This window comes from Hemiscyllium ocellatum, chromosome 14 (genome assembly GCF_020745735.1).
Source record: "Hemiscyllium ocellatum isolate sHemOce1 chromosome 14, sHemOce1.pat.X.cur, whole genome shotgun sequence".
NCBI classification, from domain to species: Eukaryota; Metazoa; Chordata; class Chondrichthyes; order Orectolobiformes; family Hemiscylliidae; genus Hemiscyllium; species Hemiscyllium ocellatum.
The window spans coordinates 54,022,349-55,137,978 of record NC_083414.1 but is presented as its reverse complement, the minus strand read 5'-3'; the positions used below and the strand labels follow the sequence as shown (position 1 = coordinate 55,137,978).

The following is a 1,115,630-nucleotide window of genomic DNA, read 5'->3' as shown; positions in this document are numbered from 1 at the left end:
ATTCTTCCTCGCACAACATGAGAGAATATTAAACAATTTTTTTTCCTGTGCATGTCCAAAAAGGGGAGATTCGGCAAACCCAAGAGGAGGGAGACCAGATTTAACTTGACCTCTGTTCCCAAGACCCCTTCCAAAACTTTGGCTATAGCTCCCTAATACCTACGATGCTTGTGGCATGACCACAGGCAGTGAGTAAGATTACCACCATCTATTTTACATTTAGGGCACACTGGGGACGCTCCTGTCTTAAATTTCACAAGTCGCTCCAGTGCCAAATTAACACGTGGAGTTCCTTCAACTACATAGCCTGCATCCTATTGCAAATCAAAGTCTTCCTTACATTCTCCCAAATATTCTCCCACGTCTCTGGTGAGATCTCCATCCCAATTTCTGAGCCCAGATTCCACACAACCATTCGGTGTCCCATGAGACACTATCTCCTAATATATGATAGCAGGTGCTGACCAAGAGAGTGCCCATAGACCGATGCACTCTCCTCTCCATATCTGACTTCTAGGGACTAACCATTAATGTAGTTTGTTTTTTCTGGATTAGCTGCTCAAAAGACATCATGATCTTGCCATCAAATATGTCTCCCAAACAGGGAACCCCTTGGACTCCCAGACCCTGAAGCCAGAATCCATCAATCCCAGCTGGAATCTTACCAATCCTCTGTGGGAGTAAAAGGAGAAGTTTTTTGTGAACTGCCCTCACTTTGTCACGTTGTTCTTTATTAGATGGGAAGTTAGCTCTCCGGCTCTCCAGCAGTTGCTCTCCCTCTAATTTTCAAAATAGTGATTTATATATCACCCCATGACACATTAAATTCATATAATTTGATGGTTTCCAGGTGTCAAAACAATGAAATGCAAATTCCATTGGCTTCTGGTATCCTGGGCATAATTGGTTAAATTTGAATTGTTGTTAAAGCAGCAACCAAAACTCAGGTATCCATTTAAGTCAATTGTTACATTTGGAACAGCCTGACCTTTAGCTGGCATCTGTGGCTATACTTTAAATTCAGAAAAGCACTTTCTATCTTAAAGTGACCCTATGTGCTTTTGACTTCGTAACATCTCAGAATCGTCGTGATCTAGATTAGTACTCATGAATGTGAATCAATGCTGTCATTGGGTATAGAAAGTCACTAAGAGAAAGTGAGGACTGCAGATGCTGGAGATCAGAGCTTAAAAATCTGTTGCTGGAAAAGCGCAGCAGGTCAGGCAGCATCCAAGGAGCAGGAGAATCGACATTTCGGGCATAAGCCCTTCTTCAGGAATGAGGAGGGTTTGCCAAGCAGGCTAAGATAAAAGGTAGGGAGGAGGGACTGGGGGAGAGGCGTTGGGAATATGATAAGTGGAAGGAGGTTAAGGTGAGGGTGATAGGCCGGGGTGGGGGTGGAGAGGTCGGGAAGAAGATTGCAGGTCAAGAAGAGTGGTACTGAATCTGAGGGTTGGGACTGAGAAAAGGTGGGGGGAGGGGAAATGAGAAAGCTGGAGAAATCTGCATTCATCCCTTGTGGTTGGAGGGTTCCACTAGATGGTCCTGCACCACCAACACTTACGGAGTGTGTTGAGGGGTGTGCTCCCTCATCCTCAAAGTTGTGTGGTTGGACCTTGGATTCTTCATTCTACCCGACCCAAACCTGAATAAGAGGTCATAGATGGAGTAGTTAAACAGTTATCCGAACTGTGGAGTTGTGTCTGTCTCTTGTATTCATTTACTTTCTCTTGTGTTAATACTCATGCAGTGATAGTGCATACCCAATTTGTCAGAGTTTTACAGCACAGAAGAGGCCCTTCTCACTATTGAGTCTGTGTTGATGTAGCTACACTATTTCTACTTTGCCGGCAGTGGTCTATCGCCTTGAATGTTATGACATTTCAAGTGCTTATTCACATACCTTTGTGAAGGCTGCGGTTTCTTGCCTGTGCTACCTTCCCACACAGGGCATTCTAGAGTCCACCACCTCTAAACCTCCTGCCTTTCATCTTACAATCATGGTCACTTGTTATTGTCCATTCAACTAAGTGGAACAACTGCTTCTTACCTATCCACCCCCATTATCTTAAACGTAGTGCTCAGCCTTCTCTGCTCCGAATAAGACAACCTAAGCCCCTCCAACCTCCCCTTCACAGCTAAAATGCTCCAACACGAACAACGTCCTTGATAATCTGCACTCCCTGCAGTGTGATCGCATCTTTTCTATAGGGTGTTGACCAGAACTGTGCACACTACTGTGTGGCCTAATCAAAATCCTGTTCAGCTCCTACATAACCTTCCTGCTCTAATAATCTATGCCTCAACTGTTAATGGCAAGTTTTGCCTTAACCATCCTACTGGCTAGCCCTGCCACTTGCTGTGGATAAGAACCTCACATTCTCTCTCTATCCCATTAAGCTTTCTAGTGTCCTGCGACTCATGGAGCAGTCTTATCCTTTTACTTTTTCCAAAGTGAATCACCTCGCACTTTTTCAGAGTTAAGCTCCCTTCTGCAAATGACCTGTCCTGCCACTGTCTTGGAGGGTCAGGACAGTCTGATCAAGCCTAACCATTCTATGTCTTAGCCTTTTCCATTTTCTGTGCTGATTCAGTTTTTCCCACAGTGCAACATCTACGTGGTTGGCAGCGCAGTTTGTGATGGTGTCCTGTGTATTGCTGCTATCGTAGGACCTTGTGGAAATTCAGGAATGGTAGTCACATGCCTACATGATATGCTACTGTCCCATATCCTGTTTTGAAAGTTGCAACTCCCTCTGTATCAAACCATAGCCTAGTCCCAAAGTGAAAAACCGTACAACGTGCTCGCATTCTCAGTTTGCAGCACTAAATCCAAGTTCATTGGAGTAACTTCAGGGCTGCTGACAGCCTTCAAACATGGCATCAGTACCTGCTGATTGCCTCCCTTCGCACCTCTGTGCTGAGTGGATAGGCTCAGAACCTCAGTAAGAGAGTGTGCAGCGGGCTGCTTTCTTCCCAGTGGAATTGCCACCCAGTTCTGGTCATGACTGCTTTGTAAAATTCAACCCAATGATCTCCAGTAGTGCCCACAAATTAATGCAATTATCATATTTTTGTCAACCTCTATCATTAGATGGTTAATTATTATCTTTGCTATATGCCCAATTTCTCTCAATTGTTGTGAATGTATCTCTCAGAAAGCTGCTCTGTCGTCAACTGACATCAGCACGTGTGCAGAATGCCATGAAGACTGATACGGACATTGGTGCATGAGCAGGATAAGGTGCACAAAAGTATCACTGCTGGAATCGTGCTAATGTGAACAAAAGTAAGTGCGCTCAAATACCATTCCTTAATTCCTCAGCGACATTATAAGCAAATCGCACTGCCTGAATGCACGTTATCAGAGTGTATTGGAAGAACATTTGCTTGGTAATACAAAACTTGATTATTGCTAAAAATGTGACATGCTGTTTGAAGCTTTCCCTCTTGCATTCAGCAGAACAGATTGAAGGATGCCAGAGTTTGAAGAGCCATAAATTCTACCATCCACTTTAAATCTTTCAGATAATTCTCGTGTTCCTTATGTAAATCATCCTTTAATGAGTTTATTGATTCTACTTTAAATAGTCAGTGGATTGTCAACAGATAGCAATAGCAATTTTAATTATTTTATTATTTAAGCAATGTACAAATTCACAAAACCTTAGACTTGAATCATATAGGATCCTACTACTTGTGTGTACACACAAAACCAATACCTGGCAGATGTCAATTTTAAAGTTTCAAGTATTATCTTGAATGTGATGATTACATTTATAGGGAAAATATTTTGGAGTGTTAGGACTATCTTCCTGTCATTAATCACATTACCTAGGAGTAGAAAATTCCTCTGAAGTAGGGACACCAGTTTGGACCTTGAAGACTTGGCTGACACCTCACTTCTATCTTTTCAGACATTACATAGTTTTGTAGTAATGAAGCCCATCATCACGTTCAGGCAATAAAGCTTTTGGCCTCTTGAGGATGTGTTTCAGATCCTTGCCTTCAATCATCTGTCACAATTTCTACTTTTACTAACATTGTTGGAAGGTGCAGTATTGAAATAGACATTAATTTGTCAGATGGGGGGAAAAAAAGGAAAAATTTAAAGCAGTTTAGGCTCCATACAGCTAATTCCTATTCAAGCCAAAAAAAAAGTTGACTTCAATAATTGCAATTGTGATCATGAATTAAAAGGGGGTCCAGTTATTTAAAAAAAGAATTGAAATGGATTAAATGAATTTTAACTGGTTAAGGGAGTGACAAATGTTTCTCATCTAAAAAAATGTTCAAATAAAAATAAATCCATTGAAATATTTCATTAATCCCACTGATGTACTACATGAATGACTCATAATTGGAGAATGTAGAGTCTATCAAATAACTTGGCTTTATCAGTTGTGGCATCAATTAAAAGATTATAACTATGCTGCAACTGAGCAGAACTTTGGTTAGGGCACAGCTGGAGTAGTGTGTGCAGTTCCGGTCACCGCATTGTGATTGTACTGGAGGGGTACAGAGGTGATATACCTGCATGTTGCCTGCACATTTTTAGCTATGAAGAAAGGCTGGATAAGCTCAGGTTGTTTTCCTTGAAGCAGGGAAGGTTGTGTGGGACCTAGTAGAAGTGTTTAAGATTATGAGGGGCAGTGATAAAAAGCAGTGGTTCTCCTTAGTTGAAAGATCAAGTACAAGCAGACGCACTTTCAAAATGAAAGGCAGATTTTTAAAGGATGCTTAAGGAAAACTCTTTTCACCCAGAGGGTGAGTGGGGGTTCTGAAAGCACTGCGTGGGTAGTTAAGGTGGGTTATTGAGGGTGGCACGGTGGCTCAGTGGTTAGCACTGCTGCCTCACAGTGGCAGGGACCCAGGTTCGATTCCCATCTTGGGCAACTGTCTGTGTGGAGTTTGCACATTTCTCCTTGTGTTTGCGTGAGTTTCCTCTGGGTGCTTCTGTTTCCTCCCACAATCCAAAGATGTGCAGGTCAGGTGAATTGTCCATAGTGTTAGGTGCATTAGTCACGGGTAAATATAAGGTAGGGGAATAGGTCTGGGTCGGTTACTCTTTGGAGGGTCGGTGTGGACTTGTTGGGCTGAAGGGCCTGTTTCCATACAGTAGGGAATCTAATCTAATCCCATAATAAATACTCAGATGAATGTTTAAAGTATCATAATAATCAAGACTATGGGTCTAGTGCAGCACATGGGACTAGTGTAGAAAGTAGCCTGTTTGGCAGCACAGCCTTGAAAGGCCAGAGTATTTTTGTATGATTCGAACATAATTTTTAAAAATCAATCAACAAAAAGTTAGTTAAGATAGCACTTTCATTTTATTTTTAAGAAAAGAATCACACACAGCCTTTCACAGAAATATGTACAGTATATTTTCTTATATATATTTACAATACCATGAAATGCTTCCTTACACAGACAAAATGGAGGGGCTGTCTTTGCTTCATGGTAAAATTAAATAGGCTTGTCTCAAATTGCAGCAGAACAAATTCACTTGATTGTTCCACTGCCCATGAGAAAATCTTTACAGCTGGATTTTAGAGTAACTGAGGTGAACAATTTTCACTGTTATTTATGTGGAAATCAAGCAGAGATTTACAGCATTTAAACATTAAAAATCTAAAAAGTGCTCTTTGACACATGGTCCTTCACTGAAAGCTTCCCAAATACAGCAAATTTCACTCACCATTCATGTGTTTTGAACACCATAAAGAATAAATATGAAATAATCAACATTGTCTTTATGTAAAACAATGAAGATTTTTATCTTGTTTTGGGATTGGTAAGTATTTGCTGCTTTTCATTATTAAAAAAAATGACATCCCTGAGGGCTTTAGGTCTCAGTATAAAATTTAAAATATCTTGAAATTTGGAACTTCAATATAAAGAACAACATTTTTAAAATAATTGCTCCCTGAAATGACATGGAAGAAAACCATATAGTTTTGTTACAGGAGACGTATGTTGAATTCAGGAGGTGCTTCAGAAAGGGAAGGACGAACAAGTATAGGGACATCTCATGTGGTTGGGGTTGGTGACTTAATAGTTAATGTGCTTTTAGTTGGATCTTAAACAACCTGATGGACTTCCATGGATGGTGGAAGTTGAACTTCTTGGCCAAGAGTTTGGGATGCTGCCACTGTGCTACAAAAGGCTCCTAATCTACTTTAAAGCTAAACACTGTGATATAAATGAGAGTAGAAATTAAATGGTTCCTGGCTACAAGCACAGCACTCAGCAGAGGTATTTGATAGTGCATGCGGATTCAGGCATCCATCTAAAGTTAATCAAAATGGAGCTGTGTGACAAGAATCACAGGTGATAATGAATTTGTACAGTACACCCACAGTTAAGACATATCCGGAGCATTATTTGGACCCAGAGTTTGAGAAAAAGAGCACACCATTTTCTACCGAATTTAAACAATCTGATGAATGGTAGGATGGATAAGGGTTTGTATTTTTCTTGAAAAGTGTGATGCTGGAAAGGCGCAGCAGGCCAGGTAACATCCGAGGAGCAGGAGAATCGACGTATCGAGTATAAGTCCTTCTTCAGGAATGAGGCTGGTGTGCCAAGCGGGCTGAGATAAAGGGTAGGGGGAGGGGAGGAATTTGGGGGAGGGGTGCTGGGAATATGACAGGTGGAAAGGGGTGAGGGTGATAGGCTGGAGAGGGGGTAGGAAGAAGATTGCAGGTCAAGAGGGCGGTGTTGAATCTGGGGATTGGGACTGAGATAAAGTGGGAGGAGGGTAAATGAGGAAGCTGGAGAAATCTACATTCATCCCGTGTGCTTGGAGGGTTCCTGGGCGGAAGATGAGACGCTCTTCCTCCAGGCATCGTGTGGCCAGGGTCTGGCGATGGAGGTGGCCAAGGACCTTCATGTCCTTGGTGGGGTGGGAGGGGGAGTTAAAGTGTTCAGCCACGGGGCGGTTGGGTTGGTTGGTGCGGGTATCCCAGAGGTTTTCCCTGAAATGTTCTGCAAGTAGACAGCCTCTCTCCCCAATGTAGAGGAGATCACATCAGGTGCAGCAGATACAGTAAATGATGTGTGTGGAGGTGCAGGTGAATTTGCGATGAATATGGAAGGATCCATTGGGGCCTTGGAGGGAGGGGAGGGGGCAAGTGTGGGCTCAAGTTTTGCACTTCTTGCGGTTGCAGGGGAAAGTGCCGGGAGTGGAGGTTGGGTTGGTGGGGGGTGTGGACCTGACGAGGGAGTCGCGGAGGGAGTGGTCTCTCCAGAACGCTGAGAGGGGTTGGGGAGGGAAATATTTTCCTAGTGGTGGGGTCTGTTTGGAGGTGGCGGAAATGATGGAGGATGATACGATGTATCCGGAGGCTGGTGGGGTGGAAGGTGTGGACCAGTGGGGTTCAGTGCTGGTGGTGATTGGAGGGGCAGGGTTCAAGGGCCGAGGTGCGGGAAGTGGAGGAGTTGCGGTGGATAGCATCGTCAACCATGTCGGAGGGGAAATTGCAGTCTTTGAAGAAAGAGGCCATTTGGGCTGTTCGATAGTGGAATTGGTCCGCCTGGGAGCAGATGCAGCAGAGATGAAGGAATTGGAAATATGGGATGGCGTTTTTACAGGGGGCAGGGTGGGAAGAGGTGTAATCTAGGTAGATGTGGGAGTCGGTCGGTTTGTAGTAAATGTCTGTGTTGAGTCAGTCGCCCAAGATAGAAATGGAGAGGTCTAGGAAGGGGAGGGAGGAGTCTGAGACGGTCCAGGTAAATTTGAGGTCGGGATGGAAGGTGTTAGTAAAGTGGATGAACTGTTCAACCTCCTCATGGGAGCACAAGGTAGCGCCAATACAATCATCAATGTAGCGGAGGAAAAGGTGGGGGGTGGTGCCAGTGTTGCTGCGGAAGATGGACTGTTCCACATATCCGACGAAGAGGCAGGCATAGCTGGGGCCCATGCGGGTGCCCATGGCTACTCCTTTGGTTTGGAGGAAGTGGGAGGATTGGAAGGAGTTGTTAAGAATGAGGACCAGTTCAGTCAGTCGAAGCAGGGTGTCAGTGGAAGGGTACTAGTTGGGTCGGCGGGGGAGGAAGAAGTGGAGGGCTTGGAGGCCTTCGTGATGGGGGATGGAAGTGTATAGGGACTGGATGTCCATCATGAAGATAAGGCGTTGGGGGCCGGGGAAGTGAAAATCATGGAGGAGGTGGAGGGCGTGGGTGGTGTGCCGAACGTAGGTGGGGAGTTCTTGGACTAAGGGAGACAGGTCAGTGTCGAGGTATGCAGTGATGAGTCCGGTGGGGCAGGAGCAGGCTGAGACAATGGGTTGGCTGGGGCAGTTGGGTTTGTGGATTTTGGGTATTTTTCTTATTCTGGATAATGTTCAAAATAATGCTCAAGATTCTTAAGCATCTTAAACACCAATAATCAGTTCTTTTTGCTTGAGAAAGACTAGATAGACTAATCTTTTTCAGTATCCCAGATGATTTTCTCTGTACTGTAATAAACTGTCTTCTCTATTTGCAAGGTTTGTAGCTCAGGTTGAGGTTTAGGGTGTAGGTTTGCTCGCTGAGCTGTCGGTTTGATATCCAGACGTTTCATTACCTGGCTAGGTAACATCACCAGTGACGACCTCCAAGTGAAGCGAAGCTGTTGTCTCCTGCTTTCTATTTATATCTTTCTCCTGGATGGGGTTTCTGAGGTTTGTGGTGATGTCACTTCCTGTTCATTTTCTGAGGGGTTGATAGGTGGCATCTAGATCTATGTGCTTGTTTATGGCGTTGTGGTTGGAGTGCCAGGCCTCTAGGAATTCTCTGGCATGTCTTTGCTTAGCCTGTCCCAGGATAGATGTGTTGTCCCAGTCGAAATGACATCAGCACAAACCCCAGGAACCCCACCCAGGAGAAAGATATAAATAGAAAGCAGGAGACAACAGCTTCGCTTCACTTCGAGGTCACCACTGATGATGTTACCGAGCTAGGTAATGAAACATCTGGATATCAAACCTACAGCTCAATGAGCAAACCTACACCCCTGTCTTCTCTATTCTTTGCACCAATACTTATGAAACATATTTTAGGCTGTTTTATTTTGCTGTGTTTTCAAATGCAAGAGACCATGATGGATAAGAAAAAAAAGATAGATGAAAATAAAGAAACCAAGGACAAAATTGAAGAAGTAAAAAGAGAAGGAAGAATGTCAAATACTGCCCATTTGTGTAAGAATTGTATTAGAATTAGAATTACATTTGTCACATATGCTCCAGCACAAAGTACAGGAGTATAGTGAAATGTGTATAATGTCACCACACATGGCGCAATCTTAGATACAAAGTACCTGGATACAAATCTTGGATACTAAAATGGAATAGGTATAAAAATAGAGAAATAAAGAGAAAAGGGAAAAGTTCGACATTACAGTTCTTCATAGTAGAAATTAGGAAGATAAAGAAATAAAGTTAAAAGGCAAATTTACAGTTCGCCTATAGCCTTTAGTCTCTCCACCCTGTGGTCTTGCTCTCCCTCATTGCTGGGCTCAAAATCTATGACAGGCTGACCGCACTAGGCCCCAGTTCGCCGGTTAATCCCTCCTGCTTCCCAGCCTGCTGGCTGTTCCGCTCCGGCCCTGTAAATGTTGGCCACCAGGCTTGGCTCATCCCATTCTGCCTGTGGTACTGCAGAACCGCATCAAAGTGTTCTGACGCATGGTGGGATTAAAACAGTAGAGTGGATGGTCAGTCACTATGCAAATGCAGATGAGAGTTGCACGTGGGGACTTCACAGTGCACTCCAATTTAATTTCTGTTGGCCAGTTTCTCTACACTAGGATTCACCAGAAGTCTTTATTAAAATTATATTAAGTAAAGTTTTTCTCATTGGAGTGGAGAAGGAAGACAGGTGACTTGATCAGGGTGAAGAGATAATGAGAGGCACAGATAGAATGAATAGTTAGAGACTTTTTCCCAGGGCAGAAATGGCTATCACAAGGTGGGCATAATTTTAAGGTGATTAGAGGAAGGTTTAGGGAAGGTGTCAGAGGTAGGTTCTTTACACAGAGAGGGGTGTCTGGAATGCACTGCCAGTGGTGGTAGTAGAATCAGGTATATTAAGGACATTTAAGCAGTTCTTGGACAGGCAACATGGATGATAATAAATTGATTGATATGTAGGTTAGTTTGACCTTAGAATAGGATAAAAGGTCAACACAACATCAAGGACTGAAAGACCTGTACTGTGCGGTACCGTTCTGTGTTCTACGTTCTAAGTTGTATAGCAGTGGAGCAGCTTCAAAGTAGCTTTGCAGGCTATGCAAAATTCTGCAAGCATTTGAATTAGGAACAGGAGTAGATCTGATCATTCGGCCTAGTCCTTTGAGTCTACTCTGCCATTCAATATGATCATGTTTGATTTGATTGTGACCTTGACTCATTTTCGTGCCTATCTTCAATGCCTGTTGTTAGTCTCTTGTTAGTCAAGGATAAACCACAGAGGGTAAAAAAGGGCTCACACACTTAAACAAATTGCCCAAGTTCCACAAAGAAAAATCAAAGGGTAAGCTGGCTTTGTATTGAGTCTCTATTACAGCGCTTGCATAAATTTCAATGAGTCACCTCAGTTGCCATTATGCACATGCCTTGTTTTGAATGGCAAGGTCTAGGAAATGTATGGATGCAATAATAAATTGAAAAGTTTGTTGCACTATCACTCAATTGAGTAATTAGCATTTATTAATATGCAACTGGGAATCACCTTAGTTTGTTGCAGAACTCAATAAGTTGAAGCTGAACTCCCAATGTATTTTGTTGAATTTAGTTCCGCTAAGTTCGGCGTGGTGGCTCACTGTCTCACAGTGCTAAGAACCTGGGTTCAATTCCAGACTTGGGTGACTGTGTTGAGTTTGCACCTTCTCCCTGTGTCTGCGATGATTTCCTCCAGGTGCTCCGGTTTCCTCCCACAGACCAAAGATGTGCAGGTTAGATGAATTCACCATGCTCAATTAACTATAGTGTTCAGGTCATGTGAGTTGAGGTTACAATCAGGTCAGACGTGGTCTTGTTGAATGGCAGAGTGGATTTGAATGACCAGGCTGATGGATGTGTAGGTGCATTAGTCAGGGGAAATGTCAAGTAATAGGTTAGGGGAGTGGATCTCAGTGGGATACTCTTCGGAGGGTCAGTGTGGACTTGTTGGGCCACATGGCCTGTTTCCACATTGTAGGGATTCTGTGATGATTCTTTGATGATTGTATGATGATAATAATTACTCAGGATAAGTTAAGACAAGTAAATATAGAGTTTAACTCCTGAGGAGCTATTAAATTGTACCCATACCTCATACACTGAAAATGTGTTGCTGGAAAAGCGAAGCAGGTCAGGCAGCATCCAAAGAGCAGGAGAATCGACGTTTCGGGCATAAGCCCTTCATCAGGAATGAAGGGCTTATGCCCAAAACGTCAATTCTCCTGCCCTTTGGATGCTGCCTGACCTGCTGCGCTTTTCCAGCAACACATTTTCAGCTCTGATCTCCAGCATCTGCAGTCCTCACTTTCTCCTCATACCTCATACACTGCCAACTACACCTCCTTCAGACCTTCAGACCACTTATACCACGTCTAGGACCTGACACCACCCTCCTCCCCCCACCGACCCCTCCGGTTCATATTCCCCAACCCCCTTACCTCATGTAAAACCCTGACCTGACTGTCATACCCCGAGACCTGATCTCTTTCCCACACTGCAGGACCACCTCTCCCATTTTTCTCCTGCCCACCCTAAAGAAAGAAAGCATCATTTAACCACCCATCATCACCCAGTCCATTTCGAACCCTATGTCCTTCCCACTGCATCTTACTGACCTAGCACCCTAACATCAGATATTTTCAAATCAAACTATTCAGATTTGTTCTTCTACACCTCTGGAGCAGGTGGAACTTGAATCCAGGTCTCCTGGCCTCATTATTATGGCTCCACAAGAGTCTAACACCATCCTTTCCTATGTACTTCCCTTCTGACAGCAGCTGTCAAAGTTGAAACAAGAAAACGTGAGCTGACTGCTGTGAAAAGGGGAATGTTGTTTACCTTCCACGTTCTACGCTATGAAAGTATAGCTCCATGTTTGTGAGGGAGAGCTGAGTGAAATCGCATCTCAGAAATATGGATCTACCTCCTTTCATTACATGAGAAGAGCCAAATTGACAATCTGCATCAGATTTTCACTTGGAAAATCTCCCCAAATATAATTCAACTGTCCCTCTTACATTCACAAAACGTTAGTGACAGTTTATTATTGGACAAAAGCAAAGTAAATTCAGGAATATAAAACATTGTCAAATAAAAGTAAACAGAAACTGTTATCAATTTTTACCGGCAAGCCATTTATGTAAAGCTCAGGAGAAAAGAAATGCAGTAATACACAGACGTATCTCCAACATGTCAATGACCCATTCACCTTTATTGTCAGAACTAGACATTATTTTGGTATCCTTCTATGCCCTGCCAAGATAGGAATCATTATGCTTCCAGGTCCTATCACTCAAACTCAAGTCTGCTACAAAGAATGTGACTGTATGGAAGATAGTGAAGGATGTAATTAGAAACCGAACATATCGAAAAATATGAAAGTATTCAAAATTTAACATCCTATTCAAAATGTTCTTTTTTTTAGCTGAAGATGATACTGTATGCCACAAAAATCATATGAAGTCCTATTCTAAATTCAATTGTGAAATTAAAATACAGGAAAAGCACAAACCCATTGTACAATTCATCTAACCCCAACACAAGTCATAAACTACAGCAAGAATATCATGTTCTCCTTTTAAACAAATAATCAGCTGCCTGTTTGAGCTAGGATTTGGGAACTGCTCCTCTAGATATGGTGGTTATCCAATTTCCTTTTGACATTTTGATATTGGATCAATATCCTTTTCGCTGTTATTTCACAACTTTAGCAGAAGTGCTAATGGCTTCTGAGAGCATCTGCTCAGTTGCATCATTCTTTCATTCCAATTCAGTTTTATGCCTACAACAACAATTAGAATTTTATAGGCAAATAACATTCAGCAAAAATCAAGTTTCTGCAAATTTCTGTATTATTTTTAAACAATCAGACCCAAATCCATCCCTGCCTGTGAAACTAACAGTGCTCCAAATTGGTTTAATTACCCAAACACATTTCCACTAATTTTGTTAGGCATAAGGAGCCCTTAAAATTAAACTGGTAGGACCATGTGGTGCAGCAGTAATAGCCCTAGTACTGAGCCAGAAGGGCTGGATTTAAGTCCCAGCATGTATCACAACATGACTGACATATTGATTAAAATAAGTAAAATTAAGCTGGTTCCTTTGGGTGCAAATAGTAACGTTCAAAGTTTTTGAACATCATTTGCCTAATTTCCTATCAAACTGACTATTGCACTGCTATTTAGATAGAAAATGCTTCTGTCTTGCTTAAAGATTCATTTTCATTGATGTAAAATTGGGTTACCTTGAGATGGTGGACTAGGCATCCTGGTTAAAATGTTTAGCTTTTGTAATAAAGGTATATCACTTCCAGTTGTATTAATCAAACTGCATCAACTAATCACATTTAACTGTATCAATTAACTTTTGGAATTTTTAGAGTAGTATATTTCAATATGCTTCCAAATTATGTTGACTCATGGCATTCTATGCATTTGATGATGTATAAATGAGTGTAAACAATAACTTTGGAAGAAACAAAACTTCTCAAAACTCGTGCAATGTTTGCCCAGGTCTTCTATTGTGCCCATGTGGAACCCCCATACCTGTTTATTTTAAATAAATTAACATTCCTCAGTTAGAACTGATCTGTATTTTAGATTAGATTATTTACAGTGTGGAAACAGGTCCTTCGGCCCAACAAGTCCACACTGACCCTCCGAAGAGTAACCCACCCAGACCCATTCCCCCTGAGTAATGCATCTAACACCTTGGGCAATTTAGCATGGCCAATTCACCTGACCCACGCAGACAAAGGGAGAATGTGCAAACTCCACACAGACAGTCATCCGAGGTGGGAATTGAACCTGGGTCCCTGGCACTGTGAGGCAGTAGTGCTAACCATTGAGTCACTGTTTATACAACCAGGTTAAATAGAATAGATAACATGCATGAAAACAAGATGCTGTGTTTCTATTACAGCATTTATAACCATTCAAACCATTATCAAATTGGATTTAGTATCAGAGTCAGGATACCTGAGGAAGTGTTGGTGGAAGAGAAAGTTAGTCAGCATTGCTGGAAACTGTACTTTCAGTTTCAAAACTCGACAAGGAAACAAATCAATCGCTGAAAATCCTACCAGTGGGTGGAGCTCACTGAAAACATTTCATGATGCAGGTGAATATTGTTATGTAATTTTTTTCGTCTTTCACAATTTTTACATTAAGAAAATTTGGAGCAAATCTTCCATACATGACTTTGGAAAATAGCAATAAATTTTGCCACATAGTGCCGGTTTCAATTCACAGAGACCAAAGCTTTATTGTTCATTGTCTGGAAGGGGATAGTGTGACTATCTCTGATTTGCAGCATCTCTTTGCCTCAATAATTTTGGCCAGATCTGCCAGAGCTAATCTCACTTTTGAGGAAGAAGAATTTACATTTGCCGGTCATGTTATTTTTCATTCTCACACTCAAAAGAAAACTAGGTATCAGCAAGATATCATTATCTGCCCAATGCCCGGTAGAAACTGCCATACATCACATTGCTGTGAAATGAGATTGTCTTTGCTTCTATCAGGCCTGCAAAAGCAGTGATAAGAGTGCTTCAAAAAGACCCATAAGTAAAGTGAGATAACACAAAATTATGATCCATAGTGCTTTCACTGAATAAAAGTGTATTTTTTAATTTCTTTTTACCCAATCTACTAATAGAATTTGGTTAACACAGGACAGGTATTGGATAAATCAAACAAACAAAATTATAGCACCAAGGAATAAAAGTTTCTAAACCTGTGAAACACTAAATATAATGTTGGATAACTTAAATCCAGCCTGTGGTAGAACTGTCAGCAATGATCTTGGAAGCTAATGTTTACTGACAGTGTTTTGAAATGATAATTCAGCTTCCTCCACTGCCACACTCTTAAGATATGAAGATATGTGTTGTATCTCTGATATTTAACTCATTTTGAAAATGGTTTTGCCTTTCATTTGTCACAAATATTAAAGCATAAATGCAAGTAACGTTAAGAGTATGGTCTGTTCTCGTAGATTATTCTCTTTGATCATGTGGCAAGAAGAATACACGTAACAACTGTCCATGAATGTAAAAATAGCCAATAAAATGGCCACCAGCTCCCTTATATGTGCAGATGGCCATAAGATGTTTCAGGCTGTTTCTGTGCATGTCTTGCTTAAGTCAACATGCAGGATTCATTTGCACATGCACTGTTAATATCATCACTTCCACTGCACACAGAAGTGGTGATATTAACAGCACAAGTGCTGGCACATCCTGAAGCCTGTCACAGACAGCTGACATCATCAGGCCCATCAGTACATGAGTGGGAACCAGCAGTCTTGTTTTAGACAATTCGTTACTTCAAACAAATGAGATGGAGCTTTCACTCTGGAGAGAGCACAATCAGAGGTATAATCAAAACTTGCACAAGTGTTTTACAGTTTTTTCTTTCCCTCATGATTCTATTGAAACTTATTGTGCATTATCAAATATTATGAAAAATGGCAGACCATGCATTTGACAATACATAAATGATTATGAACAACAACTTTGGAGGAAATAAAACTTTTCAAAACTAACACAGTGTTTGCCCAGATATTCTATTGTGCCCAGCATGGAACCCCCATACCTATCAAATATCAAATACAGAATCCGCAAAGAAACAGTATGACAATATTATGTAACTGTTTCAAGGGGGTGAATTCTGAATGTGAACTCAATGCAGCGACTTTGGGTGAACTTGTGAATTTGATAAAATTCAACACATACATGTTACATCAACTTGTTTAAAAACTCTTGCATTTTTCTATTATTTTGATAGATGGCAGAGTAAGACAATGCAGCTGTAATAACCAAGCATTGTTCCTTTTGAACTCTTGGTCCTCACCTCAAAAATTTGATGCTCTACCAATTAAGCTACTCAGGCTCCTTTCAATTCTGAATAAATCATTTTGGACTCAAAGGATTAGTTCTGTTGGTCTTTCCGTAGGTACTGCCAGACTTGCTGAGTTTCTTCTGTGTTTGTTTCAGACTCCTAATTACTCTTTAAATTTGCCAGAAAAAGTTATATCTGGTAATAAACAATTAAACTCTTAACAATGCCAAACAATGTTTAGAGACCAGCAACTATGTATCATCCTGAATTGGAACTGTATCACTATCCCTTCACTGTCACATGTATAAAAACCCTGGAACTATCTTTCAACAGCACTGTGTATCAGCATTGCACAGACTGCAGAGTCCAAGAAGGCAACTCATCACCACTTTCTGCAGGGCAGTTAGGGATGGGCAATGAATGTTGATTTTGGGAGATATCAGGTGAACTGGTCAGTGTAAAATTCCTAGCACCTGACCTATTCTTGTAGCCATAATAATTATATAGCTGGTCCAGTTCAGTTTGTAGTCAATTGTCACCCCAGGGTGTTGATTAAGCAGTTGTAAAAGGACCAAGGCAAGTGAAACAGCAGTTGTGATTTACACACAGTTTAAGGTCATCAAGTGCAACTTTTGTTGAAGACAGAATCATGGATTACAGAATTAATTATAATTATTCAGACATAGAATTATATACAATTTTACAGATCAGGTCATCCTGAGAAAAGAGCTCTGAAAATCATGTCTGTTATTACTAAGTAGGGACAGACCCAGAGAAGATCTGAAAAGTTCTGGTAAACCAGCTCACGATAAGAATTAACTTTAGGATTAACAGATTCCTACTCATATGACACAGACAGCAATCTGAAGAGTCTATTGACTTCTTTGTCAAAAATTGCCAACGTAAAAAAACTTTTCTGAACAGCCACCTTTGAAATTAATAGACAAGTGCAGGAGTTTTTAAGGGTCGGTGTGGACTTGTTGGGCCGAAGGGCCTGTTTCCACACTGTAAGTAATCTAATCTAATCTAATCATATGTGCTTTGAATTTTATCAAATTCACAAGTTCACATGCAGAATTCATCCCCTTGAAACTGTTACTTAAATATATGAATTAGTTATTTGTAAATTTATTTTGATTACATTATAAATTCTTTAGATAACTTCATAAAATTAGCCCAACAATAATAGAGATCTGTGGACATGGTGGAAGGAATCCTTGGAAGCATGTATCTAAAGTAGATAGCTCATGTAGATTTGAGGGTGTTTGCTTAGAGATTTAAGACTGTTTACTAGAGTCCTGTGAAGAGATTTACAGAGTTCGATAGAGTTTAATTAATGTACAATACTAGAGTCTGATAAATATTATTTATCCTTGACGAAGTGTTCAAGAAAATTGTGTTGGACCTTCCCTGACTACCGTTCCTTTTCTCGATCTCACCATGTATCATGCCTGAGTTAAAAAGCAGTTACTGGAAACTGTCAAGTTTATTCAGTGTACATTTACCCACCCTTTCATTTTCCAAGACCAATGATTGCCAACCCCTCTATGCTGCAGTTTTCTGCAGTGTCTACCCATTGAAGTAATATTCAGCACTTTACTATTCCTGCCAAAGTGCAGAACCTCACTTTTCACATAATATCCCATCTGCTAATATTTCACCCACTCACTTAACGGTCTGTATTCCTCTGTAGACTCTTGACATCATCTTCGCTGCATCCAACTTATTTTTGTGCAATCTGCAAGCTTGGCGATAATCCCTCATCCAAGTCATTAAGATACATTGTAAATAGTTGTAGTCTCAGTACAAACATCTGTGACATTTCACTAGCTACAGGCTGCCAAGCTGAAAGTGCCCCCTCATTCAAACTGTCATAGATGTATGACTTATCTAATCCTCTATCCATGCTAAATTATCACCCACACCACCAGGGCTCCTGTCTATTAAGTAGCCTTTGTCTGTACCTTATCAAACTCCTTTAGGAAACCTTCTTCTCTCTATCGAAAACAGCCTCGTCAGCTTTTCCTCATAAGACCTTCCCTCAATACCAGGCAACATCCTAGTAAATTGCCTTTGAACCCTTTCCAAATCTTCCACATCCTTCCTATAAAGCGGTGACCAGAACTACTCCAAGTGCAGCTGCACCAGAGTTTTGTACAGCTGCAACATTACCTCATGGCTCCAAAGCTCAATCTCTCTCTTAATAAAAGCTAACACACTGTACATCTCTTAACAAGGAGAAAGTGAGGACTGCAGATGCTGGAGATCAGAGCTGAAAAATGTGCTGCTGTGCTTTTCCAGCAACACATGTCTCTTAACCCTATCAATCTGGTGGCACCTTTCAGGGATCTACGTACATGGACACCAAGATCTCTCTGCTCATCTATACTGCCAAGAATCTTAGCGTTAGTCCAGTACTCTTTATTCCTGTTGCTCATTCCAAAATGAATGATCTCACACCTTTCCACATTAAACTCCATTTGCCATCTCTCAGCCTAGCTCTACAGCTTTGCTATGTCCCTCTGTAATCTGGGACATCCTTCAGCACTATCCACATCTCCACCAACCTTAGTATCATCCTCAAATTTACTGACCCGTCCTCCTATGCCCTCAGGTCATTTATAAAAATAACAATCAGCTGTGGACCCAAAACAGATCCTTGTGGTACACTACTAGTAACTGAACTCCAGGACGAATATTTCCCATCAGCCACCACCCTCTGTCTTCTTTCAGCTTGCCAATTTCTGATCCAAACCACTAAATCACCCTCAATCCCATGCCTCTGTATTTTGTGCAATTTTATAATAATATTCTAATATTTTTCCAATGTCAGAGGTTAAACTACCTGGCCTGTTACTTACCTGTTTTCTGTCTTCCCTCATCTTTGAACAAGGGTGTTACATAGGCCATTTTCCAATTCTCTTGGATTTTTTTCAGAATTAAAGGACTCTTGGAAGACTAGTGCATCCATTAACTTTGTACCTACTTGTTTAAAATCTTTGGATTCTTCCATCAGATTTAGCCTCTTTATTAGTTTGCATTTTTGAAATGCTATCACTGTCACCTCCCATGAAGACTGATGCAAAGTATTAAGTCAACTCCTCGGACATTTCCAAACCGTCCATTATTGTCTCAGCCTCATTCTCGTTTAGAGGGGGTGGGATTAGTTCATGTTTCACACGGTCTTCCTTTTGACTTTTTTAAAGAAGCTCTTGCTGTCTGTTTTAGATGACATGCTAGTTTATTCTCAAAGTTCATTTCATCTTTCTATTTTAATTTGGCCATCTTCTGGGCTTTTAAGACTTTCCCAAATCTCCAGTTTGGTACTAATCTTGGCCACATTGTATGTGTTTTTCTGTTATTTTGGTTAACTTCCTTATTTAACCATGTTTGGTTTATCCCCTTCCTAAAATCCTTTTTTTACCTCACAGGTATATACCTTTGCTGAGATGGATGAACTGTTTTCTTAAACCTGTGCCATTGTTCCTCAATTGTGATTTTTTTCTGTTAAGCTCCTTTCCTAATCCAATCTACCCAACTCTGCTTTCATTCCTATATAATTATATGTATTTAAATTTAGAACAGCTGCTTCTAATTGAAGTTTCACACATTCAAACCTAATGCTTTCTGAAAAAGTCTTGTACTATGATGAAGATAAGCTTTATTGTCAGGTTTGGTTCAGGACCGTTAAGTTATCCTGTACCTGATCAAAATAGAAAAGAAAAACTTGCTCTCAAGCAATGCTGCCACTAATGGTATTGTTATTCATAGTTTTGCTGACAATAATGAATCGTGAGATAATTACGACTCATTGAGAACATGCCAACTTGATACAGTTTGCGATCATATTATTCCTCAGTTAGAAAGGTGAATAGTGGTAAGGTTCAATGTGAAATGTGTGTTTTAAGTCAGTAGGGGAGAATAGATCAGGTGTTTGCAGCCCTGCTGCAAGAATACAGCCAGTTGAACATTATGTGTGTTTTGAATTTTTTATACATTTATAACAGATTAATTTAAGATTTAAGAGGTAGCACAGAATCTAATACTTTTTTTCTCTGTGTATATCATTGCTCAGGCACCGACTCTATTCTGGTGTGCAATTCCATAAACAGAGTTCATTAGTTACTGCACAAGGAACCTGTAAAAGGTATCATAGCCAAGCTACAGTAGTCCTCCCACATGATTCCTATGTGCACTTTGCAGCAGAGATTTTCTCATCCCTCAGCTAATCCCAAAGCCATTGAGAAGAGTAGCAGTACACTCCCCCCCCCCAGGTAAAATCAATCAAATGCAGCACAGACTGGCATAAAATTTAAGACTTTTGTGGCATATACATTAGCCAATTTGACAGTTAACCTTTTTCATACAATTTCTATTTACTATTTTGAAAAAAAAATTTAAAAATCAATTAGTAGTAATTTTCTTCACTGCACCTGATTCGCTTTTTGGGGAGAGCTCAAGTAAATTATTTTTAAAAAAAGTATCTTGGAAGCATTTCCAAGTATCATACAATTCATATTTATACAACAGCTTTAATGTATTTAAACATCCAAAGGCACTTCCAGAAGCATTCTAAAACAATGTGACACTGGGACACACATGGAGATAGATAATCACAAGTTTGGTCAAAGAATCAGATTGTAAACAGCATTTTAAAGGATGAAAGTGATACAATGAGATACACAGAGATTATTCCAGAGCTTTGGTGCTTACACATTTAGTTGTATAGAATCAATGGTCAAATGATTAAAAACAAAGATGTTCAAGAAAGCAGAGCTACAGGAACATAAATAGGAAGATTAAGGAGATATAGAGTAGACAAGGCTACAAAGAGATTTCAAAACAAAGATGAAAATTGTAAAATCAAGATTTTGCTCAACTGGTGTCAGTCAATAAGAACAGTGGCATTGAAGAACAGGTCACACTGTGAGTTAAAACAGACATAGTAGATTTTTTGTCTGAAGTTAGCAGAGAGGTGAATGTCACAGACCAGTCAGGAATGCATCAAGAATAGTCAAATCTAAAGGTAGCAGAGGCATGAATGAGCACTTCAAAAGCATATGAGCAAAGACACAGCCAAAATTGGGTGATGTTATAGAAATGATGTGCTCCTAGTGACGATATGAATGTGAGATCCAAAGCTCATCTCAGAATTGTGTGGCACCGAGATTGAGAGATGACTGGCTTAACCAGTCTATTGCTAGGAACAGAGATGAAGTTGGGAGCTAAAGGATGGAATCGGGAATGGGGACTGAAAACAGCGGCCCAGCGTTTTATTCCTGGGTCAGATGTGGAGAGATGGGAGAACTCCTAGAATTTCCCCAACATTCTTTGCCTCTCCATCTCCATGTCAGATAGAGGTAAAGTTACCATTGTCCCAAAAGATTGGACTAACGAGAGGAACACCACAGCTCAAGAAGGGGTGAGGTTGAGAAGCTAGTTGAGTCATGGTCATAATATATTCTCACAATTAGGAAGATAGGATAATTAAAGCTAGAATTTCCTGGATGCTGAAAAAGACAAGAGAATAAGATGCAGCAGTTAAAGAATGCATGCGTCCGATTGAGAAGTGAGTACCAGTTTAAATAAAGAAAGCTCAGTGGAAGTAAAAAAAACCAAAATATAAGGGGCAATGGATAATGAAAAAAAAAATTAACCTACCATTCCAATCAACTTATACATCGATGTTATTATATGACTCTGGAGCAGGTCAGACTTGAACTGGTGCCTCTCAGTCCATGGGTAGGGACAATACCACTGCCCCACAAAAGGGCCAAAATGGGTGATGAGCATAGCTGCTAACAAAACTGGGAACGCATACGAGCATATAATTAGTAACAACAGTCAGTGAAAGGTGTGTTGATCCTGATTAGAGAACAAAAGGGGATCTTAGTGTGAAAGCAGAGACCAAGAAGAATGCTGCCAATGTCATTATAAAAGAGTAGATAGTTGCCAAAAATTGACAATTACTGAAAAAGATGCCATGCTTGGAATCAGAGAAATGGAGGACAGAGTTTCAAATTAATCAGGAAAGAAACATGATTTTGCAGAAAGTCTTTCAGGAAGTGAGTGATTAGGATCCAGAAAACATTGCTAGAGTATGGTACAAGCTGGGCCAATTCAGTCTTTCAAAAGGAAATTGGGCCAGTATGTGGAAAGCAAAATTTTGCACAGCTATGAGAAAAGGCAGGCAGGTGACAAGAGTTGAATTGCTTCTTTAGAGGCAAGAACAGACAGGTGAACTGAACAACCTGTTTTATAACATTTCTGATTCAATAAAATTGACAATCACCAAAGACAAAAAGGACGCTTCTGACAGTGGTGAATAAAGTAAGGATAGAAATTATAGGGGTGTGGGCCACAGCCTCCAAATCTCTCTAGGTACAATGGTGACACAAGAAAATTAAAGGATTACAAATGTTACATCCTACTCAAACACGACTGTAAAGATACACCCAGCACTACAGCCAAGTAAATTTAATTTCAGTGGTGGGAAATATTTTAGAAAAGATAACCTGTGACAAAATTAATAGCTAAATTAATGAGCATGGATATATTGGGTAAAGCCAGAATGAAATTGGGAAAGACGATGTGCATTTAACTAAATTGATTACAGTGTCTTTTTGCTAAGCTCACAGAGAACGCTGATAAAGGTCTTACAGTTGATATGTCGGCCATTGACATTTAAAAGACCTTTGATTATGTACCAGCAAAGGTGAAGCTCATGGAATAAAAGCACAGTGGCAACTTGAATACGAAGTTGTCAAGTGATTGAAAACTAAAATTGTGGTGCAGTTATGTTTTCGATGGGAAGCAGGTGTATGATGGGTTACTCGGGATCGGTCCCAGAACCTTTGCTGTTCCTGATTATGTTCAAAAATCTAGGCATGGGTGTAGAAGGTAAGTTTTGAAGCATTGGAGAGCATAAAGCTTGGCAGTATTGTGAACCATGAGGTTAGTGATAGACTTCAAGAGGATACAAACACGTGGCAAGAGAAATTGAATGAAGAAATACATTTCATAAGAATAAAATGAAGAGAGTGTAGGAATAAAGTGACCTTGAGGCATACAAGTAAAAATCATTGCGAGTAGCAGGGCAGATTGAGAAAGTGCATATTAACTGTTATGGTTTGAATAGAAACCATTAACTTTTAGATTTAAAGTAGAAACACAAACACCCAGCAATTATGACTGTTAAAGGGCTAAATATTCTTGACAGAAGAATTAAACAGAAGTGTGCACTGTCAACTTAACACCACATTATGAACTCAGTTTGCTGCACCAACCGAACCAAAAAGGTAAGCCACAGCTTTCTGGAACTCACTTTAATCCTCAAAATTCCAGCTATCCCCATGTTAAGATTTTTGGGGGATTTTCTACAGCTTTTTGTCTACAAGATCCTCCCACTGTTTTTTGTATTTTGACAGACCTCACAATGGTGTGTTGGGTTGATGGAAGATACTCAGATGCTTCTCTCATTTTCCAAACCGATGGCTTTCTGGCACAACTTTCAACAATGACCATTGTTATAAGCTACAGCAAATTATGCAGCTGCTTTTTGCTCACAAAATCCAAATTGAGAAAGTACTCTATCTGCATGACCAATCAAATTTATACTGTTTCTACTCAAATTGCAGTTCTAACTGATTATTACTTTTTCTTAACACTCTCAATCCATTGAAATGTAGTTGACACCGAAGCAAAGCTACACCTCCCCTGTTTGCAAGATGAGTTAGGACAGATCTCTGGCACTCTTGAATTACCAGAGAAAACTCCCTGGTTTTCTTCACCCATGAACTTAAATGATAGCCTATGCTTACCTTGTAAGTGCAATGAAGAGGAGTTAAATTGCAGTTACATCAGAATTATTACTAGTTAATCAGAAATACACATCTTGCAATTAATACGTTATCATCCAACTTAAATGTTATATTCTGAAATATCTGAACGACAAACCATGCAAACCATTTGTAACATAAGGCATATGGCAGCTTAATGTTCCAGGATACAAATGCTACAGGAAGGATAGAAAGGGAGATAAGAGACGAGGAGGAGTGGCATTTTTGATAAGAGATAGCATTACAGCTGTGCTGAGGAAGGATATTCCCGGAAATACATCCAGTGAAATTATTTGGGTGGAACTGAGAAATAAGAAACGGATGATAACCTTATTGGGACTGTATTATAGATGCCCTAATAGTCAGAGGGAAATTGAGAAACAAATTTGTAAGGAGATCTCAGCTATCTGTAAGAATAACAGGGTGGTTAGGGTAGGGGATTTTAACTTTCCAAACATAGACTGGCACTGCCATAGTGTTACGGGTTTGACATTAGATGGAGAAGAATTTCGAAAGTGTGAACAAGACAATTTTCTGATTCAGCATGTGGATGTACCTACTAGAGAAGGTGCAAAACTTGACCTACTCTTGGGAAATAAGGCAGGGCAGGTGACTGAGGTGTCAGTGAGGGGGCACTTTGAGGTCAATAATTCTATCAGATTTAAAATAATGATGGGAAACGATAGACCAGATCTAAAAGTTGAAGTCCTAAATTGGAGATCGGCCAATTTTGACGGTATTAGGCAACAACTTTTGAAAACTGACTGGGAGCAGATGTTCACAGGTAAAGGGATGGCTGAAAATGGGAAGCCTTCAGAAATGAGATAACGAGAATCCAGAGGAAGTATGTTCCTGTTAGGGTTAAAGGAAAGGCTGGTAGGTATATAGAATGCTGGATGACTAAAGAAATTGAGGGTTTGGTTAAGAAAAAGGAGGCATATGTAAGGTATAGACAGGATAGATTGAGTGAATCTTTAGAAGATTATAAAGGAAGTAGGAGTATTCTTAAGAGGGAAATCAGGAGGGCAAAAAGGGAACATGAGATAGCTTTGGCAAATAGAATTAAGGAGAATCTAAAGACATTTTACAAATACATTAAGCACAAAAGGGTTACTAGGGAGAGAATAGGGCCCCTCAAATATCAGCAAGGCGGCCTTTGTGTGGAGCAGCAGAAAATGGGGGAGATACTAAATGAGTATTTTGCATCAGTATTTATTGTGGAAAAGGATATGGAAGATATAGACTGTAGGGAAATAGATGGTGACATCTTGCAAAATGTCCAGATTACAGAGGGGGATGTCTTGAAATGGTAAAGGTGGATAAATCCCCAGAACCTGATCAGGTGTACCCTTGAACTACGTGGGAAGCTAGATATGTGATTGCTGGGCCTCTTGCTGAGATATTTGTATCATCGATAGTCACAGGTGAGGTGCCGGAAGACTGGAGGTTGGCTAAAGTGGTGCCACTGTTTATGAAGGGTGGTAAGGACTAGCCAGGGAACTGTAGACCAGTGAGCCTGACGTCAGTGGTGGGCAAGTTGTTGGAGGGAATCTTGAGGGACAAGGATGTACATGTATTTGGAAAGGCAAGGACTATTAGGGAGAGTCAACTTGGCTTTGTGCATGGGAAATCATGTCTCACAAATTTGATTGAGGTTTTTCAGGAAGTAACAAAGAGGATTGATGAGGGCAGAGTGGTAGATGTAATCTATATGGACTTCAGTAAGGCATTCGACAAGGTTCCCCATGGGAGACCCATTGGCAAGTCAAGATCTCACGCAGTACAGGGATAACTAGCCACTTGGATACAGAACTGGCTCAAAGGTAGAAGACAGAGGGTGGTGTTGGAGGGTTGTTTTTCAGACTGGAGGCCTGTGACCAGTGGTGTGCCAGAAGGATCGGTGCTGGGTCCTCTACTTTTTGTCATTTATATAAATGATTTGGATGCGAGCATAAGAGGTACAATTAGTAAGTTTGCGGATGACACCAAAATTGGTGGTGTAGTGGACAGTGAAGATGGTTACCTCAGATTACAACAGGATCTTGACCAGATGGGCCTGTGGGCTGAGAAGTGGCAGCTGGAGTTTAATTCAGATAAATGTGAGATGCTGCATTTTGGGAAAACAAATCTTAGCTGGAATTATACACTTAATGGGAAGGTCCTAGGGAATGTTGCTGAACAAAGAGACCTTGGAGTGCAGGTTCATAGCTCCTTGAGTCGCAGGTAGATAGGATAGTGAAGAAGGTGTTTGGTATGCTTTCCTTTATTGGTCAGAGTATTGAGTACAGGAGTTGGGAGATCATGCTGCAGCTGTACAGGACATTGGTTAGGCCACTGTTGGAATATTGCATGCAATTCTGGTCTCCTTCTTATCGGAAAAATATTGTGAAATTTGAAAGGGTTCAGAAAAGATTTACAAGGATGTTGCCAGGATTGATGGATTTGAGCTATAGGGAGAAGCTGAACAGGCTGGGTTTTTTTCCCCTGGAGTGTCAGAGGCTGAGGGGTGACCTTATAGAGGTTTACGAAATTTTGAGGGACATTGATAAATAGACAAAGTCTTTTCCTTGGGGCGGGGAGTTCAGAACTAGAGGGCATAGGTTTTGGATGAGAGGGGAAAGATATAAAAGAGACCTACGGGGCAACCTTTTCACACACAGGGTGGTACGTGATGGAATGAGCTGCCAGAGAAGTGGTGGAGGCTGGTACAATTGCAACATTTAAGAGGCATTTGGATGGGTATATGAATAGGAAGGGTTTGGAGGGATATGGGCCGGGTGCTGGCAGGTGGGACTAGATTGGGTTGGGATATCTGGTCGGCATGGACGGGTTGGACTGAACGGTCTATTTCCATGCTGTACATTTCTATGACTCTATTGAACCTGAGGCTTTGTAAGTCGTGTCAGAGAATTAAAGGAAGGAAGGTCTGATTATCCCTTAAAGGATACTGTTTTGGCCTGAATTAGAGTACTATGTTCAATCATAGACACAAGACTTGAGAAAGTCTGAGAAAGCTTTAGAAAATACAGAAATATTTCTGGGAATGGTTCAGAGATTAGGGACTTCAGCTACATGCATTAGTTTCGCAAATCTGGGGCTGTTCTGAGAAGATTAATCAGATTTGATAGTTTGAAATCATGTGGGGTCTGGACAGAGTACCTAATGAGAAACTGTTCCCGTTGTCACAAGAAAGGATTGTGAATGAAAAAATGTTCAAGATGGCACCTTGAATATTGCAGAAGAGCACTACAATTGAGACTATGTTGATAGGTGAAGTACTTCACATCATATCACACATCGATGATTATACAAACTCATGAAACAATTGTTGGCAAATTGTTGTTAAATGAACATATCTATTTCTTTTCCATTAATCCAAACAAGTTTTGACTTGTTCACACCATCAATACCTTGACTATTGGTAAAAAAATCACATCCTAAATATGACAAGTCATTGTTTGCTTATACACTGATTCCACATGCCTATTACAGCAACGCTTCAATGTATACCTTAATCTACAACTGATCTGCACACCTTGCAGTAAAAAATGAGGTCTGCAGATGCTGGAGATCACAGCTGCAAATGTGTTGCTGGTCAAAGCACAGCAGGCTAGGCAGCATCTATTCCTGAGATGCTGCCTGGCCTGCTGTGCTTTGACCAGCAACACATTTGCAGCTGCACACCTTGCAACCCATCATTCATTAAGATTGTATTTTTCTACCACCAAAGTATGTCCTCCTGCTGCCATGGCCCTGTTTCAAATGAGAATGTTCATTACATTTCTAAAATACAGCCTTGATACAATACAACTTTTTAGTTCATGCCATCTTGCTTACACACACCATTTTTCATATATGGTTTCACTGGTTAGTCATACCTGAACAGATCAACTCCAAGATCCTGATGTTTGTGTTTTAACTTCTTAACTTGATCCTACTAAACCTTTGTGATCTCTTAAAGCCTCATGTCCTACCCTCCAGGAAACTTTAATTCTTTGCTCAATGCCAGTTCTTGAAAGGTTATCAACAGGAAAAGTAAACTGTTTTTTGATTCATAGATGATGCCAGATCTGCTGATTACATGAGGCATTTTGTTTTTCAGTCTCAGTCGTGCTCCCTTCTAAACCAGTGCATAACCATGAAGTTGAAAAAAATATCAGAACTGCCCTGAACAGTTTCCTGCTGACAAAACAGGTACTCATTTAAGGTAAACCCTGCTCCCTCAACATTTCATAAAACCAGCTTGCAACATTTATTTTTCACTTCTTTTTCAAATCTTTTGGTTAATATATTATGGATATTTCTTTTATTCTTAATCTTGAACAGGAGCTTTTATCTTTCATTGATATTAAAACTTAGCTATGTGGAAATAGCTATCCTGAAGGGTGACACCCAAAACGTTGACTTCTCCACCTCCGGGTGCTGTCTGGCTTGTGTTCTTCCAGCCTCCTGCTGTCTACCTAATGTAGAAATAAGATAGTGCTTTGTATTACAGAAGCACGCTCGAAAACAATTAGATCCGTCATCAGCGCCATTCTCTATTTCCAAGTGGATCAAATTACTATTTCTTTCACTGTTGTTATGTTCAAAACATATTAATGTTAAGATTAAAGATTGCCTTGGATACAAAAGTCATGTGGTCTATGAAAATGACAATTGAGAGGAAATCAAAATCATCAGCACATAGTTGAAAGCTGTTCATATTCGTGCTTAATAAAAGAACTCTGCACACCTATATAAATTAGCCACCTTCAAATTCACCCTGGAATCTTCTAATTACAGCTTTGACTTGCATCTTGAATCAACTCAATGCCCTGACCTTAAACGATTGCAGCGAAAGAATGTTGAGGTAATAGTTGCAACAGCTATCTTAAAACATAAACGTATGGATATCTGCTTTGGGCAGTTTCATTTCTAACTCATCTTCCTGGAAACTCAGTCACAGGAAACATCCAGAAACCATTTCAATATGGAGTGGAAAACAACATATGACATCACATTAGCATTTCAACCAAATTGGTCTAGACATGATATCAGTGTAAGATTATCAGCAAAGGGCACAAACATGTGGTACTAATACAATCCAATCTGTCAAGGTATCCTGATCTTAATTTTGACCTTCTAAGAAGTCCTTGCTTCTGAAAATTTATAAAAAAGAGTAGCAAAAGTAAACGTAGGCCCCATAGAGAATTAGTCTGGGGAAATAATTAAGGGTATCCAGGTAATGAATAAATACTTTTCAGAATAGAAAGCACTGAATATTTTACCATTTTGGAATGCTATTAAAGGGCAAAAGTAGAGGAAAAAGAAGTAATTTGAGAAAAAGTGCTAGGAAAATGAAGGGGATCAAACATTGATTTGTCCCCTGGACCTGACGTGATACATCCTATGATACTGTAACAGAGGCAGCAGATGCAATAATCTTCCTGGAATCCTTAGATTCTGGAAAAAAGGTTTGAAAATCTACCAACATAACATCTTTATTTGAAAGGAGACCAAAAACAGGTAACTATAATACAGGTAACGTGTTAATTGGAAAATGTTAGATCTACTATAAAGGGTGCAATAACATTTTAATAATAAGTCAACAATGCTTGTGAAGAAAATCATGCCCGACAGATTTAATAGAATTTTGAGGCTAGCATATTTGATTTTCAGGTATGTAAGATACCACATATTCAGCATTTTAATAAGAACTCATGGTGTTGGAAGTGAATTTGCACAGAGAGGAATGGCTAACTAGCAGGAGGGGGGACTGGAAATAAAAGGAGCATTTTCAGGATGGCAAAGTGCAACAAGTGGCATGGCAGTGGTAGACCACTACTGGGGCCACCATATATATTAACAACTTGAATAAGGAAAGTGAATTTACTATAACAAAGTGTGCAGGTGATAAAGATAGATGGCAAGGTAAGTGGTGACAATGACAAAATCTACAAAGGGAGTAGACAGGTTAAGTAAATGGACAAATTTATCAAAATGGAACATAAATATGGAGAAATGAGATGTTTGCAGGAATAGAGGAGAAAGACTGCAGGAAGCTACAGAGCAATGATATTTAGGAGCCCACGTCCATGCATCACAAAAGGCTTGTGTCCAAGGTCAGCGGGTAACATGGAAGGTAAATGGAAGGTTGGAAAGAGTAAAAACAGGAAGGTTTTGCTAAAACTATACCAGGCACAAATCAGACAGTTGGAATATTGAAAGAGTTTTGGGCTCTTTACCTAAAGGTGGACATACTGAGATTTGAGACAGTCCAGACAGATGTGTTTATGGACTTTTTCAACCACATTAGCAGTTTTTCTTATTCATGAGGCTAATACAAGGTATGAAGGAATGTCTTAAGAGAAGATATTGAGTAGGTTGGGTCTATAATCATTGGAATTTTGAAAAATGAGAAGCAACCTTTTTGCATCATACAAAGATTCTAGAGAGAAATTAAATGGAGTAGATGCAGCAAGTTTATTTCCCCATGTGAAATTCTAGGGCCAGAGGGTATAATCTCAGGTCAAAAGGGGTTTCACATTTAAGAAATGAGGAAAGATTTATTTCTTAAGGGTAGTGAAACACTGGAATTCTTGACTGCAGATGGCTGACGAGGCTGGGTCATTCAGTATCTATAATGCTGAAATAGATGGATTTTTAACCAGTAAAGAAATCAAGGGTTGTTGGCAAAAGGCAGAAGTGGAACGGAGGATGATCAGATTAGCCATGATCTCAGTGAACAGCAGAGCAGACATGATAGCAGAAGTAGGTCATTCAGCCTCCCAACTTCTTCTAGTCATAATTTGTTGCATATCAGGAATAATTACTGTTTAGTGAAATAGCTTATTACAGTTGTTAAAGTAACACTAATTCATTGCAATTACAATGGAAAAATCATATCTTAAAAACTGAAAACATAGATATGAAAACTTTAGTCCAAAATCTGAAGACAAATAGAACAATAACATCTGATAATGAGCTCAGATTTTTAATTTTCTTTAAATGTCCTTCATTACAAAATAAACTACACAATAGGTGACAGGATAACAGGCAAATCAGAATGCAAATTTAACATAGAAAAAATATTTTAGACCTTGTCCTTCAGGTTTCTTTAAAGCCTGTTGTTATTTATCTAGTACAGTGAACTAATCTTTAGCTATACAAGCTGTTGGAACCTTGAAGGCACGATTAGATGAAAGAATCACCAAATCTAAACTGACTCCTAGTCATCCACATGTATCCAAATCTATCAGATTGATTTTAAGTCTGATTCTTATTCTTAATAAAACAAGCAATCATGTAAGTAAACTACAAGGATCTTGGTGACAGAAAAGTCAATGAATTTAAAGATGCCATACAACAAACATATACATAAACAAAATCCAAGGTTGATAAAGGGTTGCAACAAAAATATTTAGGAGAATAAAAATAGTTTTCAATGTAACAGTCTTTTTTTCTTCATTCCACAATGAGAGATGTGTTTATGGACTTTTTACCATACTTAGCAGTTCTTCCTTATCCATCAAGTAACCACTCTTTTTCCACGTATTCCGAAGTTCCTGCAACATTGTCCCAATTTCCTTTCCAGAAACAATTCCTATTCTCCTTAAATCATGGCCACTAACAGGGAAGCGTGGAATGGACCACTGTTCCATAGCTTTTAGTAACTTCTCCTCTCCTTGGTACTTTAACAATTCGCATACTCTGCTTTGCACATCTGGTTCCCTGGACTGAAATGTGAACAGAAAACAATTATACCAATGCAGCATCACCACAAATCATTCAGCAACCAACTTAACCATACAATTATAACAAGTCAACTAATGAAGGGATTGCTTGAAAATTAATGGTTAGGAACTTTCAAGAGAAGTGCAATTTTGAGATGTTAATCTGTGATCTGTCTGCTTTTAACATCCCAAATGTAACACTGATTTCAAATGAAACTTTCGTAATACAAGTAGTGGTAACTCCTGGATGTTAAAACACCACACTGGCATCTTAAAATGGTTGATAGTTTCAGAGCAATGCATAATAAATTCTGATTTTACATATTGCTTATTAAGGCAGCAACAATTTTGAATCTAAACTATCTACCTTTGTTGAAACAAAAAGGCTAAGTGTTAGTAGAGACAGTTAAATTTGTGATTCTGTGGTCCTGCCTGATCAGGGAAAATGGTTCCATGCTTATTAAGTACTTCTATCTATTGTCAAAATTGGTGTTGAAAGTAGTCTTTGAATACTCAAGCCCCCAGCAATCTTATGTTTTCTAAAACAATTCTGAATTTGATTCAGTGGGTTTTCCACTTTTGTTATTGAAACTACTCAAGAATGCTATAGAATCAAACATAAAAAGCCTCAGCATGGATTCAGTATGTCTCATCTAATTTGCCATAAATGTTCAGGTGAAATCAGTCACAATGTTTTTTAATTACCCGATTTATGATGAGAGATTCCCAATTCATAGAAATTAACAAATGCTTTGACTTATGGTCAGAACGTTCTCCCTCAGCTCTGCACATGGAGGCAGCACTCTGGATATTTAATATATGATGATGCAACATAAACTTCAATGTCCAGAACAGAAACAGAGAAAACACTGGGCAGTGCACAAAGCCCATTTTAGCATTTTACCCCATTTTAAAAACACTTCAAGAACCATGTGTTGGAGGTTCTTTTCCCCAGAAATTTTCAAATATTTTGAGTCAATGGAATGCTTTACTTTCAGAAGATTCAGTAAATAAACTGATTTTTACTTGCGTTGCCATCTTTTCACTTTGAAAATTATAAATATTTTTACTTACATCTATAATGAAATCTCTGTAGGGTTTTAATGGATCAGCCCCATCAGCCTTGATCAAATCTCTTCTGTACTTAACAATGAATAAACCAAGTTGTTTCTCCTCTTTCGAAATTTTGAGTCTCAAATCAAGCCTCAGAACATCATCCTGTGTTCGAAACAGTGCTGAAAGTACAGTCATAGGCTTTGGAGAATGATGGTGTGCATTTTTGCACACTTTGTTCAATTCTTCCAGGTTGCCTTCAATTACTGGTAATCCTACAGAAATGGATAAAGAAAATTAAAAGCTGAAATACAAAGTTATATAAAGATGGCGCATAACTATCTACCAAGTTATAGAGCTATAAAGGGAATGTACATTACTAAACAAGATACATCAAGAATGATATATGCCTACCAATATACTGGGCTACATCCAGGTCATACATGAGGTTGACAAGATGAGCAGCGTGATTTCCCACTAAAGTTTTTTTCAGCTCTAGCCAGATTCTCTCTCCGGAAATCCCTGCAAGACCCTTTGCATACTGTTTTATTGACTTGAGTGCCTTCGGGTCATGGTCCCCTGCCTCTTTGGCAACCTTGCCATAAAACCTAGAAGATATAAAGTTACCAGTATAATGAACCAGATATTTTTCTGTGGTTTCAAGGCTTATCTGCTTCCTACAACAGTTATTGTACCAGTCCAGCCACTCTTCCAGAGAAAGAGTCCATAGACCCAAATGTGTTGAGTTTTATAATTTGCCTACAGAGAGAAGGATAAGCTTGAGTGGAGGGGTAGGGCTCTAAATGACAGGGGTCCCTCATTTGCCATAACTTGCTTGTCTTCGACAGAATCTACACATTTTATCCATAGTGCTCAAAGCATGGGGTTGCTGCATATCATGATCCAAAATTCCCATCTGCCACATGAGCACAAAGTTAGTTTGTGAACATGGTGCTTTTCACAAGTTGTCAACAAAACTGAATTTTATACCATTCTATCCATCTGAGAATCATACCTGTGTAACTTGATTGATTTATCACATATCTGTTACAAATACAGGTGAAAACTGTTGTACTATTCCTAAAGATGCTACTGTCGCATTGAGCATGCATAAGGTTTTCTTCAAATAATTACTGAACAATTAATTACTTTGTAAAATATATCCTGGCAAAAGCAAAGTGTGCCAGTCACGTGCTGGTACCACTGGTGAACAAGAACCAATAGTTAAGATACCTTGATCAAATAAATTTTGAGAGTTGAGGATACAGAGAATAAAGCAAAGTATAGGAGTAGCACAGTTGCCTGTACTAAGAGGAAACCCACACGATGCTTTCTCACCATCAAATGCCATGCAATACTCCTCAATCATTAACTCTATAGTCCTCTTTCTTTAAAGAAATGAAAGGCCAGTTTGAATTAAAATTGATATAATACATAGTCTCATCTATTGGTTATAGTCTCACTTACAATTGGGGAGGAAAACAGCACAAGGTCAGCATGGGAGGATCAGATCTCCTGTACCGATGGATGTGGATCTGGGTGAAAGCACATGTACACAAATTTAATTCAATGTATGGGTCGAAACAACCAGGCTCAAAACAGCACACCCGGCAACTTGCAAGTTCTAATACATGAAGCTACAGGTTAAAAAGGTTACGATCTCAAAAGATCCTTTATTAAACTACACTAAGTGAGAGTTGCACCTTGATGGCATGGAGGGATCCCACAAATAGAGTTCTGCTCCAATGAAGATCATGTACATAGGCCCTTCTCTCTGTAATTGCATTTGAAAATCAGATTCTGGAGGAGTGACTGAATTTAGTATCACATCATCGGTACATAAAATCTCTATTGTACTGCAGCATTCTATTACCTCAATGCATCATTGACAGCAAGAGGGTTCAAGAAAGGAGGGTATGGAGGATGTTTTATAAAATATAATGGTCTCTGCCATCAAATCTGAAGCAAATACACAAAAAAACCTGAAATAACAGTCCAGTGTTTCAAGCAGATCATAGTGTATGGGATATATCAGATCTGGTGGGAAGTGGAGGTAGATATGGTATGGCGTTCGGTCATTTGGAGAGGTGTGTTGCAGTTGAGTTAAATTGAACAGTTAATCAGTAGGAACTCTTGATATTTAATCATCTACACTTCCTCAGTAACTATCCACTTAAATGCAGAGGAATCTTCAAATTCTCCAATTTAAATGGATACTTTACAGGGTTCTTGGTGCTGGGCAAATATTTCACAGTCTGCTACAATGGAGATTTGTGAGTAACTCCCATATGTGCATTAGAAATTATGTGAATACTGGAAAATCTGGGCCATTACTTCTAGAAAAGTTACAATATAGCAAACATGAGAATCCAAAGAATGAGTGATCTACTTAGTCATACAGAAATCATTTTTAAAATGGGAAGTGGTTCATGGTATAGCAAATTTCAGATTCTGTGAAGATCCATGTGAGAGTTTAATTTTAATGAAACAAAAATGCAAGGATTTAATGTTCCTTGAGTAAATTACACTTGCTTCTGTGTCATCTAGTCATTGTTGAAAATTTGTAGTGAGAATACAATTCCTTCCAATTATCTGGGAATAAAAAAAACTTTTCATAAACTAAAGCTATACGTTAAAATCACCCCATACAATACTGTTTAAATCATATTTTTAATCAGATATAACAGTAAAGCAGAAATAAACCAACCTGAAATACCGCATTATTCTCAAATAATCTTCTTGTATCCTTTGTGACGGATCACCTACAAATCGAACTTTATGGTTTTTCAGATCTTCATAACCATCAAAATAATCATACAGTGTCCCGTTCAAATCTAAGAAGTAATAGAAACATCAAATGAGCTTCCATACAAGATTACAGTTCAAGAAAAGTTTTAATATTTAACAAGAACAAAAATTAAGAAGTGCAGCATGAAGTACTGCCCATTTGAAACTAAAATAGAAGATTACCTAAAAACATGGCGTTAATCGTCAGGTCTCTTCGTTGAGCATCTGCCTGCCAGTCTGTTGTGAACTGTACATCAGCATGCCTCCCATCTGTTACAACATCAACTCGCAACGTAGTAATCTCAAAGTTCTGATTATTCACCTATACGATATATTTAAAGTTGGTAAATTACAACTCTTTGTTATGAACCCAAAACATATCAATATTCACTCAGTTCATTTAAACTGACTCACGGAATTTAGTGACTAAAAATGGTTAAGACTTCGCACTCCAAAATAAGTGAACTACAATGATCTCAAGTTCCCAGCCCACCGACCCTAATACAGATGAGTATCTTAATTATTTTTAGAAATACTGTATTTAGAATTGTAGATTGCAAATTATATAATAGAAATAACTCAGTACCTGAAGCGAGAAATGCTGAAATAATCTAAATTACCAACTAATTCAAATAAAGAAATGAGTTAATTAGGAGCAAACTTAAATAATTTCACAAAATAGCTTAAACCATATCAACCTTGTTCCATTATTTGTAAAAGCTAAATAATTAACATTTATTTAAAGGTTAAACAATAACAAACATTTTAACAATTGGGTTTTTTAAGCCTCCTGTTCAAAAGTCTTCCAAATTCTTTATTCATACAAATTTGAATAACTTAAGTCAGCCAATCAAACTCAGGAGGCTTCAAAGACATTTGTACTTTTGGCAGTATTAACCACAGCACCATTTTAATAGAAGCCAACTCAATATTTCACTTCGACATTGCTGTATACTGCTGAATTAGTCTTTCATTTTGTCATAACCTTATCTTACAGTAATCGACTCAATATTTGTCTTAAGTTCCTGTTACAGTAAAAGTTGATTTTAAGATTAAGCCTGTGTAGGATTTAATGTTTCTAGACAATAAATGCAAATGTTGGGATGGAATGAGATCTTAAAACAGAATTAAATGGTTTATTTAAGCTGCAGAGAAAGACTGGCCTTTGTTCACATCATAGACCTACTCTTGCAGTGATGGTGCCATGCTTCTCCCCTTTATTGTTGATCAACCGGATGCCAGCGGCCTGGAACAATTCTTTCATACGGTCGGGGGTAGCCGTGGTGGCAAAGTCCACATCTTCTGGCTGCTTGCCACTTAATAAATCCCTCACGGCGCCGCCTGCGATCCTCAACTCGTACTTGTTTTTAGTGAACAGCTCTGCAAGGGGGTGGGGAGGGGGGAGAGAGAGAGAGAAAGAAAATGCGTAGTTTTTTAAATTATATTTTGCAATCCCTCCAGAACACATTCACCCATCAAAAGTAAAGATCGAATGAGTTAAGAGCAGGGAAAGACAAAAGTAACCAAAAAAAAGGGGAAACAAAAAGGAGCTGCATAAAGACCATAACCACTGACAGGGAGAGGGGGAGAAGGAGAGGGGGGAGAGGGGGAGAGGGGGGAGGAGAGGGGGAGGGGAGGGGGAGGAGAGGGGGAGGGGGGGAGGGGGGGAGGAGAGGGGGAGGGGGGGGGAGAGGGGGAGGAGAGGGGGAGGGGGGGGGAGGGGGGGGGGGGAGAGGGGGGGAGAGGGGGGGAGGAGGGGGGGAGAGGGGGGGGAGAGGGGGGGAAGAGGGGGGGAGAGGGGGGGGGGAGAGGGGGGGAGAGGGGGGGGGGAGGGAGAGAGAGAGAGGGGGGAGGGAGAGAGGAGAGAGGGGGAGGGAGAGAGGAGAGAGGGGGAGGGAGGGGGAGAGGGGAGAGGGGGAGGGAGGGGGAGAGGGGAGAGGGGGAGGGAGGGGGAGAGGGGAGAGGGGGAGAGAGGGGAGAGGGGGAGGGAGGGGGAGAGGGGAGAGGGGGAGGGGAGGAGGAGAGGGGAGAGGGGGAGGGGAGGAGGAGGGGGGAGGAGGGAGGAGGAGGGGGGAGGAGGGAGGAGGAGGGGGGAGGAGGGGGGAGGAGGGGGGAGGAGGGGGGAGGGGAGGAGGAGGGGGGAGGAGGGGGGAGGAGGGAGGAGGGGAGAGAGGGGGGGAAGAGAGGGGGGGGGAGAGGGGGGGGGAAGAGGGGGGGAGAAGGGGAGAGAATAGATGAACTGCGGGCCTTCAGATAAGGACATAGACTTGGGAATCAAACAAAGACAAATCGTGATTGACTTGGGTCAGACAAGGAACTGAGAAGGAGGGCACCATCAGGTCATAGGGACAGATGAGACAGAGAGAGAGAGAATGTCAAACAGAAATCGGGAGAGAGGATGAGAGCGCAAGGGAGAACGTAAGAGACCGAAGGAGAATGAAAAAAGCGAGAGAGAGAGAGAACGGTGGAGACACAGACACAGACAGAGAGAGGGAGCAGGCCGCAGGCTCTCGACACAGAGCGCTGTTAAGATGGCGGCCAGCCCATCTCCAGCGCCATCACTCCCCGGCCACCGGGGCCGCCTCACCTGCGACAGTCTTCAAGCCATCCGTGAACAGCGACTCAAACTCCACCGTCTTCAGCTGCATGGTGAACAGGCCCCGCGCCAAGCCGCCACTCACACAGACTGCACGCAACACACGGCTCCACATTCAGTCGGACAGCCACCTGCGGAGAGGGGGGGGTGGGGCCACTGGTGGGGCGGGCCGTCAGGGCGCGGCTGGGGCCAGGGGGGCGGGGCTGATGGGGAAAGGGGGCGGGGCTCCGGGTGACGACTTGGACTTGTTGGGGGAGGAGCGGGGGATGGGGATAAAGAAAAGGGGCGGGGACTCCGGGTGACGACTTGGACTTGTTGGGGGAGGAGCGGGGGATGGGGATAAAGAAAAGGGGCGGGGACTCCGGGTGACGACTTGGACTTGTTGGGGGAGGAGCGGGGGATGGGGATAAAGAAAAGGGGCGGGGACTCCGGGTGACGACTTGGACTTGTTGGGGGAGGAGCGGGGGACGGGGATGAAGAAAAGGGGCGGGGACTCCGGGTGACGACTTGGACTTGTTGGGGGAGGAGCGGGGGACGGGGATGAAGAAAAGGGGCGGGACCTCAGGCTGACGAGGTGGGGGTTTATTGGGAGAGCGGCGGAGGATGGGATCAGGGGATGGGGCCTCTGGAAAAGGGGCGGGGCCTCTGGACGGAATGGTTTCGCCAGTGTAGGGGCGGGACCGCTGATGGGTGGGACGGGTCCCGGAAGGGGGCAGGGCCTCCGGGCCTCCTGACTCGCCTGCGTGGGGTGGAGGATGTCGGAGGCCCTCGGAAAGAGGTGGGGCCTCCACGGGCCGGTTTCCGGTGGCAGGCGAGGCCTCTGCGAATGGGCGGGGTCTAATGGAGAGGCCGGGCCTTGGGTGGTGGGGGCGGGGGAATTCACGCCTGCGCACTGTCTGTGGAATCAGTGCAGCTGGCGCAGGTCAGCAGGTGAATGCAGACTTGTCCATCACTGTGTGCAGGACCCAGTGGGACATGGTGATAAATAATGGGTGTGATTGAGAGAGGAAATGTATGGGAAATGACAGAAAGAGACTGCAAAGGAGATGATAATGAAAATGGATAGGAAGAAATGCGATGGGAATGATAACTGTTAGTCACAGAATCCTGCTCCTCAAATGCTGCCTGACCTGCTGTGCTTTTCCAGTGCCGCCCTTCTCAACTATAGACTCCTACAGCAAAGAGGCAGGCCCTTTGTCTCAAACTGGTTCACGTCAACCAAAATGTCCATCAAAGCTCACACCATTTCCCTGCACTTGGCCCATATCCTTCTAAACCTTCTAGGCAAAAGTGAGGACTGCAGATGCTGGAAATCAGAATCATTCCTGATGAAGGGCTTTTGCCCGAAACGTTGATTTTCCTGCTCCTTGGATGCTGACTGACCTGCTGTCCTTTTCCAGCACCACTCTAATCTAGAATCCTACTAAACCTTTCCTACCCATGCATTTGTCCAAATCCCTTTTAAGTGTTGTTACTGTACCTGCCTCAACCACTTTAACTGGCAGCTCATTCCATATGTGTACTACCCTCTGTGTAAAAAGGTTGCCCCTCAGGTTCCCTTTTATTCTTTTCATCCTAACCTTAAATTGATGCCCTCTAGTCCTTGATTTCCCCAACCCTGGGAAAAAGCCTGAGTGCATGCACCCTATTCATGCCTCTCATGATCTTATGTACTTCTCCAGGATCCAGCCCTCCCAGTCTGCTATGCTTGAGATAAAAAGAGCTTGACCAACCTCTTTATAGATCAGCTCATTGAGTCCTGACAACATCCTTGTAAATTTCTTCTGCACTCTTAACAGTTTAATAACATCCTATAGCAAAGTGACCAAAACTGAAGAGAATTCTCCAAGTACAATCACACCAACATGCTGTACAACTGCAACATAACTTCCCAATTTCTATACTCTGTCTTGACTGATGAAGGCCAGTGTGCCAAAAGCCTTCTCCACTGACCTGTCTACCTGTAGCTCCACTTTTAGAGCACTGTTCACCTTGATAAAGAAAAGTCGGAGGAAACTTCTGTTAATGGTGAACACCAACGGAGAGCAATTAGTCCAATTAACCTGTTGTGTGCTCTAATTCTGTGAATTCCTTGTCATGGAGGAATCACAGTTCCATAAACAGGGATGAATGGCCCATTAGTTTGTTGACATTGTTGGGGGAACAATGTTGCCCCAGACTTTGAGAGGACTCAATGTTTCCATACGATCAATCAGAACACAGATGAGACCTCACCACTTTGATTATAAATCTGACCATGTAACTGAGTATTATGTTAAACCTCAATATCCAATCAAAGTTTGAATCCATGACATTTTGAGTCAGTGTTCAAACAAATTTGTGCTAAGCTTGCAATGAATATTTACGGGACATTGAATTTGTCCAAAATCCATATCACAGCTCCACTCTGAAACATCTGTGTGTGTGCAAAAAAGATATTTTTCACAATCTGCCTTCTCTTTACGAATGCTTGCTGTTTTCACTGAAATATTGAATTTTCTGTAATTATTTATCAATTTGATAAGTTTCTTTGCAAGTTCTTTAACTAAGTGTTTATATACTTGCGGTTTATATTGTGGTTGTCTCACTCTGTAAATTTGATTACAGAGACTTTCAACTTGTTTCAGTCCTCGTTCCCATGGAATTCCTGCTGTGATATCCTGGGACTGAGACGATGTGGCTTCCTACAACCACACCCATCTTCATTTGTGCTATGTATGACTCCAACCTATGGAGTTTTCCTTGATTCTCATTGATTTTGTTTTACTGGGGCTGCTCGACGTCTCTGTTGGTGACAACATGTCCGTGGTGTCATGGGCAGTCAACTTCTATCACCTTTGGAGTTCAGCTCTTTTATCCATGTTTGGACAAAGACTAAAATGAGGTGAGGTGCCATGTGACCTGATGGAACCCAAAATTATAACAGTATCCAGACTGTTGCTGAGTAAGTGCTACCTGATAGCACCATCAGTGACTACTTCCATCATATTGTTGGTGGCAGAGTAAACGTATGGGGCTTGGTTGGATTTGGTCTGTTTTCTTTGTCCACATGACATTCCTTGGTAGCTTTCTACATTGTCAGGTAGATGCCAGTATCAAACCACAGTAGAAGAGTATAATAAGGATAGAACCGTGCGCCTGACATAGGCATCAAATCAATGGCACTCCCAGCCCAGTCAATTCTACAAAGTCCTCACCAACACCTGTGAGATTTACCAAGACTGGAAGAGATGTTGCAGACTAGTTAAGCAAAGAGTGACTGACTGTTAAACTTAAATAATCATCTTTATTTGTCAAAATCACAGATGTCTCAGTCACTATCTTGAGCCTGTCTTTATCTGCTAGTTCGTGACTCTCTTGCAATGACAGAGTGGTAGCAGGAAGGCAATTATACTCCAAGTCTTGAATGTTTACTCCAGATTACAAAAAGCCTCAGGTCAAATGTAGAGAGGAATGAGCCTCCTTTCAATTACCTCCCCTAGCTTGGAGGCTTCTTGGACAAAGAGGACCATAATCTGCAAACAATACTGAGGAGCAATTGCCATTAGCAAAAATGGCTTAGTAACAGCACTTCCAACTGAGCTGGCTGAGACCTGAAGGATATATCTGGCAGACTGGGCTTGTGGCAAGTGGTGAGAGAATGCAAAAGGGAAAATTTACTTGTGTTAAAACTGGGAGTACCCAATTTCATTCGTTCCATACCTCTTGCGTGATTGTAACAGATTTTGAATTTTGAAATAGGATGCTTTAATCCCTTTCACTTTACTGTGAAGGATTTGCAAGATTTAAAACATACAGGTATTCCAAAATTAAACATTATAAGAACTAAAACCCACTCACAAAACAGAATCACAAACTACTAAAATGTTCAAATGTATCCTACTTCCTTCTAAGAGGTACAAACACACACATTGAAACTCCAAGCATGCAGAGAAATAGAAATTCACAGAGGACCAGAGACCGCATGGCTAAGCAAAATAAAACAGATTAAGAAAATATGTCAATAAAATTCCACAGGTTCTGTATCTTAAAATGAAACAGTTGATGTCAAGTTGTTTTTAGCTTGCTTCTTTTGTCATGAAATCAGTATTGCAGAAATCCAATGGCTTGAACTAAGTAGTTTGCTAGTCCATTTCTAAGAGTCAACTGCATCATGGTATATCTGGAGTCACATGCACTCTAGACAAGGACAGGATGACAGATTTCCACTACACACTGCAGCACACCTGAACTACAAAAAGAGGAAGAAGAACACCTATACAAGGTATTCAACAAAAACGGATACCCGCGCAATTTCATCAACAGATGCCTCAGGGAATGACAACGAAATGAGGACATGCCACAACCCAAAGGACTGGCCACACTCCCATACATCAGGAGCATTTCTGAACTGACAGCCAGACTGCTGCGACCACTAGGACTCATAACAGCACACAAACCAACAGCCTCTCTCAGACAACAACTCACCAGGACAAAGGACCCGATACCCAGCAGCAGCAAAACCAATGTAGTTTACAAAATCCCATGCAAGGACTGCACAAAACACTACATAGGACAAACAGGAAGACAGCTAACAACCCGCATCCATGAACACCAACTAGCCACGAAACGACACGACCAGCTATCCCTAGTAGCCGTACACTCAGATGACAAACAACATGAATTCGATTGGTACAACACCACTATTATAGGACAGGCCAAACAGAGAACAGCCAGGGAATTCCTAGAAGCATGGCACTCATCCACGAATTCGATCAACAGACACATCGACCTAGACCCTATATACCGGCCACTGCAGCGAACAGCTACTGACAACCGGAAGCGGCAGATTCAAACCAGTATAAATGCCAGAGGAATCAGCACAGAAGCGCTTCACAGGAGGCTCCCAAGCACTGAAGATGTCACCTAGAAAGGGGACGAAACGTTTGCAAGAAAAATTCCCAGCTCGGCAAACAGAATCACAACAACGAGCACCCGAGCTACAAATCTTCTCACAAACTTTGAACAGATTTCCTTTCCTAAGGGCAATCAATGATGTTGCTGAGGTAAAAGGGTTTTAGCAAAAGAGTGAATCTGAATAGCCTGGGGCTATTTTCCCTGTAGGGTGAGAGGCTGAAGGGTCATCTTGTAGAGATTTATAAATTCATGGGTGAGCTGGATAGCCAAGATCTTTTTCCCAGTGTACAAAAGTTCAAAGCTAAATGGGATAGGTTTAAGTGAGAGGGGTAAGATATAAAAGGAACCCGAGAGGCAACTTTTTCACACAGTGGGTGGTATGTGAAGGGAATGAGATGCACGAGGAAGCAGTAGAGGCTGGTACAATTATGATATTTAAAAGGCATCTGGATGGGTATATGAATAAGAATGGTTTAGAGGGATTTGGGTCAAATTCTGGAAAACAGGACTGGATTAGGATATCTGGTCATCTTGGGCAAGGTGGGCAGAAGAGTTTGTTTCCTTCCTGTACAACCCTGTGAATATTACTGGATCGGTTAGGGTTTGACAACAATCAGTGCAAGTTTCATGGTACTATTATTGAAATGAGCTTTATATTCTAGATTTACTTGTTACATTTAAATGCCATCAGCTATTATGGCGGGAATTAAACCTGTATTTCCACATCCCAGGTCTCTGTACAGTGACGTTACATTCATGTGGGGGAGGAAATAGGAACATAGTAGTGATAGGGCCAACTGTAATTGTGCTGTGCTGGACAGGTGTCCTGGTAGGGTGAGAGGCTGAGGGGTCAGTGTCCTGGTGAAACAAATAACTAGGGCTGAAGAGAGAACTTCAAATTAAATATGGGTAGGGGCGAGATGAAAAGTAGGCTGACAAAATAAAAGATATCATGGCATGGCAGGGCAGGTATTTAGATAACAATACCCAAAGTGGGACAGGGAAAGGACAGAATGTACAAGGATAAAAATTAACTGAGATCAAAGTGAGATAAAATGGCAAAATTAGGGGTGGTAGGCAGGCTCAGTGGTTAGCACGGCTGCCTCACAGCACCAGGGATCTGTGTTTGATACCAGCCTTGGGTGACTGTCTGTGTGGAGTTTGCTCATTCTCCCTATATCTGCATAGGTTTCCTCTGGGTGCTCCACTTATCTCTCACAGTCCAACGATGTGTATGTCAGGTGGATAGGCCATACTAAATTGCCCATTGTATCCTGGGATTGCAGGTTAGGTGGATTAGTCATGGGAAGTAAAGGGTTACAGGAACAGGCTCTTCAGTGGGTCAGTATGGATTCGAGGCCGACTGGCCTGCTTTCACACTGTAGGGATTCTATGATGCGATAAATGCTTCCTTGCTTAGATGCCGGTAATTTTTGAAATAAAATAATCAAATTAACAGCATAAATAAAGGAAATAGAGTCATAGAGATCTACAGCAGTAAAACAGACCCTTCGGTCCAACTCGTCCATGCCGACCAGATATCCCAACCGAATCTAGTCACACTTGCCAGTGCCCTGCCCATATCTAGATAAACCCTTCCTATTCATATACCCATCCAGATGCTTTTCAAGTATCGCAATTGTACTAGCCTCCATTACTTCCTCTGGCAGCTCATTCCATACACGTAGATTCCACTGCATGAACTTGCCCCTTAGGTCCCTTTTATGTCATTCCCCTCTCACCCTAAACCTATGCCCGCTAGTTCTGAACTCCCCACTCCAGGTAAAAGATCTTGTCTATTTATCCTATCCATGCCCCTCATGATTTTATAAACCTCACCCTCCAAAGCACCAGGGAAAACAGCCTTAGCCTATTCAATTTCTCCCTCTAGCTCAAATCCTCCAATGTTGGCAACATTCTTGTAAATCTTTTCTGAACTCTTTCAAGTTTCACAATATCCTTCTGATAGCAAGGAGAACAGAATTGCATGCAATATAACTCATCACGTGGATTATCAAATTTTTCCTAACGGGGATGAAAGACCCGATTTATCAAGTGCCTGCCCTGTTTTTCTAAAGGTACTTTAACCGTTTTAGATTTAACAATGATACCAGCAAACCAATTCCCACTTAAATGCAGAAAACTCAAATCCCAATTCAACACAGAAAACTCAAATCCCAATTCAACACAGCAAACTCAATCCCCAATTAAACACAGAAAACTCAATCCCCAATTAAACCGGAAAACTCGAACCCCAATTAAACACAGAGGGCTTGAAACTCAAACACAGAGAGTTCGAAGATCACCTAAACACAAAAAGCTTGAACCTCAGTACAGTGTGGAGGCCTTGAACCTCAAATCAACCCACCAAGTAGACTCGAATGCCAGTACCACACAGAGGACTCGAACCTCAATCACACCCACTCCAGGTGACTCGAATCACACTCCTGCACAAAGGACTCGAACCTCAATCACACCCACTCCGGGGAATCAAACCCCAATACCGCACAGAGGACTTGAAACTCAATCAAACGCACCTCCCAATGCAGCACAGGGGGCTGGAACCTCTGTTCGTCAGCATGCTTGCAAAACTGTGTCTCTTGACTGAACTAATTACCATTCCAGGAATCCAAAGAATAGAGAACAATTGAGTGAGGGGACCACCTCTGGTACACAGGAATATCAAGAGGGACCAAGGTTTAAAATCTTACCTTGAGGGTCATCTGTCTCAAGACACTGATGTTCCAGGCAGCCACTGACACCATCTGATCGTAACTATATGTTTGGATCCTGCTGACTACACCAATATTGTCATCTCGTTTCCTCCTTCTATTGAAGCAAAACCCTCAGACACACAGTACCTTCCTTTATTCCAGGCCCGGGAGAGGGAAAGAGATAGAATGATAGCCCATTTGCACAAGGACATGGTTTCCCACTCTTCTCTTAAACAACAGTTTCTCAATGATCTATATAATCATTTTACAGGGAGGAGCATCCAGATAAGGCAACATACATATTAATTAGGTGACCATTACAGTCAACGAGTATCAATAGCAGAGACCAAGCCCTTCACTGTTATACATTGAATGTTCTGAACCCTGTCAACTGGATTCATATAATGGATACTTTTCCCTTTATTAACTGACCTTTCATACTGAATGCTTCCAATATTGTTAAATGACTTTACAGAATGACTGTTTTTCCACCTTGTTAACCCTTTACCCTTGCCTCCAGCACCCCATTGTTAAATGTAAGGTCATATCTGATCTGAGACATGCTCAGCTGAACCTCTTGTTTCACAAAACTCAGAACTTAACACTTTCCCTGCCTGCTTATACCTGGTGCACATTCTCACTTCCACAGTAATGGTTAAAATTTGAATTCAATTGATCAATAAAATGTTTTGAATTGAAAACTTTGCTCAGTAATGATTGTGAAACTATCATTGACCATTAGAAAAACACATCTGATTCACGAACGTCTTTTAGAAATGATATCTAATGAAGACTGTTTCTCGGATTGGAGGCCTGTGATGAGTCGTGTGTCACAGTTTGGTGCGAGGATCTATATTTGTTATTTACATAAATGATCTGGATGTGAATGCACAAGGCATGATTAAGTTTGTGAATGATATCAAATTAGGAGGTATAGTTGATAGCGCGGAAGGTTATCAAAAATTACAGAGGGATCTTGATCAGATGGGAAAGTGGGCTAAGAATTGGTGAAGGCAATTCAGTACAGATAAGTGTGAGGTGTTGCTCTTTGGCAAGTCAAACCAAGGTAGGACTAATACAGTAAATGGTAAGGTCCTGAGAAGTGTTGTGGAACAGAGGGACCTAGGAGTACAAGTACATAGTTCTTTGAAAGTGAAATCACAGGTGAAGATGGCATTGAACCTACTGGCCTTCATTAGCCGAGACATTTAGTATAGGAGTTAAGGTGTTATGTTACAGTTGTGTAAGTCATTGGTGAAGCTGCATTTGGTGAATTTGTGCAGTCTTTGTCACCCTTTTATAAGAAAGACAGTTAAACTGGAAAGAGCATAAAGAAGATTTATGAGGTTGGTAGCGGGAGAGGTTGGCCAGGATAGGACTTTATTCCTTGGAACATAGAAAAATGAGGGTTGAGCTTATTGAGGTGTAAAAGCTCATGAGGGGTACAGATAGAATGAATGCATATAGTCTTTTTCTCAGGGATAGTGATTTGACAACTAGAGGGCATAGGTGAAAGGTGAGAGGGGAAAGATTTAAGAAAGACCTGAGGAGCAATTTCTTCATGAAGAGAGTGATGCATATATGGAATGGGCTGCCGGGGAGGCAGGGTTGAGACAGGTACAATAGCAACATTTCAAAAATATTTGGATAGGTACCTGGATGGCAAGTTTAGAGAGATATGAATGGGTGGGCAGTATGGCTGGCATGGACCAGTTTAGGCCAAAGGGCCTTTTTCATGCTGTATTACTCTTATGATTCTATGACTCAAATGTCCTGTAAAGCCGCAACATGACCTCCTAACTCCTGTACTCAGTACTCTGACCAATAAAGGAAAGCATACCAAATGCCTTCTCCACTATCCTATCTTCCTGCGACTCCACTTTCAAGGAGCTATGAACCTGCACTCCAAAGTCTCTTTGTTCAGCAACACTCCCTAGGACCTTACCATTAAGTGTATAAGTCCTGCTAAGATTTGTTTTCCCAAAATGCAGCACCTCGCATTTATCTAAATTAAATTCCATCTGCCACTCCTCAGTCCATTGGCCCATCTGGTCAAGATCCTGTTGTAATCTGAGGTAACCTTCTTCGTTGTCTTCTACACCTCCAATTTTGGTGTCATCTGCAAACTTACTAACTATACTTCTTATGCTTGCATCCAAATCATTTAAAGGAGTGGACCCAGCACTGATCCTTGTGACACTCCACTGGTCTGAAAAACAACCCTCCACCACCACTCTCTGTCTTCTACCTTGAAGCCAGTTCTGTTTCCAAATGGCTAATTCTCCCTGTATTCCATGAGACCCAACCTTGCTAACCAATCTCCCATGGGGAACCTTGTCGAAAGCCTTACTGAAGTCCATATAGATTATGTCTACTGCTCTGCACTCATCAATCCTCTTGTTACTTCTTCAAAAAACTCAGTCAGGTTCGCGATACATGATTCCCCACACACAAAGCCATGTCAACTATACCTAATCAAATACATGTACATCCTATCCCTCAGGATTCCCTCCAACAACTTGCCCACCACTGACATCAGGCTCACTGGTCTACAGATCCCTGGCTTGTCCTTACCACCTTTCTTAAACAGTGGTACCACATTAGTGAACCTCAAGTCTTCCAGCACCTCACCTGTGACTATTGATGATACAAATATCTCAGCAAGAGGCCCAGCAATCACTTCCCGAGCTTCCCACAGAGGTTGAGGGTACACCTGATCAGGTCCTGGGGAATTATCCATTTTTATGTGTTTCAAGACATCCAGCACTTCCTTCTCTGTAATATGGACATTTTTCAAGATGTCACCATCTATTTCCCTACATTCTGTATCTTCCATTTCCTTCTCCACAGTAAATACTGATGCAAAATACTCCTTTAGTATCTCCCTCATCACCTGTGTTTCGACACATAGGCTGCCTTGTTGATCTTTGAGGAGCTCTATTCTCGTCCTTTTGTCCTTATTAAATTTATAAAATCCCTTTGGATTCTCCTTAACTCTATTTGCCAAAACTCTCATATCCCCCTTTTTCCATCCTGATTTCCCTGGAGTTATACTCCTACTACCTTTAGTATACTCTGACTGCATTTATACTCTTCTAAGGATTCACACAATCTTTACTTTTTATACCTGACATATGCTTCATTCTTTTTCTTTACCAAACCCTCAATTTCTTTAATTATCCAGCATTCCCTACATCTACCAGCCTTTCCTTTCACCCTAACAGGAATATACTGTCTCTGGACTCTCATTATCTCATTTCTGAAGACTTCCCATTTTCCAGCTGTCCCTTTACCTGCGAATATCTGCCCCCAATCAGCTTTTGAAAGTTCTTGCCTAATACCATCAAATTTAGAACTTCAACTTTTAGATCTGGTCTACCCTTTTCCATCACTATTTTAAAACTAATAGAATTATGGTTGCTGTTCCCAAAGTGCTCCCCCACAGATACTTCAGTCACCTGCCTTGCCTTTTTTCCCAAGAGTAGGTCAACTTTTGCACCTTCTCTAGTAGGCACATCCACATACTGAATCAGAAAATTTTCTTGTACACTCAGAACAAATTCCTCTCCATCTAAACCCTTAACATTATGCCAGTCCCAGTTGATGTTTGGAAAGTTAAACTCTTTTACCATAACGACCCTATTATTCATACAGATAACTGAGATCTCCTTACAAATTTGTTATGGTGGAACGATTGGCCAGAGGTTGTAGTGGATATAGGAACAATTACAATGTTTAAAAGATATTCGGACAGGCACATGAATCAAAAAAGTTTAGAAGGGTAAGGAAAAAATGCAGTGAAATAAGACCAATTTGGGAAACTTGTAGTTACGGATGAGTTGGACTGAAGGGTCTGTTTTCATGCTGCATGACTCCAAGACTCTATAAAAAGGAAAGGAGAGGCCAAAGTGAACATAGGCCCCCTAGAAAATGAGGCCGGGGGAATCATAATGTGGAATTAAGGAATGTCAGGGGGCTTGACCAAATACTTTGCATTAATCCTCACAGTAGAGGGCAATAGTAGCATTCCAAAAATAATAACTAATTAACGGGCAAAATGGTGTTGGGTGTGTGGAACTAATTACAATAACCATCACTGGAGCAAAAGTATCAGGAAAACTAATGGCGCAAAATGCTGATGAGACTCCTGAATCTGATGGTTTCTTCTTAGGATATGAAAGGAAGCTGCTACTCACTTAGTTGATCCAGTGGTAAAGGTCTACCAGGAATCCTTAGATATAAGAATTCCCAATGAGAGAGGAACTGCTCATGGAGCAAATAAGGAGGGTGAAAAATATGTAACTATAGGTCAGTTAGATTATTATTATGTCATTGGGAAAATATAGATTCTATTGTCAAGGATGTAATAACAGAGCATTTAGAAAGACACATAACTGTTGGGCAGAGTCGACATGACTTCGTGAAGGTTAGATTAGATTCCTTACAGTGCGGAAACAGGCCCTTAGGCCCAAAAACTCCACACTGACCATCCCAAGAGTTACCTACCCAGACCCGTTTCCCTCTGACTAATGCTCCTAGCACTATTGACAATTTAGCATGGTCAATTCACCTGACTCCAAATTGACTCCAAAGACCCCCCAGAGTACCCATGGCTGTGACCAGTGCTCAGGAATGCAGGCACTTACTTTCTGAAGCAGCAGACTTCCATCACCGAGCTCGGGATTGACAAGAAGCAGACATCTTACCAGGAAATGTGGGAGATGTGCCGGACTGCAGGTGAGACTGAAGCAACGTGGTTTCAAATCCCCCCCTTTCCAGCAAACTCCTCGCACTTCAACAAACCACTATGTTCCCTGGCCAACATTTCGAAATCAGGTTGCTGTAGTAATTCAGTGAACCTCAGCACAAGTGTGAACAGCATCTCATGTTCTGTCCTTGGGACACTACAGCTTTCAGGATTTGAAATCAAGTTCACTAACTTTACAACCTGAATGCTAGGTGTTCCCACAACCATAGAATTAAATTGTTACAGCATAGAGGAAGATCACTTGGTCCAGTGTGTCCATATTTTAGCTGTCTGGAAGAACTCAGCTAGACTCAGTCTTTGATCCTAACTCTGTAAATGTTTTTCCTATTTGAGGTATTAACAGTCGATTATGATATAATATGGTAGTTCCATTCTTGTGCGATCTCATGTTATGAGAAAATCGCACAAGAGACATGCCATTTAAACAAATGGAGCCAGAATTGCCTTATAGCCAACACAGATAAGGAGAGTTCACATTCTACAAATAATGGTCGAAATTCTTCAATTGTGTTCGTGCTGATTAACGTTAAAGAAACATATGTCATAGCAGAACCAACTGTATCCAGTTTCTGTTTTGAAATCCTTGACTGAGTCTGTTTCACCACGTTTTCTTTAATTTCAAAAATATATCTTGTTCATAAAATTGTTTTGATATCTATACAATTGGTCATGCCATTCTTATGTACGCATTGCATTTCTTTACATACAGAGATCAGAATTAATCATTCGTATATACAGGTCTGTACATTGACTGTGCTGATATTTAGCTGGGGCGTCAGCCGGGCCCGATTACTGAGTGGGCATCCTGTTCTTCTTCAGCAGGCAGACATTACACAGTGGTCTTTCCCCACCGCGCCTTGGCGGCAGCTGCCCCAAGCTTCAGCGTGTCCCTCAGCACGTAGTCCTGGACCTTGGAATGTGCCAGTCTGCAACACTCAGTTGGGGTCAGCTCCTTCAGCTGGAAGATCAACAGGTTTCGGACCGCCCAGAGAGCGTCTTTCACCGAGTTGATGATCCTCCAGGCACAGTTGATGTTCGTCTCGGTGTGCGCCCTGGGGAACAGACCGTAGAGCATGGAGTCCCGCGTCATTGCGCTGCTTGGGACGAACCTCGACAAACATCACTGCATTCTTCTCCAGACTTCCTTTGCGTAGACACATTCCAGAAGGAGGTGTGTGACAGTCGCGTCCCCTACACAGCCACTTCGAGGGCAGCGTGCGGTGCGGCTGAGAATCCAGGCGTGCATAAAGGATCTCACAGGCAGAGCCCTTCTTACCACCAGCCAAGCCATGTCTTGGTGATTGTTGGAAAGTTCTGGCGATGAGGTATTCTGCCAAATGGCTTTGACAGTCTGCTTAGGGAACCGCTCGATAGGATCCGTCCTCTCCTTTTCCCGAAGGGTCTCAAGGACACTACGTGCTGACCACTTCCTGATGGATTTGTGGTCAAAGGTGTTTTTCTTCATAAATTTCTCCATGAAGGACAGGTGATACAGAACGGTCCAACTACTCGGAGCATTCCGCGGCAGCGAGGCCAGGCCCATCCTTTGCAACACTGGGGACAGGTAGAACCTCAGTACATAGTGACACTTGGTGTTTGCGTACCGGGGATCCACGCACAACCAAATGCAGCAACACACAAAGGTGGCCATCAGGGTGAGGGTGGCATTAGGTGTGTTTTCTCCCCCGTTGCCTAGATCTTTGTATGTCAAGTCCCTTTGGACCCTGGCCATCTTTGATCTCCATACAAAATGGAAAATGGCTCAGGTGACTGCGACGGCACACGTTCTGGGAATAGGCCAGACCTGTGCCACATATAACAACACTGAAAATGCCTTACACCTGATGATCAGGTTTTTCCCTGTGATAGAGAGCGACCGTTGCTTCCATCTGCCCAGTTTCTGCCTCACTTTCCTGATACGCTCCTCCCAAGACTTTGCACACGCCCCAGCCCCACCGAGCCAAATACCCAGGACCTTCAGGTGGTCAGTTCTGACAGTGAAAGGGATGGAGGATTGGTCGGCCCAGTTCCCAAAGAGCATGGCCTTGCTCTTGCCTCGGTTCACCTTGGCCCCCGGTGCCCATTCAAACTGGTCACATATGCACATGAGCATATGCATGGACAGTGGATCCAAGCAGAAAACGGCAACATCATCCATGTACAAGGAGGCCTTAACCTGTAGGCCCCCGTTGCCAGGAATAGTCACCCCTCTCAGGCTCGCATCCTTCCTGATGGACTTGGCAAATAGCTCTATGCAGCACACAAACAAGGCAGGAGAGAGAGGGCAGCTCTGCCTGATTCCAGATCTGACTGGGAAGCTATCTGATTCCCACCCATTGATTGAGACTGCACTGACAATGTTGGTGTAGAGTAGTCTGATCCAATTGCAGATTCCCTCCCCAAGCCCACTTTGGAGAGAACATCTCTCGTATACGTGTGTGATATTCTGTTAAAGGCTTTCTCCTGGTCCAGGCTGATGAGGCAGGTGTCCAACCCCCTGTCCTGCACGTAGGCGATCATATCCCTGAGGAGTATGAGACTCTCAGCGATCTTCCTGCCCTGTACAGCACAGGTTTGGTCAGGGTGAATCACTGACCCCAGAGCAGACCTGACCTGGTTGGCGACGACCTTTGACAAGATTTTGTAATCCGCATTCAACAGTGAGATTGGTCTCCAATTTCTGATTTCTTCCCTCTCCCCCTTCCGCTTGTAGATGAGGGTGATGATGCCTTTCCTCATGGATTCACTCATGGTACCTGCCAGAAGCATACTGACATACACCTCCAGCAGGTCCTGGCCAATCAAGTCCCACAGAGCAGAATAGAGCTCGACCGGTAAGTTGTCGCTTCCGGGAGTTTTATACTTTTGGAAGGACTCAAGGGCCTTGGTCAGCTCATCCAGAAGTAGCGGCTAGTCCAGCCTCTCCTGTGTTCTGTCATCTAAGACCTCCGTGATAGAAGACAGGAACGACTAGGAGGCCGCGCTGTTGATTGGCTTCGAGTCTTACAGACTGGCATAGAAGGATTTGCTGATCCTCATGATGTCAGTCTGAGATTATGTTGTCGAGCCATCTACTTCCTTCTGGCTGCTGAGTGCGAAGCTCTCTTTGTGCACCTTCTGGAAGAAGAAACATGAGCACATCTCGTCCTGCTCCACCGAGCGGACCCTGGACTGGAAGATTATCTTGGAGGCCTCCGAGGCAAAGAGCGAGGCTTGCTGGCCCTTCACCTCCTGGAGGTCCTCTGTGACATCGACCCCCATTGTTTGCAGCAGGAGCAGGTTCTGCATACCTTCCTGGAGTTGGGACAGTTTTACCCATCTCTCTCTTGCTTCCTGAACACCTTTGAGGATGAAGAACCTCTTGATGTTCCCTTTTACTGTTTCCCACTAGTCTGTTGGAGACTCAAAGAGGGGCTTCATGGTTCTCCAACCTGTGTGGTCCCTCTTGAGCTCTTCAATGTTTCCTGGGGTGAACAGCTTTGTGTTCAGCTTCCATGTTCCCTTACCAGCCCGCTGCTCATCCTGTAGGTTACAGTCGGCCAGCAGGAGGCAGTGGTCAGAGAAGAACAGCAGCTTGACGTCGGTGGATCTGGCCTTGAACGTCTGAGTCTGCCCCACCACACTCTCAGATAACACATTCTAAATCCTATCCATTAGAAGTGAAATATTTTGCTCATGTCACAAATGGCACTTTTCCCAGTCACCTTAGATTTGTGTTGACCCTTCTGTTGATTGGAATGGTTTCTCTATGTACTTCGACCAGACTCCTCTTTTGAATAATTTTTTAATAATAACCTGAATTTTTTAAAAAGCCAATTAGTACTTACCTGGTTATATTATGGATTCATTGGCTAAATTATTAATATAACAAGCAATGGTAACAACCTTTGGATCAGATCAAATTTTACATTCCGGCTACATCCACTCATGAATGGTAGTGGCCAATTAAACAGCTAATGGGAGGAAGTGGTTCCATGAACTTTTCCATCCTTACTGTTGCCAGAGTTCAGCAACTGAGTGCAAATGACAAGGTTTAGACTTTATAACCATTTTCAGTTGGAAGTGCTGAATGGATGATTGATCTCTGCTCTCTGTAGGTTCTCATATCAGTTGTTAGCCACCTCAATTCACTTCATGTACATTAACAAATGGCTTTGTGTACTTTACACAAATTGTAGTACTGGAGACTTGTACTCCATTGCCACATGCACACGTGGGTAAGCTGTTTCAGTGGAACTATAAGACTAACATCTACCTGACAGTGTGAAATGTTGTGCAGTGTACTGTTCATGAAAAGCAGGGCAAATCCTATCTTGTAAACTGCCTTCCCCTCAGCCCACACTCAGTCATTGGCAAAACATTTGAAGAGGTCATATATACTTACTTGCTTACTCAGCAAAATGTTACTCAACAACACTTCATTTGGGTTTATCAGGATCATTCACTCCTGACCATGTTGCAGCCATTGTCCAAACATAAAATCCAGTGTCGTTGATATCTAGGCATTGTTTAACTGAGTGTGACATCACGGAGCTCCAGAAAATTTGGAAATTGAGTTTTGGGGGTTTGGGAGGAAGGGTGGTTTAGAGAAACATCCAACTGGCTGGAGTCAGACTGAGCACAAGGAAATGGAGATAGTTGTTGAAAGCTAATCATCTTATCCTCAGAACATTATGACAGGAATTCCTCAAGGAAGTGTCCTGAACCTAACTATCTTCAGCTACTTTTCTCAATGTCCTACCCTCTGCAATAAGGTCAGAAATGAAGGCGTGCACTGGTAATTACACTATTTAGTTCCATTTGCAGTTCCTCAAAGAATGATATACTTAGTACTCACAGCAAAATGTGAAGAACATTCAAGTGTGGGGTAAATAACAGACATGACACAGAAGTGCTGGACAGTGACTATCTCAGTTAAAAGAGTGTAATCACTGCAATATTAAGTCATACGCCACCCATCTTGGAAACATATCACTGTTCCTTCATCATTCCTAGTTCAAGATCCAAAAGCTCTCCATCGAAGTATCTTCATCACATGGACTGTGCACATTTGTGTAGGCCATCAAAATACTCAAAGACAATTGGGAAGAGGCATTAACTGCTGGCCTCGCTGGCGATGTATGTATCCTGTACCTGAATTTTAAAAAGAGTAGTTATCTGGTTATATTGTGGGTTCATTGGCTAAATTATTAATGTAACAAGCAGGTTCATATTCATGAATCCTTTCTAGATTAATTTCTTCCATTACTGTAACTGAAATAAAATCTAAAGTTAAAAAAACACATTTACTTCTCCACAGCAGACATAAAATACAAGAACATTTGCTAACGAGTAGATTCCTTCATATAGGAGAAAGTGAGGACTGCAGATGCTGGAGATCAGAGCTGAAAATGTGTTGCTGGAAAAGCGCAGCAGGTCAGGCAGCATCCAAGGAACAGGAGAATGCCCGAAATGTCGATTCTCCTGCTCTTTGGATGCGGCCTGACCTGCTGCGCGATTCCTCCATATAGTTGATTTCAGGGCAAAGACAAAGAAAGCCTTGGTAGTGAAACATGACACAATGTGTGAAAGTAAAAGAAGAAGAAAAAATCCATTAAATATATTACAACGATATGTACCATTTTTTAATCATCAATATCCAATCACCTGAAAAGTCAAATAGCCAACTAAATTAAAAGATCCAAGCAGTCTTTTATTATTTATTAACGTTTCTGGAGAAGAATCACTGGACCTGAAACATTAACTCTGATTTCTCTCTACAGATGCTGCCAGACTTGCTGAGATTTTCAAGCAATTTCTGTTTTTGTTTCAGATTTCCAGCCCCTCCGCAGTTCTTTCGTTCTTTTCTTCGATCAGTTGTGTTTTGGGATCTGTCACTGCAATTCATTTAACAGCCATTGGAGGGCAATAAAGGTAGGAAAACAAAAGCTGCACTTGATTGGAGTTCATAACCAAAGGTTTTGCTGGGAACAATGACGTAATTCAACAGAAATCACTCTCGGTGCAGAATTAGCCAACTTGTCAATCAAAAAATAAATAAATAGAAACTGAGTATTCCTAAAAGAACGCTATTTGGCACAAGGCTTTTAGGTATTTTTGTTGCAGCTGGTTCATTTGTCTTTGTGTTACATTTTCTCCCAAAACTGCTTCCCAAATGTTTTTCCACAGTGACCTCATTTTGAGGCTTTAAAATTGTCATGACCTCACAGAAAGGAACGTGTGGGAAGGCCCAGGGAGAGAGAAACTGATAAGAGCTGATGGGGGCTTTTAGAACTGGGTCAGAACTCTATTGTTGGTAAGACTGATACGTCAGAGCTCACAGACTCAAAATATTGGCTTGTGATCCCATTTTCAGTCCCAACCCTCACATTGGGAAGCCTTTGCTCCAAAGCGTCTGAACATCAGACAAAAACAACATGTACTCAGATCAGTTGTATTTCTGATGCTGTTAAGTAGTGTATACAGGCTTAATACTCAGTCGAACGTGTGGTGCTGGAAAAGCACAGCAGGTCAGGCAGCATCCAAGGAGCAGGAGAATTGACATTTCAGGCATCAGCCATTCATCAGGAATGAGGCTTATGAGTCAGGGCTGAGAGATAAATGGGAGGGGAGTGGGGTTGGGGGGAAGTAGCTGGGAGAGAGATATGTGGATGAAGGTGAGGGAGAAGGTGATAAGTCAGAGGGGGGAGTGATGGACAGATCCAGAAGGTGGTGCCAAGTTGGAGGCTTTGGATTGGGATGATGTTGGGGGAGCAGAAATGAAGATGCTGTTGAAATCCACGTTTATTCCGTGTGGTTGCAGGGTCCCAAGGCGGAGTATGAGGTGTTCCTCCTCCAGATGTTGGTTGATAACAGTTTGGAGGTGGAGGAGGTCCTGGACCTGCATGTGGGAGGGGGAATTGAAGTGTACAGCCATTTGGTGGGGTTGGTGGGTGCGGGTGTCCCAGAAATGTTCTCCGAAATGATCCGCAAGAAGGCGTCCTGTCTCCTCGATGTGGAGGAGACCACACCGTGTGCAACGGATGCAGTAGATGACATTGGTAAAGGTACAGTTAAATTTCTGACGGATGTGGAAAGATCCCTTGGAGCCTTGGATGAATGTGAGGGGAGTGGCATGGGTGCAGGTTTTGCACTTCCTGCGGTGGCAGGGGAAGGTGCCAGGAGTGGGGTGTGGGCTGGTGGGGGGGCGTGACCCGATGAGGGAGTCATGGAAGGAATGGTCTTTTTAGAACGCTGATAAGGGTGGGGAGGGAAATATATCTTTGGTAGTGGTGACCATGTGAAGGTAGTGGAAGTGGCATAGGATGACACATTGTATGTAAAGGTTGGTGGGGTGGAAGGTGAGGACCTGGGGGTTTCTGTCTTTGTTGTATTGGGAAGAATGGGGTTCAAGGGCGGTGGTGCATGAAATGGAGGAGATGTACTGGAGGGCATCATCGACCACGTGGAAGGGAAGTTGTGATTGTGGAAGAAGGAGGCCTTCTGGGACTTTCTGAGATGGAATTGGTCACCTTGGGAACACATGCGGCAGAGGCGGAGGAATTGGGAATAAGGGATGGTGTTTTTTCCAGGACGTAGAGTGGGAGTCAGTGTAGTCTAGGTAGCTGTGAGAGTCGGTGGGCTTGTAGTATATGTCTGTGGTTCATTGGTTACCAGAGACAGTGATGGAGAGGTCCAGGAAGGGGAGGAAGGTTGCCGAGATGGTCCGAGTGAAGTTGAGGTGTTGATAAAATTGATGAACTGATCAACCTCCTCGTTGGAGCAAGAGGCAGCACCAATACAGTCATCGACGTAGCGGAGGGACAGATGAGGTGTGGTGCCATTGTAACTGTGGAAGATGGACTGTTCCACGTACCCGACAAACAGGCAGGCAGAGCTGGGTCCCATGTAGGTCCCCAAGGCTACCTCTTTGGTTTGGAGGAAGTGGGAGTATTGGAAGGAGAAGTTGTTGAGAGTGAGGACCAGTTCAGCCAGGATGAGGCTGTCTGTGATAGGGTACTAGTTGGGACAGCGTGAGAGGGAGAAACGGAGGACTTGGAGGCCTTTGTCGTGGCAGATGGATGTATACAGGGACTGGATGTCCATGGTGAAAGTGAGGTGTTGTGTGCTGGGTAAACGAAAATCTTGGAGGAGGTGAAGAGCGTGGGTGGTGTCACAAACATAGGTAGGGAGTTCATGGATTAAGGGGGACAGGAAGGTGTCGAGGTATGCAGAGATGAGTTGAGTGAGACAGGCGCAGGCTGAGATAATGGATCGAATGGGGCAGTCAGACTTGTGAATCTTCACTGGGAGGTAGAATCGGGCTGTGTGGGGTTCACAGACAATGAGATCCCCAAATGTGATAAGGTTGTGGATAGTCTGGGAGGTGATGTCATGATCAAGGGGGCAGTAGGAGGAGGTGTCTGTGAGTTGGCACTTGGCTTCAGCAGTGTAGAGGTCAGTGCGCCACACTACATTTGCGCCCCCCCTTGTCTGCAGGTTTGATGGTGAGGTTGGGGTTGGAGCGGAGGGAGTGGGGGGCTGCGTATTGTGAGGGTGGGAGGTTGGAGTGGGTAAGGGGGTGGACAGGTTGAGGCAGTTGATGCCATGGCGGCAATTTGAAATAACGAAGTCAAGGGCAGGTAGCAGGTCGGCACAGGGTGTCCAGGTGGATGGGATGTGTTGGAGGCAGGAGAAGAGGTACTCGGTGGGTGGGAGGGTGTCTTGGTTAAAAAAGTGGGCCCGGAGGCAGAGGCAGAAGAAGAAGCATTCAAGGTCGCAGTATGTGGTGAACTCAATAATCTGGAGCGTAGAGGAATAATATCTAATCTCATGGATGGTGAACGGTCAGTCAGATGAAAATCCAGAAAGCAGTCTCTGCCTATGGCACCATTGCCCGGTGGAAGGTAAGGTATATCTAAAACTCGTACATTTCCCTCCTCCCATTATCAAGACTTCCTGCATGACATGCTTGTATTTAAATTTGGAGCTTCAGAACATAAAAATTAACATGGTAACACACCAAAAAAAGTTTGAAGTTTCGACTTTATGGTAATTGTCTTTTCTCGAAGATGGGGAATTTCACCACTAGGGGGCACGTTTTTAAGGCGTGAGGAGAAGGTTTTAAGAAAGACATAAGAGGCAATTTTTTTTTGTGCAGAAGATGGTTCGAGTGTGGAATAAACTTCCTGAGGAACTGGTGGTTGCAGGTTTAGTTACAATATTTAAAAGACATTTGGATGGATACATGAGTAGGAAAGGTTTGGAGAGATATGGGCCAGGAGCAGGCAGGTGGGACTGTTTAGTTTGGGATGATGTTCAGCATGGACTGGTTGGAGCGAAGGACAATATTGAGTACAGGGGTTAGGAGGTCATGATGCACCTGTACAGGACATTGGTTAGGCCACTGGTGGAATGTTGCAATTCTGGTCTCCTTCTTATCGGAAAGATGTTGTGAAACTTGAAAGGGTTCAGAAAAGATTTACAAGGATGTTGCCAGGGTTGGAGGATCTGAGCCGTAGGGAGAGGCTGAACAGGCTGGGGCTGTTTTCCCTGGAGCGTCGGAGGCTGAGGGGTGACCTTAGAGAGGTTTACAAAATTATGAGGGGCATGGATAGGATAAATAGACAAAGTCTTTTCTCTGGGGTGGGAGAATCCAGAACTAGATGGCATAGGTTTAAGGTGAGAGGGGAAAGATATAAAAGAGACCTGAGGGGCAACATTTTCACGCCGAGAGTGTATGGAATGAGCTGCCAAAGGAAGTGGTGGAGGCTGGTACAATTGCAACATTTGGATGGGTATATTAATAGGAAGGGTTTGGAGTGATATGGGCCGGGTGCTAGCACGTGGGACTAGATTGGGTTGGGATATCTGGTTGTCATGGATGGGTTGGAATGAAGGGTCTGTTTCCATGCTGTACATCTCTATGACTCTATGACTCTATATGGTCAGATTAAAATTGATAACATGCATCCTAAATTATTTGTTTATTTAAAAGAAATATTAGATCATCTGTACTTTGCTGATTCTGGCCAACAGAAATATACTTATTAATAATGCAATGGTGATTGCAAATAAAAATAATATTTCACTTTACAAAATGTGCATATTTAGGAACAATTATTTGCACTTATATTTGGGAATTTACAATTGTGGAACTGGAGGTGATTACAAGGATAGAGAGGAGTATAGCCATGGAGGACTTTGACAATAAAGATATATTTTAAATTCAAGAAGTTGCATGATAAGCAGGCATTGTAATTCAGTGAACATGGACATGATAGGGGAATGGAGCTAGGAGCGAGTTAGAACATGGGCCTTAGAGTTTTGCATGACCTCAACATTGGGTAAAAACACATTACCAATGATAGCATCAAAAGTGAAAAAGACATGGAGTATGCTGGACAAACTTAATGAAAGGTCATACTGGACTTGAAATGTTAACGCTGGGTCTCTATCCACAGTTGCTGCCAGATCTGTCCAGTTTCTGAAGCATTCTCTGCCCTTGTTTCAGATTCCAGCATTTCCTGTATTTTGCTTTTACCTGAGAGTCAAAGATAATCCAGATTCAGGTAAAAAGCTGTCAATGGACATTGCAGCTGTTTTGTCACTTCTGTGGCCTGTGAGATTTTTAAAATATGGTTTAATATTGGTAGCAGAAATGTCATTTGAATGTTGTTGTGCTTTCAAAATATTTTGACACAATGTGCACATATCTACTTATTCATGCAGAAGTGAAAGAATTCAACTTACCTCATTTTAAATAGTGCTATGACCCTTTTGCATTAAAATTTTTTTTTGAATTCTTGCCCAGTGTGAACGTCACTGAGTACATGCTATGTAAGCATACTAAATAGTGATCTTTCTTCATTAAATAGACAATACGTGTTGAAAGATAACAAGAACAGTAGAAATTTCATAACTTTGGATTGCTGTTGATTTCTTTATTTCTTCCTTTTTATTTTTATTTCTTTTCTTGCTGCCAAAGCCTTGATTTATATTTTGAGGGAGAAACTGAACACGTAAATTATACTTTTTTGCCATAGACAGGCGAGGGTTCTATCTATCTCACAAATAAGTGATTAAACTTTTTTAAAAAAGGTTGTTACATTCATTTCCAGTTTGTATATCAGAAATCAGAAACCAAAATCTACAATAAAAGAAGAGGAAACTACTCGTTCTCAACTTCCCAAGGAGAGTAAACTTGCTGCTTTGACCTGTAAGTAGCCATTCCTGTTGGAGAATTAGATGAAGCTGTTATCACAATATCTCAGAGGTAGCATCTTCATCAATCAGCTGCACTAATAGCAAATAGTTCAGGAAACCTACAGTTGAGAAATCTGGTGATTGTCAGTCTGTGTTTGCATGCAGCCTGAAGCAATGCCAATTCTTCCTCAATGTGAAGTATAATATTATTGGCTCATTAATATATTCAATGACTCATTGAAACAAAATAACAAGGTTTGCCCTGAACTCGTTCCTTATTTCCATACTCAAAGTATTTTTGTTTTTTTGCTCAGCACTGAAATGGAAGATGAAAAGAGGGACGGTAATGGCCTGTAACAATGCAAATGTTTTAAAGATTAAATAGAAGGCATATTGATTAGATTTAAGATGACAATAGATACATATGTGATCAAATAATATTTTTAACATTCAGTTTATAAATGATCTGTATTTTGGAATTAGAATTTATCAATATAACATCCAATTAAGTAATTTATTTAGACAAGCTATACTTTTAAGCATTGTTAAAACATGCAGGGTAACATTGTTTTTAAAACAGAAAATAAAATGTTTACAGGAAGTACAATTATGTCTTTACAAGAGATTTGGGAGTATCAAATGTCACAAAAGTAGAGAGAAATCACATCTAATTTCATTTTTCTTAGAAGTAAAATATCAAGTTTGTTTCTCTTGCCTTCCTCCAGGTTTTTGCATGATGGGGACTCTGGTGGTGTGGGCCCTTTTATTCTAGGATATACAATAGGGCTGCACCATGATCTTGAGGGAAGTCAAGACCTTATAATATCTTTTTCTTGTATCTTTATGACATGACAATTATTGGGTAGCAGGTACAAAATCTCAGAATGTTATGTCATTGAAGGAGGTCATTTGGCACATCATGACTCTACTAGCTCTTCAAGCTAAAATCATAGAATCTGTGCAGCGTGGAAGCAGGTTATTCAGCCTGTCGAGTTCACAGGTACCCTCCTAAGAATATCCTGCCTATATCCATTCCCCACCCTCACCCTGCATTTATCGTGGCTAATCCATCTAGCCTGCACATCCCTGCACACAATGGGGCAATATTACAAGGCCAATCCACATAACCTGCACAACTTTAGACTGTTCTGCACATGCATTGCTATTTAGGCCCACTTCTCCCAATATTCTATTAAATGATTTTCTAGTTAGCGAGGTTTTGTTGGAACACATTACGGCATTATAGGTGAACTACTTGTATCTTCCACTGTGTAGACTGATGCAAAGTACCTAATTAGTTTCTCGGCTGTTTCTTTGATCCCCATTACTACTTCTCTGATCTCATTATCCAAAGATCAATATCCACTCTTCCTCTCTCTCTTACCCTAACATCTTTAAAAAAACACATTTGCAATTTTTAAAAATATTATTAACTCACCTAGCCCTCAGTTCATCTTCTCTCCCATTATGTCTTTTTTAGTTGCACTAGGCTGGATTATAAAGGCTTCCCATTAATCTTCATCACACTGTCTTCTTTTTCTTTTGTTTTTGTGCTGACCCTGGCTTCCCTTAACAGCAATGTTTGCCTGGTCATTCCTTTAGGATATTTCTTCTCCCTTAGGATGAATTTCTGCTTTGCCTCCCAAATTGCCCCAGAAACTTCTGCCATTCCTACTCCACATTCTCCCTGCTAGGTTCCTCTCCTAATCAATTCTGACCAGTTTCTCTCTCGTGTCTTTGTAGTCACCTGGAGGAAACTCCCACATAAACAGTGAGAATGTGCAAACTCCATACAGAAATTAACCTGAGGCTGGAATTGAACCCAGGTTCCTAGTGCTGTGAGGCAGCAGTACTAACCACTGAACCACCATGCCACCCCATGATGTAGTGCCATTTTCCAACACCTCATTTCTACGATCTTCAAAGTCCCCCTAACCCTGTTGAAATAATCATCTCATGCCCTGAATATACTCTGAGTCTGCTCGGCACTGACATAAAACTATATTGTTCAAAGAATTACTAAGACCTGTGAGACAAACAGGCTATGTTATAGACAATAAAGAAATTTAGTGTAAATTGTTTCTAAGATTAGGCATTTTTGTACCATCTTAACAAAGTAGCTGTTATTTTTTTGTTTATGGTACAGTATCCACAATGCTAAATAGCTGTCACAGCCATTTGGACAGAGTTTTTGTTAGAACTCTGAATATGTTTGAAATCAAAATGGTTCTGGCATCATCCTTGGGATGAACTTTGACACTTCACATTAAAAATTCTGATCCACCAGCTGATGCAAGAAAAATCAGCATTATTTTATTTTATCTAATCCAATTTGTTTTAGATTAAAGTGAATGCTAATTTCTTAACATGATTTGTTCTACAATTCTATTGTAATGTAATTTCCTTGTCTGGTCTTTAATATTCCTACATACTTTGTCACATTTTAAAGCCGAATTATGTTTGATTTCAGCCATGGTTTCTGGCTGAAGCAGACTTTGGCAGTCTGGTTTGTTTATGTTCTCATCTGCTTAGCTCTAGCTTATTTTGCATTCTTCAATTTCTGGAGACTAAATTTTGGTGCACCAGTTAAACCCCTAAAACACACCTGCTTTTCCATCATACACTGTGCTCTAATTTAATGTTTGACGTTTTTCACAATATCTTCCTGATAAATGGTAGGATTGAGTTCTACTGCTGCGGACGACAGATGAAATTTTATTAATTTGGCATCAGAAGTGCTTTCAACAAATTTGTGACTTTTCAATAACACTAATCACATGTGAGCAATTTATTTTACAAATGTAATACATTCTACATTAACTCGTTATTTTATCTTGCTTCATTTATTAAATGATGTACTGATTTCTAAAGAGACAGAGGTTCCGGTTATGTGACAATATTTTATGTTTTTGAACAGCTTCCTAATCTGAGATTTTTCCAGCTGTGTAGAGGCATTTCTTGGCTGATAGGTACAACTATGTGCATTTTGTATTACTTTACAATTACACAATCTTAATGTATGATTTTGTTACTTCAATAGAAATCAGTTCAACAAAACCACCAGTTCCTCAAATATTGGCTTTTCCCAATTTGACAATTAGTGACAGTCTCCAAAATGATATCTCTTCATTGTGCACATAGACATGCAGTATCTGTTCCAATATACATTTCATTACATTTATCTAGATTAAAATCCATCTGCCAGTCCATCTGTTTAATTGGCTCAGATCCATTTGAATGCTGTTCATCTCCCTTGCCTTTGTCACTTGACCATATAGTGCATCCAATTTTATAAATAACATTAGTTGTTTATGGATGGTGTACTGGAAACAGTCTTGAGTTTGTCTTTGTTATACCTGCCATTGTGTAAAACAACCTATTATTTGAGCTGTTTTAAGGTACAAAAGGAAGTAAAATTTGGTATAAATTCATCGATTGCTGAATGATCTCAGCAGGCCTGGCAGTAGGAAGTGAAATAGAGTTAACATGGCATGTCTAAAATGACTTCTTCAGAACTGAAGCAGGTTAGAAGTGTAATAGATTACAGATGTAATCAACCTGCCCAGAGATGTCAGCATCCACCTCTGGGACAGGTGGGATTTGAACCCAGCTCTCCTGGCTCCGAGGTAGAAAGATCCCAGCAGGACTCAAGTCTGCAATCTCCTGATAGCTGAAAATGTGTTGCTGGAAAAACGCAACAGGTCAGGCAGCATCCAAAGAGCAGGAGAATCGATGTTTCGGGCATGAGCCCTTCCTGAAGAAGGGCTTATGCCCGAAATGTCGATTCTCCTGCTCTTTGGATGCTGTCTGACCTGCTGCGTTTTTCCAGCAACACATTTTCAGCTCTGATCTCCAGCATCTGCAGTGCTCACTTTCTCCTTGAAGATTTTAATCTCCTGATAGCATCTGGATAATATTGAAGTCAGGTCCCTTATCCATTTTGGGGGTGGGGAAGGATAAATAAAAGGGAAAATCTGGGATAGGGTGAGGATATTTGATCCAAGATCTTCCCTCCTTCCATCCCCTCACACACCATCACTCACCACATTTCTCCCCTCCAGTTCTGAAGAGATATATTCCATGTGAACTATTAATTACTTTCTCTCTCCATTGATGTTGCCAGAACTGCTCAGTATTGTCGTATGATGGGATGATACATACTTTTGTAATGAGTGGATTATGTCATCAGTAATGTCATGATGATGTGAGATTAGATGGAACTGGGATCCAAAGTGTGCAGGATGTCAAACATACCCTCATTTTTTTTCTTTGCTAATTTGTTTGTTTTTCTCACATTCCTCTCTGACTTTGCTTTCAGGCACCAGATATCCAGAGAGAAGCCATTTGGACAGAAGGCCTTATGCCCCAGTGATGGGATTGTTAGGATGAAAGATTGCAGCTCAGTCTGAGAATCAATACATGAGGAGTTACCCTTGCTGATTTGGGATCACTTTATCAATTCTATTTTATGTGGGCAGTCGAGGGAGCTTCCATGTTAACATGCCTTAACATTTTCCTAACTGGAATCCTAGAATAGAACCCTATGCTGATGACACCACAGAAGAAAGGTATTCAGCACATTATGTCCTTGCCACCACTTAGTAATAACACATCAGCAACAGTTTTCTTTCTTCAGCTGTGTATCTAATTCCCTTTCTAAAACTATGAATAAATCTGCCTCCACCACACTCTCAGGTAGAGTATCCTCAATCTTCACCACTCTTGCTAAAATGGCTTTTCCTCATTGAAATTTATCTTCTGCAGTCACCTTAAATTGGTGTCCTCTGATTCTTGACCCTTTTGCCAATGGAAGTAGTTTCTCCATCTGGATTCCTAACAATCTTGAATACTCCTATAAAACTCTTTCCAAGCTTCCTCCTGTTCTCTAAGGGGAAGAATTGCAGTCTTCTAAAACCTTCACAGAATCACAAATGTGTGACAGTGCAAAAGGAGTCCATTCAGCCCAACACATCTGCCCTTGCTCTTAAAACAAGCATCATTACCTAGTGCCAAACTCCTGCTATTTCCTCATAACCTTGCACATTATTTCTGAATAAATAATTATCAAATGTCCTCTTGAATGTCTCAATTGAACATGCATCTGCCACATTTTCAGACTGTGCATTCCATACTCAAACTATTCATGATGGAAGAAAGTATTTTCTCATCACATTTTCTGCTTTTGCAAATCACTTTAAATTTGGGTCCTTTCGATCTTGTTCCTTTTATGAGTGGAAACAGTTTCCTTATCCATCTATCCAACCTGCACATAATGTTGAAAACCTTTACCACAGAAGTATTGCATTTTGGTAAGACAAGCAAGGATAATACTTATACAATTAACGATAAGACCCTAGGTAGTGTTGTAGAACAGAGAGACCTAGGGGTTCAGGTACATAATTCTTTGAAATTTATGTGACCGTCAGAAAAAGTGGTTAAGAAAGTGTTTAGCATACTCATCTTCATTGCTCAGACCTTTGCGTGTAGAAGCTGGATGTCATGTTGACGTTGGTGAGGCCCCTTCTGGAATACTGATTCTGGTTGTCCAGTTAAATTGGAAAGGGTTCAAAAAAGATTTACCAGAATCTTGTCAGGAATGGACGGTTTGAGATGTAAAACCAAACTGGAAAGACTGGGACTTTTTCACTGAATAGCAAGAGGCTGAAGGGTGACCTTATTGAGGTTTATAAAATCATGAGAGGCATAGATGAGGTGAATAGCCAAGGGCCTTTTCCCTAAGGTGGGGCTGTTCAGAACCAGGGGGCCTATTTTTTAGGTGAGAAGAGAAAGATTTAAAAAGGACATGAGCGGTAACTTTTTATTACACAGAGTGGTTCATGTGTGAAATAAACTGCCGAAGAAAGTGGTGGATGCATGTACAGTTACAACATTTAAAAGACATTTGGATAAATTCATGAATAGGAAAGGTTTGGAGGGATACGGACCAAGTTCAAGCAGCTGGGACTAATTTTAGTTTGGGAGCATGGCTGCATGGACTGGTTGCATCAAAGGGTCTGTTCTGTGCTTTATGACTCTCTCTCTCTAATTGTTGTGGCACAGAAGGAGGTCAGTTGGCCCGATATGCCTGCACTGCCTCTATTTCCCATTGCCAATCTCTTGCCTTTTCCCCTCATCCCTGTATTTCAGGCATTAAGAAGGATGGAGCTGATTTAAATCTGTTATTTTTGGAAGAAGGTGGTGCCTGTTAAACTGGAGGTTTGTTTCTTTGCAGATAACTTTATTCATTGCAATAGGACCGCGGCAGATGCCATTTCCCTGGCCAGACACTCTTCCATCTGGGTAACAAGGATATCTATGTCAAACTTGCACTTACTGAGTACAGCTCCACCTTCAACACTATAATTCCAACAAAATTAATCTCCTAACTCTGAGACCTATCTCGATGTTCTGATTCTCTACTTTCTGAACCACAGACAGTTATCAGTGAGGACAGGTAACAGCACCTCCTCCACTACTATCCTCAACACTGGTGCCCCACAAGGCTGTGCACTCAGGTCCTAATGGTACTCCCTGTGAACTCATGACTTTGTAGCCAAATTTCATCCTAACTCTACCTACACATTCACTGCTGACACCACTGTTGTAGGCCAGATCTCAAACAATGACAAGATAGAATACAGGAAAGCGATAGATTGCTTGGTGGTGTGGTGTAAGGATAACAATCTCTTCTTCAAAGTCAGCAAAACTAAATAGCTGATCATTGACTTCAGGAAGCAAGGTGGATGACACGCTCCTGACTACATCATTGGAGCTGAGGTGGTGATGGTCAAGAGCGTCAAGTTTTTCGGAATGATGATCACCAACAGTCCGTCCTGGACCACCCACGTTGATGTGACGGTTAAGAAGGCTCAACAACGCCTCTACTTCCTCAGGAAGTTAAGAAAATTGGGCATGTCCAAAAGGACTCTTCCCAACTTTTGTGGATGCACCACAGAAAGAATTCTATCTAGATGCATTTTGGCTTCTTATGGCAACTACTCTGCCCAATACTGTGAGAAACTACAATAACAACAGCCCAGTTCATCATGCTAGTCAACATCCATTCATTGACTCCATCTACATTTCCTGTTGGCTTGGAAAGGCAGCCAACATTATCAAAGACCGCCTCCTACCCCGGTTATATTCTCTTCCAGCCTCTTCTGTCAGGCAGAACATACAAAAGCTTAAACCCATACACCAAAATGTTCAAGAACAGTTTCTTCTCTGCAGCTATTAGATTTTTGAAAGGGCCTCTCAAATTTCAAATTGAATGTTCATCTTGCTTTTTGTGCACCTTCTCTGCAGTCATAACATTGCCTTGCTTGCTCTGTTCTATCGCCTATATGCACTTTGCATGGTGTGATCTGTCTGTACTACATGCAAAACAAAACGTTTCACTATACCTAGGCACATGTGACAATAATAAGTAAATCAAATCAAATAAAGTGCTTACCAAGTTTAGAGTGAAGACATTGGGGTTAGCAATCAGTCTTCTAAAAGAGGGTTGATGGAAAAATGTCAGTGGTGTTACTTTGGAACAGTGATCCAGTAAGAAATAGAGAGAAAAATCTAGAAGTGTCTCAGTCAATGTGTGCCAGTGTGCTGGAATCGGATTTTTGGGAACTTGTGTTAGTTTGGAAGTTGATGTAATAGTGAATTTAGTTACAACTAAAGTAAAGCAAAGAACTGTTGAACAGAACTAAAGATGGGCTATTGGACTTAAAATATGAACTCTGTTTTCTCTCCACAGATGCTGCCAGACATGTTCCGTTTCTCCGGCAATGTCTGTTTTTCTTTCAGTGAATTTAATTAGCTGTCTAAGTGTCACAAGGAGAGATACCAGATGAAGGAGAATATATTTGGTGAATATGTAGAAGCTCACTGAAAAAAAAACTGCATGCTTGTACATGAAACCTTAGGGCAGGGCTGGTGTTAAAACTTGACTTGAATTTTTTTGTGTTTTTAGCTGGGATAAATGGAAAAGTTTGAATTTGATCTTTCTTTTTCTGGTTTCTCGATAACATCTTCCCAAACTTTATATCTAATTTTATTATTTTTTGTGCAATTTTTTTTCGGTATTTATGTTAAAGGTACCCTGAGAGCTGCTAATGAATTTGTTCTGTAACTGGTCTCATGTTCAGAAAAAAAACATAATTTACCATCTACCAGGCAGATTTCACTCTGAGGTATGACTTGTTCCACATTACATCAGCTGGGATCCTATCAAAATTGACAGTAACCAAAACCCTCATAGGGCATGGTATCTGAAGGAAAAAGAATGAAATAACTGTGTTAAATTGATTCACCAGATTATTTCTGCCAACGTTTTCATCTTTTTTTTTGCAGACATAGTTGAACTTTAATCAAAACCTGGTCAATTTTCCCTCCCTAATCCAAAGCCACTCGGGTAAATCATAAATGTCCTGTTATTTTCACTGCTGGGATTAGCTAACTCAACACAAACCAGGGCATAAAACTACTTCAGTTATATGGGGTCTTAAGTGGCCTTCGAGCCATGTGTGAATATCTCCATTGCATACTAAGAGCAGGGAAACAAGGGCATTTCCCAGTTCTTTATTGATCCAAAATACGTCTTGCAGAACACAAATTGTATCATTTAGATCCATGTTCCTCCTACCTTTCATACTTTCCTAAAAAAGAAGGCTTTATTCATTATAATGCTGTTCTTTGTGTACAGCAGTTCAATTTGGTTGACCATTACTCATTGACTCAGACATGAAAAGCCATAAGTAGCAGTGGAAATTCTGTACACTCAACACTCAACTTACACACTTTCTCCAGATGTTTCTGTGCTTAGTGTCTTATCTTATGCATAAAACCAATACTACTACAGTTGGTTCTGAAATAATGCGATAATTCCATTCCTGCACAATCCTCTTTATAAGAAAATCGCATAATAGCAGCATTATTTAAACCAATGGGACTGGAATTGTGTTGGAACCAATATAGGTAAGGAAAGTTCACGTTCTATTAAAAAATGGTTTCCATTTCTTCAATCGGGTTATGGCCAATTAGAACTGATTTTACTTATATATTTGGATGGCACACTCGAGTGTTTCTGGTCTGTTGGTGCCTGCACATCTATGATCTTGAAGCTGTTTGCTCCCTATCTCTAAAAAAGGCTCTTCAACTCCCTATATTTAGATTAGATTAGGTTCCCGACAGTGTGAAAACTGGCCTTGCAGCCCAACAAGTCCACACCGACCCTCTGAAGAGTAACCCATTCAGATGCTTTCTCCTACCCTATATTTACCCCTGGCTAATGCACCTAACTCTATGGACAATTGAGTATGGTCAATTCACCTGACCTTTTTGGACTGTGGGAGGAAACTGGATCACCCAGAGGAAACCCACTCGGACACAAGGAGAACGTGCAAACTCCATACAGACAGTCGCCTGAGGCGAGAATCAAACCCAGGTCCCTTGTGCTGTGAGGCTGCAGTGCTAATCACTGAGCCACCATGCTGCCCTTATTGCAGCACTCCTTTATTTGCATCTCTGCATAGGAGATCCTCAATCCAATACAGCTCTCTGGGCTAGTGTCTAAGCTCTCTCTCTTCACATGCTCATTTTTGACTGGTACTTTTTATTAATGCCAGAGCAAGAGATCAGTTACATCATTATTTACACAAATCAAATTACGCCATAATTAGTAAAAAAAAACATAGATTAGTATAAAATAAAATTCTTGTTATAAATGCTGCAGGTTGCACTATATAATTCATTTTTAAAAATCCAAGTAATGTCATGATGTCACACATTATTATCTATATGTTTGATCTGTAATGCTGTAATACTCTTACTGTCCTGAGCAGTGGAAACTATCTGTAAATAGCATGATTCCTTCAACTTTCCTTAGTCTGCACTTTCAGACAGCATGGGCTCATACTTTTTCTGTTGTATTCCTCCGTTAATAAAATTTCACTCCAGTTTCTTGAATTGGGAATATTACCCATTGGTAAATGATATTGGTGGACAGAGGATTTTATATAAAAGTTTGCATTTGTAGTTCTTCAGGTAAATTTGAAATTGGAATACACAGGAATAGAACATAGAACATAGAAGGATACAGCGCAGTACAGGCCCTTCGGCCCTCGATGTTGCGCCGACCGAATCCTACCTAACCTATACTAGCCCAATAACTTCCAAATGCCTATCCAATGCCCGCTTAAATGACCATAAAGAAGGAGAGTTCACCACTGATACGGGCAGGGCATTCCATGAACTCACAACCCGCTGTGTGAAGAATCTACCCCTAACATCTGTCCTATACCTACCACCCCTTAATTTAAAGCTATGTCCCCTAGTAACACCTGACTCCATTAGCGGTAAAAGGTTCTTAGTATCTACCCTATCTAAACCCCTAATCATCTTATACACTTCTATCAGATCTCCCCTAAACCTTCTCTTCTCCAATGAGAACAGCCCCAAGTGCCTCAGCCTTTCCTCATAAGATTTTCCTACCATTCCAGGCAACATCCTGGTAAACCTCCTCTGCACTCGTTCTAAAGCTTCCACATCCTTCCTATAGTATGGCGACCAAAACTGCACACAATACTCCAGATGAGGCCGCACCAGAGTCTTATACAACTGCAACATGACCTCAGGACTCCGGAACTCAATTCCTCTGCCAATAAAGCCCAGTACACCATATGCCTTCCTCACAGCACTATTTACCTGGGTGGCAACTTTCAGAGATCTGTGTACATGGACACCAAGATCCCTCTGCTCATCCACACTACCAAGTAGCCTACCATTAGCCCAGTAATCCATCATCTTGTTATTCCTACCAAAGTGAACGACTTCGCACTTAGCTACATTGAATTCCATTTGCCACATTTCCGCCCAGCTCTGCAACTTATCTATATCCCGCTGTAACCTACCACTTCCTTCCTCACTATCCACAACTCCACCGACTTTTGTGTCATCCGCAAACTTGCTTACCCAGCTTTCAAGTCCTTCCTCTAGATCATTTATAAAGATAACAAAAAGCAATGGTCCCAAAACAGATCCTTGTGGTACACCGCTAGTAACTGCGCTCCAAGATGAACATAATCCATCAACTACTACCCTCTGTCTCCTTCCAGCCAGCCAATTCCTAATCCAAACCTCTAATGTATCCTCAATGCCATACCTCCGAAGTTTTAGCATTAGCCTACCATGGGGAACCTTATCGAACGCCTTACTAAAATCCATATACACAACATCTACTGCTTTACCCTCATCCACTTCCTTGGTCACCTTCTCAAAGAACTCAATAAGGTTTGTGAGGCACGACCTGCCCTTCACAAAACCATGCTGGCTATCCCTGATCACGTTATTCCTACCCAGATGTTCATAAATCTTATCCCTTACCATTCTCTCTAAGACTTTGCCCACCACTGAAGTCAGACTCACTGGCCTATAGTTGCTCGGGCTATCCCTACTCCCTTTCTTGAACAATGGGACCACATTCGCTATCCTCCAGTCCTCTGGTACTATTCCTGTTGACAACGACGACATAAAAATCCAGGCCAATGGCTCTGCTATCTCCTCCCTAGCTTCCCATAGGATCCTGGGGTAAATGCCATCAGGCCCAGGAGACTTATCTATATTCATCCTTTCCAATATTCCCAAAACCTCTTCCCTGCATATTTCCAGGGCATCCATTCTAATTATTTGTGATTCCATATTCACATCAGCAACAGTGTCCTGTTCCTGAGTGAATACTGAGGAAAAGTACTGATTTAATGTCTCTCCAATCTCCTCCGCCTCCACACACAACTTCCCACTACTATCCTTGACTGGACCGATACCTACCCTAGTCATCCTTTTATTCTTGACATATCTATAGAAAGCCTTTGGGTTTTCCCTAATCCTACCAGCTAAAGACTTTTCATGTCCCCTTCTCGCTTCTCTTAGCTCCCTCTTTAGCTCCTTCCTGGCTACCTTATAACACTCAATCGCCCCTACTGAACCTTCACGCCTCATCTTTACATATGCCGCCTTCTTCCCTTTCACAAGGGACTCCAATTCCTTACTAAACCACGGCTGCCTCACAAGGCCCTTTACACCATGCCTGACTGGTACATACCTATCGAGGACACGCAGTAGCTGCTCCTTGAACACTCCCCACATCTCATTAGTGTTCTTCCCTTGAAGCCTGTTTTTCCAATCCACACATCTTAAGTCATGCCTCACTGCATCATAATTTCCCTGCCCCCAGCTATAGCTCTTGCCCTGCGGCACACGATTATCCCTCTCCATCACTAAAGTAAAAGTCACCGAGTTGTGGTCACTGTCCCCGAAGTGCTCACCTACCTCCAAGTCTAACACCTGGCCTGGTTCATTACCTAGAACCAAATCCAATATAGCCTCCCCTCTTGTTGGCCTGTCGACATATTGTGTCAGGAAACCCTCCTGCACACATTGTACAAACACCGACCCATCTAATGAACTCGAGCTATAGCTCTCCCAGTCAATATCTGGGAAGTTAAAGTCCCCCATAACAACCACCCTGCTACCTTCACTCTTTTCCTGAATCATCCTCGCAATATTATCCTCTACTTCTCTAGGACTATTAGGAGGCCTGTAGAAAACACCTAACAGGGTGACCTCACCTTTCCTATTTCTAACCTCAGCCCAAACTACCTCAGATGGCAAGTCCTCTTCCATCGTCCATTCCACTGCTGTGATACTGTCTTTGACAAGTAATGCCACACCTCCCCCTTTTTTACCCCCATGTCTGATCCTACTAAAACATTTGAACCCTGGAACGTGCAACAGCCATTCTTGTCCCTGTTCTACCCACGTCTCTGTAATGGCCACAACATCGAAGTCCCAGGTACCAACCCACGCTGCAAGTTCACCTACCTTATTCCTTATACTTCTGGCATTGAAGTATACACACTTCAATCCACCTTTCTGGTTACAGGCACCCTCCTTAGAGATCGCTGCATTATTCCTAACCTCCCTACACTCAAGGTCCTGTACCCTAAAGCTACAGTCCTGGTTCCCATGCCCCCGCGGAGTTAGTTTAAACCCTCCCAAAGAGCACTAGCAAACCTCCCCCCAAGGATACTGGTGCCCCTCAGGTTCAAGTGTAGACCATCCTTTTTATAGAGGTCCCACCTTCCCCAGAAAGGACCCCAGTTATCCAGAAACCGGAATCCCTCCCTCCTGCACCATCCCTGTAGCCACGCATTTAACTGCTCTCTCTCCCTATTCCTCGACTCTCTATCACGTGGCACGGGTAACAAACCAGAGACTACAACTCTGTTTGTTCTAACTCTGAGCTTCCAACCTAGCTCCCTGAAAGCCTGCCTTACATCCTCACCCTTCTTCCTACCTATATCGTTGGTGCCAACGTGGACCACGATCTGGGGCTGCTCCCCCTCCCCCTTAAGGACCCGGAAAACACGATCAGCGACATCACGTACCCTTGCACCTGGGAGGCAACATACCAAACGTGAGTCCCTGTCGCCCCCACAAAACCGTCTGTCTGTACCCCTCACTATCGAGTCGCCAAGAACAATTGCTCTACCTTTCTCCACCCTACCCTTCTGAGCAACGGGGCCAGGCTCCGTGCCAGAGGCCTGAACCTCGTTGCTTACCCCTGGTAAGTCATCCCCCCCACAAGTATCCAAAACGGTATACTTGTTCTTGAGGGGAATGACCGCAGGGGGTCCCTGCACTGTCTTCCTCCTCCCACTCCCCCTCACTGTCACCCATCTATCTTGAACTTTCGGAGTAACTACTTGCCTATAGCTCCGATCTATGACCTCCTCTGCCTCCCGAATGATCCGCAGTTCATCCAACTCCAGCTCCAGTTCCCTAACACGGGTTTGGAGGAGCTGGAGATGGGTGCACTTCTTGCAAGTGTACTCAGCAGGGACGCTAATGGCTTCCCTCACCTCATACATGTTGCAAGAGGAACATTGCCCTCTCTGCACTGCCATCCCTCTAAAAGTAAGCTTTCCTTAAAAAAAAACAAAAACCAACTAAATCTAAAGAAACAAACAAGGAAAATGCAGCACTTACCCGCTAGTCACAATTGGTCTTATTATTAGGTTAGAGGAGGTGGAAGGGTGGGAGGCACTACTCGTGTAGTGCCTCGGGTGACTCGCCTACGCCTTTAAATAAGGGGAGAGAAAAAAAACCTTACCCAAGTAACCTAGCGTGCCTTCCGGGTCTGCTACCGCTTTTTTAAAGGAAAACTTTAAATTTTTGTAGAATGATTGAGAAATAAGCAAAATTTCTACTCTTTTGCTTAGGTGTTTTTCCATTTCAGTTGACCACAATGTATTTTTACATCAAATGAAATAGCTGTATTTTATTTGATGTGAGACTCTGCATGCTTTTAGCGAGATTGAACTTAAATCATCCACTTTAACTTTAAAAGCATTGGTTTTTACATGCTCATATTCACGGTTTGCACTCATGGGTGAGAGTATCAGTCCAGTGAGATCTAGGGGTGTTGATCTTGAAATTTTGTTATGTGGCTGACTTCAAGTTCAACTTGATGGTTGAGCTACTTTCAAAAAGGCATGTTAATTTGTTCTGCAGAATGCAGCTGGCAGGCTGAGACATATTGAAAATCTCTATCTACAGCATCTGAATAGTCGAAGTCCGCAGATAGAATTTGAAAGTTGGACAGACAGCTCGCCTATCATGCCGTAGTTGTGTTCCAGTGAAACTGCGCTTAATAGAAAATCGCTTAATAGAAATAATGGGGCCAATGGGAAAAGTGGGGTGAGGGACAGACCAGCAAAAAATATCATTCACGATCACTCAAAATCACTCAAAAGTCTAACATGATGTATAGCACAGCCTAAATGAAGATTTAAATCATATTTAGTAATGAAACAAAAGTAAATTTAACATTACTTAAAAAAATATTATTAATGAAGGAACAGAGGGTCATCATCATCACCACCTTCAGGTGCAGTTGTGGTTGCAGAAGTGGATGGCTGTGTTTGATTGTCTTCTGACTGTTTCTTGAGGGTTGGTTTAGATTGTGTGATATGCAGGTACAAGAACTGATTAGTGAGACAAATGGTCTGTAAAAGAGTAATGGAGTTCTGCAGGGATTATACAGGGCTTATACAACAATATTCTTGTCTCATTAGTTTAATTTTTGAGCGGAAGCTGCTCAATGTATTGTACTGCACCTCTCACATGCTCTGACGGCTGCTGACACCAGCACTTGTGCAGAACGAAGCTGCTGGAATCGTGCAATTGCGAACAGAGGTAAGCATTCTCGAAAATACTGTTCCCTAATTCTTCAGCAACGTTATATAGCCAAATCGTGCTGCCGAAACATGCTTTCCAGTAAGTGTTTTTTTCATGATTCATTCGGGGATCTGGGTTTTGCTGGCTACCTGGAATTTGTAGCCTATCCCTAACCGCCGGAGAAAAATATCATGGTGAGCTGCCTTCTTGAACTTGTTTTTGTAAGTGTACCAACAATACAATTAGGGAAGGAATTCCTGAAGTTTGACCCAGGAATGGTGGTATACTTCTAAGTCAGGATAATAAATTTGGCTTTAATCATCTTAAGAAATTCAATTGGATGTTTCCAGTCAGCATGTTCAAAAAATACTTTCACAACAATTTGCTTTTTCAAATGATCAAGAGCAGAGATTGCTCAGCCTATTCTCAGTTTATTTTTGATAGTTTTAGTGTCAGTAAATAAATATTTAAACCTTATTTTCGTTGTTTAACCAAGTGTTTTCTGGCTGTTAAACATTCAGTCTTCTTTTTGCATAGCTGATCAATCACATAAATACTGGTGAAACACAAAGTAATGCAAAACGAGCTTACTGGTCTTCAATATGAATTAATTCAGTTCGGGTGGCTTTCTAAGTTATGTACTTTGAGATATTAATATTCTGTGCATCATGCCTGCAATTTAAGCAGAATTCGCTACTGTTAGAAAGTTTCAAATTTGACATTAAATCTACAAAAATCAGACTTGAACTGTCATGAATCAAAAGATACATGAAATCAGCTTGAGGTAATCTGACAGTACTAAACAAGTTCAACATCAGAACATAATTAATCATCGCAAAAACCTTCTTTAGTACTGTGCTGTGGGATAAATTGAGGCTGAAATGTGAACATTTGTTGCAATCATGGAAGAATCACAGGACAAATTTGACAATCACCATTAGCATTTTATTAATGATTTTCTGCATTACAACATGAAAAGGGCACCTTATTCAGAAGCATCTTAATATTTTCATAGGTTCTGTTTGTGAATGCTAGTGGATTTGCAAAAGTCATGTGTAACATGGAGAGCAGAGGAGGCAAAATCAAATGAAGATCTTGACTGAGAATTTCAGTCACATTGTCTGGCTGTTTGATGGGCATAAAGCTGCTGCCTAAGAGTCCAGTATGGGCAACTTGCCATACCTCAGACTGTGGCTCGGTACATCAGTCATTGGATCGGATTAGGTTCCTCCAGTGTTATTATCATGAATGCTGAACTTCACGATGTTTTCAAATATCCTTTTACCTCAAAGTAAACAGATTGTTCGGAAAGGGAAATAGTGAACTTATGGTAAACACCTCCATTTGGAGAAGTGCCCATGTAACTTGTGGTTGCCATGGACATGAGAGTTGAGAAGGGATAGAAAGATAAATAGAAACCATTGAGGTGTCGAGTGGCACCTCTCAGAATTTCACAACAGCGGGGTGTTCTGGGGGGAGGGGAAGAAAGCTGCTGCTTTGTGGCAGACAGAAGGGAATTGCTTCAAGGTCTCATCACCTCCACAGAATTTAAACATTGTTAAAATAAGACACTAAGTGTTCATCTTGTATGCATCAAAACTGGAACATAAGAAACCAAACTTAGGAGGAAAGAAGATGTATACAGCACAAGAAAAGGGTGCTGATTAGTTGTTGCTTACTAAAGAAATGCAGCAGGAGCTGTTATGTGTCAATCTTAGTAAACTAATTAAACTCAGACCAGGCAAATAAATTGCAATTAGTCAGGGCTTTGCCACGGGGAATGCAGCAGGAGTTGGCAGTCTCCATATCCTTTTTCATAGAAAACAATGCCATGTATGGATAAATTACTTTTGATCACAAAGAATGGCTTCTGTATGTGAATATATGTTGCTTTTAGCACCTATTAAAAAGTACACATTGCAATCCTGATAATCTTAAATTGGTTTCCAGTGTGATTTAATAAGTGTTGTCCAATAACAGAGTCATATTTAATGTTGGACACAATGTTCTGAGGTGTCTAAGCACATGGTGTCGAGCATAGTTGGCAAGCTGCCCACTGCAGAAGTTCAGATATATTGGTGCATATAGTCCACCAGTTGTTGAGGTATTTGGCCTATGTCCTGGTATCACAGTGACACTGAAATTCATATACCACATGACTCATCTATGTGGCAGGCAAATGTTTGGTATGGTAGCATCTTGAGTGTTTACTGCAAAGTAGCAATATCAGACAGCTAGCTTTACCCATTGTTCAAATGTTTGAGACACCTCCTAACTTTCAGAGCCAAAAGATATTGCCATATGCCATTTTCAAGAGTTTGAGCAATGATTTGATTACTGTCTTCATTATCAACAGCATTATTTTGCTTTGCCCATTCTCAGCATAAACCTTACATGCTGAGCAGATGGCTAAGACCCCATTCATAACATTTTCAACAAAGTACATTTTGCAGTGCCTCGAATTGTAGGAGTCCCAACACCTAAATGAACCAGGGCATACAGACTTGCAGTCAATATTAGAGAATGCATTGGCAAATTTCTCAATGGATTGATGAAGGGGAGCTCATTCGCTCTTTATCAACAGTGACTTTGAGTGCAGCATGGTGCTGATAAAGTACTGCAAAGAAATTATTTGCAGCTATAAAATAAAACATCTACAAATTAGGGGCATATAAGAGGTAGTGGTTGGTGGTCTTTGCATCTAAGATCAGCTTTTCGCTGTAACAGATGAAGATACTAGCAAGAACTTTGTCAGTCTTTGAAACAGATTTATTGAATTCATAGATAGCATGGTAAGGTTCCCTTTGTGGCTGCAGAATGATGAGCCTAAGACAGAGGAGAGGAAGTAGGCCATTCAGCCCACAGTGTCAGTTCCATAGTTCAATGAGGTCACAGCTGATTTGACAACCCTTAAATTCACTTGCCTGCCTTTGTAGATTGGTTAAGTTAATTACCTGCTCCTCTGTGGTAAAAAGTGTTATGGATTCACTACTCTCTGAGGAGATTTGCTCTGAATTATTGTCTTAAATGGAAATGCCTTACTCAGATTATGCCCTGTAGTCCAAGACAATCTCTCAAGAGGAGAATATCTTTCTATATCTTCCATCAAGTCCCTTAAGAATCTTGTATGTTTCAATATAGTCACCTTCCATTCTTCTAAATATCAACGAGTACACGCTCAAGATACTCAATGTCTCTTTGTAAGGTAATCTCTCCATACCAAGGATCAACCTAGTAAGATGAAAGAAGTGATCCAGACTAACTGAAAGAAATTGGCAAAAGCATCAGAACTACAAAGGAGACCAATCGCACAGCAGGTATCTGCGGAACATTTCTGCTCCCTCAAATACATTGAAGAGAATATTTTTCAGGCGTTCAGCAAGAAAAGGTATCATCAATCTCTGTCACCCATTTCAGGTATAACTCAAGTTTCAAACCAAAAATCGACCATTCCTGCCTTTGGCTGTCAAGGTCACCATGGCCCATAATGTTTACGAAAATGTTTTCTATTAGATTGCAACAAATCTCACCAATGTAACCTAGTTCTCTGTGAGGTACTATATCCACAGCATCAGAACTTCACTACACAGAAAGAATACATTCACCTCCTTCCCAATGGAGAGAATAAAGCACTGCATTTATCTGCTTTTTGATTGATTTGTGCAATGAGATGAATTGATTTAAGACTATTTATTTATTTTCTGCTGTCAAAGGTGTGATATGCTTCATTCATCTGTCTAATTCTATTATTTATCAAGATAAAAAACTGAACTGAATTTTGTAATTGTTTCAAAAGAAGGTAGTGCCAAAGGTAATGAATGTTGCAATGTGGTTTTCTAAATGTTGGTCCACAAAATGTATATAACAGATGTGGATTCTTAAGTCAGATTTCTTGACATATAAGAGCAACCAATTATATATGCCAAGTGACACCTCCAGACTTTGATATACAGTCTGGATTATATGATTGCTTATTTATTTATGTATATACATAATTGACAAGCTGACTATGTGTCCATCTGACTGGCTGCCTCTTTAACTGTACAAGGAATAAGATGGAGACCATTTTATCCTAGACCCTTACATGTTTTGACATTATCTAGCTGATTTAAAGCCTTTCTGAGATCTGGGCTATAATCCAATGTATATAATTTGAAGCACCATAGAGATCCATGCGATGGCTAAAACCTTACTCATCTGTAACTTTGCACAAAGACTTTCAAGAGCAGATATGAATAATTTGCATGTAAATATTATGCCGGTAAGAGTAAATTATATTTTTATGTTTTAAAACAAAAAGGCAGTCACTCCATCAGCCTAATACATATCACAGAAGTGTACTTGAAAGCATGAAGCCAATCAGAAGCGATAGAATAATGGAATTTGCAAATTAAAATAAAATAAAGGCACATCCTGTATCATGGAGAATAATACCTCACATTACAGGTAGAATACAAATTTTTTTACACTTTTTTTTACACAATACACAATTTGTAATGTTTTGCTTTACAAGAATAGCAATATTGAGTGAGAATGTTTTTGGCAATGTTAGCTGTGCACTGTCTATTAGCATGGCAGAGATGGAGGTGTGCATTCCATCGAGTTCATGTCAGCTCTCTGTGAAACAACACAATTGGTCCCATTTCACCTCCTCTCTTCCAGAACCCTAAAAGTATTTTTCTGTTTCATTCTTAATCTGTTTCATGGCAGAAAATTTGATCATTTCTGTTAGACCTTCCTCCTCCGACCCTCACCTGTATCATTTGTTCTCAAATTCTTACAGTCCTCATGACATTGTACTACTAGGTAGTGAGACAGCCTTTCTTTGTCTATATTACATAAACCTGTTATTATCTCATTAATCTCTCCTAAATCATCCCTTAACTTCCTTTGCTCCAATGTGAACTTTCATAGCTTCGCTGGTCTCTTTGCTATAGGTTCACATCCATGGTCTATTTTAGTAAAGCTTGCCTGAACTTTCTCAAAGACCTTACCATCCGTTGTAAAGTGAAAGGGTACAATACTCTTGTTGTGGTCTAACCAGAGTTTCGGAAAAGTGCTGCCGGACAAGTAGCTTAATATCTTCACACATTTTCCTGTTTTCTCACTGACAGGTTGAGAGTGCTGGCAGTCACCTGGCTGGCGGCTGTGGGAAGGCAATTAAACCTGTTGAGAGGTTAACCAAAAAAGACTTGTGAAATCTCTTTTTCCTTGCAATAGAGCAATCTAATGCTGTGTTCCCACTTGGCAGGGAGAAGGAGAAGGAGAAGGAGAAAAGTGGGCTGTACTGCTCCATGAAATTGTGAAGACTTTGTTGTAGTTCTGTTCACTGAGCTGGGAATTTGTGTTGCATCCTCAGTGCTTGGGAGCCTCCTGTGAAGTGCTTCTGTGATGTTTCCTCCGGCATTTATGTGGTTTGTCTCTGCTGCTTCCAGTTGTCAGTTCCAGCTGTCCGGTGCAGTGGGCGGTATATTGGGTCCAGGTCGATGTGCTTATTGATTGAATCTGTGGATGAGTGCCATGCCTCTAGGAATTCCCTGGCTGTTCTCTGTTTGGCTTGTCCTATAATAGTAGTGTTGTCCCAGTCGAATTCATGTTGCTTGTCATCTATGTGTGTGGTTACATAAGGATAGCTGGCCATGAAATGACACGACCCGCTATCCTTAGTAGCCACACACGCAGTTGACAAACAACATGAGTTCGACTGGAACAACACTACTATTATAGGACAAGCCAAACAGGGAACAGCCAGGGAATTCCTAGAGGCATGGCATCATCCACAGATTCAATCAATAAGCACATCGACCTGGACCCAATATACTGCCCATTGCAACGGACAGCTGCAATATCCCTACAGATAATATCATAGACACCATTATCACCATCCCTGGATATGACCTGTCACACGAGCAGGACAGACTCAGCAGAGGTGGTGACACAGTGGTATACAGTTGGGAGGGAGTTGTTCTGGAAGACTCCAGACCCCATGAAGTCTCATGGCTTTGGGTTATAAGTAGACAAGGAATCCTCCTGCTAATTACTGTCCTTTCTCGGCTGGTGAATCAATACTCCTCCATGTTGAACAACACTTGGAGGAAGCACTGAGGGTGGCAAGGACACAGAATGTACTCTGGGTGGGGGATTTCAATGTCCACCATCAAGAGTGGGTCAGCAGCAGTACTATTGATCGGGTTGGTCGGGTCCTTCAGGACATAGTTGCCAGACAGGGTCTGCGGAAGGTGGTGAGGGAACTAATAAGAGGGAAAACATGCTTACCAATCTGCCAGCTGCAGATGTATCTGTCCATGACAGTATCGGTAAGAGCAACCATCGCACAGTCTTTGTGGGGAAGAAGTCCTGACTTCACATTGAGAATAACCTCAAGCGTGTTGTGTGGCACTTTCACCACAGCTAAATGGGATAGACTTTGAACAGATCTAGCAACTCAAGACTGGGCATCCATGAGGTACTATGGGCCATCAACTGCAGCACAATCTGTAAACTCATGGCCTGGCAGATCCCCCACTCGACCATTATCATCAAGCCAGAGGATCAACCCACGTTCAATGGAAAGTGCAGGAGGGAATTCCAGGAGCAGCACTAGGCATATCTGAAGATGAAGTTCCAACCTGGTGATACCACCAAAGGACCAACCGATTAGATTGAAGCTCTGCAGTCCTACCACAGCCAGTTGTCAATGGTAGTGGACGATTAAACAAGTCACTGGGAGAGGAGGCTCCACAAATATCCCCTTCCTGAGGATGGAAGTATCAGGCACATTAGTGCAAAAGGTAAGGCTGAAGCTTTCACAGCAATCTTCAGCCAGAAATGCTGAGTGGATGATCAACCTCAGCCTCCTCCCTTGGTCCCCAGTATTACAGAGACCAGTCTCTAACAAATTCAATGCACTCCATGTGATATCAAGAAACCGTTGGAGGCACTGGATACTGCAAAGCTACAGGCTCTGACAATATTCTGGCAGTAGGACTGAAGACTTGTGCTCCAGAACTTGCCACTCCCCTAGCCAAGCTGTTCCAGTACAGTTACAACACTGGAATCCAACCGACAATGTGGAAAATTGATCAAGTATGTCCGGAACATAAAAAGCAGGGTAAATCCAACTGGCAAGTTACTGCCCATCAGTCTACTCTCGATCATCAATAAAGTAATGGAAGGTGTCATCAACAGTGCAATCAAGCAGCACCTGCTCAGCAATAACCTGCTCAGACTGGGTTCTGCAAGGGCCACTCAGCTCCTGATATCATTAAAGCCTAAATTCAAACATGGACAAAAGAGCTGAATTCCAGAGTTGAGGTGAGAATGACAGACATTGACATAAAGGCTGCATTCAACTGAATGTGACATCAAGGAGCCCTCGCAAAACTGGAATCAATTGGGTATCAGGGGAAAACTCTTCAGTGGTTAGATACATACCTGACACATAGGAAGATGGTTGTGGTTGTTGGAAGTCAGTCATCTCAGCTCTAGGGCATCTCTGTAGGAGTTCTGCAGGATGCTGTCTTTGGCCCAACCATCTTCAGCTGCTTCATCAATGACCTTCCCTCCATCATAAGGTCAGAAGTGGGAACATTTACCAATGATTGCACAATGTTCAGCACCATTTGCGACTCCTCAGATACTGACACAGTTGTGTCCAAATGCAACAAGATTGAGATAATATTCAGGCTTGGGCTGACAAGTGGCAAGTAACAATTGTGCCACATAAATGCCAGGCTATGACTATCACCAACATGAGACAATCTAACCACTGTCCCTTGACATTCAGTGCTGTCACTATCATTGAATTCCCCACTATCAGCATCCTGAGTGTTATCATTGATCAGAAACTCAACAGGACTCACTACATAAATGCAGTGGCTAAAGGAACAGGTCAGAGGCTAGGAATACTGCAGTGAGTAACTCATCTCCTCACTCTTGAAAGTCTGACCACTATATACAAGACACAAGTCAGGAGTGTGATGGAATACTCCCCAATTGCCTGGATGGGTGCAGCTCCAACAACATTCAAGAAGCTTGACAGTCCAGGACAAAGCAGCCTGCTTGATTGGCACTGCACCCACAAGCATCCACTCCCTTCACCACCGACACTCGGCAGCAGCAGTGTGTACCATTTACAAGATGCGCTGCAGAAATTCACCAAAGATCTTCAGATAGTACTTTCCAAACCCATGACCACTTCCATCTAGATGAACAAAGGCAACAGATACATGGGAACACCAACACTTTCAAGTTCCCCTCCAAGCCACTCAACATCCTGACTTGGAAATATATCATCATTCCTTCACTGTTGCTGGGTCAAACTCCTGGAATTCCCTTCCCAAGGGCATTGTGGGTCGACTGCAGCGGTTCTAGGAGGCAGCTCACGACCACCAAAGGCAAGGGCAACTAGGGACGGGCAATAAATATTGGCACACAGTGACGTCTGCATCCCACAAAATGAATTAATTTTTTTTTAAAAAGTACTCTGTACACTTCCATAAATGTTCAGGCTGAGAAGCTATCTTGCATGGCACTGAATTTAGTCTCAAGTGATGTTGCAGTTGAGTGCCTGCTGCCTTGAGCTCGTTTCACTAAACCTGCCCTTCAACCACCCCTTAATGCACTTGCCTGTTACCAGCCTTTGGGGTGGCATGAGAGCAGCATATGTAGCTACAATATCCCCCTCTGTGTCAAATGTGGAGCTTTCCACTGCAAGCTGCTGCAGCTGAGACAACAGTACCAGCTGCCTTCTACCATAGTCACATTCCCATCTGTAGGGCAGAGTGAATGGGCACAGAGTTTATCTGGAAGGAGGCCAAATCTCTAACAGAGAGTGTAAAGGTAATAGACGAACTGTCCTAACATGTAAATCCACTTGATCATCAGATAATTAAGACTGGTTTGAGGCCAATATCTGCATTCACATGGTGCCAGACTGGCTTCACAAAGGAGCAGGCGGTCACGCAGTGCCTGACAAAATAATATGCAAGGATAGGAATGACCTTTCTTCAGGTGGGAAAAGGCCAACCTTTTGCATATGCTGTCTGTCTGATATAGATGTGAGAGGAGCTGAAAATGTGTTGCTGGAAAAGTGCAGCAGGTCAGGCAGCATCCAAGGAGCAGGAGAATCGACATTTCGGGCATGAGCCCTTCTTCAGGAATGAGGAGAGTGTGCCAAGCAGGCTACGATAAAAGGTAGGGAGGAGGGACTTGGGGGAGGGGTGTTGGAAATGCGATTGGTGGAAGGTTAAGATGAAGGTGATAGGCCGGAGTGGGGGTGGGGGGAAGAGGTCAGGAAGAAGATTGCAGGTTCAGAAGGTGGTGCTGAGTTCGAGGGTTGGGACTGAGACAAGGTGGGGGGAGGGGAAATGTTAGGAAGGTGGTGCTGAGTTCGAGGATTGGGACTGAGACAAGGTGGAGGTGCGGAAATGTTAGGAAGGTGGTGCTGAGTTCGAGGGTTGGGACTGAGACAAGGTGGGGGTGGGGGAATGTTAGGAAGGTGGTGTTGAGTTCGAATGTTGGGACTGAGACAAGGTGGGGGAGGGGAAATGTTAGGAAGGTGGTGTTGAGTTCGAGGGTTGGGACTGAGACAAGGTGGGGGTGGGGGAATGTTAGGAAGGTGGTGTTGAGTTCAAGAGTTGGGACTGAGACAAGGTGGGGGGAGGGGAAATGTTAGGAAGGTGGTGCTGAGTTTGAGGGTTGGGACTGAGACAAGGTGGGGGGGAGGGGAAATGTTAGGAAGGTGGTGCTGAGTTCGAGGGTTGGGACTGGGACAAGGTGGGGGGAGGGGAAATGTTAGGAAGGTGGTGCTGAGTTCGAGGATTGGAACTGAGGGTTGGCACCACCTTCCTAACCTGCAATCTTCTTCCTGACCTCTCCGCCCCCACCCCCACTCCGGCCTATCACCCTCACCTTAACCTCCTTCCACTTATCGCATTTCCAACGCCCCTCCCCCAAGTCCCTCCTCCCTCCCCACACTCTACTCATTCCTGAAGAAGGGCTCATGCCCGAAACGTTGATTCTCCTCCTCCTTGGATGTTGCCTGACCTGCTGCGCTTTTCCAGCAACACATTTTCAGCTCTGATCTCTAGCATCTGCAGACCTCACTTTCTCATAGATGTGAGAGGACACTAGGTTTAAGGTGACTGAGTGTCGGCAGCTCAGATGGAAGGTGTACTGCGCCGAAAGAGTTGGCAATGAGTGAAGCTATGAGGTGTACTGTGTAGGAGAATGTTGTGCTGAATAATGCTATGTAAATCCACGCTTGGGGGCTTGACTCCTGACACTATTCAACTGTTGTCATACCCTCCTGCGATCCTAAATCCCCAAGTCTCCAGGCTTGTGGGGCAGAAATGTTGCTTTATCATCTGCTCAGACACTCCACAACTACATGCTTAGTTGAAGAAACTGTCCTGAGCTCAGTCCTAAGACTGAATAATGGGAAATAATAGTTCCATATGACGTTGTGATTCTTGAAGCCACACAAACTGGAAGAAAGTAACACATGAAAGCCGTGAAGCAAACATACAAAGCTGAGCTGAATGAAGAAAAGTGATCAGCACACAAATCTAGCAGCTCTTAGCACTGTGTAAGTGGACTACTCTGGAATGCTATGTGAATAGCTCAGAGAATCTCGAGCACTTGATGGGTTTACTAGAAATGGCCAAACTCTGAACTGGAATTGTTTGTTGGTCAGTGTGACCTGAGCAAGAGCGCATTCATGAATGTGTACCGCGCTGATGATAGTCATACCCATGAAACTTGGGAGTGAAAGCTGTTATCATTCTGGATTCCAGCCTGCATGAAGAATATACAGTTTTTGTGGAGCTGTGTAGCTAAGTTGTATTGAAAGTGCCATGATGATTGTGGTTGCTAAAGATACGTCTTTTTGAATTGACTATTTCAAATCAAATTGTTTTTTTATGATGCCATTTGTCCATTAATTAATGTTTAATTACTTTGGTTCTGATTTATGTTAAAGTAAAAGTTGCGAAAATGGGCCAATTTTGTTGGTAATTTCTTCAACTGGGGTTCATTCTGTTAATATTATTCTTTCAGTTTATAGTTCCTCATAGGGTTTGTTATACAAACATTTGTGACATCATTATTTAAACTAGCAAATGAAAATCGAGGCGAGTCTTTTATTCCAGTTCTAATTTCACTATAGGAATTACATTGGACAAGTTTATTAATTATCAGTAATGCAACCAATGCCCTCTTCCGATTGTTAGTTTGATGCCTGTATCTATAAATAGAGCGAAGATTCAGTTTACTAAGTAATGGTGATCCTGTTGTGCAAAGTTTCATTTTGTATTTTAAACCACGACTTTTCCTGACTCCCAGTTGTGGATATACATTGCAATGCATTCATGTTTTGTGTTGATCATGTTCTCTTTGAAGAACTGATTGAAGGGTTTGTCGTTCATCAGCTGCAAAATGGAAAGATCTAGTTTGTACAGAGTTCGGATGTCTGCCCTTTTCCATCACTCCTCCGGCCAGACATGAAATTAAATTCAAATAAGATTTGAGTTCTGACACAGTATATCTGCACCACTTGTCCCCTTTTCCTCAACACATGAACTTGCTCCTCTTCAGGAAAACTAACAGGTAACTGAGGGCTCATTTGCTTCTCAATAATATTCTTGTGTTTGTAAACCTGCAAGCAATGTTCCAAACACCCCATATTTATTACTTTTGAGGTTTCTTTAACTGTGAAGCTGATTGGAAACCCGTGTTTCTACATCTTCTGTAATATTAGTGTTCGACGAACAGATGATCAGATTAAGAAAAGCCAAATCATTTTATTTTGACTATTTATGTTCATTCCAATGGAGTAATTCTTTGATCAATCAATGCCTTGTTTGGAAACCTTAGAGGATGATTCTTAAAAGCCTTGTGAAAATATACCTTTGAAGGGACATTTCACCACATACACACAAACTTGATGTTTTTAAAATAGGAGCTATGAGTTACCTTGATTGTATTATCACTGAAATAAGGCTATTCATTTTCATGATACAAATGTGTATATATTAATGTAGTTAACAGATAAAACTCTTTGAAAATAAAATAGAAATGGAACTTCTAAACATGGATGACTTGAATTTTTGAGAGAGAAGCAAAAGGACAAATAGATCAGAGCATTATTAAGAAATGTATTATCTACAAAATAGATCAAGGAGGACTTGTCTGAACGATGAATCAAAGAAACAGCTATAATTAATGGTGCACATTGGTACTGCAAACTAATTCCAGGAAGCTAGCAACAGCACTCTAAATATGAAAGCTGAGTGAACGAAAACATAGCTCATGTTTTAAATTTATATCTTTAAAAGCGCATTTAATACCTATGAGCATTCAGCACTTCCCTGTCAAATTTGAAAATAAAATTTCCTTCCCTGCCCTTGGGTTGTCTGATATTGCAATTGACGGTTGACGTGTTCCAAGTCGCGACTAGTGTTGTTTTTAAGTTAGAAAACACAGCATTTTCTGAACCTTGTTTCAAATTAGAATCATGGTCTATATCCTTGTGGAAAAGTATTGAGTAAATTGTATAAATTATGCTGTAAGATTGCTCTGTACCCATGAAACCTAAGCAACAATTTAGCTTGTAGCTTTGGTTCTATTAAACAGACAACAGAATCAATGCTGTCTAAATGAGCTTTGGACTTTTAGCTTGAAGATATATATTAGCAGTTTAAATTAATAATCTGAAACTCCCCGTGTTTTGACCAGTATAGGAAAGTGACACTAAGTGTTTAGTTGTCTCCTGCTAAATTCTTTGGTTTTGTTCAGTAAAATGCCCATTCCAGCCCATTCCATAGATTTCAAGTGAGCAACATCCAAAGTAGCTAATATGAAGCTAATTTAGTTGAAGCTATTTCCTTGAAGTGACCTCATATCATTGATGTTAATGAGTGTAACTAGCTTTTATGTTAAAGGTTCTTGTGGTGCAGCAATAGTGTCCTCACTCTGAGTCTTGAGATCTGGGTTCAAGTCTGTTTGTTTTGTCTTGGATAGATGTGTTGTCCCAGTCGAAGTGGTGTCCTTCCTCATCTATATGTAAGGATATTAGTGAGAGAGGGTCATGTTGTTTTGTGGCTAGTTGATGTTCATGTATCCTGGTGGCTTGTCTTCTGCCAAACAGAAACACGCATGAGAATTCTGAGAAGCATGGCATTCCAACCAAAACTCTATCAACAAACACATTGACTTGGACCCAATGTACCACCCCCCACCCTGAGAAAAAGGACAGGAAATGACATCACCATTGGAAATGAGATCACCAACCCAAAGAAACCCAAACATATAAATAGAAAGCAGGAATCATCAGCAATGCTTTGTCCAGAGGATCACTGAAGATGTTACCTAGTATGGTGACGAAACGTCCGAACATGAACCTTCCAGCTCAGCGAGCAAACCTACATCTAGAACCTCAACCTGAGCTACAAATCTTCTCAAAATTCACCAGTATTGACTGTGTTGTAGCTATTCTGGAAGAGTTTAGTTACACAGTTTGGGTTTGGTTAGTTCTGTTTAGTGGATGGTTGGTTTACAGTGACACCAAGCACAGGGGTTCAAGTCCTGCATCAGCTCAGATTACCATGAAGGACTCTCCTTCTAAACTACCTCCCTTGCTTGAAGTGTGGTGACGTTTTGATTAAATCATCACTGGTCATCTCTTCCTGACAAGAGAACACTCCTATGGTCTGATAAGATTATAGTGACTTTGCACTTGGACTCTGTAACTAAGTGTAATGTCCTGCTAACAAATACCTCTGCCATCCATTTGAGAAATTTAAGGGAAAAATATGTTTTATGTGTATATAGCCTTTGAGAGAAGCCACTTCTTAAAGGATACCTTGCTATTTCTGAACAATATTGTGACTCTGCCTGACAGTTTGTCTGCTGTGTGTTTGCAAGCTGCATGCTCAGAAATTAGCTCGTTTGCTCAAATTCTGCTTCAAAACGTGTTGTATGTTTTATTGGTTAAATAAGCTAACCCACAGAGTGCATCAATCCCTGACAAGTGAATGATTATTAGACTATTATTAGTGAATAATAACATTAGGTGATAGCAGTTTCCTGTTCTGACAAACTGAGGATGCTGGGACGCTGGCTGTCAACTACAGTAGCATCTTTAGTCAGAGTCTGCAAATATGTTCAGATATACCAGGATCTATTGGTTTTTGAGTGAAAATTAGCAATTCAGCTCTGATGCCAGCTGATCTCTTACATTTTTTTCAATAATTGCTGCAATTTTGACAATTCCCATTGTTAATTTCCTGTCCTATTCATCTCTTGTAAACAGTTCATTTGTAGTTGATTCTGCAGAACATAGTTTGTATGCTTTTCCATTAACATGGACATTTCCTATATGTATTATGATACCAATACTGTTTTTTCCCCTTCTGGAAATAAAGCAATAGTTGCATAATTTTGTGTTGATTCGAATACAGAAGTTGGAGGTATGAAGTACAGTCAACATGAGTAACAGTCTGAATCCTGCATCAAACCTTGATGCCCAAGTGATCTGTACTGGTAATGGTGATAAGGTATTGTCTCTTTGATTGTATGTCCGTGTTTGTGACTGTTATCTGAGTAAAATTAACTATGCACAATGAAAGCTAATTACAACATGTTGGCTGTCTCCCTTCATTTGCTTGAAGTTGACATCGTACTGCATGAAGAAGTAGGACTGGTATTAAATTGTAATTGTGGATATGTCAGTGTTAATGAAACTAATTCTGTTGGACACGTGCAATGCAGCTCTAGATATATAGCTATTTACATCTGTGGACTTGACAGCTGTAGACATGATTGCAATGCTGCTTTAAATTAACATTTGAAAGAAGGCTAATTTAGCAAATTGAGAATGTAACGAGAGTCTTAAATATTTTTAGTTCCAAACATTGGACCATATAATTAAAAGCACATTTATGATTTTCATTGATATTTTATTTGTGCATAACTTTTATATACTGATGACCATCAGCTCAAAGACAAGTATTTCTGGGATGACAAGCTTCTGTTTTATTTAGAAGTGAATCAAATTGAGAAAATTCTTTGGTTTGAACTACTTGCTGTAAACGTTCACATACGCAGAGTGATTATCTCTCTACCTGAATGCAGAGAGTTTGGAAATGCCTTGGTGAATATCAAACTTCATTTCAGGGAACTGTGAAATTTTCTGGCTTAGAAAGTTCGAGATATGTTAAAGTTCAAGATTGTTTATTTCGAAAAAGGGGCTGTGACATCAGGGACATTTCATGATTGGAAAAGCAATCCCGACTGGCTGTCTCTAGCTGGTGTTCCAGACTGTAATCAAGGAGTGATTTGTGGCTTCCACATACAATATTATATTGTCTGAAAATCCCCCAAAAATTTTAATCAGAAAATTTCCTATTTTTTATCAATTAGTGAGAAATACAGGATATTTGAACCCATTGTGTACTGATCTAATTTGAAATATTCCTATTTCTTAATCCTTTTTTTCTACGATGTAATCTGAAAATATATCTGACTAAGTAGCTTTTGGTATATAATGTTTTCCATCTTTCAAAAGAATAGATTCCTATGAATTACTGCAACTGGGAATAGCTGCTAATTGAGTGTATGCAGCTAATATGTGGTTTGCTAATATGGGTTTTGGATCATTTTTCCGCAGTGGGAAATGTGTGAGAATATCTGAGCTCAAGCTTATTATACATTATATAAAGATGACTGTGACTAAACATCATAAGATCAGCCAGTCATCAAGGGTGATATAATGTGGGCAGAGGAAGGAAAACATGAATGTGATTAAAAGTGTAATTCAGTGTTTAAGGTCTTGGATGGTGATCACAGAACCAATTGCTTACTTAAACAATTTGAAAAAAGCACCTTGAAGGTGAGGGTAAGTTTTCTTCACTGTAGCTGAATAATCATTCTATTGTGCACTCTCTGTTGCCAAAGCCATTGTTGTAAAAGAAGAAATTTATAGGTAAAAAGGATTGTAATCACCTTAATTGCTCCACTGACAGACCCATTGGAGTTCCCTACAGGGCTCTGAATCCACTTAAAGAAGATTGGAAAATGGCAGGACGACGGCAGGTTGATGCCTGGCCCTAAATCTTTCTTCTTTTCTCATGTGAAATCACCAGAACCTTCTTTAACCTTGCTGGGAAAACTGTCAGGAGCTAATCCCACAGTGATTTTTTTTTAAATTCAATTTTGTTTTGTAGTGCTAAATGGGTTAGGGGAGTCCAGAACTAGAGGGCATAGCTTTAGGATGAGAGGAAAAATATAAAAGGGACCTAAGGAGCAACTTTTTCACACAGAGGCTGGTGCATGTATAGAATGAGCTGCCAGAGGAAGTGGTGTACAATGACATCATTTAAAAGGCATCTGGATGGGTACATGAATAGGAAGGGTTTAGAAGGATATGAGCCAAGTGCTGGCAAGTGAGACTAGATTAGGTTGGGATACTGGTCGGCATGGACGTGTTGGACCGAAGGGTCTGTTTCCATGCTGAACATCTCTGTGACTCAATGTAATATTCAACATGCTTGCTTAAAGTAATCATCAAAGGTTTTTCACCTCAGAACGTGAACTCTTTTGAACTATAAAATGAACTGCATTGGATACTGATGTATGCTGTGTTGTCAAAGTCAGAAAGAAACCATTTATTTCACAGTATGCACAGTTTATTCACTGGCGGGGACATTAGATTTAAAACATCTAATAAAATCAATTCCTTTCTTTTCAGTCTACAAATAGAAAGAAAAATATATTTAAATCAGTGATTCTTTAAAATAATGTTTGAGCACATCATTTCTAGAAGTATCGCTTTTAAATTTCCAGCTGTCTTCTTTTTATCTGGTGTAAGAATCTAGACTCAGTGTGATCTTGATTATAACACTGCTATCATTTCCCACAGGATTTTTTTCAAAAGAAAAACTGAAATGAAAATCAGAGCCTGCTACTTCATTTCTTCAAGGTATTCTGAAATGGAATATTGAGCTGAGGTGATGGTCTGGTCTGGCTGTCTCAATATTAGCAGAGCTCCGTTGGTACTATGCTTGAGGGAATTTGATAAAGGCAGTTCATTGAAAAGTTAAATTGGAAGATGGATACCACTGTTCTGGCAAGAATTATATGTTTTATATAATAGGGCAGATGGCCTATCATTGGGAACCTTTCTTCCACTATGCCATTATTTAAGGATGTGAGGAAATTGACTGACATCCCAAGCCTCATTAAATTTCTAATACGACCAGATGTGGAGCTGAGCTTTTCGCGCAATCCAAAATGAAGTGAATTAATACACCCCATTTTTAAAAAGGGCTGAGTACTGCTGCCTCTTCCATTGATCTACATAACAAATGTTCCAATGTTTTCTCTAACTTGTTTATGTTTGACTGTCAGATGTTGAAACAATTTAACTCTTGCAATCTGACTTTTTCACCTATAATGCAGTAAATTTTGCGTTATCTCTCAGAACCCTGACAGGAGAGCCAATGTACCCTTTTAAGACCATTACATAATATCACACTGTTGTAGTATGATGTGACTCTCTAATGTGAAAGTACTCAGTGTAATGATTCAGTGTGTTCAGTCAGTCAGTTATGTGATATATAATGCAGAGAAATATTAGGAAATACAAACTTAGACAATTGACTGTTGTTATGGACCAGATCAGACATTTTAAGAAGGTAGCCTAGACCCAAACTTTATCTTATTTTAAAAGTAAATGTAAAGTGTCTCCAATGCAATGCAACTGGTCAAACTATTGAATGTTAAGCAAAACACAATTTATTTAAATGCTGTAGTTAAAAATACAACTGAAGAAAGAGCATTTTGGATAACAACAGATTGAAAACTTATCAGAATAATAGGTACAGTAACTATTATGAATTAACCATTCCAATATCATAGCATTCCACAAACACAGCTCTTGGCAAAAAGGAAAATTCAGACACTGATTCTGACATGCAGTTTTCCAATCCAACAGGAAAAAAAACATCAAGCGAAAATTCACAGAGTGTCACAGCCAGGAAACATTCTCTGAAGCTTCTAATTCTGTTGAGACCCCAATAGCTTCTGCTTTTACTGAAAAAGCTAAAACCCAGAAATCGGGATCTGTGAGAGCTGGCCGCGCCCTTTCAGACAGTTAAAAAACCAAAGCTGTTTACTCAATTGGTCTTTAGTAGCCAGTTCTATACCTTTGCTTTCCAACTTCTCTTCAAAAATAACAGGAGAAAAGCATCTTTTTAAAATGACAGCATCATCGTAATGCAAAGATAATGGCAACATGTTACAGATTTTCGAAGACTGACCTCAACATACGTAAGCTTGAGTTGATGTCAGACTAACAACAGCCAGGAATAACAATATACAGTACCAATTTGTTGGCAAGCATCAATATAAAATATGGTAATTTCACTGAAGCTAACTTAGTTAAAAGGCTTAAGGCGATTCCATCCAATATATCCTTCTGAAACCCACTCTTAGAAAAGCCCTAAGACGAAAGCAATGCTGCACTGCTAGAAGACAATCATGTTGAAAGCAATTATAGCTGGTGCACATTGCAAAGTAATCCCCTCATTATACCTGACCCGACACATTATCTTTGTCATCCCAACAGCTCTCCCCACAGCTGAAATGGATATACCTTGAAGGTGGTACCTCCTCAACTCAATCTAACGAACCACTGCTGACTCCCACTCTCATTTTACCTTATTACAATGTTACATCTGTCTTACTGATTCTACACCAATGGTGTCAGTTTTATTTCTTTAAAGCATTACTTTTCTCACTCATCCATAGCTGATTCCAAGCTGAAAGCTGATTGCTGTAAGAGAAGCAGCCAAAAATGAAAAATTTATAGGAAGTATCTCAATTTTTATCAAAATCTCCTCCAAAGAAAGGAAAGCACAATATCAGAACAATATCTTGAAGCAAAACAAAATGTCTTTGGCTCTTTGATGAATTCAGTTCCACAGCCACTGATAGATCCCTCTGTTGCCTAAGTCTGAACCAGACTGTTCCTGACCCTAGCTTTCTGATTGGCTAGTTAAGTTTGGAACCACACATTTACTCCATCATCCAAGTTCTATCCGATTGAGTACTGTAATATCATTTGACTTACCTCTGCCTCTGTTCATCTGCTTTGGAACCCATGCATTTTATAACCTCTAGACTACTTATTCCAATGCTCTCCTGGTCCTTCATGCATCCTCCACACTCTGCATACCTCCTAAATCCTATTCACACACCAATTCTGTGCTGGCTGCTCACTTTACAATTTCTCATTCATGTTCACAAATGCCTCAATCCTCTCATCTCTCTGTAATTATTTTGAATTCTACAAGCCATCGGGATCTCTGGACTTCTCTAATTCTTGCCTATTGAGCCTCCCTGCAATAAAGCCACCCTTGGTAATCACACCTTCACCTGCCTTAGTCCTGGATTTCCTTCTAACAAAAACTTCTTGTCATGATGCTTTTGAACAACCTCGTCAGGAAAATGATCCTAATAGCTCCTATTGGACTTTGTGTCAGATTCTGTTTGATAAAAATCTGTAATATGCTTTGGGATTTTTTTGCTCCCTGAAAGGTGCTATATGAAATCAAATTTTTGTCTCTGATTGCACAAGAATTGGCTTACTAGAACTGAACTCAGTTGCGAGAATCTGGAGGGGAACGGTGATTACTATGGCCTTGTTATTATTGAGTTCTGTCAGACTTGCTTTTTATACCATTACAAATTTGAGTTCTCATCTGAAAGCAACTTTTCCTGTGCAAACTTATCACACTGAACGCGATCTCATTGACCCAAGGAATTAAGAGATACGGGGAGAGTGTGGGTAAGTGGCATTGAAATACCCATCAGCCATGATTGAATGGCGGAGTGGACTCGCTGGAATAGCCTTGCTTCCACTCTATTTCTTATGGTCTTATGGTCTTTTAGACCCACCAGTTTAAAATTAGCTCACTTTCTTCAAGTGAGGGGTTGTGAAAAAGAGTAAAGAGTGAGGGGTCAGTGCGATTCCCAAGTGTTGGAGAGATGAGCTAGGTGATGCTGACAATTACGTTTTCCTCACCACTCCCCATATTCCTATGATCCAAAGGGTACCTTCTCTCAGCCTCAACACCATGTCATGTCACGCATCATTTTCCATTTGGAGTGAAAGAGGATGAAAACACCATAAAGCGCAAGAGGCCCGAAATTAAATTTACAGCATGTGGAGAGAAAGGAAGCAGAGAGAGTGAGGAAGTGAGAGTGAACAGGAGAACAAAGACAGCAGAAAAATGTTTCTGCATCCATAATGGAAGATTGACCAGTGTGTGTCTACATGAATGCATGTCTAACTCCAAAATGTTTGACTCTCTACACGACAGATTATTGCATTCTATTTTATGGTAAATAAAGTGCTCATTATAGCAAAGATGGCAAAAACTATTTTTTCACATCAAACCCGACATCAACAAAACTGTAACTGGCATTTCCCACACAATGCGTTTTTATGACCGACTGGCAATTTAGCACGAATTAGTTCCAAATAATTGATTGTTTTGTTTTACAGATGAATGCCTATTAAGAACTGTCTTGAGACTGTGCAAAATTAATTACATTTGAGATGCTTTCAGTCAGGGGGTAGAAGGTTTTTGTCACATTACTCTAGGTTGGATTCAAGCCAAGCACAGGAATCTAAAGATAAAACTTTGACCTGGCTTGCTAATCTGACCACCATTAAAATTGGTCAGAGTTATTTTTGCTCCTGGAAATCATGGGGTAAAAAATGAGGTCTGCAGATGCTGGAGATCACAGCTGCAAATGTGTTGCTGGTCAAAGCACAGCAGGCCAGGCAGCATCTCAGGAATAGAGAATTCGACGTTTCGAGCATAAGCCCTTCATCAGGAATAGATGGAGGAAGAGAGCTTCTTCAAGGAAGGCATCCTTGTAAGAGGATTCGCAGTAGGTTAAAATCTTCGAGTAAAAAATGAGGTCTGCAGATGCTGGAGATCACAGCTGCAAATGTGTTGCTGGTCAAAGCACAGCAGGCCAGGCAGCATCTCAGGAATAGAGAATTCGACGTTTCGAGCATAAGCCCTTCATCAGGAATAGATGGAGGAAGAGAGCTTCTTCAAGGAAGGCATCCTTGTAAGAGGATTCGCAGTAGGTTAAAATCTTCGAGTAAAAAATGAGGTCTGCAGATGCTGGAGATCACAGCTGCAAATGTGTTGCTGGTCAAAGCACAGCAGGCCAGGCAGCATCTCAGGAATAGAGAATTCGACGTTTCGAGCATAAGCCCTTCATCAGGAATAGATGGAGGAAGAGAGCTTCTTCAAGGAAGGCATCCTTGTAAGAGGATTCGCAGTAGGTTAGGCCCTATTTCCTTTGGTACTGGTGCTTTTCATGCTTCATGCTCATGGGCATTTTTCTGCATAAGGTGAAACAGCAAATGTAGGCAAGTTGTTGGGCCATAGGAGTTATCGCAGTCAACACTTAACTTCCCTTCATCCTTTAGCCATATATGCATAGGATGCCTGTCCAATGGTCAGTTAAAGGTATTTGTAGTTGGCCTAGTACACAATAGATTTATTGTTTGGCTACATGCTGCACCACACAGTGCAATGGCACCAGTTAGGAGAGGTCCAGTTGCTCTAAATTTAACAATTTTTACATTACAGGAAAATGTGTTCGTTTGAAAATGGCCAAAGCCATGCTACTTTGTATATTGTACTTCAATGTACAGATATCCCCTGTATAAAGTGCATTTCAATAGAACATTTTCAATTGAATATAATACAAATTAGGGAATGCACCCATTCATGCTACCAATCTTAGACCTCCGTTTTCATTTTAGCCTGATTTACTGCATGTATCAAGAACTGTTGTAATGCACATGCTTAGACTGTCTTTAAGTACTTTTGCTGCTTTGCTCGCTGTCTCCCTGACCCCCCTCATTTCCTTCTACTCACAGCTTCCTTCTCCTGACCCCTGCTCTCCCTCTTTGCAGCTTCTCTTTCCAGAGTTCCTTGCTCTGTCCTGCTCACCTTAGTCAGTGTTCCTCTCTCTCAAGGGACGTGGAGACAATAACAAGAATGGAGTAAAACTTTTTCAGCAAATGCAAAGTGAATGTTCAGGACCAACGAGTAGCTTTAACACAAAAGCTGCAGGTGAAGAATGAAATGCATCTTTGTTCTATGCTTTCTTGTGGACAGTGAATTTTGCTTAAACACAATTTGTTTAAAATGCTGCTTTTCTTTTTGTTCAGGAATATGTTAGAATTGCTAAAGAACTTGCAGCTAATTTGCAGAAATCCTATGTCTGCTCTGGAGCTTGACGATATAGGTCTTTAGTCTAGATTGAAGTGGTGCTGGAAAAGCACAGCAGGTCAGGCAGCATCCAAGGAGCAGGAAAATAGACGTTTCGGGCAAAAGCCCTTCATCAGTAATCCAAGATGGAGGCTGGGAAAAATTCTGGCTGTAGGAGCTGCTCCTTTTTTTTGAAGTATTTGAGGTGTTGGAGGTGATTTCCTCGAATTCCAGGAGCAGCAATTACTGTTTTATATGCTGTTGCATTGTTTTGGAACTTTGGCAAAAAAAAGGTCAAAACAATAGCAGTTTTAAAAGGGAGAAGAGCAGACAAAGGAAGCTCATGGTGAGGACAGTGCAGGAGAGAGAGAGAGAGAGAGAGAACCTGCACAGTTACCGCCTTTACTGTTTGAATTCGTGTATCGCTGGACATCGGAGTGCATCTGGGAAAATTAACAAACAGTGAAATTCACAACTAATCTTGGAGGAACTGTTGGGCGAAGTTCACAGCAGAGAATCAGGTAAGTTAATTGTTGTTTTAAGTCTGTCCAGGAGAAAGGCTGTATTAGTGAGTACAGTGGGTTCTTTCTTGATTATATGTTTTTGGCGATAAGTCTTTTGATTAAACTTAAAATATAAGCCATAGCTCTTAATTTAACCTGGGGCAGTGTTTGTAGAGGAATAAGACAGTATTACTTTCTGGGTCTGTAGATTGTGAAGGAGCAAAAATGGCCTTTGCCAGTGATATGTACTTCTTGTCAGATTAGGGAGTTTAAAGAGAGTTTAAGGGTTACTGCGGATTATATCTGCCATAAATGCTGTTGGATGCGAATCTTATCAGATCGAGTGGATCGGTTGGAGAGAAAGATAGAAATGATGAGGAATTTGCAACAGCAACAGTATGTGATGGATGGCAGTTATAGGAAGGGGGAAAAGTCTCAGATACAGTCATATAGATGGGTTAACTCCAGGAAGGGTGAGAGAAGTCGGCACCTAGGGCAGGAGTCTTTTGTGGATATACCCATTTCAAACAGGTTTGCTGTTTTGGAAAATGTAGGGAGTGATGGATTCTCAGGGGAACGTAGCACGAACAGTCAAGTTTCAGGTATTGAGACTGGCTGTAATGCAATGAGGGGTACATCGGCTTCTTAGAGATCAACTGTGTTAGGGGATTCTGTAGTCCGAGGTACAGACAGATGTTTCTGTGGCCAGCAGAGAAAAAGCAGAATGGTGTGTTGTTTTCCTGGTGCCAGGATCAAGGGTGTCTTAGAGAGGGTGCAGAATGTTCTCACGGGGGAGAGGGGCCAGCAGGAGGTCATTGTCCACATTGGAACCAATGACATTGGAAGGAAAAAGGTTGAGACTCTGAAGGGAAATTACAGAGAGTTTAGCAGAAATTTAATAAGGAGGTCCTCAAGGGTAGTAAAATCTGGATTACTCCCAGTGCTACGATAAAGTGAGGGCAGGAACAGGAGGATTGAGCAGATGAATGCATGGCTGAGGAGCTGGTGTATGGAAGAAGGATTCACATTTTTGGATCATTGGAATCTCTTTTGGGATAGAAGTGACCTGTACAAGATGGACGGATTGCATCTGAATTGGAAGGGGACTAATATACTAGCAGGGAAATTTGCTAGACCTGCTTGGGAGGATTTAAACTAGTAAGGTTGGGGAGTGGGTGTGTCCCATGGAGATAGTGAGGAAAGAGATCGATCTGAGACGGGTACAGCTGAGAACAGAAGTGAGTCAAATAGTCAGGGCAGGCAAGGACAAGGTAGGACTAATAAATTAAACTGCATTTATTTCAATGCAAGGGGCCCAACAGGGAAATCAGATGAACTCAGGGCATGGTTAGGAACATGGGACTGGGATATCATAGCAATTATGGAAACATGGCTCAGAAATGGGCAGGACTGGAGCTTAATGTTCCAGGATACAAATGCTACAGGAAGGATAGAAAGGGAGGCAAGGGAGGAGGGGGAGTGGCATTTTTGATAAGGGACAGTATTAGCTGTGCTGAGGGAGGATATTCCTGGAAATACGTCCAGGGAAGTATTTGGGTGGAACTGAGGAATAAGAAAGGGATGATCACCTTACTGGGATTGTATTAATAACCACCCCCCCCCCCAAATATTCAGAGGAAAATTGAGAAACAAACTTGTAAGGAGATTTCAGCTATCTGTAAGAATTATAGGGTAGTATGGTAGTGGATTTTAACATTCCAAACATCGACTGGGACTGTCATAATGTTAAAGATTTAGATGGACAGGAATTTGTTAAGTGTGTACAAGACAATTTTCTGATTCCGTATGTGGATGTACCTACTAGGGAAGGTGCAAAACTTGACCTGCTCTTGGGAAATAAGGCAGGGCAGGTGACTGAGGTGTCAGTGGGCGAGCACTTTGGGGCCAGTGACCATAATTCTATTCGTTTTAAAATCGTGATGGAAAAGGATAGACCAGGTCTAAAAGTTGAAGTTCTAAATTGGAGAAAGGCTAATTTTGACGGTATTGGGCAAGAACTTTCGAAAGCTGATTGGAGGCAGATGTTCACAGGTAAAGGGACGGCTGGAAAATGGGAAGCCTTCAGAAATGAGATAACAAGAATCCAGTTAAAGTCAGGGTGAAAGGGAAGGCTGGTTGGTATAGGGAATGCTGGATGACTAAAGAAATTGAGAGTTTGGTTAAGAAAAAGAAGGAAGCATATGTCAAGTATAGACAGGATAAATTGAGTGAATCTTTAGAAGTGTATAAAGAAATTGGAGTATACTTAAGAGGGAAATCAGGAGGGCAAAACGGAGACATGAGATAGCTTTGACAAATAGAATTAAGGAGAATCCAAAGGCTTTTTACAAATATATTAAGAACAAAAGAGTAGCTAGGGAGAGAATAGGGCCCCTCAAAGATCAGCAAGGCGGCCTTTGTGTGGAGCCACAGAAAATGGGGGAGATACTAAATGAATATTTTGCATCAGTATTTACTGTGGAAAAGGATATGGAAGATATAGACTGTAGGGAAATAGATGATGACATCTTGCAAAATGTCCAGACCACAGAGGAGGAAATGCTGGATGTCTTTAAATGGTTAAAAGTGGATAAATCCCTAGGACCTGATCAGGTGTACCCGAGAACTCTTGGGAAGCTAGAGAAGTGATTGCTGGGCCTCTGGCTGAGCTATTTGTATCATCAATAGTCACAGGTAAGGTGAGGTTGGCAAACATGGTGCCACTGTTTAAGAAGGGCGGTAAAGACAAGCCAGGGAACAATAGGCTGGTGAGCCTGATCTTGGTGGTGGGCAAGTTGTTGGAGGGAATCCTGAGGGACAGGATGAACATGTATTTGGAAAGGCAAGGACTGATTCAGGATAGTCAACATGGCTTTGTGCGTGGGAAATCATGTCTCACAAACTTGATTGAGTTTTTTGAAGAAGTAACAAAGAAGATTGATGAGGGCAGAACAGTAAATGTGATCTATATGGACTTCAGTAAGACGTTCGACAAGGTTCCCCATGGGAGACTGATTAACAAGGTTGAATCACATGGAATACAGGGACAACTAACCATTTGGATACAGAACTGGCTCAAAGAGGATGGTGGTAGAGCGTTGTTTTTCAGATGGAGGCCTGTGACCAGTGGAGTGCCACAAGGATTGGTGCTGGGCCCTCTACTTTTTGTCATTTAAATAAATGATTTGGATGCGAGCATAAGAGATACAATTAGTAAGTTTGCAGATGACACCAAAATTGGAGGTGTAGTGGACAGTGAAGAGGGTTACCTCAGATTACAACAGGATCTGGACCAGATGAGCCAATGGGCTGAGAAGTGGCAGATGGGGTTTAATTTAGATAAATGCGAGGTGATGCATTTTGGGAAAGCAAATCTCAGCAGGACTTATACACTTAATGGTACGGTCCTAGGGAGTGTTGCTGAACAAAGAGATCTTGCAGTGCAGGTTCATAGCTCCTTGAAAGTGGAGTCACAGGTAGATAGAATAGTGAAGAAGGTGTTTGGTATGCTTTCCTTTATTGGTCAGAGTATTGAGTACAGGAGTTGGGAGGTCATGTTGCGGCTGTCCAGGACATTGGTTAGGCCACTGTTGGAATATTGCATGCAATTCTGGTCTCCTTCCTATCGGAAAGATGTTGCGAAACTTGAAAGCGTTCAGATAAGATTTACAAGGATGTTGCCAGGGTTGGAGGATCTGAGCTACAGGGAGAGGCTGAACAGGCTGGGGCTATTTTCCCTGGAGTGTCAGAGGCTGAGGGCTGACCTTATAGGTGTTTACAAAATTATGAGGGGCATGGATAGGATAAATAGACAAAGTCTTTTCTCTGGGGTCGGGGAGTCCAGAACTAGAGGGCATAGGTTTAGGGTGAGAGGGAAAAGATATAAAAGAGACCTAAGTGGCAAATTTTTCATGTAGAGAGTAGTACGTGCATGGAATGAACTGCCAGAGGATGTGGTGGAGGCTGGTACAATTGCAACATTTAAGAGGCATTTGGATGGGTATATGAATCGGAAGGGTTTCGAAGGATATGGGCCGGGTGCTGGCAGGTGGGACTGGATTGGGTTGGGATATCTGGTTAGCATGGACAGGTTGGACCGAAGGGTCTGTTTCCATGCTGTATATCTCTCTGACTCTATGACTCTATCAGGAATAGAGGCACGGTGCCTGCAGAGTGGAGAGGTATAGATCATTAGTTTATTGTCAGAATTGCATGCTGATAAGCTGACATTTTGAATTTTGGAAGCTTTGAATTAAATTTCAAATTTCTGTTGTTTTGATCGAAGTATAAAAAAAATCCAGTTGGAGCTGTGATCCTTTATAAAATGTTGAGGTATCGACACTTGAAAGACATTCATACTGTACCTTTTCAAAAAAAAATTTAAGATTTTCAGCATGCCTTACCAAAAGGAGTACTGGGGCATTGCCATAGTATTCCCATGCAAGTGAGAAATATTCAACAAATGATTTTGATAACGCTTTTTTGCTTTGTGTCGGTACCAAATGTATGAACCTCTTTTGGTGGAAAATTAAAAGGCCAGTAAACAGCAATTCACAGAGCACTGCAAATCCTTGTTTCCAGCATTCAAATGCAATTGGAGCTAAACTGAGATGTTCAGTGCATGGACATCATTATATTCCCAGTTTATAGAGAAGATTCTGATGACACAATTACTTGATTTACTCTCGAGAATATTACACTGTGGTAAATGGATTTGATTATTTTCTTTAACAAAATCAATTGTTTAATATGATGTGTCATAATTGACCCAATGTCAAGTTTTGCATTTTAAATGCTTAATACTTTCGTTCATTAGATGAGGGCACCACTGGCTAGGTCAGTATTTATTACCCATTCTTTGCCCATTCTAAGCCAGTATTTATTGCCCTCTGGGCAATTAAGTGTCAACCACATGCTTGGGTCTGAAGTCACACGTAGACCAGACCAGGTAAGGATGGCATCTTCCTTCCCTAACATGAGTGAACCAGATGGATGTTTATGAAAATCAACAATGGTTTCACGGCTGAGCTAGAAACACGTGAGTGAATAAAAAAATACCTGAATATCTTGGCATGCTGCAACAGATTTTCTAAAAAAAACCCAGCTATTTCATAAGATTTTTCAATAGTGTGAACTTAAAATTGATAAACAAGGTAAATAGGATAGCAGAAACAGAAATTTAGAGAGATGCACAGCTGCTTTATCACATCTGGAAACAGAAAACCTAGGTTAATGTTTCAACTAAGAAAAAAACCTTAATTGAACTCAAATTTTGCATTACACTGTTGTGAATTGTTACATGTTCACTGAAGTCCTTTTAAGAAAATAAATTGCCATCTTTAACTACTCTATGTCACAGCAACGGCCTGACAGCAATGACCTTGTCTCTTTTTTTAAAAAAACCCTGAAATGACTTAACAAGCCATTCAGTTTTTTGAAGTCATAACAAAGTCTAAAAGGAGTGGAGCTAGCTAAACGACTCAGAATTGACAAACGTAAACCCAGTCTGCCAATCCTGCAAGGTTCTGTTCACTAACATCTGGGGCAATATGTCAGATTTGAGAGGTTGTCCCACAGGCTAGCAAAGAAACAGCCTGACATTGTCTTTCAAAGGTATGATTCTGTGGGTATGACTATGTTCCTGACACTAATGCTGTGTATGTTTGACCCACTGGCAATGAATTAGAGTTAGGAGGTAAGTGCCCTAAATGTCCTTCCTATTGGACCAAGTCAAAAATGGCCAAGGAAAACTGCTGAACCTCTGCACCAAATGCCCCAGTTTCCACTTAGTTCATAAATCAATATTCCTTAATGTTGGAGATCAATTCACAAAGTATGGAGGAATGGCAAGGGCATGGAATGTCCTTGAGATGCGGAGTACTTTCAACATTGAACATAGAGCATAGAACAATACAGCACAGAACAGGCCCTTTGATGTTGTGCCGAACATGTATCCTAGCTTAAGCACCTATCCATGTACCTATCTAACTGCCGCTTAAAGGTCACCAATGATTCTGATTTTGCCACTCCCACAGGCAGCGCATTCTATGCCCCAACATCTATCACCCCAACAGTAGCATGGCAACACCATTACTCACCAGGCTAGCAGATATCCTGCTTCTGCAGTTGTTAGAAGAGAACCAACAAAATGGACAAACCTATTTGAACTTGTCCTCAGTGATCTACCCCATGCAGATGCATCTGTCAATGACAATATTGGTAGGAGCGACCACCACACTTTTCTCATAGAGATTAAATCTCATCTTCAGAGAAAGCAAAATATTGTGGATGTTAGAAATGTGAAATAAAAGGCAAAATGCTGGGAAAACTCATCAGGTCTGGTAGCATCTGTAGAGAGGAATACAGAGTTAGCATTTAAAATCTAGTTTGACTTTCCTTCAGAACTGAAAGGAGCTGGAAAATTATAGGTTTATGCTCATGACAGAGGAAGAGTAGTAGCAAGTGGACTAGATGAGATGTTGGTTTTTTAGTTGGAGGGATGGTGAAAGGGGGAGTTGTCATGTCTCAGGGTTGTACAGTTGGGTTGTCTGGAGCAAGTATGGGGTTCTTGGTTATCTGAAAGCAAAAATTGATGTTTTGGGGACTAAGGGCAAGGTTTGGAATGCACAATGTCAAGCAATCATCAGTTGCTTCCACCTCACGATAGACTATAGGCTGATTGTTGATTGGAAATTTGATAATTGCCTAAACAAGAGCTTACCATCATTCTGAATTTTCGCAGCAGGGCTGTATGCTGAATTCTGACCCAAAACTCTGAGGAAATGTAGGTGTGGTAATTCCTCATCACTCTTTGCTGTTTCCTTTGATTGTTTATGCAAACATTTCTGAGAGAGAGAGTGAGAAGCAAAGTCATTGCATCTGCACTGTGTTGAGGGGCTTGTTATAAAAACATTTGAAGGAAGGGGTAAGCTCCCACAGGTGGGTGTATGGCTGACAGCATTTACAAGTTTGCGGGAGTGAAGTGGAGAAACTGAAAGTTAAGCATGAATCTTTCTTGTTTATCAGTGAGTGATGGACTGTGGTACAGTGAACAGTAAGAAAGAGATTAATAGTGCATTGGATTGGAGATATCACTTGAAAAATGCATTCATTGGCCTTGATCAGATGTGTAAGTACACTAAAGTTTTTTGGGCACTGCAACCAGGTTGTCACACTTATATCCCAGGAGGTGATGTTCAGCTACTTCTAGTGTGTTTGGCTAGTTTGTCTTCCAGGGATTTGGTCACTGTGAAAACATTGCCTCTTTTTCATTTCCTTTACAGCAGATGCATGTAAACACCATCAGCTGCATGTTCCCCTTCAAATAATATCCTCAGTTGGAATAACGTCAGCATTCCTTCACTGTCAAAAGTCAAAACTCTGGAATTCCTTCTCCAAAGGCACTGTGGATGTACTTGCATGACTCATTCAACTGAGGTTCAAAACATCATTCCAGCATCAACTGCTGAATGCCAATTATGGATGGGTAATAAATACTGGCATTGCCAGCAATGCTTTCACTCCACAAATGAACTGAGGACTCTAGTGCCACATCAGAGAGCCCTCTCTCTGTCTTGTCTGCTGCTCATTTGCTTCCATCAAAGACTTTATGAAACTCCCAACAGCTGCTGTAGAGTAAGTGCATTTCTTTCTTTCTTTGAGAGGCATTGCTGTCTTTATCAAGAGCAAATTAGCTATGTCATGCTCCTGTATCTCCTGCTGTGTGCTGCAGCCAGTCAGCAGCATGCTCTACACTGTACACTGCTGTCATGTTGATGAGCAGGCAGCATAAAACTTGCCCACTGTTTGCCTCAACGAGGATAAGCCTGCATCACAACCCTTTCACTTGAGGAAACTTTCCTCTCTTCAAAAAAACAAATTTTCACAAATGGAAACTCCCTTAACCAGTTTTATTTTGTTTTGACTTTTCTTGGACATTATTTATGAAGTGGCCTCAATTCCAGAGGGGCATTTTGTACAAATATTGTAGCATTTGTCTGTCCTGCAGAGCCTCATGGGCTCTCTGAGGAGGATTGCCTAATTAATGCCAAACTGTCAGAGATTTTGGATTTTTATCGATTTGCAATCTAGCTCAACTGCCCAATCATCTCTAACTAAGGAACTTAGACATTGATAATAGCAAGAAAGCATCTATTCCATATCTTTGTAACAAAATAAAATCTATGCTGAAGGTAGAAAAGGAACCCATTATGTACTCTGTCTCCCATTTGTACATTGGTTTTAATTTTGTCAGGATAATGAGTTCACTGTCTCAGTCACATTGAAATGAAAGGTGACTCACGTAAGTCCCTTCTGGATTTGATCTATAGAACTTTACTTTTTTTTTACTGAAGGTAAATAATGAAATGACAAAATAATTTCAAGGTGCAAGTTGATTCGGTTAACCTTTTTCATAAACAGTGCATTAGTAACAACAACCAAGATGCCTCAAGAGCCATGAGTTGACATATGTTTTTATCAAATTTCATTTCTTCCCTGTTAAGGTTTCTAGCTGGGGAATAGAAAACATCAATTGTCAATTTTCTGGAAGCGCACCCACAAAGTTGAAATTGCCGACACATACTTACAATCTTAATCAATCACTTTCCGCCAGGTCTGCACAGCAGGAATCTCAGTTGCGTACCCTTCTGGACAGCAATGCAATCTGCCAGCTCAGGAATAGCCAGCATTTTAGCTTTAGAAAGTTATGAGATTTTAAGGATTTTTTTAAAAATGGAGGAAGTGGTTGCCTCAAATTGCCATTTGTATACACATGTTGGGTATGAAATAGAAAGATAAATGTTGATACTTCGGAATAAAATTACACTGTAATAAGAATCAGCAAGAATATAGATTGAATATTCCATGTTCTAATCAATTACAGTCAAAGCACAATTATAATGGGCTATTTCAATTTTCTGGGAGTTAATTGAGTTAACAGTGGAATGAAAGCTTGTGAAACATTATTTCTGACATATCTATGAGTGTTCAGTTAACTCAAATTGCCACTGAAGCTGATGAGAGAAAGAACTATTGAATGTAATTTTTAAAAAATACGTCTGAAATGTTAGTTTGGAAAAGAGCAGCAAAAGTAAATTTTAAATGGTGGTATTTAAAATAAAACCATTAATATAAAAGACATGCAGTTTTAACTTTAAATTCAAAAAATAAAATTTTGAGGAAAGAGTGAAGAATGATGCACTATGAAACAAATGGTCCCAAAAACAAGAGGAAGGACTCAGATGCACATCATATAGAATTATAGGCTATTGCACAGAAGAAGAGCATGTCCTTGTCACCTCTCTCTGCAAGAGCAACTTAATCAGTCCTAGATTTTTAGATTACTTACAGTGTGGAAACAGGCCCTTCGGCCCAACAAGTCCACACCGACCTGCCGAAGCGCAACCCACCCATACCCCTACATTTACCCCTTACCTAACACTACAGGCAATTTAGCATGGCCAATTCACCTGAATTGCACATCTTTGGACTGTGGGAGGAAACCGGAGCACCCGGAGGAAACCCACGCAGACACGAGGAGAACGTGCAAACTCCACACAGTCAGTCGCCTGAGGCGGGAACTGAACCCGGGTCTCTGGCACTGTGAGGCAGCAGTGCTAACCACTGTGCCACCGTGCCGCCCTCTATTTTATCTCTTCAGATAATTAATTATTCAAGCTCCTTTTGAATGCCTCGAGTGCATTTGCCTCCACCACATTCACAGTGCACTCCAGATCTCAACCATTTACTCTCTCTTTTATATTTGGAGATTTGGAGGGGAATTTTAAAGTGGTGGTGCCCCCTTGCACCTATGACTCTTCTAGATCACAGTGGATGTGCATGTTTGGAAGGTGGTATCTAAGAACTTTGGTGATTTTTCAGTTGTGTACCTTGCACATGAAAGCCACTGTTATAACTATGTATTAGTGGAGAGGAATTGAATGAACATAGTGAAGTCAAGGGAATGTGGCTGCTCCTGGATGGTGCCAAGTTTCTTGAGTGTTGTTGGAGCTACACTCAAGTGGGGAGTATTCTTTCATGCTTCTGGCATGCGCATTGTAGATGGTGGACATTAGGAGGCGAGTTAATTGATGTAGGATTATCATGCAATAATTTAATTGCCATTTAGTATCAAAGGAGGCCATTTGGCCCATCATGTCCATACCAGTCAACAAAGATCTAACCACACTCATCCCATTTTCTAACATTTGGCCCATAGACTAAGAGGTAAGAAATCACCTAAATACTACTTAAATATTACAAGAGTTTCAGACTTCAAGCAACTTGTCAAGCTTTGAGTTCCAGGCTCCCAACATCCTCTGAGTAATACATTTTCTGCTCTTATCTTCTTTTAACCAATTACGACTTCTCTGAAATCAATGTTCCCTGGTTATTGACCTCTCTTCTAATGGAAGCAGTGCCTTCCTATTTAGCTGTACCTATGCTGTTCACAATAATAAGCATCACCATCCCAACTTCAACTGCTCCAAGGAAAACCAACCCCAGCCTATCAAATGTTTCTTCATATCTCATAGCCTCCACTCTTGGTAGCTTTGTAGTGAATCTCCTTTGCCTTCTCTCTGGAGCAATCACATCCTTCCCATTTTGTGCTGATCACTCCATTTATGGCCTAGCTAGTGTTTCCAAGGCTCTGACCTGCTCACGTAGCCATTGTATTTATATGATCATCCAATTCCATTTCTGATAAAGGTCAACCTCCCACCTCCTAACTATTGACACTGGGGGATTCAGTAATGCCACTGAAATCAAAGGGTGAAGGTTATATTCCTGCTTGTTGGAAATGGTCACTCATGTAGTGTGAATATTTCTTGCCATTTGTCAAACCAAACCTGGTTATTGTCCAGGTTGCTGCATTCCATTGACTCCCATTGATTCCAAGTTTTCTCTGGCTCTATGATGTAGCGTTCTGCGAAATATTGCCGGGTTGTAAAGGACAATCACTTTCACCTCCCGTCTGGAATTTGGCTCGCTCTTTTCTCCATGTTTGAATCAAAGCTGTAATGGGGTCAGGAGCTGAGTAAAACAAAGGACGGTCAGTGAGCAGATTATTGCTTAGCTAGTTTTGTTTGATGGCACTGTTGATCACGTCTTGCTGATGATCAAGAGTAGACATGACAGGATGGTAATGGGTTGAGTTGGTTTTGTTCTTTTTTTAAAACAGCTCTGCTCCTTGCAACAATCCGAAGTCTTTTGCCAATATCATTCATACCGACAAATATTTTAGCTTCCTGGGAGCCAAGCCTTTGTTATTGTCAGGCTGGTCCTAACTCTACAAATGAATTAATTATTTGTTGGTGAATGTCACTTTGCTCAAGGCCCTGGGTGCCATCTTTCAGTGACCAGCCTCCCCCCATTGTTTGAACAAACCAGTTACATAAACATGACTTGCAGTGAGGTCAGTGACAAGTTTTTCAAATGCGCAGCAATATCTTCTACAATCCTTGGTTTAAAAGTTATTTTTCCTCATTTCAATTCACAGTCAATAAAAAAAATAAATTAAAAAGGATATGGTCTTTACACAAGCATTATAAATACTGACAGCCTTCAACCTTTCTGTCCTTCCCAATCTTGCCTGTGCATTTTGTATTCAGGAATATTCTCACTTTGGTCCTGCTTTTGTTATGGCTGCTTTACATGATTCTCACAGCATCATATCACTAAATTGCCTCAATGCCTGCAATTAATGAGCCTTATTTCCCACACACTGTGAATTCACATACGTGCACAGTGAACCTAATTCACCGACATAATTAGATTCTCTCTCACTTTGACCACATAAAACATATTTCTGTTTCCTATTCTAGTCCTTTCTCGTGCCTTTCATTTCTTTGTGCACCTTGCTTTTCCTCTCTTCTATGAACCACTGGGTTGCAAGCATTTGCCGTTAGTTTAAACCGTCTGACGTAATACCAGTATATTGTCCTGCAAAAGTGCTTATGGCTTTGTTCCATTGTGGCATGCCTGGTCTGTACAGGTCAATTGGTCCCATAATGAGTCTTTGCAGTCTAAAGTACTACCCCATCCATTTTTTCTCTGACTATAGATTAATTTGCTCAATCCACTGTGATGATGCTGCTCCTTTGACAAGGTTCTGTTGTCCTTGTTTTTTTTTCAGGAGGTCATAAAGACACAGGTTGCGAAATGTCTGGGGTTGATCTATTTCAAGGAGCTTTCAAGTCAAAGAAAAATGCTTGAACAATGAAAGGGGAGTGGCCAGTTCTCCAAGCTCAGCTTTACTCTGGTTTGGTTTGTTTATAATAAGCAGTCGGTTGTGAAGCTGCTGGACACAATGAAGCAGGTCCAGGTTGGTCCTCTCTCTCTGATTTCTCTCCTGTAAGACCCTGTGTTTGATTTTAGCTTTTTTGCCAAGGTGCGTTTATGGGGATTGTTACAGGAATTTGGAACAGCATCAATAAGTTGGCATAATCTGTTTGGTTTTCTGTTAAATTATTCTGTATTCTTTTCTCTTTTGTATGTCTTTCATTCGGTAATCCTGCAAATAAATTTTGTTTTGTTTAGAACTAAGTGGTTGAGCCAACTGTATCCCTCCTGGAATATCTGTGCTAAAACAGCTAGCAGAATTAGAGTCTGGGCTACTTTCTTGAAATGTTTGAGGGCATCTGGCCTGGTCCATAACACTAGCTATTGCATGTGGAACTGGTTGTAATCAGAGATCACTACCTTTTGGTGTCTTGCTTATTGTTTTGCCCCTTAGCTTTCTAAAATACTTCCTGCAAGACCTCCTCCCTTTTTCTACCATCAATGCCAATATGAACCTCAATCTTAAAATCACACAACACGAGGTTATAGTCCAACAGGTTTATTTCGAAACTCTCGCTTTTGGAGTGATGCTTTTTCTTCAGTTGTCTGTGGAGTTGGACAATAAGAGGCAGAATTTATAGCAAAAGATTACAGTGTCATGCAAGTGAAATGATATATTTAACAAACCTCAATTGTTGTTAAGTCTTTCATCTTTTAGAATGGGTTACAGGTTTCGGTTCATTAATATATAATTCCCAGAACTTCTTTTAAGTCACATTCTCAAGATACGTTAAGGTTTTATTAAAAAATAGGTGAGAGCTCAGCTCAGACCATGCATTAAAGGTATGAGTCTGTCTGTATTCCAATCTTGACTCAGACTGGTTCTATTTCCAAAGTGGAATTTACAAAATATTATTTGGATTGACTCAAAGTGGAGAGGATCTCCAAGAAGATCATGCATATCGACACAGACATCAGGTTTCTGCAGAAATGCAAGAAAGCAGAAGGATTATGGATCATGAAACCGCTCAAGTCGACCTACAACACAGACTACGCGGACAGACGTTGCCACCACATCTCTTGCAAACTCCTCGATCATCTTGTGCACCAACTCTACTGCAGGTGCAATGACTTGGAAACCAAGATAGAGTCCACATTCTCAGCTTGCGCTCAGGATACAGCAGTACCGTTATATGACAGTGCCAAGCAGACAAGGTGACAGAACTATACCAATGCTTACCAGGAACAAGAAATTGGAGAAACATGGTATCACCACCAGCAGAAGCCAGGCCTTCACTCGCACCACATTTGAAAACGTTATCAGCACCTGGAAATCGATCATCAACTTATTGGACCATACCCTTCACCCAGAAGAGATTGAAATTCTCAGCCAAGGGCTCAATTTCTGCCCCACCCCCAAAATGGACCCCATGGGTATTGTAGCAGGTTTGGAGGAATTCATCAGATGAAGTGACTCTCCAGGAATTCTTTCAAGATGTCAGCAGTGATCCCAAAGAGCCAACCAACAAATCAGAACAGTCATCACAGGGATTTGTAGAGGAGTAACCAAAGAAGGAGTCAATGTGGACCCCTCTGGAGGGCCACAACCATGGGCTTGACATGACTGCTCAAACCGTCAGGAAATGTGTAAATGCCAGATACATCAGCCGCACCCACAAGGCAGAGAAAAACATCACCCAATCACAACGTAATGCCATCCATGCCCACAAAATCAATCACAACATTGTCATCAAACAAGCAGATAAAGGAGGAGCCATCGCCCTTCAGAATAGAACGGATTACTGCGAGGAAGTGTACCGATAACTGAACAGCCAGGAATATTACAGGCAAGGTACCGGCCGATGCGACCAAAGAACACACCCATGAACTAAACATGTTGATAAGAACTTTGGATTCAGTCCTTCAGAGTTTCCTATGCGCTCCCATCCCAGGAACCTCTCACACAGGGGACCTCTACTGCTTTCCGAAGATAGAGAAAGCCAACACACCAGGACGTCCCATAGTATCAGGCAATGGGACCCTGTGTGAGAACCTCTCTGGCTATGTCGAAGGCTTCTTGAAACCCATTGTACAGGGCACCCCAGCTTCTATCACGGCACTACAGATTTCATACAGAAACTCAGCAGCCATGGACCAGTTGATCCGGGAACATTCCTCATCGCAATGGATGTTTCCGCTCTCTACACCAGCATCCCCCACAATGACGGCATCACGGCAACAGCCTCAGTACTCAATACCAATCTCTGCATCCTGTCCTACAACTCATCCACTTTATCCTTGACAACAACGTCTTCACCTTTGACAATTAGTTCTTCATCCAGACACACAGAATAGCCATGGGGCCCAAATTTGCACCTCAATACGCCAACATTTTCGTGCACAGGTTCGAACAATGCTTCCTTATTGCATAGGACCTCCAACCAACACTATATACCAAATACATTGACGACATTTTCTTCCTCAGGACCCATGGTGAGGAGTCACTGAAACAACTACACAGTGATATCAATGAGTTTCATCCCACCATCAGACTTCCCATGGACTATTCTTTAATATCTGTCTCATTCTTGGACACGCATATCTCCATCAAGGATGGGCACCTCAGCACCTCACTCAACCAAAAATCCACGGATAACCCTCATGATTCTACACTTCTCTAACTTCCACCAGAAACATATTAAATCAACCACCCTCTACGGACAAGCCCTAAGTATATGCAGGATCTTTTCAAATGAGGATAAACATGACGGACACCTGAAGATGCTCAAGGATGCCCTCAGTCGAACAGGGTACAATGCTCAACTCATCGATCAAGAGTTCTGACATGTCGCAGTGAAAAACTGTAATGACCTCTTCAGAAGACATATATGAGTTGCAACTGATAGGGTATCTTTTGCTCTCCAGTACTTCCCGGGAACTGATAAACTATGTCATGGTCTTTGCAGCCTGCATCACATTATCGATGAGGATGAGTACCTTGCCAAGAACTTCCCTATGCCCCAATTTTTCGCATTTAAAAAACAACTGCCAAACTTTTAAAAATTTCATTGTTCACAGCAAACTGTCCAGCCTTCAGGACAACATTGACCACAACCCTGTCATGGCAACCACTGCAAGATGTGTCAGAGTGCCGACATGGATATCACCATTACACGTGGGGACACCACTCGCCATGTATGCGGCAGGTACTCGTAAGACTTGGCCTACATTGTCCATCTCATACGCTGCAGGCAAGGTTGCCCCGGATCATGGTACATTGGCGAGACCAAGCAGATGCTACCTCAATGGATAATTGGACACCACACAACAATCACCAGAAAGGGATGTTCCCTCCCAGTCAGGGAACACTTCAGCAGTCTGGGACATTCAGCCACGAATCTTTGGGTAACCATCCTCCAAAGTGGACTTCAGGACAGGCAACAACGCAGAGTGGCCAAGCAGAGGCCAATAGCCAAGTTCCGTACCCATGGGTATGGCCTCAACCAGGACCTTGGGTTCATGTCATACTACAGGTGACCCGACTATACTACATAGTCTATCACACACACATACACATACACACACTCACACACACACATAGACCTTTACATACTCACACACTCATGCAGACCATCTCTTATATACACGGTCTCTCTCATACTTGCACACATTCACACCCCCACACACACACCCACACACGTACCTCTCACAGGCTTATACCCCTTCATACTCACACACATTTTACCAAGCTTGCACACACACAAACTCTCTCACATGGACTCACACTCACATGTACACACTCACATGTACGCACACTCTCTCTCTCTCCCTCTCTCCTGCACGTGCACGTGCATTTGTGGTGAATTAGTTTTTGCAGAATTATATTTCCAGATGCATTCTATTTTGCTCAAAAAATACACAACCAGTAAGCAGTGAATGCAAACAGTCAATCCATATAATATTTTGTAAATTCCACTTTGGAAATAAAACCTGTCTGAGTCAAGATTGGGATACAGACAGACTCTAATTTCACACCTTTAATGCATTGTCTGAGCTGAGATGTCACCTTTTTTTAATATAAAACTTTAACTTATCTTGAGAATGTGACTTGAAAGAAGTTCTGGGATTTACATATTCATGAACCGAAACCTGTAACCCATTCTAAAAGATTAAAGACTTAACAACAATTGAGGTTTGTTAAATATATCATTTCACTTTCATGACACTGTAACCTTTTGTGATAAATTTTGTGCCTTATAGTTCGATTCCACAATCATCTCATGAAGGAGCAGTGCTCTGAAAGCTAGTGCTTCCAAATAAACCTGTGGGATTTTAACCTGGAGTTGTGTGATTTTAAACCAGTCCAGCACCAGCTCCTCCACTCCCTAACCTTTTTCTTGTTTGGTTAATTACAACTCTGATTGCACTGCAGTTGCTCAATGTCCAGAATACCAGGGAAGCAAGATAGCTCTCATATAAAAATAACAAGTGACTGCTGAGATACTTGAAACATTGGTTTGAATTTTCCAAAATTTCCGGATTCTGGAAAGATCCTATGATATTTGAAAATAGCAAATGTAACTCACCTACTCAAGAAAAGAGGGACACAGAAAACAATAAAATACTGGCCCTGTTGTAGGGAAAATGCTGGAATCTATTATTCACAAGTTGTGCAGGGCTGAACCATCATGGTTTGGTGAAAGCAAAATGATGTTTCACGAGTTTATTAGAACTCATTGAGAAAATAAATAAAGGAAAATCTGTTGATATGACATGTTGAGGTTTCCAGAAAACACTTGACAAGGTATCAGATCAAACATTTTGACACAAGATAAGAGCACACAGTGTAGGGATAACATATTAGCATAGATGGAGGATTACGTAGCTAACAGTGAACAGGGAGTGGGTATAACCTGGTCAGTTTTCAGTCAGCAAATGAAACAAGTAAAATGCCACAAGGATCATTGCTGAAGCCTCAACTATTTACAAACTTCATTAGAAAACAGACCAAGCATGTAGATGCTAAATTTGCTGATAGCACAAAAATAAGAAATGTGAAGTGGACACATGAAGCCTTTGAAGAAACAGCAAAAATAAATGGGCCAAAATTTGGCTGATGGAATATATTGCTGGGAAACATGAACTTGTCCAATTTGGTGGGGAAAAAAACTAAAAAGTGACATACTATTAAAATGAGGAGACATTGCAGAACTTTGAAATACAGAGGGCTCTCAGTGTTCTGGTCCATGATTCACAGAAGGTTAATGTGGTCCAACAAGTAATTAGAAAAGCAAAATGAATGTTCTTGCTTATTTCCACCCCATATCTTTGCAATTCCTCCAAATTAACAATCTTCACTCCTCCATTCTGGTCCTTGAGTATTCTCCATTTTCCTTGCTTCACATTAGTCGTCTTGCCTTGAGGTCATATCTTTTTGCAGCAGGTGTTAAATTTTGTTTGCTGCTGCTGTGTAGCACCAAGGAACATTTTACTATGTAAAGGTGCTACATAAATCCAAGTTGTTGTCCTCAACTGTTTCTTTCACTTCAAATAAGATAGGTCAAATGATTGCAAAATGAAATTCCCTGCACAGTTCCCTGAAAGCATGTTCCATGGTCCCGAGTGAAAGGATTTATATCCATGAGAAAGCAAGGCATTACATTCTTTATCTAAAACATCTTGCCAGTGCTGTCCTCAATTCTGCAGCCTTTCCACTGGTGCTGTTGTCATCGCTATGGTTCTATGACACAGATTTGGCCTTCGTTATAATTTTCATCGTGACATTTGATCAGAGGAAATGCTTTCAGGCTGCTTCCTATCAGTTCAACAAAGAGCTTTTTGTGAAGGAGGTGCCAGTACTGTTTCACCAAAGAACTTGTTTGTGACAGTCAACAAAGGTCGCTAAGGGCAAAAAGATGGCTGCTGCTCTGTTGGAAAGAATTTGGAACTTTTATGGCATAGAACAAAGACTCAGATTTGATGCACTTAATCTTTATGTTTTGTTCAGGCAAGGCAATTCTAGTAAATGTGCATCTCTCTATTACATGTAACTCCACAGGATCCTAGACAAGGCAAATACATTAATTTTAGGTATCAATGTAAAATCAAAGCAGAATATTCTCCCGTTCTTTTCCAAAATAGATGAAAGTGTTCGATGTTTTAAAATTATTTTGGATAGCACTTCTTGACGAAGGCAAATGTTTATTTATCTTTTCTTGGAATCATTAATCAAGCAATAATATGTATAGTAGTAGTATTTAATTTAACAGATTTTTTCTAATGTAGTTTATGCTTTTAATTCAAAATGAATTTTAAACTGAAGATATTCAGATGTATTTTCTGACAAACATTACTGTTTATCTAATGTAAGAATTGCAGTGCAGACTCATGCATAACCATTCAATCCAGTCTTATGAATTTTTTTACCTTGTTTTATTTTTGTTTGAAAGCCATGAGGTAATCATCACATGAAAGTGATTGCTTATTCATACCTGCTGGAAATGAGACATGTGACTTTTTTCAAGCCAGTTATAAGCAGTGACTGTACATCAATGCAGTCTGAATGGTGAGTAAGGATGTGTGGTTTAGATTCCACAAAGATATTCGATGCAAAGACCGTACAGATGGGGACTTCATATATGTTCTTTGGTTGAGCCTTTGAAAGAAGATATAAGTGAACTCATGTTTTGAATACTGTCCCTTTTGTCAGCGTATGTGAGACTAGATAGCCTCTCTGAAGAAAAAGATCTCGGATGATGTGGAGGATGTGTTCTAAAAGCTTACAGAGTTTGCAGAACTAGTACATAAGAATGACTCAACATGAACTGTGTTTTGATTCATGTCCTGCAGAAGAATCCAAGGTTGAATCATGAAGAAAGGCAAATGTTTGCACTTAATATTAAAACCATTATACTTACAAAATCTTCGATACTGCCAATACTGTATCAAATGATTTACTTGACAATTCTTGAGGCCACAGCATTAGTTTAATTCATTTCTTACAGGAGAGCTTTTTATATCCAGGTATGTCGAGTTTCTTAATGTAGGGTTATGCTGGTCAAATGGAGCTAAGAGTTGATATGGGCAGTTGTATAATTTTCTGATGATTGCAGTCATACCAGTTCTTCAATGTTGTTTCAATAATCAGTGATTTTGTTGTTTTGAGCGAGGTGTAAGGTATGACTGGGAGTGCAGGTTCTAGTGTCAGAGGTCTACAGTGCAGAATAAGACATCTGATCAAGTCTGCAGCAGTTGAAATCAGCCACCTAACTGTTCTAGACCAATTTCCAGCACTTGACCATAGCAAGGCACTACTGACATCCATCCCTTGCATTTCAATGTCGTCAGCATCACTGACTGGTCAATGTCAGAAGATGGTTGTATGCTTTCACAATGTTGGAGAAAATTTATGCAATTCTTCAAGAAATCCAATGCAATGTTTCATGCAATAGCTCAAGTCTTCTTTACTTTTCATTATTTTCATGGGATTTGGGGATTTCTGACAGGACTTGCATTTGTTGCCCAGTCCAAATTGCCCTTGGTATAAATAGTTTGTGAAGCATGGAAAGTTAAGAGCCAATCACATTGCTGTGGCTCTGAAGTCACCTGTAGAAAAGTGAAGTGAAGTTGGCAGATTTTCTTCTCTGGAGGACATTCACGATTTTAAGTCTTTTTTTGACAATTGTTGATTGAGTACAGGAGTTGGGAGGTCATGTTGCAGCTGTACAGGACATTGGTTAGGCCACTGTTGGAATATTTTGGTCCCCTTCCTGTTGGAAAGATGTTGTAAAACTTGAAAGGGTTCAGAAAAGATTTACAAGGATGTTGTCAGGGTTGGAGGATTTGAGCTATAGGGAGCAGCTGAACAGGCTGGGACTGTTTTCTCTGGAGTGTCCGAGACTGAGGGGTGACCTTATAGAGGTTTATAAAATCATGAGGGCCATGGATAGGATAAATAGACAAATTCTTTTCCCTGGGGTGGGGGAGACCAGAACTAGAGGGCATAGGTTTAGGGTGAAAGGGGAAAGATATAAAATAGACCTAAGGCATATCTTTTTCACATTGAGGGTGGTATGTGTATGGAACGAACTGTCAGAGGAAGTGGTGGAGGCTAGAACAATTGCAACATTTAAAAAACATCTGGATGGGTATAAGAATAGGAAGGGTTTGGAGGGATGTGGGCCTGGTGCTGGCAGATGGGATGAGATTGGGTTGGGATATCTGGTCGACAACAACAAGTTGGAACAAAGGCTCTGTTTCTGTGTTGTACATCTCTTTGAGTCTATGACTCTATAATTGATGATTGCTTCATTATCCCCATAACTAAGGATAGCTTTCAGTTCCACGTTTAGTAATTGAATTTAAATGCCATGGTGGGATTGAGTCCATGCCCCCACAGGATTAATATGGACCGCTGGATTGCTAGTCCAGAGAACCATTTCTGAGGAAGGGTCACTGGACCCAGAGGGTTAACTTTGATTTCTCTTCACAGATGCTGCCTGGCCTGTTGAGATTTTTCAGCAACTTCAGTTTTTGTTTCTGATTTTCAACATCCACAGTTCTTTCAGTTTTTATGAAATATGGCAGTGTTCTTGAATATCTCCTACCATTGTCCTTTAAGGTGGCAGTGATCATGGGTTTAGAAGGCATTGTCTCAAGGAGTTTTGGTGAATGTCTGCAATGCATGTTGTGTGGTGGGTTTGCTGGAGATTTATAATGACAGACAATTGGAAGATCAGAATCATACTTACGCACTGAATGGAGAGCATTATGAAACGTGATTATCCTTTTTGTGTAACCATATCATACTTACTCAGTGGTTGTGTTGCAGAAGTAAAGATGATGAGATCATATTCGAACATTATGTTAAAAGAGACTTGCTCTTAAACTCAGAAAATAATCTCTAAGCACATCATCAATAATGGTTTGAGATTTCTTAATCAGTACAAATTTTCTGACATTTATTTGGACCCAAGGGTCTGTCTCCATGCTGTGCTTCTCTGACTCTATGACTCTAAATTGAAAAACAAAATTAAAAATCAGGAACCAAAAAATCTACTGCTTGTGTTGTTGAGTCATCAATTTAGAGGAATCCAATCGAAGGAAATAGAAATTTTCAGCTTGGACTGAATGGATCCTTTCAAGGTATTACAAGTTGGAGACATTAAGGCTGCTTTCCTTGTAGAAAACAAGACTGAGAGGCGACTTGATAAAGGTATTTAAAATCATGAGGGGCTGGACAGAGTACATAGGGAGAAACTGTTCCCACTCAGTAAAAGATTTGAGAATGAGAAAGCTGGGATTTAGAGAAATTGGCCAAAGAAGCAAATGCAAGATGAGAAAAAGCTTTTTCACACAGCAAGTCATTAAGCTCTAGTTATGTTCTGCCTGACAGTGTAGTGTAAGCAGGTTCAATTGAAGCATTCAAAAAGGAATTAGATTTTAATCAGAAAAGGAAGTGATCCAAGGAGAAGGCAGAACAATGACATAATCTGAATAGACATTTGCAGAGCTGGTGTTGTCATGATCGGCTGAAAGGCCTCTTTCTGTGCTGTCATAATTCTATGATTTTAATGTATGCAGTAAGAATATTAGTTAAGAATACTCACTGACATGTGGCTAGTGTGATTGACCTAACAAATGAGGCAGCAAATGTGGAAGAGAACACTAATGAACCAGATGAGGGAGTTGAAAAGAGGATATTGAGCTTAGTATATTAAAGTGATGGGCGATGTGGCAAGTACATTATTGCTATCACAAAAGTCAGACCTCAAACCAAAACTGCATTTAAAAAACAAAATAACACTGATATTTGTAGCTGCAAGAACTTGCAGAGAACAAATTTTGCAGAAATGCAGTAGAAAGAACTGTATGACATTCTGCCTGGACAACAAATTTAGCAAAGGATAATTATTCGCAAAATATGACAATAGGTTGTCGGAATAGATGAAACTGGATGCTCAGTCTGTGAAGTAAATGTAGAAAATGTTAGTAGTACAAGCAGATCGATCTGAATCTGAACAAATATTGATCTTTCATGAGGAAACAGAAATGTTTGAAAAACACAATTGAAAGTGAAAACCAGTATCAAAGAATTTTTAGGTCAGTTACTGATGACCTTTCTTTGACTGTTATTCCAGTCAATGTTCATGTTTTAATGAGAGTATGCAATTATATTTTGATATTGTACATAGATCGGTTTGAGGAAATAATTCCAAAATTCATTATTTTCAAAAAGTGGTTGTTGTATTTTCAAAATTTCTCTTAGTTTTAGATTATCTTGTTATTTTGCACATTGTTTTTAGGTTGAATAATATCCATAACCTGTTTATTGTTTTTTAGGATGTCGACATTTTGTTTTGTCTCAGACATTTTGAGGCTGCACTCACTGAATCTGTCAAAACACAGCATCACTCATAATGCAACATTATTCACAAGTAACCTAGCATCAAAATGACACAATTCAATCGATGTTACACTTCAGGGGAATAACCCTGAATTTAATTATTTTGGTTTAAAAGGAAGCTCTTTAAACACAAGCCACAGAGAGGTGTTTTGCAAGTTTGCACCCATGGGGTTTATTCCTGATCATGTCTGAGTCGCCATGGGAAGATACTGGTTAGAGCTTGCCTTTTCCCCAGAGAGTGAGAGCAAAGATGGATGGTTGAGTTGACCTGCATTGGTCTTGCACCATTTACTGAGTGACGCTGGTAGAAGTGAGAGAGTAGGTTGCCTGCCTCCTGATTTTGCACTGCGATGGAAACCACAAAAAAAAACACACAACGATGGAACTGGACATAAATTACCAGTTAATTACAGAATCTGCATTGCTGGTCATGCCTGAAATTAACCAATTTCACAGACTGTAATTGCCCAAATTAGTCACTTGGCATTCCAGTATGGTATTAAATTATGAGGGAAGAGATGGGGGGAAGCAAGTTGAGACTGGATTTTCATTTTGGGATCAGGGCCCCCACATTAGCATTACTGTAGCAGGCATGGGATGGAGCTTTCTTGGAGATTTTTGATTCTCAATGTTAATTGTTCCTTTCTCCAAGAATCTAAATCATATGCCTGACTGTTGCCTTGCGCATGGTCAGCTCTACTTATAATGCTTACTCCATTCTTACAGTTCCATGATAAAGGGGAGCAGAGGGTTCACAACCCCCTCAACTGACTGAGCATGCTCAGATCTCTTGCTCCTGAATCTGCTTACTTGATGGAAAATGTATGTCAACAGATGAGTCTCCTTCTTAGCTGCACACCTTTTCCATGAGCCCATCTCATTGGTTTTCTGATGCATCGTAACTCATGATGATTCATTGCATTGTTGCCTCCTTCAAGTGTGATGGTTGAAATCCAAGATAAATGTTTCACTTAACTTCTCATTAATGCAAATTTGAACTCACTGTTAATGTGTTAACATGACAGTATGCAAAACTGATTAGGTGCTGTGATGTTTCAAGAGTTGTGCCGACAAAATATTTCATCAAAGAGCATTAACAAACATCTGATGATAAGTATCAATTAATTGTTATTTGGGGGTTTAAAATTATTAAAATATAAATACCAATCAAGACCCCATCCATCTTCAATTAAGTGTTCAACGTACCTTTGTTGACTGAAATCCTTTGCTAATTGCAGATGTGTTTTACAATGCAGGTTCTGGTATTACTGGTTTATTCTGTTTGATTATTGGACTGAAGTCATGTCTGGCAAAAAAAAATCAAATGCATCATTCCCTAAGTGTGGAAATCCCTTTTGAGTGGCCTGTAAAATTCCACTCCACCTACCAATGTTTTCCAGATTTCTGGCAAAAAATAATGAGCTGAGAAAGGTCAGGTGTGAGGAATTACTAATATTTTTCTTCAATTTTCTCTTTCACCCTGGAGGCAACAACTCATGCTGCAATATGGTTTTATAAGCTGAGCCTTCTCATTATCAAGGGCCTTCTATAAATATGAAAGTTGTGTCTAAATATACATGTAGAGATGGTATGTGAAATTCCTTTGTCTATTCAATAGTTGACATCTCTGTTATGAAGCAAATTAATTTCACCTTGATATGTCAAGCAATTGATTCCTAATGTTAGATTTCTAAAACTTGCATTGAGTGCTTTCATTTATGATGGAACAGCAAAGTATATGTATACTACATTTCTTAACTGTGGAAGTTAAAAAGAACAATGTCACTCTAAAATGACATTTGGCAGAATATGCTTTGTGGTTGTATCATTATATTTCATTATGAAAAAAGAATGAGATGTTCTCTGTGATAAATCTATTACAAAAGTTCAAAGGAAATTGAAACCAGTTTCCAGACATGCAGGTTTTTGAGTACTTGATATGAATATAGGTATGTACAGATCACTTGGCATGGACTCTGGTCTCTCTCTGCTGTCATGAATCATGTAAATAAACTATAAGTAATTTATAAACATTATCTAAACCCCAGGTAGAAACAAATTACTGCAGATGTTTGAAGAGTATTCTAGATTCAAAATGCTAGCTTGCTGTGTCTCAATGAATGCTGTCTGACCTGCTGTGATCTCCAGCAATGATAATTTTCAACCTAAACCCCAGGATTTGGTGACAGTATTTACTCCCTGGTATTCTTTCTTGCATGTAAAATGTTGGACAAATGGAATTTTTGTCATCGTTCACACAATTAGCTTCAGATTTGTACATTTATGGGCACATTTTTGAGAAGCAGAATCCGAGAAGAGAATTCTGCTGCAATAACTTCAGATTCAGAAGAATTCATTAATGTTTTTTCCTCTGTTCAATAAATGCTGCGTTTGTCATGGTCATGTTGGTAAAGTGTATGACATCCAATAAGACGGAATTTCTTCCAAACAAGTATCAAAGTTATGGTTTAAGTTGGCATGCTTAAAGTAGGATGAAATAATATTTTAAGTGATTCAGTTAGATCTGCAGTTGATACCTAATCTAATTATCCATCCTATTATTTCAAGTTATTCACAAAAAAATTGATGCTGGAATCCAAAGTAGATAAGTAGGAAGCTGGAAGAACACAGCAAGCCAGGCAACATCAGGAGGTAGAGAAATCCAAGGTTTTGGGTATAACCCTCAAAACATTGGACTTCTCCACCTCCTGATGCTGCCTGGTTTGCTGTGTTCTTCTAGCTTCCTACTTATCTACCATCATTTCAAGTTATGGACATTTGGAAGTCAAGCTGAAGGCTGTACCAGGGGACTGGCTGGGTTAACTGAGTGATGGCTTTATCAGGAGCTGAGATATCAAAGAAGAAAATGAGAGTAAAGTTGACAAAATCAACAGCTGCATAAATGTTGTAAATTTCCAGAGACTGGATAGTTGAGGATTTTAAAACTGTGTTAAATGGAATTGAAAGCTCGAAATTCTCCTGGGACAACAACAAAAGGAAGTGGGGTTGGGACATTCTTAGACAGCGCCTTGCAAACCTATGACCATTTCCATCTAGAAGGAGACATGCAGCAGATACATGGGAACAAGGCCACCTGAAAGTTATTCTCCACCCTGACTGGAAATATATTGCTGTTCTTTCATTGTCACTAGGTCAAAATCCTGGAATTTCCTCTTTACTGGGACTGTGTGTCAACACAAACACATAGTCAGCAGCATTTCAAGAAGGCAGCTCACCACCACCTTCTCAAGAGTAACTACAGATGGACAATAAATATAGGCATCAGCCAATGATGCCTATGTCCCATGAATGAATAATAAAAATTCGAGGTGAATGTGAGTAGAGTGATTCAAGGAAGTGCTCAAGATGATCTTATCAGTAATTGATCTAGGGATGAGGAAGATCACCTGGGACTGCAGTATCAATGGGTGGTTGAGAGTATGAGTTGATGTTTCCATAAAAGGAGAGTTTCAGGGAGGTGAACAGGGCTGCAAACTTAAATGAGAGAAAAGATAGAGACTGAAACCACAGATGAGGAGAAGTTGCTTGTTGTAGAAGCTGAGAAAGGAAAGCAGTGAAAACATTTTGGAGAGAAGGCATGACTGCATGTGTGTGGTAGAGGAGATAGCACCATCATCACCTCATAACCCAACTTGGTGGCATTAACCAGTGGTGGCCTGAAAGTGACGAAAATGATGATATGCTCTTACCTAATCCACCTTCTAAAATCCCACTTCTTTGACTCCATACCCTGTTCATCACAAAGAGCACCTACCTCTACACTGGTAGTATCACCCACCTCCACTGTATATCAGTCTATCAACTACTCAGTAGTAGCTGTGGTTCAGGAGTGGAGAAGGTGTAATGGGAAAATCAGCAACAAGAAAGGAACTGACCACTACCTTCTCAAAAGAAATTATGGATGGCCATTGCTGCTCGAAACCATCCTGCTCAGCCTCTGGTAGTTTCGCACTCTGACAGTCAGCAACCTTCTCCCAGCAATGCTGTAGTCACTGGAGTAACACCATACAGGGGCACTCAGCCAAGCTGAGGCACTCACCAGGCTAACTGTTTGGCTCTTGTATTGAGGACAAGATACCATGCTGGATAGAGATGATTTGGAATGGTTATCTTGCAGTATCTATTACTTCAGTATTTGGGGCAAGGCGAAGCTGTGATGGTTCCCAATACACAGATAGTTAGATATCTGACTCTTGAGTGAATTTCATGAGAATCAGAGTTAAATGATGCACTTATAGTCAACCCTCCAGAATGTAGATGTGGTGGCTGCCTCCTCCTCCTCAAGTCGGAGAAAGCAAAGTCTGCAGATGCTGGAGGTCAGAGTCAAAAAGGTGTGGTACTGGAAAAGCACAGCAGGTCAGGCAGTATCTGAGGAGCAGGAGAATCAATGTTTCGAGTATAAGCATTCCTGATGAAGAGCTTATGTTCAAAACATCAACTCTCCTGCTCCTTGGATGCAGCCTGACCGGCCGTACTTTTCAGTCCCAAACTCCTCCTCCTGAAGTGCTTACTAATTCCATGGTGGCAAGGGCTGTGCCCTTATGACCAAAGTGTGGTCCAGCATTCCACAGACCAACACAAATCAGACCATGCATTTCCTCAGTTCCTGGACAGCTCCTCCAAAATGGTTGATGCTACAAAACCATTGCTTCAGCACACCAATTGACTGCTCAATGATGTCCCCCATGCAACCCATGTGTATTTAGCTGCCAAGAGAAGTCACGAGCTAACAGCTAACCCCTGGTTTGATGTGTTGGCTGAAGGAATGGCGCAATAGTGGCCTGATACGGAATGACATGACTGCTGCCAGGATAGCTGATATTCATCAGTATGATAAAATATGTGTGGTTGAACACTTGATATGCAATCAACAAGTAATATTTTCTATGGTCTTTGTATAGATCAATATGTGTAGTCAATAACATTCTTATCATGGGGAGCCTGCTATCCTTATAAAGACTGATGTGTGCATTTCCTTTTCTTTATGCCAGGAAGGAGGACATTATCCTCTGCTCTCTGAACAAAGAACACCCACTACTTCCCTGATTTACTAATACAAGTTCTTAGCTAAGTCACTTCTCCAGATTGGAAGAATCCAGTCACAATGAAATGGAGGGCCATGATCACCTTCCACTGGGAGGATCATCTTCCTCCTCCTCAGAGACTGCAAGCATGTTCCCAAAGGATGACTGAGTTTGTAAGTATCTCTTTGGTGAATTGCCATTGCTGAATACACTGCTTCTGGCTTAAACAAAGGTGGGAGATATCCCCCCCCCCCCCAAAAGGCATGAGGTGAATATACATTTCGTCTTCTTCTTATTTTCTCACTCTGCATCATCTCCCTTTCAAACTAAAGTCCAAGGGAGACCAAAACAATACACCCTCACTTCATCCCCACCATGTCTTGGAATAAGTGGTGGTTCAAAACTCTTGTAATCATAAGCAAACCTTCTCTCTTTGCAGCACCTTTCCTTGCAGACTTCACCAGCTGTAAGTAACTCCTGTAAATACTGAGGCTTTCCACAAACATTTTAATCAGAGCCTTACAATGTACTTGGAGACTAATCACCAAGTTGTTGGAAAGTGTGTTCGGGAGTGATCCAGTGAAATGCATGTTCAGTTCTGCACATTCAAGAAAGGATGTTGACCGGAGTGAGGTGCAAGGTGGCAAGTATGCTTCAAACCAGCATGAGGTACTGACTAATATTATAAGCAGGCTATTTAGTAGAATTCTAGCACAAGCATATGATATCAGTGGGCGGCACGGAGGCACAGTGGTTAGCACTGCTGCCTCACAGCGCCTGTAGACCCGGGTTCAATTCCCGACTCAGGCGACTGACTGTGTGGAGTTTGCACGTTCTCCCTGTGTCTGCGTGGGTTTCCTCCGGGTGCTCCAGTTTCCTCCCACAGTCCAAAGATGTGCGGGTCAGGTGAATTGGCCAAGCTAAATTGCCCGTAGTGTTAGGTAAGGGGTAAATGTAGGGGTATGGGTGGGTTGCGCTTCGGCGGGTCGGTGTGGACTTGTTGGGCCGAAGGGCCTGTTTCCACACTGTAAGTCTAATCTAATCTAAAACAACATTAACACCCTAAATAAGTTTTGATATAGGGAAAGAAATGGAGGCCACAGAACTCAAGGAAATAACTATTTGAAAACAGTTAGTATTACAGAAAAGGAAGTGCTGGAGGTCTTAGAAAATGTAAAGGTGGATAAATCTCCAGGACCTCATCTAGTGTATCACAGGATATTGCAGGAAGTGAGGAGGAAATTGTGGGGCCCTTGGTAACATCTATAACTATAGGTGAGGTGCTGAATGACTAGAGAGTGACTAAAGTTGTGTGTCTGTTTAAGAGGGGCTGGAAGGAGAAACCTGGCAACTATAGACATATTAGTCTGACTTCGGTGGTGGGTACATTTTTGGAAGTGGTTCTGAAAGATAGGACTTGGATGCATTTAGAGCAGTATGGAATGAATAGGGATAGCTAGATGGTTTGATGCGAGGGCAATTGTGTCTGCCAAATTTGCTTGCACCTTTTTGAGGAAGTAACCAAGAAGATTGAAGGCAGAACAGTAGACATTGTTTACTTGGAATTTAGTAATGCCTTTGACAGGGTTCTACATTGCAGACTAATTAGTAAAGTTGGATCACATGGCATTAAGGATGAGTTTGCTAATTGGATACAAGATTGGCTTAATAGCAGGAGACAGAAAGTAACAATGGAGGATTGTTTTACGGACTGGAGGCCTGTGACCAGTAATGTTCCACAGGGATTGGTGCTGGGTCCACTGTTATTTGTTATTCATATAAATGATTGAGATGAGAATATAGAAGACATGATTAACAAATTTGCAGATGACACCAAGATTGGGTGGTGCAGTGGTCAGTGAAGAGGGTTATTTAAGATTACAAAGAAATCTTCATCAATTGGGTCAATGGGCTCAAATGGCTGATTGAGTTTAATTTGGATAAATGTAAAATATTGCATTTTGTTAAAACAAACAAGGGCAGGACTTATCCAATTAAAAACAGGGCATTGGGCAGTGTCGTAGAATAGAGAGATCTAAGGATTCAGGTACATAATTTTTCAAAATTTAAAACACAGGTAGACAGTATGGTTAAGAAGGCATTTAGCACACTTGCCTTCATTACTCAGTCCTTTTGAGTGTAGGAGTTGGGACATCACGTTGAAATTGTACAAGATGTTGGTGAGGCCTCTTTTGGAATACAATGTACAGTTCTGGTCACCCTGTTGGAGGAAGGATACTATTAAGCTGTAGAGAATTCAAAGGAGATTTACCAGAATTTCGTTGGGAGTGGAGGATTTGAACTATGGGGAGAGGGTGATTCGGCTGGGATTTGTTTTCACTGGAGCTCAGCACGTTGACGGGTGACCTTTATAGAAGTTGAAAAAATCATGAGGGGTACAGGTAAGGTGAATGACAGGTGTCTTTTCCTGAGGGCAGGGGATTTCAAGACATGGGACATATTTTTAAGGTGAGAAAATAAAGACCTAAAAAAGATATGAGGAGCATTTTTTTTAATATACAGACAATGGTTTGTTTATGGAATGAACTTCTAGAGGAAGTGATGAATGTGGCTACTTTTAATTGGAGAATTCCTGTCCTTGTTTATTTTAACAAAATGCAATACTTCACATTTATCCAAATTAAACTCCATTAGCCATTTAAGTCCATTGTCCCAATTGATCGAGATTTCTTTGTAATCTTAGATAACCTTCTTCACTGATGACTACACCATCCAATCTTGGTGTCATCTGCAAATTTGCTAACCATGCCTTCTATACAATAGTAAAACGACATTTGCATTAGTACATAAATAAGAAATGTTTGGAGGGATATGGGCCAAGTGCAGGCAGGTAGAGGTAGTTTACTTTGGGGTTATGGTTGGCATTGACTAGTTGGACTGAAGAGGCTGTTTCCAAGCTGTATGACTCTATGATTGTGACTCTAAGGTGGAATACAACTTAAGCCATGACAGGTGTACAAAAGCATTGAAGATAAAGTTGCAGCAACATGTTAGCACAAAAACTGAATCCTGCACAGTTGAATTATGTGATCAAAATTTAGAATGCCATACATTCAATTGAATTCTGCTTATTAGAAATACAAAAAAAGTAATTAAGGTATCAGATTGGATTGGCGTACCTTATTAACCATGATTTCAAATAGTTCTATCAGCTACCATAACTGCAATATAATTTTTCATTGTTTCACTGTATTAAGTTCATATACACTGTGGAAGGCAATTTAACCCTATTCCAACTAACGTTCCAAATACATACCTCTTCAACAGCACAAAAATAGCACCACCACTTGTAAAATGTAATTCATTTCAATCTACAAAGTGTCTATATTGTTGCTGATAGATTTCCAAGAATATTAGAACGCAATAAATGGGACATGATGCAGGCAAGATAATAATGACATGTACACTATTAAAGCTGTGGTGGAATTGAAATAAAAGGAAAAAAAAAATCCTATTGTGTCTTTCTTATAATATTGCTATTTACTGCAAGTTGCATGAGATGGCATCCATTGAATTAAATGATTTGGTTTTGCTTCACTGAAATATTATTTTCACAATTGGACTTGCTTTTTGCAGACATGAAAAGCATCTGGAATAAAAAAAATCCTGTTGAATGATTCCAATTACAAGAAAATATAAATTGCAAATAAAAACTTTTAAAGGCATCATTAATTTTAACCAAATCAACCTGTTCAGAGATGTTATTACACACCACTGGTGGGACTTGAACCCAGGCCTGGGTTAGGGACACTACCACTGTGTCACTAGAGCTCTCTTAGGTGAAAGTGAGGACTGCAGATGCTAGAGATTAGAGTCGAGAGTGTAGTGCTGGAAAAGCACAACAGTCAGGCAGCATCCAAGGAGCAGGAAAATTGACGTTTCAGGCCAAAGTCCTTCATCAGGAATGAGGCTGTGAGCCGAGGGGATGGTGAGATAAATGGGAGGGGGTGGGGCTGGAAGGCATCATCAACCAGATGGGAGGAGAAATTGTGGTCTTTGAACCTGCTCCCACACCTCCCCCTCATGTCTGTCCAAAGGAGCCTCCACATCCATCAAAGTTTTATCTGCACATCCACACATGTCACTTATTGTATCCGTCGCTCCCAATGCGGTCTCCTCTATGCTAGGGATACAAGACACCCATTTGCAGAAGGCTTCAGAGTACATCTTCAGGACATCCGCACCAACCAACCCCACCGCCCCATGGCCGAACACTTCAATTCCGCCTCCCACTCCACCAAGGACATGCAGGCCCTGGATCGCCTCCATCGCCACTCCCTAACTACCCAACACCTGGAGGAAGAATGCCTCATCCTCCGCCTCGGTACCCTCCAACCCAAAGGCATCAATGTGGATTTCACCAGTTTTCTCATTTCCCCTTCTACCCATCTTATTCCAGATCCACCCTTCCAACTCGGCACTGCCCTCATGACCTGCCCAACCTGTCCATCTTCCTTCCCACCTATCTGCTCGACCCTCCTCTCTGACCTATCAATCCCTCCATCTTCCTATTGCACCCTCAGCTACCTTCCCCCCAGCCCCACCCCACCTCCCATTTATCTCACCATTCCCCCTCGGCTCACAGTCTTATTCTTGATGAAGCGTTTTTGCCCGAAACATCGATTCTCCTGCTCCTTGGGTACTGCCTGACCTACTGTGCTTTTCCAACACCACACTCTTGACTGCCCTGAAGAGTATCATTAGCAAGGTGTTGGGCATTGGAATCACCTGCTGTTCACCTTTTTAAAGTAATTTGGATTTGTGGTTACAAATGTAAGCTGGGATGTTCCACTTTAGAGTTAAAGTACGGTGGGAAGGATGGGTCTCAGGCCATGTCACATCTTCCATAACCTGGGGAAAATTTTCTCTCAATGATTTATTTTTTTGCTCATTACCAATGTATGCGGGTTCTATAGCGATTTTAACAGTAAATCCCGTGCAGGTCGTGGGTGGAAGTCATTACCCTTGCCACCATCTTTGGGCGGCACGGTGGCACAGTGGTTAGCACTGCTGCCTCACAGCGCCAGGGACCTGGGTTCAATTCCCACCTCAGGCGACTGACTGTGTGGAGTTTGCACGTTCTCCCCGTGTCTGCGTGGGTTTCCTCCGGGTGCTCCGGTTTCCTCCCACAGTCCAATGATGTGCGGGTCAGGTAAATTGGCCATGCTAAATTGCCCGTAGTGTTAGGTAAGGGGTATATGTAGGGGTATGGGTGGGTTGCGCGTCGGTGTGGACGTGTTGGGCCGAAGGGCCTGTTTCCACACTGTAAGTAATCTAATCTAATCTTCTAGGGTCAAAGGTTTTGGCATTGCATTAACCAGGTACTTCATCACTCACACTCAAGGCCCAGAACTCCACAGCTACTACTCCAGGCCGGAGAGATATTCCTAGCATTTAAAGGTGATCTCCTGTTTTAATTATGCCTCTTTGGACCGTCTGAGTTAAAAAGGAGGTCCTGTTCCCCTCTGAAGGGAGTCAAGCCCAAGTTTCAGAGTCATCATTCATTATAAAATCATGAATGATAAGAATCTTGTTTATTAATAAATAATATTCTCAAGCAAAATGCAGAGAGGTGTGCTGATTGTATGCCCATTTGAGGAATCCAAGACAATAGTGATGTGTGGAAGGAGCAGCTTGAGAGGAGGTTGACTAAGTTATCTCACAGTAAGTGTTTTGGACTAAAAGGTCAGCAAAAGAGAAGGATGGGGCATTAGTTTTCTGACCACAGGGAGGCAGGGGCTGCCGCCTTGATGAGCTATTTGGAAAATGCAATTAGGCATATGTGATAGATACTGTTTATTGAATGTGGATTCAAGTTTAACAAGTAACAGGAAAGTAGAAAACTAGGGATAGTGACAGATAAAAATTGGGAGGCAAAGTATCCACCAAGAAAAATGGAAGAAGCCATGGTAAGAATGGAAAGAGACAAGACAGCAGTGACCAAGAGAGGAAATATAGGAGATACATATAGTGTCTGAGGAGCAGTAGTGGAATTAAGGATCAAAATAGAGAGCTAATGTAACCATGGGAGAGATGGCAGAGTTAAGTCCCAAAGTAAAAGTTTTATAGCCTTCTTCTTTGCTCCAAGGGTGTAATTAGATGAATTAAATTATTGATATTCTTGAAACTTAAATATTATGAGATCTAGTTGTATGGACCAGACCAGACCCCCTCAAAATATTTGCTGAAGGTAGCCTAGACCCTAACTTTTCTTTTTTTTAAATGTAGATGTGAAGTGGGTGTTCCAGATGTAATGCAACTGGTCAACCACTTGACGTTAAGCAAAACACAATTCATTCAAACACTATAGTTAAAATACAAACAAAAAGAAAACAAATTTGGAATAATTTAACTATTGGAAAATTTACACCCAATAATAGATACAGCACCCATTACTAATTAACTGTTCCCATACAGTAACATCCCATAAACACACCCCTTGGCAAAAAGGTAAATTCAGACACAGATTCTTGCAGGCAATTCTGCAATCCAGGAGGAAACAACGTCAAGAGAGATTTAAGAGAATGTAATAGCTGGGAATTATTTTACTGAAGCTCCAAGTCTTCTAAGAACCAAATTGCTCCTGACTGCTGCAGCTAAAAAAAGGAAGCTTAATCTGTGAATACTGCGCATTTGCCTTCCATTGTTTCAACTGTTTTAAACAAACCTAAAGGCCTCCTCTGATTGTTGAATTAGGGGGGTCTCTTGTAGCTATTTCAGCACCTTTGCCTTTATAACCCCTCTTCAACAAACAATCTAGGACAAAATAACCATTCTAAAGTGACAGCGTTGTCCAATAGTTGATTAAATGTTAGTCCATCCATGTAAAATTTCAGTGATCAGCAATGTCAAAAACCACAAAACTACCAGAGAGTAAGATTCATAAGCAACAGAAGTTTTACTTTGCTGCATATGGTTACCGTAGCAAAGTAGTCCTGCACTACAAATTCAGCATTGAGTTCAAACTCACCACAACCTTTGAGAAATGTTAATGTCCATTTAAGTACAAAATGTGGAACAAAAAAACAGCCTCAGCTGCAATGACAACAAAATTATTGGATTATCATGAACCGTGCTTGGTTCATTAATCCATTTTAAAGAAAACTTACTATCCTTTCCTGATCTGATCTAAATGTGATTTTGGGCTGACAGAAAGTGGTGGACACTCAATTACCTTCTGCATTGTATCTAAAATCCATAAGAAGTGTAGCAGTTCAGGAAGATGTCCCACCACTATATTTTCAAGGGCAATGAGAGGTAGGCATTGTTGGCAATATTCCCATCATGTGACTTTCTAAAATAAAATAAGAAAATATGTTGAGAATGTGTTGATTGTACTGATAGTACTTAACTAGATTCTCAAACCAGGTGATTTCATTTCTCACATACGTAAAAATTTGAATCCATAAACTAAAGTTTACATCCCAAGTCATTGAAATTACATATTCATTAAATAGTGCATCTTCTGGGGCAATCTGGTTTACAAACAGAGAAAGAGGAATGATGGAAAAGGCTGATTTTGTGTCAATTTACTTGGGAAGGGGTCTGGGAGTGGGAATAAAATGCTCCATCTTTGGTTCAGCAGGTGAAAACACCTATATTTTGAAATTGTCTTAGTGTATTTTTATTTATTTCTAATAGTTTCTCAGTCACTTTCCCAATCTCTGTTAGTTGTTGCGAATTTCTAACTTAGCTGTTGAGCTTGCTGACACACAGCTTTCAATTCTAAATGTCATAATTGTGGTTTGAAGACTGTGGATAAGCTATCCTTACAAATTATGAAGATGTTGGAGTTTTCACTATTAGTTAAATCTTATGGGACAAAATAACAATGTGTTAATGATTCACACTCTCATTGAGGCAACGATCAGATGGCAAGTTCAAAGAATAAAAACTTAAACAGATATGCATGCCTCAAGAATCTTCTGGTTGATTTAATCTCCTTTTTTTTTGCTTCACAACAGCAGCAGTATGCCTTCAGCTTCCTCATTACTTTTAATAACTTGGACATTAATTGCCTATTAAACTCACCCCAGTAAGTTTGGGCAGATGATTAAGAGCATAAAATATAGTCTTATAACGATGGGATCATTGGATTAACAATGACAACCAAACTGTATTGCTGAAAGATGATTAAAACTGTTCAGACCTATTTCACAATGTTGTTCATTGAATTTTAAAGTTTCATGTTCATTTTTTCTTCCCTTTTCTGACTTTTCCTACTACTTATTTCTATTTTTTGTAATTAAATTGACACAACATCAACCTTTTCCATCATTCCTCTTTCTCTGTTTGTAAATCAGATTAATTCAGAAGATACACTATTTAATGAATACATAATTTCAATGACTTGGTAGTATAAACTTTAGTTTATGGATTCAAATTTTTATGTATGTAAGAAATGAAATCACCTGGTTTGAGAATCTAGTTAAGTATTATCAGCACAATCAATGTCTTCTCAACCTATTTTATTTTTCAATGCCTATTTTAGTTTGGAAGGTCACAGTAGAAAGTGTTGTAAACTAAACAGTAGGCTACATCCCTCAGCTCTATAGTCGTACCAGAATAGTTTAAATTATTGATGATCTCCTAGGGCAAAGCATGGAGATGGGGATATTTTGTTTAACTCTCTGGCAGGAACCTCATAGAAATGTCATGGGAATCGATCTACAGTGAGTTTATTTTTCATTTTGAGTTTTACCTGAATCACTTTTCACAAAAAAAAGGCAGTTGATGTCAGGGTCATGAGGTTTGGATTAGGAGCCGTTAAGCAGATGGAACCAGGAGCAGAAAGTTATCCAGAACCAGGGGTGTTTCTGATCTGGAGTCGGAAATGAGTTTTGACGGGAGAGTCCAGAGCTGTGAGGTGTTGAAGGAGATTTGTGAGGTCATCTGGACAGCTGCAAGTGGAAGGATCCCAAAAAAATCTCCTTACTAAGTGAATAAGGAAAACAGTAATAAACAGTGCGGCCTCTGGAAAATTAAAGGACTTCTCAAAGTACTAAAGATATCAGAGAATTAGAGTCATAGATTCATAGCGATGTACAGCACTGAAACAGAACCTTCAGTCCAACTAGTCCTGGCCGATCAGAGATCCTAACATAATCTGATCTCATTTGCCAGCACTTGGCCCAAGTGCCTTGAAATCCATCCTACTCATATACCCACCCAGATGCCTTTTAATTATTGTAATTGTACCAACCTCCACTACTTCGTTCCTTACATGCAGCTCATTCCATACACGCACAATGCACTGTGTGAAAAAAAAAGATCCCTTAGATCTCTTTTAAATCTTTCCCCTCTCACACTAAACTTATGCCCTCTAGTTCTGGACCCAGGGAAAATACCTAGTCTATTTATCCTATCCATGCCCCTCATAAACCTCTATAAGGTCATCCCTCAGTCTCTGACACTTCAGGAAAAACAGCCCCAGTCTATTCAACCTCTCCCTTTGGCTCAAATCCTCCAACCCTGCCAACATCCTTGTAACTCTTTTCTGAACCCTTTCAAGCTTCGCAATATCCTTCCAATAGGAAGGAGACCAGAATTGCATGCAATATTCCAAAAGTGACCGAACCAATGTCCTGTACAGCCTCAACATGACCTTGCGACACCTGTACTCAGTGCTCTGACCAAAAAAGGAAAGCATACCAAATGCCTTCTTCACTATCCTATCTACCTGCGACTCTTCTTTCAAGGAACTATGGACTTGCACTTCAAGGTCTTTTTGTTCAGCAACACTCTCCAGGACCTTATCATTAAGTGTCTAAATCCTGCTCTGATTTGCTTTTCCAAAATGCAGCACCTCACATTTATCTAAATTAAACATTTAATGCCACTCCTCAGCCCATTGGCCCATCTGAAAGAGATTCCATTGTACTCTGAGGTAGTCTTCTTTGCTGTCCACTACATCTCCAATTCTGGTGCAGAATTTACTAACTATATCTTCTATGTTCACATCCAAATCATTTATATAAATGATGAAAAGAAGTGGCACACACTAGTTACAGGTCTCCAGTCTGAAAACCAATCCTGCACCACCATCATTTGTCTTCTATCTTCAAGCCAGTTCCAAATGTCTAGTTCTCCCTGAATTCCATGTGATCTAGCCTTGCTAACAGTCTCCCATGAGAAACCTCGTCAAATATCTTACTGAAGTCTGTATAGATCATGTCTACCGCTCTGTCCTCATCAATCCTCTCTTACTTCAGCAAAAAATTCTATCAAGTTTGTGAGACATGATTTCCCATGCACAAAGCCATACTGACTATCCCTAATCAGTCCTTGTCTTTTCAAATGCATATAAATCTTGTCCCTCAGGATTCCCTTCAACAATTTGCCCACCACCGATGTCAGGCTCACTGGTCTATAGTTCCCTGGCTTTTCCTTACTACCTTTTTCAAATAGTGGCACCACATTAGCCAACCTCCAGTCTTCCGGCACCTCACCTGTGACAATCACTGATACAAATATCTTAGCATGGGGCAGAGCAATCACTTCCATAGCTTTCCACAGAGTTCTAGGGATTTATCCACTTATATGCATTTCAAGATATCCAATACGTCCTCCTCTGTAATTTTTGGTTGGGGAAAGAAAGGTAGAACAATGAAAATCTTCTGGGACTTTTGCATTCAATGTATAAATGTTTACAAAATATAGTTTCAAGTTATTAGTATTTGATTCATTTATCTTCAGTGCAGTGGAAGTATTTGCTTCAAATGTGAAATCGTGTGGCTCAGTTAATAGTTGGGAATATTAAACCTAACTGTCTCTAATTAAATTGCATCAACTTTTAGTCCAGCTATTGATTGGAGTGCAGACGTCCCTTTATCTTTGACAAGAAATTAGAAGGTAATTTAGAAAAAAAAAGACTTAAAAGTATGAATAAAATGTCTCATGATGTCATGGGCCACATGATGCCCTCCCTTTGCAAGATGGTATAAATATTTCATGAATCTTCCACGCAAGGCTCTTTCATGAGATATGGACATTATTGTCAAGGCCAACATTGACTTCCTGCCTCTAATTACCCTTAAAAAAAGACCATCAGAAGACATTTAAGACTCAGTCACATTGCTGTACATCTGGCATCAGGAACCCCATCCAGGAGAAAGATATAAATAGAAAGCAGGAGACAACAGCTTTGCTTCACGTGGAGGTCGCCACTGATGATGTTACCTAGCCAGACAATGAAATGTCTGGATATCAAACCTACAGCTCATTGAGCAAAGCTACACCCTAAACCTCAACCTGAGCTATAGACCTTCACAAACCTTGCATCTGGCATCATGTTGTAGGCCAGACTAGGTAAGGATGGCATATTTGTGAATCAGCTTGCCTTTCGCAACAATTCAGTTTCAAAAACCATTAATGAGAATCTCATTTAAATTAATACTTGAATTTATATTTCATGACCAGTCACAGAGGGTTCCGGCCCATGTTGTTGGGCTTTAACCCACAGTTCTGCAGTGACATTACTCTTACCTCACCCTCTTTGCCTCCAGAATTTATGCATTTCTGACAAATCTAGCTTAATTGAGTGCAGATATATTTATGTAGAACAGAATGATCTTATGTTTTATACCAAAAGATATCCATCAAAAGTGCTGTAGACAGAAAAACACCAGCTAAGTCTATACTGCATATACTGGTTTGACATGAACATGTGCAAACATGTTGATTTGTTCTACAGGTCTCAGATGTATCAATAATTCAATTCCATAGTTCAGTCTACTAAACTGATATGCCATTTGTGGAAATACCATTAATTTTGCAATATATAAGTCCTGCAGTGAATTGACTTGAAAGTTGGAGAAGTGATTGAGATGAGGTAATAATGTTTAAAGCTCAGGACATTATTGCATGCTTGAGGACATTTTTATAACCCGAGGGGCAATAGTTTACCAACATTAGCTGAAAATTGTCATTGCTCTGCATGCGTAAATATTTATGTCCTGCTTTCCAGAGAGCTTTAACTTCAAAATTAGAAATATTTTTCCTCATTGGGGAAGGTTGGACTCTTTGTTTCATTCTGAGCAAATCTTATTTTCTAATCATAATGATCATTTCAATTACAATATTTTGACATTTCAAAGAGATGAAATCCACATCCTCTCTCTACTGAGCATGAATATTTAACTGGGTGTCATATTAATTCCTGCATTCATTATTGCCAGGTATGCAGAAAGACAGGTAGAGTAATAGTGTGGAAGTTTTGCTTTTAGAAAATATCCAATGAGTATTATCCATTTCAGAATGGTAAGACTGCTAAAATGTTATCTTGAGTAATATTCATCCATGTATTTTGAAGGTCAGCTGACTGAGTTGTCAGACTCGAATAACTCTGAAAAGGTCACTAATAAACATTGGTGTGAATCAAAAAATTATGCTATTACTTCCATCGATTCATCACCAAAATATTAGTATTTGCAATTAACAAATTACCGAACTGTCAAATAGTGAATAATTTGGAAACAAAATTAACAAAATAAGGCAAATCCATACATAAATTGAGATGCGATATGCACACAATAGTAGGTGTCATAACAACATGAACATACAAACCAGATGTAGGCCATGTGGTTCCTCTGTCATCTTCTGCCATATAATAAGATCATGGCTGATCTGATTGTGGTCTCAGTCCACATTCCTGCCTACATTTGATAACCCTGAACTTCCTTGTTAATCAAGAATCTATCAATCTCTACCCTTAAAAGACCCCCCAACTTGTGACAATGGTCTGGCTTTGAGGTTATTTTGTCATGGTTTTGATTTAAAGAGGTTTTAAGGCACAAGTGAAAAGCCAGTAAAACGAATGACTTGTGAGGCCTTGGGTTTTTTTTAGAAAGTTGGAACAATAGAAGTAGCCTAGTTGGGTGTGGCCAGTTCTTACAGCAAGGATTTCTATTTTTTTTTAGTTTTTGTTTTAACTTTAAGCAGTTGCTTTTGGAGTGTAAATAGGGCAGAAGTTGCTGGAGTTTTGAAGAAATACGAAGTTATATTGTCCATTTCTGGGTTATAGCTAAAATCTTGCTTTTCTTTTTGCTGCTAGGTTACCTGTGAGACAAATCTATTTTTCTGAATTTTCCTTTTTACCAAGGGGTGTATTTATGGGATATTACTACATTGGAACATTTCATTTGTAATAGTTACTGTATCTTTTATTCTGTTAAGTCTGTGATGATGCTGCTCCTTTAACAATATGTTGTCCTTTTTTTCAGAAGATTGTAAAAGCAGCACTTCTGAAAAGTCTAGGTTTGAAGGGTTTTAGGGCCAGTTTGATTATAGCTAACAGATTTTGCCTCAGGAAAAAGGCTTTCGAGTTTTACAAAAAAGCCCTTGTACAATGAAAGGGAAGTGGCCAGTTCTCCCAGCTCAGCTTTACTCTGGTTTGGTATGGTTTTAGCAGTCTGGCTGTTCACGGAAAGCAAGCAGTCAGTTTGAGGCTGCTGGTCCAAGACATAGCTACATGGAAGAAGATGTTCCATGTTGAATCTCTCTGCCATCTTTCTCCCTCCTGTGAGACTCTGTGTTTGACTTTATCTTTTTTGCCAAGGGGTGTCTCTGGGGATTGTTACAGGAATTTGGAACAGCATCATCAAGTTAAGATAATATGTTGAATTTTCAGATAGATTGAGTTATTCGATATTCTGTTCTCTTTTGTTTGTGTTTCATTCAATAATGTTGCAAATAAATTCTGTTTTGTTTAAAACTAAGTGGCCACATCACTCCTGGAATATCCATTGTACACCTTCTTAAAACAACTGGCAAAGTTAGCGTTCAGGCTGCTTTCTTGAAATGTTTTGGGGGTGTCTGGTCTGGTCCATAACAGGTTTAATAGAGTTATTATTCTAACTTTGTCTTCATTTGTTGGGTTTTAACTATAGCATTTAAATAAATTGTGTTTTGCTTAACGTTGTGTAGTTTGACCAATTGAATTGCATCTGGAACACAATGCATTGTATTTGTCTTTAAGGTAAGATAAAGTTAGGGTGTAGACGACCTTCTTGAAATATTTTGAGGGGGTCTGGTCTGGTCCATAACAACCTGCATTGCTTTCTGGGGAATCAAGTTTCAAAGACTCGAGATTCCTCAGAGAAAATTATCCTCCCCTTCCCTGACTCAAATGGAGCACTTATTTTTATGCTGTGACCCATAGTCCTAGTCTCTCCCACAAAGAGGAAACTCCTTCTCAACATCTATTCTGTAAATCTTCTCAGGATCTTATACATTTCAGTAAAATCAGCTCATATTCTTGACCACTCCGATGAATACAGACTTAAGCTGTCCAATATTTCCTCATGAGCTTAAACCTTTCCTGCCTACCTCCAACCCCTGAGCTCAACCCATCCCACATATCATTGAGTGAACCTTCTCTGAACTGCTTCTAAAGCAGCTACATCTTTCCTTAAATGAGGAGACCAAAACTGTACTGAGTATTCCAACTATGGTCTCATGAGTGTCCTATGCAACAATGCCAAGATATCAATTCACTTGCTAAAAGACAACATTTCATTTACATTCCAGTACCTGAGAAACTAACCTTTTCAGGATTTATGTGCCAGAACACGTGATCCCTTTGTACCTGTTATCTCAGATACCTGCAATCACTGGATATAAGAAAATAGCATAGGAAATAGGAATGTGATTAAGCAATCTGGCCTTCAAACAGACCATGGTTGATCTACTACCTCACACCATTTTCCAACATTATTGTATATCCCTTGATATTTTTAATATCTAGAAATCGATAAATTTCTGTCCTGACCACATTCAGTGACTGAACATCCACAGCCCTCTATGCAGACAGTTTCATAGATTTGCCATCCTCTAAGTTATGAAATATCTTCTCACCTCGATCTGAAATGTTTACCCCTTATTCTGATGATGCACCCTTTGGTTCTAAATACCTGCACCAAATCTGGCCAGGACAAGCATGCTTTCTGCACTTACCCTCTTTTATTTCTGTAAGAACTTTATATATTTCAATGAGACACCTCTCATTCATTTAATCTTTAGACAATGCAGACACAGTCTCTTCAATCTCTCTTCATGGGACCATCTCACTATCCCAGGGTCAGATCGGTGAGCCTTAGTTGCATTACCTTAGGTTAGGAAACCAAACTATAAACAATATTCCAGGCAAGGTCTCTCCAAAGATCTCTTCATTTGCAGTAAGATCTCTTTATCCTTTATGCAATAAAGGCTAAAGCATATTTCCACATTCTATCAGCATAATATGTTGAAAATTATGTAATATTTATGTAGAAAACCTTTTGCACGTCTATTTTAAATAATCTTTCACCAGTGAAGATAATAGCAATGTACACCATTAACAAAGTCAATCCAAGTGATTCTAAGTGAACTTGGACATGAATGAGATGGAGATACAGGATAAACTTGCGGACTGTAAAACAAATACTTGTGAAAGAGTGGAATCTACCTCCAAGTGTGAGGGTAAGCTCAGAATTTGAATTGTTGACAATTACGTTGACGTGTACTGAATGTTATAGAGGTCCAGCTATTTTGGAAACAAATTATGCATTCACATTTCTTTTTTCAAGAATTGCATCTTAATATAATCTTCAAAATAACAAACCTTTGTTTTGTCTTACTTACAAAAGGAAGAGAGAGAGAGAGTTTTTCGTGATCTCAGGACATCTCAAAGCATTTTAAATTTCCTTTAATATCTGTAATATGTTTAGGAAATGCAGCAGCCGCATTGTGCACAGCATGGTCACACAAACATATGATTATGATAAGAATTTACTTTTCTCGGAGTCTCTCCAGTGTGGAAACAAACCCTTTGGCCCAACAAGTCCAACAAGAGTATCCCACCCAAATCCAATACTCTACACTTACCCCTGATTAATGCACCTAATCTACACACCCCTGAACACAATGGGCAATTTATCACCGCTGATTCAACTAACCTGCACATCTTTGGATTGTGGAAGGAAACCAGCGGACCCGGCGGAAACCCACACAGACACGATAAGAACGTACAAACTCCACACAGATGGTTGCACAAATCTAGAATCAAACCCAGGTCCCTAGCGCTGTGAGGTAGCAGTGCTAACCACTGAGCCACTGTGCCACCCCAAGACATAAGTAATGTTGACTGAGGGATGAGTATTGTTCAGAAATACAAGAAAAATGCCTTTGCTTTTCTTAGCAGTAGTTTCTTGGGATCTTCTTTTCCACCTGAGAAGTCAGGGTCACATATTAAATGAGTTGGACAGTTCAATCGGTGTGGACTTGTTGGGCTGAAGGGTCTGTTTCCACACTGTAAGTATTCTAATCTAATCCAATACTCAGTAAGCACTGGACAGTTGATCTAATTTAGTTTTGGGCTCAAGTCCTTGTGGTATCTAAGCCAAAACAGTAAAAAAAAAACATATTTTGTGATTTAAAGGTTAGCTGAATGAAATAAAGCTCCGAGAATAGTTGTGACAATGAGAAAATACTGAATACAGCACCTTAAGGATTGATGTGAGAACTTCCGTCATGCTTAATAAATTCATTTAAATTCAACAAACTAAAGCGTATTAGCTTCATTTGCAAGTACTAAATTTAATACTTTGACCGTCATCCCATACAAGTAACTAGGGTACTATAAAGTTAAATAAAATGCATAAAGAGCAGAGTAATGGCAGATCAAACTTAGGGTAGGCAAATGTAAGGCATTCTAGTTCAATAGTAAAATCGGTTTGGTGACATTTATAGAGTTTTTTTCATTTTCGAGATGGATGATCTAAGTAAGGCTTCCTCATCCATATTTATAATGTGATATGTGAGTAAACAGTCGCAAGAAAAGCTACTGAAACCCATGCGAGTACCTCCATTTATACCGTCTTGTGATGGATAACAGAACAAGTACATCTCTGAAATGAAGAATCACGTATGTATCCCGATATACCGCTTAACAAGCAATAATTCATTCAGAATGGCACACATTAAAGGAAAACACTGAATTTTGCCTAATTATAAAATAATTCTGCACATGTACACTTGCTGTAGTCAGGATTTTGACACAGTTTTATACCAATATTCAATTTTGAAACTACTGGTGCAAATATTGAGAATGAAACTGTTAAAATATTATTCTCAAGATGTGAATATTGCTGACAGTTATTGACCATTTCAATTTGTCCTGAGGAAGTGTTGGGCCGTTCTTTTTGAATCTATGTAGTGAAGGTGCTTCCATAATGATAATCATCCTTTGGCATTGCTATTTGATTCAAAACAGGCTAATCTGTTTCAGGGAACAGTTAAAAGTGGGTCAAATTGTAGGGAGGAGCCAAGCACATCAAACAGGATAAGGATAGTAGACTGCCTTTCGTAAAAGGGCATTAACGAACCAGCTGGATTTTCATCGCAATCTGACATCAATCTTTTATTTCTGGATTTGTTTTTAAACTAAATGCAAGCTTTCAAATTGCTGTGCTAACATTTAAATTTGCACTCTCTAAATGCGTGAAATATTAGACCAACTGCATGTACCTATATTTTTTATGGGTAGGTACTTCTAACAAAGCAGTTGCAGTTTTATCCCAGTAGGTGGCATTTAAGAAGGTCAAATTTTCAAAAAAAACTAGCATTTTTTGCCTATTATTTCAAATGAATATTGACAACTGATCTTTCAAATTTAATATAAAATTCATTTTCTGCTTACTTTTAGCCTTTTTTTTTACGCTACCTGCTATGCTCTGAGCACTATACATAGATCCCCCTCTTATTCTGGTCAACCCTCTTTTCTCCCAGTTTGTTTCTTGCCCAAAGATTGTGCTGTCATTTTGTCTCTAATGTTTTGTAATGTTGGGTCTAACTTGACACTCCAACTCTTCTTCATGCGTTGCCCCACTCTGTCCTGCTTTGCCCAGTCCTCAGTTTAATCCAACTCACGCTGTGCTTCCTACAGCCCTGACTATGTGATTCATTTTTTGAATCCAAAATGTTCTGTAGCCCAATTTACCTCACCGTCATGGATTGTGTACCTCTCAGATGATTGCTCCTATCACCATACCCTGGATTCATTCTATTGCTGTCACTTTCTGCCCTGATGGTGTTTTCTTGCTTGTGATCTCAATTTTAGATATTTTATAATGTTCACTGATATCTTAAACCTAAGTCTCCTGTACAGAGATAGGAACATTACCACTGTATCATGTGTTTTCTTCTGGCCTTACTATTGATCATTGTATTTTTGTAAGACACGAGAGAATGCTGAGAACTATCGTGTCAGAGCCTGAGAAATCATCAGAAAGAAGGAAAAGAGAATCGATTTGTTTATACTGGGGAATGGACTGACAATGGTCAGAATGGAGTAATGTCTTGGAAGGAAGATAAGGGCTAACATAAAAAAAATGTGGGTGGCTGATGGGGAGAAAGAAAGGTGTTTGGAAAGAGATGGCACCAACCAAGCACCACAAATTTCTAGTTTCAGCAGCTGCAAAAAAGCTCAGCACATAGCCCTTTACCACTCTGCCTCCTGCCACACTATGATGCCCATGAAACCCCAGTACTCAGCAACATAAACATAAAAGCTATAAGATATCAAGAGTACAGGGAGAGGAAAATAACATGCAAGTATACAATCTCTACAATTCAGCCCAATAAATCCACAGTGGCTTTCTGAAGAATCACTCATCCAGACCCTATTATTCTTCATTTACTTCATGCACATAACCTACACATCCCTGAACACTATGGGCAACTTAGCATGGCCAATTCCCTTACCTGCACATCTCCAGCCAGTGGGCAGAAACCCACACACACAAGGGCACAGTGTACAAACTCCACACAGGCAGTTGCCCAAGGCTGGAATTGAATCCCAAGATCTGTGGACCTCTGAGGCAGCAGTGCTAACCACTGAGCCACCGTATCACCCAAAGTGGATGAAACGACACAATGTAGAGAGAGATAATGACTGCAAGTAAATTGCAAACAAATACCGGGCTTACTATATGAACCAAATGTCTTCAGCAACACCATAAGAGACCCACCAATGTACAAATCAACCAAACTGAAATTTGATGTTATAATCCAATGTCAGATCAAGAAACTGCTTTTGCTGTCATAGATTATGTTCAACCAAATGGCAAAGATGTTATTGAGGACACAAATTAGTTGAGTCATATCTTGAGTAAGGAGAGGGCTCAGCAGACCATTGGTTAAGGGCTGGAGTTGACATGAAACTACATGGAGAGGAATGGAGTGACAGCGAGCGTCAGTCCAAACACGAATACAGACGGTGGGACATTGAACAGAGGAAGAAAGGTGTAACAGCTGTGGTATAAGGTGGTGAATTCTGCCCACAACCTGTCCTTGGACAGAAAGTTAAGAGCACTGCAAGGTTAATGAACATGAAGGCACCATATGGTGAGACCGTGTCAGAATAAATTAGATCAGTGACCGGTTGTACAGTTTGGACCAGCGGCAGTAACTGGCAGCAGTAATGCTCGTCGTGGGATTTATTAATTTGCAAAAGCTTGTGCATGACTGGGGATGTGAATTTCTTGGGAATAGCTTTATCATTGGTGACAAGGGGAATTTCATTAGAAATTGGAAGTGGAGGATAAACCAGCAAGAGTGGGACCAGTAAAAGTGAGATAATTAAACTTGAAGGGGGGCTAAAGTGTGGAAGTTGAAGGGAAGAAATGATGGCTGTTGAATTCCCATGGTAGATGCGGGAACCGTTCACGAGGAAAGAACGAAATGTTTGTTTTTGCCCCATGAAATAGGTGTGAATGGTGATGGGGTAATGGTTGAGTCACTGACGGAGAGAGATGCTTGTATGTGGAAGGGGTACACTCGGAAGGGGCTGTGTGTGGTACAGAAAGTGGATTGGGTTCACTGGAATAGAACAAGCTGGGCTCTTGGAAGGACAGTCCTGGTGACTGGTGGCTGGGAAGCTAAAAATCATGGCACGCAGTTGCAGAGGCCAGACCGCGTTTAAAAAAAAACGAGAAATCTCATCAAAGAGGGTTATAAATCTCGACAAAATGGGATTATAATAGTTTTCTTTTAGTGTAGGGGAATTGGAGAGGACAGCTGCCAGCGGGACGAGTATGAGTTGTGGTTTCCCGCTGGTAATAGACCGAGTGGGGAGTTAACAAGCTGACTGTGTGTGTGTGTGTGTGTGCCAGGGCTCGGACAGGACTCGAGGTTAAATGACCGAAGATCAAGTCCCCTTCAGGACACGCCCAGCCTTGCCTGACACCTCCCTGACGTGCAAGCCTGTATGCCTTGGCAGAGCGGAATTTGACAGCGTGAGGATGGGTTGCTGCTGAACTGTCTCACAGGTTGGTGCAAACAACAAAAAAAACCCCGTTAGAATATACTTAAAATTACACACCGCCCATTATTAGCTGCTTGTGTAGACTTGGGGATAGAGTGAGAGCAGATAAAGCGACACTTGTTTTCTTTACCTGATGAATGCAGGAACCTTGATTTCCCGCCCCCCCCCCCTCCTCCTAATCTCTCCTTAAAACCTAAAACGCGGCTATTATACTTACGCTTGGGTGTGAAATGCATCCTCGGAAGATTTGTTTTTTTATTGAAGAAAAGCCGTCGCCGCGTGTTTTGCGAATATTGTTTAGAAACTGTGATATTTGCTGGAGTGCCTGTGTATAGCGCAGCAAGGAAAGCCGGGGTCGGAAGAGGAATAGGTGTGATTGCAAGGGCCGAAAGGTCTGCGGGTTTGCTTGTGTTACACGGGGTTAAAAATTACAGTTGACCGTGCCAGATTTATCTCAAAAGAAAGACGTGATACCAGTACTGGGTATTTGGCATGGGCTTTAACTAACATTTAATGCTGCCACTCCAACTGCATTTCTCTTGCTTGCTTTCATTGCTTTTGGCTGCGTCAAATATAAACCCCACATTTATCGAGATACTCCTGAAGGTTTTTCGCTTTTTTTTTGGCATGTTGTCATGGATTCCTGCAAATCGCTGGCAGTGTCCAACGATTCGAGTCACGGCGAGGTCGCCCCTCTCTTTGTCCAGCCCCGGAGAGAACAGATGAGTCTTTCGCTGGTTGGCAGCAGTGTGAAGCTATTTAGATCATTTTCTTCCTGGCTCTCCCTATTTTTTTCTTTCTCTCTCTCTGTGTGGGCACCCCTCTCAAGCCACTGATTGATTTGTTTTCTTCGCAAACTGTCGGACAGAGCCCACACCACCCACGTTCCGGGCAGTGTGTCTGTGTGCAGACAGTGGTACAAGGTAAGGCTTATTATCTGAAAGGGGCGTCTACCCATCTCTTTTGCCCCCACCTCGCTCTGCAATGTCTACACAGCATTGTGAGCTTTGGATTGATATGTACAGCAGGCGGTTGCTGCTGGTCTGTCAGCAAACTGGGGGCGAAGGTTCTTTTTTTTTTCAGTTGAAATCTTCGTTTAAACGCAACGCTGTGCGTTGACGGTGAAATGGAGCTGGAAAACTTTCTGACCTGCTGTCCCTCAGGCTGGAGTCGGCTCATACCTACCCACCTGCTGCTGAGAGCTGGACTGGTCGCTAACAGTCAACAGCTGACCAGACCGGATCACCCTCTCGCTCTTTTTTTTTATTATTTACTATTATTGTGCTCAGACGGATCGTTAAGGTTTGAGATGGGAGCAATTCTGCTGCACCCCACCCCTCCAACATGGATTCAGACACACATGATTGAAAATGATGTTTGTTTTTGATATAAAAGAGGCTCTCGGTGTTTTATTGCACGGAGAGCAGTTGTTTTGTGCACTGTTGAATTTCAGAGAGCCATGCTGACCCTCCCTTGTTGTGATGTTTAGTGTCACCCAGGCTCATATCAGTCCACTCTCTCGGCTTGGATATTGCCTGTCCAGGCCACACAGTTGTGTCGCAGAAACACCAGAACAGCAGGAGAATCAAAAGTGCACCAAAGCTTATTGAAGCGCCCCATCTGATCACTGCACGAATGCAAGTGAGCAGTTTGTTGCATAGCAACCTAGCATTCAACACTCGCCTCCCTTTACATCTTTCTTTCTCCCCCTGCAAATCACTGCTAAATTTACAATTCAGTTTTGGACAAGGTGAGATTATTTAAAGTTAATTGCTTAAAGTAATTAAGACCAGGTTGAAGGGTTCATTCCCTTTTAAATCCCTCGGTTGGTTACAACAATTTCTCCGTTTAGTTTAGTAGGCAGCTGTACCGCACCACAATGGAAGATGCTATTAACTTAATGAAAATGGAGAAGCCAATTAAAAGGTTTCTTGAGTGAAAGAACGAATAATAGTACCTATTAAGCTCCTCCCCAAACGTCACAAAAACACACACTGATTCAGTTAATACGGACAGTATTACAGAATTGTAATGGCGCAGAAAGGCCATTTGGCCCATCATACCTGTACCAGTCCTATTTTGTACTGCCAATCTCCTACCTTTCCCCCCATATCCCTGCACACCATTCCAATTCAAATGATCATCCAATGTCCTCTGGAATGCCTCAATTGAGCTTGCTTCAGTTCATTGCTAGGGAATGCATTCTATACTCTAACCATTCACTGTGTGAACACATTTTTTCTCTCGCATATCATGTTTGCATCCTTTAAAAGGGAAATAGTCTGTCACAGACAGGAAGAATAAAAGCTACATAATGTAAAAATCCTTACAGTACTGAAGTGCTTGAGGTTTGAACCTGTGGGTAACTGATATTCTTAGCAGCCACAGAATGTGTTGATAGCTTTCTGAATTCTTAGTGAATGGTTATTTTCCTCATATGTTTTTTTCATTGAGTGCTATTTTTGAGATGCAGAGAGGCACAGAGGGAGGCAACAAGAGTCCTTCAATTTTGGCTGTTACCAGTCAATTCTCTTTCTCTCTTATCTGTTGCTCAAAAACAACTTTTGAAATCTTGTTCAGTATGCATTCATGAGTCTAGCTTCACTGTTCCAAGCCCACTAAGTGTTAAGTGAGCTTTTCAGTTCCTCATGTGTGAAATTCTCAAGGTATTAACAGAATAGGTGATGCAAATTTCATACATCAGTTGCCTGGTTTCAACATGCTTTGATTGAAAGTGGTAGTTTCAGTGCAGATAGTTTGTTTACTCTATGTAGGTCTCACACGGTTTGCCTCAGTCTGTGGTCAGGTAATCATTGCGATTATTTCAGGTCCATGTTTCTTTATAAAAGCCAATTTTGTTCACGAACAATCTGACGGAAGTTAACATTCAAAAGTCCACAGTTATCATTATTGGAACAAGTTTTTAAAAGTCTCGAAACAGTATGAGCTCAAAAATGATTGGTTATTAAGCCACAATATCTGTTTAATATGGCTAATGGGGCAAATGCTATGAAGACACAAATGACCTAGATGCAGCATTCGGCTCCTCCACCATTTAGGAAGATTTTGCTGATCTGATTGTGGTATCAATTTTACTTTTCCTGCTTTCCCCCCGGAGCACTTGACTTCAACAAAATAGTTGATTCTTCATACTTCTTGAAGTAAGCATTGCAAATCCTATCCAACCTAACTGCTTTTGAGATGCATCTTAATACTTTTGTAATATATATGCAAATTTAAACATCAAATGTGTTCAGTTGAAATATTTGTCAAAACCTGAAGCAATTTAGATTCTTAACAAAAAGAAATAAAATTACAAAGGCTTGTTAATGATTTTTCTAGTCTTTTGACCTATCACAATTTCTATTGAAGGTTGTATGTCAGTAATGTTAAATTTTGTCACTTTTCTTATAATGTGTTCTGAAGTTGATTTCAAGCTTTTCAAAAATTGTTATGTTTCTATTATCCATAGTGTGATATTTAAATTAAGGATTTTTAGCCAGTTAGATTGTTAGTTGCAGGAAAAAGTCTACCTTCCTAGGCTAAATACGTTCTTCAAAACAATCATTCAAATCTTGTGCTAACTTAAAAAATAGCATTGAATATGCTCACTGTGTGTGTCAGGACAAACATGTTTTCATGGCAAAGAATTTAATGGTGAGAATTATCTACAAGTATATTTGTACTTTTTCCATTATTTCTCCATACTTCACCCGAACTGGTTGAAATTTAATCTCTTTTTCTCCCTATTCTCCTTGACTCCTTGTCATTTATTTCTGCTCATTATCCTTTATCTAGCAGGTTTTGTGATTCTGCTTCACTGGCCCTGCTACTTGAATGCATTTAAATTGAGAAATAAAATTGCCCTCCTGCTTCCTCCACCTTCATCAGACGTCTCCATTCTGAGACAATGCCCTTATCTACTCTTAAAACCTCTGAGCTGACATTGAATATTAGACGGTTTCTTGCACATATGTACACCGGAAGGTAGGTTATAAACTGAGACATATTCTTGCGCATGCATTAGTACCTAACATATGCAGTGGGCAATGAAAATTATCATCCTTTAGATAGGAAATAGATTTCTGCACATGTACTGTTTGTTTGCTTACATAGTTAATGTTTCTTTTGAATCTTTGATGGTGAGAATAATGAAGTATGGTTAAAGAAGGTCTGCAGTACCCAAATTCCCAGTGGATATATCACTTAGTTTGTAGTGATAGTGGGCAGTTTGTGGAGTCATGCTCCTGGATAATGTTGTTGGTTTTTTCCCACATAATTCTGTGTTGAGGAATTATCACCAGGTTGTGTTCCTGGTTCTGTGCATTGATTAAATCCATTCAAATTAGATGTCTTGTTCATGAAAATAAAACTTCTAATAATTGAGCCAGCTACTGCAAATGAAGTTTCCTGGCCCTTAACTTCAGAACTATGAAAAGCAAAGTTTGGATTTCCACTAACAAGCAAATTCTAACTTGTTTTTGTTTAATGTTTTGTTTTCCTTTCCTGCTACCCAGCCAGCAAGTTGTCTTTGCTAAATTAGGCTTTTAGTTTAAAACTCAGTGAGGTGCATGTGCCATCTTTCAGCCAGCTCTCAAACTTCTGTTATGCAAAAAGAAAATGCCAATGCCTGAAAATTACTTTTCACATTCACATATATAAGAATACAAAGATCTCTTTGAAATAAGTTTTAAAATGTAGGCCTTTGTCAGACATTTAGTGTAGTTTGAACTCTCTAAGTTTGCTAGTGGCAATGACTCCAGCTTTATTCCATGATTTTTGGCTGTCTTACTGGCAGAAATACCGAGTTGGAGTTGCCCAGTGGAACAGCGGAAACTGGAAAGTTCTGCTATTCAAGTTGTATTTAAGAAAAGTTAGTAGAGTTTTGAAATTTCAGAAGTGAGCTCTTTAATTGTAAAATATTGGAAATACTATGTCTTTCTGTGGATGTTTGCGATAATTGGCCAAATGTTAAACTTATGATTAGTGACAATTTAACACTTTTCATTGGTTAAACCTTTTCAGTAGAATTTTTATTGTTGGTTTATTTTGCAGGAGCATTAAGTTAGAACATAGAACAGTACAGCACAGAACAGGCCCTTCAGCCCACGATGTTGTGCCGACCATTCATCCTCATGCATGCACCCTCAAATTTCTGTGATCATATGCATGTCCAGCAGTCCCTTAAATGTCCCCAATGACCTTGCTTCCACAACTGCTGCTGGCAACGCATTCCATGCTCTCACAACTCTCTGTGTAAAGAACCTGCCTCTGACATCCCCTCTATACTTTCCTCCAACCAACTTAAAACTATGACCCCTCATGTTAGCCATTTCTGCCCTGGGAAATAGTGTCTGCTATTGACTCTATCTATGCCTCTCATTATCTTGTATACCTCAATTAGGTCCCCTCTCCTCCTCCTTCTCTCCAATGAAAAAAGTCCGAGCTCAGTCAACCTCCCTTCATAAGATAAGCCCTCCAGTCCAGGCAGCATCCTGGTAAACCTCCTCTGAACCCTCTCCAAAGCTTCCACAACTTTCCTATAATAGGGCGACCAGAACTGGACACAGTATTCCAAATGCGGTCTAACCAAAGTTTTATAGAGCTGCAACAAGATCTCACGATTCTTAAACTCAATCCCCCTGTTAATGAAAGCCAAAACACCATATGCTTTCTTCACAACCCTATCCACTTGGGTGGCCATTTTAAGGGATCTATGTACCTGCACACCAAGATCCCTCTGTTCCTCCACACTGCCAAGAATCCTATCCTTAATCCCATACTCAGCTTTCAAATTCGACCTTCCAAAATGCATCACTTCGCATTTACCCAGGTTGAACTCCATCTACCACCTCTCAGCCCATCACTGCATCCTGTCAATGTCCTGCTGCAGCCTACAACAGCCCTCTATACTGTCAACGACACCTCGAACCTTTGTGTCGTCTGCAAACTTGCTGAGCCATGCTTCAATCCCCTCATCCAAGTCATTAATAAAAATTACAAACAGTAGAGGCCCAAGGACAGAGCCCTGTGGAACACCACTCACCACTGACTTCCAGGCAGAATATTTTCCTTCTACTACCACTCATTGTCCTCTGTTGGCCAGCCAATTCTGTATCCAGACAGCTAAGTTCCCCTGTATCCCATTCCTCCTGACCTTCTGAATGAACCTACCATGGGAAACCTTATCAAATGTCTTGCTGAAGTCCATATACACCACATCCACAGCTCAACCCTCATTAACCTTTCTAGTCACATCCTCAAAGAACTCAATAAGGTTTGTGAGGCATTAAGTTGAAGGGTGAAAATGCCTTGGCCCTTTTTTTTCATCGTGCCAGTTTTGGATGCTTGGCGTATAAGAGCAAATAAATCAAAATACATTTCATGATTAATTCTATTATTCAGTGTCAAAATGTGCTAACACACCAGACAGCATGTTTCCTCTTTACTGCTCACTGTCATAGCTACTATTTATTGACATAAGCTGGGGTGGGCAGGGGAAGAGGGGGGGAGATTGTTGGGTGGGGTGGGGAGGGAAAGAACAATTGAATAAGAGTGACGGATGTATATTTAATCTGCATTAGATTTCCTGTAGACATCAGGGCATCTAGTTCTTCATTGTTGTGGTTCTGTTCGCCGAGCTGGGAATTTGTGTTGCAGACATTTCGTCCCCTGTCTAGGTGACATCCTCAGTGCTTGGGAGCCTCCTGTGAAGTGCTTCTGTGATGTTTCCTCTGGCATTTATAGTTCTTCAGTTTAATCATGCATTGGAAATACCTGTCCAATAACGACACATCCTTGTATCATCTTTGACAGGCAGAGCAATTTTCACATTCCTTCTTGAAAATCGTTTCTTGCGTGAAATAGACATCAACATGTTATCTCTGAAATTGAATCTTCAACAATATTATCTTCAGAATATTCAACCCTGGGCAGGAAATTTCAGTTGAAAGCTGCATAAGATTGACAGTGTTTTGATAGTATACAAGTTTGCGGAAACAGTTGTTCATGTCATGCATATATGTTCAATCATGCGACAGTCTATGTATTTTTGTGCAAAGATTTCAGTCATTCACTGAGTTTTCGTTCTACACTTAAAGGAGGTGGACACACCTGAGCAAGTTGTACATATTCACAGATTTCCACAAAGGCTTCACTTTAAATTTATTAAAGGGAGGATGAGAAGGCAACTTAGTTTTAATGATTTAATATAAGAAGTGGCAACTATATAGTAAAATGCCAAAAAAAAGATTATTGGTTTTAAGAGTTAGTTAGGTAGCTGAAGAGAAACAATTTGGAGGAGTGTGACTGGTGGTGTGGGATAGGAAACTTCTGAGATTCTGAAATGTTAAAAATAGCCAGTTGAACTGTAAGTATAGAGGACTGGAGGGGAGCTAATGTGGGACTTTAGTTCAAGCAGGGCAGCAGGAATAGGCCAAGTAATTACAGTACAGATAGTTGTTGAAAATTGTTGAAAGAACTTTTGAAGGATCAATCAATATTTGGAAAGGCACTGATTGATCAGGGCTAGTCAGCGCAGATTTGTTAGAGGGAGATCCTGTCTGAATCATTCAATTAAGATTTTTGAAAAGGTGACTAAATATGTTAATGAGGGTAGTACAGTTGTTGTGGTTTACATAGACTTCATTAAGGCTTTTGACAAAGTTCCACATGGAACACGAGTTCAAAAGGTAAGAGCCCATGGGATCAAAGGCAATTTGGCAAACTTCATACAAAATTTGCTTGCATATAGGAGGCAAAGTATGATGGTTGAGGGTTGTTTTTGTGACTTGAAGTCTGTGACCAGTGTTGTACCACAGGATTGGCGGTGGGACCCTTACTGTTTATTAATGATTTCGATGTGAATAAAGAAGGTACAATTAGTAAATTTGCAGATTACACAAAAACTGGTGATATTGTTGATAGTGATGAGGATGGTCTAAGGCTATAGTCTAATATTAATCAGTTGGTAAATTGTGCAGAGCAATGGCAGATGGAATTTAATCGTGCTAAGTGTGAGATGATGCATTTTGCGAGATCTATGAAGGGAAGGATATGCACAATGAATGATAGATCTCTGAGTTCTGAATACTGAGGAATAAAGGAACATTGATATACAAGTTATTAGATCCCTGAGGTGTCTGTACAGATAGATAGGATGGTGAAGAAGACATCAAGGATGTTTGTCTTCATTAGTTGGTACACGGTCTCTATATGAGCTAAGTATTCTTGTTACAACTTTGATAAAACCTTGGTTAGGCTACAGCTGGAATACTATATACAGTTCAGGTTGTCACACTACCAGAAAGGTGTGATTTCAGTGGAGAGGTTGCAAAGGAGACTCACCAAGATGTTGACTGGGATGGTCTCTGTTATGAGGAGGGGCTGGAAAGGGTGGGTTTGTATTCCTTGGAGCAAGGAGGCCAAGATTTGAGGTGTACAAAATTATGAGATGAATAAACAGAGTAGATAATGCAAATCTCTTCCCAATGGCAGACATGTTCAAGACCAGAGGGCATAATTTTAAGGCAAGGAGCAAGTGGTTTAATGGAGATCTGGGAATTATTTTTTTCAACCATGGTAGGGTGGGTATGTGGAATCTGCTTCTTCAGAGCATGATTAGGTAGCTACTTTCAACATTAAAGCAACATCTGGATGAATACTTAAAACGCCAGGGCGGGGTACTGTGAACCCAGTATAGGTTGACGGGATCTGTGTGGTTTGATGGATAGAAATGGTGGGTTGAAAGGCATGGTTCTCTGCTGTTTGAAGGTAATGTTTGGTAATTGGTGAACATATTAAATATTTACCATGACTGAATGTTGGTAAGTAACCTGGTTGTATGGAATGTATCGAGGTTGCTGAAAAGAAGTAATGGTTGAAACAAAGGAAGTATTGGAGACATTTGTTATTGAATGCAGCAGTAGTGTTGGAAAACTAGAATTGACAATTGTTATGCCACTATTCATGAAAGGGAAGAGGGATAAAATGGAAAAGCACAGGCCAGTTAGTCCAACATAGCCATGAAGATCTATTGGAAATGTTAGCAAGGAGAAAGTAAACTTTTGTTTTGAAAGGCATGGTGTGACAACATACATTTTTAGATTAGATTACTTACAGTGTGGAAACAGGCCCTTCGGCCCAACAAGTCCACACCGACCCGCCGAAGCGCAACCCACCCATACCCCTACATATACCCCTTACCTAACACTAGGAGCAATTTAGCATGGCCCATTGACCTGACCCGCACATCTTTGGACTGTGGGAGGAAACCGGAGCACCCGGAGGAAACCCACGCAGACACGGGGAGAACGTGCAAACTCCACACAGTCAGTCGCCTGAGGCGGGAATTGAACCCAGGTCCCTGGCGCTGTGAGGCAGCAGTGCTAACCACTGTGCCACCGTGCCGCCCTACAGGCAAGTCCTACCTGATTAACTTGTTTTAATGCTTTGAGGTTATGAAGAAGGTTGTTCAAGTAATTCTACAATCATAGGATCAAATCTAAGCTCTGCAGTCCCAACACAACCGGTTGTAAATGGTAGTGGACAATTAAACAACTCACTGGAATAAGCGGCTCTCCAAATATCCTTATCCTCAATGATGGGGGATCCCAGAGCGTTAGTGCAAAAAATAATACTAAAACATTCGTAACAATCTTCATTGACAGGTTTGGAGCAGATGATTCATTTTGGCCTCTTCTGGAGGTTACCAGCATCACAGGTGCCAATCTTCAGACAATTCAATTCACTCCATGTGAAATTGAAGAGCTGGAAGCTGCTAAGGTTATAACCTCTGACAACATTGGGGCAATAATACAAAGACTTGTGTTCCAGAAGTTGCTGCATCCCTAGCTGGTACAGCTGTAACGCTGACATCTACCAGAAAATGTTGAAAATTGCTCAGGTGTGTCTTGTACATACAAAAAAAACAAATTCATCCAAGCCAATTATTGCTTCATCAGTCTACTCTTGATCATTGGTAAAGTGATACATGGGGTCATTCGTGTCAAGCAACCCTTAGTTAGCAACAACCTGCTCACCAACTTCAGCTTGGGTTCTACCAGAATCACTTGGCTTCTGACCTTATTACAACCTTGGTTCAAACATGGACAAAATACCTGAACTCAACTGGGAAAGTGAGAGTAACTGCCCGTTGAGACAGAATTTGACCCTATGTTACATCCAGGGTCTTTTGCAAATTTAGAGTCAGTAGAAATCAGAGATTGGGGGAGCTTTCCACTGGTTGGAGTCATACCTAACACAGGAGGAATATCGTTGTGCTTGTTGGAGATCAGTCATTGCACCTGTAGGACATCAGAGTTACTCAGGGTAGTGTCTATGATCAGATAAATTCCCACTACTACTTCAATGACCTTCCTGATATCAGTTATTAATTTTAAATCAAATAAATTATTGTTTTGGCAGGTATATGGAGTTAGGGCATAAATCAGTCATGATGGTGGAGCAAGCTCAAGTGGCTGAATGACCTTCTCCCATTTCTGTGTTCATATAGTGTGCTGAAGAGATTCCTTAAGTACTTAACTGAGAGCTTTTAGCTCAGTTGTATGAGTAACTCCAAGAAGAAGCTGTCTGGAGTTGTAGTCTATAACTTAAAGCCTCAAACAATGTAAACCTATTGAGATGTTAGAGACAGGAACTCGGGTGCGAGTATTGTGCGTTGTTGGGTACTGTAACAGGGATGTTGTTAAAATACTGTAAAACAGTTATTTCTTTTTTCAAATTTTAAAGGAAGGTTTTCAGGTTAATGAGATTATTTTTTGGCATGTGAGTAATGTCTTTGAATTTTTGCGATAAATAGATTTTTAAAATTGTATTTTACCTTAATTTATTTTGTTAAGAAATTTGTTTTATTATTAAAGTGAAAAATCATAAAATAAAACCCCGACAGTATGGAAACAGGCCATTCAGCCTAATAAGTCCACACTGACCCTTAGAAGAGTATCCCACCCAGACCCATTCCCCTACCCTATTACATTTCCCCTGACTAATGCACTTCACTGAACACTATGGGCAACTTAGCATGGCCAATATTACCCAACATGCACATCTTGGACTGTGGGAGGAAACTGGAACACCCACAGGAAATCCATGCAGACACAGGGAGAATGTACAAATTCCACACAGATAGTCACCTGAGCAGGAATTGAACCCAGGTCCCTGACACTGTGAGGTAGTGCCATGCTGCCCAAATATGCAATGCTACTGAATGTGTTTCAACATGCTAATCCTTTGTTAAAACCAAAACAAAGGGATATGATTTATTAAACTAGATTTCAGTCTGCTATTTGACCTTCTAGTGATAACATCAGCTGCGATCAAAACATTAAAAATATTGCTGCTACATGAGCAGATCAGAGACTAGGAATCTTACAATGAGTAACCTGCCTCCTGATTGCCAATGCCTGTCCATCAACTAGAAGATATAGGTCAAGAGCATGATGGAATGCTCCCCATTTTTCTGGATGAGTGTAGTTCCAACAACAGTCGAAGATTCATACCATGCAGGACAAAGCAGCCCATTTGTTTGGCACCAAATCTTCAAACGTTGATTCCCTTCACAAACAACACAATAACAGCAGTGTGTGCAGAAATTCACCAACGATCCTTAGACAATACCTTCCAAACCCATAACGACTGCCATCTATAAGAAAAAGGCAACAGACAAATGGGGAACAACCGCCTCCAAATTCTCCCAACCAAGCCATTCACCTTCCTGGCTTGGAAAAATATAGCCGCCTCTGTAGAATTACGAGGTCAAAATTCTTGAGCTCTCCCCTGAAGCATCATGGATCTACCTCAACCAAATGGACTCCAACACTTCGTGAAGGCAACTCACCCCTACCTTCCTCTGAATGATTTATTTAAAGTGGTGCAGTAGCTTTTCATGCATGAATTTTGAGGTGACATTGACAAAATGTCATTTGGAGGCACATTTAAAAAAGAAGCTCATTGAATTAAAGTGAAAGTGGCATTATACCTATGGAATTGATTCAGTCCCAGAAACCCAAGGATGGTGGATAAACATTTTCATGTGGAAGTTGGCTTATGTGGTATTCCTCAAGACACAGTCTTAGGTCCATTACTTTTTTTCGCCAAACAGTCCCAGACTCTAGAGTAGGGATCTGCATTTTGAAGTTTCCAGTTGATATAAAACTTGAAACATAATGGATTGTGATGAAGATAGTTGTGGTCTTCAGGGCAGCTAAATCATCAGAAACTTGGAAGATAAAGCTGAATGTGAAAAAGTGTAAAGTGATGCATTTTGATTGAGCTAATATAGAAACATAGCTGACTATCAATGGCATGATGTTGAAAACCACAAATACCTTGGATTTCAGGCAGACATATCCTTAAAGGTAAGAGGGCAAGTTATTTCAGTGGTTTAGAAGAAGTTACTTGGTCTTATAAATGTAAAATGTAATATCTTTATAAATCAAAGGTTCCATAGCTGAAATATTGTGGATAATTATGGCACCAGATCTCAAAAGAACGTAATGTGCTCAAACAGGTACACTACCTCCATTTCAGCACACATGGGACTGAGGTTGTGCCAGATTTCAAATATTGCTGGATTTTAAGGGGGTTACACATGGAAAGTAGTTTACACAGATGGTAGAGGCAGGCACAGCAGATTCAGTTAAGGTGCGTTTGGACAGATGCATGTGTAGGTAGGGAGCAGAGGGATACAGATCCTTGGGAATTGGGCAAGAGGTTTAGATAGTGAATTTAGATTGGCTCAGGTTTGGAGGGCTAAAGGGCCTGTTCCTGGGCTGTAAATTTTCTTTATTCACTTTGTTCTTAGGATTGAGCTATGGGTGGTTCCGGTCAGACAGGGCTAGGTGGAGTTGTGTGGAGTATGGTAAAGAGTGGAATTCCAAGTGGCAAACCAATAATCAGCCTAGACCCATACAGCATCAATTCAACACCCGATTAGTTGTCCAAACAAAGGAAGATGATGAAAATGTTTTCTTTCTGAGTGCTGATTGTTCTTGGGTAGTCATATTTGGATATTGCTCTATGTGCAAGTTAGGAAGTTGGAAAAACATTGAAATCTAATGGGCTGCAACTTGTTGACATTGAGGATATTTTATGATCCTCTGTAAATAGTCCAGCATTCAAGAACCCCAGACTAAAAATTGGGGGAATAAAAAATAATGCAAAACAAACTCAGCAGAACAGAGATATCTCTGTAGGAAAGTTATTACTTAAGGTTTTGCTTGTTTCACTCTTAAGTCTTATCAAAATTGATGGTCATTCCCAGTCATCCAGTCCTGGCTGGCTGACCTGTAGTTCACAATCTTAAATTAGTTATTAAATATTTAGAGTAAATGAGGCCAATTTCATGTGAGACAAATCTGTTTTCCAAATTTGCCTTTTGTCAAACATGTACTTATGGGATGTCACTATACTGGAACAACTGATTAATAGTAGTTATTGTATCTATTAGTCTGTTAAGTTTTCCAATAGAGTTAAGTTATTCCAATTCCTTTTTTCTTTTTATTGCAGTTTAAAGTATCGTATTTAACTAAATTGTGTTTTGCTTAACATCAAATAGTTTGACCAATCGAATTGCATCTGGAACACTGCACCTCATATTTTTCTTTAAAATAGGAAAGGTTGGGATCTAGGCTACCTTCTTAATACCTTTTGGTTTGGCCTGTAACAATATATCAAAACACAAAGACCTTTTTCAAAGCTTAATATTTTCAGTATGATTATTTAAGTTATGGTTGGTTATGAAACAGCATAAATGACCTTGCACCATCTCTGTTAAGATATATGTACATTGTCCTAGTTTTTTTGCTTATTAGCAGCACCATTTACCCAAACGTAACTTGGAAAGATTGGGAAATTTCAAGCAAAAGCATTATCAATGCAAACAGTTTCTGACTTTTTGAACCAGGAAACCAACCTATAAAACTAGGCTGTGCTCCAGGGTGAATTAATCACCCTGGCGAGTTTCCGACAAAGTGTCTTTTCTCTGAGACAATCTTAAAATGAGGCACATTTTTGATGTAAAGAGCCTAAAATGTATGTTTTAAAGGTAATTCATGACAATGATATTTTAATTATATAAAACAAGATTGCTCATTGGTGAACTAAAAGCTGATTTAATTTTAGCAACAATCCATTTTCAGCTGTACTATAACAGCCATGTTTGGCACCTGAACTCCAATACGTCAAGAAGAAAAAAAATAATTTAGACATCTTTTGTTTTAGAAAGGAATAGAAGATATTAAGACTGTCAGTTGCTCTGCTTCATGACATTTTCCATTTGGCAATTTGAAAGTAGGAACTTGGATAAAAATGCAAGTTCTCAAAGTTAGCAGACTTGATGTTTGGGTTGCCAATTACATCCAAAATGGAAAGATTTGTTATACTAGGGCTTGTATTTGTATTCAAAATGTGTAAAACATAGGAATGATTAGAATAAGAAACCAAGGAACTGTGGGTACTGGAAATCAAAAACAAAAACATTTTGCTGCAAGAACTCAGCAGGATCTATGGAAGGAAAACAGAATTAACATTTCGGGTCCAGCGACCTTTCTTCAGAATTGATTTGTAGCGAGGAAAGGTTTGGTATACTGCTGAAGATGGGATGGGGAGCAGGAGTAAATAATAGGTGGATTTGGAGCGCAGAGGGAGAGAGACAGACAGACAGACAGTGAGCAGCCATTTCAAAAGGTATATTTATGGCTCAGAACAAGCATTACTACCAGAGCAAGTGGACACTGAGGTGCAGATACTGAGGAGAAATCAGGAGCCATGGAAGCAATTTAAACTGTAGTTGCAGCACCAGTAACATCACAAAGACAGGATTAAGACAACAAAGGAGCAATTTAAAAGCCAAGAGTCAAAGTCTAACAGAAGAAGAAAGCAAAAAGATTATTGAAGCTAGGATAAAAGCAGGAGATCCATCATTTAAGCTACAGTTTAGACAGGGAAAATTTCAGGCCAAAGGCACCAGACTTGATTTTGGAATGTACTGGTAAAGGACAGACATTTTTCATTAGATTATGAAAGGTAGGACATCATGCATTTGAATGCAGTTAAGCAAAAAACTTCTCTTTGACTACTGAACATGGGAAATCCTCAATCAGTAACACCAAGTTAAAACATTAATTTTAAAGATTATAGCATCACATTTAAGGCAGGTAAACAAAACCACATTGCAATTTGGAAGGAGTAAGAATCTATCGGGAAAGAGATTATAGCAGCATCAATATACTGCAAGATTAAAAATCTTTAAAGCCAGGCTTAAAGCAGCAATGAGGTACAGCAGATTTTTTATTTAGAAACTGCTTTAAGAAGAACGAATTGATCTTATTAGTTAGAAATAGAGGAGACCTTTTTTAATTCATTTAGGTTGGTAGCATTTCATTTTAGAGGTGGGCCAAATAGAAGACAGAGTTGGACGTTTTAGGGAAAACAGTGCTTGAGATATCGAATTGTTTCCAAATTCGACACTAAACCACAAATTAATAAATAGGTAACAAGACTAATTTATTCAAAAAAATCAAGACATGAAAAAGCACAGATATTTGTGATTTAAGTTCTTTGAGCTATTGACAGTTATTTTGTTTCTTATTTGCGAACAAACAAAATGCTTGCAAGGGCAAGATTGAACCAAAGATATGTGTCCAGGCAGTCATAGTGGTCTGTTTATTAATGATCATGGTAGATGCATGGAAAATGGAAAATATGTGTGAGACATTGTTGGAATTATAGTTGCACCTTGGTCAGATTTATTACAGTTCAAAGAAGATTTGACTTGGGATACGCTATTCAAAGTGTGCTGGAAAAGCAGGTAAATTCAGGCAAGAATCCTGAGAAGAGAAGATAACTTGATACAGGAGAGTAAAAGAATGAGTAGTACAACTCACTTTAACCTATAATCTTTAACTGCAATTGTTCAAGCATTGATGCAACCTGGTGAACAATTTTTTTGGGAGATTCAAATTTGATATCAGTTGATGAAACAAGACAAATTCAACAGGAGTGTTTCAATCCTTTTGTCTTTCAAGAAAGAATTATCAGGAGCAGCAACAGAGCTGAATCAGCAGCAATCTCAAAGAGTGTGATTGAAAATATGGAAATGTTGGATTAACCTGTACCATAAGTACAGAATGAATGAAGGTGTGCAGCTTCATATACAAGTTGATGTAAAGAGCTTACCTGCAGATGTAAGTTAGACTGCACATAATTCCATGGGGGTGGGGGGGGGGGGGCAAGATTCAAGGTGGAACAGTCAATATTCTCAGATTCAGGACACAGTCAAGAAAAAATGACCTGTCCAGAAACCCAGGATGTGCAAAAAATATTTGTTTCAACAAAGCAGCTTTCTTCTAATAAAAAAATTCATGTGCTTCAAATTCTCCTAGATAATATTATGTGGCAACTGTCTGATTTAGCTGGGAAGTGTTCCTCCATGAATGAAATTCAGGAGAGACAGGGTTTACCAGATAGAGAACCAAGTGCACGGTTTCTGACATCTGCAGTAAAGGACAAGCAAGAGATTAAAGGTCTTCCAATATTAGAGAGACTTCTATGGACTATGTTGGGTTCAGGGTTAACATTCCTTAAGCCAAAGACCTACCAATCTTCCGAGTCAAAAATGAAGGCATTCTGGAAGGATTGTGAAACCTTTGACCATGTATATGCACAAAGTTAGAGACTTGGGGGAAGTCGGGTAATGATAAATGCATTAATATATATGAATGTATATATGCTGATGGTTGGAGGAAGAAAAGCTTGGAGTGAGATGAGGTATGAGGCAATCGTTCTGACAGTATGAGGGTTGACAACTGCATTAAACTCCACGCAATCTAATGATGTCAAAAGATATTTTTTGGGGAAAGACAGACATTTTAGAATATCACTGTCTGAAGATCTTGATACACACATCTCCTAATTGACTACTAATGCTTGACCTACTGAAGTAATTTGAAACTGAGTAATATCATGCAAAAAAACCCTGCTCTTTAAGAGCAGAGGCTCTTTTTCAGTAAGACTCATTAGTTGCTTAATTCTTCTTAGTACACCAACTGCACTGTTAGAAACAACCAAGGAAGGAGGTCAGTGCCAACAATCCAACCCAAACACAAGGTGATGTTGGTTGGCATTGCAGCACATACAGTTGGTGCTGATCTATTTTTCTCAGAATCACAAATCTTAAATAAAAAGAAGACAGCTGAAAAATTCCATTTTCTTGGGAGAAACATCAATAATAGCTTTACATGGATTTGTTGTAATCACATTTCTGTTTCGTTTTGGTACGGTGCACAAAATAAATTACAAGTCTGATAGTTACACAGTTTAAGCAGTAAAGTTTAAAAGCTGGCTGTTGCTATATTCAAACGTTTCACAGCCATCATTCAGGATATATGCATCGTAGAGTCATAGAGTCAGACAGCATGGAGACAGACCCTTTGGTCCAACCAGTTCATGCTGAACATAATCCCAAACTAAACTAGTCCAATCTGCCTGCTCCTGACCCATATCCCTCCAAACCTTTTCCATTCATGTATCCATCCAAATGCCCTTTTAAATGTTGTAATTGTATCCATTTCCACCACTTCCTCAGGAAGTTCAGCCTACAAGCGAGCTGCCCTCTGTGTAAAAAAAAATTGTCCCTTATGTCTTATTTAAATTGCTCTCCTCTCACCTTAAGAATGTGCCCTCGAGTCTTGAAATTCACTATCCTTGGGGAAAAAGACAAGTACCATAAATTCTTTATTTTATTATTTTATAAACTTCTGTGAGGTCACCTCACAACTCCCTATGCTTCAATGATAAAAGTCCCAACCTATCCAGCCTTTCTTTACAACTCAAGTCTTCCATACCTGGCAACATCCTGGTAAATCTCTTTTGAAACCCCTCCAGCTTAATAATATCCTTCTTAAAACTGGGTGACCAGAACTGGACACCAATGTCCTGTACAAACCCAACATGACTTCCCAACTCTATACTCAATGGACTGAGCAACGAAGGCAAGTGTGCCAAACCCTTTTTTAATCATCCAGTCTACAGGTGACGCAAGCTTGAAAAAAATCATATACCTACACCCCTAGGTTCCTTTGTTCTACAACACTACCTAAGGCCCTCCCACTAATTGTATAAGCTGCACCCTTGTTGAAGGTTTCCAAGATTTCTTTTCCCAAAGTATGGAAGATATTACTTTGTCTTCATTTGCCTATTTGTTCCCACTGACTATTAAATGGTTTCTTGTGGATAAAATCTCAGAGGCAAAGAAAATCTGATTCCTATTAATAGGGTTCAATGAATTTACTTCAAGGCAATGCGTCTAAAATGGGATTGACTAAGTTGCATTTGTTCATGCTGAACACCATAGTCATTCAGTGACTAGTTGAACTACATGACCAGACAAAAACACAGCTTTGCATTTGTACAACATTTTTCAGAATGTCCAAAGCACCTTTAACCGGTAGGAAGTGAGGACTGCAGATATTAGAGATCGGAGTTGAAAAGTGTGTTGCTGAAAAAGCACAGCCGGTGAGGCAGCATCCAAGGAGCAAAAGAGTCAATGTTTTGGCAGAAGCTCGTCATCAGGAATGAAGGCGTGGCCAAAGGGGCTGAGAAATAAATAAGAGGGGGGTGGGTCTGGGGTAAGATAGCTGGGAATGCAATACGTAGGTGAAGGTGGAGGTGAAAGTGATAGGTCTGAGAGGAGAGTAGAACAGATAGATGGGAAGGAAGATGGACAGGTAGGGCCTTTTAAGTGGGCAGTGCCAAGGTGGAAGGTTGGGACTGGGATAAGGAGAGGAAATAGAGAAACTGGTGAAATCATTGGAGTTTAGAAGATTAAGGGGAGATCTAATAGAAACTTACAAGATAATACATGGTTTAGAAAGAGTGGACGCTAAGAAACTGTTTCCGTTACGCGAGTAGACTAGGACCCATGGACACAGCCTGAGAATTAGAGGGGGTAAATTCAGAACAGAAATGCGGAGACATTTCTTCAGCCAGAAAGTGGTAGGCCTGTGCAATTCATTGCCTCAGAGTTCAGAGGAGGCTGGGACACTAAATGTCTTCAAGGCAGAGATTGATAAATTCTTGATGTCACAAGGAATTAAGGGCTACGGGGAGAATGCGGGTAAGTGGAGTTGAAATGCCCATCAGCCATGATTCAATGGCGGAGTGGACCTGATGGGCCGAATGGCCTTACTTCCACTCCTATGTCTTATGGTCAAATCCACATCGATCCCGTGTGGTTGGATCCAACTTGGCATTGCCCTCTTGAACAGTCCTACCTGTCCATCATCCCTTTCACCCTCACCTTCATTTACCTATTGCATTTCCAGCTACCTTCCCCAAGCCCTACACTCCTCCCATTTATCTCTCAGCCCCTTTGGCCCACAAGCCTCATTCCTGATGAAGGGCTTATGCCCGAAACATCGATTCTCCTGCTCCTCGGATGCTGTCTGACCTGCTGTGCTTTTCCAGCACCACACTCTTCGATCTTTAAACCAACGAAGTGTTTTCCTGAAGTGCAGTCACTGCTGTGATGTAGGAAATACAACAACCACAACGTAGAGCGCAGTTTGAATGATGAATAGTTGTCATTTGTACTCAATAATGAACAACACAGTAAAACACAGTGAGAAGCTTCAACTATGGCCACAATCCAATGCAGTTTGAATATTTTAAGAATGAAACAATGAAGCTGAAAGAGTCCATCTTTGTCCTGCCACCTTCACCATGTGCGCTGGGTCAGCTGACCACTGACATCTGTGACGCCACCCCTCTGCCGTCTCCACCAGGTCCACCGACATCGGCTTTGTCAGCTTTCAGGTGCCAACTCTTCGTTGTGGGCAGACCTTGCTGATGTGCTGCTGTGAGCATGGAAATATCAATTTGATAATAGCTCGATGTTTTATTTTGGTGACGTTGACTGAAGGATAACTACGCATGAGGACACTAGAGTTAATTTGACCTGGTCTTTGACATAGTGGTATGATACCTTTTAGATCGACCTGAGAGAACGGATGAGGCTTCAGTTTAATATTTCATCCAAAAGATGGCAGCACTGAGAGGAGGGCACTTCTTTGTTTTGTCATGTGAAGAGGAGTCCATTTACACCCCCTCCCCTTCCAAAAGGTCCAGCTTTTGGTCACAATCTTCTAAGATGTTTCCAAGGCCAAGCACAAGAGGCTTCTATCCTCACACTAACAGAAAAAAGAATTAATCCTACTATCTTAAAATACACAAATCATTTCCTGGTTTTTAAAAAAAATTCTAAGGTGAGAAGGCAAGTGAGTTATGGCTGTTAATTCATTAATTGATGTTGAGTTGCACAATGAGGAAGGGCAGGTATGTACAATGAACTCTCTGCACAAAGTCTTTGATTCAGTGCTCTCGATGCCTTTAGGGAGAGAGATGGGCACTATAGGGGATTCAGTGCTTTATTTCCCCATCCAAATCCATATTGATTTAGTCTCCACCCACCCTTCACTTTTGATGCTTCACATTGCCCATAATGGGCTTTGCTCAGAAACTTCTGATTGGCTGCACAGGTGATTAACTGATGATGGTTAATATTTTTTAAAAAAGAACAAAGTCTTGGTGTTTTGTTGTGGGAAAAACATTCAGTTGTGTTTGGTAACACTACAGGATATGAAAGAAAGAAGGGGAGCTTTTGTCATCCAGTGTGGAGAGGTGTGGGCGGATTGGAGGACCTGCTAATGGGTCTGCTCCTGGGTCTGGCCAGTCTTGCTTTAAACAGATTCAGCCACAGAACTGTGGAGGAGATCACATCTGCTGACTGTCTTGCCCCCCTTCTGTGTCAGGGCATCCTTGAAGAGGGACAATGCGGTGTCCACCAATGCTCTCAATGCCTTTAAAAAGAGGCCAGCACTGTGGTCGATGAAGTACTGAATTTTCCATCCAACTGCATTTCGACTTAGCCACTTCCCCCTCTTCCTACTTCTATATCTCCTTCTGATGGTTTGCATTGCCGTCCATGGGTTTTGATGTAAATATCTAGTTGGCTACATTGGTGATTTACCAATGGGGGTTTGTAGTTTTTGTGTAAAAAAAAAGTCACCATTTGGCGGTGATGTTTGAAACAATTTAGTAGTGTGTCTTCACACTTTGAGATACAAGAAAGCAAAAAAAATAGTCTTTGTCTTTTTTTTGTCAGAACCTATAAACAGTTGTAGCCGTGGATGGCTGATTAAAGCTCAAGATTATAATTGGAGATGATTATAACTGGAGCTACACCTGGGTTCCGCTATTCTTCTTCTCCAAAGTCAAGTGTTGGGTTGGCGTTCCACTAATGCTCTGTGAAGTGGAACCTTGAGGTCAATGGTAAAATGTAATGAAAATGTGGATGCGGGTTACATCTTCATCAAGAAAAACAACGCATTGTCTTGATACTGTTACTTCCTAGTAAAAGCAGAGCGAGAGAGTTATACAGCATGGAGACAAACCCTTCGGTCCAACTAGTCCATGCTGATCATGTTCCCAAACTATACTAGTCCCCCCCGCCTGCATTTGGTCCACATCCAGCTAAACCCTTCCTATTCATGAACTTATCCAAATGTCTTTTAACTGTTGTAACTGTCACCCCTCAACTTCTTTTGCTTCAGTGAAAATACTTCCACCCTATCCAACCTCTCCTTATAACTCCAACCTTCCATTCCCGGCAACTTCCTGGTAAATCTTTTTTGAACCCTCTCCAATTTAATCATATCCTTCCTATAGCTGGGGGTGATCAGAACTGCACACACAATACTGCAGAAGTGGCCTCACCAACCTGTGCAACTTCAACATGATGTTCCAACTCCAACACTCAAGGTCTGAGCAATGAAAGTAAGTGCGCTAAACACCTCCTAACCACCTTGTCCACTTGTGATACAAATTTTAAACAATTGTATACCAGAATCCCTAGGTCTGTCTGTTCTATAACTTTACCCAGGGCCCTATTATTCATTGTACAAGTCCTGCCCTTGTATGTTTTACTTAAATGCAATCCCTCACCTGGATACTGTGAAAGGTTTATTAAGATTTATGAGTAAAATCTTCCAGAAAGCTAATCTATTAAAAAGATGTTTGGCATGATCAGACTGATCACTTTGAAGATGATGGATATTCTACAGATGTATACATACTGGAACTTCACAGTGACATTCAAGATGTCCAAAGTTCTGTTTGAAGGTCCCTAACTCTATAATTGTCTTCAAATTGTTGGACTGTGCGAAGGTGTTGAACTTGGATGCACTCCTTGCAATAATTGGGATTAGGGTTTTGGAAAAGAATGTACATTTGGAACAAGTACCAGAAGTTTTTTTTCAGCAGTTACTGGATGTACAGTTGTTCCCAGCACCTTTCATGTCTGAAGTAAGACATTTGAGTAGTTGCACAGTAAGTGGATGATTCAGTATTTACAATGTTATGGGATTGTCCAAATATTGTGCACAAGTGTCAGCATGAAAGAAAATTATAGCGAGAAAAAGCTGAGAATAGAAATATTGTTGTCACCTCTGACAAACAACAGGAATTGAGGAACTGTGACAAATTAACCCTGGAATTGCTGGGGTATGTGGTCAGACATGATTCTAAATGTCATTTTATAATGCATTGTCCTAAAGGTTTGCAAACTGACACACAACATGGAAGGTGCAGAAAAAGAGTTTGGAGGGACAGATCAAGCAGGAGGAAGTGTACTGGTTGTAAGAAGCTTCAGACCAGTAATGACCAACCTAGTTAAAGTGTAACTCAATTGTGCTGTGTTGGACAGTAAATGTACAGGAGCAGACAGACGGGACTAGTTTGGTTTGGGATTATGGTCAGCATGTACGAGTTGGACGGAAGGGTCTATGACTCTATGACTCTAAGACCATATACATTAGAGTGGGTAGATTGGATTTGTCAAACTATTACCTAGATTCTCTAAATAATAAGGATTGAAGTAAAGTGGAGGAATTTAGAATCCCATATGCTTCAGGTTTGGGGATTTGGTCCCGTGTATATCAAGTGAAATACCCTTACTGTTGAGAAGCCACCTATAGAATAAGCTCAAAAGAAACTGGATATGGAACCAACCACAAGTTTTTAACCATGAGTTGATTTACAGTTTTCACAATCTGGATTTATTGTATCCCTCGATTGAGATTTATTTTCCTAAATCAAAAGATGGAAGAAGTGTTCAAAGTTTGTGCGAAGATTTGTAGCTCGGGTGCTCGTTGTTGTGGTTCTGTTCGCCGAGCTGGAAGTTTTTGTTGCAAACGTTTCATCCCCTGGCTAGATGACATCATCAGTGCTTTGGAGCCTCCTGCGAAGCGCTTCTTTGATGTTTCTTCCGGTATTGATAGTGGTCTGTCCTTGCCGCTTCCGGTTGTCAGTTTCAGCTGTCCGCTGCAGTGGTTGGTATATTGGGTCCAGGTCAATGTTTGTTGATGGAGTTTGTGGATGAATGCCATGCCTCTAGGAATTCCCTGGCTGTTTTCTGTCTGGCTTGCCCTATGATAGTAGTGTTGTCCCAGTCGAATTCATGTTGCTTGTTGTCTGCGTGTGTGGCTACTAGGGATAGCTGGTTGTGTTGTCTCATGGCTAGTTGATGTTCATGTAAGCGGATTGTTAGCTGTCTTCCTGTTTGTCCTATATAGTGTTTTTTGCAGTCCTTGCATGATATTTTGTACACTACATTAGTTTTGCTCATGTTGGGTATCGGGTCCTTCGTTCTAGTAAGTTGTTGTCTGAGTGTGGCTGTTGGTTTGTGTGCCGTTATGAGTCCTAAAGGTCGCAGTAGTCTGGCTGTCAGTTCTGAAACGCTCCTGATGTATGGTAGTGTGGCTACTCCTTTTGGTTGTGGCATGTCCTCGTTCCGCGGTCTTTCTCTTAGGCATCTGTTGATGAAGTTGCGCAGGTATACGTTTTTGGCGAATACCTTGTACGGGTGTTCCTCTTCTTTTTGCAGTTCTGGTGTACTGCAATGTGTTGTGGCCCTTTTGAATAGTGTCCTGATGCAACTTCGTTTGTGTGTGTTGGGGTGGTTACTTTCATAGTTTAGGACTTGGTCTGTGTGTGTTGCTTTCCTGTATACCCTTGTGGTGAATTCTCCGTTCGGTGTTCTCTGTACTATCACGTCTCGGAATGGGAGTTGGCTGTCCTTTTCTTCTTCTCTCGTGAATCGGATTCCTGTGAGTGTGGCGTTGATGATCCGGTGTGTTTTTTCTATTTCCGTGTTTTTGATGATTACAAACGTGTCATCGACATATCTGACCCAGAGTTTGGGTTGAATTTGTGGTAGGACTGTTTGTTCTAACCTTTGCATAACTGCCTCTGCTATGAGTCCCGAGATTGGTGATCCCATGGGTGTTCCGTTGATTTGTTCGTATATCTGGTTGTTGAATGTAAAGTGTGTAGTGAGCCACAAGTCCAGTAGGTTAAGTATGCATACTTAACCTACTGGACTTGTGGCTCACTACACACTTTACATTCAACAACCAGATATACGAACAAATCAACGGAACACCCATGGGATCACCAATCTGGGGACTCATAGCAGAGGCAGTTATGCAAAGGTTAGAACAAACAGTCCTACCACAAATTCAACCCAAACTCTGGGTCAGATATGTCGATGACACGTTTGTAATCATCAAAAACACGGAAATAGAAAAAACACACCGGATCATCAACGCCACACTCACAGGAATCCGATTCACGAGAGAAGAAGAAAAGGACAGCCAACTCCCATTCCGAGACGTGATAGTACAGAGAACACCGAACGGAGAATTCACCACAAGGGTATACAGGAAAGCAACACACACAGACCAAGTCCTAAACTATGAAAGTAACCACCCCAACACACACAAACGAAGTTGCATCAGGACACTATTCAAAAGGGCCACATCACACTGCAGCACACCAGAACTGCAAAAAGAAGAAGAGGAACACCCGTACAAGGTATTCGCCAAAAACGTATACCTGCGCAACTTCATCAACAGATGCCTAAGAGAAAGACCGCGGAACGAGGACATGCCACAACCAAAAGGAGTAGCCACACTACCATACATCAGGAGTGTTTCAGAACTGACAGCCAGACTACTGCGACCCTTAGGACTCATAACGGCACACAAACCAACAGCTACGCTCAGACAACAACTTACTAGAACGAAGGACCCGATACCCAACATGAGCAAAACTAATGTAATGTACAAAATACCATGCAAGAACTGCACAAAACACGATATAGGACAAACAGGAAGACCGCTAACAATCCGCATACATGAACATCAACTAGCCATGAAATGACACGACCAGCTATCCCTAGTAGCCACACACGCAGACAACAAGCAACATGAATTCGACTGGGACAACACCACTACTATCATAGGGCAAGCCAGACAGAAAAGAGCCAGGGAATTCATAGAGGCATGGCATTCATCCACAAACTCCATCAACAAACACATTGACCTGGACCCAATATACCAACCACTACAGCGGACAGCTGAAACTGACAACCGGAAGCGGCAAGGACAGACCACTATCAATACCGGAAGAAACATCAAAGAAGCGCTTCGCAGGAGGCTCCAAAGCACTGATGATGTCACCTAGCCAGGGGACGAAATATTTGTAACAAAAACTTCCAGCTCGGCAAACAGAACCACAACATGGAAGAAGTGTAGCGGTAATAGGGGCATTGCAGTTTAAAGGGGGACAAAAAGCTGATTGCCTTGAAAGTACATCAACAATTTGCACATTCATCTACATGCAAGTTAAAAACCCAACTAAAGGGTGTGGGGGAATGAGATAATAAGTACAGAAAACTTGCAGATGGGTCATTGATTTATATATATGTATAATGTAACTGTGAAACATACATACTCTTTTTTTTGTAAGTTTGAGTTTCTGATTCTTAAGATTAGATTAGATACTCCACAGTATAGGAATAGACCCTTCGGCCCAACAAGTCCACATCGACCCTCTGAAGAAAAACCCAGCCAGACCTATTCCTCGACCCTTTTTAACCCCTAACGAATACAGTTAACACAATGGGCAATTTACCATGACCAATTCACCTAACCTGCACATCTTTGGATTGTGGGAGGAAATCGGAGCACTTGGAGGAAACCACTCAGACATGGGGAGAATGTGCAAACTCTACACAGGCGGCTGTCTGAGACTGGAATTGAACATGGGTCCTGGCGCTGTGCGGCAGTAGTGCTCACCACTGAGCCACCGTGCTGCCACAGTGCCTATAAGTGCCACCTATAAGTTGGTAAATTATAGGTTTTTTGTGTGTCTGAAGTTAACAATGCATTTGTAAGTATTTCTGTAGCCATGGTGATTTCTTTTAAAACAGATTTGAGATTTGCTTTAGAGCAAATAAATTTTTGTGCACCAATAACAGCTATTTTAGTTGATCTTAAATTGCTTTGTGACCCAGTGAGGGGGCATTTTAAGATTTGTCAGAGACTCCTGGAGCTTTGTTTTACTTTAAGCTTAAGAAGATTGGTGTTGATGTGAAATCTTAATTTTCAGGTGATAATAAGCAAGAACGAATAGTGAATTATGAGGAGAACATGGAGTGACTTCAGAGGGTCAATGACAAGTTGGCCAAATGGGCATATACCTGGCAATTAATTTCAATGTGGAAGAATGTGAGGTAATGCTTTTTGGTAGCAAAAACACAAAGAAACAATACAGACTCATTGGTACAGCTTTAAGCCGAGTATAGGAGCAGAGTAACCTCAAGTTCCAATGCATAATTCACTGAAAGTGGCCAGACAAGTTGAAACTGTTATTAAGAAAGCGTATAAGATCCTTGGCTTTATAAATAGAGGTAGAGAGTATAAAAGCAAAGAATTGATGCTGAACCTCTCCAAATCATTGGTGAGACCACATTTGGAACATTGTGTTTAGTTCTGGGCACCTTTTATTTGAGAATGCATTGTAAAGCCTTGGAGAGAGTGCAGAGGAGATTTAAGGAATGATCCCAGGAGTGAGGGGTTTTAAATATGAGGAAAGATTAAAGAAATCAGATTTATTCACTTTGGAGCAGAGAAGATTAAGAGGTGACCTTATTGAGGTGCTCAAAATTATGAACAATTTTGACAGGGTAAAGAAGGATATTCAGTTTCCACTAGTTATTCTGTCAGTGACTAGGGGTTAAAGTTTCAAGATTGTCAGCAAGAGAGCGAGGAGTGAGATGAGGAGAAACCTCTTTATTTAGAGAGTTGTTGGGATTTGGAATGCAGTGTCCGAGAGAGCTGGGTATATATTTGAAAGTGACGAACTTAATGGGTTATGTAGGTATAGACTGGAGAATAGAACTAGCTGATGGCTCTTTCAGGAGCTGGTACACACTTAATAGGTCAAATTGCTTCCTTCTGTCCTGTAAAATTCGATGATTCAAAGGGAATGTCCATTCCTCAGTGAAGGGGACTTTTGGCTTCTGCTTTACTTTGTGTTTTGAGCAGTGCTGTGACGTCCTTTGACCAGGATGGCTGTAATGACTTCTGCTCCTGAGAAGGGAAGGATATAATGAACTGGAGTGAGGAGTTGGTGTAAGGCCTAGACCAGAAGTATTGAGATAGAACTATGAAGAGGTTAGAGAAAGCTGAATTAATTTCACCTCAGGTGTCTGATAGCACAGTGAAGAAACTGTCAGCAATTTCAGTCTAAAATCTGAAGTCACAAGTAACTTGAACCCACCTGGTGTTTCAAATAGGGACGTTGATGCGAGCATTATGCCATTGTTTTGCACATTTGTACCCAAGTGGGTGTTTTGGATACGACAAAGACTTTTTATTTTCAATTTATGAATGAGTGTTTTGAGATGAATGGAATTAAACATTTATATGTGAGTTTAAAAATCTTTGAATTTCTATTATAAATAGATGGTTTGATTTATTCTATTTTCTCCTCATTTATTAATAAACTTCTGTTTTATTGTGAAAGCAAAATCTGCAGCATTGCACACTTCATAGAAACCAAAGCAAATCAAAGTAAGATAAATCAAACTCAATTCCTTTCTGAGAATAGAAACACTTTTGTTCTTGCACTTATTAAATCATGTTGCTAGGTTCATATGGTTCATTATAATATGCAATAAAGACATGAAGTGATTGTAGGCAAACTAATGGAGAAAGGAATAACACTAAGAGCTTTTGCAAGATTTCTTACCTCATTGGTGATGGGGGTTGAGGTGGCTATGGTTTGGAATTTGCCAGTTATGAACTTAAGAGAAAGTATGAACACTGTTGTCATAAATGCAGCAGTGAAAAGTCTATTTGGCAATGGACATTGATTGAAAATGACTGAGAGCTGCAGTCTGCATTCATTATTTTTTAGTAGATACCCAAAAAGATTTCTATGGTAAGGAGTGATCATCCCATAGCTTGGGAAAGGACTATAATTGACTCCACTTTTCTCTTGAATGCTTGAATCCCTGGAAATAGAAAGAAGGGCACATATTAATGCTGAGGTTTTTGAAATCAAATGTGTAGGGTTGTGCCTTTTGGCATCATATAAAGTTGGTGCTATGGGCCAATTGGTATCTAAATGGAGAAAAACTTAAGAGTGCTTCAGTCAGAGGGATCTGAGTGTCCTTATGTATGGTATGCTGATATAGCAGATATTACGGAAAGCAAATGGAATTTTGGCAAAAGAATAGAGAGTACAAGTTGGGAAATGTTGGCACAACTTTGCAAGACATTAAAGAGACTAGGCCTGGAGTATTGCACGCAATTTTGGTCTCCTTACTTGAGGGATGAGGTTGTATTGGACAGAGTTCAGAGGAGATTGATTCCAGAGATAAGGGGTTTGTTTTCTGAAGAAAAGTAGAGTAGTTGCGGTTTATATGATCGAGAATTTAGTAGAAGGAGAAGAGATCTAATTGAGGTATATAGATGTTAAAGGGGATAGAGAGAATGCTTCCTCATGTGAGGCAATCTAGAACAAGAGATCATCGTTGTAGAATAAGAGGTAGCAATTCAAAATAGATGAAGAGAAATATGTTGTCAGGTTTGGAGGATTTGAGCTATAGGGAGAGGTTGAATTGGCTAGGGCTATTTTCCTTGGCTGAGGGGTGACCTTATAGAAGCTTATAAAATCATGAAGGGAATGGATAGGATAAATAGACAAAGTATTTTTTTCTGTGGTGGGAGAGTCCCGAACTAGAGGGCATAGGTTGAGGGTGAGAGGAGAAAGATATAAAAGAGACCTGAGGGGCAACGTTTTTACACAGAGGGTGGTACATGTATGGAATGACCTGCCAGAGGAAGTGGTGGAGGCTAGTACAATTGCAACACTTTAAAGGCATCTGGACGGGCATATGAATAGTAAGGGTTTGGAGAGATATGGGCCAGGTGCTGGCAGATGGGACTAGTTTGGGTTGGGATAACTGGTCAGCATGGACGAATTGGACCAAAGGGTCTGTTTCTTTGCTGTACATCCCTCTGACTATATGACTCTAAATGACTTCTCTTAAAAGCTTAAAGGGTAACAGAGAATGAATAGGAAATTGGAGTTGAGACAGGGATGAGAGCAGCCATGATTGTAAAGGTGCCTACCCTTGTTCCTCGCTCTTACCTTCTTCTGAGGCCTTAAGAAATACAATTTCAATCTCGGTGGCATGTGACATCACAAAAGAGAAGAGCAGAATTAGTAGGAAGCCTTGGTAAAGTTATACCTAGTGGTGGAAAAAGAGTAACAGAAATTACTGGAGCAGATGCATTTGGAAAGGCAAGGACTGATTAGGGATAGTCAACATGGCTTTGTGCGTGGGAAATCATGTCTCACAAACTTGATTGAGTTTTTTGAAGAAGTAACAAAGAGGATTGATGAGGGCAGAATGGCAGATGTGATCTATATGGACTTCAGTAAGGCGTCCGACAAGGTTCCCCATGGGAGATCGGTGAGCAAAGTTAGATCTCCTGGGATACAGGGAGAACTAGCCATTTGAATACAGAACTGGCTCAAAGGTAGAAGACAGAGGGTGGTGTTGGAGGGTTGTTTTTCAGACTGGAGGCTTGTGACCAGTGGAGTGCCACAAGGATTGGTGCTGTGTTCACTACTTTTTGTCATTTATATGAATGATTTGGATGCGAGCATAAGAGGTATAGTTAGTAAGTTTGCAGATGACACCAAAATTGGAGGTGTAGTAGACGGCTAAGAAGGTTACCTCAGATTACAACAGGATCTTGACCAGATGGGCTAATGGGCTGAGAAGTGGCAGATGGAGTTTAATTCAGACAAATGCGAGGTGCTGCATTTTGCGAAAGCAAATCTTAGCAGGACTTATACACTTAATGGGGAGTGTTGCTGAACAAAGAGTTCTTGGAGTGCAGGCTCTTGGCTCGTTGAAAGTGGAGTCGCAGATAGATAGGATAGTGAAGAAGGCATTTGGTATGCTTTTCTTTATCAGTTAGAGTACTGAGTACAGGAGTTGTGAGGTCATGTTGTACATGTACAGGACATTGGTTAGACCACTATTGGAATATTGCATGCAATTCTAGTCTCCTTCCTATTGGAAAGATGTTGTGAAACTTGAAAAGGTTCAGAAAAAAATTATAAGGATGTTGCCAGAGTTTGAGGATTTGAGATTTAGGGAGAGGCTGAACCGGCTGGGGCTGTTTTCCCTGGAACGTTGGAGGTTGAGGGGTGACGTTATAGAGGCTTGCAAAATTATGAGGGGCATGGATAGGATAAATAAGCAAAGTCTTTTCCCTGGGGTTTGGGAGTCCAGAACTTGAGGGCATAGGTTTAGATGAGAAGGGAAAGATACAAAAAAGACCTAAGGGGCAAATTTTTCATGCAGAGGGCGGTACGTGTATAAAATGAGCTGCCAGAGGAAGTGGTGGAGGCAGGTACAATTGCAACATTCAAGAAGCATTTGGATGGGTATATGAATAGGAAGGGTTTGGAGGGATATTGGCAGGGTGCTGGCAGGTGGGACTAGATTGGGTTGGGATATCTATTCGGCATGGACGGGTTGGACTGAACGGTCTGTTTCCATGCTGTCCATCTCTGTGACTCTAACTCAGCAGGTCTGGCAGCATCTGTGGAGAGAAAACAGTTCATGTTTTGAGTGACCCTTCTTCAGAAGACCGTAGACACAGTCATATAAGTAGTTTTTCAACATAGCAAGCAAATTGTCAGGGTGCATTCTTCTCAGTTAATTGCAGCTGGTGATACACTTACAGAATGTAAAATGTTGTGGTAAGTGATGAGACATTCACATATGTGTGCAATCACAAGGAATGGATTATGGCAGAAAGAAAAGCAGAAAGTGCTGAAGAAACTCTGCAGGACTGATAGCCTTTTTGGAGAGAGGTTGAGCTTTAATTTTTTTTTTGAGTCCACAATGGCTTCTTCACATGAAGGGCAGAGTGAACATGGTCAAAATGGTGGATAGGGCTGTTTATCCTCCTGGACAACTGCCAAAATCAACACTGAAATCGCACATATACCAGTGACAGTGAATAGAAGGATGTCACCTTTATCAGGAGAGTAGACATTAGCTAATACAAATGTTGACTAGATGTGCAAGCTGTGGGCCCATATGTGAGATCCATCGATTTATAAAAGGAGACAATAATGTTGATGGCCAGAAGATGTAGTACAAGATTAGAAAGTGTACCTGAAAGTGCCTTGAGGAAAAGATCAGGGATTTATGATAGGAATTCAGGTCATCAGAAGGGGAGGCCTGTGTTGGCATAATCCAAAATGAGATAAGAGGCTGAGAAGAAGTCATAGCTTGACAAGAACAAGGAGCATGCCACGAGATGCAGAAGACCTTTCTGTTCAAGAAAATTTTGTAGATGCTGATAATAAATTGATAAAGGAAGCCAGGAAAAGGGTTGGAAAGTTAGAAAGAATTTAATGCATACACTGAGGTGTTAGATAGGAGACTGCCGACCTCATCACTGTGATGGTTCTGCACAAAAGAAATATTTCCTGACCGTATGTACAAGGCTAAAGCCAGATTAATGACTGCATTTGAAATGTAGATTTGGTGATCAAAAGCAAATTCAGAAAATTTTAGAGATTCTTGGCAGGTCTGTCAGCTTCTGGGGGGAAAATGATGTGCAATGTGACTCTTCTTCAGAAGTCATGGTCAAAAAATTCAAGTCAGTTCTAAAGTAGGAAAAATAAGCTTGAAGGTTTTTTGGGGTCTTTTCAACAACACACTCATACAAGAGTAAACTGATTCATGCAAAAACTACAAAGGCAAAAATGTCAAAAGATGGCCTTTTTGAAGCCACGAAAGGAATATGCAACATGAAAGGAAAACTGAAAATCAAGCAAGCTTGCTCATTGGTTTAAATAATGCATTGCAGAGTGTGATACTTCTCAGATTCATCCTATTGACAGTGGATTGGATTCACTTAAAAAGTCAACACCGTAATATTTTTGTGATATCATTGGGGAAACTAATGGGTACGATACTGAGTTCTAGTAACTGGAACTGTGTATGGTCTGTGTGTGCAACCAATTCAACTGAACAATCAAACATTTTAACTGGCTTATTTCTACCTTGGATGCTGGATCGTCTTCCTGTAAGGATTCATGATCTATGTGAAATTTTAAATGCAAGATCATGCTGATTCCAAGCTGATTACCCTGCTTGATGACCAGTCCTCTCAATGTTAAGGTCCCTGGAGCTTGACTGCCAATTTTAAAACTCCCTTTGCACTTTATCACACACCATTCAATTTCTGCAGAACCCACAGAAAATCATTAACATGTGCCATAAAGTTGCTGTGATGGGCAAGTTAGGGAAGTCATCTGAGGATAGGAGGGAGCATGTTGGAATGCAGAGGAGACAATAATTTAAAGCAACATGTGAGTGACAATAGTGCATTGGAGGGCATGAGATACTGTGTACCTGAAAATCAGAGTTAATGTTTCGAGAACCTGATTACTTGATTAGATTTCAATGACGTCCAGAACTATTCTAGATTCTAGACTGATTTCTAGACATCCATGTCACACTATATCAAGGACGGAGCTGTGATTTGTGTGCAATATGTATACTGATGAGAAAAATCCTGAGTGTTCTGACATTGGTTCATAGGAACTGTGACAAATGGATCTCGTCACACCAGATTCCCAATGATGTTTTCTCCAGATGGGGGAGCCACATTGCAGACACAGACTGAAGATACCTCTGGGGCACCATCACAGAAATATGTCATCCACTAGAGTGAGTGACTTTCCTAACCCGGTGACCATCAGGACGACAACTGCACTTACGTTTTATGCAATGGGTTGCTTCCAAACATCTGCCAGGCACCTTCATGGTATCCCATAATCCTCAGCACAGAAACCTGGTACCTTTTGCAGCTTCTGTCAGATCAAACAATTTTTTTTCCCCATGACTAGGTCAGTGTTGTAGCCTGGGCTGCAGTCTTTGCTAACATAGCTTACTCTCCTTTGGCACAGGGAGTGACAGACCATTGTATTGCAAGCACCATATCATGAAGCATTAAAAGGAAAGGGTTTAATTCAGTCGCTATACAGGTCAGCTGTAATCATAGTATCACATTGGGGAAGTCTGTGCTAAGTATCATAGATGTTGCCATGATGCCTACATCCTTGAGAACTTGTGGTTTGGCTTCGATGCCTTAGAAGGACAGCTGCATGGAGAGCAAGGCTACAGCTCCCCTCTTCCATTCATGATTGATGACTTAACTATGCAACCCTGTGAGGCTGAGTATAAACATAATGCTGACCATGGGCCATCATGAAGCAGGCCACAGACTCCTGAAAAGAAGGAGGATCAGTCTGTGTTAAACAGTACAGTGTGTACTGAATATTCCTAGCCTATAGTGTTCTGCAAAGCTTAAGACAAATAGGAGGTATGATGAATGCTGAAGAGCTGCAAAAGCAACCACAGCCTTCTGCGAAGTAAGATTAAATCAGTGAGCATGAAGAGCATTAGACTAGACTGGATTCCATACAGTATGGAAACAGGTCCTTCTGCCCAACAAGTCTCCGAAGCGCAACCCACCCACACCCATTCCCTGCCCTAACTGATGCACCTAATACAATTTAGCATGGCCAGTTCACCTAATCTACACACTTTTGGGTTATAGGAGGAAACCCATGCAGACACATGCAGAACATGCAAACTCCACACAGACAGACACCCAAGGTGGGAATCAAACCCAGGTCCCTGGTACTGTGAGGCAATCTAGACCACTGCTGCATCAGGAACAGCAAGCAAGGCAGGATATAGCTATCATAGGCTTCTAATTAATGTGAGTTGGGAAAAGTTATCATTTATTGATTGTAACTTTGTTCTTGTTTGAAAGACAAGCAGCCCTTACTTATATCTAGAAGCAATTTCAGTGATTTTGTTTGTTGTTTCTTCACTTTCCCTGTTGTTCAATAATAATTGATATTACCAGCTATTGGAAAACTTCACATCATGTCATGCTCCCACATTGAGCAATGGGAAAATGTTATCCTACTCTAGGTCTTGGGAAAACACTGGCACTTCCTCTGACAGGGTTTTACATGGTGTGCTGCTTCGGGTGGGTAGCCTCTGTAGCTTCATTCTTGTGGTTGCAGTTACTATGATAGTTGATCAGGAAACTGATGTGAAGCAACAACACAGGACCAGGCCCTTTGACCCCATCAAGCTTCTGTCAATTCCTAATCCTTGTTTAGACTTATTGTCCATGCATGGTTTCTAACCCTCTTTGCCTCCTGTTCATGTTTATTGAGATACACCTTAAACATTGCTAATATGCCTGTTTCCACCCATTCCACTCATTGTGCGTTCCAGGCACCCACCACTCTTTGTGATACAATTTTTCTACGTACCTCTTTCCGAAACTTTCCCCCTCTCACTTGAAGCTGTGCCCTCTTGTGGTTGACTTTTCAACCCTGGGGAAAAAAAACTCTTACTCCATCCTATCTAGGCCTCTCATAGTTTTGTAGACCTCTATCAGGTCACCCCTCAAACTCTGTCTTTCCAGTGAAAACAATCCAAGCTTATCCAACCTCTCCTCATATCTAAAACCCTCCAGACCAGAAAACATCTTGGTAAACCTTCTCTGCACCCTCTCTAAAGAATGCAGATTCTCCTGGTACTGTGGTGATCAGAACTGCACGCAATATGATAAAGTGGCATCACTAAAGCTTCCTATAGCCATAGCATCACTTGTCAACCTTTATATTTGATACTCTGGCCATTGAAGATAAACATGCTGTTGACCTTCTTGACCACCATATCTACCTGTGTTTCCACGTTTGTGTTGTGGAATATAATATTAAAGAAATTTAGCTTAAGTCTTTCATCTTTTAGAATGATCGTGCTAGTTTTGGTTTCTTCATATGAAATCCCAGAACCTTTTTAAAGCTACAATATCAAGGTAACTTTAACGCTACGTGCCATCTCAGTTCAGATAATACATTGAAAGTGCGAGGTTAAAGTCTGTCTGTATTCCACTGTTAGACTGGTTCTATTTCTAAAGTGGGAGTGAAAGAATCTTACATGGATTTATATAATCAAAAGTTAGTGCTTCAAAATAAACCTGTTAAACTATAACCTGATGTTGTGTAATTTTTAACTTTGTCCACCTCGGTCTAATACCGGCACCTCCAAATCATTAATAATAATTTTCTAATTTAAGATTCTATTTTCAATCCTTCACATTACCAATGTGCCATCAGAAGCTTTTTTTGATTTTCTTCACACGTATGGTGAAGGATTATTCGTGGCTGACAGCATTTGATCTGGTACACAGCATACACTGACTATGGTGTTGGTGGCAGATGTTCAAACAGTCTGCTGTTTATCAGTGCACAGTAGCATCAGTGCATTGACGTAAAGGTGTAATGTTTGCATAATGAGGGGAACAGCTGAGAATTGTGTGAGGTAACTCACTAGAGCTCACAGAGAGACACTGTCAATGAAACTTCCTGTGGTTGACAAGAGGCTGATTTTCTAGTAAAACTGAATTTCAGGTGTCACTTTTATTATCAGCAGTGATTACTTCTGCTTTACAGAGATGACTATGATCAATCTGTAATCACCAATAACATGGTCAAGATTGCTTGTGACAATGGTTTGTCAGGAATGTCATGGTAGTCATTTATTTTATCACTAATTCTGCTGTGCTCCTTTGCAAATATTGAATAACATATTTGCCCATATAACTATGATGGTGACAGAACGCAAGTAATTAATTGGCTGAGAAACCTCAATTTCTTTATATTTGTAAATGTACGTGTTTGCACATTTATTTATACACACAAACAGGTTATTTTATTTTTTACGTAAGTAAATGAGGTAATTAGTTATGATCTGAAACTTTGAGTACAATGCATTTGACTGCATATCTTCTTGAAAGAGATATTAAAGCATGGCAAGCAGCCAATGAAGTACTGGGGCACAATCCTGTGGTGAGGGTCTGATTGTTAGTCTTGTAGGATGGTATTTCATTTAAGCCAGAGATGTGTAAGCTTCAATTCCTAGGAGGTGTGGATTTACAGATGATGAACTGTATTTTTGTTGCGTTAAAATTGTTGGGAGGGAACCAGAATTTTAATTAGCTCCATTACTTTTAGATGTTCATATTAGAAGAGCAATTAGCCTCACGGTTAGATTCTACAGCTGCACATAACAGAAACATAAAGTCTTATACTGGCATTTTTCCTCTTCCATAACCATTAGACTGGCACTTGCTTTATGTTCCTTTTAATGGATGGAAAATTACAAACTGATATGTAGATGCAAAAACTCCTGATTACATCTCATGGTTAGACAGTCTTTAAAAACAATAGCTCTTAAGTTCATGAATTCTTAATGGCAGAATTTGGAGATGCTGGTGTTGGACTGGGGCGTACAAAATTAAAAATCACACAACACCAGGTTATAGTCCAACAGGTTTAATTGGACGCACTAGCTTTCAGAGCGACGCTCCTTCATCAGGCAACCACCTGAAGAAGAAACGGCACTCTGAAAGCTCGTGCTTCCAATTAAACCTGTTGGACTATAACCTGGTGTTGTGTGATTTTTAACTTAATAACAGAAGATATTGTTCAGAGATTTCAAGAAAATGAGCATTCTATTGCAGTATTTCAAACTGAACACGACATTGTGATCTCTGGTCTCAACTAATGTGGTAAATGCAGTTTTCGTAATTACAATCCTGCCTTTTGTGGGAGAAAACCAAGTACCTAGAAAGATATTCCTTAAATCAGTAATTTATAGAATAATGCAACATCCATTTGCACTTTATTGCCACCATTTATTTGTGACGGTTAATTTAAATGAAATAAAACATTGACATTTAGATAGTGTTGTTCATAACCACGGGGCATCATAAAGTGCTGCAAAGGAATAAAGTACTTTTATTCCTGAAACACAATAGAAACACAGAAGCCAAATTGTTCATGGCAAGAGTCAGCAAGCAATTGAGAAATACAGTAACTGGATAATTTTTGTCACTAATTATGAATAGCTGGATGACAAACTTTGGCCAGGAAAGCTCCCCCCACTCTGTTTTATGACCTTGTATCCATTATGTCCACCTGAAAGATGGGGATTTGGATTTCTATCTGAGCTCAACAGGGCATAAAAACAATGCAGTATTCCCTCAGTATTTCACTGAAGTTTTAATGGACAGAAACCTTGCATGGATCTTGAATCTGTAGACCTCTGATTCAGTTACAAATGCTACCACTGAGCCCAGATTACCACCGTATAATTCAATGTCCTTTGTGCAGAAAAAGTGATTTTGAATCTATTGGTAGTGCAATGTATGAAGCTTTATGATGGAATGTTGCTATGAAGACAGCAAATCACACAAATTATCTGGAAAATACAATGGCTATCTTAACTTGCACTAATTCATGTTTCCATATCACCTTCTGACCCCTTTATTCACTGACCTACATTGGCTAACTGTGTGATGTTGCTGTGGCTTTATGAAATATCTTGGTTTCAATTCTCTTTCCCCTCGATTTCTCTGTAATCTTCTCCAGCCTTTTGATTTTGTCCTCCCATTACAATTGTTTCATGAACTGTAACCTTCCTGCCATTGCCTTAACCTCAAACTCTGGAGTACTCACCAAACAACTCCGTGCAACTCTGCCTGACATTTGTCCTTTAAGACACTTCTTAAAACCTACTACTTAGACCAAATGTTTGGTGATCTGCCCTGATGTCTCCTCAGGTGGCTCTGTGCTATTCAAAATTTACATTGTGAAAGTGACTGTCAAGTAACTTGTGCTTTAATGTAATGAAAAACCTTTACGTAAATAGAAGTTCTTGATGTAGTGTTTTTAATTTAGTGTCTTTGCAAGGCATTACTGCATTTTGTGTTGTTTCCTAAATGTAGTCTATCTTTATGCATTTAGATATGGAAGATGTTTCCAGCGTCTATTGGAAGGAACTCCATGAAACTATTTTTGAAAAAAGATATTTTTATTGTAAAATACATTTTTAAATATGACAACAAATACAAAACAATAAAATTCAAAACAATACAAAGAAAAGAATACTAAAAAATGTAAAAAAAAACCCAAACTGCCCTCATTACAAATGTTTAAATATATATAGAAAATTATATATATAAAAAAAATCCAATGAACTACTGAAATAAGTAAATAATAACCAACAACAAGCTAATAAATAATAACTCTGCTCAGCCAAACAAAACACTCCCTCTCAAATATCGAGAGCATTAGTCTTCACATATTCATTCGTTCACAGTTTCCCTTCTCTGGATATTGGACTCGTAAAGCACAATTGTTACAGCTATATAAAAGCCCTTATTAGTGTGGCAGATAAATCTGTGTCCAGGTATTTCAAAAAGGGCTGCCATGTCTTATATAAATTCTTAGTCTTGTAGTGTACCATACTTGTGAGAAAATCCAAGGGGATATGCTCAGAACAATCTTTCACCAACCTGACAGGCCCAGGAGATTTTTGAATACTCAACCTAACAAGATATTCTTTCTTGCACAGAAAGTAAGGACGTTGAAAAGTTTTTTTTCCTTATGCGCATCTACAGGGAACACACTGGGCAGGCCAAGAAAAAGAGAGATCGGGTTTTTCTCCACCCTTACACCCAAAATCCCCTCCATTGCACCCGCCACAGCCCGCCAGTATGTCTGAAGCCTACCACAAAACCAGAGACAACGGATAAGAGTGCCCTTACCAACCTTGCACTTGGGAGATGTTGAAAATACCCCTGATTTAAATTTTGACAAGCGATTCAGAGCTAAGTGGACCCTGTGGAGAATCTTCAACTATAAAGCATGGGTCCTATTGCAAATTGATATCTTTCTTGCATTTTCCCAAATATCTTCCCATGACTTAGTGATTTTATTCTCAACAATGTAGTAGAAGATATTCTAGTAATATTCTGCAATTCAAACATTTTTCTACTCCATCAATATTAGGTGGTGTTCAAATGAATTGCAGCAAATATCAATCACTGATACTTTAAAAATGTTTTTGTTGTACACTAATCGTCAGAACCAAGTCAGGATCGATAAAATAAATGCTTTGTTATCTTAAGCCTCTGGATGAATTTGTAATGATTTTAATAGCATTTTGTTCGGAGGGAATAAAAGCCTATAAAGATGTTGTATTGAGTAAATATTCACTTGGTATATTGAACAGTTAATGGTCTCAGATAATACCTTTATTAAACAAAAAATGGTAAGAAAGATATTTGTTTTCTTTGTTCACTACTTTCTGAAGGGACAACTCTTGTACACATCAAGTTAAATTCACAAAAGAAGTATTCATGTTTTGATTAATTGGATTTATTTATTGCCATGTGTATCTAGTTACAAAATACAGTGAAAAGTGTGTAAAATGTTGCCAGCACCACCTGAAAACACAGAGAAATAAACCAAAACCTAGACTATAAAGGCAGAGAACAAATAAATAAAGTGTCCAGCTTTACAGTCCTTCTTGTTAATGGCTCTGTCACGGGCCTGGTGACCAGGCACGAGCCCCCTTTGCAGTGCTGTTGCCACTGGAAGGAAGGGTGCCACTCTTTGGCACCATCTTGCCTCCACAGGTACCCCTTACCACTGAGTCCTCGCTAGACCTCACCAATGCAGATGCCAGGTACCAAACTGGCCCAAACTCGACTCCCCAGCTGCTACCATGAGTCCACTTGGCTTCGTTAAGAACCTTAGTTGTTATAATGCATGCAGCAGGGGTAAGCAAAAACAGCTCTCATTGTGCATTTTGGTGTCAGCTTGATATTTCCTGTTTAGTAAAGGGCCGCATGCTCATTGAAACTCAGCACAAGGTCGTACCTCTAAACACAGCCTTCCAACTCCCTTCTCCCATCACAGGGGTCTGCCTGTCCAAAGTTTCTGGCATCTCTGAAGTCCAGGATCCGATGACATGCTTCTTCAGTTACTGTTTGTAATCTCAGCAGTCGTCATTCGTCTATCCGAGCGCTGCGAGAATTAGAAGGATGCTGTCCAAACAGATTGGATAGCAGCTCTCGGCAAAGCAGATGGGGCAAGTGTTACTGTGTCTCAATTAAAGTTACCATCAGAATAATGTCACTGCAGGGCAACTTGGTTTTGGGTGCTCAGCGGCACAGCAGTTACGGAGTTGGGAGGCAGGGTTTAATACCTATCTATTGGGAATCAACCCTTTGTACTTTACACTATTGTTTCCAAACTCCTAGCTGCAATACATGCCGACAAATTAATTCAAACTGCTGAATCTGTGCACACTTTCGAGAAAGGAATGGTAGTAGTCATGGGCAACAGAAATTATAACTCCAGAGGAAGCCAGCTCGGAATGGAAGAATGAATAGTAAGTATTTCTGCAGGAATGTCAGGCAAAAAGGTGAGTCAACTGAATGCTTGTTCTCCAGAAAGTGAGAATGGGGAACTCGTGACAGATAATAAAGAAATAGCAGATGAAATGGGCAAATTTTCTGTTTGTCTTCATGGTAGAAGGTACACAATTACTCCAATAATCACTGTAAATCAGGAAATTGGATTGGGATGTCTGGTCAGCATGGGCAGGTTACACCGAAGGGTCTGTTTCCATGCCCTCTATAACTCTGACTCTATGTGGAAGGGAGAGAGGAACTTAATGAATTGCAATTGAGAGGGAAGTGGTGCTGAAACAAATTTGTAGAGCTGTGGGCTGACACATCTTTGACTTCAGATGAATTTCATCCTAGAGTCTTAAAAGCAGTTGGTCATGAGGTTGTAGATGCGTTAGTGTTAATTTTTCCAAAGCTCCCTATATTCAGGAAAGAGTCATTGGATTGGAAGGTTCAAATATAACTAGCCCATTCAGAAGGTGAGGAAATTTAAAAAAGTATAGAAAACTGCAGGCTAGTTATTTTAACCTCTATTTAAAGAGATTTTAGCTGTGCACGTGGAATCAAAGTAGTCAGGAAGAGTCAGCATCATTTGGTCAAAGAAACATTAAGTTTAACCAACTTATTGGAGTTCTTTGAAGGAACAACATGCGATGAAAAGTTCCGACCTGAAACATTGACTCCCCTGCTGCTCTGATGCCACTTGACCTGCTGTGATTTTTCCATCTCCATGCTTTATCGACCCTGTAGAGGTGCTAAAACTGATATCCAGAGGCATTTGACAAAGTGTCACATCAAATTTTATTGTGGAAAATAAAAGCTCAGGGTGTAGGGCTAATATGTTAGCATAGATAGAAGATTGCCTACCTGGCTTACATCAGTGTGATGCACAAATGGCTCTTGTCTGACTGGCAGGATATCACACGTGGAGTCTCTCATGGATCTGTGCTGGACCTCAACTTTTTAACAATTTACAGCAATGACTTGGATAAAGGAACTTAAGGTTCTAAATTCCCAAGTTAGACAGAGATAGATAGGAAGGTATGTTGCAAAGAAGACGTAAGAAAATTGTAGACTGATAAACATAGGTTGATGAAGCGGGTAAAATTCTGGCAGATGGAGTATAATGTGGAAAACTGTGAAGTTGTTCACTTTGGCAGGAACAATAGAACAGCAGGATATTACTTAAAACAGACAATGGCTTCTGAAGACAAGGTGCAGAAGGATTTATATATTCTGGTGCATGAATCACAAAAAGCAGTATGTGATTAAAAATGCTAATCACATGCCATCCTTTAATACACAGTGAATTGGACATTAAAATATAATGTTATGCTTCAATTATGAAGGGTATCGGTGAAATAAATAGTCAAGTACTATGTTCAGCTTTGGTCTCCTTATTTAAGGAGAGATGTACATGCATTGGAGAAGGGTCAGAAGAAGTTTACCAGGTTGATACCTGGATTAAGTAGCTTTTCTTTACAGGGCAGAGTGAACAGGCTAGTTGTGTTTTCACTACGGTTTCGAAGAGTAAGGGATGAATTGACTGAAGTGTACAAGGTCCTGAATTGTGTTAACATGGAGGACACCGTTAGCATAGATAGAAGATTCATGCATCATTCTAAAATATGATCTCTTTTAAAATTAAACCTCACACTTTCAGAACAGGGATGTGGATTTTTTTTTCCAAGTGTTGTTTAACTTTTAGCTTTCTGCCTCAGTGAAGCTGGGTCATTGAATATGTTTGAGACAGAGGTGGATAGATTCTTGTTAATTCGGTTATCATGGGCTATTGAGAGGAGATGTTAATGGGGAATTTAAACAATCATCGTGATCTTAATCAATAATGGAATAAGCTCAAGAGCTGCATGGGAGCTCCTGATGAAGGACTTTTGCCTGAAACATTGATTTTCCTGCTACTTGGATGCTGCCTGGCCTGCTGTGCTTTTCAAGCCTCACACTCTTGACTCTTATCCCCAACATTTGCAGTACTCACTTTTGTCAAGGAGCTGCATTGTCTATTTTTGCTCCTGCTTTGTATGTTTGTAGAACATAGTTTCACCAAGGAAATGTGCCACATGTAATGCTTCAACTATGATCTCTAACATGAGGAATATATTGTTTTTAAAAACAGATACATTTCAGGCTTTCTGCTCACGATAATCTGAATTTTCTTCAATGTTATGAACCATGTTCTAGCCATTTTTTAACTGATGTGGCTATTCTAGTTGTAAGTCTTCATGGTAGCAAAAGTAACAACATCATTTTGCCCTTCCATTCATGTAACATAAATGCAAAAATTCATTTGACATTTTTCTTAAGCACAATTTGAAGTTAAAAGATCTTCTGCTAGGAATATAAGAACAAAGGAACAGAAGTAGGCCATTCGTTCCCTCAAGCCTGTTCCACCATTTGAGATTATGACTGATCTATTAGTTAACAAAGAATTGTCGGGAAAAAAATACCTTTTCCAAGAATATGGATCAATTTCTTTGCTGGATAAATTATATTTGAAAATTTCAGCTCTGTGTGTTCTACATTATTGCTCCATTGGCAAGATGTTGGAGATAAAATTTCCTTTAGGAATTACCTGGAGGCTAAAGCATGGAAATTAGAATCACAGTTAAAAATAGGAATGCTAGAATTACCAATATCCCATAATCTTAATAATCATAGTTGCAGTTTAATTTGTTTGGTGCTTTTTTTTCCAAATGAATTCCTGCCTATGTGGAATTGTGTGCAAGCAGCTCATTATCCATAGAATTCTGTAAGGTTATTTGACATGCTGCTATGGATTGTCCTGTGGGTGGAAGTGCCAGATGCAAACGGGAGCTGTGCCACTGGGAGATGGCAGGATCCGAGGCTGAACGCTGCATTTCGTGCTGTGCTCAGGATTCTGACATAAGCGTAAGCAGCAGCGGAGGAATCAGGCTACCCATTGGTGCAAGATGTTGTGAAGTGTTTGTTGTGCTGAAACCTGACTACAGTACAGGGACTTTGGCATGGATCATTGTCCAATTGTCTGGATGTGCTGTGTGAAAAATGACTGCGGGACCCAGGGGCTGGGGCACAAAACAGGACTGACATGTCATTGAGCCAGGAACAAATGAAGCAGAAGGTCATTAGTTCCGTGGAGTTGAGTGCTGTTGTCAGCTCTTTGTAATCGAGGTTCTGACAAGTTCAGAAATGGTTGATTGCCAGTGCAACTGGGAGCTGAGTCTCAACAAAGCTCAGGAGCTGTCGTCAGTTCTGGTGCAAAGACCGACCAGTGAGCAATGGTTTTCCTCCACAGAGAACTGGGATTATGGCAGAGATCATTTGCAAAAATTCAAATTTACTTCATTGCTTCATGAGCAGTTGTTGGAGCAGTTTAAGTTGGAAGAGCTGTTGAAGGGAAATCAAATGTAACAGTTACTAAGAACAAAGAACAAAGAAAATTTACAGCCCAGGAACAGTCCCTTCGGCCCTTCAAGCCTGAACTGATCCAAATGTACTGTCTAAACCTGTCAGTCAATTCCTAACCATCTGTATCCCTCTGCTCCCCACCTACTCATGCATCTGTCCAGACGCATCTTAAATGAATCTACCGTGCCTGCCTCTACCACCTCTGCTGGCAACGCGTTCCAAATGCCCACCACCCTCTGTGCGAAGTACTTGCCATGTGTATCCCCCTTAAACTTTCCACCACACCTTGAAAGCATGACCTCTCGTTAATAAATCCTTCACCCTGGGAAAAAGCTTGTCTCTATCCACACTATCTATACCCTTCATGATTTTATAACTCTCAATCCCCCTCAATCTCCTTTTTTCTAGTCAAAATGAACCTAACCTACTCAACCTCTCTTCATAGCTAGCACCTTCCATACCAGGCAACATCCTCGTAAACCTTCTCTGCACCCTCTCCAAAGTGTCCACATCCTTTTGGTAATGTGGCAACCAGAACTGTACACAGTATTCTAAATGCGGCCGAACCAATGTCTTATACAATTTTAACATGACTTGCCAGCTCTTATACTCAATACCCCATCCAATTAGATTACTTAGTGTGGAAACAGGCCCTTCGGCCCAACAAGACCACACCGACCTGCCGAAGCGCAACCCACCTTTACCCCTTTAAACCTACCTTTACCCCTTCACCTAACACTACAGGCAATTTAGTATGGCCAATTCACCTAACCTGCACATTTTTGGATTGTGGGAGGAAACCAGAGCACCCAGAGAAAACCAACGCAGACACGGGGGAGAATGTGCAAACTCCACACAGTCAGTTGCCTGAGTTGGGAATTGAACCCGGGTCTCTGGCGCTGTGAGGCAGCAGTGCAAACCACTGTGCCACTGTGCCGCCCACAATGAAGGCAAGCATATAATATGCCTTCTTTGACCACTGCATTGCCAGCAGAGGTGGTAGAGGCAGGCACAGTAGATTCATTTAAGATGCGTCTGGACAGATGCATGAGTAGGTGGGGAGCAGAGGGATACAGATGGTTAGGAATTGACTGACAGGTTTAAACAGTACATTTGGATCAGTTCAGGCTTGAAGGGCTGAAGGGACTGTTCCTGGGCTGTAAATTTTCTTTGTAAATTTCCACCTGTGTAGCAACCTCAAGGGTACAATGGACCTGCACTCCTAGATCTCTCTGCCCATCAACTTTTCCCAAGGCTCTTCCATTCATTGTATAATTTGCTCTCGAATTAGACTTGCCTAAATGCATCACCTCATTTGTCTGAATTGAAAGCCGTCTGCCACTTTTCCGCCCAACTCTCCAGTCTATCCATATCCTCCTGTATTCTCTGACAGTCCCTTATGCTTTCTGCTACTCCACCAATCTTTGTGTCACCTGCAAACTTGCTGATCATACCAACAGTGCCCTCTTCCAGATCATTTATGTATATTACAAACAACAGTGGCCCCAGCACTGACCCCTGTGGAACACCACTGGTCACCTTTCTCCATTTCAAGAAACTCCCTTCAACTACTACTCTCTGTCTCCTGATGCTCAACCAGTTTTTTAATCCACCAAGCTAGAACACCCATGTGACTTCCTTTTCTCCATTAGTCTTCAGTGGGGAATCTTATTAAAAGCCTTACTCAAGTCCATGTATATGACATCAACAGCCCTTCTTTCATCTATCAACTTGGTCACTTCCTCAAAGAACTCTATCAAGTTGGTAAGGCATGATCTCCCCCACACAAAACCATGTTTCCTGTCACTGATAAGCTCATTCTTTTCTCAATATAAATAGATCCTATCTCCCAGTACCCTCTCCAGCAACTTCCTCACCACCGATGTCTGGCTCATTGGTCTGTAGTTACCCGGAATGTCCCTACTACCCTTCTTGTACAGGGGGACAACATGAGCAACCCCCCAGTCCTCCGGCACCTCACCTGTATTTAAGGATGCTACAAAGATATCTGTCAGGGCCTCAGCTATTTCCTGTCTTGCCTCCCTCAGCAACCTGGGATAGTTCCCATCTGGTCCTGGGGTTTTGTCCATCTTAATAACCTCTAGCATGCCCAACACATCTTCCCTACTGATGCCAATATGATCCAGACTAATCAAACTTCAATCTCTAGTCTCAAGATTCATCATGTTCCTCTCCTCAGTGAACACTGATGCAAAGTAATCATTCAGAATCTCACCCATTCTCTCAGGTTCGGCGCACAGCCATCCTTCATTATCTTTTAGTAGAGCAATCTTTTCTCTAGTTGCCTGCTTGCTTCTTATATAAGAATGAAATGCTTTGGGATTCTTCTTAATTCTGCTTGCTAAAGCTATTTCATGACCCCTTTTAGCCCGCTTGATTCCTTGTTTAAGATTTGTCCTACTCTTCCGATATTCCTCCAGGGCCCGTTCTGTTCTTAGCTGCCGAGACCTTATGTACGCTTCCCTTTTCCTCTTGGCTAGTCGTACAATTTCTCATATCATCCACGGTTCACGAATCTTGCCCTTCATATCCCTTGCCTTCAATGGGACATGGCTATCCTGCACTATCTTTAACCTATCTTTGAGAGCCTCCCACATCTCAAATGTCCAATCCACATTTCCCAGCTCCTGCCTAATTTTGATATAATTGGCCTTGGCCCAGTTTAGTACTCTTCCCTTAGGACTACTCTCTTCTTTATGTCCGAGTACTCTAAAACTTACAGAATTGTGGTCACTGTTCCCAAAGAAATCCCCCACCGCAACTTCTACCAATTGTCCTGGCTCGTTCCCCAGTACCAGGACCAATATGGCCCTTTCCCTCATTTTACTATTGACATATTGCTCTAGAAAACTCTCCTGGACACTTCATACAAATTCTATTCCATCCAGACCTCTGACGTTAAGTATATTCCAGCCAATGTTGGGAAAATTAAAATCTCCCATCATCACTACCTTATTGCTTCTATATCTATTCATAATCTGTTTACCTATTTGTTCTTCTACCTCACGCTCACTGTTGGGAGGTCTGTAATACAGCCCCAACAATGTAAGTGCACCCTTCTTATTTCTCGGCTCCACCCATAATGCTTCACTGCCCAAGGCTGCCATAGTGTCCACCTTTAGCATAGCCGTGATATCATCCCTGACCAGCAATGCAACTCCACCCCCTCTTTTACTTCCCTCCCTGCCCTGTCTATATCCTGGAACATTTAGTTAGCTTTATGATTAAAGGATAAAATAAGTCTTGGCATTCAATTTTCTCAAACATTTATACTAGAAATGGATCTTTACTATAATTGGAAACTAAGAGGAGGAGTTATGACATAATGTTTTGGAGCTTTGGTTTGACTGCATGAAGTGCTGTGTCAAACCTGATTTTAAGAAGTATTCAAAGTGTCTCATTTTAAACGTTTAGAGAATAAATTCTTTCAGCCATGCAGCATAACTCTGAAGAATCCTGGAACTAGCATGCACAGAGTTCATTTGTAGAATGACCATTGATGTTCCAGCCAGATAGAAGCAAAGCAGTGGTCCAACCTGACTGGAACCTAAACTGTAGCTATTAATTTTTGATGAGTGGTAACTGTGTCAAAGCAATGGAAAACATGATGAACTGCTCTAAGATCCTCAATGCTTTAATGAAAAGTCCAATTTTTCTGTTCTGTTGACAGAAAGCTATTTTGACAGTGCACATGGTGAGTTGCATTGAAAGCTATGAAAATGATTCATGAAACCACATAACCTGAATACTGTGTATTCAACAGACAGTGATTTCCTTTTAACATTTTAAGATGCCAATACAATTGGTTTAAAAGGACTTAAAAACAGCAAGGACTGCAGATGCTGGAAGCCAGAGTCAATAAATGTGAAGCTGGAAAAGCACAGCAGGTCAGAGAGCATCCAAGGAGCAGGAAAGTTCATCTTTCGGGCTGAAACCTTTCGTCAGGACTGGGGAGGAGGAGCAGAGGCCAGAAGTAAATGGAGGGAGGGGATGGGGCTGGGGGGACGAGTTGGTTGGATGAAGGTAGAGGGTTATTTTGATAGGTCAGAAGGAAGAGTGGAGCAGATGGGTGAGCATGAAGATGAACAGGCTCGGTCAAGTTAGGGAGAAGAGGAAAAGGAATTCAGGGATACTGTCTCTTCATATTACAGTGGATTTTGTCAGGATGCTAAAATGATGCACAAGGTAATTACATCATAAACTGAATTTTACCTTGGATAAATTGGACAGTAACTTTTGGTGTTTGCATGGGTGCAGTTAATCGTGGACATAAAGACACCACTGTCTGAGTTGTCTTCCTTCAGTAAGCTTCACTTACTGAGTTATCACTAAAAGACTTATGATTTGAATACATGAAGGTTGAACAGTAACTTAATCACTGGGTATCCATTATTATGTCAGAAAAGGCTGGGGCTTGTTTGTTCAAAGGCATGAAGGCTTTTTAAAAATGATGTTTCTTCGTGTTATTGCCAAGTAATCTCTCAGCTGATGATGTACAGTCATTAGTGTGAAGTCTCATTCCATTCAATTTCCATTAGTTGAGACTAAACTAAAAAAAGGACTATTTTTAAAGCTATCTCTCATCACCATGCGATGAAGATTTATTATTTGTAATAATAATTTACAATTTCAACAGCTGATAGATGCATAGTGGATTTTCTTTTATGCAAAGGATGCTTTCCAAAGCAAGGGACATTGACTAGGAATTGCTGAATATTGCATTTGTGAAGAACATCTTTTTGGGAGGCTGTAAAGGTCTGAGAGGTCATGTGGCCTAATTCTTGGTGACAATGAAGTGACTGGATTTTGTTCAAACAGGCTAAGAGGGAGACTCCAACAGGGCCGAAGGGAAACAGCCTTAACTGCACCCTGTTTCTTTCTTTCAAGCATTTCTCACTGAATCTGAGCTGATAAGTTGCAGACCCATTTCAAATCTTCATTGCGACAAGCTGAGGGAGCATACAGAATTGTATCTACTGTCTTGAAGAGAACAAATGCCACCCAAAACTGCAGAGTGACTGCTCCAGTAAGAAATTCTAATACCAACAGCTAGTATGGAAAGTGGCATTTGGAAACACACATTACGACAGACAATTATCTTTAAATAATTTACTTTCCTGTCCTTACTTCCTATTTGGCCAAATTTTGAGATATGATACTCTGCAGAGTTACTTCATTAGTTTTTGTTTCCTGCTGTTTTTTGTTAATTCCTGTGTCTTTACCTAACTTTTGTTAACTTACAAAAGCTGCTGATTGATTTCTTATACCAAGTTATACACTGGGAACTATTTATTCATTAAGTTGGTGATGGTGCTCCTCTTTTAAACTCAGATTCTATGATGACCTTATCAGAAGCGGTGTGAAGAGAGGAATCAGTTCCCACTCCTTACTTGGTTCGAACTGTTCGTCTTAATCCCATTCTTTAACCTGCCTCTTGATTTAATTTTCTGCATATAATTTGTAATTGACTCCATGACTTCAACTTCAGAGAAAGTCTCTTATTCGAGTGGAAAACTTGACTGTTTCTCCTGCTGCAGATTCTACTCATCTTAGAGTCATACACCACAGATCCAAATCATCAAAGTCAACCAGATTTCAGAAACAGAAAGAGTCCCACTTACCTACATTTACCCCATATCTCTCTAACCTTTCCTAGCAATGCACCTGTCCAGCTGAATATTTTCACACCTTTCTATTTTGTTTGATTCAGCCTCTGCCTTGCTTCCCCGATGTTTCAGTCTGATAGGGGAGTTAAGTTGTTGCTTGTCTCGTTCACCCTGTTCCATGATTTCTTGTTGAGGATGGCATGCTGCTTGATGTGATTAATCTCTATTGCTGTGAAATAAATAAACTGACAAAGATGTTCAAAGATCTTTGTATAGTTTAATGAGAATGTAACTTGAAGTTCCATACTTTCACTTGCAATTACTTCACTTGTTTAAGTAAAGAAAGGAGATTTGCTAAAGTATTTTCTGACACTTGGGTGTTGGGGAAGAAGATGAGAGAAATGTCAATATTATTGGTAGTGTTCAGCTGATTTTCTCTACCTACATAAGGTACGGCGGGTGCTAGAGATCTGAAATAAAATCTTCAAATGATGGAGAAGCTTGTGGGACTGGCGACATTCCTTGAGTTAGAAATAAAGTTAACTTTTTAGTCTTGTGAACCAGAGGGATCTGGAAAATGATTTATTTTAATGTTACTGACAAAGAGGGAAGAGAAGGAGCAGATGGTAAAGACATCCAGAGCAAAAGACAAAGTGAGTGTTAGTGGCAGTAGGTGCAGTTATCTAGATTCAGAAAATAAGTGTGAACAGAAGGTCTGAAAATGGGTCAGCATTACTTAGAGCAAAGCCATGCAAACAAGTCATAGAGTGATGGGGGAAGGTGCTGGAAGGAAGTACAATCAAAATCGTGGACAGTGTTCATGACCAAGATGGTGCATTGAAATGGAAAGTAACCCAGAATACCTCCATCCTTCCCATTGAGGTATTCCACAATGTGGTCACCAGCTTTTGTGTGGTCTCACGCATGTAGAGGAGACTGCATTGAGACCAGTAAATACAACAGACTAGTTTGAAAGAAATATTGGTACACAATTGCTTCAACTGAAAAGTATGTTTGAGACCTTGGACAATGATGAAGGAAAAAGGGGTAAATGTTACACCTTCTGTGTTGACATGGGAAGTTGTCATTAGGAGGTAAGGTGTGATGGAGGAATGAACCAGGATGAGACAAAGCTGGAGTGCTGACCAGGGAAGGCAAAGGAAGGTATGTTTGATGAGGGCATCCTGAAGGAGGTGGCCAAACTGGCAGATGATCTGTTGATTTTGGAGGCTGATGGGATGGAAAGTGAGAGCAAGGGAATGCTTATCATTGGCCTTGTTGGGGGGGTTGTGTGTTGGGAGGTGAGGGTAGGGGAGGGGCAGCAGAAGGGTCGAAAGGAGCACACGTTTTGAACTGACTGCCTGAATGAGAATTCAAAGTAGGGCATCTGTGAATTCTCCCTGGTTTGTCAGTTGCTCTGAAGCATTCAAGTTTGGAAAACCTCCAAGGAGGTGAGAAAATATCTGTTCACAACTTGTATTTTGCCTGCACTTGGCAGCTGAAACCCTGGCTGCTTAGACCATAAGAGCAGAAATTGGCCATTCAGCCATCACCTCTACTCCGTTCGACTAATCTGATAATCCTTAACTCCACTTTCCTGCCAAAACTCTTGATTCCCTTACGAATAAAAATCTACCTATGTTAGTCTTAATATGGACCAGGCCAAACACCACAAAACACATTAAGATAGCCTCAACTCCAACCTTTTCTTATTTTAAAAGGCAAGTATAGTGCATTGTATTCTGGATGCAGTTTGATTGGTTAAACTACCAGGCTTGAAGCAAAACATAATTCTTGTATTCCAGTTAAAATACATACAAAATGTGAGTGAAAAATAAAGCTTAACTGTAACTATTGAAGTACTTAACAAGGTAATATATATGCTAACTACCATGGATTAGCTGTTCCAAGATCCTGATATCCTATAAACACACCCTTGGCAAAGGTAAAGTCAGTCAAGTAGATCATCTCACACACACTGTTTCGCTAGTCCAGGAGGAAAGGACATCAAGAGAAAACCCTGGCAGAAAGAAAGAGAGAAAACCCCTGAGTTTTTGTTGTGGCAGGGAAAGATGCATAGCAGCTTCCAAACCCCACCAGCTACTAGAAGTTAAATTAAAATCCTGGTTCTATGGGAGCTTGACTCCACCCCTTCATAAGCTTCTATTGTTCCAACTTTTTAAAACAAAAGTTCCGCAAGGCCTCACATGCTGTCTATTTCCTTGACTTGGGACAGGCACTTGGCACCTCTGCCTCAACACCTCTTCAGAAAATAAAAAGGACAAATCACACGCCTTCAAGCCATAATATCGTCACAGCCTCAAACATACTTTATGATCCAGTCGTGACAGCTCTCTGTGATAAAAGAATCCAGTGACTCACTCCCCTCTGAGAGAAGAAATTCATCTTCATCTCTGTCTTCAAATTTCAATCCATTATTTCTGAGATTGCATTCTCTGGGCTCGATTTTTCCACAGGGGAGTCTCTGACCCCCTTTCTACATCTAGTTACTGTGCAGTAAAGATGTGATACCCTATTAGTCATGTGCTAAAGGCCCTTTGAGGGTTTTATGCCAACAGTAAAATTTGTGCTTGCACTAAAATGTCAAATAAAGTTATCTTCAAATGATCATCTTTTTAGCTCATTGTAAACCTATTTATAAAAGCTGAAATTAAAAGCCTAAAGCTACTATGCAGTAAAGGTGGGATGCTCTATTAGTCACTAAAGAGCCTTTGAGGTTTTTATGCCAACAGTAAAATTTGTGCTTGTACTAAAATGTCAAATAAATTCAAGGTGTACCTATTTGTTTTAACAGAACCATATATCCTTTTCAATTCTCACATAGGAGCATGTCTGTGTAGGATATTTTAACATTTTAACATTTATTGCACTTGTCTGTTTTTTTTTCTAAAATGGATTTAGGCATTTATTTTATTCCACTGGCAACAATGTATTTAAATACAACTGGAAACAACACCTCTCCTCCTCAGCGGTCCCCAAATCGTCAAAGAGCTTGTGTTTTGGCTTTTCTGTGTTTGATTCATTATTAATATAAGGCTTGTGCCAGTTTCAAGAAGACAAGTCAGCACAGTAAGAATTGAAATGACAGAGTTCAAAGCTGTTAGGCCAACATAAACCTAATTTGATTCTTTTTCAACCTTTATAAATCATGAAGTTCAATCACAAAATCAGTTTTTAATGTGCATGTCAGGCACTTCTCAATTTGCATCTGGCAAGGTTTGTCAGTTGTAAAGTTGTGTTTTAATGTTTGAACTGATTTAAATTAAAATTTATGAGTAATATTTTCTTTTAGCTTCTGGGTGGCTTCCCAGTCAACAGGGCCTTTAGATCTGCTTGGCCTATTCTCCGTAAATTGCTGCATTAGCAACTTCATTTTAAATTTTTCACAAACTTCCTAAATTAAGCCCTGAGTTGCTTCAGCAGTTTGAATGCCAGAAGTTGAAAATGCTAACTTAAGTTTGCTTTGAAAACATGTGGCAGATGGAGTTTAATTCAGATAAATGTGAGGTGCTGCATTTTGGGAAAGCAAATCTTAGCAGGACTTATACACTCAATGGTAAGGTCCTAGGGAGTGTTGCTGAACAAAGAGACCTTGGAGTGCAGGTTCATAACTCCTTGAACGTGGAGTCACAGATAGATAAGATAGTGAAGAAGGCATTTGGTATGCTTTCCTTTATTGGTCAGAGTATTGAGTATAGGAGTTGGAAGGTCATGTTGCGGCTGTACAGGACATTGGTCAGGCCACTGTTGGAATATTGCGTGCAATTCTGGTCTCCTTCCTATCAGAAAGATGTTGTGCAACTTGAAAGGGTTCAGAAAAGATTTACAAGGATATTGCCAGGCTTGGAGGATCTGAGCTGCAGGGAGAGGCTGAACAGGCTGGGACTGTTGTCCCTGGAGTGTTGGAGGCTGAGGGGTGACCTGATAGAGGTTTACAAAATTATGAGGGGCATGGATAGGATAAATAGACAAAGTCTTTTCCCTGGGATTGGGGAGTCCAGAACTAGAGGGCATTGGTTTAGGGTGAGAGGGGAAAAATATAGAAGAGACCTAAGGGGCAACTTTTTCACACAGAGGGTGGTACATTTATGGAATGAGCTGCCAGAGGATGTGGTGGAGGCTGGTACAATTGCAACATTTAAGAGGCATTTGGATGGGTATATGAATCGGAAGGGTTTGGAGGGATATGGGCTGGGTGCTGGCAGGTGGGACTAGATTGGGTTGGGATATCTGGTCGGTTTGGACGGGTTGGACCAAAGGGTCTGTTTCCATGCTGTACATCTCTATGACTCTATGACTTTATGCAGTGCTCTGAAAGCGTAATTTGCAATTGGTTCAAATGAACCAAAGAAATATTTGAATGGATTTTATAAAATGAGGTATTTCATAAAAAGCAGACAAGTGCTATAAATGTAAAAATGTATTCTTCTCCTACACAGACATGCTCCTACTTGAGAATTGAAAGGGATGTATGGTTCTCTTAAAACAGCATAGGTACATCTTGAATTTATTTGACATTTTAGTACAAGCACAAATTTTACTGTTGGCATGAAAACCTCAAAGTCTCTTTAGTAAATGATTAACAGAGCATCCCACCTTTACTGCATAGTAGCTTTAGGCTTTCAACTTAGACTTTTATAAATAGGTTTACAATGAGCTAAAAAGATGATCATTTGAAGATAACTGAGTAAATCAGAAAAAAAAACAAACTCCTGATTGCAGACTGGAGAATCCTGGGAGTCCCTCCCTCACCAAACTGTGTATACTTGCATGAGATGGACTGGACCATCAGGGTGGCTCACCACCACCTTCACAATGGCAGTTGGGGATGGGCACTAAATGTTGGCCTTGGCATTGATTCTCACACCTGTGAACAAATTTAGAAAATAATTACAGGTGCATTGCATTTTCTATTTTGAGCTCATTATGACTTCATAGCATTTGCCGAGAGGGGCGAGGGAAGACCGAAAGATTTCTGGGAAGTTTTTAAGTGGGTGAGATCTGTGCGGGTGATCAGAGTAACATGGGACATGGATGTTAGGACAGTTGCATGTTCCTCCTGCAGAATGTGGCAGGTGAGAGACACTTCACATGTCCCTGCTGACTACATCTGCGGGAAGTGCACCCAACTCCAGCTCCTCAAAAACCAAATTAGGGAACAGGAGCTGGAGCTGGATGAACTACAGATCATTCAGGAGGCTGAGGGGGAAATTGAGAGGATGTACAGGGAGATGGTCACTCCTCAGACACGGGATAAGGACAGCTGGGTTACTGTCAGCAGGAGGAAAGGAAACTGACAGTCAGAGCAGGGATCCCCTGTGGCCGTTCCCCTCAGCTATAAGTATACCATTTTGGATATTGCTGATGGGGACACCCTACCAAGGGGAAGCCACAGTTGTCAGGTCTCTGGCACTGTGGCTTAGAAGGGAAGGAGGAAAATTTGAAAAGCGCGAGTGGTGGGGGACGCAATAGTTAGACGGATTGACAGGAGGTTTTGTGGTCAGGAATGGGACTCCCGGAAAGTATGTTGCCTCCCTGGTGGCAGGGTCTAGGTTTACAAGATTTTGAAAGGTGAGGGTGAGCAGCCCGAAATCATGGTACATATTGGCACCAGTGATATAGCCAGGAAAGGAATTGAGGATCCGAAAAGTGACTACAGAGAGTTAAAAATCACACAACAACAGGTTATAGTCCAACAGGTTTAATTGGAAGCACACTAGCTTTCGGAGTGACTCTCCTTCATCAGGTGATAGTGGAGAGCTCGATCGTAACACAGAGTGGGGTTGGGAGCTGAAGAGCAGGATGAGTAGAATAGTGATCTGAGGTTTGCTACTGGTGCCACGAGATGGTGAGATGAGGAACAGTCAGCGAATTCAGCTTAACACGTGGCTGAGAGGCTGGTGCAGGAGGGAGGGTTTCAGATACCTACACCATTAGGATATCTTCTGGGGAAGGTCGGACCTGTATATGAAGGATGGGTTGCACCTGAACTGGAGGGGTACAATGTCCTGTGTGGGAGATTTGCTCGTGTGATTCAGGAGGGTTTAAACTAGTTTGGCAGGAGGATGGGAATCAGAGCCACATGTCTGAGGGGGAGTCAGTTGCAGACAGAACAGTGACAGGGTATATTGAATCTATCAGGAAGGTTTCTCAAGCAATGAAACATAGGGATTGGTTAAAATGTGTCCGCTTTAATGCAAGGAGTGTCCGGAATAAGAGTGACAAACTTAGAGCATGGATCAGTACTTGGGGCTATGATGTTGTGGCCATAACAGAGACGTAGGTTTCACAGGAGCAGGAATGGTTGCTTGATGTTCCAGGGTTTAGAACGTTTAAAACAGGAAGGGTGGAAAAAGAGGAGGGGGTGTAGAATTGCTAATCAGAGAGTTCATCACAGCTACCGAAACAAAGGTTGTTGAGGAAGGTTTGTCTACTGAGTCAGTATGGGTGGAAGTTAGGAACAGCAAGGGAACAGCCACCGTATTGGGGGTTTTCTATAGACCACCTAATAGCGGTAAAGAGATTGAAGATCTTATAGGCAGGGAGATTCTGGAAAAATGCAAAAGTAGCAGGTCTGTTGTGATGGGTGATTTCAACTTTCCCAATATCGACTGGAAGTGCAGATGGTTTGGATGGAGCTGTTTTATGTCAGGTCTGTTCAGGAGGGTTTCCTTACTCAGTATGTAGACAGACCGACGAGGGGAGAGGCCATTTTGGATTTGGTGCTTGGCAACGAGCCAGGACAGGTATCAGATCTCGCGGTGGGAGAGCACTTTGGTGAAAGTGATCACAATTGCCTCACATTTAGCATAGCCTTGGAGAGTGAAAGGAGCAGTTATCGAGGGAAGATATTTAATTGGGGAAAAGGAAGTTATGACGCTGTCAGACAGAAGTTGGGAAGTACAGACTGGGAGCAATTGTTCCACATAAAGGGCACAGCAGACATGTGGAAACTATTCAAGGAGCAGTTGTTGCGAGTGATGCACAAATTTGTTCCTCTGAGACAGGTAAGAAGGGGTAAGATTAAGGAACCTTGGATGATGAGAACAGAGGAACTTCTTGTCAAAAGGAAGAAGGCAGCTTATGTAAGGTGGAAGAAGCAAGGATCTAGCACAGCTTTAGAGGATTACAGGCTTTCTAGAAAGCAGCTCAGAAATGTACTGAGGAGAGCCAGGAGGGGGCATGAAAAAGCATTGGCAAGATGGATTAGGGAGAACCCAAAGGCATTTTACTTACACGTGAGGAATAAGAGAATGCTCAGGGAGAAAGTAGGGCCGATCAGGGAGAGCATAGGGAACTTGTGCGTAGAGTCTGAGCAGATAGGGGAAGCCCTAAATGAGTTTTTTGCTTTGGTTTTTACCAAAGAGAGGTTACTTGTTGTAAATGAAAACTTAGAGGATCTGGGATACAGTCTTGACCAGATCAAGATTGATGAAGTTGATGTGTTTGAAATTTTGGAAAACATTAAGATTGATCAGTCTCCAGGGCCAGACCAGATTTATCCTAGGCTACTCCAGGAAACAAGAAAGGAGATTGCTAAGCATCTGGCGAGGATACTTGCCTCCTAACTCTCCACAGGCATCATACCAGAGGATTGGAAGGAGGCGAATGTTGTTCCACTTTTCAAGAAGGGTAATAGGGAAATCCCTGGCAATTACAGACCAGCCAGTCTTACGTCTGTGGTCAGCAAAGTTGTGGAAAGAATTCTGAGGGTTAGGATTTATGACCATTTGGCAAAGCATTGTGTGATTAAAGGCAGTCAGCATGGCTTTGTGAGGGGCAGGTCATGCCTCACAAATTTTATTGAGTTCTTTGAGGAGGTGTCAAGACAGGTCAACAACGGTAGAGCAGTGGATGTGGTGTATATGGATTTCAACAAGGCATTTGATAGGGCTCCCCATGGTAGGCTCATTCATAAAGTCAGGAAGTATAGATACAGGGAGATATGGCTATCTGGATTCAGAATTGGTTGGCTGACAGAAGGCAGAGAATGGTTGTAGATGGAAAGTATTCTGCCTGGAAGACAGTGTTGAGTGGGGTTCCGCAGGGCTCTGTTCTTGGGCCTCTGCTGTTTGTAGTTTTCATAAATCGCTTGGATGAGGAAGTTGAGGGCTAGGTTAGTAAATTTGCAGATGACATAAAGGTTGCAGGTGTTGTAGATAGTGCTGCAGTGCGACATAGACAGGTTGCAGAGCTGGGCTGAGAAATGGCAGATGGAGTTCAACCTGGAGAAATGACAAGTGATGCATTTTGGAAGGTCGAACTCGAATGCTGAATATAGGATTAAAGACAGGATTCTTGGCAGAGCGGAGGAACAGAGGGATCTGGGTATGCAAGTACATAGATCCCTCAAAGTTGCCACCCAAATAGATAGAGTTGTTAAGAAAGCATATGGTGTTTTGGCTTTCATTAACAGGGGGATCGAGTTTAAGAGTCGCGAGGTTTTGCTGCAGCTCTACAAATCCCTGGTGAGATCACACTTGGAAAGATACAGAGGCTTTGGAGATGGTGCAAAGAAGATTTACCAGGATGCTGCTTGGACTGGAGGGCTTGCCATATGATGAAAGGTTGAATAAGCTCGAACTTTTCTCTCTGGAGAGAAGGAGGAAGAGAGGAGACCTGCTCGAGGTGTACAAAATAATGAGTGGAATAGATAGAGTCAATAGCCAGAGACTTTTCCCCAGGGCAGGATTGATTGGTACGAGAAGTCATAGTTTGAAAATATTTGGAGGAATGTATAAAGGAAACATCAGAGATAGGTTCTTTACGTAGAGAATTGTGAATGCATGGAATGCGTTGCCAGTTGAGGTGGTGGAAGCGAAGTCATTGGGGACATTTAAGCGACTGCTGGACATGCACGTGGATACCAGTGAGTTGAGGGGTGCATAGGTTGTTATTATATTTTACATTAGGATTAGGCACAACATCGTGAACCTAAGAGCCTGTTCTGTGCTGTACTTTTCTGTGTTCTATGTTAGTCATTAGGAAAAGCTTTATTTCTCTGGAAGTCTGTTATTATCCCAATGTTTACGAATGGGCTACCAATAGAGTTTTTAATGTTTTCTTAAGGCAGTGATTTTCAAACTGCAGCTTGTAGGCCAAAAGCAGCTCCGAAGGTTCATTGAGACCTGGTAGGAGGACAGGAAACAAAGAGTAGGAACAAACAGTCATTTTGCTGGGTGGCTCCCAGTGACCAGCGCGGTACTTTTCATTTATTCATTTGTGAAGCATGGACATCTCTGACTGGCCAGCATTTGTTGCCTCTCCCAAATCACTTTTGAGGGATGGCGGTGAGATGCTTTCTTGAAATACTGCAATTCCTGTTCTGTAAGTGGAAATCGTAGTTAGATGTACCATAAATGTTCATAACATGTGGTAATGATTTAAATGAGGGAAATAAATGTAATATATCCAGATTTTCAAATGATACAAGACTGTATGGGAGGGTGAACAGTGAGGAGAATGCATATGATTCGACCAAGTTGCGTGGGTGGGTGAATGAATGGTGAATTAAGTATAGTGCAGATTATTGTGAGATTATCCACTTTGGTAGCAAAAGTAGGAAGGTAGATTGTTATCAGAATTGTGACAAATTGGGAAAAGAGGAGGTGAAATGAGATCTGGGTGTGATTATTCACTAGTTGCTGAAAGTGAGCATGCAAATTGTGTAGCTGGTGAAGTCAGATGATAAATATAGGCCCACATAGCAAGCACATTCATGTACAGGAGCAAGGCTAAAGTTAAAAATCACACAACACCAGGTTATTGTCCAACAGGTTTAATTGGAAGCACACTAGCTTTCGGAGCACCGCTCCTTCATCAGGTGGTTGTGGAGGACACAATTGTAAGGCACAGATTTTATAGCAAAAGTTTACAGTGTGATGTAACTGAAATTATACATTGAAAAATACCTTGATTGTCTGTTGAGTCTTTCATCTGTTCATCAGAGGAATAAAGCTTTGAATATTTTCAAGAAGCAGTTAGATACAGTTCTTCAGCAGAAATGATCAAAGTGCATGGGAAAAGAGCAAGAACAGGATACTCAGTTTGAGGGTCAGCCATGATCTGATTGAATGATGAATGGCCGAGTGCTGTGCCTATATTCTATGTTTCTGCTCAAAGCCAATTTAGTCATCTTCAATCTATTTAACATTCTTGTACTTGAAAAATTGGACGTAGCTGCTGTCTAATTAGAGTTTATTTTAACCAAACAGGAAGTAATCTGCCTTAATTCTTCTGATCCTGATCAATTTCAAGTTAGAGGGTTTGAGACTCTCCCTAATTTTGATACCTCAGTTTTACTGGCCATGTTATGGTGGCATTTTTTTTAAAGCAAGCATTATATTTGTGGCAACAAAGGCGTCTTGCTGAACACTTCCTCTTGATTAGAAAATGGGAGAGATACCACCAAAATGGAGGGGAGGAATGACTGGGAAAGGATGAATATAAGGATGGGATGAGGGATAGAAAAATGGGAGGCTGGGGTGAGGGGAAATAAAAGGATAAAGGGAGGCGAACCAACCATGCTGTATGTTACTTGAATGGGAGGAAAGAATGGTTTGGGAAGTGGTAATATTGTGCAATTGTTGACTGATGGATGTGTTTTCCTCCTTGTCTTGAATTCTCCATTACATGCAAGACATGATGCTTTGAAGATGTTTCTCAAGGAGACTATTGTGCATTTTCAAAAGAAAACTTCTACATCTTCTTTCAGTCACATCTCCCCAACAGCAAATAAACTGAATGCCATCTCTGAATTCTTCAGCATGTTTAGACAACAAAATATGCAAAGCCATTTTTAGCTGTGATGTGAAAATGTAGATTAAATCATTAATTTATTTCTTCCAATAGTTTTACGTCGAGCATGGAACAAACAAAAATACCTCACTTAGGTGAATCAAGCACGATTCATTTTGCTCATAACATTCTCACTTCCTCCAGACCAAAGGGGTAGCCGTGGGCACACATATGGGCCCCAGCTATGCCTGTCTCTTTGTTGGCTATGTAGAACAGTTGATCTTCCGTAATTACACCGGCACCACTCCCCACCTCTTCTTCCACTACATTGATGACTGCATTGGCACCACCTCTTGCTCCCGCGAGGAGGTTGAGCAATTCATCAACTTCACCAACACATTCCACCCTGACCTTAAATTTACCTGGACCATCTCTGATACCTCCCTCCCCTTCCTAGACCTCTCCATCTCCATTAATGACGACCGATTTGACACTGGCATTTTTTACAAACCCACCGACTCCCACAGCTACCTGGATTACACCTCTTCCCACCCTACCTCTTGCAAAACTTCCACCCCGTATTCCCAATTCCTCTGCCTCCGCCGTGTCTGCTCCCAGGAGGACCAGTTCCACCACAGAACACACCAGATGGCCTCCTTCTTTAGAGACCGCAATTTTCCTTCATGTGTGGTTAAAGATGCTCTCCAACGCATCTCGTCCACATCCCACACCTCAGCCCTCAGACCCCACCCCTCCAACCGTAACAAGGACAGAACGCCCCCGGTGCTCACCTTCCACCCTACCAACCTTCGCATAAACCAAATCATCCGCCGACATTTCCACCACCTCCAAAAAGACCCCACCACCAGGGATATATTTCCCTCCCTTTCAGCCTTCCGCAAAGACCGTTTCTTCCATGACCACCTGGTCAGATCCACGTCCCACCTACAATCCACCCTTCCATCCTGGCACCTTCCCCTGCCACCGCAGGAACTGCAAAACCTGTGCCCACACCTCCTCCCTCACCTCCATCCAAGGCCCTAAAGGAGCCTTCCACATCCATCAAAGTTTTACCTGCACATCCAATAATATCATTTATTGTATCTGTTGCTCCCGATGCGGTCTCCTCTACATTGGGGAGATTGGACGCTTCCTAGCAGAGCGCTTTAGGGAACATCTCTGGGACACCCACACCAATCAACCACACCGCCCTGTGGCCCAACATTTCAACTGCCCCTCCAACTCTGCGGAGGACATGGAGGTCCTGGGCCTCCTTCACCGCCGCTCCCTCACCACCAGACGCCTGGAGGAAGAACACTTCATCTTCCGCCTCGGAACACTTCAACCCAAGGGCATCAATGTGGACTTCAACGGTTTACTCATTTCCCCTTCCCCCACCTCACCCCAGTTCCAAACTTCCAGCTCAACACTGTCCCCATGACTTGTCCTACCTGCCTATCTTCTTTTCCACCTGTCCATTCCACCCTCCTCCCTGACCTATCACCTTCATCCCCTCCCCCACTCACCTATTGTACTCTATGCTACTTTCTCCCCACCCCCACCCTCCTCTAGCTTATCTCTCCACGCTTCAGGCTCTCTGCCTTTATTCCTGATGAAGGGCTTTTGCCCAAAACGTTGATTTTACTGCTCCTCGGATGCTGCCTGAACTGCTGTGCTCTTCCAGCACCACTAATCCAGAATCTGGTTTCCAGCATCTGCAGTCATTGTTTTTACCCAAAAGTGAATATGATGCAAATGCTAAAGAAAGAGAGAGATGGCACAGTGGTAATGTGTCTAGATTACTCATTCAAACGTCCAACCTAATGTTCCCAGGTTCTGAGTGCAAATCCTATTGGTGGAACTTAAATTCAATTAATAAACACGTGACAATAAATCAATTAATAAATGTGAAATTAGGCCCTAATCTAAGGTAAGCTCAAAACCATTGTTACAAACAAGTGAAAGAGCTAGCGACTACAGGCAGTTCTGCTGTTATGGAATAGTTGTGTTCTTGTATGACCCCGTGTTATATGAACATAGCGCAATAAAAGTAACACTTAAAGTGTTGGTGATGCAATCATGTAATAGCTAATACATGTTTTAGAAGTTTGCGCTTTAGAATCAGTGTCCCCTATTCGTCCATCGCGTTACAGCCAATTCGCGTTGACGAAACGCACATCATTGCAGAACTACCAACATCCTTTTTTTTAAGGAATTAAATCTTCCATCCTTACATGGTGCAAGCTACATGCCACTTCATATGTACAGCAATGTGGCTGATTCTTGGTGATCCACAGTTCTACCGAACCAGAATGAAATCTGAAAAAAGGATGAAACTTGGCAGGTCACATAGCCCGAAGCATTGGAAACAGCAATGGCATGCACAGCCAAGTTGACCATGCAACATCCGGGGAATTGTACCAAAATTGGGAGAGCTGTCCCATGGAAGAGGCATGCAACATCCTGATATAGCCATGCTCACAAAAACATTTCTTGCAGACTTTGACCCAGGCATGGCTATCACTATTCTTGGGCATGCCCTGCCTAATCTAAAAATGATTGTCAGCCAGTTCAACCTACAACACAGAACAATCTGCATACCAAACAGCAGAATCAGCATATAATAGACAGAGCTAACAGACCCCATGATTAGTGGATGACATTTAAGCATTGTCACCTTGCCACATCTAGTTGTGAGTGGTGGTGGACAATTTAATAACTCACTGAAGAAGGAGATTTCGCAAGTATCCCAATCAGTAAAGATGAAGGAGCCGAGCATATCAATGTAAAAGTTAAGACTGACATAATTTCAGCCCCATCCATCTCATCCTCCTCCAGTGTCCTCAGTATCATAGAGGCAGTCCTAGCCATTGCAGTAGGCTATGAGCCTCTATGGTTTTCCAGCAATGGCACCAACGACTTACACTCCAGAAATGGCTGCACCCCTGGCTAAGTTGTGCAAATGTAAGAACGACCCCAGCTTCTACTTGACAATGGAAAAAAATCATCCAACTATGTGCTGTCCACAAAAAACAGAACAAGTCCAACCCAGCCAAATATTAAGTAAAAACAATGACTGCAGATGCTGGAAACCAGAGTCTAGATTAGAGAGATGCTGGAAAAGCACAGCAGTTCAGGCAACAATCAAGGAGCAGTAAAATTGACGTTTCGGGCAAAAGCCCTTCATCAGGAATACAGGTAGAGTGCCTGAAGGGTGGAGAGATAAGTGAGAGGAGGGTGGGGGTGGGGAGAAAGTAGCATAGAGTACAAAGGTGGGTGGGGGCCAAATATTGCCCCATCACTATCGTCTGGAATATCAGGAAAGCAATGGAATGGAGTCATCGACAGTGTGACCAGGCAGCACTTGATCAACAACAGTCTGCTCACTAATTCTCCATGTTGAATAAGGGTCGACGATGATGGTAGAATGAGGAATATACTGAACCATGAGGTTGCAGACTGGAATAAAACTTGGCATTTGCTGATGGCCCACTGTCCCTCATGGATCCCTGGTCTTGAATTGCTATATCTGTTCAAAGGCCATCTCTTAGTACAGTGGTAGCACCAGACAACATTGAGAATAAGTATGAAGATGCGGCATCATGTCCACATGGACTGTGTAGTGCTTACTGTTAGCAACACTGCCATTGATGCATTTCCAGCAGGCAGATTGGTGAGGGTGAGGTCAAGATTTTTTTCCCCTTTGGTTCCCTCACCACGTGCTAGATCTAGTCTAGCAAGAGTACCCTTTTGGACTCAAATATCTTGGTTCAGTGTCCTGCTGAGCCTGCTTGGTGGGGAACAATTATTTTGCTGTTCCTTTGTTCTCACTGGATCAGAATTCTGAAATTCACTTCCGAACCCCACAGTGTGCACCCTTACCCTGTGCACTGTTGCTGTTTGAAAAGGCAGCTTACCATCACTTCCTGCAGTTTAATTAGAGTCGGGAATAAATGCTGGGTGAGCCAGCAATGCCCTGTAGAGAGAGCGGGATAGAGAGAGAGAGAGAGAGAGTGTTACGAGATCCAGTAAGCAATATCCTGCATTTTATGATGACAGCAGCATAAAACTATCTCAAGAGTTGGTTAAAAAGAAATCTAAGCGCTGCAAAAAATATTTTTTGTTTTTTTTTGACCCTACTAAACTAAACCCAGTGAAATGCCAATATTGCACTATGCAAACAATGTTATAGAGTTTAATCTTTATGCTTTTGTATCCCAAAACTGTGATGGAATCTTTGCATGTATACAGTATAAGTGTTGGCCATTGTTTGTTAGCTATTATGTCTTGTAGAAGGAAAGTCTTTTATTGTAATGAGGTGAATGATTCTGTGTTGGGGAAAACACATTTGAGATGATCTAAGAGACATTCTAAAATAAATTCAGTGAAATTATTCCCCTACCTGAGCAGTTTTATCCAAGCAGTCATAAATAAACCTTGCTGTTAAAAACATGCATGTTATCAACTATCAATAAACAATGTTTGGACACACCCAATTTTATAATGGGTGCTGTATTGATGGTCTGCTTCCCTCTGGACCAGGAGACCTGGGTTCCAGTCCCACCTACTCCAGAGATGTGCAATTGATTAGAAAACATAGAATCCAAAATGCAAATTTGACTTGATATATTACACTTCAATTTTTAAAATTAAAGATTTACAAGTCTCCATAATTTGCCTGTAAAGTGCATGATAAATAATTATGGAATATATTATATCAAAAAATATTTCTATGCATTACCATTTTTTGTAGGTAAATAATAAATATTTATTTGATATATAAAGAATCAACAATAACATTAACACTTACATAACCTTTAATAGAGAAAAAATTCCCAAGGGACTGGACAGGTTGGACCGAAGGGTCTGTTTCCATGCTGTACACCTCTGTGACTCTATGACTTCAGAAATGTATATATTTCATTCGAAAGCAAGCCATGGTATTACATGGGTTGATTGAGAACCTGTTTAAAATTTGCTTATTATTTAAGGAGATTTCCGAGGGAGCAGAGGGGGAAGGTTAGGAGATGTGAATGAATCGTGAATATCGGATTCCTGATTGTTGGTAGTCAGCAGTAAAGGCATTTCAATTGCTCTAAAGCCTGCAGAATAAGTAGGATAAATGGCTATTTTGTATTACTTATTGCTCTAATAAGTAATAAGGTACCATTTAATGTGCACAAGAATGGGATGAAACTCCTGATTATCCACAGTTGAATAAGCTGCTCATAAGCTCGAAACCTGCACATAAGGATTTATTACTTTGATCTCAGTATGATGAAATGCCCACTCAGGCTCAAGACTCAGGAGGGAGATATAAAAATGACAAAAAAAAAGTTTTGTGATTGAATGAATTAGTGTGCTTCCTCTGATGTACCTGTTCCATAACGATCCGTTTATTTCAAAAAATGGGAGAAGCTTTTGATGTCGCAGCTATGCTCTTTCTTTTAGTTTTTTAAAGAAAACTAGCTTATTTTCACCTGGAAAAGTCCAGGTGAGTGTAAAGCACAGGCATATTAGTATGCTTCTTATACAATATGTTCTGAAATTTACTGAAGAGCTGGTTAATTCTTGCAGTGTCTTGGGTACAGAAGGATGTCTAATGGAAATGCTGCAGGTGTTTAAACAGTGTAGGAACTTTCTGGAGGAACACTTGTGCAAAACTGTGCTGCATCCATGGCTTTTACATTGCTTTCTATGAGAATTGCAAAACACAGTCAGTGATTGAAGAATGTTGTCCTTCGGATCTCATTGTAAAATTGTCAGCCTCTATCATTCTTTTTATAAGAGTGTTTAAGCAACCGAAGTGAAATTCAATTTCAATGACCGGTAACTTCAACCTTGATTTATCCTTTCTCCTTTCATGCCTACATTTTCTACCACAGGTTGCAAATAGGTGGAGTTTTATCCCACTGTGTTATTGATCCATATTTAATTTAAACAATCTTTAAACAAATAGATCATTCAAGTCTTTGTTGGAAAAGAGCGCAAACATAACAGCTTCTGGAACAGCAAGTTGCATTTACTCCAAAGCACTTCACATGAGCATCATCAAACACAACTGACACCAGCCCACACAAGGAAATATTACGAAGGCTTGGTGAAAGTTAGCTTTTCAGTAATGTCTTAAAGAACGCAATGGGTATTGAGATAAAGAAGCTTAGGAATGGAATTGCAGAGCTGAGCAGTAGATTCAGCTACCTATTTGGCAGAATATTGAAAATTTGAGCTGTACAAGAAACTGGAATTTGATGAACACAGGGTTCTTTTGAAGGTTGGATAATGCCAAAGATACGGAGGGTTGAGCTTGTGGAAGGATTTTAACAGACAGATGTGAATTTTAAGTGTCAGCGTTGAACATGGCGTTTCGTGCCTGAATGGATTTACTGACATACCAAGATAAATACCGTCCATCAGGATATAAAAGACTGTTTCTGCTGTGAGCTAACCATTGTGAATCTAACTCATAATTGAAGTCTTACCATGCAGTCTCACAAAACTCAGATGTTAATGCAACTAGAAAGTAATCACTGTGTAATAAACCTATTCTGTTTAACAAGTCTGAGTGTCTCCTGTATTTAAGACTTTGTGCAGAAATCCTTCCACAGCGTGTTAGAAAATTTGAGGATGACACTAAATTCAGTAGAGTTGTGGATAGTGAGAAGGTTGTTGTACATTACAGAGAGACATAGATAAGCTGCAGAACTGGGCTGAGAGGTGGTAAATAGAGTTTAATTCAGAAAAGTGTGAGATGATTCACTTTGAAAGGAGTAACAGGAATGCAGACTACTGGGCTAATAGTAAGATCTCGGTGTCTAGGTACATCGATCCTTGAAAGTTGCTACCCAGATTGATAGGGTTGTTAAAAAGGCATACAATATGTTAGCTTTTATTGGTAGAGGAATTGAGTTTCGAAACCATGAAATCATCATACTGCAGCTGGACAAAACTCTGCTGCAACCACATTTAGAGTATTGCGTACAGTTCCGGTCACCGCATTACAGGAAGGATGTGGGAGCTTTGGAAAGGGTTCAAAGGAGATTTACCAGGATGTTGCCTGGTATGGAGGGAAGGTCTTATGAGAAAAGGCTGAGGGACTTGGGGCTGTTTTCATTAGAGAGAAGAAGGTTGAGAGGTGAATTAATAGAGACATACAAGATAATCAGAGGGTTAGATAGGTTGGATGTTGAGAGCCTTTTTCCTCAGATGGCAATGGCTAGCACAAGAGGACATAGCTTTAAATCGAGGGGTGGTAGATATAGGACAGATGTCAGAGGCAGTTTCTTTTCTCAGACAGTAGTAGGGGCGTGGAACGCACTGCCTGCAACAGTAGTAGACTTGCCAGCTTTAAGGACATTTAAATGGTCATTGGATAGACATGTGAATGATAATAGAATATGTAGGTTAGATGGGCTTCAGATTGGTTCCACAGGTTGGCGCTACATCGAGGGTCAAAGGGACTATACTGCCCTGGTGTGTTCTATGTTCTATGTTCTAGTGTCAGTAACTAAAAGGAATGCCAATGAAAAGGTTTGGTGACAGAGAATGTATCCAAGGAATCCCAACTAAATTGCATGGACCTGACCACAATATGCACCGTGCATACAATGCTATACATAGACCATGATAGTAGCAGATAGGAACGACTCTCTCATATTATGCTGGCAGTGTTGATCTTCTGAATAAATCATCAGTTCTACAAAAACCACAGCCATCCAAAATGAATTTTAAACATGCCCGTCAGAAACCAAAGCATATCTTTGAATGTTCAACCCCTTTAAAGCATACTAAGATACCAACTTCACTGGATGCAGCGGTCAGCTGTTAAAAAGATTGCAGAGCTGATTCCAGCATTAGACATACTTGCATGAGTTCAAAATGGCTAGAAATCGTGGAAAATACTGAAAGAACTTATGTCGAACACAGGAATCATGACAAAGCCAAAAGGGAAGAATATTCAGTAGCCAAAGACAAAAAATAAACCTGTGATAATGCAATTCGTATTGAATTCATGGAATAAGTTACATCTTTTTATAGTTAAGCAAAATTTCTAGGTTGTAGATATAAAAGAATATTTAAATCACTATATTTAAGTAAATGAGCATCATTAAAATCATGAATTGTCAAAAAAGCTACAAGAAGCACTTTTGGAGAAAAGCTCACTCAATGAGGAAGCTGTTAAAATGGTAATAACATTTGACTAATTTAGAATGAAAAGGAAAAGGCAGAAGAAATCTTGTAAATCAACATTTCAAAGTGTATATGAATTTTTGATGTACAATAAGGTGTATCTTAAAGATGCAGAACAACACTGCCATTGTTCCATTTAAGATAACACAAATATCACTGAGAAGAAACAGAATTGTGACAATCATCTATATTCTTAAAAGTGCATGAAATCCACAATGAAGAAGAGAAAAAAAATGCAAATTTGTCATTTCCATCTCTTTGAAAACAATAAAAATACATTATGTCTTTATGTTCAAGCACAGAAACCATCTTCACGCACTTGAATTTTTTATGATAACCCTGAAACATTTAAAATGCTTTCAACTTTCTTTTAATTTTTTTAAAAGGCTTTGAAGGGAAAAGAAAAAAGACATCAAAAAAAGAAACTTCATCAGAACAACAAAGTTTTTTTAAGTGGTGAAGCTTAATGAGCAATTCACCTTCGTTATCTTGCATTTAAAAAGAAAACATAATATTCAAAAAAGAAAATTAATACCTTAAAAGCAAGCTGAAAAGAAACCATTTGATTCAATTGAAGTGTTGTACAATTTAACACATTGAACAGCAAAACCTGTGGCATCTACAAAATAAAAATTAAATCTTCAACAGCTTTCAAGTAAATCATTTAAATAAGGAAAGTGACTGCAGTTAAATTTAGTCACAATGGTGAAAAATGTGCGTCTAAACAGACTGAAGATCACAAATACTTCAGGGAATTAAGCAGGGCTAACTAGAAGATATAATTCATGAGATAGAATTGCTTCCCAGGCAGGAATACAAAAAGAAAATCTCACAGATGAATAATTGGACACGTTTCTGTATTCTATAAGTCCAATAGCATATAGGCTTTGAAAAGAACAGCGTGTGGGAGATGACTTAGATATCCTTTGACATATTATGAGAGCATTTGATGAGTACTTCACTTTAAGTATCAATCATATAATGGAGAGGGCAAGATTTAATAGAAGTGCTCCCAGGAGAATCCATTCACAACTTCATTAGTGATTTTTACACATTGTCAGAATAGTGTGATTATGGTGATTTACAGTGAGAACTAATTTGGGATGAAAGTGTCATTTAAAACCAAGAAGAGAATCCTGCCTTAGAAAGAGCTGTACAGATGGTGAGAGAACGTGAAATCTGAGAACAGTCTTAGAGAATAATGGAAACAAAAAAAAGTGAGTTCCTTGAAAGGGGGACCTAGCAGGGAAGACTGTGGAGCAGTAATGGAAGGAGTTTTGGGGAGTAATTCAGTAGGCAAAGTAGAATTTTTTTTCTAAGGAAGAAGAAATAAATTAAGGAGAGGATGCAAAGCAGCCATACCTCATTAGGGAAGTCAGGAACAGCATAAAAGCAAGAGAAAACACATATAATGTGGTGAAGAATAGTGGGAAGTCTTTAAAAGCTAACTGAAGACAACATTTTTAAAAAATCAGTAAAGGGGAGGCCATGAAATATGAGAGAAAGCTGAGTAGTAACACAGAAAATTGCAAGAGGTTTTTTCAGATGTATAAAAGAGAAGTGATAAGCAAGAGTGAACATTGGATTGCTGAACAATGATGCTGGCAGGAATGACTGGAGTCAGGAAGGGTCCCAGAGGGCTGGAACATGTCGACTACAATGCCCCTTTTTAAGAAGGCAGGAAGACAAAGGCAGGGAATTATAGGCCAGTTAGCCTGACCTTAGTTTTTGGTAATACTTTAGAATCCATTATTAAGGACAAGATTGTGAGTACTCAGAAGTGCTTGGTAAAATAGGGCTGAGTCAATTTGGCTTTGTCAAGGAAGGTCATGCCTGACAAGTCCTTTATAATCCTTTCATGAGGTAACAAATAAGTTAGACAAAGGAGAGCCAGTGGATGTGATCTATTTGGATTTCCAAAAGGCCTTTGACAAGGGGCCGCCCAGGAGGCTGCTAAATAAAATAAGAGCTGGTGATCCTGGAGAGGTTGGAACTTTTTTCACTGGTGCGTAGGAGGTTCAGGAGTCACCTTATTGAGGTTTATAAAACTATGAGGTACATAGATAAGGTGAATAGCAAGGGCCTTTTCCCTAAGGTGGAGAGTTCAAGACGAGGGAATGTATTTTTAAAGTGAGGGGAAAAAAATTTATAAAGGACATGAGGGACAACATTTTTATACAGAGTAGTTCGTGTGTGAAATGAATTGTTGGAGGAAATGGAGGATGCGGGTACAGTTTCAGCGTTTACAAGACATTTGGATAAGTACATGAATAGGAAACGTTTGGAGGGATAAGAGCCAAATGCAGGCAAGTAGGACTGGTTTGGTTTGGGAACATGGTCAGCATGGACTGGTTGGATCTGTCTCTATGGCTCTGTGACTCTGTGATGGTAGGGGCAAGGTACTGGCATAGATAGAGGATTGGCTGACTGGCAGAAGGCCAAGAGTGGGCATAAAGGGCTCTTTTTCAACTGTTTAGAAGTAGAAAAGCATTACAGACAGCTTTATTGTCGATGATTGACCTGATAAAATGGTGACATTATCCAGAAGAATTTGTGAGTGCGTGGAAGGATCATATCCTGGTCTCCCAACTATAGGAAGGATGCTGTAAAACATGAAAAGGTTCAGAAATGATTTACAAAGATGTTGCCAGCATTGGAGAGTTTGAGCTATGGAGAGAAGCTGAATAGGCTGGGGCTGTTTTCCCTGGAGTATCGGAGGGGTGACCTCATAGAGGGGCATAAATTGACAAGGCATTTTCGCTGGAGTGGGGAGTCTAGAACTAGAAGGCATAGGTTTAAGGTGAGAGGGGAAAGATTTAGAAGGAACCTTTAGGGCAACGTTTTCATGCAGTGGGTGGTGTGTGCATATGGAATGAGCTGCCAAGGCATCTAGATGGATATATGAATAAGAAGGGTTTTGAGGGATATGGACCAAATGCTGGCAAATGGGACAAGGTGAATTTAGGATATTTGGTTGGCATGGATGAGTTGAACTGAAGGGTCTGTTTCCATGCTGTACATTTCTCTGACTCTATGCTAGTCAACTTCATTACAACACCAGAAGTCATATTTCTTTCAAAGCTGACATATATTGTCTGACATGCTTTGTGGAAATTAAATATAGTGAAGGCAAACATTCAACAGCAATATCATTGCACAAGAGCAAATGTTCTCTGGAAAGGACAGTTGGGAATTTTGGGAGCAGAGAGAATGTTCCTTAATCTTCGTTTGATCTGTGGTTGCTGCACTTGCTGCCTGTCCTTCCTGGAGCAGGAAAGTGTTTAGGTTTCTGTATACCTTTTCCCATGGTCTTTCTCTTGACTAGTACCCTGCTTTGAGGCATTCTTCTTCAGCCTCTGTGCCTTGGATTGCTGTCCCTCAGATGATGGTTTTGTACCATCAGGTTTGTACCATTTCAACTTGCAAAAGTATCTGTTTGAGATTGTTGAGTAATTAGCAGCAAGGTTGATTGGACTACAGCTTGGGGCTTATCTCCTGTATTATCAACTCTGTAAATGCTGCAGTTATTGATTTGAATGGCTCCTAATTTGTGTATTTGAGGGAGGAAGTACAGATTTGCACCTTAGAAGGACCTTACTGTGATTTCCAGTGCTGGGTACATTTTAAAAGTCTCTCTTTTATGATTTGAGACAGCGTTAGCACAGTTTAGTAATGTTTGAAACAATAGATTGCAATAGACATAGTATTCTGCAGCCCTTACCTTGAAGAGATGTTTTAATATGACAGACCTACTGTATGGAAGGACATGACTATGTCTGAAATAATCTGGGATATTGGGTGGTTAGAGAAGTTACAAATGAAAGGAGCTAGGATGGCAATATTGGTGAAGGAGGCATTGCAGAACTGGAGAAACACTTGTTTGAATTCCCACAGAATCAATTGGACTAGAACTAAGGAACAGAAAAGGTTGCAATTACATTGTTCCATATAGTAATGAGACCAGCAGCTCGTGGAAAGGATGTTGTACAACATCAAAAATCAGTTGGTGAAGAATGAACTTCAATGGGGCAAGATCGGGGCTATTCCAGATAGACTCAGTCAAAGTCTGGGGAATAAACAGTAACTGAACAATGGACTATCTTGTAAAAGAAGAATTGTTTCTGGCAAAGTCAAGATATACTCCCTTCAAAAGTGCAAGTTAGGACAAACAAATCCAAAATTTCTTGGATGACAAGGAAATAGAAATTAACCTCAAGAAGTAGAAAATGCAATTCAGAACGAAGAAGATTAGGAGGTTCAGAGTTGTAAGGTCATACAGCATGAAACCGAGCTTTCAGCCCAACTCACATGGAGACCAGATCTTTTAAAATGAACGAGTCCCATTTGCCTGCATTTGGCCCATATCCTTTTAAACCCTTCCTATTCGTGAACCTGCCCATGTGTCTTTTAAATCATGATTGTACTTTGCTCTGCCATTTCCACTGGCAGCTCCTTTCATACTTGCACCACCCTCTGGATGAAACAGTTGCCCAACAGGTCCCTTTCAAATCTTTCCCCTTTTACCTTAAACCCTATGCCCTCTAGTTTTGGATTCCCCAACCCAATGGAAAAGACCTTGGCTATTCACCTTATTTATGCCCCTCATGATTTTATAAAGCTCTGTAAGGTCACCCCTCAGCCTCTGTTGCTGTATGGGTAAAAAAGGCGCAGCCTATCCAGCCTCTCTTTATTACTCAAACCCTACATTCTCAGCAACATTATTGTCAATCTTTTTTTGCACCCTTTCCACTTTAATAACATCTTTCTATGGTTCTATGATTAGGGGCATAGAGTAGAACATACAGAGGTGATGCTGATTGTCGAAGATACAGTTCGACCTTAACTCGAGTATCGTGCACAATTCTAAGTACCACGCTATTGGATGAATACACTTTGCAGAGAGTCCAGAGAGAGTTACAAGAATGTTTCCATGGATGAGAAATTTCAGTTCTGAGGATAGATCAGTGAAGTCAGAACTGTCCTCCTTGGAGAGAAGACGTCTAAGAGAAGATGTGAGAGAAATTTTCAAACCCTTGAGGAGACTGGATACAATTGATAGAGGAACCACTGAAACAAGTATGATGTGAAAAAAGAAAATCTCTATCCTACAATGATTCAGGTACGGATTGAACTGCCTGGAAGTATGATGATGGCAGATTCAATTGAGGCATTTAAGAGGACATTGGAAAACTATTTAAATAGATTGTTGCAATGAAAATCATTTTTATGCAGTAAATGGTAATGATTTCTAACATGCTGCCAAAAAGGGGAATGAAAACAGAGATGGTCAATGGTTTTAAAAAGGAAATTGAATGGGCACTTACAGGGCATTGGTGAGTGAGGGTCAGAGCTGGGAGTGGGGTTACTTAATTGCTTTACAGAGAACTGATATGCACTCAAATGAGTGAATTGCTGTGTCGTAATGATCTGTGCTTCCTTCTCTATGTTGTTATCAGATTGTACCTTCAGCAATTTAGCAAGCAAAAATCATTAGTCTGAAAGGTACAGGGACAAAGCTAACTAACGGCAGATGTGATTTGATGCCCTGCATTAACAGAATCTGTCCCAATGGTTTCAAGCCTTTGAGACTTTATTCAGGTTAATAATAGAAATTTGGTGGAGGTGATCTTTTTACCCTCTAAAAGTTACCTTCCAATGAAAGGATTGGTTTGGTCATATCCAAGTTGGGATATTAAATTGTTTCCTGTATGACTGCCCCAGAATAAAAGAGCTACCTGCAATGTCCTAACAACAGTTGAATCTCAAATTCCTGTTTCATTATGTACTTCTTTCTTAGTGCCTTTGTGACTATATTCAATGCTGTAAATGACTATCACAATAGCACTTAAAATGTGGCACCAGACAAAATTTACTTGACTAAATCCCACGCTAATAAGCACTAATATCTGCATATCTTGTGTTAATAAGCTGCAGTAGGTCTATTGGTGTTATTTGTCCTTTCGTTCAGTAAGTCCCTCCTCCCTACTTTTTATCTTAGCCTGCTGGACACACTTCCCTCATTCCTGAAGAAGGGCTCATGTCCAAAACATCGATTCTCCTGCACCTTGGATGCTGCCTGACCTGCTGCGCTTTCCCAGCAAAATATTTTCAGCTCTGATCTCCAGCATCTGCAGTCTTCATTTTTTCCTTTCGTTCAGTAAGACAAGGTTATCATAAATTCATGCCACTGTTTGATTCATTGAAGAAAATATACAATTTGTTTCTTCATCTTTCTGCCGAGTTATTGCTATATATAAACTGACAAACTGTTAAAGAATATGACACATTTTTGGTCAACATATTCACATGTTACTTTTCTTATTTCTACATACTTGTCATGATATTACTCCAGCAGAGTATTTTTGCTGTCTGTGTATATAATTATTCCAAAATGCATTAAATAGATTCAGAAGTGACAATGTAACAGTTGAGCTGTAAGACATATATATTGCAATGCAGAACCCTTGCCAGGTTCATTATGTGAACCATTATCCCTTGATTTTACATTTCATTCTGTTATAAATTACATTCTTGATGGCAAAAAAAACCAAAAAATATACTGACTTTAAAATGCATCCGGTGTCTATATAATAAAGAAAAAGACAAGCTTAATAAATTTTAAACCTGTTATTCTATTGTTAACCCCAGGCACTACATTAACTTGCTACCTCCCACATTTGACGTGCATTCTAATCATCATTTGTTTGCTCAGTATATTGTTGTGGTTCCAGTAGTTTACCTAAATCAAAGTCATCAAATCAATTTACTTGAATAAGTGTCAGCTTTCTGTCATTACATTCACTGCAGTGCTCACTACATTATTCTTTTTGTGCTTTGTTAAGGTTACAAAAAGGAGAGAGAGAAATAGAATTATTTCCTTCTTTTTGCAAGCAGACATGATTTCTTTTTGTGTTTTTTTTCCCTTTTTGAAATAGGCTGTGATATGATTCCTTTAAAACCTTGTATGTGTGAAGTCCAAATTTAAAGTGACCTGGAGCAAGCTCCTTTTAAGGGTGAGCTCAACAGAATGATTTATTCATCCATTCAAACCCAGGGAATGATTGTCCCAACACACACACACAGACACAGACACACACAGAGACACATACATACGAGCATAAAGAAGGGAAGGGAAGAAATTACAATTATGAATAACTTAATAACCTGCAAACATCTGTCCCCAATCAGCTGTTGAACGTTCTTGCCTAATACTGTCAAAATTAGCCTTCCTCCAATTTAGAACTTCAACTTTTAGATCTGGTCTATCCTTTTCCATCACTATTTTAAAACTAGTAGAGTTATGGTCGCTGGCCCCAAAGTGCTTCCCCACTGACACCTCAGTCACCTGCCCTGCCTTATTTCCCAAAAGTAGGTCAAGTTTTGCATCTTCTCTAGTAGGTACATCCATGTACTGAATTATAAAATCTTTTTGTGCACACTTAATAAATTCCTCTCTGTCCAAGCTCTTAACACTTTGGCAGTCCCAGTCTGTGCTGGAAAGTTAGAATCCTCCATCATAACCACTCTGTTATTCTTAGAGATAACTGAGATCTCCTTAAAAATTCATTTCTCAGTTTCCCCCTGACTGTTGGAGGTCTACAGTACAATCCCAATAAGGTGATTATTCCTTTCTTATTTCTCAGCCAAATAACTTCCCTGGAAGTATTCCCAGGAATATCCTCCCTAATTACAGCTGTCATGTTATCCCTAAACGCAAATGCGACTTCTGATCCTCTCTTGCCCCTTTTTCTATCCTTCCTATAGCATCTATACTCTGAAACATTAAGCTGCCAGTCCTGTCCATCCCTGAACCACATCTCTGTAATTCTATGATATCCTAGTCCCATGTTCCCAACCATGTCCGGAGTTCATCGGCCTTACCTGTCAAGCCTCTTGCATTGAAATAAATGCAGTTTAATTTATCAGTCATACTTTATCCACTGCTTTGTTCCTGCCTGCCCTGACTGTTTGAGTTGCTCATTTTTCCAACTCTACCAGTTTCAAACTGATCACTTCCCTCACTGTCTCCCTGGGTACCACCCCCACATGACCCCCCTTGCCTCCCCCCACCCCCAATCCTCCCTTACTAATTTAAATCCTCCCTAACAGCTCTAACAAATTTCCTCACAAGTAAATTAATCCACTTCCAGTTCATTATCATGACCATACCACCTCCCCTTGTATCTTTTGTCCTTGTACCCATCTTCCCAATCCAAATGACTAAGCAATTTTTGTTTATGTGAAGTCTTTCTAATACTTTAATGAATTTTTAGTCCACCTAGTGACTTCATGTTGATCATGAAAAACAGGACAGTTACAATTTGGCTGATTGGAGCTCAGTTATCCTTCTCCCAATCACCAACCAATGAGGTGGTAGTACCACTAGTGCCATTGTATTCATAATTCAGAGACTGTCATAATACCTTGCGAACATAGGTTCAAATCTAACTGCCACTGTGCTGCCTTCTCATTCAATAAAAACATTTGGCATATAAAGCTAATTTAAAAAGCTAATATAAAGCAAAAATCTTAATATAACCTTGGTGCGCATGGACAGAATTCTAGATGTGAAGTGCGAGTGACTGCCTTAGCATAATATATGACATAGTATGAATCCAAGGATCTTGGGACTTCAGAAAATGCTCCTCCACTGGTTGGAATCACATTTAACACAAAGAAAATTATGGTGACCGCTGCAGTTTGCATTATCCTCAACTCCATCAGCCTCAGCAAGTTTATGAAAAGCCTTTCTTTCCATCAGAAAGACAGAAACACAGATATTCGTTGATAATTGCATGATGTTCGGTTGCATTCACAATTCTGCATGCACCAAGAGAGTATTTAGCTTTGTGTTGACAGGTCACAAGTAACATTCATCAGACAATCTCCGACAAAAGCAAATCTAACAATCACAATTAGGAAGGGCGAGTAAATAATGGCCTCGCCAGTTCTACCCCAATCCTTTGAACGAATGCGTATTATAAAACAAATCTCCCTCCATTCATTACTTGGTGTTCATTTGATATTTGATACAGCCAATTGCTCAAAGTTTCTTTCAGTATATTCAGCAGTTGATTTTGTCGCCGTGAGACTGTTCTCTTTAGATGGTAACTGGTACTTCAGTATAGAGGAGCCACGTGTTTATGATTAGTGTCAGTAATAGACACATTTAGCCAGCTAGTTTCCCTTGCAACTAAATACCAAATTTCTTGAAGACCTGTCAGTAACTTTGTTGATATTTCTGCAGTTTATACTCTGAGGAATATCAATCAGTACAATTTTAAATAAGTCCCTTGTGAAACTGGTTAGCATTTGAGAAAAAAAAACAGTGCATTAATGCTTGGGAAAAGTGCATGAAGTTACTGGGCTGCCAATGAATGTGGCCACAGTAGGATGGTTTAGATGTGAATAACTAAGAATATTGCCCAAGAAGCTTGCTGGTACTATCATTTTAATTTGTAGTTTTATTCTTAAGTTTGCTGATCACCCGGTAACTTGCCTATCCTCAAGGTTAATTATAATCAGTGTTAGTGCTGATAGGAAGTGATGACATATATCCAGTATAGTTGCACCTCCTATTTACATTGTCTATGATAGATGCTGTTATCTCTGTTTGACCGACAATTAATTCTTGAATTATAAGCCATTGCTTGAGGCTGTATTGTATAAACACAGAACTTTAATTAGAGTTGTCTGTCAAAAGATTGATATAATAAACTGAAAGATAATTGTAGTCATGCCCTTGGGAATGTGTTGGAAGAAAAACCTACATAATAATTGGCTGATATTTGTTCCACATGCTTGTCTGTTGAATTCTTAAATAGGAGTATTTAGGCCTCAAGTGGTTGCTGGGTACAACAATGTTTGTCTATTGATCAACATTCTGCAGTACCTGAAATCCAAGTTATTCAAAGCATAGCACTATTACTTGAATTGACATTTGATCACACTTAACTTTGAAAAGCCACTTCAATTATGTTCATCAGTTAAATATCATAGAATCAAAAGAAAAAATAATACAGCATTCACCAGTGTCGTTCAGCCTGAGTTTCTCCTTGGAAACACAATCCAATTTTTTCTCTGTTGTTTTTCCATACTGTTACTTTTTTTCCCTTTGAAAGACCTCATTGAATCTTCTTCGCAACATATTTGAAATAGTGTATTCCAGATGATCATCACTTGCTGTCTTGAAAGCCATTTACAGCTAACCTCTTGTTCCACTATCAATTATCTCACATTAACATCCTTTCTTAGTGACCTCCTACCATCTTGATTACTCCATTAAATCCCTTCATTGTTTTGAATGTCTGTATTAAATCTCATTGAAGCAGACCATTCAATCCAATGAGTCCACATGGACCCTCCAAAGAGCATTCATCACCCCTCCTTATCCCTGTAATAATGCATTTCCCATGGCTAACGCATCTAGCCTACACATCCCTGGACACTGTAGGCAATTTAGCATAGCCAATTTACCTAACCTGTGTACGTCTTTAGACAGTGGGAATAAACTGAAGCACTCAGAGGAAACCCAAGCAGACAAGGGGAAAATGATCAAACCCCATGCAGACAGTCGCCCAAGGGTGGAATTGAATCCACATCCCTAGTGTTGTGAGGCAGTAGCAATAGTCACTGAATCACCATGCTGCCCCAAAATCTCCATTTAATCTCCTTTTGAACTTCTCTGCTCTGAGGAAAACATACACAGTTTCTCCAGACTATCCACATAAATAAGGTTCCTCATCATTAGTACTATTCTGGTAAATATCTTCTGTAAAGTTGGGAAAAAATGCCCTCATATTCCTACCTCTAAAACCTGAGGCCACTGAGTGACACCCCTTTCCTCTCCTCCAGTTATTTTTAGACATTGCTCAACACCATGCTGGTGAAAAATTTACATGATGCCAATCTTCTGAGGCTCTTCTGCACTGAATCCTTTAGTGTAGTAAAAGTACTTCAACCTTGCCCTCAGCAACCCTGGAGTTTAGTCTTTAACAACCCTGCAAGTTGGTCATCTCAAGCAAATAGTTTTTGCAATTCTTGGTAGAAGTTTGTTTTTAATGCATATTACTTCAATTAAGTTTTACTTTAATGTCAGGTCAGCTGGTTTGGAGAGTTATTTTGGTTGGACCGAAAGGTCTGTTTCCATGCTGTACATTTCTATGACTCTAATTAAAAGTAGGCCCTTGGGTAGTGTCGTAGAACAGAGACCGAGGGGTTCAGGTACATCATTCTTTGAAATTTGCATCACCTGTAGAGATGGTGATTAAGAAGGTGTTTTGTACCCTTGCCTTCGTTACTCAGACCTTTGAGAACAGGAGTTGGGACGTTATGTTGAGATTGTGAAGGATGTTAGTGAGACCTCTTCTGGAGTGATGTGTACAGTTCTGGTTGCCCTGTTAGAGGAAGGATATTGTTAAGATGGAGAGGGTTCAGAAGAGATTTATCAGGATGTTGCCAAGAATGGACAATTTGAGTTATAATCCTGCAAAGGCTGGGACTTTGTTCACTGGAGGGTAGGAGGTTGATGGCTAACCAGAAAGAGGTTTATAAGATCATGAGGGACACAGATAAGGTGAATGGCAAGCGCCTTTTCCCTCGGGTGGGGGATTTCAAGACTAATGGTCATATTTTTAAAGTGAGAGGAAAAAGATTTAAAAAAAAGACAAGAGGACCAACTTTTCAGAGAGTGGTTCGTGTGTTGAATGAACTTCCAGAGGAAATGACGGATGCAGATAGTCACAACATTTAAAAGGCATTTGCCTAAGTGCATGAATAAGAAATGTTTGGAGGGAAACACACGTGGATGGGGCTAGTTTAGTTTGGGATTATGGTCGGCATGGACATACGAATACAAAGAATGTAGGAATATATGATGAGAAACCTCAAGGCCTCACAGTGAAAAAAGCATCCAAGAAAACTTAAAATAACTTGGGTTTTGCAAAAAATGTGAGATTCAGCCTTTTGTCCACGCCTAGTATCACCCTACACCCATGATAGATTCCTCAATACATATTTATTCTGTGAAACTTGTCTTTCCTTGTCTTTGTTCACAAGATTGGCTACAGCATCTGGAATAGGACACCCTGCAGTAATATTTAAACAGAGACAGATCTTCTCTTGAAAGAGAAAAACTTCAAAGCATAAACCTTCAATGTCACTGTTTTCATCCCGTTTACTACTGGAACATTTTCCTTATCGATCATCTGTACTGTACACATCTATCAAGTGAACAATTGTGTGTGAAAGGAACAAAACCTTCACTTTTTTTTAAAAACATGTATGAGCTGGTTTGTCCAGCTTTTATGAAGCAAAGGATTCTTTCATGTACAGGTAGGTAATGGCTAGTTTTATTGATTCCTGGGCTGTGGCAGTCACTGGGAAAGCCGCCACTTATTCTCTATCCTTGAGAAAGTAATGATGACCCGGTGCATTCAATATGGTATGGGTTCATCCACAGTATTTCAGGGCAGGACTGTCTGGATTACAGGTGATAAAAGAGTGGAAGTATATCTCCAAGACAGGCTCGAATGTGACTGGAGAGGAACTTGAGTGCTGGTGTTCCCATGTGCCTGCTGCTATTTCTCTTTGTGGTGATAGAAATAATGGATTTGGACATTAGTGTTGAACATTTGATGAGATGTTGCAGTGCAACTTGTTAATACTGCTATTGTGCACTGATGGTGGAGAAAGAGTGTGTTTAAGTGGTGATTGGGATCCCAATCAAGTGGATAATGTTAAGCTTCTTGAATGTCATTGGAGTTGCATTTATCCAGGCAAGTGTGGGCTCTACAATCTGGCTTTTAGCTTTTACCTTTAGGATGATGGACTGGATCTGGGTTCGGAGGTGAGTTACTTGTTGCAAAATTACCAGCCATATTCTTGCTCATTTAGCCATTATATTCGTGATATATTTTCAAATTAATGGGAACTTTTTGGAAGTTGATACCAAAGGATTCACCGATGGCAGACCAATTGAATGTCAAGGGGAGGTGATTCGAATTGCTTGTTTGAACAAGTCCTTGCTGAGCATTTATGGGTGTGAATGTCAGCTGCCATCCATCAGCTCATGTCTGAATTTTGACAAAATCATGTTGCACTGCCTCATAATCTGAGAGGATGTGAATGGAGTTGAACCTGATACAGTGATCAGCAGACAGTAATAGCAGGAGATCATTGAAGCAATCAAAGTAACTTATGCAGCATCTTTTAACCAAATAAAATGTCACTTAAGGTGCTTCATAGGTGTATTATAACAAAAATAATACCCAAAAATCATGATCAAGAAGGTAGATTTTAATGAAGCAGGAAAAGGAGATTATTACTTTTTCCACGGGCTGTGAGTGTCATTGTCAAGCTTTTGTTGTTGATAGTCCTTGAAAAGATGGTCATTCGGCCATCTTGAAGCACTGCAGTGTCAAATGGACCTTTGACCCCCTGATGATTTCTTCTCCTGGTCATGCCAGGACTATCTCTTGGAAGTCTATGAAGTATCACAACTTTCACCTTTTTGACCAGCTGGCATCTTCGTTCGGCCACCCCGTTTTAACTGCAGCTCCCCCCATACTCACCACCTGTCCTGAAGAACAGTTACACCCGAAATGTCAACTTCTCCATCTCCAGGTGTGTTCTTCCAGCCTCCTACTTGTCTATTTTGGATTCCAGTTTTTTCTTGTCTCCAGCATCTTCTCACTGACATTCTGTCTGCATGTCAAACAAACAATAAAGCTTCTGGTGTCCACAGCAGCTGTTCCCTGTCCCTGTCGCTCACTCCAACCCGCAATCTCTCTCACTGCTCCAAATCACTGAGATAGTGGACTTTATTTAATGGATATAACAGAGGCCTTGCTTGCCACTAGAGAGTCAGAGAGGCCTGAGATTCCCTGTTTTGAAGAAGAACCATTGTATTAGGCAACACTCAGATGCTTAATTGGTAACTGCAGGAACTTGTGTACAGCTTTGGTCTCATTTCAAAAACGATACAATTGAATGAGAAAATTGGTTAGATGAGGTTGAATTGATTGGTTCCTGGAATGGGGATGTTATTTTATGAGGAAAGGTTGGACAGGTTAGGCCGAAACTCATTGGAATTTAGAAGATTAAGAGGTAAACTGACTGAACCATAGTAGTTTCTGAGGGAGCTTGACAAGGTGGTTGCTAGGGAGATACTTCTCCTTGCAGGGAGTCAAAAACTGTGGGATCCTTTTAAAATATTAATGGGTCTCCCATTTAAGATTGAAGTGAGAATCACTTGCCATTGTGGGTTGTTAGTGAAATTTTCTTGCCCAGAAAGCAGTCTAGGTTGGATAATTGAATATATTCAGAGCTGAGTTAGACAGATTTGTAATTATTGAGGGAGCCGAGGATTATTGGTGGGATCTCGGGTGAGGAGAAGCTTACAGGAAGGTAGAGTTGAGTTCAGAATTAGCTCTGCCATGATCTTAATTGAATGGTGGGCCAATTGCAAAGAACAGTTGTAGTGGATTCAAAGACTTAACTCTTTTCCTGTCTTTGCCAGAACTGCTGTGTTTTTATAGTGCCCACAATATTTGGCTTTTATGGAATAGATGAGCAGGTTCAAGAGGCCATTTGGTTTATTGCTAATTCCTAGACTATTGTGGACCCTATCCTGAGATCAAGGACCCTGGATGCAGATGCCCTGCCCCATTGAAAGCTGGTGGCAGCTGTATTGAATGTCAGTGCCGCGATGGGGAGTGTGTCAGTGCCGCGATGGGGAGTGATGGTGATTGTTGCTGGAATATCATGTACACATACCCTGGTGTTATCCTTGGATCCTAGACCACAGGTCAGTGAGGATGACAGGGAGCTGGGTGATCAACAAGGACAAAGGATTGATTCTCAGCAGGACACCCCTCTTGCCCCCTCTTTCCCAATGCTGTGTCCTCAAAGATGACATTGGATGCCTCTAATGGGGTGGAGGGGGGAAGGGGGGCACATCCCACAAGCCCACATGTGTCTGTATGTACTTTCAGCATGGCAAGTTCTCCTGCAACCGCTGGTGTCAACTCCTCCCCAATGGCGTGAGAGTAAAAGGAGAGGAGCTTGCAAGTCCAAAGCTACTGTGGGGATGGGGAGGGGGAAAACAACTGCAAATGGTTGGTCCCAGGACACTTATTGTCTCTGAGGTTCCTGCACATTCTAGCAGTTCTGTCAACATCTGAATTGACCCCAGATTTTTAAAAAGGGTGTGATTACATTAGGTCTTTTGATACAATTAAATCGATGGGGGGTGAAATGCAAACCTTGTTGATGTGAGCGAAGTAGATGTATTTTGATGAGTTCTGACGTACTTTTGGCTCATTGTCCCTTTAGCAAATATAGACGAAAAATATTCACTCTTGAATCAGGAAGGCGGAGTCAGTAAAATCCCAGTCAGAAGAAAAAGTCCCAAAATTTGAATTTTTGAGATGAGCATGGGCAATGGTGATGTGGATTGGATACTCGCGACAATTTCACCCTGACCCGTAGAAAGAGTTCAGAAGCAGACCTGGGCAGTTAAATCTCGAACTAAGCTCTTTTAATGACCAGCCTCAGTGCATTTTGCCCTAATTGTGAAAACAAACAGGAAAATGCAAACCAGTCCTTACCCCCTGAACCTCCATCATCCTATGCAAGGTCTCGATAGCTTATCTAGATTCTAGATTAGAGTGGTGCTGGAAAAGCACAGCAGTTCAGGCAGCATCCGAGGACCACAAAAATCGACGTTTTGGGCAAAAGCCCTTCATCAGGAATACAGGCAGAGTGCCTGCAGGGTGGAGAGATAAATGAGAGGAGGGTGGGAGTGGGGAGAAAGTAGCATAGAGTACAATAGGTGAATGGGGTTGGGGATGGAGGTGATAGATCAGGGAGGAGGGTGGGAGAAGGACATCCACACCAATCAATCACACCACCTTGTGGCCCAATATTTCAACTCCCCCTCCCATTCAGCCAAGGACATGCAGGTCCTGGGCCTCCTTCACCGCCACTCCCTCACCACCCAATGCCTGGAGGAAGAACACCTCATCTTCCCCTCGGAACACTTCAACCCCAGGGCATTAATGTGGACTTCACCAGTTTCCTCATTTCCCCTTCCCCCACCTCACCCCAGCTCCAAACTTCCAGCTCAGCACCATCCCCATGACCTGTCCTACCTGGCTATCTTCCTTTCCACCTATCCACTCCACCCTCCTCTCTGACCTATCACCTTCATCCCCACCCCCATTCACTCAATGTACTCTTTGCTACCTTCTCCCACCCTCCTCCCTGACCTATCACCTCCATCCCCAACCCCATTACCAATTGTATTCTATGCTACTTTCTCCCCACCCTCCTCTCATTTGTTTCTCCACCCTGCAGGCACTCTGCCTCTATTCCTGATTAAGGGCTTTTGCCTGAAAAGTTGATTTTCCTGCTCCTTGGATGCTGCCTGAACTTCTGTGCTTTTCCAGCACCATTCTAATTTAGAATCTGGTTTCCAGCATCTGCAGCCCTTCTTTTTACCTATGTCTTATCTACGCTAACACATGCCACCTCATGCTTCCTTTCCAACCCCTGTCTGTTCAAAGCTTTCATGCCAACCTATGTCACTGTACTCATGTACATGTCCCCTTACCTTCCCATCTATCCTTGTGCCAATTCATGCCAACATTTCACCCCTTGTCCTCTTGACCTTTTTATAGCTCCTGTGCCATTTTTCACTGATCCACATTCCCCACTCACTGACCTATGATACTGCACCCTCCATGCCATCTCACCCAATGTCTACAATGGGTACTCAGGAGTCATGTTGAGATCTAAGTATCTATTATAAACTCCACTATATTCAAAATGTCATTGATAAAAGCCCATTCAACACATTTAATATGTTTAAGTTCTTAGTTCCTTACATGAGCAAATATTTTTGGTATCATTAGCTCCATACCAAAGACAGGTAATCCCTTCATAACTTCTGTTAGGTATTAATCAAACTGTGAACTTATATGCAGCCAATGTGGTAATATGCGGTGTATAAATAGTTAAGCAACACGAATATTGCTTTGATAGTCCTCAGGTTTATATCAAAGAAAATCTTTTGAAGATGAAAGCAATATTTTTGAAACACCAGACAGAGATTCCTTTTTCAAAATTTAAAAGGCAGGGGATTTAATTGACTTGACAGATTGACCGGAGATGTCACCTGGTTTTAATGCATTTGTTTTTCATGTCTACTGCTAATAATTCCACAGGGGGAGTCCTGGTTTGTCCAAATACCTCCAGCACGTTTAGAATGCTCCCTTAAATGCCTAAGCCCATGAATCATATGTCAGACACCTGGGTGACCGAGATTGCTTCTGTTTGAAAGCAGCTGAACCTTTCAACGTGCTGCTGCCTTTATAAACTGTGGAGGGGTGAAGATAAAACTCCTGCAATTGTTCCCCTCCTCATAAACCCCTGCTGAGTTCAGAGGTAGGATATCTGGATTCCTGATTCTGACACTCTTTGATTAAAGTGTGAAACCTTCTGCCTTTATGAAAATTTGGGTTGAAGTCGTAATAAGGAAAAGAGTAATGTTGAGTAAATGTAATAATTGTAATACAATATTACCTTAAGAGAACAAAGTCATTGAATGGGGAAGAAGATTAAGGTTAGAAAATTGACAGATATTGAAAATTTAAAATATAATCTGGAAAGCAGTGCAATTAAAGCTTGAAAGAGAAAGAAACACTGTTTCAACAAAGAATCATATCTAAAAGGTTAACCTTCCTTTCCCTATTAAATGCTGAATGACCTGCTGTATGTTTCTAGCATTTTCAGCTGCAGATGGTTTAATATATGTGCAAATTTTTTGCTTCAAATGTGATTATAATTTTCTCTTTGGGGAACTGAGGTAAAGAAGTTACTGAGTTCAACATGTGACCGATCTAAATTAACATCAGTGCGAATGCAGTTAGTATTCTTCAGTGCATGCTTCATTGATCATATCTCTGCAAATCTGAGAGTTAATTCAACACTCTAACACCATCGTGCAGCAGTTCCTCCAAGCTAGTTTTTCCGATGAGGTAATTGGAATTGACTGCCTAGACAAGAGAGAAACCTTAACTTCCTAACAAAATTCACAAGGTTGGGTGTAGTGGGTAGTGGGATTGCCAAAATGTCTTTAAAATCTTTAGATTTTCTTTTGCCCTGATAGTAAAATGCTACCTTGGAGGTCAGTAATTACTTGAGATGATATTTTGCATTCTGTTCAAACAGAGAATCTTGATTTTTACTAGGAAAAAAATGGCTGTATGTCTCAAATTCCAACATTGTTATCTTATCCAATGCAATCTTTATTTTCTAGGTTACACAGATCTACATCAGAAATATGTACTAGAAAATATTTGGAAATCAGTGCGGTTCTAGTTCACGTTCCCTCGTTGCTACATCAACCACAAGTCCCAGGGGTACTCATTAAGGAGTACAGCATTCAATCAGCTGCCATTTCATGGGCTGCACTGTAGTCTTGCGGCTATAGTTTGCTGACAGGTCATATTGCCCACGATTAATTACGTGCATTTGGATCAGTCCCTTCACTATCATCATTAAATACCTTTTTGCTTACTTCACTTCCACAAATCAAGTCTTGCTAATCAGTATTTTAGCAGTTTGAAACGCTTTGTTTCTGAAATGTAAAAATAATCATAGAATCCCTATGTTATGAGAATAGGCTGTTTGGTCCATTGAGTCCAGACTAATCCTCCAAAGAGCATCCTGTCCCGACCCATTCCCCTATGAATGTATCACTGTAAGCACACATTTACCATGGCTAATCTACCCAGTCCACCTCACCTGCACATCTTTGGATTGTGGGAGGAAACTGGAGCACCTGGGGGAGACTCATGTGGACATGCAAGCACCACACAGATAACCACCCAAGGCTGGAATTTAACCCAGGTACCTGGCGCTGTGAGGCAGCAGTGCCAACTGCTGAGCCACTGTGCCATTCAAAAAACAATAATAACATGCTGTAAGAATATGCTGTTAATAATATGCGGTAAAAATGAGAGCGAGGCAAATGTTGCTTCTTCGATTTTGATGCAAATATTGTAGCAGCTTCAGGTGAGGTCAGGTGCTCAGGTGAATATGTAAGTCCATACACTCCTACCTGGAATGTGCTGCTTTGTGAAAAAAAAGGCATCTCCACGTCTGGCTCACCACTGAAGTACATTGAATGCTGTAAGGAAACTACTTTTGGAGTAGATACAAACTCAACCTGCAGCAGGAAATTGTCTTGCCCATTACAATCTATATACCTTTTAACCCCATATTAAGTATTATTCCTTGATAAACAGCCTCTCTGGAGTTGAAAAGTAACTATTGGAGATTCATTGCTTCTCATTTTAATTGTTGTTGAAAATTTTTGAATTAAGTTTCAATTTTATCTTTGCAGTTTCTCTGTCTCTCTTAATGTGTCAGTTTGTTTTTGTATATTTTCTTTCTGTACCTAATTTGATATTGAATTCATCCATTTGACTTCCATGTGAGATGAAAGCAACAGCTCTTGACATCAAGGCCGCATTTGACCAAGAGTGGCATCAAGGAGTCAGAGCAAAACTGGAATCAGTGGGTATCAAGGGGAAAACTTTCTGCGGGTTGGACTACCCAGCACATAGGAAGATGGCTGTGGTTGTTGGAGGTCAGTCATCTCAGCTCAAAGACATCTCTGCAGGAGGTCATCAGGATAGTGTCTTTGGCCCAACCATCTCCATCTGCTTCATCAATGACCTTCCTTCAGTTATAAAATTAGAGATGTTCATTGATAAGTGCACAGTATTCAGCATCATTCATGACTCCTCAGATATGAAAGTAATCCATGTTTAAATGCAACAAGATCCGGACAATATCCAGGCTTGGGCTTACAAATGGCAAGTAATACTCACTACACAAATGCCAGGTTGTGACCATCTCCAATCAGAGGCAATCTAACCACTGCCCCTAGACAGTCAGTGATGCTACCATCAATGAATCCCCCAATATCAGCATCCTGTGGGTTACTGTTGACCAGAAACTCAACTGGACTTATCATAACAATACAGTGGCTACAAAAACAGGTATACTACAGTGAGTAACTCACCTCCTGACTCACAAAAGCCTGTTCACCATTTACAAAACACAAGCTAGGAGTGTGATGGAATATTCCCCATTTGCCTAGATTAAATACAGGTCCAACAACACTCAAGAAGTTTGACAGAATCCAGAACAAAGCAGTTCGCTTGATTGGCACCACAATTCCAAGCATCAACTCAGTTCACCACTGATGCGTAATAGCAGCAGTGTGTCCTATCTACAAGATGAAGTGCAGAAATTCACTAAAGGTCCTTAGTGCCTTCTAAAGCTGTGGCCACTTCCATCTGGAAGGTCAAGTGCATACCCTGGCAAGTCTAGCAACAGCTGATTTGGAATAGCTTAGCAATATCCAAATCAGAATTAATCAAAATAAACTTCAGGTTAAATGGTCACCTAGTTCTAATGGAGGTTGACACTGGTGTGGCTGTTTTAGTGATTGCAGAACCAGTCTTTAACAAAGTTCACTTTAACAAAAACAAGTGTGTGCAATGCCTCAGCTCGACTGAGAATCTAAACTGGGGATCATCTGTGGATTAAGGATATGACTTTTGTGCTGGTCTCTTATGAGAAGCAGCTGCTGGTGCATTGGTTGTAGTGTTCAGCTTGAGCCCAAGCCTGATGGAGAAAAATTGCTTGAGAAAGATTCAACTTGATTGGCTGACAACTGAAAATGGTTGCCTGAATGAAGCCCTAATTAAGTACCCAAAGGTTTATCAGGAAGGTTTAGGCACTATCAAAGCAGCCAAGACCACCTTGCATGTTGACCAAGAAGCAATTCCATAAATGTGTAAGACCCACCCAGTGTCATTTACCTTACGGGCAAAAGTAGAGGCAGAAATCAGAAAGGCTAGAAAATGAAGGAATCGTCAAACCAGTCCAGTTTGCAGAACGGGCAGCACCTGTCATACTGATTTGTCACACCAAGTGGATCGGTTTGTCTTTGCGGGAATTAAAAAAAATGCTTTTGGCAGGTGGACAAATACTCAATCCCTCGCCTAGACAATTCATACACAAAGCAGGCAAGGTGGATGTCTTCACAAAGCTGAGCATGAACCATATGTACTTGCAATTGCGATTAGATGGTTGGGAATCCCAGAAGTATACTACAATTAATACCCATAAGGAGTTGTACCAATATACAAGGTTTTCAGCCCATATGGCATCAGGGTAGTATTAGCTCATAGGTAGCCCAATGGAAAGGAACCCTCAATAGTACATGCATCCAGGACTTTGGTGTTAGAGGAGCTAACAGATAAAAACAGGAGTGTCAGAGGTTCTGTTCACTCTGACAGCTGGTTCAAGTAAGCAGGATCAGTAACAAGGACTCACACGTGTAAATAAAAGATTGATTTGGTGATGGGATACTGGCCTCTGTGGAGTTACTTCAACTGCACTACCCACCTGCATCTCCTATAATCTGCTGCTGCTCCCATTTCATATGGACAGCAGCCATGACAGAAAGAATCAAGATGGGCGATGTGCAGCTTATCCTTTGGCTGCTCATCCCCTATTAGGGGACAATTTGCTTGTGGTGTTCTCCTCCGGACAGAAAAGGCTGAGGCATGACATAATTGAGGCGTTTAAAAGCAGAGGGGCTCGGACAGCATGAACGGAGTTCCTTTGGCAGCGAGGTCAGTTACTAAGGGGCATAGATTTAAGGTGAGCATTCAAGATCAAAGGATTATAGGGAACAATCGAAAAACCTTTTCACCCAGATAGTGGTGGGTGTCTGGGATTTGGTTGTTTAAGCAGAAACCCTCAATTCATTTCAAAAGAATCTGATTTGCATGTGCAATGCTGTGACCCACAGGATGCTGACCAAGTGCTAGTAAGTGAGATTGGAATGGTCGACTAGTATATTCAGAAAGCAGAAGGATAACAAGCTGAATGGCCTCTTTCTGAGATGTAAACTTTATGTGATTCTACAATTCTAAATCTCTGCAGTTGCAGATAATGGCCCTTTAAATTTTAATCACGCATTTTTTTCACGGTTTTGAAATCCATATTAAACATAATGAAAAAACATTATGTACTATAATTATCAATTTGATCAGTTGGAAGGACTTGCCTGGGAGATGAAATCTTATTATCCACACCAGAGATTTTGAAGTTATACTCTGGGCCATAAGTTCCTCTTGAAAGGCCACTTCAATCTGAAGTGACAATGAGCTACAGGTAATGTGCCATCTGTATTTCTTGTCCTTGTACTGTTCTTTGATCAGCTGTTCTCCTGAAAAACCCAAGCTGTTAAACATGTAAGTTCCTGATCTAGATTTAGTCAGATGTTTTTCTTTTACCTCCCTGTTAGCATGATCTTTAGATTCAAAAGTTCCCCAAACCTTGTGCTGGGACTTGCCTTCTATCTTCCTAATGGGATGAATGAACCAAAATCCATGTTCACTATGTTTTTAGTAAAATATAAGTATTTAAAATTTAACCAAAAATAGGGAACTTTGGAAACACTTGAGCAGTATCTTCGTGGAAGTGTTAAAGTTTTTACATAGACTTACAATAACACTATGGGACAATATAGATTGTATATGCATGGTAATATAGGAAGAATGATTTAAAAACTGCTAAAGTGAAAACACAAAGGCCTAGGCATTGGGTCACCATCAAAAGCTTAACAAAATAACTGCATCACTTCTTTGAATGTTCATTTTGTGAAGCCATTTATAATTGCTTATATTTAGCTTGATGGTGTCTTTAACCCTATCTGTGGTGGTAGATTTAATGTTCAGTTAACTGTTAAGTCTTTTGCAAACTCACCTATTTAAATACATTTTAGTATTTTATTTAGTACCGATTCGTATTATTTTTCGTTTTTAGTTAAATTCTAAACTTGGTGCACCAGTTTAATGGTACCTCATTGAATTTGACCTATTCTGTGCAGATCACGTTTGTGTTCTCAAAATTTAGATTAGCTCCCCTATTCTATGGAAATATGCCCTTTGGCCCAACAAGCCCACACTGACCCTCCGAAGAGTAACCCACCCAGACCAGTTCACCAACCCTGTATTTACCCCTGACTAATGCACCTAACACCATCGGCAATTAAGCCTGGCCAATTCACCTAACCTGCACATCTTTGGACTGTGGGATGAAACCAGAGCACCAAGAGGAAACCCACACAGACACGGGGAGAATGTGCAAACTATACACAGGCAGTCACCCAAGGCTGGAATTGAACCCAAGTTCCTGGTGCTGTGAGGCAGCAGTGCTGGCCACTGAGCCACCATGCCACCCCACTTGATGATCACTTGAGAATTTTATTTCAAGTCATTATAATTCAATTTACAGAAGTATTATTTCTAACAGTAATAAATGATCAATTTCTAATAGTTTAACAAGAGACCTCAGAGTGCAGGTTCATGGTTCTTTGAAAGTAGATTTGCAGGTAGATAGGATAGTAAAGAAGGAATTTGGTATACTGATCTTTATTGGTCAATGCATTTAGTACAGGACTTGGGAGATCACGTTGCAGCTGTACAGGATATTGGTGAGGCTACTTTTGGAATACTGTGTTCAGTTCTGGTCTCCCTGCTATAGGAAGGATGTTGTGAAACTTGAAAGGGTTCAAAAAAAAGATTTACAAGGATGTTGCCAGGATTGGAGGGTTTGAGTTATAGGGAAAGGCTGAACAGGCTGGGGCTGTTTTCCCTAAAGTGTCGGAGGCTGAGGGGTGACCTTACAAAAGTTTATAAAATCATGAGGGGCACGATTGGGTGGATACCAAGGTCATTTCCCCAAGGTGCCGAAGTTCAAAACTAGAGGACATAGGTTTAAAGTGAGAAGGGAAAGATTTACAACAGAGTTAAGGGGCAACTTTTTGTTGCAGAGGGTGGTATGTGTTTTGAATAAGGAAGTGGTGGAGGCTGGTACAATTACAGCATTTAAAAGCATTTGGATGGGTAAATGAATAGGAAGGGTTTAGAGGGATATGGGCGAAATGCTGGACCAAATTAATTTAGGATATCTGATCGGCATGGACAAGTTGGACCGATGGGTCTGTTTTCACGCTGTACTGTTATATGACTCTGTGACTCTTATGACTTTAAATGCTGACAAATGGGACTCGATCATTTAGGATCCGTGCTGTATAACTCTACATTGTGCTCTGAACAAGAGAGTGAACAATTTATCTCCAGTTTTCACTATTGATGATTTGTTACAATGAATTATGATCGTTATCCCCAATAATTTAACTAATTCATACCCAAGGTGCAAAATCTGTGTTTTGTTTCCCTAAAATAATTTCATATTAGTAAGCATCTTCGCCAGACATCATAAAAACAAATGCTTCTTGAAGCATTCCTGACTAAATATGTAGATGGGCCAACTAGACGGGCGCCAAGATTAGAGTGATGCTGGAAAAGCACAGCAGGTCAGGCAGCATCCGAGGAGCAGGAAAATCGATGTTTCGGACAAAAGCCTTGGTTAGTCTGATATTCCCAATATTATGCATGCAAGGATTGTTGAAATCTGATCTGCTAATGTGACATTTTGGCATTTCTTTATTAATTAAGCTCTAGATAGTGATCTCATTTCCTCTGTCTCCTGTTAATGATGTATGTCTCCAAAAAAAACAAAACACTTATTTACATAGTGTCCTTCATGAATACAGGACATGCCATAGCACTTGAAAGCCAATGAAATACTTTCTGAAGGGTCATCACGATTGCAAGGTTTATCTGCTTGTGCAGTACCCTTTTCTGCAATCTCATTTTTATCTTCTCTCATTTCACCCTCACAATCCATTCCTGCTTACCTGCATTAGTTGCATTTCTGACCGTAGGTATTTAATTCACAGTCAGCATTAAACACTGCAGTAGAAATGAGGGATGGGAGTGAGTTAGACATCTGACTGGCATTGTTGGCACCAGACTAGTATGTTCCTTCTTTGATTTATGAGGTATGAGTGCCTCTGGCTCTCGCTAATACAGTTGGCTTTTACAGCAAGTTATTGAAGTAAAATACACGACAAAGGCTGACTACATCACATAGCCTACCTTGATTGAGAAAGTCATCAAAGAAAAATAATTGGATCGCCAAAGGGAACAAAAAACGTAAACTTATATTCATCTCCATATACGTACCCTAAATTACATCCTTGATATCTGTCTTACTTATCGAGTACATCCTCTATCTCTAGATCTTCTTTACATTCTTCCATACCACTTCTTTAGATTTGCCAACACAGAGTGAAGCTATCCCAGGAAATTGCTTATCTCAAAACATAGTTGGCAATGCTGATTAACCTTTGACCAAACCTATGCACAACAAAATCAATGCTTTATATTTTAGTACATTTTTTAAGATGCATTAATAGCTAACTCTATTCTAGGCCAGCTTTATGTCAGTAGCTGAGTTCCTTCTTACATTGTCCCAGCTCAATTCTCCACAACTCGGAGTCAAGTTTCAAATAGAAGACTTCCTAAATTTGGCTATTAGGTTGTGTTGACATATTCGTTCCAGCATATCACCAAAAATCAGGAATTTTTGAACGCTTGACTATCAAGGTACCTTATTTTTCCAGCTTTGTTCCGGTCCACAGAGCTTATAAAGCTTTCTCGACTGTTTGAATTTTTCAGACACGCAGGTGCAAGTTCAGACAGTTGCTTTTGTCATAATCGCTCATTCCTTAAGTGAATTTATCTTCTGGCTAGATGGGCATAGGCTGGCCTGTTGTTCTCCTACATCTCTCTGTCTCTGTCTCTTTCTCTCTCTGTCTTTCTCGAGGTTTGACTTGAGTTTGGTTCAATATGCATTCTTAGGTTCAGTGCTGGCTGCTGGTGGGGAGGACAAAGAGGCAGAGCAGAAAGCAAGATATTCATGAGCATTGGAAGTGCAGCACACTCAGGTACCTGCAACACAAACCTTCAATGACATCATGGAACTGTACAGAGTGCTGCCTGAAATTGCAAATCATCCATTCCATTCAAGTAAATGCACGACTGGAGTCGATCAATGGAATTCTATATGGTTAAGAGGTTGTTTGGACTGTTTATAATAGTTTCTGGAACATTGAGGGGTGAATTTGTTGTCTTCTGATGATTCTGGGTGCATTGGCAACCTTGTCTCATTTCCATTCTTTCATTTCTGATTTTTCTGTCTCTCATTACAGCTTTGTTTTCTGTTTTTGTTTTCTCCTATTCTATATTTGGCTTTGTCTTTTACTCTTTTTAAACTGCTTTATTACTCTTCTGTCCTTTTGTTCTGCCCCTCTCTTGAACACTTGCTCTTTTGCACCTTATTTCATTTTCCCTTTCCTGCTCCCTTGTCTCCCTTCTTGTCTCATTTGCTGTACCTCACATTTAGAATCTTGGAATCAGAGAATCCCCACAGTGCAAGTGGAGGCCATTTGACCCATTGCATCTGCACCAAGCTTCCAAAGAGCATATCATCCAAACCCACCATATCTCTATAACCCCACATTTACCAGCAGTGTGCCTTTTGACTTGTGAACATAAGTGGTATCCCTCTCAAGGAGAGATCAATGAATCTCATTCCTATTGAGAGACCACAAACGCTGGTGGTTTGTGCTTGTGGCAGCAGCATCAGTGTTGCTTCTCATTTCTCAAGTCAAGTACCAAACCACATTAGAGAGTTGCTTGTGTACAGCTTCCCTTCTCTTCTATGGCATCTGGACACTCCCTCACTGATAATTTCAGAACTGCAGACAAATATTGACTTAGTGAACTTTGTTCCAACTTATTTACCTTGCAGAACAAGTTATACATCACACCGTAATTAGGAAGGTATATTTCAGATTTTGAAATCGTGCTAAGCTCTTAATTGAGAATAAATAAAATCCAACATTAATGTTTAGTGATCGAAAAGCATTTACTTTGTACAAATAGAGGTTAAAATAATGATTAACTTTATTTGTCACAACAGTGCTATCTCATTTTGGCCTCCTCACTTACATGAAATTTTGTTAGTTATCTGATGTAACTTAGTTAGATCTGCACGTTCAACTGTGAGTATCTATACAGGTATTATGACGTGACAAAATCATACTTCCTATAGTGTTGGGCTGGGCAGTTTGCTACTTAGATTCTCTGAGTGTTTGAACATGCAGAGCTATTTTCCCATTGGCAAATTTTCATAGCAATACTATGGACACTGACGTGAATGTTTTCCACACAGAATTTGACCTTTTCCGAAAGAGACTGGGGGCCTTCAGATAAACTGGTCACTGTGATGACAGATATCAGATATTGTTGTGATAGCATACTGCACAAACTTGTTTTTTTCCCCCCAAATAAATAACTTTTACTCAGTCATACTGTTCCAGGATTTAGGAATATACATTGCAGTGATTTACTTTCAAGTTTGTGTCATTAAATTACTTTCTACTGGGTTTTCTGCTCATCTAATGTTTATCTGGTTTTCTTTATGAACAGACCAAGCCAGGCACTGACATTTTTAAATTGGGTAGCCATGGTAACGAAGTCTCTCACTGTCGATAATGGTGACTTTTTTTATTTTGTGTGGCTCATTTTTAATAAATTTGAAGTGTGTGATATATAGGTTTTACTGGACTTACTGAAATTAAAAGACAATTTAAACATAATTAACATAATGATGCATCTGTCAGCGTGTACTCTGGAATCTTCAACTTTGTATCTGTAATCTTTAATTTACATTGTGTACTGTACAGACCTATTGCATCTTGGAATGGCGTAAATGTGGTTCTTTGTGTTCCTCTTCCTTACTAAAATTATTTCTCAATTGCTTGTTTTATGGAAGTGTGCTCTGGGTTTGCAAGCTGAATCTGCAAATTAGTTGATCTCCTGTTGTGCAATATTGCAGACAGTGAATAATTTTGTAGGTTTGTGCAGTAATTAACTGCTTTGTAATTACAAAACATTCTGCTGAATCTTTGAAGCAAACCTTCAGAACACTGAGTCATCAGCTACTGGCAGTGTGCGCTCACTTCAGTGTGTGGAGGGGGTAGGATGGTACAAACACATCAATAAACTGCTTTCCTTATTTAGAGAAATATCCTTTCTAGGACCATGTTATTTGCTTTCAGATAATAATATTTAACCCCAACAGATCAAAATTAAAGTCAATTGGAATAAGAATAAATTGCCTAAATTGAAGCATATGCTCAAATAATTGTAAAATGAACAGTAACATTTGTGCAGGTATTTTCCATCAACCAATTCAGACACACATCTGAAGTAGGTAGAAATTGAACCTTGGTTTTCCAACTCAGAGGCAAGGACATTACCACTGTGCCACAAGGGTCCTAACAGAATTTGTATGTTTGACTGAAATTAAGATTAAGTAACCAAGAGATAATATTTTATGGACTAAATTTGGGGCAGGTGACTTCATGGGCAATAAACTCCACCATTTTTCACCAGCAGGAAAACTCACCAAACCAAATACCAATGAGGTAATGAAACAAAATCAGAAACTTGTAAAAACTCAGCAGGTCTGACAGCATCTGTGCAGAGAGAGCAGAGTTAACGTTTCAGGGTCCAGTGACCCTTCTTCAGCAACAATTAGTTACTAGTGGGATATCACATGAGCTTCTCAGCCAATCAGGGTCCTCGTCACTGAAGACCCATCCTACACAAAACTGCCATCCAATCAAAGGCCAACAGTGTGTGAAGGTGGGAGTGTAGGTCAGAGAATATCCTTTTGGGTCTGCTCCTGGGCCTGACCAAACTGCCTATAAACAGGTCCAGGCAGTGGGCTGGAGAGGGGGTTGCTATGGCTGATTGCTTGCACCTCTTCCATGGTTACATTTGAGCCTGGGTGTACCTGGAGAAGGAGCATTTGGTGTCTACCAGCGCCCTCGAGGTTTTCAGGGAGAGGTGGGCACTGCAGAGAATGGAGTGTTTTATTCCCCCCTCCAACTCTATTTTGATTTAATCCCTGCCCTCCCTTCACTTTTTTGATCACGCAGCTTTGCCCTTTGATGAGAAGGGCCCTGCTTGTCACTGGCTTTTCTGGTGTTTCTTTACTTCCTGCTGGTGGAAACTGAGTAAAGATTTATTTATACACCTGTTGCCTTTCACTGTTTGTCACACCTGCAAAAAAAATCAAAGACCAACGGCCTTAGGAGAGCTAAGAAGAATTGTTGGAGCTGCACTGGTGCACAGGAAGGAGGTTTCTTGGAGATAGCTGGGGGAAGGGAGAGTTTAATCACAGCAAGGGAATCATTGGTGCCGACACGTATCTGATGGGAGGTTCCACACATGTCTATTTGTCTTTCAACACATTAGCTTCCACTTCTAGGAGCCACAGCCATAGCTGGACTTGGGAATATCAAAACAGGGGCAGGATAATAGCTATCACTCGCCATTCATCTACCCCATCTCTGCTCCTGATTGTGCCCAAACTGTGACAAATGAAGGCTCCTTTTCCCCCTACAATCTAGTCAACAGAATAACCCCAACCTCCAAATTTCCCTGTCAGGAAAGTTGCCATGGTTCTCACCAGCGGGAGAGCATATTATTATTCTTATGGTGTGTTGAGGCTCTTAAGTGGCCATGAATTGATCATTGAAGGATTTTAATAGATGACAGATCAAGAAGGTCACCCATGGACTTTCTCACCCAGAATTTACCTGCTGAGCATCTCTTCGGGCCCAACCCATCCAATTATTTGCCTTTGCTGTCACTTTGGTTTCCACCTCCAGTGAGGGGAAAATCGCTTGTGTGCATAAATGAAATAGTTTGATCATAGTTAGACAGTGGAGAAAAGTGAATAAATAACCAATCTGTTTGATATGAATTTAGTTCTTTTTCACTTAATCATGAGGTATAGTCTTATTGTATTGTGTGACAAGAACTGGCAAGAAATATCCAATTCAAAGGATTCTGTCTTTCAATTAAACTGCTGAAAAGAATGCTTAATCTTTCACAGATTATTTGTCTTTCCTTTGGCTAGCAAACTGAAATTGACTATGCCAGGAATTTCTTTCAGTGTAGTGCTGTTTCTTTCAAAGAAACTTTCAAAATGAGTATTTAGCATAAAATAATAAGCCGAGCATGAATAATTTAACCCATAAAGTAGGTTCTTTTCTCAGCCAGACCTATTGCGTCTCTTCAGTGATTTCTGTTTCTATGTACAATGGGTGAGTTTTCAGGCCTGTGCAATCTTATGAACGTGTAAATGACAACAATTCTCCCAGCATTCCCCAAAGAGTCAATTCATTGGAGTTTCAGAAGAGATGGAGAGAATTTAATGTTGGCCATGGACAGCCCACACACTTGGCTGGAAAACTGGAACACATGCAGTGTCACGGTTCTGAGGGAGGCCCGGTGATGTTCCAAGGCATCAGGCCCTCTTTTGAATCGAACCTTGAATTGTCTGGAAATCCCACTCCCCAAGAGCTGTTGATCAAACAGAGGCCACAGCACCCCAGTAGTAGCAGTGCCACGAGGGTGTGGTGGCCACTGTTGGTGATGCATGAGGTCTCTCACCAGGGATCACTGATGAGAGGCAAATCTAGCAACATATGGAGGTTGTGGCACCAGTGGTTGACATGGGCTGGTGCGTGGGGGGAGGGGGTTTCAAAAAGCAAGGGCAGCCCCTCCTGACACATGGTCCCCTGATCAGGCATAGAGTCTGCAAGATTGAGACAATCCATGGCAGGATCGTTGGGTGACCTGGACCTTCATCAATGTCAGTTTGGATGGCAGGGTGTTCTCCATGCTACATTCTTGTATCAAATCAGACAAGCCCCCACAAACATACCTATGGAATGATGGAAGGGGAACTTACATTCCCTTTAACAGCATGTGTTGGAAGCAATTTCTTCTTGTTTCTGTCCCCATGTAAAATAGCAGGACTATGGCAACAGAGTAAGGTTATGTGATTCATATTCTATCACTTGGCAATTTAAGGTTGGAATCTCTGCTTTTGTCTCAATGTTTGTTGGTGTGCTACAGATTGATCTGGGAGTCGACACTGTTGAGGCATCGTGCACTTGTAGCTACACCTGGTTGACTGAAGCTGTGGACAGTAATGGTAGTGGCATTCCATCACATGGCTGACCAGGTATCTCTATCATTGTCACTGCCTGCCATTGGTGTATGTTGGAAGGACTTTTAGATGGATTATCAATCTGATTGGCCCTGTCCTGATTGCACCTTCCTTGACCATCATGTCCTGGGGTAGCACCTGAACCCAACGCTTTCAGCACATTGTAGCAGCATAGTAAGTGACTGCGTGCCTCAGACTGTGCAGCCAGTAATTGAAAACTCTCTACCCAGCAGCCTGCAGGCCAGGAAAGACTGAAACATTGCACATTCCTTTTCTGAGTTCATACCTTAAATAGAGAACAATTTCCAAGTGACAGAAAATCTACAGTAGTACCAAATGTTTGCACTCTGAACATCTTATTGGTACAGGGCTCATTTTGCATCAGCATGAAACTTTCCATTTATTAGTCAGTGCATTGAGTATAGGAGTCGGATGTCATTGTTGTGGCTGTATAGGAAATTGGTTAGACCTCTTTTGGAATACTGCATTCAATTCTGGTCTTCTTCCTATCGGAAAGATGTTGTAAAACTTGAAAGCGTTCAGAAAAAATTTACAAGGATGTTGCCAGGATTGGAGGGTTTGAACTATAAGGAGAGGCTGGATAGGCTGGGGCTATTTTCCCTGGAACATTGGAGGCTGAGGGGTGACTTTATAGAGGTTTAAAAAATCATGAGGGGCATGATTGAATACCAAAGGTCTTTTTCCTGGGAGAAGGGACTCCAAAATTAGAACACAAATCTATAAGGTGGGAGGGGAAATACTTAAAAGGGATTGAATGGGAAACATTTTAATGCAGAAGGTGGTATGTGATGAAATAAGCTACCAGAGCAAGTGGTGGAGGCTAGTACAATTACAACATTCAAAAGGCGTCTGGATGGGTTCATGTGTAGGAAGGGTTCAGAGGAAATGGGCCAAATCCTCGCAAATGGGATGAGGTAAATTTTAGATATCTGGTCAGCGTGGATGAGTTGGACTGAACTGTGTGTGTTTCTGTGACTGCATTTATTTCCCTAATTGAATCTGAGATGGCCCATTTGGGTCCCTTGAATCAGTTTGTTTGCCATCCACAGGTAGAAACGTTTTGGCTGATAACTATCAATGAACTTATTATGCTAATTTTTTTGTTTACTTTGTCATAACCTTGTTTTAATCAGTAGCTTTAGTAACAATGTTTAATATAATTAAAACAGGATTAATGAGAGAAACTCACACAACATGTGTGCAGAGAAAAAGTTGATATTTCAAGCTGATAACCTTTCTTCAGCATTTCCGGTGAGAGGTCATTAAATGTTAGCTGTGTGTCTCCACACCTGATGTGTCGAGTTTTCAGCATTTCTGCTCTAAATTCAGCTTTTCAGGATCCGCAGCATTTTGAAAAGAAACCCTACAGTATGGAGACGGGCCATTCAGCCCAACAAGTCCACAACAAACTCTCCAAAGAGCATCCAGACTCACCCCATCCTGATAGCTCTACATTTCCCATGGCTAATCCACCTACACATCCCTGCACAATTTAGCATAGCTAATCCACTTAACCGTACATCTTTGGACTGTGGGAAGAAACCAGAGCACAGACACGGGGAAAATGTGCAAGCTCCACACAGTTGGTCACCCAATGTTAGAATTGAACCCAGCTTCCCTGGTGGTACAAGCCAGCAGCACTGACCAGTGAGCCACTATGGCACTAATATCACTGCTATCAAAAGAAAAACAGAAAAAGAAGAAACTTGCATTAATATAGCACTGTGTGTGACCATTGACCATTGGATTTCCAGAATTCCTTGCAGCCAAAGAAGACATTTTTGAAGTGTGGTTACTGTTTGTTTTGTGTGGGGAGAGGTGGTTTACTCAGTCCAGGCGTTCTGAGATTATAATTATTTGGTTCTGTTATTTCATCCAATATTAAATCTTGCTATCTGGAGTCATTGTGTCTTTTGAGTTATCCTATAAAACACCTTTGCACAGATAAGACGAATGATTAAGCATAAATCCAGAAGTAATTTCCTAAGTTTTGTTAACTTACATTTTTGCTCTTTTTGTAAACTTGATACAAAAAATGAGGATGAAACAGTTGCTTCACTCCCATTATTGAAGATGTTAATTCAGTTTAGAAAGAAAGGAGGAGGGTATAAATTTGCTGAAACTTGATGATGGGCAAGTGATTTCTGAAACAGTTTAGGACTATAATTGTATTTTAGAGCCAGGATTGTTGGATATCATATTGAAATTATGTCACTTCAAACAAGAGTAGGAACGTGTTATAACTAATGGGTATGATAATATGGAAACCTCATTCAGAACATATTGTGCTGAAGGCTGAATCAAATGCAGTACTTCATAGTGGCCTAGATTAAAGGCTTTGAGGCCTCTGGTGCTATGTCATATTAAATCAATCACACTTCAAGTGTAGTGCTATCACCTTCAGGGAAACAAAGATGGATGTCTGACCCTTCATGCAATAATCTCATTTCAAATCATTTCAATGTTTCTCCTGATATTGAAGCAGAAAGGGGTGGGAATTTCATGCTTCCTGTCTAGCATCATTATGTTGCCTGAGCCACTTCCAAAAGGTTGAGATGGAAACAGTGGATAGATAACTTTTGCTGATTGGCCTCTTAATCAGCGGAGGAATTTTTCAATTGTTGCTCAAGTTCCCTGCAGTATCTCTGGAAAGGTCCTCCTGCTAACAGACCAGGAAGTTGGGTGGTGAGCCAGTACTCTCGAAAAAAGCAATTCTTCTTCCAAATTGTGGTCTGAAAGTGCAGTGATGTTTTATTTCCAATCTTCTAAAGTTACAAGGAGGCATCCGGCTTCCTTATCTCTATTGGCAGACTGCAGCTCCTTCTATCCTAGAGGGCCTCCTATTGGTTCTTCTGTCTGTCAAGGCCTGGCCACTCCCACTGGATGGCAAGCACTACCTCTGGCCACTTGCTAAGACAGTCCAAGAACAATCCATGTTATCTGATAGCTATAGCTTCATACATATGTGATATTTATCATTTGTCAGTGCAAACGTGATGGAGATTGTCATTTGTCACTGCCTTATTGGAGGAATTGTGAATGGAACTGAAGACTCAAAATCATGAGCAACCAGCCCTTTTCCTGACTTTATGAAGGAGAAAGGGTGTCCATGATGCTGCTGAAGAAGGTTTGGCTGAGGTCACTTCCTGGAGTCTCTGCAGTTTTCTCCTGGGATAGGATGATTAGCCATGGATAACCACAACATATTAAACCAGAAAGGGTATGGAAAAACTTTATAAGAATGTTGCCGGAACTGGAAGATTTGGGTTATAAGAAGAGGGTGGATAGGCTGGGGGTGTTTTACCTGGAGCGTCGGATGCTGAGGAGTTTTATAAAAACATGAAATGCATCGACAAGGTGGCTAGCAAAGGTCTTTTTCGAAGGGTAGGGGTGTCCAAGACTAGAGGGCATAGTTGTGGTGTAAGAGGGGAAAGATTTAAAAGGGGCCTGAGGATCAACGTTTTCACACAAAGGGTGGTGTGTGTATGAAATGAGCTACAGATGAAGTGGTGGAGGCTGGTACAAATACAACTTTTAAAAGGCATCTGGATGTGTACATGAATAGTAAGAGTTTAGAGGCATATGGACCAAACACAGACAAGTGAGACTAGTTCAGTTTCGGAAGCCAGGCTGGCATGGACAACTTGGAATGAAGGGTCTGTTTCCGAGCTGTATGACTTTCTGACTCTCACAAAGTGTCCTTTTGCTGTGTGTTGGGAGTAAAACTAGTGAAGGTCTTTCCATTTCACCTCTATTGATTTCAGACTTGCTTGGGGCTTCTTAGCAGCCAAATCAATCAAAATCCACCTTGAGGTTGGGAACAAATGCTTTCATGTCTTTTCTTCACTCAACTCTTCCATGGTTGGGTTAGGCTGTGATGGAATCTGGAATTGTCATTCTGGCAGGTACAAAAATTTAGGGCTCACTGCCTGTGCAGTGTTGTTGGTGAATCAGGATACACATGATGGTGTGTTATTTTCTTCTTCACCTGCATTTCATCACCATCTGATATACCATCTGATAGAATGGTGGCTCTGTTTTCGAGGACTTGTTCCTCTTGGTCTGTGGTGTTTCCACCACAAAGTCACTCTCGATGATTACTCAGAGTTCCTCACACACGGCATATTCTATGTCCAGTCATTCCTCAGATATTCCTCCAAATGATCAATATTTGGAGAATGAATGTCAAGATGGTTTTGGAATCAATGCTGAAGAATCCTGTTTGCTCCCACCTGACTGTACAACATTGTGCTGTCTAACTAATGGAATTGGATATACCCTGTTAGGATGGTTGTCATGAGTTACATAATGATTCTTCCAACTGAGACTGACCATCTTAAAACCTCTCCTTATCCACAAACCCGAGGAGTATGATTAGATTACTTAGTGTGGAAACAGGCCCAACAAGTCCACACCGACCCGCAACCCACCCATACCCCTACACCTAACATGAAGGGCAATTTACCTCACCTGCACATCTTTGGACTGTGGGAGGAAACTAGAGCAAACTCCACACAGTCAGTTGCCTGAGGCAGGAATTGAACCCAGGTCTCTGGCGCTGTGTGGCAGCAGTGCTAACCATTGTGCCACTGTGCCACAAGTATTTTTGGCTAAAATAGTTGATTAAGTATACCTTGAAGGTTTGGATATCCTGAGTAAACTAGCTGCATGAGAAAGGTTCTAGCGTAATACTATATATTTGAATAATGGTATTTTCACATTCTGTATTAAACGTAGTTTTTTTTAGTTTTTTTTCTGAGGAAACGTTAATGTAACAATTTATTTCGGAGGAAGGACTCAATGTTGATGCAATTCCCCTTTAGAAAATAAATGTTTGTCCGCATTTGTACTTTGTGTAGAAGATGTTTTGTGATTAAAATGTAAGAACATCGCTGCAACCAGTCAATAAGTCCCTCAAAGTTAAATGTTCCAGTATAGGAATAATGGGGTCAAACTCAATCAGTCTTCAACTAGATTGGGTTATCAGGTTGTGAAATTCAAATGGATATAATTTTTTGTATTTTTCAAACTATTCAGCTCCAAAGAGAAGTGCTGACCGCATCCTTTTCATATGTATTATGAACTAGATGAAATGATTGTGTGCTTGTCTCTACAGAATAGAGCCATTTTAAGAGATTTTTCTTTGAAGTCTCAAAGCTTGAAAATAGGAAAGTACCTCTATGCAATTTTCTGAGAACATATTATCAAATAATAAGACCATTGTAACATTCTGAAACACTGACTTACAAGTTTGTTATGGCTATAATACAGGCCCATAGCATGCAATGCTGTGATGTTGCTTAATGCTCTTTATTTCAGTTGTGAAGACTCATGCAAGTACAATATGAATGCATTTTCAACTTCGGGATTTGATTTGGTATATTTATTGGCACACGTACCGAAGTACAGTGAAAAGCTTTGTTTATGAGCATTATAGGCAGATCACAGTGAGCAAGGATGGACAGATCAGAAAGGCTGAGACAGAGGCATACAAGGTTGCAGGGCGTGCACTAGGTGAAAGTGCGTTAGCAAGATCGGCATTATTTTAGGCTAGAGAGTTCATTCATCAGTTTAATAACTGCTGGGAAAAAGCTGTTCCTGAACCTGCTGGCATGTGTGTTCAAGCTTCTGTATCTTCTGCCTGACAGAAGAGATTGTAGAAGATCATTACTGGGGTGCAATGGATCCTTGATAATGTTCACAGTCTTTCCACAGCAGTGAGCAGTGTAAATGGAGTCCATGGATAGAAGGTTGGCTTCTGTGATGGTCTGGGCTGTGCACATAACCTTCTATAGTTTCTTATGGTCCTGGGCAGAACAGTTTCCGTACCAGGCTGTTATGCATCCGGACAGTATGCTTTCAATGGTGCATCTGTAGAAGTTGGTGAGTGTCCTTATGGACATGCCAAATTTCCTGAGCTGCCTGAGGAAAAAGAGGCACTGTTGGCTTTCACATGAAGCACTCAGGACAGTTACATATTACTGGAAAAAGACACTTTGATGATCCTTTCCATCCTGCATTCATCAGCACAAATTGCAAAAATGCCAGTTTAAAGGGAAAACAGCATTCATCGTGTATGCCAAGAGTGTGCTGATTGGTTGGTACATGTTTGCAAGGAGACTGCGATGGTGCATTCAACAAAATTTGTCTTTTTGCAACAAAATCCAACTTCTATACTTGCACTTGACTAACAGTGTACCCTTGTGTAATTATTGATAAGTCATCAACTGCAGTTACACTTTGAATTTTCATGTGAATATTCTCATGTTTACTCTGTCTATATAAATGAGAGGTATAAAGCTTAGCAACAACAACATATTCTGTCAGCAAGCAATTTATGCGTTTTAAAATTTAGCTGCCATCTTTAGAACATTACAATAATATTAAGCTCAAATTTCTGTGAATCTAGCTATTTTCTTCTCTCTCCATATTAATATACATTTTTAAGTGTGCAGAGCACAAAAAGCTACATAAGCTGTTAGCTTTCTCTATACTCCTCCCTCCCCTTCCTAGACCTTTCCATCTCTATCTCGGGCGACCGACTCGACACAGACATCTATTATAAACCGACTGACTCCCACAGCTACCTGGACCACACCTCCTCCCACCCAGTCCCCTGTAAAAACGCCATCCCATATTCCCAATTCCTTCGTCTCCGCCGCATCTGCTCCCAGGAGGACCAGTTCCAACACCGCACAGCCCAGATGGCCTCCTTCTTCAAGGACCGCAGATTCCCCCCAGACGTGATCGACGATGCCCTCCACCGCATCTCCTCCACTTCCCGCTCCTCCGCCCTTGAGCCCCGCTCCTCCAACCGCCACCGAGACAGAACCCCACTGGTTCTCAACTACCACCCCACCAACCTCCGCATACAACGTATCATCCGCCGCCATTTCCGCCACCTCCAAACGGACCCCACCACCAAGGATATATTTCCCTCCCCTCCCCTATCAGCGTTCCGCAAGGACCACTCCCTTCGTGACTCCCTCGTCAGATCCACACCCCCCACCAACCCAACCTCCACCCCCGGCACCTTCCCCTGCAACCGCAGGAAATGTAAAACTTGCGCCCACACCTCCACACTCACTTCCCTCCAAGGCCCCAAGGGATCCTTCCATATCCACCACAAATTCAACTGTACCTCCACACACATCATCTATTGCATCGGCTGCACCCGATGTGGCCTCCTCTATATTGGGGAGACAGGCCGCTTACTTGCGGAACGCTTCAGAGAACACCTCCGGGCCGCCCGGACCAACCAACCCAATCACCCCGTGGCTCAACACTTTAACTCTCCCTCCCACTCCACCGAGGACACGCAGGTCCTTGGAGTCCTCCACCGGCAGAACATAACAACACGACGGCTGGAGGAGGAGCGCCTCATCTTCCGCCTGGGAACCCTCCAACCACAAGGTATGAATTCCGATTTCTCCAGTTTCCTCATTTCCTCTCCCCCCACCTTGTCTCAGTCGGTTCCCTCAACTCAGCACCGCCCTCCTAACCTGCAATCCTCTTCCTGACCTCTCCGCCCCCACCCCACTCCGGCCTATCACCCTCACCTTGACCTCCTTCCACCTATCCCACCTCCATCGCCCCTCCCCCAAGTCCCTCCTCCCTACCTTTTATCTTAGCCTGCTTGGCTACTCTCTCTTATTCCTGATGAAGGGCTTATGCTCGAAACGTCGAATTCTCTATTCCTGAGATGCTGCCTGGCCTGCTGTGCTTTGACCAGCAACACATTTGCAGCTGTGATCTCCAGCATCTGCAGACCTCATTTTTTACTCCTAGCTTTCTCTATAGTAGATGGTTCTGCTATTTTTCAAATAAAAAGACTCAACTCGAAAAAAACTCAATGCCATTTCCTCAGGCTTATTTGAAGAAAAGGTCAAAGAACCACCTTATTTGGTAAAATTAATAAACTTAGTGTTCCATGGTCCTCCACAGTTACAACCTGATACCAAGCATTTCAAGTATTTTTAGTTTTGATTTCCATTTTTTTCAAAATTCTACAGTATTTCACTTTCCCTTCAATAGCACAGACTGTACTGATAATACTGGGAAATTAAATATACTGCATATGTACAGACTGCAAAATCAAAATTCAGCAAACCGTGTTAGAGCTATGGACAAACATGTTGAGTTCTGGATCAGGTCATTAAACTTTAGTTTCAAATCAATCATAAAATAATCAATGAAAATAATTGTGAAAATGATAGCATTTTTATGTTGGTGAAATAATTTTGATGTTAAAAAATTCAGTTATCCTGGACTAAAACAGCAAATTAAAAACATTCTGAAACAATTGTGGGAAATTCAGTGGCTAGCCAGCTCATTACAAAATGACATAGCCTTCTTAAAAAAAAATCTGTTGCGTGCCACAGAACACAATACATCAAACAATAAATATGTAGACATAAGTATACCTATAAAAATAATATCAGTAACAGGTACAACAGGTATTGAGAATGTATTTAAAAAACATTTAATCCACATGCTCTATTAAATCTATAAATAAATTCTGAAATATGCATAGTATGTTCATGGATTTGCCTTGAATTTGCAACTTCCTGCTCCTTTTACTTTGGGGATTGAGAAACCAATAGTCCACTGACCCATGCCTCAGAACCACATAATCATTATGCTAATCTAATTTCATTTTCTTTCTTTTGCCCTTCGATGAACAGACCTAACTGACAGAAGTAATGTTTTAAGTAGAGGACATTAGTATCTAGTTGCATGAATAGATGCTCATAATTTACTTATGTTGAAACTGAAGTAGAAGTCAGTGCAGCAGAAGACACTCTTTAATGGAAGATGTTTGTGAAAAGAGTGTCTTGTCAGAAGAGGTTGCTTGAAGTGCTGGGAAAATTGCAAGAAAATGTAACATTAATTAGCCTAGGAATCCTGTTGGATAGCTTGACCTTACAGTTTATTGTTTGGCTCTTCTTATGAATAAAGGTCCACATCAAAGTGTGAATTAATAAAATGTACACAGTAGTTTGTTGAGCTTCTATTTGAGAAGTCTTACTTATCATAATTAGTGAAGAAGAAATTGAGTAATGAAGCAAATTCATCCAAAATTTATCCTTTATTTTCTTTTGTTTTTTGTTAATGATCACAGACTGAAATAGGAAAAGGGCTGTTATCGAAACCAAGGAGTGTTGAGGTTTTTAAAAGGAAGTTACCTGACACTCAATGGAAGTGCTGTTTAGTTGATGCTTGCTCAAGTGGTGAGGGAAGGACTGCAGATTGGCTGGAACTAATGGGTGTGTATAAAGGGAGATTCAGCCCCAAACATGTAGCCATTTGATCTGTGGAATAGCGACCAGTTTTAATGGCAAATACCTTCTGTTTGCCCATAATGATGTAATTGGCTCCTAGATAACAGAACAGTTTATGGGATTGAATATTTGGGCAGAAGCCATTGGACCTCAGAAAAGGAAGGCACTGTCCTTCTCTCTGTAGTAAAAAATAAGCTAAAATATGAAGAAAGCCAGTATATTTCCCCTCACTAGTTAAGTTTAATGTCATTTTTAACCAAAAAGTTAGAGACTTTATAAACGTGAGCCAGTTGCCCTGTGCCTCATGCAAGCAAGTCAAGTGGCAGCAAACACTGCTGAGCCAAAAGGATTGTCACAGTGAGCTCTATGGACAGGGACAATTGGACTGGATTCCTAGTAATGCCCCATAATGTCCTTTTTTTGTATACACATTTTTGCCCATATATTTTTGTGGATGAATTTTATAAGAGTGCGTTTAGCCAGTAGAGTTGTATGTTAACAGTTCATAATCATTTACCCATAGCTAAAATTTATTTATTTGTGAAAAGAATTAATTCTGTTTACTGAAATCTGGTTCAAGCAGTCTGTCTAAAAGACAGGTGAGTTGGGTTATTCTAGCTCTATTATCCCGGCTGTAGAATTGATTTCCACTGCACTACCCCAATGAGGAATGGCAGGTTTTGGGTGCTGATCCAGGATTTTGAAACAAAGGCAATGAGGATTTGGGCAATAACTCAGTGCAGGAAAACGCAATGTTCTGGTTGTGCAATTATGACATGGCACTGAAAATGGCGAAACATTTCCTGCAGGTGGTAGATTGTCCCATACCATCTTAAGGGAACTTCCAACAACTTGGTCGATAAACTGGAGTAGCATTTCTTGTTACAGTGACAAAGGCAGTTCTAATGAAGGTACATATACTACACTTGGGATTAAGAATCATCAAAGATGGCGCTGGGAGGTCTCAGCAGTGGCCAGCACTGTGGTACGTGGTGAGTGGCAGTAAATAAGAACATAAGAAAAAAAGAGCATCACTAGGCTATCTGGCCTATTGAGTCTGCTGCTCCTTTCAATAAGGTCATAGCTGATCTTTTTGCAGACTCAGCTCCAATTACCTGCCTGCTCCTCATAACCCTTAATTCCTTTATTGTTCAAAGATCTATCTGTCATTTCCTTACAAACATTCAACGAGACGGCCTGAAATACTTCATTGGGCAGGGAGTTCCATAGGCTCTCAACTCATTGAGTGAAGACATTCCTACTCAACTCAGTCCTAAATCTGCTCCTCCTTATTTTGAGGCCATGCTCCCTAGTTCTAGTTTCTAGGGGGTATGGTGCATAAGTAACGAGGTAGGTTTGAGAAGATAGTGTGAGAAAATATCCTCCATGAAACTCATCAAAATTGACACTTAAGTCTGTTTTTGCTAAAATTCAACCTAGTGTTGTTTTCTTTTGGCTGCTAATGGTCCATTTCATGTGTTTTTGTCAACATGTAATTGTGCCAGAATTATCTTCGGTCTTTGGGCCGAGGCATTTTGGACATAATCCACAGGAGTCTGAAGGATGTGTTTTTTAAAAATTCATTCACAGAATGTGGGCATTGCGAGATAGATCAGCATTTATTGAACATCCTAATTGCGGAGATGACAGTTAAGAGTCAGTCACATTGAGGGAATCACATGCAGACAAGAACTATTTAAGGACAGCAGATTTCTTTTCCTAAAGAGCATTAATAAAACAGATGTGTTTTTACTGTATTCAACAGTGGTTGCCATTTGTCGAGCATTTTAAAAAAATAATTATGAGTTTTAGTAAATTCAACTTTCACCAACCTCCCTAGTAAGATTTGAACCCACATCCCAAACACATTAAACTAGAGGCTGAGGATTATTAGGCCAGTGATATTGCTATTACACAATTGCATCCTCTGTAACCTAGCCTTTGATTTATCTAATTTCTAAAAGTAAAATATTGAAGCAAATGAAATTCTTCTTAATGGATCTCACTACAAATGGATAAAATTCAATTTATATTGCAATTTTGCCACATCTCTCAAACAATTCAAACACTTCCATTGATAAGGACTTCAAACAGTATGTTCTCAAGCTAGCAAAATCCAGAAAGAGTGGAAACATTTTGGAAGAAGTAACAAGAGGCTGTTCAATGAATGACAGGACATTAGGATACTCAGAGTAACAGAAAATCTTAGGGTGCTTGTCCACAAATCCCTGAAAGTGGTAAGGAAGGGTTAAAGGATAGTTAAGGCATTCTGTGCACTTGCCTTATCAGTTGAGATATAGATTAAAAGAACAGGGAAGTTATGTTGGAATTGTGCAGGCCTTTGGTTAGGCCAGAGCTGAGTACTATGTGCAGTTCTGGTCTCAGCGCTGTCAGAATGATGTGATTGTACTGGATGGGGTGCAGAGAAGATTCATCAGGATTCTGCCTGGGATGGAGCAGTTCAGCTATGAAGAGAGGCCGGATAAACTCAAGTTGTTTTCTTTGGAGCAGAGAAGTTTGAAAAGGGACCTGATGGAGGTGTTCAAGATCATGAGGGGCGTGGAGAGTGTGAAGAGAAAACAGCTGAATTTAAATTGAAGTGCAGGAAATTTATAAGTTATTTGACGAACTTAAGAGGCAATATTTTCACGCAGAGGGTGGTACGTGTATGGAATGAGCTGCCAGAAGAAGTGGTGGAGGCTAGTACAATTGCAACATTTAAAAGGCATCAGGATGGGTATATGAATAGGAGGGGTTTGGAGGGATATGGGCCAGGTGCTGGCAGGTGGGACCAGATTGGGTTGGAATATCTGGTCGGCATGGACGAGTTGGACGGAAGAGTCTGTTTCCTTGCTGTACATCTCTCTGACTGTATGACTCTATGGAGGTCTGGCATGTACTCCCTGGGAGGGTAGTTGAGGCAGGTAACCTCGCAACCTTTGAAAAGAATGTGGATAAGCACTTGAAATGCCATATATTCAAGGCAATGGGACTGGACTAGTCTAGATTTAGTGTAGTTTTGACAGTGCCGACTCATTGGGCTGAAAGGTTTGTTCTGTATTGTATGATTCTGTGATACAGTGAGTTTAGCAAGAACTGAAGTAACCTCAAATGTAACTTGTAACTAGTGGATCTCTGTAGCAATGTAATGAGAAACATTTTATAATAATGCAGAAAAATGGAGCAAATTCTCAATATGTGCTAAACCTGCTTATTATTTCCATAGAAATATTAAGAATAGTTTTAGAATCAGATTAAAACATACAGCTGTTTTCTGAATCACTTTTGAAGCAAGATTTTATCTTGATACCCTGGTTTAACAAAGTCCCAATGGCCTGAAATGTTCAATTTTTACTACAACCATTGTCTTCCTATGTGCATCGACTTAGACTTGCTTTTCAATGTGCAATTTTTAAAAAGGTGCACTATGAAATTTTAGTTCAAGGTTTCCAAAGAATAATAATTAAAATATCTGACTCAATGTAGACAGAATAATTTAATTATTGTAGCTGGGATAATATCTCTCTGTTGAGCCAGAGTCAATTATTTTTTGGCCATTTTCTAAAGATGTAATTGGTCAATGATCTTACCTGTCATTCACAAGCTAGATAAGGAATAATGGATTTTCTTTGAATGAGTTTGTACAAGCCTGGAACACAGTTGAACAGTTCTGACAATACAGATAAGCCATAAGTGTGAAACTTAGAGTGTTTTATAAATCATTCTTCAATAACGGTGCACAGTCATTCTGACAATGCATTTGCAGAACAATCTCTATGGAACTGGAGCTTGAAGAGCCACAGTAGTCCACTGTAGTCAGCAGAACATGTAGACATTGCCAAAAAAATCAAGAATTTGTAATTTGTAATAAAGTTCAAATTAAGAAAACTAATATTGCTGCAGTTAGCGAGGCTTATCACTCTTTTTTTTAATTACAAGAATACATCAAAATATATAATTTGAAAATGCTTCAGAAATCTAACATCTGGAAGGTCTATGCTTGTGTGGTCTCATTTGCACGTAGAATCAACTTCCAGCGGAAGTGGTGGATGTGGATACAGTTACAACATTTAAAAGATATTTAAATAAGTACACGAATAAGAAATGTTTGGAGGGATATGAGCCAAGTGCAGGCAGGTGGGATTGATTTAGTTTGGGATTATGGGACTGGGTTGGACCAAAGGGTCTGTTTCCACGCTGTATGACTGTACCATGTAATATTGCTGAGAGTGCCAAATTGCAAATTTAAAAATACGTGTGCATGAAACCACCATCAACCAATAACATCCAAAATCATTCATTTGAATGATCAGTAATGAAATCAAACCAGGCAGCTCCATTAGTTTTAATGAAGACCATTATGCATTGTGATCATTTTATGGAGCACTTTTAGATTTTCAATTGTCCTCTTTTTACAGATAGTGTTTAGATTCACTGTGCATCATCAGAATTACAGGCATGTGAACAAATGTATGCAATGCATTTCAGAAATGATAAAAATTGAGCATAATTTGTGATTCTGATTTTTTTTCTTAAATTCAAAACTCCATGGCGTCCCTAATTTGATGTCATTTTTCTCAGGATTTATTGGGTGCCAGACGCCTTTCAAAGCTTGCTCTTTGTTCCTCAGTGTGTGCTGGCCAAGATATACTCACTATAAAGTTTTAAATATATAATTTGGATGCCGTCTTCCAAGAAAATTGTACTTAGTGGATTTTTCTGTAGGTTTAGGACAAAACATTTTGCCTTTATCCCCATCTGAGAAGAAGTAAGGTCAAAAAACACCTGTTTTATTTAAAATTGGGATTGAGGAGAAGCTCTTAAGAATCCATTGTAAATTTGAGAAATCAGTAAAACTGTGATTTAAGAGTTTTCATGTGACCAGGGTTAATATCCTGTTACATATTGTAAGCATGCTTGACTCTGGACTATAAAGAGCTGAAAGAGTGGTGCACTCCTAAGTAGGTAATCTAAATTCAAGTCCCAAAGTGCTGATTAACATTCTCACCCAGTCCTTTCATACAGAATGAATTCCATTAATCTGAAGTTGCTTGTATATTGTCAGGTTGTCTTGTTCCTTTCTGGGGGCAAGAAAATGTTCAGTTGCAGATGTGTTGTTTTCTTTGAGCTCCATTGCTAAATAGAGAGATTAAAATGCAAAGCGAGGTTCTCTTGCAGTCCAGGTGTCAGCATTGTGGGAAACTAGAACCAAAAAAAAATGCAGGGCTGACTTCACTAATCATCATGCTAGTAAGGACACAAATGGTCATCCTGTGCATGCAGTAGAAGCATATGGAGATGACAGATCATGATATCAGTCAGCATCTGAAATTATTTTGCAAATAGCCCACTATTTTGGATCTCCGTACTATTAATGTTCTTTTTTAAACAGGCACTATGGAACACACAATCATGGGAATGAAACAGGTAGCAAATGGGAGAAAAAAAATTATTATAGATAGGAAACAGAGAGAATTTTGCCCGTTTCTACCTTGGCCAGAGGAGGTTTATGAGATGGTTATATTTCACCAATTAATTGTTTTTTGAAATAAACCAGCAACCACAGATCAGATAAAGGATGAATTGGCCAAAAACTCATAAAGTTCTCCATGGTTCTCAATTTCACTAGTAGATCCTTCTAGGCTGGAGCTGATAACATTAGCAACTTCTTTGAATTTGTATCCCAAAGTATGCAGCAGGTGACTGAGGTCCTCTGTGCAAGGAGGGGCAACTTGATTGTCTTGTTGGCCCTTAATTTCAGTTCTGCCAGTACCACTCAGCACCTGACCTTAATTGGGAGGAAAGCTGTCCACTGGTTGGAGTTATACCTGGCACATAAGGTGTGGGCCAGTCATCTCAGCTCCAGGACATCTCTGCAGGATTTCCTCAGGATCCTCATCATCAATGTTCAGCACCATTTACAACTCTTTTTTCTAGTTTATAATTGTTCAGCTGCAGATATAGTGTATTTACTAATAATACATTGTAATTTGTGTTAACTACTGTGTCTTCTGCCAACTGGAGTCTAAAAATTAAGTAAATTGGAGAATCTTGTGTACTTTTAAAAGTCTTTAACTTCTGTGGCAACTGTAGGAATAGCTGGATTTCCAAGCTTGCTATCCTAAAGAAGTGTGACTCTTGTCAACAACCTTGTTAACTGCAGAGCTCATCATATTAATAGGCAGCTCTCTAACAGTATTGACTTTTGCAAGCAAATCAGATGCTGAGAACTCTGGACATGGAAGTCAGAGCAGATACCTGTAGACTACAGTTCACTGTTTGCCCCAAAGGGCCTTCGTATATTCCTGATGAAAGGCTTTTGCCCGAAACATCGATTTCGCTGCTCCTTGGATGCTGCCTGAACTGCTGTGCTCTTCCAGCACCACTAATCCAGAATCTGGTTTCCAGCATCTGCAGTCATTGTTTTTAACTTTTTATCTCATGTCATGTGCCTGGGTATTAGCCACATACATCTGACATGTGCTAGCCTCTCAGAACCACCATGGTACATCTCTGAACCACTTAGTATGTTTTAGCAATTTACTGCTGCATCTCTGCATTGAACAGCTGCTGTCAATGTAATGCTGAAGTATGGACGCTTCGTACGACTGCTCTTGGACTGGAAGAGGTTGGTTCTGCAGTCCGTTCACTTGCTCACTCAGCTCTCACTCACTTCCCACTTACCCAGATGGTCACAGCATCCCTACCTTGGCATTGCCCACTACTTGCCACTTTGCACCTTGCCCCTCAGCCAGAGATACAACACTGATACTACTGCTATATGGTAATGCCCTTTAGTGCAGAAACCAGAAATCTTGTCACAGTTGTCTCAGTCAAAGATGTGCAGGTTAGGTGAATTGGCCATGCTAAATTGCCCATTGTGTTCAGGGATGTGAAGGTCATGTGCATTAGTCAGAAGTAAAAAGAATGGGTACGGAAGTAGGTCTGAATAGGTTACTCTTTGGAGAGTAGGTGTGGACTTGTTGGGCTGAAGGGCCTGTTTCCACACTGTAGAGATTCTAATTCTAAAAGGCAAGGGAGGTAGCCTTCAGTAACAGGTGTCCTAGCATAGTCAGTGAAGGGCAGTCTCCAAACCAATCCAGAGGTTTGGAAATGGCCAGTTAGTTGCTTAGGGTAATCAGAATCAGGATCTTCTCCTAACTGAGTATTGGGCAGCCCTTTTTCCTGTCTGATTCTGGGCTGTTGTTTTCCTGGAAGAAGATAGGGGCAGGTATGAAGGGAGATTTACAGTGAGTGACACAGCCTTTATTTTTGGTGCAGGCGACGAAGTGTCCTGAGCAAGTGAGGAGGTAGCCGTGAGAGCGTGCTGCATTAGTGATGTCAGGGTTTGGGTGTGTGGCAGCAGGCGATGAAAAATGTTAAAGGCGGCAGTTAGAGTAGTAGGACATGGATCTTGGTGGGAGGTGAGTGCCATCACAGAGACAGAGAGAGTAAGAGTGGAAAGACAATGGTGATACTTATGCTAGTAGAGTGGAGAAGGTCATTGACCATCGATCCACATTTCTGTTTCCCTTGTCTACCATGTCCAGGGCAAATGATGGAAACTGCACAGGATAGTTGCAATCTTATATTCTTTGACCAGGTCCACAATGGTCTTTTAAAGATGGCACGAGCAACAGGGAGGTTGGTTCATTCTGGGAAATCCTGGCCAATACAAGTTGTTCTGGGTATGGTGAGGGTAGAATGGGGCTAGAATCAGACAACAGGAGGTGGGTACATTGATAAGAAAGTAGGTTTTGGCAAGATATGTTGAGAAGACTCACTCGGTCTCATGGAGAATAAACCTTTGTGAAATTCAGTGCAACCAGCACTTAGCCAAAATATGTAAGATTCAGACCCTATTGATTGTTATTCTGTATAAAATGATCAGGCTTAAACTACAGATTTTTAAACTTTGCAAGATTGCATCACTAATATTGAAATTTATCCTCTGTTTAATACCTATATTCAGACTGTCTGCTAAGTTCTGCCTCATTGCGAAATAAATCAGCAATATGAATTCACATTAACTTTTTTTAATTCTGACATAATTTTAATGAATCCTTTACTGAAACTGTTTTGAAATACCCTCGTGGTTAGAAACTGGTAAATAAATGAACATCTTTGTTCCAAACAATGAACAGAAGCACTTCTGAATCTGATCACTTTGGTTTTCTCATTTCTGAGACAGCTGTCATTCTCTTCTAACCATACTCTTTATTCCAACATCATAAAATTAAATTTATATTTAAATAACCTCCTGCCCCTGAGGATACTTCTATATGATGAGGCACAGGAAGAATGATGTTTCCTTCCCTTACTCTCATGTTCTTCCCTCTTATGATAACTTTCTTTCAGTCAGCTTTCCAAGACCACAAAAGAGAACACCAAGTGCACAATGATGTAGAGATGCTGGCAATCAGAAATAAAAACAGAGAATGCTGGAAGTACTCAGTCAGAATGGAAGTAACTCTGCAGAGAGGACACGATTAATGTTTTAATTTGATAATCCTTCGCCCCTCACCCTTCCTCTCTCCATGGCTGTTGCCTGACCTGCTGAGTATTTTCCAGTACTTTTGATTGCTATTATCACCCTAATGTTAAGTTCAGTATCATTCATCTAGAATTTTTTTTACTTTTGTCCGCAATTCATCCAAGATTGTCAGGCAGGTCCTGTACCAAGTGACTCTTGTCAAGCTAGAAATTACCATTTTTTAAAAACAGGTCATCGCCCTCTGTCCAGTCTAGCTAAATCTCTGTGGTGGCAGGCATTATTCCTCACAGCTGGATGAGTTTCAAATAAGTATGTTATGTGTTATGAGATTGTCAACCTGTCAAAAACACTAATCTTTCATCTTAGTCATTGTTCTTGTTTTCTCCTTGATCCTTTCATGTTGTTTATTTTTCTCAATAATTCTATTGTCATGTTTCTTGCAACTGTGAAAACGCTAAGAGTTTCTCTTCTGCACCTTCCAACTCCTCCTGTACTCGTGAATTATTTGGAAGAATGAAAAACTCCTCTTGGTATGGCAACAATGTTCCTCTGTAAACTGAAAAAATTGTTTCTGCAAATTACAAGCTTCAAATGGCTGAAGCTTTCAAACTGTCCTTGATTCTCTGCCTGTCAACCCATTTCACCATTTCAAACTTCCTGCATTTTCTTTTTGCGACCAAACTTTGTCAAGGCCAATTGCAGGTTATTTCAGGATCTTTACTGTTATTTTTAACCTGTGTCCCACTCAACTTGCTCACTTTGAATTGGCGATCTCGCTATCCAACTATATTAACAAAAAAACCTAAACAAACCAATTTTTACAGAGTTAGTACTCCAGAAGTGGCCAAGGTATCACTTGTGACTCCATGTTTCTTGCTGATTTTTATCTTCTCCTTTGGTCATTTCCCCAGATTGAAAATCATTTCTCAGGAGCTTTTATTGATTTTCACTGGAAAATTGTCGGATTTGCCTGCTTCCTTTCATTTTTTTGCGAGTCTCTTAACTCTGTGTTATCTGTTGTGTCTCTCATTTCACTTTGCTGCATCATGAAAGATAAGAAAAGCAATTTATTTAATAGTTATGCTTTTGTTCGTTGATTTCCTGTGACAATGCTAATGGATGAACTACAAAGCATCACGTGGCAGTGTTGATCTCCCTCTGTTTACATCTCTCTACTCTTTTGCTTGTTCCCCTCCCTATAATTTGATTTGTGTACAGTATTTTTTGTACCTACATTTTGCTTCATTTTTGGTCTTGCTTTAAAATACACTTTTTGTCCCATCATGATTTTATTTTACTTAGTTATTTCCTTTTACTTTATTCTTCTCTCTCTTTCATTTATTTCTTTCTGAATCAAATTCACTTTTTGTCCCATCATAATATTATTTTATTTTGTGTCTCTTTATTTCTTTCTGATTCATATTCTATTGGTTCTATATGAAAAATCCAGCTTGAGACATTTCATATGTGCATTTCTCTAGTCTTTATTTAACCCTTCCCTAATTTCTGTGTGTCTGCCATTCACTCTGTATGCATCTCTGTTGATTTGCTCAAATTGTATCTTGGAAGACTCACAACACTTGGCCTAGAAACGTCTAGTCTTGTGTTGGTTGGGAAATTAAGTCATGTGAGGAGAAACGATGGAAGAGCTCTGCAACATTTAGATGTGAAATAAATTGGAGGATATTGGTGAAGAGAGAGTTGGAAGCTTGAGTTTGTGTTGATTGTGCTTGTCAGATACAGACTTACAACCTGACCTACTCATTCAGGACTAGCATGAAAACATGTGGATTTGAGAAACATGAAATTCCAGAGCCTGAGAGTGGGCAAAGGACTGATATGAAAAAACTTGATCTGCCTATCCACTATTTGGAAGCTCAGGGTTACAGGGAGAGGACAGGACAATATTGGAACAAGCTTAAGAAAGATGGTGCTCTTCTGGGATCACACAAATGCTAGTAATGATAAAGTAGGAACTCTGGCAACTAGACATTGTGTGGAACAGGTTTCAAAAGAATGAAACACCAATATATTTGATATATTGCCATGCTGATTGAATCTCTGTAATTTTTTAGACTTAAGTCATTGCCCATTCACATTGCACTTGAAGAATATTTGAGTGGTGGATATCAAAGATTTGGATTTATTTGCAATTTTTGAGTGTCCTATATTTCTTCATCTCCTTTCTGGTGTTAGATATTCATCACTAAGCAGCAGATAACCTTTCTTCAGTTTCTGATTAAAAAAATGTCTAAAACAAGATAAAATATAAGAGATCAGAAAGGGAGTTCAGCTTAAAGGATTGCAATATTCAAGCTCAAAAATGGGGATGTTCACTGATGATTGCAGAATGTTCAGAACTATTCACAATTCCTGAGATACTGAAGCATTCTATGTTCAAATGTAAGAAGATGTGGGCATTATCCAGGCTTGGGCTTACAACTGGCAAGTAACATTCACATGACACAAATGCCAGGCTATAACCATCAGTAATAAGAGACAACTTAAATACCACCCCTTGACATTCAATGGTGTTGTCATCACTAAATCCTCCACTATCAACATCCTGGGGTTACCATTGACCAGAAACTTAACTGGACACATCACATAAATACATTATCTACAAGAGCAAGCCAGAGGCTAGAATCAAAATAACATGGAAGCCCTACAGTGCAGAAAGAGGCTATTGGGCCCATCGAGCCTCCAAAGAGTATCCTATCCAGACCTTCACCTTAACCCTGCAACCCTGCATTTCACATAGCTAATCCATCTAACCTGCACAACCCTGGACAGTGCAGGGCAATTTGCCATGGCCAGTCCACCTGACCTGCACATCTTTAGACTGTGGGAGGAAACCAGAGCATCTGATCGAAATCCGCCCAGACACAGAACAAAAATGCAAACTCCACACAGACAGTCACCTGAGGATAGAATTGAACCTAGGTCCCTGGATCTGTGAGGCAGCAGTGCCAACCACTTTGCCGCCCATGCCATTAGGAATACTCTGGCGAGTAAATCATCTCCCGACTCTCTAAAGCCTGTCAATCATCTACAGGCACAAGTCAGGAGTGAGATAGATAGAATACTCCCAACTTATCTGGATGGGTGCAGCTCCAACAATGATCAAAGCCTAACACCAATTAGGACAAGGCAGTCCACATGATTTGCATCACATCCACTGGCTCTACTGCTGACACTCAGTAACAGCTGTGTGTACTATCTATAAGAAGCATTTCAGAAATTCACCAAAGATCCTTAGACAGCGCTTTCCAAACCCATGACCACCTCCATTTGGAAGGACAAGGGCAGTAAATACAGGGGAACATCACCACCTGCAAGTTCCCCTCCAAAACACTCATGATCCTGACTTGAAACCATATTGCCATTCTTCCGAAGTTCCTGGGTCACAATCCTGAAATTCCTCTCCTAGTGGCATTGTAGATCTATCGACAGCATATGGACTGCAGCAGTTCAAGAAGGCAGCTCACCACCACCTTCTCAAGGGCAACTAAGGATAGGCAATACATGCTGGACAGACAGCAATGTCCACATCCCAAAAGTGAATAATAAAAATGGAATGCTAAATTACCTTCTTCCTTTAGGCTTGACTTGTGAACATTTGAATAAAACCAAAACAATTTCAAACGTTTTGGTCATTTGGCATATTGTGATTTTTGTTGTTTTTAAAAGAAGAGGTAGTAACATAGTGACAATTCCACTGTGATGGTTAATCTTCAGTTAATGGTTTGGAGACATCTGTTCGACCTTATTAATGTTTGAATTCACTAAAATCGGGAATCAAAAGTTAGTTTAATTGCAAACATATAACTATTGTTATAAAAACCATCCTAAAGTGCCCATTAGGAAATTCACTCTGCCAAATGTATCTGGTCTGACAGCTATGTCACTCCAGATGCATAACAATGTGGTGAATGGTAACTATCCTGTGAAATAGCCCAGCCAGCCACTCAGTTATATTAAACCAGAAAAAAACCTAAATAAAGGAATGAGCTGTACACCCCAAGGACTGCAGAGGTTCAAGAAAGCAACTCAACCTTCACCCCTCAAGGGAAATTAAGGACAGGCAATAAATGCTGGCCCAGTCAGCAACACCCACATCTCATGCACAAATAACATAAAAGATATCTAATTAATTCCACTCTTCTTTCTTTACCCAGTGCTATGTATGAATTTTTTTTCTCCATTCTGTGTGGTGTTGGCTTTTTCCCATTTTCTTTTATTCCTTCACTGAAAGGATTTGATTTTCAATTATACTTGTGCTAACTGAAATAATAAATAAATGATTTTCCACATATTGGAAAAAAGTCATAGCCTGCAACTATGTATCCACTGGAACAAAAGGATATTGGTCAGGCCAGGCAGTGAATATGCAGTAAAACTAAGCAAGCAGGTTTATGGAATCCTGTGGTGTTATTAAATCTCAAAGTGAGATAAGAAGAAAATTGACTTATCCCAGGGTCATTTAGCCAAGAAGGCCTTGATTAATTTTGGCAGTAGTCTGAGATGGTTTCCTTTGACCCTCAGCCTTAGCAGCAGACAGTAAAGATCACTGTTTTATTGACAGGCATATTGACAGCCTCAGAGGGCTCTATCTTTCCACTTGCTGTCAATTCATGAAACAAAAAAACAAAAGCTTAAGCAAAAGAGCAGTCAGTCTGATTTTAAACAAAAGATCAGGCGGTGTAGGTTTTGGTCTGTGCTCATAGCAAAGATGCAAGACATCAGTTTTTTTCAAGTAGAAGTTGCCTCAAAACAAAGTTTATTTGAAAAACATTGTGCCAGCCAGTTAAAGCAACAAAGCAATTTGATATTTTGAGGAGAAAAAAAAATAAAATGTAATGAAGTCAGGAGGTTCATTTACAGCTACCATTTTAATATCCACTTGCTGTCAAAAAAAATGATAAGCCAGCTGGATCATTTATATTTGACTTTTTTCACAGAAAATGCTGGAAATGCTTAGCAGGTCTTGCAACATCTGTGGGCAGAGCGAAACATTTTTTAAGATCTCAGATTAATGGCCTTACGTCAAAAGTTTATTGATTTTTATTCTTCTGTCTCCTTCAGCATGCACTCTCATTATAGCTATTCCTGGTTAAAGGTTCATGTGGGAATTACTGAATTATCTGCAGCTGTTGTATGATTAAAAATGGGGGCAGAGGTTATTCTTTGAAATTGTTGGATTCACTATTGTCTCCAGATCTATGTTTTCTTTGCCAAATTGTTCTCTCAGATCCAACCTTAACATTGCTACTAAACCCACTGACAGCAGTGTTGGTTGGTGATGTTTGGTGAACAAACCTGCCTTCTCTTCAACCTCTCATGTTGTGTGTGGCCTGTTCATTTTAATGTATGGCATCTTAAAGTAAGTACCCCGCAGTTGGACATAGATTTTAAAATCCTAATGGGTCAACTAGGGTGGCTTTGTGGTACTACATCTGTGCCCATGCATAATTTCAAAGGAAACAGTTCAACTGATTATACGGAGTGGGAGATAAATACCACATCTCTGATAACAACTGCTGCTTCCCCTTAACATTGACCCAATCACCAATGTCTGAGAAGGTCACTGACCTTAATTACTCTGGAGCTCTTTTCTTCCAGACCTCCTATTGTTCCTCGGCTTCCCATAGACCACTTGTGCTTTATTCTCAAGATCCCCAAATAGAACTCCAGATGAATCATTTCAGCCTATCCTTGTCCCACACAACTTAGCTCCTTCTATCTCAATGGTTTTGTTTTCTAGTCCTTGCACATTTACATCTGTGCCCGACTTGAATAATATTCTGGCCCTAGCCTTCTCCTTTCAATCATGCTACTCCATCTCCACGACCCCCTCCCCACCAGGATGACCAGAATATTATTTGCTTCATTCCTGAATGGATGTTCAACCAAAATTTATCCATTCATGTCTCTTCCACCTGGCTGAATGTGTTCTCACAGAGTCCTTTGATTTCACTCACCTCTTCCAATGGAATGCTGTTACGAAGCAAACTCTAGAGAGGTGCCACTTTGTTCTGACTTTATTCCCCCTTGGTCTTTTTTTGCTTTGCTTTTCTCTTCCATGGAATTGTCGGATTTCTCCCCCTCTTGCTGGTTCCACATTGAAAGTATTCCGTTATCCTCTTGGGGACTTTGGCTCACCATTGATGGGTACATTACATACAAATACAATGGATTTTGTCCAAAATTTTGTTACAGCCCAAAGACAGCCGTACCGAGTCAGCATTTTTATCTTTGTATTCACAACACAGTAAATCTAAGCTGTCTGAGATCCTCAATAATTACTCCAATGGTTCCTAAACAAACTCTTGAACAATTAATACCACATGCTTGTTTTGTGTCTTGAACAAAAGACTTAGATTAGATTAGATTAGATTACTTACAGTGTGGAAACAGGCCCTTCGGCCCAACAAGTCCACACCGACCCGCCGAAGTGCAACCCACCCATACCCCTACATTAACCCCTTACCTAACACTACGGGCAATTTAGCATGGCCAATTCACCTGGCCCGCACATCTTTGGACTGTGGGAGGAAACCAGAGCACCCGGAGGAAACCCACGCAGACACGGGGAGAACGTGCAAACTCCACACAGTCAGTCGCCTGAGTCGGGAATTGAACCCGGGTCTCAGGCGCTGTGAGGCAGCAGTGCTAACCACTGTGCCACCGTGCCGCCCACAATTTATGAAATATATAAAAAAAAACTTGAGCGGAGAAAATGTTAAACAGCAAGGTAATCTAATTAATGTCAGTGTTTTCCACCCAAATATTTGTTTTCAGTCCCCATTCAAACAAAAGACAGCAAAGGGATAACTAAAATAAGGTGAAAAAACCTGTCAGATTACTTAAGTGGCTTTCTCAATGCATTGTTTCACAGACATAGATGTGGATCCCTAAGTTGATTTTCCTGAAATGTTGATTTACTTTACCTTTTCAGTTCACTCAAATAGAGTAGTAAAACTCAAACTCAACTTTCTGCTCTTTGGGCTTTTGAAAGCTGGTGAATTAGTTCAGGCAGGGAGCTTTCAAATCATCACGCTGTGTTGCCAGCAGCCAAATCCTTCTCCCGAAAGATAATAGTTCCAAAAAATAACAATACCAACTCCAACTTTGGTCCTGCCCTGAGAGGCTGATTGACTGTCCTTTCCTGAAGCCTCAATCACCATTCAACAGTTGCTCGAATAGTGGATCTCTTTCAGACACTTGGTGGCTCAGTGGTTCGCACTGCTGCCTCACGCATCAGGGTCCCAGGTTCGATTCCAGCCTCAGGTGACTGTCTGTGTGGAGCTTTCATATTCTTCCTGTGTCTGCGTGGGTTTCTTCCAGGTGCTCCGGTTTCCTCTCACAGTCCAAAGATATAAAGGCCAGGTGAACTGGCCATGCTAAATTGCCCATAGTGTTAGGTACATTAGTCAGAGGGAAATGTGTCTGGCTGGGTTACTCTTCGGAGGGTCGTTGTGGACTTGTTGACCTGGAGGGCCTGTTTCCACACTGTAGAGAATCTAATCTACTTCCCAGGTATTAACCTTGTTAATAGCTGAAAATGTGTTGCTGGTTAAAGCGCAGCAGGTCAGGCAGCATCCAAGGAACAGGAAATTTGACGTTTCAGGCATAAGCCCTAGATCACGATGAAGGGCTTATGCCCGAAACGTCGAATTTCCTGTTCCTTGGATGCTGCCTGACCTGCTGCGCTTTAACCAGCAACACATTTTCATCTCTGATCTCCAGCATCTGCAGACCTCACTTTTTACTCAAAGTCCTTAACCTTGTTAATAGCCAACTTCTGCTATCTGTTGAACCACGAATGCCCCTCTTGTGGTTAATGTACCTGTAGGAACCTTTCTAATTATGAATCAGCCTGCAATTAAACTCAGGCAAGCCTGGCCTCACAAACAATCATGAACTTGTTTGGTCTGTTCCTTTCTTTTTACCACAAACTATTTCCCAAAGTCATTTTCAGTTCACAGCTCCAAAATGGATAACAGAATAAAACTAAAATTAATGAAAAGCCAGAGAGGGTTCTTCTGCTCTCTCATCACCTTTACTGATCTTGAGTGTATTTCTTACAAAGAATTTTCCTACTCTTAACCTTCAATTGTCCCAATTGAAAATGCTCTTCACTTTATTTCTTATCCTCTTTCAACAGTACCGTTTGATTGTTTTAAATTCAGCTTCTCTATGAGTTATGTCAGTACCATGATCATTGAAAATCTATTTTCTTGCTCTTCAAGGAACAAGAACTATTTTGTAAAGTAGGTGTATATGTGCTTCAGTGTACATTCACCATAAATCTCCTCATGTTGATTGCTTAAGAAGTAGTAAGTCAGTTCTGCATGCTTGTACTATTCTCCTAGAATCATGCTATGCACTCTTGACTTTCAGGTGATTTTATCAAAAGCTGGGGACAGAGGCTGTGCAGGTTCCAGGTGGAAGCCAAGTAATTTTATTCAGTCCACGTTTTCTTTTTAAAAAAGCTTAATTGGCAATGGGAAATGGATCTCCAACAGAAAGCTCTCAATGAATTAATTTCAACTGCACATTTTTTTTTCACAATATATTCTGTTTAACTAACCTAAAGTGAGTTACAGGGACACAATCCTTTATCTGAAACCCTTGGGACCAAATGGTTTTCAGAATTCAGAATTCTACGGATTTCGGAATCGGTGACAGTTTAATGGTAACGTTTTTAAAAAGTCTTACCGAACAGCAGATGTACCTGTGAGTACTATGAGCCCTGAGACACAATTGATGCCTGTCAGTGATGGATCATGCCCCCAATCACATCTGAGTGACGTGGGTCATGGGTGTGGACTTGGGTTAACTGTTTGCAGGCTAAACAACCTTGTTATGGAGAAAAAGTCTTCCCAAACAAACTTTGGATTCCGGAGCTTTTCGGATTTCAGGATATTGGATAAAGGATTGTGTACCTGTATTTCCATTTTATGTTGTTAGCTTCCTGTCATTACCTCTTATTTTAGGTGAGACATCACATTAATTATTCTCCAGAGCTCCGGAAAAACCTTTGCATCCAGTTTTTTTCAGAATAATTTTGCCATACTATCTTAAAAGCAGAAGTCAAACGTTATAGTGTGGTTCCAAACATGAGCAAGTTCTATTCTGAGGAAGGATCACTGGACCAGAAACGTTAACTCTGATTTCACTTCACAGATGCTACCAGACCTGCTGTACTTTCCCAACAATTTCTATTTTTGTATCAAATTCTCCTGGTTTCTGATATTTAAAAAAAATCTTAAAAGTAGCCTTGTAGATTATCTTCACTTTTTTATTTTAAACTCATCCAAAACTCATATTTAGTCATCATACTCTTGAGGGTAATATTGCATGAATAGTCTTGTACTGTTGGACTGACAGGTTTTTTTTATTGGCCATTTACCGTATATACTCAAGTAACAGTCGATCTCATGTCAAAGTTGACCCCCTATTTTTGGTCAACTAACCCGGAATTTTCCACATATCTTGTGTAAAAGTCGACCCTAGTTCTTCACAGATAACAGATCAATGTTTCTGAGTCAGTATACCGGCCGTCATGTCCCGCTCCAGCTTTCCAGTCTGTCGGTTGTTCCACTCCGCTTCCGGTATTCCAGTCCACTGGCTGTTTCATTCCGCTCTGGGTTTTCAGAATTACCATAATTCATTTCTGTTTCTTTATTTGTTTAGCGATCATTTGGGCTTCTGTTAATGATACAGTGTGAATTTTGATGGGCATGAATTTCAGCCCCTCAAAGTAGTATGCATATTATAGCTGACCCCTTAAATTTAACCTTAAAAATTAGTCAAAAAATTCAACTATTACTAGAGTATAAACAATAATTTCTTCCCAAAAAAGTCTTTCCCTTTTTTTTGAAAGAAATTAAAACCATTTAAGTTGTTTCCATTGACTGCTGTGTTAAATTTGGAATTAATAGGCAAAACTTATTTTAAATAGTAGTAAATTGAACCAGGATTTCATGAATGAGTGAGTGAGTGCATTAATTACTAAGTATGAGAATAAATAGTAATACTATATCCAGATGCATAAAAAAGAAATGAGATTCATCCACAAAGATAAAAGTAAGATGAAACAAAGATTCGGATCAGTATTTTAAATTGTTGGAACATTGTTGAATATTGCAACCACTGCAGTAGAAGTTTCCTGCAGTATTTTCATTGACCATTGAAGAATCATTTTCATAATTCTTGGTTTTTCAGATTGGTTTAGAATCTATTGTTTTGATTCCTTTTAACCATGATCTAATTCGAGGATTCAGGCTGTTCGACAGTCATTTTCTCATCTTATTTCCTGGATGCACTAGAGTGAAACACAGATTTTACCTACAATGTAGGGATGTTGAGGGAATCATTCTTCAACTGTGACCTTCAGACTTGACTCAAGCCCAGGCTGGAACATATCAAAATATTGAGTCCTATCAGCACACTCATGTTGATTTGAAACTTGTTTAGTAACTCCACAGCTTTTGTATCCTTCAAAGAAAATCACACAAAGATCTGTCTGCAGTTCCGATATATTCTGTAGGGGGTAGTTGGCTGTTGAGTAGAGGGTTATCAGCCCCTCATTACCTTTGTACTCTTGAAACTACAATCCAGTGCATTTAGATGTGTATCTTCCTCACTTTGAAGGGCTGTTGTTTGAACTTCCTTTTGGATCTATAGGTGTAACGTTTCATGGATGTCTTTCTCCACACAGCTGTCTATTTTACATCTTCCGTCATGTTGCTTTATCAGCCCTCTTTTTTTGAAATAAAAACATGTTTTGGAATTACAAGGTAAACATATCCACTGTACTTCTGGGTTCTGGCCTATGGTCTGACGATAATAACAAAAATTACAACATCACACTATATAATCACTAATTATAGTAATTACAGCAAACAATGTACATAATAAACGGAAGTTGCAATATTAAACAATTGCACTTGCAACTGGGAGTTTGAAAAAGTTGAGATTTGTTTTACTTCTTTTTCTTGTTAAACATTCAAAGAGTGCAGCTGAAATTGAGGAATTTCTCTGGGTTTCCTTGTCTCCATCGTTTCTGAGCTGTTATTACAGCTTAATTTTTTTTTTTAGTTGATTGTTAATTATTTTTAACATTGCTAAGCGCGAAAAGGAAAATAAATGTTTAAGTTTTACACACTTGGATTGCTGAGTCATTTTATTTGATGGACATGAATTTCATTCAATCACTACAAGATGTTGAATGATGATGGAATGACTGCTTTGGAAGAGATTGAACACTTTAGAAATGCATCATCTCAAATGAGTGTAATCAAGTCTTAAGGGTGGAATGATGTCACTTTTTTTTCTGGTTGGGAAGACTCTTGAATCTGAGATGAAGAAAATGCCTCAGCTGTTTTTTTAAATGACCAAGGTCTTATTTTTATTTCTGACTTTTAATGTGCAGCATCTTTGGAGAAGTGACACTCAAGTTTATTCTGTGAAAGATTGAAGAAATAGATGCAAAGTACATTGAAAATAAGATCTATTGAGGCATAAGAGTTTCACATTGCCAAATACCAGGGTTACCCTATATTTGCAGCACTAGGCAGGATAGATATACCAGCGAGCATAAAATGCTCTGACCTCAGTGGAGCTGACCAACATCGCTATTGCTGAGACAATATTTGACACTGAGTAACACTTGTACCAGTTTCTTAAATGGAGGGTATTGTTCCCTTTTAAACAGTCATTGTGCTTGCATGTAGATTTTCCTTGCTAAAGACATAGTTTTGTTGGTTACTCTATATTTTTCCTTTTGCTTATTGTTTGTTGTCAACATTTAAATAGCCACAGTCATTTGTGAAAGATTAGAATTACATTTGCTGGTTCCACTATTACTGCAGATCAATCATCAGGAAGGCAGCTTCATGTGAATGGTTTGTAAATGCTAAGCTAAAATTTATATCCATCATTATGGCACCCACCAATGTTTCCAAACATAACTTATACTTAACAATTCCATTTCATGAGAATGATTTGGAGATGCTGGTGTTGGACTGGGGTGTACAAAGTTAAAAATCACACAACATCAGGTTATAGTCCAACAGGTTTAATTGGAAACACACTAACTTTTGGAGCGACGCTCCTTCATCAGGTGATAGTCACCTGATGAAGGAGCGTCGCTCCGAAAGCTAGTGTTTCCAATTAAACCTGTTGGACTATAACCTGGTGTTGTGTGATTTTTAATTTCATGAGTATATCTTCTTCCATCTGACTGCAAATTCCTTCTGAGTCATAAAGGTTTTAGAGCATGGAAAGACGCCTTCCAGCCCATCATGTGCATCTATTCTAATCCATTTTCCAACACTTGGCATGTATTCCTGCAACAGGAATCTGTAGCAGCAATAGTTTATCTTGCAGAATTTTAAATGACTTTTTTCTTTCTCTTCCACAGTTGTGAATGTTCTTGCCCATTTTGTGTGCCTTCAATTGAATGGCTTGCTCAGTCATTTCAGAGGGCAGTTGAGAATCAACCACATGACCACATCTGCCATCATATGTAGGCCAGACCAAGTAAGGACAACAGATTTTCTTCCTAAAGCTCAAAGTGAATTAGATGTATTCTTTAAAAAAAAGAAGAGTTTTCTGATTACTGAGGTTACTTTTATTAAGTTCCAAATTAATTAACAAAATCTAAATTTCACTAACTGCTGTGGTGACAATTGAACATACCTTGTGAGCACATTTTAGGACTCTGAATTACTAGTCCAGCGACATTAACCATGGTGTCTCCATCTTTCTCTGAATAAAATTTGAAACTTTACTGGTTTTGATCATTGGGAAACATTTGATTGAAGAATTCAGTTAAAATTATAGCATCCAAACAGTGTGGAAACAGACCCTATGGCCCAGCAAGTCCACACCAACCATCCTTAGAATAGCCCACCCAGACCCATTCCCCGAAATAACAAACCTAACCAACACATCCGTGAACACCATGGGCAATTTTGGATGAGCCGAATCACCTGAACATCTTTGGATTGTGGGAGGAAACTGGAACAAACCCAAACAGACACAGGGAGAACATGCACACTCCACATAGACAGTTACCTAAGGCTGGAATTGAACCTGGGTCCCTGGCTCTGTGAGACAGCAGTGCTAACCACTGAGCCACCATGGCATCCCAGGGTTGTTGAAGCAAGCAATATTTGTGTCATGACACCAAATGGAATTCTGACTGTAGCCGTCCTGGCTTTGAATGATAGTATTTACATTTCTTTTGAATGACGCTATCTGGACATTTCATTGTAAATAGCAGCTTTTGTTTTGAAAATCAGTTTCTGCATTGCTGAGCTTATATTTAAGTGACCATAGTCCCAAAGGCATGTAGGCTACTGTCTCATTAGAGAGGGATAACTGGTGATGAGTTAAACCAGGGCCATTCAAGGGGCAAGCTGGAATGGTGGGGCCTTCATGATGACTTCAACCAGGAAAGGAATTAAACCCGTGGTGTTGTTGTCACTCTGTACTGCTACCTAGTTGTCCAGCCAACTGAGATAAGTACTAATACTGCTACTTTGAGATTTTTAGCTTGTGTTTCTTTCAGGTTGGTCTCACTCTGAATTGTGAAGGCACACAAAATCTTTCTTGGATTCAAGTCACTCTCACTCCTACAGGCCCTTGGGAAGCTGGGTCTAGTTGTGGTCTGAAAATGCTCTTCACTTTGTCTGTCTGGTGGGCCTCCTTTTCGGTAAAGGAAGTGATTTCTCTTGTCTATACTTGTATCAAGGCCTCTAGTGTTCTCCCTTAGAACATTGAAACATGTTTTCTGATCTGTCACTCCATTATTCAGTATTGTTCTGCTCCATTATCTTTTCCAACCACTTTGAACATTTTCTGCAGCCAGAATGCACCTCCCTTTTAAGTGGTACTACCTGCTTTCGGTAATACAGCTGATTTTATATGATATTTTTCACATACAAATCTGAGTCTTCTGCCAAGGAGTGCAATCAGTCTACTATCATATAAATTAGCAGGCAGTATATCATTTACACATTGCCTACAGTGATAGAGGAGGCTATTCAGGAACAAGGTTAATTGCACTACTGCACCCCATTGTTTTTCGTCCTTTTCTCCCTCTTTGATCTTCCTCATTGCTGACATTAATGCAAATTTCTGCATTGATTAGGAAATATTACAGCTGTTGTTTCCTTATGTGCATCTAGGTCTCCAAAACATTATCTTTTCTTTCCAAAAGCATTTCTCTTGGAATTATTTTACAAACTTGCTTTTGTAAGTTTACTAATTTAGCTGAAGTGGAGGTTTCACTATTCTCCCTGTTGCTTTGGGCTTGGAAGACGAGTTTGTTGGTTGGAAGGTAGTTGGACTGTCTTCATTAAAGTCTGAGGTTGTAGGTTTCTGTTGAACTAGAAGCTATTCAACCTCTTGCATTATTTTTGAGAGGACTGTTTTATTAAATCTTTTTTACAGATGTCGGTGTGATATCTGCTTTGGTAGATAATTTGTTTTATTTGAACTATTTTTGATCTGTACTTGTTGTCTGTCTGTTCTTAATTGTGTCTTCTATGGAGTTGTATGTAGTACAGCTTCAAATTGTGCGAGTTGAGTTTGCTCTCAATCCTTTGCATAGCTGAAGTAGATAAACATCTGAACTAAGCATCTTGAATATTTTGGATGTTCTCCTTCTCTCTCAGTAATTGAATAATTGGTGAAAGAAACTTGTTCACTTTTTCTATGTTGCTAATTGTAGAGTTATTTGTGCTTCATGTAAAACACTTTTATTGTTAGGGATGTTGCAGATTCTTCTTTGTAAGTTGGGGAGGGGAGATATTTTAGGAGAAAGTGAGGACTGCAGATGCTGGAGACCAGAGTTGCAAAGTGTGGTGCTGGAAAAGCGCAGCAGGTCAGGCAGAATCCGAGGAGCAGGAGAATCGATGTTTCGGGCATAAACCCTTCTTCAGGAATGAGGCTGGTGTGCCAAGCGGGCTGAGATAAAAGGTGGGGTGGGGGGGGGGGAAATTTGGGGGAGGGGTGCTGGAAATATGATAGGTGGAAAGAGGTGAGGGTGATAGGCAGGAGAAGAGGTGGGGGGCGGAGAGGTCGGGAAGAAGATTGCAGGTCAAGAAGGCGGGGCTGAATCTGGGGGTTGGTACTGAGATAAGGTTGGGGGAGGGGAAATGAGGAAGCTGGAGAAATCTACATTCATCCCGTGTGGTTGGAGGGTTCCTAGGCGGAAGGTGAGGTGCTCTTCCTCCAGGCGTCGTGTGGCCAGGGTCTGGCGATGCCAATTCCACTACTGAACAGCCCAAATGGCCTCCTTCTTCAAAGACCGCAATTTCCCCTCCGACGTGGTCGATGATGCTCTCCACATCTCCTCCACTTCTGACACCTCTGCCCTTGAACCCCACCCCTCCAATCGCCACCAGGACTGAACCCCACTGGTCCTCACCTTCCACCCCACCAACCTCCGGATGCATCGCATCATCCTCCGTCATTTCTGCCACCTCCAAACAGACCTCACCACCAGGGATATATTTCCCTCCCCACCCCTATCAGTGTTCAGGAGAGACCACTCCCTCCATGACTCCCTCATCAGGTCCACACCCCCCACCAACCCAACCTCCACTCCCAGCACCTTCCCCTGCAACCGCAAGAAGAGCACAACTTGCGCCCTCACCTCCCTCCAAGGCCCCAAGGGATCCTTCCATATCCATTGCAAATTCACCTGCACCTCCACACACATCGTTTACTGTATCCGCTGCACCCGATGTGATCTCCTCTACATTGGGGAGACAGGCCGCCTACTTCTGGAATGTTTCATGGAACACCTCTGGGACACCCGCACCAACCAATCCAACAGCCCCGTTTTTGTTATGAACATGCAAAGTCAAGCAAAATTGTCGCATTTTTCTTTGTCGAACATTTGTTGTTTAACCACTTTCACCTTATGAATTGATGTGAAGTGAAATGGATAATCTCTGTTATTCAGAAGTAAAATTGTATTTTGTGACAAACGTTAGCATGTTCTAGTATTTGATGACCCGGCATTGGAGCATATCTGCAACATTATGTACAGCGTTCCCTGAACCATACAGCTGAATCCTTGTCAGTTGTAAGCAGTGTTTCAACAGTCGAGACTCTCTATCTGACAATACTATGTTAGTTGCTCAAGCGTCTAACTTGAAATTCATGAGATGCCCATTGATGTAAATATCTGACTGGAAAATGTCTGGTTTGGGTCACTGATTTTTCCGATAAAGCTTCAGTTTTACCTTCTATGTGAGACTATCTAATTTATCTCTTTGCATGGATAGTTCTTGGATCTTCGGCTTTTCTGTGGCAGTATCTTGATTTGGCACATTTTCTGAAAGTGACAAACTTTCTTACAAATAAAACATCTTGGTTTTAAAATCCGGGCACTGTTTGAAACTGTGAGGTTTCTTTGCTGCACTGTACTAGGAAAGGCTTTTGGAGCCTGGTGTCTGTTATACTGTGTTGGCTTATCTGGTATGGCTTTGTGGTTTTGTGCCTTAAGAAATAACTTAATTCTGCATATATCCTGTGAAAATTTTTCTCTTTTCTAAGGATTAATCTGTTTTGCTTCCAGACCCTTGGTTTGCTCACCAAATGGCATTCTCCTGACAAAGATTCATAAGTAACAGCTCCTGAATTCGGTCTCTTATTAGTTTTGACATTGCTAAGATATTCACATTTCTCAATTAGCCTGTGGAGATAATTATTGAAATCATCTAGGAGTTCAGTGGATGTTGCCTTCTTTTGTTGGATCTTGTGTTTCCAGGAATTTTAGTAGATCTGTGATTGAAATAAAATGAAAGGCTTTCAATAACTTGTTGCGTTACTCTGATATTTCCGTTCTCCCTTGATGAGCAAAAACATTATCTGCTGTGTGCTCACTTGTGTACGGAAGTACATTGACTTCTGTAAGTTTTATACAATTATCCAGTTCAGTAGGTATTCTATACCTCAAGAATTGCCTTCTCAGAGATATTGAATTTTCTGTTTGGTGCTTCTCTAAAGTTAAATCGTCCTGACAATACTGTTTCTGATACCATAGCTTCCTAATGTGATGACATACTTTACCTTGCATTTATTCTACAGTAATGGTGATTCTCCTGTGTTTTGTAATGGAGGGCTCCCCTCTGCTATCTTGCAATATGGTAGGCTTTATTCTCCTATACTCTTGAGCTGTAATGGGGGTTTTACCACCTTTTATGGCTGAAGTAAATGTTTTCTCATGTTTTGGACCTTGCTAAGACTCCTAGATGTTCACCTTGTCTCTCAAACAAATTTCTGTGTCTGACCAGAATCACCTAGCTCTGTAAATTGCCCAAAGCTTATTGTCTTTTCGTTGTTTAGTGAGCAATTGTCCAGCTCTGTGCTCCTGGAAATTGAGCTTTCTCTCATGGCTCTTTAGTTGCATTTTCCTTCTAGCCCTGTTTTATATTACCTGTGAGGTTTGTGACAGTCCTGAATCAAATCTGTAACTTTTGCTTAGATTATTCACCTTTTCACCTGAATTACTATTCCCTGTTTTGTCCAAGGCATGTTTGGTTTTAACTTGAGCAATCCTCGATGTCTGGTCTGCTCAGTGGCTCAACTCCGACTCGGGTCCATTTCCACAGACTTGCATTCGACTTAACTGCCTTGAGATTCAGCCTGTACTTTTGCCCTGGAGCTGCAGATTTCTTCTGTTTCTGTACATGTTCTGTCAGCTCTGAGGAATTTCCCAATCATTCTCTGATGTATTGTCATGAGGTTTGTGGGGCTTGCTTCCACCTTTCTTTTGAAGTCTTGCTGATCACCAATATCCTTTCCCCTTGCTTTTCTCAAACGTCTAAATTCTTTTTTTTTTCTCGGTTGCCCCCAATTGCAAATAGTGCTGGTGACCAATTCCAACCTGTGGATTCCTTCAATACTGAAATGATCTAGTGCAGATTAAGAATTCTGCTTTTCTGGTCTGACTAGGAGAGTCTTTAACTTAGAACCCCTACAATGTAAAAACAGGCCTTTCGGCTCAACAAGTCCTCACTGACCCTCCAAAGAGTGATCCAATTACTCACACCTCTATATTTCCACTGTCAAATGCATTTAACACTATGGGCAATTCAGAATGGCCAATCCACCTAACCTGGACATTCTTGGATTGTGGGAGGAAATTAGAGCAACTGGAGGAAACCCATACAGCCAGTTGCCCTTGGCTGGAATTGAACCCGGGTCCCGTGAGGCAGCAGTGCTAACCATTGTGCGACTGTGCCACCCCATGTTGAGTTTAAAAAAAAGGATTTCTGTAACCATGTACAGATTACATAGCTATGACTTACATTGCTACAAAGACTATTAGCACTAGCCCCAGATGTCTCCTATAGCATCTTCTTTACTTAGACCAAGTCCTCATGACATCATTGCAGTGGCTGGTGCATACTGCAATCAATTAAGTATTAATCCTTTCGGGCCCATACACAATAATAAATGAACTTGTACCTCTAAGCACCTTGAAATTTTACTTTCAAAACAAAAGTCGGAAGATATCAACAACATTAAAAAAAAATGCAGCCAGTAGGCATGGCATGCATCATTTCTAGATTTGAAACATTCACTCTTTTATCTCTCTTTCTCTCTCTTTCGATGCTGGCAGACCTGCTGCATTTCTCCAGCAGAATCTGTTTTTATTTCAGATTCACATCATCCACAGTTTTTTGCTTTTATTCCAAGTCACGTATCATATTCATTGGGCATAGATATCATTGCTGTTTATACCATGCAAATGTGCTTTGATGCACATGTTGCTTCATAACCATTGTGATTTCCGTTAAATATGACAGAAGTTTGATTTGCCTCACAGTTTTTCACAATGTGCTTAAATTTTAACCTAATGCTACTCTCTGATGTTATTTAGGGCAGGCTGACATTTTCTTTTGGTGCTGGTTTGTTTTCCTGTTGCTGCAGGCAACATCATAAGTTCTTCTCAGAATGCTTTCTGACCTCTGGCTGTCCCTGGTTGGTTAGCTATTCTTTGAACCCCTGGAAGTGTCCTGTTGCTAGGCGTGCTGCTTCATCTGTTTTCTTAATGATTGCAGTGATCTTCCTGTGCAGTTTTCTCTGCAGCATGAAAATGTGCCTGGTGTGTCTTCGACTGAATTTTTAGCATACCGTTTAATTTGCCAGTTTGCATCATATTAAATAGAAAAAAACTGAGCAGCTACTGTATCTGAATCAAATTCAGCCACACAGTTTTCAAAATGACTATTTCTTGTCCCCATTTTTATCTTGCGTATATAAATTATGTAAATCACTAATACCCTGTTGTGCTTAACTACTGGTCGGTTTAATTATTTGTAGGCTATTGTGTTTATACTGCTGCAATGCCACTTATTTTTGTCTGCTAAAGTGTAAAGACTTTGTAATTTAATACATTTTTCATTTCTATGGTGTCTTTTTTTTAATCTCTGAGAAACATCTCAAAGCATTTTAGATCGAATTAAGCTACAGCAAAGCCCAATGGCATCTTACACAACAGGCCAACTTCTTACTTTTGTTAAATTGAGCTGTATTTTTTAAGTACATCTGAACAATTGAATAAAGCAAATGTGGTCGAGGTTTGTACAATCTCAAATTATATGGTACAGAGATAAGTCCATTTGGTCGATTGTGCCTGGACCAGTTCTTTGATGAAGCTAATGAACCAAGACCAAATCCCCTGCCTTTTCCTTGTCGCCATGGAAATTTTTCCCTTGAAATTATTTTTCCAGTTCCCTTTTACAAGTTAATATTGAAATTCCTTCCACTATCCTTTCAGACAACGGCTCATTGAATAAAAAAGCAATTCCCCACATTTCATGTCTGGTTATTCTGTCTTATCTCTGACACTGCAAGCATTTCCTCAATACTGTTAGCCCTTTGAATTTAACTTTGTAGATCAGGTCTCCCTTAGCTACTAATCAGGCCAATGTAAAATTGTCACATTTTGTACCAGAGGCAAGGGATAGTGATCATTTAGTTATTTATTATGCCACTTGCATGATCTGCAAAGGTTTTTATAAGTTACACCGTGATCTAAGGTGCTGAAGAATGCTTGGGACATTTAATTTGCTTGGACAGGACTGATTCATGTCACCGTGAAGCAGTTACAGTGTAGGTGTGTTGAGTTATAGCAAATCTACATCCACACATCCTGGACAGCACACTGCAACCAGCTGAAAGTCTGACTGGCAATGTGATTCAGCCTAAATTAAGGAGAGTGTTGCTGCTGCAGGTGAATGTTTGGAAAGTGATTGATGCCTATAATCTCCTACTTCAGAGGTGAGGATGCTGTCCACTGAGCCAGCTGCTTTCTCGGTCTTAAACAATAAAGCATGTCATTATACCATCATAATGTTTTTAAAGAATCAGAGACCAATTACAGCACAGAAGGAGGCTAATTGTCCCCTTGTACTCATGCCTGCTTTCTACAAGAGCAACTCGGTGAGTCAATCCACACCTTTTCCCAGTGCCCTGGTAAATTTCTGTTTGTACCCAATGGCCTTTGGAAGCTGTGATTTAATCTGGTTCCATCAATTTTTTCTGTGAGCAGTGTATTCCAGGTCCTAACTATTCAGTGTGTTCAAAGGCTTTTACTCATGTTGTCTTTTTGCCTTTGGTTATTTAATTTAATCAGCGCCCTCTACCTATTGATTCTCTGCCAATCTGAAGAGATAGTCCCTGACTACTTCATCCTGACCCACATGATTTTGAACATCTCTATCAAATCTCTTAACCATGTTTGGTCTCAGTAGAACAGCTCCAGCTTCTCCACTCTATTCTTGATAGAATGCTTCACTCCAGTGTTTCATTCTTGGAATCAACCTCTGTCTCTTTATCAAATGCCTTCAGACCCTTATTGAGGTATGGCACCTAAAACTTAGGGATAGTACTCCTGCTGAGCCAGACCTGTTTTTAGAAATGCCCATTGGTAGCTTTCTTGTTGTAGCTTGTGCCTCTAGCCATAAAACCAAGGATCCCTGTTTAGCTACCTCCAATGATTTGTGCACATCAACCCACAAGCATGTCTGCCCCTGCACCATTTTTGAATTGTGTTATTTATTTTATAATTCCTCTCCAAATTCTACCCCAAATATATCCTTTCACATCCATCCACATTAACTTCCCTGTGCCACTTGTCTGCCCATTGCACCAGCCAAGTGTCCTCTTGAAATCCAGTTTTATATTTTTCATATTTCAGAACACTTCCGAGTTTTGCATCATTTGAAATTGTGCCCTGCACACCCAAATCTTGGTCATGAATGTAGTTCAAGAAAAGTAGTGGTTGGAATACTGATTGCTGGGGATCTGCACTATATTACCTTCATCCACTCCAATAAACAACCAATCCACACTACTTCCTCGTTCCTGCGACACAACAAACTTCCCATGGCTGCTCCTATGTCTTTTTTATTCCATGGATGTTAACTTTGATGTCAAACCTGCTATTTTAAATTTCCCAAATCTGCTAAAGTTTCAAAAAGTCTTCACTCAGGTTGTCATTTACTTTCAGATTGTCAACAGTTTTTTATACCAAGGGTGTCTCCTATCTGGGAACAGAGTTGAAACTGACAGAAGTAATTTCACAGGAGACTTTTGGAACTGGCAAAGAAATAAACAGATTACAAAAGTGTAATCACATAACAGAGGTAGAACACTGCAGTTGCTCGAAATCTGAAACAATAAAAGCTTAAAATACTCTTCACGTCAAGGAGCATCTATGGAGAGAAACAGAATTAGCATTTCAGGTCAATAACCTTTAATTCAGAAAATCCATTCATTTTGGGCTGTATTCAAACCCGCATCCTGATGGTCAAAATGTGCCATTCCACTGGAATTTTGGTGCAGAATCTGCCAGTTTATACTGTTTGAATTGATGTGGTCACATCATTAGCTTTTCCCTGCACTTCGTCAATTATTAGTGCAAATGGAGCTCTGGGTTAGCTTCAGAGAGAGTGAAGCTAACTTTATCAGTGCGTGCATAGTAAACGTTCAGTCTCCTGACAATTTACAAATCGTAATGAGGAACTCCAGGCAATGATGGCTGAACAATTTGAAAAGGCATTCAGTTTGAACACTAATGGTATATTACATGATAAAATGAATGAGAATGAACAGCCCATTCCCAGTCCACTGAGGAGGGGGAGAAAAAGACATCAGAACAGTGCAAGGGACGTACTTTCCCATTTGATCTATAGCAAAGATTCGAAACCAGGAGTAAAGTGTTGCTTGCTTTAAACAAATGTATGAAGAAATTAAAGCACTGTAAGGTGGGTTTGCACATTCTGCCTTCTGGACTGTCAATCTTAAATTGCTGAAGTGATTTTGTGTTGATGATTTATCATTCATCTGCCCAGTTTAATTTTGCACAGTGGTCAGTTCCTAAAGCAAGGTATCCTAGAGTGAGGAGGGTGGGGATGGGGCCAGGGTGTGTGTGTGTGTGTGTGTGTGTGTGTGTGTGTGTGTGGGGGGGGGGGGGGGGGGGGTTTGGAGGGGGGCATTGGGGAGGTGGGGGGGGGGGGGTGGCCGTGGGCGTACAGAAACTGTAACATTGTCAACACCTATCACCCATCACTTGCCCTTCCCTCTCCCCTTATTTCCATTCCTGATGTCTCATTTCTTCACTTCCCACCCACACTCATCCAAACCTGTTGGGTTTGGGACAGTTTTCAGGTCTTGAAGTGGAGGTGCACTGGGAAGGAAATTGGGAAGCATCACTCTATGACCTTTGAACATGTATAAATTTAACATTTGAGATGTGTGACAAAGGGAAAAAAAAACAAAGATTATTGAACAGGAAAGGAATCTAAATTTAATTTATTACTCATGGCTTCGTTTTTGCTAGACTATAGAATTTTTGAAAAATCTATGAGATGGATTCTAGCTATGTTATTGTATTTATTATTTAATTCTCTGCTTACTTTCCGAATTAGAAATCAGAACAAAAGATTCATTTAACAAACTTTTACCATTAAATATTTAATACTTTATTATCATTGTAGTGATTGTAACGAGGTCTGGTTGTATCTTATTGACTATGAGATTCTTAATTGGGGTTGTTAACTTGGGTCAATCAGGGAGCCCTGGCTGACATATAAACAGGAGAGTCAGAGAGTCTCAGCTGACTGGTCAGAGCCCATGTACTGTGCACGTGTAAATAAAAGGCGACTTGGTGACAGGATACTGACCTCTGTGCACTTATTTCAATCCTGAATAAGGGTATAACAATACAGAGACAATAAAATATTCAAAAAGTTGAGTTGAATATGGAAGTCATAACACATTTACAGTGCAGAAAGTATTTGATTTATTTATTGTATGTAATGTTGGTAAGAATATGGAGGCTTGGGTCTTCTCTGAGCCAAAAGATAATTTAGCTTTCGGTAGTACAGAAAAATGAGAAGCAAGATAAATGACGTGGAGAGTCAGACTGCTAACTCTTGATTTGCCTTTGGGAAATCAAACTTATGTTGACTAAATTTCAGAGAAACTATGATTTCTAAAAGTGTAAATAACAAAGGACACCAGGAGAGAGACTGTAACCAGCATTGCATGCATTGTATGCATGACAAAATTCAAAAAAGTCTTTCATTTGGAATTTTAGAAGCTCTATGAAGCCCTCAATACATTATCTCATTCATTTTCTAATGATGCGTTAAGTATTCATTAAGAATAAATAGAATCAGACTTAGTCTGTTTGTATAATCCACATGGAGATTTTGGCAGACAAGCCAATGGAGATGGTGATAATAGATAGAACTGATCGTGTCTCACCAATATTGTAATTTGCCCAATTAGTTGCATAAATTGCAATCTAATTCCTTTGGCTGAGTTACTTTTCATCATTGTTTTGTTAAAAAAAAACCAAGATTACTCAACTGCCAACTCAACTGAGATTTGTACCAAACTGAGAACTTGATTGCATCTAGGATGTTGAAGTTCGGAAAGCTTCACAGGTATTGTCTTCACCAACAGCTATTGCTGTATTGTAGTATTATTGTGATAACTGGTGGCAGTTCTGACCTAGACATTAAAACCAGTGGCTGGGTTGTACTTTCACTGGCTCTGAGTCAAGAAAAACAGACTGCAGTGAATTACATTAACCCATTGAACTTTGCTAATGTATTTTAATTACTATAATCTTTCAAAAAAAAGCATGCATGATCAAAACACAATTTTAAACATTATATTTTTTAAAAAAACTTTCCTCGAATTTGCAATTTTTAGCTCAGAAATTCCATAAAGCTGTTGCATATTTTCAGATGGTACAGTGCCATTTTCAGACACAAGTGATGAAGAGAGCAGATTTTGTTTTTCTTCACTGTCAACACTAGACAAATCCAGTTAGATTTACTGCAGTCAACTGTATTTTGCTTTCATATGTTGTGCATGCTTGCTATATGTACCAATGGAATTGAATATAAACAACAGTAAAATTTTGACTTCATACAAATTGGATGTTGTAGATTGTGATTTATTCGTTGATGGGAAGTGATGGCTTTGGAAAACCTAATATTTATTATATGGAGATGCTGGTGTTAGACTGGGGTGTACAAAGTTAAAAACCATACAACACCAGGTTATATTACAACAGGTTTATTTGGAAGCACTAGTTTTCAGACCGCTGCTCCTACAACCACCTGATGAAGGAGCAGCGCTCCAAAAGCTAGCGCTTCCAAATAAACCTGTTGGACTATAACCTGGTGTTGTGTGATTTTTTAAGCTAATATTTATTGTCCATTGATAATTGACCTTGAGAACTTAATGACTGCAGCCTGGATTCTTCTTGACATGCGTTTATAGGAACCATCTACAAGCCAATTCACGCGAATCAGGGCTATTGTAGAACCCAGCATTTACCTCTTGAAAATGAGTTTCTGAACCAGTCAGTTGTATTCATGCAGTACACTCCAGATAAGATGTCCCATAATCTCCGTCACCAAAGTAGGAATGTTGGATGAGGAGCAAATCTTGGAGTGAAAGCAAACATCTGATGAGGAAGATGAGGGCATGGATTCCTGAAGTGGACCAGGAGGACTTCCAAAGAGAGGAAGACAAGACAATGGCCCACTCAAGAGACCAGAGAGAAACTTGTAGCAGCCCACTTCCAAGAAGGCTGAGCTCAACTGAGACTTTGCAAATGCAAGATAGTTTTTAATTTGAGTTCTTAACTGTCAGCCCTTTGCTCAATGTATTCCACACTCCTCAAGGTGTTTTCCCTCCTGATTGATCTGCCCAATAAAGTTTAAACTTTTACTTTCAAATGTGGTCATACACCTTACCATTGATATCATTGCCTCTGCAGTTTTTATTTCCCCCCCCCCCCACCCAACTCTGTTTATGTGAAGGACTGATATCTGCACCAGGGTTGGAGGGAACTTGCTGAATGTTATGCATTAATGGTTTTGAAGACTTGGGCAAGCATTCTCTGAGGACTTGGGCTTCCAGTACACACGTGTGCCATGCTGTGAGCCTGACAATCATAAGTAAGCTATCAATATAACGGTTCACTCACAGGGCACTGCTCTTGGCAGTCAGAAAGGAGATCGACATGCACTGTACCTCAACAAAATAGGTGACGGCCATTTGCTGCTTAATTTCTTCGTGCAATTAGAGTCAAAACGCCTGGTTTAGAAATTAACCAAACTGTGGACATTAATTAGCAATCAGCATAATGGGTGTATTCTCTATCTCAATGTCTCCACCAGTCGGTTTTCACTTTCACCATTAGCACACTCTTCTCCATCAGTATAAGTGTTAGCTTTCCCTTGAATCAGTATCCTTGAGAAAAGTAGACCGTAGACCGTAGAACAATACAGCACAGAACAGGCCCTTCAGCCCACGATGTTGTGCCGACCATTGATCCTCATGTAAGGTAAACCTAATGTACGAACCCTCAAATTTCTGTGGCCATATGCATGTCCAGTAGTCTCTTAAATATCCCCAATGACCTCGCTTCCACAACTGCTGCTGGCAACACATTTCATGTTCTCACAACTCTCTGTGTAAAGAACCAGCCTCTGACATCCCCTCTATACTTCTTGATGAGTGCAAAATAAAAGACGTTGACAACATGTCTTTTTTTTAACAAAGCTCAATTCCTGAACTACCAAATGGCTACTTATGTGGTCACCTACAAATTACCAGTCAAGTATAGAAAATAATGATGTCCATTTACTTAAATATATGCAGTGGCATCAGTACTTAAGATGATTGGCAGTATCCAGGATAAAGCAGTTCAATACAGCAACGCCTCATCCAATAGACAAACGTTTAATTCCCTCCTCTACTTCTTGTCCATGGTTGTACATTATTAAAACTACAGGATGCAATGCAACAAATTACCAAGTTACCTCCCAAAAATGTAACATCCACTCCCTAGAAAGACAGTGAGTGATGAAGATGGTGAAGAATCAGTTATAATATTGCCATTTAAATAGTGCCATAAAGTCATACAGCATGGAAACATTCGATCCCACTGGTCCATGCTGACTAGGTTTTCCAGACAAAGCTAGTCCCACTTGCCTGCATTTGGCCCACATCCCTCCAAACCTTTCCTATTCATGTACCTGTCCAAATGTCTTTAAAATGTTGTAACTGTACCCACACCATTTCCTTTGTTGCTCCTCAGATCCCTTTTAAATCTTTTCTCTCATCTTAAAATTATGCTGTCTAGTTTTGAACTCCCCTACCCTAAGGAAGAGTTTTGCTGTTTGCCTTATCTATGCCCCTCATGATGTTGTAAATTTCTGAAAGATCACCCTCCACTTCCTCCACTCCAGGGAAAAAGTCCCAGCCTGCCCAGCCTCTGCTTATAACTCAAACCCTAAAATCCCAGTAACATCCTTGTCAATCATTTCTGCACCCTTTCCAATTAATAATATCCTTCCATAGCATAGTGAACAGAATTATACACAGTACTCCAAACGTGGTCTCACCAATGGGGTGTTTAGGTGCAATATGATTTCCCAACTCCTATACTCAGTGCTCTGACAAATGAAGACATGCATACCAAATGTTGTCCTCATCACCCTGTCTACCTGCAACTCCATTTTCAAGGAACCGTGTACCTGAACCCCAAGATCTCTTTGTTCAACAACACTCCCTAGGGCCTGAATGCTAACTGTATAGGTCAGACCTTTGTTTCGCTCACCAAAATGCAACACCTCACATTTATTTACATTAAACTCCATCTGCTATTCCTCAGTGCAATTTCCATTGCATTACCCATCAAGATCCCACTGTACTCTTAGAAAACCTTCTTCACTGTTCATTATACCACTAATTTGTCGAAGGGAGGTGGTTAGACTCTCTAGAGTTGGCTATTGCCTGGTACTTGTGTGACACAATCACTTGCTGCTTACCAGATCAAGTTTTGTTCCTTGAGTGCATAAAATACTTTATTATCTGAGGAACTTCTCTACATTTTCCTCATGTCTCTGCAACTTTGACATCTTTTGGAGTAAAGGTTATTGATGAACTGAATATTGCTAACAGCAAAGATGAAGAGGTCACACTTTTTTTCCCCTTGATATCTAATGTCTAATATTGAGAAATAATTAAGGAAGTATGCTTTCATACAAGTACATTGAATGTTTGGTTTCAAAATTGTGTATTTCTGTTTGCTATCATTTTAATGACAATTTACATCCCATCAAAATCCAAATAGTGGAATCCAAATTCTATGCTAAATATTAGGCTCAGTTTCTATCAGCAAATCATTTTTAATTGCCCTTCTATCTTTTGTATTGGGGAAGATTTGTTCCCATGATACTTGGTCCTTCACTTTGCCTTTCAGATATGAGATATAATGATGGTTTCAAACAGCTCGTGGCACAAATGTGAGTTTTGAAACTGGAGGATTTTTTGTTGTTTTATGATCTAATTTGAATAAGTTATTCATCTCTGGGGATCAAGATTAGTTTGCTAATGCTATTTTTACTGCTATATAATGACCTTATTCTTCGTTGTGAGAAATAGAAAATGCGACAATAGGTTTTGCTGATTTCCAGGAAGTTCACCTTTGTATATTTGCAAGTAACTTTGTTTAACTAATAACCACTTTGGAATAAATGTTTAATTTAAATTGCTGCAAGCATGGAAACGGAGTCAAGTTGCAAATTTCAAGAACAAAGGCCTTTCCGCAGTTGCTTCTGCGTGTTGATCAAGTAATTTTGTGTTGATCAACACTTGATCAAGTATTGTTTGGGGATCTTGTCAAAGATGAAAGGGAAGAGAAATAGTTTCTGAAGTAGAACAATGTAAGCCACCGTCATAATCAATTTAAAAAAAACACATTTGAAATTAATTTGTTGCCCTCTTGAAGGTGTTTACACAAGAGAATGACAGAAAAATATTGAAGGGTAAGAGAAGTGTGTCAACGTCAACTGGACGAGAATGAATTCTTTGCATAAAGGTTACATGCTGATTGGACAAAATTTAGAGGAGTATAGCTCAGAAAGAGACCATTTTCGGTACAGTGTCTATTTTGGCTCTTCTGAGGAAAAAAAACAAATGAGTTCTACTTCTGTACATTTTCCACATATCTCTGCAACTTTGGCATCAAATATTTTCTGATTCGCTTTTTAAAGCTGCAATTATATTTGTCTTAACCATCTCCTTCCAGTTTCTTCGAATTTTTATGTTGTAGAATAGTTTTGCTGATAACCTCATTCAGGGAATCATTACTCCTGCGCAAGCCTTGACAATGGCCACCACAATTTACAACAGCAGATGGAAAGCATAGTCCTGCCCTTACACACACATCTGTCAGATACTTTCACAAGTAATGGGGAATGAGAATCCTGTCAGTTTATCTCTCCCTTACCTATGAGTGGTATTCTCTTTGTGACTGGCTAACTCTGATTCTGAAGCAATGCACCTTCAATGAGGATTTCTGTTTGCAATGTTGAGCAAAGACCTGGAATTTGCTTTATCCATGACGCCATTTTCCAACATTATACTGTTGAGAGGTCAAGCATCGTAGCATGTAAATCCAGAAGTTGTGTTCAGTCTTTTTGTGTTACCCTGGAGACTTGATAATTGCATTTGCCTACTTTGAAAGTCATGATGAAGAAATGGCATTGATGATATTTAGGCTGACTATACCTCATGACTGTGTATTTTTGCTACAATGTTGAGCTGGTATTTCCAGTTGGAAAGGGTCTCAGGAGGTACTGAATCAAACAGCACACCAATGCTAGATGCTTTCTCAACTTTCAAAACAACTGTGGAAGGAGCTGACTATTTAAATACTTATAAATTTAAATTTGTTGGCATCATTCTGATAACATTTATTTGACATTTTAAAAAGTACGATTTTTTAAAAATACTGACATTTACTTGACTTAAGGTTTCACGATGCTTTTGAAATTAGTCGTTTTCATTTTCATTGATTTTTTTTAATGGCAGATACTGCACTGGCTTGGATTTGACCTTTCCTGGGTGCAGTTTCTATGCCCTGGATAGAACGCAGTAGTACAGCACAGGAATAGGCCCTGCCGCCCACAGTGAAGTATCAAACATGACACCAAATTAAACTAATCTCTTCTGCCTAACCTGGTCCATATCCCTCCATTCTTCGCTTGTTCATGAGCTTATCTAAAAGTCTCTTAAATGCCACAACATATCTGCTTTCACCACTACCCCTGGCAGTGCATTCCAAACTCCTAAAACCCTCTGTGTAAACAAACATACCCCTGCATCATTTGATTTATCCTTTTTCCTCCATGTGAAAGAGTGTAGCAGTTAGGCCAATGGACAGAAGTAACCCTCAAACAATAAATTAGATTACCTACAGAGTAGAAACAGGCCTACGGCCCAACGAATCCACACCAATCTTCCAAAGAGTAACCCGCCCAGACCCATTTCCCTCTGACTAATGCACCTAACACCACGGGCAATTTAGCATGACCAATTCACCTGACCTGCACATCTTTGGATTGTGGGAGGAAACCAGAGTCCCCGGAAGAAACCCACGCAGACACAGGGAGAATATGCAAACTCCAGACTGACAGTCACCCAAAGATGGAATCAAACCCAGGTCTCTGGCACTGTGAGGCTGCAGTGCTAACCACTGAGCCACCGTGCCACCCTATACAACTGAAATTTTCACCACCTTTGTGTTAACACTTCTGTTTGAGACCAATGACCAGCACTGTTGAATTTTACTGACTGTGGTATTTGTGATCTGCTCAAGGATCTGCTCGAAACGTCGAATTCTCTATTCCTGAGATGCTGCCTGACCTGCTGTGCTTTGACCAGCAACACATTTGCAGCAAGGATTATACAAACCATTTACCAAGAATCCCCCTCGAAATAGAAGCTCCTATCAAATCTGAAAAAGAAAAACCATAACTTGCGCCCAGAAGTTATAAGGAGAGGCTGTATAGGAATTCCTGATGAAGGACCTTGGCCTGAAAAGTCGATTCTCCTGCTCCTCGGATGCTGCCTGACCTGCTGTGCTTTCCCAGCAACACACTGTCGACTTTGATCTCCAGCATCGGCAGGCCTCACTTTCTCCTGGAACCTTTTTCACTGGAACATAGGAGGTTGAGAGGTGACCTTCTAGAGGTTTAAAAAATCATGAGTGGTATAGATAAGGTGAATGGCAAGTGTCTTTTCCCTAGGGTGAAGGATTTCAAAACAAGGGGACGTATTCTTAAGATGAAAGGAGAAAGATTTTAAAAAGATGAGGGCAAGGGAGAGTGGCTCATGCGTGGAATGAACTTCCAGAGGAAATGGTGGATATGAGAACAGTTGCAACCTTTAAAAGACATTTGGGTAAGTACATGATTAAGGAATTTTTGAAGGGAATGGGCCAAGCACAGGCATGTAGGACGAGTTTAATTTTGGGTTATGGTCAGCATGGACTAGTTGGACCAAAGGGTCTGTTTCCATGTTGTATGACTATATGGCTCTATAAACAGGAGGAGGGTCATGTAGGAGTTCAAGAGATTTAAAGTGGAGAAGAAGTGTGAGGAGATCTCTTGTGGTACAATGTCCTTGCCTCTGGAGCAGGAGGCTCAAGTTCAAATCTCGCCTGTTTCAGAGCTCTGAACATGTTGGTTGGAAAATGTTGAGGTCAGAGGGCAGTTGTGGTGCAATGGTAGTCTCTCAACCTCTGAAGCAGACAACCCCAGTGGATGTAAGTCCTCCTGGCCCAGAAGTGGATAATAGCTTTTTTGAATAGGTTGTTGGATAATATCTACTCCATATGTATTTTAACCAGAAAAAAAAACTGTTGGTCAACTACAATGAACAGGATTTATGCCTGCAAAACTCAACAGTTTTGTAAATCAACATGTTTGCCTCCAAGCACTGATGTAAGACTTTTTTCCCTCAATTTTCTGGAGTGTGTATGTTTAAAGATTTAGTAAGTAGGTATTATTAATTGTGAGTTGTCTTGTGCAATCAAAGCTGGTCCTCCAAGTCAGTGCCTGATCCAATAAAGCTAGTATCTATAGCTGTAAAACTTGAACACCTGTATTCAATGTCAGCTTTGCTGTAATGGTTCAAATCCTGCCTCAGTAGTTGTGTGTTTGAGCCGCATTCCAGGGATAGCAGCATGTAATCTGGGCTGACAGTTCAGTGTACACTCCTATCGTTTTGGAGAAATTAGGTGTTGTGCAAACATAAAAGTTGCCATGGTAATATTGGAAGAGCAGAGTCCCTGACATTTATTCCAAAACCAACACTACTTGTAGCAGTTGGTAAACCAAATATGTCATTGCAGTTTTCAGGTTCTTTCAATGTAGAAATAAGTATTTCCTTTCCTAACATTGCAACAGTTGAGTTGCCAGACAATAGCCTTGAAATCTTTCGCTTCTTTGGCTATGAAGTGCTTAAACATCCCAGTCAAGAGTGGTGCTATATAAATGCAATTTCTCTTCTTCTGCCTGCAACATCTCTTGTTTCACATTGCCAAAACTAAAAAAAGTCTAGCAGTTCCATGAACTCTTAAAGTCTGTGACCTATTCAAACCATTTCCTGACAACAAACTTGGTTGTTTAATACCACAAGCTGCAAATATCAGTAGACCCCCACAGCAGAGAAATCCAGTGGACTGTGGAGCATTCATAGACATTTGTAGCTTTAAAGATTTAAAAATTACTCCTGCGGATAGCCAGCAACTGCAAGCTGACCAGTCTGCAGTCTTCAGAACAAGCAACATATTTGAAAGAGCAAGATGTAACCAAATAGGTCAGTCTCCCAGATAAATAAGTTCATCTCTGTAGATCAGTGGAAAATGTGTGACTATGAAATTTAAGATCTGAATTTGTAAGAATAGAAATTTTGTTGGAATTATTGATGAACCTTTGTCAAACTTCTTAATGCTTCAAAGAAGATTTGATTTTGGAGAACGCCTGCTAGAAGCAGGAAGAATCACAAGCTGGGAATGGAAAAGGACACTTGGTCAAAAACCAGCAACAGAATCCATTCAGTTTTGAAGCTCAAAAACCATGAAGATGCACATGACCAGAAAACACAGTGGACTAGACAGCAGACAGTCAGACTCGGTATCGGTGATGTGGGAGGGGACAGCCATACAGTCACAAGTAGTGATTCCTGATGAAGGGCTTTTGCCTGAAATGTCGATTCTCATGCTCCTCAGATGCTTCGTGACCTACTGTGCCTTTCCAGCACCCGACTCTCAACTCTGATCTCCAGCATCTGCAGTCCTCACTTTCTCCTAGTCACAAGCAGTGGCCAGTTAATTTTAAAAACAGCTAGATTTATCAAACTAACAGTCACTTCTAGAAGGTCTTTATGTGTGGAGCACAATTACAAAGCAACAAAATGACAAATGGCTACTCATACAAAGATACTATTGTCAGTCAACATCTCGTTAATTTTCAGCTGGTATAGTGGTAAGTGCCATAGGTTTATCAAATAATGTAAAGAAATACAAGGAACTGCCTACAGAAATGGAACCACATGGCCCAGGTGAAACAGCTCACAATATCAAAGATAAACTGCAGTATCAAAGATAAGCTTTGAGAAGATTTGTAACTCAGGTTTAGGTTCTGGATGGAGGTTTGTTCGCTGAACTGGAGGTTCATTTTCAGATGTTTCATCACCATACTAGGTAACATTATCAGTGAGCCTCCAGATGAAGCACTGGTGGTATAGCTCACTTTCTGTTTGTGTGTGGGTTTTCTTGGGTTGGTGATGCCATTTCCCGCGGTAGTGTCATTTCCTTTGGTGATGTCACTTACTGTTCTTTTTTTCAGGGGAGTGTTAAATGGGATCCAAGTCAATGTGTTCGTTGATATAGTTCCTGTTGGAATACATGCTTCGAGGAATTCTCATGTGTGTCTCTGCTTGGCTTGTCCTAGGATGGATGTGTTGTCCCAGTTGAAGTGATGCCCTTCTTCATCCACATGCAAGGATAATAGTGAGAGAGGGTCATGTCTTTCTGTGGCTAGTTGATGTTCATGTATCCTAGTGGCTAGTTTTCTGCTTGTTTGTCCAATGTAGTGTTTGTTATAGTTCTTGCAAGGTATATTGTAAATAACTTTGGTGTTGTTTACTAATTACTACCTAATGTCATTTACAAAATGCCTTGCAAGAACTGTAACAAATACTACATTGGACAAACAGGCAGAAATCTAGCCACCAGGACATATGAACATCAAATAGCCACAAAAAGACATAATACACTCTCACTAGTATCCTTACATGCAGATGAGGAAGGATACCACATCGACTGGGACAACACATCCATCAGAGGACAAGCCAAACAGAGACATGCACGAGAATTCCTAGAAACATGGCATTCCAAGTGGAACTCTATCAATAAACATATCAAGTTAGACCCCATCTACCACCCTCTGAGAAAAAGAACAAGAAATGACATCACCGGCAGAAATAATGTCACTTCAGGAAATGGCATCACCAACCCATAGAAACCCAAACACGAATAAAAAGTGGGCTATACAACCAGTGCTTCATTCAGAGGCTTACTGAAGATGTTACCCAGTATAGTGATGAAACGTCTGAAAATGAACCTTCCAGCTCAGTGAGCAAACTTACATCCAGATCAAAGATAAACAACACTGCAATACAAATGGTGAAAGAAAGTGGAGAAAGTATAGATAAATCATAAGTCACCAATCTACACTAATCCCATTTATCTGCACTTGGTCCATAGTCTAATATGCCCTGGCATTTTAAGCCATCTTCCAGATGCTGCTTCAATGTTGTGAGAGTACCTGCCTCCACCACCATCTCAGGCAGCATGCTGTTGGTTTCTACAACCTTCTGGGTGGGGGAGAAAAGTTTCTGATCCTCTGTAAACTGCTTGCTCCTCACCTTAAACCTATCCTTGTCTGATCTTAGACATGCCTGCCATTTGGAAGAGCTTCTCATGATTTACCATCTCTCCCTCTCACAATTTTGATGAGTTCAATCAGATCCCCCCTCAGCCTCCTCTCCACCGAGGAAAACTAATGCAGCCTGTCCGGTCCCTCCTCATAACTGAGGCTGTTCATCCAAGGCAACATCCTGGTGAATCTCCTTTGCATCGTCTTCAGTGCAATCATGTGGTGACCAGAACTGCACACAGTATTCCTTGTTGTGGTTGTTATTATGGACAGACTGGAGGCATTCTGCAAAGTGATCATCCCATCTACCTTTGAACTCACCAATGTGCAGGCAGCTGCACCCTGTAACTTATTGCATCACTGGTTTATTTAGTGCCTGTACAGTGAGGATAGATGACATAAAATGACATAAAATAAATTGGAAATACTTTCCTGGGGGTGGCTGAAATAATGGAGGATGTTCATTTGAACTCAGATACTAATGGGGTGGAAAGTGAGGACAAGATGAACCCTGTTGTTCTCGTGAGATGGAAAGAAAAGGGATGAGGGTGGAAGTTCAGGAAATGGGTTGGACAGAGATGAGGGCCCTGTCATTTACAGCATGGAAGATGATTAAGTAGAATTTTAGTGTTGAATGGAAAAGATATCCCAGGTGGGTCAAGAAGAGAATTTGTTTCAGCTAAGGCTGCCTTGCTGATCTTTGAGGGCCCTATTCTCTCCTTAGTTACTCCTTTGTCCTTAATGTATTTGTAAAAACCCTTTGGATTCTTCTTAACTCTGTTTGCCATCAAGGCAAAAGTAAAGCAGGTCAATGGCACCTTGGTGGAAGTTGGTAATCATTGGCCTGGATACAACAGAGACAGCAAAACTATGAGAGTGGAATGAAGTCCTTACAGGAAACAAGAGTCTGAAGAAGTTCATTTGATGCAACTATTTACTTTTGCTACCATTGCATAAGAAATATGTTTCATATGGCTTGAAAGAATCAGAAGCCAACAAGTCAAAATAATAAATTCTACAAGAACAAAGGTCTGTCACAGATTTTGTCCCTATCTGCTAGGATTGTGACGAAAGATGGCCAGACCAAAATTCCAGTGAGTTGGCCGAGTACACAAACTTTGAGCACTGACAGGATTTGACATTCATTGATGAGTTAATTATATATGACAGAAGGCTAGTTATTCCAATTTCTGAAGGAAGATGTTCAGGGAAGGATATGCTGAATTCACTTGGCACCCTATTCCCTACCAATTGGCATTGTACTCCTGGCACCTTTGCACACCCAACTAGCACCCGACGTATCTAGCACCCTATTTCCTACACTGTACCTTTTTCCCCATGGAATTAGGTTGGGATCATGATGAAGCCGAACATGCTTTCAATTCCAAAATAAACATAAAGAAGGCTGTGACTAAATTGGCTGCAACTGAATTCCAGCTTGCAGACTTCTCATTTTTGAAAACAAAGTTTGAAACAGTTTGTTGGTATTGTCATGTCAGCTAACTCCATTTATGGAGAAATGTTACTCCTAATGCGATTTCATAGTGACAAGGTAAATTAAATTGTAGGACCAGATGGAGAAGGTATGAGGTTTTTATAGCAAATTCTTCCAGACTGATCTCATTTTTGATACCACAATATTGCATAAGTTGGAATTCTAGCTGAATATAATACAAGAAGATAGCCATAGAATTCACTTAACATTGTACTGTAACCAAATCTGTACTTTGTTATCTTTGCTAACTTAATAATAAATTATTTTGTCTGTTTGGTGTTTGAACACTGAGAGAATATATTTTGGAATTGTATCGAGACATACACTGAAAATCTAATTTGTTCATTTTTATGCTCAGATTATTTGAGCTGATGTCCTGTTGTCAAAATTCATCATCTGGTTCAGATGTGGGACGTGGATGTCATTGGCTAGGCATTTATTGCTCATCTCTAGTTGCCCTTGAGAAGGTGGTGATGAGCTGCCTTCTTGAACCGTTGCACTCCATTGAGCGCATGGACATCCACAATGTCCGAGTGGAAGTACTGAGGGAGAAAATCCTTGTTTTATTCAATAGATGTGATTGTACCGTCTTACCCCATCTTTTTTGACAATATAATATCCAACCAAGAATGGTATTTTGAAATTGCTGCAAATGTAAGTGCTGTGCATTGTTTATTTCAATGTCTTCTGCTTGAGTTATTTAAATGATTGTCATCATGGAGTAATGGGGATAAAAATAGATGCCTGCAACCACACTTTGTTTTTACTGTTGTTATGGACCAAATCAAACCTCTCAAAATATGTGAAGATAGTCTAGACCCTAACCTTTTCTTATTTTGAAGGCAAGTGCCAGGCATTGTGATTCAGGTGTAAATTGATTGGTCAAATTATCAGATTTGAAGCAAAACATTTCATTCATATACTGTAGTTAAAATACAACAAAAGGAAGAAGAAATTGGAATAATTTAGCTCTACTGAAAAACTTAACAGAACAACAGACTATTTTACTGTTAAACTGTAGCTAGTCTTGGTAAAAGGCAAATTCAGGAACATAGATTGTCTCACAGGCAATTCTCCAATCTAGGAGGGAAAAAAAATCAAGCAAAAAGTCTGTGTGTGAGAAAGCGATAGGGAGAGTAGCAGGGAGAGATATACTGTAACTTCCAAAACCAGCTTCAACTCTCAGCAATTGCTAAAAACTAAAGCTAAAAGTCCTGGTTCTGTGTGGGCTTTCCCCTCCTGTCTGGCTGTTGATATTCTTTCTACTTCAAAATAAAATCCAAGGGCTCACAAGTTGTTTATGAGCCTTCAACAGACAGCTTGGCGCTTCTGTCTTAAAACCCCTCCTCAAAAGATCCCAGATAAAACACACCTGTCAAAGCCATAGCATCATAACGCTATAGCTTTGCCTGTCTCCAGTGTTAAGTTTTGATATATTTCAATTAATACAATCTGTCTGATGTCTTTTGCGAGCTTCTGCATGAAGAATTACAAACTTCCATCTGGCCAGAACATCATAAAAAGTGTGGAGATGCCAATTAAAAATTGGCTTCTTCCAATATGCCTTTGGAAATGATTTACCAGAGCATAACTAACTGTGAGTGCTACTGAAGAGGGAAAACAAGCATATTTTTCCTGCTTTGTGCAGTGTATTGTTTGTTGTATGGTTGATTACCGTTCAGCTGTATTGCCTTTAAGATTTTGAAACCCGCTACACTGCCTTAACAAAGTCTGATGCCAAGAATGCACTCATGATCCACTAATGGTTGTGTAGGAACTCACCGTGGAAATTTGTGACAATCATTTCAATTGAATATGTTCACCACAATCTGCTATCACTTGTGGAAACGTTTAACAGAGGCTGGGGAAGCAGTGGAGTGACTTAGTGTTGTGTTTCATGCACTCCCCAGTCCCGAAAAGGGATGGTAAATACTTGTCATTCCTAAGTCCCACTCTGGCCACTGGATGAGGCAGGCCAATGCAACCAAAGGAACATTTAGAAGCATTTTTCATTTGCTTCATTGTCCATGATTGAGGGAACAATGTAAATCACGATTGTTAAAATTTTACTCAGTCTCTCTTAAAATGTTGGGGCTAGATTCTGAGAGATTGGTATGCACTCAACTATCCAGTTGGAAGAATTCCTGACCCAACACAAATTTCATGCTCACAGCATGCTACTGTTCCATTATGTAGTGCTGCATTGAAATGCAGTGAGAATTAAAGGCTTTAGATTTGACATTTCCAGATTCCAATAAACATTTATTATTGTGACTTTGTGAAATTGCCATCTGACTTACTGTGAATACATGGAGGCAGCCAAGCTGTTTCCTTCCATCAAGTCACAATGGAATTTACACTGAGATTCTCCTCTATCTTTGGTCTTTGTCCCCATGCCCTAGGAAGGTTGCTAGGCTGGTGAGGGACTGCTTCAGAGACTCAAGTCACCAAAGTGTCACGCTTTCCAAAGGCAGCTGTACTTTGCCACTTTCCCACTGGACAGTGTGATGATCTTATCAGTGCAGATATTTCCCTATGCAGACACTATTCATCCAAATAGAGAGATAAACAAGTTAACCATTTCACAACGTTCACAAACAATAAATCTCATCAACAAAACATTAAAAGGCACTTGTTTTCCCTCTGTTCTCCCGTTCCTCACTTGTGTAAACGTGCAGATACATCGGTCCTGAGTTATGCCTTGTCTTTGATAACTTAGGTAACTTGGATGACCCTTTAAGAAGTTATGTTGATAAATTGAATCTCATGATGGCCTTGATTTTCAGAATAGCTGTGCTTAATTTGCAAAGATAGATTTGATGCAACAGCTCAGAGAAAAGTGCCATAATGTGTAATCTGCAGTCATTTGGTACATCATTTAGATTGTAATGTGGGATGTCATAGATGCAGGAATATCATTTCTATATGTTAATTACATCATTTAGATACCAGTGACATTTTCTAATATTGTTCTGTGCCTGATGCTGATTCATCTGCCTCCATGTAAAAAAAAATGAACATGCAAAATTATTTTAAAAGCCCTGTAAAAATAATCTTTGCTAAACTTTCAGATTGATCCTCAAATATTTTTCTTCCTTTTTTTTGTGTTACAATGCAGTGTTCACCTGCTTTTGTAACACCAATTATGCCTTAGTGATCTTTTTCTCTCACAAAAGCTGTGATAATGCCAGATGATATCATGCCATAAAGAATTGCTCATCAATTTGGGCTTTTCAGAGAGAGAGAGACAATGAAGTCTAAAAGAGGGACACTAAACCAATCAAACTGCCCAAGTAATGTTCTGTGACCAGCTGAAAATATCCTGAATTCCAAACTTATCATGAAAATGTTACCAGCACTTGCTTTCCCACACTGCAATGGGAAAGTTGTCAATGATTGGCATTTTTCAGAAGAGTAGCTACCTCAGTGATACGATGAGTTTGAGCTTTTCAGTACACATTGAGTCAGTCATAGAGTCATAGAGATGTGCAACATGGAAACAGGCTCTTCGGTCCAACTCCTCCATTTATATCCCAGTCCAATCTAGTCCCATTTGTCAGCACTTGGCCCATATCCCTCTAAACCCTTCCTATTTATTTATCCATCCAGATATCTTTTAAATCTGTATGTGCAAAGGTATGTTTTAGAAGGGAGTGAGAGCTACATGTTGACAGTTCAGCGTTGTTTCATGTGGTTAAATCTATTGATTTATAATAAGTAGTAATTGTTATTAATCAACAGAAAAGACAGACCAGGTTTCAGCAATCTGAGGCTATCTGACTGGAACATTTGAAACATTGTGTATTTTGTTAAAATGTTTAATTTTTGTGATGATTCCAGGAAAAGCAGGGCCTGATTTCCAGCTCATCTTCAGTTAGATGGAATAATATGTGGTTGTAAAATTCCAATGAATTTTATTGAATCCAAAAGAATACCTCAGGCCATTCACATGGGTAATAAATAGTACTTAATATCAAGAAGACAGTCATGCCAATTAATCAATAAATATGACTTTCCCTTTCCATGTGATATATCACGGGTACATTTAATATAATTCATCAGAACTGTGTCATGACATTGTAACTGCTTTGCATGAATGTCACATGTAAATCAATATATTGAGGGAACTACATAAAGTAACATCGTACAACATTTCGTTTGTACTCATTGTTATTTGTGATATGTAATTTGCAAGATACTTTTTGAATTTTCATGAACTGAAATTTGAAGATTTAGGAAAAAAAAATGGGTAAACCTGTGCTGAACCCTTAAATTAGGAGCAAGAGCATTTGATGCAGTTAAATGTACCTCTTCAGGAGAGTGATTTCTGTTTTCTTTTCAGTAATTAATCTTGAAAATGCATGGCACAAGTTAAACCTTAATATATAAAACAGAAAATTATTTGGTATGCATTACTGTAAGTTAAAATCTATAAATGAAAGAATGATTATCTTTTGGGATGGGAAGAACCTGCTGATTTACCTAAATTTAGTGTGTGGACATTATTATAAAAACACGTTTCAAAAAACAAAATACAAATATTTAATTTCTTTTTCATGTTTCCTATTTATAGATAAATGTAATTATGACATATTGAGATGGATGTATTAACAAAATAAGCTGATGATTTCTGTATATATCTCAGCGGCTTTGATTCTTTATTCCAGAGGAGAAATTACCATTGGCTTGAACTCACTTAAGTTCTCATTTAAAAATAATGCAACAAATGGTTGCCAGGGTGATGGTCAGTGATTGCCAAACATGGGGATTTCTTATTTGACTTCTTGATAATGCACAAGTCGCTACACCTCGGAGTGGTTTTGACCACAGACTCACCATATTTTAAAATATTTATAAATAATCAGGCCACATACTTAGTTTAGTTATTCCAAAGATACAAATGTACCTAAGAGGTTTTCAGTGGCATTGCTACTTGCACTAAAGTGCAAAAGAATCAGAGGAAGGATGTATTCTTTGGCTGCTGTCCAATACACCCTGATACTAAAATATTGTGAGATGCAAAAAGTGTTGTAACCAGTCCATTTCAAAAGCAGGTGGCATGTGAACTAAGTGAGTGTAAGATAGAGGCACCGAAAAATGAAAGACTAATAATTGCAAAAATAATTTTAAAAAAAACACATCAAGAACAGGTTTGTACACTCTGATGGATATAAGTAGCCATGCTGATTTTCAGAGCTCAGTTGAAGTCACAAAATTCCTGCTTCTCATTCTGTTCCAGGACTTGGGCTCTAGGATCTGTCCTGACATTGTAGTGTTGGATGAGGAAAGGGGGTGCACAATGAGATGTGAATTTTAGATGTGAAGTTAACCCAAGGCTCGTTTGTCTGCTTGGATGAGTGTGGGAGACCCCATAACTAGGGTATCAAACACAGTGTCTTGGCCCACATTTATCTCTCTACCAGCTTCACAAAAAGAAATGGCTTATTTGATCATTCTCATACGACTGTTTGTTGAAGTTGGCTGTGCACAAATTGGTTGCTGCAATTTTGACTTTACAATAGTGACCACATTTCAAAAAAGCATAAAACTTGCCCTTAAAACACATTTTGATTTCCGATTGTCATGATATGTATTATCTGAATGCATGTGCTTATTTTCTCTTGATTTATTTGAATTTGGATAGAAAGAGAATGTGCATTTCAAATCATAAATGCTTATTTCAGAACTACTAGATAGAAATGGACAGAAGTTCCAAGTGAAGGAGGGAGGAAGTGTTGGGGATTCTAAAAGGCATTAAGTCCCCAGGTCAGAATGGGATTTATCTGAAGGAAGTGAGAGGGTAATAGCTGTGGCCTTAACAGATATCTTTGCAGCAACCTTAAACATGGATGAGGTACCGGCGGACTGGAGAATTGCTAACATTGTCCCCTTATTTAAGAGGGATAGCAGGGATAATCTAGGTAATTATAGACCAGTGAGTCTGACGTCAGTGGTAGAGAATCTGCTGGAGAAGATAGGATCTATTTACATTTGGAAGAAAATGGGCTTATTGAAAATAGGCAGCATGGTTTTGTGCAGGGAAGATCGTATCTTACCAAATTAATAGAATTCTTTGAGAAAGTGACAAAGTCAATTGATGAAGGAAGGGCTGTAGATGTCATATACACAGACTTCAGTGAGACATTTGAAAAGGTTCCCCATGGTAGGTTGATGGAGAATGTGAAGTAGCATGGGGTCCAGGGTGTACTAGCTAGATGGAGAGAGGACTGGCTGGGTTGCAGAAGACAGAGTAATAGTGGAAGGGAGCTTCTCAAAATGGAGACCTGTGACCAGTGGTGTTCCACAGAAATCTGTGCTGGGATCACTGTTGCTTGTGATATACATAAATGATCTGGAGGAGGTATAGTTGATCTGATTAGCAAGATTGCAGATGATGCTAAGATTGGTAGAGTAGCTGATAGTGAAGGGGACTAACAGAGAATTCAGCAGAAGATAGATAGATTGGAGAGTTGGGCAGAAAAAATGGTGGATAGAGTTCAGTCCAGGCAAATGTGAGGTGATGCATCTTGGAAGATTCAATTCATGAGTGAACTATGCAGTAAATGGAAAATCTCTGGGGAAAATTGATGCACAGAGAGATCTGGCTGTTCGGGTCCATTGTACCCTGAAGGTGGCAACAGAGTTCGATGGAGTGGTCAAGAAGGCATATGGCATGCTTTCCTTCATCAGACATTGGGTATTGAGTACAAGAGTTGGCAGGTCATGTCACAGTTGTATCAGACTTTGGTTCAGCTACATTTGGAATGCTGCATACAGTTCTGGTCGCCACATTACCAAAAAGATTTAGATGCTTAGGAGATGGTGCAGAGGAGATTCACCAGGATATTGCCTGGAAGGAGGGCTCTGGCTATGAAGAGACATTCAGTAGATTAGAGTTATTTTCATTAGAAAGACGGAGGTTGAGGGGGACCTGATTGAGGTCTACAAAATCATGAGAGATATAGATAGGATGGATAGCAAGAAGCTTTTTCCCAGAGTGGAGGATTCAATAACTAGGGGTCATGAATTCAAGGTGAGAGGAGAAAAGTTTAAGGGAGTTATGCTTGGAAAGTTCTTTATCCAGAGGGTAATGGGTGTCTAGAATGCCTTGCCAGCAGAGGTGGTAGAGGCAGGCACGATAGCATCACTTAAGATGTATCGAGACAGATACATGAATAGGCAGGGAGCAGAGGGAAACAGATCCTTAGAAAATAGGTGACAGGTTTCGATAGAGGATCTGCATCAGCACAGGCTTGGAGGACCGAACTGCCTGTGCTGTAATTTTCTTTGTTCTTTGTTCTTTGAATCAGTGAAATTGATCAGGTCATTATGTTCTCATTTCATTTATTGCTGGATTCCTCCCTTTCTTACCTTCCCAGTCACCAGGAGTGGCATTGTCAGAGATCAGATTAGGGGGGCTGGGCCACTTGCCTATTGAGCAAAACTACTTGTAATTTATAAATGGCAAAGCTTCCTTCATTTATAGATAGAGAGAAATACAGTTCCATCATAAATTAAATATTGCGGTGTATTCATATAAATGAATGATTTGCATAATTATTATATGTTATTCTTGAATTATTGCTCCCATTCAAATTGTGGTTACTTAATTTATTATCAAAATGTTGGAAACAACCTGGATTTCCCACAATTCAAATTATATAGTGAGAGCTTTATGGAGATGTTTAGAAGTCTTCCTAATGACTGTGTATAAACTCTATTCAAATTTACCATGTTAAACTAAAGCCAGATTCACAGACACAGAGGTTCTTTGCAGATTTGTCAGTTCCACTGCTTGTATTTCTACAGCTGACAATAAAATGAACTCTACATATACGGTGCTGCAAAATTTAAGCACATTTAATGTGCCCAGTTGATTTGTCCTGGCAGATTCTCATTTCAGATTTTTCTCTTCATCCTATTATTCTGAGTAAATCTGTTTTGCAACCACGTCTGCTAGCTGGGAGAATTTTAATCTCTCCTCAGGCAGTAAGACACAAAAGCAAAGGAGGAAGACAGGGAGAGCCAGGATGATTAAATACTCCAAACCATCAACCAGTTTACTCACGTGTTGCTTTGTTAATCAGACCTCAGTGCACCCTTACCACTTGAAGAACATCAATAAAACACAATTCAACTCCCACACACCCTTGTTCTGCTGGCTAGCATTTACACCTCCACAGTATTTTACTCGTCGGTAGCTTTGGGGGAGGGTTTCTGAGTGTAAATCTGAGAAAATCTCTGCAATAAAACATAGAAAAATACATTTGCCAGTGGAACAAAGGAAATTCAGTTTGAACCAATGTTTGGATGTTTTCTGCAAGTTTTAAAATCATATTCAGTGCTGTTAATTATCAGGATGGGATGACATAAATTTAAAAATATGAAGCCTTTTTTGGAAAGGAACTGTGAAGTTCAGACATCTGACTGGTGCACTGGTACTAGAAAAAACTTCATCCAATCTTGTTCAGAGTAATGAATCTCAAAACTCCATATTGACAATTGTGGTGGATGTTGAATGACATTGGTGTTTTAAGACATAACAATTTCATGGTTGTTAACCAAGAAAGGCAGAAGAAGGTGTTCGTTCTCAAGATGGGAGTGTAGAATACTTGTCTGGGAACTCTATCGAATTGTACTCCAGGTTTAAACATAAAAACCCAAAGATTGCCTTTGCTCACAGCCCTCACTCTCCATGCCAAATCCATGCTTATCCCAGCCAACCTAGGCACTTGTACCAACCCCTTGGTCCATTATAACCCCTGTGCCAACCTATACCCGTATCCCATGGCTTCATATCCCAAATGTCCCCATTTACTCCCATAGCCTTTTCGAGGCTAATGCTACCCTGCCCATCTAAGATCTCCCAATTACCACCCTTTGCCCATCCCTCTGCTTACCATTTACATGGATGGCACAGTGGTTAGCACTGCTGCCTCACAGCATCAGGGACCCAGGTTCAATTCCACTCTTGGGCAACTATCTATCTGGAGTTTGACACATTGTCCATATATCTGGGTTGGTTTCCTCTGGTTGCTCTAGAGGCAATTTAGTGTGGCCAGTCCATCTAATCTTCACATCTTTGGACTGTGGGAGGAAACCAGAGTCCAGGGATATACAGGCTTTGTTGATTAGTCATGGCAAGTGCAGTGTTATGGGATGGAGTTGGACATAGATGGGGATGCTCTTCAGATGGGCTGAATGGCCTGCTTCTACACTGTAGGCATTCTATGATTTAATCTCCAATATTGGCACAAGTTTATTGTAAGTCAGAATGGTTCCTAGGTTATCAATTTATGAATGATCAAAATTCCTAGCACTTTCTTCTAAACTCACGATTTTTAGAGATCTGTTCCTTGGTAATTTGTCTGAACCAATGAGTTTATCCACTTTTTTTGTGCACCAAACATGCCTTTTCACAATCCCAAAGGTTTTTTGACTTCCACCAAAGATGTCCCTGGACCAGATCCAAAGAGGTACCTAACCTCTACAAATGGAGAGGGATATAGAACATGCCACCAGATCTCATATCCCCTCAAAACCTCAGACTTGCTCGTGTCAACCCATGAAACCTAATATCCTCTCTGTGTTTACATTATTGCTCGTACCCTCCAAGTCCTTCTACTCCCTGCTACTCATCTCCCAAGGCCTCTCATATCCCTGGTCAACGTAGTGCCTACTTCTACCCACCACCCTTTCCCCTCCACGCACCATGCCAATTCATTGAAAATCCACATCATATCAATTTACCCACAAAGGAGAAAAGAAATATTGTGTTATTATTTAATGTTCTCGATTAAGACCACAACTTGTGAGAAGAACATTCTAGTTAAAAAAAAAACCCCATATTTTCTCACTTCTTGATATTCTTGACAAGTTGATATTTAACATTTCATAGAACCTCCACAGGGAGGAAAGAGGCCATTTGGCCCCTTGAGTCTGCACTAACCCTCCAAAGAGCATCCACCCAGACGTATCCCTGTGACCCTGCATTTCCCATGGCTAATCCAGCTAGCCTGCACAACCCCAGACACTATGGATAATTTAGCATGGCCAGTCCATCTAATCTTCACATCTTTGCACTTTTGGAGGAAAACCACTCAGACACAGGTAGAATGTGCAGACTCCATATAGACAGTCTCCTGAGGCTGGAATTGAACCTGGGACCCGATCGCTGTGAGACAATAGTGCTGACCACTGTCTTTTTGACACTTGTTGACAGATATTGACAGGGTGGATAGTTGTAAGGGATTTCAACACCTTATATGCGCAATCTTGTCCACAGTTATCAGTTCTAAAGGATTCCTGTCCCTGTCCCCATCCTGGGACCATAACCAAAGGAGTACCTCAACTCGACAGAAGGGTGGCCTGGCTATCCAAAAGAAGCTCCGATGAGAACAGCTCTTAGCTGGTCTAAATTTCCCACCCTGAATTCCAGACACTAGAATCTCAGATTTCAGAGGAATCAGCTGGTTATTTCAGCAGTAGATTCTTTCAGGGACCATATATGTTGAAGAGACAACCTGCCTCAGACCCATGATAATGGGAGATGCTGAACTCGGGTGTGCAACGTGAGATTTCTAACTTCTTTCAGTAATTTTGCTGTGAACGAGGTGCTTTCTGTCATGACAAAGATCAGGACTAAGTTGTCTATCATCGTGTATTTGACTTTGACTTCGTGCTTTGTGAACCCAGGAGTAAAAGATATGAATATATAGGATGATGTAAATACATTCTAAAAGCTGATGAAGCACTTTCTGACTCCAGTACACACGGCTTAAACCAATCGCTCAAAAAATGTGTAAATCAAAAAAAAGCCTTTGTGTTCTTGATGATATTGATATATTTATGGCTATATTTCCACGAACACCTTTTAAATAATCCTTTTCTTAGGTGTGTGGGCAGCTAATAAGTGCCCATAGCCTTGGAGTACTATCATCTTTGAGAGACTGGAAAGTGACATGCTGGGATATTATGCTAAGCTATAGTGCCACTGATCACAAAGTAGGTCAGCAAGAGAGATTCTCTGTGGGAGGAAAATGTCAAATATGGCAGCAATTGTAATTTACCTTCTGCATCAGAAAGCTAGTGGAACCTGCAATTGGGAAATAAGTTTGAGTACGATTTTATTTGTCTTCATTATACTGCTTTTGATGCATAATAAATCTACATTTGAAATGAAAAGTTATTTGAGATTTGGAACTGACTTTATAAGTGAGCAGCAGTTAGCTGGAAACATAAGAGGATCTGCTGGACTATTAGAGCAATTATTCTGCTAATGATTTTATAAAATTTAAATAGACTGAAACAAAAATGAAGTGCGGGAATTACTCATGGGGTTTTGTGACAATACTAGGCTTTACGGGCGGCACGGTGGCACAGCAGTTAGCACTGCTACCTCACAGTGCCAGAGACCCGGGTTCAATTCCCAACTCAGGTGACTGACTGTGTGGAGTTTGCACATTGTCTGCGTGGGTTTCCTCTGGGTGCTCTGGTTTCCTCCCACAGTCCAAAGATGTGCAGGTCAGGCGAATTGGCCAGGCTAAATTGCTGGTAGTGTTAGGGGTATGGGTGGGTTGTGTCGGTGTGGACTTGTTTCCACACTGTAAGTAATCTAATGTATTTTGTCCTGTGTTTTTTTTAAGAGAGGATTTAAGACAGAGATGATGAGTTGTCTATTTAAATCTTTCTCTGTTACAGCTAAAAGCTGTGGTTCTCATCCGACTCCTTGTAAGACTGAATTTTTAATTTTACTGAATTTGCCTTTGCTAAGGGTGTGTTTACGGCATGTTCCTATTTTGGAACAGTTACTGTTTAGTAGGGAAATAATCTGTTACTCTCTTAAGTTTTCCATTGGAGTCGTTATTCCAATTTCTTCTTTCTTTTGTTGTATTTTAATTATATTGTAAGAATAAAGTGTGTTTTGCATCAAGGCTGGTAGTTTGACCAACCAAATTGCATTTGGAGTGCAATGCCTGGCACTTGCCTTTAAAATAAGAAAAAGTTAGTGTCTCGGCTATTTTAAAATATATCTTGAGGGGGTTTGATCTGTTCCATTAAAAATCTGCGACCGACCAGGAGAGAGAGAAAAGCAGTTCATGTTTTGAGTCAAATTTGACCCATCTTCAGAACTTTAGTCCTGAAGAAATATTTGACTTGATACATGAATTCTTTCTTTCTCCATGGATGCTGGCTGACCTGCTGAGTATTGTTCACAATTCTATTGACATTACCCCCTGTCCAAAGCACCTGAGTGCTGTTGCCACTGGTTTTCTTTCTGCAATCAGTATGTGCCATTTTAAATTGCCTTATCAACATTACCATTGATTTTTCTGATATATTAATTTCCGGAATGTGGCTGCATAGCCTCCATGTTAGGCGAACGTGAGCAACAATTACAAGCACCCCTCAACCCCATTCTTGACACCCTAACACTTCTCGCTCTAGTGTTGTCATTTTGTGTCTTTGTCTCTTTTTTTAAAAAAAACTTGTACTACTTAATGAATGGTGGATGGTTTCATAGACAGTAGACAAAGAAAGGATTATGACATCTAGAGATACTTGGGCACTACACAATAGAATACAAAAAAATATAATGGTGGAATCTTACAGGATTCTCAGAAAACTTGTGCTATGATGAATTTGTATCAAAACCACACAGGAAGTCTGGTGAGGTCTATCTTGATGTCAGGAGCGTCTGTAATGCTTTTGATAGGTGGCAAGAAAAGTGCCAATCTGGGACACTATAACTTGTTGAATGCCTTATATAAAGGTAAAAAATGAGGTCTGCAGATGCTGGAGATCACAGTTGAAAATGTGTTGCTGGTTAAAGCACAGCAGGTTAGGCAGCATCCAAGGAACAGGAAATTCGACGTTTCGGGCGTAAGCCCTTCCTGATGAAGGGCTTATGCCCGAAACGTTGAATTTCCTATTCCTTGGATGCTGCCTAACCTGCTGTGCTTTAACCAGCAACACATTTTCAGAATGCCTTATATATTCATTTAATTCATATTCAGCTTTCTATGTTACAAAATATACAAACATACAGCCTTTCAGTGCTTGTTGCCAGTGTGCCCTGCAATGCAACTTGTGCTTCCTCAGTATCTGGCCAGTCCCTCAGAGGGATGTCATGAGAGGTTGACAAGATCCAGCTATCAATGTCCATGGATGAGCAGTGCATGCTGCTGGTGCTCATTGGATTAAGTGCTGAGGTGCTGTTTGGTGATGAACAACATGGAGGCTGGTTGTAGCTAGTGACGACCCTAATTACCAGGTACCCACTCGGACTTCCAGGTTGAGAATTTTCAAAATCTACGAGTAAAAAATGAGGTCTGCAGATGCTGGAGATCACAGCTGAAAATGTGTTGCTGGTCAAAGCACAGCAGGCCAGGCAGCATCTCAGGAATAGAGAATTCGACGTTTCGAGCATAAGCCCTTCATCAGGAATGAGAGAGAGTAGCCAAGCAGGCTAAGATAAAAGGTAGGGAGGAGGGACTTGGGGGAGGGGCGATGGAGGTGGGATAGGTGGAAGGAGGTCAAGGTGAGGGTGATAGGCCGGAGTGGGGTGGGGACGGAGAGGTCAGGAAGAAGATTGCAGGTTAGGAGGGCGGTGCTGAGTTGAGGGAACCAACTGAGACAAGGTGGGGGGAGAGGGAATGAGGAAACTGGAGAAATCTGAATTCATACCTTGTGGTTGGAGGGTTCCCAGGCGGAAGATGAGGCGCTCCTCCTCCAGCCGTCGTGTTGTTATGTTCTGCCGGTGGAGGACTCCAAGGACCTGCATGTCCTTGGTGGAGTGGGAGGGAGAGTTAAAGTGTTGAGCCACGGGGTGGTTGGGTTGGTTGGTCCGGGCTTCCCTAATTTTCAAAATCTAGCCTGTTCGACAGGACGTGGATGTGTTTGGCTTGCCCCTCAGAGTGGTCCCAGTCTTCTCTTGTGAGGCCCAGGATTCTCCTTATTGGAGATGAAGAGTCAAATGCTGTGCATCCCTCCACCTTATGGCTCTTTAATTCCTGTTGTGGGCCATCCTCTCCCTGAATGAGAGATGAGGAGAGAGTGAGTGAGGTGAGAATGGATGGCTTGGCTGTTAACACTGTGTAGGCGGGGCACAGGTGGAAAGGTATCCTGGGCAAGTGAGAGGCATTGTAGAAGCTAGGCAGGGTTTGTAGTGCAAGAGATTGGGAGGCAACAAGAGCCAGTGAGGGAACATGCTACTCGTAATAGTGGTAGAACATGAGTCTTGTTGGGAGGTATGTGCTGGAGCAACAACAGAGCAAGTGTGAGACAGCAAAGAGAAGAGTGTGGCTTGTATCCTGGCAGACCAGAGAAGGTCTTTGACCTTGTGGCACTGTTCCTGTGCAGTGTTGAGATGGCATTGGCTCTTGTTATGATCCACTCTGGCTGGGCCTGGTGGCATAGTCGCCTCTGTTTGCCTTCTGTGAAGACCACACCCTGCCTTTGCACTCCCCCCTCAACAAAGATTCCAGGTTCCTGTTGGAGGACATTGAAGCCATCTTCCCTTTCTAAGATTTGATCCTTATCCGAGTAGGGAGGCTCCAGAATGCTGATCCTTGCTTTGGCACATGGCAGCATTTCAAAGGTGGCTCAGATACAAGCGACACTGGTCTTTTAGCAGATATACAGGTGAGTGAGCATTCCTGGGAACAATGCAGATTGAACCAGACGTGAGAGACACTAGTGTCAGGAAGACATGTTAAGAAACTTTGCATGGCCTCATGATGTAATGTGCACTTGGCAAAAATAAGGAAGACTCAGCCCCATACTTTTAAGGCTGATGTAATTCAGGTGAATCATGCTCATGGGTTGCATGTGCTTCATATTTGAATACAACAAATCAATGGTGTGATGTTGGTACATTCTATCAACCAAAATTATAACATGTTTGTACTTGAAGGAAAGATGTTGTGAACAGTTCTGGACAGTATTCTGGTTATCAGGCCACAGAGGGAAGGTCACCACTGTGTGTTTGTGTCCAAATGAGCAATATGTTCATACTCTAAAAAAACAAATCAGAGAGGGGCTTGTGCTTCCCGCTTTTCACTTGTGTATGTAACATGATCATGCAAAGAGTCATTTTCTTGCGGAAAAGTGTATTGTTGAGCACAGATCAACTAGGCTTCTGGATGACTACATACAAACCTATGTCTTGGTGTATGAGAGACTATAGTACTTTGACTGCATACATATAAGGTAACTTGATTTATCAAAGAGTAGATCTGAAAACAAGTTGATAAATTTGATTCTTTTCAAACAATTGCACAGTCCTATATCATAAGTGCAGGCTATTTGTTAAAGTTGCAAAATGTAAGGAGTGCTTAGATACAGTTTACATCCTGATAATGTAATGCTCGGATGTCTAAATGGTATAACTGGAAGAACTTCCTTCCTTCGAAATTTTTCAATTGTATTGCAACTTTCTGTTCACTAATGTGTGCTGTCAACTTCAGCACCATTGACCTTGCTGAAATGGTTTTGAAACTGGTTGTATACCTGCATGGATATGGCCTCATGCAAACACCATCCCCCCTTCCCCCATATCCACTGCCTGCTCCTGCTTTGTGTAGTCTCTACTCATTCTCCAAGGGTCTATTCCAAGGGGGATGATGCCTCATGCACCCAGATCTGGGGACAACCATTCCGTGCAGATCCTTCTTGTCAGCAAAGGCTCCTTGAGTCTCTGCTACATCACTCCTTATAAAAAAAGAAAACTGGTAATTTTGAGTAAGTCTAAAGCACATCAAAGAATGGTAGGATCAAAGAAAATATAATCAAATATAATCAAAAGGAATCAACCAGTAAAAGAGGACATATGCAGTCTACGATCCCTTGAAATAGCACTGAGGTTCCTTGCTACTGTGTTTAACTGTACAGGATTAAGAGAAAATATTCGCTTGAGCTTTGAACTCTAACATGTCACCACTGGCATCCTGTCAGCATTGATTCACCGAAATGGTGCCCAGTCAAACCTGTCCCCAAATTATGTAAATACACCACAGACACCATTTTGGATGCCAAATGGCACCTGTGGTGTCCAAATAAGAGGCACTACCACTTTGGCTTGTGCATTGTCACAACCATGTCTGCAGCATGGTATAGCTTGTTTAGCCTGTTTTTACTTCTTGACTGGTTTCATTATTACAAATGTGCCATTGTGATACTATAGAATTTTCACAAAAAGAGGTGAAAAGGATGTTTTCTGCTTTAGTAAAATCTGTTCATGAGAAATTCAGTTTTAAACGAGAGATTCAAAGTTGCACTTCAGCCTCAAATCAATACAGTGATTTTTTTTATATAATGCACCTTACTATGTACAGCACCATGAGTCCTTCGAAGGTGCCAGGCTATGCACCTTGGCTTATCTGATATCAAAGTGGAAGCCATTTGAATCAATAATAGGGCATTAGAAAAACTGATTGCCTCAGCTAAAAGACAAACACATGAGTCTCGACCTAAGCTGAAGATAATCAAACAGCCATCTTGGGAAAGATTACTCAATAGGCAGGAACGTAGACTTTTACAATTTGTAGCTGTATAAATGTTTATGTACAGCCATTATAATGTGTGGAATCCCAAGAAGCAGGCTCTGAGGAGACCAGCCTTAGAGGAGAGATTTGACTCCGAGAAGGACAGAGGGAAAATGTGATGCACAAAATTCAATACTTTTCTGTTGAAGGAAAATTAGGCCCACCATGCCAGAACCATAGAATTATTGAAGAACAAGGAACTTTCTCTCCCTCCCAAAATCTCCTCTTCTGAGGAGCTTATCGTTACACACAAATCCCAACAATCCAAGTACAGATGCCATTGGATCTAACATCAAGCATTTGTTTCAGCAAAAGGGAACTACAACAAGCTCCAGTGATATACCACAAAGAGTTATTGAGACTTGCTTCTTATAATACGCTTCTAAGTCTTGTTGTCATCTTATTGTCATCTTAATATCTGTAATTGATGACAAACTCTTTATCCCTAAGGAGCTTTCAATAATTGTTTGTAATGAAGTAATCTTTAACCTATTCAAATGAAAGCTTAACTGCTGGATGATTTTAACATGGAATCAGTTTGAATTAAAAGTGAGACACACGAATTTTCTTAATCTGCAGTTCACTGACAATGTAGTAGTCACGCATGGTGGTAGTGACACAATCTGAAAATAACCAGCACCGAAGCTTTAGTTTTAAACAAGAGCAGACAAGTGAACTACACAACCATTGTTGAACGTTCCGTAGTTTTAAATAAAGTGGTTTTGGGATTAGTTGAAATATATTTCAAAAGTAAAATATGAATAAATGATATTTTGCTGAGAACACGGATCAGTCTATTATCATTGCAGGCCCGTTAGTTGCATGAAGATTTCTTTTACCCAAGTAAAGGGTTTGGAATATGAAGCCAGAATTCAGTAGCTGTGATTACTTCTGCAGTTGAATAGTTCGTGTTCCAAGCTGGGAAGTGCAGAGCAGGTTTAGTGAGGGAGTGCTGGGTCATTTATTTCTCTCTTGTGGCACTGCCGGCTCTGGCCCTTGGATGTTTGTTTCAATACAGTGATGCTTTGCTAGTTTAAAGTTGCCATAGTCTGAGAGGAGCAGAGGCCTAGTCTTCTATCAGAGACTGAGGGCCACTGTACTTCAGGGGATGGGAAGGGTTGAGGAGGCTTGCCTTAATGATAACCTCAGTCAGTTACCAGGTCAGCATAATCTGTTCAGCCAACCAAGTAAATCAACCTCCAGAGGAGAGTTGATGGCCTAGTATCACTGGACTGTTAATCAAGAGACCCAGGTAATGCTCTGGGGACCAAGGTCTGAATATTGCCGTGGCAGGTGGTGGAATTTGAATTCAATAAAACCCTGGAACTCAGAGTCTAACGATGACCATTAATCCATTCTCAATTGTTAGAAAAAAAATCCCATCTGGTTCATAATTGTCCATTAGGGAATGAAACTGCTGTTGTTACCTTGTCTGGATTGCATGTGACTCCTGAACCATATGGTTGACTTTTAATTGCCCTCTAGGCAATTCGGGATGAGTGATAAGTGCTGACTTAACAAAAATGTCCTCGTCCCGTGAATGAATAAAAACGTTTTCTTTCAACTCCCTCTTGAGACCACCCTCTCTGATGTTGTCTCATCAATGTTTGTCTTAGTGTTCTGTTAAAATGCTGTTCTCACAGCCTGTCTTATACAAGTCAAAACTTAAGATGGATGCTGTATAAACTATGACAAATTCTATTTCCCCAGGGAAAGTCATTGTCAATGAATTTCCATTTCCTTCTTGTGGAAATGCACGTCAAGTTTCAGAGGTCTTCACGTGTCTGGGTCTATCCATTTCTAATCCACATGGGAGCATGGCAGCTCTGTAGTTGAAAAGGACAGGTGACTTTTTGCAACCATTTTTCAGTGCTTCTTGTGCAATTAAAGAAAATGAGGTCTTCACACAATCTAATATCAAATCTATTCCCTTCATGACAGCACTGACATAAAGACTTCTGAAAATGAACTTGGTTTAAAGCAGATGAAATTACATTACAGGTGGAGACTAGAAATCACAAATCTCACACAAGGTGCAAAGTTCTTTAGAACAGAATGATATTAGTTATTCAATAAGCAAAACTGTTGACGTCGTGGAAGTAGTTCAGTTGTCCATATTGTTTCCACAGGTAGTTGATTGAGAATATACTTTCAGGAGGCTCCCTTTTTGTTTATTATGCATTCTTCTGAGAATTTAGATTAGCTTACCCAGTTCAACCTTTCTAGCATTTGGTTTTCAGGTTATATTCCCTGGTGCTGACTGGGAAAAATGGGGCATCAAGGTAGTTCTCAATGATAATGCTTAGTTTCAGAATGACCCTTCCACCAACATCAGCTTCATCATGCCCATCACATTGTGGCAACTGCATATTGCATTCTTGCATCAGTTTTCAAGTATATGGGATAAATTGTCAAATGGCGGTGCTCTATCTGTGCAACTCTCCCACAGGCGATTTGCATGCTTAGTATGAGTCCATTCACTGAGAGTCACAGAATCATAAAGCCATACAGCATGGAAACAGATCTTGAGGTTCAACCAGTCCATGCCAAACATAATCCCAAACTAAAGTAGTCTCACCTGCCTGCTCCTGGCCCATATCCCTCCAAGCCTTTCCTCTTCATGTACTTTTCCAAAATGTCTTTTAAAGGTTGTAATTGTTCCCACATTCACCATTTCCTCAGCAAGTTGATTTCACATGAAATCAATTATCTGTGTTAAAAATATGCCCCTCATGTCTTTTTAAAATCTTTTTCCTTTCACCTTAAAAATGTGTCCCCTCATGTTGAAACCTCCCATCCTTGGGGTGGGTGGGGGGAACTACCATTTAGTAAAAAGTGAGGTCTGCAGATGCTGGAGATCAGAGCTGAAAAATGTGTTGCTGGTTAAAGCAGGTCAGGCAGCATCCAAGGAACAGGAAATTCGACGTTTTGGGCCAGAGCCCTTCATCAGGAATGAGGAGAGGGTGCCAGGCAGGCTAAGATAAAAGGTAGGGAGGAGGGACTTAGGGGAGGGGTGATGGAGATGTGATAGGTGGAAGGAGGTCAAGGTGAGGGTGATAGGCCGGAGTGGGGTGGGGGCGGAGAGGTCAGGAAGAAGATTGCAGGTTAGGAGGGCGGTGCTGAGTTCAAGGGAATCGACTGAGACAAGGTGGGGGGAGGGGAAATAAGGAAACTGGAGAAATCCGAGTTCATCCCTTGTGGTTGGAGGGTTCCCAGGCGGAAGATGAGGCGCTCTTCCTCCAACCGTCGTGTTGTTATATTCTGGCGATGGAGGAGTCCAAGGACCTGCATGTCCTCGGTGGAGTGGGAGGGAGAGTTAAAGTGTTGAGCCACGGGGTGGTTGGGTTGGTTGGTCCGGGCGTCCCAGAGGTGTTCCCTGAAGCGTTCCGCAAGTAGACGGCCCGTCTCTCCAATATAGAGGAGGCCACATCGGGTGCAGCGGATGCAATAGATGATGTGTGTGAAGGTGCAGGTGAATTTGTGGCAGATATGGAAGGATCCCTTGGGGCCTTGGAGAGAAGTAAGGGAGGAGGTGTGGGCACAAGTTTTGCATTTCCTGCGGTTGCAGGGGAAGGTGCCAGGAGTGGAGGTTGGGTTGGTGGGGGGGTGTGGACCTGACGAGGGAGTCACGAAGGGAGTGGTCTTTGCGGAATGATGATAGGGGAGGGGAGGGAAATATATCCCTGGTGGTGGGGTCCATTTGGAGTTGGCGGAAATGACGGCGGATGATACGCTGTATACGGAGGTTGGTGGGGTGGTAGGTGAGAACCAGTGGGGTTCTGTCTTGGTGGCGGTTGGAGGGGCGGGGCTCAAGGGCGGAGGAACGGGAAGTGGAGGAGATGCGGTGGAGGGCATCGTCGATCACGTCTGGGGGGAGTCTGCGGTCCTTGAAGAAGGAGGCCATCTGGGCTGTACGGTATTGGAACTGGTCCTCCTGGGAGCAGATGCGGCGGAGACGAAGGAATTGGGAATATGGGATGGAGTTTTTACAGGGGGCAGGGTGGGAGGAGGTGTGGTCCAGGTAGCTGTGGGAGTCAGTCGGTTTATAGTAGATGTCTATGTTGAGTCGGTTGCCCGAGATAGAAATGGAATGGTCTAGGAAGGGGAGGGAGGAGTCTGAGACAGTCCAGGTGAATTTGAGGTTGGGATGGACGGTGTTGGTAAAGTTGATGAACTGTTCAACCTCCTCGTGGGAGCACGAGGCAGCGCCGATACAGTCATTGATGTAGCAGAGGAAAAGGTGGGGGGTGGTGTCAGTGTAGTTGCGGAAGATGGACTGTTCCACATATCCTACAAAGAGACAGGCAAAGCTGGGGCCCATGCGGGTGCCCATGGCAACTCCTTTAGTTTGGAGGAAGTGGGAGGATTGAAAAGAGAAGTTATTCAGGGTGAGGACCAGTTCAGTCAGTCGAAGGAGGGTGTCAGTGGAAGGGTACTGGTTGGTGCGGCGGGAAAGGAAGAAGCGGAGGGCTTTGAGTCCTTCGTGATGGGGGATGGAGGTGTACAAGGACTGGATGTCCATTGTGAAGATAAGGCGTTGGGGACTGGGGAAGCGAAAATCATGGAGGAGGTGGAGGGCGTGGGTGGTGTCCCGAATGTAGCTGGGGAGTTCTTGGACCGTGTCGAGGTATTGGGAGATGAGTTCGGTGGGGCAGGAGCAGGCTGAGACAATGGGTCGGCCGGGGCAGTTGGGTTTGTGGATTTTGGGCAGGAGGTAGAAACGGGCGGTGCGGGGTTGTGGGACTATGAGGTTGGAGGCGGTGGATGGGAGATCCCCTGAGGTGATGAGGTTATGGATGGTCTGGGAGATGATGGTTTGGTGGTGGGGTCATGGTCAAGGGGGCAGTAGGAGGAGGCGTCCGCGAGCTGGCGTTTGGCCTCAGCGGTATAAAGGTCGGTGCGCCAAACTACTACCGCGCCTCCCATGTCTGCTGGTTTGATTATGAGGTTGGAGCGGAGGGAGTGGAGGGCTGCATGTTCTGAGGGTGAGAGGTTGGAGTGGGTGAGCGGGGTGGACAGGTCGAGTCGGTTAATGTCGCGGTGGCAGTTGGCTATAAATAGATCGAGGGCGGGTAAGAGGCCAGCACCGGGTGTCCAGGTGGATGGGGTGTGTTGGAGGCGGGAGAAGGGGTTGTCAGAGGGTGGGCGGGAGTCTTGGTTGTAAAAGTAGGCACGGAGGCGAAGGCGGCGGAAGAATTGTTCAACATCTCGCCGCGTGTTGAACTCATTAATCCGAGGGCGTAGGGGAATGAAGGTGAGGCCTCTGCTGATAGAGGCCTACCATTTACTCTATCCATATTCCTCATTATTTTCTAAACTTCTATAAGATCGCCTCTCGACCTCCAATGCTGTCATGAAAATTTGTCCAGCCTATTCAACCTCCAAAGAACTTGGCATAAACCATCAGTTGAGAATGGACTTTGTTTTGTTACTTCAAACAATAGGTTTTAATATGACTCTCATGCAATATATTTCGTTCTTAAGCTCTTGTAGCAATTTAAATGGGAAAATGGTTTCACCATTGGCCTTCTAATTACCTGAACAAGTGATAAGGTTTTGGACAGGTAGCCATTGTTTGCAGATCTACCCATAATGAAAATGAACTGGGAAGGGATCCTGCTGTCAAGTTGAATATTATCAGCAGCAAAACAATATCCAGCAATTTCCTTCAGTTCCCATCCCATACCCTCCAAGCAATCATGCTTAGAGTTTTCCATGCACTGTAATCTAAGTACTTGTAAATATATGTGCATGTTGTTTCAGGCAGTTTTGAGTCAAGTTGCAAACAATTTTAATGAGCAGTTATGATTTCAGTAAAATGTAAGACTAAGTGCAAATAGATAAGGACAAAAAGTACATTTTTACCAGGTATAACATTATAATTTGTGCATGAGGACTAGCCAAATTTAATTATTCAGTTTCTTTTTCCTGTGAGATTGGAAAGCAAGGTAGGTTGGTGTGCCTGTGTATATACTTATAGAGCACTTTGGGAGCTAACTGACTTAATCTAGTATGGGGGTTGTACATAGTTTTCTGCAGTAACTGTAGGTCAAATTGGAATGCCTAAGCTTGTAGAAATCTAAAATAGCCTGACATATTTTTATTCATACAGTGCTTAATGTTTCATGAGGGGATTGATGAGAATCCAGCTACAGTTACACAATTAATGGATTAGTTAGCAGATAATAAATTAACTGTTTTTACAAGATTACATTAATTTCCTTTAACATACTACAAATCTGCTCCAAGTAAAGCAAGCCTGGAAATTTGTAAATTTTTATTGCATTGAATGTTTGAGTACAAAGGACGTAATAATGAAGCATCCGTATTTTCTCTCAAATAATGTCAACCCTCTAGTATTCTTTGTTCTTCACAGTTCCAGCTATATAAACATTGCAGAAACTCTTGCTCAATCAATTATGAATTTTATTTTTTGAAACAACCTGTTCAGAGAGGTTATGACACACTTTTGAAGCAGGTGGGACTTGACCCCAGGCCTTCTGACTCAGGTAGGAGCACTACCATTGTGCCACAAGAACCTGATGAATTTTATTTGTGTTCTGTTTTTTGATTACGTACATTTGACCAGAGGTCAGGCTGTTTGGCTGAGAATTCGAATATTGCATCGGAGGTGTGGGGGCTGGCATTCTCATTGGTGATGGATTCACTGCTGCCACCAGCGCGAAAGCTTGCCCAGTTAAACTGCAATCAGTTTGACGACACTTGATCAATTAAGCTCTGTGCAAATCACAGGCCTCCACGTCGAAGCCCCATCTTGCCAGTAGCTGCCAGCCAAGTACCCTCCTCCAATCCTGTCCGTAAGTGACGATACATTAGGACTAATGGAGCCACTCCCTCCCTAACTACAAGCTGGCAGGTTGTCCCTGGTTTCCCAACTGGGGAAGTAACCATTTTTATTGCTTGAGGTGAAGGCAGGTAGTGATTTAGTTGCTAGCAAGTGCAGACATCCAGTCACCCAAAAGACCCTCTTACCCAGTATTCAGCTGTTGAGATGGCAAGAAAGAACAAATTGCCTCCCCAAGATCACCTTGTCCACCTATTTGCCCCACTGCTTCCTGCAAGGAGGAAAATGCTGCCCCTTTTGTGTTCACAATCGGGTGCAATAGTAGGTAGAGAGTTTAAAAGATTGCTGTTAATCTTTAGAGGAGGTGAGTAATTTACCACCTTGAATGCCTGTTGTGCGCTTCAGGTCAAATACATCAAATTTATGTTGTTTTCCAATGAATGGGATTGCTCTCTGTCATTATTATCTGCGGGCTCTCAAGCTATTGGTCCATTCCTTTATTGTTTAGTTTTCCCCACAATCATAAATCCCACAGTTTAACCAGTATCAAGCCAGATTTTCATTTTTATTGACACTTTTGGTAGGCATGGTTGTTACCTAGTTTCTGCCTATGGTCACTAAACAGTGCTGTCACTTGCAACACATATTTGCCAGTCCATTACCCCACTCTGTTTTATTTCCCTCTCACCTCAGAGAGTGCTTTTTTTTCTCAATCAGGTATTTATTCAATTTCCTTTTTAAAATCATCCTTTTAGACAGGGTGTTTTAGATCTTAACAACTCGATGAATAGAAGAGGTTTTATTTCAACATGCGAACTTTGATCCTTGTCCCAGTCGGTTTAAATCTGCGTATTCTGATTGTCGACCTTTCCACCAAAGAGAAACAATTTTATTTTGTCTGAATCCAGGTTGCCTCAAGTATTTTGGAGGGATTTTCACCACAAGTTCTCTCACCACATCTCAGCAAACATGCTGCATTCGTTATGTATCCTGCCCCAATGGGATCTCTGAAATCCAATTCTGGCCCCGTATTAACATACTCCATTCCTGGACCAACTCATCACTCTAAGGATATCCCAGAATTCACCATCATCCTTCACACTGTGCCATATTGTGCATTCAGACGAGCCCTGTCAGATCAAAGCTACCCTGCACAGTTGATGATATTTACCACTGACATGGCAAAATTAACATCCAGCTGTGCGGGCAGTGACCTGGAGACCCTGCTGGATGAGGTGGTACATCCTCTTCACCCAAGACCAGGAGTGGAGTCTTCTGAAGAAGGGTGTTCTGAAGTAGGATCACTGGACCTGAAATGTTAACTCTGATTTCTCTCCACAGATGCTGCCGGACCTGCTCAGTTTTACCACCAGACCGTATTAGCCTGGTTTAAGATTGCCACCTTGAGTCAGTGAATTCTAAGCTGTCTGGAAGAATTCTAGCAGTGTAGGAAGAGGGTCAATGACCTTCACCACTCTGCCAATGTAAATACCATTATTTTTTTTCAGCTGAAACCACCTCCCACCAAGGCTAATGCTCTGCCAATCTCAATGTTGCCTGCAACATTTTCCCTCACCCACCACCACATATAACTGAATTCCTTCATCCCTGAAACCATTCTTGTCAATATTTTCTGTACCTTTTGCAAGGCTTTCACTTCCTTACTAAAGTATAGCATTTGGAATTGAGTTTGGTCTTTCATTTGAGGCATGGAAAGAAATGTATAAAAGCCCTTTATAAATTTCTTGCTTTTGTCATCTGTATCTTGATTTGGATTACATATGCCCTTGTAAGCTCTTTTTTTCAACTTGCTGTACCACGTTTGAAGATTTGTGCACTCATACCCAGTTCTACTTAAGAGCTTTCTCGGCCCTTGTCCAATCCCTTCCCACTTAAATCCACGATGCTTTATGTCAGTTTCAGAATTTCCAGTTCACAGTCTCCAGCCACCTCCTCTTCACCATGGATGTGCAACCCCTTTACGTGTCCATTCCCCATCAGAATGGTCTTGGGACTGTGCACGGAAACCAGGCCTCAATTGTCCCCTTCCACCATCACCCTCCTCTGCCCGGCTGAGCTCAGCCTCCATTTGAACAACTTCTCCTTTGACTCTCTTCTGAAAGAAAATGAGTTCTGAAGAAGGGTCACTGACCCCCGAAACACTAATTCTGCTTTCTCTGCATAGAAGCAGCCAGACCTGTTGAGTTTCTCCAGCAAATACTGCCTTAAAATTGGACCCCTTCAGTTAACATTATCACAAAGCCTTGCAGTGAATAATTCTTCAAGTTTGGACCTCACGTTATTGTAACGTCATTGGATCTTGTGTCAGGAAAATTCTGTTAAACCTCACTTTGGACCAGTCTTGCATTTTTGAGCATTTTTCATGGGAAGTTACTGAGTCAGTGGCGAACAGCTGTTGAACTATGAACTATTTTCCAAACCCCACCCTATTTCTTTGTCAGAGAGTTGCTTGTTATGACTTGACTGCTGCTCATACAAAAGAAAATCCATTCAGCTCACAACTGAATTAAACTCAGTTAGATTGTAGCCTGGATGGTTCAGCCATATTTTCACTTATCAAAGTTAAGACTTCTTAATGCAGATAAAAATCAAGTTATAAGTGGGAAAACCTAAATATCTGGGAATTTTTTTAAACTGCTGCTTCGTTAGAAGGATATCTGGAATTTGGTCTAAACTCCTGTTCTGTAACTTCTTGTGTGAGCTGATATCATTTTAAGACCAGCTTGCGAAATACTGGCTAATACACCATTTATTTTAAGCAAAATAGCTTTTGGGAATGCAATACAATTTCTTAATTTTTGAACATGATATTCCACAAAATATCAATGGCGCTGATAGGTGCTTTTGTGGGCATGAGAGAGACTTCAGGATGGTATGTTGCCTCTCAGGTGCCGGGGTCGTGTATGCCTCTGAGCAGGTACAGAGCATCCTGAAGTGGGAAGGTAAACAGACAGAAGTCATGATCTATATTGACATAAATGTCATAGGTAGGAAAAGTGACAAGATCCTGCAATGACAATTCAGGAAGTTAGGGAGCAAAACTAAAAAGCAGGACTTTTAGTAATCTCAGGATTACTCCGCCTGCCACATGCTATTGAGGCTAAGAACAGAGACTGAACACATCACAAAAGAGTTGGAGCAGAAGGGGAGAGCTTCAGATATGTGGATCATTGGGATGTCATCCGGGTAAGATGAGGCCTGTACAAGAATGATGGGTTGCACCTAAGCTGAAGGGGCACCAATCTCCTGGCAGGGAGATTTGATAGTGCCACTCAGGAGGGTTTAAATTAGTGTAGCAGGAGGGTGGGATCCAGAGTAGCAGATCAGTAAGTATAGAGACTGGGGAAGAGCTTGAGTCTACAGCAAATATAACTAAGACAAAGGACAGTCAGGGAGAGGTTGCTGATCACATCAGAACTGGAGGCTTCGACTGTATTTGCTATAATGCAAAAAGTATAAGAAGTAAGAGGGATGAATGTAGAGCCTGGACTAACGCATGTAATTATGATGTTCTGGTTTTAACAGATACATGGTTGAAAGAGGGACATGATTGGTAGTTTAATGTCCAAGAAATCAATGTTTTAGACGAGACAGTGGAGGGAGCAAAAGAGGTAGGGAATTGCATTACTGGTTAGGGAGTAATATCACAGCTGTGTTGGGAAAGGGCATCTTGGATGGATCTTGCAGCAAGGAATTATGTTTAGAGCTCAGGAATGTGAAGGGTGCCATCACAATGCTGGGATTGTACTGCAGACTTTCCAGCTGCCAGTGAGAGAAAGAGGAAGAGATACATCGTCAGATTCTGGAAAGATGTGAAAATAACAAGGACGTTGTGTTGGGTGATTTTACCTTCACCCATATTGACTGGGACACTTTAGTGGGAAGCAATGGGAAGCAATTTGCTAGATTGTCGAAGAGAATTATTATTTGAAACAAGTATAGTCTGACGAGGGACTGGGCTATAGTGGACCTGGTATTGGGAAAAGAGGTCAACCAAGTGATCAAAGTTTCAGTGGGGGAGCATTTTGGGATAAGTGACCATAATTCTATATGTTTTCAGATGCTATGGATGAGGACAAGAATGGACCTGGGATGAAGGTATTAAAGTGGAAGAAGTCCAACTATAACTGAATTAGGCAAGAATAGAAGAAGGTGGTCTGGAAGTAACTGTTTGAGGGTAAATTCACATCTGCTATGGGAGTATGTTAAAGACCAGCTGATCAGTGTGCAGGACAGGCATGTTCCTGTGAAAATTAAGGTCAGGAATGGCAGGATTCGGGAACCTTGGATGATAGGGGAATTTATCAGCTTAGTCAAGAAAAGGAAGCATACCTAAGGTTTAGGCAACCAAAACAGACAAAGTCTTTGAAGAATATAGAGAAAGTAGGAAGGATCTCAAACTGGGGAGTGAGGAGGGAATGGAGATTAATAACTAGTGGTGTTCTGGGGGATCAGTGTTGGGACATTTGTTGTTTGTAATATATATAAATGATCTGGAGGAAAATGTGGGTGGCCTGATTAGTACATTTGGCAGAGTTGCAGATGGTGAGGAGGATTGTCAAAGGTTACAATGGGATGTAGACAGATTGAAGATTTGGGTGGAGAAATGGCAGATTGAATTGATGAATTTTGGAAGATTAAATTCAGGTGCCAGAACAAATGGCAGAATCCTTAGGAACACTGACATACAAAGGAATCTGGGCGTATGGGTCCACAGATTACTGAACCTGGCAACACAGATAGATAAGGTGGTAAAGAAAGCAGACAGCACACTTGCTTTCATTGGCCAGGGCACTGAATATGAAATTTGGCAAGTCACGGTACAACTCAATCTGCCATTTCTCTGCCAAATCCGCAATCTCTCTGTATCTCACTATAAACTTTGACAATCCTCCTCACTGTCTACAACTCTGCCAATTTTGGTGTAATTTTCATACAGCCTAATCAGGCCACCTATGTGTTCCCCCAGCACTGATTTAGCTAGGCCACATTTGGAATATTGTGTGTAGTTCTGGTCACCACATTACCAGAAGGACGTGGATGCTTTGGGGAGAGGGTACAGAGAGGATGCTGCCTGGTCCGGAGGATTTTTGTTACGTGGAGAGGGTGGATAAACTCAGATTGTTTTCACTGGAAAGACAGAGGCTGATGGGTGACTTGATAGAGGTCTATAAAATTATGAAGGGCTTGGTTAGTGTGGATAGTCAGAGGCTTTTTCCCAAGATGGAAAGGCCAACTACAAGAGGGCACAGGTTGAACATGAGAGGGATAGTGGTTAGGGGAGAAGTGTAGGGAAAATATTTTACATGGAAGGTGCTGGGTGCCTGGAACGCACTGCAGGTGGAGATGGTGGAAGCAGGCACATTAGCAAGGTTTTAGGTGTATCTTGATGGACACATGAATGGAATGTGAACAGAATGATAGGAACCATATGTGGGCAATCAGGGTCTAAATAAATATTAGGAGTCGGTGCAGGTTTGGTTAGCTAAAGAACCTATCCCTGTGTTGTATTATGTTATACAAAATGCATTAACTTTATACACAATTGCAAACAAACCCATCTGAATTTTTGCAAGATTGAAAACGACGTTTGCATTTAAACCCATTTTTATGAACTACAACAGAACACCAAATTTTAAACAATGGCATGCTTTTGATCAGCTTCTGTTCATTTGTGAGCATTCAAGTTTAATCTAAAATCCTGCTTTAGACATCTTCTCAAAGAGAATTGCCACCAGCTTGTGATAGACTTGCAGTTAAAGATATAACATTATTTGTGTTTTACCACACATACAGCACTGCAATTAAATCCCACTTAGTGTGAAATAAATGTCATGCTCAGAGAAATAAAACTTACCTGACACCTGAAAGTCAATCTGTACCCTTTAATAATCAATGTGATTATTTCAAAACATTTCAAACTTTGTGTGGTCTGGAATGCATCCATGTGAATTTCCCTCAACAAAAGCTCTGTAATCCTCCATCCACAGCAGATTAAGTGAAAATCTTGGAAATAGTAATAGAATAATAAATAATAAAAAAAGACTGCATCCTTCTTTCTAGCAAAATATTCTCTGTGCATGATTCGAATCAATTTTACAGACAGATCTAGGAAAATCTCTAGGGTAGATAGTTCTGTGACAAGCTACTGCAGCACCTTCTGTGAATGGATTAACCTTCTGCTAAAATTCTTTCCTTACATGTTGAAACTGTAAACTCTTTCAAATACTTAAAGACATTTATATTCACACAAGCACACTTGAAAAGCACGGACTAACTGTTGACCCATATCCTACGGAATACAGTCACAGAGTCATAGAGTCACACAGCACAGAAACACAACACTTCAGTCCAACCAGTCCATACTGACCATAATCCCAAAGTAAACTAGTCCCACCTGCCTGTGCTTGATCCATATCCCTCCAAACATTTCTTGTTCAGCTTCTTATCTCAATGTCTTTTGAACATTGTGACTGTACCTTCATCCACCATTTCTTCTAGAAGTTCATTCCACACACGAATCACTCTCTGTGTAAATTACTCCTCATGTCTTTTTAAATCTTTCTCCTCTCACCTTAAAATATACCTCCTAGACTTGAAATTGTTATACCCTTCATGATTTTATGAGCTTCTATAAGGTCACACCTCAACATCCTTCACTCCAGTGTCTCCTTTTATAACTCAAATTCTCCATTCCTGGCAACACGGTAGGCATGGGTTGTGGGCGGCACGGTGCCACAGTGATTAGCACTGCTGCCTCACAGCGCCTGAGACCTGGGTTCAATTCCCGACTCAGGTGACTGTGTGGAGTTTGCACATTCTCCCTGTGTCTGCGTGGGTTTCCTCCGGGTGCTCCGGTTTCCTCCCACAGTCCAAAGATGTGCGGGTCAGGTGAATTGACCATGCTAAATTGCCCGTAGTGTTAGGTAAATGTAGGGGTATGGCTGGGCTGCGCTTCGGCAGGTCGGTGTGGACTTGTTGGGCCGAAGGGCCTGTTTCCACACTGTAAGTAATCTAATCTAAACACAATGATACAAAATAATTGTCAGTATTCTTCAATCCAACGACACAAAACTATGATGAGGCCACTCCTTTAACAAGATTAAGTTGCCCTTGGTATTTTTTTCAGGAGGTCGTAAAAACACAGGTTCCTAGAAGTCTGGGCTTGGATGGGTCAATTTAATTATAGCTAACAGATGCTGTCTCAGGAAAAAGGCTTTCAAATTTGAAAAAAAAATGTTCAATGAACAGCAAGTGACTAGTTTTCCCAGTTCAGCTTTTCTCGGTTTGGTTTAGTCTAGCTATTCGATGAATGCAGTCAGACAGTTGTAAAAATTACTGGACCCAAAGAAACAGACCCATGCTGATCTTCCTCTCTCTCTGACATCTCTCTTGTAAGACCCTGTGTTTGATTTTACCTTTGTTGCCTAGGAGTGTTTATGGGGATTGTTGCAAGTATTTGGAACAGCATCATTAAGTTGGAATGATCTGTTGGGTTTTCAGATCGGTCAAGTTATTCTGGATTCTGTTCTCTTTTGTTTGTGTTTCATGCCATAACCTTGTAAATAAATTCTGTTTTGTTTAAGACTAAGTGGTTTGATCAACAGCATCCCTCCTGAAATATTTGTGTTACATCTGCTTAAAACAACGAGCAAAGTTAAGGTCTTGGCTACTTTCTTGAGGGGGTCTGGCCTGGTCCATAACACAACACAAACCCAGGCAAAGTTCACGTGGGCTGAATGGACTTTGTATTAAATCTTGATTTATAGATATATTTTCAACAAGGGGCACCATTTCAACAGCAACAATAATCCTAATCCCAGTGCAATTCCTGAAATCAGTGAAGACACTTGATTGAGTAAAATGGGCATTCCTCCTAGCTACACTCAAGTAAACATAATTTAACTGAATACCTGAACAAGCAATACTTCACATTTTGAAGCTTTTAAACTGAAATTTGTTGCACTACTGAAGATTTTGACAGAAGAGCAACTCCCAATTGTGGGACCCAAATTCCAGGTCAACAACTGGCTGTGACATGATCCTGTCTCTGAGACTTCATTGGGTTTCATGAAGTCTAGTGTTTGCAATGATGCAACAAAATGTCAGACTTAAGATGTTCGCCTACTGTAAACCAATGTTAAATAATTCACTGAATCTTTTAAGTGGTGCATTACTTCAAATGCTTGAATAATGCATGAACAAAAAAAACTGTGCATTGTAATTCACTTTTGATTAAGTATTATTACACTTTAATAATCAATTGTTTGGTGTTTTGCGCCAGTTGGTGGATATAGTATAAAGACCTTTTATATATGCCACATATCATACGAAAGTGAAAGTTGTACTTGATTCGTTTGAAACTGTTTTAAAATTATGCATGTCTTTATTAAACATGCCACTTCAATTTTTCTATTTTTGTCTTACAGTGAAATAATTGAAACTTAGTCAGTTTTCCCAGAAGCTCCATTAGGGTAAGTTACTTAATATTCATTCTTAGTAGTCAAAAGTTCTTAGTAGACTAAATTTACACAGAGCTGTTTTGTTTTGAAATATGGTGTAGATTAGTTCTTATACTTACTGTTAAAAGTAAAGTTGCCAATACTTGACAAAATTTGTATTAGTATTGCTTTTAGAAAATAACTATTTTTTCTGTCGAGTAAATCTATACCAATTCCAGTTTCTTTTCAAGAATTATTTGAACCAGCTGTTCCCAATATTACTCTTCTGGTTTTCATGTTTAAGAATTTAAAATGTCATATATTTCATATTTCATAGCATGTTTCATACTTTGCTTCAGAAGTAATTCTGATTTCCTCTTCTCAGTAAGAGCAGTTGCAATGGAAAAAGGAAGCTTTTGATGTAGACACAAATGTTAGATACAACTGTGTTTAAAAAGTTTGCTAACACTTTTTCTATCCATACTACAGTGCACAGGAACAGAAAAACATTGACAATGATAATATGGCAGAAGTAATAGATTTAAATCCTCAAGTGACCTTCAGTGAGCTCCTGTGTCATGTGCTGACCAATACCAAAACAATGGGAGGCCAGGGCCAAATAACAGAACTTGGCGGAAATTGGGTACAAGACAGCAAATGGATTGGAGGTTAAGGGTAACAATTCAGATTTGGGGGGAATTTGTGTTGACAATAATCAATGCTTGAACTGCAGTGCACAATTTTCATTGACAATTTATAGTTGAGGATCAGAAGTACAATATCAAACTTTGTGGTATAATCAAATTGGGAAAGTTTATTGGACACAAATAGGAGAACTAACATCATAGTTGTGAGCAGTTACTGTTTAATGAAATGATATCCAGAAAAAAACTTTGTACCTGTCATACGAAATCCTCAAATATGCTGCTAATATAGCATAACAGGATCCTTTATGTTCTCACAAAGAGCATAAGTTCTTCCTCCTCATGTCAGAGAATTTGCAAAATAATGTAAAATGTTGCTCAGATTGGTTTTGAGTACTTAAATTTGTGAGTGTAACTAGCTTCAACAAAGATTGATGATTCATAGCATCTGTTGTTGTAGTTTTTACATTGCCCATGACTCTCACTCATATCATGGTGCCCACGGTGACTGCAATCAATCTGTAAATCTGATGCAACCCATTGAATGGCAGCTGTACACACCTGCCACTCTCGTGAATCTTGCCAGTTTTGCATTCAGTTTGCAGCTGTTTGAACAAGGATCACACTTAGGAATTGGCAGTCAATTGTGGATCTTTTTGCAATACAAAATCAGCTGGGAACCGTTAACTAAAGGCTTTATATCCTTTATTGGCTGGATGTACTTATGGTTTACTTCAGGGAAGGAAGTTAGCTTAGTACTTGGGACAGAAATGAATTTAAGGGCATGTTGATTGTGTGCGATGAAGTAAATAGAGTGGTAGGGGGCTTAGGTGTAACATAAACACTGGCATAGATTTTGGCTGAATGACAGGTTTCAGGGCTCCATATTCTATGTAATACCCACTGTTTGAGATATGTGATAATCTTACAATCTCATAATTAATTGACTTAATCCCTGTAAAAGGCTGCCGGGCTGGAGATAATAGTCATCAGAGGTTAGAAGCAAGCACAGTGAGTGATATTTCAGATGTGAAACTCAGTGGGGGTTTTCAGTAATTATACTTGCTGCTGCCACATTGGAAAACAACAAACGTTTGGAAGGTTTACTTTTATGCCGCTGCAAATGAATGCAGATAGCACCAGAAACATTATGTAAAGCATTTATAACTGGTATAAGACTGATTATTACATGACAGTTCTCTTAAAAGTCAAATATAATAGGAGTATTAATGATGGCTGAATTGCTGCTCCCATAATCATTCCAGTGGTTTCAGCAAATGAATAATTAGGCAGTGAACCTGCATCATACAGAACTGCTATTCAATAAATTTTGGTTGTTTGCTCGGGACAAAAGTTCATTTTCTGGAACTTGGATAATAAATGCTTTTATGTCAAAATTTCCATTTGGGTAAAATGATCTCTGATTTAATTTGAATATTATCTTTACAAAATGGGACTGCAACCATTGATATATTTTTTTTTAACCTTCCTGGTTTGGCTAAATGGTTCCAGTGTGTTCATTGACAAAATTGCTTTTATTGCAGAAATAGTGGTATATTGTTTATGTTAAATAAACATGCATGGTATACAAAAATGACTTCAATTTTACATTACCAGATTTTGATTTACAGTAGCACATTAATCTATGAGTAACTGAGAAACTGGGACATATGACAGAGGTGCTCCTAATAGGTTTATTAACTGAGTAGCACAATAAAATTGTTAATAACCAGGGGAATGTTGCTATCCATCACACTTCTGTTAGTAGATAATTGTACATCCATTATTCAGGTTTATTTTCTTGCAACTTTCAAAACCACTCAATATTGCTTCTTCAGGCTTTCTAACTTAACTTTGAAGTTGATAGTTTCTATGACTTTTTAAAAAATGAATGTATTTAACCACAAACATGTGGCCATTGTAACTCATGTTAACCAGTGCCTTTGGCCATGTTCATGTGATTTAAGTAGCCATGACCGGTGTACTAAGCAACCATGAGCTGGATTTACCCTCTCCTTGATCATGTTGGCAATGGCAAGTCAGTTGGGAAAATATGCAAGATTGCAAAAATGAGAAAAAAAAGGCCCAATTTTCCACCCAAGGTTTGACTGACGCAATGAGAATCTCACTCGTGAGCAGGGAATGGCCTTTGTACGTACACTCAAAGTGATTAGTACCTAATCTTACCACATTTGTCTCCAGAGAGTGGAGAGAAACTAGATGGTGACACTTGCTGACATGAAGTCAGAGCAGGTGCCTGGCAGTTCCAGCTCACTATTTGTTCCTCTAGGCTTCCATCTTGGGCAGCATTCCCCAAAATTTCAGAGTACGTTCCATGGGCAGTCTCCACCTGCATCCTCCAACCATGGAGGTTGGCACTAGGCATACGTCAGCTTCACCATATCATGGCACATTCAGGATTAGTTTTTATGCTCCACTGCTGTGCTTCAGAGGGCACCTGCACTGTACATTGCAATGTTGCTGCCATGTCACCTTATCTGCGGTTCAGGTGCCTATCTCATGGATTGGAACATACACTTTGCTTGTTGTATTAGCACTCACTGACTAGGGTGGCCATGACATTCTTGGCGTGCCTTTTTGTACTGTTGCTGCTTCATCAGAAATGTAAAGGCTCACATTACTTCTGCCTTTCCATTTGGCACAGACACACAGCCAGGCAGCAGGTTGCCATTGGTGATCAGTCAAGGGTGTGGACATGTTATTGTATGGCACTGTGTTACATGAATGCCACAGTTACACATATGCCAGTAGCTTATGCAACAAACACATTACATGTGTTTCAGCCAAGTGGCCTTGTCTCCAAATCTATGGGGAGTGGGCCTCAGCCAAGGGTAGGAGGAATGTCATCAGTCAGGACTGCCAGTACAGTCAATGATAGCATCCAACTTCAGTCCAGGGGCTTGGACACTGTCAGCCACAGCACAGTCAGGGTCAGGGGGCTCTGAATCAACACGGAAGCAGGTTATGGTCTGTTCACTGAAAGTCAAAGGGTGTTAACAGGAACCTCTGCAGTGTTAAAGCAGCTGGTAGTTGATGGGTTTGGAGGCAGAATGCTAGGATGCTGAGGGGATAATTGTGAAGGGAGGCAGCTCCACATATATGATTTGGAGTAATGTGGGAGAGAGAGTCATTGATGAAGAGGCTTAAATACCACAGTGGTAGGGATTGCTCCTCGCTGAAAGAGCAGAAAATTGTGTAAGAAAGTTGTTCTATGCTATGATGGACTGAACGCCATAAATCTCAGTAGACAAAGCTCTTTAATTGAAATTGAAAAAGGTCTGCCCTCCAAGTTGTAAATTTATATGTGTGCAGTAGTGCATGAGGTTAGTTGCAATATGTTATATTGTATCAAATTTCTCTTGTACACTACTTAATCTCATTGATGTGTATAAGATTAGTGCCTCAGTGATGGACTTTAGGACTGGTGATAGGTTTTTATGGGATATTACACAGTATATTCCTTTGGGCTAACGATAAATCTAAACTCCTGAATAAAAATACAATCCTATGCCGTCAGTCAACCTGAAGTAATTTACTGTTGTTTTTGATGAAAGATATTGAGAGACAAAGTGACTGTACAAAGTTGCAGTTATACATTTTGTGAGTACTGGTAAACCTGGGGAAATGCTTTTGGTGTGTCAAGCCAACCAGAATGGATGTGATCAATGCTCTGTTCCTCCTGCACTGCTCAGCTGTCACCATATACTGTAACCATATGATGACAAGGCTTTGCAGTGGACCACTACAGATCTTCTCAAGTGTGTTATTGCAGGGTATCTCCAGACCAACCCAACAGCAGAACTCAGACCTGCTGAATTTCACCAATAATTTCCATTTTTATGTCAGAAGTTTTGTTTAAGTATCCTACTTGAGCACTATCTGCAAGGCAGCATGGTTCTCAAACATGTTGTGTATTAATTTTAAAACTATGTCATCAAAGCATAGACATTATCACCTAGTAACAGGTGATTATGTGCTTGAAATACTTTTAGTTACAGCACACCTTGTATGAAGAGGACTACTTCCATGCTAAACAGCATAAGCAGCATGTGATAGACAAAACTCAGTGATCCCACAATCAATGGCTCTGCAGTTCTGCCACATCCAGTCATTTAGCAACTCACTAGAGGAAGAGGCTCCACAAATATCCCCATCTTCAATGATAGGAGAGCCCAGCACGAGTAAAAAAGGCTGAATCATTCACAACAGTCTTCGGGCAGAACTGCCAAGTGGATGATCCATCTTTGCCTCGCACAGAGGACCCCAGCATCACGATGCCAGTCTTTGGCCAATTAAATTGACTTCACAGGATATGAAGACACTGGATTCTGAGAAGGCTATGGGTTCTGACAACATACTGGCAATTGTACCAAAGACTTGTGCTCCAGACAATCCTAGCTAAGCTGTTCCAGTGTGGCTACAATACTGGTATCTCTCCTAGAATCCCTACAGTGTGGAAACAGGCCATTTGGCCCAATAAGTTCACACCAACCCTCAGAACAGTAACCCACCCCGACCCATTCCCCTACCCTATTTATTCTACATTTCCCTGACTAATGCACCTAACCTATACATCCCTGAACACGATGGGCAATTTAGCATGGCCTGTTCACCTAACCTATGCATCTTTCAACTGTGGGAGGAAACCGGAGCAGCTGGAGGAAACCCACGCAGACAAGGGGAAAACATGCAAACCGCACATAAACAGTCACCTGAGGCTGGAATCAAACCCAGGTCCCTGGTGCTGTGACGCCCTCTGGCTCAATGTATCTACTTGAGAATGTGGAAAATTACCCAGGAATGTCCAATATACAAAAAAGTAGGACAAACAACTCTGTAGACTAGCAAACACTTCTGCAGTTTCAGCAAGAAAGAGCTTGCAAATCAATCAACAACAGATTTGAAAGTAGTTGATGATCTCTTTAGATAGTGCTGAAAGGGAGTTTTCTTCTTGTTGCTGAATGAATGCTCAGTTGTATTCAGTTAAGAGCATGCATTAGCTGATGTGTTGAGCTCCAAGTACATGGCATTAAATCAGTATGACAGGTTGGACATCACTCTCTGCCAGCTCTGCATACATTGAATGAATGTTGGCTAGGACCACTCTTATGTCCTCACCAAAATAGCTACTGTTGGGATAGCGGTATAAATTTATGTGCATGTTAATATCATCCTGAAGCTAAAATGGGACAGGTATTTCCAAAAATTAAGTGTTGAAAAGCCAACTTTCAGATCAATAGTTTGTGGTACAAAAAAACAGTTAAGTAATTTACTTTTTCCTGATTTCAAGTTAATTTTCAGCATAAATATGATGCTGAAGAGTTAGAGTAGTTGTAAAAGTTACAGTTCTGCATAAAGCTTAAAACCTGTTGCAAATATGTGATTGTCAAACCTTTCAGTCTGAATGTTATAGATCTGTTGCACACTTAGACTGACACTGAGAGCTGTAATTGAACTGTTTGCCATCAACATTGCTTCCTTTATATTCTGTGCTGAGATTAAGAGTACATTAGATGGTAACTTGTTTATTCAGCAGTAATGTTTATTATCCTATAATTTTTAAGAAATTGTCTTTGATTTTTTGATCTGCAGTGGAAGGCCATTGAGGTCCTTGGGCACTTTAAGCCTAACTTTCCATTAAAGAGCGATTTTATTCCATGTTGTTGATGTTGAGGTATTTGAAAGAGCTTCATTGTACTCTGGAGTCCAATTTGGATCAGTGACAGGGTCACATTTGCATTATTGCAGAGTTAAAGCTGTTCTGCAGCAATGTGATTGTCATTGTACCATCATGTTCCCCGATAGTTAACAGGTTTAGGGAACTCCAGTTTTGTTTCCAGTTGACATATTGTAATGATTAAAAAGTTTTCAATTGTTGAAAAGATTACAGTTATACTGGAACAATTGATCCAGGAGTTTATTGTCTTTCTGCAGTACTTTCAATGACTTGAAAACATCAAAAATGATTTAAGGATCAATGGACTTCTTTTGAAGTGCAGTCATTGTTGTAATGTAAAAGACATAGAAGCTGTTTTGGATATGGCAAACATTGGCTGAGGTTACCATGAAGGACCCTCATCCTCAACCTCTCCCCTTGCCTGAGGCATAGTGACCCTCAGGTTAACCCACCACCAGAAGTCTCTCACTAATGAGTCTATGATGTGGTAAAGCTGTAGTCGTTTTCCTTTTTTTTACTGACAAACTCCCACAAAAATCAATGTGATAATGACCAGATAATATTTTACAATCATTTACTTCAGTTAATTTTCGCTGAGGGATACAAAATGGCCCAATTATTGGGAAGAACTATTCTTCTCTTCTTCAAAATAGTGCTTGGGATTTTTACACCCGTCTGAGTTTAACATGTTGTTAGTAAAATGTTGTTTCCAACAGCATCTCATATCCTGAGTGCAACACTGGTATGTCAGCCTGGATTACATGCTATAGTAGCTGAAGTTTAAACATAAATGCAGAATGGAGATCATTCCTATTGAGGCACAGGCGAATCATAGACTTTGGCTTCTTCTCAATAGGGGAAATGAGTCACAAAATTTGTTTTGAATTTGAAATGAAACGCTTCTTTAGAATTCTGGTTAATTTTAATGCTCCTAATTTCCTCTCTCTTTCCATGTTTTGCAGAAGAATGTTTTTCCTTTTGTATAGTCAATGATGAAATATGCAAAATGATTCTTGTAGATTTTCTCAGCCCATTGATTATCGGAGGAAGCTGAATCTTCAATAGATATGGGGATGGAATTGCTGTTTTGAGCTTAATTGGCAATTTGAACACAAATTGCTCTGTTTTTCTTAAGTGCTGCAATGATTCATGTTTCTCTCAAGCTGATTTGCATAATCACAAATAAAACCTTCTGTGGACCAATGCAGCAATAAAAAGAATGTAATGGAACATAACAAGTGTGTTTCTTTTTGTGTTGATTGATGCATTTAGGAATGGTAATGCGATGTGGTTCTGTTAAAAGTTTGGAAATGGCTTAGCAATGAAATGAACATTATAATTGGAATGTCTCATTTTGCCGTGTGAATAGCTTGATTTTAAATCACTGAAAATAACTTAAAGAAAATACTTCTACCTATTTGGCTGGTGCAGTTTCTCAGTATCTTACACATTTTACCTACTGGTGCTTGTGTGCTCATTTTGAAGGGCATTCTTGACTGTTTGCAGGCAAGTGAAATCAAGAGAAACATGCAATGCTCATGGTTTCAGTCTGGGGCGTGACTAGTTTTGCCACCGGTGCTGCCTTCTGGCATGATGTTTTAAACCAGTTTTGAAGATCATAGAAACTCAATATTCAGTGTATCAAATTTAGACTGGAAATTCCTTGGTGTTTTATGTTGCCTTGGCCAATTTCAGATGAACAACCAACAGAAATTCTAGGCCGCGGTCAATAATTCAGCATGCCCTTGCAACCTTATGACTAAACTCTGTTCCCTCCTTGTCCTTGTGCCATGACACGCAACCCGGAATTTGTGGTCAACAGCAAAGCAATTTGCACATCACTGACATGGGAGACATTTCCCACAAAATTCTGGCAAATTGCCGGAACAGGAATTGCTCATTTTCCCACGACACTGTAAGTCTGGCATTAGTTCAAAGGGATGTTTTGATGTGAGGCATCAGGAATGTCAGCCATCACCTACTGAAATTGGTGCTGCACATTCAGCAAACCAGGAAGGTCAAACATGAAAGATCCTTCGTGTTTAGTTTTCCTTTTCAGATTGAGGATTAGGTGTGTGGCTATTAAAGCAGGTGCTAAAACAAAGGTCGAGAAAGTGTTTGAAAAAAAAATACATTGTTTCTCAAAAAAGAGGAAGTGTTAATAATTGTGAAGAAATATGATATTCCACAAAACTAAAATTAGTTTTTCAGAACCAGTAACAGAGTTCAGCAATAATTGACTTGTCCACGATGAAAAACTCAGCCTCTTTTTTTTCAGTGGAACTAACTGCATTATATGAAAGATCTGGACTGTTCATGACTACAATGCATATAGCAGTCTATGAGAACATCTTAAACACACTGTGGAGTAGCATAGTCTCACTGACAACTACTTCTGGATTTTCATGTTATTCCGTGTTTATCCAAACTCCCAAAGATGCTGCCAGTTACGTTATTATAATGAAGACTAAAGCTGACAGTTTCACAGTCATTACAATAAAATCCACGTCATTGTACTGGAAGGAACATTGAAAAATGACTTTTAATTTGAACTAATCACAGAATTTGGCCCAGCTTATTCTGAAACACCATTGTGTATGGGTAATGATGCAAATTGTGATTTGCATACATTCCTGAACAATGATACTTATCGTCTGTGGAGTGATATGAAACTAGGCCGTAACATGACCAATATAATCCAACTTGTTCTGCAGTTCTCTACCTCGAGGCGTGTCCTTGATAATTATTTGCTGAACTATGGGTAATTGCCTAGTTTTTTAAAACTATCACAAGTATAATAAGGCAGGCCCTCTGTTATCTATATTAGAACTAGGGGGCATAGCCTCAAAATAAGGGGAAGCAGATTTGGAACCGAGTTGAGGGGGGTACTTCCTCACTCAAAAGGTTACAATTCTTTAGAGTTGTGAAGCAGCTGAGGCTACCTCATTGAATGATTTTTAAGGTAAATTGTTCAACAGTAAAGGAATTAAGGATTATGGTGAGTGGGTAAGTGGAGTTGAGTCCATGAAAAGATCAGCCACGATGTTATTGAGTGGCAGAGCAGGTTCAGTGGGCCAAATGGCCTACTCCTGCTCCTATTTCTTATGTTCTTCAGCCTGAAAAGGGATTGAACCCTATGGTTTTAGTATTAGTTTGATTGACACAGTAGTCTGCGAAACAAGTGAGCTGAGTGGCTTTACATCATTAAGGAGGGGGCCAGGGATGGATCATTGGGGGGACACCATGGGTAATGGTGCCAGAGCAGGAAGAGATGGGCATTGCAAGTGGCTCTCTGGCTATGATTGAACTAGGCGAGAGCAGTCCCACCTGAGAGATGATAATAAGGAAGGATGGGGTGGTCAGCTGTGTCACAGTGACTCAGGCAAGTTGCAAAGTGAACTTCTCTGCTATTCATTTCATTAATGTATTCACAGCAAAGAGAAAACTTTGCAGATTCTTTTTTTTGTATGTGAGACTGTTCAAAAGCGCCATGGTGTAGATTTCAAGTAGTGTGAGGAACAATAGGCTTATTGTTTTGGGTAACCATTTGTTGTATTCAACTTTCTTCTTAGTTGCTCTTGGCTCTCTTGAAATCATTAGTTCAAAGTGAGTAGTCAGGGGACATTGATAAACACCTCAGTTCAAACCTGTGGATATTTTTAAGAAAGAAAATATAGATCACCCATTCTGTAAAACTTCGACTTAATCCAAATCAGTTTGAAAACATGATCTGAAATTCAGAATTTGATAGGAAAACCATTCTGCAGTTTTGCTTTTCTTTAAAATAAAGAGAAGCACCTTTCAGTTTTGATATTTTTTGTTCAAAATATGGTTTCAATTTGATTCACATTTTGACAAAATAAAGAGTGGTTTGAAAGTGGAATACCAGAGAAAGTAGCAGATGCATGTACAGTTACAACATTGAAAAGACATTTGGACAGATAGTTGAATAGGAAAGGTTTAGAGGGATATGAGGCAAAAACAGATAAATGAGACTAGTTTAGTTTTGGAAGCTTGGTTGCCATGGACAAGTTGGACAGAAGAGTCTGTTTCTGTGCTGCATGGCTATGAATCAATGAGGAACTTACAAGGGATGAAAAAAAATGAAACTCTGTTCTAATATTCTTGGAGAACACCAGAGATTAATTAACATCAGAAAAAAAGTCTTAGAAAACAATGACGTTCCATGAAAAATACCAGTAATTCAGCCAGTTTTATAGGAACTAAAGAAATAAGAACAGTTTTAGGCCATTCAGCCCTGTCTTGTCCTTACTCATTAATTGGTGCCTCTGGGGTCATGAATACCAAAGATTCATTATCCTCTGAGTGAAAAACAAATTCCTCGTCATCTCAATACCAAATGGCTTACCTGTTATGGTGGGAGTTTGTATACTAGTTGTACACATCCCTATCCAACCCTGACACTCCAAAAGCACATAAAGCCATCTTCCTTCCATCTACCCTATTGAACTTCACAAGAATCTCCCCCCATCCGACTATCCTACCTTCCCAGGGATCTGTCTGGTGAACCTTTTGTTGCACTTTGTTGATGGCTCATCTATCCTTGCCTAGGTAAGTAGGCTGCACACACTTTTAGAAGCAGTCTCACCTACAGTTGAAACAAGAGTTTTATTTTATTACATAGGTTTGGGAGGTTATCTGTCATGTTTTTATTTCCTTTACACCAGAGAGCTCTGGAATGGCACAGTGGCTTAGTAGTTAGTACAGCTGCCTCACAGCACCAGGGACCACGGTTCCATTCCATCCTCAGGTGACTGTCTGTATGGAGTTTGCACATTCTCCCTGTGTCTGTGTGGGCTTCCTCTAGGTGCTCAGGCTTCCTCCCACAGTCCAAAAATGTGCAGGTTAGAGGGATTGACCGTGCTAAATTCCTCATATTGTCCAGGGATGTGAAGGCTTGGTGGATTAGCCATGGAAATGCAGTGTTGTAGTGGGGTGGGATGCTCTTCAGAGAGTTGGTGTGAACTTGATGGGCTGAATAGTCTGCTTCCATATTGTAGGGATTCTGCCCTTTACATTTTAGCCATTAATGATTCTCACCTTGTAAATTTCTGAAATTTATACTGGAATGAAACATTAAGCATGTTCAATGTGAAAAATAATTTAAGGATATTGAAAGCATCTCACTTGTAACTTTACTGTAACAGTGAGCAATAGAAGCTTGACAGCAGCTTTACACTTGGAAGCACAGAAGGAGGCCATTTGGCCCATCAGCTCTGCACCAGCTTTCTAAATGAGCATCAAGATTTCGTGCCAATCTCTCACTATTCTTCATTACCCTTGTATATTGTTATGTATAAATAATCATCCAAAGCTCTCTTGAATGCCTCAGTTGAACATGCCTCCACCATATTTCCAGGCATGCAGTCCAGATCTGAAAATGTTTTTATTCACATCACATTTTCTTTTTTTGGCAATCACTTTAAATCTGTGTCCCTCATTCTTGATCATTTTACAGGTTTCTTTCTATGAATTCTAACCAGACCCTTCATGATTTTGAAATCTTTCATCAGATCTACTGTTAGCCTCCTTCTCTCCAAGGAGAATGGCTCCAACCTTTCCAATCTATCCTTGCAGCTAAAGTTTCTCATCCCTGGAATCATTCTGCAATCTCTCACATGCATTGACACCTTACCCACAGTGTGACATCCAGAACTATGCACAATGCGCCAGATAAAGTCTAACAATTGTCTTAACAAGTTTAACATAACCTCTCTACTCTTGTGCTCTATGTACCTTTCAGTAAAGTTTACTGATACTGTGTGCTTTATTAATTGCTCTCTTCATCTGTCCTGCTGTATAAATGCACCCAGACATCTCTGCTCCTGCAGTCCCTTTTGACTTGCATATGTTATTTCATATTGTCTATCCATGTTCATCCTACTAAACAACATCACCTCATACTTGGCATTGAACTACCTGTCTGCCTACTTTTGGTGTTCTGCAGTGACCTCCTCATAGTTTACAATGTTTCAAAATTTTGTTTCATCTGCAAATATTGAATTTTTCCTCTGCACACTAAGATCTAGCTCATTAATGTATAAGGAAAATACATTCGGATTCTAATACCAACATCTGAGAAATCTCACGACAAGTCTTCCTCCAGCCTAAAAGATATTTACCATTACTCTCATTTCCGATCACTCAATCAATTTTGTATTTTTACATCGACTAACATTAGTGTGTACTTTCTTTCCCCATGATCTATAATTTGCCTCATAAGTTTGTTGTGTGGCGCTCTATCAAACACCATCTGCAAACCATACACACAACATCAACAGCATTGCCCTCGTTGAGCTTTTCCATTACTTTTTCAAAATCTTCCAGCAATTCAATAATTCAATATTTCCTTTTCAGAAGTCTAAGCTGACACTTCTGAATCAATCCTCTTTTTTTTCTCTCTCAATATGACTACTAATTCTATCCCAAATAATTGTTTCCAATTGCTTCCCCACCATGGAGGCTAAATTGATCAGTTTGTAATTGCTGGGCTTTGAACAAGGGTATGCTCTTTGCAATTTTTCAGTCCTCTAGCATGTTCCAAGAGTGTAAGCAAGCCTCTGCAATTTCCACTTTCACTTCTTTCTATATCCTTAGGTGCATTTCATCCAAAAAAAAAGTCTTGTTGTGAAAGACAAAAGATCCATCCAACACTTCTTTCTTATCAGTTTGAACCCTTCAAGTGACAAGGTTCCCCCTTTGTAGCATGGCCAGGGTAGAATCCATGTTCTGGTAAAGACAAATGGAAATAATTGATTTAATACCACAGCTATGCCTCCTGCCTCCACATGTGAATCGCCTAATTGGTTCCCAATTCCCTTTCCACTCTTTTACTTTTTATTTGTGTTTAACCTTGGGATTTTCCTTGATATTGGATGTCAGTCTTTTCTCATAATGGCTCTTTGTTTCTGAATATGCTTTTTCACTTCCCTCTGAACCTTGTGTATTCCTTTGGGCTCTCGATCATACTATCTGTCTGACATCTATCATAAGCACACTTTTTCTTCTTCTTAACTTCTATCAAATTTGAAATCCAGCGAGGTCTGGAGGGAGGCTTGTGTTACCTTTCCCTTTTGGGAAAATGTATTTTGACTGTGTCACAAATATCTCTTTGCAAGCAACTCATTGCTCAGTTACAGTTTCCTCCCACTGTTCTTTGGTTCCAGTCTATCTGGCCCAACTCTGTTCTTGTCCCATCCTGCCAATTCATCTTTCTTACTCTGCTTTATCCTTGTCATTCTCCACTGTCATCCTCAGCCTTAAAACCAATGGTCACAGTCTCCTCAATGATCCCTGCTGATTGCTGATCTACTGGGTCCACGTCATTTTCAAGAACCATGTCCAACAGTGCAACCTTTCTTATTGGACCGAACACATACTGTTGTAGGAAATTCTCCTACAGGTTAGTGAAGAAGGTGTTTGGTATGCTTTCCTTTATTGGTCAGAGCAAAGAGTACAGGATTTGGGAAGTCACGTTTTGGCTGTACAGGATATCGGTTAGGTCACTTTTGGAATATTGCATGCAATTCTGGTCTTCCTATCAGAAGGATGTTGTGAAACTTGAAAGAGTTCAGAAAAGATTTACAAGAATGTTGCCAGGGTTGGAGGATTTGAGCTCTAGGGAGAGGTTGAATAGGCGAGGGTTGTTTTCCCTGGAGCTTCAAAGGCTGAGGGGTGTCCTTATAGAGATTTATAAAATAATGAGGGGTATGGATAGCATAAATAGACAAAGTTGTTTCCCTGCGGTGTGTGGGTCCAGAACTAGAGGGCATTGGTTTAAGATGAGAGGGGAAACTTTTTCATGCAGAGGGTGGTACGTGTATAGAATGAGGAAGTGGTGGAGGCTGGTACAATTACAACATTAAAAGGCATTTGGATGGGTATATGAATAAGAAGGGTTTGGAGGGTTATGGGCCAGGTGGTGGCAGGGGGGACTAGATTGGGTTGGGATATCTGGTCGGCATGGACGAGTTGGACCAAAGGGTCTGTTTCCATGCTGTACAACTCTATGACTCTATGACTCGATGGGGTTACACATTCGGCTCAACTGGCCTGTACTGCTTTACTTCCTTTATGTTACTTATAGAGTCACAGCCATTGAGTCATAGAGCATGGAAACAGACTTTTCGGTCCAACTGATCCATGCCAAATATCCCAAACTAAACTCGTCCCAGCCGCCTGCTCCTGACTCATATCCATCCAAACCTTTCTGATTTGTTTATCTATCCCAATGCCTTTTAAACATTGTAATTGTATCTGTAGCCACCACTTCCTCAGAAAGTTCATTCCACACACGAACTACCCTCTGTGTAAAAAGATTTGCCTCCTATGTCTTTTTAAAATCTCTCTCCTCTCACTTTAAAAATGTGTCCCCTTATCTTGAAATTCCCCACCTTGTGGAAAACTACAACTCGATCTATACCTCTTATTATTTTATGAACTTCTATCAGGTCACCTCTCAACCTTCTACGCTCCAGTGAAAAATATCCAAGCCTAGCCAGCCTTTCTTTATGACACAAACCTTCCACCCACGGCAACATTCTGATAGATCTCTTCTAAACCCTTTCCAGCTTGATAACATCCTTCCTCTAAATTCTATTTTGTTTTGGATTATCTGCATTACTTTATTATGTTGGCTCTGAATTTTTCTTGTTCCCCTGTTTCTCAGTTGAATCCAAGGATATTTAAAATAAAATAAAATTTATAGCAATATGAAGATTGCTTCGAATATCAGTTACGTACAAATCATGGATGGGTATATGAATAGGAAGAATTTAGAGGGATATAGGCAAAATGCTGGCAAGTGAGATTCAATTGTTGGTAAAATTCTAGAATCCATCATTAAGGATGAGGTTTCTAAATTCTTAGAAGAGCAGAGTCTGATTAGAACAAGTCAACATGGATTTAGTAAGGGGAGGTCATGCCTGACAAACCTGTTGGAATTCTTTGAAGAGGTGACAAGTAGGTTAGACCAGGGAAACCCAGTGGATGTGGTCTATCTAGACTTTCAAAAGGCCTTTGATAAGGTGCCACATGGGAGGCTGCTGAGCAAGGTGAGGGCCCATGGTGTTCAAGGTGAGCTACTGGGATGGATTGAGGATTGGCTGTCTGACAGAAGGCAGAGAGTTGGGATAAAAGGTTCTTTTTCGGAATGGCAGCCGGTGACGAGCGGTGTCCCGCAGGATTCAGTGTTGGGCCCACAGCTGTTCGCATTATATATTAATGATTTGGATGAAGGGACTGGGGGCATTCTAGCAAAGTTTGCAGATGATAAAAAGTTAGGTGGACAGGCAGGTAGTACTGAGGAAGTGGGGAGGCTGCAGAAGGATCTAGACAGTTTGGGAGAGTGGTCCAGGAAATGGCTGATGGAATTCAACGTGAGCAAATGCGAGGTCTTGCACTTTGGCAAAAAGAATAAAACCATAGACTACTTTCTAAATGGTGAGAAAATTAGTAAAGCCAAAGTACAAAGGGATCTGGGAGTGCTAGTCGAGGATTCTCTAAAGGTAAACATGCAGGTTGAGTCCGTGATTAAGAAAGTGAATGCAATGTTGTCACTTATCTCAAGAGGGTTGGAATATAAAAGCAGCGATGTGCTACTGAGACTTTATAAAGCTCTGGTTAGGCCCCATTTGGAGTACTGTGTCCAGTTTTGGTCCCCACACCTCAGGAAGGACATACTGGCACTGGAACGTGTCCAGCAGAGATTCACACGGATGGGATTGTATTCATTGGAGTTTAGAAGATTAAGGGGAGACTTAATAGAGATGTACAAGATAATATATGGCTTGGAAAGGGTGGACGCTAGGAAATTGTTTCCATTAGGCAAGGAGTCTAGGACCCGTGGACACAGCCTTAGAATTAGAGGGGGTCAATTCAGAACAGGAATGTGGAGACATTTCTTCAACCAGAGGGTGGTGGGCCTGTGGAATTCATTGCCATGGAGTGCAGTGGAGGCTAAAATGTCTTCAAGACAGAGATTGATAGATTCTTGTTGTCTCGAGGAATTAAGGGTTACGAGGAGAACGCTGGTAAGTGAAGCTGAAATGCCCATCAGCCATGATTGAATGGCGGAGTGGACTCGGTGGGCCAAATGGCCTTACTTCCACTCCTATGTCTTATGGTCTTATGATCTTACGGTCTTAATTAGGTTAGGATATCTGGTAGGCCTAGATGAGTTGGACTGAAGGGTCTATATACCTCTATGACTATAAATTAACTTAGTGAATGGGAACAGGAAGAAAACACCTCCTCCCTATCCTTCTTCAAACTTCTCAATCAGCACACTTTACCTCATGCCGTATACCTTCCTAAGAGTAGCCCTTTCCCTTTCTGCACCAAATCTCACTTTAAACCAAATTCCCAGATATTCACATTTTGCTGAAATCTCTGTTGCACTCAGTCAAACTTTCCCTCACTTTGACCATGTGCTTTTCGTTGCAATTCAAAATTCTTAACAATCTAATGAGTTATTCTTTTCAGTTCAATCCATTTATTGTTTTTCCGTAAGCATTTGCACTGGGACTGATGTACTTTAACTAAAATTGAATTAAGTTTTCATTTGGGAAAGTTAATATGAAATCAAGATAAGTAAATCAAGTTATGGCAAAATTGAAGGCTTATTTTCAGCAGTGTGGGTTTATAATTGATGAAAACATGTTGTGTAATGTATATGTATGTCAGAAGAATTTACCCCCAATAACAGATGGATTTTTAAAATGGTTTTTGGGTAGTTGCTCCATGCACTGGAAATGGCTGCAGTACCTTCACACATCAATCTGATTTTTCACCACGAAGCAATAATTCGCTTTCTGATTTTGGGAAGTTCAACTATACGAATATCAAATCAGGTCTGGGAATGAAGCCTAGACAGTTCTCCCTCTTCACAGAATAAAACTGGACTCCATTTGTGTGTTTGCAGTGCTGCTCTCACACATTCACAGAAAATCAATGTTTCTCTATTCCTGGGAGGCCTAACTTCTTGGACAGGAATCAAATGCTGATTGCAAATTGTGGATTGAACAGCAGAAATTAAGTCCGATGGGCTTTCTGTGTTGGCAACTTCTTGCCAATTAACATTTTATGGTAGTGAAATCCATTTTTAAATTAAGAATGATGGTTGAAAGTGTATTAAACAAGTGTCTTAAGGATCAGCTAGATCATTGAGAGTTAGTGGTTAGTTGAGCTCTCGTGTGTTATAAATGTTACTTGCCACTTTGCAGCGGATGGCCAGGTCTTGGTGCTTGTGAGCACAGACTTCTTCATCACCTGGGGATTTGTGAATAGAGCCAACAATTGAGCAGTCATCAGCTAAAAGCAGCACTTCTGATAAAATAGAGAGAGAAAGTTTTTTGATGAAGCATTTGAGGATACTTGGCTTTTGGAGACCATCATGAATAACTCCTACATTGATAACCCTGGTCTGAACTAATTTGTTTTCAACAACTATAGCAACCTTCATTTTGGCTAGGTAAGATATCAACTGCAGATTATCGTTCAATCCCCTTTTGATTTTTCAGATTCATTGTGCCCCTTTGTTGCCATATTAGGTTGAATGCTGCTTTGATGCTGCTAATAATCAGACTCATTTAATCTCGCATGTGGTTTGTAACACTTGCACTGCACAAGTACCAAGTTACTACTATTCACAATATAGCTTTCCACCTACCCTTGAGGTTTAACCTTAAAACCATTGTTGAATGCTCCACTATCAACAATCATTGACAGATAATTAACAAGACAAGCCAGGTGCTGTAGTCTGGATGTTGGCACTTGCAACATTTGCTGAGCTCAGCATACTCAGTTGTTTTGTTGGTATTCTGTAGAGTGTGGCTGAAAACTGGCATCCATGATTTACTGAGCAGACCTCCAGCAAATGATAGTGGTAAACACTTCCACCTTATGGATCAAACTAAACACCCTCAAAAATATATTAAGATGATAGCCCGCACACCAAATTTTTCTTATTTTTAAAGACAAATATAAGGCATATGCTGGATGCAACTCAATTGGTCAAACTAGCAGGCTTAAGGGAAAACACACTTTATTCTTATACCATACTTAAAATACAAACAAAAGAAAGAAGAACTAGAATATCTTAACTCGATTGGGAATCATAATAAAATAATAAATTACTGAACTACTAAACAGTAGCTATACCAGTATAGTCACATCTCATAAACACATCCTTGGCAAAGGCAAATTCAGTAAAATAGATTGTCTCACATGCATTTCTCCAGTTCAGGAGGAAAGAACATCAAGAGAAAACTCAGGGAGGGAGAAAGAGAGAGAGAGAAAACTCAAGCATTTTGCTGTAGCAGAGGGCGATGTAAAGCAGCTTTTAAAGCCAAACAGCTACTGAAAGTTAACCTAACATCTTGGTTTTGTGGGAGCTTACCCTCACCCCTTCATGCTCCTTCTATTGTTCCAACTTAAAATAAAACCAAGGCCCCACAGGCTGTTTGCTTTATTGGCCAGGAACAGACTGCTTGGAATCTCTGTCTCAACTTATCTTCATAAAAAAAGGACAAAATACATCCCTTAAATCTATAGTATTATCACATTGGGTTTTGCATTCTACCATTACTGAGAATGAAAATGTTTGAGTCATGTCTTGTTAAGTGTTCAATTGTCCAGTATCATTTGTGATTAAGTTTCTGGAGTTGTAAATTTTATCTGTTAACTGTAAAGTCATTTAGCTCTGTCCATAGTCACTTGCAGTGTTCAGCACTGCTCATTATAACCTGGTGAGGTTGGCACCCTAGTTTTAAATATGATGGAGTGAGAGGAATGCTGGGCTATATGGCTACAGAGTGTGGTGAAATGCAATCCTTTTGTTACTCATGATCAAACCTCATTAGTACCAGCTTTTGAACTGTGAAATTCCTTCTTGACATAATAGGAATACCACATTTTGCTCAGTTTGAAAATGGGATTCGCATTCCTAACAACATCAATATAAAATGAAAGGCAACAACAGAATATTTTTTTCTTTGCTAGATCAATGTGGCTTGTGATAATCTTCGCCTAGTCTGAACCCAAATAAACTTTCTCCACTTTCAGTACTTAACACCACAGGATTCTCAGTGACAGGGAAAGGATAATTCTATTACATCTTACATCACCTGCCACATACAGAATCTGGCAGCCATGTCTTTCTGAAATCGGTATTTCAGTCAGTGATTGTACTGCTGGCCAATACTTTGATGATGGATACTTAAGTTCCCCACCCAGGGTATATTAAAGTTTCCCAGTGGTTGCTGAACACAGAAGTATCAATTCACCACTGAAGGGGCAAGCAAGATATTGCACCTGAAATATAGCAGTTGTTAGCACCACTGCCTCACAGTTCCAGGCACCCGGGTTCGATTCCAGACTCGGGCATCTATCTGTGTGGAGTTAGCACATTCTCCCCATGTCTGCGTGGGTTTCCTTCGGGTGTTCTGGTTTCCTCCCACAATCCAAAGCTGTGTAGGTTAGGTGAATTGGCCATGCTAATTGCCCATATTGTTCATGGATGTGTAGGCAATGTGCATTAGTTAGAGGAAATGTAGAATAATAGGGTAAGGAAATAGATCTAGGTGGGATATTCTTTGGAGGGTCGGTGTGGATTTGTTGTCAAATGGCCTGTTTCCACACTGTAGGAATTCTCTATCTATGAAAGCGTGAGACTTTATAGGATTCAAAGCCAATTTCAGAAGAAAACTACGGCTATTAACATCTGTATCCTAACCCACCCACTGCTTGATTCACCAGAGTTTCCCCCCACCCCTCATATCCCCATCTCTGCATCCTGCCTGATGCATTAAAACTAACCAGTTTGCTTTTGTGCTGCCTATGTAAAAGATAAAATACTTCCAATTTTTCACATAACTTCATTAGACCAGAGGCCACACTTTGGAAATTTTCATACTAATGTTTAACACTTGTATAGGTAATTTATTGAGTAATGCAGACAGCATGGTTTCAATTCCTGCACTGGCTGAGGCTACCATGAAGGACTCTCCTTCTCAACCTGTCCTCTTACCAGAGGCATGGTGATCCTCATGTTAAACATCCACTGAGAGAGCAGCCTGATGGTCCCCTGGGACTATGGTGACATTGACTTTGCGTAATATGTTCACTTCTTATTGGAACAGACGTATAAATCTGTTTAAAATAAATAGGCTGATGTTTCCTTTGAAAAACAGCCAGAAGTATTTTATACAAATGCACGAAGCATTTGCACACCAATGTATCATGTAATTTCCGTTAATTGGTGACATAAAATGTGATCTCTGGCTATTTCATCATTGTATGGCTAATGGAATGTTGATGTGAAAACTTTAAATGACTATGTGATTATAGAAATAAAGACAATAAAAACATGAATTTCTAGAGTTTAATGATTTAAAATTAAAAATACAACAGCAAATCATTACATTGCTTTAGACTGTTTGCATGCGCTTAAACTGAACATCTGTAATGTTGTTTTTGACCCCCAAATAATATTCATTTTAATTATATATTTAGATCCTCATGCAATGCAAACAGATGTAAAATTTGCTTCATTAGCATGTCATTAGCAACACTTCATTTTAAAAAATAAATGGGCAAAGTACAATCAATGTCAAAATTTACTTGAAATTTTTTCTGTTAAAAGTCAAGTGGTAGGCAACTACTTAGACTTGTGCTTGCTACTTTTGAACACTATTTGGAATAAACACTTTAATAAACTGTAGAATCTTTCAGATAACCTCTGCACATTGTTTTCTTTTCTTAGCTGTGCTAATATTTCTGCTCAGTTTAGATCCCAAGCAATTCCTCACAATTCCGTTATTCATTTTCGGCTGATTACTAATGACTGGCTGGCACATTAGCAAAACCCCAAGTGTAGCTGGAATGCCATGTGAGAGGAACTGAAGCCAACTACCTTGTTCAGAGATGCCTGTACAGCTCTTGTAGAGCCACTCAGCATCACCACCATTATAACTGAATTGTTAAACAATACAAAACACTCTCTCTCATTGCTGTTTAATTATTCTGTCTCTAATGAACTACATAAGCTGTACCATATATGGAGAGTGAAAATGTCTGCTTTGATGCTTTCCTTTGCGTGCAGCTAATTAATGTTACTTTGCTGAACTACAGTTGCGTCAGAATGACAATTCAATAAAATAACTTTTGTTTAACTTTAGACAGAAAGGAAAAGACATCCCCTTTCAAGTTGAACTTGAAAACACTTATACAGTGATTAAAATATATTAAAATTGAGAGATTTATTCAGTATAATTGTGCAAAACTGTGATAGATCTAATATGAGCTTTGTTTTTATTGATGGGAGTGGCTGCCACTGGCTTTGCCCATCCCTAATTGCCCTTGAGAAGGTGGTGGTGAGCTGCCTTCTTGAACCACTCCAATTCATTTTGTGTAGCTACACATACACAGTGGTAAGGGAGGGAATAACAGGACTTTGACCCAGCAATTCTGAAGGAATGGCGACATACTTCTACATCAGGATTTGAGTTACTTGGAGGGGAACTTGGTGGTGGTGGTGTTCCTACATCTGTGCTGCCATTGTCCTTCTAGGTGGAACTGGTTGTGTGTTTGGGAACTGTTGGCTAAGGAACCTTGGTGAATTTCTGCAGTGCATCTTGTCGATGGTATGCACTGTTGCTCCAGATTATCTATCTTGGAGGGAATGAATGTTGGTAGGTGTGCCAGTCAATATGACTGCTTTGACCTGAATGGCATCTGTAATGATTGTAATGAGGTCAGCCAGCTGGGTCTCATAGAATGTGAGTTCCCTGATTGGGGCTATCATTCTGGTCCAATCAGGGAGCCCTGGCTGACATATAAAAAGCGTGAGTGTCATAGATACTGATTCGCTGATGCCTGATTCTGTATGAGGCAGTACTGTAGTCAAGGACTGTTCATGTGTATATAAAGGTTGACTTGGTGTTGGGATACTGGCTTTTTTTTTGAGTTATTAAGCTTCTTGAATGTTGGAAGAATTCCACTCATTCAAGCAAGTGGGGAGTATTCCATCACGCTCCTGACGTGTGGATAGGCTTTGGGGAGTCAGGAGGTGAGTTATTTGCTATTGAATTCTTAATCTCTGACCTGTTCTTGTAAACACTGCGTTCATATAGGTAATCCAGTTCAGTTTCTGACCAATAGTAACCTCCAGGATATTGATAGTGGGGCATTCAGTAAAGGTAACGCCATTGAATGTCAAAGGATGATGGTTAGATTATAATAGATTAGATTAGATTCCCTACAGTGTGGAAACTGGCCTTTCGGCCCACCAAGTCCACACTGACCCTCGGAAGAGCAATCCACCCAGACCCAATCCCCTACATTTACCCCTTCACCTAACACTACGGGACAATTTAGTATGGCCAATTCACCTGACCTGCACATCTTTGGACTGTGGGAGGAAAACGGAGCACCTGGAGAAAACCCACGCAGACATGGGGAGAATGTGCAAATTGTCCATTATTGGAGTGTGAATGTTACTTACCACTTGTTAGTGGTGAACTTAGATATTGTCCAGGCTTTGCTGCATTTGGACATGGACTGCTGTCTAAAGTATTATGAATGATGGTGAATATTATGCAATCATCACTGAGCATCACCACTTCTGACCTTATGATGAAGGGAAGGACATTGATGAAGTAGCTGAAGATGGTTGGTCCCAAGACACTACCCTGAAGTACTCCTGGAATTGAATTAACTGACCTCCAGCAACCACATCCTTCTTCCCTTGTGCATGTGAATCCAACCGGTGAAGAGTAAATAGAAAGCAAAAGGGAAAATGTCTTGAAGTTGCTGACTCAGTACAAACACAATACATTGCATTTCACAATTTACTGAGCTTCAGTATTGTATATTAAAATAATGTAAGATTTTTTTCTGGATTCAGAACATGCACCACAAATGAAGCGAAATTCACATTTATGTTTAATACGTTACTTTTGTGAACGATGCATATTCATAAATTTGAATCTGTAATAATTAGCCACTTGAATTTATAGACATTTCCTTTGTGTTTGTAATATATTTTATGCTTATCCAGCCTACTTCAAACTGTCATCAATACAACAATAAAATATGCTGAATGCTGGAGATCAGAAGTGCAGAAATGCTGGAAATACTCACCAGGTTAAACAGTGTATAAAGAGAGGCGTCAGCTCAATGAAATGTTGTCCTTTTTTCTCTCACTCTTAATTCTCACTACTCCCCATCTTTTAGCTTACTGTTGGGCAGGCTGACTTGTCCTGTGAGCTGGAGTTTTGTCATGAGACTTTTGAAGAAATTGTGGATAAATTATAGTGAAATGTCAGACACATTATGTCAGTAAAATGATGAGAAGCACCAAGCATGTTTTGTTGTAATCCTTTATTTCAGTCCCCTGATTTCCGATTTCACTCTTCCTCTTTTTTTTTTGTTTTTCTCTGCTCATTTACTTCTCTTTCAATCTTCTACCATGCTCTTTTTTTTTGCATTTTCTGCTTTTAATTTTGGTTTTCCCTCTTCATTTCTTAAAGGGTTTCTTTATTTATTTTCAGTTTCTTATTTCTCACTTTCCTTTTCTATTCCCTTTCTGACCCCTCTGCTTTCCCTCATTCTGCTTTCTCACTGTCTGTAGATTAGCATGCTTAGACAACCATTTTTCACAGTGCAAATAACCTCTTCAAAAATGCTAATAATTAGACATAACCTGTCCTTCATAAATCCTTGTAGAATTTCTTTGATATGCTCATACTTGTCCAAGTGCTCAGTCACTCTGACCTAGCTGATAGGCTATTGTTAGAATCTATCAAATGTCCAATTGATGATAAACTAATGGACACATACTTTTACCAAATTGCCTTTTTGTTCATTCTTAACTAACAGAATGACATTTGGAATTCTGCAATCCAAAGGCACAATTTCTCTGGAGCTCCAGAAAACTATGCTGCATGCTCTTAAAAAGTTATTATGGTTTCAGCCCAAGATGTCAAATAAATGAGTTCCTACAGATCCTAACCAACCATTATATTCAACATGACAATTTTATTTAATCATAGAGATGTACAGCACGGAACAGACCCTTTGGTTCAACATGTCCATGCCAACAAGACATCCAATATTAATTTGGTCCCATTTGTCAGCATTTGAACCATACCTCTAACCCTTCCTATCTAGATGCCTTTTAAATATGGTAATTGTACCAACCTCCACCACTTCCTCTGGCAGCTTATTCCATACATGCACCACCCTCTGCATGAAGATGTTTCCCCTTAGGTGTCTTTTAAATCTTATCCCTCTCACCCTAAAGACAATGTCCTCTAGTTCTATACTCCCCCAACCCACAGAAAAGGCCTTGTCTATTTACCCTCTCCATTCCTCTCATGGTGTTATAAACCACTATCAGGTCACACCCTCAGCCTTCAATGCTCCAGGAAAAATAGTCCGAGTTTATTCAACCTCTCCCTATAGCTCAAACCCTCCAATCCTGGCAACATCCTTGTAAATCTTTTCTGCACACTTTCAAGTTTCACAACATCCTTCCTATAAGAGGGAGACCGGAATTGCACACAATATTCCAAAAGTGGCCTAACCAATATCCTGTACAGATGCAATGTGAACTCCCAACTACTATACTCAACTTACTGACCAATAATGGAAAGCATACTAAGTGCCTTCTTCACTATCCTATGTACCTGAGACTGTACTTTCAAGGAACTATGAACCTTCACTCCAAAATCTCTTTGTTCAGCAATACACCTGAGGACCTTGCCATGAAGTATATAAGTTCTGTTCTGATTTAACTTTCCAAAATGCAGCATCTCACATTTATCTAAATTAAACTCCATCTGCTACTCCTCAGCCCACTGGCCCATCTGATCAAGATCCTGTTGTACTCTGAGGTAACTTTCATCACTACCCACAACACCTTCAATTTTGCTGTCACCTGCAAAAGTAATAACTATATACCCAATATTCACATCCAAATCATTTATATTAATGACAAAAAGTAGTGGACCCAGCACCTCTCCTTGTGGCACACCACTGGTCACAGGCCTCCAGGCTGAAAAGCAACCCTCCACCACCATCCTCTGTCTTCTACCTTTGAGCCAGTTCTATATCCAAATGGCTAGTTCTCCCTGTATTCCATATGATCTGACATGCTTATCAGTCTACTGTGAGGAACCTTGTTGAGTGCCTTACTGAAGTCCATGCTGATCATGTCCATCACTCTGCCCTCATCAATCCTCTTTGCTACTTTTTCAAAAAACTCAATCAAGTTAGCGAGATACGATTTCCCACACACAAAACCATGTTGAGTATCTCTAATCAGTCCTGTTCTTTCCAAATACATTTACATACTGTCCTTCAGGATTCCCTTCAACAACTTGCCCACTACCAATATCAGGCTCACCAGTCTATAGTTCCTTGGCATTTCCTTACCACCTTTCTTAAATATTGGCGCCATGTTAGCCAACCTCCAGTCTTCTGGCACCTCACCTGTGCCTACCAATGACCAAATATCTCAGGAAGGGGCCCAGCAATCACTTATCTAACTTCCCATACAGTTGTAGGGTACACCTGATCAGGTCCTGGTGATTATCCACCTTTATCTGTTTTAAGACATCCAACACCACCTCCTCAAATGGACATTTTTCAAGATGTCACAATCTATTTCCCCACATTCTGTATCTTCCATGTTCTTCTCCACAGTAAAAATTGATGCAAAATACTCATTTATTATCTCTCCCATCTCCTGTGGTTCCACACAAAGGCTGTCTTGCTGATCTTTGAAGGGCCTATTCACTTTCTCGTTACCCTTTTGTCCTTAATGTATTTGTAAAACCCCTTTGGATTCTCCTTAACCCCATTTGCTAAAGCTATCTTGTGCCCCTTTTTGCCCTCCTGATTTCCCTCTTAAGTATACTCCTATGGCCTTTTTACTCTTCCAAGGATTCACTCGGTCTCTGCTGTCTATACGTGACATGTGCTTCCTCCTTTTGCTTGACCAGAACCTCAATTTCTGTGGTTATCCAGAATTCCTTACATCTACCAGCATTGCCTTTCACCCTAATAGGAACATAATGTCTCTAGACTCTCGTTATCTCATTTTTAAAGGCTTCCCATTTTCCAGCTGTCCCTTTACCTGCGAACATCCGCACCCCATCAACCATTGAAAGTTCTTGCCTAATACCATCAAAATGAGCCTTTCTCCAATTTAAAACATTAACTTTTAGATCCGGTTTATCCTTTTTCATCACTATTCTGAAACTAATAGAATTATGGTTGCAGGCCCCAAAGTGCGCCCCCACTGACACCTCAGTCACCTGCCCTGCCTTATTTCTCAAGAAAAGTTCAAGTTTTGCACATTCTCTAGTAGGTACATCTACATACTGAACCAGAAATATTTCTTGTGCACAGTTAACAAATTCCTCTCCATTTAAACCCTTAGCACTGTGGCAGTCCCAGTCTATATTTGGAAAGTTAAAATCCACTACCATAACCATGCTATTATTCTTATACATAACAGCGATCTCCTTACACATTGTTTCTGAATTTCCCACTGACTACTGGGTGTCTAGAGTACAGTCCCAACAAAGTAATCATCCCTTTCTTATTTCTCAGTTCCACTAAATAACTTGCTTGAAATTATTCCCAGGAATATCCTCCCTGAGTACAGCCTTAATTTTATCCCTTATCAAAAATACCGTTCCCCCTCAATCTCTTTCCCCCCATTCTATCCTTTCCATTTGTATCCTGGAACATTAAGCTGCCAATTCTGTCCATCCCTGAGCCACATCTCTGTAGCTGCTATGACATCACAGCCGCTTGTTCCTAACCATGTCCTGAGTTCATCTGCCTTCCCTGTTAGCCCTCTTGCATTGAAATAAATGAAGTTTAATTTACCTTGTTCTCTGCTTTTTCGTGCCTGCCCTGACTGTTTTATCTTGAAGTAAATCCACTTACTTCCTTCTGTTGATTAACTTTTGGGTTCCATTGCCTTGCTGGTATTTATTCTCTGTGCATCACTGTGGAAACATTGATAGGTGTTAAATTAATACTTTCTTTTACTTGTATCCATTCTAGCTTCAACTCCTTTGCCAGGATCTTGCTCAGTGTGCTGTTGTCATTGCTGTTCCCGTTCGTGCATCAGTCAGATGCTTATTGGCTACCTCTAGGTGTGGGAGAGTTTTGTGGGCCACATGTTGGAGATACCCAGTTTGCAATGAAGTGTTTAGCTGTTTTCAAATTGACCTCTTCAGAGATTTTATGATTCATCTCTTGAGCAGGTGGGACATGAAACTGGACCTTCTCATTCAGAGGTAGGAACATTACCACAAGAGGCCTCAATGACATCTTAGAATATCCATAAGTTTCAACATATACAGTGAACTAAATCATGCATATACTTTTCATCTATGATCCACCACCACTTCCAATTAATCAAATTACATGTGATGCAGACCGCCAAAGGTGAGGGAAAGATAGAGAGCAATGAAATGTTCATATTACTGTTTGTGGAAGCTTGCTGTTTGCAAGCTGCCATCTTTCCTTCACCACAACAGTGGCTCTAGATATTTTTAATCAACTTGTTCACACACGTTACAACACATGTCTGGAGCAGGTGAAACTTGAACCTGGACTTTCTGGCCCAGAGGAAAGAAGAGTGTGACAGAGTCATATGAGGCCCCTACAATGAAGTGTTCATAATTTTATGTTTGATTGTGAGAGTCTCTTTACCATTGACGCTCATTATGCTTGATTTCTTTTCCGTGAGGCCCACCCAGATTTAACCAATCAAAATGACAGAATGAGCTAAAATATGGAATAGTTACTTTATTGCATTGTAATTAAAACCTGCAATGCAAAAAGAAACTAGTGTCATCTCTGCATAGATTAGGTTTAAGAAAAACACAACATTCAATGCAGTAGATAAATCTAACTTCATTCTTTTATTTCTTCTGTGGTATTTTGAGTGGTTGGAGTCAGGCAAAATTAATAATCACTGGACTTGTAGAAGAGGGGGCAGAACCTCAGAATAAGGGGGTCACAGATTTAAGAGAGTGACGAAGAGGAATTTAATTTCCCAGAGAGTAGTGCATCTGGAATTCTTTACTACAGAGAGTTATCGAGTCTGGGGATTAAGTATAGTCAAGGCTGAGAAAGACATTTTCAATCAGTAAAGGAATCAAGGGTTATGGGAGAAAAGGCAGGAATGTGAAGTTGAGGATAATTGGATCTGCCATGATCTCATTGAATGTGGTGCAGTCTCAGAGACATAAGGCACAGAAACTAACCCTTCAGTCCACCCAGCCCATGCTGAACATAATCCCAAATAACTAGACCCATCTGCCTGCTCCTGGCCCATATCTAAGCGACTTTTAAGTGTTGTAACTGAGCTCTCATCCACCACTTCCTAAGGAAGTTCATTCTGTACGTGAACCACCCTCTGTGTAAATGATCTGCCCCTCATGCCTTTTTAAAATCTCTCTCTACTCTCACCTGAAAAATATGCCCAATAATCTTGAAATCCCCCACCAACCATTAACCTTATTCGCACATGATTTTATAAACCTCTATAAGACCACCTCTCAACCTCCTGTGTTCCAGTGAAAAAAAGTCCCAGCCTTGTAAAACAAAAGGATTCTGGGTATTCCAAGATGGAGGACTGGAAAAACATTGTGATTTGAAAACCTGTTCCTTTTTTGATGTAGTTTGAGTGTTGGAGCTGATTTCCTCAAATTATAGGAGTGGTAATTACTGTTTTATATACTGTTGTATTGTTTTCAAACTTTGGGGGAAAAAAAGATTAAAACAACAGCACTTTAAAAAAAAGGGCATGCAAAATCAGTGACTATATGGGCAGTGATTCATATGGAGAAAGAAACCTACACTGTTAACTGGCCCAGCAGTAACCTGCACAGCTGCTACCTTTGCTGTCTGGTTTCAAGTATCTCTGAACATTTGAGTTTGTTCTAAGAAAAATTAACAAACAGCAAAATTCACAGATAACCTCAGAGAAGCCTATGTGTGGGAGTTCACAGCAGGGGGACAGCTAAGTGGCTTAAGTGCAAACTTACTGGTTTTCTTTTGTAAATCTACAAAACTGAGTAGAGTGTGTTTTTTATGTTGTTATTGAGATCTGTCTTTTGATTAAACTTTAAAAATAGAAAAACAGAGGTGCTAAGCTAGTCTAGAACAATGTTTTTAAAGCAGTAAGACTGTGCTATTTTCTGGGTCTGTAGATTGTTCAGGTGCAAAAACTGCCTTCAGTAGAATGATGTGCTCTTCCTGTTGGATGTGGGAGTTTATGGATAGTTTCCATGTTACTGATGATTATGTCTGCTGGAAGTGTGTTTGTTTAGGAATCCTATCAGATTACATGGACCAGTTGGAGTGGCAATTAGAGGCACTAAGGACTTTTCAGGAGCGAGGGAGTGTGATGAATGGCAGTTGTGGGGAAAGAGATAAACTGGAGATACAGTCAGGTAGATGGGTTACTTCCAGGAAAGGTAGGAGAGGGAGGCAGGTAGTGCAGGAGGCTCCTGTGGTAATCCTCATCTCAAATGAGTATGCTGTTTTGGGAAACGTAGGAGGTGATGGACTCTCCAGTGAGTGGAGCACTGACAGCCTGGCTTCTGGGACTGAGAATGGCTGTAGTGTGACTAGGAATACATCAGGTTCCAAGTGACCAATTGTGATAGGGGGCTCTCTAGTCAGTTGCACAGACAGACAATTCTGTGGCTGACAATAAGACGTCAGAACTGTGTGCTGTGTCCCTGGAGCCAAGATCATGGATATCTTAGAGAGGGCTGCAGAATATTCTCAAAGGGGAGAGGGACCAGCAGGAAGTCACTGTACACATTGGAACTAATGACATAGGAAGTGAAAGGGATGAGATTCTGAGGAAGGAATATAGGAAGTTAGGCAGGAATTTAAAAAAGGAGTCCTCAAGAGTAGTAATATCTGGATTACTCCTGGTGCTACAAGTTAGTGAGGGTAGGCATGGAAGGACAAAGCAGATGGATGCGTGGCTGAGGAGCTGGTGCAGGGGAAAAGGGTTCTCGTTTATGGGTCATTTGAATAACTTCTCGGATAGAAAAAACCTGGATGAGAAGGCTGAATTGGCAGGAGACGAATGTGCAGGCGGGGAGATTTGCAAGAGTTGCTCGGGAAGATTTAAACTAGTAATGTGGGGATGATGGGACCCAGGGAGATAGTGAGGAAAGTGATCAATCTGAGATTGGTACAGTTGGGGGAAAAGAGTAAATGAAACAGACAGGGCAGGCAGAAACAAAGCAGAGAATGAGGTAGGTAGGACTGATAAATTAAACTGCCTTTATTTCAATGCAAGGCAGATGAACTCAGGGCATGGTTAGGATGTAGGGAGTGAGACATCACTGCAATTACAGAGATGTGGCTCAGGGGTGGACAGAACTGGCAGCTTAATGCTTCAGGGTATCGAAGCCATAGGATGGATCAAAAGGGAGGCAAGACAGGAGGGGGAAGGGTATTTTTGATAAGGGATAACATTATGGCTGTACTTAGGATGATCCTGGGAATACGTCCAGGGAAGTTATTTCGGCGGAACTGAGAAATAAGAAAGGGGTGATTACCTTATTAGGATTGTACTCCAGACACAGCTCCACCGCATCCCCCCCCCCCCCCACCCCACCCCCGCCGCCTGCACCCAGTAGTCAGTGGGGAAATGGAGAAACAAATTGAAACAAATTTGTAAGGAGATCACAGTTATCAGTAGGAATAATACAGTGGTTATGGCAGGGAATTTTAACTTTCCAAACAGATTGGGACTGCCATAGTGTTAAGGGTTTAGATGGAGAGGAATTTAAGTGTGCACAAGAACACTTTCTGATTCAGTATGTGGATGTACCTGCTAGAGAAGGTGCAAAACTTGACGTACTCTTGGGGAATTAAGGCAGGGCAGGTGACTGAGGTGTCAGTGGGGAAGCATTTTAGGGCCAGTGACCATAATTCTACTAGTTTTAAAATAGCGATGGAAAAGGATTGACTGGTACAGTTACGACATTTAAAAGACATCAAGGTAGGTATATGAATAGGAAAGGTTTAGAGGGATATGGGCCAAATATTAGCAAATGGGACTAGATTTATTTTGGATATCTGTTTAGCATGGGCAAGTTTGATTGAGGTGTCTGTTTCTGTGCTGTATGTCTCTATGACTCTATCTAGCCATTATGTATCACTGAAACCTTCCGAAGTGGCAATGTCCTGGTAAATCTCTTCTCAGTCCTCTCTAGCTTAATAATATCCTTCCTCTAACAGGGTGACCTGAACCGGACAAAGTAGCCTCACCAATGTCCTGTATAACCTCAACATGACTTTCCAACTCTTTCATCTTTTATATATTTCATCTTTTACATAGAACAGTACAGCACAGGAACAGGCTCTTCGGCCCACCACGTCTGTGCTAGCCATGATGCCATTTTAAACTAAATCCCATTTGCCTGCACATGGTCAATATCCCTTTATTCCCTGCCTGTTCATGTGTCTGTCTAAACACCTCTTAAATGTTTCTAATGTGTCTGCTTCTACTACCTCCCCTGCAGCTTATTCCAGGTACCTACCACCCTCTACGAAAAAAAAATTCCTCACACATCTCCTTTAAATATTTCCCCCCTCACTTTAAACCTAAGCCCCCTACTATTTGTTATTTCTATCCTGGGAAAACTACTTTGATTATCCACCCTATGCATGCCTCTCCAAGTTTTATATACTTGTATCAGATTGCCCCATAACCTCCAATACTCTGGTGAAAATGATTCAGGTTTGTCTAACCTCTCCTTGTAGCTAATACACTCCAAACCTGATGTGGCCTCCTCTATATTGGGGAGACAGGCCGCCTACTTGTGGAATGTTTCAGAGAACACCTTTTGGACATTCGGACCAACCAACCCAACCAACCCAACCACCCCGTTGTTCAACACTTCAACTCCCCCTCCCACTCCACCAAGGACATGCAGGTCTTTGGATTCCTCCATCGCTAGACCATAGCAAAATGACGGCTGGAGGAAGTGTGCCTCATCTTCCGCCTAAGAACCCTCCAATCACAAGGGATGAACTCAGATTTCTCCAGTTTCCTCATTTCCCCTCCCCCCACCTTGTCTCAGTCCCAAGCCTTGATTCAGCACCACCTTCCTAACCTGCAATCTTCTTCCTGACCTCTCCAGCCTATCACCCTCACCTTAACTTCCTTCCACCTATCACATTTCCAACGCCCCTCCCCCAAGTCCCTTCTCCCCACCTTTTATCTTAGTCTGCTTGGCACACACTCTCCTCATTCCTGAAGAAGGGTTCATGCCCGAAACATCGATTCTCCTGCTCATTGGATGCTGCGCCTTTCCAGCAACACATTTTCAGCACACTCCAATCCAGGCATCATTGTGGTAGACTGTTCTGCACCATCTCTAAAGCACCCACATTCTTCCTGTAATATGGGGATCAGAAGTACTTAGCTCCCAAGATGTTTTCTTTTTGCTTTTCTTTCATTTCTTCAGCCTTCAAACTTCTAATCTCCAAGGTGTCCCCTATCACCAGCTCAGAGATTCTTCCTCGAGCTCAAGTTAGGCAAATCTTCCAGCCTTATTTGAACTCCTTTCATAAATTTGTCCTTTTACATCTGCGTATAACCCCACTCGCCTTCCTCTGTGGTAATCTACAGCATCTTGTTGTTTATGACTTTTCGCCCTTTCGAGGATCTTGGCAAACCGACTTTATCTGGATTTGGTGATTTTTTTTTAAAAAAGAACTTGGTATCTCAAAATCTATTTCCGAGGCACTTTAGATCATATACACCTTGTATTCAGGTAGCAATGTTGCTCTATTACCCTTGAGAATTTAACTTTCTTTTGTCTTGAAAGAAAATGATGGTTTTCTGCTCAGCTGTTGACAAGCTAACATTCTCAACACTTGAGTAAAACAGAGTAGTGCGAATGCTGGAGATCTGAAAGAAAAAGTTCCTTTGCTGGAGTAATTGGACAGGTCTGGCAGCATCTGTGGGAAGCAAAGAGAGTTAATGTTTGAGTCTGGTGAACTGTTAGTGGCTAGGGAAACAGAGGCATTTATGATGAAGCTGAAGTTGAGGCAAAGTGAGGCAGAAGGAGAGAGGTGAGCAAATAGGTGGCGATGGAGCTCAGAGAGAGAGAGAGAGACATATGGAATGAGTGGTAAACAAGGAGATAATGGAGGAGCTGTGCTGAATGCAACTCATGGAATGTGATTAATAGGCGCAGGGGTGCATGAGAATGGGTGACGGTGTTAAAAGCAACTTGTTATAACAGGACGGTGGGGAGAGGTTCAAAATGTGGTAGGACAAATTCAGGCTCTAAAGTTAGTGGACTCGATATGAAATCCAAGAGGCTGTAAGTCCCCAATGGAAAATGAGATGTTGTTCTGCCACCTTGCACTGAGGTTTGCTCGAACACTGCAGCAGGCCTGCAACAGAAATTTCAACACAGTGGTGTGTTGAAATTGCAGGCAATTGGATACTCAACATTTTCCTAGGACTTTGGTGACTCCGGTCTACTTTAGAATACTGTCTGCTGGATTGCGAACCTCTGGCACCTTACGTACAAGGAAACAATCGATGTCCCACTTAACCTCGAAGGAACAAACCCACCCGGGCTTGCTGTCAGATGGACTTCTAGAAGGTTGAGATCACCCAACATGCTTCAGTTTTCTTCAAAGATAATTTGAGCTATTGGGCGAGGCTGAATAGGCTGGGGCTAATGTCCCTGGAGTTTCAGAAGCTGATGGTGACCATATTGAGGTTTATAAAATCATGAGGGGCATGGTTAGGAGAGTAAATAGATAACCTTTTTTTTCTGGGGTGGGGGAGTCCAAAACTAAAACTTAACTTAAATTGAGAAGGGAAAGATTTATAAGGGATACGAAGGGCAACTTTTTCATGCAGAGGGTGTTGCGTGTATGGAATGAGCTGTTAGAGGGGGTAGTGGAGGCTGTTACAATTGCAAAGTTTAAAAGATATCTGGATGGTATATACATAGGAAGGGTTTAGGGAGATATGGGCCAAATGCTGTCAAATGGGACTAGCTTAATTTAGGATATCTGGTCATCATGGACAAGTTGGATTGAAGGGTCTGTTACTATGCTGTACAAGGCCAAGACTCTAGAACATAGTCCAAAAACAAAACAACCTTCTAAAAGTATAATTGTAACTACTCTTATTTGCATTACCATTGAATGGTGGAGCAGAAACAAATTAGTGCAGATGCTGGCATCTACTGAAAACAACAAATGGCGGAGATCAGTGTATCAGACAGCAATCGTGGAGAGAGAGTAAGCTAATGGTTCAAGTCAAGATGACATTTCATCTCATCTAGACTTGAACCATTAACTTGCCCTCTTTCTCTCCCTCTTTCTCTCCCTCTTTCTCTCCCTCTTTTGCCGCTATCTGACCCGCTGTGATCTCCACTATTTGTTATCACCATTTAATGTCATTCTTGCTCAGTGGGGTTATTTCAATTTTTTTTTCCCTCAACAGTGAAATGTGGAAAATCAAGTCGAAAAGACAAAACAAAAATTTGCACTTGGTGAGCACTTTTCGTGACCATGGGATGTCTCCAAGTGCTCTCTGTCTAATGAATATTGATCAGGACGCTAGATACCTTTCCTACAGTTCTTTTGAGACCGTGTTCTGGGATTTTTTACTCTGGGAGCTGGCAAATGATGGCACTTCTCAGCGCCCCCTTAATACTAGACAGGAAGTTCAAAGTAACTATTGTTCTCAAACCGTGGAAAGGGACAGATAGTTTTGATGCAAGGTCATTGACAAGACCCACTTTCTCTGGTTTTCTTAAATGTTGCCTGACCTGCTGAGTTTTTCTAACATTTTATGTTCCTTGTTTTCAAATTTCCAGCACGCTTCCAACCAAAATCAAACTGATTTTCTAATTACTGTCACAACCAGTAATTTATCAAAGTTTGAGAACTGTGAAGTTTTTTTTTATTGTGTCTGCATCTGGATGTTTGACCCTTGTGACAACATTGAATCAGTGTGATTTTCACCTTCTGTGAGCAATTCATTCAATATTTGACTGAAGTTGGTCAACTCTGTTATTCCTTGATGCCAATTTTACTTTTGATGGTGAGAATATTGTTTACAGAGGAAAAGGACGACAGCACCAGTTATGAGCAGAATATTAATTGAACAGATCTGAAGCCATGTGTTATCCATGCCTCTGCCTGTTTGAAGGGATACTTGGATAATGCAATTTATTAAAATGTTTATCGGTTATAGATTTTACTGTCTCCAGGATGTTGCCATATAATAATGGGAAACTGTGTTGCAATTTCTGAATAACTTTATCCGTGCTGCATTTTCATTAGACATTTTGTCTATAATTGTTGAGAAGTATAGTTAACAGGCGTGTCTGTGTAATTTAAAATGCAATCAGTTATGACAAGGTGTGAGTGGTAAATTGGTGTATTGTTTTCAAACCTTGCTGGTTCATTGCAACAAAGATTTGTTGGGATATTTTCTAGTCAGCCAGTTCAGAGAAGCTATGATACCCTGAAGGAGAATGTGAGACTTGAACCCAGACTTCCCAACCCAGAGGCAGGGACCCTACCACCATAAGAGGCTCAATTTATGAATTGAATGTGAGGCCATATCTTTCTTGAATTCAAACATAGTTAACTGATTTACATCATAGCAGTAACAAGCCAATTACAAGGTTTATTTGAGTGAAGAAAAGCTGAATTTAGTTATCTGTTAATGCTGAGAAAAAATAATAGACATCAAGTATACATACAAACAGGTATAACATCAAAAATGGGTAGTATTCAGAATAGAAAATAGAAGGAATCAGCAGTTTCAAGTCCTCAGGATGCTCTTGACGTAGGAAAAAATGAGGACTGCAGATGTTGGAGATCAGAGCTGAAAAATGTGTTGCTGGAAAAGCGCAGCATGTCAGGTGCATCCAAGCAGCAGGAGAATCGACATTTCGGGCATAAACCCTTCTTCAGGAATGAGGAAGGTGTGCCAAGCAGGCTAAGATAAAAGGTAGGGAGGAGGAACTTGGGGGAGGGGTGTTGGGAATGCGATAGGTGGAAAGAGGTTAAGGTGAGGGTGATAGGCCAGAGAGGGGGTGGGCGGAGAGGTCGGGAAGAAGACTGCAGGTCAAGAAGGTGGTGCTGAGTCCGAAGGTTGGGACTGAGATAAGGTAGAGAGAGATTTATCCAGCTTCCTTATTTCCCCTCCCCCCACCTTATCTTAGTCCCAACCCTTGGACTCCGCACTGCCTTCTTGACCCGCAATCTTCTTCCCGATCTCTCTGCCCCCACCCCACTCCGGCCTATCACCCTCACCTTAACCTCCTTCCACCTATTGCATTCCCAATGCCCCTCCCCCAAGTCCCTCCTCCCTACCTTTTATCTTAGCCTGCTTGGCACACCTTCCTCATTCCTGAAGAAGGGCTTATGCCCAAAATGTCGATTCTCCTGCTCCTTGGATGCTGCCTGACTTGCTGCACTTTTCCAGCAACACATTTTTCAGCTATGCTCTTGAGGTATCACATTTCAATCTAAGAACATGAGTTAGTGTTTTGATTTATCAGTAATAATGATAATTGTACGTCTTTCTTTTTTCGATGTCATCAGTATTTTCATCAGGTATTTTATCCTCCCGAGAGGTTGAGAGAGTACTTTCTCCACCTGGTTTCCATTCTGCAGTCAAAACTCCATTTCCCTGCTTGGTCAAAGGCAGTCCTTGGAATTATAACACAGGTAGATATAACTGCATGAGCATTTCCATTGTTTCTAAGCATGATAATCTTCGATGAAGGTTTTCAACTCCAATGTGTAAAACTTATCATACAAGTGTGAATGAAAAAAGAGAGAAAAATCTTTTCATGCTGGAATTGGTAAACATGTTTTAGCTTCTTCTGATAGCATTCAGATGGAATACAGATAATGATTCCATGAAGCTTTGCAAACTTGTCGTTCGGATGATTGCTGTGGCTATTTTACATCAGTTATTCCCCCTTTTGCAAAATGATTTCATTCTATGGAAGTCTTGTTATTAAAATCAGACACTGACATTGAAAAATGAGAAGTCCATTTTTTATCAGTTTCATGACAACACAGATTTGAGGTATACAAGAGTGTAAGAGCTTCTTCAGTTAAATCATGTTTATGGGATTTGAAATGGTTTTTATTTATTTGAATGGAACCAAAATATTTAACGATGGAAGACTGAAAGCTTTTATTTCAAAATGGTAAGCTTCTTAAATTGATAAATCAGATTGCTTTTCCAACTTGGAACGTGAGCAAAATCATATTATCACCAGTTATAGTAGTTAATTGCATTTTAAGATATGACCATAAGCTTGGATATGACATGTGTAAAGTAAATTTTCTGTGTTGTGCATCGAGCTGTTCAAAGTGGATGAATCATGACTGAGGTGGCTATAAACTACATATTCAGTGTTTTATCTAGTAATAAAATGATCTTAAATAGTTCTACCTTTTATCAATTGCACAATAAAGAGGATATGATCACCTTTGGTCCTCCATGATAATATTGCATAATTCTGAAATTGATTTATTACACTTTAGGTTTTATATATGTATTTGATTTGTTTGCATTCTTCATTCATGGGATATGGGCATGCTGGGCAGGCCACCATTTATTGCCTATCCCTAATTGCCCTGTGAACTGTCAAGCAAATGTTACTTGTTTATTATCATCAACCTGGATATTAGACAGATTTTGTTACATTTGGACATAGGTTGCTTTAGTATTTGAGGTAATATCGAAACATCAAAAATAGAAGCAGGAGTAGGCCTGGCCACTCGGCCCTTTGAACCTGCTCTATTGTTCAACATGTTCATGGCTGATCATCCCACTCAGTACCCTGTTTCTGCTTTTCCCCTATAACCTTTGATCCCTTCAGCCAAAGAACTATAACTGTATTTAACTACTTCTTAAAAATATTTAATATTTTGGCCTTAACCGCTTACTATAGCAGAACATTCCACAGGCTCACCATTCTCTGGATGCAGAAATGGTTCAAAATGGCTTATCCAAATATCCTGAGATTGTGACACCTGGTTGTCAACTCCCTGGTCATTAGAACTTCCTTCCTGAATTATCCCTGTGCAGTCTGGTTTGAATTTCATAGATTTCTGTTGTGAACAGCTTCAATAGTTTCTATGATGCCCTCACTCATTTTTCCACACTCCAGTGAACGTTGTCCTAACATTGCAGTCTTTCTCCATATGTTAGTCTGCCATCCCAGGCATCAGACTGGTACATTCTAGCCAGAACAGTCATCTTGAGATAAAGAGACTGGAGATGCATACAATACTCTAGGTGTGGTCTCACCAGGACTCTGTACAAATGCAACAAAATATTCCTGTTTCTGCACCGGAATCCCCTCACTATGAAAAGCATCTTACCATTTGCTTTCTTAACCATCTGTTGCACCTGCATGTCATGAATGATACTGAACATTATGATCATCAGCAAACATCCCACTTCTGACCTTATCATGGAGGGAAGATCCTTGATGAAGCAGCTGAAGATGGTTGAGCCCAGGACACTACCCTGAGGTACTCCTGCAGAGATATCCTGGAGCTGAGATGACCACAATGGTCTTCATTTATGGCATTTATAACTTCAACCTGCAGAGTGTTTTCACCATGATTCCCGTTGACTCCAGTTTTGCTAGGGTGTCTTGATGCCATATTCATTTGAATGTTGGATTTATCTCTTCAGCCCATGTTTGGACCAATGCTGTAATGAGCTGAAGAACTAATTGGCCCTGGCAGAATCAAACTGAGCGGATGTAAGCAATTTATTCTCTTGTCAGTGCAGCTTGAAAGCACCACTCCTACCATTACTTTGCAATTTTTCAAGTGGAGGCAGATATTTGGCTGAGTGGGCCTTGTCCTGTTTTCTTTTTGCATTCAGGAGATATGGCAAGCAATGAGACTACTGCTTGTGATTTAATACAATTCTGCTGCTGTTGATGGTCCACAACACCTCATGGATGCCCAGTCTTGTGCTGCTAGACCTGTTGGAAGTCTGTCCCATTTTGGCACATTAAAACCCCACACCACATAATGAAACATATTCTCATTGTGAAAATGGCACTTAGTCTCCACAAGGAATGCATGGTATTCACTCCTACAGATACTGTTGTGGATGGATGCATCTGTGACAGATTTGGTGAGGACAAGGGCATGTAGATTTTTTTCCTCGTGTTTGCATCCTAATGGCAGAATCAGTCTAGCAGGTATGTCCTTTCGGACTTGGCCAGCTTGGTGCTACCAAGCCAGTCTTGGTAATAGGCATTGAAGTCCCTCATCCAGGGTACAATATGTGCCCTTGCCATCATCAAAGCTTCCTCAGTGTGCAGTATGGAGTGCTGATTCATCAGCCGGAATTGGGAGAGAGGGGATCTATGGTAGTCAGCAGGAGGTGTCCTTGTGTCTGTTTGACTTGATAGCATGAGACATCATGGGGTCAGAAGTTGATGCTGAGGACCCCCCCGAACAGTTGTGTCCTGGAACTGTCCTGTCATTTGAATAGAACATATCCAGAGATGGTCATGGAGGTGTCTGAGAAGTTGTGTGTTGGATATGAATCTGTGACTATATCAGGCTGTACTAGCTGACAACTCCCCCAGTTTTGACACATAACACATGAGAGTTTTCCTTCATTGTTTTCATTGCATAGGTTGATGCTGGTGTCTGGTTTTATTTCTTTCTTTAGACTTTGTAATGGTGTGATTAAAACTGAGTGGCTTGTTAGACCATTTAACAGTGCACTAAAGAATAGTTCAGATCAAGTAAGGATGGCAGATTTTTTTCCAAAGGACATTGTTTTTTATGATAATCAGCAGTGGTTACATGGCCACTATTAGGATAGCTTTTTGATATTTTTTATGGAAATACAATTTTATCCTCTGCCGAGGTGAAATTTGAACCGATCTCCCTGAACTTTAGATTGGAGAACCTGGATTATTAGCCCAGTGACATTACTACTGCACTGTGTCCCCTGAAAAATAAAAAAAGTAAATCATTGTGAAGATTTGAACAAACTGTCCTCCCAATATTTTTAAAAAAATTGGAGCGACTTTAAGAGTAGCTTTCAGAAGAAAGTTTATACGAAGAAGTCAGTCTGTTGTTCTGCCTAATTTTCTTCCACCAGATTAAAGGCAAGTTCAAAGTTATTACTTGTAGCTTGAAAGCTGTTGATTTACACATCTGATATTTTGTACTTCTGGCAATAGATTTTAATGGAAACTGTTAGCTCACAATTCGATAGTGAAGCAAGTCAACTAATGATATAACACTGTCAGAGCCCTTTCAAGTCTCAAAGATTACCATAATACATATTGTCTTAAAAATTGATTTGTAAAAATTGATTATAATTCATGTTGTTCTTAACAGTTCATTTATGACTTTGAGAAAGTAAAACCTTCTACAGAAAGCAGTTATTTGGGAGGAGATGACTAGTTTGCAGTAGGACTATACATTACCTGCATTTAATTAGAATTTCTATAATAGTTACCACTCTTGCAGATAAAAAAGACAAAAGGCTACAGACAATGGTAACTCTTTTGAATGTAGTTCTCAAAACCACTTTGATATGCAATTCAAGTCTCAAATGGATATGAACCAACAATTAACCAAGTGATGTTGTTTCAGATTATTCAAACTCAGCAGTAAAAATGATGAATAACCAGGTTTTCCGAGTGAGAAATAACATTTTTGACACGGTGTTACATTCTGTTGTAATGACGCATGAAAGGTGGATTTTCCATTTTTTGTTGACTTAGCCAAAAGCCAGTTTAAATACTATGTTTATAATTTTTATAGTTGATACTTTGATCTGTGGCAGGCTGAATGTCATTTCAGCAACTATTTGCTGAACATTACACTATTACATTTATTGGGGAATATTTGTGTCCTCCTAAATACTGTAAAGTATTGGACTGTTTAAAATGCACACATGGAGAAGATGTTTAAGTGTTTTTCTTTCACTCAATCCTTTTTGTCTCATAATTACTAATTGGATGAGTATCTTGTAGAATCTTTTAAGAGTGGGCAGGAGTGAATGATGAACAGCCCATGAAATTTCCAGTGCACAGTATTGCACTTTCTGAAACAGTAGGTAACATTGTGGTGTGATATTCATCCCACACATGCACAAAAGATAGGAAACAGATAGAGAATATTATCTGCAAATAGACACTATGTAGTCCAAAGGCAAATGTTGTTCTTTAGATGGATTCTTGGATTAATTACAAGTCACTGCAAAAGAGAATAGACTCCAGGAAATGAGAAAGAAAATATCTATGGCTGCAATCAATACTGCACAAGAACTCACAAAATACATTATAATGCATGAGACTGTGTGATCCAATGAACCAAACAAATTATAGCATTTCTGCCTTTACATGTATGGCTGTTTTTATGGCTTCCATAAAATCATAGAATTTTATAGCATAGAAAGATTGACTCATCATGTCTGTACAGGTACCTGTAAGAGCTACCCATGTACTCCCTGCCTCCACAGCTCGCTAAATTCATCCATTTCAAAGAAATATCCCACTTTCCTTTTGAAGCCTCCTCTTGAATCCACCTCCTCCACTCTCCAAGACAACACATTCCAAATCCTAAAATCTGAGTAAAGAAGTTTCTCTTCATCTCACTCTACGTTCTCTTGCTGACAAACGTGAAATTGTGATCTCTTAGTTCCTGACAAAGCAGCTGGTAGAAACTAAATATCCTCATTATTCTATCAACAATTTTGAACACTTCAATAAGGCGACCTCTTAATCTTCTCTATTCCCAAAGATGAATTCCTCTGATCTTTCCTTGTGGATAAACTCCCTCATTCCTCATTCACTCTCTTAAATCTTCATTGCACTCTCACAAAGGCCTTAAATTCTTTCCCTAAATAAAGTGCTTAGGATTGAACACAATATTCTATATGATCTGACCAATGATTTATAGAGGTTTTGCATCATTTCCTTGTTTTTATATTCCTTGTCTCTATTCAGAAATCCAAGGATCCTGGAAGCTTTCTTGCCAACTGTTGCAGCCTATCTGGCCACCTTCAGGGAATTATGTACTTGAACTCCGAGGTCTCTGCACTCGTGTACTCTTCTCAAAGTTGTACCATTGAACTTACACATCTCTAAATTATTTGCCCATCTGACCAAATTGTCAATGTCTTCTGTGGTCGCAGCTGTTTTCCTTTGCAATTTTGTTCATGATGGACAGTGATAGAGAATGGCCCAATTAAGTGCAGTGTACCGAAGTAACAAGGTGAGACCCATCCTTCATGACACCACGGACACGTTGAACCTCAGTTCATAGCAAAACTTGGTGTTTGTGTACCGAGGATCGATGCAAAGCTTGATGCAGCCACACTCAAAGGTAGTCATCAGGCTGAGGGCAATATTTGATACGTTTTTCCTCCCCTTATCTAAAGCTTTTGTAAATGGTGTCCTTATAGACATGGTCCATCTTTGATCTCCAGCTGAAGTGGAAAATGGCTCAGGTGATCGCTGTGGCGAAGGCTCAGGGAACTGGCCAGATTTATGCCACATACACAGCAATGCTGAGGGTACCTCACTTCTGATGATCAGATTTTTACCCACAATGGAGAGGGAGTGGTGTTCTCACCTGCATAATGTTTACCTTGCTTTGGCAATATGCTCCTCTCAAGTTTTGGCATACACCCCAGCCCCTGTGCCCTCAACCATATCCCCAACTTTGGGTAATCTGACCTGACGGCGAAGGCGGTAAGGGATTAATTGGCCCAGTTACCTCTGAACAGGGCTTTGCTCTTGCTTCAATTTAACTTGGTTCCTGGGGCCAGTTAGCACTGGTTACAGATGCTCTGGGCACTGGCAGTGGATCTGAGCAGAAAACAGTGATATTAATCATATATTGGAGTGCCTTGACCTGCAGGAGAGAGGGCGCAGCTCTGCCTGACTTTGGATTTGATTGGGAAGCTTTCTGTTTCCCACCTGTTGACAGAGACAGCACTAACAATGTTGGTGTTGGGCAGTCGGATTAAATTGCGGGTTTCCTCCCCAGAGTTTACTTTGGAGAGTGCATCACTTTCCTGAAAAAGACTGGAGACCTCTGTTCCAGGTGGCAGTAGTCATGGGTATTGAAAGTGCTGTCCATGGAGCCTTGGTAAGTTGCTGCACCGCATCTCATTGATTGTACACACTGCTGCTACTGAGTGTCGGTGGTGGAGGGAGTGAACCTTTGCGGATGTGGTGCCAATCAAGTGGGCTGCTCTGTCCTGGATGGTGTCAAGCTTCCTGCAGGCTAGTGGAGTTGCACCCATCTACTTAATAGAAAGATTACCCAGTGACCAACATGCTTCGAAACCTTGTGGAGGATAAATCAAAGTTACATGAAACTTTGTTTAGAAATGTTTGTGAGGTGTCCTTTGTTTTTCCTCAAGCTTAACAAATAGATGATTTACGTGGCTGACTACAAGCAGAAAGTCCTGGGCATGTTTTGCAACGTGACTGGGCAGAATACACATTAATTGTTTCAATTTGGGTCAAACAGGCTTCATCACTACTCACTGCCTGTTTATATTGGCTCATTTTTGTTGCTAGGACCATCACGTTATGTTTGTGCAAACAATCTGGCGATGTAATTTCCCTGCTGTTGGGTGTACCAATTTATTGAGCTTGATATGTGTGTGTTCACACTGAGAAAAGATAAGCATTGCTTGGCCTTGACTTAACAGCAATTTGTGTCCATTTGGATATTGTTTGTTAAAGATGTCCCAGCCATAAAGTGACTGCACTAATAGAATAAAGCATATTATTGACTTTTTAAATTTTGTATATTGTAGAAGCATCAAGGCCTTCAAAATAAATAATGTGTTTTAGGATGAGAGATAGTCATCTGGATTTTGTTCAAGCAAAACTGCCTGTGTATGTGGTCCAGTATTGTCGCAGCATGATAAATGGGACAGGAAGACAGGAATGTGGTAGTCATGGCTTCCCACCTCCCCACATTGCTTCCCACCTCCCACATTCTTCCGACCTAAAATCAACAAAATCTGCATTGGCAATGAATCATGCTGCGAACTTTCTAAATTGTCTTAAATTGTTCGGTGGTAGCACATCTGTTTGACGTTTTCACTTCAGGAGAAGGATTTTTTGTGGCTAATGCCAGTGTATTTTAACAATAGAAAGCTCAGCATTTGCTGGGAGAGGAAGGTGACTTATAGGATTCTGTGAAGGCAAATCCGGCACCTGTACTCATAAAATGTGTAAATGTTGAACTTACTGTTATGTAATAGAATACAGGGTAGGAACACACCCTTCACCTATCAAGCCTGTGTTGATTCCTATTCCTTATTTAGATCTGCTACTTTTTGCCCATATGTGGTTAATATCTCTCCGTTCACCTCATGTTCATGTGTCTATCAAGATAAACTTTAAATGTTGCTGATGTTCCTGCTTTCACCACTTCCACAGGCTGCGCTTTTCGGGCACCCAACACTCTTTGTGAAAAAGTTTCCCCACACTTATCCTCTAAACTTTCCCCCTCTCACCTTGAACTTGTGTCCTCTCGTAGTTGACCTTTCCACCCTGAGAAAAAGCCCCTGATTATCCAGTCTGTCTATCCCTATTATAATTTTGTAGACCTCTGTCAGGTTGCCCCTCAGGCTCTGTCTTTCCAGTGCAAACAATTGGAGTTTATAATTGTTAAGAAATAATGTGAAGTATAATGTAGAGAGAAACATATTTCTACTTGTACAATTATGGAAATATGCTCAATACCAATACTATGTTGAGGCTTGTGGCTGGGGGACAGAAAATGAACCATTTGATCAGTTGTGTTTAATAGTGAGGATAGTACTGAAATGATTTAATTCCTTCACTGTAAAGCATCCATATGTTGACTTTCAGCAATCTCCATTAAACTATGAAGAAATGGATATAACATGCAAAGGGACCATTTGAGCCTGTCCACATTTACCTTCCACCAAAGTACATATTTCTAATTACATTTTCTCCTTTATTCCCAGATCACTTCAAATCACATTTGCTTCATTCACCCTATCAATTTATTCCAACATACTGGAGTGTGTCTGCCTGAACTGTTATGATATGGAGGTACTGGGTAGACAAAGTCAGAAGTCACCTGACGGAGGAGCAGAGCTCCAAGAGCTTGTGATTTCAGATAAATCTGTTTGACTGTAACATGGTGACATTTGACTTCTGTCTCTGAAAGTGAATTCACAGCATTACAACACTCTGTACAAGAAAGGAAACAGTTTCCTCAATGCAGCTGGTATATCTTATATTTCAATTGGCTCCTGGAATCAAATTCCCCACCTCTATACATTTTTCTGATCTTAGTTTAATCTTGTGTGCCAAATTGCCCTTTTATTCCTTTTCAGTAAAAATAAATGATCTTTACAAGTCTTCCTTCCTGCTCATGGCCAACACTGCACCTCCACATCATGGTTCCCATCGTTCACTTCCAGAAGCAGCAGTTCAGGCAGATATATTTCAACATACAGGAGTAAATCGGTAAATGAAGCAAGTGATTTGAAGCAATCTGGGATTAAAGTGGAAAATCTGACGAGAATATGTAGTTTGGTGGAAGACAAATGTGGACAGGAGCTAGCTGGCTCAAATGGTCTCTTTGCATGTTGTAACTTGTGTTCATTTCTTCGTATTCGAATGGAGATTGTTGAAACTCAACATACAGATGCTTCACAATAAATCATGATCAGAACAAAACATAAAACTAAGCAGCAGGAGAAAATCATTCAGTAATACAAGAATTCAGATTGTTTTATAGCATGATACTCAGGCAATGAAAAATGACATTTCACATTTTGGCAATCACTGACTGTTACTTGAAAGGAAGTTAATCTTAGATTCTTGTGAGATATGGGTGAGTGAGTGTGTTGGTAACAATATGAAAAGTTGAACGGATGGTTTGTGAATTGTTCACAGGGCATCAATAATTCTTTTCTGGAGTAGGACAAGGGAGCTGCCTAATGGCCATTGTTTTCATTTTAACCAACAGCAGTGTAGCTGAGATCAGTACCAAAACTAAATCCAAGAATCCCTACAGTGCCAAAACAGGCTATTCAGCCCATCAAGTATACACTGACCTTCCAAAGACTATCCTGCCTCCTCCTCACTCTGTCTCTGCATTTCTCATGACTAATTCATGTAACCGACATATCCCAAGACACTACAGGTAATTTACCAAGGCCAATCTACTTAACCTGCGCAGCTTTGTGGGAGGAAACCAGGGCATCTGGACGAAAGTCATGCAGCCAAAGGGAGAATGTGCAAACTGCACACAGTCAACCAAAGGTGGAGTCAAACCCAGATTCCCAGCAGCACTGCTAACCATGAGCCACCATGCCTTCATCGTTCTGAAATGGACGAGGCCCATTGACAACTATGTGAGAAGCAGTGGTCTGTACTATCCTTACCTTCAGCTTTAGTTGATCTCAGTGGTTTTCTTGAGAAATAACTTGAACAATGTTTTATTTGCCAAGAATAAAATTAAATACTTTCCACACAAACATAATAAAGTCTTTTTAAGAAGGGGAATGGCAATTTGATAAGCAGCATTATTTGTTTCAAAAACCAAAGTAGCCTAATTTCAGTCAACTTTTGACATCTGCAATAGTAGGTGAATTAATCAACAGTAATATTATAGTCATACTTTTCCATTTGAAACTGTATTTTTCAGATAATTTAAGAGAATCAAGAGCATAAAAAGCACAACAGAATCATTGTAGATAGGACAGAATTTGGCATAGATTTTAAGCTAACTGAAATTATACTGTTTAAAGGCTAATTAGCAGAGAAAGGTTTGAAGAGGGAAGACTGAGCTTTAGGGAATTGTAAGGTGATGGTTACATTGTGGTTTGCTCATCAGCATTCCTCTTTGATTCATTGTTTAGAAATTTCGATAAACCGGATAATGTGAATTATGGAGTCATAGTAATAAATATGAAATGTAAAAATGCTCAGCATTGCAAAGAATGTTAAAGTCATTAGCCTGAATGATTTTCAGCTAGAAATAACACTAGTCAATAAGCGAGTACTGGCTGGCTTAGCAGTTGGGACTGTTAACTTTCTGTCGTTAGAGGTTTCATGCAAAAAAATGTTTTATTTATTAACTGTGTAATCTCATGCTGATTGCTATTTTCATATGAATACTCAAACATCCTGTTACAGCAGAGACTTAACTGTAAAACATCTAAATATTTTAAAGACTTCTGCAGCTGTCATGTTTACCATTTTATGGATTGATTGGGCCTATAGTTAATAATGTGATAATTTTAACTGGTGGAAAATAATTGTAGCCAAGTCTAAATTATCTTAACCATGATAATTATTATCTGGAATTTTCCTGTTTTTTTTCAGAGTCTGTTCATTATCAGAATAAGAGTAAATGAAGTTAATTATTATGTTTTTAAGAATTTCAGTTACTTTAATATGAATGTATCACCAAAACCGATCACTTTGAAATGCATTTGGGGAATGCAGGAATAAATTTATTACTTTTTTTAGCCTCATTGAGACTATATGATATGCACACGGAACATATACATCAGTATGCATATTGAATGCTATGCATAAATGTCGAAAGACAAAACCATGCTCTAGACACATTTTCAGTCTGGATATACTGGAGGTTGGCTATCTATGACGTTTTATTGGTGTATCTGGGAAAGACAACAATGAGTGTACAGTGATCCCACACTTATTTCATTTGTAGTACTTTAGAATTAGCTGTGAGCTGAGTAAAAATGCACCAGAATTCCTCTGCCTAGTACACGTTTTATTCACTGGAGGTTTTTGTATCAAAGTTTAAAAATTAGGGTAATGACATTTAAATAGTTGACTTTATTTTTCTCTGTTTCTTTGTAGGTCCTATTTTCACATTTTGAGCAATTTTTAACTTAAATTCCCAATTTTTACATATTTCCTCTGAACTTCATCAGCTATGGCAGGGTTAAGCTTTTTCCTGATTTTTGTTCACATAAATGTAAAATTCAAAACCTACAACAATTTAGTCATCCATATTTGTATTTTAGCACAAGTAAATTTTGATAGTTCATAATGGGTTTTTTTACAGTCACAATACAGATACTTTTTATGAAGTGAGTATTGACTATCAGATTGTCTTTCACACAGCTTAGGATGCAGGAATAATCCTATGCATCAGATAGGTTTAAGTAGAAGATTGGAGTCCCAAATTCCTAATCAGCCCCCCGTGTGTACTGCAAGAGTCAACTTGCTGGCATTTATTCTAAACAAGAGGCATGTGGCCAAATGTAATCTTGGCACTGCAACAGAAATTGTAAAATGCCAGTTTAGTGTAACATTCGGAGACTGCTGTATCACTTGAGCTGTTGGTCCTATTCATGAGGATGAACTCTGCTTTGCTTGTTCTAATGCTACACATAAATGTTGCATTGTGGGTAGAATTATCCCTTCCTTGGTGTAGCATGGGCAACAGCAAGAATTTTGGAAAAATCTTGTGGGAATGAAAAAAATCAGTAACTCAACATCAAGAAAACGTTTTCCACATTTTCCCGTGAAGCACTGAATCGTGACTTCAATCCAGCCGCCACTGATGCTGCGGGTTCTGCACCAGCCCCGACTTGACTGATGCCACCATGAGTCCACTTTTGGCCTACCTCACAAATACAGCCACTGCCTGGTGTCATACTGGGCCCAATCTCACCTTTGCCACTGTCTTCATGAATCTGCATTGGATGCAGATGCTTCCAGGAACCCAAACTTTGCCACTGCCGCAGTAGCTATGAGTCGAAGCTGGAACTGCCTCAACCATGCAGAAACCTCTGGGAACCCAAACTCAGCTCCACTGCCACAAGTCCCCGGTTCCAGGCCCACTCTGGTCTGCACTCCTGGGCCCGCTCCAGTCTGCACTTCAGCGCCCGCTCTGGTGTCTGCTTTTGGGCCCGCTCCGGTCTCCCCTTCTGAGCCCACTCTAGTCCATGCTTCTAGGCCTGCTCTGGTCTGTGCTTCCAGGGCCATTCACCACCACCGATGCTGTCACTGCGACTGAGCTCTGCACAAAGAGGTATGTAGAATAAGAGTAAAAACGAGAGAAGAGGGAGAAAAATAGAAAAGAAATGAAAAGAAAAGTGGACGGTGCCGATGAGCCCCAGGCTCAGAAGCCCGACTCCACCGCTATCTGCACATGTTTGTGGCCGCCTTGTTTTGTGGATGCAGTGAAAGTTGCTGAAATATCTGGCTCTTGTGGTGGAGATTGCAATAATTCTGCCAGCAGTGATTTGACAATGCCACCCATCTGGCTTCAAATTGCACTCATTAGTAGATAATTTCTATGGCCTCAAGCAATAAGGATTATTACATTATGCTCACTAATTATCTCTTTGTCATGACACATAAATGTAATTGAGATAAATATAATTATTTTCATAGAAAAAGCACATTCCATAGCGAGCCTAGAAGACTGAACATTGGAACTGCCATATTCACACATTGAACTGTAGATATGAAAGTTTGTGATGTGCGTAGCTACCTTTTTTCTGGTATTCCGGGTCTGAGAGAACTGTCAGGAGGGTTTAAAGGCTGAATTCTAAGCCCATGAATTAGCATGATGGATTTGGTTGTGTAACATATGTTTGAATCGGGTGATGTACCTCCAAGGTCACCATGGAGAAATCTCAATGACTTTCTTGAGAGGCTCCTAGACAACACTATGTGAGGGACTGATGCCACGTGAGAGCTCAGGACTTCGTCCAATAGAATTGTTAGCTTTCTGACCTTCCTTAGTTTATGTGGGCATTGCGTGTCTAGTGCTCTCATGGTTTTGCTTCAGTGTGGATGATAGAGTTGAAGGAGAAGCAATTCCAATGTCATCAGCAAGAATCACAATCTCCGATACCTCTCAGTCTTGAGAGGGAGAAGCAACAGGTGAGAGTCCACCAGTGGGGCAGAGAAGAAAGAAGAGACCCAGGATCGAAAGACCAAACTGTCATTGTCCTGAATTCTCAAAGAGAATGCAGACACCAATTAAAGAAGCAGTAGGCCATCATCATCACTAAAATGTGTCATCTGCTGGGCCATGCCAGCTAAGCTTTAAAGGGAGCACCAGCAGCCCATGAGAGTGGATGGTCCTGGCAGTGGTGAGCAATTCTACCTCTTTTGCTGGGTGATTTCATGAGACTGGCATTGAAGAGTTGTCAAACTTTGACTAGAGTTAGAATCCCTACTGTGTGGAAACAGGTCCTTTCACCCAACAATGACCCTCCGAACAGTATCCCATCCAAACCCATACCCCTGACTCATGCATCTAACCTATACATCCCTGAGTACTATGGGCAATTTCGATTGGCCAATTCACCTAACCTGCACATGTATGGATTGTGGGAGGAAACCGGAGCACCCAAAGGAAACCCACGTAGTCACGAGGAGAATGTGCAAACTCCACAAAGCCCGAGGTTGGAATCGATCCTGGGTCACTGATGCTGTGTGGTGGCAGTGCTAACCACTGAGCCACCATGTTGCCTTTTAAGTTGTATTATGAATGGGTTGTGTTATTAATGAGTTGAAGAGTGCAAGATTATATGAGCAAAGTCAGTGTCAGCCATGGTAGACCAGGTGCCATGACTCTTACTCAAAGAATGCATTTAACTGCAAATGGAAAAGTTATGCTTATTTATTCCTTGACAGTGAATATTTTGTGGTCATTCATTTTGAGGCATCTTTGAATTTGCACATTGTGATTCACCCATTGTAGTTCTAGTAATTAAGTTGAAATGGTTTATTCAATTTCAATTTCATTTATGCCTCAAATCTTTTAATCCACTTTTTTTCCAAATGATTATCCAGTTCCCTTCTTAATGACATCATTGCCTGTATGTTCAACTAAATCTAATGTGACATATATTGTGTTCTGCAAACTCTACATGAAAAGGAAGGTTGTATATTTTCCATGTTTTATTGTGATAATCCCAACTCCCTTTATTACTGATTCACTCATGAGTAGAACTGGGTTTTTACTTAAGTAACCTTCTTAACATTTCCTCACCTTGAAACCATCTATCAGGTTTTCCATTAACCTTTTCTGTATTGAGCATTTTTTACATATCAATGTTTAATTTTGAAGGAATAAAGGACTTGTAACTATCAAGCACTTGCTGTTGTCTCAGGATGTTCAAATGGACTCTCAGTCAATAAAGTACTTTTGAAATCAGTATTCGGCAGGACCTAGGAAGTGTTAATTGGGAGGAGTTATTGGGCAAATCCAGATTTGACATGTGAGAGTTGTTTGAAGACTTGTTGGTCAGAGTTCAGGTCTGTAATGTTCAAGTTTAGGACAAGAATGGCAAAGTAAGAGCCCTCTGGATAAAAAGGGGGGTTGTGAATTTAATCAAAAGGAGAAAAGAAGCATATTTAAGGTTGAGGAAGCTAATATTGGATATGGCCTGTGAGGTATATAAAGAAAGCATTGAAGAACTTAAGCAAGGAATTAGGAGAGCAAGAGAGCATGAAATGACTATGACAAGTAGGGTTAAAGAGAATCTATATTCTACACATAAAAAAAAGTATAACAAGACAGAAGATAGGATCACTCAAGGATAAAAGAGGGAACTTGTGCTTGGAGGCAGAGGATGTGAGCAAGATCCTAAATGAGTATTTCACATTGGTATTCATTCAAGAGAAAGATATGAAGGATAGTGAGATTCGTGTGGAGCATGCTAACATGCTAAGGCATTGTGAACTCAAGAAAGAAGTTGTGTCAAGCCTCTTGAAGAACATTTAAGGTGCATGAGTCCCCAGTGCCCCATAGTATTTACCTAAGGTTATTGAGAGAGGCAAAAGAGGAGATGCTGAGGCCTTGACCAATATCTTTGTATTCTCACTAGCCACTGGAGAGATCCTGGAGGACTGATGAATAGCTAACGTTGTTCCTCTATTCAAAAAAGAAAATAGGGATAATCCCCATGAGTCTCTCAATGGTGGTTGGGAAACTATCGGGAGAACTTTTAGGGATAGGATTTAGGGGAATTTGGGAAAGTATGGCTTTGTTAGGCACAATTAGCATGGCTTTGTGCGGGAGTAGGTCTTATCTTACTAAATTGATTGATCACCTTTGTCACATCTCCAAAAGATTCAATGAGGGTAGAGCAGTGGATGTTGCCTGCATGGATTTTAGGAGGGTTTTGACAGGGTCTTTCATGGTGGGCTCATCCAGAAGATCACAATGCATGGGATCAATAGCGACTTGGTGGCTTAGATTCAGAATTAGCTTGCCCTTAGAAAGCAGAGAATAGTGGTGGAAGGGTGTTTTTCAGGCAGTCCATGCCTAGAGGTTCTGTCGGGATCCATACTTGGAAATCTGCTTTTTTTTATATATATTATACAGTTGGATGAAAATGTAGATGATTGGGTTAGTAAGTTTGCAGAAGACATAAAGGTTGTGGATAGTGTAGACGATTATCAAAGGATAGACTCGAATATAGATCAATTGCAGATGTGGGTGGAGAAATCGCAGATGGAATTTAATCAGGATAGTGTGTGGCACTATACTTTGGGAGACCAAATGTTAAAGAAACTTATACAGTTAATGGCAGGATGTTGAATAGCATTGATGCTGAAAGTGGTCACAGAAGTAGATAGGGTGGTAAAGAAAGCACGTGGAATGCTTCCCTTTGTTAATTGGGGAATTGAGTACAAGGCCTTTTACCCACCCTCAATCTCTTCATATCCAACTGCCGCCAAGACATTGACCACCTCAACCTGTCTCCCCCTCTCACCCACTCCAACCTCTCACCCACGCAACACGCAGCCCTCCACTCCCTCCGCTCCAACCCCAACCTCACCATCAAACTGGCAGACAAGGGATGCACAGTGGTAGTTTGGTGCATTGATCTTTACACTGCTGAAGCTAGATGCCAACTCGCGGACACCTCCTCCTACTGCCTCCTTGACCTTGACCCCACCTCACACCACCAAACTATCATCTCCCAGACCATCTATCAACTCATCACCTCAGGGGATCTCCCATCCATTGCCTCCAACCTCATAGTCCCACAACCCCGCACTACCCGATTCTACCTCCTACCCAAAATCCACAAACCCGACTGCCCCGGCCGACCCATTGTCTCAGCCTGCTCCTGCCCCACCAAACTCATCTCTGCATACCTCGACACTATCCTGTCCCCCTTAGTCCAAGAACTCCCCACCTACATTCAGGACACCACCCATGCCCTCCACCTCCTCCATGATATTCGCTTCCCTGGCCCCCAACGCCTTATCTTCACAATGGACATCCAGTCCCTATACACTTCCATCCCCCATCACAAAGACCTCCAAGCCTTCCACTTCTTCTCCCGCTGACCCAACCAGTACCCTTCCACTGACACCCTCCTTCGACTGACTGAACTGGTCCTCACTCTTAACAACTTCTCCTGCCAAACCTCCCACTTCCTCCAAACCAAAGGAGTAGCCATGGGCACCCGCATGGGCCCCAGCTATGCCTGCCTCTTCGTCGGATATGTGGAACAGTCCATCTTCCACAGCTACACTGGCACCACCCCCCACATTTTTCTCTGCTACATCGATGATTGTATTGGCACTACCTCGTGCTCCCATGAGGAGGTTGAACAGTTCATCCACTTTACTAACACCTTCCACTCTGACCTCAAATTTACCTGGACCATCTCAGACTCCTCCCTCCCCTTCCCAGAACTCTCCATTTCTATCCCGGGTGACCGACTCAACGCAGACATTTTCTACAAACCGACCAACTCCCGCAGCTACCTAGATTACACCTCCTCCCATCCTACCCCCTGTAAAAATGCCATCCCATATTCCCAATTCCTCCATCTCCGCCGCATCTGCTCCCAGGAGGACCAATTCCATGACCGAACAACTCAAATGGCCTCCTTCTTCAAAGACCGCTATTTCCCCTCCGACATGGTCGACAATGCTGTCCACTTCATCTCCTCCACTTACCGCACCTCTGCCCTTGAACCCCGCCCCCTCCAATCACCACCAGGACAGAGCCCCACTGGTCCTCACCTTTCACCCCACCAAGCTCCTGATATATCGTATCATCCTCCGTCATTTCTGCCACCTCCAGACAGACCCGACCATCAGGGATATATTTCCCTCTTCACCCCTATCAGCACTCCGGAGAGACCACTGCCTTCGTGACTCCCTCGTCAGGTCCACACCCCCCCACCAATCCCAGCCTCCACTCCCGGCACTTTCCCCTGCAACCGCAAGAAGTGCAAAACTTGCGCCCACACCTGCCCCCTCATCTCCCTCCAAGGCCCAATGGACCCTTCCATATCCGGCACAAACTCACCTGCACTTCCACACACATCATTTACTGTATCCGCTACACCCAATGTATTCTCCTTTTCATTGGGGAGACAGGCCGCATACTTGCGGAACACCTCTGGGACATCCGCACCAACCAACCCAACCGGCCCGTGGCTGAACACTTTATCTCCCCCTCCCACTCCGCCAAAGACATGCCGGTCCTTGGCCTCCTCCAACGCCAGACCTTGGCCACACGACGCCTGGAGAAAGAGTGCCTCATCTAGGTACCCTCCAACCTCACGGGATGAATGTAGATTTCTCCAGCTTCCTCATTTTCCCCTCCCCCCACTTATCTCAGTCCCAACCCTTGGATTTAGCATGACCCTCTTGACCTGCAATCTTCCCGACCTCTCCGCCCCCACCCCCTCTCCGGCCTGTCACCCTCACCCTCACCCTCACCCTCACCCTTACTCTTACTTCCTTCCACCTATTGTATTCCCAGTGCCCCTCCCCCAAATTCCCTACCCCCTACCTTCTATCTCAGCCCACTTGGCACACCAGCCTCATTCCTGAAGAAGGGCTTATGCCCGAAACTTCGATTCTCCTGCTCCTCGGATGCTGCCTGGCCTGCTGTGTTTTTCCAGCACCACATTTTTCAACTCTGGTACTCCAGCATCTGCAGTCCTCACTTTCTCCGAATTGAGTGCATGGGTCAGGATATCCTGTTGTAACTTTATAAGATATGCCACGTTTGCATTTAATTCTGTTTGCTACATTATGGGAAGAATGCAGAGTTTTTGGAGAAGGTGTAGAAGGGGTTACCAGGATGCTGCCTGGATTAGAGGGTATGAGCAAACATGAGACTGGAACAACTGTGTTTTCTGTAGAACAGTAGCTGACAGGAGACTTGATAGGATGCCTGTTTAATGGAAAAAGGCCACTCCAACAATGCTGCATTCATCCACTGCACTGAAATAGGTACAAATGTTAGAATGTGGCTTTAACTCACCACCTCCCAACCAAATATTGGAGTCCCAACACTGAACTAATTAGTAAATTCTGTTCTGTATCTATCTCTAATGTGATTCTAATGGAGCGCAGTACGATCAAGAATCTCACTAAGTTCTCTTCTTTCAATCACCATTTTACTACTTATTTAAGATAGCAACAGCTTTGATCCAAGATCTCTGTTCATCCAACTTTTTGAAATTCTGACAACTGGACTTTCCCCAGTGGACTATCCAGAATCTCAGTTGCTACAGAAAAGAGCAAGTGTCATGGAAGGACCCAATACTGCGTTCCCTAACCCCAGAAATAGAAATTTTCCAACTGGCTTGTCATCTGCATATAACTGACCATGAGGAAAGGCCTCAGCACTCACTCAGTTTCCATGTCTTCCCAACATAATCCTGTCAACCCTAGGTGGGTCAGTTTTGGTGGAAATAACTCCCAAAATGACTAAAGGAGGAGAATGCTTGTTTGTGTTTGTGATCCATTATCTCCAACTTACCTGCCTTCTACATTGCCTGGACCTATAATTTGGAATCTTTGTGAATCACTTTCAGCAAATTTGTTTGGAATAGTTCAGGAGACTTCTGCCAAGTTTATCTGTACTTGGGTGATGCAGTGAATGCCTGCTGTAACCTGGCAGAGTTTTGCATATTGGCAATGGTGGGCTCCTTCTCTTGAGCGGAGATATCAGCAAGAGAAAAGATTATGTTACAAGTTCTAGCAGGGCAATATTGCTTGGACTATATCTTTATTCCAACTGGTTTTAAGATGTCTGCCTTCATGAGTGTGCTTCATAGCAGAGGTTACATGACTACAGCAAGTCAGAAAGGATATTTGTACATGATTGCATTTCAATCTAAGCTTTCGTATTTAATAATCGCAACCTAAAAAAGGGGAAGGCAGTTTTGGTTTGAAGTGCTTCTTTTGTGAACAAGTATGCATAGCTTGTTGTACTTTACTTCTTTTGGACAATCCATCTTTCCAGAATATTCAAAAAGTATGGATTGTGTCTCTGTTAACTCATAGTGTTTGGGACATGTGCTATTTTACCCTGTTGACTTGTTTTTGGAATGGTTTTCTTTTGCAAACTCATCACTTTCCTCACCTTTCCAATTGCCCCTGTTTCATATTGTTCACTTTGTCTTGTAAAGACAGAGTAAATACTTCCACAATTCAAGTACAAGATGACTCCTTCATCTGTAAATGGCTCTGTATTTCTTCAACTAATTACTTAATTCTTTGTGCTTAGAAAAAGACATGCTATTCCTATTTTTATGAACCTATTTATGTTTGTGTAACAAAATGTTTTTTTAATCTGCCATTTTTATATTCATCTTTTATGATCATATTTTTATCCTATGCTATACCTCATTAATCTCAGGCTTGAGTATACCTCACCAGTGATCTACCGTTGAGTGTGTCACTCCTTCAATAATTAATCTGCATCAACCCCACTTTTATGCCATTTAATTAGGCTAATTGGTAGTCCAAAGGTTGTTGGGTTCATTTATTTTCAATGCAAACCTAATTAGGTTGTGGTCATTATTTCTGAAATGTTCTTGCTTCAAGTAATTTGCATGTCCTGCTTAATTATGCAGACCAAGATGAGGCAGAGCAGCCTTTCTTGTTGTACATAAAACATAATGATTAAGGAAGGTAGGATAATCAAATTGCCCAATGATTACAACTTCATCAGTAACCTTTCCTCCATCTAACATGGCATGTATTCTGATCCATATGTTCACAGACCTTGGTGTTCTCAATATTCTTCCTTCCTTTTCGACATATTTCTCGTGTTAAAATATTTAAAACTGCTAAAGCAATAACTTTAAAAAAACACTTCCACGTTGTTCATTACCTCAAGGTGCTTCATGGAAATATTATACAAAATTTGACACCAGTCTTCATAAGGGAGATCAGGAAGTGGAAGAGGTTGGTTGAAAGGAATGTTCTGAATAAGAGCGTGCAAAATGGTTTGAGGAAGGATTTCTGACCTGAGGTTGCAACTATCTGAATATCTGGTCACCAGTAGTGGAGCAATAAAGATTGGAAATGCACAAGAGCCCAGAATCAGAGAGCTGAAGACCTCAGAAGTGGAGACGCAAGGCCCTCAGCAGATTTTAAAACATAGTTGAGAATTTTAAAATCAAAGTGTTGCCAGAGTGGAAGCAAGCACAGAGGAGGTGTATGGACAGCACTTTGTGCAAACTGAGATATGAATATCAGAGTTATCAGGGAGGTCATCTAGACAGATTGAGAAATGGAAGATCAACCGTGAACTTTAGAGGAGACTAGTTTAACGGTAATGCAGATGTGGATAAGGGAACCAGCAGCAAACAAGTTGGAGTAGAGGCAATGACAGAGAGATGTACTGTTAATGAAATGAAAGGTAAATTTGGTGATATAATGTTGAATTTGCAATGGTCTGATGCAGTTTTGATTAAGGTTGAAGAAGTTCTGTTATTCTCATTAGTTGTTTCTAGCTTCCTCACTATATGTGCAAATGTGGAAAGCTCCTAAATAAACAGTGAACTCCAGACTAAATCATATTCCTCAGTTTTCTATTGCAAAGAACATATCTTAAGAAATAAGAGCAGGAATAGCTGATATAGGTTTCTTGCTTGCTCTGTCATGCAGTATGTCTAGGACTGATTTGAACCTATCCCGACTGATGATCCTTAATCAAAGGAATTCATTTGTGAATCTTTTCTAAAGTGTAATCAGATCCACTTATGAGTAAGGAGGCCAAAATTAACTTCTGTATTCCAGTTGTGATCTCACAAATGCCAGACACAGTTGTAGTAAGACTGTGCTTTCCTGTTGCACTTAGCTTACAATAAAGGCTACTTTTCCATCTGGCTTTCTAATAATTTGCTGCACCTGAATGCTAACCTTTTATGTTGCCTGCACAAAGACATCCAGATCCTTTGACACTGCTGCATTTCACAGTCCCTCTCCATGCAATAATAATTTCCTTTTCAATTTTTCCTGTGGAATACAGTTTCCAACATTACACCCCAGCCAGCAAATGTTTGCCCATGGACTTATCCTATCTGTATCCTTTTACAGTCTTTTTGGGTGCAACTTTGTGTGTGTATACAGATAGATCATCCTAGTTTCCCACTCCTCTCCAATTGAGAGGTGATGGGAATATCTTGCCAGGTCCAACTCCCCCTAATTTTTTCCCATCTCAGCATCTCTCTTGTCACCTTCACCTTCCCTCCCCCCCCCCCAATCGCCCACCTATTGTCCTCCTGATTACTTGTCTTCTGACCCATCTTCATATCCTCAAATAATTATTTAAATGAAGAGACCACAAAATGCTGTGGTACAAAAGGAATTTTGTTCAGGTAAAAGTTCATACACCAAAGTTAATAAGACAGTTGCAGCAAATGATTTAGAAGGATGCTCGTCTTTATTGCGAAGGGTGTGGGGGCACAAAAGCATACAAGTCTCACTATAGCTGTAAAAAGGCTACACCTACAGTGTTCATAAGACCACACCTACAGTGCTTTGTATCAATACCAGCTTTTGGCTAGAGATCACACTGTCTTTTTCAATGAAGTCATTAAAAGAGATTACACAATTGAATTCCCAGTACAGATCACTGCAGCACTCAACTAGTTACAGCCTGACATCCTGAAAATGACTTGTTTATCCAGACTCAAATTTCTATTAGTTAGTTAGGCCTCTACTCACGCAAATATATTAACCCCAGCAACATGGGTTCTATATGTTAAAAGCCAAATACAGTGGTTTCCAGAAATCTGAAGGAAAACCAGAATGGACAGGAAAATGTTTTAGCAGTCCTCGTGACATCTGTAGGGCGAGAAGAGTTGATGTTTCATTTTGGATTCAATGCTTCTAAATTGGGGTTGAGTTTTGGGTTTAAATTGGGTTTAAGCTGTTGAAAGGATGTAGATGATTTTAAAAAGGGATGATTTGGATGGAGTAGAGGACAGGACAAGATAAATCTCATGAGATGTCATGGATTAATCACAAGGGGAATATGGAAAATGGGTAGCAGTAAAAGGCAATCATTTTTCCAGAGTTAATGTTAATACAAAAATATTACCCAGCACTGTCTGAAGCAGGAAAACCCTCCACAAAAAGCAAGATTTAAATAGGCACAAGGCAGTAAAAAAAACCAATGGGGGCATAGTTTGCAGTGCAAAGTTGGTAAACTCAATCTTATGTTGAAGATTGTAAAATATCATTCAGAAAACGATGTGCATCCGAATGCTCTCCAATTGAATTTAACACCTTGCTCTCACTCATATTTCTGTTCTCAACCTCTTGGTGTGTTCCAGTGTAGCTGCTGGATTTTCTTTTGGGGCGCAGGGGAAGGGGCAGTGTATACTGCTTTCACCAGTGACTTATTTCCCTTGCAATTTCTTATTTCCAGCCTATACTTGAACCGGATTGATTTCAATATTTGATTTTCTGAACCAAGACCATGTTTCACTTTGTGTGATTTCATCCTTTCTCTGCAAATATGTCCCACCTCCTTTTAATTTCTGTCTGTCTTCAAAAATGCTGCAGAATCTTTCAGTCATATTCTGATGAAGTGCTTATGCCCGAACACCAACTCTCCTGCTTCTCGGATGCTGCCTGACCTGCTGTACTTTTCCAGTGCCACACTTTTCAACTCTGATCTCCAGCATCTGCAGTCCTCACTTTCTACTCATACTTTATCCAGGGTCAACAAAGTTAAATATTTGTGTCATTTTCTTTTGTTCTGTTTCTTTTCTCCCTGATAGCAAAATGAATGAGAATTAGGAAATAGCATACAATGGGGTTTCCCATACCACTCGAATATTTCAGAGTATAGTCTGGAAATCAAATCAATCCAGTCAATCACAGGTTAGTGGAAAAATGTCAGGATTTTTCCCCTTTATCCCAATGTTGTGTTCATAGGTTTTCTTCTTGAGTTTTATTTTGTTTTCCCTATTATTTTATGTTCTACATAGGTTGAATTTACATTTCGGAGTGTTTACAATTCGATTTACTTGAAGCTCTCGTTTGACTTTGTTTTATGTCATGGCTTCTTCTCTTTGGGTGGCTTATTCTATGAACAAGTTGTAAAAGATTGTCCACACCCATAAGCTACTGAAAAAAGGAGATTTGTATTATGATGTTGAAGAGATGGCAAAGGGTGATTGAAGATGCCTGGCTATTCATGTGTGTTGCCAGGAAACCACAAAGGCTGACAAATAGACAGAAGGACTGCCTTCAGATTTCAGTTTGTACTGTTTAATCACTTCAAGGTGGTAAATAGAAATAAATGCAAGAGGATCTAAAGTTTAAAGCTAAAGCAGTAATGTGTGAGGGCAATCTTGACTTCAGTTAAGCTGCTTATTGTAGAATATCTTTTACTTTGCCAAAATTACGTTTGTAAATTGCAGTATAAATGTTCAGTCTTAAAGTGCTACCAGGGCACGGTGTGAAGTTTACTGCTGACAAGTTGGTTTAGCTTCTCAAACATTCTCTTTCCCTCCAAAATGATATAGAGAATTTCACAATGAGTTAGAGCTTTTATATTAAGGCTTCTACATTTGTGAGTTTTAAATTCCAGGCCATGAATTTAATGTTCAGGTAGTTCTTGGTGGGTAGCCTTTTCCGAATGTGGTATGTGGTCTCAGCAATGTTACTGAGACTTAGCTGTATATTCCTGTTGAGTTTGACAATTTTCAGTTCAGGTGAGGTTGGCAATTCAACTGTCTGAGTTCATTTTAACTGTTCCATCTTATTCCAAAATTTAAGTTTGTGAATAAGATAAGATTTTAAAATTAAAGTCCATATTTTATATCAACATGGCAGCACAATTAGATGTTAAACCCTTAATTTCTTTTTAGTATATTGCAGCAGTTAATGGTGATTGGGGGATAATAGTGAAAAATAGATAATTACATGAGGCTCTTGTGGTTAGGAAGAGAGAAATTAACATAACGAAAGATCTAGACAATTTGCCAATGCAGAGCTGACCATTTAACAACCAGAATGCTTGCATATAAACTTACCAATTAGTACAAATGTTTATCCATGTTTCATGCAACAATTAGTCTTTGTTTTGCTGTGGAGTACTGCCTTTTTTTAATTCTTGGTTTGTTTCTTTGATATCAGTTTTTTGCTAGGGGGTCTCTGACCATTTTAGTTTTCTGTGGTACTCTCTCCATTGTGTTTTCTCTCTCCTGTTATTTTTGATTTTGCATTTACTCTTTGACTTCTGATGGATGTCAGTGGCTGGAGGTTAGGGAAGCAATCCAGACAAAACTGCAGAGGATTCTGGTCATGGTTAGATGGGATTCTAGTGAAGGTGCAGTGGAGCAATGGAAAACAATGTGAAGAGGATGGCTTCATGTATTTTTGCTATATGTCTGATCTTCCAGTCTGTACTTATACTCTTCATCTTCATTCTGCAATCCACCTTCCCAGAGTGGACAAATAGTGGTCTTCTCCTTTTGTTCTTTGTTTTGAGGCAAATTCCATGCTACAGTCCCACTTTTTCTGATCACCTGTTCTACTTCCTGTTCCTTTTGTCCCTCAAAATTTGAAGAATATTACAAGTTCTCTGGGAATGCAGCAACGATTTCTAGCTCTGAGGCCAGTTCTGACTATCCCCAATACTTAAACCTTCTTCTGTATTTGGAAGTATTTTGTTACATTTTCCTAAAATAATGCCTTGGCGTGGTCAAAATTCAGTCATATATGAGTCTCTAAACATAATGCAAGGGAATGAAAGAACATTTTTGAATGACTTTGTGCTGTAGAATGCCAATGCATGTGGTTGACTATTGTCCAATGTATGTAACTTCTAATGCTATTGATTTTAGATTCATTCTCCATTTTCAAAAGAATTTCCATAGACGTCATTGGTTAATTAAACTTCCCTTTGTATATTTTTCCCAGGGCTGATAGACACAAAAGGTTTCTTTGAAGAGTATTTGGCAATTATATTCAGCATATCCATGAAGTCACCTCCTAACTTCCCTTTTTATGAATCTTGTGGTAGGCTGCACAATTGAGAAAATTCTTGACTGATGCTGTGACTTCTATCTTTCTGGTCAATGTTGGTTAAGACCTACAGATACATTATTGGATTACTGACACAGCAAATGAATAAGGGAAGCAGCCCTTTTTACCTATTGATGGAAACTATATATTTGATGGGATTCTGTGCATGATACATATGGATATACCCTCTGTCCTTTTACACAAAGTCATGAATGTGATCCTTCTACTACCTTGTATTGTGTTTGTTTTTAAATTAGGATTTTTGTGATTAAAAGCAGAATTATCAATAGTTATATGAAAATGGCAGAAATTTCTTCGGTGCGGTGGTTCAGTGGTTCACACTGCTACTTCACAGAGCCAGGAACCCGCATTCGATTCCGTGTGTGTGTGTGTGTGTGTGTGTGTGTGTGTGTGTGTGTGTGTGTGTGTGTGTGTGTGTGTGTGTGTGTGCGCACATCCACATTCTAATTGTCTCTGTGCAGGTCTCCAATGGTGTTCCGGTATCCTCCCAGAGTCTGAAGATGTGCAGATTAAGTGGATTGGCCATGCTAAATTGCTCCATTGTGTCCAGGGATATGCAGGCTACGTGGGTTGGCCATAGGAAATGCAGGGTTACAGGGATAAGAGTTGGTGTGCATTCGATGGGCCAAATAGCCTGCTTCCACACTGTAGGGATTCCATAATAGGCAATGGCAAGTAGGTTGGTTTCATGTTAGTTTGGGTGCAATGGCAGGAGTAACGTTGCACCCAGTGTGGTCGTCTCTACATCGGGGAGACAGGATGCCTTTTTGTGGAACATTTCAGAGAATATCTCTGCAACACCCACACTCACCAACCCCACTGCCTCATGGGCTGAACACATCAACTCCCTCACCCACTCCATTAAGGACATGCAGGTCCTAGGCCTCCTCCACTGCTAAACAGTTACCACACAACACCTGAAGGAGGAACGTCTCATATTCCGCCTTGGGACCCTGCAACCACACAGGGTAAATGTGGATTTCAATCACTTCCTCATTTCCCCTCCCCCCACATTATCCCAGTCCTAAGCCTCCAACTCGGCACTGCCTTCCTAACCTGTCCATCATTCCCTCCTCTGACCTATCACCTTCTCCCTCACCTTCATCCACCTATCGCTTTCCCAGCCACCACCCCTCTCTCATTTATCTCTCAGTCCCGACCCACAAGCCTCATTCCTGATGAAGACCTTATGCCCAAAATGTCGATTCTCCTGCTCCTCGGATGCTGCCTGACCAGCTGTGCCTTTCCAGCACTACAGTCTCATCTCTGATGTCCAGCATCTACAGTCCTCACTTTCTCCTAGGAGTAACTTTCCTTCAGACACAAATAGAACAGCTGAGTGTGATGTTAAGGATGACTAGCCTCTCTAGCCTAATGCTGTAGCTGCAGCTGTAACAACAATTCATCACACCGTGAAGAGAAGTAAACATATATTGGTAAATCTGATCATTCATTTGAGGATTCACCCCTGTGCCCTCAAGTCTTCCTTTTCCTTTTTCTTCCACACAATCTGTCTGCTGATCTGAGTTCCACTGTTAGGAGCCTCCCCAGTTAGAGCATGTTGGCCTTGGAAGTTGGAAAGGGTGACCTGGGGGCATTTGAGACCAGGGGTCCAGCCGTACTGTGAGTGGAAATGCAGGTTCATCCTCTTTGACTTGAACTTTCACTGGGTTGAGGGTTGCGGGAAGAGTGGAGGTAGAAGGGCCAGGCACGCCAGCAATTTTCTGAGAGGAGACATCCTAGGCCTATATCTGATTCCTCCCTCCATTTGAATGCTGTCTGGCACATTCCAATGAAGATGGGTCACCTGAAATCAGGCCAAAGTCCCTTGCTCCCCCTGCTATCTTGCCATTAATACTGAGCACGAATAGCTACAGGGCTGGCATTTTGATCTGTGCATATATCTGGTAGATGCTGAGTGTGCTGGGTCTACCCATGGAAGCAGACTGATGCACACATGCCAGTGTCAACATGGTATCAATGGCATTGGTACACTCCTTCATTCTTTTGGTGCAGTTTCCTGAGTGTCTCCAACAAATCTGCCCCTGTGTCAGCTTGTGTACTTTGACTCTTTGAAATGACCCACACAAAAGGGTCCTCTCCTTCCTGGTGTAAAGCAGGTGTCGCATCTCTGGCAATCTTCTGGGGTGGTGGTGTCCTGGGCACTTCTTCCTCAGCCAGCTGCAGATACATGGCAATGATGTGCTCACCAGACTGTGCTGTTGAACCTACTGTGGCTACTGCAGCCACCATCTGTGATGGTGGAGGGTGCAGGAGAAAGCTTTGCCAGTACTTCCTCTGAGAGATCTGTGATTTCCTCATCAGAAATGGAAGAGATGGTGTTGGCTGAAGTGGAATTTCTCTTTGGGGCAGAGACTGTGTGGATGCCACTGGTCACTGAGCAAGATAAGAGAAGTAATGAGTTGTGAAATAGTGGTAGACGTTTATTGAGAATACATTCACAATAGTGACAGTGGAAGAGTAGTGCAGCAGTTGGCAAGGAATCCTGAGATTGTGGAGACATAGAGGTCTTGATAGCCCCACATGATCAGTCTCTATCCACTCCCATGAACTCAAGATTCTCTCAAGTAGGGAATAAGAAGGCCATTAATGGACAACCCTCCTTATCTTATTCCTCTCTGCCCTATTTATGGGTTGGTTCTTCCTCCATTGAGCTAAAGGGAGTGATTGAGTGAGATGAAAGCAGCTGGCACAGTTTTTAGTGTGGTGCAAGTGAGGGAAAGGTGCTGAGGTGTCCCAAATGAGTGAGTAAAGAATGCAAAGGGCAGGAAGACTGAGATGTTCAGGGGGAGTGGGAGGGTGAGAGGTATTCAATGAAAATGATGCATGAAACAGTAAGATGGGTCGCGTATTCACCTCGGTGGGATGTGGGTGAAGCTGCAGAGTTAGAATGAGTGTGAGGTAGCAGTGAGAATGGGACTTAAGTTTGTGGACCACAGATGAACTTTAAACCTTATCGCAGCATTGCTGGGTGTTCTTCCAGTCAGTGGCACTGACCCAGATGGCAACTTCAGTCCAGGCTTCAGAGTCTGGTGGCATGGGCTCCTCGCGAGATTCTGCGCAAGGACAATGGCCCTCCTCTGCACCACCCCATCTAACAAATGCTCCAGATCCCTGTCAGCCAATCGGGTGCCAACCTGTCTCTGTTGGCCACCTTGAGGACAATTCTTTCCACACTGGGGCTATGATAGGCGTTTTCTCACTTTCAGCATTCTATATGGTGGATGGGACAACATTACAACTGTCAGTGATCCAGCAGATCCTAGTAGTGGAAAGCACTCCCACTGTTTTTGAGAGCGGTGGACTGGAGGTGGAGTGCATTGGTAATGAGGTGAGCAGCATAAATCTTCTTGAGAAAACTCAATTACTGCTCACAGAAAGAAGCCCTCCATGAATCTCCCTAGAATTGACACTTCGCTGATTTTGGGGAAAGTGCAGTCCATACTGTTAATTTCAATTTCATATCTATCTTGTCATTGTTTGAAAATGGTCAATTTGCATTCATACAGTGTCCAAGGAGCAGGAGAATCGACGTTTCGGGCATGAGCCCTTCTTCAGGAATGAGGAAAGTGTGCCCAGTAGGCTAAGATAAAAGGTAGGGCGGAGGGACTTGGGGGGGTGGGGGAGGGGCGTTGGAAGGAGGTTAAGGTGAGGGTGATAGGCCAGAGTGTGGGTGGGGGTGGAGAGGTCAGGAAGAAGGTTGCAGCTTAGGAAGGTGGTGCTGAGTTTGAGGGTTGGGACTGAGACAAGGTGGGGGGAGGGGAAATGAGGAAACTGGAGAAATCTGAGTTCATCCCTTGTGGTTGGAGGGTTCCTAGGCAGAAGATGAGGCGCTCCTCCTCCAGCCATCATGTTGCTATGGTCTGGTGTGGAGGAGTCCAAGGACCTGCATGTCCCAACCCTGGAACTCAGCACCACCTTCCTAACATTTCCCCTACCCCGACCTTGTCTCAGTCCCAACTCTCGAACTCAGCACTACCTTCCTAACGTGCAATCTTCTTCCTGACCTCTCCGCCCCCACCCCCACTCTGGCCTATCACCCTCACCTTGACCTCCTTCCACCTATTGCATTTCCAACGTTCCTCCTCCCTACCTTTTATCTTAGCCTGCTGGGCACACTTTCCTTATTCCTGAAGAAGGGCTCATGCCTGAAATATCGATTCACCTGCTCCTTGGATGCTGCCTGACCTGCTGTGCTTTTCCAGCAATATATTTTCAGCTCTGATCTCCAGCATCTGCAGTCCTCACTTTCTCCGAGAAGCGTCGCCAATCTCTCATCAAGAGTGAAATGGTTTCACGTCCTCTTTTGTGTTCTGGTTCATCATCCTGGATTTTTTTAAAGGTAAAAACCACAGAATAATTTCAAGTCTAGCTCTTTGTCAAAACTACCATCATGAGTAAAAATGTTTTGATAAACGGGTAAAAAATAATTTCAAGGATTAAAAAGAAACAAATATGTAACATGCAGCCAATCCAAAACTCAATATTTTCAGAGCATCAGATACACCGTGAGTACAATATTAAGTCATAAGGCAAAACATTTCCTACCATGTAATTTCTGTTGAATTTTCTTATAGACATAGAATAAAGTGGGTGCTTCTTATCCTTTGAAGCATAGTGTGTATACTTCAAAGCAAATGTTTACAAGGAAGGGTTTAAATGCATTAAATGGGTTGCATTGTTGGACAAATCTTTGTACTGTTTAACAAATAGTATTCATGAAAAAATTGTATTACCACCACTAAATATAGCACGGCAATTTTCTCGATAAGAAAGATATGCCATATTCCCTACCAGCCAATAAGTTTTGTTATGCACTAGGCCAAACCACTCAACACATTAAGCAGGTAGCAGGCGACCTGACTTTCCAGTTTGTTTCGGTAAGCGTACAGTGAAAATTACCCATAGTAGATAGCTAGGTTGACTACGAGATTTTAAAACAAATGAAAAAATGTATTCACAAAATTACACAACGAAACACAAAGAACAGAATAAAGAACCCCTACTGAACTCAGCCTTTCCAGCTAGACTTAATTATGCTGTTCCGAATACATACAACAGTCCCTATAAGCAAACTTTCTTTAAAAATCAGTATAAATGCAGCAAATGCTTATAGGTTGAAGTTGAAGGGCAGAAAAGAGAGAGAGTTTTCACACAGCTCCATGTTGAACTTCCCAGTTTAAGGATGAACTAAAACTGCTCAACCCAGCTCAGCTAAAGGACTGACCACTCCTTTCTCTTTATACAGGCTACTCCTAGAGCATGACCACTTTGGCCTGAAGTCTCATCTGTTTACAGAAAACAAAAGGCCTCTCAAAATCCTTTTCATCTTGTACCAAGCCAGATTGATCAGAGCCCAGCCTGGTTTATTGCCCCTCTTAAAAAAAAAAAATCAAGGACAGAGTCTCCTTAAGCCAAGGAACAGCTTTTAGAAAAACAGAAGGGACTAATTTGTGACAGCTTTGATAGTGACCATGTCACCATGTCCAAGAACTGTCTGGCATCATGCTTTCCCCAGAACATGACTTCTGTCTCTCAATAACTCTGCATACCAACTCTTGAAAGTTTGTGTGTATGTGTCCTCTCCATAAAAATGTTGAAGACTTCTTCAAATTTTCCCTCCCTGCTATGCCAGTCTGATTTTAAAAAAAATTGTCTTCCATAAAGTTCGGTCATCTGAAATTAAATGTCGATTTTCACATTCATGAAAATGGAGAGGTGGCAGTGGAGAGCATGGTTGGATTGATCGTATTATATACTGCGAAGAGGTCAAAAACGGTCAGTAGAGATGGAGCACGATGTTCATGAACACGTGAGATGTTTTTTCATCAGGGTTGTTTTCGAATCATGACAGGGGCTAGTCAGAAATACTTTTAATTCCCACAAATACAGCTCAACATCCGACAAATAAATTAAGAATTCCATTTAGTTAACACAAAATAGGCTTTGACTGGTAACTCAGGCGTTAATCCTGCATGCTACACCCATCTGAAACATCTGCCCAATTGCAGATTGTTAGATCGAGTTGCCAACACCCATTTCCCAACATATAATGAATTCATTCATGTGGAAATGTTTGTTACTGTGAAGCATGAACCACAATTGCAGAGCTGAAAGTTCAGACAGATGTTACATTTGTGGAACTATTAATTGCTAGAAGAATTGAACAGCGGGATGAAGGAAAGAATTATAGTCAATGAAACCTTAGTCTTTTTACCTGCTTACACGAGAGGAGAAAATTGATTGGACGATAGTTTTAAGGTAAATGTTTGTTAAGTATACCTTCTTTTTCTTAGATGACAGCCTGGTCTAGTTTAAAGCCACACACACGCAAAGACTCCAGTATAACGCTCAACTTCATTACAGATAGCTTTTACTGTTTGGAGGTATGTGGTATTGACCAAGCATTCCTTAGGTGCCTGCACAGATTCCCAATCACCGCTTTGATATGCACGCAACTGTTTTCCTTTAGCTTTTCCCCAGATTTCATCAATCCCTGATTGGTCCACCTTATGTCAAAATCTCTGGCTTCAAAGAGCAGATATATGCCCACCAGTGCCCCTCTCGCAAGTTGCCAAGGAGAGAAAAAGCCCACTCAGCCTGTTTTCCAAGTTGAAAATGATCTCATGCCTCACTAAAAGTGAGATGAGAATCTTGGGGAAATGGGGTAATCAAGCGTGCATCCCATCACATTAGCATTGCTAATCTACTACTTGGAACAGGAAGAACTTTATATTCATACTGGGATATCTGAACAACGTCATGTATCTAGATACAAATCAGTTTTTCAAAGTATGTTAGCTGTGTGTATGATTTGGACCATAACAGATTTGATTTGTTTAACATTTTGACACACTGCATGGGGAAATCTGATAACTTTCTTAATAACTAGTCATTTGATTGCTCAGAACTTGAGTACTGTTGAAAAAGGACACATTTTACCAAAGCTTTTCATCTTTCATTGTTCAAGACAATTCACAATAATTACAAAAGTAAAGGAAAAACATGTATGTTGTTGAGCAGCAAGTACTGAAATGATTGGGGAATGGACTCAGATTGGCAGAGGCATTGCCATGTTAAAAAAGCATCAGTTAACGATGACTGACATTGAACTAAGTTTTGTTTGAAGTTTGATCAGTGCAGGCTGACTGTAGTTGGTCAAGAAATGAGAGAGGCTGTCACCTATTTTCTTGAGTAGAAACAACTGTAGTATCTGAAAATGATTAACTCCAATATATTAGTACTTTTAATTTTGAAGCCGTCCTGCTGGATAATTGCTAGCATGATCAGCTTGTTTCTTGATTTATATCAAACAAAATCATGAATGGACATAAGGCTGTTACCTTTTCTTTCAAAGTGACCATCTTAGATTACTCTGAAGTGTAAAGTGCCTCAAAACATTGATCAACATGTAAAGCTAGCTGATTCATGCTCCTACTGTGCAGTCGCAATGCTCCTGAGAGGATTCCTCCATCAAGTCAAGACATTGCTCTACCTATTAAACAAATGAGTAATATGCTTTATGAATTTCAGTGCTGGTAGGTTCTTACTACATAGGTTTATGTCCCCAAGTCTTGCGGAATGTTCTGAACACCATATTCCTTTGGCGGTTCACAATAAGCAAACATACCGCTTTGGAAAACTCACAACACAGCGCCCAACATTAGATATCATTTCACAATTCAACAATATTTAATTAATAATCCTGAGCGTGCAACAAATTACATTAACGGCCAATTTAGGGATGTCAGTCAGATTCGCAGTATGGCATATTTGTTTACTAGAAGCTACACGTCTGAACACACAGAAGTGTTCTTTACAGGCAGAAATAACACATACACACACTGCCCCTGTTTCAGTGCAATAAAGTAAGTGATTAGAATTCTAAAATTCATTTCCCAGGGTGCCTTGTTGAATCTATTGTTGGTTACAATTTGACAAACCTGGCAGTTAACTGACAGTCATTATTAACTGCCTTCTCCATGACACTGCCCTTACAATTCAGAATCTGTTCAGCAAACAACCAGTAATTTCCTCTCATAGTGTACAAACATTGTTTTCTTTTTCATTGATACTTCTTGCAAATTATCCTGATGAGTGCAAGACATAAAGCTTTGACAAAATGTGATTTTTTTTCTTTTTCAACTTTTGCTTTAAAAATAAGTTTGTAGATTAGATTTAATATCCTATCTGTTCAATACTGAGAAAGCGAAATGAAATTCTAATATAAAATACTGAGAGAGCTGTGAAATGAAACCTACGATTAGTGAAGTCTTAGACGAGTGAAAATCTTTAGGTTTAAAATTACCTTTCAGAAACGGCATCAAGCAGTAGGATGAACATCTATTTTTGCTATTCCAAGATTTTCAAATTGATTCTGCATGCTTTGTGCACTGCAGAATGTTGGGTTGGCTATATCTTTGCCAAAATCAAAAAGTGTGGTGATGGAAAAGCACAACTGGTCTGGCAACATCCAAGAAGCGGGACAGTCAAAGTTTTGATCATAAGCTCTTCATCAGGAATATGGGATGGGACTATTGGGGGGCTAAAGGGGGCTCAATGGGGCTGAGGGATAAATGGAAGGGGGATAGGGATGGGGGGAAAGTATCTGGAAATGTGATAGGTAGATGAAAATGGGGGGTGATGGTGATACGTCAGAGCAGAGTATGGAGCTGATCGTCGGGAAGGAAGATGTACAGGTAGGACAGTTCAGGAGGGCAGTGCTGAGTTAGTGGGTTGTATCTGGGAAAACGTAGGGGGAGAGGAATTGAGGAAACTGGTGAAACCAACACTGATTCTCTGTGGTTGGAGAGTCAAAGGCAGAAAATAAGGTGTTCTTCTCCAGTCGTCAGGTGGCTAGGATTTGGAGGTGGAGGAGGCCCAGGACTTGCATGTCCTTGGCAGAGTGGGAGGACGAGTTGAAGTGGTTGGGACAGTGGGGTTGTTCAGTACGTGTGTCCCAGAAATGTTCTCTGAAACGTTCTGTCTACCTCAATATAGAGAAGACAACATCATGAGCAAAGTCGATGAGGTGTTTGGATGTGTAGGAAAATCTCTGCTGGATGTAGAAAGATCTTTTGAGGTCTTTAATAGAGGTGAGGGGGGAACTGTGAGTGCAGGTTTTACACCCCTTGCTGTAGCAAGGGAAGGTGTCGGGAGTGGAGGGTGTTTTGATGGAGGACATGGACCTAACGAGGGAGTCACAGAGGGAATGCTCTCTGTGGAATATTGAAAGGGAAATATATCTCTGATGGTGGGGTCTGACTGTAGGTAGCAGAAATAGTGGATGATGATGTGTTGTGTCTGGAGATTGGTGAAGTGGAAGGTTAGGACCAATGGGGTTCTATCCTTGTTGTGGTTGGAGAGATGGGGTTCAAGGGTTGAGGTGTGGAAAGTGGAGGAGATGTGCTGGAGGGCATTGTTAATCACAGAGGAGGGGAAATTACAGTCCTTGAAGGAGGAGGCCATCTAGGATGTTCTAGAGTTGAATTGATCTTCCTGGGAGCAGGTGCGGCAGAGGCAGAGGAATTGGGAGTAAGGGATAGTGTTTTTATGGGGGTGTGGATGGGAGGTGGTGTAGTTCAGGTCGCTGTGGGAGTCGGTGGGTTTGAAGTGGATATCCATGTTGAGTTGATCGCTGGAAATGGAGATGGAGAGGTCCTGGAAGTAGAGGGAGCTGTCCGAAATGATCCAGGTGAACTTGAGGTCAGGGTGAAAGGTGTTTGTGAAGTTGATGAACTTTTCAACCTCCTCATGGGAGCAGGAGATGGCAACGATGCAGTTACCGATTGTATTGGAGGAATGGTGGAGAATGGTGTCAGTCTAACTGCGGAAGATGGACTGTACCATGTGCCCAATGAAGAGGCAGTCATAGCTGGGGAAGAGGTAGGTATAGCTGTGGCCAATGTGAGTGCCTATGGCTACCCGTTTGGTCTGAAGGAAGTTGGAGGATTTGAAGGAGAAATTGTTGAGGGTGGGGAATGAGTGTGTCGGTGGAAGGGTACTGGTTGGGTCGGCGGGAGAGGAAGAAACGAAGGGCTTGGAGGCCTTCGTCATGGCGGATGGACGTGTACAGGAACATGTCCATGGTGAAGTTGAGACATTGGGGCCTGGGGAAACAAAAATCATGGAGTTGGTGGAGGACGTGGGTGGTGTGCCGAATGTATATTAGAGGGTCCTAGACCAAGGGGAACAGGACGATGTCAAGATATGAGGAGATAAGTTTGGTGTGGCAGGAGCAGATGGAGACGATGGGTCGACAAGGGCAGTCAGGTTTCTGGATTTTGGGTAAGTCAAAGTTGAGCTCTGAATTACTGTATTAATAATAGTAGCTGATGCATAAAATATTCAAAACTGTGTTCATTAAGATTTGCTTAAATCATGTTAAGTTGCTGTCGTTACAGGTATGTCATCTGAAATATCTGTTGCTTGTGGCTAATTCTTAAAATGATGAAGTTCTGCTGTGCAGTGTCAAAAATATATATGTAGTTGCTTAGGATTTGTTGGGGAATGATTTAATAAGAGCTGTCAGTGGTTTTATCACTTTTAATGAAAGAAGAACAGCACAGAATACATTTTGAACAGAGGACCAAAGCTCTTGGTATTAGGTCAGTTGCTACAAAAGCCTATAATCAGTTAAATACCATACAAAATGGGAAAGAGAAAATTAATAGTTGGGTTGCTTCATTTGCATTAGGATGTTCCACAGCTTGAGGCATTTCAAGCTGTAACAGCAGTACATTTGGCATCATAAACAAGTGCAGACTGTGCCTTCCACTTGTGATTTGCTTCTCTTTATGTGTTAGCCTGCATTCCCACGAATGCATTTCTATTACAGGAGTCAACTGTTTAATCTTGTCCATAACAGCTTGCTTTGAATAAGGTTAAATTCAAGCATTTATTTTTCAGCTGACATGGTGCCTGCTGTTTTGACCAAAGGTTACCTACATAAGGAACCTCTGTGACAAGCCCATTTTTAAAAAGTGAAACTTCTTCCTTTAGAGCTGTTTGTAAAGTTTAAAATTTTAAAATAGTATTCCTGCAAAACATTATTTAGTTTTTATAAAACTATAACTAATGTCGATCTGAGGTTAAAATTTTGATGCATGTCTTTGCAAGAAAACAAGAGACAACCGTTCGGTTGTAAAGGATCTGTATTTATCCCCTTCTATTAACACTTCAAGTTGCTGGGTGACAAATGCTGTGGAGCTGGTATAACAAGTTCAATATATTTTTCCAAAGAACTTTCAGAGTGATCTCACAAATTCCTATGTTGTACACTTTGCAACAAACAAAAACACAGGAGATTCAATTCACAGTAACTGTAGAGTGGATGTCGTGCTGAAACTGAGGCAGTTTTAATTTGGGCAATCTGTATTAACTAATCACTGTGCACCACTCACTTCTGACCTCTGCTGATCAGATTGCACAAGTGTTGGATACGAAACATGGAACAGATGGATCAACCGTATCAAATATACGATGTAAAACTAGAAAGTGTATTAGTAAACATTGCTAAAGTTACTGAGTCATTTGCTCAGCACTTGCTGTAATCTTGTGCAGAGTGCTGTCAAGTCAAAAAAAAAATCATGCTTCATCTTCTGCAAATGATTTCCTGGACATCCAATTTTACCAACACACAATTTGGCTGTGAATAACAAAGCTGCACTATTAAGCATATGAAACTGGGTGTAAAATGTCCTGTTTAAGTTGGGCTTGTCACAATTGAATCCAAGTGGTTTCAGGCATACACAAGCTGGTGGCACAATTAGAGAAGTAATTACTTTCCTTTTTGCTTTACTGTTCATTAAATTCCATTTTACTTCATTTTTGCACTTGTACTTTTTCTGTTAAACATTTGCTTCACGATAGTTAATTGTTGGTGACATTGGTGTTGGGCTTCGCATTTTGCTGGTGTCCATTCCTTTGAGCCCACAGCTAGGTTGACACAAGGAGGATGATTTATGAAAATTTGGCAAATGTGAGATGCAACATACTTTTGAATGCATTAACCATACCTGGAGAATTGCACTGGACTGAAAAGGTTAAGTGTTTCTCTCTCCACAGTTGCTGTGAGACCCTGATGGGTTTCTGCAGCAATTTTCTGTTTTCATTTACTTGCAGGGGCTGTACTTGTGTATATGTGAAAACAAATCTGTATTTGCCACTGCTGAGATGGGTTGTCATTAAAATGTGCATTCTGCTGTAGGATTACCTAATGTAGTGTCTTGATTTAAGATATCCCATAGAATCTTACCTCACAGAAGATGTCATTCACTCCCTTGTGGTGTGCTAGCTCTTTGAATGGAATTGAAGGTTACAACAACACAAAGATTGCATCCTACTGAATTCTTCAAAGCCATCCCGGAAGCGACTAGATTGCCAGGCAGTATGTGAATCAGGGAAGCATTGGTTGAAATGTTTGCAAGAGATGGCACGTTCCATTGTGACTGTGGATATGAGCGGCAGAAATGCTAGGGTGTGCATGAGGACAGATATCAGTGATAATCATGTCATTATTCAAGGGCTTTTTATTAACCATTTCTGAGCCTTCATTGCATTCAGTTGATAAATTTTAGCTGGTCTCTGCAAGATAAGCATTATTGGGCATGCCAGTGCCTGTTATTTCATGAGTAATTATGGTGACATCATTGTGTGCAAGTGACTGGTGCACGAGGGCACTTTGTAAAGTAAGTAGAAAGAATAAAGAAATATGACAGGAAAGAAATTAAGAAATTTGGAAAGAGATCCTAATGTTTTGATTCTAATAACCTGGGTAGTGTTGTTACAGCAATTATTTGATGAAACTTAGAAAGTTTGAATGCATTCTTCAAGTGTAATCAACTGAAACACAAGAAATGGGGAAGGTAAGTATTTTAACCTCACATATTATGTCAGATCAGAAGTTGAAATGAAATCTCCTGAATCCTGGCCACTTCAGATTTGGTTGAAGTTAAATATTGTTATTGTTGTTTCAGCTTGAATTGAATGCCCACACTCCACTTGTTTCACCACCTCCTCACCCAGCCTTTATGATCTTGTCCGACTGTAGTCATTTCAAGCTCTTTCCCTCACTCCCTCCCCATATCCTTTCTGCTGTCCCTCCTCTGCCACCCTTTCTCCTTATTTGTCTCACTCCATACCCCCATCTCGGTTAATCTGTCTTACTTTGACTCCTTTGCTCTGGTAACTTCTCCTCATTCGTGCCTCTTCTCCACACACCCAGGTAACACATCAGATTTCCCACTGAGCTCTCTGTACCTCTGCTCCCACAGCCTCTGCACTGAATGACTTTAGACCCTTTCTGATCTCAAACTCCGATCTCAACCCTTGTTATCCATCCTGCGTTCAGTGCCCTCCTGCCCATGTGAAATTTCTCTCTCCTGCTGACATGCACAACTACCGTCTCAGTCTTTCAACACTCAAAGTCGCACTACCCATCGTATTAATACCACAATAAGATAAGCTCCAATCTAATCCTTAGATCAAATTGTACCCTTATTATTGTCCCCACCTCCGAAACACACTTCTGTTTTTGTGTCTGATCTTGGAAAGATTTTCTTCTGAGTCACTTAGCAAATGTTTCCTTTTATAGCTTGATGTCAAATTTTGCTCCATAAGCCTCTTGTTAAATGCCTTTGGAAATTTTATTTTTATATTAGCATTATATAAACACTGGTTCAAATGGAAAATGCAATGGATACTGTTAATCTAATTAAGAACAAAACTGTTACAAAAGTTGAGCAAAGCCATCAGAATTTGAGAGAAACTGAGATATCTTTCAGGTTGAGGGGAAAGATAAGTTTTGTTTTGACGATAATCCCTCCCTCCAGCTTCAAGATTGCATTATGGTAAATATTTAGGCCTGAAGGCATTAAAGAACATTGAAATTATCTCTAAACTTGATCTCGGTCTAACTTTTAGAGAAAAAAAGATGTTGCTCAAATATCCCTGCTACAGTCCAACACTTGTTCAGTTCAAAATGTTGATTGACTTCAAATTAAGTTTTTAAAAATGCTTAGTTCACGATGATTTGATTAATTTTATTTGCTGAATTGTTATTTATATTTTGTGCCTGCATTTTTGCTGACAAGACCTTAACCTGTCTTAAAAAACTGTTTCAACAACATATTTTATCTTTAAAACAAACGAATTTTGAAAGCGCTGGTAATGTGCAGTTTGCACATTTTCCAGCATATGTACTTGACATCAAGTTCAAAGGTTCATACTTGGTGTCCAGTCCTTCCAAGAGTCTCCTTGACTTTTCTTTGAAGGTATAGAAAAGACTAGAAAGTTAAGTTTCAAGATTTTCTTTCATTTCAGGTAAGTAATGACATGTATCAATGTGACAAGCATCTAATTAAGAACAACTGCAGTTGATAAAGTAGAGGAGAGATCATTGAATATCTTGAATATCTGAGATATCTTTCAGCTTGAGGGGAAAGATGAGTTTTGTTTTGATGAGAATTCCTCCCTCCAGCTTCAAGATTGCATTATGGTAAATATTTGGGCCTGAAGGCATTAAAAAACTTTGAAATTATCTCTAATCTGTCACAAGCAAGGGAAGGGAAAAAAAACTGTGACAGAGCAGAGAATCATAGACTCCCCACAGTACCATACAGCCCATTGCATTGTGTTGACTCTCCAAAGAGAGCATCTCACCCTGACCTACCTTATTCCTGTAATCCCACATTTACCATGGCAAATCCACTAAACCCGCACTTCTTTGGACTGTGGGAAGAAACTGGAGCACCCAGAGGAAACCCACACAGACACGGGGAGAATGTGCAAACTCCACTCAGTTATCTGAGGTTGGAATCGAACCAACATCCCTGGTACTGTGAGGCAGCAGTTAAAAAGAATGGGAAACAATAATGTAATGAGTGTGCTGGAGTTAGAATGGAGTAGGTGGGAGGTCGGCAAGCTATTAAAGATTGTGATGGAAATCCTCCTGCTACTTTTCCTTCTTTTTGAATTTGGTATTCCATGATAATACTTAATTTCTGGAACTGCAAAGTTCATCCTGAAAGTTGGAAATCTAGATTTTAACCCTTGGTGGGTTTTACTTAGATAACCAACACAAATGTAGACTTCTCTTTTGGCTCAGAGAAGATCCAAATACGATTTTGGCACCCACATCCTCGGGCCATCAGTACCCTGATACTGACCTTGGAGTGCATTTTCTCACAGGTCAGACTGAGGCCTGTTTAAAACATGATTTAATTTCCTTCTTCACTTTCATTGGTGGAAAAGAACACTATTCGAAAATGAGTTTTAAGAAAGCCCTTGTGTTCTCACGAGATACCCCTGCATATCCCACTGGCAGTTAAGAGTGAGGAGGGAAATTTCTTGATGGGGCGGGGAGAAACCCAGCCAAGTCAGCCAGATGTGGAGAGAGAGATTCCTGAAGTTACCAGTTAAAGAAGTATCCTTGTCAGAACCTGAGAAAATTAGGTGCATTGGTCAGGGGTAATGTAAAGTAATAGGGTAGGGCAGTAGATCTGGGTTAGGGTCAGTGTGGACTCGTTGGGCCTAATGGTCTATTTCCACACAGTCGGCATTCTGTGATTCTCTATGATGAAAAATAATATGCCTTTCTCCTGTACTGTGGCATCAATACTTATTCTCCTCTTCATCACTGTCAACCATGTTATTCATTCCTCTCCTCTTTCTTGTTCCTTCCAAAACAGCAACAAGCAACATTTTCTTCTCATTTGCCAGGCTTTGTACAGCCACCAAATTTGATCGTGATGTTGTGTTCACATATAAATGCCTTCTATTGTGCTAAGTGTGAAGCTAAAAAAGATTTTTCTTCCCGTTTCCCTGATGTCTCCAACTTCAATATTAAATGTTAAGATATACTTTGTCTGACCGTGCCATGTCTTTACACCATTTTGAAAATTAATTCAGTCAAATTACTTTATTTGGCTAATTACTGCTTTTGTGTGTCTGTTGATTTCTCAATTAGCCCTTGAGTAGCATGTAATATTTGAGAAAAAGCTATTCGCAAAAGAGATTATGTTTATTATTTTTAGCTGAATATAAATTGAACCTTATCTGGGCAATTTTGGAAATGCTGATGAATAAATTCAAAGGAGTCGAGTTCAAATTGCTTTGAATTTCAGATCTGCTTTATGCTCCTTCAGTTACATGCAATACCATCATAACTACTTTAATGTACTGTATTTTCATTATATTTTGAATTAAGCAAAACTGTTTCATGTGATTATAGGCTTTTTGATATGACAGTATAGTTGTGAAGGAAGTTCAATTTTAACGTATTTTGATATGACCCCTGACATTGTATTATCTGGTTATAAAATATTGGTTTGACAGTTTTTACTCATGAAGATAATGGTCCTTTTGAGGTTTATGTTGAAACATTTTTATAGAGGAGAGAATAAAAAGTTCAGTAATATGGTTTCTTTTCACATCATTATCTTTGAAAACAAAAGTGAGGAAAAGGACCTTACTATAATTTATACAATGATGTAGAAATAGGCAGCTATGTTCTCTTAGTTTTGCTTGGTGACCATCTTTATTGCTTTTTTGCTCTACAGCTGTTTCTCATATTGTTACTGCCTTCGTAGGATTCCTGGGATCTTTTTAGGGTTGTTTTAACACACATAACAATGAACACACCACAACCACCAGGTCCCCACAATCACTCCATTGTGCCCTGTAGAAGCATTACATTTGTCTTTATCTCAGAGTAGTCTGAGACTCCATATATGTACAATTAATGTGCTTTTTCATGATGGGAATTTAGTTTGTTTATGTGATGTACTACAACATCATCCTGTTCCTTCTTTGCATGGATGGAAAAAGGCAACTTTCAGCAAGGTTATAATACAAATGTTCTTTGAGTGATCGCTCTGTATCTAGTCTGATCTAAATAATAGTTTCTCACTGCATTTGTAATTTCTGTCTTGAAGTGTTTCCATGGCATGTAAATATGTTGGTATATAACAAAATGAATTGTTGTAAATATTAGCATACTTAAATTGTTATGGAATGATAAATGTGTTGGACAATAATACTATTAATGGATCCATTAATGACTGATGTATAATAGAAATGCATGCTCTGAAAACCACCTGGCATGGAGTAAAAGCCTATCAATTACATTTTCAGCAATAAAATATAATTTAAAAAGCATTAAAATATTATGCCAGCAATAATGGAAATCATAATTATTTCAGAACGCACAATACAAGGCATATGATTTTTCATTTTCACTGAGGGACTGTTAGGGAAAATTGACTGAAGTGGATTGCATAGGAATTCTGAACGGATTTCACAAAATGACAAACCGATTGTAAAATGCATAGTGGTCAACTGGGAGTGTTTTAGGTTTTAGACTTAACGAAAAATGAAATCTGAGCCTTTGTTTTCTGGTTTTCCATTAGAAAGGAAGGGATGTGTTAATGATTCATTCATGCAATGTGGGTGTTATAGACTAGACCAGCATTTGTTTGCACATCCCTTACGCCTATGGGGATTATTCATGGCATTAGTTCACAGCAGTGCAAAAGAATGGAACCCTTTCCTGTGATACAACATGTACGATTGTCGTCAAGCTGTTATGCAGGGCAGCACAAGTAGACACAATAATACGATGCAACTGAGAGATTCTATCATGGGCAAATCGAGAACCTCTTCCCTCTGGACAAGTCTCTGGTGGAGAACTACCTTCTTGAGGCATTGCAGTCTTTGGATGTAGGCGCACCCACAGTGCTGTGAGGAAGGAAGTTCCAGGATATTGATCCAGTGACAGTGAAGGAACAATGATTATTGTTACAAGCCAGGATGCTGTCTGGCCTGCAAGCGAACTTGTAGGTTAGATTGTCTGTGACTCTTTCTATATTGTGGGATTGGAAGAGGTGTGGTATAGAAGGAGGCAGTACTTCAGGCAGGTAGGCAAGACCTGTCTCATCAGAATTGTTACAATAGCTATTGGAGGCAAACACTAAGGGACATAAAGCACTGCCTAGGGTGGTGATGGTGACACCCCATCCAGGACACAACAGATGAAAGGAATAGAACTCAGTTTGCTGTCCATGTTACTAATGAAAGCTGATACATTAATTCTTCTGCAGTTGCTGTCACAGCAAACACTTGTTCATCGTGCAGCAATGACCACACTGACTGCAGTTGCCAGAGAAGGTGCATCCCAACACCTCCTCAAGGGCAATAAGGATGAGCCTGCCAGCCATGTTCACATGTTGTGAACGAAAGAAGTAATATCCTCTTGGCTTGGAATGATCTGCTGCGGCTGTCTAGGCCACTTGCATGGAGTGGGTGCAGAAGAGCTTCACTCAATTGATTCTGCAGTTGAGAGGGTTGGTTTATGAGAAGAAATTGAGTAGACTGGGACTATACTCATTGAAATTCAGAAGAATGGGAATGGGGATCTTATAGAACATATGAAATTACGAAGGGGATAGATAAGATAGAATCAGAGAGATTGTTTTCACTGACAGATGAAACTAGAACTAGGGGGCATTGCCTCAAAATAAGGGAGAAACAGATTTAGAACTGAGTAGAGGAAGAACTTTTTCACCCAAAGGTTTGTAAATCTGTGGAATTCATGACCCAGTGAAGCAGTTGAGCTACCACATTGAATGTTTTTAGGGAAAATATAGAGTTTTGAACAGTGAACGACTTAAGGGTTATGATGAGAGGATGGGTAAGTGGAGCTGAGTCCACAAAAAGGTCAGCCATGATCTTATTAAATGGTGGAGCAGGCGCGAGGGGTCAGATGGCCTACTCCTGCTCCTAGTTCTTATGTTCATATATTCTTATGTAAGGTCACAACATAATAGCTGTCTCTTTGTGAAGAGCGTATTCCTCACATGCTTGAGGCCGTTTTAATATCTTAGTCGGTTAAATAGTCAAGTATTCCATCATGCTTTGCTCCTGTATTGTAGTCAGAGAGCAAATATGAAAAGGATGGGATGGTGCTGAAATCTTGGTTTTGATGAAGAAACAGATTGGCGACAATTCCTATGATGCGCCAAGATAGACGGACAAGTAAGTTGTCAAGATGAGTTAGAGTTACAGGGGATATGGATAGGTGAAGTGACTGGGCAGGACTTTGGCAGATGAAGTAACTGAGTGAACCTTTTCATTTGGGCAGGAAGAATAGAAAAGCATGTATTATTTAAATGGAGAGAGATTACCTTTCTTTATAGCTTTTCTCATGAATTTCTTGGACCTTTAAAGATTTCCCAATCCCCTAGTTTCCCACTAATCTTTGCCATTTTGTATGCATTAGCTTTAAATTTGATACCCTCCTTTTATTTCCTGTTACCTGTGGCTGATTATGCCTTGTCCTACCATCCTCCTTTTCACTGGTATATACTTTTCCAGAGCACTGTGAAAAATCACTTTGAAAGTCCTGCACAGTCCTTCAATTGTTCCACCATAAAGTCTTTGCTCCAGGTCTATCTTAGCCAACTCCTCCCTCATCCCATTGTGGTCTCCTTTATTTATCCACAACACACTGGTATTGAATTTGACCTTCTCATTCTCTATCTGTCTTTTAATTTAATCAATACTATGATAGCTCCTCCTGAGATGATCGCTAACTATGAGATAATTAACTATTCCTGTTTCATTACACAGGACCAGATCCAGGATAGCTCAGTTTCTCCTGGGTTCCATTGCATATTGCTCAGGAAACTATTGTAGGTGCATTCTCTGAACTCCTCAAGGCTACCTTGACCAACATGGTTTGGCCGAACAATATGTAGTTTAAAATCCCCCATGCCTAGCAATGACTTATCCCTCTTACTATTTCTGATTTCCACCCACATTGATTCGATCTTTTTCTCCATTAAACCTGGATGATTTCTCAGCACTGCCCTGTTGTCATCCTCAAGTATCAGAGCTGCACCACCTCCCTATCCTTTCTGTCTGTCCTTCCAAATAGTCCTATACCCATGTATATTTAGCTCCCAGTCATGAACACCCTGCAACCATGTCTCTGTAATCATACCAATTTGTGATGATTTGTGCTGTCAACTTGTTTAAGATGCTGCCAGCGTTCAGGTAAAGTGTCCTTTTGCTAGTTTTTAATACCTTTTTGAATCCTAACAGCTTGACCAGAAGAACCCTTGTTTTTAAACATTCCCACTTTGCCTGTCACTATCTCCACTCATCATTGTGCTACACTGCTCAGCTGCTTCTTGCTTTTTATTTACTCTATTGATTCTCTTTTCCGCTGGCCCTCACCCACTCTAGCTAACTCAGAGCCTCCCCTTAGGTTCCCCTGCCAAACTAGTTTAAAGTCCACCCAACAGAGCATTGCAAACCCCACCAAGAATACTGGTCCTGTCTCTGTTTGGGTAAAGACCGAACCTCTTGATCGGGTCCAACCATGTCCAGAAACTGACTCAGTTGTTCAGAAGTCTAAAGCCCTCCCTACTACACACTCTCCCAGCCATGTATTAAACTACCAAAGCTGCCAATTCCTCGCCTTGCTCGCATGCAGCACAGGGAGTAATCCAGACTACCTTTTGAAGTCCTGGCTTTCAATCTGGCTCCTAACTGCTTAAATTCAGCCTTCAGGACCTCATCCCTCTTTGTACTTACGTCATCGGTACCAACGTGTGCCTCAACCATTAGCAGGTTCCCTTCCCCACTACCCCTCCCCAAAATTCTCTGCATTGGCTCAATCACCTGCAGGACCCTTGCACCAGGGAGGCACCACACCATCCTGTTGTCATAGAGCAGCTGCTGAAGCGCCTCTTTGTTCCGCTAATGATTGAGTCTCCTATCACTGCAGAACTAACCACTTTTTTTCTCCCCTCTCTGTGCAGCTGAGCAACCCACAGTGTTGTGGGTACTGCTTTGGCTGCAGTTCCCTGAGGTATTATCACCGCTGCCACACAGAGTACTGGTTGGTTATTAGGATGGCCTTAAGGGACTCCTGCACTACCTGTCTCATCTTACACTTGTATGCGATGCTTACTCGTTCCCTAACCTCCTGCACCTGTTTACGCTGTGGGGTGACCACCTGCTTGTATGCGCTATCCACGGAATTCTCATTCTTCTGGATGTCCCTCAGAGCCTCTAGATCTTGTTAAGGCTCCATAACCCAGTGCTTGAGTTGGGGGTATTGATGGCACCCCCTCGACATGTCTTGCTCATCGATGCAATCAGCATCCAAGAACGTCCATGTGTTACAAGTGGAGCATACCACTTGAAAGAGTTGACCTGCCATCCCTTCAATTGACCCCAAAATTACCCACTTAAAAAAAAAACCCTGTACGTGCCATGTGCAGGTTGCTGCTCCAAAGACAAGTGGTTTCGTATTTGCTCATGTAGCTGGATCTCCCCAGTTACAAAGTATTCTCCGCACTTGTGTTGCGTTGCTCAGCCACTGACAACAATTCTGCATGTCATGTCACAGGAAAGTGTTCCACTGTTTTGTCACTCAGCTGCTCCATGAACACAGATGATGAATAATTCAGGTCTGTGGCTGAGGTTCCTGGCAGAAATCTCGATGCCTTAATAGCAAGCCAACCTTAATCTGCCTTGCCTTCTAACCAAACCAACATGTGGCAGGCTGGCCTCTTGAAAATAAAGGCTATTCCCTTTACACTCGGCTCATGATTTTGTAAGAAACCCTGGCACAGATGCTAATGACTGACATAATGAGAATCACAAGCAAACCCAACATCTAATTAAACAAGCCAAAGGTACCCTGAAGCAAATGTTAAGGTGCCTGGACCAATTGATAAATGTATTACAGTGTAATCCTGACTGAGCCTCCAAATTGAAAATATATTTCCCTCCTGCCATGTAATTCTGCTATTGGCAGTGTCAAGCTTTTTATGGGCTCAATACCAAGCTAGCAAACTCTTGACCAGCTAGAACTGGATTGCTTCAAGTTTTGTGTCATTCTGAATAAATTAAGAAGGAAGCAGCCTGGAGCACTTTCAAGTCCTGTATGTCAAGGAGTCAGTTTTTAAATGATAAGTTCTGCCCTCGAGGTCTTCAACTGCGACCATGGCAACAGGTTTACTCGCAAGGTCTACCACCAGGGAATTGCATCTGGGCCTATTCCGTTATCATCCATGAGTACTTCATTAGCCTCTCAGAGAGACCCCTCTCTCCTATTATCTAAAAGCCATGTTTGCCTGTTACTAAGTGTATGCTAGTTGGGTGGCACAGTGGCTCAGTGGTTAGCACTGCTACTCCTCAGCAGGAGAGACCTGGGTTGAATTCCACCCTCAGGCAACTATCTGTCTGTGTGGAGTTTGCACATTCTCCCCGTGCCTGCGTGGGTTTCCTCTGGGTGCTATGGTTACCTCCCACAGGCCAAAGATCTGCAGATTAGGTGGATTAGCCCTGCAAAATTGCCCATAATTTTCAGTGATATGCAGGCTAGGTGGATTAGCCATCGGAAATGAGGTTTACAGGAATACGGGAGGGGAGTGGGTCTGGATGGGCTGCTCTTTGGAGGGTCGGTGTGGACTTGATGGGCCAAATGGCCTACTTATGCCTGATAAGGATTGTCTGATTCTATGAAATAAGACCTAGTGAAATTGTGCCATTGTGATGGTTGATGTCTTTTAACTCCTCAGCTGTTGAGTGGTTTACATGGTTTTTTTCACTTAAAGAAGAGAGGCAGTGATTGCCATTTAGTGTCTGTGCTGCTTATAATCCCAGCTGATAGTAATACAAGTCAGACCCCAGAATGAAATCTAACTTGAAGGATTTTTCTTTTGTTAATCTTGGTTAATATTGCGGTCAATCACTGAAACAGTCACATGAGGCTGCAGCATTTCTGTAACAATTGGATAGAAGTTTATGATACAAAAGGGGTAAATGAAAACATCCTCTTCAAATTTAGAAAACTGTTCACTAAAGTAACTTATAAAGCACATAGAACAAAGTTTCTAAATTATTTTATGGCCCCATCAATTTACAGAGGTTCAGATCCAAAGAAAGTCTACTCCACATCTCAACTCCTTCGAGTTCTAATGAATGGACTCCTGACAGTTTCTTTGCTGTGTCCTGTCAATACAATTTGATGTGTCTGTTCCCATGAGTTTTATTATATAATGTGAGCTCATCTACAACTCTGAGGGCCAAAGCTTTCTCTGTTCAAGTAATGTGCAAGCTCTCCTGAAATTGAAGTTCCACAAACAAGATTTTCAATATGATAACAGTTTCTCCTTTGAACTGCCCGGCATTCCAGTAAGCAGAGAAAAATAAAAATGTGCTTCTGACCCCAGTCAGGTCTCCTCTAATCTGCTGTAAAAGCTTTCAATCTCCCTGTGAAATGTTCAGATTGCATCCGCCAACATTGTCACTCATGGCACGCATGCTGGTTCCCATCCCATAATGTTTTCCTCAATCTTGGAAAGGAGCCAGTTGGAAACTCTGCCTTCTCTCCTTTGCTTGCAAACTTGGGCCAAAAGAAGGGAGCGAGGTAGCCCTGCGTGACATTTGGAGGATTGCATATCCAAGTAGGATGTATAGAGTTGCGTGAGGAGTTAGAAACCATTCTGTTGAGGAGAAAGGAAAGTGGACAGTGTAGTATTTGGAGCAGGAGGATGAAGACTGACTTTTGCTGGAGTAAATCAGAGGAAGTACTGGTAATTAGAGTGGAGAAGGGCTAATAGCACTTATGCTGGGCTAGGGACCATTGCTGTGAGCAATTCATTCACAACTACGTGGAAAGAGAATTTTGTTTGTATAAGAGATCTACACTTAAATATTACTAACCACAGAATTCCCTCATTGTTCCCTTGCTTCACTGAAGCTGTGCAGTAATATAGATCTTTCCCCATGCACGAGACTGGCTCACAGTCACTGAACATCAATGTAACACAGATTTCTGTAATCTTGCAGCAATCTGCGTTATTGTTTTCTCAATATTCATATGGAGACCTGTATTATATTTAATAAAAATATTGTCAATCATCATAAAACTAGCAATTTTTGGACACACACACCCCAAATATCAGAGGGGCATGTTAAAGGAATAGTCTTTCAAGTTGACATGTGCTGATTAGATTAGATTAGATTAGACTTACAGTGTGGAAACAGGCCCTTCGGCCCAACAAGTCCACACCGACCCGCCGAAGCGCAACCCACCCATACCCGTACATTTACCCCTTACCTAACACTACGGACAATTTAGCTTCGCCAATTCACCTGACCCGCACATCTTTGGACTGTGGGAGGAAACCGGAGCACCCGGAGGAAACCCACGCAGACACAGGGAGAACGTGCAAACTCCACACAGTCAGTCGCCTGAGTCGGGAATTGAACCCGGGTCTACAGGCGCTGTGAGGCAGCAGTGCTAACCACTGTGCCACCGTGCCGCCTCTGGTGAAGGGACAGCAGAGGTAAGAAGAAAGTGCCAAAATTGAAGGCTATTGATGCTGAAGTTGTGGTATTTTACATTCTGATGTAGGAAAGAAAAGTAAGCAAGAAATTTTACTGTTAAGTTGCCACTGGTGTATGTGATAATATTTTGTGTCTAGCTGCGATTCAGGAGATGAGAGCCAATGTACTTGGATTGGTTATACTGCTAAGCTTATGTTGCTAATGAATACTGTTGCAAACCACTTCAACTCCAGTCAAAATCAAATTCAACTCCAATGCAGTATCACAGGAAATTAAAACAAAATTCTTCAAGGCATCCAGGATATTTTATAAACCTCAGTAGACTTTTATGTTTATATTTTGAGAAATTGGACATACCTATTTGCACATTCTAAACATAGAAATTGTATTAATTTGGAGCAGTCATCTGCTTATTCCAAGATTATTGACCCACCTGCTGTTCCTAGACTGTGAATGCACGAGACTTGTCATATGAGTTGGGTTACTTGATGATATATTATTCATGATTACTTTCAGCTTCACGGTATATGATTATTCTTTTTGGAAATGGATTTTAAAGTGGACAAGTGATGTGTAATTTTACACTTGATTTATATTCCTTCACTTTCGATGTTAAGAAATAACACAATTTAAGTTTCATTTTCAATCAGTTTGCGAAGTGGTGTTGTAATGTCTAAAGTTTGTTGATACATGCATTTTTCTCCAATGTTTACAGCCTCGGAGTAGACCTTGTGCTGAACAGTTCAGTGCATTAAAGACAAGTAATGTTGTGTAGGGACATGAGTCCAGTGCCTCAGAAAGGCAGAACCACCCAGAAGGCAGTCAGAAAAATGGTGTCATTAGCTCAGACATCTTCAGAAATGTCAGGGCTGGGGAAAAGTCCTGAGTAGTTTCAGAGAAAAGCATCTAGAAATTGGAAACTGAGTGTAGAGCAACCAATGTGTTTGCTTTGAAATTGTTTGGAAGTCAATGAGAAGAAAGCTGCAGAAATCAATCGTAGTTGTGCCAACTGAAGGGAAACTTTAAGGAGCAACAGGGTGATCCTTCATCTGTAAGGTTTTTGGTGATGGTAAAAGAGAGAATTTTTAACTTATGATATTTATCTTATTTTCTGATCAGTGTGATAAAGCTTCTTTGGATAATTTTACAGTGTAGAACAGTTTATCCTCATCCTTTTGAGAATAAACGTTCATGTTCTTTTGTTAAAAGTGCACATATGGCATCTTGTAAATATATTCAATGTCTGACCACCACAATAACCAAAATATCAAGACTAAATCTGTGTATCTATGAAGTAGATTTTGCTGTGTGTTCTGACCTGTCCAGTATTACCATGGAATCATAACTCATGCTTACACACCTATTGTGCAGCATCACATAATGAAAAGTAAAGAATTATGCTTTGTATTCTATAAATGGATGATTCTCATGCTGCAGCTGTGAGTGTATCTTTGGCACCAGGAATCAAATAGTGACCATATCTTATCGCTACTTATTCAACCTCATGCCAACATTGCAGACCAGGTAATTAGGAGAAGATGAGTTGATATATGGAATAATTAATGTGAAAGGAATTTATCTTCGGTTGTCGTTTAGCAATTGACAGATGACTTCTATGAACAATGGAAAACAATTTCTATACATCTAACAAAAGGGAATATATGTGGGACATGTTTATGTCACCCAAATCTATCAGATTTGGTAGGCTTTGCTGAGGATAGATCTGACTTGTTATTTTACAGTATTAAATGTAAAGATTTTTAAAAATCTAATAGGGCTTTGTGATGTTAATGCCTTCTAGTTTTGTTTTGACTTGGTATTCATGCATGTTTCAGTGTTCAGGTCCATACCGAACATAATAGCAAACTAAACCTGCCTGCTCCTGGCCTACGGCTGTGAAAACCTTTCCTATTAATGCACTTATCTAAGTGTCTTTCAAACATTGTAACTGCACCTGCATTCAGCCCTTCCTCAGGAAGTTCTTTCCACATGCGAACCACCATCTGTGTAAAAAATAATTGATCCAGTTTTCTTTTTAAAATCTCTCTCTCTCTCCTGTCATCTGAAAAATATAACCTGAGTCTTGAAATTTCCCATCCTAGGGAAAAGGCACCTACCATTAACCTGAGAAAGATCACGCTTTCTGGTTAGAATAAAATATAAAAAATAGAAAAACTTCTTTCTTAAAATTTCCTTTCAACTTCATCCTCTTCTCTACATGCAATCCATGCCCTTTATGTCATATATTTGATTGAATAGTTACATGGGTTACTTATAGTCATTGATTCATACAGCACGGAAACAGATCCTTTGGTCCAACTAGTCCATACTGACCACTTCCCAAATTAAGCAAGTCCCTCTTGCCTGTGCTTGGATCATATCCCTCCAAATCTTTCCTATTCATGAACATAGGAGGAGAAAGTGAGGTCTGCAGATGCTGGAGATCAGAGCTGAAAATGTGTTGCTGGAAAAGCGCAGCAGGTCAGGCAGCATCCAAGGAACAGGAAATTCGACGTTTCGGGCATAAGCCCTTCATCAGAAAAAAATCCTGATGAAGGGCTTATGCCCGAAACGTCGAATTTCCTGTTCCTTGGATGCTGCCTGACCTGCTGCGCTTTTCCAGCAACACATTTTCAGCGCTATTCATGAACATATCCAAATGTCTTTTAAACATTGTAACTGGAGCTGCATCCACTGACAGCTTTCTGTGGCAGTTCATTCCACACACAAACCATACTGTGTTTTAAAAAAACGTTGCCCTTCATGCCTTTTTCAAAATTTTCTCCTCTCATCTTAAAACTTTGCTCTCTAGTTCTGAACGCCACCTCCCCCCCCCCACCCCCCCCCCCCACCAACTATTTGAGGGAAAAGACCCTTGTAATTCACCTTATCTGCATCCCTCATGGTTTTATAAACCTCGATCAGGTCACCCCTCAACCTCTTATGCTCCAGCGAGAAAGGTCCCAACCTTTCCAGTCAAATTTTTTATATCTCAAACCGTCCATACCTGGCTACATCCTAGTAAATCTTTTCTGAACCCTCTCCAGTTTAATAATATCCTTCCTCCTCAAAGTTTGTAGCTGGGGTGCCAGTTGTCATAGTTGTGGGTATGTTCACTGAGCTGGGAAGTTGATTTGCTGATGTCCCCTGTCGAGGTGGCATCTTTAGTGCTTTGGAGCCTTTGAAGGCAAGTGTGCTAAATCCCTTCTTATTCTCTCCGTCTACCTGTGATGCCAATTTCAAAGAATTATGCACCTGAACCCACAGGTCCCTCTGTTCTACAACACTACCCAGGGCTCTACCATTAGCTGTATCAGTCCTGTCCTTGTTGTATTATCAAAATGCAATACCTCACTTTTATCCAAATTAAACTCCATCTGTCACTCTTCAGCCCATTGACCCAAGATTTATACACTTAATTGTAAGGTCCTAGGGAGTGTTGCTGAACAAACAGACCTGGAAGTGCAGGTTCATATTTCTTGAAAGTGGAGTCACAGATAGATAGAATAGTGAAGAAGGCATTTGGTATTCATGTATTTATTGATCATCACATTGAGTTTTTGAGTTGGGAGATCATGTTGCGGCTGCACAGGACATTGGTTAGGCAACTATCGGAAGACTGTGTGCAATTCTGGTCTCCCTGCTATAGGAAGGATGTTGTGAAATTTTCAAGGGTTCAGAAAAGATTTACAAGGCTGCTGCCAGGGTTGAAGGGTTTGAGCTCTAAGGAGAGGTTGAATAGGCTGGGACTATATTCCTTGAAGTATTGGAGGCTGAGGGGTGACCTTATAGAATTTTGAGGGGCTTGAATAAAGTGTTATGAAGTTGAATGCATGTACTGTACCTTTAAGACAGAGTGAATGCTATTCTGAACTGAGAGAATACAAGCACCCGTGTATGTAACTAGATAGCACTCTCAGAGTAGAAAATTGAAAATATGTAATATTTGGCTGTGAGTTGTGGTTGCTATTTTGCCAATTCAAATTTAATCAATCATTTTAAATTATGCCCGGTTACTAAAATCCAATCAAGTTTGCAAACTTGTTTTGCGAACATTGAACCAATGATGCGATTCAATGTTGGGGATATAAAAATGCGGACATTTTGAAAATTGGAGAGAGAGCAACTGCCATTGAGAGAGATTCAAGAAATTAGCAAACATTCTATATCAAAGGTACCTTTTCATATGAAACGTACTCTCAGTAAAACGAAAAAAGACAAACCAGGAATTCAGTAACCAGAAGAGTGAAGTCACACAAGATGACAGTGGTTATGTGGTTTTGAAATTAAGTCGATGTAATTTTAATAAGTGTCTTATTGGAACAGAGTTAAAAATGACACAACACCAGGTTATAGTCCAACAAGTTTAATTGGAAGCACACTAGCTTTCGGAGCGAAGCTCCTTCATCAGGTGATGGTGGAGAGCTCAATCCTAACACATAGAATTTATGTGTGTATGAATTCTGTGTGTTAGGATTGAGCTCTCCACTATCACCTGATGAAGGAGCGACGCTCCGAAAGCTAGCGTCCAATTAAACTTGTTGGACTATAACCTGGTATTGTCATTTCTAACTTTGTACGCCCCAGTCCAACACCGGCATCTCCAAATCATTATTGGAACAGCACTTCGTTACAGCTTTGGAGGCTTAGAGTTGTGAATAGTTGTTGCTTTATGTTCAGTTTTAGAGTTAAAAAATAAATTGATGTTATGTTCTTTAAATAGTGGAATTTGGGAGTTCTCTGTCGCTCATATTTTTACAGATTATGAGGCAAGGTGAGCTTCTCTGGGTATTTGGTTTAAATAACAGAAGGATTCACCGCCATGTTGAAAAGGTAAATAGGCAAGGACTTTCTCTGTGGTGGGAGAGTCCAAAACTAAAAGGCACAGGTTTAAGGTGACAGGGGAAAAACTTAAAAGGGACCTAAGGGGCAACTTTTTCACACAAAGGGTTGTGCGAGTACAGAATGAGCTGCCAGAGGAATTGATGGAGGTTGGTACAATTACAACATTTAAAAGACATCTGGATGGGTATGCATATAGGAAGGATTTGGAGGGATGTAGGCCAAATACTGACAAATGGGGCTAGATTAATTTAGGTTATCTTGTTGGAATGGACGAAATTAGACCAAATAGTCTGTTTCCATGCTGTACATCTCTATGACTGTATGGCTCTAATTAATCAAAATCTCTTTCTAATCTTAGATAACCTCCTTCACTGTCTACTATCCCAAAAATTTTAAAAAGGGTGGGAGCAAGTGCACAAAGACTAATATAGGTTTTCTTGCCCCTTGTTTCTTCAGTTATTACTTGCCTTTTTCTGTGTAGGAAAGGCATGATTTCATTTGTCAATTTGGCAAGAACTTGGAAAATATCATGTCAGGAGTCATGTATACAGACTCCATTTATCTTTCTTATTAGTCATCTTAATCAGATTGCTTCCCTTGTTTGACATGGTAATAGTTTGGGAAACACTTTTCTGCCAATTCCCAAATTAACAACTGTATTAGTAATGGATTTGCTTAGAACAGCAGGATAAACATCAATTGCACTATCTAATTCTACCTCTTCCAGTTGGGACAGAAATAGGGTTATTGGCATTATTTGCATCAGCTGTTTCATTCCTCCAATAAATGATGTAAATTAATAAAATTAAGGTTAACCAAAACCAGAAGGAATTCTCAGTCTCAGGCCATCATTTTCATTTAGCCAGTGATTTACTTGTTACACACTGTCAACTGTCTCAGCACTATTACAATGTGTCAATGATTGAAAATGGTAGATGAGCAAGAGCTGACATTGGGATGTCCAAATTCACTTGATACCATTTTTGAGATGAGCCTGTAACTGGGTACCCAGCACTTCAAATCAGTTTTTAACTGTTGCCAACTAAAATGTGAGAGCTACAATCTTTGAGCTGTGATTGGCTATTGCTGAAGGAAACACTAAAGCAAGAAGCTTATTTTTCAAACCTCACATCAGTAAACCTCAACAAACAATGAAAGGGGCTGGACTTTGTATAACATAATCCTTACGGTATCTCCACATCGAAGCATGAGTAATTTGAAGTTGTAACACTTAATAAGACATTTCAGAGCTCCAATGACACTTTAGGAGATGAGTTAATCCTTGATTTGTAATTCACAATAGTATTGTTATGCGAGCACTGCACTAAGAAGTGTGCTTTCACTTTCATTGAGGAATATGACAAAGCATATGTTGCCCTGTCCTAATGCAAACTAAGCATTTGAAAGTAACTGAAGAGTTGCAGAGTGATATCAGTTGCATCTTGGTAGATAGTCCTTCAAATGGAAGATTGAAAAATGCTATTGCTGTCATTAGTTTCAGCCACGTATGATAGTGTAAGGACATTGTCCTAAATGAATCAGAAATCTCGAATTGCTTAACAATAGGTTGTCAATTATGTGATCCAAAAAAGTCTTAACAGTTGACTACCATCATTTCAGACCACGTGGTATTAAAAAACATAATCATTTAAGGTGGCATTGAAAAGAATAGGACTTGAGACTGACCTGAATTTCCTTTGTATGAATACATTTTGTCAGCATGGTACCCAAATGGATATTAATTACATTTACCACCAATAATATTTCATGATCAAGAATGTGGTAGTTTGTATTATATTGTCAGTTACTGAAGAGTGAATTCACGTTTATTGCCTTTTTTTATTGTTTACCTTATGTTAGCAATTTGTTTAACAGGGTTGTTTGCACATAATTGCACTTGTAAATGGCAGCACCTCATTAAACTAGGACAATAAAACTAGAACATGGATAAACAGACATACCCTCAAAGCTGCATGAATAAGCTTTTCATCAATTTACATTTGCAAATTAATAAATTGAAACGATCATAGTCTGAGACTGTCTCGAGAGTCAAAGTGCTGCCTGATGGTAACATAAAATAAAAACTGTAAGGTCCGAGCTTCAGTTTTTTAAAAATATTTGTTCATGCGAGGCCAGCATTATTGCCTATTCCTAATCACTCAGAGGGGAGTGAAGTAACATTTACATTGTATGGGTCTGGAATGACAAGTAGATCAGACCAGGTGAAGTTGGCAGATTTTCTTCCCTGAAGGGCATTATTTGGATTTTTATGAGAATTGATCATGGTTACATGTTCACAATTAAGCACAAGTAGTATTTTATTGAATTCAAATTTTGCTGTGTTCAGATATAAATCCATGGCATGAGAACATCAGCCTGGAGTTCTGGATTACTAGCCAAGTGACACTGCTACTATGTCACTGCCTCTCCTAACGCTGAGTAAAAACAATGATTGCAGATGCTGGAAACCAGATTCTTGATTAGAGTGGTGCTGGAAAAGCACAGCAGTTCAGGCAGCAACCAAGGAGCAGGAAAATCGATGTTTTGGGCAAAAGCCCTTCATCAGCCATACAGGCAGAGTGCCTGAAGGGTGGAGAGATAAATGAGTGGGTGGGGGTGGGGAGAAAGTAGCATAGAGCACAATAGGTGGATGGGGGTAGGGATGAAGGTAATAGGTCGGGGAGGAGGGTGGGAGAAGTTAGCCTAGAGTACAATGGGTGGATGGGGTGGGGATGAAAGTGATAGGTCAGAGAGGAGGGTGGAGTGGATAGGTGGAAAGGAAGATAGGCAGGTAGGACAAGTCACGGGGATAGTGCTGAGCTGGAAGTTTGAAATGGGGGTGAGATGGGGGGAGGGGAAAGGAGGAAAGTGTTGAAGTCCACATTGATGCCCTGGGGTTGAAGTGTTCCGAGGCGGAAGATGAGGCGTTCTTCCTCCAGGCATCGGGTGGTGAGGGAGCGGCAGCGAAGGAGGCCCAGGACCTCCATGTCCTCAGCTGAGTGGGAGAAGGAGTTGAAATGTTGGGCCACAGGGCGGTGTGGTTGATTGGTGCGGGTGTCCCAGAGATGTTCCCTAAAGCGCTCTGCTAGGAGGCGTCCATTCTCCCCAGTGTAGAGGAGACTGCATCGGGAGCAACGGATACAATAAATGATATTGATGGATGTGCAGGTAAAACTTTGATGGATGTGGAAGGGGCCTTTGATGGAGGTTAGGGAGGAGGTGTGTGTGTAGGTTTTGCAATTCCTGCAGTGACAGGGGAAGGTGCCAGAATGGGAGGGTGGGTTGTTGGGGGGCATGGACCTGACCAGATAGTCACTCTCCTAATGCTGAGCTTGCTGATCTCATTTGCTGCAGTAATGTAGAGGCAGCAATGAGCTGAGATCATCCACAGTTTTTGTATTTGGTTGCTAGGCTGCTAGGAGGTGCTGAGCTAAGTTGAGGGTGCAAACATGGGATATTTGCCCCATCATTTCAGCAAGAATTTCTGTGGGATATCTTGGACATACATGGGTATATCTGGTAATGTGAAGCTCAAGATAGACCAACACTGAAACATAGGGTCTGTTCCTGTGCTGTATAACCCTTCGGTCCAACCAGTCCATGCTGAACACAATTCCAAACTAAACCAGTCTCACCTGCCTGCTCCTGACCAATATCCCTCCAAACCTTTCCTGTTCATGGATTTATTTAAGTGTCTTTCAAAAGTTGTAACTGTGCCTACATCCATCACTTGCTCCAGAAGTTCATTCCACAGGTGAACTAGCCTCTGTATAAAAAAAAATGCCCCTCATGTCTTTGTTTAAATCTCTCTCCTCTCTCCTTTAAAAATATGCCCCAGTCTTGAAATCCCTCACCATAGGGAAAAGATACCTATCATTAACCATATCTATATCCCTCATGATTTTATAAACCTCTTTAAGATCACCTTTCAACCTCCTAAGCTCCAGTGAAAAGAGGTTCCAACCTATCCAGCCTTTCTTTACAACTAATGCATGAGTTATTGTATTGAAGCTTGCCATTATAAGAAACTGACCCCGCTTCTATATGTTCTTCTGTCCCAAAGAAGTGTCACTGGACTTGACACATGAAATCTGCTTTTTCTGCACAAATGCTGCCAGATCTGCTGAATTTTTGCAGCAATATTTGTTTTTTGTTTCTGATTTCCCATGTCCATGATTCTTTCATTTGTTTTCAGCTTCTACACGTAATGGCTAACTCATTGGAAATATCTTGTTGGAAGGTTGCCTTTGTTTTACGAATCATGCCAAGATCATGAACTTTGCTTTGTTCCAACATATTAAAGTTTTCATCAATGCAGATTTTTGTAATATAATTGCATAATTTGCATTTTGTGAATGGTTTGCTGTTAGCCGACAGTGCCAACAGTCACCAAGCTAAACATTGCAAACAGGCGACAATAATATTGTTAAGACCATTTTATTGTATGCCGAACCTATGAAAGCTGATGTGTTTACCTTGTGATACATATCAAATGGGTCATTACACTGTTCCTTTTCCCTTTTCTCTTCTATTCCCCCTTGTTTTCTTGGTTGTTTTTCTCTGCTCGACTGTGTTTCTTTTTTATAGAACTCCTACAGTGTGGAAACAGGCCCTTCAGTCCAACAAGACCCTCATTTTCTCTGCTAGTTTAACAACTCAGGAAAAAATAGAAACTGTTCATTTAAAAAAAATGAGATTGCTATCTCCAGCAATGTTGTAACTATCTCTATTGCTTTCCAATTTCTTTCTTTGTTTTGCTGTGTTTCTCTTGCTCTCCATAGCTCTCAGCATTCATTTTCATTTCCATTTCTGCACCTTTTTCTTTCCCCAACATATTCATACATCAGTTTGCTGTTTTTTTACACCTGATCCAAGTCTCCTTCCTCCTCTACCTAGTTATTTTTACTGTTTACCAGTGTAATTCTCTTGATCAATTGGATCTACTTCCATTTCTACTGTTTGCTGTTTGAAACAAACCTGTTGCTGTTTTTGACTCCATCGTCACTTGCTTTAATTACACGTTAGTTAATGACATTGGTTTAAGGGTGGATTCAGGCAACTCTTAAGTGATATAAACAGCAGAAATTTCAAGCTTAAAATGCCAACGTCTTTAACAGTGATTAATTTTGAGTAATTGTCTGGTGATCACGCAGTTGGTTTTGTAATTATTGACAGATTGCTTAATTAAGCCATGACTTATGCTTTCAATTTAGTGCAACTGCTTTTAACTATTGTATTTCATTGTAAGCATTGAGGAGCAACAAATCATCTTGCGTTATAATAAGCTGACTGGAACTATAATTATTATCGACTGCCATGAAGAAATGCCTATAATTTTCATAGTGTTACCAGAGATGAATTCCATTCATGTGTTACAACTGATTTTTATCATCATCATGGGTGTTTTTTTTCAAATAACTGAAAGCTGATTTGCTCTATAATAAAAACATTTGAACTCAGGCTTAGTTTGAAAATAAAAAAATATACTTAGTGCAGCAACTTGGTGACTTTATAGTATACATTGGGTAAATCATATTTTTAGCAACATGTATTAGTAATATTGGTCCACTGTCCCTCTCTTGCTTATTTTAGGAAGGTAAAAATGTGGTCTTTAATGGAGTAACATGCCAAATATAATTCACTTGGGAACTATCCAATGCTAAGATAACAACCATGGGAGTTTAAGAAATAGCAAAATAATGGTGTCTTCTAGATAAGAGATATAAGGTGGCTGTGAATGGTGCAGCAAAGAGAGGGGATGCAAACCATTGAACTTTGGCCATCAAAGAAATGTACTGATAGCAATTCAATCTAATGTCAAAATTCAGTGGCTGCTTTTTGTGAACTAAGTTGAACAAGTCATTTTTAATACCAGGAGGATGTCCAAGCAGAATACCCCCTCCTTGGACCATAGTTGGAACCTATTATTTTTACGTGAGAATTGCATTCTTTCGCATTTGCCTGAGAGAAATTTCACAAGCAAATGATCACTTCTAATAACAACCTTTGATTTGCCTGTTTAGAGTTAAACTGGTCTGACAAACAGAGCTGGTTATATGTACCGAGCACAAAAAAAAAGCTGCTGCCCCCCAGTCAATCAAACATCCTCTGGCATTTTTGCATTTTACTTAAAAAATGTAATTCAAATAGAAGCAGCATTGCTACAGTTATACAGGATGTTAGTAAAGTCATAATATGGAGTCATGTGTTTTTTTAACACCTCCAACTGCGGAAAGGATTGAAAATAACAAATGCTGGAGAACACTGCATGTCAAGCAGCATCAATGGAGAGAAAGCAAGCTAATGTTCTGAGTCTAGATGACTCTTCATCAGAGCTGAAGTGGAGGGGGCAGCATTGATAAAGAAATGGGAGGGGGCCAGTGGGGCTGGTTGGAGTAATGGGAGAGAGAGAAAATGTTGATAGTTAAGATTAAGTGATCAGGATGTGAGAATGGCAGAGCATTGGTGTGTCCAACTGCTCGAAAGAGCAGACTATCCCCCTGGGGTGAGGGAATGGGACAGAGAATGTAACAAGTGAAGCTCGAAGAAAGGGAAGGGATGGGTTCACAGTTTGAAGGTGTTGAGCTCAATATTGAATGCAGAAGGTTGTAAACTGTCTAGTTTGAAGATGAGATGCTGTTCCTCCAGTCTGCGCTGTGATTCACTGGAGCATTGTAGCATGCTGAAGACAGGCACTTGGGCATGAGAACAGGACTTGAAACTTTGTTTTTTTTTCTCTCCATGGATGCTGTCTGACGCTCTTCAGCAAGTTTTGTTTTCAGTTCAGATTCCAGCATCTGCAGTAATTTGCTTCTATTTCAGAAAGCATGTTGAAGCAACAGGATCGTTAAGACAAACTGAGAAAGTATCCCTCATTCTGTGGTGATTCCTCAGTCTGTTGCAACCATCTAGCCAGGAGACCAACTCTGGGTCAGTATAAGGTATAGAAAAGTATGTAGTGTAAAGCACCCAAGTCTACTTTGGAATGAAGTCTGAACAATGGGCATCAACTTCAGGCTTGTCTGCATATTAAACAAAAATATATTGGGCTCGAGATTGTGCAAAGTTGTTACACAATGGATGAGCAAAACACTGTGGAGCTATGTTGTAGACTAAAATCGATGGTGAATAACATAAAATTGCAAGCAGCGAAGATTTCACAAATATGTTGAACAGTGAGGGAGTCCAGCATAGGAGTCCAAGAGAAATTTTCAGCCAAATTTGTGACTGATCTTAATCTTGGTAATTGCAACTATACATTTCTCTGTCCACAAAATTAATTAAATTCATTTTCTCATTTAGTACCAAGAGTGTACTGGTTTCAACAGAGATTGCGAATCTGTATCTGTGGCTTAGCTGGTATTCCAAGTGCACTCCTCAGCTTTTTGGTACAACAAAGGTATAGCTTTTGCCTGACAATGCAGATATATTCTGTCCACAAAAAAAAAGACAGAGTGGCACGGTGGCACAGTGGCTAACACTGTTGTCTCACAGCGCCAGAGACCTGGGTTCAATTCCTGCCTCAGGCAACTGACTGTGTGGAGTTTGCACATTCTCCCCGTGTCTGTGCGGATTTCCTCTGGGTGCTCCGGTTTCCTCCTACAGTTCAAAGATGTGCAGGTCAGGTGAATTGGCCATGCTAAATTGCCTATAGTGTTAGGTGAATGAGTAAATGTATGGGTGGTTTGCGCTTTGGCGGGTCGGTGTGGACTTGTTGGGCTAAAGGGTAAAAGATGAGGTCTGCAGATGCTGGAGATCAGAGCTGAAAATGTGTTGCTGGTTAAAGCACAGCAGGTTAGGCAGCATCCAAGGAACAGGAAATTCGACGTTTCGGGCCAGAGCCTGATGAAGAGCTCTGGCCCGAAACGTCGAATTTCCTGTTCCTTGGATGCTGTCTAACCTGCTGTGCTTTAACCAACAACACATTTTCAGCTCTTGTTGGGCTAAAGGGTCTGTTTCCACACTGTAAGTAATCTAATCTAAATCTGACCTGGCCATGTGAAGCTAGGAGCCTCTAAGAATGGATCAGTGAAATGTCAGAAGTCATTAGATTCCTTCAAGCAACATGTATTTATATGTACATAGTGATCAGCATACGGCGCTCCATTTGAATTTTTTCCAAACTGTTTGGCTTTTAACCTCGTCAAAGCTTTGATCAACATGTGATGCAAGTGAAAGTGGGAGGAGCTCCCTTTGATGTCAAGGCTTCATTCAGAGCACTGAATGATGTCAACAAAATGGAAGTCAATTGGAGTCCAATGGGTAATCATCCCAATGACTGAGTTATGCCGAACAAAAAAGAACATCAAGGGTCCAAGAGCAGGACAATCTCAGTGCACTAGAATAAGATGTGCACATAGCACCAATACCTGCAATAAATGTGATGGAATACTCTCCACCTTGTATACGTCAGTGTATCCACTTAAGAAACTCAGCAACATCCAAACATAGTAGTCCACTTGACATAGGTTTAGTGACCACTCTTCCACTCATACTCCACTGCATCCACAGCATATACTATCAATGGGATATAAAATACTGCAGATGTTGGAAATTTGCAATTAAAACAGAAAATGTTGGAAATGTTTAGTTGGCCAGGTGAGAGAAGCATTGCTCATGGGCAAAATCTAATTGGGGTCTGAATGATCTGGGTGATGACACAATTTGTGGCAGTATGGGAGAAGTTGGATGAGTCAATCTCAACCTTTTGGAGCATCTCGCTCTGTCTTTTATGTTTATGACAAGTGGCAAAGTGAGATTCTGATCAGGCTGCGGTTAATTGCCAGTTCAGTGGGATTATTGGTTGTTATCGTTAATGGCCCAACTTGCCTCATTAATATTTGCTTTTCTAACCCACCACATCATCAAACAAGATGTACTTTGAGAAAATTTGAAATGGAAACTACGCCAAAACGAACCTGGCAAATTCAGCACACTGTTTCCTCCTCTGGATTTCCATGTTGCCGATTGACAAAACTTAATCACAGGATACAATTGGGCTTCATGTGTATGTCTATCTCTCTATGGACAAGGGCATCCAGCATTTGCCAACCCTTCATGACCATCAGGGAATCTCTCTGATACACCATCAGGGCACTCTGGAAGAACAGACTTTGTCTTGCAGGGTGCACTGGCATTTAGCATTGAAAGGCTGCTGCATGATCTCTTTGCACACAGTAACAAGTTCCCAGCTGACCAGATTGGACCAATCTGCATCTTAAGGCTGTTCACTCACTTAGTGCTTGCAGACTTAGCATCCACCTGGTCCTTTTGTTGGGCAATCCCAGGGCATTTGTTTCCAGAGGGGTCAGGCATGCTGAGGACCTTCTTGTAAAATGCAAGTTGACTCACTTCATTGTGAACTTTCAAGGTTCAGAGGTAGAGTGAAAGTGGAGGGCCTTGTCATCTTTGGAGTAGAGAGTTCTGAGGGGCTACATGTATGGTACTGCTTGTCCCTTTGTGAAGAGGGGCTGCCAGGTTTCCCATTACCCAACAGTATTCTTTAGTCCTGAGGACCAGTGGTGGAGAAAGGGAGTGGACTTAGAGTCATAGAGATGTGCAGCATGGAAACAGACCCTTCGGTTCAACCTGTCCATGCCAACCAGATATCTCTCCAGCAGACACTGAGGATGCTGTACCTGATTTTCCGAAGCAGCTATCAATATGACCGTGGAGACAACTGGGGAGGTGATGGCCCAGTGGTATTATCAACGGGCTGTTAATCCAGAGACCCAGGTAATGATTTGGGGACCTGGATTTGAATCTTACCATGACAGATGGCGGAATTATGAATCTAATAAAATCTAAAATTAGGAGTCTAATAATGATCATGAAACAATTGCCGACTATTGGGAAAACACATCTGGTTCACTAATGTGTTGTAGGAAAGGAAACTGCCATCCTTAGCTAGTCTGGCCTACATGTGACTCCACATCCATGGCAATAAGTGCCCTCTGGGCAATTAGAGAAAGGCTATAAATGCTTAGTTAGTGATGCTGTCATCGTGTGAATAATTACTTAAAAATTAGCAGATGATTTCAGGAGTCACTTCGCTCCCACAGCCTCTGGGCAATGAGGGCCATTCTGTCCCAAATCCCTGTCTGCCACACTTGTTCTTCCCTGTGCATGGTTGGGTGAAGTTCCTGAATTGCTGACACCGCAGGTTGCTCTCCTGCCTGGGGCTGAGGAGACACCTGATCTTCGACAGTGCTCTGAATGCCAGACGCCTGTGGCGTTTCTTCCTTGGCGCAGTGAGGTACTCACCAGCTTGTGCTCCCACCCTTTCTAAGGTAGATAAGGTGGTGTCAGGCTTGTGGTGTCAGTATCTGAGCTATTGGGCAGTGCAGGAGGTTATCTTGGCTGAGGTCTAGGAAATGGCTTCTGGAGGAACTGGTCATTTCATGTAGTGATGGCAGACATGGCCAGTGATATCCTTAAGGCAAAAGCCTGCGAGGTCATTGCAGCCATTGGTTAAAAATGATTAGATTAGATTACATTACTTAGTGTGGAAACAGGCCCTTCGGCCCAACAAGTCCACACCGACCCTCCGAAGTGCAACCCACCCAAACCCATACCCCTACATTTACCCCATGCACCTAACACTACGGGCAATTTAGCTTGGCCAATTCACCTGACCTGCACATCTTTGGATTGCGGGAGGAAACCGGAGCACCCGGAGGAAACCCACGCAGACACGGGGAGAATGTGCAAACTCCACACAGTCAGTAACCTGAGGCGGGAATTGAACTCGGGTCTCTGGCGCTGTGAGGCAGCAGTGCTAACCACTGTGCCACTGTGCCGCCCAAAATGGTGTGCAATGACTGAGACTGCCAGCAGCGTTAATGGGAGGGTCTCAGTGAAGAGTGCTGCCTCCTCCGTTGGTAAGACATGGATATCCCAGCATCCTCTGCAGGTCTGGTCCTGTTCTCCTGCAAGGGCCAGGATTCACTTTCCTGTGTGGGTGAGGAGTCTAATGACTGGCAGCTATCTACCTATACAGGCTGTCTTCCCCTGAAATAAGAGAAGGAGAAATCGAAAATGGGTGCCATGGATGAAAAGTGATGAGGTGTTTGAAGGGAATGTTGAGGCACCAATATGCCGGACAGGGTTTGTGCTGTGCTAAGGCAGATATTTCAGGCAACAGGGAGTGGTCGGGCATGAGATTTGGTGGGAGGTGGATGCAGTAGCAGAGTGAACATGAGGAAGCAGGAATAAGTGTGCAGCACTAACCCCAGTGCACCAGAGGAGGTTATCGATCCTCTTAAATCACTGCTGTCCATTTATCCAGTCCATGGGATGGCCACAGATCAAGCTGCCACGGTGTGGTGTCATGGCATTCTCTGCCAGTCCTCTGGGAAGAGGACAGCCCGTCTTTGCACCACTACCACAACTAGCACCTCCAGGTTCCTGTTGGAGGATCATTGTGCCATCTATCCCTTCCCTGCCATGTTTCTGTCCATCAATGACCAGGGCAGCCATTCCTTGTGCCAGTACACTATGCCTTTTAAAGATGGCATGAGCACAACTGGGATGCTGGTCTTCTGGTGGTCATCCGCCGAATGGTGACTTGCTCTGGGAATAGTATGTGATGTAACAAGGTCAGAATTGGACATGATGGATGTCAGAATGGCAGAGTTGGTTGTTCATGAGACCGGGTGAGAAAACTGGTGGAGAGTTTCAGGAGTGAAGTTCTGTCTTATATTTACCTTTTATAGTTAGACAGGTTTTCATCTCTAACTTGACCCGGGTAACTATTCAGGAAAGTGAGCAGGAGAACTTAATATTCTCTGACTTGGGGCTTTTTTGAATTGTTTCAGACAATGGGTGATCAACCGTTAGAAGTTTCAGACTTTAGACTTGCATCATTCATAGTATGTTACTGCCATGACTGTCTTTCAGTTGCAAGATCTTTGTCTTTAAATTTCAAACCACTTAAAAATGCATATTTGAAAAACATGTCCAGAACATGTCAGTTAATGGGAGATAATCCTTAGAAAAAGAAATGTATTTACTAGGTGTAATGATTATCTTGACCCTAAAACTTCTTTTTGGGTTCAGCAAAAATAAGGTAAATTGGAAATTGAAGTGCAAAGGTTAACACAGCTCTCCTTCTGTTCATTTTAATGATTGGGAAACAGTGCCAGTCCCTCTGCCCAAATGTCCAGAATTTGCTCTTATTGTGTAAAGTTCTGTGTCAGAAGCCACAATTGGTAGATTCATTCAATTATCTCAAATACAGCAGGAGCAAATGCATTGCTAAAAAAGCAGAAGGCTTAATAAAGAAAGTTACACTCATCTACCGTGGAAATGGTTAAGGAAAACAGAAATAGCTGCAAAAACTCAGCAGGTCTAACAGCGTCTGTGGAGAAAAATCAGAGTTAACATTTTGAGACAGGTGACCCTTCAGAACAACCTTCACTCGACCTGAAACATTAACTCTGATTTCTCTCCACAGTTGCTGCCAGACCTGCTGAGCTTTTCCTGCAACTTTTGTTTTTGTTTCTGATTTCCAGCATTTGCAATTCTTTTAGTTTTTATTGTGAAAATGATTACATTTGTTTTTTTCTCAATGACTTCCAAAATTAATTGCTTTTCTCATCTACTTTGTGTCATTTCAGTGAATTTTACTTAATTGCAGCTTCCGCGCCTCCATACTTTTGAATTTTGACTTTCATGATGTTTATATGATAATGAAAAGTGCAGTATTCCTTTTAATCGTCACTCCAGGTTTCTTGAAAGGCAGGATTAAAAATATTGGTGAAGATGTTAGTTCATTTAGGAAGGAAATAACATTGGATGCATTCAGGCAGCAAAATAATTCAGTTTGATTTGTCAGGTATTTGCTCCAAATGTGAGAAATACGACCAAGCAGTGCATCTTAAATGGGAAAATAATTCTTATGGTTGAAGACATGCATAATTTTATATTCACCTGAAGATGAACAAGAATAGAATTTTGCATCTCTTATTATAGTTGTATCCAGTTCCAGTTTAACAGCACGTGCATGTTATTGCAATTGACAGCCAGGAAATGAAATGAAAGTGATTCTTCTCAATGCTTCAGGAGTACAGAAACCAATCTGCGAAGAATGAATTCATATTTTGTATATAACAAAGTAAAAACCAGAATTTCTGGAAATAGTCAGACAACCTCTGTGGAATGAGAAGCTGACTGAACATTTCAGATCAATGACCTTTGATCAGAATGGAAAGATGTAGGAGATGAAAACTTTAAAGCAAATGCAGATCCAGGGAACAGAGGAGGGAATGGGATGGGAGGACTGTGAGCACAGAGAAACAAAGGGGAAATAATTGTGAAGATAGTGATCCAAAAATTAGAACACATGGGGTAATAGTGATATTGGTACAGGTAAATGGAGATGACAATGCTACAGATAAATAAAGAGAAATCAAGAGGAAATTTATCCTGATATTGATCAAGAAAAGCATAGGGGAGAGATGGAAGGAAAATTTGGCAAAGCAGGCAAGACTCCTGTGTTGTACCAATAGGGTCTTAGCATTCCCAAGTGCTCACTCTAACCAAGTCTTTCTCAGTCGCTCTGGTTGAGTCTTCCTCCAGGGTTAGACTTTCGTAAAAGACAGAAAGGGAGTAGATGAGAAAACCTTCTTTCCAAACCTTTCATTTGACTCTGAGCTATGTGGTTATTTATCATCAGTTACTTTATTTTCATTGGTATAAAAACATTCTAATAAACAACTGGAAGTTACATGCTTTCTTTGGATTCAGCTCAGACATTAAGCTGTGTTTGTGACCTCAGTAGCAACAGTACTGAACCATTCAGTTTTGAATAGTACAAAAGAAAAGTTGATGTTTAGTGAAGATTGAAATTATTCCTTGTTGTAACATGTGAATAAAATTGTTGGGTTTAATTAGCTGTTAAGACCTGTAGTTAGAATAATAGAGTTTTGAAACAAATTACAGTAAATGCTTCTTACCTCATGCTTGGTAAACTATATTGTTAATCATCCTGCCAGATGATGCTTGGAAGGATTGTAGTTTAATGAAATTGTTAAATGATTTACTATGCGCTCTGTGTGAATAGAGGGATTTGAATTTTGACTCACTGCTTCTTCTGGTAGATTCACAGAGAATTGTAAGGAATCCAAAATAACCTGTTTCATTGACACATGTAAAAGATGTCATTTGAAAATACCTCCACAGACAAAAAAAGCCTAACATGGAACACCTGTATATAAATTCTACTCAACCAGATCCTAAGTTTATTGTGGGTTTTATTATAAGGTAATTTTCAGTCTATTAAACAATATGATATTAATTAATCTGCATTGTAGCGATGGTGGTGTGATGCAATGGAACATCTGCCTGCTTCTTTGGTTAATACCCACTTCCCAAATTCAGGCTTCAAAATTGGATGCAGCCTGTGCCTCATAATAGTGCCACAGTGCTAATGACCATTGCCGTCAAAGCATCTTTTGATCGCCATCTTGCTTTTCCATTCAAGAGCTTAAGCCAAGGTGAAGCGGATAAACTATTGCAAGATTTGTTTTTGCAGGATCCTCCATGCTGGTAGAGTCCTACCTCAAATTGCAACCGATCTTTCTGGAACTTAGAATAACTGTTTTTATGGCCATTGGTCTTGCTTTCTCGTACATCCGGGGGGCCTCACAAAGAGTTTAGGAAAATGCCAAAATTTATGCCTGCACCCACTCCATTTTATACAAGCATATCATAAAAGCCTTTGAGTCAGATTATTATTAGATTTAGATTCCCTACAGTGTGGAAACAGCCCCTTTGGCCCAACAAGTCCGCACCGACCCTCTGAAGAGTAACCCACCCAGACACATTTCCCTCTGACTAATGCACCTAACATTATGGGCAATTTAGAATGGCCAGTTCACCTGACCTTCAACTCTTTGGACTGTGGGAGGAAACCAGAACACCCAGAGGAAACCCACACAGATGGATGACCGAGGCTGGAGTTGAACCTGGGTCGCTGGCACTGTGAGGCAACAGTACTAACCACTGAGTCACTCTGCTGCCCATAAATTAGAAATTAATTCTTCTTGACGCAAGTATTATCTACCAACAAATGTGATAGTACTTATCATAAAGAGTATTATGGTAATACTTCCTGTGAAGTCCCAGGGGAAAGTTAATAGAATTTGTTTGTTCTGTCTCTGGTCCAGGAGATCAGGATGTTACAATCAGCAGGAATTGTGCAGACTCTTCCTTTGTTGCAAGTAATTGGGCACAGTGGAACTCCGTTCCACTCCAAACAGTGACCATCAGTCCCAAAAACGCAGTTGAAATTAAGGACCAGGAAATTCTGACTTTAATGAGAAAAATGTTGAAGGAGATTTAAATAAACAACATTACATTATTAAAACAATCTTGCAAAATTAGTTTTCTAATATTTTAATCAGTTTCCAAATCAGGTAGAAATTATACTAGGAAAGAAAAAAAAAGTGCTTGATATATAAAGGTAAAATAATGAACTTCACTTTTTACACATATGAGGAATAGTTAGTAAGCTTGCAGATGACAGCAGAGTTGGAGTTGTAGTGGGCAGTGAAGAAGATTACCTCAGAGTACAACAGGAACTTGATCAGTTGGGATAGTGGGCTGAGGAGTGGCAGATGGAGTTTAACTTAAGTAAATGCGAGGTGCTGCATTTTGGAATCAGAGCAGGACTTACACACTTAATGTTAAGGTCCTGGGGAGTGTTGCTGAACAAAGCGACCTTGGAGTGCAGGTTCATGGTTGCTTGAAATTCGAGTTGCAGGTAGATAGGATAGTGAAATAAAATATTTGGTATGCTTACCTTTATTGGACAGAACAATGAGTACAAGAGTTGGGTGTCATGTTGCCGTTGGTTAGGCCACTTTTGGAATATTGCGTGCAATCCTGGGTTCCTTTCTAGGAAGGATGTTGTGAAACTTGAAAGGGTTCAGAAAGGATTTACAAGGATGTTGCCAGGGTTGGAGGATTTGATCTGTAGGGAGAGGCTGAACAGGCTGGGGCTGTTTTCCCTCAGTGTCGGAGGCTGAGGGGTGATCTTATAGGAGTTTATAAAATCATGAGGGGCATGGATAGGATAAATAGATATGGACTTTGCCTGGGGTGGGAGAGTCCAGAACTAGAGGGCATAGGTTTAGGGTGAGATGGGAAAGGTATAAAAGGGACCTAAGGGACAACTGTTTCATGCAGGGTGTGGCACATGTATGGAATGAGCTGCCAGAGAAGTGGTGGAGGCTGCTACGATTACAGCATTTAAAAGGGATCTGGATGGATGTATGAAAAGGAAGGGTTTGAGTGATATAGTCCACGTGCTGGCAAGTGGGACTGAGTTAGTTTGGGATATCAGGTCGGCATTAACAAGTTGGACCGATAGGTCTGTTTCCGTGCTGTACATCTCTAAGACTCTAATTACCATTCACGGATTGAGAAAGCACCTGAATGCTATTCATTTAGTTGACTGAAATGTTTATTCTGGATTTTAAGTCACAAACAGTTAGTTTTAACTTGGACATCAACAAAATGACAAAATTTACCACAAATGTGCTTTGCTAAGATTTTTGCATCTCTGTCCTTACATATTGATGACAATTGTGAGTGAAATAAATTAGTTGCTGCTGACAGGAAATAAGGTGCTGGCTTGTGCTATTGCTGAATGCGAGATGAATCCGTGTCAAACATCACTGAAAGGCAGCAAATCAGCTGATGTGACATAACTGGCAGAGAGTGAGGTAAAACAGCTTGCTTGTGCAAGCATCTCATAAAGATCTTTGAACCAGATGGGTGGAAACCATTGCTCTGTTCAAACAAATATTCGTCTGTCAGCAAATATGCCGGACCAGGCAAAGCATTTGTAGGATAAGCTCAAATCTGTGGAGATATTGGCCATTGTGATTTAGTGTGTACTGGATCGTGCTTATCTGTTCTTCAGTCGTGGAGCATGTGTAGTAAAAAGCAAGTGAAGTGTATGCACGTCTTAGGGATTGAAAGGCTGCTCTCATCACATTTGGTGAGTCTGACTAAAAATATTATGAAATGTTGTCTCTGTTTTAAAGTGAATACTGTGAACTAACAAGTCCTCAGGCTTGCTTACAATGATATATTGCCTCCCTGCTCAAGGCATAGTTTAAATTTTTCATATACGTTGCAATATTCTATGTTTAAAATAAGACTAAATCCCAAACAAATATAAACTGTGAATGTTTTATTTGCTAAGCATTTACCTGAAAAAGGAGCATAGGCTACACCTTGTACAAGGAATCCATATTTCACAATGGAATCACAGACTTGGAAGTCAGATGTGGGAAATGTATGCATACATGCAAAAAGTGCTACTTTATTAATGCTTACGATGTGCAGTATATGTTTTAAATTAAAATATACATCTTTCCAGTACACAGGTGTGCAAATATATACAATGCAGAGAATTGTATGAATCATTGAGGAATTCTGGAATTAAAAATTTGATTGTTCATGAAATATTTTGAGGAAGTGAAATTCTTCCAAGTTTATGATTTCTTCATGAGATTTGAAGTGCTTTTTTTTAGATTTGTGCACTAGTTCTGATTCTCTGGCACATCCAAGTATGGTTGGCAAGCTAGTAGATAAGCAGCATAGGAGTATCAGCAATTGTATCAACTTAATAACATTTCAGTTTTTCTACCTGAGGCTAAAGGAGCTTATTTTCTACAGCCTAATTATTTTTGTGAATGTGGCAAAACTCAATAAAAACCGTGGATTATTTGATGCACCATGCAGTTATTTATTAATTACTAAATGCATTTATGAAATAAATTTAGTGTTTGCTGGTTTTGAACAGTTTTGCACTTAATTGCTTTCAAGAAAGATTTGAAAAAGCAGCTCCTTTATATATACAGTGTATTGTTCAGTTCTGCTGATGAATAATATGCAATCTATGGTTTGAGAAGTATAGTAAGCAGTCAGCAACCAGAAGGAAATCATTGCATACGTGAACTATTAATTAGATGATCCATCGTTAGAAATGGAATATTAACTTCTAATAATATATTATGCAATGCAAAGTATATTTAAAATATTTAGAATTTTGATGTTTGATGGTCTGAGAGTGACATAAAAGGCATGTGATTGCATGTTTTGCATTGATGCAATTATTACAATTTCCCAGTGAACTCTTGAAATACTTAGACTAACGTCTGTTCTTCCTGAACTTGCCACACACTTTCTCTCTCGCGTTCAAACTTAACATTGTCATTAAACCTTTTGGCAAGAGTGATGCATTTCTGAATTGACCCAACAGGATTGCCTCATTCCTGATGAAGCACTCTTGCCCAAAACATCAATGCTCTTGGTCCTCGTTGCAAACTCACCAACACCCATGGTTACCTTGACTATATGTCCTCACACCCTGCTTCCTGTAAGGACACCATCCATTTCTCCCAGTTTCTCAGTCTCCGTCTCATTTGTTCTGATGATACAATCTTCTGCGGGTAGGCGGGGTGGGTGGTCTCAGGAATGGCTGCCATTTTCCTCAACTAAGAATTTCACTCTACTGTGGTCAACAGAGTCTTTCGCTATATTCAAGCCATCTCCCAAATGTCTGCCACCACCCCTTCCCTTCCTTCCCACAACAACGATAAGGACCCCAGTACTCACCAATCATCCCACTAGCTCCACATCCAAAGGATTGTAAGCAGCCATTTCCAATGAGGTGCCATGGCCACATACGTTCCCCTCCCTTGCCAGCATTTCACAGGGACAGCTCTCTGTGGGACACGCTGGTCCACTCCTCCTCATTCCCAGCCTCTCCTCACATCCTACAGCCCCTTGCCATGAAATCGCAGAAGGTGTAACACCTGCCCATTTACCTCCTCTCTCCTCACCATCTAAGGCCTTGATTATACCTTCCTGATGAAGGAGTGATTGATCTGCACTTGATTGTATCTAGTTTACTATATTGGTTCTTGACAATTTGGTCTCCTGTACGCTGGGCCAATGAAACACAGACTGGGTGACTGCTTCGCAGACCATGACACTCTGTTTGAAAATAAAAATGACCCTAAGCTTCTAATTACCTCTCACTTCAACATCCCACCATGTTCCCATGCTGGCATTTCCATCGCAGGCCTGCTGCAGTGTTCTATCAAGCCGCAGCACAAGCTCAAAAAATAGCATTGCATTTTCCAAATCGGGACCCTGCAGGCTCTAGGATTTAAAATTGAGTTTAAAAATGTTAGAGCCTGATTCCATCCATCCTTGCTTTTTTAACTATACCTATACCCGGTCCTGTTGTAACATGAGTTGCTTTTAGCACTCTTATCCATTCTCACATACTCTTGGGTTGCATTCAGCACAGCTAACCAATTTTCCCTCTCTTAGCTCTTATCATCACTTTTCTTTCATCTTTTCTTCTGTCCTGGCCTGCATTCATAATATTCTTCTTAACTGACCCCTTTCATATCTCCCTCTCCCTGGGCTCTGTCTCCACTGATCTGCTCACCTACTGACACACCCACCCCACTTTGGCTTCAGCATAATTACCACTTTTTTTCCCTTGTTATTGCCAGTTTTATGGATCAGTCCAGACCCCCTCAAAATATTTTAAGAAGGTAGCTGAGACCCTAACCTTTTCTTCTTTTCAAGACAAATATGAAGTGCTTTATTCCAGATGCAATTAAATTGATCATTCTACTCGACGTTAAGTAAAGCACAATTCATTCAAACGATATCGTTAAAATACAACAAAAGAAAGAAGAACCTAGAACAACACCTATATTAGAAAACTTAACAGAATAATAGATACAGTAACTATTACTAATTAACTGTTCCAATTTAATAACATCCCATGAACACATCCCTTAGAAAAAAGGCAAAGTCAAATTGTCTCACATGCAATCCAGCAGCAAAGAGAGAAACAAAATTCAAGTAAAAACTCAGAGTAGCAGCCAGGAAACATGTACTGCATCTTCCAATCCTTTTGAGACTCCCAGCAGTAACTGCTGCTGAATCTCAAAGCTAAGAAAAACTGAAAATGACAAATCCTGATCAGTGGGAGCTGGTCCACACCCATTCATGCTGCTTCAATTGTTCCAACTTTTAAAAAGAAGCCCAAGGCCTCACAACTTATTTCTCTTCTGATAGCTCGTTGCCTGTCCCCAGTCTGTCTCTTTAAAAAAAAACCAGGACAAAACATATCTCTTAAAGCTGTGGAATTGTCACAACAGTTCTGATGAAGGGTCACTGGATTTAAAACGTTAACTCTTTCTTCCCACAGATATGGCCAGATTTGCTGAGTTTCTCCGGCAGTGTCTGTTTTTGTTTCAGCACTCCAGCATCTGCAGTGCTTTATTTTATTGAATGTCAGCATTCATTTTTTATCGCTATAGTGATAGTTCTTTCTACCAAAGTTGGCAACCTCACATTGGGGAGATGGGCCGTCTACTTGCGGAACACTTCAGGGAACACCTCTGGGATGTCCGGACCAACCAACCCAACCACCCCGTGGCTCAACACTCTAACTCTCCCTCCCACTCCACCGAGGACATGCAGGTCCTTGGACTCCTCCATCGCCAGACATAACAACACGACGGTTGGAGGAAGAGCGCCTCATCTTCCGCCTGGGAACCCTCCAACCACAAGGGATGAACTCAGATTTCTCCAGTTTCCTCATTTCCCCTCCCCCCACCTTGTCTCAGTCGATTCCCTCAAACTCAGCACCGCCCTCCTAACCTGCAATCTTCTTCCTGACCTCTCCGCCCCCACCCCACTCCAGCCTATCACCCTCACCTTGACCTCCTTCCACCTTTCACATCTCCATCACCCCTCCCCCAAGTCCCTCCTCCCTACCTTTTATCTTAGCCTGCCTGGCACCCTCTCCTCATTCCTGATGAAGGGCTCTGGCCCGAAATGTCGAATTTTCTGTTCCTTGGATGCTGCGTGACCTGCTGTGCTTTAACCAGCAACACATTTTCAGCTCCAACCTCACATTTTCCCAATCAGTCACACTTTTGCCACTTAATTAACCTATCTATAACCTTTTTTTTCAGTTTTCTCAAATCCTGTTTTCCCACCTACATTTGGCTACAACATAGTTACTTCCTCCAAGGTAATGCTGTTGATTATAAATATTTGAGGCAGTAGCACTAATCTGTGCAGCACTCCACTGGTTAAATTCCTGGTCAATGGTGCACCCAGCCATATTGATGGGTGATTTGATGGTGCAGTTGAATGTCAGGCAGATATGGCTTGACTTGTCCATGTTGGATATGGTTATTCATTGACATTTGCATGGCATGAATGTTGCTAGCAACTTAGCAGGCCAAGCCTAACTCATACCCATGTCTTACTGTTTGTATAATTCAGTTAAAAATGGAACTCAGCATGATCATCAGTAGACATTTACACTTTTGGTATTTCGATGCATCTATGAAGCAGCTAAGGATGATCGGACAAGGGTGCTGTTTTGAGGAAGTCGTGCAGTGATGTCTTGTGGCTGAGATGATTGGCTGTAAACAAAACCATCAACCATTGTGCTGTAAATTACTCCAGCCAATGGAGAGTTTTTCTGTGATATCCATTGACTTCAATGTTGCTAGAACTCCTTTGATCAAATGCTATCTTGATATCAAGGACAGAGACTTTAATCTTCTGGAATTCAGCACTTGAGTCCCTAATTGGAACAAAGCTATAATAATGTCTGGAGCTGAGCAGTCCTGATTGATCACATACTGAGGATGAGTGTGCTGTTTATTGCTGAGTAAGTGATATAACTCTGTCAATGACACCTTTCATCTTTTTCTTGAGAGAGAGTAGGCTGGATGTAACAAAAGTGCTGGCTATTGAACTGACTATTCAGTTATAGAATTGCTCAGCTATGTCCATGGCATGCTGACTTAGCTGTTGCGCACAAAGATGGTTCACGCTGTGGTTTCACCAGGTAGGTGCCTGTAACAGAGTTCTGAGCATTCTCCCCAGCACCTCCCATTCAACCGTTGTTAGTTCTTCACTGGATGGTCAGAGTAGATTGCTCAATGTACTAGCTAAAAGATTACAAATTGCAACAATACTGCTGAGAATGGCCTACATTGCTGTGTATGTGGTCAGTTTGAGTTGCTGGATCTATTCTGAATCTATCCTGATTGGCACAGTGCCACACAATCTAATGGAGGTGTCTTGTATTTGAGCAGGTAACTATGCAATCAACGACTGTGCATGATCGCTGCTCTCAATACTGAACAGATGTGTCTGCAACCAGTAGGATGGTGAACGGAAGATAAATTTGTTTTTCTTTTTTCCTTAGGAGACTGGTTTGTAAGGTTAGAGCTCATGGAATACAGGGAGAACTAGCCATTTGGAAACAGAACTGTCTCAAAGATAGAAGACAGAGGGTGATGGTGGAGAGTTGTTTTTCAGACTGGAGGCCTGTGACCAGTGAGTGCCACAAGGATCGTTGCTGGGTCCATGATTTTTCATTATTTATATAAATGATTTGGATGTGAGCATCAGAGGTACAGTCAGTAAGTTTCCAGATGACACCAAAATTGGAGTTGCAGTGGACAATGAAGAAGGATACCTCAGATTTCAGTGGGATCTTGATCAGATGGGCCAATGGGCTGAGGAGTGGTAGATGGAGTTTAATTTAGATAAATGCAAGGTGCGGCATTTTGGGAAAGCAAATCATAACAGGGCTTAAACACTTAATGGTAAGGTCCTGGAAAGTGTTGCTGAGCAAAGATACCTTTGAGTGCAGGTTCATAGCTCCTTGAAAGTAGAGTCACAGTTAGATAGGACAGAGAAGAAGGTGTTTGGTATGCTTTCCCTTATTGGTCAGAGTATTGAGTACAGGAGTTGGAAGGTCATGTTGCAACTGTACAGAACATTGCTTAGGCCAATTTTGGAATAGTGCATGCAATTCTGGCCTCCTTCCTATCAGAAAGATTTTGTGAAACTTGAAATGGTTTAGAAAAGATTTACAAGGATGTTGCCAGGGTTGGATGATTTGAGCTATAGGGAGAGGATGAATAGGCTAGGGCTGTTTTCCCAGACCATCGGAGGCTGAGGGGTGACCTTATAGAAGTTTATGATATCATAAGGGGAATGAATAGGATAAATAGACAAGGTCTTTTCCCTGGTGTGGAGCAGTGCAGTACTAGAGGGCATAGGTTTAGGGTGCGAGGTGAAAGGTATAAAAGGGGCCTCAGGGATAACTTTTTCATGCAAAGGGAGGTTCTTGTAAGGATGAGCCACCAGAGAGAGTAGTGGAGGCTAGAACAATTGCAACATTTAAAAGGCATCTGGATGGGTATATGAATAGGAAGGGTTTGGAAGGATATGGGCCGGGTGCTGGCAGGTGGGACGAGATTGGGTTGGGATAACTGGTCGACTTGGATGATTGAATCGAAGGGTCTGTTTCTGTGCTGTACATCTCTATAACTCTACAATGTTGGTGCTCTCAGTAACTGCTGCAGATCCAGACTTTAAAGTTTGGCCTCTTTGGTCAGCAGAACCCCTCGAGTAGATTTTGTTCCTCATGGCGCTTTGCACTTTCAGGTGGTGGTCAACAAGAAATAGTACTATCTGTCCCAAATTTCAACCAAACCTGAGACTTAACTGTCAGTCATCAATAATGGGGGCTTTCTCAATGGCCATGCCTCTACCCATTAGAATCCAGTAGCCACATGTTGAGTAAATGTTGATATCCCCCTTGAATTGATACTCTTGCCAAGAAGCTTTAACAAAATTTTGAAATGTTTGAAATGACGCGCATCAGGTTCAAAAACATCATCTTCCCTGCTGTTTGCAGAATTATGAACGGCCCTCTCATATATTAGAGTTGATCTTTCTTGCACCTTCTCTGTAGCTGTAACACGATATTTTGTATTCTGTTCTATTACCCTGGCGTACGTACGTAAGGTATGATTTGTTTGGATAACAAGCAAAACAATACTTTTCACTGCATCTCAGTACATGTGGCAATAATGAATCAAATAAAAATAGAAAAAATTTTTAAAAAGTCAATCAAATATTTTGCCATTAACTCATAGCAGTGTAATTTGGCCACAGTTTTTCTTCTTAGCAAGACCATTTGCACAGATATTGCCATTTAACATGATTTTAGGTTATTTTGTGGTTAAAATATTTCAGTTTATTTCTTTGAGCTACAACATAAGAGTCCAGCAACAGAACATTGCTCCAAGAGAGCTGTACTGCATTCCATAAGTAAACAATGAAGCATTGGTTTTTGACCTTTAGAAATAAAGTTGATACCAATCAAGGGAAAGGTTAACAGTGACTTATAATTTCAAATTCCTATTCAAGATCCAACGGACCTGAATACACAATATTGTCTCTCCCAAATCAGTAGCTTTCCCTTGAGGAGTTATAGGTTAAATATTTCAAAAATTGAAATGTCAGACAACGTTGCTGTGGTGCCCTTCCAATGTTTGATTTGGGAGGGACAAAACCCAGTGTGTTATATGCTGGCACAAGAGTGAAGGTGGAGAAATGTCTTATTCTTCAGTTCTTGTTACTTCTCTGACAGTACATACAAAGCTCAAGGCAAAAGCAGTGGGAATGTGCAGTGGCTGTGTAAAATATCTTCAGGCAATATGATCTGAAAGGTGGAAATTATAGGTATTTGCATTGGATGTAAAAAAAAATGAACATTTGGTAAAATGAATGCAAGTATATTTTTCCCATTTAACATATATTTTATTCTGATAAATGTTTGCCAGTTTCTTCTTCTCATTCTCCTATTATCTCTTTGCCATCCTCATTATTGCAGTCACCATTCTTTGAAACCAACTGAGATGCCCCAATGTACATCCACAGCACTGTTTGGTTATTCCACCGTAACACGTGTGGAAAGTTACATGGAGCCATCTCATTAGCAGTCTCCTTGCATTTCTCCTGATTAACTGTTCTGCGGTTGCTGTAATTCAGCTATAAATTGAGTTTGAGTGGTTTTCCTATTTAAATTTCAGTAACATGTTTTTGTGTCATTGCTTTTTTGCAACAGGATATTCAACACCATCCTGCAAGTTGCAATCATGCCATAATGAAGTTGAAATTTTATGTGAAGTAATTCAGTGTAGTTCATTGTGAAGGATGTTCTGTTTCTATGTGACTATTAACAACAAAACTTGTGTTTCGGTAGCAGTTTCAACATTGTAGAAGTGCTGAGGTGATTCATGTGAGACAAATGGATTGGATGATCAAAGAATTCAGAGTGACACGACATTTAAGAACCCAAATTTTGAGGAAACTTCTGAAAAATAGCATAGAGCAGACCTTAAAGGAAGAAGTTAATTGTTCGGGCTGAGATGCTGGGAGTGATGGTGCAGTGGTAGGAGTGGGTAAGGGACAGATATTGACAAATCAAAATGCACAGGTACAACAATCTGTACTTTATTATCTTTGCTTTATCCGGATAAAAGCCGTTTATCATAATCAATTATCTCGCAGAAGCATCAAAACTAATTTATTTGATACCAATTCAAAAGGTCAGTGGCAAAAACTTGGTCAGTGAGGTAAATTTTCAGCAGGAACTGATAGTGAAAGTGAGGAAAAAAGGTACACAGAAGAAATATCAAATCTTATGGTGTTCCAACTGAAGGTGTGCCACCACTGTAAAGATATTAAAATTGGAGGTGCTCGAGGGCTTAGAATTAGATAAGCTATTTGGAGGGTTGCTGGGTAGGATGAGTCCGCAGTGATAAAGAGGGGGAGACCATAGAGGTTTGAAAACAAAGCTGAGCATTTTTGAATTGAAGCATGACTAATCCAGAATCTGGCAATGGGAGCCGATTTAGGTCAGGGGAGTAGAGAAGTGATGGGTGACAACTGCAGTTTGCAAAATTTTGAATGACCTCAAGTTTAGCACGAGCAAAAATAAGAGTTAATTAGGTTGCAAAGGCAGCATAAACAGGAGTTTGCATTACTTCACAGCTTCAGGATATGCTGGAGAGCTCTTTAGCCAATTAGTTAACTCGTAATTTTGTCACTATTGTTCAGAGTCTGCAATTCTGATTGCTAATTTTAATATCGTAAGACCTCATAAACAGCATTGAGATAAACAATCAATTAATTTGTTTTGAAGCTGGTAATATTTAAGAGGTAAATCTTTGCCTAGGCAGAAGGAAAATTCTGTCACTCTTGGAATACTAGGATCTTTTGCATCCATCTAAGTGCCTGAATTTAATTTTTAATTCAAAAAGATAGTATCTCCAACAATAGAGAACTTCCTCATTATTGCACGATGGCTCAGTGGTTAGCACTGCTGTCTCACAGCACCAGCGTCCCAAGTTCGATTTCAGTCTTGGGTGACTGTGTGAAGTTTGCACATTCTCCCCGTGTCTGCGTGGGTTTCCTTCGGGTGCTCTGGTTCCTTCCCACAGCCCAAAGATGTGCAGGTCAGGTGAATTGGACATGATAAATTGCCCATAGTGTTAAGTGCATTAGTCAGAGGTAAATAGGCTTGGGTGGGTTACTTTTCAGAGGGTCAGTGTAGACTTGATGGGCCGAAGGGCCTGTAGGCTAAGATTATCAGTTGAAGTCTCAAATTTTTATCATGAATCCATGAACTCAAGTGAAAATATAAGATGCTACTCATGTTCTAGAACTGATGCATAATAGGGATCTGTAAAGTACAATGAGGATTTAAGAAGGGACTAGAAGCCTGTTGGGGGCAGCCTTTTTGTGGAATAGGACATGAGTGATGGAGTATTGAAGTTTATGCAGAATGGAGCTAAGAAAGGCAGGCAAGTAGGACTTTAAAGGTGTGTTGTCTGAAAATAAGCAAAGTCCATGTAAGCGTTTTAATAACAGGAGGGGTGAACCAGGGTGCTGCTGCAAAAGGGAATTGGACAATTATGCAGATGATTACACTATCCTCAAATTAAGTGTCATAGGAAAATACAACTTTGCACTAGCAGGTTCAGCCTGTAATGAAGTAACATCAGAACTTGGGGTACAAAGTATTTTATGATTTCAATTTAAATAGCTGTAAATTGACTTCAATCAAAATCCTTTTAAAATAAATCACATTTAAAATTATCAAGCAGAAAATCTATAATAGGAAATTTTCAACGTGCAAGATAAATGAGCAGAAGGATTTTGCAATATGGTAGCAAAATACATGTAATAAAAATTCAGAGTAAAAGTGTCAGTAATAATGAAGTGTTCCAAATAATTCCACCATATATTTAATCAGAGGGAAGAGGTGCAGTTGTTTGAATCAAAACTACTTCTGGTAAAATTGTTTTGGCACAGCTTGAAATGGAACAGAAACCATTACTGATTGTGTAAAAGAAAATTACTGTCCAAATGATTGCTTTCCAAGCTCAATCCATACTTTTCAGATAGGTTATTTTGTTTTTATGAAATCTTCACTGATACAAAGAGCATTGTCAGTTTCACATAACTCATTACTTTGTTCAGCAATCAGGGATTCAATGACTTTTTTGCCATTTTAATTAAAGGGAAAAGAGTCTGTATTTTTGTATAAGGCAATGAAATGTAATTAAGGAAGAAAAGCTGCAAAATCTTTCTTCGCTGCCAGGGTGCAACTGTTTCTATGACGACCAGCTGGTAGCTGGGTCTTCTGCAAATCTGACAAGTCTTGACGGTGATATTATGCATACGGTCCTATGAAACCTACTTAATAATCAATGCCTGGATAAAGTGTTTGATGTAGCTCTAATACAAAAGACTTTTATGACCTTTTGAATGAGTTTTGGTTGATGTAATCTGATGTTAGGGGGTGCAATGTTGCCCTTGCAGTGAAATTTGAACGACTGCAGTGATTAGTATTTCAAAAATAAGGTGGGTAACAAATGGATGCTGCTAGAGATTTAGACATTAGCCTGTATCTGTAGCGTAGATAAAATTTCACTCTGCATCTAACTGTAATATATTTAGCTTCTAACTGACCTTGAGTGCTGGGATTTAGCAGAGGGGGGGTAATTTGGGGGAGTGTCATTTCCGGTCCATAAATCAACCCCTCCACCCCCTCTCCGTGAACCAGGAACTGGTCAGTATTTCCATTTGAGACATCAGCCTGATTGGAGAGTGATAAGTCTACCAGGCAATGAGCAATTGCATGGAAGGTACACCAGGAACACATTGTTATTGCCAGCTGTCAGTGCTTTTATTGGAAAGAAAAGCTCGACATCTTCAAATTGGAAAGGTCAAATGGAGAGCTGGATCCTAAGATTGGGTAGTATTATGACACAGGGTAAACTTCCCTGCTTAATCTCAAACCAGCTACACAGAAAAGATTTATCTCACGCACAGAAAAGATTGAGTGGTCAAGAACTATTTAAAATAAAAATTAGCAACTTTGTTTCTTAAAGTATAACAGAGAATAATTAACTAACAACTATTTACTATTCCTTACTCTAACCTATCTGTTATCTTCCCTTCTATAATATTAGTCCAATAAAACTCCCAATTAAGATTTACAAAACAACATTTCTTATCTCAAAACCAGGAAGCTTTTGGTTCTTCTATTTGGATCTCCCTGTGTCATCTTTTCTTCTTGTTGTGGATTTTGCTTCACAAGTTACTGATCGAAAAGATACTTTTAAGAGAGCTACTTTCAGGCAGTCTTTTACTTGCTGGGGCCTAGCAGTTCTCCTCTCAACTGTTCAATGTTCCCCAGTCTTATACCCCAGAGCATCGGGTCGTGTCATTGGCTTTTAAGATTGTCAGTATGCTCAATTCAAACTGGATTGGGATTGATTTTTTCTCGGGGAATAATTTAAACTGATGGGCTGAAATCAAATCTGTTTTTTGTCATTTCCAGGAAACCAGCTAATCAAGTTGTTCAATCATTGTTGCCTTTTTGACAACACTTGGTGCTATGCCCAGTAGTTCTGCTGCTTTTAACTCTCTTAAAGTACACCCACATCTTCATAACAGTAGTAAAGTGGGCACTAATTTTAAATAGAGCAGATTTCCATTAAAAGTTGCACAATTTTTAGAAGTCCCAAAGAATGTATTCGTTGCTAACATTACTCTGACAGGCTGGAGCTTTCGGCTTTGTACAGTTCCGAATGACCTCTCTTAACTCAGTCTTTTTGAGACATTAGAAGACAAGCTTCCCACTTACAGAAAAGCACCTTATGAATCAAGGAGATGACTTCATTTACCTGCTCTTGTGCCACCTTCCCCCAAAATTCATGGAAGTTTAGCAGAGTTAGGAGCAGAGGTGGTGCACAGTTCATTGGTACCTTGTCCTGTTGTTTGCCAGCCTCTGTGCCAACATGAATTCGCAAATAAAAATTGCACTCTGGATGAATTGTCTGAATGAAGAAAACCTCGTGCAAACAACCTCACGTTGTTGAAAACAAAAAAAAACACACATATTGAGTATTAGAATCTGTGTAAGATTCCTCAGTGACCCTCATGGGTATGTTCAGCCTGTCGGATACATTTTTCTAGATTGTAGTACTTAACATGATAAAAGAAAATCACTAAGTCCATAATCTCTTAATAAAATGGAGGTTTCCATACCACTATGCAGGCTTTTCAGGATTATTTGCGGCCTTGGTTGTAATCACTAGACGGTTGTCATCTTCCAGTGATTGACTGGAGATTCACAGTGAATCTGAAACTCACTGGTGCAAATGATCTTCAGAAAGGTGGAGTTTATTGAAATACTTTGACAATCTTGTTTGAGTGGCACATGAGAGAATCAGGGAAGAGGAACACTTTATTGAATTTTCAATGAACTGAAAAGGCTGGAGCCTTAAGCCTCATTGAAGTACAGTAATATTGGAGTCCTATAAGTCTTAAATTAATTTGAAGATTGACTTGTGGTTAGAGCAGCTGGATTAATGTGATGCTGTATTTCAGGAGAGTAGAGTGGGGTTAAAATACAGAAGGAAAAGAGTCAAATGGCATTAAATATTGATAGCTAATTATGTGATGGCAAATGAATGTACTTTAAGGTAACTGTTTATTTTGCTTGCAGATAAATTTGGCCCTGTTTCAGGGCTAATGCAGTTGAGAAAGAAAGGGTTTTTGGATCTGAAACCAGGAAGTTTGAGTTTCTCAGAGTGGCTCTCCAACATAGTTCAATCAGCAAAGTGGTTGTTTCAGCATCTGAGTGATCTGTTCTACAATGTTTGGTTTGGCAGGATAGCTTTCATTGTAACTATTTGAAATTACCCTGTTTGAATATGTTTCAAAAAACATCCAGGGCAGGTGAGAATTGAAACACCTTCTGGTCCGGAGGTGGGGACTCTATCACTGTGCCACAAGACCCTCTGTGAAGTTACATAGGGAATAGACAACTGTTGGTGAATTTCACTTCAGATGAGGGATGAGGTTGAGAAGACAGGGTCTTCTTTGGTCCTTCCTCTGTATTGAGAACAGACTGTGCAGCTGACAGAGCAAAACAACTTCCTCGCAGCTATGGTATGCCTGCTTTCATTAATGACCACATTATCAGTAGCTTACCTTTTTTGCTCAGCAGCCAACCTGTGGTGACTGAAGTGTTGTTGGTACAGCACATTTCTGCAAAACAAGGGCATATGACTGCTGCAGTATGTTGCGTATTGAGCTGCATGGTCCTCTTTGTGGCTGGTCAGACCTGGATATTGAGTGAATAGAATCCCTTATTTCTGGGGTACGGCAGAGTTGGCATTCGGTGCCCACAAACACTGCACTGCCAGATGTCTGCAATTATAGCAAACCTGCAAGCTCACTTCACATGGCAACATGACAGAATAAATTGTAGTTAGCTCTCATTGACTAGACAGAGTCGGTGAACTTCTATTGAGTAGATAATCTGTGAACTCTGAAACAAACTGCAAATAGTCTCAGGTCCAGCCTGGTGCGACACTCCCAGAAATGTTGACATAATTTTTGTATTTAAGTAGACTCCGAAGTGATCAGCAGTTATTTTGACATTAAATGTCATAATTGGGAATGAACACTTATTCATATTACATCAATGTGATGAAATTCACTCAAAGGCATCAAGGTTAACACTTGAAGACATTAAAATAATTTCACAACTCAAAATACACAAGGAAATTATTTGCTTGAATAAAATCTAAGTCCATTCTTTTTTACAAAATGAAAAAGAATCCATCATTTACACGTTCCTAAGAACGTATTAACAGTAGAAGCCATAAAACTACAGAAATCACAAAAATCATAAAACCATAAGCTGGTCAAACCAATTAACTGCATAAAAACATAAACCCCTGTCAGCTATTCGTATACTCTGTCCGTTGTTTGCTCATTTTCTGTGTCTAATTGTATTGCTCCTTGGCTCAGACGTACTCACTTGCTCACACTCCCATGCATGTACCCTGAAGCTCTCTCATTGCCACTTACATACAATCCCCTTCTTCTGCTCCTCTGTTGCCTTCAGGAGTTCCTTTATTGCTTTGATTTCCTCTCCTGCTACCTCAACTTCTTCTTTTTCTCTGCTTTGGCCTCACTGTTTGCTGCTTTTCCCACCATCTCCGCTATTTCAACTTCCTCCTCTTTTTGCCACTTCAATCAATGCTGTCTTGCTCCAGTCTCAGTCAGCACCTCCACTGCAGTCACCACTTCCTGCAGGTCAGGTTGGCCATCTCGGGGATTTAAGAAAAGGGTATTACTCAGATGCTTTGTCAGAATGACAGGGATTTCTGTCAGATAAAGTCTCTTCGCTACTCTTTGTGTTGGAGAAGTTATCTGGTACATTTGCTGCCAAGATCCTCTTCCCTGGTAGGGATCCACAGAACCTGCATGATCTCTTGTAATAGAGGAAAAACACTTGGTCATCCAACAAGAAAATGCTAACATCTTAAGCAAGATGTAAAGTTGCGTGTTAGATGCTAAGTTCAAGTTGTATTACTAAGGTAGACATTGCTAGAGAAACTATGTGGTAAATCTTGTTCCCTAAATCCTATGCTGTTGTCCCACCAACTCAGTATAATGTTGTCATAGTCGATTGTGCTTAAGATTTGTGGAGGGTGGGGGAGCAGTGGGTTGAGAGAGATCAAGAGTGTGAAGAGACTGGGCAAGGAGCAATATATTGGGGGAGAGTGAAATGTTAGGGGGGATATTGAGCTGAGGGAAGCCAGAGAAAGAGACCAGCCGCGATTTATCAGAGAGAGATTGGGAGGAGTGTGGGTGGGAGTGAGATCTTGTTGGAGAGAGAGAGGAGTTGTGAGAATCTAGGAGGGTAAGATCAGAGTTTTGGGGGAGCTGGGATCAGGATCGAAAGAATGAGATGAGAAAAGGAAGATGGGGGTGTATCTGTAAGAGAGATTATGGAAAATTCAGGGGCCAATTGGGTGGAAGGAGAACTTAATTGGGGTTGGGGGGAACATGGATGATTGAATGAGAGTTTCAGGAAACTCAATTGCTATAACTTTTCCTCACAGTCCAACTTCACCGCCCCTCAAACTAACACCCACTCCTCGTCATCATCATGGTTTCCTCTCCAAATTCTCTGAGCACCAAAAGCAATAGAATGATGCCAATTGCAAACGTTTGAGTGCTGGGTAATTTCATTTGATGGCCATAATGTCCTTTGATAGATGCTTGTAATTTCACATTATGGTGAAAAGATTACTTGTGAATAAATTGATGTCAAATAATTTTGAGCACAAATTGATGTCAGGTAATGGCTGGCAATTGCATTTGTGTTCAAAGGATGGCTGGATTATTACATTTGCATACATAAGAGCACAACTGAACATAGTGCCAAAAATGTCTACTCGGGTTATAAATTCATAGCCATTGGCAAAAAAAAAAATTCTCTGAAGCTGTGGATATCACACGTGGTCCATTTCAGAGAGGACATTGTTCCTGAAGTGCAGACGCATCAAACATTGTTCTCATTGATATTCATAAGATAAATTGTTTCCTCTACAAAAGACTTCCTCATGAGATCTTTTCTCCCTTTCCTCCGTTTCCTCCTCTTTCTCTAAGCTTCTAATCATATTCCGCATGCCCTTTGTTCATTCTCAGTCTTTTACTGCAATGCAAGGGAAATGGCTGCTGGTACACCTTGGTAGAAACCAGTTTGTACATTACAGTCTTTCAGTAGCAGCAACAACATTCCCCATAGGCTGTAAGCAATGAAGCAAAGCAGCAAACAGTGATTTCTTCTGGCTATTGCTTTGACCTTACAATCAACAGCTAGCCTGCAAGTAATTAATGATCCTTCAAAATACAGGTTGTTCTGTTATAACATGCGTTATGTCAACGTGAATTCACTATAACGCGATTGACAAATTGGGGACACTGTTTCTACAGCACGAACTGTTAAAATGTGTGGTGGCTGTATACGATTACAAGTGCCAACAATTTAAGCGCTGTTTCTAAAGTGCGATTTTTCTACAACATGAGATTGCACAAGAATGCAAGTTATTGAAGATCTGACTGTAGTGCTGTCGGATGCATGATTGTTCAGCTCAGTTAGGTGGGCAGATCATTAGCTACAGCGATGACGACCAAAGTGCCATTCGTAGACATGAAATGGGCGTTACTCACACAATGTCACCCTGGCTGCCCTGCCTGAGTTCAGTGGCTAGTCGCAATCCCACACATGCATTCGTGCTGTCAACAATCTGGTATTTGTTATGATCCATGCTAAAGAATGTATGTATGTCACAGACCAAGCCCAGGAATTTGGGAAATGGGTTCTTGAGGGAAGGTAGATGATGTTCATCAATTTCTTGCCCCTCAAGGGGGTCAGGTCCATTGACTAAGTATTCAGGTAAGCTGGATGGTCAGTGTCCAAGGCAGCCAAACTGTCACTCAGATCATTCCAATTGAATGTCTACTCGACCAGTGATTCTCATTGTGCTGAACAACAGCTGTCATTGGCTGAGGAGAACACTCCAGATTCTCCAGACAATCCTCATGAATTTAGCTTGTTTTGGGACTCATAAGAATTATAAAACATAGAGTAATTAAGCAAAGCAAAGTACCTCATGTCTACCCTAGTGAGCCTTTCCTGACCTTTTACCTCTCTATGGTATATGACACACCATCAGGCTGAAGGAATATCCCCCAATATTCTCCAAACTGCATTTAAACAATTCTTGGGTAGTCCTTGCATCAATCAGCTTTCCTATGAAATTAGATTGAAAAGCAATTGATTGCAGAGCCAATACAGTTTTAAAAATAGGGCGGGTATACAACATCACATAGACATTAATGCAGACATGTCGATTGGAAAATATTCATCTTGAACCAGAAGACCAAGAAGGCAGATATAAAGAGGTGGATGTGATTGATGTGACAAGACGTGGTGAAAATTCTCACAACAAAAACCCTCCCAAAAACTCAATATAACTACCACTTAGCCAAAAAAGATTCAGGCTTTTTTCTCTCTTCACAGTTGCTGAGTGTGCACGTCCAGCATTTTCTGTTCTCAGTTCAAGTTTTCAGCATCTGCATTCGTGATTGCATTGTGAGAAGTTTCCATTTAAATGGAGGAAATACGTCCTGCAAAGTGTAAATTTTCTGTTCACAAAATCCACTTGTATGGATAGAAATAGGTTATTGCGAGTGAATTGGGGCACATTCACTGAAAGATTTTTCCATTTTCACCTTGGAAGAGAAAGCTGGAGTCATGCACCAATGTTCTACGCTACCCTTAGTTCAAGATATTTGTACGTAGGATTGTTGTTTGTGGTCCTGATTGTGAGGTTAAAATCATTTGAATGCTGCTGTCCAGATATTATATAGAGCTAGCTTCAATGTAGCAGAGTTAGTACTATGAACAACAACGTACTGTGCAATTTCTCTGACAAAGCTATGGATGTAAAGTGCATCCTGAGCTTTCAATTTGTTTTATAAATAGATATATGGAATATAAAATCCAATACATTTTGGTAAACATATATAAGATAGTTTAACCCCACTATGGTTCTCATTTCTGGCACCTGAAGGATGTAAGGTGAGGGTTCGGGTAGGATGGATAAGGGGCCCAGGAATAAATTTTGGCATCAAGGGCCTGTGATTTTGCACTCTGACCTTGGCTGCAGATACCATTTTTGGAGCTTTAAAAATGTTTCAGCATCCAAAAAACACGTGAAACGAATCCCAATATTTCACCAGTACTGTTCAGGTACCAGTTAAAAAGCGCAGATGACAGCAATTATATTTATCTTGTATTTCAAGAAGGAGTTTTGAGGAAAATGTAAGGAACTCATAGCCTGTAGTGTATCAATTGTGTTTTATTGGTGAGATGAGAGACGGTGAAAGATTGAACAAAATATGTAAGTGCTAAAATCTTAGTTTTGTAAGTAAGACCTTTTGTGTCTGAAGTCTGGTGAAAGAACCTAAGTAGTCTCTGTGGTAGATAATGTAGTGTAGTAAATATTTCACATTGGTGCCCAGGGGAGTCTTGCAGATTGTTTAGATACAATGAGGAAGAGTACTTCAAAAACACTTACATCCTCTGTTGCCCTGTGTTTGATGTCTTTTCCATCTGTTGTGGTATTTATGTTCTCTGGCATTCAGAATTTTTGAAACCTCTATTTTTATCTTAATGTGTGTGAATTTGTTACACTGCATTTGGTCGGATTGGGCATCCCATAAATCTTCCAATGTTTGTTTGAAAGAAAATGGAACTAATTTTGCTCTCAATGCCCTGGCAAGTGGTAGAGAGGTGCAGCATACTGGAATCAATGACCCCTATGCTCTCCATCCACTTTCTGACACAGTTTTTGAACTAGAGGTGAGAACAAGGGCAAGATTGAGAGGTGTTAATAACAACACTTGAAAAATATTCCTTGATGAAAACCATTTCATCACACACTGGTTACTGAATCTAATTTGCTTACAGATTCATTGAGTAATTTTTATAAGTGTTGGCATAAAATGGTAGAGATCGTATAGACTACCCATTTAGCACCCAGCTTGCATTTCCCTGCTGTGAACTTCAGTGGAAGCGAAAAGGGGGTGTGATATATAAACAAAAGAGCAAATTTGACACCATAACTAATTTTACACAAATTTTTCCCAAACTTATCCTCCATTGAGCTGCAATACTTATGATTTTCCAAGAAACAGTACCAACTATGGTGCTACGTTTAATACATAAAGGAATTTTTGCTTTTGATCATTTTAACAGAAAATGTGAACACTGATAGTAAAATTGCAATTTGAAAGAACTAAATTTAGATTGAACTGAATACAAAGGTCTCAGTTTTATTCTGTGTCCCCATCTCAATGAATTTTGAACATGGCATGACATTGATATTCTTCTGTTGCTTTTGCCTCCATGCCCATTTCATTGGATAAGTGTCACCTCTTGTTCCCACAGACCCCTTTGTCCACCTCCAATACTATCTCTCTCGCCTCTTATCTCACTCAACCTGTTCATTGAGAACCGTTGACGTGGCATTGGTCGCGTAAAAAGTGAGGTCTGCAGATGCTGGAGATCAGAGCTGAAAATGTGTTGCTGGTTAAAGCACAGCAGGTCAGGCAGCATCCAACGAACAGGAAATTCGACGTTTCGGGCCAGAGCCCTTCATCAGGAATGAGGAGAGGGTGCCAGGCAGGCTAAGATAAAGGTAGGGAGGAGGGACTTGGGGGAGGAGTGATGGAGATGTGATAGGTGGGAGGAGGTCAAGGTGAGGGTGATAGGCTGGAGTGGGGTGGGGGCGGAGAGGTCAGGAAGAGGATTGCAGGTTAGGAGGGCAGTGCTGAGTTCAAGGGAATCGACTGAGACAAGGTGGGGGGAGGGGAAGTGAGGAAACTGGAGAAATCTGAGTTCATCCCTTGTGGTTGGAGGGTTCCCAGGCGGAAGATGAGGCGCTCTTCCTCCAACCGTCGTGTTGTTATGTTCTGGCGATGGAGGAGTCCAAGGACCTGCATGTCTTTGGTGGAGTGGGAGGGAGAGTTGAAATGTTGAGCCACGGGGTGGTTGGGTTGGTTGGTCCGGGCGTCCCGGAGGTGTTCCCTGAAGCGTTCTGCAAGTAGGCAGCCCGTCTCCCCAATATAGAGGAGGCCACATCGGGTGCAGCGGATGCAATAGATGATGTGTGTGGAGGTGCAGGTGAATTTGTGGTGGATATGGAAGGATCCCTTGGGGCCTTGGAGAGAAGTAAGGGAGGAGGTGTGGGCGCAAGTTTTGCATGTCCTGCGGTTGCAGGGGAAGGTGCCGGGAGTGGAGGTTGGGTTGGTGGGGGGTGTGGACCTGACGAGGGAGTCACGGAGGCAGTGGTCTTTGCGGAATGCTGATAGGGGAGGGGAGGGAAATATATCCCTGGTGGTGGGGTCCGTTTGGAGTTGGCAGAAATGACGGCGGATGATACGCTGTATATGGAGGTTGGTGGGGTGGTAGGTGAGAACCAGTGGGGTTCAGTCTTGGTGGCGATTGGAGGGGCGGGGCTCAAGGGCGGAGGAGCGGGAAGTGGAGGAGATACGGTGGAGGGCATCGTCGATCACATCTGGGGGAATCTGCGGTCCTTGAAGAAGGAGGCCATCTGGGCTGTACGGTATTGGAACTGGTCCTCCTGGGAGCAGATGCTGTGGAGACGAAGGAATTGGGAATATGGGATGGAGTTTTTAAAGGGGGCAGGGTGGGAGGAGGTGTAGTCCAGGTAGCTGTGGGAGTCAGTCAGTTTATCTTAGATGTCTGTGTTGAGTCGGTCGCCCGAGATAGAAATGGAAAGGGTCGCCTCAATGTATTTGACCACCACCACCCCCAATCCAACCTACCTTGAACTGACTACAGTCTGTGCTCTGAGATCCAACCTTGACTTTGTAATTAAGCCTGCTGACATGGATCGTGTTGTTATTGTCTGGCAGACTGATCTCGACATTACTCGCCAGCTCTCAGATATCTCATCCTACCTCTTCCTGAGCCAGGGACATTAGACCATTGTGTCCACAATAGTCACAAAGCTCATTTCATCTGGTAATATCCCCCTCCATTGCCTCCAAGTTCATAGTTTCCCAACCCCACACAGTTCATTTCTACCTCCTTTCCAAAATCCGCAAACAAGACTGCCTGGGTAGACCTATTGTTTCTGTCTGCTCCTGCCCTGCAGAACTCATCTCTTCTGACCTCGTCTTTAGTTCTTTCCTCCCATTGTCTAGTCTCTTCCCACATATGTCTGCGATTAGCCGCCTCCTCTTTACCATGGACGTGCAATCCCTTTACATGTCCATCCCCCATCAGGATGGTCTTGGGGCTCTCTGCACCTTTCTGGAAAAAAGGCCTGGACTGTCTCCATCCACCACTCCCCTCCTCTGCCTAACTGAGCTCATCCTCACTTTGAACAACTTTTCTTTAACTCCTCAAACCTTTTTCAGGTCAAAGGGGGTGATCATGAGCCCCAGTTATACCTGCCTTTTTGTGGAGTATGTGGAACATGCCTTGTTCCAGTCCTATTCTGACCTCCACCCAGAACTAGTATTTCGATGATATCATCATTGATGCTTCCTGTCTTATACAGAATTTGAAAAGTTCATCAATTTTGTTTCCAATTTCCGCCCACCCTGACCTTCACCTGGTCATCTCTGACTCCTCCCTTCTCTTGCTCATCATCTGTGTTTCCATTTCTGGGAATAGGCTGCCCACAAATACCATGACAAACCCACCAACTCCCACAGTTACCTTGAGTATACATCCTGACATCTCGCTAACTGTAAAGTCTCAATTCCATTCTCCCAGTTCTTCCGTCTCCACTGTATCTGTTCCAATGTTGCTAACTTCAACAAGAGAATCTTCGAAATGTTTACCCTCTTCCTTAATTCAGGATTTCCCAGCACTGGTTGGTAGGGGCCTCAGCTGGGTCTGATCCATCTCCTGCACTTCAGTCCTCATCCCATCTATTCCCTCCCACAACAGTGATAAGGAACTCCGCAGTCCTCACCTATAATCCCACCAGGATCCTCAGCCAGAGAATCATGAGCTGCCATTTCCCCCACCTCCAATGTGATGTCACCACCAGACACATTTCCCTCCCCTTCCTTGTCAGCATTCTACATAAACCATTCCCTCCAGGACACACTGCGCCACTCCTCCTTCACTCCCAACACATCCCTCCCTCAGCCTCATGGCACCTTCCCCTGCAACCACAGAAGGTGTAACAACTGCCCATTTACCTTCTCCCTTCTCAGTATCCAAGGGCCCAAACACTCCTTCGAGGTGACGCAGCACTTTACCTGGCTACAACATTCTCTGCTCACAATGTGGTTCTCCTCTACACTGGGGGAATGAAGCATAGACTTGGTGATTGCTTTGCAGATCAACTACACTCTGTCCACAAAAAGACCCTTGGCTCCCAATCACCTACCACTTCAACACACCACCTTATTCCCTGGCCAACATCTGTCTTAGGCTTATTGCAGTGCTCTTGCAAAGCTCATCACAACCTCGAAGAACTGCACCGCATTTTCCGCTTGGGAATTCTACAGGCCTTCTGGACTCAATATTGACGTCAACAATTTTCGAGCTTGAAGCACCTTCTCCCATGCTGTTACCCCAACCCACACACATCAGATGCAAAATGTAGATATTTTCATTTTAATACCTATTAATATTCCAAGTTAACACCTATTTTGAAACATTCTAATATTTTACAACATTATCATATTAATTTTCTTATGAGAAATGAATAGTTTTCTTGTATTTGTGTTCACTACACAAAGTCAGAAGCAACTTAAATATTGCTTAGAAAGCTACACTGCTGTTGTTCACATTTATAATGACTCAAGACAAGCTTCTGGGAGCTGACATCCCGGGTATAATGTGTGGAACTTTGAGTTGACATGGCATTGCACTTCAATGACTTGTCTTCAGTCAAGCCTGCAGAACACACTTAGAGGATTACTGACATAAGCCATGTGAATTTTTGCTATTATGTCAGGTGATCCCTGTAATACTAAAAACCTGTACCTGTAACACACTCCCAATTGTTATTTTCTCCTTCATAAAAGGGTATGTAAAACTGAAATGTTCCGCCTGCTAACAGTGGTGTGATTTCACTGCCATCACAAATGTGGGAGCACACGAAACATTGATATAAAAGGGCATTTATCGAAATGTGTATGGTTGATTTTTCACATAACTGAATAACTTGAGTTGCTGTCTGATTTCTCTTTGCTTGAATGCTTGTCAGGGGCATGATACACTTCCATTAGGCTAGTGGCTTGCAGAGAACATATGTTCCCTGATTGAATTCCATCCCTGTTGACTAGTCATGTGGCGTTATTCACTTGAAAACTGTCTTTGACCAATTTTGACTGCTACAGCTGCGGCTGAATATTTTATGACAATAGAATTACTGTTGAAATCAAAGGGAATTTTAAATCATTATATGGTGAGATATCGAAGACTTAAACTGATGTACTGACAGCACTTGATGCAGAGTTCGCTTCAGAAAATTTTGAGTGCAGTCAATATTTAATTTAGAGCCGCATAAGCATTTCAAATGAAACAAAGAATTGTGGATGCTGAACATCTGAAAAAAAACAAAGGGCTGCAGAAACTAAGTAGGTCCTGGAGGATCTTTGGAAAGAAAAGAGTTAATGTTTCAAGTCTAGTCATCCTTCATCAGAACTGAAAGCAGCTAGAAATGATGGCTTGGGATGGGGGCAGAAGTGAATTAAATAAATGAAAATGGTGTCCAGAGAGAGAGAGCCGGGAGAAAGGAGAAGGAGACAAAGGGATTGCTGATGATGAGCTAGGACAGAGGTGAATGCTGAATGGGTTTTAACATGAAGTGTGAACAGTTGAAAATGGACTGGCTGTGCTGCAAACAAACCGTACAGACAGGATCTGGGATTGTAGGGTTTGGCAATGAACATTGTGGAAGGTGTTCGTGTTCTGAAATTGTTACTCACTGAGTCCTGAGGGCTCTACCTTTATTTTCCAGCTGCTCTTAGATTAGATTAGACTTACAGTGTGGAAACAGGCCCTTCGGCCCAACAAGTCCACACCGACCCGCCGAAGCGAAACCCACCCATACCCCTACATTACCCCTTACCTAACACTACGGGCAATTTAGCATGGCCAATTCACCTGACCCGCACATCTTTGGACTGTGGGAGGAAACCGGAGCACCCGGAGGAAACCCACGCAGACACGGGGAGAACGTGCAAACTCCACACAGTCAGTCGCCTGAGTCGGGAATTGAACCCGGGTCTTCAGGCGCTGTGAGGCAGCAGTGCTAACCACTGTGCCACCGTGCCGCCCACTGTTCTGACAAACGGTCACTGGACTCAAAATGTTAACGTTGTTTTCTGCTCTACAGTCACAAGTCGACCGGTTGGGTTTGTCCCGCGTTTTCAGTTTTTGTTCAGCATTTCAAACCAGGACTCTCACACGTTCATAATCAAAACAGCCTCTGGATCTCCATGACCCATCCATTGTAAGGTGATTCTGATCCGATTGCAAGAACACAAACTGCAACAATCCTTGCGAGGTCATTTTGATGACCGTTCCAGCTTGTTGATAGCTTTTGTAAATGTGCAACTCAAATGAGATTGGAAAGAATGCCAAATATACTCGAGTAAAAGTGGATCTCATGTAAAAGTTGACCCCCTATTGTTGGCCAAGTAAAATGGAATTTTCCATATCTCATGTAAATGTCGACCTTAGCTCTTCACAATGTTTATGAGTCAGTGTGCCAGCTGTCACGTCCCGCTCCAGCTTTCCAGTCTGCCGGTTGTTCTGCTCCCAGTATTCCAGTCTGCTGGCTGTTGTTGTCCGATCTGGGTTTTCAGAATTACCATAATTCGTTTTGTTTCTTTATTCGTTGAGAGATCAGTTGTGATAATCTGCTAATGATACGGTATGAGTTTTGATGGGCATGAATTTCAGCCCCTCGAAGTAGTATCCATTTAATAGTTGATAAATGTAACCCTAAAAAAGTCATAAAATTGACTTTTACATGAGTATGTATGGTGCATTGAATGGAGGAAAGATTCTGCAGTGAACTAGTAGAGCAATTAGGAACAATTTATTAAATGAGTGGTATAGTTGTGGGTGTTGGGTTGAAAACAAGGTTTTGGGATCTTAATGAACTAAACATTTTGGGAAAACTGTAGGGATATATAAGGAAATAAATGAAATGATATAGCTTGTTGGTAAAGATTTATAAGATAATGGATTCAGAAGGACAGAACAAAAATTATGTGCACCATAGTTAGGGTATGATAACAGTTAATAATCACTGGTAAGGCAAGAAAGAAAAGCAGGAGTATGTGGAATATTTAGCAACAAATAAAAGGGCATTACATGAATGCTAAAAAGCTTGCATTACAGGTGGCATATGTACAAGTTGGAACATTAATGGAACCTTGATGGGATAAGCACAAACATGCTATACAGTGATTTAAAATGATGGATGTAGATGTACAGAACTGGAAGAGTCACTTTTGGTTAAACAAGGGTGAATGCAATGTTATGCAATCAGAACACTGGAAAGAACATGCAGCAGACTGAAACACTGATTAGAGGGTAACATAAGAAATAATGGGAATTTCTTCTCCCATTTTTCAGTGTCTGAGTCAACAAGGAAAGGTTAATTGTTCATCTGGTGACCTGTCTTTTTACTTTGCACACACAATCATGAACTGAATGCATACCCAATGAGGCTCATTTTTGGATTCAGCACAGAGGAAACAGGTAGCTGGGATGAATTCCAACGACCACAATTTCACACTTATATATTTTCATAATGAAATCGTCATGCTCACAGAATTGTATCTTATTAACAAAGTTTCAGACATCACCATTCTGAACTAAGATCTGACATACTAACAGAATGGAATGGTATATACTCAGGAGACAATTGCTCTTAATATTGTCTCTTGACCCCATGAAGTCTCAAAGCATCAAATCAAACAGGGACAAGAAAACCTCCTGCTAATTGCCATGCGCTGCCTTGGCAGTATTCTTTCATGTTGAACACCACTTGGAGGAAGCCCTGAAGTGCCAAGGGTGCAGAGTGTACTCTGGATGATAAATTCAATGTCAATTATTCAATTCTTCAACCTCGGGACCCGACGTGTTCACCACTCAATCATTACCATCAAGCCAGGGGATGAACCCCAATTCAGTGAGAGTGCTGAAGCGCATACCAGGAGAAGCACCAGGCATACCTAAACGTGAGGTGTCAACATGGTGAAGCTTTAAAACAGGACTAACCTTTGTGCCAAACAACATAACCAGCCCAGTGCGTCCTGTTCACAGAAAAACAGTAGAATTCAACCCCTGCAAATGGGCTATGCAGTCTACTACTGGTCATAAGTAAAATGAAGGAAGTTGTCATCAACAGTGGTATTGAGCAACTTGGAGATAGTGAGAACTGCAGATGTTGGAGAGTCACAGTGGAGCTGGAAAAAGCAAGCAGGTCAAGTAGCATCAGAGGAGAAGGGGAATCGACATTTCAGGTTGGAACCTTTCCTCAGGACTGATATTAAGCAATACATACTTAGCAAAAACCCTTCTCACTGATTAGGTTGAGATCTGCTAAGGCCATTCAGCTCCTGACCTCATTCCAACCTTGGTTCAAACATGGACTAAAAAGTGAAATTCCAGAGGTGAGGCATGAATGGCTGCCCTTAATGTAAAGGTCACATTTTATTAAAGTGGCATCAAGGAGCCCGAGTAAAACTGCAATCGTTGGGAATCAAGAGTTGAAGTTATACCTGGCAAACTTGGAAGGCGGTTGTGGTTGTTAGAGGTCAGTCATCTTAGTTCCAGGACATCTCCGCAGGAGTTCCTCGAGGTAGTGTCCTAGGCCTAACCATCTTCTGCTGCTTCATCAATGATCTTCCCTTCATCATCAGGTCAGAGTGGGGATATTCGCCAACGAATGCAGAATGTTCAGCAATATTTGCAACTCTTCAGATGGTGAAATAAGCCTGTGTTCAAATGTAACAAGACCTTGATGGTATCAAGGTTTGGGCTGGTAAATAATGTTGGTATCTCAGCAGTGTCACACAATGACCATTTGCAAGAAGAAAGAATCTAACCATCATTTTTTTAAGTTTAATGACATCCATTGTTGAAACCCCCTTTACTATCAACTTCCTGGGGCTTACCATTGACCAGAAATTATTAAAACTGACTGTAAGGCAAGTTAGAGCCTGGGAAACCTGCAGCAAGTAACCCATTCCAGACTCCCAAAGACTAACAACTATCTATGAAGAATACAAGTCAGGATTATGATAGAACACACCGCTTGCCTGGATGAGTGCAATTCCAACAGCAGTCAAGAAACTTGATACTATCCAGAAAAAAGCAGCTCTTTATTGGCACCATATCCATAAACATTCAGTTCCTCCACGACCAGCACCTTGTGGCAACCATGTGCACTATCTACAAGATGCTCAAGAAATGTTACAAGACTCCTTTGACTATGCTTTCCAAACCCACAATTATGACCACCTACAAGTACAAGGGCACACAGGTGCCTGTTGACACTACCACCTGCAAGTTCCCCTCCAAGCTACCCATCATCCTGATTTGGAAATCTATTGCCATTCGTTTGGTGTCACTGGATCAGAATCATATAGCTTCCTAAAAACATTGTGAATGTACCTGCACCAAATCAACCACAGCAATTCAGGAAGGCAGCTCACAATCACATTTTCAAATGACAGATGGGCAATACATATTGGTCCAGCCAGTGATGCCCACATCCCCTGAATTAATTTTCATAAAGTATCTGGAAGTGTTATGCAAATTATTGTAGAAATAACTCAAACCAATTAAATTGCCTTAAAAGCTCATTGCATGTAATCAAAGTTTTCACAACAGCTGGGCAGTGACATCTTCACTGTTGTATCCTGATAGGTTTTCTTCCAATTACAAAGTCCTGTGACAGAAGTATGAAGCTGATGAGCAATGTGAATTAATAGTTAATCATATCATCATATATTTCTTGGTGTCAATGCAACTCCTCAACATCATAACTATTAATCTCTACCAAACTTTGTCTAAGGTTTTACAAGTTTGTGCTCTTCAGCCTATTAATCTTTCCCCCTTGAAATGGTTGGTTAGACTTTGCTTCCAATCCAGACCTGAACCCATTACTGGTTTTGTTTGGCCATTCTCTGGGCTCAAATTTTCTCAACTTTCCTTTTCTCCTCATCTGAACATGTTATCTTCAATGTTCTCCTTATGCAGCTTCAAATTGCCTTCAACTACTTCTGTACTCCAGACTGAAATCTCCAGTGAATGTTCACCAAAGTTAAATCTTTCCTCTTTAAAAATATTCATTGAGAGTTATTCATTACTACCTAATGTTTATGCCTGCCCTTGATCCACTTTACAATTGCTGTGGTTCATCGATATTAAATGTCCCAGCCATTCATTTCTTTGGACTTCAGCCCTTTTGCAACCTATCACTGCCCTTCCCATCATCCCTATGATTGAGTGGTGCCTCTTTTTGGAGTTATCTTTATATTACCGTTTCATCCTCTAAAAACCGATCTGTTGGCATACGCTTTCAAACATACTTTGTCATCTATCCATCTCAAAAAAAATTATCTCTAAAGCGATTTTGCGATGTGCTAGTTTTGTCAAACGTTAAATATGCTAGATATAGACAAGTTGTTTTTGTAACATTGACTGACTCTTTATCAATTGACAGGATGTATCAAAAATGTTTAATCATAACAATGAAAACATTCCAGCTGTTGACCAAACTATTGTGGACACCAGTAGATCACAAACTAAGTAATAACTCCTCATGATGTATCATTATTACTTATGCATTTTACTTAAGTGGAATAGAAATTGAATTGCAGACAGTGTATTGCCCCATTTTCAGTTGTTATTACTACGTTGATTATGGATTTATAATGACATACATAAATGGAATATTATGTCATTAAAATTAACCAACTTACCATTCTGCTGATAACAAAAGAATGACATCTCTCCCTGCACATTTTGCATTCTGTATCCTAATTCATAATGCATTTATTGCTTTTCCTCCATCCTTTTGTTGTAAGTAATAGACTGATGGCTTAAATTCTGTCAAAATATGATCAGCATTTTGGGTCAGTTAAAATTCATAAGACACCCAAGTTTTCTAAAGCAAATACTTGCATGTAGCTATAACAGTTCAGAACCAGTCTTAGTGTGTGATGTGGCATTCCTTCCTTCCCCCAATACACAAACAATGGAAATAAAATGGTCAGTCTTGTCTGTTATTCTTCTGAGTGACATCTGTGCAACAAGTAATCAAATTGCTATAACCCAATAACCCGAAGGGGGAATACAAATCAGCAGGCTTTCGTACCAGGTAAAATAATTCCTCAGCAAGCGTGTCTCCTTTGACTACATGTCATTTGCGGGAGTCAAAATGAGCTCATGTTCTCACAGCAACATTATTCCACACACCAGAGAATAGGTTTCTGTTAATGCCCCAGGTTATTCAAAATGCACAGTCTCTGGCATCAGAGACTGCACTGGGAAGGCAAATGTTTGATCAACCTGCCTGAAATATCTCTGCTAAATGACTGATGCTCTCACATCTAACAGGATAACAGAGAACAAAGAGAAAATGAATCTTGGGCAAGGGACATAATCTGATGGTGGGCTGTGTGAACTTCAATATTTTAGGTGTTTTCAAAATTATATTTGAAAATAAGTACTTGGATTATGATTGATCACAATGCTCATTTTGAATTAAAAAGGAACTAAGTTAATTCACACAAATGCAAGGTATATAATGCTGAAGGCAGCCAAACTGTTTTGTAGCTCTTGTCAAAAGTACTTCACAGCCCAACACATCATTAAGCTGTTTCTTCGTCATTCCGGAGTTTTCATTTATCCTTGATCATTCCACTGCAAGGAATTTCCTAAACTCTTATCTTCAGGCTTTACTAGTTTGATCCTGTTTCTGGATTTACTCCCACCATTTTTACACACCAGCACTTTGTACAACGGTACCTTTTTGTTACTGATTATACAAATCATAAAAGTCACTCCTTTCTAAACTAAGAATCACCTTCAGTTTTTCCTTATAGCTCAATGTGATGCCATTGATTAATTTTATGGTTCATCACGGGTTTGCAGGCTTGTGTCTTATTCATAAATAGGGTAAATGTTCTGTTATCTAGCCAGAGCATGGCATAGTTTAAGCATAGCCAACTCTGTCTTGGACATTGCTAATTTGATTGAATGGTCAGTTGATTGTTTCCTTTACAGTGAGTGGGCAAACTGAGTCTCCAACTAAGTGAATTTCTCAGATCTCTTCAACTACAATTTGAACTACATTGACAATTTTCATTTTGTACATAGGTCTCCTTTTCTATTCTCATTTAGTAATTTAACAGTCGTTTGTATTGATTTCCACCTGTCATTATTCTTTCTCCTTATTTATTTAATTTGGCTCACTTGCTTTCAAAGCTGAAAAGACCACATTTCTTCAGTCTTCCTTTCTAATCTCATTGTCTCATGCTCATAATCAGTGTAGTACCTCATTTCTGCAGTATGGGGGCCTTTGTGTCTCAGTGGTCACTGCTAGATGTAAAGCATTTAGCAGCAGTTGACTAAGTAATATTCAGAGCATCCCCGATTTATGAAAGTCTGATTTATAAACATCCATTTTTATGAATGCAGTCTCATACAGGGATGAACTGACATATGACCCATGAATTTATGAACTACCCATATGAATTGTTCTGCATGGTGCTCTAACGTGTCCACCAATCGACAGTGAGTGGACTCCAGAGTGAAATCTATTTGCAACCTGGGGAACTGCCCGTACAGGTTGGTCCTCCTATCCTGAAGGGGCCCCACTGTCAGTTTAGTTTGGGATCCTGTCTGTTTTGTTAATCACTGTTGAACAAAGAATAAGCATGTTGCCTTCCAAGGAAGTGAATATGTTTGAGAATCCTCCACTTCAACGATAACAACTATATTAGAGATCTGTTAATTGAAGTTCTACAATGCAGCGTCAGTTTTAGAAAGCAAAATAATTACACTGCAAAGTACATTCCAAACATGTGACAGCATTTGTTCCGTTTAAAACAAAACACATTTCTATGAAAAATGCTATCAGTCAACTTTATTTGCAGACAGATTAGAATTTAAAAATTGAAACGTTGTGTTAATCCTGTTGAAATAATTGCGCAGAGGCTGGGCTCCATCACCAAGTCACCCTTTATTTATTGGGATGCACTGTACACTGGCCTTGACTACCCAGCTTGGATTCAGTCCTCAACTGAGCAGATTCTAATCGCCTGGTCATTTTGGTCAGCCAAGGCTTTCCTGATTGGTCCAGGTTAACAACCCTAATCAAAGATCTTTTAGTCAATGAGGTCAACTCGGTCCAAATCATTACACTTATGTTGAATCTTGATCAGACTGCACTCTTTACTGCAATAGTTCTGGTCACCACATTACAAAAAAAGGGCACAGAAACACTGGAGACAGGTGCAAGACCTACAAGGGTGATGCCAGAAATGCCTGTTCACACATTGTCAGGAAAGGATTTACAGACTCTTCCTCTTCAAATGAAGAGATAAGATGAAATGAGATAAGGCAAATCTTGAAAATTGAGGGAGTTTGATGGAGTCTATGCAGAGAGTGGGGGCAGAATATTACCATGCCTGAATGGGCCCCTTTCTTTCCCATGCTGGTGTAATATTCCACGCAATGGTGTCAGTTTCATCATCCAGCTGGAATGCTGTACTGCAGTGGACAAGTGACCACTGGATATTGGGAACCTGCTCACCAAATGGAAATAGTCAATTGAAGAGCTGTTAAGGTCATTAAAAAAGCCAGTCAGCTGCAAAAACACATCGGAGTCGGTTTTAATATTTCCCCTGGGTATGAAGAGGGTCAATTTTCAATCGCTTTCCTCATCAGGGTGAATTGAAAAGCTGCTGCTTAAATCAGTGACAGACCTTAGCAGTTCCACTGGTTGATAGACCGAGTGGAATTTTAGCATGGTTCTTCATCTATGTGTGTCCAGGACATTGGAACTCTCAGCAGCATTTTTTAATGCCTGTATCATCAGGACTTTTCCTTCTGAGATACTCTGAAAATGGGGATAGTGGTTTCTAAGAGATAGACAATCTCCTGGGAGGAAGAGAATGAGAAGGAGAGGATGGAGGACAGAAGGTCAGGTGTGGGGATGTTCTTCAAGGTGAAGGGGCAACAGCTGTTAGGACAGTGAACCATCAGGGGCATGCAAGGAGGCATTCTGTAGTCAACTGAGCTAACAGAGTGAGAATGAACTACTTGAACATATTGGAAGAACAGTGCAAGAGGAGACTGAGGCTGTCCAGATCCACTGTGCCATCCCTTTGTGACATGCTGGTTGGGGAGATAAGTTCCAACTGCACAGTGGGACATCCACTGCCGCTGTCTCTACAGGTAACAATGGCTTTGCTAGTGGCACTTTTCAGATGTTATGTGGCAGACTCACCAAGCCTGCATTATAGTATTCACGGAGGCAATGTTCTGACTTCGGACTGACAACCCCACTGATGCTGATCTCTCTGCAACCCAAGCATGATCTGTTTTTTCTCAGGCTGAAAAATCTGCTTTTGCCTTTAGCAAGAGTAGTCTGTCTGCTTTCCATGATACATAAGATCTCAGCCTACTGGTGAATCAGAACTTTGCATCAGTCATCTTTGCCTTACAATACAGGTTATTGACTGAACAACCACACAGATCATATCACACCCCCTGTTCACATGTTTCCCTTTATACTTACACAGCCATTTAACCAATTACCCTTGGTGAGAAGCTCAATCCTTGTTATCCTGATAATGTACAGGCTGGAAGGGGAACTCACAAGGAGTATCGACAAACTATGGGGTCATTTTATCAATGGACAATTTGATGTCTATCTGTCATCCATGAAAACCCAAAGGTGGTTATCATGTTACTGCAGCACTTTTCTTGATTTCCTACATTACTTTCTTTGTCTAATATTCCTGCCTTTGATGTGAATCCTTACACATCACTGCTTGCAGGTGAAAAAGATGTTTAGTCCTCACTTGAAGTGAGATGAACAGCTTCCCTAAAACACACACAGTCCTGCCTATCTCCACCTCACCTTTGAGAGGCTGGGCCAATGTATCTGACACTGAGTAATGCCAGATGCCCCTTTCAACATCTCATGCCATAGGGTCTTGTGTCTCTGTGCCCAGGAATCCCAGCCTCACAGCACCTTTGGGCAAGGAGCCCATCCTTTAACATTGATGTGGAACAGTAGGAAAGCCACTAACTGTCCAATTTGTCGGTAATTCCATGGGCTGGAATGGTAGCAGCAGCAGAAACTCTGGATTCACTTAGTTCTGGGACACCGTGCTGCCCACAGTTATTTCCAGTCCTACTTTTCCATATGTAAGTAAAAGCAAAGCTAAAGGCCACCAGCTTATGGCCACCAATGAGAAATAGCAAGGAAAATTTTTTGTTAAAAGTTTCTTTATTCAAAAAGTAATAGAATAGGGGAACTGTTATTTATTGAGAAGCTAAAGAGGCATTTGAAGGAGGAGGAAATAGAGGGTTTTTGTTGATCAAGATGAGCAAGGGTGAGAGGAGTCACAAGTGAAAGATAAATATTGGCATGGACAGGATGGGTCGACTGACCATATGTGTCATGCATGCTAGAAAATGTGTATAAACCAGCAGTTTCAATTGAAATGTTTATGTAAGGGGAAAAAGTGAAGTTTATGTACATAACTAATTCCATTTGCTTAAACGTTAGCACCAAAAATGTACACTCATTATCTGGTCTAGTTGATACATGCAATGGCAATCATAGCAAATCTAAATCGCACCCTAAAGGACAAAATAAAAATCGTGAAATAGCGCATAACTATATACACAGCTCAATGTTTTAGTTTCCAGTTTTAAAGTAAATATTGATTCTTTCTAATATTCAATCTGTAACATTATTTAGCTAAGGAATTTAAATAGAAACCTTTGCCAGTCAGATACAGATTGGCAGATGTCTCATACATCATAGTATCCTCATCCATTAACAGGGCATTGCTACAAATCTCATGAAATATTCATATAGTGTGATTGAGTTGTTTTAACAATTTAACACAGGATAATGTGTAGGGGAATACAGAACAGCTGTGGAGAAGCCTGGTGAAAAGAAAGGTTTATAATCAGAATTATCAACTTGATGGTTAGATATTACTGCAATCTGTGTGCTTATACATATTGCTTGCAAACTTTGGGGTGTTCATAGATTTTTTATTATTTAAAATAATGTTGACCTATCAGTAACAAAACTTGAGCAGCATTTACTGTAATTTAGCCCCTTGCCTTTCTACTGTCCTTCCTCTGCACCTCTTGTGGCTGTGGCAATGCAACAATTTCAGATCTCCATCAATGCCAATCATGTCCAAACACCACAAGGCATATGGTAACAACCTAGTGCTGACTGATCATTCAATTACTCCGACTCCACAGGCAATGACAGGCTTATTCTTGATCCTTGTCACACTGTGTGGAATAGAAAATCGAATCCATGTTCCCCCATGTTTTTGGTGTTATACACTGGTATATCAGTCTATTGATATTGCTGAATTGTTCTACTTGCTAAATTTCATGTTTTTGAACAGTCATCTGTGACACATTACTGAAAATTTTTTGTATCTGCAATAATTATCTCTCATATGCTTACAAGTTCCAAGTTTGGATAATTTTGCTTAGTCAAATGAATAGAAGTGGCACGATCCAATATAACTAAATGTGATGAGTTACATGTTTTGTGCTTTTGACATTAATTTGGTTGTGGTCACTGTTTCTCAAAATATTTACCTCAGGTTTTTGGCCTGTTTTGTACCCTTTCTTCGTGGCCATGTAATGTATTAATGCAATTTTGGAAGAACTCCTCTCCATTTGGAACTCAACATTTTAATCATCTGAGATTTGTTTTAAAACCAAATGATATTGAATTGAATTGAATTTATCGTCGCGTGTACCGAGGCACAGTGAAAAGCTTTATCTTGCGAGCAATACAGACAGATCACAGAGTTGAGTAGCATAGATAGTAAATAATAGCTACAAAAACAAAATCACAGGTATAGGTGAAGGTTAAGAGTTTGTGAGTCTATTCAATATTCCAACAACAGTAGGGTAGAAACTGTTACGAAACTGGCTAGTGCGTGTGGTCAGGCTTCTGTACCTACCCCCTGATGATAGCGGTTGTAGAAAACCACTGACAGGGTGGAATGGATCTTCAAGAATGCTGGCAGCCTTTCCTTGACAGCGGGCCTGGTAGATGGATTCTGTAGATGAGAGGTTGGCCTTTGTGATTGTCCGGGCGGAGTTCACCACTCTCTGTAACTGTCTCCGATCTTGAATTGTACGGTTGCCATACCAGGTAGTGATATATCCAGACTGAATGCACTCATAGCGCACCTATAAAAGATGGTAAGGGTATTCACTGTCATGCCAAATGTCCTCAGCTGCCTGAGGAAGAAGAGACGTTGTTGGGCCTTTGCAACCAGTGCATCCACATGAGTCCAAGAAAGCATGTTGTGGATGATCACTCCCAGGAGCTTGACATTCTCCACTTGTTCCACCTCTGTGCTGTTAATGTGCAGGGGGACATGAGTAATATCTCACCGAAAGTCAATAATGAGCTCCTTGGTTTTGCTGGCATTGAGAGCTAGGTTGTTCTCAATGCACCATTTTTTCATGGTCTTCCATTTCCCATTTGTTAGTCTGTTTTGTCACCATCTGAGATTTGACCGATTGTGGTGGTGTCATCAGCAAACTTGTAATTGGCATTAGTCTGGTATTTGGTGCAGTCATGGGTATATAGTGAGTACAGTTGGGGGCTGAGTATGGACCCCGGGGGGGCTCCAGTGTTGAGTGTTAGTGATGATGAAATATTGTCCCCAATCTTCTCTGATTGTGGCCTGTGGATCAGGAAGCTGAGGATCCAAATGCAGACAGTGGGGCTTAGTTCGAGACAACTAAGTTTAGTTATTAGTCTCGAAGTTATAACAATGTTAAAGGCTGAACTGTCGTCAATAAGTAGGATTCTTACATAGCTGTTCTTGGTGTCAAAATGTTCTAGGGAAGAGTGAAGGGCAAGTAAAATGGCATCTAATGTGGATCTGTTGGTCCGATAAGCAAATTGGAGTGAGTCGAATAGTGGGGAGGCCAGAGTTGATTCATGTCATGACCAGCCTTTCAAAGCACTTCATGACCACCGAAGTTAGGGCCACTGGGCGGTAGTCATTGAGACAAGCTGCATGAGACTTCTTAGACACACGAATGATGTTGGTCCTCTTGAAACAGGCAGGGAAAATGACCTGCTGCAGGGAGAGTTCGAAGATGTCCGAGGAGACCTCTGCCAGTTGGTCTCCACATGCTCTGAGTACATGGCCTGGTACTCCATCTGGTCCCATCACTTTCCTTGGATTCGCAAAGGAAAGCTGATCTGACCTCCGATGCAGTGACTATTGGGATAGGTTCATCGGGACTTGTCGGAATAGGTATTACCTCTCCACCAAAATTCTGCTCAAAGTGAGCATAGAAGGTGTTGAGACAATATGGGAGGGATATGTCATTGTCTGCTAGCTTGCACTGTCTCTTTTTAGAACCTGCGATGTCATTCAGTCCTTGCCATAGTCACTGGGTGTCTATCTGGGTCTCTAGTTTGGATTGGTATTGGTCCTTGACTGTCTTAATGGTTCTACGAAGGTCATACTTGGATTCCTTATATTTGAGTGGATCTCCTGATCCGAAGGCCTCATGCCTGGTTTTTAGCAGGCCGAATACCACTGGAATTATGGAAGCAAATTTATCTGAATATTATCATCAATAAAAACATTACATAATGGCCTTAATTAATAATGGGATCTGCCATTTCTTATTTTTCTATCTCTTCATAAAATGTTATTGCCTGCCTTGTTTTGACTATAGTAAAGTTTCCACTGAAACAATTCCTCTTCATTCTAATTGATATATCTGGTTTCCTAATATTATTCCTCACAATTTGTGCACTTGTCTAAGTATTGCAAAAGGACATAGAAAACTTGCAGAACATCTTTTCAGTTTTTTCTTGAATAAAAGCAAAGTATGCTGGGAATCTGAAGCAAACAGAAACAGAGAATGCTGGAGAGGCTCAGCAAGTCTGGCAGGATCTGTGGAGAGAGAAACACAGTTAATATTTTTAGTCAGTAGTATTCTTTTTTGGAACTATTCTGCCTTCACCAATGCTGACAGACCTGCTGAGTTTCTTAAACATTATCCCTGTTTGTTTCATTTCTTTTGTTGTTCCTCTCTGCACTCTCCTTCCTAATTCCTCTAACATCTGCACTAAGGTCAGACAAACACTCAAAAAAACCTCAAAGATTTTTCTTTTAGCATTTTTACTGCTTAAATGTCTCCTTCCTCATTAGCTTTAAAAGTTGCCCTGCTTACCATTGTTACTGTTGAAACACATATAGAGTGTACAAGCTAAGCCAATTATTTCCAAACCTCCTCCTCGAAAGGAAGAAGCAGACTTTCAGTTATTTTGCCTACTTTGTATTCTCTTTAATTTTCACTTGCATTTCACCAATTGGTATCTTTTAAGATCTATTTCTGGTATTTATAAGCACAGGAGACAATATTAAATTGGGATCAATTTCCATTATTCTATAATTTTAGCAAAAGGAATAATCCTGTTTATTTTTGTATCTAAATGTTCAACATGATTATTTAAAAGTGGAATAAACTATATCTTTGTCTAGTTCTGATTTGGCGGTGCTGGTATTAGACTGGGGTGTACAAACATTGAAAATCACACAATACCAGGTTATAGTCTAACAAGTTTATTTGGAAGCACTAGCTTTCGGAGAGATGCTGATGAAGGAGCAGTGCTCCGAAAACTAGTGCTTCCAAGTAAACCTGTTGAACTATAACCTGGTGTTGTGTGATTTTTAACTCTCTCTGGTTCAACATGGAATTCTGGTTTGATTAGGGTTGGGATTGTAGTTGGAGGATTCACCAACTGTCCCATGGAAACCTGAGAGATCCTGTGTGAATGGAGGCATTCCCAGGACAGTCCTCAAACCTCTTAATGGGATATGTCAGTTTGGTTTGATCTTGTGAAGGTTTATCCCTCTGTTATTTACAGGGTCTAGCATGTTACCAGTGCAAAGTGTTGGAGTTTATGATTTAAACATCTTGAGAACAAATATCAAGCTTGTAATAATTATTAATGCTCAAAATATCCCTCAGTTTAGTTATTTACTAATCCATGAATAATTTGGTTGTAAGAATAAAATTCAGTCCAGTTGTGCTAACAGTGCTTCTCAGCCCCTTAACCTCATCATAACCATTTTTTGCTTTCAATTCCTGTTTGACTCATGTATCCCGCTGAAGCCTGTTAGGGTAATTCGCCAAACCAGAAATCGTAAATCCAAAATTTGCATGATAGATCTGGGCCTTAGGAGCATCAATGTTTTTCACTTGGTTTGATTCCTCAAACTGTTAATTTATCTTTCTACAAACGAGATTGGTTTACTGGCATTTATCTGCTTGAAAACTCTAACAACTGTTTGTTCCAACATCTCCATTGTACTGCTTTAAATTGCTAAATATGTATTCAGAATTATGGCAATGGATAAAACGCTAAGGTAAATGGAAGCAAATGGAATTCTTTGTGTTGACTGAATAAATATGCACTGTACATTTTATTGAACTGGAGTTTATTATTCCATTGTTAGGATTGAATTTGAAAAAAACAAAGGCAAGGTTATTCAAAGATAATCTTTGGGACTAATTTAAGATTAACACAGTTTACAGTTTGAGGCTAAACAGTATTTTAAAAATGTCATACTTCCATCTAATTTGCAAAATTTAGGAATTGGCTGGAAAATGAAACTGCATTAATTTTATTGCAGGTGTTTTCTATTACCCAGAAACAACGGATATGTTTCTTCACTCTGAACTGCATCTCAACACAGGCTTGGGGAGGGCAAGGAGTAAATTCACACATTAGGTTGCCAAGTTGCTCTAAGTGACACTGACACATTCACTCAGCATTGATACTTTCACTCGGGAGAGCAGCACACATGGAAACAGATGGGAACAAGGCACTGGGATGGAAACCTCATGACATTGTGAACGATGAAAGACGGAAAGTGATTAGTTTGCTAACATTAACCTAGTTTCTTCCTGGCCTCATTAGTTTGGTGTTATTGTGAAGTTCCTGTTTCTTCAAGGGCTGTACACCACACCAGATTCTCCTCTTCCTGTCTTCTTGGCACACATTAGCCTAAAAATAGCTTTCATGTTGCACAGGTTTTAAACTAATTTAAAACTGAGCCCACACCCACTACACCAATGATTATTGACTCTATATCTAATGTACTCCAACTAACACTGGAAAATAGAATGATGCAAAGTACTGATTTCTTTTTCCAGGAAATGTAAATTTAATATTCTGAATTTATCCAGCATTTCATGGTTTTAATCACTTCAAAATGCATCACATAGTGCATTACTTTTTGTTGCAATGCTCAAATGGATTTCCAAAATCTCGTTAAAAGGCCTTCAAAATCATAGAAGTTATAACGTTATTACGTTTTTGGACTCTGTCTTTAAAATTAATATTCAACCAGAAGGGTCAAACATGTGCTGAAGTTTGCCTGACAATAATCCTAGTTGATGATGATGCAAAAGACTAAAAAGCCTTAAATTATTTTTTTCTAGAAATAAAAGCACTAGGTATTCACACTCACCAACAATGGCAAAGGTGCTGTGATATAGGTGGATAGATAGAGAGTGCTCAAGTCTCAGGAAAGTTATAAGACCACCTGGTTGCAAAAGGATTTATCTTGAATTGTCCATTCCATTCCAGCATAGGATATAGTTGGAAATAATGAACTGTCATTAGCATTTGCACCTGGATGCAAGGTCTGTAAGATTTACATTGCTGTGAGAAAGAGGAATAGAGGAAGTCATTTTAAAGATTGGGTTCAAAGCTGATTCAAAATTCAGTGAATTTAGAAATCAAGTATGTTAGTCTGTCAGGGTCTGGGAGAGAGAGTAAAGTGAAGGAACAGATTTCTGTATTATTCAAAGCAGAAAAATGTAGGTGAAAGCTTTCCATTAGACTGGAAAGATAATATTTGTCAAGATTTAAAAGGAGAGTGGAAGATTAGCCAAGCCTGCACAAGAAGGAAGACCGCCATTAGTGCCCTCACTGTGAAAGGCAGTACTGAGCTTACCAGTAACCAGGCTGAGAAAGGGGAAGAAGAGAAGTAAACCCTTTGGAGCTAAGATTTACTTTTGGACTGAAGCTGGGAGAAATGAATGACTATTTAATGGACAGTACAATGTATGCATACTAGCGTTTTTTTTTTGTTCAGTTCTGCTGAAAATAAAGGTATTCCATTCTGTGGAAGAACAGCATCTCATTTATTGTTTGGGGACTCTTCAGCCTTCTGGATGCAATATCAAATTCAAATTTTTTTAGGGCCTGAGCACCCTTTCCCAAGTCGTTACCCCAACCCCATAAGTTAGGCCTTATCATTCCATGGAGTGCAAACGCAAACCTCCCATTGACAGCCACTAATGATCCTTATTAACAGCTGTTACCAAGCTGTTTCCAAGTCTGATCATGGCCTATCTTGACTAATGCCTGACCAGATACTGCTGGTATCTGTGCAACTCCCAGGCTGACTTACCATTAATCTATTGAATGATTGCACTGAGACTGCAGAACTTACTCTGAACCACACCCTTGACTATAATGACCGTGAACGTTCTAAGTAACTGACCATGTCAAAGCTGCTGGAACGAGATCAGACAATGCCCCTGATTGATTCTGTGACTGATAACAGCACCCCTTGATCTGATGGAGGATTATGCTCTTCAGACTTTCAGATATGGCCATTTCAGCCAAATGACTTGCCAGTCACATTGTAACGTAATGTGTTGGTGCCCTCCAGAGAGCCACATTGAAGTGGTGAACTGCAGTGTGAGTGAGTCTGAGATGTGCCAAGATGATATGGTGAGGCTGGTGCTTCACTGATGCCTCTCCCCATGGACTAAGATGAGCAGGTGATCACTGCCAATAGAGCATGCCAAGTGTTGTGAAATTGTGGCAAAGCTGGATGTCCTCAAAAGATACCAGTGAGCTGCAGTTACTAGCTAACTGCTTGTACATTTTTATGGGGACTTGTCACTATATAGTTTCTTTCAGCTAGAAAGTAGCTAACTGCATATTGCTCAGGTGAAATTAATTAGTAATGAGATGTTAATAAATGCAAATAGGCCCCTTGTTGGTGCCCTCCAGAGAGGGGGGAAGTTTGCTAGTGCTCTTTGGGAGGGTTTAAACTAACTCCGCGGGGGCATGGGAACCAGGACTGTAGCTTTAGGGTACAGGACCTTGAGTGTAGGGAGGTTAAGAATAATGCAGCGATCTCTAAGGAGGGTGCCTGTAACCAGAAAGGAGGATTGAAGTGTGTATACTTCAATGCCAGAAGTATAAGGAATAAGGTAGGTGAACTTGCAGCGTGGGTTGGTACCTGGGACTTCGATGTTGTGGCCATTACAGAGACGTGGGTAGAACAGGGACAAGAATGGCTGTTGCACGTTCCAGGGTTCAAATGTTTTAGTAGGATCAGACATGGGGGTAAAAAAGGGGGAGGCGTGGCATTACTTGTCAAAGACAGTATCACAGCAGTGGAATGGACGATGGAAGAGGACTTGCCATCTGAGGTAGTTTGGGCTGAGGTTAGAAATAGGAAAGGTGAGGTCACCCTGTTAGGTGTTTTCTACAGGCCTCCTAATAGTCCTAGAGAAGTAGAGGATAATATTGCGAGGATGATTCAGGAAAAGAGTGAAGGTAGCAGGGTGGTTGTTATGGGGGACTTTAACTTCCCAGATATTGACTGGGAGAGCTATAGCTCGAGTTCATTAGATGGGTCGGTGTTTGTACAATGTGTGCAGGAGGGTTTCCTGACACAATATGTCGACAGGCCAACAAGAGGGGAGGCTATATTGGATTTGGTTCTAGGTAATGAACCAGGCCAGGTGTTAGACTTGGAGGTAGGTGAGCACTTCGGGGACAGTGACCACAACTCGGTGACTTTTACTTTAGTGATGGAGAGGGATAATCGTGCGCCGCAGGGCAAGAGCTATAGCTGGGGGCAGGGAAATTATGATGCAGTGAGGCATGACTTAGGTTATGTGGATTGGAAAAACAGGCTTCAAGAGAAGAACACTAATGAGATGTGGGGATTGTTCAAGGAGCAGCTACTGCGTGTCCTCGATAGGTATGTACCAGTCAGGCATGGTGTAAAGGGCCTTGTGAGGCAGCCGTGGTTTAGTAAGGAATTGGAGTCCCTTGTGAAAGGGAAGAAGGCGGCATATGTAAAGATGAGGCGTGAAGGTTCAGTAGGGGCGATTGAGAGTTATAAGGTAGCCAGGAAGGAGCTAAAGAGGGAGCTAAGAAAAGCGAGAAGGGGACATGAAAAGTCTTTAGCTGGTAGGATTAGGGAAAACCCAAAGGCTTTCTATAGGTATGTCAAGAATAAAAGGATGACTAGGGTAGGTATCGGTCCAGTCAAGGATAGTAGTGGGAAGTTGTGTGTGGAGGCGGAGGAGATTGGAGAGACATTAAATCAGTACTTTTCATCAGTATTCACTCAGGAACAGGACACTGTTGCTGATGTGAATATGGAATCACAAATAATTAGAATGGATGCCCTGGAAATATGCAGGGAAGAGGTTTTGGGAATATTGGAAAGGATGAATATAGATAAGTCTCCTGGGCCTGATGGCATTTACCCCAGGATCCTATGGGAAGCTAGGGAGGAGATAGCAGAGCCATTGGCCTGGATTTTTATGTCGTCATTGTCAACGGGAATAGTACCAGAGGACTGGAGGATAGCGAATGTGGTCCCATTGTTCAAGAAAGGGAGTAGGGATAGCCCTAGTAACTATAGGCCAGTGAGTCTGACTTCAGTGGTGGGCAAAGTCTTAGAGAGAATGGTAAGGGATAAGATTTATGAACATCTGGGTAGGAATAACGTGATCAGGGATAGCCAGCATGGTTTTGTGAAGGGCAGGTCGTGCCTCACAAACCTTATTGAGTTCTTTGAGAAGGTGACTATGGAAGTGGATGAGGGTAAAGCAGTAGATGTTGTGTATATGGATTTTAGTAAGGCGTTCGATAAGGTTCCCCATGGTAGGCTAATGCTAAAACTTCAGAGGTATGGCATTGAGGATACATTAGAGGTTTGGATTAGGAATTGGCTGGCTGGAAGGAGACAGAGGGTAGTAGTTGATGGATTATGTTCATCTTGGAGCGCAGTTACTAGCGGTGTACCACAAGGATCTGTTTTGGGACCATTGCTTTTTGTTATCTTTATAAATGATCTAGAGGAAGGACTTGAAAGCTGGGTAAGCAAGTTTGCGGATGACACAAAAGTCGGTGGAGTTGTGGATAGTGAGGAAGGAAGTGGTAGGTTACAGCGGGATATAGATAAGTTGCAGAGCTGGGCGGAAATGTGGCAAATGGAATTCAATGTAGCTAAGTGCGAAGTCGTTCACTTTGGTAGGAATAACAAGATGATGGATTACTGGGCTAATGGTAGGCTACTTGGTAGTGTGGATGAGCAGAGGGATCTTGGTGTCTATGTACACAGATCTCTGAAAGTTGCCACCCAGGTAAATAGTGCTGTGAGGAAGGCATATGGTGTACTGGGCTTTATTGGCAGAGGAATTGAGTTCCAGAGTCCTGAGGTCATGTTGCAGTTGTATAAGACTCTGGTGAGGCCTCATCTGGAGTATTGTGTGCAGTTTTGGTCGCCATACTATAGGAAGGATGTGGAAGCTTTAGAACGAGTGCAGAGGAGGTTTACCAGGATGTTGCCTGGAATGGTAGGAAGATCGTATGAGGAAAGGCTGAGGCACTTGGGGCTGTTCTCATTGGAGAAGAGAAGGTTTAGGGGAGATCTGATAGAAGTGTATAAGATGATTAGGGGTTTAGATAGGGTAGATACTAAGAACCTTTTACCGCTAATGGAGTCAGGTGTTACTAGGGGACATAGCTTTAAATTAAGGGGTGGTAGGTATAGGACAGATGTTAGGGGTAGATTCTTCACACAGTGGGTTGTGAGTTCATGGAATGCCCTGCCCGTATCAGTGGTGAACTCTCCTTCTTTATGTTCATTTAAGCGGGCATTGGATAGGCATTTGGAAGTTATTGGGCTAGTATAGGTTAGGTAGGACTCGGTCGGCGCAACATCGAGGGCCGAAGGGCCTGTACTGCGCTGTATCCTTCTATGTTCTATGTTCTATGTTGCTCACCAGCAAGATTCTCATCTCGCTGTTAAAACCTTATTCCGAAAGTTGGACTTTCTCCTCAATATTGTTAAAGATGTGGATGTACCTTTAAGAGAGTGAAGGACTTGGCAAGTACACTGAGAACTGGAGAATTTACAAAGTGACATTTGAATCAGAACACACAGCACTCACTGAGTTGCTAAGAGACAAAAACACAAATTTGAATTTGGCCAATTTGGCCAATTTAAATCCAATTTGAATTGAGTATATTGACCATCTTAAAAGCCAATGACACAATCCAAAGCTTTAGGGGCTTACGACTGGGGAGAATTGAACAGTTGAGAGGAGAACTGCCAAGCCACCAGCATATAAACAGACTGCCTGAAAATGGCTCTCTGAAAAGTACCTTTTCGATCAGTAAACTGTGACGCAGAAATTCCTAAGAAAAGAACACACAGGAAGATCCAAACAGAAGAACAAAAGCTGCCTGGTTTTGAGATTAGAAGGGTAGTTTGGTAAATCTCAATTGAGAATTTTATTGGACTAGTATTACAGAAGGGAAGGTAACAGGTTAGAGTAATGAATGGTAAATAGTTGTTAGTTAATTATTCTCTATTATACTTGAAGAAATGAAGTTGTTAATTTTGACTTTAAATAGTTCTTGGCCATTCGAATTTGTATAGATTACTGCATTGGATAAATCTTTGCTGTATTGCTGGTTTTAAATTAAGCAGGAGGGTTTACCCAGTGTCATAACAATATCAAGAATCTCATTTTTTTTCCCTTCTCACGACATGTCTTGCCATTGCCCACATTGTCAAGAGGCTGGGAAAAAGTTCACCCTTTATGGCTTAAAAGAAGCAAAGATGAGAGCGTTTCATAGCCACAGGACAAATTAAAAGGTTTTGCAGGCAATGAAGTATTTTTTGAAATGTAATTACTGTCGAAGTATAGGGTGTAGAGGAGATAGCATGTGAACAGCAAACAAATATGCTGTTTTGACTACAGTAGGGTGTGAATGGCTTCTCAGGGCAAAGTTAAAAATCACAAAATACCAGGTTATTGTCCAGCAAGTTTATTTGGAAGCTTATTGGACTATAACCTGGTGTCATGTGATTTGTCCACCCCAGTCCAACACTAGCTCCTCCACATTATCTCTCAGGGGAATATAGCACTGTCAACCAGGTTTCTGGTGCCTTGGCTGACTCTGCTGTAAAGAGGGATACGTAAAGTTCCAAGCGATCCATTGTGACAGGGACTGTCTCCTCAGAGGCACAGATAGACGTTTTTCAGCTTAGAGGAAGACACCAAAATGATCGCCTTTCTGGTGGATGGGACAAGGATGTCTCGGAGAGGGTGGAGAATATTCTCAAAGGGGAGAGTGACCAGCAGATGATCATTGTACAAGTTGGTACAATGATGTAGGGAGAGAAAGGGATGAGGTTCTGCAGGGAGAATACAGGAAATTAGATAGGAGGTTAAAAAGTATGTTTGAGAGTGTAGTAATATCTGAATTACCCCTGGTGCCATGTGTTAGTGAGAGTAGGAATAGGAGCTGATGGAGGCTTTAAGCTTGTAAGCTGTGGGTGGCACAGTGGTTAGCACTGCTGCCTCACACTGCCAGAGACCCGGTTTCAATTCCCGTCCCAGGCAACTGACTATGTGGAGTTTGCACAATCTCCCTGTGTCTGCTTGGGTTTCCTCCGGGTGCTCTGGTTTCCTCCCACAGTCCAAAAATGTGCAGGTTAGGTGAATTGACCTGCTAAATTGCCCGTAGTATTAGGTGAAGGGGTAAATGTAGGGGAATGGGTCTGGGTGGGTTGCGCTTCAGTGGGTCGGTGTAGACTTATTGGGCCGAAGGGCCTGTCTCCACACTGTAAATAATCTAATCTGTGGAGGGGGACTCAAACAGATCCTGGTACAATCGAATGAGAAGCAAGTTAACTGGTCAAAGCAGGCAAGAGCAAGGCAGAAAATGAAGTAAGACTGACAAATTAAACTGCATTTATTTCAATGCAAGAGGCCTGACAGGTAAGGCAGATGAACTCAGGGGTATGGTTTGGAACTTGGGACTAGGTTATCATAGCAATTACAGAAATGTGGCCAAGGGATGGACAATTTAATATTCCAGAGAGTAGGTGTTAGAGGGAGTGAAGAAAGGGAGGCAAGAGAGGAGGCAGTAGCATTTTTGGTGAAGGATAACAATACAGCTGCACTTAAGGAGTATATTCCTGGGAGAAGGTCCAGTGAAGATATATGGGTGGAACTGAGAAATAAGAAAGGGGTGATTATGGGATTAAAATATTGACCCCAACAAAAGTCAGCAGGAAATTGAGAAGCAAGTATGAAATGAGATTTCAGATATCTGTAAGAATAATAGTGTTGTAACACTAAGGGATTTTAATTTTTCAAATGTTGACTGGGACTACCATTGTGTTAAGGGGAGGAATTTAAGTTTGCATAAGAAAAAGGAGAATGCATGTATCAGATAAAGACAGCTTGGGATCAAGTGAATTCCTAGAGGAGTATAAAGGCAGCAAGGCATATACATCAGAGGGAAATAGGGAGGGCAAAAATGGGACAGGAGATAACTTTCGCAAATAGGGTTAAGGAATGCAAATACCTTAAGGGAAAAAGAGTAATTAGGGAGAGAATAGGGCCCCTTAAAGATGAACATGACCATCCATATGTGAAACCACAGAGATGGGTGAAACATGAAATGAGTATTTTGCATCATTACTTACTGTAGAGAAGAATATGGAAGCTAGAGATCTTGAGGAATTAAATTTGTGATATCTCGGAAACAGTCCATATTACAGAAAAGGAGGTGCTGGATGTCTTAAAATGCATAAAGGTGGATAAATGCCTGGGCCCTGATAAGGTGAACCCCAGAGTTTTGTGGGAAGCTAGAGAAGAGATTACTAGGCCCCTTGCTGAGATATTTCCAACAATGATGGCCATGGGTGAGATACCAAAAGACTGGAGTTCGTTAACATGGTTTAAGAAAGGTGGAAAGGAAAAGCCAGGGAACTACAGACCAGTGAGCTGGCATTGATGGTGAGCAAACTGTTAAAGGGGTTTCTGAGGGCCAAGATTTGTATGTATTTGGAAAAGCAAGGACTGATTAGGGGAAGTCAACATGGCTGTGTGTGGGAAATCATGTCTCACTAACTTGACTGAGATTTTTGAACAAATGATAATGAAGATTGATGAAAACAGAATGATAGACATTGTCTATACGGATTTCAGCAAGGTGTTCAACAAGGTTCTGCATGGTAGGCTGATCAGCAAGGTTTGATCACATGGAAGCCAGGAGGAGCTAGCCAATTGGATACAAAATTAGCTTGAAGGTAGGAGGCAGAGGCAGAGGTGACGGTGGAGCATTGTTTTTCGGACTGGAGGCTGGAGGCCTATGACCAGCGGTATACTGCAAAGATGGAGCTGGGTCCACTGCTTTTTGACATTTATGCAAATGATTTGATTGTGAATATAGAAGGTATGGTTAGTAAGTTTACAGATGATACCAAAATTCATGGTATAGTGGTCAGTGGAGAAGGTTATATCAGAGTATAACTGGATCTTGATCAGATAGGCCAATGGGCCAAATATTGGCAGATAGAGTTTAATTTCGATAAATATGAAGTGAGGCAAATCAGGGCAAGGGTTGTCCTATTAATGGTAAGGCCCTGGGATGTGTTACCGAACAAAGAGACCTAGTGGTGCATGTGCATAGTTCCTTGAAAGTGGAGTCGCAGATAGACAAGCTGGTGAAGACGGCATTTGGTATGCTTGACTGAGCATGTCCAAGCCCCTGAACTGAGTGCATTCTGGCTTTGATGTACTGTGTGGGGACCTTCTGAGTGAAGTCTGTCTGCCTTAATTTGAGTGAGAAGTGCCCCTTTTGACTTTGAGACCTGGAAGCCTGGAAAGTGCATTTGCTGCATATGTAGCTGGCACTTGGTGCAGCTGAGAGATTGATGTAGCGCTATGCCTTACACTATTTCTGCTGCCTATGATTATGACTACTGACAGACAGCCTGGAATGTGACCTACTATCACCATATATGCCAATTTTCTTCACTGCTATCAGTTCTGATGAAGAGTTACTGTACTTGAAACATGACCTCTGCTTTCTCCTCTCCGATGTTATTAGATCTGTTGAGATTGGCCAGCAATTTCTGCTTTTGTTTCACAACTTCTGACATTCTCTCTTGTCCTTGGAGGAACTTCTGTATATTTTTCCATGATATCTTTTTGCTTTGCACCAAGGAGGCAACAAAACACATGGTACTCCATATAATGGTTACAGACATGTCGTTTTGAGCCCCTGACTATAGAATCCCCTGTGTTTCGACACTCTGCTGTTTTCTTCTCTGTACTTCCTTGCTTACTGCTGTGTTCTGAATTGCACTTTTCTAAAGAGCTGACACTTCCCACCGTCTCCCATGTCAAGTATAAGTTTGAGAGTGGCACACATCCTGAAGACTTCTGTACCAACTGCCTCTCCCTGATCTTCTGGATGACTAGTATTTTCCTTTCGTAAACAATTACAGCTTTATTGTTGCAGGGTACAGGGATGGTCAACTCCCAGAACATACAATCTGGGAAACTCTCACCCTCCTGGTTCTTTGCAGTGATTCCAGTTGCCACTCTGAGCTCAGAAATCCTGGGTTCAAACTGAAGCAGCTGAGGATGGTTCCTCCACACATGGTGCATTGTGATGTGAAATGTCACGAGTTCCCATGTGGTGCAGGGCACTGCAAGCAACTGCTGTCAGATGCCAGCCCATGATCATAAACAATTCGCCTCTTTTCCCCATTTCCCAATCTACTTCGTAACTTACATTGTTATCTTTAATTAAGTGTTTTATATCTGATTCACAGTAGACCTCTTGTTAATTTCCAAGCTTGTATACTTAACCCAGTTGAAATGTTTAATTTCTAGCTCCTAATTTGAATGAATATCTAGTTTAAAAGGACAAATAGGGGTAGCATGGTGGCTCAGTGGTTAACACTGCTGCCTGACAGTGCCAGGGACCCAGGTTCGAATCCAGCCTTGGGAAACTGTGTGGCATTTCTATGTTCTCCCCATGTCTGCGTGTGTTTCTGCTCAGTGCTCTGGTTTCCTCCCACAGTCCAAAGATATGAAGGTTAGTTGGATTGGCCATGGTAAATTATCCCATGGTATCCAGGTATGTGTGGACAAGTTGGGTTAGCTTGGACAAATGTGGTTGTAAATGTGCTACACGGATAGGATAGGGACAGAGGTCTGGGTGGGATGCCCTTCAGAGGGTTGACACAGACTCAACGGGCTTAAATACCTCTTTCTGCACTGTAGGGATTCTTTGAAAAGAGAAATGCTTACCAACCCATCGGTAACTTGCTTTGCTGCAATGCCACGTTTTCTACTCGACCACTGCTCGTAACCCTCACTATTCTTGTTATTGTCCTGAAAATTTAAAACAAACTTGAACTGTTCTCGTATTGATCTGAGGATTATTTCCAGTTGTCAATAATTAGGATATATGTTATCAATTGCAATAAATTGTGTACATTGACCACTTAACCGTGCTGTTTTATATAATGTATTGCATATAAAATAGCATATCATCTGAACAACTCTGAGCAGTGTTATGGGAGATCTGCTGGAGAAAAATACTTCTCAACACTATTGTTGGACTTGACACAACTTCCATTTCTACATTACTTTGTACTAAGTACATGATGAATACTTGGTGCTGTGTACCAGTGGTTTTAACATCAAAAGTTTAAGTGAGAAGCAGGAAAGTGCCTAAATGCTACATGAATTACTACATATTCAGATGAGAGTTTGAGAAGCCTTCAGGGCTGTTATTACTTCATAAGCAAAATTGATTTACATACAAATTTGTCTGTTGTGGTAACATTTCAGCACCAGAAGGCAATATCATTGAGTGTAAAGTCTAATTGAACATGGGATAAGATGCTTCAGGGAATAATTGCATTTTAAGTGTTCAAGTCCGAACAAAATTCAAAATATGTGAAATGTTGTTTCTATTATTCATTCCTGATTCTCACTGTTGCAATAGGTGTGTGTGTGTGTGTGTGTGTGAGAGAGAGATGTGATAAGTCATTTGTAGATGAAGCTGCTTGGATTGAAATGATTGGAATTATCCAGAAATCATCTTATTTTGGAAATGCCTTTGCAGAAAGCCTTTGAGTTGAATTTTACCAGAGATCAGCTCAGTGTCAATTTTAGTGAGTTTCATGGATGTTTTCTCGCCATGACACCACCTGAGTTTTCATTTGTTATCTTGCCAAACATGCATCATTAACCAAATACCATGCCTCAATAGCATCCCATTTGTCCTATTCTCGCACTTGCCATCTATTTCATCTTCAGGAGGCCCAACCTGAGACCCATGATAGCCCTGGTCAAAGAATTAACATTGTTTGTATCCAAAGTCCATGCAGTCATGGGGTTGTGTAATGGAATCATCAGGGCGAAACTGAGGATTGCAGATGCAAGCTAGCATCCTGTCTTCCTGATATAGAGGAGACCACATTAAGAGCAACAGACGCAGTGGATGAGGGGGGTGGATATGCAGGAAAACCTCTTCTGGGAGACAGGACACCAACTCTCAGTGCATTTCAGGGAACATCTCTGAGGAACACGCACCAAACAACTCTGCCACCCTGTGGCCGACCACTTCAACACCTTCTCCCACACCCACAGTGACATGCAAGTCCTGGGCCGCTACCACCGCCAAATCAAAACCATCCGTCCACTGGAGGAGAAACTCCTCGTCTTCCGATTTGGGACTCTTCAACTACACAGCATCAAAATCGACTTCATTATTTCCAAATCTCCCCTCCCCCTACCTCATCCCAGATCCAACCCTCCAATCTTCTGCATTGGCCTGTCCTACATGTCCATCTTCCTTCCCACCTATCCGCTTCTCCCACCCCACTGATCTATCACAATTACCCCTCACCTGCATCCACCTATCGCCTTCCCAGCTATCTTCCTCCACCCCCACCCCTACCCCCACCACCCTATTTATCTCTCCTCTCCCTTCCCCTTCCACATTCCTTATGAAGGGCTTATGCTCGAAACATTGACTCCTGCTGCTTGGATGTTGCCTGACCTGCTGTGCTTTTCCAGTGCCACCCTTTGTGACTAATGGAGTCATCAGCCATGTTTGCAGTGAGTAGCCTGTGGTCCTTAGTGACCGTCCTTTGAAGGCATCTGGACCCTGAAACATGGCAGGAACATGGGAGTCCTGAAGGTTATAGACATCACGGCAGTTCCCAAAGTGCAGACTTTTATGATGTGATGCCGAAGATCACAGATCATTTGCACATTGATGGAATGAAATCTTCTCCTATTCATGAAATCAACTGCATTATGATATGGGCTCTTACTGCAGCATGTGTACAGTCTATTGTATCCTGCACCTTGAAGAAGCCGTCGATTTTTTTTTTAAAAAACATTTGAACATAAGAAATAGGGACTGCATTGCCTTGCTGGCCAACAGAATAGAATGGCCACTCACTCACAACCCGGTTGGGGTAGTTCTGTGACAGTGTTCGGGACAGACACCGTCAGCCTGAGCTGTCACTGTGGAGGAAATGGTTGGCAGTGAGGAGACTCTGAGCATGCTGGATCTACTCCGATTCCTGAGGGTTTACAAAGTTGAAAATCATGCAGCACCAGGTTATAGTCCAACAGGTTTATTTGGAAGCACTCGCTTTCGGAGCACTGCTCCTTCATCGAGGACTGCTCCCTTAATCCCAAGGGGACCTTCAGTTGTGACGGCTTCATGCGGAGAGCTTTCAGTATCCACTGGAGGTTGCTTCTAGTCTTGGGTTGCTGACCTATCTGCTCCTCCACCATTTCTCTTTGCCTTTATTGCATTGCAGCAACAGCGATGTTAAACCCCACTACAGCTCAGTTCACTGATGAGCCCACTGTAAGCACTGTAAGGAGTGTAAGCAGAACAGCTGCTGAGTAATGGGAACATTGTATTTATATCTCTCTTGCACATGTACACGCACACACACACACACGTAAACTCCTCTATATAGTGGGATATGCAGCAATCTGACAAGGAAGGCCATAGAATGCCTTTACATGGCCCTCTGCCATTGGACCTTGTTGCAATTGAAGCAGCACCAGTTATGTAACAAGGAGACAGGAAATTGTAAGTGCCGCGAGAGCACTGACCTTGGTACTCCCAGCCCTACAACATCCAAAAGGGCGTTATTGCAATTCAGAGCATGGTGGTGATTCCTTACAGTTCCTCGTGAGAGCACTCTGCTCCATGCCTCCATGCAGCTGCGGAGAACTCACATTAGCTGTACGTTTTGTGACCCCCCAGGGGCCACTTTTAAAGTTGCCTGTAATCTATAATCCCTCTAATTTTTCCGGCCAGTCTCAGGTCAGTGCCCGGTAGTGGCTGGATGAATGGAAGTGAATGTATTGGCACAGTGCCGGCATATTGGAGGACATGTCAGCTGGTGACAAGTGATGTCCTGCAGGGTTCAGTGTTGGGGCCCCAGCTGTTCACTGTATATATAAATGATCTGGATGAAGAGACCAGAGGCCTTGCACTTTGGAAAAAAGAACACAGGCATGAACTATTTTATAAACGGTGAGAACATTCATTAAGCCAAAGTACAAAGGGATCTGGGAGTGCTAGTACAGGATTGTCTGAAGGTTGATTTGCAGGTTGAGTCTGTGGTGAAGAAAGCAAATGTAATGTAGTCATTTATTTCAAGAGGGTGGGAATATAAAAGCAGTGATGTGCTACTGAGACTTTATAAAGCTCTGGTTAGGTCCCATTTAGAATATTGTGTCCAGTTTTGGACGGCACACCTCAGGAAGGACATCCTGGCACTGGAGCGTGTCCAGTGTCGATTCACACAGATGATCCTGGAATGTTAGACCTAACATATGATAAACGGCTGAGGATCCTGAGATTGTATTCATTAGAGTTTAGAAGATTGAGTGGAGATTTAACAGAAACTTACAACATGATGCATGGCTGAGAAAGGGTGGACATTGGGAAATTGTGTCCATCAGGTGGGGATACTAGGACTTGTGGGCACAACCTTAGAATTAGAGGGGGTCAATTTAGAATGGTAATGAGGAGGCATTTCTTTAGCCAGAGAGTGGGGGCCTGAAGAATTCATTGCCACGGAGTGCAGTGGAGGCCGGGACGTTAAATGTCTTCAAGGCAGAGATTGATAAATTCTTAATCTTGCAAGGAATTAAGGGTATGGGAAGAATGCAGGTAAGTGGCATTGAAATGTCCTTCAACCATGATTAAATGGTGGATGGACTCAATAGGCAGAATGGCCTTATTTCCACTCCTATTTCTTATGGTCTTATGTTTTTTTTAATTTAATGCATCGTTGACAAAAATAAAGCTCAATGCATGAAAACTGACATCTTAGTCTTAAACTTCAAGCCACAAGCAAAATTAGTAAAGAATAGTGAAGCTCTGGAACATTAGGGCATGCAAGTAACAACTTCGAATTTCTCTCCATTTTTATGTGGATTGTTCTATGGCAGAACTGACTTCAAAGATATTGCCATTAACTTCTGTAAAAATTGAAGGGTTATCTTATTAGATTGTAAATTCTATCAATTATATTGCTTCTGAATGGTCATGGTGAAGTTATTTTCTGTGTAAATGTATTCAAAGACAAATTTAAATGTAATAACTAGCTTGATAATACCATAATGAGCACATGCAGAAAATAACTACGTTGCAGATAAAATTCCTTCTGATTAGGCTTAGTAACCATATATGAGGGAAAGCAAAATTGGCCAGGGATCTTAATCCCAATTAGCATTCAGAAATCCAGCTGTAAATGTGCAAGTTTTGATGTCAGAGGAGGAAAAGGATCGAGCTTGACAGTAGAGTGATTGAAAACCAGCCCATCCATATGCTTGCTAAGATCAGACGTTCAAAATGGCTCTTGAGAGAGCTAACAGGTGAGCACCTAACCTTGAAAGCACTGAATTTCTGAGGGGAGAGGGCGGGCAGTAAACCAGGAAAAAAAAGGATAAAAAAATGTATGAACGTTACTGATATTAATTCTGCTTCCGATCCTTTCCTATTGTGGAACACTAGGGTAATGCTGTGTCACTTGAACAGATGCACTTGAACATTTTGACAAATAAAACTTGATGGCTCCAGAGCTTTGAGATGTTTTAGTGGTTGTCCTAATTCAGTGATGTGCCACAATAATAATAAAAAAACACAGAGAGAGTGCAAAAGCACAGCAGCTCAACCAGCTTTCCAGAAAGAATGTGAGGTTCACCTGTTAAACTCCAACATTTTCTATGTTTTAATGACTGATTTTTGTTTCACAACTGCTGTCATTTCAGTGGCATTGTCACATGTGTGCAGTTGTTGCCACGATATTTGCCCTGACTGTATATAGCTCTGGAGTCCAGTGAATTTTAAACCAGTTATATTTTGAGTAGCTATTTCAACAGCCCATCATCAAAGAATTATGAAGCCTTTAACAAAGAGAAGCTGGTGACAGAATTTGAAAAGATAGTGGAGTCTGTTATGATGTTCTGCTAACTGATATGAGTACTTACAATGCGTGTCCGAAAGAAACTCATTGCTCTCTTTCTCTCTCTCTTTTTATGATAAATAGTGCTGAATAATAAAACAGATTATTGTGAAAATGAGTTTTTATGAAGGTCTTTCTCATGAGACTTGAACTGCCTTGTAGATTTAAATGTCAGTATTGCTGAATGACTTGAGTGTTGGGGCAAATGACAATACTGCTTAGGTATTAAAGCAACATTCTAGATTTATTAAATTCATTATTCAACACTATTACAGAGGACAGAGCTGAGAGAGTGATGTCCTGCAGAGAAAATTGGTTGTTCAGCAAAGTTTTTCTGCCCCTGTGCACCCTAGATCTTTTGTATTTGAGAAGTAAATCCAAGTTATATTTAAATGAAAAAATACAAAAATACTGCGTAACTTGTGAATGGAGGTTCAAAATCAATAATAAAAACTAGAACAAATAATAAATGTTGGAACACTTAGCATTTGGGAAAGGAAAAGATGATTAATTAGATTTGAACAGAATTAGTATAAATGTTAAATAATGTACATAAAACAAAGTATGCAATCAATGTAGATATAAGTCATAAATTCACTACAAGTGTTTTGATAGTTCCATCTGAAATCTTCTGTTCGCGTTCTTGACAAGTGTGATGTATTTTGAAACAGAAGTCGTGGTCTGGAACTAAAATCGTTGAGTATGAATGAGTTATTTCAATTCACTGTCACCACTGGGTTGGAGTACCCTGAAATGGAATTTTACATGCTTGAGAAGGGAAACCCATTGGGAGGCAGAGATATTTTGTGGAGAAAGTCTTCTTGCTGGTTGAATACCTATTTAATTATGCAAAGAATAAATTAGGATATGAAAATTTGATTTAAAGTGGAAAGGCAGCTGTGATTGAAGTATGCTGTTACGTCTGTGAGTTGTAAAGTGAGCAGCCTCCAGTTCACTTCACGCAGCGATGTCTGAAATATAGAATTAAAAGCTCCCTGGTCTTGCATGCATATTAAATGTTCTGTTTCCAACAACTATATTTGTTTCCAAATACATAATCTAATAATGAGATAAAAACAAAATCCTGAATGATACAAGTCCTGAAAGCATGATGCAAATACTCAGTGGATCACGTAGCAACTGTGGAGGAAGAAAAGAAAACTAAATTTCACCAGAAATTGGCTAAGTATTAATTTTGGTGATTTTCATGGAATGCTGCTCTCCACAAGCCTAAGCAAGATTTCTCACACTATTTTCTGAAACTCAGCATACTGCATATGCTCCATGCCTCTATGGCGCCCTGTTGTCTGATCATTCTTTTCACCAGAGGTGGACTTACCACTACCAGGATCACTCTCAAGTCCTGGAGGTGATTCCATTTTTAAAGCCTGGTCCAACACTGCCAGCCAAGTGTTATCTTCCACAGTTTATGCCATGGCAGGGAGATCCTAAAATGACACTTCTCAGCGGGCAGGTGTTGCACTTCATTGACATTTCGTTGCAAGTACAAGTGGACGTTAACAAATGTATTATTATTTAAGTACCGAGCTATGCAGGTTAGCTGTCATTAACCTCAACCATTTTAGAGCCATGTCGAAGGGATTGCGTCTCATTCCCCAGTGCCAAAACAGCCTACACCTTTGTTATGTCATACATCAGGCTGTGCAGCACTGTTATTGAAGACAAGGTAGTTTTGACTGTTAATGATCACCCCTCCCCACTCCTGGAATAACCCATCAGCTTCAATGCATGATTATCTCCAATCCCTTTTATGTTGCTTCTTCATGCATCAAAGTTTTTCTTTCTCTCTGTATTCCAATGTGCTGCTTCGAAGCCCAACAGGTGGCATGGTGACACAGTGGTAAGCACGACTGCCCTACAGCACTAAGGAACTGGGTTTGATTCCAGCCTTGGGGGACTCACGGTGTGGAGCTTGCACATTCTCCCTGTGTCTGCATAAGTTTCCTCTGGGTGCTGTGATTTCCCCCTGTAGTCCAAAGATGAGCAGGTTAGGTGGATTGGTCATATTGATTGCCCTGTAGTGTCCAGGGATGTGCAGGCTAGGTGGAGGAGCCATGGGAAATATGGGGCAACAGGGATAGGGTTGCATTGTGGGTCTGGATAGCATGCTCTTTGGAGGGTTGAAGCAGAGTTGATGGGCTGAATGGCCTCTATCTGTACTGTAGGGTTTCAATGAGGTGTCTTTCCCAATTACCCCCCACAGAGCAGTTATCCCAAAAAGTCCCTTTGACTTTGCTTGAGCTGGAATGGCTGTGTCCCACCTGCTGACTGACTTGGAGAGAGAGCTGTCAAATGGATCCAGAGAACTAACTGTAGTCCATTCCCCAGGAAGTAGGGATATGAACACCCTGCCTTGACTGTGCCAAGCAGCCAAATCACCAAGCCTCCGGTAGCAGAGGACATCCTTGACATACTGTTCCAGGATCCCCACTTTAAAGACTGTCTCCCTTGGCTTGACTATTACACACACATGTTGAGACAAGGCAGTTTGGTTAAAGCTTGTGCAGTGTTCTTTGACATGTAACCTGCTGGCACAAAGTGTGAATGTGAGATTGATACAGTAAGTACCATACAAAATGTCCACATCTTTGCCTGATCATTGCTGACAACTATAGTAAGTTGCCTGGCTTAGGCAAGGTGAAGCAGAAGTACTGTGAGCGTTTAAACTCTGGTTGAGAGCAGAGAAAGGCAAGATAAAGCAGAATTGCTGTGATCAGCCAAGTAGGCATACCATGAATGAGAACATGACGACCTCTCAGATATACCTTGGTCCAATCCATGAGATAAGTGAGGGTCAGAGATGTGGCATGAAGATATAGTGAAGCTGGTAGATATCTGGTGCCAAATGTTATGGATGGTGGTACAGGCGGTTGCTGCCCATAGAGTGTGCCCTGAGATGCTGGTGATGACTGTCTAAGTCAGAAGTCTGGATGAGCGAGTGGCAAACGCCATGTATCTGCTCTAACTTTCCTGTTGGGAATTGTTACTGTCTACTTTCTAGATGGCAGATGAGAAAATGGGAATTTGCAGATCAATGAGGTGAGTTCAGGTAATAATAGCAGACTCATGGATGCAAATAGTGCTCTTGCCATTCATGAGGTGAGATTCTTGTCTTGCCATTCAAAACTTGGTTTGAAGCTCAGACTTTTTTTTTCTGTTGATGACAACAAGTTCATTTTTGCAGGCCTCGCTCTATTTTCTCAACAGACTTGCCAATGTCAATGTGGTTCAAGAGCTGGGAAGATTCTGCCTCACAGCGCCAGAGACCGTGGTTCAATTTCCGCCTCCGGCAACTGTCTGTGTGGAGTTTGCACATCCTCCCCATGTCTGCGTGGGTTTCCTCCAGGTGCTCTGGTTTCCTCTCACGGTCCAATAAAGTGCAGGTTAGGTGAATTGGTCATGCTAAATTGCCTGTAGTGTTAGGTAAAAGGGTAAATGTAGGGGAATGGGTCTGGGTGGGATGCTCTTCAGAGGGTTGATGTGGACTTGTTGGGCTGAAGGGCCTGTTTCCACACTGTAATTAATCTAATCTAATCTCATACTTCTGTGGAATACTGAATCCAAGTAAATTGGTTATTTAATTTGTTTATGTTGTTTGTGAAGTCTGGAATGCTAATCATCTGTGTTTAGATTCTGAAACTTCCAAGATGTTTCAGTTATTTCGCCCCCTTTTCAGTCTGCATTTTTTAAAATCTTAAATGGAGTCACTTGCCCAGATCCGTGAATGGTTGATGAATTAGGTATCGTGTACATTTATATGGGAAATAGCCCCGTTAAAATGACAAGAGGCATTATTGTCAGTTTCCAAGGTGTGGTAGTAGTGTAATGCTAATGTCAATGCACCAGTAAGGCAGAGGCTTGATGTATTCCTTTTGTGTCATAGAGTCAGATCCCACCACGGCAACTTATGCAACTTAAATTCAATTAAATCTGGAATATCAAACCAACACCAGGACTCATGGAATTCTCAATAGGTGTAAAAACCTGCCTGGTTCCCTAATGTCCACTATAGAATGAAATCTATCATATGTATCTTGCTTGGCCTACATATTATTCCAGGCCCACAGCAACATGGCCGACTCAAAACACCCCTCTGAAGTGGCCCAGTAAGTCTTTGAGTTCAAGGGAAATTAAAAGTAGGCCTTGCCACCTTGCCAAAGGTGTTCAGATCTCACGACTCAATAGTTTAGTTTGTTTTATGAAAGAAATTGGTACTATCTGTATCAATTTTATTAGCAAGTATTAGGTCAGAAGCAGTGAAAATATAAAGAAAAGAGTAGAAATGTGCTATCACAAGATGAAAAATAGATAAGCATTATGCTGATATGCAGCACAATTTTATTGAGAAACAATGATGGTTTGGCTCTCTGTATGTTTGGTCCTTATGCCAAAAAATGTTGGTTCCCCAGCTAGTTATGCAGAGTTTCAGCAGCAATGTGACCTCTTCATTGTAAGCATTAAGCTTCAGCCAAATGAACAGATTTCCTTGTATTCTTTCCCAGGCGATGCCTTCTGGCAACTGATGCTCCAATTGTCAGAATTTCCTCTTCTGCTGTCCAACAGTTATCCCTTGTCAGCATGGTGGCATGATTGTTTTCAATGTGCTGCCTATTCTGGTGTTCAGACTGTGTAATGATGTGTAATAAGATCAGTTATCATAAGCTGCTTTGAATCCCATGCATGTGGCATGACAAAACCTCAAGCTGCCAAGACAGTGACTTCCACGGAGCGGTGGTGGACAGTAGAATTACTTTTCCTGGGAATATTTCAACTGAACATATTTACTTCACAGCTTGATCCTGGATCTTTTAAATTAGTAAAGGAATGCCCTCCCATTGTATGTCCAGGAGTTCGAAACCATTGAGGAGAACTGTTTAGTTCCCTGCATCGTCATTTATGATCTTAATCTGCATCATGACTTTGCAATTGTTTAAGCAGGAAATTTAAATAAAAAATTCAGTGGTGCTGCAAGGGGATACATGTTCAAACACTGAAAAGTTAAAGAGGCAGAAGTGTTATGGGGTTTGTGGCTGTAACTAGGGATCGCACCTCAAAAACAATCAGTAATAAATCCAAAAGGGAATTCAGGAGAAACATTTTTACCTATACTTTAAATTCAATACTATAAAGAGTTGTCGAGCTGAATAGAGTGGAAGTCTTTAAGGGGAAATGAGATTAACACATGAAGGATAAAATAATTCAGAGGTATGTTAATGGAGTTAGATAAAGAGGGATGAAAAGGTTTTCACAGCATAAATTCACATGGACCAGTTGAGGCTAAAGTCTTCTCATTTTTCTCTCTGTGAATTCTACTTCAGATTGTTTGCTTTAAAAGAAATTGCTATCATTGAACCCACCCTTCCAAAGCCAGTAGGCAGCCTGAAGAAAGGAGAAATGCCCACAACGAGGTCCTTTTCCTAAATAATGACAGTCAGTGAGCTCAGTAATAGTCAAGTCACAGACGATTATTGGTTAGGATCTTATGACCATCATTTAGCCAAAGCAGCATCAGCAGATGTGAGACATTGTGGTCTCCTGATTTGGTGGAAGAGAGAAAAGGAATTTTGAACTGCAGCATTGGTGGTCCGAGGATGCAGTAATAGGAAATTATTCATCATTTACTGCCGCTGTACAAACAGTATTGTTTCCCAGCTTTTTGTTATAGTAACATGTCCTTACAATGTACACAACAGCAACATTTTCCTGCATCCACACAAATGGCCTCTTAGCCTAACAGGTCTGACAGCAACTCATTATAATTCTGTTCAGTGCCCAAGGAAGCCCTCAAGGGTTTGTTGAGGAACATGGGACTAGTCAGTCATTGGCAGTAGCCCCAAGGAACCTCTTTAACCATGACTGACAGCAGATTTTAGCCAATTTTAAATTGATTTAGGATCATTTTTCTGTAATTGCTCACCATTGTTGTTGAGCCTACTGATCTTGCTTCATTTCCCTAATGAGCAGCTTAGCTTGACAATGTGCTGCATCATAATCTACCTTTGGAGCAGCTTTTGATTAGTGTAAAGAGATTTCAAGTACCATTTAAATATCCTTTACGTTCATCTGACAGCTCGTACGCTGAATGGTTTGCATGTTGAACATATTCTTTTCACAGATTTCTCATCATTGTGCTAAACAGAAGTGTGTATCCCTGACCAAGAAAGTTTGAACTTTTAATAAGTGTTGCCTCAAGTTTTTAAATTTGGAGCATCATGTTCAGAGATTTTCTTTTCAGTTCGCTCAAACTTGGTTTCACTGTTGATGTATGGAAAACTCATTAGCTAAAACCAAGTTGCATAGCAAAGAATTTAAGTAGAAATTCAGAGTACTTGCTAATTTATATGTGAATAACCTCTGTAGAAATGAAAACTTCTTGGGAATGAAGTCAGTCAGTGTTAGCAACACAGTGAATCTGTAACCAAAGGCAATCAGTTTTTCAATCTGTTCCTTTTTATTTTTCACTGGCTTAGACAGTAGTGCTAAATGTAAAAATAAATTCAACCAATATGAGTGACCATGAGAGGAAACAAGTGTTTAAAAACTGTTTGAACAATTGTTCTATAAACTTTAATGGAAAGAAGATCAGGCAAAGTGGAAAATTGGCTGCCAATTCAATGGAAACTGATTTTGCACTGAGCATCAGTTTTGCCCTGTCCTTTATGTCAAATGTTGCACAGGTCTTGAAGACTAGATGTTTGAAAAGACAATAAGAATGATCAAGGAATTGTTGAACATTATTTTTTAAATAAACTATTCTTAATGACCTTATTTCCACTTTCACAGAATATTTATTTTGTCACCTTTGTGATCCTTTGTTCAGTATGTCTGAAAAGTGGATCCCCTCCAGCAATAAAAACAAATCCCAGAAGAAGCAATGTGAATTATTTTCCTGAGCCAATCACTCTGCTGTCACAGTAATCTGATTGCATAAAGTTCAATGTTCTGTTTGTCTCTGTAAAATCAGAACACACAGAAACCAGGACTTGCTGTGACGGATCTCCTGTGGGAGAAACATGGATGTGAGATACTTGCATCATATTTACTATTCTAAAATTAGATATCTCTGAAAGCAAGACAGTACTTGTAGTGTTACACTATGCCTAGTAACCCTTTGGTTTTAAATGCCTTGTCGTGCATTTGGATTTATGTGATTAATTTTCAACCTTTGTCCCTCTCCAGATTCTGGTCAATGACTCATGGCTGTGCATTAATCTGAGCTAAATCTCAGTGGAATCACAGAAGAAATCTTCACATTTTCTTTTGGGTCTTGTTTTATCACCCAATCATCGAAGATGCTACTAAACATGAGAACTTTCCTGTTGTATTTGTTCTGTTTGTCCAAGTGGAGCTCAACAATGGAGATTCCAGAAGAGGGTGAGATTAACTTATTTAAAATCTTTATTTATAATGTTCAATTTTCTGGAGATTTGTTTATTTGTGTGGACCCTAATGTGATGCTGGTATTCTTCCCTACCTTATGCAGTCAATGAATGTTTAATTTTGCAAAACCGAATGCTGCCATTATGTATCTCTAATTAGGCAATCCCTTAAATGGTGCAGTTGGAAATTATTTTACAAAAAGAGCTACTTTGAATTTGCATTCGGTCCTATCGGAATTAGCTAGTATTTTGAAACTAATATTGCACAGTTCTCAAAATATTTGTATAATAATGTATTTGCCATTTTAAAAATCAGTGCATGTATAAAATAGACTTTATTCAGTAATCAGATGTTGAAGTGATGTAAAAAAATTTTGCGTCTTTTTTAAAAAGAGGTGCTGCAGAATCCTTTCGGGCTTTTGTCATTTTGTGATCCAGTTACAACCAGTTACTGACATGCAATAAATTATTGATGAGACGTGATCCATTATTCAAGCTTTTAATGCAGCTGCTGGGCATGGTGGCATAAATGTTCATTAACAGGACACACCGTATATATAGTGTCAAAAGAAAAAGTCCAAACCATATATTTTGAGAAGGAAAACAGATCAAGTAATGAAGTGGCAGTTGTGTTTTTTTTCCAAATGTAATGTTACCATCGAGTCTTCCAGTGCACTGCACACTCTACTAATTGGCAATTTTACTGCAACAGTACCTAAGTTACTTATTCTTAATGATAAAATCATTTTAAAACGCAAGAGATAGATATGAAATCCAGTGTTCGGTATAGATGATTCAAGAAAAAATAGCCTGTGAATGAATTGTTTTGATAATTTACTTTCTGATTTTCTCAAATTAAAATCTGTAATAACAGTAGTAAATCTGTGAAAAATGTCAAGGAAATTAATCACTCAACAGCTTGCAATGAGGAGTCTGATGGATCTATTATTTGTGTGAAGTAGTAATACAGTATAATTAGAGGACATCAAATTAACTTCTGCCTGTTTAAAGTGTCAGATTACTTTGAACTGCCAACCTACATTTTCCAGGATAGCCCTGCCTACCATTAGACAAAACAAGGATTTTAGATTTCTCTTTAACACATTGTAAAAAGTAGATTTTACGAGGTGGAGTTCCACCAGAAGCCAAACCGATGACATCAGAATTGCCAATTCTATCATTGCATAAGTAACTTGCTTCTAACATTTTCACTTGTCTGGTCTCAAACCCAAGATATTAGTGACATGTGTCTACTTTGACCAGAGTTAGAAGCCAACAGAAAGCCAGTACATAAGAGAGCATCTGACTTCTCTGCTATCTGATAACAGTTCACCAGAAGATACATAAAATTACAACTTTTTGAACCACAATGAATTATTTTAAAAGTCAAGGTCCATCAATAAAAGTAATTAACTTTTTAATTAAAATATTGAATGATACTGTCAGCAATTTCAAAAATGATTAAGCTTTGCACATATTCTATACAGGATTGTAATCATTCATTTAATTGCAACTTGGAATCACACTATCCAATCACAATAATAAACCTGCCCGTTATCAACAATAAATTTCCATTAATTTTAGGGTTAGTAGATCATCACGTACATGTAGGATGTACATTTGCAGTGGTCAATTGCCTCATTACTCTTACAACTTACAAATAAATATGATGGTCTTTGGTTTGAAACAGTACAAAGTACATAAACTGGAGCAATGCAAAATAAGCTAATGATTCTTGTTTCCATTTTCCCTTCGCTTACTCTGGACCTAAAGTTTTTATTCAAGAAGAAAGTAAGTTAACCCAGTACAATTACTGTTGCTAAACATGTTAACGTGTGATTGTGTTGTACTTGCAGTACTTTGCAATCTATTTGTCTGCACACAGGTGTTGAATTTCAGAGGACTGTTTGTGTATTCTATCCATGATCCAAACTCTCACCATTTATATTCTATCTGCCATGTTCTTGGCCAATCACTTAATCTTGGAGGAGAAAGTGAGGTCTGCAGATGCTGGAGATCAGAACTGAAAATGTGTTGCTGGAAAAGCTCAGCAGGTCAGGCACCATCCAAGGAGCAGGAGATTCGACGTTTCGGGCATAAGCCCTTCTTCAGGAATGAAGAAGTGCTTATGCCCGAAATGTCGAATCTCCTGTTCCTTGGATGCTGCCTGACCTGCTGTGCTTTTCCAGCAACACATTTTCAGCTCAATCACTTAATCTGTCCAAATCCTCTTGAAAAAATGTTGTATCTTTTTCACAACACACATTCCTGTTTCACTTTGTAGCATTTAGAAAGATTGCATTAATCTCCATTCCCAAATCATTAATATATCTTGTGAATTTTGAAGTGAGCAGTAGACAACTGTATGAATCACTTGTGAGAGCTTTTGTCGAGAGAGACCTGAGGTGAAACTCCCCAAGATTGACACTTGGCCAGTTCTGGTAAAATTCAGGCCCTTATCGCTATCATTTGACCAGAGCATCTCTCCCTTTGTCTTCATAAGTAAATACTAGTAGTTAGGCAGTTGTCGACATTGAAGTCTGACTATCATTCATCCACATAACATTTTGATACAATACACCCATTATTGCTGATTTTATAAGTTTGAAATTGCAGAGACAGGAGTGGTATTGTAAACCCAGTCTGTTTAATTTGTTAGAGAAATGCAGCATTATCCGATGCAAGGTAGTTAACATTTTAATGGCTGCCAAAATCTGTCCAGATATGAGAATTTGCTCAGTGTTTTTACACCCCCATGTGCTAGCAAGGAGAGTCATATGTCCCTTCCATTCAGTTATGCATTACAGGACAGTGTAATTGCAGTTCAAAAGTTGGTATTGCATGAGTATGATATCTTTGCAATTTCATAGTAGATTTGTAGCTCAGGTTGTGGATCAGTTGTAAGTTTGCTCGCTGAGCTGGTAGATTTGTTCTAGGATGTTTTGTCACCATGCTAGGTAACATCATCAGTGAGCGTCCAATGAAGTGCTGGTGTTCTGTCCTGCTTGCTATTTATGTGTATTGGTCTGTTGTGGTGAGTGATGTCACTTCCGGTTGTTTTTCTGAGAAGTTGGTAAATGGGGTCCAAATCGATATGTTTATTAATGGAGTTCTGGTTTGAATGTCAAACCTGTTGGAATTCCTGTGCATGTTTTTGTTTAGCCTGTGCCAAGTTGTGTGTATTGTCCCAATCAAACTGGTGTCCCTCTTTGTCTGTGTGTATGGATACCAGTGATAGTTGGTCATATCTTTTGGTGGCTAGTTAGTGCTCATGTAGCCTGGTGGTTAGCTTCCTGCCCATCTGACCAATGTAATGTTTGTTGCAGCCCTTACAGGTTATTTTGTATGTGACGTTTGTTCTGCTGGTTGTTGGTACGGGGTCCTTTAAACTCATCAGGAGCTGTTTCAGTGTGGTGGTAGGTGGGCTACCGTGATGCCTAGGGGCCGGACAGGTCTGGTCATCATCTCCGAGATATCTTTAAGGTATGGCAGGATGGCTAGAGTTTTTGGGTGTGTCGTGTCGTGTTTAGGTCTGTTGTGTAGGAATCAGTGGACTCCGCTTATCAGATACCCTTTGTTCCTGAATAAGTTGTACAGGTGTTTTTCCTCCGCTTCTCTTAGTTCTTGGGTGCTGCAGTGTGTTGTGGTTCAGTTAAATAATGTCCTGATGCAGCTCTGTTTGGAGGTGTTGGGGTGATTGCTCCTGTAGGTGGGTATTTGGTCGACGTATGTGACTTTCCTTTATACGTTGGTCTGCAGCTCTTCGTTGGCTTTTTGTTCCACTGTGACGTCTAGGAAAGGGAGTCTGTTGTTGTTCTCTTCCTCTTTGATGAACTTTATACCGGTAAGGATGTTGTTTATGTGGATTTGGGTTTCTTCTAATTTGTCGCGTTTTGTGATGACAATGATGTCATCCACACAGCAGACCCAAAGCTTAGGCTGGATCATGGGAAGGGCTGTTTGTTGTAACCTCAGCAGAACTATTTCAGCGAAGAGTCCTTGTATTGGTGATCCCATAGGCATCCCATTGGTTTGCGTGTAAGTCTTGTCATTGAAGTTGAAGTGAGTTGTGAGGCACCGGTCTACTAGTTTCATCGCTTCATCGGAGGCTCACTGGTGATGTTACCTGGCATGGTGACAAAATGCCTGAGAATAAATCTCCCAGCTCAGTGAGCAAACTTATAACCTGAGTATGACGTGTTATGAACTTGCAAACTTTCAAGCAAGGTCTCTGTGTTTTTGAGTTGGACCTTACTCAGTTTCCAGGAATTGAACTATGATTGTGCCAGATATATTGGTGAAGAGGGCCTTTAGCAACAATTGTTGAGAAGTGGAGAAGCATGTGCACAAAGACCACAGAATAAAGGGACAACTATGATCAGGCCCTCAAAATTCTTGCACTATGTAGGAACATGATGACACTTCGTTTGCACTGGAATTGAACACAGTTCAATGAGCAGTGTGCATTGCGCCTTCTGATCTTGTTCTGAAGAAAAAACTTATGAAATAAACAGTTAAAGGCTTTTGGGCTCAGCTTACCATCCTGATGAACTCTTGCAGTGATATCCTGACATAGATGATTGACTTTGAATAATTACAACCGTCTTCTTCTGTGTTGTGTATCACTCCAGCCAATGAAAGGCCCAAGCTGACTCCAATGATATGGAATTGTTTAGGTGCTACACAAAGTCAAATACTGTGTTGATGTCAAAGGCGGTCACTCTCACTTCATCTCTGAAGTTCTGCATAGCAGTAATTACCAGACCTTCTTATCTGTTTGGTGGTGATTAAGAACAGATTGATGTTTGATGTGGTAGTAATTGGCTGGAGTGGATTTATATGGACAGGAGTTACAGCCCATGTTTGCATATTGCTGGCTAGATGCCAAATTGTGGTACACTGGAATAGCGTGTCTAAATGCATCACCAGTTCTGAGTACAAGCTTTCAGCACCACAGCTGAATGTTGTTGAGGCAGCCTTTTGGTGTCATTGTACTCAGCCATTTCTCTCTATCATGTGGGGTGAATCGAATTGTCTGAAGACTGACACTCCAGCCTCAGCAAGAGGCTGAGATTAATCACCGAATTCAGTCCATGAAACTAAAGGTCACTTTAAAATCTTTCGTCTTTTGCATTTATGCTGGCCTCTGCCACCACAGAGGATGGGGAATATTTATGGCATCTCCTACTATTTGATTAATTATCCTCGATGTTTACAACTGGATGTGATTGAACTGTAGAACTTGGAACTAATCCATTGGTTCTCGAATGGCTTGACTCAGTCTGTTCTTGCTGCTTTTACTATTTAGCAGGTGTCTGGTTATTTGTTTTTTCGCTTCACGGGGTTGGCACCTCACACTTACATATACCTACTATAGCTCCCTATGTTCTTTCATATGCACATTATCAATTCAGGATAGTAACCCAGATCTCATAATAACTGGGGAATGAGTGATATGTCTGGCCATCAAAGTAGATATTATGGTTGAATACAGTTCTGCTGCTAATAGCTCACATTGTGTCACAGACACTTCAATGTTTTTAAATGTGTTCTGAATCAGTATCATTTAGCATAGTGTTAGTGGCACAGTACACAATAGAGAGTGTCCTCAGTGTAAAGGTGGAACTTTGTCTCCAAAAGACTGTGCAGTGATCACTTCTACCAAATCAGTCATGTCGAGATTCACCAATAACAGGTAGATTGGTCAAAATGAGGTCAGGTACATGTTTTGTTTATTGGATTTTTCATCACCTACTGCATGTGCATTCTGGCAGCGACTTCATTTAGCACTTAACCAGCATGGTCTGTGGTCATGCTACTAATCCACTGTTGGCATACGGATTGAAAGTGTTGCCTGAAGTACGTTCCGTACCCTTACCACTGTCAGTGTTTCTTTGAAATGGTGCTCAACATGGAGGAGTACTCATTGACTAATTGAGAGAAAGTGGTGGGTGGGAGTTAATGACCTTCCTGCCTATGTTAGAACAGTTCTAATAGACTCTACAACATAATGAGGTCCTATGTTAAGGACTCCCAAATCATTCTCTCCTGACTGTACTGCTGTTCCATCACTTCAGACAGGTCTTAATTGTTGGTGAGATAAATTGTACTCAGGAATCGTGCTGGAAGGTAATACAACACATACTAGAGGATGACATTTGATGAGGATGATGTTTCCAGATCCTTTCCTCACTAGCAATGGGACAGCTTTCCCAATTTTGTCACACCACCCAAAACATTAATGAGGAGTCAATTGTGCTAGTGTGTTATCATCACATAATTTGTGCTGGGGTTTCTGCTAAGTACTTGATTGAGCTTTGTTTGACTTTTCAGCAATAACTTGATGCAAATAAGTGACAGGAACCAATCTTAGAGATGCGGGTATCTGCAATCTTTTATTTAAAACATTTCATACAATGTTGTTCTCTGTAAATATGTCCCTCAGTTGTACTTTGTGTTCTATCCTTTTGTCAGTATCTTGCACGTTATTGCTGCTGTCACTGTTATTCAGTTGGGTAAAAGCAATGACTGCAGATGCTGGAAACCAGGTTCTGGATTAGTGGTGCTGGAAGAGCACAACAGTTCAAGCAGCATCCGAGGAGCAGTAAAATCAATGTTTCGGGCAAAAGCCCTTCATCGGGAATAAAGGCCTGAAGGGTGGAGAGATAAGCTCAAGGAAGGTGGGGATGGGAAGAAAGTAGCATGGAGTACAATAGGTGAGTGGGGAGGGGATGAAGGTGATAGGTCGGGGGAGGGTGGAGTGGATAGGTGGAAAAGAGGATAGGCAGGTAGGACAAGTCATGGGGACAGTGCTGAGCTGGAAGTTTGGAACTAGGGTGAGGTGGGGAAGGGGAAATGAGGAGACTGGTGAAGTCCACATTGATGCCCTGGGGTTGAAGTGTTCCAAGGCGGAAAATGAGGTGTTCTTCCTCCAGGCGTCTGGTGGTGAGGGTGCAGCGGTGAAGGAGGCCCAGGACCTGAATGTCCTTGGCAGAGTGGGAGGGGGAGTTGAAATGTTGGGCCACAGGGCAGTGTGGTTGATTGGTGCGGGTGTCCTGGAGATGTTCCCTAAAGTGCTCTGCTAGCAGGCGTCCAGTCTCCCCAATGTAGAGGAGACCACATCGGGAGCAACGGATACAATAAATGATATTAGTGGATGTGCAGGTAAAACTTTGGATGTGGAATGCTCCTTTGGGGCCTTGGGTGGAGGTGAGGGAGGAGGTGTAGGCGCAGGCTTTGCAGTTCCTGCGGTGGCAGGGGAAGGTGCCAGGATGGGAGGGTGGGTTGTAGGGGGGTGTGGACCTGACCAGGTAGTTATGGAGGGAACGGTCTTTGCGGAAGGCGGAAAGGGGTGGGGAGGGAAATATATTCCTGGTGATGGGGTCTTTTTGGAGGTGGCGGAAATGTCGGCGGATGATTTGGTTAATGCAAAGGTTGGTAGGGTGGAAGGTGAGCACCAGGGGCGTTCTATCCTTGTTACGGTTGGAGGGGTGGGGTCTGAGGGCGGAGGTGCGGGATGTGGACGAGATGCATTGGAGGGCATCTTTAATCACGTGGGAAGGGAAATTGTGGTCTCTAAAGAAGGAGGACATCTGGATGTTCTGTGGTGGAACTGGTCCTCTTGGGAGCAGATACGGTGGAGGCGGAGGAATTGGGAATACGGGATGGCATTTTTGCAAGAGGTAGGGTGGGAAGAGGTGTAATCCAGGTAGCTGTGGGAGTCGGTGGGTTTGTAAAAAATGTCAGTGTCAAGTCGCTAATCATTAATGGAGATGGAGAGGTCCAGGAAGGGGAGGGAGGTGTCAGAGATGGTCCAGGTAAATTTAAAGTCAGGGTGGAATGTGTTGGTGAAGTTGATGAATTGCTCAACCTCCTCGCGGGAGTACGAGGTGGCGCCAATGCAGTAATCAATGTAGCGGAGGAAGAGTTGGGGAGTGGTGCCGGTGTACTTATGGAAGATTGACTGTTCTACGTAGCCAACAAAGAGACAGGCATAGCTGGGGCCCATACGTGTGCCCTTGACTACCCCTTTGGTCTGGAGGAAGTGGGAGGATTCGAAGGAGAAATTGTTAAGGGCGAGGACCAGTTCGGCCAAACGAATGAGAGTGTTGGTGGAAGGGTACTGTTGGGGATGTCGGGAGAGGAAAAAACGGAGGGCTTGGAGGCCCTGACCATGGTGGATGGAGGTGTAGAGGGACTGGATATCCATGGTGAAGATGAGGCGTTGGGGGCCAGGGAAACAGAAGTCTTGGAGGAGGTGGAGGGCGTGGGTGGTGTCTCGAATGTATGTGGGGAGTTCCTGGACTAGGGGGGATAGAACAGTGTTGAGGTAGGTAGAGATGAGTTCAGTGGGACAGGAGCATGCTGAGACAATGGGTCAGCTAGGGTGGTCAGGCTTGTGGATCTTGGGAAGGAGGTAGAACTGGGCATTGCGGGGTTCCAGGTCTATGAGGTTGGAAGCTGTAGGTGGGAGATCTCCTGAGGTGATGGGGTTTTGTATGGCCTGGGCGATGATGGTTTGGTGATGGGGGATGGGGTCATGGTTGAGGGTGCAGTAGGAAGAGTGTCCTCGAGTTGGTGTTTGGCCTCAGCGGTGTAGAGGTCAGTGTGCCAGACTACCACTGCGCCCCCTTTAACTGCTGGCTTGATGGTGAGGTTGGGATTGGAGCAGAGGGATTGGAGGGCTGTGCGTTGTGAGGGTGAGAGGTTGGAGTGGGGGAGGGGGGATGACAGGTTGAGGCAGTTAATGTCCCGGCGGCAGTTGGAAATGAAGAGTTCGAGGGCAGGAAATAGGCCAGCGCGAGGTGTCCACGTGGATGCCTTGTATTGGAGGTGGGTGAAGGGGTCCTTGGAAAGTGGGCAGGAATCCTGATTGTGAAAGTAAGCTTGGAGGTGGAGGCAGCGGAAGAAGCGTTCGACGTCATGGCGTGTATTAAATTAATTGATGCGTGGACGGAGGGAGATGAAGGTGAGTCCTTTGCTGAGGACTGATCATTCGTCCTCAGTGAGGTGGAGGTCTGGAGGGATGGTGAAAACCCGGCAGGGCTGGGAGCTGGGATCTGGTGTGGGTGTGGAGCTGGGAGTGGGGGCAGAGCCAGGAACTGGAGTGGGTGTGGTGGTGGGGGGAATGGAGGTGGAGTCATAAGCAGGGGTAGTGTTCCCCTCAGGGTTCTAGGGGCCAGTACTAATGATAGTGGGATCTGTGGGGGGCGTGTCAGCAGAATGCAGGTGAGTGGCATTGGTGGGGGCGGAAGTGGTGGCTGATACAGCAGTAGGGGTGACGGAAGTCACTGAGCGTGTGACATCAGTGATGATGTGAGGGGCGGAAGTGATGTCATGTGATGGATGAGGAATTGTGAGGGGTGGAAGTGACATCCTCAATCAGCATGTGGCTCGGCAGGGCTGGGGGCTGGGGGCTGGGGGCTGGGGGCTGGGAGCTGGGAGCTGGGAGCTGGGAATGGGATTGGCCTATATCGCTCATGTTTAAACTTATTAATGCATACATGGTGTAAATGCATCTTGGGATGTTCTACTATGTGAAAGGTGTTGTTATAGAAAAATAAGTTGCTGTTTTGTTGTTGATATTCACCCAGGATTGCTCTCTTACTTGTGGATTGGTGAGTATGTGGTCAGTACTGCCAATATCTTGACGAGACCAAATGCAGAAATAATTCAAATATTTATTGCTACTTCAGTGTAAAGCAATTTTATGGTTTCCTGAAGTTGAATTTACCATTCAGTAACATACACACACAAAATAGATGGTTTATTTTATAATCAAGCCATGAGGCTCATATTCTAAATGTTAAGATCCTACGCTACGATAATTCATTCCCTTGTGAGTCATTCTGAATATTCATCAAATTTGATAAATATTACTTGCCAGAAATTTATAAATACTTCTTTTTGACATTAAAGAGTGAGGACTCCTGTCTTTTATCGCTCATATTTTCCACAAGTCTGTCTAATAAAATTACTTATTCTCCAGTTTTAATGCATTTATCATGTTTCAGATTATCTTAATTTTTTCAAAATCAATGTCTAGATTAAACTTTTCTGCACACTGCTGCATTTGTATGGGATGTTTGTTCTGGACATTGGATATTTATTGGTTTAAAAAAAAAGCCATTTGTGACAAATTGATCCGTGCATTGACAATAATAATACTGCAGTCAGTTTTCTGCAATGACAAAGGCACTTCAATAAATAAAAGCAAAGGTTATTTAAAAGGGACCCAATACAAGACAGAATCAACTTAGGAGAACGAAAATGCGGATTCGTAGGAGTTAATCAGTTAGGGAGCATAATGTAGAATGAAATGTGAATACATTCCCATAGAAAGCAAGACTTGTGAATGACTGGATAATGAAAACCAATTGTCCCTTTCCATCTTCAGTGAATTGCTCTCCACTCCAAAAAGCTGCCATCAATCATGACAATCATTTAATGAATAAAGGATTTAAGTGTTATTTTTAAATTCAGGAAGACTTGATTTGTGTGCACGTTTGATCATTTTAGATTGCTTTCTTCACAAACACGTGAACATTCTGTTAACTTGGTTTACCACTTCCAACGATTTGTGAACTGGCCTCTTTCATTTGTGCTCCCTTTAAACTTTTACCATTTGACATGCATTGCCTTTCCTCATTATTCTTCCAAAATGTATTACTGCACATTTTGCTGCAATGAATTTCACTGCAAGGTATTCATCCATTCCATCAACCTGTCTGTGACCTCTTGAAGTCTGATATTAACTAACTCATTAGTTCAAATTTCATGTCATCCATAATGTTCAAAACTCTGATCTTTACACCCAAATGCAAGTCATTAATGCATATCAAAGACAGCAGCAACCTTACTACTGAACTCAAAGGAACTTGACTATTTTCCTGTTCAGTACAATTCACCACTTTAGTACGAAGACCATAAGGTGTCAGAAAAGAAATGGGCCATTCAGCCCATCGAGTTGGCTCTATCATTCAATGAGATTATGTCTGACCTGATAATCTTCAACTCCACTTTCTCCCCTCTTGATTCCCTTACTGATTAAAAAACTATCTCAGACTTGTTTGTAATCAATGACTCAGCCTCAACAGCCCTCTGCAGTAAAGCAATTCACAGATTCACTGCCATCTGAGAATAGAGAGTCCTCCTCACCTCTGTATTAAATTTATGACCCCTTTTATCCCCGGTCCAAGATTGTCTGCCATAAGGACCAGGTCAAGCCCCCAAAGAATCTTGCATGTTTCAATAAGGTAACTCCTCATTCCTCTGTATGCTAATGAGTACAGACACAATCGACTCAAACTCTCCTCTTAAGATAGTCCACCATACCTAAAACCAACAAAGTGAAGCTTCCCTGTACTGCCTGCAATGTTGGTATAATTTTCCTTCGATAGAGAGCCCAAAACTATTCACAGTATTCCAGCTCTGGTCTGACTAGTGCCTCATACAGTGTCGACAAAACCTCCCTACCTTTATCCTCCATTCCCTTTGAAATATGTGCCAACATTTCCTTTGCCTTTTCTATTACCCACTGAATGTAGATGCCAAATTTTTGTGATTTATGGGCGAGGACTTCCAAATTCATCTGCCTTGTAGTTTCTGCAGTCTTTCTCCATAAGACCATAAGACATAGGAGCAGAAATTAGGCCATTCAGTCCACCGGGTCTGCTCTGCCATTCATTTACAACTGATTACGTTTTTCATCCCCATTCTCCTGCTTTCTCCCCCTAATCTTTGATCCCCTTGATACTCAAGAACCTATCTATATCAGTCTTAAATATACTCAATGACCTAGCCTCCTGTGGCACTTAATTCCATAGATTTACCAGTCTGACTGAAGATGTTTCTCCCTATCTCTGTTCTAAAAGGTCTTCCCTTTACTGTAAGGATATGACTTCAGGTTCTAGTCTCTCCTACAAATGGAAACACCTTCCTAACATCCAATCTGTCCAGGCCTTTCAGTTTTCTGTATGCTTCACTAAGATCCCTTCCCCCCCCCTCCCCCGCCATCCTTCTGAACTTCTAAATGAGTGCAGACCCAGAGTCATCAAACCTTCCTCATATGTTAAGCTTTTTATTCTTGGGACCATTCTCGTTAACCTCCTCTGAACACACTGTAGGGAGAGTACAACCTTCCTGGGATATGGGGCCCAAAGTGTGCACAATACTCCAAATGTGGTCTGACCACATATATTCCATCAACTGAGATTTTTCCCCACTCACTTGACCCATGTTTGAATCTCATGGCTTCATTTATCTAGATAACACAGCTTTCCCTTTAGCTAATGAGTTTTGATTTGGCTCCCTATGCTATGGTCCCAGCCCAGAACAGACAGTTTAGATTAGATTACTTACAGTGTGGAAACAGGCCCTTCGGCCCAAAAAGTCCATGCCGAAGCGCAACCCACCCATACCCCTACATTTACCCCTTACCTAACACTACGGGCAATTTAGCATGGCCAATTCACCTGACCCGCACATCTTTGGACTGTGGGAGGAAACCGGAGCACCCGGAGGAAACCCACGCAGACATGGGGAGAACGTGCAAACTCCACACAGTCAGTCGCTTGAGTCGGGAATTGAACCCAGGTCTCAGGCGCTGTGAGACAGCAGTGCTAACCACTGTGCCACCATGCCGCCCACAGGGTTCTATAGAAGTAACCCTGGTTCTGCTTTATTTTTGAAACACCTGTTCAGAGATGTCATTATATACCTCTGCAGCAGGTCTGATGATAACCTATGTCTTCTGGCTCAGAGATAGGGGCACTGCCACTGCACCATAAACACTTATGGGTTAGTATTATTTATTTATTTATTTAATACTCAGAATCTTGCTGAGATATTTGTATCATCGATAGTCACAGGTGAGGTGCTGGAGGACTGGAGGTTGGCTAACGAGCCACTGTTTAAGAAAGGTGGTAAGGACAAGCCAGGGAACTATAGACCAGTGAGCCTGACGGTGGTGGGCAAGTTGTTGGAGGGAATCCTGAGGGACAGGATGTACATATATTTGGAAAGGCAAGGACTGATAGGGATAGTTAATATGGCTTTGTGTATGGGAAATCATGTCTCACAAACTTGATTGAGTTTTTTGAAGAAGTAACAAAGAGGATTGATGAGGGCAGAATGGTAGATGTGATCTATATAGACTTCAGTAAGGCATTCAACAAGGTTCCCCATGGGAGACTGATTAGCATGGTTAGATCTCACGGAATACAGGGAAGGCTAGCCATTTGGAAACAGAACTGGCTCAAAGGTAGAAGACAGAGGGTGGTGTTAGAGGATTGTTTTTCAGACTGGAGGCCTGTGACCAGTGGAGTGCCACAAGGATCGGTGCTGGGTCCACTACTTTTTGTTATTTACATAAATGATTTGGATATGAGCATAAGACATACAGTTAGTAAGTTTGCAGATGATACCAAAATTGGAGGTGTAGTGGACAGCGAAGGTTACCTCAGATTGTAAGAGAATCTTGACCAGATGGGCCAATGGGCTGAGAAGTGGCAGATGGAGTTTAATCCAGATAAATGTGCGGTGCTGCATTTTGGGAAAGCAAATCTTAGCAGGACTTATACGCTTAATGGTAAGGTCCTAGGGAGTGTTGCTGAACAAAGAGGTCTTGGATTGCAGATTCATAGCTCCTTGGATGTGGAGTCACAAATAGATAGGATAATGAAGAAGACATTTGGTATGCTTTCTTTTATTGGTCAGAGTATTGAGTACAGGAGTTGGGAGGTCATGTTGTGGCTGTACGGGACATTGGTTAGGCCACTGTTGGAATATTGCATGCAATTCTGGTCTCCTTCCTATTGGAAAGATGTTGTGAAACTTGAAAGGGTTCAGAAAAGATTTATAAGGATGTTGCCAGGGTTGGAGGATTTGAGCTATGGGGAGAGACTGAACAGGCTGGGGCTGTTTTCCCTGGAGTGTTGGAATTTGAGGGGTGACCTTATAGAGCTTTACAAAATTGAGGGGCATGGATAGGATAAATAGACAAAGTCTTTTCCCTGGGTCCAGGGAGTCCAGAACTAGAGGGCATAAGTTTAGGCTGAGAGGGGAAAGATATAAAAGGGACCTAAGGGGCAACTTTTTCACGCAGAGGTTGGTGCGTGTATGGAATGAACTGCCAGAGGAAGTGGTGGAAGCTGGTGCAATTGCAACATTTAAGAGGCATTTGGATGGGTATATGAATAGGAAGTGTTTGGAGGGATATGGGCCGGATGCTGGTCGGTGGGACTAGATTGGGTTGGGATATCTGGTCGGCATAGACGGGTTGGACCGAAGGGTCTGTTTCCATGCTGTACATCTCTATGACTAAGTGCGATCACACAAAACTGAGGGACTTTCCCACCACCAAGACTCCTTATTTTTCTCAGATTTCTTTTTTAAACACGAACCATCACCCATAAAACACCCATGTCCCCCAATTCGATATTGACATGCAATTCCATTTCAGGCTCATGCAAACCATATAGGGTAAGGGAGAGCTGGGGAGAGAGGGAAAGGACCAAATCAAAATTGGATGGGGAAGTAGAGCAGTGTATCTCCTCGCAGTGCCTATCTCTCCCCAAAAGCATCTTGATGAATACCGCATGCTCCTTCTGCAAGGACACCCAGGCATGAACATACTTGTGGAAGAGGGGAAGTCAGTTGGCTATGAGACCTCCTCCACATTTCGCTGCCTGGACCAGTTCATTGCCAGATTTGAAAAGCGTGGTGCTGGAAAAGCACAGCAGGAATCCTCATGAAGGGTTTATGCCTGAAACATCAACTCTCCTGCTCCTCAGAAGCTGCCTGACTTGCTGTGCTTTTCCAGCACCACACTTTTCGACTTTGGTCTCAGGCATCTGCAGTCCTCACTTACTCCTGTTTTTAGCCAGCCAGCCTGGCCAGGCCAGGGCAGACCCATTTGGAGGACCTCAGATCTACCTCCACACCCTCTCTACACCAGATGCCCAAAGATCAGGATTGTATGACTGAATTGCAGTCAAAAGCACAAAAACAAATTTTCAAATAGCTATAAAGGGGGCGCCCATTGAGTCTCCTTAATTTTTTTACACTCAGACATGCTATCACATACGCTAAGTATCTTCCCACCACCAAAATTACTGGATGTTTTGCATTTTTTTTCATCCTTTAATGACTAACCACCGCCAGTAATCACCTGCGTAATCAATTCAATATTTACAAGCCAAGCCTGCTATAGTCAGTGTAACAATCATAACTGAGGGGGAGAAAGGGAAGGGGTTAAATCAAAAGGGAGTGGAGGCAGAAAATAAAGAAAGTGTATCTCCCACACTGGACTGACTTTATTATTTTTAATATTTTTATTTAACCCAGTTTACCAATCAATCCGATAGACTAGTGGGTCTCAAACCTGGGCCTTTCGGTTCAGAGATATGGACACTGCCATTGTACCACAAGAGTTTCTGAAAGCCTACTGCACATACTAATCCCAGGCAGTCTCCCATCCTAGTTCAAACAAGGCCTGAATCTGTTTAGCTTCTGAGATCAGATGAGTTCGGGTGTTTTCAGATCTGTGTGTCCATAACACTGGGTCCAACTTCTGCGTATCCAAATGACTGTAAATTTTCACACAGCTTAATGTTTTTCAAGCTTGACAATGACTGTCAGTAAACTGATTGGCCTGTAATTGGAAGGTTTACATCTCTTACCTCCAGTGCAAGCAGCTCCTTTGGCATCACCCTTGCATCAAAGGTAGATTTCAATGAGCAACTATGTAATTTACTCCTTAGCTTTCAACAGCAATCTTGGATGCATCCCTCAGAACTTGAAGTTGTGACCCCTAGTTACTGATGTAACAACTAGAGGAAACAGAATCTCCTTCTTTACCCTGTCAAAATCATTCATAATTTTGAGCACCTTGATAAGGTCACCTCTTAACCTTCTCTGCTCTAGAGAGAAATTGAGCTTATTCTTCTATCTTCCCTTGTACCTAAAATGCCTAATTCCTGGGAAGCCCAAAGAGAAAGTGGCTAACTGCTTTGCCAAATCTTTTGCTCCACCAGCAAGCAAGTCATTGAGCCTCCTGTTGCTAATTATTTCATTTTTCTGCCTGGTTTCCCCTCTGACCGTCCTATCTTTGGTCTTCAGCAGTGTTTCACTGTAATTCAACAGAAGCTTGACTCTGTGTTGTGTTGAACAATTTTGATGCCATTTATTTTCTTGTTTCTTTCTTAATCTTTTATTTTGCATTTAGACAGTTGCTATCCTGCCTTGTGCACTTCAATAAAGATCCTTAGACAGCACCTTCAAAACCCAGGTCCACTTCCATGTTGAACAACTAAGGCAGCAGACACATGAGACCACCACCTGCAAGTTCTCCTCTAAGCCACTCTCCGTCGTGATTTGGAAAAATATCTCAGTTCTCTCCTGTTGCTTGGTCTTGGAGCTCCCTCCGTACAGCATTATGGGTCAACTTACAGCATGAGGCCTACTGTTCCAACTCAGCTCCAATCTAAGAAATGCCCATCATTAATTACCTCTTGTTGCCTTCTTTTAGCCATCTTCTAATCTGTGCTGCCAAGGACCCAAGAACACCAGATATTTTGCAAAGGCAACTAGGGCAAGGGGCAGGCAATAAATGTTAGCCATCCTACAAGAGATTAAAAAAAAACTTGAGACCTATATTTTATTTCTTCACATTCCCTTTGGCTTTTCTACTTTTCCCAGCAGCATTTTGAGTATACTTAAACCAAACAGATGATCATGATATAAAATGGCAGCTTATCACCACCCTCTCAAGGGCAAGTAATAAGTGGCAATAAATGTTGGCCTAACCAGTGGAGCACACCTCTCTCGAATGAGTGAGGGGAAAAAAAATGGAGGTCTTTGCTTTTATTGTTCTCCTCTCTCACTTGCTGAAAACTTGTCACATTTCTAACTTTCCTCCGTTCTGATGAATGATCACAGACCGAAAACATTAATATCTTTGCCTCTTCGTTCACAAATACCAACCGATTTGTTCAGTTTTTCTCTTTCCTTCTGTTTCCGAGCATTTGCTGTATCTTGCTTCTGTGTTGGTAGATAGGCTGATAGTCTTGAGCAAAGATTGCTGTCATTCCGAAAAAAAGTTTTTCTCTCAACCTTGTTCATTGTACACATTATTCTGTCATCAGTTCTGAGATACTGTGAGCAAATGTCTACTATTAGTGCTTCAAGTAGACCTTCACACAAGGAATATTGTAACTTGTACAAGCAGCCTGACCCTAACCTCATACAGTCCTGACTTCCAGTGCTGCAGTAGAAATAGAGTTCATGACTTGCCTGATTTTCCTCAGATATCTGTAATGGAATCTCTGATATGAACAAAAGAACATAAAAATTTGGAGTAGTAGACTATTTGGCTCTAGTTTGCTTCACAATTTAATTAGATCATGACTGATCTGTTTCTGGCCTCAATTCCGATTTCTGCCTTGACCTGGTAACCTTTGATTCACTTTTTAGTCAGGAATCTGGCATCATCGACCTGAAAGCTACTCAATGACCTTCCTCCACTGCTGTTTGGGCAGAAGAGATGCAAAGCCAGGCACGTCTCTAAGGGATAGGATTTCTCCTCACCTCCATCTAAAATGAGAGTTCCCTTAATTTTGAACTGTGTTCTATACACTTCTACAAAGGGGAAATATCAGCACCCATTGTCAAGTCCACTCAGTATCTTGCATATTTAAAGAAAATCACTTCTCATTCTTGAAAACCTAAAAAAAACACACACATCCAGTATGATCAACCTTTCTTCGTAGGATAATTCCACACTCCCCATCCCCTTACCCAGGTCAGAAGATGATAGGGCCTTTGGAGGAGGCTGAGTATGATCATCAAATCAGCATCTTTGCTTGTGAGCATTTCATGTGCAACTCAAACTCTGTTGAAGATTGAAGTATTCACAGACCCACCACCTACTGTTAATCCTCAACTGGGTGTGATGGCAGTGTGAAGCTCTCACCAATCTGTAAGCCACATGCATTTATTATCTTACACATAAATAGCTCTGTGTATGAGCTTTACTAGGTGTGCAGCAATGTCTAAGGTAGGATTCTGCTATTGTGGTCAGGAAGTCTTTTATGCTGCTTTCAATCAAGATTAATCTTCAGGCTTAATGAAGAGAAAGTGCTCTTCTAAACTGTGGTGACATATAGTTGCATTGGAGATAACTCACACTGTCTGATGGATGCCCAGTTTTTGGCTGTTAGATCCATTCTTAGTCAACTCCTCCCTGTACCATGATGGTAATTTGACACATGGGGACAAATGTTTACAAAATGGGGTGGTACAAATAGCATGGTACTCACAATTACTGGAGCATTCATCTTTGGAGAAAGTAAGTTTGTTATGATGCTGTCAAGAAGTTATATTGCGTTTGATTCCTCCAAAGTCTGGTGCAGGCTCAATCTAGTCAGAGATTGAATATATTTTATGCCCTTGTTTCCTCCAAACTTCAACTTGAAGGAGTATGACTGAGCTGAACGATCACTTGAAGGGTTGGTGAAAGATACTATTCAGTATTTCCTTCCCCACGGCTTTTAGATATTTCAGATTCCTTTGTCAGGAGAATTTTCACACAAAGCTTTCAATAGGGTAGGATAGCAAGCTCCATACTGGAGAACTGATTTGGTGTTTCTCTGATGCTCTTTCAAGTTTCCAGTTGAAATCAGTTTCGCAAATTCCCATTGTGTTATTTGAACTCCTGACCTCATCTCATCCAGTACCATAACTCGCTTTTGTTCCTGCCATGGCACATATTTCTGATTGGTCATGGTTAGAATAAAAGGAGCAGTTGTTCATGTGGCAAAAGAAGGAAAGTTGGGTTTACTCACAGTTGGTAAGTTACTGTGTCTTTCAAGTGTAGTTTGAGAGATTGCGTACTCTTTGCTTTGTCATGGGTTTTTCAGTGTGTTGTTCTCGAGTCAGCCACACTAGTATATGATAAGAACCTGGAGAGCATCTTGACTTGCAACTGTCTATGAATCAAAATGACTTGCAATCAGGTTTTTATTTTGATATTCCATTCCCTATTTCTCAGCTGAACGTTAGCAGACAGACATCTTTGTTGAAAGTTCAGTGCTGTGCTACTACAGACTTGGCTTAGTTGGTGCTACCTCTGAGCTGGACTAATGGTCCTGTTACTATAAATGTGTGAAAATGGCACCATCAGCATCCCCAAGTTAATTTAGTTTATCTGATAATTCCTGCAAGCCATTTCCAAAATTTATACTGGCATTGAAAAGATACTTGCACGTGCTGAAACTCAATGTGTTGATGCATGCGGCACTGCTATGACTGAACATTGTTAAAAGGAATGGGAAAATTTTAAATGTGAATTTCACCCTTCCAAGAATAAGACAAAAAAGTGTGAGATTTCCCTCTTGAAAAGAAAGCTCTTATCTTTCAAATACCTACTTTGAAGCCAAACTCTATATATCATGTGCTTTTTATTGTAAAAATATACTTTATTCAGAAAAAAGTGCAGATACACAAGATATTAAATCAGTTGTGTCCAGTCTTTGCATATAAAGTATAGAAATTTCCTGCGCTTACGGCCAAAGGCATTTCCTATCATGTAGGACACTATTTACATACATTTTGAGGTAACTGATAACTGAAATGACACTCAATATACTGTGGCAGAAGGTCCTTAGATGGTGGTCTTTCCCCACTGTGCTTTGGTGGGCACTGCCCCTAACTTCAGTGCCTCAGCACTTAGTCCTGGGATCTGTCAGTTGAGGTCAATGCTTTACTTTGGAAAAAAACAACAGGTTTTGGCAGAGCAAAGAGCCGAATTAATGGTCTTCCAGGTGCAGTCGATGTTTGTCTTGGTGAGCGTCCTGGGGAACAGACCATAAAGCACAGAGTCCTGTGCCACAGAGCTGCTCAGGATGAACCTCAAGGAAAACCACTGCAACTCTCTCCACACCTTCTTTGTGAAAGCACATTCCAGAAGTTGTGTGACAGTCTGTATCGCTTAGAGGGCAATGTGCGGTGGCACAGACCAACAGGGCATGCCCTTCTGGCCACCAGCCGAGTGACATCTTGGTGCTTATTGGCAAGTCCTGGTGATGGGATGTCCTGCCAAATGGCTTTGACAATCTGCTCAGAGAACCCTCTCCTTTATCTGCAGGGTCTTGAGGATACTACATGTTGACTGCTACCTGTTAGACTTGTGGTCAAAGCTGATTTCTTTGCAAATTTTTCAGTGAGGTACAGATGATATGGAACAGTTCCATGACTTGAAGCATCCTACAGCAGGTCAAATGCATCCTTAGCAGCATGGGGACAGGAAGAAGCTCAGTACTCAGTAACACTTGGTGTTGACATACTCAGCACAGTGCATTTTGCACTGCATTAAAATATATCAGGCCCAGTGCCAAATTCACGTACAAGTGCTCAGTCTGCTCATGTTCTGATCCTCTAGTTTTAAGCTCATGTCAGCCATACATGAGCTGGAATGTAAAGATTGAAAAAATGCACAAATTGTAGAATTAATATACTTCTCTCTTCCTTTCAAAATGATGGTGACTGAGATACACGTCTGGAGCTGACGATAATCTTTCAGAGATATTTCAGTGGTTGGATGCTGCACTGTAACAAGATTCATTGAGAAATACAGTGAAATTTATTCTTAACAAAATATTTGCAAGTTCCATTTTCGGGAGAAATTCTGCAATTCCCTTACCATTTAAGCAAACAGAAATGGTCTTTATTTCCCCAGTTAAAACGGGTAGCTTCAACTAATCAAGTTGATATTCTTCAGAAATCTTGAAACGTATACAAAAATGGTATATCCCTCAATTTCAAGTGCCTTGCATCTTTTCCCCTGAGTCATTTATGTCTGCACAGATGGGGAACTTGGTAATAATATTTGAGAAGGCAGCCTTAGAATTATAATTCTTTTATCAAAAATAAAATCAGCCAAGCTTACAGACGAATCCATGACGACAGTGCTTGATTTGGAACAGTATTATTAAATTGGTGTCTTTCCTTTTGGCTAATTCCTCATCCCATTCTACTCTGTTTCTGTGTTGATCCCTCCTCTTGCCCTTAACTTGCTCTTCTTTACATTTTTCCCCTTTCAAACGTTCTTCCTCCCCTTGTTCTTTCTGTCTTTGCCATTGCTGCTTCCTTTGTCTTTATTTTTTTTCCCTCCTTGTTCCTTTCCACTGTTATCATGTAAGATAATGTTTCTGCAGGGATTAATGTTCATGTTGCATTGACTGAGCCCATTTTAGTGATGTCACGCTGACTGGAGTAGAGACAAGGATTCTCCCTCTCACTTTTAGAGGGAGCTTCCAGCTTCTTCAGGTCCTAGTAAATATGCCTGAATTGTAATTATACTTAATGCAGTAAACCTTTTTGTTACATGAGAACAATGCCTGTCCTGGAGATAGTCTACACTGGTGTGTTGTCTGGCAATAATCACTTGATAGGCCCTTGAAAAGGAGAACTGGTAGCAGCAAACTGTATCAAACAACCATTATCCAGCATCACATACTGACAAAGGTGGTAAATACCCACAGGTTACCACAGTGATTGTCTGGGAAAAATATCATTCTCCACAAATGTGAGCATCATGATGAAACACCACCCCTTTTGTGTCAGCTTTTACTGAGGCCATCTGGAATGATGACTGTACCATGACTATCCATTCCTATCAGCTATCAAGTGTTCACAATTTCACAACATCAAATTTTACATGCTTTATAGCCTCTTTTGCTCACCTACTTTGGGAGGAGTGGGAATAAACATCTTCACGACATAATTTTTTTGTTACAAGAATCATTAAAGCATTATTTATTTCACAGCTCACAAAAGTTATCGGAGACTCTATAGTTACAGGGACAGACAGCGATTCTGTGGACATGGGCGAGACTCTCGGATGGTTTGTTGCCTCCCTGGTGCCAGGGTCCGAGATGTCTCGGACCGTGTCTTCAGAATCCTTAAGGAGGAGGGTGTGCAGCCAGAAGTCGTGGTGCACAATGGCACCAATGACATAGGTAGGAAGAGGGTGGGGAAGTCATTCAGGAGCTCGGGGAACTAGGCTGGAAGCTAAAAGCTAGGACGGACAGAGTCGTCATCTCTGGGTTGTTGCCGGTGCCACGTGACAGTGAGGCAAGGAATGGGGAGAGAGTGCAGTTGAACACGTGGCTGCAAGGATGGTGTAGGAGGGAGAGCTTCAGATATTTGGACAATTGGACTGCATTCTGGGGAAGATGGGACCTGTACAGGCAGGACGGGTTGCACCTGACCCAGAAGGGCACCAATATCCTGGGAGGTAGGTTTGCTAGCACTCTTCGGGGGGAGGGGGGGGAGGGTTAACAAATTTGGCAGGGGATGGGATCCGGACTTGTAGTCCAGCAAGTAGGTGAGCTGTTTTTCAGGATATCCAAGAATATAGGGAGGCAGTGGAGAAGGTAGCACAGACAGGGAATACTTGCGGACACCGAGATGGGCCCAAGTGTATATATTTCAACACAAGAAGTATCAGAAATAAGGTGGGTGAACTTAAGGCATGGATCGGTACTTGGGACTACGATGTTGTGGCCATCACAGAAATGTGGATAGAAAAGGTACAGGAATGGTTGTTGGAGGTTCCTGGTTACAGATGTTTCAGTAAGATTTGGGGGGGTTAAAAATGAGGGGGGTGGCGTTGCTAATTAGAAATGGTATATTGGCTGCAGAAAGGCAGTTCGAGGGGGATCTGTCTTTGGAAGTAATATGGGCTGAAGTCAGAAATAGGAAAGGAGCAGTCACCTTGGGTGTTTACTATAGGCCCCCCCAATAGCAGCAGAGATGTGGAGAAACAGATTGGGAAACAGATTTTGGAAAGGTGCAGAAGCCACGGGGTAGTAGTCATGGGCGATTTCAACTTCCCAAATATTGATTGGAAGCTCTTTAGATCAAGTAGATTGGAAGGGATGGTGTTTGTGCAGTGTATCCAGGAAGCTTTTCTAACTCAGTATGTAGATTGTCTGACCAGAGGGGAGGCCATATTGGATTTGGTACTTGGTGACGAACTGGGACAAGTGATGGGCTTGTTCGTGGGTGAGCATTTTGGTGATGGTGACCACAATTCTGTGACTTTCACCTTGGTTATGGAGAGAGATAGGCGCATGCAACAGGGCAGGTTTTACAATTGGGGGAAGGGTAGATACGATGCTGCAAGACAGGATCTGAGGAGCATAAATTGGGAGCATAGGCTGTCAGGGAAGGATGTCGTTGAAATGTGGAACGTTTTCAAGGAACAGATACGACATATCCTTGATATGTCTGTACCTGTCAGACAGAGAAGAGATGGTCGTGTGAGGGAACCTTGGTTGACGAGGGAGGTTGAATGTCTTGTAAGAAGGAAGAAGGAGGCTTACATAAGGTTGAGGAAACAAGGTTCAGACAGAGCGTAGGAGGGATACAGGATAGCCAGGAGGGAGCTGAAGAAAGGGATTACGAGAGCTAAGAGAGGGCATGAAAAATTTTGGCAGGTAGGATCAAGGATAACCCCAAGGCCTTTTATGCGTATGTGAGAAACATGAGAATGACGAGAACGAGGGTAGGTTCGATCAAGGATAGTAGTGGGAGACTGTGTATTGAGTCGGAAGAAATAGGAGAGGTCATGAATGAGTACTTTTCTTCAGTATTTACAAATGAGAGGGACCGTATTGTTGAAGAGGAGAGTATGAAACGGATGGGTAGGCTAGAGGAGGTACTTGTTAGGAAGGAAGATGTGTTGGGCATTTTGAAAAACGTGAGGATAGACAAGTCCCCTGGGCCTGACGGGATATATCCTAAGATTATGTGGGAAGCAAAAGTGGAAATTGCAGAACCGTTGGCAATGATCTTTTCGTCTTCACTGTCAATGGGGGTGGTGCCAGGGGACTGGAGAGTGGCGAATGTTGTGCCCCTGTTCAAAAATGGGAATAGGGATGACCCTGGGAATTACAGACCAGTTAGTCTTACTTCGGTGGTAGGCAAAGTAATGGAAAGGGTACTGAGGGATAGGATTTATGAGTATCTGGAAAGACACTGCTTGATTAGGGACAGCCAGCACAGTTTTGTGAGGGGTAGGTCTTGCCTTGCAAGTCTTATTGAATTCTTTGAGGAGGTGACCAAGCATGTGGATGAGGGTAGAGCAGTGAATGCATTTGTAAGGCATTTGATAAGGTTCCCCATGGTAGGCTTTGGCGGAAAGTCAGGAGGCATGGGATAGTGGGAAGTTTGGCCAGTTGGATAGAGAACTGGCTAACCAGTCGAAGTCAGAGAGTGGTGGTTGATGATAAATATTCAGCCTGGAGCCCTGTTACAAGTGGAGTTCCGCAGGGATCAGTTCTGGGTCCTCTGCTGCTTGTAATTTTTATTAATGACTTGGAAGAGGGATTCGAAGAGTGGGTCAGTAAATTTGCAGACGATACAAAGATTGGTGGAGTTGTGGATAGCGAGGAGGGCTGTTGTCGGCTGCAAAGGGACTTAGATATGATGCAGAACTGGGTTGAAGAGTGGCAGATGGAGTTCAACCCTGTCAAATGTGAGGTTGTCCATTTTGGAAGGACAAATAAGAATGCAGAATATAGGGTTAACGGTAGGGTTCTTAGTAAGGTGGAGGAGCAGAGGGATCTTGGGGTCTATGGTCATAGGTCTTTGAAAGTTGCCACTCAGGTGGATAGAGCTTGTAAGAAGGCCTATGGTGTATTAGCATTCATTAGCAGAGGCATTAAATTCAAGAGTCGTGAGGTGATGTTGCAGCTGTATAGGACCTTGGTAAGGCCACATTTGGAGGACTGTGTGCAGTTCTGATCGCCTCATTTTAGGAAAAATGTGGAACCTTTGGAGAGGGTGCAGAGGAGATTTACCAGGACGTTCCCTGGAATGGAGAATAGGTCGTACGAGGATAGGTTGAGAGTGCAAAGCCTTTTCTGATTGGAACGGCCAAGGATGAGGGGTGACTTGATAGAGGTTTATAAGATGATCAGGGGAATAGATAGAGTAGACAGTCAGAGACTATTTCCCTGGGTACAACAGAGTGTTACAAGGGGACATAAATTTAAGGTGAAGAGTGGAAGGTATAAGGGGGGATGTCAGGGGTAGGTTCTTTACCCAGAGAATGGTGGGGGCATGGAATGCGTTGCCTGTGGGATTGGCAGAGTCAGAATCATTGGTCACCTTTAAGCGGCAATTGGATAGGTACATGGATAGCTACTTAAGCTAGGGCAAATGTTCGGCACAACATCGTGGGCCGAAGGGCCTGTTCTGTGTCTATGTAAGATTGGCACAAGACCAGTTCAAACACACACAAAATCATCCAGTTTCAACTGTGAGCAGATGGACATTTTCATCTTTTAATTATTTTAATTATGACAAAGTTATTGCTGAAACTGTAGTGCAGATCTAAATTGTTGGATCTGAATATAAATTTTGAGAACATTTGCGGTTCATTGGAATCTGGAAAATAAATTAAATGAAGATCAAGACAAGTGACTATAGAACATAGAACATAGAACATAGAAAGATACAGCGCAGTACAGGCCCTTCGGCCCTCGATGTTGCGCCGACCGAATCCTACCTAACCTACACTAGCCCAATAACTTCCAAATGCCTATCCAATGCCCGCTTAAATGACCATAAAGAAGGAGAGTTCACCACTGCTACTGGCAGGGCATTCCATGAACTCACAACCCGCTGTGTAAAGAATCTACCCCTAACATCTGTCCTATACCTACCACCCCTTAATTTAAAGCTGTGTCCCCTAGTAACACCTGACTCCATTAGCGGTAAAAGGTTCTCAGTGTCGACCCTATCTAAACCCCTAATCATCTTATACACCTCTATCAAATCTCCCCTAAACCTTCTCTTCTCCAATGAGAACAGCCCCAAGTGCCTCAGCCTTTCCTCATAAGATTTTCCTAGCATTCCAGGCAACATCCTGGTAAACCTCCTCTTTACTCGTTCCAATGCCTCCACATCCTTCCTATAGTATGGCGACCAAAACTGCACACAATACTCCAGATGAGGCCGCACCAGAGTCTTATACAGTTGCAACATGACCTCAGGACTCCGGAACTCAATTCCTCTACCAATAAAGCCCAGTACACCATATGTCTTCCTCACAGCACTATTTAGATTAGATTAGACTTAGATTAGACTTACAGTGTGGAAACAGGCCCTTCGGCCCAACAAGTCCACACCGACCCGCCGAAGTGCAACCCACCCATACCCCTACATTTTACCCCTTACCTAACACTACGGGCAATTTAGCTTGGCCAATTCACCTGACCCGCACATCTTTGTGACTGTAGGAGGAAACCGGAGCACCCGGAGGAAACCCACGCAGACACGGGGAGAACGTGCAAACTCCACACAGTCAGTCACCTGAGTCGGGAATTGAACCCGGGTCTACAGGCGCTGTGAGGCAGCAGTGCTAACCACTGTGCCACCGTGCTGCCCATTTACCTGGGTGGCAACTTTCAGAGATCTGTGTACATGGACACCAAGATCCCTCTGCTCATCCACACTACCAAGTAGCCTACCATTAGCCCAGTAATCCATCTTCTTGTTACTCCTACCAAAGTGAATGACTTCACACTTAGCTACATTGAATTCCATTTGCCACATTTCTGCCCAGCTCTGCAACTTATCTATATCCCGCTGTAACCTACCACTTCCTTCCTCACTATCCACAACTCCACCGACTTTTGTGTCATCCGCAAACTTGCTTACTCAGCTTTCAAGCCCTTCCTCTAGATCATTTATAAAGATAACAAAAAGCAATGGTCCCAAAACAGATCCTTGTGGTACACCGCTAGTAACTGCACTCCAAGATGAGCATAGTCCATCAACTACTACCCTCTGTCTCCTTCCAGCCAGCCAATTCCTAATCCAAACCTCTAATGTATCCTCAATGCCATACCTCCGTAGTTTTAGCATTAGCCTACCATGGGGAACCTTATCGAACGCCTTACTAAAATCCATATACACAACATCTACTGCTTTACCCTCGTCCACTTCCTTAGTCACCTTCTCAAAGAACTCAATAAGGTTTGTGAGGCACGACCTACCCTTCACAAAACCATGCTGGCTATCCTTGATCACGTTATTCCTATCCAGATGTTCATAAATCTTATCCCTTACCATTCTCTCTAAGACTTTGCCCACCACTGAAGTCAGACTCACTGGCCTATAGTTACTAGGGCTATCCCTACTCCCTTTCTTGAACAAGGGGACCACATTCGCTATCCTCCAGTCCTCTGGTACTATTCCCGTTGACAACGGGTGGAATCCCATTTATCTCCAATCATTAAGTTTCTTTACAAGTGATGTGCATTCTAAGTATTAACGCTTCGGTTCCGGTGAACTTCCTCAGAACTGTTCTTCCGAAATGTTTATTCAGATTTCTCTTTGTAGGTGCTGCCAGACCTGCTGAGCTTTTCCAGCAATTTGTTTTTGTTTCTGATTTACAGCATCCACAGTTCTTTTGATTTGAATTCTAACTATACTTGTTGGGGTATTTCTTGTTGAGCTCAGCTATTTCCAGGCACCAGAAGGAACCAGAGAGATGTTGGATTCTGAGGCAAGAGGAAGAACTGTATTGTCTCATGGTAGAAAATCAAAACACGTAATCCACTCCCTCTGATAGATGCACTGACAATTTCACTGTTACAGATCTTTACATGTCTCCTGTTGTCTCTTAACTAAGAAGAAACTTTCTCCATGGACCATAATTATGTTTAATTTCTCACACTTTAAAGACCATAAGAGTATAAGTTTTATAGGAGCAGAATTAGGCCATTTGGCCCATCGAGTCTGCTCTGCCATTCGATCATGGCTTATTTGTTTCTTAAACCCTTTTGCCTGCCTTCCTCCTGTAGCCCTTGATCCACTTAGCAATCAAGAACAGGTCTATCTCTCTCTCTCGAATACCCTCAGTAATTTGGCTTCCACTGTCCTCTGCAGCAGTGAGTTCCGCAGATTCAACACCTAGCTGAAGAAAGTCCTCCTCATCTCAGTTCTAAAGGGTTGTCCTTTCCCTCTGAGGTTATACTCTTGGGTCCTAGTCTCTCCTACCTATGGAAACATATTCTTCACTCTATCCAGCTGACCATAGCACCATGGTACAGGAGGCCATTCAAGAGGGGGAGAGAAAAAAAAATGGTTGTCGGGATTCTTTAAGTAGGGGGATGGATAACATTGTTTGTAAGCAGGATCGAGAGTCCTGAATAGTACTTTCCTGCCAGGTGCCAGGGTGAGAGAGATCTCTGACTGGCTTGAAAGTCTATTGGAGATGGAGAGAGAGAGGATCCAGTTATTGTGGTTCATGTCAGTACAACAACACAGGCAAGGCTAGAAAGGAGGATCTGTTGGACATATCAGGAACTAGGATTAAACGAACAGGTTCTCAAAGGTTATAATCTCTGGATTACTACTCGAGCCACTCGCAAATTAGCGTAGGGACACGAGAATAAAAGAAATAAACATGTGGTTGAAGGAGTGGTGGGGGAGAGAGGGGTTCCATTTCATAGAGCATTGGCATCAGTACTGGAACAGGGGGATCTGCACTATTGGGGTGGTCTCCACCTGAACTGAGCTGGGACCCATGTTCTAGTGAAAAGAGTAAACTGGGTGGTCAACAGGACTTTAAACTAGAAAGTTGTGTGGGTTGGGAAGGGAAGGGTAAAACACCAAGACGTATAATGGCCAGTGGGAAATGAAGCAGCAGGTTTACACCTTTGGGGGTAGATACAACTGCATGAAAAAGTATGAAAACGGTGAAAGGAAAGGAGAACTCAAGAGAAGTTATTGAAGTCTCCAGAACGCAAAATAGGACAGAGTGTTTGGAAAGGGTTAGGAATCTAACTTCAAGCACATCGGATAAAGAGATGACCATGAGAAGAGGGACAGTAAGTACAAGACGGAATGCACGCAGTATACAAACTAATATAAATAATCAAAATTGGCAGACATAATGTGGTGGGCATCGCAGAGACATGCCTGCAAGGAAATCAGGGCTGGGAGCTAAATATCCCAATGAAAAGACTGGCAGGTGGATGGAGAGGGTGGGATTTCCTTAATAATAGGAAATGAAATTAAATCAATAACAAGAAACAAAATTGGTTCTGATGATGTAGAATTTGTGGGGTTAGAATTGAGGCACCACAAAGGTTAAAGAATCATCATGGAAATTATTTACCGGCCTCCAAACAGTCAGAATGAGGGGCACAAGATACAGCAGGAGATAGAAAAGGCGTGTAAAAAAGACAAATTTACAGTGATCATGGGGAATTTCAATATGCAGGTTGGTAGTGGATTGCAAGAAAAATCATTTGTGGAATGTCTACAATGTGGCTTTTTGGACCAGCTTGTGCTGCAGCCCATAAGGGAACAGGCAATATGGGATTTAGTGATGTGTAATGAGGCAGACTTGATAAGGGAGCTTAATGTGAAGGAACCCTTCAGGGGCAGTGACCATAATATGATAGATTTACTCCACAATTTGAGAGGGAGAATCTGGAATCTGTTCTAAGCATCTTACAATTGAATAAAGGCGACTACAGAGGCATGAGGGAGGAGCTGACCAGAATTGACTCGGAGAGGAGCCTAGCAGGAAAGAGAGTGGAACAACAATGGCAGGGTTTCTGGGAGTAATTTGGCAGGCACAGCAAAAATTAATTCCTTGGAAAAAGAAGCATGGTACAGGAAGGATGAGGCAACCATGGCGGACAAGGGAAGTCAGGGATAGCATAAAAGCAAGAGAAAGCACATAATGTGGCAAAGGGCAGTGAGAAGCCAGAGGATTGGGAAGCTTACAAAGACCAACAAGAAATAAGGAGGGAGAAGCTTAAATATGAGGTAAGCTACCCAGTAATATAAAAGAAGATTGCAAGAGTTTCTTGAGATACATAAAGGGCAAAAAAGAGGCAAAAGTGGACATTAGCCCACTGGAAAATGACATTGGAGAAGTAGTAATGGGGAATAAAGAAATGGCGGAGGAACTGAACAAGTACTTTTCATCAGTCTTCACAGTGGAAGACATGAGTAACATTCAAAACTAAAGAAAGTTGGGGACAGATGTCAATATTGGCAGCCATCACCAAGGAGAAGGGGCTAGAAACAACACTGAATGGCCTGAAGGTGGATAAATCACCTGGACCAGATGGACAACACCCCAGAATTCTGAAGGAGATAGATGAAAAGATGTTGTAGGCATTAGTGGTGATCTCCCTGGAATAGCTGGAGTTAGGGAGGGTCCAGGTGGAATATAAAAGCGCTAATATAGCTCCGATGTATAAGAAGGGAGTAAGGCAAAAGATGGAAAATTACAGATTAGCCTAACCTTAGTCATTATTAAGAATTTGGAGTCCATTGTGAAGGTTGAGATTTTGAAATACTTGGAAGTAAAGTAGAGTAAAGTCAGCATAATTTCATAAAAGGGAGGTCATGCCTGACAAATCTGTTAGAATTCTTTGAGGCAGTAATGTGCAGGTTCGACCAAGGAGAGTGAATGGATGTTATGGGGCAGTGCTGTGGCTCAGTGGTTAGCACTGCTGCCTCACAGCTCCAGGTTCTCTTTCAGCCTCAGGTCACAATCTTTGTGGAGTTTGCACATTCTTCCCGTGTCTGTGTGGGTTTCCTCCGGGTACTCTGGTTTCCTCCAACAGTCCAAAGATGTGCAGGTTTGGTGGATTGGCCATGCTAAATTGCCCATAGTGTTAGGTGCATTAGTCAAAGGGAAATAGGTCTGGATGTGTTACTCTTCAGAGGGTTGGTGTGGACTTGTTAGGCTGAAGTTCCTGTTTCCTGTAGGGAATCTAATCTACGTAAACTTCCATGTAGGATGCTGCTGAGTGAGATAAGGGTCAATGATTTTAGAGGCAAGGTGCTAACATGGATAGAAGCTTAGCTGTCTGGCAGAAAGCAGTAAGTGGGGATAAAAGGGTCATTCCGAGGATTGCAGCCAGTGACTAGCGGTGTTCTGCAAGGGTCAGTGCTGGGATCACAACTTTTCACTTTATACAATAATGATCTAAATGAAGGAATGAGAGCATCCTGGCTCAGTATGTTATTTGGAAGAGGACACCGAGTGTAACATATCTAAATTTGCTGATGACACTAAATTGAGTGGAAAGGCAAACTGTGCAGAGGATGTGCATGGTCTGTAGAGAAATTTAGATAAGTTAAGTGAGTGGGCAGGGGTCCAGCAGATCGAGTATAATGTTGGTAAATGTGAGGTTATCCACTTTGGAAGTAAAATTAGAAGGTCAGAGTATTATTTAAATAATGAAAGATTGCAGCATGCTGTTGTGCAGAGGGACTTAGGAGTGTTCATACATGAATTGCTAGATCAAGTTTTTGGAGTCCATTGTGATCATTGAGATTTTGAAATATTTGGAAGTGTCTGGTAAAATAGAGTAAAGTCAGCATGGTTTCATTAAAGAGGAGGTCATGCCTGACAAATCTGTTAGAATTCTTTGAGGAGGTAATGAGCAAGTTAGACCAAGGAGAGCGATTGGATGTTATAGGGTGGTGTGGTGGCTCAGTGATTAGCATTGCTGCCTCATAGCACCAGGGTCCCAGGTTCTATTTCAGCCTCGGGTGACTGTCTGTGTGGGGTTTGCACGTTCTCCCCATGTCTGTGTGTGTTCCCTCTGGGTGCTCCGGATTCCTCCTACAGTCCAAAGATATGCAACAGGTAATCAGGAAGGCACACTAAATATTGGCTTTCATCGCTAGAGGAATTGAATTTAGGAGCAGGGAGGTTCTGCTGCAATTGTACAAAGGATTGGTAAGGCCACACCTGGAGTATTGTGCAGAGTTCTGGTCTCCTTATTTGAGGAAGGATATACTGGGTATGGAGGTGGTGCAGAGGAAGTTCACCAGATTGATTCTGGAGATGAAGGGGTACCCTATGAGGAGAGGTTGAGTTGCCTGGGACTGTACTCACTAGAAGTTAGAAGAATAAAGGAGATCTTATGGAAACACATAAAAGTATGAAAAGGATAGATAAGATAGAGGCAGGCAAGTTGTTTTTGCTGGTGGGTGAGACTAGGACTAGGCGATATGACCTCAAGATTAGAGGGATTAGATTTGGGTCAGAAATGAGGATGAGCTGCTTTTCCTAGAGAGTAGTGAATCTGTGGAATTCTCTGCCCAAGGAAGCATTGAGGCAGCTTCATTAAATATATTCAAGACACAGTTTGATGGGTTTTTGCATAGTAGGAAAATTAAGAGTAATGAGGATAGTGCTGAGACGATGGATAGATCAGCCATGATCTTAATGAATGGTGTACCAGGCTCGATGGGCCAAATAGGCTACTCCTTCTATTACTGAGAATCTATGAGGCAAAGATAGCTGGAGGGACAGGTAGTATTAAGCAGGCAGGGAGGCTGCGGAAGGATTTGGACAGGTCAGAAGAGTGGGAAAAGAAGTGGCTGATGAAATACAAAGTGGGAAAATGTGAGATCATGCACTTTGGTAGGAAATACAGAGGCAATAAATGGGGAGAAAATTCAGAACTCTGAAGTGCAAAGGGTTTGGAAGTCCTAGTCCAGGATTCTGTAAAGGTAAACGTGCACGTTGAGTCAGTAGTTTGGAAGGCAAATACGATGTTGACATTCAATTCAAGACGACTGATAAAGAAAAACAGGGACATACTTCTGAGGCTTTATAAGGCTCTGGTCAGACCACATTTAGCGTATTGGGAGCAATTTTGGGCCCCATACCTCAGGAAGGGTGGACTGGCTCTGGGGCAGGTCCAGAGGAGGTTCACAAGAATGATCTCAGAATGAAAAACTTAACAAATGAGTAACATTTGAGGACTCTGGGTTGATACTCGATAGAGATTAGAAGGTTGAGGGGGCATCTAATTGTAACAGACAGAATACAGAATGGCCTGGACAGAGTGGATGTTGGGAAGATTCTTCCATTGGCAGGAGAGGCTAGGACCTGAGGGCACAGCGTTGGAGTAAAGGGAAGACCTTTTAGAATGGATTTGAGGAGAAACCGCTTCAAGCAGGGAGTGGTGAATTTTTGAAATTCATTGACACAGAAGGCTGCGGAGGCAAGGTCATTGACTATATTTAAGACAAAGATAGATAGGTTCTTGATTGATAAGGGGATCAAAAGCTACAGAGAGAAGGCAGGAGAATGGGGTTGAGAAACTTGTCAGCCATGACTGAATGGTGAAGCAAACTCAGACCGAATGGCCTAATTTCTGCTCTTATGTCTAATGGTCTTATAGCCCCTCAGTATTCTGTAAATTTCAATCAGATCCCTCTTGTACTTCTAAACTCCATTGAGCACAGACCCATGGTCTCCAACTGCTCCTCATATGACAAGCCCTTCATCCCTGGAATCATTCTTGTAAACCACTTCTGAACCCCCTTCAAGACCAGCACATCTTTACACAGGTACAGGGCTCAAAACTGCCCTCAGTATTCCAAATGCAGTCTTATATAGCCTCGACAGTACAATGCTGCTGATGTATTCTGACCCTCTTGAAATGAATGCTAACATTGCATTTGCCTTCCTGGCTGTCAACTGAACAGTTAACATGTTAACATGAAGAGATTCCTGAACCAAGACTCCAAAGTCCCTTTGTGCTTCAAATTTCTGAAGCCTTTCCCCATTTAGAAAATATCCTACACCTCTCTTCTTGCTTCTTGCAAAATGCATCACCTTCCACATCCCCACATTATATTCTATCTGCTACATCTTTGCCCACTCCTTCTAGCCTGCCTATGTCCTTCTGCAGCCTTCCCACTTCCTCCACCAAACTGTGTGTCATCTGGAAACTCACCATCACTTCTAAGTTCCTTTGTTCAGATCGTTAATATATAACAGGAATGGTTGTGGTCCCACCAAGAACTCTGGGGGACTCCAGAAAAAGACCCTTTATCTCAACTTTCTGCCAGTCAGCTAATCCTCTATTCATGCCAGTATTTTGGCCCGAACACCATGGGCTCTTTTCTTATTTTGCTGACTTTTGTGTGGTAACTTGTGAAAAGCCTTGCGGAAATCTGAATACGTCACGTCCCACTGCTGTCTTTGGTCTTACCTGCTCACGACCTCCTCAAATAATTCTAAGAAATTTCTTGGACATGATCATCTCTTGACAAAGCCATATTGACTCAGCCTGTTTTACCATGGAAGTACTCCACAATTTCATCCAAAATAACAGACTCTCAAATCTTACCAATGGGTGAGGGCGGGCCATCCAGCCTCTAGTTTTTCATCTTCCCAGTCACCTGGTACCCTCTCTAACTCCAATGATTTCTGACTGATTATTACCAATACATCTCCAATCTCCTCAGCTGTCTCCTTTTGAACTCTGGGGTGTAGTCCACCTTCAGTCCCTTCAGCTTCCCCAGCACCTTCTCCTTAGTGATGGCCACAATACTCATCTCCCCCTCCCCCCAACTCTCGTGACGTTCTGGTGTCTTCCGCTGTGGAAACTGATTGGATGTACCTATTCTGTTCCTCTGCCCTTTCTTTGGTTCCCATTCCTGCTTCTCCTCATTTTCCAGTGGTCCAATGTGCACTCTTGCCTCTCTGTTACCTTCCAGATATCTACAAAAGTCTCTTACAATCATATGACTAACGAGCTTACTCTCCCATTTCATTTTCTCCCCCTCTCATTGCTTTTTTTGTTATTCTCCTGCTGTTTTTTAAAATCTTCCAAGCCATTGGCTTCCCAATAATCTTCACCACATTCAAGTGAAGCCAGCATATCAGAACAGCTCCCTCCTTCCCCAGGGCTGGTGCCAGTGTCCCACGAATTGGAACCTGTTTCTCTCACACCAATCTTTGAGTCCATGCATTTACCCCTTTAATTTTTTTGACACTGCCAGTTTGCTCATGGCTCAGGTAGTAATCTGGAGAAAATTACCTTTATGGTTCTGCTTTTTAATTTAGTCCCTAGCTGCTCATATTTCCTCAGCAGACTCTTCCTCTTTCTACCTATATTGTTGGTAGCTACACAGACCACAACTCTCGCCACCCCAGCGTCCCTCCAAGTCCTACAGCCCAGATAAGATGTCCTGAACCTCGGCACCAGGCAGGCAACACAGGAATTCTCAATCCTCACCATAGAGAACAATCTCTATTCCCCTAGCTTCACTATCCACAATTACAAATACATTTCTCATTTCTCCCCCTCTGTTGAATGGCTCCCTGTACCACGGTGCTATGATTAGTTTGCTCATCCTCCATACAGCCCCCACTCACATCCAAACATGGAGCAAGAATTTCAAACTGTTAGACAAGCTCAAGGGCTGAGGCTTCTTTGGCAGTAACTCATGGATCCCTCTACCTGCCTCGCTCAAAGTCACTGAACAATGATTGATTTCAAGGTAGTTAATCTAAGGGGTGTGACTGCCTCCTGAGACAGTGTCCAGCTGAGTATCTCCTTCCCTGATGTGTCACTGTTTTGGAGGCTCAGACTCTATCTCACGTACTCTGACCTGGAGTTCCTCAGGCAATCAACAGTTGCTACAGATATGGTCACTTTGAACCACTATTGACTCAATTAGGAATCACACTATGCAGTTACAAGCCATTGTCTAGTCCATAGTTCTTCATTTGATTGTTACAAATTGTGCAGATCAGGGCAGTAAATTAAAGACTTGCCATCTTGAATAACTGCAAATCCTGGAATAGTAGGAAGGGGAGGATGTAACTTTATACATGAAATTCCAAGTTACAAAGTGATAAGCGTTGAAGCAGTAGAGGAAAGATTGTAAACAGGACAGTGAGAGTAAATGATTCCAGACAGTAAGGTTCAAGTTCGGAATGAACTGCAATACCTAGAGGAAAAGTCATGAACCAATGATGAGAAATAAGTGTTCACTGTGAGAATTGATAAAACCTCCAGGCTCTGTTTGCACAAATGCTCAAAGTCTGACTAAAAGCATATCCGAAGTTGAGGGCGACGGTTACATTGTGGTTTTGTCTTTGGGCGTGTTATCCAAAGGTTCCGATTAATGCTCTGGGGCATGGATTTATTTAGAACCATGACAGCAAGCAGGATTTAAATTTGGTGATGAGGATTTGGAATTGAAAATCTAGCTGCTGTAATGGTAACCATGAAATTATGATTCACTGTTATATAAACCCTGACTCCCCAAACTTGGTCCATCATTTACAAGGCACAAATCAGGAGTGTGATGAAACCTTTTGCCCTGACGCGTGCAGCTCTGATAACACTAAATGAGTTTGGTTCCATCATCGACTTCATTGCTACCACATCTACAAACATTCACTTCCTCTATATCTGGTGCTCAATAGCAACATCGTATGCCATCTTCAGGATATGTTTCAGAAATTCACCCAGAATCCTTAGACAGCACATTCAAATCTACAACTGCTTATTCCTTGGAGGACAGGGGCAGCAGATACAGGGGAATACCACCAGCTGCAAGTCCCGTCCAAGTCATCCTGCCTCTTCCTTCAGTATTGTTGGATCAAAATCCTGGAATTCTCTCCCTCATGGCACTAGGGGTCTACCTTCAGCACTTGGACTGCAATAGTTCAAAAAGACTGACCTGTGGAACCAACTTGAAGCCTATCAATCTTACACTATTCCATTTTCATCCATATGTTAATTCAATGGCCATTTAAATGCCCTTAAAGTTGGCAAGTCTAAAATTGTTGCAGGCAGTGTGTTCCACTTGCCTACTACTCTCTGAGTAAAGAAACCACCTCTGACATCTGACCTATATCTATCGCCCCTCAATTTAAAGCTATGTCCCCTTGTGCTAGCCATCGCAATCTGAGGAAAAAGACTCTCACTGTCCATCCTATCTAACCCTCGGATTATCTTATATGTCTCTATTAAGTCACCTCTCAATCTTCTTCCCTCTAACGAAAACTGCCTCAAGTCCCTCAGCCTTCCCTCCATACCAGGCAACATCCTAGTATATTGCCTCTGAACCCTTTCCAAAGTTTTCAAATCCTTCCTATAATGTAGTGACCAGAACTGTACGCAATACTCCAAGTGTGGCTGCACCAGAGATTTGTACGGCTGCAACATGACCTTGTGGCTCCAAATCTCAATCCCTCTACCAGTAAAAGCTAACATACTGTATGCCTTCTTAACAACCCTATCAACCTGGGTAACAACTTTTGGAGATCTGAGTACATGGACACAGAGATCATTCTGCTCATCTGCACTGCCAAGAATCTTACCATTAACCCAATACACTTTTATCCCTGTTGCTCCTTCCAAAGTGAATCACTTCACACTTTTCCACATTAAATTCCATTTGCCACTGTTCAGCCCAGCTCTGCAGCTTTGCTATGTCCCTCTGTAACCTGCAACATCCTTCTGCACTGTCCACAGCACCACTGACCTTAGTGTCATCTGCAAATTTACTAACCCATCTTTCTATGCAGTCATCCAGGTAATTTATAAAAATGGCAAACAGCAGTTAACCCCGAGATGAAATGACTGAAGGATCATTCAGTGAGGCTTTGTGTTTGGAGCTAAGACATACGAAGGGGATGGTGACATTATTGGCATTGTACTATATCCCCAAGCAATCAATAGGAATTAGAGGACCAAATATGCGGAGAGACTGGAGAGACTTGCAGGAGCAATAGGGTTGTCATAGTAGGGGATTTTAATGTTCCTAATATGGACTGTGACTGCCAAAGCATTAAGCACTTAGGTGGGGTGGAATTTGTTAAGTGCATTCAGGAAGGTTTCCTCAAGAGGGCCGAAGTTCCTGTACTGCACTGTAATGTGCTATGTTCTAAGACAGCTCGCTACTATCTTCTTAAGGGCAAGAAGGGCTGGAAAACAAGTGCTGGCTCAGCCAGTGATGCCTACATCCCATGAATGAAGAAAAAGCAAATAGATTAGCTAATTAAACATTTGAAAGTCAAATATTATCCCAAATTCATGCTTAAAAAGAACAGATAAGTATTGTTCACATTATGATGCAGTTTTCCAGCTAGCTGAAGAGGAATACTATTTCCACTGTACTGCAGAGATTCACACTGAAGATACAGCTTCATTCTGATTCACACTGAAGATACAGCTTCATTCTGATTCACACTGAAGATACAGCTTCATTCTGATTCACACTGAAGATACAGCTTCATTCTGATTCAACATTAGTCATAGGCTTAAAAATGACAGCGACTTCGCTGATTCCTGCTTCTCTTTTTGAACTAATGATTAACATGTTGACTGCAAATGTTTGTTTAAAAGATCTTCAGACATTTACAGTCAGGGTATTCACTTAGTCCATTACAATTCATCTAGCTGTAAAGAATCAAATATTCCCTATTGTTGCTCTTGTAAAATGGATGGCTTTAATTTTCATAATAAGTCAAACATAGCATTTCTATTAATTAATCTATTGGTGTCTCTTAAGTGTCTATTGATGTCTTTCAAGTACTTTAGTGTTTCACACTATAAGTATTAGGAGGATCTCCATGATTAGACATTGAAATGAAACGTTCTCCTGAATATTTCTTACGATAACCTTTGGCTTTAAAAGTAGACCTAGAAGTTGGTCTTTTTTTAGTGCACTATAAGGGATAAATTAAGGGAATTACAACCATGGCATTACACGCAGCATATTCAAATTATTTTTGCCTGTCTATAAATGATAACTCTGGGAAATGGATTCATAACAATACTCATTAAAACTTCATTGCCATGTTCCAGCCAAGAAAACTTCAACAACTTAACCATGTCAATTACATATTTGAATTCAGATTGTACACACCTTTATTGAAGAATTATCTTCCTGATAATGGAACTAGTTAACATATTTGGAACTTTGCTTGAGCTTTTTATTTCATTGTGGTGATCTAACTCATTATAAATGTGACAATCTTCTTCCAGTTCAGCAACCTCCAACGATAACCAACCAGTCGCCGAAGAGGCATGTTGTGTATCCGACGGATGATTTTATTATCAAGTGTGAAGCCAGAGGAAATCCAGCACCAAAGTACGTATTGCCATTGCTGATTTGTGTTATGTCTTTCAGTTAGATCACCGAAATACCACTGAACAGATTTGTGTTTATGTTGCCTCAGTGTTCCCTTCCTAAATCTTTGCATCTGGTGAATGCCTACAAAGTATAGAAAATTGACCCACCTATGTACGAGCAAGGTTGTTTAGCATGCAAAGTCATTAAATTTTGCAATCAGTAAGAAACAGTCTAATAACTAAAACAAAATCTGCTCATGTCAATGCATTTCTTTTGACAAAATCTCCTCAAGCAGATTCAGTTTTGTTGTCCATTGCTGATCATTCTCTTCTTCCAATTTGAAATCCGTTCTGGTCCATTGCAGTCAGTCCTAAACATTACAGCCCAACATTTCTTCTCCTTTCCTGTCACTTTAAAAAGAGCAACATATAGTTGCATGTTCTGCAATCGCCCTCTCCCAACTTAGTAAAGCTGTTTAATATTGAATATAACCATTCTATTGCAGTATAGCTATGGCTGTGAGGAATGTAACTGAAAGTATCAGATCCTGGTTAACAGGCTATTTTAATGGGTTAGGTAACATATAGGAATGAGAAGAAGTGAAAAACTGCCAGAAAAAAAATGGGTAAACAAGAAAGATATACACAAGATGACAGAAAAATGATTGCAGCTGAAAGAAGAAAATCAATCAAGTGATGGAAGATGAACAGTAAGATTGAGAGATTAGCATGAAGTGGGAGATTTGAGATGAATGAGTAGCATTATTTATATGAAACAGGTTGATGCTCCTCTCTGAGTGAAAAAAACTGCAAAGGTTAAGTCGCCGTCGGAAAACAATGTAGTTTTCTTCGATTCATGTGTCTCATATTCAGTTCTGCATTTATTAGTTTGCACTTAGACTGAAAATATGTTTGGATTTATATCCGATTCCTTATTGAGCTTGTCAGTGGAAACTCAGACTGCAATTTCTGGTAAAGGCAATTTTCTTACTCAAGAATATAAACCAGTAAATATGAAATAAATATGTGTGCAGTGCCATCATAAATATATGTGCAGTGCATCAAAAGTGATCATGGAAGTGATACTACCTCCTGTGTTAGTGCCTCAATCTGAATCTCCTGTTTCTGCTGCTGCCTTTTTCCTTCCAAGATTAAGCAGAGCATCCAATGGAAAGCTCTGTCCAGCTGCTTAGCCCTAGTAAATACCTTGTGAGGTCAGATATTCAGAACCATTACAGAGACACACGGAGACTAACACCGTTTTGGCTAAGTATTATGTAAGTTTCAGTCAGAAATCGTTAAAAGAAAGTATTCAGAAGAAAATAACCCTGAAAGTCCAAAAATATCTCCACATATGGTCTTTAGATTGTCTTGTGCCTAAATGTTTCATCATAAATCCAGGAGATTCACCTATAGACTTGGAATTTCTACAGTGACGAAACTGTTGTAAATGGTTTGAAACAATTTTCAACTGACCTATCTTGGAAACAATGCAAATACATGCAAATTTAAAATAATGTTTCAAAATAAAATGAACATAAATCAGTTATACATAAATTTTCTGATTGAGTGCCGATACACAGTTCTCATCTTATAGTTACAATGAAGCACTCCATGAAAAGTCCAGTTGAGGGTAAAACAGTCTTTACTTTCCTGCTGTCATTGTTACGTACTGTTAATGCCCATAGGACATCTACAGAGCTATGAGTGTTTATTGAGTTGCATCTCATTGTGAATCTTTAACTTCAGAGCAGGAAGATATAACACTAAAAGACAGGAAGTTTGAACTAAATGAAATAATCATCTTCTGGGTGAATCAGTCAGGGAAGAACAAATTGTCCAGATTTTATGTAAGAACATAAGAATGTGGAGGCCATCTGGCCCGATGAGCCTGCTCCGCCAGTCAATAAGATCATGGCTGATCTTCTTGTGGCTTCAGCTAAATGTAACCGCCCTCTCACCGTATCCCTTAATTCCTTCATTGTTCAAAAAATATCTGTCTTAACTTTAAACACATTTACAACAGTAGCATCAACTACTTCACTGGGCAATGAACGCTATAGATTCACAACCCTCTGGGTGAAGAGGTTCATAGTAATTCCTTCTCAATTCAGTCCCCTGCGGGACTGTTTTGCCCTAAATTGGACTTTTCATGGAATGCTTCATTGTAACTATGGGGTGAGAACTGTGTATTGCTACTCAGTCAGAACATTTGTATGTCACTGATTTATGTTCATTTTTACTTTGAAACATTATTTTAAATTTGCATATAATTACATTGTCGCTCCCCATAATTTTGAGGCTATGCCCTTATGTCCTAGTTTCACCTGCCAGTGGAAACATCCTCTCTATGTCTACTTTATCTCTTCTCTTCATAATTTTATATGGTTCTATAAGATCCCCCCTCATTCTTCTAAATTCCAATTAATATAATCCCAGTCTACTCAGTTTCTCCTTATAAGTCATCCCCCTCAACTTAATGAACCTCCTCTGCTCTCCTTCCAGTGCCAGTACATCCTTTCTCAAGTAAGGAGACCAAAGCTGCCCGCTGTACTTCATGTGTGGCCACACCAGCATCTTGTACAGCTGCAACATAATCTCCCTGCTTTTAAACTCAATCCCTTTAGCAATGAAGGACAAAATTCCATTTGCCTTCCTAATTACCTATTGTACCAGAAGACCAAGCCTCTGTGATTCATGCAAAGACACCCAGGTCCTTCTGCACAGCAGCATGCTGCAATGTTTCACCATTCAAGTGAACAGCCTTTTTACTGTTACTCCTACCAGAATGGATGACTTCACATTTATTAACATTGTATCCCATCTGCCAGATGTTTGCCCACTCACTTAAAGTATCTATGTTCCTCTGCAAAGTTTCACAATCCTCTGCCACTCATCTTAACGTCGTCTGCAAAGTTTGACACACTACATGTGGTCCCCAACTCCAAATCATTGAAATAAATTGCGAATAACTGCAGTTCCAACACTGACCCCCGAGGGCAGCTACTGGTGGTGTTGCTAACCCAGTTTGACTTCTGTAACTTACAAACTAAGCAAATTACAGAAGAATAATTCAATTTTTAAAACTTGATATGGATCAGAAGCAATGTAAATTGTGCAATACTTAAGTTCAATATGGAATTATTGATAAAAGTGTAAGTAGTTATTGTGGCTTCTCGAGACAATCTACTCCATCAGTCTGACATTAGTTGCAGTCGCAAAGTTCTTTCCAGCTTTGATGACATTGGATGAATTCTTGTCTTTCTCAAGCCTTGAGCTGACTCTGTGCAGAGAGCAGGGTTCTTCTCTTGCAGTCTTCCACACAATAATAGCGCACTGCTTTCTGGAAAATCTAGATACTTTGCTCATGTCAGTCATGTCATTTTGTCTGTGCCAAAACTGTTGTTAACTTCACAAGATATGGCTGATTCTGGGCCTGACCATGTGGAGGTTGAAAAAATTGAAACCATTGGAATAAATAACGGCATAAGTTTTAAATCTATTTCTGACCAGTTAGGAATCCAATCCTTTGTCTTGGTTTAGTCACTGCTCCTTCATTCTAGCTCTGCTCTTTCTCCCCTTTGTCTGAATGCCACACACTCTCCACGTTTTAAATCCATTTGTTGGTTTCACTTCAAGGTCAAGGTCACCTGTGCCTGTATTTCTTCCTCTCCAAAAATTATAATAAATTCATTTACAATTGATGTGAACTCTTAAAAATTCTTTTGAAGTACACATACTGCTTCTGAATCAAAGCCCATACGTTGGTGGTTTGTACTGCTGGCTGTGCTTTAATTAGCCATGAGTGGAAAGAAGAATGACTGATCAAGCAAAACAAAGTTGCACAGAATTTTTATGTTCATTTTGAAAACAAACATTTAAAGCTTTTTTTTTCCCTCATATTGTTCATTTAATATCACAAAGCATTGTATCTTTCACACAAATTTGTCTGTCTTTAGTATGTTAAAACATCTTGGTTACTGTCAGATCAGCCTTGATCTTAGTAAATAGTGAGCAGGTTTGAGGGGACTAATGGGCCCATTCCAACCTCAACTTGCCTACAGTCATAGAGAAATACAGCACAGAAACAGACCCTTCAGTTCAACTTGTCCATGCCGATTAGATATCCCAACCCAATCTCGTCTCACTTGCCAGCACCCGGTCCATATCCCTCCTAATCCTTCCTATTCATATACCCATCAAGATGCCTTTTAATTGTTGCAATTATACCAGTCTCCACAACTTCCTCTGGCATACACGTACCACCCTCTGCAAGAAAATGTTGTCCCTTCGGCCACTTTTATATCTTTTCCCTCTTACCCTAAACCCATGCTCTTCTTCTGGAATCCCTCACCTCAGGAAAAGACTTTGTCTATTTACCCTATCCATGTCCCTCATGATTTTATAAGCCTCTATAAGGTCACCCCTCAGCCTCCGATACTCCAGGGAAAACAGCCTCAGCCTATTCACTCTCTCCCTATAGCTCAAATCCTCCAATCCTGGCAACAGCCTTGTAAATCTTTTTCTGAACCCTTTCAAGTTTCACAACATCCTTCCAATAGGAAGGAGACCAGAATTGCACACAATATTCCAAAAATGGCCAAACCAATGTACTGTACAGCCGCAGTATGATCTCCCAACTCCCTACTCAGTACTCTGATCAATAAAGGAAAACATACCAAATGCCGCCTTCACTATTCTATCTACCTGCAACTTCACTTTCAAGGAGCTATGAACCTGCACTCCAATGTCTCTTCGTTCAGCCACATTCTCCAGAATCTTAGCATTAAGTATATAAGTCTTGCTAAAATTTGTTTTCCAAAATGCAGCACTCGTTGGTTGACATAAAGAAGTATCCCATTTATGTGTTGAGGACATGAAAGTATTTGCATGTTTCTGCTTTTATTCTTTGGTTTATGAATATTTTAATGTAATTTTCACTCAAAAATTATTTTCAAATGGATGTTTTTTCCATGCATTTAGTTTCAATGGAAGGGAGGATAACTCCAGTTTTTGACAACTACTTTTTTAACCGTGTCTGTGCTAGTTTAATATCAGAAGGTGCAAGCAGAAACAAAATTAATGAAATGTAAATTTCCTTGCAGCTTCACCAATTTAAGAGTGTCAAATTCGAAATCCTGTTTTCTCTGTGGAAAATCTTTTCTGAATATTAAACAGTTGATTTGTAATTCAGGAACACGGGGTATTCAGTGTATTAGATAACTCAGGAAAGACTTTGTTTTTTTCAGTTTTACCTGGACTAAGGATGGCAAAGAATATGATCCATCCCAAGATCCTAGAGTGACCACAATCGCAAACTCAGGAACTTTCATTATCAAAAACAGCAATGGAAATTTGAAGACTTTTCAGGGAAAATACCGTTGTTTTGCCGGCAATGATCTGGGAGTAGCAATATCTGAAGAAATTGTTTTTATTACTGCAGGTGAGTTCTTCATAATTTCACTTGTTCGCTTTTATTCATTTCATGGAAATCTGAGAGTTGAAGGAATTGCTGACAATGTGTGTTACTAACCTACATGCACTTTATTCAAATACAAAGCCTACTCAACAATGTGCTTTTGGGTTCAAATAGCATGTGAAGTGAAAGCAATTTGGAAGGAAAACCAGCTTTGATGATCTTGTTCCTCTGCTACATTGTGAGCGTTACGGTGGCTCAGTGGTTCGCACTGCTGCCTCACAGTGCCAGGTTCGATCCCAACCTTGGGCGACTGTGTGGAGTTTGCACATTCTCCCCGTGTCTGCGTGGGTTTCCTCCTGGTGCTGTGTTTTCCTCCCACATCCAAAGATATACAGGTCAGGTGAATTGGCCACGCCAAATTGCCCATAGTGTTCAGGGGTGTGTAGGTTAGGTGCATTAGTCAGGGGTAAATGTAGAACAATGTGTCTGGGTGGGTTACTTTTCAGAGGGTTGGTGTGGACTTGTTGGACCGAAGGGCCTTTTTTCCTACTCTGTAGGGAATCTAATCAGGTAGGTCTGGAATGCTCCTGGGCACAGTTAATGATAAATCAGTTTGGCTAATTGATCAATTTGTTCCATGCATTTTGAATCCTCGGGAATGTGCCAATGATCAGGTTAATCTTGGCTGGAGAAGCAGAAGGAATCCATGTGGGAAACCAGGATTTGGTGGTTAAAGTCCAGAGGAATCCCTACTGAGCGGAAAGGTTCTCCAGGTTCATCTTGCATATCTTGACCTCTGTTTTTTGAACTCTGGTTAAGTTGAATTGATCAATGGGAAGAGTTTGTTCAATCCACATCAAGCAAACAGCATTTTCTCCTTAGCTTGACATGGAGTCTTTCAAAGTATTTGCTTAGGTTAAGCACCCCCACCAAACAAGAAAGTAATCACTTGTATAAATTGTTGATTTAACAAGTTTGTCTTGTGTGTACTTAATATCGCCATCCAGCAAAAAAGGAAACTGATGTGAATGATTTTGAAAACACAAGTCCCTGTGGACCCTGGATCATACTTATATAGAATTTAGCCACACCTTATCTGATTCCTTGTCAATCTTTTCCATGGAGCTTGTGCTACCTTTTGTTTCCTTTTTTTTTGACCATAAAGAATTTGCATAAAATATGCAACAGCAAAATTAGTGACAAGAACAAAGGGATGCTGTCTTCTGCTGTGTACACCATTTTCAGAACGGCTTGTTCCTCTCCATATCTATTATCATTCTCAGCAGTGCTGCAATCAGTGGCCAAAAAAAAAATGTGGTTTAGTTCTTCTGAACACGTTAAGGGTGAATGTGGGTCAAAAGGTTTCGGATGCATATAGACTAAAGGTGGTTTGGTTCGGTCAAACAAACATTGTGGCAGTAAATCCCGTATGGGGGGGGCAGGGAGCTGAGAATTGTAAATAAAGAGCAGAGGCTTTCGATGAATATATCTTTGAAAATATGTGAGCTCTCCAGGAAATTAGTGTGTAATGATGATTCAACAATAAAGAAATGTAAATCAGTTACAAGTGTACTTCTTGTGAAAATAATGTGGCAGCATCACTCTTGAACTCAAAACTGTGCTGAAACTTTCCAGGAAATATGGAGCAAAGTTATCTTTGATTCAAGATGCCGATGGAGTAGAACGCTCTAACCAGAGCTCATCCACTTCGTCCAATAATTTTCTTGTTTTTTTTTCTCTTTTTCTCCCCCTCTTGTGTTTTTATTCTCTCTTCTGTCTTTCCCACTTGTGCCACTGGCCCAGAGCAGAGCAGGGGTGGTCAGCAGCCTGAAGTGAAGACTGTTTCTGGTTTGGAACTGTGGCACCTGGTCAGACCATGTTGAAGCCCTTCTAGAATGCCTGTAATATCTATTTTTTTTTAAACTTTAATTCTTATTTCTCTAAATTATACTTACACTACATTACAGATATACATCGCATAACTTTTAGAGTCATAGAGCCACGTGAAGTATAGCACATAAACAGACCATTCGGTCCAACTCTTAGACTTAGAACTTAGAAGTAAACAGACCTTTCGGTCCAACTTATCCACGTTGACCAGATATCCTAAGTTTGTCTCAGTTGCCAGTGCTTAGCCCATATCCCTCAAAATTCTTCCCATTCGTTTACCCATCCAGATGCCTTTGTAATTGTACCAGCCTCCACCACTTCTTCCGGCAGCTCATTCCATACATGCACCACCCTCTGCGTGAAAAAAATGGCCCTTCAGTCCTTTTGAACATCTTGCCCCTCTCTCCCTAAACCTATGCCTCTAGTTCTAGACACCCCCACCCCAGGGGAAAGACTTTGTCTATTTATCCTATCCGTGCTCCTCATGATTTTATAAGCCTCTATAAGGTCATCCTTCATCCTCTGATGCTCTAGGGAAAACAGCCCCAGCCTATCCAGCTTGTCCCCGCAGCTCAAACCCTCCAACCCTGGCAATATCCTTGTAAATCTTTTCTGAACCCTTTCAAGTTTCACAACATCCTTTCAATGGAAGGGAGGCCAGAACTAATGCAATATTCCAATAGTGACCTAACTAACATCCTGTACAACCACAACATGACCTCCCAAATCCTATATTTGATGCACTGACCAATAAAGGCAAGAATACCAAATGCCGCCTTCACTATCCTATCTACCTGCGACTCCAATTTCAAGGAGCTATAAACCTACAAGGTCACTTTGTTCAGCAACACTCCCCAGCACATTACCATTAAGTGTATATGTCCTGCCCTGGTCTGCCTTTCCAAACTGCAGTACCTCACATTCATTAAAATCCATTTGTCATTGATCAAGATCCCGCTGTACTCCGAGGTAACCTCCATTGCATCTCCAGTTTTGTTGTCATCTGCAAACGTAGTAGCCATGCCTCCTATGCTCACATCCAACTCATTTATATAAATGACAAAAAGTAGTGGACCCAGCACCAATCATTCCAGCAGACCGCTGGTCACAGGCCTCCAGTTTGAAAAGCAGCCCTCCACCACCACCCTCTGTGTTTTACCTTTGGCCAGTTCTGTATTCAAATGGCTAGTTCATCCTCTATTCCATGTGATCAACCTTGTGAACCAGTCTACCATGCACAACCTTGTCGAATGCCTTGCTGAAGTCTATATAGATCACGCTCTCATCAATCCTCTTTGTTACTTCTTCAAAAAAGTCAATCAGTTTCGTGAGACAATTTCCCATGCACAAAGCCACGTTGATTACCTGTCCTTGCTTTTCTAAAGACATGTAAATCCTATTCCTCAGGATTCCCTTGAACAACTTGCCTACCACTGATGTCAGGCTCACCAGTCTACAGTTTCCTGGCTTGACCACCTTTCTGAAATAGTGGCACCACGTTAGCCAACCTCCAGTCTTCCAGCTTTATTTTCCCTATTTTTTGTACCTAAGATGGTGCCATATATTGACGACATTGTAGACTTTTCACTGTACTTTTGTTCTTTCATAACTTGATAATGTGTGACAATAAACCTTAATTCTAACTCTTCTCAATGTGAAAATTTATTATGAAGGGAACTAAATACAGAAGTTAGAGGGATTATACTTAAAGGAGAAAGTGAGGACTGCAGATGCTGGAGATCAGAGCTGAAAATGTGTTGCTGGAAAAGTGCAGCAGGTCAGGCAGCATCCAAGGAGCAGGAGAATCGATGTTTTGGGCATGAGCCCTTCTTCAGGAATCCTGAAGAAGGGCTCATGCCCGAAATGTCGATTCTCCCGCTCTTCGGATGCTGCCTGGCCTGCTGTTTTACCAGCACCACATTTTTCAACTATTTTTAATCTTAGTGTTTTTCTCTTCATGCTGGAAGGCTTTTTACAATTGTGTTTTTGTTTTCGTTGATGAATGATGTGAGAATTGCCAACATAACTCAGATCTGCCAGGCCTGTATTGGTTCCAAATTTATGTAATCCACTATTGTTTATGATAGAGGATGGATGATTACCTGTATTAAATTGATGATGTAGGGAAACACATTAATCTAAAACTATTTTTATGAGGATGTCCATGTTACAAGGTACATATCAAGGCAAGTTCTCAATCTATATTATGTTTCTTACTGCATTTAAGTTCAAGATTATTTTTGTATATGTCAGATGAGTATTTTGTTAGAATTAAAATTTATGACAAAAGAATGAATTCAGACTTTAGTTCTGTAATTCATTTCATTTCTCGGATGAGGGGGAAGAATAACAAGGGTGTGCGAGGAATCGTGTAACTCAAGAGCAAGAAACTGTAGGAGTGTTATGAATAACAACCCCTCCCTCTCCCCATCCCTTTTCCTAAATGAGCTGGATAATGGGTGTGGGACAGGGGCTGAAAATGAGGTATCAGAATGACAGCAGGATGCCTGTTACCGACCCATCCCTGCTGGAGTTTGACTCATGACAGTGGAAGCATCAGCAAATCATCTCACCTGTGGGTGAACTGATGCCCTTGTGTGTCCAATGAACAGCCAAGTAAGGACACTCTTCTGCTATTTGTGGGAATTTATCTCTATTATCAGGTGCTAAAGCTACGTGTTGGTACTCCTGTTGGCATCCTATGGAGATGGGAGGTCAGTGCCTCAGATTTGGGCACCTGCAACCGATTGTAGACCCTCCTTCAGCTAAGTGCCAACCCACATTCCCCTCTGTCAAAGTCCCTCTGCCAAAGTTGCATGACCTCATATCCTCCCCACTCCTCACCAAGTCCAGCCACTCTTCCCAGGACTTCCCTTTATGTGAAGCTCTACGATGCTTCTCTTGGAAGTCCCCAGACTCGACAGTCTCCGTACTCATGTGGGGATCATGAGATTTGATTGACTATCAGTCCTGGAAGGCAGGACATCCTTCCAGATAGGAGGTGAGGCAGGGTGAGGGGAAGGTTCCACTTGAGCCAATTAAGTGCCCAGTGGCTGTGGAGTAACCTGGTCAAGTTGTGGAATTTCTTTTCACCACTGATCAATTAACCTTTGAATGGTGGTGGGCATGGTAGGGAGTGTAGCAATGCCATTGTGTCTGTATAAAAGGCTGACAATGCATTGAACTTCAGGCAAAGTTTAGTAATTTAGAAATATCTTTGAATTATAAATCTCCACAAAACGTTTATGAATAATGCTCCAAAGGATATAACTAGGTAATAATATCTACGCGGCTTGATACCAGAAGAACATTGCTGTGTTATCGATTCATGAATAGGTTTCTTAACAAGAAATGCTTGATGTTGGAGAACACCCTGCAGGGTACAAAATTGTGATTTTAATTTAATTTGTGATGACTAAGGTATGTTTAATTTGACATTTTAATATTCATGCACAAGTACCTTTGCAGTCAGATGCAAAAATTTAACTTATCGTCATGTTGTAGAGTTATAAAGCATGGAAACAGACCCTTCAGTCCAACTCGTCCCACACTGACCAGATATCCTAAAATAATCTAGTCCCATTTGCCTGCACTTGGGCCATATCCCTCTGAATTCTTCTTAAACATATACCCATCCAGATGCCTTTCAAATTTTGCCATTGTACCAGCCCCTGCCACTTCCTCTGGCAGCTCATTCCATATATGCGCCATCCTCCGTGTGATAACGTTGCCCCTTAGGACCCTTTTAAATCTTTCCCTTCTCACCTTAAACCCATGCCCTCCAGTTCTGGACTCCCCCACCCCGCCTTGGGAAAAAGACCTTGATTGTTCATACCCCACATGATTTCATAAATCTTTATAAGTTCATCCCTCAGCCTCTGACGCTCCAGGGAAATTAGCCCCAGCCTATTCAGCCTCTCCCTTTTGCTCAAACCCTCCAATCCTGGCAACATGTTTGTAAATCTTTTTGGTGCCCTTTCAAGTTTCATAACATCTTTTCTTTGCACATGGTATTCCAAAAAATGGCCTAACCAATGTTCTGTACAACCTTAATATGGCATCCCAACTCGTTTACACTCAATGCACTGACCAAAAAAGGCTAGTATACCAAACGCTGCCTTTACTACCCTGTCTGCCAATGACTCTACCTGCCAGGAATTATGAACCTGCCCCCCATTGTCTTTTTGTTTGGCCACAGTCCCTGGGACCCTACCATTAAGTGTATAAGTCCTGCACTGATTTGACTTACAAACATGCAACACCGCACATGTATCTAAATTAAATTCCTCGGTCCATTGGCTCATTTGATCAAGAGGGTAAAAAATGAGGTCTGCAGATGCTGGAGATCACAGCTGAAAATGTGTTGCTGGTTAAAGCACAGCAGGTTAGGCAGCACCCAAGGAACAGGAAATTCGATGTTTCGGCATTTGATCAAGATCCTGTTGTACTTTGACATAACCTTCTTCACTGTGCTCTGTTTCTCACTTACACAAACAGGCAGACAGGGTTTTGCTTTGTTATCCCACTGAAAATGCTGTATTCCAACAGTGCAACCTTCCCCTCAGTACTGCACTGAAATGTAAGCTTGATTATATATTTTAGTCTGGACGCAAGTGGTTCTGATTCTGAGCTAGCAACACTACTCTTGAAATGGCATGCAGTTTGATGAAGTCTTAGACTAAACAAAGTGCATAATTTCCTAAGTAAGGAAATGTGTCCACCATTCTAAGACGCAGAATGTCTCTGATAAATGTTCCCCTTTCATTGTATAATGTTTTTTTTTGGTGCCAAATTCTTTCTTTGCATTTTTGAGTGATTGTTGTTTCTGTTCATCAAGGTTTGAGATTATAATGGAAAATAGAATACTTTTCTATTCTGGCCAAGAGCATCAATTTGTTGAGCCAGGGAGAAAGCTCTCCTGTACTGGAATAAAATGCTTGAACTTTAACTGCAGAAGAACTTCACATTCTATTGACCTATATAAAGATCCTTAACAACTGTCTTCCCCAAGTCCCTCACCAGATGGACTTGCAATCTCTTTAATAAGTATTTTTATAGTATCAAGTTGCAGGGCAGTTTGTCTTGTTCCCCACAATTGCTACAAAATGAATTAGACTGCCTAAATGACTTCCCAAGAGAATGGTGGTAAAAAAATAACACCTTGTGATAAACTTGGGCAGAATTTAACTCGTCTCTGAAAGCTGAAAGCATAGATTGCAAACACACTTTTGTTGCAAACTTAATTCTTGGTGTATATCAATATTTGACTATTTTTTCCCCTTGTGTAGTGAAAAAACATGGCAAGTTCAAAATTACCTCAGCAATTCTTCACTCTATCCACGACCGTCAGGATTTTAGAAACCTCGATAAGGTCACCCCCTCAACCTCTGATACTTCAGGGAAACTTACCTTATCCTATTCAGCCTCTCCCCACAGCTCAAATTCTCTAACCCTGGCAACATCCTTGTAAATGTTTTCTGAACCCTTTCATCTTTCACAACAGAGTGGGGGAGTCCAAAACTAGAGAGCATAAGTTTAAGGTGAGAGGGGAAAGATTTAGAAGGGACCTAAGGGGCAACCTTTTCACGCAGTGGGTGATGTGTGTACGCAATGAGCTGCCAGAGGAAGTGGTGGAGGCTGGTACAATTACAATCTTTAAAAGACGTCTGGATGGGTATATGAATGGGAAGGGTTGAGAGGGATATGGGCCAAATGGTGGCGAATGGGTATAGATTAATTTAGGATATCTGGTCGGCATGGACAAGTTGGACTGAAGGTGACTTATTAATTTGGAATTGAGTTCGTTTCCACAAGATAATTGAAGCACCGATAGGAAACAAATTAACCAAAAAGACTTGCATTTAGAGTGAGTTAAAGTCTCAAATTTCTAAAGCATTTTATGTACAGTGAAGTGGATTTTCTGTATTATTACCCATTTTCAATCATAGAGTCATAGAGATGTACAGCACAGAAACAGACCCTTCAGTCCAACTCGTCCATGCTGACCAGATAACCCAATCAAATCTCGTCCCACCTGCCAACACCTGGCCTATATCCCTCCAAACCCTTCCTATTCATATACCCATCCAAATCCCTTTTAAATGTTGCAACTGTACTAGCTTCTACCATCTCCTCTGGCAATTCATTCCATACATGTACCACTGTCTGCATGAAAAGGTTATACCTTAGGTTTCTTTTATATCTTGCCCCTCTCACCCTAAACCTAAGCCGTCTCATTCTGTACTCCCCCACCCGAGGGGATTTATTTATCCTATCTATGCCTGTCATGATTTTGTAAACCTCTATAAGGTCGCCCATCAGCCTCCGACACTCCAGGGAAAATAGCCCTAGCCTATTCAACCTCTCACTATAGCTCAACTCATCAAACCTTGGAAACATCCTTGGAAATCTTTTCTGAACCCTTTCAAGTTTCACAACATCTTTCCAATAGGAAGGAGACCAGTATTGCATGCAATACTCAAACAGTGGCCTAACCAATGTCCTGTACAGCCGCAACATGGCCTCCCAACTCCTGTAACTCAATACTCTGAACAATAAACGAAAGCATACCAAACGCCTTCTTCACTATCCTATCTACCTTCGACTCTACTTTCAAGGAGCTATGAACCTGCACTCCAAGGTCTTTTTGTTCAGCAACACTTCCTAGGACATTACCATTAAGTGTATAAGTTCTGCTAAGATTTGTTTTTCAAAATGCAGCACCTCGCATTTATCTGAATTAAATTCCATCTGCTACTTTTCAACCCATTGGCCCATCTGATCAAGATCTTGTTGTAATCTAAGGTAACCTTCTTCACTGTCCACTATACCTCCAATTTTGGTACATCTGCAAACTTACTAACCATACCTCTTATACTCATATCCAAATCATTTACATAAATGTTGAAAATTAGTGGACCCAGCATTGATCCTTGTGGGACTCTACTGGACACAGGCCTTCAGCATGAAAAACAATCCTCTACCAGCACCCTCTGTCTTCTACTTTTTGAGCCAATTCTGTATCCAAATGGCTAGTTCTTCCAGTATTCCATGAGATATAACCTTGCTAACCAGTGTCCCATGGGGAACCTTGTTGAACGCCTGACTGAAGTCCATACAAATCAAATCTACTGCTCTGCCCTCATCAATCCTCTTCGTTAATTCTTCAAAAACTCAATCACGTTTGTGAGACATGATTTCCCACACACAAAGCCATGTTGACGATCCCTAATCAGTCATTGCCTTTTCAAATACATGTACATCCTGTCCCTCAAGATTCCCTCCAACAACTTTCCCATCGCTGACATCAGGCTCACCGTTCCATAGTTCCCTGGCATGTCCTTACCACCTTTCTTAAACAGTGGCACCACATTAGCCAACCTCCAGTCTTCTGGCACCTCACTTGTGACTATCGATGATACAAATATCTCAGCAACAGGCCAGCAATCACTTCCCTAGCTACCCACAAAGTTCTAGGGTACACCCGATCAGATCCTGGGGATTTATCTACTTTTATGTGTTTCAAGACATCCAGCACTACTACTTCTGTAATATGGACATTTTTCAAGATGTCACCATCTATTTCCCTACTTTCTGTATCTTCCATGTCCTTTTCCAAAGTGAGCCCCCATTTTCTGCGGCTCCACACAAAGGTTGCCTTGCTGATCTTTGAAGGGTGAAAATGTGTTGCTGGTTAAAGCACAGCAGGTCAGGCAGCATCCAAGGAACAGGAAATTCGACGTTTCGGGCCGGAGCCCTTCATCAGGAATGAGGAGAGGGTGCCAGGCAGGCTAAGATCTTAGGTCTAAGGTGCCTGCCTGGCACCCTCTCCTCATTCCTGATGAAGGGCTCTGGCCCGAAACGTCGAATTTCCTGTTCCTTGGATGCTGCCTGACCTACTGTGCTTTAACCAGCAACACATTTTCAGCTCTGATCTCCAGCATCTGCAGACCTCACTTTTTACTCTTTTGATCTTTGAGGGGCCCTATTCTCTCCCCAGTTACACTTTTGTCCTTAATACAGGGTAGATTCCCCATGATTCTTAGAATTATATCATGGCAGTTTCAACATTCATAGATAAATACGATTGGGAACTAAAATTACTGTGGTTAGATGAGATTGTTTTTAATCAAGCCTGACTGCAGTCCATCTTGAACTCATTCACATCCGTATTTAAGATGCGTGTTCTTGTTTTTGTTTTAAGTTGTTCACTGTGATGCAGTTTTCATTGATAAGGACAGCATTTAATGCCCATCCCTCATGGCCCTGAAGGGTATGTTTTGAGCCAACGTTTTGAACCTTTGTAGTCTGTGTGCCAAAGCATCCTGACAGCACTCTTAAGTGGGGATTACCCATTTTTGAAGCAGTGATGGTGAAAGAGTGGTATGGTGCATGACCTGCAGCTGGTGATACCATCATGCGTAAGCTTCCCTTCTTCTCATTGATGTTATAAATTGTGTGTTTAAAAAGTGCTGGTGAAGGAATATTGGTGAGTTACTTCAGTACATCAGTGCAGATGGTGTACAGTGCACTGCAGTCTGGCAGCTTTGGAGCAAGGTGAATATTTATGGTGCAGGATGGACTGCTTATCAAATGGGCTCCTTTTCATGGATGGCATCAGGCTCTGCATCAGTGTTTGCAGTCAACCAGCCAAGTGCACGATGTTTCATGATACTCTTACTGATACTTTGTAACTTCTTGAGAACCTTTATGGAGTCAGGAGATGAGTGACTTCCAATGAGTATCCAGCCTCTGACCTGCTCTGCCCTGTTCCCACAAGGTGCTCATTTGAGTCTGTCTGAGCAGAATTCTGTTTTTATCATGCTCTCAACTGACATGGCATCTGTATTACAATTGCTTCCTTCCTTGTCTGGAGGCAACTTATGGCTGGATTGGCTCTATGTCCAAGTTGCTTACCATCTAAAGCACAGTGTGCATTTCTGACCTTGTGGCTATAAACATGATGGTGAGTTTATTTTTCTTCCACCTCCACTCTCTGCCTGGTTGCAGTATAGATATATCCAAAAGGAGAAGGAGAGAACAAGAATGTTGTGCTTGTTGGGGAGAGTTGGGGGCAAAAGTGAGTTTGATGCCATTTGTAGCATCGAGATCAGATGAAGAAAGAGGGATATGGGAGAACTGGAAGTTTAGGAAGATTAACTATGTATATAATCATTTCTAATTGTTTTAGTCCCACTGTTATTTAAATGGTGAAAAATTGCAGCATGCTGTTCTGCAGAGGGCCCTGAGTATCCTTGTGTATGAATCACAAAACATTGGTTTGAAGGTGAAGCAGGTTATTAAGAAGACAAGTCCTTCATTACTTGAGGGATGGAGTTTGAAAATAGGGAGGTTGTGCTATAGCTGTATAAGGTGATGGTGAGGCCACACCTGGAGTACTGTGTACAGTTTTGGCCTCCTTACTTGAGAAAGGATGTACTGGCATTGGAGCGGATACAGAGGAGGTTCACAAGGTTGATTCCAGAAAGGAGGCATGACTTCAAAATAAGGGGGAATAGATTTAGGACTGAGTCCAGGAGGAACTTCTTCATCCATAGGATTGTAAGTCTGTGGAATTCCCAGCCCAGTGAAACTGCTGCGGCAATTGCGTTGAATGTTTTAAAGTGAAGATAGATAGAGTTTTGAACGGTGAAGGAATTAAGGGTGATGGTGAGCAGGCGAATACATGGAGCTGAGTCGACAAGAAGATCAGCCATGATCTTACTGAATGGAGGGGCAGGTTTGAGGGGCCAGGTGGCCCACTCCCACTCCTATTTCTTATGTTCTCATGTTGTTATTATCCAGAGTGTCATTGATGACCACCTGCTGGTAATGGTTTTTTCCACTGGAGTGTGAACATGCATTTTGCCTGGTCCTGTCTGTTTGACAACCAATGCCTGCAATGATGTGTCGACTTTTCCTGAAAAAAATGGGGAAAATGTATTACTAAGTGTGGTGTAACGTGTTCAGATGATGTCTGTCCAGATTGAATAAGTTGACAGTGCATACAGCCTGTGAGATGTGGGTGTGAGATTTAGAGCAGTGCCAAGTATGCAAGGACAATATAAAGCTACAAGTATTAGATTATTGTCATGATAGAATCATGATTGATGGAGGTTGTTGGTAGGTGACAATTGGGTGTGACACATTGAGTAGTGTGTGAGCATCATGATGCAGTTAATGAAATAAGAAATTTGACATTTACTGACCTTGACCAGGCATGCAGTTCATTCAACTGCATTTGTCTGTCTGGCTTGTGCTCTCTTTCTAGTAACTTCACACATTATGACTAATGCTTTGTTTTTTTCTTTCCCAGCTATCCCGAGATTTCCAAAAGAAAGTATAAAACATTTTGAAGTTGAGGAGGGCGACGCTGTCGTATTACCCTGCAATCCTCCCAGTGGGCCACCTCCATTAAATATTTATTGGATGACCAGCAGTAAGTGCCATCTCTTATACATTTATGACTACGCATACCAGCCGGCTGTTAAACTAAATTGGTAAATTCAGTCAGCATCACATCTGCTCATGTCTTTGTCAGCCTCAATTGGCTTTTCTTTTCTGATTACAAAATAACTAAAATGGAAATGGAAATGTTGGGGAATAAAATCGGTTCTAATTTTACAATTCTTCTGACATAACAGCTGTCATTTTGAAACAGCTGTCAGTCTGAAATTACATTGATTTGATTTAATCATTTGGAGCATTTAAGATATTATGCAGTTTAGGCAAATCATATACATTATTTAGACAAACTAAATCAAACCAAGAGACAATACAAAATTTTTAAAAATGCAAACACCAAGCACAAAAATGCAAAAACTAACACAGATTTTGACTAATGGAAGAAATATAAAGAAAAACAAAAGTTGGCTGTATGGAAAATAAGAACAATGAAAAGAAGTACAAAAAACTTGCCCTGGTATCAAGATCAACACTCATCTTCTGCAACTATATTAGGAAAAACAATATAGCTAAGAGGTAGGTAGACCTCTTGAAAACTGACAGTGCTGACATTGTAAATGAAAAGAAAGATGTCATGAATTATTGCTTTCTGTCAGTGATACTGAATTACTGTAAAGCATGAGGTTAGATATTAGGGATCCCAAGGAAACAAAATTGAATAAAGGGCAGATCTCTGATCTCGCATGCTCTGATTTAAAAGACTCAAACTCCAGTCTCCAGCTGTTCATATTTCATTAAATTATGATTGCTTGAGTGATGAGATTCTGGAAGCATATATAATCAGTCTGATAGATAGTTGCAGACTCTGATTTCCTGTTTCATGTTCAAAAAAGAAATTGTTGATTGTGAACCGTTTTGATCTTCCCATCCACCAGTAATGATAGCAAATTGTATGTACCACCAACATGCTCACTGTAAATAATGGAGGCTGTAGTTTGAGAATTGAGTTTTACATGTTGAGGTTCCATGCTATGATATTTAGCATACCAGAGAGGTGTGTTTAATCAACAAATTAGCCTTATTCTGTTATTACTTTTGTTAAATTTTCTTTTAACTGCTTAACCAGGTGTCAGAAAAAAGAGCACATCTGCTGAACTATAGGAAGAATTGAGAGCCAGAAAGTTAGATCTAGCTACCTTTATTAAAAATTGGTGTTATTAATTTTTTAATTCATTGATGTTATGAGTACAATTGTATAATGAATTGCTGGGGTGGAATCAATGGCCTTTATAAATTGTAGAAATGAAATTAGCGAAGTGTGTCAGCAAATCACCATTTTAAACACATTTTATGGTTTACTAAAAGTTGTTTTAATTTTCAGAGATACAGCGTATACAACAGAACAGAAGAGCTTCCCAGGGGCTTAATGGAGATCTTTACTTTTCAAATGTCCAGTCATCTGATAGCCGGGAAGACTACCTTTGTTTCGCACATTTTTCGAGAACAAGAACAATTGCGCAGAAAGAGCCCATCAGCTTGATTGTTACGCCATGTAAGTTTTGTTCTTTTAGTGGCCAGACAGAAATACTTCATCCTATATCGTCTTATCATCTCAAAATAAAAGGCAATGATATAGCTATAACTGTGGGAAGATGAACAGCAATGCTACAGTTAGCAGGGAGATATCAGGAGAGCTAACTTAATGGGATATAGCTGACAAATGTTACTAAAGCATGGTGCTTTCTGTAGGATTTTAGGCTGTATAGTTAGTTCTTGCTGGCTTTTTGAACATAAGTTCTGACATGATTTATTATTTTGCTTCCATATATATAACTGATTCACATGTCACCCATCTCCTATTGTATTTGTTCATCCTGCGATTCAGTGTAAAATCAAATTCCCAATTAAGACATCCTGAGAGTCTTTTTGACACGTAGGCATGAGAATGTCTTGACGAGTTTTTTTTTGGAGATCACAATGAACATTTATTTCAGACTGAGAGGAAGAAGCTGGAATCTGATGTGACATTATTACAATTGAGTAAAGGTAACTACACAGATATCAAATTGTGTTGTGTGGAGCTGGCCAGAATTGGCCGGAAGGGGAACTGAGCAGGGAAGACAGTGGAGCAGCAATGGAAAGAGTTCGTGGGGATAGTTCAGGAGGCAAAGCAGAAATCCATCACAAGGAGGAAGAAACCTACAAAGGGGATAATGAGGCAATCATGGCTGACAAGCAAAGACAGCATAAAGGCAAAAGAAAAATCATGTAATGTTGTGATTTTAACAGGAAGCCAGAGGCTTAGGAAGCCTTTAACAACCAACAGAGGATAACAAAAAAAGCAATAAGCAGGAAGAAGATGAAGTGTGAGAGTAAGCTTGCAAGGAATATAAAATAAAATTACAGGAGTTTATTTTAGATATCTACAAGGTAATGGAGAGGCAAGAATTGACATTGAAGCACTAGAAAATGAGACGGGTAAATTGGTAATGCAGAACCGAGAAATGGCAGAGGAACTGAATAGGTACCTTCCATCAGTCTTCACATTGGAACACACCAGCAGCATACCAGAACTTCAGGAGAATCAGGGGGCAGAGGTAAGTGTGGTGGCCATCACTACGGAGGAGGTGCTGGGGAAGCTGGAAGGTCTGAAGGTGGATAAATTACCCTGACTACACCCCAGAGTTCTGAAGGAGATAGCTGAGGAGATTGCAGAGGCATTGGTAGTGATCATTCAGGAATCACTGGAGACAGGGAGGGTGCTCGAGGACTGGAAAATGGCTAATGTAACACCCCCTAATTAAGATGGGAGAGAAGCAGAAGAAGGAAACTATAGATCAGTTAGCATGACCTCAGTTATTGATAAAGTTTTAAAGTCCATTACAATGATGAGATTGCTTAATACTAGGAAGTGCATGGTAAAAGAGGATTCAATCAGCTTGCCTTCATCAAGTGGAGGGCATGCCTGACAAATCAGTGAGAATTGTTTGAGGAGTTTAACAAGCAAGTTAGACAAAAGAGAGCCAGTGGATGTGATCTATTTGGATACCCACAAGCCCTTTGACAAGCTGCCACACAGGAGGCTGCAAAATAAGCTTAGAGCCCATGGTATTGTAGCTAACAACATTCCTGCAATAGTACTGAAGACTTGTGCTCCAGAACTTATTGCACTCCAAGATTTTATGGAGTTGCTTTTGCCATCATAATAAAATGGTATCAATAAATTCTGGAAAATATGATTTTCGGGGCGGTGATGGCCTCGTGGTATTGTTGCTAGACTATTAATTCAGAAATTTGGATAATGTTCTGGGGAACTGGAGTCAAATCCCACCATAGCGGATGGTGGAATTTGAATTCAATTTTAAAAAATCTGGACTTAAGAATCCTCTGATGACTGTGAAACCATTGTCCATCATCAGGAAAACCCCTCTGGCTCACTAATGTCCTTCCGGACAGGAAATCTTCCAGCCCCACAGTTCTGGCATAGATGTGACTCCAAACTCACGGCAGTGTTGTTTACTCTCAGTTGCCCTCTGAAGTTACCTAACAAGCCTTTCCATGATACCAATCGCTATGATGTCTCAGCAAAGGAATGAAACCGGATGGACCATGTGGCATCGGCCCAGGCATTGGAAACGACCACAGCTAAAGTAGCCCTGTCAACCCTGTAAAGTCAGGGGCTATTTGGAGATCACAAAAGGGAGCTGCCCTCAGAGCCCTCAACATTGACTCTACACCCCATGCAGTCTTGTGCCTTCAGGTTAAACATGGACAAGGAAACCTGTTGATTATTATATACATTTTCCATCCACTAATGAATCGGTAATCCTCCATATTGAACAACACTTGAAGGAAGCACTGAGGGTGGCAAATGCTGATAATGTCCTGTGGGTGGGGGATTTCAAAGTCCGTCAGCAAGAATGACTTAGCAGCAGCGTTACTGATAGAGCTAGTCGAATCCTAAGGGATAAACCTGTCAGACTCTTCTACAGTAGCTGTTGTGGGAACCAATAACAAGGAAAAAACATACTTAACCTCATCCTTGCCAACCCCCACTGACACTCCATGGCAGTATCTGCATGATTGCTGCACAGTCCTTGTGGGAGACAACGACTTGCCGACACATTGTGAATACCTTCTATAACCGTGCGAAATGGCACAGACTCCAAAAGGATTGAGCAACTCAAGACTGGATGTCAATGAGGTCAATGGGCCATCAATGGCAGCAAAATTGTACTCCTGCACATGGTCCAGAATCCCTCACTCTACCATTACCATTGAGCGAGGGAATTAACTCTTGGTCAATGGAGACTGCAGGAGAGCATGCCAGGACATATTTAAAATGAAGTGTCAGCCTGGTGAAGCTACCAAACAGGCCAACTTGCATGGCAAACAGTGTAAGCAGCAACTGATGGCCAGAGCCAAGTGATCCCAAAACTAATGGATCAGATTTAAGCTCTGTGGTATTGTCACATCCATTCGTGAATGGTGGTGGACAATTAAACAACTCAATGGAGGAGGACGCTGCATAACTATCCCCATCCTCAATGATGGAAGAACCCAATGCATCATTGCAAAAGATAAGACTGAAGCATTTGCAGCAACCTTCAGCCAGAACTGCTGAGTAGACGATCCATCTTGGCTCCTCCAGTGAACCTCATCATGACAGATACCAAACTTCAGTCAATTTCATTCACTCCACGTGATATCAAGGAACAGTTGAAGGCACTGGATACTGCAAAGGCTGTGGGCCCTGACAACATTCTGGCAATTGTATTGAAGACTTGTGCTCCAGTACTTTGCCACTTCCCTCACCTAACTGTTCCAGTACAGTTCCCGACCTAACAATGTGGAAAATTGTCCTGCACATAAAAAGCAGGACAAATCCAAACCAGCCAGTTACTGCCCCCATCAGTCTTCTCTTGATCATAAGTAACGTGATGGAAGGTGTCATTAATAGTGCTATAAAGTACTCAGCAATAACCTGCTTGGTGATTTCCAGTTTAGATTCTGCCAGGGCCACTCAGCTCCTGACCTCATTGCAGCCTTGTTTGGATCACAGACAAACGAGCTGAATTCTAGAGGTGAGCTGAGTGTGTCAGCCTTTGACATCAAGGCTGCAATCGACTCTGAGTATAGCATTAAGGACCCCAAGCAAAAAATGGAATAAATGGATAGTGGGTGTAAACTCTCCATTGCCTGGAGTCACACCTGTTAGAGGTTGTTAGAGGTCAGCCATCTCAGCTGCCAGGCATCTGTGCAGGAGTTCCTGAGGGCAGTGTCCTCGGCCCAATCTTCAGCTGCTTCATCAATGAACTTCCCTCCATCATAAGGTCAGAAGTGGAGATGTTTGCCAATGATTGCACAATGTTCAACACCATTCGCAACTCCTGGGGTACAGAAGCAGTTTGTGTTCAAGTGCAACAAGATCTGGATAATATCAATGCTATGGCTGCAAGTGGTAAGTAGCTTGCACACCACCCAACTACCAGGCCACCATCACTGAATTCCCTTGTCAACCTCCTGAATTTACCATTGACCAGAAACTTAACTGAACTACCACATAAACACAGTGGCTACATGAGCAGGTCAGAGGCTAGGAATATTGTGGTGAGTAACTCATCTGACTCTTGAAAGCCTGTCCATCATCTATAACGTACAAGTCAGGAATGTGATGGAATATTCCCATTTGCCTGGATGAATGCAACTCCAACAACACTCTAGAAGTTTGATATCATCCTGGTCAAAGCAGCCCACTTCATTGGCACCACATTCATAAGCATTCACTCACTCCTCCAGTAATGCTCAGTCACAGTAGTGTGTACTATCTACAACATGCATTGCAGAAATTCACTGACGATCCTTAAACTGTACTTTCCAAGTCCATATCCACTTTCATCTCCAAAGACAAGGGCAGCAGATACATGGGAACATCACCGCCTATAAATTCCCCTCCAAGCCACTCACCATCCTGTTTTGGAAAAATATCACTGTTTCTTCACTGTTGCTGGATTAAAATCCTGATTTTCCTTCCTCAGGGCACTGTGTTCCTAAGGGAATGTATAGCACATGGACTGAGCGGTTCAAGAAGATTGCTCACCATCACCTTCTCAAGCAGAATTCCAAATGGTCCATAGTGCTGGCCAGCCAGTGATGCCCATGTCCCATAGTATTTCCTTACATATCTATTTTCAAATCAATCTTTTTAGAAATGTTAGTACACACCACTAGGGCAGATAGAACTTGAAACTGGGCCTCTGAGCTCAGAGGTAGATATGTTATAACTGTATCACAAGTACCCATAGATTATCTCTGTTCTTGAAAACTGGATTGATCCGTTAATTTCTAAATACCTATCAAACTGTAAATGGTTTGGATGGAAAAATACAAATGAGCTGATAGTGACATGATGACACAATACTTTGACTGCCATCTCCATTATATTTCCACAAGATCATACTCTAACCGATATAAAGATGGCTTTAGTGTTCTGCAGGTATAGAAAAGGCAACTGAGGAGAAATATCCACAGTGCTGTCATTTGCAGTTATCTTATTTTGAATAGAGTTGGGTCGTTTTTCTAATCATTTTTGCTATTGTCAATTACGTTTCCCATCTATTGTCAGCCATATACCTCCAGCTAACAATTTCTTCAGACAAGGCACAGTGGGAATTCTCTTCCATCACTGGGATGCTGTGAAATCAAACTGGCAATTACCCCACATCACTATATATATAGACAAAATTAAACATATCTGTACAAATCAGAGGAGCAGTGCTTGCAGGAGCTTTGCTCTATGAAGGAAATATCACTGAATTATATCCTTTTATATGTCTTGATCTATTGTCAGCTGCAGTTGAAGCACACCATTTCTCTGACTAAAGATTGCAACAGCATTTTTTATGATAACTTTGACCTCTACAGGATTATTACCGATCTTTAATGTATCACAACATGGAGATAGACAGCTGAACCAAATCAATCTTTCTACCTCTGTATTCACAAAACAGTAAATTCAAACTTCAGAAGACCCTGAACGCTTAAAACAAGTAGACAAGTTTGAACAACTAGTTCCAGACTTTGATTAATTCCAGACACTGATTTTGTATCTCCAACTAAAAACTTAATAATTTATTAAATAGGTAATAACTTTGGCAGAAAAACCGTGAAACAATAAGACAATTGAATTAATGTCCACATGAAATATTTGTCCTCATGCCCCATTCACACAAAAGACAGACAGACAAACAAATATGGTTAAGGGATAAACAAAAAAAATGATAAAACTGGCCAGATTACATGAAATGGTTTCCACAATATATTGTTTCACAGACGTAGATGTAGATTCATTGCTTTGCTGAAAATATTGATCAAAGTCACTGTTTCAATTCACTTAAGTATGGGTAGGAATACTTCTAACTCGCCTTTCTACTCTGTTGGTTTCCAAAAGCTGGGATGGGAGATTAAGTAGGGAATTTTCAAATCTCCATGCTGTGTCACCAACAGCAAAACATTTCTTGAGAAAACACAGGTCAAAAAACAATTTCAGCTCTAGTCCTGCTCTGACAGACTAATTATCCTTTCATGAGGCCTCTATTATGAATCAGCATTTGCCATCTGCTTGAAAACTTGCCTACTCGCAGAGTGCTTTAGAGAACACCTCCAGGACACCTGCACCAACCAATCCCACCGCCCCGTGGCCGAACACTTTAACTCCCCCTCCCACTTTGCCAAGGACATGCAGGTCCTGGGCCTCCTCCATCACCAGTCCCTAACCACTCGATGCCTGGAGGAAAAACATCTCATCTTCCACCTTGGGACCCTCCAACCCCAGAGCATCAATGTGAATTTTACCAGTTTCATCATTCCCCTCTCCCCACCTTATCCCAATTCCAACTTTCCACCCTCATGACCTTTCCCACCTAACTGCTCCGCCCTCCTCTCAGACATATCACCATTATCCCCAGCTCCACTTACACTTTCATTTACCTTCCCTCCAGCCCCATTCCCCCACCCATTGATCTCGCCACCTCCTCGGCGCACGGCCTCATTCCTTTTTTGCCTGAGCAATCGACTCTCCTGCTCCTCAGGTGCTGCTTGACCTGCTGCGCTTTTCCAGCATCTCACACTCGACTCTATTCCCAACGTGGCAGAACCAATTCCCAGGAACTGACCTCATTAATAGTCATCTCATGCTATCTGTTTAACCTTCCTTCTGGGTTCACCATGTCTGTAGAATCTCTTTTAATTGAGATTTAGTCTGCAATTAATCCCCAGGCCTGGCCTCAAAAACAAAGAAAAGTTTGTTTGATTTGTTCTTTTCCTTGTAACTGCAAGCTGGTCCCAAAGTCCACTAGTCATCTTCAGCTCACAATTCCCAGTTCACAGCTGCAAACCAAAATTGATAAAAGTAATGAAAAATCAATACAGATTCTAACAAATGAAGTTAAACTGAAACCAAATGGTTTTCTTAGTTCTTGATCAGCCTATCAAGTTGATCTTTTTCTTAGCTCACAAGTACTCAATAGGCCCAGAAATGCTATTAGCTGGATAGATTAGATCTGTATGTCAGGACCAATTGCAAATCTTGACACCGCTTACTTTGCAGGAATTTCCGCCAATATTGAGTAAGATTTAGAGATTTTCAAGAGTTCTGACTTCCTTAAGCTTAATAGTTACTTCAGAAAGTGAAAGGACTGAACATCTATTCTAATTCCTTGATAACTATTAAATTGAACCGACAATACCACTCCCCCATTCTTCCCAAAACCTGACAAGCTCAATTTCCAACACACTGTCCCATCGCCTGACCCCAACAGATTTGACACCTTACCTCTTTGGAACTAATGCCCTGGTCTCCTTCCTATCGGAAAAATGTTGTGAAACGTGAAAGGGTTCAGAAAAGATTTCCAAGGATATTGCCTGGGTTGGAGGATTTGAGCTACAGGGAGAGGCTGAACAGGTTGGGGCTGTTTTCCCTGGAGTGTCGGAGGCTGAGGGGTGACCTTATAGAGGTTTACAAAATTATGAGGGGCCTGGATAGGATAAATAGACAAAGTCTTTTCCCTGGGATCAGGGAGTCCAGAACTAGAGGGCATAGGTTTAGGGTGAGAGGGGAAAGACATAAAAGAGACCTAAGGGACAACATTTTCATGCAGAGGGTGGTACGTACATGGAATGAGCTGCCAGGGGATGTGGTGGAGGCTGGTACTATTGCAATATTTAAGAGGCGTTTGGATGGGTAGATGAATAGGAAGGGTTTGGAGGGATATGGGCTGGGTGCTGGCAGATGGGACTAGATTGGGTTGGGATATCTGGTCAGCATGGACAGGTTGGACCGAAGGGTCTGTTTCCATGGTGTACATCTCTACGAGTCTATGACTCTGAGGGCTTATGCCTGAAACATCGACTCTCCTGATCCTCAGATACTGCTTAACCGGCTATGCTTTTACAGCACCACAGTATTCGACTCTGATCTCCAGCCTGCAGCCCGCACTTTCTCCGAAGATCCAGCAACCTCCCTGAATTGACCCCTCACCCTACTATTTGAATACATCTGCTTACTTGACAACTTATTCCCCTCACTCACATGCCAACCTGTTGCTCATGCCCACATGCTACATGATCCCCCTCACCTAACTGTCATCCTTCCCCCCCCACCCCCAACTGACCTAATACCCTTAACCCCCTAACCAAACCATGTTCATCTGACATCCTATCCCCACAAGTTTCCCGCACTGTGAAAGTGTCTGTATGATGTCTCAACTCCTGAATTTATTGCTGAAACAAGAGAGGGTTGTTTCCACCCTGATCTGATCCACTGTTGTGAAACAGGGCCTTCTGTCCTTGAAACTCAAGGGTGGGACTGATCAAAATACAGGTTTTTTTTGTCCAGTTTGAGGTGGAAATAGAATTTTATCTATCTAGCCCAAAGTGTGATCTGTCCGTGTACCTCAAACAAGCTTGTAAGGTTCCACATACTTACCGTCCTGCGAAGGGTTTCTATGAGAAGAATTTTGTGAAGCTTAAAAATATTTTGCAGATGTCGGGACTATTTATCCAAATCTCTACAGCTGAAATTTGGTTACTCCTATATCCCGTTTTCAAGTAATACCATGGATCACCTGATCATCTATCATCCATGTTTTTGTTGGCAGAGTTTATATATGTCACAGTGGCTACTTTTGCATGGCCCATTCCAGAAAATCAGTGGGACATGAGGAAAAAGACTTCTTCTCAACTCTTGTTTGTTTAAAGCTTTCAATTATCTATCAATGACCTTCAGTTCTTCACTCATAGTGCAAATTAAATAACACATTTGCATGAATATAATATACCCTTAACATTTAAATATGGGAAATACACATAACCTCCAGTAATTTTTCTTTTGCAAATGAATTGCACTCCAAAATTTTTTATCCGATTAAATGTCTTGAAATTATTTGTCCTGTTCTTTAATTGTGCCCCGCTTTTTTGCCAGTCCCATCAGCCACTGGGCTTTGCCGTGTTGTCTGTTGGTCATATGTTGCCCCTACGATATGCGTAAATGCTGTGAAAATTGAATACTGAGAAAAGTGATTTTTCTAATATTTCCCTTGCAAGATTGTAATGCAGTTTAATGCCATAGAATAATTATCTTTATCTTAGCAGCTTCCTCTGTTCTTTGGGTATCTTTTCAGTCTGACATGTTATTATTCAACCTCAAACTAATTTTTGTTTGGAGAGCAAGTCACTTGGGTATGAATCTCCTCCTTTTACACATATCAGGTGCATCAAGTATCTTGCAAAGAGAAAAGTGCATCTGGAGAATTCCTATTTAGGTCATAAACATTTCCATTTAGGTCATAAACTTCTAAATATGTCTCCTGGCAATTGAATTGAGGAACCTTAATTAAAAAAAATTGGAGAATCAGACTAATCAGGACAGAAACTATATTGCTCTAATCCTGAGCAAGTCAGTCATCAATATTCACAGGCTCAATGAGCTTTAATTAAATCAGTAAAAGTTAAGGCCCTGCTGGAGCACCAGCAAGTTCCTTCAGACTGTGTTCTTACTCCAGCTGTGCTAGCCTCGAGTAACTCTGGCATATCCTGCCTCTGAAACTTTTCCTTTGTTGCATGAAGTACAGTGTTACAGCTTTAGCACTTCAACCGGAAATGCAATTAGTATCAACTTGAAATGCGGAAGTGAAAATGCAGATCTTTGGAGATCCAGTGCACCAAGTATATTTCGAACCTTGTGACTTTAGAAAAAAAACTTTGGTGAGGAACCTTTGGTAACCAGTAGATCCATCAGCTTAATGTCATGACTTGTTTTTCAACTTCGACATGTTTCCACTTAATGTCTTTCGATCTAACTGATTAGTTTATGTTTCGAAACTGCTGTTTGACATTCTGTTGTCATCAGTAATTGTTTTGCCAATTAGCACAATCAGCATAATTCTTTATGTATCTTAGATACTCATCAAATATGTCACTCTCAAGTAATGAGACTTGGAATATCAGTTGATGGGCACCTCTACTTGTTGCTTTTTATTGCATATTCTGCAGTGCAAGTAGTAAGATCTCAAGTGTGCAAATATCATCTTTAATTCTTGTGTATTATCCTGTTTCTAACAGAGTTTTAGCTAAGATTTTATTTTGAAAATAATGGTCACAGTACTTCCTAATATTCATGCACAAACCAGATAGTAACTTCCTGGGGACAGAACTTGTGCATTTCAAATGTAATAATCCAGAAATTGTTGTCCAAGATGTGCTGTTTATTGGAAGGTGCACATCAACAGCATCTCTCATTCTAGCTTCCCATTTAATTATGTTTAAAGGTATCAAATTCAGGTCCTGACATTGTGGTTGTGGACTAAACTAAACTTAGTACACAACATTGATTTGTCCATCTAGTCTAAAAACATGTGGTACATTATGGTTACTGCCACACAGTCTTCCTAACACTTAAAATTCATCTTTGGGACAATGTTAATATTATCACTCTGCCTTCTAATTGTGTCTGAAATTTTAAAAGAAATGTTTTTTATAATCTTGTTTTTTGTTCTCTCAATTCAATCTGTCCTTTTCTAAAGGCATTCTATATCTGATTTGATGCTTATTAAATTATTTCCAGAATAAATGCCCATATCTGTTGAAGACTTTTGTTAGTGAGTTTGGTTAAGGATGTACACAGTTGTCTGCTCATTTTCCCAAGTTCAAGCTACTCAGTGCAGGCTGCCTTGTCATTTGAATGTTCTGCTCACTGCAGCTTGCAACTTGCCAAGCATCATCTGACCCAATGGCTCTGGATAAGTGAAAGTTGAATGAATTGCATATAGCAAAATCTAGCAAAAGCAAATTACTACAGATGCTGGAAATCTGAGATACAAATAGAAATTGCAGCAAGTACTCAATAAGTCAGAAAGTATATGTAGAGAGAAAAAGAACTGTCACTTTTTGTTTTCACTGATGTTTCCTGACCTGAATGCTTTCAATATTTTCTATTTATTTTTTCCAACTGTTTGATTATGCAGTCAAATCCAGGGAAAGTGTTTCTTCAAACAAAGACCGTACTATGATTTTGGAAATGTATAGCTCATTTTGACTCTCACAGTGTGAGATTGCCTTTTTATCGCAATTCATAATTCGAAGTGCACCCTGAGGTCTGAGCATTTGGGATGTAGGTAACTGTTCCCTTTTCTGATGAACTTTTTGTTGTACCTGTATTAGGGGCACTACAAAAATGGAATGGCACTTACCTGGGTTGAGAATCTCCATGGATGTGCTGGCTTTGTTCCAGCAGTGACAACATTTCAGGAAGGAGAAAGTGAGGACTGCAGATGCTAGAGATCAGAATTGAAAGTGTGGTGCTGGAAAAGCACAGCAGGTCAGGCAGCATCCGAGGAGCAGGAGAATCGACGTTTCGGGCAGGAGCCCTTCATCAGGATATTTTAGGAAACTGACCAGGAAACTGTACATCAGTTGTCACAAGGAGTGGCAGAATTAGCAGTGCCATCTCTTGATCCTGTACCTGGTGTCGTTTGAGGTTCTTAATGACCACGATCAGCGAGAACATGTACCTTCTGGAATTGCTAATGTCTTTTATGATAATAAGGATGCTGTTGTTTAGTGATAATGTCACTGAACATGTAGTCAAGAACCCCTGGAGCGTCAGAGGCCAAAGGGTGACCTTAGAGAGATTTATAAAATCATGAGGGGCATGGTTAGGATAAATAGACAAGGTCTTTTCCCAGAGATGGGGGAGTCCAGAACTAGAGGGCATAGCCTCAGGGTGAGAGCGGAAAGATATAAAATGGACCTAATGGGAAACCTTTTCACATAGGGTGGTAAGTGCATAGAATGCACTGTCAGTGGGAGTACAATTGCAACGTTTAAAAGGCATCTGGGTGGGACTAGATTGGGTTGGGATATCTGGTTGGCATGAGTTGGACTGAAGGGTCTGTTTCCATGCTGTACATCTCTCCGATTCTATGACTGTAATTGGGCATTGGTTCAAACCATTGTTGTAAAAGCCCATCTTGTTTGCTGATGCCCTTGAGGGAAGGAAATGTGATGTTCTTATCCAGTCTGTCTATTTGTGACACCAGAGTCATAGCAATGTAATTGACTGTTAACTGTACTTGTATCCAAATGCTCAAAAGTATAAAGAGAGGAATAGACCAGATGGACCACCTGACACTGGAAACAATAAGAGCCCATCCCTCTTGACCCTGCAAATTCTACCTTCGCAACACCTAAGGGGTTGTGCCAAAATTGATATATGTCCTGTACAGTGGGCAAGTAATAGTTATTTTCATGGAATCACACCTGACAGAACATTTCCAAAATACCACAGTCACTATCTCTAGGTTTGGCCTGGCCCACTGGCAGTTTTGAAGGCCACATTTGCTCGACTGTGCAACCAACAAAAGGAAAATATCTACCTGACTTTGTCCTCACCAATCTATGTGTCAGAGATTTCTACATGAATGGCAGTATTGGAATGAATGACCACTGCATAATCTTTGCTCGGACAAAATTCTGACTTTACGTTGAGGGTGTCATCCATCATGTAGCATGGCACTACCACAGTACTGAATCGGACACAATGTAGGAGGACATGTTCGGAGCAGTGCCAGGCATACATAAATATGAGTTGTCAACTTGGCGAAGCTACAACACAGGATTACTTGCAAGCTAAGCAGCAAGTGGTAGACAGATCGAAGCTCTGACTGCATCAAGTCATAATGGTAAAGTCCATCACATCACTATAAAGGGCACAGCTGAAGTATTTGAACCATTTTTGGCCAGATATACCAAGTGGCTGGTCCATCTCTGTATCCTCCTTAGGTGCCCAGCATCACAGTTGCTCATCTTCAACCAACTGAATTCACTCAATGCATTATCAGGGAATGGTGGAGGGAATTAGATACTGTAAGATCTCTAGGTCCTGTCAACATTCTGGCAATAATACTGAAGATTTATTTTCCAGAAGTATCCCTGTTCCAGCCAAGTGGTTCAAATATAACAACAACACTGACACATTCACCTAGTATTGTGGAAAAGTACCGAACGTTATCAACCTATTCGCAATCATTGGTGAAGGAAAAGCACAGCAGGTCAGGTAGCATCCGAGCAGCAGAGGAATGGATGTTTCGGGCAGAAGCCCTTGAGCAGGAATTCCTGATTAAGGGCTTATCCCCGAAATGTCGATTTTCCTATTCCTCGGATGCTGTGCTTTTCCAGCACCACACTCTCGACTCTGAACTCTTGCATCTGCAGTCCTCATTTTCTCCTACAATCATTGGTGAAGGCACACAACTGAAGACTCTGCTATTGGTTCAAAAATGTTGACTCTGTTGGGAATACAAATACATATATAAAAAGGAACAGTCCTGTCAGGTGCAGTAGGCCACACACTATAACAGGTGTCAGTATGTGAGACGGTTGCCACATCTTGGCCAAGAGTGACAGGTGTGGATAGAGGCCCTCAAAAAGCAAGGTTAAGGAGCTGCAGTCCAGTGACTATTTGATATAGCTGTACAGCTGGAGGAGCTGCCGTACGAAACTGCAGGAATCTCATCCCACTCTACTTCTGTTGTCCACCACTACTTGATCAGAGTGAACATAATGAGGAACAAAGATGAGTTGCACACTTCTCTGTTAGGGTCAAAATCAAAGTTAGCAACTTTGAAGCCAGACATTTGCCTGACTTCTAAAATTGAAGAGAATGCATTGTGGAAGAATAGCAAAACCTCCAGCTTGCCTGATGTTGTAAATTTCAAGATTGGGCAGTAAAGGAGTTGCCAATATAGGGTAGTGCTCAGTGTATATTTTAATTCTTTCATGGGATTGGGTATCACTTGAAAGCTGAAAATGTGTTGCTGGAAAAGCGCAGCAGGTCAGGCAGCATCCAAGGAACAGGAGATTCAACGTTTCGGGCATAAGCCCTCCTATCACTTGAAAGACCAGCATTTCTAACCCAGCGTAAATTGCCCTTGAACTGAATGGTTTGTTTGGTCAGTTCAGAGGGCAGTGACAAGTTAACCACATTACAGTGGGTTTGGAGTCCCATGCAGGCTAGATCAGGTGGAGTCAGCATGTTTCCTTCACTAAAGGACATTGGTAAAACAGATGTGTTTTTTTAAAATGAAATGCAATGATAGTTTGATGGTCACAATTGCTGAGGCTAGCTTTCAATTCCAGATTTGATGAATTGAATTTAAATTCTCCCAGTTGCCATAGTCTGATTTGAAACCCTGATTCTAGATTGTCAACCGTGTCTTCCTGGATTCTCAGTCTACTGACAATGTCACTATGCCATCATCTACATGATATATTAATGTGCACAATAAGAACAGAGAGGATATTGCATAAGGGTCTGAAAACCCTTGATGCTGAGTAGACCCTTTAATAGTATCTACCGTGATGGAGTTGTATGAGCTTTGTGGGAGAAGAGCATATGATCTTGAAGACCTGCCAATCAGATCCACCTCAATATCTTTGTAATGATGTCTATCACATCACTGTAAATTTGATCTCGTTGCCACCATCAGTAAACTACATCTTGCTTACAGACTACAAGTGATTTTCCTATATCGCACTAGGCCATGCAGGCCCTGTACATCCCTATACTGAAAGAAGATGGCAGTCGCAAATCTATCTCAGTGGTACAGCAAGTTCACACAACATAATGAGCAATGGATTGGTTCGTATAACAAGACTCTGTTGTCATTGTGAAGCAAACAAAGATTCTGCCAGTTAGTATTTGCTCTTTGCTCCTTTGTATGGTTGAGGAACTTTCTGTTACCACAAAATTTTAGGATTGAACAGAGCTGCTGACTGTACAATCCCTGTCCATTTGGAGAGGTTTTGGAAGGCCTTCATGTAAGTTTAACATTCTGTCAGAATTCTTTTCATATGGAGATCTTGATTGTGTCTTCATAGGCTGTTGAGCCACTGATCGTGTTATTTTTTAATCCCTGTTCCCTTTTCCTTTGGTTTTCACATGCACTGTGCAGTCCACTCCACATCCACCATATACCCCCAAATGACTTAGTCTGGGCTCATTAAACTGATAGGGAATGACAATATGAACACACTTTTATTGGTTGCTCATTCTATTAAGGATCTTCGATGTTATATTGGATCTTGATACTCCTGCTTTCCTGTTTCAAAATTCCTTGGAGAGAAAAATGTGAAGTATTGTTCCATCACTATTCTGTATATATAAAAAAAGTTGACTTAATTTCAGCCCACCTGTAACTATGTATGTATCAGCAAAATTTTGATTGTCTTGTGTGATTTTCCTACTGGTAAAACTCTGTCTCCCCTGCCTGTAAAATAATCATTTTCAACAGGTTTAAACAATCAAATTTTCAGACACTGCAAATATAATTCAGTCTTACTGATACTATTTATGTCATTACAATGGTGCATGATGTGACACTGTCCGAAAGTAACAGGAAATCTGTCAATGTTCTTTGATCGTCGTTGGAATGGCTGTATACCGCTAGAAGTGACCTCTGTCTCAAGGTTACAGTGGAGATCAAAACCAAGTCCTAGATCTGCTCTTGTTCACTGTTCAGTAACCTTTTATAACATTAGTTTAATCTATGTCATAACATATCCAAACAGGTTGATTAAAATAACTGACCATGCTAACTGAGATTTCTAGTGATGCAATGGCATTGTCTCTACCTTCGGGTCAAGTCCTAACTGCTCCAGAGGTGTGTCATAGCATGTCTGAAGAGGTTGATTTAAAAGATCTACACTATTGTAAGCCAATGGGAGAGACAAACTTGCAATAACAGTAACTAACATGCATATGATGAAGTTTAACTTGATCGAAAGCTCATGAATAGCTGAGTGTCTTTAGTCGTGCATGCTGTGTGTGCAATTCATTTTTTTTTCTGTTTATTAAATCATTAATTTCAATAACCATTTTTGTGCACTATGTTTTTTTTTTCTATTATCTCATGCTTTTAATTTCTTATTTACATTGTTTTGTTTGTTCCAGTTGTACTGACCAATCAAACAGAGTCATCTGTCAGTTACAATAATTTGGCTGCTGGTGAGTTTTAATCTGTGATGACTGATGTTCGTGGAAGCAAGAATGAGAGTAACTGCATACTAACAACTGTTTATGCTTCAAGCACAGATGTAGCAATTGATACATACCACTGACATAATTTCTGTGCATATCTGGCTTTTCTTTGTCTATCCTTCCAGTTTATACGATGATGTACTGGTTAATAATGGCTCTTTCTTCCATCCTTGGCATTTTTTTACTTTATCAAAGTACTCAGAAAATGGATGAATGGCATCTAGTATTTTTAGTTAACAAACTTGGTGCTGAGAACGTACTTAGCACACTTGCTCCTTCTTTGCTGATTTGAAACAAAAACTAGGAGTCTCAGCAACATTCTCAAGACACTGCTAACACCGTGGTGTTTCTCTGATTCCTGGATTGTCAACTCTTCAATCTCATCTACAAATGGACAGTTTTCAGTGCACTCACCGAAAAAAAAGAGCGGTTTCATAACTTGGTTGAGAAACAATTGAAGATACTTGTGACTTGTTGGTTGAAGTGAATTAGTTACCAAACTAGACTATTCTTTTTACAACATATTTTCAACTCTTCATTATTTGATTTTTTTTTACTATTGAGACCTTAGCTGAGAATAATATTCATACTTATTGAAAATGATCAGAATAATAGCTTGTCTGTCTAATCACACTATCATTAGACAACTTCAAATAGTATGTTTATAATAGTCATTGCCATTGATCGGTGGGACATCACCTCGGTAAAAGGCATCACTTTTGAAATATCACTACATTTAAGTGATGGATTTAGGCATGAAATATCTTCGAAAATAATTACCTTTAGATGATAATACAAAAAGCTTCTTAACTGATAGGAGTACACGAATTGAATGCAATCATAAAAACATCAATGTTTTTCTTCGACCCATGTTGAAATACTAAGTTATGCATCTGATTCCTGGAGTTGACAATTTTTTAAAAGTATGTCACATATTTTTGGTGTAGTATTCTGCATACCTGAGGGAATGCTTTCAACTGAATTAGAAATATCACTATGCGTGTATGCAGGCTGCTTTCTTATGTTTGTGCCAAGCTCTTCTCCCAGAAATCTACATGTACCAAGATCTTATGTAAGGGACAAGAAGAAGAAGAACCTGATTGCATATATGTAGTCATTATTACATTCTCTTTGAATTGCGCATCAAATAACTAGTTTGCTTCTCATGTAAATGAGTTTTTAAAAAGACAATAGAATAGCAAGGCACTTGTGTAATATGGTGTAATATTACAATTTGATTTTGAGTCAAGATATAAAAAATGGAAACATTGGTTCACCTTAATTGACTGACACTGTAATTTTAATAACCTAATATTTCTGTTTTTTCAAACTACAATATTCTAGATCTTCAGAAATGATTTTATAATACGTAAAACATCATCAAATCAGCATAGCCTCACAAGTAATCAGTTAAACAATTATGCTAACATATATGCAAGGATAATGATGCTCAGCAGACCTGCTGTTCACATTCACCACTCTCTAAATTACAACATAAATATTCAAATGAAAGGCAAAGTCAATTTGCAGGAATACTCTAGCTTCCAGTCAATTGATATTCTCATTAATAATTGTCTCGTGCAAAAATTAGAAATAACACAGTTTCTAAAAAAAAAATCCACACAACAGCTACAAATTGCAATGGATTATCAAATAAATCTCCCAAGACAGTGTCATTGTGAAATGATAACACTGCCTGTGAATGTTAATGGTGAGGCGCACACTGGTTATTTTGCTTGCTGTGGTACACTACTTCCAGCGTGAGTATTGCACACTGATGTCATTTTGTTTGGTGTATTTTCTATTCTTTTTAATCAATGATCTACCATTGCCCACAAAACAAAATGCACAGAAACCCAACTTTAATATTACTGAAAAGAGTGATATGTTGCCAAAGTGCTTTATCTTGCATTGATCAGGGCAAATCCAAGAATGGAAAATTTCAAACTATCACCACAATTTACAATACAAGATGAAAAGATGCTGATTCATTGAGAGGTTGGCTCTGATTGGCTGAGACATTGCTGTAGAGAAGGCAACAAAGGCTCCCAGAGCTTCTGGATAGTGCAAAAAGCTGGAAAGTTTAAACATATTATTTTATTTGAATGGGTTCCTCACTGTGAATCTATAGCTTTTCTATCAATCCATTTCATAATTTCAACTGATTATCATTTGCACCCCTTTCATTTATTCTACTCTGAAGCATGTTGATTTATTTTGGAAGAAAGTACTTGACAAAGACTATCACAGAATTTGAATTGTAGTAACATTCACAAAAGCAACAGTGTGCTCCAAAACAGAAAAATAATATGCACAATATTTTCACTTCTGTAAGAACACCCTACTGCAAGCTCAGAAGTGCGAGGGCAGTACTTTCAATGGCTGTAAAGTTGACACTGGCCATGATTTTCTTTTGCATCTGTCTCCTTCCATTGCTAAAGCTGGGGACATATGTAATATCTCCAAGTTTATTGTGCACTTTTTGCAAAGATAGTCACTTGAGGCTGTCTTTTTGTTGAAAGTTGCATTGCATTCTTTGCTGCCAAAGGCATGGTACAGATGTGTTTAGGCATTAAATATGGGTTTACTTGTGATGAAATTGATTCCAACTTGGTAGCACCTTATTTATAGTACCTAACTTTGTCCAGTGGAACTTCAGCTTCATATGTTTCACCTGAGTATATAATAGTGCGAAAGACAGGTATTTTATATGTTATAATGCTAGTGTACTGCCACGATTGTGTTTGTAAACATCTGGTACATGTCCCTAATACAACAACATCTATATCACATCGCTGTTTGATTGGAAAGTCAAAGATTGTCAAATAAAAGTATGAAACTATTTAACTTTCAAGCAAAGTGCTGGAACAATCCAATAGTGTAGAAATTCAGTTAAGAGCAAATTCAATTTTGACTTTACAGGCTCTGATTGATTTAATTTACATTTCTGTTCTGCTGAAATTCTCAGTCAAGCATTAACCAAATTAACATAATAGCTTGCTTTCTCTTTTCCCTTTCTTTGACTTTTGTTTCATTTAGTTGAGCTTCTTATCAAAGTTTAACAATGCTTTCAATAAAATTTGACATTTACACGTTCACCTAACATCAAATTCAAATTGAATTCCTTTACCTTTGCAGCAAATTCAATAAAAGATCGACCGCCAAGATTTCTAACACCTTCCGGCAGCAACTCAAAGATTACTGCCTTGCGAGGTGAAACTCTTCAGCTGGAATGTATTGCTGAAGGCTTGTAAGTATCAAGGAGATAACAATTAATGAGCCACTTTGACAATATGAAACCAACATAGATATTTTCGTGTCCCAAAATATAGTTCTCAGTGGACATATGACACAGACTGACAAAACTCTTATTGTGCAGAAAGAGGCCATTTGGCCCATCATGTCTGCACTAGAAGAGTATTTTGCTCAGACCTCTATCGCTGCATTTCCCATTGCAAATCCATCCAGCCTGCACGTTACAGATCATTTAGCATGGTCAATCAACCTAACGTGTACATCTTTGGACTGTGGTAGGAAACCGGAACACGTGAACGAAGCCCACACAAATGCAGGGAGAACATTCAAACTCCACAGACAGTCACCCAAGGCTGGAATTGAACCTGGGCCTCTGGCGCTTTGAGGTAGCAGTGCTAACCACTGAGCCACCATACAATTCAGTTGGCGCTGTTGTTGTTATTAGCATGTAAATATATTTCTGAGTTGGTATTCTGGTATCTTTAACTATAATTCTAATGCACAAAAAATTATAATTAAGGGAGTTTTCAGTCACAATGGTAGTGTCCCTGCCTCTGAGGCAGAAGCTCACATTCTCCCTGCCATGTGTGTCATTGCATGTCCTACCAGGTTGATGAAAGCTAAGTTTAAAAATCAATGATCAGTACTTGTTTTCTTTTAATGTAACCATATATATCGTGACTCATTTGGGCCATGGAAGTCTGGTTTGTGTGGTCAGCTTATTTCAGAAACAACTATTGTTCTCTTCACAGCCCCACACCCCAAATCACCTGGACTAAGATTGATGGCGACATGCCAAAACAAAAAGCAACTGAAGAGAACTTCAACAAGACTTTGAAAATAATTAATGTCACAGAACTTGATGATGGAAAATATGAATGCAAAGCCGAAAATGCATTTGGAGTCGTCAAACATGCCTTCTCTGTTACAGTAGAAGGTAATGGATTACATTTTCCCTTTATTTTTCTACCTTACCATCTTCACTTTAATAGAAAAAATGCTTTTGAACAGTACATTAATTGAAGTTAATTAGATTTGAGTTATGACCCACAGAGTTTTTTTTTCTTTCAAGGGATTTGTATTACTTTAATGTGTATGTCAGCCATTGCTCAGTTGGTAGGACACTTTGGTGTGATAGCTGGTGATCTGCTCCCACAACATTACTGCAAGGTATGGGTTACATAGTACTGAAGAACTCAATGAGGTTTGTTTCAAGTCAAAGTATTTACTTACATACACGACAATCACAGGCACTTGCCTGTCTGGGCCAGGCAATTCAGATGTACTGTATCAAACTTCCCTCAGTGTGTCATGCTGCAAGAGGACAAAGTTCAGGAAGATGGAGACTGACAGCTGTACACGGTCATCAGCCGTGATATGACAGTGATAGCATCTGCACATAACTTAAAAAGTGTAACTCTTGATCCTGAGTCACAGGGTTTGAGCTTCAAGTTCTGCTATAGGATTTGAGCACAATGTCCATATTGATAATCCATTGCGAGACTGAAAGACTACTGTGTACTATTGAATTGTGTCATCTGCTCAGATGAGTGTGAAAGGTTCTGCTTTACTGTTTGAAGTGTTAAGACTACACCCCAGTGACCAGACCAACATTTTCCCCTTAATCAACATCTCATTACTATTTGTGGAACAATATATCATATTAACTAGAGACAAGCAAATAAATTGCTGAAAGCTATATCAAAGGAAAATTTAAAATGAAATGCTAGGTTTATTCAGTCCTTTTTACCTGGCCCTTCAGAGAGATTGTCCTGATGGGAGGTTTTCAACATTTGGCAATCAACTTCAAGTGCCACAAGTTGAACATGAGACAAATTTGAAGATTACAGGGGAACGGACTGAGTTTGCTGAATGAGCTGTTGGTTTGAGGGCTGCAGCAGGGAGTGGAACATGTTTATTGTGTCAGAAAGATAGTTTTCAAAGTTCTTATCTTCCCTTATTTTAAGATATACAGCCCCATCTAGTGGGAAGCTTTGAGAATGGTTTGGTAAAGCTATTTCAAGTTAATACCAAAATAAATATAGATTGTCAATTCAAAGATGTGTCCACATGCCTTCCTGGGCATGACACATCTTTTGAATGAAAAGAAGTTCAAATGTTTTCAGTGAATAACTGGATATTAATTGATATCCTGTCAGAAGAGAAGTTGCATTGTTAGAGCCCCTTCATCACAAGAACAGCAGTGATTTGAAAGGCAGCTTCAAATTCCACACTAAACGGGTAAAAAGTGCAGTACTTGTCAGCAATGTTAAAATCACAATGAATTCTTAAAATTGGGAGAAAATTATTTCTGTGAATTGCTTATTGTTTAAAAATGTTCTCTACTTTTGCAGTTAGTCAATTTTTTTCATTTGAAATTGCACCAAACATTTGAATTATTCCACAAAAAAATGGAACTTTATATAATTTACTTTGAAAGGCTTTAAAAAAAATCAATCTAATTCGAGAAAACCGCATTTGCTGATAAACATTCAATACTGTTCAAGCACATGAGTTAGGATTGATGTCATGGAAATCAATCTCTAAGATAAATGATCAGTAACCAGTTTCCTTTTACAGATTTTGACTGAGATTTTATTCTGAATTGATGGTTTACAATATGTGAAGTAAATCTTTCCTGGATATCTGGAGTAGTACAGGATTCCATGTTCAAATTCATATTGTCAGAAATCACATGACACCAGGTTAAAGTCCAACAGGTTTATTTGAAATCACAAACTTTTGGATTGTTTCCCCTTCTTCAGGTGAATTGATATTATAAGTACATCCCACAATTTGATAGGTCTACAAGAGCTCTCAATCTCCTTGCATTCTCCTAAAGTTGCAGAGGAGATTTTGACAAATCGATTTGAGTGACCAAAATAAAAATTTCCTGTTTTAAAGATTAGTTTGCTGCTTTTGAAGATATGCAATCCTGTATTTTGTTAGGCCAAAGGAGATTCAATCACATTGATGAACCTTCCCTGCTGAACTTCAGTGGGTTTACATCTAGGATGGAATTGTTGCCAGCTGATGAACTTATGCTTGGCACCTAAACCTCGAACAACACGTTGGATGGCAGTTCCATTGATTTCCAATGATGTCAGCATGATCTCATGTGGTTATGACTCTGGCATCCTGGTCATTGCCAAGGGTCAAATTGCTGAGAATCAAACTCTTCTTCTTGTGGATGATATTGAGATCTGCAGAGGTTTCAAGTCAGAAGCAGTGATGACTGCTGGTGAAATATCTGTTGGTGAACTGCAGTAACTCAGGTTGAAGTTTCAATTACCCAAGTTTGCCGACTTGCCTTTAGCTCAGTATGAGAACATCAAGACTTTATCAGTCTTAATCTGTGTGAAATGAAATTGATAGTTATGACGTAGAACTCATGCTGCAAGTTGAATAGATGACTGAATGTCAAAGCAGATACTGCATGCATTAAAACAATATGAATTGCAGAGAGAATTTTGCTGCTCCTTGGATGCTGCCTGAACTGCTGTGCTCTTCCAGCACCACTAATCCAGAATATGAATTGCAGTCTAACAATGGAGGAAACCTTCAGCTATCTTGTCTGAGCACTAGCTTTTTCCATGGGTGCTTGTGATGCAAGGTGCAATTTATTAACTGTGAAATGGAAATAACAGCTGCAATTCTTTGACTTGTTCACATGCTGACTTTGTTTTTAACAGCTGCCCCTTACTGGATCAAAAAACCCAGAAGTAAAGTATATTTTTCTGAGGAAAATGCTGAATTAGAGTGTGAAGTAGGTGGTCAGCCGCGACCTGAGGTTCAATGGAAAGTGAATGGGAAACCTTTGAACGGTAAGAAGCTTTTGTCGATGAAATAAAATTATATTCATGAAACAAAAAAAAAATTGGTCAACAAGAAAATTAATGTTAAAAAATAATCTATCATAACAATCAGAAAGAGGAGATTTTCAGGGACTGTATATAAATGGTTATTGTGAAGCAAGGAGGTTCTGAATAAGGTTGTATAAAGAAATATTCATAGATTTTCTTCACCTTAAATTTGGAACCTTCTCCTTTATTTTTGATGCTGATTGCTGAGTATATGTCATCCTGAGTGGAGTCACATTGCTTTAGTTTCTGATGCAAAATCAGGACTAATTTTGGTTTCTGCAACCAACTTTTCAAGATGGAGGCTTTGTGGTTGTTCCTTATGAGATGGCCTGTTGATTGACTAACTGCGGAGATTAGGCAGGACAATGCAGCTTTCTGTCAAAACAAGCATTTCTGTTTGAAGGGAGCACATTATATTTCGTAAAAGTTGGCCGGCACTTGGATCTTACAGTTTGCAGCTCCGAGAGGAATGCATTGGAAACTGGAAACTGTGCTTACAGGTCTCTCATCTCTGTCTGATGATCTTGCTGGGGGTGTGGAGAGACTGCATTGTGGTCATGTTTCTCAAGGACTGGAGGGAAAGGTTAGCCATCTCCAGCCAAGGAGGTGAGGGGTAGTACTGGTTGAGGAAGTAACAGTATGGTCCATATAAGCTGAAGAGGATCTAGTACCTGCAGAGGTCAAGTAAGATGAGTGGCTTAACACCAGTGGATTGTCAAGGCCAACAGTCTGTTCCAGCATTCTCCTGCAGGGCGCACTTCAGGTTGACAACCTTGCAGTTCCATTCTCTCTGTCCCTCTCTTTCTCTCTTTGCAGGCACCTCATCTGAATAGTCAGTGCTGTCCCTTAGTAATTTCCCCTCGCATTCATACTTCACCATAATCCTTCACAAATGTTATCCTTCCTTCTACTGCACACAAGCCTTGATGAGCCCTCACACCCATCTGATTTTTCTTTGCGACACAAGACAGCATTTCAGTTGAGGGAGAAGCAGATATCTGGAATGGGTGAAGGCAAGGAGTTCAAGGAGGGGGAGTGAAGAGAAAAATGTGAGTATGGGGACTTCTTCCATGACAGGCACCTTCTTGGTCATTGGCAATAAGTTTGTCCGACTGTTCCGCTGAGGGAGAGGTCTTATTGCCAGGGACTGCAGACGACTTGAGCCTCCTGAGACATTGGTGCTCAGGCATAGCGAAGGCTGGTCTTCTGCATTGGGAGCCTCGTTTCCTTCCCCAGCCACTTTGTCCATTCCCTCTGCTGTGTTGAAGGACTAATGGCTGAGTTAAAAGCAGCGGATGCCCCTGCCAGCGTTGCTCCTGCTGCTGCTTTTGCAGTTGATGTTGGTGAGATCCCTGCAACTTGCCCCTTTAGCAGGGATGGATTGAAGAGCTGCTGAAGCTGCTCCTTTGCTGCTTTGCTGGCAGGTAGCAGGGGAGGTGAAGGGAGGTGAGATTCATGATCATTGAAGTATCTGCTTTCACCTGTGAAAGCACACTGAAAAATATTTCAAACAATGGACCTGGTGCGTATAATTGGTTGAACTGATCAAAGCTTTGACAGTTTAACAATTTCACAAAGTATCTGTTCTGCCTGGCGCCTGTGGGAAACCATGGATTACAACTCCATGATCTAGTGGCTTAGGCTAAAGATGGTATTCCTGATGCTCTGCTCAGGAACACAAGGTGTCTGAGAACCTGCTTAGAAAGACAAGTTGATAGATAAGAATCAAGCAACTTGAGCAGTCCTCTGACAAGTCCTGTGGAGAAGTCTGCAAACCCGAAGACTCTGCGTATTTGTTCTGTCTGCCTTTCACTGGTGAGATACAATGAAATACATTTATATCTCTTTGCATTCGGAGTCTCCATGTTGTCCTTCGATAGCAGTAGATGATGAACTGGGCAATATCAGATATAGCAGCTGGTCCACCCTGAAAGGCAGCTAATCCACAAAAGCCTATGGCAACAATAACAATTGCAATAGTAACAATTCATAGCAATTGACAGTATTGTCCATACCCAACACTGAGGCAGAAGTTGAAATTAGATTAGATTAGATTCCCTCCATTGTGCAAACAGGCCCTTTGACCCAACAAGTCCACACTGACCCTTCGAAGAGTAACCCACCCAGACCCATTTCTCTCTCACTAATGCACCTAACACTATGGGTAATTTAGCATGGCCAATTCACCTGACCTGCACATCTTTGGAGTGTGGGAGGAAACCGGAGCACACAGAGGAAACCCACGCAGATACGGGGAGAATGTACAAACTCCACACAGACAGTCACCTGAGGCTGGAATTGAACCTGGCTGTTCTGGCAAGTTTCAGGGTGGAGTCCTTCATGAAACTAAGGCATCCATCTCAGTCTTCCTTGCTGAGGCTAATTTAGGAGCTTTGTACTCTTAGGAGTCTAGGTGGCGATGACTTCCTGCTCAGAGCGTGCTGGCGACACCTGCACTAGACACCTATACTGTTTCTAAGACAATGTTCTGCATAAGCTGCCACATGAGAGTCGCACACAATGTGGGTGTCATTCTTGATCTGAAATGGCATCCAAAGTCCCAAAACTATATGTGCTCAGAGGTCAAATGTTGCAGTTTAGTTTCTATTACTCCTTGCTGGATTGGGTGTCTAATTCTGTGAGGGGAAAATAAATGTCTACTTAAAAAAAGTTGTTGCAAGAATTGCAGAAATGTAGCACCACTGCTCGCTGTCCCTGTTCCCCTTCCCACTCTCTCTCACACACGGCCTCATCTTCTTCATCATCCTTCTCCCTCTGCTCCATTTCTTTGCTCTCATCCTCTGTTCATCCCTTCCTCAATTTCCTGTTCTCTCAGCCATCTTTCTCCTCCCTTCCTTTCTCTGTCATTCATTACATCTGTCTACTCAATATTGATAGCAGTGATACTTCCCTTCATATCAGTGGGATTTGTTTCACATACTGTCAGCATTGTATTGACTTGCCCTATTCACTGCTTTGTGATTTGGAACAGGGCAGTTGATTTTGTCCTTCCAGAATATTCTCCTTTAACCTATTGCTAATGGCCAATCAACATGATTAAGATTGATCATCTCCCTCAAGCCACAGACACTGCAGAGACCTGTTAAGCCTAGACAGATTATTATTGGATCTTGCTATGCAATAGTAATATCTCTGCCTCTGGGCTAGAATGTCTGGGTTCACATCCCACCCACTCCAGAGATGTGTCCTGACATGTTTGAGCAGTTTGTTCACAAATATGTATGGATTCTTCTGCATGTTGCATTGACTGTTTTTTTTAAAGAAAGCAGGAAAATTGAGGCCAACGCAAGGCTACTATTAGTTCTGCAAGTTTGTTTTTGTAGTTTTCCTAAACTATTATGCGCAGTAAGAATGTTGTGCAAGATTCCAATAATTCATTTGTGTGTTTTCTGTGGATGACAAAACGTCAATGTTTCTTATGACATAGAGACATAAGTGTTGGGTTGGGAAAGTAAATGCATTTCAAAATTGGAACTTGCTCTTTGCTTTGTGTCTGTAGATTTTGTGATGAGTTATTTTTGAGAAGGATCAGTTCCCAACATTACAATAGATGGTTCATATTGCAGAACAAAGAAAAATACATTGAACAAAATTTGGTCACTAGGTAAGGGGCTGCAGCAATGAAAAAGAATCTGTGTGTAACAAATATGGATTGAAACTGATGGATTCAGAATGTGTGTTCATGTTTCAGTTGTACCGCTTTTATGACACCATCCTGAGAACTAATTTAAGTCACTAAATGCAGTGCATTTCCTCATCATTCTCTGTCTAGAGAAATCAATAGTAGTAAAAATAAAAAATTTCTTTGTACAAAATTTGTTGATAATAAGAAAGACATTTAATATATTACAGAGACAAAGCCTGTCATTAATCGCAAGATTTCTCAAGGTGTTATCACACTCACGAATCTGCAGCTGAATGACAGTACAGTCTATCAGTGTGATGCTTCTAACAAGCATGGATCTATTCTTGCCAATGCAGTTGTCAATGTTCTGAGTAAGTATCAATGCTGAATGATCGATTGCTCATTGTATACCACAGATTGTAATGCCACAGACATGATATATGGTTAGCTCTTCAGAGTTTATTTTCTTGCCAGTGCAGTTTAAAGATTTGCAGCTGACCCATGCCATTGGAACAGTATCAGATTTGGAATTTGCAGAGGTTGTCAATTAAAACTAATTCTTAAAGCAAATGTAACAACCTTTCAGCTGATATAAAAAAAAACTTGCTTGCCTTTTTGGTTTTTGCATGACTGCTGTTGTATTAAAGCAATAACTGCATTAGGAAGTGAATTATTGACTCCAATGCAGCACAGAAACTGTAATGTAATTGTAAATAGTTGTGAATGACAATTCTGGTTTTACTCTCCACATATCATCAGTTCTTCAAGTGCTTTGAATATATTTACTATGGTATGCTGTCAAATTTAACTCCCAGAAATGTATTGCATAATTCATTATTTAAGTTATGAAAACATTGTGTTGTTCAGTTCATCAGGAAACCTTACATACATGCTTTAAAATGAATGGCTGTTTGTAGCAAGATAGTTAAATAACGTCAAAGCCAGTTAAAGGAAGTCAAATGATACAGCAACATGTGAAACTTTGAAGTTTCTCATGCTCTGAACATATCAATCTCACTTTCTTCTGGAAAAAAAGTTTTCAATTCTACTGAATCTCCTTTTCAGAAACTGCTTCCTTTATTTAATTTCTTTTTGTACCTTGAATAAGTATGCGAAATGACATGCTTGATCTTGTGTGACTTGATAAGAAAAAAAAAACAAACAGCAGGAGAGACTTAGAAACTGAGGGAATTAGTTTTATCTGTAATGTAAATAACAATATCTGTTGGGATGCCTATGAAATCTTTCTACCTCTAGTTTCAGCAGTGGTCAAAATTTGTATGGTTATAAATATGTTGTATACAATTGGCATAAAATTTAACATTTGGTTGAATAACACATCTTGTTTTACTGAATAGTTAGAAATACATTAAGATTTTGTTAATTAAGTACACCTAATTACCCTGAAAGGTTATTTGCATTAATACATAAGGCAATAAGATACAAGAGCAGAATTAAGCCATTTATTCTGTCAAATCTATTCCATCATTTGATTATGGCTGGTATTTTTCTCAACCACATTCCTATAACCTTCTCTCCATTTCCCTTGATCTCCCTATCAATCAAGAACCTATCTGTCTCTGTCTTAAATATACTCAATGACTTGGCCTCCACAGCCCTATACAGCAGTGAGTTCCACAGATCAACCATCCTGTGGATGAAGAAATTCTTCATCATCTCCATTCTCAAGGCTCAACCTTTCACTCTGAGGTTGTGCCCTCTGGTCCAAGTCTCTCCTACTAGTGGAAACATCTTCTCTACTGTCACTGTACCTAGGCTTTTCAGTATTCAATCAGATTCCCCTTATCCTTCTCAACTCTATTGAGGACAAACCAGAATCGTCAATCACTCCTCATATGACAAACCCTTCATCTCTGTGATAATTCTTGTAAACCTTGTCTGCATCTCCTCCAAGGTCGGCATACCCTTCCTTAGATATGGGGTCCAAAGTAGCTTACAGTATTCCAAATGTGGTCTAATCAAGGCCTAATACAGTCAATTGGATAGGGCCCCAAATGAGTTGTTGCTTAGGACTAGAATCTTTTTTTCCAATGTAGAGTTTAATTTGTGAGCAACAGCATTGAAGACCATGCCAGTTGGCTTGTCAGAGTTCAAGTACCGGTGGCATGGAAATGGTCAATAGATAAAATGGTATTCATGTAACATTAGGCTTCAAGCACTTGAAGAAGTTGCTGACTTCCACTGAATAAACAGACTTTTAACTAGTGTTTTATTTTTCATGTTCACTTACAATCATCAACAGATCTTGCGCCGATGATGCTGACCCCTGATGATCAGAAGTATATTGCAGTTGAAGGAAAATCCACTCAGCTACACTGTAAAGTATTCGGATCTCCTTCACCCACAGTGTTTTGGTAAGGATTTGTTTAATTCTAAAAGAAAAATGCACATTACGCTGATCCACTGTAACTGTTGCTTGAGGGCAGTTAAGGATGGACAATAAATTCTAGTTGAGCCAGTAGCACACAATAGCTATGTACAGTTATAAAAGAAAAAAAAGACTTGTTTAGCTTCATTGTACTTACATATTGAAACTTAATGTGGGTATTTCCAATTTTGTTTTTCTTTAGGCTAAAGGAAGACATGGAAACTGCACTTGAGGGTGAGAATTATGTTCTGCATGAAAATGGTACTTTGGAAATAAAAGATGTCCAAAATGAAGACGGAGGATTTTATACCTGTTGGGCAACTAATGTATTAGGCAACGACACCACGACCTGTATGTTAGAAGTCAGGGGTAAGTCAATATTGTCTGTTTAGCTGTGATTTATTTTTTTCCTGTAATGTTAGTGAATTCATTCCTGACAATTATTTTAGAGCTATTTCAAACAGCCATCGATTTATTTTAATTGATCATCATTTCAAGGATATTAAACAATACAACTGTCTTTAAGATTTTGCTCATGAAGCTATTTCAGTTTCAGTGGAAATTTTAAATTACTTACATGCTGTTTTAATTAAAATGGGCATAGAATTATCCTGGATAATAAGCATTGACAGCATATGTGATACTCAAAAATACTGCAGTAAGTTTTTAATATACTGTTGTGCATATGACATGATTCCCTGCTTAAAACAAGTTAATTCCCTTCCTGTTCTCCATAAACTTTACCCTTTGCAAAACCTGTTGCCATCTCTTTGAACTTTCCCATATCCTTTCCATTCTGGTGTATGCCACTGATAAAGCTATCTTGCAACACATTCTTATATCATTTGTCTCCACTCTCTATCCTGTTCCAACCTCACTTCACTGCACGAAAGACAGTTACAACTCTGCTGCCATGGTTTACGATGATGCTTTCAAGCTCCAAACTTAGTCCTCCAATCAATATTAAAGTATTTGCGCAAAATACTCTTTCAGCTTCATCCTTACACTTCCACTTTATTGAGTATATTTAAAATGGAGATAGATAGGTTCTTGATTGCCAAGGGGATTCAAAGGTTACGGGGAGAAAGCAGGAAAACGGGGTTGAAAAATCTATCAGCCATGGCAGAGCAGGCTCAGTGGGCCAGATAGCCTAATTTCTGCTCCTATGTCTTATATCTCACTGTCTCCAACAAAACCTTCAATCTTCATGTTTGATTAATCTTCCTAGCTCTCACAACAGCCTTGGTTCATTTAAGTGCACAGCACAGAAATGAAATTTGGGACTGTGCTGCAGCATGATTCAGAACACCTTTCTCTTCTCTACTAAAATCATACATTACTTCAGGATCAACTGAGAGCAAACATAACACACATTGTCTATCAACCCTTGCTTTAAGCCACTCTGCTCTTTCATGTCCACACTTACATTCGAAAACAAGTGTGAAGAATTATACGCCTGCCCAACCTCAAAGAGAATTCACCTTTAAGTACTCCATGTGATGTATGTTTATAATGTTACAACTCTATCTGCCAGTTAGTCTGCTTTATATTTGCAAGATGCATACTGATATATCAGTTAGTTTGTTATAATGTCTGCTTCATAGCTTGCACTGTTTTGAATGAACTGATGCACAAAGTTAATCGATCCTAAATGAATAAAGGACTATTAGATCTTAATCATTATGATGTCATGGTGAACAGTGGGGTATGTGAGTATGAAGTAATCATCGCAGTTGATGAAGCTTGCAGATCCTAATTATAAGCTCGATGGATGACAGTCACTGGAACATCTTACAATAACAGGCTGTGGAAAGTTTTGCCTTCAGCATGCACCAGGGAAATATACACTTATCAATCAATTTTGCAAGATATGTGGCAGAAAAGACAGAGGCTGTGAGCTACAACAAAGCTGCAGTGAAATGGTCGTGGATACTGCGATATATATGGAGGTTGGTGGGTGGAAGTTGAGGGCCGGGGAGGAGGGGGGAATTGGTTGCAGAAACACAGACTTGAATCAAAGTAATACTGGAGGAAGTGACAGTAGGAAAACCAGTTTGAGATGCCCCCATGGCAAGGAACTATAAAATGAGACAATCCCTTCAGAAATAAATCTTGAGACTGGAAAATTATTAGCACAGGTTAGGAAGAAGAAAATATACTGGACCAAAAAATATTAAAATGTACATTAAATTAAAAGAATCCAGAAGTTTCTAAGTAAACTTCAAGAGGAGTGAAATAGCTTAATGTTGAGAAGATTACAATCACTCAAAACAGCTTGAGGAATGAGATCAGTCAGTGGATAGTCTGGAACAATGTGTGACTGTAGTGCATCAGTATAAGCAAATTCTGGAAGATCAACCACAGCACGTGAAAGAAAAACTTGATGACTCCTCCTAATGAATGTACGATGACAAGTTCCAGACGCATCAGCAGATTTGTACATTGTGGAAAATCATTGGCTCATTTATTACTTCCTTTCTTTTGGAAGAAGTACATGCACTTTGTACATGCACTTTGCCTTTAAGGAAGCTCCCTTTTAAGATTCATGTACTGAGTGTATTCATTACTGTGACTGACCGTTAGGTAGTCTGCTGTGGGCCAGTTTCTGAAGAAAACTGAGAGGCCGAAACTTTGAAGTCTTTCAAGCAAAATGTAGTTGTCATTCTTAGGATGAAAGGGGCCAATGAGTATGGGGATAAAGTGGGGACTGGATGCTAAGGTGGATGATCATCAGCATCAGATTGAAGGGTGGAGCAATCTTAAAGGACCAAATGCTCTTATATGCTATATTTGCTGCAATATCCACTCGATAACATCAAATAGGTTTCACTGTTTGAAATGTATTAAGCTACAGAGTTGAGAGATTGATAATTCAATGATTATCACTCGTGTGATATAAAGAGTTTGATTCTTATCACTAAGATTGAGACCATTTGTTTACTGTTTCTCCAATGAAGTCAATGGAGTCTCAGCTTTCCAGGCTGGATGCCACAGGGAGTTTATTCCTCTCCCCTCACTGATTCCCCTTCTCTCCTCCCCTTAAACCCCAAACAAAGGCCTGTCCCCAGCCACCGTCTGAATGGCTAACTGACAGCCCAGTAGTCCTAGCAGTGCCAGATTGAAGCAGTGGCTGGGAATAGAGACAGCCCCTGATCGACAGGCAGTTGCAAAGCTGGAGTGAAAGGGAAGGCCAGGGTATTGGCAGTGCCCCTGGTTGGCAGAGCCTAGCATTGGGACTGAAGGAGTGCTTGGCCAGTTTTGAAGGTCTCAGAAGATCAAAAAGGGGGTTGTGACCCGGGGTTTGAGGGGAGGTAGATCCAATGGACACAGGGGAACTTGAGTAGATCCTCAGCATGCCTCATTGCTTGACACCAGTGTGTGCTGTCGAAGCTGTTGGGATGTCCACTGATTGGCGATGCTTGTACCACAGGTAAAATGCTGGTTGGAGGTGGAATCAGCTCCTGAAGTGCCCTTTACCCAAAGGCATGTGGGCTGACTATCTCCTCCACCTCCCATCAAAGTGACTTTGACTTTTATTTCAGCATAAAGGAGATCTTGTAATAGTTAAGCTGCAATTTACAGAGGGAAATGAGGAATTGCATTCACCTCAGTGTCCTTTAGGTACTTGGTGCTGCTTCTATCTGGTTCTTTCAACACACAGGCACACATCCATACGTGTCTTGAACACTTCTTGTTCCTTCCAGGATTAAACTGACTCAAACTATTGGGATTATGTCCAGAAATTAGAACTGTGCAGAAATCCAACCATTGTATACTGCTGCAGGATACATCTTCAAACGCATCTTCCCCCTCCTCCTCCACCCCCCCCGCCCCATTGCCAGCAGTTCAGAGAGACGGTTTCCTCTGTGACATTTTAGTCTGCTCTTCCATCACTCCTAATACTTCCTTATTTACTTGGGCCATCTTCCCATTTAATTTTGGAAGGTGTAATACCTGCCAATTCACCCTTCCCTCCTTGCTGACCAAGACCCTAGATATCACTTCCAGGTGGAGCTGAATTTTACTTGTACTATTTTCAAACTGGCCTACTGTATTCATCGCTCACAATGCCTTCTCATACCCAGTGCTCACACTCAGTCTCAATGCGGTTGACATCGGTGAGACCAATTGCACACTGGGAGATCACTTCGCAGAACACTTTCACTCTCTCCTTAAAAATGGACCTGACCTTCCAGTGGCTTGCCATTGCAATAAATCACCTTGCTCTTTCACTAATATTTCCATTCTTGGCCTGCTACAGTATTCTAATAAAGTTCAACACAAGCTGGAGGAACAACACCTCATTTTTCAGTTAGACACTTCATTACCTGTGGAATACAATATTGATTTCCATAACTTCAGATTTTGACCTCTATTCCATTTTGCTTGCATCCCAATTCTCCCTGACTGTCTCTTGTTTGACTTTCGTTGGCGGTTCTCTCAGCAGAGCAGATCCATTTTCTCCTTTTCACAGCAAATATTGACACCAATTCTACTTACCTATCCCTTCTTCACCACTGTTATCACTGCCTTTGTCTTTTTCAGTGGGTCCCCTCACAATCTGTCTCATTTTCTCATCTTCTCCTCCTCTGAAGGCCACACCCTCCCACTCCAAGCCATGTTAATAGGGCAAGAACCACTGTTTTCTGGCATACTTTTCATTCCATAATTGACTCGAAACAAACTGAGTTTGAAATGGAGAACACTGAAATCTTGTTTTTTAACGTAAAGTCACAAAGATGAAAGCAGACCCTTCGGTTCAATCAGTCCACGACAACCGTGTTCCCAAACTAAACTAGTCCTGCCTGCCTGTATTTGGCCTTGACCCTCCAAATCTTTACAATTCATATTAATTGAAATGTCTTCGAACTGATGTAACTGTACCTGCATCCACCACTTCCTCTGGCAGTTCATTTCCACACATGAATCACTCTCAGTGTAAAAAAAGCTGCCACTCGTGCCCTTTTTAAATCTTTCTCCTCTCACCTGAAAAATATGCCCCCTAGTTTTGAACTCACGCACCTTAGGGAAACTAACTTTGCTGTTCACTCGATCTATGCCCCTCATGATTTTATCTTTATAAGGTTAATCCTCAATCTACTGTGCTCCACTGAAACCAGTCCCACCCTATCCAGCCTATTTTTTATAATTCAAACCTACCATTCCCAGCAACAGCCTGGTAAATCTTTTTTGAACCAGTTTAATAATTGCCTTCCTATAACAGGGTGACCAGAACTGTACACAGTACTGCAGAAGATTCCTCACCAATATCCAGTATAACCTCAACATGACATCTCAATTCCAAGACTCAAAGGACTGAGCAATGAGGCCAAGCATGCTAAATGCTTTTTTAAACCACCCTATTTGCATATGATGCAAAACTTCAAAGAATTATGTCCCTGAATCCCCAGGTCCCTGTTCAACACTTTGTATCATCTATAACCACGGGTGAGGTGACTGATGACTGGAAGGTGGCTAATGTTCCTTTGTTAAAGAAAGGAGAAACCAAAGAGCAATAGATCTGTGAGTCTGACTTTAATTGCGGGTAAATGGTTTGAGATGATTATAAAAGATAGGATTTATGGACATTTAGGGAGGCAAAAATTGATTAGGGATAGTCAGCATGGTTTTGTGTGAGGAAAACCATACCTCTCAAACTTGATTAAGCTTTTGAAGAAGTTACCAAAAAGATTGATGGTGGCAGAACAGTAGACGCTGTTTATTTGGATTTAAGTAAAACCTTTGACAAGTTTCCACATCATAGACTAATTAGTAAAATTAGATCACATGGGATTCAGAGTGAGCTTGCCAATTAGATACATAATTGGCTTAATAGCAGAATATAAAAAAGTAATGCTGGAGGGTTGCTGTTGAGATTGGAGGCCTGTTACCAATGTTGTTCCACAGGGTTTGGTTCAGGGTCCTCTTTTGTTTGTCATTTATGTGAAGGATTTGGATGAGAATGTAGAAGGCATGGGGAGTAAGTTTGTGGATGACACTAAAATTGATGGATAGTAGACAGAGAACAAGGTTTTCTAAGATTACAAAGGGATCTTGATCAAATAGGTCAATGAACTTCACCAGTCATTTTTCAGTTCAATCTGGATAAATGTGAGATATTGATTTTGGTACAACAAACAAGGATAGGGCTTATCCAATTAATGGTAGCGCCTTGGGTAGTGTTGCAGAACAGAGGGACCTAGGGATACAGGTACATATTTCTTTGAACTTTGTATCACATAAAGACAGGGTGGTTAAAAAAGCATTTGGTATACTTGCCTTCATTGCTCAATCCTTTGAGTATGGGAGTTAGGAAGGTATATTGAGGTTGTACAGGACATTGGTGAGGCTTCTTCTGGAATACTCTGTCCAATGCTGGTCGCCCAGTTTTAGGAAGGATATTATTGAGCTAGAGAGGGTTCAGAAGAGATTTACCACAATGCTGTCAAGTATGGAAGGTTTGAGATAAAGGCTGGATGGGTTGGAACGATTTTCACTGGAGCATAGGAGGTTAAGAGGCGATGTGATAGAAGTTTATAAAATAATGAGAGATATAGACAGAGTTAATGGTAGCTATCTTTCCCTCGGATAGGGGATTTCAAGACTAGTGACCACACTTTTTAAGGTGAGAAGAGAGAGTGTTTAAAAAAGACATGAGGGACAAATTTTTAACACAGGGTATTCTGCATGTGGAATAAGCTTCCTGAGGAAGTGGTGGATGTTAGTACAATTACAATGTTTAAAAGACATTTTAACAGATATGTGAATAGGCAACGTTGGAGAGATGTGGGCCAGGAGCAAGCAAGTGGGACTGGTTTGGTTTGGTATTATGTTCGGCATGGACTGGTTGGAATGAAGGGTCAGTTCTATGTGCTATGATTCTATGACTGTGACTACCCAGAGCCCTACCATGAATCCTACCTTTATTTGTTTTACCAAAATGCAACTCCTTGCATTTATCCAAATTAAAGTCCATTTGCCACTGCTCAGCCTCTTGACCCAATTGACCATTTTTGAATGTTAACAGAGGAAAAATATGTTGAAATAAATCTTATTGAAACACAAAGAATAGTCCTACCTCATAGGATGGTCCTGCCATCCCAGGAACATGTCTGCTACCCCTTACCATAATCTCTCTATGGCAATAATATTTTCCCTGAGATAATGTTAAAACTCTATACAAAGCTTCAGGTCTGCTCTAATTAAGCCCCTATACAACTGAAGCAAAATATCGTGACTCTGTGTTCAAATCCTCTTGCAATAAATTCAGTAAGCTATCTGAAAAGCTTGCTGTTCCTTGACTTTAGCCTTCAGTGACATATTGACAAGAACACTGAGGTCCTTTTGCGGATCTACACTTCGCAATACGTTACCATTTAAGAAATACTCTTCAAAAGTGGATAACCTCATATTTTTCCACATTCAGTATGCATTTCTGGTAGCCATAATGTTAAGCTTCAGTGTGATAAAGTTGAATGTTTTTTTAAACTCAGTAATGAGATATAGATGCTGCTGGCTGGGCCAGGGTTTATTGCCCATCCAAAGTTGCCCTTGCGAAAGTGGGGATGAGTTGCCTCCTTGAATAACTGCGTTCCACTAGCTTTGGATAGAGTTGCTGTTAGAACCTGTGCTGATTTTTCACTTTAACCTTTATCCTTTTATCAATCTTGGTCAGGAGCTGTAAACTGGGAACTGTGAGCTAAAGATGTGAGCTTTTGGACAGTAAAACAGCTTGTTTTAAAAGGAAAACAAGACCAAACAAGATTTTGTTCAGTTGTAAGGCCAGGCTTGGAAGTTATTTGGTTGGATGTTGATTGAAAGGTTCTTTAGATGTTCTTTCTTCAGAATTATAGCATCCCTATAATATGGAAGTGGCCCATTGAGTCCACACTGACCCTCCAAAGAGCACCACCCCCACTCCCAGAACCATCCTTACCCTATCCCTGAAACTTTGCATTTATCATGGATAATCCATCTAACCTACATATCCCTCGACAAAATGGCCAGTCCACCTAAGCTGCACATCTTTGGACTGTGGGAGGAAACCGGAACAGTCAGAGGAAATCCATGCCAACATCGGGAGAATGTACAAAGTCCACAAAGACAGTTACCAAAGTGTAAAATTGATCCCAGATCCCTGGCATTCTGTTTAAACAATAGATATTGGCTATTAATGAGGCTATTAATGGTTCAGACAAGTCTGGGAAAGATCTTCTGTTCAAGCAGATGGAAGATATTGAATGGTAATTGGACCTTGTGGAAGAGATAGGCAATCTGTCATGGAGTGGTCAAAGTTTGATTTGGGATTTGGACTGTGCTTTCAGAAAAGGGAATCTGGCTTTTGGTGGTATGACAAGAAGATTTGGAAACTCCAATCCTAACTCCCCGTTTGCAACTCACAAAAGCTCAGAGAATAGAAAACTTATTTATAAGTATTACTGTGTTTACCTGAGTGAAGTGTAAAGGTTACCCTGATAGACATCTTAGAAAATCAACTAAGAAATCATCAACTATGCCGATGGGACAATATGAAAACCACTGAATTTATCTGGCCAGTTGTTATTTTCTTCTATTTATCCATTAACTGTGTTTGTTTCTCTGTCTGCCTTGTGTGTGAATGAGGAAACAAAGGTTTTAGGTTTATAGCAAAGACCAATTTGATTACATTGCTATATTTTGCATCAGGCAAATTATTGTGTTAATAAATTGCAAAGTCTTTTGTTTAAGATACAAACTGGTGTCTGGAATTGAATACTTGTAAAGTCTGGGGTTGGTTATTAAAATATCTGGTTAGGAACTATTGGGGTCAATTTTGAGGGTCTTCAAAGGTTTTAATTTTAATGTGTTGCAAGTACAGAGGCAGAGAGGCTGATTTAGTTTGGTTTTCTGTTTGTGTTGTGACAGTCACAATGCTGGCCTAGCCAGTATTGCTCACATCCTGTGAATGAATAAATAAATTTAAAAAGTCCCCAAATATTAATAAGGAGGACTTTGCAGGGTTGATAGGGCTATCTTTACTGTTGTAGTTTTTATTACTGAGGTTGATGTCAGGCGATCTGTCTGGTTTAATTTTTTTCTTTGAGATTTCATAACAATTGATAACTTTGAGTGGTTTACCAGGCCATTTCAGAGAGCAGTTATGAGTCAACCATATTGCTGTAGCTTTGGAGTCACGTGTTGGCCAGACCAGGTGAGGATGGCAGATTTCCTTCTCTGAAAGGCATCAGTGTAAGCTGAGAACTAACAAAGGAATTTCATGATTTACTCCTCAACTGCTTTTAAGAGTTCAGACATTCACAGTCATAAACAGATGAGAGATAAGATTGGAGACAGCATGTGTTCTTTTCCTTGCTTTACTCACAAAGTCCAAGCTTTGTCTTTCTTGAGAATGGAAGTTTTAAAGTAATGCATACAGTCAGCTGACATCTTGCATTGATTGATTCCTCATAATCTGGAAAGCCACATTTTTAACTTCTCCTCCCCAAGGCATTGACACTGTCTCTGATTTGACAATTGTATTTGATAGCTCTCTGCAGGCAACCCATCATTTCAAAGTTATTGGCTTTTCGAAACAGAAAAGCCCTACTCTCACAGTATGTTTTCAAATCTCTGAAGGTGGCAGAATGAGTTGGGATATCTGTTGGAATTGCACATAGTATCCTGAGCTTTACCAACAGAGGTGTTAATGCTGTCGTGAATTTTGGGTGGGGTAGATGGTGCAGGAGTTATTGTCAGGAAAGCTGGAAACTTAATTTTTAACTCCAAACTGTGTTTGACTTAATATCCTCAGCTTTGTCGCCTTGACAGTCAGATGAACTGGCATGCTCAGCTGCTTATTGGATGGGGCAGTCGACTGCACAGTTCCACGTCTAAGGAGCAGATAGGGGTTTGGTGAGAGTGAGGATGGGCAGAGATCACAATGGTGTGGTTTGGTTGGAGAATTTCTGATGGACGGTTAGTGATCTAGCTTGGAAAGAGCAAATGGTTCAGTCACAGAAGATCATGGATTTGGGGGGAATATACAGAGTTTGTTTGTTAAAACTGGAGGAACCCAAAAGTAGTCACGGTATTGGCCCCATTAATTTGACCCATTTTCCTCTGGAAGTAGGTTTGCTCACTGAGTTGGAAGGTTCGATTTCATGAAAATGAACCTTCCAACTCAGCAAGCAAACCTGCATCCTGAACTTCAACCTGAGCTACAAATCTTCTCAAAACTTGCTAACCAGTTTTCCTTAACTGCCAGATTTCTCTAGGTCTTTGGTACTTAAAAATAGAAACCTTGGAGGAATCCCATTCCGACACCTGGGTTCTTACTAGCTGGCGGGAAAGCCAATGAGAAACCCACGGTGCTTTGTGTTGGAAAGGTTTGCTTAGCATCAAGTCAGACAGGCAGAGGGGAGGCCAGGGGGAGGGCCTTATCCTGGAATCTCTACAATGGGAGAGAGGTCCCACATAGTGAGATGTGCTAACTCATCAGAGGCTGGTATCTTATGTTCTAGGCATCATGTGAGGAGGCCAGTGTTGCCCATGCCCTCCCTTCCCCAGACCCCAAAATCATAGGGGACCTCGGGCACACACAACATTAGGGTGTTGGGGGCTGGGGGGCAGTACCTTGGGGTTGTGCCAAGGTAAGGGGTAGCTCTTAAAAGGTGTATGCGCAACTTCCATTGTTTGGCATGCATGTTGTAGCTTCATCAGTTTTGTACCTTATCTGTATTTCGGCCTGGTACTGCTCCTGGCATGTTTTCATGGAATCATAGAATTCCTTCAGTGTGAAAACAGGCAGTTCAATCCATCAACATCTTGCTAACCCTCTGAAGAGCATCCCACCAAAACCCACGCCCGACTCTATCCCCGTAGCTCTGCGTTTCCTGTGGCTAATCCACCTAGCCTGCAAATTTCTGGAAACTGTGGGCACTTTAGCACGGTCAATCCATTTAACCTGCACATCTTTAGACTGTGGGAGGAAACCGGAGCACCTGGAGGAAACCCATGCAGACTTGGAGAGAATATGCAAACTCCTCACAGACAGACTCTTAATTGAAGCAGGCTGGACCCCAGCTGGATGGCAGTGGAACAGTGAGTAATATGAAGTTGTGGATTCGTTTGCCTAGCTGGTGTGTTTTCCTTCTTGCAAACATCTCATTGCCTTGTTGAGTGACATCAGTGCGAGTTTGATAAGGTATTGGTGCTCTGTCCCGCCTGGTATTTATTTGTCTCTGTTTATTGATATTTCTGGTTCTGTATCTGATGGTTTGTATATGGGGTCCAGTTCAATGTGTCTGTTGATAGAGTTCAAGGATTCAAGGAATTCTCTGGCATGTCTCTGTTTCACCTGTGCTAGAATGGTTACATTGTCCCAGTTGAATCCTTTGTTGTCGGTGTAATTGGAAATGAGAGTGTGCTCGTCATGTCTGGAAGTGGTGAGCTGATGTGCGTGATCTCGTATGATCAGTTTTCTTCTTGTTGGTCCTATGTAGTGCTTTTCACTAGTGTCTTTGCAGGGTATCTTGCAGATAACATTCATCCTGTTGGATGTGAATATCAGGTCCTTAATCTTTGTGATGAGTTGGTGAAAAGGTTTGTTGGGCACCAAGATTCTCAGGGGTCTGAGTAGTTGGGTGGTTATCTCTGATATGTCATTGATGTCTATTATGGTCGCTATTGTGTCTGATCGTGTAGTGTTTTCTTCTTTTGGATTTCTCCCTTAAGTACCGGAGGATAGTGCTTTTGTGGTAACCTGTTTCACTTAAATCCTTTGAATAGATGTTCATGTTCTGCCTTCTGGAGTTCTGGATTTCTGCAGTGTGTCCTTGCCCATTTAAATTATGTCCTAATGCAGCTCCTTTTGTGTGTGCTGGAGTACCTGGTTGGTGTGGGTGTTCTTCCTGTGCATAATGGTCTGGAGTTCCACCGGTAGGTGTGCTTAACATTAAAGCATCCAGGAAAGGGAGTCTGCTATTGTTTTCCTCTTATTTAATGAACTTTACTGCAGTGAGTATGTTATTGATATGGTCTTGGGTTTCTTCCAGTTGTGTGCATTTAATGATGATAATGATGTTATCTATATACGGATCCAGAGTTTGGGTTGGATGGTAGGGAGGGCTGTCTGTTCTAAGTGTTGCTTTTTTTTTTAAGGAATCGCTATCGTGTGGAAACAGGTCATTAGGCCCAACAAGTCCACACTGGCCATCTGAAGTGTAACCCACACAGACCCATTCCCATACTGTACTACTACCCCTGACTAATGCAGCTAACCTACACATCCCTGAAGACTATGGACAATTTAGCTTGGCCAATTCACCGAACCTGCATATCTTTGACTGTGGGAGGAAACCAGTGCACCCGGAGGAAACCTACGCAGACGCTGGGAAAATGTGCAAATTCCACACAGACAGTCGCCTGAGGCTGGATCCCTGGTGCTGTGAGGCAGCAGTGCTAAATACTGAGCCACTGTACTTCATTACTGCTTCTGCTATCAGTCCTGACATCAGGAACCCCATTGATTTGCCATTGATTTGTTCATGCACTTGTGTATTGAAAGTAAAGTGAGTTTTGAGGCATAGGTCTAGTAATTTTAATATGCTATTCTTGTTGATGCTGCTGGTGTCATCAAATGTCCTCATAACCGCTTTGCCCCAAAATGCAGTAATGGTATCCTTGGCTAGATTGATGTCTATAGATGTGAGGAGTGCTGTTACATCAAATTAATTCATTATTTCATCCTGTTCTATTATGGTGCTTCTGACAATGTTGAGGAACTCTTGGGTGGAGTGAATGGTGTGGTTGGAGTATTCTATTAGGTGTTTTAGTCTTGTCTGCAGCTCCTTAGCTAGTCTGTAAGTCGGTCTCCCTGGGAGTGATGTAATAAGTCTGAGGGGTGCTCCTACCTTGTGAATTTTGGATAGTCTGTAGAATCGGGGTGTGTTGGATCCACCGGGTTTCATTTTTTGCAAGCCTGATTTGCTGATGTTTCCTGTGTAGTTGCTTTAGTGTCATGGTAATCCTGTCTTGAGTTGTGGGGTCAGGTCTATCGCCACCTGTTGGTAAGTAGCAGTATCACAGAGTAGTTTGCCTTCTATGTGCAGTAGCGCCTTGACATGTGAACGACCCTGTTCACGAACAAATCGGTTTACAAACAGGATTGTATGTAAAATTTTGCTTCAAAGTACAAATGAAATTCAAGGTACGAATACAAAAAGCCCATGTGCGACCATGTGGTTTCATTGTTCTGCTTTGCTATGCGCTTGTTCAATGCAAAAGCTCTCGGGCCCCGCATGATCTCATTTAGTTCGTCTTTGGCGCGTGCGCTGTGAACAGCGTTCATTGCTATGTCCAATCCTTCTTACGCTATCCGAACAATGGGAAAAATTTTAGCTTGCGAACTGGATCCTGGAACGGATTAAGTTCGTAAGTCGAGGCGCTACTGTATATTGGTTTCTGTTGAGTATTACGGTCATACTTCCTTTGTCCGCTGGTAGTGTCACTAAGTTTTTCTCTCTTTTGAGTTTCTCCACTGCTTTCATTTCTTTGGTGAGTGTATTCCAGTTACCTTTTCTGCTTCGGGTCGGGGCTATCATCTATCTAATACTGTTGTGTTTCTTCATCCACTCCGTCATTTTATTAGTATGGTCTCTAGTGCTGTGAGGAAATTGTTCTTCTGGCATCTTTGTCATTAACGTTTAGTCCGGGTACCAATGACCAATTTCTGAGTATCAGAGTTGTCTGCCTGGGTTGCACAGCAGTTAGTACTGCTACCTCACAGCACCAGGGACCTGGGTTCAATTCCTGCCTTAGGCATATTCTCCCTGTGTCTGTGTGGGTTTTCTCCGGTTTCCTCCCACAGTCCATGTAAGTTAGGTGGATTGGCCATGCTAAATTTCCCATAGTGTTAGCTGTAGGGGAATGGGCCTGGGTGGGTTGCTCTTCGGAGGGTCAGTGTTGACTTGTTGGGCTGAAGGGCCCATTTCCACACTGTAAGTAATCTAATCTTTATCCATGTCTATATCATTGTTGTGGGTGTGTGTTTTCCTCGTTCTGGTACTGTGTTTTTGTGTGGAGATGGTTTGTTCTAATGCAACTAACCTTTCTGGCTTGGTGGCATTGAGTTGAGTTTCTTGGCGCGCAATTTCCCTTTCATGTTTGCAACTGAACCACTTGGCGATACCGCTACTTACCAACAGGTGGCAATAGACCCGACCTCACAACTCGAGAACAGGATTACCATGACATGAAAGCAACTCGGCGGTGCAGGGAACATCAATAAAATACACATGCAAAAGATCAAACTTGATGAATCCAACTCACCCTGATTCTACGGACTACCTAAGGTTCATAAAGCAGGAGCACCCCTCAGACCTATGACCTAACCCCTCGGGCCACCTACCTACAGGCTAGCCAAAGAGCTGAAAACAAGACTGAAACACCTAATAGAATAGGCGAAAGTGGATACTGCAGATGTTGGAGGTTAGAATCGAGATTAGAGTGGTGCTGGAAAAGCACAGCAGGTCAGGCAGCATCCGAGGAGCAGGAAACTCGACATTGTTGGCAAAAGTCCTTCATCAGGAATACTAATAAATACTCCAACCACTCTATTCGCTCCTCCCAAGAGTTCCTCAACATCATCAGAAACACTGCAATAGAAGGGTATTGGCAGACTACTTTATAACTACCTGATAGTTTTTAGTGTTGTTACTGAGAGCAAAATATTTTTAACTGAATTGAAATTCCCTCAGCTGCTTTGGTGGGATTTGTATTTATGTCTCAGGGGTGTTAGTCAAGGCTGCTAAACAACCACTTTTGTAAGATTACCACAGTGCAATTACAGGGGAGGTGACAGCCTGCTGTATTATCACTGGACTGTTAACCCAGAGATTTGGGTAATGTTCTGGGAACCTGGGTTTGGATTCCACCATGGCAGATGGTGAAATTTGAGTTCAGTTAAAATCTGAAATTAAAAGTCTAACGATGACCACAAATTCATTGTCGATTGTCAGGAATGACCCATCTCATTCACTAACGTTCTTTACAGAGGAAACTACGGCACTTACCTGGTCTGGCCGACATGTGACTTCAGACTCTCAGCAATGTGATTGACTCTGAACTGGCCTCTGAGCAATTAGGGTGGGTAAAAAATGCTCACCGAGAAAGTGACACTCATATCCTGTGAACAAATATAAAATGTAGAGGGCGCAACATGTTACCATATTTAACAAAACAAAATGCTGCCATTCCCGTTCATCAGTTACCATCACTTTCGTTCATCTTTTAATTCAAACTACTGCACCCATCCTCAACCAGGAAGTATTTACAATGAGAAAGGTGCAAGAATAAGGTTGCCATGAAGGAAGGCATGATGAAGGATAGCTCATTACTGATCATGACCTCTGGTGTAGCTGTACAAGTGAATTGTCAGCATTGTTTCCTCTATGTGTAAGAACATACGGCAAGACATGTTCCTGCTGGCAACCTGCTGCTGCATCTGATTATGGGCCACCTGTCCTGCAAGAACAGGAGGAAGCCTATCACTGAATATGGTGAAATGTGCCTGACTGATACAGTTTCATTGAATGTCTGGTTGTGTGCGAAAACTCTGTTTTCATGGTGGGATTTGCAGTGTGAAGGGAAGGTGAGATTTTGTTAATGAATCCTGATTCATGAACGTTGTTGGTAAGTGTTGAGGTGAATGGAACTGACTGTCAGTTCACCTCTGCCGATATGGAATTTGTAAATGACTGTGCCCACTTGTGTGAAATCACTGAATTTCTTTCAATGTTGTATTGAGTTCCTTCAAATTACGCTGTTTTCATTCATAGTGTTGACATTTGGGCATTTATTGTCTTCAGAATGCCTGACTGGAGAGCCTCTTAACCCCTGCAAGAAGAGAAACTCTCTCCTTTTGTCAACGTTTTGCACCATTGCCTCCAAAGCATCTTCAGAGAAACATGGGGCATGCTCTTGGGCTTGTTTCCACTCCTCTTCCTATTCCTGTTCAAAAACTCTTCTTAATTCAGTTTCAATAGCTGCTTCAGCCAAAATGCACCTTGCCTTTCGAAGAACAAACTGACTTTAGGTGGTGCTTGCCTCACACTAAATTGGGCAGAACTTGGTGCTGAGCAGTAAGCTTTATCTTTTAAATTAGCATTCGGCACATAGCATGTGTGCTGTCTACATCATGACAAACAAGTGCACATTAAATGCATATGTCAATTCCTATGCCTCAGTACCAGCCAAATCTAATTCTTCACTCGTTGTCTTAAAAGATTGTGATACAGAAGATTGAGATTTCAACTCGGCTCAACTATCCTACACTACAGAAATAAGAATTTCAGTTAGAACAACATAGAAATGTGTAAACTTTCCTTTTTGGGGCTCTTTCTTAGAACTGGTTCTTGTGTTAGATCATGAAGTATTTTTGTGCGCTTTGATCACAGATATAACTCTCACTTGCGTATAAATTTAGCTGGGTAAAGTCTCAAAAAGTGAGATTTTCTAAATAAATGAAGTGATATAAGCCACAAGTTTGTGGACATGTGTCAAACCTTTTAAAGTAGGATGGGATTTGCCTCAACTGAACGAGATTCAGGAGATACACAATCTTAAGTCTCAAAGTTCATTGTTAAATCAGAAGCTCACATCACAAAACTCTGAGACTTGGGATGCTCCAGCAGGCCATTCTGACTGTACAGCCTGCAATGTCATTCTCTCGGATTATGGCTGGTCTGATTGTGGCATAAAGTCCACTTTTCGGCTTGTCCTCCAGAACCCTTAATTCCTTGGAAGATCAAAAATCTGCCAAGCTCGAATTGGAATATATTTCATTACAAAGCCTCCAATATTTTATGTGAAGAAGAATTTGAAATTCACATGTTTCTCTGTGAGAAGAAATTTCTCATTATTAATCGTGGGGAACTCTCACTGTGGCTCTAGTTCCGGAAGTCCACACAATGCTGTCTTTTTAGCATTCACTGTCTTAAGTTCCCTCTGAATTTTACATGCTTGAATAAGGGTTTGAGTTATAAGAAAAGTCTGGAAGTTTTCTCACTGGAGCGTAGAAGTTTGAGAGGTGGCCTGATCAAGGTTTATAAAATTATGAGGGGCATAGATGAGGTAATTCTTTCCCCTGGGGTCGGGGTCTTCAAAACTAGAGGGCCTAATTTTAAAGTGAGAGGTGAAAGATTTAAAAGACATCTGACTGGCAATGTTTTCACACAGAGGGTGGTTCTTTATGTGCAATATATTGCCAGAAAAAGTGTTAGATGCAGGTACAGTTGCAACATTTAAAAGACATTTGAACAGGTACATGAATAGGAAAGGTTTGGAGGGATGTGGGCCAAAGACACTTGATTAGTTTGGGAAACACGGTTGGCATGGATGAGTTGGATTGAAGGGTCTGTTTCCGTGTTGTATGAATCAAAATGATCTCTCATTCTTTTAAACTCTAATGCGAAGGCCCAACCTGATCAGTCTTTCCTCGTAAAATAATTCTTGTATCCCTGTAAACCTTCTTTGAAGTATCTTCAGTGCAAGATTATTTCTCCTTAATTATGGAGACATTACACTAAGTGTGGTTTCCTCAATGCCTCGTATAGTTGTAAAAAGACTTCTCAATCTTATCCTACATTCTGCTTGTAATAGAGGACAATATTTCAACACTATTCATGACTGCTCAGATGCTGAAGCATGTTCCAATGTCCATGTTCAAATGCAACAAGATCTGGACAGTACCAGGCTTGGGCTGACAGGTGCAAGCAACATTTGTACCCCACAAATGCCAGGCAATGATGATCTTTAATAAGAGGCAATCGAACCCCACTCCTTATCAATCATAGCTGTTGCCTTCACTGAGTACCCAACTATCAACAAACTGGGGGTTGCCATTGATCAGAAACTCAACCAGACTCGCCATATAAATATAATGGCTGCAAGGCCAGCCCAGAGGCTAGGAATACTGTGTCGATTAACTCACCACCTGATTCCCAAAACCTGTCCACGATCTACTAGGCACAAGTCAGAAGTGTGATGGAATACTCCCAACATGTCACAATGGACACCCAAGAAGGTTAACATCATGAGGACAAAGTAGGCTGCTTGATTGGCACCACATCTAAGCATCTACTCTCTCTAGCATTGACACTTAGTACTTTGTACTGTCTATAAGATACAAGGTAAAAATTCAGCAAATATCCTTCGACTGCCCCTTCCACACTCACCACCATATCCACCTAGAAGGACAAGGGCAGCGGATACTTGAGAACATGACCAACCTGGAAATTCCCTTTCAAGCCACTCACTGTCGCCAGGTCAAAATCCTGGAATTTCCTCCAGAAGGGTATTGTGGATTTACCATGACTGCAATGGATCAAGAAGCTATCTTCTCATAGGGAACTAGGAATGTGCAATAAGGTGCTGGCCAGCTGGCGGTGCCTATGTACCAACTGCGAATTTGAAAACAAAAAGTCGTTTTAATTATTTGCTTTATCTATATCCTAATCCTGAACGAAACATGTCCAAAAATATCCAGATCCCTCTGCAGTATCTCTCCACCTAAATAATGTTTTACTCTATCATTCTATTCTTCCCACTAAAGTGGGCAACTTCACATTTTTCTGAATTTCTGCTCCATTTGACAAGTTATTGCCCTCTACCTAACCTCTCTATACATTGCCTGGAACTGTACTGCTTCATTGAGGCATTCAAGAGGGCAAATGAAGTGCAGAGTTAGAGGGGAAGAAGCCAAGAGAACCTCACTAATTTAAAATGGTTGGAGAGCCAGTGCAAGTATGCATGGCTTTGTTCTGCGCGATAAGTCTGTGAATTTCTTATCATTTATCTGGCAGGCTGGCTAATTGGCCAACACAAAATGGCTCCCATCAGATTTTGGGCAGCACTTTTTGAATGATCCTGAACTATTTCATAACTACACCAGTAACCAATTTAAGATTATCAAACTTTTTAATGTGGCCTACCTTTTTTGGAAATAACATGCATTTGTGGGGAACGGTTTTCTGCAAATAGCAAGTACGTTTTCAAGCATGGCACTTTTTAAAAATTACCCATGAACTTAGGAATCCTACATTTCCCTGTCCCTTTTCCATGGCAATGCCTTGACCAATCAACAGTCAGCACTGTCTTCACCTGCAGTACGCTGTAAATGGTTATGATTGTGTATCTTTTGGCATTTTTGCATTGATGAGTGACAGGATAAAGAACTATGGTAGCATGTTAGAAATATTCAAAGTTCTGAACAAAGTGAAAATTGTGCTAACTCTTAATAAATAGGTGTCCTTTTATCCGAAACTAATTCAAACAATTAATTGATGAATATTAAGGGTTGGATTGTTCCTGAATATAAATCAATCTCCTGTAAAAATAGTATGTTACTTTGTTTACATGAACAGAGTGTACCATTTTGAGAAGGATCTTCAATAGTACTGAGTAAAACTGCCGTTGACTTCAGTACATTTTGAAGTAATGCAAATGAATTGGAGAAACATGAGATTGCATGATAAATCCTGTGATCTTTTATAAGTACTATACCTATTGTGTTTTGCTGCCCAAATACAGAGACTGGGTCTAATGCCATTCGTCAAGAATATGATTCTGACAATCAGGAAAGATATAGGACATTAATGTTTCAAAAGGAACATCAAAATTTTGAGAAATTTCTCTCTCAGCACCAAAAAAATCATTCAGTTCTTGAATGAAAAGTTGCAGCACCAGTAGAAGCCTGTAGATGGTGGTGTTGCATTGAGTGAATGCTCCAAATATAAAAGTTTTCTCAAGAGTGTTTGTGTACTTGTTTCGCAATTCAGAGAAAGAAAACAATGGAAAATGACTGATAAACACAGGTGATCTGCCATCCCTTCAGGAATCAGAAACTGTATTGTGTGGAAGCAGGCCATTCGGTCCATTGAGTCCACACCAAACCTACAAAGAGTATCCCACCCAGATGCACCCCATCCCTATCCTTGTAACCCTGCATTTCCCATGGCGAATCCAGTTAGTCTGCACATTCTTGGACACTATGGGCAATTCAGCACATCTTTGATCTGTGGGGTGAAACTGGGGTACCAGGAGGAAACTCATGCCAACACTGGAAGAATGTATATACCCCACACAGATAGTCGCCCGAGGTTAGAATCGAACCCAAGTCCCTGGCGCTGTGAGGCAGCAGTGTTAACCCCTGACCCCAGTGTCCGCTCAGGCAGATAAGAAGAGTTATCTCTTTTTTGGGGGAAGATAGCATGTTGTAATAAAAATATATTTTATTTCAATGTTGTAATACTTTGTGACTGCATAAATGATATAAAGTTGTACATTCTAAGGCAGCAACACACAGCCAAAAGCCTTCCCTGTTCTTCTTCACCATTTCCACAAAAGCAGGAGATCTTTGTTCTTTTCCTTTGTTACCAAGTTCACGATGAGCTGCTGCAGGTTCTATTTTCTGCCAAGTGTCCCCATGATCTGCAGCTACCGTAAGCTTGATTCCACGTCTCTTTGTACTTTCTCTGCTATCTTCCCTCATAGCTTTTCTAAGCTCAGTTTGCTCATGAGAAATACTTTTACTTTCTTGATCCCTTTCCTGTACTGTCAGTGGAGGCAATGGTGTATTATCACTGGACTCAAGATTAGAGTGGTGCTGGAAAAGCACAGCAGGTCAGGCAGCATCGAAGGAGCAGGAAAATCGATGTTCATCAGGAAGGGCTTTTGCCTGAAAAATTGATTTTTCTACTCCTCGGATGCTGTCTGACCTGCTGTGCTTTTCAAGCACTACTCTAATCTTGACTCTAATCTCCAGCATGCTGTACCCACTTCTGCCTATTATCACTGGGCTGTTATTCCAGAGACCCAGGTGACAATCTGAGGACCTGGGTTCAAATTATGCCATGGCAGATGGTACAATGTGCATTCAATTAAAATCTGGAGTTATGAGTCCAATGGTGACCATGAAATCATTGCTGGTTTAAACTCCATCTGGATCACTAATGTCCTTTAGGGAAGGAAACTGTCATCCTTTCATTGTCTGGCCTATGTGTAACTCCTGATCCACAGGAATGTGGTTGATCTGCCGCTGACTCTTGGGTAATAAATGTCTAGCCTGTGACAACTACATCCCATGAAAAAAAGGACCAACTTCCTTCTTAAGCTCTGAGGTGTATCAAGATTCCAAATAATTCTCTGCGGTCAGACTTTGCCATATCTCCTTTCAAAACCAATGTCAGATTTCATTTTGACCAAGAGCTCATTTCAACCCCTTTAATTGTGTCATATACAATCTATGTACTTGAGTTTGCTTGCCTCTCATATCTGAGTACACATGTCTACAATCAAAGTTAGGGAAAGCGTAGGAGAAGGGAAGGAGTGGCTTGAGTGGTTAAAGCTGAAATCATTTGATTTCAATGCTAATTCAGGATATAATGGGAAGTAAGCAAACAGTGGGGAAAATTAAGGAAACAAAGTGATGACAGTGTGTACCAGTGTCCTGATGGCAGTTGAGCTGTGAAGTATGGCGAATGCAAGTGTAGAGTAAAAACAGAGTGGTTCTTAAAGGTGATTTCAACATCCATATAAAAACCAAAAGAACTGTGGATGCTGGAGATCAAACAAAAATAGAAATTGCTAGAAAAGCTCAGCAGGTCTGGCAGCATCTGTGGGCAGAAAGCATATTTAAAGTTTCAGGTTCAATGACCTTCCTCAGAACTGATGGTAACTTGGAAAATGTTGGTTTTTGAATCAATTTCTGCTTTTAATAACTTTCATATTGGTTGGATAAGCAGACTAGTTCATGTCAGAATGGTGATGAATTTATTGAGCATTTAGGATGATTTTCAGCAACAATATGTCTGAGAAGCCATGTAGTATTAGACTTAATAACAAACAATGAATTAGATTTAGTTCACAGCCGGCAATATGTGAATGTTTATTTAATAGTGAGCACAATGTAATTTCATTCACTGTGAAGCTTGAAAGGGAGAAATGTGAACCAGATGCTAAGATGCTAGATTTACATGTTGATAACTTCATTGTGAATAAACAGACTGTCCCCAATAAACTGGACCAATCTGCTCATGGGAAAAGTGGCAGAATATCAACCTGAGATGTTCAGGAAAGCATATGTACAGAACCAGTTTATACCTCTGAGGATCGAGAACTCTACTCAGAAGGGAGTCAAGACATAAGAGGCAAATCTTTTAGAGGGTTGTTTAAGTGTGGAATGAACTTGTTGAGGAAGTGGTGGATGTACATAATTACAATGTATAAAAAACATTTGGATAGATATATGAATAGGAAAGGTTTGGAGGGATATGGAGAAGCAGCAGGCAGTTGGGACTAATTTAGCATGAGATTCTGTTCGGCATGGACTGGTTGGAATGAAGGATCTGTTTCCAAGCTGCATGACTCTGTGATGTATGGGGAACAGGCAGGAGATTTCCTGGAGATTTGTGTGGGAGATTTCGTAATCGAATAAATTTGATTCAATTTTGTGAAGAGTTGACTTATGTGCGTGGATGAGAGTAGTCCAGTTGATGTCATCTATATGGATTTCAGTAAGGCTTTTAACAAGGTCTCACATTGTAGGTTGGTTAAGAACCTAAGAGCCCATAGTAACCAGGGCATTTGGGCAAATTGGATCCAAAATTGCTTCAGTGACTGGAAGCAGAGGGTGACGATTAAAGGCTGTATCTTGTGGCATACCAAAGGGTTCAATGCTAGGTCCCTTGCTGGAGTTGAAAAAATGAATGATCTTGACATGAATGCAGGAGGTGTGATCAGTAAATTCTTAGATTATGTAAGTTGGTGGTGTGGTAAATAGCGAAGAGGAAAGCCTTAGACTACAGGATGATATAAAGCAGCTGCCAAGGTCGACTGAAGAGCGGGATGAGGAATTTAGTTCCTGACGAGTATGAGAAGAATTTTGTGTCAAATAACACAGCAAGACTGGTGAAACCCAGGAAGTACAGCATTTCAGAGGGACGTTGGGGTACATGTCTGCAGTTCCTGAAGACAGCACGAGAGGCTGATTGTGTGATTAAGAAGGCATACCGAATACTTTATTAGTTAAGGCATTAAATACAAGAGCATGATTAAGCTGTCTATCATGTTGTTTAGGTCCCGGCTAGAGTATTTTATGCACTTTTTGTCACCACGCTGTAGGAAGGATATGATTGCACTTGAGATGATGCAGAAGAGACTCACTGGATATTGCCTGGGTTGGAATGATTCAGCTATGAAGATGAGTTGTGCTGGGGTTGTCTTCCATAGAGTAGAGAAGGTTGGGAGGGGATCTGATTGAGATGTTCAAAGCTCTGACAGACATATATAGGGAGATACATGTCCCCTTCGTAGAGGGATCAATAACTGGGAGCAAACTTTGATGAAGGAGTGGGAGGTTCAGAGAGTATTTGAAGGAACAGGATTGTGGGTATCAGGAAGATACTTCTTGAAAGGGTGGTCATGGCAGAAACTCTCAAAATATTTGAGAAGTGTTGTTAGAAAGCGGAAAGAGTATATGCTCACTTTAAGTTAGAAAGTGCTTTCTAAATTTTAAAGTAAGCTTAAAGTACAGCCACAGCTGTCAGAACAGAACAGCTAAGAGACAGTCGTTTCAAAATAGATACATGTAACAATTGGCTGTTAAATGGATACCTGAGTTTTGGTTGCTGTTTTGACAACCAGTCAAATTTAACCAATTAATTTAAATTATGCTCAGGATACTAAAATCCAGTTGAGTTTGAATTTATTGTATTGACCACATCAGATCAATGAGAGATGTTATGAGAGTGTGGGGTACTGTATCTTTAAGAGAGTTGAAAATCTAACAAGGACTGAGATAAGCACATAGAGTCCATTATGAGGGAACAATGTAACATTTGGTCAAAACAGCTAGGAGGTGTGTTGTCGGGATACAAAAACAAATTCAAATTTGGCCAATCCATTTAAATTATGCCCCAAATTATTAAAATCCAATCGAATTTGATAAATATAACAATATATAAATATTTGATAAAAATAACAATGTTTTAACAACACTAAACCTGATGTTTTAGGGTATAAATATCAGACATTGTGAACAGCTACTCAGAGTGGTAAAGAGCAGTGAACACGAACAACTAGAGAGACTGCTTGCAGAAAGATCTACTCTCTTAAAGGTACCTTTTATCTATCAAAGACCTGTCAAACAGAATCCCTGAGAAGAAGGAAAGAAAACAGAGAAAAATCTACAGAGGACACTCAGCAAAACTGACTGGTTTTGAAATTTTTTTTGTAAATCATAATTGGGATTTTTTTATCAGACTAGTATTGTGGAGAGGAAGGTAAAAGATTAGTTTAGAGAAAGGAATTGTAAATAGTTGTTAGTTATTCTCTGTTAGACTTTTAAAAATTGATAATTTTTATTTTAAATAGTGACTTTTGAGATAGTTCTTTGCTTCTTGAATTTTAACAGATTACAGCATGAAGTGAATCGTTTCTGTTCCAGAGGGGTTCACCCCATGTAGTAACAGAGGGAACAGGGGGTGTATAAAAAATACAGGCATTTTGAAAACTGGTCAGAGCAGCTGCCATAGAGCTGGACAGCTAACTGCCCATCTAATATGTAAAGCTCTCAAAAACACCAGAAGGCACTATCTATCAGAAGGCACCTTTTCCTGTGAAAACACACACAGTAAAAGGAAACATGACCCAGGGAGAAGACAGTAGAATCGGAAGACCAGTAGGAAGAAAGTATAAGAGACTGTGCGAATTTGAAATTAAGTTAATGGAATGCTTAATAATTGTGTTAGTGGAACAGCATATGAATTGAATTATGTTCAGTTAAGGGATAGTGATTAGTTAGGGGAAAGAGTGTTCAGTTTGTTAATAGTTTTGTTTAGTGTTCACTATTGAAGTTAGGAAAATAAATTGTTATTTTTCTTCAAATGGTGGAAATTAGGAGTTCTCTTTTTCTCACTCATACTTTTAGCACATTACAAGACAAGCTGAGCTTTTCTGGGTATTTGTTTTAATTAGCAGAGGGGTTCAATCTTTGTGTCAAAACACTATTGAGATGAGCACTTGAAATATGACATCATATAAGACTACAGGCCAAGGGCTGGAAAATCGGATTAGAAGAGATAGATATTTGACAATTGGCCAAGGCACAATGGGCTGAATGACTTCCTTTTGCTCCCTTCTGGAAAAGCTCTATGACTGGATTGTGCCATTTGACAATCAGATTGAATAATAGAGCAGCTTGAAAGGAAAAATGGCCGACTCCTGCTCAGTACATCTTCTAATAGAAACAGGTGACGAAAGCAGTAAAAGACTAAATAAAACTGCAAGACAAAAAATACAAAATGCCAAAATAATTCAAGGACCCTTGAATGGGAGGAGTAAAGAGAAAAGTGATTTTTTTTTTGAGAAAAGGATGATAATAAGTGTGAATAAACAAAGTTGTGAAACAAATTTCGCAAGGGATATCAAAATCAACTTGAATATGGTGCAGTTATGTTTTGGAAAAATAGAAGTGTTGGGAAGAAGGTGAGCTTCTTCAATACTAATGCAGGTGGTACTGTCAGTGAAAATTATAAAATGACAGGCACATTAAATAATTATTTTGCATCAGTGTGAGCAGGAGAAGAATCAGTGAGCATGCTGACACCCCATAGAATTCAATATTGAGTCAGGATCAGGAACATCAAAAATAATTATGAAGCCAGGAAAAGAGGACACAGACTCAAAATTATGGGAAGCATATTTCAGACTGAATTGAGAAGGAATTTCTTCACCCAGAGGGTTATGAATCTATGGAATTCTCTGCCCAGCGAAGTGGTTGAAGCTTCCTCAGTAAATGTTTTTAAAGCTCAGACAAATAACTTTTTGACCAGTGAAGGAATTAAGCGTTATGGTTAGAAGGTGGGTAAGTGGAGTTGAGGCCATGAAAAGATCAGCCATGATCTTACTGAATGGCAGAGTAGGCTTGAAGGGCCAGATGGCCTACTCCTGCTCCTAGTTCTTATGTTCTAATATGAGTAAAATAACAATAGTGAAGAAAGTAACAGTACTAAAGAACATCCAGTCCCCACGTTTAGGTGGTTTCCAACACTGCATTGATCGAAAATCAGTGAAAATACTTGAAATGTCATAACCATAAGCAGTATACAAGTTAGTTAGAGAGTGGCCATAGAGAGTGGTGAAGTGGGCAGAAAACCTTGCAATTAACATTAAATGTGGAAAAAAAATGCAGTGATTTGCTTTGAAAGTAGGAATGATGAGATGTGGCCTGGTGGCTCAGTGGTTAGCACTGCTGTCTCACAGCGCTAGAGATCCAGGTTCACTTCCGCTCTCAGGTAATTGTGTGGAGTTTGCATGTTCTTCCCTCTGGGCACTGATGTATAAGAATAGTGTGATCTAAGCATGTGTGTACACAGTAAAGGTGGCAGAAAGCTTTGTGAATGCTAATAAAAAGGCATATGGAATTTTTGGCTTTATTAATAGAGGAAATTTGAACCCAAGAGCCTGAGTTTTGTAGAGAAGTTAAAACTTGACACAAGTTTCCTGAATCAAGTAACCTCTAACTTGCCCATTTCCCAATACCTGAGGGTGGTAAATGGAGAATGGCTGGCCTGCTCATGAAAAATGTGTTGGAAATTTAAATATGATAATCATATATTCAAATTGTCATTATTCATACTATTTTTCTACAAACATTGTAAAACCATGTGTCAGCTTCAATCGATTTGGGGACTTGTTAGATTCAGGAGGTAACTGCCTTTACAATAACCTTCCGGGAATGTGTCAACCTGACAGGCCTCCTCAATCAAACACAACCTGAACAAGTTTCTCCCAGGGCCCAAACCTACAAAGTGGCTTCTGATCTATCCTAATCCAACCTGAAATGGTCCGCTGACCTCTCTGATATCCCCCTTCTAATTTTTCCCAGGGGCTGCAAGCACAGGGGCACGGTGTGTGGGTGGCACGGTGGCACAGTGGTTAGCACTGCTGCCTCGCAGTGCCTGAGACCTGGGTTCAATTTCCGACTCAGGCAACTGACTGTGTGGAGTTTGCACGTTCTCCCCATGTCTGCGTGGGTTTCCTCTGGGTGCTCTGGTTTCCTCCCACAGTCCAAAGATGTGCGGGTCAGGTGAATTGGTCATGCTAAATTGCCCGTAGTGTTAGGTAAGGGGTAAATGTAGGGGTATGGATGGGTTGCACTTCGGCGGGTCGGTGTGGACTTGTTGGGCCGAAGGGCCTGTTTCCACACTGTAAGTAATCTAATCTAATCACTGTCCTCTTGTGCCAAAGACATCTGATTGCCCCAAATCCAATCCCTCCCACCCCTGACATTCTTGTACACCAAATTTTACAGCTCACCCAATTGACCTGTCTCTGCTCATCACTATTTCCAGTAAGAACGCTTACCAGAAGGGTCAGACTTCAGATGGTTGACACCAGAGCGTCAGCACACAGAAGCATTTTTACCCAGTGAGTTGTCAGAATCTGTAATGCACTGTTGGTAAGGGCGGTGAAAGCAGATTTAATATTGACTTTTAAAAGGAAATTTGAAAGACAAGTGGAAACAATTTTTAAAAAAATCATGTTATGGGCTGTGTTGTAAGTACAGGGGAGTGGGATCTATTAATGATCATCCTTAAAAAGTGGACATAATCTATGCCTTTCTGTGTTGTACCCATAATGATGTACAAGTTGGTTTGTGATGTATAATGTCAGGTTCAATGTTAGTCTCATTACATTACGCATTATAAAATACCCAGCATGCACATAACTCAGGAGGCATCCTAATGATGCCCGTTGATGATGCAAAATAAAAGTTATTAAACTTGCTTCAACAAGGCACAAAATGAAAATAAACATTTCACTTATATGCTTACCTTAAGTACTTAATCCCTTATGTCAACAAAAATTTCGTTTCCACAAGCAAGTGAAGCTGTCATCAAAATACTCTCTTGATAGGTGTTCCATTATGAAAACGATTGTTAGCGAAATCAGTCTTGCAGCAAACATTATAATGTGGTTTAAGTTGAGCACGCACTCTGAAATACCAAAGATATATTTTTTAACTCCAGACTTCTGTTTCTGACGGTTCCTTGGCAACATTGCTAGTCCCAACGACATCATGCCTTTTTTGTAACATGCAAACAGCATTTTCACAATCCCAAAAAGTGCTTCCCTCTCCTAAAGGACGTCTCACCTCCCCCTAAAGTATCCCGAGGCCAGATCCAAAGGGGTAACTTAAAAGCAGAAAATATAAAACTTATCTCCAGAGCTCAACTCAGTCACACACACCCCACTGCTCTTACTCCCACACACTCCCCATGCCAACTGATGCAACCAAGTGCTTTCTAAGCATCCTCTAGCACCTTCTATTACCACTTTATATCTGTCACTCTTCAAACACCAGGCAAATGTATTGCGTAGAAAAACAAATATAGTTCAATGACTTAACATTCGACGATATGGGCTTCATTCTATTGAGAAAAACACTGTCATTAAGAAAAAGACATATTGATACTTGTTTTGACATTGCAGATATCTTCTGACAAATTGGACACATCCAAGGGGTTTATGCATGTTCTACACACAATCCTGTCTCTAGTTAATGGTCCAAAAGACCCCATTTCTGACAACAAAATAAAATGCCAGATTACTCCCAAAAAGATACCCATCACCCCGACACAGGAATCCCAGACACAAACCCGTCAAGATATCCTCGGACCATATCCATGTTAGCTCTCAATACACTTTCCAAAAAGGAAAGTGCATTGAGAATAGATTTGCTTTTATGAGGTCTAAACTTTACGTCCTGGATTCCAGACACTAATATTCTAAAATTCAATTTCCCTATTGGCAACTGGCAATTTGAATGGCTGGTTCCTCAGAGGTACATGTGTGAACTGAGGACCACACTTACAGAAATTAGAAATTCCAGGGTCAGGGAAAAAAGCTAGAATTCCTAGCTTCTGGCATTTTTACTGCAACAGAGATATTGACCATCATGGCAAAAATCTGGCCATAACTGTTATTGCTGGAATGAGCTTAAATATAAGTACACTGGAATCTCTCCAGCTCAGAAAGGTATTGTTCTGAAACTAGTACTGTTTAAGAAGGGAGCAAGGAATAAGCCAGAAAATGACAGGCCTTTCAATCTAACCTTGCTGGGGAAAGCGATTCTGAGGAGCAGAATTAATCTGCATTTGAAGAGGCAAAGATTAATCAAGAATTGCCCGTTCTCCCCGTGTCTGTGTGGGTTTCCTCCGGGTGCTCCGGCTTCTTCCTACAGTCCAAAAATGTGCAGATTAGGTGAATTGGCCATGCTAAATTGCCCATGGTGTTAGGTGCATTAGTAAGGGGGAATGCAGTGGAATGGGTCTGGGTGGGTTGCTCTTCGGAGGGTCGGTGTGGACTTGTTGGGCTGAAGAGCCTGTTTTCACACTGTAGGAAATCTAATCTAAAACAGTCAACATGGTTCTGTGAAGGGAGGTCATGCCTGATTAACTTTTCAAGAAGGTAACCAGCTGTGCAGATGAGGGCAATGTTTTTGATGTAGTCTACTCTGACTTCAGCAAGGCTTTTGATAAGGTCCCATATGGGAGACTGATTGTGGAAATAAGAGCTCATGGGATCCAAGGGAATTTGGCCAATTAGATTCACAATTGGCTGAGTGGCAGCCATCAGAGGATGATGGTTGAGGGGTGTTTTTCCAACTGGGTGTTTTTGTCCAGTGGTTTCCCACAGGGGTCAGTATTGAGACCATTGCCATTTGTAATTGACATACGTGACTTAAACTTTAGTGTTGGAGGATTGATCAGTAGGTTCCCAGATATAAAAATTCATGGATAGGAAATTGTGAGGAGGAAAGCCTTCGAGTACAAGAGGATACATATGGGCTGGACAGATGAGTTGATGAGTGGCAAATAGACTTTGAATTGGGTAAAAGTGATGTGATGCACTTGGACAGGACAAACAAGGCAAGGTATTACATAATAAGCAGCGGGACTCTGAGAAACTCCAAAGATCAGAGGCACCTTGGAGTGCAAGTACACTGGTGCCTTAATGTATCAGGACAACTTGAGAAAATAGTTAAGAAGACATACGGTATAATTGCCTTTATTATCTGAGACATAGAGTTTAAGAGTGGAGAAGTAATGCTGGAACTGTGTAAAATGTTGTTCACATCACAACTAAAGTTGCAGTTCTGAAATCTACATTACAGGAGGGATGTGATACCACTGGAGAGGCTGCAGCAATTTAACAGGATATTACCTGAACCGCAGAGTTTCCGTTATAAAGAGAGATTGGTCAGACTGGGGTTGTTTTCCTCAAAGCCAATAAGGTTGAGAGGGGACATGATTGACGTGCATAAAATTATGAAGGCCATAGATTGCTAGACAGCAAGAAACACTTCCTTCTGATAGAAGGATCAATGATGTTGTTTTAAGGTAAGGGGCCGAAGATTTAGAGATGTGGGGAATATCCTTTTGTGGTAGTGGAATCTGGCACTTACTGCCTGTTTGGGTGGCAGAGGCAGAAGTCCTCATAACATTTCAGAAGTATTTAGGTGTGCAGTTACAAGGCAAGGCAAACTGAGAAATGGGATTAGAGTAGTGAGGTGGTTATTTTTGACTTGGACAGACATATTGGGCCAAAGTGCTCCAAGTCTCTGACACCAATTGTCTAGAAATCTTTTGAAGACCCAAGCAACTCTCTGACTCTCCACTTGACAGCATAATGCAGTACTTTCAGAGCAGAAATATGGGAGAAAGATTGTATTTGGATTAGTCAAACAACTTTCATTTTTGCTTTATAATGTTTATCACTGTTATATGTTTAAGGTGAATGTTATTGTCCATGATACTTTTTTCCGTTTGCACACATGTAGTTAGGCATTCCCCCAATGTGTGATCCAGAAAAAAATGGTAGAACCAAAAAAATATGCCAAGGTCTGGCCTTAGGAGCTTTTAGCCTGTTGCACATTGTCTGAGAAATGGTGCTACAAGGTTTTTGTCTTTTTGGTGCATTTTAATTCAGAACGAGGATTGTTTTCATCTAGGGGTGTGTATGAAGGCAACAAGACTGTTTTGCTGAAGGTGTTGCTGTATCAAATCGCATAATTTACAAGTTTTGACAAGGCAATTTAAATGTAAATTCCTGCATAAAATAATATAGTGTTCAGCATTTTTGGACGATGCCAGTTTTACAGTTTTTTTTGGGAAATAGAAAGGTATTGATACCTTTTCTGGATAGTTTTCTTTGGAAGTTGTACTTTGCTGTGCATTTCCATTTCACAGTGGTATTAAAATTGTAGCATAGCTATGAAGTTGGGTATTGATATACTCAAGAGAGAAATGGTGCAAGACTCCTTGAGGGCAAACATATCATGCAGACTAAATATGACGCTGCATGAAGTATTACCCAAGTGACATGTAAAACCTAATTTGCGTAATTCAGAGGGGTCCGTTGCACTTCCACGACTCCAATTAAATTTGCCTGCAGTTAATTTAAATATTCAGTGATATAGATACTCCTTTCCAAAGCTCCCAAATTATTCATGTTTTAATGACAGGACTTCCTTGTGGGCAGCAGTTACAATCAGGCAGTTAAACTAGTCCCAATCCTAAGTGGAATATAAATCGGACACAAGGGATATTTTTATTTGGGTCATATTTTGTTTTTCTATTGCCTCATTTAGAATCCATTCAAGGCAAAATAATAAAAGAGTCTTTAAGAGCACATTAGATTGGGAAAAGCAAACTGCTATAAGATCTTGCGGTTAAAGACAAATAGATTTGTAGGCTGAAAGAGAGTTGTTCTTTTGAATACAATTTGATTTTATCTTGAAAGAGGCACTGGTTAGCAAAGATATCAGTCATTTATTAGCTTATATAAGTTCAGTCTATTTTTAAACACTTAATCCGCATATCTGGTGAAAGAATGTAGAACCAATTTTACTTGCAATTTTCCAATTTTGGGAATTGCTGCATTAAAAGTCATCAAATCCAGATACAACAGGAAAGTGCAATTGGAATTAACATTAAAGCAAATACTTACAGACATTTGTACAAGTTATAGAGGGTTCTTGTCTCTGACTACTGTTTGTTGGAAAATGTACATAAGCTGAGTACGAGTTTCAGGCTCATTTGTGGTGCATCCCATTGCCAAGTATGCATGTTGTCAATTTGTCCCTATAGTTTACAAATACATAAAAATTAAAGGATTGTGAAATAGCAGATCTTGAATCTGCACCATTGCATTACCAAACAACAATGAACTGATGAGAAGCAAATGATAAACATTTGAGATCCATATAATGCTTAAATGGTTTTGTCACCTGCTTTCAGCTGTAGATTATTCCTGTTTTCATATCTTTAATCACTCCCAACAAAATCAAGTGTTACTTAATTAAAAAGGGACAGCCGTCACTTTAAACTTATGATGAAGATTAGCAGCACTGTGTATTTCGTGTCATGAGCTTGAGTTATTTAACTAAGTACCAAAATAACAAGCTGGCTTACAGTAGCTAGCTGCTGAGTGTTTGAATTTGCCATCATTCACAAAATGAAAATAGAGCAATGCCATAATAATAGGATAGGAGCAGTATCCTTTCTGCAGTATGATGGATAAAAGACAGGCATCTAAAAAAAAATCAACTGGAATAAGAGTTATTAAAAAAACCTTTTCCGGCAGACCTTACAGAAATGACAGTGGGGCAAAGAAGGCAAGTCGCTATGCAGCTGACGAAGCTAAAAGTGAAACTTGTTCCTGAAATGATATAAGACAACCAGATAACTTCCGATATCAGGGACTTAATACAAGTGTTAAGGTTCTGCTGAAGTACTGTACAGAGTGGAACATAATTTTGAGGAAGATGGACAGGCATGTTCCTTTACACCTTGCTTGTAAAATGAAAAAACCGTATCAATATAATTCTTGTCCAGCTTGGCATCAGTGCAATTCCTTTGTCGACAGTTTTATCTCCTGCAACTCCGCTTCGGAGTGCTGAAGTCTAAGTTCAGAGTTAATCATTTGTCACTGCACCAGTGCCATGGTTGTGAGAAATCTGCTCACTAGGTCGCATAGTATATTGTTTTGAATTATTTTTATGTTCACAGCAACTGAGGATTAATTTTATAGACAACATGAATGACCAAAATGATTTCTGTCTGCACCCTGTTGCTGTATACCTAATTAAGGAAAGAAATTTTCTACACATTTTTAAAATTCTGACATCTATTTTAGCCATTTCCTAGCATTTGGCTCTGGGGAGCATGATTACCCAGAACAGTTGGGCTCATTAAAAAATAGATGAGACATTCGAGCAGGGTTCTGCTTATCATGAAAGGAAATTTTAGTGGAGAGTAATGTAGAAAGAACAATTGCATTTACCTCCATATCACTTTTGTGCAATTAAACTATTCTTATCTATAAGAGGCACCTTATGTGTCTAGTTTAATGTAGTGATTGGCTAGGATGAATTGTGACAGATGGAATCTATTTCACATGCATTATTGACATGTTTATAGCCTGGGAAAAAGTGAAGACTACAGATGCTGGAGATCAGAGTCAATAAGTGTGGCACTGAAAAGCACAGTCAGTCAGGCAGCATTGGAGGAGCAGGAGAATCAACATTTCAAACACATGCTCTTCATCAAGATGAAGGGCGTATGCTTGAAACATTGATTCTCCTCCTCATTGGATGCTGCCTGGCTTTTTCAGCACCAGACTCTTCCATGTTTATAGTTCTTGTATGACACCTTCTATTATCCATGCTTACTATTTCTGTGTTCACAGAACATGTAGTATTCTGTAGCATAAGCAGCATTGCATATAGTTATGTAAGAATACCAAACTTTATTGAGTTTTACAGCTTTGAACATTGGGAGAGTGCCACTTTCAGAATGAATTGGAGGATAGTCAACAAAAACAAAATGCTCCAATACCTCTCTCATATTCCTTGAGATGTCCAATGTAGAATGGAATCAGGATCTGGAGTGGAGTGTTTGACCTTGGACAGTGTTGCATGGCAGTACCTACGTGATATCAGGTATAAGGCTATGTCTGTGAATGTAGCAGACCTTAGTGAAGCCTTGTTCACTGACTGCAAATTCTTAATCTGAACCAATCGCTCTTTTGTTATGCCCTTTTGATCTTTTAACGATTGTCGTATGTTTGACCCAAATTGTCTGCTAGCTTAGCGTGGGACTTAAATGGCTGTGAGGGGGCAGGAAATCAATGCGCTGTCGTGGGCAACCACTTGGGGCTCTTATTCACTGAGGCTGGAATCTGAAAATAATTTCTGACATTGGCATTGGCTAAATGGCAAGAGCATTTTCTGGGCCAAGTGGATGTTTCTCCAGATGATCAAGATGTTTGTCCCAATATGTGAAGTATTGTGTACGTTTTGGAGATCATTTTGAGTTCATTATTTGTGAAGCTAACTGTAAGGTGATGAATGCATTAAATACAGTAAATACGTTAATTAACAGTGAAAGGATAATTTTGCAAAGTAGACTAATGAGTCACACATCCATAGAGATTTAAATACACACTGAGCTAAAGAAGTTTACTGCACTCTTAAGGGAAGTAATATATTTAAAAAGAAACAACGGACTTATCAGACGAACAGATCACTGTGTTTTTCAGTATTTTGATCTTTGAAAAGCAGATCTTGTACTGCTGTACAAATGATATGTTCATCCATTTGTAAAGCATAGAATAAGAGCAGTCAACTGGAAATTGAAAGGATCAGGTATTAAAGCATTGCTGTACATGGAACTATTTTAGCATGAAAGGAGGTGATCAGCAAGCTGTCTTGGGGCTCAGTTCAGAGGGGTTGCTTTGACTGGATGCAATAATGTGCAATTATGATGATCCTGCAGTGTAAAAAGTATGCCAAGGCATTGGGAGAGGTAAAGTATTAAAGAAACAAAGAAATTGAATCACAGAAAGTCCACTTGATCCATTCAGAGAATCATAGATTTCCAATAATGTGGATGCAGGCTATTCAGCCCATCAAGTCCATACTGATCTTCTGAAGAACATTATGACTGAACAGCTGAAAGGTAAGTCACTGAGCCTAATCTTGTTTTCTAGCAGTAGGTCCATAGCCCTGCTGGTTATAGTTTGAGTGCATACCCAGATGCCTTTCAAATGAGTTGAGGTTTTCTGCCTCTATTCAGCTTTCAAGCAATGAGTTCCAGAATCCTATCATCCTCTGGCTGTTTTTTTTTCACTCTAACCTTTCTAACAGTCACTTTAAATCTATGTCCCCCTCCCCCAGTCACTAATCCTTCTGCGAAAATAAATGAGCCCTTTCCATCCACTGTATCTGGGTTACTAATAATTTCGTACATCAATCAAATCTCTCCTTCTTCTGTATCATGGAGAACTATTAAAGCTGATACAGTTTTTCCTCATAACTGCATTTTTCTAGTCCAGCTAACATCCTCATAAATCTCCTCAGTAGTCTTTCTCATGCATATGTATCCTTTCTATGATGAGGTAAACAGAATTGCATACACTGCTCAAATTGTGACTTAACAAATGATTTATATATTTTCAATATAATGTTCCTGCTCTTCTATTTATAACTTGCCGCATAAAGGAAAGGGTTCCCAGTTCATTACCTTTCATGGATCTGTGGGCATTTTCTCCAATGCACATCACTTCCTGTACACATCTCATTATTTTCACTTTTAATGGTGTATTCCTTTGTCTATTTGACCCACCCAAATTCATCATCTCCAGGTTGAATCCCATTTGCCATGTTTTTACCAACCTGACCAGTCCATTGATAGCTTCCTGGAGTGTGCAGATATTAGCCTCACTGACAACAAGAAAACTTGCACCTTACATTTATGCCCAATCATTGGGTGCAGTTTTGGCAGACAGTGAAGAAGACAAGCGGTATGTTGGCCGTCATAGATTTGAGCAGGGATCTCTTGCTGCAGTTGCACAGTGCTTTGGTGAGACCACACCTGCAGGGTTGTGTGCAGTTTTGGCCTCCACATCTGAGGAAGGATGTTCTAGTGATGGAGGAAGTGCAATGAAGGTTTACCAAACTGACTGATCGCTGACATGGCAGGACTAATGTATAAAGAGAGATTGGATTGGTTAAGACTCGATTCACAGGATTCAGAAGAATGAGAGCGGTTCTTGGAGAAACCTATATAATTCTGACAGGAATAGGAAGGGTCAATGCAGGAAGAATGTTCAGTATGATGAGGAAGTGGTGAACCTGCAGTTGGATCAAAACATTATGGTTTTCAAGGAGGAGTTGGATATCGTCCTTCAGGCTGAAACAATTCGGGAGAAAGCAAAAATAGGGTATATTGAATGCCAGAGCAGCCTCAAAGAACTAATTTCTGCTCCTCTTTTCCGCATTTCTAATTCTATTAATATGTGCCACAAAAGTCAGAGGACTGAGAACTGAGACCTGAGGAACCTCACTGACTTCCAGTCACAAAGACAGTATAATTAATTGTCCTCCGTTTCCTGAGCTAGAGTAAAAGATTAAAAGCTTGATTGGAAAGATTGGGTTTAAACATGCTTCAGATGTATGTGAAAAAATCATTTATGGGAAAGATTCCCAAGCATGGAGACTAGGTGTCTGAGGTTTTGGCTTCAATAATGTTGGCGGTTGGAGGAGAAGAAGAGAGAGGTATTACAGACAGAATGCAGGGGGAAGGAAAGCCTGGACTGACATGAAAATGAGTCTGCAAATTTGACATTGAATGCATTGCAGGGTTAAAACATTTCTTGCAAGTTAGCAAATGTTGAAATGATAGACAGACCAAATTAAGTGCAAGATAGGATGTCATCTACTGCATTTTGATCAGTTTGAATTTATGAACTCTGATAATATGGCACTGTGTGTGCTAGAGAAATCAATACACAAAGAAAGGAGGTTGGCAGCAGTGTCAGTAAAGTAGGAGTGAGGGCAGGTGATATTACCGAAGTGGGAGTTAGCTGTCTTGGTTATATATTGAATGTGCCATTAACAGTTTAGCTGTGGGTTAAACAACATGTCAATCTTCACCAAGGGGAATGTGGATGAATAAGAGGATAAAAACAGCTGAGGAAACTCATTGGGAAACACTGTATAATGGTGCTAGTAGGGGAAAGAAGCTGGTATTTGAAACAATGATTATAACTATGGTGAGCAATCATTCTGTTATAATAAAACAAAGAATGACAGATGCTGAAATCTGAAACTAGAATAGAATTGCTGAAGAAACTTGACGGTTCTGAAAGCATCTGTGGAGCAAAAACATTAACATTTTGTGTCTTTTTCCCAAGGTAGCGGAGTCCAAAACTAGAAGGCATAGGTTTAAGATGAGAGGGGAGTGATTCAAAAGCGACTTGAGGGGCAACTGTTTCATGCAGAGGGTGGTGTGTGTTTGGAATGAGCTGTCAGAGGAAGTTGTGGAGGTTGGTACAATTACAATATTTAAAAGGCATTTTGGGTGCTCTCACAAATAGGAGGGGTTTAGAGGGATATAAGTCATTTGCTGGCAAATGAGACTAGGTCAGTTTAGAATATCTGGTCTGCACAGACGAGTTGGACCAAAGGGTCTGTTTCCTTGCTATATAACTCTGTGACTCTATAATTGATTATGAGAGTTAAGAGTAGGAGAGAATAATAGGCTGTACTGGAAGAAACCCATTTCATGTGACCATCAGACTAGGAATGGTTTAGAATGGATTGGCTATGCTGGAAGCATATAACAGAACCAGGGTGTGCGAGTGGGTCAAAAACACGGAAGGAGTTTATCAGGCTCTCAAGTTATTGAACTGGATGTTGTATCCTAGAGGCTGCAGGGTCCCCATGTGAAAGATGAGATGCTGTTCTTTGAGCTTGCCCTGAATCTCACTGGAGCATGGCAGCACTTCATCTGTAATATTTGATATGTCAAATTACATCGTCAAGGAATTCCAGTGAAGTCGCACCATTCATGCTATCACTAATTTATCAGTATTATCCAATCGAATGTGACCACCTGCTCTCACCGAAACTTTTATTTTTCTAGTTTAGCCGACAGTTTCAAATGCTGCTTGTGTGTCTAAATAGACATTGATACTTCTGAGAAGAATGAGCATCAGTTAATAATGGTTTTATATCAGTTTTGTAGTCATTTGAATAGTATAATATTATAAGAGACAAATAAGATTTTGGGTTATAGAGATGTAAGAATGGAGAACAACTCTCAAGAAGCAAAAACAATATGCTTCAAAGAATAAAGTGCACTGCAGTAGAGAGATAGACCCTCAATTTATGTTCAGCAGCAAACTGATTGTAATCACCACTGACCTCGACGAAAGCTGTGCTGAGAGATTGAGCAATGTTTACAGTCAGAACTTTACGTTTATCAACACCGAACTGGTTATAATGTTGTTTAATGGGCTTGCCCCATGCAGAGGTGCTGTGATATCATCTAGCTGTCTAAAAACTCAAACACATGAAAGAATGGTCATGGATTGCCAATTGTGAAATGAAAATCTTGAAATTCAATCTGCACTTTATACACTTTACAAAAGACAACGATGAGATCGGATTAACCTGAAACTCAAATATCATGAACAGACTTAATTTTCTGAAAAACAAATGTCGAGCACAGCCTGAGGTGAAGCATTGAAAAATAAACCTCAACATAAGGGTTTCCATATATATCTGTGCATGCACTTAATCATGAAGTTGTGTTCAGATTCCGAAGCTTACAGGAAGTAAACCTGTAGAAACAGAAGATCAAATTCTTTTTGCTTAATACTCAAGATTTTAAGCATGATGATTCAGTACAAGTAAGCTGCGTTAGGTGGATGTACGAGTTTTAATACCAGCCTTTCACTCAAAGGAATTTGCCAGCTTGTCTTGAAGTGTTGCAGGATTAATTCCTTGACAATGTAATTTATGTTCATGCATGTTCCCTTATCCAGTAACCTAACTGACCGAATGGAATCCACACCCTTCATTACTGTAACAAGCACAGTCACAAGACTTCTGAGTTTCTGTTTCTCTTATGCTTGAAGCTATCCTAAGGGTCTTGTACAGTTTAAGATATTGTGTTGTAAGTTGTAATTTGCATTGGCTTACAATACCCATTGGCCTCAACACATTGCACTTATAATATCCAGAGCCTTTCTCACTCAATAAACATTAGCAGTAATTCCTGAAGCCTCCAAGCTCCACTTTCAGAGCGCATTTCTTTTAACTTATTCATTCATGGAATGTGGGCATTGTGAACGAGACCAGCATTTATATTCCATCCCTGATTACTTTGAGAAAGGGGTAAGAAATTGGCTTCTCAAACTTCTACAGTCATTGGGGTGTAGGTACACCCACAAGACTATTTGGAAGGGATTCCCAAGATTTTGACTTGGGGCAATAAAGGAACACCAATACACTTGTAAGTCTGGATGGTGTGTGGCTTGGAGAGGAACCTGCAGCTGCTGTTCCCATTCATCAGCTGCCCATGTCCTTTTGGGGTGGTAGAAATTACGGGTTCGAAAAGTGCTTTCAAAGCCACCTGGATAAGCTCACTCTCCTGACTTTAATCACTGAACCAACCCAACTTACATTGAATGATGGAACAAGTTTGAGAGGCTAAATGATAAGTTTGTTTTTATTTTCATAAGGTCATAAAGTCTAACAGCACAGTAATAGAACTTTCAGCCCACCATGTCTGTGTGAACTAACAATCATCTAATGTACCAATCCCATTTATCTGCATTCGGTCCATAGCCAATTATGTCTTGATCTTTCAAATGTTCCTCTAGGTTCTGCTTAAGTGTTGAGAGAGTGCCTGCTTCCACCACCACCTCATGCAGTGCATTCCATATTTCTCTACCCTCTAGGGGAAAGAGGTTTCCTCAGCTTATCTTGAAATCACTTGCTTATCACCTTAAACTTATGCCCTGTGGTCTTAGATGTGTCTGCCACAGGGACAAACGTCTCATAATCTAACCTACTTGTGCCTTTCAGCATTTTTTATACATCAATCAGAACCCCGTCATCCTGCTGTGCTCCAGGTAAAACAACCCCAATCTATCCAGTCTCTCTTTATAACTGTGACTTTTCATCCCAGGCAATATTCTGGTGAATCTCCTTGGCACCCTCTCCAGTACAATCTCGTCCTTCCAAAACTGTGATGACAGGAACTGCACACAGTATTCCATCTGTGACTTAAGCAATGCTTTATACACTTGGAACAAGACTTCCCCCTTGCTGCTATATTCTGTGCCCTGACAAATGAAGGCGAGCGTCAAGGATGCCTTCCTCACCATCCTGTCTATCTGTGCTGATTCCTTCAACGATCTGTGGACTTGTACATTGAGATCCTTTTGTTTCTCTGTACTCTTTAGAGTCCTTCCATTCATTGTGCATACCCTTCCCTTATTAGTACGCCCATCACTTCACACTTATCAGGATTAAATTCATCTGCAATTGTTCTGCCCAATTCTGATCCAGCTGATCAGTATCAGACTGGAGCCTGAGACCATTGTCCTCACTATCAACAACACCACAAATTTTCATGCCATCTTGCAAACTTAATAATTATATCTTCTAAATTCAAATCCAAGTTTCTAATATACATAACAAACAGCAAGGGTCCCAGCACCGATCCCTGAATATAGTGCTGGTAACAGGCTTCCAAATACAAAAACCACCTTCCAGTGTCAGCCCTTCCCTCATAATTGTAGGCCAGCTTTGGATCCAGTTTGCCATCTTGCTTAGTACCTTATGAACTCTCAACTTTTGGACCAACCTTTCATGTGATACCTGTCAAAGGCCTTACTGAAGTAAGCCACAACATCTGCACTCCCTGCATCAATATATTTGTCACTTTTTTGAAAACTTCAATTAATTTAGTTAGACCGGATTTTCCTCTGACAGATCTATGGTGATTATCCCTGATCAAACTCTGCCTTTCCAAATATTGATTAAACCAGCCCTTCGGAGTTTTCTTTTTAATAATCTCCCACCACTGATGTCAGACCTATTGGTTTGTAATTACTTGGCTTATATCCTGCTGCCCTTCTTGAACAAAGGAATCGTATGAGCTAACCTCCAGTCATCCGGCTCTTCACATGTGGCCAGTGAAGTATTAAATACCTCTGGCAGGTTCCCAGCAATCTCCTTCCTTGCCTCCACTTAGCAGCCTGAGATACATCTTGTTAAAGCCCTGAGGATTTATACACTTTTAGGCCTGCTACAACACCTCAAGTTTCCTTCTTATAAATCTTAACATACTCGAGAACCTTACCACCCCAACTGATATCCCTGGCTACAATGTCTTTGTCCTTTGTCAACGTAGATGAGAAATATTAATTAAAGACCTCACTACATGTCTTCTGGCTCCACGCTCTTGTTGTCACTGTGGCCTCTAATAGGACCCACCTCTTTTATGGTAATCCACTTGCTCTTAATAAATGTATAAAATGGGCTTTTCCTTAATTCTGTCTACTGAAGATATTTTGTGGCCCCTCTTTGCCTTCCTGATCTCTATTTTTAAGCAATCCCCCCCACACTCTTTATAATCCCCGTTTTTAATGTTCTGTAGTGAACATAAGCATCTTTTCTCTTTATCAATATCCGTTGACATTCAGGGTTCCCTGGATTTGCTGTCCTGGCGCTTTACACTTAGAGGAATAACTGGCCCTAAACTCTCACTACATTACTTTGAAAAAAACTCGCACTTCCCATATGTATACTTACAGGCAAGTTCATGAAACGTGGTTCCGCAATGGTCTGACTGTAGAACTCTGCAGGGCAGCAGATCAACAAATCGAGAATTTGTACACTGTTGTCAATTTCTAAGCAATGACTTTTCCTGATTGTACATGTCATTTGGTGAAATCTGTCCCAGCAGCAGTAAAATTAACACATTTTAAAGATTGTTTGAAGTGTAATATCTGTGGGATACCAATGATTTACTCATTTCAACACTCACTTGAAGAACTCATTCAGTTTAGAAGACATTGGCTGGAATCTAAAATAACCAACCTGCATTTCCAGATAAGTGGGCAAGTTAACTTGCTGAGAAACAAATGTTCAGTTTCTCGATGACAAGTTAAGATTTTGTTATCAAGTTGTTCGATCCTTCCATACAGATCAGCTTTCCTGACATTCAAGGTCAGGAACACCTTCTGCATTCAATCCTGTGTTCCCGAATATACAAGGGACCAAAACCTTCTCACAATCATTACAAAACTTTTATCATTTGCCTTCACTGCCTCAGACTTTCATGGACTAAAAATGGTTTAAGAAAGGACACAGCTGACTGCTGAGGTTGAGTGGTGCCCCCTAGTGTTGCAGGGAGTGAAGTACTGCCTTTTAGATACGACATCGGGCAGGTCTTGGTAAAGGGCAGAACCTCGTGCCCACCACCCATGAAGCTTGATGTTTAACCAGTGCATGCAATGAACTGAGAAGGAAGCAAGAAAAGAAAGTGTGACCAACCCCTGAGTGGAAGTGCCTCTTGCTTTTAGATCCGTCTCTGCACTTTGTTTTGAAGCAACAGGATTCTGCCCTCTGTTGATTGGCAGGGTGATGTGAGGGTTTGTAAAATGCTTTTGGAGGGTTATGGAGAGTCAGTCTGCCCTCTCCTCCACCAGCAGGCGATATTTCAAAAAGTGTGAACCCCAGCAGTCCAACACCCAGCTAACTGGAGGTCAGTGGCCAATTAATCCAATTAATTGGCTTATGCATTGCCAGTTTCCACATGACCAAATTGATTTCCAAATTAATTTCACTGGCCTTGGAATGATCCCCAGCAGGATGTGAGATCACTAACAATATCTTCATTCCTGGCCATTCTATATCCAACAAAGGGTCCTTTGCCCAACTCTGTTCATTTGACTGGAAGGTTCTCTCCTCCAAGTACCAGCCCTACCAAATACAGAAAAATTCTTATGGGATTGCTCAGAGTGGAAGTTCTTTCTCCTTCCTCTAAACTACTCAGCACTGGTTACTTGCCTCAAAGTCATTACACTTTGAAGGAACTGCAGGGGATGGGCACAATTGAAAAGTTTATTCAAGGGGCAAGCTTTTGATAAGTATGTACTGGTCAAGCAGGAAGAAAGTTGTCAAGTGCAGGAGCTATGGTTTATGAAGGAAGTTAAATCTTTTGTCAAGAGAAAGAAGAAGGCTGATAATAAGATGAGGTGTGATGGCTCAGTTAGGACATTTAAGAGTTACAAGTTACCCAGGAAAGACCTAAAGAGAGAGCTAAGAAGAGCCAGGAGGGGACATAAGAAGTCATTGGCAGATAGGATCAAGGAAAACCCTAAGGCTTTCTAAAGCTATATCAGGAATAAAAGAATGACTAGAGTAAGATTAGGGCCAATCAAGCATAGAAGTGGGAAGTTGTGTGTGGAGTCAGAGGGGATGGGAAAGCACTAAATGAATACTTTTCATCATTATTCGCACTAGAAAAAGACAATGTGGTCAAGGAGAACACTGAGATACAGGCTACTAGACTAAATGGAATTGAAGTGCATAAGGAGGAGGTGAGAGCAATTCTGGAAAGTGTAAAATATAAGTACCCTGGGCCGGATGGGATTTATCCTAGGATTCTCTGGGAAGCCAGGGAGGAGATTGCCAAGTTTTTGGTTTTGATGTTTATGCTGTCATTATCTACAGGAATAGTGCCAGAAGACTGGAGGATAACAGGTGTTCCCCTGTTCAAATCGGGGAGTACAGACAACCCTGGAAATTATAGACCAGTGAGCCTTACTTTGGTTGTGGATAAAGTATTGGAAAGGTTTATAGGAGACAGTATTAATAATCATCTGAAGAGGAATAAGTTGATTAGGGATAGTCAACATGGTTTTTTGAAGCGTAGGTTATGCCTCACAAGCCTTATTGAGTTCTTTGAGAAGGTGACCAAACAGATGGATAAGGGTAAAGTGATTGATGTGATGTATATGGATTTCAGTAAGGTATTTGATAAGGTTCCCCATGGGAGTCTATTATACAAAATTCAGAGGCATGGGATTGAGAGTGATTTAGTTATTTGGATCAGAAATTAATTAGTTGAAAGAAGATCGAGGGTGGTGGTTGATGGGAAATATTCATCCTGGAGTTCAGTTACTAGTGGGGTACCGCAAGATCTGTTTTGGGTCCACTGTTGTTTGTCATTTTTATAAATGACCTGGATGAGGGTGCAGAAGGCTGGATTAGTGAATTTGAGGATGACACTAAGGTCGGTAGAGTTGTGGATAGTGACAAAAGATATTGTAGGTTACAGAGGGACATAGATAAGCACAGAGCTGGGCTGAGAGGTGGAAAATGGAGTATAACGTGGAAAAGTGTGAGTGATTCACTTTGGAAAGAGCAACAAGAATGCAGAGTACTGGGCTAATGGTAAGATTCTTGGTAGTGTAGGTGAGCAGAGAGATCTCGGTGGCCAGGTATGTAAATCCTTGAAAGTTGCCACCCAGGTTGATAGGATTGTTAGGAAGGCATATGGTGAGTTAGTTTTTATTGGTAAAGGGATTGAGTTTCAGAACCATGAGATCATGCTGCAGCTGTACAAACTCTGGTGAGGCCACATTTGGAGTATTGTATTGCTGCAATATAGGAAGGATGTGAAAGCGTTGGAAATGGATGAGAGATTTAATAGGATGTTGCCTAGTATGGAGGGAAAGTCTTACGAGGAAAGGCTGAGGGACTTGAGGCTGTTTTCATTAGAGAGTAGAAGGTTGAGCAGTGAATTAATTGAGACATATAAGATCATCAGAGGGTTAGATAGGGTGGACAGTGAGAGCCTTTTCCCTTGGATGGTGATGACTTGCATGAGGGGACTTATAGATTGAGGGATGATAGATATAGGACCGATATCAGAGGTAGACTCACCAACTTCAAGTTAATTTTAATGGTCATTGGATAGGCATATAGACAAGAATGGAATAATATAAGTTAGATCTGCGTCAGATTGGTCCCACAGGTCGACGCAACACATCGAGGGCCCAAGAGCCTGTATTGTGCTGTAATGTTCTATGTTCTAGAACATTACTTGCAGGCCATGGTGTGATTTCTCCCCAAAATGTTTTGAAACCACATTAATATCCCTCCATCCATTGGAACAAACCCAGACCTCATTGAGTTAAATGGGAAGAATAAGCTGAAAAAGAAATTCTATTGATTTCTTTCATTGCTGTTTGTAATATCACCAAGGTCACTCGCCTATCAGTTCTTCTCCTCACTGAGGCAATTTTCATATTTTGATGTACACATTGCATATTAACAACACCTTAATCTTGAAGCATAGAAATGTCTGGATCATATTCAGTCAGGGAAATAGATCCAAAATGTCCATTCAGCAATTCACTGATTTACTTGGTCCTTCTAATTATCCTAATTTGTCAAATTTCTATTTGTTCTGCAAATATTTTTTGATTCCTGATGAAACTGAAAAGAAAAGTTATTGGTATTGTTACATTTAACTATAGTGCCTTTGTGACTCCAACTCTTTTGTATTTCTGACAATGGGTATAATTATTTTCAACTGTACCTTATACCCACCTGTATTTACTTGACAATTAGTTTGTGTAAATCCAACCTGAGAATAATAACCTGTCAGATGAGATTTGTCTTACAACGTGTTTTCTAATCTTTAATCCATCTTTAACGTTGCTTAAATTTATATTTTAACTCAAGAAAGCAGTCATTCTAATCTTTTATTTATTCCTTCAGGGCGGGTTGGAATAATATTGTTTTACTGATGGAACATTTGTCTCGGTGGTGTCTGGATAGAGAAGGATTTAAATCTAGATAGGAAGAGAATTTGTAAAATGTGAGATGGAGCATGTCAGAAAAATACTTCAAAGAGATAACATAATGATGAAGGAAAGCTGATTTTCAGTACATCCTGCTACACTTAATGACTTTAAGGGATAGTGCTGCTCTTCTCTGTTTCTCAGGACTAGAGTTTAAACTGATGAATATTTATAGACAAACAACTTTGAAGCACTCACCTCCAGTCCTGATGAAAATCTCAACAGATCTGTTTCCTCATGGACCATTTGTGTGAATAATTTCACCACTTGTGTTCTGCATTTAAGAGAAAATAGTAACATGAAGTGTGTGATTCTCTTTTCCCATCAGACGGGGAATTTATTTTATTCTTCTTTTACACTGCAAAAATGTTTTGAAAACAACCAAAGCGATGATGTTGAATAAAATGAAATGATAAGGTAAATGGATTACCTTTGCATTTATCTGTCTATCTATCTGTGTTCTGATTCCCACTTTCTCTAGTTTATTTTGCCAAGTTGAGGATTGATGCAAAATAAGATGGTGGATAAGGGAGCTATTGAGAGCTTTGAGCCACAGTGTGCAGTTGACTTTGCAAAGCAATGGCCTGGAGCCTTCAGTAGCCCCTTCTCATCGCCAATTTCGATGATTCTTGTATCCATTTGTGTGTTGATTTTATTTCATTTCCCATCCCTTCAGCCTTCTTTTACCCTCTTCCCTTTTTATAGTTACTCAATCCCATTGTCTTTCTATCACACACTCCATACTTGTTGCTGTCCCCCCCATATAGCTGTGCACACTTTTACCAAGAGGTCTATCAAATGAAGTAAAGCTGATGTTCAAGTATGGACTCGGAAACCAATAATTAGTCACATAGAACAAAACATTACAAGTTTGTTCTCTTTTAATCTCTGGGCAACTGGCCAAAAATTAGAGTAATGATCAGGGCAGTATACTCTGATACTTGAGTTTGAAAATGCAGTCCAGTTAAAAGCTATGTTAACTCAATAGTCCATATCTGATATTTTATGTGTGACATGAAATTCATTTACCTGTGTTACAGTAGTAACTTTTCTTTGATTCTGTTGTGGTTCTGTTCGCCGAGCTGGAAGTTTTTGTTGCAAACGTTTCGTCCCCATTCTAGGTGGCATCCTCAGTGCTTGGGAGCCCCCCGTGAAGCGCTTCTGTCATGTTTCCTTCAGCATTTATAGTGGCTTGTCTCTGCCGCTTCCGGTTGTCAGTTGCTGTCCGCTGCAGTGGCCGGTATATTGGGTCCAGGTCGATGTGTTTGTAGATAGAATCAGTGGATGAGTGCCATGCCTCTAGGAATTCCCTGGCGGTTCTCTGTTTGGCTTGCGCTATAATAGTAGTGCTGTCCCAGTCGAATTCATGTTGTTTGTCATCTGTGTGTGTGGCTACTAATGATAGCTGGTCGTGTCGTTTCGTGGCTAGTTGGTGTGCGTGGATGCGGGTTGTTAGCTGTCTTCCTGTTTGTCCTATGCAGTGTTTTGTGCAATCCTTGCATGGGAGTTTGTACTGCATTGGATTTGCTCATGCTGGGTATTGGGTCCTTCGTTCTGGTGGGTTGTTGTCTGAGAGTGGCTGTTGGTTTGGGTGCTGTTATGAGTCCTAGTGGTCGCAGCAGTCTGGCTGTCAGTTCGGAAATGCTCCTGATGTATGGTAGTGTGGCTAGTCCTTTGGGTTGCGGCATGTCCTCGTTCCATTGTCTTTCCCTTAGGCATCTGTTGATGAAATTGCGTGGGTATCCGTTTTTGGTGAATACCTAGTATAGATGTTCTTCTTCCTATTTTTACAGTTCTGGTGTACTGCAGTGTGTTGTGGCCCTTTTGAATAGTGTCCTGATGCAACTTCGTTTGTGTGTGGACATACAGAACAGACAACAGGATGTTGAACCTATGAACAAAGACGGCATACTTAAACTACTGGACCTGTGCCTCACAACACACTTCACATTCAACAACCAGATATACGAACAAATCAATGGCACACCCATGGGCTCACCGATCTCTGGACTCATAGCATAAGCGGTAATGCAAAGGTTAGAACAAACAGTCTTACCGCAAATACAACCCAAACTCTGGGTCAGATATGTGGATGACGCCTTTGTAATCATTAAAAACACAGAAATAGAGAACACACACCGGATCATCAATGCCACACTCACAGGAATCCGATTCACGAGAGAGGAAGAAAAGGACAACTAGCTTCCATTCCTAGACGTGATGGTACAGAGAACACTGAACGGAGAATTCAGCACGAAGGTATACAGAAAAGCCACACACACAGACCAAGTCCTGAACTATGAAAGCAACCACCCCAGCACACACAAATGAAGTTGCATCAGGACACTATTCAAAAGGGCCACAACACACTGCAGTACACCAGAACTGCAAAAAGAGGAAGAAGAACATCTATACAAGGTATTCACCAAAAACGGATACCCACGCAATTTCATCAACAGATGCTTAAGGGAAAGACAACAGAACGAGGACATGCCGCAACCCAAAGGACTAGCTACACTACCATACATCAGGAGCATTTCCGAACTGACAGCCAGACTGCTGCGACCACTAGGACTCATAACAGCACACAAACCAACAGCCACTTTCAGACAACAACTCACAGGATGCAGGACCCGATACCCAGCATGAGCAAAAACCAATGTAGTGTACAAAATCCCATGCAAGGACTGCTCAAAACACTACATAGGACAAACAGGAAGACGGCTAACAACCCGCATCCATGAACACCAACTAGCCACGAAACGACACGACCAGCTATCCTTAGTAGCCACACACACAGATGACAAACAACATGAATTCGACTGGGACAGCACTACTATTACAGCGCAAGCCAAACAGAGAACCGCCAGGGAATTCCTAGAGGCATGGCACTCATCCACAGATTCTATCAACAAACACATCGACCTAGACCCAATATACCAGCCACTGCAGTGGACAGCAACTGACAACCGGAAGCGGCAGAGACGAGCCACTGTAAATGCTGAAGGAAACATGACAGAAGCGCTTCACAGGAGGCTCCCAAGCACTGAGGATGTCACCTCGAAAGGGGACGAAACGTTTGCAACAAAAACTTCCAGCTCGGTGAACAGAACCACAACAACAAGCACCCGAGCTACAAATCTTCTCTCAATTTCTTTGATTCTCTCATGGGATGTGTTTCATCCCTAGGTGACCCTGAGAATCATGGAAGTGTGAAAGTTGGCCATTCAGCCCATTGAATCCATACCTACCGTCTCAAGAGCATCCAGCCCCCTACCCTTTCCCTGTAAAATTTCATTTCACATCCCTCGTCTACCTTGCTTGCACATCTGTAGACCATGAGAGGAAACTGGAGCATTCAGAGGAAACCCACATAGACACGGGGAGAATGTGCAAACTTCACAGACGAGTCACCTGAGGGTGGAATCAAACCTGGGTCCTTGGCACTGTGAGGCAGCAGTGCTAACTACTGAGCCACCGTGCCATAGTGGTGCGCTGCCTTCTTGTACCACTGCAATCCATGTGCTGCAGGTAGATCCACAATGCCATTAGAGAGGGATTTTGACCCAACAGCACTGAAGGGACAGCAATTCAAGGTGGTGAGTGGCTTGGAGGTGAATTTCCACATTCTGGTATTCCTATGGATGTGCTGCCCTTTTCCTTCTAGATGGAAGTAGTCATCTTTGGAAGGTGGTGTCAACAGAGTTTTTGTGTAATGCTGCAGTTCATCTTGTAGATGGAACAAAATGGTGTTACTGAACGTGGTGGTGAGGGGGATGGGTATTTGTAGCTGTGGCAGCAATCAAGTGGGCTGTTTTGTTCTGGATGGTTTTAAGCTTCTTGAGTGTTAGAGCTGCACTCATTCAGATAAGTAGTGAATATTCCATCACTCGTCTGGCTTGTGCCTTGTAGATGATTGTCGGGCCTCGGAGAGTCAGGAGGTGAATTAGTTGCTGAAGAATTATAGCTTCTAACTTGCTCTTGCCATAATGTGGCCTTGTCCAGTCCAGATTCTGGTCAATGGTAACCTTCAGGTTGTTGATGGTAGGTGATCCAGTCGGAAATGCCATTGAATGCCAAGGAATGATGGCTAGATTGTCTTTTATGCCATTGCCTGGCATTTGTTTAAAGCGAGTGATACTTACCACTTTTCACCCTAAGGTATTGTTCAGGTTTTGCTGCACTTGAACATGGACTGCTTCAGTCCAGCCTTCCTTAAGCATAAACAAAGATGTAATGGGGACCACACTATGACAATGAGTGCAATGTTTTTGAAAATAAGAAGGTTTTTTTCTTACAAGGAATTAAAACTGACCTTCAAAGGGAGGTGGGCAAGAGGATAACTTGGTATCATGATTACCTGCTCATGATGATTGGCTGTGTGGGTTTAGACAGAAGACTGAGACAGCATAGACGGCCAGCTCCTAAAAATAAAGTAAATCAACAGGGATAAATGCAGGGAGATGGGTGTGAGGATCCAGAGAACCAAGCGACCATCGTTTTGGGAGAAGAGCAGGAACGCCCTTAAATCAGCCCGAGGGAAGATCAAGGATAATGACAAAGCCACCACTTCAAAACTAATGCCCCCAACTCCTCCATTCTACAGAACTGCTTCAGGATTGGTGAAGCATTGTCATCTGTCACAACCATATCAATTTTTTGCCTAATTAACTAACGTGTCATATCTTAACTGCTGCTTCTTAACAAACTCCATAAGCTGTCAGAGAATTATTACAAATTGTCAACTGGCTACATTAGCAAACTGTGAAAATGAATCCCCAAACTCAACACATGGCAGACAGGCTGTTTCAATGGTGATAAATCTTGATGTACTTCTAAACCCCTGGAAGTGATTGGTCTTACATTCAGATCATGCACTGTGATGTTGAAATGAATATCAACCGCAGTATTGATTGACTCATGGGTGACTCTACAGTGACTGTTAATTACAAATGCCATTTTAACTCTATTTATAGCCTGTATGATTTAAGATTGTTTTATTTCATAAAATGCTGAGGCAAAGCCACTTACAAAAGGATCCTTTGCAATGTAAATTTTAAACTGAAATCGGTTGAATAAGACACTCAAATATGCTTTATATTCTCACATTAGTTTAGTAAATTGTCCTGGGACTGATACTTAGCTTCAGGGATTCTCTGCATCTCCAGTCAGTGTGTCCTATGTTATATGATTTTCATTTGCCTTCTGTTATGTCCAATCCATTGTCTAGAAACTTATTTGTATCTCATTTGAAGGTCATATGGTACTAGTTCATTCCACATGTGAAGTACAGGCAGGTGTATTGTGTGTGTTTTAAGAAATAGGTAAGTAGGATTGGTGGTGAATTTGTCTTAGACATGAAGACACAGTCTTTCAATAGAAGTGTAATACTGATTTATTTGCTTTTAATGTACTTCTCTTTTCCATTTCATTACTTGGTTAAAAAAAAGGCCTGATAAATCTATAATTTAGAAGCAGAATAATGACAACCATATCATGATCAAGAATAGAAAACCCATCCATGTGGTTTATTGCAGAAATTCCATTTAGTAATCACCACTTGAATGGGCCACATCTAAATCTAGACGATCAGTTATTGCTTGATTCTTACTTTTGAGGTCAGCAGGAGGAGGAATATACTGGTGTAATTTGAACGTTACTCTTGTATAGCAAGATGCATTTATTTTTAACTGTTGTGTAGGGTTTCTATTTCAAAGAATAGAATGCTGGTTCTGTCTGCGATACAGATGATTAACAAATAAATCATGTGAATTATTGTAAATATGTTGTTGGATGCAAATTCCTTATTTTATAGTAAACATTCCTAGAAGAGGAAGTCTATAAACTGAATAACAACGAAAACAATGTAAGAAATAGGAGTAGATTGTATGGCCCATGAAGCCAGCTCTGACATCTAAAGGATCTGGGTCTTTACATTAACTTCACTTTTCTGCTGTATCAGATATCTCTAAACTCCTGAAGTGCCCTTAAAAATCTGTTGATCTCAGAGTTGAATGTACTCATTGATTCAGCATTCATAGCACTCTGGTATAGAGAACTCCAAAGATTCACAGACATCTCTGTGTGAGGGAATTTCTCATCTCAGTCTGAAATGGCCAAGCTTTAGACCGAAGACTCTGACTTCCAGCTCTACACTCTCCAACTGGGATAAACCTCTTTGCATCGACCTTGTGAAGGTACCTCAGAAGTCTGTACATTTCAAAGCAATCTCCCTGTTATTGTTTAAAGCTTTGGAATATCTTTCTTTCACCTCAGCCCCCATCCCCATAATATGTTTTGCATCTGTTTAAATCACACATTTCTAACTTCAGTAATGTTGCAGCTTTCTTCATTTTTTTGGAGAAGTGACCTTGTTTTTGTCAACATAGCTGGGCTATAAAGTCATTTCGGGGCTGCTGCAGCATCCTGTCTGGCTCGAATTAATGATTGTGACATTTTTTATTTGGCATTTCGGACTGCCCTTGCAGAGAGCAAAATAGCAAATAAATTACTTCAGCATCATGGCACCAAAGGCACAATTGTATAAACTTCTCAGACATTGCTAAGATACATTATAAAAAATATACCATCTAGTGTATGGGAAAGTTACTGGATTGCACAATATCTTTGGGTGAACAAAGGAATTTGACCCATTTGATTTAATGTTGTTTTGACAGCATCTTATTCGAAGCATATGAACATCTCATTCTTTCTGAAATTAGTCTTAGCTACATTCCTGAAAATCTATTCTGGTCTTTGACCATTTCTTATTTGGTAAGAGGTACTTTGTGGCCTATGTCATAAATATTTTCTTTGTAATGTCGAACCAGTTGCCGAAGGACAGGCAAAAGCACGTTTTGCTCCTAAGTATCACATATCTCAATAAAACTTTCTTGGATCTATAACTTTAAAGCATGTCAAACTTCAGTCCTTTTTTTAATAACATATGCCTCAACATGTAGGATCATCTCCATTTGTTTCCTGTGTGAATATTTTGAGGCCGAGGTAGCTCATTGTGCCATGATAATCTGAATGATGCTACTAAATGTGGCATGATCAGAGTACTGTATGACTTCAGTATGATTGATTGGCATTTAATGTACCTAGTTTGGGCAACCTTACATCCTGTTGATGTGTACTTCTACGTTGTCTTGTTTCAACATACGAGTGATAAATCATTCAAGAGGTACTTTCTTCCTGATTAGCAAATTCTATCCCACTTAGATAATACATGACTTTTTTTTTCTTTTCATAATATTATATCTCACATTTGTTTTTCAAATTTAACTTAATCAGCACATCTACAGCCAAAAGTATGTTTGCATCTTTTGACTTGGTAATATTCTTTGCTTGATGTTGTCTTTGGGTTTAACTACCTTGCACTGTTCTAAGAGTCCAGACCATTCATTTTTATTAAGAGCACAACAGATCCTGTTGAGACCATAAGACATAGGAGTAAAATTAGGCCATTCAGCCCATTATGTCTGCTATTCCATTCACTGAAATCATGGCTGATCTGACGATCCTCAATTCCAATTTCCAGCTTTTTCCCATAACGTTGAATCTCTTACTGGTCTCAGCTTTGAATATACTTTATGACATAGCTTTGACAACCCTCTCCGATAAATAATTCTCCAGATGCACTACCTTCTGAGGGAAGATACTTCTGTTCATTTCTGTCTTAAATTTGCAACTCATTTATTCGGACATTATGCACTGTAGTCCTAGATTCTCCCACAAGGGGAAACAACCTTGGCACATCTACCCTGTCAAGTCATCTAAAAATCATATATACATTAATGAGGTTGCCTCTCATTCTTCTGAATTCCAAACAGTACGGGCCAACTTACTCAACTGTCTTCATAAGGCAGTCCGTTCATATCTGATAGCATTCCTGATGAAGAGCTTTTGCCCAAAACATCGATTCTCCTCCTCAGATGCTGCCTGACCTGCTGTGCTTTTCCAGCACCACAGTCTTGACTCATATCTGATATCAGCTGAGTGAACCTTCTCTGGACTGCCTCCAATGCCATGTTCTGTTCTATGCTGCCAGATGGTGGTGGATGTTATTTATTAAGAGGGAAACTTTACAAGCAATACACCATTGTTTCAGTAAGTATTTCTCGATATGAGCTTCCTTCCTTCTCTCAGACTTGGGGATATTTGTCAATGATTGAACAATGCTCAGCAGTATTCATGACTCAGATACTGAAACAGTCCATGTTCAAATGCAGCAAGAGCTGGACAACATCTGGGCTTGAGCTGATAAGTAGCAAGTAAAATTCGCACCACAAACTACCAGGCAATGACCATCTCTGAAAACAATCTAATCACTACTCCTTGACATTCCCTGGTGTTACCACCACTGAATCCCCCATTATCAACATCTTCGAGGGTCACCAGTGACCAGAAACTCAACTTGGCCCACTATATAAACATAGTGGCTGCAAGGACAGGCCAGGGCTAGGAATATTCTGACTCCCCATAGCCTGCCCACCATCCATAAGGCACAAGGCAGCAGTGTGGTGGAATACACCCCACCTTCCTTGATGAATGCAGCTCCAACAACACCAGCCAGGACAAAGCAGCCCACTTGAACAGTAGTGTGTAGTATTGACAGGATGTACTGGAGAAATTCACCAAAGATCCTAAGACAGCACCTTCCAAACCTACAACCACGTCCACCTAGAAGGACAAGGGCAGCAGACACATGCAAATACCACCACTTTCAAGTTCCCCTCCAAGCCATTTAACATTCTGAATTGGAATTATATCACCATTCTTTCAGTGTTGCTGGGTCAAAGTCCTGCAATTCCTTCCCAAAGGGCATTGTGGGTCGACCTACAGCACATGGACTGCAGCAGTTGAAGGTAGTTTCTCAACACTACCCCAAAGGCAACAAGGGATGGGCAATAAACACTGGCCATGGCTAGTGATGCCCATGTTCTACAAGTGAACAAAAAAAATATACGGATGAAAATTGAATTAATGTGCTCTTGAATATAATTAAGTAGAACTGACAGACAATTAATAAATAGGTAAAAACGAGGACTACAGATGCTGGAAATCCGAGTCTGAATTAGAGTGGTGCTGGAAAAGCACAGCAGGTCAGGCAGCATCCAAGCAGCAGAAAAGGCGATGTTTCGGGCAAAAACCCTTCATCAGCTCTATTCCTGATGAAGGGCTTTTGCCCGAAACGTCAATTTTTCTGCTCCTTGGATGCTGCCTGACCTGCAGTGCTTTTCCAGCACCACTCTAATTCAGACAATTAATAAGTATCTACATTAATGTTGGGATATCTTACAGAATAACTAACCTTCATCTCTGTTAATGTTAATTCCCTAAATTTTTACAAGTTTCGTACATCTGACTGATAGCCTGACAGAGTGGATTGCATGATTGTGATAGAAATCTATGAATTGTCATTCCATTACTGTGAATGATGGAGGGGAGACATGTAGAGAGAGAAAAAGGGGCAGAAAGGTTGTGGGTGATGCTAAAGATGGATGGGGCAATGGGAAGAGAAAGGAATATGTGGGGAGGAGAGGGAGTACTAAGACAATTGAGGAGGAAGAGAGGGAAGAGTCCAAAGATAAAAGAATTATGCATAAATTAATGGATGTCTGAGGACTGCCAATGTGCCACCTTGTTTGCTTAGGAGGGAAGGGCATGAGGCAAGGGTTACCATTTGCTAAATGGGAGAGTGAGGTAGATAAATCATAGGTAGACAGGCATTTGGTTAGTGTGAGGCACAAGAAAGCTACATTAGTACCTGAGTCTTCTCATTATTTGGGAAGAATATTTATGATTCGGCTGCGACGAATGAATTTGTTTGGGCACTGAAGAGATACAAGCCATTGGTCATTGTGTTTGGGTAATTGAAATGGCAGAAGAAGCCATTTTGCACAACACATTATCTCACAATCAAAGAACCTTAAACATTATACCTGATGCAATGTATGCTCCAACAAATAGAGAGATTTTCCCTGATTCCGATTGATCCCAGTTTTGCTCGGGCTCCTTTATGTTATACATGTTCAAATGCTGCCCAGATGTCACAATCCCCTCACCTCTAGAGTTAAACTATTTTATTCATGTTTGTCCAAGGTTACATGAGGTCAGCAGTGGAATGGGCCTGGTGTCTGTGAACATCAGTGAGCAGTTTATTGCTGAGCAGTGTTTTGCTTAACATACTGGCAATGATTCCTATAATCACTTTATTGATGGTTGAGAGAAGAAACGAAAATTGAGTTTTAATTGATTGGGTTTAATTTATCTGCTTTTTGTTCACTGGATATACCTGGTCAACTTTCTACATTTTCAGATGGATGCCGATCGTGTAACTGTAGTAGAACAGCTTGGATCGGGCCGAGGCTTATTGTGGAGTGTAGTTCTTCTGTACTATTGCCACAATGCTGTCGGGGCCCATAGCCTTTGAAGTACTCAGTGCATCTCGTTATAAGGTAGAGCTTTTCCTTGTGTTAGCTGATGCCATGAGACCTCATAAGGTCTAGAATTAATGTCGAGAGTGTGGTGCTGCAAACGCGCAGCATGTCAGGCAACATCTGAAGAGCAGGAGAATCGATGTTTCGGGCATAAGTTCTTCATCAGAAACCCTTCACGATGAAGGGCTTATGCCCAAAACATCGGTTCTCCTGCTCCTTGGATGCTGCCTGACCTACTGTGCTTTTCCAGTACCACACTCTTGACTTTGATCTCCAGTATCTGCAGTCCTCACTTTCCCCTAGAGTCAATGTTGAGAGCTCGCAAGACACCTTTCTCCTGACTCTCTGTTACTGTACTTCTACATCTGGAATGTCTGTCTTGCTGGTAGGATGAGACGTATGTGGGGATAGTGAAGGTGGTGTCACTGTCTGCAGGTATGATTCCTTGAATATGTCTGTGTTAGGTTCTTCTTTCTGGATCAGTGGTGCTGGAAGAGCTCAGCAGTTCAGGCAGCATCCAACGAGCAGCGAAATCGACATTTCGGGCAAAAGCCCTTCATCAGGAATAAAGGCAGTGAGCTGGAAGCATGGAGAGATAAGCTAGAGGAAGGTGGGGGTGGAGAGAGAGTAGCATAGAGTACAATGGGTGAGTGGGGGAGGAGATGAAGGTGATAGGTCAGGGAGGAGAGGGTGGAGTGGATAGGTGGAAAATGAGCTCGCCAGGTCGGACAAGTCCGGACAAGTCATGGGGACAGTGCTGAACTGGAAGCTTCAAACTAGGATGAGGTGGGGGAAGGGGAAATGAGGAGGCTGTTGAAGTCCACATTGATGCCCTGGGGTTGAAGTGTTCCGAGGTGGAAGATGAGGCTTTCTTCCTTCAGGTGTCTGGTGGTGAGGGATCAGCGGCAGAGCGGGAGGGGGAGTTGAAATGTTGGACCACGGGGCAGTGTGGTTGATTGGTGCGGGTGACATGGAGGTCTGGGCCTCCTTCACCGCCGCTCCCTCACCACCAGACGCCTGGAGGAAGAACGCCTCATCTTCCAGTTTAGCACTGTCCCCATGGCTTGTCCGGACTTGTCCGACCTGCCGAGCTCCTTTTCCACCTATCCACTTCACCCTCTCCTCCCTGACCTATCACCTTTATCTCCTCCTCCACTCATCCATTGTACTCTATGCTACTCTCTCCCCAGCCCCACCTTCCTCTAGCTTATCTCTCCATGCTTCCAACTCACTGCCTTTATTCCTGATGAAGGGCTTTTGCCTGAAACGTCAATTTCGCTGCTCCGCGGATGCTGCCTGAACTGCTGTGCTCTTCCAGCACCACTGATCCAGAATCTGGTTTCCAGCATCTGCAGTCATTGTTTTTACCTAGGTTCTTCTTTGACTAGTCTGTAGGATATCTCTCCCAATTTTGGTATTTGTCTCCAGCTAATAGTAAATAGGCTTTTTGCAGGGGTAACAGGGCTGAGAAATATGACACTTAGTTTTGGATGAACAACAGTATCAAATATTGCATGAATGCAGCTGCAAATTACTATAGATGATATTAGAAACCATTTTCCTATCGACAGTAGTTTTCACTCGGTATGTTCTAATGCCTTCAGCCATTCTAAAATATAAATTGTGTTACTAAGCAGTTCAGTTATTTCAATTTCTTATAAACATATAAAATAGGAGCAAAAGTAGGCTGTAGGTCCCTGGTCTGCTCTGCCATTCAGTGAGTTCATGGCTAATCTGTGTTTCAATTTCCACATTCACATCTATCACTGACAGCCTTTAATTCTCTGGCCTTTTCTAAAGAAGAATCCATCTGCTTTTCTCTTAAAAATATTCAACAAACCCAGCTTCCAATAACTTTTAGGTCTGAGTTCCAAAACCGCATTGCCCTCTTGAAAGAACAAAATGTTTCATTATGTGGATATGCAAGGGGTGACCTCGGATTTTAAAGTAGTGCCCCCTTTTCCTGGACTCACCAGCAAAAGGAAATATTCTTTTCATGTCCAGAATTGTCAGAATCTTGTACACCCATCACTCTTCCGACCTCCAAATGACACAAGCCTAGTTTGGATTAGAGTGGTGCTGGAAAAGCACAGTAGGTCAGACAGCATCTGAGGATCAGGTAAACCCACATTTCGGGCAAAAGCCCTTCATTCAGGCTTTTGCCTGAAACGTCGATTTTCCTGCTTCTCGGATGCTGCCTGACCTGTGCATTTCCAGCACCACTCTAATCTTGACTCCGATCTCCAGCATCTGCAGTCCTCACTTTCACCTTTCACAAGCCGAGTTTGTCCAGCTTGTCCTCTGAAGACAACCTACACTCATTCCTATTATTGATTGACTAAAGCTCCCCTGAACCAACATCATGCATTTACTTTCTTCCTTAAATTGCAAGGCCAAAACTGCACACACAATTTGAGATGTGGTTTTGTAAGTAAAGCTTAATAGCTTTATTCATATGGAAAAGCTGAAATTGCTAGAGAAACTCAGCAGGTCTGTCAACAGAAATTCTTAATAACAGGTCACTGGTCTAGAAACATAAACTCTTTCTCTTCACAGATGCTGCCAGACCTATTGAGATTCTCCAGCAATTTCTGTCCTTGTTTCAGATCTTCAGCATTTATACTTTTTTTTGTTATCTTTCGTCTAATATTCAATTTCTCTTTTAACAAAGAACAACAACCTTCTTCAATACATGCTGTGCTGCAAACTATCTTTTTGTAACTTATGCACTAAAACGCTCAAATCCTTTGATACTTTAGAGGTGAGGGTATGATATTCTGCAGTTGTTCTCCATTTATGTAGCATCCTGCATTTTTTATTCTTCTTGCCAAAATGAACAAATTCACATTTCCCAAAATTGCCAGTTTTTTGCTAACTCGCTTAACCTGTCTATATCGATGTGCAAACTTCTTTTATCTTCACAACTTGCTTTCTGAAGTACTTTAGTGTCATTTGCAAATTTAGTTACCGTGCCCTCACTTTCCCCATCTAAGTTGTGAGGTAAATTGCAAAACGTAGAGGCCTAGCATTGGCTCTTGAGAGACGTGATTCATCATATCCTGCCAATCATTCATACTGTCTGTTTTCTGCCAGCCAGCCCATTTTCTATCAATGCTAATGTGTTGGCCCTTCACTGTGAGCTTGGATTTTCCTCTCCATATCTAGTGCCTCCTGGAAATCCAACTACAGAACACATACAATTTCCCATTTGTCCACAATGCATGTTTCTCCTTCAAAGAACTCCAATAAATGAGGTATATGTGTTTTCCGTTTTGCAAAACCACAGCCAGCTTTTTCTGATTACCTTGAGTTTTTCTTAGTGCACACTATAATTGCTTTAATAATCACTTTTAACACCTTCCCCTTGACAGACATCAAGCTAATCAGTCTGGAGTTTCCTGTTTTATACCTTCCTAAAATCTTGAACAAAGAGGTTATATCTGCTAGTTTCCATTCTGATTAAAACTCTCCTGATATCTAGGGAATTTTCACCAATGCATGTGTCACCTCATTAGCTGCCCCCATTAAAACCCTGGAATGAAACCCATTAGGATTTTGAGACTCCTCAGCCTGCAATTCCATCAGTTTGCTTACTGGCACTTCCCTTGTGATTACAATTTTTCGAAGCCCTTCTCTCCAGTTCACCTCTGATTTATGGCTACTACTGGAATTTTTGTTTGCATTTTCAACCGAGGAATTAGTAGCAAAATATTCAAGTATTTAATCTACCATTTCCTTATTATCAACTATTAACTCCACATTCTTACTCTCTTCAAGACCAATGCTCACTTTACTAGCTCTTTTCCTTTTAAATGTCAATAGAAGATCTTGATTTCCATTTTTACTTCCATTTTTAGCTAGCTGTCATACCTGAATTCCTCCTAATTAGCCTATTAGTCATTCTCTTCCATTTTTTGAATTCTGACCAATCATCCGACCTGCCACCCATCTTTGCCGTGATATGATTAGATTAGATTTACAGTGTGGAAACAGGCCCTTCGGCCCAACAAGTCCACACCGACCCGCCGAAGCGCAACCCACCCATACCCCTTACCTAACACTACGGGCAATTTAGCATAGCCAATTCACCTAACCCGCACATCTTTATGACGGTGGGAGGAAACCGGAGCACCCGGAGGAAACCCACGCAGACACGGGGAGAATGTGCAAACTCCACACAGTCAGTCGCCTGAGGTGGGAATTGAACCCAGGTCCCTGGCGCTGTGAAGCAGCAGTGCTAACCACTGTGCCACCGTGCCGCCATGCTTCCCTAAGTTTATTAGTTAACCACAATGATGGGTTGCAAACGTTTCTTTATAGTAGAAAGATACTTATTCTGGTATTATGAAATGTTTCTTCAGATGTCTACCACTGCATTGAGATTGATCTATCCTCTAGCCCAGGATTCCAGTTCACTGCAGCTCGCACAGCTTTCGCACTGTGGGTTCAAATGCCACCTGTTCCTGAGGTGTGTGATACCGTCTTTGAATAGGTCACTTAGAACCAAGATTTCATGTCCGCATGGTTGGCCTTATTTGAGTTTAAAGTACTAGTCTTCGACCCAATCTTTTTTCCTTTAGAACTGGAGATAAAGTTCAACTATCTCTCTGACTTTTTAGGATGTAGGTTTGCTCGCTGAGCTGTAGGTTTGATATCCAGACGTTTCATTACCTGGATAGGTAACATCATCAGTGGCAACCTCCAAGTGAAGTGAAGCTGTTGTCTCCAGCTTTCTATTTATACCTTTCTCCTGAATGGGATTCCTGGGGTTTGTGGTGATGTCATTTCCTGTTCGTTTTCTGAGGGGTTGATAGAAGGCATCTAGATCTAGGGTTTATGGTGTTGTTGTTGGAGTGCCAGGCCTCTAGGAATTTTCTGGCATGCCTTTGCTTAGCCTGTCCCAGGATAGATGTGGTGTCCCAGTCGAAATGGTGGCTTTTTTAATCCGTGTGTAGGGCTACGAGGGAGAGAGGGTCATGTCTTTTTGTGGCTAGCTGGTGTTCGTGTCTCCGGTGGCTAACTTTCTTCCTGTTTGTCCTATGTAGTGTTTGTGGCAGTCCTTGCATGGAATTTTGTAGATTACATTGGTTTTGTCCATGGGATGCACTGGGTCTGTTTGTTAGTTTTTGTTTGAGAGTGTTAGCCATACACACTGATGAAAAAAGCCACCATTTCGACTGGGACAACACATATATCGTGGGACAGGCTAAGCAAAGGCATGCCAGAGAATTCCTAGAGGCCTGGCACTCAAACCACAAAGCCGTAAACAAACACATAGATCTAGATGCCATCTATCAACCCCTCAGAAAACGAACAGGAAATGACATCACCACAAACCCCAGGAACCCCATCCAGGAGAAAGATATAAATAGAAAGCAGGAGACAACAGCTTCGCTTCACTTGGAGGTCACCACTGATGATGTTACCTAGCCAGGTAATGAAACGTCTGGATATCAAGCCTACAGCTCAGCGAGCAAACCGACACCCTAAATCTCAACCTGAGCTACAAACCTTCACAAACCTTGCAAAAAATATCTCTATGACTCTATTCTGTTGCTGATTTCTAGCTGTGTCTTTCCTCTGAGGTCATCAGTTAATCTTTTTGCAAAACCAAATCTAATATAATATGCTTTCTAATTGGTCCCAAAACATGTGTCTTTCAGAAACTGTCTTAGAAACATTCTGTGAACACTTCATTGAAGTTGCTACTGCCAATCTGTCTTTTTCCAGTTTAAATGGAAATTAAACCCACCCATGATTATTTTCATCCCTTTATCACATGTACCCAATATTTTCTCTTGTGTGCTTAGTCTAACATTGTGGTTATACTTCGAGTTGAATAGTGTTTAGGTTATCCACAGCAAAACAAGTCTGGTTCAGAAATGGATCATGAGGACTCCGAAATATATTGGACCAAGATGAAATTTTATGCAAAATAAGAATGCTCACTTTATTCCAAAGTAACAGTACCTAATGTGCTTTGAACTGAATGAAACTTTGTATCGAGCCAACTTTCTCATTTTATTTGTCCTTCAAATCTTGCTGAGATAATGAACCATTATTTCCTGAACATGAACAACATTTTTTGTCTGGATGTTGCAAAAGATTTTCTACTGACTTATTTGCATATTAGCAGTGAGAGAATGTGTTCTGGTGCTTGCAGAATAAGCAAATCACACAAGTGTCTTAGATATAAATCAAAGTGTCAGCATCTAAGTGCAGCCTTCGCCCTATTAATCATTTTGAAGCCTGATCCTTTTGTCTAGCTAATAGGACAGTTCATGATGGTGTATTCTTCACCCTATCCTGACATGTCTGTCATCTGGTTTATGTGACACTGTCTGCCCTCCTGTTGAATTTAAACTGAATGTAGTGGCTCTTTGTTTGTTCTTGGGAAGCTGAATGATGTGCTATTTATTCAAGTCTTATTGCTTCTTGCATCAGCTCTTTTTATTTGTTAAAAAAACCTCCTGATTAACCCTGTTTTTGCATCTTTCAGTTTGTCAGTTGCGAACGTCTTTCACTCAGACTTACATGACATTGGAAAAATTCTAGAGAAAATAACCTCTCTCCTTTTTTTAAAAAAAAGTGCCACAAATGGCCACATTTGGAGATGGAATTGCTGCTTACTTGGATTGTCGTTTCTAGAGCAGTTTATCCAAAATCGGTTGAATCAAATGGAAATGATTGTGAAATTTGTTGGTATTTGTGATATTTTGCACCGGTTTCAGACCCATTTTGAATTAATAACTGTGGTGGATTTTTGCTAATAACTGTGCTTGTGGACCTTTGAGAGGAAATAGAATTCAGATCCTTTTTCTTTGATGCAAGGAATGAATATCCTTTAGAAGCCTTTAAGCATAAAAAAAAATTCAGTTCATGTATGGTAGAGAAAACATAGATACATTTCATTATAGGTTTTTATAGCCCTTTCTATTTCAAAAAATTAGTCTACTTAGCAGTGGTGATCTACAGACTTGTTAAAATGCTGTTGGTTTTGTAATAATTCTTATTTTCACCTGTATTAATAAAACTGCAAAAGGTTACAACTTCTAAATTAATCAAAGAACATTTGAAATCAAAGAAAAATAAAATCGAATTTTCCACTCGCTGCTATAGCGCAACCAAAATTAACAAAAAAAAACAGGAATATATGGAGAACACAAAGGAACTCAGAGTCTTGACTTTGGGGAAATATTTTCTCCATGAGTCTTAACTACTGACTTCAAAATCTTAGCATTAAATGACGATAACCTTCTTACAATGCATGTGCAGCTCATCACAACCTCTGCTTTGTACACCACTTCCAATGCTTTCCTTTGCTGAGAAACTAGATGGTGCAAATTCTTGACATTTATGAACGTGGGTCCCTGGTTGCTCACAAAATGCTTGTCCTATTCATTAACCAACAATGTCCTTGCATGCTCCATGGCCACCATCCTCTTTGACCATTTATCCCTGTAAGTCAACATCAGCAAATCACTAACTTGCGTGATTGTAATGAGGTCAGCCAGGTGGATCTCATAGAATATGATGTTCCCCGATTGGGGCTGCTAACCCGGTCCAATCAGGGATCCCAGACTGACAGACAAAAAGAGGATTGTCAGACATTCTGACTTTCTGAGAGCTGGATCAGTGTCGAGGATTCTCCACGTATAAATAAAGGGTGACTTGGTGACAGATTACCGGCTTCTGTGGAGTTCTTTCACCAGGCTCAACGGATCATGACTTCAATTTAGTTTAGCACTCGGGGACATTTATAACTTGGCATGCTTCTACTAGATCGCTTTGTGAGTGGGAACTCACATGCTTCAACACTGGAGGCATCTTATAGCTTTTAGCATCTGCAATGGATGCATTGTTTGGCTCTTGGTTTGCTTTTTTAGCATGCACTGACTTTACTCGTCAGGCAAAGTCTGCCACCTTTTGTCTTCATTTCACTCTCTTGATGAATTTAGCTCTGATTTATGGACCGCCAGCTTCTTCTTGGCTCTCTTAACTTTCAGCGTGTGCAAGGTCCGTTGTTCACAGACTGCCAGCCTCTGTGGCTTGCATTGCTTTTTAGTATCAAGAAGCAGGCAAACTTTCACAGTGGATAGAACTGAACAGTTAAACGGGTGGATGTGGTGGCTGTATCGCTGTGAGACTTGATGCATGTCCCAATGACTTTCATGGTAATCACACGAAATGTGTTCAAACAAGTGACCAAAAGGGAACGATCCTTCGTGTGGTAAAGGAGGACTATGATAATGCACAGTGTGCGTTATCATATTCCTCCTTCACTACAGTTAAGTCACAGTGGTGCAGTCCATAAATCAGGATCAAAAGGCAATTGCTATTCCAGTAGTCAATAACATATCAAGTGCAACCATTCCGAGGACTGCAGCGACATCAGTTGTGTTGCTGTGGAGATATCAGGCTTTTTGTGGGGTATGTCAGCCAGTTTATCCAGCAATGAGATGGAAAAATTGAACATTGGAAAAGGGATGGGAGAGCAGTTAGTGGTGATGCACTAGGAGCCAGGGTGATGAGGTATCCCTGGTTAAGGAGTAGGAAGCTGAAAGGCAGGATGTGTTTGTGGTCTGGGAGGATAAGGTAAGTGTGAGCAAGTGAGTGTAAATAACAGGAATGATAGTTGCCGACCATTACAGTTGTTAGGAAGTGTTTGAGTTAGAGTGTGTGGTAGCCCTGTGAATGTGAGATAGCAAAGAGGAGATGATGGCACTTACCCTTGCACTGCTGGTAATCTTGTTTCAACTGGGGCTCAGTTCTGACCCTTGCTGCAATTTAGTTCCAGGCTGAATTGGTCTAGCAGCAAGGCCTCCTGTGGCAGTTCACTGGAAAAAGGACTGCCCTCCTTTCCTCCACTCTATCTATCGAGATGTCCGGGTCCCTGACCTTGGAATGTGAACTTTCTTCAGACCCTGGTCTCTGTGACAATGGTCAAAATAAATGTTCCTGGCTTGCAGTTTCTGCAGTGGTGTGCAGCTGCTTTAGTCACAGTGCCAGTGAAGTAAATGCTAGAACAATGGTGAGCAATTTCTGCCCCTCTGACGACACAATCCCAAGAGAGGTGCCCAAGAGCCCACATTAAAAATGGGGCAGAATGTGAACGGTGGCATGAGAAGAGTCGCTGTCGTCTAAGGTGGGGGAATGCTGTGAATCTCACTCAAAAAAACACTTTGTTTGAATACGTGGAAATTTCCAGCTCTTCTGCTCGAAAGCATTGCATAGTTACTGACTCATGATGATGATTTTTATGTGTGTAGCAATGCTAGTGCGTCTGAGCCAAACTTGGATCATTACATCAAGTCTGAAAGAAATTTGACTGCAGTCACTTTTGAAGTATTACCCACTGTAGTTGTGCCTCAAAGCCTCAAATCCCCTACCAGCACTATCTATTTAATACCCCTTGCCACACCAGCACTTTGTTTCTATGGTGCATTGCTAATCTTACAATTGATGGATAAGGCTTGTTGATTTTCTACATTTCACTACAAACACTTCTGGCCAAAAGTTTAACAGAGCTCCAGGTCATTCGTCATAACATTGGCAGTGGATCGTCAAAGTTATCAAAGACATGGTTAAAGCCCTAGCTGCTTCCAGTTCTGCAGGGTTTCTGTCAAAATTAAGGCAAGAAATTCACAGAACATTCTGTCCCCCAGCCCCGAGCTCCCCACCTCCCCCCCACCCCAACCCTCCAGCTCCTGTATCTTTCATTTGAAGTCTCTGTCTCAATGCAACTCTGCCCTTATATCGAGTTTAGTTTCTCACTTAAAGAAAAAGCCTAAAAGTTAAAATTATTAATCTATTTTTGGACCTCATCTATTTAAATACCTAAGATTTGTGACTAGGTACTTTGGACCTAAGATGGGGCTGTGTGTGGCAATGTTGTACACTGTTCACTCTACTCCTGTACTTGAGTACACATGATAATAACATCTAATTCTAATTCCAATTAGCCTCCACTAACCACCATTGTTCTATATGTGAATAACTATTCATGGCAGCGCAGTAAGCAATTGTTTTTCCTTGAAAATCAGAATTTCCACCCTCGATTCCAACTGAACTGGCCTCTGCTATAATTTCTCTGACTCCTGCACTGTTACACCTCGTGATGATCAGAATTAATTTTACTGTGTTTTGATGTTAAAATCTTCTCAATGAGTGTGTGACATGGACTGTGATTTTTCTGGGGAATTTGGAAACGGGGTGGCCAGTGGAACAGTGGCAACAGTCGCTCTGGTGGTAGTCTCCCAGTTGAGGACAATAGTCTGGCTCCTCCGTTGATAGCCCTTGACTAGATATTGAGTTGATTTAATTATCCTCCCACTTCTGGCTGTCTGAAGCTTCCAGTGGAACCACTGGGATACTGTCCCAACATGCCTCTATGGGAGCAAAAGCAGAAATTGCTGGAGAAACTCAGCAGGTCTGGCAGCATCTGTGGAGAAGAAGCACAGTCAACATTTCTGGTTCAGTGACCCTTCTTCAGAACTGCATTACGGGACCTTATTGCCTCCTCCCATCTGCAAGTCCACCACCAGCAACTGCTCAAACTTTGTCTATGCAGAGTCTGTAAAATTGTTTAAACCCAGCATCCTTGATACGGTTAGTAGAATATTGAACAGAAACAGAATGGAACAAAATGCGTAAATTAATTTTTACCTTCAATGCAAATTTATTCAGGAGTATCTAAATTGAGAGCAATAAATTTTTTTAAGATACTTTTTCCTCTTGACTCCCTTTATTCCTACCACCCCGAGATTTTATTTAACATCTCATGGAATGCCTACAGTGTGGAAGCAAACCATTCATCCATACCAATCTATCCCCTGCCACATTCGATCCTTGTAACCTTTCATTGCCTGTGGCTAACCCACCAAGCCTGAATATCACCGGACACTACGGACAATTTATCATGGCCAATCCACCTAACCTTCACATTTTTGGACAGTGGGAGAAAAACAGAGCACCCAGAGGAAACCCCCACAGACAGGGGGAGAATGTACAAACTCCACATAGACAGTTGCCTGAGCGTGGAGTCAAACGTGGGTTCTTGACACTGTGAGGTAGTCGTGCTAATACCAAACCACTGTGCCACCTCAATTTCTACCTCAATGTGAGTTTGAAACCTCACATCCGAAATGTTGGTGTTGACTTCCATTCCAATTTTAATCTTGCACTGCTAGCCATCTTGAGGGCACTGCAACTTTGTTATTTTCTCTCTGTCTTGTCACAGCTGCTCCTTGTCTTTCCATTCCAAATGACCAACCAGAAGCAGTTTGGAAAGAACATAGATAAGCAGATTCTGTGTTGTCAGCATGTACGTTTGACACACACACACAAGCATGCACACACACACACACACCTGTACCTGTGTGGATTTCCAAAGAGAGTATTTGTGTTTACCTCATATACAATGTACTGTGGACAGACACTAAATGCTGTTTGCATGTCTTAGGGTTAGAACTGCCGAGTGCACCAGAATATAGCATCAATAGGCTTTGAACTGTCTATTCGGCAAGGGCAAACCATATCATTTGACTGGCTTCCTGCCACTTGATTTAGAAGTAGCCAAACCTCAGGAAAATTGATATCCTTCAGATCCATTGTTGAGATGTGCTGTGTGGTCAGTATGGTAGAAATGAAAGTTATATGTAACTGTAAACATTCCATCTTTGGTAAAATGCTTTGATTCAAAAGCATTTTTAGAGCTGTAACTTCAATTATCTTGATTATTGCTATTCTCAAAATTTAATGAATAATCACAAATTTAGGTAGTAGCGAATTTCAAGATTAAGAAAGAAATAATCTTCAATTAGCGAAGGAAACAAGTATCAGCATTTTCTTGCTATGTAGCTGGAAAGAAGTCTCTGAAGAATTTAAATTATTGTCATATTTTACCCAATAATTTGGCTGATCCTTGAAGAGCGAGACCACATGAAGGCCTAGAATGTCACTTTACCCATCATTAGCACGGTACATTTCCCCTGTGATTTCAGTGCATGTGTTAGGCTTACAAACTGTGAATGCGAGATAAATAGATAAAATTTTAAGCTCATTACCATTTTTATTAACTGTAAAGTTTAAAAAAGATCTCCATATTTATTACTTTTTCAAAACGTTTGAACTATTTTTTGCTTGTTTGATAACTAAAAAATTACCTCCAAGTACTGTGTAGATTACTTACTTTTCCCAACAATCCACAAAATTTAAAACTTAAGGTTAGTGTTAAATGATCAATACTTTCCGGTTGATCTTGTCATTCGAACTTCAGTTGTAACTTTCACCTTGGTTTCTCAACCATAATTTAAACAATTACTTGTTTAATACTTGAAGTTATCTAAAACTCTGGCCACTTTTTCCTAACTTTCACAAGTTCTACTCACCTATCACCTCTATTATCACTGACCAAGGATGGCTCCCAGTTGAGAAAGTTCTTGATTTTCAAGTTCTTATCCTCTGTTTTCACAGTAGCTCTATAAGCTCCTCCAACTGACCAATTCTTCGTGATATTCCTCCAATCTATCAATTTTCCAAAAACTCCTCCAGGTTTGGCACTTTGAGCATCCTTGATTTCATCATCTGCCAAGAACTAAACTTGGGACTCACTCGATAAACCTCTCCAGCTCTCTTCATCTCTCTCCTCCTCCAAGACACACCTTGAAATGACCTGTTTGACCAAGCTTTTGGTCATCTGCCCAAATAACTTGTTTTCCATTGATTTCTGTAAAAAGAATCATGGGATATAGGTATCACTGGCAGGGCCAGTTTTATGACCTACCTCTAGTTGCCCTTCAGGAGATGGCGGTGGGCTACCACCTTGAACCATCTTAGTCCATGTACTGTAGAAACACCCACAATGCTGTAAGGGAGGGAATTCCAGAATTTTGACCCAGTGACATTGAAAGAATGGTGATATATTTCCAAGTCAGGATGGTGAGTGGCTTGGAAGGGAACTTGGAGGTGGCTGTTTGCTCAGGGAACTGCTGCCCTTGTTCTTTGGTAGGTGCTCTCTAAGGAGTTTTATTGGATTTCTGAAGTAGAATTTTGCGGGTAGTAGGCTTTGCTGCTTACTGAGTATTAGTAGTGGAGGGAATGAATATTTGAGAATGTGGTGCCAATCAAGCACTATGTCCTGGATCGCATTAAACCTCTTGAATCTTGTTGGACATGCACCCAGCCAGGTGAGTGGGGATTATTTCATCTCACTTCTGACCTGTGCCTTGTAGATGGTGGATATGCTTTGAGGGATGAGTGGGTGAGTTACTCAATGCAGGATTCCTAACCCTCTGACTTATTCTTATAGCCACTATATTTGTATGGTCAGCCCAGGTTCAGTTTCAGCTCAATGGTAGTCCATAAGATGTTGATCGTGGGAGATTCAGTGATGTGACACCATTGAATGTCAGCTGGTGATGATTAAATTTTCTGTGTGGAAATCATTATCCTAGAGTGCTTTGGATGCCTTGAGTAAATTTAAGGAGGAGATGGACAGACTTTTAATTAGTGACAGGTTGAAGGGTTATGGAGAATGGACAGGAAAGTGGAATCATGACCAAAATGAGATCAGCCACAATTCCATCAAATGGTGGAGTAGGCCTACTCCTGATCCTAGTTCTTATGTTCTTGAAGTGAAGGACAGTCACTCTCACTCTCACCCCAACTCTGAAATTCAGCTCTTCAGTACATATGTGTTGTCAAGAGGTCACGAGCTGAGTGACCTTGGCAGACCCAAACTGGGCAATAGTGGGCCGGTTATTGCTGAGTGAGTTTGAGAACACACTGTTGATGGCACCTTCCATTACTTTACTGATGATTATGTGTCGACAAATGGGGCAGTAATTGACAGGGTTGGATTTGCCCTTTTCTTTTGTGCACAGGACATACCTGGGCAATTTTCCATATTGTTAGGTAGATGCCAGTATTCCCGCTGTTTTAGAACAGCTTGGTTAGGGTTTGAAGTGAGTTCTGAATCACAAGTCTTCAGTAGTTCAGCTGGAATTTTGTCAGTGCGCATAGTTTTTGCAGTCTCCAGTGCCTCCAACTCTTTCTTTGATATCATGTGGCATGAGTTCAGTTAACTGAAGATAGGCATCTGTGAAGCTGGGAATCTCTGGAGGAAGCCATGATGAATCATCAATTCATCATTCTAGATGAAGATTGTTGCAAATACTGCAACCTTCTCTGATTTAACATCAAACTTTGTTTAACATTGCCCCTTTGAGATAGCTCAGGAACTTTCACTACATTTAAGGCCCTGTATGAAAATAAGTTGTTAAAAAGTTCCACACTTTAGCTGCAAAATGACATATTCTGAATCTTTTTTGTATAACGTAAAATTTTACCTGTTCACTTGGTGATCAACAGGGATGGAATGTTTAAGATTGAAATTAAGCACTTTCCATACATCAACAGGTTTCTCACCAATTTTTCAAAGGTAATGACCCCAGAACCAATTTTAATAAGACATATATACCTTCCAAAATAACAGGAAATTGTTGACAGATTTAACTTGTCTGATCATTCCTGTGGGTCTCTCACCTCCGACAATCTTGCTTCCTTTGTCTGGACTCAGAAATCATTTTTGTCAAATTCAGGAAGGAACCAATATTGAAGGATTTAAATGAAACGTTTGAGTTGCAATGATCTGGTCCTTTAAATTGTATTTCCTTTCTGTTTCACCCCATCCCCCAGAGGTCCAATTTCTGTCTTCGGTTAAAACTGAGCATTCCGATTGTTCTGTTAAAAAGCTTGTTGCAAATGTTTAAAAACTTGTGTCCAGGAAAAGAACTTGTGCTTCAACAGTTTAGCCACTAGTTCGTGCTATTGTTTTTCCCTAAATATCTTGAACTTTTGGACTATATTTGGTAATTTGAAATTGTTATCACAATGTTCTGGCATTAAATACAACTTGAACAACTGCTTTAGCTAATTTAACATGAAATCTAAAGGGCTGAAATTTGCACACAATAAATTATACTAGAAATTGTTTGTTTGCCCTTGGTTTTAGATGTTATAGATGTTACCAGCAGTCTTCTATCTACTTATGATGATTGACGTTCAGTAAATTAGATCTATTAGAGATACTATGGATTCATTTCATGCACTTTCGGTGATAGCTGAAGAAATCAATCTGTGAGAAGCAGGTTTCACAAGCCGCATATGAATTGGTTATCTGTTTTTGCTGTGGGTTGTTGTTTTCAGTGTTGGCTCCTCTTATCAAGCTACTGCAGCCACTCATCGTCATAGTGGTCCATGCCAGCTGTTGGGTGATGCTGCCTTTTCCCTTTGTCCCTCATGTGCAACAGTTCATGTCCAGGGTGATCATGTTGTCCTTCAAGGATCCCTGAAGCTGAGCTTTTCAGATCCTACTTGCCTTCTGTCGACAGTTACTGTTCCATACACAAAATCTGTGGTGCAAGCCCTTCCAGACCCTGGAGAAACCTTGCAATGTTATTATGGAGCTACACATAACTGAGTTTAAATAGCACAAAGTTAAAAATCACACAACACCAGCACAGCATAGACAGAGTTGGAATACTTGAGAACTAGAAACAACATTATGTTGGACAATAACTTTGGAACATTTTAAGAATGGACATAAAGATACAAAGAAGATATGTTCATCCTTACCAATGTCATTACTAATAACTAAGAGCCTCATGTATCTATGATTGTCATGAACAGCCATATTTAGCATTTACGTATTATAAAATGTTACTGTGCGTTCTAAGCCTGAAGACTGTTGTTGGCTTTGTCTTTTCCTCAGCCAATATATCTTCACCCCACCATCATTGTATAATATCAGCTTACAGAATAAAACACAACCCCTAGGTTTATCCCATCTTTCAGCCTGAGAAAAATGCCAATACAATAGCCTGTCATGTATAAGTGCCAACACACTGGGGAGATTTGCATTTGTGATTTTGTCCTCCCTGGAAATGACTAGAATGCACAGCAAACAGTGAAGGTAAACATTGTTGAGCTTCCTTTCTTTATGCCAGTTAATTATTACAACAAGGTAATGAGATAACAGATTTGGACCAATAAGAGTCAGCTTAATGTTTCTGCAGGCGTGCTTAATGAACCAGCCAAAGATTGTCTCTGATTCCTTTGAGTTCTGCATCAAGCAGCAGATTGTCAGTCACCGTATGCCCATCATTGCAAAATTGGCTAGCCATGTGCACTGGGGTGTTTGTTTAAAGTGCTCGAAGATGGAGATGTGACATCTTGTCCTGTAACCACATTTTTCTTGAACTTTTGGCCAGGGAGGACAAAGAACAGACATGGGAGAGGTAATCCAGGTATATTTGCAGCTGAGTTCCCACATCAATACTCAGACAACATCAACACATGCAAAGTTTGGAAGAGTTCTCAGATCAGGATGTGTTGTATTTTTAATCTTTGCTTTTGACCTGGACATAGTCTAGAGCTGACTGTCTGACTTTGAAAGCAAGTGAACGAGTTCCATCCTTTAGGTAAAAACAATGACTGCAGATGCTGGAAACCAGAGTTCCATCTTTGTGGGAAAGGTCAATGTTAGAATCACAGAAATAAAAATAAGAAAGTGTGGCTACATCACAGCCGTGTTTTACTCCTCTATCACCAGAACTAGTGCTGTCAATCTGTGCATGTTGGCCTCTTGTAATAGGAGTATTTATGTGATTGGTCATTAACAACTATAATCAGTGTTGGCACCCAAGGTGATGATAGTGTGGGTACCAATTGGAAGTAATAGCAGAGAATGTCACAGTGACATGGTTAGAGATGTTTCAATTTAATGGTCTTTGCTTGGGACTTGTGTGGCACAAGTATTACTTTCCATTCATCAGCCTGATTCTGCAAGTATCCCAGGTTTGCTTGCTGCATGTGGGTACCATCTGTTTCAATAGCTGAGGAATTTTTAATGGAATAGGACACAGGGTTCATAGAGTTATAGAGATGTACAGCATGGAAACAGACCTTTTGGTCCAACCCGTCCATGCCGACCAGATATCCCAACCCAATCTAGTCCCACCTGCCAGCACCCGGCCCATATCCCTCCAAACCCTTCCTATTCAAATACCCATCCAAATGCCTCTTAAATGTTGCAATTGTACCAGCCTCCGCCACTTCCTCTGGCAGCTCATTCCATACATGTATCAACCTCTGTGTGAAAAGGTTGCCTCGTAGGTCTCTTTTATACCTTTCCCCTCTCACTCTAAACTAATGCCTTTTATTTCTGGACTCCCCAATCCCAGGGAAAAGACTTTGCTTATTTACCCTATCCATGCCCCTCATAATTTTGTAAACCTCTATAAGGCCACCCGTCAGCCTCCGACGCTCCAGAGAAAACAGTCCCAGCCTGTTCAGCCTCTCACTATAGCTCAAATCATCCAACCCTGGGCAACATCCTTGTAAATCTTTTCTGAACCCTTTCAAGTTTCACATCTTTCCGATAGGAAGGAGACCAGAATTGCAAGCAATATTCCAACAGTGGCCGAACCAATGTCCTGGACAGCCACAACATGACCTCCCAACTCCTGTACTCAATACTTTGACCAATAAACGAAAGCATATCACACACCTTCTTCACTATGCTATCGACCTGTGACTCCACTTTCAAGGAGCTATGAACCTGCACTCCAAGGTCTTTTTGTTCAGCAACACTCTCTAGGACCTTACCATTAAGTGTATAAGTTCTGCTAAGATTTGCTTTCCCAAAATGCAGCACCTCACATTTATCTGAAGTAAACTCCATCTGCCACTTCTGAGCCCATTGGCCCATCTGGTCAAGATCTTGTCGTAATCTGAGGTAACCCTCTTCACTGTCCACTACATCTCCAATTTTGGTGTTATCTGCAAACTTACTAACTGTACCTCTTATGCTCGCATCCAAATCATTTATGTAAATGATAAAAAGTAGAGGATCCAGCACTGATCCTTGTGGCACTCCACTGGTCACAGGCCTCCAGTCTGAAAAGCAACACTCCACCACCACCCTCTGTCTTCTACCTTTGAGCCAATTCTGTATCCAAATGGCTGGTTCTCCCTGTATTCCGTGAGATATAACCTTGCTAACCAATCTCCCATGGGGAACCTTGTCAAACACCTTACTGAAGTCCATATAGATCACATCTACCACTCTGCCCCCATCAATCCTCTTTGTTACTTCCTCAGAAAACTCAATCAAGTTTGTGAGACATGATTTCCCATGCAAAAAGACATGTTGACTCTTCCTAATCAGTCCTTGCCTTTCCAAATACAGGTACACCCTGTCCCTCAGGATTCCCACCAACAACCTGCCCACCACCGAGGTCAGGCTCACCGGTCTATAGTTCCCTGGCTTGTCCTTACCACCCTTCTTAAATAGTGGCACCATGTTAGCAAACCTCCAGTCTTCCGGCACCTCACCTGTGACAATTGATGAAACAAATATCTCAGCAAGAGGCCCAGCAATCACTTCTCTAGCTTCCTACACAGTTCTAGGGTATACCTGATCAGGTCTTGGTGATTTATCCACTTTTATGCGTTTCAAGACATCCACACTACCTCCACTGTAATGTGGACATTTTGCAAGGTGTCACCATCTATTTCCCTGCAGTCTACATCTTTGATATCCTTTTCCATGGTAAATACTGATGCAAAATACTCATTTAGTATCTCGTCTATTTTCTGTGGCTCCACACAAAGGCCGCCTTGCTGATCTTTGAGGGGCCCTATTTTCTCCCTAGTTATCCTTTCGCCCTGATGTATTTGTAAAAACTCTTTGGATTCTCCATAACTCTCTTTGCCAAAGCTATCTCATGTCCCCTTTTTTGCCCTCCTGATTTCCCTCTTTACTCCTACTGCCTTAATACTATTCTAAGAATTCACTCGATCTACCCTGTCTATATCTTACATATGTTTCCTTCTTTTCTTAACCAAACCTTCAATTTCTTTAGTCATCCAGCATTCCCTATACCTACCAGCGTTTCCTTTCACCTTGACAGGAATATTCATTCTCTGTCTTCGCATGATCTCATTTCTGAAGGCTTCCCATTTTCCAGCCAATCCTTTACCTGCGAGCATCTGTCTTCAATCAGCTTTTAAAAGTTCTTGCTTAATATTGTCAAAATTAGCCGATCTTCAATTTAGAACTTCAACTTTTAGATCTGGTGTATCGTTTTCCATCATTATTTTAAATCTAATAGAATCATGGTCGCTGGCCCCAAAATGCACCCCGACTGACACCTCCGTCACCTGCCCTGCCTTATTTCCCAAGAGTAGGTCAAGTTTGCCCCTTCTCTAGTAGGTACATCCACACACTGAATCAGAAAATTGTCTTGTACACACTTAACAAATTTCTCTCCAGCTAAACCCTTAACACTATGGTCGTCCCAGTCTATGTTTGGAAAGTTAAAATTCCCTGCCATAACCAGCCTGTTATTATTACAGATAGCTGAGATCTCCTTACAGAGTTTGTTTCTCAATTTCCCTCTGACTATTAGTGGGTCTATAATACAATTCCAGTAGGGTTATCATCCCTTTCTTATTTCTCAGTTCCACCCAAATAACTTCCCTGGATATATTTCCAATTCATCAAGAAACATGCCTGCTTCTACCCTTGAGAAAATGGAAATAAAATCATAGAATCCGTCCACTACAGAAAGAGGTCATTTGGCCCATTGAGTTCGCACCGACCCTTCGAAGAGTACCTCACCCAAATCTGGTCCCCCAACCTATCTCTATAACCCTGCATTCACCATGGCTAATCTACCTAGCCTGCACATCTCTGGACACTGTGGGCAACTTAACATGGCTTATTCATCTAACTTGCACAACTTTGGACTGTGGGAGGAAGCCAGAGCACTTAGTGGAAACCCACACAGTCAATCAATGTTGGAATTAAATCTGTGTTTCTGGTGCTGTGAGGCAGCAGTGCTAACCACTGAGTCACCATGCAAAATGAAACAAAAGTGCTGGAAAACCAACAAACCTTCAGGGGCTGAGAGAGGAAATGGGATTAGCATGAACTTAATAAGCTGGTTTCCTTCTGTACCATAAATGACTTTGACAAACATGCAGAAGATAGCTGGGCCTAGGACCCTGAGCTAAAGAGCTCTAATGGTGTCCAGAGTTGGGGTGATTGGCCTTCAATAAAGGGTCGTGCAGGCAGCATGGTGGCTCAGTGGTTAGCACTGCTGCCTCACAGCACCAGGGACCCGGGTTTGATTCCAGCCTTGGGTGACTGTGTGGAGTTTGCACATTCTGCCCATGTCTGCGTGGGTTTCCTTCCACAGTCCAAAGAAGATGTGTAGGTCAGGTAAATTGGCCATGCTAATGTTAGGTGCATTACTCAGAGGGAAATGGGTCTGGGTGGGTTATTCTTCAGAGGGTCAGCATGGGCTTGTTGGGCCAAAGATCCAGTTTTCACACTGTAGGGAATCTAATCTAATCAAGCACAGCCATCTTGTTTTGTGCAAGGTATGACTCCAGCCAAGAAAACATTTCCACTCTGATTTATTTTGATTGCATTTATCTTAGGCTCTTCCTCGATGTCACAATTGATAAAATATTGTCTTTATGTCAAAATCTCTTGTTCCCACAATGCTTGAACCAAACATTTTTGTCTGAGTCAAGGCTGTAATGAGATCTAGAGCTGAGTGATTTTGCTACAATTAAAACTGAGAATTGGGAATAGATTATTGATGAGGAAGCAGCATTTGATCACATTGTCATGACATTCTATCATTTGGTTGATAATTAAGCATATAATAATGTAGTAGTAATTGGGTTGGTTGGATTGTCCTACTTTTTGTGGACAAAATATGAATTGGCAATTTTTGACCTTGTTAGATGCCCATGTTGAGGTTAGATTGCCTACAGTGTAGAAACAAGCCCTTCGGCCCAACCAGTCCACACCGATCCTCCAAAGAGTAACCCACCCAAACCCATTTACCTCTGACTAATGCACCTAACACTTTGGGAAATTTAGCATGGCCACTTCACCTGACCCACACATCTTTGGACTGTGGGAGGAAACCCGGAGGAAACCCACGCAGACACTGGGAGAATGCGCAAACTCCACACAGACCTTAGCCTTTTGTGGCTGCAATGGAAGATCACCAGAAGAAAGCCTGCAGTCCTTAAGATTAATTAGGAAGCAAACTTTAGCACTTCACTTGTCCAGTTCTAATGCCCTACTACTGGAGACTTTGAAGGGGGTCACGTGGTGTATAGCTGACTGTAGTTTGTTGTCATGGTTACTGTGGCCTTGCAGGCATTTTGAGTGCGTGCTGGAGCCAACCATCTCGAGTCGGCTGAGAGATCCTAAAGCAATGTAAGAGGTCTCGGTCTGCTTTTCCCTCGCTTTGGCATGTGTTCTGCAGGAGCTGTGAAGAAGAATATAGGGACTGTATAAATCTGTATAAAATAAGTGGGCTTTATGATAACCTTTCAGCAAAAATTAATTTTAATAACTGTCTTTGCCACTGTTATTGAAACAATATATTGTGGCAACAGCAATTACAAACTCATTTTACAATATTTGACATTAAAATTGGGTTTCCAAAATATTGGTTATCTTATCAATAGACATTTGGACTTTGGATGATGTGTTTTTAGTTTAAGTGTGATTGATATGGGCAACAAATGATGACCTGACCATCAATGCCCATACCTTACAGAAACATAGAAAACATAAACAATAGCAGAGCCTTCACATCTGCTCTGCCATTCATTATGACCATGGCTAATCTTTTAAATCAATGGCTTGTTCCCACTTTTTGTTATATCCTTTCATCCCTTTAGCCCCGGGTACTCTATCCAACTCCTTCTTGAAACAATACAATATTTTGGCCTCAACTGCTTTCTGTAGTAGCAAATTCCACAGGCTCACTATTCTCTGGGGCAAGAAGCTTCTTCTCATCTCGTACAAAAAGAATAAAAATAATTCAAATTAGCAGTTGATGCACATTACTGACAAAATGCTCCACAAGAGCATCTCTTTGCAAAGCAAACTTTCAAGATATGGAATTGATTCTATAACACATTAATTTCCATATTTACTTGCTGCATTAGTTTCATGATTTGATAAGTGAAAGAACTTAAGTTTTAAGTCCTTTCTGAGGGATGCTAGAGCCTGGGCGTGAGTAAGCCCAGATGTTTCCCACTGCCAGATGGCATGTCAGTTTTCTTGCATGATTGAAACTTAGTGCCATTTGGACAACGTTAAGGGCAGAGTAGTTGACTACCTGCAGCAGCAGATTGCAATAAAGCTCCAATGTCAAATGGCCTTTCTCTTCATTCTCCTCCTTACACATGCTGTATTCCAAAAGCCAAGGCTGTGTCGCTTGGCAAACGTTTGGTGGGAGGAGGAAAGGGGAAAGTTCCCTTCCAAAGCGTGGCTGATGAATTCTTTTTCTATTGTTATATTTTTGTTAAGTGTTCAGAGGGCATCAAAAGATCAAGGTGATCTCACTCTTTCTTAAGTACTGGCAACTACAACTCTGGATGTTAGGGCTGAAGATATATTGTGGTTGGAAGTCCAATGTGTTAGCCACATAGCTTTGGCTGCACACCCATTATCTTTAATTGCATGGTATTTATAGCAGTTTATAAAATCATGAGGGGCATAGATAAGATGAATAGCAAAGATCTTTTCCCAAGGTAGCGTTCAAAACAAGGGGGCATATTTTTGAGAGGAGAAAGTTTTAAAAGAGACATGAGGGAGAGCTTTTTCCACATCAAGGGTGGTTCATAAATGGAGTGAACTGCCAGACGAAGTGATGGATGCAGATACAGTTACACCATTTGAGACATTTGGGCAGATACTTCAATAGGAAAAGTTTAGAGGAATAAGGGCCAAACACAGCCAAGTGGTACTAGTTTAGTTTGGGATTCTTGGTCACATGGACTAGTTGGACTGAAGGGTGCTGCATCACTCTGTGACTCTAAGCATTAAGTGTCCTAGCGCTCAGAAATCATGTTGGGGATCTAATTCAACATGGTCCAGGGTTGAGACATGGAATTCTCTGGACATGCATTTTATGACACTTGAATGAAAATCCAGTCGGATGGCTCAGGGAACAGCCCATAAACCTCATTTGCGCTATGCTGTCTACTATTGATCAGAAAGCTTCTTTCATGAACTGATGCATCTATGATAGATTGTCAGAGAAACTGGCAATAATCCAGCAAGATGGATTTCTGCATGCTATCATTTTAAAGTGGGGTCTTTTTGTCCTGGTAAATAGGTTTAAGTTTTGGAATCATCCAGATTATCCCCCCTATGACTTATATTTCACAATGCAGTAGTTTTTTTTTATATATATACATCAATAGAAGAAGGTATGATCATTCTCAAAGCATAAGGGAGAGGGTTTCACAATTTCAGTCTCACGTGGCTAATTGTTAAGAAATTTAATATAGAAGGAAGGAACTGGAAGAAGGGATGTGGATTTTAAGTGAATCACTGTTATATTTTGGAGATGTGCAAGGTCACATAATTACATTGTATTTGCACCACATCTCCAAACATCTCAGTTTGACACTATTAGTCTTTGAAGTACAAATGTTTACATTTTTTTTAACTGGAGTCATTCCACACCAACCAAATCAGGTGTATAAGTATGTCAGCTCACTGCAGTTGTTGACTGGTATTATAAAGGCAAATAAGATATGAGGCTTGTATTAGTCATGATTGCATTCTTATTGTTTTCTAAGACAATCTGAGATAGTGTGTATGTAGTTCTTCAGTTTGCCTAATCCTAGGAATGCTCCAAGTCTCTCTCAAGATGATAGAGATATGAGTGATGAATAAATTTCAGATCCGAGGAAAGTTAAGAGATTTTGCCTTGTTTTCTCTTCTTGCAATTTTCAAGGTCAATGAGGTGATGACGGGCCTGTTTGCACAAATACAAATGCGAGGAGCAGTTTTTAAAAGTGCCATGTTAGAAATGAAAGGTTTGCCTTTAGATAGGATATGCAGCAGAGAAGTAAGTACTTCAGCCCAACCAGTCCATGGCAATGTTTCTGCTGTATCTCAGCCTCTTTTATTGTCAAAACTTGATGTCATAACCATCTATTTGGTTCTCCTATATGTAATGGCAGTTTTCCCCTTAATTGGATCTGTACAGTTTGCTTCAACTGTTGCCTGAAACAGTGCATTTCAAATTGTGTAGGTGAAGAAATATTTTTCTGAGTTCACTTTTGGATTTCTGGGTAATGACGATCATACACAGATGGCCTTTAGTTATGCTCTTCCCCATGACAGGGACTATCCATTGGATCCATTCTTCTCAAAAGCTTTAATAACTTTGAACACCTCCTATTCAGTCTTTGTACAAGTAGAAAAGGATCCCAAATTGTCAGTCCTTCTTCCGGGGTTATACATGCCAAGTATTTCTGGTGCTATCCTTGAAAATCTTATCTGCAGTCTCTCCAGCACCTTTATATACAATATAACTAGAAGTAAGTGGAGTGTAGAAAAGCCAATTCTTAATCATATCCCTCTCAAATTAAAATAGAACATTTGGTTCACTTCTTTTTTATGACTTTGCTAATTGTGACACAATGTTGTTCCTCTCCCGTATGTACAGTTGCATCTTCCAAGTAATGTGATCTCCCTGATTATATTCCCCCTTACAGTGCTCCTCAGTAGTGACTCCAGTCTCTCTCTTCTTCCCTCCATACCCAAACGTGCACACCACCACCATCACCACATTTTGTGAAGCAAGATTTTCCCTTTTCCCATTAATATTGATGATACATTATGACATTTCCCATTTCTGGATGATCTTCTGTTCTTTCCTTTCATAAGAATTCTTACCATTGATGTTGTTAACTTGTCTATAATTTCCTAGATGTATTCTGCACTCCTGAAATACAGAAATTATATTATTGAACTGCTTGTCCTTTGGCATCACCCACTCTCTAATGAGTTGTTAAGTATGAGTCATAATGCCTTTGCTATCTCTCTGCTAAATCATTTATAAATCTGCAGATTCACTACATAAAAACCAGGGGTTTTATCCTCTTTGAGTTTGTTCAGTTTATTCAATGCATCCCTTTTTAATGATCAATTCACTTAACAAGTCACTCATCTCATTCAAGGTCATGTTCCTGTTGTATGCTACTAGTAATTACAAAGCAAAATAATTACATAATACTTATCCACCATTACCTTTAGTGTTATCCTGCCTATCCCAGAATGGCCCCAGTCCCTACACAACTCCCTTTTGTTTTGATAATATGCCTGTAATTTAATAATTTAATATTTTGCTTTATGTTTTTTAATAATTTAGTTCTTTCTCTTTGTGTTCTTTGTTGTTTTATTGACTTGCCTCCTCATCTCCTCTTATTTTACCTCGTAATCCTCTACTGTCCATGCTCCTAATGGTCACCTTCTTCCGAACTCAGAATTGTATCCTTATGTCTCATTTTATCCATTGGATCCCATGATTTTTATTTTTTGATTTTCCCTTTTCTGTGTGGAGTGGATACCAGAAATAGCACTCAAGTAATTTGGTCTGGAACTTGTCTATGGAACGAGTGATACAGTGATGTGGATAGGTTTGTGTTAATTTTGTGATGTCCTTTATGATGTATTTATTAGCGATAATTCTTGATTACCAGCCACTTCTTTCTTCTTAAACATTTTCATCCTTCACCACTTTTCCCAAATTTGCTGATACATCACTGTGGTATGATAGCACTGAAGCTGTGATGACTTTCTTAATCAAATTCCCCACCTAGTGTGTTTGTATGCATCTGTATTTTGAATGTGTTCTTACCATGAATAGATAATTACGTGTTTAGTTATCAGTTTAGGCCACTGCTACTTTATTTGATTTTAATTTCTGCGCAGGTTGAATATTTTGAGACTGCCTTTCTCTGCTAAAATATAGGAAACTGATGAAACTTGCATACTTGGGGAAAATAGAAGATAGCCACCATTGTTTTGAAAGTGTTACCTTTTCCCAAGGAAGGTCAACTTTAAAAGCATATGGTTGTGCATGAATGTTACTGATCTGAGCTCTCTGTCCTAGTTTCTAGCTATGTGATTGGCAGCAATCCAGGTCAAAGTCCAAAATGTAGCAGCTCTGAAACCAACCTCCATTCATAATGGATGACACCAGGGATGCATTTTTAACAAGACAGTTTCTTCAGTACTTGCACGATGGAGAGAAAATGTTTCAGCAGAAGGATAAGACACCAAATGTTTTAGTAGCTAAAACAAAGAGGCTGTCTCACTTACCATTGTAATCTGCATAAGAGACTATGATTAAAGAGAGGGATCCATTTCCACATTGCTTCATTCTTTGGCACTAGCTCCTAGTATGTTTAACTTAAATGTAAGAGCAGTTGTGCAGGCAGGAGGGATGATCAGAAACCCACAGACATTTCTCTTTTTTTTAAATCAAAAAACTCAAAATAAATTACCTTAGATAGAAACATAGTAACATGAGCTGGCCAGTTAGCCATTTGAGTCTTCCCATGCATCTAACGAAATTAAAGCTGCTCTGTGATCTAATGCTCATGTACTTTGACATTCCATGTATTCCATATTCCTTATATTTTCCTTTGCACATATGCTGCCTGTATTGGGAAATATTTCAATGTATTTATTCCTTTATGTAGCTAACACTTATTTGATCTCTGATTTAAAATGTATAATTCTGAAGCAAGATTGCCATTTGGAGGAGAAAGTTCCAAATCTCTACCATGCTCTCTGTCCAGAAATGTTTTCTGTTTTCATATCTGAAATGTTTGGCTATGTTTTGTAGACAATGCGCTGTAGTCATCAACTACTGAATAAGCAGGAAGAGAAATGGGAGAGAAATCTTGTTTCACACTGCTTCAGGTAGCAGGTGTGTGGATATTTGAGGAACCCATTTGGCATTGTTCAGTGATACGAATGAAGCATACCATTGCTGCACACACACTGAGCTGTGGCATTGACTGCACCTAATGGGATTGACACAAGTCTGCGTAAGGCCTTACTAGCTTGAAAACCTCGATCAAATCATCCTTTATCATCATCAATTTCAAGGATGAGAGCCTGGCTTTGTGCAATCTCTCTCACAGTTTAATCTTTGGAATCTAGGTGTCATTTTGGCAAATCTACATCACACTCCCCAAGGTCAATATATCTTTCTTAAGCTGTGGTGCCCAAACCATTTAATAGAAAATCACTTTTTCTTTCAGGATGAGGCAATTGTTCGGAAAACTGAACAGTAAACAGTTGCTGAACTGAACCTTGTACTAGTGGATTGAACGAGTTCCTCATTTTTTTTTCATGGGATTGTGGGTATTGCTGGCATGTCTTGCACTGGCAAGGGGACCATACATTGCAGGTGTCTCGTCCTTAAACTGGGCAGCTAAGATTCAACCACCATTGTGAGCCAAGGTACTTTTGTGAAGCTGTTGGAGAAAACTATCTGCTCCCTTGAAAGGTTCAAGAGGGTGGCAGGCCTGGCATCATCTTTTGTTTTGAAATAAATGACTCTTCTTCTGAGAACTGAAGAACTTTGTTTCTCTCTCCATTGATGTGGCCAGACCTGCTGAGTTTCTCCAGCATTTTCAATGGTTATTTTGTATCTCTAGCATCTGGAGTGTTTTGCTTTTATTTCCCTGAAGTCCTCGTTTTGATCTCTTTAAGTAGCAACATTGGTAAGTACAGCTCTGGTGAGGTAACATCAGTAGACGTTGAGACCCTTAGTTGGATCGAACAGGGTTGTGTTCTAGAGCTCTATTATATTCTTCTCATTCCTACTGTCATTACACAGATGGTGATGACATATTCACCAAACTTGATGGAAATTCACAGCCTCGCTTGACCAAGCATCTGAGACAAAGGCATTGCAGGTCTTCTTAGGAAAGTTGCTACACTAACATTTTATGCTGAGGAACACATGCAGTCGCAAATGGACAGTCTTTCAAACTGCATTTTGCTGCATTTAGTTTGACCACCAGCCTCAGGAAGACAAATGTCCTGGTCCAGGATGTTGTCATACTGTCATCTATCAGCGTTGAAAATGTGTCACTGGATGTTGTTGATACCTTCACATATCTAACTTTCCAATCACCAGCAATTTGTCACTCGATGCTGAAGTCAGCATCACTAAATCTGCAACTATTTAGTTCATTTTGAATACAAGAGAGTGTGGAAAAAACAGCAACTCAACTGAAAACGACAAACTAATGTTTCCAAGCCAGTGTCCTCCGTGTACACCGCTGGAGTAGTGATATCTAAGCAAGATAGGTTAAACGGGAGAAAAGATTAAACAGTTTTCACCTTTACACTCTCACATGTATCCTTGGCATCTCTTGACAGGATGTGGTTACCAGAGATCATGGAGTGCACTCAATCCATCAATATACACTCAATACTAAGCATGCACAGGGTGGATGATGGCCATCTCCCCAAAGATTTGCTAAACATCCAACTTACCAGGACCACCTGAGTATCCAAGCCCCTATTTTAAGACATCTGTAAGCAAACTATGAAGGTGGTGGATAATGACTGACAACTGGGAGATAGTCACTGATGAATGTGACCACTGTTGCTTAATATTGGGAAGGGCTTTGGAGGTAGTGAGCAGAAATGAGCAGCTAAGCTGGTCAAGAAAAGGATCAAGGTGGCCAACAAATAGACTACTATCTCGATCCACTGTCAAGCTCTGCAGCAGAGACTGTCACGCCAGAGATGGGCTCCTGAACCAGTGGGGTGTTGCTTGATGCATAATTGACTACCATAGTGTAGGTTTCCAAATGGGCTTATGCTTCTAAGTGTTCACTCGCATATTGCAGTAAATAGTGTCAAAGCTATTGATAAACTCAAACCTGTAGCTGGTACTAGACTTTGTGCTTTAGAATTTTAGTCCAAAAAAACGGCTCAAGTAATTGAAGTTAAACAAAAGAGGTTGTATTTGAAAGTTCTGATGGAATTCACATTTGAAGGCTGAAACTTTCAATGTTATTCTTTTTGTCTGCAAAGTTGATTTTCAAACATGTCATTCATTCAACCTTATGCACTAGATGTTTGTGATATTACTTAATAATAAAAAAAACAAACATTAGAACATTGTGGGTTATTAAAATCTGATTTAAGCCTTTCAGTGGCGTGTGTTATGTCATTTCATCAACAATAAGCTGTTGGCCAATCAACTGTACCAAACCAATTGATATCGAGTGCATTTTGACAGCTATTAATTTACATGCAGTGAATCACATCTTATTCTTCAATGTTAAATCTTACATTACGGTTAATCTTCAATCTCTTAAAAATATTCAAAAATAAATAATGAATCAGAGTGCTATAATGTACCAATCAAACTTATTGTACATTTATTATATATCCGCCCAGAATGGAACATTATTCTGTTTTATGAAACACAACACTTTGATCAACTGAAATTGGCAACCAAAAATCATGAAGAGCTTACCCTTGACTCTCCTGCTCCTTGGATACAGTCTGACAGGCTGTCCTTTTCCAACACCACACTTTTTGACTCTGAACCAAAAAATCACAAAACAAAATGTTCGCGAACTGTGGCATATGTTCATTTCATTTTTGTACTTTGGCTAACTGGGTGACTTGATGTCCTACCTCTGAAACAATTTCAGAACAGTTGCTTATCTGTGGAGGCAGCAGATATTTCTGCAAGTTTACCTTCTGCATTAGAAAGCACACTGGCTGTGCTATTCCGGTGCCCAAAGTTGATATGGTTGTGTATGTGGGAATTGTATATGGAGAATCCATGGAATCTCCATTGTAACAATTCCAAATGAATTACCCAATAACTTGAAAGTTTTGCCAGGCAATTCATTCATACTTCCTTACAAATCTCTGAAATTCTTTGTTTAGTTTGGAGACTCTGGATGATTCCAGTGAACTTGATAGTAACAAAATAGTTACTCAGGAAAACTTGTATGATTAAATACATGAAGATCCATTTAACAATACCATACTCAGCTCCTGAACTCTCAATACATCTCCACAGGCTTCTTGCATCCCGACACTTCCCTGGAACCTGACATCGCTCTCGTTCTCCCTCTCCACCTCCCCCACAGGACCTGACACAGCCACCATGCTCCACTCCCTCCACTCGCCATCTTTGCACAATTTGACTCTCATCTTCCCACACATCCTTCTCCCACTCTGTCCCAACCTGATACCCCAAACCCTACCCACTACTGCTGGATCTGATGCTCTGTTGTTACTTGGCGCAATGCCCCCTATTCATCTGGCATCCTACCCAGTTGCTATTCCACTTACTTGGCACTCTATCTCTGACTCATCTTGCAATCAACCCTCCCAGCAATCTAACCTCTCACTGAGTTGACACTCTGATCTTTTAACAGCAGCTGTTGATGTGGCCATCAGGCCTTCAAATTTCAGAACACAGTAGTGGACTGCAGTGAAAAGTGGGCATGGTTGGCCTTCCTCTGACACTACTGCACTGCAAAAGACGTGTTAGAATGTAGTCACCACCTTCACATTCCTGAGGGAGTCCTGAGTGGAATATTCTCTCAGAAATGTCAAGTTCTATTCTTTCTTTAAAAAAGACAGTGGAGTAGAAATTATGTGAGAGCGCCACTCCTTGGAAAATCCAGCCCATTGCATTTTCATTTCCGTGCTGTTTGAACCACAATGCATTTTCAATATTTTACTTCCTCTTTTATTTTATGACATGGTTCTATTACTGCAATTTGTTTTGTTTCTGTAAATGATGCTATTTTATACGGTGCAGAGTGTCTTAACTTTGAAAAATCAAAGTTCAATGAATCAGGAACTGTGAAGTGAACAATTAAGTCAGACTTAGAGAGTTGCTTCTTCAAGAAGACATTTCACAAAGCGATTGCTGACTTTACTTATTGCTGCATTACAATACAAATTTCAGATGCTGTTGTTTGTAATAGTTAAATATCTGAACTTATTCACATCTCTTTTATCTGTTTGTTAACATTGAAGCAATTGTGCTGACAGCATTTTTGGTCCTCTGTCATTCTTGCAGCTGCTACACAAATAGTGCTTCCACCTATGGATTTGATGATACCGAAGTCTGCAGTGGCACAGTTCAAATGTCTTGCTGAGTATGACCCTGCTTTCGAAAGTGACTTTGAGTTATCGTGGAAACAGGATGGATATGAAATTTACAGTGACCAAACCGAGAATGACAGGTAATAGTTTTTAAACTGAACAAGAAGTATTTCACTTCAGTTATCATTATTGCTCATGCCAATTCATCACCACCATCATATTGAATAAAAGTTGTCAAAATATTAGGCACCCATTCTTAGGCTGACCATCTTGCAGACTTGAGCAAGTTGCTTACATTTTGCTTCTTGATCTATAGTCAGAGCATGTATTAAGAACATTTGATATATTTGTTTCTTTTTTATGTCTTACGCAAATATGTATATTTTTTCTTCTGCATGAAATTTATTATTGACTGTTTCTGAATTTTAGTGAAAAAATTGGAGAGCATGCTTTGCTGAAAACAAACTCTAAGTTTATGCATCTTGAGAACTAAATCTTGAAAATTAGTTTTAAAATTTGGCATACTGCTACTTCAATCTTGACTTTATTTGTTTTCAAGAAGGTGCATTTGTTCTTATTTAGAGATTATTTCATGCCTTATTTGTCTTGTTTGCCTGACGAACAATGGAGATGTGCAGGGGTTGACATAATTGTAATTTTGTGGTGACTCTTTTTGCAGTTCTAATTACATTTTGGCAAAATGTCAGGAATCAATGCTGCAACTCAGGCGAGAAGGGGATCAAGAGAAGACTTTGTTTTATTCATATGCTGGAAAATGCATTTTTCACCACTGCATCATAATTACATTTTCTTGTAAATTGTGTCATTAGGTGATTATCTGTGGGGGCTTTCATTGGTTAGAGAGTTTTTTTTAAAAAATTGGGTGTTAGTGTAAACGGCTTGACTGGCACTGTTAATTCCGTTAAGAAGATGGAGATAAGCTGCTTTCTTGAACTGCTGCAGGGACGCCCAAGTGTTGTGCGGAAGAATTTTTAATGTTTTGACCCAGCAACAGTTACAGTATGGCTCAGATAGTTTCAAACCAGAATGAAGTGTGACTTGGAGACACAGATATGCCAATGCCTTCATCATCTCAGGTATTGTAGGTTGCACATGTTATGGGTGCGGCAAAAGCAGCCAAGGTGCGATGGCACAGTGTGGCTGTGGCTGGCACACACTGCTGCCACTCTGTGTCGGTGGTGAAAGAGTGATTGATTGTTTAAGGTGGCAGGTGGGATGCCAATCAAGAGGCTATTTTCTCGTGGATATTATTGAGATTCTTGTGCTTTTGAAGCTCACTCATCTAGTCAACTACAAAGTAACGATTAAACTCCTGACTTCTACCTTACTGATGGTGGATAAAATTTGGGGAGTCCAGAGGGGAGTTCCTTTCCACAAGCTCCCAGCCTCTGACCTGTTCTTGTTGCCGTAGAATCTATATGGCTGTTCAAGTTCAGCACTTGGTCAATGATAACTCCCGGCTGTTCATAAATGGATATTCAGCGATGTTCATGCTATTGAATGTCACCAAGTAACAGTTAATAATGTGAATGGCTGTTCAACCCCTTGAGCTTGGTCTGTCATTCAGTCAGATTATAGTTGATCTGAGGCCTCATTTCACATCCCTGCCTTTGGCCCATATCCTTTAATACCTTTGTTCAACATAAGTATACCCACCTCAGATTTAAAATTTAAGAGCTGTTCTAGCATCAACTGCTATTTGTGAAAGAAACTTTCAAACCTCTACCACACTTGGTTCACACTTTATAATGTCTCTCATGAACAGTTTGGCCTTAATTCTCAGACTATGCCCCCTAGTTTTGAAATCCCCAGCCGATGGAAATAGTTTATCTTTACCCTGTCTTTTTCTGTAAAAACTCTGAAGACTTCAATCAAGTCATCCCTAAACTGTAAAACTTCTGGAGAAAAAAGGCCTAGTTTGTATAGTTCCTCCTCATAACTGAACAAATGGTTCTTTCTTGGAAGAAATTATTCTTGCCTGACTCTGGTATGGTGTGAATGTCACTTGCCATTATTAGCTCGAGTCCGGATATTGTCTTGGTTTTGCTGTATGCAGACGTAGACTACTTTAGTGTCTGAAGAATCACAAATGGTGCTGACCATTTTTCAAGCATCAGTGAAGACCTCCCCTTCTAACCTTATGCTGGATGGAAGGACATTAGAATCATAGTTGAACAGGACAGAAACAGGCCATTTGGCCCACCATGTCTATGCTGATCAACAAATACCAAATTACACTAATCCTATTTTCTTGCACTTGGTCCGTTGCCTTTCCTGATGAAGGGCTCTGGCCCGAAACGTCGAATTTCCTGTTCCTTGGATGCTGCCTAACCTGCTGTGCTTTAACCAGCAACACATTTTCAGCCCATTGCCTACAATGCCCTGGTAGTATTACAAGTACTCATTCACTTGCTTCTTGAATGTTGCAGGAGTACTTGCCTCCACCACTCTCTCAGGCACCATGTTTAATATATCTTCCAACCTTATGGTGAAAACTTTCTTCCTCCACTCTCCTCTAAACCACTTGTTCCTCACCATTAACTTATGCCCTTTGGTCTTAAACACATCTGTCATGGGGAAGAGATTCTAACGATCTACTCTGTCTATACCTTGCATAATTTTATACACTTCAACCAGATTCTTTCCCTCCACCCCCAGTTTCCTCTGTTCCAGAGAAAACAAACCCAGCCTATCCAGTCCTGTCCTCATAACCGAGACTTTTCATTGATGGAACATCCTGGAGAATCTCTGTTGCACATTCTCCAGTGAAATCATATCCTTCTGAGAGTTCAGAACTGTACACATCATTCTATCTGTTGTCTAACCAATATTTGATAAAGTTGGAACAAGATTTCCTTGCTCCTACAATCTATACCCCGGTTGATGAGGGTAAACATCCCAAATGCCTTCTTCACCACCCTGTATACCTATGTGACATTTTCAAGGACCTATGGACTTGTACACCAAGGTCCCTTATTCTCATATTCCCCAAGTTCATGGTGCATATTGCCTTGCACTTAGCAGGATTAAATTCCATCTGCCATTGCTCAGCCTAATTTACCAGTTGATCAATATCATGACAAGCAGTAAACGACCTAGCACAAATCCCTGTGGAACACTGCTGTTCACAGGTTTTCAGTCACAAAAACAAGCCTCCATCATTACCCTTTGTCTCCCATTTGCAAGCTAATTTTGAATCCAGTTTGCCAACTTGCTTGGATCTCATGAGCTGTAATCTTTTGGACCAGCCTTCCTTGTAGGACCTTGACAAAAGCTTCATTAAAGTCTGTGTAAACTGCATCAACTGCACGACCTCATCAATAATATTTAATCACCTTATCAGAAAAACCCAATTGAATTAGCCAGACAGGATCTCTCTCTAACAAATCGGAGATAACTATCTCTGATCAATTCCTGTTTTTCCAACTATTGGTTAATCCTGTCTTTCAGAATTATTTCTAATTGTTTCCCAACCACTGATGTCAGACTATCTGGTCTGTATTTATCTGGCCTATCCTCACTGCCCTTCTTGAGCAAAGGGACCACATTAACTATCCTCCAGTCAACTGGCACTTCACCTGTGGCCAGTGAAGTATTAAATATCCCCACCAGGGCCCCAATAATCTCCTCCCTTGCCTCCTGTAATGCCCTGGGATACATCTTATTATGTGCTATAGATTTATGCATTTTAATGCCCATTACATATAATATCTCCTTCTTATTAACCTTAACATGTTCTAAAATCTCACCATCACAACTGAGATCTCCAGCTACAATGTCTTTCTCCTTTGTGAATCAGCCTTATCTCTATTGATGGATTTGGATATGGTTGGTCCTCAGACAGCACCCCAAGAAATTCACTCACAGTCGTGGAGCTGAGATTATTAACCCACAACAACAGCCATCTTCGTTTGTGTTAGGTGTGATTCATTCAAATGCTGATGTGTGTGTTGCTACCCAACAACAGTCAAGCTCACCTTGTCTCTTGAGTTCAGCTCTTTATTGCATACTTGGACTAAAATTGTGATGAATTCAGGAACTGAATGCTTTGGTGAAACCCAAACTGAACAAACATGAATTTCTGACTGTGCACTGCTTGATTTGACTGTCAACAACTACTTCCATCACTTTACTGATGATGGAAAGTAAACAGATGGGCCAGTAATGGGCTGGGTTGAATTTGTTCTGTGTTTTCTGGACAGGACATAGCTGGGCATTTTTTTTTTTTGCTTTGCAAGTAGATGCCAGTGTTGTAGCTGTACTGGAATGGCTTAAAGTTCACAGCCAGTTCTGGAGCATAGGTTTTTAGTTGTATTTGACTTTTTTCAGAGCCCTAAACCTTTGCAATACACATTGCCTTAAGCAATATTTTGACATCATATGGTTTGAATTGAATAAAGATCTGTGATGCTGGGGGCTTCTGGAGGAGGCTGAGGTGGGTTTCCACTTGACACGTGAGGCTTATGATGTTTGCAAATAGTTCAGCCTTGTCTTTAGCACAGATATGCTGGATTCTCTCATGAGTGACCACAATTCTCTAAGTTTTAGAGTACTCATAGACAAAGCTGAGAGTGGTCCGAAAGGAAGAGTGCTAACCTGGGCCAAGGCCAATTATATCAAAATTAGGCAGGAGCTGAGAAATGTGGATTAGACACAGCTATTTGAAGGGAAGTCCACATTTGATATGGGATGCTTTCAAAGATAGTGCAGGATAGGTGGGTCCCATTAAGGCAAAGGATAGGAAAGGCAAGATTCGTGAACCGTGGATGGTAGGAGAAATCGTATGACTAGCCAAGAGGAAAAGGGAAGTGTACATAAGGTCTAGGCAGCTAAGAACAGAATAGGTCCAGGAGGAATATCAGAAGAGTAGGACCAGTCTTGAACGAGGGATCAAGCGGGCTAAAAGGGGTCATGAAATAACTTTAGCGAGCAGAATTAAGGAGAATCCCAAATCATTTTAATCTTATATAAGAAGCAAGAGGGTAACTAGAGAAAGGATTGGTCCAGTAAAGGATAATGAAGGAAGGCTGTGTGTCGAACATGAGAGAATGGGTTATATTCTGAATGATTAATTTGTATCAGTGTTCACTGAAGAGAGGAACAAGATGAATGTTGAGATTAGAGATAGAAGTTTGGTTAGTCTGGATCACGTTGACATAAGTAGGGAAAATGTGTTGGGTAGGCTAGAGGTTATTAAGGTGGACAAATCCCCAGGACCAGATGGGATCTATCCCAGGTTGCTGAGGGAGGCAAGAAAAGATAAAGCTGGGGCCCTGACAGATATATTTGTGGCATCCTTAAAAACAGGCGAGGTGCCGGAGGACTGGAAGGTTGCTCATGTTGTTCCCCTGTACAAGAAGGGTAATATGGATATTCCGGGTAATTACAGACCAGTGAGCCTGTCATCACTGGTGGGAAAGTTGGTGGAAAAGGTACTGAGGGATAGGATCTATTTATATTTATAAAAGAATGGGCTTATCAGTGATAGGCAACATGGTTTTGTGCGGAGGAGATCGTGCCTTACCAACTTAATAGAGTTCTTTGAGGAAGTGACCAAGTTGATAGATGAAGGAAGGGCTGTTGATGTCATATACGTGGACTTTAGTAAGGCGTTTGATAGGGTTCCCCATGGTAAACAAATAGAGAAAGTGAAGTCACATGGTGTGCAGTGGATTCTAGCTAGGTGGATAAAGAACTGGTTGAGCAACAGGAGACAGAGTAGTAGTTAAAGAGAGTTTCTCAAAATGGAGAAAGGTGACCAGTGGTGCTCCACAGGGGTCAGTGTTGGGGCCACTGTTGTTTGTGATGTACATAAATGATCTGGAAGAGGGCACTGTTGGTATGATCATCAAGTTTGCAGATGACACGAAAATTGGTGGAGTAGCAGAAAGCATAAGGGACTGTCAGAGAATACAGGAGGATATAGATAGACTGGAGAGTTGGACGGAAAAGTGGCAGATGGAGTTCAATCCAATCAAATATGAGGTGATGCATTTAGGCTAGTCTAATTCTAGAGTGAATTATACTGTAAAAGGAATAGCCTTGGGAAAAGTTGATGGGCAGAGAGATCTGGAAGTACAGGTCAATTGTACCCTGAAGGTTGCTGCACAGGCAGATAGAGTGGTCTAGAAAGCATATAGTATGCTTGCCTTCATCAGACAGGGTATTGAGTATAACAGCTGGCAGGTCATGTTAAAATTGTACAAGACATTGGTTCAGCCATATTTAGAATACTGGTCACCACATTAACAAAAGGATGTGGATGCTTTGGAGAGCATGCAGAAAAGGTTTACGAGGATGTTGCCTGGTATGGAAAGCGCTAGCTATAAAGAGAGGTTAAGTAGGTTAGGTTTGTTTTCATTAGAAAAAAGGAGATTGAGGGGGGACCTGCTTGAGGTTTACAAAATCATGAAGGGTATAGACAGGATGGATAGAGACGAGCTTTTTCTCAGGGTGAAGGATTCAATAACAAGAGGTCACGCTTTCAAGGTGAGAGGTGAAAAGTTTAAGGGGGATACACGCGGCAAGTACTTCATACAGAAGGTGGTGGGTATCTGGAATGTGTTGCCAGCAGAGGTGGTAGAGGCACGTATGATAGATTCATTTAAGATGTGTCTGGACAGATGCATGAGTAGGTGGGGTGCAGAGGGATACAGATGCTTAGGAATTGGGCGACAGGTTTAGGTAGTAGATTTGGATCGGCTCAGGCTTGGAGGGCCAAAGGACCTGTTCCCGGGCTGTAAACTTTCCTTGTTCTTTGTTCTTTGATTGAGGATGAGGATATGTTTAGAGCCTCCACCTCCAGTGAGTTGTTTAATTTCCTATCAACATGAATGACTAGATGTGTTTGAATTTGATTTGTTAGTTGTGGAATTGTTTAGTTTGGCCTGTTGCATGCTACTTCCATTGTCTGGCATGCAAGTAATCCTGGATTATAGCTTCACCCGACTGATATCTTATTTTTATTATCTTGTACTATTCATTGAAACAGGATTGATTCTCCAGCTTGGTGGTAATGGTGGACTGGGAAATATGCAGACCATTGGGTTACAGGTTGGGGTTGAAAATAATTATGTCGCTCCTGATAACCAACAGTGCCTCATGGATGGCTAATTTTGAGTTTTAGATCTGCTTGAAATTGATCCCATTGAAAATGATGGTAGTGCAAAGTAATATGATGATGGGCGTTGTCACACTAGAGAAGGGATATTGTCTCTATAAGGACTTTATGGTGATTATGGCCTGTTTTTTCCCCTTGTTAATTTCTTCACCACCTGCCAGAGTTCCAGTCTAGCAATTGCATCCTTTTGGAAATGACAAGCTCATTGAGTCATAGTACTATTGAGTGACTCTTGTTGATAGGCATTCAAGTCCTCCATCCAGATTATATCCTGTTCCCTTTTCATCCTCAGTACTTCTTGAAATTGGTGTTCACCATGTATTACTGATTCATAAGCCAAGAATTGGACTGAAGGGTCTATGCTGTACAACTCTGTGACTCTAAGGTAGCAACAGGTGCTAAATAGGAGGCTTCCTTGTCATGCTCTGAGACTTTATATGATTTGGATTCAATATTGAGGATTTCCAAGGCAACTCCTTCCAAATTATACACCACTGTTCTGCCACACCTGGTAGGTCACAACCTATCCATGGAAGATGATGGTGATAACTGTGATACTGCCTGTCAGGTTTGATGACATGACAATGATTATGTTGAGCCGTTGCTTCACTAGACTGTGGCACAGCTCTTCCAGTGTTGGCACAAGACAATAAGTGTAAATAAGTAGGACTTTACAGGGTCAACAGGAACGATTGTGTTGTTGCTTTCTCAAGTGAACAGCTTAAAACCAGCAATTCACCCAGTTTTATTGCTCTTTGACATTTTTTGTAGTCTTTTAATGCAATTGATTGGCTTTGTTGGCCATTTCAGAAGGCATTTTAGATCATAATTCCTATGGGTCTGGATTCACATGGAGGCCACACCAGGTAGGGGCAATAAACTTCCTGTGGTAAAGAACATCTGCAGTTGTTGATAGGTGCCTTTTAATATAAGGAATCATGAAAATGAAATTAACTTCAACTAAGTTACTGTACCATCTGTAATTTTGTTATCCTTTAGAATAGTAATGGATGGCAGTATCCTTCAAATTAATGACGTAAATGAAGACGATGAAGGGACATACACTTGTGTGGCAAGAACCTCCCTGGACATGGCTACAGCAGAAGCACAACTTGTTGTCCTTGGTAAGTTTTCCTGTGCTACACATTCTTTTGTTCAGAGCACGTATTGAAAGGCTAATAGCTAACTTTGATGAATCTAAATGTGTACTCATCCAACTTACCATGCGTGGTGAGATGTCAGTTCTGATTATTCTCAGATAATTTGAAGTGCTACCTTTTGATAGTCGTCTCAAATTAGCAGAAGCAAAGGTATTTTAGGGGGAAGTAAGGCAAAAGAAAAAGAATGATTTTCATTCTTTCGAAGTTGTAAAAGCAGTGTCATTGATCTGCAATCAGTTGATAAGCTGTTCATGCTAAATTCCGAGTGCGTCTTGCAATATTATACAGGGCATGTTCTCACCCAAATAGCTGTTCGTAATTGCTTTATTTTGTGATGACAATTAACTCCAGTTGGTGGATTTAGGTACCATCTTGCCCAGTGGTTTTCTGCAGGATTGCTGTGTTTTTCCCCAAGTACTCAAAGGGTGCCACAGTGGCTCAGTGTTTAGCACTGCTGCCTCACAGTGCTAGGGACCCAGGTATGATTCCAACCTTGGATGACTGTATGGAGTTTGCACATTCTCTGTTTGTCTGTGTGGGTTTACTCTGGTGCTCTGGTTTCCTCCCACAATTCAGAGATATGTAGGTTAGGTGGATTGGCCATGCTAAATTGATCAAAATGTTCAGGGATGTGTAAGTTAGGTGCGTTAGTCGGGGTAAATATAGGGTAGGAGGAATGAGTCTGGGTTATTCTTCGTAGGGTTGGTGTAGAGTTGTTGGGCCGAAAGCCCTGTTTCCACACTGTAGTGATTCGATGTACCTTATATAAGCATTGGATGAAATGTAAATTCCGAAAGGGTCTTGAACAGCTTTGTCATCAAATTTGCTTGAGTTGGAATTTCAGCTGTCCTGACGATCAGTCATGTGCTGACCCTGCTGAGTGTTGAATGTGCCTGTCTTTAGTTATGATGAGGTGAGCGACCAGAAAATCCTTGCTGCTGTCAAGGTCTGCTGCCTGGAACACCAGCAAGAAGCTATCCATCAGGATGGGAAGAAAACATTTAGCCTCTGTTGGATCTGACATAAACCTACCTGTAGAACAATCTAAATAAGTCATCAAATGATCAATTGCATGCTGTACTAATTGCCTTTTTGTTTTTGTAAAATCCCATATTGTAACTATTCTAGCAATATAAGCAACTGCTTTAGTGGTCTTCAATGAAATTACTGTCAGTATAGCAGAACCTGATTATGTATAAAACCAGAGAGTGCTGGAGAAACTCAGTGGGTCTAGCAACACCTGTAGAAAGAAAAACAGAGTTATAGGTTACAGAGTTAACTGTCCTAGAAAGTTCCAGGAACAAAAGGAAACCATTTCTTTAAAAAGTATAAACACTCTAACAAATGTCTAAACAAGTGCAATACTTCATGCCAGAAATCAGTGGTGGAGGTTAAAGTGGATTCGACCACAAAATGAACCATATTTCAGCCCCAATCTAAATGATCATTTTCTAGACCCTACCTGCTTTCTGCTGAGAGTAGAGAAATATTGTGGGATTGAAAGCAAATGGGGCTGTCAGGATGGGAGGAGAAAGGGATAAGGAGAGATGAGAGAGAGAAAAAAAAGAGATAGAAGAGGGACAGAGTAGGAGTCAAAGAACTGGATTTTGTATGCAGCAACTAGAAAAAAAAACTCATAGGTGGATAAAGTGATGGCCAATTAAAACATCAATGTGTCAGAGAGCGAGTGAAGTGGGAAAACAATACTGCTTAGCCAGAGTAAAGGAGTTTTTTTTAATGCAACTAAGAATAATAATTTTATACACGTAGCACCCTATCACATGAGTGGAATACCTCGTGGCTCTTCACAACACATAATTTGTCAGTGGAATCTAGTCACTCTTGTTATGTTCACAAAACATGGCAGCCTGTTATATGTAAGAGGGAGAATTGCCCATCGTTCTGTGTCAGAAGTAAACATGTTTCACAATTGAACAAAATTGACACAATGAAACACTTTTTGGGGAATTGGCTTTGCAACTCATCTTGCTGTATGGTTAACTCACTCACTGAATGAATGCACTGAGCTTTCAAGGAGCCTATTAACAAATGTTATTTTTCTGAAATTTGACTGTAACATTATTGTACACCTTTTTGACACTTAAAAGAGAACATAGATTCAAATAATGAATCTTGTGCTCAAGCTTTTTTTTCAAAAAAAAATTACTAAAATTATTGTTGAACAAAATAAGATGAGTAAGGGCAATTTTCAAAGCCTGTGTCACAGTTTGATATGATGCTTTCAATTGTGCCAAACTATACTCTCATAGAAAACACTGTTCACTGTTAATAAGCAGTGTAAATGTTAAGCGATCGTATGTGGTTAGTAAATGGCAATGAGCATGGAATATAAATCATTTTATTTTTGACTTTGATCTGTTATCTTTCCTCAACAGGCAATCTTCTTCTAATATTCACTAACTAGACTCAAAAGTAAATTATGGACATTTGGGTGAAGCACTAGATGGTTTCTGAGACTTAGAGTAAATTATAAACTGCTATTCTGCAGAAAGGAGGCAGGAGAGTCTATTTAGAGGGAAATGTGTTTGCTTTACTCATCAGCTGATAGTTTAAAGGCAAATATGGAAGTATCCCTCAATTAATCAGTCAAATTTCATAAAATGCCACTTAATTCTATTTTTGAGTGTTGGTGCAAGATGCCTAAGTTGGTAGTGGTGCCATTCTGGTGTGACTTTTACAGCACAAATGGCCAGTGATTCATGAGCACTCCAGATGCAGGTGACTGATGCTGTTCTTCTGCATGAGTGGGAAAAGGCCTGCAACCTATCATAGGTGAAGTATTCCCTGGCAGCCTACTTTCTAACATGGCCTTTCAATTAATTCTGGAGTGTTTTACTATCTGTCAACCATATTTATTATTATTTTTATTTCTCCTTGGGTGGAATTATCACTCTGGCGAGCAGTGAAATTATAAATTGTTGTTCAGTCTGTCAGGGATATATTGAATCATAGAGAGAAGCAAGCCCACAAAGCAGCTAAGGCAGCATTTGAACTAAATTTGAACCCCAGTTTGTGTTGTCGTTCAAACTCACAGTCGGATTCCACATGAACAACTGTATTTAGCAAACCTGTACATTTGAGGGGTTACGATGATAACATGCATTACTTGAATGAATTTCAAATGGCATATTGAAGTCATCTGAACCCTGAAATGAATTATTTTCTTTTGACCTCTGACAAGAAGGTTTTATTCAGTTTTCATCGAGACCTTTTACTGTTGATGCTCACAATGTTAAACAGTCTGAATAATAGATGAAGATTGCCTGCCCAGGGAAGACTGCTCCCTCATTCACAGCAAATGGTTGAAATGATTGTCCTTCAGTGCCAACCACATTTAGTTGGACATGAAGCTTCATGTTATGCTAGCAGTGTAACAAGCTACAAAATTAGAATACCTTTGTTTTTTGTACTTAACACTATTCTAGCAAATTCATTGGAAACTGTGGAATCTGCCATTCCCTGTTCTGCACAGTGTCACCAGATAATTGCAATCAATAATGGTATTATAAGTTATCTAAATTTAACCATCCAAGACAATCCTGGCACCACCCCATCCCAGCATCAAATTGTTACTTAAAGTACACGGCAGTTTTTGCTTTGTCTCTTCTGTCTGAACAATTTATCTGTATGTTTAGTGGTATTTGGGTGATGATGTATTTCCCGGTATCTGTTCAATAGTGTATTTGATGAAATGTGTATGTTCAAGTTGTACTTCCACAGTTGAATTAAAAGTAATATTTTGTTAATACTCTTAAACTTTCATGTCTACTTATATCCATACAATGACCACTAAGTCAGTTGAAAATCTCAACAAACTTCATTAATGCCCACTTTGTAGGTGAATTAGAGACTCAAAATGTAGTCAATGTGCACACTTTGTGTTGTGAGTCACACTGATGTCAATATAAGTGAGGGCATAGCTGCTAGCATCCACGAGAAGTAAAAGGATCTCTTCATGTGGTTGTTTTGCACTTAAGTGCTCCTGCTAATGCCCTTTCTTAGCCATATTTGGCAGAACATATGCTTCACAACAGAAGTGTTTTAGAGTGTTACTAAAATAGGTTGTGCAATGAGGCTGGTTATTGGTTGGTGTTTTTCTAGTTGTTCTATAATTCCCTCAATGATTAGTGTTTAATTGTTTCAAGTTGTAACAGTCTGTGATCAGTGGCATGGCAGGATTGCAAAGTCACTTGCTGAATTCAGGAATTTTGCAGAAGCTAGTTCTCCCAGACAAGATGTTTCCCTTGGACTGCAGCATGACTGGGTGAATGGGGCAGAAACCACGAAGGGCAGGGCATGCTACTGGAAAAGGGGCATGGGGAGGCAGAGAAAGGCGGTGGGCAGGTGAATAGAATTGTCCATTGTATTCAAGGACATTTCTTGTCTCTGAGTCTAAGCAACAAGCAATGTCTCACGGGTCAGTTTCATTAATGATGTCCTCATTGTTATTTGGTGCAAATGTGATGAGATCAGCATTGTCAGTTGCTGGAAGGGAGACTGTGGAGATGAAGGCTTTCCATCAACCTTATTCCAAGCCATAGTTTGAAATATTTGCATGGCTTCAGAGTTTACTGTTGAATAAGGAAAGTCACTGATGCTGTATGTTCAAAAAGAGATGACTGCATTTCATTTCCTCTTACTCAAAAGCAGCTGCTGGAAAAAGCATGTGGTTTTGTGAAAATACCAGCTTCTGCATGTAGTAATGTGCCATTGATTGTCTGCAAGTTTGTTGTTTTCCATGCATCACATAGTAATCTTGTACATCCAGCTTCCTGGAGATCCAACTAATGTGTGGTCATGTGCAGAAAATCATTCAGGTCAATGCCCAATATCCTGACAGTTGCAATGTCTGTATTTTGTCTGAGTTTCCATTGTCAGCTGCTTTGGATCACTGCAGCAAACCAAAAGTCGGGTTTGGTGGGGGAGAAGTGCAATCACTGACACCATAGCTGATAACTCCAAGGAGCAAAATAGAAACCTACAGACCAGATGGTCACCTTGATTGTGATGATCTCCGATTAGACCAACAAATTATATTACAATCTCCTGATGCAACAACAACCTTTACGACTGACAGACCGTAGACATAGGAGCAGAATTAAGCCATTTGGCCTATTAGGTCTGCTCTGCCATTTGATCATATTTGACATGTTTTCTCAATCTCTTTCTTCTACTTTTTTCCTGTAACCCTTAATTCCCTAACTAATTAAGAACCTATCTAAATCTGTCTTAAATGCAGTCAATGATATGGCCTCCACAGCCTTCTGCAGCAATTAGTTCCACAGATTCACTACCCTCATCACCTCAGTTTTATAGTGTCATCCCTTAATTTCAAGGCCGTGTCCTCAAGTACTGGTTTCTCCTATGAATGAAAACATTTTCTCCACATCCATTCTGTTCAGGCTTCTCAGTGATCTGCATGTTTCACTGAGATCTCCCTCATCTTTCTAAACTCCATCAAGTATGGACGCAGAGTCCTCAACCATTTCTCATCTGATCAGCCTTTTATTCCTGGGATCATTCCTTATCCTTCCTCTGGACTTCCAGAGGAGGCCTGAGCATGTGAATCTCTGCGCTTGTATTCCAGTTCTTTTAAAATGAATGCTAACATTGCATTTGCTTTCCTAACTGCCAACTGAACCTGCATGTTAACCTGAAGAGATTCCTGAACGAGGACCCCCAAATCCCTTTGTGCTTCAGACTTCCAAAGCCTTTACCCAATTACAAGATAGTCTATGCGTCTATTCTTCCTAAGAAAGTGCATAACCTCACACTTTCCCATGTTGTATTCCATCTACTATTACTTTGCATACTCTCCTGGCCTGTCTGAGTCCTCCTGCAGCCTCCCTGCTTTCTCAATACTACCTGTGCCTCCGCCAGTCTTTGTGGCATCTGGAAACTTAGCAACAATGCCCTCAGTTCCTTCATAGAGATTGTTAATGTATGATGTGAATAGTTATTGTCCCAATGCTGACTCCTGTGGAACTTTACTAATCACCAGTTGCCATCCTGAAAGAGTTGCTTTTATACCCACTATCTGTGTTTGACAGTCAGCCAATCCTCTATCTATGCCAATACCTTGCCCATAACACCATGGAATCTTACCTTATGTAACAGCCTGTTGCGCAGCACCTTGTCAAAGACCTTCTGACAATCGAAATAAATCATGACCATTGGGTCTCCTTTGTGTAACCTGCTCATTAACTCTCAAAGACAGATTTGTTAGGCGTGAACTCCCCTTGCTGAAGCCATACTGACTCTGCCTTATTTTACGAAGTTTTCCACAATCTTATCCTTAATAATGAACTCTATAATCTTTGCAACGACTAAGACCAGGCTGACTGGTCTATAATTTCCCACCTCCCCCTTCCCCCCAAATTGGGAATTCTACGCATCTTACTGAGATGATAAAGCCGGAAGATTCTACAGTTTTGATGAAACAACAATAAAAAGAACAGTAATACAATCCATACTGCATATATGACTTATTTCCAATGTCCAGAAATTAATTTATGGTAAACAGGAGTAATATACTGAGATTGATATGCACAGTACATCAAATAGCAAAAATGATGAAGACAGAATCCATGGATTTCTCAGCTTTCCCCCCCAGACATTTATGACACAAGATTTAATCAAATTTCACAAGAGTTCACAATTCTTCACTTACATCGATCTAGCCTTGAAATGCCTCCCAAGAGCTGATCTGTCATGGATTGCATTAAAGACTGCTCCTGTTCTGATTAATCACCGTCCTGTCCTGGATCCATACTTCCCTGGACTCCAAAAATGCTGCAATATCCTGATTCACAAACAGAACTGTAGCTCTTTGCTGGCAGTGCATGTCAGTGAGCCAGATATATCGCAGGGTTTTACCTGAGCTCTAATCTTGCACAGTTCCAGGAAACAAGTGCCACTTGTGGATTTCTCACCCCTCATCCTCTCAGCTGCACTGCAGCATTGATGGTCTCAGGCTTCTTCCCAGCCCCACGTAAACCAGCTTCATCAAGCTCAGTCTTTCCTCCTGCTTTTCCCTGAGCCCCAGTTGGACAAAACTATTCAACTGCTTAATAAGAAGGTGATGTCCTAGTGGTGTTATCACTGGGCTGTCAATCCAAAGACCCAGGTAATGTTCTGGAGATTCAAATCCTGCCAGTGGCATTTTTTTTTAATTTAAAAATCTAGAATTAATTATGAGGGGCATGGATAGGATAAATAGACAAAGTCTTTTCTATGGGGTCAGGGAGTCCAGAACTAGAGGGCATAGGTTTAGGGTGAGAGGGGAAAAATATAAAAGAGACCTAAGGGGCAATGTTTTCACACAGAGGGTGGTACGTGTATGGAATGAGCTGCCAGGGGATGTGGTGGAGGCTGGTACAATTGCAACATATAAGAGGCATTTGGATGGGTATATGAGTAGAAAGGGTTTGGAGCGATATGGGCTGGTTGCTGGCTGGTGGGACTAGATTGGGTTGGATATCTGGTTGGCATGGACGGGTTGGACCGAAGGGTCTGTTTCCATGCTGTACATCTCTATGACTCCAAGAGTCCAATCCATTGTCAATTGTTCGAAAAACCCATCTGGATCACTAATGTCCTTCATGGAAGGAAGCTGACATCCTTACCTGGTTTGGACTATGTATGACTCAAGACCCACAGCAATGTGGTTTACTGTTAACTGCCCTCTGGGCAATTAGGGATGGGCATTACATGCTGCCTAGCCAGCGATGCCCTCATCCTGTGAATCAATTAAAAAAAAAACTTGGCTGGTCCAATTACACAGACTCAATTGCTTTCCCTGCAGTATAGCTAAAACTCAGTATTTCTAACTTCAGAGTCTGCCTCTGCCCCTCTCTGTGTCTCTTTCTCCAATGATTGAAACTGCATTTCAGTAACCCCACACCTCCCCCATCTCCAACTGACCCAAGAGACTGATGCAAAATCTTGCAATCAGAGAATGGAATTGAATGTCACCACACAACTAGTATATCTTTGTATCCGTGAACAATACAATGATGCCATATTCACAGAATTCTGCTGATAAGAAAGGCTTTTCATTACAATGTGGGCAGCATACAAGAAAATAAAATAACGGTGCCATCTCTGTGTCTGCCTGTGACAGACCAAAACAGTACAATTGCCACTTTGGCTGAGAACCATTCTGGAGGATCCATGCAGGACTCATCAGAAGAGGTGCCAAAATTATCATCATGAGAGCACTATTTCAACCACCAACCACATACCAACCACTGAGCTGCCAGCAAACAAGGAGAAAGAGGAAATGGAAGAGAAAGAGAGGAGGCAGTCTGTGATAATCTCATCTAACTGTGATATTAATAATGTATATTGATATTAATAAACACCCCATTATCCATTCATAAGTGCACCAAATTCCATGCACCTTACCTTCCATCTGTCACTGATCATTTTGGATGCATTTGATCACATGGCAAAAACAAACACCACTGCATACTTAAACATCCAAAATCAAATTTACGAGTGAATTATGGTATATTGCACACAGAAGGTACACCCTTGTGAATGTCCTTAGTTTGCATGTTAGTTCTATGTTCTATGGAGTACATGTTTCAGATGTGAGCAATTCAGATGAAGTTATGAAAAATATTTGTGTGGTTCCTATGTCATCATGCCGTCATGCCAGAATATGACTGCAAAAGAACACTATACCAGTGACAAAAGCATCCACAAGACAAGTGCTTAGGGAATGCATCAGCATGACAAGTTGATTTGTGACTGGAATTGTAAATGTTCTGTGAAGTAAAATTGGTATTTTGCAGTGGATGTCATCTGAGCGTTGTGGACAAGAGAAAGCTCTGATGATCTGTAATAGAGGCATGTTACATTGTTTGATTGTATACAATGAGGTTCTGGCATTATGTTTATAGCAACCAGAGTCAAATGTGGTGCTCACTGACAGCCCATCTAGACTATCGATGTGCCTTCTCCCTCCTTCATTTCTCCTCCTCCTCTTTCAAATTCTCTCTCTCTCTCCTCTTTCTGAGATTCCTGATGAAGCCCTATTGACAAGCACTGCACCTTCATCATTGTTAATTTATGGATGGTGCAGCAGGCTCATCAGGACACACAAGTATTTGAGGGCTCTGCTAGAACAGTCCCAATAACAAACATGTCGATGCAGCAACTCATGGTCTGCTCAATGATAGTTGTTTAGGCAGCATGGCTTGCAAGGAGATATGTTGGCTACATGTGATTGAGTTATGAAATGAAGCCATGAAAAAGGTCAGAAACAGATAGTCCTAAGCAATCGTGCAACCAACCTCTGATTTGATTTGGTGGCTGAGAAGTAAGGGAAATAATGGATAACTGCAGGATGATCCTTTCAGAACTTTTTTTATTTATTAAAGAGATGTCTGTGTTGCTGGCTGGGCCAGCATTTATCACTCGTCCCTAGTTACTCTTGAGTTGCCCTTCGAGAAACCCTTTCTGCAGTCGATGTGCTATCGGTAAACCAACGCTGCCATAGGAACACAGAAGGAATGATGATACATTTCCAAGTCAGAATAGTGAATTGTTTGGAGGGGAACTTGCAGGTAGTGGAGGTGCAATACATCTGCTACCACTGACCTTTGATATGGAAGTTGTCATGGGTTTGGTGGGTGCTGTCTAAGGAGACTTATGAATTTCTCTAGATTTCTTTGAAGTGGTACAAATTGTTGTTGCTGAACATCAGTGGAGGAAAGAATGGATGTTTCTGGACATGGTGCTAAACAAGCAGACTGTTTTGACCTGGATAGTATCAAGCTTCTTGGGTGCTGTTTGAGCTACAAATAAATGTAGTATAAAAGGGGAGGATTCCATCATATCCTGATTGATGTCTGTTAGATAATGCACAGAATCTGGGGAGTCAGAAGGTGAGTCACTGCAGTATTTCTAGCCTCTGACTTACTGTTGTAGTCACTGTATGGATATGGCAAGTCCAATGGTACCATCCAGGATGTTGACACTGGGGGATTCTGTGATGGTATTGCCATTGAATGTCTAAGGGCAAGGGTTAAATTCTCTCCTGTTAGAGATGCTCATTGCCTAGCATTTGTGTTGTGCAAATATTATTTGCCATTTGTCAGCCCAAGCCTGGATGCTGTCCAGATCTTTATAACTTGAACACGGACTGTTTCAATATCACAGGAGTTGTGGCTGGTGCTGGAACATTGTGCATTTATCAATGAACATGCCCACTTCTGACCTTATGATGGAGGGAAGGTCATTGATGAAGCAGCTGAAGATGGTTGAGCCTATGACAGTCCCCTCAGGACCTCCTGCTGAGATGTCCTGGAGTTGAGATGACTAACCTCCATCAAGTAACACCACTGTCACCTCAACCCTTTAGTGCAAGGTCGTAATGAGATCAGGAGCTTTGCGACACTGGTGGAACCCAAATTGGCCATCACTGAGCAGGTGCTGCTTGATAGTACTGTTGATGACACTTTTCATCACTTAACAAAAACCAAAGAACTGTGAATGCTGGAAATAATAAACAAAATCAGAAAATGCTGGAAAAACTCAGTAGATCAGGCAGCATCTGTGGATGGAAAGCAGAATTAGCATTTTGGTCCAGTGACCCTTCTTCAGAACTAGCTACAATCAGTTCTGAAGAAGGGTCACTTGACTCGAAAGAGTAACTTTGCTTTCTCTCCACAGACACTGCCAGGACTGCTGAATTTTTCCAGCAGTTTCTATCTCCTTACCGATGTTTGAGAATAGACTGATGATAATTGACCAGCTTGCATTTGTCCTGCTTTTTTGTGGACAGGATCTATTTGGGCAATTTTCTGCATTGTCGGATAGACACCAGTGTTGGTAGAGGTGTGATAAGTTCTGGAGCACAAGCCTTTACTACTATGACTGGAATGTTGCCACAGCCCATGATCTTCCCAGTGTCCAGTCACTCCATCCATTATTTGATATACAATGGAGTAAATTGAGTTGGCTGAAGACATGTGACTGTGATGCTGGGGACCCCTGGACAAGGCCAAAGTGGATTATCCACTTGGTGCTTCTGACTGAAGATTGTTACAAATATGTCTGCTTTGTATTTTGCACTGATCTGCCGGGCTTTTCCATCATTGTGGTGTGGGATGTTTGGGCCACTATTTGATTGCCACCAGCATTTAGGAATGGATGTGACCGGACTGCACATCCACCAATTGATCTGATCCATTGGTTGTAGGATTGCTTCGTTCTGCCTTGCGCTTGCTACGTCATGCTGTTTGGCATGCAAATAGTCCCGTTTTATAGCTTCTCCAAGTTAATCCCTCGTTTTCGGTATGCCTGGTGCTGCTCTTAGCACCCCATACTCCACCCATTCAGAACTCTTCATTGAACCAGAAGAGACAATGCCGCAATGGTATTATCGCTGGGATGTTAATCTAGAGACCTGGGTAATGTCGTGGGCACCTGGGTTTGAATCCTGCCATGGGAGATGGTGAACTAGAATTCAATAACAATCTGGGAATAAGATGATCATGAAACCACTGGCAATTGTCAGAAAGCCCATCAGGTTCATTAATGTCCTTCAAGCATGGAAATGACCATCCTTACTTGGTCTGGCCTGCATGTGACTGCAGATCCACAGCAATGTGGTTGATTCATACTGGATGGGCAATAAATACTGGCCTAGCCAGCGATGCCCTCATCCCATGAATGAATGAAAAGAATGCTGTCAGGGAGGTTGTTCCTCACCTTCGAAATGTGCTTTGAGTCACATGCAAACTGTGCATCAGTGAGTTAGTAACCTTTCTGGTTCCAATACATTTCAGCATGGAGATGTGCTGCCAGCAAAGTTACATAATATGCAGTTGATAGCCCCTGGCCCCCTAAGGATAGCCATTATCTCGGAAAACTAGACTTGTGTGTAGTGAGCCTGCTTCCTTCTTGTCAATTGAAGACGATGCAATAAATCTTCTTGTGCAATTAAAAAAAAGTGCAGCAAATTGGGTCATTGTGCATTTTGGCCTTCTCCAGCCTGTAGGGATCCTGCTGCAAAGAAATTCAGATCCACCCTTCAATTCCTTGGATTACTTTGTAGTGGGCAGAGTTCTGTCAGCACTGCCTTGCAAACTTTAGATAATCAATGCTGAGATGATTGAAGTACATCTAGAAGCCTCCTACGGAGAATTTTTCTCCCTTACTCCCTGTCTGTGAGCTCGTCACTTAGTTGAAGTCTCTGCTTCCTCTTTCCCTCATGCTATAACCTAAGGGTGCTGTCACACCCATGACAGAAAACATAGAATATCCAGAGCTTTGTTGTCACAGCTAAGACCATCTCCACTGGATTCCGGCAGAGTTTAACACTTCAACTCATTCTTCAAAGCATCCAGCACTCACTCATTGCTTGTACAAAACAATAATTTCTGGTTCTGCTTTGGATGTTATGGTAGCAGCTAGGAGCAAACAGATTCCAGAATGAAATCTGACTTGGCAGTTCATTTTTTGTGGGTTTTTTTTCAGTTAATGTGGCTTTCACTGAAATATAAATGGGCCAGGTTGCAGATTGAGTTTGAACAATAAACAGAAGTTTGTTATACAAAAGAAATATAACACAAAACAAACTGAATTATCTGAACATAAAACAGTGTAAATGAATTTAAACACCCAGTTAAACAAAACTCTTCAATTCCAAAAACGTTCATTTTACAGTTATTCAAAATCCAGAGAAATTATATTTTCCTGATTTAAATCTTTTGGTTTGACTTTACATCTTCTTTCAGTTCCAGGACCGTGAGCAGTGAAATCTTTCTCTATGTTTCTCTAATCTTTCACCAAACGGAGATCTTAGACTCTGTTTTCAGCTTTGAATTATCAGTGCAGAGTTCTAATCAGATACTCCTGGTCTGCAAACTTTCACAAGCTGATATCCTTCCACCAAGGTAACGTATTCCCTTGGAGAGAGCGAGGGCTGCAGAGCTGAAGAGTGTAGTGCTGGAAAAGCACAGCTGGTCAGGCAGCGTCTGAGGAATAGGAATGTTGATGTTTTGTGCATAAGCCCCACATTCCTGATGAAGGGCTTATACCCGAAACGTCAACTCTCCTGCTCCTTGGATGCTGCCTGACCTGCTGTGTTTTTCCAGCACCACACTCTTTGTAACTTATTCCCTTAACTGATTTGAAAAAAAAAGTTTTGTTTGGAGAACGTAAGCTTGCACCTAACTTCAGTTCGATCTTTTTTTGAACTAAGTCCAAAAGCATCTGGTTGCTAATGGCTTAATATTGTTTTGTTTCCTTTTGTAAATACCACAACAGAATCAAAGTTTGTTTAACACTCCAAGATGCCTTCAGTCTTCTGCTCTTTGACACATGCTGATACATTATCATTCTACAAAGACTGACCTCATTAATAACTAAACCCCTTCACACATACAGAGCAGTATCCACGTGCCATAAGTTTTGAATCCAAACATGTAAAAAAAAGCATCACACTCCTTTCATCATCTAGATCAATGTGTTTATTTTGTGAATGTTAATTTGGTTAGCGTGAGATAAACCAAGAATGGTCTGTTGAGGTGCCAGCCCAGTTAGTGAAAACTTTAAATGGAAATAATCTTCTTTGGGGTTTGAAGATATCAGGTTGTGGCTATTTCCTGTGGCAGCTTGTTCACCTGCAGGAATGCCCTTGGGAACAAACTCCTGTTGATGCATTCTCTTTGAAACAAATGATCTTGATTCCTTTAAATAACACTGGGGAGGTTCTATCTTACTGTTTGAGACATGTCTAGATGTTTGATGTTTAGTGAGGATGTTAGCGGAAGTGATGTATTCAGAAATAGCTGCACTGGCATAAAATCAGTTATACACTTGCTGGTGTCAGTATCTACCTGTACTGCATATTCCTAAGAGTAGTGCTAACATCCTCATCTAAATGGCATTTTACGTGGTTCCCATTGGAAATGTGCAGTTTTATTTGAGTGAATGGTTTTGAAGCAACTGATGTTCATCATACATTGACTTACACCTAATTTGTTGATGTCCTTAGGCTGAGACAGTTCAGTTTTAAACAAGTACGCAAAGGGAGCAAATGAATTTTGTCCAGCTCCTGAGAGTCCCTTGGAATCATGTCTGACCAGTAGCACAAATAGAGCCTGTTGCACTCATGCAATAAAATACCTTTTCCAGTAAGACAAGTACCTCTTCAGTTTTGACTGCAGTGGTTTGTCTTTGACCACTTAGGCCCTAGACTTAGTGTCAAGAATTTAGAATTAGTGGCAGTGAATCTCCCAAAGCATAATGTTACATGCTGTTGGTGAGGTATTTGACAATATGACATGGCACGGGTGGCATTTCTGGAATAAAATGCCATCAAAGCACTGCCAGTTCAATGCTACAAGCTCAATTTACAGGTTTCCAGATTTGCCATTTACAGGTCCAAGGGTTGAATTTTACGATCTTTTGGCAAACTGTCATTTTTTGTTGAGTTTCATGGAAGGTCTCTGTTTCGAGATTAAGTGCGTTTTACTACATTATATTGCATACTCACCCCATGAATTACCTACTAGGTCACGATACTGGCCCTCCTGTCCAATGCTAGCCAGATTTTGCCCCTCAGTATAGCTGGAAGTACCATCAAGCACTGTCAGTCCAGAGCACAGTCCAGAGCCTTGCATGGTTTGTGATATTTGCCCAAGATATGGCAGAGAAGAGGAAATTGTGCCCCACTTTATAGACAGTAATGTGGAAGTCCTGGTTTGTGAGGTGGTACAGCGGAAACGTCGACTATCACTAGGACCAACATTGAAAACCATGGCACAAACCCCACCATCCAGGTCCAAGGTTGCCACCTGGGTCTATGTGGTCATAGGCATCTGGAGGAGTGGCATAGGAGCAAAGGTAATGACCTTCTGAACTTTAAGTGCTGTGCATTCTCTCTCTGATATGCCACTTTATTTCTGGTACTGTGCCCATCAGTCAGCCTGCATGTCGTCTGCAACCTCTCCTCATGGGGGAGGATGGGGGTGGAAGAACTTCACCACCTTTGCCCCAACACCATCAGCTGTGTCACCACCTTCCATGTCACCTGGACTGCCAGTTCTTCAGCTCCTCAGCCCCAACAAGGAGAGGATGTTGAATCTGGCTGCACCTCCTGGCTACCTGATCATGCCCAAATACCTGGACTGTGTTTGGAGGCTGCCCTTAATTTAGTGTTCCAGGACCCACTGACTGAATTGTGTCTTCTTTTAGTATGACTGAGCATGGATCCCTTCTTACATTAAGATGTAGCCATTTGGTTGATGGACATGCACTGTGCCTGTTGCAGATGCTGCTGGCACATGGTACAGGACCAACAGTAACATAGCATGGTGACATGGTGCACAGGTCTACCATTTGGCGGCACAATGGTTAGCACTGCTGCTTCATAGCGCCAGAGACCCGGGTTCATTTCCCGCCTCAGGCGACTCTCTGTGTGGAGTTTGCACATTCTCCCCGTGTCTGTGTGGATTTCCTCCGGGTGCTCCGGTTTCCTCCCACAATCCAAAAATGTGCAGGTTAGGTGATTTGGCCATGCTGGATTGCCCGTAGTGTTAGGTGAAGGGGTAGATGTGGGAGAATGGGTCTGGATGGGTTACGCTTCGGTGGGTCGGTGTGGACTTGTTGGGCCGAAGGGCCTGTTTCCACACTGTAGGTAATCTAACCATTTGGACAATCATAGCAAGTTGTCGAGCTTAGTGTCTATGTTAAAAGGCAAGAATAAGGTAGAGATGCTGAGAGTATCCGGTGCAAGATTAGTGAGCACAAGGAGAAAGAGCGAGCAGTCCTGAGATGCGGCTACGTCCAATCTGTGAACCAGGTGCCTATCACTGCACACAAGGTATCCTCACAGCAGCTTTGCTTTGAGTGGTGCTGGTGTGCTCCGAAGTGCAACATTACCGTGTAGACATTTTGTGTAAGTTGATAGGAGATGTGCCATGAGGGTACAGAAAGGTTGGTATATGGAAATGTCAGCATCCATGAACATGGGGGTGCATACAAATGGCGCCCTGGAGATCTTAAAGCTAAGTGTCCAAAATGGTTGTCCATATCTTTCATATCAGGAATTCTTAGCAAAATGTTTATATCCATTCTGTAGTACAAGAAGTAGTATTTGAAAATATGACATGTCACAGGTGGCATTTTTGTATGTCATGTATTTTAATAAGGCAAGATGATGTAGTAAGAATGAGGGTGATTACAATCAATTCACTACACCCAAGAAAAAGTCTCATCTCAACATCGGTAAATCTCTTTGAACATGCAACTAATTGTTCCTGGCATCAAGAAAGGCCTTGTTTGATCTTCCACGCTAGTGTAGAAAAACACATGTCATAAATGAGAATTTTAATGCATTTTTGGTCATAATGGTGCTGACATGACAAACATATTTTCCAAAATGTGCCATAATTACTAGCTCATGGTTTCTGTTTAAATATAAATAATTACATTCAATGCTTATCCCTTTTAAGTTATAGCATTTCCTCAAAATGTGTGAAGGATCAATGTTTTAAAAATAATTTTGTTTTGAAATCACTATAGTTTATATTAAATACACTTTTGGAGTAGTCAGGAACATCAACAAAAAGGATAGAATTTACCTCTGAGCAAAATCAAATCTTTAAATAGGACAGTCAATGTTTCTGCTTTACATGAAGGTTTGTGAAAGATATGTAGGACATGTTTAATGTTCAAACCATGTTGTGGAATCATATCTGTAAAAATTCAGACCATATTTTATCAGTTGCATAATACTCTAGTATAAGGTGAGAAGTACGAACAGCTTATCTTTGCTTTTAATAAACAGTAGCCACTTAATTAATTGCATACATAGGGACCATTCACAATAATGTGCACTTTTACCACAAGTTCTGAGTTATCATTGATTATGAATCATTGAGGCACACCTCATAGCTGGCTCATTGCAAACAATAATGGTATAAAGTGGTTCCATTTTTCTCAGGTTGATTGTTTTCGATGTTATTTGTGCGCATGAAGTTGAAAACAAACGTCCCTCTACAGTGCCATATACCAAAGCTGGCAAATGAAACTCACCTTTTCATTAGTGTAGACAGCAATGAGAGGGCAAATATGTAGTGTGTCAGACTCGCAGATAATGGATTGATAGTATACCTGACAACTAAAATACCATAGTAGTTGCATCAATAAAGTTACGGCTTTTTCTCCTTCAGACTGAAAATGACTGGGTTAAATGACAATCCTAAAGTAGATGCCATAATTTTTTGAAGTTTCTATATCAGAGGCATCCATCATAACTACTTTCCATCAAACATATAAATAGAAAGCAGGAATTATCAGCAGTGCTTCGCCCAGAGGCCCATTGAAAATGTTACCTAGTAGGGTGACAAAACGTCTGGAAATGAACCTTCCAGCTCAGTGAGCAAACCTATATCCAGAACTTCAACCTGAGCTACAAATCTTCTCAAAACTTGCTAACCTCTACTTAGACTAAGGCTTGGTGTCTTGTTACTCTGTAACTGTGATATTATAGTGAATGTTTAAATGGGGCGACACGGCGGCTCAGTGGTTAGCACTGCTGCCCAGGTTCAATTCCTGCCTTGGGCAACTGTCTGTGTGGAGTTTGCACATTCTCCCCATGCCTGCGTGGATTTCCTTGGGGTGCTCTGGTTTCCTCCCACGGTCCAAAGTTGTGCAGGTCAGGTGAATTGGCCATGCTAAATTGCCCATAGTGTTAGGTGCATTAGTCAGGGGTAAATGTAGGGGAATGGGTCTGGGTGGGTTGCTCTTTGGAGGGTCAGTGTGTACTTGTTGGGCCGAAGGGCCTGTTTCCACACTGTAGGGAATCTAATCTAATCTAAAGTGCTGTTTCAAAGTATTTTCAAAAATTACCACCACAAACTGCAACAATTATTAACTCACAAGATGTGAGATCAGACAATCCACCAACAGATCAGGCAAATGGAAGTGTCAGAGTAGTGATAATGTTGAGAACATTAAATTGATTGTGGGTGATAAGAGTTAATAGCCTAGCTTATGATATGCTGCAATATAATAATTACCATTTTAACCCTGAAAGGACAAAGTTCAATGCTGATCTGGCCAATTACCATCCATCTTTCAAATTCTATAAATGTATCCAAAATCCTGTTGCATTAATTCTATCGAGCATCAAGTCCCATTTGTCACCCCTGTGCTTTGGGTGCAATGACTGCTGGTCTACTCCACAAACCCTATCCTTGTTTTCACTCCTTCCATAGCTTTATCCCTTCCTACCTTTGTTGCCATAATGTGGAGAAGCCGGTGTTGGACTGGGATGCATTCCTGATGAATGATTATGCCCAAAACATCAATTTTCCTGCTCCTTGCATGCTACCTGACCTGTTGTGCTTTTCCCAGCACCACACTTTCGACTCTGGGGTGGACAACGTTAAAAATCACACAACACCAGGTTATAGTCCAACAGACTTATTTGGAAGCACTAGCTTTCGGAGTGCTGCTCCTTCATCAGGTAGCTATGGAGCAGGACCATAAGACATAAAATTCATAGCAAAAGATTACAGTGTCCTGCAACTGAAATTATACATTGAACAAACCTAGATTGCTGTTGGGTCTTTCATCTTTTAGGTTTTAGTTCATTAAAATGTAAATCCCTGAACTTCTTTTAAGTTACATTCTTGAGATAACTTAAGATTATCATCTGAGCTGAGATGTCACCTTTTTTTTATAAAACCTTAAGTTATCTCAAGTGCAATTAAATAGAGTGCAAAATTGCTATGAACAGGGTAAGGGCTGGGGAAGTGTTTGCCCGAATTTGACTATGGTATACAATACTTGAAGCAAGAAAGCTTTGGTAAAATAATCAGTGAACAGGCCGAAAACCTAAACATCATTGTGGTTTTCCTTTTTCAGGTGAAAAATCTAACAATTGTGTTTTGTCAACATTCACAAAATTAGTCACAATATAGTTTGAAATATGGAAAGATGTGGTTCGAGACTCCATTGAGAAATGCACACTCCATTTTTCTCTCTTCAGTACTTGAATTGTCCTCTCATGACTTTGTGTTTTAATAGCAGCGTCCTTATCAAGCACATTCCCATTTCTCAAATCTGGCATTTTTAATCCGTTAGTCGAAGTCATTTAAGCAGATGTTACAAATCTACATAAATTTAATACAAGACTTTATTACCAACTAGTCCTACAACACCCTTTGGCCTTATCACAATTCCCAGTCGTGCTATCTACCTTATTACTTTCAGTGGTATTTCTGCAAGCATCTGTTGCTTTGTTATTTTCACCAGATATTTTTAAACCAGATCTTTGGGATCAGCTTTCCCTGAAGCTGTACTCAACTGCTACTCCTATTGAACTAGAAGTAAATTCCACTGTATTGATCATGATTGGCAATAAATGCAATGTTAGAAAGCATTAGTACATTTGTATACAATCTGGTTACTATAATTTGCAACTTATTTTACACTGGCTGCTCTGTGTTGGCGTGGTGGCTGTGAATTCTCTGGGGTTGTCAATGCAACAGCTGGCCTATGTCTGCCTATGACACAGGCCACAATTACTTGGAATTTTATTTAAATTTGCTGTGCTCCTCTGTCTAGCTGGGCATGCAGGTTAACATAAATTACTTGGCACTGTTAATTGCTTATTTTATTGAATGCTGTGGCAAAATATTCATTTTTTTTCCTATTTTGATGCAACAGTGCTAACTGCAGTGACATAAAGTCATGGGATACATGTTATATTCACAGTGTTACTGATGTGCTGTGCTCCTGAGTCCTAAATGTCAGTGAAAGAAGGTAAAAGCTGATACCATGGATGTCCTTTGCAAGCTAAAAAGTTGCTCCTCAGTCCATGTTGTCCACTCTGAGCAGTTGGTTCAGGATTTCAGTGCTAAAATCTGGGGGGGGGAGGGGGGGATTGTAGGTCCATGCCACTTGCTTGGTGCGAATTGAATCAGAGGCCAGGGAAACAGATGGCGAGGAAACTAATAAAGTTGATTTATATAGAGAAAGTTAAAAATCACACACACCAGGTTATTGTCCAACAGGTTTACTTGGAAACACGAGCTTTTGGAGCGCTGCTCCTTCATCAGGCATTGTGTGTTTTTTAGGAGAAAGTGAGGTCTGCAGATGCTGGAGTATCAGAGCTGAAAATGTGTTGCTGGAAAAGCGCAGCAGGTCAGGCAGAATCCAAGGAACAGGAAATTTGACGTTTCGGGCATAAGCCCTGATAAGTCCCTGATGAAGGGCTTATGCCCGAAACATCGAATTTCCTGTTCCTTGGATGCTGCCTGACCTGCTGCGCTTTTCCAGCAACACATTTTCAGCATTGTGTGTTTTTTAACTTTGTACACCCCAATGCAACACCGGCATCTCCAAATTACGTAGAGAAAATAATTTTGGAAGCTGGAAAGACTGATATTAACAATGCAGTACCCATTTAGTGATCCAGTTAAGCGCTGCAGACATAGCTTATGGCTTTCCAGGGTCGCAAATGCTTGAGCGAAGAGATATAACAACTTGCAAATTCTCATTTCGAATAGTGGATTTTTGAAACTGAATACTGACGATAACTTTCTGCCATTAAACTGACCCTTTTATGGAACTCAATTTTCGAATAAAATCTACCACCTTAAAATCTGCTCCAACTGAAGAGGCTTTGCTTAACGCATCAGCTGATATGTGATGTCTGGGTGAGGGTTTTGTGATGAAATGTTAGGGGATCTCACTTTATAGTTGAACATCTGTGTCATTTCTGATCAATTTAATAGAAAGTCTGTTGCAGAAGGAGAATTGTTTTGCCTGCATTTTTCTGACACTAGTTAGTTAGATCAAAGACTACAATTTGCTAGTGATTTAGGACTTCAAATAAGCTCCAACTAGAGCAAAAGGTCCAGGGACAATGACAAACACTTTGTGAGTTGTAAGCTAGTGTTCTGTTCTGAGGTTCTGTTCTTTCCTCCAGATTGAGAATGAAAAATATGGGTTTCTGTAGCTGCAAATTAACAGAGTAGCTTTCACGCGCTACCAGTCTCTGCAGTGAAAAGAAACAAGATGGATTAGGGAATTCTTAGCTGGTTTAGAGTAACAACAACAACTTGGATATTAGAAACAGTATGTGATTTTTCACAGTGCTGGCAGAAGTGACCTATGGAATGCAGACACTTGTTGAGAATAATTAGTGGCACAGAGGGAAAATAAAAGACTCAACATTTTCTGACAATGGCTTCCGTCCCCAACAAAAGATTTATAATCTGAAAGTAACGCCAACTTTACAGCACAACTTTGCAGTTCCGGTACAACTGCAACACTGGCATCGACCTTATTAAAGCCAATTGCCCAGGTATGTCTTAACAACATAAAACAGAATAAATCCAAGCCGGCCAGTTATCATAATGTTAGTCGACTGTTTATCATCAGCATGTTATGGAAGGTATTACTGTTGGCGCTATCAAACAGCATTTGTTCAACAAAAACCTGCTCACTGATTCTCCGATTGTTCAGCACGGCTATTCAGCTGAAGAACCCATGACAGCCTTGATCCAAATGTGGGCAAAAGAGCTGAATTCTAGATCAAGCAGAATCAGAGCTTGTACAAAATGAGTGAGAATCAGGGGAGCTGCTGTGGTTGGAATTATATCTGGCACAAATTGAAGATGGTTGAGTTAACAGAGGCTAATGCTTGAGGTACCCCATGTTACAGTCCTGAGCCCAATTTTAGCTGTTTCATCACTGATTACCCTCTATCATAAGGTCAAGGGAGTGGGGATGTTGCTGATTATTTTTGAAAAGCTCATTCCTAGGATATCAAGCATTACTGACAAAGCAGCATTTGTTGCCTCATTCCCTAATGGTCTTAGATTAAATTCCCTACAGTGTGGAAACAAGCCCTTCTGCCCAACAAGCCCACACTGACCCACTGAAGGGTTACCCACCCAGACCCATTTCCCTCTGACTAATGCACTTAACACTATGGGCAATTTAGCATGGCCAATTCACCTGACCTGCACATCTTTGGACTGAGAGTGGAAATCGGAACACCCAGAGGAAACCCATGCAGACACAGACAGTCATCCGAGGCTAGAATCGAACATGGGTCCCTCGCGCTGTGAGGCAGCAATGCTAACCACTGAACCTCCATGCCTTGTGGTGTTAGCGGTGAACCAGCTCCTTGAAGGCAACATCAGGCCATTGAAGAGAGTGATTAAGGGCCAATCGTGTTGCTTTGGTTCCAGTTTTGTTTGCTTCTTTAGATATAGAAGCAAATCCATTCAGTTGCAACAACGCTTCGAAGTTTGACACCCTCCAGGTCAAAGCAGTCAGCTTTATATACCAATTGCACATAGTGACAATAGTGTATGCATCTGTGGTACACTGCTACACTTCAATAACACCTTTCAAACCCGTGAGTTTTATAACTGAAATGGTTTGTGCTTTTCTATATGTTAGTTTGTTGATATATACCGCAAGGATTCTTGCTAAGATAGATGACTTGAAGTTATTTATATGGGTACAATATAAATAACAGCAATTATTTATATGGGTACAATACCCCAACCTTGCAAACATAATCTGGATTATGTGCTTACAAATGTTACTGTACATTACATACACATAGGTGACTGAACATGCTAACTTTCTTCATGATACGGAGAGTGACATCACATGACTGTTTTAAAAGTAGAGATCTGTCCGGTGTCAGTTTCCATCCTTCTTCCTTTTTTCTTGAAGCAATGGAATGCTTTCATTACAGACTGAGGTACACTGTGTGCACTCTGTGCTTACCATGGTATGTTCCATAGACATAAATATGAGCACTTCTCTAATACCACATTACAAGGATTCACATAGATCTACCAGATTGAATTTTATAGGTGGCTGAACAATAAGAAATGTGGCCATATCATATAAGACATACATTAAGGCCTTGCTGCAACTTGCTCATACAGTGGACCAGACTGAATCTCTGACCTGTTCATTTGCTCTCGAAGCATTCATTCACTTTGAGCCTACCTGAATATTCACAGCATCCCTGACTTGCTTTGTCATCTTGTACCTTGCCCCTCAGTCAGAGGTACCAAGCTCACATTACTGCTGTACCCTTTAATGAGAACACAAAGCCAAGAAGTTTGCCATGGTTGTCAATAGTTAGAATCACAGAATGTTACAGTATAAAAGGCAGCTATTTGACCCATCGTGTCTGTAGTGGCTCCCAAAAGAGATTCCCAGCTCGTCCCATTCTCTCATCCCCATAGTCCTTGATATTAATTAATTCCAAATGTACATCCAGTTCTCCTTTGAAACTTTGTATGGAATGCATCTCCACCATTCTTCTAGGCAGCACAATCCAAATCCTAACAACTCTCTGTGTAAAGAGGTTTCTCCTCATCTCACTCCGAGCTGTCTTGCTGACAATCTTGAAATTGTGACCACTACTTACAGACGTATCAACTAGTAGAAACAAAATATTTTCTGTTTTCATTCAATTCAAAGAGAGAGCCTTTGCTCAGGATATTCTGACAGTGGCGAGTTGTTCTGGGCACAGTGTGTGGTAGAATGTGAGTAGAATTGGCCATGTGCCATATGACTGTGGTAGGTAGTCAATGAGGCAAGTTTGCTCAAATGCTTGAGAATTCTCATTAGGTTTCGTGGAGCGAAACTGCCAATGAAATGCACATTTAGCCAAAAAAAAGTGACAGATTCAGTCAAGCCTGGGTAGACATGCAATCAGACCTGGTCATTGTACTAATAACATACTGAAGCTTCAGTTGTCACATGGTATCAGCAGTGAGCTGGCAAGATGGTTACAGAACTGGCTTAGTCGTAGGAGACAGAGGGTACCAGTGGAAGGATGCTTTTTGGAATGGAGGGTCATGACTAGTGGTGTTCCACCTGGATTAGTGCTGGGATCTCTGCTGTTCTTGCTCTACATAAGTGAGGGCTCAATGGGTCAAATCAGTAAAGGCTACTGAACATTTGTTGATTGTCTTAATGGAAACTGAAAAGAAAAGAGAACAGAAGGAACCAGGCTAGAGAGCAAAAGGCATGAAGGAATCAGGCAATCAGGAAGGAGGGAGTGGATAAAACTCTGACAAAGGATGTAAAAAGGGCAACCAATCTTTGGTGACATTATTGAAAACAAAATGTGTAAATAGCCTAATTGATGAGCTAGTTTTCAAAATATTGCTCTTGGTATATTTTTTGTAATGTAATCATTAAATCAATAGCTTAAATTGTATTGAAATTGCACTAGTTTTCTGAAGCAAAGTTAAGATTCATATTTTTGCTCAAACTCACTTACATATCAACCAATGTTCTACAGACTAGTGCAATCAAACAACGTGAAAAATGTCATTAATTTTATTTATTTTTGCCAGTTTTGTTTTTCTTTCCTTGCATTAAATAGTATTTCATGATGTAGTTAAGAATGGCAGTTTTATTAATATTGCTGATGATATGTTTATAATAGGCAGCATTGTTCCCAACTATTACTAGTCTGTTACTGAGCAGGGCTTTCAATCACTGAAAATAAAATTAACTGTACCAGAGCCATTTCTTAGTTTTGTTTTTCCACACTAGTTGCTATCTTAGTAATTAGTTTCTTTTTTCCGTATTTAAAATCTTCTAAAACATGCTGTTAATCCCTTTGGACCAAAAAAAAGTTTAATTTGTAGAGCTCTATTGGAAGACCATGTGCTCATTAATTAGGGGAACAGTTGGTTTTGTGGATGAGATCGATTTCAGAAAATGTTTTACAATCCAATATCAAAGATGGTAGTGATTGAGTTTGGGAAAGTTGTTCTTAAAATTCTCCAGTCACTAACACTGGATCAACATATTTTGGATGAATTGTATGGAAAGAACCAACATAATGCATTGGAAAATATATTGGACCTTGTGGTTAACATTTCTCCATATACAACTGCAAAAATTGGAGTAAAATCTTCCAAGTGAAGCAACAGGGCTGATTCTGTTGAAATTTCTACCTCCCATCAGACCTACCCAGAAGAAAAAGCAAACAATGCAGTCACATAGTGTGGGCTCAAGTGTATCAGCAGACGCGACTATATCATGACAGAAATTCATTTTAGTTTGTGAACAATATTCATGGCCTCAGGCAGGTTAGATCATGCTTGTAATTAGGTTGAAGGATATGTCAGCAGCAATGCGTATATGTAGTCTTGTACTTTTTCCAGAAACATGCACACTATAAAATATCAAGTCTGATTCAGGTGGGTTTTTAACACTGCCTCAATTTTGAAGAATCTGCTGCTACTGTGTTAACATCCAGTGACTCACAGGGGAAAGAAACACACATTTTAAAACACATGAAAACAATTGTTCACACCTTCCAGATTAGTAGAATATACTATCCCATAATAAATTGTAAATTAACAGCATTTGTCTCAAAATTATCAGTTGTAGCCCCAACAATCAACTTTAATCCTAAATTCTAAAGATTTCACTGAATACGCTCACCAAAGGAACTGCCTCTAATTCTTTCTAATCGTTGTAAGTATAATGTTCATTTTGAGATAAGTCAATTTCAATTTGAGATGCAGAATGGGAATTTAAATAAATATTTTCTCAGAAAATTATTTGGTTCTCTTATTTCAAAAGAAAATATTATTGAACTCAACAACAACAAAAATATAAATTGTCAAAATTCTTGCAGGAATGTAATGTTTTCCAACTGGACAATGACAAGATATCAATATCTTGGCACTGAGGACAAAGTACAGGTGATATCCAGAGGATACACGGGATGTAGCCATAACAGTTAATTGTGTGGCCTACTGGTTAAGCGAAGCAAGGCTGAGACAATTGGGTTGTATGCGTCAGGGAATGGCTTTTAAAATATGTATGTGTATCTTTCCCAGGCAAATGGCACAAAATTCATGGCATGCGTATTTGAAGTTCATTGGACAATTACATGTTCATTCTGAAAGATAGCTAGTATCTTATTTGATTTTTCTTTACAACATCCTCTACAAATTTTGAAATTGCACTTTCAATTCCTCCACACATATTGTTCATGCTAATCATGAACAAATATGGTTCTTGCATTGATCCTTTTGAGTGCCACTTCCCACCTTTTTCCTATCTGAGGAGCTCCTTCAAACATCAGTTTTCTACTCTGTAGCCAACTTACACTCCAGTCTACTACTAGTATTTCAGTCCAGTTGCTCTGATTTTAGTCATGCATCTACAGTTTGATATTTCTTCAAAGGATTTTTAATTTGTTCATTCGTGAGACGTGAACATCACTGGGTATGCCAGTGTTATTGTTCATCCCAACTTGCCCAGAGGGTAGTTTTGAGTCATTGCTGTGGGTTTGGAGTCACATGTACGTCAGACCAAGTAAGGACAACAGCTTCCTTCTTCAAAGGACATCAGTGAACCTGATGGGTTTTTGGGCCAATCGGCAATGGTTTCATGTTCATCATTAGACTTCTAATTCCAGGTGTTTATTGGATGCAAATTCCAACAGGTGTCAGCGTAGTGTTTCAACCTGGATCCCCAGCATATTACCTGGGTCCCTGGATTAATAGCCTCGGGATAAAACCAATAGGTCATAGCCTCCCCTAAATTTACACCGTTATTCTTAGTGAACCTTACTGTCAGTTCCTCAAATAATTCAATAAATTTGGTAAAGTATAAGCTTCCCTTTCATTTCAACGCTAACAATTTTCAATTGCTGAATATTTGCTTGTTACAGTTTGAATAAAGATTGCATTATCATTCCTACCACTGATATCAAGCTAATCGGTCTTTCATTCCCTCAACTAGTTTTGTATAGTTTTCTGGCACCAGGAGGGATGTCTCCCTGGTTTAGATGTCACTCTAAAGAAATTGAATTGTCCACTTGCAGACAAAATCTGCCTGGGAACCCAATCTGTAGGCTGGAAGATCTTTTCCTTTTTCAGTGCGATGAACTCAGTGTGGGAAGGCAAACACCTTCCGATTCCTACATTGTCTACATGAACACAAAATGTGAGAGGTTAAAAAATAACACTTTGGAACTGGAGCCCTTTTATTCAGAATACTGGCACCTCAATGTGCAGACTGACCAGTGAAGTTGGTTTACAGTACCCAGCAGCATAAACCCTCTGGACTTCATGGAAAGGGAGCTTTACTCTCCGCTCCATTTCAAAGGTGAATTTGAGCATTGGATAGAGCCAATTAAGGCATATAAGAAAGTTATTTCATGCCGCTGTGAATTCAAATATAACAAATTTATCATCTGGAAATTGGAAATATGCAAATGTGGGAGATTAAGTGCTGTTCCATTGAAGACATGTTTCTCATGGAACCCAACACACATTTACGAGAGCTGGACTAAATAGGGATTCTATGGCAACATTGCGTATTTGAGCATACATGGTGACATTAAAACAGAACTCAGCTGTGCAAATTGCTGAGTTCATAAGTTCAATGAATATTGATTCTCATAATGGTAGCTATTTATTCACTGTGGAAGCCTAATACTGAAATTGTGTGCATCAAAGCCATCCTGTGAAATACTGGCTATCCTGATCAGATTACTTCTCACTGTATTTGACAACAGAACATCTTATGAACAGGCTGAAAGCTGTCACCTTTGGTTCTGAAAGGTGCCTATTCTAACTCAGATTACTTTGGCCACGTAAAATGAGCAACAAATGAAGCTAGCTTTCTTCTTCTCCTACAATGCTGTGGACAGCATGGTGCTGTTCATCACTAACAGTGTTGCTGTCAAGTCAAAAAGACATTCTGCCTATCATTTAAATAATTTAGATGATATATGATTCTCATTGCTGGTGTGATGCTAGATACATTTGCTATATGTCCCAAGTACTGGGGGATTGCAACAAACAGTAACTTCATTCAACTATTTTCAACCAACAAGGTAGCAACTGAATGCAATTAGACTGCACTCTCAACACACTCAAACCCTCAATGCTGTGCCCAACATTAGATGTGATTCTGCAATTGTCAATATCTGTTAAATAATCCTGAATGTGCAAAGAATTGTGCTGACAACTAATTTGTCAATCAGGATCATGGTGTCTGTCATTTGCATGTACTTTCAAGAAAATGTATACACTAGGGTCTTGTTTCATCTGAACAAAATGGGTGACAACTAATCTCTGAAACATATCTCATGCCAATGTTTTGAACAATTAGAGTCAACTTTCCTGGTTTAAAATCTAAACATAGCATAGCAGTTAACTATCAGTCACCATTAACTGCAGCATTCCCTATGGCAAAGTTTCTACCAGTCAGTATTTAGATCAGAGTGGGGCTGGAAAAGCACATCAGGTCAGGCAGCATCCGAGGAGCAGGAAAATCGACGTTTCGAGCAAAACCCCTTCATCAGGAATAGAGGCAGGGAGCCTCCAGGGTGGAGAGATAAGTGGGGGGAACAAAGTAATGAGAATCAATACTTGATAAATAATGTCAAATAAGTATAATGTGACTTCCCCTCACTGAAGATGAACGATCAGTCCTCAGCAAAGGCCTTACGTTTAATGCCTACCGCCCACGCTTCAATGAATTTAATGCGCATTTTGACATCGATCACTACTTCCGCTGCCTCCGCCTCTGAGTTTACTTTTACGATCAGGACTCCCGCGCATTTTCCAAGGACCCCTTCACCTGCCTCCAACACACTCCATCCACCTGGACACCCCATGCTGGCCGATTGCCCACCCTCAACCTCTTCATTTCCAACTGCCAATGAGACATTAACCACCTCAAACCGTCTACCCCCCTCCCCTACTTCAACCTCTCACCCTCACAACGTGCAGCCCTCCACTCCCTCTGCTCCAATCCTAACCTCACCATTAAGCCAGCGGATAAAGGGAGTGCAGTGATAGTTTGGCGCACTGACCTCTACACTGCTGAAGCCAGACACCAACTCGAAGACACCTCCTCCTACCGCCCCCTCGACCATGACCCCACCCCCCCCATCACCAAACCATCATCTCCCAGACCATACAGAACCTCATCACCTCAGGAGATCTCCCACCCACTCCCCATTTATCTGTCCACCCTGGAGGCTTCCTGCCTCTATTCCTGATGAAGGGCTTTTGCCCGAATTGCCAATTTTCCAGCTCTTCGGATGCTGCCTGACCTACTGTGCTTTTCCAGCACCACTCTGATGTAAACTCTGATTTCCACCATCTGCAGTCCTCACGTTTGCCTCCTTCTATCAGTCAGTGTCCACTCTCAAACCAATCAACCAACAAGCAGTCTCTTAATGTACAGTATAAATGTTGTTCTCCCTTTATATTAATATTTGTTGCAAATTGAGCTGGTGAGTGCAAGATAAAAAATTAATGATTTGATTCAAAGCTGCAGATCTCAAAGCTTTTATTAAAGAAATGCCTTTAATCAATGGAACACACCGCTCCAAGTTGCAAATTAATTTTAAGATGTTCGTGACACAAGAATGGATATTCACAATGTTCAGAACAAAGTAATGAGAATCAATACTTGATAAATAGTGTCAAATAAGTATAATGTGGCTTATGTTTGTTAAAAATGACATGCATTCATGGACGTGGATCATTCTCTATAAACAAATTGTTCAAAACCTACAGAATGTTTGAATGACCTGAGAGTTTAGAAGCTAACAGTTGCCCATTGATCAAATCATTGCTGCACAGAAATAAATGAGGGTGCACTTGCTAACCAACCACTAATCTTTTATCCATGGCATAGATAGTTGCGATCATTTTAAATTTGGCCTTCCAGCCTTTGGTCTGATGAGCGCAAGGGAGGAAAAAAAAGCTTTGGCAACACATCTCTCTTTCCAAAAATTTTTGAAGGTGTGTTTTTGTGTATTACTCTCAACATTGAACTTTCACTGCATGGGAGTGAAGCTCTGTGCATTGACCTGAATTGATATTCCAACAATGAGGCCCAGTCATTATTTATAACCAGCTGTAGTGGAGACCTCTCATTCTGCATCATTGGTTTTAGTCTGAACCAGAAGTATTTCCAAATATATAAAAGTATATATGAAGTTTATTTCTTGGTACATAACTTAAAGCATTGAATAAAACAGAAGCAGTTGCCTGTTCTTTTGTACTTTTGTTAAATAATGCAAATTTTTAGTGTATACTTAGTTCATTTTCACCCCTTTTCTGAAAGAATTAAATGATTTTGAAAGAAGGTTTTAGGGACTTATGAGGCACCTTGCTCAAAGGATTACTAATGGTGTTGACATAAAATATTGAGATGTTATTCAACTGCAGGAAATATTACAGCCACAAATTGTGCTGTTCTGAATCCAGATCTATATAAATCCCTTCCAGCAGGGGTCACCCACTAACAATCCGGAGCAGGAGTTCAGACCAAATCTTTTTGTTTCCTCACCCAGGGCTACAAAAACCAATTGCTCAGAAAGGGAACACTTAAATCAGCAAATGGCAATTTTTGAAATGTAAAAACATCTGATTTGGGAATATTATGAAAGTGTTCAGGCATTGTCAAATGTGCAGGGAATGGTACCAAGTGAATCAGCAGTGTAGCTGAAGAGAAATGTCTCCAAAATTGTGTTATAGATGAGTCTCCATTTTGTTTTCTGTTTTATGATACATTTTTGAAATGGTGTAAACTGTGCATTAAAAGTTTGTATTATTTAATGAAGCTCCAGAAGATCAGGCAATTGCAACTGCTTCATTCAGTACTTTAAATGGTGTGCCAAGAACAGATCATTCACTTCCTTGAATTGTGTGCCCAACACTGATATAAAAGCAGTTTTAGCTTAGGCTAAAACCAGTGATGTAGAATGAGAGGTCTCCAATTGGTCACACTGCTTTCACATCAATCACAGAGGTTAATACATGAAGCTTCACTCCCAGTCAGTGGAAGTTTAATGTTCTGAAAGATTGCTGCTTTGTGATTGCAATATGAAGATTGCAGCATGTGTTTATCAATCCTCTCCAACATCTTGCATTAACACATTCGCTTCTCTCTCTAGTTATTCTGCTATTAGTCATGTTGATGCACACTTTAACCTGTTTTAATTATATCAAATGACACTCGAATTTGTCCTTTCGGGATGGATGCAAGAATGAAAAAAGGTGGGGATTGTGTTTCAGTTTTGCAAAGCTTTGTTCAGACCACATGTGGAATGCAGTGTTCAATTCGGAGCATTACACCTGAGGAAGGGCATCCTGACCTTGGAGGTTTTGGAACATAGATCCACCAGAGAGATACCAGGGCTAGACGGACTAAATTATGAAGACAGATTGCGTAGACAATGCTAATGGTATAGAGGGCTAAGGGGTGATCGAACTGAGGCTTTTAAGAGATGTAAAGGTATAATAGGGCAGATAAAAATAGCAGTTTCCTCTAACTTGTCATTTTGAACAAAGTGAAATAGACATATGAGAGCAGAACTAAGCCATTCAGCCCGTCGAATCTGTTGCCCGTTCGGACATGGCTGCTATGTTAATCAACACCATTCTCCTGCCTTTTCCCTGTAAACTTTTATCTCTTTACTCATCAATCTCTGTCATGGCTCAATGACATGGCTTCCACAGCCTTCTGTGGCAGTGAGTTCCACAGATTCACCACCTCCCGGCAAAAGGACTTTCTCCTCCTCCTCAGTTCTAGTCTTTCCTCCTCCTAGTCTCTCCTAGAATTAGTCTTTCCTAATATTTTCTCCACACCTATTCTATTCAGGACTGTCCGGACTCTAAGTTTAAATGAGATTTCCATTTCATTCTTCTAAACTCCATCAAATACAGACTCAGAGTCCTCAACTGATCCTCATATGATAAGCCCTTCATTTCCGAGAACATCCATGATAACCTCCTCTGGACCCCATCCGAAGCCAACACATCCTTATTGAGATACGGAGGCCAAAACTGCTCTCAATATACAGCCTCAGCATGACGTCCCAACTCATGTAATCTAGCCCAATTGAAATGCATGTTAACATTGCATTTGCCTTCCTAACCGCCAATTGAACCTACATGTTGACCTCAAGAGATTCCTGAACTCGGACTCCCAAGTCTTCCTTATTTAGAAAATAGTCTAAGGCGCTATTCTTCTCACCAAAGTACATAACCTCACACTTGCACATATTGTATTCCATCTGCCAATTCCTTTCTCACTCTCTTAGCCTATCAAAGTCCTCCTGCAGCTTCCCCACTTCCTCAAACAACCTGTCTCTCCACCTACCTTTTGTATAATCAGCGAACTTAGCAACAATATCCTCAGTTCCTTCATACAAATTATTAATGTATAAGATGATTAATTGCAGTCCCAGTGCTGACCCCAGTGGAAGTCCACGAGTCACTGGCTACCATCCTGAAAAAAGACCTCTTTATCTCAACTCTCTGCCTTCAGCCTGTCAGCAGATCCTCTATCCATGCCAGTACCTTGCTCCTAACACCATGGGTGCTTATCTTATTTCACAGCCCTTTGTGAGACTCCTTTTCAATGGTATTATGGAAATTCGAATAAATCACATCCACTGCCTCTCCTTTGTCTAACCTACTCATTGCTGCCTCAAGGAATTCTAACAGATTTGTTAGGCCTGATCTCCACTTGACAAAGTTGTGCTCACTCAGCTTATTTTATCATGGCCGACTAAGTACTCCACAATCCCATCCTTAATAGTGGATTCTAAAACCTTACCAACAATGAAGCACAGGCTAACCGGCCTAGAGTTTAACAGTTTTTGCATCCCCTCCCCCCCCCCCCCCCCCCCCCCCCCCCCCCCCCCCCCCCCCACCTCCAGCTTCCCATTAGACATTTTACAGTTCCCTGGGACTCTCCCTGACACCAGTGATTCCTGAAAGGTCGCTACCTATGCCTGCACAAACTCCTCAGCTATCTCCTTCAGAACCCTAGGGTGTAGTCCATCCTGTCTGGGTGATTTATCCACCTTTAGCTTCCCCAGCATCTTCTCCTTAGTTATGGCTATTAGAATTACCTCTGCCTCTGACTCTCTTGAGATTCTAGTATGCTGCTGGTGTCTCCCACTGTGAAAGCTGAAGTAAGCTACCTATTCAGTTCCTCTGCTATTTTGTAGTTCCCCATTACTACTTCTCCAGTCTCATTTTCCAATGGTCCAATGTCGACTTTTGCCTCTCTTTCATCTTTTAGGTATCTAGAAAAATCTCTTATAATCTTCTTTTATATTTTGATCTATCTTACCCTCACAGTTCATCTTCACCCCTTTTGTTGCCTTTTTAGTTGTCTTCTTCTATTTTTTTTTAAAAGGCTTTGCAATCCTCTGGCTTCCCACTAATCTTCACCACATTGTATTTTTTCTGTTAAGCTTATATCCTGTCTCTGAATTCCCTTGGCAGCCACAGTTGCCTCTTTCTCCTTTAGTATGTTTCCCCTTTCCATGGGATGAATTTCTGTTGTGCCTCCCAAATACTGCCCAGAAATCCCTGCCATTGCTGCTCCACTACCTTCCCTGCTTGACTCTTCTTCCAGTCAACTCTAGCTCGCTACTCCGTCATGTCTTCGGAGTTACCTTTACTCAATTATTTCCTGTTAGATCTGCTTCAATCGTCTCCCTTTCAAACTGCAGGGTGAATTCTTGCATATTATGCTCACTGCCCCTACGGGTTCGTGCACCTGAAACTCCCTCAAATCTGCCATTACAAAATCTAAAATAGCCTGGTCCCTAGTGGGCTCTACCGTAAGCTACTCCCCAGAAAAATCTCGTAGGCATTCCACAACTGTCTTTCCTTGAGATGTGCTGCCAACCTGATTTTCCAAGTCCACCTGTTAAAGGCCCCCAAGATTATTGTAATACTGCCTTTCTCATCTCCCGATTTCATCTCCGTAGGGCCACTGAATTTCTGACTCGGGCACAGACCTCATGTGCTGTATTGAAAAGGGCACCACAGCTCTCAGTTAGCACCAGAAGGTTCAAAACTGGTGGTATCCTGAAGCGACACCAATGAACCGACATGATTCCCATTCTCCTAATTTGACCAAACAACTTAAAGTCATAAACACAATCTTGATAAACCAAAAATCAGGTTTTCTGTTGAAAGATGGGTGCTGGACCAGGGTTACTTAAGAGGCCACTCAACAGGTTGCATTTAGCTGCTTTTGACTTAATGTAATTTTGGTTGATTTTTTAAATACCATTCGCAAACTTCTTGGTCGTTGTTCAGTGACAGTTGGTGGTTACTGTCAAGAAGGCCTGAGAAATGCTTGGTCAATTTGGGATTGATTATACATTTTCTGCCTTTTTGTTCAGTAAATTTCACCAGAACTTGGAACACTGGATGCAAAATGGGAAGCATTGGGAAGAAAAGAGGGCACTCCATAAAGAGGTCTTTAGCCATCAAAGATACTCAAAGGTGTTCCACTTTCACATGGACAATGCCTGATGAAACCTGATTAAGAAAGGGCTGGTCACTGAAATGTGCCAGCACCTGGATTCTGCTTTCCATGAGGTTGACCTTGCTTGTGGCCATCAAAGGTACCCTCAACGATTATACTTCATGGTCCTTCAAGGTGGAAACCAGAGTAATTGCCAACTTTTCCTGCTGTGTTGTTCACAATAGTACTTGGGAAATGGTGAAGGCCGTGAAAGGGGAGGTGATTCATTGTCACCTCCCTCAGCAGGAAGAACCAGGATGAAAGAGCACATGGTTTCATTCTATCCTCAAAGCCTCCACATCAAGGGCAGAGAGGAACCAGAGGAGGGGTTCATTCAATAAGTATGGTGTTGCTATAAAACCATGCCTCGCCCTTCTTCACAATGAATGACCACTATCCTGGCTGTTGTCATGGTGCATTTATCCTGCACCATTCCATAATCAGTTTTTCATGGATAAACCAGGGTTGGCTGCTATGAATAGGAGTGAGTCTCCTCTCCACATGAATACAATTACAAATTCTCTAGCTGCCATTAACAGTGTATTCTTACCCAGGACAATGACAATGGTTACCAACAACATCCTCTTTGACTTCCTGATTTCTCTCAGACCTTTGTTGTCTCCTTGCCACCAAAGCTTCAAGCATCTCCGTGTCCAGGTATATACCACTGCCCTTGCATGACTGAACTTCTGTTTGTTCTGGTATCATCATTCTGTCTTGATTTGCCCCCTCAGGTAGAAAAGTTAAGAGTGGCCCAATATCACCCTCTTGGCATCTTTCTCCTTCCATCTGCTGTTCCTCAGAAGCTTGTGTTCACATGCATATAGAAGAATACCAAACTTATATGTCAATACCACTAGCTTTAACTCAATGATTGCTTCAGTAGTGTTTGGCAACTTTTCTGTAAACAAATAATGAATGAGGCTGAACTTTCACCACTTTAGCACTTGCAAAAGCAAAGCTGTGTTCAATACCTGGCAGAAGTTCCTCACCAAGTATTCGTAATGACCAGAGCTATCAATAAATTATTGAAGTCTTAAGAGTCTGAATGTGAAGTAGCAGGCACTATCTATCAATCAATGTTGCTGAATAAGTCCTCAGATTTTTCTGCCCTTCAGAAACACAATGTTTGCTTTATTTTCCAAAATCTGAGCAGTCAGAACATTTATTCCCTTGTGCCAAACATGATGGTAGGGCTTGCCAACATATTTTTCAACAATTTTGACTGCATTATGGCAATTTTTCCAATTAAAGAACTATTTAATGCATGTCAACAGTTATCAATGTCATGGTTATCTTGTTTTGCAGAAGTTAATTTCATTCATAGAACTCTGCGCAATATTGGACTCAATTCAAAAGGAAAACATTGGTTATAATAAATTTCCAGGTCAGAAAGAATATCAAAAAAGCTAATTATTTGTGTCATAAATGTAAGTAGGGAGCACGTTATAGAATTACTTTCTGAGGGAAAACTTGAACTACCAAAGTAATGCAAATAATGTTTTCAAGATTATGAAATTGATGGACAAAATTGATCCAATTTTTTGTAAATATCTTTGGTTAAAGCATTAAATTCAGATGCTGGAGCAGGAAAATATGGAATTATATCACCCAAAGAGGAATACAGTTACGAAATGTTCAAGTTCTCAAAAGTGTTCAGTGCTACAAAAATTTCAAGACATCCAAATCTGTTCTTGAATATTAAAGAGATGTTGTGAGAAAGTGGATAATGGAGAGCTGGGTGCATTAAATTGGAATAAATTTCTTTGGTACCTTGAAAACATTTCATTGAACCAAAATACTTCATTGATCTAAAAGACTCTTGTCATTGCCTTTGGAAAACAGATTTCAGCAACATAATAAAGTTGAGAGTGACATTACAATGTTATGGAAAGGCATAAAGTATTTATTCCTGAATTTTGTGAGCAAGCAAAAAATGGTATTTTCCTAGTTGCAACTGAGCAATGTTAACCTGCAAATATTTTCAGGTATTTTCCATGAATAATTAATAGATTATTGCTTCTTTCCTCAAATTCATGTTTCTCTATGATGTCTCAAATCCAGATCCTGCAAAAATTGGACATGTTTATGAATGGTCATGATTGAATTTTAGATCTCATTAAGTGAATAAAAGAACTATCTGGCTTCTTCAGCGAGGTGCTGCATTGTTGCAGTGCTACATCAGTCAAGTTATCTGCTTCACACACCAGATTTTCCAGTCCTCTGAGAGGTCTGAATGATCCTTGACTCTACCTTAACCAACTAAATCCAATCTGCTCTACCTAACCTAGCCCAAACTGCTTGACCTGAGTCACCTGACCTGAAAATGCACAAGATCTGAAATGCAGGCTGTACTGAATCCTGAGGTAACTGCTTGTGAGACTGTGTACCTGTATACATTATAGATATGTTCTGTATATTCTGTACACTTCTTGCACAGAAATGTTAAAAATCTCTATTGCTACATACAAGGAAGAAAGGAATATTGACTTATTTTATTTAAAATTCTTTGTAATTAGCTATTGGTTGTTTGTCAAACTCGAAAATAAATCCATTACAATGCAAGGCATTGTATTGATTTTTGTAAATGTGAATAAATCGCTAACAGTATGACACAGGCAGTGCCATGGGTACTAACTACATGAGTCAACCAAAAGATATATAAGAATTGATTTTTGTCATGCTGTTATTGTTGTTTCTTTGTTGTGAATGGAAATGTTTTGAAACTTCCATCATTATCTCTAAATAATGTGTCAATGTTAATTTATCCTTGGGCAAAACAGATTTTATATATAATGTGAATTTGAAAAATGTATTGACTTTTAAAAATATGTTATTTATTAGATGTTCCAGAGCCACCAGAAGATTTGAAATTAACTGACCTGCAAAACATGAATATTCGATTAGACTGGAAGCCGGGAGATAGCCACAATAGCCCCATAACTGGTAGGTAATGTTTAATATTTTAGATATTTTTGTTAGAGTTCTTAAGGAGGGAGCATGTTGAACATTTGAATGCTAGATTTGATTTTGATCACAAAGAAATGAATGAAAATTCTTTTGGTTTGAATGCCTGTCAGGATTGTTTTGGTAGAAGTCAGAATGGGGTTAAGTATCTTTTTACTTCTTCAAGAAATTGGTAGTGTTATTTAAAGAAACGAAGTGTCAATAATGGCTCATTTAGGCTCCTCTTGCTTCTGATTTGCATGTTTCTGGATTCAAATCTGAGTCCAGGACCTGATCACAAAAATTAAATTTCAATACAGTGCTGAATGTGTCCTGCAATGTAAGAGGTGCCATCTTTCAGATGAGACATTAAACTCAAATCACATTTGACATCTTCACTAGATGTAAAAAGTCTTAAGGATCAATTTAAACACGAGTAGACAAATTATCCCTGGTGTCCTGACCAATATTTATCAATTAATTATGGGAGTTTACTGTTTGCAAAGTTGGTTGTTGCATTTTCTCCATTTCAAAAGTAGTTCTCTGGCTTTAAAGCATTTATAGTATCAGACGGTCATGACACATAGGTGTAGTTTGAACAATTATTTCCAAAAATAAACACAATTTAAGTACCAGTCAGACGTTGACCCAACATCCACCCAGTTCAGTACATTCATCTCTGATTGCAACTTAAAGAAGGAAATGTTTCACATTCATTGACCAATAACCTGCTTCATCAGAATATCCAAACAGCCATAAGCGCAAATGTGCCAATAATGCGACCATAACCATGTAACATGGGATCTATTTTAAAATATTTCTTTGTAGAAAACATAGAGTTTAGGTTTGCTCGCTAAGTTGTAGATTTGATATCCAGACGTTTCATTACCTGGCTAGGTAACATCATCAGTGGCGACCTCCAAGTGAAGCGAAGCTGTTGTCTCCTGCTTCCTATTTATATCTTTCTCCTGGATGGGGTTCCTGGGGTTTGTCATTTTGATGATGTCATTTTCTGTTCGTTTTCTGAGGGGTTGATAGATGGCATCTAGATCTATGTGTTTGTTTATGGCGTTGTGGTTGGAGTGTCAGGCCTCTAGGAATTCTCTGGCATGTCTTTGCTAGAGGCCTGGCACTCCAACCACAACGCCATAAACAAGCACATAGATCTAGATTACATCTATCAACCCTTCAGAAAACGAACAGGAAATGACATCACCACAAACCCCAGGAACCCCATCCAGGAGAAAGATATAAATAGCAAGCAGGAGGCAACAGCTTCGCTTCACTTGGAGGTCGCCACTGATGATGTTACCTAGCCAGGTAATGAAACGTCTTGATATCAAACCTACAGCTCAGCGAGCAAACCTACACCCTAAACCTCAACCTGAGCTATAAACCTTCACAAACCTTGCGAAAATAGAAAACATCCTTTTCTTCAGTGGCGATAGAAAAAGTTTTACAATTGCTATGTTTATGTGTATACTTCATAATTTGTGAAAAAGCTAGTGATACATACGGTTTAAAATATATTTATGCAAAACAAAATAAACATACATTATTTACATACAAAGCCTCAACCTCCAACAGTTATGAGAAATTATAGGCTGGTATAGATCCAGAAAATATTAAGTTTCAATGTCGAATAATCAGTAAATTAATAATAGTATGGTATTCATGATATTTGTGAGAAATAAAAGCTTAAATAATATGATTAACTTGTATCCCCCAACCTGAAATAAATCCTGACTTCTTCCATGTTATCTTACAGATTTACTAACATATGAAACAACTTTAATTTTATATAGCATTTATTGTGGAGGAGACCACATTTGAACTGAAAAGATGGTATGAAAAGACGAGAGTTGACGGAAATACAACATCAGTTACGTTGCAGCTCTCCCCCTATGTGACTTATCAGTTTCGAATATCAGCTCTGAACGAAGTTGGCAAAAGTCATCCCAGTGAGCCTTCAGAAAAGCACATAACAGCATCAGCAGGTATTTAATTAAAAATACAATTTATTTCTTTCCTATTAACATAGTGTCAGAGAATGAGGGGTGACCTTTTTGAAGTTTAAAAAATCATGAGGGGCATGGATAGGGTGAAGAGTCAAGGTCTTTTCCCTGGGTTGGGGGAGTCCAAAACTGGAGGGCATAAGTTTAAGGGAAGAAGACAAAGATTTAAAAGGACAACGTTTTCACACAGAGGGTGGTGCATGTATGGAATGAGCTACTCGAGGTGGTGGAGGTACAACGACAATATTTAAAGGTCATCTGGATTGATGTGTATATATAGAAAATCTTTAGAGGAATATTGGCCAAATGCTGGCAAATGGGACGAGATTAATTCAGAATATTTGTTTGGCATGGCTGAGTTGGACTGAAGGGTCTATGTCCATGCTGTATGTCTCTATGACCATGACACAGTAAAGTGAGAATCATATAAGGGATAGTGATAATGGAACTGACAATAAATGGAACAGAAAATGTTCATTCTCCAAGTTACACTTGCCGGGGAATTTCCATTTGAGCAAAATGTATGTTCATTAAATGTAGGGAAAAGTGAGGACTGCGGGTGCTGGATTCTGATGAAGGGCTTTTGCTGCCTGACTGGCTGTGCTTTTCCAGCACCATTCTATCTAGACACTGTTCGTTATATGTGCCAACTACCTCACAACAAGGAGAATTCCAATTTATTACTTTGTTTACCATAATAAACTAGTTTTATTGTGATTATTTATGTTAGAGTAGTTCATTTATTAAAGAAGTTGAAAATGCGTTGCTGGTTAAAGCACAGCAGGTCAGGCAGCATCCAAGGAATAGGAAATTCGACGTTTCGGGCATAAGCCCTTCATTTTTTACCCATTTATTAAAGAATGCTTGTATTCCTCATCTAATGCTGTTCGTGTCTCATTTTTATTGTAACTTTTCAATATATATCTTCATCTCTTTTTCTTTGTTTCTCTCTCTACCACTGACCCCAAATACTTGCACAGATAATTTCAAGTAGTACTTATTATATAAGCTCGTTAATTATTTAACTGACTGACTGAAAACATGTAAATACAAAATAATTAATTAAATTATGCAAACTATAAATTCAGAATAATTCATTAGTTGGAAGAAAACATTGATGGTATTCATTGTGCGGAATTTTCTCAGTCCCTAGATTACGTGGGCAATGATGAGTCAGTTGGGAAAATGTGGGGAGACTGGAAAAACTTGTTTCCCAATGTTGAGAAAATTCAATGTGCGCCCTAGGTTTGAAGAGCAAGACAAGAATTTCTCTAGTGAGCAGCAGGAGGGCTTGGGCATGAATTATCATTATTACGTCTACCACTTCCCCACTCTCCCACCTCCCCTCCTCCCCAACCTTGTTTAACTGCAGTTTGTTCTGCTCTCACATGGCACAGAGAAACTAGGTTGTGACAATTCCCAACATGGAAGTTCAAGCATATCTCTACCAGTCCAGATCACCATTTGTTCCTCCAGGTCATCACCTTGACCAGCATTTTCCTACATAACTCAGATACCCTCTCTGGGCAGCAAACACTTGCACTTGCCTGGTTCCAGCCTCACCTAATTACCGAGGCACACCTCTGAATCCCATGGAATACAGTTTTCCTTATCATTCCTGCACTTTGGAATGTAGCAACACCTGGCATTATAGTGCTGTGCCAGGCTGCTTAAGCACAGAGAGGAAAGAATCTTACGGATTAAATCAAGACATTCCGGTAGCACTTAATAATTTCGTGCTTCCTGTCTTGCTGTGTCTTTTTCCATTTTGCATCTCATTCAGAGCATGCAGGTGATGTATTTTTATGTTCTCTTGTCTTTTAATGCAGAATCAAAGCTAGGCAGTTTGTCATGATTAGGGGACAGATGTGTTGCCGTTTGGTGACATGGTATGTTCATGACATGTGCCAGTAGCTTATGTGGCACACTGTGTTTCAACCAAATGGCCATGTCAAGTGATTTTTGTTTTTGGTCTCGACGTTCAAATGGGATTCTTGCTAGTGAGTGATGAGAGCTCTATGAACATAAGCTATCACTCATTATCACCATCATTCTTCCTCCATTTCAATTCTTTAATATGCAGTCGCACTTTCTACTACCCACCAGCTATGAGACACTACAATTCCTGATATCAAAGTTGGAATGTGCACCAGATATTCCCCAGCTCACCCATCTTCTGGACCTCCTTTTGGGCACCTACATCTCAGGGCATGCTCCACGGGCAGTGACTGCACGCCCCCATATTCTGGGGCATTGGCATCTGACATATACCAGCCTTATGTATTATCATGGCACATCCATAATCCACTGACAGTACACATCTGCACTTCAGTGCTGCATTTTAGAGAGCACCGGTGCCTTTCATTGCGTTGCTGTCACTATGCAGAAGGACTGGTACCCAGCTCATGGCCACGGAATATGTCAGAGCTCTTCCTTCGATACTCATAGCATCTCTGCCTTGTCTTGTGTTTTGGCACTTTCTCCCTCAGCCATATGTTAAAGACTCACAGGACTTCTGTTTTGACTAGTCTTTTAGCACAGATGCAAATCCAGAGAACTTGTCATGGTTGGCAGTCAGGTAAGTAGACCAGCTTCTGTATGACAGTGTGCAATTATGCCTGCACCATGTGTTAGCCATGTACGTGCCAAAGACATCACATGCACTGCAGGCAAATGCCATGTCTCAAACTCTATGGGAGTAGTCCTTTGGCAAGTCCAGGAGACACCCTTCAGCCAGGGGCAGTAAGTCAAGGAAAGCCTCCAATGTCAGTCTGAGTGTCTGGATTGGGGAGTCCAGCTGCCTATCAGAGGCCAATGATATGGGAGAAAAACTAGGAATTGGAGGCAGAATCCTGGCATGCAGATGGGATTGCAATTGTGAAGTGGCAAAAGAGAGAGAAAATAGAGCATTGATTGGAACAGAAAGATGCAGGAAAGAGAGCATTATTTCTGACTGTGATCTACACCTTAGCTTTGGTAGGGGGCCGTGGACCTACAAGTTTACCCGATTTACCTGGAACTCAGTGCATTAAGTGGGCAGATGGGGATTTAGTTAGATGGGGAGTTGGGGAATTTGAGGGCCAATTAAGTTGATGGGAGGGATACCAAGAAGGGAATGTGTATATTTGTGGGTTCACCAATAGTAAGAGGCTGAGACTGAAATTCACCGTTGGAGAAGTGATCATAGTTTGCTTCCATTGTGCTATCAATAATAAGTGTGCAATTGAGATGGAAATGGCTTTGACCACACCAGGAATGGGCAGATGGGTGTTTCCTTCTGTGAGGGAGGAGGCTTCAATTTTGAGCAGTGTGAGGCCCTTTAAAAAGCAGTGACTTGTGTCACTGAAATGCACCTACAAACATTACAAGGTCTGTGAATTTTAAGCTTTTTTAAATTCCTTCGTCAGATGTGGGCATCACTGTCTGGGCCAGCATTTATAACCATCCCTAATTGCCCAGAGGGCAGTTAAATGTCAACTACATTACTGTGGGACTGGAGTCACATGCAGACCAGACCAGGTAAGGATGGCAGTTTCCTTCCCTAAAGGACATTAGTGACCCAAATGAGCTTTTCCTGACAATCGACACACGGTCAGCATTGGACTCTTAATTCTGGACAGTTTTAAAAATTGAATTCAAATTACATATTCTGCCATGGTGGGATTTGAATCCCAGTTCCCCAGAATGTTGTCTGGGTTAACAGTCCAGCAATAATGCCACTATGCCATCACCTACTCCTGAACCTAATGTTTGGAGTCCCAATCCTTTTCCCAAGCACTCTTGAACAATCACGCAAAATTACAAATAAATCCCACCAACAGCTGTGATTGGCACTGTTTTGTTTCCTGGAAAGATTGATCTTGGATACGAAAGTAGCAAGCACCTGCAATTCCCCTACAGGTAAAACATAATTCAGGCATTGCTCACTTTACATTAAATATTTAACCATGGAACATCATGTCCTGCTAAAGATGGCTTTCAATGATACTTTCAATGTTGAGGTTAGATATATGCGCGGACACACACAAACACAGGTGGAAACTGAACATACATTCACAAATTAAAAGTATATTTTTTGTGATGTGTCACACATGTTACCTCTTTGCCCTCAGAGTGTCTTTCTTTCAGTTCCACTGCATTTCCATACAGTCCTGGGGAGGAGGGAGCCTGTCATCCGTTGCGATCATTGCCTTTGAAGGTTTGGTAAGGTGACTCCAGGGGCACTTATTGAGAGGGCCATGGCCTACTGAGTGTGTTCTGTTCAGATGCAAGTGTGTCATCCTTGGCTTGACGACTCACTGAGCTGGGGGTGGGGGCAGCTCTGGCTGAAGGAACAGGAAGGCTGGAGATGGAATTCCTGGCCACCTCCAACATGGGGACCTCTGGGTAGGACTGCTGTGTGTGGTTCTTCCTCTAGCTGGGTGCTGACTGGCATAGCCCTGTCTCCTTGTGAGGAAAGGGGTGTGTGGAATGAGCTCAAGATTGCTCATCCCCTTCTTGCTGACCACCAGTGGTTAGAGCAATGGAGTGCAAGACTGTGCAGACCCCCAGCAAGCAGTGAGACTGCTAGGCCCAGACCTTCATGGCAGCCACCAGCCTGTGCATAGAGTCAGCCAGATGCTCTCATGCCCGTGGCAGCTGATTCTTAACTGGGTTGGTGCAGTCTTTGCAACATTTGTGTCAGATTGCCCAGTGCCCTCATCAAACCTCCTTGTTGGCCTAGTATCTGGTTGCACATGTCAAAGATGTTACAAATTGCTGACTTTACGGGGTCCTGTCTTGCTTGAGGCTGGTGCCTGGTTTCTCGCAGGCCACTGAGTGGCAGTGACCTGTGATGTTTCTTCCTCAACCAGCTGCAGAGACATGGCAGGTAAACGCTCACCAGAAAATGCTCCTGAGTGAACCCACTGAAGGGGGAATAGGTGAGCAGGTGAGAGGTGCAGGAGGCAACCTTGACAGTGCTTCCTATTGGACTTCTATGCTCTCTTCCACCTTGATGGAAGGGTAGACATGTGCTATGCTAATGGTATAGTCACAGCAGGTCAAATGGGAAGGTAGCACAGCAATGAGCAATGCATCTTCCTTTGTTGCCAAGGTTAGGGTGTTTCAGTATCTGCACAGGACCAGACCTGGCCCTCTCCTACCAGATCCTCTTCTTATAGTGGATGAGGAGCCGAATGTCATGTCCTCAGCCACCAGTCCTGGCTCTTTTGGTCCTTTCTAGGCTGCTTTCTTCTCAATTGAGAGAACTTGAGGGACTGAGGGAGATCGAAGTAGCTGGCACAAATAACTAGTACTGGAGCATTTGGAGGGAAGGTGGTTAGTCTTCCCAGGTAAGTAAGGCCATGCACAGTTGGCAAGATGGAGGAATTGGATAAATGAGTGCAAGTGAAGGAAGATATTGCATGCAGTAGTGAAAGTGGTAGACCATAAGCCTTGGAAGGAGGTGGGTGCAATAGCAGAAAGAGTGAGCGGGTTGGGTTACCAGAGAGAAGGTAATATACATACCCTGCCAGAATACTTCTAACACTCATGGACCTTCCTCCAGATGGTTAAGTCTGCATTTACCCAGGTGGCAATATCTGGCAAGGTAAGCATGATCTGGTGTCATGTCTTTTCTTCAGGTACAGGGGAAGAGAAGGCCCCTACTTTGCACTAGACACTTCAGATCCTTGCCTGCCAGGTAAGGGACAAATAGCCCTTTACCTGTCTGCCTGGGCAAGTTCATCCAACGGTGCAGGGCAACTCCAGACAGTCATTGCATGGTAGCTTTTTTGAGCTATCGTGCCAGAGCTCGGGATCCCACGTCAGCATAACACTGGCACTTATGTCCTTCTATGACGAGTGAAAGAGTCGGGCTAGCATTGGACAAGTATGTGCTATAAGAGTTTTGTTCCTGGTTAATAAGGTGTGTTTGGTATGGATGATCACATGAGAAATCTTGCAAACCTCGCAGATGGTGATATTAAGAGCAAAGTGAAAAAGAATGCAGATGCTGTAAATCAGAAACAAAAACAAGTTGCTGGAAAAACTCAGCAGGTCTGGCAGCATCTGTGAAGAGAAATCACTGTGAAGAGTTAACATTTCAGGTCCGGTGACCCTCCTCAGAACTGATGGTAGTGAGGAAAATGTCAGTCTATATGCAGAAGATAGGGTGGGTGGAGGCGTAAGGAGTAAACAATAGAAAAGGATAGAACCTAAAGAGAAAGAACAATGGGACAGACAAAGGAGTTGATCATGATTTGGCTGGGAGGGTGAATAGCTGTTAATGTAGACTCTTAGTGGTTGGCAATAAGTAGTGTGTAATGACAGACTGTGTGATAGCAAGGCCTGGTATATGTCCTATGGGACTCGGACATGGGGGCATGAGCTAGGCCCTAAAATTATTAAACTCGCTGTTGAGTCCAGAGGGCTTCAGGGTCCCCAAGTGGGAAATGAGGTGCTAATTTTCCAGCTTGGTTGAGCTTCACTGCAGCAAACCTGACATGGAGATATTGGTCAGGGAACAGACTGGTGAGTTAAAGTGGCAGGCAACTGGAAGGTCAGGGTCTTTCTTGCGGGCAGAACGTGGATGTTCCTAAGTTTGTAAATTGCTTCCCCCAAAAATAGTAATCTCTACCGTGTTAAATTTGTGTTTCCTGGCAGCTGAGACTTGATGCCAAAATTTGCATTGGAAAACTACTACTACAAAGAGTACTACAGCGCTGCCCAAGTCTATGAAATCTTATTGGTGCAAACATTGAAAATATTCAGAAGAGAAAGATCTGGGAGACAGAGATAACTGACGAGGGAGAAAAACAAGATGAATTATTAATTGATTGGTGGATGTTCTTCTTCTCTTCTAATAGAGCATTTATTTGGTCAGTTAGCTTATCATCACACTGTTAACCTTGTACTTGAGCCAAAAAATGCTTGATGAATTCACTGCATGTCCAGAATGTAAAGTGTTCCCTTTGCAAACAACCGTGAGTAGAACATCGATAAAGTTAAAAATCACACAACACTAAGTTATTGTCCAACAAGTTTATCTGGAAGCACTAGCTTTCAGAGCGCTGCTCCTTCATCAGGTAGCTATAGAGCAGGACCAGAATTTATGGCAAAAGATTACAGTGTCATGCAACTGAAATGATATATTGAACAAACCTAGAATGCTGTTACGTGTCTCACCTTTAGGAGTGGATTGCAGGTTTTGGTTCATTGCTAAGTAAATCCCAGAACTTCTTTTCAGTCACATGCTTGAGATAAGGTTTTATACATCTCCACTCAGACAATGCATTAAAGGTATGAGGTTAGAGTCTGTCTGTAATCCAATCTTGAGTCAGACTGGTTCTATTTCCAAAGTAGGAATTTTAAAAATATTACAGCATACCTAGATCACTAAGATATGTTGCTCATTGGATGCAATACATAACACTCTCCCTGAATCAAAGTAGCCTAGCCTTTGAGCAAGCTAGTAGATTTAGGGAGGTTCTGACACCATAGGTTCAGTCAGATAGATGGATGACTGTCGGGAAAGTTAACAATGTAGTTCAAAAACCTTCAGAAGCCACTTCTATATAATATATAAATTCCATTTTTAGAACTGTAGAAGGGGATAGTCCCTCCGAGGGAAATGGAAGGAGGAGTCAGTTATTGGACTCTTGGAATGATTCTGATGTTAGGCAGCATTTGGCAAGATGTAATAGAATTATTGTTATCAGGGACTGTCCTCTCAGGCATAGGCAGGAGATTCTGTGGCAAAGAGTATAAATTTACGATGGCTTGTTGCTTTTCTGGTGCTAGGATTAAGGATATCTCTAAACATTTCAAGCATATTGTTAGAGGTGAGATTGAGAAGCCAGTAATTATTGTACACATTGGGAGGAATGACACTTTGAGGGAAAAGAATAAAGCAATGCAGAGTGAACTATAGAGGTTAGGTAGAAAATTTTAAAACAGAACCTTAAATGTCATAATTTCTGGTTTACTCCCAGTGCCAAACTCAAACAAGGGAAGGAGCAAAAGGAATGAGAGAGAGCCTGAGTATGTAGTAACTCTGAAGGACTGAATTGCATTTATTTTAATGCAAGGGGTCATACAGGTAAGGCTGATGAACTTAGGGCATTTTTAAGAACATAGGATTAGGATGTCATAGCTATTACAGAAACTTGGCTGAGAGATGGAGAAGGCTGGCAGCTCAATGTCCGGGGGTTTTAGATGCCAAAGCAAGGTTCGAAAAGGAGGCAAAAAAGGAGGAGGTGTGTGGCTTTTTTGATTAAGGAATACATTACTGCTGTAACTAAGGAAGATATTTCTGAAATATTATCCAGTGAAAATATGAATAGAAATTAAAAGTAAGAAAGGAAAGATCACTTTAATGGAATTGTCCAATAGACCCCTCCCCCCCCCCCCCCCCCACAACAGTCAGAAGAAAATTGCTATGCAAATACATAGGGAGATCTCAGATATATGGAAGCACAATAAGATTGGAATAATGGGGAATTTTAATTTTCCAAACATTGGATGGTGAAGAATTTGTCAAATATGTTCAAGAACATTTTCTTTATCATTATGTAGATGCTCTTCCTGGAGAAGGAGCAAAACTAGACCTTCTTTTGGGCAATAAGGCATGGCAGGTGACTGAAGTGGAAGTAGGGGAGCACTTTGTGTCTAGTGATCATAATTCTATTAGTTTCAAAATAGTTATGGAAAAGGCTAAACCTTCCATAAAAGTTAAAGGTTTTAATTGGATTAAGGTAAATATTAATGCTGAGATAAGAACTTTCAAAGGTGGTTGGAGTAGACTGTTCGCAAGTAAAAAGATGTCTGACAAGTGGGAGACATCCAAAATGACAAGCATTCAGAGACATTTTGTTTCTGTTAGAGTGAAGGGTAAGGCTGGTAAGATTAAAGAACAATGGATGAATAAAGATATTGAGGTTCAAGAATAGAAGAGAATCTTATTTTAGTGATAAGCAACTTGGTTCAATTTAATCTCTTAATCAATATAAAGAGTGCAAGGGCATTCTTAGAAGAGAAATCAAGAATGCAAAGAGGTGCTATGAGATGCCTTGGCAGATAAGTTTAAGGATAATCCAAAGAGATTCAAATTTATTAAGAGTAAGAGGGTAACTACAGAGAGGGTTGGGCATCTTAAAGTCAAGGAGGTCACCTTTGTGTTGAACCCCAGAAGATGGAAGAGATACTAAATGAATATTTCATGTCAGTTTTTACTGTGCAGAAGGAAATGGAGTCTAGAGAATGCAGAGAACTAAACTTTGATGTTTTTAAAACAGTTCACATTATAGAAGAGGAAGTTTGGGAGATCTTAGAGGTGGATAAATCTCCTGAACCTGATCTAATGCATCCCAGAATGTTGTGGGAAGTAAGAGAGGACATTATAAGACCCTTTGCAGAAATATTTGCATCATCTATAACTAGTAGTGAGGCGCCTGATGACTGGAAGGTGACTAATATGGACCTTTGTTTAAGAAAGGTTGTAAGGAGAAATGGGAGAACTATAGACCTTTGGGCCTGACTTTGGTTGTGGGTAAATTGTTGGACATGATTATAAAACATAGGATTAATGGACATATAGAGAGTCAGAAATTATTAAAGATAGTCAGCATGGTTTCATGTGAGGAAAATCGTGTCTCACAAACTTGATTGAATTTTTGAAGAAATTACAAAAAGATTGATTATGGCAGAGAAGTAGACATTGCTTATTTGGATTTTCGTAAAGCCTTTGACAAGGTTCTGCATGATAGACTGTTTTTAAAGTTATGACACATGGAATTCAAGGTGAGCTTGCCAAATGAATACATAATTTGTTTAATGGCAGAAGACAGAGAGTAATGGTGGAAGGTTGCTTTTGGAACTGGAGGCCTGTCACCAGCAGTGTTCCACAGGAATCGGTTCTGGGTCCTGTTTTGTTTGTCATTTATGTAAATGATTTGGATGAGGATATAGAAGACGTGGTGAGTAAGTTTGTGAACAGCACCAAAATTGTTGGCATAATAGACAGTGAAGAAGGTTTTCTAAGATTACAAAGGAATCTTGATCAAATGGATCAATGGGCTGAAAAATATCAGATCGAGTTCAATCTGGATAAATGCGAGGTGTTGCATTTTGGTATAACAAACAAAGCTTACACAATTAATGATAGGACATTGGCTAATGTCGTAGAACAGAGGGACTTAGGAATGCAGGTACATAATTCTTTGGAGTTTATGTCATATAGAGACAGGGTGGTTAGAAGTTGTTTGGCACGCTTGCCTTCGTTGTTCAGTGCTTCCGGTATAAGAGTTGGAAATTGTACAGGACATTTGTAAGGTCTCTTCTGGAATACTGTGTCCAGTTCTAGTTGACCAGTTAGGAAGATATTATCAAGAGAGAGAGGGTTCAGAAGTGATTTACCAGTATGTTGCTGGGTATGGAAGGTTTGAGTCATAAAGTAAGGCTGGATAGGCTAGGACCTTTTTCACTGTAGTGTAGGAGGTTTAGAGGTGATCTGATAGAAGTTTATGAAATAATGAGAGGTACAGATAGAGTAAATGTCAGTTGTCTTGTCCCTTAGATAGGAGATTTCAAGACTAGGGGACATATTTTTAAATTGAGAGGAGAGAAATTTTAAAAAGACTGTGGAGGCATTTTTTTTACAGAGAGGGTGGTTCACACGTGGCATGGAATTTCTGAGGAAATGTGGCTGCAGGTACAAAGACATTTGGATCGATACATGAATAGGAAAGGTTTGGAGGAAATTGGACCAGGGAGCAGGAAGGTGGGACGAGTTTAGTTTGTGATTATGTTTGGCATGGGCTGGTCAAACCAAAGGATCAGTTTCTGTGCTGTTTGACTCTGTGATTGGGCTGAGGGAACTGCATAGTAACAAATTAGAGGTTTTTCACTCTATGAAAGATTTATTGTCAGGCAGTAATTCTGCAACTTCTTACTGATATAGTCACAGCTGTCAAAACTTCCACCCTTAGCTCTTTGATGCTTTGATCGATATCAGCAGATTTCACTAAATTGTCTCAAAATCTTGTGTATACACGTCAAGAGAAAATATACCAATGAGACAAAACATTTGATATTTAATATATTGACCACTGTTTCAAGTTATTCAATCACAAGCAATATGGAACCAGTGGATGTAACCAGGGAACATATATGCTTCAGAAGATTTGAAATAAAATGCTAAGACAATAAAGCAATTAACACATTGGTCACTGTACCACATAGTAAAGATAAAGTTACCATAGTCTTATCAGACCCTAGGTCTGTTTTCTAAAGAGAAGGAGAGAGAACCCATGGTGGTTATGGTTCAGGCAAGGGAAGAGGTTAAGAAGGAGAGTCCTTCATGGTAACTTCAGCCAGTCAGGGAATTGAGCTCACACTGTTGGTGAGACTTTGTACTGCAAACCAAACCAAACCAACCATCCAACCAGCTGAGCTAAACCACTCCCACTCAACTGTCTGAATCATAATGGAGGTAAGTATTAATTGATTTTCAAAATTAGACTTCCCATGCCTTGGGAATAATCAACAAAGACCAAAACTTACCTGAAGTATTGTGTGGCTAACAATACCAAAACCAATCCCTAAATTAAAACACATATTTTTGCCATACAGGAAGTTCTTCTATAATGTGATGGTTGCGTTCTTGCGCAATATAGCATGATAGGAAAATTGCACTTTTGAAACAGGGCTGCAAGTGATGGCGATGTAATCACTTTATAGCCAACACATGTTTTAAAAGTTCATGTGATAGAAACAGTCTCCAATTCATCAATCGCATGTCAGCAAATTCACGTTAATGAAATGCATGTTATAGAAGAATGCCCCAATCTCTTATTAACTGCTCCATTGATAGGGAGATAAGTCATATTCTCAATGTTTCAGGATTGACAAATTCTGCACAATTGTCCTCATTTACAGTGGTATACCTATTATGATGAATTCTTTTAGTTACTTTTTACACTTGAGACCAAGTTTAAATGTCCATATCTTAAACTCATTTATATCCTGACTCTATTACCACCTAGTGGATAATGATATATGTGTTCTGCATTATGTTAGATTATGTTAAATTCCATTTACTTTCTTCCAGCTATTCAGCTAATTTATATTTTAAAAAAAGCTTGTTATTTTCTTCAAACGTTCACCATACCTCCTGGCTCAGTGCCTCTGACAATTTTAATACACTTTTTGTCAAAACCAAATTATTCATTGGGAGAGATGTTGGCACCAACACCAACCTCCATGAGATATTATCAAATTCAAATTGCCCGTTTTATTTAACTCTGTCTGGAATTCTCCCATTTACAGCTCAAACGTATTGGCCACCACCATCATAGCCTTGAATGAACTTGCTCTCACGATCTTCCTCTTGTCACCATATTAAACATGCAATCAGGAGCCACTTCTTTATTGGAAAATCATGTGGTGAGTGACATGCAAGTGCGTGCCACTGCCAGGACCTTCAGGCTTCTGTATCTTGGGCACCATGTTTAAAGTGCAACTGAATATGATTTCAGGTGCCTTACGCCATGAACCACTCCTCAAATTGTGGTTCTCGGTTATAAACTCCATAAAAGGTATTCCAGAAGAAAGGCAAGCTTGTTGCTTACTTCACGGATGGATATCTAGAGATGCCGGTGTCTGAAATGGAAAAGAGGAGCTCAATGCTTTTCCCAGCTGACTATCACAGGAGGCCACACTACCAAACACAGCCAGCCACGACCCAAGTAACAGCATGGGTCAGTGCACCGGCTCCTGTGAAGTGAGACACCCAACAATGTGTGAAAAAGACCAATGATCTGTACTCTGATCACACTGACAGGGCCATTACTCACTCTGCCACTGTAAGTGCATCTTGCTAAAATGATGGACTTTCATGAACCATCAATACCATGCGTATCATGACTATTCAAAGGCTCGTGTCCATTTCTCATCAACAACTGCCAAACCTCCTTGTTCTCTGCATTTCCTGCTTGCTTGCACGCAATCCCATTGCCTCTCCTACTCATATATGATCATTACCTGCTCTTCCATCGTACACAATCTCTCTCTTTCATTGCAGCGAGCGCTGGCCAAATTCAGACCTCCCAAATTTGAAGTTAGCTGGGGAAAGAGGTGCTGAATGAGGGTTGCTATCAGGACATTACTTCTCAAGAAACAAATGGAGGAGTTTTCTGGAGAAAAGCAGCATTTTTCATCTGGTCATGGGAAGATCTCAATGGATTGCCAATCCAGTAAGCTTCAGTGTACTGTGCTATCTTTCTGTTGCCACCAGTGCTCATTTATTCTACCAATGCACAAGCTTTTATTCATCTTCACCAACGAATTCCCTCTCTTCTCATGTAGGCACAGACAGCAGTGAGACACTGTAAGAGACTCTCAGTTCCTTCTCTGAGGAGGAAGCAAGTGAGTACCTCAGGGAATTCACTGGCAAGACTTAGACTTACACCCCCCACCAGTTCCGAGACTTTGAGATCAGGCACAAGGACACTCTGGTGAGCACAGCATGTTCAGGAAGAAATTTCCAGGTGTCTCGCACTTGGAGGCCTGCCAGAAACCAGGCACTTGCTCAGCCCTGGGAAGACAATGTACCTCTGTCCTCAGCTATAAGTGAACCTGCAGAGACAGGGGAAGGCATATCAAGAAAGTAAGTTAGAACGTGGTTGATAAGCTGGACTGAAGGGAGAGAAGTCAACCATCATTCTTCCAACTTTTCTGACTCCATATGGCGGCTTCTATGGAAAGTTTGACAACCGCCTTGAAGATCCAGGCTGAGGCTCAGTGTCTGCTGAATAGGCACTCGTGTCTGCAGTCCATCGCTTTAGCCATGGCTGCTCAATATCAGTGGGAAATCAAGACAGGGACCTTGGGCTCACTCTGCTTGCCCCTCTTCCCAGGGAGAGAGGGTGGTACCTGCAGGCATGCACAGGAGGACGAGCAACATACAGAATTGCAGAAGCTGCTGCTTAAAACACAGTGAAGTTGCCCAACCCTCCACCCTCCCCTGCCTGTGATCCCAAAAATCTGCAGCTGTGTAAAAGCTGAGGAGTGAGTCTTTATCCTGGACAGGACACAAGGTACGTCTTAGCCTCTTGCCCCACAGGACCAGAGGATGACTGCACAGGTCTTCCAACGTAATGAGGGAAACCATGGAGCATGTTCCCTTTCCTCCAACTGTGGAAGTCTGGCCTCAACTCCAATGAAGTGGTAATGATGCGGAGGCTCTGGTGTTGGACTGAAATGGGCAAGGTCATAACTACACGCTCTGTGTCCGTGTGCTGTCTCTCACGGCATCTGGTGAAGGAGCATCACTCCGAAAACTTGTGATTTCAAATAAACCTATTGGACTATAACCTGGTGTTATGAGATCTTTGACCTACGTGAAGTGGGAGGGAAAGGAAGAAAGAAAAACACACTGAAGGCACATAGGTTATAAGTGTGTGTTACATCATTGCTTTCACTTTTGTTAATGAATTTATCCTCGCACTGTTACAATGTTCATTCTCGTATAATTTTCACATCAGACCTGCTTAAGTTGCACCTGCAAACAAGATAAACATCCCTTCAGACATCCAACGATGAAAGAAGCTGGAATGACTAAACATTGCTCATCGCTGTCCAGTTATCATCTCCTTTACTGTGGAGAACCTCACAGGTTCTTGAACCAAGAAACCCAGGGCCACAGTGAAGCTTAGAAAAGTGGGTAAGACTGAGGCTGAAGGCACTGTGCAGGGATTGTGGTAGGGCCTGACCTGCACACATCATTCCATAATTAGACCCACCTAATGAGCGAAAGGGCATCATCACTGATGACTCCACATATCACTACAGGGAAAAGTTAATTCTGTGCGTGAGCTTTTCAAGGGTGTGCACTGACATTGAAGACAGGGAGATGTTGAAAGGGCAACTCATCTGACCACTCCACCTCGTCGTATGTTGATTGAACAAGAAAAGAGAAAGTGAGGACTACAGGTCAGAGTCAAAAAGTGTAGTGCTGGAAAAGATGATATTAAAATATTGTGTGCAGTTTTGGGCTCCTTATTAAAAGTATGGAAATGAATTGGAATCACTTCCAAGGAGGGTGACTGGATCAGTACCTGAAATGGGTGTGGTGTCTTTTGAAAACAATTTGAACAAGCTGTGCTTGTTTCCACTGGAGTTCAAAGGAGTTGAGGGGTGACTTGATTGAAGTGTATAAGTATATCCTGAATGGTCTTAACAAGGTGGTTGTAGAAGGTATGTTTTATCTTGTGAGTCATTCCAGAATTAGGGGAGCACTTTTTTTTGAATAATTAGAGGTCATCCTTTCCAAACAGAGATAGGTCACATATTTTTTCTCAGAGGGTTGCTTAACTTTGAAACACTGCCTCAGAAGTCAGTGGACAAGGGGTCATTAAATATATTGACGACATTGATTCTTGTTAGGCAGGGGAATCGAGGGTTATTGGATGTGGATGTGAATTTGCAATTTGAAATACAAATAGATCACTCACAATGTCATGGAATTGAAAGACAGGAGTGAGGAGCCAATGGCCTGCTTCCAATTCTATTTTGTAGGCTCGTGTTTAAAACACTGCACAAGTTGCTGTCCACTCGCACGTTTAACAGTGTCTAAGAGGAAGCTCTTCAGGTCCACTTAGCAGCTTATGCAACTGAAACAATTGATAGCCCTGTTGGTCCATGTCTTCACCATCCATCTCGTCTTCATCCTCAGAAGATTACTGTTAATTCACTATTTCATCTACAGCTAGTGTATCCTTCCTTTGTCAGTTGCGATTGTGAAAGGCACAGGATGTCACACAATTGTGTGACACCTTGTTTTGAACTATACAACAAGGCCACACTTGAGCAGTGCAGCCTTTAAAACCTATCCTCAGGAGACCGATAGTCTGTTCCAGTATGACCCTGGTTGAAACATGAGCAGCTTCATTCTTTCTTAAGCCATGGTTGGAGGAATTACCCTGATCTTCTCACATTCATGTATGTTTGGACTAAGAAACTTAGAAGAAGGTTGCAATTGTGTCATCTCCAATATGTAAGAGTCATTGAAGTTCCCTGGATGTCTGACTCAGACCTTCAGTCAGTTATCACAAAGAGAACGTTAAGAGAGTGGAATCCTTTTCTGTCCACAAACTTTGAAGGTTGAAAACTTATCAAATCAAAATGGGTGCAGTAAATAGCACTTTAAATCTCAGGGAAGCCAGTAATAGAGAATCTCAATTCATGAACTGCTCGACTTTCATCTTTTAGGAGGAAGGATATGAGGACGAAGCAAAAAGAACAGTGCAAATGCTGGAAATCAGAAACAAAAACAGAAACTTCTGGTAAATCTCAACAGGTCGGGCAGCATCTGTGAAAAGATGCAGAGTCAACTTTCTGGGTCCAATGACCCTGTGTTGGAACTGATTGTGATTTTTTTGTTATTCATTCACAGTATGAGGGCAACACTGGCTTGGCCAGCATTTAGTGCCCATTTCTAATTGCCCAGAGGCAACCACAATGCTATGGGTCTGAAGGCACATTTAGGCCAGACCAGGTAAGGAAGGGTTGGCAGTTTTCTTCCTTGATGGATATTAATGAATCAGATTGGGTTTTCTGACAATCAACAATGGTTTCATGGTCATTATTCGACTCTTCATTTCAAATATTTATTGAATTAAAATTCCCCGATCTGCCATGGTGGGATTTAAAGCTGAACACCTAGATTTCTGGATTAGTGGTTCAGTGATAATACCACTAGGCTATCACTTTGACAAGGGAGGTGATATGAGGAGTTGTGCTTTTGGCATTGGCAACACCCCAGATGCATTTATATTTTGAGGTTTGAGAGATGCCACACAGGGCACCACTTGCTCCCTGGGATGAACCAACAACCTAACAGTTTCAGGATAGCCTCAACCTTAATGGCCACCAGGATGAAACTGTTACCAATCTGTGTAAGCATAAGTCTTGTTGGGTCTGGCCCAGGCATCCTTAATCGTCATGAGCTGTCTTTCAAATAGTTGAAAGAAATGGTAGTGAGGCATCTAATTTGACAGATCGTGTCCTGTTGCTACTCCCTCTGGATACTGTCCAGCAGCTGTTGCAAATCGCTAGGCTTGTTGGAATGTTCTAATTGTTATCTCCTTTTGCATTGTCTTCGCTAAATCAATAAGGGCACCAGCAACAACATTCTTCAGATGATTTATTTGGAAAATGTCAGAAAGATAATGCAATGTTGTTGAAGGAAATCCTAAGCCTTTCCAGCCTTTCCAATGAAGCATCATGTAATGCTTTCGTACAGAATGGCATGAAGACCTCCCAAGGTCGTAAATGTCATGCCTTGATAAAGAGCTCTGAAGGATGTGACTTTATCCAGTTGGATGGGAGACAAAGTGTTTCTGCTATGTCAGACGTAGATTTTTTGCCAAAAAGCCAAGATGAAATCTGCTTCACCACAAAATGTAATGTCTCCTTTCCACAATACACCCCATACCCTTAGATACTTATACTTCACTGAGAAAATCTGGCAGCAGCAATGTGTTGAGTTCAGACCTTTCAATCAGCTGCAATCACCAAATGGGAACTTCAGGTTCCACTTTTAAACATATTCTCATGAGAGTCATTTAGTTTACAGGACAATGATGTTTTTTTTTAATTGACCTGTTTGGACATAGTATGAATCACCTACATGACTATCATACCTTGAGGTGGAATTTGAGCACAAACTCTATAGCTCAGACGGATGAGGCAAATAATATGTCTGTTGTAATGTATGAGGCCAAATTTGAAATCTGCATTCTTGGACAATTAATAACCCTCAAACACTGTGCAAATTGAAGGTAGATAGTGATACTACTTGAGCAGCAAATGCTTAGTTACTGTAAATGTACCGAAGAGAACTTCAATATCCAAGTTGTTTGCTTCATCCCCAAAGAAAACACCAGTAACATAATCCACCCATTTTGTGCCTTTATTGCACAGTTGACCTTCAATCCAATGTGGTAAGGTTCCATCTTTGTGTTTGTGAGAATGACTTGTAGATGCTGCCTGTAAAGTACAAATTTTCCTCCATTCTCCTTTTTCCTTTTCTTGTTGCTGTGCCTGCGAATCTCTGCCTCCAGAGCTGTTCCCATCCAATCAATCTAGGTTCTGCAGTAGCCCCCAATCACAGTGATCATTCCCTCAGTGACCCTGTACAATGAAGCCCATCCCAGGTTTGAGTTGCCCACTTGCCCCAGGACTCAATCGACAGCTCCATGATGTATCACCTACTATTATTGACCTCACCCCCAGGACGGACCATCTTGTTCTCCTGCGGGGTAGCATCAGGGATTCAAAGGCAGGTGAATCAGGCCGCACTTGTTTACCCCCATCCATACACTAATTATCCCTAGATTGGAGCCAATGGATCTGCCCCCTAACCTCTCCAACCACTTGGAATGTCGGTCGCCCTGATTACGCATTGAGGAAACCAATGACTTCTTTCACTTGCCAGGAAGGTAGATCATCATGAAGGTGGTGAATTGAGGCCCTTATATGGCCTTTGATTGGTTAATTACTGGGGACTTGGAAAGGTCCCTGTAGACTTTCTTGGCTGGCACTAAATTGATGGGGTGGTGAGAAGGGGCTGAGTTAACCTCGAGGGCTAATTCTGCCTAGTATTTCTTTGTTCACAACTTATCTCTAGGAAGAAGAAAATGACAGCCATCGTGTAACTCTTAATTCCATGAACAGGTTGTTTGATTTGCATATTAATTATGATATGCATTGTTAACATGTTGCTATTTTTCGAACAGGATCAGACTGCTATTCTGTTAAGACATCCTCTGCTTTAGGTTTGCATATTAAATACATCATTTCTCCCAATTAATCCATTGTCATCTGATTTCAGCCCAATTGCGAATCTGCATTGTTAAAAACAAAAATAACAATTAGGAGTTGAAAACAAACAATCTTCACTTCTTAATTTATCTGAAATTTGCTTGAGGATTGAATTAACCTCTGAAAGATAGAACTTTTTTTACCAGAAAGCAGTTTCACTTAATTGTTTTTGTTTTATATAGCTCCAGAGAAGAATCCAAAAAATGTAAAAGGAGAAGGAACAAACATCGACAATATGAAAATTTCATGGGAGGTAAGAACATTAGACTCTTTAAAATGTTGATGTGGAATTGACTAATAATGTTGAAGTCTTCAACATTTTCTTAAAATACAGGTTAAACAATTGTATTTTCTCCGTTTATTAATTGAATTGGGATATTGCTAGTTGGCTCAGCATTTGATACTTACATTCTGATTTGTCTGCCAGAGGAAAGATGTTGTTAAACTTGAAAGGGTTCAGAAACGTGTACAAGGATGTTGCCAGGGTTGGAGGGTTTGAGCTGTAGGGAGAGGTTGAATAGGCTGGGGCTGTTTTCCCTGGAACAACAGAAACTGAGAGGTGACCTTATAGAGGTTTATAAAATCATGAGGGCATGGATAGGGTAAATATCCAAGGTCTTTTTCCCAGGGTAGGGGAGTCCAAAGCTCAAGGGCATAGGTTTAAGGTGAGAGGGCAAAGGTTGAAAAAGGACCCAAAGGGCAATTTGTTCACACAATGGGTGGTGCGAGTGTGGTGTGGGCTGCAAGAGGAAGTGGTGAAGGCTAATATAGTTACAACGTTTAAAATGCTGAGGATGGGTAAATGAATAAGAAGGGTTGAGAACATTATGGGTCAAATGCTGGCAAATGGGGCTGGATTATTTTTTGACATCCTGTTGGCATGGACAAGTTGGAGCAAAGGGTCTGTTTCCATGCTGTACAACTTTGAATCTAGTTGCTCTTGAGAAGATGGTAGCAAGCTGCCCTCTTGAACTTCCTGAGTCCTTGGAATGCAGGGACACTGACAGTGTTGTAAGGGAGGGAATACCAGGAACTTGACCCACCCACAATGAGGGAACAATGATCATTTACAAATCAGGATGGTGTATGACTTGGAGGAATGGTTACAGGTAGTGGTGTTAAAATATGTCTGCTCCCCTTGCCCTTCTAAGTAATAGAGGTTACAGGTCTGGAAAGTTCTATTGAAGGGAATTTATAGCACAATGCAGTGCATTTTCTTGATGGCACACACTGCTGCATTGGTGGTGAAGGGAGTGAATGTTGAAGTTGGTGGATGGGTTGCTAGCTTGTCCTGGATGATGTCAAAATAATGTTTTTGGAGCTGTACCCATTAAGGCAACTGTAGAGTAATTGATTACACTCCTGACTTGTGCCTTATAGATGGTGGACAGATAAGAGATGAGTTACTGTCCACAGAACTCCTAGCCTCTGATTTGCTTTTGTACCCACTGCATTTACATGGCCAGTCCAGTTCAGTTTCTGGTCAGCAGTTGTCCCATGGAGTTGTCAGTCAGGTATTCACCAATGTTCATGTCATTGAGTGGTCAGATTCTCTCTTGTTAAAAATGGTCATTGCCTGGCACTTGTGTGTCACCAATGTATAGTATTGGAATTTACTTACCAGCTCTGAAAATATATCGATGTATCATCTATGTGGATTTCAAAATGGAGTGTTCTTGCACTTAGAAGTAAATTAGTAGTTGTTTGTCTAATTACTTGTAGTGTATGTTATGACAGCTACAAAGTGACACTTGTTTCATTTCTGTGCTGGAAGCTAAATGGAGCATAACTCTGTATTCAACAAGGCAGATGCACACTTCAAAGATGCAATGAGCAGAACTTTTGTTTCTGAGCTGAAGTGTGAAGACAGGTGTAAACAATTGGGAGGGATTTCTTCCAGACTTCAGCTTCCAAGTCCCCTATTGAAAGGCACTGGGACAACACTTCACTCTCTAATCCACGGCCATCAGTGGATCTTGGCTCATTATCCCTGCCCATCCCTGGGGATGTCTGAGATACACTAGAAGGCAGCCTCATGCTGCAGGGACACCTTCAGGTTCTCCTGCAAGTGGCTCTGAAGAAAAGAGATTCCTGTTTCCGCAGGATGACACCAGCAGTCCCAAGTCATCAGTGGTTACAGTGGCTCATACCCTTGGGACTGGATCCATTGCCATTAGAGAATGAATGACCTCTTGTGTGCTGACAAGGTAAGTGTAGCTGTCCTGTCAGTGCGTCATCCTTCTACGAGTGAGAGAATGAGCATTGCAGTTATTTCATCAACTTGTTCAGTCATGTTTAACACACCCTCAAATCAGGTGAGATTTGAAAAAACCAGAGGTAAGGATACCCCCAGTGAGCTATAAGACATCAATGAGTTAGCATTGGAAGCTTGTCAGTGCACTGGATTGTGTGCCAGGCATCTCCATAACATGCTCCATACGCAATCACTGTCTGTCATTTCATCATGCTTGTACATGTTGTACTGATTGCAGCACAGTATTACTGTCTCTCTCCTATCTGCCAATATTCATATTTAAACCCAAAAGGGAGCTATGACATTCTACAGCTCACACATCAGTTCATTGACCTCTCATCACAGCGAAATGAATATAAAGATCACAATGCTGGATGTAGGTTTGCTCACTGAGCTGGAAGGTTCATTTTCAGACATTTCATCACTATACTTGGTAACATTTTCAGTGAGCCTCCGGACGAAGCATTGCTGATGGTTCCTGCTTTCTATTCAAATGTTTGGATTTCTTTGAGTTGATGATATCATTTCCTATGGTGATGTCATTTCCTGTTCTTTTTATCAGGGGATGGTAAATCAGGTCCAAGTCAATGTGTTTGTTGATTGAGTTCCGGTTGAAATGCCATGCTTCTATGAATTCTCACATGTGTCTCTGTTTGGCTTGTCCTAGGATGGACATGTTGTCCCAGTTGAAGTGGTGTTCTTCTTTATCTGTATGCAAGGATACTAGTGAGAGAGGGTCATGTCTTTTTGTGGCTAGTTGATGTTCATGTATCCTGGTGGCTAGTTTTCTGCCTATTTGTCCAATGTAGTGTTTGTTACAGTCCTTGCATGATATTTTATAAATGACATTAGATTTACTTGTCTGTATAGGGTCTTTCAAGTTCATTAGCTGCTGTTTTAGTTTGTTGGTGGGTTTGTGGGCTACCAGGATGCCAAGGGGTCTGAGTAGTCTGGCAGTCATTTCCAAGATGTCTTTGATGTAGGGGAGAGTGGCTAGGATTTCTGGGCATGTTTTGTCTGCTTGTTTGGGTTTGTTGCTGAGAAGTCTGAAGACTGTGTTCATTAGGTACCTGTTCTTTTTGAATAAACAGTACAGGTGATTTTCCTCTGCTCTGCGTAGTTACTCTGTGCTGCAGTGTCTGGTGGCTCGTTGAAATAATGTTCTGATGCAGCTTTGTTTGTGGATGTTGGGGTGATTGCTTCCCGATGCAGAGCAAAGGAAAATCACCTACACAGCGTATTCAAAAAGAACGGGTACCCAATGAACAAAGTCCACAGTTTTCTCAGCAACATATTCAAACAAGCAGACACAACACTTCCAGAAACCCGAGCCACTCTCCCCTACATCAAAGACATCTTAGAAATGACTGCCAGACTACTCAGACCCCTTGGCACCATGGTAGTCAACAAACGCACCAACACACTTAAACAGCATCTAATGAACTTGAAAGACCCTATACAGACAACAAGCAAAACTAATGTCATGTACAAAATACTGTGCAAGGACTGTAACAAACACTACATTGGACTAACAGGCAGAAAACTAGCCACTAGGATACATGAATATCAACTAGCCACAAACGACATGACCCTTTCTCACTAGTATCCTTACATACAGATGAGGAAGGACATCACATTGACTGAGACAACACATCCATCCTAGGGCAACCCAAACAGAAACATGCATAAGAATTCCTCGAAGTATGGTGTTCCAACCAGAACTCTATCAACAAACACATTGACTTGGGCTCGATTTACCACTCCCTGAGCAAAAGAACAGGAAAAGACATATAACCCAAACATATAAATAGAAAGCAGGAATCATCAGCAATGCTTTGTCCGGAGGCTCACTGAAGATGTTACCTAGTATGGTGATGAAACTTCTGAAAATGAACCTTCCAGGAAAGCGAGCAAACCTACATCCAGAACCTCAAACCTGAGCTACAAATTCTTTCAAAACTTGCTATCACATTGCTTCTAACTGCAAGCTTGTGGGTGGTGAGGGCACCACCACAACCACCTTCTGTGCATCCTTTCTCTGGTGACTCTGGAACTCTGGTTTCTCTCATCATACCCTGCTTATTGTTCCTGATCCACAGCCCCCGAGTCTCATGTCTCATATTATTATCATTGCTTTTTCTTTCTTCTCCTCCTCCTCCTTTATCTTGTTAGTTTTATCAATAATAAGGCAGCTGCTGCATTCAGTGGTTTCAGCTTTTGGCATCGAATTACTGATCTGTGAAGAGTGCAGGGGAGTGAGATATATGCTTTGCATGTGTAGTAAATGCCAACTTTGGGATGTCATTAGGTTGCTGTTAACCTGGGAGCCAGGCAGGTGCCTGTACATTTTTAAAAATTCATTCACAGGATGAGGGCATCACTTTTAATTTTCCATCTCTAATTGCCCAGAGGGAAGTTGAGAATCAACCACATTGGAGTGGGTCTGGAGTCACATGTAGACTAGATCAGGTGAGGATGGCAATTTCCTTCCCTAAAGAACCATCAATGGACCAGTTGGATATTTCCCAACAAACAACAAAATGGATTCATAGTCATCATTAGATTAATAATTCCAGTTTTTTTTATTGAATTCAAATCCCACCATCTGCTGCAGTAGGACTCGAACCTAGGTCTCTCGATTAATGGCCTAACGATAATAACACTAGGGTCATCACCTCCCCCGACCTCACTGGTAATGCAAGCATTTATTGCCAATTTCTAATTACCCTTGAACTAAGTGGCTGGCTGGACAATTTCAAAGGGCAGTTAAGAGTCAACAAAATTACTGTGGGTCTTGAGTCACATGTAGGTCGTAACAATAAGGACAATATGGTTCTTTTTCTTAGGGTGAATAAGATTTTTTTAAATGACAATTGGCAATAGTTGCACCATTGCCATTAGGCCAGTGTTGAATTTCAGATTGTATTCCACCATCTGCCTTGGTGGGACTTTGACCTGTATCCTGAGAATGTCAGCCTGCAGCTCTGGATTACTAGTCCAGTGGTATTACCATGACACCAGCACATTGAGAGGTGTAACCTAAACAACCCATGACTAATTCTCCCCTTTCCTGATATTGATTTGTGCATTTCATTTTCAGTCTAAAATTGCAAAATCTTCATCTATTTAATCTCTGCTGTAAGTCATTGGAAGATTCAACCTGTGTAAGTATCATCCCCAAGTTATTAACTCTTATATGCATAAACTTGTGAATGATGCTGTGGGGATGATTGTATACTAATCTGCTCTTCACAACCAACTACCAGCAGCACTGGTCATGCATCTGAGCTACTAATCTTATAAAAGGTTAATGAATGACTGGAAATTATTGAGGGGTAGCTGTTTGCAGCTTTGCTCACAATGGTTTTTGATAATCTCATTTTGGGTGTACCTAACCACATTCAAGAAGAAGTAGGGCCCTCACTGTTATGCTGCACATTCTCTGAGACCCTTGGAAAATGACTTGATGAAAAATTGTGGTTGTTGATTTTATCTTTGCCACTTTCACCCAATATCCCCTTCCCCATTTCATAACTTTTGATAGCCTTAGAACAGAGAACATAGAACAGTACAGCACAGTACAAGCCCTTTGACTCTCGATGTTGTGCAGATCTTTTATCCTACTCTAAGATCAAACTAACCTACATACCCTGCATTGTACTATCTTCCATGTACCTATTCAAAAGTTACTTAAATGTCCCCAATGTATCTGATTCTACTACCACCACAAGCAGTACATTCCATGCACCCACCACTCTCTGTATAAAGAACCTACCTGTGACGTCTTTACTAAACCTTCCTCCAGTCACCTTAAAATTATGTCCTTTCATTATAGCCATCTCCACCCTGGGAAAAAGTCTCCGGCTATCCACTCTATCTACGCCTCTATTAAGTTTCCTGTCATCCTTGTTTGGTCCAATGAGAAAAGCCTTAGCTCCTCCAATCTTCCTTCATAAGACATGCCCTCCAATCCAGGCAGCATCCTGGCAAATCTCCTCTGCACCCTCTCTAACGTTTCCACATCTGTGCTATAATGAGGCGACCAGAACTGAACACAGTATTCCATGCGTGATCTAATCATGGCTCTATAGAGCTGAAGCATAACCTTGCAGCTCTTGAACTCAATCCTCCTGCTAGTGAAAGCCAACACACTATATGCCTTTTTATCAACTCTGTCCACTTGGGTGGCAACTTTGATCCATGGACACGGACCCCAACATCCCTCTGTTCCTTCACGCTGCAAAGAATCCTGCCTTTAACTCTATATTTTGCATTCAAATTCGACCTTTCACAATGAGTCACTTCGCACTTTTCCAGGTTAAGCTCCATCTGCCATTTATCAGTCCAGTCCTGCATCTTGTCAATGTCCTGTTGCAATCTGCAACCACTCTCCACTTGATCCACAACTCCATCAACCTTTGTGTCATTGGCAAGCTAACTAATCCACCGCTCCACTTCCTCATCCAAGTCATTTATAAAAATCACTGCCTTGTCCTCTTGTTTCCTATTTCCTTTCCTTCTTAAGTTCTCCCACCTCCCTCACCTCCCCAGTTTTCACTATCTCCCTGGATATTCAAGATTTTCCAACCCCATGTCCTCCTTCAACCATCATTGTTCCACTGCTCATCCTTCCTCCCCAGTCCCAGCAGTGTGCTGCTACAGTCACTTGACTGGCAATCCTGAAGCTCAGGTGAAGGAAAAAGAACATTTCACCACAGAAACAGACCCCACAGCCAGCAAAGCTGCACTGACACAAGATGCTTTTTTTAAACTGAAAATCTTTCATCCATGTGATCTATATCTTCCTATTCCCTTCCTATTCATACAGATCTCAAGAAACTTCTTAAATGTTGCTTTTGTACCCATCTCCCACCATTTCCTTTGGCAGCGTATTCCATGCACTTATCAACCTCTGAGTCAATAATTGCCTCCATATCTTTAAACTTATGCCCATTTCACGTCCCCGAGTCATTGACATTTTTACCCTGGTAAAATGACCCTGACTTTCCATTCTATCCATGCCTCTATAAATTTTTATCAGGTTACCCCTCAACTTCCAACATTTAAGTGAAAACAAACCAAGTTTGTCCAATCTCTCTACATTGCCAGTATCTTCCAAATCAGGCCACGTCCTGGTAATCTGTATGTGGAGCCTTATCAAAGCCTATCCTCTGGTCGTGCAGTGACCAGTATTGAACACAACATTCTTAATGTGCTGAAATAAAGTTCTATACAGCTACAAAATGGTGTGCCAGTTTTTATACTCTATGCCCAAGTGATGAAGGCAAACATGCCATATGCCTTCTTGACCATCTTATCCACTTGTCTTGGAGATGCACAGTTGGACTGGGGTAGGAGTAAGTGAGGACTGCAGAAGCTGGAGACCAGAGTTGAAAAATGTGGTGCTGGAGAAACACAGCAGGCCAGGCAGCATCCGAGGAGCAGGAGAATCGACATTTCGGGCTTAAGCCCTTCTTCAGGAATGAGGTTGGTGTGCCAAGCAGGCTGAGATAAAGGGTAGGGGGAGGGAATTTGGGAAAGGGGTGCTGGGAATATGATAGGTGAAAGGAGGTGAGGGTGAGGGTGATAGACCGGCGAGGGGGTGGGGGTGGAGAGGTCGGGAAGAAGATTGTAGGTCAAGAGAGCGATGCTGAATCCGGCGGTTGGGACTGAGATAAGGTGGGGGGAGGGGAAATTAGGAAGCTGGAGAAATCTACATTCATCCCGTGTGGTTGGAGGATTGGTTCCTAGGCGGAAGATGAGGCGCTCTTCCTCCAGGCATTGTGTGGTCAGGGTCTGGCGATGGAGGAGGCCAAGGACCTGCATGTCTTTGGCAGAGTGGGAGGGGGAGTTAAAGTGTTCAGCCACGAGATGGTTGGGTTGGTTGGTGCGGGTGTCCCAGAGGTGTTCCCTGAAACGTTCCACAAGTAGGCAGCCTGTCTCCCCAATGTAGAGGAGACCACATCAGGTGCAATGGATACAGTAAATGATGTGTGAAGAGGTGTGCAGGTGAACTTGCGACAGATATGGAAGGATCCATTGGGGCCTTGGAGGGAGGTGAGGGGGGAGGTGTGGGTGCAAGTTTTGCATTTCTTGTGGTTGTGGGGGAAGGTGTCAGGAGTGGAGGTTGGGTTAGTGAGGGTTGTGGACCTGATGAGGGATTCGCAGAGGGAGTGGTCTCTCCTGAACACTGATAGGGGTGGGGAGGGAAATATATCCGTGGTGGTGGGGTCTGTTTGGAGGTGGCGGAAATGATGGGGGATGATACGATGTATCCGGAGATTGGTGGGTTGGAAAGTGAGGACCAATGGGGTTCTGTCCTGGTGGCAATTGGAGGGGTGGGGTTCAAGAGTGGAGGTGCTGGAAGTGGAGGGGAAATTGCGGTCTTTGAAGAAGCAGGCCATTTGGGTTGTTCGGTAGTGGAATTGGTCCTCCTTGGAGCAGATGTGGCAGAGGCGAAGGAATTGGGAATAAGGGATGGTGTTTTTACAGGGGTCAGGGTAGGAGGAGGTGTAATCTAGGTAGCTGTGGGAGTCAGTCAGTTTGTAGTAAACAGGGGTGGACAAAGTTAAAAATCATACAACACCAGGTTATACTTCTGGAGATTTATTTGGAAGCACTAGCTTTTGGAGCGCTGCTCCTTCATCAGGTGGTTGTGGAGAATAAGATTATTCTAAGATTGTGAGACATGATTTCCCTTACACAATGCCATGCTGACTATTCCTAATCATTCCTGCCTTTCCAAATACATGTTAATCCTACTTTTCAGAACTTCCCCATCACTGAAGTCAGACTCACAGATCGATAGTTCCAAGGCTTCTTGTGACATCTCCTCTTAAATAAATGCACAATATTAGCCACTCTGCAGTAATCTGGTGCCTCACCTGTAATTACCGATGCTATAAATATCTCTGCAAGGGATCCTGTGAGTTCCTCCTTGACTTTGCACAACAGCCCAGGATGCAGTAGATCAGGTCCAGATGTTATATCTACCTTTATTTTTTAAACCCTTCAGCACTTCCTCTTCTGTAACGTGAACTGTTTTCAAAACATCAATATTTATTTCACTGAGTTCTCACAGACCATGTATTCCAAATCTTATCTGCTCACCGTGTGGAAAACTTTTTCCTTATGTCTCTATTGTTACTTTTTCCAGTTTCTTTGAATATCTCTTTTCTAGTACTGAATCTTCCTGATAATGGAAACAATTTTTCTTTATCTACTTTTTTGCAGACACCATGTGATTTTGAACACATCTGTTGAATCTTCTCTCAAATTTCTATGCTCAAGGCAAACTGTCTCAGTTTATCCATTCTGTGTAACTGAAGTCCCTCATCTTCATTGCAATTCGTATGAATCCTTGCTGTATTCTGTATGATATCTTCAGAAAGTTTGATGCACAAAGTTGGATGCAATAGTCCAGTTGAAGCTAAACTCATGTTTTATACAAGTTGAACATTATGTCGTTTTTTTTTTATAAGTCGCTATTATTAAAATCTGCAATGCTGTAGGCTTTAGTAATAGGAACCTGCATTGAAATCTTCAGTGGTTTACACATATATGGTTTTCAATCTGATGCTGCACTGACTTTAGTATTGCATCCTTAAACTTACATTCTCTCTTTGTTTTCTTTTCACCAACATGGATCCATTCAGACACCAGTACATTAAATTCCATCTCCCACTTGTCTGCCCATTCCGCCAACACAGGCGCATCCTTTTGAAGTTTTACATTAGCCTCCGCTTAGTTTACAATGCTTCCAAGTTTTGTGTCGTTTGTTAAGTTTTGAAATCGTTCCCTCTGTGCCAAGGTCAACATCACTAATAGATATCAGACAGCAGGGGTCCTTACAGTGATTCTGTGGAACTCCATTATAAAAGCATCCTTTCAGAAACACCCATTAACTGCTACTCTATTTCCTGCCACTCAGCCAATTTTCTATCAATTTGCTTCTGTCCCTCATATTCTATGAACTTTGATTTAACCCATCCGACTTAATATGCAGCTGTTTATTGAATGTCATGGAGAAGTACGTGGGTATGAAGCATTACCATCATCAACTCTCTCTGTTACCTCTTCAAAGAACTCAAGTAAGTTAGTTAAGAATGTTTTGCACTTAACAAAACTTTGATGGATTTACCTAGTTAAGCCAGAATTTTGCAAGTGACTATGAAAGTTGCCCCAAATTATTATTCCTAAACTGATTCTCCTGTAGCTGCTGCTTCCCTTAACATGCTTTTCGATTGATATCATTAGAGAAATGTAATGCTTCAAAGAAGCCAAGGTCATTCAATGCGGGCAGAGTTTGAAATCACAGGCCCCAGTGCTGATTCCTGAGCCAGAAACCCAACTCCAAGTCTGAGTGCAGTAACCCTGCCCCTTCCCAGGCATAATGGCCCTGACCCCAGCTTGAAGATAACAGCTTCAACCTTCACTGACTTGATCTCACCAAAGCCCCCAACACTTCCCTTAACAGCCCATCCTTCCTTAGCATAGCACACCATCCATTGACATGAATGCAGTGACCCCTCTGGAGCTCAGAGCTCCAGTAATTGGGACCTGCAGCATCCCACTATGCCAGATGTCAAATAAGGGAGTCACGTTTGTGAAATCTCATTGACCGATGAACGGAGCAGCTATTGCAGGAGTGAGCAATAAATGAAGAGACAACTGAGAAAGCAGGTGCATAATAGGGAATGAATTTGAGAGGAGAGGAGGAGAAAAAGGTTGATAAAGTAAGTAATAAAAAGGGAGCAATTACGGAATGATCAGAAGAACCATGAAGAACTAAGAAAAATATTGATTTAAAAACAGCAATTCATGAACTTAAAGAATGAGTCGCCCACAGTTAAAATTCTTCTCTTCTTAGAAAGGGAGCGTGGTGATTTTTCATAAGCAATCATCATATCGTTAATAGAGCATATTTATTATGAAATTAAATAAAGCCAGTTTGCTTTCATGCAAGTTCAGGCCACTTTTTCACTTCATCCTTTTCTGTGTTTCAATCTAGTCTTTTTCGATCCTTGCGTTATTTCACTTTCTGTAATTGATTTAGGTTGAATTAGCCCTCATTGATTCATCCCTTTCTATATCTTTCCTTTGTTTATTTCTCAATGCTTCTATCTAATGGGTTGTCCTGATCACTCAGCTCCCAGATGCCCCATTCCCCTTGCTGTGCCTTTATGAGCTAAAGCCAGACTAAATCTTTAGGCTGCTGTAATCAGTGTTCAAAGGAGCTTGCAGGTTGCCATAACAACCCATGAAGCACCACTCCAATAGGCAGGCTTTTCTCCCTCTTTTGGTCTGCTGCAATGGCTCGTTGGTCCACAAAATTGCAATCCCCTCTTAGGTTGAGTGTTTTTGGACAGAGTGTCTTGGCTTTCTTGGCCAGACAGGCCAGTTTGCTGCTGCCCAAGCCAAGATGGTGCCAGTAAGCCCATGCCATCAGCTTTTTGATGCCACCTGCAAGGCCATCTGCAGTTTGCCCGCTGGAAGTTCATTGCCGTCCAGTAGTTGTGCTTCAGCCCTGGGGTCTCACTGCGCAAGAGCACAAAGACAGGCACTGGTGGAAGGCAGATGGGAAAAGTATGCACAAGGGTGCAACCACCTGATGAAGGAGCAGCACTCCAAAAGCTAGTGCTTCCAAATGAACCTGTTGGACTATAACCTGGTGTTGTGTGATTTTTAACTTTGCACAAGGATGATAACTGACTCCTGTTGAGGCAATGTGGCATGGTTTGGTTTCGAAATTTGGTTTGGAATGTTGATTTTGTGGTGACTTTGAATTTTAAGCTGTAGGCTAGCTGATGCCATGATGGTCTTCAGAGCAAGAAGTTAAGATGTAAAACTGTTATGTATGGAAAAAAAATTGAACTCCAATGGGTTGAGCCAATCTGGGACATCCGTGTCAGAAAGAGGTGTATTGGCTGTTTTTATTTTCCCTTGCTCCTTTTCTCCTGCTGTTCTGCCACGCCATCAGCTGACTGTCATGAATCTGGTAACAAGGACTGTACCCACATGAGGGTACAGTTTGACAGCATTCACGAGACCACCGTGGCACATGACCTGATGTTTGGTGAATAATCCCACAGAGCAGTCCTGGCATCAGAAGAACTGTCTAATTATCTCAGTGATTTGCTCAATCTCATTGTGTGCAACTGCATGACTGCCCACACTGTCCAGGTGTGGGAGACTTGTAGACTGAAGCCTTGAGTTTTGCCAACAAAAGACAACACTTGTCATTCGAGAATGGACTTGCTTTGACAGTTCCTCAAACACAGATGGCACAGCAGAATTTTACTACATGACAATTATAATAGCTGCTAGGAAGTGGAGGAAATGCTGTGTATGGTCACGTACCAGCCGAATATTAAGGGAATGAAATCCTTCTGAGTGATATGGCATCTGGTAATTGATCGTGGCTTAAACAAGGGAGCAAGTATTTTTTAGTAGCATACTGCTGAATAACAAAGTCTGAAAGCTTCTCAAGATTATATTTAGAGCTACAGTCATCTTGATACCTACTCGCAATGCCATCTTCACCCATTGCTCTGACACTGCAGTTCCGGCTGCTGGTACGTTTTAATGAGAATGTCCTTATTACTGCTGGTACGTTTTAATGAGAATCTAATACACTGCTCCTCGTAGAAATTCAGGTCATGCAATTGTTCCTTTAACAGCCTTGGTGGATATACCTTCCTGCTTACATCCTTTTCTTTCCCCTATCTCCTCCCTCTTCACCAGCTTGTCCTATCTGTGTCACCTCTCCTTGTTGTCTCTGTCATGTTGTTGTTCAAGGGAATGGTAAATTCTTGTGCTTGTCATGATTTGGAGATGCTGGTGTTGGACTGAGATGTACAAAGTTAAAAATCGCACAACACCAGTTTATAGTCCAGCGGGTTTATTCTGAAGCACTAGCATTTGGAGCATTGCTCCGTCATCAGGTGGTTGTGGAGTATAAGATCGTAAGACTCAGAATTTATAGCAAAACTTTACAGTGTGATGGAACTGAAATGATATATTGAAAAAGACCTGGATTGTTTGTTAAGTCTCTCTCTTTTAGAACGAATGTGTTGGTTTCAATTCTTTCATATGTAAATCCCAGAACTCTTTTTAGAGTTACATTCTCAAGTGAACTTGAACAATAGGTTCCATGTCAGCTCAGATAATACATTGGAGGCATGAGATGCCCTGAGTGAGGTTGTCCGTGCCCCAATGTTAAGACTGATTCTGTTTATAAAAAAGGGATTTACAGAATCTTACACGGATTCACTCAGGTTTTAAAACATTCATACAAACAGTCAAATATATTGGAATATAACCTGGTGTGTGATTTTTAACTTTGTGTCAGTGTTTGGGAGTAAATGCTGTTTACAGATTCTTTGAAATCAGGGCACAGTCCTGACTTCAAACAGTTTTGGAAATCAAAAGTACAGGAGTCAGGTGTCCTTTCACACATCAGCAACACTTAGTTATCTCCTTACAGTTCAGAGTATTAGTGAGGGACTTCTGAAAGTGCTCTCAACCTGGAATAAGCAGCTTTGAATGTATCCAGAAAATAAATTGAAAAGTGCTGATCAGTTACAGCATGTCAACAAATCGTTCTTTGGAATTCTGCCTGGAATTTATAGTATTGTAATCTGTGCTTCAACGAATGTGGGATGTTGCATACATTATGTCTCATTTACCCAACATACTTATGTCACTTTTTAATATATGATCCTCATGAAAATATGATGTTGTCATGTAGTTTGAGTCTTTCATCTTTTAGAGTGATCATGTTAGTTCCGGTTCTTTCATACGCCCAGAAGTTTTTTAAAGTTATATTCTCAAGGTAGCTTTTAACAATAGGTGCCAGCTCAGCTCAGATGATGCATTGAAAGTGTGAAGTTAAAGTCTGTCTATGTGCCAATGTTAGATCAGACTGACTCTATTTCTAAAGTGGGATTTACTGAACTTTACTTGGTTTGTTTAGGTATTGTTGACTGGGTTAAATCTTCAAGGAAAAAGAGCTGAAATTTTACTGGACAGAGTTCAGAGCTTTGCAGGACTTCTGGTTTTGATAACAGTTCAGGGAATGTGGATGTCACCGACTCTGCCAATATTGGCGGCTAGTGTTAAACATTTTTTTAATCTTCCAATTGAGGATGTTTCAAAATGGAGGTAACATCCCCTGATCCCTGCAACCTCAGCCACCTCAATTCGTGGATTTCAGACTGGGCGGGCAGGTCTGGGAGGGTTGTGCATTCATCCTTAAGACTTCTGTTGGCCACCATTGCTATCAACCTCTTCAGGAAACCAGCATCCACCTTGGGCTCAGACCCTGCTTTAGCTCTCAGCTGTGAGGCTACCTGTGAGACTAATAGAGGAGGAGGGTAGCTTGCCAGATGTCCCAAGGAAATAAATAATGGAACAGGAATGGGGATTGAATGCAGTTATTTTAAGTAAAATGTCAGTTATAGGGAGATGAATGGAACTAAAGAATGGCAAAGCCTTGGGAACTGATGATTTCCATTTGATGACGTTAAAGGAAGTAGGGGATAACATTGTAGACACCCTCAGTGTTGATATTTAGAGTCATACAGTCATAGAAATGTACAGCACAGAAACAGACCCTTCTGTCTAACTCATCCATGTTGACCACATATCCGAAATTAATCTAGTCTCATTTGCCAGCACTTGGCCCATATCCCCCTAAACCCTTCCTCTTCATATACCCATCCAGATGCCTTTTAAATGCTGTAATTGTACCAGCCTCCACCACCTCCTCTGGTAGCTCATTCTGTACACACAGGAGTCATCCCTCTGGATTTGTAAATTGTACATGTCACTCTGCTTTTTAAGAAGGGTGAAAGAGAAAAACTGGGGTATAACAGACCAGTTAGCTGAACATTGGTGCTGTGTAAATTGTTGGAGTTGATAAACAAGGATGGGGTAACTGCACGTGGTGAAAATTTTCAGTTAGTTAAGGAGAGCCAGCATGCATTCATGACAGGTAGGTCATGCCTGACAAATCTTATTGAATTTTTGTTTGAAGTCGTGACAAAGGTAATGGATAGGGGAATGCCTATGGATATTATTTATATGGACATCCAGAAGGCATCTGATAAAGTCCCACATAATGAACTGTTAACTAAAATCAAAACCCTGGTTCTCCCCTGCTTTGAGTACTGTGAACAGATCTGGGTACCTCATCTTTGGAAGATGCATCTGCTTTGTCGGTTAATAAGAATGATAAGTTGACTGCAGGGTTAAGTTGAAAATGTGTTGCTGGTCAAAGCACAGCAGGCCAGGCAGCATCTCAGGAATAGGGAATTGAAGATGTGAAGGAGTACTTCCACACACAAAACACAGTAGATGTTTGAAACTCGATTTAAAAAATTACAGTTGTTATTGAGATAATGTCCCATGTTTGTATTTAGAGTCCTAGAGATAAACAGCACGGAAACAGACCCTTCGGTCCAACCTGTTCATACTGACCAGATCTCCTTATCCAATCTAGTCCCGCCTGCCAGCACCCGGCCCATATCCTTCCAAACTCTTCCTATTCATATACCCATCCAAATGCCTCGTAAATGTTGCAGTTGTACGAGCCTTCACCACTTCCTCTGGCAGCTCATTCCATACATGTACCACCCTCTGAGTTACCCCTTAGGTCTTTTTTATATCTGACCTCTCTCACCCTAAACTTGTGGTCTGTAGTTCTGGACTACCCCACCCCAGGGAAAATATCTTGTATATTTACCCTATCCATGCTCCTCCTGGTTTTATAAACCTCTATAAGGTCACCCGTCAACCTCTGACGCTCCAGGAAAACAGCCCCAGCCTATTTAACTTCTCCCTATAGCTCAAATTCTCAGTTCCACTCAAATAACTTCCCTGGATGTATTCTTATTCCTACCCTTACTAGCCCGCAGCACTGAGAATAATCCAGATATTTTACTTTTGATGACCTCCTTTTTAAATTCCTGTTTAACTCTCGATATTCTCCCTTCAGAATCTCATCCTTTTCTCTTCCTGTGTCAATGGTTCCAATGTGTACACTGACCTCCTGCTGGTTCCTCTCCCCCTTGAGAACATTCTTCACCCTCTCTGTTGCCTCTTTGAGACATCCTTGATCCTGGCACCAGGGAGGCAACACACCATTCTGATTTTTCACTGCTGTCCACAGGAACGTCAGACTGTAAGTCGAACTAGAGAGTCCACTAGCACAATCGACCTCTTGATACCCAATGTACCCCTCATTGCATTAGAGCCAATCTCAATACCAGAAACTTGGCTGATAGTGCTCCATTCCACTGAGAATTATCACCCCGATATTTTCCAAAAAAGCATTCCAAAACAGTTTGAAATGGGGATTGCCACAGAAGACTCCTGTACTACCTGCCGACCTCTCTTGTCTTTCCTGGAGTTAACCCATCTTTGTGACCGTGTCTGTGACTTTTCTCCCTTCCTATAACTGCCATCCATCACACCCCCTTGGTCCTGTAAATTCCTTATTGCCTCTGTCACTCCAACCAATCTATTCGATCTGATAGGATTCTCAACCAATGGCATTTATTTCAGATATAATCCTCAGTAACACGTAAACTCTCCCTTAACTCCCACATCTGACAAGAAGAGCATATCACTCTACGAAAGGCCATTTTTGCTTCTTCCAATCTACAGAATTGGATAGCACCGACGTATTCCTCTACAAAACGTTGCTCCAGGCTAACTTAATACTTATGGCTTATATTTTTATGTTTAATCAAGAGACATATCACAATAAAGCATATAGTCAAGAATGAATCCACTCTACTCACTACTGCAGACTTACTGCAAGGCCACACTTTAAACTATTCACTTATCTGTTTCTGTGCTGTGACCTCTCCCAAACAGCTGCTTCCAAGATCAGTTGTGAATATCACGGTTTGTTAATTTTCCAGCAGTCCAATATCCAGCGATATATGAATTCAACAGCAAAGTGCAGGTTCACTGCTGTGTAAGTTAGCAGTATGGGTTTCTTTCTCTCTCTGTCTTTCCTGCACAGACCTCACCATGTGCTGCCTTTGCCTGTCCTCTCCCTTTTAACAGTGTTCTTTTTTTGACTTTTTTTTTTCTCCAAAATTCCAAAACAACGCAATAGTATATAAAACAGTAATTGATGCTCCTGGAATTCAAGGAAATTACCTCCAACACCTAAAATACCTCAAAAAAATGAGCAGCCTGTTCCAGCCAGAAATTTTTCTGTCCTCCACCTTGGATTTGCTTCACCAAACTTAACAAAAGTTTTTATTGTTTGTTCTGTTCAATCACATTTTTTTTTGTTCTCTATGTTGCTAGATTTTAGATTTTTTTTGTTCTTAGTTGTTGCCCTAATAATGCAAGGCAAGGTGTCCTATATTCAATAGATTTCTAAACAATACAAACTCATCAGCAAAGTAACCCCCCAAATTATTTACTATGTGATGTTGGTAATGCAATTTAGATTTGAAGCAACTGCTGAACTCAATTCTTTTGTGCACAAGTTTCTGAGTATTTATCAGGGCATATAATTTGCATGTTTTTGTCAGCAGCTGATGCATGTTATCCAAATACTGTAGCTTTAAATGCTTTCAAAGTAACTTATTTCATTGTTCATCTAGGAGAGAAACACGTCCTTTTTTTTATCTCAAAATGAAAAATGACTTTACTTTGCAGCTTTGCTTTTTCACAGCAAATCATCCAATTATCTTTCATTTATTGTTGTTCTCATGAAAATGTATGTTTGTATTGTGTGAGGTCTTCAAGAAAATGACATGCTGTAAATTGTATTTCTTGATAATTGGAACATGCACTGGCTTTGCTCCCGCCTTTGGAGAAAATTGTGTATTCTTCTTTTCCTTATGGTTTGGTGCCCGCTGGTAAGATTACATCTCATGGTTTTCAGCTACTGTTTGCCTTTTTTTACTGATCTGCCTTTTGCTCCCAGTTTCGTGGTTGCATTCACACGTACTATAGCATTTCATTCCCTGCGGCCAGATGGTGCTTACTGTCTTTTTCCATTTAGTGACAATCCCAAAAGGCTTATATCACTTGGCTGTTCTCGTGGAAAAAGTAGAATGACCTCAAAATAATTGCTTCTTTTGAAATTCAGCTGTTCTTGCTCCATGATTTCTGAAGTCTAAAAATAGAGCTTATTATTCAGCAAATGACAAAACAATCTCAACGCCAGCTCTTTCCCCTATCCGACACCGAAGTAAGTTTTATGTGAAATTGCAACAAAACATTAAAAAATTAACATTTCTCATTACTAATGATATTTTAGGAATTCAGATGATTCACGTTTTCTGTCCCACAAGGTCACTAACTTGTTCTTGTTGTTTTCTCAATCTCAAATAGATATTTGAGGTAGTTCACTGCCAACTTTGTGTTTGTTTTGCCTTGGGCCTATCTAGTGGTTACTCATATAAGGTGCACCACCACAGAGTATTGGAAGAAGAGGCACTGTTCTTTGGCAACAAAAATATTTATTATGTTTTACCAATAATTACAATTGCATATGGTCAGGCAGAATTACTAGGATCTGAAGAAGCTGGTACTCAAAAATCTGGTCCCTTCAAAAGTTAGATTAGAGTTCCTTTTCTTCACAACTGAGTTGTATATTGTATCAGTAGGTTGGACGGATGGATGGGGTAACACCAATATTAATCCCTTCAAAGCTGTTATCTTATACAGAGGAACACACTCCAGCTCGACACTTTTTTCATAATATGCAGAGGATGACAGGTGAATGGAATGAGCTGCCAGAGGAGGAAGGAGAGGCTGGTAGCTAAAGGCATCCAAATGAGTACATGAATAGGAAGGGATATGGGCCAAATGCTGGCAAATGGGACAAGATTAATTTAGGATGTCTGTTCGGCATGGATGAAGGGTCCATTTCCATGCTGTACAACTGTATGACTCGCTAATAAAAACAGAAATGTTATTTTGTGCCTTTAAATGGCTAAGTATTCTGGAATTGGTGTTATTGTGAAATTTGCAAATGCCCTTTGTAACAGAACGAAAGAGGAACATTACCTTGAGGTGATGGGATCTGAGAACCAATAAAAGTACAACATTTAAGCAAGTATATGAAATGACCAATCAATTAAGCAAGAAATGCTGAATAGCTTTTTAAAATAGTTTTAAGAAATCTTGAAACACAATGAGGGTCAATGAGGACTGGAAGCATAAAATGGTAGAGATCACAGTGGGTCAGGCAGCATCCTTGGAGAGAAAGCAAGCTAATGTTTTGAGTCTAGATGGCTGTCTTCATCAGAGCTGAAGTCCCTGCATCCCTGATCTGCTGAATTTTTTGGTTTGAGTACAGATTCCTGCATCTGCAGTAATTTGCTCTGATATCAGGTCAATCTCTCAGAAACAGTTCTCAGCCTGAAAGGATAGAAAACAAGAAAATGGTTTAATTGTGAAGGACTAGAGGAGCAGTTCATATTGAGAATCTGTGTGTTGTAAGGTGATCCACTTTACTCTTTTGTTCCTTTTTGAATTTATTCACCCGTAGCAGCTGTGTCTATGAAATTCACTTATGTTAAACATTAAGTGCGCGTGTGTGTGTATCGAACTGACAATTAGGTTCTGAGACAGTTTCAGCTTCTGGCACTGTTACATTAGTCTTCTGAAGCTTGAAACAACTGTTACATGACGCAATTAAATGCTTGGGTTTAAAGTTGAAAGGTTGGAAATCTGCCGTATGAAACTCGTAGTAACCAGTAAGGTGCTAGAGCAACATAAGAACATAACAATACAAATATGCGGAATAAAAGTCCAAAATATCAACCAAAATAGCACACAAGTTAATCATACCATCCCTTACCATGTGCATTTTCAGGTGAGAGTATATTTGTGAAGGGATTGTCTACTTGAGAATCTCTGTGGCAAAGAACGAGAGGCCTCCAAAGGAGGAATTAGTGGAATAGGCATCATCAATGGGTAATGTCAGGATTCACGTGACAGGGACACTTAATGGGAAACAAAGTTCAATGTGGACCTCCATGTATTAGGAGTTGGGTGGGGGATGGGAGATAGGTGGAGATTTGCTGCTGGGGAAATGTGAGGTCAAAGGAGTCATGACAACTTTGGGATGATACCCAGTAACCAGCGAAGCTTGGTGCTAACAGTGTTTACTGCGAACTGTGTTCCCTGTCATTACTTGCCACTGTCTCGACGTGAAACATGTCTGGTAAATGGCTTGGACAATGGCCATTGTAGACACAGTCAGTGTCACTTTGATCGGTGAAAGCGTTGATCTACATCCTGCTGGATTCTCGGGCATTACAAGGATAAACACATGAGCCCTGCTTTTATAAATTCCAGTGGTTGTTTTATTTCCAGTCATTTCTTCAGCTGTATGAAGGCATGCCAAGCTAACACGCTTGGCGTTCAAATGCTGATCAAAGGCGGATTGCACCATGTCATTGATGCTTTCAAGTTTAACTTAGTCATCTCAATGATGCAGAAGTTTGAGATAATGACTTAAAAGGAGGCAAAAGCTGATTAAAAACAGTCGATCATTTGTGAAACCTCCACCTGTACTATGGGAGGATGGAAGCATCACTGCATCATAAGTCTCATAAAAGGCTGAAGGTGGACTGTTCTGAAATCATGGTCAATGCAGGTCAGAGATAAGAAAAGTCTTGCAGCAGGCATTTCCTTTTTGGTGAAAAGGACGGTCAATCAACTAGTACAGCACCTTCATCAAGTCGGTGCCCATGCTGTGAACAGGGCCTGAGTAGATATGGGATCACTGCTTCGAGCAATTGTGGGGACCCCTTAGGAACAGTTCAGAGAGAGTGTTTTGCATCTTCCTGATGTGTTGTACTCTGTACAATTGGAGCAAACAAAGAGGTTAGATCCTGAGGAGCTAGTAGAATACAAGTCTGTATTCTGTGCCAGCTGCATTCAACCCATGAATTCAGAACAGTTTGCAAGGAGGAGAATAGGAAAGCAATAATGATAGGAGATTCAATGATGAGAGAACAGACAGGAGATTCTGTGGTTGCGAATGACTCTCGTGAATAGTATGTTGCCTCCCGGGTGCTAGGGTCAGTGATGTCTCAGATCAAGTTGACAGGATTCTTTAAATGGAAGAGTGAGCAGCCGGAAGTTGTGGTACACATTGTTACCAATGGCACAGCTAGAAATAGGGCTGAGAACCTGAAAAGTGAAAAAAAGGGAGTTAGGTTGGAAGCCTAACGAGCAGAGTAGTAATCTCAAAATTACTGCCAATGCCACGGGCTAGTGAGGCTAGGAACAGTGAGTGCAGCAGAACATGTCGCTGCAGAGCAGGTTTAGGAAGGTGGGTTTCAGATATGGATCATTGGGCTAGCTCTCGGGGAAGGTGTGAGCTGCACAAGGAGGACGTGTTGCACTTGAACTGGAGGCGTACCAATATCCTGGGTGGGAAGTTTGCTAGACCTCATTGGGAGGGTTTAAACTAGTTTGGAAGGGGAATGGGAACTGGAACTATGGACCAAAGGATGGAGTAGCTAGTGTACAGCCCGATACAGTGTGCTGAGAGTCAGTGAGGAGGGATAGACAGTTGAGAGGGAAATCTGCTGTCTGTGTTGGATTGAAGTGTGTCTATTTTAACATAAGTGTCAGGAATAAAAGTGATGAACTTAGAACATGGATCAGTACTTGGAGCTACAATATTGTGGCCATTACAGAGACTGTGGAGCAGGAATGGTTGTTGGATATTCTCAGGTTGAGATGTTTCAAAAGAAATAGGAGGGAAGGTAATAGAGGTTGGGGGACCTGCATTGCCAATCAGGCATAATATCACAACTGCACAAAGGTAGGTCATCGAAGAGGGTTTGTCTACTGACTCAGTATGGATGAAAGTCAGAAAAGGAAAGCGACAATCATTTTATTGAAAGTTTTCTACAGATCCCCAATAGTACCAGAGACATGGTGATGGATGAGCAGATTGGGAAGCAGATTTTGGAAAGATGAAAAGGTGACAGAGTTGTTATCATGGGTGACTTCAACTTCCCTAATATTGATTGGAACCTTCTTATTACAAATAGTTTGGATGGAGCAGATTTTGTCAGGTCTGTCCAGGTAGGATTCCTTAATCAATATGTAGACAGACCAACTAGAGAAGAGGCCATATTGGATTTGGTGCTTGGCCAGTGGAAGTGCATTTCAGTGATAGTGATCACAACTCCCTAAACTTTACTATACTCATGGAGAGAGATAGGAGTGGACGATATGAGAAAGTAATTAGAGGAGAGGGAATTAGAATGCTATTAGGCAGGAACTGTGGAGCATTAATTAGGAACAAATATTCTCAGGGAATTGCATGACAGAAATGTGGAACGTGTTGAGGGAGTACATGCTGCAAGTGCTGGATAGGTTTGTCCCACTGAGGCAAGTAAGTGATATAGTGTGAAGGAACCTTGGACAACAAGAGATGTGGAACATATAGTCAAGAGGAAGAAGGAAGCATACTTAAGATTGAGGAGGCAAGGATCAGACAGAGCTCTCGAGGGTTACAAGGTAGCCAGGAAGGAACTGAAGAATAGACTTAGGAGAGCTATAAGGGGGCGTGAGAAAGCCTTGGCAGGTAGGATTAAGGAAAACCCCGAAGTGTTCTCTGATTATGTGAGGAACAAGAGGTTGACCAGAGTGAGGGAAGAGACAATTAAGGACATTGCAGGGAACTCGTGCCGAGAGTCAGAAGAGGTAGGGGTGGTCTTTAATGAATACTTTGCTTCAGTATTCATATGCGGTCAGCATAAAACAGGGTGATCTTCTCAAACAGGTTGATGTTAAGGAGGATGTGCTGGAAAGTTTGAAAAATATGAGGATAGAGGGGCCAGAGAGAATGTACGCAAGGTTTCTACAGGGAGCGAGGGAAAAGATTACTGTGTCTTTGGCAATGATGTTTGCATCCTCATTGTCCACTGGAGTAGTAGAGAATGTTATTCCCTTTTTCAAGAAAAGGAATAGGGATAACCCTGGGAATTACAGACCAGTCAGTTTTGCATTGGTGGTGGGTAAATTATTGGAGAGGATTCTGAGAGACAAGATTAATGATTATTTGGGAAAGCATACCTTGATTAGAGATATTCAGCATGACTTTGTGAGGGGCAGTCATGCCTCACAAGTCTTATTGAATTCTTTGAGAATGTGACACAACACATTGTTAAAGGTAGAGCAGTAGATGTGTTGTATATGGAGTTTGGTAAGGCATCTGATAAGGTTCCCCATTGAAGGCTCATTCAGAAAGTAAGGAAGCATGGGATACGGGGACATTTGCCTGTCTGGGTACAGAATTGAATGGCTCATGGAAGACAGAGGGTGGTAGTAGATCAAAATGATTTAGCCTGGAGCTCAGTGACCAGTGGTGTTCTGCAAGGATCTGTTCTGGCACCTCTGCTCTTCATGATTTTTACACGTGACTTGGCTGAAGAAGTGGAAGGCGGAAGTAGGTACTGCAGATGCTGGAAGTTAGAGTTTAGATTAGATTGGTGCTGGAAAAGCACAGCAGGTCAGGCAGCATCCAAAGGGCTTTTGCCCGAAACGTTGATTTTCCTGCTCTTCGGATGCTGCCTGACCTGCTGTGCTTTTCCAGCGCAACTCTAACTGAGGAAGTGGAAGGGTGGGTTAGTAAATTTATCAATGACATGAAGGTTGGTGGAGTTTTGGTTAGTGTGGAGGGCTGTTGTAGGTTGGAAAAGGACATTGACATGACGTAGAACTGGGCGGAGAAGTAGCAGATGGAGTTCAACCTGGAAAACTGTGAAATAATTGAATTTGGAAGGTTGAATTTGAATGCAGATTACAGGGTTAAAGGCAGGATTCTTGGCAATGTGGAGGAACACAGGGATCTTGGGGTCCATGTCTATAGATCCCTCAAAGTTATCATCCAAGTTGATAGGGTTATTAAGAAGGCATTTAGTGTGTTGGCTTTCATTAGCAGGGGGTTTGAGTTTAAGAATTGCAAGGTTATGCTGCAGCGTGAAAGAGCCCTGCTTAGACCACACTTAGAATATTGTGGTCAGTTCTGGTCAACTCATTATAGGACAAATGTGGAAGCTTTAGGGAGGATACAGAGATTTACCAGGATCTGCCTGGACTGGAAGGCATGTCTTATGAAGAAAGGTTGAGGGAGAAAGGATGAGAGGTGTCTTGAGAGAGATGCACAAGATGATGAAAAGCAGAGGTAGCATGAATAGCTAGAGACTTTTTCCCAGGGCAGAAATCACTATCACAGGGGGGCAATCATAAGGTGATTGGAGAAAGGTATAGGGGAGATGTCAGAGGTATGTTCTTTACATAGAGAGTGGTGGGTGTCTGGAATGCACTGTCAGCAGTGACAGGAGAGTCAGATATATTAGGGTCATTTAAGCAACTCTTGGTTGATAGTAAAATGAAGAGTATATGGGTGAGTTTGATCATTGAGTAGGATCAAAAGTAGGATCAAGGGCCAAAGGGCCTGTGCTGTCCTATGCTCTATGTTCTGTTCTAATAGGAGTAGTCTTCTGAGGATGATTGCAGTAGACCATCATGAACTTGAAAGTAATGCTTGGTGATAATGTCAGCATTTGCTTGTATAGTGGCGTGAACTGCACCCTCTGTTGGTTTTGTTACTGTTCACTTTTGGTGACTGGAAATTAAAGGTTATGTTTGGAATTGTCAAATTTCTTGCCTATATGTGATATTCCCACACTAGGTTTTCATGCCTAAGGGTGTGTCAATTGTTGGAGACATGGAACGAGCAGTGTGGGTTTGTGACTGCTTTGCATTGTATTGCTGGTGAGTGGCACAACATTCTGCTCATTTTCTGGTTGTGGTTAGTCAACAAGAACAGTCACTTCTGGGAGCCATCTTATAAAATTGTATCATCATAAATAAAAAGTCAAATTAGCTTTCTTAACGAAATGCATTATATTGCAGTGATGCAGAGAGAATGAATTTTAGATGGTTGACATAGTTAAATGTAAACATTCTGAGGTTGTTGGTAATATACTGTCCTATCATTAGTTTTGCTGTAACGTGTGGCTCCAAACTTATGTTCATGTTAATGCATTAACAATATAAAATTCCTCATCTTGCAGGATAGATTCATCATGAGCAATGTACCAAATGTTGTAATTTTGAAGTAACCTTTTATGTGGTAAATGGTTGTTTCTTACAGTCAACCTCTTCGACTTAAATTGTGAAGGTGGAGTCTCATTCTTGAAGTATTAACTGTTTGTAGAAAATTAAAACAAGTTATTTTTGACATTCTTTTCCCATATTTATGACTCTTAATTTATTCTTTCTCTCCCCTACGTTTTCTCTTTATGTACCTGATTTAACAATTGAAACTTGCACTTAATTCTCACTCTTGAGATTTCAAAATTGAGGCAGAAGGTATTCAACACTTCTGTGAGAGGTTTTCTTTATTAAAAAAAAGCAGGTTCAGCAAGTCCTTCTAGAACAGTGATCTAATTCAGCATTGGTCAGAAAGTGGGGCACGATAGACCCATGTGCAGTTAACGTTATGGGAATGTTTATAATGTTTGGTTTTTTGACAGGTTGGGTCAATATTTACACCTTCTTTACAGTTCAGAAAGATCTAAGATTGAGCAAGTTGTTTGAATTCAGCTCCAAAGTCACCAGGGTTGAGTTTACAAGCTTAGCTTTTCTCCTCGAAGGAGTTCAGGGCAGTTTAGAAAGTAAGTCATTTCAGCAGAAACTTCCAAACTTGGGCTGTTTGCTTCGAAGTCTACACGCTATTAGATCTGATGAAGTCATTGGATATTGTCAAGAATCAGGTTGAAACATTGCATTGCTATATGTTTTGAGTTCTCTCCACCTGACGTTTACATATTGGCAGATTTTTTTTTTGTTTTTTTCTTTTGTGTAACGGGCTTCTTTCTGGTGTTAAAGGAAATAGCAAAATCATGTGAGTTTTTATCAGTGAATACGCAACACATGTAATCAAGGGAATAAAAAACTATCAATCTTGATTTCATTCTGGGGTCTGACTTGTCAGCTGGCATTAAAGCAATAACAAACAGTTGATTGGAGTTTGGCAATCCTTGGGCTCAAATAGAAACATATCTGGAGTTCAAACCATGTCGGACATTGCTCACCAGCAATCAGAAGCAGCAACAGTGGTAGATTTTCTCTCTGCTAAGCATTGTTGCAGAATTTTGAGCATCGCAGTGACAATTGCAGTTGAAAAGAATGATTTCCTGCTCCAAATAGCTTAAACAGCTGTGCAGTAAGTTGACAAATAAGGATTGCCCATCCATCAAGTAACCACCTCGTTTTCAATGGAATGAAAATAGATTTCAAAAGGGCTGGTAATCTGTTCTGCCAGTGGAGATCAAAGTTAATTTCAGTCTGTTGTTAATACGGTGGGCTTGCGCAATTAATTAGTAAATAAATTTACCGTATCTGATGTGGGACTCAACTGTAATCTGAGCAGGTGATTGTCAATTCAAACACTGCTGTCACGAAGCAGAAGTTGCAAAGGTGGCTGCACAATTGAACGTGGAGTTCTCTAATACAACTGGGAAAACATCAAGACCTCTGATGGATATGTGATAAGGAATGAATGGGATTTAAATGTGATTCTTCCCATAGCCATCAACGACATTTATTGTCTAATCTTGTGCAAGATAGTTACTTGGGTGTGATATGAGAGGACCAATTAAGTGTTCCACAATGAGCTGGCATTCTGAAACAGGAAAAAGCTGCTCTCTTAGTAGGCATACCTTCTACAAAAATAGAAAATGTTATTTTGTATGAATGAGCTGTTGATTTGCAAATAGGTTCCTGTTTTTGGATGCAAGTACTTGCAGCAATCAAGCAACTTTATGCATCCCATCACAAAAATAAAAATTGAGAATTTTGGTGTATTGGAATGCTGCTTCATTTGTTTTTGAGTGAATTGTTCAAAGCACATTAAATTTGACTTATTTGAATAAAAGTTCATTTTGACAATAATTACTCACTGTTTAAATTTGTTTTATAGCTTTTCTAATCAACCTGTTCATAGAAAGTGGTACGTTTGTGATTTTGGAGAAGATTTGTAGCTCAGGTTGTATATCAGTTATAAGTTTGCTCGCTGAGCTGTTGGATTTGTTCTCAGACGTTTCATCACTATGCTCGGTAACATCATCGGTGAAGCACTGGTGTTCCCGCTGCTATTTATGTATACTTGTCAGTTGTGGTGGGTGATGTCACTTCTGGTTCTTTTTCTGAGAGGTTGGTAAATGGGGTCCAAATCAATGCATTTGTTAACGGAGTTCCGGTTTGAATGCCAGGCCTCAAGGAATTCCTGTGCATGTCTTTGTTTAGCCTGTCCCAGGATGTATGTATTGTCCCTGTCAAATTGGTGCTGCTCTTCATCTGTGTGTATGGATACAAGTGATGGTTGGTCATGTCTTTTGGTGGCTAGTTGGTGTTTATGTATCCTAGTGGCTAGTTTCTTGCCTGTCTGTCCAATGTAATGTTTGTTGCAATGCTTACAAGGTATTTTGTATAGTGATTTATTTGGTACAAACGACATTATATAAGCAAGATAGAGACTTTAGTTGGAAAATATGCCGTATGTTAAACACATCGATCATTTTTGTTTGCAGGAGGTTAGTTGCCATTTTAAAATATACGAATAAGTCTCCTCAAACCGCTTGGGATATTTTGACCAGCAAGTAAATATTAATGCAAAACTACATTTTTAGAACTTAAAGTAAGGATAGGAAAATAAAATACAAGCCTTCAGCTTTTTTTGACTTTTAATCCATTAAGGAGTAGAAGAGTATTTCCACCTTTGGGTTATACTCAAAGTCACACACTTTTAGTTTTATATAGTGGTAAATCAGAAGCCAGAGGATCACTTAGGCAGATTACTTATAATTTATGAAGGCAATGAAGCTTTACAGCTTCTCCACTGCTTCTGGGTGACGCTAGCAGTTTGTGAGTTTAATGTTCTAATCAGTGCAAGGTTTTAAAAATCGCTTGAGCATTTTGTGTGTCTTTACAGAACACTTGAAAATACTTGATGACGATTGCAAGCAAAAGTGGTTTCAACCTAACCCCTCCGTCTTTGCATTTCATTTCCTTTCTGTGGTTTCCCAACTCAAACACAAGCACTTCAGAAATCACGCTTGATGAGTGGGTCTGGATTTATTTTGAACAACAGGTACACAAAGAAGCAGTTGAGTGTTCCCTTTTGCATCATTGAACTGAAACACTGCCAAATTTGCACAAATGGTTCTGGATTGCGCACTCATATTTTCTCAAGATCAAGTAAAAGTATAGTCAAGAAAAATACTGGGATCAAATTATTCCATAAGTTAGCTGAAGCAGACTAAGAAACAAGCACCCAAATTGGTACTACTTTCGTCTGAATACTCTGCAGCTGAGTGGATAAGAAGTACAATTTTGTTGATGTCAAATTCATCGTGTTTTGAGAAACATCATATAAATTCTGAAACTGGCACCAAACATTAAGCTCCCTTCTCTGGAGCCTCCTGCAAAGCGCTTCTTTGATGTTTCTTCCGGTATTTATAGTGGTCTGTCCTTGCCGCTTCCGGGAGAAATACCAGAAGAAACATCAAAGAAGCGCTTTGCAGGAGGCTCCAGAGCACTGATGATGTCTCCTAGCCAGGGGACGAAACGTTTGCAACAAAAACTTCCAGCTCGGTGAACAGAACCAAACAATGAGCACCCGAGCTACAAATCTTCGCACAAACCTTGATTAAGCTCCCTATTATTATAAAAGTAGCTTATCATCTTCTGAAGGAAAGCAGCAATAATTGAACCCTAACGAAGTCACATATGTTCAGTAATGAAAATCTCCAGAAGCACCTGACATGCTGGACAAAGTCCAAGCATTTCTGCTTCACAGCCAAACCTCGCTCAAGCTCAGCCCTTCCTCACAAATTTCTGTGGCTGCTGTAAGCATGCACACAAATAAAGTAAAGAAAGGACTCTTGTGGTACAATGCTAGTGTCTCCACGTCTGAACCAGGAGACCCAGGTTCAAGTCTCGCCAGTTGTGTGTAGGTAACATCTCTGAAGAGGTTGATTAAAAAAGATAAAGCTGCTATTGTCCCAGAGTCCCATAAGACTGTTCTGTCATTAGAGAGAGGTGACTGGTGTTAAGACTAACTTGAAATAGCATGGTGAAGAGTCAAGACTCAGTCATGTACTATAGAATTACTTCATGACTTCCTCACGGACTGTAAAATGTAACTTTTTCCATCATTTTAGACATTCATGCACACTGCAACTACCCTTTCTATAAAACCAAGACAGAAGAAAATCCTGATCTGTGATGAGAGAAAGACAATCATAACTACTGAGCATCTTATGAACCAATGATCCTTCCCTGTGGTATTGAGATTAGCCACTTTGTATCACCATTGGTCAGAGAATTAATGAAAAAGTAGGGCATCAACAATTAAGCTACGTAGAAGAGACATGGTTTATGAACTTCGACAGAAAAGGTTTACAAGGAGGTTTCCAAAGTTGGAGGGTTTGAGCTGTAGGGAGAGGCTGGATAGGCTGGGGCTATTTTCACTGGAGTGTCGGAGTCTGAGGGGTGCCTTATCAAAGTTTATCAAATCATGAGAGGAAATGACAGGATGAATAGTCAAGATCTTTTCTCCACGGTCAGGGAGTCCTAAAGTAGAGGGCACAGGCATAAACTGAGATGGGAAAGATTTAACAATAGCCCGAGGGGTAACCTTTTCACATAGAGGATGGTGCATGTATGAATGAGCTGCCCTGGTCAGTTTCCAGTTTGGACATCTCCATGACTCTATACTTATTCAGGAAAGTCTATGTCCCGAACAACAAATTCAGGGAGTCATTTATTTTTAAAGTACAAGTTTAAGACATTGATAAAGTGCAAGTTTAAGACTGCTCATCAAAGGTAGGTTGATCATAAATGGTGGACAAATGAGGTGGAAGAAATGGCTGAAATAGAATAAGTACTTGCAAAACATTTGATGTCTGACAGTATTATGGCCCACAGCCGAAGTATTTCAGCACATTTCTAGTTTGACTTCTTTCAAAAAACACATGTCTACCGCTATTGTTCTTTCCTGTCCCAGTAGAACAGAAATGATATGCACACCATATACCTCACTGCAAATATGCATTTGTATGCATTCTCTTAAACTTGTATCACCATTAATACTTTTTATAATGTAGCATTTCATGAACAAAATGGAATTTGGCTTTGAAAAAACAATGTGGCCAACTTTGAACTTTTGTACTTAAATTTTAATATGGCATGGCAACTTGGTTGTTATTAGATCATTAATGGTATTATTTCATGGACTTTATTGTCATTCTTGTGTTTGGACTTAACATAATAGTTTAATAGTCACTCGCAACCATAACCACTTTTAAGAGTCAGGAATGGAAGTGACTGTATCTTCAATCAATAATTTTTATAGCATGGTACTTTTAGGCAAGTTTGGAGAGGTTGAAAGGCCAAATTTAATTTGATCATCGCAGAAAATATTAAGAAACAATTAAGAACTATCAATCAGAAAGTTAAATGTTTGTCATCTTTGAAATAGCTTTTACAAATCAAGCAGGACATCCTTGAGAAAACAGAATGTATTAGTAACAATTATATTTGGAAAAGGAAAGTCACATTTAATCAAAACGTGGAGGTGCCATTGTTGGACTAGCATGGACAAAGTTAAAAAAAATCACAGAACAAGTTTATAGTCCAACAGGTTTATTTGGAAGTATTAGCTTTCAGAGCACTGGTCTTTCATCAAGTAATGGGTGGAGCAGGATCATAAGAAACAGAATTCATAGCAAAAGATCACAGTGACGTGCAATTAAAATGATATATTAGACAAACCTAGAATGCTGTTAAGTCTTTCACCTTTTAGAATGGTTTGTAGATTTTGGTTCATTAATATGTAAATCCACAATGACTTTTAATTCACATTCTCAAGATAACTTTAAGGTTTTATTAAAGAAAAAAGTGACATCTCAGCTCAGACAATGTATTAAAGGTATGAGGTTAGAGTCTATTTGTATCTCAATCCTGAGTCAGACTGGTTCTATTTCCATAGTAGGAATTCATAAAATATTAGATAGATTAACTGCCTGCCAGTTGTGTGCTATTTGAGCAAAAATAGAATGTATTTGCAAATACAATTCCTGGTTCATTTGCAGAATTGTATTTCCAGATACATTCTATTAATATTTAACCAGTTGGAGGCATTTGCAGATATAATGTCATGTCCTAAAAAAAACGTGCCAATGATTCATATTTTGATTTTCAATTTTTTTTCTCAGGAAGTTGCCATTGTGAGGTTAAGTTATCAATCAGATTACAAATAGTCTTGCAAAGCAAGGGAGAGTAGTCATGGATAGAATGGGCGGCATAGTGGCACAATGATTAGCACTGCTGCTTCACAGCGCCAGGGACCTGAGTTCAATTCCCACCTCAGGCAACTGTCTGTGGAGTTTGCACATTACTCCCTGTGTCTGCGTGGGTTTTCTCCGGGTGCTCCGGTTTCCTCCCACAGTCCAAAAATGTGCAGGTTAGGTGAATTGGCCATGCTAAATTGCCCGTAGTGTTAGGTGAAGGGGTAAATGTAGAGGAATGGGTCTGGGTGGGTTGGTCTGCAGAGGGCTGGTGTGGACTTGTTGGGCCAAAGGGCCTGTCTCCATACTGTAAATAATCTAATCTAGAATGTCTGAGATTGCAAACAATGAACAATTACATTGTCTGTCATGGATTTGTGGAATTGGTTATAGTGGATTGTTGACTCAGAGTTATCGACTCAGAGCAGAAAAGGCCCTTCAGCCTAGCTAGTCTGCAATGGCAATCACTACCACAAAAGGCACGCTCATCCTACTTTCCTACACTCGCCCCATATCTTGGATGTTATGACATTTCAAGTACTCATCCAAATAGTTTTTAAAGTTTGAGAGCTTTCTGGCCTCCACTATCGTTCGAGGAAATGCTTTCCAACTTCCCACCATCCTCTGACAAAGTTATTTTCTCAAAGCAGAGAATTTGGAATTGTGCAGATGTCAAAATAAGAAATGGTGAAATTATGGTTTTTTTTGTTTCCAAATTCTAAAGTATTTAAACATTTCAGTTAATTCAACCAATTGTATAGTAATGTCTTAAATAATTAGTTGGAGCAAGAAGCAACAGTAGCATTTCTGTTAAATAAGGCTATCGTAATGCATTCATATAAGGCACACAAGGGCAAGTAATAGGTAAAGGAGCAGATAATTGATGTGAAAAGGACTAAGAAGGAAATTGAGATAAAACGTTTTTCCTCAAATGATAACAAGAGGTATGGAATAAATTGCAGGAAAGATCATTGGTGTCAACACCGTAAATGTATTTGAGAAATGGATTCTTCGACATAGAAAGATTTGCGAGATACAGAAAAAATGCTTCAATCAGTTTTGTCATGGCAATATTAATACATTAAAGAAGTATGTGTTGACAATTTCTCTACAAATATTAGATGGTGAGAATTAGGTAGATTATGAGTATTCTAATAATGGCATTCTTCTGATAATTGCAATAAGAAAATGTTCCAGATGATAAATAGTTCTTCAGAAGTCAGTAAGAAGTCAGGCTTGAAAGAATATTTGAAAAGTTCTGATACATTTTGGAGGATGTGTCAAATAAAGATTTGGTTTTAAAAAAAGAAAATTTTCACTGGCTGTGCTTCCAACTTCATTACTTTGTTTTAGTTGATCAATTACACCATTATATATTTTAACCGTTTCTTTTTCACATAAAGAAGATATTTGTGTGACTGAATAGATTTTTTAAAAAAGCCAACTACTTCAGTGAAAATGTTACACACTTTGAAACTCATCGATACATTTATGCTTTACTCTTGTTAATGGAATATATTCTTGTAATACTAGGAGTTTTCATAACACAATTGACAAGTTTCTCATTGAGAACTCTGTCTGCCTAATTCAATTTAAGTACAGCAGTGTATGGATTGAATCTATGTGTTGTAAAAGTGAAAATTCCAATAAGAACTAAATCATTTTGCCTTTCCATGTCCTCTAAACAGCAGTATATTCAGTCGCACATGCCCCAACTGCCATCAGATCTATGCTGCTTGGCTCTCTGCCCTGTGCTGATTACAGATACACTGACAGATGGAGTGGAAAAAGTTAGGCTATGATGAATTGGGTAGAAATTGTCCCAAGTCCTTGTTCAGCATAGTAGACAAACCTCTTGGGGACAATACTGAATAGGCACTTGATGAAAGAAGGGTACATTGTGTTCATTATTGTATACTTTATGGAATTCATCTATGAAATTACAACTATAAGTTGGTTCACAAAGAACAATGTCATTGCTTACACCAGTGTGAAATTATAGAGATCGATGTAAGGGACATGCTTTAAAAAATTGGATTTTCTTTGCATTACTGAGTTTAATGACAGTACTTCTTGAACTATTGGGAATTAAGAACATTTCCCCATTTTAAACTTGGATTTGTATAACTCCATAACTTGTTCATTTTTTATTCTTTCTTGGGATATGAACACTGCTGGTTAGGCTGACATTTATTGTCCATAGCTAAGTATGTTCTTGAGAAAGGAGTGATAAGCCAGCTTCTTGAATTGTTTCAGTCCATTAATACAAGCACACTCACAGTGCTGTTAGGAAGGGAGCTTGAGATTTTTAACCCAGCAATAGTGAAGGAATGATGTTTTTATTCTATGTCAAAATGGGATGGGTATGGGAGCAGGGGAAGAGTTGTTGAGACTGATCATTCACGTGGTGTATCTCCTGAACTAGTGCTTCTGCATGTAAAAGTCACGGGTTTAGAAAGAGCATTCAGCGGCGCCCTGGTGAGTTGCTGCAGTGCACTTTTGCAGATGGCACACATATGTGTGTTGGTGCTGGAAGAAATGCGTGCTTCAGTTCATGATTGTGTGACGTTGTAAATATCGCTGGGTCTGCTGTCATCCAGGCAGTAGTGAGTATTTCACGGCACACTGACTTGTGCCTTGTGAATGATGGACAAGCTTTGGCAAAAGGAGGGTATGAGTCACTTACCAAAGAAATCCGAGCCTCTGACGTTTTGTAGCCACAGTATTTGTATGGCAAGTTCTCTTAGGATTCAGAATTATAATGGATGGTCATTTCACATTTTACATGTTTATGCTGATATTTAGTTTGTTTAAATTAAGTAAGAAGTGCTAGTTTAGCCTTAATGGAATAAAAATTACAGTGCTGTGTAAAATTTAGCAGTAAAGGTTGTCTGCATATCGCATCATCAATGCTCATTTAGCCTCTGTTTCTTCTGATGTCCTTCCATTCCAAGGACTTCAGTCAACCGTGTATAATGCACTTTAGATGTATTTCTGAGATTATTTTGAACACCACAACAGTGGAGTAGTTTTAAAATGTATTTCCAGAGGGAGAAATAACAGAGATAAATGGAATATATTTGCTTTTAATGTAGTTTACTGATTTCTCACTGACACAAAAATGATCTTGTCCATAAACATGAATTTTTTAAACCACCTTGTTTTAAATAACATGTGTCAAGCCTCTTAAGTATGCATTAACTATAAATGAACCTTATTTTTCTTCACTCTAATAATCATGCAATGTGGTAAAAGTTATGCATTCTTGAATAGTCCTGTTCATAGGCTTAATACTTCAGTCTAATAATCATTAATCAGTCAATAGCTGTGTTAAAATAGCAGAGACCCAAATTTCAACTGTACATCAAGAATTCGTTGATAACTGTCTCATAGTATGAGTTAGGGACCTAAGAATAATTAGTTCAAAGGTTTAAAGCCTAGGATTGAATTTTACTCAAACAGTCAAGTGCCAATTTCAGGGATTTTTTGAGGGTTTCTCTTGGTAAATGCAAGTGGATTACTTTTCAGTTCTCTGCTGCTCGTTTCATTATGTCTGCCCCACTCCTCAATGACATCGGTCTCATACTATCATGAAAGTACTCCCGCTGCCATGATGTTTGAGAATTTCTGCCTAGGTGCTGTGTATAAATATCAGGAAAGGTGACTGGAGGGTTGGAGGAGTCCACCAATGCAACCTGTACTATGCTGCCTGTGATATGAGTGTCTGTCTGCCTCTGTCGACAAGTTGGTGAGTGCCATGGAGTCCGGTGTCAGCTGGACATGGGCACAGACTGCACTCCATTGCTGAGCTAGTGGTGTTCAACGCCAGCAGCAAAGGGTTACATGGAATGAAGTATCTTGACCTCACACTAAGTGCCCCTTCCTTACAAGGAGATAGCTCGGGGCCAGTAGAAATCTAGCAGGCAACCGTGAACCCTTGTCCCAGGGATGTCCAGCCCATCCACCTCTACCCTTCCTGCAAACTGCAACCCTCTGAGATTCAATCTGAGGAGAGTGAACCTGCATCTGGGCAGGACACTCTGACGATGTCAGAGCCCTCTACCTACAAATAGCAGTGAGGTCATCCACTAAAAACTCCAAGGTCAACGACTGCACTACAGGGCTTCTTCCACCCTAAACCTCAGGACAGCACTTACATGTAATGGGAGGTACAACAATAAGATGTTCTGAGCACACACAGGTGGCAGGGGTGAAACATTGTTGTAAGTACATTCTCACAGTTGTAAGTATGTGTTCCAGCAGCTGTGTGAATGTACCTTTTAGCTGCAACTTTAAGAATGAAAGTGAAGACGTGAGCCAACCTTAGTGCCACATCGTAGTCTAACCTTGTCGCAATAATAACTTTATTTCTCCTGGGGCCCACACTTATATTTAACTTTATCATGCTTGAATGAGGGAGAATCAAATCTTGTGAAGATGTCCATCAGTTTGTAACCTTTGTTTTTCTTTCTGCTTAATAAACGCTAAGGTCAAAACAGTAACAGCAATTTCAGTTCAGATTATACAGGAGATGGTGGCCTCTGCAACATCAAACCAATTACACTTAATGAAAGATTACTTCATGTAACTCAGCGTTTTCTTGAATAACGTTGACACAGAAGTCCTGCCTCCATTTCTTTGACCAGCACTGCTCTTCTGTAAGATGCTCAAAGTACTGTTCCATCTGAAAAGAATTCTCATTGTCTTGCTCAGTACAATGCTGTAGCTCTCCAAGATTCTCATCAACCATACCATGGCCCTGATGTGTCCTCCAGTTGTCTGGAGCAGAGAACCCAAGGACGATACAGCATCCTCCGTTTGCATGACACTGAACAGAATTCCCAAAGTGACCTGCATGGGGACCTGATGTTCAGGAGACATCTTCTCTCTCTCATTGGCTCCAGTGGATTGAGATGTTGCATTGAAGGTATGATGGACATTGCAACATAGCATTCTGAACAGTGCATCAAAATGAGTACAGAACGCCTACTCTCTCCTGCATGGCATTCTGTGGAAGATAAGCAGCTGTGGCTCCCTTAATTTTTTACCATTTTGTGGGGACAACACATTGCTTTCACATCTGCTGGAGGTTGATGCTGGTCCTCAGATGAACACATTGTTAATCCATTCATGTGGAAACTGTTTGTATCACAGCGCATAGAGACAGGCATAGCTTCTGTGCCTGGTTCCAAAAGGAGTGGTTCCACTGAGCCAACATGGTCATATATCGGAAACCAAACAGCTCCTCAGTCACATGATTATTCACGAGCAAATCACATTTGGCCTGTTTTTCTAATCGACCTGTTTTTCTAATCAACCTGTTCAGAGTTGCTGTTACATACCTCGCATCCTCCAAACCCAGGGACATGGTAGCCTCCAGCGTGAAACCCAATGGGATGTCTGTACATGAACCGTATGCATCATAGACTTGATTCAGATGAATACGACTCAAGTCATTTGACGCACATATTGTTGAAGGTTGTAAGGACTTGGTTGGAAGAATGAGAACATATCCCCCCAGCCTCAACTTCGCATTATGTGAGAAAGGCAGCATTGCCAACAGAATCACAGTGTGAACATTTTACAGTCCAATGTTTGAAGTCAGCAGCTTCTGGACCTTATGCAGACTATATCACCTTGGGAATTTGTGAATTGTGGAACTTTACAGCTCAGCTGACATTGCTTCTGTTTCAAGGCTGTTTTCCAAGATTAATCTATAATATGCACGTCCCGACAGTACCCCAGACTTGAAGAATTAATATGCCAAACATAGTTATGCATTGCATTCCCCCTTCGAAAGCAGGGTCATGACTGCCAATGACCCTTCCTCCCACAGTACCTCTTGTCCTCCCATGATCGGTCATCTCCCGCCCTTATGTGTTGAGTTGCCTGCCTCTACAATTATTATCTCCTCTGCATCAGTTTGCTGCCTCCAATCCTGACAGTTGACTCCTCCAAATATCCCCCAGTTTGACCTTTAGTAAATTGACCCCCAGTGCTGACTTTCAGACAACCATTTGGTTGAAGCACATTCAGCATGTTTACAGCATAAGCTGCTGATACATGATGCAGATAAAACATTGACGTAGCATGGAGCCATACAGTGAGTTGCCTGATGTGCTGCTGATAACTGTGACTGGCTGTGTGCCTGCATGAAAAGGCAAGTGAAAGGTGCTGTATACCTGCAGTTTTTGAATGAAACAGCAGAAGGGCAAGACAAGCCAAGGTCGGACGAAGATGCTGTGAGCATTAAAGTAGGCACAAAGTGATGGATGCTAAGAGAGCATGCAAAGAGTCCTGAGATGCACCCTGCTCCAAACCATGAGGTCGGTGTATGTCCCTTGCAAAGAGACCAAGCAGCAACATTGCAATGTAAGTTGTTGATATGCTCCAAAATATACTTCAAAAGTGGATTACAGTATGTTAAGTGGATTGGTGATGTGCCATACTGATATAGTTCGGGTCGTACTTGTCTAATACCAATCTCTTGTGGATGGGGTTTGCAGGCAATCACTGGAAATTGAGCAAATTTTGGGGATTGCCTCCCAAGGTGGAGGACCAGAGGAGACAGTGCTGCCCAAGATGGAGGGCCAGTGGAGACAGTGCTGCCCAAGATGGAGGGCCAGAAGAGATAATGCTGCCTAAGATGGAGGGACAGGGGAGCATGTGGTACCCCCTCCCTGGCTTTCATGTCAGGAACTGTCACCGCCTAGTTTCTGTGTGGCATGTGGCAGAAAATTAGCAACATATTAATGAGGTAATGTTCGGTACTAATGAGATGCAAATACACACAAATAACAAATAGGCCTCTTGCTGCTCATGAGTAAGTTTCTTAGCTTGCTATTCAAACTTTGGGTGGAAGGTCAGACCTTTATCTCTATATCAGCAAACAAATTTGTTCAGATCATGCTATATTTTCCTAACTGACTCACGATTCCACCTCAAATAGAGGCAATGAACTCTTAGCCCCTATAAAATATTATTATTGATACGTGCATGGCAACATTAATTAATAGAGTTGTGTTTTTCTTTTGCTTGGTTAGGATTAATATAGTCTGAACATTTTGTAAAAGTTTGATACAAATCTTTTTTTGTTTTAAGCGGTTATGTCAATTTTAAAAAATACTTTATGATATGGTAGTTCTTTCTTTGAAATGATTTTAGCCACGACAATGTGAAACTGCCGCCACTTGACAAGTTACCTTCATTATTGACCAGTGCGAAAGGTTCATGTTCATCAACAGAACTTGGTGATGCACAAAATGTTAGTAAGTCCTCGAGACACTTGGATGCTTTAGAGCAAACATGTATGACAAAAACGATGGCTATTTCCATTCAATTAATCTTCATGCTGTCACATTTTCAGCTCATCCGTTCAATGAATTGCACTATTCAAAGCTTTTTATTCTTAGAAAATAGATCTGTTTTCATAGAATCTCAGTGGTGTAGAGCACAGAAGATTCAATTATATATTCAATTAGTTACCCTATTCCTTCCCCAAGCTCTAACATTTTTTTCTTTGACCATTTATCTGTCTATCCAATTATCTTCTGTATGTTACTGTTGAATCTTCATGAACAAAGCTTTCAGGCAGTGCATTCAAGATCACAGCTTGCTACATTTATGTCCCCTCTTTATGTCCCCTCAGCTAAACTCAATAACTTTTGGTTACAAACACTTCTGTGACGAGAAGCTATTTCTGTTTATTTACACCACCATGTTTTTGAACACCAGTGTCAAATTTAAACTTAACCTGTCGCAATTATAATGCAGAGCAGGGCAGGGCAGGGAGTGTACCACTGACTGTGAAGGAGAATGTGTCATCACGTTACAGAAAAAGAGCCCTTTGGCCCAAGGTGTTTCCACCAGTTTAAAAAAAACAAAAAGTACCTAAATATTCAAATCCCATTTTTCATCACATGGCCTTTAGCTTTGAGTGCCTTGGCATCGAAAATGCACATCTGAATACTTATTAAATGTTGTGAGGGTTTTCTGATCTGACTACCCTTTCCGGAATGAATTCTAGATTCCCACTGTACTCTGGGTGAAAAAGATTTTCCTCTCATCTCCACGAAATGTTCTTCCCATTAGCCTAAAGCTATGCTCCTGGCCACTGACCCCCTCCATTAAGGGGAAAAGTCTCTTCCTGTCTCCCTGACCTATGCTCCCTATAATTCCATACACCTCAATCATGTCCCCTCTCAATCACCTCTGATCTGAAGAAAATAACAAATCTGTCCAATCTTTCTTCATAACTGTAACTCTCCAGCTGAGGAATATCCTGATAAATCTTCTCTGCACCCTCTCCAGTGCAATCACGTGCCTCCTGCATTGTAGATTCCATAACTGCACACAGTACTCTGGCTGTGACCTAACCAGCGTTTAGTGTTGATGATCTATGCATCCAGCTCCTTCAAGGCTGGAGCTTTGTATATTTTCAAGATCCCTGAGGCAAGCAAATCAAATGCCATTCATTCTTGCAGGAGAGCAGGAACCTGTTCACCCTAATCTTTGCTAAGACTGCAGGCTTCCCTATGATTCAGGGTGTCAATGGTTACATGATTATTCAGTGACAGATGCTGCACATCACCTCTACCTTACACCAAAAGCAAAACAGGATTCCACTTGGCCCATCTACAGCTGGCATATGATCGTGTGCAACAAATACTGCAGATTCAAATTTGATATTCTGGCAGGAGCTAATTTACTGATGTTTGTGACAGTCCACTGTACCATCTGCATTGACCCACATGGCGAGCCAACTGATAGGTGGTGAGGGCTGTCCGGCTGATGACTCCAGTACGCAAGCCTTGTTTACATGCACAGCTTGCAAATAATGAAAGTTAGGTGTCACAAAAAAAATGTGATAGAGCAGGCCAGATCAATGTTTGTACTACCTCAGCTGCTTTATTTAGGAAAGCAGATGTCAAGGTTTGTACTGGCCTGTTGCATGCTGCGCAAGCACAACATCATGAGGAGACAGTCCTTGCTACCACCTATAAAACTAAAACTGAAGCAGGAGGAAAAGGAAGAAGTAACTGACAGAGCCTCTTGCTTGGCTGCATTTTCCTTCATATTCATTTGAGTGCACCACCTGTAAGTGCAAAGTCATTCTTGTTCACCAACAGCACTGTATGTTAGCTTCTCCCTGACACTATCACAAGATCAGTCACAGTAAACCAGGAGACCATTTGGCTCATCATGCCTGCACTGGCTCTGTTATCTCGTCTGGCTTTTTTGAGGCCAGCTTTATTATCTTGTGCCTATCTCCTGCCTTTTCCCCATATCCTTGCACATTGTTCCTATCAAAACAAAGTCCAGTTTCCTCTTGAATGCCTCAATTGAATTTGTATCCAACATATTTCCATACCTTAACTACTTGCTATGTGATGAAGGATTGTTTTTGTCCTCGGATAATCCTTGCTTTTTTTGCACATCATTTTAAATCTATATTGTCTCATTTGTTTGCAAGGAGTATCAGCTTCCCGTTCATTCTGTCCAGCCTGCTCATGATTTGGAAAAGCTCAATCAAATCTCTTCTCAGTTGCCTTCTGTCCAAGGAGAACAATCCCAACTACTTCAATATTTTCTCATAACTGAAGTTTCTCATATCTGGAGCCATTCCAGTAAATTGGCTTAGCTCTTTTCTAAAACGTGATGTGCAATAAGGCAAAATAAGCATTCCAAATGAAATTGTGCACTTACAAAGATTAGTAACCTACCTAATGTAATTCCTCGGTTCCACCGACTCGTATTCTATGTGCAGTGTGACTGTTGCCCTTTGGTGGAGAAGTCTGTAGATTGCCTTGGAAGATGACCTCAGGCAACTCTGGGTCTGGACATTTGATAAAGTCCCACATTAAAGACTGTTAACTAAAACAGAAGCTCTTGGCATTGAGGGCAAATTACTGACATGGCTGAGAAGTTGGTTGAATGGCAATGACAGAAAGTAGAGATAATGGAATTGAAGTTGGCTGGATATTGTCCCACAACAATCTCACCATTAGACTCTTAATTCCAGATTTTCATTGAATTCAAATTCCACCATTTGCCATGGCGGTATTCGAACCTGGATTCCCAGAACATTGTCTGGGTTTCTGGCTTAATAGTCCAATGAACACACCACTAGGTCATTGCCTCCCCCAAACAGGCAGAAAGCTAGCCACCAGGATACATGAACATCAACTAACCACCAAAAGATATGACCACTATCACTCATTTCCTTAGATACAGACAAAGAAGGACACCACTTCGACTGGGACAACACATCTATCCTGGGACAGGCTAAACAGAGGCATACCTGGGAATTCCTGGAGGCCTGGCATTCAAACAAAGACTCCATCAACAAACACGTTGATTTGGACCACATTTACTAACCTCTGAGAAAAAGCACTGGAAATGATATCACCCACCTTATGAGACCAAAACACACAAATAAAAAGTGGGACATAGCAGCATGCTTAACCGGAAGCTCACTGATGATGATACCTAGTATGGTGATGAAGCATCTGAAAACAAGCCTTCCAGCTCAGCGAGCAAACTTACAATTAATTTATTAACAACTTAGGTAATGACTTAGAATGTCAAATATTCATATTTGCTGATACATAAAGTTAAATAGCATTGTAGACAGTGTAGATGACAACATAAGTTTACAAAAGCTTAATGAAGGATGCATGAATGCATAAAACAGTGATAGACGGCTTTCAGTTTCAGCAAGTATAAGGTAATCCATCTTGGATCAATGAAGAATAGATCAGGCTACTTTCCAGATGGTACGAAGTTAAATATAGTGGATGTCCAAAGAGACTTGAGGGTTCAGGTGCATCGATCTTTATGATGAACAGGTTCAGAAAATAATCATAAAAGAGAATGGAATTCTTACCTTTAAATCTGGAGACCATAAGATCTGGAGCAGAATTCGGCATTCATCCTATCAGGGACTAGAGTATAAGGACACACAAGTTCTGTTGTAGTTATACAAAACCCTGGTTAGACCACACTTGGAATACTGTGAGCAGGTCTGTGTACTATATCTTCGAAAATAAATATTTGCCTTGGAGGAAGTGCAATACAACTTTACAAGAATGCTATCTGAACTATCTTAAGTCATGAGGACAGATGATAAAAGTTTGGCCTGTTTTCTCCAGAATTTAGAAGGCTAAGTGGTGATATGATCAAAGTCTTCAAGATATTAACAGGAAAGGATGGGACAGATAAAGATAAACGATTTCCATGAGTTGGGGATTCGTGAATTAAGGGACATTGCCTGAGAATTAGGGTCAGACCATTCAGGAGAAATGTTAGGAAGCACTTCTACACATAAAGGATGGTAGATGTCTTCTCACAAATGGGAGTGGATGCTAGATCAGTTGTTAACTTTAAATCTGAGAAAGGTACATTTTTGTTAAGCAGACATATTAGAGGATGTAGGCCAAGGTATATGGGGTTCGGTCAAAGATCGGCCATGATTTCATTGGATGATGGAACAGGCCGGGGAACTAAAAGGCCTACTCCTCTCCCTATGTAGGAGACTCAGCTTAAAACTGTTCCAATTAGTTATGAGTGGCAGCAGTCAGCGTTGGTTGCGCAACAGACAATGGCATTAACAAGAGTGTCAGGAGTGAAAAATCAAGTATTCTCTTTGCGAGTGATGACAACATTCATGCTCCATTGGATTAATGTTGCTCCCCTGGCTGGTACCTTAACAATCCTAGCATTCTGTTGGCAGTAGCCAAACGTATTGTCCTTTCGATCATCATACTAAAATCTGTAGCTATTGCATGGGCCTGAGCTTTCCTCACAGCATGTAAATAATGGGTGCCTTATGCACTTGAAGCTCACTTCGAGTCATAGGGATGTACAGCACTTAAACAGACCCTTCTGTCCAACTCGTCCATGCTGACCAGATATACTAACCTAAACTAGTCCCATTTACCAGCACTTGGCCCATATCTCTCGAAACACTTCATGTTTGTATACCCATCCAGATGCCTTTTAAATGTTGTAATTGTACCAGCCTCCACCACTTCCTCTGGCAGCTCATTCCTTACACAAACCACCCTCTGCATGAAATTATTGCCCCTTAGGTCCCCTGTAAATGTTTCTCCTGTCACCCTAAAACTATGCCCTCTAGTTCGGAACTCCCCCACCCTAGGGAAAACACCTTGCCTATTTATCCTATCCATGCCCTTCATGATTTTATAAACCTCTATAAGGTCACCCCTCAGCCTCCGATGCTCCAGGGAAAACAGCCCCAGCCTATTCAGCCCCTCCCTATAGCTCAAATCTTCTTGAAGTTATGTTAGGGATGGGCAATAAATGCTGGCCCAGTCAGCACAGCCCACATTCCTGAATGAATAAAATGAAATATTGGTCATCAACTGTTCAGATGGTTATCAAATTCCCTTTGGAATGCCTCAATTGAGTTTGCCTCAACCACAACCTGTGGCAGTGCATTTTAGATCCAATACCATATGCTACATTAAAATGTTCTTTGTCATGTCACTACCTTTACTAATCACCTTTAATCTGTGTGCTCTGATCCCTGTGATCCGGCAGGTGGTTGAAACACTGATGACCCCAGAGTAGTTTCAGCAGACAGTTGAGAATAAAGTATGTACGATTGCTCCCACAGTCCAAAGCTGTGCAGGTTAGGTGGATCGGCTGTGCTAAAATGCCCACAGTATCAAGGCTCTAAACAAGCTGAAGATTTGTAGTAATTGCCTGGATAATTTGAATACTAAGCTACAGCCGACCAAATTCTCCATGATAATTTCTGCATGTTATGTGCATTATTTGCTGTATTGGAAAATTGAGCTGATGATGACCAGAGAGAAGAAATAGGTGAAGTCACACAGTACAGAACAAAAATAATAGTTTGTGAAAAAGAATGGAAAGTGGAATTGGTGAACCAAATGCCAGAACAAGGAAAGTGAAGCTAACCACTTGGATTTTAGAAATTACTCAGACAAAGTTTTCACTGTCCAAGATCTTTGTCAAATTTCTTCACAAGTCAGAGTTTTCAATTTCCCTTGCAATTATCCCAACTCTCCAAATATTTTCAAGAAATGTCAGGTGTCCTTTGTTTTCTCCCTTCCAAGACAGTCAGTCTATGAAAAACATCATTCTTCAGAAAAACACAAGTGACCATTCTGAGGATAGACAGACATGATGGAGGACATAACCACAAATGTACCAGCAGGAAGAGAATTTAGTTTATTACTTCAAAACTTCCAATGGATTGTTTTTAATTGATATTCACAGAGCATCGTATGAACCTTCACTATCCTCATTCCCATTTGTTTCCAAAAAGTGCACCCATCGGAAATTGAATGGGTATCTGTTTGAACATCTCGCACATTCATTCAGCCATTATTTAATTTTATTCAATAGTTAAATCATTCATTCATTTTGTTCTGTAATTTCATTCATCTGTTCACTTCATTTCATTCACTTGTTCATGTGTACCATGTTTTGAGGCTGGCTGTTGGCTCGAAGCTGCTTTCTTGGAGGTTTTTTCTAGTCAGTGAAATTTTGACTCTGTCTTTTGCTCTCTGGGTGGGTCTGGAGTTTACTTCAGCCAAAATGGTAATCAAACCCATGCTATAATCTCCTTGCTATTAGCCATCTAGCCACCTGAGATAGCAACTGGTGGTAGGGCCTTGGGTAGTGTTGTAGAACAGAGGGACCTAGTGTGCAGGTACATAATTCTTTGAAGTTAGCATCATATCATGACAGGGTAGCTAAAAAAGCATTTGGCATGCTTGCCTTCATTGCTCAGCCCTTTAAATATAGGAGTTGGCAAGTCATGTTGAGGTTGCACAGGCCTCTTTTGGACTACTGTGTCCAGTTATAGGAAGGATATTATTAAGCTCGAGAGGGTCCAGAAGAGATTTACCAGGATATTGCTGGGTATGGAAGGTTTAGGTTATGAAGAAATGCTAGATAGACGGAGACTTTTTCCGCTCAAGCAGAGGAGATTTAGAGGTGACCTGATAGAAGTTTATAAAATAATGAGAGATATAGATAGAGTTAATGATGGTTATATTTCCCTAGGATGGAGCATTCCAAGACAAGGGGATGCATTTTTAAGGTGAGAGGAGAGAGATTTATAAAAAATACAAGGGGCAAGTTGTTTTAAACCGAGGGTGGTTCGCATGTTGAATGAACTTCTTGAGGAAGTGGTGGATATCGATACAGTTAGAATATTTAAAAGATATTTGGATAATGATATGAAGAAGAAATGTTTGGAGGGATATGGGCCAGGAGCAGGCAGGTGGGATAGTTTGGTTTGGTATTATATTCAGCATGGATTGGTTAGATTGAATGGTCTTTTTCCATGCTGTATGACTCTATTACGACAAGACAGGCCATCCTCAAGGTTTATAAGAGGGCAGAAGTATCTCAAACTGTTACATATAATTATTGTAAAATATACTGATCGTTTCCAAAATAATTGATCACACTAAGGTCATTGTACATCAACTAAAATACAATTAATTAAAAGCTCAAAATTGTGAGAGTCATGTAGCTGAAGTCAGACCAGAGAATCATTAACTAAAGTTACTTCAGTTGACATCATCGATGAGTATACCATTCCAAGATTAAATTTTAGGATTATATCAAGCAATCGACCATATTCTTGATCAAGATTAATAAAAACAGGATTATACTTTGCATTTATTGTAAAATCTCAGTCATAGAGTCAGACAGCACTTAAACAAACACTTCCATCCAACTAGTCCATGCCAAACATAATCCCAAACAAAATTAATCCTGCTTGACTGCTCCTGACCCATATCCCTCCAAACCTATCCTATTCATGTATCCATCCAAATGTCTTTTAAACATTGTAATTGTACCCACATCCACCACTTCCTCAGGAAATTTGTTTGGTAACATCATCACACTTATAGCAATGAGTAGCAATACTGTGTGATTGGGCTGCTCTCTTCCTCCCTCTACAAGGATTTCAGTGAGTCTCTCTCTCACTGCACCCCCCAGGTCATCTCCTCTGCACAGAAGCTCTTTAGCCACGTTCTCAAACAGACTCGTTACCACAGCCACATCTCCTTCCTCAGCACCTGCCTATCACCCTCACCTTGACCTCCTTCCACCTATCACATCTCCATCGCCCCTCCCCCAAGTCCCTCCTCCCTACCTTTTATCTTAGCCTGCTTGGCACACTCTCCTCATTCCTGATGAAGGGCTTATGCCCGAAACGTCGAATTTCCTATTCCTTGGATGCTGCCTAACCTGCTGTGCTTTAACCAGCAACACATTTTCAGCTGCTGTTTCTTGAGCTGGCTGCATCTTAACCATAAGTAGGACAAAGAGGCAGCTCCTAGTTCCAGTCCAGCAGGTGCAATCGCTGAATCCTGCACCAATCTGATCAGTCATCTCAACCAACCACTTTCCCAAAGGATTCTGAGTTACTATGGTAACACGTACATGGAACTGCATGTTCTATTCTGGAACTAAGGATTTGAGGCTCCTATTTATTTTCCTCACATTGCTGACCAGAAATCTCTGACCTGCTTAGAGCCTGCTTTTGGTGTATATGGGATGGAATTACAAACTTGATATTCGACTTGTTTAGTTGTGTTAGGATTGTAACCTCCTTGGCCATCAAGTCCTTGAGTGGTACATGAACCTGGAATCTCTGCCTCAGGGATAGGTGTCACTGTGCCACAAGATGTCTGTGACTTAGATTACGATTTGCATTTCAAACTACTTGCTTATTTCGAACATTGAGATGATGTCTGAATGATACGAAAAGATAGCTATTATCATCATTTTTGTGGGTTGATTGCTGTAGCATCAGGCAATTCTGTTTACCTTAGCAATGTTGTGGCTTCCACTTTAAGGATGTCTGTGACTGGCTATCAGTCACATGTGTTGTCTCTTCTTTGGTGGCCATATTCTCCCCTTTGGTTAATCAATCTTATTTGTTGTTTTCCTTTTCGTCACTGACATTTACTCTATGGGTTTTCTTTGTGTCTTTTATTCTGGTCATGTTGAACACAAAATGTTCCTTAATCTTTAACTTTCAGTCTTAAACTTTCAGCTATGAGTGACCTTTCAGAAACAGACTATTTGTGGAAGTGAAATATTCTTAAAGACATTTACTATCACAAGGAAAATTCCACTTTATCTGAAAGAACCTTTTGCGATGGTAGTTAAATCAGATGAATTGTTTTCAGTGATGTAATTCAAATCGGCAAGTATTAGAAACTATAATTAGAATTATAGAGTGCATACAATGCTAGAGTAATTTAACAATGGACAGATTTCAAATTCAGTATCATACTTCTTTCCTCTGCAAAGAACTTAAATCATGATAAGAAAGAGAATTTACCATATCAATAGCTTTCAAGAGCTTTTCTGGCTTATTAATTTTATCAGTTTTGGTATCAGACCACTTTCATCAGTCTTTTTGTTCAAAATCTCACAAACCCATGCTGAAACTGACACCAGTCTTAATTAGAACTCTCTTGGCTCCTGGAAATTTAAACCATTTGTCTAATTCTTGGATCTCACTATTAACCGTTTAGGTGACTTTGAATGTTAGCATTTTTTCTATAACACTGCTATTCCTAACAATATAACCATGACGTCTTATTTGTCTTTTCAGTATGAGACCTGCGTTGCCAATGAAATACACTGTTAGTTGTATTTGCAGACACAGTTGCTGCCATACTTCCTGAGTCGAATTTTCACCATGTTTTCTTGACTACTTAAATGTTCTATTTCTAACATCCATACTTCTTTGTTAGTGTTAACCTGAAGCAGATTATTTTAATCTAACAGTTTCAAGATTGATTCAAAAGCTACAAACATTTTCTCCCCACGTGTTTTGCAGCCACTGAAACCCATTGACTGGAATGGACCTGGACTCAGATACAAAATTAGCTGGAGACAGCAAGGAGCTAACACAACCTGGAATGAGGAAGTGGTCAAGAAGCATCACTATTTTGTAACAAATACTTCAACATTTGTACCTTACGACATCAAGGTGCAAGCAATAAATGATATTGGACCAGGCCCTAATCCAAAAATAGTTACAGGATATTCAGGAGAGGATAGTAAGTATTTTTAAGTTTTAATTGTCCTTTGAAATGTTGCATTTGAGCAGCTCTGCAAAAGTAATTTTGTCGTTGTTAATAAGATCTTTTTTCTCTTTTCAACCATCTTTTGAAGGACTTTAATTGCAGATGCAACAAAGCTGTAGATAATGGAAGATTTTTTAGATAATTGTTAAAATAATTACCTTTGCATTCAAACGTAAGGTTACAATATGTGTAAATATTTCAGAGGTAGCTTACCAGATGAATAAATTCTGAATATAAGAGATTGGTTGATTGTTAATCACATCCAGCATTCTCATAGTTTAAGTACTATTTCAGCATTCCAGAGGCTATGAGCTCAATGCCCCAAAACGCAAGTTGTGGAAATGAATTTAGCAATTGGGTACTTTTTTAACTAAGGCTTTAACATGTCCAAGGAAACCAGATTTTCATGTAAAAAATAATAATTCATTGGTGACTTTTGTGAAAGGCAACCTTTCCCATGATCTGGCTTGCAAATCAATCCAATCCCACTCTTAATAAGACTATAAGAAATAGGGACAGGAGTCACCCATTCAGCCCATCAAGCCTGCTGCACCATTGAGTAGAATTATGGCTGTTCCAACGTTCCTCACGTCCATGTTCCTGTCATTTCCCTGTTACTCTTCTGATCAAGAATCTATTTATCTCAATCTGAAATATTCACAAAGACTGTGTCCCCATAGCTCTCTGTACCAGGAGTTCCGAAGACTCAATGCCTTCTTAGCGAACAAATTCCTTCTTGCCTCAGTCTTAAGTTGGTGTCCCTTACTCATGAACCTATTCCCTCTGGTCCAACACTTGCCCATGACAGGAAACACCCTCTCTTTCAAGCCCCTGAAGAATCCTATATGTTTCAATGGATCACCCCTCGTTCTTCTAAACTGCAGTGAGTCAAGTCCCAATCTGTTTAATCTTTGCTCAGAAGGCAATCCCTCCATACCAGGGACTATCCGACTAAACCTTCTCTGAATTATCTCCGATGAAATGATATATTTCCTCAAGGGGACCAAAACAGCTCACAGTTGTCCAAACATGGTCGCACCAGCAGCTGGAACAGTTGTGTAGTAAGACGTCCCTACTCTTATTCTCCAACCAAATTGAAATAGGGACCAACATTGCAGTCGGCCTTCCTGATTACCTGGTACCTTTCTGTGTTTCATGTACAAGAAGCACCCAAGTCCCTTTGTATTGCAGCTTTTTAAATCCCCATTAAATTAATATTCTGTTCTTTTGTTCTCTCTTCCAAGATGGGCAACTTTGCAGTTTCCCACATTATACTCCATTTGCCAAAACCTTTTCCCACTTGCTTAACCTATCAATATCTCTCTTTAAACTCTTTGTATCCCTTTCACAACTTGCCTGTCCACCTATTTTAGTTTTATCTGCAAATCTGACTGCAGTACTTTACTTCCTTCCTCCAAGTTATTCTGTATGTTGTAAACAGTTGTGGTCCCTGCTGTAATGCATGTAGAACCCCACAGGTCATAGGTTGTCAACTTGACAAAAAAAAACCCTTATCCCCAGTTGCTGTTTCCTGCTCATGAGCCAATTCTCTATCCATGCCAATGTACAACCTCCAACACTGCGGGCTGTTGTCATATGACTTAATCTTTTGAGAGATACTTTGTTGAACACCTTCCGGAAGTCCAAATGCAACACATCTATTGGATCCTTTCTATCCACTCTGGTTGAAAACTTTGGATAAATTCATCAGCTATGCTTTTCATTTCATAAAACCATGCTGATTATTTTTGATTTTTAATGCCCTCAGGGACAATACATATTGGCTTTACCTGTACAATCCATGTGTGAAGACTGACTACTAATTGCTGGTCATGTAAAACATGATTTGAAACTAAATACCGGTAAAAAATCTATTAAAAGTGCTTTCTGCACAATTTCATGAACGTATAGAGGAATCTCGATTATCCAGCATTCAATTGTCCGAATATCAGATTATCCCGCAAGATTGCAAGGTCCCAATGTTCGACTAAACTATGTTATCTGGCATTCGATTAACCGAATGAAATATTCCCTGCCCATGACGTTTGGATAATCAAAGTTCCTCTGTATATTGTTCTGTCAAGCATGCAAACACTCCTTAGCCTCATACATTACTTCACTTGACTTTAAAATTTGGATGAATGTAGGAAGTTGTTGGATATTGCAGAGCCTGAGGGCAGAGACAATTGTTATAGGGTGGAGTGATATATTACAGAAAGGAGGAGAAAGTCTGGCACTGCAGTCTGGGGACAGAGAGTCAAATATTGCAGCGGGAAGAGACTCCTATTGTGAGGGGAAAGAGATGGATATTGCAAGGCAAAAGGGAAAGAATTGGACATTGCAAGTTGAGCGGGGGAGGAGAGAGAGTTGGATATTGCAAGATGGATGGGGAGAGGTTCGGATATTGCAAGATGGGGGGAAGAGAGTTGAATATTGCGAGATAAGGGAGACAGAGTTGGATATTTTGGGGAGGGGGAGGGGCAATACTTGGATATGAGAAGGTGGGGGAAAGAGTTTGATATTGCAAGATGGGGGGAGAGAGTTGGATATTGCAAGATTAGGGGGGAGAGAGTCAGTTGAATATTGCAAGATGAGGGAAGAGAGAGTTGGATATTGCGGAGTGGGGGAGGGGCAATACTTGGATATGACAAGGTGGGGGGAAGAGTTTGATATTGCAAGATGGTGGGAATGAGTTGGATATTGCAAGATGGAGAGAGAGAGTTTGATATTGCAAGATGAGGCAGGAGAATGTGAGTTGGATATTGCAAGATGAGGGGAGGGAGAGGGTTGGATATTGCAAGATGAGAAGAGAGAGTTGGATATTGCAAGGTGGGAGGGAAAGAGTTGGACATTGCAAGGTGGGGAGGGTAGAGAGTTGGATATTGCAGGGTGATGGGGGAGAGTTGGATATTGGAGGGTGAGGGGGGAAGAGTTGGATATTGGAGGGTGAGGGGGGAAGAGTTGGATATTGCAGGGTGAGGGGAAAAGTGTTGGGATTCACAATATGAGGTAGTATGAGCAGGGTATTCTTGGGTGGAAAAGGGGAAGAAAGTTGAATATACAACAAGGTTGTCAGGGATACTGCTTATTGCTCTCTGGGGTTAGTCACTAATTCTGAAATGCTGGAAGGTATTGCCTGATGGCTCTTGGGAAGGAATTGGTCAATGCTTGTGGATCTGAGACGTAGAGATCATATTGACGGCTGGGTGTGACAGGCAGGTAGGGCATTCTAGCTCCAGCTGGCACACAATCTACACCATAAAGGCACTTAGCTGATGGCTCGAGCATGTCTCCTCCCTTCAGCTCTCCTTTTGTGTTGTGGCTCTCAGTTCATAGATTTGAAAATTACAAGTTAATTTAAATTGGAGTATTTCAGCAATCAGCCTGGACGCTGTGAAAGATGCCTGTTCCCAATCTATCTCCATTAAGATTCGAAATGGGCAGATTTCCCATTTAAAAATGTTTAACTCCTCAGTCCACCCATTCTGCTACCTTCCATTCATTGAGTGTAAAAGCTATCGGAACATGCAAACATGATTGAAAACTCTGTAACAAAAATATGCTGGAGAACCTCAGCAGATCTGACAGTATCTGAGTGAAGACAGGAGGGTTAATGCTTTGAGTCCAGTGACTCTTCATCAGAACTGTAAGTAGCTGGGAAAATGGGGTATTTATGCTGAAGCTGAGATGTTGGGGTTGAGGGAGGGACAGGGGAGAGACGGGAGGATAGGATGAAGATGCAGCCCCGAAAGAGAGAAACATGAAAGGGATGGTAAACAAGGAGATAAATGACTTTCAAAAGTTTGGAAATCATCATGAAAAATGTTTTTGAATGTTACTAATGAAGGAAGCTGTGAGTTGCCGTAGTCCTAGAGGACAAGCCTGAGGGATGACTAATGGTTTAACCTGAAGGTCATCATATCTCAGGCAAGACTGAGAATGTGGGAATCTTCACAAAGTCCTCAGTTGGTATGGGAATTGAACCCGCACTGTTGGCACCACTCTTCATCACCAACCAGCTATCTGAGTTAACAGCTGAGCTAACTGCCCCCCACAGGGAGCAGCTAAAGGCACTCCGGGATTCTGAAGAATGGATGTTCAGTCTGCATAGCACGATGTGTGAACACATTTCTTCACCATGTTCTTTAAAGGCCTTCCAACCTGTCACTATCACAGAGTTTTGAACTGATTTAATTATTTCCCCCAACCCACACCCAAATCTTATCACCTTTCCAGTTAAGATGCTGTCAAATGTATCTGATATTTGAAGTTATTAGAAAATTGATGCTTGATTGACTGATATTAATACATAGATTTCACTGTTCCAAAACCTGATTCACAAAATTAAAAAAAGCATTTCTTTTTAAGTTGATTTTTGTTTTTGTTCAAACCAGTTTTCTCATTATCCTAATTTTGCACACATTCGATTGGCTGCGAAAAGAGAGATGTACTTGTGTAGGATTTAAGAATAAACATATTACCAATGGAGAGGATATAGGAACAGGAGTAGGCTATACAAAACTTCTCTATGTGCCTCTTCCCCCATGAAATCCATTCCACCATTCACTGTGACGATTGCCAATCTGTAACCTGACTTGACTTATCCACCTTGGCTCCATATCCCTTAAATTCTTTGGCTAACAAAAATATATTGATATTTGTTTTAAAATGAGCAAGTGAGCTATCAACTCCAGCTTTATGCATGTCGAAGTGTTTCTGTATTGATTCCTCAATGGGGCTGGCTATGATTTTAAAATTGAGCTAGAACTCTCAAAATCATGGGCTGACAGTGAAGCCTGGTCTTAATAAACCTATCAACTTTTACTTACAGAGGCAAGTGTAAACCAAATGAAAATTTGTAATTGCTATTCTATTGTCCTCATTTCCATAAGCTGAAAAAACAGTCTCTCTATCAAGTACTTTAAAATACTAAAATCCTCAACTTAAGTAATCGCTCTTCATAATCTAACCTTGATTACATTCTAGTAAATCTTGCTCTTTCCAAGACTAGAGAATTATTTCTGAGATGTCAAGTCCAAATCTGCAGAATAGATGAGATCTGATTGAGATTGTATATCACTAGAAGCAAAGTTTGTATCCTTTTTTTGTCTGTCCCGCTCAAAATAAATCCCAATCTTTGATTAGCCCTTTTTGATTACATTTTGACCCATATATACCAGTTTCAGTCATTTCTCTATCTGGATTAAAGCTCACTGCTCCTCTGGAATGACAGTTCTCAATGTCACACCATCTAAGAAATAGGCTGGTTTATCTTGCTTACTCCAATATCAATCATCTCAAACATAATTACATTAAAGTTAATTTTTCATAATTCTGCAACTCACTTAATCTGCTTAGGATCCTTTTTACATTCCTGCACCAGCAGCACCGCCCCACCCCACCAACCCCCACTACTGGTTTCCATTCTTCATGTGGGTGTCATTTAGTTAATTGAAAATTCACGACATTTATCATGATCAGTAGAACTGGCTGGTAAGAGGTGTAGTATTATTGCACAGAGATGACATCACACAATGTGATGATCCAGAATAGAGGTCCTTGCCTGATCTTTAATAATCACTTTGCAATGGAGTCAGTGCTGAGTGTGGTTCTTGCAATCAGTCATGTGTAGACTTATGCTTATCTGATGTACCCATTTGATAAGTGGGCATAGAATCCAGACTAACTCTAAATTAGGGATCTTATAGCATTGTACATCATTAGTGTTGTTAAGAAAGTTCAAGACAGGTGTCTCAACAAGAACCAAATATTCATTGTATATATTACAAGGGTTAACATATCAATTAACACTCAAACAAGCAGTGGTGTTGAAACCAAAAGCATTAAGAGGTCTATTCTGCTTTAGCTGGAAAGTTTAGAAATATTAACTTTAAGGGCATCCCAGTTGGAAATAACATTGAATAAAGTTGAAGTATTTGTTAGCCTGCACATACTTGCATTCAAGTAAAAGAGAAATGATGGTGATGTGATCTTTGGTTTTGTTTATTTCAAATGATTGGATGAAACACAAACCAAAACTGAAAAATTTAGATGCAATACTTCATTCCTATGAAGTTGAAGTATTGTCATATTTAAGCTGATTGTTCTTACTAATTATAATCTGATAATGGATGCATATTACCAGAGCTGACAGCAAGCTGTTGAAGTTGGCAAGACTGTGTGCCAAGAGCAAAAGATTGAATGTCTTACTCCATGAGTTGCAATTTACTGAATATGTTGTATTTACATTGTGTTAGAAAATTCACATGTAGGTCAGGTTGTAGTTCAGTTCTCCCAGGTCTGCAAAGGTTTAAACTAACAGTCAGCATGAAGATCAAAACGATGAGCCAGGACTTAGATACTACTCCTTCCAACAACATTCACAACCTTAACCTGGAGGTTGTCAACAGTTTGGATCAACAATTGTCAGCGAACTGTCTCTTGATGCTGAAATCAGCATCATGATTTCCAAGGCTGCAGGCATCATGTCAAAGTGAAGCAGTTGAATTTGGAGCAAGAGCAAATTAACCAGAAATGCAAAGCTGTGTGTGAATGTGACATGGTCTATTTCAACCAGCTGTTTGTGAAGGGAAACTATGACAAAAAAATTCCTGTTTAAATAGCATGCCCTGATTTCCATTAACTTTTTCAGCTTCAAAATTTGTAGAATTTGCAACAGCATTCAAATTTCTAAAAAGATCAACTTTTTTTATGTACACTTAGAAGACATTCTGGATGCATGATCAAACAAAATGCAAAGTATCCATCCACCGATTTTGTTTGGTTACTGTCACATAGAGCATTTAATTAGTCATAGATACAAAATATGAATAGGGGACTCTGTTATCCTGGTGCCAAAAGAACAGCATATGTTAAAAAATCACTAAAGTATGTGTTATGAATAAATTCAAAGAAATTAATATCTGCAAAGCATCTGTCTGAAATAAGACCCATCCTAATATCCTCAAGGAACTGAGAAAAGACCTGGTCCAGATTGATGGTTTCAGCAGAGCACTTTTATCTCTGAAAAGTAGAGAAAAAGGTTCAGGATGAAGGAGGTACACTTAGATAGTGAAAGGCAGGAGGTTTGGAGGAGAATTTAGGAAAGGTTAATACATGAGGGTGCTCAGTGTTTAGAATCCACTTCCTGGTAGACTAGTTGAGGTGGGTAATCTTAACCTTTTAAAAAAAAGTATTTGAATGAGCCTAATGCGGCAAAGTGGGGCTGGTATTGATGGTGATGTATTTTGGAAGGTCCTCCTCTGAACTGTATGCTTCCATGATTCGAAGTGAAATATCGATTGAACAGTGAGAGACAACTCAGTCTAATATCTTCATTATGGAAAATTTCTGAGATACTTCACATTTTTTTAAAAAATAATAATTATTTATTAGCCTTCATCATTGATAAATCAACCTTTAAAAAGTTATGATTTTCATTACACGTGACAATAAATTCTAAATCTAAGCCCATTCATTAAGTAACTTTGTGGATACGAGACGTTTTGATAGACATTTGAAATACATTTGTTTCATTTATCACAGGCAACAGGTTTAGTTTTAAATTTTGGAATATGACAAACATAAGAAGTCTGCATTTTGTTGTTCACATTACCGACCTAAATGATGTGATGCTGTCACTTCTCTTCTGCAGTTGGTGCCATAATGATTTGGCAAATTGCATGGTCTGACTTGGAGCAAGATTTTGAAGCTGAGGGTATTATTATGATGCTTGTCATTCTTATTGGAAGGTGATTGCTGAGTTGTGAAAATACATTCTTGAGCTGTGGCATACATTAGCCATGTAACACTAATGGTTTAGATGCCAAACAAGCAGGCAATCTTATTTTCATTGTAACTTCACTGTAAAATATATATGTGAGCAATGATGTTTTTTTTCACTTATAAATATGACTTTGTGGAATTAGAATATAAATATTCATTGCGGAGTACCAAAGTACTGAAAGCTATGATGTTGATATGGCTGACACAGGCACGCTTTTTGCCAGTGATCAGATCGAGAATATTGTTAATGGACACTTGGTGTCATGATGTGCACAGATGTCTATTGCTGGAAGTGCTTACATTTTGACACTGAGGTAGTCTGAAAGCATCTGTCACCTTAAAAACCAAGTATCATATTGTCTAAGTTCTGCTGTAGTCTGGCAGGTGTTGCATCTTTTTCAGATGAATTATGAATGGAGTTAAACACTACGGAATTATCAATGAATAGTGTCACTCTTCACTAAATGGGATTTAGATTTAGAATTTATTGTCACATGCAGTCAAGTACAGGGGTACAGTGAAAAGTGTACAATGTCATCACATAGTGTTATCTTAGGTACAAAGGTGCCTAACTTCAAAGATTTAGGCACAAAGTAATAAAATAAAAAAAGTTTAAAAAGCTAGGCATTACCTTCATAGAATAAGTAGAAAAATAAAGAAATAATATAGTAGTTAAGATTAAAGTCCTTAATAATATATACTTGAAAACAAAAGTTAAAAGTTCAGCAATCTTTGAGTCCTTCGCTTAGCTCACTCTCCGGGAGAGCTCAACAGCCTGTTCTTGAAGATGATGCTGCAGATACTGGAGGAAATCTCTCACCACTCTCTCTTCCCATGTTAGGCTGTGATGCCATCGCTGTTGCTGCTGCTGAACCTGTCACTTGCCTGACCTCCACTTGCTGCCTCCAGAACATGCCCAGGCAGGACTCACTTGCACGCCGAGATACTGCCATGCTGGACTAAGATCACTCCAGGCCGGGCTGAGAGATCATGGTCCACTGAGAAACCAGGCCAACCCAGAGACCACTGCGGTCTGCTGAGAGACCAGGCTGAGACGCTGAGACATTGCCATACTGAGCTGAGTCACCACCATAGGCTGCCTCTCAGGCCATTGATGGAAGTGAGGGTGGAACCTGCAGGGGCACTGACCATAATCTTTCAGTCTTCACTAGACCAATGGGAGGTGCCAGAAGACTGGAGAATTGCAAATATTACAACTGTGTTCAAACAAAGGCCATAACAATAAGTCACATTAGCTTCTGTGGTAGGGAGGTTTCGTGATTGAATAGTCACATAGAAAATGTTGGTCAGGTTAGGCAAGAGCTGCCATCGATTTCTGAATGGGAAATCAGGCTTGACTAATGTGTTGGAGGGTTGTCTGGAGTCAGCAGAGTGGTTCAGTGTTTAGCACTGCTGCCTCATACCACCAGAGGCCTGGATTCAATTCCACCTGTCTTGTTTCAGTTATCACAGATCTACTTCCACACTGTAGGGGATCTCTGTTTCTATGAGGAATCAGAAAATTTGAATGTGAATAATACAGTCTATTTGGTGAACAAAGATTTTCAGAAGGCCTTTGATACAGTGACACGTAACAGATTTGTGAGGAAAGTTATAGACCATGGATTACAAGGGACAGGAACAGCATGGATACAAAATTGGCTGAATGAAATGAAACAGAGTCAACATACATTTTTCAAGCTGGAGGAAATGAAGCTCTCCAGGCATTGCTATTGGGACCCTTGTTTTACATGCTGTGTATTAATTAAAACTTGAAAGAATTGTAAACTGTGATGAGGACATTTTAGATGTCCAAAACGATAGAGACAAACTGAAAATGTAGCTAATAGACGGCAGATGTGGTTCAATGGGGAGAAAAGCAAGGTTGGCCGAGCATTGAAAACCAACATAAAATAAGGCATACAAATCTAAATGGGGTGCAGGAACCAAGGGATCTGGGACTTGTATGCACAGATCATTGAAGGTGGCGGACGGGTAGAGAGAGCAATTTTTAAAATCTTGGGTTTATTACTTGGAGCGTAGAGCACAAGATTATGTCGAACTCGTACACAACACTTGTTAGACCTGACAATATTGTGTATTGTTATGGATGCCACATTATTTAAAGGAGAAAGAATGCATTTGAGTTAACTTAGAAGTAATTTAAATGTTTCTAGGAATTAAGAAGTTCAGTTTCATTTTTAATTCATTCATGGGATGTCGGCATTGCTGGCTAGACCAGCATTTATTGCCCATTCCTCATTACCAAGAGGGAATTTAAGAGTTAATCACATTGCTGTGGGTCTGGAGTAACATGTAGGACAGACCACGTAAGGACAGTAGTTACCTTCCCTGAAAGATCTTAGTTAGCCAGATGGGATAACAATCATTCATGGTCAAGATTAAACTTTTAAATCCGGATTTTTATTGAATTGAAATTCCACCATCTGCCATGGTGGGCTTTGAACTCAGAACCCCAGAATTTTGCCTGGGTCTCTGGGTTAATATCAACTAAGAGGAAGTGAGGACTGCAGATGCTGGAGATCAGAGTCGAGAATGTGGTGCTGGAAAAGCACAGCAGGTCAGACAGCATCCGAGGAGCAGGAGAATCGATGCTTCGAGCATAAGCCCTTCATCAGGAATGAGGCTTATGAGCCAAGGGGTAGAGAGATAAATGGGAGCCAAGTGAGGCTGGGGCAAGATAGCTGAGAGTGCGATAGGTCAATGAAGGTGAGGATAATGGTGATAGGTCGATGAGGACGGTAGAGCGGATAGCTGGGAAGGAAGATGGACAGGTTGGACAGGTCATGAGGGCGGTGCTGAGTTGAAACACATCATCTTCCACCTTGGGGCCTTCCAACCGTATGAGATTAATATGGATTTCACTAGTTTCCTCATTTCCCCTCCCCTCACCCCCCACCCCTCACTTTACCACAGTCCCAAGCCTCAAACTTAGCACCACCCACTTGACCTATCCACCGTCTTTCCCAATTATCCTCACCACCTTCCTCTCTGACCTATCACATTCTCCTCCATTGTAATCTACCTATTGCATTCTCAGCTACCTTCCCCCCCAGCCCCACCCCCTCCCATTTGTCTCTCAGCTCCCCTGGCTCCCAATCCTCATTCCTGATGAAGGGCTTATGCCTGAAAACATTGATTCTCCTGCTCCTTGGATGCTGCCTGACCTGTGTGCTTTCCAGCACCACACTCTCAACTCTGGGTTAATAATCAGGTAATAGTACCACAAGGCTATTATATGAGTATAGATTGTATTTGAGACTATTGTCTTTGGAGAGAAGGAGGCAGATAGGAGATCTGATTGAGCTATTTTTTAGAATGATAAAGTGGGCTGGATAGAGTAGATGAAAAGTACCTGTTCCAATTTGTAAAAAGAACAAAAATAAGAAAGCATGTTCAAAGTTTGAGAGATCTGTAGCTCGGGTGCTCGTTGTTGTGGTTCTGTTCGCCGAGCTGGGAATTTGTGTTGCAGAAGTTTCGTCCCCTGTCTAGGTGACATCCTCAGTGTTTGGGAGCCTCCTGTGATGTGCTTCTGTGATGTTTCCTCCGGCATTTATAGTGATTTGTACCTGCCGCTTCCGGTTGTCAGTTCCAGCTGTCCATACAGGAAAGCCACACACACAGACCAAGTCCTAAACTACGAAAGCAACCACCCTAACACACATAAAAGAAGTTGCATCAAGACACTGTTCAAAAGGGCCACAACACACTGCAGCACACTAGAACTGCAAAAAGAGGAAGAAGAACACCTCTACAATTCGCCAAAAACGGATACCCCTGCAATTTCATCAACAGATACCTAAGGGAAAAACAACAGAATGAGGACATGCCACAACCCAAAGGATTAGCCACACTACCATACATCAAAAACATTTCTGAACTGACAGCCAGACGACTGCGACCCCTAGGACTCATAACAGCACACAAACCAACAGCCACTCTCAGACAACAACTTACCAGGATGAAGGACCTGATACCCAGCATGAGCAAAACCAATGTAGTGTACAAAATCCCATGCAAGGACTGCACAAAACACTACATAGGACAAACAGGAAGACAGCTAACGGTCCGCATCCATGAACACCAACTAGCCACGAAACGACATGACCAGCTATCCTTAGTAGCCACACACTCAGATGACAAGCAACATGAGTTCGACTGGGACAACGCTACTATTATAGGACAAGCCAAACAGAGAACAGCCATGGAATTCTTAGAGGCATGGCACTCATCCACAGATTCAATCAATAAGCACATTGACCTGGATCCAATATACTGCAGCGGACAACGGGAACTGACAATCGGAAGTGGCAGGTACAAATCACTATAAATGCCGGAGGAAATATCATAGAAGCGCTTCACAGGAGGCTCCCAAGCACTGAGGATGTCACCTAGACAGGAGACGAAACATCTGCAACATAAATTCCCAGCTCGGCGAACATACCCACAACAATAAGAAAGCATAGATTTAAATTTATTCACAAAGGAACAAATGTGATTTGCCATGAAAGTTTTTCACATTTCCGTTAGTTAGGAAGTGCCTGGAGGTATGATGGAAGATTATTTTGGATAGATGTATTGTGTAAAAAGATGGAGAACAAGAAAAGCAAAAAATTGGCAGGAGGTAATGATACTCAGTTGGAGGACTGGTGCAGACATGATAAGCTGAATGGCCTCCTCTGCACCATAAGCGATCTATAATTTGGTGACAGGACATGAGTGGCCTGACAAGGAGATGTAGGTACACATACAGTACCATTAAAAGGAGAATGAAGTATAACAGTATGCTGGTAACTCATGCAACTTAATGGGAAATTTGCAGGTGATGCTGTTATCAGATTACTCCTGCCCAGGTCCTTCTAGATGGTAGAGCTGTTAATTTGGAAGGTGCTGTCAAATTATTGTGAAGCAGAAGGAGGCCATTCAGCCCATTCACACTGCACCAGCTGTCTGAATGAACATTTCACTCAGTGACGTTCTTCAGAATTCTGTGACCCAAATAAACCACATCCACTGTTTCTCCCTTATCTATTCCAATAATTAAATCCTTAAAAACTCCAGTAGATAGTTAACCCTTTCATAGACCCATGCTAGCCTTAACCAGTTCCATTCATGCTTTCCAAATGTTCTGTGATCATGTCTTTCATGAAAGACTCCAGTGTTTTCCCCTCTCTTGATGTTAGACTAACTAGTCTATATTTCTCTGTTTGCCTTTTCTCTCTCCTTTTTTTAAGTAGTGGTGTCACATTTTCCATCCTTTAGTTGATAGGATCTGTTCCAGTGTCTAAAGTTTGGAAGATGACTACGGATACATCCAATATTTCTCAGGCCAACTCCTTTGGTATTCTGGGATATAGTTGGCAAGGCCCTCACCTGTCTTTGCCACTCTTGAACCCCATAACTTTTCCCAGCACCATTTCCTTACTCATAGTGATTTTCTTCAATACCGCCTCCTCCTGAGTCCTCTAACAAAACAATGACGAAGCTTTGAGGAGTCAGGAATGCAAACTCCCAGTCTCTGTCCTCTGCTATGAGCCATACTGAGTGACAAGCACAGTTCTATTTGTGATTAACAGTAAACCACAACATATTAATGATGAGAATTCAATAATGGTAATGTGCTTGGAAGGCCAGGCAAAGTTGTTAGATTCTTTTTTGCTTGAGATGGTCATTGCCTGGCACTTATGCATGGTGAATGCTATTTGTCATTTGCCAGCCCAAGGTTGTATATATTTTTCCAAACAACTTGTTCAGACATAAAGTAATAGAAATGTACGCCCCGGAAACACACCCTTTGGTCCAATTCATCTCTGATGAACAGGTGTCCTGAATAAATCGAGTTCCATTTGCTAACATTTATCCCATATTCCTCCAAACTCTGTCTATTCATGTACCAACCCAGGTGCGTTTTAAGTGCTACAATTATACTAGCCTCCACCACTTCCTCTGGCAGCTCATTCTATGCACACACCACCTTCTGCATGAAAAGCTTGCCCCTTTTAAATCTTTTCTCTCTCACCTCGATCCTATGACCCTCCCCACCCCAGGGAAAAGACATTGTCTATCCATGGCCCTCATGATTTTAGTCACCCCTATAATGTCACACCCCAGCCCCCGAAGCTCCAGGGAAAATAGCTTCAGCTGATTCAGCCTCTCCCTCTAGCTCAAATCCCCCAACCCTGGCAACATCCTTGTAAATCTTTTCTGAACCCCTTCAAGTTTCACAACATCCTTCCTATTGCAGGTAGACCAGAATTGCGCATTGTATTTTAATAGTGTCCTAACCAATGTCCTGTACATCTGCAACATGACCTCCCAAATCCTATACTCAATGCACTGACCAATAAAGGTAAGCATACCAAACACCACCTTCACTATCCTATCTATCTGCAACTCCACTTTCAAGGAACTATGAACCTACACTACAAGGTCACTTTGTTCAGCAACACGCACCAGGATCTTAACATTAACTATATCAATCCTGACATGATTTGCTGTTCTAAAATGCAGCACATCACATTTTATCTGAATTAAACTCCATCGACCACTCATTGGCCTATCTGATCAAGATCCTGTTGAACTCTGACGTAACCTTTTTGCTGTCTACCACACCTCCAATTTTGGTGCCATCTACAAACTAAGTAACCATACCTCCTATGTTCGCATCAAAATCAAAATAAATGACAAAAAGTCAGGTGGCCCAGCATCGATCCTTGTGGCACACCATTGGTCACAGACCTCCAATCTGAAAAGGAAACCTCCACCACCATCCTCTGACTTCTACCTTCAAGCCAGTTCTCTATCCAAATGGTTAGTTCTCCTTGTATTCTATGTGATCGAACCGTGCTAATCAGTCTACCGTGAGGAATCTTGTCAAACGCCTTACTGAAGTTCAAATAGATCACATCCACTACTTTGCCCTCCTCAGTTGTCTTTGTTACTTGAAAAAACTCAATCAAGTTCATGAGACATGAGTTCCCACACAAAAAGTCATGTTGACTATCAGTCCTTACCTTTCCAAATACATGAGCTGAAAATGTGTTGCTGGAAAAGCGCAGCAGGTCAGGCAGCATCCAAGGAACAGGAAATTCGACGTTTTGGGCATAAGCCCTTCATCAGGAATGAGGAAAGTGTGTCCTCATTCCTGATGAAGGGCTTATGCCCAAAACGTCGAATTTCCTGTTCCTTGGATGCTGCCTGACCTGCTGCGCTTTTCCAGCAACACATTTTCAGCTCTGATCTCCAGCATCTGCAGTCCTCACTTTCTCCTTTCCAAATACATGTAAATCCTGTCCCTCAGGATTCTCTCCAACAACTTGCCCATCACCAGTGCTCACCGGACTATAGTTTCCTGGCTTTTCCTTACCACCTTTCTTAAATTGTGGCACCTCGTCAGCCAACCTCCGGTCTTCTGGCACTTCACCTGTGATGATTGATGATACAAATATCTCAGTAAGAGGTCACACAATCACTTCCCTCACTTCCAACAGAGTTCTAGAGTACACCTGATCAGGTCCTGGGAATTTATCCACTTACATACATTTTAAGACAACCAGCACCACCACCTCTTTTCAAAATGTTACTATTTATTTCCCCACATTCCATATTTTTTTCCACTGATACAAAATACTCATTTAATATCTTCCCCATTTCCTGCCGTTCCGCACATAGGCAATCTTGCTAATCTTGCTATTCTCTCCCTAGTTACCCTTTTGTCCTCAATGCATTTGTTGAATCCCTTTGGATTCTCCTTAACCCTATTTGCCAAAGCTATCTCATGTCCCCTTTTTTGCCCTCCTGATTTCCTCTTAAGTATACTCCTACTGCCTTTAGACTCTTCTCAGGAATCACTTGATTTCTGTTTTCTGTGCCAGACACATGCTTCCTCCCCATTCTTGAACAAAGCTTCAATATCTGTGGTCATCCAGTATTCGCTCCACCTATCAGCCTTGCCCTTCTCCCGAACAGGGATATACTTTCTCTGTTCTCTCGTTGTCTCATTTCTGAAAGTTTCCTATTTTCCAGCTATCCCTTGATGTGTGAATATCTACCCCCAATTAGCGTTCGAAGGTTCTTGCCATATATTGTCAAAATTGGCCTTTCATCAAAGTAGAACTTAAACTTTTAGATCTGGTCTATCCAAGTCCAGAACTATTGTGAGACTAATAGGAGTATGGTCACTGGCCCAAAGTGCACCCCCACTGACCTCTTCGACAGGAGTGAGAAAGTGAGGACAGCAGATGCTGGAGATCAGAGTCAAAAGGTGTGGAGCTGGAAAAGCACAGCTAGTCCAGCAGCATCCGAGGAGCAGGAGAGTAGACATTTAGAATATAAGCTCTTGATCAGGAATGCCCAGCCTGCCTTACTTCCCAAAAGTAGATCAAATTTTGCACCTGCTCTTATAGGTACATTCACATACTGAATAAGAAAATGTTCTTGTGCACGCTTAACAAAGTCCTCCCCATCCAAGCCCTTAATGCTATAGCAGTCCTATGTTTGGAAAGTTAAAATCCCCTACCATAACCACCCTATTAACCTTAAAGATAACTGAGATCTGCTGAAAAATGTGTTTCTCAATTTCCTGCTGACTATTGGGTAACCTATAATGCAATCCCAATAAGGTGATCATCCCTTTCTTATTTCTCAATTCCACCCAAGTAACGTCCCTGGATGTATTCCCAGGAATATCCTCCCTAAATACAACCGTAATGTCATCCTTAATCTCAAATGCTATTCCTCCTCCTTTCTTGTACCCGCTTTCTATCCTTGCTATAGCATCTATACCCTGGAACATTAAGCTGCCAGTCCTGTCCATCCTTGTGTCTGTAAGTCCCGTCTCTGTAATTGCATGATAACCCAGTCCCATGTTGTCTGCCATGCCCTGAGTTCATCTGCCTTATCTGTTAGGCCTTTTGCATTGAAATAAATACAGTTTAATTTATCAGTACTACCTTGTTTTCTGCTTTGTTCTTGCCTGCCCTGTCTGTTTGACTTATTCTTGTTCCCAACTGTGCCAGTCTCGGACGGTATCTCTTTGGTCACAATTTCTCTGGATCCCAATTCCCCACTTTAGTAGTTTAAATCATCCCGAGCAGCTCTAGCAAATTTCCCAGCCATTATATTAGTCCCCTTCCAATCAGGTGTAATCCATCCTTCTTATACATGTCACCTCTACCCCAGAAGAGATTCCAATGATTCAAAAATGTGAATCTTTCTCTCCTGCACCAGCTCCTCGACCACGCATTCATCAGCTCTAACCTCCTATTCTAACCTGCACGAGCTCATGGCAGTGGGAGTAATCCAGATAGTGCTACCCTCAAGGACTTACTTTTCAAATTCCTGCCTAACTTCCTACATTCTCTCCTCAGAATTTTGTCCTTTTCACTTCCTATGTCGTTAGTTCCAATGTATACAACAACCTTCACTGATCCCTCTCCCCATGAGAATATTCTGCATCCTCTCCGGTGGTTAGCACTGCTGCTTCACAGCGCCTGTAGACCCGGGTTCAATTCCCGACTCAGGCGACTGACTGTGTGGAGTTTGCACGTTCTCCCCGTGTCTGCGTGGGTTTCCTCCGGGTGCTCCGGTTTCCTCCCACAGTCCAAAGATGTGCGGGTCAGGTGAATTGGCCAAGCTAAATTGCCCGTAGTGTTAGGTAAGGGGTAAATGTAGGGGTATGGGTGGGTTGCGCTTCGGCGGGTCGGTGTGGACTTGTTGGGCCGAAGGGCCTGTTTCCACACTGTAAGTCTAATCTAATCTAATCTAATATCCTTGATCCTTGTTCCAGGGAGGCAACACACCATTCTGTGTCTTGCTGTCAGCCACAGAGTTGTCCGTCTGTGCTTCTGATGAGAGAGTCTCCTATTATAATCGATTGCTTAGAACCTGACATACCCCTCATTACATTCGAGCCAGTCCTGGTACCAGAAATCTGGCTGTCAGTGCTACATTCCCCTGAGAATCCTTCACCACCTACATTTTCCAAAACAGTACACTTGTTTGAGATGAGAATAGCCACAGGAGACTCTTGCCTCCCTCTCCTACCTTTCCTGGAGTTCATCTATCTACCCAACTGTAGCTTCAGTTTATCTCCCTTACTGCAACTGTCATCCATCACACCACCGCCCCCCCACCCCACCAACTCCTATAAATTCCTCATTGTGTCTAACTGCTATTCCAACCGATCTATGCGAACCAAAAGGATTCACAACCAAACACACTTCCTGCAGACATAATTATCAGTAACATGGAAACTCTCCCTATTCTCCCACATCCAACAAGAAGAGAACATCGCTCTACTAAAGTCCATCGTTGCATCTTAACAATCTGCAGACACAGAAAATAGCAGTCTTACAGCTCTAAAAAGCATTGTGATGTATCTATTTTTAAAAATATTTTTAAAGTGCAATCAAGAGACAGATCTCAATAAAACTTATAATCAAAAAGGAACCCACTCTCCTGCCTATTGTAGATTTACAAAAGAAAGCCAGTAAGGTTACACTTTAAAAAGCCACTTAGCTGTCCCCCTGCTGTGAACTCCCACATACAGGCTTCTCCAAGGTCACCCGTGAATGTTGCTGTTTGTTAGTTTTTCTCAGAACAAACTCTGATGTCCAGAGATACTTGAAACCAGACAGCAAAGGCAGCAGCTGTGCAGATTTCTTTCTCCATTTGAATCACTGCCCATGTGGTGACTGCCTTTCCTCCTTTTTGAAGTGCCATTGTTTTTTCAAAGTTCCAAGACAATGCAGCAGCTTATAATACAGTTAACACTGCTCCTAGAATGTGAGGAAATCAGCTCCAACACTGAAAATGCCTTAAAAAAAGAACAGCTCTAACAGACACATTTTTTTCTCATCTTCCATCTTGGAGTATGCACCTCTAGAACAAATGGAACTTGTACCTGGGACTTATGACTCAGCAGTAACGACACTATCCATTGTGTCACAAGAGCCTTCAGTCCAAGCTTGTATATTATCCATGTTTTTTGGTACGCAGATAAGGATTGCTTATTATGTGAGGAGTTACAAATGGCATTGAACTCTGTGCAGTCATCAGTGAACTCATTTTTGACCTTATAATGAAGTGTAAGTCATTGGTGAAGGGGCTGAAGATTGTTTGGTCTAGGGCAGCACACTGAGGAACATTATCAATTGTCAAATCTCTCTTTGTGCTAATCCTGCTGATGATGCCAACCAAATAAGAGTTTTCCACTGGGATTTCTGTCAACATCAGCTTTTCTCTGCTTCCTTGATGTCACACTCAGTGAAATGCTGCAATGATTTCAAGGATAGTCACTGTCACATCATATCTGGAATTCATATTTTTCATCATGTTTAGCTCAAGGCTGTAATGAAGTGTGGACCCTAGCAGAACTAAACTGAATATGTGTGAGTAGATTATTACTATATAATGCCACTTGATAGCATTGTATCACCATCCTCTTTGACTTTGATGATGATTGAGAGTAAACTGACGAAGTGGTCATGGGTCATAGGATATGACCTGCTTTTTTTGGTGGTCAGGACAAATCTGGCTAATTTTCACCATTGCAAAGTTGACATCAGTATTGTCCGTATACTGACACTGCTTAGCTTAGAACACAGCTAGTCTTCATGAACATGTCTATACATACTAGGATGTTGTCAGGAGAAATAGCTTTTACTGTTTCATATGTTTGATGATTAATAACCTTACAGTAATGCAGCGATACATGTATTACACAATTAATCAGAAATCCTAAAATAGTTAATATGGTAATATGAGCATAGCTCAAGCCAATGTACTTGAAGCTTAACAGTTTATAAAAATGAAGACCACATCAACAGTGCATAATCTAGCATTTATATAGCTTAACCAATGTGCAGTTTGTTTTTATCTGATTGATGTCAATACACCTTAAATCATGTTCAGAATATCTTTAAAACTAGATCTTTAATCATCACTTTGATGTTTTTTATCCTGAGTTAAGGTACTTATAATTAATATAGTTCTAACAGTGAATTTTAAAATATGATGAAATGCATTCAATTTTAATGTTTCATGACTTTCATCTCAGTGATTTTCTTTGATAGCCTCCCACCAGTTTGTTGACCTCCTCAACTGCATATATGAACTTAAATCTTGTTTTCAAATCATATTAAAAATTGTGATTTCACTAGAGGTCACTGAATCTGAGAATGAAACATCGAAAAGGGAAGGTTTACAGCACTTGAATAAAGGTTCTAACAGGATGATCAAAAGCAGTCTTAAACATCCTGAACTCCCTCAGTGAGATTAATTTTCTCTTGAGTTACATGATGAAACCATAGCGAGACTAACTGCATGATCAGGCAGTTTTGTTGCCTTAACTGGTCTGCAACAAAGTTACCTTACTGATGGCAAGACAGCTTGAACAATTTTGCAATTATTTTTAAAACCAGATTACTATGTAGGATGCTTAAACATGGTTACAGTAGAACAGTGTTTGCTGTTATAGTAAATCAGGAAAGGATTGTATGATTTATTTTAACAATTACAAGAAACAACTTCTGACATTATCATTTCATCTTCTGCACAGGGATGGAGTTGAATGCATAAAAATAAGAGATTTTGCCAATTGAGGTGATATAGACACAAAACCAGACCTTGCACATCTTTATCAGATAGAATTTGGTGGATAATGTTTTGAAGTGGGACTTCCACTTGTCACAGAATTGCAGTAGAGGAGACAATGGTGAGAGCCACTTGTTGGATTAGTTTGGCAAGGAATTTTCTCACAAATGCTTCTACTCTGTTTGCGTGCTTTAAAAAAGCATTATAGAAATATTCAAGCCATATTGTTCCCAGAATTTATGACCAATCTCCTGTGTGCTTGACACAAGTGTCTGTTTACCTTTCAGAAGAAGTAGAAAATGGTCATCAATTTAAATACGTCGTGTTTGATTGCCCATGGTTTACTATAATTTTAAAACTCAAAGTACCTTTTCAAGAGGAAATTTAATATTCTGCAGCAACTTGACCTCAATCCCCAGATGTAAAATTGAAAAATAATTGTTGCATTGTATCTTAAACACCACAGCTTCAACTGTATCATTTCACAATGTCACCTGTAAGCAGTTGTTTTGATGCTTAGAGGTATATTAGCTTCTGTTTTAATTTTTCTCTATCCTGGTGGTTTGTTCCAAACTCTTAAAGCAGTCATTTTTTATTTCTCACTCAATTCCTGAGTGAAGTTGCAAAACATTTTGAGCTGTTATGCTTCCAGTTTTGAAGCAGTGAGTGATTTAGTAAGACTACATTCAATGACAAACTGGATATACGTCTGTGCTTAGTATAATATGAATTTATGTGTTGTACTGAGAGGCTGAAAGTGTGGTTGTGTCAATATTGTTGTCATTTCAAAATGATAAATGCTTACTCTGACCACCTTAACATTCAAAATAGATTTGGCACTGGAGCCTGGAACCACTGGATATTACTATTAAAACAGCTTTGTTTTATTTTCTTGTGTGTTGAACTATTTATGAGGTTGGAAAAGGTGTTGCCCTGTATTATAAAAGAAGATCAGATGGGTTTTGTTAAGGACCGCAGCTCCTCTAACAATATCAGGAGGGTACTGAACATAGTGCAGGTATGCCAGCAAAGATTGATCCTGGATTTGGTGGTCTCCCTCGAAAGGCCGTACCTGTTTGGGATCCTAGAGTGTTTTGGTCTGGGGGGAGCCTTTGCTAGGTGGGTCGCAGTGTTGTATAATGATCCTAAGGCAGCGGTCATCACAAACGGCACTAAGTTGGATAACTTTAATATTGGGAGAGGTAGTCGACCAGAGTGTCCTCTCTCATCGCTGTTGTTCAACTTGGCAATTGAGCTGTTAGCTGAGTCTATCAGGAAGGATCCTGAAATAGTGGCGCCAAGGGTGGAAATGGGGGAGCATAAGATCACCCTGTATGCTGATGATGGCCTTTTGTTCTTGGCCAATCTGGAGGAGTCCATTCCTCAATTGATTCAAGCAATTAATTTATTTGGTGTTTTTTCAGGCTACAGAATCAACTTCACAAATTTTTTAAGCCATGCAGGTGGGGGGATTAGTGGAGGTGCCTGGTCTGAAGGATGGAATGCAGTTCCCGTTTAGATGGTCAAAAGGTTTTTTGTATTTGGGAATTTTTATTACCCCTGCCTTCCACCAGCTGTTTAAAGCTAACTATGTACAACTACTGGGGAGGATAAAACAGGATTTGCAGCGATGAGAGGAATTACCATTATCATAGTTAGGCCAAATAGCCCTGGTTAAAATGAATGTTCTTCCTCAAGATGTACAACATGGAAAGAGACTCTTCAATCCAACCTGCCCATTGCTGACCAGATAACCTAAACAAATCTAGTCCCATTTGGCAGTACATGGCCCATATCCCTCTCAACCCTTCCTATTCAGATACGCATCCAGAGGTCTTTTAAATGTTCCAGCTTCCACCACTTCCTCTGGCAGCTCATCCCAAACACGCACCACCCTCTGCATGAAAAAGTTGCCCCTTAGGTCCCTTTTAAATGTTTGTGTTCTCAACTTAAACCTGTGCCCTTTAGTTTTTAACTCCCCCCACCCTGGAAAAAAAGACCTGTCTATTTACCCTATTCATGCCCCCCCCCCCCCCATGATTTTATAAACCTCTGTAACATCGTCTCTCAGCCTATTCAGCTTCTCCCAATACTTCAAACCTTCCAACCCTGGCAACATGCTTGTAAATAAGAGGTAATCGTCCCACCATTGGTTGCTGACACACCATGCTACATTGCAAGATGAGGGAGGGTTGGGAATTGATGTGGGTGCATGATGCAACTGTACTGTTAGCTTCAATTTTCAGGCATGCGTGATGTGATAAATTCTATCATTGCTGGCTGTGTGCTATGATGAACCATCCCCTTTGTAGCACAAAGGAATTGGACATGTTCTTGGTGACCGTTATTGTTTTGTCCTTGTTTTGCTCTCTGAGTAATGGTGGACAATCTTGCCCTGCAGAAGAGAGGGTTGAATGGCAGAGATTGTGTTGCATAGTGTTTAAGTGATGAGCATGCCACAACTGCCTAGCTGGTGAAAGATTGCTGCAGGAAGAACTGTGTAGACAGCTGAAATCATTGAAATATATGAAAGAGTAAGGTGTAGCATCTGAATGTTGGGCAGGCATTAAGTAGCAGAAAATGATGTGGTTTAAGTGATTGGGGTGCATGATGTGGTGAGAGACTTGTTTGTGAAATGAGTTGATTGAATGTGTATTTTCTTCCTGGTTTTCTGACTATGAGAATACTTAAGTGTGTTTGGTTTTTTTATGGCACTTAATAACGCAATAGCTGCTGGACACCTGGAGATAAGAAAAAAATGAAACACGTTCACAGAGGTTGCTTGATCCTGAATGGCTTTCTTAAAGAGAGCAAAGTACATATTTGCTTCACCATGGGGTTAGATCTTGCATTCAGTCAGTCCGTGAAAATCCAGGATACTGACATGTGAAAATAAGGATGGACATTAAAGATTTGCATTTTCTCACTTAGAATTAATGGGGTTGTGTTCTGCAGAATACATATTTTCTAATCAACCTGTTCAGATATGTTTTAGCACACCTCTGAAGCAGATGGAAGGTAACTCTGGACACAGTCACTGTGCCACAAGAGCCCAAAACTGCTCTGCAGAATATACTGTAGTGAGATGGTTGTTCTGATTATGCTGTTCAAGGTTGATTGACTGTCTATTCCACTGTCAATGACCCTCGATTGCAGTTTTCAGGGAACAAAGTAGAAACAAATAAGAATGAGATTATTAACGACTACTCCAGGTCAAAAAATAACTTGTTTGAGCGATTGCACTGACTGACAGGAATTAATGGGGAAATAATCTGTGCATGAAGTGAGTTTTTTTTAAGTGCTTTAGGAATCTTAACATGCAGAACTCATCCCAGAGATATTTGAGATAAACGAAAGTACTCTGATCAGCATGATCTAAGAGATCTCTAATCGTTTCTGCAAAGCATTTAATTGTGATTTATTAGCAGTGACCAAGCATGTTCCTCTCCTTTTGTCTGTAAACCACTGACTTATTTTCAAATGAGAAATTTGGTCCCTACCACAGTGGAGCTGGTGCTGCCAAAGCCAGAGTTCCCGTGAGTTGGATGTTTGGGAGTTGCAGCCGGTTGGGTGTATCCCAGTTCGTGCACCATTGCTGGGAGAGATGTTTGAGTGGGCAGGTCCCATTTGCACACCAGAAGCTTTCCACTTGCTCAGTACGTGGGCGTCAAACACCTACAACTAGCTGATTTGATAGACAGTTTACAAATTCGGACTGCGCAAGTTCAATACCAATGTGGGATTTATTACTGATTGAAGGACATTTGTACAGCTGCAGGAGGGGCCCATCAATAGAGGATCAGACTCCTTACTTGAGTTGCCTGCAGCAAGAATCTCCACTGAGCTGACAGAGGAACCTTTGTTTTTCCTCAGACCTGGTTGCAGCATCCTGGTGCAGATCCCAATTCTGTATCAGACTCTGAGTTAAAGTGGGTGACAGCATTTGAGCTGCAGGCTACAAGTGTCATGACAAGTGATAGGGCTTCTTCTTCAGTACTGCACTGTTACTCTATCTGTCCCTCCTATTGTGGCAGAGCAGTCAATGGTCCTTTGATACCTGAAAGCAGAAAATTAGAATGATGACTGCATAAGTGAAGGAGGGGAATGGTATTTGGGTGGTTGTTGAGGGGAGGGATTTGATTAGTGATGAGGGGTATATTAGAAAGCAAAACGTCTCTGGTCACACCATGAGCATCTCCCACCTTGTGCTGGTTAGTGGGATGAGGGCACTGTTTGAGTTGGGAAGAGCCATGAAAAGGAACACACTGTCATCCCCAAAAACAAAACAAAGAACTGCGGATGCTGGAAATCTGGAAAAAAAAAACTGGAATTGCTGAAGAAATTCACCAGGTCTGGCAGCATCAATGGAGAGAAAGGCAGAGTTAACGTTTTGAGTCCATGATCCTTCATCAACCCCAATGTGTTCAATGATACTGGAGATTATGGGCTCAATCACAGCCAGCCCTGTGACAGGACAACCACCTCAGGGCTTAGGAAATGTGGGTGTCATTGCAGCTCACTTTCAGCAGTGGTTGACACTTTGTCCTCTAAGAGAGTGCAAAACAGTTATTGACCTTATTCACTGTTTGTTTGAATGTGGTGCTTGCTATAGTGACACGTGGAAAGTGAAAACTGGTTGTAAAGATAGCACCTTTGAAGTGAGACAGACATGAAGTACCTAAGACCTGAGGAGAAAGTGAGGACTGCAGATACTGAAGATTAGAGTCAAGTGTAGAAAAGCACAGAAGGTCAGGCAGCATCCAAGGAGCAGGAGAATCAACATTTTGGGCATATACCCTTCATCAGGAATTATGCCTGAAACGCCAATTCTCCTGCTCCTTGGATGCTGCCTGACTTGCTATGCTTTCTCAGCACCACACTCTCAATAAGACTTGAGTGCCAGGGAGTGCTTCTAGATGATTCAGGTGAGGCTATAGCCACTTGTGCTCATGAGGATTTGGTGATATGGGGGGTTAAAAAGTCATTTGAAGATAGATTCCCAGACCTTGACCAGCCTGGTAACATCATTAAACCGAATGTTGTCTTCCTGACCAGCTCATCAAAGTGAGACTCTTTGCATTAACCGTGCTGTCACCTTCCAAAAGTGTTCCTTGAGAGTCTCTTTGCCTGCTGCAGAAATATGGCCTATCTCTTAATCAACCCTTCACCAAGGTATCCAGTACCGTGCCTGTGAATCTAAGGCCTTTCTTTGGTGCTTCATTTGAGAAGTTGCAGCACTCGGCCAGTGTCAATGCAAGCGGTGTGCAGCAGCCCCCATACTGACTTCAGCTCATCTTTAAAAGTGACAGACTACTGTTTAGAGGAGTAGATTGGCTGCATCATTCAACCACGGTCCTTGATCATCTGCCGAATGATCAACAGTCAACAGCACAGGCATTGCTCAAATTAGCTCAACAATCAGAGCTGTAAGGCAGCAGCATTAGGTCTATATGATGTACTTCCTCAGTGACATTCAGCCTGGGCAGATCATAAACCACTGAAGTATTCACATGCCCAAAGACATGAGATAATTAACTTTTAATCCTTTGTATTATGTTTTTAGCAAATGTTTCTTTTTTAGTTTTGATGTTACTGTGGCTTTCATGGAAATTCTAATAAAGTCATTGAAAGAATAAAATTTAACAAAAGTGTTCAACCTCTGGAGAAATCCAAACATAACTTAATTCATGAACTCTACTGATTAGTAGAACACTGTCTGTGGAGCTTGGAAATCAGAATTCAGAAGAAACACAATTGTTGTTAGAATCCTTGGTGAATCATTGGCAGATTTACTATAGGAGAAAGTGAGGACTGCAGATGCTGGAGATCAGAGCTGAAAAATGTGTTGCTGGAAAAGCGCAGCAGGTCAGGTGGCATCCAAGGAGCAGGAGAATCGATGTTTCGGGCATTCCTGAAGAAGGGCTTATGCCCGAAACGTTGATTCTCCTACTCCTTGGATGCTTCCTGACCTGCTGCGCTTTTCCAGCAACACATTTTTCAGATTTATTAGAGTACAAGGAAGACTTGACTATGGATAAAGTTATTCGAATTGTGTTGGAAGCATAAGCTAAAGATAAATCCTGAAAGGAAAAAGGAAAGCTGAACACAGGAAACCAACAGAATATATCTACTTTGGAAGGAATAAACAGCATCCCATCACTTGCCAACACAGAAGTAATTAAGGAGCCATATCAGAATATTAGCTCTGTTTCTATCTTGACTAATACTCCCAGATGTGCTGAGTTTCTCCAGCATTCTGTGTTCAGTTTGGAATTCCTGTGTATATATACTATTTTGCTTTTATTACAAGAGTAGGTGAAACATCAGTCAATAAGAGTGAGTGTCAGTGATGTGGAACAAAAAAAGCCTTACAGGCCCAGAGACTGCCTAGATGTGACAAAAGAATGCTACATCTGTCAAACTGGAGGTCTCTTCTAGAAAATATGAGTAAGTGGGACACAGTTTCAGAGCGGCCAAAAAAATAATTTTACTCAATCAATGATGTTCGTGTGAAGAACTCGTAGTTCTGGAGAATATACCAGATTCTCCAAAAGGAACTTGATTATTCAACTGTCCCAAGTTTGATACAGCTTGTTTATGTCAGGAAACCTCACTCTTTAGCAGGAAGATGTGTTGTGTTCTCAAACGTCTTCAAGCTGTTAAAGAACTGGAGCAATATTAAATGAAAGGTTCCCATGAGATGAAGTGTTCTAAATTGACAAGTAAAAACAATACTAAGGACAACATCTTATCAAGAATGGATGATAAACCATTGTAGCTGTACACATCATTGAAGATTTTTCATCTCTTCGTGAATCATGTGCAAGCAACTTGAGGAAATGACAAAGTGAGTTTCATTTCCATAGTTGCCAACCCAACTAAATGGTTATTGGGCAACATTGTGGCAAATCTCACTGCATCCAGTAGAATATGTGTGGACCTAGGAAGGCTAAAGAAAGAGATAGGGGAAGGGAAATCCAAAATGTCTAAATGTAGAGTTTTGACGAGTCTTAATACCAAGAATGGGTTGTGGCATGTTACATTAGACGAACAATCAGTTCAGCTTACTACATTTGTCACTCTGCAGAGTTTACTGCAAATGCATTTGGGATCACCTCAATACCAGAGATTTTCCAACTTACTATTATCCATATTTCAGAACAGTAAGAGGTGCCTGACACCAAATAGATAACGTATCAATATATGGGGAGATGCTTGAGGAGCAGGACCAGAAGGTTGATGCAGTTGTACAATGTCTGCAGCCTGTGAAGGAGTTAAACCTCAAAGACAATTATCAATTTTCCAAGCAATTTCTTTTTCCACTTCTTGAGATGCATTAATGCAAGATGGATTAATGCCAGACTCTTAAGAAACACAAGACTGTTGAAGAGTTTCCTATTCTAAAATCAGTTCATGACATGCAAAGATTTCTGGGCATTGTTTGCAAAGTTTATGTGACTAAGTATGTGCTAGGGAACCCAAGAATGTGCTCTCCAAAATGACTGAGTAACTTAATTTGACAGACAAGGGAATCAGTTGTGAAATTGAACGGTACACTCAGTCACATCAATATAATTGTCAAGTACCCAAAACAGAGTCAGTAAACTTCAAACAAACAAAGAGAGACCAGGAATGGATTGCCTTTCATTAATATTGTGTCAAAAGTTGGCCTGACCTAAGGCCTGGAAAACATGAGGACTGCAGATGCTGGAGCTCAGAGTTGAAAGTGCGGTGCAGGTCAGGCAGCAACCGAGGAGCAAGAGTATTGACATTTTGGGCATAAGCCCTTCATCAGGCCTGAAACATTGATTCTCCTGCTCCTCAGATACTGATCTAAGGCCCGGTGAGTTAGCCATGAAAACCGATTTTGAGCATTGCCAGAATTTCACTCTTATACATTACCCATTGTTGTTTGATAAAAGACGGGTCATTTCAGGCTTTTGTGTAGAATGATACTGTAGATTTGGAGATGTCGATGTTGGACTGGGGTGGACAAACTTAAAAATCGCACAACACCAAGTTATAGTCCAACAGGTTTAATTGGAAGCACTAGCTAGACAACGTACATCTGGAATACTTGGGATTTTCTGGGACTTAGACATTGATGTGATGGGCAGGGATCTCAAAGGAGATTGAAGACATCATACTGATAGTGGAAGGCGATTAAACATGAGCTTTTCACAGGCAAGAACTACTACTTTCATCACCAAAGCTTTGGAAGGAGTGTGACCAACCTATTTCTGTCTGATAAATAGGATTACTTTTTTGCTGTCAGTGATTTTTCATCATGGATAGAAGTAACAAAGTTGCAGACCACTATCACAGAGAATTTCTGGGGTCTTGTATAAAATATTCACTACGCATAGTATGTGGTCATAGTTGTGTCTGAAAGTGGATCTCTAAGGTTTTGATAATGCTGCTAAGTTTCAGGATACTATAATAATTTGAGTTTCTGCTCATGAGACAATTCATTGGGAAACATAAGGGGCAGCACGGTGGCTCAGGGGTTAGCACTGCTGCCTCAAGAAGCAGGGTCCCAGGTTCACTTTTAGCCTCGGGTGACTGTGTGGAGTTTGCACATTCTCCTCGTGTTTGCGTGGATTTCCTCTGGGTGCTCACAGTTCAAAGATGTGTAGCTTAGGTGAGTTGTCCATTCTAAATTGTCCATAGTGCTAGATGATTAGTCGGAGGGAAATGGGTCTGGGTGGGTTACCCTTCAGAGGGTCGGTGTGGACTGGTTGGGCCGAACGGCCTGTTTCCACACTGTAGGGAATCTAATCTAAAACAAAACTGCTTGTGGTCAACCTAAAGTGGTCTGGGTTAAGCAAGGGTATTTTAAAAATTATATCTGATGCAATTCAAGGTTTCTTTGTCGGCTTCAAAGAAATCAGCAAAAATTTGAACTTGGCAGCTTCAACTTTGTGTAATGCTCTGTCTTTAAACAAAGATCATCTGTGATGGAACATCCCTTCATGGAGAGAGGAGGAAAGGCATCACCTGGACTGGCAAGGGAACCTGGGTCTTGAAGGAGAATGCAGTTTTTGTGTTGGCTTTACTGCATGTTAAGTATTTATAAAATCCTGAATAAATTCTACTTGATTCATAAATCCTTTCTACCTTTTTAGGTCAGACAAAACTAAAAGCCCCAGTGTTATAAATTAAAGATTCAAAACTCTGAGATTTTTTTTTGAGTAAAGAGGTTAGGTCCTTCACAATCTCAAACTTATAGGCAACAGTTTGCCAATAAGTCTTTTGGCCATTTTGCAGCCATTGCCAGATTATGAAGATGTAACCATCTTGCCAAGCTACAGTCGAATGGGGAAGCTGAGTGTGGGGTCGAGATGATCAAATCCTTTTTGATGAAGCCTTGTTAAATTATTGGTCTGCCCCACTCCTGCATGCTTTATTGTCATCAGAATTGCCAGTTGGAGAAAACTGATGGCTCTACTCCCAATCTGATCAAAAATCACGACTCCACAGTTCAGTTCAGAAATATTTGAAATAAGGAGCAGTATTGCAGGTATCTACAGACACGTCATTGTAATAAAGTTTACTGTGTTTGACAGGTGCCATAAATGAGCCAAGAGCAGTGGGTATGAATGAGGGAGCTCAATAGGAATGGGCTGGATGTTGTTTTCACAGCCATGAGAGTTGAGGAACTTTGCCTCATTGCAGTAAAATTATCCACTCATGTTTGTTTCAAATGTGGAACTTCAGGGCGTCATTAGTTGAAAACCTGTCATGGTTAACAGCCCACCAGTCTCCAAAATATGCGGAGAACGCATTTTTGAAAATTTGTTAAGCCCTCCAGGCCGTTTAGATTTTTCAACCAGAAACTTGGATTAATATTGCAGTGATAAATACAGAAATAATATAAATATTAGCACAGAAAACGTTTGGTTGGAGATTCTGTATATGGTAATAGATCTGTTAGAACTCATATTGGAGGCTGGATTAGACTTATCCAATCTGACATTTTAGTGCCGCTTTGGTTAGAGAGTCAGGGAGTTCAGCTCTAATTCCTGATGGCGACAGACTGATATTCTTTGCCTCCGAATAGTCATTTCTATTTTGCCCAAATCAGTGTCACTTGCACCTGCTGGTGTCATGTCATTTCCTGCATCCTGCTGAGACAAGTTCATCTTGTTGTTCGGACTCAGACATGCTTCACCTTCTGTCACTGTTAACCAAACAGGCCCTTACACACAGTACAGAAACAATGATTGTTGGCGGGTCTCTATCTCAATCACAAATTGATCATAGTTGTTTCGTCAAACACACAACACCCCTGTTATAAATTATGCTGTATAATGATATGTTTGCCTTTCTCTAAAGTGGTGAAAATGTGTTGCTGGAAAAACGCAGCAGGTCAGGCAGCATCCAAGGAACAGGAGATTCGACGTTTCGGGCATAAGCCTTTCTTCAGGAACAAAGGGCTTATGCCCAAAACGTCAAATCTCTTGTTCCTTGGATGCTGCCTGACCTGCTGCGCTTTTCCAGCAACACATTTTCAGCTCTGATCTCCATCATCTGCAGACCTCACTTTCTCCTGTCTCTAAAGTGGGCCTTTTATTGAAAGAAAATATGTCAGATTAATGTCGGTCTGGGTTGGGAGAAAGAAAGAGTTTTCAGTTGTTTTTAAGGCAAGATAATTCTGATTTATTTTGATAAATGAATGAAAAAGTTTGATTTTGTAATCCATGATCCATACTGCTTTAGAAATAAATGATTAAACCTGCATCACTAGATTTGAAGTTTTCATTTGAATTCTATGCAGCAGCCCTGAAATCAACAAAGACTTTTTCTTTTTATGCATTTTGTCACTTGGGATTTGTTAGCTTATTGATATCAAGAAATCAATGATAGTGTTGTTTTTCTTTACGTGAATGGCACAGCATTTTGCAAATTAAGGTGAAACATTTGCAGGAGGTGTATGGCTGTATTTACTGGAATCTTTAAAATGTGGCATCACTTATTGGGATTTGACTTTTGCAAGAAGTTTGAAAATTAAGGTTGGCTATGCTGTAATGAATGGAACTAATGATGAACAGCTTTTGAGGAAAGAAGAAATTCTATTTTTTTTTAGAAAAAAAGGAAACTTTATTGACTCTGTATTCTATTGGCCTAATATGTAACATTGTAGAACATAAAGTGGATTTTCTCTTTGTAGCTTACCATTTTTTTTCAGTGAAAGATGAGATATTGCTGAGGTTCCTGACCCCAAGTAAAAGAAAACAAAACCTTGAGAAAAAAGTATTGACTTTATGCAATATTTGTAAATTCTTTAATGAAAATAGCTCAAAATCAATGCTGCTCTTGAATTGTTCACATTTATGTTTGTGATGTGAGATGACTAATTTTTGGAGTGATTAAGTATGTTCATATTTCAGTAAAACTGCAGGAGAAGGCACTTATTTGTGACACGTATGTCCAACTGGGAGGGAAGAGCACATGTTTATAAGACATCACTAAGTTCTATTAGACTACAAATATGTCCATTCTCTGAAGTGTACCTTGAAGTGCATTAATTGGTCAGATGAAGTGAGGTCACATTTCTTTCAGGGTGATTTGCAGAATGAAAGAAATGTGTAAGAAGCTGTCAGTTGGGTTTTTTCAAAGTAAAAGTCCTGCCTGTCCCCAGAGGACTATGCAAGTTTAAAGTCGCTTCCATTGCCAATTTGTTCTAAGGATCCAATTTTTTTTTAAAATATAAACCCAAACCTTGCACAAAAGATTCTTTCAGTCAAGAAGACATCCTATCTACATAAAAATATATGTTTTCAATAGGTCACCAAGATTGATTTTTGCCTCCACAAACAGTATCAGATTAAGTGTATTTTTTCCTCCTTTGTGAACAATGTACAGCAGTTAAAGTTGGCTGTATACTATATTTTACAATTATTTAAAACCTGAAGTTATATTTCCTGCAGGAAATACTCTGATTTAAAAGCAAGTTTTCAATGATGTAAAGATGCTTCATGAGAAGGTGATGAGTGGCCCCTTTGCTTTCATTTAGTCATATCAGAGTTAGGGGTAGACCACCTGGCCCTTTCAGCCTGCTCTGCTAAGCTTAGAAAGCTAAAACTAATTTCAGTGACATGCATTATAGTTGTACTCTTGAACATCATTTAATAACTTACACAGTTAAACAGAGCATAAATCAGGAGCTGAGCTTAATCTTCAGAAAGTCTTCTTGAACTTCTTATACCTCCGGCAATTGCTCGTTATAGAAGTAATTTGTCCCATGAGACAAGCAATTGCAGTCAGCAAAAGATGAATGAGCTTAAAGTGACAAAAGCCAAGCATATTTAAAACTTCACACTTATATTCTCTTTAAAATTCCCCAAGGCATGCATAATATTTGAGTGCAATGTGATTCTCAGGATCATCTGAAAATTGTACAGATTTCACTATCTTCAATGTCATGTTCAACAGTTTTCTAGAAATTTCTTCCATGAAACGATGCAAGTGCAGTGTTTTTAGACATTGTGTATCTTTAACACAAGTTCTGTGCTTACTTTAACAGTTCCTGAAGCGGCACCTTTGAACGTTGCTGTTGAGATCATGAACAGTACTTTAATTAAAGTCACATGGTCGGAAGTACCAAAAGACAAAATTCGTGGCCACCTGGAAGGTTATAAGGTCAGGTTATCTCTGTATTATTGAATAATATTGTTTGAGATGAGCCTGCGATGTATTGCTATTTTGAAAGTATTACAGATAAAAATGATCTTTTTTTTATTGAATATGGTTTTAAGATACCTTTACCTCTGAAACATAGATGACAGTGTGAATGTGCTTTCTGACTTGATGGTATGAATTTCAAATTATCTTTTCCAAGCATATGTTCATGGAATGTGGCATCACTGAAGGCCGCCATCCTGATTGCCTCGGAGATAACAGTGGTGAGCTGCCTTCTTGAAACTTTGCAGTCCTTGGAGTGTCAATACATCCACAGTGCCATGAGTTCCAGGATTTTGACCAAACTGAAATAAGGGAACTGTGATATAGTTTCAAGTCAATCTAGTATGTCGCTTGGAGGGAAGCTTGTGGATTGTGATGTTCCCATTCAACTGCTGCCCTTGTCCTTCAAGGTTGTAGCTGGCTGGGAAGATGCTGTCAGTCATAGAGATGTGCAGCACGGAAACAGACCGTTCACTCCAACTCATCCATGTCAACCGGATATCCTAAATTAATCCAGCCCCATTTGACGGCACTTGTCCTATATCCCTCCAAATCCTTCCTATTTATATACCCATTCAGATGCATTTTAAATTTTGTAATTGTACCAGCCTCCACCACTTCCTCTAGCAGCTCATTTCCTAAACAAACTACACTCTCTTCTGCACTAAAATCCTAGGATTCCCCATTGTTGGTGTTGGGAACATTTGTTGATACTCATCTTCCTGTTAGTTGTTTAACTGTCTGCCAACGTTCAAGACTGTTGATTCAAAATGTTAATTAAACAATTGTATGAGCGTGAGGTAAAACTAAGACCCAATTTATGACAAAACAGAGTAAGGTAGTCATGGAAATAAGAGCACTTTTATCATTAAGTATCATCCTCCTTCTTTCAATTAAATCGAAAGAACTTGTGCAATAATGTACGAGTGAAATGCACTATGGCTGGCTTTGTATTCACTGACTCCAAAAAAAGAATTGTTAGTCTTGTCTTGTAGGTCTTTATATCATTGGGTGAAGAAAGCATTGCCATACGAAACAGGATGAAAAAGACACATGTCAACTAGTTTCCTAAATATTGTCAAGGGTATTAATATGTCAGTTGTGTATTTGAGGTGATTACTGTCTAAGTGACATGAGAGATGTCCAAAAGGAGTGAAACCATCAAATTAACTGTCTCAGACACCTGAAGAAGGGCTTATGCCCGAAATGTTGATTCTCCTGTTCCTTGGATGCTGCCTGACCTGCTGCGCTTTTCCTGCAACATATTTTCAATTCAGATGATTGGCCATGATGAGCATGATACTGAGGACAATGTTCTGTGAGAGAGTGAACATTGACATTGAAGCACTAATCTTACCACTGAATTCACAATGTTTTGTGAAAGCATCACTGACAATATGTCTCCACTGATTGCACATTGTCCATATATCTGACACGTACAAGAGAGCTGGTAACACTGTTGCCCTGTAGAGCATGAACTTGCTGTCAGGTTTAAGGTTTTTGTTGTTAGTCTACTCCTCAGATGGCTGGTGGCGGAACTGGCCCACTGGAAGCAAAGTTGAATTTCATTGTGCATATCTGCCCTCACTGAGGAGAGACTCCAAAGGTATGAGAGTTGATCCACAATGTTCAGTGTCTAGCAATGGGTAGTTATGAGGGACAATGTTGTGCAGTGGCAGCAGGCTGTTGGGGGCCTTCTATCTTCCAGATGTTTAGCCTAAAAGCCCATTGTGTCGTATACCTCCATGAATGCATTGACTATAGCTTGGAGCTCAGATATTGAGCATTGGCACATACAAGCACTGTATGCATAATTTCTCTCAACAGCAGTGAAGGTCATTATAAAAATCCACCTCTATCGCTCTGCCCCATGGCTGAAGACTTCTCCGAGAGTCCCAGTGCAGATTCTATCCATCAGGAGATGCAGTGGACATGATCTTCTCCGGAAGACAAATTCGAGTTAAATGCAGAGAGCAGCAACAATTTGTGTGCAAGGCCTTTTTTGATTTCACGGAAATCTTTGACTCTGTGAACCATGATGCATCTTCTCAAATTTTGTTGTCTGTAAAAATTCACCTCTCTCCTCCTTCTGTTCCATGATAGCATGCTCGCCAACATATCCACCACAGACCCACCACAATGTATGCAAACTGTCAATTGCCATGTGATACATTAATTTCTTTTATAAAATGAAATCTGCCACTCTTAGTTGCTCTGGCCTAGATCTAACTCCAGGTACACAGCACTGTATTTGGTTCATAACTGTTTTCTGAGCAATTACAGAGAGACAATAAATGCTGCCCATTCCTACGAAGGAATTAGCAAGCATCCTCAGATGAGAATGTCTAAAGTTTTATGATACTAAAAGCAGGGGCAAAAGGGTGTGTTATGGAATGGTATGTTTCTTAAATTTCAAGCAGTGCGGATGTTTTCAGTGTTTATCATTTTTGATGGTTACCTGGCATTCGTGCTTTTTCATTTGGTAAGACAGGAATCAGTATTGAACTATGGAGGACTGTGAAAGGGATGCTTGGTTTTCACTTGGATGATTTTGTGTTGAGGTAAGATATCGAATTGTTAAAGTGCAGAAGTACTCCATTCAATCCATTTTGCCAGCGTTGGCCCTCTGAGCATTTTGACTTAGTGCCTTTTTACCAGAACTCTGGATGTTGTTTTAACTTAATTAATCACCTAATGCTCTCTTAAGTGCCTCAGTTGAAACCCCCTCCCCTACAATTCTGGCAATGCATTCTGAAAATGAAGCGGAATGGCTTTTGCAGATGGGTGGACTTGTGGAACCTACATGAAACGTACAAGAATGAGCACATCCTGGACAGTAATCTGTGCTGCTCATGAAAGTTTAATCCTATCATGTTCTTCTCCCTTCTGTTTAAAGTTGTTTGAAGAGCTCTGCACTTTGATTTCCCTGCAACTCCAAACTTTACTGTTGTGCAGAGTAGGGCACATTACAATCATTCTGGAAATTGAAGGTCACCTTCAGATTGATCTAGGCATCTGAAGCACTCTCTAGCATGCAACTCCACAGATGCCAGTATCCTGTTATCAAGTAACCCTTTATTTGCGCATGGAGAGTCCTTGACACTGACCCAGCTCCCTCGGAACCAGCTCTCAGAGTGAACTGGATGTCTGGCTTTTTAATTTCTATCAGCCAGGGCTCCCTGATTGGGGCTGTTAATCTGGTCCAATCAGAGAACTGTTCTTCGATGATACCAACCTAACTGACCTTGTTGAATAGAGACAAACAAAGCAGATGCTGGAATCCAAAGTGGATAGACAGGAAGCTGGAAGAACACAGCAAGCCTGAAGAAGGGTTACACCTGAAACGTCGACGTCTCTATCTCCTGATGCAGCCTGGCTTGCTGTGTTCTTCCAACCTCCTGCCTGTCCTTGTTGAATGGCTTTCATTGCATCATATCTGGGCCTCATCAGTTTTATTCCTTATGGGTGTCAATAGCTACGCAATAAATATGCTATCCCTAATCAGCCAGCCAGTAAGTCTGCATTGAAGTGCAAACAGATCGGGAAGGATCGATCACCTCAGGCTGAAAGTATCACTGCAGCTGCTGGGAATCTTGCACACATATAGGTGACTGCACGTTGATGGAGTGGAAGCCCTTTTATGGTTGATGAATGGTCCTGGGTGATCCCTGGCTGTCTTAGTTGATGCACACATGCAACTGAAGGTGCCTTGCTCTTGTGGGAAGCCAGCTAGAAAACCCAAACATCCTTTGGCATCACTGACAAAATTGACATAATTTCAAACTCTGGCATCAGTCGCTTGTTTATGCATTTATGAACTATCAGATCCCACAAATGTCTTTGGTAGAGAACTAGAAGAACCAGAGGCAAAGGTATTGAGAGAAACTCAACAGGGATGGAGAGAAAGCAAAGTTAACACATTGATTAGCTTACCGACAGTGTGGAAACAGGCCCTTCAGCCCAACCACACTGACCCTCCGAAGAGTGGCCCACCCAGACCCACTTCCCTCTGACTAATGCACCTAACACTATGGGCAATTTACCACGGCCAATTCACCTGACCTGCACATCTTTGAACTGTGTGAGGAAACCGGAGCACCCGGAGGAAGCCCACGCAGACACGGGAAGAATGTGCAAACTCCACACACTCGCCCGGGGCTGGAATCGAACCTGGGACCCTGCTGCTGTGAGGCAGCAGTGCTAACCACTGAGCCACCGTGCTACCCATTTCCAGTGGCTTTTCTTCAGAATTGAGTTTCTCCAGCATTTTTTATTTATCTTTCAGGTAATCCTGCATCTGCATTGCTTTTTTTTCCCCAATAATGTTGAGAGCAGGAATGACTTAGTTCCATGTAAGAGCAGGTTGTGTTCTGGTCAGCTGCAAATTCCTACTATTAGCAAACATGACATCCTCAGCTACCTGAAGCATACAGAAGTTCGCAACATACATGTTCACCCTTGTATGTATGGTTTCCTCCATCTTGTGCCTCTTTATTCATCCTTCACCGCTGTGGAGTGGCATGTCTGTGAAGAACCAGTTGTTGCTGTTCTTCCTGCCTACTCATGCTGCTGAGGCTGTTAATGCTGCTGGTCATCTTAATCCTCACCAGAGTAAAAAGCATCAGTGAAGCCAATGGTGATCTGACAGCCAAAATCAAAACTCCAAAGGTGAGAAAGTAACATTTAAAATTATAAAATTTGTCTCCAAAATTTATAAAGCCTCCCAGTTTTCAAAAGCTATGATAACATGACTGAGTAGTTATCATAGTGAAATTAGCAAGCTGCCTCTCCTGAAGGACGTTACTAATTTGTAACCTAATGCACTGCAGTTCAATGTTGAATTCTTCAGGTTGGAGCCAGGTTCCTGCTGCACTGCCAATTTTCAGGCTTTTAATTCTGTACTGTGTCCAAATTTACATACACTTGCTAGTTAAAATTTATTGCTTCATTCCAGAGGTTAGTTAATAAAGAAACAAACATTTTAATTTCTGTTTAAGTGTATTACCTCTGCATTGTTTTCAAGTCAATTCTTTTCTGTTGCAGTAACTTTTACACAAATTATGGTCACTACGTTAAAAAAGAAAGGCGTTTGTAGACAGCATCTGAGGGAAAATATTCGCAGATAAGCAACCTTGGAAAAAAACTGGCACAAATATTTTCTTTTGCTGAGGAAACCTATGTAAATGATTTAGTTTTGATAGCCCTGTAATAGGACTATTACCATTTAATAGATTTGTTCACCAATTTATAACATCTCATGAATAGCGTATTAGAGCAGGAACAAGAGGCAGCTTAAACATATTACAAGGAGCTAGTTTGTCTTCTTCGGAGCAATGAGTTACTTTCAGTCAATTAGTTTGTTACACAGTAGTACTTATACCTTAATAGAGTACTATATATTGTTGTTAACCTGTCTCCCATTTGAAGCTCCATACTTCTTTCTGTAATGATGCAGAGCTGCTGCACATTTTCATAATATGTTTATAATAATAAACTAAACCTTTTGTGTGTGACTTATTAGGGTAAATGTAGGAAAATCGCATATTCAATGTATCAGAAAAATGACCCAGCTTACTTTGTTACACATGTGTCTCAAAAATTCAGTTGGATCTGACAATAACTGAGAGTGTGGTGCTGGAAAAGCACAGCAGGCAAGGCAACGTCTGAGAAGCAAGATAATTGATGTTTTGGGCAAAAGCCCCTCATATGGAATCTTCAGCATCTGCAGTCCTCACTTTCACCTAATAACTGAGAGGGGTCAAGCCATTTATTTTGAGGGCAACTTTGTGTGCCATTTATTTTATGTCAGAGAACTTTGAAGTTTTTAATGTACCTTATTTCAGTCAGCTTGGTTTGTCTGAAAGCATTGTAGATGGGTGAGAAATTCTGTGGATGATAACTATTCTGTCAATGTAAATGGTAATTTTGGGAGTCCAGTCTGAATTGTGTATAATGTTCTTGTATATTCAACCTGTTTCTGCTAGTTTATTATCTTAATCACTATTCACTTTGCTATTTACTGTTTAAATCATCAATCCATTTATAATGTAAGCTGCAGTTTAGAGGGGTGTACATTGTGTAACCTAAATAAAAAAACCTATGTAGCGTATACAAGAAGAACAGGTACCTAATAAACACAGTCCACCAATTCTTAACCAACAAACCCAAACAAGTAGATGCAATATGCCCAGAAACTCAAGGCACACTACCATACATCAAAGGCATCTTGGAGATGGCTAGCAGACTACTCTGACTCTTTGACATCATGGTAGCCTACAAACCTACAACACACTTCAACAGCTACTGATGAATCTAAAGGAGCCTACACCAACAATTAGCAAAACAAATGTCATTGGCAAAGCACCATGAAGAAGTGTAATAAACACTGCACCGGACAGACAGGCAGAAGACTAGCCACCAGCATACATGAACACCAATTAAACACTAAAAGACATGACCCACTCTCACTAGTATCCTTATGTTATAAGAAGGACACCACGTTGACTGGGACAACACATCCATCCGAGGACAGGCTGAACAGAGACAGGAAAATCCTGAGAGGCCTGGCATTCAAACGCATCAATAAACACATCCATTTGGACCCCATTTACCTATCTCTCGGAAAAAGAACTGGTAATGAGATAACACACCTTAAGAGACCAAGAAACATAAATAGAAAGCGAAACATAACACCAGAGCTTCACCGGAGGCTCACTGGTGATGTTACCTGGCATGGTAATGAAATTCTGGAAACAAACCTGCCAGCTCAGTGAGAAAACTTACAACCTGATTGTGTAACCTCCGCAAATCGATGAGCATCATGTGAAGATACTCAGAAGTAACTGAAATAGTGACAAAGGTTTTATGTTTGTGTGCTGAACTCCATGTACATGGCTTAGAATGTAACTTCAAATGACTGAAAGCAGCACATGTTGGGTCCTGGGTGGAGACACAATTGGCCTGAGATGCTGAGCCTAAGAAAGTCAAATAGAGTTACATTTAACCTTTGTGTATCTTTCAGTTTTTAAACATAGTTTATTCATTATTCTTTGGAGACCAGGCCTAAAAGTGAAGTATCAGGTTTTCTCTTCTAAAGGTCTGAGAACTGAAATCTTTCTCAATAGGAAAACTTCAAAGTTCAATTAAGAGAGTTGGAGGTAAAAGAACATGCAGGAGTGTGAAAAAAATAGCCTACTCTCCAGCATACACTTTATCTTATTTAAAAAAATTAAAAATTTTGCATAGATGGCCTTTTGTCCTCATATTAACCATCTTTAATTATTCCATTATTTCATAATAACCCTATTTCTGTCCATGGCTATGTTCTAACGGTAGGTGTTATAATTGGATCTTCTTTTAAAACTCTAAAACAAAGTGTTATTTTACAGTCATAATTAGCTTTCCTTCCTCCCAGTTCAGGATGCTGCTGCTGCTGCTGCACTTCCTCTGTTAAAGATTACATATCCTTTTAAAATTTACATTCGTCAGGCCTTACCATTTGCAATTGTGTTCTTTGGTATCATGAGCCTTTTCGCCCACTGCGAGTATTTCAGGGAATCACAGACAACCCTGACCTGTCATTGGTACTTAGACATTCCTGCTGTTTCATTTTTCCAATTTTAATTCCATGTGTTTGTTTCCACTTCTTCTTCAGTCCGAGGTCTTTCCGCATTTTAATATTTTCTCTTCACCATCTGAACTGTTGTCAATTTTTCCTTCCATTATCTGAAAGTGTACGGAAATACACAGGAAGATATCGGGGATCAGAAAGACAGTGAAGCGAATGAGGAGGGAGGACAGTGATAGAGAGGTTATATATGAATAGAAATAGCATCAAATGGTTTGTAAGAGATGGGGTTTGAGCTGGAGCAAAGGAAGCCTGTGAATGTTAGAGACATCAGGAGGAACAAAGAGAGTGAGATTAATTTGAGATAAAGAGTAAGAAAAAAGATTTTCTAAGGAAATGGAAAAAGTGGGGACTTGCAGGGAATAAGAGAAGACCAAGGAAAGTGACAAGTAGAAAACCTTCCTCAAGTTGAGCGATTTCAAGGGAGATCTGCTAAAAGAGTATTTCAGAAAAGAGACACACTGTTGAATCTTTTTGATTTGCAATCATCAAAACAGACACAAGAATGGTAAAGGTATTGATAGTTTTGCATAAAAAAAACTTCATGTGTTAAGCATCACGTATCTCTGAGCAGATTGCCTGAACAGAATAAATACTATGTTATTTGCCAATGTCAACCTTATTACATTCATAAGCCTCATTATGAGCGATAAGCTGGGAATATTTAGAAGCTAAATACACTGCACATGTCATGCAGGTTTCCCATTCTCTGATGAGAAACGCCAGGGAATATCCAATAATAAACTATAGAAGTACATATTTTCAGTCCTCATGTCACAGTTCCTGTTTCACATATAACGATAGCCATTTTTTTGTAACTTATTTGTTTAAATGTAATTTTTTTTTACCAGCAATCATATTTTGTAAATGTCTAAGACTCTGACAGGGAATGTCTCTCTTGCGTTAAAGTAAAATAACCTGCTGAAATAGAAGTCAGAGGATTTATGATTTTTAACAGAATGCTAAATAATCAACTTTTCTTCAGAAACCTAAATGAAACATTTCATCCTGGGCTCTGCCTAGCAGCCTGAAAAGAAGATTAAATTTAAAGTACTACTGCACAGTATTCCTTCATAACTAAACACTAGTTGAGATACAGCTGAACCATGACACACAAAAATACATTGTTAATTATTTAACTGGGGGAGATTGCAATAGGGGATATCCTCAAAAAGGTTTGGACCCCAAACTACACAATTGTAAAATTGGCATGTGCAGTCTGGGCTATAATTGAATGACACAAAAATGCATGGATGGAGTTTTTATTGTTTATTGTTTGAGATTAAGTATATATTCATCATTTGGCTATTTGGCAGGGTTCCAATGGGTACACAAGTGACTGCGAAGTCTGGTCTTCTCCCGGGAGGATCTGTTGCAAATAGAAAAGATCAAGTTTTGAACAGGTAGTTGGTTGAGAATTTCCTGTCATGGCAGTTTCTTCCTGCTTCTGCTGCCCACTTGTTTTCCAGGGATGACAGACTGCTTTAGTTTTTGGCTGTGCCAGATCCTGATTGAGCTTCTCCCAAGAGTCAATGTTGTCATCAAAATCCTAAGTGAAATCTTCAAATGTATTCTTGTAGTGCTTTCTTTGACCACCATGAGTGAACTCCATACTCAAATTCTCCATGCAAGTTTGACTTTGATAAGAGAGTGAGAGGGATTCTAGCTGTGTGATTAGTGTAACCTAGCTGTGACTGTCTCAATTTTCTGTGGTGCATGGCATTCCCAAGCACCATAGTTTCTGGTAATTTGTTCAACCAACTCGTCTTCAGATGCTTCCCAAGGCAGTTCAGGTCGAGGTAGTTGAGCTTCTTGGCATTATGCTGGAATGCATTTTTGAATATATTGACCAGAGTTTAGTACTGTTGCTTGACACTTAGTTTTCAGTTTGGAAAGTAGAGTTACTCTGCCAAAGATCGTCCTTAATACAGACAATTTGTTAGATCACAGAGACAAGTGAAATGAGCCACTACTGACAGCTTTTTGTCATGAACACAACACATTCATGAAAAAGGATGGCACATTATTTCAGTTTACTTTGCTATGGGTATAGGACCAAAGTCATTGTATGCATTGGAGAACAATTGCAAGCTGCATTTCATTTCCAGCTATAAACTGTTGGTTCATGCACGGTTATTAGCAAACAGGAAATCTGAAAGGACAACCTTAGTCACTTTGGTCTCTTGGACTTAACTCAATTGAACAGCTTACCTTCCATGTGATATCTGATTATCATAACAGGACCACCACTATGGACAGCCCGGTGAGAAAAAGTGATGGAATGGCTGGAGTGGAAGGTCAACCCCTTCCTGAGGGAGGACTGCAAATTTCTGCTCCATGCCAGTCCATTGCCATTGAGCCACATCCTGTATATGACAATGTATAGCTTTTAGCAAGCATGAATGAGCCAGGTTGTGAGCCCCTGAACAGTTCCATGCGCTATATATTTTTTCAAAAATTTAATAAAGCATGGGAACAATACTTCCCTGGTGCATTCTCCATGGCAATGCCTCAATTATTCAGAGTCAACTTGTAAACCAGTCAGACTCCCTTTCTCATGCAACATAAATTGTTGCTCACTTTGAAATTTACCATTCTTGTGTCTGCTTTGATGATTACAAACCAAAAGGGCTCAATGGACAATACTCAAATTCTGTATTACCAAGTGACTATTCATATGCATTTCTTTCAAGATGAAAAAAGTGTCCCACAGACAGTAATCCTTGGAATCATTTTTCTGTTTAATACAATCTCCTTTACAAGATCAATGCAACTGTTTTTCAACATTGATATGTTCCAAACACCAAGGCTTCATATTTTACTGGATAAGCAGTATTAATTCCTAAGTTACAGGTATAAATGTTTTAAAAATCTAGTATTCATTTCACATTTGGGGAGATGACTGATGATGTATAGTGCAAAAAGAGTACAGGTGTTCTTTCAGTAAATACACAGATCATCAAATCTTTATAGTTAATAAAAAGAGATGCTTTACTTAGAATGATTTGTAATTTTGAATGAAAACTGTGCTAATGTGGGAGATGTTATGATTAGCTGGAAGATTATAATCACAGACAATAGTAATTTCCTCATGTTGTTGGGAGATTTGTTGATTAGAGTCGAGAGTGTTGTGCCGGAAAAGCACAGCATCCAAGGAGCAGAAGAATCCGTGATTTGGGCATAAGTCCATCATCAGGAATGAGGCTTGTGGGCCAGGAGGGCTGAGAGACAAATGGGAGGGGGTGGGCCTGGGAGGAAGGTAGTTGAGAATGCAATAGGTCAGTGAAGGTGGGAGAGAAGGTGATAGGTTGGAGAAGAGGGTGGAGAGGATAGATGGGAAAGACAATGGACAGGTCAAGAGGGCAGTGCCAAGTTGGAGTTTTGGGACTGAGATATGATGGGGGGAGGGAAAATGAGCAAACTGGTAAAATCCACATTAATCCCATGTGGTTGCAGGTTCCCATGGTGGAAGATGAGGCGTTCTTCCTCCAGGCATCGTGTGTTTAGGGTTTGTCTCTGGAGGAGGCCCAGGATCTGCATGTCTTTGGCGGAGTGGGAGGGGGAGTTGAAGTGTTCAGCCAATGGGGCGGTGGGTTTGGTTGGTGCAGGTGTCCCAGCAATATTCACTGGAACGATCCACAAGTTGGCATCCTGTCTCCCCAACTCCTCTACATCAACAGATGCCAACTTGTGGATCATTTTAGTGAACATTTCTGGGACACCTGCACCAACCAACTCCACCGCCCATGGCTGAACACTTCAATTCCCCTTTCACTCCACCAAGGTCATGCAGGTCCTGGGCCGCTTCCATTGACAAAGCCTCACCACCTGATGCCTGGAGGGAGAACATCTCCTTTTCCACCCTGGGGCCCTGCAACTATATGGGAATAATATAAATTTCACCAGTTTGCTCATTTCCCCTCCCACAACCTTATCTCAGTGGCGAACCCCCAACTTGGCACCACCCTCTTGACCGATCCACCACCTTTCCCATCTATCCTCTCCACCTCCCTCTCCAACCTATCACCTTTCCCTCACCTTCATCTACCTCTTGCATTCTCAGCTACCTCCCCCCACTCCCACAGCCCCACCTCCCTCCCATTTATCTCTCAGCACCCCCAGCCCACAAGCCTCATTCCTGATGAAGTGCTTATGCCTGAAACGTTACTTCTCCTGTTCCTCGGATGCTGCCTGATCTGCTGTGCTTTTCCAGCACCACACATTTGATTCTGATTTCCAGCATCTGCAGTCCTCACTTTCTCCTACCAGATTTGTTGATTAGCACAAATAACATTTTATAAGAGTTTAGACTCAGCTATAACCTATCCCTGGGATACTTCATAATTTTGGTCTTGATAACGAAAGTGATATGAACTGCAGGATAAATATATATCTGTGTGTTTTAATATTGGATATTGTAAATTTGGACTTCCGGTTTAAGAGTTGGTAGATTTGGTATGTTTGAAGTTAACAATTAACTTGAGCATTTCTGTGATCTTGGTAATTTATTTTCAAACAAGTTTTGAAGCCTGGAATCAGAATTAAAGAGTTTTATGACCAAACAAGATAAACAAGTTTAGAATGTCAAGTTTAGGAGGAGATGTTATTTTTAAACTTAAGGGAAACAGCAGAGATTAACTTAGAAATATTGTGTGTGAAAATTGGAGCTGTCCAGTGTGTCCTTTGAATAATATTGCTATATGGGAAGCGTTCCAGGGAAGGGAATTATATGCGTATAGTGAACTAGGTTATGTTAAAGGAAACTTTAGTTTAAGTCCAAAACCAGAAGTGCAGGGATAAAACCGTGTGGGCGTTAAATCCACTTTAAATGTGATAGGTCCAGGAAGAAGCTATCCGTAGTTCCAGCCTAAATGTTAAAATCACAAGTGATTTAAACCAACCAAGGTGTTAGTTACAGAGACTCTGGTGTAAATATTACATAAATGATGCCTTGGATACCATACCAAGAGTACATTTTTGGATACGTTTATGAAATTGATTTGTTTCATCTCAGTTTATAAAGAACTACTATGATATGAATGGGAATATACTTTTCAGTGTAGTCAAACATCTTTGAATTTGTTAGGAGAAAGTGAGGACTGCAGATGCTGGAGATCAGAGTCGAGAGTGTGGTGCTGGAAAAGCACAGCAGGTCAGGCAGCATCCGAGGAGCAGGAGAATCGACGTTTCGAGCCTGAGCTCTTTATCAAAAACATTCCTGATGAAGGGTTCATGCCCAAAATGTCGATTCTCTTGCTCCTCGGATGCTGCCAGACCACCACACTCTTCGATCTTCGAATTTATGTTATAAATAGATGGTACGGTCTATTATGTTTTACGTTATTTTCTTTTTTACGAAATCTGTTACAGTATGTTATTCAAAGAAAATCTGAGGGCGAGTGTGAATATGGTTCAGTGAGAGAACACTTCGATGAAACCAAAATTAATCAAAATATGACCTATCAAGCCAGGTTTCTGTCTGGGATCTGCCTTGCCCACTAATAATGTTAGCTTTGATCATAAAAATGCGAGTGGTGAACGTTTTATAAATGACACATTTTATGGCTGACATTTTCAGGCCATTTGTCACAGTTTTCTCGAACAGTCTTGATTTTATTTTTTGTTATCTCAAAAACTCACCTTGAATGACAGTGATCCATTTCTGAGATTTGACAGAGATTGCATTGCTGTTTTCTCTTAATGAGAGTAGATTGTTTGATTCTCCTCATTCTCCTCATATTGTCACATCAGTTCGTAAACTTTGACCCAAGCATGTTTCTTATTCCAAATGCCTGTACCTTTAAATATCACAATTTAAAAATACAGTGCATTTGCTAGAAATTCATTGCTTTCTCATGAAAGTATGTAAAATTGATTTTAAATGAGCCATTCTCTGCAAGGCAGTAGTGAATCAAAGTAATCCACATTATTTTTAGGGCAAAGTTATCGATCTTTGACAAAAGTGTAATATTCCCTTAGCCAAGTAGGAAATAATATTTAATGTTTTCTTAGTTCTTTTTGCCATCTCATAATTATGTAAATCTGAAAACAAAAGGATGGAATGTAATTGTTTGAGATTCAAAATCATAAAACACGTATTTTGAAATACATTTTTTTACAGCCTGCATTTTCATGAGTAACATCTGCAGTTCAGCAATAAAAACACATCAAGTATATTCTCATGGGCTGCAGATTCTGTATCTGGCACTTTGGGAATACTTGGTACAGATGCAAAGCTACAAATGTCAAATTCATTGCTGCCATCCATTCTGATGATAACAGCTTTCTGTGCCAATCACTATTCAATCTAAATTTTAAAGTTCATTAGAATTATTTACATTTATTGTAGTAAACCCACATTTCTGTTTGGATGTTCTCATGGACAAGTTCGGCTAGAATATAACAATTTTGTTATCCTTCTTATTATGTTTGGAATATGACTAGTCCCATTTGAGGTATAGAATACTGTCTCTCATTTGTTGGATGCCATATCTATTTCAAGAACAGTGGAGAGTGTATAACTTGTAGAAAATGCATGTTCTCCAGCTTCATGTTTTATTGAGCATTAAAAAATAAGCTCACCTTATCCATACCAATTTAAAAGCTTTATCCTGAGTAGCCTAGGGTACAAAGAGGAATGTCATTTGTCTTGACTTTCTGAAGTTGTGCCTTCTCTGTGCCATCACAAAAAGCTTAGAAATACCCATTTAACTGTCAGAGGATTTGTGAGAAGGTGGCTCTCATTGGTTGACAATTTCTATATTGTGGGATAACTGTTTGACGTGTGATAATATCATGTTGAGTAAATTAGGCACCTGACATTCCAGAATCACTCAGTTCAAGTTTTGTGAAACAGATATTTCAGCAATAGTGTCCAGCCGAGAATGGGGATATAAATCTGTTTGTCAAAACCTTTCTAGAAGGTTGCCTCCCTCCACACAGCCCTTCGACCCAAAAAAGCTATTGTGCGCACACACAGCCTTTGCTGTTGTCTTCCATAGATCCTGTCCTCTTGGCTGACAGAAATGCATTTCGAGAACATTTCTCAGAATGAAGAATCGGGAAAATAATTAATTCTACCACTTCCCCTCCTGATTATAGCAGTGATTAATTTTTTTGCTGATTAATAACAACTTGTTTTGTTTGAGGTTTTGACACTTCATCCAAAATGTGTCAACTTTAAAGAATTGTCAGTTTGGGTAAAATTGGTTGCAGTGTTCATTACTTGTTGACAGAAAATGAAATAAGTTTGGGAGAAATGAAGGGAAAAAGACTTGGATTAAATGGATAAAAGGGACAGCTTGTTTTTTAATGATAGGTGATCCTAATATTTTTAAGTTCCTATCAATGTTCACACACACAATGTTTGTGCAAAAATTGTAAATGTTGGTATAAAAATAAGTTGGAAAAGAGTTTTGATCTTGTAATTTCTTTAGCCCTTCAAAAATGATTTATGTATATCAAAAACAAAAATGCTGGATCACTGAATATTTTTGAAAGAAAAAAGACTCTTAACCAAATGAATCGTTTTCTGAAATCCCTTCAGAGTTGGAACTGATGAGATATTAATTGAGCTGTGGATAACAGGGATAACAGTAAACTCCAGCATTTGATCAGCTATCAGTCCTGAATTGGTTGTTTCATCAACAATGGCAGGAGCTACTCTATCGTTGGGAATTGCTGGGTATAAAAGTTCTGGTAGGGATCTTGCTGCTGAACACCATCTTAAAAACATGTTATGCGTCTGTTTTGAATGAACTGAAACATGTTTATATGCAATTGAGATGTCTATGAAATTATATCCAAAAAAGAGAATCAATACCATCAAGGTTGGGTTCAATACAGATATAATTTGGAGGTGAAAATGTGTTGCTGGAAAAGCACAGCAGGTCAGGCAGCATCCAAGGAGCATGAGAATCGACGTTTCGGGCATGAGATCTTCTTCAGGAAGGGTTCATGCCCGAAACGTCGATTTTCCTGCTACTTGGATGCTGCCTGACCTGCTGCGCTTTTCCAGCAACACATTTTCAGCTCTGATCTCCAGCATCTGCAGTCCTCACTTTCTCCTATAATTTGGAGGTGCCAGTGTTGTACTGGGATGGACAAAATTAAAAATCACACAACAGGTTTATTTGGAAGCACTAGCTTTTATATATAAGAACTGAAACCAACACGGTCATTCTAAAAGATGCTATCATGGGGGTTATGTTAACACAAATTCACTATAACATGATTGATGAATTAGGGACACTGTTTCTAGAGTGAAACTGTTTCTAAAGTGTGTATTGGTTATAATACGATTCTGGACCCATTAATTTAAGTGGTGCTGCTATTACACAATTTTCTTAAAACACCGAATTGCCTACGAATGGAATTATCACGTTACCGCGGAACTGACGAGACTAGAGATGAAAAACCACTACATCATTTGCCCAACCTCCTTTCTTTCCTATTCATGTGCATTGTGTCTTGAACTGTTCACACCTTAGACTGTCAGAGCAGAATTTATTCACACCGTTGGGAGATGAAGTGGAAGTGGAAGTGAGTTGGGATGGAAGAAGTGTGGGCTGAGTGCCCACAGGCTTCCCAACACTGTCCAGTTCATTCCACAGTGTGGGATGTCAAGGACAGGCTTCTCATTCAGGCCTAAAAGAAACAATTAAGGGTTTCTTCCCAACACTCCTGGCAAGATGGTAGTGATTGGGGCCTTTCTGTTCTGCCGGGAGACTTGCTAAGAAAGGCTGATGGCCTCCCTGCAGGCTCGGCGATGGTTAGGTTTTACCCTCTAGATTGGACACTCTTCAGAACAATTCTGCTTCTGGTCCAATGCAGTCCTAGTGATGGTCACTACTGCTGGCCAGATTACTGGAAATGAGGAGATGTCAGTCTCCAATTGGCCAGCGGCTATCAGAAACAGGAGTTGTGCTCTTGTAGGAATAGGAGACACGACATCAGAAGGTGAATTTCTGATAGTGCTGAAAGTAACATGATGGGGCACCACCGTTGGGGAAAGAAAGCCAGCGCAGAATATCTGGAGCTTGTTTGGTTCTGGGAGCCACACAGTTGAGCTGGATCCTGTCTGCTCATCGACACTTTATGGAAAAAGAATGAACAAACTTTCAATAATGATAGCATGTTCAAACTTCAGCCAAAGCATTTCACATTCATTTTTTTTTATGTCAACATTGCCGCTTTTGGCAGCCAGCAAAACAGAAGCTACCCTTTGTCGCTTATAAAATGGCATTACCAACATTGACCTTGGCCCCTAACCCAGACCAATTTTTCTGGGGGTTACCATTCACAAGGAACTGAACTGGGATGGCCATGGGAGTACATGTGCAACAAGAGTAGCACAGAGACTAGGAATTTTGTGTCCAGTTATTCACCTTTTGTAGTCTCAACGCTTGACCCCCCCCTATGCAAGGCATGAGTCAGAAATATGCTGAACTACTCCCCACTTGCCTGAATTGGTGAACCATCTAAAGAAACTCAAAGTTTGACATCAGATCTAGGACAATGCAGCCCACTTGATTGACAACCCATCAACATTCACTTCCTTTGCCACCAATTCATAATGACAGCAATGTGAACCAACTACAAGATCCACTTCAGAAACTCACCCAAGCTCCTCTGACGGCTGCTTTCAAACTTATGACCTCTATCATTCAGAAGAACAAGAGGGGATATTGTGAACCCCACATCTGCACGTTTCACACAAAACCACACACTATCTTGTCTTGGAACGATATCATTGTTCCTCCACTGCCATTGGCTGAAAACCATGAGACTCCCTGCATGGCTTCCTGTCAATTATTCTTCATGGAGACCACAAATATTTATTTAATCAATTATTTCCCAAGTAACTCACTGTAAGTTGTCAAATTGTTGCCCTTTTGATCAGCCAGTCCATGAGTAGTGAAAATCAATCTTAGATTTTGTTTCTAATCTCCGTAATTTAATCCTACTCATTAAAATGCATTTGGTACGATACTGGGCCACTGTGAATACTATATTTTTAATATTATCTTTCAACTAAGATACATAAACCAGCAACCAAGAGCTTAACCCATTATTCAGAATTTGAAGACCAAACTTGTTTCTGCAAAGAAAACTCATGCAAAATGTCATTTGTGGTCCAAACAAAGACGTTTTGTGCTTTTTATTTTTCGCCTCTGTGTCCATGTTTTTTTTTTCACAGATATTGATATTTCAAATTAGATTGGAAGACAATCCTGATCTCAAAATTCAAGGAAAAGTAATTTGCTGTTTACTGTGTGTGAGCTGATCTGCAGATCAACCAAGTAGCTGCAAGATCCCTCAAAAAGCTGGTTACCTCCTCAGAATAAAGCAGATTATTTGATCCATGTTTTATCCATTCCTCAATGTCTCCAACTCAGGCTGTGTTTATCTTAAGTTCTTTCGCTCACTGTAGCTGGTGTATAAATGGTCGACAGGATAAACTGCAACAACTCATCAAGATTTTTTTGACAGTCCCTCTTACCCTGTAGCCTCAACCATGAAAATCAGTGTCACGGAATCTCTCTTTTTCCTCAAAGAAGGCAGTTTACTGTCTGAGCCATGTGTTGTTGTTCCTTCATTGTCACAGCTTCAGCACCTTGTAATTCTTGACCAGTGCAGTTGTTGAAAAACATGCAAAGAATGTGGGGCTTTCAATAAAGTGGGTCTCCCACTTAGGGCAATGAGGGATAGATAATAACTGTGACTTGGACAGAGCCTCAGAAAAAGGAAATGTGAAAAAGTATTTCTGATTGGGTTTTCATTACTGTTTTTTTTCAAACAAACTTGTGGAAGAAACAGTATTCTCCTTGAAATTTTAAATTAATTTGAAAAGCAAGGGCATGTTTATTATTATTTTTATTATTAATTAATTTAAGGAGGCTCTCGGGCTATATTCCTGAAAAGGGCTCATGCCCGAAACATCGATTCTCATGCTCTTTGGATGCTGCCTGACCTGCTGCGCTTTTCCAGCAACACATTTTCGTCTCAGACTATATTAACCATGTAAATGGGAGGTTTTAAAATTCAGGCTGGTATCTATGCTGATAACTGTATTGATTGGAAGGCTACTAGAGTACATTAGTCCCTGCCTTTGTCATATTCAATTTTTTTCAATTTTTTTATCTTAGAGGATGCTGGTGTCCCAGTAGTTATTGCCTAATTGCCTAAGGTTATTCAGTGAGCAAGGTTATTAGACAGTTTTGGTTTAACAATAATTGAATAGCTTTCATGATCATTTTCTGTTGTCATCTCACAAACTTGAAACATTAAAATCCCTACAGTGTGAAAACAGGCCATTTGACCCAACAAGTCCACACTGACCCTCCGAAGAGTAGCCCACCCAGATCCATTTCCTTACCCTATTACTGTACATTTACCCCTGACTAATGCACCTAACCTACACATCTCTGAACATTGTGGATAATTTAACATGGCCAATTCACCTAATCTGCACATCTTAGGATTGTGGGAGGAAACCCATGCAGAAACAGTGAGAATGTGAAACTCCACACAGACAGTCACTCGAGGCTGGAATCAAATCTGGGTCCCTGGCACTGTGAAGCAGCATTGCTAACCAGTGAGCCACAGACACCTATTATTGAATTAAATTCCATTGTAAGATACAAACTCACCCTAGTCATACTCACTATCTTTCTGTGACCCATAGTTTATGCTCTAATTAATCAATGAAGTATTGTTTGAACCTGGCATGCGTTGTTGAATCAAGTAGACCAGTGGAGGTCTCCAGGTTTCATTATTGGATATTATTGAGTGAGCTGATCTCATCCAGGGTAGCAGAGCTGTCTGCACGAATTGGCTTATAAATATTTATAAATTAGAGAGGGCAAGGAGAGAAAACAGATTACAGAGGGTTTCAATATGCCATCACTGTCCAGCAATCAGTGCCGTAAAGTTCCTATTTTTGGATATTGTGTGGAAACAAAGTTTCGCTCTGCCATTTTGCCCTCTTTGATGTAATAATTCCCCAATGGGTATTGCCTTAAAACAAAGGAACATCCAAACCCCATGATGTTCTCGAAAAGGAGTATGAGGGCGATCTCCGACATTAAGAAGCAGAAGGTTACACAGTTACATGCAAAAATAGCATGTGCAACTTCAATATTGACCCTTCTTATGGTTTCTCATCTTATTTACAATTGTACTTCAGTCTGTCATGCAATGGTAAACATTTTACAGTGATTAGGCAATTTGCAACTTAACACATGGATTTGATTGCAAACATAAAGTTACTCAATACACTCCCCATTGTGAACGAAGTCCAGCTGTGAATTTTGCTATCTTAACGGGTATGCCTGTAATCATAATGCACTGAAGCAGACAATGCAGTGATATATGTGGTCCCTCTTTAGCTTGAAAAGATTTGCCCCATGAGCCTATTATTATAATAGGCAAAGTTAAAACTCTCATAACACCAGTTTATAGTCAAACAAGTTTATTTGGAATCACTAGCTTTTGGAGCGCTGCTCCTTCATCAGGTGGTTGTGGAGTATAAGATTGTAAGACACAGAATTTATAGCAAAGTGTTTACAGTGTGATGCAACTGAAATTATATATTGAAAAAGACCCGGATTATTTCTAAAGTCTCTGATTTTTTAGAATGATCATGTTGGTTTCAGTTCTTACTTTTGAAAGCTCGTGCTTGCAAATAAACCTGTTGGACTAAAACCTGCTGTTGTGTGATTTTTAACTTTGTACACCCCAGTCCAACACTGGCACCTCCAAATTACAGTCGGCAATTTAGAAATTAATTGGAGCATGTGTGTTTGTTGGGTGCATATATTGTCACCATTCTCAATTTCTGTTATTACAAATTAATTTGTCTTAATTTGATGTTGAGTTCCGACACACTGTTCAGGAACATTGTTAAAAGCCATGTTACTTGCCTTTTAGAATTATGCTTCCAGTTAATAGCTTATGCTGACCTGTCCAAACCAGCATGATATTTTGATAACAAACAGCCAAGCTGAAAATGAAAGTGTGCTTCAGGGTGAGATACTTAATTCAGTTATTGCAGGCTGTTGTTCTATCATGAATCAGTTCTTAACTTGACAAGAGCTGAGTTCTTTCTGGGCAGGTGCATGATTTTATTTCCCAACATTCTTACTATCAGTAGCGCAATGAAGAATCTTGCCTTAATTCTGAAACAAGTTAGAGCAATTGCAAATATGCACAAAAGTGCATTAGCAGCTGTTGAACAATCAGTTCTTGGCAAGTTGCATCAAATGAACTGTCATGTTCATTTCAGTCCATTTTGTAACTGTACTTAAAATATTGTCTGCAACAGACACAATTCCACTTCTGTGTGGTCTCTATGCATTTATAATGCCCGACTGATAAAAGAACAATTGATTCAAACCAAAAAGGGTGGCATTAATGTGCTGTTATACAGTAACCTGTTATTGACAAGAACCTGCCCAGTTTCAAATGGCTCTTCACAAATTCTTGAAATATTGTTGATATACTTTCCGCCTCTTTGTGTCTGCAAATGTTTCAATTATCATTCATTCAGTCCTGAGTAAATGAAACAGACTTTAGTCCTTGGTTTGCATTATCAACATCAAAATGAATCACAGGAGATTGGGACAAATTTGTGTCATTGGAGATTTAGTTTGAGGAACAGAAGAGAAAACAACATTTTTCACCAAGATGATTTTAGGGCAGTACGTCAGTCCAAGCAACACCACTTTGTTTCAAATGCCTTCCCTCCTCAGAGAGCAACTCCGAGCGGAATTGTCAAAGGCACTAAATTACATGATTTCTTGGCGAGAAACCTAGGAAAATTCTGTGAGATGTCAAGCAAGGCCTTTCTTGACTTCAGCAGCAAGCACTTGCATTGGTCAATAGAGATTTGGATATTGAGCTTCTAACTAGCGAGTAACAAGATTATCATCGTCATTAATACTGAGCCTTAAGAGAGAAAATGCTGGAAAATCATAGCAGATCTGGCAGCAGATCTGGCAGTAGGGAGGGAAAAGAGCTGACGTTTCAAGTCTAACTGGCCCTTTGTCAAAGCTAAAAAAAAGGGGAGAAATAGGGAGGTATTTATACGAGCCTGAGAGAAGGTGAGTCATGGCTCCAGAAGCAAAGGTAGCAATAAAGAAATGATAATGACAGTACATGGAGAGATTAAGGGAAATTAGGAGCTATGAATGACCAAGGCTGAAGCCAGTGCTGTGTGACAAAATACGTGGGGGATTGGCGGGGGGGGAGGGGTGAAGCAGAGGCAAAATGGAAAACAGGGAAGAATGGTAGCAAAGGGGGAAGAGGAGAGAAAAATGTGATGAGAGAGTGGGGAGTGAGAGAGAGAGACAATCAAGAAATACGAGGTACAGAACAGTGAAAAATAGATATTAAAAAAAATAAATAAAAATAAATGAAATAAAATTATCTGAAGTTGTTGACTTCAATATTTTAATACTGAACCTTACATCATTAATATGCAATTCCAATTGTGCAATGGAACAAATAGAAACAAGGTGCTGAGAATTCCCAACCAGAAAGTACCTGATGACTCCAGCTTGCCACATGCTACTTCAGGCAAACAAAGCTGCCTGCTGATCCTGTGTCTGCTTGTGAATTTATATGATGTTCCTGAATGCCAATGCCATGGGGTCACCTCCTGCCTGAGGCAGAGCAGATGCCTGGTCTCTGGCACTCCTTTGAGTGCTAGCGTCTTGGCACATTTTCCCTTGACCAGCTGTGGAGACCTGGCAGTGAGATGCTCACCAGCTGCTGCTCCCATCTCTAAGCTTGATAAAATATGTCCCGAGGTGTCCGTATCAGAGCTGGTGGAGGATACAGGAGGCAACATTAATGATGGCCATTATGACCATCACCCTGGTAAATTACAAAAAAGAGAAAGTGTTGCGTGCTTTATCAGTTCATGTGCAACACAATGAACAGATTTTTTAAATTCCCTCGTGGGACATGAACATCGCTGATGGGGCCTGCATTTATTACCTGTCCCTAGTTGCTCTTGAGAAACTGGTTGTGAGCTACTTTCGTAAACTGCTGCAGTTGGTATGCTTTTGTAGACTGACAATACTGATAAGGAGGGAATTCCAGAATTTTGACTGAGTGACACTGAAGCAAGAGTAATATATTTCCAAGTCAGGATGGTGAGTTTGGCAGTGGTGGTATTCCCATACCTCTGCTGCCCATGTCCTTCTAGAAAGAAGTAATTGTGAATTTGACAGGTGCAGTTTCAGGATGTTTGGTGAATTTCTGTAGTGCATCTTATAGTACGCACTGCTGTTACTGAGCATTTGTGTGGAGGGAGTGGATGCTTATGGATGTGGTGCTAGTCAAGAAGCCTGCTTTGTCCTGGATGGTGTCAAATATCTTGAATGTTGTTGGAGCTGCACTCATCCAGGCAATCCTAGCTTGTGCCTTAATAGTGGTTGCTCTAACCAATACTGTCATGAGCAGTTGTATCTGCAGCTGGCAGATGGGTAAGGATGAGATACAGTATATTTTTCCATCTTGTTGGTTGCCATACCTCCTGTTGCACACCCAATAGAGCAGCTATGTCCTTTAGGACCCAACCAATTTGATCAATAGTACTGTTGCCCAGCTATTCTGTGTGATCAACATTGAAATCCTCCTTACAGAGGACATTTTGCACCTTTTCCATCTTTAGTGCTTCCCTCAAGTGTTGTTCAACATGGAGGAGTACCACTTTGTTCACTGAGGGACAATAGTACATGGTAATCAGCAGGAGGATTCCTTGTCCATGTTTAACCTGAAGGCATAAGACATCATGGATCTGGAGTCATGGTTGAGGACTCCCAGGGCAACTCCCCGCTGACTGTATAACACTGTGCCGCCACCTCTGCTAGGTCTGACCTGCTAGTGGGACAGAACATACCCAAGGATGATGATGGAAGTGTCTGAGGCATTGTCTGTAAGATATGATTCTGAGAGTATGACTAGGTCAGACTGTTGCATGACTTGCCTATGAGAAAGCTCTCCCAATTTTTGGCACTAGTCCCTGGATGTTAGCAAGGGGATTTTGCGGGGTTGACGGGGCTGTTTCTGCCGTGGTCTCTGTCAATACCAGGTGGTCCACCCAGTCTCATTTTTTTTTTGTTGAAACTTCATAATGATTGATACAACTGCGTAGCTTGCTAGGCCATGTCAGAGGGCTGTTGAAACAACCACATTACTTTGAGCTTGGAGTCACATATAGGTCAGGCCAGGGAAAGAAGGCAGATGTCCTTACTGAACCACATGGGTTTTTTTTGACAACAAACAATGGTTTTGTGGCCATCTATAGGTTTTAAATTCCAGAATTTTTAAAATTGAATTCAAATCCATGGCTGGATTTGAGCCTGGTCCCCAGAACATTCACTTAGTTTTTGGAATAATAGTCCATTGATATGACTATGAGGCCATTGCCTCCCCATTAAGTGGTCTTGGTTGCAAGGTTATAGATGTCTTAGCATCTACACTAGACCCGTTCCAGTCCTCAGTAGTGAAGACCAACATCCTCTCTGTTTCAGAAGTAAAGAAATTTTGGACGCACCACTGCCTATCATTAGTGAATGGATGGTGAATTGCAGAGAGAGAATGAACGTGAGACAGCAAAGGTTCATAGTAGCACTTAATCTAGCTGCAATGTTTGGTGTACTTCCTATGCATGGAGATTGCACTGACCCTTATAGCAATCTCACACCTTGGTGTCAGGGCCTGCTCCACACCACCCTGTCCACTTGAGGTCCCTATCTGAAAAAAAATGGGGTGCCAAATTTCCCTTGTCTGCCATTGAATTTACCAAACTGTATGCAGCCACACCAGCACTTGCCTGGATGAGCAACGCCCTTTTGAATATAGCACCAGTGCCAGGCATGTCAGTCTATTCCTGCAGATCCAGGAAATGGAGAGAACCTTTGCCTATGGCAATCAAGCCAACATCAAACTCGAAGGACATGATACATGCATAGTGTGTTATTAATGAGGTGAGTTTAGGACAATATCTCAAGAAAACCCACTCATAGAGAGAAACCCACTGTGAAACTCTATGAAAATGATGCAGCAAGACAATGTAAGATTCCACCCTCCATCTCTTTCATTGCCTTTACACTTTGTCTATTCTTCATAAGCCCGTAACCAATGCAATTCTGTTTACCTTTGCTGTCAGATTTGGTGGCAATATTAATTATGGAGCGAATGTGCTCTTTGAAGTTCTGATAAAAAAATACAGTAGCTTAGAAAACAAATATAAAATTCATTAAAACTACTTTTGTCAGCTAAGTATGGCTTTGATTGAAACTAAAATCCAAATACAAGTCAATTGGATTAATCACTTCTGTTGTGTCTCCAATATAGTGCACTCTGAATCTCCATTCCTGTAGTTATTTCGCTCCCATGCATACCCTGCACACTTTCCCACCTTTTTCCTGAGGTACATGTCCTCTATCAAGAAGAGATCTCATTGTGTATGCATGTGTTGGAAAATCATTCTTCATTTAACACTTGCTATATTTGACTTTCACCCAGAAGCAAAGAAAATAGTGGTTCTTCCGATCTTTTAAAGTCATAAAATTGAGCATGTAACAGAATCCCTTACAGGATAATCTCGTCACCAGAAGTGGTTGGGCAAATAGGGAATCAATGTTTCTTTAAAGTTATGCTTTTTTTATTTGTCATCATCATAGACTTGACTTTTCCTTTTACTCCTTGCTTAATGTTGTTAAAGGAGAAAAGATACAATGAATCTGAATCTTAATACAGTTCTCAAAGAATATAAATTAACAGGATGGAATAGCGCCCACACTTTAAAACTGCTGAACAACTTACGGAATGGAGGCAATAAAATGGCAAAAGGAAAAATTTATCCGTATCTTACCTCGGACTACAAAATTATTATGTCTTCTTTTGCCGTGCATTCAGCTTATCATCATGAAAGTGGGATTTCTTTTAACCTTATGCGTGAATATACATTGGCCTTTTTCATTAGATTTCTGTGGAGCTTGCTGAACTGAGTCTGGATGAGGTAGACCCATCAATGTTATCTTCAAGTTACAGGAACAGCTGTTGTGACGAGCTCTAAGCTTCTGGATACAGATTCTGCTTTTGTCAGTCTTGCTCAGCTTGCTTATACTAAACCAGTGAATACATCATCTGCTACTGCTTAGCTTGGACTGACTCCTTCTAGGTTTTTTTTTAAACAGGATCACTTTGCCAGAGAGTTTAGTTACCAAACCTATTTATTTCTCTTTTCTTAGAAACATTGAGGATTTGCCTTCCCTCCATGATTCTGTTCCTGTTTTGGCCAATTTTCAGTTGGCCTCAGAAATTACCAATTCAATTTAAACACACAGATTCATCCCCTTTTAAGTCAGTGCAAACCAAATGCAGCATCATATTTGCTTCTACCAGTTTGTACTTTATCTGCATGGAGTGGTCACTGTGGGTTTTCAGTTGCTCTGCCTTGGACTACAGAAAATGTGCTGAAATGGATTAGATTTATTTATTGTCACGTGTCTTACAAATACAGTGAAATGTTTTGTTTTGTGAAATGATAGGTACCTGAAGTCATCAAATAAATGACATGGGATTTGCACGGTGTCTTTCATGTGAAATATGGCTTTCTTTGCTGCTGATGATTCAGCTGAGAGACAACCACTGAGCTATACCATCTACCTACAATTATATACCTAAATATAATTGTTGAATGATGTGATGACTACACAAGATGCTGGAACAGCTTATCGCAGAAAAAGTCACAGTCACATAGAATTTTTATACTACCGATTCATTATAAGACATAACCAAGGACACTTACATTTGTAAGTGACTAGTTTATCTAAATTTTTACTTCACTGAAATCTTGTTTGCTGGGGAGAATTGTTTTTCACTCTTTGAGCTGCAAGTAGCTAATTAGTCCAGAAATGTAAATGTATTCCTATGAGAAACTGGAATATGGAACTGTTTAGACATGTTTGGGTTACAAGTTCCAAGAAAATTTAGATTATCTGTCAATTACTGGTGACAAAATAGTCCAGTAAAGCTTTTAAGTCAGATAAGAGATAGAATTTATGATGCTAATTGCTGAACAAACATGTTTGCAAAAATAGTGGAATCTGCATTGTTCTTGTCAAGCAACAGCCTCTGGACTGTAGTGAGAGTCATAGGATCATACAGCATGGAAACAGACCCTTCAGTCCAGCTTGTCCAAGCCAACCAAGTTTCCCAAACTAAACTCGTCCCACTTGCCTGCATTTGACCCGTATCCCTTGAAACCTTTCCTATTTATGCACGTTTCCAAATGTTTATTTTTACATATCTGGATGTTAGTAGTTATGGGAGCAGCTTGCAGGGAAAAGCAAAATACATCCCTTCCTCCTTGCCCTGTACTCCCACGCTCCATCTCTTTCTCTCTTTCTGACCCTCAATCAGTAAGAGACAAAGCAAAACCAGCTGAAAGATCTTTCAATGATGTTTTTGTGGAGCCTGAAGAAATTTCAAATGACTGTTTCCCAGGTGAATGAGATCTGACGGTTCTCCATTATTCTAAGCCTTTCAGCAGTCCAACCTCATCCAGACGATATTGAAAGGATTGGGAGAGGGCAGCTCAGTCCATCTTTTGAATTCACACCCTTAGCCCACAGACTGTTGGTTCCTTTGTATCTCTTTTTTAATCAAAACCATAATATCTCTGCAGAGCTGTGTTATTTTTCTGTGTATGACTGTGTAGTTGGGATTAGGGGGATATTCTATAATGCTGAAACAATAGCTTAGTTTGACAACTATTTCAAGAATAAGCATTTCCTTTAGTTAATGAGTTTTGTTTTAGTGTATTGAGCGCAATGAACAACTATTTTACTGTGGATAGCCGAACAAAAAGAGACAAGTTGACCATTTTTTTTGATTTACACTTTTGTTTTGGCTTTCGTAGTAGTGAGGTTTGATTACCAGCATGTTGCTTCTGTAAGGTTCATAACAGTGACAAATTGTGTTTTCCTAATGCTACAGCAAAATATCATAGATGCTGGAAATCTGAAACAAGGGCTTAATATGCTGGAAGTACTCAGAAAATTAGGTAATATGTCCAAAAATGTATAAGTGAGGTGGATTGGCCATGTTAAATTGCCCATAGTGTTTAGGGACATGTAGGTTAGGTGCATTAGCCACAGGAAATGCAGGGTTATCGGGTAGGGGGATGGGTCTGGGTGGGACTTTCTTTGGAGGGTCAGTGTGGACTTGTTGGGCTGAGTGGCCTGTTTCCACACTGTAGGGATTCCGTGAGAGAAACTGATTTTGCCTTTCATGCCAATAACCTTTCATCTGAACAAGAATCATTGAGAGTAATGAGCAACTAAATTTGTACATTGGCTCGTATCACAGGAAGAGTGGAATACATGAGAAAGGAAGTCTTGAAGTTGTTACAAGAGTTTGGTGAGAACAGCTAGCAGCTACATTGAGTTCTAAAATGAAAGAGCTGTTCTGTGAGGAAAGATTGAGCAGAACTTTATGGATTTAGCATAAGGGAGGTGATCTCACTGAAATCTATAGGTTTCTGAGAATACTGGAAAGTTGTTTCCATGGCTGGGAAATCGACAAGAGCAAATCACATCTCAGGATAAGGGGTCAATCAAGTAGGATTGATGTAAAGAGAAATATCTAGATTTAATAGATTCCCTACAATGTGGAAACAGGCCACTCAGCCCAACAAGTCCACACTGACCTTCTGAAAAGTAGCCCACCCAGACCCATTCCTCCTGACTAATGCACCTAACCTACACTTCCCTGAACACTATGGGCAATTTAGCACAGCCAATTTACCTAACCTACACATTTTTGGACTGTAAGAGGAAGCCAGAGCACCCAGTGGAAACTCACGCAGACACAGGAAGAATGTGAAAGCTCCACACAGACAGTCATCCAAGGTTAGAATCGAACCTGCTGCACTATTTGTTAAGAATCACGAATGTTCACACCTTCCTGTTGGAGGTCCATATTCTTCAATTTGCTTTGTGTCCTAAAATCTACATATCTCAAAATTAATTATATTCAATTACTAATCATCAATGACCATCTGGAGTGGCAAGTACCAAAAAATTCACAATACTAAGTTGGCATGCTGGCTCAGTGGTTAGCACTGCTACCTCACAGAACAAGCAAAATCAAAGGCACAATAAGTTATTGCACCTCCTTGAAACTGTCATTCATTCTTAAATGAATGGAAATCCTATTGTATTAAAATCTATTGGACCTTGAAATTCATCCAAATGTTCAGCATTGAAGTAGTAGATCTGGGAAGTCCAGACAGATGTTAATTTCAACTTGAAAACAAAGTGCCTGTAAGCCAATAACAGGGGAAAAATGGTTAGATTTATTTTTAAAGAGTTAAAACCAAAAGCATCTTCCACAGCCAGAGCCATTTAACTCACAATGATTGTACAGGCTGACAGGGTATTTTGTGACATTTTCCACTGCATGCATTTTCCCATTAGAAAATTACCTTCAAGGCCCAGATTTTTATGGTGGTGTTTTGCAAGAAAAATGACCTAATAATGATATTTGAAAGTATGAAAACAATTTACACTTGCCTTTCAGCATGTCCCAGATTCTTTGTGCTTTCCATCTACTTCACAAATACTCTTTTAATGGGCTTCCAAAAACCTGCACTGCCAGACGTTAATACTACATCGGAATAAATCAGATTTTCATCTGTCACTTTAAATAGGAAACCCAACCTTAGTGGGGGTGGCTGCACATTTTGACTTCATACATTCCTGAAACACAAGCCAGGCAAGGGGGTGTCAAAAATGAGAAAGAAAATTAGATTTTCTTCAAAAAGAAAATGTGCAGAATTCCACACGCTGAAATGTGACTCTGATCTCTGACAACAGTTGGGCCCCATCAATCTGAACTTCCTTCCTCAGCTCAAACTACAGTCTGATCTTAGGTCTTCACTCCACTGATCTGTCTACTGGTGCTTTTCATTGGTTCTCCTGATATTCGGTCTTGCTCTCCTCTTTCCCACCATCTTACAGACACCATTGGCCATGGCACTCTTGTTTCTCTTAGAACGTGATTGTCAACATGAAGAGTAAAGGACACCATCCTAAATCTGAAACAAGATTCGATGTGGAAACAAATTGCCTTATCTCTTGTCTTTAACGAAATGGTACATTGGGTTAGCTATTGAAGCCATCCGGCTGATCATATCAGGGATGGGATGAGCACAGCAGAGGCTGCCTAACCAACAATGGGTCATTATTGGATCATTGGAAAGAGACTAAGACTGAGATCTCCCTGCTGACATGGCATCCTGGCATTAGGATGGGGCAGGAGGAGTGGCAATCTGCACTCCTGCATCCTGGCATAGATCTGCCAGGCATCATTGATCATACCTAAAACTTGAAAAGGTTCAGAAAAGATTTGCAATGATATTGCCAGGGTTGGAGGGTTTGAGCTTTAAGGAGAGGCTGAACAGGCTGGGGCTATTTTCCCTGGAGTGTCGGTGGCTGAGGGATGACCTTATAGAGGTTATAAAATCATAAGTGGCATGGATAGGTTAAATAGACTATGTCTTTTCCCTGAGGTAGGGGAATTCAAAATGAGAGGGCATAGGTTTAATGTGAGAAGGGAAAGATTTAAAAAGGACCTAAGATGCAACTTCTTCAGACAGAGGGTGGTGCGTAGAAGGAATGAGCTGCCTAGGACATGGTGGAGGCTGGTACAATTACAGCATTTAAAATGCATCTATATGGGTGTATGAACAGAAAGGGTTTAGAATGATATGGGCCAGATGCTGGCAAATGGGAGTAGGTTTCATAGTTATTTAGAATATCTGGTTGGCATAGACGAGTTGTACTGAAAGGTCTGTTTCTTTCTCTGTGACCCTATGACTCAATATCCATGAGTTAGGCCATCCTGTGGAGAATCTGACAGCCAGAGCCATGAGATATTGTGACCAATTTACAATCTTACATAAAATATCTCCATTTTGAGACATTCTGTTGGTTTCCTGCCTGTCTCAGAACTAGCGTCCTGATTGGTGGACTGCTGGCCAGACTCTCTGCACCCTCTTATGGAACCTTTGAGGAGTCAGGAGGTGAATTACTCACTGCAGCATTTCTTGCTTCTGACCTGGTCTTTCAGCCACTGTGTTTATATGGTAGGTCCAATTGAATTTCTGGTCAATAGTAGCCCCAAGGATGTTTAGAGTAGAAGATTCAATGATGGTAACACCATTGAATGTCATGGAATGGTGGTTAGATTGTCTCTTATTGGAGGTGGTCATTGCTTGACATGTGTGTGGCATGGATGTTACTTTTTGACTTACAGTTCCCTTCAAGACATCTCTGAATACATATGTGGTACCTGCAAAGTGATGTCTGCACAGTTACTGCGTATTGCACCAGGGAAAACCTGATATCCTGACACAGCTAGGTGTGTGCAACTTCACAAACACCTTCCACCTTGACCTCAAGCTCACCTGGACCATTTCGGGCACATCCCTCCCCTTCCTGGACCATATCCAGCAATCACCTCAACACAGACATCTACTTCAAACCCAATGACTTCCATAGCTATCGAGACTGCACTTTCTTCCACCCTGCCTCCACCACTATCCCTTACTCCCACTTCCTCCGCCTCCACCACATCTGCTCCCAGAAGGACTAATTTCACCATGGAACATCTAAAATGGCCTCCTCCTTCAGGGACCGCAATTTCCTTTTCCACGTGGTCAGTAATGCTCTCCAGTGCATTTCCTCCACTTCCTTCACCTCTGCCCTTGAATCCGACCCCTTCAATTGCAACAAGGGCAAAACACCCCCCACACCCACACCCCCACCCCCACCCTGCCCAGACCACACCTTCCACCCAAGGATACAACACATCATCCTTTGCCATTACTGCTACCTACAAACAGACCCCACCACCGAGAATATATTTCCCTCCCACAACTATCTGCATTCTGCAGAGACCATTCCCCCACGACTACCTTGTTAGGTCCACACCCCTTCCCCCACCTTCCCGTGCCACTACAAGAAGTGCAAAACCTGAGCCCACACCTCCCGCCTCACCTCCATCCAAGGCCCCAAAGGATTCTTCCATACCCGATAGTGATTTACCTGTACTTCCACACAAGTCATCTACTGTGTTTGTTGCTCTCAATGTGGTCTTCTCAACATTGGAGAGACAGGATGACAACTTGCAGAAAAATTTAGAGAACACCTCTAGGACACACTAAAAAACCCGACTGCCCTCTGGCTGAACACTTCAACTCCCACTCCACCAAGGACATGGCAGCCCTTGGCTTCCTCCACTGGGACCCTCCAACCACAAGGGATCAATGTTGATTTCACCAATTTCCTTATTTCCCCTGCCCCCCCCACCTTATCCCAGTTACAAACTTCAAACTTCGCACCGCCCTCTTAAACTGTCCGACCTGTCCATCTCCCTTCACATCAATCTGCTCCATCCTTCTCTCTGACCTATCACCATCACCCCCACCTTCATCTACCTATCACATTCCCTGCTACCTTCCTCCAAGACCCAGACCCTCCCATGTAACCCTCAGCTCCCTCCAACCAAACCCATTCTTGATGAAGAGCTAATGCTCAAAACGTCGATTTTCCTGCTCTTCAGATGCTGCCTGACTGGCTGTGTTTTTCCAGCACCATACTTTTCAACTAGGTGTCGTAATCCTGCTTCCCGCCTCAGGTGACTGACTATGTGGAGTTTGCACGTTCTCCCCGTGTCTGCGTGGGTTTCCTCCGGGTGCTCCGGTTTCCTCCCACAGTCCAAAGATGTGCGGGTCAGGTGAATTGGCCATGCTAAATTGCCTGTAGTGTTAGGTAAGGGGTAAATGTAAGGGTATGGGTGGGTTGCGCTTCGGCGGGTCGGTGTGGACTTGTTGGGCCGAAGGGCCTGTTTCCACACTGTAAGTAATCTAATCTGTAAGTAATCTAATCTGAAAAAACAGAATGCAATGTTTTCCCTCCTTGTCATAGCCTTGCTGACCTCCCTCATATAACAGTGGACAATGAACAGTCAGATGTTTTAAAAAATTGCCTGATTCAGCTGGAAGCATCTAGATATTCTTCAGTTTACGCCCATAGTCTCCTTACCAGCCACTGACAGTACCATCCTCACTCTGCCCTGCGCTTGCTACTCTACTTAGAACAGATGGCAGCTGTCATTTGGCATCTCCTTGATGAAGAGAAGTTGTCATGCACACTGTTCCTGTCTTAGGTTGAAGATCGCATCTGTCTTCCTGAAGATCTTGGCTCCATATGCCCTTCTTTTGAAAGTCTGTCTCCCCCTCCTACTCAACACTCCTTGAGCAGTGTGTTATCCAGCATTACACTGTTGGCTCTCTTTTAAATAATGTTGTTCAAGGCGAACAATTGAAGTCTTCACTATACGCCTCTCTTTGTTAACTTGAGCAATTTGAATGCTCAAACATTTTTATTAATGCAGGCCTGTTCATCCTGCTGCTCAGTCCATTTTCAGATTCTGTTGAGCTTTGAGGGAGGGAATAGGCAAGAGTATTCACAGTGGAAAATGGCATGAGTTGAATCAAATCAGTGCTACAATTGACTGACATCAGGATTTGCTTATTCCGCCTACTCCTACCAATGTTCATTGCACCTGTGCGAGTAATGCATCTAAAATAGTGGCCAAAAATGATCCACACCAGAAGGGCTGCATGTAGTTTTAGGATCCAATACTGCAGCTGAAGCTTTGGAAATGTGTGCATGATGCAACTAAATTTCTCGTGGCTAACATTTCTCTTTACACAAAGTTCTCACAATTATCTGATGTCTTACGTATTTGCACGAGACAAAATTGTTTTCTAAATTTTTGGAGGTGAAGTTGAAGGACAAACAAGTTATTTATACCCAAGGCAATTTGTGTTCCTGATGTGGTTATCAAGGAGGAAAGACTGATAGCGATTGTAAACATCTCAAAGGAATGACTGAATAAGTGGTGCAAGATTCATGTTTCTGGCTAATTCTTCTTCTGACCTTGAATGGAAATAAGAACACTTTAAGATTTTTAAACAAGTGAAAAATTAATCCTGTAAGGGGTGATTCATTTGCAAATTGTGAGAGGAGTTAAAATTGCAATGAAATCCCTTCTCCACTTCAAGGAGATAGCCATGACAGTAAAAGCACTTCCTTTTTCCAACTCGTTGATGGTTAGCACTTTGTAGATTATCTTCTGCTCAATTTTCTTTCATGAGCAACTTCTGGCAAATGTAAGTTAATGAGATTTTCTGAAAGCAACTTACATTGGTTTTCTGAAAATGTTGTCCAGTGTAATTGTATTGTGTTCAAAAATCATTTGGTCTCGAGGACAATTATTAGAAAGCCATTCAAGTCTCTTGGGGTGTGTTCACATTGCAACTGCAGAGTCTGCCTGAGCTATTTGATGGTATCACTGCTGCAGTATTGACAATGTAAAGTGTGGGTCTACAATTGGGATCTGACCTCCTTCTCAATTAAATAGGTAGAAGACAGCTTAGGTGAGTTAATATTGCTTTGCTTCCACTCAATAACCATAGGAATTGAATTTATACATCATAAGTTTAGAATTGATCCAAAGCTGAAATTCCACCATGCTGAAGTAAGATTTGTCATTTAAATGTAATGTGCTTCAGGTTGAAGATGTTGATTTATTTTGGGCATTAAGCAATGATGTTGAAGAGTGTGGTGCTGGAAAAGCACAGCCAGTCAGACAGCATCCGAGGAGCAGGAGAAGCAACATTTCAGGCATTAGCCCTTCATCAAGAATGTTGAAGAGCTTACACCCAAAACGTCAATTCTCCTGCTCCTTGGATGCTACCTGACCTGCTGTGTTTTTCCAGCATCACACTCGTCAGCTCTGATCTCCAGCGTCTGCAGTCCTCACTTTCTCCTATTAAGCAATGAAGTGCCTTTATCAGCTGCATTGCAAGTTTAGAACAAGATTAGAGAACACTTCTGGTTTTCACCTTTTTAATTAGGATGCGAAAATATTTACTTTCAAGGTTACTTTGTACCAAGGTAAAATGTTCAGGAAGCTTCCATACAATTGTCAAAAATCTCTCAGACCATTGATCTATATATTGATTTTTTTTTAGTATTTTAACATTGTCAAACCCCAACAGCATGGAGTGGTTCATTGTATCTATGCCAGCTCTTTGCTTGAGCAATCGAAAATAAATCTCGGATGGAACCACTTTTTCTCCTTGAGCCTTTTATCCTGTTCTGATTCAAATCTTAGCACACTCTTCCCTGGACCCTCTTCATTGTGTATTTTCTCTTTCCCTTCTTAGCGTCCTTTTTAAATTGTCACAGTCCCAAAACTGAGAGTTGTCCAAATGTACTGCGGCGTGAGCCTGGCTGGGCATGATCTGCAAGGAGACAGTGGCTTTTACATTACGTTTAACGAAGAATATCTAAGCTGACTCAGGTTTCAGGCTCCTCTGCCAGCATGTTGCCTGCTGCAAGAAGAGGTACCCCTTTGAGATGGATGGTGCTTCGGATTTATTGGAGATCGCACCATTAGCTCCATGTTAACCTGAGACAATGTGACTTGGCAGAGCTTTATTCCTTCAAAGTAAAGGAAAGCTGCAGGTTCAAACTCAAAGAAATGGCATGTGTGCATCATCACAGCTGAGTATCCAGTAGGTACTGAGTAAATGCAGTTGAGTCCAGGATGATGAATTTCAATGCGATTTCAAACTGACGCCTCATGCCAGGCAGTCACGAAAGATCGATTGGACATTTTGCAGATAAGCTTGGGGGGAGTGGGGGGTAAGTGTATTTATTTGTGTCCTGCAGTGATGTCTACTAACAGAGAGAAGGTAAATGAGGTGTTCAAAAGTTCAGACCGAGACATGTTCCCTGATAAAAAGCAGAACATAATTTTTGCTTCGTTGGGCAGTGAGAAAAATGTGGAGGAGAAACCATAGTCAAAATGATAAACAAAATCAGAATCTTGACATCAAGATAAAGGAATCTTACTTTACCTTCCCTTGAGTTTTAAACACTAAGTTCAGAATCTTACTAATGAGTAGCAACTGCATTATTTCCATTCATTTGCATTTGGCTATTAGTTCGACGTGCCTCATTTCTGTGCAGCTCCCAATTCCCCTCCACTTCCCTGAGAAATTCAACAGCATCAATTCCTGATGTAACAGGGTAGTTACCTGATGATAGAAGCTTGCTGGTTCTCTGGGCATTTACCCAATGCTGTCTTCACCACAATATCCCTGCACGCTCCCTGGACACTGTACTCCTCCCCCATCTGTCCGAGCAAGTCAGCAACAGCAAACTACCGTCCTTGCCATTCATCATCCTGCTCTCAGACTAACTCCCACACCAATTCAGCCCCTCCTAATTTCACTTTGGAGCTCACAAACACCGATGTTTCTGTTTCTGCCAGTTTGCTTCATACACAGCGACGTATGCACCTCGTGCATCCACGCACGTTACGAGTCTCAGCTTAATTTCGTGAGCTCACTTACATTGCACTTACTTGGAGCTTAACAGTTCTATAGTGTGCATCGCTTTTTAGCATGGGGGGGACAGGCAGACAGCTTGTCGCAGTTTGGAAGACTCAGCAGTCAAACAGATAAGTAAATGCTATACAGGATCATGCTATTTCAATATCACAGCTGCAACATTTACCGGCCTCTTGTATGCAAAACCTGCTGCATGAGCCTCAAATGGCCATGGCTTAAAGTCAAAGGGCACCAGTCCTTACTGGAGTCAAGAGAGACTATTGCCAGTCAATGGGTATTCCACAATTAATCAAGGGGCTCATCAGATTTCAGTACAAGGGATTGGTGCCTCCAGGCTCTTGTAGGTCAGGTGCACTGAGTCTGGGAGCACAGGTACATCACACAGGCTGCAGTGCAGACAGCAGTCCAGGGTGGGGCAGATCCACCTTTTCCTAAAGTGTGGTAAAAGGGAGGTGTCAGAGAATGATTCAAGTGGATGGAAGAGTCGTAAGTGCTGATTCATGGGCAGGAGAGGTGTTGAGGTGCCCCCATTGAGTCAGTAGAAAGTTAAGAGAGGAGGAAGGGTTAGTAGTTTGTTGGAATGAGGCATTTGAGTGCCACTGAGTGAATATGGTGCATCAAATAATGAGACTTGTATCATGAGCTTTCATGAGAGGCATGTAGAGTGGCAGAGCGAGAGTGAGGCAGCATTGAGTGATAGTTAACACTGTGGAGTACAATGGAACGTTAGTGTACTGACTGCACCACTGTGCATTGGGTTTCATACATGGCACCATTCTAACCTGGGCTTCGAGCTCAGTCCAGTCTGATTCAATCTGCTAGTGTGGTCTCCTTTGCTGATCACTGCCCTGGTTTCCACCATCCCAGTCACCAGCACCTCCATGTTCCAGCTGGCAAACTGAGGCGGTTGATTGCCTTTCTGGGACATTTGTTTTAGAATAACAATGGAGGACTGAAGTGAAAAGGGCAATTCCTGGCTTGCTGAGTCTGAGGGAGTACACAGCTGGAGTGGAAGTAAGGTGCAAGCTACGTAAATAATGAAAAGTTACAGCAGCAGCAAGCAGTTTCATACCTCCTGCTGCACAATGCCAAGAAATGGATGCTGAAGAGGCCAGTTGTATAATCAATCAACTGAAGAACAAAAGAATGTGAAAGAGAAATCAAATCTCAACTTGAAAAATATACAATCTTAAAATGGGAATGTAAGCCCAGAATAATTTCTCTAGAATGACTGCTGGAATATTTTCATACACTAATCAGTAAAATCATAGTAGTGCAACTGAAGTTACGAAGTATAGAACACTTGGGGCTGTTCTCATTGGAGAAAAGAAGGTTTAGGGGAGATTTGATAGAGGTGTACAAGATGATTAGGGGTTTAGATAGGGTAGACACTGAGAACCTTTTTCTGTTAATGGAGTCAGCTGTTACGAGGGGACACAGCTTTAAATTAAGGGGTGGTAGGTATAGGACAGATGTTAAGGGTAGATTCTTTACTCAGCGGGTTGTGAGTTCATGGAATGCCCTGCCAGTAGCAGTGGTGAACTCTCCCTCTTTATGGTCATTTAAGCGGGCATTGGATAAGCATATGGAGGTTATTGGGCTAGTGTAGGTTAGGTAGACTTTGGTCGGCGCAACATCGAGGGCCGAAGGGCCTGTACTGCGCTGTATTTTTCTATGTTCTATGTTCTATTAACAGTGAGAACACTAACAGCACATATACTGACCAAGGAATGACCTGAAAAAGCTAGAGAATAGAATCAATTCTGGAGCTACTGCTATTATTCATGATACTCAAGGAAGATACTGGACGTTTTGTTGAATGAGATTGATTATGAAGAGCCTCGGGCCATTTATGTGCAATGCAACACTGGTGTGTAATGTTAAAATGCTGCAATATCAACTTGCCAGCAGTCTTTGACATTGTCACCCACACCATCTTTCTACGTGGCTCTTCTCTGTCAACTAGCTGGATGTGTTTATCTTCATTTGGTTCCATCCTTCTCTCTGCAGACACAGTCTCACCTAAACGGCTTCTGCTCCTGCTCTTATGATATTATCTCTGGAAAGTCACCAAGAATCTATCCTAGGTTGCTTCGTTTTTTTTTAATCTAGATGTTGTCCGTCAACAAAACCATATATAAACAAAATGTTAGGTGTCATATTGCTGGTTCTTCCTCACTGCCACCTCTCAAGGCTTCAGCTGTCTCTAATTTGGAACACTCCTTGTTTGGCCAAAATCCAGTCGATCAATAAAAATATTCTCTCAGAATTGGGAAGATCAAACCAATGTGATCATGCCCTGTCACAAACTCCATTCCTTTGAAACTCCATCTATTTTCAAGCAAATATCTGAGACTGAAGCAGACTCTTGTCAAGCTCAGTCCCTGATTTGATACTGAGTTGGGTGAAGCTTATGTTCACTCAGTTATACAGTCTTCATGACAATCCACTTCCAATTCCATAACCTAGTCCAACTCTGCATCAACTCATTTACAGATCGAACTCTTCCTAAGTCCAGATCAATGCTGTCTAAGAAGAATTTGATGATCGCCGTATTTGCGGTGATCAGTTCACTAACCTTTTCAAAATTGTTAAGAAATCTTAAACTGTCAGAAATTGAGACAGATGCAATTGCTGCCAAAGGTTTTGCAACCTAACTGTTGTATAAAGCATGTCTGTTGGAAACACTTTCAAAGAGCGCCAACAATATAGAGAGATCTATTTCTGACTCTGTCAACTTTATTTGAAGAAACACATTTCTTAGAAGTAAACATCTTGCTTGATGCTTCAGGAGTCTGAGGATGTGCAAAGAGTGAACTAACTCTATCTATACATTATTCTGCTCTGACTCTTGGCTTGCTTTCACTCTGTTGTCCACTATTTCTGAGCTGAACACATGGATATTTTGATAACCTCTGGCTCATTGAAAGCTTTCTGCAGTCTTTCCTTTTATGCCAATCTATTCCTTCAAACATTTGTTTCAACAAATCCATTAAGGTGAAGATAGAACAGATTTGGATGTGCTGTGCTGCCAAATTTGTCAAAGTTGTTCATTTCTACCTTCACTGGCTGTTATAAAGTGATGAGTATTACTGTCTTGCAACCACGTTCTCCAATTTACATTCCCTGTGTCACTTCATTTTGATGAAAATATTTGGTGCAGTTGAACCAATGTACTCCCTGTTTTCACTGCACTACACAGAGCGGTCCTGCAAGCTAAATGAATCATCACTTCGTGGTAGACTCACTGCAGTGTGGAAGCAGGACATTCATTCCATCAAGTCCACACTGCTCCTCTGATAAGCTTCCCACCAAGGTCCACTGCCCACTCTATCCCTGCTTTTCTCTTGGCTAACCATCTAGTCTGCACATTGCTGGAGATTGAGTGTTTTAGCATGGTCAATCCAACCAGAGCATCCAAAGGAAATCCATGCAGACACGGTTGCCTGAGAGTAGAATCAAACTTGGGTTCCAGGTGCTGTGAGGCAACAGTGCTAACTGAGCCACTGTGCCACCACTTCGATGCATGTGGAGAGAAAGCAAACGAGAATGTAATAATAAATGGCAGACTAAGGGCGGCTCTGCAGTGGTTAGCACTGCTGCCTCACGCCAGAGACCTGGGTTCAATTCCTGCCTCGGGCAACTATCTGTGTGGAGTTTGTGCATTCTCCCCGTGTCTGCGTGGGTTTCCTCCGGGTGCTCTGGTTTCCTCCAACAGTCCAAAGATGTGCAGGTTAGCTGAATTGGCCATGCTAAATAGCCCATAGTGTTAGGTGAAGGGGTAAATGTAGGAGACTGGGTCTGGGTGGGTTGCTCTTCGGAGGGTCGGTGTGGACTTGTTGGGCTGAAGGGCCTGTTTCCACACTGTAAGTAATCTAAAAAAAATGCTTTGTTTCATTGAGCAAGTGACCCTTCACCTTTCAGATCACTGTAAACACAACACAGATACAAACATAGTAGCAGTCTCACTGCTCTGTGACTCCTCTCTGGCGATAATGTGATTGTAGAAGGAAGAATCAATGAGGAATGGATGACAAGTAGCAGTCGAACAAGTGATAGTCACAGTCATTTCTGCAACTGCAACTTTACTATAACTCAATATTGTGTGGTTCTGAAAATGAACAGCTTCCATTTGTCACATGTGCTCAATTAATTCTTATTTTCTCTGTAGCCTGTGTCCCATTTCTCGCTAACTACTGTTCAGCCATCACCCTTGTGCCCTCCTAATTTTAGTCACTCCACCAATGGTGATAGTATCTTCAGAACTGAAAGATGTTTGAAAATCATTGTTACACTGACTTCACCCGATGAAGGGGAGGCGCTCCAAAAGCTCATGATTTCAAAAAACCTTTTGGACAATAGTCTGGTATCATGTGACTTTTGACCTTGTCCAGTATTGGGACCATTCAGGAAAAAAAACACTATTTTCTTATACTCTTTAAGAAAAATAGAAAGTTGAAGACAGTGCCGTTACAGATATGATCGAATTGATCATGGATGCATTTTCATCCGTCAAAAAGATGAATGAGTGCAGTTGGAGCCAGTCCACAGAAAAGCAGCTTGTTGGCAGAAGTAGACAGATTTGTGGCAAATAGCATTAATATGACAGCATTAATCCTGCCTTATTAAGAAAAAAGTGTTGGTTAAGAGAGTCAAGTTATGTGCTATAGGATCCAACAAAATGAGCACAGTTGGTCTGTTTCCCATTCAATTAAACTTAATACTTTAAGCTTGATTTCTTTTGTCAAAAGTAAGCATTATTTCAATTCCATGGAGTAAACTGTCCAAAGGCCTGTGAATTAAAAGTGTAACCAAGTCAACTTTTATGTAATATACCTGACTGGACTAATACTGTCACAGTTCTCGAGCAATGGCAAGTCACTTGGAAAATACAGCAAGATTTTCCACATAAGTTTTGAGTGGCAACATGACAATCTTGCTAATAAGCATCAAGAACCCTTCCTAGTTGCATGCATTAACATTTCATTAGTACCTCATGTCCCTTCTTTATATGCAGCTGGCTATTTGCCAAAGGAGGAGAAAGAAAAATGAGATGGTGACCGTTCCCAACGTTAACTTCAGAGCAAGTATCTGGCAGCTTTAGCTCACTGCTTGCTCCTCCAGTCCTTGGATAACAACCCCATCATCACAGAGCATGCTGCATGGGTCATGACTGATTGCACCAACCCCTATCTGTGGAGGCAGTGGACCAGCCTTTCCACATCATCATGGCACAGGTGGAACAAACTTGGAATTCAGTTCTCCACTTTAATGTTGGACTTCTGAGCTCACAAACAACTTGCCCAATAATGCTGCTGCTCGGCCACTTTACATGTCAGGACAAGGATCAATCTCCAGTCGGGTGCATCTTAAGACCTTGCTGTCTTACTTCTCACTAACTTTGCACTACTTAGATGTCCACAACATCTCTGCATTGCCTTTTTGCACATGCTCACCTCATTCAGAACTTACAGGCTTATAGAACTTATGTCTGGTCTTTTAGTGCAGACAAAGCTTGTCATGTTCAGTCAAGGGGGTAGACATTTTATTATATGGCATCAGTGTCATGCCACAGCATGTGCCAACATCTCATGTGACAAACACAATAAATGTGCTTCAACTAGAGGACAAAGGAGCTTGCTTGATTGGCACTATCCATAAACATCTATCAACATTCACTCCCTCCACCACTGACCCTCAGTGCAGTAATGTGTGCCAACTATAAGATGCACTCCTTCGACTGCAGCTTCCAAATCCATGGTAGCTGCCATCTAGAAGGGCAAGGACAGCAGATACATGAAAGCTCCATTGTCTGCACCATTCCCTGTAAGCCACTCACCATCTTGACTTGGAAATATTTTTCAGTTTCTTCAGTGTCAGTGGGTCAAATTCCTTGAAACCACCCTGTCCCCCATGCCAATGGTATTGTGGGTGCACCAACACCACATGGATTACTGAGTCTCAAGGAGGCAGCTCTCACCACCACCTTCTCAAGGGCAACTAGGGATGGACATTAAATGTTGGCTAGCCAATGTTACCCACGTCATGCTACAATAAATGAACCATGTCTCAAAGTCTGAATAGGGTCATCCTTGATCAAGTCAAGCGAGGCTATCATCAGTGAGGAAGTCCTACCACAGCCACTTAAAAGCAGCATTTGTGATCTAATGTATAAATAACAAAAATCTAGTACAGCTATAGCAAGTAATTAGGAATGCAAATAAAATTTTGTTATTTCTCATGAGCAGAATTGAATACAAAAGTAAAGGGGATTATGCTTCAGTTATACACAGCATCGGTGAGACCACATCTGGAACACTGAGTACAATATTTCTTGTTCAAGAAAGGAAGCAAATATTTTGGAAGTAGTTCAGAGAAGGTTTATTAGAACAATACCTGGAAAGGGTGGGTTGTTTCAAGAGGACAAGCTTTTTTCCTTATTTCCAGTGGAGTCTGGAAAAGTAAGAGCTGATTCAATTGAAACAGCTGAGATCCCAAAGGTTTTGAACAGAGTGGATATGGACAGATGCAAGAATCTAGAACTTGTGGTCACTATTTCAAAGCAGTGAGTCGGCCATTTATATTAAAGCTGAGAATTTTTCTCGTAGAGGGTCATGAGTCCTTGGAGCACTTTTTTTCTGAAAAGATGGTGGAAACAGAGTCCTTTGATGATTTTGGTAAGGAAGCAGTCAACAACTTATTAGCGTGATGAGAATGTGGAAGAATCAGACCAGCTATGATCTCTTTAAATGATGAAACAGGTTCAAGGGACAGAGTGGCTTAACCCTGCTCTTAGTCCATACGTAAACCCCTATTCTTGAATGTAAGGCTGAATCCACAAAGCTTGTGGAGGAGCAGGACAAATTGAATAGTTATTTCCAAATTTTTGAACTGAACTGAACAGGTACAGAAGCCATAATTTGCTGTTCAGCTTGCATGACAGTAATGATGAGCATGATTAGACTTGCTATGGTTTCTGTGGCAAAATCTAGACCAATTTATGTATGTTTTTCAGAGGTAAAATCAATTTGGGGCTTATATATGTGGAAGAAGTAAACTTCAAATTCATACAGTTTATTTGACTTGAAATTTATCCCAGTATACTCATTGCAATCAATCAGTGTCAAAGAGAAAAAAATGATCAAAATTGTTGATCATACCATAAAAGTAGGAACATTTTTTTTTCAAGTAAACCAGTATTCTTACAAAACTGCACTATGGAATATTGATGCACTATGAAAAAGAAAATCAAAGTTTGTAAATATCTGTAAGAGGATCGTCAGCATAGAAATTAGGGTTGAAGTCACAGAGTCCTGACAGTTAATTTCTTGGTAAATATTGCCAGTAACAATATACTGCCCAGTCTGTTGTATGAGCTATTTACAATAGATTTCAAGGTTTTTGGTTGATTTCCTCATCCTAAGCAAGTGCAAAATCATACAGCATAGACCAAAAGACCCAACATCGAGTCAAAGAGCCATATAACACAGAAACAGACCCTTCGGTCCAACCAGTCCATGTGAACATAATCCCAACCTAAACTAGTCCCAACTGCCTGGTCTTTGCCTGTATCCCTCCAACTCTTGGGAGAAATTTCAGTGAATAAAACTTGAAGGACTGAATGTCCCATTTCATCCAAATTTGGCCAAAAAAGTACAGCAGATCAATGTTTTTGAAGTGAATACCATGCTTCATGCATATGATTCTAGATTTGATTGAGTCTCCAATCTTATTTGTTACCTTTAAAGTAGCACTAACCTGGTCTTGGTCATAAAACTGATCTTGTCCCATTTCCAAACAATATTTCCACTAATTGCACTATTTGCATACCTTCAATGAGACTTAAAATTAAGTACATTTTAACTTATTCATCAGTTTTTTCAGACTTCTAATTCATAAAATCATAGGCTGGTAACAGCACAGCAAGATAACCATTCATCCAGTCAAGTCTGTCCCAACTTGTACAACAGCATTTTAGCTAGTCCCACCCACTCAGCTTTTCTTTTGTCTTCAACTGCTTGTCCAATTCTCTTTGAAACGACCATTAAATTCATCTCGACCAAAGTTTCTGACAGCATGTTCCATATCCTCGTCACTTACTTCCTGAAATGTATTTAAAAAACTGACTACTATACAAATGTAGTTGGTAAATGGTTCTGTTAACTTTATTTAGAAATTGTTTTCTGTTATTCAAACTCAGGTTGCTCACTCACAGTGGATGAACTAAAATGCTCATTTCTTGTTGTGTCAAATCCAATTTCAGCAGTCTTTATGAAACTGCATTTGGTTGCATTCTTAAATATAGTAAGTTTTTGTAATGCAGTACTATGTTGGTGATGTGCAAATACATTGAGTGGAAACTTGAACTGAAAAATAGTGCTTGTGAAACTGGCGCAATTTGAGTTCAGATCAGCATTCCATCCAAAGGTGCCTTGCAGATTGATTGTTATGCAATTGTTATGATGGTCACACCTCTACTTTTAAAGGTCTTCTTCAACTGGAAATCATAATTGTTGCAATATTTTCTCGCAATAATAGCAGTGAGGCTTCAACACTTGATGCCAAGATCCATATAAATTTGGAAGTCCAGACGTCACTGTCAATGATAATCTACTTGAATCAGAAGCAACTGATTATATTTTGAGTAGCATGTTGCCAAACAACTCTTGTTCTGAAAAAAAAAGCAATAGTCATTTGGCATTACAAAACTTGAATTTTTATTGAAAAATATGATTTTGTCTCACACTCCTCAGAACATCAGCACCCTCATCTCATACAGTCAAAAAAAAAATCTGTATTTTCTTTATGATTGTCTTTCTTGGGAATTGTCCTGATAAGTGCAAAATAATAAGTATTTGGTAAAATGTGTCTCTTTTGGCAATACTAAAACTTAAAAAATATAGAGTTTCATTCTCAACAAAGAAATTGAAATGCTACAATTTTTGAAAGGTATAAACTGTGTTTACCTTTGTTACTTGATAGTGTGTGGCTCAATCTTGATTTCACTTTATGTATAATGATGTAAATATTATTAATATTCCCTGGATTTTATTTATTTCCTTAATATGCATGAGCATCGTACAATTGGATTGGTTGTTTAATCTCTCTGCTATTTACTCTATTTCTGAAACCGTTAATTCCTTTTTTGAATATATGAAGATTAATGTAATGCCAGAAAGAAGGAAGAATGTGCTCTGGAATCCTCTGAAAGGTTTTGGGCAGCTTTTTCTTTTTAAATGGAAAATTGATTAACTGCTGACAGCAAAACACAGTCAGAAGTCAAACACCACCATGTTATAGTCCAGCAGATTTATTTAGAATTACAAACTTTCAGAAGCTCTGCTCCTTCGATGGGTGAATTGAAGGAATGCTACACCTCTCTCTATTTCACCTGACAAAAAAACAGCATTTCAAAAGCTTGTTATTTTAAATAAAACTGTTGGGTGAGGAGCTTGTGTCATGTCTCTTCTGACTTTGTCCACTCCAATCCAACACTGGCATCTCCAAATCACCAAAACATAGGCTATTAACAAGAGCAGTGACAAGGAATCTAAATTTTAAAAATATGTTTTATTAAAATAAATAATTGTCAATGTGAATCACAGGCTTGCTCAAACAATAGACCTTTTGTATTTTTTAGTGTAATTTATTTCCAAATGTTTATTAACAGTATGCGTATTTTTTTGGCAGACTGTCAATTTGTAGGTAACACTGCTGTCATTTTATTTCCTGTCACAGATTGTCTACTGGAAAATTAAAAGTTTGTTGGAGAGGAGAAAACGATATGTTGAAAAACACATCCTTACTTTCAATGGACAACGGAGCCATGGAATGGTTCCAGGTTTGGAACCCTACAGTGAATATGGTCTGATCGTGATGGTCTTTAATAGGAAAGGTGATGGACCACCAAGTGGACCCATTCATTTCAAGACTCCAGAAGGAGGTAAAGGGTCATCCTCCTGCGATATCAATTTAAAAAGCTTTAAAAAAACTTAAATACAATGTAATTTCTAATAATGGAATCTCTTCATGACTGTAGATATGCAATGGCTTACAGTATTTCATATAATTTCTGATTCTTTCATTGAACTTTTTTCTCAGAATTATGTCAGTTTATAGGCAACACATTCTTTTAGATTAGATTCACGACATAACTGAATACCTTAAAGATGCTTGCTAAGTATTTTCCTTGCAATTGTCCTATGAACCAGGAGATAAAATCATTTATTTGGAATATCTTAGAGCAATACTTAGAAGGAAAGAGATAACCGAATTCAAGGGAGGGTAATGATGCTCTATCTGTGTTATCTTTACATTATGCAGCCTGAATCTCTGAACTATTCCAGTTGATTCTGTACATAAACATACTGCTAACAATGACATGATCTGTAGGAACAAATAGAGCTCAAAGAATTGAATAGTTTGGTTTCTCATATTGCTTCGGTTATCCTTTTGACCATGAACCAAATGAAGAAATGGGAACTAATGGAGTCAGTATCAATGGAGGAGTCATGAACAATTGGAATTTGACTTCCAGTATTACATTACCAGTTAAAATAGAGAAGAGCTTGCAAAGTGGAAGTCATACTCTGAAGATCAGCAAACCAACAAGAAAGCCATTTAATCTATTTTGAAGTTGAGATTGCCAAGTTCTTGATAGCACCAAGAGTTACAGTATGTGACTAGCTTTTGAAATAGCGAGTGAAACAGCAAGTGGGCGACATGGTGGCGCAGTGGTTAGCACCAGAGACCTGGGTTCAATTCCCGCCTCAGGCAATTGTCTGTGTGGAGTTTACATATTCTCTCCGTTTCTGCGTGGGTTTCCTCCGGGTGCTCCGGTTTCCTCCCACAGTCCAAAAACGTGCAGGTTAGGTGAATTGGCCATGTTAAATTGCCCATAGTGTTAGGTGAAGGGGTGAATGTAGGGGAATGGGTCTGGGTGGATTGCTCTTCAGAAGGTCAGTGTGGACTTGTTGGGCTGAAGGGCCTGTTTCCACACTGTAAGTAATCTAATCTAATCTTTTAAAAAAAATTATGGCACTGTAATCCTTCAATCTAGTGCAGCTGAGCTAGAAATGTACAATGTTTAATTATGTCGTCCGAATACCATGTCCTTCCTGGTGCAGAAGTTAGAAACAATGGGATGGACATTGCAGGTATAACTGTGTTATGAGAAGCAGGATTAAATGCATTGTACTGCTGCAACAACATAATCCATGTAAGCAAGTTCTTCAATATCATTTAATTTGACTATTGTATATTCCTTGCTGTGAGAGAAGTCTTTGCCGTGGACAACATTAGTGTCAGAAAAGGAGTTCTGAAAGCCTTAAATTGTATTTGTATTTGCTTGAAGATATCTCATAACTGATGTCAATTGGCACATTATAAGAGTGACCAGAGTTTCATATAACGAAAAATGATAGGTTTGGACAAAAGTAAAAGATTCTATTCCTACGCCAGATTAAGAGCAGGTTCCACAGTCTCCATTTTGATATCTAACGGTTTTAGCTCAGGTATCAGCAGAAACCTAAGAAAGCTCTTCAAAACAAGAGTGTTTCAGCACTCACAGCTTCTGCGTGTTGCGTATCCTCCACTCTAAAATGATAGCCTTGCCAGTTTATATAATTTGTCTTTTATATTGTCTGCTTATATGAAAGTTCATTGGACAGATCAATATAGTAGGCTAATCATTTCTCAACTGACGTTCAAACAGCCAAATTTACCTCTCCTTCTGTTGATAATAATTGGCAAAAAACATGAGAATGGTATTTACAAACTATTTGGATTCCCAAAGATCTAGGGAATTACAGATTGTAACAAAGTCATGATGAGCTGGTTGTTCTGAGGAGTGATGGTCTGCATGTGATTGAGCAATGGTGAAGGTGATCTGGAGAAGGTGAAGGCAAGAGGCGGGACTGGTGAAGGTGGGAGGGGGACCAGAAAAGGTGAAGGTGAGAGGCAGGTTCGGAGAAGTGGGAGGCACATCAAGAAAAGGTGAAGGTTGAATCTGGTGTGGCTCCAGACAACATGAAGGATCAAGGGGATCCGAAGTGCTGGAGGAGGGTGGAGTTTCTTGGCCAGGGATGGAGGGGTTTTGGATCCAGAACATGGAAAGGAGGCTATCAGTTCTAGAGCAGGGCAAGAGTCTGCAGCTCTGAAGTGAAGGAAAGGGACCAAGGGATCCAGAGCAGAGTGGAGGTGTTTTACCTCAAGGGGAAAGAACAGTATGTCCAGTCGGTCTGGTGTAAGTGGTCTGGTGGTCGTGTTTATGGCAAACCTGAGCTAAGTATGGGATTAATGGAATTGCTCCACAGGAGTCAGTACATGTACTCAATGGTGCAACTTCTATTTCCTTAATTTCATCAGACCCCTTCAGATTCTCTGACTTAAATGGATCCTTTTGCAGGGTTCCAGGCATACAAGAATGACCCAGAGGAACACAAAATGCAATTCCTTTGAAGTGTGTTACAATGAGGATTCCGCAGGATCCGACACATGACCTCCATCTAGACTGGAATAACAAATGTCTGGGCATTTCAAAATCCACTTCTGAATATGCTCCTTTTGCATTTTACACTGTCTGCATAAATCTTAAAAAGATTCCACTCTGTAAATTTCAGCGTCTTTGCAGCCAGCAATATGAGGTGATTCACCTATTTTGAACAACATGCCTTTCCCCTCTGTGATCCAGACAGCCCTCCACTGCACCTCCTCCATTCCCCGTTCCACTGCGCTAAACCTCCCCCCCAAACACAATGAAGACAGGGACCCCCTTGTCCTGACCTTCCAACTCAACAGTCTCCACATTCAACGTTTCATCCTTAAACACTTCTATCACACTAGACCCCACCATCAAGAACATCTTCCCCTCCCCACCCCTCTCTGCCTTCCGTAAGGGCCGCTCCCTTTGTCACAAGGGTTCGTGCCATCCTCCCCACCAAATCCCCCAAACCCGCAGGTACCTTCCCCTGTGATGGTAAAAGATGCAAAACCTGCTGGCACACCTCCTCCCTCACCTCCAACCAGGGCCCCCTTCCAGGTGACACAGAGGCTCATCTGCCTCTCCTCCAACCTAGTTTTACTGTATCCAATGCTCCCAATGTGGTCTTCTCTCAGGGAACATTTCACCGAGTATCACAGCTGGACACACAGGGGCTGACCTGACCTCCCAGTCACCGCCCATTTTAATTCCCCTTCCCACTCCCTTTCCGACATGACTATCCTCGGCCTCCACCATTGCCACAGTGCATCAGATCGCACGTTGGAAAAACAACAACTCATCTTCCGCCTGGGTAGCCTGCAGGCTGGAGGACTTAACATTGAGCTCTCCAATTTCAAATAACCTTCCTTCCCTTCCCCGGACTCCCTTCCTTCCATTCCACTTACTGACTCTTCCTTCCAGTCATCAACTGGATTCATTTCTCCCATCTGTCAACCAGGCCATGCCCTCTACCCATGTTGACCTATCACTACCTCACCACTCCGACCCTTGTCCTACCCAAACCCCAGCCCCTTTATCTGCAGCCCACCTTACTCTCAACCCCAGTCCTGAAGAAGGGTTACGCCCAAAGCATTAACTTCTCCACCTCCTGCTGCTACCTCGCTCACTGTATTCTTCCAGCTTCCTACTTGGCTCCTAGATGAGATGGTGCCACTGCTTCTGAGAAGCTATCATGAAATTGATCCATAATGCTATCAGTATTTGCCCTCCATGATATAATGGTATGCTCCACATGTAAACACCTGCATTGTTTAAACTTCTCGATGTAATTTTAATTTTTTTTCATGATGCCTATTCAAACATAGTGGAAGAGAAAGAGATTGTTGCAGATGCCTTTAAAGTTGCACTATGGTGGAACTCCAGTCGTGTCCCACCATTACGCACTACTGAGTTTCCTGAACCAAATGTGTAAGCTTGAGTGAGCCGCAAGTGCAGACATTTTCAATATAATATTTCACTTCTTTATGTCTTTACTTGTGATGCTCATGCTCTATATAAGTATGAACTAAATGTTGATACAGCTAATTCCAAAATATATTTGGCTAATGTATTAAACATAAAGCATTAACATACCCCTACTGCCTGGCATACTCTTGACGGTATGGAAGTGGAGAGAGGAGGTGGTTTGTGTGTGGGGGTGTGGTGAGTGGATAACACCACCACCTCTGCAATAGACCCTTCCACTGTGGCAAATGTTGTTTAATTTGACAGCATATATTTGTTACTAATCACAGCTTCATGATGAAAGTTTTGTGTATGTGTACGTTCTTCCAAACACTTCAAAGCAACAAGAAAATAATTCAGTTTGTTCCAATTTAGCTGTGCTTTCCAGGTTATCTCTCACTGTTCAATGATTGCCTCAAATCCCAATATCAAGTTTCAATTTTATCGCTGTCATAATTAATCAAATAATATTTATCAGAACAACTTTGTGGAAGACATTGATTCATTTAAAAAAAAATTGGCCTGGCAAATGCTGCAATTGTAATGGTGAATTACTGATGCACATCATGATAAGTGAGCAACTTAGCACCAAATGAGTTTCCATTCTCTACAAATTGCTAGACAAGTTATGACACACTACCATTAACCTCACAAAAAGAATCAAAACAATTCGCGTCTTGCTATAAGCTTTTTTGTTGTGTGCAATGGAATTGCTGGATTTGTGTCAAATAACAAAATGTAATCTTTTCAGAGTCATTTAGGTCTGTTAAGTTTTGTCATAATTAAATGATTTATGGCTCTGTTTTAATGCAACAAATAATTTTCTGTTTGAAGGAAAGATATTACTCAGAATATTATTCATTAGGACAAATGAACTAATCAAGCTGAACTTAGATTCTGGAACAATAAATTTTTCTGGTGCAATCCATATTGGTTAGTCATGAAAATATTACTGGGATTAAGGTCAAGGAGATGGCTTCTTTCTTTGTGTAAAGTATATACAACTGAACCCGTCCTTAAAGAAGCATATTTGGTTTTTTTTCGACAGTCCCTGAGCAGCCTGCCTTTCTGCAAATTGCAAACTTTGCGAAAAACTCTGTGACTCTGATGTGGGGACCTCCAGCAAAACCTAACGGCATTCTTACTGGTTATTTGCTTAAGTACCAGTTGAGTAAGTAGAAATAGCAGTTTAATGAACTTGCTTGCTAATCAAATTCATGTGCTTTCTTTTACTTTTATAATTCACTATTCTAAACTGGTTTTACTGTAAATATGTTGGTTAGAATTAAACATCAGACGATAAAAGGAATAAATCAAATTTATGTTTTCATAAAGTCAGAAAATCCCAAAATGTATTATGGCTTATGGAATACTTTTTAAATATATTCAGTATTTTAATATCAGAAATCCAGCAGCCCATTTGCACACAACCAGGACCCTCAAATAACAATGAAATGTCGATAATCATAAGCTCCATTGTCAGAAGTCAGACAAAGTCAATAAAGTGTGGCTCTGGAAAAGGCACAGCAGGTCAGGCAGCATCTAAGTGGCAAGAGAGTCAATGTTTCGGGCATAACCCTTCATCTGGACTGCAGTCCTCACTATCTCCTGGACATTACACCATGTCAGGTTATAGTCCAATAGGTTTATTTGGAATCACAAGCTTTCGGAGCATTGCCCCTTTGTCAGGTAAGCTCTGAAAGCTTGTGATTTCAAATAAACCTGTTGGACTATAACCTGGCATTGTCTGACTCATGACCTTGTCCACCCCAGTCCAACACAGACACCTCCACATCATGAGCTTCATTGAAAGCAATACTGGATTCATTTGAAGCATGATAAAACACAGAATGGTTCACATTCACAATTAGTACTATGACCGTGTTTGCATGATTGTAATGCGCAGTCAATGTGAAACAAGTTGCTGGATGACTCTACGCCTGAGCAGAGGGTGATATTCATATGAAACTGATAGACCTAACATGCATCGCTAAAATGAGAACTGCATTTTGGCCAGAACAGCCTCTGGAAATTTTCTGTGGAAAGCTACAAGAAAAGCACAACATAACAGAAATCACACTCCAAGGTTGGCTGATGCAGTATTTAGAGGCAACCAAACAGAGAATGGATGCAGTACAGAGGTTCTCTACCTAGAGCAGATAAGAAGACCTTTCGGAGAAACACTGTAAAGACATTGCATGTGGATAGCTATTGGGGTCAGTACCTTTGGTACAGCTCTGAGAAACTAACTTCAAATAATGTTAACCTTGCTTTGTGCATCTCCTGTACAGTTGTAAGCTCGTTTGCTTTGCTTTGTTGAAGCACCCTACGCTCTGTATGTCCTTGTTTGTTATGATCTGCCTGTGCTGCTTGCAAAACAAAGTCTTTCACTGTACTAAGGTACATGTGACTCCAATAAATCAATCAAAGTCTACCTAGTACTTCAGAATGCTCAGTCTACAGGCTCACATTATTTTCAGTGGATAGCTGTTGGTCCAGGATTGATCTCAGAATTACATCACCGTTCTTTTCCTCCATCTGTACAATGCTTTGTTCTTGTCTCATCCCTCATTAAGGAACCATTACAGAATAGACAGGATAAGCCAAAAGCTCCAAAACAGGTGGCAGAAACTTTGGCCTGGATCTACCATTGAATTGAATTCACCACCAAGTTGCCATTTCATGCCTGCATTTCTTGAGCCCTTGATGTTGCTCCACCCTTTCCTGAAGAAGCTGAGATCAGCTCAAAACTAAGGAGCGTACAATCCCAAAAAAACCTCCATTGGACAGAAGTAATGTTTGGGGAAGGGAAGAGGGGAGACAAGCCATGCACACCTGCTTACAGGTGCTTAAAGCTGCTCAAAGTATGTTAAAATGTCCAGTCTGAATGTTACTAAATGGGCAAAAATTGAAGTGTTAGTGAATGGGTGAGTAGATGAATGGTGGAAAAGATAATAGGATGGGTAGGTGGGGAAATCAGTGGATGGGCTGATATTGAGTCAGATAAATAGGGTAGGATGGCAAGAGGGTGAGAATGGTAGGTGGACAAGTAGAAAGATGAGTTAGAGGGTAGTCAGGTCAGGTAGGGAGAAATTGTTTGGTTGGGTCAGGACATAGTCAGGTTATGGGAGCTGCTAGCTGGGTTCACAACATAGGATCAGATGTGGTAGTTAAATTGGGGGATGAGGTGGGCAAAGAGGTGGGACATGAGTCAGAGTGTCAAATGGAGAGTCAGTGTGTAGTGGGAGTGCGAGTGTGAGTGACTGGGGTGGTTACAGAATTACACAGCAGTTAAAATAGGATTTTTTTTTGTGTGTCATTTCCTGACCAACTATCCAGGATTGTACATCAAATCTGTCCAACATTTCCAACTGCAACGCAGATTTGAGATTTATTTTTTAAGTGAATGCTGAAAATAGGGGAATTGCCAATCAGAGGTTTAACCTTCTCGGGCAGTTCCCATCGAGGCCACGATTGTGGGACTTCAGCATGGTCTCAGCACTTAACTTTGGAAGAATGCCTGCTCTTTGATGATCTGGAGATCTTAAGTTCTGGACCATTAACTAATTATTTCTCTTTGATATCTGCCAAGGAGCTAGATCAGATAAGCAAGACTGGGAATGGTGAGCATCGTAAGAACTGTAAATCAAAAACAAAAATAGAAATTGCTGGAAAAGCTCAGCAGGTTTCGTGAAATCAGAGTTGCCATCCTATCAGATTGAGTGACCCTTCCTCAGGAGTGATGAGATATGTCTCGAGAAAATTCTATTTAAAATTAGCAAGTTGATGCAGTGAATTAAATAAAGACTTCTTAAGGCACTCTAATAAGGCACAAGAATAAAGCAATGTACAGATGGAGGAGTAGAATGATGACATAATTCTGAGATCAGTTCTGACCAATAGTTAACCACTAAAAATAATGTGAGCCCGTAGACTGAACATTCCAAAGTGGACTGTGATTGATTTATTGTAGTCACGCACCTCAGTACAGTGAAAAACTTTGTTTTGCAAGCAGTGCAGGCAGATCATAACAAAAAAGGATATACAGATCGTAGCATGCTAAGACAGAGGGAAGCAAACAAGGCGATGGCTGTACAAAGCAGGATCACCATTATTTGAAGTTAAAAAGATTAAGCAGTCTAATAATTGCAGGAAAGATGCTGTTTTTGAATCTGTTGGTGCGTGTGTTGAAACTTCTATACTTTCTGCCCGACAGAAGAGTTTGGAAGAGAGCATTACCGGGATACATGGAGTCTTTGATGATGTTGACAGCCTTTCCACAGCAACAAGATGTGTAAATGGAATCTGTGGATGGGAGGTTGGCTTCCGGGATGCTCTGTGCTGTGTGCACAATTTTCTGTAGTTTCTTACAGTCCTGGGCAGAGCAGTTGCTGTAGCAGGCCATTATGCAACCAGATGGAAAGCATTCTATGGTGCATCTGCAGAAGTTGGTGAAAGTTCTTTGGCCATGCCGAATTTCCTAAACCACCTGAGGAAGAAGAGGTGTTGTTGTGTCTCCTTGACTGTCCCAGCTACTTGGGAGGTCCAGGACAGATTGTCAGTTATCGTCACTCTTAGGAACTTGATGCTCTCCACTTCAGCTCCATTGATGTAGATAGAGTTTCTATCCTTTCTTCCTGCAGTCAATGATCAGTTCTTTTGTTTTCCAACATTGAGAGAGAGATTGTTATCATTGCACCACGTCACCAAGCCCTCTATCTCCTTCATGTATTCTCAGTTATCATTGTTTGATATCCATCCTACCACGGTGGAGTCACTAGCAAACTTGCAATCGTATTTGTTTGGAATTTGGCTATGACAGTTATGGGTGTACAGGGAGCACATCCTTCCAGCGGCCAGTGTTGAGGATTGTTGTGGAGGAGGTCGTGTTGTCCATATTCACTGATTGCGGGCCAGGAAACTGTGGATCCAGTTACAGGAGGAAGAGCCGAAACCTAGGTCTCAAAGTTTTGCGATTAGTCTGAAAGAGAGGAGAGCAAACAAATGTGGTGATTAATGGTAATAACAAGAACTTCATGTGAAATTCTGCTGGCAGTTTGGATATCGAGCAGTTTTTTTCTGCTATGTTGCCTTTTTTGCTTCCGTCTGTGGTGCCAGTAACATGCTTTTCAGGCTACTGTACTCCCATGCATGTATAAGATATGGAGGAGACAAGTTTATAAGTGGCCTGCATATCATACTGTCACATTTCCTCTGCAGGCTGATGTGCACATATCCTGAAAAGTGAAACAGTGACCCTGACTTGTGCTTAGTGCTATTCACCTCTTCCCCATCACCATCCTGTGCTCCCATCCTCATGTTTGCCAGCCAATTTGGTTCAAAGTCTCGCAATCCTTCAAGTTTAAAGTTGACAACTTTGTTTCAAATCCTTCAGGGCCTTACCATTCACTATTTTTGTAACTTACCCCAGACCAACACCTCCAAAATCCTGCACTCCTCTAATTGTATTGTCTTACACAAAATTAATTGCTACACCGTTGAATGTTAGATTTTCAACTGCTGAGGATCTAAATTCTGACATTCTGTTGGAACGTTTCAATCTTTCTACCTCGATTTTCTTGAAAGCACTCCTTTGAACTTAATTCTTTTAAAAAATGTTTTAGTCATTCCATCTTAAATGTCATTGTGTGGTTCAGGAACACTGCAGTTAAAGGTTCTCAGAACATTATAAAACTTTAAAATGCTATTTCAATGCAAGCTGTTACTAACACAATCAAAGTCTAATGATAAGGTGAGGACAGATTTCTTCAACCAGAGAATGGGATACCTGTGGATTTCCTTGCCACAGAATGCAGATCGTGGCAAAACATGGAGTATTTCGGAGAAATAGTCAGATATAATTCTTGAGGCTCAAGGGATGATAGGGGACATGGAGAGGTTATTGGGTTGGTTGATGAGCCATGACCACACTGAATGTAGAACAGGCTTACAGGGCCAAATGGCCTACTCCTGCTCAGTTATTCTATGAATAAATGTTTGTTTCTGTCCATGCAAATAAAATGATCATATATTCTAATGATTAAATTTGATATTTGTATTTGGTCTTGTGCAATTCTGACTCTCTCTTTGGACGATAATTCTGCCAGAGGGGAAACCTGTTTTCCAATTAGTAATTATGGACCTGTTTTATGGGTTTTAAGGTAAAATTTAACTTAATTCAGCTACTCCAGATTTAATGATGCTATAATGCCACCGTAGCATTTAATAATCTTGCAGTAAGTTGAAACTGAGCACATTTTCTTACAAACCATGCTGAGTTGTTATCAAGTTAATCTTATAATTTTCAAAGCTTAAATAACTGTCATGGTATAATCAATTATTTGTCTTCTTGACATAATGGTAATAATTATTTGGGAACATTGTACTGTATTCAACTATTTGCAAAATTCTTAATGCATGCAGTGAGTGGATTTGATGTTTGATCATCCAAGGATGTTTGTTTAAGCAGAATGGCTGCAGGGCTAAAACAAAATTGCAAGCGAGTAGTTTAATTCTCCAACTGTCACTTTAATACAAAACATTACATGCAAATAATGATTTTAAGAAGACAAAAACTTGGGCCAATTTGTAACAGCATACGAACAAGAAGCAGTATGTATTTACCAGTTTTAGTTTGTACAGTTTAGAAAATCCATTCAGGCTTTATGATCTATTTGTAACCAGTCATTGCCAGTAGATCATTAAATCACTTGCCGTGGAGGTCATAAACAGCTGAATACATGAGAAAATAAATGAAGGAGGTTAAGTTAGGTCAAAGAAAGGACGTATGTATGGTTCATATCTAATTATGATATTTTAAGTTGCCTTTTAACAGTCGTGCAGTTTCTAGGTACGATTAGGATTTAAGTTTACAAGATTTGTGACTGATGGGTTCTGTAAGTCCTTTGTTGATAATAATTGCAAGGAAGTCTGAGTAATGTTTCCAAATGTATGTAAATTACAGTGTCTCCATTTTTCAATTTTGCTGGGTTTTACAAAAAGAAAATGATCAAGCTTGCTGGCTGAATTTTAGATCAATGAGATATTTTAATTATACTTGACAGCCATGCTTTTTGTTTGCTTCAAATTGTTTGATCAGTGTTTACTTTGACTAATGTTCACTCATCTGTTCTAATGACAGCATAGACTATCTTTAATAACTCTCATTATCTGTGCATGGAGTCATCTCTCAGCACTGTGAGAAGTTTCATTTACTTTGTTCACAGAGGTACTGAAACATCGTTTTATGTGGAGCAGATATTTTCACTTGTAAGCTTTCAGACTATTAAATTTGTTTTCATGTGATGTACCTTATTGGTATTACACCAGAGGCAAGATGAAAAGTGAAATTATTCAAATTAACAGGAGTCTTATCTAAATATAAATATCATGTTGCATGACCACATATGCTTTGTGACTGCATTGCTGTTTTCCTTTTTGTGTTTGTTTGAATATTTGTAAAACAATGATATTGACATGTCATTGTCCTTTCTATAATCCAAGGCTACTCACGATGGAAAAGTAATATCAATTGTTTGTAAAGGGTCATTTCCAATAGTAGAACATTAAAGCTACTTAGACTCAGAACTGTAATGCATTAATGGTTATATTGCTATCACATTTCCAAAGTAGCTGAATGTCTGCAAAGTGCTTTTCAGTTTACATTTGTATCAAGCATACCCTCATGGCACTTAGTTGCATATATCTTTGCATTCAGAATCTTGTATTACTTTTTGTGTTCTCTTTGATACAAGACCCTCTCTTACCCCTAAAAAATGCTGTTGTATTAACTGAATACAGGAGTATCCTTTACATAAGCCAAGTATAATTAGCTCCTTTGATTCAGAATGGCACGGATATTTCCTTGATGCACCATATATTGGCCTCTAGGTACGCTTACAAAGGTTCAGTGCATTCTTCACTTTTTGATAGAGTTTGTGTTTCAGTTAATGTGGACATTTTCCTGGAAGTGCATCAAAAAAAAAATCAGTATCAGAAGATTTGGTGGTCATTCAGATTTCATCAGGACAGTCTTTTTTATTGAGCAGGTTTCCTATACTTTAAGTGTAAAAGTGATCACTTTGAAATCTGTCAGTAACTGTTTAGAAAATTGTGTTCTGTACATTCATAACTCTGGTCTTCTCTGTATATACAGAGGGAAAGAAATCTTTGATTGACTTCTCCCAGTGCTACAGGAGCAACTAATTTGTTTCATGCTTCTATAGCCGGCCTCTTCCAGTGAATTGAGTTTAGAATTTTGGCTACAAGAGTTGCAGTAATTGCAATGGACACAAATGTTACTGACAGTTTCCGAATGCACAATATGATGTGAAAGGTAATGGAGGAGATTTCTTAAAGGTCTGCTCTCTCAGGTGGATCCAGCATATTTTGAAGACGTTTGCACCTCTTCTTGCTCAATATTTACTCCTCAATCAATGCCAATAAAAAATAAAATAGTCAATATCACTGTCATGAAATACTGATGCTTATGCCAAATATTGATTTTGGTATCATGAGTCTGAAACTTGAATTGAATTTTTTAAAAAACACATTCTTTGAAAGAGACTGAAGTGATTTCAACTTATGTCAAGATGATCAAAATTAATTTACATTATTGGATATATATTCCATATTCCAATCCCATTGAGAGACCATCAGACCATATGTCTAGGAGCAGAGGTAAGTTATTCAGCTATTGAGTCTGCTCTGCCATTTAATGGCAATGAACTGCCTTCCTCAACTGCTGCAGACCATGTGCAGTAAGTAGACCCATAATGCCATGAGAGACAAAGTTCCAGGAATTTGACCCAGTAACACCGAAGTAACAGTGATATATTTCCAAGTCAGGGTAGTGAGTGGTTTGAAAGGGAGCTTGCAGGTGGTGTTCCCATGAATCTGCTGCCCTTGACCTTCGAGGTGAAAATGGTCATTGGTTTGGAAGCTGCTGTTTAAGATCTTTCATGAATTTCTTGTGGAAAATTTACACTGCTGCTACTTAGTGTTGATAGTGGAGGGTGTGGATGCTTGTGGATGTGGTGCCAATCATGTTGGCTGGTTTAACCGATAGTGTCAAGCTTCTTGAGTGTTGATGGAGCTGCACCCATCCAGACAAGTGGTCAATATTCTATCACATTCTTGACTGAACCTTGCAGTTTGTGGATAGGCTTTGGGGAGTCAGGAGATGGCTTATTTGCCACAGTATTCCGAGCCTCTGACCTGTTCTTGTAGCCACAGTATTTATATGGTGAGTCCAGTTGAGTTTCTGTTCAATGGTAACCCCCAGGATGTTGATAATGACAAATTATGTGATGGTAACAGCATTGAATGTCAAGGGACTGTGGTTGGATTATCTGTTATTGGAGATAGTCATTTCCTGGCACTTGTGTGGCAAGACTGCAACTTGTCAGCTAAAGCCTGGGTGTTGTCCAGGTTTTGCTGCGTTTGAGCACAGACTGCTTCAGTATCTGAGGAATCATGAATAATGCTAAACATTGTGCAATCATTGCCAATGTTCTCCTTCTGACCCTAAGATGGAGTGAAGGTCATTGATGAAGGTGGTTGGGCCTAGGACACTAACTTGAGGAATCCCTGCAGAGATTTCCTGGAGCTGAGATGATGACCTCCAACAAGTATCACCATCTTCCTGTGTGCCAGGTATGACTCAAACTAGTTGAGAGTTTGCCCCTTAATCCCATGGACTCCAGTTTTGCAAGGAGTCCTTGATGTCGCACTTGGTCAAATGCCGTCACTTCCATCTTTCTGCAGTCCTTCTCTATTTAAAGAACTTCAACTTCTTCATTCTTCCTGCCAAAACATATAACCTCACATTTTCCCACATATTTCACCTGCCAAGACTTCTGTAATGTGTCTGTATCCCTCTGCAGACAATTTTTGTCCTTCTCAAACTTGGCTGCATTACATTGAATTCCTTCATCCAAGTCATTGATATATATTGTAAATAATTGTGACTCCAACACCAAACTGTGTCACATTACATATTGCTACATATTGCCTTCCTGAAAGTGGTACCTTCATTCCAACTGTCTGTCTTCTATTAGTTAGCTGATCCTCTCTCTATGCTAACATAATACCTCTAACATCATGGGCTTTTACCTGATTAGGTAGTGATATCATAATTTGGATATCTGGAAATCCAAATATTTATCGGTCTTTATCTGCTCTGCTTGTTATCTCCTCAAAGAACTGTAATAACTTCGGACATGATTTCCCCTTCATGAAGCCATGGTGAATGTGCTTGATCACATTAAGTATTTCTAAATGCTCTGCTGTTACATCCTTTACAACTTATGCTAATATTTTTCTGTAAACAGATATTAAGCTAGGAGTTGTTGATCTGGGAAGCAGTTACTGGGTTTTTTGCCTCCTTCCCTACTTGAATAAAGGTGTCATATTGACAGTTTTCCAAACCTCCAGCACTTTTCCCGATGCTAAGGATTCTTGAACAATTACGAGTGCATCCATTATCTCTGTAGCTCCTTCTTTGAATATCCGACGATGCATCTCATCAGGTCCAGGGGTTGTATTGGTCATTAGTTCTCCCAGTACATTTTCTTGATTGATAGTGTGTTTGTTTCCTTTTCACTTTTTGCCCCTTAATGACTTATTGATTGCATGCCAAAAAATTTGCTTTCTCCCATGAAGACTGATGCAAAGCATTTAGTGAGCTCTCTGCCCCTTCACATCCATTTGTGTAGGTTCGATATGTTAGCAAGGTTACAGGGTTAAGGTAGGGAATGATTCTGGGTGGGATGCTCTGCAGAAGGTCAGTGTGGACCTGTTAGGCCAAATGGCCTGTTTCCATACTGTCGGGATTCTATTTTATTCTACTCTGTTTTCCCAGCTTCATCTTTGAGAGGGCTATGTTCACTTTCATTTTATATGTATAAAGAAGCTCTTAGCGACATAGAGACATACAGCACAGAAATAGACCCTTCGGTGCAACTTCTTCATGCCAGCCAGTTGTCCCAACCCAATCTAGTCCTATCTGCCGGGACCCAGCCCATATCCCTCCAAACCCTTCCTATTCATATACCCAGATGCCTATTAAATATTGCAATTGCACTAGTCTCCACTACTTCCTCTGGCAGCTCATTCCATAAATGCACCACCCTCTGCGTGAAAAGATTGCCCCTTACGTCTCTTTTATATCTTTCCACTCTAACCCTAAACCTTTGTTGATTTATCCTATCCATGCCCCTCACGATTTTATAATCTTCTGTAAGGTCAACCCTCAGCCTCCGACGCTCCAGGGAAAGTAGCCCCAGACTATTCAACCTCTCCCTTTTGTTCAAATCCTCCAAGCCTGGCAACATCCTTGTAAATCTTTCCTGAACCCTTTCCAGTTTCACAATATCTTTCCGATAGGAAGCAGGCCAGAATTGCATGCAATATTCCAACAGTGGCCTAACCAATGTCCTGTACAGCCACAACATGATCTCCCAATGCTCTGACCAATAAAGGAAAGCATACCAAACATAATACCTCTAACATCATGGGCTTTTACCTGATTAGGTAGTGATATAATAATCAACACCTTCTGGACATCCAAATATTTATCGGTCTTTATCTGCTCTGCTTGTTACCTCCTCAAAGAACTCTAATAACTTCGGACATGATTTCCCCTTCATGAAGCCATGGTGAATGTGCTTGATCACATTAAGTATTTCTAAATGCTCTGCTGTTACATCCTTTACAACTTACGCTAACATTTTTCTGCAAACAGACATTAAGCTAGGAGATGTTGATCTGGGAAGCAGTTACTGGGTTTTTTGCCTCCTTCCCTACTTGAATAAAGGTGTCATATTGACAGTTTTCCAAACCTCCAGCACTTTTCCTGATGCTAAGGATTCTTGAACAATTACGAGTGCATCCATGATATCTGTAGCTCCTTCTTTGAATATCCGAGGATGCATCCCATCAGGTCCAAGGGTTGTGTTGGTCATTAGTTCTCCCAGTACATCTGCTTGATTGATAGAAGCTCCTTCACTATCCTATCCACCTGTGACTCCACTTTCAAGGAGCTATGACCCTGCACTCCAAGGTCTCTTTGTTCAGCAACACTCTCCAGGACCTTACCATTAAGTGTATAATTCCTGCTAAGTTTTGCTTTCCAAAAAATGCAGCACCTCTCATTTATATGAATTAAAATCCACCTGCCACTTCTCAGCCCATTGGCCCATCTGATCAAGATCCCGTCATAATCTGAGGTAACTTTTTTCGCTGTCCACTACATCTCCAATTTTGGTGTCATCTACAAACTTACTAACTATACCTCTTATGCTCACATCCAAATCATTTATGATGAAAAGTAGTGGACCCAGCACTGATCCTTGTGGCACTCTACTGGTCACAACTACTACTCCAGTCTGAAAACAATCTTCCATCACCAACCTCTGTCTTCTAACTTTGAGCCAGTTTTGTATCCAAATGGCTCGTTCTCCTTGTATTATGTGAGATCTAACCTTGCTAACCAGTCTCCCATGAGGGACCTTGTCAAACGCCTAACTGAAGTCCATATAGATCACGTCCACCGCTCTGCCCTCATCAATCCTCTTTGTTACTTCTTCAAAATCACAATCACGTTAGTGAGACATGATTTCCCATGCACAAAACCATGTTGACTATCCCTAATTAGTCCTCAAACACATGTACCTCCTGTCCCTCAGGATTCCCTCCAACAACTTGCCCACCACCGACATCAGGCTCACTGGTCTATAGTTCCCTGACTTGTCCTTATCACCTTTCTTAAACAGTGGCACCACATTAGTGAACCTCCAGTCTTCCAGTACCTCACTTGTAACTATCAATGACACAAATACCTCAGCAAGAGGCCCAGCAATCACTTCCCGAATTTCCCTCAGAGTTCTCGGGCACACCTGATCAGGTCCTGGGGGTTTATCCACTTTTATGCATTTCAAGATATCCAGCACCTCCTGCTCAAAAATATGGACAGTTTTGAAGATGTCACCATTTATTTCCCTACATTCTATATTATCCATATCCATTTCCACAGTAAATACTGATGCAAAATACTTGTTTAATATCTCTCCCATATTCTGCAGCTCCACACAAAGGCTGCCTTGCTGATTTTTTGAGGGGCCCTATTCTCTTTTGAGTTACTCTTTTGTCCTTAATGTATTTGTAAAAACCCTTTGGATTCTCCCTAACCCTTTTTGCCAACGTTATCTCATGTCCCCTTTTTTCCCTCCTGATTTCCCTCTTAAGTATACTCCTCCTGCCTTTATACTCTTCTAAGAATTCATTTGATCAATTTTGTCTGTACCTGACATATGCTTCTTTCTTTTTCTTAACCTCAATTTCTTCAGTCATCCAGCATTCTCTACACCGACCAGCCTTTCCTTTCACCCTGACAGGAATATACTGTCTCTGGACTCTCGTTATCTCATTTCTGAAGGCTTCCCATTTTACAGCCATCCCTTTACCTGCAAACATCTGCCCCCAATCAGCTTTTGAAAGTTCTTCTCTAATGCCATCAAAATTAGCCTTCCTCCAATTTAGAACTTCAACGTTTAGATTTGGTCTATCTTTTTCCATGTTTATTTTATAGCTAATCGAATTATGGTCGTTGACCCCAAAGTGCTCCCCCATTGACACCTCAGTCACCTGCCCTGCCTTATTTCCCAAGAGTAGGTCAAGTTTTGCACCTTCTCTGTTGGTACATCCACATGCTGAATCAGAAGATTTTCTGGTACACACTTAACAAATTCCTCTCCATCTAAACCTTTAACACTATGGGAGTCCCAGTCTATGTTTAGAAAGTTAAAATCCCCTACCATAACCACCCTATTATTCTTAAAGATAACTGAGATCTCCTGACAAATTTGTTTCTCAATTTCCCTCTGACTATTAGGGGGTCTATAATACAATCCCAATAAGGTGATCATCCCTTTCTGATTTCTCAGTTCAACCAAATAACCTCCCTGGAGGTATTTCCGGGAATATCCTCCCTCAGTACAGCTGAAATGCTATCCATTATCAAAAATGCCACTCCCCCTCCTCTCTTGCCTCCCTTTCTATCCTTGTTGTAGTATTCGTAACCTGGAACATTAAGCTGCCAGTCCTGTCCATCTCTGAGCCATTTTTCTGTAATTGCTTTCATATCCTAGTTCCATGCCCTGAGTTCATCTGCTTTCCCTGTTAGTTTGCTGTCTGTCTTGATATTGCTTGTAAATTTCCCTTCATATCCATTTTCTCCCTCTTTATTATATTTTGGTTACTTTTTATTGGCTCATTAAAAAATTTACCAATCCTGCACTGTACCACTAATCTCTGCTGAATATGTTTTCTTTTCAATTTGATGCTAACCTTAGCATCGCTAGTTAACCATGATTTGCTTATCCCCTAGAATCCTTTTTTGACTGGGAAAAAAATCTTTACTGTAAATCATGAACCATTTTCTCAAATCTGCCAGTGTTCCTCAACCATCTCTGCTGCTAATTTCCTTTCCCAGTCCACTGCAGCCACCTCTGCCCTTATTCTTTAACCTCAGCCTCAATTAACGTTGGTTAAATTTAGCACATTCGCTTCTGACCCAGGTTCTCCCCCCTCAAACTGAATGCTGGATTTTGCCATGTTATTGTCATTGTTTCAGGTGGATTTTGAACTCTGGGATCATTTATTAAATCAGCCTCATGACACATCACTAAATGAAAAATAGTCTGCTGGTTCACATCTGTAACAGATTATTCACGAAAACTGTCCAGAATGCATTTTTTGAATACTTTCTCGCTGCCATCCCTTCCAGTTGGACTTTCTCAATCTACATGAAAATCAAGTCACTCATGATTTAATGTATTGTCTTTTTACATGCTCTTATTAATTATTGCTGAATTATTTTCCCATACAGCTGCTGGCCGATACATTACCCCTTCTCTTGCCATATTCATGCCTCTGCTTGTATTTATTCTACATCTTTCAATCCAAGATCATTTATTGCACTTGAACTCATTCTCTTCTGTACGGACAAAGTAACCTTACCACCCTTTCCTTCTTGACAGTCCTTTTGAAAACTCCTATCACCCTGAAACTCTTAATTTCTGGTGTTGATCTCCGTGTAACCATGTCACAGTACAATTGCTGATCATACCCATTAAATTGCATTTCTGCCATTACTTAATCACTTTAGTTCCAACTGCAACATGCATTGACGTGTGATTAATCTTGCGTTTTTTAATATTTTTTCACTCTCCCCATACTATGTCCTTTCCTATCCCATTCTGGATATTGCTATTGAAATAGTAGTTCTGAAATGCTGCCTTACTCTCTCACTTTGTAAGCCTACGATAAGGTTTGGGTTTCCTCTTTCTTAAGCCCCACCCCAACAGTTTATTACCCCCTCTGCAGGACACTGGCCCCAGCATGGCTCAAGGGAAGCCTACCCCACCAGAATATCTCCTTTCTAACTTCATACCAGTGTTAGTGCCCCATGTACTGAAACCTATTTCAGCTCCACCAATCTTTGAACCATGCACTTAACTCTTTGACTTTATTTATCTTATGTCAGTTTGCCCATTATTTAGTTAGTCATCCCAAGATGATAATCTTTAAGATTCTGCTAAGTTGTAGTGGTTCTGTTCGCCGAGCTGGAAGTTTTTGTTGCAAACATTTCGTCCCCTGGCTAGGAGACATCATCAGTGCTCTGGAGCCTCCTGCGAAGCGCTTCTTTGATGTTTCTTCCGGTATTTATAGTGGTCTGTCCTTGCCGCTTCCGGGTGTCAGTTTCAGCTGTCCGCTGTAGTGGTTGGTATATTGGGTCCAGGTCGATGTGTTTGTTGATGGAGTTTGTGGATGAATGCCATGCCTCTATGAATTCCCTGGCTGTTCTCTGTCTGGCTTGCCCTATGGTAGTAGTGTTTTCCCAGTCGAATTCATGTTGCTTGTTGTCTGAGTGTGTGGCTACTAGGGATAGCTGGTCTTCGCACAAATCTTCGCACAAACTTTGAATTCTGCTGAGTAATTTAGCTCATTAACTGTTCAAATTCTTTCAGCCAGGATACATTCTTAATCCTACCAATGTGAACAATCATCCCACCACCTCCCACCCCAAAGAGCCCTCCACCTCCAGGTTCTTCACCAGCTCAGAGAAAATGTTCTTCACTGTGGCACTGGGCAGGGAACACAGCCTTTGAGAATCTTACTCACCACTACAGAGAACAGTATCTATTCTCGTAATTTTCCTGTCACCTACTGTACCTGCATTCCTATTTCCTCACTGCATCTTGTTGCCGTGGTCTATTTATTTACCGTCCTGCAGTCCCCACTCTTGTCTGCACTGCTTTCAAGAACCTTGAAGGGGATGGCCAAGGTGGACTCACCAAGGTCAATCACTTCCAATCCCAAGTAACCTGAAAGACCTGCTCTGTTGACAAGGTATCAGTGGATGGCACCTACAGCAGATTTAGATTTATTTAATACTGTTGCTTGTGCCTAGGTACAGTGAGAAGTATATAATGTTGCCACTTTCTTGTATTGCTGAATAAATTGCTGTATAAATTGTAAAATATTGAATAAGTTCATGTTACTAATGCTGAAGCAGGTCGTGCTGCACAGGTCCCGCACCTCCTCCCACGCTGACCAGGTCCTGGCTCCGAGTCACGGTACACTGGACGCAACAAGGTCGAAGATAGGTGATCTCCAGCCTCCTGCAGGAGGCCATAGGAGGAGGAGGTCCCAGGGAAGCCAAAATGAAACAAAAGCCTGGAGGGAACTGGAAAGCCAATGATGATGCTGTGGAAATGCAGCCGGGCCCGCTGCATGGAGCCCATGAGTGTCTGGCCCCCACACTCAGGAGCTGAGTACACCACCATTTACCACAATGCTCCTGCATTTACCACATTTCACCATAGCTGTTCAAATGAACTATGTTGGCAGTAGAGATTTTTGCAATAATCTGAAGAGTTATATAAATATATGATGTGTTGTGGCATAAGACAGCATCTCGTTCAGTAAAGAGCTGAGCTGGTTGCTAAATATTCCAACATACATGTGTTATATGGTATACAACATATGCAGATGACCCTATTCACCTCAGGGACGTGTCTTTTAGAGAATGTGGTGGGTCAGGTGTGACAGGGTATGTTTTGAAGATGGTGATGCTGCATCATAAGGTTAAGATGATCTATCGTGGGGGAAAAAATAATGAGCAATTCAAGGAGAATTAATCAGTTGGGAGGTTGGGGGTTGGGGGAGTGGTGCCCGGTGGGGAATTTTGGTGAAATGGGAAGATTGTTGGGCAAAACTGTAAGTGAACAATGGGCTTCTTTTTCAGAGATAATAGTTCAGTTTCCCATGAGAGGTGGAGTTAAAACAAACAAAGCTTGAGCTCCCAGTGCAATAAAAGAGGTGGAGAGCAATATATGCTGAAGGAAAAGTGTGTATGGTAGAATGAACAATGCACAGTATAGACATTTCAGAAGGAAGTTAAAAGAAATAAGACCAGCAGAGAAAAGGTTTCAGATAAGATTGGCAACTGGCATAAAAGGGAATCCCAAAGTAAAGGGTGTAAAGAAAGGATAGGTTGATTTGAGGTCAAAAAAGTATTCATGTGCGGAGATAGAGAACATGGCAGAGGTACTAAATAAGTAACTTGTATGTGTCTTTAGCAAGGAAGAAAAATATACCAACATTTTCATAAAGAGGAGGTACTTCAGACACTTGATAGGCTGAAAAGTGACAAAGAGGAACTTTTTCTGATATTTTTTCCACAGGATATGATATTGCTGTTTAGATCAGCCTGTATTGTTCCTTGTCACTGTCCTTGTAAAGATGGTGGTGGTGTGCTGCTTTCTTCAACTGCTGTCATTTATGTAGTTAGGTACAACAACATAACTGTTAGGGGGGGGGGGGCGGGCTCCACAATTTTGGTTCTGTTACTATTTTAAAAAGTTTCCAAGCCAGGATAGTATGTGTTTTAGAGGGAAAGTTTGGTGTTCTTGTTCTGACGAGGTTCACTAGACTTGAAACTTTAACTCTGCTTTCTCTCCACTGGTGTTGCCTGACCTGCTGAGTTTCTCTAGCCAAATCTGTTTTTGTTTCTGATCTTCGGCATCCGCAGTTCTTTGTTTTATTTTAAAGATAATTGATCAGATTGGATTATTACACAGAGATACATTATGCAATGGCAAGGCTTCATGACAAACTTTTGCCAAACCCTGTTTTGGCCTCTACTGGGGTATTGGATAAATACTGGGCACCACCATTGGAGAAATGCTTTAAAGCAAGGGCAGATGTGACTGAGTTGCTCACATGAAGAGCCAACATTGACATGTCTCAGTGAAGAGGGGTATATCAGCTCCCCTCATTTCAACCTCTTCAGAGAAAAAAATAATCCTTTTTAGCATGAGGCTATACCTCTATCCAGTTAAAATGCAGTTGTTTAACTTCAACTGTGTCAATGAAAAGCTGGTGAGAAGGTTCTATTCAGCTATTTTATTGTCTGTTAATTCCAAGGGAAAAGTAACAGATAAAATGTCAAGAGTACATATAGATAGCTCCAATGTTGAATAGAAACAGTATCCATTGCAAAAGGAAAGCATAGTTTAAAGGCCTCAGGGTATCTTTGGAATTGAAGATTTTAACCTGTGATCATGGTTGTTTGGTGGGGTTTGCGATGTGTTAGCAAGGAAGCCTTTGAGAGTTGCTGCACTGTAGCCAGGCTGAGGGATAGTGATGGTGGTATCTTGAATCATCAGCAGTGGTGAGGACCACAGTTTTCCTTTTGAGTTCTCCATGTCCTAGTGTTTCTTTTTAATCTGTCTTGTTATTGGGCACTTCTTCGTTCTTGAAAGATGGAGAAAGTACTTTCTCGAGCTAAATTCAGTTCAATAGTCACAAGACCATCTCCTCTCTCCAAAAATTAGTTGAACATTCCAGTTAAAGTGTGAATCAAAAGAAGATGAGAGCCTTTTCATTTTGGAGACTGGGTTGCACGAGTTCCTGTCACTTTTGATAAGGTTTTCAAACTGGATTTGTTCATTCCACATTGGTTTCGGAAAGCTTTGCAAGCTGGTGTAGTGAGGTGATTGCTGTGATTTTGACTGTTTTTAAAACTGTTTCCATCCATTACAGCCCCAGGAATTAAAATCAAACAATGATTTTGAAAATCAATGGTCCATAGCTTATCACTACCTTAACATGAACCAAATGACCTCTTCCTCTATTCCATGTTTTTGCAATTTCACTATTGTTGCAGCATTCCCAAATATACAACTTGCTGTAAGCTATATGTAAATTGGCCAGGATTGGCTGCAAAATGTGTTTGCAGCGACTGGTCATGAATGGCAATTTTACCTTGTGGCTGCTCACGGAAGTCTTTGTTTGATGAACACAGCTGTACTAATATGGGTTTCACCCAATATCAGAACAACTAAACACGAACAAAAAGAGCAAAGAGAAAATACTTGCTTTTGCACAGCACTTTCACAGCCTCGGGATGTCACAAAGTGCTTTGCAAACAGTTATGTCTGAAGTAATAGTCACTGCTATAATGTAAGAAGCACAGTAGCAAATGTACTCCCAGAAATGAATCACCAATTGTGATGTGATAATGACCAGATAATCTGTTTTGCTGACTTTACAGCATTCTTTCAAGACTGTCCTGAAATGTCAAACAAGATTTTACACTGATCAACAAACATCGATCACATTGAACTACCACTCCCTTTTATCACTCGCCCCCAGTATGGTTGTAGTTTGTACAAAATGCAATGCACCAACTCGCAAACACGTTGATAACACATAACAAACCTATGATCTTTATCACTGAGACGGTCAATGATAGCAGACCATGGGAACATTTGCTGCTCAAATTCCTCTCCAAGTCACACACCATTCTGACATGAAAGCACACTGTTGCTCCTTCATTCTTACTAGGTCAAAGCCTGCTACTCTGTCCCTAATAGTACTGTGGGAGCACCTTCACCGCAGTGATTCATGATGGCAACTCGCCACTTCATCAAGGGCATTTAGAGTTGGAACTTAAATGCTGGTCTTCCCAGCAAAACACTCAATGCTGAATGAACTAATAAAATAAATGGTTCCCTTGTCACTGTTCTTTACCTCATGCTACCAGATGATAAGACTTCAGGCACCAAAGATCAAACAGCTAATGATAGATGCATCAAGGTTGAACTTCCAACAATACCTGGTGCATGTTTGAAATTTAAGAGGATAACTGGGGAGGACATTTAAAAAACCAAAGCGAATAAATCAAAATTGAAGTTAGAAAATTCTGGAAGTGATGCAGCAAGTTAAACAGCATCTTTAGATAGAAAAAAATAGATGATAGTCTTTTAAGTGCACACCTAATGCATTTTAACTTGTCTTTGTACTTTAGGAATGTTCACCTACCTGTTACGTATTTCCAACAATGTCTGTTTTTATGTGTCCAGCATTTGCAGCATAAGCAATCTGTGTATGCTGGGCAACTGCTGCATTTCTGCTTTGTACTTAAAAGAATGATGGTTAAGCCTTTCAAAACAACTTCAAAGGAATGTTTAATTGTAAAAGAAGATGACCAAGATTGAGGTTAATTTGAAAAGCATTTGCCTTAACCTTGGCTAAGAATGTCTTTCATTTTTAGCAGTGCAAATATAGGTCAAAATAATGTGATGATTAACTCCTATTGAAGAATATATTGGCTGATGCATAATTTGTCATTTTCTCATATTTTATGGCATGGCTAATATTGGTCAAGTCTGGAACATGAAAAACAAAATATTCTAATGGTACAATGGAATTATGGGCATTACTCAAGCAATAGTGAGCAGATCAAAGTGAAATTCTTGAAGCAGCAGAGCTACATGGTTTACATTAAGATTAAGTTTTTTGACATCATTGCAATTGATTGTGTAGTCACTTACTGTAAAATATGCTCAAGAAAGGAAACCTGCCTCTGGCAGCAGTTAGTGGTGAAGACTGACTTCCCCATAGCTTCAGGGGTTCATTGTATAGTGCAGTGGAATCCATGTAAATAAAAGGTAGTATTGCTCTCATATGCAGCTGGCTTTCTGACTGTGAATGACTAACTTCACAGTAGTTTCTATTTTATCACAATTATAGGTTTAACATTTTCCTTAATGTCTCTAAATTCTCTATCTCCCTCCTAAATATCCAAAACCAGGCTGTAGCTGGTAAATTTGTAAACGGTGAGTTATATTAATGCAAAGATATAAAATTATATTTAGCTCCTCTGCCTCAATTCAGCATTAGGGAATTAACCAGGAGTGTGACTTCATACTAAGCACTCTGAAATAATTTAGTTTACTATTAATCTCTTAGTTGATCTAAAGTTACTTTATTGAAGGCCTATTGGCATTAACACGCATCCATTTCTATGGGTACTAGGGAATGGTACTGCAACCACAAAGTTTGTTCAATTGATGTGTGTGACTGCATCAAGAACCAGAGCACAGGAATCACAGTCAATGCTATGGAACAAGTAATTGGGCTCCTAAACAGTCATTTCCCCTTGTCATTCTCTAAGAGCCTCTGCCAAATATGCCTGAGAAGGTTTCCATATTTGTAGTGATGTTCAAAAATGAGGAGTCGGCCCCATAAGTTCAGGACACAGTGGGTTCATAATGAGAAAAGGAAAATGGGAAGAGGAAGAAAATGCAGGAAGAATACTGGACTGAGACTAAGTGACTACATTATGTAGCTTTGCTTCAGTGAAAAGGAACCTTTTCACCATGATGTGGGTTTTGTCTGAATCAGGGTATTTTATAGGAAACTGCAATGCTTATGTCACCCCTTGTAAAATAAGAAACTGATCCTGGATTACGTGGTATTAAAGAATCAGACAGACATGTATTACAACTAGCTATTTATACATCAAGTTCACAGGCACATTAGTGTCAGAATTCAAGTTATGCTATTTGGTCCAAAAAGCCACATACTTCTATTAACATGTCATACTTAAGTTCTCTGAATTAAAATAGAACAACAATGATGCCATGAACATTCTTCTTAATGGTTTACTGGCAGTGAGATGTAATACTTAACAAAAACTTACCATTCTCTTATGTTCATCCATTTCCGATTTCCCACCAGCCTTTTGGCACATATCACTGAAAAATAGCCAACAGCAAAAACATTCACAGAACAGCTTTATTCAGCAATGCATTAATAATGCACAAAGAAACAGAACCAACCAACCTTGTGCATTCCTTTATTGCCAATCTTGAAAGTGCCTTTGTTTGCCCTCATCCTCTTGTTCTGATAATCCTGACCCAATAAATGCAACACAGCTGACATTCACTGGGCGAGACTTTACACAACCATATAAGGATGTCTTTGAACATGTCTGGGCTTCAAGGGCCTGGTTTCAGCCTATGCCACTTTAGCTTGGTAAACAGGAACGTGAAATATGACTGAGAGGGCAATAGTAATGGCAGAGTAGCCATGGTGAGAATCATTCTGCTGTTATTCTGAGAGAGGAAAACGGATTTATGCTTCATGGGAATATGCAACTCATTTCTGATGGATAATCTGGTTTCACCTATTATAAATGCCAACAGCCTGATTATTGTTGGTATGAATTGGTATTGACTGCAAGAAATGTTTACTGACATGAAGTTCAGTGTGTCTACTGAAATGTTCAGAAAAAAATAAATGTGAGAGACATCTTTGCTGGCAGGTTTCTTGTTGTCTTGGTGACACATTTTCTGCTCAACATAAAGGCGGAAAAGTTTGGAGATTTCAAGTGGAGAATGGACAAAATAAATTGTGCATAATAGGGAAATAATCAAGAATGTTCATGGTGAAAGGAGAAAGGTTTGCTGTATGAGAGGAGATTGTGGTTAATATTTCTGACGTGTACACTCCACCAGCTATTTATGCAGATTTACTCCAGGATTAGCAACTAAACATGTACAAAAGTAGCATATCACATGCAACTGTAGCCTGAATCTGTAGGCTCCCAGAAACTGTCCTCTCTTGACATCCCATGTCTATATTGTACTGAATAAAATCTGTAAAGGCTCACTTTCCAGAGTGAAGGCCTCATCTTACCACATGGTGGCAGATGATGACCAGAGCCACACAACTCGAGACCAGAGGCAGGGGAATGCCTGAAATGAAGCCCACAGACAGCACAGCACCACAATAATGAGGCAATCCCATCAATCCAACCCTCGAAGAGAAACTGAACTGAAACAGGAAGTTGCAGCTGATGGACTTCAAGGCCTAACTAGATTCCTCCTTGAAGGAATGTGGTAAGATGACGCCTTCACTCTGGAAAGTGAAACTTTACAGATTTTATTCAGTACAATATAGACATGGATGTTAAGAGAGGGCAGTTTCTGGACGCCTACAGATTCAGGCTACAGTTGCATGTGATGTGCCACTTTTGCACATGTTTAGTTGCTAATCCTGGAGTAAAACTTGAATGACCTTTTATTCAATTGGGACCAGCATTCAAGTCTTGAAGGCCATAAACTTTAGATTTTGTTCAGGGGAAAGGAAGGGAATTATAATTAATCTGCAAATGAAACTCATCAAATGCTCCTAAGAACTAACCAGTGGAATGTATCAAACATGCCAAGTTGCATAAAAATGTGATAATGTGTTATACCTTCAAATGGTCTAATTTTGAGCCATTTGACAGAATCATTAATTCATGATTGTTCAACCGACACGGTTGCAGTTATAGCTTGTTTTAACTGAATGCACAAGAGATTGCAATCATGACTAAACACTGTGGGAAAATTGGACACTTCACCAAAAGTAGGAGGAACACATGAAACCATCAAATGACATTCAAATCAAAAGGTTCTTTTTAGAATGAGTACATTTGTTCATTGTGCTTAGTATTTCAGTACCAGTAAATGCAATACTTCTTACCATTTTCATCAGGCAAAACCAGCAACAAGTATGTGGTTATCAAATGAACCACAGGCAAGGTGTTAAGGAAGATTCCCTTTGTCTGTCCCAGCATTTTACCTGACCCTAAATTCAGAAGAGCAGCACTGCTGCAGTGTAAATTCTCTCTGAGGCTCACTTCGATCATCTCTGCAGGCTCTTGAAGTGTAACTTCCAATTAGTTCTGAATTATGGACTGTTCCTGCTGTGCACACTTGGAACTGGGTTGAGTTTGCACAAGCTCATTTCACTGAAGGCCTGCAGAGAGAGAGAGATTTTCAGCCAATTCAAACTGTGATGTTCTTGGATTTGGTTCACAGCAGTGAAAGCGGCTTGTTCTATTCCACTTAGTTGGTAAGCTTGACTTGTCATCTATTATTGATGCAATTGGCAGTGCAAAGTTTAAAATGAAGGATCTGCACAAAGTGTGTCTTTCATCATGTGCATAGCAACAAATTAAGCTTTACTTTAGAAGCCAGAACATAATCACTGATACCTTCCTGGATATGATAAGTAAAGATGAGAAAAAAGATAGCTCACCACATGGGGTTAATTGTTTTTTCAAATGTTAAATACATGAGTAACATTTGCTGCCCTGAAATTTTCACCCTGGAACAAAATGCCCAGTCCCTTTCTTCACCACCCAACCTGTTGAGGCCTCAACCTGAACCTTAAATTCAGTCATAGACAGCACAGTCTTTGGCTGTCTGACTCACCTTGTCCTTTCCTATTATGCCACTGAAAATCAGCAGACTGAAGGAAGTGACATCAGCGATATTTCCCAATTTGTTTGCTCCCATGGTATCCGAGAATGACACTGAGGCTGTTTAATTTGGCAGGTTATAAACATTGGGCACAATTTTCTTCTCTTTAGTGTGGCAAGTGAAATAGGAAAGAAAGTGATTAATTAAAATGAAAATTCTTTAAAAATCAGATTGTCACAACTGAGAAAACCCCACATGATTTTCCCCTCAGGTCTTCAAGGGCGACTTGCTCTTGAGTGGGCACGAGCTAATTTCCAATAATTTGCATATCATTATTATGCCAACTTGCCCTATTTACATACCTTCTTCAATTCTTCTCTCCTGCACCAAGAAAGGGAACACTAAACTCTTGACAGGTAAAACTTGGAGACCTGGTGACTGCAGCATTGTTGAATGCCTACCCCAGATATCATGTAACTGCTACTTACACACAATGTCCCTGCATGGTCTATGGCCATCGTTCTCCTCATCACACAACTCTGCCTTAGCAAACCATCCAGCCTCACCACATCATCATAACTAACTATGGGCCATCAAGTCTACTTTGAGCTCAGGATAGCTACAACTTGCATGCTTCTGCTCAGTTGATTTACAAGCCAGATGTGTTTGTGCTGACATTGACACAGGTACCTTTTGACTGGTCTCAATTGTTAGGGCTCACATACATTACTTTTGCCTGAAACATTGATTCTCCTGCTCCCTGGATGCTCTCTGACCTGCTGTGCTTTTCCAGCACCACACTCTCGACTCACAGATATTAATGCTTACTTGGAGGCATCCAGACACCCTGGGTCCCAATATTAACTTAAGGCACAAATAATTGAGCACTGAATTATTGGCTGCCTGTCTTGAAGCAGCTGAGGTGCAGTACACCTGAGTGTTAAATGAGTGTACCTGGCATTAGAGACATGAAAGTCAGATGACCCTGGCAATGGTGAGCACATCCCTCTTGCTCAGCATGAGATTCTTCAACAAATCTCATTTATCTAATTATTGAGGTGAAACGTGGAAGTAATCCACCTCGGACCAAGACAGAAACTCACAAAACTCACTTGTCACCGTGTTTTAATGGCAATGTTTCTTTGTTCCCTCGTGGGACATGGGTATCGTTGGTGGTCAGCATTTATTGCCCATCTCTAGAAGGTGGTGGTGAATTGGCTTCTTGAACTGTCCATGTGCTGTAGGTAGATTCACTCCCACAATGCCCTGAGGGAGTGAATTCCAGTATTTTGCCCCAGTGACAGTGAAAGAGTGACAATATATTTCCAAGTCAGGATGGTGAGTGGCTTGGAGGGGAACTTGAAGGTGGTGGTGTTTCGTGTATCTGCTGCCCTTTTCACTCTAGAGAGAAGTGGTCACAGGTCTGTAAGGTGCTGTCTGAGGATCTTTGGTGAATTTCTATAGTTCATCTTTTCGATAGTTCACACTGGTGCTGCTGAGCATTGTTGTTGGAGAGAATGGATGCTTGTAAATTTAATTGCAATCAAGTGCTGCTTTGTCCTGGATGGTGTCAAGCTGCTTGAATGCTGTTGGGGCTGCAAACGTCTTAGACAAGCAGGATTCCATCACACTCTTGACTTGTGCCTTGTGGATTCTGGATTGTGGACAGGTTTTGGGAAGTCAGGAAGTGAGTTACTTGCTGCAGTATTCCCAGTCTCTGACCTACATTTATATTGCAAGTCCAACTGAGTTTCTGTTCAATGGTAACCTCCCAGGATGGGAGTTAGTGGGGGATTCAGTGATGGCAACACCGTTGGATTTCAAAAGGCAGTGGTGAGATTGTCTCTTATTGGTGAGGTAATTGCCTGGCATTTGTATTTATTTTAAATTCATTCATCGGATGTGGTTGTCACTGGCTAGGTCAGCATTTATTGCCCATGTCTAATTGTCTACTGGACTGTTAAGAGTCATGGGCTCAACATGTCGGCCAGATCAGGCAAGGATGGCATTTTCCTTCCCTCAAGGACATTAGTGAACCAGATGGGACAATCAACATCAATTTGCATCATTAACTCCTCAAAGTTGAGCTTGATTGCATCCACAGGCATGGCATCCTGTCATCTCTGTTTCATGTATTACCTATTATTAATTTCTCTTGAAATCACTTCAAAATCTGATTCTGTCATAAGACAATAAGACATAGGAGTGGAAGTAAGGAGTGTCATTCTTATTCAATGAGTTTTAGACCATAACAAGTAAACTTGTCCAATTTATTTTGATAATTACCTTCAATTTGTGTCCTGTATTCACTTGCCACTGGAAATGATTTCTCCCTGCTCACTGTGTGAAAACCCCTCAGGATCCCGACGTTCTGCAGATGCCTCACTCTGTATATAGCCCAGTTGTGTTTGATACTTCATTGAAAAACAAAAGTGCAAAAACACCTGAGCAGCAGTGAGCCTTGATAAAGATAAAGACAGAATATGAAAAAGAAACATTGAAGAAGAATGAACTGCAATGGACTTCATCAATAAACACACAGCTCCACAAAGCCTTGAAAGGCAATGTCTCCAAAGAACAACATTTCTCCTTCATAGAAATACACTTCAAAGTTGGCAGAAATCCACCAGGTTTGAGCCAAAAAACTAGATTCTTAAACAGTACCAGTTCTTCCAGAGTTTCCAATGACAGTCAGTGTGGTGAAGGTTGAAGGGCTTTTTGCTGACTTCAAGACATTTGCACAAGGCAGTTGCTCCCAGGCATGCAAATATTATTAGGCATTCCCCTTGGAAGACAGCATCATTTGAAAGATGACAGAGGCAGGAAGATCAAGAGATGGACTTCGAGCAGAAAGCCAAATCCATCGAGGACCAAGTTGTGAGAAGTCTGCTCGTTGGAAAGGATAATTATTTTGGAATCTGCCCTCTGCATCCTCAAAACATGGTATAGAGAGCATTACTAATGGCTCTGAAGGAGACTGTGATGATAAAGCTTTGTGTATCTAATCTACGAAATGCCATATTTTGTTTTGAAAGATAAAACAGAATACTGGTAGTTTGGATGATTAGGTTTTTTTTTAACAACTTGAAGGAAACATGGAACTGTGTGATTTTCTTTTGCTGAAACTGGATGTGGTATTTTTGTGAGATTCCCTGCCACCAGGCATGTTTGGCGAAATACATAACTGCTCAACTACAGCTTGTGGATTGGCTTGAATACAATTGGTCACAGAACTTACAGAAGAGAGGGCCATCGAGACTCAGACTTTCATAAAGCCTGCCAGAAAGCAATATCTCACTCTCACATACTCTCTCTCTCTCTCACTTTCAATCTCTCACTCTCACTCTGTCACTCTCACTCTCACTCAGTGAATAGAAATTAAATAACACTCAAAGACCGGGAAAAGAGAGAACTGCAAACTTGAGCCTAAATCTAAGTCTAGCTGACTGGCTACCAAACTGAGAATTGCCACAGTTGATCACAGTGTGATATCATTGCTAAAATCCAAAGAAAGAACTGCAAAAGTAACTTCACTTCTCTTTCGGTTTGGACACTGATCCACAGAAGTAATACTATTTTGCCCTTGTTTTAACCCTGATGTTCCTGAAAAGCAATCTGTTTCTCATCCTGCCCATCCTGTGTGTGAATGAATGAGTGTGCGTGTTTGGTTGTAAAGGGACTACAGTTTAAGTCTATCTATTAGTAAATAGTCATCTATTTTTGGCACATGTTAGAAAATAAGTTTCTTGTAATGATTTTGTTTTCTTATTCATTAATCAAACCGAGAGTGAGTTTCGTTTACCTTAGATAATGGCCACCATCATTAACTGCCCTGGAGATGAAGTTGGTTACATTTCAAAATAATGATGACTTGTGGAATAGTAGATTTGATTTGTGGTGCATTGTTCTCCCCCAGGGTCATGACCATGTGTCTTTTGAGACAGATAGTAGAGATATTTGCAGCAACATACAGTTTGTTATGACTAAATAAGGGAACTCACTGAAGCTTTCTACCCAATGAAGCCAATTGTATTTCTTCTATTATTGGCAGAGACAAATATACAGGAAAGTCATGTAACTTCCCTGAAATTGCAGGATTTTCTCATGATTCATGGTGCCAATGACTCCATCACTTTCCTATTCTATAATGGAACCAAAGTTGCCCGGTTTTTGACTGCTGGAAGTGCAGATTATTGCCTGATCTCCTGCTACCAGTCATGATGCCAAAATTTTGAGACATTCTATTAATCCAGCTGAATTTTGGCCTCATGACAAACTGAAATTTGGAGAAGAAATCCCTTACCACCAGCTATGCAGAGTACGGCTGAGGAAGAGGAAAGGAAAAGGAAGGGAAGAGACCACTTGTTTTGCCCCGTTGAGCATGAACTTGACATGAGGATTTCAGTTGAGTATGAAATGAGTAACTCCAAGTCCAGGTAAAGACGGTGTTGCCAGTGGCTATTAACGTGACCATGATCATGAATTTCATTGATTCTGGGACTGTGTATGCGTGATACAAAAGTACATGAGATAAATTTCCTTGATAGTGCATCAGGTGTATCCTACTGATTCAATCAGAGGACCATCAAACAACCACTGACGTGCTTCTTGAAAGCTTGTTCTTAAGCATTCTGGCAAAATGCCGGAAAAATCAATTTTGATGGATTGGGCCCTGTGTCTGGAAGGCTAAAAAGTGTCTCCCTCACCAGGTCTAGTTTTTTTCAATTTTCAATAGCAACAATTCGAGCGGAGGACAAAGAAATACTCAAGACCCACTAAAGCTCTCATGGAGTCATAGAGATATACACCATGGAAACAGACTCATCGGTCTAATTCGTCCATGCCGACCAGATATCTTAACCTAATCTAGTCCAATTTGCCAGCAATTGGTCCATATCCCTCTAAACCCTTCCTATTCATAAACCCATCCAGATGCTTTTGAAATGTTGTGATTGTACCAGCCTCCACCACTTCCTCTGGCAGCTCACTCCATACATGCACTAGCCTCTGCGTGAAAGGGTTGCCCTTGCTCCCTTTTAAATTCTAGGTAATCCAAGATGGAGGATGAGAAAAAGTTGTGGCTGTAAGAGCTACTCCTTTTTTGAGGTATTTTAGGTGTTGGAGGTGATTTCCTCGAATTCCAGGAGCAGCAATCACTGTGTTAGAAGCTGTTCTGTTGTTTTGGAACTTTGGGGGGAAAAGATCAAAACAACAGCACTTTAAAAAGGACAAAGAAAGACAAAGGCAAAGACCACATAGTCAGAGAAAGAAACCTACACTGCTGTCTGACACAGCAGTGAATCTGCATAGCTATTGCCTTTACTGTTTGAGTTCAAGTATCTCTGGACATCCAAGGCATGATTAAGAAATGTTAACAAACAGCGAAATTCACAGCTGACCTTGGAGGAACCTGTGGCAGAGCTCACAACACAGGAACAGATAAGTGCATAGTTTTTAAATGGAACCTTGTTGCAAATTTACAATAGTGAATAGAATAGGTTCTTTCTGATTATATGCTTTATTGAGATCTGTCTCTTGAATAAATTTAAAAATATAGACCGTAAGTACTAAGTTAGACTGGAGCAGTGTGGTTTTTAGAGCCATAAGATGGTGCTATTTTCTGGGTCTGTGGATTGTGAAGGAGCAAAGATGGCCTTTTGAAGAGTAATAGTGTGCTCTTCCTGACAGATGTGGGAGTTTAGGGAGAGTTTCCATGTTGCTGATGATTATGTCTGCCGGAAGTGTCTTTGGTTGCGAATGCTAACAGATTACATGGATCAGTTAGAACATCAGTTAGAGGCTGTAAGGAATTTACAGTAGCTAGGGAGTGTGATGGATGACAGTTACAAGAAGAGAGAAAAGCTGCAGATATAGTCAGGCAGGTGGGTTAATCCAGGAAGGGTAGACAGGGAGTGCAGGAGTTTCCTGTGGCTATCCCCATCTCAAACAAGTATGCTATTTTGGAAAATCTAGGGGATGATGGACCTCAGTGGAATGTAGCATGAACAGTCAAGTTTCTGGTACAGAGGCTGGCTGTAATGTAATGAGGGGTATGTCAGGTTGCAAGTGACCGATTGTGATAAGGGACTCTCTAGTCAGAGGCATAGATGGATGTTTCTATGGCCAGCAGTGAAAAATCAGAATGGTGTGTTGCCTCCCTGCTGCCAGGATCAAAGATATCTCTGAGAGGGTGCAGAATATTTTCTCTCCTTCAAGTGTGACATCATTGACATTAATGAATGAGAGGAGCTCATTTAAAATTACCGACTCTTCTAAGTGGTGGCAGACTGTCCTTCAAGCTTCATCACATGCCTCAATTATGAGGCAGAGCAGCAGCAGAGAAATGAGAAGAAAGCAAAGCCTGCACTGTGTGGGTACACTATCTACTTGGCCATCCTGCCCTATGTGTTTAAGATGTGCACATCAAAAATTGCCCTGATCAGAAATATGTGACTTGTGGTGACTTGCAGTAAGACTGCAGACCGGGGTGGGGAGGGGTTTCCAGGAAGGTATATTTCCCTCTTAAAGACTTACCTCGTAAATAGGAGGAGCAAGGGCTCAATTGGGGATTGCTGGGCACGTGAGCTGCTATATTCGGACTGTTATAAACCCGAGACACTGCACATGTAGTCCTCTAACCAAAAAAGAAAAGACCATGTGTAGCGAGTTGGTAAGGTAAGGCTATTTTCCCCCATTTATTCAATCTTTCTTGGCAATTTAGAGCCAAGGGAACGGAGGCGAGGGCTGTTGCATGATCCTTTTGCCCCTGCTGACTTCACTTGGGAGAAGTGCACATGCAGTTCCTCACAGAGCCCATCATGTACAGGAGCTGGGGCTGGATGAACTTCAGATCATTTGAGAGGCTGAGAAGGTGATAGAGGGGAATCATAGAGAGGTAGTCACACCTATGTGACAGGATAAAGGCAGCTGGGTGACTGTCAGGAGAGGGAAAGGAAATAGGCAGACAGTGCAGGGACCCCCCTTCCGTGGCGATTCCATTCAATAATGTACACCATTTTGGATATGGTTCGGGGGAGGGTGAGTAGAACCTAGCCAGAGAAAGCAACAGGGGCCAGGTTTCTGGCACTGAGCCTGGCTCTGTGGCTCAGGAGAGAAGGGGGGAGAATAGGAGAGCAATAGTAATAGGAGATTCATTTGTGAGAGGAACAAACAGGAGATTCTGTGATCGCGAGCGAGACTCCCGGATAGTATGTTGCCTTCCGGGTGTCAGGGTCAAGGATGTCTAGGATTTGGTCAACAGGATTCTTAAGAGGGAGTGAGAGCAGCCAGAAGTCATGGCAGACATCGGTACCAGTGATACAGGTAGAGAAAGGGAGGAGGACTGAAAAGAGAATATAGGGAGTTAGGTTGGAGGCTAGAAAGCAGGACAAGCAGTGTAGTAATCTCAGGATTGCTACTGGTGCCACTTGCTAGTGAAGCTAGGAATAGAGAGTGAGTTCAGGTGAACACATGCCTGCAGGACTGGTGTAGGAAGGAGAGCTTCAGATATGTGGATCATTGAGATACCTTCTGGGGAAGATGCAATCTGCACAAGGAGGACGGGTTGCACCTGAATTGGAGGCATACTAATATCCTGGGTGGGAGATTTGCTAGGCCTCGGTGGGAGATTTGCTAGGCCTCACCGGGATGGTTTAAACTAGTTTGAGAGGGGGGTGGGAACCAGAGCTATGGATCAAAGGAAGGAGTACCGAGTGCTAGATACAGTGTGCAGAAAATCTGTGAGGAGGGATAGACATTTGGCTTGGAAAGGATGGACGTTAAGAAATTGTTTCCGTTAGGCGGGGAGACTAGGACTCGTGGGCACAGCCTTAGAATTAGAGGGGGTAAATTCAGAACAGAAATGCGGAGACATTTCTTAAGCCAGAGAGAGGTGGGCCTGTGGAATTCATTGCTGTGGAGTGTAGTGGAGGCCGGGACTCTAAATGGCTTCAAGGCCGAGATTGATAAGTTCTTGATGTCACAAGGAATTAAGGGCTGTGGGGATAATGCTGGTAAGTGGAGTTGAAATGCCCATCAGCCATGATTAAGTGGCGGAGTGGACTCGAAGGGCCGAATGGCCTTACTTCCACTCCTATGTCTTATGGTCTTACGATAGGGCATTGGTGCAGTCAGTGTGATGGGTTGAAGTGTGTCTATTTTAATGCAAGAAACATCAGGAATAAGGGTGATGAACTCAAAGCATGGATCAGTACTTGCAACTATGATGTTGTAGCCATTATGGAAATTTGGATATCACAGAGGTGGGAATGGTTGTTGGATATTCCGGGGTTTATATGTCTCAAAAGGAAGATGATGGCAGGTAAAGGAGGTAGTGTTGCCAATCAGGGTTAGTATCACAGCTGCAGAAAGGGAGGTCATCAAGGAGGATTTGTCTACTGAGTCAGTATGGATGAAAGCCAGAAACAGGAAAGGAACAGTCACTTTTCTGGGAGTTTTCTACAAAGACCACCACCACCACCACCCCCCCCCCCCCCCCCCCCCCACTCCCCCAATAGCAACAGAGACATGAGGAGGAGATTAGGAGGCAGATATTGGAAAGGTGTAGAAGTAACAGGATTGTTGTCATGGGTGACTTCAACTTCCCAAATATTGATTAGAATCTCCTTCATTCAAATTTTTTGGATGGAGCATTTTTTTTCCAGGTGAATCCAGTAAGTGTTCCTGATGCAATAGGCCAACTAGAGGGGAGGCCATGTTGGATTTTGTGCTTGGCAATGAAACATGACATGTGTCAGATCTCTGGGTGGAAGAGCATTTTGGTGATAGTGATCACAACTCTGTGACCTTTACTGTACACATGGAGACGGATAGGAGCAGATGGTATGGGAAAGTATTTAGTTGGGGGTGGAGGAATTACTATGCTATTAGGCAGGAACTGGGATGCCAAAATTGGGAACAGATGTTCGCAGGGAAATGCACATCAGAAATGTGGAGGTTGTTTAGGAAGCACTTGCTAATAATGCTGGATACGTTTGTCCCACTGAGGCAAGGAAGGGATGGTAGGGTGAAGGAGCCTTGGGTGACAAGGGTGGAACATCTCGTCAAGAGGAAGAAGAAAGCTTACTTAAGGTTGAGGAGGCAAGGATCAGACAGGGCTCTAGATGGTTACATGGTAGCCAGGATGAACTAAAGAATGGACTTAGGAGAGCTAGAAAGGGACATGAAAAAGCTTTAGTGGTCAGGATTAAAGAAAACCATAAGGCATTCTACACTTAGGTGAGGCACAAGAGGATGGCCAGAGTAAGGGTAATGCTGATCAGGGATAGTGGAGGGAACTTGTGCTTGGAGTTGGAGGAGGTCCTTAAAGAATACTTTGCTTCACTATTCACTACTGAGAGTGACCTTGATATTTCTGAGGACAGCATGAAACAGACGATATGCTGAAACATGTTGATGTTAGGAAGGAGGATGTGCTAGAAATCTTGCAAGTCAAAGGATGGAAAGAGCCCCTGGGCCAGATGGGAATATACCCAAGGTTACTATAGGAAGTGAGACACGAGATTGCAGCGCCTATGGCAATGATCTTTGAGTCCTTACTGTCCACTGGAGTCGTGCCAGATGATTGAAGGGTGGCAAATGTTATTCCCTTGTTCAAGCAAGGGAATAGGGATAATCCTAGGAATTATAGAAGTCAGTCTCATGTCTCTAGCGGGCAAAGTGTTGGAGAGGATTCTGACAGACAGGATTTATGATTATTTGGAAAAACATAGCTTGATTAGAAATGGTCAGCATGGCTTTGTGAGGGATGGTCATGCCTCACAAGCCTTATTGAATTCTTTGATGATGTGACAAAACACATTGATGAAGGTAGAGCAGTGGATTTGGTGTATATAGATGTTGGGAAGGTGCTTGATAAAGTTCCCTATGTAGGCTCATTCAGAAAGTATGGAGACATGGGATACAGGGAAACCTGTCAGTCTGGATATAGAATTGGCTGGCCCACAGAAGACAGAGTGTGGTGGTAGATGCAAAGTATTCAGCCTGGAGCTTGGTGACCAGTGGTGTTCTGCAGGAATCAGTTCTGGGACCGCTGCTCTTCGTGATTTTTCTAAATGATTCGAATGAAGACGTGGAAGGGTGAGTTAGTAAGTTTGTCGATGACAAAAAGGTTGGTGGATACTGTCGAGGAGTGGTGGATACAGTCGAGGACTGGTGTAGGTTGCAACGGAACATTGGCAGGATGCAGAAGTGGGCTGATAAATGGCAGACAGAGTTCAACCTGGAAAAATGTTAAGTGATTCACTTTGGAAGGTTGAATTTGAATGCAGATTACAGGGTTGAATGCAGATTACAGGGTTTAAGGCAGGATTCTTGGCAGTATGGAGGAGCTGAGGTTCTTAGGGTCTGTGTCCATAAATCCCTCAAAGTTGCCTCTCAAGCTGATAGGGTTGTGAAGAAGGTGTATTGGGTGTTGGCTTTCATGAGCTGGGGGATTGAGTTTAAGAGCCACGAGGTTATGCTGCACATCTTTGGAACCCTGGTTAGACCACACTTGGAATATTGTGTTCCGTTCTGGTCACCTCATTATAGGAAGGATGTGGAAGCTTTAGAGAGGGTGCAGAGCAGATTTACTCGGATACAGCCTGGACTGGGAGGCATGTCTTAGGAAGAGAAGTTAAGGGAGCTAGAGCTCTTCTCATTGGAGCAAAGAAGGATGAGAGGTGACTTGATGGAGGTATACCAGATGAGGAGAGGCATAAAGAAAGTAGATAGCCTCTGACTTTTTCCAATGGTGGAAATGGCTATCATGATGGGGCATAATTTTAAGATGATTGGAGGAAAGTTTAGTAGAGATATCAGAGGTAGGTTCTTTACACAGAGAGTGATGGGTGTGTGGAATGCACTATCAGCAGTGGTAGTAGAGTCAGATACATTAGGAACATTTCAACGACTCTTGGATAGACACATGGAAGATAGTAAAATATAGGGTATGACGATTAGTTTGAAGTTAGAGTAGGATGAAAAGCTGGCACAACATCAAGGGCTGAAGGGTCTGTACTGTTCTATGTTCTTTGTGAAAACCTTATCTTTGAATTGAGGATTGGTGATTTTTAATGATATCGTCAAATGGTTGTGTGAATGAAATTGAGGACTGGGTCACTTGGCATCTGCATTACTCTTAAGACTGTATTAACATCTATTGAGCAAGCCAACATTTAAATATCAATACTAAAATAAACCGTGGTCAAAAAAGGCAACAAAATCTTGAATTTACATTGCACTTTTCATTACTTCAGAATGACCTAAATGCTTTAAAGCCAATGAAGTACTTTAAGTGTAGTAACAGTTTCATTGTAGAAAGTATTAAGGAGTTATTAGTCATAAAAACAACTCGGTCAGTACTCAGGTATAAGAATATTTAGCTGAAAATGTGTTGCTGGTCAAAGCACAGCAGGCCAGGCAGCATCTCAGGAATAGAGAATTCGACGTTTCGAGCATAAGCCCTTCATCAGGAATGAGAGAGAGTAGCCAAGCAGGCTAAGATAAAAGGTAGGGAGGAGGGACTTGGGGGAGGGGCGATGGAGGTGGGATAGGTGGAAGGAGGTCAAGGTGAGGGTGATAGGCCGGAGTGGGGTGGGGGCGGAGAGGTCAGGAAGAAGATTGCAGGTTAGGAGGGCGGTGCTGAGTTGAGGGAACCGACTGAGACAAGGTGGGGGGAGGGGAAATGAGGCTGCCTGGCCTGCTGTGCTTTGACCAGCAACACATTTTCAGCTGTGATCTCCAGCATCTGCAGACCTCATTTTTTAACTATAAGAATATTTATCTGATAAACACTAAGTATTAAGCACGTGTACTTTATAACATAACTTTATAAATACTTATTGAAATAATTTACAAGAACAATAAAATTTATCTCCCATTATGGGAAATATTATTGAGTTAGTCACAGTTCTATCTTTGGAATAGTTATTAGGGAAAACACAAATTAAATGTCAATTTACATGGAGTGGAATTCTCTGTGAGACAATGCATTATTAAAAATTCTCAAAATCTAATTAATTACCCAGTATCCTTTGAGTCCTAATGGCAAATCAGCTTGTCAATGCACATATCAGAATGCATCTAAACCATCTATTTTCACCCTATATATTTGAGGAAAGCATTACATCTACCCTGCAAGTGTATTGTTGTGATAATAGCATTAAATTAGCAAGATTATTTGCTGCAGGAGTAATTTTCCAAGGTATTCAATCAGGAAGCCAAAACCTTTTCACAATTTCAAAGTGGTCCATCATCTAATTAGTGCACTGTAAGTGAGTCTAGTGCATGGATTTTGGTGGTAAAACAGCCATTAAATTCCTTTTCATTATGGTCTTTATAAATGTGATGCTTGAATAGATGATATTTTCATTTCTTAATTGGGGTTGTATTTTAAGCATTCGACTCAAAACAGTTTTGCTTTTTAAAATCTCACCCATTCACCTTTACAGTTTTGACACATAGATGGTTAAGTATTACTTTAGACCTCGATGAACTAAGTATCAAAGTCAAATATTGATATAGTTGTACAATTCACCAGAATACTCACTTGCATACCCAGAACCCAGAAATGCTATCTGATACAGTTCTTGGCATCACCTCATGTCAAAGCAATATGTGGAGTAAAATCTCTGCAATATACATGTTTATTCTTGCCAATTTATATGTTAAAATATTCAAAAATATCAGGATCTGCTCATCTTTTTTTAAAAGAAATTGCTGCATTTATAAGAGAAGAATTGAAATTCGTACTGAGTATTATACTGAGCACACTATTAGTGCAAAGTTACTCTTGGTTGCCCTTGTCTTTGTATATAGGGCCATCCTTTTTATACAGTTTCATCACGACAACATATTGTATGTACTAATTGAGCTGTTAATTGTGGGAAATACTCCCAGTATAGAAATTAGTCTTTTTAGTTGCATGTAGTAAAAGTACATTACATCAAACCCCCTTTCAGAAGGTATTGTACAGTTGTTCTGTTGGTAATAAACTTGAATAAAAACAGGAAGTTATGGAAACGATCAACAGGTCAGACAACATCCAAGGAAAGAGACATGGGGTTCAATTTTTGCATTGATGACCTTTCATCAGAATTGCATGTAGTCAGATGTTTAACGTGTCACAATCAACTTAAGAGTAAGTGCTTCTGTTGGTTTTCAGAATTCCAGCATCTGCAGTATATTTTGCTTTGTGGCAATACTCAATATCCTGGTACAATCGGGAAATAAAAATGTTGAAGTTTTGTTGATTTCTTCAAAGTTATGAAGATTGAGCTTGTGAATTCTACTATAAAGCAAAAGTCTAGATAAAAACTAATTAATCAAAAGAAAAAAAACTTGAAAAACCTATACTTTGATGATATATTTGATGGAATAAACATGCTGGAATGGTTTGAAAAACATAAGTCAATGAATACTTTCACTTATTGTAGCTAGAAAGTGTTCTCTTTTACACACAGCTCTGAATTTAACTGTCAACACTTGGCAGTGCATTTCCATTCTCTTTCCTCCCACTAATGTTTCTGCTATAAGCGCCTACTAATTGCTGTTATTGTAGGAGGTAGTTGTGGTTCTGTTCGCCGAACTGGGAGTTTTTGTTGCAAACGTTTCGTCCCCTTTCTAGGTGACATCCTCAGTGCTTGGGAGCATCCTGTGAAGCGCTTCTGTGCTGATTGCTCCGGCATTTATACTGGTTTGTCTCGCCGCTTCTGGTTGTCAGTTGCTGCCCGCTGCAGTGGCTGGTATATTGGGTCTAGGTCGATGTGTTTGTTGATAGAATTTGTGGATGAATGCCATGCCTCTAGGAATTCCCTGGCTGTTGTCTGTTTGGCTTGCCCTATAATAGTGGTGTTGTCCCAATCAAATTCATGTTGTTTGTCATCTGAGTGTGTGGCTACTAAGGATAGCTGGTCGTGTCATTTCGTGGCTAGTTGATGTTCATGGATGCGGGTTGTTAGCTATCTTCCTGATTGTCCTATGTAGTGTTTTGTGCCGTCCTTGCATGGGGTTTTGTACACCATGTTGGTTTTGTTCATGCTGGGTATTGGGTCCTTTGTCCTGGTGAGTTGTCGTCTGAGCGTGGCTGTTGGTTTGTGTGCTGTTATGAGTCCTAGTGGTCGCAGTAGTCTGGTTGTCAGTTCAGAAATGCTCCTGATGTATGGGAGTGTGGCCAGTCCTTTGGGTTGTGGCATGTCCTCGTTCCATTGTCTTTCTCTTAGGCATCTGTTGATGAAATTGTGCGGGTATCCGTTTTTGGTGAATACCTTGTATAGGTGTTCTTCTTCCTCTTTTTGTAGTTCTGGTGTGCTGCAGTGTGTTGTGGCCCTTTTGAATAATGTCCTGATGCAGCTTCGTTTGTGTATGTTGGGGTAGTTGCTTTCATAGTTCAGGACTTGATCTGTGTGTGTGGCTTTCCTGTATACCTTCGTGTTGAGTTCTCCATTCGGTGTTGTCTGTACCATTATGTCTAGGAATGGGAGCTGGTTGTCCTTTTCTTCCTCTCTCGTGAATCGGATTCCTGTGAGTGTGGCGTTGATGATCCGGTATGTGTTCTCTATTTCTGTGTTTTTAATGATTACAAAGGTGTCGTCCACGTATCTGACCCAGATACAAATTAACACAAATACAACAAAATCTCATGCAAGGACGGCACAAAACACTACATAGGACAAACAGGAAGATAGCTAACAACCCGCATCCATGAACACCAACTAGCCACGAAACAACACGACCAGCTATCCTTAGTAGCCACGCACTCAGATGACAAACAAAATGAATTCGATTGGGACAACAACACTATTATAGGGCAAGCCAAACAGAGAACAGCCAGGGAATTCCTAGAGGCATGGCACTCATCCGCAAATACTATCAAAAAACACATCGACCTAGACCCAATATACCGGCCACTGCAGCGGACAGCAACTGACAACCAGAAGCGGCAGAGACAAACCACTATAAATGCCAGAGGAATCAGCACAGAAGCGCTTCACAGGAGGCTCCCAAGCACCGAGGATGTCACCTAGAAAGGGGACGAAACGTTTGCAACAAAAATTCCCAGCTCGACGAACAGAACCACAACAGCGAGCTAGAAATCTTCTCACAAACTTTGAATTGTAGGAGGTAATTGTCACATGTTGTAACAATTTCATGGCCTCTCAATTCAGATACATCGATGTTATGATTTCAACTGCATTGAAAGTCTGTTCCTCTGACTGACAGAATAATTTCTAATTTATTTCTTTGCTTCAAGTGCCTTCTTCCCAAAAAAAACTTTGGAGAGATAGTTGGAAACATCACAAACAGAAAATGACTCCAATCTAAGAGTAACTTGATCAAAATATTTCTCCTAATCAAGAGCCGCAGACTGAAAGCCAAGATTGAATGATAGAGCAAACTCAATGCACCAACTATTCTAATTCTGCTCCTATATCTTATGAAGGGTGGTGCTTTGTTAATATGTTAAGCAGTAGCCCACCATTATGTGTAGCCAGTTTCCTGAACATTGAGTTTGTTATGCCTTCTCTTGTCTGACTCACTGATTAACTACTTGCGTGCATGCCATGGTAGTCAGGTTCAGCTCCCTCTCAGACAAGGCCGATATGCAAGCAGTTTATTATTTTGTTGACAGGTGCAGGATTGTCAGCAATTGTATGAACAATAATATTGCATGAGGAAATTGTCCTTCTAGATCAAATGCCACTAACTGCAACTCTGGTCTCCTTCCTATCGGAAGGATGTTGTGAAACTTGAAAGGGTTCAGAAACAAGGATGTTGCCAGGGTTGGAGCATTTGAGCTATAGGGAGAGGCTGAATAGGCTAGGGTGTTTTCCCTGGAGCATCAGAGGCTGAGGGGTGAACGTATGGATGTTTATAAACTCATGAGGGGCATGGATAGGGTAAATGGAGAAAGTCTTTTTCCTGGGTAGGGTGAGTCCAGAACTAGAGGGCAGAGGTTTAGGGTGAGAGGGGAAAGATATAAAAGGCAGCTAAGGGGCAACTTTTTCACGCAGAGCGTGATACGTGTATGAAATGAGCTGCCGGAGGAAGTGATGGAGGCTCGCACAATTGCAACATTTAATAGGCTTCTGGATGGGTATATGAATAGGAAGGGTTGAAAGGGATATGGGCCAAGTGCGGGCAAATGGGACTAGCTTAGATTAGGTTATCTGGTCAGCGTGGATGAGTTTGACCGAAGGGTCTGTTTCCATGCTGAACATCTCTATGACTTGATGACTCTAAGTGGTAACGTTTGGTTTTAACAAAATATAAACGTGTGTGCTTTTGTTGGTTTAATGGGAATAAGAGCTTTAGGCAAGTAGTTACTCCGAAAGTTCAAGATAGATGGGTGACAGTGAGGGGGAGTGGGAGGAGGAAGCCAGTGCAGGGACCCCCTGCGGTCATTCCCCTCAAGAACAAGTATACCGTTTTGGATACTTGTGGGGGGGATGACTTACCAGGAGCAAGCAACGAGGTTCAGGCCTCTGGCACGGAGCCTGGCCCCGTTGCTCAGAAGGGTAGGGTGGAGAAAGGTAGAGCGATAGTTCTTGGGGACTCGATAGTGAGGGGTACAGACAGACGGTTTTGTGGGGGCGACAGGGACTCACGTTTGGTATGTTGCCTCCCAGGTGCAAGGGTACGTGATGTCGCTGATAGTGTTTTCCGGGTCCTTAAGGGGGAGGGGGAGCAGCCCCAGATCGTGGTCCACGTTGGCACCAACGATATAGGTAGGAAGAAGGGTGCGGATGTCAGACAGGCTTACAGGGAGCTAGGTTGGAAGCTCAGAGTTAGAACAAACAGAGTTGTAGTCTCTGGTTTGTTACCCGTGCCACGTGATAGAGAGTCAAGGAATAGGGAGAGAGAGCAGTTAAATGCGTGGCTACAGGGATGGTGCAGGAGGGAGGGATTCCGGTTTCTGGACAACTGGGGTCCTTTCTGGGGAAGGTGGGACCTCTATAAAAAGGATGGGCTACACCTGAACCTGAGGGGCACCAGTGTCCTTGGGGGAGGTTTGCTAGTGCTCTTTGGGAGGGTTTAAACTAACTCCGCGGGGGCATGGGAACCAGGACTGTAGCTTTAGGGTACAGGACCTTGAGTGTAGGGAGGTTAGGAATAATGCAGCGATCTCTAAGGAGGGTGCCTGTAACCAGAAAGGAGGATTGAAGTGTGTATACTTCAATGCCAGAAGTATAAGGAATAAGGTAGGTGAACTTGCAGCGTGGGTTGGTACCTGGGACTTCGATGTTGTGGCCATTACAGAGACGTGGGTAGAACAGGGACAAGAATGGCTGTTGCACGTTCCAGGGTTCAAATGTTTTAGTAGGATCAGACATGGGGGTAAAAAAGGGGGAGGCGTGGCATTACTTGTCAAAGACAGTATCACAGCAGTGGAATGGACGATGGAAGAGGACTTGCCATCTGAGGTAGTTTGGGCTGAGGTTAGAAATAGGAAAGGTGAGGTCACCCTGTTAGGTGTTTTCTACAGGCCTCCTAATAGTCCTAGAGAAGTAGAGGATAATATTGCGAGGATGATTCAGGAAAAGAGTGAAGGTAGCAGGGTGGTTGTTATGGGGGACTTTAACTTCCCAGATATTGACTGGGAGAGCTATAGCTCGAGTTCATTAGATGGGTCGGTGTTTGTACAATGTGTGCAGGAGGGTTTCCTGACACAATATGTCGACAGGCCAACAAGAGGGGAGGCTATATTGGATTTGGTTCTAGGTAATGAACCAGGCCAGGTGTTAGACTTTGAGGTAGGTGAGCACTTCGGGGACAGTGACCACAACTCGGTGACTTTTACTTTAGTGATGGAGAGGGATAATCGTGCGCCGCAGGGCAAGAGCTATAGCTGGGGGCAGGGAAATTATGATGCAGTGAGGCATGACTTAGGTTGTGTGGATTGGAAAAACAGGCTTCAAGAGAAGAACACTAATGAGATGTGGGGATTGTTCAAGGAGCAGCTACTGCGTGTCCTCGATAGGTATGTACCAGTCAGGCATGGTGTAAAGGGCCTTGTGAGGCAGCCGTGGTTTAGTAAGGAATTGGCGTCCCTTGTGAAAGAGAAGAAGGCGGCATATGTAAAGATGAGGCGTGAAGGTTCAGTAGGGGCGATTGAGAGTTATAAGGTAGCCAGGAAGGAGCTAAAGAGGGAGCTAAGAAAAGCGAGAAGGGGACATGAAAAGTCTTTAGCTGGTAGGATTAGGGAAAACCCAAAGGCTTTCTATAGGTATGTCAAGAATAAAAGGATGACTAGGGTAGGTATCGGTCCAGTCAAGGATAGTAGTGGGAAGTTGTGTGTGGAGGCGGAGGAGATTGGAGAGACATTAAATCAGTACTTTTCATCAGTATTCACTCAGGAACAGGACACTGTTGCTGATGTGAATATGGAATCACAAATAATTAGAATGGATGCCCTGGAAATATGCAGGGAAGAGGTTTTGGGAATATTGGAAAGGATGAATATAGATAAGTCTCCTGGGCCTGATGGCATTTACCCCAGGATCCTATGGGAAGCTAGGGAGGAGATAGCAGAGCCATTGGCCTGGATTTTTATGTCGTCATTGTCAACGGGAATAGTACCAGAGGACTGGAGGATAGCGAATGTGGTCCCATTGTTCAAGAAAGGGAGTAGGGATAGCCCTAGTAACTATAGGCCAGTGAGTCTGACTTCAGTGGTGAGCAAAGTCTTAGAGAGAATGGTAAGGGATAAGATTTATGAACATCTGGGTAGGAATAACGTGATCAGGGATAGCCAGCATGGTTTTGTGAAGGGCAGGTCGTGCCTCACAAACCTTATTGAGTTCTTTGAGAAGGTGACTAAGGAAGTGGATGAGGGTAAAGCAGTAGATGTTGTGTATATGGATTTTAGTAAGGCGTTCGATAAGGTTCCCCATGGTAGGCTAATGCTAAAACTTCGGAGGTATGGCATTGAGGATACATTAGAGGTTTGGATTAGGAATTGGCTGGCTGGAAGGAGACAGAGGGTAGTAGTTGATGGATTATGTTCATCTTGGAGCGCAGTTACTAGCGGTGTACCACAAGGATCTGTTTTGGGACCATTGCTTTTTGTTATCTTTATAAATGATCTAGAGGAAGGACTTGAAAGCTGGGTAAGCAAGTTTGCGGATGACACAAAAGTCGGTGGAGTTGTGGATAGTGAGGAAGGAAGTGGTAGGTTACAGCGGGATATAGATAAGTTGCAGAGCTGGGCGGAAATGTGGCAAATGGAATTCAATGTAGCTAAGTGCGAAGTCGTTCACTTTGGTAGGAATAACAAGATGATGGATTACTGGGCTAATGGTAGGCTACTTGGTAGTGTGGATGAGCAGAGGGATCTTGGTGTCTATGTACACAGATCTCTGAAAGTTGCCACCCAGGTAAATAGTGCTGTGAGGAAGGCATATGGTGTACTGGGCTTTATTGGCAGAGGAATTGAGTTCCGGAGTCCTGAGGTCATGTTGCAGTTGTATAAGACTCTGGTGAGGCCTCATCTGGAGTATTGTGTGCAGTTTTGGTCGCCATACTATAGGAAGGATGTGGAAGCTTTAGAAAGAGTGCAGAGGAGGTTTACCAGGATGTTGCCTGGAATGGTAGGAAAATCTTATGAGGAAAGGCTGAGGCACTTGGGGCTGTTCTCATTGGAGAAGAGAAGGTTTAGGGGAGATCTGATAGAAGTGTATAAGATGATTAGGGGTTTAGATAGGGTAGATACTAAGAACCTTTTACCGCTAATGGAGTCAGGTGTTACTAGGGGACATAGCTTTAAATTAAGGGGTGGTAGGTATAGGACAGATGTTAGGGGTAGATTCTTCACACAGCGGGTTGTGAGTTCATGGAATGCCCTGCCCGTATCAGTGGTGAACTCTCCTTCTTTATGTTCATTTAAGCGGGCATTGGATAGGCATTTGGAAGTTATTGGGCTAGTATAGGTTAGGTAGGACTCGGTCGGTGCAACATCGAGGGCCGAAGGGCCTGTACTGCGCTGTATCCTTCTATGTTCTATGTTCTATGTTCTATGTAAGAATACAAATGTTATAGTGAAGTGTAAGACTGAGCTTAATGATAGTGGCAATGGGCCTGAATCTGAGAGAAGAAGCCAGGGGCTACTGTACTGACCATTTCCTCTGTGCGATTCTGTGTTCATCAGATAAATAAGTGTCTGGCATCAGGGCTTTAGTCCCATCAAAGGCTAAGATCATGTCTCTATGAATTGCTGGTCACTTGGAGGGCTGGACATTTACTGCCAGCTAAGCACTTTTGAAGTATAGAAATGGTTTTGTTGTAAGTAATTTGCATTCAGCAACAATATTGTAACCACATAATATGTTTTTTGAATGTGTCATTAATTAATGGATCAATATACACCAGGAGTCTAGGGATAACTCCCTACTCTTCTTGGAAATAGTGCTATGAAACATTTTTATCTCCACCTGAACTGGCAGATGAGACCATAGTGCACCTAAACAACCATCTCCTGTTGTGAAATGCTCTCTTTGTATTTGGCTGATGTTATGGCATGGCAGTGAATCTTTCTGTTCATTAAATCAAACACCTAGAAAAGCTAACTTCGCCTCATAATCTGTTAAAGTATGAATGACAGAGGACTCCCAAATTCCACGATTTGAAGAAAAGATATCAATTTATTCTTTAAATCTAAAAGTGAACATTAAGCAACAACTATCAACCACTCTAAGCCTCCTTTCTCCTGACTGCTTGTTAGCTGCCTCCAAATCTACTGTTCCAATAATCACCTGCATTAAAATTACATCAACATAATTTTTGAAACCACACAGTGGCAGTCGTCTCTGGTGTCCTCCCTTCTCTGCTTGCAGATCTCCCTGGGTCATCTTTGGTCTTTTGCTACAAAGATGTTCATATGAAAAAGGTACTGTTGATAGGAGAATGTTTTGAATGGCCGTCTGTCTCCAGATGGCAGTTTGCTACACTCTCTGGCTAACTCTCAAATGCCGGTCTCTTTATATGCCAAACACCAGATTGTCTCATTGGTATGATGTTGTCAAAACATGAAATTCAAATTCCAATGTGTTTTAGCATCTTGGGGCATAACTTAAACTGATTGGTCAAATTCAAACTGTTGTGAAAACATAGAATGAATGGCTGAAATTTGGTTACTATCAGAATATGATTTTCTTTTGAAGAGATGAGATTTGAAGGGATTGGGATTGGGATTGAGGGTCATAACAAGTCTGTTGGCCAGGTTGTGATGAATTTGCATTTGTCAAATATCACTTCAAACCAGTGTGAAATGATAGAAATTTGGAAAGTGGTGGGTAATTGGATTTCTTGGCCTGATGTCATTTCAGGAAAGTTGGCCTTGGTATATTGTTGCTATGTGGATGAAAACTAGGTTGGAAAAAGACCAACTAAAACTAATTGATGATTTCAGGTTCCATGGTTAGCAGAACACACAGACCAAGGTGTGTGTGTGAAGAGAAGAAACAAATCTCACTTAGGAAGAAATTAGGTTTTTGTTAGCATTGGCAGAAAGGTCAATAAGAGCACTTCAAGATATTGAATTAGTTTGCTCAGACAGCATAAAACCTGGAAAACTATGCGAAGAGCTCTGAAATGCTGAAGAAGCACGGGAGAAGTGGCCGAATGATGAACTGGGTTGTTATTGGCTGGTCAGTTGAAAACTGTTTGGTATAAGTACGTCTCATTATAATAATCATCTTGTGAAATTTGTCAGGTGAAAACTGTTGGGGCAGAGTGACGAAATCAATCATTTGATAGCTTGGGCCACTTCAAGCTTCAAAGAGTCTATTGTTTTGCACTGGTGGGGAGATAGCAGTCCATAGATATCTCCTTTGAATAAAGGAAAATAAGGAGTTTAAATACAATTCATCAACCCATTTCAGCTGCCAATCATTTAACTCCTCATGCAATTACTGGGGATTTTAACATAATGTGCATACATAACCAGTGTGTGGTCAGACCCTTTACTTCAATCCCATGATAAACTCAACTTTGAGCAACTTGGTTTGATCAGCTTACTTTATCTCACTGTCTTCAGCCATATAGTTCCGTCTGCTTCTGGTTTCACAGGGCCTGTTGTCGACATTATACGAGATGCGTTTTGAGTCATCTTAATTGAGTTACCTTGGATATACTCCTTCTGTGAAGGTACCTAATTACTCGAGTGTGTTGTTTGACTTCAAATGGCAGACTATGGAATCTTCCCCAGCCATTTATTTCAACTCTGAACCACTTTCAGCTAGTTTATGCTGCTTCATCCAAGGCAACCCTAAAAGCATACCTGACTGACTTTGCATGTAGGTACAGCACTCCTACATAGTGCTGAAGGGAATGTTTGTTCATTTAGGACATATATCTTTGTTGGCATGACACTTTAAAGTGAAATTCTTGCTTGTATTTCGATGCCATGCATTAAGTTTTAAGTCAAATTTGAGTTTATTGCAATAGAAGGTTTCAGAAGTGAAACATTGTCTATTGACTCCTTTCATTGAGGTTTTTTGAGCATTGTTTTCTTTATAAGTTATTATTCTCTCAAGGAATCATAACAGTGGGTGAGAAGAAAAATGTAATATTATCTTTTTTACTAAAATGATCCAAAGATGGATGGCTATGCATGTAGTTTGAAGTGTAGTATAATTCAATGTTGTTTAGTCAGGTCTGGGGAACCTAGTTTTGTTTCATATACACATGCAGCCACTTCCTTTAACTCCCTAAGAATGAAGACATCAGGTCAAATCAGTGATGACAACCAAAATAGTAGTCAGTGGAAGTTTTGCACAAATATTACTCACAAATTTTGTTCATCTTGAATTATGGCAGTGATCACAGCTCTCTGCTTAACATTCTATTTTATGATTACTTTTGTTTTCTGTGGTTGAATCACTTCATTTTTAAAATTAAGGTTATTTGCTGTATGCCAAGTGCTCTCTCTCTCATAAGTCATTGAATCTTGTGAGTCACATCTAATCCCTTCTGGAAGAGAGAAAAACAATTTCAACTATATTACTGTCATCTGCAAACTTCATTACATCCTCCAGCAATTCCATCAGATTGGTTAAACAAGGCAAGCTTTTCATAAACTCATGTTGGTCTATAGTTTTTTTTCAACAAAAATTATATTGCCCTGGAATATTTTTCTATCATATGTATTAAGCTAATAAATCTAAAATCCCAGGGGATGTGTTTCTTTAAAATTTGTTTGTCAGTTTTGTTTGACATTACCCTGTAGCGAGTGAGCAAATGTTGGTTCAGGAAAATGGATGAACCTTCTTTCCATCACAACTTCTGTCATATTTTGAATATGTTTCAGCTGCTTTTGTGACATTTCTTTTCACTTGAATTCTTGGAGGTAAGATCTGGCAACCGATTTCCTGGCATTTGTAGCAAATTCAAACGTGTAATTTTATCTAATTGATTGCCAAGGGACGCATGGTGGATTAATCGGGATGAACATTGAATACCAGGAAATACTGTTCCAATTTGTGTTGAAACTGACTTGGAGTGGGAAAGGTATTGAGGCTGCTGCCTCTATTCATGACTCTGATGATTTTCCAAGGATGAGGAGAGGATTGGTGGGAAAGTGAAGTTGCCCCTTTTGTTAGTTTGGTGAATTGAAGTCAAGGCAGCTGGTTACAATGCCAAGTTCAAGCAGCCAATCTAGCAGGAATAATATTTTACAAACCAACATTTCCGTAATCTATCATGAGTCCCAGCTCTCCATTTTCCCAAGATACTCTGAAGATAAAGACACTCTCACTTTTTAAGACCATGCACAATATTGGTTGATAGCTCAATCTTATTTCCCACCTCCATTTCTGAATTCCAGGTACTAAGGGTGCACTGGACCCTTTTCTCCGATCATTCAGACTCGAACACAATGAAAATAAAGTTTTATGCCATGCTGGACATAGAGGTTCACAGCCCAAATTAAATCCCACTCCAAATGAAAAATCCAGCCTTGGAAGATAACTCATGCACACTCATCTTCCATGACGAATGGAGGGATTTTACCATCGCAGTTGTCCAGAAAAAGTAACATTTATAATGACGACTTAATCAATTAAAGCACAGATTATCATTGATCTGTTTGAATAGTGATATTGGTTGATGAAGATGAATAGGTTCTGCTGTTTTCATGATCTCTAATCAACCCGTTCAGACAAAACATTACTTAAAAGTATGTTAGTATAATTTAGTATCTTAACTGTTTGCCCATTAAGAAATCACACTTTATCTTAATACTTGTTTTATCATTTTCAATATATGGCAATATTATTCTTGTATTTGTTGCAACATTTTAATATATGTTTGCCTATTTTACAAATCAAATTTTCAATACATGCTTTACAATATTTTCCCTTTTTTTGCAAGTTTTTTTTTAACCTGATCTTGTTGTTTTGCCACTTGAATCCAGGGATTAGTCTGAACATTATATCCTTGAAAGAATTGTTTCTGTAAAGTTGCTTTCCTTCTTCGGTATTGTTTATTATTTTATCTTCCAGCTTTTTTTTAGAAACAATTATAATGTAGTCAGATTTCTGATTCAACTGACACCTCAGGTCCAGAAAAGTTCTTTTCTGTCTTTAGAATAACAGAGGATACCAAGATGAATCAGGCTTCTAAAATCTGCCTGGTATCTGCAGATATAATGAAGCACATGTTGGCTTTATTTTTCAGTTGAAAATGTGTTGCTGGTTAAAGCACAGCAGGTTAGGCAGCATCCAAGGAACAGGAAATTCGACGTTTCGGGCCAGAGCCCTTCATCAGGAATGAGGAGAGGGTGCCAGGCAGGCTAAGATAAAAGGTAGGGAGGAGGGACTTGGGGGAGGGGCGATGGAGATGTGATAGGTGGAAGGAGGTCAAGGTGAGGGTGATAGGCCGGAGTGGGGTGCGGGCGGAGAGGTCAGGAAGAGGATTTCAGGTTAGGAGAGCGGTGCTGAGTTCAAGGGAATCGACTGAGACAAGGTGGGGGGAGGGGAAATGAGGAAACTGGAGAAATCTGAGTTCATCCCTTGTGGCTGGAGGGTTCCCAGGCGGAAGATGAGGCGCTCTTCCTCCAACCGTCGTGTTGTTATGTTCTGGCGATGGAGGAGTCCAAGGACCTGCATGTCTTCGGTGGAGTGGGAGGGAGAGTTAAAGTGTTGAGCCATGGGGTGGTTGGGTTGGTTGGTCCGGGCGTCCCAGAGGTGTTCCCTGAAGCGTTCTGCAAGTAGGCGGCCTGTCTCCCCAATATAGAGGAGGCCACATCGGGTGCAGCGGATGAAATAGATGATGTGTGTGGAGGTGCAGGTGAATTTGTGGCGGATATGGAAGGATCCGTTGGGGCCTTGGAGAGAAGTAAGGGAGGAGGTGTGGGCGCAAGTTTTGTGTTTCCTGCGGTTGCAGGGGAAGGTGCCGGGAGTGGAGGTTGGGTTGGTGGGGGGTGTGGACCTGACGAGGGAGTCACGAAGGGAGTGGTCTTTGCGGAACGCTGATAGGGGAGGGGAGGGAAATATATCCCTGGTGGTGGGGTCCGTTTGGAGTTGGCGGAAATGACGGCGGATGATACGCTGTATACAGAGGTTGGTGGAGTGGTAGGTGAGAACCAGTGGGGTTCTGTCTTGGTGGCGGTTGGAGGGGCAGGGCTCAAGGGCGGAGGAGCGGGAAGTGGAGGAGATGCGGTGGAGGGCATCGTCGATCACGTCTGGGGGGAATCTGCGGTCCTTGAAGAAGGAGGCCATCTGGGCTGTATGGTATTGGAACTGGTCCTCCTGGGTGCAGATGCGGCGGAGACGAAGGAATTGGGAATATGGGATGGAGTTTTTACAGGGGGCAGGGTGGGAGGAGGTATAGTCCAACTCCGCACCTACATTCGGGACACCACCCACGCCCTCCATCTCCTCCATGATTTTCGCTTCCCCGGTCCCCAACGCCTTATCTTCATGATGGACATCCAGTCCCTGTACACCTCCATCCCCCATCACGAAGGACTTAAAGCCCTCCGCTTCTTCCTTTCCCGCCGCACGAACCAGTACCCTTCCACTGACACCCTCCTTCGACTGACTGAACTGGTCCTCACCCTGAATAACTTCTCTTTCCAATCCTCCCACTTCCTCCAAACTAAAGGAGTTGCCATGGGCACCCGCATGGGCCCCAGCTATGCCTGTCTCTTTGTAGGATATGTGGAACAGTCCATCTTCCGCAACTACACTGGCACCACCCCCCACCTTTTCCTCCGCTACATCGATGACTGTATCGGCGCTGCCTCGTGCTCCCACGAGGAGGTTGAACAGTTCATCAACTTTACCAACACCTTCCATCCCGCCCTCAAATTCACCAGGACTGTCTCAGACTCCTCCCTCCCCTTCCTAGACCTTTCCATTTCTATCTCGGGCGACCGACTCAACACAGACATCTACTATAAACCGACTGACTCCCACAGCTACCTGGACTACATCTCCTCCCACCCTGCCCCCTGTAAAAACTCCATCCCATATTCCCAATTCCTTCGTCTCCGCCGCATCTGCTCCCAGGAGGACCAGTTCCAATACCATACAGCCCAGATGGCCTCCTTCTTCAAGGACCGCAGATTCCCCCCAGACGTGATCGACGATGCCCTCCACCGCATCTCCTCCACTTCCCGCTCCTTCGCCCTTGAGCCCCACCCCTCCAACTGCCACCAAGACAGAACCCCACTGGTTCTCACCTACCACCCCACCAACCTCCGTATACAACGTATCATCCGCCGTCATTTCCGCCAACTCCAAACGGACCCCACCACCAGAGATATATTTCCCTCCCCTCCCCTATCAGCATTCCGCAAAGACCACTCCCTTCGTGACTCCCTCGTCAGGTCCACACCCCCCACCAACCCAACCTCCACTCCCAGCACCTTCCCCTGCAACCGCAGGAAATGTAAAACTTTTGGTTCGGTATAAGTCTTGGGGGTCTTTAAAGACTGCTTTTTTTAGTGGCATAACGTTTCCTCGCACCATTGCTGTTGCCCTTCTTTTCGGCCTTTCTGTTGATCTCTCTTTGCCGTCTGCAGGGGTGTTTCCTGTTCTGTCCACCGTTTATTTCGTCAGTAATACAGTCTACCAACCCTCGAGCTTGAGCCATGCAGAGTGGATCATTAGCTTTCTGCAATAGTTCCTCGGCCTGTCTGATCTGTTCATCTACTTCCCTGTGTTGAGGGAGTGTCGCCGGAATTTTATATGGAACTTGTTGCTCTATTGGTGCCGCCAAGCCATTTTCCTCCTCATGTACGGGCTCTTGCTCCTCTCTCTCAGACACTTGAGGGATTGTTGGGGTAGCGGTTTGGGCTAGCCGTTTTTTCTGGAGCAACCTGCGTTTGTCTGAGATCTGCTTGGAGGTCTTCTTTGTTAGGACTTTAGCAATCTCGGCATTGATAAACCTGGCGCCAGCGAGGCTTATTTCTAGTTGTTCCAAGAGGGTTTCTTCCTCCTCAGACCACGCCCCTTTCTGTCTTTTTGCTGTAGGATTGTTGGCCTCTATGCGCTTGTTATTCCTCAATTCCGGGTGCATATGTCTTTCATGCTGACTTAGACCGCTTTTGGTTGTGAAGTTGGCCTCACAGATTTCACATTGAAACTCTCCCATCACAGTCTGCATAGCACCTTTGCATTTGGGATAGTGACAGGCAATTGAGTGGAATTCACCCGTCTTCTGGCATCGCGAGCACCTGTGTTCGATACCACCCTCAGGCTACTGTCTGTATGGAGTTTGCACGTTCTTCTCATGTCTGCGTGGGTTTCCTCCGAGTGCTCCGGTTTCTTTCCACAGTCCAAAGGTATGCAGATTAGGTGAATTGGCCATGCTTAACTGCCTGTAGTATCCTGGCTAAATGGATTAGCCATGTGAAATGCTGTGTTACAGGGATAGGCAGGGGGTTGGGCCTAGATGGGATACTGTTTGGGGTATCGGTGTGGACTTGATGGGCTCAATGGCCTGCTTTCACTGTAAAGATTCCATGATGTAAAGAATATGACAAAGCCTGCCAGGAATAACAGGCTTACCGAAAAATGAAGTGACAACCTGGTGAAACTACAGCACAGTTATAATGCGAAACAACAGATCAGCATACAATATAGAACTAAGCAATCTGACCAACAACAGAGCAGGTTAACACTCTGTCACTCCTGCCATTCCAGTAGTGAATGGTGGTAAATTGTACGGTGAACTGGAGGAGGCGGCTTCATAAATATTCTCCATTCTCAATGAAAGGGGAGCCCATCATATCAGGACAAAAGAGAAAGTTGCTTTTTCATCCAGGATTGCCGAGTGGATGTTCCACCTTGACCTCATCCTCAGCTCCAAAGCAACATAGATGCCAATTTTCAGCCAATTCAACTCACTGCACATGGTATCAGGAAGCAACTGAAGGTGCTGAATACCACAAAAAATGATGGTTCTAATAATGTCTTATTACTGAAAGCTAGTTAACGTCTTTGTTTCAATATAGAGGTGAAAGGCCATTTTTAAATGAACTTTTCACTGTTATCATTGGCATTCCTAAATCATAACACCTTTAGCAATTTGGAAATTTCAGTGCAGGAATGGACACAGACTATGACACATGGTCTTGTTGAATCTGGGAAAGGTAAATGGGAACAAGCAGAAGCTACTTGAGCTTTGCGGCTACAATGAGATTTGTATAACTATTACCTGACTGGAAAATAAACCAGACAACAAAGTGTTCCAGAGATATCCAAGAACAAAGCATGTGCACAAACTGCATCTGCACATTACTTGATGTGACTCTCTGAATAGCATTCTCAATACATGCAGCTGCCATAATGCTCATTGTGATACAGTTCATTCCCTGATATTCATTAGGTTGACAGTGCAACCTTGGGCATGTTTTCGTTCAAAGTAAAAATCCCATCCTTATATTAGTATCAGCCATACTGCCTATTTAGTTAACAATTAACAACTCAGTGACTCAGTTATACAGGCACTCTCTGGCTTTGTCATAGCCAATGCAGAAGTGAAGTGAAGCTAATTTGAGACACCATTTGCAATCACAGTATACAGAAGCAAGAATGAAAAAAGTGCTAACTGGTCCAAGGCAGAAATCAATGTGTCATTAAATCCAAACAGTCTAGACTTAGCAAGAGAGATCGGAATGAAAAGAATCTGAAGAAAGTAAGAGTTGTTTGAAACAAGTTCCATGAGACTAGCAGGAAGTGTGCCAATGATGACTGGTTGCCACTTGGCGAGAATATTTGCAGGTCTTTCATCATAGAGAATGTTGAAGGGATTTATGAGTGGATCAAAAGGGCAGCAGGTCTGGCAGGTCTGACTCCATTGAAAGCATAGAGAGCTTGTCATAACAGAGCTTGATATCAAGGCCAGAGTGAATGAATTGAGCAAAGCAATTGTCTCATTTGCCATGGGTCAGGCTTAAGCTATTGTTGCTATACCATCTGAGACCAGTGCTCCTGCAATATCGAGGCAAACTTCTCTATCTCTGCTAATGAGAGGGGTCTAGGATATGCGTGCGACCCTGCACAAAAGAAAGGCAATTACGGCAACTATGAAGTATCCATGTTTAGTATCATGGGAATAGTATGTGCTCATGTTGCCCTCACAGACTCCAGACCCTGGCTGAACCCATCACCTCCCGATCCCAGTATGCTTTCAGAACTGCAACATTTGTAATTGACATGAACTACTCAGTTCAGCTGCTGAAAATAAAGTGCTGTGAACACAATGACCTCTAAATATTACCTTCATCAATCTCACACGGGCATTCGACCACGTGAGCAGAGGTGATCGATTTAAACAGCTGGAGAACCAGACTGCTTGTTGAAACAGCTCAGATCCATGACGATGTCTGACAAGATCGTGTCCTGGAACTTTGGGGTCTTCTTCAGGTCACCTACAAAGGGTGTCTAATTTCTTGCCCGGGCTGATTTGAAAACTGTTCAACCTTGCTCACTTGGGATCCAAAATACCAAGTCCTCCTTTAGAGCATTGCTGTATGCTGATGATGCCACACTGGCACACTGTTCTGAGGAACAGCTTTTCCTGAATTGGATAGACTCCCTCCAAGCTGTGAACAGTCTATTTTGGCCACCAGCATCAAGAAAACAAATGTTGGCATCCAGGATTTTGCTACGCCACCATTATCAGCTTTGATAATGTGACTCTGGCAGTTGTTAATAGCTTCATGTATCAAGGCTGCACAATCATCAGCAGTCTGTCATTTGAAGCAGAAATCAGCATGCCTATCACAAAAGCTGAAGCTGTAAAATCCAATCTAAGACTGACAGCACCAATGGCAAGTATACCAAATTTATATCTGTAATTCACTTCTTTACAATGCTGAGTCCTAGACAACATATGCTAGGCAATAGAAAAGTCTGAAATGTTTTCGCCTTTACTGACTCATCGATATCCTTTGTTGTTCCTTGGCATGGCAGGGTCACGACCTGCAGAATTGTTGAAATATGCTGACTTCATCAGCACGCAATCATTACTAAACTCATTAAAGGATTGTGATGACTCAGTAAGTTCTTCTGATGGAAGATGGCCGCATATATAAAGAGCTTTTGTACTGTGAATTGGCCACTGGGTCACATTGTTCTGGGTGTCCATACCTATATTACAAAGACATCTGCAGGCAAGATATAAAGCTGGCAGACATTGACAATGACAATAGCAGATTGTCACTGATGGTCGTGACTCCTGGCAGCTGACTATTGGGAATCACATTGGACAAGATGAGGAGAAGAAGGCTCCGAGAAAACAGAGGCCAGCAAGCCATTGCCCTCCTTGGCAGCAAATGCAGCAGAGACTCCACTGGCAGTGTGACATTCCTGAACCCCATCAGATCATACTTAACACAGAATAGATAACCATAACACAAATCATTATATTGAGACAGAAGGTTGCACAAAACGATCACTCCTAGTTGCCTTTAGACTTGGACAATCTTCAGACTTGTGCTGATATCTGCCAAGTAAGATGCACACTGCACAAGTGCCAAGCAACAATATTATTTAATGGAACTATATTATTTCAACAAAGAGAATCTACCTATTTCTCCATGACTTTCACTGGATTCATGCATGTTGATGTATTGTGTGCTACCATCGACCAGATTCTTAATTAGACTAATGTTACCAAGTAAATACTGCCCCTTCACTGTTTGATCACCCAGCATTAATCTTTGTTGAGAAGGGCTCTGCTTATTACTGGGCACTCAAATGTTTCCTTTCTTCCTGGTGGTGGAACATGAACATTCTGCACTCATTGTACTTCACGGTGTTTTACATCTGCACACCCACAACATGGGGAAAAATAAGCACTGCTTCTGTTAGGTGGTACTGTTGGGGGAAAAAAAAGTAAATACTTTAACTACAAAACCAGTACAAAATGGATGAATGACTAAATACTCATCACTAGCTTGGATATATTCAGGTTCAACAGCACTTAAGAAGTTTAATATAATCCAGTACAAAGCATCTTGTTTGATTGACACCTGTTCATATTTTAAACATACATTTGCTTTATCACCGATATTCAATGCCAAACATGCACACTATAAGCAAAATGCACTATCGTCGCTTGCTAAGATGCCATCATTCTGAACCAACAATCCTGATACCTAAAATGATGAGGCAACAGCACATGGGGACAACACCATCTACACATTGCCCACCATTTCACACACTACCTTAATTTGGAACTACGGTGCAATGCCTTCACATAGGTAGTGTCAATATCCTGGAACCAGTTGGATGAAGCTGTTAAGGAAGGCATATCAACACCATCTTTTCAGAGGGATGAGAAACAAATGTTGACCTTGCCAATGGCACCCCCATCCCTTTAAAGATGAGACCCAGAATCAAAACATGCCGAACTTGCTTTGAATAAACTGGTATCAGGTATCTAAATGAACATGCATAGACATTTTAATGGCTCTTTATTGCCATCTATTTAGAGTAGATTGCCATTTCCATTCTGTGCACTTCAGGTGTTCGGGGATAGTTGTGTTTTTGCAATCGACGACACACTCAAACTGTAAAAACACTTATGGACATCTTTAATACAATATAATTGATACATATACATGATCATTTTGAAAGAGTAAAGTGACTTCATGCAATTTATCTTGAATACTATTCATGCCCAGAGCTTGAACTCTGACAGCAGATTTCATGTGAACACTCAGAATGGAGAAAGAAACCTATGAATGAAGCATCAATTCAGAATTTTTCGCTTTGCAAAAGTGATCTTCATATTTGGATATTTCGATGATAAAGCTGCACATTAGTAGCTTCCTGAAATATTACAAGTATCCTCACTTTTTTTTCCTGTTACGTCATGTTTGGGTCTAAGAAGTTAAATATTCTAAGAGTATATGTACTCTCACCCATGAATCAGGAACTGTTGGTTCATTTCCCACACCTGAGGCTTAAATATGACATCAAGGCTGACAAAATCTAACATTGAATAAATGATAGACAAGTTTGAGGCACCATTTGTTGGGGAAGATGCTACACTAGGACCTAATTTGCCCTTTCAAGTAGACGTAATAGATTCAATGATGTTATTTCAAAGAAAAACAAGGGAACCCTTCGTGATGTGTTTTGTAATACTTATCTTTCAAGCAAAATCTTTGAAACAGACAACCCCAATGAATTTATCTCATTCCTGTTTGAGGGAATGTGTACAAATTGGCCGCAATGTTTCCTATATCTTATCACTTCTAAATTACTTCGCTGGCAGTATCTATTTTGGCATGTCCCGCGATCACTAAAAGTGCAACTTCTTCCTTATTTACATTTTGTAAGACAAAAGTAGCAATACCTGATTGTGTCTATTGGAATGGTTGAATGCTGGAAACTAATTTAAGGGACGGAATTAAGAAAAGTGGCGAACAGTTTTGTTCTGATTCACAATGTGAATTTTAATGTTGTCCTTCCTCTAAAATTGGGAAGCCTTCTTGTTGTATCATTACCTCAAAATCTCTATCATCCTATTAAGATAGCTGGCCACCTTTGCTCGAACATAAACACATTGTTTGGCGTTTTACACAATTCATGAAATGTACTTTTAATTCATTTCACACATCTGAAGAATTGACGATGTTTTCTTTGAAATGATATTATGCTTCATTAACGTACTCAATGGGCTTAACATCTATTGACACAAAATGTTTTTAAAATGGTCCCCACACATTGAACATTAGGATAGCCATATCAGTATGTCACTGCAACCCAAAATATAGTACAACATATATAAATTCTTGTTCCTTGAGTAACTTAAATGCATCTATCATACTTTTGGCAATGATTGGTAGGGTAGTAAAAGTTGTCAGCCATGCAAACAGTGGCAAAGCTACAATTTCACAAGATTGCAGAAGTGAGGAACTTATTAAGCCATGTTCTTTTCTCCTAAAGTAAATTACAGGGTATTTAAATGCTAACCAAACTGAATTAGACAACTTATTGCTGTTAGAACTTTGCCAGGTTCTTGAACCTATTAGTACTGCCACCAACTGTAACGTACTGATGTGCAAAACTAGTTTGCAATTTGGCTGCATATTGTGACAAGAAATGCTGGTGTTTGCACCTGTAAATTTCAAATGCTATATATGTCTATATGGTGTCAATAATTATATACATCTAATTCCAGCTATCTTAAGAGTTGGCAAAATGTACTTGGAACATTGACAGGTAGCAAATCAGACTTAAGTATTCCGAGGCCATTGACTGAATTTGCACTTCTCTCAGGGAGCCAAATGCAGTCGATGCTCTTGATGGAAATTCGGATGTGCTTTGCAAGATTGGAATTAATCTCATGTCTGCTGCCAGTAAATGTGATATTCAGTAAGCTGTTCCTGCCTTTTAATGCCACTCGGTCTCCAATGAATGTTGTATAATTCTAGAGGCTTTTGCAACTCTATGATGTCCACTGATGATATAATCCAATACACTTAATTTATGATCTAAGATGCCAATTTATGGATTTATAAATAGGGATATAGAGCATTTGAGCAAACAAGTGCAAATAAATTTGTAAATACCAATTATTATATCACAGAGTGAAGATAGCAGTTTCACATGACCCATTATAGAAAGTACATTAAATCCAGAGAGCCAAAATTCACGACTTGAAGCTATTCCAGGCACAGTAACCTGCTGTGAAAATGATGGGATGAAATACATGCCCCTGAATACCACTTACTCTCCAAATAGTAGGTCCATCATTCACTGGGATACCAGAGAGAGTACAGAGATAAACATTGCTCACACTTTGAGGCTATCAAAAGTGATGTGAGGGTGGGGTGGCATCTCCTTATAATGGTGAAAGATGATGCACAGTTTTCATTTCAGGCAACCGTATCAGCATTTAACAGGGAAGTCAAACTATCCCAAACATTAGGAGAAAATGAGGACTGCAGATGCTGGAGATCAGAGCCAAGAGTGTGGTGCTGGAAAAGCACAGCAGGTCAGGCAGCATCCGAGGAGCAGGGGAATCGATGTTTTAGGCATAAGCCCTTCATCAGGAATCCCAAACATTAGGACAGTGGAACTGAACATATATTTATGTGTTAAAGTTATATTTATTTATCTAGTAAATGTAACACAGAGAAGGCTTCAAAAGCATTTCTTCTTCACTTGCCTCCCACCACTGACAGATGCAGGCCCACCAGATACAGCTGGAGTGGTGGATGTCCAGTGAATAGCAAGCCCTGGTGACTGTGAAGGCTTTGGCAGGCTTCGAGGTGTTTAGTGCCCTTTGCTGGTGACCATATGCAAGAGCACTCTGTTCGGCTTGATCTGTAGGCAATGAGCTCACTGGCAGACATGAGATGGCATTGCAGACCATTTTGGGTGAATGACCCTGAGATTAAACTCTTGGTCACCTCTCTGTCACTGCTCCTTCCTGTGGTTTTCTGCTGGTGCTGCCCTATTCTCTTGAGAGAGGGGGCATCTTGAATGAGGATGAGGCGCCTCATCCTTTTATCACCTCTGAGCATGTGCCGGTCAGATTACATATTTGGCAGCCCCTGAATGTTCTGTTGAGCCTTTTCTTTAAGGGCTGGTGTCACCCCATTCCACGGAGACAGCCAAGCACTAGGACTATGAAGCCACCGCAGGAGACAGAAAATGGATGGATACTTCTGTTTTTCAGGAGAAAGTGAGGACTGCAGATGCTGGAGATCAGAGCTGAAAATGTGTTGCTGGAAAAGCGCAGCAGGTCAGGCAGCATCCAAGGAGCAGGAGAATCGATGTTTCGGGCATGAGCCCTTCTTCAGCATACATTTTCACCACTGTCTTTCACTCCTGTCCAGTCAGGAACTCTGGCTTCCCTCCCTGATGTTCTCCTGCCTGTCTCTGCCAGTTGAGTATGTCAGTTCTGACTGACTGAGGAGATACACACTCTGCCTGCAGCTCAGCTGGTGCCTGATCTCCACAGCACTCTGAGTATTGGAGACCTTGGGTGTTTCTTCCTGCACTTGCTGGGTCACGTGTCTGTGAGGTACTCAGTAGATACTGTCCCTGAATCTTCTCTAGTCCTAACCACCAAGCTAACAGTCTCTGAGCAGGTGAACACTTCTCCTTTGGAGCTACTGAGACGTCAATGGCCTCATCCTCCAAGGTGCTCAAGCTCGACAGCCAATGTGTGCATTTTTGTTTGGCTCAGATCTGTGGGAGAGAGGAGAGAGAATTCAATGTTGAAGAAACACAAGCCCTTTTGTAAATGAATGTTTGGGAGTATCCCTCTTTCAGCGCAGGTCCAGTCTTGGTCCTCAACTGACAGCAAAACCAGATCTTCCTCCAATGAGGGTGAGGTGCTGAGTACAGGAGGTCTCCGCCAACTGGACCCCCCCCCCCCCCCCCCCCTCCACTTGGATACTGGCTGGTCCTGCAGCAAGTGGAAAAGAAGGATTGAGTGGGATTTGAAAGTGTGCATAAGTATTTGAAGGACATGCATTATCTTGCCAGGTGGTGAACCCTTTCCAGTAAGTGAACATCAATTGTGGCGCCCAGTATTGGCAGCATAAAGTAGGTATGAGCTGTTCAGTGCACATAGTGCATGTGATGTGAGGTCGGAATGAGTGTACCATCTGACTGAAGAATTAGAATAAGTGGTGGCCTTATATCTATTAACTTGAAGAGAGAATACTGTGGCACTTATTTGGTGGAGCAAGGTGGATCAAGCATCCATTTTCTGTGGTCTGTCACTTTTAATTCATTTGACTAAAGGCACTGACCTTCTGAGCCCAGGCAGCCTGGGTCTGATAGGAGGATTACTCTTTCCCTTCAGAGACAGTCACTTTAATAGACATGATTAAAGCAGGAGGCCATTTTGACTTCTGGCAGCAATTTCTGGTGTTGGGGTGGGAGCTGTGAAATTCTTGGTGTTTAGCAAGTGAAGAGATGTCTAAGTGATCTTCAAAAAATGACACCAGGACCTTCAGCCCCAGGCAATGCCAGTAGAGGCAGGAACTTTCACTTGCCTCCCAGATGATTCATCATTTAACTCCCCTTGGAACATACTTTCATAGGACATTAAAAAGCTGATGATTGCTCCAGAGTTCTTGCCACAGACCATCATGGGTGTGATACTGTTTGTGACATCAGTCACCACACGTGAACCTAAATTGGAAAATCCCATTCAAAATCATGAATTTAAAAATGTAATCAAAAGAAATTTAATTTCACGCAGTTGGCAGATTGCTTTGTGGTTTAAGCCTAGATTATTGCAGCGACTGAGGTAGAAGCTAAGTGAAAGACAGGGCTTTAGGAAGGGACATTTGCTCACAGTGAACTAGCCTACCCTTGAACTGCAATAGTCATATGGGTTAGTTTTTACTTTGCTTTCCCAACAGGAATTTTTTTATCTGTTGTTAGTGCATATTGTACATTTTGCATTTGATTTCCAAACGCTTAAGTTAATGGTCAATTAAAGTTAATTAATGACAAGTTAATCCTAACATTGTGTAAGCCTCTCTATTAGAATTGGGAAATCTTCATTGAAGATGACAGGTATTTATCATCTTTGCTTTTCCTTATGTTCTAACACTGATATTATTTATGCATTGATCTGAGATTTGGCAGTTTCAACATGTGAAGCTGTCTACCTAGAAATTAAATTTTCTTCTTCGTTTTAAAATCATTTGAAGATGCAAGCAATCAATATTGCTTTCAACTTCTATCCAAAGGTAGTTTCTCTCTATCTAGCATAAAAATGATCACATCCCAGAACTGTGCAGCACAAGCCAAGAAACCTCTCGGCTTAATCCCCAGTATGTGCTAAATTAGTGCACTACAACAGGTCTCAGCATTCTGGGCTATTCGAAGCAAAAACATCTGATAGGATTCTATTGCTTATAGCTATCCAGTGAAAGACATCACTCCTGAGTTCTCACTTCATACCTGAGAATGACAAGATATTGACAATTCATTCAGAGATGAATTTGGCTTAAGGCCATAAACTAAAGTCAAGCAGATGCAAAACCACAGAGTTTATGCAGTTTTGCAAAAGATTTTACAAACAACTTTCAACAGTTCCACGAATAATTAATCTGTACTAACATCAATTTTGCATGACTGTCCAGTCACTTGATTCTGACTGTATACTGCTAGTGTTTGGTCACAATCTTCCATGTCCCTTTCTTATGATTGGAACTGGGCTTAAAGGCAGTAGGATCTTATTGTTCCATAAAGGTTCCCAATAAAAATACCACTTCATTCAAAATGCCCAATGCTATGTCCAGTTATTTCTCCAAACAATGGGGGAAAAGGTTTGTCATTCATTATCCAAAAAGTAAATAGCTTTTGTATCCACAGCATATGGCTTCCTTCTTTCTTACTATTTCCAAGGGCCATGTTCATAACTCTTTCGAATATAATCCTCAACCTTTAAGCCTATTTTCAGAGACTCATTGTTTTGTATTTTTTTGCTAATATTTATTTATACATAAAACTACGTGACAGAATAATATATATAATGTGTATAACTGCCTATATCAACATGAAATGTTTTCCAAAAGTTGACATGGTTGTTAATTTTCACATTCCAACAAATATCATATACACTCAACAGTTTTTAGGATGCTTTGCAAAAATTCCCTACCTTTTGAAATGTGCCATTTAGTAATCTGGTCAAGTTGTTGCAACCAACGTTCTCCTGCTAGAAAGTTAACGCATGCGAAATCAAATAAGAATAGATTAAGAACAAATTATTAACGCTGGAAGTTTCGGATAGAAGCTAAAATTGTTGCAACTGTTCAGCAGGTCAGGCAGCATCTGTGGAGAGAATCAGCTCCTGAATGATATTGGGAGACACATTGAACTCAGAGAAAACTTAGATTCCCAATATCAAGGAAAGTAAAGTCAGATTTTGAACACCATGTTTTAATAACAAGAAGAAAATCTTGCTAGTGAGTTGCAAGATGTCATTTGCAAGCATCAGCATCTCATTATTACCTATTCTCACCTTATTCACATGGAATCTCACATTTTCCATGTAATGGAAAAATGCTACACACCTAGAATTCCCGTAATGAAAGTCAGAACAGGTACCTGATTGTTCTATCGCTTTGGTTGCTCCTCTGGGTCTCCACCTTGGCCGAACATCTATCTTCCATGAATACTCCATTAGCAGTGAAATCAGCAACCCATGTCCACAGACCTTGTTTTGGGCAAGTACCAACCTCATTATATCATCCTGGCACATCTCTAACTCACTTAGAATTCAATTTGTCACTTGAGTACTGCCCTTCAGAGCACATGGATGCCTTTCATTGCAATGTTGCTGCCAGACAGCTTTGTGTGTAAGGACAGTATCCATATGCATTGGACAAGATGCGCTTCCAGGCTGTTTGCTTGCCTACTTAGTGCTCACTCACCTTATGCCTACTTGAATACTGACAGCATTTCTGCCTTTTTTTTATACTTTGTTGCCTCATTCAGAACGTACAGGCTCACAGTACTTCAGCCTTGCCTTTTAGTGTAAAAGCAAAACCAGGCAGGTTATCACATTTCCCAGCAGTGATCAGTCAAGGAGTTGAACATATTCATGCTCGCCAAATGAGCATGATGATCTAATGATAAGCTCCTGTCTTTTGCCTGTAACCCTGTGTTTTTGGTGTTTAAATAACCATATACAGTCATACCTTCCTGATTGCATTAATTGAACTTTCTCCACCACACTTCCAGGTAGCGCGTTCCAGATCTGAACCACTCATTATAGGAAACAAAAGTTCTCAAATTACATTTGCTTCTTTTGTAAATCACTTTATATTTGTGTCTTCCTGATAGTGGCCTTTTTACAAGCAAGTACGGTTTCTCCATATCTTCTCTAGTTAGCTGATTCATGATTTTGATATTTTCTTTGGGATTTCCTCTTTTCTGAACCATCTTCTCTCGAAGAGATTAGTCCAAGCTGTTCAATCACTGCTTATCACTGAAGTTTCCCAAGCCCAGGACCACTCTTGTAAATCTTTTCTGCATTCTGTCCAATGCTTTTACATGCCTCTGAATGTGGCAAACCGATCAAAACACATTACTTCAGCTGAGGTCTGACAAGTATGTTGTGCATCACCTCTTTGTTCTTGTGCTCTGTATTCTTACTAATAAAGCTTAGGATACAATATGTCTCAGCAACTATTTTCTCCACCTCTGCTACCATCTACAAAATCTGATTGAAGATTTGTAGCTCGGGTATCCGTTGTTGTGGTTCTGCTCGCCGAGCTGGAAGTTTTTGCTGCAAACGTTTCGTTCCCTGGCTAGGGAACATCATCAGTGCTGTTGGAGCCTCGTGTGAAGCGCTGCTTTGATGTTTCTTCTGGTATTTATATTGGTAACCACTACAGCTGAAACTGACACCCGGAAACGGCAAGAACATCCATCAACAGACACATCGACCTGGACCCCACATACAAATCACTGCAGCTGAAACTGACACCCGAAAGCGGCAAGAACAAACCAATATAAATACCGGAAGAAACATCAAAGCAGCGCTTCACACGAGGCTCCAACAGCACTGATGATGTTCCCTAGCCAGGGAACGAAACGTTTGCAGCAAAAACTTCCAGCTCGGCGAGCAGAACCACAACAACCATCTACAAAGATCTATGCAGATGTATACCTAGTTTCCTCTGCTCCTGCATACCCTTCAGAATTATACACGTTATTTTATGGTGGTTGGCAAATATTTCTTCTCCCAAAGTGCATTACCTCAAACTCCCCTGCCTTGAATCTCATCTGCCATCACTCACCCCTCCCCCCAACATGTCAATGTCCATTTGAAATTCGGCACTGATCTCTCCACAGTTGACAATACTTCCATGTTTTGTATCATGTGCAAACTTTAAAACTGCCCTCTGCACAACAAGAACTTGATCATTAATATATTACTACATCAGGAAAAGCTGGGGATCTCCAGCACAAACTTTTCTCCACCCTGAAAAATAATAAATCAAATCAAAAATCGAAATGAAATGTTTGCATTTAATACCTCAGCCATTTGCTTTGCCATTACATGGAAATCCCTTTAATGCCTGCTTCTCCTCTTACCATCCTTTTACCATTGAAATGACTGCAGAAGAGTTTGAGACTGCATGATTTATTTGTTGGCTGTGAATCATCTTTTAACTCCTACGTACTTCTGTATGATATTTCTCACTTCACCTCTAAACCTTTTGTATTCGCCTAAGATGTCAATTGTATTTTCTCCCTGATAACTGTCATGAAGTACTTCTTTATCTTCATTTCTATCTTCTTCATGGATTTCTCAACTTGCTTGTCCAAACCTTCCCTTTTGAGGACAAGTGCTGTGATTGGGCCTGAACCATTTCCTAACTGAAAGTACCCTCAGTTTTCACTGCATTCGTTCCATTCTGTCTGGCCCAGCACCGTTCTTGCCCCAACTGAAGTCAGATCTCCACAGCTTTTTTTTTTCTGAATTGATCATTGTCATTCTCCATTATGATTCCAAATCTAAACACTTGGCCCTAGTTGGCCCTTTTCCCAATTCTATATTTGTGTAATTAAGCTTCCCCCATTAAAACTACGTTGTAATGTTGGCATGTCTCTGTAATTTCCCTGCAGATTTATTTCTCCACATCCTTCCCAGTAGTTGGTGGTCTGTAGACTACATCTATTCATGTAATTGGACATTTTGTTTTATTTCCGAGCTCAACAGAAATTGGTTCAGTTCTTGAGTACTTTGAATATCCACTTTCTCCAACACTGTAATGTTCCTCTGAATAGTATTGCTACCCTCCTTTTTTTCTTTTGTCTTTCTTTTCTGAACACATTGTACCCAGGAATATTTCACACCCTGTACTGCCCTATCTTGAACCATCTTTCTCATATTGCCCCTTTGTCATATTTCCATGTGAGAATCTGTGTCTGCAGTTCCTTCATTCTACTAACTATACTCTATGCACTTACGTAAATGCACCATGATACTGATTCAGATGTTTTTACTACCTCCATTTCTCCAACATCAACTATTAACTATATTTTATGTCAGTTCTTTGTTTCTCTCCAACTATTTTGCAAATGCTTGTATTCTTTTTGAATATTCTTTCTTTTTCTAGATGCCTATATAATCTCTTAAAGTACTCCCAAAAACAATTGCAAAATGTCTCCCAAGGAACTCAGTCTCAGCTTGTACAGATGCCATTTCACCCACAGCCTGTCCGAGTGTACTAGGAACTAAAGCACTCCCTTCTGCATCATCTTTCCAGCCAATCATTCATCTGTCTGATCCTCCTATTCTGTATGCACACACCTGTCAGAGGGAGAGGTCCAGTGATTACTACAGCATTTGAGGTCCTGCTTGCTACTTTTTGACCTAACTCACTAAATTCTGGTTGCAGGACCACATCCCCCTTCCTTCCTAAGTCACTGGTATCAAAATAGACCGCGTCTTTTGACTGCTGATAAGAACATAAGAACAGGAGCAGGATTAGGCCATCTGGCCCCTTGACCCTACACCTCCATCCAGTAAGATCATGGCCAACCTTTTTGTAGACTCAGCTCCACTTACCTGCCCATTCACCATAATCTTAATTCCTTTACTGTTCAAAATCTATCTGACTTTGCCTTGAAAACATACAACAAGGTAGCCTCAGCTGTTTCATTGGGTAGGGAATTCCACAGATTCACAACCATTTGGGTGAAGAAGTTCCTCCTCAAATCAGTCCTAAATCTGCTCCCACTTATTTTGAGGTAATGCCCACTGGTTCTTAGTTTCACCTGCCAGTGGAAACAACCTTCCTGCTTCTACCCTATCGATTCCCTTCAAAATGTTATATGTTTCAATAAGACCCCCCCCCCCCCCTCTCAGTCTCAGTCTACTCAATTTCTCCTCATAACGTGATCCTATTCCATTCTGGAATCAAGCTGATGAACAGGATCTGCACCCTATCTAGTGTCAATACGTTGTTTCTCAAGTAAGGAGACAAAAATTGTCTACTGTACTCTTGCTTTATAGCTGCCCATAACATGCCTATTTTTCAACTGTATCCTCTAGCAGTGAAGGGCAATATTACATTTGTCTTCTTAATTACCTGCTGCGCCTACAAATCAACTTTTTGTGATTCATGCACAATGACGCCTAGGTCCCTCTGTACAGCAGCATATTGCAATTTTTCACCATTTAAATGATAGTCCATTTTGCTGTTGTTTCTACCAAAATGGATGACTTCACATGTACCAACATTGTATTCCATTTGCCAGACCCTTGCTCGCTCACCTAACCTATTATATCCATCTGCACACTTTGCTTGACCACTCATCTGCAAATTTTGACACACTGCACTTTGTCCCCAACTCTACATGATCCATATAAATACTCTCTCACTTTCTCCCCAAAGAATGCCCTGGAGTTGCTCTGACCTCTTTGACACTCAAGCCACAGTGAGGCAGTGTGCCATCCTGGAATCACCATTATTGCCGCAGAAGCAACTCTCTGTTCCTCTAACTTCTGAATCGCCGTCACTATTCCTCCCCCTTGTTTTTACCTTCCTCCCCTCCCGTTCAGACATTTCTGAACTTTAATTCTCTTATTTTCACTTTATTATGCTTTGGGTTACTTTATTACATTGTCCCTGACTGTCTTATTCCTGACGTTTCTCACTGTCTTGTGGTGCAATGATAATGTCCCTCCCTCTGAGCCAGGAAATCCAGCTTCAAGTCTCACCTGCTCCAGAAGTGTGTCATAGCATCTCTGAAAACATTGATTAGAGAATACATAGCTACTTCCTTGTAAATAATGTTTTTATAATTCATAACAATTTTAAGATAGCTCCTAATAGCACTTTTTTTAACCAAGCAATGAACTTACAGCAAGAAAAAACAGCACATCTTCCCTTCACCAAACTCACCATTCAACATGCTTTATTTCTCAGAGTCAATCTCACTTAAAGCACCTTTTTGCCCCTCTGTAGCAGGTTCCAATTTTCAACCAGATTCCTGGATCTACTCACTCAACCTATCTTGTCTCTTCTTCAAGTAGGTATCCTTGGACGAGGCTTCCCAGTAGGGTTGAAATCAACTGGGAGAAAGTGAGGACTGATGATACTGGAGGTCAGAGTCAAGCGTGGGGTGCTGTAAAAGCACAGCGGAGCAGGAGAATCGACGTTTTGGGCATAAGCTTGTCATGAGGAATGCCTGATGCCCAAAATGTTGATTCTCCTGCTCCTGGGATGCTGCCTGACCTGTTATGCTTTACCAGCACCATACTCTCGACTCTGATCGACAGCATCTGCAGTCCTCACTTTCTCCTCTCTTGCCGCTGTCTCACTCACATGAATTCTCCCTCTCATTGACCATTTGTCTAAACTTACTGTGCACTTTAAAAATCCCTCCTGTAAACAGAGTGGCGATGGGTCACTTCCTAACTCAGCCTTCTGCTACCATAATCAACAAAATATTCAGGGAAGTGATTTCAGGTTATTGATAGACTACAGTCACTATCAAAAAGCTGCTAGGAGAAAGTGAGGACTGCAGATGCTGGAGATCAGAGTCAAAAAATGTGGCGCTGGAAAAGCACAGCCGGTCAGGCAGCATTCGAGAAGCAGGAAAGTTGATGTTCTGAGCAAAAGCTCAGTGAAGCCACTTTAGCTCATGCTAAGATTGTTAATTCAAGGCAAAACCTGACTTTTTCTCAAACCTGAACTTGGTAGAGATGAGTTCCCACTTTGAACCAAACTTCCTCAGACATACTCACTCACCCAGTTTCTCTCAGGTGAAGTTTAGCTCACACTGACTGTGCAATCTTGCACTGTGGTTTGCAGCTCACTGAGAGAAGGTAGCCAACACAAATGATAGAGCTACTCTGCGGACCAAGCAAACTACCAGTGACTGATAGGTGAAACTCAATCTCAGTTTGAATCTTATGAGGGATAGAAGCTGAAGACTTCACAGTTTGTAGCTTGTGGGAGAATCTACATTGGCCCTCACAGTGCCTTATTACAAAAGAAAATAAAGGGCAGAGTAACCTGGAAGCATTGAAAAAAAAAACCCATGAGAACTGAGGCTGCCACATTCAATAGAGGGTAAATTAGATCTTCATCTCTGAGAATAGCAGAGCAAAGGAAAATATTTGAACATTGTTTTGTCTTACAAGGGAATCATTGGCCAAAGTAAAACAAATGTATATCAAAAATAGTTGCAAGCAATATTATGTTTACAGTACTTGTTTAATGTCATTCTCTTCTGTACCATAAAAGGTTTTGTTTAAAAAATAAAATTTCAGTGTGTCCTGCTGGTTAAAGAAAGGCATTTAAGTGTTGCATTTAAATGTTAGCAGTCCTTAACCAGATTGTAACTGTTAAGTTGTCATGTTTTATTCCCATCAAGTTTAACTCAGGAAAACTGTCCTTTGGACATCTATACTTCTGGTACAGGTGCACAATCATTTATCCGAAATGCTCGGGACCAGCTGGTTTTCAGAATTCAGAATTTTTCAAATTTCAGAATAAATGAGAGTTTGACGGTGAAATTTTTAAAAAAACTTACCTAACAGCAGACTCACTGTGAGTAAAACGGGCTCTGATACAGAAATGAGGCCTGCCATGGCTGGGCCACGCCCTCCCATGTCGTATCTGAGTGACACGCATTGAGTGGGTGTGGGTTTACTGCACGCCAAACAACATTGTTAATGAAAAAAACTTCATAAAAATACCTTCGGACTTTGGAGCTTTTTGGATTTCAGGATTTCGGATAAAGGCTTGTCTACCTGCACTTTTTCATGTGTGAGCCAGATGCATAACTGTCCTGAAACACAGAACCATTATCCCACCACCAATGGGCCATGGCACTGTTTCTGCCATTGCCTTGACCATTGAGGGCTCACAGCCTCTATCCTGATGAAGATTTTTGCTCTAAATATCAACTCTCCTCCTTGGATGCTGCCTAACCTGCTGTGCTTTTCCAGCACCATACTCTCAACTCTAATCTCCAACATCTGCAGTCCTCACTTTCGCCCTTGATTAGTATGACTTTAGTGTGTTCTCCCTACATAGTTGTCCACTTGGAACTTGTCACGAAAGGTGTACAATGAGTGCTGTGGGTGGACATTTTTTGATTTTTAAAAATTCAACAGATTTTCCTGAAATTAATCCTTGTGGGACACTGAAATCAAGTGTTGTGAAAGTTTGCTCCAGTCCTTAATTATTCTTGGGGGGTGAGAATGATGAAAGAGTTAGCAAAGGAAGGATACAAGGCTGGATTTATCTTCATTATAATGCTAATTGTAAAAATTACCACTTTCCATCATTGGTGGTCATACTCCATGCATCCTGAACATTACGAGTAACAATTATTATCTCTTCCCATATTTGCAACCCTTTATACTTGAATTAATGGCCCATTATTGAGCTGAAAGTATCAGTGATTTAGTTCAATATCTGCATCAGCAATATTAAGGTGAATTAAAAAGCATTATATCACAGAAATTTGTAAGTGGTATTTATTGTGTAATGACCATGAATAATGCAAGGTGTTACCTTATTTATGTACAAGCGAAAATTTGATCATTTTGTGCATTGAGACTTAAATTGCTACTCAGTCCAATTTGAGATGCTGTGGAACTGAGTGATAATCAGAATCTAATGGGGGTTGCATTTTGTGATCAGAACCTGAATTATGTCAAGTTCTGCTGATCTTAACAGGAGTCATCACTAAAGGATTAATGACTCCAATATGTGGTTTTGCTCTTTCCCAACATTATTTTGAATCTACACATCGACACAGGATCATGTTAAGGACCAGGCCAGACCCCCTCAAAATATTTTATGAAGGTAGCGGAGACCCTAACCTTTTCTTATTTTAAAGGCAGATGTGAATTAGATATTCCAGGAGTGATGTTGCTGGAAAAGCCACTCGGCTTTAAGCAAACAATTTGTTTAAACGCTATGGTAGAAACACAAACAAACAAAAACAGAATTTAGAATCAACTTAATTATTTGAAAACCAGCTAAGGAGCAGTTCCAATTCCTGTGGCATCTTATAAACACACTCTTTGTCAAAATGTAAATTCAAACTCCGGTTCTTACAGGCAGGAGGAAACAACTTCCAAAGAGTTTTCAGAGAGAAAGCCAGTCAGGAACCATCTGCTGAAGCTTTGAACACTTCTCTCTTGGCTGCAGCAGCTTCTGACTGCCAGCTAAAACCAAACCAAACTAGAAAAACCTGAACTGGGAGAACTACCCACTCTCCTGCCATTGTCAAAGTACACAATTTGTCACCTCTGCCTTGACCACCTCCCTTGAATATAGCCAAGGACAAAAATAACCTTGTCAAAGTCACAGCATTGTCACAATCATGTATGTCCAGTAATAAAAATTCAAGTAGGATTGCCAACCAATGATCTCAGAGTACTCTCCCAAACATGAACCCAGCATACAAAATGCTCTGATTGCTTCCCTTTTTATGAAGATCTTACTGAAAGCAAAATTATAAATAGAAATATAACTATATGATTAAGATATAAGCTAATAAGCAAACTTAAAATATATTTTAAAGGCACATTTTTTAATCATTCTGAAGAAATATAATATTCTACCAATAGGGTTCATTTTTCAGGGTCAGTGAGGTTGTTCAGAAATTTGAACATACCGACTATTAAATCAGTTACACATTATTCAACAACTGTTTTCATAGTTAAGATAAATAGAGTTAAAAAGGCTAGTTCTCATCAACTTGGTGAATTCTACTCTTCATTTAGTGGTGCCTCAATACTTATCATGGACAGCATCTTCTGGATGTCTGTGCTAAACTGCAGGTGTATGGAATCCAGAAGTGTTTGCCAGTTTCAAAGGAGTAATGGTGAACATTGACAGCCCCACGAATCTGTGGCATTTAAATATTCTAATAAAAGAGCAGAAAAGATGTGTGCTCGCTAGATTTAAAAACCTTTGCCTTCAAAGGTTTTCACTAACAGCAAAATTTTCTTTCTTTCTTTCTTCCAGGTACAGGCATTGAACACACTAGAGCAAAATCTCATGCTTAAATGTTTTATGTTGCAGTTAATGACACAGAAGAAATTGGTTCTTTGAATACCATTAATATTACGGATCCTATTACAACCAAGATCGTAGTCTCTGACCTTGACACCAGCAGCAAGTATAAGTTCTACCTGAGTGCTTACACAAGGAGTGGACTTGGGAAACTTATTACAGAAGAAGGAACAACAGTTATGGAAGGAGGTAAGGCAACGATGTTTGCAAATTGTAATCTATCATAATGAGTGATTGTTTTTGAAATACTTAGGTGTAGTTCAAGGATTTTTGAGTTGGTGATTATTAAAATCTCAAATATCCTTTGCACACAATGAATTAATCTTTGAATACAATATAAAGCATTTGGTACCAACATTGTATTCTATTATACTGAAACAAGAGTTTGATTTGTCTCACTCGTTTTGTTAAATCTATCATTTCATTAAAAATAGCAAATGAGAATAGGTAAACTAGGGACACAACAATATGTCAATTTTTTTGTAAAACTTATACAGAGAATTCCAATATAATTATAAAAGTCTGTTCCATAAAATTGGCAAATGCTATGAAGAAGTATTCTATAACTATTGGTATTTTTTAATCTGTGAAATAACAACAATTCTGCAATTTGCATGAGTATTACCTATGACCACCTCACAGCATGGATCAAATTTGCTATGAGCAAGAGGTATAGCACAAAATGATAGCTGTACAAAAGACCCTAAAATAGGTGATTGCACTGGATGAATTAGTCCTCCTTTTTCAAAGCTGTTTGGATTCAGGGGCTGACAGAAAGAGAGAGAAATTAGGTGACCACAAACCTATTATTCATAGTGGAGTGAGTAAGCATTTGAACAAGTATGAGCTGTCCAAAGTTATTTGTCTTGGTTCTGGGAAAAACCAATCATTCCTGACTAATCTAGTTTAATTCTTTTTGAAGTGGTCACTAATCTGCAGTGGATCGGGATTCTCTATATGGGGGTGAAGCATTTAGGAATGAGTACAAACAGAATGCAAGATAATGTTTTGACAAGAACTTGTCATTTGTTGATAGTAAGGAAATGTGAGATTATACAGACGATAGCCTTTTACTTTTCCATATTTTTGATTGTGGACTGAAATGGGAAAAAGTATTAGTTCTTCAAAAAAGGATTGTGGAAGGGATTGTTGCACCTTTTTTTCAAAGTAAGTTATCTGATAATCATTATAAGTAATGCTTATACTGGTGATGATCAAGTTGTGGGAGTAGTCTAGTTGCTGAGAAGCCAGAGCCAAGGGGTATCTATAAATGGAGACTTGGTCAACAACAAGTAGCTGATTGGACTGGTTAGGAATGGTGACCATTCAATGATATCAAAGGGGTTCTGCATGCCAGCAACTATGTAATTGGCTTCTAGGTAGCTGTTCAACTTGTATGGATGTGAATGTTTAACTCATAAACTGTTAGACCTCCCGAAAGAAAGGAGCTATCCTTTTCACTGAAGAAAACACTATCAAGCCTGAAGAAAGCCAGTTTATTTTCCCTTGACAGTTGCTGTTAGCTGTATTCTTGTCTAAAATTATAGCTCAGTGTGAACCAGTCAGCCTGTGTCTGCTGGGAGAAAGTGAGGACTGCAGATGCTGGAGATCAGAGTCGAAGAGTGTGGAGCTGGAAGAAGCACAGCATCTGATGAGGATGCCTAGTCAGGCAGCATCCGATGAGGAGGAGAATCAACATTTTAAGCATAAGTCCTTCATCAGAATGAAGAGCTTTTGCTCAAAACGTCGATTCTGTACTTCATCGGATGCTGCCTGACTGGCGATGTTTTTTCAGCACCACACTATTTGACGCTGTGAAAGTACTTGGAGGAGGAAGCTCTAAGAAAAGCAGAACCTGACAAATACAAAGACAAATCTCAACAACTCCCATAGACACATACCATTATATTGCCATCTCACTCTTTCCATTCCACTCAGGACACCAATCTTTTTAATAAGTATTTTCTATGTTATCTGGTTAGCCGATGAGACAAGTCTTAGTTCCTTGAGATCTGTACCAGAGCCTCCACTTTCATTAGATATTGCGATGATTTGAATTAAAGGTTAAGACTTAAACATCCGTAATTCTAGTTAATGCTAAATTTAGCAAATTAGAGCAGGCAGTTGCAATGACAGACTAAGTGAGCAGACAAAATTAGAGCAAATGGAGTTCATTCTTAATCAAGTGTGAAGTCAGTTGAGGAAGACAAATGAGAATATTTTCTTGATATGAAGCACAGAGGAGCTGTGGAAATACAAAGGATTTACAGATCATTAAAAGATACATGGCTAAAAGAAAATGTTGCCCTTTATATTAAGGAAATTAAAGTGAGAATGTTATTCTTAATTTAGAAAGAGTATTCTTCAATTCTGTCTGGAGATCTACGTTCAGTTTTGGATACCAAGAGCTGATGTGCAGAGTTAGAAGGTCTCCAGAGCCACTTAAAAATGACAGACAAGACTTGATTCATATTTCCAATTTTCATTGGCATAGGATAAGGATATGAGTCATAAACTCATATCCTGCATTTCCAATCTTGTGGTCTCCATTGCAAGATAAATAATTCCTAGTCCCCTGCAGCCTCTGTGGCATCAATCTAAATTTACTATGATTTGAATTTCATGATCTCAAAGGAGTAGTGTACCATATTCTAGATTCAGGGATCTTTTGAAAGGTAACTTCAAAACGTCTTAAACTTGCCCCCTTCCAAGCCAACTTGTGCCCCCTATCTCAGTGGACCCTAAAACTTCCCTTCATTTCATGTAATTTGGATTCCTATTTACTCAGTGTATACAGGTCGTACTGCTATAATGTGCATTTCATCAACACAATTCGCTGCAATGCAATTAACGAATAGGGGACACAATTTCTCAAGCACAACCTTTTAAAACGTGTGTTCGCTGTAGCACAGTCGCATCACCAACAATTAAAAGTGTTATTTGTATTGCACGATTCTTGCATAGCACAAGGTCACACAGGAATGTGACTATCACGGTATAGAAGAAATGACTGTACTATGGACTGAACCAATGAACCTTGTACTATCAATAGCATGTATGAAACTGCTAGAAAATCATCAATTCGTATTTTCTTTTTTTTTAAAAGAACTGTTTCTTAAAATTCTATAAAAATGTCAGTCAAACAGATTATTGAACTAGTAATGACAAATATCTTCAGCACTTCACACCTGCATCTTGTGCAAATTAACATTGAGATATTGAGAAATGAAATCACAGAAAACAATTATAACCTCACCAAGGTATCGATCAAGCAAAATCTTCACTTCATCACATCCATTCAAACAAAATCATTCTCCTGATCTCTTTCAAAGAGTCTGGGGTCATCACCAGCTTCCCCAGAGTAAATTAGGGGCAGAATGGATTATTTTCGACCAAAGAGGTCTGCCAAGTCAGAAGATTTCTTGACTTGAGCTACCTACCTTAAAAGCGAAAATCTGTCAGATAAGGTCTATTAATCTTGCAAAGAATAAAGTGCATATTGATCGTCATTATATCATTGTTTAAAGTGTTAATTTATGAAGCAAGGCTTGTAATCCTTGCATTCAAAATGCCAAAGGGAATAGTTTAAAATGAGACAAAATTTTACAGTGCAGTAATGAAAGTCACATTTACGTTGTGATGAGATCAGGAACAAGATGGTAGAATCTTAAAATTCGAATTAAGTAAACGAAAGCCAGAAAGTATGTTTCCACAAATATTGTAATGAATGCTAAGTCAATTGAATTTTTTAAGATTGAGATTAGAATATCTTTAATGATATCAAGGAATGATGTACAGATAAAGTTAAGGTACAGATCAGCCATGATTTAATTGAATGGTGGAGCACGCCAGAGGAGCTCTGCATTATGATGTATCCTCTTGTAACCGAGAGGAAAACAATCAGTTAAGAAGCAGAAATCCTTGGAAATGAATGCTCTGATCTGTCTGGAACTCCATTTTGAAGTATACAAAATGAGTCAAAGTGGTTCATGTCGTTTGCAAGTCTTACTGGTTTGTTTTCTGGACATTCAGGAGGAAACATACAGTTTTTATAGCATATGACAAAGGTGATTATACACAGGGGAGGAAAAATAAATTGTCAGCTGCACAATATAAGATAATCAAATACCCCATTCATGCTCTGGTTGCAATTTTAACTCGGGTTTTGAATTACATTGAGTACCGTAGTTAAGTCAAAGTACATATTGTACTGAAAACAAAATGCCTCTCATTCTTAATAGACTCGTACGGCTGTACTTTTGTGAGGCAATCTGTTTTCAGTGAACTCTGCAGTCAGCAAACGTTATTTCTTGGGGCATATAACACTATGTTCAACTCAAATGTAAGAGGTGCAATGGAAATACAGAATTTGTACAGTAATCAAACTACAGCCTAAGGTTATGTAAAAATGACTGAAGCAATTTCAGAATCTTATTTGTTGATTGGAAGAAAAGTTTGTTAGTAGTCTTCAGGATAATATTCCCAAATAATTACCGAGGAGACAATTCTGTAAATTTCTGCCCTTTCATTTTAATTTGATAATTTTCTACTGCTGAAATCATTACATCTCCATTATATTTAATTATCTGGATCAAATGTTCAACCTCAATGTACGAACTTTTAGCACTTTATACAAGCCGGCATACTGAGGCTGCTTATGTTAACTAATTTCAGATAGATCACTTAATGCACCTGGCCCTTGCAAAGTGGTTAGTTCAGCAATAAAGCGAGATCAGGACAGTTGGTGGAGCTACATTTTGGGCTGTTAAATCATTTAGCAGCAGCAACTTAGTTAAATGCTGGGTTTTTTTTAAACCCTGAGTAAATTCAAATATTATGTGTTCAAATGTAAAAAAATCACAATTCTAATTCTACAAGGCGATATATGATATTGTTTCCATGCAGTTGCTTCTATCCATGTTAATAGGAATTGGGCGCAGTATTTCATGGTGAACACTTACAACCAATAGGCCGTGATTTCTTGGTTCATTTAAGACTGAGCATAAAACATTAAATACATTTTTTATCATCTTTACTGTAGTTTTGTAAATTCTAATGACTATTTCATTCCACTTCAGCACTAAAGAAATACTGTTGCACATTAGATTAAATGACACAGAACATTCCAGATGAGATTTTGAAAATTAAGCCTTTGTTCCAGTTAAATTGTGAAGCCAAAAGAATATCTATTATTTGAAATACCAGATCATTTTAAAAGTAATAAATGGCAATTATGCAAATGTCCTCACTTCACGATGTAATACAGGTCTGCTCAGTTGTAAGAAACTGGACTAGTTCGATGAGCAAATTTTTCTTGGTTCATTTATTTCCTTTGATCCAAAATAGCCAATGATATATTAAGCCTCCTGCCATGCCAAAGCAAGTCAGGAAAATAATAATTTCACAATTTGGAATGTGGCCTCTAAACCGTGGGTGACTCATAAAACAGCAGTTAGACAGAAACCATGCAGAAATAGACAAACTATTCCCTTTGGGAATGTATTTCAAGTAATAGCATGAATATAATGGGGGTAGCATGGTGGCTTACTAGATAGCACTGCTGCCTCACAGCACCAGGGACTCGGATTCAATTCCAGCCTCAGGTCACTGTGCAAAGTTTGCACATTCTCCCTGTGTCTGTGTCAGTTTCCTCCAGGTACTCTGGTTTTCTCCCACACTATAAAAAGGTGCAGATTTGGTGGATTAGTCTTGCTAAATTGCAGATAATATCCAAAAATGCCTAGCATAGATGAATAATGGAAATGCAAGGTTACAGGGCTAGGGTATGGGGATTCAGTCTTGGTGGGATGCTCTTTGGAGCGTCAGTGTGGACTTGATGGGCCAAATGGGCTACTTCCACACTGTCAAGATGCTGCAATCTGTGATTCCATAAATGGGATGATTATTATTTTGAGGTAAGCTTGAGTAGCATTCTAAAAGAAACACACCTACAAATGGTCTAAAAGGAGTCTGGAAGAAATATTATCAAAACAGAAATGATCTGTTTGTCACTGTATCTATTCTTGCAACAATGACGAGGTCTTCAAAAAAAAGGCAACTACTTTCTCCTTAAGATTGAAGGCATACATCTCACAAATTGTTGACCAAGTTTTTTTACGGTACACTGATTTACATCTTTTTTTGTTGTTTGAGTGTGTGTATACCCTGCGGGATAATGCATATATTGCTGCATTTCCTTGTCATCGACCCTAACGAGTAGCAACTGCAACTATTAGATCATGCAAATCAGGAGTGGGTTAGTCACAGCATAGACTTATTCCTTGTTCAGAAAATCTTCTGCTTAACAAGCAATTTACTCATAACAATGCAGAAAAATGTACAAAAGTTAATATTAAGAAGTAGGTGGCTTTGCAAACCCTGGGTTAATTACTGCAATTCTAGTGAATCGGGTGCAGCATAACCTGGAATGTTTATAATGTGAAATTAACAACAGATGATAAAATACCAAAATATGTTCAGTGAAAAATGAATCTGTTATAGATCATTTGGATCCTTTCAAATTGAGAACAGTAAGTGGCACTGCAGATGAGAAAATTCTTTGCAAATTTCTGATATTGTTGCTGAGACATTGAAAGCTGAAATAAATTGAAAAATATTTTTAAAAGCAATGTACACACTTAAGTGAAATTAAAACAATGAACTGTAAAAACACAATGTCAGTCGACCATGTTGTACAGTCCATATAACTAGAACAACTAATCCCTGGAACCGTGCAAGTAATTTCACCACAATAATATGAACACAAAATATACGAATCTGGTCGTCCACTCCAGATTGAAACTGCCTTATTTTAATTTTCAAATAGAAAGTAATATCAGAGATACAATGGCAATGATTTGGGGGTGGTGGGGTGTGGGGTGGGGGGGTTGAGGAGGATTCTTGTGTAGCTGTTCTTGGTGTCAAGATGTTCTCAGATGGAGTGAAGGGCAAGTGATATGGCATCTACCGTGGATCTGTTGGCCCGATAGGCAAATTGGAGTGGGTCAAGAGTAGACGGCCTCACCCTTCTAGAAAATTGGCATCCTGCCTTATTTTTCACCTCTTGTGGCTGACGTGCTGTATCTGAGAACCTGGCAGTCCTCCCTATTGCTCGGGGTGCCAGTGCTTCAGTTTATTCAAGAACAGTGTTCCACATCCACTTTCATCAATAACTGTAGCTAGAGTAATCTACTTTGACACATACAGCGTTTGGAAGTGCAGCAAATGTCAATTGGTGCGAGCCTAGATCCTCTGCAGAGCTTGCAGGCTCTCAGCAACACATTCAACACTGCACCACACATCGCAATTACAGAAATGAACAGGCAACACAAAATCTGTGCACTATCTGAATCAATTTAACTTGGTATTGGATGCTGTACATTGCGAATTTAATAGCCATTAGAAAGCTAATTGAGTCTGTAACCTTGGATTTCCCTACATTTACTTCACGTCAAACAATAACAAAAAAAAGACACAAACGTCCTGTCTTTATTTGGACAAAAGCACATTGATTAAGAAATTTAGAATTATTCAATTCTACAAGCGTCAGGAATATGGGTGACAAACTCAGAGCATGGATCAGTACTTGGAACTATGATGTTGTGGCCATTATGGAGACAGGGGCAGGAATGGTTGTTGGATGTTCTGGGATTGAGATGTTTCAAAAGGAATGGGGAGGGTGATAATGCTTATCACAGCTATAGAAGGGATATCTCCAAGGATAGTTTGTCTACAGAGTCAGTATAGGTGGAAGTCAGAAACAAGAAAGGAACAGTCACTTTATTGGAAGTTTTTTTACTGAGCCCACAGTAGCAATAGAGAAACAGATTTTGGAAAGGTGCAGAAGTAACAAGGTTATTGTCATGGGTGACTTTAACTTCCCTAATATTGATTGGAACCTACTTTGTTCAAAATGTTTGATGGAGTAGTTTTTGCCAGGTGTGTCCAGGAAGGGTTCCTGCTGCAATATCTCAGTAGGAAGACTAGAGGGGAGGTCATGTTGGATTTGGTGTTTGGCAGCAAACTATGACAAGTTTTACATCTCTTGGTGGGAGAGCATTTCAATGATAGTCATCACAGCTCCATGATCTTTATTCGTGGAGAGGTATAGGAGCAGATGGTGTGGGAAAGTGTTTAATTGGGGGAGGGGGGATTCCAATGCTATTCACCAAATTTGGAAAAAGATATTCTCAGGGAAATGCACAACAGAAATGTAGAGGTTGCTTAGGAAGCACCTGCTGAGAGTGCTGGACAGGTTTGTCCCACTGAGGCAAGATGGGATGGTAGGGTGAAGAAACCTTCGGTGACAAGAGATATGGAGCATCTAGTTAAGAGGAAGATGAATGCTTACTTAAGGATGAGGAGTCAGGGATCAGAGAGGGCTTTGGAAGGTTACAAGGTAGCCAGGAAAAACTGAAGAATGGACTTAGGAGAGATGGAAGGGGGCATGAATAAGATTTAGTGGACAGGATTAAGGAAAATCCAAAGGCATTTGACACTTATGTGAGGAACAAGAGGATGGCCAGAGTCAGGGAAAGGCTGATCATGGATAGTGGAGCAAACTTAAACCTGGAGTCATTGAAAGTAGTGGAGGTCCTTAATAAATACTTTGCTTCAGTATTCACTACTGAGAGGGACCTTGACATTTCTGAGGACTGCATGAAATATACTGAATTTCGGAAAGAGGATGTGCTGAAAATTTTGAAAAATATAGAAATAGATAAATCCCCACAGCCAGACGGATTATATCCTGGGTTACTACGGGAAGCAAGGGAAGAGATTGCTGCACCTTTGGTGATGATCTTTGCGTCCTCACTGTCCACTGGAATACGATTGCAGGGTGCCGAATGGTATTCCCTTGTCAGGAAAGGGAATAGGGATAATCCTGGGAATTACAGACCAGCCAGTCTTATGTCAATGGTGGGCAAATTATTGTAGAGGATTCTGAAAGACAGGATTGATGATTACTTGGAAAGCCATAGTTTGATTAGGTATAGTCAACATGGCTTTGTGAGGGCAAGTCATGCTTCACAAATCTATTGAATTCTTTAAGGATGTGTCAAAACATGCTGATAAAAGTAGAGCAGTGGATCTGGTGTACATGGATTTTCACAAGGCGTTTGATTAAGTTCCCCATGGTAGGCTCATTCAGAATGTAAGGAGGCATGGGATACAGGGAAATTTGGCAGTCTGGATGAAAAATTAGCTAGCCCATAGAGAATAGACGGTGATAGATTGAAAGTATTCAGCCTGGAGCTCAGTGACCAGTGGTGTTCCACAGGGATCTGTCTGGAACCGCTGCTCTTTGTGATTTTTATAAATGACTTGGATGAGGAAGTGGAAGGGTGTGTTAGTAAGTTTGCTGATGACCCGATAGTTGGTGGAGTTGTGGATAGTGTGGAGTGCTGTCGTAGGTTGCGACAGGACATTGACAGGGTGCAGAACAGGGCTGATATGTGGCAGATGGAGTTCAAGTGTGAAATGATTCACTTTGAAACATCAAATTTGAAAGCAGAATACAGGGTTAAAGGCAGGATTCATGGCAGTATGGAGGAACAGAGGGATCTTGGGGTCCAAGTCCATTGATCGCTCAAAGTTGCCCCCATGGTTGATAGGGTTGCTAAGAAGGCACATGGTATGTTGAGCAAGGGGATTGAGTTTACAAGCCACAAGGTTATGCTGCTGCTCTGTAGAGTCCTGATTAGACCACATTTGGAACATTGTGTTCAGTTCTGATCACCTCATTATCTGAAGTATGTGGAAGCTTTTGGAAAGGGTGCAAAGGAGATTTACTAGGATGCTGCCTGGAGGGTGTGTCTCAGGAAGAAAGCTTGACAGAGCTAGGGTTTTTCTCATTAGAGCAAAGGAGGATGAGAGGTGACTTGATAGAGGTGTACAAGATGTTGAGAGACATTGATAGAGTGGATAGCCAGAGACCTTTTCCCATGGTGGAGATGTCTGTCATGAGGGGGCATAATTTTGAGGTAGTTGAAGGAAGCTTGAAGGGAGATGTCAAAGGTAGGTTCTTCATTCATAGAGTGGCAGTAGCGTCAAATACATTAGGGATATTTAAGCATCTCTTGGATTGGCACATGGAATTAGTACAATAAAGAGTATGTAGGTTAGTCTGATCTTAGAATGGGATAAAAGGCTGGCACAACATTGAGGGCCAAAGGGCCTGCACTGTGCTATACTGATCTGTGTTCTTTGCTTATTCCTGAAGATTGGCATAGAATCCCTACAGTGTGGAAGCAGGCCATTTGGCCCATCAAGTCCTCGATGATTCTCTGTAGAGCATCTCACCCAGACCCACACTCACCCATGATCAATCCATGTAATCCTGCATTTCCCATGGCGAAACCACGTAACCTGCACATCTTTGGACTGTGGGAAGAAATCCAGACAGACATGGGGAGAATGTGCAAGTAGACAAACTCCTAATGGTGGAATTGAACATGGGTCTGTGAGGCAGCAGTGCTAACCACTGAGCCACCGTACTACTTGCGGTGTTGTGGTGGCAATGTATAGAATGTTCAAAATAAAACAGCGAAGGCTAGAGATTGGAAACGAAAACATAAATTGCTGGAGAAACTCAGCAGGTCTGGCAGCTGTGGGAAGGAAGCAGTGTCAATGTTTTGAATCCAGTAATCCTTCTTCAGAACTGTGAGTAGTTGGGTAAAATTCCTATTTATACTGAGGTTGAGGGGACAGTGCGGAGGGGTGCAGTGATGGGGTCAGTAGAGGAGAGAGGTGAGCAAATAGGTGTAGGCAGAGCTGAGAGGGGAGATATGATAACGGTAGGAAAACAGGGAGATTTTGGATACCAGCGCAATGCCTCGCCAAAATTTCTGTCACAGACCTGCTGCAGTCTTCCAGAGAGCCTCAGCACAACCTCTAAGAACCTCTATAAAAATGGTTTTGTTAGTATTCATCTTTCTTTGAATATATTCGTTCATACATGAGCATGTGGAAACATTCTGGTAACCAGCTGGATGTAATAGCCAAGTCTAATCTTGGAGTACAGTCAGACACCATCGATATCAGCCAGAATTGAGCAATCTTGATATTGGTCCCAAATTGTCAGATTAGACAGATATTTTCAAAAGTAGGTGTCCATTGAAAACGACCTCTCAATGTGTGATGCATGAGTTTTTGGAACCTCTCAGCTGTGTTTACTGAGATATGAGAATGGCTGTAACTTATGGTCTTGTTGTACGATTTTGAGACAATATATTGAAAGATTTCAGTGAGCTGAGAATGCAGTGTTGAAACCAGACCAATCACTAGTTTCTGCAGGAGTATGCATTGAATGTTTCTACACCCTTCAACAACTCTCTGCTCTACAGACGCAACATTTAAGATTTGTTTGAATTGAATTTGTGTGAAGAATTCTGATATTCTGATCATAAATTTTAAATATTTAAGTATCAGTCTGCTACCCAGAAACACTGCCTTCTTGTATTAAATAATTTAAATTGAGGGTTGAACAAAGGTTGAAGATTGATGGTCTCTCTATATAATCAAAACTGTTTTATTTGCCTTAGTTCGGACATGCCAAGCCAGCATAGATGTTTTTGCTGGTAGTGAAATATTATAAAAATGGACTATCAATCTTTTTGACTTCCATCATATGATTTTAATATCTTAGACTTTCGTGGACTAAAATGGATTTTAAAAAGAAAAAAAAATTAAGATGACTACAATGGTCACTTGACCAGGTTGAGCCAAACTGATAAAAGCATCTCTTAACAAGAATCAATTCAATCAAAAACTAATATTTGTCATGAAAAGACAATGAAATTCAGATTTATTTCTCTTGTTTTGATTGTCATCTTTCTGGAAGTTTTGTATGTTGGAATGAAAGTTGTTTGCAGATTATCGGCCAGTCACAGAAATACAAAAGTGAACTGCATTTCAAGCAACAGCTTTGGTTCCAGAAAGAAGACAATGGATTCATAACATCAGAGCTGGAAGCATACCATCTCAAAATCCATTTATCTCAGCCTCTTGAAAAAACATCTCCAGTGACTCAGTCAATTGAACAAACATCCAATCACTGAGAATACAAAGATACTGACAAATACTGCTCAGGATAAAATTTTTATCAACCATGCTCTCAGTCAAATCGAGTAACTCCAAGGACTGGGATGACTTTTAAAATAAAAAGAAGAAGTAACTGTGAATGCTGTAAATCAGAAACAAAATTAGAAAATGCTGGGAAAACTCAGCAGGCCTGGCAGCATCTGTGGAGAGAAACCAGAGTTAACAATTTGGGTCAGGTGACCCCCATCAAAACACAATGAGTTCTGAGGAAGGGTCACTCAACCCAAAATATTAACTCTGGTTTCTCTCCACAGATGCTTCCAAACCTGCTGAGTTTTTCCAGCAATTTCTATTTTTATTTAGGACTTTTTAAATGCCTATCCTTAATCGTTCTTTTTCTGCTACTGTCCCCCCTTTGTTTTAGCAGTTTTTCAAAAAATTTGTTTATGCCACTTTTCTCTGTTATTAGGTAATAAAATTGTTGTTTCTTTGACTCGGATGCAATTTGTAATTGGCTTTCTATTTAATTCTCAACAACGCGTGAACGACAATTTTATTACAGCGTGTACCACAAATAATTTTAAAATCTTTGAGTTTTTTTCCCCAGCATATAAAATCAATGGTGAGAAGGTTGAGAAAACAAAAAAAAAACAAATTTATAACATTGAGAAAGAAATGTCCAATTTTTCCCTTAAGATTTCGGTGTCTTGACGAAAATCTCAATCCGCAAAAGGCTTCTCAGGCAGTAACATCTCAGTCTTACGAATCACACCTCAATTATATTTATATTTAATATATTCTCCCAGATGCCAGTGAGAAACTGGCAGTGCTAAATTCAAAAAAGAAAGTCAGAGTGCTTACCTGTCACCTGCAGCTCACTAACATCTCCTCCTGGCATCTACCTTGTCCAGCGTTCCTTAGTACATCAGGGCACGTTCCTTGGCATCAACCACCTGCACCCTCTGTCCACAGATGTCTGCATCATTAAAGGCAGCCCCCACCACATCATTGTGACAGATGTCAGTCCAACATATAATGCTGTTCTCCTCTAAACCTTAATCCAAACTACCGAATCTCTGACAAACTTGCCATGTGCTCCTTGGTCTGTTTGTGTATTTTCATGAACTTATTATGGCTGACACCATGGCGTCCTCTTCTATCTGGGCTTAGCAGGTTCTGGTCTATGGCAGTCCTCATAGTTCCAGTGACCTGGTGCATTTCCTCTTCGGCAGGCTACGCTCATTAAAGGGTGCTCCTCCATCTAATCTAGATAACATGCATTGAGTTGCTATTGGAGGGTACATTAGAGACTCTTGTTAGTGTTTCCTCTGGGAGATCAGTGGCTTCTACCTTGAAGGTAATGGGTAAGTTGATGATAAGAAGGGTTGGCCTCTTATGTGATGGAGGCTGTGTCGGCTGTGTATGAGCCTCGGATGGAAACTTTCAGATGATGGTGTTCCCGAGCATCTACTTCCCTTGTCCTCTAAGCTGGCAGCTATCACAATTTTGGAAAGTGCTGTTGAAGGACCTTTAGTGAGTAGTAGCTGCAGAACATCTTGAAGATGGTGGATAAAGTGTCAGTCAACTGAGCGAATTTGTCCTGATGGACAAGCTTTGTGCAGTCAAGAGGTGACCTGCTCCAGTAGCCCAAGTATTTATATAGCTAATTCAGTGCAATTTCTGATGAACCATAAAACCCAGTGCAATGGGTTGTGGGAGATTTAGCCAAGGTAATACTACAAGGGAAGATAGTTAGATTTCTCTTGTTGGACATGGTAATGATCTAGTACTTGTGTGGTGCAAATATTATTTGCTCCTTATAAGTTCAAGTCGAGATGTTGTGCAGGTCATGCTACATAGACTGCTCAAATTCACAGGAATCACAAATAGTTCTGTACATTCAACAATCATCAGTGAAAATCCCCACCTCTGGCTTTATGACTGGCAAAGATCATTGGTAAAGCAGCAGAAGGTAGCTAGGTTTTGGACATCATCTGAGGAAGTCCGATTGTGATGTTCTGGGGCTCAGATAGTTGGCCTGCATCAACCATAACTATAATCCTTTATGCTCAGCATGACTGTAACCAGTAGAAAAGTCCCCCGTCCCCCCCAATTCCCATTGACTCAAGTTTTGTTTCACTTCTTGATGCCATTTTCAGTCAAACATTGCCTTGATGTTAGCAACTCTCTCCTCACTTTGCGTGTTTGACTCTGTTCTTCATGTTTAGATCAAGACTGCAATAAGGGCAGTAGTTGGCCAGCCTTATTTGGTCTCTTTTAGTTTCTCCTTTTCTCCCAAAATGTCAATTCCTTAACTGTATATGTCAACAGTGATCATTTCATCTTAGCAAAAGATCACCACATGAATGTTACACCCTGAAGCGTGAATTTGTGACCCACAGTAATATGATTGACATTTTTAATCTTGCTTTCAAAACTGCTTAAGATTTTTAAAATATGGTTCTGAGCACAATAATTAATGAAGCTGCATGTAGCAAACAAAAATGTAGACTGAGCAGACAGTTTGTAAAGTTTGAAATACCTACGTTAGAGAAATAAGACAAATACAATGCTGGCAATAGTGATCCAAAAGTTAATACAGAAGGAAGGAACATATTCAGAAACTAGAAGAGAAGAGAATAGTGGATTGAAAAGATTAAGTTCCAGGGTGACCTGATTTAACAAGTTTGAATTACATACTTTCTAATCTACTCCACTGCACACTAAATTCAAGTGATAATGTATAACTCCTACCCTTTTTTTTGCTTTGCATACCTGTCAGATTCTTTCTTTTTATTCATGTGTTAGGATTCCAACTGTTCCTCAATGCATGAGTGCTAAGTTTTGTACCATTTCAGGGTGCGACTTCAAATTGGGAAGAGAAATTCTCGGATAGGTGCACACTCATGCAAAACAGTAGATGATGGGTGATTGGCCTCAGACAACCTCCAAGCAAGCTCACACAGATAGATAAAATTCTTGAAACAATTTGGATCTGAAATGCCATGTACAACAGCCACATACTAAAATAACTCTTGCATAGAACCTCTTTTGGGGAACATGTGGCTGTGGAAGGATTTAAGTTTGCCTTATCCTCTCTCACCCACTCCCACAGCCTCAATATCTGAAGTAGCCAGTGATATCTTCCGAAATTCAGGTCACGTCCCATATTTGCAACCTGAGGTCAAATTTATTTCTGCCAGCCTCAGGCCTTTCTGCCCATCTGTCATTGTGCTTGGCACCATCAGATTTCCAAAGCAAAGGCAGGAAAACTCTCAGCCTGGATCTCATTTCCATCTATCATACTATCTTACACAAGCATGCTGTTGCTTGGGGTGGATGTCTCAAAGAGGATTTTACAGCAACAGCTGTAGATACAGAATCACAAATTAATTTCCAGCCCTTGTATTGCATTAATACCAGACCTGTGGTGGAAGAACACAGGACAGGCCTTGAATTTTCATCTCCTTGAACTTCAGGGACTTGAATTTCCTCGGAGCACTTTGCTTGTGCACTGGTTAATGTGCTTATGTCAAATTCCTCTTTGTGCTATTTTAATGAGACCATTAACCTGTGTTATTTTAAGTGGATTAAGAAATCTGTTAGAACAGGTCACAGTGGAATTTCAGCCCTCCACTGTCTTTCAAATATTTCACAGTGTGCCTGAATGATGAGAGGATATTTCTGAAAACTAGCTAAGCCCAGATTTCTCCAGAGAGTGGCGAATGCTTTGTGGAAAGTATAGCAACTAATTGGTCTCTGGCAATATGTTCTCTGTTCATCAGGTGTAAATTCCAACTTAATTTAAGACATTTTGACATCCAAGTATAAGTTTAACCAAGAACAGTGTTGTGTCGCGAATGCTTAACTAGTTCTGGGGGAAGGAACTCATTAATATATCGCTGCTTCCAGCAGTGATACATGGACTTATATTAATTCCCTGGAGTCAAGCAGTGCCAAGCACTGCGACTGGCAGGACCGCATGGTTTTCTTCACTGCTATCAATGTGGTTCTCACTTTCACTGCATCTGCTGCCTTTCTTTTATCACACTGTCTCGCTCCGTTCTCACTTCGATTGTCAGATTAAGTTGTAACAGCATAACTAAATTTTAAAAGCCCACATCCCACGCCAGTTTCTTTTTACTGTAATTTATGAGAGATGTCAGGTTGATAATACAGGTGAATATAAAAGGTTCAAAGAGGATGTAAGTAAAATGCAACAATTAAAGCTAAGAGAGCATATGCAAAGGATATTAACAACTCAGTCCCAAAGATTTCTCTAAGTGTAAAGATAAAGTCCCAGAAGACCTCCTCTCTTATTAGAGGGGGATGACTGTTGGTGAATTTAACAACTCTTCAGGCAAGGGGAGAGGTTGAGAAGGTGAAACTTTCATGGTAACTTCAGCTGCCACAGAAATTGAACCTGTCGTATTGGCCTCACTGTGCATCACAAACTAGCCATCCAACCAATTGAGCTAACCAACCCCCTTTCAAAGGTGTATAAAAAGCACAATAATGGTAAAGGGAGGAGTGGAAATGGTTCAGGATGAAGAGGGATTTATGATGAGGCAAGCAGCACAGTTAAGATATTAAATTAACACTTTGCATTTGTCTTTATCAAGTCTTTGTGAATAATGACAACTATCACTTCATTAATAAACAGAAGGTAATCAGTCCTTACTTGATCTTGTCTATATGTAACTCCCAACTCAGAGCAATGTGCTTGACTCTAATACTGAGTAATAATGAGTGGCATCAATTTGTATAACTGGTAGATCTCATTAGAACTGCTGTCGTGGAGAATGATTTGCTGAAATGTCTATGAGATGGAGTTTGGGAGTAATATATAGAAGAACCAACAAATGATCAGGCTATTTTAGACTTACAGGTAGACAACCCTATATAGGAAAACCAAAAAGCTCCAAAGTCCGAAGGTTTTTTTTGTGAAGTTTTTTTCTCATTAACAAGGTTGTTTGGTGTGCAAACAGTTAACCTAACTTCAGACCCACTTGATGCGTAGCACTCAAATACGACGTGGGGGGCACGGCCAGCGCTGGCAGGACTCAATTCTGTCTCGGGGCCCGTTACTCACAGTGAGTCTGCTGTTCCATAAGATTTTTAAACATTTCACCATCAAACTGTCACTTATTTTGAAATTCAAAAAATTCTGAATTTGGAAAATCAGCAGCTCCCGAGCATTTTGGATAAAAGATTGAGCTTAATGAGAAAGGATTAACTAATTAAATTGTTGTAAAGGCACCCTGTGGAGGTAGTGATGATACCACGATAGAATAATGTGTTAACTTTGAAAACAGTACAGTTCATTCTGAACATGGGAAACTGAGGGTCAAGTTGGCGACGGTGAATGGAAAATACTCTATGACTGTTGACAGGCATTTAAACTGGTTAACTGGTATTTAAATACATATGTTTTGGTCTGAAATAAATGTACATTTCTCCAAAGCACAAATACCTAATGGTAAGGTGACTGTACCACCCAATGTTCTGCCTGTACTGCTCGCGAACAAAGCTTCTAACTGTACTGAGGTATGCATGATTACAATAAATCAAATCAAATCAAATCAAATCCATTACTAAATAAAGATGTCAAAATTTGCATAAGATCAAATGAAATAGGTTATAAGGATGCCATAAGTTATAAGCAAGAGGGCGCAATTTAGAACACAGCAAAAAATGACCAAGAATTTAATAAATAAAGGGAGAAGAAAATATGAATGCAAGCTAGTAAGAAAGATGTAGGAGGACTATAAAAGCTTCTTTAGGTATGTGAACAAGAAAAGCTTAGCTAGGCCAAATGTCGGATGAAAATAGGAGGATTTATAGTAGAGAATGGGGAAATAACAGAGAAAGTAAACAATTACTTTGTGTCTATTCTCATGTAAGATGATGCAGAAAATCTCCCAGAAATACTAGGCGACCAAGGGACTTGTAAAACTGAGGAAATAAAAGAAATTAGTATTGGTAAAGGTGGAGTACTTGAAAGGTTAATTGGATAAAGGTTAATCAATCCCCTTGACAGGTTACATACCAGAGCATTGAAGGAGTTGCTATAGAGAAATGGGTGGTTCACTTTATAAGTTCTGTCGATTCTGGAAATGTTCCTGTAGTATGCTAAGTTGCAAATGTAACCCTACTTACTAGAAAGAATAGTGAGTGAAGAATTGCAAGCATGCTAGCTGGACTACATATGTAGAGAAAATGGTTGAATCTTTATAAAAGATGTGAGAACCAATGTCGTGACCAAGGATCAGAATGCTCAAGTCATAGAGTCATAGAGATGTACAGCATGGAAACAGACCCTTCGGTCCAACCTGTCCATGCCGACCAGATATCCCAACCCAATCTAGTCCCACCTGCCAGCACCCGGCCCATATCCCTCCAAACCCTTCCTATTCATTTACCCATCCAAATGCCTCTTAAATATTGCAATTGTACCTACTGCGGACAATTTTAATTTATAATTCCAAAATGTGCTTTTTTCAAAAGACAGCTCATGTCACCATAAAATGGCAGCAGATACAAATTAAGTAGCAATCTGGAGAGAGAATGTACCCACAGGTACAAAGGGAACTTCATATATCAGCCCTTCAAAGGAGGGGGCAGAGATAAGTGAAAATAGGCTGGACAGTGATCTTCTGTGACGGTAAAACTGACAAGGTGCTGACAAAGCTTGATCAGCAGCAAGACGCCCCCGATGCATTATGATCCAGAGTGCACACACATTTTGTGATTTTGTGATTGAAGAATACACAAGGACAGGGGTTAAAAAGCCAGTTTCAACTTGATTGGAATAAGCTCATGAGACTGAGTGTTATTTTGTGCACCAGCCTGTGTTCAAGCATTTGCATTCTGTGCAGGTCACTGTGGAAGAAATATCTCCAAGTCACCCCTACGTGCAGATAAAAACTCTCCTTTACTCTGCTCAAAGTCAGACAAAAGGAAACCTGATAACAAAAGGACTGTCTCTCTCTCTCTCTTTCTCCCTCCCTGAATACTGGAATTCAACCACAGTTGAAAGGAATCAGAACTGAGAAAGACAGCTATTTGGGGACCATGAAATGGACAGTTCGACTAGCAATATTAATGTTACTGGTAACCTCTGCTGCAACTGCTCCAAAATTTAACAACTGCTCTTTATGAACAATTCAGAGGCTAGTCCATTTATCTGTGTTTTTTAAATAATTATCTTTTTGTAGTCACCTCTTACTTACAATCTGCATTTATGTGTCTTGTATTATGAATGCTTCTTGTGTGAAGCAATGAATAAACACCCTCTTTTTTGGGAGTTCAAGATAACATGGTTAACTGGCTCCTTTTAAAACAAGTTCCTCTGGTCTGAGGAGAAAAGTATCCTCAAAGTAAGGGATCCTTTCCAAGTTAGACTTATTCTAATCAAACAAGGCACAACTGAGAAGGTGACAAAAACAGAAGTTGCTGGAAAAGCTCAGCAGGTCTAGCAGCAACTGTGCAGAGAGATCAGTGTTAACATTTCTAATCTGGTGACCTTCCTCAGAACTGCTGAGCAATTTCTGTTTTTGTTTCTGATTTACAGCATCTGCCATTCTTTCAGTTGCAATTGTGAATGCAACCTGTTCACCATTCTTTACCTGGGAAGTATTCTGCCTGGAATTGTAACACATTGAGGAACCTTGGCCTGATTATAACAGTAAATATACCTCAGTGAAATCTGCCATGTGCTGCCACCATATTGTGAAACTCCAAGGATATCATTGCCAGTCACTATAGTTGACTGGCATAAACATTTGCATGTTTTGCTCCTAGTAGTTTGGATATGGGTGATTAATGGTCTCTCACTTTGCCATAAATATTTGTCTGTTCCTATGTTCTATTTTGAAGCTGAGGATATCACAGTTTGCCACCTTCTGTTGGAAAAGGTCACTGAGTCATTCTATACAAAGAGAATGGAGTACACCTCATTCTTATTTTCCAGAAAATAGCAAATAGATTGTGCAACTTTATGCTGGGATTCGAAGTTTTGCCATGATGCAAGGTATGGTTCGCAGCACAGATCCAACACTCCAACTCAGCACTGTCCTGTTGACCTGGCCAACCTGTCCATCTTCCTTCCCAATTATCCGCTCTACCCTTCCCCATCAACCTATCACAATTACTCTGCCCCACCTGATTCCACCAATCGCTATCTCACCTTCTTTTCCCCGAGCCCCACTCCCAACCCACACCCCCCCCCCCCCCATCCCCCTGTTTATCTCGCAGACATCTTCCTCCTCCATATTCCTAATGAAGGGCTAATGCCCAAAATGCCAACTTTCCTGTTCCTTGGATGCTGCCTAATCTGCTGTGCTTTTGTATCACCATGTTTTCAAAATAATTCAGAAGAGCTCACTGTCATTGTGGATGATCAAACCCAGGTGGATAAGTAGTGGAGTCTATCTCGGGAGAATGATTTCTGTGGGATTTTTTCCTCCGGCCTGTGCGCCATTGGTCCTTAGCTGTTTACTCTTAAAGTTGGTACCATATTGAGCATGGCCTTCTGTAGTTGGGAGTGCATGATGGCAACATCAGAGGTGAACATCTTGACTTGTGATCCCATAAGGCACCAGCCAGTTTACAAAGGAGCTTGTTGCGGGCTTTAATATTTTCTTTGTTCCCAATGAGAAGCTGTTGAGACTTGAGGGGTCTGTCTTGTATGATATATAAAGAAAAAGATGAGGATCATCCTTCAGTTTTTGGTCATCCAAGGGCATAGAGTCATGCAGCATGGAAACAGACCCTTCAGTCCAACTCAATCATGCTGACCAACTTTGCCAAAGTAAATTAGTCCCACTTGCCTGTTTTCGGCCCAGATCCCTCTAAGCCTTTCTTATTACGTACCTGTCCAAATGTCTTTTAAATGTTATAACTGTATCTGCATCTACCATTTTCTCTGTCATCTCCCATTCCACATACGAACCACCCTCTGTGAAAAAATTGTTCCTCAGTTCCCTTTTAAATATTTCTCCTTTCACTTTAAAACTATGTCCATTAGTTTTGTGCTACCATTCACACCGCCCTTCCCCAAGGGAAAAGACCTTTTCTATTCATATTATGACTTTATAAACCTCTACAAGGTCACCCCTCAACTTGCTATGCTCCAGTGAAAAAAAGTCCAAACCTATCTTTTAAAACTCTTCAGTCCTGGCAACATCCTGGTAAATCTTATCTGAACTTGTCCGATTTGATAATATCCTTCATGTAGTCGTGTGACCAGAACTGTACACAGAACTCCAAAAGTGGCCTCACCGATGCCCTGTACAACCTCAACATGACGTCCCAACTCCTATACTCAATAGTCTGAGCAATGAAGGCAGGCATGCTAAAGACCTTCTTAGCCACCTTGTCTACCTGTGATGCAACTTTGAAAAACCAAGTACTGAAATCCCTAAATCTCTCTGTTCAACAACTCTACCGAAGGCCCGACCATTCATTGTGAAAGTCCTATCCTTGATTGTTTTACCAAAATGCAAAACCTCGCTTTTATCAAAATTAAACGCAACCTGCCACTCCTCAGCCCAATGGCCACAATCCCTTTGTATGCTGAAATCGCCTTCTTCACTATACCGCCAATTTTGATGTCATCTACAAACTTACTAATCACGCCCCCTGAACTTTCAGCAAAATATTTGTATAAATCACAAACATCAGTGGACCCAGCACTGATCCCTGTGGAATGCTGCTGGTCACATGCCTCTTGTCTGCAAAGAAAAACTGTACCGTCACTCTCTGGTCATCTACCAACAAGTCATTTTTTTTGTATCCGTTTGACAGCTCTCCCTGACTCCCATGTGATCTCACTTTACTAATTAGTCTGCCATGGGGAACCTTGTCAAAGACTTTACTAAAGTCCATGCAGACAACATCAACTCCTCTACCCTTCTCAATCTTTTTGGTTATAGCGTCAAAAAACTCAATCACGTTTGTGAGACATGATTTCCCAAGCCATGCTGACTACCCCAAATCAGTCCTTGCCTCTCCAAAATGCATGTAAATTCTATCTCTCAGAATTCCCTCTGAGAATTTATTCACCACTGATGCCAGATTCACTAATCTATAGTTACCATGTCCCAGGCTTAACTTTACAGCCTTTTGTAAATAAAGGCACAACATCAGACACCGTCCAGTCATTCAGCACCTCACCCATGGCTGTATATGATGCAAATATCTCTGCAATTTCTTCCCTAACTTCTCACAGTATTTTGGGATACACTTGATCATGTCCTAGAGATTGATCCATTTTTATGTTTTTTTTAAGGACACGAGCACCACCTCTTCTGTAATGTAGACTGTTTTCAAGACATCAGTATTTACTTCCCCAAATTCCCTTGCCTTCATTTCTTCCTCCATGGTAAAAACTGACGCTTAGTATCTCTCTCTCATCTCCTGTGGATCCACACGCCAATGACCTTGTTGATCTTTAAGGGGCCCTATTCTCTCCCCAGTTGCTGTTTTAAACCATAAGACCATAAGACATAGGAGTGGAAGTAAGGCCATTCGGCCCATCGAGTCCACTCTGCCATTGAATCATGGCTGATGAACATTTCAACTCCACTTACCCGCATTCTTCCTGTAGCCCTTAATTCCTTGTGACATCAAGAATTTATCAATCTCTGCCTTGAAGACATTTAGCGTCCTGGCCTCCACTGCACTCTGCGGCAATGAATTCCACAGGCCCACCACCCTCTGGCTGAAGAAATGTCTCTGCATTTCTTTTCTGAATTTACCCCCTCTAATTCTAAGGCTGTGTCCACGGGTCCTCGTCTCCTCCCCTAATGGAAACAATTTCCTAGCATCCACCCTTTCCAAGCCATGTATTATCTTGTAAGTTTCTATTAGATCTCCCCTCAATCTTCTAAACTCCAATGAATACAATCCCAGGATCCTCAACTGTTCCTCGTATGTTAGACCAACCATTCCAGGGATCATCCATGTGAATCTCCGCTGGACATGTTCCAGTGCCAGTATATCCTTCCTGAGGTGTGGGGACCAAAACTGGACACAGTACTCCAAATGGGGCCTAACCAGAGCTTTATAAAGTCTCAGTAGCACAACGGTGCTTTTATATTCCAACCCTCTTGAGATAAATGACAACATTGCATTCGCTTTCTTAATCACGGACTCAACCTGCATGTTTACCTTTAGAGAATCCTCGACTAGCACTCCCAGATCCCTTTGTACTCTGGCTTTACGAATTTTCTCACTGTTTAGAAAGTAGTCCATGCTTGTGTTCTTTTTTGCCAAAGTGCAAGACCTTGCATTTGCTCACTTTGAATTCCATCAGCCATTTCCTGGACCACTCTCCCAAACTGTCAAGATCCTTCTGCAGCCTCCCCACTTCCTCAGTGCTACCTGCTCTTAATGTACTTGTAGATTCTCTTTGGATTATCCTTAAATTATCTCTCATATCTTTTTCTAGCCCTCCTGATTGCCATGTTAAAATGCTCCTAACCACCCCCACCCCCATACACTCTTCAAGAGAATCACTTGATCTCAGTTGTCTGTATCTAACATATGCCTCCTTCTTATTCATGATCAGAGCCTCAAAATGTAGGAATAACCGGAGAAATAATAGCTAATTATGCATGATGTAGCTAAGGAAATACTGTTCTAATTATGCGCCATCCTTAAAGATAATCCTCTAAAAATGGCAAGGTTTTAAAAAGTGATTGAACAAATGTGCAAAGTCAATATAATCAAACTGAGTTGCAGTGAATGGAGTTCACACATTTTAAAAACATCAAATCTAGATGATTAGATTCCCTGCAGTGTGGAAACAGACCCTTCGGCCCAACAAGACCACACTGACCCTTCGAAGAGTAACCAACCCACACCCTACAAGTGCACCTAACACTATGGGCAATTTAGCATTGCCAATTCACCTGACCCACACATCTTTGGACTGTGGGAGGAAACCGGAGCATCCAAAGGAAACCCACACAGGCACACGGAGAGTGTGCAAACTCCACCCGAGGCTGGAATCAAACCCGGGTCTCTGGCACTGCAAGGCAGTAATGCTAACCACTGAGCCACTGTGCCAGTTCTCAATGATTATGTGTGGACTATTGCAAAATCAATGCAGTCATAAAATGTGATTCATTTCCTATTCCATATCAGGAGGATGGGATTGAGAAGGTGGGACAAGCAACTTATATTTCAAAGTTGGACTTACTCAAAGAATTCTGACAGGTGCCTTTATCCGAAACAGCGAAGGAAATTTTGGTTTCCGTGATGTCAATGGACTGTGTCTGTTTAAAGTTATGCCATTTGATATGAAAAATGCACTAGCCACATTTCAAAGACTAGCCAATAAAGTCATTTTGGGAATTTTGTGTGGTGTATATTGACAATGTGGTGACTTTTAGTCACACATGAAAGGGCTATGAGGAGCATCTATTGGAATCGTTCGATTGACTTCAGGAGGCAGGCTTGATAATAAACCTGGCTAAGAGTGAGTTCACAAATGCCCAAGTCACGTTCCTGAGCCACATCATTGGATGTGGACAAATGGCCCCATGGGATGTGAAAACAAAGGTTATTGGGAATTTTCCATGCCATCAAAGAAGAAGGAAATACTACAATTCCTGGGATTGAGAAGTGGCAGATGGAGTTTACTTCAGACAAATGCGAGGTGCTGCACTTTGGGAAAGCAAATCTTAGCAGGACTTATACACTTAATGGTAAGGTTCAAGGGAGTGTCGCTGACCAAAGAGACCTTGGAGTGCAGGTTCATAGCTCCGTGAAAGTGGAGTCGCAGGTAGATAGGATAGTGAAGAAGGCATTTGGTGTGCTTTCCTTTATTTGTCAGAGTATTGAGTACAGGAATTGGGAGATCATGTTGTGGCTGTACAGGACATTGGTCAGGCCACTGTTGGAATATCGCATGCAATTCTGGTCTCCTTCTTATCGGAAAGATGTTGTGAAACTTGAAAGGGTTCAGAGAAGATTTACAAGGATGTTGCCAGGGTTGGAGGATTTGAGCTATAGGGAGAGGCTGAACAGGCTGGGGCTGGAGCGTCGGAGGCTGAGGGGTGACTTTATAGAGGTTTACAAAATTGTGAGTGGCATGGATAGGATAAATAGACAAAGTCTTTTCCCTGCGGTTTGGGAGTCCAGAATGAGAGTGCATAGGTTTAGGGTGAGAGGGGAAAGATATAAAAGAGACCTAAGGGGCAACTTTTTCACACAGAGGGTATACGTATATGGAATGAGCTGCCAGAGGAAGTGGTGGAGGCTGGTACAATTGCAACATTTAAGAGGCATTTGGATGGGTATACGAATAGGAAGGGTTTGGGGGGATATGGGCCGGGTGCTGGCAGGTGGGACTAGATGGGGTTGGGATATCTGGCATGGATGGATTAGACTGAAAGGTCTGTTTCTATGCTGTACATCTCTATGACTCTATGAGTAGTTTTGATTGAAAGTTTGCATTGAATTTTAGCAGTGTGGTTGTTCCACTGACTGACTTGTTGAAGCAGTGCAGAAACTATCAGCTAACAGAGGAATGTCAGAAGGCATATGACAGTCTGAAAGTGGTGTTAACTATTGTCCCAGTGTTCTCCATGCTTAAGTATACAAAACCATTCAAAGTTGGAATCGGTGCTGTATTTTCCAAGAAGACTACGAGAAGATAGAAAGACCATTTGGGTATTTTTCCAGAAAATTGACTAAACATCAACAGAAATATTTCACAATTGAGAAGCAGACCTTGAGTTTGGTGTTGGCGTAATCCCTTAAAGTTTTTGGAAAAATGTAATGATAAAAATTCCAGACTGTTAAGATAGAGCTTATTATTGCAACCATTGAATTTGAAAATCATACTCGTGACAGGATGAGAGAGTGTAATTGCCTACACATTGTCACAGCTTTGATGAATGAAGATGGAAGTGTTCTGTGACGGGAAAAACCTTACTGAAATGGACTGTAGTAGCGAATGTTTGCATGCTTAGAGTCAATGTAATGTTTATGTATTATCGTGTACTAATAGTGTAAGCCTAAATGTTTTGTAAAATGAAATCATCTTTATATCTTTGTGTATTGATAGTTCATCATTTATTTGGGTGGAGGTGTGTGATACTTTGGCCTTAAGAGGTGTATTTTATTCAAGATTCTGTTGTGAAGAAAGATTGAGTCAGAGGTGAGAGCGGTCTGCTCAAAGCCAATATAGTAAACAGCTTGTGTGGCCTTGGTTTTTTTTTTAAAGTTGGAACAATAGAAGTAGCCTGAATGGGTGGGGTCAAGCTCCCAGAGAGGCAGGATTTTTAGTTCTAACTTTCTAGTTGCTTGAAGCTGGATGTGGGAGCTCTTATTCCTCTCCCCGTTACAGCTAAAAGCTGGGGATCTGTTCCTACTGTGAGAATCGCATGTGAGACCATCTTTTTTACTGAATTTACCTTTGCCAAAGGTGTGTTTATGAACTATTATTGTATTGAAAAAGTTAATTAGTAGTAGTTAATATATATCAATTACTTTAAGTATTTCATTACATTAAGCCAATTCTTTTATTTTTGCTATTTCTGTATTTTTAACTGTAGTGTAAAAATAGAAAGTGCCTTGCTTAATGAGTAGTTTGACCAATTGAATTGCATCTGGAATTAACTTTAAAATATGAAAAAAATAGTGTCTAGACTATCTTCTTAATATATTTTGAGGGGGTCTGGTCTGGTCCATCACAGGTAAAGTAGCCAATCCTTTAGTAATGAGCAAGGGTCATTCAAAATCTTTTAAATATATACCTGTATTCATATTCTTGTGTCCCACATTCCTAGTTTCAATTTTTGAAGCATCCTCACAAACTTACAAATGAGCAGACTTAGCAGAAACATGTCGGTGATTATATCACAACCTGCTTTTGTTACAATGTTCTTAAAGCTAGTACAGAAGATAATGTGCACTGATGTTTCACAGTTATTAAACTTTGCAATTTCCTGGCCAGGTGCACCAATATTAGTTGAATTAGACCGAAGAAAATGCATTCAAACAGAAACACAACTTTGCAAATGACAGCAGTTTTATTATTTTGGTCTGTTGCCAAACAAATAAAAAGATTCTTTTAACCCACGAAGCAACTAATATGTATATTATCTAAAAGATAAATTACTTTTTTGAAATTACTATTTTAGCTGCATCATTACTCAACGTAACAATAAAATGTAAAAACTAAGGGAAAACCTTTCACTTGCTGTAACATGAACAGCAGGTTGATACAATATAATATGTTTTTCAGAAAGGGGAATATCATATTTCCTTTTCAAATGAATCATCATAATTGCATACAAGGGACTTTACTGTAGGATGTGGCCTTCCACAAATGAAGTAGAATGATGTATTTTGAGTATAAAGTAGCCATTACAAATTTGACATTTTCTTTCGTCTCTTTCTCTTGTTTCCGATAACTTGTGGATAAGCATCTCAGTCCATTTCCACTCTCATCCATGTCACCGACTCTCAATGCGAATTATTTCTTGTTAAGTAACTAGGTATCAGCGAATTGGCCATTGTATGATGTTCTCACATGATGTCCTCAATTTTAATAGAAGGCAGAATAATATCTCATCTAACTCTAATTTGTGATTAATGGAATTAAATACAGTGAACATTCTGAGAACAGCAGTTCACCGTGCTGTATGGAATTTGCTGTTTTTTAATCTCAATCGTTTTCTTAAACAATTCGGAAGTACTACATAATTTTGAAGACATTGCAAAATTATGGATAGATAGCAGTCTTCATTGTTCTTTAGAAAATCTTCATTCTGTGAATACCAAAATACCTTTTGGATGACAAAGCAAAAATCTATTGTTAGAATGTGAAAATATACTGAGCTGATGATCTTTCTGCAGAATGAGTCCACAACCACCTGATGAAGGAGCGGTGCTCCGAAAGCTAGTGCTTCCAATTAAACCTGCTGGACTGGTGTTGGGTGATTTTTAACTTGGTACACCCCAGTCCAACACCGGCATCTCCAAATCATTTCTGCAGAATGGTTTTCTGACTTCTATTGAGCGAGCTGAAAAATACTATCCAGTAAGGACTAGGGCCAAATTTAAACAGCTAAAACAAGAGCTAAATCCTGCAGCTGCTTGAACTCTGAAGTGAAAACACAAAATCTTGGAAGTAGTCAGCATCTGTTGTGAGTTAACATTTCATGTTGAAGACCTTTTGTCAGAGCTGTAAAAAAGAGATTTATATCCGTTAAACAGATGGAGGCTCGGACAAGGAGATGACAAAAAAAATCCAAAAGGGAAATTTCTTGATGGGTTGAAATACTATTAAGCTGAAATGTTCGCCAGGTTTCTGTCTCCATAGATGCTGTCTGATCTGCTAAGTATTTCCAGCTCTTTCTGTTTTACTTATAGCTCTGAGTCCAAGAAAAAAACTGTCAAATACACATATATTTAGAATTATTTCCACAAAACCTTTACATGTGAATCATAGCATTGACCCTTCCTTGAGGACCAGAAATGGCAAATCGGATGTGTTTTTCGGTGCATGAGGCTATTTTAAACTCATGCACTGAGAGAGAGAAATCATCAATCAATTATGATGCTGTATGAATGTGGAAATTTTTTCTTTTTTGCACTTGTTTTTGTTTTCCTTGCAATCTCCTCACTTACACCAAAATCCAAGAATGTGAGAGAATGTGCATTGTGCTGGAGTTATCAGTTTACATAAAAATTTCTGGAACTTGATATTGTAATACAAACTCTCAGTTGGAATCTATATAGGCCAGCACTTAGAGTCAGAGTTGCACAGCATGGAAACAGACCTCTCGGTCCAACCCGTCCATGCCGTCCAGATATTCCCAACCCAACTGATCTGAAGATGACTTTGTTTTCCTGGAGGGTCCATTTTGGAATGCTAGTACTAAATTGTTGTTACTAATCAGGAGAGATAAACAATGTGATAAAGTATCTTCAACATAGTGATATCCAAAGGTCACTTCTTCTTACCACTACTGCCTCACAGCACCAGGGAGCTGGCTTCAATTCCAGCCGAGATTGACTGTCTGTGTGGAGTTGCACATTCTCCCGAATCTGCATGAGTTTCTGTTGGGTGCCCTGGTTCCCTCCCATGATCTAAAAATGTGCAGGTTAAATGGATTGGCCATGCTAAATTGCACCATTGTGTCAAGGGATGTGCAGGCTAGGTGGGTTAGCCATGGGAAATGTGGGGTTGCGGGGTTACAAGGATAGGGTGGGATGATCTTTGGAGGGTCAGTCCTGACTTGATGGTCTGGACGACCTCTGTCTGCACTGTAGGGATTCTATGATTCTAAGTACTTTCTTTGTCATTCCGTAGAAAAAATATTTGGCCACTAAAGTAAAATTCTAGCTGTATGTTTGCTCGTGTAAACATCAGAAAGCTCCAAGCCAAACTAATAATCATTTGTTCCATTCTCAATTTTTCAAACAATATTGAAAAATTAACACTACTTTATATGCTTACTTCATTTTACACAACTCGAGAGTTTGCGATGTATACTGTTCAAGTCATGTCATTTTTCACTTTGTGTTCTTTTCCAGTGCCTTTTGACAATTCTGTAAATTCTCATGAGCCTATTTCTCTGCTTTGTTTTTCAGGATGCTCCTCCACTTTTTCTATTCCAACTACTTCCCTTCCCTAGTTTCCAATGATTCTTTGTTTTCTGTACGTATTTCACAGTCAGTTGTATTATATCCTGCATGTCGGCAACATGAATTCAAAATGGCATATCATGGGAAATGGTTTCAACTAGTGAAGCTTTTTTTGTTTCTGTGGACAATGGATTAGCATATTGAGATTTGTCACCTTCTCCCCGCTGTGTTTACATCTGTTTCCACAGCTGAGGTTTGCCATTGAGGGCACAAGGAAGGAATATGCCATGTAATTTTGTTCTGAGCCTTCTCAAGCTAGAATAATCAAAATACGTAGTCACAATTACCTTATTCAAAATGGCAATTTGCCATTTTCAGCAATTTGTAAATGTACTCACTTTGTGTCATTTATTACAAAATTACGGAAAGATTGTACCCATGACAAGGATTGTACTTAATGAGCCATGGTAATATTTTCAGAGACTTCAAAAGTGTTTTTCACACTAGTGGAAACAAAGCTATCCATCGACAGAAAAATGTGAAATAATCATCTTGTTTCCCAAGCAATATGGGTGCTGTGGTTGCTGGAAGTGAGAACAATTTTGTACCTGGGTATGATAGATTTTTAACAGCCAGTTGTGTGCAAATGCTCTGTAAATGGTTCACAATGAGCTCAACCCATTGAGTTGGCATCCGTCATATCTTGGAAAGAACCCAAGTTGTTTCCCTGAAGTCCAGGTGACATTTTCTGTTGTAGATGTTTTCAATCAACCTGCTCAAACATGACTGGGGAAGGTAGTATTTGAACTCAGACCTTCTGTCCCAGAGTTCGGGACACGACATCTGCACCTCAAGAGTCCTTGTTTTCTCTTGTGTATATGAGGTATGCTATCGAAATCCAGAATGAACTATTTATCAATATTCTGCTCTTGAATTTAATCTTAAAATGATTTGAGATTACCTTGAATTCAAATGAAGGTTGAGATACCAGAAAACAATATGCTTGGCATTTTGCTATTATGAGATGTTGCTTAGCCAAAAATACTGCTTAAACTGCACTTCTCAGTAATTATTTGCTTGTGCTCATGAAATTCCTGCACTCTGCAGCACCTAATGGTAGTTCTGCAAAGCCCTAAGTGAGCAGTTAGGCAATATTCAACATTGTTCCAGTAATATTGTTGTAGTACTGATGGATAAAAAAACATTGTATGTTTCTGCAATTTTCCCTCTTCAAACTTTGCTTCTTATTCAATTACCAGCTCATCAGTTTTACCAGTTTGTCTTGATCTGTATCCTTGGGGCTTAGCAAAATCTTTTCTCAACTGAATTACTAATAATGTTGAAGTGACAGTGTTTCTTTTTCTGGAGCCTACATTCTATATGCTGCTACCTTACTGTGGAATGGAACATCATAGAGTTAGCTGATCTGCAGCTGTAACCTTTCAAAAGGAGATATTTGAATTCAATTATACCAATTAGATATTCACCAACACACGTTTCTAATTCTTCTTATCAGTCAGTTTGTCGGACAGCGTTAAAAATTATTTTGCAAAAATGAAACATTTATTGTTATTTATTTGCTTGTTCCATTCCGTGGTATGTCAGGGTTTGAAATTAATAAACCTGCCATGACAAGCATGCACTTATTGCTGATTTACAGACCAGAATTCCATCAGCGGCCAACATTCCTTCAACTGATCTTTAATTACAAACCCTGCGGTGTGCATGCTGTTGGAAAAGTTGTAATCTAATTCTCCTTCTTACTTTTCTACAGTGCAAATAACATTGCTGCATTAATGCAATATTGCTTGTCTTGTTACTTATTCACTAGTTCCAGTCTTGCTGAACGTCAGTTCTTCTGTAAGTGCAACATATGCAAACATCAGCTGGATTCCAGGAATGGGACATGCAGCTTCTGAATTTTATGTTGCATACATGAATAACCGTAAGCTGTTCTCGCTCTCTAATTTTTGCAGAAATTGTAATCAAATCCCCAATGGAGCTGTTAATATACCTGTTCTACTTGCCCCACTAACCATGATTAATGAAGCAAATCAATCCAGTTTATTTCTTTATAACTCACTCTCAAATTAGCACAAGCCATTGGCAACTTGTTTTTAATATCCAAATTGTATTGTCATTGTATTATTCATGTTATTATATAATTTTCATTGATATTTTAAGAAATAAAAGGTACAGTGATAAATGTGGCATAAATTTTATAATTAAACCTAATTATGCTTAAGTTGTTTTGGGATTAAAATCCCAACCATTGTATTGGAGTTAATTTTCTTAATGCAATTTCCATAGGTAAAGGTAAATGGAAGATTTCAGACGCAGTAAATATTTCACAAAATTTCCACATCTTAGAAGGGCTAGAACCTGGAACTGAATATACAATCCGTCTTATGGCTAAGAACTGGTTTGATAACTCTAGCATTTTTGAAGATGTTATAGAAACAAGGGGAAAAGGTGAGGCACTGGTCCCATTTAAAATCGAGTGAACTCATTTTTCATATATTACAAATAAATATACTAGAAAAAAACAGTGGCGGAGCCAGTGAGGGGGTTGAGCCATCACCTCATCACTGCACCCCACTCCTTGCAAAATCTTTTAGAGGTTGACTAGAAGGTTATAGATGACCACACCTTTGAAGGACTACCTCAGTTTCACTTCTAGGAGTCCATGTTAGCCATTTTCAGCTCTTGTGTTTGAACTACAAGTCAGTGCAGCTCCTGGCTCAACCTTTGGCCTAGGTTTGGGAAGATTCCCTCTATCAGCATAGTATTCTGTTCTCCAATTTCGACAAATTTCAAATGGGACACTCTGCCCTGCTTCCCTCCATCTCCTACTCACCACCTTCCAAAGTCCCCAAGTCATGCTCCGCCACTGAAAGAACTATAATTTATGTTCAAAACTATTGTTGATATGGAAAAGTAATTTCCTAAGATTATAAATCACAGAAAACAATGTTATAATTGACATAAATTATTACATTGGGACAACATGCAAATAGTTTTCAAATGTTTTGAGGTTCTGTGTATGGTAATGCTTTGCTGTTATCCTGAAAATCAACTTGTTTTTTTTTGTGTAATTCATCAGCATTGTTTATGCATGGTCTACTGACGCTTTTGCCATTGCTTAATCGGCTCTTGTAGGCATGCTTTATAATCCACTCATGACTGGTATATCAAGCCAAAATCATACATGAGGTAACAGTGAATGAATCAAGCTAATCAGTATCCATGCACACTGGTAATTTAATGTTCCTTTTGAATTTCAAAGCTATTCTCAATTCCCTGAATAATTTTATGTACTTGTTCAGCAGATGTCAAAAACAATTTGCAGAAATTTTCATCTAATGCAGAAGAAATGGTTATTGCACAGTGTTACTCATCATTGTGTTTTCACAATATGAAGCTATGTTGGGAGTTAAAATGGAGTTTATGAGACAGCCAGGGGTTGATTGGCATTGTGACCAGGGAGATTTAAAAAAATGACCTGATATAGTATCATAGGATTTTGTAGAATAATATAGTACAGAAATGTCAAGAATAACGTAAACATTTTCAACATTTCTCAGTTGTTAGACTTTTTTTGAGTCAGGTGCTTCTTTCAGGGAAATAAAAACAGAATTGTTCTTTCTTTTGGCATCTTTTGATGCGGCTTTTTCAAGCATTCATTGTGCCAAACAACATCAATAAGATGTGTTCTTTCCAACAAACTCTATTTCAAAAGTATAACATTGCACAACTGAAGCAATTGAGGTTATTTTTCCCCGACTGCTAATTACAGGTGAGATTTATTTTGCAGATGCTTTAAAATAAATAAAGTTTCTAATAAGCAAGTAACAATTGGAAGAATGTAACAAATCTTGACATTTAGATAAAACTCATGGGTTAAAAAAAGATGTCTGGTATATTGATTGTATAAAGCTGCAACATTTATAATTGTTTTTGGTGAAAAAAAAGATTATTTAATTTTACTAATTGCTACTTTTCTTGATGATTAATTATGTGGTCTACAACAGCTTATGCAGGAATTCACGGAGGAATATCTACACAAGGATGGTTTATTGGCCTGATGTGTGCTGTTGCTCTCCTTACCTTGATTTTACTGATTGCTTGTTTCATAAAGAGAAACAAAGGAGGAAAATATTCTGGTATGTACTTACATTCATTCTTTAGTATATGTAACATTAAATGAGCACTGAATATTCATGCATATTGTGATAAAACATGTTAATTTAGATAAAAGGAATACAAGGTTCAAAAGAAAGAAAAATTTCAGAATCGCACATTCATGTCTATTACTTGTTCTCGACAGTCCTGAATTTAGATATTACTTATTGGTTTATTTTATAATTTTGTGGTAAAATGTGCCCACAATGAATTGTGATACAATTCTTATTTGTGTTAATGTTTGCTACAAAGGAGTATTTGTGAGCTTGTACATTTCAATAACATATTTAAAGTGCGTATCTGTGCAAACTTGCTGTATGCATAGTTTCAACATAAATTATGATGTCTTCATTTGGATTTGAAATTGCATGTTCTTCAGTCTCTTAGGCAGAGATATTCCAGATTTTAAAACAAAACAACCAGACATCTTTGCTTCCAGTAGTACCAAACATATTTCAAAATTATATAAAAATTGAGAACTGTATGATTGCAAATTGTTTTTGTCATCCCACTCTTTCACCTTCTTTCACCTGAAGACTAGACTTAAGATACATGCCAATATATCACCAGCAGATAGGATAGTGTTGATATAAAAGCATCTGCATCCAGTTTGTAGTTTTTGATTTATGGGTTAGCTTTTATCAAGGCATTTTCTTTCTTCTTTCATGGGATGATGAGCGTCTCTGACAAGGACTGCATTTATTGTCCATTCCTCATTCCATTGAAGAGGTGAAGTAAGTCACCACTTAAAACTCAAGTTGCCTGTGTAAACACTTAGAACTGAAAACTTCCATTTCAAACATGGGGTGGAATCTGATTCTTTTAGCAAAGTGCTAATTCTATTGAGAATGTTTGGAGGGATACTGGTGATGAGGAACCATAAGATTCCTCATTGTATCATACCAAACGTGTCTCAGTGCTAACCGACTGCATCCCTGTGGCCTGTCTCAAGTCTAATTCTATCCTCATTCATCAGAGACCATTCACAGAATTATTTGCCACTCATTAAATATCCGCTGAAAGACCGATGTCCCTTGCTCCCAGACTTTGAAAAGCTATTTGCTTTGATAGGGCAATTTTTACCCAGACAAAATTAGGCAATCTTGCCTTGCTCTTCACTGGCAACATAATGGTGCAGCAGCCACAAAACCAAGCTGGCCACAGAATGCCGCTGACCCTCACTCCTTTGTACATAAAGCCCTATTCTCTCAACTTCATGACTGTTTAACTACTTGACTGTACACCTCACCGGTCTTTAACAATGTTCTGTCTAAAATATCCTAATACACCTCTATTACTCTGACCCCATTGCTGACTGGAGAGACTTGCTTGCTGTCATTGTCATTGTGCAGGCAAACATTACATCGAGGCAAGCAACCGGACAATTGCAAACATGAGCTTTTATGTATAACCAGAAAAACTGAACCCAAACACTGCCAATAGCGATTGTGGTTCACACTCACAATGCTAACCAAATGCTGACATTATGACGAATGACTAGTCTATGGTCGGTAATGGTCTACTGCGTCCAGCTAACATCCATTGAAACTGGGTGTCAGGTCCTGTCTAGCTAGTAGCACCTTACACAGCCTAGCTGTATCATGGCCAGGAGAGATTCCTGTTCCCCAAGGTTCTCGTTGTCTTCCTAGGAATACCATTCCTGTTTTCCCCGATCTTCAGCATCAGACATGTCATCTTGTTGCCTGCTTGAATTGTGCAGAGTACAGCACACCTGGAGTATACTGGAGGATGCCCCAAACCAATCCAACCAGTGGAACCACATATAAATCAGTCTTGTTGCGTGCTTCACCACAGGCCTGGATGGGCAGTAACATATCTGCTCTCAACTTCAGTCAAGGGTTTGCACAATGGTATCAAGAGCCATGGTCAGCATCACTAGCCCTTGGCCTAGAGTAGTCAGGCTCATGAGGGCCTTAGACCCTCAACTTGAGAGGAACATGAGGGTGCTCCATACGAGAGGTGACGCTTGTCAGGGTAGTGAACACACACCTCCAGAAAGTGATTAATTGAACAGATCTTCTTCTCCTCCAGATGTATTCCATAATCTTCTGATATGCCCTTCATATTGCCACGCATGTCAAGTCTGACCTCTTCACTGGGGAGGGAAATGTGACCTTGTCCTTGGCCTTGGTCCTGATGCACTTGTGAATGCCTGTCTGAGACATCCCACGCAGATCACCTATTGATCCGTAGAAGGAGCATTCCCATTGAAGTTCAGAGATGCAGTCACTGGAGAGGATGGCCTCCCACTGTTCCAGCTCTTGGGTCTTTCTCTCTCTCTTCAGCAGTCAACAATTTCCTGTCACAGCATCCCAGTGCATCTGCTGCCTTTGTTGACACTGAGCTTTGCTGAGTCCCGGGAAATGGAGTCAATGCCAAACAATCCTGGATTTCCTCTGAACCATACACACCTTGAAAGACCCTGCAGCTGCAACCTATCCCTGAGCTAGGTGCTCCTCAGCTGGCCCTGCAGCCTGAGCCTGTGACTGGGTTTATCATCAGGCCTGATCCTCCTGCATCTGCCTTCACCCTCACAGGAAGGTAGCAAAAATGACCGGCATCCCACCAGCATCAGGAAGCAGGACTTTCAGTGGAAATGACCTGTGATGGGAACACAACAAGAGAAAGATGCTCTTATGTCTCAGTAGAATCATACCTTGTAGGTGAGAGCTGAATGCCATCTCTAAACAGTGAGATATGCTGCACCCTAATCGTGAGGGACATGTCTCCATCATCCAAATAGCTTCAACCTCAGAATGTGGAACAGCTTGCTGAAACATAGAAAATGGGAGCAGGAGGAGGCCACTCAGCTCTTTGAGCCGACTCCGCCATTCATTAAGATCATGGTTGATCATCCAATTCATTAGCCTGTTTCCACTTTTCCCCCAGACCCTATGAGCCCTTTCAGCTTCAAGTGCTCTATCTAATTCCTTCTTGGAATATACAATGTTTTGGCCTCAAAAACAAAAACAGAATGCTGGAAGTCAGAAAAAAAACCCAGAAATTCTTGGAAAAGCTCAGTAGGACTCTCAGCATCTGTGGAGAGAAATCACAGTGACCGTTTTGGGTCCAGTGACCCTTTCTTAGAATTCCACAGATGCTGCCAGACCCGCTGAGCTTTTCCAACAATTTCTGTTTTCATTTCCCACTTTCAGCATCCACACCTGTTTCAGTTTTTTATGTAATGGTTTGATCTCAAGTGCTTTCTGTCGCAGCAAATTCCACAGGTTTACCAGTCTCGGGGTGAAGACGTTTCTCCTCATATCAGTCCTAAATGGTTTATTGCATCAGTGGTCACGAAGGAGAGGAACATGATGAATGTTGAGATTAGAGATAGAAGTTTGATTAGTCTGGGTCATGTTGACATAAGTAGGGAAGATGTGTTGGGTAGGCTAGAGGTTATTAAGGTGGAGAAATACCCAGGACCAGATGGGATCTATCCCAGGTTGCTGAGGGAGACAAGAGAGGAAATAGCTGGGGCCCTGACAGATATCTTTGTGGCATCCTTAAATACAGGTGAGGTGCTGGAGGATTGGAAGGTTGCTCATGTTGTCCCCCTGTACAAAAAGGGTAGTATGGATATTCCAGGTAACTACAGACTAGTGAGCCTGACGTCTGGTAGTGGGAAAGTTGCTGGAGAAGGTACTGAGCGATAGGATCTATTTATATTTAGAAAAGAATGGGCTTATCAGTGATAGGCAACATGGTTTTGTGCAGGCTAGATCGTGCCTTATCAACTTAAAAGAGTTCTTCAAGGGAGTGACCAAGTTGATAGATGAAGGAAGGGCTGTTGATGTCATATACATGGACTTTAGTAAGGCTTTTGATAAGGTTCCTCATGGTAGAGTAATGGTGAAAGTGAAGTCATATGGTGTGCAGGGTGTTCTAGCTAGGTGGATAAAAAACTGGTTGAGCAACAGGAGACAGAGAATAGTAGTTGAAGGGGGTTTCTTGAAATGGAGAAATGTGACCAGTGGTGTTCCACAGGGGTCAGTGTTGGGGCCATTGTTGTTTGTAATATACATAGATGATCTGGAAGAGGGCACTGTTGGTATGATCAGCAAGTTTGCAAATGACACGAAGATTGGTGGAGGAGCAGAAAGCATAAGGGACTGTCAGAGAATACAGGAGGATATAGATAGACTGGAGAGTTGGGCAGAAAAATGGCAGATGAATTTCAATCTAGGCAAATGTGAGGTGATGCGTTTAGGCAAGACTAATTCTAGAGTGCATTATACAAAGAATGAAAGAGCCTTGGGAAAAGTTGAGGGCAGAGAGATCTGGGAGTGCAGGTCCATTGTACCCTGAAGGTTGCTGCACAGGTGGATAGAGTGATCAAAAAGGCATATACTATGCTTGCCTTCATTGGACGGGTTGTTGTTATAAGAGCTGGCAAGTCATGTTAACATTGTACAGGACGTTGGTTCAGCCGCTGGGAATGTGATAGGCAGATGAAGTTGGGAGGGAAAAATGATAGGAGGGTCGAACCGATAAATGGCTGAGGGCAGTGCTGAGTGGTGACTTAGGACTGGGATGGAGGTGGGGGGCTGGGGGTGTGGGGGGTGCTGGGGGCGGAGAAGAAGCTGGTGAAATCCACAATAATCGTGTGTGGTTGCAGGGTCCCATGGCAGAAGATGAGGTGTTCTTCCTCCACGCATCAAGTGAGGCCCAGGACCTGGATGTCCTTGATTGAGGGGGAGTTCAAGTGTTCAGCCACGGGGTGGTGGGGTTGGTTTGTGCGGGTGTCCTAGAGGTGTTCTCTGAAATGATCCGCAAGTTCACGTCCTGTCTCCCCAATGTAGAGGAGACCACACTGGGTGCAATGATGCAGTAGATGATGTGCAGTACTGCAGGTAAATTTCTGTCGGATGAGGAAGGATAAAAAGCCTTGTTCAAATGCATCCCTGCTCTTGTACTCGAACCCTCTGCCTATGAAGGCCAAAAGATCTGTGGATGCTGGAAATCAGAAACAAAAACAAAAATTGCTGGAAAAGCTCAGTATGTCTGGCAAAAATCTGAGGAAAGCAATCAGATCAGTTCTGAGAAAGAATCATTGGACCTGAAATGTTAATTTTGATTTCTTTTCACAGATGCTGCCAGATCTGCTGAGCTTTTCCAGCAATTTCTGTTTTTTGTTGCCAACATATAACTTGCCGCCTTCACCACCTGCAAGTCACCACTCAGTGACAGGTTAATGAGAATACCCAGGTCCCCCTCTCAATTTTTTGCCATTCAGATAATAATCTGCCTCCTTGTTTTTGCTCCCACAGGGGATAACCTCACAGTTATCCCCATTGTACTATCATGTGTTTGCCTACTCCTTCAGCTTGTTTTAATTACACTGACAAACCTCTGCCCTGTCCTCACAGCTCATTCTCCCACTCAGTTTTGTGTCATATTACATTTAATTTTCTCATTTAAATGATTAACTTATAGTGTGAATAGCTGGGGTCCGAGAACTGATCCCTGCGATACTCAACTAGCCACTGCCCGCCATCCGAAAAAAAGATCCATTCATTTCTACTGTTTGTTTCCTATCAGCCAGCCAGCTTTCTATCCATTTCAGTACACTATCCCCAATCCCATCTGCTTCAGTTTCACTTGCTGATCTCTGTATGAGACATTGTCACAAGTCTTCTGAAAGTCCAAATCAACAACAGCAACTGGTTACCCATAATCAGCTCCATGAGCTATGTCCTCAAAATTCAAATGGTTTTGTAAAGGTGCTTCACCAACTGAGTGATGACCACATTATATCAAAACAGAGTGTCACCTGTACTGCAACAACCTTCTCATTCCAGACCTCCGTCTCTCAGCCAACTTTTAATTGTGTTCAGCACATACCATCAATCCACTCACATAACAGATGATCAAGTGATGGTTTGAGCCACCTCTGACCATGAACAGCCCAGGCAAACTTAACATTTTTGCTGATTCCCCGAAGTGGGTTCTTTCCTGTCCCTCCCCCAGACCTTTCCCTAAGGGCAAGCAGCCTGTTTTTCTTTCTGCGTTAAAGAGCAAATCAATATGGCAGTCATAGTGGCTTTTGGTTCTGGCTGAAGTGCATTTTGCTAACTGGCATAGCACAGCATGGCAAGGCAAGGCATGGATGCTGTGAGCTTGCAGTTAAGCACTAACTGAACGATTGTTAAGACAGCAAGCAAGCAGCCCTGAGATGCAGCCTGGTCCAATCTGTGAGTTGCCATGTAGCAGCTTTCAATGCTAGCTGTTGGTGTGAACGGCTTCCTAAGTGACCTATGCATGGGTAGGAAAGGCACCATGATGGACAAGAAGGGTTAGCAAATGTCAGCCATTGTAGAGGGATGCATTCGGTCATTCCCCATGGGTCAGATGCCGTTTGGTGCTTAGTAACATGGAGGCTGGTCGGGCTAGCAGCTAGCTGAAGACTCCCATTCTGATTTCCATGATTTCTTAATGTCTGGCTTATTCAACATCTTTGGTAAAATAGGAAGCTGAATATCAGTGACTTAAGTTGCTGCATTAATAAGCCTTTGAACAAATTATAATCTCATTGAATTGGCAACACGTTACTGCCGAGCAAGAAATGTACTTTTCCATTTTGCAAATACATAAAATATGCAATGGAATGCTCCCAAAGTCAAGATAGATCTTTCCTGACTTTTTGTCCTATTCTGCCACAAATCTTGACATGACCCACATCGCTCAGACCTGATAAGGTGCTGCCCATGGTCTGTAATGTTGCACAGAGGGTGTTGTTCTGGGGTAAGTTTCTCAAGTGCCTTTCTGATACAAGTCAATATTTAATGTTAAGAAAACTTATGACAATTAGTAGAATCATTTCACCAATTTTTTTTTAAAAATAAGTATAATCAAGGTATAGAGATTATTTTTAAATTGTTAGGGTATAAACAATCTGAAAGGAGGAGGTAAAGTGATGGTTATATCATTGGACCAGTAACCCAGAACAGCAGGATCACTTTCTGAGTACATTACTTTGCATTCCACCGTGGCAGATTGGAAAATTTGAATTCACTAAAAGTCTGGAATAATTTTCTTTTAACCGAATGGTGACCATATAATCATTATTGGTTGTCATAAAGGCCCATCTCATATTGTCTTGGGAAGGAAATCGGCTGTGCCTACCTGTGACTCCAGACCCACATCAATGTGATTAACTCTTAACCACCCTCAGCACAATCAAGGAAGAGCAGTGAATTGCTGTTGGGTCAGTGAAATCCCTTACCATGAACTAACAAAAAGAAACTGAAACTGTAACCATCCAGAATACAAACAATTGACAAATAGATCATTTGAAGTATCATTTTACAACCTCTTCTATTCAATATACTGTCTAATAGGTATGCTTTGTGTTGAGCAAATCATGATATTTTGTCTAAACAGGATAAAGAAAATAAAATATTGGTTATATATTTATCTGCCTGCGAACAGAGCAGAAGGAAATTGAATTGCTTTAAATTGTGTAATTGGTAATTCTGGTTTAGTCATAACTTAAATTCATTAGCCTAAATACTTCATTCAGTTTCATGATGGTAAAGGCCTTAAATATTTTTGAGTAAAAAAAACTTGATCTGTTATCTAAATAGTCAAAGGAATGCAGTTTCTTTCAATAGAAGCTGCTCATTACTCTGCGCTATCAAATCCTAATTTAAAAATGCTTCCGTTAGATAACAAATGAATTCATCTTTTTTTTTCCCAGCATATCTCCTCAAGTCCCAGACTCAAGTCTCATTTCTTCTTGCCAACCAACTTATTTATGTTCCCTGCACTAAAACAAATCTCAACCCCAGCATCCTGAAGTGAATTCCTTATTTATGTAGTCTCCAATGTGCTGTTTTCTTTAACGAGTCGAACTTTCATCTGCTCAGGATTCTTAATTAGATTCCTTTCATTAACAAGACCAAAGACACTCTTGACACTCATTAAAGCAAATAATAAACATAGAATGGGAAGGAAATTGGATTCACTGTTATGAATGAACACCGAACCAAAAATTTCTGAACTGATTGAAGCTGGCTAAAATGAGAGTGCACACGGGGATAAATGTTTATGAGACATAGAGAGTTGATGTTCGTCAGAGTTTAGTGTCCAGAGAATAACTGTGTTTGTCACTATTTAATGGGTCAGGAAATAATGCTGATATCATCAGATTTTTTTTTGATATTCTATTCTGAATGCCCATCTGTAATTTGTTTCATGCAGTAGTTTTATTCTTTAAAATTGATTATGTTTTCTGGTTAAAAATATGCAGCTCTCCAGCCCCATGTCTCATTTCCATTTGTCAACATTTGGTCCATAACCCTCTGAACCCATTGTGTACCTCACTTTTCAACTCAAATGGTGCATCTTATCATGTCAGAGTACACAAGTTGTCAGATTTCAAATTAAATTAACACTGTTTGATGAATAATGAGATCATCAATGTCATGGACACAAATATCAGCATGTAACCTTGTTGCACAGTATTTGGAGGCAGGAAACAGAATAAACATTGATGCAAACACTTCTATTCAGCAATTTTTAAGTTTATTTTATTTCTGACATTTTATTAATATTACATTCAGCTCAGAACCAGTTTTCCAGCTGAACTCCATGGTGTTACAGCCAAGAATCAGCCTGCAAGGCTTGCTTTCTGATCAAGAGCAATGCTGTTACGATCCCTGTAAAGACCAATAACAAGTAAAAATAAATGAATGTCCAGAAACTGCCTTGACACTGGGTAGGATAATGCCGGAAGCTCTTTCTCTAGTTGAAGACCTGTAGCATTTAGGGACACTGACAGATTGGTCCTGGCACACAAAACATAATTCACTTTCAATGGGCCTTGCTGCTGGAAGTCAGTTTAGGATTTCGAGAATAGTTCGGCAAATTACAATTGATAGAAGCTGGACTTTTGAACACACTAAAGTGGAGAGAAATCAAAGGATTACACCACAGGATTTAAACTTTTAAGACGTTCACTGCAACAAAATTCAACATCACCTAAATACTACTTAATAAGGAATTAATTGACTAAACTGTAAGAAAGACGTTGTGAAACCTGAAAGGGTTCAGATAAGATTTACAAGGATGTTGCAGGGGTTGGAGGGTTTGAGCAACAGGGAGAGAATGAATAGGCTGGAGCTATTTTCTCTGGAGTGTCAGAGCCTGAGGGGTGACTTTATAGAGGTTTAGAAAATCATGAAGGACATCGTTAGGATAAATAATCAAGATCTTTTCCCAGAGTCGGAGAATCCTAGAGGGCCTAGGTTTAAGGTAAGGGGGGGAAGATTTAAAAGGGACCTGAGGGGCAACCTTTTCATGCAGAGGGTAGTGCATGTATGGAATGAGCTGCCAGAGGAAGTGGCGGAGACTGGTACAATTACAACATTTAAAAGGCATTTGGATGAGTATATAATAGGAAGGGTTGAGAGGGATATGGACCAAATGTTGGCAAATATGACTAGATTAATTTAGGATATCTGAACAGTGTGGATGAGTTGGACCAAAGGGTCTGTTTCCATGTTATACAGCTCTATAAGTCAAGAGAAAATATATCTCCTTTTTCACTTCTTCACATGACCAAGAGCCACACTGCATTAATATGTCGCTGCATACTCTGCAAAATGGTTGTTTTTACAAGAACCACAAAGTTATTTCCAGCTTTAAACTTAACTTGCTTCTCTCCATTTTAGCATGTTCAAAAGTCCAGCTTGTATTTGCCGAACTATTCTCGAAATCCCAAACTGATTTCCAGCAGCAAGGCCCATTGAAAGTGAGTTACGTTTTGTGTGCCAGGACCAATCTTCCAGTGTCCCTAAAGGTTAACAGATCTTCAACCAGAGAATGAACTTCCAGCAGTATCCTGCCCCGTGGCGAATCAGAGTTTTCTACCCTTCATAGCAGCTGCTATTGCTCTCTCTGTTCAATCTCTTTCTCTCTCTCTCTCTCACACACACACACTCACAGAAGAAGTGAGTATCTATGCAGAGCCAACACAAACAAATATTTGTCCTTTTTGCCAACTCTCTCGCCATCTTCAGTGAGGGGAAATTATGCACTAGATGCCAATGAGTTAAAATCTCCTTCCTCAATTGAACATCCGAGGCTGTCAGAATAGAAGCCCATCATCTAATCTTAACGTCTGTCTCTTTTAACTTATTCAATGAAAAATGCCCAGCCAGAGCTTAAGAAATATTGTGTTGTTCCTTTTTTCAACTTAATGTGCAGACGATTATGGATTACATCTCACATTCTGCTCATTTATGTACCTTGTGAGAAATGAACCCATTATCGATTTGCTACCTTGTCTTCAATTATTTTAAGTCCATTTTGCATGAAGACAGAAAAATATGAGTGGTTGTGCGTGTCAGATATTGTAGCAGCTGATTGATGTGCACAGTAAAATTTCTGCTTCACAATCTATGCGTCACAATATAATTCAGCTATGTAGTGGACAGTAAGTTGTGCACTCACAGGGCTGACGTTTTGTGGGGGGGCAAGAGGCACATCTCTGTGCACGGCCAAAGAATTAGCCACAAATGCATTAAGGCCTCACAATGCAAAGTGGACACCAAGCATCAAAAGTCAGTGTCAGATAATGGTACATTCAGCTTTGTGAGTGAAAGGTGCAGCTTTCAATATTTTCATTGTCTGTTTATGAATCTCGGACCTCGCCGGCGACAGACAGATCCTGGAACAGCGTTGGTTCCTGATTTCCAACACAGGCAGAACGATCACATACACACAGACACACCTCCCAGAACCCTCTCCCTTCTTCTCTGCCACGCAAGAAACACAGATAGACCCCTCTCTCTCATGCTTTCTATCTCACGCATACTGAGTCAGACCCTGCTTGCTCCCGAATTATTCACAATATAGGCGGTCTTTCCTCTCTCTCAAAAGCAGAGTCTGCCCTTGTTCACGTGAACAGGTACAAGCCCTGCTCTGTCTCCATGTAAAGTATACACACTGCACTCCCTCAAGTAAATACACATTACTTTTCTTTTAGCTAGATGCAAAGGGACATATGCTGCACTCTTTCACATACAAAGGTGTAGACTACTGTCTTCACTGCTGTCCCTCACATACACAGGGACATACACCACTTTCACTCGCGCACATAGATACCCACACTGCTCTCCAACACACACGCAGGGACACACACTGCTCTCCAACACACACACAGGGACACACACTGCTCTCCCTCACACACACGGACACACAGTGCTCTCCTGCACACACACAGGCACCACACTACTCTCCCTCACATACACAGGGGCACACACAGCTCTCACTCGCGCACATAGATACACATACTGCTCTCTAGCACACGCACAGGGACACACTGCTCTCCATCACACACGCAAGGACACACACTGCTCTCCCTCAGACACACAGGGACACACACTGATCTCCCACAGACACACAGGGACACAAACTGCTCACCCTCACACACACAGGGAAACACATTGCACTCCCTCGCACACACAGGGACACACAATGCACTCCCCTATACACACACAGAGACACAAACTGCTCACTCTCACACATTCAGATACACACTGATCTCCTTCAACACACAGCAACACACTCTGCTCTCTCTCACACATTCAGATACACACACTGTTCTCCCTCACGCACACAGGGACATACACTCCTCTCCCTCACGCACACATGGACACACACTGCTCTCCCTCAAGTACACATGGACACACACTGCTCTCCCTCAAGTACACAGGGACACACACTGCACTCCCTCACACTTACAGGGACATACACTCCTCTCCCTCACGCATACAGGGACACACACTGCTCTCCCTCACGCACACATGGACACAACCTGCTATCCCTCACGCACACAGGGACACACACTGTTCTCCCTCACGCACACAGTTACACACACTGCTCTCCCTCACGCACACATGGACACACACTGCTCTCCTTCACACACACACAGACACACACCGTTCTCCATCATGCACACATGGACACACTGCTATCCCTCACGCACACAGGGACACACACTGTTCTCCCTCACGCACACAGTTACACACACTGCTCTCCCTCACGCACACATGGACACACACTGCTCTCCTTCACACACACACAGACACACACCGTTCTCCATCATGCACACATGGACACACTGCTATCCCTCACGCACACAGGGACACACTCTGCTCTCCCTCACGTACACAGATGCACACAATGCTCTCCCTCACACACACACAGGGACACCCACTGCTCTCCCACACACACACAGGGACACACACTGCTCTCCCACAGACACACAGGGACACAAACTGCTCACTCTCACACACACAGACACACATTGCACTCCCTCGCACACACAGGGACACACAATGCACTCCCTCGCACACACAGGGACACACAATGCACTCCCCTATACACACACAGGGACACAAACTGCTCACTCTCACACATTCAGATACACACTGATCTCCTTCAACACACAGAGACACACTCTGCTCTCTGTCACACATTCAGATACACACACTGTTCTCCCTCACGCACACAGGGACATACACTCCTCTCCCTCACGCACACATGGACACACACTGCTCTCCCTCACGCACACAGTTACACACACTGCTCTCCCTCACGCACACAGGGACACACACTGCTCTCCTTCACACACACACAGACACACACTGTTCTCCATCATGCACACATGGACACACTGCTATCCCTCACGGACACAGGGACACACTCTGCTCTCCCTCACGTACACAGATGCACACAATGCTCTCCCTCACACACACAGGGACACCCACTGCTCTCCCACACGCACACAAGGACACACACTGCTCTCCCTCACACACACAGGGACATACATTGCACTCCCTCATACACACACAGGGACACAAACTGCTCACCCTCACACATTCAGATACACACTGATCTCCTTCACACACACAGAGACACACACTGTTCTCCATCATGCTCACATGGGCACACTGCTGTCCCTCACGCACACAGGGACACACACTGCACTCCCTCATGCATACAGGGGGACACAGTGCTCTCTCTCTCTCTCTCACACACACACACACACACACACACACACACACACACACACAGACACACATTGCTCTCCCTCATACACACGCAGGCACACACTGCTCACCCTCACACATTCAGATACACACTGATCTCCTTCTCACACGCACAGACAAACACACTGCTCTCCCTTGCGCACACATGGACACACACTGCCCTCCCTCAGGCACACATGGACACACACTGCCCTCCCTCACACACTCATGGACTCACACTGCTCTCCCTCACACACACACGGACTCACACTGCTCTCCCTCGCACACACAGGGACACACACTGCTCTCCATCACGCACTCAGAGACACACACTGCTCTCCCTCACACACACAGGGACTCACACTGTTCTCCCTCACACACACAGGGACTCACACTGCTCTCCCTCGCACACACAGGGACTCACACTGCTCTCCCTCGCACACACAGGGACTCACACTGCTCTCCCTCACACACGCAGGGCACACACTGCTCTCCCTCACACACACATGGACACACACTGTTCTCCCTTACACACACAGGGACGTATACTTCTCTGCTTCATGCACAGAGGGACACACACTGCCCTCCCTCACACACACATGGACACACGCTGTTCTCCCTCACGCACACAGGGACACACACTGCTCTCCCTCACACATTCAGATACACACTGATCTCCTTCACACACACAGAGACACACACTGCTCTCCCTCACACACGCAGGGACTCACACTGCTCTCCCTCACACACGCAGGGCGCACACTGCTCTCCCTCACACACGCAGGGCGCACACTGCTCTCCCTCACACACGCAGGGCACACACTGCTCTCCCTCACACACGCAGGGACACACCATGCTCTCCATCACACACACTTGGACACACACTGCTCTCCCACAGACACACAAAATGCTCACCCTCTCATACACACGGACAAACATTGCACTCCCTCGCACACACAGGGACACACAATGCACTCCCCATACACACACTGGGACACAAACTGCTCACCCTCATGCACACACAGGGACACAAACTGCTCACCCTCACACATTCAGATACACACTGATCTCCTTCACACACACAGAGACACACACTGCCCTCCCTCACACACACGAGGACACACAGTGCTCTCCCTCACACATGCAGATGCACACACTGCCCTCCCTCATACACACTGCTCTCCCTCACACACATGAGGACATATACTGCTCTCCCTCACACACACACAGGGACATACACTGCTCTCTCCCACACAGATACAGGGACACATACTGCTCTCCCACAACACACAGGGACTCACACTGCTCTCTCTCACACACACAGATACACACACCGCTCTCCCCCCTCACACACAGGGATATGCACTACTCTCCCTTACATACATACATATACACACACTGCTCTCGCGCGCACACAGATACACACTACTCTCCCTCGCACACACACAGGGACACTCACTGCTGTCCCTCACACACACCGAGACGCACACTGCTCCCTCTCACACACATGAGGACATACACTGCTCTCCCTCACACACACACAGGGACATACACTGCTCTCTCCCACACAGATACAGGGACACATACTGCTCTCCCTCACACACACAGGGATGCACACTGCTCTCTCTCACACACACAGATACACACACCGCTCTCCCACCTCACACACAGGGATATGGACGACTCTCCCTTACATACATACATATACACACACTGCTCTCGCTCGCGCACACAGATACACACTACTCTCCCTCGCACACACACAGGGACACTCACTGCTGTCCCTCACACACACCGAGACGCACACTGCTCCCTCTCACACACAGATACACATACTGCTCTCCCAAACACGCACAGGGACACACACTGCTCTCCCTCACGCACACAGGGACACACACCGCTCTCCCTCACACACAGATACACACACTGCTCTTCCTCACCCACACACACAGGGACACGCACTGCTCTCCCTCACACACACAGGGACACGCACTGCTCTCCCTCACACACACAGGGACACACACTGCTCTCCCTCACACACACAGATACACACACTGCTCTCCCTCACGCACGCAGGGACACACACCGCTCTCCCTCACACACACAGGGACACACACTGCTCTCCCTCACACACACAGGGACACACACCACTCTCCCTCACACACACACAGGGACTTACACTACTCTCCCTCACACACAGGGACACAGACCGCGCTCCCGTCCCACACACAGGGACTTACACTACTCTCCCTTACACGCACAGATACACACACTACTCTCCCTTGCACACACAGATACACACACTGCTCGCCCTCACACACACAGGGACATACACTGCTCCCCCTCACACATACTCTGGGACACACACTGCTCTCTGTCACGCATACAAGGACACACATTGCTCACCCTCCCATACACATGGACATACACTGCTATCCTTCACACACAAACAGACACACCCTGCTCTCCCTCACACCACAGAGACCCACACTGCTCTCCCTCACACACACAGATGCACATACTACTCTCCCTCGCACACGCCTGGACTCACACTGGTCTCCCACACACACACACACAGACAGGGACATACACTGCTCCTCCTCCTCTCTCTCTCTCACACACACACACACACACGGACACACACACGGACACACACACGGACACACACACACACACGGACACACATACAGGGACACACACTGCTCTTGCTTGCGCAGACATGGACACACATTGCTCTCCCTCACAAACATAGATACACACACTGTTTGCCCTTGCATACGCAGATACACACACTGCTCTCTCTCGCACACGCAGGGACACACCATGCTCTCCCTCACACACACCGGGACGCTCACTGTTCTCCCTTACACACACACAGGGACGCACACTGCTCTCCCTCGCACACACACAGGGATGCACACTGCTCTCCCACACACACACAGGGACACACACTGCTCTCCCCCACACTCACCGGGATGCTCAATGCTCTCTCTCACACACACCGGGACACACACAGCTCTCTCTCTCTCACACACAGATACACACACTGCTCTCCCACACACACACCGGGACACACACTGCTCTCCCTCACACACACCGGGATGCACACTGCTTTCCCACACACAACGGGACGCACACTGCTCTCTCACACACACACCGGGATGCACACTGCTCTCCCTCACACACACCGGGACGCACACTGCTCTCCCACACAAACACAGGGACACTCACTGCTCTCCCTCACACACCGGGACACACACTGCTCTCCCTCACACACACCGGGACACACACTGCTCTCCCTCACACACACCGGGATGCACACTGCTTTCCCACACACACACCGGGACACACTGCTCTCCCACACAAACACAGGGACACTCACTCCTCTCCCTCACACACCGGTACGAACACTGCTCTTCCTCACACACACTGGGATGCACACTGCTCTCCCACACACACACTGGGACACACACTGCTCTCCCACACACACACCGGGACACACACTGCTCTCCCACACATACACAACGGGACGCACACTGCTCTCCCTCACACGTACCGGTACACACACTGCTCTCCCTCACACACACCCGGACGCACACTGCTCTCCCTCACATGTACCGGTACACACACTGCTCTCCCTCACACGTACCAGTACACACATGCTCTCCCACACACGTACTGGTGCACACACTGCTCTCCCTCACACGTACCGGTACACACACTGTTCTCCCTCACACGTACCGGTACACACACTGCTCTCCCTCACACGTACCGGTACACACACTGTTCTCCCTCACACGTACCGGTACACACACTGTTCTCCCACACACGTACCGGTACACACACTGCTCTCCCTCACACGTACCAGTACACACATGCTCTCCCACACACGTACTGGTACACACACTGCTCTCCCTCACACGTACCGGTACACACACTGCTCTCCCACACACATACCGGTACACACACTGCTCTCCCACACACGTACCGGTACACACACTGCTCTCCCACACACACACCGGACGCATACTGCTGTCCCTTACACATACCGGTACACACACTGCTCTCCCTCACACGTACCGGTACACACACTGTTCTCCCACACACGTACCGGTACACACACTGCTCTCCCTCACACGTACTGGTACACATACTGCTCTCCCACACGCCCACTGCTCTCCCACACACACACTGCTCTCCCACACACACACAACGGGACGGACACTGCTCTCCCACACACACACCCGGACGCACACTGCTCTCCCTCACACGTACCGGTACACACACTGCTCTCCCTCACACACACCGGACGCATACTGCTGTCCCTTACACGTACCGGTACACACACTGCTCTCCCTCACACGTACCGGTACACACATTGCTCACCCTCACACATACCGGTACACACACTGCTCTCCCATACATGGACTGGTATACACACTGCTCTCCCACACACACACAACGGGACGCACACTGCTCTCTCTCGCACACACCGGGACACACACAGCTCTCTCTCTCTCACACACAGATACACACACTGCTCTCCCACACACACACCGGGACACACACTGCTCTCCCTCACACACACCGGGATGCACACTGCTTTCCCACACACACAACGGGACGCACACTGCTCTCTCACACACACACCGGGATGCACACTGCTCTCCCTCACACACACCGGGACACACTGCTCTCCCACACAAACACAGGGACACTCACTGCTCTCCCTCACACACCGGTACGAACACTGCTCTTCCTCACACACACTGGGATGCACACTGCTCTCCCACGCACACACTGGGACGTACAGTGCTCTCGCGCGCGCACACACACACACACACACACACACACACACACACACACACACACATCCACTGCTCTCCCTCACACACCAGGATGCACACTGCTGTCCCGCACACACACCGGGACACACACTGCTCTCCCTCACACATACCGGGACACACACTGCTCTCCCTCATACACACCGGGACACACACTGCTCTCCCTCACACACACCGGGACGCACACTGCTCCTCCACACACACACCCGGACGCTCACTGCTCTCTCACACACACACACACACACACAGGGACGCACACTGCTCTCCCACACAAATACCGGGTCACACACTGCTCTCCCTCACACACAGATACACACACTGCTCTCCCCCACACTCACCGGGACGCTCAATGCTCTCTCTCACACACACTGGGACGCTCACTGTTCTCCCTCACACACACTGGGACGCTCACTGCTCTCTCACACTCACATCGGGACACACACAGCTCTCCCTCACACACACTGGGACTCACACAGCTCTCCCTCACACACACACTGGGACGCACACTGCTCTCTCATACACACATCGGGACACACACAGCTCTCCCTCACACACACTGGGACACACACAGCTCTCCCTCACACACGCTGGGACACACACAGCTCTCCCTCACACACACCAGGGATGCACACTGCTTTCCCGCGCACACACAAATGCACAATACAAGTGGAGAAATAGTAGTTAGAATTCTTCCAAGTACCCAGTCCCAAGTATTTAACTTCAGACTTTGTAAAAGAAATATGACAACATAATAACAATTTTTTACATTTCCCAAAAGTTTTCATCTGGATTTTAATATTGATTATCGAGCACTAAATGCTGAAGGATGTGACGTAAACACATGAAACAAATCCTGCCATCTTCTTTCATTTCTTTCCCCATGAGCTCCCTTCACCCTTCCATTTCATATGTTGCCCTTCTTCTTGTCCATTCTCTAATGCCTCTCTGCCAATACGAGGGAGAGAAACAAACCACAGGGTTTGACGCAGATCGACCAATTGTCAATGTTGGTAACAAGGTAAATGCAGCATTGTGCATCTATTACCATCAATGTGACGCAGTGCAGATGGTATCTCAATTATCAAATCTTTCAGTGAAGGTTACCTGGCTCTAATTTATTTGAATTTGAATTTGACTTATTATTGTCACATGACCAAGACACAGTGAAAAGTATAATTTGCATGCTATCCAGACAAATTGTCCCTTACATGAGTACATTAGTGTAATAGAACAGAATGCAGAATATGGTGTTAGAGCTTTGGGGAAGGTGCAGAGAAAGGTCAACTAAATATCTGAGAGGCCTGATCAAAAGTCTGATAACAGCATGGAAAATGCGTTGGTCCACATTTTCAAATTTTTGCATCTTTTGCCCATCAGGAGAGGATGGAAGAGAGTCTAACCAGGGTGAGAGGGTTCTTTGATTATGTGGTTGATTCCCCGAAGAAGTGGGAAGTATAGATGGAGTCAATGGATAGGAGGCTGGTTTGCATGCTGGACTGGGCTGAGCTGAAATCTTTTGCAGTCTTGGGCAGAACAGTTGTCATCCCATGCTGTGAGGCACCTGGATAAGATGCTTTCAATGGTGCATCTAAAAAAAATTGGTAAGAAGCATTGTTGACATGTGGAATTTCCTTAGCCTTCTGAGCAAGTGGAGGGGTCAGTGATCTTTCTTGACAGTAGAGTCAACATAGATGGACCAGGATAGATTGTTGGTGATGTGTTGCTGGAAAAGCGCAGCAGGTCAGGCAGCATCCAAGGAACAGGAGATTCGACGTTTCGGGCATGAGCCCTTCTTCAGGAATGAGGAAAGTGTGCCCAGCAGGCTAAGATAAAAGATAGGGAGGAAGGACTTAGGGGAGGGGCGTTGGAGATGCGATAGGTGGAAGGAGGTCAAGGTGAGGGTGGTAGGCTGGAGTGGGGGTGGGGGCGGAGAGGTCAGGAAGAAGATTGCAGGTTAGTAAGGCAGTGCTGAGTTTGAGGGATTTGACTGAGACAAGGTGGGGGGAGGGGAAATGAGGAAACTGGAGAAATCTGACTTCATCCCTTGTGCTTGGAGGATTCCTAGGCGGACGATGAAGCGTTCTTCCTCCAACCATCATGTTGCTATGGTCTGGCGATGGAGGAGCCCAAGGACCTGCATGCCCTTGGTGGAGTGGGAGGGGGAGTTGAATTGTTGAGCCACGGGGTGGTTGGGTTGGTTGGTCCGGGTGTCCCAGAGGTGTTCTCTGAAACGTTCCGCAAGTAGGCGGCCTGTCTCCCCAATATAGAGGAGGCCACATCGGATGCAGTAAATGATGTGTGTGGAGGTGCAGGTGAATTTGTGGTGGATATGGAAGGATCCCTTGGGACCTTGGAGAGAAGTAAGGGGGGAGGTGTGGGCGCAAGGTTTGCATTTCTTGCGGTTGCAGGGGAAGGTGCCGGGAGTGGAAGTTGGGTTGGTGGGGGGTGTGGACCTGACGAGGGAATCACAGAGGGAGTGGTCTTTTCGGAATGCTGATAGGGGAGGGGAGGGAAATATATTCCTGGTGGTGGGGTCCGTTTGGAGGTGGCGGAAATGATGGTGGATGATACGCTGTATATGGAGGTTGGTGGGGTGGTGGGTGAGAACCAGTGGGGTTCTGTCCTGGTGGCGGTTGGAGGGGTGGGGCTCAAGGGCGGAGGAGCGGGAAATGGAGGAGATGCGGTGGAGGGCATCGTCGATCACGTCTGGGGGGAAATTGCGGTCTTTGAAGGAGGAGGCCATCTGGGTTGTACGGTATTGGAACTGGTCCTCCTGGGAGCAGATACGGTGGAGACGAAGGAATTGGGAATATGGGATGGCGTTTTTACAGGGGGCAGGGTGGGAGGAGGTGTAGTCTAGGTAGCTGTGGGAGTCAGTCAGTTGATAGTAAATGTCCGTGATGATTCGGTCGCCCGAGATAGAAATGGAAAGGTCAAGGAAGGGGAGGGAGGAGTCTGAGACGGTCCAGGTGAATTTGAGGTCAGGGTGGAAGGTGTTGGTAAAGTGGATGAACTGTTCAACCTCCTCATGGGAACACGAGGCAGCGCTGATACAGTCATTGATGTAGTGGAGGAAAAAGTGGGGGGTGGTGCCAGTGTAGCTGCGGAAGACGGACTGTTCCACATATCCTACAAAGATGCAAGCATAGCTGGGGCCCATGCGGGTGCCCATGGCTACTCCTTTAGTTTGGAGGAAGTGGGAGGATTGGAAAGAGAAGTTGTTCAGGGTGAGGACCAGTTCAGTCAGTCGAAGGAGGGTGTCTTTGGAAGGGTACTCGTTGGTACGGCGGGAAAGGAAGAAGCGGAGGGCTTTGAGTCCTTCGTGATGGGGGAATGGAGGTGTGCAGGGACTGGATGTCCATGGTGAGGATAAGGCGTTGGGGACCAGGGAAGAGAAAATCATGGAGGGGGTGGAGGGCGTGGGTGGTGGATACGGTCCTGTCCCCCTTAGTCCAAGAATTCCCCACCTGTGTTCGGGATCTTGCGTAGATTGTTGGTGATATTTACTCCTCGGAACTTGAAGGTCTCGACCTCAGCACCATGTCCTCCATGGGGCATGTTCTCCACCCCATTTCCTGAAGTCAATGACCAGCTCCTTTATTTTGCTGACATTGAGGAAGAGATTGTTGTCTTTACTAGTCAATTGTAAACAGTGACAGCAGATACTTCTTCTCAATAATCAGGCCCACAGTTATCTCTGGTATGAATAATTGTTTCTCTGCTTGCTGCAAATGGCAGTCAGTGTAAGTTTGTAAAGGTACAGTTACTGGTGCCTACAGACTTGGAGGGAAAGGGGAAAAAAATCAGATTTCTTCTCACACACTATTTTCATTGAGTGGTGGAGAGGTCTGGAAGCTCACTTAAAGCTCACCGAGTTTGAGAGTCTCTGCGGAAAATACAAAACCAGTTAATGATTTTGAAGCATTCTGAAAGGTATGTGTAAGTGTTCTTACACATTCAAGTTTCACGATTAGGTGCTTTAGTAGAATCTTAATATACCTTCAATGCAATGATTCATCACAGGAACCTGTTTTATAGTTTAGCCTTAAGTCTTCCCTTGCAGTGTACATTTTGTCACATGCGGTACAGTGTGTTTCCAATGGAGAAAGCACCAATTTGTCGTGAAAAAAAATTACAAAATTTCCTGTCAGCCTGTGATGTTACCTTTTATATTTTAATTCAAATGTCCCTTGTCGCAAGTTAAGAAAACAAATCGGTTTTGGTCCTTAGAAGCAAGCTAATTACCTGCAGTCTTATATTCTGTTGTTAATTCTTGAGCAATAACTGTACACTTGAAAGAAGTCTGACTATTTTCTCGCTCGCATTGATTGATCGGCACTTTGCCTTGAAAATGAAATGAAGACCTTGTGTTTTTTTCCCTTAGCTGTGATCACTATAAATGCTTGGTTGAGTTTCAAATGGAAATGGATTTCATTACAATATCTATTCTGTTTTTCTAAAAGTGATTGACAGTTTCCGAAAGTTCTCAGAACAGGTTGTCCTTTTGGTGCGTGATTCTGTTTGTTTATTACAAGTCTCACAAGTTTTGTTTTCACATGACATGATACATTTTGTTCTCCATTCCATTGATCTAGGAGCTTCACTTAAAGACTAAGAGCTTTACTTTTCTCAAGGAAGGTAACATATTTTCCATTGAATGACATAGAATCTGACGACTATGCACCATACATACTGAGTGAACAGATATGAACGCTACATGGGGACTTGAAGTGGTTCAGGGAAGCATAGGTGATTGGGGAACATGGAGCATAAGTAGGAGCATAGAGGTGGCATGGGTCATCTGAGGGGCACAGAGATACATATAGGCATAACAGTTCTACAGAGTGGGCGTGTGTGATCTGAAGGAATTGAGAGGTGATATAAGTTGTGCAGAGTTGTTCTGATTGGGTATTATGATAACATGGAGCCAGTGAGCAGCATGGTGTGATGATTCAAGGAAGCATAAACTGCCATCTGTCACTGTTGAGAGATGGGATGTTGTGTTGAGGAGCTGAGATGAGCCTTCTAGCTGGCCCAATCTGTACTCATGCTCCTCCCATGCTGGTTTGCAGCACCATGAACCCAAACGGGGTTTATACAGACAGAAGTGGCATGTGAAGTCACACGTAAAAGCATCCATCTTGTGAGCTGTGAAGCATTTCTTGGATTTTCCTGAGGCCAGAGGGTTTTTCTGCACAGATGAACAAATTTCTGATGCTTCACATTTTCATTTCAGAAAATTTTGGGAATCCAAGACAGATCATCATGTTTTGTCTATAATTAATGAAAACATGCTAAGCGTGATAACACATTTTGTTTTATTATAATTTATGCAAATTTCTGCCAAATCTTATGCATGTATTAAAGACAAAATCAATTTCAATGTGTCATTCCATTCAGAATTATGATTATCGGTACTTCTAAAAGTGACAAAAGTATTTTGCAAAGTATACCTATCTTATTATACTCTATACAAATGTCATTCAAGTGTAAGTGTCTATTCAGCTCGGGAACTTTTGGTTCTTCTATGTTACTTAATACCTTTAAATTAGCAGATCAAAGACAACTTGACAACCGATATTTTGTGAAGTAACTCTTTCCTGCCATATCAGCTGGTCTGCTATGGAGAGTCTTTGGAAGAGACTGTGACGTTTGTCTTTTTAACTTTGCTGCTTGTTTTTCTGACCGATGGTTATCCTGTGTATAGCTGTCATGCAACATATTTTTCTTCATTTCTCCATTCTATAACTTAGGGTTGTACCTAGATACCTTTATACCTAAGATGGCACTGTAAGTGGCGCATAAATTTTTCACTGTACTGATTTGAGTATATGTGACAATAAAGCTAATTGAATTCAACCTGATTCAACATCACTAAGCAGAACACATGTAAAACACATTGCCATTGAAAGGTATTTCTGTATCAGCTTGTTTACTTTCTGATTGTGTTCAGTCAACTGTTTGATGACAAGAAAGGCTGGACCAGAAAAGATTGCTGAATCACAATGAATTAAAAAAGCACAGTTGTTAATGACAGAATTAATTGGTAATTCAACAAAGTATCCTTAGCTTTCAAAGTCAGAGACCAGAGATGAACAGCAAATCTTAATTTTGATATTTCCTTTATTACATTTTCTCTGTTTTCTAGAGTCTAGAACTAAGAAACAGCAGGCTGAATTTAACATCTGATGTGCTCATTTCCCTTCACAGTCAAAGATAAAGAAGATGCTCGGGCAGATCCTGAGGCCCAACCAATGAAAGAAGAAACATTTGGAGAATATGGGTAAATACTTTAACTTTCCGGAGCTAATCAGAGCAAATCCTTTGACATTCACATCCATTTGTCTTTTCCTTCCCTTTAATAAGAGTCTGCTTTGCTAATTTAAATCCAGTATTCTTTATACACCATGCCTTCTTTAACATTATATCCAATTTTATTTGTTCTGTTTTTAAATCAGGCTGCCAACCCAAAATTTATGAAGAAAGTTAAACTCATTCATTCTCCACATTTTGTTTTCTCTATTTTTGGTGAATTAGTAAACTAATAATCTATTTAATAGACTCAGATAGGTTTGGATATGTAGGATTCATTCAGAATTGTACATTTGCACCTAAAACAATACCACTTCATCAAATTCCTGTTTCAAAACACATACAGGGTTTTAAGCATCGGTTCCAATGAGTTAAAAATAAAGAAACAAACAAATTAAACCTGTCAGTTTTTGCTGTATTTAGCATTTTATTTTGGATATGATAACATCACTTATCTAAATCCAATGGTTATTTATTGTGTGACATAAGTCAGTGCTGGGTCTCTGCAAGAGCAGTTTTGTTCACCTCACTCCTTTATCCTTTCACTGTAGACCTGGATTTTTTTTTCTCTTCAAGTAATGTATTTTACTTCAAGTAATTCTCGAATCCCCTTTTGAAAAGCCACAGTAGAGTCTGCTTCCATTACACACTCAACCAGGTCCTAACCACCTGCTGCCTTGAATAACTTTGCCCCATGTTGCATTTGGATCTTTTATCATTCACCTCAAATCAGGGTTCTCTGGTTCTCAACCTTTCCACCAATGAAAGCAGTTGCTCCTTGTGGACTGACCGGGTCTCTCAGGATTTGAATTCCTTTCTTGAATCTCACATCAAACTTTCCTCATTGGGGTTACAGCACATCTTCTCCAGTCTAACTGCAAACACCCTCATCCTTGGAATCATCTTTTTCTCTGCAAATCTTTCACATCTGTTCTAACATCTGTGGGTAGAATTAGATATGTGGCTGAGGCCAACCCAGTGTGTGATTTTCATTTCAGGTTTGTTTATCCCTTGCTAACTGCTTTGTCAATTTACCTTACCACCTCCAATGATTTCTGCACAGACATCCAGAGTCCTTCTGCTGTAACACTCCATTTAGAATCGTAACATTTATCTTGTCTCACCTGCCCTCAAGTGCTGTTCTACCACAGTGTACCACTTAAATGTTTTTCAGTCAAAAATTTAATTTGCCACATTCCATCAGTTTGTCTGTGGCCTTTGAAATCCATCACTGTCTTCTTCCCAAGTTCACAATCCTTCCAAGATTTCTGTCAACTGGAATCATGAATTTTGAAATTGTGTTGCTGCAGACACAAGTCAAGCACATTCATAAAAAGAAACACAATGCCCTGATATCAATCCCTGGGAACCCTACTCCTCCAATTTGACAAACAACAGTTCAATGCTACTTTCCATTTCCTGTCACTCAGCCAGATTTGTGCACTTTTAGATTAGATTACTTTTAGATTAGATTAGATTAGATTACTTACAGTGTGGAAACAGGCCCTTCGGCCCAACAAGTCCACACCGACCCGCCGAAGCGCAACCCACCCATACCCCTGCATTTACCTCTTACCTAACACTACGGGCAATTTAGCATGGCCAATTCACCTGACCCGCACATCTTTGGACTGTGGGAGGAAACCGGAGCACCCGGAGGAAACCCACGCAGACACGGGGAGAACGTGCAAACTCCACACAGTCAGTCGCCTGAGGCACTTGCTGGCAGGGTCTTTTTTGGTCTGCAGGAATAAAATAATAAAAATCTGAATAGTGCAGATATTATGGTCAGTGGCAAAATGATGCCTCTGAACATTTACCTCAGGTACCATAATTTTTACATCTTCAGTTTCAATTCCATTCTGAGGAATTAATCTCTTCTGGTCAAATTAACTTTTTAAGGTCAAGTGTGTTTGTTTGGTCGTATTTATTGAATTGACTGCAATTGAAAACTCACTTGCTCTGAAATGTTGCATTCTTAATGTTTTCTTCTATTTTGGACTATTGTGCTAGTATGTCAAGTTCAGATCACTGCATTGATTTCACATATATTTCTACACATAGTCTTGAGTTCTTCTTGTTGCCTGGATAACTGAAGCAGAACCTCCCTAATTTTGTGTTTAATACACTTTGCAATAAATGATAACATTCTATTAGCTTTCCTAATTACTTGCTGTAGCTGCAGATTATTCTTCAGTGATGCATGCAGTGCTCAGCAAGATCTTCCTGCATCTCAGAGCTCTGAAATCTCTCACTATTCAGATAACATACTTCCTTTATATTCTTCATCCCAAATTGGACAATGTTCATATTTTCCTACATTGTACTCCACTTGCTGTCTATCTTTCTACTCGCTTAACTCAGCTATATCTTTTTGTATCCTCCTTATGTCCTATCCACAAATTACTTTCCTGTCTGTCCTTGTGTCATTAGCAAATTTGGTAACAATACTCAGTTCCTTCATCTAAGTTATTTATATGAATTGTAAACAACTGATAGTCCAACACACATCCCTGTGGACCTCTACTATTTCCATCTTGCTAACCAGAAAAAAACCCAATTATGATTACTCTTCGCTTTTCGTTCATCAACTAAATGTATGTTTTTTCGCTGTATCGTGTACCTTAACTTTCTGCAATAACTTTTGATTTGTCAAATGCCTTCTGGAAATCAAAGTGAACAGCCACCAGCTCCACTTATTCCACTGCACCTTTTTGCTCCTGTGCTAGAAGCATCACTGTCCCAGCCACATTTGTTGCTCATTCCTAATTAGGAAATACTGCTAGAAGCGATTTCAACATTTTTGACAACAAAACAATGAAGGAACAGTAATATGTTCTAAGGTTCAGGATAGTCTTTGAGTTGGAGAGCCTGCAGATGGTGATGTTCCCATTCATCTGTGCATCTAGGTGGTCGAGGCGATGAGTTTGGAAGATGCTGTCGATGGAGGCCTGGTAAATTACTGCAGTGTGTCTTGCACACTGTTGTCACTCTGCATCAGTGTTGGTGGGAGTCACCATTTAAGGTGCTGGATGGGGTTCGATTCAGAAGGTCTGATTATTCTTGAGTGTTGGGCTGGTATCCCTGCACCTTCTCGAGTGTTTCTGGAGCACACTTATCCAGGGAATTGGAGAGTGTGTCAGATCTCTCCTGATTTAGATCAAAAGGCAATAGGGAGACATCCCTCAGAATTCCCAGCATCTGATCTGCTTTGTTTGGCACACTATTTATGTAGCTGATTCAATTTCTGGTCAATGATAACCTTCCCAGGATTTTGAAAGCATTGTTTCAGTGAAGATAATACCACGAGAGGCGAATGACTCTCTTTTATGAAAATGATTATCCTCTGGCACTTATCTGGCTGGAACATTAGTTGCTACTTAGTAGGAAACCCCACGAAAAGAGTGATCTGGAACTGCTATCATATTCAAGCAGAAAGCCATTTTGCAATTGGGAGGCCACTTTGGAGCCACGAAACTGCCTCAGCAAAGAGGTTGAAGTTGGCCTCTAAGAAAAGGCCTTAATAGAACTTAATAGACATCATTGGCTATGTGAGCTGAGAGTGTCAGTAGTCTTAATACTTCACCTCCTGAGAAATGGACCAAGGGTAACATGGAGCTCAGGACTTAGGCAGGACCTGCGACAATGGTTTTAGCACCAACCTACCTCTGTTTGGGGCTGAGGATCCAGCTCAAAGTCTTTGCTGCTCATTTGCTCGGATCAAGATAAATACTCAATGAATTGTCCATCTGCTTTGCATATCACTGTTTTTTTTTCCCATTTCATACTTGATCAGTGCATTATTAATGCACAAATCCGCCTTTATTTGAGTAGAGTCTGAGTTGATGAATTGCGTTAAAAGGAAAACCTTTGTATTTTCTGTCAATTAGATTTCATATTTGCTTTTCATATATTCCTGCAAATGGTTCTAAATTCATCTTGTTGCAATGCTTAATGAATCGCTGTTTCAGTTCAAATCAATTCATCATTATTTACTTGACACTGCTACAGCATTATAATTACTGACTTTTAGTTCAATCTCATAAGCTCCAAGAACAGATGAGCCAGATACTTTTAATTTTCTTTTGGTAATTAATTTGAACAGAATCGCTAGGATTTATGTGCACATTTTTTCAATCGTAAAATTAGCTAGTGAGCCCTTCTGATTACCTGAACTGCATTTTAATAATTTTGACGATCAGCAGATTTAAAAGTAAAATCATGTGATGGAACATATGAAAGCAGGGTAGTTGAACAGAGGCAGAGTTTGGCTTCCTTTCTAACTTCCATTGGAAATATGAGTTGAGTTGTATATTGACCAGCTGCTTTTGCCAACCATACTTTCCTGTGTAATAGACATAACATCTGCTTTTTTTTTGCTTTCGAACAGCTATATCATCTTCCAGTCTGTGGGATTTTTACTCTCTTGAGCAGTATGAGATTTTGTCTTTATCCTACTAAGAGATTGATCAAATGAAACCAGAAATGGCCATCTTTATCCATTCTGTTTAATGAGTTGTGTATTCCACATTTATTGCACATAATGCATTTTTAAAGTATCTTGACAAGTTATGCATATACCCCACAGAAAATCTGATCAAACCAGACCAGTTATTAAAACTTCAATAATAAATTAAAATCTCAGTTATTGTTCTCAGTATATTGATATTCACCTAGCCTTTCATTGAAGTCTTGATCTGTGACTGCAGAAATAAATTAAATTGCTGACTATATGTTTAATATTTGCAGATCTTATAATTGATGTTATCTTCATGATGGCATCTCAGTTACAGTGCAGAAAAAAAGAAAATCAATTGAACACATCTAGTATCATCGATTCAAACATGAAATTACTTTTGCAATTGTGATTTGATTAATACAGCCAAGAGTGTGTTATTACTCAATCAAAGTTTTATGGTAGACGATGCTGTGGGAGTAAATAGATGAAGGTAGAAATTAATATGTTGTAATGGATTTGCACCAATAAAATATGGAAATAAGGGGATAATTTTTGAAACACATTTCCTAATTAGCAACAGGCAAATTTTGACTGCCGAGCAGAAAATGAAAACAGTTATTATTTTAAACTGGCATTTTAATCTGACTAATTAAAAATTTAAAATCGGATTGAGGATGACAATGCTGAATTGAGAAAAATCTGAACAGAGAATGTGGCATGCATGTTCCATCCCATTTTCCCAGCTTCACAGCAGCATAATTTCCTTAGAGGGAACTGCTGGAAGCTGCTGAAGGTGAGGTATCACCATGATTGACTGAATGTAGAAACAGAAGAGTGCTAGCATTCCATTTTGAGCTCTCTCTCTTTCTCTCTCTCTCTCTCATTCACCTTGCCTTGCTCTCCAGGCTATATCAAAGGCCTATTACCACTGTTTCAGGGAGTCCACATTAATCCCTTCCAAAGATCCAATAAGGTACCATGTTACTTTAACATGGGCATCATGCCAGAATAGTCTGCTACCTTGCCATCTGTTTCAAGTGCAAATCTCTTCCAACTATCCTTTCTGATTGGTCAGATAACCTGGATGTGATATGCCAATTTACAGGACAGTGAAAGAGCAATGGCACAGCGCTGTGGATTCAGATTGGTTCAGGACTTACTCTCAATCATTTGAGAATGCTGCAATAATCCCTGAAATACATACCAACAGTTAGATATCAATTGCTGTTTAATATTAACTAAAGGCCAATTGTTGTTTTAAACGAGCATAGAGACATATTTGGAATTTTCCCCCTGTCTTATGGCTTAAACTATTTCAGTTTCAACTTCTGATTTGGGAAGAATTCCACGTGTCTCCCTGCCATGAAATATCATTTCATCCCCGAGTTTTATTTCCAGTTTAACTTGTTTTCAGCACAATAAAACTTCAGTTTAGTTTCAAACCTTAATCTCAGGTTCTGTTCAATATCCACATTTATATTCACCATTCATAGTAGACACTGTATTGCTCTACTTGTGCTAAGTAAATGAGTTCCCTGGGGCTGAATTTTATTTTTTCCGCTTTGTCTAAGTGAAAGTTCTATCAAGTTTTTTGAAAGTATTTTCATGGTGAAGCCGAACCAGTTTTCTCACTGTATTGGATCTAACCTGTTTCATTTACCAACAAACCCCACTCTCCACCCAGATTGTGTTCCTCATCTCTGATTCCAATCCCATCTTACCATCTGCCCATTTCTGGAATAATGTGTCAATGCCAGGATATCCCAGAATGCACTGACATCCCTTGACCACATACCTTTCTTAAAGAGCCATTGTTTACCCAGGTAAGCACTGTCAGTCAGGAGCGGCCCTGCATGATTCCCCAGATATGGGAGAAAAGGGAGAAAGTGTTGTACAGCCAGAGACCTGGAGCATTTGTTGGATAGGATAATGCACAGGCAGGACTTACCCATCCTCCAGGAATAATCATAAAGACATTTAACAAATAATAATCCTCTCAATTGACAATTTGCTGCTGCCTCATGAGAAACTCACCATCTTATTTGTTAAAAGCAGAAAGATGCTCTCAACACCAACAGAGGTCTCCTCGGACACCTCACATGATTCTGTCACATGGTCAGACCCAAATTAGATTCCAAACACAGTTCTGGCATTCTGATAAAGCATCACTGGACATGAAATGCTAACTCTGCTTTCTCTCCACAGCTGAGTTTTTCCAGCAATTTCTGTTTTTGTTCCACATTAGATTGTGCCTTGAATTTGGGCGCAAAGTTTATTTTTAACATTGTTCACCTGGCTTTGAGCATTTAATATCTAGTATAATAGCCACGAGGGTTATAGTTGACAAGCACTGGAGAGGCAAAGGCTGAGACATATTACTATGAGACTATTAATCCAGACGCGGGGGAGAAAGTGAGGACTGCAGATGCTGGAGATTAGAGTCGAGATTGTGGTGTTGGAAAAGCACAGCAGGACAGGCAGCTTCTGAGGAGCAGGAGAATCAATGTTCCGAACACAAGCTCTTCATCAGGAATCAGCCCTGATGAAGGTCTTACATCCGAAATGTCGATTCTCTTGCTCCTCGGATGCTGCCTGACCTGCTGTGCTTTTCCAGCAACATGCAAGAAGGTGCAAAACTTGACTTACTCTTGTGAAATAAGGCAGGACAGGTGACTGAGGTATCAGTGGGGGAGCACTTCGGGGCCAGTGACCGTAATTCTATTAGTTTTAAAATAGTGATGGAAAAGGATGGGCCAGATCTAAAAGTTGAAGTTCTAAATTGGAGGAAGGCTAATTTTAGGCATGAAACTTTCAAAAGCTTATTGGAGGCAGATGTTCACAGGTAAAGGGACAGCTGCACAAGAGCCCAGAGACAATATATTCCTGTTAAGGTGAAAGGAAAGTCTGGTAGGTGTAAGGAATGCTGGATGACTAAAGAAATTGAGGGTTTGGGTTAAGAAAAAGCAGGAAGAATATGTAAGATCAAATGAATCCTTAGAAGAGTATAAAGGCAGTAGGAGTATACTTAAGAGGGAAATCAGGAGGGCAAAAAGGGGACATAAGATAGCTTTGGCAAATAGAGTTAAGGAGAATCCTAAGGGTTTTTACTAATACATTAAGGATGAGAGGGTAATGAGGGGCAGAATAGAGCACCTCAAAGATCAGCAAGGCAGCCTTTGTGTGGAACCTCAGGAAATGGGAGAGATACTAAACGAGTATTTTGCCATCAGTGCATACTGTGGAAAAGGACATGGAAGATATAGAATGTGGGGAAATAGATGGTGATATCTTGAAAAACATCCATATTACAGAAGAGGAAGTGCTGAGTGTCTTCAAATGTATAAAAGTGGAGAAATCCCCAGGACGTGTTTAGGTGTACCCTAGAACTCTGTGGGAACCTAAGGAAGCTGGGCCCCTTGCTGAGATATTTGTACCAACGATAGTCACAAGTGAGGAAGATTGGAGGTGAGCGATCGTGGTGCCACTGTTTCAGAAAGGTGGTAAGGACAAGCCAGGGAACTATGGACCAGTGAGCCTGACATCAGTGGTGAGCAAGTTGTTGGAGGGAATCCTGAGGGACAGGATGTACATGTATTTGGAAAGGCAAGGACTGATTAGGGATAGTCAACATGGCTTTGTGTGGGAAATCATGTCTCACAAATTTGATTGAGTTTTTTGAAGTAACAAAGAGGATCTGTATGGGCGTCAGAAAAGTGTTCAACAAGGTTCCCCATGGGAGATTGGCTACCAAGGTTAGATCTCACGGAATACAGGGAGAACTAATCATTTGGATACAGAACAGGCTCAAAGTTAGAAGACAGAGGGTGATAGTGGAGGGTTGTTTTTTAGACTGGAGGCCTGTGACCAGTGGAGTGCCACAAGGATCGGTGCTGGGTCCACTACTTTTCAACATTTATATCAATGATTTGGATGCGAGCATAAGAGGTATAGTCAGTAAGTTTGCAGATGACACCAAAATTGGAGGTGTAGTGGACGGTGAAGAAGTTACCTCAAATTATAAGGGGATCTTGATCAGATGGGCCAATGTGCTGAGACATGGCAGATGGAGTTTAATTTAGATAAATGTGAGGTACTGCATTTTGGGAAAGCAAATCTTAACAGGACTTGTACACCTAATGGTAAGGTCCAAGGGAATGTTGCTGAAAAAAGAGACCTTGGAGTGCAGACTCATAGCTCATTGAAAGTGAAGTTGCAGTTGGATAGGATAGTGAAGAAGGCATTTGTTATGCTTTCCTTTATCAGTCAGAGTGTTGCGTACAGGAGTTGGGAGGTCATGTTGCGGCTGTGCAGGACATTGGTAGGGCCACTTTAGAAATATTGCATGCAATTCTGGTCTCCTTCCTATCGGAAAGATGTTGTGAAACTTGAAAGGGTTCAGAAAAGAATTACAAGGATGTTGCCAGGGTTGGAGGATTTGAGCTATAGGGAGAGGTTGAGTAGGCTGGTGCTGTTTTCCCTGGAACATCTGAGGCTGAGGGGTGACCTTAGAGAGGTTTATAAAATCATAAGGGGCGTGGATAGGATAAATAGACAAAGTCTTTTCCTTGGGGTGGGAGAGTCTGGAATGAGAGGGCATAGGTTTAGGGTGAGAGGGGAAAGATATAAAAGAGGCATGAGGGGCAGTTTACTCACGCAGAGGGTGGTACGTGTATGGAATGAGCTGCCAGAGGAAGTGGCGGCGACTCGTACAGTTGCAACATTTAAAAGGCATCTGGATGGGTATATGAATAGGAACGGTTTGGAGGGATATGGGCTGGGTGTTGGCAGGTGGAATTAGATTGGTTTGGGAAATCTGGTCGTCATGGACGAGTTGGACCAAATGGTCTGTTTCTGTGCTGTACATCTCTATGACACTCCTAATCCAGAGAACCTGGGAATGTTCTAGGGACTCCGGTTTGAATCCAACCATGGCAGATGGTAGAAATTGAATTTAATGAAATTCAGAAATTAGAAGTCTAATGATGACCAAGAATCCCTCGGGGTTTGTTGGAAAAAACAATCTGGGAAACTTTCCAATCTTATCTGGTGTGGCCGATGTGTAACTCCAGACCGACAGCAGTGCCCTTTGGGCAATTAGGGATGGGCAATAAATACTGGCCTTGCCAGCAGCAACCACATCCTGTGAATGAATTAAAAAAGCAGAAAAAATGAATACTCTATATTGAGTTAGATTAAAAAGAAGCTGCCTTTAAGTTATAATATGCCACTAGTCAAACACCCTTAGTCAACATTTCAGTGATTATATTATAATTGTATCATAGATTTGCTTATCATCTGACCAATTCATTTTTTGAAAAAAGGAACGTAACAAAAATTTTCATTTTTGGTTGCAGTGAATCTCATTTTGCTTTCAATTTGTCTCCGTATAAAATATAAATGACAAGTACTTGCATCAATCAGAGTTTTAACTTGCATTTGAATGTTTTTTTTCTTACGATTTCTGAAGCTACCTGTCATTCAGCTTTGGTTGTTTCAGTTACAGTGGATTTAAGAGTTAGCTAGTGCTCCCCAGTGGCATTTGTTAATTATGCAATCCATACTTTTGGGAAAAGCTGTTTGGCTTTAAGACAGCTCTTACAATTGATCGTGAAATGGCATTGACCATCTCAGATCTACCATCTTTCAGATTGGACATTAAATCAATGTCCTTTCTGTCTGTTTCATTCGGTCGTTAGAGATTCAAAGTCTCAAGACTGCATTCAAGGAAGAGCAAAGACTTCTCTTGTTTTTATGGCCAACATTGCTTACTCAGCCAATGCTACCAAAACAGATGAGCTTGCCATTCAGATCTTTGTTGGTTTTGGTGCATTATTGTGTGTACAAGCCATTTCTTATTGGCAAGCACTTTGAGAACGCAGTCAGAATCTTGATCAGAAATTGCAAACATCCAAATTATTTGACATAAGTTATGACAAAGCATATAATACATTGAAGGTAGAAAACAAAGATCTTCAAAATTGTGTGTAATTTTCCTACTTATGTAATGTAGTGCTTGTGTATTTATCAAATAAATATGGTTGGCAACAGTAGCTGTAACAGTGAAACCAGAGAATCACTATAACTTCAGAATCACAGAGGTATTACAACTGTTAGTGCATTCCATTGCCTAACAACTCGGTGTGTGAGAAAGGTTTCATTCTCACATCACTTTTGCTTCTTTTGCAACTCATTTTATATTTATGCATTCTTGTTCTGTTCATTTTACAAGCAGAAACAGCATCTCCCTATCTCCTCTGTTCAAACCGTTCAAGATTTTGAAAACCTCTATCAAATCTCCTCTCAGCTACCTTGTCTCCAGGGACACCAGTCCCAGCTTCTTCAATAAACCCTCACAGCTGATGTTTCTCATTGCTGGAACTGTTCTTATGAATCGCTTCTGCACTCTAACCAATGCATTCATATATTTCCTATAATGTGAGACGTGTATGCAATACTCCAGCTGAGGTCCAAGAAGTGTCTTAAACAAGTTTAACATCTCTGCCTTGCTCTTGTACTCTATGCCCCTATTAATAAAGCCAAGATTACTGCATGCTTTATTAACTGCTCCCTCCAACTGTCCTGCCACCTTTAATGATCTGTGCACATATATAGCCAGGTCACTCTGCTCCTGCACCCCCTTTAGAATTGTGCCCCCTATTTTATGTTGCCTTCTAAAGTTCTTCCTACTAAAATGCATCAATTACACTTCTCTTCATTGAACCTCTTCTGCCATCTATTTGCTCACCCCAGCACTATCCGATGTTCTTGTGGAGATTCGTGTTGTCGTCTTCACATTTTGCAATTCTCCCAAGTTGCATGTCATTTTGCAAGCTTTGAAACTGTCCCCTTCACATCAAGATGCAGTTCATTAATATACGTGAGAAAAAGCAAAGCACTAAGCTGAGCCCCTGAGAACTCCACTACAAACTGTCCTCTAGCCCGAAAAATATCCATTGATACTTCCGTTTATATCAGTCAATTTTCTATCCATGTTGCTATTATACTGTTATATCATGACTGAAACTTATCTCACAAGTCTATTTTGTAGCACTGAATCGAATGCCTTCTAGAAATCCATGTGTACTACATCAACAGAATTATTCTCATCAAGACTTTCTGTCATTTCTTGAAAAAAACTCCCAACATGTTAGTTGAGCAAGATTTCCTCTTTAGAAACCCATGCTGACACTTACTAATCAATGTGACTGCTAATTTTATCCTGAATAATTGCTTTCAGAAGCTTCCCCACTACTGAAGTTGAATGAGTTGTTCTTTTCATCTCTGGAATTATCTTCACAGCCTTTCTTGAGCAAGACAGTAATGTTTGCAATTCTTCAGTCATCAGGCAGCTCTCCACCCCAATCTGCAGGAGAACTTCTGTCTGCATTTTCTTCAATTTCTTTAGATGCATCTCATCTGATCCCAGCGCCTGATCAACTTTAAGTTCTAACAGTGTATTCAAGATTTCTTCCTTGTTAATTTTAGTCCTGTCTCATGACAGTTTCCTCCTCTGTCACCATAGCCTGGCTGACACCTCCTCTTTTGTGATGAGAAGTGAAATGATTCATTTAATACCTCAGCCATGCCACCTTCTCCCATGTTTTGATCTCTAATTAGCCCTCCTTCAACCAGGGAACTTTGGATTTGTTTGTCCTACCTTTCCCATTTGAGGGAATATACCTCAATTCTATCTAAACCACCTGATCTCTGAAGGTAGTCCATTGTTCACTCACATTTTTTCTCTTCAAACTCTTGTCTCAGTCAATCCTGCTCAGTACTATATTGAAGTTAACTCTTTGCCAATGGATATTTATTGCGCTGGATTGTTACATATGATTCTCCAGCACCATCCAGAACCTTGATACAATGATTGCTATCATTTAAGTGTTCCTCCACTGACACTTAATCTGTTGGCCCACAATATTTCCAGGAACCAGGCCTACCAGTGCATCCTTTCTTGATGTACTGGACACATATTGCTGTAGGAAACTCCTTAACACCGCCTAGCAACACTTGCCCCTCACTGCTATTACACTGCCAATATCCCAGTCTGTATTTGGGTAACTGAAGTTCTCTATTTTTACTGTTCTATGGTGCTGGCATTTTTTATGTAATTCTAGCCTTTTTATTCATTAGTTCCAACCAAATTGACTCTTCCCTTGATCCCTCAGAGCCACCCTCTTTTTCCATCATGCTGTCACGCTCTCCTTAACCAATATTGCTACCTTTTCACCTTTCCTTCCTTTTCTATCTTTATGGAACAACTTATGCAAAGGAATATTGAACACTCAGTCTTGCCCTTCCTTGAGTTATTTCCAAATAGCAATCCTTGTCTGTAACTCCCCAGGATGATTTACTATAGCAAATAACAATAGCAAGGTGTTGGAAATGTTTCCCTTGTTCCTGCAGTAAGTAACAAAAAAAACTAAAATAATTGCACAAAGATAAATGAAAATATGATACAGCTGTTTGTTTTTTTTCACTTACATTTTGTTGATGAACTAGGTCATAAACCAGTGAACTATTTGCCTTGCATAGCAATGAGTTTTATTTGAATGTGTGATATGCTTTGATTTTATGCTAACCTCAACTGGCACAGATCCTTAGAAAGGTAAGACAATAAATGTTTATGTTCTGTTAGCTTTGATATATTTTTTCATACTTTTATTGTCGATTTCATTTTTTCCTCACACATCAATTTTTTGTGCTGTCAGTGAGTCATTGTCATAATATTTCCCTCTGTTTGAAGCCTCTGAGATTTAAAGATTCAGTTTCAGTCACGATCTGAGTAAGTTAAAGCCTGACATGGCACGTTTTCACCCCACAACTTAGTTGTGTTTGCAACCCATTCTAAAATTTCAAATTTTTGGCAGCACACGGTCAATAATCAAAAGGCTGCCTTTGCTGATGCCACAACTGAGAAGCGACACTCTTTGGACACAGGTAATATCGCTCCCAGTGTTATCCCACACAGCTGCCTGCAGGAAAGATAGTGAAGGTGGAGGGAAGATACAAAAGGACACATAACACTCTCCTGTTACACTTCTCTCCTCACTCAGTCCTTCAGCCCCTTGATGTTCTCTCCACCTCTCATTTCTCCCATTCATATACTGCCATTCCACTACTCTGTTCTGTTTGTCCGGCAATGTGAGTGACAAGAGGAGAAACAGGAAGGGGTATAGCAGGAAGCCGGAGGGAGAGGAAGGGGCTGCAGGAGGAAGTGGAGGGAAGTACAAAAACATGGGAGCAGGTGTGATGGTGTTTTCAAGGGATTTGGGAGGAAATGACATGGGACAGCAGAAGGGTAAGCGGTGAGAAATCACTAAAGGAGACAGGTGAAAGCAAAACGGAGCAGTAGGGGGCCATTGATGAGCAATGAGGAAGAGAGGAAGAGGCGAAACAGGGTGGAAATGCAAGGGATTTACATAAAATATCCCAAGGAGTGAGAGGGAGAGGTTAAATTCGTTGGGGATGGGGGGCAGTGTGAAGCTGCAAGAGGATCGGGAGAGAACAGAGAAAGCAAAAAGGAACCAGAATAATAGGCAGACTATGGCAGGAGCCAAGGTTTCAGGAATTGCTGTTGGAAAGCCATGTGTGGACTGGAGGATGGAGTGGTAGCTAAATTTCAGGTGTTCTTTTTTTCCATTCAGCAGCACTGTTTATAGTGTATTGAATAGTTGCATTTCATTTCACAGTTAACGTCCTATCAGTCTACACTTGCTCATCAATAAAGTGATGCAAGGTGCCATCAACAATATCGTATGTTCAGCAATATCCTTCTCTAACATTCACTAGGTTCCACCAAGGCAACTCCACTCCAGACCATATTACAGCATTTGTTCAAACCTGGACAGAAGAGCTAAATTCCAGAGCTATGTCAGAGTCACTGCCCTTAACATCAAGGCCACATTTGACCTTGTAGGGTGTCAAGGAGCCCTAACAAAACTAGAGTAAATGGGAATCAGGGTGGGGGGGCTGCAGGATGCCGGGGGTGGGGGGGGGGGGGGGGGAGGTGGGGGGGGAGGAATTCTCTGATGGCTGGAGTCATACCTGGTACATGGAAAGATGGGTATGGTTGGTAGAGATCAGTCATCTCAGCTCTACACATCTCACCACGGATTTGTTGGGACAATTTCCTTAGCCCAGTCATATTTGGCTGCTTCATTAAAGACCTTCCCTCCATCAGACAGTTGGAAATAGGGGCAAATGCTGATGATTGAGCGATGTTTAGCACCAACTGCAAACTTTTCAGATACTGAAGCAATCCATGTCCAAATACAACCAGACCCAGACAATATTCTGGACTGCCAGAAGGAAAATTACATTTGTGTCACACGAGTGGCAGGCAATGACCATCTCCGACAAGCAGCCTAACCATCATCCCTTGACATTCAATGGCTATCAGTGAATCCTGCACACTCTATATCCTGGAAGTTACAATTAACCAGAACCTGAGGTGGACTAGCCATACACACAGTGTGACAGCAAGAGCAGGTTAGAGATTGGGAATCCTACAGTGAGTACCTCCAGACCCCTCTGACCCTGACCACCATCTACAAGGTACAAGTCAGAAACTGCCTGCTGACCTGAATGGGTACAGTTCCAGCATTACTGAAGAAGCTCAACAATATTCAGTACAAAGCAAGCTACATAATTGGCAATGCATCCACAAACAGTCCCTCCCTCCACCACTCATGCTCAGTAGCAGCAGTGTGTATCCATCTACAGGCTGCACAGTAGAAATTAGGTGAATTGGCCATGCTAAATTGCCCGTAGTGTTAGGTGAAGGGGTAAATGCAGGAGAATGGGTCTGGGTGGGTTACGCTTCGGCGGGTCAGTGTGGACTTGATGGGCCAAAGGGCCTGTTTCCACACTGTAGGGAATCTAATCTAAACACCTCAGATAGCACCTTTGAAACCAAAACAATGACCACTGAGAAGGACAAGGGGCAACAGGTATATGTGAACATCACCTGCAAATTCACTTTCCAGTGACTCACCATTCTGCCTTAGAAACATGTTGCCGTTCCTTCAGTGTTGTTTGGTCAAAGTGCTGGGACTGCTCCCTATAATGGTAATGGTGGATATACCTACATCAAAAAGACTGCAGTAGTTCAAGAAGATAGCTCACTACCACCTTCTCAAGGATAGATGAGGCTAAGCAATAAATGCTGTCCCAGCTAACGAAACCCACTTCCCATGAATGAATAAAAGTAAAATCATCAGATGGCTTGAAAGATATTTAGAAGCTTATTTCTGCAACAGTGCCTCAGGGAGGTTATTTATCATATGAAGGTCTGTACACTGACTTAACAATGAAGTTGGATGGAGCTGGATTTTCCTTTTCATGGTGAAGAAATGACACAACTTATTGGTCCAGAAATTCCTCTCAAGGTCAAAAGTCTTATTTCCAATCCTGCTCAGCCAAATAAAATTGTTAAGTTCTCGATCAATTCTACCCTGGAAATTCCTGTACAGGAGCCCCTGTAGCTTTGTAGTGAAGATCAGTCCAGAAAACCTCTCAGCCAACACGAGAGAGGGTCATCACTGATATTGCTTTTTTAACAGCAGAAAGTGTGTGTGTCATCTTCTGTAACTTAAATGTCCTGCAGCCACTGCATCAGCTAATATGAAATGGTAAGTATGTAAGGTAAGTATGGAGTATGGTGGCAGATAAGTGTGTTGTTAGCATGTCAGGTGATTGAAAGAATAGGGTGTCATGTGGGTGAGAGGGTAGATATCATTTAAATATTGCGTGCATATGATTAGTCAAGTCTGTTAGCCGAGAGGAGTTCAGGTCCATTTGGGTCAGGCAAAAAAAGTTATTGGGTTGGGTCGGAAGAGGGATTTGGGTCCAGCAAGGTGGTGGTGGAATACGATGAATCTAGCAATCGGGGTGATGATGCTGGATTGGCTAAAAAGTGCAGGGTTGCCCTGAGTGGGGGTGTCAGAAGCAGAGTGTTGGGTCCAGCAGGAGAGGGGAGTCAAGTCAGAAGGTGAGGAATGTAGTATTGGGGAGGGGGTTTTGCAGAGGGAGCCAGGAGTCTTGGTAGGGTCAGCGATGAATTGAGAATTCAGTTCAATCATTAGCCAGCAGTTAAAGTAATCTTCTTATGTTTCTTGAGTAACTATTGTCCTGAAGTGAGTCAGTGCCCACTCATTCTCAGAGTGTAAGGGACTTTTGTTTCAAAGGCTGGTGAATTGCTGACTTGAATGATTGATTTCTCAGGCAACTCTCTCAGAGTCCGCTGCAATGGGATTTCCAGATTGTTCCAACAATCAACTGCAGTCTCTGCTGCAGAAGCAACTTACCTCCCCATCGGAATCTCTCGGAATACATTGGAGTATACCTTGATTATATTCTTGCACAGACTTTGTATGGGTGTTTATACTGAAAAGTACTTTAAATTATACAGCCACGAGCAGAGACAAACAACTATGTATGCCCAATCAATCCTTACTAAGAGGTGCTGAACCCAGTGTCAACTCTCTTTGGGAATGGAGTGACATCAGCTGGTAGATGGGAAACCTGAAAGGGATTTCTGTGAAAGACTACTTGCTGAAGCAGCCACTCATGGATAATTTGCATTTATTTTTGGCCTCAATTACATGGCCTGAGTGGGATCAACTTCAGTATTTCAGGGGTTAATCCAAAGATGGAATTTGGAAGAGTTGAGAAAGGATTCCAGATGCTCAAAGGCTTTGGCTTATAATGACTGGAGGTAATGGGGAGTTTGAGATGTATTTGTATTTATGCAATCTGCTGGGACCTATCCAGAATCTTGAAAATTTCAGAAGATAATAACCATTGTATTCACTACCTCTGATGCTTCTATTTATACTTGTGACATTTAAAAGTTTATCGTGGGTTTGTGATCTTTTTTCAAATTAATGATGTGGATCATATGACCTGATCTGAAATCTCCCTGACAGCATGTCTTGAGTGTGTGATTGTTAGAGATTAAAGGTGAGAGATTAAAGGAGGTCTATTTTACTGGGAAGAAGGTACAAGGTAGTTATACTTGGAGACAATATCAACAGGTCATAACAGTAGACAGACTGTGAGTCCACAAATTCCACAAAAGGTGTTGAGAATATTAGGTTGTGCACAGTTATGCTTCAAGAGATGCATTTATTTTTAGGATAAAAGAGACTTAGAGGTCTTAGGGATAGCAAATCAGCATTTCTATCTCAATGCAAAACCCATGAGATCTACATTGTAGTGCAGATGAGCTATGAGATGGGAATGCTCTGAAATATATTTGAATACTTCCAGACAGGAGAAGTCTTCAGGAGAGGGAGAGCAGCTTTATGCAGCGGGTTGTAATGATTCACCACACAGGAGTATGGGTGTGAGATTATACAGGATTAAAAACTGAACTCACGCTAAAGCAAGATTCTAAAATTCACTCAGGTTAGTGGAAATATTTTGTGTCACCCTCATAGTGAAAGACAACTTTAAAATTAAATTTTCCCAGATCGATGAAACCCACATGAGCCAAGAGTGAACTTGGACTAGTTTTGGTAGAATTGAATATCTACTTAAAGGAAAATGCAAAGTATGTCTGTGAAGTGCATTTTCAATTGAGCTAAACAATGATTTGGGAATGTTCTGTTTTGTAGTTTAATGTATAGTTTGACTACACAGGCAGTGTTTGGACAAAAGTGTTTCAATGTTTTGTTATAGAAAAAGTCTTAAAATGCAAAATCTTTCCATGCATCCTTTCAAAGATTAACTGCAAGTTCAAATTCCTTTTTTTTAAAAAAATTGTGATCTTTACAGAAATCATAAATAGATGCAAATATTAAGAATTAAAAAGCATTTCCCATTGTTAGTAGATTCCTTACAGCCATTGTCTTACCAAGGGTGTTACCCTGTAGCAAGTCCTTTCTGTGCTCACAAAATATAAGTGCATGCTATTTGCAATGTAAACTCAGCAGTGCTTGCTGCACTTTTCGTATTTTGGCTCCACTTAGGGATCAGCAATGTCTGGGGTATTCAACCAGAAATCAGTTCAACCCATGCAAGTGGAAACAGTTACAAATGGGCTTCAGTTTGCTTTTGAAGATTATAGAAAGGGTCTGAAACAAGTGAAGCAGCAAATGCAGCCCTGTCACTTCTGAATGTTTTCCACCAGGTTTGGAAACTAGGTTAATAATCCAACAGGAAACTAAGCCTCATGGAGTATGATTCAAAACTTTCAAATGCTGAGAGGCAAAAATATTTTTAATGTAAATGATGATTAATTGGATTTTGGCACCATGTGTGAAAAGCACATTTGGCCATGGAGTTACAGGATTAACTACTAGCAAAGGTGATGACACTCCCAATCGCTTCTGAAAAAAGAATTTGATGAGGTCTGATGCTGAAGGTCATTGGGTGAAGTGGAGACTAAGATTTTATTTCTGCTTTTTGTCTTTTCACAATTATTTACGTCCCACTTCGGCACATGTTAAGTTGTCACGTGAGAACTTTGCTTTTCGTCTTGACAGTCCAAATGATCTATAATTCATGCTTTCACATGCTAATCTGGCAACCTCCAAATCTCCCCCTTTTTTTCTCACTTAATTTCCTTACAATAAAATGTGTGGTCTCAGCTCAGCACATCTCCTGCTGGGTCTCAACACCTACTACTAGGTGAGCTACGAGTTCAGACTCTGTATAGGAATTTCTGATGTGAAGAAATTATTTGGCCACATTATGTAGTGGAGGTGAAGCCAGAGGTGTTGCTGATTAGGAGGTTTTCCAAAAGCGCTGACTGTGTGGAATGTAAACAATTAACGTGTATTTCTTAGGCCATTTACCGTAGCTTGTTACTTGTTATATTTAGAAAGCTAACATAGGGACACAAGTGATAATTTGAAGAGGTGTTTTATTGCAGCACGTCAGTTGATTTTTACACAGATTTGGAGAGCAACAGAATTTTCACAGGATTGTTTGTGCAAGACTGAGTTACTGAGCAAATTGTACACAATAGATTAAGTGAAGACATTTGAGTGATGTTTTCATAGAACACATTAATTGGCCAGGTGATTAACCAGAAAGTCTACTGAAGGATAGTTGGACAAAAAATTAATTGAAATCTTTCTTATATTTCAAATAAATCACAGTTAATGTAGCATTGTCAATATGTTTGCACATAAAAATATGAGTATAAAAGAAAAATGGGTCAGACAAGAAGAATACATTAGGCAATACCAATAAGATTGGAATGAAAAGATTTCCAGATATTTTCGAGGTAAAAATAAATGTATAAAATAGATCTAAACCATTTGGCCATCCTTTCAATGCCAGCATTTATTCATGGAATAGGAAACAACTGCAAAATATATGGGATTTGGGACTAAAGACTATTAGTTATAGGAATAAGCTCATTCAGTTGGCAATATCTGCCTCTGTGAGTTAACATCAAAATCTGCACAGTGCTGGGGAAAGATGTACACAATGCATAAAACAAGGAAAATATATAGTATTATAATCATGGGCAAATTCAGTTGCTCTACCCATGACAGAGAAAGAGAGAGAGAGAGTATGATATCGAGGAAAAGCAAATGAAGACAGAAGCACTGCTAGATTTAATAATGGGAATGAAATGAAGCAGAAAAGTAAGCATGGGAGCGTAATAACAATATAAAGGATCAAGAGAAATATACATGAGATAAAAATCAAAGTGATAGATTGAGAAAATTTAACAAGAAATGAGGATGGACTTTGGGAGGGGAACTGAAAAGAATACTGATGACAAAGAAGTCACAATCAATTAAGGGAAGTTGAATAGGATTTATGAGAAATATGAAATAAAAACAAACTAATCCATAAGGAGATAAGAATAAGAACAACTCTAAGGAAAAAGGTATTGGAAAAGTGCAAGAAACAATGAAGGTGAGAATGAAAAAAACTGTTGATGAATGATTTCAAGTAAGAGGTTAAACAGACAATTAAGAAAGTGAAGGGGATATATGAAAAACAAACAAAGCTCCTATAGATGCAGAAATAATAAAAGAAAATTAAGTTAAGAATAAGGAGGATCAGTCATGAACAAATTAAAGTCAGAGGTTATGATCCTGAAATGACAGAAATGCTGAATAGTTGGTGAGCTTCAGATTGAACATATGAGAAAGTATCATCAAACCATGTCAGACATAAAGAGAGTAAAGATAATACACCATAAATAATCAGAAAATAAGAGGGTTTAATGTGTATAAAACTCAATTTTAAAAAAAAGTCATGCCAGCAGACCACTGTGCGATGAATTTAGTTGATTTGTAAATAATGGTATCAAAATTGACCCAGGAAACTGTAGCCCAGTTAGATGAATGGCAGGACAAGAACATTGCTAGATTCTACAAGATAACAAAAGATCTAAAGTACAGAGAGGGCTAACTGAGGTAGCACTAGAAAACAAGGGTAGGGATTATAATGCACAATTAACCTATACATGATCAATGGGATCTAGACACTGCACCAACTTGGTGTTGCCTGCTGATTAATATTGTTGCAGTTTTCAGCCACTGCTAAGTATTTATAGGGTAGTAATTTATTGTTACATGTATTTATGAAAATACAGTAAACTGTGTATAAGTTGCCATAAGTTTTCTCATGCAATTTTAATTACATAAATTGTAAAAAAAATGCAGACAAAGTTAAGACAAATTTCATTTTTTGTTCCAACCATGGTTTCCTGATTCATAAATGACTACAGGAGGTACCTTACTCCACAGCTGCTTCACAGCTCTAAAGCCGCTTCATGGCCACTAATACACCAGCCAGCACCATTGTCAGAAGATTGTCCCGACTCTGGAGAACCAGGGCTCTTTTTCAACTTCCAACAAACCATCCAAATTAACCTTCGAGAATCGGGGAATCATTCATTCAGCCACTATTGCAGATTCCGTTGAAACACCAAAGATAAAGAATGGACCCCAATCCATCAACACTCAATGTAGTTGCTCAATCTACCACTTAACAGCTCCCCACAACATCTCTCCACCACCAAAGATGGGGAAGAAAGAAAACATGAATTTGATTCAAAATCAAATGGGAATTAATTAAAATTTTTAAAAGTTGCAGTTGGCCATGCAAGAGGTAATGGACAGGTGAGAGGCTGAATCCCTCCTACCCTGCCACTTCCGCCATCTATCCATTTATCCACCATATATCCATGATGGAAATATTTCCATTGGAAACCCTTCAGAGTATGGTCACTAGGTTGATTCTTGAGGAAGAGTTGAGCATTTTGGGTGTATGAGCCTAGAGTTTAGCAGATTGAAATTTGATCTTATTGAAAGATGTAAGGTTCTTAGGAGGCTCTGAGGGAAAGATCCTGAGAGGATGTTGCCTCTCACGAGCGACTAGTTCCAAAACAAGGAATATCCTATTTAAATAGAGAAAAGAAAGATTAATGAACATAAGAGAGCAATGGAGTCATTTTGTGTATTCAGGAAAATATAATCAGATTTTTGATCTGCAAAAGTGTCAAAAGTTGTGTGGGCAGACCAGAAACAGAGTTGAGGCTACAATCACACCAGCCTGATATTATTAAATGGCACTGCAGGCTTAGGGGCTAAGTAGCCTGCTTCTGTTCCTATTTCTTATGTTATTGTGTGATATGGTGTTGTATAATACCTGCTGCCTGACCTGCAGTGCTTTTTCAGCACCACACTCTCGACTCTGGTATAATGCCTCAGCAAATTACCCAAAGTTTTGAGAGCCTTGCACCAATTAAAGTGAGCATGTATGACTGAAAACCAGCCTGAATCTCTCAAAGGAACAGTGTATTGCGAAAGGTGCTGGAAGTCATTCCACAATTAATTCTGAAAATGAAAGAAAAATGGTACAGCATTGGAAGACTTTGAATTTGAAGGTTTTCAGAGGCTTTTACAGAGGCCTTGGTACAGAAGGTGCAAAAAGAGGAGAGATCTATTGACAAGGGGCTAGGTGGCCTTCCTGATGTGACCTGAGAGGGACTAAAATGATGTGGAGCTCATCAAGCCTGAGTACCTTCTTCAACACTAACCCTCCCACCAACATGATGATGTTTGCTAATGATTGCACAATGTTCAGCAATGTTTGTGATTCCTCAGATGTTGAAGTAGTCTATGTTCAAATGCAGCAGGTTTGGACAATTTCCAGGCTTGGGCTGACCAGTGGCAAGTAACATCCAAGCCACACAAGTGCCAGGCAATGACCAACTCTGACAAGAGAGAATTTAATCCTGCACTATTAACATTCTGGGAGTTAGCATCGACCAAAAACTGAACACAACATATAAAAAAGAGTGGTGACAAGAGCAGCTCAAAGGCTGGGATCCTACATAGACCAAGCCTTCTGAACCCACAAACACTTCCGTCCAGAAAGACAAAAGCTGCAGGTACATGAGAACATCCCCATCAGCAAGTTCCTCTCCAAGCCATTCACCATCCCGTCTTTTGCCTTTCCCTGAGTTTCATTGGGTCAAAATCCTAGGACTCCCTCCCGAACAGCAAGGTGGACTCCAAAGGTTCAAGAGGCGGCATACCATCACCTTCTAAGGGCAACTAGGAATGGACAATATGTGATAACCCAGCCAGCGACACCCACATCCCAAGAAAGAACAGAAGAAAATATGTGCCAAAAGATATTCAATGACCTCACACAAGTAGTTTGGGTTAGTGATGTTCTTTCCTCACCAATACACCTTCAACACATAGACAGTTAAACTCACGTTAACGCCATATTTATCTACTAGCAGTATCTATCAATTGAAGCCTATAAGGGACATTAATGTGCTTGACCACACACACTTCATATAAACAGATTTCATCACACTCGCTGATGTATTTCCTTCTCTCTTATAGGGTAAGGTGATGGATTACCACAATACAAAAGCTAGCTGGAAGACAGTAGCTATGCCTACAAATCCAGGCAGCCTGGGAAGAAATGGTGTTGGCAAATGTTGAGATATCCACCTCAAAAGCATGGCTACAAAGACACTGATACCATCAAAGATGATGGTACCCTCCTATCTAATCCTGAAACTCTGTGTAGAGGATGACAAAGTGACATGGATTCACAGTGATGAGATGCCAGGGATGAGGAGCTTTTAACTAAAGCAGGGAGCAAGGAAATCAGAGATGCCAGCCCCACTGGAGGATGAGGGTGCAGTTGGGCTCTACAAAAGACTGAGATTGTTATTTAAGAGGCAAGGAAGTACAGAAAATAAATGATAGGGATGCATCAAAAAATGCTCAGTGCATTAAGTAGATTCTAGTCCATCTCGAAAAACATGGAAGTACCCAGCACTGACTTTGCACAGGGCTTTGCACTGTCCTTGACACTTGCCCTTTTCAAACATGGAGCGGTGGCCAATGGATCAAGTCATGATGCAGCATCTAGTGGCTCAACTTCAGCTGCTGCTTCACCATAAGCATAAGTGATGCAGTGGAAGCTCAAATGGATGTCAGTTGAGTTCAACTTGCTGCTGTTCAAGTTTCAGATGGCTATCATTGTGACGGCAAATAACAGTGTGCAATTTTATCTGCCTTTGAAGAGATAACAAGGATTGTTAGGATATCACCACATTTCAGTTGGCAGTAGTTCCATGGAGCATGAAACTGCTGTCATGGCTCAGAAAGACAGCATTACTTTTGCACTGCTGCCACTCCACAAGTTCCATGTTCCTGCCATGAGCAGTAGTTTAAAAGTATGAGCATCATGGTGTAATTATGTGTAATCATATGGCTAAGAGTGAGAGCTGTATAAAGATCTCCTGGAGGAGAGACATTGGGGTAGTGCAGATCACTGACCAGCTGTTATGTTTGTCTGTAAAGAAAAGTTGTATTGAAATATACTCAGATGACTGCAAAATGACTTAGAAAACAATAAAACCTCCCATTGTGTTGAGTCAAAGTCAAATTAGCCCATACCCTGTTTACATTCACAACTTGAACTAGATACAGAAGGCACCAAACTCTTGCAGATTAGTCATGATTTGGAGATGCTGGTGTTGGACTGGGATTTACAAAGTTAAAAATCACACAACACCAGGTTACAGTCCAACAAGTTTAATTGGAAGCACACTAGCACAAGGAGCGTCGCTCCGAAAGCTCGTTTGCTTCCAATTAAACCTGTTGGACTATAACCTGATGTTGTGTGATTTTTAACCTTGCAGATTAGAAACAACCGCAGGAAGAAATTAGTCATCGTTTAACCTGTAGTCAATTGATGATCCACTTAAATAGTGCTGATGGTGTTTCTTTTCACAGCTTGAATGTTAATGAGACAATTTATGATTAAGAAGTTGTATAATCCAGAACAGTGAGCTCCAAAAAGCAGAGCTGCTATTACATTTTCCAATGGATACTTGCTGTACTCTCTCTAACTCCCGAAGCAATGTGGCTTCGGGTACAACTCATTCAGCTCTGTGCACCCATTTGAATACCATCCTGAATCTCAATGGTATATTTGGCAACCAAGTAACACGCCCCACTAATCAATATTAATACTATGTCTATAAATATACAAAAGTCAACAGGGACTTGGGGAGATAGTGGTCATGTGGTCCAGAGCTCCTGAACTTCTGGGCACATGGATTCAAATCCCACCGTGGCACTTGGTGAAATTTGAACTAAGTAAAAATCTGAAATAAAGGTTGACAGAAGTTTGTGGTGGGACCACTGTTGTTTATTAGATACATTTATGTATTTCTAGGTTTATGACCAGAGCCCAGGTGAGGTTCCACAATTCATTACGATTCCAGGTGTGGCATTCTCAACTGAGAGTCAGAATGAGCTAGCTCCCTTCTTTAGTTGGTTGCTACAAGGTCAAATTAAAAAAGGAATCTCTTCCCTTGAGGATACCCTTTTTCTCCAGAACCAGTGAAATGATATTTTAAAAGAGTCAATTTAGCCAAGATTTCTTTGTTTAATCAAAATAAGTGAGTATATTAATTGCTGCATGCAAGAAGAGATGCAAATGTAGTACACACACACACACACACACACACACACACAATAAAATAACAGGTCTCTCCAACAAGTTAAGACTAATAAAAGTGATATGATGAGGACAGTACAGCCTCAATTATCCAAACATCAATATCCATATTTCGGATTAACCGAACAAGATCTCAAAGTCCCATAAAAATGGCATTAGGCATCTCAGCATTTAGTTATCAGTTCAACGGCATTATGACATATCTTGCTTGATAACAGAGGCATGTTTGGATAACCGGCACTCATAAATTGCGGCTTGTTTGCAATCAGAACGGTTATCTGAACAATTGATTCCCCAAACAAAATACTTCCCTCCCGTCTCATTAGGATAATCAAGTTTCAAGTATTTGACTTATTTGTGAAGAGCAGATAAGATGATATTGTGATAGTTATTGTTGCACTAATACTATAGATGTTGGCAGCTGCAAGGGTAATTTTGAAGTTCTTGCTATTGTGGGTTGGTGGAACATCCTTTGGCCTGACTCTTTGTTTTGTTGCAGCCCTCAAGTGAGATGGCTCTACCTTTGCCTGCAACATGGGGATAACTCAAGGATAGTTCCTTGACTTTGATCTCCACAGCATGCTAACGCTAGAACCCATCATGATACACATCAAAGTGTTCAGTCTCATGAGTCCATGTCACTAGAGTTGAAATTATTTTTTAACCCATTTCATTGTGTATTCTTCAGAGGGAGAAACACAAAATGTGTCTGCAATATAGGGACATAATTACTGATGAAGGGCTTATGCCTGAAGCATCGATTCTCCTGCTCCTTGAATGCTGCCTGACCGGCTGTGCTTTTCTAGCACCACACTCTCATCTCTGGTCTCCAGTGTCTCCAGTCCTCACTTTCTCTTACATAATCCATAAGGGTTTACTGTTGTTGACCCCAGGTTGTTAGTCCCCTGTGTATTCATTGTAGTGAAGAGATCACACTCCAGTTTCCTTGATTACGTACATGTGCAACATTCCATCGGCTTAAACAGGAATCATTGAATTCAAGCCCACACTTTTTCTGAAGCAGTCCTCCTTTTAAAAACTGTACATGTTGGAATTAAAAGTAAGGACATATCTCTCAATATGAGGGATTCTGATAACAATTCATAATGATTGTTTCAGAATTTGCAGACGATATCACATATGAAGCAGAGGAAGGATGAATCAAAATGAGGAAAAATGTGAAGAGGTTCGCACTGATTGAATAAACAGCAAATTAAATTCAACATAAGAAAGTGTCAGAAGGTTCATTTTGCCACTTCTTCGCAGTGTAATGAACTAGTGATTTTGAAGAGCATTCCCTCACAGAAGGTGCAATCCCTTCTGTAATTTGGGTACAATCCCAAATTAAGGGCAAGAACAATGCTATGTTCTTCTCTTTGATGTAAACGTACCAATCATAAACAAAATTAGTGATACAATAATGTGGTTCTTTATTTGAAGATAAGACAATATACAGCCAGTGTTAACCAATAGTTTTTGTATAACTGGAAAAATATACTTTTATTCATAAAAAATATCTTTATATACACACATAGTCACTGAAGCAGTTTAGTCCTGTACAGTAGCATATGGAGAAACAAATACTGGAGTTTGACTTAATCCAACAAACAAAGCAAAGACATTTCATTCTTGTACAAGACTATATTTACATATATTTGAGGCACAGAATGGAGTGGAGGGTGGTGGTGAGGAGGTGATGGTGATGGTGGGGGTGGCGTATCTGATAACTGAACAGACCACCATTTAGCTTTGGCAGAAAGATCTTAGATGGTGTTCTTTCCCCACTGTGCCTTGGTGGCAGCTGTCTTAGGCTTTAGTGCATCACGTAGTCCTGGACCTTGGAATGTGCCAGTCTGCAACCCTCAGCCAAGGTGAACTCATCGCTGTAAATGCTTGACATCTACATCTGTTGCATCTGCTGTAGACTGATAGAGTAACGGGACTAATACCGCAGATCCTGACTTTGTTGCCGTGATTGACAACAATGTAAGATCTGTCTCCTTAAAAACATAGGTAAACTATACAAGACAAGGAACACAATATTTAATTTCTCATGGAATAAACAGAAATGTATGGACAGCCTTCATTTGGTGCATCTGGATTACTGTACATAGTGACACGAAACAGGAGCAGAGCCGATAACCTGACTCTTTGAACCTACTTCACCAGTCACCAAAACTGTGGCTGATCCAGTGTTAACCCCTTTTTATTCCTGCATAATCCCTTAATTCCTTTAGTATCTGAAAACTGTGGATCTATACCTGGACTTTACTAAACTAACTGAGTATCCACAGTTCTCTGGAGTAGAATATTTCAAAAATCCTTCTTTGACAGGGGAGACCTGAAATAGATCTTCAGAATTATAAAGGTGTTTAACGATGTCCCAGTGATTGAAGGGGATAGCAATGATAAATTTAAAAGGAGGTTTCAGATTATAAGTGATAGAATGTTGCATTTTCACTGGGTATCCAGCTTGCTTTCTAAAAAGGTGGTGTGACACTCATTCGGACTTTCCAAAACAAGTCCCACTGTGCCTTCCTCAAGTCAGGTTGTTTGGATGGTGGTCATGTGGTTTTCTCTCGAAAAAGATTCCAGAGGTTGAAATCCCACCCAGTGAGAACTGTCAGCCAAACCAAAGGCTGGCAAGAGTCTTTCACTCAGTAGAAAAACCAAGAAGGCTATGACTGGTACCAGTATGACAAGCAGTGTTAAGAGAATCAAAGCATCAGGAAATGTTGTTTGGAGGTTGGGGTTCAAGTCAGAGAGAAGGGGGGGAGAGAGAGAGATCAAAGCAAGGACAGGAGATGATTCTCAGCAGCCGCCCACTGCACTGTGTCAAGTTCTTTGATCATACACACATTGGTGCTGATTGAGGGGCCTCTCCTACAACTGACACCCTGGCTCCACTGTTTTACCATTCAGGTGGGTTAACTCTTTCTCATTTCATCTAGAGTTGAGATCATCACAGTGTGGTATGGCAACTGCACTTCCCAAGACTGCAAGAAACTATAGAGTTGTGAACACAGTCCAGTCCATCTCTCAAAACAACCTTTCATTCATTGTCTCCATCTCTACTTCCTGCTACCTTGGGATAGCAACCAACACAATCAAATTAAACCGAAAGAACAGTGGATGCTGTAAATTGGAAACAAAACCAGAAGTTACTGGAAAAGCTCAGCAGGTCTGGCAGCATCAGTGAAGAGAAATCAGAGTTAATGTTTCAGGTCTGGTTATAACACTGGTTATGTTTTCTTCTGTCAGGCAGAAGATATAAAAGTTTGAATACACACACAACAGATTTAATAACGGTTTCCTCCCCATTGTTTGAATGGACCTCTCAAATGTTAATTCTGATCTTTCACTCTCTGCACTTTCTCTGTGGCTGTAACACTGTGTTCTGCACTCTGTTCTGGTATCCTGATGCACTTTGCATAGCACAATCTGCCTGTAGATCATGCAAAACAGTACATTTCACAGTATCACAGTATGTGACAATAATCAATCCATCAATCAGATCATTGCAAACGGTTAGGAATAGGTCCTTAAGTGGTCATTAGTTGAAGGTTGAGCTTGGAGCTTCACGAACATGTAATCCCAGTCAAGCTCAGAAAATTGCTCATTTCTGGCGTCCACCACACCCCCTAATTGATTTTTGCTCCAGGCCTGTCACCTCTGGGACAAGAAGATTCTGAACAATAAATGAGAGAGCAAGTGGAGGGTAGACTTTTGGGATGACATATTGAGAATAAAAGGAGGTTTGTGTGGAGTATTAATACCGGTATCGACCCTTTGGTATTGAAGACCTATTTATGTGCCATACGTCTTATATACTTACTTATAAGTATATTCTGTGCTCTTTGGAAATGTGTTTGGCTATAGAACAACATATTGGAGGTTTATAAAGTCATGAAGGGCATGGATAGGATGAATAGCCAAGCTCTTTTCCACAGGGCGGGGGAGACCAAAACTAGAGGGCATAAGTTTAAGGTGAGAGGGGAAAGATTTAAAAAGGACCTGAAATGTGACGTTTTCATGCAGAGGGTGGTGCATGTATGGAACGAGCTGCCAGAGCAAGTGGTGGAGGTGGGTACAGTGACAATGTTTAAAAGGCATCTGGATGGGTATATGAATAGGAAAGAATTAGTGGGATATTGGCCAAGTGCTGGCAAATGGAACTCGATCAGAATGAGATGTGTGGTCAGCATGGACGGGTTGAACCAAGTGGTATGTTTCCATGCTGCTTAACTCCATGACTCGATATCAGTAGAAACCCACTTTGCACTTCCTGGGAATGTCCAAAATTTGATATAATTAATACTGACATTGTCATTGTTTTCCGTAATGAATTCTATTTATGTGGTCAAATTAACAATAATGAACATGATAAAATGTTGGAGCAATCATTGATTACTGCAATTTACCAGTCAATATAAAAGTACATATGTATTACTCATTTAACCTTTGAAAAAGATACTGTAATAATGGATTGAAATCTTTTAATTTAAGGGATAAATCAATCGGTAGTGAGATCAAGTGACCAACAATTGAATTACTGAAGTGAAGATTGCTTGCATAAAACCATCAGACAATCATTAAACTCCTTTAATAAAAGAATCAAGAATGATATAATTGTTAATTTCTCAGGAACAATGCAACCGAAGATTTTCCAAACCTCCATTACCAATGTGTCAAAACTCTGACAGTGTATTTTGTTTTTCAGTGATAATGAAGACAAACCATTGAAAGAAAGCCAACAATCACTGAATGAGGTAGTGAAGCCAACGGGAAGTGATGACAGTTTGGCAGTGTATGAAGATGGTGGACCAGAAGTGCAGTTCAATGAAGATGGCTCATTCATTGGACAATACAGAGGAAGTAAGGAGAATGATGCAGCAGATGAAAATGGAAGTTCTATAGCCACCTCTCCAATGAAAGCATGAAAAACATGTTCGTAAACCTTTCTTAGTGAATTTGTTGTACAACTGAATATTTGTTACACGTTAATTCAGATTGCCAACAAGCTAAAAGAAAATAAGTTAATCAGGCCATAAAGGATGCTTATCTAATATTTGATAAAGACTAAGATGCATGGGAGTTTTGGTTGCAGTCCACCTGTCAGTCTAAGGGATATGTTGTGCAAAATCCATGTAAAATACAAGTGTCTGTAGGTTTGTAACAGAAATGGCTTCTAGTTGCTGATAAAGTAATCGCTTATAACCTTTTAAATCCTTGCTGCTGTTATTAGCAAATTTGAGTCCCTTTGTTACAGTTTGTTTCGGTGTCTTGTGATCCTACATGTTTAGAAGTTAAGAACTTGCAGAACTGAAATTGATATCGCACATGAACTTAAGGAGACCAACACCTGATGCACTGATGCCTCTTAATGCAATGACTATGGCAGCTGAAGGGACCAAGAACATTATTCCTCTTTTTATTTTAGTCAATAGAAGAGTTCACAAAATACTATGATCACAATTTGCAAATTAAATTTTGTGGCTACAGGAAAAAAAGTAAGAAATCAATTATTTATATGCAGAATTCTATCCAGCAAAAAGATCCAAAATCATCCTCTGAGTTTACAGTGATAACTTCCAGTGAGATTTGGAATTGAATATTTTTAAAGAATGGCATGCAGAGGATGATGGAAATTCATGTTTAAAATTGATGCATACTTGCAACAATGGAACAATTGATTTGTCAGAATCATAAATCATTTTGTAAACTGTACCATTGTTAAAGATGCATATGACTGTACAATCCTTGTGTCTTATTTTTCTTCGATTATGCTCTTTATCCAAAGTTCTGCATTTAATGATTGTATTCAGTCACCTGTTTTAGTTATTCTCATGGCAAAACAGTGCAATGTACATTTTATAGTTAGGAATATATTTAGAATTTGGTGGAGAACTGCTGAAAATTAATTTTCAGCAAAACAGCAATGTTTTTAAAGCAATTCCTGCTATGAGTTCTGGCTAAACACTTAAAATGTTACTTTTGTTGATTCACAGCCTAGGTGTCATTAATAAATATCTAAGTGTCTGATTTAAATTGTGTGTACAATAGGTAAAACGTGGCTTCATAATATTGAACTAAATAAAGCACGTCTCCGCCTCCGAAAATTTGTATACTTCAAAGAATTTTACGTTCATTTATTATTAGTGAACAATCGTGAAGTTATTGTGTTTGTGTTAATGTTTTTATTCATCGAGTTTCAGAGGTCTAATTTTTGTTCTTGTCTAACAGTGCGTGGTTTTTTTTATTTTTTTAAATATTTCAGATTGCAACATTTTGTAAAATGTACAAATAATATTTATATTAACAAATTAGAGAGTATTTGCCATCTTCTACAACTGTTGTACAAAACTTTACAGTACTTACAATGGCAAAAAAGCCAACTAAATATGAATATTTCAAATATTTTCAAACGCTTTGCAGAGGTCTGGTTTGGAAGGAACAATTGGCATTGTATCTTTTCGTAGTTAAAGAAGACCTAAAGGAATTGTAAATTTTCATGAGCCTTATTAAGCATGCATGTCATTAGCATGCAAATTTTCATTTTTTTAAGTGTGGCAACAAGTTCAAGCTTTGGTTTATATATGGCTGTGCATCATTACATATTAACTCCTTTTATCAAGGTGAATTGAGTTATTTGTGTAGCTACCTTATTTACAGGAAATGAATCATTTGTAAATGACAGACTTAATCATGCCAGATTTTTAGGAAACCGTTTTCTAATGATGATCCGATTCAATAAAATTACTGTCAATGCAAGGGTGTTTCTATATTTTCTGTCGTAAGGGAATAGGCTTTTTGTTAGGCATGCTTTTTTTTTCAAACAAGTGTTGATGAACCAAAGTATAATTTCAAAGCCTTATGTTTGTATGGTATGTTTCATTTTATTATATGTTTGGACTGAAATTCTGCACAATTGGTGGAATGGGCATCACACGCAAAAACAAATGCTATACCAACCAATGCCCTGAAGCACAAAACGTGAGAACAGATACTTGCTTTTAAAATAAACTTGAGTCCAAGGGTATAATAAACCAAATACTGACTGCAGTTTTCAGGCTATTTGTAAACTATTGCTCCTCAAGTTACAGAGGTAATCTGTTCAGTATGCATGGTGTACATTGCCCTTTTTTGACAGTCTCGATCACTGTAGCTGCTGGTTCAATTGGTTACCAATATAGTCTTCAATCGCAATCAGTAACTGTGTATCATTATATGTCTTCTCAAAAGAAACTTTGAAAACTTGTATCAAGTTTAACAAACCAACTTTCATAATTTTTATGCTCACTCAGATATTGTAAAATCCCCTAAGAGTAATTGTTAACTTATTTAACTTGTAGTGACGTGATGTTATTAAACAATCTGTATGGCTATAGTACTTGCAGTCACTGTATTAGGTAGGAAGCTATGACAAACGTACTTTATAGTATATGCCCATTAAAAAAGTTCAGATACCCCTTCAAGTGATACAATGATGTGTTTTGACTTAAATAAAAGTCATGTAAGGTTTGCAAATTCATTTTTTCTACCTGTACAACATTCTTGTGTTATAAAAGATCATCATGGAATGTTTCCGCTACTAATATGTGTTGTGTAAATGATCATGTGATCTTTCCAAACATGGATGCTTGTCTTATTAAACTCTGAGTAACAAATGTTTTTTGTGTCTCTTGGTACTTAAACATATTATGCTATTTATATTCATTACTCGAAGGAAATAGCATTTCAGTCTTTCTCAGGAGGTATTCTTGTCACTGTTTTGACATTCATAGGTCCCATCCGAAAATACAAGTTTCTTCTGGAATCTCTGTTACAGTTACTGAAATTCACTGTTAGCTATCCAAAACAAAACAAGCCCATGTCGTAGAATGTTTTCTTTGGAGGGATGAAGGCTGTAACACAAGATAGAGCAAAAAATATCATTGATTAAAAAAAAATCCATAGTCACACTGGAGAAAAACAACAACTGGTGGTTTAAACTGAGGGTCACCACACCTCAACCAAAAGGGCAAGGTTGAGAGGGTAGGACTGCATGGTGAGTGTGGGCATTGAACAATTGGTATCATTCTGCATTACACAATGTTATCCTGTCAATGGAGTGAGCAAACCGACTTGATAATAAATCAACACCTACAGAAGAATATTTCTTTCTGATTGCAATTTAATGACTGTTGGCAATACTATCTGAAAAACAGAAAGCAGACGATCAGAGGTTTCATGTATCTCTCAAGCACCTCCCATGGCCACTCCATGTGTTGTGTTACATCCTGGCATATAATCTGAGATCAGCTGTACTTTTCTCCAGTATAGATTGGAAAGAGGGAAGCTATTGAGGGTGAAATTTATCTCTGTTGAACATTTTAATTGTGTGATACGAGGTCTCTTATGCATGATGCATTATAAAGTTCATGTATAATACTGATTTGATGCCAGTAGTTCCATTTTGTAGCTCCAACTTCCAACTATTGCTTTGTACAGTGAGCACAATGTTAATGAACACAAAGGAGCCTCATCCACCAGCACTTTTCAGAGGACCGTCTATTACTTGCAGGTTAGTTTCTAGGTTATTTCTTCTGTTTTTTTTGCATTTCTACTTACTTTTGCTGTATGCAGCATTAATTGTGTGTGCTCTGGCAGTTCTTTCTTGGATAGCCAAATTGGGATTTATCTTAGACAAAACTGGGAGAATGAGCAGAGGTCATTCAGAGTAGGCAAAGCTGCTTGAAAATGGAGGAGGAAAATGTCAGCAGTGTACTTTGCCATAATAGTCAGTACTAGCTCCACAATGGATATGAAAGAATGCATGTATGTCTCTTCTCTCTAATCATTCCTGCGACTGCACTGAGCTTAACTGTAAGAAAGAGATGGCTCCCATAGTTTAAAGCTCACTAGTGTATGTGATCTGTGATGTCTAGACTCAAACTTGACAGTGACTAAATGTTGAGTGTGTAGTGAAGCACATCAGTGAGTGCTCATTGTGATAGAGCGAAGAGAAATTGGTATGTTGGTTTGTGAATTGAGCAGTGGACAAGCCTTCGACTTGGAGACTTTCCTGCATTTGGTAATTCATATGGTAGACAAACCATGTGGTTTCGCTGGTCTCCACAGGTAGATTTTCTGGAACAGAGCTCTACCTTGTTACCAGATGTTAATCTAAATAAAGCATGGCCAGCTAAGAGACTCCCCCAATTTTAACACTTGCTGTAGTATACTAGAAATATTTAGCCATGTTGTGAATGCACCTTCCATGGTCATTAACCTTTAGGGTGGGACTCAAACAAAGGGTATCTCAGAGGTTGAGATACCACTAACTGTGCCACAAAACTTCCCGGTGAATCAAACTAATGATGCCATAACCCTTAGCAACCATGTCTTACTTTGAATTTTACATAAGATCATTAAGTCTCTTCCTGCACTACATACACTTAATTGAGGCTACATTCTTAGCATTGACCTCTGACATTATGGACAGAATCTTCCAGGGGCATGAACAATGTGGACTAAGGCATGAAATATTAGAAACAAAATAACTGCAGATGCAGGAATCCAAGGTAGATAAGCAAGAGGCTGGAAGAACACAGCAAGCCAGGCAGCATCGAGTGGTAGAGAAGTCAACTCTTCTTCAGGACAGAGGAGCTGCAGATAAAGGGGATGGGGTACAGGGGTGGTGAGGTAGGGATGGGTGGACATAGGTAGAGCGCAGGAAATGTAGCACATTTGAAACAGAGGTCCAGACCTATCCTGACATTGGGAACAACTCATAGCATTTTTAAGTAAGTCCGGAGGTGGTCAAGATGAGATTCTGCTCAGCAGTGGTCAGTTACTTATTCAGGGCAATTGTTGCTTGTTAACAACTCAATGAACTGCACATCTAGCCTCATTAATATGCAACTTCCATCTGATTACTGGCAACAAGCAAACTGAACATTGAGAATTCTTGAAATGGATGTCAGAGTGGAGACCTAGCAACTTCAGCTCACCACTGGCTATCAAGGACCTTCATGTTGGTCACCACACAATAGCATCTAAGATATGATCCATGAGCACCAGCCACTCCAGTCAATGGACATTGGCATCTAATAATTACCAACTCCTCAGGCTCTTCATGGAACTTCTTCAATTCACTTCGAATGTTGAGTCCTGTAATTCAGGCTACACCAGTAACTAACATTGAAAGGCTGCTCCAAGGGCACTATGCATGGAGAGACAGGCGCATAGCTCACAGTTACAATAGACTGCATCTCAGGGCAGCTTGTTTGCTGCCTTCATGCTTTCTTCTTTTGTCTCAACCTGCATGCTTGCAACTACCCTGTCTCGCCATGCTTTGTCGCGTGTGTTAGCTTCAATTCGAGCTAAAGACTATCAGTATTGCAGTCTTGATGTGTTCTTTAGCACAGATACTTTGGCTGCCCATAATGCTCATCAGTAGGTATCTGTCCGGAGGTGGGGAATGTGTTGCTGTGTGATGCACTGAAATTCAGCAAGATAGAAAATAGGAGCAGGATTACAACATTTCACTTTTCACTTTCAGAATGATCATAGATGATTATCTAACTCAAAGCAAGTTGTTCCACACGATTATTGTGTTCTTGTGCAACCCAACATTATAGAAAGATTGCACTTTAGAAACAGCGCTTAAAGTGTTAGCGATGCAATTGCATTATAACCAACGCACGTTTTAAAAGGTTGCATTTTGAAAACAGTGCCCCCAATGCATCAATCGCGTTGCAGTGATTTTGCGTTGACAAAATGCATATTATAGCAGAATGACTTGTAGTCTATTCCTGCTCCCCCCCCATCTTTTGATCCACTTTATCCCAATCATATATTCAACCTCTTCTTGAAATTAAGATGTCAATCTAATACCAAGTGAATGGTGACTGAAAGAGTATGTTTAAGTGGGCTATATCTAAGGGCAGGTTTCTGGGGTTGTATATGCAAGAGAGGGTTGGCCATGCCAGCTACATGCCATGAGTGGCATTGTTTGATCTTTGTTGCTATGAAAAACACAGAAATATGGAAGAGGACCGATGTGTCAGGAAGCCCAGGGCCAACAGCAATCTCCAGCAGCTGCCAAACAGCCTCCACATCAAAACATTGAAGCTGAAAGCCCCTTCAAAATGTGAAGGTCGTGCAGGAAGCCCGGAATCCATTGTCTTCAAAGTCATTGTCTCCAGATGAGCGAGGGGCCATGTTGCTGCATTATTCTGGGGCACTGGCACAGAAATATGTTGGCTGTTAGAGCAGGACTTGTGACCTGAAGGGGGCATAGGTGGCCATCCTGTTCCTAGTGCCTATCAAAGTGAGAGCTGTATCAATGCAAATAGATGTTTTCAAGTCTCCATTGGGATTCTGTGTGGGATCTCGCAGACCTCACCCCCCACATAAGTTTCAAGACTGTTAGTAATACACTTTGTGTCAAATCACACCGTTTCACCTCAAATCCCCATGGCAAGACCTTCACTGAATACTTGGGTAGTAGGTTTTGACAACATAGCTGGCTTCCACCAGATGCAGGGGGCTATAGACTGTACACACATCACATCACATTAAGAGCACCATATCACATTAAGAGCAGCTGACTTTATGAACAGGAATTCCTTCCATATACAGGCCATGTTTGATCACCAGTAACACACCTTCAGAAGTCTACCCTTGAAACTGTCATGTTGCCTATATTTCTGAGAACGCTAATGTTCCAGCTTTGTTTCAAGGGCCAGATGCCTCACAAGGATAGTTACTGGAAGATTGAGGAAGCTCTCTGCAACCATGGCTGATGAATCTGTGCCTGAAGCTGCTTACTGATGCTAAGCATAAATATAATCCAGCCCATCCTTAAACCAGTGTCATCATGAAGCTGAAGGTGAGGTGCCAGTATGTAGATTGGTCTGGGCAATGTTGCAGTACATCCTCGGCAGAGTGTGATGTGTAATCCTTGCGCGCAGTGCACTGTACAGCTGGAGTAGGCAAAGGAGTGCTCTGATGGACTCTGGAGAGCTGGGAGATCTTCCAAGGATGAAAGGGAAGGCATTGAGCCACTTGAATATGATACAGCACTGCAGTGTCAGGTGCAACAAGCCAGACTGGACTGAATTCACATACAGTACCAATCGATGTTAGCTGGGCACAATGATCATCCAGTGACCTGTTGTTGCTGTGGAAAGGTCAGCAGTTCCTGCCTATTCCCAGAAGTAAATGCAGCTTTTTTTGTTGTTTATTTTGTCATTGCTTTGCTGTTGCTGAATAAAAGTATTTGTTTTCCAAGCTTTTGGAAGGTTTCCAGTATCTGATATGCCTGTGAAGAATGGTAGGAAGATGTTAGGGTCAAGATTTGAGTGGTGTTGGAAAAGCGCAGCAGGTCAAACAGCATCCAAGGAGCAGGAAGGTTGATGTTTCGGGCAGCAGCCCTCCATCAGGATTCCTGCTCCTCGGATGCTGCCTGACCTGCTATGCTTTTCCAGCGCTACTCCATTATTGACTCTAATCTCCAGCATCCTCACTTTCACCTAGAAAGAGGTTCGGCTACACCAAGCTTTCGAAAAAGAGTTGCACTTTCTTAGCCCAGATTCAAGGATGGGATGACTCTAAGGAAGGCTAACCTGTGTAGCGATTCATTTACGAATGTGTAATTGTACCAGAAGTGAGCTGTCAGCTGTGTCGCATTTGTATGCTAAGAAAGATTCTTGTTTCTCCTCCACTGCATTCATTATGAAGGGTGACTCTTCGACATCAGCACATGACTGGATGAAGAGTTGGGCACTAAAAGGTGCCAGTGCTGGGAATTCTGCGAGGACCTGGCAGTGGCAAGCACTTCGTCCCTAAGGGAAGATGCTGTGTGTGGGGTGGCATCGCAATAGGATGTACAGGTGTGCTGTAAAAAATAGAATGAGAAAATTTGCTCAGGCTTGCAGAAAGCAACCACTTAAGACCCTTGCCAAAATCACCATGAGCCAATTCCTGGTGAAATTCAGCCCTCTGTTTCTGTATCTCGCGTCAAGTCCGAAACACCTATTTCTACTGTGTTCCCTGACCTACATTGGTCTCATTCCCTCAAGATCCAAAAATTAAAGTTCTTTTATAGACATACTGCTCCGTAGCTCTGTAGTTTTATGTGCTCTCCAACATTCTAATAACTTGTCTTGCTAAGTTTCTATGTGCTCCAGCATTTTGTTTTGCACCTTACTTGGAAGTTATTTCCTTGACCAATCTTATAATCTCAGTGTCCATTTCAGGCTCGACATCCATCTTTGCTTCATTATCCCTTCAAGAAGCAATGTGTGATGTTATCTGCTTAATCGTAAGTCATTTCCCGTTCTTGGCACAAAGTATTAGTGCCAATGCTGTGTTGAATATTTTTAATGAGATCCAAGTGTTTTACCAGTAAATACATTTGTGATAGTTCATACAGCACTTCTGATTTACTGTCGTCAATTTTCTAAGCAATTCAGTTTAATTAATTAAGCTCTTAGACCATCTTTTCATTTAAAATTTAGAAACCTATATTTAACTGCAGCTGAATTAGTTCCTTATACTGCCCATGAAATCATTGATGTTGTTCATATTTATCACCAGGTAAAATCAAACCTTCATAGGCATCTACTTTGACTCCTAAATCAAGGTGTTCTCCTGAATTTGTAAGTCATGCAAGCATTCAGCATGAAGGTGGGTGAAGTGCATATTTAATTGACTGCCCAATAAATGTTGCTTTCCCTTTTGAAATGGCATTTAAATGAGAATTGCTGTTGACTCTTGCAGAAACTGCAAGGACCTGATAGTACGGAGTTGGATAAATAAAGGGTAATTATTTTGCTGGTGTTTTGCAGGTGGCATTATGCCAACCTCTCAGCATGGCTGTAAAATTAAATGATCTAATGCCCAAGATGGATGCATGCATGCATCAAGAATGCTGGGCGAAGGCAAAATCAAGGTTTGCAGTCCATGATTCTTGTCCTCCATGACTGAAAATAACACATGCAAAATGCATGCTGTGAATTCTCAACCTAATTTGCCCAGTGTGTATAATGTTTTGCTCATTGGACTGTGTCCTGCCCTGGCCCTACGCTATACCTAATTAGGATCTCATTAGTCCAGTAAAGCACAATAATATATCTGAAATCACATTCAGAAGATATGTTTTGGCCTGTTCTAATAAAACTGAATTTATTTCAGATTTTATTTGTTTTAAACTCTGAAGGTTTGCCTAATCATTTTAATTAGGTTTAATCAAGAACATTCAATGTTGATTGTTGACTGCACTTTTTGGATTACAATGCCTCTGGGTGTATAATTCTCACATTCCCATACCATATTCACACATCTTGAATGGTGAATCTCATCAAAATTTAATGTCAATGGACATTTTGTCCTTTGCCACACTTTTGTCTTTGAAACTGTTAACTTTAAATTCATTCACATTCTGAAGAAGTTCTGTTGATTGCTTTCAATAGAAGAAACAAAATTTTATTCCATTTCTTCTGCATTTCCAGGGAATGGTCCATCGAACTTATACAAGAACTGCTGAAGACGTTAATAGGAAATATCTTTGGCCATATATGTATTAGACTGAGGGATATAGGGGCATGGAATAGTTGAGTAGAGTTGCGTGATTTTTTTAATTCATCCTTAGGGTGTGGTTGATGCAGAATTCATTGCCACCCCTCTCAGGTGACTTGAAGAATTAATCACATATTTAGAGACTGGGATATGGATTGTAGTGGCATGTTCTTGCCCTTGCAAATTGAATTTGGCACCTATACTAATCTCTCAGATACATTTTTGAAAAGCAAACATTTTTATGGTTTTTTTGTGACTTTTTGAAATTCTGCTTGACAGTTTACTGTTATGAAATTATGAAGTCATCAATTATGGATCTGTCATCTTCCCCAGCAGCATATCCACTCATATACCGTATCTTATGGATACACAGATACATGTAACATGGGGTCATGTAACAAGATCATGAAGAAAACTGGAGCAGATTCAATGAAAATAAATAGCTATGTGTCGTTGGTCAAGAACCTTTCTGGAGTTGAGGGAGAACTTAATTGTGGATGGCAAGAAAAAGTTTGAGCTAAGCACAAGACTGAGCACAGAATTAAAAAGAAACGCAAATTCAATTATTGAACATTTTGTGACCAAAGCAAGTGGAGGATGGAGAGCTAACATGCTGGATTTCTGAGCTGAACCAAATCAGCCTTCGTATCACTGAATTTGCAACACAGTGAAATTAACATGTTCAATGAACCTCCAAACTGCACAATGTTCTTCACCAGATTTTGTGAATGATAGATCTTGGGCACCAAGTTTATAACTGAAATAAAAAATAACAATTTACTATAAATAATGTAACTTTAGTCGAGACACAGATATACAACACGGTATTGGTATCTACGATCTAAAGCCCAATTTTCTTTGTTCATAAAACCCCACTCATAGACAGACAGAACCAGATAAATGGTAAATTTAAAAAATAAAACAAAAGAACTCTAAGTTGCCAGTTAAACATATAGTTTCTAATAATGGATACCAGGCTGTCATGAAATTGTTGGACAATGAGTTGTTCACAGGTGAGTAGAATTTTGTATCCTGCATGAAATCCAAAGCTACTCGTTAGTGCAAACAATTCCAGCAGAGTACTAGAAATGCTTATTTGTTTAGTATAGACCTGGATTGTTTCTCAGAACATTCAACAGTTTGATAACTGAAGAGAAACCAGAAAGAGAGAGTTAAACAAAACAGCGCAGACTCCAGAAACCTCCACAAATCACACTGCCTCTTACTGAAAACCCAGTTAGAACTAGTTCTCTTTTTTTAGCACCAGTTCTCTCTTGATTTGTCAGTTCAACATCCAATCAGCTGCCAGCCTGTGCACAGTGGCAACTCAGTGCTGCTTCATCTACAATGTCCTCAGATCAGTCATTTGAGTTATATTATTTTCGAAGCTAGTTCCTAAAAGGAAACATCTGTCTTTTAAAACTAGCTGTTCTTCAAAGTTCAGTGCTTAACTTTAAATCATTGTTTCAAACCATACAAAATTAAGAAAAAAAATAAAAAGTGATGCTGGTTTCTATAAAACACCATGAAATTTAATCCTGTTGTGTTTTATAGCTAGTTATGATAAGATTTGATCCTGATGGCATAATTCAGACATCCAGACATTATTCTCATATTAATGCTCGTAAAGTGCCCTTCATTAACATTCATCAGTTTTAGAAGCAAATCACACTATTTGTTGCATCATTTTCAGACTGGCTTGATCCATTCATTTTACTTGTTTTTTTTTAATTTCCACGAGTTGAACTGTAAATTTTACATCAAGTGTTCTTGTGCTGCTATTTTGTTTGAAATATTCATAATATTGGAAAAGTTAATTCTTGTTGTTTGCAGGAACAAGAGTAAGAATAATGAATAGATGTTAAGCAGACCAGGATTTTCTCTGCCCACCACTTGTGTTCAGGATGTTGTTCTGGACCAGGTATGAGCCGACAATAGCATCTGTATGAAAATCGAGGGCACAATTGTACAATTGTACTCATTCATAAAAGGTACAAAGCCTCTATGTTATAAACATGTTATAAACCAGCATCAAACCGATGTTTTGCCAATCAGGACTCTACTTTGCTATTTTCTGAAAGGTCCCTTGTGTATCTAAGTGGGGAAATTAATTTCTATCCAGACAGTAGCCCAGTATTGTTATTAGTTGGAACCCAACTTCAGTAACTGGTTGGAAGATAGCAGTGAAGAAGTGCCTTCAGCTGGTGCTGAGACGCAAGTACTTTTCAACAAATCAGTTGCTGATTCTGAATGTGTTATAAATGTACTGCTAATTTGAGGTACGTTAGCATCATTTCATGTTTGCATTTTATGCTATGTTACACCGAATTCCTTCATAAATTTAACTTCAAGCAATTTTGTACAGACCAGACGCGCTTTCCTGAATCCCCATGAAAATAGCTTTACACTTTCAATTCACATACACAGCTCCCTTTAGGGCAGTTTTGAAGGGAATATTTTTTGAATATATACAGAATATTATTTTATGGCCCTGATTCGTTATGGGGTCTGTTTTTTTTCCAACAAAATAGCCTTCAGAACAAATTAGCTTTCTAATCATTTTGTGACAGATTTGTTCAATTATATTATGAATGTAAATTTATTAATTTAGAACATGCCTGATGGCAAGAAAATTTACCAGCTCCAATTTGTTCAATATTTTTATGGAGGCTTTGTGGAGATCCTTATAAATATGCAATTCAATTAAATATTTGGCACAGTTCAGTGAATATTGTGTTTTTCCAGGAGATTGTGAAAATACTAGATTTTTGGCTTTGATTCTCTATGCCCTCAGATTCCTGAGCCCAAGTTGCTAGCTGCTGACTCCTACTGGAGTCTGCCTTAATGTGTGAAAAAAAATGAAAGAGACACCAGAAGAAAGCATTGCAATGTTTACATCTGATGTGTACTTGTTTCTGTTGTATTGTGTTACTGCTGGCAGCATCATTTAGCAACATCTATTTATATTGTAATTCCTGCATTATCCCATGTTGCACACTGTCATTTTAAAATTATTGCATGAGGATTGACATTTGTTGTCCATTCCTAATTGCCCTGGAGCTGTCTCAAACTACTGCAGTCCATCTAGTGCATGTTAGAGTTACAGAGATGTCCAGCATGGAAGCAAATCCTTCAGTTCCATCCATCCATGCTGACCAGATATCCCAACCCAGTGACAAAGTTCCAAAGAGGTAATCAAGTTCCCAATAGGATGGCTTCTGAATTGGAGGAGAACTTGCAGATTGTGGAATTTCCACTGATATATTGTCTTTGTTCTTCCAGGTGGTAGAGAGTTCAGATTTGGAAAGACTCTTGCTGAAATTCTGTAGTACATCTGGAGATAATTCGGCTATGTGCATAAGTGGTGGAGGTATGAATGCTTAAGTTGATGGATGGAGTGCTGATCAAGCGGACAACTTTATCTTGAGTCCTTGAGTGTTATTGGATCAATTCTCTTCCGGGCAAGTGTAAAGATTTCTATTACACTCTTCACTGTTCTTTGTAAATGGTGAAAAAGATTTGAGGAATCAAGAAGTGCCTGAGTTACCGTAGATTTCCAACCCCTAACCAACTGTTGTATATTACTCCTGCAGATCGGTTTTTAGCCAATGGGAAAAAACAAATGGATACATTCATCGATAGTAATGCTATTGAATGTCTCGATGGTAAGATTCTGTCCTACTGGAGATGGTCATTATATAGCAAGAATGTTATGCATTTCTAATTAAGCCAGGCTTGATTGAGGTCCAAGTTTTTTTTTTACAAATGGAGATGTAATGCTTCAGTACCTGAAGAATTCTGGATGGTATTGAACACTACACACTCACCAGTCAGTGAAGAAACAACTAAAAATGGTGGCGCCTAAGACAGTAATCTGATGAAGACTTGAAGTGAATTCATGGGACTGGCATACTTCACCTTCAACAACCATAACCATTTTTCTTTCTGTCAGACAGGACTTGAAGCAGTTTCCTCTGATTCCCTTTGGCCGCAGTTTTGCTAAACTGCTTGAGACCATGCTCAGTCAAATGTTGTCTTGACATCAGTGATAGTCACTCTGACTTCACCTCTGAATTGTAGCTCCTTTGTCCATGTCTGAAACAAGCCTATCGTGAGATCAGGACCTGTTTGAGATTACCACAAAGGACTCTCCTTTTCAACCTCTCTTCCCTCACCTGAAGTCTGGTGGCCCTCAGGTTAAATCACCACCATGAGAGAGTTGCCCTATGGTCTGGTTAGACTATGATGACACAACACAATGAGATCAGGAGTTGTGTGACACTGACAAAATCCAAACTGAACATATGTGAGCAGATTATTTCTGAGCACGTGCCACTTGGTAACACTTTCAATGACACCTCCTGTCACTTTGCTGATAAACAAGAGTAGACTGATTGACAAGATGAGAATTGTGCTACTTTTTTATGAACACAATAAGGGCAATGCTCTAAGTTGTTCAGATAGATGGAACTGGGAGAAAGTGAAGAAGTAGAATGGTAGGAAGAGCACATGACTTGGATACTACAACCAGGATAATGTCAGGAGTCAACAGTTTTTGCAGTACCCAGTGACTGCTGTTAATCATGGTTGAGGAATTTTGCAAATGCTTCAGCTTAACCTTCATCATAATATGCTGGGCACCCCAGCATTAAGGATAGACATCTTTGTTGATCTGCCTCCTCCAGTTTGTTCTTTCATTACCCATTACCATTCACGATGGGATGATGGGGAACCACTCGATCTCATCCATTGGTATTGCACTAATTAACTCTATTGCACACCACTTTCACTGTGTGCAAATAGTCCTGCGTTGTACCTTTACCATGGTGACAATTTATTCTTTTCAGCCCTGCTGCTCTCTTTGTTGAATATCAGTTGATTACTTGGCTTAATGGTATTATGGAAGTTGAATATGACGGGCATAAGAAGAAAGATTGAATCTGAATATAATTCTACTGCTGATGGCCCACAATGCCTCCTGGATGCTCAGTTTTAAGTTTCTAGGTATGCTCTGGCAGGACAAGAACCAGTCAGTTTTTCACTCTTATTAGTTCCTTCACCACCACATCAGTAGGATTCAGTCAACTTGGTAGTGGTGCTATTGAGCTACTACTGAGCTGAACGTAAAAGTTTCCCAATCAGCATGCTGCAACATGATTGCTACCCTTAGCATTTAAAACGTTCCAAAAGTTGTTCAACATTTTGAGAAGTTATCAGTTGAGGGAGGGTAATATGTGATAATTAGCAAGAGGGTCTGTGTCCATGTTTGATGTAAAAGCATGATAATTGGTGGGAGCTGGAATCAATGTTACTTTTTATGGACACAATAAGGGCAATGTTCTAAGTTGTTCAGATAGATGGAGCTGGGAGAAAATGAAGAAGTGAAATGGTAGGAAGAGCACATGACTTGAGTACTACAACCAGGATAATGTCAGGAGCCAACTCCTTCCTGTCTACACACCACACTATTTGTGTTGGGTGGCTCTGTGGTGCTCACAGGATAGAATATACCGAGGGATGATGATGGCGATGCCTGAGACATAGGCTGCAACATATGATTCCATAAGCTTGAATATGTCAATCTGTTCCTTGATTACTATTTGGGAGAGCTCTCCCAATTTTGACGCAAGCCCGCAGATGCTTGTAAGGAAGACTTTGCAGGGTTGAAAGGTGAATTTTTTATTTCTTTTTAACTAATCCTGTTGTATTTTGATCTAGTTAAGGGGCATGCTAGACCATTTCAGACAGCAGTTGAGAGTGAACATCATTGCTGTAAGCCTAGAGCCACATGTAGACCAAGCAAAGATGGCAGACTTTCTTCCCGAAAGAACTGTGATGAATCTTTTTTTTCACTGCTAACCAATGGTAATGACGACATGAAACTAACTTAAATTCCAGTTATTAAAAACATAATTCAATGAAGTAATTTCAAAAACACTGCAATTTAAGCCTGCCTTAGTAATTTAATTTAGATTCCAATCAGCTGCTATCATGGGATTTGAACTTATGCCCCCCAGACCATTAACCCAGGCTTCTAGATTAACTAATTTGCAATTATTATTACCGCTGTGCACATCGATTAAATAATGCATTATACTTGTTTGAACTTCCTTGACATTCAGTCTGACTGGTAAACATTCCAATTAAGTCAGTTATAGTTGTCTTGAATTGATTAATTTTCAGATTCTATCACTGGATCTATGTTAGTAGCTTCTCAGGATCAAAACCCTTTTTGCAGGATAGCATGCTTGAGGTCAGACTTTCAACCTGCATAGTGAAGAACACTTGGTCAAGCTGGAGCCTTTGAAATAACCAGTGAATTGAATTGAATTGAATTCAGTTGAAGGCAGCAATTTCATATTGAGCTGGGTATTTATTGCAGCTGACTTGAACTTGCTGCTTTCCTCATTTCATTAAATGACAAAAGGTAACGCTCAATCAGCTGCCTCCTGATAGTGACACTGTTACACAGAACAAGATACAAACCTCTCTGTTTAGTATTCAGCACTGTTGCCAAAAATTTGAAGCAAACTCAACAGCTAGTTTTGCATCGTTTATTCAACTACTTATTTATGGAGCTCTGTTACTTCATGTTAATGAAATCCCAGTAGATTCGATAAGGTATTCACTGCAGTGCACCATTTACTTAATAGGCTTGTTTATATAAGCTTGTGTAACATGACTGTAGCTGCTGGTAAGAAAAAAATTAATTGGCGTAAACAAACAGTTGGGAATGATTTTCATTCATGTCTTAAATGAAATTCACGCAACATCGAGAAGGGAGGATTCGCTTGGTTTTTTTTCAACTGCTATATTTGTGAAAGCTTTGTGTTCAATCTAAAATTAACTATGAACTCATCCATATGGAGTTAGGATTTGTGTTCAGTGATGAAACAATGAGGCTCACTGCTAATAACTGGAAAAGTTGTTCGGAAAGTTCTAGTAATTTCTGTGGTGTGCGCTTCACAATTCCCAACATGAGTTTGAATTTGGCATTAAGTCAGAAGAAACCTCCAGACGACCCACAACAATGATGACAGGAAGCTGATAAGCAGCCAATCACACTGCAGTATTCTCACTGACAAACAAACCCAGAAGCGAAAAGCACTTAACAACATTCACTTGCAGACAGTGGAATAATTACTTTGATTTGAATGAGATAGATGCAATAAAAATAGAAACAAACGTGTAAAAAATATTCTTTCAAAAATACTGGTAACATCCAACAGCTCATAAATATACATAGATGATCAGTATGACTGTAAAAAAAGTTTGAAAGCTACCTTATTTGATGTTTATCATAAATTATAAGTTTTTACAGCAAGACTGAAAGTGGAAAGATATAAGTACATGCCAATTCAGATCTCCTATTGATTACTACACAGGGTTCCATAATAGTGCATCCTCTGGAGATGCATAGAATCACTGTCAGCAACTTCTGAGTTTTGTTGCAAATGTACAGATTCCAGAAGTTGTTTTCAGCTTCATTCAGGTCATGACAATGAAAGCTGTTTGTTTTGCAGTCATTTCCACTGAAAAAAATCTCAGCCAAAATATGACTCAAGCATTTTCCCTTGTGTCCGCTGTTAAACCTTTGAAGCTTCCTCTAAAATTATAACAAAGAATCATCTTGAAATACAGCAATCTTTACTGTTGCGGATGAAGTGTCGAGAGTGTGGTGCTGGAAAAGCACAGCAGGTCAGGCAGCGTCCGAGGAGCAGGAAAATCGACATTTCGGGCAGGAGCCCTTCATCTGGCTCATGATCAAAACGTCAACTCTCCTGCTCATTGGATGCTGCCTGACCTGCTGTGCTTTTCCAGCACCACACTTCCAACTATGATCTCCAGCAACTGCAGTCCTCACTTTCTCCTGTTGCGAATGAACTGTACCTTTCCTCTCATAGCTATTGAGCATATTTTTAAGGAGTTCTGTCAAACTGACATCAACCCATATGAAATGAGAACCTGAGTATGTAGGATTCCATACATGCCTTCTCTTAATTCAGTCTGTATATGCTTAGTAAAGGTTATTGATGTTGACTGACAGGCTGTGGACTGCTTTTTGTTAATGGCCCAAATATGATGTCTCTCGGTGGTAAGTAGTGACCAGACTTACAGCGCTGGCAGCAAGGGAGTACCTGAAAAGCAGATCAGGAGCATTACAATGCAGCAGAGGAGGAGGAGAGCAGTCCAACAATCCAAGCACAGAGGAAAGAGAAAAACTGGGAGAGAAACCCTGCAACAACAGGAAGCAAGAGGCAAAGAGCTCCAAAGCCAATCCAGTCACTGCAACAATCTTGTAACCAACACAGATATCACCGTTGGAGGAGATAGTCTTTGACATGGGTGAGCAATGAATTCTGCCCTGCCCCAGCCGCTAATATTCTGGCATAGAGATGTCACCATACAGGCTAAGCAAAAAATTGGGGCAAGTCCTTTCAAGCCATTTGCTATTGAGGATGCAGAACTGAAAGTATAATTGCTGCACCAGGGAAAATGCATGGAAAGTATACTACCCACCGTTTTGCAAGCTACCTGTGATGGCACCATTAAGCCGACAGATGTGAAAATGCCCTACTGACTCCACTGAAAGTATATAAAGTATTGGTTGTTTTACAATAGCAGATTATGTTTGAAAGCCTGCATTAAAAAAAAACACATAGCACTGTCCCCCAAAGCCAACGCAACAAGGGGAGTACTTCTCCTGGAGAAATCACTCAGAATGATCACCAAATTAGGGTGCTAATATCAACACGCCACACACTTCAGTTGGACACAAGCACTTGAGTCACTGTTGTGGAGGATGGTCTGAAATCATTGCAAAAGATTACCTAGCAACTTTCATGTGTCATACATCGAATCCCTGAAAGAGTTGGCTTCAAATTAAAATAACAAAATCAGCAATGTTAATACACATACTAAAAAAAATCTTAGATATGCAGTACGTTATCTACAACCAAATATGTGCTTCACGAACCAGGGGCAGCTTCATAGTTCCCAACCTCCTTCCCAGAGTAGAAATAGTCATCAACAAGAACTAACGAATGAATTTAAACATTTTCCAGAAGTCTTCAGAGGCTTGGGTAAAGTGAACACGGTACACCACTGTACAGTGAAAACAGATACCAGCCAATTTGCTTGTTCACATTTAGGAACACCCCACACCTAATTCTAGTTGGAATAAAAATTGAAATTGAGGCCATGCTTCAGCAGAAAATTATTTCACCTGTCCACCCAACTATCTATTTGGTGTTGTTTCACTTCCAATTCCCAAACTAAATCGATCCATTAGAATTTTCATCAATTTAATTTATTTAAATAAGGAATTATGAAGACAGGTGCTTCTACTGGAGTCTGTAGATGAAGGTACTGGCTAAACTTGCAACAGCACAATTTTCACCAAGCTAAACACACAAAGTCAGCTTTTACAACTTCCCCGAGATCACGAGTCCAAACTGCTAATCATCTTCAAATTTCACCGTCTGGTTGCTGTTGTTTCATCAAGCTTTTGAATTCGCATCTTCACTTGACATGTTCAAAGGACTAAATCACCATTCCTTCCAAGTCAGTGTGGATTACATTCCTGGTATTGCAATGCAGGTATAACTACACATCCTTAATCACAGTGGCTCGAAAGGGCAGCTTGTCATTGTCTTCTGCAGGGCATTTTGGGAATATGCAATCAATACTGGCCAAACCTGTGGTGGAGTCAGCAGGGCATTTTCACATCTGTTGGCTTTTTGGTGCCATCACAGTCCATGGGCTAATTTTTTAAATGTGGTAGGACATTCCAGCAAGATGATAATGTGGGGAATTAGGAATCTTGGAGTGTAAAGGGCAACTCTCAATGAAAAGCATAATTTGAATAGCTGCTCTCAGACTACCTCTCTGAGTAACAAGGTCTTGGATAGATTGCCCATGCCTCCTTGTCCTCGTCCTCTTGATGAGTCCTTTAGATTGATGACGGCAATAGGTTCTTGCTCATTAAAGTGAAAAATATACAAATAACCTCATTTGAACATTTACAGACATGTTGGCCCCAGTCTTTACTTATGTGTGCTTTCAAGCATACTTATATTCCAGGTTTCTCCAAACACTGAGGAAACTTTTTTCAAAATAATCACCAACCAGAAGCTAGTCTGATTGTTAGACTTGACACCCCATCAAACCAGGAACAATGAGAAGAGGCCACAAACCGTGAAACTGCTGGGTAAAGATTGTAAAGGCTGAGATGTGGTGCATGCTGTGTTTGTAGGGTCTAAAGGTGGGCACATTGGAGAGGAAAGGGGTTGGTGGTGTTAGAGACCTGTGTTGGGACCAGTATACTTGGATGAGGTCAGTGATTTTTGGGGATTGGTATTTGTGGGGCTTTTAGTCATAAAGGCATTTTGTTGATGATGGGGGAATATCATGAGTGAGCATATGGGTCAATGAAGGCCATGAAGAATGGAAATAGTTCTGTAGTGGTCAATGATGTGTCATTGATTGTGAGAATGTGCTGGTGAATGTAGAATGTCAGAGTTGAGAACAGTGGTCATGGTGGGGGCTTGTGCTGTAATCTATCAGCAATATATTCGGAAAGTGTGAGTAATGTGAAGGATCAGTGCTGGAGTTGGGGTTCAATAACTGCAAGGAGTCCGTGGGGAGGATTGATGTTATTGCCTTATTGGCTGGATGTGTGATTGTGGGAATAATAACCGGTTAGCTTGGTTTATTGAGGGGAAGCATCCTGACCACTTCTGAGAAAAAGATATTTAATTCTTCCACCCCGCAGGACTCACTCCTGTCAGCTGCTGATCTTCCCTTATGTCTGAATAACTCAATTGGTCAGAATTAAACCTGGGAGACTGTATAGTCCTGTTAAAGTATTTAAATTAGTCTCTGAAATCGATTCGGATAATAAGTTGATTGCTAGGGTAGTTTGAGGCCATTTGGTTTTGGGCTTTCAATTTTAAATTCCTTTTGACCCAAACCCACCCATTTGGGAATTAAATTGCTCCTTTCAATTTTATTAAATAACCTAAGTTCCAAAATCCTTTTTACCATTTTGTAACCAACTCCCAGGAATCAATTTTATGTGTTCCTTTGTACCTCATTTTAAATTTCTAAAGAGTGTGTTTATTTTTACTGTCACTCAGTTCTGGTTGAATTTGATTCCTACTCTCCACAAGTCATTGAACATTTTTAATGTAGCATGAAAAGGACTGTATTCATGTTTCTATATTTAGGAATATTTGAACTAGGCATTGCCGGATATTGCAGTTTTACAAGTATTAAATGATGATATGCTTCATAGGGCAGACTGAAGGACCTTCCTTAATTGGAACCTTTAAAGCAATTTTTTTACTCAAATGGCCGCAGGTTTTAATTGGATGTCTGCTCAATAACGGACAGGGTTTAATGCAAACAAAACATACATTTTCTCTCTTGATAGGGAATTTTATTGTAATTAATGAAATTAATAAATTAATGAAATTTATTTTCAAATAATATTTACAGCAGGAATCCACAATCTCTTGAAAAACCAATGAAGCCTTGTCTTTATACAAAGGCACACTTGGTTCCAGAAACAAAAAGTGCTGTCGAAATTCAGCAGGTCTAGCTGCATCTGCAAAGAGAAACACAAAAGTTAACATTTCAAGTCCAGTCACCCTTCATCAGAACTTGTTTGTAAGGAACAAGATGTGGCCGTGGAAGAGGGTTTTGGCAAATGCCTTGTCAAACACTAGAAGGGAAAATGAAAGTGATGATGATTGACAAGAAGAAAGATTCAAATGGATATCTTGTTGGAGAGAAAAGCTTCTTCCAGTTGGGTATACCTGCAACAGACGTGGCAGTAAACACAAATAAAATAAAGGACTACAAATGCTGAGACCTGAAACAAAAACAGAAAATGCCGGAGAAGCTCAGTTGGTCTGGCAGCACTAATGGAGAGAAAAACCAAATTGATGTTTCAAATCCAGTGACCCTTCATCAGAACAGTATACTTTAATAATTGAATGAACCTTTGACCAATTTCACATAATCCACTCCGTATCTGTGACAGCGGCATTCAAACTAATCACAGCAGTGCTTTGGAAATCCTAAGTATGCAGTCAGTATAAAGGGCTTCACAATGGTGCAAATTTTACTCACTGGTCTGAGAATTGCAGCGAGCCATGCATGGAACTTTGGTAACCTCTGACGCAGAGATCAACATCCTAAACAAGGATAGCCAGGCCGAAGCAAGTCAAGAACTCAGAGACTTTCATTTGTATTGTGTCTTTTACAGTCTCAGGATGTCTTAGAGCACATAGTGGCTCATGAGGTGCTTTTCAAATGTGGTTGATACAGTGGGAAAATGTTATGTCCTTCAATTAATGTAATAGTGTGCCACAAATCTTTCACATGCAAAGTGACTGATTGAAACCTATGTATCGGATGGGTTTCAAATGAGTTAAAACTCCATCTACAATTAGATATTAAACTAAACATTTAATAAAATTCACAGTTTTCCTCTCCAAAGGAAAGGGCTAACTTAAAGTGACAAGGAGTGCCCACGAAAATGTGGCTAATGATTCCAGTGTTCAACCCCCAAACTAAGGCTGAATAGTGTGACAATGCTGCCCTCTTATTGAGCCAGTAACTGAGTGCAGCCATGGCTTGAGCAATGGAGTGAAGGTCTGCGTGCATACCCAACAGTATTGCCACAGTTCTTTCATAGAAGCAGCCCTGTGCTTCCTTGCTGGAGATGTGACACCAAACAGAATTCAGGCAGATTCTTTGGACCCAGTCTGCACATAATCTCTGGCACCTCTGCCAGACTTTCCCCTGTTTATCTACACATCACATTCACCACACTAATATCTGAAGGCTCAATGTCGGTACTGTGCTCAACAAGGGTCTATCCTCCAGCAGTCCTCTGAATGTCAGAGAATTCGGCCATAACTTCCTGCAGGCTTTAGCTGTGCTACCTGTTCAATACTGTGCTCACAGAAATTACTTACTGTTTGGCACTTATTGAGGATTGGGTGGAAGGTCTTGAAGATGCATTTCCTGAGTGTCTCACACTTTCCTCCTCAGAGGTGGTGCTTAAATTGGTGCTAGAGTTTGGCCTTGGAAATAAAACTTTACTTTGTTTCTTGGAGTGGGATTGGGATCTAGAATGTTCAAAGAAAAACTAAGAATATATTTGCAGGTGTGACATTATGACACCCAAATTTTTGTTCAAAAGATTACTACTTGATCCAAAACTCGGAACAGCAAGTGGACGCTTTCTCTACGGAGGGGTATCCATATTCAATTGTCCCTGAAGCATGGCCATGATCCCGTTGTTTTTCTGCGAATTCCACTGCTTGCACATCAAATGGGATCAGGAACCTTACGTCAGGCACAGCATCCTCCCTGGCCTCAATCTGGACATAGTTGCACTTCTGTGCATGTTCTCCACAGACACATGGAAACAAAAGGAGACATGAGCATGGGTACATGAGCATTCATATTTACAGGTATTGTGTCAATCCCCAGAGGTGTGTACATGTTAATGGTAAGAAGAAGATGGTAGGCATTATCTGAGGAGTTAAGGTTATGAATGAATGGTACTCCGATCTCACTAAGGGTAAGTGTAGGTGTGTCCATGATGTCTATGACAGCAGACAAGCGTGAAGAGTTCAGAGTACATCCACCATTTTGTGGTTATGCCTTCATCCCATGCAACACTTTGGTGCAATTCTGGGAGTTGAGATGAAAGGTTGGTGAACTGATGGTGCCTGAGCTGCTAGTGGAGTTGGAGCTTCTATTATGATTTAAGTGGATACCCTAGCAGATGTCTGAGAGGCAGGAGTTCTATAGCTGTGTTTAATTGCTACACATTCAGTGGCATGAGGCATGTAGTGGAGATGATTAATACCTAATCTTATGCACGACAGTCTTCTGCATTAATGAACTAACTGTGCTTCATGGCCCTCCGAGTGTGAGTTAGCATTGAGCAGACAGTGGCACTTATTTTGAAGAGCACAGCAGAACCTTTTTCCTATCCATTTCTCCTTCAGCCAGAGAGTGGTGAATCTATGGAATTCATTGCCATGGAAGGCCGTGGAGGCCAGGTCACTGAGAACATTTAAGACTGAGATAGATTTGTTTTTGAGTATCAAAGAGATCAAGGGTTACAGGGAGAAAGTGGGAGAATGAGGTTGAGAAACTTCTCAGCCATGATTGACTAGCAGAGTAGAGTTGATGGGCTGAATGGCTGAATTTCTGCTTCTATGTCTTATGGTCACTATAGCCAGGATCCTTTGAGCTGCCCACCAGCACTAGCCTCTGCTCTCACCTTGGTCAAGTCTGCCTTTGTCAGTTGAGATGGTTTTCTGTTGCTATCCCTTAGAAATTGTCCATCCCTTCAGGAGTCAATTTCTGTCTGGTCTCAGACATTTCCAAATGGGGGAATTGGGCTACTGACAGAGGTTGAATGATGTTCAGGAAATAAAGTACCATCTGAATGGCTTTTAAAATGGCGTTTGGAGGATGGATATCGATATGCAATGAGCTGAAGCGAATGGAATTCCATGAGACAATCCAAATAAAAGCTTTTTTTTGAAATTCATTCGTGAGATGTTGGTATTGCTGTTTGGACTAGACCACTTTGTAGCTTCTGCTTTTAGGTCCAAAACCACAACTAGGAGTCACTATTATTTAAAAAAATAAATGACCACCCGTCTAAGACAAAGAGGAGGTCAAACTTGTTCTCACAGTTTACCATCAGTCTTTGGGACCCGAATACTGAATAGACAGAAGAAAACAGTCTTTAAATATTTTTTAGGCAAAATCAGAGAGATTTTGGCAAGAAAATAGTTGAGAGGTAACCGGGGAGGGGTGGGGGGTGGGGGGAGGTGGATGAAAATGTGGCTTTGAGGTTTCAATCAGAGCAGCTTTGACCTTACAAAATTGTGAGGCAGACTTGAGGATCTAAATGCTCTCCTCTTGCTCCTTGTTCTTAGGGTCATGCAGGTCCTTAATGCACCCACTGCTGCAAATTAGATGGAAAAGCTGAAAATAAAGTTATGATGGTATGTCTGTGTTCAACTGCTATTCACAGATGCACTGAACTTACATCTGGGTTTTCCACAGAATATCAGACCATGCCTCTACCCACTTCTCAACACTTCCTGCACCCAATCCAATGGCTAAAAAGGGACTTACAGTTTGCAGTGCTCAAACTTAATGTTTCGTGTGACTATGGTTTTATCTGATGTGATGCATTCATCCCCCCCTCAGATCCATGCAATATCAAATGAAATATACATGAACTACCCAGTGACAATATTCATTATGATTGATTTAACTGGATATTAATGCTGAAAGGTTGAAAATTTAAAAATCATTGAGCAATTGTCTGAGAAGCATATTGCAGTTTAGTGTGGGCAGCATCGAAATTCAAACTAATAGGGATTTTCAACCAGCGACAAGACACAGAACTCATCACCGAACTACAATTTGAAACCATGAACTGAAGATTTAATAGCTTTAGTAGATGTGAGACCACTATAAAAGTCTTGTCAACAGATTTTGAATTATAAATGTTCAGTCATATTCCTCAGATTGCTTTTGGAATTGAGTATCTCGTAAAACACTTGTGGATAATTTAGAGGAAGTTAAAGCAATCATACTGTTTTCATTATTTTGGAAGAGGACGTGACTATTTTGAATGAATAGCCACAAAATTTGTCTCTGTAGTGTTAGTGGTTTCAGTTATTTCCATATGAAATTGGTCTTCTGCGATAATTTTGTTCACTCTCGCTGTGCTCGTGCCAAATGCCACCCTAAAAAGCACAGAAAGATGCTGAGTAAGCAGGCTATGTTGAGAGTCAGGGTCCAACATATATAGTACTGAGTAAGGAGATGATGATGTTCAGTGTCAGGCACTGATTTCATGTCAGCATTATCATTTTGAACCCTAGTTAAGGAGGTAGTGGGTGAGCACCTCCTCGTCACTGACACCAGGTACAGAAACGCTCCCCTGAGACTGATTAATGTGTACGCCCCAATGGGTAAGAGTGAACGGTTGGCCGCCCTGCAACAGCTTCCCCTGTTGCTGGCTATGTCCAGGCCGGTCATTCTGGCCGGAGTCTTCAACTGTATCATTGATACAGATGGATGATCTGGCTGGGGGGGGGGGAAACAGTAAACTGGACGCCATGTCCAGAGCCCTGATACAAAGGGTCAAAGATGCCAAGCTGCATGACGTCTTCAGCATCCCGGTCACAGATACACCTTCTCACGGGCAGACGGGTCTATCTGCTCAAGGATAGATTACCTGTTTTTGTCCCGAACGCTCTCGGTCAGATCCACCAACATCAAGCCGGTGTTCTTCTCTGACCACTGCCTCCTGCTGGCCGACTGTCACCTACAGGATGAGCAGCGGGCTGGTAAGGGAACGTGGAAGCTGAACACAAAGCTGTTGACCCCAGGAAACATTGAGGAGCTCAAGAGGGACTACGCAGGTTGGAGAACTGTGTAGCCCCTCTTTGAGTCTCCAGCGGACTGGTGGGAAATAGTAAAAGGGAACATCAAGAGGTTCTTCATCCTCAAAGGTATTCAGGAGGTGAGAAAGAGGCGGGGAAAACTGTCCCAACTCCAGGAAAGTATGCAGAACCTGCTCCTGCTGCAGACGATGGGGGTCGATGTCAAGGAGGACCTCAAGGAGATGAAGGGCCAGCAAGCCTCCCTCTTTGCCTTGGAGGCCTCCAAGATAATCTTCCGGTCCAGGGTCCACTCCGTGGAGCAGGGCGAGACATGCTCACGTTTCTTCTTCCAGAAGGTGCACAAAGAGAGCTCTGTGCTCAGCAGCCTGAAGGAAGAAGATGGCTCAATAACGTCATCTCAGGCTGACGTCATGAAGATCAGTAAATCCTTCTATGCCAGTCTGTATGACTCGAAGCCAACCGACAGCGCGGCCTCTCAGTCATTCCTGTCTTCTATCACACATGTCTAAAACGACAGAACACGGGCTGGACCAGCCGCTATTTCTGGACGAGCTGACCAAGGCCCTCGAGTCCATGGAAAAGAATAAAACCCCCGGAAGCGACGACTTACCGGTCGAGCTCTATTCTGCTCTGTGGGACTTGATTGGCCAGGACCTGCTGGAGGTGTATGTCAGTATGCTTCTGCCAGGTACCATGAATGAATCCATGAGGAAAGGCATCATCACCCTCATCTACAAGTGGAAGGGGGAGAGGGAGGAAATCAGAAATTGGAGACCAATCTCAATATTGAATGCGGATTACAAAATCTTGTCAAAGGTCATCGCCAATTGGGTCAGGTCTGCTCTGGGGTCGGTGATTCACCTTGACCAAACCTGTGCTGTACAGGGCAGGAAGATCGCTGAGAGTCTCGCACTCCTCAGGGATATGATCGCCTATGTGCAGGACAGAGGGTTGGACAACTGCCTCATCAGCCTAGACCAGGAGAAAGCCTTTAACAGGATATCACATACATATATGAGAGATGTTCTCTCCAAAATGGGCTTTGGGGAGGGAATCTGCAATTGGATCAGACTGCTCTACACCAACATTGTCAGTGCAGTCTCCATCAATGGGTGGGAATCAGATAGCTTCCCAGTCAGATCTGGAGTCAGGCAGGGCTGCCCTCTCTCTCCTGCCTTGTTTGTGTGCTGCATAGAGCCATTTGCCGAGTCCATCAGGAAGGATGCGAGCCTGACAGGGGTGACTATTCCTGGAAGCGGGGGCCTACAGTTTAAGGCGTCCCTGTACATGGATGACGTCGCCGTTTTCTGCTCAGATCCGCTGTCCGTGCACAGACTCGTGTGCATATGTAACCAGTTTGAACGGGTCTCGGGAGCCAAGGTCAACCGAGGCAAGAGCAAGGCCATGCTCTTTGGCAACTGGGCCGACCAATCCTCCATCCCCTTTACTGTCAGGACTGACCACCTGAAGGTGCTGGGTATTTGGCTCGGTGGGGCTAGGGCGTGCGCCAAGTCTTGGGAGGAGCGTATCAGCAAAGTGAGGCAGAAAATCGGCAGATGGAAGCTACGGTCGCTCTCCATCATGGGTAAAAAATGTTGTTATATGTGGCACAGGTCTGGCCTATTCCCAGAACCTGTGCAGTCGCAGTCACCCAGTCCATCTTCCAATTTGTATGGAGATCAAAGATACACTGGGTCCGAAGGGACTCGATGTATAAAGATCCGGGCAACGGGGGAAAAAACACACCCAATGCCACCCTCACCCTGATGGCCACCTTTGTGTGTGTGGCTGCATCAGGCTGTGCATGGATCCCCGGTACGCAAACACCAAGTGTCACTACGTACTGAGGTTCTACCGGTGTTGCGAAGGATGGGCCTGGCCACGCTGCAGTGAAATGCTCTGAGAAGTTGGACCGTTCCACGTCACCTGTCCTTCGTGGAGAAATTTATGAAGAAAAACACCTTTGACCACAAGGTATAAACAATGACTGCAGATGCTGGAAACCAGATTTTGGATTAGTGGTGCTGGAAGAGCACAGCAGTTCAGGCAGCATTCGAGGAGCAGTAAAATCGATGTTTCGGGCAAAAGACCTTTGACCACACGTTCATCAGGAAGTAGTCAGCACGTACTGTCCTTGAGACCCTTCGTGAAAAGAGAGGGCGGATCCTGTTGAACGGTTGCTTGGGCAGACTGTCAAAGTCATTTGACAGAATGCCTCATTGCCAGAACTTTCCAACAAGCAGCAAGACATGGCTTGGCTGGTGGTGAGAAGGGCTCTGCCTGTGAGATCCTTTACGCACGCCCGGACTCTCTGCTGCACTGCACGCTGCCCTCGAAGTGGCTGCGGGGGGGACGAGACTGTCACACACCTCCTTCTGGAATGTGCCGAAGCAAATGCTGTCTGGAGAAGAATGCAGTGGTATTTGTCGAGGCTCATCCCAAGCATCTCTGTGACGTGGGATTCTGTGCTCTAAGGCCTGTTCCCCGGGACGCACACCGAGACAAACATCAACTGTGCCTGGAGGATCATCAACTCGGTCAAAGACGCTCTCTGGATGATCTGAAAGCTGTTGATCTTCCAGCTGAAGCAGCTGACCCCGACTGAGTGTTGCAGACTGGCACATTCTAAGGTCCAAGACTACATGTTGAGGGACGCGCTGAAGCTTGGGGCAGCTGCCGCCAAGGCGCGGTGGGGAATCACCACCGTGTAACATCTGCCTTCCAAAAAAGAAAAGGGGGCCCACTCAGTAAGCCCACTCAGCTAAATATATGGATGGTAAACGTACAGACCTGTATATACAAATGATTAATTCCGATCTCTGTATGTAAAGAAATGGAATGTATACGTATGTATGGCACCACCAATTGTACAGATCATCAAAATATTTTATGAATAAAGTATATTTTTGAAATTAAAAAAATTTTGAACCCTGGTTAACATCTTTTCATAAATATGCACAGCTGAACCCACATTCTAAGCATAGTAGATCTTCCACAAATGTCAATACTCTATTTAGATGTCATATGCTGACTGTTCTCTGCCCATTCTGAGACTGTGGACAGAGTGGATGTGGAGAAACTGTTGCCGCTTATGAACAGTGCAAGAACAAAAGGGCACAGATTTAAAATAATTGGCGTAATAGGCAATAATGACACAACGGCAGATCTGAACGGTCTTCAATGCACAGCCTGAGAGTATGATCGAGGCAGATTCAACCAAAGCACTCAAAGCAGGTGTTGATTGCCATCTCTGAAAGGAAGATTATGGTGTGGAAAAAGCAGAGAATGACACTATGTTAAATTGTTTGTTTGGAGAGTTGGTGAAAATGTGTGCATCAGACATTCTGTGATTCTATGGAAATCCTCCTTATTTTGAAGAGTTGCTTATAGTAGGTGATGTCTGATGTGGCCTGTGCTGTAGGTTGGGAAGGCTATACCTTGCTCACATCAGGTGCAGGACAACAACAATTCCATTTGGACTGGGAAGGAGATTGTGCACGGGCAACTAATAAGATGACAAATGGATCGAAGAAAGAGGATGGTGTGTGAGAGAGGGAGAGAAGGAATCACAGCAGAAGGCAGAACCTACTTCAGTTTTCAAAAGTATTTCTCCTATCTCCACCTCTGCCAGCGGCAGGGAGGTGTTCAGTAAGTGACCTTCACCAAGGAGTTTCTCACAGAATCATCAAATCCTTACTGTGTGGAAGCAGGCCATTCAGCCCACTGAGTACCAACCCTCCAAAGATTATCCCTCCCAGATCCACAACCTCCTTCCACCCTCTCCCTTTATTTTACATGGCTATTCCACCTAACCTGTACATCTTTGGACTGTGAGGAAACCTGAGCACCTGGAGGAAACCCACGCAGACCTGGGAAGAATGTGCAAACTCCACACAGATTGAGGGTGGAATCAACCCCCTGGTCCCTAGCATTGTGAGGCAGCAGTGCTAACCACTGAGCCACTGTGCCATCTAGAACTCTTGGAAACAGACCACTGATCCCTAAACAGGGTGAGACCAAAATGGTCAGTGACTTGTGAAGGTGGCTTTTGCTCTTAAATCTCATTGTGTTCAGATCTTTCAAGGCTAGAAAAAGCAACATATTTAACATCTCCCACTTTGTTATCCATTGTTATATCCAACAAGTTCTTTATGCCAGGAAATGAGTTTTGTTATCTCCAGTCTGAAGAGGGAAAAAGAATTGAGCGTGTTTGTGAGGACAGTGAGTTTCTTGGTGAAAGTACCATGAACTCTACATGTAGCTAGGCAGGCTGTGCTTCTCAATCAGGTGAGGCATTCCAACTCCATTCATTGTCCTATTGATGCAGGATTGCACTCAGCATGTCATCCTGATGAATGTCTACCTGTCACATGCTTTCATTTCTTGCCTGTCTGTTGCTGCAACATACTTAAGTGACCATATGAAGCCAGAAGGTGCCTGTTTGATGATGAAGACTATTGACTCTACACTTGGCTTACATGTCCTTCCACAATCTAAGTGCATGTAACTATCACTCATACAGTGAGAATCATGCTGGCAGAAGAAATGTCAATAAGTGAACGATTGGGTTGCTGAAGCAAATTATTCTGTTGCTTCGGCCAATTTAGAGGAACTCTCCAGTACAAGGTAGAGCAGGCACCCCTCTGTTACATGGTATATAACTTGGTCTTTGTGAGGCCACAATCCTCCTTTGACACCAGGGATTCAATGGACCCTCGGAAGGAGGAGGAAGACATGGAGGCAGCATCTAGCATATCCTTATTCCTGAGATTGCCCATGATCATATCTTTCAGTTAGAATTCCATGAATAAGAATTAATCAATTGATCAATTGATTACTGACTTTCACCCTGCCATGGCTCCATTTGTCTCTTTCCAATGTTTTCTCATGTTATTTCTTTTTTGTTCCCTTAGACTGAGGATATACTGCTGCAGTTTCCTCCCATCAGTCAGGTCCTGCTGCCTTTTGTTGTGTATCACCTGCAAGAGAGAGGGAGGTATGTCAGTTTGTGTGCATTTCTGATCCAGAATAATAGGCAGTGTGCGTAGGCTGTTAGATGTGAGAAGGAGGCTCGCAGCATTGTGAAGTGTGTGTGGAAAGGTGAGGTATTGACCATCAGATATGAGTCATTGTTGATGGGATGTTAGTAGATGACCAATAGTAAATAGAGCAGCATATGAATTCAGTGGCATGGTTGAAAGGTAATGGCCTGTGACAGTTGTTAAGACTCAGTGAGGAGGAGTAAATTGGCTCATCTCTTTTTAACCCCCTTGTTGATAGTCATAATTTTTTTTTCCCTATCTGTTTTTGTTCAACACACAGCTATCACATTTCAAATAAAATGTAATTCACTATAAATTGGAATCAATTACCAAGGTTTTCCTGAGGGAAAAAAAGAAAGGAGAATTTTAATGCTTCGGAACCCCAAGAATAAAAGTAAAATTGGGACATCAAACATATGTAAACAGGGTTTAGAAGGTGGAGTGGTGGGTGTAGATAGGAAGAAATAAAGAGAAAGTGAGGATTGCAGATGCTGGAGATCAGAGTCAAAAAGTGTGGAAAAGGACAGCCAATCAGGCAGTACTGAGGAGCAGGAGAGTCGGCATTTCAGGCATAAGCCCTTCATTAGCACTACATTTTCCAATGAGGAAGAAATAAAGCCATACAATTTAGAAGTCCTTTGAGTCGTTAAGAGGTGTTAGGTTTTAAACCTGAGGCTATAGTGGATTAATTTTTGATTCATCAGCAGCAATAGCAGGATCTGCAAGTGGCTTGAGTTCTCCATGAATGGTTGTCTCCCTCAGCTGTTTTATTCACTGTTTTACTGACAACCAGACCGTGGCAAAACAGAAGTACAGAGAAAGAACAAGATTTTTACATTCTGCTGTTATGAATCAATTTTTTTCCCCCTGAACTGCTGTTCAAAAGCTGCTGTTGAAATATAGTTCAGTGTGTATTCCACAGCCTAGGTCCACTGTTTTTCTAGGTTTGCTGACTGACATGTGAGCCATTTATCTCCCGTTATGTGAAATTACCATAGTCATGTATTTTAAGCAGGAGATGCAAAGGTCTGGATATTGACTTGTGTGCCTGGTTTTGATACCTTTAGATAAAAATGGCAATTCCAGTGGAGTCAACTTTGTTAATTCCATCTGGGTCTCAATAATCTTGCCTCGGTCTATGATCAGGTGTGCACTGCAGTCATTTGATTCATATTTCTTCCTTTTTATAAACGTCGACTCTCCTACTCCTCAGATACTGCCTGACTGGCTGTGCTTTTCCACACTTTTTGACTCTGATCTCCAGCATCTACAGTCCTAACTTTCTCTTTATTTCTTCCTGCCTATACTCACCACTCCACCTTCTAAACTGTGTTTACATATGTTTGATGTCGCTTTTTTTTCTTGGGGTTCTTAAATATTAAAATTCTTCCTTCTTTCTTTCTTATAAATCACTTTAGTTCATGAAGGTTTTCAGGTTTAATAGTAAAATGCTGGAAGTTGGAATTCTACAGTCCAGATTCCACATAGTCTATAAGGCGGCATGGTGCCTCAGGGGTTAGCACTGTCACCTCACAGTGACCTGGGTTCAATTCCACCCTTTGGAAATTGTCTGTGAGAAGGCTCGATGTCAGGTTTGCTGCAGCGCTCCAGCGAAGCTCAGCGCAAGCTGGAAAATCAACACCTCCTTTTCTACTTGGGGACTCTGCAACCCTCTAGACTCGAGATTGAGTTCAATAATTTTAGGACCTGAACTCTCCCAAGTCCTAGTCCCCTACCACACACACTCAGCCTTGTTGTCACATGTCCGCCATTACACACTACCTATTGTTAGCCATTAACAGTCTCCATTAACAGCTATTCAATCTCCTAGCCAGATCATTATCCACTGTTCTTCTCTGCCTTTGGACTCTATCTCCATCTGTCATTTACTCTTTGCCCCCTTTCTCCACTCTATCTTATGCATATAAACCAACATTTTCCTATCTACCATTAGTTCTGAGGAAGGGTCACTGGATCCAAAACATTAGCTCTGATTTCTCTTCACAGATGCTGCCACACCTGCTGAGCTTTTCCAGCAACTTCTGTTTTTGTTTCTGATTTACAGCATCTATAGTTCTTTTGGTTTTCATTCTGTCTATGTGGAGTTTGCACACTCTCCCTGTGACTGTGTGGGTTTCTTCTGGATGCTCCAGTTTCCTCCCACAGTTTAATGATTTTCAAGTTAGGTGGATTGGCCATGCTAACTTGTTCGTGGTGTCAGGTGATGTGCAGATTAGGCAGGTTAGCTATGGCAAATGCAGGGATGAAGTGGATCTGTGTGGGATGCCCTTCAGAGGGTCAGTGTGGATTTGATGGGCTGAATGGCCTGCTTCCATACTGGAGGGATTCTATGATATTTTACCACTATTGTAACAAGACACATTCATTCACATGCATGTGAGCTCATTGGTCTTTTTTGCTGTACTGCATTCAGATTTTCGTGGCTACATTGTTGACTTTGGCCACCATTGAGTGTCTCCTGACCCTGAAGGAAAAAAAATTTTCTCCCCCTGTATACCTCATGCACTGAAACCTCCAGCACTGCGTCAGAACCACAAAAGGTGCATACCACCTGACCTGCTGCACCATTTGTATTGGGTTTTAAGTCGTGCCTGCCTCTTCAAGCCCCCTGCTATGGCCTGCAGCCACTCAGTAGCCTGTAGGACTCAGAATGAACATGGGTTATTGCACATTGCAACCCTTGCATCTGGTTTCAGCAAATATCCAATTTTGTCTTCAATAGCTTCACATTTGTTTTTAAAATGAGTTATTTCCTACACAGCCTGAACAATAATACCATAATTGCAGGATGCAAATACAGGAAAATGAAAGCTGCAAATTGCAGACTGTTTTTTTTTTGGAAAATCAGTTTCAAAATCACTGTAATTATTAAATCATTTTATGTAGATCATGTCCTCTTCTTCCATTATACATGTGACAAGGCTGCACTGTGGGCAAAAGTTTTCTGTTCTTATGCTGTATTTCCTGTAACACTTCTTTAAGTACTATTTCCTCATGGTAATTATTTGAAATGTGAAAACCTACCATACATTTACTGTGTATATCTCTTGAGCTCATGGATCCATTTGCACACTTATTACATTTTAAATGTTTATACTGTGCCCACCAGGAATAATAATCGGCTTAAGTGATTTATAGAAATAAATTTGATTTTTTGTCGAACTGTCCCTAAACAATCCTACCTCATTGCTGCAGATATCCATGATGATGATAGATATGTAAACCTTCCCAGTATGTCAACTGTAAGTGAAATTGAACTGTACCTGAGGGGGAGGAATGTATTATAGATCATAACCAACTTAACAGAATATTATTTTCTTCCAAAAGTGCAAGATTATGGAGCACAACATGCTGTTTTATGATTTAGTAGTATAAAATGTTCGGGGATGCAGGCTATAAATTATGTTCTATATGACCGATGCAGACACTTACATAGAATAGCTCAGATGATCATGATGTCAAGGTGCAATGTTTGAGTGTTTCCTCATCAGATGTTTTGCTATTTAAGTCCACTGATTTTGCCCTGTCCAGAAGGATTAGATATTCAGCCCATTTTTAATGATGGATGTAAAATCTGGTGAAGTGAAATATTCTTCAAGTCACATTGAAGTGCTAAATAATTTGATTGTCATCATTTTAAATGTGCTGGCACAATGATGGAAGGGAAAAAAAACATTCTTTGTTTTAACACAAATTATGATCTCATAAAGTCACAAACTGAATTCCAGTTAACTATATGCTTTGGAAATAAAGTCAGTATTAGAATATTCCAAATAAAGGAAGTAACGTATACATTGTAAACTCCCAAACATGCAGGTATGACAATGATCCATTAGTTTGCTTTTGTGACATTGGTAATGAAGTCAGAACTATTTCAATACAAATAAAATTCTGAAAACTGTATACCAATCCTTAATTTATTCAAGACATAAGTAGTTCTATTGTTTATACTCATGAACTTTGACTTTAACATTGGACTATTGAAAATGTTTTTAAAATATAAAATGAAAACCATAAGTACATCATATTCTGGAACTGCAATGTTCTGCACCAGCCACGTTGATAGCTGCTGTGAAAAGATAACTATGTAGGTGGGATGAAGGAGGGTGGGGTATCATCTCTGTGAAGGCTGAAGTGCCAAATGTAAGGGTGCTCTATTGGCAGGTGTGTTAAGGGATCAGGGTTTCAATTGAGTTAGGGGTTATTGTTCCAGGTAGGTTTGGAATTAATGTACCAGGTGGATGATGGGATAGGATTTCAGGTAAGTGCATAAGTACTTGAGTTGTTTGAGGTGTTGAACTGGCTTAGAGTCGGGTCTGGTAGATTTGAGCGGGGTTTGTCAGATCAGTGGCTTTTTTTGGACCAGGAGCCAGACTGAGAGTTCTGGCGGTGCTGGAGTTTAGAAGTGTTTGCGAAGAGTTCAAGGTTCAGTTTTATATCTACACAGGAGTTAGAGTGAATTTTTCATCTGCTCATATTTCCTGCATAACTATTAAACTGAATTGAGGCAGAACCCTTCAAATTCTCTGATTCCAGAGGACTTTATGAAGCAGACCACATGACATCTTGCCTTGTTTCGTCAGCGATTCCCATGGAGTCTGCTGCATGGTATTTCCAAATGGTCCCAGGGTCCAATTCCAATCTACCCATCAATGCCCAGACCTTGCCATTGGAATATCTCAACCAAGGGTTTGGTTTCAAGCAATTTTCACTGGAAAGAAAATTCACAGACAATGACTTAAATATGATTTTGAAGATGTGTTTATAGTGCAGATGAAGGCAATCCAGCCCATGGTATATATGCACCAGTCCATTAAATGAGCATCAAACCTCATGCTAATTTCCTACAGCATCACTGCATTACAGAATTTATATTCCAGTTTTTACAAGCTCAGTCCAGGTTTGCGTTTTTCTGCATCTCGATAAGAATTCGTCATTATTATTTGTTGAGGACCTCCCAGTTCTTGCCCAGCTCACAGATACCACAGGCCACTTATAATGAATACTGCACTTGATCAGATGTTCAATAAATAAAAGATGTCAGCTGATAAGCAAGTTACAAGATTTTGGGCAATTGTACACACATGCCACATCAGAGCATGATAATTAAATCATACTGGGAAAGTAAATGGTGAAAATATTTATAAAAACTTGGAGAACAATTTGAATTCAGATTTATCGACAAATTGCAGTAGAAAAGTTCAATATTCTGCAAAATTTTGATTTGCTGGAAACGTTATATATTAGTGAGTCAGTTCAACTGTAGGTTCCATACATTCTAAAGCTATGAGAAACTTAGTGACTGGATTTGGATGTCTTTCTCCATGCTTCCTCTATTCTACATCTTCTTCACTAAATTAACAATCTGCTTCAATGATATACCTCAGACTGTACCATATGACCTGCTCTGACTCAGGGACGGGAAATAAATTGCAAACTGTATGAATACTACCTGTGGAACTTCCTTAAAGATTATCCCATAGCTCGCAGTAATATATAATATTGTTAGATTGCTTTTCAGACAACCATTGCATGCCATAGATGCCTTGTGTCAAAATGCTAAGAAATGTGGCTGTACCCTATTCTTTTATATCTGATCCACATGCTTCATAGAATCCCTGCAGTGTGGAAGCAGGAAATACAGTTCACATTGACCCTCCAAAGAGCATCCCACTATCCTACCCCTGTATTTCCCGTGACTAACCCACCTAACCTAGACCCTATGGGCAATTTAGCATAGTCAATCCATCTAACCTGCACATCTATGGAATGTGGGAAGAACCTGGAGCACCCGGAGGAAACCCAAGTAGGCACGGGGAGAAAATGCAAAGTCCACACAGACAGTCGCCTAAGGTTCGAATTGAACCCAGGTCCCTGGTGCTGTGAGGCAGTAGTGTTGACCACTGAGTCACCATGCCACATTGTGACAAGGCTTGATCAGTATGCATGGTGGGTAATGCTAGATTTCCCTTCACCAGGAAGGAAATTTCCCATTCGGCAGAGACACCAGAAGAGAGTCTGACTGGCCCTATTAAGGAAGAAATGTCTCAAAGATCAAATTAGATGTCTCACGTAAGAACTCAGTTGACTGAAGGAAGAGGAGATTGGAAAATAATGCTGCACATCGGTGAAAATGTAACAATATTTCACCAAAGTTAACCTTCATCTTGGAAAGCAGCAGTCACTGTGGCAGATGAGGGAAATCCTTTGGAGTCAAAAGTTCTGTGGCCCACCAGCATTTAAATGTGTCAAAAAATGGAAAAGAAGCTAGTGGTGAAATAGATACATCTGGAAAGATAAATTCACATTCAGGGTGATGAAGGACTCGCCAACCAAATCGTCCCCCATTTTCCACAGTTATTCCATTCCAAATTGTGGAAGATTACAAAGGAGAGTTGCTTCCTTGGAAACTCCTCACACATAAACTAGACTGACATTTATTAGGAGCAATTTCATGGGAAACCTGGTCAAGCAATATTTAGGTCACACCAAAGCATTGGATGTGTTTTTTGTATATATCTTGTGTCACAGTGTAGATGAGTTACGAAACATGTAACACTGTAATTTGACTGAAAACTGGATTTCACTGAAGTAAAGCTACAAGAATTGTTTGTGCAGTTTTGATTAATGATTGATGCAGTTTGTCTCATGGCCTAATGGTTTCCTGCCCTCTTCCTCCCTCCTTTCTCGAATGGAAAATCAACTCATTGTGCATTGCAACATTGTAGGAGGTGCTATCTTCAAGGTGAAATTTTTATTTTTCTGCCTGTTCAATTGGATGTAAAAGAAGCCATGAGGCCTTTTGTAAAACAGCAGAAGCTATTGTTGCCCTGAACATCATTTCCCTCATCAACCTTGACTACTGAAACAGGATTAACTGATCATTTGTCTTATAGCTGTTTGTGAAACGTATTGTGCACTAAATATCTTAATGTTCGGTCATGGTTACCTTATAGAAGTTTATAAAATCACGTGGGGCATTGATAGGATAAATAGACAAGGTGGGGGAGGCCAGAACTAGAGGATATAGGTTTAGGATGAGAGGGGAAAGATATAAAAGAGACCCAAAAGGCAACTTTTTCACGCAGAGGGTGGTACATGTATGGAATGAGCTGCCAGAGGAAGTGGTGGAGGCTAGTACAATTGCAACATTTAAAGGCATCTGGATGGGTATATGAATAGGAAGGGTTTGGAGGGATATGTGCTGGATGCTGGCAGATGGGACTAGATTGGTTTGGGATATCTGGTCAGCATGGACAAGTTGGATCGAGGGGTCTGTTTCCGTGCTGTATGACTTTATGTGCACACCTCAATAGTATTTTAATGATTCTGCAGTGCTTTGCAATTTCAAAGGTTATGACTGAAACACCTCATCCAACAGCACGAAGATGGCCACAATAGTTCTTAACTTTCAGGAGTATTCCGTTGGGTCCATGTCTTTGACTCCTACAGTCAAGGAGCTAGATTTTGGCTGTTACCGACAATTCTTGGGGTGGTTCAGTTGTTCCAGAGATCTCATTTTGACATTGTAATACAGTAATAAAATACATTGCTACAGCTTAGGCAGAATTTCTCCTCTTCACATGGACAGAAATTAGGTTATAAAAATAATTATTCCAGAAAACAATCAATTGAACTTTGGACATAAAGTATTATGTTCAGTTTTTGCTATTTTTACTGTTTTCCTATGCAGTGTTGAAATGGATGCTGCCTGATTTACCAAAGAGGTGAATGGTTCCCTTCCTAGTCTTGGTTTAAATGCACCACTGTAACCTCCTGAAAGATGTAGGGAAAAAGTCACAATAGGCTGGGTCATATTGACAGATGAGCAACTTAATACTGCAACTGAATGGAAAAAACACAGCATTAAGTATGCAGTCAAACACAAAAGAAAGATGCAGTGTGTTTTCATGCAACTTACAATGATAAAAGTGGTTAAATTAGCAATGTAATCTTATTTAAAAGCATACAACTTCAAAATATTTGCATTTATGTCAATTTGTAAATAAATATTTAATATACATTGCAGAAAAATGGATTTGAATTTAATTTTCTCCCTGGCATTTTATGTGATGCCTAATTTGGCGCTTGATTCAATCAATTACAAGTCTGCTTGACATTCTTCAATATACAAACCAGCCTTGTTTTGCAGTGCAAGGCCAGGTGTATTCTTACCTGCCTTTGTCTTATGCAGATGCTTTGTCCTTGACCTGTCAGGCCTGGCTGCATCAAGGTTTCCCATTTTGGTTTTGAGCCAAGCCATTCAGGCCTTAAACTATCTGGCCACAACACACTATTGGCATTATTTTGCATTACAAACCAGCCATCCAGCCAACTGGAACCCCGCTGATAAAATACATGAGTTTTTAAAGCAAGACTTTTTTGTCACAGCAGGGTGCATTGTGTGGAGAGGAGATTAGTGCAAAATAAAAAAAACAATAGGTTGCTGTAAAGCTTGCACCACGAGTTGTTTGTAATACAGCTATGGCTCTGGAAAAATAGTGATAGGAAATAAGTATCACGTGAAACTACGTGGAACTTTCGTCTCTGTTTTGTAATTAATTTATGAGGAGAAAGTGAGGACTGCAGATACTGGAGATCAGAGCTGAAAATGTGTTGCTGGAAAAGCGCAGCAGGTCAGGCAGCATCCAAAGAGCAGGAGAATCGCCGTTTCGGGCATGAGCCCTTCTTCAGGAATGAGGAAAGTGTGTCCAGCAGGCTAAGATAAAAGGTAGGGAAGAGGGACTTGGGGAGGAGCATTGGAAATGCAATAGGTGGAAGGAGGTCAAGGTGAGGGTGATAGGCCGGAGTGGGGTGGGGGCGGAGAGGTCAGGTGGAAGATTGTCCAGCAGGCTAAGAACGTTTCAGAGAACACCTCTGGGACACCTGGACCAACCAACCCAACACCACATGGCTCAACACTTCAACTCCCCCTCCCACTCCACCAAGGGCATGCGGGTCCTTGGACTCCTCCATTGCCAGACCATAGCAACACGACGGCTGGAGGAAGAGCAGCATCTTCCACCTAGGAACACTCCAACCACAAGGGATGAACTCAGATTTCTCCAGTTTCCTCCTTTCCCCTCCCCCCACCTTGTCTCAGTCAAATCCCTCGAACTCAGCACTGCCTTCCTAACCTGCAATCTTCATGACTAACATCTTTACTACCATTATCACCATCTTCATATCCACCCCTTCACTTTCCTCCCACCACAATCCAAATCTACACGTTGAGGTGATCTGAGACTCTGCCTGGACACCTGGTTTACTTGAGTTCAACCTGAAGGTGCTGGGGGTATACCATGCCTGAAATTGAGTAAGAGAGTCATAGCATGGAAGCAGATCCATTGATCCAATTCATCCATGCCAACCAGACATCCCAATCTGATCTAGTCTTATTTGCCAGCATTTGGCATATATCCCTTTAAATCTTTCCTATGCGGATGCCATTTAAATATTTAACTGTAGTTGCATCTGTCACTTCAACTGGCAACTTGTTCCACACACGCACCATTCTCTGTGTGAAAATGTGACCCCTCAGGTCATTTTTAAATCTTTGCTCTCTCACCATAACCCTATGCTCTTTAGTTTTGGACTCCCCCACCCTAGAAAAAAATACCTTTTTACTCACCCTGTGCCCCTCATGATCTTATAAACCTCCACATCAACCTCCTATGCTCCAGAGAAGAAAGCCCTCGACTATTCAGGCTCTACCTATTATTCAAACTCTCCAACCCTGGCAACAATCCTGTAAATTGTTTCTGCAACCTCTTAAGTTTACTAACATCCTTCCTACAGAAGGGTGACCAAAAGTTGCCCAACTATTATTCCTATAGCTGCAGTACAATGTCCTAACTCCTATACTCAATGTTCTGACCGATGAAGGTTTACATGCCAAATGCCTTCCTCTACCTGCTATGCCACCTTCAAGGAAGTATACTTCTGCACCCCTAGGTCTCTTTGTTTGGAAACACTCCCCAGGGCCCTATATATCCAAATTTGCTGTTGACACAAAGTTAAATGACATTATAAACAGTGTGGATGGTACCATAAAATTACAAAGGGGTATTGACAGACTTGGTAAATGGGCAAAGCTGTGGTAAGTGGAGTTCAATGTAAACAAGTGTGAGGCTATCCATTTTGGATTGAAAAAGGATAGATCACGGTACTTTCTAGAGGATATGAAATTAATATAGTGGATATTCAAAAAGACTTGGGGATTCAGGTGCTTAGACCTTTAAAATTACACAAACAGGTGCAAAGAATAATTAAGTCAGAAGTCATACGATACCTGGTTATAGACCAACAGATTTATTCGAAATCACAAGCTTTCGGAGCGCTGGTCCTTCGTCAGGTGGTGCCTTAACTGGTCTATAACCTGGTGCTGGGTGACTTCCAACTTTGTCCACCCCAGTCCAACACTGGCCTCCCCTTTATGGCTATCATAGACAGCACTAACCACTGGCTGAAAATAATGAAGACAGCTAATGGAATGACAGCCTTTATACTGAGAGGAGTGTAAAAGGTACAGACGTCATGCTACAGTGACCACTGGAGTACTGCAAGCAGATCTGCACACCGCACCTCAGGCAGGATAGATCGGCCCAGTTGTATCTCTCTGAAGACTGTCTGATGTAGTATAGATATCTTGTGATAATCATATATGGTCTCACTTCTCAGCTCGAGTTTGACCAATGCCTTCCTGCTCCTTCTAAATATCCCTTCAGGTGTTCCGACGATGTAAGACCGCAGTTGATCGGTTTGTCTGATGACTAATACTGCTGACTTCTTGTCTGTTAACCAGACTTTCTGCCTTGGCTTTAAGGTGACTGATTTTTTTAAAATTCAGAATGTGTTGCTGGAAAAGCAAGGTCGGTCCGGCAGCATCTGAGGACCAGAAGAATCAATGTTTTGGGCATAAGCCCTTGATCAGAAATCAGGCTTATGCCCGAAATGCCAATTCTCCTGCTCCTGAGATGCTGCCTGACCTGCTGTGCTTTTCCAGCATCTGCAGTCCTCACTTTCTGCTATTTTTTTTTATCCAGTGTCTTAGAGTTGTACTACTTCAACTACTTTCCAGAATGGCCTGTTTTGTTTCTTTTAGTTTATTATCTTGAAAGGTTATGATTGAGGATGTGTCGCATCTGTTTTTAACCTCTTTCCCAATAACAATTCCACTAGTGAGGACCGATTATTCACTGGTGTTGCTCTGTAACTGAATAGAGCTGTTTTTTGTTTATATTCCCATGCATCAATGACCTCACAATCTTTACTGTTCTTTCTGCTTCTTTGCTCAACTGAGGATGAAGATTTTGTCATCTGGTTGATGCCAACCTCCAAAGCAAACTTCCTGAAATCTTTGGACACAGATTGTCCAATATTCATTCTTCTGTCAAAATATGTATCATAAAAATCATTTTTAGTGCTCTGACCACTGAGTCTGCCATGGTTAAGTGAAATCCTACTGCATCAATCAAACTTGAATAATAGTTGGCTAAAAGCAAACAAAAGCATTGCTCGCCTTTCCCAGGGGCTTTCTGAAGTGTTGATAGAATCTTTGACTCTGTCAGCACTGATGTATGTAAGGTATATGTTTGTCATGGTGAAATATAATCCTGTTTGTTTCTTTTAAAATGCCTGGTCACCATTCATGTTCTTGTTCTGCAGTGGTGGTACTGAGATTTCCTCCTCCAGGATTTCTTATTGCATCACCATTCTGCAGTTGCACACCAATACATTTTCCGCGATTGTCAAGTGTTGTTTCTGCTTGTGGTACATTTTCAGCCTTTGATATGCAGACCTATATTGCAACAACCCCTGCAGACAGAATTTCCTGACCTTTATCCGTTCCTTGTCAGATTTTTGAGCTGCACAAATTTGCCTGATGTTACCCCTCAGTTGCTAAAAAAGTAATGGTTCTGGCTGTAAAATCAAACTCTAGTTTTTTCTCTAAGAATGAGATTTTCCTTTCCCTGCTTGAACCACTGCTGCCCTAGAGAGTGTATCCACTGTTTCTTCCACCTGGCCTGGAACATATGCTATTTCATAATCAACTAGGTTTGAACCTTTGGATGCTGAGAGGAATTTTGAGATGTCTTTTGATCCCAGTCATGTCACCATTTTGAGCAAAAAATTCTCGTCCCATAAGTTCGTGTGTGAACATTTCTCGTCCTTAGATTACAGCTAAAGCTTCATTCTCTCGGATTATCTCCTGCCTCAGTCTCTATAAAAGATCTCAGTGTAAGAGAATGGGCTTTCATGTTCTGTCAGTTTCTCCTCTGAAGAAGGGTCACAGGTCTCAGAACTTTATCTCTGTTCCTCTTTGTATAGATGCTGCCAGACCCTTCCTGAGTTACTCCAGCAATCTCTGTATTTTGTTTCCATTAATTTGTCTTGCTATGGACTATATATTCGCAGCTACTATCATGAATATACCTGAACTGTGATATGCTAAAATGTCAGGAAAAAGTATCTTCTCTTTAAATTTTACAAAAGCTGCAACCTGTTCCTGGCTCAAGTATCATTGTTAATCTTTATTCAAAATCTCTTTTATTGGTTGGGTAAAAAATGTTCCCACTTGATCTAGAATGCTTGAGAAGCACTTTCCCGCCTTTATGTACTTCAGTTGTAGAAACTCACTGATAGCTCTTGACTTCTCTAATCTAGTGTGATGTTTTGTTCTTGGATAAGCTGTCATAAAATAATTGACATTTTGGAGAATTGGTTTTCCTCATTTCGTTATAAACCTCATATATCCCTAACCCTCCAGTCAGGTTCTGGTCAGGTTTTGCCTTTGTCATCCCTTTGACACATGGTTCCCCATTTCCCTTACAAATCTCCCTTACAGGTGAGGCCTCATCTGGAGTATTGTGTGCAGTTTTGGTCGCCATACTATAGGAAGGATGTGGAAGCTTTAGAACGAGTGCAGAGGAGGTTTACCAGGATGTTGCCTGGAATGGTAGGAAGATCGTATGAGGAAAGGCTGAGGCACTTGGGGCTGTTCTCATTGGAGAAGAGAAGGTTTAGGGGAGATCTGATAGAAGTGTATAAGATGATTAGGGGTTTAGATAGGGTAGATACTAAGAACCTTTTACCGCTAATGGAGTCAGGTGTTACTAGGGGACATAGCTTTAAATTAAGGGGTGGTAGGTATAGGACAGATGTTAGGGGTAGATTCTTCACACAGCGGGTTGTGAGTTCATGGAATGCCCTGCCCGTATCAGTGGTGAACTCTCCTTTATGTTCATTTAAGCGGGCATTGGATAGGCATTTGGAAGTTATTGGGCTAGTATAGGTTAGGTAGGACTCGGTCGGCGCAACATCGAGGGCCGAAGGGCCTGTACTGCGCTGTATCCTTCTATGTTCTATGTTCTATGTTCTATGTTCTATATTGCTCTTTGGAGAATCTCTGGTACAGAGGCAATACAATAAGGTGAGTAGTTGCAACAAAACTGCCCCAAATAGTGTAATCAACACAGTCAACAACCATGATTCTTGATCTCAGGGTATCTGTCAGAAATCATTGTTGGTATCTAATTTTAGGAAAATTAGATTGCTTGTTGTCAGTTTTGCTAAATTATTGTCAAGAGATAAAATAGGATGGATTTCTTTCCTAACTCCTTCATTTACCTCAGTGAGATTAGATTAGATTACATTACATTACCTACAGTGTAGAAACAGGCCCTTTGGTCCAACAAGTCCACACTGACCCTCTAGAGAGTACCCATCCAGACCCACTTCCCTCTGACTAATGCACCTAACTCTATGAGCAATTTTGCACAGCCAATTCACCTGACCTGCACATCTTTGGATTGTGGGAGGAAACCAGAGCACCCAGAGGAAACCCACACAGACATAGGGAGAATGTGCTAACTCCACACAGACAGTCACCCAAAGCTGGAGTCAAATCTGAGTCCCTTGTGTTGTGATGCAGCAGTGCTAACCACTAAGCCACCATGCCACCCTACAAGATTTGTACACAGTTGTTGTGTTCTGTTTGTATTGTGAGCTATAGGGTGTCCTCCACACCACCATGTTGGTTCTGTCACTGGCACTTAATGAACATACAAACATGTGAAAAATTAGTCCATTTGGCCCCTCAAGCCTTTTTGGCCATTCAGCAAGACGATGGGTGATTTGTTTGTGTTTTGAATACACCATTATCATTAATCCCTGACTATCTTTGCCAAACAAGAATTTTTACACTGCTGTGCTAAAAATCTTCAATGACCCAACTTCCTGAGGCAGAGTTTGAAAGTTCTACAACCCTCAGAGAGAAAAGAACATCTCTTCATCTCAACCCTCAGAAGGCAAGTCCGAATTTTAAGTAGTGCCCCCCCCCCCCGTTTTGGACTCACCCCAACAGGAAACACTGTTTCCATATTCGCCTTGTCAAAGTCATTAGGCTCCTCACCCGGTGTGAGGAAAAGTTGCAGGAGTTTGTGAGGTGGAGGATGCTGACTGTTCATGTGAGGGCACTAAAACCTCCCTATCCAACCAAGCAAGTTAGCTTCATTGTGCTCTCCATTGCTGTTGCCACTAGTATTCAGCATCTGCCAAGGCCAGAGGGCTCAAGGACTTCAACCTCACTTGAGGTGCCCCGTCCTCTCAGAGAGACAGGTTGGTGCCACTGGGCATCTATTAGAAAAGCAGCCACATACAGGTCTCACAGACCTGTTGAAAACATGGCCACTTGATAAATGGGTATCCTCTTCAGAAATCTCAATGATGAAAGAAGTAACATGGCCAAAATATTGCTCATCACTTATCAGATACTGACTCCTTGACTGTAAATATCATCAGACATGAGGGATCCTTGGCATGACACTAGCCATTGGAGCCAAGTTGTTGCACTTTAATGTAGATAATGCCAAGGTTATAAGGGATTGTGGTAATCCCTGCTTTACTAATTCATCACACTTATGCCCACTGACTGAGGGGACAGAATCAGTGATGATTGCACACTTCTCTGCAGGCAACATCATATTCTATCTTTCAACCTTTCAAGGTTGGGAGATGTACAACAGACAGATCATACCTGCACTCTCCCTCCTAGCTCAGTGTGCTGCCAAAGGGAGATGGACAAATTGTTGCCTCTCTCAGCTGAATGCCTGTCTGACAGGATAGTCACGCATTTCAGCAAAGTTTATATGAACTTTCAAGTATTGAAGGCCAGCAAATAATGGAAGAGAGTAAAGGAAGTGCCTTATGGTTGGTCCCAGCCTGCCTATGATGAGGGACTACAATGCACTGCACTCACATTGTTTTAAAAGCCACATAACCTCAGCACCATGTCAGTTACTACATTGTCTCAATGACTGCTGTTGTCGCTTGATTGGTAAGGTGAGTTTGTCAGTGCAGTTTCTTCACAGGTGGATTGACTGAAGATGCCACACATGCAATCAAAGAAATAACAGAGCAATTATTCATCAACAGAAAAGCTTATGGAGAGCAGAAGAAAACATGTCTATGCTAATGAACCAGATGTTGATTGTGATAGAACCGAAAGGAAGTAATGCAATGCAAGGAAGCCCAAGCACAGGTCTTAGAAGTGGGTCGCAATGTCATTCCATCTGCCCTTTCTAGCTCAATGGTGCGTAACTCTACCATGGTCTCTTGCAGGGCATTCCAGGTCAATGTCCTCTTCCTTAACTGCAGGGGATTGCTTTCAATCCTCCATTTCATTGGCATTTAGGACAATCCCTTTTTGTTGATTCCAGTTGTGAAGGGCACAGCATGCCACAATGATTGTGGCCCATCCCCTGGATTGACCTGGGATAATAATGATGACTGAGCTAGCCCTTCCTCCAAAAGGATGTTTCTGTAAGACCCCAAATAGTTCCAAGTTAGAATGATGAATGGTTTGGACAGGAGCTTGCAGGTAGTGATGTTTCTATGTGTCTACTGCCAGAAGGTCTTGAGGTGGTGAGCAGAGAAAACCTGACTTGTGGGGGACACTTACTCAGAAGCAAGCTGAATTTGAAATAAATCAAGGAAGGATGTTGCAAGAAAACTGAGGGTTCATTACTTTTGTGACAGGAGAACAGAAGACTCCGACACAAAGTGGTCAGTAACATGCCAGTGGATATTTCTAAAAACAACCTGAAAGTATAAATTGGCTTTTAATTTTGTTTCAGTAGCGTTTAAAGTACAAGAATTAAGGTGAGGTCTCGAGTATATTTTTCATATTCTTTAAGTGAGAGGAAGTAGACATAAAGGGAATGCTTTAAGGATAAGCTATAGCAGAGCAGCACAACCAGATGGAATGAATGTCATGTACACTTCCAGTGTCCCTGGTGACTGCATTGCTGGATATATCTTCACCTGCAACTTCTCAAAATTGCATTTTGGATCTGCATCAGTAACTGGAGACACTGTGTAGCATCTCAAGCTGGGTTCTTCATAGATAGCGGTGGCTAGACAGCACGTGAAGAATGCTTAGGCAGAAAGGAAATGGGTGACCAGACAATAAAAGCTCTAGACAGCTGTTTTAGGAATCCATCTCCTTTCCTAACAGATTTTCCATTTTAGATTTTGAAGGGATGCATTTTCTCAGGGAATGCAGTGACTGAGTCTGTGGCACCATGAATGGCTCAGCTGCACAGATGGAGAAGATAAAAGAGTGATAGCACAATCGTGATAAGGAATTCTACCAAAAAGGGAACAGATGGAATATTTCTGTGGCTGCAGACATGACATCAGGATGATTTGTTACCTCTCTAGTACCAGAGTCATTGAACAGCTGCAGGAGATTCTGAAGGCGGAGGGTGAACAGCCAGAGATCGCGGCTCATATCGGAACCAGCACCATAAATGAAAAGAAGAATGACGTCCTGCAAGAAGAATACAGGGAACTTGGAAATGATTTGAAAAGTAAGAGCTCAAAGATTCTTGAAGCATTGGGACTGACCCTGGGGAAGATGGAATTTGGACAAACTGGACAGGTTGCATACCAGGAGGTCTGGGACCAATATTCTTGCAGGGGCGATTGGTAGAACTCTGGGGGAGGGTTTAACTAGAGTGGCAAGGCGATAGGAACCTGAGCAGGGAAACAAAAGGAACGTAAACCAAGTAGAACTGAAAGATAAAAATGTCGAAAGCACATATATTAGACAGATAAACAAGCATTCGCAACAAATTGGGCCACAGTACAAGAAAGTATCAAAACGTTGAAACAAAATTAAAAGTACTGTGTCCGAATGTATAGATTATTTGCAATAAGATGGATGAATTGACAATATCAATAGTTGTAACTGGGTACAATATGAGTCATGTTACAAAGTCATCGCTGCAAGGTGTCCAGCACTGAAACTGAATATCCAATATCTAAATGTTCAATGTTTAGGAAGAATTTGGGAAAAGGAAAATGATATGTGTTCATACAGACAGTTCAGTGCAATATTCAGAAAGGACATTGACTCACAAAATCTCGGTGTAGAATCGGTCTAGATAGAGCTGAGTAGCTAAGGAGCAACAGAGACAGGAAACATTAGTGGGCATTGTCCAGAGGCCTCCAAACAGTGACTTTACCATAGGGCAAAACATTGAATGGGAAGTTAGAGGGTCATACACTACTTATGTAATAAGGGTAATACAATACTTATGGATGACTTTAGTGTACATTAACTTTGCAAACTGTATTACCAATGATAAAGTGGTGAATGAATTCCTGTGTTGTGAGTTTGTTTTTTAGATCAGTATATGGATGTGTAAATGACCAATTTAATCACTGAAATAGTTAATTTTCCTGACTTTGACCACTTTCTGAAATAAAAGAAACAACATGGGCATGTCAATATTAAGAAGGTGGGGCTTGTCAAAAATTAAGGTAGATAAGTCCCATGGCCTGACGGGATCTATCCCAGGAGACTGAAGGAGGCAAGAGATAAGATTGCTGGGATCTTGACAGAGAACATTAGCCACAAATAAGGTCACAGAAAACTGACAAATAGCCAGTGTTGTTCCTTGCCAGAGACAATCCAGGAAAGTAAACATCAGTGGTCAGGAAATTATTGGAGAGGTTTCCTGGAGACAGGAATTACTCACATTTAGAGAAGAATGGACTTGTGAGAAATAGTAAGTGAGGAGGTTTTTTTTGAGGCAGTGACAAAGATGATTGATGAGGTTAGGTCAGTGTCCACATGGACCTTGACAAAACATTTGACAAATCCCTCATGATACATTGGTCCAGAAGACTAAGTCACAAAGGATTCATGATGAGTTCGCAAGTTGGATACAAAATTGACTTGGTCATATAAAACAAAGGGTAGTTATGGAGAGATTTTTGATGACTTAGATGGAGATGTAGATGGTCTGATGACACAAAAATTGATAGATCCATGGATAGTGAGTAAGATTATCAAAGGATGCAGGTCGATATCGATCGGTTGGAAAGTTGGGCAGAGAAATGGCTGGTGAAGTTCAATCCATAAGGATCAGCATAAAGTGATGCATTTAGGGAGGTCAAGTGCAAGAGGAAAGTCTATAGTAAGTGGCTGACCACTTAAGAGTCTTGATATAAAAAGGGATCTTGGGGTGCAAGTCCATAGCTCACTGAAAATGGTGATACATGCATATAAAGTGGGAAAGAAGGCATATGGCTTGTATGGCTTCATCAGGCCATTTTGTATAAAAGTTGGGAAGTCACATGGCAGCTGAATAAGACTTTAGTTAGGCCACATTCAGAGTATTGTGCACAGTTCTGGTTGCTACATTGGAGGAATAACACGGAGGCTTTAGAGAGGGTGCAAAGACGTTCACCGGGATATTCTCTGGATTGGAGTGTAGTAGCCACAAGGAGAGGTTAGACAAAACTTGGATTGTTTTCACAACAGCATCGAGAGGCATGGATAGGGTGGGGTGTTGGAACTCCCACCTCCAACCCCCCCCTCCTCTCCCCACCCCAACAACAACATAAAATACTAGGAGGCAAAGGTGAGAAAGGAAAAGTTTAAAGGAGATGTGCGATGAAATTGTTTTCTACAGAGGGTAGTTGGTACTTGGGACATGCTGCAGGGGTGATAGTCATTTAAGAGGCACTTAGACAGACACATGAACAAGCAGGAAATATAGGGAACCAAGTGCAGGAAGATGGGGTAAGTTTAGAATGGCATCATGGTCGGTACAGACATGGTGGGCTGAAGGGTCTGTTCCTTTGCTGTACTGATCTGTGTTCAGTTCCTTGTTCTACCAGACTTTATTGACAAACAAAAAAAAATGTTTTTATTAGAACAAACTTAATTTTAACAAGTGTTGACACCCACATCCTATGACTGAACAGGAAAAATAGAGAGAGACAGAATAGAAGTGAGACAGTCATAGACTTTTCCTTCAGCAGAGGAACAAATGAAGAAGTGGGGGTGCACCAAACAAGAAACACTTGTCCAAAAAAGAGTATGTTGGAGGATATATCTATGATAGAAGAGAGACAATGCTGTAATACTTTGAAGAGGAAGACAAGGAATTTAAATATCAGGGGACAGAATGACATACAAATCAGAGATGATGGAAATGATGGAGCAAGTGGACCTTATAGTGGATAGGAGACATGAAGGTTTGAATGTAAATGAAATATGTTTATAAATATAGGAGTACACACACAATTCAAAAACGTAATATATTTCTTATTTTATCAATTGGTCACTAAAATTCCAAAATTGCTCAGTGTTTTGTTTTTTTCTAATTTTAGACCATTTTGCAAAAGTCTTTCAATAGTTTGCCTTTGATTATTTTTTCTTTTAGTCAATGAATAAATGGTACAGGGGACAACTTTCTCCTCAATTACTGTACTCAGGCACCAGTGAAATGCCTTCAGGTGGGAGGTATTTATCAAATTATGCTGTGCACAGAGACATTCTGCATGGTGATCTATTAAACAGAGAATTATATGGCACTTAAATGCTTTTGCTAATATCTCCCGCCTGGAACATTCTCACTAGTACACAATATAACAACCAAACAGACCTGCAACATTAATGAGGCTATTAGAAAAAATGGAAACAAATTAGATGAAATGCCAAATGGTTGAAAATCAACAAAAATAGATGACAAATGGAGCATTCATTGTGCCCACAGGGCAGGAGCTTAGCAAGCCTCCTAATTTTTCTTCACTCACGTTTGGCTACATGCTGAAGGATTGGATGTACCAGGGGATGGATAGAATGCCCGTGAAATGTTTTAGAATTAATAGTATGACAAGCCTGTGTCTGTGTGACTACCTTCCCAGAATTCAAAATATTGTCCTCTTCTGGTCCTTTCTGCTCTGTGTTCCACTATCAAAAACTTTGCTCTAATTTATCAAAGTCCAAACTGTTGTGTACTGAATGTTCATGACAATGGACTCAATTTTAACTCTGCGTAACTGAATGGGTTTTGAATGGAATAAGCTCAAGCTCATGGTTTTGCAAACTTTCCAGCCTGCAATCCTGAGCATTGTCAGCCAGGGGTACATTTTGAGATACTTTGCATGAACCCTGTTTGATTATCTGATAAATATTTTGGTTATACTGAATGAAGTCTTAAAACATGAGAAAAGTTCTGTCAAGGTTTCATAAGGGCCAAACCGACAAAACAACAGTGAACAAATTCTTTGAGGATTTATTTCTGACACGGTTAGGTTTCAGTATGAGTGTGCCAGTATTTGTTTCGTCTTATTCAAGTCACATCGCAATAGGAAGTATTTCATCAAGGTTGGAGAGAACTGTGCATTGTCTCTTTTAGGAAAGGCCCCTTTACTGGGGTCAAGGACGACTCCTCAATATGCTGGCCCATCGACGTCTGGTTAGACAGGCTCAATGAGGCAGATTGTGATGGAGGTGGTGCAAGGTAACAGGACATTCATTAGTCTTTCTATGTGGTGGAGGGCCCAGCTCCCACAGAGCTAAGAGGTCTTCAGGGGGGAGGCAGGATAATTATGCAATGTGATAGGATGATGGCAGCCACTGCACCTTCCCGCATCTTTGCTCAGCATTTCACAGGACCACCCCATCCTCAGGTTAAGCTTGAAGGGATAGTAAAACCTAGCCACTGGCATGGTTAGAATGCTTCCTTTAAAGAAAAGCAAAATAAAATACAAAAATGATTTTTAAGCTTCTTTATTGCAGTGAGGAAGAATATACTATTCACACAAATAAAAACTAAAATAACTGTGACTGCTGGTAATAAGAAACAAAAACAAAAATTGCTGGGAAAGCTCAGCTGGTCTGGCAGCATCTACGGTGAGAGATCAGAGTTAATGTTTGGGTCCAATGACCCTCCTCAGAACTGGCACTATTGGCTTGCAAAGTGAACAGAAATCCAAAGATGGTTTGGTAACAGGAAACAAAGGGTAATTTCTGCCCTTGCAAATGGAAAATGTTTCATGTGGCGTTCCACAAAACTCAGTGTAGTGATCCCTGCTGTTCATTTTGTACCTTAACAATTTGGACTTGAACTTGGGAGACTCAATTAGGAAGGTTCCAGATGACACTAAAATTGGCTGTGTAGTGGATACGTACAGATGGCTGTGATGATATAGATGGGTTGGTGGAGTGGGCAGGAAAGTGGCAGAAGGGGTTCAACTCTGATAAGTGTGAGGTGATGCATTTAGGGAGGGAAAACCGTGAAAATGAACACACAATAAATGGGAGTATGTTGAGAGGGGCAGATGAAGTGAGAGATTAGAGTATTCGAATGTACAGGTCCCTAAAGATAGCAGTACGGGTAAATAAGGTTGTAAAGAAGTGCTATCCTTCACTGGCAGCGGTTTAGAATACAAAAATTGGGAAACTGAATAAGACACTGGTGAGGCCACAACTGAAGTATTGTGTCTAGTTCTGGTCACCGCATTACAAGAAGCATGTAATTCTTCTGGAGAGAGTACAGAGAAGATTTCCTAGAACATTGTGAAGTCCACAGAATTGGAGTTATGAGAAGAGATTTGAGATGTTGGGGTTGTTTTCTTTCAAGCAGTGAAGACTGAGGGGTGACGTGATTGAGGTGTACAAAATTGTGAGGAGTCGGGATAGAGTAAACAGGACAAACCTGTTTTCATTGGCAGAATTCAAAAACTAGGAGTGATAGGTCCAAGTAGAGTGGCAGAAGGATTAGAGGGGATGGGGGGAAATATGTTTGGATGCAAAGGATGGTGGGTGTTTGGAATTTGCTGCCTGAATTAGTGGTGGAGGCAGCTACCTAAATTCTTTTTAAAAAGTAATCTTAAGTGCTATGGCCATGTGCAGGAGCATGAGATTAGAAAGGGCACCTGGTTGACTTTAGACGTTTGGACAATATGGGCCAAATGGTCCCTTCCTGTAGTGTATCATATATATTGTTCTGTAGATACTCAGAGGCCAGAATTCTGTGAGACACTGATGAAAGATAATTACAGGTGATTTAGAATTACCACCCTACAGCATAATCAGAGAATACCAAAACAAGTTAAAAGAAAGGAGCCCATCATGTGCAATATTAAAAGTTGTAAATATTTTTCATGATACTGCAGCATTCAGTTGAGCAGAATAAAAACATAAATTATGTTTATGGGGAAACAGATGAAAATTATTTTCTTTCAATTGTGTCATGTTCCATTGAAAAGAGCCAGCTGTGCTCATTGTCTCGTATGGTTTGAGATCATATAATAAGAGAGAATGAGTGTTATTGGTGAAAATGTGCAATGGAAATTAGCTATTTGCCACCTTTGGTCTGATTCACACTCAGCCAGCATTAACCAGAGTCTCCTCCTAAACATCTTAAATGCTGTAAAATGAATCAAAACCAGAAGTTGCTGGAAAAGCTCAGCAGGTCCGACAGTATCTGTGGAGAGAAATCAGAGCTGGCATTTTAGGTCCAGTGACTCTTCCTGAGAATGCTGAGGAAAGGTTACCAGACCCGAAACATTATCTCTACTTTCACTCCATAGATGCTACCGGACCTGCTGAGCTTTTCCAGCAATTTCTGTTTTTGTGTCTGATTTCCACCATCCAAAATTCTTTCAGTTTTTACTGAAAAATAAATGTTAGCTGTTACAATGCAGTTTCTGAAAGGAGGAAAATTTCAACAAAAAGAAGCCAAACTCCAGAAATAATTGGTATCATGTTTTCTGTTGTGAAACATAAGCAATTTGCAGCATCAGGATGATAAATGGTTGGGAACTATGTTTTATAAATCATGTTGAAAATGGCAAGATTTTACAAAAGTTCAACACTATCCTTTACAAGCTTCTGGCATACGAGTAAAGCACAATTGTACAAAGCTTTGAGTTTGAATTCCATTAAGAGTTTATTTTTCCACAACCAAGAGTTTTCTTCATTTGTAGAGGAAGAGAAGCAAACGCACAATGACATATCTTTGGCAATTGTTGGTACATCATCTCGGCCCAACTCAGTAGCAATGATGGACACAATTGAGTAAAAACAAAACGGTACATTAAGGCTCATGAAACCAGGTCATCAATCAATACAACCAACCTTCTCACTATACTGAAAGCTGTCTCAACACCATGCACAATTAGGTCTTTTTCAACAGACTTCACTTTGCAGACAACTGAACAACATAACATGAATCAAATAAACATTTTCTTGTACACAATAACAATGTAAAAGGGAAAGAAAAATGGGAGACATGAGTACTTTATATATAAAACTCTCTTTACTGTGGTCATGTAAGTGATGTGTACTAAATGGAATATAGTAAAAAAAGTTGGAAGTTGATTTGGAAGCAACTGTCACATTGAGTTAATTGCACCACTGTACTCTTTGGAAAGGTCATTTTGATCATCTCTATGACTATGTAAGGCTTTCCAGATTAATTTAGTTAGTTATATCTATCATGTAGAGATCTGCATTGGTGTGTGAGGACTATCACAGTGGAAGTAAGTGGGGACCATATATATAGAATGATCAAATGCATTCCGTACAGAAGGAGGCCATTTGCTTTTCCTGAATTTTTTTGATCATCAACTTTGACTGCGAGGATAACATAAATTAGCTTTTACTTGGAATTCACTCCAAGCTCATTTAAATTACATACACTTCAAAACTGCTTGTCAGATTCTCCATCAGATGATTACACTTTCTATAATTAAAATTTTAATTGTTAAAGCTAAACATACTTTAAAATGCATAAATTATGAAATAAATTTTTACAACATCTATAAAATCTCTTTATCTTTTCTTCACAAAGAAGAACAAGCCCACAGCCCTAGTGTCTCTGTATATCTCCAAGAGTGAAGTCCATCATCCTTGCAACAATTCACATCAATCATTTTTTCACGCTTTGTAAAGCTTTCAGATCCTTCATAAAGTGTGCTGCTCAGAATTAGACACCATGTACTATTTGAGGACAAACCAGAATTTTTTACAAGTGCATCTTAAATTCCATCCCTCAATTGGTCATGCCCAGGACCCACACTACCTTTTCAACCACTTTCTTAACCAGTGCTGGCACTTCCTATAAACACACAGCTCAACCCTATCCTCGCAACCCCTTTAGATTTGTACTGTTATTTTATCTTCCCTTTTCTTGTTCTTTCTACCAATTGAATCAACTCATTCTTTCCTGCATTCATTTGATCTGTCTTGTCTCTATTCATCCATCAATATCAATGTCCTCTTGAAGTCTCTCATGGAATACTTACAATGTTTTTGTATTCTACAAATTTTATTGTTCTCTTTACACCCAAATCTAAGCTTTTAGTATGTACCAGGAATGTAAACACAGCATCTTTTTTGTTGTACTATTTTTATGTGTGAACTTAAATGAGAAAAGGACTGTGTTAAAGCCAAGGATTCATTCTTAAAAAGCAATTTACTGAAGCTCATTGTAAATTTACTTTGCTGCTTTGTTCAAAGAGTGTGCGTTTGTGTGTTGGGGGTGGGGGGTGTTTGTGGGGGTGGGAAGAGGTGGAGAGGGGCTGGTACTGTTTGTAGATGGGCTGGCACAAGGGGAACGTATCCAAATTAAAATTTGACCAGCAGCAAGTTGCTGATTGGTTTGTGGATTTGTGACTTATTGTGCATGACAATAGCTATCTGTTGGGGAGGTGAAAATACTGTGGATGTAAACAATACTGGCAAACCTTGTGAAGTCTGGAAGGGGAAAGGGGAGACTGAGGACCAGCCCCTGAGGAATGTTAAAATTTCCCTTCCTCCATTCTCCATTACCTCATCAAAAAAATTCAAGCAACTTAATTCAACCCCACTTGCCTTCAATAAATTAGTGTTGCATTTTCTCAATTAATTTACATTTGATCAAATGACTTAATTTTGTCCAATTTTATAATTTCTAAAACATTTTCCACCACACAATCTAAACTGACAGGCCTATGGATGCTGGTTTTGTCCTTGCAGTATGTTTTGACCAAAAATATAAAATTTGAAATTATCCAGCACCCTGATACTTGCCTTGTGCCTAGAATTGGAAGATAATGAATAATGCCTTCACAATTTCTACTCTGACTTCTCTTGGCATTCTTCTGTCTGTCCCATCTGATCCTGATAACTTATCAAGTTTAAGTGCAGTAAGTCTTTAAATCCCTTTCCTTTATTGTTTTAGCTAATTATGTTAGCTGCTGATCTCTTCTCATTCTTTCTATTCTTTGCTTATATTATTTCCTTTATTACCTTCATTCTGAACTTCCTATATTCAGCTTGCCTCTCACATGACTTATTATACTGATATCTGCCTTTTACTGCTTCACCATGCTCCCTAGTTATTTTATCATCATGAGCTCTGACTTCCCTAATTTGGGAATGTCCTTCATTGTTCCTGAGCTATCACCTCTCTAAAGGCAGTCTCTTGTTCCATTGCAGTCTTTGATTCAGATTTATTTGCGACAGATCGATTTTCATCCCAGTATAATTGATCCTCTTACTTTTGAGCATTCTGTTCTAATAACTTCCTGTCCACATCTCATCTAAACCTTGGGATGTTCTGATCATTGCTTCCTTCATATTCCCCGACTGACATTTGATCTATTTGACCCACAATATTCCACAAAACTGGATCCAACAATGGTGTGTTCTTGTTATGTTCACAACAGAGTGAACACGAATCATGAATGCATTTCAGAAATCTTCTGCTCTCTGACTTTTCTACAGTTATTATCTTACAACTTATGAGAATAGTTAACCCTCCCAATTATCAATTTTCAGTCACTTTTTTGAAAACCTCTCAAATTTACCAGTAAAGTTTATTTTTATTAATTTTTGTGACAGGTGCTGGTGTATAGCATGAGTTCAGTCAAGCAATGTTATCTTATTCTATCTTAACTCTATATAAATAGATTCTGTCCTCAGTCCCTCCAGGAGATCTTTTCTTCCCACCACTGTCAGATTTTCCTTGTTATCCATCTTTCTTCCTTTCCTTTCCCTATTTTTCCTGAACAATTCTGTCAGGAATATTTAATACGCAAAGCTATTTTTTTGATGCCATGTCCATGTTGCCACATCATGTTCCCATGTATACATCTGTAACTCAATGTTCTTGTTTACCTTGTTAAGTAATGAAATGAGCTGAAAATGTGTTGCTGGAAAAGCGCAGCAGGTCAGGCAGCATCCAAGGAGCAGGAGATTCGGCGTTTCGGGCATAAGCCCTTATTCCTGAAGAAGGGCTTATGCCCGAAACGCCGAATCTCCTGCTCCTTGGATGCTGCCTGACCTGCTGCGTTTTTCCAGCAACACATTTTCAGCTCTAATCTCCAGCATCTGCAGACCTCACTTTCTCCTCTAAGTAATGACATGCACTAAGAATCTAATTTAGACTTGCTGTATTCCCTTTAAGTCTGACCGGATCTAATAGATTATGTCTTCTTAATCCAGGGTTATCTGTTTTTCTAAATCTTTTACGCTTATTTTACCTATCTAATTTTACAATCTGGCTCCCATCTGTCTTTGTTAACCGTCCTCAAGATCATTAGCAAACTCTGACGCAATCTCCTAAATTCCAGATTTGTAGAAGTGAAACTGTCTGACTTACATGAGTCCCTCCTCTGGCAGAGTCTTTTCTAACATCCCAGGATCTAAAACCCAGGATCCTGAAACCATCTTTCCAATCAACGATTCATCTGCTTTGTCCTTCCATAGTGGAGAGCAAGTTCATCTTCCTCATTGAGTAGGAAACAGCTGATCACCTGCTTACCATAAAAAGGTTTTTAGCTTTCAGTTTCATTGATTCGACAAGCAGATAATCTGCCCTATGGTTCACCAACCCCCAAGTAATGAAACAAATTTACCCTCATAGATTCAATGCTGTACTGAGTATTCACAGATTTCAGCTGAACTGGCATTTTCTAATCCACATCTTTCTTTCTCAATGTTTTCTGAAAACAATGGTTAAAGGCAGCTTTAGAATTGATTGAAGTGAAGATTGTCAACTATTTGACATCAATGATTCAGTTGACAGCAAAAGCAAAACAACTCCACATTTATAAATTAAACTTCAAGATAATACAGGCAGATATCCGATTTCTTTTGATCAATCATTCCTTTTGGAATAGAGCAAGTGACAGTTAAAATCCAGTTATTTCAACAATTCAGGTTATCAAACCAGTCAAGTAGGACTGAGCAGAAAGTGTTCCAAATATCAGATAGAGAAATATTTAATATGAAAAGCAGCCCTTCTTTATTTCATATAAGATTAGAAATTTAATATTGACATTATGAGTTATCATTTTTTTTGAGACAGAACAGAATAGCTTCGTGGAATGAAATGAAATTTCCAGACAGACAACCAGAGATAGGTACTATACACATCTTGTCGAACAGCACGACAATCATTGACACAACTGATTTCCCAAAAGAGCTTTGATCCACAAACAGAATAGTGGCAGCATACAAAAAATAGCCCTTTGATTCTGTTAAAAAAATTTGCAATGAATAAGAGAAAAATATGCCCAGAGTGAGTTCCAATATCCATGTTTGAGCAAATGTATTTTAATGGAAAGATTTCTCGATGATCATCCATATTAAGCAATCAAACTTTTTTCACAATTTCAGTTCAACTAAAATGCAACAACATTTTCCAACCTACTGGAGAAATTCCCCAGTGAATAATGACGATTGACAGTTAATCAAGACTTTATGAACTTTGGCCTTGCAAATATGGTACAGCAATACCCTAGCCTGGTAATGAAGTACAGTACAAGTAAACAAAGAAATGTTTTGAGATTTATTCACAGAGAAAAGATAAAATATGAACTAAAATGTATTGTGCGTTTTAACTTCTTGTCAAAACTTAGGCAGATAACAGAAATACAAGTAAATTAAAATGTTTAACTATGGCTTCGATAAACTGATAATGATATTATCAGATCTATTTTTGATTTTTAATGACTAAAATCAGCACATAATTCAGGTTGACATTCAAAGCACAATGTGAAAATGTCGACATTTATATTTATACCCACAATGACTTTGATCAGAAACTAAATTGACGCTGTGTTTGCCCATTAAAGGTTAATATTAACATTCCCTGACACTATTCAAAGGATGACAGTATCGTAACATCCTAATAACATTCATTTCTCAACCAACACCACGAAAGATTAATGATCATTGAATCATTTTCTGTTTGTGGGACCTTGGCGTATGTAAGTTGATCATCAACTTTCGCAATTTAAAAGCAGTATTTCAAAAGTAACCTCTGGTTGTAAAACACTTCAAAATTCTTGAGGTCGCGAAAACATGCTCCAAATAAATACAAGTTCATTCTTGGCCTTGCAAGCAATTCATTGAAACAATCTGAAAGTATAAACTTAATCTTAATTACTGCTTTTCTCATGATTAATATCTAGCAGAGCTAATCCTAACTATGGTTATTGGATAATGGAAATGAATGCATGCTGCATAATAAGTATAATTCATGTCTTGCTTGACACACTAATGCATTCTTATTAGTGAAAGCTTCAAGCTCCATTTTCAACACCAACATCACTACTGAAAAGGATCAAAACAAATTCATTATCCTGAATCATTCTTGCCGCCAAATGATGCATGTTTTGTAGAATATAATTTTCTGGTTTGCTGCTAACAATTATGAAGTGCACTTTTTAACATGTTTTATGAAGCAGTGCTCTGCCTGGAGCCAAGAGCTTGCATGTTTGAGACGATATTAGGTTTTGTGTTTCAAGAAAAAGAGTTGTAATGACAAGTCACTAATTTAAAATTAAAACGAAATGTGCAAAGCAGCAATTACATATCTGGCCACTCCACATTCAATTTTCTGCCGATTTACTCATTATCAAATGTTTTAAATGATAACAATGCCCTGCAGTGTTGCTGCTATCTTTACAATAAAGTTTAATGAATTCTTTACATAATAGGGCTGCTGTTGACAGCTTCCATATCTTGAGGGAAAGTGAATTTGGGTTAAAGGAGGTACTTGCACATGTGTAGCATCAGGGATTTGACATAATTCTGCACAAGAGTTCATTAACAAAAATGAGAGCCTATGGAATTGGAGGTTACATGATATGGATTGATAATTACTTGGGTGGTAGGACACAGTGTTCATATGAATAAAGTGTTCATTTTCAGGTTGGCAGTGTGTAACAAATCATATTCCCCATGGATGTAAACTTAGACCTTACATTTTCATTATCTCTAGTAATGAAATGAATCAAGGATGAAAGCATTATAGATGACACCAAGTTTGGATACACAGTAAGCTGTACTGTAAGTTGAACTCCACTCACTTCCTCCAAATAAAAAAGGTGTTGCAAAGAATGCAAAGAATTCCCTAATGCCTGGTTTCTAGTCAGATATGTGGAGTATTTTATATTCCAATCTCACTCAAGTCTCTTCCCTTATCTCTAAACACATACTACAATGCTTCTGCTAACTCTGCAACAGGAAAAGTAAATCAAAGCACCTTACCCTGAAGTCGTAATATAGTTTTATCTTTCTTCAGTTCTATTGTATGGTCATAACCTCCAAAAGACAGTATCATGGGAAAATGTTACTCAGCTGAAACCAGTACAAGGAACAATTTATCCTTTGTAAATTCAAATATACTTGGTCTGAATTACTTTTAGAGCTATGCTGAAATATGATCCCAGTAGAATTAACTGCCTCCCAGAACCTCAACCTAGTTATTTGTGTTTAGGGCAAGTTGGTCAATATAATTCAACTGTGGTAAGCATCACGCATGATCTTAATCCTGAATTTAGCCAATATCAGTACATGACATTTCCACAAACATGACCAGCAGTGTGAACCATTCCTTATGTATGGTTCACACTCCAGATCTACCTTGAGATTTGTATGTTACGTCTACTCTGATAAATGTGGTTGTCAATTATGCTGTGGAGTTTACCCTTTACATATTTGATATTGGCTCAGTTTGGAAATAGTCCGAGTAATATAAGATTTCAACTTGGGAAAAGGAAATAGGCTGGAATAAGTAGAAACTGAAGAACACTACTAATGACAGATGGTGCTAAGGAAGACAATATCTAGAAATTACATTTTAACACTATCTAATCTTCAGTGAGCAATTTCCTCTGGATAGTTTATGCACTGACGTGGACAATGTGGAATCTTAAGCTAAAATACTAGTTTAGCTGTGTTTAGCACGCAACACATTCTTGATAAAGAGTTGAAGCAAGAATCAGGAACAATTATTCAGTGGATTGTTAAACAACTGGTTGTCATTTAAACTTTCTGCTAGTACTTATTAAGGCGATTTCGTATTGGTGGTTTGAAATTGAATTATCACCCACTCTAATAACAACAAATTGAGATTAAGAACAGTGCATTTTGACTATAATTTTAAACCTATTTACTTTTTACTGTTCACTTTCTGATGGAGGTTTGAAGAGGACTTTTAATGCACATTGGTGTGGCTCTCTGAGACACTTTATCTACAATTCAATGGTCTAACAATGTTTCTGAACAGGGGTCACTGGACACAAAACATTATCTCTGATTTCTCTCCGCAGGTGCTGCCTACCATTAGGAGCTTTTCTGACAATTTCTGCTTTTGTTTCTGATTTCCAGCTTCCACAGTCCTTTCCTTTTTTAGCCTAACAACATTTGTTCTAAAATCTCTCTGTGGACTTCACCTAAAAATTGTAAATGCTGTACTGCTGTACATTACTGGACATCTTAAAGGAGTGTTTGATGAGGGGCACCTTTCTCTTGGTTGACAGGAAGACTAGGAGTAAGGAATGAGACCAGGGAGAGAGCATATGCTGCTGCAAAAGAGAGGGGTGGAAAGCCAAAGGGGACAAGACTAAATCCTTCCCTGCTATGAGTGGAGGTCATCCTATCTCCTCCACCAGAACCTCTAGTGCCACATTGAGAATCTGTATGCCATTTCACTCAATCCCTGAGCCATCTTGTAAGGTGGTGCAGCACCTCAATTGGTGCACTCCACAACTTTGATGTGAACTGATGAGTCAAAGCCAAATATATGGTAGAGTTCTCTGCCTGAAGCAGATCTGACCCACAATGCCACAATCTCTACCATAGGCAGGGCAAGGAGGCAGGTTGGTACAGGGTATAGGGATTGAACCATATTCCATTGGCACCAACCTGCTTGTCCAGGCAACTGAGCCAACGGATCTGTACAAGTAGTCTAAGTTGATGCTTTAACAACATATAGTTTTATATGCATGTTGTAGCCTCAAGCAATAGAAAGTGACAAACAATGCTCCATATTGATTCTGTCATATGGTTGACCAGGAACCTTTCCTGTTCTTCTGATTGCAATCACTAAACCTCATTGTGTTTGGCTGCATTATGCTGTTTTATCTTGGTCATCAAGCACTGGACTGGGACTCAGGTATACAGCTTCTGTTTTCGAAGCAGGACCAGTAACAACCACCACAAGACATCCCCCATATGTACAGTTCCATGAGCATTGTGTCTCCTCAGCATTTGAGTATTAAACCTGTGATTCTCTCTCTTTTAATCCCTCCACACATATTCACATTAGTGTCATCAACAATTAACATTAAAATAGTGTGTGAAATCAAATTTTCAAATACATGTGTTCCATTACTGTAGCACTCATTTAGTTCCTGTTTTCATTCTTTCACTAACAGCACCACTCAGCATTTTGTGTTACAGTATATGAAATAGGAGAGTTTGAGCAGTGTGTCAAACCTTACTGACAAGCTCTGGAGGAATTTTCCATGGAATTAGTGTCATTTTGACAGAAAATTAGAGAATAATTTTAACAACAAAATAGATGGGTTGGGTTAAAACATGTGGTCCACAATGTTGTGCCAATCATGATGACATAATAAACGAATACCTTCTGTCTGCTGTTTTATCCATATTCCTGCATTCCCTGCATATGCATGTGCTTACCTGAAAGTCCCTTAAACGCCCCTCCCTTCTCCACCTCCACCACCCCTGGCAGCATATGTTCCAGACTCCCAACACTCACTGTGTAAAAAACTCGCCCCTCAGATCTTCTTTGCACTTTCCCCCTCTCACCTGAAATGCATGCCTCCTAGTTTTAGACATTTCAGCTCTGGGAAACAGATACAGACTGTCAACCCTATTTATGCATCGCATAATTTTATAGACTTCTATCAAGTCTCCCCTCAGCCCCTGTCACTTCAGAGAAAGCAAGCTGAGATTTTTCTAGCCTCTCCTTAGAGCTCTAATCCACATCCTTCCTGTAAAGTGGAGTGGAAATGTTTTTGGAAATTTCAACTCAACGTCAACATCCTCACATTTGCACTGAACAGTTAGAGTAGAAGCTGATCCCTGGTAGTTGGACCCATCATTTACAATTGTGTTTGAATGTGGTTACATGCTTTAACCCCTCATACATGCCTTCTAAATTTAACCAAGATCAGTCAGCAAAGTTCCCTTGGGAAATCCAAACGCCAAAGAGAAGAACTGTCACCCTCACGGAAAAGCTGCATACCTTCAAGTTAAATTGGGCAAGGAGTAAAACAAATGTTTGGTCTCCACTTCCACCAAAGCCACTTTCCTTTCTATCATCTCACCTCCCCAGCAGCTCTCTACCATTGAACCTCTTGACCATCAGATCATCTCTCAGAAAGATGACCCATTTGAAGAGAAATATGACCACCTAATTCCAGAGATCAGAAACATCTCAGTTTACTGCACTCTGTGTTCTTAATACAGTGCACCTTGCCTGACTGGACATCAATCAGGCTGAGTTCCAGATAGCTCTGCTATCAAAATGAAAGTATCACGCTAACCAAAACACCACATCACCTCATTTTTATGATCCTTAGAATTTATGCTTTGTGACAACTTCAAAATTTAACTGGTATGACCAACAGGAATGCAATTGTCTGGGTCAGATCACTTGGTCACTGTCCAGCCTCAGTTCCTCACTCAGCTATTAAGCTAGGAAATTTCATTCATCACACAGAAACACATAACCTATTACTGAAGCCCATAACACAGACTGATCACTCGATGTTATAATGGTGTTTCAGTCAAACAATTTGTTATCGAGAATCAAAGGTCACTCGATGCATTGAAAAGACTGAAACTGAGAAATCAGGCTTTTTAAAGGAAAGAATGCGCAAGTTATTTGCATATATGTGAACACAAATAAATTATTCTGTGCATTCAATTAAGTTATCATTTTGCAAAAAAATTTATAAATGGAAGCTCTGGTTTACCTCATACAAAGAAGAATATAACAGAAATGGTCATTTGACCGTCAAACCTGTTTTTTTTTCCAAAAGACCGTTCATGATTTGCGCTGTCTACAACTCTTCCCCACCTGATTAATCTCCTGAAGAAGGTGAATTACCACGGGTGAAATGTTCAAGAAGATTAAATCCTGAAATTTCTCTGGGAGCAGTTATACTGCAGATTTTTTATTGCTTCAAAACAGTTTTATCATCATTAACTGATGCATTTTGGAATGTCCTGAGGTTATGGAAGACTATATATATATATAATATAAATATTTGTCCTTTCTGTCACAGGAATGCATTGTTTTCTAAACCGTATTTGAATACAGCTGTAAGGACACCTGTGAAAACTGATGCACATTCAAGTTTAATGAGCAGTCAGGCCATCTCCCAGTTTGTTTTTGGCTTTGGAAATTACACCATGGGGGAGTGGAATTCAAACAATGAATATTTTTATATGCCAATCATTCCAGTGGTATTCAGTTGTAGAAATTAATCTACTAACTTATAATGAGCTTTTACTGCTGTCAAAGTTCTACATTAAGCGCTTGAACATGTGGATGTTACAGTGTAATTTTGAGGCTGGTTTTGAGATATTATGATGTGATGCATGGCTTCCAAGCACTGGGCCCTTGTGTTTGGGATGAGTGCTAACACTAACCTTCCTTCCTGTGCTAGCGCAGGGGCTAATATTGGTCTGTGGTGAAGGATGGATCACATGTATGTTCCAACAGCGAGGAGCTTGACTTTCATAAGAAGATGTCGTTATCACGTACAATGCCTTGAAAGATGAAACATTAACTCTGAGGCACTTTAAGTATTACTAACAGGAAGTAAGGTAGAAATGTGTGTCTCATTCAGGACACGTCAGATTTCAGTTGATTGTTTGGCACTATCAGATTGGGTAGAGTTCAGCACAGAACAAACATATTTTTCATTCAGAAGCATTACCTTGCACCATTCCCCACAAACTAATTTTCCATCTTTGATAATCCATTGCATAACTATTTTGTATGATCACTTTCCCCTTAAGTTTCTGACTTCACCAAGTCTAATGGCCTGGAGATTTCAGAGGTTTCCAATTAAATTGCATTAATTTGGATTTGAAAGATTGGGTGGTCTTTGGTTTGAGGATTGTTCACCTTCATTCTGATCTTTATCTTGAGTGGTTGGTGAATCATTATTTAATGGAAATTCCTCATTGGATTTGTCCCAATGAAGCATTAGTAGCTTGCACAATGAGGCAATGTTCCTGCAGTTCCTCTGTACAACTCTCCCTCACTGTCAGGATAATGTGCAATCATGGATGCTCGGTTGAACCTTTAATGAGCAGTTAATGAGCACTTAAAGTGCCTCAGAGTTAAGGTTTCATCTGTCAAGGAATTGCTACGTGATAACTACAACTTCTTATGAAAGTCAAGCGCCGCGCTATTGGAACAGACTTGTGATCCATCCTTCAACCTCTATTGAACAATTGTACTATTCCTGATCCATAATCATTGCGCTGAATCCAGAGTGGCAAATGTTGTACATGGTAACGTGTATTCTCTTGAGCAGTTTATTACTGTCAATAAGACTCATTGTTGCAAACAGTTATACTGTTTTTTAGACTTAATGGTGGAATCAGCCTCTTCAGTAGGAGAGAGCTGAATCTTCAGGTTTCGACCCATCAGTTACTATGATGAAGCTAAGACACATTGGAGTGAGGTGGACCTGTAATTTGACAAGGCTTAACGTTGACTTCTTTCCCAAAAGTGATTTAACTGATTATGCCCATGTTCCATTTCCCTGATTGTCTGAGGTTATGATGGTGATTTGGTTATATTTTGAAATCTGGAAATGACTCATTTGTGGCCAGTGTTCCATTTTCTGTTACGGCCACACCAAGGATCCCATGTGTACTGACAACTCCATTCATAGTAGTGCTTTATAACTTGTTTTAGTTTAGCCTATAGTCAAAAGTTGTCAATAGCATTAAGGTAAGATCTTCCACCAAACGTGAATGGTTCAATTGCTAATCATACCAATAGTTGGTAGAAATTAAAATAAATATCCATGAGTTTCTGTGTGCGTGCCTGTGTATAGGAAAAGTTTCTCAGTCAGCTATGAGGTTCTTTATCTCTTTTCATGTCGATGTCCGTGTTCTGATTCTACACTTAGTAATGCCCATGTGCCTGTGGTGTAGGCTGTGCCTGGTGTGATGTCATCTCAAAGCCAAGCTGAAGAACCAGCCAATTATCAAATCCTCAATAATGAGAATTACTCTTCAAGTTCAACATCGGACTGCAGGGCCAAACCACGAGGTATTCATAATGAAAATAGAAGTTGCTGGAGAAACTCAACAGGTTTGACACCATCTGTGAAGAGAAAGCAGATTGAATATTTGAGTCCAGTGACCCTTCTTCAGAAGGGAATTTAGTTGGTCCAACTTCTGACACAATACCAATAAATGGCAAAAACTTCCAGGTTGTTTTATTCTGTTCCGGCTAGGTTTGATTGGAACTGGTTTGGGTGGCTGCCCACTGTACAATTGCAGCATTTTCTGATTTGATTTGATTTGATTAATTGTAGTCACCTAAATACAGTGAAAATCTTTGTATCGTGAGCAGTTCAGGCAGATCACAGCAAACAAGGACATACAGATCATACAGCGCTTAGATAGAGCAAGGCATACAAGGTAACGCTGCACAGGAGGTGCACAAAGCAAGATCAACATTTACAAGATCAATCTTATTTGAAGTTAGGAGAGATCAATTCAGCAGTCTAATAACAGTGGGAAGAAACTGTTCTTGAACTTATTGGTATGTGCATTCAAGCTTCTGTATCTTTTGCCTGATGGAAGAGGTTTGAAGAGACTATTACTGGGCTAAAAGGGGTCTTTCATGACATTGGCAGCCTTTGCGCAGCATCAAGAAGTGTAATTGGAGTCTGTGGTTGGAAAGTTGGCTTTCATGATAGTCTGGTTTGTGAATGCAACTTTCTGTAGTTTCTTGCAGTCCTGCGCAGAGCAGTTGCCGTACTAGGCTGTTATGCACCCGGATAGTATGCTTTCTATGACACATCTGTAAACATTGGTGAGGGTTCTTCTAGACAGACCAAATTTCCTAAGCGTCTATGGAAGAAGACCATTGCATTTATGTGGAAAGTCCAGAACAGATTGTCGGTCATTGTCACTCCTAGGAACTTGACGGTCTCCACCTCAACTCTGCTGATGTAGACAGGAGCATGTCCTCTTTCTTTCTTACTGAAGTCAGTGATCAGTTCTTTGGTTTTGCTGACACTACAAGAGAGATTGTTATCATTGCACTGACCACCAAGATCTCTATCTCTGTTGTGTATTCAGATTCATTATTGTTTGATATCCGTCCTACCACAGTGGCGTCATCAGCAAACATATAAATGATGTTTGTTTGAATTTGGCAACACAGGAGCCTCAAGTACAGGCTAAGATTGCAGGCAGAGCCCATTTTAGACAAACTAGAAGTCTGTTGAATGTGAGAATAAAATATCTTTTTGTACACATCAAGACACATGATTGAATTTCAATCTTGACGTTATATAACCAAATAAAAAACAGATTTCTCCAGTAAGATAAGGAACTTTTACTCACCCAAACAGGAACCACTTTATTTGGCCCTATCCCGACTCTGTCTTGCATTGTTTGCAATACTCCTCATTTGTTTAATTTTTGTTCATCCTCATCTCCCGCTCCTGTGGCCAATTCAAAGCTGTTTATCTCAGCTTTTATGAAGTACATGATTTGTCTGGAGAATTCTGCTCTTTCAGTTTTACTATGAAAATAAACGTTCCTACATAACTGTTCATTTCTATTTAACTCATAATGTTTACAGTTTAATTGGATTACCAATGTCCCCAAGAAATGCCGAGGTTATCTCCTCTGGTAGATTTATATCTTCAAATATGGATGTCTCTTCTAATGTAGGAGGAGAGCTCCTTAGATGTGCATTATTTGTAGTTTTGCTTATCTGGTATTGTTTCTGATGTCAGCACATCCATTGAAAATGATATTTTTTTTTTACAGATGTCACTTTTATTGTTGTAACTGGCTACCGCTTTTGCCTCTGAAGCTTTTTGGTCCACAGCACTGTCACTGACTCTTAGTACCTTTCCAATGCCTACATTCGATGTTGCCTTGTTGCCTAGAGCGTTTGTATGTTTATGAAGTGAGGAGGTTTGATTGCTATCTGTAGTAAGGTCACTCCTCAACTCCGAGAATCCATCTGTGTTTTTTTCTTAATGGCCTCTGCTTCCAAAATGATTTGGAAAGCTTTCTCCAAAGTTAGATCTTCTTTAGATTTTAGTTCAGACAAAGACTGATCAAGTATTCCTAGAATAATTTTGAACTCAATTCGTAAGAATTCACACTCATAGGTTCCAACTGATCTCTTGAGGTTATTAATTGCAGATTAGATTAGATTACTCACACTGTGGAAACAGGCCCTTCAGCTCAACAAGTCCACACCGACCCACTGAAGCGCACCCACCCAGACCCATTCCCCTACATTTACCCCTGCACCTAATACTACAGGCAATTTAGCATGGCCAATTATCTAACCTGCACTTATTTCATTATCTATGTGAGTGAGAGGTTGCATGAGTTACTCGGCAAGCTGCATGGTGAGCAAAACAGAGTTCCTGCCCATTCAAGTTCAAAGGATTTGGCACCACATTTAAAGGCCCGATGGACACCATCTCAGACATTGTAAACCAGGCACTGCTCCTCTGACTGTCATGTTGTGCCCAGCAATGCTTCCGAAGGAGGTCACACTGGCACTGAGATTCATGATCACTACCCTACAAGTGCTCACTGAGAGAAGGTCAATCCTCTTCCTGGCTGAATGCCTAAGGAAACAAAACCACCAGAATCACCCAGTCTGGGCAGAGATCACAGCACTAGTGAGTGCAATAAAATGGGACAGCCAGAATTCCTGGTAAAACACAAATGATCGCCTGACCTTCAAGGTGTTAAATGACACTGTCATCTCTCTGCCACCTCACACTCTGAGGACCATCACTCACTCTGAGTCTGACTCTACAAATATGGCTCTCCAATGGTTGATGGACTGCAAGCCTCAGCATCACATGCGTGATGTCTATTCACCAGTCATAGGCATTTCATCTTTTCAAACTATTACCATTAATGTACTTCGTACTCACTCACTGGACCTGCCTCAACACCTTATATAGTTATTTACGTCCACAAAATGCTTCTGCATCCATTCCCATTATACTCAAGATTTGCTTTTATTCCACAGCAGGAAAATCAGACCCACATTCAACTCAAGAGGGCTAAAACGGGCAATGGGGAAGTGGACATCAAGCTCCTCACTGCCTTTGTGGAAAGCCTGGTTAAACTTTCTGTGGAGAATCAGTCCCCAGTCCTCTGATGATTAAGAGTCGGCCAACCAACACAGTGAGTAGCATTGTACTCTGCTCTTCTTGGATGAGAACCAACAATAACAGTTTGTCTGCATAAGCTTCTCTCATCTTCACCAAATAAGTTCCTCTCTTTTCTTAGTGACTCCACAGGGAACCACAACCAAGCAAAGGCCACAGTTGGAACCTATCACTGCCAGCTCCACTTCAGAGGAAGAACAGTGTACTATCTGAGGCTGCGCTGGCAAGATGCTCCCCCTCCACCAGCACAGGGACAATCACCTCTGTGGATACTCAATGTCGATTCGATTCAGGGGCATGACCTGGTGAGTACGTTACTGACAATGTCCACAGCTGGTGGAAGAAAAAAATGCCAGAGGTCTCTGACACTCTGAAATTGCTGGAGAACAGGCAGTCAGGCCATTGCAGAAGACCTGTCTTTGTACTTAGCCAAAAATAATATATTCAACCTGCAGAGACACCGAATTATCAGCCTGGTATTCCAAGCCCTTGCTGGTAAGTACCCAAGATAAAGGAGTCTGTTTTATTCCCAATATTATGGTGGCAGTCTCCATGGAAAAACTGGAAACTGCCTTGAAGTTACATATCCAACAGAACCTAAGTGGCTGCCGGAATGGCACTTGAACCTGGTTTAGTGAGGGCAAATTAAAAGGGGATAAGATCTCAATCCAAGCGCCCTTTCTTCTCAAGGCGAGTGTTTCCAGCAGACACTCACAAAGAGGAGAGAGAAACAGATACACTTGTAGCTTCTTCCCAGAATAATCCTCTGCCCTGACATCCTCCTCCTACCTGTTCCCTAATGACTACAGCAGTTAAGTTGAAGTGGGTGACTCTCAACTTGCTCAACTTGACTGAACTGTCTCAGCTAAAGGACTCCTGGGGCAACTGCTCCAATCTTCAAGTCTTCACACAGAAACCTCCTTCAATCTGAGCACTGGGAGTGAGCAATGAAATTATAACATATGGAGGCCAAATCAGTTGTGCAAGTGTTCAATCCATTTTAAAGATACAGTTTTTAATCAATGTATATTCACTTGCATTGTTCTTATTGTATGGAAAGGACCAAGTTAATTTCAGCAGGGGCAAAACGTGCAGCATTTTCAACCATCAGAAAGCATGTGATGTATTGCAAAGGGCAGACATTTATTGTTCTCTCATGTTCTCTTCAGCCAGCTGACTGATGCTGAGCACAGATAGAGAGATGGTGATCGTGATGGTGTGATATTTCTGTATATTTCACAAGGGAAAGCTTTGCACCATTTCTGCCTTCTCAAAAGAACACCAACACTGAGAGGCTAATGGACAACTCACATAAGCACCCTTATTCATTGTTCTATTTATTGGAATGAACAGGTTTATAAATAGCAGGTCTTGCCTGTGTAGGTGAAGGTAGGTGCTGGAGGACCAGGGCCAGTGACAAGCCCAGGGGAAGCAGCAGGCCACTGTGGTGCATGTGGGCAACCTGCCCTCTGTCTGAGCTCAGACATGCACCACAGTGGCCTGCTGCTTCCCCTGGGCTTGTCACTGGCCCTGGTCCTCCAGCACCTACCTTCACCTACACAGGATGGCAACCCGAGGGATCAAAATCCTACCGGAGGCTGGTGGCAAGACCGAAAGTTGGGAATATAAAGAACAAAAAATGTCCTTTGGTCTCAGGAGAGTGTATGGTTGCTGACGCTGCAGATAAGGGCTGCACACGCTCCTCCACAGAGTAAGACATGCAGCGCCCTGGTGAAGGCCATGTCTCTATCCTTTGTCTAATCTCTGCCTCAGCGGGTGCAGTAACTTGATAAATGAGCCACATTGGCTGAGTGAACAACACATTTCATCAAAGGAGAGTCCCAGCTGCATTCCTCCCACTTCACAATCCAGACCCGCAACAATAAATCAATTTTTTCCTTGCATTCACTACAAACCATAGTTAACCATCTATGACTGATGATGAAACAATTGTCTCTGTATTCCACAGCACCATTGGATGCTGCACAAGTTAAGGGTCACCTTTGTCCAGTATTGAGACACCAGTGTACAATTTGCAAGAACCGTGGCATGTTACAAATTGGTTTTGACTATCACTTGAACCAAAGGGATGTATACTTTTCATGCAATTCAAATGGAAGAAAAAAGCAAACTAAAAGAAGCCGGCATTGCAAATGGCTGCTTCATATCTTTTCCACTGTAATATCTTAGCACTAGTAGACACGGATCCCACACTTTCCCTCATCAAACTAACACTGACACCACCTGCCCTCGGCACTGCCCCAACCATTTTCTGTTGCATTTCACATTGAGGGAGAGACAAGGTTATGGCAAGAGATGCAACTCGCAGTGGACACTGGCCTCCAACTGGTTGCCAGGTAACTGAATCTCCCCCCCTTTTAGCTCAAAGTACCCTGACAACTTATTTTCAACCATTGCACCAGGTGGAGATCCACTAATTGAACTTTGCCTCCAATGGTCCAATCTGCCCTCTAAACCACAGGAGTATACCTCAATAATGGAGCAAATTACTGCAGACTCTGCACTGAAAATAACAAATGATGGAGATCACAGATTGTCAAGCAACATTCATGGAGAGAGAGCAAGCTAACATTTTGAGTCTACATGACTTTTCATCAGAGCAGAAATGAAGTGTGGAGGGGGCAGCATTGAAGCAGTAATGGAAGGGCGGTGGTGGGGTCAGTTGGGTGCTGGGGGATAAAGGATGTTCAGATTAATGTGAGAATTTGAGAATGGCAGAACAATGATATGTCCAACTGCTCGACTGGAAAGAACAGACCGTCCCACTGGGATGAGGGGAGGGGACAGAATGTGACAGAGAATGTAACAAGCAAAGCTAAAAGAAAAGGTATAATGGCTTCACAATTTGAAGATGCTGAACTCAATATTGTAGTTGGTATTGTATTGTCAGAAGGTTGTAAACTGCCTAGTTTGAAGATGAGATGTTGCTTCTCAATGAAGCACACCCTCAGTTTTCCATGCTCCTCCAACATAGGCCACTGTGCTGGTCACTGCCAATAACATCTCTCCCCCAGCCTACTCTTCCCTCCATGCCTTTCTACCTACCCCAAAGTACACCTTGAGAGCCTCCGTCACCACTCTTGTCCAAACTCTACAAATGTATTTCTTTCCCTGGTCAGTCTGGACTGCTTTTGGCAGTGATCCTTGCACTGCCCCTCTCGACTCCCCTTGCACCCTCCTGAACTATCAATGGACCAAAACCCGCACCCACCCCCAGATAATATTCTCCCCATATATCAGTGGGCAGCCCCTCGACATGACTGACCAGACCTCTTACCCCTATCTTTACAGCTCCTTGGCTAAGAATACACAATTCCACTGACTGCTGCTGCTGGCTCTACAGGATTGACCATTACCCAGTCCCTGGTCTGCAGTTGAACGTTTCCCCTGATGGTCCTCTGACTGAGCAAATGAATACCTGTGGATTGATTGCAAATTGTGTTGTCTGACTGATGGTACCGAGACTCCCTAATAGACAGCATCCATTCTTTGAGTGGACTGAGGATTAGCCCTCACCCACATGATTATTTTGTTGAATAAAGGTGGAGTTTCCAGCTGTATGATAGATGTCTTGATGTGCCACAAAGCAAGATATTTCCCCTTCACTATCCTGCAGACAGATCCCTACTGGCAAACACATCAAAAGAGCGGCATGGCAGTGTGGATAGCCTTTAGTTGTGGGTGAAGGGCCAACATGCTAATATGCTTAGCAAGGCAATGTAAAGGAAGGCATGGATGCTGTGCCCATGCAGGTCAATGCGAAGTGAATGAGTGTTTAATGAGCAGCCCTGAGATGCACCAGTCTATGAGCTGGATGCTGGCCCCCTCCCTGTGCAATGCGTCCTTGCTGCAGCCTTTCAACGATATACCATGAAATGCAGATCTGTGTCTCTTAACCGGTGTGCAAGTAGATCAGAGCGGTGTTCTGATGGTCATGAGGGTTGGATCAATTGTTGGATGCCAATTTCCATAGATAATCAGTGAGTTACTGAACTCAAAACGTTAACTCTGTTTCCCTCTCCACAGATGCTGCCAGACCTGCTGAATTTCTCCAGCACTTATTATTGTAGGTGTTTTCTTCTTTTTTATATCTCTTCTGCTGTTGTTCAATAAAAGTTAATGTCTTCAACAATTTGAAGAGTTTCCAATACATGATGCTTCCACATTAATCAATGACAAGATGTTACGTTATACTTGGGTGTGAGAGTACTGTCATTCCCTTAGATGGAGTTCTAACATGTTATGAAGCTGAGCAGAGGTAGAATGAAGAGTTTTATTCTTGGAGCTGCAGTTACAATGACAGTTAATTAGACAGCTAATGATTTAAATTGGCAATGCATTTACGAATCAGAGCTTCTATTCACAAAGAATATCACATGTGTCACCTCTGTGCCTGCAGAAACTGTCCTTTTTGTTTCTTTTGCATCCTATTCCCTTTTCACTGTCAGCTGCAATATTGTGAAATATAAAGGCCCTGACAAACACTGTCGCAACTGCTGTCAAACAATCAGTACATGAAGTCAGTTTGAGTGCTGTAATATTAGGGTGCCAGATGGATGGGTGCAGGGTGCCAGGTATGTTGGGTGCTAATTGTTACAGGAAAGGTGTCAGGTGTTAGAGTGTCTGGTCGATTGGGTTCAAATCATGTTCCCTGCTGAATAGGATACCTGCTCAACAAGGTCCTGCCTGAAACATCGACTCTCCTGCTCTTTTGCTACTGTATGACTTGCTGGGCTTTTTCCAGCTCCACATTTTATTGACTCTACCATCTAGACAGGAAGAAGGGTGTTGGATGAGTAGGAGAAGTGTGCCAGCTAAATAGGTTAAAAACAAGGACTGCCAATACTGGAAACCAGAGTCTAGATTAGAGTGATGCTGGAAAAGCACAAGGTCAGGCAGTATCCGAGAAGAGGAAAATTGATGTTTTGGGCAAAAGCCCTTCATCAGGAGTAGAGGCAGGGAGCCTATAGAGTGCACCCTGCCTCTATTCGTGATAAAGGGCTTTTGCTCGAAATGTCGATTTTCCTGCTCCTTGGATATTGCCTGACCTGATGTGCTTTTCCAGCACCACTCTAATCTAGACTGCCAGCTAAATAGAATGCCAACTGATAAGGGTGCCTGTTGAATACAAAGGAGTATGTTGGGTTGGGTGGTTGCCACTTGAAAACTGGATGGGGTGCCAAGATGATAGGGTGCTATGTTACATGGTGGCAGGAGGCCATGCTCATAATGGAGTGTTTGGGCAGGTTAGGATGGGTTTGCGAAATCGTGTCTGCCAGGATTATTGAAAGGTTGGGTTTTGGGTGAGCGAGGTATCTGTCTGGCTGGAGGGCAGGGGTAATGGGAGGTTGTCTTAGTTCAGTTTCAGTTGGGAATGGATCAGTAGGGTTGGGGAGTGGCTGTAGAGTTTGAAAAGGGGGTATCAGATCAGCGTGTTGGGGATTAAGTGGTCTGGAGGAGGTGTAGATTGAGTGTGTGAGTTATGTAAATTTCCTCAGGAATTGGACAATGTGTTTAGTAGTCTAACTTCTCCAGAGTGTTTTTTTTATTGGAAACTTCACATGTTCTGCTTTTTTTGGAGGGTTCCAACCATAGAGCAACTCCAGAAGAATCTTCAATTCCTTCAGAGTTCTGCTGAAATGGGGATTCCACAATGCTCACCTACATTGGAATAATGAAACTACAAGCTATTTTGTTTTAAAATGGCTGATCACAAGAAAGAGGAAACTGTATCTAGCAAGTAAATGTACTGAGAACTCTCCACCTTATCTAAACTGTCTGTTCAGGAACCCACCAGAATTAAATTTGAAACAGAGATTTAGCTGTAGAAACAGGTTTATTATCATATTTTATGACTGACATACCTCTTGCAATGAAATTGGTTTCCCTCCCTCCAGTACAAGCAGAGTGCACGAGTTTGGAGGATTGCATTCAGATTTGAGATGTTTGACATTTTAACATCTCACTTGATCCCAATCCACTCACTTTTGGGGGAATTAACATTAGCCTTATTGTTTCCACAAATTCGTTTTGAATTATCCATTTTCCAATCCATGCTGTGTCTTGATGTTCTATTGTTCTAGACAAGATTAAATGTCTTGCTCTGGTCTGTGTTAGCTTATCCCACTCGAACCCTAAAAGAAAATTGGCTATCATATCACCACTCAAACCTTCTGTTTTTCACAGCATATGTCCTATTTCATGATTAGAATAGAGAGGAATTGTTGTGAATGCTAGTTTTGTCTAAGCACTAGAATCATATCAATCCCTTTTCTGAATCCTCTTCAACAGCCGTTTTTTTTAAAAGTTGGTTGCTAAACTTATTCAGTATCCCAAATGTAGTTTGTTCAATAGGATACATAGAGACAAGAAATTTTCAATTAACATTCATTCAAATGCATCCAAACATTTGATTTGACTGCATTGACATATTGTGTAAAGGGAATTATTAGGAAGAGAAAAAAAAGCATATTGCTGAAACAAATCTGTACCTATCCTGTGTATAAAATGAAATGTTGCAAATGCTTTAAGTCTGAGAATCAATGTTTCCTATGACAAGCAAATAATTCCTTGATTGTTGCAGGTTTTGTGTATAATTAGAATGCAAATTCAGTAGTGAGGGCTTCATTAAACCATATCTGAGGAAGTCCTTCTGCCTCCAGGCACAGAGCATTTCACACAACTAACATTTTTGTCTTGAATTCAGTCATGTTTTCAAATGTGATGCAGAATATGCTGACATCCTGAAATGTAAAAAATGAAGAAGAATCATTTGTTTCTTTCTTGAACACAGTCACCATATGCCGATGAGGATGCAATAAATTGATTGCTGTGACTTTGAACTTGAAGACTGAGGTTTACTTTAGTTAGTCAGAAATACTTTCCTGCTTGAGAAATTCAGCAGAATTATTTTCAGGAACTGAGTAATAGAATTCTCTACCCTATGATCCTGCTCCATTAGCTACCTGACCAAGGAGCAGTGCTCCTAAAGCTTGTACTTCCAAATAAACCTGTTGGACTATAACTTGGTGTTGTGCGATTTTTCACTGAGTAATAGAAGGCTGGGGTTATTGATAACTGATTGCTTTTCTGGATCCACTTGAAAGGTTGTTTTCTTTCACCTCAAAAACAGGATGGAAATGAATACATGGTGAAATAAACTTAGTTTATCTACTAAGTTAAAGGTGAATTTAATAAAAGCTGACAAAAAATAATAAATTATGTATTTTGCAGGAAAAATTCACAACTGATATAAAACCACAGAGATAAAGTAGTCTGGGAGACAAAGGATATTAACAGTGAAAAATGATACAATATCCAGTTCAATCATTGACTGATGAAGACCTTGTTATCCGCAAATGGTAAAGTCAAAAGTGAGTTATTGTAGACTCTACACTTATGGTAAATTTTGCAAGTTCAAATTGCATGTTCTGTTTATATGAAACAAGAGAAAATGTTTGTTTCTCCAGAAAGTTTTGTAAGTCAGGTATGCACAAACTCCTCTTAAATAATGCCTTTAGATTTGTCTGTCTGATCAAATTGCTTTTCTGAAAGATCTATCTCATTCAAATCAACATGAGTGAAACCTGGGAATTGGCAATAATTAAAATCACCAACCATACCAATTCACCATGAAATAATATAAAGGGTAAAGATCCAGAATTCCTCTCTTGTGAAAGATAGAACTTTACTTTTATAGAATAATACTTGGGATCCATTTTAAATCAAAAAAGCACCAAAAC

At 40.9% G+C, this 1,115,630-nt stretch overlaps 2 protein-coding genes and 1 long non-coding RNA gene across 10 annotated transcripts; 1 reads left to right on the top strand and 2 right to left on the bottom strand.

Annotated features, from left to right (window-relative positions):
• Positions 1-30,880: 30,880 nt before the first annotated feature.
• Positions 30,881-38,167, bottom strand: trnt1 (tRNA nucleotidyl transferase, CCA-adding, 1). Its single transcript, XM_060835222.1, has 7 exons — positions 38,023-38,167; positions 36,622-36,815; positions 35,619-35,757; positions 35,356-35,482; positions 33,063-33,256; positions 32,670-32,923; positions 30,881-31,598 (listed from the first exon to the last, which is right to left on the bottom strand). The coding sequence occupies exons 1-7, from the start codon at positions 38,144-38,146 to the stop codon at positions 31,350-31,352; spliced, it is 1,281 nt and encodes a 426-aa protein (XP_060691205.1). The 5' UTR covers positions 38,147-38,167; the 3' UTR covers positions 30,881-31,349.
• Positions 38,168-55,244: 17,077 nt separating this feature from the next.
• Positions 55,245-75,718, bottom strand: LOC132822150 (uncharacterized). Its single transcript, XR_009645405.1, has 3 exons — positions 75,634-75,718; positions 69,753-69,857; positions 55,245-55,542 (listed from the first exon to the last, which is right to left on the bottom strand). It is a non-coding gene; the product is annotated as an uncharacterized LOC132822150 (long non-coding RNA).
• Positions 75,719-147,645: 71,927 nt separating this feature from the next.
• On the top strand, positions 147,646-1,040,409 carry chl1b (cell adhesion molecule L1-like b). Of its 8 annotated transcripts, XM_060835716.1 has the most exons (29): positions 147,664-147,684; positions 277,793-277,911; positions 333,015-333,059; positions 503,972-504,166; positions 543,027-543,132; positions 548,363-548,556; positions 560,738-560,860; positions 562,208-562,378; positions 578,333-578,386; positions 581,558-581,669; positions 582,427-582,611; positions 585,367-585,498; positions 589,411-589,554; positions 591,447-591,558; positions 591,775-591,941; positions 678,775-678,940; positions 686,941-687,065; positions 724,311-724,412; positions 726,218-726,409; positions 745,471-745,541; positions 793,770-793,992; positions 826,946-827,061; positions 872,979-873,183; positions 878,234-878,356; positions 949,288-949,467; positions 981,238-981,399; positions 982,959-983,090; positions 1,007,222-1,007,294; positions 1,037,476-1,040,409. In XM_060835716.1, exons 4-29 carry the CDS (start codon positions 504,085-504,087, stop codon positions 1,037,693-1,037,695), a joined length of 3,672 nt encoding a protein of 1,223 aa, XP_060691699.1. In that variant the 5' UTR covers positions 147,664-147,684; positions 277,793-277,911; positions 333,015-333,059; positions 503,972-504,084; the 3' UTR covers positions 1,037,696-1,040,409. The 8 variants fall into 8 exon arrangements, with proteins under 8 accessions (XP_060691698.1, XP_060691705.1, XP_060691706.1 ...); XM_060835715.1 differs by lacking the exon at positions 277,793-277,911 and having other exon boundaries at positions 147,646-147,684; XM_060835718.1 differs by lacking the exons at positions 147,664-147,684; positions 277,793-277,911 and adding an exon at positions 148,572-148,603.
• The last annotated feature ends 75,221 nt before the right edge of the window (positions 1,040,410-1,115,630 follow it).

What these genes read in the sequence shown, in the direction of transcription:
- chl1b (XM_060835715.1), top strand. Translation starts at nt 504,085, where the DNA reads ATGCTACTAAACATGAGAACTTTCCTGTTGTATTTGTTCTGTTTGTCC. An exon ending in ATATGAAAATTTCATGGGAG is followed by an intron (nt 745,542 to 793,769) that starts GTAAGAACATTA and finishes CGTGTTTTGCAG; the next exon opens with CCACTGAAACCCATTGACTG. An exon ending in AACAACAGTTATGGAAGGAG is followed by an intron (nt 949,468 to 981,237) that starts GTAAGGCAACGA and finishes CAATTTCCATAG; the next exon opens with GTAAAGGTAAATGGAAGATT.
- trnt1 (XM_060835222.1), bottom strand. Translation starts at nt 38,146, where the DNA reads ATGTGGAGCCGTGTGTTGCGTGCAGTCTGTGTGAGTGGCGGCTTGGCG. An exon ending in TGGCTTGAAGACTGTCGCAG is followed by an intron (nt 36,816 to 38,022) that starts GTGAGGCGGCCC and finishes ACCCCCTTGCAG; the next exon opens with AGCTGTTCACTAAAAACAAG. An exon ending in ATGGCACCATCACTGCAAGA is followed by an intron (nt 35,758 to 36,621) that starts GTAGGTCTATGA and finishes TATATCGTATAG; the next exon opens with GTGAATAATCAGAACTTTGA.